We start from the raw sequence: 1,153,433 nt of genomic DNA, 5'->3' as shown, positions 1-1,153,433 counted from the left end.
GCGTCTGGAATGTTGCACCCGAGTACCAGGGGAGGATAACTGAGACATATTTGAACACGTCTCCCGTTCACATGGTTGATCATACTTGGGTTCCACATGCATGTTTTAGCTGAAGGAAGAATACCTTAAACCTGGAGAGTTGAGACCCGTGTAATGGGTACCATGCAATATGACTTCAAAGGGTCTTCATTTGCTCACCGAACCTCTCCAATCCTATCACTGCTGCGTTTATGCCCCTGTACACATGCTTGATTCTCTTTTGGAGACATAGCAATCCATAGGTTTTAGGATACTTACTAGTCAGGTACATCCTTAGGCGTTTAATATGCGGTGTTGAGTCCATTTCGTTGAGCAAGGAGTAGCTCTTGTCTATTCCATATTTGACTTAAGGAACTTTATCTGTGCTCATTTCAATCTCTGGTTTTATGCAGCACCCCAACTCACCTTTACCCTTAAGCAAGCATAAGTTGGTTTTCTAAATTTGAGACCCTGTTCTGTTCTGTAATTCAGTTCCTGTGTAGCCAAGTTTACATTCCGTGTATTACTGATATCTTATGATGTTTCTTTTTCTGTGTGACTTACTACAGTTAGAATCATCATACCTGAATCCACTCATTGTGATGCTAAGGGCCTGATGACATAGATTTCATTGCTGAGTGATATTGCTTTGTAAGTAAATACCACAACTTCTTTATCCATTTTTCACTTTCTGCGATGTTGAACTTGTACTGTAAACGAGGTTCTTGTAAACAGAGGCGTCCCAAACTTTGGGGTGGCTGTGTCTTTTTGATTTTAATTTCCCTAAGCTATAGGACCATAAGTGGCAGTGCCCTAGGCTCTGTTGCTTTGTTTTTTAGATGTTTCAGGAAACACCATACACTTCTCCCGAGTGTCTGTTGGCAATTTACATCCCGCCCATCAGCATAACAAGGCTCCCAGTTCTCCATGGCCTGTCCTGCCTTTCTGGATTTTACACTTTTTTCAGATGGCCCTTTTGACCGGGGGGAACTGAGACTTCATTGTAGTGCAGATTTCCTTTGCAAGCTTGCTTGGTTGGCCAAAAAGGGCGTATGCGTTTTTCCTGAATATATTCAGGAAAAAACGCATACGCCCTTTTTGGCCAAGTGCATCATTGTGGACGTTCTGCCTCTTTTCCTATGCTTTCAATGCAATTCCAGTCTACCTCCTGAAATCGGTTTCCTGCAATTCTGCCCCGCTTTCAAGTCCTCTTGGCAGCCTTACTTCAGTCTATTTTTGGACGATAGCTGTCATTTATAACTCTGCAGGTTTGTGAATTACAGTGCCCCTGAGCTCCTTTCTTCAACTCGCTTTCTTGTGACCTGGCCGCAACACCGCAGGATGGCTTCAGGCCCTAATCTGGTTCCGGCACGGCACGCTGAGCCTTTGGTTATTTCCTCTTCCTGGTGGGAAATGAGAGTTAAATTTGCCCGTCCAGACACCTCCAGCTAGCCTCTCATTGGTTCTTGCTATTCCTGTTCATCTTCCGCAGAAATTGCAAACTGGGCCAAACAGGAGGTTAAAGGGACTGACTCTCCAAGTGAGGAGAGTGTTAGTAAAGCGTCTGGAATGTTGCACCCGAGTACCAGGGGAGGAAAACTGAGACATATTTGAACACGTCTCCCGTTCACATGGTTGATCATACTTGGGTTCCACATGCATGTTTTAGCTGAAGGAAGAATATCTTAAACCTGGAAAGTTAAGACCCGTGTAATGGGTACCATGCAATATGACTTCAAAGGGTCTTCATTTGCTCACCGAACCTCTCCAATCCTATCACTGCTGCGTTTATGCCCCTGTACACATGCTTGATTCTCTTTCGGAGACATAGCAATCCATAGGTTTTCCGATACTTACTAGTCAGGTACATTCTTAGGCGTTTAATATGCGGTGTTGAGTCCATTTCGTTGAGCAAGCAGTAGCTCTTGTCTATTCCATATTTGACTTAAGGAACTTTATCTGTGCTCATTTCAATCTCTGGTTTTATGCAGCACCCCAACTCACCTTTACCCTTAAGGAAGCATAAGTTGGTTTTCTAAATTTGAGACCCTGTTCTGTTCTGTAATTCAGTTCCTGTGTAGCCAAGTTTACATTCCGTGTATTACTGATATCTTATGATGTTTCTTTTTCTGTGTGACTTATTTCAGTTAGAATCATCATACCTGAATCCACTCATTGTGATGCTAAGGGCCTGATGACATAGATTTCATTGCTGAGTGATATTGCTTTGTAAGTAAATACCACAACTTCTTTATCCATTTTTCACTTTCTGCGATGTTGAACTTGTACTGTAAACGAGGTTCTTGTAAACAGAGGCGTCCCAAACTTTGGGGTGGCTGTGTCTTTTTGATTTTAATTTCCCTAAGCTATAGGACCATAAGTGGAAGTGCCCTAGGCTCTGTTGCTTTGTTTTTTAGATGTTTCAGGAAACACCATACACTTCTCCTGAGTGGTTGTTGGCAATTTACATCCCGCCCATCAGCATAACAAGGCTCCCAGTTCTCCATGGCCTGTCCTGCCTTTCTGGATTTTACACTTTTTTCAGACGGCCCTTTTGACCGGGGGGAAGTGAGACTTCATTGTAGTGCAGATTTCCTTTGCAAGCTTGCTTGGTTGGCCAAAAAGGGCGTATGCGTTTTTTCCTGAATATATTCAGGAAAAAACGCATACGCCCTTTTTGGCCAAGTGCATCATTGTGGACGTTCTGCCTCTTTTCCTATGCTTTCAATGCAATTCCAGTCTACCTCCTGAAATCGGTTTCCTGCAATTCTGCCCCGCTTTCAAGTCCTCTTGGCAGCCTTACTTCAGTCTATTTTTGGACGATAGCTGTCATTTATACCTCTGCAGGTTTGTGAATTACAGTGCCCCTGAGCTCCTTTCTTCAACTCGCTTTCTTGTGACCTGGCCGCAACACCGCAGGATGGCTTCAGGCCCTAATCTGGTTCCGGCACGGCACGCTGAGCCTTTGGTTATTTCCTCTTCCTGGTGGGAAATGAGAGTTAAATTTGCCCGTCCAGACACCTCCAGCTAGTCTCTCATTGGTTCTCGCTATTCCTGTTCATCTTCCGCAGAAATTGCAAACTGGGCCAAACAGGAGGTTAAAGGGACTGACTCTCCAAGTGAGGAGAGTGTTAGTAAAGCATCTGGAATGTTGCACCCGAGTACCAGGGGAGGAAAACTGAGACATATTTGAACACGTCTCCCGTTCACATGGTTGATCATACTTGGGTTCCACATGCATGTTTTAGCTGAAGGAAGAATATCTTAAACCTGGAAAGTTAAGACCCGTGTAATGGGAAACATGCAATATGACTTCAAAGGGTCTTCATTTGCTCACCGAACCTCTCCAATCCTATCACTGCTGTGTTTATGCCCCTGTACACATGCTTGATTCTCTTTCGGAGACATAGCAATCCATAGGTTTTAAGATACTTACTAGTCAGGTACATTCTTAGGCGTTTAATATGCGGTGTTGAGTCCATTTCGTTGAGCAAGGAGTAGCTCTTGTCTATTCCATATTTGACTTAAGGAACTTTATCTGTGCTCATTTCAATCTCTGGTTTTATGCAGCACCCCAACTCACCTTTACCCTTAAGCAAGCATAAGTTGGTTTTCTAAATTTGAGACCCTGTTCTGTTCTGTAATTCAGTTCCTGTGTAGCCAAGTTTACATTCCGTGTATTACTGATATCTTATGATGTTTCTTTTTCTGTGTGACTTACTTCAGTTAGAATCATCATACCTGAATCCACTCATTGTGCTGCTAAGGGCCTGATGACACAGATTTCATTGCTGAGTGATATTGCTTTGTAAGTAAATACCACAACTTCTTTATCCATTTTTCACTTTCTGCGATGTTGAACTTGTACTGTAAACGAGGTTCTTGTAAACAGAGGCGTCCCAAACTTTGGGGTGGCTGTGTCTTTTTGATTTTAATTTCCCTAAGCTATAGGACCATAAGTGGCAGTGCCCTAGGCTCTGTTGCTTTGTTTTTTAGATGTTTCAGGAAACACCATACACTTCTCCCCAGTGTCTGTTGGCAATTTACATCCCACCCATCAGCATAACAAGGCTCCCAGTTCTCCATGGCCTGTCCTGCCTTTCTGGATTTTACACTTTTTTCAGATGGCCCTTTTGACCGGGGGGAACTGAGACTTCATTGTAGTGCAGATTTCCTTTGCAAGCTTGCTTGGTTGGCCAAAAAGGGCGTATGCGTTTTTTCCTGAATATATTCAGGAAAAAACGCATACGCCCTTTTTGGCCAAGTGCATCATTGTGGACGTTCTGCCTCTTTTCCTATGCTTTCAATGCAATTCCAGTCTACCTCCTGAAATCGGTTTCCTGCAATTCTGCCCCGCTTTCAAGTCCTCTTGGCAGCCTTACTTCAGTCTATTTTTGGACGATAGCTGTCATTTATACCTCTGCAGGTTTGTGAATTACAGTGCCCCTGAGCTCCTTTCTTCAACTCGCTTTCTTGTGACCTGGCCGCAACACCGCAGGATGGCTTCAGGCCCTAATCTGGTTCCGGCACGGCACGCTGAGCCTTTGGTTATTTCCTCTTCCTGGTGGGAAATGAGAGTTAAATTTGCCCGTCCAGACACCTCCAGCTAGTCTCTCATTGGTTCTCGCTATTCCTGTTCATCTTCCGCAGAAATTGCAAACTGGGCCAAACAGGAGGTTAAAGGGACTGACTCTCCAAGTGAGGAGAGTGTTAGTAAAGCGTCTGGAATGTTGCACCCGAGTACCAGGGGAGGAAAACTGAGACATATTTGAACACGTCTCCCGTTCACATGGTTGATCATACTTGGGTTCCACATGCATGTTTTAGCTGAAGGAAGAATATCTTAAACCTGGAAAGTTAAGACCCGTGTAATGGGAAACATGCAATATGACTTCAAAGGGTCTTCATTTGCTCACCGAACCTCTCCAATCCTATCACTGCTGTGTTTATGCCCCTATACACATGCTTGATTCTCTTTCGGAGACATAGCAATCCATAGGTTTTAAGATACTTACTAGTCAGGTACATTCTTAGGCGTTTAATATGCGGTGTTGAGTCCATTTCGTTGAGCAAGGAGTAGCTCTTGTCTATTCCATATTTGACTTAAGGAACTTTATCTGTGCTCATTTCAATCTCTGGTTTTATGCAGCACCCCAACTCACCTTTACCCTTAAGCAAGCATAAGTTGGTTTTCTAAATTTGAGACCCTGTTCTGTTCTGTAATTCAGTTCCTGTGTAGCCAAGTTTACATTCCGTGTATTACTGATATCTTATGATGTTTCTTTTTCTGTGTGACTTACTTCAGTTAGAATCATCATACCTGAATCCACTCATTGTGCTGCTAAGGGCCTGATGACACAGATTTCATTGCTGAGTGATATTGCTTTGTAAGTAAATACCACAACTTCTTTATCCATTTTTCACTTTCTGCGATGTTGAACTTGTACTGTAAACGAGGTTCTTGTAAACAGAGCCGTTCCAAACTTTGGGGTGGCTGTGTCTTTTTGATTTTAATTTCCCTAAGCTATAGGACCATAAGTGGAAGTGCCCTAGGTTCTGTTGCTTTGTTTTTTAGGTGTTTCAGGAAACACCATACACTTCTCCTGAGTGGTTGTTGGCAATTTACATCCCGCCCATCAGCATAACAAGGCTCCCAGTTCTCCATGGCCTGTCCTGCCTTTCTGGATTTTACACTTTTTTCAGATGGCCCTTTTGACCGGGGGGAAGTGAGACTTCATTGTAGTGCAGATTTCCTTTGCAAGCTTGCTTGGTTGGCCAAAAAGGGCGTATGCGTTTTTTCCTGAATATATTCAGGAAAAAACGCATACGCCCTTTTTGGCCAAGTGCATCATTGTGGACGTTCTGCCTCTTTTCCTATGCTTTCAATGCAATTCCAGTCTACCTCCTGAAATCGGTTTCCTGCAATTCTGCCCCGCTTTCAAGTCCTCTTGGCAGCCTTACTTCAGTCTATTTTTGGACGATAGCTGTCATTTATAACTCTGCAGGTTTGTGAATTACAGTGCCCCTGAGCTCCTTTCTTCAACTCGCTTTCTTGTGACCTGGCCGCAACACCGCAGGATGGCTTCAGGCCCTAATCTGTTTCCGGTACGGCATGCTGAGCCTTTGGTTATTTCCTCTTCCTGGTGGGAAATGAGAGTTAAATTTGCCCGTCCAGACACCTCCAGCTAGCCTCTCATTGGTTCTCGCTATTCCTGTTCATCTTCCGCAGAAATTGCAAACTGGGCCAAACAGGAGGTTAAAGGCGCTGACTCTCCAAGTGGGGAGAGTGTTAGTAAAGCGTCTGGAATGTTGCACCCGAGTACCAGGGGAGGAAAACTGAGACATATTTGAACACGTCTCCCGTTCACATGGTTGATCATACTTGGGTTCCACATGCATGTTTTAGCTGAAGGAAGAATACCTTAAACCTGGGTAGTTGAAACCCGTGGAATGGGTACCATGCAATATGACTTCAAAGGGTCTTCATTTGCTCACCGAACCTCTCCAATCCTATCACTGCTGTGTTTATGCCCCTGTACACATGCTTGATTCTCTTTCGGAGACATAGCAATCCATAGGTTTTAAGATACTTACTAGTCAGGTACATTCTTAGGCGTTTAATATGCGGTGTTGAGTCCATTTCGTTGAGCAAGGAGTAGCTCTTGTCTATTCCATATTTGACTTAAGGAACTTTATCTGTGCTCATTTCAATCTCTGGTTTTATGCAGCACCCCAACTCACCTTTACCCTTAAGCAAGCATAAGTTGGTTTTCTAAATTTGAGACCCTGTTCTGTTCTGTAATTCAGTTCCTGTGTAGCCAAGTTTACATTCCGTGTATTACTGATATCTTATGATGTTTCTTTTTCTGTGTGACTTACTTCAGTTAGAATCATCATACCTGAATCCACTCATTGTGATGCTAAGGGCCTGATGACATAGATTTCATTGCTGAGTGATATTGCTTTGTAAGTAAATACCACAACTTCTTTATCCATTTTTCACTTTCTGCGATGTTGAACTTGTACTGTAAACGAGGTTCTTGTAAACAGAGGCGTCCCAAACTTTGGGGTGGCTGTGTCTTTTTGATTTTAATTTCCCTAAGCTATAGGACCATAAGTGGCAGTGCCCTAGGCTCTGTTGCTTTGTTTTTTAGATGTTTCAGGAAACACCATACACTTCTCCCGAGTGTCTGTTGGCAATTTACATCCCGCCCATCAGCATAACAAGGCTCCCAGTTCTCCATGGCCTGTCCTGCCTTTCTGGATTTTACACTTTTTTCAGATGGCCCTTTTGACCGGGGGGAAGTGAGACTTCATTGTAGTGCAGATTTCCTTTGCAAGCTTGCTTGGTTGGCCAAAAAGGGCGTATGCGTTTTTTCCTGAATATATTCAGGAAAAAACGCATACGCCCTTTTTGGCCAAGTGCATCATTGTGGACGTTCTGCCTCTTTTCCTATGCTTTCAATGCAATTCCAGTCTACCTCCTGAAATCGGTTTCCTGCAATTCTGCCCCGCTTTCAAGTCCTCTTGGCAGCCTTACTTCAGTCTATTTTTGGACGATAGCTGTCATTTATAACTCTGCAGGTTTGTGAATTACAGTGCCCCTGAGCTCCTTTCTTCAACTCGCTTTCTTGTGACCTGGCCGCAACACCGCAGGATGGCTTCAGGCCCTAATCTGGTTCCGGCCCGGCATGCTGAGCTTTTGGTTAATTCCTCTTCCTGGTGGGAAATGAGAGTTAAATTTGCCCGTCCAGACACCTCCAGCTAGCCTCTCATTGGTTCTCGCTATTCCTGTTCATCTTCCGCAGAAATTGCAAACTGGGCCAAACAGGAGGTTAAAGGCGCTGACTCTCCAAGTGGGGAGAGTGTTAGTAAAGCGTCTGGAATGTTGCACCCGAGTACCAGGGGAGGAAAACTGAGACATATTTGAACACGTCTCCCGTTCACATGGTTGATCATACTTGGGTTCCACATGCATGTTTTAGCTGAAGGAAGAATACCTTAAACCTGGAGAGTTGAGACCCGTGTAATGGGTACCATGCAATATGACTTCAAAGGGTCTTCATTTGCTCACCGAACCTCTCCAATCCTATCACTGCTGCGTTTATGCCCCTGTACACATGCTTGATTCTCTTTCGGAGACATAGCAATCCATAGGTTTTACGATACTTACTAGTCAGGTACATTCTTAGGCGTTTAATATGCGGTGTTGAGTCCATTTCGTTGAGCAAGGAGTAGCTCTTGTCTATTCCATATTTGACTTAAGGAACTTTATCTGTGCTCATTTCAATCTCTGGTTTTATGCAGCACCCCAACTCACCTTTACCCTTAAGCAAGCATAAGTTGGTTTTCTAAATTTGAGACCCTGTTCTGTTCTGTAATTCAGTTCCTGTGTAGCCAAGTTTACATTCCGTGTATTACTGATATCTTATGATGTTTCTTTTTCTGTGTGACTTATTTCAGTTAGAATCATCATACCTGAATCCACTCATTGTGATGCTAAGGGCCTGATGACATAGATTTCATTGCTGAGTGATATTGCTTTGTAAGTAAATACCACAACTTCTTTATCCATTTTTCACTTTCTGCGATGTTGAACTTGTACTGTAAACGAGGTTCTTGTAAACAGAGGCGTCCCAAACTTTGGGGTGGCTGTGTCTTTTTGATTTTAATTTCCCTAAGCTATAGGACCATAAGTGGCAGTGCCCTAGGCTCTGTTGCTTTGTTTTTTAGATGTTTCAGGAAACACCATACACTTCTCCCGAGTGTCTGTTGGCAATTTACATCCCGCCCATCAGCATAACAAGGCTCCCAGTTCTCCATGGCCTGTCCTGCCTTTCTGGATTTTACACTTTTTTCAGATGGCCCTTTTGACCGGGGGGAAGTGAGACTTCATTGTAGTGCAGATTTCCTTTGCAAGCTTGCTTGGTTGGCCAAAAAGGGCGTATGCGTTTTTTCCTGAATATATTCAGGAAAAAACGCATACGCCCTTTTTGGCCAAGTGCATCATTGTGGACGTTCTGCCTCTTTTCCTATGCTTTCAATGCAATTCCAGTCTACCTCCTGAAATCGGTTTCCTGCAATTCTGCCCCGCTTTCAAGTCCTCTTGGCAGCCTTACTTCAGTCTATTTTTGGAAGATAGCTGTCATTTATAACTCTGCAGGTTTGTGAATTACAGTGCCCCTGAGCTCCTTTCTTCAACTCGCTTTCTTGTGACCTGGCCGCAACACCGCCGGATGTCTTCAGGCCCTAATCTGGTTCCGGTACGGCACGCTGAGCCTTTGGTTATTTCCTCTTCCTGGTGGGTAATGAGAGTTAAATTTGCCCGTCCAGACACCTCCAGCTAGCCTCTCATTGGTTCTCGCTATTCCTGTTCATCTTCCGCAGAAATTGCAAACTGGGCCAAACAGGAGGTTAAAGGCGCTGACTCTCCAAGTGGGGAGAGTGTTAGTAAAGCGTCTGGAATGTTGCACCCGAGTACCAGGGGAGGAAAACTGAGACATATTTGAACACGTCTCCCGTTCACATGGTTGATCATACTTGGGTTCCACATGCATGTTTTAGCTGAAGGAAGAATACCTTAAACCTGGAGAGTTGAGACCCGTGTAATGGGTACCATGCAATATGATTTCAAAGGGTCTTCATTTGCTCACCGAACCTCTCCAATCCTATCACTGCTGCGTTTATGCCCCTGTACACACGCTTGATCCTCTTTTGGAGACATAGCAATCCATAGGTTTTAAGATACTTACTAGTCAGGTACATTCTTAGGCGTTTAATATGGGGTGTTGAGTCCATTTCGTTGAGCAAGGAGTAGCTCTTGTCTATTCCATATTTGGCTTAAGGAACTTTATCTGTGCTCATTTCAATCTCTGGTTTTATGCAGCACCCCAACGCACCTTTCCCCTTAAGCAAGCATAAGTTGGTTTTCTAAATTTGAGACACTGTTCTGTTTTGGAATTCAGTTCCTGTGTAGCCAAGTTTACATTCCGTGTATTACTGATATCTTATGATGTTTCTTTTTCTGTGTGACTTATTTCAGTTAGAATCATCGTACCTGAATCCACTCATTGTGCTGCTAAGGGCCTGATGACACAGATTTCATTGCTGAGTGATATTGCTTTGTAAGTAAATACCACAACTTCTTTATCCATTTTTCACTTTCTGCGATGTTGAACTTGTACTGTAAACGAGGTTCTTGTAAACAGAGCCGTTCCAAACTTTGGGGTGGCTGTGTCTTTTTGATTTTAATTTCCCTAAGCTATAGGACCATAAGTGGCAGTGCCCTAGGCTCTGTTGCTTTGTTTTGTAGATGTTTCAGGAAACACCATACACTTCTCCCGAGTGGTTGTTGGCAATTTACATCCCGCCCATCAGCATAACAAGGCTCCCAGTTCTCCATGGCCTGTCCTGCCTTTCTGGATTTTACACTTTTTTCAGATGGCCCTTTTGACCGGGGAGAAGTGAGACTTCATTGTAGTGCAGATTTCCTTTGCAAGCTTGCTTGGTTGGCCAAAAAGGGCGTATGCGTTTTTTCCTGAATATATTCAGGAAAAAACGCATACGCCCTTTTTGGCCAAGTGCATCATTGTGGACGTTCTGCCTCTTTTCCTATGCTTTCAATGCAATTCCAGTCTACCTCCTGAAATCGGTTTCCTGCAATTCTGCCCCGCTTTCAAGTCCTCTTGGCAGCCTTACTTCAGTCTATTTTTGGACGATAGCTGTCATTTATAACTCTGCAGGTTTGTGAATTACAGTGCCCCTGAGCTCCTTTCTTCAACTCGCTTTCTTGTGACCTGGCCGCAACACCGCAGGATGGCTTCAGGCCCTAATCTGGTTCCGGCCCGGCACGCTGAGCCTTTGATTAATTCCTCTTCCTGGTGGGAAATGAGAGTTAAATTTGCCCGTCCAGACACCTCCAGCTAGCCTCTCATTGGTTCTCGCTATTCCTGTTCATCTTCCGCAGAAATTGCAAACTGGGCCAAACAGGAGGTTAAAGGCGCTGACTCTCCAAGTGGGGAGAGTGTTAGTAAAGCGTCTGGAATGTTGCACCCGAGTACCAGGGGAGGAAAACTGAGACATATTTGAACACGTCTCCCGTTCACATGGTTGATCATACTTGGGTTCCACATGCATGTTTTAGCTGAAGGAAGAATACCTTAAACCTGGAGAGTTGAGACCCGTGTAATGGGTACCATGCAATATGACTTCAAAGGGTCTTCATTTGCTCACCGAACCTCTCCAATCCTATCACTGCTGCGTTTATGCCCCTGTACACATGCTTGATTCTCTTTCGGAGACATAGCAATCCATAGGTTTTACGATACTTACTAGTCAGGTACATTCTTAGGCGTTTAATATGCGGTGTTGAGTCCATTTCGTTGAGCAAGCAGTAGCTCTTGTCTATTCCATATTTGGCTTAAGGAACTTTATCTGTGCTCATTTCAATCTCTGGTTTTATGCAGCACCCCAACGCACCTTTCCCCTTAAGCAAGCATAAGTTGGTTTTCTAAATTTGAGACACTGTTCTGTTTTGGAATTCAGTTCCTGTGTAGCCAAGTTTACATTCCGTGTATTACTGATATCTTATGATGTTTCTTTTTCTGTGTGACTTATTTCAGTTAGAATCATCGTACCTGAATCCACTCATTGTGCTGCTAAGGGCCTGATGACACAGATTTCATTGCTGAGTGATATTGCTTTGTAAGTAAATACCACAACTTCTTTATCCATTTTTCACTTTCTGCGATGTTGAACTTGTACTGTAAACGAGGTTCTTGTAAACAGAGCCGTTCCAAACTTTGGGGTGGCTGTGTCTTTTTGATTTTAATTTCCCTAAGCTATAGGACCATAAGTGGAAGTGCCCTAGGTTCTGTTGCTTTGTTTTTTACATGTTTCAGGAAACACCATACACTTCTCCCGAGTGGTTGTTGGCAATTTACATCCCGCCCATCAGCATAACAAGGCTCCCAGTTCTCCATGGCCTGTCCTGCCTTTCTGGATTTTACACTTTTTTCAGATGGCCCTTTTGCCCGGGGGGAAGTGAGACTTCATTGTAGTGCAGATTTCCTTTGCAAGCTTGCTTGGTTGGCCAAAAAGGGCGTATGCGTTTTTTCCTGAATATATTCAGGAAAAAACGCATACGCCCTTTTTGGCCAAGTGCATCATTGTGGACGTTCTGCCTCTTTTCCTATGCTTGCAATGCAATTCCAGTCTACCTCCTGAAATCGGTTTCCTGCAATTCTGCCCCGCTTTCAAGTCCTCTTGGCTGCCTTACTTCAGTCTATTTTTGGACGATAGCTGTCATTTATAACTCTGCAGGTTTGTGAATTACAGTGCCCCTGAGCTCCTTTCTTCAACTCGCTTTCTTGTGACCTGGCCGCAACACCGCAGGATGGCTTCAGGCCCTAATCTGGTTCCGGCACGGCACGCTCAGCCTTTGGTTATTTCCTCTTCCTGGTGGGAAATGAGAGTTAAATTTGCCCGTCCAGACACCTCCAGCTAGCCTCTCATTGGTTCTCGCTATTCCTGTTCATCTTCCGCAGAAATTGCAAACTGGGCCAAACAGGAGGTTAAAGGCGCTGACTCTCCAAGTGGGGAGAGTGTTAGTAAAGCGTCTGGAATGTTGCACCCGAGTACCAGGGGAGGAAAACTGAGACATATTTGAACACGTCTCCCGTTCACATGGTTGATCATACTTGGGTTCCACATGCATGTTTTAGCTGAAGGAAGAATACCTTAAACCTGGAAAGTTGAGACCCGTGTAATGGGTACCATGCAATATGACTTCAAAGGGTCTTCATTTGCTCACCGAACCTCTCCAATCCTATCACTGCTGCGTTTATGCCCCTGTACACATGCTTGATTCTCTTTCGGAGACATAGCAATCCATAGGTTTTACGATACTTACTAGTCAGGTACATTCTTAGGCGTTTAATATGCGGTGTTGAGTCCATTTCGTTGAGCAAGGAGTAGCTCTTGTCTATTCCATATTTGACTTAAGGAACTTTATCTGTGCTCATTTCAATCTCTGGTTTTATGCAGCACCCCAACTCACCTTTACCCTTAAGCAAGCATAAGTTGGTTTTCTAAATTTGAGACCCTGTTCTGTTCTGTAATTCAGTTCCTGTGTAGCCAAGTTTACATTCCGTGTATTACTGATATCTTATGATGTTTCTTTTTCTGTGTGACTTATTTCAGTTAGAATCAACATACCTGAATCCACTCATTGTGATGCTAAGGGCCTGATGACATAGATTTCATTGCTGAGTGATATTGCTTTGTAAGTAAATACCACAACTTCTTTATCCATTTTTCACTTTCTGCGATGTTGAACTTGTACTGTAAACGAGGTTCTTGTAAACAGAGGCGTCCCAAACTTTGGGGTGGCTGTGTCTTTTTGATTTTAATTTCCCTAAGCTATAGGACCATAAGTGGCAGTGCCCTAGGCTCTGTTGCTTTGTTTTTTACATGTTTCAGGAAACACCATACACTTCTCCCGAGTGTCTGTTGGCAATTTACATCCCGCCCATCAGCATAACAAGGCTCCCAGTTCTCCATGGCCTGTCCTGCCTTTCTGGATTTTACACTTTTTTCAGATGGCCCTTTTGCCCGGGGGGAAGTGAGACTTCATTGTAGTGCAGATTTCCTTTGCAAGCTTGCTTGGTTGGCCAAAAAGGGCGTATGCGTTTTTTCCTGAATATATTCAGGAAAAAACGCATACGCCCTTTTTGGCCAAGTGCATCATTGTGGACGTTCTGCCTCTTTTCCTATGCTTTCAATGCAATTCCAGTCTACCTCCTGAAATCGGTTTCCTGCAATTCTGCCCCGCTTTCAAGTCCTCTTGGCAGCCTTACTTCAGTCTATTTTTGGACGATAGCTGTCATTTATAACTCTGCAGGTTTGTGAATTACAGTGCCCCTGAGCTCCTTTCTTCAACTCGCTTTCTTTTGAGCTGGCCGCAACACCGCAGGATGGCTTCAGGCCCTAATCTGGTTCCGGTACGGCACGCTGAGCCTTTGGTTATTTCCTCTTCCTGGTGGGAAATGAGAGTTAAATTTGCCCGTCCAGACACCTCCAGCTAGCCTCTCATTGGTTCTCGCTATTCCTGTTCATCTTCCGCAGAAATTGCAAACTGGGCCAAACAGGAGGTTAAAGGGACTGACTCTCCAAGTGGGGAGAGTGTTAGTAAAGCGTCTGGAATGTTGCACCCGAGTACCAGGGGAGGAAAACTGAGACATATTTGAACACGTCTCCCGATCAAATTGTTGATCATACTCTAGGTTCCATATGCATGTTTTAGCTGAAGGAAGAATACCTTAAACCTGGAGAGTTGAGACCCGTGTAATGGGTACCATGCAATATGACTTCAAAGGGTCTTCATTTGCTCACCGAACCTCTCCAATCCTATCACTGCTGCGTTTGTGCCCCTGTACACATGGTTGATTCTCTTTCGGAGACATAGCAATCCATAGGTTTTAAGATACTTACTAGTCAGGTACATTCTTAGGCGTTTAATATGCGGTGTTGAGTCCATTTCGTTGAGCAAGGAGTAGCTCTTGTCTATTCCATATTTGACTTAAGGAACTTTATCTGTGCTCATTTCAATCTCTGGTTTTATGCAGCACCCCAACTCACCTTTACCCTTAAGCAAGCATAAGTTGGTTTTCTAAATTTGAGACCCTGTTCTGTTCTGTAATTCAGTTCCTGTGTAGCCAAGTTTACATTCCGTGTATTACTGATATCTTATGATGTTTCTTTTTCTGTGTGACTTACTTCAGTTAGAATCATCATACCTGAATCCACTCATTGTGCTGCTAAGGGCCTGATGACACAGATTTCATTGCTGAGTGATATTGCTTTGTAAGTAAATACCACAACTTCTTTATCCATTTTTCACTTTCTGCGATGTTGAACTTGTACTGTAAACGAGGTTCTTGTAAACAGAGCCGTTCCAAACTTTGGTGTGGCTGTGTCTTTTTGATTTTAATTTCCCTAAGCTATAGGACCATAAGTGGCAGTGCCCTAGGCTCTGTTGCTTTGTTTTTTAGATGTTTCAGGAAACACCATACACTTCTCCCGAGTGTCTGTTGGCAATTTACATCCCGCCCATCAGCATAACAAGGCTCCCAGTTCTCCATGGCCTGTCCTGCCTTTCTGGATTTTACACTTTTTTCAGATGGCCCTTTTGACCGGGGGGAAGTGAGACTTCATTGTAGTGCAGATTTCCTTTGCAAGCTTGCTTGGTTGGCCAAAAAGGGCGTATGCGTTTTTTCCTGAATATATTCAGGAAAAAACGCATACACCCTTTTTGGCCAAGTGCATCATTGTGGACGTTCTGCCTCTTTTCCTATGCTTTCAATGCAATTCCAGTCTACCTCCTGAAATCGGTTTCCTGCAATTCTGCCCCGCTTTCAAGTCCTCTTGGCAGCCTTACTTCAGTCTATTTTTGGAAGATAGCTGTCATTTATAACTCTGCAGGTTTGTGAATTACAGTGCCCCTGAGCTCCTTTCTTCAACTCGCTTTCTTGTGACCTGGCCGCAACACCGCAGGATGGCTTCAGGCCCTAATCTGGTTCCGGCCCGGCACGCTGAGCCTTTGGTTAATTCCTCTTCCTGGTGGGAAATGAGAGTTAAATTTGCCCGTCCAGACACCTCCAGCTAGCCTCTCATTGGTTCTCGCTATTCCTGTTCATCTTCCGCAGAAATTGCAAACTGGGCCAAACAGGAGGTTAAAGGCGCTGACTCTCCAAGTGGGGAGAGTGTTAGTAAAGCGTCTGGAATGTTGCACCCGAGTACCAGGGGAGGAAAACTGAGACATATTTGAACACGTCTCCCGTTCACATGGTTGATCATACTTGGGTTCCACATGCATGTTTTAGCTGAAGGAAGAATACCTTAAACCTGGAGAGTTGAGACCCGTGTAATGGGTACCATGCAATATGACTTCAAAGGGTCTTCATTTGCTCACCGAACCTCTCCAATCCTATCACTGCTGCGTTTGTGCCCCTGTACACATGCTTGATTCTCTTTCGGAGACATAGCAATCCATAGGTTTTAAGATACTTACTAGTCAGGTACATTCTTAGGCGTTTAATATGCGGTGTTGAGTCCATTTCGTTGAGCAAGGAGTAGCTCTTGTCTATTCCATATTTGACTTAAGGAACTTTATCTGTGCTCATTTCAATCTCTGGTTTTATGCAGCACCCCAACTCACCTTTACCCTTAAGCAAGCATAAGTTGGTTTTCTAAATTTGAGACCCTGTTCTGTTCTGTAATTCAGTTCCTGTGTAGCCAAGTTTACATTCCGTGTATTACTGATATCTTATGATGTTTCTTTTTCTGTGTGACTTACTTCAGTTAGAATCATCATACCTGAATCCACTCATTGTGCTGCTAAGGGCCTGATGACACAGATTTCATTGCTGAGTGATATTGCTTTGTAAGTAAATACCACAACTTCTTTATCCATTTTTCACTTTCTGCGATGTTGAACTTGTACTGTAAACGAGGTTCTTGTAAACAGAGCCGTTCCAAACTTTGGGGTGGCTGTGTCTTTTTGATTTTAATTTCCCTAAGCTATAGGACCATAAGTGGCAGTGCCCTAGGCTCTGTTGCTTTGTTTTTTAGATGTTTCAGGAAACACCATACACTTCTCCCGAGTGTCTGTTGGCAATTTACATCCCGCCCATCAGCATAACAAGGCTCCCAGTTCTCCATGGCCTGTCCTGCCTTTCTGGATTTTACACTTTTTTCAGATGGCCCTTTTGACCGGGGGGAAGTGAGACTTCATTGTAGTGCAGATTTCCTTTGCAAGCTTGCTTGGTTGGCCAAAAAGGGCGTATGCGTTTTTTCCTGAATATATTCAGGAAAAAACGCATACGCCCTTTTTGGCCAAGTGCATCATTGTGGACGTTCTGCCTCTTTTCCTATGCTTTCAATGCAATTCCAGTCTACCTCCTGAAATCGGTTTCCTGCAATTCTGCCCCGCTTTCAAGTCCTCTTGGCAGCCTTACTTCAGTCTATTTTTGGAAGATAGCTGTCATTTATAACTCTGCAGGTTTGTGAATTACAGTGCCCCTGAGCTCCTTTCTTCAACTCGCTTTCTTGTGACCTGGCCGCAACACCGCAGGATGGCTTCAGGCCCTAATCTGGTTCCGGCCCGGCACGCTGAGCCTTTGGTTAATTCCTCTTCCTGGTGGGAAATGAGAGTTAAATTTGCCCGTCCAGACACCTCCAGCTAGCCTCTCATTGGTTCTCGCTATTCCTGTTCATCTTCCGCAGAAATTGCAAACTGGGCCAAACAGGAGGTTAAAGGCGCTGACTCTCCAAGTGGGGAGAGTGTTAGTAAAGCGTCTGGAATGTTGCACCCGAGTACCAGGGGAGGAAAACTGAGACATATTTGAACACGTCTCCCGTTCACATGGTTGATCATACTTGGGTTCCACATGCATGTTTTAGCTGAAGGAAGAATACCTTAAACCTGGAGAGTTGAGACCCGTGTAATGGGTACCATGCAATATGACTTCAAAGGGTCTTCATTTGCTCACCGAACCTCTCCAATCCTATCACTGCTGCGTTTATGCCCCTGTACACATGCTTGATTCTCTTTCGGAGACATAGCAATCCATAGGTTTTACGATACTTACTAGTCAGGTACATTCTTAGGCGTTTAATATGCGGTGTTGAGTCCATTTCGTTGAGCAAGCAGTAGCTCTTGTCTATTCCATATTTGACTTAAGGAACTTTATCTGTGCTCATTTCAATCTCTGGTTTTATGCAGCACCCCAACTCACCTTTACCCTTAAGCAAGCATAAGTTGGTTTTCTAAATTTGAGACCCTGTTCTGTTCTGTAATTCAGTTCCTGTGTAGCCAAGTTTACATTCCGTGTATTACTGATATCTTATGATGTTTCTTTTTCTGTGTGACTTATTTCAGTTAGAATCATCATACCTGAATCCACTCATTGTGATGCTAAGGGCCTGATGACATAGATTTCATTGCTGAGTGATATTGCTTTGTAAGTAAATACCACAACTTCTTTATCCATTTTTCACTTTCTGCGATGTTGAACTTGTACTGTAAACGAGGTTCTTGTAAACAGAGGCGTCCCAAACTTTGGGGTGGCTGTGTCTTTTTGATTTTAATTTCCCTAACCTATAGGACCATATGTGGCAGTGCCCTAGGCTCTGTTGCTTTGTTTTGTAGATGTTTCAGGAAACACCATACACTTCTCCCGAGTGTCTGTTGGCAATTTACATCCCGCCCATCAGCATAACAAGGCTCCCAGTTCTCCATGGCCTGTCCTGCCTTTCTGGATTTTACACTTTTTTCAGATGGCCCTTTTGACCGGGGGGAATTGAGACTTCATTGTAGTGCAGATTTCCTTTGCAAGCTTGCTTGGTTGGCCAAAAAGGGCGTATGCGTTTTTTCCTGAATATATTCAGGAAAAAACGCATACGCCCTTTTTGGCCAAGTGCATCATTGTGGACGTTCTGCCTCTTTTCCTATGCTTTCAATGCAATTCCAGTCTACCTCCTGAAATCGGTTTCCTGCAATTCTGCCCCGATTTCAAGTCCTCTTGGCAGCCTTACTTCAGTCTATTTTTGGAAGATAGCTGTCATTTATAACTCTGCAGGTTTGTGAATTACAGTGCCCCTGAGCTCCTTTCTTCAACTCGCTTTCTTGTGACCTGGCCGCAACACCGCAGGATGGCTTCAGGCCCTAATCTGGTTCCGGCCCGGCACGCTGAGCCTTTGGTTAATTCCTCTTCCTGGTGGGAAATGAGAGTTAAATTTGCCCGTCCAGACACCTCCAGCTAGCCTCTCATTGGTTCTCGCTATTCCTGTTCATCTTCCGCAGAAATTGCAAACTGGGCCAAACAGGAGGTTAAAGGCGCTGACTCTCCAAGTGGGGAGAGTGTTAGTAAAGCGTCTGGAATGTTGCACCCGAGTACCAGGGGAGGAAAACTGAGACATATTTGAACACGTCTCCCGTTCACATGGTTGATCATACTTGGGTTCCACATGCATGTTTTAGCTGAAGGAAGAATACCTTAAACCTGGAGAGTTGAGACCCGTGTAATGGGTACCATGCAATATGACTTCAAAGGGTCTTCATTTGCTCACCGAACCTCTCCAATCCTATCACTGCTGCGTTTATGCCCCTGTACACATGCTTGATTCTCTTTCGGAGACATAGCAATCCATAGGTTTTACGATACTTACTAGTCAGGTACATTCTTAGGCGTTTAATATGCGGTGTTGAGTCCATTTCGTTGAGCAAGCAGTAGCTCTTGTCTATTCCATATTTGACTTAAGGAACTTTATCTGTGCTCATTTCAATCTCTGGTTTTATGCAGCACCCCAACTCACCTTTACCCTTAAGCAAGCATAAGTTGGTTTTCTAAATTTGAGACCCTGTTCTGTTCTGTAATTCAGTTCCTGTGTAGCCAAGTTTACATTCCGTGTATTACTGATATCTTATGATGTTTCTTTTTCTGTGTGACTTATTTCAGTTAGAATCATCATACCTGAATCCACTCATTGTGATGCTAAGGGCCTGATGACATAGATTTCATTGCTGAGTGATATTGCTTTGTAAGTAAATACCACAACTTCTTTATCCATTTTTCACTTTCTGCGATGTTGAACTTGTACTGTAAACGAGGTTCTTGTAAACAGAGGCGTCCCAAACTTTGGGGTGGCTGTGTCTTTTTGATTTTAATTTCCCTAACCTATAGGACCATATGTGGCAGTGCCCTAGGCTCTGTTGCTTTGTTTTGTAGATGTTTCAGGAAACACCATACACTTCTCCCGAGTGTCTGTTGGCAATTTACATCCCGCCCATCAGCATAACAAGGCTCCCAGTTCTCCATGGCCTGTCCTGCCTTTCTGGATTTTACACTTTTTTCAGATGGCCCTTTTGACCGGGGGGAATTGAGACTTCATTGTAGTGCAGATTTCCTTTGCAAGCTTGCTTGGTTGGCCAAAAAGGGCGTATGCGTTTTTTCCTGAATATATTCAGGAAAAAACGCATACGCCCTTTTTGGCCAAGTGCATCATTGTGGACGTTCTGCCTCTTTTCCTATGCTTTCAATGCAATTCCAGTCTACCTCCTGAAATCGGTTTCCTGCAATTCTGCCCCGATTTCAAGTCCTCTTGGCAGCCTTACTTCAGTCTATTTTTGGAAGATAGCTGTCATTTATAACTCTGCAGGTTTGTGAATTACAGTGCCCCTGAGCTCCTTTCTTCAACTCGCTTTCTTGTGACCTGGCCGCAACACCGCAGGATGGCTTCAGGCCCTAATCTGGTTCCGGCCCGGCACGCTGAGCCTTTGGTTAATTCCTCTTCCTGGTGGGAAATGAGAGTTAAATTTGCCCGTCCAGACACCTCCAGCTAGCCTCTCATTGGTTCTCGCTATTCCTGTTCATCTTCCGCAGAAATTGCAAACTGGGCCAAACAGGAGGTTAAAGGCGCTGACTCTCCAAGTGGGGAGAGTGTTAGTAAAGCGTCTGGAATGTTGCACCCGAGTACCAGGGGAGGAAAACTGAGACATATTTGAACACGTCTCCCGTTCACATGGTTGATCATACTTGGGTTCCACATGCATGTTTTAGCTGAAGGAAGAATACCTTAAACCTGGGTAGTTGAAACCCGTGGAATGGGTACCATGCAATATGACTTCAAAGGGTCTTCATTTGCTCACCAAACCTCTCCAATCCTATCACTGCTGCGTTTATGCCCCTGTACACATGCTTGATTCTCTTTCGGAGACATAGCAATCCATAGGTTTTAAGATACTTACAAGTCAGGTACATTCTTAGGCGTTTAATATGCGGTGTTGAGTCCATTTCGTTGAGCAAGGAGTAGCTCTTGTCTATTCCATATTTGGCTTAAGGAACTTTATCTGTGCTCATTTCAATCTCTGGTTTTATGCAGCACCCCAACTCACCTTTACCCTTAAGCAAGCATAAGTTGTTTCTCTAAATTTGAGACCCTGTTCTGTTCTGTAATTCAGTTCCTGTGTAGCCAAGTTTCCATTCCGTGTATTACTGATATCTTATGATGTTTCTTTTTCTGTGTGACTTATTTCAGTTAGAATCATCATACCTGAATCCACTCATTGTGCTGCTAAGGGCCTGATGACATAGATTTCATTGCTGAGTGATATTGCTTTGTAAGTAAATACCACAACTTCTTTATCCATTTTTAACTTTCTGCGATGTTGAACTTGTACTGTAAACGAGGTTCTTGTAAACAGAGCCGTTCCAAACTTTGGGGTGGCTGTGTCTTTTTGATTTTAATTTCCCTAAGCTATAGGACCATAAGTGGAAGTGCCCTAGGCTCTGTTGCTTTGTTTTTTAGATGTTTCAGGAAACACCATACACTTCTCCCAAGTGTCTGTTGGCAATTTACATCCCGCCCATCAGCATAACAAGGCTCCCAGTTCTCAATGGCCTGTCCTGCCTTTCTGGATTTTACACTTTTTTCAGATGGCCCTTTTGACCGGGGGGAAGTGAGACTTCATTGTAGTGCAGATTTCCTTTGCAAGCTTGCTTGGTTGGCCAAAAAGGGCGTATGCGTTTTTTCCTGAATATATTCAGGAAAAAACGCATACGCCCTTCTTGGCCAAGTGCATCATTGTGGACGTTCTGCCTCTTTTCCTATGCTTTCAATGCAATTCCAGTCTACCTCCTGAAATCGGTTTCCTGCAATTCTGCCCCGCTTTCAAGTCCTCTTGGCAGCCTTACTTCAGTCTATTTTTGGACGATAGCTGTCATTTATAACTCTGCAGGTTTGTGAATTACAGTGCCCCTGAGCTCCTTTCTTCAACTCGCTTTCTTGTGACCTGGCTGCAACACCGCAGGATGGCTTCAGGCCCTAATCTGGTTCCGGCACGGCACGCTGAGCCTTTGGTTATTTCCTCTTCCTGGTGGGAAATGAGAGTTAAATTTGCCCGTCCAGACACCTCCAGCTAGTCTCTCACTGGTTCTCGCTATTCCTGTTCATCTTCCGCAGAAATTGCAAACTGGGCCAAACAGGAGGTTAAAGGCGCTGACTCTCCAAGTGGGGAGAGTGTTAGTAAAGCGTCTGGAATGTTGCACCCGAGTACCAGGGGACGAAAACTGAGACATATTTGAACACGTCTCCCGTTCACATGGTTGATCATACTTGGGTTCCACATGCATGTTTTAGCTGAAGGAAGAATACCTTAAACCTGGAGAGTTAAGACCCGTGTAATGGGTACCATGCAATATGACTTCAAAGGGTCTTCATTTGCTCACCGAACCTCTCCAATCCTATCACTGCTGCGTTTATGCCCCTGTACACACGCTTGATCCTCTTTTGGAGACATAGCAATCCATAGGTTTTAAGATACTTACTAGTCAGGTACATTCTTAGGCGTTTAATATGGGGTGTTGAGTCCATTTCGTTGAGCAAGGAGTAGCTCTTGTCTATTCCATATTTGGCTTAAGGAACTTTATCTGTGCTCATTTCAATCTCTGGTTTTATGCAGCACCCCAACGCACCTTTCCCCTTAAGCAAGCATAAGTTGGTTTTCTAAATTTGAGACACTGTTCTGTTTTGGAATTCAGTTCCTGTGTAGCCAAGTTTACATTCCGTGTATTACTGATATCTTATGATGTTTCTTTTTCTGTGTGACTTATTTCAGTTAGAATCATCGTACCTGAATCCACTCATTGTGCTGCTAAGGGCCTGATGACACAGATTTCATTGCTGAGTGATATTGCTTTGTAAGTAAATACCACAACTTCTTTATCCATTTTTCACTTTCTGCGATGTTGAACTTGTACTGTAAACGAGGTTCTTGTAAACAGAGCCGTTCCAAACTTTGGGGTGGCTGTGTCTTTTTGATTTTAATTTCCCTAAGCTATAGGACCATAAGTGGAAGTGCCCTAGGTTCTGTTGCTTTGTTTTTTACATGTTTCAGGAAACACCATACACTTCTCCCGAGTGGTTGTTGGCAATTTACATCCCGCCCATCAGCATAACAAGGCTCCCAGTTCTCCATGGCCTGTCTTGCCTTTCTGGATTTTACACTTTTTTCAGATGGCCCTTTTGACCGGGGGGAAGTGAGACTTCATTGTAGTGCAGATTTCCTTTGCAAGCTTGCTTGGTTGGCCAAAAAGGGCGTATGCGTTTTTTCCTGAATATATTCAGGAAAAAAGGCATACGCCCTTCTTGGCCAAGTGCATCATTGTGGACGTTCTGCCTCTTTTCCTATGCTTGCAATGCAATTCCAGTCTACCTCCTGAAATCGGTTTCCTGCAATTCTGCCCCGCTTTCAAGTCCTCTTGGCAGCCTTACTTCAGTCTATTTTTGGACGATAGCTGTCATTTATAACTCTGCAGGTTTGTGAATTACAGTGCCCCTGAGCTCCTTTCTTCAACTCGCTTTCTTGTGACCTGGCCGCAACACCGCAGGATGGCTTCAGGCCCTAATCTGGTTCCGGCCCGGCACGCTGAGCCTTTGGTTAATTCCTCTTCCTGGTGGGAAATGAGAGTTAAATTTGCCCGTCCAGACACCTCCAGCTAGCCTCTCATTGGTTCTCGCTATTCCTGTTCATCTTCCGCAGAAATTGCAAACTGGGCCAAACAGGAGGTTAAAGGCGCTGACTCTCCAAGTGGGGAGAGTGTTAGTAAAGCGTCTGGAATGTTGCACCCGAGTACCAGGGGAGGAAAACTGAGACATATTTGAACACGTCTCCCGTTCACATGGTTGATCATACTTGGGTTCCACATGCATGTTTTAGCTGAAGGAAGAATACCTTAAACCTGGAGAGTTGAGACCCGTGTAATGGGTACCATGCAATATGACTTCAAAGGGTCTTCATTTGCTCACCGAACCTCTCCAATCCTATCACTGCTGCGTTTATGCCCCTGTACACATGCTTGATTCTCTTTCGGAGACATAGCAATCCATAGGTTTTACGATACTTACTAGTCAGGTACATTCTTAGGCGTTTAATATGCGGTGTTGAGTCCATTTCGTTGAGCAAGCAGTAGCTCTTGTCTATTCCATATTTGACTTAAGGAACTTTATCTGTGCTCATTTCAATCTCTGGTTTTATGCAGCACCCCAACTCACCTTTACCCTTAAGCAAGCATAAGTTGGTTTTCTAAATTTGAGACCCTGTTCTGTTCTGTAATTCAGTTCCTGTGTAGCCAAGTTTACATTCCGTGTATTACTGATATCTTATGATGTTTCTTTTTCTGTGTGACTTATTTCAGTTAGAATCATCATACCTGAATCCACTCATTGTGATGCTAAGGGCCTGATGACATAGATTTCATTGCTGAGTGATATTGCTTTGTAAGTAAATACCACAACTTCTTTATCCATTTTTCACTTTCTGCGATGTTGAACTTGTACTGTAAACGAGGTTCTTGTAAACAGAGGCGTCCCAAACTTTGGGGTGGCTGTGTCTTTTTGATTTTAATTTCCCTAACCTATAGGACCATATGTGGCAGTGCCCTAGGCTCTGTTGCTTTGTTTTTTAGATGTTTCAGGAAACACCATACACTTCTCCCGAGTGTCTGTTGGCAATTTACATCCCGCCCATCAGCATAACAAGGCTCCCAGTTCTCCATGGCCTGTCCTGCCTTTCTGGATTTTACACTTTTTTCAGATGGCCCTTTTGACCGGGGGGAAGTGAGACTTCATTGTAGTGCAGATTTCCTTTGCAAGCTTGCTTGGTTGGCCAAAAAGGGCGTATGCGTTTTTTCCTGAATATATTCAGGAAAAAACGCATACGCCCTTTTTGGCCAAGTGCATCATTGTGGACGTTCTGCCTCTTTTCCTATGCTTTCAATGCAATTCCAGTCTACGTCCTGAAATCGGTTTCCTGCAATTCTGCCCCGCTTTCAAGTCCTCTTGGCAGCCTTACTTCAGTCTATTTTTGGACGATAGCTGTCATTTATAACTCTGCAGGTTTGTGAATTACAGTGCCCCTGAGCTCCTTTCTTCAACTCGCTTTCTTGTGACCTGGCCGCAACACCGCAGGATGGTTTCAGGCCCTAATCTGGTTCCGGCACGGCACGCTGAGCCTTTGGTTATTTCCTCTTCCTGGTGGGAAATGAGAGTTAAATTTGCCCGTCTAGACACCTCCAGCTAGTCTCTCATTGGTTCTCGCTATTCCTGTTCATCTTCCGCAGAAATTGCAAACTGGGCCAAACAGGAGGTTAAAGGTGCTGACTCTCCAAGTGGGGAGAGTGTTAGTAAAGCGTCTGGAATGTTGCACCCGAGTACCAGGGGAGGAAAACTGAGACATATTTGAACACGTCTCCCGTTCACATGGTTGATCATACTTGGGTTCCACATGCATGTTTTAGCTGAAGGAAGAATACCTTAAACCTGGAGAGTTGAGACCCGTGTAATGGGTACCATGCAATATGACTTCAAAGGGTCTTCATTTGCTCACCGAACCTCTCCAATCCTATCACTGCTGCGTTTATGCCCCTGTACACATGCTTGATTCTCTTTCGGAGACATAGCAATCCATAGGTTTTACGATACTTACTAGTCAGGTACATTCTTAGGCATTTAATATGCGGTGTTGAGTCCATTTCGTTGAGCAAGGAGTAGCTCTTGTCTATTCCATATTTGACTTAAGGAACTTTATCTGTGCTCATTTCAATCTCTGGTTTTACGCAGCACCCCACCTCACCTTTACCCTTAAGCAAGCATAAGTTGGTTTTCTAAATTTGAGACCCTGTTCTGTTCTGTAATTCAGTTCCTGTGTAGCCAAGTTTACATTCCGTGTATTACTGATATCTTATGATGTTTCTTATTCTGTGTGACTTAGTTCAGTTAGAATCATCATACCTGAATCCACTCATTGTGATGCTAAGGGCCTGATGACATAGATTTCATTGCTGAGTGATATTTCTTTGTAAGTAAATACCACAACTTTATCCATTTTTCACTTTCTGCGATGTTGAACTTGTACTTTAAACGAGGTTCTTGTAAACAGAGGCGTCCCAAACTTTGGGGTGGCTGTGTCTTTTTTATTTTAATTTCCCTAAGCTATAGGACCATAAGTGGCAGTTCCCTAGGCTCTGTTGCTTTGTTTTTTAGATGTTTCAGGAAACACCATACACTTCTCCCCAGTGTCTGTTGGCAATTTACATCCCGCCCATCAGCATAACAAGGCTCCCAGTTGTCCATGGCCTGTCCTCCCTTTCTGGATTTTACACTTTTTTCAGATGGCCCTTTTGACCGGGGGGAAGTGAGACTTCATTGTAGTGCAGATTTCCTTTGCAAGCTTGCTTGGTTGGCCAAAAACGGCGTATGCGTTTTTTCCTGAATATATTCAGGAAAAAACGCATACGCCCTTTTTGGCCAAGTGCATCATTGTGGACGTTCTGCCTCTTTTCCTATGCTTTCAATGCAATTCCAGTCTACCTCCTGAAATCGGTTTCCTGCAATTCTGCCCCGCTTTCAAGTCCTCTTGGCAGCCTTACTTCAGTCTATTTTTGGACGATAGCTGTCATTTATAACTCTGCAGGTTTGTGAATTACAGTGCCCCTGAGCTCCTTTCTTCAACTCGCTTTCTTGTGACCTGGCCGCAACACCGCAGGATGGCTTCAGGCCCTAATCTGGTTCCGGCCCGGCACGCTGAGCCTTTGGTTAATTCCTCTTCCTGGTGGGAAATGAGAGTTAAATTTGCCCGTCCAGACACCTCCAGCTAGCCGCTCATTGGTTCTCGCTATTCTTGTTCATCTTCCGCAGAAATTGCAAACTGGGCCAAACAGGAGGTTAAAGGGACTGACTCTCCAAGTGGGGAGAGTGTTAGTAAAGCATCTGGAATGTTGCACCCGAGTACCAGGGTACGAAAACTGAGACATATTTGAACACGTCTCCCGATCACATGGTTGATCATACTCTAGGTTCCATATGCATATTTTAGCTGAAGGAAGAATACCTTAAACCTGGGTAGTTGAAACCCGTGGAATGGGTACCATGCAATATGACTTCAAAGGGTCTTCATTTGCTCACTGAACCTCTCCAATCCTATCACTGCTGCGTTTATGCAGCAGTGATACATGCTTGATTCTCTTTCGGAGACATAGCAATCCATAGGTTTTAAGATACTTACAAGTCAGGTACATTCTTAGGCGTTTAATATGCGGTGTTGAGTCCATTTCGTTGAGCAAGGAGTAGCTCTTGTCTATTCCATATTTGGTTTAAGGAACTTTATCTGTGCTCATTTCAATCTCTGGTTTTATGCAGCACCCCAACTCACCTTTACCCTTAAGCAAGCATAAGTTGTTTTTCTAAATTTGAGACCCTGTTCTGTTCTGTAATTCAGTTCCTGTGTAGCCAAGTTTCCATTCCGTGTATTACTGATATCTTATGATGTTTCTTTTTCTGTGTGACTTAGTTCAGTTAGAATCATCATACCTGAATCCACTCATTGTGCTGCTAAGGGCCTGATGACATAGATTTCATTGCTGAGTGATATTGCTTTGTAAGTGAATACCACAACTTCTTTATCCATTTTTCACTTTCTGCGATGTTGAACTTGTACTGTAAACGAGGTTCTTGTAAACAGATCCGTTCCAAACTTTGGGGTGGCTGTGTCTTTTTGATTTTAATTTCCCTAAGCTATAGGACCATAAGTGGAAGTGCCCTAGGCTCTGTTGCTTTGTTTTTTAGATGTTTCAGGAAACACCATACACTTCTCCCAAGTGTCTGTTGGCAATTTACATCCCGCCCATCAGCATAACAAGGCTCCCAGTTCTCAATGGCCTGTTGCCTTTCTGGATTTTACACTTTTTTCAGATGGCCCTTTTGCCCGGGGGGAAGTGAGACTTCATTGTAGTGCAGATTTCCTTTGCAAGCTTGCTTGGTTGGCCAAAAAGGGCGTATGCGTTTTTTCCTGAATATATTCAGGAAAAAACGCATACGCCCTTCTTGGCCAAGTGCATCATTGTGGACGTTCTGCCTCTTTTCCTATGCTTTCAATGCAATTCCAGTCTACCTCCTGAAATCGGTTTCCTGCAATTCTGCCCCGCTTTCAAGTCCTCTTGGCAGCCTTACTTCAGTCTATTTTTGGACGATAGCTGTCATTTATAACTCTGCAGGTTTGTGAATTACAGTGCCCCTGAGCTCCTTTCTTCAACTCGCTTTCTTGTGACCTGGCCGCAACACCGCAGGATGGCTTCAGGCCCTAATCTGGTTCTGGCCCGGCACGCTGAGCCTTTGGTTAATTCCTCTTCCTGGTGGGAAATGAGAGTTAAATTTGCCCGTCCAGACACCTCCAGCTAGCCTCTCATTGGTTCTCGCTATTCCTGTTCATCTTCCGCAGAAATTGCAAACTGGGCCAAACAGGAGGTTAAAGGCGCTGACTCTCCAAGTGGGGAGAGTGTTAGTAAAGCGTCTGGAATGTTGCACCCGAGTACCAGGGGAGGAAAACTGAGACATATTTGAACACGTCTCCCGATCACATGGTTGATCATACTCTAGGTTCCACATGCATGTTTTAGCTGAAGGAAGAATACCTTAAACCTGGGTAGTTGAAACCCGTGGAATGGGTACCATGCAATATGACTTCAAAGGGTCTTCATTTGCTCACCGAACCACTCCAATCCTATCTCTGCTGCCTTTATGCCCCTGTACACATGCTTGATTCTCTTTCGGAGACATAGCAATCCATAGGTTTTAAGATACTTACTAGTCAGGTACATTCTTAGGCGTTTAATATGGGGTGTTGAGTCCATTTCGTTGAGCAAGGAGTAGCTCTTGTCTATTCCATATTTGGCTTAAGGAACTTTATCTGTGCTCATGTCAATCTCTGGTTTTATGCAGCACCCCAACTCACCTTTACCCTTAGGAAAGAATAAGTTGGTTTTCTAAATTTGAGACCCTGTTCTGTTCTGTAATTCAGTTCCTGTGTAGCCAAGTTTCCATTCCGTGTATTACAGATATCTTATGATGTTTCTTTTTCTGTGTGACTTATTTCAGTTAGAATCATCATACCTGAATCCACTCATTGTGCTGCTAAGGGCCTGATGACACAGATTTCATTGCTGAGTGATATTGCTTTGTAAGTAAATACCACAACTTCTTTATCCATTTTTCACTTTCTGCGATGTTGAACTTGTACTGTAAACGAGGTTCTTGTAAACAGAGGCGTCCCAAACTTTGGGGTGGCTGTGTCTTTTAGATTTTAATTTCCCTAAGCTATAGGACCATAAGTGGAAGTGCCCTAGGTTCTGTTGCTTTGTTTTTTAGATGTTTCAGGAAACACCATACACTTCTCCCGAGTGGTTGTTGGCAATTTACATCCCGCCCATCAGCATAACAAGGCTCCCAGTTCTCCATGGCCTGTCCTGCCTTTCTGGATTTTACACTTTTTTCAGATGGCCCTTTTGACCGGGGGGAAGTGAGACTTCATTGTAGTGCAGATTTCCTTTGGAAGCTTGCTTGGTTGGCCAAAAAGGGCGTATGCGTTTTTTCCTGAATATATTCAGGAAAAAACGCATACGCCCTTTTTGGCCAAGTGCATCATTGTGGACGTTCTGCCTCTTTTCCTATGCTTTCAATGCAATTCCAGTCTACCTCCTGAAATCGGTTTCCTGCAATTCTGCCCCGCTTTCAAGTCCTCTTGGCAGCCTTACTTCAGTCTATTTTTGGACGATAGCTGTCATTTATAACTCTGCAGGTTTGTGAATTACAGTGCCCCTGAGCTCCTTTCTTCAACTCGCTTTCTTGTGACCTGGCCGCAACACCGCAGGATGGCTTCAGGCCCTAATCTGGTTCCGGCCCGGCACGCTGAGCCTTTGGTTAATTCCTCTTCCTGGTGGGAAATGAGAGTTAAATTTGCCCGTCCAGACACCTCCAGCTAGCCTCTCATTGGTTCTCGCTATTCCTGTTCATCTTCCGCAGAAATTGCAAACTGGGCCAAACAGGAGGTTAAAGGCGCTGACTCTCCAAGTGGGGAGAGTGTTAGTAAAGCGTCTGGAATGTTGCACCCGAGTACCAGGGGAGGAAAACTGAGACATATTTGAACACGTCTCCCGATCACATGGTTGATCATACTCTAGGTTCCACATGCATGTTTTAGCTGAAGGAAGAATACCTTAAACCTGGGTAGTTGAAACCCGTGGAATGGGTACCATGCAATATGACTTCAAAGGGTCTTCATTTGCTCACCGAACCACTCCAATCCTATCACTGCTGCCTTTATGCCCCTGTACACATGCTTGATTCTCTTTCGGAGACATAGCAATCCATAGGTTTTAAGATACTTACTAGTCAGGTACATTCTTAGGCGTTTAATATGGGGTGTTGAGTCCATTTCGTTGAGCAAGGAGTAGCTCTTGTCTATTCCATATTTGGCTTAAGGAACTTTATCTGTGCTCATGTCAATCTCTGGTTTTATGCAGCACCCCAACTCACCTTTACCCTTAGGAAAGAATAAGTTGGTTTTCTAAATTTGAGACCCTGTTCTGTTCTGTAATTCAGTTCCTGTGTAGCCAAGTTTCCATTCCGTGTATTACAGATATCTTATGATGTTTCTTTTTCTGTGTGACTTATTTCAGTTAGAATCATCATACCTGAATCCACTCATTGTGATGCTAAGGGCCTGATGACACAGATTTCATTGCTGAGTGATATTGCTTTGTAAGTAAATACCACAACTTCTTTATCCATTTTTCACTTTCTGCGATGTTGAACTTGTACTGTAAACGAGGTTCTTGTAAACAGAGGCGTCCCAAACTTTGGGGTGGCTGTGTCTTTTAGATTTTAATTTCCCTAAGCTATAGGACCATAAGTGGAAGTGCCCTAGGTTCTGTTGCTTTGTTTTTTAGATGTTTCAGGAAACACCATACACTTCTCCCGAGTGGTTGTTGGCAATTTACATCCTGCCCATCAGCATAACAAGGCTCCCAGTTCTCCATGGCCTGTCCTGCCTTTCTGGATTTTACACTTTTTTCAGATGGCCCTTTTGACCGGGGAGAAGTGAGACTTCATTGTAGTGCAGATTTCCTTTGCAAGCTTGCTTGGTTGGCCAAAAAGGGCGTATGCGTTTTTTTCCTGAATATATTCAGGAAAAAACGCATACGCCCTTTTTGGCCAAGTGCATCATTGTGGACGTTCTGCCTCTTTTCCTATGCTTTCAATGCAATTCCAGTCTACCTCCTGAAATCGGTTTCCTGCAATTCTGCCTTGCTTTCAAGTCCTCTTGGCAGCCTTACTTCAGTCTATTTTTGGACGATAGCTGTCATTTATAACTCTGCAGGTTTGTGAATTACAGTGCCCCTGAGCTCCTTTCTTCAACTCGCTTTCTTGTGACCTGGCCGCAACACCGCAGGATGGCTTCAGGCCCTAATCTGGTTCCGGCCCGGCACGCTGAGCCTTTGGTTAATTCCTCTTCCTGGTGGGAAATGAGAGTTAAATTTGCCCGTCCAGACACCTCCAGCTAGCCTCTCATTGGTTCTCGCTATTCCTGTTCATCTTCCGCAGAAATTGCAAACTGGGCCAAACAGGAGGTTAAAGGCGCTGACTCTCCAAGTGGGGAGAGTGTTAGTAAAGCGTCTGGAATGTTGCACCCGAGTACCAGGGGAGGAAAACTGAGACATATTTGAACACGTCTCCCGATCACATGGTTGATCATACTCTAGGTTCCACATGCATGTTTTAGCTGAAGGAAGAATACCTTAAACCTGGGTAGTTGAAACCCGTGGAATGGGTACCATGCAATATGACTTCAAAGGGTCTTCATTTGCTCACCGAACCACTCCAATCCTATCACTGCTGCCTTTATGCCCCTGTACACATGCTTGATTCTCTTTCGGAGACATAGCAATCCATAGGTTTTAAGATACTTACTAGTCAGGTACATTCTTAGGCGTTTAATATGGGGTGTTCAGTCCATTTCGTTGAGCAAGGAGTAGCTCTTGTCTATTCCATATTTGGCTTAAGGAACTTTATCTGTGCTCATGTCAATCTCTGGTTTTATGCAGCACCCCAACTCACCTTTACCCTTAGGAAAGAATAAGTTGGTTTTCTAAATTTGAGACCCTGTTCTGTTCTGTAATTCAGTTCCTGTGTAGCCAAGTTTCCATTCCGTGTATTACAGATATCTTATGATGTTTCTTTTTCTGTGTGACTTATTTCAGTTAGAATCATCATACCTGAATCCACTCATTGTGCTGCTAAGGGCCTGATGACACAGATTTCATTGCTGAGTGATATTGCTTTGTAAGTAAATACCACAACTTCTTTATCCATTTTTCACTTTCTGCGATGTTGAACTTGTACTGTAAACGAGGTTCTTGTAAACAGAGGCGTCCCAAACTTTGGGGTGGCTGTGTCTTTTAGATTTTAATTTCCCTAAGCTATAGGACCATAAGTGGAAGTGCCCTAGGTTCTGTTGCTTTGTTTTTTAGATGTTTCAGGAAACACCATACACTTCTCCCGAGTGGTTGTTGGCAATTTACATCCCGCCCATCAGCATAACAAGGCTCCCAGTTCTCCATGGCCTGTCCTGCCTTTCTGGATTTTACACTTTTTTCAGATGGCCCTTTTGACCGGGGAGAAGTGAGACTTCATTGTAGTGCAGATTTCCTTTGCAAGCTTGCTTGGTTGGCCAAAAAGGGCGTATGCGTTTTTTCCTGAATATATTCAGGGAAAAACGCATACGCCCTTTTTGGCCAAGTGCATCATTGTGGACGTTCTGCCTCTTTTCCTATGCTTTCAATGCAATTCCAGTCTACCTCCTGAAATCGGTTTCCTGCAATTCTGCCCCGCTTTCAAGTCCTCTTGGCAGCCTTACTTCAGTCTATTTTTGGAAGATAGCTGTCATTTATAACTCTGCAGGTTTGTGAATTACAGTGCCCCTGAGCTCCTTTCTTCAACTCGCTTTCTTGTGACCTGGCCGCAACACCGCAGGATGGCTTCAGGCCCTAATCTGGTTCCGGCCCGGCACGCTGAGCCTTTGGTTAATTCCTCTTCCTGGTGGGAAATGAGAGTTAAATTTGCCCGTCCAGACACCTCCAGCTAGCCTCTCATTGGTTCTCGCTATTCCTGTTCATCTTCCGCAGAAATTGCAAACTGGGCCAAACAGGAGGTTAAAGGCGCTGACTCTCCAAGTGGGGAGAGTGTTAGTAAAGCGTCTGGAATGTTGCACCCGAGTACCAGGGGAGGAAAACTGAGACATATTTGAACACGTCTCCCGTTCACATGGTTGATCATACTTGGGTTCCACATGCATGTTTTAGCTGAAGGAAGAATACCTTAAACCTGGAGAGTTGAGACCCGTGTAATGGGTACCATGCAATATGACTTCAAAGGGTCTTCATTTGCTCACCGAACCTCTCCAATCCTATCACTGCTGCGTTTATGTCCCTGTACACATGCTTGATTCTCTTTCGGAGACATAGCAATCCATAGGTTTTACGATACTTACTAGTCAGGTACATTCTTAGGCGTTTAATATGCGGTGTTGAGTCCATTTCGTTGAGCAAGGAGTAGCTCTTGTCTATTCCATATTTGGCTTAAGGAACTTTATCTGTGCTCATTTCAATCTCTGGTTTTATTCAGCACCCCAACTCACCTTTACCCTTAAGCAAGCATAAGTTGGTTTTCTAAATTTGAGACCCTGTTCTGTTCTGTAATTCAGTTCCTGTGTAGCCAAGTTTACATTCCGTGTATTACTGATATCTTATGATGTTTCTTTTTCTGTGTGACTTATTTCAGTTAGAATCATCATACCTGAATCCACTCATTGTGATGCTAAGGGCCTGATGACATAGATTTCATTGCTGAGTGATATTGCTTTGTAAGTAAATACCACAACTTCTTTATCCATTTTTCACTTTCTGCGATGTTGAACTTGTACTGTAAACGAGGTTCTTGTAAACAGAGGCGTCCCAAACTTTGGGGTGGCTGTGTCTTTTTGATTTTAATTTCCCTAAGCTATAGGACCATAAGTGGCAGTGCCCTAGGCTCTGTTGCTTTGTTTTGTAGATGTTTCAGGAAACACCATACACTTCTCCCGAGTGTCTGTTGGCAATTTACATCCCGCCCATCAGCATAACAAGGCTCCCAGTTCTCCATGGCCTGTCCTGCCTTTCTGGATTTTACACTTTTTTCAGATGGCCCTTTTGACCGGGGGGAAGTGAGACTTCATTGTAGTGCAGATTTCCTTTGCAAGCTTGCTTGGTTGGCCAAAAAGGGCGTATGCGTTTTTTCCTGAATATATTCAGGAAAAAACGCATACGCCCTTTTTGGCCAAGTGCATCATTGTGGACGTTCTGCCTCTTTTCCTATGCTTTCAATGCAATTCCAGTCTACCTCCTGAAATCGGTTTCCTGCAATTCTGCCCCGCTTTCAAGTCCTCTTGGCAGCCTTACTTCAGTCTATTTTTGGACGATAGCTGTCATTTATAACTCTGCAGGTTTGTGAATTACAGTGCCCCTGAGCTCCTTTCTTCAACTCGCTTTCTTGTGACCTGGCCGCAACACCGCAGGATGGCTTCAGGCCCTAATCTGGTTCCGGCCCGGCACGCTGAGCCTTTGGTTAATTCCTCTTCCTGGTGGGAAATGAGAGTTAAATTTGCCCGTCCAGACACCTCCAGCTAGCCTCTCATTGGTTCTCGCTATTCCTGTTCATCTTCCGCAGAAATTGCAAACTGGGCCAAACAGGAGGTTAAAGGCGCTGACTCTCCAAGTGGGGAGAGTGTTAGTAAAGCGTCTGGAATGTTGCACCCGAGTACCAGGGGAGGAAAACTGAGACATATTTGAACACGTCTCCCGTTCACATGGTTGATCATACTTGGGTTCCACATGCATGTTTTAGCTGAAGGAAGAATACCTTAAACCTGGAGAGTTGAGACCCGTGTAATGGGTACCATGCAATATGACTTCAAAGGGTCTTCATTTGCTCACCGAACCTCTCCAATCCTATCACTGCTGCGTTTATGCCCCTGTACACATGCTTGATTCTCTTTCGGAGACATAGCAATCCATAGGTTTTACGATACTTACTAGTCAGGTACATTCTTAGGCGTTTAATATGCGGTGTTGAGTCCATTTCGTTGAGCAAGGAGTAGCTCTTGTCTATTCCATATTTGACTTAAGGAACTTAATCTGTGCTCATTTCAATCTCTGGTTTTATGCAGCACCCCAACTCACCTTTACCCTTAAGCAAGCATATGTTGGTTTTCTAAATTTGAGACCCTGTTCTGTTCTGTAATTCAGTTCCTGTGTAGCCAAGTTTACATTCCGTGTATTACTGATATCTAATGATGTTTCTTTTTCTGTGTGACTTATTTCAGTTAGAATCATCATACCTGAATCCACTCATTGTGATGCTAAGGGCCTGATGACATAGATTTCATTGCTGAGTGATATTGCTTTGTAAGTAAATACCACAACTTCTTTATCCATTTTTCACTTTCTGCGATGTTGAACTTGTACTGTAAACGAGGTTCTTGTAAACAGAGGCGTCCCAAACTTTGGGGTGGCTGTGTCTTTTTTATTTTAATTTCCCTAAGCTATAGGACCATAAGTGGCAGTGCCCTAGGCTCTGTTGCTTTGTTTTGTAGATGTTTCAGGAAACACCATACACTTCTCCCGAGTGTCTGTTGGCAATTTACATCCCGCCCATCAGCATAACAAGGCTCCCAGTTCTCCATGGCCTGTCCTGCCTTTCTGGATTTTACACTTTTTTCAGATGGCCCTTTTGACCGGGGGGAAGTGAGACTTCATTGTAGTGCAGATTTCCTTTGCAAGCTTGCTTGGTTGGCCAAAAAGGGCGTATGCGTTTTTTCCTGAATATATTCAGGAAAAAACGCATACGCCCTTTTTGGCCAAGTGCATCATTGTGGACGTTCTGCCTCTTTTCCTATGCTTTCAATGCAATTCCAGTCTACCTCCTGAAATCGGTTTCCTGCAATTCTGCCCCGCTTTCAAGTCCTCTTGGCAGCCTTACTTCAGTCTATTTTTGGACGATAGCTGTCATTTATAACTCTGCAGGTTTGTGAATTACAGTGCCCCTGAGCTCCTTTCTTCAACTCGCTTTCTTGTGACCTGGCCGCAACACCGCAGGATGGCTTCAGGCCCTAATCTGGTTCCGGCCCGGCACGCTGAGCCTTTGGTTAATTCCTCTTCCTGGTGGGAAATGAGAGTTAAATTTGCCCGTCCAGACACCTCCAGCTAGCCTCTCATTGGTTCTCGCTATTCCTGTTCATCTTCTGCAGAAATTGCAAACTGGGCCAAACAGGAGGTTAAAGGCGCTGACTCTCCAAGTGGGGAGAGTGTTAGTAAAGCATCTGGAATGTTGCACCCGAGTACCAGGGGAGGAAAACTGAGACATATTTGAACACGTCTCCCGTTCACATGGTTGATCATACTTGGGTTCCACATGCATGTTTTAGCTGAAGGAAGAATACCTTAAACCTGGAGAGTTGAGACCCGTGTAATGGGTACCATGCAATATGACTTCAAAGGGTCTTCATTTGCTCACCGAACCTCTCCAATCCTATCACTGCTGCGTTTATGCCCCTGTACACATGCTTGATTCTCTTTCGGAGACATAGCAATCCATAGGTTTTACGATACTTACTAGTCAGGTACATTCTTAGGCGTTTAATATGCGGTGTTGAGTCCATTTCGTTGAGCAAGGAGTAGCTCTTGTCTATTCCATATTTGACTTAAGGAACTTTATCTGTGCTCATTTCAATCTCTGGTTTTATGCAGCACCCCAACTCACCTTTACCCTTAAGCAAGCATAAGTTGTTTCTCTAAATTTGAGACCCTGTTCTGTTCTGTAATTCAGTTCCTGTGTAGCCAAGTTTCCATTCCGTGTATTACTGATATCTTATGATGTTTCTTTTTCTGTGTGACTTATTTCAGTTAGAATCATCATACCTGAATCCACTCATTGTGCTGCTAAGGGCCTGATGACATAGATTTCATTGCTGAGTGATATTGCTTTGTAAGTGAATACCACAACTTCTTTATCCATTTTTCACTTTCTGCGATGTTGAACTTGTACTGTAAACGAGGTTCTTGTAAACAGAGGCGTCCCAAACTTTGGGGTGGCTGTGTCTTTTTGATTTTAATTTCCCTAAGCTATAGGACCATAAGTGGCAGTGCCCTAGGCTCTGTTGCTTTGTTTTTTAGATGTTTCAGGAAACACCATACACTTCTCCCGAGTGTCTGTTGGCAATTTACATCCCGCCCATCAGCATAACAAGGCTCCCAGTTCTCCATGGCCTGTCCTGCCTTTCTGGATTTTACACTTTTTTCAGATGGCCCTTTTGACCGGGGGGAAGTGAGACTTCATTGTAGTGCAGATTTCCTTTGCAAGCTTGCTTGGTTGGCCAAAAAGGGCGTATGCGTTTTTTCCTGAATATATTCAGGAAAAAACGCATACGCCCTTCTTGGCCAAGTGCATCATTGTGGACGTTCTGCCTCTTTTCCTATGCTTTCAATGCAATTCCAGTCTACCTCCTGAAATCGGTTTCCTGCAATTCTGCCCCGCTTTCAAGTCCTCTTGGCAGCCTTACTTCAGTCTATTTTTGGACGATAGCTGTCATTTATAACTCTGCAGGTTTGTGAATTACAGTGCCCCTGAGCTCCTTTCTTCAACTCGCTTTCTTGTGACCTGGCCGCAACACCGCAGGATGGCTTCAGGCCCTAATCTGGTTCCGGCCCGGCACGCTGAGCCTTTGCTTAATTCCTCTTCCTGGTGGGAAATGAGAGTTAAATTTGCCCGTCCAGACACCTCCAGCTAGCCTCTCATTGGTTCTCGCTATTCCTGTTCATCTTCCGCAGAAATTGCAAACTGGGCCAAACAGGAGGTTAAAGGCGTTGACTCTCCAAGTGGGGAGAGTGTTAGTAAAGCGTCTGGAATGTTGCACCCGAGTACCAGGGGAGGAAAACTGAGACATATTTGAACACGTCTCCCGTTCACATGGTTGATCATACTTGGGTTCCACATGCATGTTTTAGCTGAAGGAAGAATACCTTAAACCTGGAGAGTTGAGACCCGTGTAATGGGTACCATGCAATATGACTTCAAAGGGTCTTCATTTGCTCACCGAACCTCTCCAATCCTATCACTGCTGCGTTTATGCCCCTGTACACATGCTTGATTCTCTTTCGGAGACATAGCAATCCATAGGTTTTACGATACTTACTAGTCAGGTACATTCTTAGGCGTTTAATATGCGGTGTTGAGTCCATTTCGTTGAGCAAGGAGTAGCTCTTGTCTATTCCATATTTGACTTAAGGAACTTTATCTGTGCTCATTTCAATCTCTGGTTTTATGCAGCACCCCAACTCACCTTTACCCTTAAGCAAGCATAAGTTGGTTTTCTAAATTTGAGACCCTGTTCTGTTCTGTAATTCAGTTCCTGTGTAGCCAAGTTTACATTCCGTGTATTACTGATATCTTATGATGTTTCTTTTTCTGTGTGACTTATTTCAGTTAGAATCATCATACCTGAATCCACTCATTGTGATGCTAAGGGCCTGATGACATAGATTTCATTGCTGAGTGATATTGCTTTGTAAGTAAATACCACAACTTCTTTATCCATTTTTCACTTTCTGCGATGTTGAACTTGTACTGTAAACGAGGTTCTTGTAAACAGAGGCGTCCCAAACTTTGGGGTGGCTGTGTCTTTTTGATTTTAATTTCCCTAAGCTATAGGACCATAAGTGGCAGTGCCCTAGGCTCTGTTGCTTTGTTTTGTAGATGTTTCAGGAAACACCATACACTTCTCCCGAGTGTCTGTTGGCAATTTACATCCCGCCCATCAGCATAACAAGGCTCCCAGTTCTCCATGGCCTGTCCTGCCTTTCTGGATTTTACACTTTTTTCAGATGGCCCTTTTGACCGGGGGGAAGTGAGACTTCATTGTAGTGCAGATTTCCTTTGCAAGCTTGCTTGGTTGGCCAAAAAGGGCGTATGCGTTTTTTCCTGAATATATTCAGGAAAAAACGCATACGCCCTTTTTGGCCAAGTGCATCATTGTGGACGTTCTGCCTCTTTTCCTATGCTTTCAATGCAATTCCAGTCTACCTCCTGAAATCGGTTTCCTGCAATTCTGCCCCGCTTTCAAGTCCTCTTGGCAGCCTTACTTCAGTCTATTTTTGGACGATAGCTGTCATTTATAACTCTGCAGGTTTGTGAATTACAGTGCCCCTGAGCTCCTTTCTTCAACTCGCTTTCTTGTGACCTGGCCGCAACACCGCAGGATGGCTTCAGGCCCTAATCTGGTTCCGGCCCGGCACGCTGAGCCTTTGGTTAATTCCTCTTCCTGGTGGGAAATGAGAGTTAAATTTGCCCGTCCAGACACCTCCAGCTAGCCTCTCATTGGTTCTCGCTATTCCTGTTCATCTTCCGCAGAAATTGCAAACTGGGCCAAACAGGAGGTTAAAGGCGCTGACTCTCCAAGTGGGGAGAGTGTTAGTAAAGCGTCTGGAATGTTGCACCCGAGTACCAGGGGAGGAAAACTGAGACATATTTGAACACGTCTCCCGTTCACATGGTTGATCATACTTGGGTTCCACATGCATGTTTTAGCTGAAGGAAGAATACCTTAAACCTGGAGAGTTGAGACCCGTGTAATGGGTACCATGCAATATGACTTCAAAGGGTCTTCATTTGCTCACCGAACCTCTCCAATCCTATCACTGCTGCGTTTATGCCCCTGTACACATGCTTGATTCTCTTTCGGAGACATAGCAATCCATAGGTTTTACGATACTTACTAGTCAGGTACATTCTTAGGCGTTTAATATGCGGTGTTGAGTCCATTTCGTTGAGCAAGGAGTAGCTCTTGTCTATTCCATATTTGACTTAAGGAACTTTATCTGTGCTCATTTCAATCTCTGGTTTTATGCAGCACCCCAACTCACCTTTACCCTTAAGCAAGCATAAGTTGGTTTTCTAAATTTGAGACCCTGTTCTGTTCTGTAATTCAGTTCCTGTGTAGCCAAGTTTACATTCTGTGTATTACTGATATCTTATGATGTTTCTTTTTCTGTGTGACTTATTTCAGTTAGAATCATCATACCTGAATCCACTCATTGTGATGCTAAGGGCCTGATGACATAGATTTCATTGCTGAGTGATATTGCTTTGTAAGTAAATACCACAACTTCTTTATCCATTTTTCACTTTCTGCGATGTTGAACTTGTACTGTAAACGAGGTTCTTGTAAACAGAGGCGTCCCAAACTTTGGGGTGGCTGTGTCTTTTTGATTTTAATTTCCCTAAGCTATAGGACCATAAGTGGCTGTGCCCTAGGCTCTGTTGCTTTGTTTTGTAGATGTTTCAGGAAACACCATACACTTCTCCCGAGTGTCTGTTGGCAATTTACATCCTGCCCATCAGCATAACAAGGCTCCCAGTTCTCCATGGCCTGTCCTGCCTTTCTGGATTTTACACTTTTTTCAGATGGCCCTTTTGACCGGGGGGAAGTGAGACTTCATTGTAGTGCAGATTTCCTTTGCAAGCTTGCTTGGTTGGCCAAAAAGGGCGTATGCGTTTTTTCCTGAATATATTCAGGAAAAAACGCATACGCCCTTTTTGGCCAAGTGCATCATTGTGGACGTTCTGCCTCTTTTCCTATGCTTTCAATGCAATTCCAGTCTACCTCCTGAAATCGGTTTCCTGCAATTCTGCCCCGCTTTCAAGTCCTCTTGGCAGCCTTACTTCAGTCTATTTTTGGACGATAGCTGTCATTTATAACTCTGCAGGTTTGTGAATTACAGTGCCCCTGAGCTCCTTTCTTCAACTCGCTTTCTTGTGACGTGGCCGCAACACCGCAGGATGGCTTCAGGCCCTAATCTGGTTCCGGCCCGGCACGCTGAGCCTTTGGTTAATTCCTCTTCCTGGTGGGAAATGAGAGTTAAATTTGCCCGTCCAGACACCTCCAGCTAGCCTCTCATTGGTTCTCGCTATTCCTGTTCATCTTCCGCAGAAATTGCAAACTGGGCCAAACAGGAGGTTAAAGGCGCTGACTCTCCAAGTGGGGAGAGTGTTAGTAAAGCGTCTGGAATGTTGCACCCGAGTACCAGGGGAGGAAAACTGAGACATATTTGAACACGTCTCCCGTTCACATGGTTGATCATACTTGGGTTCCACATGCATGTTTTAGCTGAAGGAAGAATACCATAAACCTGGAGAGTTGAGACCCGTGTAATGGGTACCATGCAATATGACTTCAAAGGGTCTTCATTTGCTCACCGAACCTCTCCAATCCTATCACTGCTGCGTTTATGCCCCTGTACACATGCTTGATTCTCTTTCAGAGACATAGCAATCCATAGGTTTTACGATACTTACTAGTCAGGTACATTCTTAGGCGTTTAATATGCGGTGTTGAGTCCATTTCGTTGAGCAAGGAGTAGCTCTTGTCTATTCCATATTTGACTTAAGGAACTTTATCTGTGCTCATTTCAATCTCTGGTTTTATGCAGCACCCCAACTCACCTTTACCCTTAAGCAAGCATAAGTTGGTTTTCTAAATTTGAGACCCTGTTCTGTTCTGTAATTCAGTTCCTGTGTAGCCAAGTTTACATTCCGTGTATTACTGATATCTTATGATGTTTCTTTTTCTGTGTGACTTATTTCAGTTAGAATCATCATACCTGAATCCACTCATTGTGCTGCTAAGGGCCTGATGACATAGATTTCATTGCTGAGTGATATTGCTTTGTAAGTAAATACCACAACTTCTTTATCCATTTTTCACTTTCTGCGATGTTGAACTTGTACTGTAAACGAGGTTCTTGTAAACAGAGGCGTCCCAAACTTTGGGGTGGCTGTGTCTTTTTGATTTTAATTTCCCTAAGCTATAGGACCATAAGTGGCAGTGCCCTAGGCTCTGTTGCTTTGTTTTTTAGATGTTTCAGGAAACACCATACACTTCTCCCGAGTGTCTGTTGGCAATTTACATCCCGCCCATCAGCATAACAAGGCTCCCAGTTCTCCATGGCCTGTCCTGCCTTTCTGGATTTTACACTTTTTTCAGATGGCCCTTTTGACCGGGGGGAAGTGAGACTTCATTGTAGTGCAGATTTCCTTTGGAAGCTTGCTTGGTTGGCCAAAAAGGGCGTATGCGTTTTTTCCTGAATATATTCAGGAAAAAACGCATACGCCCTTTTTGGCCAAGTGCATCATTGTGGACGTTCTGCCTCTTTTCCTATGCTTTCAATGCAATTCCAGTCTACCTCCTGAAATCGGTTTCCTGCAATTCTGCCCCGCTTTCAAGTCCTCTTGGCAGCCTTACTTCAGTCTATTTTTGGACGATAGCTGTCATTTATAACTCTGCAGGTTTGTGAATTACAGTGCCCCTGAGCTCCTTTCTTCAACTCGCTTTCTTGTGACCTGGCCGCAACACCGCAGGATGGCTTCAGGCCCTAATCTGGTTCCGGCCCGGCACGCTGAGCCTTTGGTTAATTCCTCTTCCTGGTGGGAAATGAGAGTTAAATTTGCCCGTCCAGACACCTCCAGCTAGCCTCTCATTGGTTCTCGCTATTCCTGTTCATCTTCCGCAGAAATTGCAAACTGGGCCAAACAGGAGGTTAAAGGCGCTGACTCTCCAAGTGGGGAGAGTGTTAGTAAAGCGTCTGGAATGTTGCACCCGAGTACCAGGGGAGGAAAACTGAGACATATTTGAACACGTCTCCCGTTCACATGGTTGAGCATACTTGGGTTCCACATGCATGTTTTAGCTGAAGGAAGAATACCTTAAACCTGGAGAGTTGAGACCCGTGTAATGGGTACCATGCAATATGACTTCAAAGGGTCTTCATTTGCTCACCGAACCTCTCCAATCCTATCACTGCTGCGTTTATGCCCCTGTACACATGCTTGATTCTCTTTCGGAGACATAGCAATCCATAGGTTTTAAGATACTTACTAGTCAGGTACATTCTTAGGCGTTTAATATGGGGTGTTGAGTCCATTTCGTTGAGCAAGGAGTAGCTCTTGTCTATTCCATATTTGGCTTAAGGAACTTTATCTGTGCTCATTTCAATCTCTGGTTTTATGCAGCACCCCTACTCACCTTTACCCTTAAGCAAGAATAAGTTGGTTTTCTAAATTTGAGACCCTGTTCTGTTCTGTAATTCAGTTCCTGTGTAGCCAAGTTTACATTCCATGTATTACTGATATCTTATGATGTTTCTTTTTCTGTGTGACTTATTTCAGTTAGAATCATCATACCTGAATCCACTCATTGTGCTGCTAAGGGCCTGATGACACAGATTTCATTGCTGAGTGATATTGCTTTGTAAGTAAATACCACAACTTCTTTATTCATTTTTCACTTTCTGCGATGTTGAACTTGTACTGTAAACGAGGTTCTTGTAAACAGAGGCGTCCCAAACTTTGGGGTGGCTGTGTCTTTTTGATTTTAATTTCCCTAAGCTATAGGACCATAAGTGGAAGTGCCCTAGGCTCTGTTGCTTTGTTTTTTAGATGTTTCAGGAAACACCATACACTTCTCCGGAGTGGTTGTTGGCAATTTACATCCCGCCCATCAGCATAACAAGGCTCCCAGTTCTCCATGGCCTGTCCTGCCTTTCTGGATTTTACACTTTTTTCAGATGGCCCTTTTGACCGGGGGGAAGTGAGACTTCATTGTAGTGCAGATTTCCTTTGCAAGCTTGCTTGGTTGGCCAAAAAGGGCGTATGCGTTTTTTCCTGAATATATTCAGGAAAAAACGCATACGCCCTTTTTGGCCAAGTGCATCATTGTGGACGTTCTGCCTCTTTTCCTATGCTTTCAATGCAATTCCAGTCTACCTCCTGAAATCGGTTTCCTGCAATTCTGCCCCGCTTTCAAGTCCTCTTGGCAGCCTTACTTCAGTCTATTTTTGGACGATAGCTGTCATTTATAACTCTGCAGGTTTGTGAATTACAGTGCCCCTGAGCTCCTTTCTTCAACTCGCTTTCTTGTGACCTGGCCGCAACACCGCAGGATGGCTTCAGGCCCTAATCTGGTTCCGGCCCGGCATGCTGAGCCTTTGGTTAATTCCTCTTCCTGGTGGGAAATGAGAGTTAAATTTGCCCGTCCAGACACCTCCAGCTAGCCTCTCATTGGTTCTCGCTATTCCTGTTCATCTTCCGCAGAAATTGCAAACTGGGCCAAACAGGAGGTTAAAGGGACTGACTCTCCAAGTGGGGAGAGTGTTAGTAAAGCGTCTGGAATGTTGCACCCGAGTACCAGGGGAGGAAAACTGAGACATATTTGAACACGTCGCCCGATCACATGGTTGATCATACTCTAGGTTCCACATGCATGTTTTAGCTGAAGGAAGAATACCTTAAACCTGGGTAGTTGAAACCCGTGGAATGGGTACCATGCAATATGACTTCAAAGGGTCTTCATTTGCTCACCGAACCTCTCCAATCCTATCACTGCTGCGTTTATGCCCCTGTACACATGCTTGATTCTCTTTCGGAGACATAGCAATCCATAGGTTTTAAGATACTTACTAGTCAGGTACATTCTTAGGCGTTTAATATGGGGTGTTGAGTCCATTTCGTTGAGCAAGGAGTAGCTCTTGTCTATTCCATATTTGGCTTAAGGAACTTTATCTGTGCTCATTTCAATCTCTGGTTTTATGCAGCACCCCTACTCACCTTTACCCTTAAGCAAGAATAAGTTGGTTTTCTAAATTTGAGACCCTGTTCTGTTCTGTAATTCAGTTCCTGTGTAGCCAAGTTTACATTCCGTGTATTACTGATATCTTATGATGTTTCTTTTTCTGTGTGACTTATTTCAGTTAGAATCATCATACCTGAATCCACTCATTGTGCTGCTAAGGGCCTGATGACACAGATTTCATTGCTGAGTGATATTGCTTTGTAAGTAAATACCACAACTTCTTTATTCATTTTTCACTTTCTGCGATGTTGAACTTGTACTGTAAATGAGGTTCTTGTAAACAGAGGCGTCCCAAACTTTGGGGTGGCTGTGTCTTTTTGATTTTAATTTCCCTAAGCTATAGGACCATAAGTGGAAGTGCCCTAGGCTCTGTTGCTTTGTTTTTTAGATGTTTCAGGAAACACCATACACTTCTCCGGAGTGGTTGTTGGCAATTTACATCCCGCCCATCAGCATAACAAGGCTCCCAGTTCTCCATGGCCTGTCCTGCCTTTCTGGATTTTACACTTTTTTCAGATGGCCCTTTTGACCGGGGGGAAGTGAGACTTCATTGTAGTGCAGATTTCCTTTGCAAGCTTGCTTGGTTGGCCAAAAAGGGCGTATGCGTTTTTTCCTGAATATATTCAGGAAAAAACGCATACGCCCTTTTTGGCCAAGTGCATCATTGTGGACGTTCTGCCTCTTTTCCTATGCTTTCAATGCAATTCCAGTCTACCTCCTGAAATCGGTTTCCTGCAATTCTGCCCCGCTTTCAAGTCCTCTTGGCAGCCTTACTTCAGTCTATTTTTGGACGATAGCTGTCATTTATAACTCTGCAGGTTTGTGAATTACAGTGCCCCTGAGCTCCTTTCTTCAACTCGCTTTCTTTTGAGCTGGCCGCAACACCGCAGGATGGCTTCAGGCCCTAATCTGGTTCCGGTACGGCACGCTGAGCCTTTGGTTATTTCCTCTTCCTGGTGGGAAATGAGAGTTAAATTTGCCCGTCCAGACACCTCCAGCTAGCCTCTCATTGGTTCTCGCTATTCCTGTTCATCTTCCGCAGAAATTGCAAACTGGGCCAAACAGGAGGTTAAAGGCGCTGACTCTCCAAGTGGGGAGAGTGTTAGTAAAGCGTCTGGAATGTTGCACCCGAGTACCAGGGGAGGAAAACTGAGACATATTTGAACACGTCTCCCGTTCACATGGTTGATCATACTTGGGTTCCACATGCATGTTTTAGCTGAAGGAAGAATACCTTAAACCTGGAGAGTTGAGACCCGTGTAATGGGTACCATGCAATATGACTTCAAAGGGTCTTCATTTGCTCACCGAACATCTCCAATCCTATCACTGCTGCGTTTATGCCCCTGTACACATGCTTGATTCTCTTTTGGAGACATAGCAATCCATAGGTTTTACGATACTTACTAGTCAGGTACATTCTTAGGCGTTTAATATGCGGTGTTGAGTCCATTTCGTTGAGCAAGGAGTAGCTCTTGTCTATTCCATATTTGACTTAAGGAACTTTATCTGTGCTCATTTCAATCTCTGGTTTTATGCAGCACCCCAACTCACCTTTACCCTTAAGCAAGCATAAGTTGGTTTTCTAAATTTTAGACCCTGTTCTGTTCTGTAATTCAGTTCCTGTGTAGCCAAGTTTCCATTCCGTGTATTACTGATATCTTATGATGTTTCTTTTTCTGTGTGACTTATTTCAGTTAGAATCATCATACCTGAATCCACTCATTGTGCTGCTAAGGGCCTGGTGACATAGATTTCATTGCTAAGTGATATTGCTTTGTAAGTAAATACCACAACTTCTTTATCCATTTTTCACTTTCTGCGATGTTGAACTTGTACTGTAAACGAGGTTCTTGTAAACAGAGGCGTCCCAAACTTTGGGGTGGCTGTGTCTTTTTGATTTTAATTTCCCTAAGCTATAGGACCATAAGTGGCAGTGCCCTAGGCTCTGTTGCTTTGTTTTTTAGATGTTTCAGGAAACACCATACACTTCTCCCGAGTGTCTATTGGCAATTTACATGCCGCCCATCAGCATAACAAGGCTCCCAGTTCTCCATGGCCTGTCCTGCCTTTCTGGATTTTACACTTTTTTCAGATGGCCCTTTTGACCGGGGGGAAGTGAGACTTCATTGTAGTGCAGATTTCCTTTGCAAGCTTGCTTGGTTGGCCAAAAAGGGCGTATGCGTTTTTTCCTGAATATATTCAGGAAAAAACGCATACGCCCTTTTTGGCCAAGTGCATCATTGTGGACGTTCTGCCTCTTTTCCTATGCTTTCAATGCAATTCCAGTCTACCTCCTGAAATCGGTTTCCTGCAATTCTGCCCCGCTTTCAAGTCCTCTTGGCAGCCTTACTTCAGTCTATTTTTGGACGATAGCTGTCATTTATAACTCTGCAGGTTTGTGAATTACAGTGCCCCTGAGCTCCTTTCTTCAACTCGCTTTCTTGTGACCTGGCCGCAACACCGCAGGATGGCTTCAGGCCCTAATCTGGTTCCGGCCCGGCACGCTGAGCCTTTGGTTATTTCCTCTTCCTGGTGGGAAATGAGAGTTAAATTTGCCCGTCCAGACACCTCCAGCTAGTCTCTCATTGGTTCTCGCTATTCCTGTTCATCTTCCGCAGAAATTGCAAACTGGGCCAAACAGGAGGTTAAAGGCGCTGACTCTCCAAGTGGGGAGAGTGTTAGTAAAGCGTCTGGAATGTTGCACCCGAGTACCAGGGGAGGAAAACTGAGACATATTTGAACACGTCTCCCGTTCACATGGTTGATCATACTCTGGGTTCCATATGCATGTTTTAGCTGAAGGAAGAATACCTTAAACCTGGAGAGTTAAGACCCGTGTAATGGGTACCATGCAATATGACTTCAAAGGGTCTTCATTTGCTCACCGAACCTCTCCAATCCTATCACTGCTGCGTTTATGCCCCTGTACACATGCTTGATTCTCTTTCGGAGACATAGCAATCCATAGGTTTTAAGATACTTACTAGTCAGGTACATTCTTAGGCGTTTAATATGCGGTGTTGAGTCCATTTCGTTGAGCAAGGAGTAGCTCTTGTCTATTCCATATTTGACTTAAGGAACTTTATCTGTGCTCATTTCAATCTCTGGTTGTATGCAGCACCCCAACTCACCTTTACCCTTAAGCAAGCATAAGTTGGTTTTCTAAATTTGAGACCCTGTTCTGTTCTGTAATTCAGTTCCTGTGTAGCCAAGTTTACATTCCGTGTATTACTGATATCTTATGATGTTTCTTTTTCTGTGTGACTTACTTCAGTTAGAATCATCATACCTGAATCCACTCATTGTGCTGCTAAGGGCCTGATGACACAGATTTCATTGCTGAGTGATATTGCTTTGTAAGTAAATACCACAACTTCTTTATTCATTTTTCACTTTCTGCGATGTTGAACTTGTACTGTAAACGAGGTTCTTGTAAACAGAGGCGTCCCAAACTTTGGGGTGGCTGTGTCTTTTTTATTTTAATTTCCCTAAGCTATAGGACCATAAGTGGCAGTGCCCTAGGCTCTGTTGCTTTGTTTTTTAGATGTTTCAGGAAACACCATACACTTCTCCCGAGTGTCTGTTGGCAATTTACATCCCGCCCATCAGCATAACAAGGCTCCCAGTTCTCCATGGCCTGTCCTGCCTTTCTGGATTTTACACTTTTTTCAGATGGCCCTTTTGACCGGGGGGAAGTGAGACTTCATTGTAGTGCAGATTTCCTTTGCAAGCTTGCTTGGTTGGCCAAAAAGGGCGTATGCGTTTTTTCCTGAATATATTCAGGAAAAAACGCATACGCCCTTTTTGGCCAAGTGCATCATTGTGGACGTTCTGCCTCTTTTCCTATGCTTTCAATGCAATTCCAGTCTACCTCCTGAGATCGGTTTCCTGCAATTCTGCCCCGCTTTCAAGTCCTCTTGGCAGCCTTACTTCAGTCTATTTTTGGACGATAGCTGTCATTTATAACTCTGCAGGTTTGTGAATTACAGTGCCCCTGAGCTCCTTTCTTCAACTCGCTTTCTTTTGAGCTGGCCGCAACACCGCAGGATGGCTTCAGGCCCTAATCTGGTTCCGGCCCGGCACGCTGAGCCTTTGGTTATTTCCTCTTCCTGGTGGGAAATGAGAGTTAAATTTGCCCGTCCAGACACCTCCAGCTAGCCTCTCATTGGTTCTCGCTATTCCTGTTCATCTTCCGCAGAAATTGCAAACTGGGCCAAACAGGAGGTTAAAGGCGCTGACTCTCCAAGTGGGGAGAGTGTTAGTAAAGCGTCTGGAATGTTGCACCCGAGTACCAGGGTACGAAAATTGAGACATATTTGAACACGTCTCCCGTTCACATGGTTGATCATACTTGGGTTCCACATGCATGTTTTAGCTGAAGGAAGAATACCTTAAACCTGGGTAGTTGAAACCCGTGGAATGGGTACCATGCAATATGACTTCAAAGGGTCTTCATTTGCTCACCGAACCTCTCCAATCCTATCACTGCTGCGTTTATGCCCCTGTACACATGCTTGATTCTCTTTCGGAGACATAGCAATCCATAGGTTTTAAGATACTTACTAGTCAGGTACATTCTTAGGCGTTTAATATGGGGTGTTGAGTCCATTTCGTTGAGCAAGGAGTAGCTCTTGTCTATTCCATATTTGGCTTAAGGAACTTTATCTGTGCTCATTTCAATCTCTGGTTTTATGCAGCACCCCTACTCACCTTTACCCTTAAGCAAGAATAAGTTGGTTTTCTAAATTTGAGACCCTGTTCTGTTCTGTAATTCAGTTCCTGTGTAGCCAAGTTTACATTCCGTGTATTACTGATATCTTATGATGTTTCTTTTTCTGTGTGACTTATTTCAGTTAGAATCATCATACCTGAATCCACTCATTGTGCTGCTAAGGGCCTGATGACACAGATTTCATTGCTGAGTGATATTGCTTTGTAAGTAAATACCACAACTTCTTTATTCATTTTTCACTTTCTGCGATGTTGAACTTGTACTGTAAACGAGGTTCTTGTAAACTGAGGCGTCCCAAACTTTGGGGTGGCTGTGTCTTTTTGATTTTAATTTCCCTAAGCTATAGGACCATAAGTGGAAGTGCCCTAGGTTCTGTTGCTTTGTTTTTTAGATGTTTCAGGAAACACCATACACTTCTCCCGAGTGGTTGTTGGCAATTTACATCCCGCCCATCAGCATAACAAGGCTCCCAGTTCTCCATGGCCTGTCCTGCCTTTCTGGATTTTACACTTTTTTCAGATGGCCCTTTTGACCGGGGGGAAGTGAGACTTCATTGTAGTGCAGATTTCCTTTGCAAGCTTGCTTGGTTGGCCAAAAAGGGCGTATGCGTTTTTGCCTGAATATATTCAGGAAAAAACGCATACACCCTTTTTGGCCAAGTGCATCATTGTGGACGTTCTGCCTCTTTTCCTATGCTTTCAATGCAATTCCAGTCTACCTCCTGAAATCGGTTTCCTGCAATTCTGCCCCGCTTTCAAGTCCTCTTGGCAGCCTTACTTCAGTCTATTTTTGGACGATAGCTGTCATTTATAACTCTGCAGGTTTGTGAATTACAGTGCCCCTGAGCTCCTTTCTTCAACTCGCTTTCTTGTGACCTGGCCGCAACACCGCAGGATGGCTTCAGGCCCTAATCTGGTTCCGGCCCGGCACGCTGAGCCTTTGGTTATTTCCTCTTCCTGGTGGGAAATGAGAGTTCAATTTGCCCGTCCAGACACCTCCAGCTAGCCTCTCATTGGTTCTCGCTATTCCTGTTCATCTTCCGCAGAAATTGCAAACTGGGCCAAACAGGAGGTTAAAGGGACTGACTCTCCAAGTGGGGAGAGTGTTAGTAAAGCATCTGGAATGTTGCACCCGAGTACCAGGGGAGGAAAACTGAGACATATTTGAACACGTCTCCCGATCACATTGTTGATCATACTCTAGGTTCCATATGCATGTTTTAGCTGAAGGAAGAATACCTTAAACCTGGGTAGTTGAAACCCGTGGAATGGGTACCATGCAATATGACTTCAAAGGGTCTTCATTTGCTCACCGAACCTCTCCAATCCTATCACTGCTGCGTTTATGCCCCTGTACACATGCTTGATTCTCTTTCGGAGACATAGCAATCCATAGGTTTTAAGATACTTACAAGTCAGGTACATTCTTAGGCGTTTAATATGCGGTGTTGAGTCCATTTCGTTGAGCAAGGAGTAGCTCTTGTCTATTCCATATTTGGCTTAAGGAACTTTATCTGTGCTCATTTCAATCTCTGGTTTTATGCAGCACCCCAACTCACCTTTACCCTTAAGCAAGCATAAGTTGTTTCTCTAAATTTGAGACCCTGTTCTGTTCTGTAATTCAGTTCCTGTGTAGCCAAGTTTCCATTCCGTGTATTACTGATATCTTATGATGTTTCTTTTTCTGTGTGACTTATTTCAGTTAGAATCATCATACCTGAATCCACTCATTGTGCTGCTAAGGGCCTGATGACATAGATTTCATTGCTGAGTGATATTGCTTTGTAAGTGAATACCACAACTTCTTTATCCATTTTTCACTTTCTGTGATGTTGAACTTGTACTGTAAACGAGGTTCTTGTAAACAGAGCCGTTCCAAACTTTGGGGTGGCTGTGTCTTTTGGATTTTAATTTCCCTAAGCTATAGGACCATAAGTGGAAGTGCCCTAGGCTCTGTTGCTTTGTTTTTTAGATGTTTCAGGAAACACCATACACTTCTCCCAAGTGTCTGTTGGCAATTTACATCCCGCCCATCAGCATAACAAGGCTCCCAGTTCTCAATGGCCTGTTGCCTTTCTGGATTTTACACTTTTTTCAGATGGCCCTTTTGACCGGGGGGAAGTGAGACTTCATTGTAGTGCAGATTTCCTTTGCAAGCTTGCTTGGTTGGCCAAAAAGGGCGTATGCGTTTTTTCCTGAATATATTCAGGAAAAAACGCATACGCCCTTCTTGGCCAAGTGCATCATTGTGGACGTTCTGCCTCTTTTCCTATGCTTTCAATGCAATTCCAGTCTACCTCCTGAAATCGGTTTCCTGCAATTCTGCCCCGCTTTCAAGTCCTCTTGGCAGCCTTACTTCAGTCTATTTTTGGACGATAGCTGTCATTTATAACTCTGCAGGTTTGTGAATTACAGTGCCCCTGAGCTCCTTTCTTCAACTCGCTTTCTTGTGACCTGGCCGCAACACCGCAGGATGGCTTCAGGCCCTAATCTGGTTCCGGCACGGCACGCTGAGCCTTTGGTTATTTCCTCTTCCTGGTGGGAAATGAGAGTTAAATTTGCCCGTCCAGACACCTCCAGCTAGTCTCTCACTGGTTCTCGCTATTCCTGTTCATCTTCCGCAGAAATTGCAAACTGGGCCAAACAGGAGGTTAAAGGCGCTGACTCTCCAAGTGGGGAGAGTGTTAGTAAAGCGTCTGGAATTTTGCACCCGAGTACCAGGGGACGAAAACTGAGACATATTTGAACACGTCTCCCGTTCACATGGTTGATCATACTTGGGTTCCACATGCATGTTTTAGCTGAAGGAAGAATACCTTAAACCTGGAGAGTTAAGACCCGTGTAATGGGTACCATGCAATATGACTTCAAAGGGTCTTCATTTGCTCACCGAACCTCTCCAATCCTATCACTGCTGCGTTTATGCCCCTGTACACATGCTTGATTCTCTTTCGGAGACATAGCAATCCATAGGTTTTAAGATACTTACTAGTCAGGTACATTTTTAGGCATTTAATATGCGGTGTTGTGTCCATTTCATTGAGCAAGGAGTAGCTCTTGTCTATTCCATATTTGACTTAAGGAACTTTATCTGTGCTCATTTCAATCTCTGGTTTTATGCAGCACCCCAACTCACCTTTACCCTTAAGCAAGCATAAGTTGGTTTTCTAAATTTGAGACCCTGTTCTGTTCTGTAATTCAGTTCCTGTGTAGCCAAGTTTACATTCCGTGTATTACTGATATCTTATGATGTTTCTTTTTCTGTGTGACTTACTTCAGTTAGAATCATCATACCTGAATCCACTCATTGTGCTGCTAAGGGCCTGATGACACATATTTCATTGCTGAGTGATATTGCTTTGTAAGTAAATACCACAACATCTTTATCCATTTTTCACTTTCTGCGATGTTGAACTTGTACTGTAAACGAGGTTCTTGTAAACAGAGGCGTCCCAAACTTTGGGGTGGCTGTGTCTTTTTGATTTTAATTTCCCTAAGCTATAGGACCGTAAGTGGCAGTGCCCTAGGCTCTGTTGCTTTGTTTTTTAGATGTTTCAGGAAACACCATACACTTCTCCCGAGTGTCTGTTGGCAATTTACATCCCGCCCATCAGCATAACAAGGCTCCCAGTTCTCCATGGCCTGTCCTGCCTTTCTGGATTTTACACTTTTTTCAGATGGCCCTTTTGACTGGGGGGAAGTGAGACTTCATTGTAGTGCAGATTTCCTTTGCAAGCTTGCTTGGTTGGCCAAAAAGGGCGTATGCGTTTTTTCCTGAATATATTCAGGAAAAAACGCATACGCCCTTTTTGGCCAAGTGCATCATTGTGGACGTTCTGCCTCTTTTCCTATGCTTTCAATGCAATTCCAGTCTACCTCCTGAAGTCGGTTTCCTGCAATTCTGCCCCGCTTTCAAGTCCTCTTGGCAGCCTTACTTCAGTCTATTTTTGGACGATAGCTGTCATTTATAACTCTGCAGGTTTGTGAATTACAGTGCCCCTGAGCTCCTTTCTTCAACTCGCTTTCTTGTGACCTGGCCGCAAAACCGCAGGATGGCTTCAGGCCCTAATCTGGTTCCGGCACGGCACGCTGAGCCTTTGGTTATTTCCTCTTCCTGGTGGGAAATGAGAGTTAAATTTGCCCGTCTAGACACCTCCAGCTAGTCTCTCATTGGTTCTCGCTATTCCTGTTCATCTTCCGCAGAAATTGCAAACTGGGCCAAACAGGAGGTTAAAGGTGCTGACTCTCCAAGTGGGGAGAGTGTTAGTAAAGCGTCTGGAATGTTGCACCCGAGTACCAGGGGAGGAAAACTGAGACATATTTGAACACGTCTCCCGTTCACATGGTTGATCATACTTGGGTTCCACATGCATGTTTTAGCTGAAGGAAGAATACCTTAAACCTGGAGAGTTGAGACCCGTGTAATGGGTACCATGCAATATGACTTCAAAGGGTCTTCATTTGCTCACCGAACCTCTCCAATCCTATCACTGCTGCGTTTATGCCCCTGTACACATGCTTGATTCTCTTTCGGAGACATAGCAATCCATAGGTTTAACGATACTTACTAGTCAGGTACATTCTTAGGCATTTAATATGCGGTGTTGAGTCCATTTCGTTGAGCAAGGAGTAGCTCTTGTCTATTCCATATTTGACTTAAGGAACTTTATCTGTGCTCATTTCAATCTCTGGTTTTACGCAGCACCCCAACTCACCTTTACCCTTAAGCAAGCATAAGTTGGTTTTCTAAATTTGAGACCCTGTTCTGTTCTGTAATTCAGTTCCTGTGTAGCCAAGTTTACATTCCGTGTATTACTGATATCTTATGATGTTTCTTTTTCTGTGTGACTTATTTCAGTTAGAATCATCATACCTGAATCCACTCATTGTGATGCTAAGGGCCTGATGACATAGATTTCATTGCTGAGTGATATTTCTTTGTAAGTAAATACCACAACTTTATCCATTTTTCACTTTCTGCGATGTTGAACTTGTACTTTAAATGACGTTCTTGTAAACAGAGGCGTCCCAAACTTTGGGGTGGCTGTGTCTTTTTGATTTTAATTTCCCTAAGCTATAGGACCATAAGTGGCAGTTCCCTAGGCTCTGTTGCTTTGTTTTTTAGATGTTTCAGGAAACACCATACACTTCTCCCCAGTGTCTGTTGGCAATTTACATCCCGCCCATCAGCATAACAAGGCTCCCAGTTGTCCATGGCCTGTCCTCCCTTTCTGGATTTTACACTTTTTTCAGATGGCCCTTTTGACCGGGGGGAAGTGAGACTTCATTGTAGTGCAGATTTCCTTTGCAAGCTTGCTTGGTTGGCCAAAAAGGGCGTATGCGTTTTTTCCTGAATATATTCAGGAAAAAACGCATACGCCCTTTTTGGCCAAGTGCATCATTGTGGACGTTCTGCCTCTTTTCCTATGCTTTCAATGCAATTCCAGTCTACCTCCTGAAATCGGTTTCCTGCAATTCTGCCCCGCTTTCAAGTCCTCTTGGCAGCCTTACTTCAGTCTATTTTTGGACGATAGCTGTCATTTATAACTCTGCAGGTTTGTGAATTACAGTGCCCCTGAGCTCCTTTCTTCAACTCGCTTTCTTGTGACCTGGCCGCAACACCGCAGGATGGCTTCAGGCCCTAATCTGGTTCCAGCCCGGCACGCTGAGCCTTTGGTTAATTCCTCTTCCTGGTGGGAAATGAGAGTTAAATTTGCCCGTCCAGACACCTCTAGCTAGCCGCTCATTGGTTCTCGCTATTCCTGTTCATCTTCCGCAGAAATTGCAAACTGGGCCAAACAGTAGGTTAAAGGGACTGACTCTCCAAGTGGGGAGAGTGTTAGTAAAGCATCTGGAATGTTGCACCCGAGTACCAGGGGAGGAAAACTGAGACATATTTGAACACGTCTCCCGATCACATGGTTGATCATACTCTAGGTTCCATATGCATATTTTAGCTGAAGGAAGAATACCTTAAACCTGGGTAGTTGAAACCCGTGGAATGGGTACCATGCAATATGACTTCAAAGGGTCTTCATTTGCTCACCGAACCTCTCCAATCCTATCACTGCTGCGTTTATGCAGCAGTGATACATGCTTGATTCTCTTTCGGAGACATAGCAATCCATAGGTTTTAAGATACTTACAATTCAGGTACATTCTTAGGCGTTTAATATGCGGTGTTGAGTCCATTTCGTTGAGCAAGGAGTAGCTCTTGTCTATTCCAGATTTGGTTTAAGGAACTTTATCTGTGCTCATTTCAATCTCTGGTTTTATGCAGCACCCCAACTCACCTTTACCCTTAAGCAAGCATAAGTTGTTTTTCTAAATTTGAGACCCTGTTCTGTTCTGTAATTCAGTTCCTGTGTAGCCAAGTTTCCATTCCGTGTATTACTGATATCTTATGATGTTTCTTTTTCTGTGTGACTTAGTTCAGTTAGAATCATCATACCTGAATCCACTCATTGTGCTGCTAAGGGCCTGATGACATAGATTTCATTGCTGAGTGATATTGCTTTGTAAGTGAATACCACAACTTCTTTATCCATTTTTCACTTTCTGCGATGTTGAACTTGTACTGTAAACGAGGTTCTTGTAAACAGATCCGTTCCAAACTTTGGGGTGGCTGTGTCTTTTTGATTTTAATTTCCCTAAGCTATAGGACCATAAGTGGCAGTGCCCTAGGCTCTGTTGCTTTGTTTTGTAGATGTTTCAGGAAACACCATACACTTCTCCCGAGTGTCTGTTGGCAATTTACATCCCGCCCATCAGCATAACAAGGCTCCCAGTTCTCCATGGCCTGTCCTGCCTTTCTGGATTTTACACTTTTTTCAGATGGCCCTTTTGACCGGGGGGAAGTGAGACTTCATTGTAGTGCAGATTTCCTTTGCAAGCTTGCTTGGTTGGCCAAAAAGGGCGTATGCGTTTTTTCCTGAATATATTCAGGAAAAAACGCATACGCCCTTCTTGGCAAGTGCATCATTGTGGACGTTCTGCCTCTTTTCCTATGCTTTCAATGCAATTCCAGTCTACCTCCTGAAATCGGTTTCCTGCAATTCTGCCCCGCTTTCAAGTCCTCTTGGCAGCCTTACTTCAGTCTATTTTTGGACGATAGCTGTCATTTATAACTCTGCAGGTTTGTGAATTACAGTGCTCCTGAGCTCCTTTCTTCAACTCGCTTTCTTGTGACCTGGCCGCAACACCGCAGGATGGCTTCAGGCCCTAATCTGGTTCCGGCACGGCATGCTGAGCCTTTGGTTAATTCCTCTTCCTGGTGGGAAATGAGAGTTAAATTTGCCCGTCCAGACACCTCCAGCTAGCCTCTCATTGGTTCTCGCTATTCCTGTTCATCTTCCGCAGAAATTGCAAACTGGGCCAAACAGGAGGTTAAAGGCGCTGACTCTCCAAGTGGGGAGAGTGTTAGTAAAGCGTCTGGAATGTTGCACCCGAGTACCAGGGGAGGAAAACTGAGACATATTTGAACACGTCTCCCGATCACATGGTTGATCATACTCTAGGTTCCACATGCATGTTTTAGCTGAAGGAAGAATACCTTAAACCTGGGTAGTTGAAACCCGTGGAATGGGTACCATGCAATATGACTTCAAAGGGTCTTCATTTGCTCACCGAACCACTCCAATCCTATCACTGCTGCATTTATGCCCCTGTACACATGCTTGATTCTCTTTCGGAGACATAGCAATCCATAGGTTTTAAGATACTTACTAGTCAGGTACATTCTTAGGCGTTTAATATGGGGTGTTGAGTCCATTTCGTTGAGCAAGGAGTAGCTCTTGTCTATTCCATATTTGGCTTAAGGAACTTTATCTGTGCTCATGTCAATCTCTGGTTTTATGCAGCACCCCAACTCACCTTTACCCTTAGGAAAGAATAAGTTGGTTTTCTAAATTTGAGACCCTGTTCTGTTCTGTAATTCAGTTCCTGTGTAGCCAAGTTTCCATTCCGTGTATTACAGATATCTTATGATGTTTCTTTTTCTGTGTGACTTATTTCAGTTAGAATCATCATACCTGAATCCACTCATTGTGCTGCTAAGGGCCTGATGACACAGATTTCATTGCTGAGTGATATTGCTTTGTAAGTAAATACCACAACTTCTTTATCCATTTTTCACTTTCTGCGATGTTGAACTTGTACTGTAAACGAGGTTCTTGTAAACAGAGGCGTCCCAAACTTTGGGGTGGCTGTGTCTTTTAGATTTTAATTTCCCTAAGCTATAGGACCATAAGTGGAAGTGCCCTAGGTTCTGTTGCTTTGTTTTTTAGATGTTTCAGGAAACACCATACACTTCTCCCGAGTGGTTGTTGGCAATTTACATCCCGCCCATCAGCATAACAAGGCTCCCAGTTCTCCATGGCCTGTCCTGCCTTTCTGGATTTTACACTTTTTTCAGATGGCCCTTTTGACCGGGGAGAAGTGAGACTTCATTGTAGTGCAGATTTCCTTTGCAAGCTTGCTTGGTTGGCCAAAAAGGGCGTATGCGTTTTTTCCTGAATATATTCAGGAAAAAACGCATACGCCCTTTTTGGCCAAGTGCATCATTGTGGACGTTCTGCCTCTTTTCCTATGCTTTCAATGCAATTCCAGTCTACCTCCTGAAATCGGTTTCCTGCAATTCTGCCCTGCTTTCAAGTCCTCTTGGCAGCCTTACTTCAGTCTATTTTTGGACGATAGCTGTCATTTATAACTCTGCAGGTTTGTGAATTACAGTGCCCCTGAGCTCCTTTCTTCAACTCGCTTTCTTGTGACCTGGCCGCAACACCGCAGGATGGCTTCAGGCCCTAATCTGGTTCCGGCCCGGCACGCTGAGCCTTTGGTTAATTCCTCTTCCTGGTGGGAAATGAGAGTTAAATTTGCCCGTCCAGACACCTCCAGCTAGCCTCTCATTGGTTCTCGCTATTCCTGTTCATCTTCCGCAGAAATTGCAAACTGGGCCAAACAGGAGGTTAAAGGCGCTGACTCTCCAAGTGGGGAGAGTGTTAGTAAAGCGTCTGGAATGTTGCACCCGAGTACCAGGGGAGGAAAACTGAGACATATTTGAACACGTCTCCCGATCACATGGTTGATCATACTCTAGGTTCCACATGCATGTTTTAGCTGAAGGAAGAATACCTTAAACCTGGGTAGTTGAAACCCGTGGAATGGGTACCATGCAATATGACTTCAAAGGGTCTTCATTTGCTCACCGAACCACTCCAATCCTATCACTGCTGCCTTTATGCCCCTGTACACATGCTTGATTCTCTTTCGGAGACATAGCAATCCATAGGTTTTAAGATACTTACTAGTCAGGTACATTCTTAGGCGTTTAATATGGGGTGTTGGGTCCATTTCGTTGAGCAAGGAGTAGCTCTTGTCTATTCCATATTTGGCTTAAGGAACTTTATCTGTGCTCATGTCAATCTCTGGTTTTATGCAGCACCCCAACTCACCTTTACCCTTAGGAAAGAATAAGTTGGTTTTCTAAATTTGAGACCCTGTTCTGTTCTGTAATTCAGTTCCTGTGTAGCCAAGTTTCCATTCCGTGTATTACAGATATCTTATGATGTTTCTTTTTCTGTGTGACTTATTTCAGTTAGAATCATCATACCTGAATCCACTCATTGTGCTGCTAAGGGCCTGATGACACAGATTTCATTGCTGAGTGATATTGCTTTGTAAGTAAATACCACAACTTCTTTATCCATTTTTCACTTTCTGCGATGTTGAACTTGTACTGTAAACGAGGTTCTTGTAAACAGAGGCGTCCCAAACTTTGGGGTGGCTGTGTCTTTTAGATTTTAATTTCCCTAAGCTATAGGACCATAAGTGGAAGTGCCCTAGGTTCTGTTGCTTTGTTTTTTAGATGTTTCAGGAAACACCATACACTTCTCCCGAGTGGTTGTTGGCAATTTACATCCCGCCCATCAGCATAACAAGGCTCCCAGTTCTCCATGGCCTGTCCTGCCTTTCTGGATTTTACACTTTTTTCAGATGGCCCTTTTGACCGGGGAGAAGTGAGACTTCATTGTAGTGCAGATTTCCTTTGCAAGCTTGCTTGGTTGGCCAAAAAGGGCGTATGCGTTTTTTCCTGAATATATTCAGGAAAAAACGCATACGCCCTTTTTGGCCAAGTGCATCATTGTGGACGTTCTGCCTCTTTTCCTATGCTTTCAATGCAATTCCAGTCTACCTCCTGAAATCGGTTTCCTGCAATTCTGCCCCGCTTTCAAGTCCTCTTGGCAGCCTTACTTCAGTCTATTTTTGGACGATAGCTGTCATTTATAACTCTGCAGGTTTGTGAATTACAGTGCCCCTGAGCTCCTTTCTTCAACTCGCTTTCTTGTGACCTGGCCGCAACACCGCAGGATGGCTTCAGGCCCTAATCTGGTTCCGGCCCGGCACGCTGAGCCTTTGGTTAATTCCTCTTCCTGGTGGGAAATGAGAGTTAAATTTGCCCGTCCAGACACCTCCAGCTAGCCTCTCATTGGTTCTCGCTATTCCTGTTCATCTTCCGCAGAAATTGCAAACTGGGCCAAACAGGAGGTTAAAGGCGCTGACTCTCCAAGTGGGGAGAGTGTTAGTAAAGCGTCTGGAATGTTGCACCCGAGTACCAGGGGAGGAAAACTGAGACATATTTGAACACGTCTCCCGTTCACATGGTTGATCATACTTGGGTTCCACATGCATGTTTTAGCTGAAGGAAGAATACCTTAAACCTGGAGAGTTGAGACCCGTGTAATGGGTACCATGCAATATGACTTCAAAGGGTCTTCATTTGCTCACCGAACCTCTCCAATCCTATCACTGCTGCGTTTATGCCCCTGTACACATGCTTGATTCTCTTTCGGAGACATAGCAATCCATAGGTTTTACGATACTTACTAGTCAGGTACATTCTTAGGCGTTTAATATGCGGTGTTGAGTCCATTTCGTTGAGCAAGGAGTAGCTCTTGTTTATTCCATATTTGACTTAAGGAACTTTATCTGTGCTCATTTCAATCTCTGGTTTTATGCAGCACCCCAACTCACCTTTACCCTTAAGCAAGCATAAGTTGGTTTTCTAAATTTGAGACCCTGTTCTGTTCTGTAATTCAGTTCCTGTGTAGCCAAGTTTACATTCCATGTATTACTGATATCTTATGATGTTTCTTTTTCTGTGTGACTTATTTCAGTTAGAATCATCATACCTGAATCCACTCATTGTGATGCTAAGGGCCTGATGACATAGATTTCATTGCTGAGTGATATTGCTTTGTAAGTAAATACCACAACTTCTTTATCCATTTTTCACTTTCTGCGATGTTGAACTTGTACTGTAAACGAGGTTCTTGTAAACAGAGGCGTCCCAAACTTTGGGGTGGCTGTGTCTTTTTGATTTTAATTTCCCTAAGCTATAGGACCATAAGTGGCAGTGCCCTAGGCTCTGTTGCTTTGTTTTTTAGATGTTTGAGGAAACACCATACACTTCTCCCGAGTGTCTGTTGGCAATTTACATCCCGCCCATCAGCATAACAAGGCTCCCAGTTCTCCATGGCCTGTCCTGCCTTTCTGGATTTTACACTTTTTTCAGATGGCCCTTTTGACCGGGGGGAAGTGAGACTTCATTGTAGTGCAGATTTCCTTTGCAAGCTTGCTTGGTTGGCCAAAAAGGGCGTATGCGTTTTTTCCTGAATATATTCAGGAAAAAACGCATACGCCCTTTTTGGCCAAGTGCATCATTGTGGACGTTCTGCCTCTTTTCCTATGCTTTCAATGCAATTCCAGTCTACCTCCTGAAATCGGTTTCCTGCAATTCTGCCCCGCTTTCAAGTCCTCTTGGCAGCCTTACTTCAGTCTATTTTTGGACGATAGCTGTCATTTATAACTCTGCAGGTTTGTGAATTACAGTGCCCCTGAGCTCCTTTCTTCAACTCGCTTTCTTGTGACCTGGCCGCAACACCGCAGGATGGCTTCAGGCCCTAATCTGGTTCCGGCCCGGCACGCTGAGCCTTTGGTTAATTCCTCTTCCTGGTGGGAAATGAGAGTTAAATTTGCCCGTCCAGACACCTCCAGCTAGCCTCTCATTGGTTCTCGCTATTCCTGTTCATCTTCCGCAGAAATTGCAAACTGGGCCAAACAGGAGGTTAAAGGCGCTGACTCTCCAAGTGGGGAGAGTGTTAGTAAAGCGTCTGGAATGTTGCACCCGAGTACCAGGGGAGGAAAACTGAGACATATTTGAACACGTCTCCCGTTCACATGGTTGATCATACTTGGGTTCCACATGCATGTTTTAGCTGAAGGAAGAATACCTTAAACCTGGAGAGTTGAGACCCGTGTAATGGGTACCATGCAATATGACTTCAAAGGGTCTTCATTTGCTCACCGAACCTCTCCAATCCTATCACTGCTGCGTTTATGCCCCTGTACACATGCTTGATTCTCTTTCAGAGACATAGCAATCCATAGGTTTTACGATACTTACTAGTCAGGTACATTCTTAGGCGTTTAATATGGGGTGTTGAGTCCATTTCGTTGAGCAAGGAGTAGCTCTTGTCTATTCCATATTTGACTTAAGGAACTTTATCTGTGCTCATTTCAATCTCTGGTTTTATGCAGCACCCCAACTCACCTTTACCCTTAAGCAAGCATAAGTTGGTTTTCTAAATTTGAGACCCTGTTCTGTTCTGTAATTCAGTTCCTGTGTAGCCAAGTTTACATTCCGTGTATTACTGATATCTTATGATGTTTCTTTTTCTGTGTGACTTATTTCAGTTAGAATCATCATACCTGAATCCACTCATTGTGATGCTAAGGGCCTGATGACATAGATTTCATTGCTGAGTGATATTGCTTTGTAAGTAAATACCACAACTTCTTTATCCATTTTTCACTTTCTGCGATGTTGAACTTGTACTGTAAACGAGGTTCTTGTAAACAGAGCCGTCCCAAACTTTGGGGTGGCTGTGTCTTTTTGATTTTAATTTCCCTAAGCTATAGGACCATAAGTGGCAGTGCCCTAGGCTCTGTTGCTTTGTTTTGTAGATGTTTCAGGAAACACCATACACTTCTCCCGAGTGTCTGTTGGCAATTTACATCCCGCCCATCAGCATAACAAGGCTCCCAGTTCTCCATGGCCTGTCCTGCCTTTCTGGATTTTACACTTTTTTCAGATGGCCCTTTTGACCGGGGGGAAGTGAGACTTCATTGTAGTGCAGATTTCCTTTGCAAGCTTGCTTGGTTGGCCAAAAAGGGCGTATGCGTTTTTTCCTGAATATATTCATGAAAAAACGCATACGCCCTTTTTGGCCAAGTGCATCATTGTGGACGTTCTGCCTCTTTTCCTATGCTTTCAATGCAATTCCAGTCTACCTCCTGAAATCGGTTTCCTGCAATTCTGCCCCGCTTTCAAGTCCTCTTGGCAGCCTTACTTCAGTCTATTTTTGGACGATAGCTGTCATTTATAACTCTGCAGGTTTGTGAATTACAGTGCCCCTGAGCTCCTTTCTTCAACTCGCTTTCTTGTGACCTGGCCGCAACACCGCAGGATGGCTTCAGGCCCTAATCTGGTTCCGGCCCGGCACGCTGAGCCTTTGGTTAATTCCTCTTCCTGGTGGGAAATGAGAGTTAAATTTGCCCGTCCAGACACCTCCAGCTAGCCTCTCATTGGTTCTCGCTATTCCTGTTCACCTTCCGCAGAAATTGCAAACTGGGCCAAACAGGAGGTTAAAGGCGCTGACTCTCCAAGTGGGGAGAGTGTTAGTAAAGCGTCTGGAATGTTGCACCCGAGTACCAGGGGAGGAAAACTGAGACATATTTGAACACGTCTCCCGTTCACATGGTTGATCATACTTGGGTTCCACATGCATGTTTTAGCTGAAGGAAGAATACCTTAAACCTGGAGAGTTGAGACCCGTGTAATGGGTACCATGCAATATGACTTCAAAGGGTCTTCATTTGCTCACCGAACCTCTCCAATCCTATCACTGCTGCGTTTATGCCCCTGTACACATGCTTGATTCTCTTTCGGAGACATAGCAATCCATAGGTTTTAAGATACTTACTAGTCAGGTACATTCTTAGGCGTTTAATATGGGGTGTTGAGTCCATTTCGTTGAGCAAGGAGTAGCTCTTGTCTATTCCATATTTGGCTTAAGGAACTTTATCTGTGCTCATTTCAATCTCTGGTTTTATGCAGCACCCCTACTCACCTTTACCCTTAAGCAAGAATAAGTTGGTTTTCTAAATTTGAGACCCTGTTCTGTTCTGTAATTCAGTTCCTGTGTAGCCAAGTTTACATTCCGTGTATTACTGATATCTTATGATGTTTCTTTTTCTGTGTGACTTATTTCAGTTAGAATCATCATACCTGAATCCACTCATTGTGCTGCTAAGGGCCTGATGACACAGATTTCATTGCTGAGTGATATTGCTTTGTAAGTAAATACCACAACTTCTTTATTCATTTTTCACTTTCTGCGATGTTGAACTTGTACTGTAAACGAGGTTCTTGTAAACAGAGGCGTCCCAAACTTTGGGGTGGCTGTGTCTTTTTGATTTTAATTTCCCTAAGCTATAGGACCATAAGTGGAAGTGCCCTAGGCTCTGTTGCTTTGTTTTTTAGATGTTTCAGGAAACACCATACACTTCTCCGGAGTGGTTGTTGGCAATTTACATCCCGCCCATCAGCATAACAAGGCTCCCAGTTCTCCATGGCCTGTCCTGCCTTTCTGGATTTTACACTTTTTTCAGATGGCCCTTTTGACCGGGGGGAAGTGAGACTTCATTGTAGTGCAGATTTCCTTTGCAAGCTTGCTTGGTTGGCCAAAAAGGGCGTATGCGTTTTTTCCTGAATATATTCAGGAAAAAACGCATACGCCCTTTTTGGCCAAGTGCATCATTGTGGACGTTCTGCCTCTTTTCCTATGCTTTCAATGCAATTCCAGTCTACCTCCTGAAATCGGTTTCCTGCAATTCTGCCCCGCTTTCAAGTCCTCTTGGCAGCCTTACTTCAGTCTATTTTTGGACGATAGCTGTCATTTATAACTCTGCAGGTTTGTGAATTACAGTGCCCCTGAGCTCCTTTCTTCAACTCGCTTTCTTGTGACCTGGCCGCAACACCGCAGGATGGCTTCAGGCCCTAATCTGGTTCCGGCCCGGCATGCTGAGCCTTTGGTTAATTCCTCTTCCTGGTGGGAAATGAGAGTTAAATTTGCCCGTCCAGACACCTCCAGCTAGCCTCTCATTGGTTCTCGCTATTCCTGTTCATCTTCCGCAGAAATTGCAAACTGGGCCAAACAGGAGGTTAAAGGCGCTGACTCTCCAAGTGGGGAGAGTGTTAGTAAAGCGTCTGGAATGTTGCACCCGAGTACCAGGGGAGGAAAACTGAGACATATTTGAACATGTCGCCCGATCACATGGTTGATCATACTCTAGGTTCCACATGCATGTTTTAGCTGAAGGAAGAATACCTTAAACCTGGGTAGTTGAAACCCGTGGAATGGGTACCATGCAATATGACTTCAAAGGGTCTTCATTTGCTCACCGAACCTCTCCAATCCTATCACTGCTGCGTTTATGCCCCTGTACACATGCTTGATTCTCTTTCGGAGACATAGCAATCCATAGGTTTTAAGATACTTACTAGTCAGGTACATTCTTAGGCGTTTAATATGGGGTGTTGAGTCCATTTCGTTGAGCAAGGAGTAGCTCTTGTCTATTCCATATTTGGCTTAAGGAACTTTATCTGTGCTCATTTCAATCTCTGGTTTTATGCAGCACCCCTACTCACCTTTACCCTTAAGCAAGAATAAGTTGGTTTTCTAAATTTGAGACCCTGTTCTGTTCTGTAATTCAGTTCCTGTGTAGCCAAGTTTACATTCCGTGTATTACTGATATCTTATGATGTTTCTTTTTCTGTGTGACTTATTTCAGTTAGAATCATCATACCTGAATCCACTCATTGTGCTGCTAAGGGCCTGATGACACAGATTTCATTGCTGAGTGATATTGCTTTGTAAGTAAATACCACAACTTCTTTATTCATTTTTCACTTTCTGCGATGTTGAACTTGTACTGTAAATGAGGTTCTTGTAAACAGAGGCGTCCCAAACTTTGGGGTGGCTGTGTCTTTTTGATTTTAATTTCCCTAAGCTATAGGACCATAAGTGGAAGTGCCCTAGGCTCTGTTGCTTTGTTTTTTAGATGTTTCAGGAAACACCATACACTTCTCCGGAGTGGTTGTTGGCAATTTACATCCCGCCCATCAGCATAACAAGGCTCCCAGTTCTCCATGGCCTGTCCTGCCTTTCTGGATTTTACACTTTTTTCAGATGGCCCTTTTGACCGGGGGGAAGTGAGACTTCATTGTAGTGCAGATTTCCTTTGCAAGCTTGCTTGGTTGGCCAAAAAGGGCGTATGCGTTTTTTCCTGAATATATTCAGGAAAAAACGCATACGCCCTTTTTGGCCAAGTGCATCATTGTGGACGTTCTGCCTCTTTTCCTATGCTTTCAATGCAATTCCAGTCTACCTCCTGAAATCGGTTTCCTGCAATTCTGCCCCGCTTTCAAGTCCTCTTGGCAGCCTTACTTCAGTCTATTTTTGGACGATAGCTGTCATTTATAACTCTGCAGGTTTGTGAATTACAGTGCCCCTGAGCTCCTTTCTTCAACTCGCTTTCTTTTGAGCTGGCTGCAACACCGCAGGATGGCTTCAGGCCCTAATCTGGTTCCGGTATGGCACGCTGAGCCTTTGGTTATTTCCTCTTCCTGGTGGGAAATGAGAGTTAAATTTGCCCGTCCAGACACCTCCAGCTAGCCTCTCATTGGTTCTCGCTATTCCTGTTCATCTTCCGCAGAAATTGCAAACTGGGCCAAACAGGAGGTTAAAGGCGCTGACTCTCCAAGTGGGGAGAGTGTTAGTAAAGCGTCTGGAATGTTGCACCCGAGTACCAGGGGAGGAAAACTGAGACATATTTGAACACGTCTCCCGTTCACATGGTTGATCATACTTGGGTTCCACATGCATGTTTTAGCTGAAGGAAGAATACCTTAAACCTGGAGAGTTGAGACCCGTGTAATGGGTACCATGCAATATGACTTCAAAGGGTCTTCATTTGCTCACCGAACCTCTCCAATCCTATCACTGCTGCGTTTATGCCCCTGTACACATGCTTGATTCTCTTTTGGAGACATAGCAATCCATAGGTTTTACGATACTTACTAGTCAGGTACATTCTTAGGCGTTTAATATGCGGTGTTGAGTCCATTTCGTTGAGCAAGGAGTAGCTCTTGTCTATTCCATATTTGACTTAAGGAACTTTATCTGTGCTCATTTCAATCTCTGGTTTTATGCAGCACCCCAACTCACCTTTACCCTTAAGCAAGCATAAGTTGGTTTTCTAAATTTTAGACCCTGTTCTGTTCTGTAATTCAGTTCCTGTGTAGCCAAGTTTCCATTCCGTGTATTACTGATATCTTATGATGTTTCTTTTTCTGTGTGACTTATTTCAGTTAGAATCATCATACCTGAATCCACTCATTGTGCTGCTAAGGGCCTGGTGACATAGATTTCATTGCTGAGTGATATTGCTTTGTAAGTAAATACCACAACTTCTTTATCCATTTTTCACTTTCTGCGATGTTGAACTTGTACTGTAAACGAGGTTCTTGTAAACAGAGGCGTCCCAAAGTTTGGGGTGGCTGTGTCTTTTTGATTTTAATTTCCCTAAGCTATAGGACCATAAGTGGCAGTGCCCTAGGCTCTGTTGCTTTGTTTTTTAGATGTTTCAGGAAACACCATACACTTCTCCCGAGTGTCTGTTGGCAATTTACATCCCGCCCATCAGCATAACAAGGCTCCCAGTTCTCCATGGCCTGTCCTGCCTTTCTGGATTTTACACTTTTTTCAGATGGCCCTTTTGACCGGGGGGAAGTGAGACTTCATTGTAGTGCAGATTTCCTTTGCAAGCTTGCTTGGTTGGCCAAAAAGGGCGTATGCGTTTTTTCCTGAATATATTCAGGAAAAAACGCATACGCCCTTTTTGGCCAAGTGCATCATTGTGGACGTTCTGCCTCTTTTCCTATGCTTTCAATGCAATTCCAGTCTACCTCCTGAAATCGGTTTCCTGCAATTCTGCCCCGCTTTCAAGTCCTCTTGGCAGCCTTACTTCAGTCTATTTTTGGACGATAGCTGTCATTTGTAACTCTGCAGGTTTGTGAATTACAGTGCCCCTGAGCTCCTTTCTTCAACTCGCTTTCTTGTGACCTTGCCGCAACACCGCAGGATGGCTTCAGGCCCTAATCTGGTTCCGGCCCGGCACGCTGAGCCTTTGGTTATTTCCTCTTCCTGGTGGGAAATGAGAGTTAAATTTGCCCGTCCAGACACCTCCAGCTAGTCTCTCATTGGTTCTCGCTATTCCTGTTCATCTTCCGCAGAAATTGCAAACTGGGCCAAACAGGAGGTTAAAGGCGCTGACTCTCCAAGTGGGGAGAGTGTTAGTAAAGCGTCTGGAATGTTGCAGCTGAGTACCAGGGGAGGAAAACTGAGACATATTTGAACACGTCTCCCGTTCACATGGTTGATCATACTCTGGGTTCCATATGCATGTTTTAGCTGAAGGAAGAATACTTTAAACCTGGAGAGTTGAGACCCGTGTAATGGGTACCATGCAATATGACTTCAAAGGGTCTTCATTTGCTCACCGAACCTCTCCAATCCTATCACTGCTGCGTTTATGCCCCTGTACACATGCTTGATTCTCTTTCGGAGACATAGCAATCCATAGGTTTTAAGATACTTACTAGTCAGGTACATTCTTAGGCGTTTAATATGCGGTGTTGAGTCCATTTCGTTGAGCAAGGAGTAGCTCTTGTCTATTCCATATTTGACTTAAGGAACTTTATCTGTGCTCATTTCAATCTCTGGTTTTATGCAGCACCCCAACTCACCTTTACCCTTAAGCAAGCATAAGTTGGTTTTCTAAATTTGAGACCCTGTTCTGTTCTGTAATTCAGTTCCTGTGTAGCCAAGTTTACATTCCGTGTATTACTGATATCTTATGATGTTTCTTTTTCTGTGTGACTTACTTCAGTTAGAATCATCATACCTGAATCCACTCATTGTGCTGCTAAGGGCCTGATGACACAGATTTCATTGCTGAGTGATATTGCTTTGTAAGTAAATACCACAACTTCTTTATTCATTTTTCACTTTCTGCGATGTTGAACTTGTACTGTAAACGAGGTTCTTGTAAACAGAGGCGTCCCAAACTTTGGGGTGGCTGTGTCTTTTTGATTTTAATTTCCCTAAGCTATAGGACCATAAGTGGAAGTGCCCTAGGCTCTGTTGCTTTGTTTTTTAGATGTTTCAGGAAACACCATACACTTCTCCGGAGTGGTTGTTGGCAATTTACATCCCGCCCATCAGCATAACAAGGCTCCCAGTTCTCCATGGCCTGTCCTGCCTTTCTGGATTTTACACTTTTTTCAGATGGCCCTTTTGACTGGGGGGAAGTGAGACTTCATTATAGTGCAGATTTCCTTTGCAAGCTTGCTTGGTTGGCCAAAAAGGGCGTATGCGTTTTTTCCTGAATATATTCAGGAAAAAACGCATACGCCCTTTTTGGCCAAGTGCATCATTGTGGACGTTCTGCCTCTTTTCCTATGCTTTCAATGCAATTCCAGTCTACCTCCTGAAATCGGTTTCCTGCAATTCTGCCCCGCTTTCAAGTCCTCTTGGCAGCCTTACTTCAGTCTATTTTTGGACGATAGCTGTCATTTATAACTCTGCAGGTTTGTGAATTACAGTGCCCCTGAGCTCCTTTCTTCAACTCGCTTTCTTTTGAGCTGGCCGCAACACCGCAGGATGGCTTCAGGCCCTAATCTGGTTCCGGTACGGCACGCTGAGCCTTTGGTTATTTCCTCTTCCTGGTGGGAAATGAGAGTTAAATTTGCCCGTCCAGACACCTCCAGCTAGCCTCTCATTGGTTCTCGCTATTCCTGTTCATCTTCCGCAGAAATTGCAAACTGGGCCAAACAGGAGGTTAAAGGCGCTGACTCTCCAAGTGGGGAGAGTGTTAGTAAAGCGTCTGGAATGTTGCACCCGAGTACCAGGGGAGGAAAACTGAGACATATTTGAACACGTCTCCCGTTCACATGGTTGATCATACTTGGGTTCCACATGCATGTTTTAGCTGAAGGAAGAATACCTTAAACCTGGAGAGTTGAGACCCGTGTAATGGGTACCATGCAATATGACTTCAAAGGGTCTTCATTTGCTCACCGAACCTCTCCAATCCTATCACTGCTGCGTTTATGCCCCTGTACACATGCTTGATTCTCTTTTGGAGACATAGCAATCCATAGGTTTTACGATACTTACTAGTCAGGTACATTCTTAGGCGTTTAATATGCGGTGTTGAGTCCATTTCGTTGAGCAAGGAGTAGCTCTTGTCTATTCCATATTTGACTTAAGGAACTTTATCTGTGCTCATTTCAATCTCTGGTTTTATGCAGCACCCCAACTCACCTTTACCCTTAAGCAAGCATAAGTTGGTTTTCTAAATTTTAGACCCTGTTCTGTTCTGTAATTCAGTTCCTGTGTAGCCAAGTTTCCATTCCGTGTATTACTGATATCTTATGATGTTTCTTTTTCTGTGTGACTTATTTCAGTTAGAATCATCATACCTGAATCCACTCATTGTGCTGCTAAGGGCCTGGTGACATAGATTTCATTGCTGAGTGATATTGCTTTGTAAGTAAATACCACAACTTCTTTATCCATTTTTCACTTTCTGCGATGTTGAACTTGTACTGTAAACGAGGTTCTTGTAAACAGAGGCGTCCCAAACTTTGGGGTGGCTGTGTCTTTTTGATTTTAATTTCCCTAAGCTATAGGACCATAAGTGGCAGTGCCCTAGGCTCTGTTGCTTTGTTTTTTAGATGTTTCAGGAAACACCATACACTTCTCCCGAGTGTCTGTTGGCAATTTACATCCCGCCCATCAGCATAACAAGGCTCCCAGTTCTCCATGGCCTGTCCTGCCTTTCTGGATTTTACACTTTTTTCAGATGGCCCTTTTGACCGGGGGGAAGTGAGACTTCATTGTAGTGCAGATTTCCTTTGCAAGCTTGCTTGGTTGGCCAAAAAGGGCGTATGCGTTTTTTCCTGAATATATTCAGGAAAAAACGCATACGCCCTTTTTGGCCAAGTGCATCATTGTGGACGTTCTGCCTTTTTTCCTATGCTTTCAATGCAATTCCAGTCTACCTCCTGAAATCGGTTTCCTGCAATTCTGCCCCGCTTTCAAGTCCTCTTGGCAGCCTTACTTCAGTCTATTTTTGGACGATAGCTGTCATTTATAACTCTGCAGGTTTGTGAATTACAGTGCCCCTGAGCTCCTTTCTTCAACTCGCTTTCTTGTGACCTGGCCGCAACACCGCAGGATGGCTTCAGGCCCTAATCTGGTTCCGGCCCGGCACGCTGAGCCTTTGGTTATTTCCTCTTCCTGGTGGGAAATGAGAGTTAAATTTGCCCGTCCAGACACCTCCAGCTAGTCTCTCATTGGTTCTCGCTATTCCTGTTCATCTTCCGCAGAAATTGCAAACTGGGCCAAACAGGAGGTTAAAGGCGCTGACTCTCCAAGTGGGGAGAGTGTTAGTAAAGCGTCTGGAATGTTGCACCCGAGTACCAGGGGAGGAAAACTGAGACATATTTGAACACGTCTCCCGTTCACATGGTTGATCATACTCTGGGTTCCATATGCATGTTTTAGCTGAAGGAAGAATACCTTAAACCTGGAGAGTTGAGACCCGTGTAATGGGTACCATGCAATATGACTTCATAGGGTCTTCATTTGCTCACCGAACCTCTCCAATCCTATCACTGCTGCGTTTATGCCCCTGTACACATGCTTGATTCTCTTTCGGAGACATAGCAATCCATAGGTTTTAAGATACTTACTAGTCAGGTACATTCTTAGGCGTTTAATATGCGGTGTTGAGTCCATTTCGTTGAGCAAGGAGTAGCTCTTGTCTATTCCATATTTGACTTAAGGAACTTTATCTGTGCTCATTTCAATCTCTGGTTTTATGCAGCACCCCAACTCACCTTTACCCTTAAGCAAGCATAAGTTGGTTTTCTAAATTTGAGACCCTGTTCTGTTCTGTAATTCAGTTCCTGTGTAGCCAAGTTTACATTCCGTGTATTACTGATATCTTATGATGTTTCTTTTTCTGTGTGACTTACTTCAGTTAGAATCATCATACCTGAATCCACTCATTGTGCTGCTAAGGGCCTGATGACACAGATTTCATTGCTGAGTTATATTGCTTTGTAAGTAAATACCACAACTTCTTTATTCATTTTTCACTTTCTGCGATGTTGAACTTGTACTGTAAACGAGGTTCTTGTAAACAGAGGCGTCCCAAACTTTGGGGTGGCTGTGTCTTTTTGATTTTAATTTCCCTAAGCTATAGGACCATAAGTGGAAGTGCCCTAGACTCTGTTGCTTTGTTTTTTAGATGTTTCAGGAAACACCATACACTTCTCCGGAGTGGTTGTTGGCAATTTACATCTCGCCCATCAGCATAACAAGGCTCCCAGTTCTCCATGGCCTGTCCTGCCTTTCTGGATTTTACACTTTTTTCAGATGGCCCTTTTGACTGGGGGGAAGTGAGACTTCATTATAGTGCAGATTTCCTTTGCAAGCTTGCTTGGTTGGCCAAAAAGGGCGTATGCGTTTTTTCCTGAATATATTCAGGAAAAAACGCATACGCCCTTTTTGGCCAAGTGCATCATTGTGGACGTTCTGCCTCTTTTCCTATGCTTTCAATGCAATTCCAGTCTACCTCCTGAAATCGGTTTCCTGCAATTCTGCCCCGCTTTCAAGTCCTCTTGGCAGCCTTACTTCAGTCTATTTTTGGACGATAGCTGTCATTTATAACTCTGCAGGTTTGTGAATTACAGTGCCCCTGAGCTCCTTTCTTCAACTCGCTTTCTTTTGAGCTGGCCGCAACACCGCAGGATGGCTTCAGGCCCTAATCTGGTTCCGGTACGGCACGCTGAGCCTTTGGTTATTTCCTCTTCCTGGTGGGAAATGAGAGTTAAATTTGCCCGTCCAGACACCTCCAGCTAGCCTCTCATTGGTTCTCGCTATTCCTGTTCATCTTCCGCAGAAATTGCAAACTGGGCCAAACAGGAGGTTAAAGGCGCTGACTCTCCAAGTGGGGAGAGTGTTAGTAAAGCGTCTGGAATGTTGCACCCGAGTACCAGGGGAGGAAAACTGAGACATATTTGAACACGTCTCCCGTTCACATGGTTGATCATACTTGGGTTCCACATGCATGTTTTAGCTGAAGGAAGAATACCTTAAACCTGGAGAGTTGAGACCCGTGTAATGGGTACCATGCAATATGACTTCAAAGGGTCTTCATTTGCTCACTGAACCTCTCCAATCCTATCACTGCTGCGTTTATGCCCCTGTACACATGCTTGATTCTCTTTTGGAGACATAGCAATCCATAGGTTTTACGATACTTACTAGTCAGGTACATTCTTAGGCGTTTAATATGCGGTGTTGAGTCCATTTCGTTGAGCAAGGAGTAGCTCTTGTCTATTCCATATTTGACTTAAGGAACTTTATCTGTGCTCATTTCAATCTCTGGTTTTATGCAGCACCCCAACTCACCTTTACCCTTAAGCAAGCATAAGTTGGTTTTCTAAATTTTAGACCCTGTTCTGTTCTGTAATTCAGTTCCTGTGTAGCCAAGTTTCCATTCCGTGTATTACTGATATCTTATGATGTTTCTTTTTCTGTGTGACTTATTTCAGTTAGAATCATCATACCTGAATCCACTCATTGTGCTGCTAAGGGCCTGGTGACATAGATTTCATTGCTGAGTGATATTGCTTTGTAAGTAAATACCACAACTTCTTTATCCATTTTTCACTTTCTGCGATGTTGAACTTGTACTGTAAACGAGGTTCTTGTAAACAGAGGCGTCCCAAACTTTGGGGTGGCTGTGTCTTTTTGATTTTAATTTCCCTAAGCTATAGGACCATAAGTGGCAGTGCCCTAGGCTCTGTTGCTTTGTTTTTTAGATGTTTCAGGAAACACCATACACTTCTCCCGAGTGTCTGTTGGCAATTTACATCCCGCCCATCAGCATAACAAGGCTCCCAGTTCTCCATGGCCTGTCCTGCCTTTCTGGATTTTACACTTTTTTCAGATGGCCCTTTTGACCGGGGGGAAGTGAGACTTCATTGTAGTGCAGATTTCCTTTGCAAGCTTGCTTGGTTGGCCAAAAAGGGCGTATGCGTTTTTTCCTGAATATATTCAGGAAAAAACGCATACGCCCTTTTTGGCCAAGTGCATCATTGTGGACGTTCTGCCTCTTTTCCTATGCTTTCAATGCAATTCCAGTCTACCTCCTGAAATCGGTTTCCTGCAATTCTGCCCCGCTTTCAAGTCCTCTTGGCAGCCTTACTTCAGTCTATTTTTGGACGATAGCTGTCATTTATAACTCTGCAGGTTTGTGAATTACAGTGCCCCTGAGCTCCTTTCTTCAACTCGCTTTCTTGTGAGCTGGCCGCAACACCGCAGGATGGCTTCAGGCCCTAATCTGGTTCCGGCCCGGCACGCTGAGCCTTTGGTTATTTCCTCTTCCTGGTGGGAAATGAGAGTTAAATTTGCCCGTCCAGACACCTCCAGCTAGTCTCTCATTGGTTCTCGCTATTCCTGTTCATCTTCCGCAGAAATTGCAAACTGGGCCAAACAGGAGGTTAAAGGCGCTGACTCTCCAAGTGGGGAGAGTGTTAGTAAAGCGTCTGGAATGTTGCACCCAAGTACCAGGGGAGGAAAACTGAGACATATTTGAACACGTCTCCCGTTCACATGGTTGATCATACTCTGGGTTCCATATGCATGTTTTAGCTGAAGGAAGAATACCTTAAACCTGGAGAGTTGAGACCCGTGTAATGGGTACCATGCAATATGACTTCAAAGGGTCTTCATTTGCTCACCGAACCTCTCCAATCCTATCACTGCTGCGTTTATGCCCCTGTACACATGCTTGATTCTCTTTCGGAGACATAGCAATCCATAGGTTTTAAGATACTTACTAGTCAGGTACATTCTTAGGCGTTTAATATGCGGTGTTGAGTCCATTTCGTTGAGCAAGGAGTAGCTCTTGTCTATTCCATATTTGACTTAAGGAACTTTATCTGTGCTCATTTCAATCTCTGGTTTTATGCAGCACCCCAACTCACCTTTACCCTTAAGCAAGCATAAGTTGGTTTTCTAAATTTGAGACCCTGTTCTGTTCTGTAATTCAGTTCCTGTGTAGCCAAGTTTACATTCCGTGTATTACTGATATCTTATGATGTTTCTTTTTCTGTGTGACTTACTTCAGTTAGAATCATCATACCTGAATCCACTCATTGTGCTGCTAAGGGCCTGATGACACAGATTTCATTGCTGAGTGATATTGCTTTGTAAGTAAATACCACAACTTCTTTATTCATTTTTCACTTTCTGCGATGTTGAACTTGTACTGTAAACGAGGTTCTTGTAAACAGAGGCGTCCCAAAGTTTGGGGTGGCTGTGTCTTTTTGATTTTAATTTCCCTAAGCTATAGGACCATAAGTGGAAGTGCCCTAGGCTCTGTTGCTTTGTTTTTTAGATGTTTCAGGAAACACCATACACTTCTCCGGAGTGGTTGTTGGCAATTTACATCCCGCCCATCAGCATAACAAGGCTCCCAGTTCTCCATGGCCTGTCCTGCCTTTCTGGATTTTACACTTTTTTCAGATGGCCCTTTTGACTGGGGGGAAGTGAGACTTCATTATAGTGCAGATTTCCTTTGCAAGCTTGCTTGGTTGGCCAAAAAGGGCGTATGCGTTTTTTCCTGAATATATTCAGGAAAAAACGCATACGCCCTTTTTGGCCAAGTGCATCATTGTGGACGTTCTGCCTCTTTTCCTATGCTTTCAATGCAATTCCAGTCTACCTCCTGAAATCGGTTTCCTGCAATTCTGCCCCGCTTTCAAGTCCTCTTGGCAGCCTTACTTCAGTCTATTTTTGGACGATAGCTGTCATTTATAACTCTGCAGGTTTGTGAATTACAGTGCCCCTGAGCTCCTTTCTTCAACTCGCTTTCTTTTGAGCTGGCCGCAACACCGCAGGATGGCTTCAGGCCCTAATCTGGTTCCGGTACGGCACGCTGAGCCTTTGGTTATTTCCTCTTCCTGGTGGGAAATGAGAGTTAAATTTGCCCGTCCAGACACCTCCAGCTAGCCTCTCATTGGTTCTCGCTATTCCTGTTCATCTTCCGCAGAAATTGCAAACTGGGCCAAACAGGAGGTTAAAGGCGCTGACTCTCCAAGTGGGGAGAGTGTTAGTAAAGCGTCTGGAATGTTGCACCCGAGTACCAGGGGAGGAAAACTGAGACATATTTGAACACGTCTCCCGTTCACATGGTTGATCATACTTGGGTTCCACATGCATGTTTTAGCTGAAGGAAGAATACCTTAAACCTGGAGAGTTGAGACCCGTGTAATGGGTACCATGCAATATGACTTCAAAGGGTCTTCATTTGCTCACCGAACCTCTCCAATCCTATCACTGCTGCGTTTATGCCCCTGTACACATGCTTGATTCTCTTTCGGAGACATAGCAATCCATAGGTTTTACGATACTTACTAGTCAGGTACATTCTTAGGCGTTTAATATGCGGTGTTGAGTCCATTTCGTTGAGCAAGGAGTAGCTCTTGTCTATTCCATATTTGACTTAAGGAACTTTATCTGTGCTCATTTCAATCTCTGGTTTTATGCAGCACCCCAACTCACCTTTACCCTTAAGCAAGCATAAGTTGGTTTTCTAAATTTTAGACCCTGTTCTGTTCTGTAATTCAGTTCCTGTGTAGCCAAGTTTCCATTCCGTGTATTACTGATATCTTATGATGTTTCTTTTTCTGTGTGACTTATTTCAGTTAGAATCATCATACCTGAATCCACTCATTGTGCTGCTAAGGGCCTGGTGACATAGATTTCATTGCTGAGTGATATTGCTTTGTAAGTAAATACCACAACTTCTTTATCCATTTTTCACTTTCTGCGATGTTGAACTTGTACTGTAAACGAGGTTCTTGTAAACAGAGGCGTCCCAAACTTTGGGGTGGCTGTGTCTTTTTGATTTTAATTTCCCTAAGCTATAGGACCATAAGTGGCAGTGCCCTAGGCTCTGTTGCTTTGTTTTTTAGATGTTTCAGGAAACACCATACACTTCTCCCGAGTGTCTGTTGGCAATTTACATCCCGCCCATCAGCATAACAAGGCTCCCAGTTCTCCATGGCCTGTCCTGCCTTTCTGGATTTTACACTTTTTTCAGATGGCCCTTTTGACCGGGGGGAAGTGAGACTTCATTGTAGTGCAGATTTCCTTTGCAAGCTTGCTTGGTTGGCCAAAAAGGGCGTATGCGTTTTTTCCTGAATATATTCAGGAAAAAACGCATACGCCCTTTTTGGCCAAGTGCATCATTGTGGACGTTCTGCCTCTTTTCCTATGCTTTCAATGCAATTCCAGTCTACCTCCTGAAATCGGTTTCCTGCAATTCTGCCCCGCTTTCAAGTCCTCTTGGCAGCCTTACTTCAGTCTATTTTTGGACGATAGCTGTCATTTATAACTCTGCAGGTTTGTGAATTACAGTGCCCCTGAGCTCCTTTCTTCAACTCGCTTTCTTGTGACCTGGCCGCAACACCGCAGGATGGCTTCAGGCCCTAATCTGGTTCCGGCCCGGCACGCTGAGCCTTTGGTTATTTCCTCTTCCTGGTGGGAAATGAGAGTTAAATTTGCCCGTCCAGACACCTCCAGCTAGTCTCTCATTGGTTCTCGCTATTCCTGTTCATCTTCCGCAGAAATTGCAAACTGGGCCAAACAGGAGGTTAAAGGCGCTGACTCTCCAAGTGGGGAGAGTGTTAGTAAAGCGTCTGGAATGTTGCACCCGAGTACCAGGGGAGGAAAACTGAGACATATTTGAACACGTCTCCCGTTCACATGGTTGATCATACTCTGGGTTCCATATGCATGTTTTAGCTGAAGGAAGAATACCTTAAACCTGGAGAGTTGAGACCCGTGTAATGGGTACCATGCAATATGACTTCAAAGGGTCTTCATTTGCTCACCGAACCTCTCCAATCCTATCACTGCTGCGTTTATGCCCCTGTACACATGCTTGATTCTCTTTCGGAGACATAGCAATCCATAGGTTTTAAGATACTTACTAGTCAGGTACATTCTTAGGCGTTTAATATGCGGTGTTGAGTCCATTTCGTTGAGCAAGGAGTAGCTCTTGTCTATTCCATATTTGACTTAAGGAACTTTATCTGTGCTCATTTCAATCTCTGGTTTTATGCAGCACCCCAACTCACCTTTACCCTTAAGCAAGCATAAGTTGGTTTTCTAAATTTGAGACCCTGTTCTGTTCTGTAATTCAGTTCCTGTGTAGCCAAGTTTACATTCCGTGTATTACTGATATCTTATGATGTTTCTTTTTCTGTGTGACTTACTTCAGTTAGAATCATCATACCTGAATCCACTCATTGTGCTGCTAAGGGCCTGATGACACAGATTTCATTGCTGAGTTATATTGCTTTGTAAGTAAATACCACAACTTCTTTATTCATTTTTCACTTTCTGCGATGTTGAACTTGTACTGTAAACGAGGTTCTTGTAAACAGAGGCGTCCCAAACTTTGGGGTGGCTGTGTCTTTTTGATTTTAATTTCCCTAAGCTATAGGACCATAAGTGGAAGTGCCCTAGACTCTGTTGCTTTGTTTTTTAGATGTTTCAGGAAACACCATACACTTCTCCGGAGTGGTTGTTGGCAATTTACATCCCGCCCATCAGCATAACAAGGCTCCCAGTTCTCCATGGCCTGTCCTGCCTTTCTGGATTTTACACTTTTTTCAGATGGCCCTTTTGACTGGGGGGAAGTGAGACTTCATTATAGTGCAGATTTCCTTTGCAAGCTTGCTTGGTTGGCCAAAAAGGGCGTATGCGTTTTTTCCTGAATATATTCAGGAAAAAACGCATACGCCCTTTTTGGCCAAGTGCATCATTGTGGACGTTCTGCCTCTTTTCCTATGCTTTCAATGCAATTCCAGTCTACCTCCTGAAATCGGTTTCCTGCAATTCTGCCCCGCTTTCAAGTCCTCTTGGCAGCCTTACTTCAGTCTATTTTTGGACGATAGCTGTCATTTATAACTCTGCAGGTTTGTGAATTACAGTGCCCCTGAGCTCCTTTCTTCAACTCGCTTTCTTTTGAGCTGGCCGCAACACCGCAGGATGGCTTCAGGCCCTAATCTGGTTCCGGTACGGCACGCTGAGCCTTTGGTTATTTCCTCTTCCTGGTGGGAAATGAGAGTTAAATTTGCCCGTCCAGACACCTCCAGCTAGCCTCTCATTGGTTCTCGCTATTCCTGTTCATCTTCCGCAGAAATTGCAAACTGGGCCAAACAGGAGGTTAAAGGCGCTGACTCTCCAAGTGGGGAGAGTGTTAGTAAAGCGTCTGGAATGTTGCACCCGAGTACCAGGGGAGGAAAACTGAGACATATTTGAACACGTCTCCCGTTCACATGGTTGATCATACTTGGGTTCCACATGCATGTTTTAGCTGAAGGAAGAATACCTTAAACCTGGAGAGTTGAGACCCGTGTAATGGGTACCATGCAATATGACTTCAAAGGGTCTTCATTTGCTCACCGAACCTCTCCAATCCTATCACTGCTGCGTTTATGCCCCTGTACACATGCTTGATTCTCTTTTGGAGACATAGCAATCCATAGGTTTTACGATACTTACTAGTCAGGTACATTCTTAGGCGTTTAATATGCGGTGTTGAGTCCATTTCGTTGAGCAAGGAGTAGCTCTTGTCTATTCCATATTTGACTTAAGGAACTTTATCTGTGCTCATTTCAATCTCTGGTTTTATGCAGCACCCCAACTCACCTTTACCCTTAAGCAAGCATAAGTTGGTTTTCTAAATTTTAGACCCTGTTCTGTTCTGTAATTCAGTTCCTGTGTAGCCAAGTTTCCATTCCGTGTATTACTGATATCTTATGATGTTTCTTTTTCTGTGTGACTTATTTCAGTTAGAATCATCATACCTGAATCCACTCATTGTGCTGCTAAGGGCCTGGTGACATAGATTTCATTGCTGAGTGATATTGCTTTGTAAGTAAATACCACAACTTCTTTATCCATTTTTCACTTTCTGCGATGTTGAACTTGTACTGTAAACGAGGTTCTTGTAAACAGAGGCGTCCCAAACTTTGGGGTGGCTGTGTCTTTTTGATTTTAATTTCCCTAAGCTATAGGACCATAAGTGGCAGTGCCCTAGGCTCTGTTGCTTTGTTTTTTAGATGTTTCAGGAAACACCATACACTTCTCCCGAGTGTCTGTTGGCAATTTACATCCCGCCCATCAGCATAACAAGGCTCCCAGTTCTCCATGGCCTGTCCTGCCTTTCTGGATTTTACACTTTTTTCAGATGGCCCTTTTGACCGGGGGGAAGTGAGACTTCATTGTAGTGCAGATTTCCTTTGCAAGCTTGCTTGGTTGGCCAAAAAGGGCGTATGCGTTTTTTCCTGAATATATTCAGGAAAAAACGCATACGCCCTTTTTGGCCAAGTGCATCATTGTGGACGTTCTGCCTCTTTTCCTATGCTTTCAATGCAATTCCAGTCTACCTCCTGAAATCGGTTTCCTGCAATTCTGCCCCGCTTTCAAGTCCTCTTGGCAGCCTTACTTCAGTCTATTTTTGGACGATAGCTGTCATTTATAACTCTGCAGGTTTGTGAATTACAGTGCCCCTGAGCTCCTTTCTTCAACTCGCTTTCTTGTGAGCTGGCCGCAACACCGCAGGATGGCTTCAGGCCCTAATCTGGTTCCGGCCCGGCACGCTGAGCCTTTGGTTATTTCCTCTTCCTGGTGGGAAATGAGAGTTAAATTTGCCCGTCCAGACACCTCCAGCTAGTCTCTCATTGGTTCTCGCTATTCCTGTTCATCTTCCGCAGAAATTGCAAACTGGGCCAAACAGGAGGTTAAAGGCGCTGACTCTCCAAGTGGGGAGAGTGTTAGTAAAGCGTCTGGAATGTTGCACCCAAGTACCAGGGGAGGAAAACTGAGACATATTTGAACACGTCTCCCGTTCACATGGTTGATCATACTCTGGGTTCCATATGCATGTTTTAGCTGAAGGAAGAATACCTTAAACCTGGAGAGTTGAGACCCGTGTAATGGGTACCATGCAATATGACTTCAAAGGGTCTTCATTTGCTCACCGAACCTCTCCAATCCTATCACTGCTGCGTTTATGCCCCTGTACACATGCTTGATTCTCTTTCGGAGACATAGCAATCCATAGGTTTTAAGATACTTACTAGTCAGGTACATTCTTAGGCGTTTAATATGCGGTGTTGAGTCCATTTCGTTGAGCAAGGAGTAGCTCTTGTCTATTCCATATTTGACTTAAGGAACTTTATCTGTGCTCATTTCAATCTCTGGTTTTATGCAGCACCCCAACTCACCTTTACCCTTAAGCAAGCATAAGTTGGTTTTCTAAATTTGAGACCCTGTTCTGTTCTGTAATTCAGTTCCTGTGTAGCCAAGTTTACATTCCGTGTATTACTGATATCTTATGATGTTTCTTTTTCTGTGTGACTTACTTCAGTTAGAATCATCATACCTGAATCCACTCATTGTGCTGCTAAGGGCCTGATGACACAGATTTCATTGCTGAGTGATATTGCTTTGTAAGTAAATACCACAACTTCTTTATTCATTTTTCACTTTCTGCGATGTTGAACTTGTACTGTAAACGAGGTTCTTGTAAACAGAGGCGTCCCAAAGTTTGGGGTGGCTGTGTCTTTTTGATTTTAATTTCCCTAAGCTATAGGACCATAAGTGGAAGTGCCCTAGGCTCTGTTGCTTTGTTTTTTAGATGTTTCAGGAAACACCATACACTTCTCCGGAGTGGTTGTTGGCAATTTACATCCCGCCCATCAGCATAACAAGGCTCCCAGTTCTCCATGGCCTGTCCTGCCTTTCTGGATTTTACACTTTTTTCAGATGGCCCTTTTGACTGGGGGGAAGTGAGACTTCATTATAGTGCAGATTTCCTTTGCAAGCTTGCTTGGTTGGCCAAAAAGGGCGTATGCGTTTTTTCCTGAATATATTCAGGAAAAAACGCATACGCCCTTTTTGGCCAAGTGCATCATTGTGGACGTTCTGCCTCTTTTCCTATGCTTTCAATGCAATTCCAGTCTACCTCCTGAAATCGGTTTCCTGCAATTCTGCCCCGCTTTCAAGTCCTCTTGGCAGCCTTACTTCAGTCTATTTTTGGACGATAGCTGTCATTTATAACTCTGCAGGTTTGTGAATTACAGTGCCCCTGAGCTCCTTTCTTCAACTCGCTTTCTTTTGAGCTGGCCGCAACACCGCAGGATGGCTTCAGGCCCTAATCTGGTTCCGGTACGGCACGCTGAGCCTTTGGTTATTTCCTCTTCCTGGTGGGAAATGAGAGTTAAATTTGCCCGTCCAGACACCTCCAGCTAGCCTCTCATTGGTTCTCACTATTCCTGTTCATCTTCCGCAGAAATTGCAAACTGGGCCAAACAGGAGGTTAAAGGCGCTGACTCTCCAAGTGGGGAGAGTGTTAGTAAAGCGTCTGGAATGTTGCACCCGAGTACCAGGGGAGGAAAACTGAGACATATTTGAACACGTCTCCCGTTCACATGGTTGATCATACTTGGGTTCCACATGCATGTTTTAGCTGAAGGAAGAATACCTTAAACCTGGAGAGTTGAGACCCGTGTAATGGGTACCATGCAATATGACTTCAAAGGGTCTTCATTTGCTCACCGAACCTCTCCAATCCTATCACTGCTGCGTTTATGCCCCTGTACACATGCTTCATTCTCTTTCGGAGACATAGCAATCCATAGGTTTTAAGATACTTACTAGTCAGGTACATTCTTAGGCGTTTAATATGGGGTGTTGAGTCCATTTCGTTGAGCAAGGAGTAGCTCTTGTCTATTCCATATTTGGCTTAAGGAACTTTATCTGTGCTCATTTCAATCTCTGGTTTTATGCAGCACCCCTACTCACCTTTACCCTTAAGCAAGAATAAGTTGGTTTTCTAAATTTGAGACCCTGTTCTGTTCTGTAATTCAGTTCCTGTGTAGCCAAGTTTACATTCCGTGTATTACTGATATCTTATGATGTTTCTTTTTCTGTGTGACTTACTTCAGTTAGAATCATCATACCTGAATCCACTCATTGTGCTGCTAAGGGCCTGATGACACAGATTTCATTGCTGAGTGATATTGCTTTGTAAGTAAATACCACAACTTCTTTATCCATTTTTCACTTTCTGCGATGTTGAACTTGTACTGTAAACGAGGTTCTTGTAAACAGAGCCGTTCCAAACTTTGGGGTGGCTGTGTCTTTTTGATTTTAATTTCCCTAAGCTATAGGACCATAAGTGGAAGTGCCCTAGGCTCTGTTGCTTTGTTTTTTAGATGTTTCAGGAAACACCATACACTTCTCCCAAGTGTCTGTTGGCAATTTACATCCCGCCCATCAGCATAACAAGGCTCCCAGTTCTCAATGGCCTGTTGCCTTTCTGGATTTTACACTTTTTTCAGATGGCCCTTTTGGCTGGGGGGAAGTGAGACTTCATTGTAGTGCAGATTTCCTTTGCAAGCTTGCTTGGTTGGCCAAAAAGGGCATATGCGTTTTTTCCTGAATATATTCAGGAAAAAACGCATACGCCCTTTTTGGCCAAGTGCATCATTGTGGACGTTCTGCCTCTTTTCCTATGCTTTCAATGCAATTCCAGTCTACCTCCTGAAATCGGTTTCCTGCAATTCTGCCCCGCTTTCAAGTCCTCTTGGCAGCCTTACTTCAGTCTATTTTTGGACGATAGCTGTCATTTATAACTCTGCAGGTTTGTGAATTACAGTGCCCCTGAGCTCCTTTCTTCAACTCACTTTCTTGTGACCTGGCCGCAACACCGCAGGATGGCTTCAGGCCCTAATCTGGTTCCGGTACGGCACGCTGAGCCTTTGGTTATTTCCTCTTCCTGGTGGGAAATGAGAGTTAAATTTGCCCGTCCAGACACCTCCAGCTAGCCTCTCATTGGTTCTCGCTATTCCTGTTCATCTTCCGCAGAAATTGCAAACTGGGCCAAACAGGAGGTTAAAGGCGCTGACTCTCCAAGTGGGGAGAGTGTTAGTAAAGCGTCTGGAATGTTGCACCCGAGTACCAGGGGAGGAAAACTGAGACATATTTGAACACGTCTCCCGTTCACATGGTTGATCATACTTGGGTTCCACATGCATGTTTTAGCTGAAGGAAGAATACCTTAAACCTGGAGAGTTGAGACCCGTGTAATGGGTACCATGCAATATGACTTCAAAGGGTCTTCATTTGCTCACCGAACCTCTCCAATCCTATCACTGCTGCGTTTATGCCCCTGTACACATGCTTGATTCTCTTTCGGAGACATAGCAATCCATAGGTTTTACGATACTTACTAGTCAGGTACATTCTTAGGCGTTTAATATGGGGTGTTGAGTCCATTTCGTTGAGCAAGGAGTAGCTCTTGTCTATTCCATATTTGGCTTAAGGAACTTTATCTGTGCTCATTTCAATCTCTGGTTTTATGCAGCACCCCTACTCACCTTTATCCTTAAGCAAGAATAAGTTGGTTTTCTAAATTTGAGACCCTGTTCTGTTCTGTAATTCAGTTCCTGTGTAGCCAAGTTTACATTCCGTGTATTACTGATATCTTATGATGTTTCTTTTTCTGTGTGACTTATTTCAGTTAGAACCATCGTACCTGAATCCACTCATTGTGCTGCTAAGGGCCTGATGACACAGATTTCATTGCTGAGTGATATTGCTTTGTAAGTAAATACCACAACTTCTTTATCCATTTTTCACTTTCTGCGATGTTGAACTTGTACGGTAAACGAGGTTCTTGTAAACAGAGGCGTCCCAAACTTTGGGGTGGCTGTGTCTTTTTGATTTTAATTTCCCTAAGCTATAGGACCATAAGTGGAAGTGCCCTAGGTTCTGTTGCTTTGTTTTTTAGATGTTTCAGGAAACACCATACACTTCTCCCGAGTGGTTGTTGGCAATTTACATCCCGCCCATCAGCATAACAAGGCTCCCAGTTCTCCATGGCCTGTCCTGCCTTTCTGGATTTTACACTTTTTTCAGATGGCCCTTTTGACCGGGGGGAAGTGAGACTTCATTGTAGTGCAGATTTCCTTTGCAAGCTTGCTTGGTTGGCCAAAAAGGGCGTATGCGTTTTTTCCTGAATATATTCAGGAAAAAACGCATACGCCCTTTTTGGCCAAGTGCATCATTGTGGACGTTCTGCCTCTTTTCCTATGCTTTCAATGCAATTCCAGTCTACCTCCTGAAATCGGTTTCCTGCAATTCTGCCCCGCTTTCAAGTCCTCTTGGCAGCCTTACTTCAGTGTATTTTTGGACGATAGCTGTCATTTATAACTCTGCAGGTTTGTGAATTACAGTGCCCCTGAGCTCCTTTCTTCAACTCGCTTTCTTGTGACCTGGCCGCAACACCGCAGGATGGCTTCAGGCCCTAATCTGGTTCCGGTACGGCACGCTGAGCCTTTGGTTATTTCCTCTTCCTGGTGGGAAATGAGAGTTAAATTTGCCCGTCCAGACACCTCCAGCTAGCCTCTCATTGGTTCTCGCTATTCCTGTTCATCTTCCGCAGAAATTGCAAACTGGGCCAAACAGGAGGTTAAAGGCGCTGACTCTCCAAGTGGGGAGAGTGTTAGTAAAGCGTCTGGAATGTTGCACCCGAGTACCAGGGGAGGAAAACTGAGACATATTTGAACACGTCTCCCGTTCACATGGTTGATCATACTCTAGGTTCCACATGCATGTTTTAGCTGAAGGAAGAATACCTTAAACCTGGAGAGTTGAGACCCGTGTAATGGGTACCATGCAATATGACTTCAAAGGGTCTTCATTTGCTCACCGAACCTCTCCAATCCTATCACTGCTGCGTTTATGCCCCTGTACACATGCTTGATTCTCTTTCGGAGACATAGCAATCCATAGGTTTTACGATACTTACTAGTCAGGTACATTCTTAGGCGTTTAATATGCGGTGTTGAGTCCATTTCGTTGAGCAAGGAGTAGCTCTTGTCTATTCCATATTTGACTTAAGGAACTTTATCTGTGCTCATTTCAATCTCTGGTTTTATGCAGCACCCCAACTCACCTTTACCCTTAAGCAAGCATAAGTTGGTTTTCTAAATTTGAGACCCTGTTCTGTTCTGTAATTCAGTTCCTGTGTAGCCAAGTTTCCATTCCGTGTATTACTGATATCTTATGATGTTTCTTTTTCTGTGTGACTTATTTCAGTTAGAATCATCATACCTGAATCCACTCATTGTGCTGCTAAGGGCCTGATGACATAGATTTCATTGCTGAGTGATATTGCTTTGTAAGTAAATACCACAACTTCTTTATCCATTTTTCACTTTCTGCGATGTTGAACTTGTACTGTAAACGAGGTTCTTGTAAACAGAGGCGTCCCAAACTTTGGGGTGGCTGTGTCTTTTTGATTTTAATTTCCCTAAGCTATAGGACCATAAGTGGCAGTGCCCTAGGCTCTGTTGCTTTGTTTTTTAGATGTTTCAGGAAACACCATACACTTCTCCCGAGTGTCTGTTGGCAATTTACATCCCGCCCATCAGCATAACAAGGCTCCCAGTTCTCCATGGCCTGTCCTGCCTTTCTGGATTTTACACTTTTTTCAGATGGCCCTTTTGACCGGTGGGAAGTGAGACTTCATTGTAGTGCAGATTTCCTTTGCAAGCTTGCTTGGTTGGCCAAAAAGGGCGTATGCGTTTTTTCCTGAATATATTCAGGAAAAAACGCATACGCCCTTTTTGGCCAAGTGCATCATTGTGGACGTTCTGCCTCTTTTCCTATGCTTTCAATGCAATTCCAGTCTACCTCCTGAGATCGGTTTCCTGCAATTCTGCCCCGCTTTCAAGTCCTCTTGGCAGCCTTACTTCAGTCTATTTTTGGACGATAGCTGTCATTTATAACTCTGCAGGTTTGTGAATTACAGTGCCCCTGAGCTCCTTTCTTCAACTCGCTTTCTTTTGAGCTGGCCGCAACACCGCAGGATGGCTTCAGGCCCTAATCTGGTTCCGGCCCGGCACGCTGAGCCTTTGGTTATTTCCTCTTCCTGGTGGGAAATGAGAGTTAAATTTGCCCGTCCAGACACCTCCAGCTAGCCTCTCATTGGTTCTCGCTATTCCTGTTCATCTTCCGCAGAAATTGCAAACTGGGCCAAACAGGAGGTTAAAGGCGCTGACTCTCCAAGTGGGGAGAGTGTTAGTAAAGCGTCTGGAATGTTGCACCCGAGTACCAGGGGAGGAAAACTGAGACATATTTGAACACGTCTCCCGTTCACATGGTTGATCATACTTGGGTTCCACATGCATGTTTTAGCTGAAGGAAGAATACCTTAAACCTGGGTAGTTGAAACCCGTGGAATGGGTACCATGCAATATGACTTCAAAGGGTCTTCATTTGCTCACCGAACCTCTCCAATCCTATCACTGCTGCGTTTATGCCCCTGTACACATGCTTGATTCTCTTTCGGAGACATAGCAATCCATAGGTTTTAAGATACTTACTAGTCAGGTACATTCTTAGGCGTTTAATATGGGGTGTTGAGTCCATTTCGTTGAGCAAGGAGTAGCTCTTGTCTATTCCATATTTGGCTTAAGGAACTTTATCTGTGCTCATTTCAATCTCTGGTTTTATGCAGCACCCCTACTCACCTTTACCCTTAAGCAAGAATAAGTTGGTTTTCTAAATTTGAGACCCTGTTCTGTTCTGTAATTCAGTTCCTGTGTAGCCAAGTTTACATTCCGTGTATTACTGATATCTTATGATGTTTCTTTTTCTGTGTGACTTATTTCAGTTAGAATCATCATACCTGAATCCACTCATTGTGCTGCTAAGGGCCTGATGACACAGATTTCATTGCTGAGTGATATTGCTTTGTAAGTAAATACCACAACTTCTTTATTCATTTTTCACTTTCTGCGATGTTGAACTTGTACTGTAAACGAGGTTCTTGTAAACAGAGGCGTCCCAAACTTTGGGGTGGCTGTGTCTTTTTGATTTTAATTTCCCTAAGCTATAGGACCATAAGTGGAAGTGCCCTAGGTTCTGTTGCTTTGTTTTTTAGATGTTTCAGGAAACACCATACACTTCTCCCGAGTGGTTGTTGGCAATTTACATCCCGCCCATCAGCATAACAAGGCTCCCAGTTCTCCATGGCCTGTCCTGCCTTTCTGGATTTTACACTTTTTTCAGATGGCCCTTTTGACCGGGGGGAAGTGAGACTTCATTGTAGTGCAGATTTCCTTTGCAAGCTTGCTTGGTTGGCCAAAAAGGGCGTATGCGTTTTTTCCTGAATATATTCAGGAAAAAACGCATACGCCCTTTTTGGCCAAGTGCATCATTGTGGACGTTCTGCCTCTTTTCCTATGCTTTCAATGCAATTCCAGTCTACCTCCTGAAATCGGTTTCCTGCAATTCTGCCCCGCTTTCAAGTCCTCTTGGCAGCCTTACTTCAGTCTATTTTTGGACGATAGCTGTCATTTATAACTCTGCAGGTTTGTGAATTACAGTGCCCCTGAGCTCCTTTCTTCAACTCGCTTTCTTGTGACCTGGCCGCAACACCGCAGGATGGCTTCAGGCCCTAATCTGGTTCCGGCCCGGCATGGTGAGCCTTTGGTTAATTCCTCTTCCTGGTGGGAAATGAGAGTTAAATTTGCCCGTCCAGACACCTCCAGCTAGCCTCTCATTGGTTCTCGCTATTCCTGTTCATCTTCCGCAGAAATTGCAAACTGGGCCAAACAGGAGGTTAAAGGGACTGACTCTCCAAGTGGGGAGAGTGTTAGTAAAGCGTCTGGAATGTTGCACCCGAGTACCAGGGGAGGAAAACTGAGACATATTTGAACACGTCTCCCGATCACATGGTTGATCATACTCTAGGTTCCACATGCATGTTTTAGCTGAAGGAAGAATACCTTAAACCTGGGTAGTTGAAACCCGTGGAATGGGTACCATGCAATATGACTTCAAAGGGTCTTCATTTGCTCACCGAACCTCTCCAATCCTATCACTGCTGCGTTTATGCCCCTGTACACATGCTTGATTCTCTTTCGGAGACATAGCAATCCATAGGTTTTAAGATACTTACTAGTCAGGTACATTCTTAGGCGTTTAATATGGGGTGTTGAGTCCATTTCGTTGAGCAAGGAGTAGCTCTTGTCTATTCCATATTTGGCTTAAGGAACTTTATCTGTGCTCATTTCAATCTCTGGTTTTATGCAGCACCCCTACTCACCTTTACCCTTAAGCAAGAATAAGTTGGTTTTCTAAATTTGAGACCCTGTTCTGTTCTGTAATTCAGTTCCTGTGTAGCCAAGTTTACATTCCGTGTATTACTGATATCTTATGATGTTTCTTTTTCTGTGTGACTTACTTCAGTTAGAATCATCATACCTGAATCCACTCATTGTGCTGCTAAGGGCCTGATGACACAGATTTCATTGCTGAGTGATATTGCTTTGTAAGTAAATACCACAACTTCTTTATCCATTTTTCACTTTCTGCGATGTTGAACTTGTACTGTAAACGAGGTTCTTGTAAACAGAGCCGTTCCAAACTTTGGGGTGGCTGTGTCTTTTTGATTTTAATTTCCCTAAGCTATAGGACCATAAGTGGAAGTGCCCTAGGCTCTGTTGCTTTGTTTTTTAGATGTTTCAGGAAACACCATACACTTCTCCCAAGTGTCTGTTGGCAATTTACATCCCGCCCATCAGCATAACAAGGCTCCCAGTTCTCAATGGCCTGTTGCCTTTCTGGATTTTACACTTTTTTCAGATGGCCCTTTTGGCTGGGGGGAAGTGAGACTTCATTGTAGTGCAGATTTCCTTTGCAAGCTTGCTTGGTTGGCCAAAAAGGGCATATGCGTTTTTTCCTGAATATATTCAGGAAAAAACGCATACGCCCTTTTTGGCCAAGTGCATCATTGTGGACGTTCTGCCTCTTTTCCTATGCTTTCAATGCAATTCCAGTCTACCTCCTGAAATCGGTTTCCTGCAATTCTGCCCCGCTTTCAAGTCCTCTTGGCAGCCTTACTTCAGTCTATTTTTGGACGATAGCTGTCATTTATAACTCTGCAGGTTTGTGAATTACAGTGCCCCTGAGCTCCTTTCTTCAACTCGCTTTCTTGTGACCTGGTCGCAACACCGCAGGATGGCTTCAGGCCCTAATCTGGGTCCGGCCCGGCATGCTGAGCCTTTGGTTAATTCCTCTTCCTGGTGGGAAATGAGAGTTAAATTTGCCCGTACAGACACCTCCAGCTAGCCTCTCATTGGTTCTCGCTATTCCTGTTCATCTTCCGCAGAAATTGCAAACTGGGCCAAACAGGAGGTTAAAGGGACTGACTCTCCAAGTGGGGAGAGTGTTAGTAAAGCGTCTGGAATGTTGCACCCGAGTACCAGGGGAGGAAAACTGAGACATATTTGAACACGTCTCCCGATCACATGGTTGATCATACTCTAGGTTCCACATGCATGTTTTAGCTGAAGGAAGAATACCTTAAACCTGGGTAGTTGAAACCCGTGGAATGGGTACCATGCAATATGACTTCAAAGGGTCTTCATTTGCTCACCGAACCTCTCCAATCCTATCACTGCTGCGTTTATGCCCCTGTACACATGCTTGATTCTCTTTCGGAGACATAGCAATCCATAGGTTTTAAGATACTTACTAGTCAGGTACATTCTTAGGCGTTTAATATGGGGTGTTGAGTCCATTTCGTTGAGCAAGGAGTAGCTCTTGTCTATTCCATATTTGGCTTAAGGAACTTTATCTGTGCTCATTTCAATCTCTGGTTTTACGCAGCACCCCTAATCACCTTTACCCTTAAGCAAGAATAAGTTGGTTTTCTAAATTTGAGACCCTGTTCTGTTCTGTAATTCAGTTCCTGTGTAGCCAAGTTTACATTCCGTGTATTACTGATATCTTATGATGTTTCTTTTTCTGTGTGACTTATTTCAGTTAGAACCATCATACCTGAATCCACTCATTGTGCTGCTAAGGGCCTGATGACACAGATTTCATTGCTGAGTGATATTGCTTTGTAAGTAAATACCACAACTTCTTTATTCATTTTTCACTTTCTGCGATGTTGAACTTGTACTGTAAACGAGGTTCTTGTAAACAGAGGCGTCCCAAACTTTGGGGTGGCTGTGTCTTTTTGATTTTAATTTCCCGAAGCTATAGGACCATAAGTGGAAGTGCCCTAGGTTCTGTTGCTTTGTTTTTTAGATGTTTCAGGAAACACCATACACTTCTCCCGAGTGGTTGTTGGCAATTTACATCCCGCCCATCAGCATAACAAGGCTCCCAGTTCTCCATGGCCTGTCCTGCCTTTCTGGATTTTACACTTTTTTCAGATGGCCCTTTTGACCGGGGGGAAGTGAGACTTCATTGTAGTGCAGATTTCCTTTGCAAGCTTGCTTGGTTGGCCAAAAAGGGCGTATGCGTTTTTTCCTGAATATATTCAGGAAAAAACGCATACGCCCTTTTTGGCCAAGTGCATCATTGTGGACGTTCTGCCTCTTTTCCTATGCTTTCAATGCAATTCCAGTCTACCTCCTGAAATCGGTTTCCTGCAATTCTGCCCCGCTTTCAAGTCCTCTTGGCAGCCTTACTTCAGTCTATTTTTGGACGATAGCTGTCATTTATAACTCTGCAGGTTTGTGAATTACAGTGCCCCTGAGCTCCTTTCTTCAACTCGCTTTCTTGTGACCTGGCCGCAACACCGCAGGATGGCTTCAGGCCCTAATCTGGTTCCGGTACGGCACGCTGAGCCTTTGGTTATTTCCTCTTCCTGGTGGGAAATGAGAGTTAAATTTGCCCGTCCAGACACCTCCAGCTAGCCTCTCATTGGTTCTCGCTATTCCTGTTCATCTTCCGCAGAAATTGCAAACTGGGCCAAACAGGAGGTTAAAGGCGCTGACTCTCCAAGTGGGGAGAGTGTTAGTAAAGCGTCTGGAATGTTGCACCCGAGTACCAGGGGAGGAAAACTGAGACATATTTGAACACGTCTCCCGTTCACATGGTTGATCATACTTGGGTTCCACATGCATGTTTTAGCTGAAGGAAGAATACCTTAAACCTGGAGAGTTAAGACCCGTGTAATGGGTACCATGCAATATGACTTCAAAGGGTCTTCATTTGCTCACCGAACCTCTCCAATCCTATCACTGCTGCGTTTATGCCCCTGTACACATGCTTGATTCTCTTTCGGAGACATAGCAATCCATAGGTTTTACGATACTTACTAGTCAGGTACATTCTTAGGCGTTTAATATGCGGTGTTGAGTCCATTTCGTTGAGCAAGGAGTAGCTCTTGTCTATTCCATATTTGACTTAAGGAACTTTATCTGTGCTCATTTCAATCTCTGGTTTTATGCAGCACCCCAACTCACCTTTACCCTTAAGCAAGCATAAGTTGGTTTTCTAAATTTGAGACCCTGTTCTGTTCTGTAATTCAGTTCCTGTGTAGCCAAGTTTACATTCCGTGTATTACTGATATCTTATGATGTTTCTTTTTCTGTGTGACTTATTTCAGTTAGAATCATCATACCTGAATCCACTCATTGTGCTGCTAAGGGCCTGATGACATAGATTTCATTGCTGAGTGATATTGCTTTGTAAGTAAATACCACAACTTCTTTATCCATTTTTCACTTTCTGCGATGTTGAACTTGTACTGTAAACGAGGTTCTTGTAAACAGAGGCGTCCCAAACTTTGGGGTGGCTGTGTCTTTTTGATTTTAATTTCCCTAAGCTATAGGACCATAAGTGGCAGTGCCCTAGGCTCTGTTGCTTTGTTTTTTAGATGTTTCAGGAAACACCATACACTTCTCCCGAGTGTCTGTTGGCAATTTACATCCCGCCCATCAGCATAACAAGGCTCCCAGTTCTCCATGGCCTGTCCTGCCTTTCTGGATTTTACACTTTTTTCAGATGGCCCTTTTGACCGGGGGGAAGTGAGACTTCATTGTAGTGCAGATTTCCTTTGCAAGCTTGCTTGGTTGGCCAAAAAGGGCGTATGCGTTTTTTCCTGAATATATTCAGGAAAAAACGCATACGCCCTTTTTGGCCAAGTGCATCATTGTGGACGTTCTGCCTCTTTTCCTATGCTTTCAATGCAATTCCAGTCTACCTCCTGAGATCGGTTTCTTGCAATTCTGCCCCGCTTTCAAGTCCTCTTGGCAGCCTTACTTCAGTCTATTTTTGGACGATAGCTGTCATTTATAACTCTGCAGGTTTGTGAATTACAGTGCCCCTGAGCTCCTTTCTTCAACTCGCTTTCTTGTGACCTGGCCGCAACACCGCAGGATGGCTTCAGGCCCTAATCTGGTTCCGGCACGGCACGCTGAGCCTTTGGTTATTTCCTCTTCCTGGTGGGAAATGAGAGTTAAATTTGCCCGTCCAGACACCTCCAGCTAGTCTCTCATTGGTTCTCGCTATTCCTGTTCATCTTCCGCAGAAATTGCAAACTGGGCCAAACAGGAGGTTAAAGACGCTGACTCTCCAAGTGGAGAGAGTGTTAGTAAAGCGTCTGGAATGTTGCACCCGAGTACCAGGGGAGGAAAACTGAGACATATTTGAACACGTCTCCCGTTCACATGGTTGATCATACTTGGGTTCCACATGCATGTTTTAGCTGAAGGAAGAATACCTTAAACCTGGAGAGTTAAGACCCGTGTAATGGGTACCATGCAATATGACTTCAAAGGGTCTTCATTTGCTCACCGAACCTCTCCAATCCTATCACTGCTGCGTTTATGCCCCTGTACACATGCTTGATTCTCTTTCGGAGACATAGCAATCCATAGGTTTTAAGATACTTACTAGTCAGGTACATTCTTAGGCGTTTAATATGCGGTGTTGAGTCCATTTCGTTGAGCAAGGAGTAGCTCTTGTCTATTCCATATTTGACTTAAGGAACTTTATCTGTGCTCATTTCAATCTCTGGTTTTATGCAGCAGCCCAACTCACCTTTACCCTTAAGCAAGCATAAGTTGGTTTTCTTAATTTGAGACCCTGTTCTGTTCTGTAATTCAGTTCCTGTGTAGCCAAGTTTACATTCCGTGTATTACTGATATCTTATGATGTTTCTTTTTCTGTGTGACTTACTTCAGTTAGAATCATCATACCTGAATCCACTCATTGTGCTGCTAAGGGCCTGATGACACAGATTTCATTGCTGAGTGATATTGCTTTGTAAGTAAATACCACAACTTCTTTATCCATTTTTCACTTTCTGCGATGTTGAACTTGTACTGTAAACGAGGTTCTTGTAAACAGAGCCGTTCCAAACTTTGGGGTGGCTGTGTCTTTTTGATTTTAATTTCCCTAAGCTATAGGACCATAAGTGGAAGTGCCCTAGGCTCTGTTGCTTTGTTTTTTAGATGTTTCAGGAAACACCATACACTTCTCCTGAGTGGTTGTTGGCAATTTACATCCCGCCCATCAGCATAACAAGGCTCCCAGTTCTCCATGGCCTGTCCTGCCTTTCTGGATTTTACACTTTTTTCAGATGGCCCTTTTGACCGGGGGGAAGTGAGACTTCATTGTAGTGCAGATTTCCTTTGCAACCTTGCTTGGTTGGCCAAAAAGGGCGTATGCGTTTTTTCCTGAATATATTCAGGAAAAAACGCATACGCCCTTTTTGGCCAAGTGCATCATTGTGGACGTTCTGCCTCTTTTCCTATGCTTTCAATGCAATTCCAGTCTACCTCCTGAAATCGGTTTCCTGCAATTCTGCCCCGCTTTCAAGTCCTCTTGGCAGCCTTACTTCAGTCTATTTTTGGACGATAGCTGTCATTTATAACTCTGCATGTTTGTGAATTACAGTGCCCCTGAGCTCCTTTCTTCAACTCGCTTTCTTTTGAGCTGGCCGCAACACCACAGGATGGCTTCAGGCCCTAATCTGGTTCCGGTACGGCACGCTGAGCCTTTGGTTATTTCCTCTTCCTGGTGGGAAATGAGAGTTAAATTTGCCCGTCCAGACACCTCCAGCTAGCCTCTCATTGGTTCTCGCTATTCCTGTTCATCTTCCGCAGAAATTGCAAACTGGGCCAAACAGGAGGTTAAAGGGACTGACTCTCCAAGTGGGGAGAGTGTTAGTAAAGCGTCTGGAATGTTGCACCCGAGTACCAGGGGAGGATAACTGAGACATATTTGAACACGTCTCCCGTTCACATGGTTGATCATACTTGGGTTCCACATGCATGTTTTAGCTGAAGGAAGAATACCTTAAACCTGGAGAGTTGAGACCCGTGTAATGGGTACCATGCAATATGACTTCAAAGGGTCTTCATTTGCTCACCGAACCTCTCCAATCCTATCACTGCTGCGTTTATGCCCCTGTACACATGCTTGATTCTCTTTTGGAGACATAGCAATCCATAGGTTTTAGGATACTTACTAGTCAGGTACATTCTTAGGCGTTTAATATGCGGTGTTGAGTCCATTTCGTTGAGCAAGGAGTAGCTCTTGTCTATTCCATATTTGACTTAAGGAACTTTATCTGTGCTCATTTCAATCTCTGGTTTTATGCAGCACCCCAACTCACCTTTACCCTTAAGCAAGCATAAGTTGGTTTTCTAAATTTGAGACCCTGTTCTGTTCTGTAATTCAGTTCCTGTGTAGCCAAGTTTACATTCCGTGTATTACTGATATCTTATGATGTTTCTTTTTCTGTGTGACTTACTTCAGTTAGAATCATCATACCTGAATCCACTCATTGTGCTGCTAAGGGCCTGATGACACAGATTTCATTGCTGAGTGATATTGCTTTGTAAGTAAATACCACAACTTCTTTATCCATTTTTCACTTTCTGCGATGTTGAACTTGTACTGTAAACGAGGTTCTTGTAAACAGAGGCGTCCCAAAGTTTGGGGTGGCTGTGTCTTTTTGATTTTAATTTCCCTAAGCTATAGGACCATAAGTGGCAGTGCCCTAGGCTCTGTTGCTTTGTTTTTTAGATGTTTCAGGAAACACCATACACTTCTCCCGAGTGTCTGTTGGCAATTTACATCCAGCCCATCAGCATAACAAGGCTCCCAGTTCTCCATGGCCTGTCCTGCCTTTCTGGATTTTACACTTTTTTCAGATGGCCCTTTTGACCGGGGGGAACTGAGACTTCATTGTAGTGCAGATTTCCTTTGCAAGCTTGCTTGGTTGGCCAAAAAGGGCGTATGCGTTTTTCCTGAATATATTCAGGAAAAAACGCATACGCCCTTTTTGGCCAAGTGCATCATTGTGGACGTTCTGCCTCTTTTCCTATGCTTTCAATGCAATTCCAGTCTACCTCCTGAAATCGGTTTCCTGCAATTCTGCCCCGCTTTCAAGTCCTCTTGGCAGCCTTACTTCAGTCTATTTTTGGACGATAGCTGTCATTTATAACTCTGCAGGTTTGTGAATTACAGTGCCCCTGAGCTCCTTTCTTCAACTCGCTTTCTTGTGACCTGGCCGCAACACCGCAGGATGGCTTCAGGCCCTAATCTGGTTCCGGCACGGCACGCTGAGCCTTTGGTTATTTCCTCTTCCTGGTGGGAAATGAGAGTTAAATTTGCCCGTCCAGACACCTCCAGCTAGCCTCTCATTGGTTCTTGCTATTCCTGTTCATCTTCCGCAGAAATTGCAAACTGGGCCAAACAGGAGGTTAAAGGGACTGACTCTCCAAGTGAGGAGAGTGTTAGTAAAGCGTCTGGAATGTTGCACCCGAGTACCAGGGGAGGAAAACTGAGACATATTTGAACACGTCTCCCGTTCACATGGTTGATCATACTTGGGTTCCACATGCATGTTTTAGCTGAAGGAAGAATATCTTAAACCTGGAAAGTTAAGACCCGTGTAATGGGAAACATGCAATATGACTTCAAAGGGTCTTCATTTGCTCACCGAACCTCTCCAATCCTATCACTGCTGCGTTTATGCCCCTGTACACATGCTTGATTCTCTTTCGGAGACATAGCAATCCATAGGTTTTCCGATACTTACTAGTCAGGTACATTCTTAGGCGTTTAATATGCGGTGTTGAGTCCATTTCGTTGAGCAAGGAGTAGCTCTTGTCTATTCCATATTTGACTTAAGGAACTTTATCTGTGCTCATTTCAATCTCTGGTTTTATGCAGCACCCCAACTCACCTTTACCCTTAAGGAAGCATAAGTTGGTTTTCTAAATTTGAGACCCTGTTCTGTTCTGTAATTCAGTTCCTGTGTAGCCAAGTTTACATTCCGTGTATTACTGATATCTTATGATGTTTCTTTTTCTGTGTGACTTATTTCAGTTAGAATCATCATACCTGAATCCACTCATTGTGATGCTAAGGGCCTGATGACATAGATTTCATTGCTGAGTGATATTGCTTTGTAAGTAAATACCACAACTTCTTTATCCATTTTTCACTTTCTGCGATGTTGAACTTGTACTGTAAACGAGGTTCTTGTAAACAGAGGCGTCCCAAACTTTGGGGTGGCTGTGTCTTTTTGATTTTAATTTCCCTAAGCTATAGGACCATAAGTGGAAGTGCCCTAGGCTCTGTTGCTTTGTTTTTTAGATGTTTCAGGAAACACCATACACTTCTCCTGAGTGGTTGTTGGCAATTTACATCCCGCCCATCAGCATAACAAGGCTCCCAGTTCTCCATGGCCTGTCCTGCCTTTCTGGATTTTACACTTTTTTCAGACGGCCCTTTTGACCGGGGGGAAGTGAGACTTCATTGTAGTGCAGATTTCCTTTGCAAGCTTGCTTGGTTGGCCAAAAAGGGCGTATGCGTTTTTTCCTGAATATATTCAGGAAAAAACGCATACGCCCTTTTTGGCCAAGTGCATCATTGTGGACGTTCTGCCTCTTTTCCTATGCTTTCAATGCAATTCCAGTCTACCTCCTGAAATCGGTTTCCTGCAATTCTGCCCCGCTTTCAAGTCCTCTTGGCAGCCTTACTTCAGTCTATTTTTGGACGATAGCTGTCATTTATAACTCTGCAGGTTTGTGAATTACAGTGCCCCTGAGCTCCTTTCTTCAACTCGCTTTCTTTTGAGCTGGCCGCAACACCGCAGGATGGCTTCAGGCCCTAATCTGGTTCCGGCCCGGCACGCTGAGCCTTTGGTTATTTCCTCTTCCTGGTGGGAAATGAGAGTTAAATTTGCCCGTCCAGACACCTCCAGCTAGCCTCTCATTGGTTCTCGCTATTCCTGTTCATCTTCCGCAGAAATTGCAAACTGGGCCAAACAGGAGGTTAAAGGCGCTGACTCTCCAAGTGGGGAGAGTGTTAGTAAAGCGTCTGGAATGTTGCACCCGAGTACCAGGGGAGGAAAACTGAGACATATTTGAACACGTCTCCCGTTCACATGGTTGATCATACTTGGGTTCCACATGCATGTTTTAGCTGAAGGAAGAATACCTTAAACCTGGAGAGTTGAGACCCGTGTAATAGGTACCATGCAATATGACTTCAAAGGGTCTTCATTTGCTCACCGAACCTCTCCAATCCTATCACTGCTGCGTTTATGCCCCTGTACACATGCTTGATTCTCTTTCGGAGCCATAGCAATCCATAGGTTTTACGATACTTACTAGTCAGGTACATTCTTAGGCATTTAATATGCGGTGTTGAGTCCATTTCGTTGAGCAAGGAGTAGCTCTTGTCTATTCCATATTTGACTTAAGGAACTTTATCTGTGCTCATTTCAATCTCTGGTTTTATGCAGCACCCCAACTCACCTTTACCCTTAAGCAAGCATAAGTTGGTTTTCTAAATTTGAGACCCTGTTCTGTTCTGTAATTCAGTTCCTGTGTAGCCAAGTTTACATTCCGTGTATTACTGATATCTTATGATGTTTCTTTTTCTGTGTGACTTACTTCAGTTAGAATCATCATACCTGAATCCACTCATTGTGCTGCTAAGGGCCTGATGACACAGATTTCATTGCTGAGTGATATTGCTTTGTAAGTAAATACCACAACTTCTTTATCCATTTTTCACTTTCTGCGATGTTGAACTTGTACTGTAAACGAGGTTCTTGTAAACAGAGGCGTCCCAAACTTTGGGGTGGCTGTGTCTTTTTTATTTTAATTTCCCTAAGCTATAGGACCATAAGTGGCAGTGCCCTAGGCTCTGTTGCTTTGTTTTTTAGATGTTTCAGGAAACACCATACACTTCTCCCGAGTGTCTGTTGGCAATTTACATCCCGCCCATCAGCATAACAAGGCTCCCAGTTCTCCATGGCCTGTCCTGCCTTTCTGGATTTTACACTTTTTTCAGATGGCCCTTTTGACCGGGGGGAAGTGAGACTTCATTGTAGTGCAGATTTCCTTTGCAAGCTTGCTTGGTTGGCCAAAAAGGGCGTATGCGTTTTTTCCTGAATATATTCAGGAAAAAACGCATACGCCCTTTTTGGCCAAGTGCATCATTGTGGACGTTCTGCCTCTTTTCCTATGCTTTCAATGCAATTCCAGTCTACCTCCTGAAATCGGTTTCCTGCAATTCTGCCCCGCTTTCAAGTCCTCTTGGCAGCCTTACTTCAGTCTATTTTTGGACGATAGCTGTCATTTATACCTCTGCAGGTTTGTGAATTACAGTGCCCCTGAGCTCCTTTCTTCAACTCGCTTTCTTGTGACCTGGCCGCAACACCGCAGGATGGCTTCAGGCCCTAATCTGGTTCCGGCACGGCACGCTGAGCCTTTGGTTATTTCCTCTTCCTGGTGGGAAATGAGAGTTAAATTTGCCCGTCCAGACACCTCCAGCTAGTCTCTCATTGGTTCTCGCTATTCCTGTTCATCTTCCGCAGAAATTGCAAACTGGGCCAAACAGGAGGTTAAAGGGACTGACTCTCCAAGTGAGGAGAGTGTTAGTAAAGCGTCTGGAATGTTGCACCCGAGTACCAGGGGAGGAAAACTGAGACATATTTGAACACGTCTCCCGTTCACATGGTTGATCATACTTGGGTTCCACATGCATGTTTTAGCTGAAGGAAGAATATCTTAAACCTGGAAAGTTAAGACCCGTGTAATGGGAAACATGCAATATGACTTCAAAGGGTCTTCATTTGCTCACCGAACCTCTCCAATCCTATCACTGCTGTGTTTATGTCCCTGTACACATGCTTGATTCTCTTTCGGAGACATAGCAATCCATAGGTTTTAAGATACTTACTAGTCAGGTACATTCTTAGGCGTTTAATATGCGGTGTTGAGTCCATTTCGTTGAGCAAGGAGTAGCTCTTGTCTATTCCATATTTGGCTTAAGGAACTTTATCTGTGCTCATTTCAATCTCTGGTTTTATGCAGCACCCCTACTCACCTTTACCCTTAAGCAAGAATAAGTTGGTTTTCTAAATTTGAGACCCTGTTCTGTTCTGTAATTCAGTTCCTGTGTAGCCAAGTTTACATTCCGTGTATTACTGATATCTTATGATGTTTCTTTTTCTGTGTGACTTACTTCAGTTAGAATCATCATACCTGAATCCACTCATTGTGCTGCTAAGGGCCTGATGACACAGATTTCATTGCTGAGTGATATTGCTTTGTAAGTAAATACCACAACTTCTTTATCCATTTTTCACTTTCTGCGATGTTGAACTTGTACTGTAAACGAGGTTCTTGTAAACAGAGGCGTCCCAAACTTTGGGGTGGCTGTGTCTTTTTGATTTTAATTTCCCTAAGCTATAGGACCATAAGTGGCAGTGCCCTAGGCTCTGTTGCTTTGTTTTTTAGATGTTTCAGGAAACACCATACACTTCTCCCCAGTGTCTGTTGGCAATTTACATCCCACCCATCAGCATAACAAGGCTCCCAGTTCTCCATGGCCTGTCCTGCCTTTCTGGATTTTACACTTTTTTCAGATGGCCCTTTTGACCGGGGGGAACTGAGACTTCATTGTAGTGCAGATTTCCTTTGCAAGCTTGCTTGGTTGGCCAAAAAGGGCGTATGCGTTTTTTCCTGAATATATTCAGGAAAAAACGCATACGCCCTTTTTGGCCAAGTGCATCATTGTGGACGTTCTGCCTCTTTTCCTATGCTTTCAATGCAATTCCAGTCTACCTCCTGAAATCGGTTTCCTGCAATTCTGCCCCGCTTTCAAGTCCTCTTGGCAGCCTTACTTCAGTCTATTTTTGGACGATAGCTGTCATTTATACCTCTGCAGGTTTGTGAATTACAGTGCCCCTGAGCTCCTTTCTTCAACTCGCTTTCTTGTGACCTGGCCGCAACACCGCAGGATGGCTTCAGGCCCTAATCTGGTTCCGGCACGGCACGCTGAGCCTTTGGTTATTTCCTCTTCCTGGTGGGAAATGAGAGTTAAATTTGCCCGTCCAGACACCTCCAGCTAGTCTCTCATTGGTTCTCGCTATTCCTGTTCATCTTCCGCAGAAATTGCAAACTGGGCCAAACAGGAGGTTAAAGGGACTGACTCTCCAAGTGAGGAGAGTGTTAGTAAAGCGTCTGGAATGTTGCACCCGAGTACCAGGGGAGGAAAACTGAGACATATTTGAACACGTCTCCCGTTCACATGGTTGATCATACTTGGGTTCCACATGCATGTTTTAGCTGAAGGAAGAATATCTTAAACCTGGAAAGTTAAGACCCGTGTAATGGGAAACATGCAATATGACTTCAAAGGGTCTTCATTTGCTCACCGAACCTCTCCAATCCTATCACTGCTGCGTTTATGCCCCTGTACACATGCTTGATTCTCTTTCGGAGACATAGCAATCCATAGGTTTTCCGATACTTACTAGTCAGGTACATTCTTAGGCGTTTAATATGCGGTGTTGAGTCCATTTCGTTGAGCAAGGAGTAGCTCTTGTCTATTCCATATTTGACTTAAGGAACTTTATCTGTGCTCATTTCAATCTCTGGTTTTATGCAGCACCCCAACTCACCTTTACCCTTAAGGAAGCATAAGTTGGTTTTCTAAATTTGAGACCCTGTTCTGTTCTGTAATTCAGTTCCTGTGTAGCCAAGTTTACATTCCGTGTATTACTGATATCTTATGATGTTTCTTTTTCTGTGTGACTTATTTCAGTTAGAATCATCATACCTGAATCCACTCATTGTGATGCTAAGGGCCTGATGACATAGATTTCATTGCTGAGTGATATTGCTTTGTAAGTAAATACCACAACTTCTTTATCCATTTTTCACTTTCTGCGATGTTGAACTTGTACTGTAAACGAGGTTCTTGTAAACAGAGGCGTCCCAAACTTTGGGGTGGCTGTGTCTTTTTGATTTTAATTTCCCTAAGCTATAGGACCATAAGTGGAAGTGCCCTAGGCTCTGTTGCTTTGTTTTTTAGATGTTTCAGGAAACACCATACACTTCTCCTGAGTGGTTGTTGGCAATTTACATCCCGCCCATCAGCATAACAAGGCTCCCAGTTCTCCATGGCCTGTCCTGCCTTTCTGGATTTTACACTTTTTTCAGACGGCCCTTTTGACCGGGGGGAAGTGAGACTTCATTGTAGTGCAGATTTCCTTTGCAAGCTTGCTTGGTTGGCCAAAAAGGGCGTATGCGTTTTTTCCTGAATATATTCAGGAAAAAACGCATACGCCCTTTTTGGCCAAGTGCATCATTGTGGACGTTCTGCCTCTTTTCCTATGCTTTCAATGCAATTCCAGTCTACCTCCTGAAATCGGTTTCCTGCAATTCTGCCCCGCTTTCAAGTCCTCTTGGCAGCCTTACTTCAGTCTATTTTTGGACGATAGCTGTCATTTATAACTCTGCAGGTTTGTGAATTACAGTGCCCCTGAGCTCCTTTCTTCAACTCGCTTTCTTTTGAGCTGGCCGCAACACCGCAGGATGGCTTCAGGCCCTAATCTGGTTCCGGCCCGGTACGCTGAGCCTTTGGTTATTTCCTCTTCCTGGTGGGAAATGAGAGTTAAATTTGCCCGTCCAGACACCTCCAGCTAGCCTCTCATTGGTTCTCGCTATTCCTGTTCATCTTCCGCAGAAATTGCAAACTGGGCCAAACAGGAGGTTAAAGGCGCTGACTCTCCAAGTGGGGAGAGTGTTAGTAAAGCGTCTGGAATGTTGCACCCGAGTACCAGGGGAGGAAAACTGAGACATATTTGAACACGTCTCCCGTTCACATGGTTGATCATACTTGGGTTCCACATGCATGTTTTAGCTGAAGGAAGAATACCTTAAACCTGGAGAGTTGAGACCCGTGTAATAGGTACCATGCAATATGACTTCAAAGGGTCTTCATTTGCTCACCGAACCTCTCCAATCCTATCACTGCTGCGTTTATGCCCCTGTACACATGCTTGATTCTCTTTCGGAGCCATAGCAATCCATAGGTTTTACGATACTTACTAGTCAGGTACATTCTTAGGCATTTAATATGCGGTGTTGAGTCCATTTCGTTGAGCAAGGAGTAGCTCTTGTCTATTCCATATTTGACTTAAGGAACTTTATCTGTGCTCATTTCAATCTCTGGTTTTATGCAGCACCCCAACTCACCTTTACCCTTAAGCAAGCATAAGTTGGTTTTCTAAATTTGAGACCCTGTTCTGTTCTGTAATTCAGTTCCTGTGTAGCCAAGTTTACATTCCGTGTATTACTGATATCTTATGATGTTTCTTTTTCTGTGTGACTTACTTCAGTTAGAATCATCATACCTGAATCCACTCATTGTGCTGCTAAGGGCCTGATGACACAGATTTCATTGCTGAGTGATATTGCTTTGTAAGTAAATACCACAACTTCTTTATCCATTTTTCACTTTCTGCGATGTTGAACTTGTACTGTAAACGAGGTTCTTGTAAACAGAGGCGTCCCAAACTTTGGGGTGGCTGTGTCTTTTTTATTTTAATTTCCCTAAGCTATAGGACCATAAGTGGCAGTGCCCTAGGCTCTGTTGCTTTGTTTTTTAGATGTTTCAGGAAACACCATACACTTCTCCCGAGTGTCTGTTGGCAATTTACATCCCGCCCATCAGCATAACAAGGCTCCCAGTTCTCCATGGCCTGTCCTGCCTTTCTGGATTTTACACTTTTTTCAGATGGCCCTTTTGACCGGGGGGAAGTGAGACTTCATTGTAGTGCAGATTTCCTTTGCAAGCTTGCTTGGTTGGCCAAAAAGGGCGTATGCGTTTTTTCCTGAATATATTCAGGAAAAAACGCATACGCCCTTTTTGGCCAAGTGCATCATTGTGGACGTTCTGCCTCTTTTCCTATGCTTTCAATGCAATTCCAGTCTACCTCCTGAAATCGGTTTCCTGCAATTCTGCCCCGCTTTCAAGTCCTCTTGGCAGCCTTACTTCAGTCTATTTTTGGACGATAGCTGTCATTTATACCTCTGCAGGTTTGTGAATTACAGTGCCCCTGAGCTCCTTTCTTCAACTCGCTTTCTTGTGACCTGGCCGCAACACCGCAGGATGGCTTCAGGCCCTAATCTGGTTCCGGCACGGCACGCTGAGCCTTTGGTTATTTCCTCTTCCTGGTGGGAAATGAGAGTTAAATTTGCCCGTCCAGACACCTCCAGCTAGTCTCTCATTGGTTCTCGCTATTCCTGTTCATCTTCCGCAGAAATTGCAAACTGGGCCAAACAGGAGGTTAAAGGGACTGACTCTCCAAGTGAGGAGAGTGTTAGTAAAGCGTCTGGAATGTTGCACCCGAGTACCAGGGGAGGAAAACTGAGACATATTTGAACACGTCTCCCGTTCACATGGTTGATCATACTTGGGTTCCACATGCATGTTTTAGCTGAAGGAAGAATATCTTAAACCTGGAAAGTTAAGACCCGTGTAATGGGAAACATGCAATATGACTTCAAAGGGTCTTCATTTGCTCACCGAACCTCTCCAATCCTATCACTGCTGTGTTTATGCCCCTGTACACATGCTTGATTCTCTTTCGGAGACATAGCAATCCATAGGTTTTAAGATACTTACTAGTCAGGTACATTCTTAGGCGTTTAATATGCGGTGTTGAGTCCATTTCGTTGAGCAAGGAGTAGCTCTTGTCTATTCCATATTTGGCTTAAGGAACTTTATCTGTGCTCATTTCAATCTCTGGTTTTATGCAGCACCCCAACTCACCTTTACCCTTAAGCAAGAATAAGTTGGTTTTCTAAATTTGAGACCCTGTTCTGTTCTGTAATTCAGTTCCTGTGTAGCCAAGTTTACATTCCGTGTATTACTGATATCTTATGATGTTTCTTTTTCTGTGTGACTTACTTCAGTTAGAATCATCATACCTGAATCCACTCATTGTGATGCTAAGGGCCTGATGACACAGATTTCATTGCTGAGTGATATTGCTTTGTAAGTAAATACCACAACTTCTTTATCCATTTTTCACTTTCTGCGATGTTGAACTTGTACTGTAAACGAGGTTCTTGTAAACAGAGGCGTCCCAAACTTTGGGGTGGCTGTGTCTTTTTGATTTTAATTTCCCTAAGCTATAGGACCATAAGTGGCAGTGCCCTAGGCTCTGTTGCTTTGTTTTTTAGATGTTTCAGGAAACACCATACACTTCTCCCCAGTGTCTGTTGGCAATTTACATCCCACCCATCAGCATAACAAGGCTCCCAGTTCTCCATGGCCTGTCCTGCCTTTCTGGATTTTACACTTTTTTCAGATGGCCCTTTTGACCGGGGGGAACTGAGACTTCATTGTAGTGCAGATTTCCTTTGCAAGCTTGCTTGGTTGGCCAAAAAGGGCGTATGCGTTTTTTCCTGAATATATTCAGGAAAAAACGCATACGCCCTTTTTGGCCAAGTGCATCATTGTGGACGTTCTGCCTCTTTTCCTATGCTTTCAATGCAATTCCAGTCTACCTCCTGAAATCGGTTTCCTGCAATTCTGCCCCGCTTTCAAGTCCTCTTGGCAGCCTTACTTCAGTCTATTTTTGGACGATAGCTGTCATTTATACCTCTGCAGGTTTGTGAATTACAGTGCCCCTGAGCTCCTTTCTTCAACTCGCTTTCTTGTGACCTGGCCGCAACACCGCAGGATGGCTTCAGGCCCTAATCTGGTTCCGGCACGGCACGCTGAGCCTTTGGTTATTTCCTCTTCCTGGTGGGAAATGAGAGTTAAATTTGCCCGTCCAGACACCTCCAGCTAGTCTCTCATTGGTTCTCGCTATTCCTGTTCATCTTCCGCAGAAATTGCAAACTGGGCCAAACAGGAGGTTAAAGGGACTGACTCTCCAAGTGAGGAGAGTGTTAGTAAAGCGTCTGGAATGTTGCACCCGAGTACCAGGGGAGGAAAACTGAGACATATTTGAACACGTCTCCCGTTCACATGGTTGATCATACTTGGGTTCCACATGCATGTTTTAGCTGAAGGAAGAATATCTTAAACCTGGAAAGTTAAGACCCGTGTAATGGGAAACATGCAATATGACTTCAAAGGGTCTTCATTTGCTCACCGAACCTCTCCAATCCTATCACTGCTGTGTTTATGCCCCTATACACATGCTTGATTCTCTTTCGGAGACATAGCAATCCATAGGTTTTAAGATACTTACTAGTCAGGTACATTCTTAGGCGTTTAATATGCGGTGTTGAGTCCATTTCGTTGAGCAAGGAGTAGCTCTTGTCTATTCCATATTTGACTTAAGGAACTTTATCTGTGCTCATTTCAATCTCTGGTTTTATGCAGCACCCCAACTCACCTTTACCCTTAAGCAAGCATAAGTTGGTTTTCTAAATTTGAGACCCTGTTCTGTTCTGTAATTCAGTTCCTGTGTAGCCAAGTTTACATTCCGTGTATTACTGATATCTTATGATGTTTCTTTTTCTGTGTGACTTACTTCAGTTAGAATCATCATACCTGAATCCACTCATTGTGCTGCTAAGGGCCTGATGACACAGATTTCATTGCTGAGTGATATTGCTTTGTAAGTAAATACCACAACTTCTTTATCCATTTTTCACTTTCTGCGATGTTGAACTTGTACTGTAAACGAGGTTCTTGTAAACAGAGCCGTTCCAAACTTTGGGGTGGCTGTGTCTTTTTGATTTTAATTTCCCTAAGCTATAGGACCATAAGTGGAAGTGCCCTAGGTTCTGTTGCTTTGTTTTTTAGGTGTTTCAGGAAACACCATACACTTCTCCTGAGTGGTTGTTGGCAATTTACATCCCGCCCATCAGCATAACAAGGCTCCCAGTTCTCCATGGCCTGTCCTGCCTTTCTGGATTTTACACTTTTTTCAGATGGCCCTTTTGACCGGGGGGAAGTGAGACTTCATTGTAGTGCAGATTTCCTTTGCAAGCTTGCTTGGTTGGCCAAAAAGGGCGTATGCGTTTTTTCCTGAATATATTCAGGAAAAAACGCATACGCCCTTTTTGGCCAAGTGCATCATTGTGGACGTTCTGCCTCTTTTCCTATGCTTTCAATGCAATTCCAGTCTACCTCCTGAAATCGGTTTCCTGCAATTCTGCCCCGCTTTCAAGTCCTCTTGGCAGCCTTACTTCAGTCTATTTTTGGACGATAGCTGTCATTTATAACTCTGCAGGTTTGTGAATTACAGTGCCCCTGAGCTCCTTTCTTCAACTCGCTTTCTTGTGACCTGGCCGCAACACCGCAGGATGGCTTCAGGCCCTAATCTGTTTCCGGTACGGCACGCTGAGCCTTTGGTTATTTCCTCTTCCTGGTGGGAAATGAGAGTTAAATTTGCCCGTCCAGACACCTCCAGCTAGCCTCTCATTGGTTCTCGCTATTCCTGTTCATCTTCCGCAGAAATTGCAAACTGGGCCAAACAGGAGGTTAAAGGCGCTGACTCTCCAAGTGGGGAGAGTGTTAGTAAAGCGTCTGGAATGTTGCACCCGAGTACCAGGGGAGGAAAACTGAGACATATTTGAACACGTCTCCCGTTCACATGGTTGATCATACTTGGGTTCCACATGCATGTTTTAGCTGAAGGAAGAATACCTTAAACCTGGGTAGTTGAAACCCGTGGAATGGGTACCATGCAATATGACTTCAAAGGGTCTTCATTTGCTCACCGAACCTCTCCAATCCTATCACTGCTGTGTTTATGCCCCTGTACACATGCTTGATTCTCTTTCGGAGACATAGCAATCCATAGGTTTTAAGATACTTACTAATCAGGTACATTCTTAGGCGTTTAATATGCGGTGTTGAGTCCATTTCGTTGAGCAAGGAGTAGCTCTTGTCTATTCCATATTTGACTTAAGGAACTTTATCTGTGCTCATTTCAATCTCTGGTTTTATGCAGCACCCCAACTCACCTTTACCCTTAAGCAAGCATAAGTTGGTTTTCTAAATTTGAGACCCTGTTCTGTTCTGTAATTCAGTTCCTGTGTAGCCAAGTTTACATTCCGTGTATTACTGATATCTTATGATGTTTCTTTTTCTGTGTGACTTACTTCAGTTAGAATCATCATACCTGAATCCACTCATTGTGATGCTAAGGGCCTGATGACATAGATTTCATTGCTGAGTGATATTGCTTTGTAAGTAAATACCACAACTTCTTTATCCATTTTTCACTTTCTGCGATGTTGAACTTGTACTGTAAACGAGGTTCTTGTAAACAGAGGCGTCCCAAAGTTTGGGGTGGCTGTGTCTTTTTGATTTTAATTTCCCTAAGCTATAGGACCATAAGTGGCAGTGCCCTAGGCTCTGTTGCTTTGTTTTTTAGATGTTTCAGGAAACACCATACACTTCTCCCGAGTGTCTGTTGGCAATTTACATCCCGCCCATCAGCATAACAAGGCTCCCAGTTCTCCATGGCCTGTCCTGCCTTTCTGGATTTTACACTTTTTTCAGATGGCCCTTTTGACCGGGGGGAAGTGAGACTTCATTGTAGTGCAGATTTCCTTTGCAAGCTTGCTTGGTTGGCCAAAAAGGGCGTATGCGTTTTTTCCTGAATATATTCAGGAAAAAACGCATACGCCCTTTTTGGCCAAGTGCATCATTGTGGACGTTCTGCCTCTTTTCCTATGCTTTCAATGCAATTCCAGTCTACCTCCTGAAATCGGTTTCCTGCAATTCTGCCCCGCTTTCAAGTCCTCTTGGCAGCCTTACTTCAGTCTATTTTTGGACGATAGCTGTCATTTATAACTCTGCAGGTTTGTGAATTACAGTGCCCCTGAGCTCCTTTCTTCAACTCGCTTTCTTGTGACCTGGCCGCAACACCGCAGGATGGCTTCAGGCCCTAATCTGGTTCCGGCCCGGCATGCTGAGCCTTTGGTTAATTCCTCTTCCTGGTGGGAAATGAGAGTTAAATTTGCCCGTCCAGACACCTCCAGCTAGCCTCTCATTGGTTCTCGCTATTCCTGTTCATCTTCCGCAGAAATTGCAAACTGGGCCAAACAGGAGGTTAAAGGCGCTGACTCTCCAAGTGGGGAGAGTGTTAGTAAAGCGTCTGGAATGTTGCACCCGAGTACCAGGGGAGGAAAACTGAGACATATTTGAACACGTCTCCTGTTCACATGGTTGATCATACTTGGGTTCCACATGCATGTTTTAGCTGAAGGAAGAATACCTTAAACCTGGAGAGTTGAGACCCGTGTAATGGGTACCATGCAATATGACTTCAAAGGGTCTTCATTTGCTCACCGAACCTCTCCAATCCTATCACTGCTGCGTTTATGCCCCTGTACACATGCTTGATTCTCTTTCGGAGACATAGCAATCCATAGGTTTTACGATACTTACTAGTCAGGTACATTCTTAGGCGTTTAATATGCGGTGTTGAGTCCATTTCGTTGAGCAAGGAGTAGCTCTTGTCTATTCCATATTTGACTTAAGGAACTTTATCTGTGCTCATTTCAATCTCTGGTTTTATGCAGCACCCCAACTCACCTTTACCCTTAAGCAAGCATAAGTTGGTTTTCTAAATTTGAGACCCTGTTCTGTTCTGTAATTCAGTTCCTGTGTAGCCAAGTTTACATTCCGTGTATTACTGATATCTTATGATGTTTCTTTTTCTGTGTGACTTATTTCAGTTAGAATCATCATACCTGAATCCACTCATTGTGATGCTAAGGGCCTGATGACATAGATTTCATTGCTGAGTGATATTGCTTTGTAAGTAAATACCACAACTTCTTTATCCATTTTTCACTTTCTGCGATGTTGAACTTGTACTGTAAACGAGGTTCTTGTAAACAGAGGCGTCCCAAACTTTGGGGTGGCTGTGTCTTTTTGATTTTAATTTCCCTAAGCTATAGGACCATAAGTGGCAGTGCCCTAGGCTCTGTTGCTTTGTTTTTTAGATGTTTCAGGAAACACCATACACTTCTCCCGAGTGTCTGTTGGCAATTTACATCCCGCCCATCAGCATAACAAGGCTCCCAGTTCTCCATGGCCTGTCCTGCCTTTCTGGATTTTACACTTTTTTCAGATGGCCCTTTTGACCGGGGGGAAGTGAGACTTCATTGTAGTGCAGATTTCCTTTGCAAGCTTGCTTGGTTGGCCAAAAAGGGCGTATGCGTTTTTTCCTGAATATATTCAGGAAAAAACGCATACGCCCTTTTTGGCCAAGTGCATCATTGTGGACGTTCTGCCTCTTTTCCTATGCTTTCAATGCAATTCCAGTCTACCTCCTGAAATCGGTTTCCTGCAATTCTGCCCCGCTTTCAAGTCCTCTTGGCAGCCTTACTTCAGTCTATTTTTGGACGATAGCTGTCATTTATAACTCTGCAGGTTTGTGAATTACAGTGCCCCTGAGCTCCTTTCTTCAACTCGCTTTCTTGTGACCTGGCCGCAACACCGCAGGATGGCTTCAGGCCCTAATCTGGTTCCGGCCCGGCACGCTGAGCCTTTGGTTAATTCCTCTTCCTGGTGGGAAATGAGAGTTAAATTTGCCCGTCCAGACACCTCCAGCTAGCCTCTCATTGGTTCTCGCTATTCCTGTTCATCTTCCGCAGAAATTGCAAACTGGGCCAAACAGGAGGTTAAAGGCGCTGACTCTCCAAGTGGGGAGAGTGTTAGTAAAGCGTCTGGAATGTTGCACCCGAGTACCAGGGTAGGAAAACTGAGACATATTTGAACACGTCTCCCGTTCACATGGTTGATCATACTTGGGTTCCACATGCATGTTTTAGCTGAAGGAAGAATACCTTAAACCTGGAGAGTTGAGACCCGTGTAATGGGTACCATGCAATATGACTTCAAAGGGTCTTCATTTGCTCACCGAACCTCTCCAATCCTATCACTGCTGCGTTTATGCCCCTGTACACATGCTTGATTCTCTTTCGGAGACATAGCAATCCATAGGTTTTACGATACTTACTAGTCAGGTACATTCTTAGGCGTTTAATATGCGGTGTTGAGTCCATTTCGTTGAGCAAGGAGTAGCTCTTGTCTATTCCATATTTGACTTAAGGAACTTTATCTGTGCTCATTTCAATCTCTGGTTTTATGCAGCACCCCAACTCACCTTTACCCTTAAGCAAGCATAAGTTGGTTTTCTAAATTTGAGACCCTGTTCTGTTCTGTAATTCAGTTCCTGTGTAGCCAAGTTTACATTCCGTGTATTACTGATATCTTATGATGTTTCTTTTTCTGTGTGACTTATTTCAGTTAGAATCATCATACCTGAATCCACTCATTGTGATGCTAAGGGCCTGATGACATAGATTTCATTGCTGAGTGATATTGCTTTGTAAGTAAATACCACAACTTCTTTATCCATTTTTCACTTTCTGCGATGTTGAACTTGTACTGTAAACGAGGTTCTTGTAAACAGAGGCGTCCCAAACTTTGGGGTGGCTGTGTCTTTTTGATTTTAATTTCCCTAAGCTATAGGACCATAAGTGGCAGTGCCCTAGGCTCTGTTGCTTTGTTTTGTAGATGTTTCAGGAAACACCATACACTTCTCCCGAGTGTCTGTTGGCAATTTACATCCCGCCCATCAGCATAACAAGGCTCCCAGTTCTCCATGGCCTGTCCTGCCTTTCTGGATTTTACACTTTATTCAGATGGCCCTTTTGACCGGGGGGAAGTGAGACTTCATTGTAGTGCAGATTTCCTTTGCAAGCTTGCTTGGTTGGCCAAAAAGGGCGTATGCGTTTTTTCCTGAATATATTCAGGAAAAAACGCATACGCCCTTTTTGGCCAAGTGCATCATTGTGGACGTTCTGCCTCTTTTCCTATGCTTTCAATGCAATTCCAGTCTACCTCCTGAAATCGGTTTCCTGCAATTCTGCCCCGCTTTCAAGTCCTCTTGGCAGCCTTACTTCAGTCTATTTTTGGACGATAGCTGTCATTTATAACTCTGCAGGTTTGTGAATTACAGTGCCCCTGAGCTCCTTTCTTCAACTCGCTTTCTTGTGACCTGGCCGCAACACCGCAGGATGGCTTCAGGCCCTAATCTGGTTCCGGCCCGGCACGCTGAGCCTTTGGTTAATTCCTCTTCCTGGTGGGAAATGAGAGTTAAATTTGCCCGTCCAGACACCTCCAGCTAGCCTCTCATTGGTTCTCGCTATTCCTGTTCATCTTCCGCAGAAATTGCAAACTGGGCCAAACAGGAGGTTAAAGGCGCTGACTCTCCAAGTGGGGAGAGTGTTAGTAAAGCGTCTGGAATGTTGCACCCGAGTACCAGGGGAGGAAAACTGAGACATATTTGAACACGTCTCCCGTTCACATGGTTGATCATACTTGGGTTCCACATGCATGTTTTAGCTGAAGGAAGAATACCTTAAACCTGGAGAGTTGAGACCCGTGTAATGGGTACCATGCAATATGACTTCAAAGGGTCTTCATTTGCTCACCGAACCTCTCCAATCCTATCACTGCTGCGTTTATGCCCCTGTACACATGCTTGATTCTCTTTCGGAGACATAGCAATCCATAGGTTTTACGATACTTACTAGTCAGGTACATTCTTAGGCGTTTAATATGCGGTGTTGAGTCCATTTCGTTGAGCAAGGAGTAGCTCTTGTCTATTCCATATTTGACTTAAGGAACTTTATCTGTGCTCATTTCAATCTCTGGTTTTATGCAGCACCCCAACTCACCTTTACCCTTAAGCAAGCATAAGTTGGTTTTCTAAATTTGAGACCCTGTTCTGTTCTGTAATTCAGTTCCTGTGTAGCCAAGTTTACATTCCGTGTATTACTGATATCTTATGATGTTTCTTTTTCTGTGTGACTTATTTCAGTTAGAATCATCATACCTGAATCCACTCATTGTGATGCTAAGGGCCTGATGACATAGATTTCATTGCTGAGTGATATTGCTTTGTAAGTAAATACCACAACTTCTTTATCCATTTTTCACTTTCTGCGATGTTGAACTTGTACTGTAAACGAGGTTCTTGTAAACAGAGGCGTCCCAAACTTTGGGGTGGCTGTGTCTTTTTGATTTTAATTTCCCTAAGCTATAGGACCATAAGTGGCAGTGCCCTAGGCTCTGTTGCTTTGTTTTGTAGATGTTTCAGGAAACACCATACACTTCTCCCGAGTGTCTGTTGGCAATTTACATCCCGCCCATCAGCATAACAAGGCTCCCAGTTCTCCATGGCCTGTCCTGCCTTTCTGGATTTTACACTTTTTTCAGATGGCCCTTTTGACCGGGGGGAAGTGAGACTTCATTGTAGTGCAGATTTCCTTTGCAAGCTTGCTTGGTTGGCCAAAAAGGGCGTATGCGTTTTTTCCTGAATATATTCAGGAAAAAACGCATACGCCCTTTTTGGCCAAGTGCATCATTGTGGACGTTCTGCCTCTTTTCCTATGCTTTCAATGCAATTCCAGTCTACCTCCTGAAATCGGTTTCCTGCAATTCTGCCCCGCTTTCAAGTCCTCTTGGCAGCCTTACTTCAGTCTATTTTTGGACGATAGCTGTCATTTATAACTCTGCAGGTTTGTGAATTACAGTGCCCCTGAGCTCCTTTCTTCAACTCGCTTTCTTGTGACCTGGCCGCAACACCGCAGGATGGCTTCAGGCCCTAATCTGGTTCCGGCCCGGCACGCTGAGCCTTTGGTTAATTCCTCTTCCTGGTGGGAAATGAGAGTTAAATTTGCCCGTCCAGACACCTCCAGCTAGCCTCTCATTGGTTCTCGCTATTCCTGTTCATCTTCCGCAGAAATTGCAAACTGGGCCAAACAGGAGGTTAAAGGCGCTGACTCTCCAAGTGGGGAGAGTGTTAGTAAAGCGTCTGGAATGTTGCACCCGAGTACCAGGGGAGGAAAACTGAGACATATTTGAACACGTCTCCCGTTCACATGGTTGATCATACTTGGGTTCCACATGCATGTTTTAGCTGAAGGAAGAATACCTTAAACCTGGAGAGTTGAGACCCGTGTAATGGGTACCATGCAATATGACTTCAAAGGGTCTTCATTTGCTCACCGAACCTCTCCAATCCTATCACTGCTGCGTTTATGCCCCTGTACACATGCTTGATTCTCTTTCGGAGACATAGCAATCCATAGGTTTTACGATACTTACTAGTCAGGTACATTCTTAGGCGTTTAATATGCGGTGTTGAGTCCATTTCGTTGAGCAAGGAGTAGCTCTTGTCTATTCCATATTTGACTTAAGGAACTTTATCTGTGCTCATTTCAATCTCTGGTTTTATGCAGCACCCCAACTCACCTTTACCCTTAAGCAAGCATAAGTTGGTTTTCTAAATTTGAGACCCTGTTCTGTTCTGTAATTCAGTTCCTGTGTAGCCAAGTTTACATTCCGTGTATTACTGATATCTTATGATGTTTCTTTTTCTGTGTGACTTATTTCAGTTAGAATCATCATACCTGAATCCACTCATTGTGATGCTAAGGGCCTGATGACATAGATTTCATTGCTGAGTGATATTGCTTTCTAAGTAAATACCACAACTTCTTTATCCATTTTTCACTTTCTGCGATGTTGAACTTGTACTGTAAACGAGGTTCTTGTAAACAGAGGCGTCCCAAACTTTGGGGTGGCTGTGTCTTTTTGATTTTAATTTCCCTAAGCTATAGGACCATAAGTGGCAGTGCCCTAGGCTCTGTTGCTTTGTTTTGTAGATGTTTCAGGAAACACCATACACTTCTCCCGAGTGTCTGTTGGCAATTTACATCCCGCCCATCAGCATAACAAGGCTCCCAGTTCTCCATGGCCTGTCCTGCCTTTCTGGATTTTACACTTTTTTCAGATGGCCCTTTTGACCGGGGGGAAGTGAGACTTCATTGTAGTGCAGATTTCCTTTGCAAGCTTGCTTGGTTGGCCAAAAAGGGCGTATGCGTTTTTTCCTGAATATATTCAGGAAAAAACGCATACGCCCTTTTTGGCCAAGTGCATCATTGTGGACGTTCTGCCTCTTTTCCTATGCTTTCAATGCAATTCCAGTCTACCTCCTGAAATCGGTTTCCTGCAATTCTGCCCCGCTTTCAAGTCCTCTTGGCAGCCTTACTTCAGTCTATTTTTGGACGATAGCTGTCATTTATAACTCTGCAGGTTTGTGAATTACAGTGCCCCTGAGCTCCTTTTTTCAACTCGCTTTCTTGTGACCTGGCCGCAACACCGCAGGATGGCTTCAGGCCCTAATCTGGTTCCGGCCCGGCACGCTGAGCCTTTGGTTAATTCCTCTTCCTGGTGGGAAATGAGAGTTAAATTTGCCCGTCCAGACACCTCCAGCTAGCCTCTCATTGGTTCTCGCTATTCCTGTTCATCTTCCGCAGAAATTGCAAACTGGGCCAAACAGGAGGTTAAAGGCGCTGACTCTCCAAGTGGGGAGAGTGTTAGTAAAGCGTCTGGAATGTTGCACCCGAGTACCAGGGGAGGAAAACTGAGACATATTTGAACACGTCTCCCGTTCACATGGTTGATCATACTTGGGTTCCACATGCATGTTTTAGCTGAAGGAAGAATACCTTAAACCTGGAGAGTTGAGACCCGTGTAATGGGTACCATGCAATATGACTTCAAAGGGTCTTCATTTGCTCACCGAACCTCTCCAATCCTATCACTGCTGCGTTTATGCCCCTGTACACATGCTTGATTCTCTTTCGGAGACATAGCAATCCATAGGTTTTACGATACTTACTAGTCAGGTACATTCTTAGGCGTTTAATATGCGGTGTTGAGTCCATTTCGTTGAGCAAGGAGTAGCTCTTGTCTATTCCATATTTGACTTAAGGAACTTTATCTGTGCTCATTTCAATCTCTGGTTTTATGCAGCACCCCAACTCACCTTTACCCTTAAGCAAGCATAAGTTGGTTTTCTAAATTTGAGACCCTGTTCTGTTCTGTAATTCAGTTCCTGTGTAGCCAAGTTTACATTCCGTGTATTACTGATATCTTATGATGTTTCTTTTTCTGTGTGACTTATTTCAGTTAGAATCATCATACCTGAATCCACTCATTGTGATGCTAAGGGCCTGATGACATAGATTTCATTGCTGAGTGATATTGCTTTCTAAGTAAATACCACAACTTCTTTATCCATTTTTCACTTTCTGCGATGTTGAACTTGTACTGTAAACGAGGTTCTTGTAAACAGAGGCGTCCCAAACTTTGGGGTGGCTGTGTCTTTTTGATTTTAATTTCCCTAAGCTATAGGACCATAAGTGGCAGTGCCCTAGGCTCTGTTGCTTTGTTTTGTAGATGTTTCAGGAAACACCATACACTTCTCCCGAGTGTCTGTTGGCAATTTACATCCCGCCCATCAGCATAACAAGGCTCCCAGTTCTCCATGGCCTGTCCTGCCTTTCTGGATTTTACACTTTTTTCAGATGGCCCTTTTGACCGGGGGGAAGTGAGACTTCATTGTAGTGCAGATTTCCTTTGCAAGCTTGCTTGGTTGGCCAAAAAGGGCGTATGCGTTTTTTCCTGAATATATTCAGGAAAAAACGCATACGCCCTTTTTGGCCAAGTGCATCATTGTGGACGTTCTGCCTCTTTTCCTATGCTTTCAATGCAATTCCAGTCTACTTCCTGAAATCGGTTTCCTGCAATTCTGCCCCGCTTTCAAGTCCTCTTGGCAGCCTTACTTCAGTCTATTTTTGGACGATAGCTGTCATTTATAACTCTGCAGGTTTGTGAATTACAGTGCCCCTGAGCTCCTTTCTTCAACTCGCTTTCTTGTGACCTGGCCGCAACACCGCAGGATGGCTTCAGGCCCTAATCTGGTTCCGGCCCGGCACGCTGAGCCTTTGGTTAATTCCTCTTCCTGGTGGGAAATGAGAGTTAAATTTGCCCGTCCAGACACCTCCAGCTAGCCTCTCATTGGTTCTCGCTATTCCTGTTCATCTTCCGCAGAAATTGCAAACTGGGCCAAACAGGAGGTTAAAGGCGCCGACTCTCCAAGTGGGGAGAGTGTTAGTAAAGCGTCTGGAATGTTGCACCCGAGTACCAGGGGAGGAAAACTGAGACATATTTGAACACGTCTCCCGTTCACATGGTTGATCATACTTGGGTTCCACATGCATGTTTTCGCTGAAGGAAGAATACCTTAAACCTGGAGAGTTGAGACCCGTGTAATGGGTACCATGCAATATGACTTCAAAGGGTCTTCATTTGCTCACCGAACCTCTCCAATCCTATCACTGCTGCGTTTATGCCCCTGTACACATGCTTGATTCTCTTTCGGAGACATAGCAATCCATAGGTTTTACGATACTTACTAGTCAGGTACATTCTTAGGCGTTTAATATGCGGTGTTGAGTCCATTTCGTTGAGCAAGGAGTAGCTCTTGTCTATTCCATATTTGACTTAAGGAACTTTATCTGTGCTCATTTCAATCTCTGGTTTTATGCAGCACCCCAACTCACCTTTACCCTTAAGCAAGCATAAGTTGGTTTTCTAAATTTGAGACCCTGTTCTGTTCTGTAATTCAGTTCCTGTGTAGCCAAGTTTACATTCCGTGTATTACTGATATCTTATGATGTTTCTTTTTCTGTGTGACTTATTTCAGTTAGAATCATCATACCTGAATCCACTCATTGTGATGCTAAGGGCCTGATGACATAGATTTCATTGCTGAGTGATATTGCTTTGTAAGTAAATACCACAACTTCTTTATCCATTTTTCACTTTCTGCGATGTTGAACTTGTACTGTAAACGAGGTTCTTGTAAACAGAGGCGTCCCAAACTTTGGGGTGGCTGTGTCTTTTTGATTTTAATTTCCCTAAGCTATAGGACCATAAGTGGAAGTGCCCTAGGCTCTGTTGCTTTGTTTTTTAGATGTTTCAGGAAACACCATACACTTCTCCGGAGTGGTTGTTGGCAATTTACATCCCGCCCATCAGCATAACAAGGCTCCCAGTTCTCCATGGCCTGTCCTGCCTTTCTGGATTTTACACTTTTTTCAGACGGCCCTTTTGACCGGGGGGAAGTGAGACTTCATTGTAGTGCAGATTTCCTTTGCAAGCTTGCTTGGTTGGCCAAAAAGGGCGTATGCGTTTTTTCCTGAATATATTCAGGAAAAAACGCATACGCCCTTTTTGGCCAAGTGCATCATTGTGGACGTTCTGCCTCTTTTCCTATGCTTTCAATGCAATTCCAGTCTACCTCCTGAAATCGGTTTCCTGCAATTCTGCCCCGCTTTCAAGTCCTCTTGGCAGCCTTACTTCAGTCTATTTTTGAACGATAGTTGTCATTTATAACTCTGCAGGTTTGTGAATTACAGTGCCCCTGAGCTCCTTTCTTCAACTCGCTTTCTTGTGACCTGGCCGCAACACCGCAGGATGGCTTCAGGCCCTAATCTGGTTCCGGTACGGCACGCTGAGCCTTTGGTTATTTCCTCTTCCTGGTGGGAAATGAGAGTTAAATTTGCCCGTCCAGACACCTCCAGCTAGCCTCTCATTGGTTCTCGCTATTCCTGTTCATCTTCCGCAGAAATTGCAAACTGGGCCAAACAGGAGGTTAAAGGCGCTGACTCTCCAAGTGGGGAGAGTGTTAGTAAAGCGTCTGGAATGTTGCACCCGAGTACCAGGGGAGGAAAACTGAGACATATTTGAACACGTCTCCCGATCACATGGTTGATCATACTCTAGGTTCCACATGCATGTTTTAGCTGAAGGAAGAATACCTTAAACCTGGAGAGTTGAGACCCGTGTAATGGGTACCATGCAATATGACTTCAAAGGGTCTTCATTTGCTCACCGAACCTCTCCAATCCTATCACTGCTGCGTTTATGCCCCTGTACACATGCTTGATTCTCTTTCGGAGACATAGCAATCCATAGGTTTTACGATACTTACTAGTCAGGTACATTCTTAGGCGTTTAATATGCGGTGTTGAGTCCATTTCGTTGAGCAAGGAGTAGCTCTTGTCTATTCCATATTTGAGTTAAGGAACTTTATCTGTGCTCATTTCAATCTCTGGTTTTATGCAGCACCCCAACTCACCTTTACCCTTAAGCAAGCATAAGTTGGTTTTCTAAATTTGAGACCCTGTTCTGTTCTGTAATTCAGTTCCTGTGTAGCCAAGTTTACATTCCGTGTATTACTGATATCTTATGATGTTTCTTTTTCTGTGTGACTTATTTCAGTTAGAATCATCATACCTGAATCCACTCATTGTGATGCTAAGGGCCTGATGACATAGATTTCATTGCTGAGTGATATTGCTTTGTAAGTAAATACCACAACTTCTTTATCCATTTTTCACTTTCTGCGATGTTGAACTTGTACTGTAAACAAGGTTCTTGTAAACAGAGGCGTCCCAAACTTTGGGGTGGCTGTGTCTTTTTGATTTTAATTTCCCTAAGCTATAGGACCATAAGTGGCAGTGCCCTAGGCTCTCTTGCTTTGTTTTTTAGATGTTTCAGGAAACACCATACACTTCTCCCGAGTGTCTGTTGGCAATTTACATCCCGCCCATCAGCATAACAAGGCTCCCAGTTCTCCATGGCCTGTCCTGCCTTTCTGGATTTTACACTTTTTTCAGATGGCCCTTTTGACCGGGGGGAAGTGAGACTTCATTGTAGTGCAGATTTCCTTTGCAAGCTTGCTTGGTTGGCCAAAAAGGGCGTATGCGTTTTTTCCTGAATATATTCAGGAAAAAACGCATACGCCCTTTTTGGCCAAGTGCATCATTGTGGACGTTCTGCCTCTTTTCCTATGCTTTCAATGCAATTCCAGTCTACCTCCTGAAATCGGTTTCCTGCAATTCTGCCCCGCTTTCAAGTCCTCTTGGCAGCCTTACTTCAGTCTATTTTTGGACGATAGCTGTCATTTATAACTCTGCAGGTTTGTGAATTACAGTGCCCCTGAGCTCCTTTCTTCAACTCGCTTTCTTGTGACCTGGCCGCAACACCGCAGGATGGCTTCAGGCCCTAATCTGGTTCCGGCCCGGCACGCTGAGCCTTTGGTTAATTCCTCTTCCTGGTGGGAAATGAGAGTTAAATTTGCCCGTCCAGACACCTCCAGCTAGCCTCTCATTGGTTCTCGCTATTCCTGTTCATCTTCCGCAGAAATTGCAAACTGGGCCAAACAGGAGGTTAAAGGCGCTGACTCTCCAAGTGGGGAGAGTGTTAGTAAAGCGTCTGGAATGTTGCACCCGAGTACCAGGGGAGGAAAACTGAGACATATTTGAACACGTCTCCCGTTCACATGGTTGATCATACTTGGGTTCCACATGCATGTTTTCGCTGAAGGAAGAATACCTTAAACCTGGAGAGTTGAGACCCGTGTAATGGGTACCATGCAATATGACTTCAAAGGGTCTTCATTTGCTCACCGAACCTCTCCAATCCTATCACTGCTGCGTTTATGCCCCTGTACACATGCTTGATTCTCTTTCGGAGACATAGCAATCCATAGGTTTTACGATACTTACTAGTCAGGTACATTCTTAGGCGTTTAATATGCGGTGTTGAGTCCATTTCGTTGAGCAAGGAGTAGCTCTTGTCTATTCCATATTTGACTTAAGGAACTTTATCTGTGCTCATTTCAATCTCTGGTTTTATGCAGCACCCCAACTCACCTTTACCCTTAAGCAAGCATAAGTTGGTTTTCTAAATTTGAGACCCTGTTCTGTTCTGTAATTCAGTTCCTGTGTAGCCAAGTTTACATTCCGTGTATTACTGATATCTTATGATGTTTCTTTTTCTGTGTGACTTATTTCAGTTAGAATCATCATACCTGAATCCACTCATTGTGATGCTAAGGGCCTGATGACATAGATTTCATTGCTGAGTGATATTGCTTTGTAAGTAAATACCACAACTTCTTTATCCATTTTTCACTTTCTGCGATGTTGAACTTGTACTGTAAACGAGGTTCTTGTAAACAGAGGCGTCCCAAACTTTGGGGTGGCTGTGTCTTTTTGATTTTAATTTCCCTAAGCTATAGGACCATAAGTGGCAGTGCCCTAGGCTCTGTTGCTTTGTTTTTTAGATGTTTCAGGAAACACCATACACTTCTCCCGAGTGTCTGTTGGCAATTTACATCCCGCCCATCAGCATAACAAGGCTCCCAGTTCTCCATGGCCTGTCCTGCCTTTCTGGATTTTACACTTTTTTCAGATGGCCCTTTTGACCGGGGGGAAGTGAGACTTCATTGTAGTGCAGATTTCCTTTGCAAGCTTGCTTGGTTGGCCAAAAAGGGCGTATGCGTTTTTTCCTGAATATATTCAGGAAAAAACGCATACGCCCTTTTTGGCCAAGTGCATCATTGTGGACGTTCTGCCTCTTTTCCTATGCTTTCAATGCAATTCCAGTCTACCTCCTGAAATCGGTTTCCTGCAATTCTGCCCCGCTTTCAAGTCCTCTTGGCAGCCTTACTTCAGTCTATTTTTGGACGATAGCTGTCATTTATAACTCTGCAGGTTTGTGAATTACAGTGCCCCTGAGCTCCTTTCTTCAACTCGCTTTCTTGTGACCTGGCCGCAACACCGCAGGATGGCTTCAGGCCCTAATCTGGTTCCGGCCCGGCACGCTGAGCCTTTGGTTAATTCCTCTTCCTGGTGGGAAATGAGAGTTAAATTTGCCCGTCCAGACACCTCCAGCTAGCCTCTCATTGGTTCTCGCTATTCCTGTTCATCTTCCGCAGAAATTGCAAACTGGGCCAAACAGGAGGTTAAAGGCGCCGACTCTCCAAGTGGGGAGAGTGTTAGTAAAGCGTCTGGAATGTTGCACCCGAGTACCAGGGGAGGAAAACTGAGACATATTTGAACACGTCTCCCGTTCACATGGTTGATCATACTTGGGTTCCACATGCATGTTTTAGCTGAAGGAAGAATACCTTAAACCTGGAGAGTTGAGACCCGTGTAATGGGTACCATGCAATATGACTTCAAAGGGTCTTCATTTGCTCACCGAACCTCTCCAATCCTATCACTGCTGCGTTTATGCCCCTGTACACATGCTTGATTCTCTTTCGGAGACATAGCAATCCATAGGTTTTACGATACTTACTAGTCAGGTACATTCTTAGGCGTTTAATATGCGGTGTTGAGTCCATTTCGTTGAGCAAGGAGTAGCTCTTGTCTATTCCATATTTGACTTAAGGAACTTTATCTGTGCTCATTTCAATCTCTGGTTTTATGCAGCACCCCAACTCACCTTTACCCTTAAGCAAGCATAAGTTGGTTTTCTAAATTTGAGACCCTGTTCTGTTCTGTAATTCAGTTCCTGTGTAGCCAAGTTTACATTCCGTGTATTACTGATATCTTATGATGTTTCTTTTTCTGTGTGACTTATTTCAGTTAGAATCATCATACCTGAATCCACTCATTGTGATGCTAAGGGCCTGATGACATAGATTTCATTGCTGAGTGATATTGCTTTGTAAGTAAATACCACAACTTCTTTATCCATTTTTCACTTTCTGCGATGTTGAACTTGTACTGTAAACGAGGTTCTTGTAAACAGAGGCGTCCCAAACTTTGGGGTGGCTGTGTCTTTTTGATTTTAATTTCCCTAAGCTATAGGACCATAAGTGGCAGTGCCCTAGGCTCTGTTGCTTTGTTTTGTAGATGTTTCAGGAAACACCATACACTTCTCCCGAGTGTCTGTTGGCAATTTACATCCCGCCCATCAGCATAACAAGGCTCCCAGTTCTCCATGGCCTGTCCTGCCTTTCTGGATTTTACACTTTTTTCAGATGGCCCTTTTGACCGGGGGGAAGTGAGACTTCATTGTAGTGCAGATTTCCTTTGCAAGCTTGCTTGGTTGGCCAAAAAGGGCGTATGCGTTTTTTCCTGAATATATTCAGGAAAAAACGCATACGCCCTTTTTGGCCAAGTGCATCATTGTGGACGTTCTGCCTCTTTTCCTATGCTTTCAATGCAATTCCAGTCTACCTCCTGAAATCGGTTTCCTGCAATTCTGCCCCGCTTTCAAGTCCTCTTGGCAGCCTTACTTCAGTCTATTTTTGGACGATAGCTGTCATTTATAACTCTGCAGGTTTGTGAATTACAGTGCCCCTGAGCTCCTTTCTTCAACTCGCTTTCTTGTGACCTGGCCGCAACACCGCAGGATGGCTTCAGGCCCTAATCTGGTTCCGGCCCGGCACGCTGAGCCTTTGGTTAATTCCTCTTCCTGGTGGGAAATGAGAGTTAAATTTGCCCGTCCAGACACCTCCAGCTAGCCTCTCATTGGTTCTCGCTATTCCTGTTCATCTTCCGCAGAAATTGCAAACTGGGCCAAACAGGAGGTTAAAGGCGCCGACTCTCCAAGTGGGGAGAGTGTTAGTAAAGCGTCTGGAATGTTGCACCCGAGTACCAGGGGAGGAAAACTGAGACATATTTGAACACGTCTCCCGTTCACATGGTTGATCATACTTGGGTTCCACATGCATGTTTAGCTGAAGGAAGAATACCTTAAACCTGGAGAGTTGAGACCCGTGTAATGGGTACCATGCAATATGACTTCAAAGGGTCTTCATTTGCTCACCGAACCTCTCCAATCCTATCACTGCTGCGTTTATGCCCCTGTACACATGCTTGATTCTCTTTCGGAGACATAGCAATCCATAGGTTTTACGATACTTACTAGTCAGGTACATTCTTAGGCGTTTAATATGCGGTGTTGAGTCCATTTCGTTGAGCAAGGAGTAGCTCTTGTCTATTCCATATTTGACTTAAGGAACTTTATCTGTGCTCATTTCAATCTCTGGTTTTATGCAGCACCCCAACTCACCTTTACCCTTAAGCAAGCATAAGTTGGTTTTCTAAATTTGAGACCCTGTTCTGTTCTGTAATTCAGTTCCTGTGTAGCCAAGTTTACATTCCGTGTATTACTGATATCTTATGATGTTTCTTTTTCTGTGTGACTTATTTCAGTTAGAATCATCATACCTGAATCCACTCATTGTGATGCTAAGGGCCTGATGACATAGATTTCATTGCTGAGTGATATTGCTTTGTAAGTAAATACCACAACTTCTTTATCCATTTTTCACTTTCTGCGATGTTGAACTTGTACTGTAAACGAGGTTCTTGTAAACAGAGGCGTCCCAAACTTTGGGGTGGCTGTGTCTTTTTGATTTTAATTTCCCTAAGCTATAGGACCATAAGTGGCAGTGCCCTAGGCTCTGTTGCTTTGTTTTTTAGATGTTTCAGGAAACACCATACACTTCTCCCGAGTGTCTGTTGGCAATTTACATCCCGCCCATCAGCATAACAAGGCTCCCAGTTCTCCATGGCCTGTCCTGCCTTTCTGGATTTTACACTTTTTTCAGATGGCCCTTTTGACCGGGGGGAAGTGAGACTTCATTGTAGTGCAGATTTCCTTTGCAAGCTTGCTTGGTTGGCCAAAAAGGGCGTATGCGTTTTTTCCTGAATATATTCAGGAAAAAACGCATACGCCCTTTTTGGCCAAGTGCATCATTGTGGACGTTCTGCCTCTTTTCCTATGCTTTCAATGCAATTCCAGTCTACCTCCTGAAATCGGTTTCCTGCAATTCTGCCCCGCTTTCAAGTCCTCTTGGCAGCCTTACTTCAGTCTATTTTTGGACGATAGCTGTCATTTATAACTCTGCAGGTTTGTGAATTACAGTGCCCCTGAGCTCCTTTCTTCAACTCGCTTTCTTGTGACCTGGCCGCAACACCGCAGGATGGCTTCAGACCCTAATCTGGTTCCGGCCCGGCACGCTGAGCCTTTGGTTAATTCCTCTTCCTGGTGGGAAATGAGAGTTAAATTTGCCCGTCCAGACACCTCCAGCTAGCCTCTCATTGGTTCTCGCTATTCCTGTTCATCTTCCGCAGAAATTGCAAACTGGGCCAAACAGGAGGTTAAAGGCGCCGACTCTCCAAGTGGGGAGAGTGTTAGTAAAGCGTCTGGAATGTTGCACCCGAGTACCAGGGGAGGAAAACTGAGACATATTTGAACACGTCTCCCGTTCACATGGTTGATCATACTTGGGTTCCACATGCATGTTTTAGCTGAAGGAAGAATACCTTAAACCTGGAGAGTTGAGACCCGTGTAATGGGTACCATGCAATATGACTTCAAAGGGTCTTCATTTGCTCACCGAACCTCTCCAATCCTATCACTGCTGCGTTTATGCCCCTGTACACATGCTTGATTCTCTTTCGGAGACATAGCAATCCATAGGTTTTACGATACTTACTAGTCAGGTACATTCTTAGGCGTTTAATATGCGGTGTTGAGTCCATTTCGTTGAGCAAGGAGTAGCTCTTGTCTATTCCATATTTGACTTAAGGAACTTTATCTGTGCTCATTTCAATCTCTGGTTTTATGCAGCACCCCAACTCACCTTTACCCTTAAGCAAGCATAAGTTGGTTTTCTAAATTTGAGACCCTGTTCTGTTCTGTAATTCAGTTCCTGTGTAGCCAAGTTTACATTCCGTGTATTACTGATATCTTATGATGTTTCTTTTTCTGTGTGACTTATTTCAGTTAGAATCATCATACCTGAATCCACTCATTGTGATGCTAAGGGCCTGATGACATAGATTTCATTGCTGAGTGATATTGCTTTGTAAGTAAATACCACAACTTCTTTATCCATTTTTCACTTTCTGCGATGTTGAACTTGTACTGTAAACGAGGTTCTTGTAAACAGAGGCATCCCAAACTTTGGGGTGGCTGTGTCTTTTTGATTTTAATTTCCCTAAGCTATAGGACCATAAGTGGCAGTGCCCTAGGCTCTGTTGCTTTGTTTTTTAGATGTTTCAGGAAACACCATACACTTCTCCCGAGTGTCTGTTGGCAATTTACATCCCGCCCATCAGCATAACAAGGCTCCCAGTTCTCCATGGCCTGTCCTGCCTTTCTGGATTTTACACTTTTTTCAGATGGCCCTTTTGACCGGGGGGAAGTGAGACTTCATTGTAGTGCAGGTTTCCTTTGCAAGCTTGCTTGGTTGGCCAAAAAGGGCGTATGCGTTTTTTCCTGAATATATTCAGGAAAAAACGCATACGCCCTTTTTGGCCAAGTGCATCATTGTGGACGTTCTGCCTCTTTTCCTATGCTTTCAATGCAATTCCAGTCTACCTCCTGAAATCGGTTTCCTGCAATTCTGCCCCGCTTTCAAGTCCTCTTGGCAGCCTTACTTCAGTCTATTTTTGGACGATAGCTGTCATTTATAACTCTGCAGGTTTGTGAATTACAGTGCCCCTGAGCTCCTTTCTTCAACTCGCTTTCTTTTCAGCTGGCCGCAACACCGCAGGATGGCTTCAGGCCCTAATCTGGTTCCGGCCCGGCACGCTTAGCCTTTGGTTAATTCCTCTTCCTGGTGGGAAATGAGAGTTAAATTTGCCCGTCCAGACACCTCCAGCTAGCCTCTCATTGGTTCTCGCTATTCCTGTTCATCTTCCGCAGAAATTGCAAACTGGGCCAAACAGGAGGTTAAAGGGACTGACTCTCCAAGTGGGGAGAGTGTTAGTAAAGCATCTGGAATGTTGCACCCGAGTACCAGGGGAGGAAAACTGAGACATATTTGAACATGTCTCCCGATCACATGGTTGATCATACTCTAGGTTCCATATGCATATTTTAGCTGAAGGAAGAATACCTTAAACCTGGGTAGTTGAAACCCGTGGAATGGGTACCATGCAATATGACTTCAAAGGGTCTTCATTTGCTCACCGAACCTCTCCAATCCTATCACTGCTGCGTTTATGCCCCTGTACACATGCTTGATTCTCTTTCGGAGACATAGCAATCCATAGGTTTTAAGATACTTACAAGTCAGGTACATTCTTAGGCGTTTAATATGCGGTGTTGAGTCCATTTCGTTGAGCAAGGAGTAGCTCTTGTCTATTCCATATTTGACTTAAGGAACTTTATCTGTGCTCATTTCAATCTCTGGTTTTATGCAGCACCCCAACTCACCTTTACCCTTAAGCAAGCATAAGTTGTTTTTCTAAATTTGAGACCCTGTTCTGTTCTGTAATTCAGTTCCTGTGTAGCCAAGTTTCCATTCCATGTATTACTGATATCTTATGATGTTTCTTTTTCTGTGTGACTTATTTCAGTTAGAATCATCATACCTGAATCCACTCATTGTGCTGCTAAGGGCCTGATGACATAGATTTCATTGCTGAGTGATATTGCTTTGTAAGTGAATACCACAACTTCTTTATCCATTTTTCACTTTCTGCGATGTTGAACTTGTACTGTAAACGAGGTTCTTGTAAACAGAGCCGTTCCAAACTTTGGGGTGGCTGTGTCTTTTTGATTTTAATTTCCCTAAGCTATAGGACCATAAGTGGAAGTGCCCTAGGCTCTGTTGCTTTGTTTTTTAGATGTTTCAGGAAACACCATACACTTCTCCCAAGTGTCTGTTGGCAATTTACATCCCGCCCATCAGCATAACAAGGCTCCCAGTTCTCTATGGCCTGTTGCCTTTCTGGATTTTACACTTTTTTCAAATGGCCCTTTTGACCGGGGGGAAGTGAGACTTCATTGTAGTGCAGATTTCCTTTGCAAGCTTGCTTGGTTGGCCAAAAAGGGCATATGCGTTTTTTCCTGAATATATTCAGGAAAAAACGCATACGCCCTTCTTGGCCAAGTGCATCATTGTGGACGTTCTGCCTCTTTTCCTATGCTTTCAATGCAATTCCAGTCTACCTCCTGAAATCGGTTTCCTGCAATTCTGCCCCGCTTTCAAGTCCTCTTGGCAGCCTTACTTCAGTCTATTTTTGGACGATAGCTGTCATTTATAACTCTGCAGGTTTGTGAATTACAGTGCTCCTGAGCTCCTTTCTTCAACTCGCTTTCTTGTGACCTGGCCGCAACACCGCAGGATGGCTTCAGGCCCTAATCTGGTTCCGGCCCGGCACGCTGAGCCTTTGGTTAATTCCTCTTCCTGGTGGAAAATGAGAGTTAAATTTGCCCGTCCAGACACCTCCAGCTAGTCTCTCATTGGTTCTCGCTATTCCTGTTCATCTTCCGCAGAAATTGCAAACTGGGCCAAACAGGAGGTTAAAGGGACTGACTCTCCAAGTCGGGAGAGTGTTAGTAAAGCGTCTGGAATGTTGCACCCGAGTACCAGGGGAGGAAAACTGAGACATATTTGAACACGTCTCCCGATCACATGGTTGATCATACTCTCGGTTCCACATGCATGTTTTAGCTGAAGGAAGAATACCTTAAACCTGGAGAGTTGAGACCCGTGTAATGGGTACCATGCAATATGACTTCAAAGGGTCTTCATTTGCTCACCGAACCTCTCCAATCCTATCACTGCTGCGTTTATGCCCCTGTACACACGCTTGATTCTCTTTTGGAGACATAGCAATCCATAGGTTTTAAGATACTTACTAGTCAGGTACATTCTTAGGCGTTTAATATGGGGTTTTGAGTCCATTTCGTTGAGCAAGGAGTAGCTCTTGTCTATTCCATATTTGACTTAAGGAACTTTATCTGTGCTCATTTCAATCTCTGGTTTTATGCAGCACCCCAACTCACCTTTCCCCTTAAGCAAGCATAAGTTGGTTTTCTAAATTTGAGACCCTGTTCTGTTTTGGAATGCAGTTCCTGTGTAGCCAAGTTTACATTCCGTGTATTAGTGATATCTTATGATGTTTCTTTTTCTGTGTGACTTATTTCAGTTAGAATCATCGTACCTGAATCCACTCATTATGCTGCTACGGGCCTGATTACATAGATTTCATTGCTGAGTGATACTGCATTGTACGTAAGTACCATAAGTTCTTTATCCATTTTTCACTTTCTGTGATATTGCACTTGTACGGTAAACGAGGTTCGTGTAAACGGAGGCGTCCCAAACTTTGGGGTGGCTGTGTCTTTTTGATTTTAATTTCCCTAAGCTATAGGACCATAAGTGGAAGTGCCCTAGGCTCTGTTGCTTTGTGTTTTAGATGTTTCAGGAAACACCATACACTTCTCCCGAGTGTCTGTTGGCAATTTACATCCCGCCCATCAGCATAACAAGGCTCCCAGTTCTCCATGGCCTGTCCTGCCTTTCTAGATTTTACACTTTTTTCAGATGGCCCTTTTGACCGGGGGGAAGTGAAACTTCATTGTAGTGCAGATTTCCTTTGCAAGCTTGCTTGGTTGGCCAAAAAGGGCGTATGCGTTTTTTCCTGAATATATTCAGGAAAAAACGCATACGCCCTTTTTGGCCAAGTGCATCATTGTGGACGTTCTGCCTCTTTTCCTATGTTTTCAATGCAATTCCAGTCTACCTCCTGAAATCGGTTTCCTGCAATTCTGCCCCGCTTTCAAGTCCTCTTGGCAGCCTTACTTCAGTCTATTTTTGGACGATAGCTGTCATTTATAACTCTGCAGGTTTGTGAATTACAGTGCCCCTGAGCTCCTTTCTTCAACTCGCTTTCTTGTGAGCTGGCCGCAACACCGCAGGATGGCTTCAGGCCCTAATCTCGTTCCGGCACGGCACGCTGAGCCTTTGGTTAATTCCTCTTCCTGGTGGGAAATGAGAGTTAAATTTGCCCGTCCAGAAACCTCCAGCTAGTCTCTCATTGGTTCTCGCTATTTCTGTTCATCTTCCGCAGAAATTGCAAACTGGGCCAAACAGGAGGTTAAAGGTGCTGACTCTCCAAGTGGGGAGAGTGTCAGTAAAGCGTCTGGAATGTTGCACCCGAGTACCAGGGTACGAAAACTGAGACATATTTGAACACGTCTCCCGATCACATGGTTGATCATACTCTGGGTTCCACATGCATGTTTTAGCTGAAGGAAGAATACCTAAAACCTGGGTAGTTGAAACCCGTGGAATGGGTACCATGCAATATGACTTCAAAGGGTCTTCATTTGCTCACCGAACCTCTCCAATCCTATCACTGCTGCGTTTATGCCCCTGTACACATGCTTGATTCTCTTTCAGAGACATAGCAATCCATAGGTTTTAAGATACTTACTAGTCAGGTACATTCTTAGGCGTTTAATATGCGGTGTTGAGTCCATTTCGTTGAGCAAGGAGTAGCTCTTGTCTATTCCATATTTGGCTTAAGGAACTTTATCTGTGCTCATTTCAATCTCTGGTTTTATGCAGCACCCCAACTCACCTTTCCCCTTAAGCAAGCATAAGTTGGTTTTCTAAATTTGAGACCCTGTTCTGTTCTGTAATTCAGTTCCTGTGTAGCCAAGTTTACATTCCGTGTATTACTGATATCTTATGATGTTTCTTTTTCTGTGTGACTTATTTCAGTTAGAATCATCATACCTGAATCCACTCATTGTGCTGCTAAGGGCCTGATGACACAGATTTCATTGCTGAGTGATATTGCTTTGTAAGTAAATACCACAACTTCTTTCTCCATTTTTCACTTTCTGCGATGTTGAACTTGTACCGTAAACGAGGTTCTTGTAAACAGAGCCGTCCCAAACTTTGGGGTGGCTGTGTCTTTTTGATTTTAAATTCCCTAAGCTATAGGACCATAAGTGGAAGTGCCCTAGGCTCTGTTGCTTTGTTTTTTAGATGTTTCAGGAAACACCATACACTTCTCCGGAGTGGTTGTTGGCAATTTACATCCCGCCCATCAGCATAACAAGGCTCCCAGTTCTCCATGGCCTGTCCTGCCTTTCTGGATTTTACACTTTTTTCAGATGCCCCTTTTGACCGGGGGGAAGTGAGACTTCATTGTAGTGTAGATTTCCTTTGCAAGCTTGCTTGGTTGGCCAAAAAGGGCGTATGCGTTCTTTCCTGAATATATTCAGGAATAAACGCATACGCCCTTTTTGGCCAAGTGCATCATTGTCGAGTTTCTGACTCTCTTCATATGCTTTCAATGCAATTCCAGTCTACCTCCTGAAATCGGTTTCCTGCAATTCTGCCTTGCTTTCAATGCCTCTTCATAGCCTTACCTCAATATATTTTTTAAAAATAGTTGGCCTTTATAACTCTGCAGGTTTTTGAATTGCAGTGGCCCTTAGCTCCATTTTTTAGCTCTTATTTTTGTGGTCTTGCCCCGTAACCACAGGATTCCTTGAAGCCCTATTTTTCTTCTGGGGCACCTTGCTGTGCCTTTGGTTAATTCTTCTTACTGATGTGATATTAGAGTGACATGTGCCCATTGAAACCGCTACAGCTAGTTTCTCACTGGTTCCCCCTATTCCCATTCATCCTCTGCACTAACTGCAGACTGTGCGATACCAGAACTTAAAGGTTTTTACAATTTTTTAGGATGGCCCTTTTGACCGGTGGGAAGTGAGACTTTTTTGTTGTGCACATTTGCATTGCTTGCTTGCTTCGTTGCCCATAAAGTGCGTATGCGTTTTTTCCTGGATATAATCAGGAAAAAACGCATACGCCCTTTTGGGCCAACTGCATCATTGTCGAAATTCTGCCGCTTTTCATGTGCGTTAAAGACGAGTCCAATCTATCTCTTGAAATCTGTTTCTTGCAATTCTGTCTTGCATTCAGATCCTCTTCTTTGCCTTACCTCAACATATTTTTGGACGTTAGTTTTCATTTGTAACTCTGCAGGTTTGTGAATTGCAGTGACCCTGAGCTCCATTTTTTAAGTTGCTCTTTTGTGAGCTGGCCTCAAACCCGCAGGATTGCTTCAGGCCCTATTTTGGCTCCGGCGAGGCAGGCTGAGCCTTTCTTTAATTCTTATTCTTAATGGGAAATTAGAGTGATATGTGCCCGTCCACACCCCTACAACTCTTCTCTCATTGGTTCCCCCTCTTCCCGTTCATCCTCCTCACAATTTGCAAAATGTGTGAAACAGAAGTTTAAATGTGCTGATTCTCCAAGTGGGGAGATTCTAAGTAGCGTGGCTGGAATGGTGAACAGGAGCACCAGGAGAGGATAAATGAGGTGCATTTTAGACACATCTCCCGATCACATGGTGTACAGTCCTCTGGGTTTTCCATGCATGTTTTAGCTGTAGGAAGATCCCTTGAACCTGCAGATTTGGGACCCATTGAATGGGTACCAGGTAGTATTACTTTAAAGGGTGTGCATTTCCTCACCCAACCTCACATTTCTCTTAGCGCAAACAGTTTCCAGCCTTATGTCTCATCCTGCTGTGGGTCTAGATGTGTTCAATCCATGTTGCATCACCGTCCCTGAGGAAAAGTTGTAAGAGGTTTTCTCTGTCTCTCTGTCGTTTATTTTTTTCAATTTATTATTATATTGGTTACAGCTGATTTTCAAAGCTCTGTTTCTTGCTGCTGTACATCCACTTGATTCGCGTACAGAGAGACATCAATAAATTCTTTTTCAGATTCTTACCAGTCGTATATATTCTTTTCCGGTGACTTGAGTGTGCTGAGTGCAGTTCTTTTAGCTACCGTGTAGGCCTTGTTGATTATCAGTTTGGTATTTGGAATGGTGTCTTTGCTAATTTCAACCTCCTGGATGATGCCTCACCCCTCCCCACCTTTCCCGTTTAGCAGCCTTATGCGTGTTTTCTACATATTTGACTATGTTTTTGTTTTGTAATTTATTTCATGTGTAGCCATTTTGGATTCCACCTTTAAGTGATATCTTATGATATGTGTCTTTTTCTTTTTGAATTCTGTCACTTAGAATGATCATACGTAACTCCTCCGGGGTTGTTACAACTGGCCATATTTCATTGATTTCCAGGCTGAATAATATTCCACTCTACCTAAGTACCACATCTCTATCCATTTTTTCCCTCCAGAGACATTTAAGTTATATCCTAGTCGAGGATCTTTTAAACAGAGAGGGGGTAAACATTGGGGTGCCTGTGTCCTCTCGATTTTTGTTTTTCCCAAGATATACGCCCATGAGTGCAAGTGCCCTATGCTCTGTAGCTCATTTTTTAGATGCTTTAGTAAACACAATACACTTCTCCAGAATGGCCGTTGGCAATATACATTTCCACTATAAGTCTCACAGGGCTCCCTCTTCTCGTTGCCCTGTCCTGCATTTCTGTTGTTTACGCTTTATGAGGATGGCTCTTCTGACTGACGCGAAGTGATATCTTTTGTAGTATTGACTTCCAGTGCCCACCTGTTTGGTTGGCTAAAAAAGTGTATGCCCTTTTCTTGAATATATACAGAAAAGAACGCATACACCCTTTTTGGCCAACTGCAATGTTGGCAATGTTCAGCTCCTTTTCTTGTGCTTAATGGTGAGTCCTTTCTACCTCCTCAAATCCCTTTCCTGCCATTCTCCCTTGCTTACAAGTCCTTTTCTCTGACTTTCCTCAAGACATTTTTCAGTGATGGATATTTTCAACTCTGCAGTTTTGTGAATTTTACTGCCCCTGAGTTCCATTGTTCAACTCGTGTTTATGGGAACTGGCCACAAAGCAGCGGGATTTCCTCAAGCCCTATACTGTTTCCATGGGCAACCCTAGCCTTTGGTCAATTCGTCTTCCTGATTGGAAATTAGAGTGACATGTGCCTGTCTGAACACCTAGGACTTGTCTCTCATTGTTCCTCATCCTTCCGCTTCATCCTCTGGACAAATTCCAAACTGTACGCAACAGGATGTTGACAGTGCTGACATCTCCAAGTGGGGAGACTGTTAGTAAAGACGCTGGAGGGGTGAACCCGAGCACCAGGAGATGAGGAGATGAGATGCCTTTTCCAAACTCTTCCCGATCAGACGGTATACCATCCTCTGGGTGTGACAGACATGTTTTAGCAGTAGGAAGAGTCCCATTCATGTAAGGAGAACACCAGGGCTTTTTCAAAATCAGTGTCTCCCCGAAACCCAAACTGGGGAAGTTTTTAAGCTACGGCTACACATATGTTCATTAAGGGCCTTGGGAAGTAGGCAGAGTCCAAACTTTAGATGATTGAAGTCTTCAGGGTCAGAAGCACTCACCACCAGCTTCCCTTAGGCTACACTTTAACTGTCATTGATAGATGATGTCAATAAAAATATCTATTCTTTTTCAGATTATTTCCCCTTATAGGTTATTGCAAAATGTTGAGTGTAGTTCCCTGTGCTATACAGTAGTTCCTTGTTGATGATCTATTTTATACATAGCAGTGTGTATGTGTTCATTCCAAACTGTTAATTTATCCCTCCTCCCACCTTTCCCCTTTGGTAATAATAAATTATAAGATTTTATACTTCTCAGAAATGGGGGAGCTGAAAGAGAGGTATCATTTTCAATGGAAAAGCATTTAAAACAAGATTGAAGGTTTAACCAAGATTATTAGCTGTACATCCTTGGAAAGAAATCACTTCGTTTCTCTAATATTGACCTGACAAATAAGACAAACCTTTTCACTGAACTTGCTTATAAAAAGTGATGGAAATATCAAATGGAAGTGTTAAAAAATCTTATTTTACCCGAGCCTTATACACTGTTCTATGTTAACTACAGTTTGGCTCACACATCTGTTCATTGAGGTTACAATAGTCTCAATTTCTGTTACTGATCCTCCAGAGTGGACCCCAACAAGTGTCCCCCTGCCCAGTGTCATTGGGGCCAACAGATCGAGACTGAGTTTGGTTCACAAGCAAAGGAAACTTTATATTTTGATCAGAGAATGGAGAGGTGAGAGCATGCACTACCCCGTGGGCTGTGGGCTGGGCTGCTGTGTAGAGATCCTGTCAGAGTCAGTGGGAGGGAGGGAGGCGGCGGAGCTCTCGAGGGCCGGGTTGGCTGTAGCTCAGGCTCTATATCGTGGAGTCTGCACTGGGCCCCAGGAGCTGAGGTGTCGACCCAGCCATTCTGCACTAGGAAATCTGGTCTGAAGTGCCGGGTGTGGAACCTCTGCATGCGGGACCCTAGGAGCACGTGAAATTAGACAAAGCACAAAGGATAAAAAAGGTTAGACTTGACTTTATTGCCCAGATTCTATTTTTATCTCCCAGGGATTTTTAATGGGCTTTGCTGGGGACAAACCCCTCCTCTGCCTTTTGTCCCGTTCCTCATTCTTGGAGTGCTGAGGGTGCAGACCCTTCTTCTGTAACTGCTGAGTGCTGAGTTGGGAGCCCTCATACCCTGGGGCGAGGGTCAGAGCTTCTCCCCAGCAGCCTCCCGGTGACGTTGATTGTCCCCAGGACCCCTGCCTCCCTGCTCGTCCACCTGAGCACCAGCATTGGAAGTGTTATAGATTCTAATGACCTTTAAGGGTCCAGGAAAGAGATGTGCAGAGACGCTGTGGGGGCCGGTTTCACCCCGCCCCACATTTGTTCGGCCACCTTAGGCTGACCGTCTCTGCCAGCCTAGATGCTCTGACCAGTAGTCTGCGCTTTCTTCAGTTAGGCCCCTGAATTAACGTACAAACAGCACCAGGTGTCAGAGCCCTGCCCGCTCAACTCCCAGACAGTCCAGGGTCAGTGGTGACCAAGGACCATGATGGCTACTGAGTCAACAGCCTTTTGAAGTAAACAGGAGTCCAGCCGGTCTTATTGGCCACCATCATCACGGTGTCTGTAGGCTTTTCTATGGTGACAGTGTGGTATACTGTTCCCCCGCCAAGATTATTAGCTCCCCTCTGGGTGCAGTAAGTCCTGCAAGCAGTAGTCTACTCTTTTGGGACACACTCTTGTTGTTTTATGAGAGAAACTCCAGGTCAAGTGATGTTCACACGAGTCGTCATGGTGCCCTGTTGCCCCCGGTTATCTCTCTGGATGTTGGAGTTGGAGGGCCTCCTCACTCAAGGTCGGTGTGCCCACGGAGCGAACCCTGCAACTTCAGGGCATGGTTGGTGGTTAGGATCACCACGTGGGGTCCTTTTCCCTTAGGAGGGAGGTGGCCTTTTGGGCTGCTGATTTCCAGGTTTTTAGATACCGCCAGTATCTTGGCCAGATGTGGCAGTGGGCCAAGCCCCTTAGTGACCGTAGTTTATCCTACCTGGATGGCATTCTTGCATTGTTCCATTTCAAGTGGTCCCAGTTTTTGCACTAATTCTCCAATGGCGATTCACCTTTCACCGGGAATGTAAAGGTCAAAGGGTTTAGCTAAATTAGGGAGTTCCAGGGCAAGGGTCTGAATTGACTGCTCTTTCCATTCTTGAAAGGCCACTTCTGGATTCTATTCAAAAGGATCATCATCTTTTCCTTTCAGTGTTTCATATAGAGGCCCAGCTAGTAGACTGTAGTTAGGGATCCAGAAGCAGCAAACCCTGGCCTCCCCAGGAACCCCTAAGCTGTCTTCTAGTTTTAGAAAGGGGTAAGGCTGAAAATGGTTTCTTCCCTTTCCTGGGATGGGCTTCTCTGACCTTCTGTGAGAATGAAGCCCAGGCAGGTCACCGCAGTCTGTGATATTTGAGCTTTTTCTTGGACAACTTCTATCCTTTATTGGCTTGGTAGTTCAGAGGCCTCCTTAGTAGGGCTGGTGATCAGAATGTCGTCTGCATATTGAAGGAGGGTTTCCTTTTCCAGAGGTAGAACTTTTAGGTCTTTAGCTAAGCTTTCCCCAAAGATGGTGTGGGAATTTTTGCACCCTTGGGGCCAGACGGCCCGGAAGTATTGTTTTAGTTGTATGTTGAGTCCTGCCACTCACAAGCCAAAATTTCTTGTGACTCTGGGACTAATGGAATACAAAAGAAGGCATCATTGAAGACTAATACAGAATACCATGTCCTGGTGGTTGGTAGAATGACCAGCAGGGTGTAGGAATTAGGAGCAACTGGAGGTATATCCTCGGTGGCTTCACTGACTGTCCTGACATCCTTTACCAGGTCCCCAGCAGCCCATGGGGCTCTCGTGGTCAGACCAATCCCAGAATATGGAGCTCACCTGGGCAGGTACCCCACCCCCACCCCAGCCCACGGGGCTCTCGTGGTCAGGCCCCTCCCAGGATACAGAGCTACCCTTGCAGGTACCATGGCAGGGCTGGGCACACAGGAACCGTGCACATAGCCCTCATTGCAGAGCACCCCCAGCTCACCTGTCGCTCAGAGCTGACACAGAGCACCTCAGAGCAGGACTTGAACTAACAAACAGCAGCTGCGACAGGTCTGTGACCCTGGGCATCACTCCGTGAGGCCTCCCTCCACCTGGTCTTCCAGAGACTTCCACTGCACCCGGGGCACCAGGCCTCTGTCTCCAACCACCACCCACCCCTCCTCTGCCTGACTCCTGGGTTCCTCTCATTAGGAGAGGGTTTTCTTGAAGTTGTCTCCCACTCATGGGCCAGATAAAATGATTAGAAAACAAGCCAAAGCTGCAGCCCCTTGTCTATCCTGACTCTCAGGAGCCCACACCTGTTCCTTGGACCTGGCCGGTTCAGCAAGTTCCATTTTCTGCAACTGTGAGCCCCTGAGGGGTGATGATTGGCTGACCTGGGCAGCCTTACCGTGCCGGCCAGCCCTCCCCAGGTGTGCCTGGGTTGAGATCAATATAAATACCACTCCAGGCAGCAAGAGCCCCTGCAGCCGTGCCTGACGCCATTTTCTCTGCCCTGTCAGCAGTCTCGGGGCTGGGCTGGTGGGAGGGAGTGAGAGGCCACGGCTTTGTGGGTGGCCCAGTGTGAGTGGGGCTCTGCTGGACTTTTTGCAGCAGTTGCCAGGCTGCCACCTGCTAAAGAAGAGGATGTGTCACCCATACCTGCTGCTGGAATTTCTCCCTGGGCAGAGGTGAGGAAGGAAAAAAGCAGTGGGGGCAGGGACAGGACGGGTATCTCAGGCAGGGAAATGGAAATCTTCCAGAAGAGCACCCAGGGCCAGGACCATCCTGGCTGGCCTGCAGGCACCAAGTCGGCCGGCATGCTGTCACTCGTGTGGCTCTATGGCCCTTCCTCTAGGCTTTCAAGTCCTTGTATATATTCAGGTGTTTTACCTGGGACGGGTGGGAATAGTTCAGCAGCAACTGGCCTGGGGCTCAGCTCACGTTTACTCACAGATGCCTCGGCACGGTGCCCCAGCTTTGCAATGAGGACGCTTGTTGCGTGGGGGCTGCTGGCTGAATGGGAGACGATTCCCCACCACTGACCAACTTCAGAATTGTTTACAACTGGAGCAAGTGCCCTGATACGGTTTTCCTCTGTGTAACTGGTGGGTTCTGTGTTTTTTTTCTCTTTTTCGTTTTTGGTTCAAGGTAGATTTTATTCCTCTTTTTTGTATTTACAGATATAAGCATGGAAATAATTTATTCATATAAATACATGTATGTGCAGGGAATAATTGTTTTTTCTGTTTTATTTTTTAAATTTTACTTCTTTTTAATTTTGAATTTTATTTTATATTTTTATACAGCAGGTTCTTATTGGTTATCTATTTTATACATATAAATGTATACATGCCAATCCCAGTCTCTCAACTCCTCCCACCACCACCCCCCCAACAGCTTTCCCCCCTTGTTGTCCATACGTTTGTTGTCTACATCTGTTGCTCTATTTATGCCTTGCAAAATGGTTAATCTGTACAGTTTTTCTAGGTTCCACATATATGCATGAATATACAAGATTTGTTTTTCTCTTTCTGACTTACTTCACTCTGTATGACAGTCTCTAGATCCATCGACGTCTCTACAAATGACCCAATTTCATTCCTTTTCATGGCTTAGTAATATTCCATTTTATATATGTACCACAGCTTTATGCATTCGTCTGTCTGTGGGCATTTAGGTTGCTTCCATTACCTCGATATTGTAAATAGTGATGCAATGAACATTGCGGTGAATGACTCTTTTTGATTTATGGTTTTGTCTGGGTATATGTCCAGTACTGGGATTGCTGTATCATATGGTAATTCTATTGTTAGTTTCTTAAGAAATTCCATATTGTTCTCCATAATGACTGTATCAATTTATATTCCCAACAATAGTGGAAGAGGGTTCCTTTTCTCCACACCCTTTCCAGCATTTTTTGTTTGTAGATTTTCAATGATGCCTATTCTACCAGGTGTGAGGTGATACCTCATTGTTGAATCCATTTCGTTGAGCAAGGGTTAGCTCTTGTCTATTACATATTTGGCTTATGGAACGGTATCTGTGCTAATTTCAAACTCTGCTTTTATGCAGCACCCCAACTCACCTTCCCCCTTAAGCAGGCATAAGTTGGTTTTCTAAACTTGAGACCCTGTTCTGTTTTGTAATTCAGTTCATGTGTAGCCAAGTTCACATTCCGTGTATTAGTGATACCTTATGATGTTTCTTTTTCTGTGTGACTTATTTCACTTAGAATCATCGTGCCTCAATCCACTCATTATGATGGTACGGGCCTGGTGACATAGATTTCATTGCTGAGTGGTATTCTGTTGTACAGAAGTACCGCAACTTCTTTATCCATTATTTGCTCTCTGGGATATTTAACTTGTGCCGTAGAAGAGATTCCTGTAAAAAGAGCCGTCCCAAATTTTGGGGTTGCTGTGTCTTTCTGATATTAATTTCCCTAAGCTATAGGACCATAAGTGGAAGTGCCTTGGCTCTGTTGTTTTGTTTTTTAGATGTTTCAGGAAACACCATACACTTCTCCCGAGTGTCTGTTGGCAATTTACATCCCGCCCATCAGCATAACAAGGCTCCCAGTTCTCCATGGCCTGTCCTGCCTTTCTGGATTTTACACTTTATTCTGATGGCCCTTTTGACCGGGGGGAAGTGAGACTTCATTGTAGTGCAGATTTCCTTTGCAAGCTTGCTTGGTTGGCCAAAAAGTGCGTATGCGTTTTTTCCTGAATATATTCAGGAAAAAACGCATATGCCCTTTTGGCAAAGTGCATCATTGTGGACGTTCTGCCTCTTTTCCTACGCTTTCAATGCAATTCCAGTCTACCTCCTGAAATCGGTATCCTGCAATTCTGCCCCGCTTTCAAGTCCTCTTGGAAGCCTTACTTCAGTCTATTTTTGGACGATAGCTGTCATTTATAACTCTGCAGGTTTGTGAATTACAGAGACCCTGAGCTCCTTTCTTCAACTTGCTTTCTTTTGAGCTGGCCGCAACACCGCAGGATGGCTTCAGGCCCTAATCTGGTTCCGGCACGGCACGCTGAGCCTTTGGTTATTTCCTCTTCCTGGTGGGAAATGAGAGTTAAATTTGCCCGTCCAGACACCTCCAGCTAGCCTCTCATTGGTTCTCGCTATTCCTGTTCATCTTCCGCAGAAATTGCAAACTGGGCCAAACAGGAGGTTAAAGGCGCTGACTCTCCAAGTTGGGAGAGTGTTAGTAAAGGGTCTGGAATGTTGCACCCGAGTACCAGGGGAGGAAAACTGAGACATATTTGAACACGTCTCCCGTTCACACGGTTGATCATACTCTGGGTTCCACATGCATGTTTTAGCTGAAGGAAGAATACCTTAAACCTGGAGAGTTGAGACCCGTGGAATGGGTACCATGCAATATGACTTCAAAGGGTCTTCATTTGCTCACCGAACCTCTCCAATCCTATCACTGCTGCGTTTATGCCCCTGTACACATGCTTGATTCTCTTTCAGAGACATAGCAATCCATAGGTTTTAAGATACTTACTAGTCAGGTACATTCTTAGGCGTTTAATATGCGGTGTTGAGTCCATTTCGTTGAGCAAGGAGTAGCTCTTGTCTATTCCATATTTGGCTTAAGGAACTTTATCTGTGCTCATTTCAATCTCTGGTTTTATGCAGCACCCCAACTCACCTTCCCCCTTAAGCAAGCGTAAGTTGGTTTTCTAAACTTGAGACACTGTTCTGTTTTGTAATTCAGTTCATGTGTAGCCAAGTTCACATTCTGTGTATTAGTGATACCTTATGATGTTTCTTTTCTGTGTGACTTATTTCAGTTCGAATCATCATACCTGAATCCACTCATTATGCTGCTACTGGCCTGATGACATAGATTTCATTGCTGAGTGATATTGCATTGTACGTAAGTACCACAGGTTCTTTATCCATTTTTCACTTTCTGCGATATTGAACTTGTACCATAAACGAGGTTCTTGTAAACAGAGCCGTCCCAAACTTTGGGGTGGCTGTGTCTTTTTGATTTTAATTTCCCTAAGCTATAGGACCATAAGTGGAAGTGCCCTAGGCTCTGTTGCTTTGTTTTTTCGATGTTTCAGGAAACACCATACACTTCTCCAGAGTGGCTGTTGGCAATTTACATCCCGCCCATCAGCATAAGAAGGCTCCCAGTTCTCCATGGCCTGTCGTGCCTTTATGGATTTTACACTTTTTTCAGATGGCCCTTTTGACCGGGTGGAAGTGAGACTTCATTGTAGTGCAGATTTCCTTTGCAAGCTTGCTTGGTTGGCCAAAAAATGTGTATGCGTTTTTTCCTGAATATATTCAGGAAAAAACGCATACGCCCTTTTTGGCCAAGTGCATCATTGTCGAGTTTCTGACTCTCTTCATATGCTTTCAATGCAATTCCAGTCTACCTCCTGAAATCGGTTTCCTGCAATTCTGCCTTGCTTTCAATGCCTCTTCATAGCCTTACCTCAATATATTTTTTAAAAATAGTTGGACTTTATAACTCTGCAGGTTTTTGAATTGCAGTGGCCCTTAGCTCCATTTTTTAGCTCTTATTTTTGTGGTCTTGCCCCATAACCACAGGATTCCTTGAAGCCCTATTTTTCTTCTGGGGCACCTTGCTGTGCCTTTGGTTAATTCTTCTTACTGATGTGATATTAGAGTGACATGTGCCCATTGAAACCGCTACAGCTAGTTTCTCACTGGTTCCTCCTATTCCCATTCTTCCTCTGCACTAACTGCAGACTGTGCGATACCAGAACTTAAAGGCATTGACTCCATGTGGGGATGTTGTTAGTAAAGCGGCTGGAATGTCGATCCGGAGCCCCAGGAGAGGAAAAATGAGGTGCGTTTTAGAAACCTTTCCCGATCATATGGTATACCAGTCGCTGGGTTTCCCAAGCATGGTTTAGCTGTAGGAAGATTCCCTTCAACCTGGAGTGTTGGGACCCTTGGACTGAGTAGCATGAAGTATTGCATTAAACTTTCGGCAGTTGCTCACCAAAGCTCACCAATCCTGTCAGCCCCAAGTGTCCAGCCTTATGTCTTATCCAGCTGTGGGTTTATATGTGGTCAATCCAGGTTGCATCACAGCCCCTGAGCGAATTTTGTAAGAATTTTTCTCTCTTTCATTGTTTCAGCGTTTTGTTTTTAAAATTTATTTCTATAATGGGGTTTAGCTCATTTTCACTGCTGTGTTTGTGCCGCTCTGCACACACTTGATTCCCTTATGGAGATATATCAATACATGGGTTTTAAGATTCTTATTCCTCAGATATATTTCTCTGCGGTGTATAGGGTGTGTTGAGGCCAGTTCATTGAGCAAGGTGTAGATCTTGTCTAATACTTATTTGGTTTATTGAACGGTATCTGTGCTAATTTCAAACTCTGGTTTTATGCATCACCCCACCTCTCCTTTCCCCTTAAGCTGACATAAGTGTGTTTTCTAAATGTGAGACACTGTTCTGTTCTGTAATTCATTTCTTGTGCAGCCATATTTACCCTCCCTCTATAAGTGATATCTTATGATATGTTTCTTTTTCTGTTTGACTTATTTCAAGTAGTATTATCGGACCTAAATCCACTCTTTATCCTTCTACTAGCCTTATTACATTGATTTCATGGTGAAGAGATATTCCATTGTACATAAGTACCACATCTTCTTTATCCATTGTTCTCTTTCCTGGGATATTTAAGGTGTACTGAAGTTGAGGTTCTTGTAAACAGAGTAGCCCTAAACTGTGGTGTGCTTGTGTCTTGTTGATTTTTAGACTTCCCTAGATATACTCCCATGATTGGAAGTGTCCTATGCTCTGTAGCTCCTTTTTTTAGATGATTTAGGAACCACCATACACTTCTCCAGAGTGGCTCTCGGCAGTTCACACACTGCCCATCAGCGTATAAAGGCTCCCTGTTCTCCATGGCCTGTCCTGCATTTCTGGTTTTTACAATTTTTTAGGATGACCCATTTGACCGGTGGGAAGTGAGACTTCTTTGTTGTGCACATTTGCATTGCTTGCTTGCTTCGTTGCCCATAAAGTGCGTATGCGTTTTTTCCTGGATATAATCAGGAAAAAACGCATACGCCCTTTTGGGCCAACTGCATCATTGTCGAAATTCTGCCGCTTTTCATGTGCGTTAAAGACGAGTCCAATCTATCTCTTGAAATCTGTTTCTTGCAATTCTGTCTTGCATTCAGATCCTCTTCTTTGCCTTACCTCAACATATTTTTGGACGTTAGTTTTCATTTATAACTCTGCAGGTTTGTGAATTGCAGTGACCCTGAGCTCCATTTTTTAAGTTGCTCTTTTGTGAGCTGGCCTCAAACCCGCAGGATTGCTTCAGGCCCTATTTTGGCTCCGGCGAGGCAGGCTGAGCCTTTCTTTAATTCTTACTCTTAATGGGAAATTAGAGTGATATGTGCCCGTCCAAACCCCTACAACTCTTCTCTCATTGGTTCCCCCTCTTCCCGTTCATCCTCCTCACAATTTGCAAAATGTGTGAAACAGAAGTTTAAATGTGCTGATTCTCCAAGTGGGGAGATTCTAAGTAGCGTGGCTGGAATGGTGAACAGGAGCACCAGGAGAGGATAAATGAGGTGCATTTTAGACACATCTCCCGATCACATGGTGTACAGTCCTCTGGGTTTTCCATGCATGTTTTAGCTGTAGGAAGATCCCTTGAACCTGCAGATTTGGGACCCATTGAATGGGTACCAGGTAGTATTACTTTAAAGGGTGTGCATTTCCTCACCCAACCTCACATTTCTCTTAGCGCAAACAGTTTCCAGCCTTATGTCTCATCCTGCTGTGGGTCTAGATGTGTTCAATCCATGTTGCATCACCGTCCCTGAGGAAAAGTTGTAAGAGGTTTTCTCTGTCTCTCTGTCGTTTATTTTTTTCAATTTATTACTATATTGGTTACAGCTGATTTTCAAAGCTCTGTTTCTTGCTGCTGTACATCCACTTGATTCGCGTACAGAGAGACATCAATAAATTCTTTTTCAGATTCTTACCAGTCGTATATATTCTTTTCCGGTGACTTGAGTGTGCTGAGTGCAGTTCTTTTAGCTACCGTGTAGGCCTTGTTGATTATCAGTTTGGTATTTGGAATGGTATCTTTGCTAATTTCAACCTCCTGGATGATGCCTCACCCCTCCCCACCTTTCCCGTTTAGCAGCCTTATGCGTGTTTTCTACATATTTGACTATGTTTTTGTTTTGTAATTTATTTCATGTGTAGCCATTTTGGATTCCACCTTTAAGTGATATCTTATGATATGTGTCTTTTTCTTTTTGAATTCTGTCACTTAGAATGATCATACGTAACTCCTCCGGAGTTGTTACAACTGGCCATATTTCATTGATTTCCAGGCTGAATAATATTCCACTCTACCTAAGTACCACATCTCTATCCATTTTTTCCCTCCAGAGACATTTAAGTTATATCCTAGTCGAGGATCTTTTAAACAGAGAGGGGGTAAACATTGGGGTGCCTGTGTCCTCTCGATTTTTGTTTTTCCCAAGATATACGCCCATGAGTGCAAGTGCCCTATGCTCTGTAGCTCATTGTTTAGATGCTTTAGTAAACACAATACACTTCTCCAGAATGGCCGTTGGCAATATACATTTCCACTATAAGTCTCACAGGGCTCCCTCTTCTCGTTGCCCTGTCCTGCATTTCTGTTGTTTACGCTTTATGAGGATGGCTCTTCTGACTGATGCGAAGTGATATCTTTTGTAGTATTGACTTCCAGTGCCCACCTGTTTGGTTGGCTAAAAAAGTGTATGCCCTTTTCTTGAATATATACAGAAAAGAACGCATACACCCTTTTTGGCCAACTGCAATGTTGGCAATGTTCAGCTCCTTTTCTTGTGCTTAATGGCGAGTCCTTTCTACCTCCTCAAATCCCTTTCCTGCCATTCTCCCTTGCTTACAAGTCCTTTTCTCTGACTTTCCTCAAGACATTTTTCAGTGATGGATATTTTCAACTCTGCAGTTTTGTGAATTTTACTGCCCCTGAGTTCCATTGTTCAACTCGTGTTTATGGGAACTGGCCACAAAGCAGCGGGATTTCCTCAAGCCCTATACTGTTTCCATGGGCAACCCTAGCCTTTGGTCAATTCGTCTTCCTGATTGGAAATTAGAGTGACATGTGCCTGTCTGAACACCTAGGACTTGTCTCTCATTGTTCCTCATCCTTCCGCTTCATCCTCTGGACAAATTCCAAACTGTACGCAACAGGATGTTGACAGTGCTGACATCTCCAAGTGGGGAGACTGTTAGTAAAGACGCTGGAGGGGTGAACCCGAGCACCAGGAGATGAGGAGATGAGATGCCTTTTCCAAACTCTTCCCGATCAGATGGTATACCATCCTCTGGGTGTGACAGACATGTTTTAGCAGTAGGAAGAGTCCCATTCATGTAAGGAGAACACCAGGGCTTTTTCAAAATCAGTGTCTCCCCGAAACCCAAACTGGGGAAGTTTTTAAGCTACGGCTACACATATGTTCATTAAGGGCCTTGGGAAGTAGGCAGAGTCCAAACTTTAGATGATTGAAGTCTTCAGGGTCAGAAGCACTCACCACCAGCTTCCCTTAGGCTACACTTTAACTGTCATTGATAGATGATGTCAATAAAAATATCTATTCTTTTTCAGATTATTTCCCCTTATAGGTTATTGCAAAATGTTGAGTGTAGTTCCCTGTGCTATACAGTAGTTCCTTGTTGATGATCTATTTTATACATAGCAGTGTGTATGTGTTCATTCCAAACTGTTAATTTATCCCTCCTCCCACCTTTCCCCTTTGGTAATAATAAATTATAAGATTTTATACTTCTCAGAAATGGGGGAGATGAAAGAGAGGTATCATTTTCAATGGAAAAGCATTTAAAACAAGATTGAAGGTTTAACCAAGATTATTAGCTGTACATCCTTGGAAAGAAATCACTTCGTTTCTCTAATATTGACCTGACAAATAAGACAAACCTTTTCACTGAACTTGCTTATAAAAAGTGATGGAAATATCAAATGGAAGTGTTAAAAAATCTTATTTTACCCGAGCCTTATACACTGTTCTATGTTAACTACAGTTTGGCTCACACATCTGTTCATTGAGGTTACAATAGTCTCAATTTCTGTTACTGATCCTCCAGAGTGGACCCCAACAAGTGTCCCCCTGCCCAGTGTCATTGGGGCCAACAGATCGAGACTGAGTTTGGTTCACAAGCAAAGGAAACTTTATATTTTGATCAGAGAATGGAGAGGTGAGAGCATGCACTACCCCGTGGGCTGTGGGCTGGGCTGCTGTGTAGAGATCCTGTCAGAGTCAGTGGGAGGGAGGGAGGCGGCGGAGCTCTCGAGGGCCGGGTTGGCTGTAGCTCAGGCTCTATATCGTGGAGTCTGCACTGGGCCCCAGGAGCTGAGGTGTCGACCCAGCCATTCTGCACTAGGAAATCTGGTCTGAAGTGCCGGGTGTGGAACCTCTGCATGCGGGACCCTAGGAGCACGTGAAATTAGACAAAGCACAAAGGATAAAAAAGGTTAGACTTGACTTTATTGCCCAGATTCTATTTTTATCTCCCAGGGATTTTTAATGGGCTTTGCTGGGGACAAACCCCTCCTCTGCCTTTTGTCCCGTTCCTCATTCTTGGAGTGCTGAGGGTGCAGACCCTTCTTCTGTAACTGCTGAGTGCTGAGTTGGGAGCCCTCATACCCTGGGGCGAGGGTCAGAACTTCTCCCCAGCAGCCTCCCGGTGACGTTGATTGTCCCCAGGACCCCTGCCTCCCTGCTCGTCCACCTGAGCACCAGCATTGGAAGTGTTATAGATTCTAATGACCTTTAAGGGTCCAGGAAAGAGATGTGCAGAGACGCTGTGGGGGCCGGTTTCACCCCGCCCCACATTTGTTCGGCCACCTTAGGCTGACCGTCTCTGCCAGCCTAGATGCTCTGACCAGTAGTCTGCGCTTTCTTCAGTTAGGCCCCTGAATTAACGTACAAACAGCACCAGGTGTCAGAGCCCTGCCCGCTCAACTCCCAGACAGTCCAGGGTCAGTGGTGACCAAGGACCATGATGGCTACTGAGTCAACAGCCTTTTGAAGTAAACAGGAGTCCAGCCGGTCTTATTGGCCACCATCATCACGGTGTCTGTAGGCTTTTCTATGGTGACAGTGTGGTATACTGTTCCCCCGCCAAGATTATTAGCTCCCCTCTGGGTGCAGTAAGTCCTGCAAGCAGTAGTCTACTCTTTTGGGACACACTCTTGTTGTTTTATGAGAGAAACTCCAGGTCAAGTGATGTTCACATGAGTCGTCATGGTGCCCTGTTGCCCCCGGTTATCTCTCTGGATGTTGGAGTTGGAGGGTCTCCTCACTCGAGGTCGGTGTGCCCACGGAGCGAACCCTGCAACTTCAGGGCATGGTTGGTGGTTAGGATCACCACGTGGGGTCCTTTTCCCTTAGGAGGGAGGTGGCCTTTTGGGCTGCTGATTTCCAGGTTTTTAGATACCGCCAGTATCTTGGCCAGATGTGGCAGTGGGCCAAGCCCCTTAGTGACCGTAGTTTATCCTACCTGGATGGCATTCTTGCATTGTTCCATTTCAAGTGGTCCCAGTTTTTGCACTAATTCTCCAATGGCGATTCACCTTTCACCGGGAATGTAAAGGTCAAAGGGTTTAGCTAAATTAGGGAGTTCCAGGGCAAGGGTCTGAATTGACTGCTCTTTCCATTCTTGAAAGGCCACTTCTGGATTCTATTCAAAAGGATCATCATCTTTTCCTTTCAGTGTTTCATATAGAGGCCCAGCTAGTAGACTGTAGTTAGGGATCCAGAAGCAGCAAACCCTGGCCTCCCCAGGAACCCCTAAGCTGTCTTCTAGTTTTAGAAAGGGGTAAGGCTGAAAATGGTTTCTTCCCTTTCCTGGGATGGGCTTCTCTGACCTTCTGTGAGAATGAAGCCCAGGCAGGTCACCGCAGTCTGTGATATTTGAGCTTTTTCTTGGACAACTTCTATCCTTTATTGGCTTGGTAGTTCAGAGGCCTCCTTAGTAGGGCTGGTGATCAGAATGTCGTCTGCATATTGAAGGAGGGTTTCCTTTTCCAGAGGTAGAACTTTTAGGTCTTTAGCTAAGCTTTCCCCAAAGATGGTGTGGGAATTTTTGCACCCTTGGGGCCAGACGGCCCGGAAGTATTGTTTTAGTTGTATGTGGAGTCCTGCCACTCACAAGCCAAAATTTCTTGTGACTCTGGGTCTAATGGAATACAAAAGAAGGCATCATTGAAGACTAATACAGAATACCATGTACTGGTGGTTGGTAGAATGACCAGCAGGGTGTAGGAATTAGGAGCAACTGGAGGTATACCCTCGGTGGCTTCACTGACCGTCCTGACATCCTTTACCAGGTCCCCAGCAGCCCATGGGGCTCTCGTGGTCAGACCAATCCCAGAATATGGAGCTCACCTGGGCAGGTACCCCACCCCCACCCCAGCCCACGGGGCTCTCGTGGTCAGGCCCCTCCCAGGATACAGAGCTACCCTTGCAGGTACCGTGGCAGGGCTGGGCACACAGGAACCGTGCACATAGCCCTCATTGCAGAGCACCCCCAGCTCACCTGTCGCTCAGAGCTGACACAGAGCACCTCAGAGCAGGACTTGAACTAACAAACAGCAGCTGCGACAGGTCTGTGACCCTGGGCATCACTCCGTGAGGCCTCCCTCCACCTGGTCTTCCAGAGACTTCCACTGCACCCGGGGCACCAGGCCTCTGTCTCCAACCACCACCCACCCCTCCTCTGCCTGACTCCTGGGTTCCTCTCATTAGGAGAGGGTTTTCTTGAAGTTGTCTCCCACTCATGGGCCAGATAAAATGATTAGAAAACAAGCCAAAGCTGCAGCCCCTTGTCTATCCTGACTCTCAGGAGCCCACACCTGTTCCTTGGACCTGGCCGGTTCAGCAAGTTCCATTTTCTGCAACTGTGAGCCCCTGAGGGGTGATGATTGGCTGACCTGGGCAGCCTTACCGTGCCGGCCAGCCCTCCCCAGGTGTGCCTGGGTTGAGATCAATATAAATACCACTCCAGGCAGCAAGAGCCCCTGCAGCCGTGCCTGACGCCATTTTCTCTGCCCTGTCAGCAGTCTCGGGGCTGGGCTGGTGGGAGGGAGTGAGAGGCCACGGCTTTGTGGGTGGCCCAGTGTGAGTGGGGCTCTGCTGGACTTTCTGCAGCAGTTGCCAGGCTGCCACCTGCTAAAGAAGAGGATGTGTCACCCATACCTGCTGCTGGAATTTCTCCCTGGGCAGAGGTGAGGAAGGAAAAAAGCAGTGGGGGCAGGGACAGGACGGGTATCTCAGGCAGGGAAATGGAAATCTTCCAGAAGAGCACCCAGGGCCAGGACCATCCTGGCTGGCCTGCAGGCACCAAGTCGGCTGGCATGCTGTCACTCGTGTGGCTCTATGGCCCTTCCTCTAGGCTTTCAAGTCCTTGTATATATTCAGGTGTTTTACCTGGGACGGGTGGGAATAGTTCAGCAGCAACTGGCCTGGGGCTCAGCTCACGTTTACTCACAGATGCCTTGGCACGGTGCCCCAGCTTTGCAATGAGGACGCTTGTTGCGTGGGGGCTGCTGGCTGAATGGGAGACGATTCCCCACCACTGACCAACTTCAGAATTGTTTACAACTGGAGCAAGTGCCCTGATACGGTTTTCCTCTGTGTAACTGGTGGGTTCTGTGTTTTTTTTCTCTTTTTCGTTTTTGGTTCAAGGTAGATTTTATTCCTCTTTTTTGTATTTACAGATATAAGCATGGAAATAATTTATTCATATAAATACATGTATGTGCAGGGAATAATTGTTTTTTCTGTTTTATTTTTTAAATTTTACTTCTTTTTAATTTTGAATTTTATTTTATATTTTTATACAGCAGGTTCTTATTGGTTATCTATTTTATACATATAAATGTATACATGCCAATCCCAGTCTCTCAACTCCTCCCACCACCACCCCCCCAACAGCTTTCCCCCCTTGTTGTCCATACGTTTGTTGTCTACATCTGTTGCTCTGTTTATGCCTTGCAAAATGGTTAATCTGTACAGTTTTTCTAGGTTCCACATATATGCATGAATATACAAGATTTGTTTTTCTCTTTCTGACTTACTTCACTCTGTATGACAGTCTCTAGATCCATCGACGTCTCTACAAATGACCCAATTTCATTCCTTTTCATGGCTTAGTAATATTCCATTTTATATATGTACCACAGCTTTATGCATTCGTCTGTCTGTGGGCATTTAGGTTGCTTCCATTACCTCGATATTGTAAATAGTGATGCAATGAACATTGCGGTGAATGACTCTTTTTGATTTATGGTTTTGTCTGGGTATATGTCCAGTACTGGGATTGCTGTATCATATGGTAATTCTATTGTTAGTTTCTTAAGAAATTCCATATTGTTCTCCATAATGACTGTATCAATTTATATTCCCAACAATAGTGGAAGAGGGTTCCTTTTCTCCACACCCTTTCCAGCATTTTTTGTTTGTAGATTTTCAATGATGCCTATTCTACCAGGTGTGAGGTGATACCTCATTGTTGAATCCATTTCGTTGAGCAAGGGTTAGCTCTTGTCTATTACATATTTGGCTTATGGAACGGTATCTGTGCTAATTTCAAACTCTGCTTTTATGCAGCACCCCAACTCACCTTCCCCCTTAAGCAGGCATAAGTTGGTTTTCTAAACTTGAGACCCTGTTCTGTTTTGTAATTCAGTTCATGTGTAGCCAAGTTCACATTCCGTGTATTAGTGATACCTTATGATGTTTCTTTTTCTGTGTGACTTATTTCACTTAGAATCATCGTGCTTCAATCCACTCATTATGCTGGTACGGGCCTGGTGACATAGATTTCATTGCTGAGTGGTATTCTGTTGTACAGAAGTACCGCAACTTCTTTATCCATTATTTGCTCTCTGTGATATTTAACTTGTGCCGTAGAAGAGATTCCTGTAAAAAGAGCCGTCCCAAATTTTGGGGTTGCTGTGTCTTTTTGATATTAATTTCCGTAAGCTATAGGACCATAAGTGGAAGTGCCCTAGGCTCTGTTGCTTTGTTTTTTAGATGTTTCAGGAAACACCATACACTTCTCCCGAGTGTCTGTTGGCAATTTACATCCCGCCCATCAGCATAACAAGGCTCCCAGTTCTCCATGGCCTGTCCTGCCTTTCTGGATTTTACACTTTATTCTGATGGCCCTTTTGACCAGGGGGAAGTGAGACTTCATTGTAGTGCAGATTTCCTTTGCAAGCTTGCTTGGTTGGCCAAAAAGTGCGTATGCGTTTTTTCCTGAATATATTCAGGAAAAAACGCATATGCCCTTTTGGCAAAGTGCATCATTGTGGACGTTCTGCCTCTTTTCCTATGCTTTCAATGCAATTCCAGTCTACCTCCTGAAATCCGTATCCTGCAATTCTGCCCCACTATCAAGTCCTCTTGGCAGCCTTACTTCAGTATATTTTTGGACGATAGCTGTCATTTATAACTCTGCAGGTTTGTGAATTACAGAGCCCCTGAGCTCCTTTCTTCAACTCACTTTCTTGTGAGCTGGCCGCAACACCGCAGGATGGCTTCAGGCCCTAATCTGGTTCCGCCACGGCACGCTGAGCCTTTGGTTAATTCCTCTTCCTAGTGGGAAATGAGAGTTAAATTTGCCCGTCCAGACACCTCCAGCTAGTCTCTCATTGGTTCTCCCTATTCCTGTTCATCTTCCGCAGAAATTGCAAACTGGGCCAAACAGGAGGTTAAAGGCACTGACTGTCCAAGTCGGGAGAGTGTTAGTAAAGCGTCTGGAATGTTGCACCCGAGTACCAGGGTATGAAAACTGAGACATATTTGAACAGGTCTCCCGATCACACGGTTGATCATACTCTGGGTTCCACATGCATGTTTTAGCTGAAGGAAGAATACCTTAAACCTGGAGAGTTGAGACCCGTGTAATGGGTACCATGCAATATGACTTCAAAGGGTCTTCATTTGCTCACCGAACCTCTCCAATCCTATCACTGCTGCATTTATGCCCCAGTACACACGCTTGATTCTCTTTCGGAGACATAGCAATCCCTAGGTTTTAAGATACTTACTAGTCAGGTACATTCTTAGGCGTTTAATATGGGGTGTTGAGTCCATTTCGTTGAGCAAGGAGTAGCTCTTGTCTATTCCATATTTGGCTTAAGGAACTTTATCTGTGCTCATTTCAATCTCTGGTTTTATGCAGCACCCCAACTCACCTTTCCCCTTAAGCAAGAAGAAGTTGGATTTCTAAATTTCAGACCCTGTTCTGTTTTGGAATTCAGTTCCTGTGTAGCCAAGTTTACATTCCGTGTATTAGTGATATCTTTTGATGTTTCTTTTTCTGTGTGACTTATTTCAGTTAGAATCATCGTACCTGAATCCACTCATTATGCTGCTACGGGCCTGATGACATAGATTTCATTGCTGAGTGATATTGCATTGTACGTAAGTACCACAACTTCTTTATCCATTTTTCACTTTCTGTGATATTGAACTTGTACTGTAAACGAGGTTCTTGTAAACAGAGGCGTCCCAAACTTTGGGGTGGCTGTGTCTTTTTGATTTTAATTTCCCTAAGCTATAGGACCATAAGTGGAAGTGCCCTAGGCTCTGTTGCTTTGTTTTTTAGATGTTTCAGGAAACACCATACACTTCTCCCAAGTGTCTGTTGGCAATTTACATCCCGCCCATCAGCATAACAAGGCTCCCAGTTCTCCATGGCCTGTCCTGCCTTTCTGGATTTTACACTTTTTTCAGATGGCCCTTTTGACCGGGGGGAAGTGAGACTTCATTGTAGTGCAGATTTCCTTTGCAAGCTTGCTTGGTTGGCCAAAAAGGGCGTATGCGCTTTTTCCTGAATATATTCAGGAAAAAACGCATATGCCCTTTTTGGCCAAGTGCATCATTGTGGACGTTCTGCCTCTTTTCCTATGCTTTCAATGCAATTCCAGTCTACCTCCTGAAATCGGTTTCCTGCAATTCTGCCCCGCTTTCAAGTCCTCTTGGCAGCCTTACTTCAGTGTATTTTTGGATGATAGCTGTCATTTATAACTCTGCAGGTTTGTGAATTACAGTGTCCCTGAGCTCCTTTCTTCAACTCGCTTTCTTGTGACCTGGCCGCAACACCGCAGGATGGCTTCAGGCCCTAATCTGGTTCCGGCACGGCACGCTGAGCCTTTGGTTAATTCCTCATCCTGGTGGGAAATTAGAGTTAAATTTGTCAATCCAGACACCTCCCGCTTGTCTCGCATTGGTTCTCCCTATTCCTGTACATCTTCTGCAGAAATTGCAAACTGGGCCAAACAGGAGGTTAAAGGCGCTGACTCTCCAAGTGGGGAGAGTGTTAGTAAAGCGTCTGGAATGTTGCACCGAAGTACCAGGGGACGAAAACTGAGACATATTTGAACACGTCTCCCGATCACACTGTTGATCATACTCTGGGTTCCACATGCATGTTTTAGGTGAAGAAAGAATACCTTAAACCTGGAGAGTTGAGACCCGTGGAATGGGTACCATGCAATATGACTTCAAAGGGTCTTCATTTGCTCACCGAATCTCTCCAATCCTATCACTGCTGCGTTTATGACCCTTGTACCCACGCTTGATTCTCTTTTGGAGACATAGCACTCCATAGGTTTTAAGATACTTACTAGTCTGGTATATTCTTAGGCGTTTAATATGGGGTGTGGAGTCCATTTCGTTGAGCAAGGAGTAGCTCTTGTCTATTCCATATTTGGCTTAAGGAACTTTATCTGTGCTCATTTCAATCTCTGGTTTTATGCAGCACCCCAACTCACCTTTCCCCTTAAGCAAGCATAAGTTGGTTTTCTAAATTTGAGACCCTGTTCTGTTCTGTAATTCAGTTCCTGTGTAGCCAAGTTTCCATTCCGTGTATTACTGATATCTTATGATGTTTCTTTTTCTGTGTGACTTATTTCAGTTAGAATCATCGTACCTGAATCCACTCATTATGCTGCTACGGGCCTGATGACATAGATTTCATTGCTGAGTGATACTGCATTGTACGTAAGTACCACAAGTTCTTTATCCATTTTTCAATTTCTGCGATGTTGAACTTGTACTGTAAACGAGGTTCTTGTAAACAGAGGCGTCCCAAACTTTGGGGTGGCTGTGTCTTTTTGATTTTAATTTCCCTAAGCTATAGAACCATAAGTGGAAGTGCACTAGGTTCTGTTGCTTTGTTTTTTAGATGTTTCAGGAAACACCATACACTTCTCCCGAGTGGTTGTTGGCAATTTACATCCCGCCCATCAGCATAACAAGGCTCCCAGTTCTCCATGGCCTGTCCTGCCTTTCTGGATTTTACACTTTTTTCAGATGGCCCTTTTGACCGGGGGGAAGTGAGACTTCATTGTAGTGCAGATTTCCTTTGCAAGCTTGCTTGGTTGGCCAAAAAGGGCGTATGCGTTTTTTCCTGAATATATTCAGGAAAAAACGCATACGCCCTTTTTGGCCAAGTGCATCATTGTGGACGTTCTGCCTCTTTTCCTATGCTTTCAATGCAATTCCAGTCTACCTCCTGAAATCAGTTTCCTGCAATTCTGCCCCGCTTTCAAGTACTCTTGGCAGCCTTACTTCAGTCTATTTTTGGACGATAGCTGTCATTTATAACTCTGCAGGTTTGTGAATTACAGTGCCCCTGAGCTCCTTTCTTCAACTCGCTTTCTTGTGAGCTGGCCGCAACACCGCAGGATGGCTTCAGGCCCTAATCTGGTTCCGGCACGGCACGCTGAGTCTTTGGTTATTTCCTCTTCCTGGTGGGAAATGAGAGTTAAATTTGCCCGTCCAGACACCTCCAGCTAGTCTCTCATTGGTTCTCGCTATTCCTGTTCATCTTCCGCAGAAATTGCAAACTGGGCCAAACAGGAGGTTAAAGGCGCTGACTCTCCAAGTGGGGAGAGTGTTAGTAAAGCGTCTGGAATGTTGCACCCGAGTACCAGGGGAGGAAAACTGAGACATATTTGAACACGTCTCCCGTTCACATAGTTGATCATACTTGGGTTCCACATGCATCTTTTAGCTGAAGGAAGAATACCTTAAACCTGAGTATTTGAAACCCGTGGAATGGGTACCATGCAATATGACTTCAAAGGGTCTTCATTTGCTCACCGAACCTCTCCAATCCTATCACTGCTGCGTTTATGCCCCTGTACACATTCTTCATTCTCTTTCAGAGACATAGCAGTCCATAGGTTTTAAGATAGTTACTAGTCAGGTACATTCTTAGGCGTTTAATATGCGGTGTTGAGTCCATTTCGTTGAGCAAGGAGTAGCTCTTGTCTATTCCATATTTGGCTTAAGGAACTTTATCTGTGCTCATTTCAATCTCTGGTTTTATGCAGCACCCCAACTCACCTTTCCCCTTAAGCAAGCATAAGTTGGTTTTCTAAATTTGAGACCCTGTTCTGTTCTGTAATTCAGTTCCTGTCTAGCCAAGTTTATATTCCGTGTATTACTGATATCTTATGATGTTTCTTTTTCTGTGTGACTTATTTCAGTTAGAATCATCATACCTGAATCCACTCATTGTGCTGCTAAGGGCCTGATGACACAGATTTCATTGCTGAGTGATATTGCTTTGTAAGTAAATACCACAACTTTTTTATCCATTTTTTACTTTATGCGATGTTGAACTTGTACTGTAAACGAGGTTCTTGTAAACAGAGCCGTTCGAAACTTTGGGGTGGCTGTGTCTTTTTGATTTTAAATTCCCTAAGCTATAGGACCATAAGTGGAAGTGCCCTAGGCTCTGTTGCTTTGTTTTTTAGATGTTTCAGGAAACACCATATACTTGTCCCGAGTGTTTGTTGGCAATTTACATCCCGCCTTTCAGCATAACAAGGCTCCAAGTTCTCCATGGCCTGTCCTGCCTTTCTGGATTTTACACTTTTTTCAGATGGCCCTTTTGACCGGGGGGAAGTGAGACTTCATTTTAGTGCAGATTTCCTTTGCAAGCTTGCTTGGTTGGCCAAAAGGGGCGTATGCGTTTTTTCCTGAATATATTCAGGAAAAAACGCATACGCCCTTTTTGGCCAAGTGCATCATTGTGGACGTTCTGCCTCTTTTCCTATGCTTTCAATGCAATTCCCGTCTACCTCCTGAAATCGGTTTCCTGCAATTCTGCCCCGCTTTCAAGTCCTCTTGGCAGCCTTACTTCAGTCTATTTTTGGACGATAGCTGTCATTTATAACTCTGCAGGTTTGTGAATTACAGTGCCCCTGAGCTCCTTTCTTCAACTCGCTTTCTTTTGAGCTGGCCGCAACACTGCAGGATGGCTTCAGGCCCTAATTTGGTCCGGCACAGCACACTGAGCCTTTGGTTATTTCCTCTTCCTGGTGGGAAATGAGAGTTAAATTTGCCCGTCCAGACACCTCCAGCTAGTCTCTCATTGGTTCTCGCTATTCCTGTTCATCTTCCGCAGAAATTGCAAACTGGGCCAAACAGGAGGTTAAAGGCGCTGACTTTCCAAGTGGGGAGAGTGTTAGTAAAGCGTCTGGAATGTTGCACCCGAGTACCAGGGGAGGAAAACTGAGACATATTTGAACACGTCTCCCATTCACATGGTTGATCATACTTGGGTTCCACATGCATGTTTTAGCTGAGGAAGAATACCTAAAACCTGGGTAGTTTAAACCCGTGGAATGGGTACCATGCAATATGACTTCAAAGGGTCTTCATTTGCTCACCGAACCTCTCCAATCCTATCACTGCTGCGTTTATGCCCCTGTACACATGCTTGATTCTCTTTCGGAGACATAGCAATCCATAGGTTTTAAGATACTTACTAGTCAGGTACATTCTTAGGCGTTTAATATGGGGTGTTGAGTCCATTTCGTTGAGCAAGGAGTAGCTCTTGTCTATTCCATATTTGGCTTAAGGAACTTTATCTGTGCTCATTTCAATCTCTGGTTTTATGCAGCACCCCAACTCACCTTTCCCCTTAAGCAAGCATAAGTTGGTTTTCTAAATTTGAGACCCTGTTCTGTTCTGTAATTCAGTTCCTGTGTAGCCAAGTTTCCATTCCGTGTATTACTGATATCTTATGATGTTTCTTTTTCTGTGTGACTTATTTCAGTTAGAATCATCATACCTGAATCCACTCATTGTGCTGCTAAGGGCCTGATGACACAGATTTCATTGCTGAGTGATATTGCTTTGTAAGTAAATACCACAACTTCTTTATCCATTTTTCAATTTCTGCGATGTTGAACTTGTACTGTAAACGAGGTTCTTGTAAACAGAGGCGTCCCAAACTTTGGGGTGGCTGTGTCTTTTTGATTTTAATTTCCCTAAGCTATAGGACCATAAGTGGCAGTGCCCTAGGCTCTGTTGCTTTTTTTTTTAGATGTTTCAGGAAACACCATACACTTCTCCTGAGTGTCTGTTGGTAATTTACATCCCGCCAATCAGCATAAGAAGGCTCCCAGTTCTCCATGGCCTGTCCTGCCTTTCTGGATTTTACACTTTTTTCAGATGGCCCTTTTGACCGGGGGGAAGTGAGACTTCATTGTAGTGCAGAGTTCCTTTGCAAGCTTGCTTGGTTGGCCAAAAAGGGAGTATGCGTTTTTTCCTGAATATATTCAGGAAAAAACGCATACGCCCTTTTTGGCCAAGTGCATCATTGTGGACGTTCTGCCTCTTTTCCTATGCTTTCAATGCAATTCCAGTCTACCTCCTGAAATCGGTTTCCTGCAATTCTGCCCCGCTTTCAAGTCCTCTTGGCAGCCTTACTTCAGTCTATTTTTGGACGATAGCTGTCATTTATAACTCTGCAGGTTTGTGAATTACTGTGCTCCTGAGCTCCTTTCTTTAACTTGCTTTCTTGTGACCTGGCCGCAACACCGCAGGATGTCTTCAGGCCCTAATCTGGTTCTGGCACGGCACGCTGAGCCTTTGGTTAATTCCTCTTCCTGGTGGGAAATGAGAGTTAAATTTGCCCATCCAGACACCTCCAGCTAGTCTCTCATTGGTTCTCGCTATTCCTGTTCATCTTCCACAGAAATTGCAAACTGGGTCAAAAAGGAGGTTAAAGGGACTGACTCTCCAAGTGGGGAGAGTGTTAGTAAAGTGTCTGGAATGTTGCACCCAAGTACCAGGGTACGAAAACTGAGACATATTTGAACACGTCTCCCGATCACATGGTTGATCATACTCTAGGTTCCACATGCATGTTTTAGCTGAAGGAAGAATACCTTAAACCTGGGTAGTTGAAACCCGTGGAATGGGTACCATGCAATATGACTTCAAAGGGTCTTCATTTGCTCACAGAACCTCTCCAATCCTATCACTGCTGCGTTTATGCCCCTGTACACATGCTTGATTCTCTTTCGGAGACATAGCAATCCATAGGTTTTAAGATACTTACTAGTCAGCTACATTCTTAGGCGTTTAATATGCGGTGTTGAGTCCATTTCGTTGAGCAAGGAGTAGCTCTTGTCTATTCCATATTTGGCTTAAGGAACTTTATCTGTGCTCATTTCAATCTCTGGTTTTATGCAGCACCCCAACTCACCTTTCCCCTTAAGCAAGCATAAGTTGGTTTTCTAAATTTGAGACCCTGTTCTGTTCTGTAATTCAGTTCCTGTGTAGCCAAGTTTCCATTCCGTGTATTACTGATATCTTATGATGTTTCTTTTTCTGTGTGACTTATTTCAGTTAGAATCATCATACCTGAATCCACTCATTGTGCTGCTAAGGGCCTGATGACACAGATTTCATTGCTGAGTGATATTGCTTTGTAAGTAAATACCACAACTTCTTTATCCATTTTTCAATTTCTGCGATGTTGAACTTGTATTGTAAACGAGGTTCTTGTAAACAGAGGCGTCCCAAACTTTGGGGTGGCTGTGTCTTTTTGATTTTAATTTCCCTAAGCTATAGGACCATAAGTGGCAGTGCCCTAGGCTCTGTTGCTTTTTTTTTTAGATGTTTCAGGAAACACCATACACTTCTCCTGAGTGTCTGTTGGTAATTTACATCCCGCCCATCAGCATAACAAGGCTCCCAGTTCTCCATGGCCTGTCCTGCCTTTCTGGATTTTACACTTTTTTCAGATGGCCCTTTTGACCGGGGGGAAGTGAGACTTCATTGTAGTGCAGATTTCCTTTGCAAGCTTGCTTGGTTGGCCAAAAAGGGCGTATGCGTTTTTTCCTGAATATATTCAGGAAAAAACGCATACGCCCTTTTTGGCCAAGTGCATCATTGTGGACGTTCTGCCTCTTTTCCTATGCTTTCAATGCAATTCCAGTCTACCTCCTGAAATCGGTTTCCTGCAATTCTGCCCCGCTTTCAAGTCCTCTTGGCAGCCTTACTTCAGTCTATTTTTGGACGATAGCTGTCATTTATAACTCTGCTGGTTTGTCAATTGCAGTGCCCCTGAGCTCCTTTCTTCAACTCGCTTTCTTTTGACCTGGCCGCAACACCGCAGGATGGCTTCAGGCCCTAATCTGGTTCCGGCCCGGCATGCTGAGCCTTTGTTTAATTCCTCTTCCTGGTGGGAAATGAGAGTTAAATTTGCCCGTCCAGACACCTCCAGCTAGCCTCTCATTGGTTCTCGCTATTCCTGTTCATCTTCCGCAGAAATTGCAAACTGGGCCAAACAGGAGGTTAAAGGGACTGACTTTCCAAGTGGGGAGAGTGTTAGTAAAGGGTCTGGAATGTTGCACCCGAGTACCAGGGTACGAAAACTGAGACATATTTGAACACATCTCCCGTTCACATGGTTGATCATACTCTGGGTTCCACATGCATGTTTTAGCTGAAGGAAGAATACCTTAAACCTGGAGAGTTGAGACCCGTGGAATGGGTACCATGCAATATGACTTCAAAGGGTCTTCATTTGCTCACCGAACCTCTCCAATCCTATCACTGCTGCGTTTATGCCCCTGTACACATGCTTTATTCTCTTTTGGAGGCATAGCAATCCATAGGTTTTAAGATACTTACTAGTCAGGTACATTCTTAGGCATTTAATATGGGGTTTTGAGTCCATTTCGTTGAGCAAGGAGTAGCTCTTGTCTATTCCATATTTGGCTTAAGGAACTTTATCTGTGCTCATTTCAATCTCTGGTTTTATGCAGCACCCCAACTCACCTTTCCCCTTAAGCAAGCATAAGTTGGTTTTCTAAATTTGAGACCCTGTTCTGTTCTGTAATTCAGTTCCTGTGTAGCCAAGTTTACATTCCGTGTATTACTGATATCTTATGATGTTTCTTTTTCTGTGTGACTTATTTCAGTTAGAATCATCGTACCTGAATCCACTCATTATGCTGCTACGGGCCTGATGACATAGATTTCATTGCTGAGTGATACTGCATTGTACGTAAGTACCACAAGTTCTTTATCCATTTTTCAATTTCTGCGATGTTGAACTTGTACTGTAAATGAGGTTCTTGTAAACAGAGGCGTCCCAAACTTTGGGGTGGCTGTGTCTTTTTGATTTTAATTTCCCTAAGCTATAGGACCATAAGTGGAAGTGCACTAGGTTCTGTTGCTTTGTTTTTTAGATGTTTCAGGAAACACCATACACTTCTCCCGAGTGGTTGTTGGCAATTTACATCCCGCCCATCAGCATAACAAGGCTCCCAGTTCTCCATGGCCTGTCCTGCCTTTCTGGATTTTACACTTTTTTCAGATGGCCCTTTTGACCGGGGGGAAGTGAGACTTCATTGTAGTGCAGATTTCCTTTGCAAGCTTGCTTGGTTGGCCAAAAAGGGCGTATGCGTTTTTTCCTGAATATATTCAGGAAAAAACGCATACGCCCTTTTTGGCCAAGTGCATCATTGTGGACGTTCTGCCTCTTTTCCTATGCTTTCAATGCAATTCCAGTCTACCTCCTGAAATCGGTTTCCTGCAATTCTGCCCCGCTTTCAAGTCGTCTTGGCAGCCTTACTTCAGTCTATTTTTGGACGATAGCTGTCATTTATAACTCTGCAGGTTTGTGAATTACAGTGCTCCTGAGCTCCTTTCTTCAACTCGCTTTCTTGTGACCTGGCCGCAACACCGCAGGATGTCTTCAGGCCCTAATCTGGTTCTGGCACGGCACGCTGAGCCTTTGGTTAATTCCTCTTCCTGGTGGGAAATGAGAGTTAAATTTGCCCATCCAGACACCTCCAGCTAGTCTCTCATTGGTTCTCGCTATTCCTGTTCATCTTCCACAGAAATTGCAAACTGGGCCAAACAGGAGGTTAAAGGGACTGACTCTCCAAGTGGGGAGAGTGTTAGTAAAGTGTCTGGAATGTTGCACCCGAGTACCAGGGTACGAAAACTGAGACATATTTGAACACATCTCCCGATCACATGGTTGATCATACTCTAGGTTCCACATGCATGTTTTAGCTGAAGGAAGAATACCTTAAACCTGGGTAGTTGAAACCCGTGGAATGGGTACCATGCAATATGACTTCAAAGGGTCTTCATTTGCTCACAGAACCTCTCCAATCCTATCACTGCTGCGTTTATGCCCCTCTACACATGCTTGATTCTCTTTCGGAGACATAGCAATCCATAGGTTTTAAGATACTTACTAGTCAGCTACATTCTTAGGCGTTTAATATGGGGTGTTGAGTCCATTTCGTTGAGCAAGGAGTAGCTCTTGTCTATTCCATATTTGGCTTAAGGAACTTTATCTGTGCTCATTTCAATCTCTGGTTTTATGCAGCACCCCAACTCACCTTTCCCCTTAAGCAAGCATAAGTTGGTTTTCTAAATTTGAGACCCTGTTCTGTTCTGTAATTCAGTTCCTGTGTAGCCAAGTTTCCATTCCGTGTATTACTGATATCTTATGATGTTTCTTTTTCTGTGTGACTTATTTCAGTTAGAATCATCATACCTGAATCCACTCATTGTGCTGCTAAGGGCCTGATGACACAGATTTCATTGCTGAGTGATATTGCTTTGTAAGTAAATACCACAACTTCTTTATCCATTTTTCAATTTCTGCGATGTTGAACTTGTACTGTAAACGAGGTTCTTGTAAACAGAGGCGTCCCAAACTTTGGGGTGGCTGTGTCTTTTTGATTTTAATTTCCCTAAGCTATAGGACCATAAGTGGCAGTGCCCTAGGCTCTGTTGCTTTTTTTTTAGATGTTTCAGGAAACACCATACACTTCTCCTGAGTGTCTGTTTGTAATTTACATCCCGCCAATCAGCATAAGAAGGCTCCCAGTTCTCCATGGCCTGTCCTGCCTTTCTGGATTTTACACTTTTTTCAGATGGCCCTTTTGACCGGGGGGAAGTGAGACTTCATTGTAGTGCAGATTTCCTTTTCAAGCTTGCTTGGTTGGCCAAAAAGGGCGTATGCGTTTTTTCCTGAATATATTCAGGAAAAAACGCATACGCCCTTTTTGGCCAAGTGCATCATTGTGGACGTTCTGCCTCTTTTCCTATGCTTTCAATGCAATTCCAGTCTACCTCCTGAAATCGGTTTCCTGCAATTCTGCTCCTCTTTCAAGTCCTCTTGGCAGCCTTACTTCAGTATATTTTTGGACGATAGCTGTCATTTACAACTCTGCAGGTTTGTGAATTACAGTGCCCCTGAGCTCCTTTCTTCAACTCGCTTTCTTTTGAGCTGGCCGCAACACCGCAGGATGGCTTCAGGCCCTAATCTGGTTCCGGCACGGCACGCTGAGCCTTTGGTTATTTCCTCTTCCTGGTGGGAAATGAGAGTTAAATTTGCCCGTCCAGACACCTCCAGCTAGCCTCTCATTGGTTCTCGCTATTCCTGTTCATCTTCCGCAGAAATTGCAAACTGGGCCAAACAGGAGGTTAAAGGGACTGACTCTCCAAGTGGGGAGAGTGTTAGTAAAGCGTCTGGAATGTTGCACCCGAGTACCAGGGGAGGAAAACTGAGACATATTTGAACACGTCTCCCGATCACATGGTTGATCATACTCTGGGTTCCACATGCATGTTTTAGCTGAAGGAAGAATACCTAAAACCTGGGTAGTTGAAACCCGTGGAATGGGTACCATGCAATATGACTTCAAAGGGTCTTCATTTGCTCACCGAACTTCTCCAATCCTATCACTGCTGCGTTTATGCCCCTGTACACATGCTTGATTCTCTTTCGGAGACATAGCAATCCATAGGTTTTAAGATACTTACTAGTCAGGTACATTCTTAGGCGTTTAATATGCGGTGTTGAGTCCATTTCATTGAGCAAGGAGTAGCTCTTGTCTATTCCATATTTGGCTTAAGGAACTTTATCTGTGCTCATTTCAATCTCTGGTTTTATGCAGCACCCCAACTCACCTTTCCCCTTAAGCAAGCATAAGTTGGTTTTCTAAATTTGAGACCCTGTTCTGTTCTGTAATTCAGTTCCTGTGTAGCCAAGTTTACATTCCGTGTATTACTGATATCTTATGATGTTTCTTTTTCTGTGTGACTTATTTCAGTTAGAATCATCATACCTGAATCCACTCATTGTGCTGCTAAGGGCCTGATGACACAGATTTCATTGCTGAGTGATATTGCTTTGTAAGTAAATACCACAACTTCTTTATCCATTTTTCACTTTCTGCGATGTTGAACTTGTACTGTAAACGAGGTTCTTGTAAACAGAGCCGTTCGAAACTTTGGGGTGGCTGTGTCTTTTTGATTTTAAATTCCCTAAGCTATAGGACCATAAGTGGAAGTGCCCTAGGCTCTGTTGCTTTGTTTTTTAGATGTTTCAGGAAACACCATACACTTCTCCCGAGTGTTTGTTGGCAATTTACATCCCGCCCTTCAGCATAACAAGGTTCCCAGTTCTCCATGGCCTGTCCTGCCTTTCTGGATTTTACACTTTTTTCAGATGGCCCTTTTGACCGGGGGAAGTGAGACTTCATTGTAGTGCATATTTCCTTTGCAAGCTTGCTTGGTTGGCCAAAAAGTGCGTATGCGTTTTTTCCTGAATATATTCAGGAAAAAACACATACGCCCTTTTTGGCCAAGTGCATCATTGTGGACGTTCTGCCTCTTTTCCTATGCTTTCAATGCAATTCCAGTCTACCTCCTGAAATCGGTTTCCTGCAATTCTGCCCCGCTTTCAAGTCCTCTTGGCAGCCTTACTTCAGTCTATTTTTGGACGATAGCTCTCATTTATAACTCTGCAGGTTTGTGAATTACAGTGCCCCTGAGATCCTTTCTTCAACTTGCTTTCTTTTGAGCTGGCCGCAACACCGCAGGATGGCTTCAGACCCTAATCTGGTTCCGGTACGGCACGCTGAGCATTTGGTTATTTCCTATTCCTGGTGGGAAATGAGAGTTAAATTTGCCCGTCCAGACACCTCCAGCTAGCCTCTCATTGGTTCTCGCTATTCCTGTTCATCTTCCGCAGAAATTGCAAACTGGGCCAAACAGGAGGTTAAAGGCGCTGACTCTCCAAGTGGGGAGAGTGTTAGTAAAGCGCCTGGAATGTTGCACCCGAGTACCAGGGGAGGAAAACTGAGACATATTTGAACACGTCTCCCGTTCACATGGTTGAACATACTCTGGGTTCCACATGCATGTTTTAGCTGAAGGAAGAATACCTTAAACCTGGAGAGTTGAGACCCGTGTAATGGGTACCATGCAATATGACTTCAAAGGGTCTTCATTTGCTCACCGAACCTCTCCAATCCTATCACTGCTGGGTTTATGCCCCTGTACACACGCTTGATTCTCTTTTGGAGACATAGCAATCCATAGGTTTTAAGATACTTACTAGTCAGGTACATTCTTAGGCGTTTAATATGGGGTGTTGAGTCCATTTCGTTGAGCAAGGAGTAGCTTTTGTCTATTCCATATTTGGCTTAAGGAACTTTATCTGTACTCATTTTAATCTCTGGTTTTATGCAGCACCGCAACTCACCTTTCCCCTTAAGCAAGCATGAGTTGGTTTTCTAAATTTGAGACCCTGTTCTGTTTTGGAATGCAGTTCCTGTGTAGCCAAGTTTACATTCCGTGTATTAGTGATATCTTATGATGTTTCTTTTTCTGTGTGACTTATTTCAGTTAGAATCATCGTACCTGAATCCACTCATTATGCTGCTACGGGCCTGATGACATAGATTTCATTGCTGAGTGATACTGCATTGTACGTAAGTACCACAAGTTCTTTATCCATTTTTCACTTTCTGTGATATTGAACTTGTACGGTAAACGAGGTTCTTGTAAACGGAGGCGTCCCAAACTTTGGGGTGGCTGTGTCTTTTTGATTTTAATTTCCCTAAGCTATAGGACCATAAGTGGAAGTGCCCTAGGCTCTGTTGCTTTGTTTTTTCGATGTTTCAGGAAACACCATACACTTCTCCCAAGTGTCTGTTGGCAATTTACATCCCGCCCATCAGCATAACAAGGCTCCCAGTTCTCAATGGCCTGTTGCCTTTCTGGATTTTACACTTTTTTCAGATGGCCCTTTTGACCAGTGGGAAGTGAGACTTCATTGTAGTGCAGATTTCCTTTGCAAGCTTGCTTGCTTGGCCAAAAAGAGCGTATGCGTTTTTTCCTGAATATATTCAGGAAAAAACGCATACGCCCTTTTTGGCCAAGTGCATCATTGTGGACGTTCTGCCTCTTTTCCTATGCTTTCAATGCAATTGCAGTCTACCTCCTGAAATCGGTTTCCTGCAATTCTGCCCCGCTTTCAAGTCCTCTTGGCAGCCTTACTTCAGTCTATTTTTGGACGATAGCTGTCATTTATAACTCTGCAGGTTTGTGAATTACAGTGCCCCTGAGCTCCTTTCTTCAACTCGCTTTCTTGTGACCTGGCCGCAACACCGCAGGATGGCTTCAGGCCCTAATGTGGTTCCGGCCCGGCATGCTGAGCCTTTGGTTAATTCCTCTTCCTGGTGGGAAATGAGAGTTAAATTTGCCCGTCCAGACACCTCCAGCTAGCCTCTCATTGGTTCTCGCTATTCCTGTTCATCTTCCACAGAAATTGCAAACTGGGCCAAACAGGAGGTTAAAGGGACTGACTCTCCAAGTCGGTAGAGTGTTAGTAAAGCGTCTGGAATGTTGCACCCGAGTACCAGGGTACGAAAACTGAGACATATTTGAACACGTCTCCCGATCACATGGTTGATCATACTCTAGGTTCCACATGCATGTTTTAGCTGAAGGAAGAATACCTTAAACCTGGGTAGTTGAAACCCGTGGAATGGGTACCATGCAATATGATTTCAAAGGGTCTTCATTTGCTCACCGAACCTCTCCAATCCTATCACTGCTGCGTTTATGCCCCTGTACACATGCTTGATTCTCTTTCGGAGACATAGCAATCCATAGGTTTTAAGATACTTACTAGTCAGGTACATTCTTAGGCGTTGAATATGCGGTGTTGAGTCCATTTCGTTGAGCAAGGAGTAGCTCTTGTCTATTCCATATTTGGCTTAAGGAACTTTATCTGTGCTCATTTCAATCTCTGGTTTTATGCAGCACCCCAACTCACCTTTACCCTTAAGCAAGCATAAGTTGGTTTTCTAAATTTGAGACCCTGTTCTGTTCTGTAATTCAGTTCCTGTGTAGCCAAGTTTACATTCCGTGTATTACTGATATCTTATGATGTTTCTTTTTCTGTGTGACTTATTTCAGTTAGAATCATCATACCTGAATCCACTCATTGTGATGCTAAGGGCCTGATGACATAGATTTCATTGCTGAGTGATATTGCTTTGTAAGTAAATACCACAACTTCTTTATCCATTTTTCACTTTCTGCGATGTTGAACTTGTACTGTAAACGAGGTTCTTGTAAACAGAGCCGTTCCAAACTTTGGGGTGGCTGTGTCTTTTTGATTTTAATTTCCCTAAGCTATAGGACCATAAGTGGAAGTGCCCTAGGTTCTGTTGCTTTGTTTTTTAGATGTTTCAGGAAACACCATACACTTCTCCCGAGTGTCTGTTGGCAATTTACATCCCGCCCATCAGCATAACAAGGCTCCCAGTTCTCCATGGCCTGTCCTGCCTTTCTGGATTTTACACTTTTTTCAGATGGCCCTTTTGACCGGGGGGAAGTGAGACTTCATTGTAGTGCATATTTCCTTTGCAAGCTTGCTTGGTTGGCCAAAAAGGGCGTATGCGTTTTTTCCTGAATATATTCAGGAAAAAACGCATACGCCCTTTTTGGCCAAGTGCATCATTGTGGACGTTCTGCCTCTTTTCCTATGCTTTCAATGCAATTCCAGTCTACCTCCTGAAATCGGTTTCCTGCAATTCTGCCCCGCTTTCAAGTCCTCTTGGCAGCCTTACTTCAGTCTATTTTTGGACGATAGCTGTCATTTATAACTCTGCAGGTTTGTGAATTACAGTGCCCCTGAGCTCCTTTCTTCAACTTGCTTTCTTGTGACCTAGCAGCAACACCGCAGGATGGCTTCAGGCCCTAATCTGGTTCCGGCACGGCACGCTGAGCCTTTGGTTATTTCCTCTTCCTGGTGGGAAATGAGAGTTAAATTTGCCCGTCCAGACACCTCCAGCTAGTCTCTCATTGGTTCTCGCTATTCCTGTTCATCTTCCGCAGAAATTGCAAACTGGGCCAAACAGGAGGTTAAAGGCGCTGACTCTCCAAGTGGGGAGAGTGTTAGTAAAGCGTCTGGAATGTTGCACCCGAGTACCAGGGGAGGAAAACTGAGACATATTTGAACACATCTCCCGTTCACATGGTTGATCATACTCTGGGTTCCACATGCATGTTTTAGCTGAAGGAAGAATACCTTAAACCTGGAGAGTTAAGACCCGTGTAATGGGTACCATGCAATATGACTTCAAAGGGTCTTCATTTGCTCACCGAACCTCTCCTAACTATCACTGCTGCGTTTATGCCCCTGTACACATGCTTGATTCTCTTTCGGAGACATAGCAATCCATAGGTTTTAAGATACTTACTAGTCAGGTACATTCTTAGGCGTTTAATATGCGGTGTTGAGTCCATTTCGTTGAGCAAGGAGTAGCTCTTGTCTATTCCATATTTGACTTAAGGAACTTTATCTGTGCTCATTTCAATCTCTGGTTTTATGCAGCACCCCAACTCACCTTTCCCCTTAAGCAAGCATAAGTTGGTTTTCTAAATTTGAGACCCTGTTCTGTTCTGTAATTCAGTTCCTGTGTAGCCAAGTTTACATTCCGTGTATTACTGATATCTTATGATGTTTCCTTTTCTGTGTGACTTATTTCAGTTAGAATCATCATACCTGAATCCACTCATTGTGCTGCTAAGGGCCTGATGACACAGATTTCATTGCTGAGTGATATTGCTTTGTAAGTAAATACCACAACTTCTTTATCCATTTTTCACTTTCTGCGATGTTGAACTTGTACTGTAAACGAGGTTCTTGTCAACAGAGGCGTTCCAAACTTTGGGGTGGCTGTGTCTTTTTGATTTTAATTTCCCTAAGCTACAGGACCATAAGTGGAAGTGCCCTAGGTTCTGTTGCTTTGTTTTTTAGATGTTTCAGGAAACACCATACACTTCTCCCGAGTGGTTGTTGACAATTTACATCCCGTCCATCAGCATAACAAGGCTCCCAGTTCTCCATGGCCTGTCGTGCCTTTATGGATTTTACACATTTTTCAGATGGCCCTTATGAACCGGGGGGAAGTGAGACTTCATTGTAGTGCAGATTTCCTTTGCAAGCTTGCTTGGTTGGCCAAAAAGGGCGTATGCATTTTTTCCTGAATATATTCAGGAAAAAACGCATACACCCTTTTTGGCCAAGTGCATCACTGTGGACGTTCTGCCTCTTTTCCTATGCTTTCAATGCAATTCCAGTCTACCTCCTGAAATCGGTTTCCTGCAATTCTGCCCCGCTTTCAAGTCCTCTTGGCAGCCTTACTTCAATCTATTTTTGGACAATAGCTGTCATTTATAACTCTGCAGGTTTGTGAATTACAGTGCCCCTGAGCTCCTTTCTTCAACTTGCTTTCTTGTGACCTGGCCGCAACACCGCAGGATGCCTTCAGGCCCTAATCTGGTTCCGGTACGGCACGCTGAGCCTTTGGTTATTTCCTCTTCCTGGTGGGAAATGAGAGTTAAATTTGCCCGTCCAGACACCTCCAGCTAGTCTCTCATTGGTTCTCGCTATTCCTGTTCATCTTCCGCAGAAATTGCAAACTGGGCCAAACAGGAGGTTAAAGGCGCTGACTCTCCAAGTGGGGAGAGTGTTAGTAAAGCGTCTGGAATGTTGCACCCGAGTACCAGGGTAGGAAAACTGAGACATATTTGAACACGTCTCCCGTTCACATGGTTGATCATACTTGGGTTCCACATGCATGTTTTAGCTGAAGGTAGAATACCTTAAACCTGGAGAGTTAAGACCCGTTTAATGGGTACCATGCAATATGACTTCAAAGGGTCTTCATTTGCTCACCGAACCTCTCCAATCCTATCACTGCTGCGTTTATGCCCCTGTACACATGCTTGATTCTCTTTCGGAGACATAGCAATCCATAGGTTTTAAGATACTTACTAGTCAGGTAAATTCTTAGGCGTTTAATATGCGGTGTTGAGTCCATTTCATTGAGCAAGGAGTAGCTCTTGTCTATTCCATATTTGGCTTAAGGAACTTTATCTGTGCTCATTTCAATCTCTGGTTTTATGCAGCACCCCAACTCACCTTTCCCCTTAAGCAAGCATAAGTTGCTTTTCTAAATTTGAGACCCTGTTCTGTTTTGGAATTCAGTTCCTGTGTAGCCAAGTTTACATTCTGTGTATTAGTGATATCTTATGATGTTTCTTTTTCTGTGTGACCTATTTCAGTTAGAATCATCGTACCTGAATCCACTCATTATGCTGCTACGGGCCTGATGACATAGATTTCATTGCTGAGTGATACTGCATTGTACGTAAGTACCACAAGTTCTTTATCCATTTTTCACTTTCTGTGATATTGAACTTGTACGGTAAACGAGGTTCTTGTAAACAGAGCCGTTCCAAACTTTGGGGTGGCTGTGTCTTTTTGATTTTAATTTCCCTAATCTATAGGACCATAAGTGGAAGTGCCCTAGGTTCTGTTGCTTTGTTTTTTAGATGTTTCAGGAAACACCATACACTTCTCCCGAGTGGTTGTTGGCAATTTACATCCCGCCCATCAGCATAACAAGGCTCCCAGTTCTCCATGGCCTGTCCTGCCTTTCTGGATTTTACACTTTTTTCAGATGGCCCTTTTGACCGGGGGGAAGTGAGACTTCATTGTAGTGCAGATTTCCTTTGCAAGCTTGCTTGGTTGGCCAAAAAGGGCGTATGCGTTTTTTCCTGAATATATTCAGGAAAAAACGCATACGCCCTTTTTGGCCAAGTGCATCATTGTGGACGTTCTGCCTCTTTTCCTATGCTTTCAATGCAATTGCAGTCTACCTCCTGAAATCGGTTTCCTGCAATTCTGCCCCGCTTTCAAGTCCTCTTGGCAGCCTTACTTCAGTCTATTTTTGGACGATAGCTGTCATTTATAACTCTGCAGGTTTGTGAATTACAGTGCCCCTGAGCTCCTTTCTTCAACTCGCTTTCTTGTGACCTGGCCGCAACACCGCAGGATGGCTTCAGGCCCTAATCTGGTTCCGGCACGGCACGCTGAGCCTTTGGTTAATTCCTCTTCCTGGTGGGAAATGAGAGTTAAATTTGCCCGTCCAGACACCTCCAGCTAGTCTCTCATTGGTTCTCACTATTCCTGTTCATCTTGCGCAGAAATTGCAAACTGGGCCAAACAGGAGGTTATAGGCACTGACTCTCCAAGTGGGGAGAGTGTTAGTAAAGCGTCTGGAATGTTGCACCCGAGTACCAGGGTACGAAAACTGAGACATATTTGAACACGTCTCCCGATCACATGGTTGAACATACTCTAGGTTCCACATGCATGTTTTAGCTGAAGGAAGAATACCTTAAATCTGGGTAGTTGAAACCCGTGGAATGGGTACCATGCAATATGATTTCAAAGGGTCTTCATTTGCTCACCGAACCTCTCCAATCCTATCACTGCTGCGTTTATGGCCCTGTACACATGCTTGATTCTCTTTCGGAGACATAGCAATCCATAGGTTTTAAGATACTTACTAGTCAGGTACATTCTTAGGCGTTTAATATGCGGTGTTGAGTCCATTTCGTTGAGCAAGGAGTAGCTCTTGTCTATTCCATATTTGGCTTAAGGAAGTTTATCTGTGCTCATTTCAATCTCTGGTTTTATGCAGCACCCCAACTCACCTTTCCCCTTTAGCAAGCATAAGTTGGTTTTCTAAATTTGAGACCCTGTTCTGTTCTGTAATTCAGTTCCTGTGTAGCCAAGTTTCCATTCCGTGTATTACTGATATCTTATGATGTTTCTTTTTCTGTGTGACTTATTTCAGTTAGAATCGTCATACCTGAATCCACTCATTGTGCTGCTAAGGGCCTGAAGACATAGATTTCATTGCTGAGTGATATTGCTTTGTAAGTAAATACCACAACTTCTTTATCCATTTTTCACTTTCTGCAATGTTGAACTTGTACTGTAAACGAGGTTCTTGTAAACAGAGGCGTACCAAACTTTGGGGTGGCTGTGTCTTTTTGATTTTAATTTCCCTAAGCTATAGGACCATAAGTGGAAGTGGCCTAGGCTCTGTTGCTTTGTTTTTTAGATGTTTCAGGAAACACCATACATTTCTCCCGAGTGTCTGTTGGCAATTTACATCCCGCCCATCAGCATAACAAGGCTCCCAGTTCTCCATGGCCTGTCCTGCCTTTCTGGATTTTACACTTTTTTCAGATGGCCCTTTTGACCGGGGGGAAGTGAGACTTCATTGTAGTGCAGATTTCTTTTGCAAGTTTGCTTGGTTGGCCAAAAAGTGCGTATGCGTTTTTTCCTGAATATATTCAGGAAAAAACGCATACGCCCTTTTTGGCCAAGTGCATCATTGTGGACGTTCTGCCTCTTTTCCTATGCTTTCAATGCAATTCCAGTCTACCTCCTGAAATCGGTTTCCTGCAATTCTGCCCCGCTTTCAAGTCCTCTTGGCAGCCTTACTTCAGTCTATTTTTGGACGATAGCTGTCATTTATAACTCTGCAGGTTTGTGAATTACAGTGCCCCTGTTCTCCTTTCTTCAACTCGCTTTCTTTTGAGCTGGCCGCAACACCGCAGGATGGCTTCAGGCCCTAATCTGGTTCTGGCACGGCACGCTGAGCCTTTTGTTATTTCCTCTTCCTGGTGGAAAATGAGAGTTAAATTTGCCCATCCAGACACCTCCAGCTAGTCTCTCATTGGTTCACGCTATTCCTGTTCATCTTCCCCAGAAATTGCAAACTGGGCCAAACAGGAGGTTAAAGGCGCTGACTCTCCAAGTGGGGAGAGTGTTAGTAAAGCGTCTGGAATGTTGCACCCGAGTACCAGTGTACGAAAACTGAGACATATTTGAACACGTCTCCCGTTCACATGGTTGATCATACTCTGGGTTCCACATGCATGTTTTAGCTGAAGGAAGAATACCTTAAACCTGGGTAGTTGAAACCCGTGGAATGGGAACCATGAAATATGACTTCAAAGGGTCTTCATTTGCTCACCGAACCTCTCCAATCCTATCACTGCTGCGTTTATGCCCCTGTACACATGCTTGATTCTCTTTCGGAGACATAGCAATCCATAGGTTTAAAGATACTTACTAGTCAGGTACATTCATAGGCGTTTATTATGCGGTGTTGAGTCCATTTCGTTGAGCAAGGAGCAGCTCTTGTCTATTCCATATTTGGCTTAAGGAACTTTATCTGTGCTCATTTCAATCTCTGGTATTATGCAGCACCCCAACTCACCTTTACCCTTAAGCAAGCATAAGTTGGTTTTCTCAATTTGAGACCCTGTTCTGTTCTGTAATTCAGTTCCTGTGTAGCCAAGTTTACATTCCGAATATTACTGATATCTTATGATGTTTCTTTTTCTGTGTGACTTATTTCAGTTAGAATCATCATACCTGAATCCACTCATTGTGCTGCTAAGGGCCTGATGACATAGATTTCACTGCTGAGTGATATTGCTTTGTAATTAAATACCACAACTTCTTTATCCATTTTTCACTTTCTGCGATGTTGAACGTGTACTGTAAACGAGTTTCCTGTAAACTGAGCTGTTCCAAACTTTGGGGTGGCTGTGTCTTTTTGATTTTAATTTCCCTAAGCTATAGGACCATAAGTGGAAGTGCCCTAGGCTCTGTTGCTTTGTTTTTTAGATATTTCAGGAAACACCATACACTTCTCCAGAGTGGCTGTTGGCAATTTACATCCCGCCCATCAGCATAGGAAGGCTCCCAGTTCTCCATGGCCTGTCGTGCCTTTATGGATTCTACACTTTTTTCAGATGGCCCTTTTGACCAGGTGGAAGTGAGACTTCATTGTAGTGCAGATTTTATTTGCAAGCTTGCTTGGTTGGCCAAAAAGAGCGTATGCGTTTTTTCCTGAATATATTCAGGAAAAAACGCATACGCTCTTTTTGGCCAAGTGCATCATTGTCGAGGTTCTGACTCTCTTCATATGTTTTCAATGCAATTCCAGTCTACATCCTGAAATCGGTTTCCTGCAATTCTGCCTTGCTTTCAATGCCTCTTCATAGCCTTACCTCAATATATTTTTTGAAAATAGTTGGCCTTTATAACTCTGCAGGTTTTTGAATTGCATTGGCCCTTAGCTCCATTTTTTAGCTCTTATTTTTGTGGTCTTGCCCCGTAACCACAGGATTCCTTGAAGCCCTATTTTTCTTCTGGGGCACCTTGCTGTGCCTTTGGTTAATTCTTCTTACTGATGTGATATTAGAGTGACATGTGCCCATTGAAACCGCTACAGCTAGTTTCTCACTGGTTCCTCCTATTCCCATTCTTCCTCTGCACTAACTGCAGACTGTGCGATACCAGAACTTAAAGGCATTGACTCCATGTGGGGATGTTGTTAGTAAAGCGGCTGGAATGTCGATCCGGAGCCCCAGGAGAGGAAAAATGAGGTGCGTTTTAGAAACCTTTCCCGATCATATGGTATACCAGTCGCTGGGTTTCCCAAGCATGGTTTAGCTGTAGGAAGATTCCCTTCAACCTGGAGTGTTGGGACCCTTGGAATGAGTAGCATGAAGTATTGCATTAAACTTTCGGCAGTTGCTCACCAAAGCTCACCAATCCTGTCAGCCCCAAGTGTCCAGCCTTATGTCTTATCCAGCTGTGGGTTTATATGTGGTCAATCCAGGTTGCATCACAGCCCCTGAGCGAATTTTGTAAGAATTTTTCTCTCTTTCATTGTTTCAGCGTTTTGTTTTTAAAATTTATTTCTATAATGGGGTTTAGCTCCTTTTCACTGCTGTGTTTGTGCCGCTCTGCACACACTTGATTCCCTTATGGAGATATATCAATACATGGGTTTTAAGATTCTTATTCCTCAGATATATTTCTCTGCGGTGTATAGGGTGTGTTGAGGCCAGTTCATTGAGCAAGGTGTAGATCTTGTCTAATACCTATTTGGTTTATTGAATGGTATCTGTGCTAATTTCAAACTCTGGTTTTATGCATCACCCCACCTCTCCTTTCCCCTTAAGCTGACATAAGTGTGTTTTCTAAATGTGAGACACTGTTCTGTTCTGTAATTCATTTCTTGTGCAGCCATATTTACCCTCCCTCTATAAGTGATATCTTATGATATGTTTCTTTTTCTGTTTGACTTATTTCAAGTAGTATTATCGGACCTAAATCCACTCTTTATCCTTCTACTAGCCTTATTACATTGATTTCATGGTGAAGAGATATTCCATTGTACATAAGTACCACATCTTCTTTATCCATTGTTCTCTTTCCTGGGATATTTAAGGTGTACTGAAGTTGAGGTTCTTGTAAACAGAGTAGCCCTAAACTGTGGTGTGCTTGTGTCTTGTTGATTTTTAGACTTCCCTAGATATACTCCCATGATTGGAAGTGTCCTATGCTCTGTAGCTCTGTTTTTTAGATGATTTAGGAACCACCATACACTTCTCCAGAGTGGCTCTCGGCAGTTCACACACTGCCCATCAGCGTATAAAGGCTCCCTGTTCTCCATGGCCTGTCCTGCATTTCTGGTTTTCACAATTTTTTAGGATGGCCCTTTTGACCGGTGGGAAGTGAGACTTCTTTGTTGTGCACATTTGCATTGCTTGCTTGCTTCGTTGCCCATAAAGTGCGTATGCGTTTTTTCCTGGATATAATCAGGAAAAAACGCATACGCCCTTTTGGGCCAACTGCATCATTGTCGAAATTCTGCCGCTTTTCATGTGCGTTAAAGACGAGTCCAATCTATCTCTTGAAATCTGTTTCTTGCAATTCTGTCTTGCATTCAGATCCTCTTCTTTGCCTTACCTCAACATATTTTTGGACGTTAGTTTTCATTTATAACTCTGCAGGTTTGTGAATTGCAGTGACCCTGAGCTCCATTTTTTAAGTTGCTCTTTTGTGAGCTGGCCTCAAACCCGCAGGATTGCTTCAGGCCCTATTTTGGCTCCGGCGAGGCAGGCTGAGCCTTTCTTTAATTCTTATTCTTAATGGGAAATTAGAGTGATATGTGCCCGTCCAAACCCCTACAACTCTTCTCTCATTGGTTCCCCCTCTTCCCGTTCATCCTCCTCACAATTTGCAAAATGTGTGAAACAGAAGTTTAAATGTGCTGATTCTCCAAGTGGGGAGATTCTAAGTAGCGTGGCTGGAATGGTGAACAGGAGCACCAGGAGAGGATAAATGAGGTGCATTTTAGACACATCTCCCGATCACATGGTGTACAGTCCTCTGGGTTTTCCATGCATGTTTTAGCTGTAGGAAGATCCCTTGAACCTGCAGATTTGGGACCCATTGAATGGGTACCAGGTAGTATTACTTTAAAGGGTGTGCATTTCCTCACCCAACCTCACATTTCTCTTAGCGCAAACAGTTTCCAGCCTTATGTCTCATCCTGCTGTGGGTCTAGATGTGTTCAATCCATGTTGCATCACCGTCCCTGAGGAAAAGTTGTAAGAGGTTTTCTCTGTCTCTCTGTCGTTTATTTTTTTCAATTTATTACTATATTGGTTACAGCTGATTTTCAAAGCTCTGTTTCTTGCTGCTGTACATCCACTTGATTCACGTACAGAGAGACATCAATAAATTCTTTTTCAGATTCTTACCAGTCGTATATATTCTTTTCCGGTGACTTGAGTGTGCTGAGTGCAGTTCTTTTAGCTACCGTGTAGGCCTTGTTGATTATCAGTTTGGTATTTGGAATGGTATCTTTGCTAATTTCAACCTCCTGGATGATGCCTCACCCCTCCCCACCTTTCCCGTTTAGCAGCCTTATGCGTGTTTTCTACATATTTGACTATGTTTTTGTTTTGTAATTTATTTCATGTGTAGCCATTTTGGATTCCACCTTTAAGTGATATCTTATGATATGTGTCTTTTTCTTTTTGAATTCTGTCACTTAGAATGATCATACGTAACTCCTCCGGAGTTGTTACAACTGGCCATATTTCATTGATTTCCAGACTGAATAATATTCCACTCTACCTAAGTACCACATCTCTATCCATTTTTTCCCTCCAGAGACATTTAAGTTATATCCTAGTCGAGGATCTTTTAAACAGAGAGGGGGTAAACATTGGGGTGCCTGTGTCCTCTCGATTTTTGTTTTTCCCAAGATATACGCCCATGAGTGCAAGTGCCCTATGCTCTGTAGCTCATTGTTTAGATGCTTTAGTAAACACAATACACTTCTCCAGAATGGCCGTTGGCAATATACATTTCCACTATAAGTCTCACAGGGCTCCCTCTTCTCGTTGCCCTGTCCTGCATTTCTGTTGTTTACGCTTTATGAGGATGGCTCTTCTGACTGATGCGAAGTGATATCTTTTGTAGTATTGACTTCCAGTGCCCACCTGTTTGGTTGGCTAAAAAAGTGTATGCCCTTTTCTTGAATATATACAGAAAAGAACGCATACACCCTTTTTGGCCAACTGCAATGTTGGCAATGTTCAGCTCCTTTTCTTGTGCTTAATGGCGAGTCCTTTCTACCTCCTCAAATCCCTTTCCTGCCATTCTCCCTTGCTTACAAGTCCTTTTCTCTGACTTTCCTCAAGACATTTTTCAGTGATGGATATTTTCAACTCTGCAGTTTTGTGAATTTTACTGCCCCTGAGTTCCATTGTTCAACTCGTGTTTATGGGAACTGGCCACAAAGCAGCGGGATTTCCTCAAGCCCTATACTGTTTCCATGGGCAACCCTAGCCTTTGGTCAATTCGTCTTCCTGATTGGAAATTAGAGTGACATGTGCCTGTCTGAACACCTAGGACTTGTCTCTCATTGTTCCTCATCCTTCCGCTTCATCCTCTGGACAAATTCCAAACTGTACGCAACAGGATGTTGACAGTGCTGACATCTCCAAGTGGGGAGACTGTTAGTAAAGACGCTGGAGGGGTGAACCCGAGCACCAGGAGATGAGGAGATGAGATGCCTTTTCCAAACTCTTCCCGATCAGACGGTATACCATCCTCTGGGTGTGACAGACATGTTTTAGCAGTAGGAAGAGTCCCATTCATGTAAGGAGAACACCAGGGCTTTTTCAAAATCAGTGTCTCCCCGAAACCCAAACTGGGGAAGTTTTTAAGCTACGGCTACACATATGTTCATTAAGGGCCTTGGGAAGTAGGCAGAGTCCAAACTTTAGATGATTGAAGTCTTCAGGGTCAGAAGCACTCACCACCAGCTTCCCTTAGGCTACACTTTAACTGTCATTGATAGATGATGTCAATAAAAATATCTATTCTTTTTCAGATTATTTCCCCTTATAGGTTATTGCAAAATGTTGAGTGTAGTTCCCTGTGCTATACAGTAGTTCCTTGTTGATGATCTATTTTATACATAGCAGTGTGTATGTGTTCATTCCAAACTGTTAATTTATCCCTCCTCCCACCTTTCCCCTTTGGTAATAATAAATTATAAGATTTTATACTTCTCAGAAATGGGGGAGCTGAAAGAGAGGTATCATTTTCAATGGAAAAGCATTTAAAACAAGATTGAAGGTTTAACCAAGATTATTAGATGTACATCCTTGGAAAGAAATCACTTCGTTTCTCTAATATTGACCTGACAAATAAGACAAACCTTTTCACTGAACTTGCTTATAAAAAGTGATGGAAATATCAAATGGAAGTGTTAAAAACATCTTATTTTACCCGAGCCTTATACACTGTTCTATGTTAACTACAGTTTGGCTCACACATCTGTTCATTGAGGTTACAATAGTCTCAATTTCTGTTACTGATCCTCCAGAGTGGACCCCAACAAGTGTCCCCCTGCCCAGTGTCATTGGGGCCAACAGATCGAGACTGAGTTTGGTTCACAAGCAAAGGAAACTTTATATTTTGATCAGAGAATGGAGAGGTGAGAGCATGCACTACCCCGTGGGCTGTGGGCTGGGCTGCTGTGTAGAGATCCTGTCAGAGTCAGTGGGAGGGAGGGAGGCGGCGGAGCTCTCGAGGGCCGGGTTGGCTGTAGCTCAGGCTCTATATCGTGGAGTCTGCACTGGGCCCCAGGAGCTGAGGTGTCGACCCAGCCATTCTGCACTAGGAAATCTGGTCTGAAGTGCCAGGTGTGGAACCTCTGCATGCGGGACCCTAGGAGCACGTGAAATTAGACAAAGCACAAAGGATAAAAAAGGTTAGACTTGACTTTATTGCCCAGATTCTATTTTTATCTCCCAGGGATTTTTAATGGGCTTTGCTGGGGACAAACCCCTCCTCTGCCTTTTGTCCCGTTCCTCATTCTTGGAGTGCTGAGGGTGCAGACCCTTCTTCTGTAACTGCTGAGTGCTGAGTTGGGAGCCCTCATACCCTGGGGCGAGGGTCAGAGCTTCTCCCCAGCAGCCTCCCGGTGACGTTGATTGTCCCCAGGACCCCTGCCTCCCTGCTCGTCCACCTGAGCACCAGCATTGGAAGTGTTATAGATTCTAATGACCTTTAAGGGTCCAGGAAAGAGATGTGCAGAGACGCTGTGGGGGCCGGTTTCACCCCGCCCCACATTTGTTCGGCCACCTTAGGCTGACCGTCTCTGCCAGCCTAGATGCTCTGACCAGTAGTCTGCGCTTTCTTCAGTTAGGCCCCTGAATTAACGTACAAACAGCACCAGGTGTCAGAGCCCTGCCCGCTCAACTCCCAGACAGTCCAGGGTCAGTGGTGACCAAGGACCATGATGGCTACTGAGTCAACAGCCTTTTGAAGTAAACAGGAGTCCAGCCGGTCTTATTGGCCACCATCATCACGGTGTCTGTAGGCTTTTCTATGGTGACAGTGTGGTATACTGTTCCCCCGCCAAGATTATTAGCTCCCCTCTGGGTGCAGTAAGTCCTGCAAGCAGTAGTCTACTCTTTTGGGACACACTCTTGTTGTTTTATGAGAGAAACTCCAGGTCAAGTGATGTTCACACGAGTCGTCATGGTGCCCTGTTGCCCCCGGTTATCTCTCTGGATGTTGGAGTTGGAGGGCCTCCTCACTCGAGGTCGGTGTGCCCACGGAGCGAACCCTGCAACTTCAGGGCATGGTTGGTGGTTAGGATCACCACGTGGGGTCCTTTTCCCTTAGGAGGGAGGTGGCCTTTTGGGCTGCTGATTTCCAGGTTTTTAGATACCGCCAGTATCTTGGCCAGATGTGGCAGTGGGCCAAGCCCCTTAGTGACCGTAGTTTATCCTACCTGGATGGCATTCTTGCATTGTTCCATTTCAAGTGGTCCCAGTTTTTGCACTAATTCTCCAATGGCGATTCACCTTTCACCGGGATTGTAAAGATCAAAGGGTTTAGCTAAATTAGGGAGTTCCAGGGCAAGGGTCTGAATTGACTGCTCTTTCCATTCTTGAAAGGCCACTTCTGGATTCTATTCAAAAGGATCATCATCTTTTCCTTTCAGTGTTTCATATAGAGGCCCAGCTAGTAGACTGTAGTTAGGGATCCAGAAGCAGCAAACCCTGGCCTCCCCAGGAACCCCTAAGCTGTCTTCTAGTTTTAGAAAGGGGTAAGGCTGAAAATGGTTTCTTCCCTTTCCTGGGATGGGCTTCTCTGACCTTCTGTGAGAATGAAGCCCAGGCAGGTCACCGCAGTCTGTGATATTTGAGCTTTTTCTTGGACAACTTCTATCCTTTATTGGCTTGGTAGTTCAGAGGCCTCCTTAGTAGGGCTGGTGATCAGAATGTCGTCTGCATATTGAAGGAGGGTTTCCTTTTCCAGAGGTAGAACTTTTAGGTCTTTAGCTAAGCTTTCCCCAAAGATGGTGTGGGAATTTTTGCACCCTTGGGGCCAGACGGCCCGGAAGTATTGTTTTAGTTGTATGTTGAGTCCTGCCACTCACAAGCCAAAATTTCTTGTGACTCTGGGACTAATGGAATACAAAAGAAGGCATCATTGAAGACTAATACAGAATACCATGTCCTGGTGGTTGGTAGAATGACCAGCAGGGTGTAGGAATTAGGAGCAACTGGAGGTATATCCTCGGTGGCTTCACTGACTGTCCTGACATCCTTTACCAGGTCCCCAGCAGCCCATGGGGCTCTCGTGGTCAGACCAATCCCAGAATATGGAGCTCACCTGGGCAGGTACCCCACCCCCACCCCAGCCCACGGGGCTCTCGTGGTCAGGCCCCTCCCAGGATACAGAGCTACCCTTGCAGGTACCGTGGCAGGGCTGGGCACACAGGAACCATGCACATAGCCCTCATTGCAGAGCACCCCCAGCTCACCTGTCGCTCAGAGCTGACACAGAGCACCTCAGAGCAGGACTTGAACTAACAAACAGCAGCTGCGACAGGTCTGTGACCCTGGGCATCACTCCATGAGGCCTCCCTCCACCTGGTCTTCCAGAGACTTCCACTGCACCCGGGGCACCAGGCCTCTGTCTCCAACCACCACCCACCCCTCCTCTCCCTGACTCCTGGGTTCCTCTCATTAGGAGAGGGTTTTCTTGAAGTTGTCTCCCACTCATGGGCCAGATAAAATGATTAGAAAACAAGCCAAAGCTGCAGCCCCTTGTCTATCCTGACTCTCAGGAGCCCACACCTGTTCCTTGGACCTGGCCGGTTCAGCAAGTTCCATTTTCTGCAACTGTGAGCCCCTGAGGGGTGATGATTGGCTGACCTGGGCAGCCTTACCGTGCCGGCCAGCCCTCCCCAGGTGTGCCTGGGTTGAGATCAATATAAATACCACTCCAGGCAGCAAGAGCCCCTGCAGCCGTGCCTGACGCCATTTTCTCTGCCCTGTCAGCAGTCTCGGGGCTGGGCTGGTGGGAGGGAGTGAGAGGCCACGGCTTTGTGGGTGGCCCAGTGTGAGTGGGGCTCTGCTGGACTTTCTGCAGCAGTTGCCAGGCTGCCACCTGCTAAAGAAGAGGATGTGTCACCCATACCTGCTGCTGGAATTTCTCCCTGGGCAGAGATGAGGAAGGAAAAAAGCAGTGGGGGCAGGGACAGGACGGGTATCTCAGGCAGGGAAATGGAAATCTTCCAGAAGAGCACCCAGGGCCAGGACCATCCTGGCTGGCCTGCAGGCACCAAGTCGGCCGGCATGCTGTCACTCGTGTGGCTCTATGGCCCTTCCTCTAGGCTTTCAAGTCCTTGTATATATTCAGGTGTTTTACCTGGGACGGGTGGGAATAGTTCAGCAGCAACTGGCCTGGGGCTCAGCTCACGTTTACTCACAGATGCCTCGGCACGGTGCCCCAGCTTTGCAATGAGGACGCTTGTTGCGTGGGGGCTGCTGGCTGAATGGGAGATGATTCCCCACCACTGACCAATTTCAGAATTGTTTACAACTGGAGCAAGTGCCCTGATACGGTTTTCCTCTGTGTAACTGGTGGGTTCTGTGTTTTTTTTCTCTTTTTCGTTTTTGGTTCAAGGTAGATTTTATTCCTCTTTTTTGTATTTACAGATATAAGCATGGAAATAATTTATTCATATAAATACATGTATGTGCAGGGAATAATTGTTTTTTCTGTTTTATTTTTTAAATTTTATTTCTTTTTAATTTTGAATTTTATTTTATATTTTTATACAGCAGGTTCTTATTGGTTATCTATTTTATACATATAAATGTATACATGCCAATCCCAGTCTCTCAACTCCTCCCACCACCACCCCCCAACAGCTTTCCCCCCCTTGTTGTCCATACGTTTGTTGTCTACATCTGTTGCTCTATTTATGCCTTGCAAAATGGTTAATCTGTACAGTTTTTCTAGGTTCCACATATATGCATGAATATACAAGATTTGTTTTTCTCTTTCTGACTTACTTCACTCTGTATGACAGTCTCTAGATCCATCGACGTCTCTACAAATGACCCAATTTCATTCCTTTTCATGGCTGAGTAATATTCCATTTTATATATGTACCACAGCTTTATGCATTCGTCTGTCTGTGGGCATTTAGGTTGCTTCCATTACCTCGATATTGTAAATAGTGATGCAATGAACATTGCGGTGAATGACTCTTTTTGATTTATGGTTTTGTCTGGGTATATGTCCAGTACTGGGATTGCTGTATCATATGGTAATTCTATTGTTAGTTTCTTAAGAAATTCCATATTGTTCTCCATAATGACTGTATCAATTTATATTCCCAACAATAGTGGAAGAGGGTTCCTTTTCTCCACACCCTTTCCAGCATTTTTTGTTTGTAGATTTTCAATGATGCCTATTCTACCAGGTGTGAGGTGATACCTCATTGTTGAATCCATTTCGTTGAGCAAGGGGTAGCCCTTGTCTATTACATATTTGGCTTATGGAACGGTATCTGTGCTAATTTCAAACTCTGCTTTTATGCAGCACCCCAACTCACCTTCCCCCTTAAGCAGGCATAAGTTGGTTTTCTAAATTTGAGACCCTGTTCTGTTTTGTAATTCAGTTCATGTGTAGCCAAGTTCACATTCCGTGTATTAGTGATACCTTATGATGTTTCTTTTTCTGTGTGACTTATTTCACTTAGAATCATCGTGCCTCAATCCACTCATTATGCTGGTACGGGCCTGGTGACATAGATTTCATTGCTGAGTGGTATTCTGTTGTACATAAGTACCGCAACTTCTTTATCCATTATTTGCTCTCTGGGATATTTAACTTGTGCCGCAGAAGAGATTCCTGTAAAAAGAGCCGTCCTAAACTTTGGGGCGGCTGTGTCTTTTTGATTTTAATTTCCCTAAGCTATAGGACCATAAGTGGAAGTGCACTAGGCTCTGTTGCTTTGTTTTTTAGATGTTTCAGGAAACACCATACACTTCTCCCTAGTCTCTGTTGGCAATTTACATCCCGCCCATCAGCATAACAAGGCTCCCAGTTCTCCATGGCCTGTCCTGCCTTTCTGGATTTTACACTTTTTTCTGATGGCCCTTTTGACCGGGGGGAAGTGAGACTTCATTGTAGTGCAGATTTCCTTTGCAAGGTGCTTGGTTGGCCAAAAAGGGCGTATGCGTTTTTTCCTGAATATATTCAGGAAAAAACGCATACGCCCTTTTTGGCCAAGTGCATCATTGTCGACGTTCTGCCTGTTTTCCTGTGTTTTAAATGCAATCCAATTCCGATTCCTCCTGAAATCGGTTTCCTGCAATTCTGCCCCGCATTCAAGTCCTCTTGGCAGCCCTACTTCAGTATATATTCGGACTATAGCTGTCTTTTATAAATCTGCAGGTTTGTGAATTACAGTGCCCCTGAGCTCCTTTCTTCAACTCGCTTTCTTGTGAGCTGGCCACACACCGCAGGATTGCTTCAGGCCCTAATCTGGTTCCGGCACGGCATGCTGAGCCTTTGGTTTATTCCTCTTCCCTGTGGGAAATGAGAGTTAAATTTGCCCGTCCAGACACCTCCAGCTAGTCTCTCATTGGTTCTCTCTGTTCCTGTTCATCTTCGGCAGAAATTGCAAACTGGGCCAAACAGGAGGTTAAAGGCACTCACTCTCCAAGTGAGGAGAGTGTTAGTAAAGCGTCTGGAATGTTGCACCCGAGTACCAGGGAACGAAAATTGAGACACATTTGAACACATTTCTCGATCATACGGTGGATCATACTCTGGGTTCCACATCCATGTTTTAGCTGAAGGAAGAATCCCTTAAACCTGGAGAGTTGAGACCCATGGAATGGGTACCATGCAATATGACTTCAAAGGGTCTGCATTTGCTCACCGAACCTCACCAATCTTATGAGCCCCAAGTGTCCAGCCTTATGTGTCACCCAGCTCTGGGTGTAGATATGGTAAATGCAGGTTGCATCAGAAGCCTTGAATGAATTACTTAAGTATTGCTCTCTATATCACTGTCATTGTGTTTTGTTTAAGAAATTTATTTATAATATGGGATTTACCTGATTTTCACTGCTTTAATGCCACTGTACACACTCTTGATTCTCTTACAGAGATATATAAATCCATAGCTTTTATGATTCTTACTAGTCAGGTATATTCCTAGGCGTTGAATATGGGGTGTTGAGTCCATTTCGTTGAGCAAGGAGTAGCTCTTGTCTATTCCATATTTGGCTTATAGAACTTTATCTGTGCTCATTTCAATCTCTGGTTTTATGCAGCACCCCAACTCACCTTTCCCCTTAAGCAAGCATAAGTTGGTTTTCTAAATTTGAGACCCTGTTCTGTTCTGTAACTGAGTTCCTGTGTAGCCAAGTTTACATTCCGTGTATTACTGATATCTTATGATGTTTCTTTCTCTGTGTGACTTATTTCAGTTAGAATCGTCATACCTGAATCCACTCATTGTGCTGCTAAGGGCCTGATGACATAGATTTCATTGCTGAGTGATATTGCTTTGTAAGTAAATACCACAACTTCTTTATCCATTTTTCACTTTCTGCGATGTTGAACTTGTACTGTAAACGAGGTTCTTGTAAACAGAGGCGTCCCAAACTTTGGGGTGGCTGTGTCTTTTTGATTTTCATTTCCCTAAGCTATAGGACCATAAGTGGCAGTGCCCTAGGCTCTGTTGCTTTGTTTTTTAGATGTTTCAGGAAACACCATACACTTCCCCCGAGTGGTTGTTGGCAATTTACATCCCGCCCTTCAGCATAACAAGGCTCCCAGTTCTCCATGGCCTGTCCTGCCTTTCTGGATTTTACACTTTTTTCAGATGGCCCTTTTGACCGGGGGGAAGTGAGACTTCATTGTAGTGCACATTTCCTTTGCAAGCTTGCTTGGTTGGCCAAAAAGGGCGTATGCATTTTTTCCTGAATATATTCAGGAAAAAACGCATACGCCCTTTTTGGCCAAGTGCATCATTGTGGACGTTCTGCCTCTTTTCCTATGCTTTCAATGCAATTCCAGTCTACCTCCTGAAATCGGTTTCCTGCAATTCTGCCCCGCTTTCAAGTCCTCTTGGCAGCCTTACTTCAGTCTATTTTTGGACGATAGCTGTCATTTATAACTCTGCAGGTTTGTGAATTACAGTGCCCCTGAGCTCCTTTCTTCAACTCGCTTTCTTTTGAGCTGGCCGCAACACCGCAGGATGGCTTCAGGCCCTAATCCGGTTCCGGCACGACACACTGAGCCTTTGGTTATTTCCTCTTCCTGGTGGGAAATGAGAGTTAAATTTGCCCGTCCAGACACCTCCAGCTAGCCTCTCATTGGTTCTCGCTATTCCTGTTCATCTTCCGCAGAAATTGCAAACTGGGCCAAACAGGAGGTTAAAGGCGCTGACTCTCCAAGTGGGGAGAGTGTTAATAAAGCGTCTGGAATGTTGCAACCGAGTACCAGGGGAGGAAAACTGAGACATATTTGAACACGTCTCCCGATCACATGGTTGATCATACTCTGGGTTCCACATGCATGTTTTAGCTGAAGGAAGAATACCTAAAACCTGGGTAGTTGAAACCCGTGGAATGGGTACCATGCAATATGAATTCAAAGGGTCTTCATTTGCTCACCGAACCTCTCCAATCCTATCACTGCTGCGTTTATGCCCCTGTACACATGCTTGATTCTCTTTCGGAGACATAGCAATCCATAGGTTTTAAGATACTTACTAGTCAGGTACATTCTTAGGCGTTTAATATGCGGTGTTGAGTCCATTTCGTTGAGCAAGGAGTAGCTCTTGTCTATTCCATATTTGGCTTAAGGAACTTTATCTGTGCTCATTTCAATCTCTGGTTTTATGCAGCAACCCAACTCACCTTTACCCTTAAGCAAGAATAAGTTGGTTTTCTAAATTTGAGACCCTGTTCTGTTCTGTAATTCAGTTCCTGTGTAGCCAAGTTTACATTCCGTGTATTACTGATATCTTATGATGTTTCTTTTTCTGTGTGACTTATTTCAGTTAGAATCATCATACCTGAATCCACTCATTGTGCTGCTAAGGGCCTGATGACACAGATTTCATTGCTGAGTGATATTGCTTTGTAAGTAAATACCACAACTTCTTTATCCATTTTTCACTTTCTGCGATGTTGAACTTGTACTGTAAACGAGGTTCTTGTAAACAGAGCCGTTCCAAACTTTGGGGTGGCTGTGTGTTTTTGATTTTAATTTCCCTAAGCTATAGGACCATAAGTGGAAGTGCCCTAGGTTCTGTTGCTTTGTTTTTTAGATGTTTCAGGAAACACCATACACTTCTCCCGAGTGGTTGTTGGCAATTTACATCCCACCCATCAGCATAACAAGGCTCCCAGTTCTCCATGGCCTGTCCTGCCTTTCTGGATTTTACACTTTTTTCAGATGGCCCTTTTGACCGGGGGGAAGTGAGACTTCATTGTAGTGCAGATTTCCTTTGCAAGCTTGCTTGGTTGGCCAAAAAGGGCGTATGCGTTTTTTCCTGAATATATTCAGGAAAAAACGCATACGCCCTTTTTGGCCAAGTGCATCATTGTGGACGTTCTGCCTCTTTTCCTATGCTTTCAATGCAATTCCAGTCTACCTCCTGAAATCGGTTTCCTGCAATTCTGCCCCGCTTTCAAGTCCTCTTGGCAGCCTTACTTCAGTCTATTTTTGGACGATAGCTGTCATTTATAACTCTGCAGGTTTGTGAATTACAGTGCCCCTGAGCTCCTTTCTTCAACTCGCTTTCTTGTGACCTGGCCGCAACACCGCAGGATGGCTTCAGGCCCTAATCTGGTTCCGGTACGGCACGCTGAGCCTTTGGTTATTTCCTCTTCCTGGTGGGAAATGAGAGTTAAATTTGCCCGTCCAGACACCTCCAGCTAGTCTCTCATTGGTTCTCGCTATTCCTGTTCATCTTCCGCAGAAATTGAAAACTGGGCCAAACAGGAGGTTAAAGGCGCTGACTCTCCAAGTGGGGAGAGTGTTAGTAAAGCGTCTGGAATGTTGCACCCGAGTACCAGGGGAGGAAAACTGAGACATATTTGAACACGTCTCCCGTTCACATGGTTGATCATACTTGGGTTCCACATGCATGTTTTAGCTGAAGGAAGAATACCTTAAACCTGGAGAGTTGAGACCCGTGTAATGGGTACCATGCAATATGACTTCAAAGGGTCTTCATTTGCTCACCGAACCTCTCCAATCCTATCACTGCTGCGTTTATGCCCCTGTACACATGCTTGATTCTCTTTCGGAGACATAGCAATCCATAGGTTTTACGATACTTACTAGTCAGGTACATTCTTAGGTGTTTAATATGCGGTGTTGAGTCCATTTCGTTGAGCAAGGAGTAGCTCTTGTCTATTCCATATTTGACTTAAGGAACTTTATCTGTGCTCATTTCAATCTCTCGTTTTATGCAGCACCCCAACTCACCTTTACACTTAAGCAAGCATAAGTTGGTTTTCTAAATTTGAGACCCTGTTCTGTTCTGTAATTCAGTTCCTGTGTAGCCAAGTTTCCATTCCGTGTATTACTGATATCTTATGATGTTTCTTTTTCTGTGTGACTTATTTCAGTTAGAATCATCATACTTGAATCCACTCATTGTGCTGCTAAGGGCCTGATGACACAGATTTCATTGCTGAGTGATATTGCTTTGTAAGTAAATACCACAACTTCTTTATCCATTTTTCACTTTCTGCGATGTTGAACTTGTACTGTAAACGAGGTTCTTGTAAACAGAGCCGTTCCAAACTTTGGGGTGGCTGTGTGTTTTTGATTTTAATTTCCCTAAGCTATAGGACCATAAGTGGAAGTGCCCTAGGTTCTGTTGCTTTGTTTTTTAGATGTTTCAGGAAACACCATACACTTCTCCCCAGTGGTTGTTGGCAATTTACATCCTGCCCATCAGCATAACAAGGCTCCCAGTTCTCCATGGCCTGTCCTGCCTTTCTGGATTTTACACTTTTTTCAGATGGCCCTTTTGACCGGGGGGAAGTGAGACTTCATTGTAGTGCAGATTTCCTTTGCAAGCTTGCTTGGTTGGCCAAAAAGTGCGTATGCGTTTTTTCCTGATATATTCAGGAAAAAACGCATACGCCCTTTTTGGCCAAGTGCATCATTGTGGACGTTCTGCCTCTTTTCCTATGCTTTCAATGCAATTCCAGTCTACCTCCTGAAATCGGTTTCCTGCAATTCTGCCCCGCTTTCAAGTCCTCTTGGCATCCTTACTTCAGTATATTTTTGGACGATAGCTGTCATTTATAACTCTGCAGGTTTGTGAATTACAGTGCCCCTGAGCTCCTTTCTTCAACTCGCTTTCTTGTGACCTGGCCACAACACCGCAGGATGGCTTCAGGCCCTAATCTGGTTCCGGCCCGGCATGCTGAGCCTTTGGTTAATTGCTCTTCCTGGTGGGAAATGAGAGTTAAATTTGCCCGTCCAGACACCTCCAGCTAGCCTCTCATTGGTTCTCGCTATTCCTGTTCATCTTCCGCAGAAATTGCAAACTGTGCCAAACAGGAGGTTAAAGGGACTGACGCTCCAAGTGGGGAGAGTGTTACTAAAGCGTCTGGAATGTTGCACCCGAGTACCAGGGGAGGAAAACTGAGACATATTTGAACACGTCTCCTGATCACATGGTTCATCATACTGTAGGTTCCACATGCATGTTTTAGCTGAAAGAAGAATACCTTAAACCTGGGTAGTTGAAACCCGTGGAATGGGTACCATGCAATATGACTTCAAAGGGTCTTCATTTGCTCACCGAACCTCTCCAATCCTATCACTGCTGCGTTTATGCCCCTGTACACATGCTTGATTCTCTTTCGGAGACATAGCAATCCATAGGTTTTAAGATACTTACTAGTCAGGTACATTCTTAGGCGTTTAATATGGGGTGTTGAGTCCATTTCGTTGAGCAAGGAGTAGCTCTTGTCTATTCCATATTTGGCTTAAGGAACTTTATCTGTGCTCATTTCAATCTCTGGTTTTATGCAGCACCCCAACTCACCTTTCCCCTTAAGCAAGAATAAGTTGGTTTTCTAAATTTGAGACCCTGTTCTGTTCTGTAATTCAGTTCCTGTGTAGCCAAGTTTACATTCCGTGTATTACTGATATCTTATGATGTTTCTTTTTCTGTGTGACTTATTTCAGTTAGAATCATCATACCTGAATCCACTCATTGTGCTGCTAAGGGCCTGATGACACAGATTTCATTGCTGAGTGATATTGCTTTGTAAGTAAATACCACAACTTCTTTATCCATTTTTCACTTTCTGCGATGTTGAACTTGTACTGTAAACGAGGTTCTTGTAAACAGAGCCGTTCCAAACTTTGGGGTGACTGTGTCTTTTTGATTTTAATTTCCCTAAGCTATAGGACCATAAGTGGAAGTGCCCTAGGCTCTGTTGCTTTGTTTTTTAGATGTTTCAGGAAACACCATACACTTCTCCCGAGTGGTTGTTGGCAATTTACATCCCGCCCATCAGCATAACAAGGCTCCCAGTTCTCCATGGCCTGTCCTGCCTTTCTGGATTTTACACTTTTTTCAGATGGCCCTTTTGACCGGGGGGAAGTGAGACTTCATTGTAGTGCAGATTTCCTTTGCAAGCTTGCTTGGTTGGCCAAAAAGGGCGTATGCGTTTTTTCCTGAATATATTCAGGAAAAAACGCATACGCCCTTTTTGGCCAAGTGCATCATTGTGGACGTTCTGCCTCTTTTCCTATGCTTTCAATGCAATTCCAGTCTACCTCCTGAAATCGGTTTCCTGCAATTCTGCCCCGCTTTCAAGTCCTCTTGGCAGCCTTACTTCAGTATATTTTTGGACGATAGCTGTCATTTATAACTGCAGGTTTGTGAATTACAGTGCCTCTGAGCTCCTTTCTTCAACTCGGTTTCTTTTGAGCTGGCCGCAATACCGCAGGATGGCTTCAGGCCCTAATCTGGTTCCGGTACGGAACGCTGAGCCTTTGGTTATTTCCTCTTCCTGTTGCGAAATGAGAGTTAAATTTGCCCGTCCAGACACCTCCAGCTAGCCTCTCATTGGTTCTCGCTATTCCTGTTCATCTTCCGCAGAAATTGCAAACTGGGCCAAACAGGAGGTTAAAGGCGCTGACTCTCCAAGTGGGGAGAGTGTTAGTAAAGTGTCTGGAATGTTGCACCCGAGTACCAGGGGAGGAAAACTGAGACATATTTGAACACGTCTGCCGTTCACATGTTTGATCATACTTGGGTTCCACATGCATGTATTAGCTGAAGGAAGAATACCTTAAACCTGGAGAGTTAAGAGCCGTGTAATGGGTACCATGCAATATGACTTCAAAGGGTCTTCATTTGCTCACCGAACCTCTCCAATCCTATCACTGCTGCGTTTATGCCCCTGTACACATGCTTGATTCTCTTTTGGAGACATAGCAATCCATAGGTTTTAAGATACTTACTAGTCAGGTACATTCTTAGGCGTTTAATATGCGGTGTTGAGTCCATTTCGTTGAGCAAGGAGTAGCTCTTGTCTATTCCATATTTGACTTAAGGAACTTTATCTGTGCTCATTTCAATCTCTGGTTTTATGCAGCACCCCAACTCACCTTTCCCCTTAAGCAAGCATAAGTTGGTTTTCTAAATTTGAGACCCTATTCTGTTCTGTAATTCAGTTCTTGTGTAGCCAAGTTTACATTCCGTGTATTACTGATATCTTATGATGTTTCTTTTTCTTGTGACTTACTTCAGTTAGAATCATCATACCTGAATCCACTCATTGTGCTGCTAAGGGCCTGATGATACAGATTTCATTGCTGAGTGATATTGCTTTGTAAGTACATACCACAACTTCTTTATCCATTTTTCACTTTCTGCGATGTTGAACTTGTACTGTAAACGAGGTTCTTGTAAACAGAGCCGTTCCAAACTTTGGGGTGGCTGTGTCTTTTTGATTTTAATTTCCCTAAGCTATAGGACCATAAGTGGAAGTGCCCTAGGTTCTGTTGCTTTGTTTTTTAGATGTTTCAGGAAACACCATACACTTCTCCCGAGTGGTTGTTGGCAATTTACATCCCGCCCATCAGCATAACAAGGCTCCCAGTTCTCCATGGCCTGTCCTGCCTTTCTGGATTTTACACTTTTTTCAGATGGCCCTTTTGACCGGGGGGAAGTGAGACTTCATTGTAGTGCAGATTTCCTTTGCAAGCTTGCTTGGTTGGCCAAAAAGGGCGTATGCGTTTTTTCCTGAATATATTCAGGAAAAAACGCATACGCCCTTTTTGGCCAAGTGCATCATTGTGGACGTTCTGCCTCTTTTCCTATGCTTTCAATGCAATTCCAGTCTACCTCCTGAAATCGGTTTCCTGCAATTCTGCCCCGCTTTCAAGTCCTCTTGGCAGCCTTACTTCAGTCTATTTTTGGACGATAGCTGTCATTTATAATTCTGAAGGTTTGTGAATTACAGTGCCCCTGAGCTCCTTTCTTCAACTCGCTTTCTTGTGAGCTGGCCGCAACACCGCAGGATGGCTTCAGGCCCTAATCTGGTTCCGGTATGGCACGCTGAGCCTTTGGTTATTTCCTCTTCCTGGTGGGAAATGAGAGTTAAATTTGCCCGTCCAGACACCTCCAGCTAGCCTCTCATTGGTTCTCGCTATTCCTGTTCATCTTCTGCAGAAATTGCAAACTGGGCCAAACAGGAGGTTAAAGGCGCTGACTCTCCAAGTGGGGAGAGTGTTAGTAAAGCGTCTGGAATGTTGCACTCGAGTACCAGGGGAGGAAAACTGAGACATATTTGAACACGTCTCCCGTTCACATGGTTGATCATACTTGGGTTCCACATGCATGTTTTAGCTGAAGGAAGAATACCTTAAACCTGGAGAGTTGAGACCCGTGTAATGGGTACCATGCAATATGACTTCAAAGGGTCTTCATTTGCTCACCGAACCTCTCCAATCCTATCACTGCTGCGTTTATGCCCCTGTACACATGCTTCATTCTCTTTTGGAGACATAGCAATCCATAGGTTTTACGATACTTACTAGTCAGGTACATTCTTAGGCGTTTAATATGCGGTGTTGAGTCCATTTCGTTGAGCAAGGAGTAGCTCTTGTCTATTCCATATTTGACTTAAGGAACTATATCTGTGCTCATTTCAATCTCTGTTTTTATGCAGCACCCCAACTCACCTTTCCCCTTAAGCAAGCATAAGTTGGTTTTCTAAATTTGAGACCCTGTTCTGTTCTGTAATTCAGTTCCTGTGTAGCCAAGTTTACATTCCGTGTATTACTGATATCTTATGATGTTTCTTTTTCTGTGTGACTTATTTCAGTTAGAATCATCATACCTGAACCCACTCATTGTGCTGCTAAGGGCCTGATGACATAGATTTCATTGCTGAGTGATATTGCTTTGTAAGTGAATACCACAACTTCTTTATCCATTTTTCACTTTCAGTGATATTGAACTTGTACTGTAAACGAGGTTCTTGTAAACAGAGCCGTTCCAAACTTTGGGGTGGCTGTGTCTTTTTGATTTTAATTTCCCTAAGCTATAGGACCATAAGTGGAAGTGCCCTAGGCTCTGTTGCTTTGTTTTTTAGATGTTTCAGGAAACACCATACACTTCTCCCGAGTGGTTGTTGTCAATTTACATCCCGCCCATCAGCATAACAAGGCTCCCAGTTCTCCATGGCCTGTCCTGCCTTTCTGGATTTTACACTTTTTTCAGATGGCCCTTTTGACCGGGGGGAAGTGAGACTTCATTGTAGTGCAGATTTCCTTTGCAAGCTTGCTTGGTTGGCCAAAAAGGGCGTATGCGTTTTTTCCTGAATATATTCAGGAAAAAACGCATACGCCCTTTTTGGCCAAGTGCATCATTGTGGACGTTCTGCCTCTTTTCCTATGCTTTCAATGCAATTCCAGTCTACCTCCTGAAATCGGTTTCCTGCAATTCTGCCCCGCTTTCAAGTCCTCTTGGCAGCCTTACTTCAGTATATTTTTGGACGATTGCTGTCATTTATAACTCTGCAGGTTTGTGAATTACAGTGCCCCTGAGCTCCTTTCTTCAACTCGCTTTCTTGTGACCTGGCTGCAACACCGCAGGATGGCTTCAGGCCCTAATCTGGTTCCGGCCCGGCACGCTGAGCCTTTGGTTAATTCCTCTTCCTGGTGGGAAATGAGAGTTAAATTTGCCCGTTCAGACACCTCCAGCTCGTCTCTCATTGGTTCTCGCTATTCCTGTTCATCTTCCGCAGAAATTGCAAACTGGGCCAAACAGGAGGTTAAAGGGACTGACTCTCCAAGTCGGGAGAGTGTTAATAAAGCATCTGGAATGCTGCACCCGAGTACCAGGGGAGGAAAACTGAGACATATTTGAACACGTCTACCGTTCACATGGTTGATCATACTCTGGGTTCCACATGCATGTTTTAGCTGAAGGAAGAATACCTTAAACCTGGAGAGTTGAGACCCGTGGAATGGGTACCATGCAATATGACTTCAAAGGGTCTTCATTTGCTCACCGAACCTCTCCAATCCTATCACTGCTGCGTTTATGCCCCTGTACACACGCTTGATTCTCTTTTGGAGACATAGCAATCCATAGGTTTTAAGATACTTACTAGTCAGGTACATTCTTAGGCGTTTAATATGGGGTGTTGAGTCCATTTCGTTGAGCAAGGAGTAGCTCTTGTCTATTCCATATTTGGCTTAAGGAACTTTATCTGTGCTCATTTCAATCTCTGGTTTTATGCAGCACCCCAACTCACCTTTCCCCTTAAGCAAGCATAAGTTGGTTTTCTAAATTTGAGACCCTGTTCTGTTTTGGAATGCAGTTCCTGTGTAACCAAGTTTACATTCCGTGTATTAGTGATATCTTATGATGTTTCTTTTTCTGTGTGACTTATTTCAGTTAGAATCATCGTACCTGAATCCACTCATTATGCTGCTACGGGCCTGATGACATAGATTTCATTGCTGAGTGATACTGCATTGTACGTAAGTACCACAAGTTCTTTATCCATTTTTCACTTTCTGTGATATTGAACTTGTACGGTAAACGAGGTTCTTGTAAACGGAGGCGTCCCAAACTTTGGGGTGGTTGTGTCTTTTTGATTTTAATTTCCCTAAGCTATAGGACCATAAGTGGAAGTGCCCTAGGCTCTGTTGCTTTGTTTTTTAGATGTTTCAGGAAACACCATACACTTCTCCCGAATGGTTGTTAGCAATTTACATCCCGCCCATCAGCATAACAAGGCTCCCAGTTCTCCATGGCCTGTCCTGCCTTTCTGGATTTTACACTTTTTTCAGATGGCCCTTTTGACCGGGGGGAAGTGAGACTTCATTGTAGTGCAGATTTCCTTTGCAAGCTTGCTTGGTTGGCCAAAAAGGGTGTATGCGTTTTTTCCTGAATATATTCAGGAAAAAACGCATACGCCCTTTTTGGCCAAGTGCATCATTGTGGACGTTCTGCCTCTTTTCCTATGCTTTCAATGCAATTCCAGTCTACCTCCTGAAATCGGTTTCCTGCAATTCTGCCCCGCTTTCAAGTCCTCTTGGCAGCCTTACTTCAGTCTATTTTTGGACGATAGCTGTCATTTATAACTCTGCAGGTTTGTGAATTACAGTGCCCCTGAGCTCCTTTCTTCAACTCGCTTTCTTTTGAGCTGGCCGCAACAGCGCAGGATGGCTTCAGGCCCTAATCTGGTTCCGGCACGGCACGCTGAGCCTTTGGTTATTTCCTCTTCCTGGTGGGAAATGAGAGTTAAATTTGCCCGTCCAGACACCTCCAGCTAGTCTCTCATTGGTTCTCGGTATTCCTGTTCATCTTCCGCAGAAATTGCAAACTGGGCCAAACAGGAGGTTAAAGGCGCTGACTCTCCAAGTTGGGAGAGTGTTAGTAAAGCGTCTGGAATGTTGCACCCGAGTACCAGGGGAGGAAAACTGAGACATATTTGAACACGTCTCCCGTTCACATGGTTGATCATACTTGGGTTCCACATGCATGTTTTAGCTGAAGGAAGAATACCTTAAACCTGGAGAGTTAAGACCCGTGTAATGGGTACCATGCAATATGACTTCAAAGGGTCTTCATTTGCTCACCGAACCTCTCCAATCCTATCACTGCTGCGTTTATGCCCCTGTACACATGCTTGATTCTCTTTTGGAGACATAGCAATCCATAGGTTTTAATTACTTACTAGTCAGGTACATTCTTAGGCGTTTAATATGCGGTGTTGAGTCCATTTCGTTGAGCAAGGAGTAGCTCTTGTCTATTCCATATTTGACTTAAGGAACTTTATCTGTGCTCATTTCAATCTCTGGTTTTATGCAGCACCCCAACTCATCTTTCCCCTTAACCAAGCATAAGTTGGTTTTCTAAATTTGAGACCCTGTTCTGTTCTGTAATTCAGTTCCTGTGTAGCCAAGTTTACATTCCGTGTATTACTGATATCTTATGATGTTTCTTTTTCTGTGTGACTTATTTCAGTTAGAATCATCATACCTGAATCCACTCATTGTGCTGCTAAGGGCCTATGACACAGATTTCATTGCTGAGTGATATTTCTTTGTAAGTAAATACCACAACTTCTTTATCCATTTTTCACTTTCTGCGATGTTGAACTTGTACTGTAAACGAGGTTCTTGTAAACAGAGCCGTTCCAAACTTTGGGGTGGCTGTGTCTTTTTGATTTTAATTTCCCTAAGCTATAGGACCATAAGTGGAAGTGCCCTAGGTTCTGTTGCTTTGTTTTTTAGATGTTTCAGGAAACACCATACACTTTTCCCGAGTGGTTGTTGGCAATTTACATCCCGCCCATCAGCAGAACAAGGCTCCCAGTTCTCCATGGCCTGTCCTGCCTTTCTGGATTTTACACTTTTTTCAGATGGCCCTTTTGACCGGGGGGAAGTGAGACTTCATTGTAGTGCAGATTTCCTTTGCAAGCTTGCTTGGTTGGCCAAAAAGGGCGTATGCGTTTTTTCCTGAATATATTCAGGAAAAAACGCATACGCCCTTTTTGGCCAAGTGCATCATTGTGGACGTTCTGCCTCTTTTCCTATGCTTTCAATGCAATTCCAGTCTACCTCCTGAAATCGGTTTCCTGCAATTCTGCCCCGCTTTCAAGTCCTCTTGGCAGCCTTACTTCAGTCTATTTTTGGACGATAGCTGTCATTTATAACTCTGCAGGTTTGTGAATTACAGTGCCCCTGAGCTCCTTTCTTCAACTCGCTTTCTTGTGACCTGGCCGCAACACCGCAGGATGGCTTCAGGCCCTAATCTGGTTCCGGCCCGGCACGCTGAGCCTTTGGTTAATTCCTCTTCCTGGTGGGAAATGAGAGTTAAATTTGCCCGTTCAGACACCTCCAGCTCGTCTCTCATTGGTTCTCGCTATTCCTGTTCATCTTCTGCAGAAATTGCAAACTGGGCCAAACAGGAGGTTAAAGGGACTGACTCTCCAAGTCGGGAGAGTGTTAATAAAGCATCTGGAATGTTGCACCCGAGTACCAGGGGAGGAAAACTGAGACATATTTGAACACGTCTACCGTTCACATGGTTGATCATACTCTGGGTTCCACATGCATGTTTTAGCTGAAGGAAGAATACCTTAAACCTGGAGAGTTGAGACCCGTGGAATGGGTACCATGCAATATGACTTCAAAGGGTCTTCATTTGCTCACCGAACCTCTCCAATCCTATCACTGCTGCGTTTATGCCCCTGTACACACGCTTGATTCTCTTTTGGAGACATAGCAATCCATAGGTTTTAAGATACTTACTAGTCAGGTACATTCTTAGGCGTTTAATATGGGGTGTTGAGTCCATTTCGTTGAGCAAGGAGTAGCTCTTGTCTATTCCATATTTGGCTTAAGGAACTTTATCTGTGCTCATTTCAATCTCTGGTTTTATGCAGCACCCCAACTCACCTTTCCCCTTAAGCAAGCATAAGTTGGTTTTCTAAATTTGAGACCCTGTTCTGTTTTGGAATGCAGTTCCTGTGTAACCAAGTTTACATTCCGTGTATTAGTGATATCTTATGATGTTTCTTTTTCTGTGTGACTTATTTCAGTTAGAATCATCGTACCTGAATCCACTCATTATGCTGCTACGGGCCTGATGACATAGATTTCATTGCTGAGTGATACTGCATTGTACGTAAGTACCACAAGTTCTTTATCCATTTTTCACTTTCTGTGATATTGAACTTGTACGGTAAACGAGGTTCTTGTAAACGGAGGCGTCCCAAACTTTGGGGTGGTTGTGTCTTTTTGATTTTAATTTCCCTAAGCTATAGGACCATAAGTGGAAGTGCCCTAGGCTCTGTTGCTTTGTTTTTTAGATGTTTCAGGAAACACCATACACTTCTCCCGAATGGTTGTTAGCAATTTACATCCCGCCCATCAGCATAACAAGGCTCCCAGTTCTCCATGGCCTGTCCTGCCTTTCTGGATTTTACACTTTTTTCAGATGGCCCTTTTGACCGGGGGGAAGTGAGACTTCATTGTAGTGCAGATTTCCTTTGCAAGCTTGCTTGGTTGGCCAAAAAGGGTGTATGCGTTTTTTCCTGAATATATTCAGGAAAAAACGCATACGCCCTTTTTGGCCAAGTGCATCATTGTGGACGTTCTGCCTCTTTTCCTATGCTTTCAATGCAATTCCAGTCTACCTCCTGAAATCGGTTTCCTGCAATTCTGCCCCGCTTTCAAGTCCTCTTGGCAGCCTTACTTCAGTCTATTTTTGGACGATAGCTGTCATTTATAACCCTGCAGGTTTGTGAATTACAGTGCCCCTGAGCTCCTTTCTTCAACTCGCTTTCTTTTGAGCTGGCCGCAACAGCGCAGGATGGCTTCAGGCCCTAATCTGGTTCCGGCACGGCACGCTGAGCCTTTGGTTATTTCCTCTTCCTGGTGGGAAATGAGAGTTAAATTTGCCCGTCCAGACACCTCCAGCTAGTCTCTCATTGGTTCTCGCTATTCCTGTTCATCTTCCGCAGAAATTGCAAACTGGGCCAAACAGGAGGTTAAAGGCGCTGACTCTCCAAGTGGGGAGAGTGTTAGTAAAGCGTCTGGAATGTTGCACCCGAGTACCAGGGGAGGAAAACTGAGACATATTTGAACACGTCTCCCGATCACATGGTTGATCATACTCTAGGTTCCACATGCATGTTTTAGCTGAAGGAAGAATACCTTAAACCTGGGTAGTTGAAACCCGTGTAATGGGTACCATGCAATATGACTTCAAAGGGTCTTCATTTGCTCACCGAACCCTCCAATCCTATCACTGCTGCGTTTATGCCCCTGTACACATGCTTGATTCTCTTTCGGAGACATAGCAATCCATAGGTTTTAAGATACTTACTAGTCAGGTACATTCTTAGGCGTTTAATATGGGGTGTTGAGTCCATTTCGTTGAGCAAGGAGTAGCTCTTGTCTATTCCATATTTGGCTTAAGGAACTTTATCTGTGCTCATTTCAATCTCTGGTTTTATGCAGCGCCCCAACTCACCTTTACCCTTAAGCAAGAATAAGTTGTTTTTCTAAATTTGTGACCCTGTTCTGTTCTGTAATTCAGTTCCTGTGTAGCCAAGTTTACATTCCGTGTATTACTGATATCTTATGATGTTTCTTTTTCTGTGTGACTTATTTCAGTTAGAATCATCATAACTGAATCCACTCATTGTGCTGCTAAGGGCCTGATGACACAGATTTCATTGCTGAGTGATATTGCTTTGTAAGTAAATACCACAACTTCTTTATCCATTTTTCACTTTCTGCGATGTTGAACTTGTACTGTAAACGAGGTTCTTGTAAACAGAGCCGTTCCAAACTTTGGGTTGGCTGTGTCTTTTTGATTTTAATTTCCCTAAGCTATAGGACCATAAGTGGAAGTGCCCTAGGTTCTGTTGCTTTGTTTTTTAGATGTTTCAGGAAACACCATACACTTCTCCCGAGTGGTTGTTGGCAATTTACATCCCGCCCATCAGCATAACAAGGCTCCCAGTTCTCCATGGCCTGTCCTGCCTTTCTGGATTTTACACTTTTTTCAGATGGCCCTTTTGACCGGGGGGAAGTGAGACTTCATTGTAGTGCAGATTTCCTTTGCAAGCCTGCTTGGTTGGCCAAAAAGTGCGTATGCGTTTTTTCCTGAATATATTCAGGAAAAAACGCATACGCCCTTTTTGGCCAAGTGCATCATTGTGGACGTTCTGCCTCTTTTCCTATGCTTTCAATGCAATTCCAGTCTACCTCCTGAAATCGGTTTCCTGCAATTCTGCCCCGCTTTCAAGTCCTCTTGGCAGCCTTACTTCAGTCTATTTTTGGACGATACCTGTCATTTATAACTCTGCAGGTTTGTGAATTACAGTGCCCCTGAGCTCCTTTCTTCAACTTGCTTTCTTGTGACCTGGCCGCAACACCGCAGGATGGCTTCAGGCCCTACTCTGTTTCTGGCCCGGCACGCTGAGCCTTTGGTTAATTCCTCTTCCTGGTGGGAAATGAGAGTTAAATTTGCCCGTCCAGACACCTGCAGCTAGCCTCTCATTGGTTCTCGCTATTCCTGTTCATCTTCCGCAGAAATTGCAAACTGGGCCAAACAGGAGGTTAAAGGCGCTGACTCTCCAAGTGAGGAGAGTGTTAGTAAAGCGTCTGGAATGTTGCACCCGAGTACCAGGGGAGGAAAACTGAGACATATTTGAACACGTCTCCCGTTCACATGGTTGATCATACTTGGGTTCCACATGCATGTTTTAGCTGAAGGAAGAATACCTTAAACCTGGAGAGTTGAGACCCGTGTAATGGGTACCATGCAATATGACTTCAAAGGGTCTTCATTTGCTCACCGAACCTCTCCAATTCTATCACTGCTGCGTTTATGCCCCTGTACACATGCTTGATTCTCTTTTGGAGACTTAGCAATCCATAGGTTTTATGATACTTACTAGTCAGGTACATTCTTAGGCGTTTAATATGCGGTGTTGAGTCCATTTCGTTGAGCAAGGAGTAGCTCTTGTCTATTCCATATTTGACTTAAGGAACTTTATCTGTGCTCATTTCAATCTCTGTTTTTATGCAGCACCCCAACTCACCTTTACCCTTAAGCAAGCATAAGTTGGTTTTCTAAATTTGAGACCCTGTTCTGTTCTGTAATTCAGTTCCTGTGTAGCCAAGTTTACATTCCGTGTATTACTGATATCTTATGATGTTTCTTTTTCTGTGTGACTTATTTCAGTTAGAATCATCATACCTGAATCCACTCATTGTGATGCTAAGGGCCTGATGACATAGATTTCATTGCTGAGTGATATTGCTTTGTAAGTAAATACCACAACTTCTTTATCCATTTTTCACTTTCTGCGATGTTGAACTTGTACTGTAAACGAGGTTCTTGTAAACAGAGGCGTCCCAAACTTTGGGGTGGCTGTGTCTTTTTGATTTTAATTTCCCTAAGCTATAGGACCATAAGTGGCAGTGCCCTAGGCTCTTTTGCTTTGTTTTTTAGATGTTTCAGGAAACACCATACACTTCTCCCCAGTGGCTGTTGGCAATTTACATCCCACCCATCAGCATAACAAGGCTCCCAGTTCTCCATGGCCTGTCCTGCCTTTCTGGATTTTACACTTTTTTCAGATGGCCCTTTTGACCGGGGGGAAGTGAGACTTCATTGTAGTGCAGATTTCCTTTGCAAGCTTGCTTGGTTGGCCAAAAAGGGCGTATGCGTTTTTTCCTGAATATATTCAGGAAAAAACGCATACGCCCTTTTTGGCCAAGTGCATCATTGTGGACGTTCTGCCTCTTTTCCTATGCTTTCAATGCAATTCCAGTCTACCTCCTGAAATCGGTTTCCTGCAATTCTGCCCCGCTTTCAAGTCCTCTTGGCAGCCTTACTTCAGTCTATTTTTGGACGATAGCTGTCATTTATAACTCTGCAGGTTTGTGAATTACAGTGCCCCTGAGCTCCTTTCTTCAACTTGCTTTCTTGTGACCTGGCCGCAACACCGCAGGATGGCTTCAGGCCCTAATCTGGTTCCGGCCCGGCATGCTGAGCCTTTGGTTAATTCCTCTTCCTGTTGGGAAATGAGAGTTAAATTTGCCCGTCCAGACACCTGCAGCTAGCCTCTCATTGGTTCTCGCTATTCCTGTTCATCTTCCGCAGAAATTGCAAACTGGGCCAAACAGGAGGTTAAAGGCGCTGACTCTCCAAGTGGGGAGAATGTTAGTAAAGCGTCTGGAATGTTGCACCCGAGTACCAGGGGAGGAAAACTGAGACATATTTGAACACGTCTCCCGATCACATGGTTGATCATACTCTAGGTTCCACATGCATGTTTTAGCTGAAGGAAGAATACCTTAAACCTGGGTAGTTGAAACCCGTGGAATGGGTACCATGCAATATGACTTCAAAGGGTCTTCATTTGCTCACCGAACCTCTCCAATCCTATCACTGCTGCATTTATGCCCCTGTACACATGCTTGATTCTCTTTCAGAGACATAGCAATCCATAGGTTTTAAGATACTTACTAGTCAGGTACATTCTTAGGCGTTTAATATGGGGTGTTGAGTCCATTTCGTTGAGCAAGGAGTAGCTCTTGTCTATTCCATATTTGGCTTAAGGAACTTTATCTGTGCTCATTTCAATCTCTGGTTTTATGCAGCACCCCAACTCACCTTTACCCTTAAGCAAGAATAAGTTGGTTTTCTAAATTTGAGACCCTGTTCTGTTCTGTAATTCAGTTCCTGTGTAGCCAAGTTTCCATTCCGTGTATTACTGATATCTTATGATGTTTCTTTTTCTGTGTGACTTATTTCAGTTAGAATCATCATACCTGAATCCACTCATTGTGCTGCTAAGGGCCTGATGACACAGATTTCATTGCTGAGTGATATTGCTTTGTAAGTAAATACCACAACTTCTTTATCCATTTTTCACTTTCTGCGATGTTGAACTTGTACTGTAAACGAGGTTCTTGTAAACAGAGCCGTTCCAAACTTTGGGGTGGCTGTGTCTTTTTGATTTTAATTTCCCTAAGCTATAGGACCATAAGTGGAAGTGCCCTAGGTTCTGTTGCTTTGTTTTTTAGATGTTTCAGGAAACACCATACACTTCTCCCGAGTGGTTGTTGGCAATTTACATCCCGCCGATCAGCATAACAAGGCTCCCAGTTCTCCATGGCCTGTCCTGCCTTTCTGGATTTTACACTTTTTTCAGATGGCCCTTTTGACCGGGGGGAAGTGAGACTTCATTGTAGTGCAGATTTCCTTTGCAAGCTTGCTTGGTTGGCCAAAAAGGGCGTATGCGTTTTTTCCTGAATATATTCAGGAAAAAACGCATACGCCCTTTTTGGCCAAGTGCATCATTGTGGACGTTCTGCCTCTTTTCCTATGCTTTCAATGCAATTCCAGTCTACCTTCTGAAATCGGTTTCTTGCAATTCTGCCCCGCTTTCAAGTCCTCTTGGCAGCCTTACTTCAGTCTATTTTTGGACGATAGCTGTCATTTATAACTCTGCAGGTTTGTGAATTACAGTGCCCCTGAGCTCCTTTCTTCAACATGCTTTCTTGTGACCTGGCCACAACACCGCAGGATGGCTTCAGGCCCTAATCTGGTTCCGGCACGGCGCGCTGAGCCTTTGGTTATTTCCTCTTCCTGGTGGGAAATGAGAGTTAAATTTGCCCGTCCAGACACCTTCAGCTAGCCTCTCATTGGTTCTCGCTATTCCTGTTCATCTTCCGCAGAAATTGCAAACTGGACCAAACAGGAGGTTAAAGGCGCTGACTCTCCAAGTGGGGAGAGTGTTAGTAAAGCGTCTGGAATGTTGCACCCGAGTACCAGGGGAGGAAAACTGAGACATATTTGAACACGTCTTCCGTTCACATGGTTGATCATACTTGGGTTCCACATGCATGTTTTAGCTGAAGGAAGAATACCTTAAACCTGGAGAGTTGAGACCCGTGTAATGGGTACCATGCAATATGACTTCAAAGGGTCTTCATTTGCTCACCAAACCTCTCCAATCCTATCACTGCTGCGTTTATGCCCCTGTACACATGCTTGATTCTCTTTCGGAGACATAGCAATCCATAGGTTTTAAGATACTTACTAGTCAGGTACATTCTTAGGCGTTTAATATGCGGTGTTGAGTCCATTTCGTTGAGCAAGGAGTAGCTCTTGTCTATTCCATATTTGGCTTAAGGAACTTTATCTGTGCTCATTTCAATCTCTGGTTTTATGCAGCACCCCAACTCACCTTTACCCTAAAGCAAGCATAAGTTGGTTTTCTATATTTGAGACCCTGTTCTGTTCTGTAATTCAGTTCCTGTGTAGCCAAGTTTACATTCCGTGTATTACTGATATCTTATGATGTTTCTTTTTCTGTGTGACTTACTTCAGTTAGAATCATCATACCTGAATCCACTCATTGTGCTGCTAAGGGCCTGATGACACAGATTTCATTGCTGAGTGATATTGCTTTGTAAGTAAATACCACAACTTCTTTATCCATTTTTCACTTTCTGCGATGTTGAACTTGTACTGTAAACGAGGTTCTTGTAAACAGAGCCGTTCCAAACTTTGGGGTGGCTGTGTCTTTTTGATTTTAATTTCCCTAAGCTATAGGACCATAAGTGGAAGTGCCCTAGGTTCTGTTGCTTTGTTTTTTAGATGTTTCAGGAAACACCATACACTTCTCCCCAGTGGTTGTTGGCAATTTACATCCCGCCCATCAGCATAACAAGGCTCCCAGTTCTCCATGGCCTGTCCTGCCTTTCTGGATTTTACACTTTTTTCAGATGGCCCTTTTGACCGGGGGGAAGTGAGACTTCATTGTAGTGCAGATTTCCTTTGCAAGCCTGCTTGGTTGGCCAAAAAGGGCGTATGCGTTTTTTCCTGAATATATTCAGGAAAAAACGCATACGCACTTTTTGGCCAAGTGCATCATTGTGGACGTTCTGCCTCTTTTCCTATGCTTTCAATGCAATTCCAGTCTAACTCCTGAAATCGGTTTCCTGCAATTCTGCCCCGCTTTCATGTCCTCTTGGCAGCCTTACTTCAGTATATTTTTGGACGATAGCTGTCATTTATAACTCTGCAGGTTTGTGAATTACAGTGCCCGTGAGCTCCTTTGTTCAACTCGCTTTCTTTTGAGCTGGCCGCAACACCGCAGGATGGCTTCAGGCCCTAATCTGGTTCCGGGACGGCATGCTGAGCCTTTGGTTATTTCCTCTTCCTGGTGGGAAATGAGAGTTAAATTTGCCCGTCCAGACACCTCCAGCTAGCCTCTCATTGGTTCTCGCTATTCCTGTCCATCTTTCGCAGAAATTGCAAACTGGGCCAAACAGGAGGTTAAAGGCGCTGACTCTCCAAGTGGGGAGAGTGTTAGTAAAGCGTCTGGAATGTTGCACCCGAGTACCAGGGGAAGAAAACTGAGACATATTTGAACACGTCTCCCGTTCACATGGTTGATCATACTTGGGTTCCACATGCATGTTTTAGCTGAAGGAAGAATACCTTAAACCTGGGTAGTTGAAACCCGTGGAATGGGTACCATGCAATATGACTTCAAAGGGTCTTCATTTGCTCACCGAACCTCTCCAATCCTATCACTGCTGCGTTTATGCCCCTGTACACATGCTTGATTCTCTTTCGGAGACATAGCAATCCATAGGTTTTAAGATACTTACTAGTCAGGTACATTCTTAGGCGTTTAATATGGGGTGTTGAGTCCATTTCGTTGAGCAAGGAGTAGCTCTTGTCTATTCCATAGTTGACTTAAGGAACTTTATCTGTGCTCATTTCAATCTCTGGTTTTATGCAGCACCCCAACTCACCTTTACCCTTAAGCAAGCATAAGTTGGTTTTCTAAATTTGAGACCCTGTTCTGTTCTGTAATTCAGTTCCTGTGTAGCCAAGTTTCCATTCCGTGTATTACTGATATCTTATGATGTTTCTTTTTCTGTGTGACTTATTTCAGTTAGAATCATCATACCTGAATCCACTCATTGTGCTGCTAAGGGCCTGATGACACAGATTTCATTGCTGAGTGATATTGCTTTGTAAGTAAATACCACAACTTCTTTATCCATTTTTCACTTTCTGTGATGTTGAACTTGTACTGTAAACGAGGTTCTTGTAAACAGAGCCGTTCCAAACTTTGGGGTGGCTGTGTCTTTTTGATTTTAATTTCCCTAAGCTATAAGACCATAAGTGGAAGTGCCCTAGGTTCTGTTGCTTTGTTTTTTAGATGTTTCAGGAAACACCATACACTTCTCCCGAGTGGTTGTTGGCAATTTACATCCCGCCCATCAGCATAACAAGGCTCCCAGTTCTCCATGGCCTGTCCTGCCTTTCTGGATTTTACACTTTTTTCAGATGGCCCTTTTGACCGGGGGGAAGTGAGACTTCATTGTAGTGCAGATTTCCTTTGCAAGCCTGCTTGGTTGGCCAAAAAGGGCGTATGCGTTTTTTCCTGAATATATTTAGGAAAAAACGCATACGCCCTTTTTGGCCAAGTGCATCACTGTGGACGTTCTGCCTCTTTTCCTATGCTTTCAATGCAATTCCAGTCTACCTCCTGAAATCGGTTTCCTGCAGTTCTGCCCCGCTTTCAAGTCCTCTTGGCAGCCTTACTTCAGTCTATTTTTGGACGATAGCTGTCATTTATAACTCTGCAGGTTTGTGAATTACAGTGCCCCTGAGCTCCTTTCTTCAACATGCTTTCTTGTGACCTGGCCGCAACACCGCAGGATGGCTTCAGGCCCTAATCTGGTTCCGGCATGGCACGCTGAGCCTTTGGTTATTTCCTCTTCCTGGTGGGAAATGAGAGTTAAATTTGCCCATCCAGACACCTTCAGCTAGCCTCTCATTGGTTCTCGCTATTCCTGTTCATCTTCCGCAGAAATTGCAAACTGGGCCAAAGAGGAGGTTAAAGACGCTGACTCTCCAAGTGGGGAGAGTGTTAGTAAAGCATCTGGAATGTTGCACCCGAGTACGAGGGGAGGAAAACTGAGACATATTTGAACACATCTCCCATTCACATGGTTGATCATACTTGGGTTCCACATGCATGTTTTAGCTGAAGGAAGAATACCTTAAACCTGGAGAGTTGAGACCCGTGTAATGGGTACAATGCAATATGACTTCAAAGGGTCTTCATTTGCTCACCGAACCTCTCCAATCCTAACACTGCTGCGTTTATGCCCCTGTACACATGCTTGATTCTCTTTCGGAGACATAGCAATCCATAGGTTTTAAGATACTTACTAGTCAGGTACATTCTTAGGCGTTTAATATGCGGTGTTGAGTCCATTTCGTTGAGCAAGGAGTAGCTCTTGTCTATTCCATATTTGGCTTAAGGAACTTTATCTGTGCTCATTTCAATCTCTGGTTTTATGCAGCACCCCAACTCACCTTTACCCTAAAGCAAGCATAAGTTGGTTTTCTAAATTTGAGACCCTGTTCTGTTCTGTAATTCAGTTCCTGTGTAGCCAAGTTTACATTCCGTGTATTACTGATATCTTATGATGTTTCTTTTTCTGTGTGACTTACTTCAGTTAGAATCATCATACCTGAATCCACTCATTGTGCTGCTAAGGGCCTGATGACACAGATTTCATTGCTGAGTGATATTGCTTTGTAAGTAAATACCACAACTTCTTTATCCATTTTTCACTTTCTGTGATGTTGAACTTGTACTGTAAACGAGGTTCTTGTAAACAGAGCCGTTCCAAACTTTGGGGTGGCTGTGTCTTTTTGATTTTAATTTCCCTAAGCTATAGGACCATAAGTGGAAGTGCCCTAGGTTCTGTTGCTTTGTTTTTTAGATGTTTCAGGAAACACCATACACTTCTCCCCAGTGGTTGTTGGCAATTTACATCCCGCCCATCAGCATAACAAGGCTCCCAGTTCTCCATGGCCTGTCCTGCCTTTCTGGATTTTACACTTTTTTCAGATGGCCCTTTTGACCGGGGGGAAGTGAGACTTCATTGTAGTGCAGATTTCCTTTGCAAGCTTGCTTGGTTGGCCAAAAAGGGCGTATGCGTTTTTTCCTGAATATATTCAGGAAAAAACGCATACGCCCTTTTTGGCCAAGTGCATCATTGTGGACGTTCTGCCTCTTTTCCTATGCTTTCAATGCAATTCCAGTCTACCTCCTGAAATCGGTTTCCTGCAATTCTGCCCCGCTTTCATGTCCTCTTGGCAGCCTTACTTCAGTATATTTTTGGACGATAGCTGTCATTTATAACTCTGCAGGTTTGTGAATTACAGTGCCCCTGAGCTCCTTTGTTCAACTCGCTTTCTTTTGAGCTGGCCGCAACACCGCAGGATGGCTTCAGGCCCTAATCTGGTTCCGGGACGGCACGCTGAGCCTTTGGTTATTTCCTCTTCCTGGTGGGAAATGAGAGTTAAATTTGCCCGTCCAGACACCTCCAGCTAGCCTCTCATTGGTTCTCGCTATTCCTGTTCATCTTTCGCAGAAATTGCAAACTGGGCCAAACAGGAGGTTAAAGGCGCTGACTCTCCAAGTGGGGAGAGTGTTAGTAAAGCGTCTGGAATGTTGCACCCGAGTACCAGGGGAAGAAAACTGAGACATATTTGAACACGTCTCCCGTTCACATGGTTGATCATACTTGGGTTCCACATGCATGTTTTAGCTGAAGGAAGAATACCTTAAACCTGGGTAGTTGAAACCCGTGGAATGGGTACCATGCAATATGACTTCAAAGGGTCTTCATTTGCTCACCGAACCTCTCCAATCCTATCACTGCTGCGTTTATGCCCCTGTACACATGTTTGATTCTCTTTCGGAGACATAGCAATCCATAGGTTTTAAGATACTTACAAGTCAGGTACATTCTTAGGCGTTTAATATGCGGTGTTGAGTCCATTTTGTTGAGCAAGGAGTAGCTCTTGTCTATTCAATATTTGGCTTAAGGAACTTTATCTGTGCTCATTTCAATCTCTGGTTTTATGCAGCAACCCAACTCACCTTTCCCCTTAAGCAAGCATAAGTTGGTTTTCTAAATTTGAGACCCTGTTCTGTTTTGGAATTCAGTTACTGTGTAGCCAAGTTTACATTCCGTGTATTAGTGATATCTTATGATGTTTCTTTTTCTGTGTGACTTATTTCAGTTAGAATCATCATACCTGAATCCACTCATTGTGCTGCTAAGGGCCTGATGACATAGATTTCATTGCTGAGTGATATTGCTTTGTAAGTGAATACCACAACTTCTTTATCCATTTTTCACTTTCTGCGATGTTGAACTTCTACTGTAAACGAGGTTCTTGTAAACAGAGCCGTTCCAAACTTTCGGGTGGCTGTGTCTTTTTGATTTTAATTTCCCTAAGCTATAGGACCATAAGTGGAAGTGCCCTAGGCTCTGTTGCTTTGTTTTTTAGATGTTTCAGGAAACACCATACACTTCTCGCGAGTGGTTGTTGGCAATTTACATCCCGCCCATAAGCATAACAAGGCTCCCAGTTCTCAATGGCCTGTTGCCTTTCTGGATTTTACACTTTTTTCAGATGGCCCTTTTGACCGGGGGGAAGTGAGACTTCATTGTAGTGCAGATTTCCTTTGCAAGCTTGCTTGGTTGGCCAAAAAGGGCGTATGCGTTTTTTCCTGAATATATTCAGGAAAAAACGCATACGCCCTTTTTGGCCAAGTGCATCATTGTGGACGTTCTGCCTCTTTTCCTATGCTTTCAATGCAATTCCAGTCTACCTCCTGAAATCGGTTTCCTGCAATTCTGCCCCGCTTTCAAGTCCTCTTGGCAGCCTTACTTCAGTCTATTTTTGGACGATAGCTGTCATTTATAACTCTGCTGGTTTGTCAATTGCAGTGCCCCTGAGCTCCTTTCTTCAACTCGCTTTCTTGTGACCTGGCGGCAACACCGCAGGATGGCTTCAGGCCCTAATCTGGTTCCGGCCCGGCATGCTGAGCCTTTGGTTAATTCCTCTTCCTGGTGGGAAATGAGAGTTAAATTTGCCCGTCCAGACACCTCCAGCTAGCCTCTCATTGGTTCTCGCTGTTCCTGTTCATCTTTCGCAGAAATTGCAAACTGGGCCAAACAGGAGGTTAAAGGGACTGACTCTCCAAGTCGGGAGAGTGTTAGTAAAGCGTCTGGAATGTTGCACCCGAGTACCAGGGGAGGAAAACTGAGACATACTTGAACACGTCTCCCGTTCACATGGTTGATCATACTCTGGGTTCTACATGCATGTTTTAGCTGAAGGAAGAATACCTTAAAGCTGGAGAGTTGAGACCTGTGTAATGGGTACCATGCAATATGACTTCAAAGGGTCTTCATTTGCTCACCGAACCTCTCCAATCCTATCACTGCTGCGTTTATGCCCCTGTACACATGCTTGATTCTCTTTTGGAGGCATAGCAATCCATAGGTTTTAAGATACTTACTAGTCAGGTACATTCTTAGGCATTTAATATGGGGTTTTGAGTCCATTTCGTTGAGCAAGGAGTAGCTCTTGTCTATTCCATATTTGGCTTAAGGAACTTTATCTGTGCTCATTTCAATCTCTGGTTTTATGCAGCACCCCAACTCACCTTTCCCCTTAAGCAAGCATAAGTTGGTTTTCTAAATTTGAGACCCTGTTCTGTTCTGTAATTCAGATCCTGTGTAGCCAAGTTTACATTCCGTGTATTAGTGATATATTATGATGTTTCTTTTTCTGTGTGACTTATTTCAGTTAGAATCATCGTACCTGAATCCACTCATTATGCTGCTATGGGCCTGATGACATAGATTTCATTGCTGAGTGATACTGCATTGTACATAAGTACCACAAGTTCTTTATCCATTTTTCACTTTCTGCGATGTTGAACTTGTACTGTAAACGAGGTTCTTGTAAACAGAGCCGTTCCAAACTTTGGGGTGGCTGTGTCTTTTTGATTTTAATTTCCCTAAGCTATAGGACCATAAGTGGAAGTGCCCTAGGTTTTGTTGCTTTGTTTTTTAGATGTTTCAGGAAACACCATACACTTCTCCCCAGTGGTTGTTGGCAATTTACATCCCGCCCATCAGCATAACAAGGCTCCCAGTTCTCCATGGCCTGTCCTGCCTTTCTGGATTTTACACTTTTTTCAGATGGCCCTTTTGACCGGGGGGAAGTGAGACTTCATTGTAGTGCAGATTTCCTTTGCAAGCTTGCTTGGTTGGCCAAAAAGGGCGTATGCGTTTTTTCCTTAATATATTCAGGAAAAAACGCATACGCCCTTTTTGGCCAAGTGCATCATTGTGGACGTTCTGCCTCTTTTCCTATGCTTTCAATGCAATTCCAGTCTACCTCCTGAAATCGGTTTCCTGCAATTCTGCCCCGCTTTCAAGTCCTCTTGGCAGCCTTACTTCAGTCTATTTTTGGACGATAGCTGTCATTTATAACTCTGCAGGTTTGTGAATTACAGTGCCCCTGAGCTCCTTTCTTCAACTCGCTTTCTTGTGACCTGGCCGCAACACCGCAGGATGGCTTCAGGCCCTAATCTGGTTCCGGCCCGGCACGCTGAGCCTTTGGTTATTTCCTCTTCCTGGTGGGAAATGAGAGTTAAATTTGCCCGTCCAGACACCTCCAGCTAGTCTCTCATTGGTACTCGCTATTCCTGTTCATCTTCCGCAGAAATTGCAAACTGGGCCAAACAGGAGGTTAAAGGCGCTGACTCTCCAAGTGGGGAGAGTGTTAGTAAAGCGTCTGGAATGTTGCACCCGAGTACCAGGGGAGGAAAACTGAGACATATTTGAACATGTCTCCCGTTCACATAGTTGATCATACTTGGGTTCCACATGCATCTTTTAGCTGAAGGAAGAATACCTTAAACCTGTGTATTTGAAACCCGTGGAATGGGTACCATGCAATATGACTTCAAAGGGTCTTCATTTGCTCACCGAACCTCTCCAATCCTAACACTGCTGCGTTTATGCCCCTGTACACATGCTTGATTCTCTTTCGGAGACATAGCAATCCATAGGTTTTAAGATACTTACTAGTCAGGTACATTCTTAGGCGTTTAATATGCGGTGTTGAGTCCATTTCGTTGAGCAAGGAGTAGCTCTTGTCTATTCCATATTTGGCTTAAGGAACTTTATCTGTGCTCATTTCAATCTCTGGTTTTATGCAGCACCCCAACTCACCTTTACCCTAAAGCAAGCATAAGTTGGTTTTCTAAATTTGAGACCCTGTTCTGTTCTGTAATTCAGTTCCTGTGTAGCCAAGTTTACATTCCGTGTATTACTGATATCTTATGATGTTTCTTTTTCTGTGTGACTTACTTCAGTTAGAATCATCATACCTGAATCCACTCATTGTGCTGCTAACGGCCTGATGACACAGATTTCATTGCTGAGTGATATTGCTTTGTAAGTAAATACCACAACTTCTTTATCCATTTTTCACTTTCTGTGATGTTGAACTTGTACTGTAAACGAGGTTCTTGTAAACAGAGCCGTTCCAAACTTTGGGGTGGCTGTGTCTTTTTGATTTTAATTTCCCTAAGCTATAGGACCATAAGTGGAAGTGCCCTAGGTTCTGTTGCTTTGTTTTTTAGATGTTTCAGGAAACACCATACACTTCTCCCCAGTGGTTGTTGGCAATTTACATCCCGCCCATCAGCATAACAAGGCTCCCAGTTCTCCATGGCCTGTCCTGCCTTTCTGGATTTTACACTTTTTTCAGATGGCCCTTTTGACCGGGGGGAAGTGAGACTTCATTGTAGTGCAGATTTCCTTTGCAAGCTTGCTTGGTTGGCCAAAAAGGGCGTATGCGTTTTTTCCTTAATATATTCAGGAAAAAACGCATACGCCCTTTTTGGCCAAGTGCATCATTGTGGACGTTCTGCCTCTTTTCCTATGCTTTCAATGCAATTCCAGTCTACCTCCTGAAATCGGTTTCCTGCAATTCTGCCCCGCTTTCATGTCCTCTTGGCAGCCTTACTTCAGTATATTTTTGGACGATAGCTGTCATTTATAACTCTGCAGGTTTGTGAATTACAGTGCCCCTGAGCTCCTTTGTTCAACTCGCTTTCTTTTGAGCTGGCCGCAACACCGCAGGATGGCTTCAGGCCCTAATCTGGTTCCGGGACGGCACGCTGAGCCTTTGGTTATTTCCTCTTCCTGGTGGGAAATGAGAGTTAAATTTGCCCGTCCAGACACCTCCAGCTAGCCTCTCATTGGTTCTCGCTATTCCTGTTCATCTTTCGCAGAAATTGCAAACCGGGCCAAACAGGAGGTTAAAGGCGCTGACTCTCCAAGTGGGGAGAGTGTTAGTAAAGCGTCTGGAATGTTGCACCCGAGTACCAGGGGAAGAAAACTGAGACATATTTGAACACGTCTCCCGTTCACATGGTTGATCATACTTGGGTTCCACATGCATGTTTTAGCTGAAGGAAGAATACCTTAAACCTGGGTAGTTGAAACCCGTGGAATGGGTACCATGCAATATGACTTCAAAGGGTCTTCATTTGCTCACCGAACCTCTCCAATCCTATCACTGCTGCGTTTATGCCCCTGTACACATGCTTGATTCTCTTTCGGAGACATAGCAATCCATAGGTTTTAAGATACTTACAAGTCAGGTACATTCTTAGGCGTTTAATATGCGGTGTTGAGTCCATTTCGTTGAGCAAGGAGTAGCTCTTGTCTATTCAATATTTGGCTTAAGGAACTTTATCTGTGCTCATTTCAATCTCTGGTTTTATGCAGCAACCCAACTCACCTTTCCCCTTAAGCAAGCATAAGTTGGTTTTCTAAATTTGAGACCCTGTTCTGTTTTGGAATTCAGTTACTGTGTAGCCAAGTTTACATTCCGTGTATTAGTGATATCTTATGATGTTTCTTTTTCTGTGTGACTTATTTCAGTTAGAATCATCATACCTGAATCCACTCATTGTGCTGCTAAGGGCCTGATGACATAGATTTCATTGCTGAGTGATATTGCTTTGTAAGTGAATACCACAACTTCTTTATCCATTTTTCACTTTCTGCGATGTTGAACTTCTACTGTAAACGAGGTTCTTGTAAACAGAGCCGTTCCAAACTTTCGGGTGGCTGTGTCTTTTTGATTTTAATTTCCCTAAGCTATAGGACCATAAGTGGAAGTGCCCTAGGCTCTGTTGCTTTGTTTTTTAGATGTTTCAGGAAACACCATACACTTCTCCCGAGTGGTTGTTGGCAATTTACATCCCGCCCATCAGCATAACAAGGCTCCCAGTTCTCAATGGCCTGTTGCCTTTCTGGATTTTACACTTTTTTCAGATGGCCCTTTTGACCGGGGGGAAGTGAGACTTCATTGTAGTGCAGATTTCCTTTGCAAGCTTGCTTGGTTGGCCAAAAAGGGCGTATGCGTTTTTTCCTGAATATATTCAGGAAAAAACGCATACGCCCTTTTTGGCCAAGTGCATCATTGTGGACGTTCTGCCTCTTTTCCTATGCTTTCAATGCAATTCCAGTCTACCTCCTGAAATGGGTTTCCTGCAATTCTGCCCCGCTTTCAAGTCCTCTTGGCAGCCTTACTTCAGTCTATGTTTGGACGATAGCTGTCATTTATAACTCTGCTGGTTTGTCAATTGCAGTGCCCCTGAGCTCCTTTCTTCAACTCGTTTTCTTGTGACCTGGCGGCAACACCGCAGGATGGCTTCAGGCCCTAATCTGGTTCCGGCCCGGCATGCTGAGCCTTTGGTTAATTCCTCTTCCTGGTGGGAAATGAGAGTTAAATTTGCCCGTCCAGACACCTCCAGCTAGCCTCTCATTGGTTCTCGCTGTTCCTGTTCATCTTTCGCAGAAATTGCAAACTGGGCCAAACAGGAGGTTAAAGGGACTGACTCTCCAAGTCGGGAGAGTGTTAGTAAAGCGTCTGGAATGTTGCACCCGAGTACCAGGGGAGGAAAACTGAGACATACTTGAACACGTCTCCCGTTCACATGGTTGATCATACTCTGGGTTCTACATGCATGTTTTAGCTGAAGGAAGAATACCTTAAAGCTGGAGAGTTGAGACCTGTGTAATGGGTACCATGCAATATGACTTCAAAGGGTCTTCATTTGCTCACCGAACCTCTCCAATCCTATCACTGCTGCGTTTATGCCCCTGTACACATGCTTGATTCTCTTTTGGAGGCATAGCAATCCATAGGTTTTAAGATACTTACTAGTCAGGTACATTCTTAGGCATTTAATATGGGGTTTTGAGTCCATTTCGTTGAGCAAGGAGTAGCTCTTGTCTATTCCATATTTGGCTTAAGGAACTTTATCTGTGCTCATTTCAATCTCTGGTTTTATGCAGCACCCCAACTCACCTTTCCCCTTAAGCAAGCATAAGTTGGTTTTCTAAATTTGAGACCCTGTTCTGTTCTGTAATTCAGATCCTGTGTAGCCAAGTTTACATTCCGTGTATTAGTGATATATTATGATGTTTCTTTTTCTGTGTGACTTATTTCAGTTAGAATCATCGTACCTGAATCCACTCATTATGCTGCTATGGGCCTGATGACATAGATTTCATTGCTGAGTGATACTGCATTGTACATAAGTACCACAAGTTCTTTATCCATTTTTCACTTTCTGCGATGTTGAACTTGTACTGTAAACGAGGTTCTTGTAAACAGAGCCGTTCCAAACTTTGGGGTGGCTGTGTCTTTTTGATTTTAATTTCCCTAAGCTATAGGACCATAAGTGGAAGTGCCCTAGGTTCTGTTGCTTTGTTTTTTAGATGTTTCAGGAAACACCATACACTTCTCCCCAGTGGTTGTTGGCAATTTACATCCCGCCCATCAGCATAACAAGGCTCCCAGTTCTCCATGGCCTGTCCTGCCTTTCTGGATTTTACACTTTTTTCAGATGGCCCTTTTACCGGGGGGAAGTGAGACTTCATTGTAGTGCAGATTTCCTTTGCAAGCTTGCTTGGTTGGCCAAAAAGGGCGTATGCGTTTTTTCCTGAATATATTCAGGAAAAAACGCATACGCCCTTTTTGGCCAAGTACATCATTGTGGACGTTCTGCCTCTTTTCCTATGCTTTCAATGCAATTCCAGTCTACCTCCTGAAATCGGTTTCCTGCAATTCTGCCCCGCTTTCAAGTCCTCTTGGCAGCCTTACTTCAGTCTATTTTTGGACGATAGCTGTCATTTATAACTCTGCAGGTTTGTGAATTACAGTGCCCCTGAGCTCCTTTCTTCAACTCGCTTTCTTGTGACCTGGCCGCAACACCGCAGGATGGCTTCAGGCCCTAATCTGGTTCCGGCACGGCACGCTGAGCCTTTGGTTATTTCCTCTTCCTGGTGGGAAATGAGAGTTAAATTTGCCCGTCCAGACACCTCCAGCTAGTCTCTCATTGGTACTCGCTATTCCTGTTCATCTTCCGCAGAAATTGCAAACTGGGCCAAACAGGAGGTTAAAGGCGCTGACTCTCCAAGTGGGGAGAGTGTTAGTAAAGCGTCTGGAATGTTGCACCCGAGTACCAGGGAGGAAAACTGAGACATATTTGAACATGTCTCCCGTTCACATAGTTGATCATACTTGGGTTCCACATGCATGTTTTAGCTGAAGGAAGAATACCTTAAACCTGTGTATTTGAAACCCGTGGAATGGGTACCATGCAATATGACTTCAAAGGGTCTTCATTTGCTCACCGAACCTCTCCAATCCTATCACTGCTGCGTTTATGCCCCTGTACACATGCTTGATTCTCTTTCGGAGACATAGCAATCCATAGGTTTTAAGATACTTACTAGTCAGGTACGTTCTTAGGCGTTTAATATGCGGTGTTGAGTCCATTTCGTTGAGCAAGGAGTAGCTCTTGTCTATTCCATATTTGGCTTAAGGAACTTTATCTGTGCTCATTTCAATCTCTGGTTTTATGCAGCACCCCAACTCACCTTTCCCCTTAAGCAAGCATAAGTTGGTTTTCTAAATTTGAGACCCTGTTCTGTTCTGTAATTCAGTTCCTGTGTAGCCAAGTTTCCATTCCGTGTATTACTGATATCTTATGATGTTTCTTTTTCTGTGTGACTTATTTCAGTTAGAATCATCATACCTGAATCCACTCATTGTGCTGGTAAGGGCCTGAAGACACAGATTTCATTGCTGAGTGATATTGCTTTGTAAGTAAATACCACAACTTCTTTATCCATTTTTCACTTTCTGTGATGTTGAACTTGTACTGTAAACGAGGTTCTTGTAAACAGAGCCGTTCCAAACTTTGGGGTGGCTGTGTCTTTTTGATTTTAATTTCCCTAAGCTATAAGACCATAAGTGGAAGTGCCCTAGGTTCTGTTGCTTTGTTTTTTAGATGTTTCAGGAAACACCATACACTTCTCCCGAGTGGTTGTTGGCAATTTACATCCCGCCCATCAGCATAACAAGGCTCCCAGTTCTCCATGGCCTGTCCTGCCTTTCTGGATTTTACACTTTTTTCAGATGGCCCTTTTGACCGGGGGGAAGTGAGACTTCATTGTAGTGCAGATTTCCTTTGCAAGCCTGCTTGGTTGGCCAAAAAGGGCGTATGCGTTTTTTCCTGAATATATTTAGGAAAAAAAGCATACGCCCTTTTTGGCCAAGTGCATCACTGTGGACGTTCTGCCTCTTTTCCTATGCTTTCAATGCAATTCCAGTCTACCTCCTGAAATCGGTTTCCTGCAGTTCTGCCCCGCTTTCAAGTCCTCTTGGCAGCCTTACTTCAGTCTATTTTTGGACGATAGCTGTCATTTATAACTCTGCAGGTTTGTGAATTACAGTGCCCCTGAGCTCCTTTCTTCAACATGCTTTCTTGTGACCTGGCCGCAACACCGCAGGATGGCTTCAGGCCCTAATCTGGTTCCGGCACGGCACGCTGAGCCTTTGGTTATTTCCTCTTCCTGGTGGGAAATGAGAGTTAAATTTGCCCATCCAGACACCTTCAGCTAGCCTCTCATTGGTTCTCGCTATTCCTGTTCATCTTCCGCAGAAATTGCAAACTGGGCCAAAGAGGAGGTTAAAGACGCTGACTCTCCAAGTGGGGAGAGTGTTAGTAAAGCATCTGGAATGTTGCACCCGAGTACGAGGGGAGGAAAACTGAGACATATTTGAACACATCTCCCATTCACATGGTTGATCATACTTGGGTTCCACATGCATGTTTTAGCTGAAGGAAGAATACCTTAAACCTGGAGAGTTGAGACCCGTGTAATGGGTACAATGCAATATGACTTCAAAGGGTCTTCATTTGCTCACCGAACCTCTCCAATCCTATCACTGCTGCGTTTATGCCCCTGTACACATGCTTGATTCTCTTTCGGAGACATAGCAATCCATAGGTTTTAAGATACTTACTAGTCAGGTACATTCTTAGGCGTTTAATATGCGGTGTTGAGTCCATTTCGTTGAGCAAGGAGTAGCTCTTGTCTATTCCATATTTGGCTTAAGGAACTTTATCTGTGCTCATTTCAATCTCTGGTTTTATGCAGCACCCCAACTCACCTTTACCCTAAAGCAAGCATAAGTTGGTTTTCTAAATTTGAGACCCTGTTCTGTTCTGTAATTCAGTTCCTGTGTAGCCAAGTTTACATTCCGTGTATTACTGATATCTTATGATGTTTCTTTTTCTGTGTGACTTATTTCAGTTAGAATCATCATACCTGAATCCACTCATTGTGCTGCTAAGGGCCTGATGACATAGATTTCATTGCTGAGTGATATTGCTTTGTAAGTGAATACCACAACTTCTTTATCCATTTTTCACTTTCTGCGATGTTGAACTTCTACTGTAAACGAGGTTCTTATAAACAGAGCCGTTCCAAACTTTCGGGTGGCTGTGTCTTTTTGATTTTAATTTCCCTAAGCTATAGGACCATAAGTGGAAGTGCCCTAGGCTCTGTTGCTTTGTTTTTTAGATGTTTCAGGAAACACCATACACTTCTCCCGAGTGGTTGTTGGCAATTTACATCCCGCCCATCAGCATAACAAGGCTCCCAGTTCTCAATGGCCTGTTGCCTTTCTGGATTTTACACTTTTTTCAGATGGCCCTTTTGACCGGGGGGAAGTGAGACTTCATTGTAGTGCAGATTTCCTTTGCAAGCTTGCTTGGTTGGCCAAAAAGGGCGTATGCGTTTTTTCCTGAATATATTCAGGAAAAAACGCATACGCCCTTTTTGGCCAAGTGCATCATTGTGGACGTTCTGCCTCTTTTCCTATGCTTTCAATGCAATTCCAGTCTACCTCCTGAAATCGGTTTCCTGCAATTCTGCCCCGCTTTCAAGTCCTCTTGGCAGCCTTACTTCAGTCTATTTTTGGACGATAGCTGTCATTTATAACTCTGCTGGTTTGTCAATTGCAGTGCCCCTGAGCTCCTTTCTTCAACTCGCTTTCTTGTGACCTGGCGGCAACACCGCAGGATGGCTTCAGGCCCTAATCTGGTTCCGGCCCGGCATGCTGAGCCTTTGGTTAATTCCTCTTCCTGGTGGGAAATGAGAGTTAAATTTGCCCGTCCAGACACCTCCAGCTAGCCTCTCATTGGTTCTCGCTGTTCCTGTTCATCTTTCGCAGAAATTGCAAACTGGGCCAAACAGGAGGTTAAAGGGACTGACTCTCCAAGTCGGGAGAGTGTTAGTAAAGCGTCTGGAATGTCGCACCCGAGTACCAGGGGAGGAAAACTGAGACATACTTGAACACGTCTCCCGTTCACATGGTTGATCATACTCTGGGTTCTACATGCATGTTTTAGCTGAAGGAAGAATACCTTAAAGCTGGAGAGTTGAGACCCGTGTAATGGGTACCATGCAATATGACTTCAAAGGGTCTTCATTTGCTCACCGAACCTCTCCAATCCTATCACTGCTGCGTTTATGCCCCTGTACACATGCTTTATTCTCTTTTGGAGGCATAGCAATCCATAGGTTTTAAGATACTTACTAGTCAGGTACATTCTTAGGCATTTAATATGGGGTTTTGAGTCCATTTCGTTGAGCAAGGAGTAGCTCTTGTCTATTCCATATTTGGCTTAAGGAACTTTATCTGTGCTCATTTCAATCTCTGGTTTTATGCAGCACCCCAACTCACCTTTACCCTTAAGCAAGCATAAGTTGGTTTTCTAAATTTGAGACCCTGTTCTGTTCTGTAATTCAGATCCTGTGTAGCCAAGTTTACATTCCGTGTATTAGTGATATATTATGATGTTTCTTTTTCTGTGTGACTTATTTCAGTTAGAATCATCGTACCTGAATCCACTCATTATGCTGCTACGGGCCTGATGACATAGATTTCATTGCTGAGTGATACTGCATTGTACATAAGTACCACAAGTTCTTTATCCATTTTTCACTTTCTGCGATGTTGAACTTGTACTGTAAACGAGGTTCTTGTAAACAGAGCCATTCCAAACTTTGGGGTGGCTGTGTCTTTTTGATTTTAATTTCCCTAAGCTATAGGACCATAAGTGGAAGTGCCCTAGGTTCTGTTGCTTTGTTTTTTAGATGTTTCAGGAAACACCATACACTTCTCCCGAGTGGTTGTTGGCAATTTACATCCCGCCCATCAGCATAACAAGGCTCCCAGTTCTCCATGGCCTGTCCTGCCTTTCTGGATTTTACACTTTTTTCAGATGGCCCTTTTGACCGGGGGGAAGTGAGACTTCATTGTAGTGCAGATTTCCTTTGCAAGCTTGCTTGTTTGGCCAAAAAGGGCGTATGCGTTTTTTCCTTAATATATTCAGGAAAAAATGCATACGCCCTTTTTGGCCAAGTGCATCATTGTGGACGTTCTGCCTCTTTTCCTATGCTTTCAATGCAATTCCAGTCTACCTCCTGAAATCGGTTTCCTGCAATTCTGCCCCGCTTTCATGTCCTCTTGGCAGCCTTACTTCAGTCTATTTTTGGACGATAGCTGTCATTTATAACTCTGCAGGTTTGTGAATTACAGTGCCCCTGAGCTCCTTTCTTCAACTCGCTTTCTTGTGACCTGGCCGCAACACCGCAGGATGGCTTCAGGCCCTAATCTGGTTCCGGCACGGCACGCTGAGCCTTTGGTTATTTCCTCTTCCTGGTGGGAAATGAGAGTTAAATTTGCCCGTCCAGACACCTCCAGCTAGTCTCTCATTGGTACTCGCTATTCCTGTTCATCTTCCGCAGAAATTGCAAACTGGGCCAAACAGGAGGTTAAAGGCGCTGACTCTCCAAGTGGGGAGAGTGTTAGTAAAGCGTCTGGAATGTTGCACCCGAGTACCAGGGGAGGAAAACTGAGACATATTTGAACATGTCTCCCGTTCACATAGTTGATCATACTTGGGTTCCACATGCACCTTTTAGCTGAAGGAAGAATACCTTAAACCTGTGTATTTGAAACCCGTGGAATGGGTACCATGCAATATGACTTCAAAGGGTCTTCATTTGCTCACCGAACCTCTCCAATCCTATCACTGCTGCGTTTATGCCCCTGTACACATGCTTGATTCTCTTTCGGAGACATAGCAATCCATAGGTTTTAAGATACTTACTAGTCAGGTACATTCTTAGGCGTTTAATATGCGGTGTTGAGTCCATTTCGTTGAGCAAGGAGTAGCTCTTGTCTATTCCATATTTGGCTTAAGGAACTTTATCTGTGCTCATTTCAATCTCTGGTTTTATGCAGCACCCCAACTCACCTTTCCCCTTAAGCAAGCATAAGTTGGTTTTCTAAATTTGAGACCCTGTTCTGTTCTGTAATTCAGTTCCTGTGTAGCCAAGTTTCCATTCCGTGTATTACTGATATCTTATGATGTTTCTTTTTCTGTGTGACTTATTTCAGTTAGAATCATCATACCTGAATCCACTCATTGTGCTGCTAAGGGCCTGATGACATAGATTTCATTGCTGAGTGATATTGCTTTGTAAGTGAATACCACAACTTCTTTATCCATTTTTCACTTTCTGCGATGTTGAACTTCTACTGTAAACGAGGTTCTTGTAAACAGAGCCGTTCCAAACTTTCGGGTGGCTGTGTCTTTTTGATTTTAATTTCCCTAAGCTATAGGTCCATAAGTGGAAGTGCCCTAGGCTCTGTTGCTTTGTTTTTTAGATGTTTCAGGAAACACCATACACTTCTCCCAGGTGTCTGTTGGTAATTTACATCCCGCCCATCAGCATAACAAGGCTCCCAGTTACAATGGCCTGTTGCCTTTCTGGATTTTACACTTTTTTCAGATGGCCCTTTTGACCGGGGGGAAGTGAGACTTCATTGTAGTGCAGATTTCCTTTGCAAGCTTGCTTGGTTGGCCAAAAAGGGCGTATGCGTTTTTTCCTGAATATATTCAGGAAAAAACGCATACGCCCTTTTTGGCCAAGTGCATCATTGTGGACGTTCTGCCTCTTTTCCTATGCTTTCAATGCAATTCCAGTCTACCTCCTGAAATCGGTTTCCTGCAATTCTGCCCCGCTTTCAAGTCCTCTTGGCAGCCTTACTTCAGTCTATTTTTGGACGATAGCTGTCATTTATAACTCTGCTGGTTTGTCAATTGCAGTGCCCCTGAGCTCCTTTCTTCAACTCGTTTTCTTGTGACCTGGCGGCAACACCGCAGGATGGCTTCAGGCCCTAATCTGGTTCCGGCCCGGCACGCTGAGCCTTTGGTTAATTCCTCTTCCTGGTGGGAAATGAGAGTTAAATTTGCCCGTCCAGACACCTCCAGCTAGCCTCTCATTGGTTCTCGCTATTCCTGTTCATCTTCCGCAGAAATTGCAAACTGGGCCAAACAGGAGGTTAAAGGGACTGACTCTCCAAGTCGGGAGAGTGTTAGTAAAGCGTCTGGAATGTTGCACCCGAGTACCAGGGGAGGAAAACTGAGACATATTTGAACACGTCTCCCGTTCACATGGTTGATCATACTCTGGGTTCCACATGCATGTTTTAGCTGAAGGAAGAATACCTTAAAGCTGGAGAGTTGAGACCCGTGTAATGGGTACCATGCAATATGACTTCAAAGGGTCTTCATTTGCTCACCGAACCTCTCCAATCCTATCACTGCTGCGTTTATGCCCCTGTACACATGCTTTATTCTCTTTTGGAGGCATAGCAATCCATAGGTTTTAAGATACTTACTAGTCAGGTACATTCTTAGGCATTTAATATGGGGTTTTGAGTCTATTTCGTTGAGCAAGGAGTAGCTCTTGTCTATTCCATATTTGGCTTAAGGAACTTTATCTGTGCTCATTTCAATCTCTGGTTTTATGCAGCACCCCAACTCACCTTTACCCTTAAGCAAGCATAAGTTGGTTTTCTAAATTTGAGACCCTGTTCTGTTCTGTAATTCAGATCCTGTGTAGCCAAGTTTACATTCCGTGTATTAGTGATATATTATGATATTTCTTTTTCTGTGTGACTTATTTCAGTTAGAATCATCGTACCTAAATCCACTCATTATGCTGCTACGGGCCTGATGACATAGATTTCATTGCTGAGTGATACTGCATTGTACGTAAGTACCACAAGTTCTTTATCCATTTTTCACTTTCTGCGATGTTGAACTTGTACTGTAAACGAGGTTCTTGTAAACAGAGCCGTTCCAAACTTTGGGGTGGCTGTGTCTTTTTGATTTTAATTTCCCTAAGCTATAGGACCATAAGTGGAAGTGCCCTAGGTTCTGTTGCTTTGTTTTTTAGATGTTTCAGGAAACACCATACACTTCTCCCGAGTGGTTGTTGGCAATTTACATCCCGCCCATCAGCATAACAAGGCTCCCAGTTCTCCATGGCCTGTCCTGCCTTTCTGGATTTTACACTTTTTTCAGATGGCCCTTTTGACTGGGGGGAAGTGAGACTTCATTGTAGTGGAGATTTCCTTTGCAAGCTTGCTTGGTTGGCCAAAAAGGGCGTATGCGTTTTTTCCTTAATATATTCAGGAAAAAATGCATACGCCCTTTTTGGCCAAGTGCATCATTGTGGACGTTCTGCCTCTTTTCCTATGCTTTCAATGCAATTCCAGTCTACCTCCTGAAATCGGTTTCCTGCAATTCTGCCCCGCTTTCAAGTCCTCTTGGCAGCCTTACTTCAGTCTATTTTTGGACGATAGCTGTCATTTATAACTCTGCAGGTTTGTGAATTACAGTGCCCCTGAGCTCCTTTCTTCAACTCGCTTTCTTGTGACCTGGCCGCAACACCGCAGGATGGCTTCAGGCCCTAATCTGGTTCCGGCACGGCACGCTGAGCCTTTGGTTATTTCCTCTTCCTGGTGGGAAATGAGAGTTAAATTTGCCCGTCCAGACACCTCCAGCTAGTCTCTCATTGGTACTCGCTATTCCTGTTCATCTTCCGCAGAAATTGCAAACTGGGCCAAACAGGAGGTTAAAGGCGCTGACTCTCCAAGTGGGGAGAGTGTTAGTAAAGCGTCTGGAATGTTGCACCCGAGTACCAGGGGAGGAAAACTGAGACATATTTGAACACGTCTCCCGTTCACATGGTTGATCATACTTGGATTCCACATGCATCTTTTAGCTGAAGGAAGAATACCTTAAACCTGTGTATTTGAACCCGTGGAATGGGTACCACGCAATATGACTTCAAAGGGTCTTCATTTGCCCACCGAACCTCTCCAATCCTATCACTGCTGCGTTTATGCCCCTGTACACATGCTTGATTCCCTTTCGGAGACATAGCAATCCATAGGTTTTAAGATACTTACTAGTCAGGTACATTCTTAGGCGTTTAATATGCGGTGTTGAGTCCATTTCGTTGAGCAAGGAGTAGCTCTTGTCTATTCCATATTTGGCTTAAGGAACTTTATCTGTGCTCATTTCAATCTCTGGTTTTATGCAGCACCCCAACTCACCTTTCCCCTTAAGCAAGCATAAGTTGGTTTTCTAAATTTGAGACCCTGTTCTGTTCTGTAATTCAGTTCCTGTGTAGCCAAGTTTCCATTCCGTGTATTACTGATATCTTATGATGTTTCTTTTTCTGTGTGACTTATTTCAGTTAGAATCATCATACCTGAATCCACTCATTGTGCTGGTAAGGGCCTGAAGACACAGATTTCATTGCTGAGTGATATTGCTTTGTAAGTAAATACCACAACTTTTTTATCCATTTTTCACTTTCTGCAATGTTGAACTTGTACTGTAAACGAGGTTCTTGTAAACAGAGCCATTCGAAACTTTGGGGTGGCTGTGTCTTTTTGATTTTAAATTCCCTAAGCTATAGGACCATAAGTGGAAGTGACCTAGGCTCTGTTGCTTTGTTTTTTAGATGTTTCAGGAAACACCATACACTTCTCCCGAGTGGTTGTTGGCAATTTACATCCCGCCCTTCAGCATAACAAGGCTCCCAGTTCTCCATGGCCTGTCCTGCCTTTCTGGATTTTACACTTTATTCAGATGGCCCTTTTGACCCGGGGGAAGTGAGACTTCATTGTAGTGCAGATTTCCTTTGCAAGCTTGCTTGGTTGGCCAAAAAGGGCGTATGCGTTTTTTCCTGAATATATTCAGGAAAAAACGCATACGCCCTTTTTGGCCAAGTGCATCATTGTGGACGTTCTGCCTCTTTTCCTATGCTTTCAATGCAATTCCAGTCTACCTCCTGAAATCGGTTTCCTGCAATTCTGCCCCGCTTTCAAGTCCTCTTGGCAGCCTTACTTCAGTATATTTTTGGACGATAGCTGTCATTTATAACTCTGCAGGTTTGTGAATTACAGTGCCCCTGAGCTCCTTTGTTCAACTCGCTTTCTTTTGAGCTGGCCGCAACACTGCAGGATGGCTTCAGGCCCTAATCTGTTTCCGGCACGGCACACTGAGCCTTTGGTTATTTCCTCTTCCTGGTGGGAAATGAGAGTTAAATTTGCCCGTCCAGACACCTCCAGCTAGCCTCTCATTGGTTCTCGCTATTCCTGTTCATCTTCCGCAGAAATTGCAAACTGTGCCAAACAGGAGGTTAAAGGCGCTGACTCTCCAAGTGGGGAGAGTGTTAGTAAAGCGTCTGGAATGTTGCACCCGAGTACCAGGGGAGGAAAACTGAGACATATTTGAACACGTCTCCCATTCACATGGTTGATCATACTTGGGTTCCACATGCATGTTTTAGCTGAAGGAAGAATACCTAAAACCTGGGTAGTTGAAACCCGTGGAATGGGTACCATGCAATATGACTTCAAAGCGTCTTCATTTGCTCACCAAACCTCTCCAATCCTATCACTGCTGCGTTTATGCCCCTGTACACATGCTTGATTCACTTTCGGAGACATAGCAATCCATAGGTTTTAAGATACTTACTAGTGAGGTACATTCTTAGGCGTTTAATATGGGGTGTTGAGTCCATTTCGTTGAGCAAGGAGTAGCTCTTGTCTATTCCATATTTGGCTTAAGGAACTTTATCTGTGCTCATTTCAATCTCTGGTTTTATGCAGCACCCCAACTCACCTTTACCCTTAAGCAAGCATAAGTTGGTTTTCTAAATTTGAGACCCTGTTCTGTTCTGTAATTCAGTTCCTGTGTAGCCAAGTTTACATTCCGTGTATTACTGATATCTTATGATGTTTCTTTTTCTGTGTGACTTATTTCAGTTAGAATCATCATACCTGAATCCACTCATTGTGCTGCTAAGGGCCTGATGACACAGATTTCATTGCTGCGTGATTTTGCTTTGTAAGTAAATACCACAAATTCTTTATCCATTTTTCACTTTCTGCGATGTTGAACTTGTACTGTAAACGAGGTTCTTGTAAACAGAGCCATTCCAAACTTTGGGGTGGCTGTGTCTTTTTGATTTTAATTTCCCTAAGCTATAGTACCATAAGTGGAAGTGCCCTAGGTTCTGTTGCTTTGTTTTTTAGATGTTTCAGGAAACACCATACACTTCTCCCCAGTGGTTGTTGGCAATTTACATCCCGCCCATCAGCATAACAAGGCTCCCAGTTCTCCATGGCCTGTCCTGCCTTTCTGGATTTTACACTTTTTTCAGATGGCCCTTTTGACCGGGGGGAAGTGAGACTTCATTGTAGTGCAGATTTCCTTTGCAAGCTTGCTTGGTTGGCCAAAAAGGGCGTATGCGTTTTTTCCTGAATATATTCAGGAAAAAACGCATACGCCCTTTTTGGCCAAGTGCATCATTGTGGACGTTCTGCCTCTTTTCCTATGCTTTCAATGCAATTCCAGTCTACCTCCTGAAATCGGTTTCCTACAATTCTGCTCCGCTTTCAAGTCCTCTTGGCAGCCTTACTTCAGTCTATTTTGGGACGATAGCTGTCATTTATAACTCTGCAGTTTTGTGAATTACAGTGCCCCTGAGCTCCTTTCTTCAACTCGCTTTCTTTTGAGCTGGCCGCAACACCGCAGGATGGCTTCAGGCCCTAATCTGGTTCCAGTACGGCACGCTGAGCCTTTGGTTATTTCCTCTTCCTGGTGGGAAATGAGAGTTAAATTTCCCGTCCAGACACCTCCAGCTAGCCTCTCATTGGTTCTCGCTATTCCTGTTCATCTTCCGCAGAAGTTGCAACCTGGGCCAAACAGGAGGTTAAAGGTGCTGACTCTCCAAGTGGGGAGAGTGTTAGTAAAGCGTCTGGAATGTTGCACCCGAGTACCAGGGGAGGAAAACTGAGACATATTTGAACACGTCTCCCGTTCACATGGTTGATCATACTCTGGGTTCCACATGCATGTTTTAGCTGAAGGAAGAATACCTTAAAGCTGGAGAGTTGAGACCCGTGTAATGGGTACCATGCAATATGACTTCAAAGGGTCTTCATTTGCTCACCGAACCTCTCCAATCCTATCACTGCTGCGTTTATGCCCCTGTACACATGCTTTATTCTCTTTTGGAGGCATAGCAATCCATAGGTTTTAAGATACTTACTAGTCAGGTATATTCTTAGGCATTTAATATGGGGTTTTGAGTCCATTACGTTGAGCAAGGAGTAGCTATTGTCTATTCCATATTTGGCTTAAGGAACTTTATCTGTGCTCATTTCAATCTCTGGTTTTATGCAGCACCCCAACTCACCTTTCCCCTTAAGCAAGCATAAGTTGGTTTTCTAAATTTGAGACCCTGTTCTGTTCTGTAATTCAGTTCCTGTGTAGCCAAGTTTCCATTCCGTGTATTACTGATATCTTATGATGTTTCTTTTTCTGTGTGACTTATTTCAGTTAGAATCATCATACCTGAATCCACTCATTGTGCTGCTAAGGGCCTGATGACATAGATTTCATTGCTGAGTGATATTGCTTTGTAAGTGAATACCACAACTTCTTTATCCATTTTTCACTTTCTGCGATGTTGAACTTCTACTGTAAACGAGGTTCTTGTAAACAGAGCCGTTCCAAACTTTCGGGTGGCTGTGTCTTTTTGATTTTAATTTCCCTAAGCTATAGGTCCATAAGTGGAAGTGCCCTAGGCTCTGTTGCTTTGTTTTTTAGATGTTTCAGGAAACACCATACACTTCTCCCAGGTGTCTGTTGGTAATTTACATCCCGCCCATCAGCATAACAAGGCTCCCAGTTACAATGGCCTGTTGCCTTTCTGGATTTTACACTTTTTTCAGATGGCCCTTTTGACCGGGGGGAAGTGAGACTTCATTGTAGTGCAGATTTCCTTTGCAAGCTTGCTTGGTTGGCCAAAAAGGGCGTATGCGTTTTTTCCTGAATATATTCAGGAAAAAACGCATACGCCCTTTTTGGCCAAGTGCATCATTGTGGACGTTCTGCCTCTTTTCCTATGCTTTCAATGCAATTCCAGTCTACCTCCTGAAATCGGTTTCCTGCAATTCTGCCCCGCTTTCAAGTCCTCTTGGCAGCCTTACTTAAGTCTATTTTTGGACGATAGCTGTCATTTATAACTCTGCTGGTTTGTCAATTGCAGTGCCCCTGAGCTCCTTTCTTCAACTCGTTTTCTTGTGACCTGGCGGCAACACCGCAGGATGGCTTCAGGCCCTAATCTGGTTCCGGCCCGGCACGCTGAGCCTTTGGTTAATTCCTCTTCCTGGTGGGAAATGAGAGTTAAATTTGCCCGTCCAGACACCTCCAGCTAGCCTCTCATTGGTTCTCGCTATTCCTGTTCATCTTCCGCAGAAATTGCAAACTGGGCCAAACAGGAGGTTAAAGGGACTGACTCTCCAAGTCGGGAGAGTGTTAGTAAAGCGTCTGGAATGTTGCACCCGAGTACCAGGGGAGGAAAACTGAGACATATTTGAACACGTCTCCCGTTCACATGGTTGATCATACTCTGGGTTCCACATGCATGTTTTAGCTGAAGGAAGAATACCTTAAAGCTGGAGAGTTGAGACCCGTGTAATGGGTACCATGCAATATGACTTCAAAGGGTCTTCATTTGCTCACCGAACCTCTCCAATCCTATCACTGCTGCGTTTATGCCCCTGTACACATGCTTTATTCTCTTTTGGAGGCATAGCAATCCATAGGTTTTAAGATACTTACTAGTCAGGTACATTCTTAGGCATTTAATATGGGGTTTTGAGTCTATTTCGTTGAGCAAGGAGTAGCTCTTGTCTATTCCATATTTGGCTTAAGGAACTTTATCTGTGCTCATTTCAATCTCTGGTTTTATGCAGCACCCCAACTCACCTTTACCCTTAAGCAAGCATAAGTTGGTTTTCTAAATTTGAGACCCTGTTCTGTTCTGTAATTCAGATCCTGTGTAGCCAAGTTTACATTCCGTGTATTAGTGATATATTATGATATTTCTTTTTCTGTGTGACTTATTTCAGTTAGAATCATCGTACCTAAATCCACTCATTATGCTGCTACGGGCCTGATGACATAGATTTCATTGCTGAGTGATACTGCATTGTACGTAAGTACCACAAGTTCTTTATCCATTTTTCACTTTCTGCGATGTTGAACTTGTACTGTAAACGAGGTTCTTGTAAACAGAGCCGTTCCAAACTTTGGGGTGGCTGTGTCTTTTTGATTTTAATTTCCCTAAGCTATAGGACCATAAGTGGAAGTGCCCTAGGTTCTGTTGCTTTGTTTTTTAGATGTTTCAGGAAACACCATACACTTCTCCCGAGTGGTTGTTGGCAATTTACATCCCGCCCATCAGCATAACAAGGCTCCCAGTTCTCCATGGCCTGTCCTGCCTTTCTGGATTTTACACTTTTTTCAGATGGCCCTTTTGACTGGGGGGAAGTGAGACTTCATTGTAGTGGAGATTTCCTTTGCAAGCTTGCTTGGTTGGCCAAAAAGGGCGTATGCGTTTTTTCCTTAATATATTCAGGAAAAAATGCATACGCCCTTTTTGGCCAAGTGCATCATTGTGGACGTTCTGCCTCTTTTCCTATGCTTTCAATGCAATTCCAGTCTACCTCCTGAAATCGGTTTCCTGCAATTCTGCCCCGCTTTCAAGTCCTCTTGGCAGCCTTACTTCAGTCTATTTTTGGACGATAGCTGTCATTTATAACTCTGCAGGTTTGTGAATTACAGTGCCCCTGAGCTCCTTTCTTCAACTCGCTTTCTTGTGACCTGGCCGCAACAGCGCAGGATGGCTTCAGGCCCTAATCTGGTTCCGGCACGGCACGCTGAGCCTTTGGTTATTTCCTCTTCCTGGTGGGAAATGAGAGTTAAATTTGCCCGTCCAGACACCTCCAGCTAGTCTCTCATTGGTACTCGCTATTCCTGTTCATCTTCCGCAGAAATTGCAAACTGGGCCAAACAGGAGGTTAAAGGCGCTGACTCTCCATGTGGGGAGAGTGTTAGTAAAGCGTCTGGAATGTTGCACCCGAGTACCAGGGGAGGAAAACTGAGACATATTTGAACACGTCTCCCGTTCACATGGTTGATCATACTTGGATTCCACATGCATCTTTTAGCTGAAGGAAGAATACCTTAAACCTGGGTATTTGAACCCGTGGAATGGGTACCACGCAATATGACTTCAAAGGGTCTTCATTTGCCCACCGAACCTCTCCAATCCTATCACTGCTGCGTTTATGCCCCTGTACACATGCTTGATTCCCTTTCGGAGACATAGCAATCCATAGGTTTTAAGATACTTACTAGTCAGGTACATTCTTAGGCGTTTAATATGCGGTGTTGAGTCCATTTCGTTGAGCAAGGAGTAGCTCTTGTCTATTCCATATTTGGCTTAAGGAACTTTATCTGTGCTCATTTCAATCTCTGGTTTTATGCAGCACCCCAACTCACCTTTCCCCTTAAGCAAGCATAAGTTGGTTTTCTAAATTTGAGACCCTGTTCTGTTCTGTAATTCAGTTCCTGTGTAGCCAAGTTTCCATTCCGTGTATTACTGATATCTTATGATGTTTCTTTTTCTGTGTGACTTATTTCAGTTAGAATCATCATACCTGAATCCACTCATTGTGCTGGTAAGGGCCTGAAGACACAGATTTCATTGCTGAGTGATATTGCTTTGTAAGTAAATACCACAACTTTTTTATCCATTTTTCACTTTCTGCAATGTTGAACTTGTACTGTAAACGAGGTTCTTGTAAACAGAGCCATTCGAAACTTTGGGGTGGCTGTGTCTTTTTGATTTTAAATTCCCTAAGCTATAGGACCATAAGTGGAAGTGACCTAGGCTCTGTTGCTTTGTTTTTTAGATGTTTCAGGAAACACCATACACTTCTCCCGAGTGGTTGTTGGCAATTTACATCCCGCCCTTCAGCATAACAAGGCTCCCAGTTCTCCATGGCCTGTCCTGCCTTTTTGGATTTTACACTTTATTCAGATGGCCCTTTTGACCCGGGGGAAGTGAGACTTCATTGTAGTGCAGATTTCCTTTGCAAGCTTGCTTGGTTGGCCAAAAAGGGCGTATGCGTTTTTTCCTGAATATATTCAGGAAAAAACGCATACGCCCTTTTTGGCCAAGTGCATCATTGTGGACGTTCTGCCTCTTTTCCTATGCTTTCAATGCAATTCCAGTCTACCTCCTGAAATCGGTTTCCTGCAATTCTGCCCCGCTTTCAAGTCCTCTTGGCAGCCTTACTTCAGTATATTTTTGGACGATAGCTGTCATTTATAACTCTGCAGGTTTGTGAATTACAGTGCCCCTGAGCTCCTTTGTTCAACTCGCTTTCTTTTGAGCTGGCCGCAACACTGCAGGATGGCTTCAGGCCCTAATCTGTTTCCGGCACGGCACACTGAGCCTTTGGTTATTTCCTCTTCCTGGTGGGAAATGAGAGTTAAATTTGCCCGTCCAGACACCTCCAGCTAGCCTCTCATTGGTTCTCGCTATTCCTGTTCATCTTCCGCAGAAATTGCAAACTGTGCCAAACAGGAGGTTAAAGGCGCTGACTCTCCAAGTGGGGAGAGTGTTAGTAAAGCGTCTGGAATGTTGCACCCGAGTACCAGGGGAGGAAAACTGAGACATATTTGAACACGTCTCCCATTCACATGGTTGATCATACTTGGGTTCCACATGCATGTTTTAGCTGAAGGAAGAATACCTAAAACCTGGGTAGTTGAAACCCGTGGAATGGGTACCATGCAATATGACTTCAAAGCGTCTTCATTTGCTCACCAAACCTCTCCAATCCTATCACTGCTGCGTTTATGCCCCTGTACACATGCTTGATTCACTTTCGGAGACATAGCAATCCATAGGTTTTAAGATACTTACTAGTGAGGTACATTCTTAGGCGTTTAATATGGGGTGTTGAGTCCATTTCATTGAGCAAGGAGTAGCTCTTGTCTATTCCATATTTGGCTTAAGGAACTTTATCTGTGCTCATTTCAATCTCTGGTTTTATGCAGCACCCCAACTCACCTTTACCCTTAAGCAAGCATAAGTTGGTTTTCTAAATTTGAGACCCTGTTCTGTTCTGTAATTCAGTTCCTGTGTAGCCAAGTTTCCATTCCGTGTATTACTGATATCTTATGATGTTTCTTTTTCTGTGTGACTTATTTCAGTTAGAATCATCATACCTGAATCCACTCATTGTGCTGCTAAGGGCCTGATGACACAGATTTCATTGCTGCGTGATTTTGCTTTGTAAGTAAATACCACAAATTCTTTATCCATTTTTCACTTTCTGCGATGTTGAACTTGTACTGTAAACGAGGTTCTTGTAAACAGAGCCATTCCAAACTTTGGGGTGGCTGTGTCTTTTTGATTTTAATTTCCCTAAGCTATAGTACCATAAGTGGAAGTGCCCTAGGTTCTGTTGCTTTGTTTTTTAGATGTTTCAGGAAACACCATACACTTCTCCCCAGTGGTTGTTGGCAATTTACATCCCGCCCATCAGCATAACAAGGCTCCCAGTTCTCCATGGCCTGTCCTGCCTTTCTGGATTTTACACTTTTTTCAGATGGCCCTTTTGACCGGGGGGAAGTGAGACTTCATTGTAGTGCAGATTTCCTTTGCAAGCTTGCTTGGTTGGCCAAAAAGGGCGTATGCGTTTTTTCCTGAATATATTCAGGAAAAAACGCATACGCCCTTTTTGGCCAAGTGCATCATTGTGGACGTTCTGCCTCTTTTCCTATGCTTTCAATGCAATTCCAGTCTACCTCCTGAAATCGGTTTCCTACAATTCTGCTCCGCTTTCAAGTCCTCTTGGCAGCCTTACTTCAGTCTATTTTGGGACGATAGCTGTCATTTATAACTCTGCAGTTTTGTGAATTACAGTGCCCCTGAGCTCCTTTCTTCAACTCGCTTTCTTTTGAGCTGGCTGCAACACCGCAGGATGGCTTCAGGCCCTAATCTGGTTCCAGTACGGCACGCTGAGCCTTTGGTTATTTCCTCTTCCTGGTGGGAAATGAGAGTTAAATTTCCCGTCCAGACACCTCCAGCTAGCCTCTCATTGGTTCTCGCTCTTCCTGTTCATCTTCCGCAGAAGTTGCAACCTGGGCCAAACAGGAGGTTAAAGGTGCTGACTCTCCAAGTGGGGAGAGTGTTAGTAAAGCGTCTGGAATGTTGCACCCGAGTACCAGGGGAGGAAAACTGAGACATATTTGAACACGTCTCCCGTTCACATGGTTGATCATACTCTGGGTTCCACATGCATGTTTTAGCTGAAGGAAGAATACCTTAAAGCTGGAGAGTTGAGACCCGTGTAATGGGTACCATGCAATATGACTTCAAAGGGTCTTCATTTGCTCACCGAACCTCTCCAATCCTATCACTGCTGCGTTTATGCCCCTGTACACATGCTTTATTCTCTTTTGGAGGCATAGCAATCCATAGGTTTTAAGATACTTACTAGTCAGGTACATTCTTAGGCATTTAATATGGGGTTTTGAGTCCATTACGTTGAGCAAGGAGTAGCTCTTGTCTATTCCATATTTGGCTTAAGGAACTTTATCTGTGCTCATTTCAATCTCTGGTTTTATGCAGCACCCCAACTCACCTTTCCCCTTAAGCAAGCATAAGTTGGTTTTCTAAATATGAGACCCTGTTCTGTTCTGTAATTCAGTTCCTGTGTAGCCAAGTTTACATTCCGTGTATTAGTGATATCTTATGATGTTTCTTTTTCTGTGTGACTTATTTCAGTTAGAATCATCGTACCTGAATCCACTCATTATGCTGCTACGGGCCTGATGACATAGATTTCATTGCTGAGTGATACTGCATTGTACGTAAGTACCACAAGTTCTTTATCCATTTTTCACTTTCTGCGATGTTGAACTTGTACTGTAAACGAGGTTCTTGTAAACAGAGCCGTTCGAAACTTTGGGGTGGCTGTGTCTTTTTGATTTTAAATTCCCTAAGCTATAGGACCATAAGTGGAAGTGCCCTAGGCTCTGTTGCTTTGTTTTTTAGATGTTTCAGGAAACACCATACACTTCTCCCGAGTGGTTGTTGGCAATTTACATCCCGCCCTTCAGCATAACAAGGCTCCCAGTACTCCATGGCCTGTCCTGCCTTTCTGGATTTTACACTTTTTTCAGATGGCCCTTTTGACCGGGGGGAAGTGAGACTTCATTGTAGTGCAGATTTCCTTTGCAAGCTTGCTTGGTTGGCCAAAAAGGGCGTATGCGTTTTTTCCTGAATATATTCAGGAAAAAACGCATACGCCCTTTTTGGCCAAGTGCATCATTGTGGACGTTCTGCCTCTTTTCCTATGCTTTCAATGCAATTCCAGTCTACCTCCTGAAATCGGTTTCCTGCAATTCTGCCCCGCTTTCAAGTCCTCTTGGCAGCCTTACTTCAGTCTATTTTTGGACGATAGCTGTCATTTATAACTCTGCAGGTTTGTGAATTACAGTGCTCCTGAGCTCCTTTCTTTAACTCGCTTTCTTGTGACCTGGCCGCAACACCGCAGGATGTCTTCAGGCCCTAATCTGGTTCTGGCACGGCACGCTGTGCCTTTGGGTAATTCCTCTTCCTGGTGGGAAATGAGAGTTAAATTTGCCCATCCAGACACCTCCAGCTAGTCTCTCATTGGTTCTCGCTATTCCTGTTCATCTTCCACAGAAATTGCAAACTGGGCCAAACAGGAGGTTAAAGGGACTGACTCTCCAAGTGGGGAGAGTGTTAGTAAAGTGTCTGGAATGTTGCACCCGAGTACCAGGGTACGAAAACTGAGACATATTTGAACACGTCTACCGATCACATGGTTGATCATACTCTAGGTTCCACATGCATGTTTTAGCTGAAGGAAGAATACCTTAAACCTGGGTAGTTGAAACCCGTGGAATGGGTACCATGCAATATGACTTCAAAGGGTCTTCATTTGCTCACCGAACCTCTCCAATCCTATCACTGCTGCGTTTATGCCCCTGTACACATGCTTGATTCTCTTTCGGAGACATAGCAATCCTTAGGTTTTAAGATACTTACTAGTCAGGTACATTCTTAGGCGTTTAATATGCGGTGTTGAGTCCATTTCGTTGAGCAAGGAGTAGCTCCTGTCTATTCCATATTTGGCTTAAGGAACTTTATCTGTGCTCATTTCAATCTCTGGTTTTGTGCAGCACCCCAACTCACCTTTACCCTTAAGCAAGCATAAGTTGGTTTTCTAAATTTGAGACCCTGTTCTGTTCTGTAATTCAGTTCCTGTGTAGCCAAGTTTCCATTCCGTGTATTACTGATATCTTATGATGTTTCTTTTTCTGTGTGACTTATTTCAGTTAGAATCATCATACCTGAATCCACTCATTGTGCTGCTAAGGGCCTGATGACATAGATTTCATTGCTGAGTGATATTGCTTTGTAAGTGAATACCACAATTTCTTTATCCATTTTTCACTTTCTGCGATGTTGAACTTGTACTGTAAACGAGGTTCTTGTAAACAGAGCCGTTCCAAACTTTGGGGTGGCTGTGTCTTTTTGATTTTAATTTCCCTAAGCTATAGGGCCATAAGTGGAAGTGCCCTAGGCTCTGTTGCTTTGTTTTTTAGATGTTTCAGGAAACACCATACACTTCTCCCGAGTGGTTGTTGGCAATTTACATCCATCCATCAGCATAACAAGGCTCCCAGTTCTCCATGGCCTGTCCTGCCTTTCTGGATTTTACACTTTTTTCAGATGGCCCTTTTGACCGGGGGGAAGTGAGACTTCATTGTAGTGCAGATTTCCTTTGCAAGCTTGCTTGGTTGGCCAAAAAGGGCGTATGCGTTTTTTCCTGAATATATTCAGGAAAAAACGCATACGCCCTTTTTGGCCAAGTGCATCATTGTGGACGTTCTGCCTCTTTTCCTATGCTTTCAATGCAATTCCAGTCTACCTCCTGAAATCGGTTTCCTGCAATTCTGCCCCGCTTTCAAGTCCTCTTGGCAGCCTTACTTCAGTCTATTTTTGGACGATAGCTGTCATTTATAACTCTGCAGGTTTGTGAATTACAGTGCCCCTGAGCTCCTTTCTTCAACTCGCTTTCTTGTGACCTGGCCGCAACACCGCAGGATGGCTTCAGGCCCTAATCTGGTTCCGGCCCGGCATGCTGAGCCTTTGGTTAATTCCTCTTCCTGGTGGGAAATGAGAGTTAAATTTGCCCGTCCAGACACCTCCAGCTAGCCTCTCATTGGTTCTCGCTATTCCTGTTCATCTTCCGCAGAAATTGCAAACTGGGCCAAACAGGAGGTTAAAGGGACTGACTCTCCAAGTCGGGAGAGTGTTAGTAAAGCGTCTGGAATGTTGCACCCGAGTACCAGGGTAGGAAAACTGAGACATATTTGAACACGTCTCCCGTTCACATGGTTGATCATACTCTGGGTTCCACATGAATGTTTTAGCTGAAGGAAGAATACCTTAAACCTGCAGAGTTGAGACGCGTGGAATGGGTACCATGCAATATGACTTCAAAGGGTCTTCATTTGCTCACCGAACCTCTCCAATCCTATCACTGCTGCGTTTATGCCCCTGTACACACGCTTGATTCTCTTTTGGAGACATAGCAATCCATAGGTTTTAAGATACTTACTAGTCAGGTACATTCTTAGGCGTTTAATATGCGGTGTTGAGTCCATTTCGTTGAGCAAGGAGTAGCTCTTGTCTATTCCATATTTGGCTTAAGGAACTTTATCTGTGCTCATTTCAATCTCTGGTTTTATGCAGCACCCCAACTCACCTTTCCCCTTAAGCAAGCATAAGTTGGTTTTCTAAATTTGAGACCCTGTTCTGTTCTGTAATTCAGTTCCTGTGTAGCCAAGTTTACATTCCGTGTATTAGTGATATCTTATGATGTTTCTTTTTCTGTGTGACTTATTTCAGTTAGAATCATCGTACCTGAATCCACTCATTATGCTGCCACGGGCCTGATGACATAGATTTCATTGCTGAGTGATACTGCATTGTACGTAAGTACCACAAGTTCTTTATCCATTTTTCACTTTCTGTGATATTGAACTTGTACGGTAAACGAGGTTCTTGTAAACGGAGGCGTCCCAAACTTTGGGGTGGCTGTGTCTTTTTGATTTTAATTTCCCTAAGCTATAGGACCATAAGTGGAAGTGCCCTAGGCTCTGTTGCTTTGTTTTTTAGATGTTTCAGGAAACACCATACACTTCTCCCGAGTGTTTGTTGGCAAATTACATCCCGCCCTTCAGCATAACAAGGCTCCCAGTTCTCCATGGCCTGTCCTGCCTTTCTGGATTTTACACTTTTTTCAGATGGCCCTTTTGACTGGGGGGAAGTGAGACTTCATTGTAGTGCAGATTTCCTTTGCAAGCTTGCTTGGTTGGCCAAAAAGGGCGTATGCGTTTTTTTCCTGAATATATTCAGGAAAAAACGCATACGCCCTTTTTGGCCAAGTGCATCATTGTGGACGTTCTGCCTCTTTTCCTATGCTTTCAATGCAATTCCAGTCTACCTCCTGAAATCGGTTTCCTGCAATTCTGCCCCGCTTTCAAGTCCTCTTGGCAGCCTTACTTCAGTCTATTTTTGGACGATAGCTGTCATTTATAACTCTGCAGGTTTGTGAATTACAGTGCCCCTGAGCTCCTTTCTTCAACTCGCTTTCTTTTGAGCTGGCCGCAACACCGCAGGATGGCTTCAGGCCCTAATCTGGTTCCGGCACGGCACGCTGAGCCTTTGGTTATTTCCTCTTCCTGGTGGGAAATGAGAGTTAAATTTGCCCGTCCAGACACCTCCAGCTAGTCTCTCATTGGTTCTCGCTATTCCTGTTCATCTTCCGCAGAAATTGCAAACTGGGCCAAACAGGAGGTTAAAGGGACTGACTCTCCAAGTCGGGAGAGTGTTAGTAAAGCGTCTGGAATGTTGCACCCGAGTACCAGGTTACGAAAACTGAGACATATTTGAACACGTCTCCCGATCACATGGTTGATCATACTGTAGGTTCCATATGCATGTTTTAGCTGAAGGGAGAATACCTTAAACCTGGGTAGTTGAAACCCGTGGAATGGATACCATGCAATATGACTTCAAAGGGTCTTCATTTGCTCACGAACCTCTCCAATCCTATCACTGCTGCGTTTATGCCCCTGTACACATGCTTGATTCTCTTTCGGAGACATAGCAATCCATAGGTTTTAAGATACTTACTAGTCAGGTACATTCTTAGGCGTTTAATATGCGGTGTTGAGTCCATTTCGTTGAGCAAGGAGTAGCTCTTGTCTATTCCATATTTGGCTTAAGGAACTTTATCTGTGCTCATTTCAATCTCTGGTTTTATGCAGCACCCCAACTCACCTTTCCCCTTAAGCAAGCATAAGTTGGTTTTCTAAATTTGAGACCCTGTTCTGTTCTGTAATTCAGTTCCTGTGTAGCCAAGTTTACATTCCGTGTATTACTGATATCTTATGATGTTTCTTTTTCTGTGTGACTTATTTCAGTTAGAATCATCGTACCTGAATCCACTCATGATGCTGCTACGGGCCTGATGACATAGATTTCATTGCTGAGTGATACTGCATTGTACGTAAGTACCACAAGTTCTTTATCCATTTTTCACTTTCTGTGATATTGAACTTGTACGGTAAACGAGGTTCTTGTAAACAGAGGCGTCCCAAACTTTGGGGTGGCTGTGTCTTTTTGATTTTAATTTCCCTAAGCTATAGGACCATAAGTGGAAGTGCCCTAGGCTCTGTTGCTTTGTTTTTTAGATGTTTCAGGAAACACCATACACTTCTCCCGAGTGTCTGTTGGCAATTTACATCCCGCCCATCAGCATAACAAGGCTCCCAGTTCTCCATGGCCTGTCCTGCCTTTCTGGATTTTACACTTTTTTCAGATGGCCCTTTTGACCGGGGGGAAGTGAGACTTCATTGTAGTGCAGATTTCCTTTGCAAGTTTGCTTGGTTGGCCAAAAAGGGCGTATGCGTTTTTTCCTGAATATATTCAGGAAAAAACGCATACGCCCTTTTTGGCCAAGTGCATCATTGTGGACGTTCTGCCTCTTTTCCTATGCTTTCAATGCAATTCCAGTCTACCTCCTGAAATCGGTTTCCTGCAATTCTGCCCCGCTTTCAAGTCCTCTTGGCAGCCTTACTTCAGTCTATTTTTGGACGATAGCTGTCATTTATAACTCTGCAGGTTTGTGAATTACAGTGCCCCTGAGCTCCTTTCTTCAACTCGCTTTCTTGTGACCTGGCCGCAACACCGCAGGATGGCTTCAGGCCCTAATCTGGTTCCGGCCCGGCATGCTGAGCCTTTGGTTAATTCCTCTTCCTGGTGGGAAATGAGAGTTAAATTTGCCCGTCCAGACACCTGCAGCTAGCCTCTCATTGGTTCTCGCTATTCCTGTTCATCTTCCGCAGAAATTGCAAACTGGGTCAAACAGGAGGTTAAAGGCGCTGACTCTCCAAGTGGGGAGAGTGTTAGTAAAGCGTCTGGAATGTTGCACCCGAGTACCAGGGGAGGAAAACTGAGACATATTTGAACACGTCTCCCGATCACATGGTTGATCATACTCTGGGTTCCACATGCATGTTTTAGCTGAAGGAAGAATACCTAAAACCTGGGTAGTTGAAACCCGTGGAATGGGTACCATGCAATATGACTTCAAAGGTCTTCATTTGCTCACCGAACCTCTCCAATCCTATCACTGCTGCGTTTATGCCCCTGTACACATGCTTGATTCTCTTTCGGAGACATAGCAATCCCTAGGTTTTAAGATACTTACTAGTCTGGTACATTCTTAGGCATTTAATATGCGGTGTTTAGTCCATTTCTTTGAGCAAGGAGTAGCTCTTGTCTATTCCATATTTGGCTTAAGGAACTTTATCTGTGCTCATTTCAATCTCTGGTTTTATGCAGCACCCCAACTCACCTTTCCCCTTAAGCAAGCATAAGTTGGTTTTCTAAATTTGAGACCCTGTTCTGTTCTGTAATTCAGTTCCTGTGTAGCCAAGTTTACATTCCGTGTATTAGTGATATCTTATGATGTTTCTTTTTCTGTGTGACTTATTTCAGTTAGAATCATCGTACCTGAATCCACTCATTATGCTGCCACGGGCCTGATGACATAGATTTCATTGCTGAGTGATACTGCATTGTACGTAAGTACCACAAGTTCTTTATCCATTTTTCACTTTCTGTGATATTGAACTTGTACGGTAAACGAGGTTCTTGTAAACGGAGGCGTCCCAAACTTTGGGGTGGCTGTGTCTTTTTGATTTTAGTTTCCCTAAGCTATAGGACCATAAGTGGAAGTGCCCTAGGCTCTGTTGCTTTGTTTTTTAGATGTTTCAGGAAACACCATACACTTCTCCCGAGTGTCTGTTGGCAATTTACATCCCGCCCATCAGCATAACAAGGCTCCCAGTTCTCCATGGCCTGTCCTGCCTTTCTGGATTTTACACTTTTTTCAGATGGCCCTTTTGACCGGGGGGAAGTGAGACTTCATTGTAGTGCAGATTTCCTTTGCAAGCTTGCTTGGTTGGCCAAAAAGGGCGTATGCGTTTTTTCCTGAATATATTCAGGAAAAAACGCATACGCCCTTTTTGGCCAAGTGCATCATTGTGGACGTTCTGCCTCTTTTCCTATGCTTTCAATGCAATTCCAGTCTACCTCCTGAAATCGGTTTCCTGCAATTCTGCCCCGCTTTCAAGTCCTCTTGGCAGCCTTACTTCAGTCTATTTTTGGACGATAGCTGTCATTTATAACTCTGCAGGTTTGTGAATTACAGTGACCCTGAGCTCCTTTCTTCAACTCGCTTTCTTGTGACCTGGCCACAACACCGCAGGATGGCTTCAGGCCCTAATCTGGTTCCGGCACGACACGCTGAGCCTTTGGTTATTTCCTCTTCCTGGTGGGAAATGAGAGTTAAATTTGCCCGTCCAGACACCTCCAGCTAGTCTCTCATTGGTTCTCGCTATTCCTGTTCATCTTCCGCAGAAATTGCAAACTGGGCCAAACAGGAGGTTAAAGGGACTGACTCTCCAAATCGGGAGAGTGTTAGTAAAGCGTCTGGAATGTTGCACCCGAGTACCAGGGTACGAAAACTGAGACATATTTGAACACGTCTCCCGATCACATGGTTGATCATACTGTAGGTTCCATATGCATGTTTTAGCTGAAGGGAGAATACCTTAAACCTGGGTAGTTGAAACCCGTGGAATGGGTACCATGCAATATGACTTCAAAGGGTCTTCATTTGCTCACGAACCTCTCCAATCCTATCACTGCTGCGTTTATGCCCCTGTACACATGCTTGATTCTCTTTCGGAGACATAGCAATCCATAGGTTTTAAGATACTTACTAGTCAGGTACATTCTTAGGCGTTTAATATGCGGTGTTGAGTCCATTTCGTTGAGCAAGGAGTAGCTCTTGTCTATTCCATATTTGGCTTAAGGAACTTTATCTGTGCTCATTTCAATCTCTGGTTTTATGCAGCACCCCAACTCACCTTTCCCCTTAAGCAAGCATAAGTTGGTTTTCTAAATTTGAGACCCTGTTCTGTTCTGTAATTCAGTTCCTGTGTAGCCAAGTTTACATTCCGTGTATTACTGATATCTTATGATGTTTCTTTTTCTGTGTGACTTATTTCAGTTAGAATCATCATACCTGAATCCACTCATTGTGCTGCTAAGGGCCTGATGACATAGATTTCATTGCTGAGTGATATTGCTTTGTAAGTAAATACCACAACTTCTTTATCCATTTTTCACTTTCTGCGATGTTGAACTTGTACTGTAAATGAGGTTCTTGTAAACAGAGGCGTCCCAAACTTTGGGGTGGCTGTGTCTTTTTTATTTTAATTTCCCTAAGCTATAGGACCATAAGTGGCAGTGCCCTAGGCTCTGTTGCTTTGTTTTTTAGATGTTTCAGGAAACACCATACACTTCTCCTGTGTGTCTGTTGGTAATTTACACCCCCCCCATCAGCATAACAAGGCTCCCAGTTCTCCATGGCCTGTCCTGCCTTTCTGGATTTTACACTTTTTTCAGATGGCCCTTTTGACCGGGGGGAAGTGAGACTTCATTGTAGTGCAGATTTCCTTTGCAAGCTTGCTTGGTTGGCCAAAAAGGGCGTATGCGTTTTTTCCTGAATATATTCAGGAAAAAACGCATACGCCCTTTTTGGCCAAGTGCATCATTGTGGACGTTCTGCCTCTTTTCCTATGCTTTCAATGCAATTCCAGTCTACCTCCTGAAATCGGTTTCCTGCAATTCTGCCCCGCTTTCAAGTCCTCTTGGCAGCCTTACTTCAGTCTATTTTTGGACGATAGCTGTCATTTATAACTCTGCAGGTTTGTGAATTACAGTGCCCCTGACCTCCTTTCTTCAACTCGCTTTCTTGTGACCTGGCCGCAACACCGCAGGATGGCTTCAGGCCCTAATCTGGTTCTGGCACGGCACGTTGAGCCTTTGGTTAATTCCTCTTCCTGGTGGGAAATGAGAGTTAAATTTGCCCATCCAGACACCTCCAGCTAGTCTCTCATTGGTTCTCGCTATTCCTGTTCATCTTCCGCAGAAATTGCAAACTGGGCCAAACAGGAGGTTAAAGGCGCTGACTCTCCAAGTGGGGAGAGTGTTAGTAAAGCGTCTGGAATGTTGCACCCGAGTACCAGGGGAGGAAAACTGAGACATATTTGAACACGTCTCCCGATCACATGGTTGATCATACTCTGGGTTCCACATGCATGTTTTAGCTGAAGGAAGAATACCTAAAACCTGGGTAGTTGAAACCCGTGGAATGGGTACCATGCAATATGACTTCAAAGGTCTTCATTTGCTCACCGAACCTCTCCAATCCTATCACTGCTGCGTTTATGCCCCTGTACACATGCTTGATTCTCTTTCGGAGACATAGCAATCCCTAGGTTTTAAGATACTTACTAGTCTGGTACATTCTTAGGCATTTAATATGCGGTGTTTAGTCCATTTCTTTGAGCAAGGAGTAGCTCTTGTCTATTCCATATTTGGCTTAAGGAACTTTATCTGTGCTCATTTCAATCTCTGGTTTTATGCAGCACCCCAACTCACCTTTACCCTTAAGCAAGCATAAGTTGGTTTTCTAAATTTGAGACCCTGTTCTGTTCTGTAATTCAGTTCCTGTGTAGCCAAGTTTACATTCCGTGTATTACTGATATCTTATGATGTTTCTTTTTCTGTGTGACTTATTTCAGTTAGAATCATCATACCTGAATCCACTCATTGTGCTGCTAAGGGCCTGATGACACAGATTTCATTGCTGAGTGATATTGCTTTGTAAGTAAATACCACAACTTTTTTATCCATTTTTCACTTTCTGCGATGTTGAACTTGTACTGTAAACGAGGTTCTTGTAAACAGAGCCGTTCGAAACTTTGGGGTGGCTGTGTCTTTTTGATTTTAATTTCCCTAAGCTATAGGACCATAAGTGGAAGTGCCCTAGGATCTGTTGCTTTGTTTTTTAGATGTTTCAGGAAATACCATACACTTCTCCCGAGTGTCTGTTGGCAATTTACATCCCGCCCATCAGCATAACAAGGCTCCCAGTTCTCCATGGCCTGTCCTGCCTTTCTGGATTTTACACTTTTTTCAGATGGCCCTTTTGACCGGGGGGAAGTGAGACTTCATTGTAGTGCAGATTTCCTTTGCAAGCTTGCTTGGTTGGCCAAAAAGGGCGTATGCGTTTTTTCCTGAATATATTCAGGAAAAAACGCATACGCCCTTTTTGGCCAAGTGCATCATTGTGGACGTTCTGCCTCTTTTCCTATGCTTTCAAAGCAATTCCAGTTTACCTCCTGAAATGGGTTCCCTGCAATTCTGCCCCGCTTTCATGTCCTCTTGGCAGCCTTACTTCAGTCTATTTTTGGACGATAGCTGTCATTTATAACTCTGCAGGTTTGTGAATTACAGTGCCCCTGAGCTCCTTTCTTCAACTCGCTTTCTTGTGACCTGGCCGCAACACCGCAGGATGGCTTCAGACCCTAATCTGGTTCCGGCCCGGCATGCTGAGCCTTTGGTTAATTCCTCTTCCTGGTGGGAAATGAGAGTTAAATTTGCCCGTCCAGACACCTGCAGGTAGCCTCTCATTGGTTCTCGCTATTCCTGTTCATCTTCCACAGAAATTGCAAACTGGGCCAAAGAGGAGGTTAAAGGGACTGACTCTCCAAGTGGGGAGAGTGTTAGTAAAGCGTCTGGAATGTTGCACCCGAGTACCAGGGTACGAAAACTGAGACATATTTGAACACGTCTCCCGATCACATCGTTGATCATACTCTAGGTTCCACATGCATGTTTTAGCTGAAGGAAGAATACCTTAAACCTGGGTAGTTGAAACCCGTGGAATGGGTACCATGCAATATGACTTCAAAGGGTCTTCATTTGCTCACGAACCTCTCCAATCCTATCACTGCTGCGTTTATGCCCCTGTACACATGCTTGATTCTCTTTCGGAGACATAGCAATCCATAGGTTTTAAGATACTTACTAGTCAGGTACATTCTTAGGCGTTTAATATGCGGTGTTGAGTCCATTTCGTTGAGCAAGGAGTAGCTCTTGTCTATTCCATATTTGGCTTAAGGAACTTTATCTGTGCTCATTTCAATCTCTGGTTTTATGCAGCACCCCAACTCACCTTTACCCTTAAGCAAGCATAAGTTGGTTTTCTAAATTTGAGACCCTGTTCTGTTCTGTAATTCAGTTCCTGTGTAGCCAAGTTTCCATTCCGTGTATTAGTGATATCTTATGATGTTTCTTTTTCTGTGTGACTTATTTCAGTTAGAATCATCATACCTGAATCCACTCATTGTGCTGCTAAGGGCGTGATGACATAGATTTCATTGCTGAGTGTTATTGCTTTGTAAGTAAATACCACAGCTTCTTTATCCATTTTTCATTTTCTGCGATGTTGAACTTGTACTATAAACGAGGTTCTTGTAAACAGAGCCGTCCCAAACATTGGGGTGGCTGTGTCTTTTTGATTTTAATTTCCCTAAGCTATAGGACCATAAGTGGAAGTGCCCTAGGCTCTGTTGCTTTGTTTTTTAGATGTTTCAGGAAACACCATACACTTCTCCCGAGTGTCTGTTGGCAATTTACATCCCGCCCATCAGCATAACAAGGCTCCCAGTTCTCCATGGCCTGTCCTGCCTTTCTGGATTTTACACTTTTTTCAGATGGCCCTTTTGACCGGGGGGAAGTGAGACTTCATTGTAGTGCAGATTTCCTTTGCAAGTTTGCTTGGTTGGCCAAAAAGTGCGTATGCGTTTTTTCCTGAATATATTCAGGAAAAAACGCATACGCCCTTTTTGGCCAAGTGCATCATTGTGGACGTTCTGCCTCTTTTCCTATGCTTTCAATGCAATTCCAGTCTACCTCCTGAAATCGGTTTCCTGCAATTCTGCCCCGCTTTCAAGTCCTCTTGGCAGCCTTACTTCAGTCTATTTTTGGACGATAGCTGTCATTTATAACTCTGCAGGTTTGTGAATTACAGTGACCCTGAGCTCCTTTCTTCAACTCGCTTTCTTGTGACCTGGCCGCAACACCGCAGGATGGCTTCAGGCCCTAATCTGGTTCCGGCCCGGCATGCTGAGCCTTTGGTTAATTCCTCTTCCTGGTGGGAAATGAGAGTTAAATTTGCCCGTCCAGACACCTGCAGCTAGCCTCTCATTGGTTCTCGCTATTCCTGTTCATCTTCCGCAGAAATTGCAAACTGGGCCAAACAGGAGGTTAAAGGCGCTGACTCTCCAAGTGGGGAGAGTGTTAGTAAAGCGTCTGGAATGTTGCACCCGAGTACCAGGGGAGGAAAACTGAGACATATTTGAACACGTCTCCCGATCACATGGTTGATCATACTCTGGGTTCCACATGCATGTTTTAGCTGAAGGAAGAATACCTAAAACCTGGGTAGTTGAAACCCGTGGAATGGGTACCATGCAATATGACTTCAAAGGTCTTCATTTGCTCACCGAACCTCTCCAATCCTATCACTGCTGCGTTTATGCCCCTGTACACATGCTTGATTCTCTTTCGGAGACATAGCAATCCCTAGGTTTTAAGATACTTACTAGTCTGGTACATTCTTAGGCATTTAATATGCGGTGTTTAGTCCATTTCTTTGAGCAAGGAGTAGCTCTTGTCTATTCCATATTTGGCTTAAGGAACTTTATCTGTGCTCATTTCAATCTCTGGTTTTATGCAGCACCCCAACTCACCTTTCCCCTTAAGCAAGCATAAGTTGGTTTTCTAAATTTGAGACCCTGTTCTGTTCTGTAATTCAGTTCCTGTGTAGCCAAGTTTACATTCCGTGTATTAGTGATATCTTATGATGTTTCTTTTTCTGTGTGACTTATTTCAGTTAGAATCATCGTACCTGAATCCACTCATTATGCTGCCACGGGCCTGATGACATAGATTTCATTGCTGAGTGATACTGCATTGTACGTAAGTACCACAAGTTCTTTATCCATTTTTCACTTTCTGTGATATTGAACTTGTACGGTAAATGAGGTTCTTGTAAACGGAGGCGTCCCAAACTTTGGGGTGGCTGTGTCTTTTTGATTTTAATTTCCCTAAGCTATAGGACCATAAGTGGAAGTGCCCTAGGCTCTGTTGCTTTGTTTTTTAGATGTTTCAGGAAACACCATACACTTCTCCCGAGTGTCTGTTGGCAATTTACATCCCGCCCATCAGCATAACAAGGCTCCCAGTTCTCCATGGCCTGTCCTGCCTTTCTGGATTTTACACTTTTTTCAGATGGCCCTTTTGACCGGGGGGAAGTGAGACTTCATTGTAGTGCAGATTTCCTTTGCAAGCTTGCTTGGTTGGCCAAAAAGGGCGTATGCGTTTTTTCCTGAATATATTCAGGAAAAAACGCATACGCCCTTTTTGGCCAAGTGCATCATTGTGGACGTTCTGCCTCTTTTCCTATGCTTTCAATGCAATTCCAGTCTACCTCCTGAAATCGGTTTCCTGCAATTCTGCCCCGCTTTCAAGTCCTCTTGGCAGCCTTACTTCAGTCTATTTTTGGACGATAGCTGTCATTTATAACTCTGCAGGTTTGTGAATTACAGTGACCCTGAGCTCCTTTCTTCAACTCGCTTTCTTGTGACCTGGCCACAACACCGCAGGATGGCTTCAGGCCCTAATCTGGTTCCGGCACGACACGCTGAGCCTTTGGTTATTTCCTCTTCCTGGTGGGAAATGAGAGTTAAATTTGCCCGTCCAGACACCTCCAGCTAGTCTCTCATTGGTTCTCGCTATTCCTGTTCATCTTCCGCAGAAATTGCAAACTGGGCCAAACAGGAGGTTAAAGGGACTGACTCTCCAAATCGGGAGAGTGTTAGTAAAGCGTCTGGAATGTTGCACCCGAGTACCAGGGTACGAAAACTGAGACATATTTGAACACGTCTCCCGATCACATGGTTGATCATACTGTAGGTTCCATATGCATGTTTTAGCTGAAGGGAGAATACCTTAAACCTGGGTAGTTGAAACCCGTGGAATGGGTACCATGCAATATGACTTCAAAGGGTCTTCATTTGCTCACGAACCTCTCCAATCCTATCACTGCTGCATTTATGCCCCTGTACACATGCTTGATTCTCTTTTGGAGACATAGCAATCCATAGGTTTTAAGATACTTACTAGTCAGGTACATTCTTAGGCGTTTAATATGCGGTGTTGAGTCCATTTCGTTGAGCAAGGAGTAGCTCTTGTCTATTCCATATTTGGCTTAAGGAACTTTATCTGTGCTCATTTCAATCTCTGGTTTTATGCAGCACCCCAACTCACCTTTCCCCTTAAGCAAGCATAAGTTGGTTTTCTAAATTTGAGACCCTGTTCTGTTCTGTAATTCAGTTCCTGTGTAGCCAAGTTTACATTCCGTGTATTACTGATATCTTATGATGTTTCTTTTTCTGTGTGACTTATTTCAGTTAGAATCATCATACCTGAATCCACTCATTGTGCTGCTAAGGGCCTGATGACATAGATTTCATTGCTGAGTGATATTGCTTTGTAAGTAAATACCACAACTTCTTTATCCATTTTTCACTTTCTGCGATGTTGAACTTGTACTGTAAATGAGGTTCTTGTAAACAGAGGCGTCCCAAACTTTGGGGTGGCTGTGTCTTTTTTATTTTAATTTCCCTAAGCTATAGGACCATAAGTGGCAGTGCCCTAGGCTCTGTTGCTTTGTTTTTTAGATGTTTCAGGAAACACCATACACTTCTCCTGTGTGTCTGTTGGTAATTTACACCCCCCCCCCATCAGCATAACAAGGCTCCCAGTTCTCCATGGCCTGTCCTGCCTTTCTGGATTTTACACTTTTTTCAGATGGCCCTTTTGACCGGGGGGAAGTGAGACTTCATTGTAGTGCAGATTTCCTTTGCAAGCTTGCTTGGTTGGCCAAAAAGGGCGTATGCGTTTTTTCCTGAATATATTCAGGAAAAAACGCATACGCCCTTTTTGGCCAAGTGCATCATTGTGGACGTTCTGCCTCTTTTCCTATGCTTTCAATGCAATTCCAGTCTACCTCCTGAAATCGGTTTCCTGCAATTCTGCCCCGCTTTCAAGTCCTCTTGGCAGCCTTACTTCAGTCTATTTTTGGACGATAGCTGTCATTTATAACTCTGCAGGTTTGTGAATTACAGTGCCCCTGACCTCCTTTCTTCAACTCGCTTTCTTGTGACCTGGCCGCAACACCGCAGGATGGCTTCAGGCCCTAATCTGGTTCTGGCACGGCACGTTGAGCCTTTGGTTAATTCCTCTTCCTGGTGGGAAATGAGAGTTAAATTTGCCCATCCAGACACCTCCAGCTAGTCTCTCATTGGTTCTCGCTATTCCTGTTCATCTTCCACAGAAATTGCAAACTGGGCCAAACAGGAGGTTAAAGGGAATGACTCTCCAAGTCGGGAGAGTGTTAGTAAAGCGTCTGGAATGTTGCACCCGAGTACCAGGGTACGAAAACTGAGACATATTTGAACACGTCTCCCGATCACATGGTTGATCATACTCTGGGTTCCACATGCATGTTTTAGCTGAAGGAAGAATACCTAAAACCTGGGTAGTTGAAACCCGTGGAATGGGTACCATGCAATATGACTTCAAAGGGTCTTCATTTGCTCTCCGAACATCTCCAATCCTATCACTGCTGCGTTTATGCCCCTGTACACATGCTTGATTCTCTTTTGGAGACATAGCAATCCATAGGTTTTAAGATACTTACTAGTCAGGTACATTCTTAGGCGTTTAATATGCGGTGTTGAGTCCATTTCGTTGAGCAAGGAGTAGCTCTTGTCTATTCCATATTTGGCTTAAGGAACTTTATCTGTGCTCATTTCAATCTCTGGTTTTATGCAGCACCCCAACTCACCTTTCCCCTTAAGCAAGCATAAGTTGGTTTTCTAAATTTGAGAACCTGTTCTGTTCTGTAATTCAGTTCCTGTGTAGCCAAGTTTACATTCCGTGTATTACTGATATCTTATGATGTTTCTTTTTCTGTGTGACTTATTTCAGTTAGAATCATCGTACCTGAATCCACTCATGATGCTGCTACGGGCCTGATGACATAGATTTCATTGCTGAGTGATACTGCATTGTACGTAAGTACCACAAGTTCTTTATCCATTTTTCACTTTCTGTGATATTGAACTTGTACGGTAAACGAGGTTCTTGTAAACAGAGGCGTCCCAAACTTTGGGGTGGCTGTGTCTTTTTGATTTTAATTTCCCTAAGCTATAGGACCATAAGTGGAAGTGCCCTAGGCTCTGTTGTTTTGTTTTTTAGATGTTTCAGGAAACACCATACACTTCTCCCGAGTGTCTGTTGGCAATTTACATCCCGCCCATCAGCATAACAAGGCTCCCAGTTCTCCATGGCCTGTCCTGCCTTTCTGGATTTTACACTTTTTTCAGATGGCCCTTTTGACCGGGGGGAAGTGAGACTTCATTGTAGTGCAGATTTCCTTTGCAAGTTTGCTTGGTTGGCCAAAAAGGGCGTATGCGTTTTTTCCTGAATATATTCAGGAAAAAACGCATACGCCCTTTTTGGCCAAGTGCATCATTGTGGACGTTCTGCCTCTTTTCCTATGCTTTCAATGCAATTCCAGTCTACCTCCTGAAATCGGTTTCCTGCAATTCTGCCCCGCTTTCAAGTCCTCTTGGCAGCCTTACTTCAGTCTATTTTTGGACGATAGCTGTCATTTATAACTCTGCAGGTTTGTGAATTACAGTGACCCTGAGCTCCTTTCTTCAACTCGCTTTCTTGTGACCTGGCCGCAACACCGCAGGATGGCTTCAGGCCCTAATCTGGTTCCGGCCCGGCATGCTGAGCCTTTGGTTAATTCCTCTTCCTGGTGGGAAATGAGAGTTAAATTTGCCCGTCCAGACACCTGCAGCTAGCCTCTCATTGGTTCTCGCTATTCCTGTTCATCTTCCGCAGAAATTGCAAACTGGGCCAAACAGGAGGTTAAAGGCGCTGACTCTCCAAGTGGGGAGAGTGTTAGTAAAGCGTCTGGAATGTTGCACCCGAGTACCAGGGGAGGAAAACTGAGACATATTTGAACACGTCTCCCGATCACATGGTTGATCATACTCTGGGTTCCACATGCATGTTTTAGCTGAAGGAAGAATACCTAAAACCTGGGTAGTTGAAACCCGTGGAATGGGTACCATGCAATATGACTTCAAAGGTCTTCATTTGCTCACCGAACCTCTCCAATCCTATCACTGCTGCGTTTATGCCCCTGTACACATGCTTGATTCTCTTTCGGAGACATAGCAATCCCTAGGTTTTAAGATACTTACTAGTCTGGTACATTCTTAGGCATTTAATATGCGGTGTTTAGTCCATTTCTTTGAGCAAGGAGTAGCTCTTGTCTATTCCATATTTGGCTTAAGGAACTTTATCTGTGCTCATTTCAATCTCTGGTTTTATGCAGCACCCCAACTCACCTTTACCCTTAAGCAAGCATAAGTTGGTTTTCTAAATTTGAGACCCTGTTCTGTTCTGTAATTCAGTTCCTGTGTAGCCAAGTTTACATTCCGTGTATTACTGATATCTTATGATGTTTCTTTTTCTGTGTGACTTATTTCAGTTAGAATCATCATACCTGAATCCACTCATTGTGCTGCTAAGGGCCTGATGACACAGATTTCATTGCTGAGTGATATTGCTTTGTAAGTAAATACCACAACTTTTTTATCCATTTTTCACTTTCTGCGATGTTGAACTTGTACTGTAAACGAGGTTCTTGTAAACAGAGCCGTTCGAAACTTTGGGGTGGCTGTGTCTTTTTGATTTTAATTTCCCTAAGCTATAGGACCATAAGTGGAAGTGCCCTAGGCTCTGTTGCTTTGTTTTTTAGATGTTTCAGGAAATACCATACACTTCTCCCGAGTGTCTGTTGGCAATTTACATCCCGCCCATCAGCATAACAAGGCTCCCAGTTCTCCATGGCCTGTCCTGCCTTTCTGGATTTTACACTTTTTTCAGATGGCCCTTTTGACCGGGGGGAAGTGAGACTTCATTGTAGTGCAGATTTCCTTTGCAAGCTTGCTTGGTTGGCCAAAAAGGGCGTATGCGTTTTTTCCTGAATATATTCAGGAAAAAACGCATACGCCCTTTTTGGCCAAGTGCATCATTGTGGACGTTCTGCCTCTTTTCCTATGCTTTCAAAGCAATTCCAGTTTACCTCCTGAAATGGGTTCCCTGCAATTCTGCCCCGCTTTCATGTCCTCTTGGCAGCCTTACTTCAGTCTATTTTTGGACGATAGCTGTCATTTATAACTCTGCAGGTTTGTGAATTACAGTGCCCCTGAGCTCCTTTCTTCAACTCGCTTTCTTGTGACCTGGCCGCAACACCGCAGGATGGCTTCAGACCCTAATCTGGTTCCGGCCCGGCATGCTGAGCCTTTGGTTAATTCCTCTTCCTGGTGGGAAATGAGAGTTAAATTTGCCCGTCCAGACACCTGCAGCTAGCCTCTCATTGGTTCTCGCTATTCCTGTTCATCTTCCGCAGAAATTGCAAACTGGGCCAAACAGGAGGTTAAAGGCGCTGACTCTCCAAGTGGGGAGAGTGTTAGTAAAGCGTCTGGAATGTTGCACCCGAGTACCAGGGGAGGAAAACTGAGACATATTTGAACACGTCTCCCGATCACATGGTTGATCATACTCTGGGTTCCACATGCATGTTTTAGCTGAAGGAAGAATACCTAAAACCTGGGTAGTTGAAACCCGTGGAATGGGTACCATGCAATATGACTTCAAAGGGTCTTCATTTGCTCACCGAACCTCTCCAATCCTATCACTGCTGCGTTTATGCCCCTGTACACATGCTTGATTCTCTTTCGGAGACATAGCAATCCCTAGGTTTTAAGATACTTACTAGTCAGGTACATTCTTAGGCGTTTAATATGGGGTGTTGAGTCCATTTCTTTGAGCAAGGAGTAGCTCTTGTCTATTCCATATTTTGCTTAAGGAACTTTATCTGTGCTCATTTCAATCTCTGGTTTTATGCAGCACCCCAACTCACCTTTCCCCTTAAGCAAGCATAAGTTGGTTTTCTAAATTTGAGACCCTGTTCTGTTCTGTAATTCAGTTCCTGTGTAGCCAAGTTTACATTCCGTGTATTACTGATATCTTATGATGTTTCTTTTTCTGTGTGACTTATTTCAGTTAGAATCATCGTACCTGAATCCACTCATTATGCTGCTACGGGCCTGATGACATAGATTTCATTGCTGAGTGATACTGCATTGTACGTAAGTACCACAAGTTCTTTATCCATTTTTCACTTTCTGTGATATTGAACTTGTACGGTAAACGAGGTTCTTGTAAACAGAGGCGTCCCAAACTTTGGGGTGGCTGTGTCTTTTTGATTTTAATTTCCCTAAGCTATAGGACCATAAGTGGCAGTGCCCTAGGCTCTGTTGCTTTGTTTTTTAGATGTTTCAGGAAACACCATACACTTCTCCCGAGTGTCTGTTGGCAATTTACATCCCGCCCATCAGCATAACAAGGCTCCCAGTTCTCCATGGCCTGTCCTGCCTTTCTGGATTTTACACTTTTTTCAGATGGCCCTTTTGACCGGGGGGAAGTGAGACTTCATTGTAGTGCAGATTTCCTTTGCAAGCTTGCTTGGTTGGCCAAAAAGGGCGTATGCGTTTTTTCCTGAATATATTCAGGAAAAAACGCATACGCCCTTTTTGGCCAAGTGCATCATTGTGGACGTTCTGCCTCTTTTCCTATGCTTTCAATGCAATTCCAGTCTACCTCATGAAATCGGTTTCCTGCAATTCTGCCCCGCTTTCAAGTCCTCTTGGCAGCCTTACTTCAGTCTATTTTTGGACGATAGCTGTCATTTATAACTCTGCAGGTTTGTGAATTACAGTGCCCCTGAGCTCCTTTCTTCAACTCGCTTTCTTGTGACCTGGCCGCAACACCGCAGGATGTCTTCAGACCCTAATCTGGTTCCGGCACGGCATGCTGAGCCTTTGGTTAATTCCTCTTCCTGGTGGGAAATGAGAGTTAAATTTGCCCGTTCAGACACCTCCAGCTAGTCTCTCATTGGTTCTCGCTATTCCTGTTCATCTTCCGCAGAAATTGCAAACTGGGCCAAACAGGAGGTTAAAGGGACTGGCTCTCCAAGTCGGGAGAGTGTTAGTAAAGCGTCTGGAATGTTGCACCCGAGTAACAGCATACGACAACTGAGACATATTTGAACACGTCTCCCGATCACATGGTTGATCATACTCTAGGTTCCACATGCATGTTTTAGCTGAAGGAAGAATACCTTAAACCTGGGTAGTTGAAACCCGTGGAATGGGTACCATGCAATATGACTTCAAAGGGTCTTCATTTGCTCACCGAACCTCTCCAGTCCTATCACTGCTGCGTTTATGCCCCTGTACACATGCTTGATTCTCTTTCGGAGACATAACAAACCATAGGTTTTAAGATACTTACTAGTCAGGTACATTCTTAGGCGTTTAATATGCGGTGTTGAGTCCATTTCGTTGAGCAAGGAGTAGCTCTTGTCTATCCCATATTTGGCTTAAGGAACTTTATCTGTGCTCATTTCAATCTCTGGTTTTATGCAGCACCCCAACTCACCTTTACCCTTAAGCAAACATAAGTTGGTTTTCTGAATTTGAGACCCTGTTCTGTTCTGTAATTCAGTTCCTGTGTAGCCAAGTTTACATTCCGTGTATTACTGATATCTTATGATGTTTCTTTTTCTGTGTGACTTATTTCAGTTAGAATCATCATACCTGAATCCACTCATTGTGCTGCTAAGGGCCTGATGACATAGATTTCATTGCTGAGTGATATTGCTTTGTAAGTGAATACCACAACTTCTTTATCCATTTTTCACTTTCTGCGATGTTGAACTTGTACTGTAAACGAGGTTCTTGTAAACAGAGCCGTTCCAAACTTTGGGGTGGCTGTGTCTTTTTGATTTTAATTTCCCTAAGCTATAGGACCATAAGTGGAAGTGCCCTAGGTTCTGTTGCTTCGTTTTGTAGATGTTTCAGGAAACACCATACACTTCTCCCGAGTGGTTGTTGGCAATTTACATCCCGCCCATCAGCATAACAAGGCTCCCAGTTCTCCATGGCCTGTCCTGCCTTTCTGGATTTTACACTTTTTTCAGATGGCCCTTTTGACCGGGGGGAAGTGAGACTTCATTGTAGTGCAGATTTCCTTTGCAAGCTTGCTTGGTTGGCCAAAAAGGGCGTATGCGTTTATTCCTGAATATATTCAGGAAAAAACGCATACGCCCTTTTTGGCCAAGTGCATCATTGTGGACGTTCTGCCTCTTTTCCTATGCTTTCAATGCAATTCCAGTCTACCTCCTGAAATGGGTTTCCTGCAATTCTGCCCCGCTTTCAAGTCCTCTTGGCAGCCTTACTTCAGTCTATTTTTGGACGATAGCTGTCATTTATCACTCTGCAGGTTTGTGAATTACAGTGCCCCTGAGCTCCTTTCTTCAACTCGCTTTCTTGTGACCTGGCCGCAACACCGCAGGATGTCTTCAGGCCCTAATCTGGTTCTGGCACGGCACGCTGAGCCTTTGGTTAATTCCTCTTCCTGGTGGGAAATGAGAGTTAAATTTGCCCATCCAGACACCTCCAGCTAGTCTCTCATTGGTTCTCGCTATTCCTGTTCATCTTCCACAGAAATTGCAAACTGGGCCAAAGAGGAGGTTAAAGGGACTGACTCTCCAAGTGGGGAGAGTGTTAGTAAAGCGTCTGGAATGTTGCACCCGAGTACCAGGGTACGAAAACTGAGACATATTTGAACACGTCTCCCGATCACATCGTTGATCATACTCTAGGTTCCACATGCATGTTTTAGCTGAAGGAAGAATACCTTAAACCTGGGTAGTTGAAACCCGTGGAATGGGTACCATGCAATATGACTTCAAAGGGTCTTCATTTGCTCACGAACCTCTCCAATCCTATCACTGCTGCGTTTATGCCCCTGTACACATGCTTGATTCTCTTTCGGAGACATAGCAATCCATAGGTTTTAAGATACTTACTAGTCAGGTACATTCTTAGGCGTTTAATATGCGGTGTTGAGTCCATTTCGTTGAGCAAGGAGTAGCTCTTGTCTATTCCATATTTGGCTTAAGGAACTTTATCTGTGCTCATTTCAATCTCTGGTTTTATGCAGCACCCCAACTCACCTTTACCCTTAAGCAAGCATAAGTTGGTTTTCTAAATTTGAGACCCTGTTCTGTTCTGTAATTCAGTTCCTGTGTAGCCAAGTTTCCATTCCGTGTATTAGTGATATCTTATGATGTTTCTTTTTCTGTGTGACTTATTTCAGTTAGAATCATCATACCTGAATCCACTCATTGTGCTGCTAAGGGCCTGATGACATAGATTTCATTGCTGAGTGTTATTGCTTTGTAAGTAAATACCACAGCTTCTTTATCCATTTTTCATTTTCTGCGATGTTGAACTTGTACTATAAACGAGGTTCTTGTAAACAGAGCCGTCCCAAACATTGGGGTGGCTGTGTCTTTTTGATTTTAATTTCCCTAAGCTATAGGAGCATAAGTGGAAGTGCCCTAGGCTCTGTTGCTTTGTTTTTTAGATGTTTCAGGAAACACCATACACTTCTCCCAAGTGTCTGTTGGCAATTTACATCCCACCCATCAGCATAACAAGGCTCCCAGTTCTCCATGGCCTGTCCTGCCTTTCTGGATTTTACACTTTTTTCAGATGGCCCTTTTGACCGGGGGGAAGTGAGACTTCATTGTAGTGCAGATTTCCTTTGCAAGCTTGCTTGGTTGGCCAAAAAGGGCGTATGCGTTTTTTCCTGAATATATTCAGGAAAAAACGCATACGCCCTTTTTGGCCAAGTGCATCATTGTGGACGTTCTGCCTCTTTTCCTATGCTTTCAATGCAATTCCAGTCTACCTCCTGAAATCGGTTTCCTGCAATTCTGCCCCGCTTTCAAGTCCTCTTGGCAGCCTTACTTCAGTCTATTTTTGGACGATAGCTGTCATTTATAACTCTGCAGGTTTGTGAATTACAGTGTCCCTGAGCTCCTTTCTTCAACTTGCTTTCTTGTGACCTGGCCGCAACACCGCAGGATGGCTTCAGGCCCTAATCTGGTTCCGGCCCGGCATGCTGAGCCTTTGGTTATTTCCTCTTCCTGGTGGGAAATGAGAGTTAAATTTGCCCGTGCAGACACCTCCAGCTAGTCTCTCATTGGTTCTCGCTATTCCTGTTCATCTTCCGCAGAAATTGCAAACTGGGCCAAACAGGAGGTTAAAGGCGCTGACTCTCCAAGTGGGGAGAGTGTTAGTAAAGCGTCTGGAATGTTGCACCCGAGTACCAGGGGAGGAAAACTGAGACATATTTGAACACGTCTCCCGTTCACATGGTTGATCATACTTGGGTTCCACATGCATGTTTTAGCTGAAGGAAGAATACCTTAAACCTGGAGAGTTGAGACCCGTGTAATGGGTACCATGCAATATGACTTCAAAGGGTCTTCATTTGCTCACCGAACCTCTCCAATCCTATCACTGCTGCGGTTATGCCCCTGTACACATGCTTGATTCTCTTTCGGAGACATAGCAATCCATAGGTTTTAAGATACTTACTAGTCAGGTACATTCTTAGGCGTTTAATATGCGGTGTTGAGTCCATTTCGTTGAGCAAGGAGTAGCTCTTGTCTATTCCATATTTGACTTAAGGAACTTTATCTGTGCTCATTTCAATCTCTGGTTTTATGCAGCACCCCAACTCACCTTTACCCTTAAGCAAGCATTAGTTGGTTTTCTAAATTTGAGACCCTGTTCTGTTCTGTAATTCAGTTCCTGTGTAGCCAAGTTTACATTCCGTGTATTACTGATATCTTATGATGTTTCTTTTTCTGTGTGACTTATTTCAGTTAGAATCATCATACCTGAATCCACTCATTGTGCTGCTAAGGGCCTGATGACATAGATTTCATTGCTGAGTGATATTGCTTTGTAAGTAAATACCACAACTTCTTTATCCATTTTTCACTTTCTGCGATGTTGAACTTGTACTGTAAATGAGGTTCTTGTAAACAGAGGCGTCCCAAACTTTGGAGTGGCTGTGTCTTTCTGATTTTAATTTCCCTAAGCTATAGTGCCATAAGTGGCAGTGCCCTAGGCTCTGTTGCTTTGTTTTTTAGATGTTTCAAGAAACATCATACACTTCTCCTGAGTGGTTGTTGACAATTTACATCCCGCCCATCAGCATAACAAGGCTCCCAGTTCTCCATGGCCTGTCCTGCCTTTCTGGATTTTACACTTTTTTCAGATGGCCCTTTTGACCGGGGGGAACTGAGACTTCATTGTAGTGCAGATTTCCTTTGCAAGCTTGGTTGGTTGGCCAAAAAGTGCGTATGCGTTTTTTCCTGAATATATTCAGGAAAAAACGCATACGCCCTTTTTGGCCAAGTGCATCATTGTGGACGTTCTGCCTCTTTTCCTATGCTTTCAATGCAATTTCAGTCTACCTCCTGAAATCGGTTTCCTGCAATTCTGCCCCGCTTTCAAGTCCTCTTGGCAGCCTTACTTCAGTCTATTTTTGGACGATAGCTGTCATTTATAACTCTGCAGGTTTGTGAATTACAGTGCCCCTGAGCTCCTTTCTTCAACTCGCTTTCTTGTGACCTGGCCGCAACACCGCAGGATGGTTTCAGGCCCTAATCTGGTTCTGGCACGGCACGCTGAGCCTTTGGTTATTTCCTCCTCCTGGTGGGAAATGAGAGTTAAATTAGCCCGTCCAGACACCTCCAGCTAGCCTCTCATTGGTTCTCGCTATTCCTGTTCATCTTCCACAGAAATTGCAAACTGTGCCAAACAGGAGGTTAAAGGCGCTGACTCTCCAAGTGGGGAGAGTGTTAGTAAAGCGTCTGGAATGTTGCACCCGAGTACCAGGGGAGGAAAACTGAGACATATTTGAACACGTCTCCCGATCACATCGTTGATCATACTCTGGGTTCCACATGCATGTTTTAGCTGAAGGAAGAATACCTAAAACCTGGGTAGTTGAAACCCGTGGAATGGGTACCATGCAATATGACTTCAAAGGGTCTTCATTTGCTCACCGAACCTCTCCAATCCTATCACTGCTGCGTTTATGCCCCTGTACACATGCTTGATTCTCTTTCGGAGACATAGCAATCCATAGGTTTTAAGATACTTACTAGTCAGGTACATTCTTAGGCGTTTAATATGCAGTGTTGAGTCCATTTCGTTGAGCAAGGAGTAGCTCTTGTCTATTCCATATTTGGCTTAAGGAACTTTATCTGTGCTCATTTCAATCTCTGGTTTTATGCAGCACCCCAACTCACCTTTACCCTTAAGCAAGCATAAGTTGGTTTTCTAAATTTGAGACCCTGTTCTGTTCTGTAATTCAGTTCCTGTGTAGCCAAGTTTCCATTCCGTGTATTAGTGATATCTTATGATGTTTCTTTTTCTGTGTGACTTATTTCAGTTAGAATCATCATACCTGAATCCACTCATTGTGCTGCTAAGGGCCTGATGACATAGATTTCATTGATGAGTGTTATTGCTTTGTAAGTAAATACCACAGCTTCTTTATCCATTTTTCATTTTCTGCGATGTTGAACTTGTACTGTAAACGAGGTTCTTGTAAACAGAGCCGTCCCAAACATTGGGGTGGCTGTGTCTTTTTGATTTTAATTTCCCTAAGCTATAGGACCATAAGTGGAAGTGCCCTAGGCTCTGTTGCTTTGTTTTTTAGATGTTTCAGGAAACACCATACACTTCTCCCAAGTGTCTGTTGGCAATTTACATCCCACCCATCAGCATAACAAGGCTCCCAGTTCTCCATGGCCTGTCCTGCCTTTCTGGATTTTACACTTTTTTCAGATGGCCCTTTTGACCGGGGGGAAGTGAGACTTCATTGTAGTGCAGATTTCCTTTGCAAGCTTGCTTCGTTGGCCAAAAAGGGCGTATGCGTTTTTTCCTGAATATATTCAGGAAAAAACGCATACGCCCTTTTTGGCCAAGTGCATCATTGTGGACGTTCTGCCTCTTTTCCTATGCTTTCAATGCAATTCCAGTCTACCTCCTGAAATCGGTTTCCTGCAATTCTGCCCCGCTTTCAAGTCCTCTTGGCAGCCTTACTTCAGTCTATTTTTGGACGATAGCTGTCATTTATAACTCTGCAGGTTTGTGAATTACAGTGCCCCTGAGCTCCTTTCTTCAAATCGCTTTCTTTTGAGCTGGCCGCAACACCGCAGGATGGCTTCAGGCCCTAATCTGGTTCTGGCACGGCTGCTGAGCCTTTGGTTAATTCCTCTTCCTGGTGGGAAATGAGAGTTAAATTTGCCCATCCAGACACCTCCAGGTAGTCTCTCATTGATTCTCGCTATTCCTGTTCATCTTCCGCAGAAATTGCAAACTGGGCCAAACAGGAGGTTAAAGGGACTGACTCTCCAAGTGGGGAGAGTGTTAGTAAGCGTCTGGAATGTTGCACCCAGTACCAGGGTACGAAAACTGAGACATATTTGAACACGTCTCCCGATCACATGGTTGATCATACTCTAGGTTCCACATGCATGTTTTAGCTGAAGGAAGAATACCTTAAACCTGGGTAGTTGAAACCCGTGGAATGGGTACCATGCAATATGACTTCAAAGGGTCTTCATTTGCTCACCGAACCTCTCCAATCCTATCACTGCTGCGTTTATGCCCCTGTACACATGCTTGATTCTCTTTTGGAGACATAGCAATCCATAGGTTTTAAGATACTTACTAGTCAGGTACATTCTTAGGCATTTAATATGCGATGTTGAGTGCATTTCGTTGAGCAAGGAGTAGCTCTGGTCTATTCCATATTTGACTTAAGGAACTTTATCTGTGCTCATTTCAATCTCTGGTTTTATGCAGCACCCCAACTCACCTTTACCCTTAAGCAAGCATAAGTTGGTTTTCTAAATTTGAGACCCTGTTCTGTTCTGTAATTCAGTTCCTGTGTAGCCAAGTTTACATTCCGTGTATTACTGATATCTTATGATGTTTCTTTTTCTGTGTGACTTACTTCAGTTAGAATCATCATACCTGAATCCACTCATTGTGCTGCTAAGGGCCTGATGACACAGATTTCATTGCTGAGTGATATTGCTTTGTAAGTAAATACCACAACTTCTTTATCCATTTTTCACTTTCTGCGATGTTGAACTTGTACTGTAAACGAGGTTCTTGTAAACACAGCCGTTCCAAACTTCGGGGTGGCTGTGTCTTTTTGATTTTAATTTCCCTAAGCTATAGGACAATAAGTGGAAGTGCCCTAGGTTCTGTTGCTTTGTTTTTTAGATGTTTCAGGAAACACCATACACTTCTCCCGAGTGGTTGCTGGCAATTTACATCCCGCCCATCAGCATAACAAGGCTCCCAGTTCTCCATGGCCTGTCCTGCCTTTCTGGATTTTACACTTTTTTCAGATGGCCCTTTTGACCGGGGGGAAGTGAGACTTCATTGTAGTGCAGATTTCCTTTGCAAGCTTGCTTGGTTGGCCAAAAAGGGCGTATGCGTTTTTTCCTGAATATATTCAGGAAAAAACGCATACGCCCATTTTGGCCAAGTGCATCATTGTGGACGTTCTGCCTCTTTTCCTATGCTTTCAATGCAATTCCAGTCTACCTCCTGAAATCGGTTTCCTGCAATTCTGCCCCGCTTTCAAGTCCTCTTGGCAGCCTTACTTCAGTCTATTTTTGGACGATAGCTGTCATTTATAACTCTGCAGGTTTGTGAATTACAGTGCCCCTGAGCTCCTTTCTTCAACTCGCTTTCTTTTGAGCTGGCCGCAACACCGCAGGATGGCTTCAGGCCCTAATCTGGTTCCGGTACGGCACGCTGAGCCTTTAGTTATTTCCTCTTCCTGGTGGGAAATGAGAGTTAAATTTGCCCGTCCAGACACCTCCAGCTAGCCTCTCATTGGTTCTCGCTATTCCTGTTCATCTTCCGCAGAAATTGCAAACCGGGCCAAACAGGAGGTTAAAGGGACTGACTCTCCAAGTGAGGAGAGTGTTAGTAAAGCGTCTGGAATGTTGCACCCGAGTACCAGGGGAGGAAAACTGAGACATATTTGAACACGTCTCCCGTTCACATGGTTGATCATACTTGGGTTCCACATGCATGTTTTAGCTGAAGGAAGAATACCTTAAACCTGGAGAGTTGAGACCCGTGTAATGGGTACCATGCAATATGACTTCAAAGGGTCTTCATTTGCTCACCGAACCTCTCCAATCCTATCACTGCTGCGTTTATGCCCCTGTACACATGCTTGATTCTCTTTCGGAGACATAGCAATCTATAGGTTTTACGATACTTACTAGTCAGGTACATTCTTAGGCGTTTAATATGCGGTGTTGAGTCCATTTCGTTGAGCAAGGAGTAGCTCTTGTCTATTCCATATTTGACTTAAGGAACTTTATCTGTGCTCATTTCAATCTCTGGTTTTATGCAGCACCCCAACTCACCTTTACCCTTAAGCAAGCATAAGTTGGTTTTCTAAATTTGAGACCCTGTTCTGTTCTGTAATTCAGTTCCTGTGTAGCCAAGTTTACATTCCGTGTATTACTGATATCTTATGATGTTTCTTTTTCTGTGTGACTTACTTCAGTTAGAATCATCATACCTGAATCCACTCATTGTGCTGCTAAGGGCCTGATGACACAGATTTCATTGCTGAGTGATATTGCTTTGTAAGTAAATACCACAACTTCTTTATCCATTTTTCACTTTCTGCGATGTTGAACTTGTACTGTAAACGAGGTTCTTGTAAACAGAGGCGTCCCAAACTTTGGGGTGGCTGTGTCTTTTTGATTTTAAATTCCCTAAGCTATAGGACCATAAGTGGCAGTGCCCTAGGCTCTGTTGCTTTGTTTTTTAGATGTTTCAGGAAACACCATACACTTCTCCCGAGTGTCTGTTGGCAATTTACATCCCGCCCATCAGCATAACAAGGCTCCCAGTTCTCCATGGCCTGTCCTGCCTTTCTGGATTTTACACTTTTTTCAGATGGCCCTTTTGACCGGGGGGAAGTGAGACTTCATTGCAGTGCAGATTTCCTTTGCAAGCTTGCTTGGTTGGCCAAAAAGGGCGTATGCGTTTTTTCCTGAATATATTCAGGAAAAAACGCATACGCCCTTTTTGGCCAAGTGCATCATTGTGGACGTTCTGCCTCTTTTCCTATGCTTTCAATGCAATTTCAGTCTACCTCCTGAAATCGGTTTCCTGCAATTCTGCCCCGCTTTCAAGTCCTCTTGGCAGCCTTACTTCAGTCTATTTTTGACCGATAGCTGTCATTTATAACTCTGCAGGTTTGTGAATTACAGTGCCCCTGAGCTCCTTTCTTCAACTTGCTTTCTTGTGACCTGGCCGCAACACCGCAGGATGGCTTCAGGCCCTAATCTGGTTCTGGCATGGCACGCTGACCTTTGGTTATTTCCTCCTCCTGGTGGGAAATGAGAGTTAAATTTGCCCGTCCAGACACCTCCAGCTAGCCTCTCATTGGTTCTCGCTATTCCTGTTCATCTTCCGCAGAAATTGCAAACTGGGCCAAACAGGAGGTTAAAGGCGCTGACTCTCCAAGTGGGGAGAGTGTTAGTAAAGCGTCTGGAATGTTGCACCCGAGTACCAGGGGAGGAAAACTGAGACATATTTGAACACGTCTCCCGATCACATGGTTGATCATACTCTGGGTTCCACATGCATGTTTTAGCTGAAGGAAGAATACCTAAAACCTGGGTAGTTGAAACCCCTGGAATGGGTACCATGCAATATGACTTTAAAGGGTCTTCATTTGCTCACCGAACCTCTCCAATCCTATCACTGCTGCGTTTATGCCCCTGTACACATGCTTGATTCTCTTTCGGAGATATAGCAATCTATAGGTTTTAAGATACTTACTAGTCGGGTACATTCTTAGGCGTTTAATATGCGGTGTTGAGTCCATTTCGTTGAGCAAGGAGTAGCTCTTGTCTATTCCATATTTGGCATAAGGAACTTTATCTGTGCTCATTTCAATCTCTGGTTTTATGCAGCACCCCAACTCACCTTTCCCCTTAAGCAAGCATAAGTTGGTTTTCTAAATTTGAGACCCTGTTCTGTTCTGTAATTCAGTTCCTGTGTAGCCAAGTTTACATTCCGTGTATTACTGATATCTTATGATGTTTCTTTTTCTGTGTGACTTATTTCAGTTAGAATCATCATACCTGAATCCACTCATTGTGCTGCTAAGGGCCTGATGACACAGATTTCATTGCTGAGTGATATTGCTTTGTAAGTAAATACCACAACTTCTTTATCCATTTTTCACTTTCTGCGATGTTGAACTTGTACTGCAAACGAGGTTCTTGTAAACAGAGCCGTTCCAAACTTTGGGGTGGCTGTGTCTTTTTGATTTTAATTTCCCTAAGCTATAGGAACATAAGTGGAAGTGCCCTAGGTTCTGTTGCTTTGTTTTTTAGATGTTTCAGGAAACACCATACACTTCTCCGGAGTGGTTGTTGGCAATTTACATCCCGCACATCAGCATAACAAGGCTCCCAGTTCTCCATGGCCTGTCCTGCCTTTCTGGATTTTACACTTTTTTCAGATGGCCCTTTTGACCGGGGGGAAGTGAGACTTCATTGCAGTGCAGATTTCCTTTGCAAGCTTGCTTGGTTGGCCAAAAAGGGCGTATGCGTTTTTTCCTGAATATATTCAGGAAAAAACGCATACGCCCTTTTTGGCCAAGTGCATCATTGTGGACGTTCTGCCTCTTTTGTATGCTTTCAATGCAATTCCAGTCTACATCCTGAAATCGGTTTCCTGCAATTCTGCCCCGCTTTCAAGTCCTCTTGGCAGCCTTACTTCAGTCTATTTTTGGACGATAGCTGTCATTTATAACTCTGCAGGTTTGTGAATTACAGTGCCCCTGAGCTCCTTTCTTCAACTCGCTTTCTTGTGACCTGGCCGCAACACCGCAGGATGGCTTCAGGCCCTAATCTGGTTCTGGCACGGCACGCTGAGCCTTTGGTTATTTCCTCCTCCTGGTGGGAAATGAGAGTTAAATTAGCCCGTCCAGACACCTCCAGCTAGCCTCTCATTGGTTCTCGCTATTCCTGTTCATCTTCCACAGAAATTGCAAACTGTGCCAAACAGGAGGTTAAAGGCGCTGACTCTCCAAGTGGGGAGAGTGTTAGTAAAGCGTCTGGAATGTTGCACCCGAGTACCAGGGTACGAAAACTGAGACATATTTGAACACGTCTCCCGATCACATGGTTGATCATACTTGGGTTCCACATGCATGTTTTAGCTGAAGGAACAATACCTAAAACCTGGGTAGTTGAAACCCGTGGAATGGGTACCATGCAATATGACTTCAAAGGGTCTTCATTTGCTCACCGAACCTCTCCAATCCTATCACTGCTGCGTTTATGCCCCTGTACACATGCTTGATTCTCTTTCGGAGACATAGCAATCCATAGGTTTTTAAGATACTTACTAGTCAGGTACATTCTTAGGCGTTTAATATGCGGTGTTGAGTCCATTTCGTTGAGCAAGGAGTAGCTCTTGTCTATTCCATATTTGACTTAAGGAACTTTATCTGTGCTCATTTCAATCTCTGGTTTTATGCAGCACCCCAACTCACCTTTACCCTTAAGCAAGCATAAGTTGGTTTTCTAAATTTGAGACCCTGTTCTGTTCTGTAATTCAGTTCCTGTGTAGCCAAGTTTACATTCCGTGTATTACTGATATCTTATGATGTTTCTTTTTCTGTGTGACTTACTTCAGTTAGAATCATCATACCTGAATCCACTCATTGTGCTGCTAAGGGCCTGATGACACAGATTTCATTGCTGAGTGATATTGCTTTGTAAGTAAATACCACAACTTCTTTATCCATTTTTCACTTTCTGCGATGTTGAACTTGTACTGTAAACGAGGTTCTTGTAAACAGAGGCGTCCCAAACTTTGGGGTGGCTGTGTCTTTTTGATTTTAAATTCCCTAAGCTATAGGACCATAAGTGGCAGTGCCCTAGGCTCTGTTGCTTTGTTTTTTAGATGTTTCAGGAAACACCATACACTTCTCCCGAGTGTCTGTTGGCAATTTACATCCCGCCCATCAGCATAACAAGGCTCCCAGTTCTCCATGGCCTGTCCTGCCTTTCTGGATTTTACACTTTTTTCAGATGGCCCTTTTGACCGGGGGGAAGTGAGACTTCATTGTAGTGCAGATTTCCTTTGCAAGCTTGCTTGGTTGGCCAAAAAGGGCGTATGCGTTTTTTCCTGAATATATTCAGGAAAAAACGCATACGCCCTTTTTGGCCAAGTGCATCATTGTGGACGTTCTGCCTCTTTTCCTATGCTTTCAATGCAATTCCAGTCTACCTCCTGAAATCGGTTTCCTGCAATTCTGCCCCGCTTTCAAGTCCTCTTGGCAGCCTTACTTCAGTCTCTTTTTGGACGATAACTGTCATTTATAACTCTGCAGGTTTGTGAATTACAGTGCCCCTGAGCTCCTTTCTTCAACTCGCTTTCTTATGACCTGGCCGCAACACCGCAGGATGTCTTCAGGCCCTAATCTGGTTCTGGCACGGCACGCTGAGCCTTTGGTTGATTCGTCTTCCTGGTGGGAAATGAGAGTTAAATTTGCCCATCCAGACACCTCCAGCTAGTCTCTCATTGGTTCTCGCTATTCCTGTTCATCTTCCATAGAAATTGCAAACTGGGCCAAAGAGGAGGTTAAAGGGACTGACTCTCCAAGTGGGGAGAGTGTTAGTAAAGCGTCTGGAATGTTGCACCCGAGTACCAGGGTACGAAAACTGAGACATATTTGAACACGTCTCCCGATCACATGGTTGATCATACTTGGGTTCCACATGCATGTTTTAGCTGAAGGACGAATACCTTAAACCTGGAGAGTTGAGACCCTTGTAATGGGAACCATGCAATATGACTTCAAAGGGTCTTCATTTGCTCACCGAACCTCTCCAATCCTATCACTGCTGCGTTTATGACCCTGTACACATGCTTGATTCTCTTTTGGAGACATAGCAATCCATAGGTTTTACGATACTTACTAGTCAGGTACATTCTTAGGCGTTTAATATGCGGTGTTGAGTCCCTTTCGTTGAGCAAGGAGTAGCTCTTGTCTATTCCATATTTGACTTAAGGAACTTTATCTGTGCTCATTTCAATCTCTGGTTTTATGCAGCACCCCAACTCACCTTTACTCTTAAGCAAGCATAAGTTGGTTTTCTAAATTTGAGACCCTGTTCTGTTCTGTAATTCAGTTCCTGTGTAGCCAAGTTTACATTCCGTGTATTACTGATATCTTATGATGTTTCTTTTTCTGTGTGACTTATTTCAGTTAGAATCATCATACCTGAATCCACTCATTGTGATGCTAAGGGCCTGATGACATAGATTTCATTGCTGAGTGATATTGCTTTGTAAGTAAATACCACAACTTCTTTATCCATTTTTCACTTTCTGCGATGTTGAACTTGTACTGTAAACGAGGTTCTTGTAAACAGAGGCGTCCCAAACTTTGGGGTGGCTGTGTCTTTTTGATTTTAATTTCCCTAAGCTATAGGACCATAAGTGGCAGTGCCCTAGGCTCTGTTGCTTTGTTTTTTAGATGTTTCAGGAAACACCATACACTTCTCCCGAGTGTCTGTTGGCAATTTACATCCCGCCCATCAGCATAACAAGGCTCCCAGTTCTCCATGGCCTGTCCTGCCTTTCTGGATTTTACACTTTTTTCAGATGGCCCTTTTGACCGGGGGGAAGTGAGACTTCATTGCAGTGCAGATTTCCTTTGCAAGCTTGCTTGGTTGGCCAAAAAGGGCGTATGCGTTTTTTCCTGAATATATTCAGGAAAAAACGCATACGCCCTTTTTGGCCAAGTGCATCATTGTGGACGTTCTGCCTCTTTTCCTATGCTTTCAATGCAATTTCAGTCTACCTCCTGAAATCGGTTTCCTGCAATTCTGCCCCGCTTTCAAGTCCTCTTGGCAGCCTTACTTCAGTGTCTTTTTGACCGATAGCTGTCATTTATCACTCTGCAGGTTTGTGAATTACAGTGCCCCTGAGCTCCTTTCTTCAACTCGCTTTCTTTTGAGCTGGCCGCAACACCGCAGGATGGCTTCAGGCCCTAATCTGGTTCCGGTACGGCACGCTGAGCCTTTGGTTATTTCCTCTTCCTGGTGGGAAATGAGAGTTAAATTTGCCCGTCCAGACACCTCCAGCTAGCCTCTCATTGGTTCTCGCTATTCCTGTTCATCTTCCGCAGAAATTGTAAACTGGGCCAAACAGGAGGTTAAAGGCGCTGACTCTCCAAGTGGGGAGAGTGTTAGTAAAGCGTCTGGAATGTTGCACCCGAGTACCAGGGTACGAAAACTGAGACATATTTGAACACGTCTCCCGATCACATGGTTCATCATACTCTGGGTTCCACATGCATGTTTTAGCTGAAAGAAGAATACCTAAAACCTGGGTAGTTGAAACCCGTGGAATGGGTACCATGCAATATGACTTCAAAGGGTCTTCATTTGCTCACCGAACCTCTCCAATCCTATCACTGCTGCGTTTATGCCCCTGTACACATGCTTGATTCTCTTTCGGAGACATAGCAATCCATAGGTTTTAAGATACTTACTAGTCAGGTACATTCTTAGGCGTTTAATATGCGGTGTTGAGTCCATTTCGTTGAGCAAGGAGTAGCTCTTGTCTATTCCATATTTGGCTTAAGGAACTTTATCTGTGCTCATTTCAATCTCTGGTTTTATGCAGCAACCCAACTCACCATTCCCCTTAAGCAAGCATAAGTTGGTTTTCTAAATTGGAGACCCTGTTCTGTTTTGGAATGCAGTTCCTGTGTAGCCAAGTTTACATTCCGTGTATTACTGATATCTTATGATATTTCTTTTTCTGTGTGACTTATTTCAGTTAGAATCATCGTACCTGAATCTACTCATTATGCTGCTACGGGCCTGATGACATAGATTTCATTGCTGCGTGATACTGCATTGTACGTAAGTATCTCAAGTTCTTTATCCATTTTTCACTTTTTGCGATGTTGAACTTGTACTGTAAACGAGGTTTTTGTAAACAGAGCCGTTCCAAACTTTGGGGTGGCTGTGTCTTTTTGATTTTAATTTCCCTAAGCTATAGGACCATAAGTGGAAGTGCCCTAGGTTCTGTTGCTTTGTTTTTTAGATGTTTCAGGAAACACCATACACTTCTCCCGAGTGGTTGTTGGCAATTTACATCCCGCACATCAGCATAACAAGGCTCCCAGTTCTCCATGGCCTGTCCTGCCTTTCTGGATTTTACACTTTTTTCAGATGGCCCTTTTGACCGGGGGGAAGTGAGACTTCATTGCAGTGCAGATTTCCTTTGCAAGCTTGCTTGGTTGGCCAAAAAGGGCGTATGCGTTTTTTCCTGAATATATTCAGGAAAAAACGCATACGCCCTTTTTGGCCAAGTGCATCATTGTGGACGTTCTGCCTCTTTTCCTATGCTTTCAATGCAATTCCAGTCTACATCCTGAAATCGGTTTCCTGCAATTCTGCCCCGCTTTCAAGTCCTCTTGGCAGCCTTACTTCAGTCTATTTTTGAACGATAGCTGTCATTTATAACTCTGCAGGTTTGTGAATTTCAGTGCCCCTGAGCTCCTTTCTTCAACTCGCTTTCTTTTGAGCTGGCCGCAACACCGCAGGATGGCTTCAGGCCCTAATCTGGTTCCGGTACGGCACGCTGAGCCTTTGGTTAATTCCTCTTCCTGGTGGGAAATGAGAGTTAAATTTGCCCGTCCAGACACCTCCAGCTAGTCTCTCATTGGTTCTCGCTATTCCTGTTCATCTTCCGCAGAAATTGCAAACTGGGCCAAACAGGAGGTTAAAGGGACTGACTCTCCAAGTGGCGAGAGTGTTAGTAAAGCGTCTGGAATGTTGCACCCGAGTACCAGGGGAGGAAAACTGAGACATATTTGAACACGTCTCCCGATCACATGGTTGATCATACTCTAGGTTCCACATGCATGTTTTAGCTGAAGGAAGAATACCTTAATCCTGGGTAGTTGAAACCCATGGAATGGGTACCATGCAATATGACTTCAAAGGGTCTTCATTTGCTCACCGAACCTCTCCAATCCTATCACTGCTGCGTTTATGCCCCTGTACACATGCTTCATTCTCTTTTGGAGACATAGCAATCCATAGGTTTTAAGATACTTACTAGTCAGGTACATTCTTAGGCGTTTAATATGGGGTGTTGAGTCCATTTCGTTGAGCAAGGAGTAGCTCTTGTCTATTCCATATTTGGCTTAAGGAACTTTATCTGTGCTCATTTCAATCTCTGGTTTTATGCAGCACCCCAACTCACCTTTACCCTTAAGCAAGCATAAGTTGGTTTTCTAAATTTGAGACCCTGTTCTGTTCTGTAATTCAGTTCCTGTGTAGCCAAGTTTACATTCCGTGTATTACTGATATCTTATGATGTTTCTTTTTCTGTGTGACTGATTTCAGTTAGAATCATCATAACTGAATCCACTCATTGTGCTGCTAAGGGCCTGATGACACAGATTTCATTGCTGAGTGATATTGCTTTGTAAGTAAATACCACAACTTCTTTATCCATTTTTCACTTTCTGCGATGTTGAACTTGTACTGTAAACGAGGTTCTTGTAAACAGAGCCGTTCCAAACTTTGGGGTGGCTGTGTCTTTTTGATTTTAATTTCCCTAAGCTATAGGACCATAAGTGGAAGTGCCCTAGGTTCTGTTGCTTTGTTTTTTAGATGTTTCAGGAAACATCATACACTTCTCCCGAGTGGTTGTTGGCAATTTACATCCCGCCCATCAGCATAACAAGGCTCCCAGATCTCCATGGCCTGTCCTGCCTTTCTGGATTTTACACTTTTTTCAGATGGCCCTTTTGACCGGGGGGAAGTGAGACTTCATTGTAGTGCAGATTTCCTTTGCAAGCTTGCTTGGTTGGCCAAAAAGGGCGTATGCGTTTTTTCCTGAATATATTCAGGAAAAAACGCATACGCCCTTTTTGGCCAAGTGCATCATTGTGGACGTTCTGCCTCTTTTCCTATGCTTTCAATGCAATTCCAGTCTACCTCCTGAAATTGGTTTCCTGCAATTCTGCCCCGCTTTCAAGTCCTCTTGGCAGCCTTACTTCAGTCTATTTTTGGACGATAGCTGTCATTTATAACTCTGCAGGTTTGTGCATTACAGTGCCCCTGAGCTCCTTTCTTCAACTTGCTTTCTTGTGACCTGGCCGCAACACCGCAGGATGGCTTCAGGCCCTAATCTGGTTCCGGCTCAGCACGCTGAGCCTTTGGTTATTTCCTTTTCCTGGTGGGAAATGAGAGTTAAGTTTGCCTGTCCTGACACCTCCAGCTAGTCTCTCATTGGTTCTCGCTATTCCTGTTCATCTTCCGCAGAAATTGCAAACTGGGCCAAACAGGAGGTTAAAGACGCTGACTCTCCAAGTGGGGAGAGTGTTAGTAAAGTGTCTGGAATGTTGCACCCGAGTACCAGGGGAGGAAAACTGAGACATATTTGAACATGTCTCCCGTTCACATGGTTGATCATACTTGGGTTCCACATGCATGTTTTAGCTGAAGGAAGAATACCTTAAACCTGGAGAGTTAAGACCCGTGTAATGGGTACCATGGAATATGACTTCAAAGGGTCTTCATTTGCTCACCGAACCTCTCCAATCCTATCACTGCTGCGTTTATGCCCCTGTACACATGCTTGATTCTCTTTCAGAGACATAGCAATCCATAGGTTTTTAAGATACTTACTAGTCAGGTACATTCTTAGGCGCTTAATATGCGGTGTTGAGTCCATTTCGTTGAGCAAGGAGTAGCTATTGTCTATTCCATATTTGACTTAAGGAACTTTATCTGTGCTCATTTCAATCTCTGGTTTTATGCAGCACCCCAACTCACCTTTACCCTTAAGCAAGCATAAGTTGGTTTTCTAAATTTGAGACCCTGTTCTGTTCTGTAATTCAGTTCCTGTGTAGCCAAGTTTCCATTCCGTGTATTACTGATATCTTATGATGTTTCTTTTTCTGTGTGACTTACTTCAGTTAGAATCATCATACCTGAATCCACTCATTGTGCTTCTAAGGGCCTGATGACACAGATTTCATTGCTGAGTGATATTGCTTTGTAAGTAAATACCACAACTTCTTTATCCATTTTTCACTTTCTGCGATGTTGAACTTGTACTGTAAATGAGGTTCTTGTAAACAGAGCCGTTCCAAACTTTGGCGTAGCTGTGTCTTTTTGATTTTAATTTCCCTAAGCTATAGGACCATAAGTGGAAGTGCCCTAGGTTCTGTTGCTTTGTTTTTTAGATGTTTCAGGAAACACCATACACTTCTCCCGAGTGGTTGTTGGCAATTTACATCCCGCCCATCAGCATAACAAGGCTCCCAGTTCTCCATGGCCTGTCCTGCCTTTCTGGATTTTACACTTTTTTCAGATGGCCCTTTTGACCGGGGGGAAGTGAGACTTCATTGTAGTGCAGATTTCCTTTGCAAGCTTGCTTGGTTGGCCAAAAAGGGCGTATGCATTTTTTCCTGAATATATTCAGGAAAAAACGCATACGCCCTTTTTGGCCAAGTGCATCATTGTGGACGTTCTGCCTCTTTTCCTATGCTTTCAATGCAATTCCAGTCTACCTCCTGAAATCGGTTTCCTGCAATTCTGCCCCGCTTTCAAGTCCTCTTGGCAGCCTTACTTCAGTCTATTTTTGGACGATAGCTGTCATTTATAACTCTGCAGGTTTGTGAACTACACTGCCCCTGAGCTCCTTTCTTCAACTCGCTTTCTTTTGAGCTGGCCGCAACACCGCAGGAGGCCTTCAGGCCCTAATCTGGTTCCGGTACGGCACGCTGAGCCTTTGGTTATTTCCTCTTCCTGGTGGGAAATGAGAGTTAAATTTGCCCGTCCAGACACCTCCAGCTAGCCTCTCATTGGTTCTCGCTATTCCTGTTCATCTTCCGCAGAAATTGCAAACTGGGCCAAACAGGAGGTTAAAGGCGCTGACTCTCCAAGTGGGGAGAGTGTTAGTAAAGCGTCTGGAATGTTGCACCCGAGTACCAGGGGAGGAAAACTGAGACATATTTGAACACGTCTCCCGTTCACATGGTTGATCATACTTGGGTTCCACATGCATGTTTTAGCTGAAGGAAGAATACCTAAAACCTGGGTAGTTGAAACCCGTGGAATGGGTACCATGCAATATGACTTCAAAGGGTCTTTATTTGCTCACCGAACCTCTCCAATCCTATCACTGCTGCGTTTATGCCCCTGTACACATGCTTGATTCTCTTTCGGAGACATAGCAATCCATAGGTTTTAAGATACTTACTAGTCAGGTACATTCTTAGGCGTTTAATATGCGGTGTTGAGTCCATTTCGTTGAGCAAGGAGTAGCTCTTGTCTATTCCATATTTGGCTTAAGGAACTTTATCTGTGCTCATTTCAATCTCTGGTTTTATGCAGCACCCCAACTCACCTTTACCCTTAAGCAAGCATAAGTTGGTTTTCTAAATTTGAGACCCTGTTCTGTTTTGGAATTCAGTTCCTGTGTAGCCAAGTTTACATTCCGTGTATTAGGAATATCTTATGATGTTTCTTTTTCTGTGTGACTTATTTCAGTTAGAATCATCATACCTGAATCTACTCATTATGCTGCTACGGGCCTGATGACATAGATTTCATTGCTGAGTGACACTGCATTGTACGTAAGTACCACAAGTTCTTTATCCATTTTTCACTTTCTGCGATGTTGAAATTGTACTGTAAACGAGGTTCTTGTAAACAGAGCCATTCCAAACTTTGGGGTGGCTGTGTCTTTTTGATTTTAATTTCCCTAAGCTATAGGACCATAAGTGGCAGTGCCCTAGGCTCTGTTGCTTTGTTTTTTAGATGTTTCAGGAAACACCATACACTTCTCCAGAGTGGTTGTTGGCAATTTACATCCCACCCATCAGCATAACAAGGCTCCCAGTTCTCCATGACCTGTCCTGCCTTTCTGGATTTTACACTTTTTTCAGATGGCCCTTTTGACCGGGGGGAAGTGAGACTTCATTGTAGTGCAGATTTCCTTTGCAAGCTTGCTTGGTTGGCCAAAAAGGGCGTATGCGTTTTTTCCTGAATATATTCAGGAAAAAACGCATACGCCCTTTTTGGCCAAGTGCATCACTGTGGACGTTCTGCCTCTTTTCCTATGCTTTCAATGCAATTCCAGTCTACCTCCTGAAATCGGTTTCCTGCAATTCTGCCCCGCTTTCAAGTCCTCTTGGCAGCCTTACTCCAGTGTATTTTTGGACGATAGCTGTCATTTATAACTCTACAGGTTTGTGAATTACAGTGCCCCTGAGCTCCTTTCTTCAATTCGCTTTCTTTTGAGCTGGCCGCAACACCGCAGGATGGCTTCAGGCCCTAATCTGGTTCCGGCACGGCACGCTGAGCCTTTGGTTATTTCCTCTTCCTGGTGGGAAATGAGAGTTAAATTTGCCCGTCCAGAAACCTCCAGCTAGTCTCTCATTGGTTCTCCCTATTCCTGTTCATCTTCCGCAGAAATTGCAAACTGGGCCAAACAGGAGGTTAAAGGCACTTACTCTCCAAGTGGGGAGAGTGTTCGTTAAGCGTCTGGAATGTTGCACCCGAGTACCAGGGGACCAAAAGTGGGACACATTTGAACATGTCTCCCGATCACACAGTTGATCATACTCTGGGTTCCACATGCATGTTTTAGCTGAAGGAAGAATACCTTAAACCTGGAGAGTTGAGACCCGTGTAATGGGTACCATGCAATATGACTTCAAAGGGTCTTCATTTGCTCACCGAACCTCTCCAATCCTATCACTGCTGTGTTTATGCCCCGGTACATACGCTTGATTCTCTTTCGGAGACATAGCAATCCATAGGTTTTAAGATACTTACTAGTCAGGTACATTCTTAGTCGTTTAATATGGGGTGTTGGGTCCATTTCGTTGAGCAAGGAGTAGCTCTTGTCTATTCCATATTTGGCTTAAGGAACGTTATCTGTGCTCATTTGAATCTCTGGTTTTATGCAGCACCGCAACTCACCTTTACCCTTAAGCAAGCATAAGTTGGTTTTCTAAATTTGAGACCCTGTTCTGTTTTGGAATTCAGTTCCTGTGTAGCCAAGTTTACATTCCGTGTATTAGTGATATCTTATGATGTTTCTTTTTCTGTGTGACTTATTTCAGTTAGAATCATCGTACCTGAATCCACTCATTATGCTGCTACGGGCCTGATGACATAGATTTCATTGCTGAGTGATACTGCATTGTAAGTAAGTACCACAAGTTCTTTATCCATTTTTCACTTTCTGTGATATTGAACTTGTACGGTAAACGAGGTTCTTGTAAACAGAGGCGTCCCAAACTTTGGGGTGGCTGTGTCTTTTTGATTTTAATTTCCCTAAACTATAGGACCATAAGTGGCAGTGCCCTAGGCTCTGTTGCTTTGTTTTTTAGATGTTTCAGGAAACACCATACACTTCTCCCGAGTGTCTGTTGGCAATTTACATCCCGCCCATCAGCATAACAAGGCTCCCAGTTCTCCATGGCCTGTCCTGCCTTTCTGGATTTTACACCTTTTTCAGATGGCCCTTTTGACCGGGGGGAAGTGAGACTTCTTTGTAGTGCAGATTTCCTTTGCAAGCTTGCTTGGTTGGCCAAAAAGGGCGTATGCGTTTTTTCCTGAATATATTCAGGAAAAAACGCATACGCCCTTTTTGGCCACGTGCATCATTGTGGACGTTCTGCCTCTTTTCCTATGCTTTCAATGTAATTCCAGTCTACCTCCTGAAATCGGTTTCCTGCAATTCTGCCCTGCTTTCAAGTCCTCTTGGCAGCCTTACTTCAGTCTATTTTTGGACGATAGCTGTCATTTATAACTCTGCAGGTTTGTGAATTACACTGCCCCTGAGCTCCTTTCTTCAACTCGCTTTCTTGTGACCTGGCCGCAACACCGTAGGATGGCTTCAGGCCCTAATCTGGTTCCAGCACAGCACGCTGAGCCTTTGGTTAATTCCTCTTCCTGGTGGGAAATAAGAGTTAAATTTGCCCGTCCAGACACCTCCAGCTAGTCCCTCTTTGGTTCTCCCTATTCCTGTTCAACTTCCGCAGTAATTGCAAACTGGGCCAAACAGGAGGTTAAAGGCACTGACTCTCCAAGTCGGGAGAGCGTTAGTAAAGCGTCTGGAATGTTGCACCCGAGTACCAGGGGACAAAAACTGAGACATATTTGAACACGTCTCCCGATCACACGGTTGATCATGCTCTGGGTTCCACATTCATGTTTTAGCTGAAGGAAGATTACCTTAAACCTGGAGAGCTGAGACCCGTGGAATGGGTACCATGCAATATGACTTCAAAGGGTCTTCATTTGCTCACCGAACCTCTCCAATCCTATCACTGCTGCGTTTATGCCCCTGTACACACGCTTGATTCTCTTTTGGAGACATAGCAATCCATAGGTTTTAAGATACTTACTAGTCAGGTACATTCTTAGGCGTTTAATATGCGGTGTTGAGTCCATTTCGTTGAGCAAGGAGTAGCTCTTGTCTATTCCATATTTGGCTTAAGGAACTTTATCTGTGCTCATTTCAATCTCTGGTTTTATGCAGCACTCCTACTCACCTTTACCCTTAAGCAAGCATAAGTTGGTTTTCTAAATTTGAGTCCCTGTTCTGTTCTGTAATTCAGTTCCTGTGTAGCCAAGTTTACATTCCGTGTATTACTGATCTCTTATGATGTTTCTTTTTCTGTGTGACTTACTTCAGTTAGAATCATCATACCTGAATCCACTCATTGTGCTGCTAAGGGCCTGATGACATAGATTTCATTGCTGAGTGATATTGCTTTGTAAGTAAATACCACATCTTCTTTATCCATTTTTCACTTTCTGAGATGTTGAACTTGTACTGAAAACGAGTTTCTTGTAAACAGAGCCGTTCCAAACTTTGGGGTGGCTGTGTCTTTTTGATTTTAATTTCCCTAAGCTATAGGACCATAAGTGGCAGTGCCCTAGGCTCTGTTGCTTTGTTTTTTAGATGTTTCAGGAAACACCATACAGTTCTCCCTAGTGTCTGTTGGCAATTTACATCCCGCCCATCAGCATAACAAGGCTCCCAGTTCTCCATGGCCTGTCCTGCCTTTCTGGATTTTACACTTTTTTCAGATGGCCCTTTTGACCGGGGGGAAGTGAGACTTCATTGTAGTGCAGATTTCCTTTGCAAGCTTGCTTGGTTGGCCAAAAAGGGCGTATGCGTTTTTTCCTGAATATATTCAGGAAAAAACGCATACGCCCTTTTTGGCCAAGTGCGTCATTGTGGACGTTCTGCCTCTTTTCCTATGCTTTCAATGCAATTCCAGTCTACCTCCTGAAATCGGTTTCCTGCAATTCTGCCCCGCTTTCAATTCCTCTTGGCAGCCTTACTTCAGTCTATTTTTGGACGATAGCTGTCATTTATAACTCTACATGTTTGTGAATTACAGTGCCCCTGAGCTCCTTTCTTCAACTCGCTTTCTTTTGAGCTGGCCGCAACACCACAGGATGGCTTCAGGTCCTAATCTGTTCCGGCACGGCACGCTGAGCCTTTGGTTATTTCCTCTTCCTGGTGGGAAATGAGAGTTAAATTTGCCCGTCCAGAAACCTCCAGCTAGTCTCTCATTGGTTCTCCCTATTCCTGTTCATCTTCCGCAGAAATTGCAAACTGGGCCAAACAGGAGGTTAAAGGCACTGACTCTCCAAGTGGGGAGAGTGTTCGTTAAGCGTCGGGAATGTTGCACCCGAGTACCAGGGGACCAAAAGTGAGACATATTTGAACATGTCTCCCGATCACACAGTTGATCATACTCTGGGTTCCACATGCATGTTTTAGCTGAAGGAAGAATACCTTAAACCTGGAGAGTTGAGACCCGTGGAATGGGTACCATGCAATATGACTTCAAAGGGTCTTCATTTGCTCACCAAACCTCTCCAATCCTATCACTGCTGTGTTTATGCCCCGGTACATACGCTTGATTCTCTTTTGGAGACATAGCAATCCATAGGTTTTAAGATACTTACTAGACAGTTACATTCTTAGGCGTTTAATATGGGGTGTTGGGTCCATTTCGTTGAGCAAGGAGTAGCTCTTGTCTATTCCATATTTGGCTTAAGGAACGTTATCTGTGCTCATTTGAATCTCTGGTTTTATGCAGCACCCCAACTCACTTTTACCCTTAAGCAAGCATAAGTTGGTTTTCTAAATTTGAGACCCTGTTCTGTTCTGTAATTCAGTTCCTGTGTAGCCAAGTTTACATTCCGTGTATTACTGACCTCTTATGATGTTTCTTTTTCTGTGTGACTTACTTCAGTTAGAATCATCATACCTGAATCCACTCATTGTGCTGCTAAGGGCCTGATGACATAGATTTCATTGCTGAGTGATATTGCTTTGTAAGTAAATACCACATCTTCTTTATCCATTTTTCACTTTCTGAGATGTTGAACTTGTACTGAAAACGAGTTTCTTGTAAACAGAGCCGTTCCAAACTTTGGGGTGGCTGTGTCTTTTTGATTTTAATTTCCCTAAGCTATAGGACCATAAGTGGCAGTGCCCTAGGCTCTGTTGCTTTGTTTTTTAGATGTTTCAGGAGACACCATACAGTTCTCCCAGGTGTCTGTTGGCAATTTACATCCCGCCCATCAGCATAACAAGGCTCCCAGTTCTCCATGGCCTGTCCTGCCTTTCTGGATTTTACACCTTTTTCAGATGGCCCTTTTGACCGGGGGGAAGTGAGACTTCATTGTAGTGCAGATTTCCTTTGCAAGCTTGCTTGGTTGGCCAAAAAAGGCGTATGCGTTTTTTCCTGAATATATTCAGGAAAAAACGCATACGCCCTTTTTGGCCAAGTGCATCATTGTGGACGTTCTGCCTGTTTTCCTATGCTTTCAATGCAATTCCAGTCTACCTCCTGAAATCGGTTTCTTGCAATTCTGCCCTGCTTTCAAGTCCTCTTGGCAGCCTTACTTCAGTCTATTTTTGGACGATAGCTGTCATTTATAACTCTGCAGGTTTGTGAATTACAGTGCCGCTGAGCTCCTTTCTTCAACTCGCTTTCTTGTGACCTGCCCGCAACACCGTAGGATGGCTTCAGGCCCTAATCTGGTTCCGGCACGGCACGCTGAGCCTTTGGTTAATTCCTCTTCCTGGTGGGAAATAAGATTTAAATTTGCCTGTCCAGACACCTCCAGCTAGTCTCTCATTGGTTCTCCCTATTCCTGTTCAACTTCCGCAGTAATTGCAAACTGGGCCAAACAGGAGGTTAAAGGCACTGACTCTCCAAGTCGGGAGAGCGTTAGTAAAGCGTCTGGAATGTTGCACCCGAGTACCAGGGGATGAAAACTGAGACATATTTGAACACGTCTCCCGATCACACGGTTGATCATACTCTGGGTTCCACATGCATGTTTTAGCTGAAGGAAGAATACCTTAAACCTGGAGAGCTGAGGCCCGTGTAATGGGTACCATGCAATATGACTTCAAAGGGTCTTCATTTGCTCACCGAACCTCTCCAGTCCTATCACTGCTGCGTTTATGCCCCTGTACACATGCTTGATTCTCTTTCGGAGACATAGCAATCCATAGGTTTTAAGATACTTACTAGTCGAGTACATTCTTAGGCGTTTAATATGTGGTGTTGAGTCCATTTCATTGAGCAAGCAGTAGCTCTTGTCTGTTCCATATTTGGCTTAAGGAACTTTGTGCTCATTTCGATCTCTGGTTTTATGCAGCACCCCAACTCACCTTTCCCCTTAAGCAAGCATAAGTTGGTTTTCTAATTTTGAGTCCCTGTTCTGTTCTGTAATTCAGTTCCTGTGTAGCCAAGTTTACATTCCGTGTATTACTGATATCTTATGATGTTTCTTTTTCTGTGTGACTTATTTCAGTTAGAATCATCGTACCTGAATCCACTCATTATGCTGCTACGGGCCTGATGACATAGATTTCATTGCTGAGAGATACTGCATTGTACGTAAATACCACAAGTTCTTTATCCATTTTTCACTTTCTGTGATATTGAACTTGTACGGTAAACGATGTTCTTGTAAACAGAGGCGTCCCAAACTTTGGGGTGGCTGTGTCTTTTTGATTTTAATTTCCCTAAGCTATAGGACCATAAGTGGAAGTGCCCTAGGCTCCGTTGCTTTGTTTTTAGATGTTTCAGGAAACACCATACACTTCTCGCCAGTGTCTTTTGGCAATTTACATCCCGCCCATCAGCATAACAAGGCTCCCAATTCTCCATGGCCTGTCCTGCCTTTCTGGATTTTACACTTTTTTCAGATGGCCCTTTTGACCGGGGGGAAGTGAGACTTCATTTTAGTGCAGATTTCCTTTGCAAGTTTGCTTGGTTGGCCAAAAAGGTCATATGCGTTTTTTCCTGAATATATTCAGGAAAAAACGCATACGCCCTTTTTGGCCAAGTGCATTATTGTGGACGTTCTGCCTCTTTTCCTATGCTTTCAATGCAATTCCAGTCTACCTCCTGAAATCGGTTTCCTGCAATTCTGCCCCGCTTTCAAGTCCTCTTGGCAGCCTTACTTCAGTCTCTTTTTGGACGATAGCTGTCATTTATAACACTGCAGGTTTGTGAATTACAGTGCCCCTGAGCTCCTTTCTTCAACTCGCTTTCTTGTGACCTGGCCGCAACACCACAGGATGGCTTCAGGCCCTAATCTGGTTCCGGCACGGCACGCTGAGCCTTTGGTTAATTCCTCTTCCTGGTGGGAAATGATAGTTAAATTTGCCCTTCCAGACAACTCCAGCTAGTCTCTCATTGGTTCTCGCTATTCCTGTTCATTTTCCGCAGAAATTGCAAACTGGGCCAAACAGGAGGTTAAAGGGACTGACTCTCCAAGTGGGGAGAGTGTTAGTAAAGCATCTGGAATGTTGCACCCGAGTACCAGGGGAGGAAAACTGAGACATATTTGAACATGTCTCATTCACATGGTTGATCATACTCTGTGTTCCACATGCATGTTTTAGCTGAAGGAAGAATACCTTAAACCTGGAGAGTTGAGACCCGTGTAATGGGTACCATGCAATATGACTTCAAAGGGTCTTCATTTGCTCACCGAACCTCTCCAATCCTATCACTGCTGCGATTATGCCCCTGTACACACGCTTGATTCTCTTTTGGAGACATAGCAATCCATAGGTTTTAAGATACTTACTAGTCAGTTACATTCTTAGGCGTTTAATATGGGGTTTTGAGTCCATTTCGTTGAGCAAGGTGTAGCTCTTGTCCATTCCATATTTGGCTTAAGGAACTTTATCTGTGCTCATTTCAATCTCTGGTTTTATGCAGCACCCCAACTCACCTTTCCCCTTAAGCAAGCATAAGTTGGTTTTCTAAATTTGAGACCCTGTTCTGTTTTGGAATGCAGTTCCTGTGTAGCCAAGTTTACATTCCGTGTATTAGTGATATCTTATGATGTTTCTTTTTCTGTGTGACTTATTTCAGTTAGAATCATCGTACCTGAATCCACTCATTATACTGCTACGGGCCTGATGACATAGATTTCATTGCTGAGTGATACTGCATTGTACGTAAGTACCACAAGTTCTTTATCCATTTTTCACTTTCTGTGATATTGAACTTGTACGGTAAACGAGGTTCTTGTAAACGGAGGCGTCTCAAACTTTGGGGTGGCTGTGTCTTTTTTATTTTAATTTCCCTAAGCTATAGGACCATAAGTGGAAGTGCCCTAGGCTCTGTTGCTTTGTTTTTTAGATGTTTCAGGAAACACCATACACTTCTCCTGAGTGTCTGTTGGCAATTTACATCCCGCCCATCAGCATAACAAGGCTCCCAGTTCTCCATGGCCTGTCCTGCCTTTCTGGATTTTACACTTTCTTCAGATGGCCCTTTTGACCGGGGAGAAGTGAGACTTCATTGTAGTGCAGATTTCCTTTGCAAGCTTGCTGGGTTGGCCAAAAAGGGCGTATGCGTTTTTTCCTGAATATATTCAGGAAAAAACGCATACGCCCTTTTTGGCCAAGTGCATCATTGTGGACGTTCTGCCTCTTTTCCTATGCTTTCAATGCAATTCCAGTCTACCTCCTGAAATCGGTTTCCTGCAATTCTGCCCCGCTTTCAAGTCCTCTTGGCAGCCTTACTTCAGTATATTTTTGGACGATAGCTGTCATTTATAACTCTGCAGGCTTGTGAATTACAGTGTCCCTGAGCTCCTTTCTTCAACTCGCTTTCTTTTCAGCTGGCCGCAACACCGCAGGATGGCTTCACGCCCTAATCTGGTTCTGGCAAGGCACGCTGAGCCTTTGGTTAATTCCTCTTCCAGGTGGAAAATGAGAGTTCAATTTGCCCATCGAGACACCTCCAGCTAGTCTCTCATTGGTTCTCCCTATTCCTGTTCATCTTCCACAGAAATTGCAAACTGGGCCACACAGGAGGTTAAAGGGACTGACTCTCCAAGTGGGGAGAGTGTTAGCAAAGCGTCTGGAATGTTGCACCCGAGTACCAGGGTACGAAAACTGAGACATATTTAAACACGTCTCCCGATCACATGGTTGATCATACTCTGGGTTCCACATGCATGTTTTAGCTGAAGGAAGAATACCTTAAACCTGGGTAGTTGAAACCCGTGGAATGGGTACCATGCAATATGACTTCAAAGGGTCTTCATTTGCTCACGAACCTCTCCAATCCTATCACTGCTGCGTTTATGCCCCTGTACACATGCTTGATTCTCTTTCGGAGACATAGCAATCCATAGGTTTTAAGATACTTACTAGTCAGGTACATTCTTAGGCGTTTAATATGCGGTGTTGAGTCCATTTCGTTGAGCAAGGAGTAGCTCTTGTCTATTCCATATTTGGCTTAAGGAACATTATCTGTGCTCATTTCAATCTCTGGTTTTATGCAGCACCCCAACTCACCTTCCCCCTTAAGCAAGCATAAGTTGGTTTTCTAAATTTGAGACCCTGTTCTGTTCTGTAATTCAGTTCCTGTGTAGCCAAGTTTACATTCCGTGTATTACTGATATCTTATGATGTTTCTTTTTCTGTGTGACTTATTTCAGTTAGAATCATCATACCTGAATCCACTCATTGTGCTGCTAAGGGCCTGATGACACAGATTTCATTGCTGAGTGATATTGCTTTGTAAGTAAATACCACAACTTCTTTATCCATTTTTCACTTTCTGCGATGTTGAACTTGTACTGTAAACGAGGTTCTTGTAGACAGAGACGTTCCAAACTTTGGGGTGGCTGTGTCTTTTTGATTTTAATTTCCCTAAGCTATAGGACCATAAGTGGAAGTGCCCTAGGTTCTGTTGCTTTGTTTTTTAGATGTTTCAGGAAACACCATACACTTCTCCCGAGTGGTTGTTGGCAATTTACATCCCGCCCATCAGCATAACAAGGCTCCCAGTTCTCCATGGCCTGTCCTGCCTTTCTGGATTTTACACTTTTTTCAGATGGCCCTTTTGACCGGGGGGAAGTGAGACTTCATTGTAGTGCAGATTTCCTTTGCAAGCTTGCTTGGTTGGCCAAAAAGGGCGTATGCGTTTTTTCCTGAATATATTCAGGAAAAAACGCATACGCCCTTTTTGGCCAAGTGCATCATTGTGGACGTTCTGCCTCTTTTCCTATGCTTTCAATGCAATTCCAGTCTACCTCCTGAAATCGGTTTCCTGCAATTCTGCCCCGCTTTCAAGTCCTCTTGGCAGCCTTACTTCAGTCTATTTTTGGACGATAGCTGTCATTTATAACTCTGCAGGTTTGTGAATTACAGTGCCCCTGAGCTCCTTTCTTCAACTCGCTTTCTTTTGAGCTGGCCGCAACACCGCAGGATGGCTTCAGGACCTAATCTGGTTCCGGCACGGCACGCTGAGCCTTTGGTTAATTCCTCTTCCTGGTGGGAAATGAGAGTTAAATTTGCCCGTCCAGACACCTCCAGCTAGCCTCTCATTGGTTCTCGCTATTCCTGTTCATCTTCCGCAGAAATTGCAAACTGGGCCAAACAGGAGGTTAAAGGGACTGACTCTCCAAGTCGGGAGAGTGTTAGTAAAGCGTCTGGAATGTTGCACCCGAGTACCAGGGGAGGAAAACTGAGACATATTTGAACACGTCTCCCGATCACATGGTTGATCATACTCTAGGTTCCACATGCATGTTTTAGCTGAAGGAAGAATACCTTAAACCTAGGTAGTTGAAACGCGTGGAATGGGTACCATGCAATATGACTTCAAAGGGTCTTCATTTGCTCACCGAACCTCTCCAATCCTATCACTGCTGCGTTTATGCCCCTGTACACATGCTTGATTCTCTTTCGGAGACATAGCAATCCATAGGTTTTAAGATACTTACTAGTCAGGTACATTCTTAGGCGTTTAATATGGGGTGTTGAGTCCATTTCATTGAGCAAGGAGTAGCTCTTGTCTATTCCATATTTGGCTTAAGGAACTTTATCTGTGCTCATTTCAATCTCTGGTTTTATGCAGCACCCCAACTCACCTTTACCCTTAAGCAAGCATAAGTTGGTTTTCTAAATTTGAGACCCTGTTCTGTTCTGTAATTCAGTTCCTGTGTAGCCAAGTTTACATTCCGTGTATTACTGATATCTTATGATGTTTCTTTTTCTGTGTGACTTATTTCAGTTAGAATCATCATACCTGAATCCACTCATTGTGCTGCTAAGGACCTGATGACACAGATTTCATTGCTGAGTGATATTGCTTTGAAAGTAAATACCACAACTTTTTTATCCATTTTTCACTTTCTGCGATGTTGAACTTGTACTGTAAACGAGGTTCTTGTAAACAGAGCCGTTCGAAACGTTGGGGTGGCTGTGTCTTTTTGATTTTAATTTCCCTAAGCTATAGGACCATAAGTGGAAGTGCCCTAGGCTCTGTTGCTTTGTTTTTTAGATGTTTCAGGAAATACCATACACTTCTCCCGAGTGTCTGTTGGCAATTTACATCCCGCCCATCAGCATAACAAGGCTCCCAGTTCTCCATGGCCTGTCCTGCCTTTCTGGATTTTACACTTTTTTCAGATGGCCCTTTTGACCGGGGGGAAGTGAGACTTCATTGTAGTGCAGATTTCCTTTGCAAGCTTGCTTGGTTGGCCAAAAAGGGCGTATGCGTTTTTTCCTGAATATATTCAGGAAAAAACGCATACGCCCTTTTTGGCCAAGTGCATCATTGTGGACGTTCTGCCTCTTTTCCTATGCTTTCAAAGCAATTCCAGTTTACCTCCTGAAATGGGTTCCCTGCAATTCTGCCCCGCTTTCATGTCCTCTTGGCAGCCTTACTTCAGTCTATTTTTGGACGATAGCTGTCATTTATAACTCTGCAGGTTTGTGAATTACAGTGCCCCTGAGCTCCTTTCTTCAACTCGCTTTCTTGTGACCTGGCCGCAACACCGCAGGATGGCTTCAGACCCTAATCTGGTTCCGGCCCGGCATGCTGAGCCTTTGGTTAATTCCTCTTCCTGGTGGGAAATGAGAGTTAAATTTGCCCGTCCAGACACCTGCAGCTAGCCTCTCATTGGTTCTCGCTATTCCTGTTCATCTTCCGCAGAAATTGCAAACTGGGCCAAACAGGAGGTTAAAGGCGCTGACTCTCCAAGTGGGGAGAGTGTTAGTAAAGCGTCTGGAATGTTGCACCCGAGTACCAGGGGAGGAAAACTGAGACATATTTGAACACGTCTCCCGATCACATGGTTGATCATACTCTGGGTTCCACATGCATGTTTTAGCTGAAGGAAGAATACCTAAAACCTGGGTAGTTGAAACCCGTGGAATGGGTACCATGCAATATGACTTCAAAGGGTCTTCATTTGCTCACCGAACCTCTCCAATCCTATCACTGCTGCGTTTATGCCCCTGTACACATGCTTGATTCTCTTTCGGAGACATAGCAATCCCTAGGTTTTAAGATACTTACTAGTCAGGTACATTCTTAGGCGTTTAATATGGGGTGTTGAGTCCATTTCTTTGAGCAAGGAGTAGCTCTTGTCTATTCCATATTTTGCTTAAGGAACTTTACCTGTGCTCATTTCAATCTCTGGTTTTATGCAGCACCCCAACTCACCTTTCCCCTTAAGCAAGCATAAGTTGGTTTTCTAAATTTGAGACCCTGTTCTGTTCTGTAATTCAGTTCCTGTGTAGCCAAGTTTACATTCCGTGTATTACTGATATCTTATGATGTTTCTTTTTCTGTGTGACTTATTTCAGTTAGAATCATCGTACCTGAATCCACTCATTATGCTGCTACGGGCCTGATGACATAGATTTCATTGCTGAGTGATACTGCATTGTACGTAAGTACCACAAGTTCTTTATCCATTTTTCACTTTCTGTGATATTGAACTTGTACGGTAAACGAGGTTCTTGTAAACAGAGGCGTCCCAAACTTTGGGGTGGCTGTGTCTTTTTGATTTTAATTTCCCTAAGCTATAGGACCATAAGTGGCAGTGCCCTAGGCTCTGTTGCTTTGTTTTTTAGATGTTTCAGGAAACACCATACACTTCTCCCGAGTGTCTGTTGGCAATTTACATCCCGCCCATCAGCATAACAAGGCTCCCAGTTCTCCATGGCCTGTCCTGCCTTTCTGGATTTTACACTTTTTTCAGATGGCCCTTTTGACCGGGGGGAAGTGAGACTTCATTGTAGTGCAGATTTCCTTTGCAAGCTTGCTTGGTTGGCCAAAAAGGGCGTATGCGTTTTTTCCTGAATATATTCAGGAAAAAACGCATACGCCCTTTTTGGCCAAGTGCATCATTGTGGACGTTCTGCCTCTTTTCCTATGCTTTCAATGCAATTCCAGTCTACCTCCTGAAATCGGTTTCCTGCAATTCTGCCCCGCTTTCAAGTCCTCTTGGCAGCCTTACTTCAGTCTATTTTTGGACGATAGCTGTCATTTATAACTCTGCAGGTTTGTGAATTACAGTGCCCCTGAGCTCCTTTCTTCAACTCGCTTTCTTTTGAGCTGGCCGCAACACCGCAGGATGGCTTCAGGCCGTAATCTGGTTCCGGCCCGGCACGCTGAGCCTTTGGTTATTTCCTCTTCCTGGTGGGAAATGAGAGTTAAATTTGCCCGTCCAGACACCTCCAGCTAGTCTGTCATTGGTTCTCGCTATTCCTGTTCATCTTCCGCAGAAATTGCAAACTGTGCCAAACAGGAGGTTAAAGGCGCTGACTCTCCAAGTCGGGAGAGTGTTAGTAAAGCATCTGGAATGTTGCACCCGAGTACCAGGGTACGAAAACTGAGACATATTTGAACACGTCTCCCGATCACATGGTTGATCATACTCTAGGTTCCACATGCATGTTTTAGCTGAAGGAAGAATACTTTAAACCTGGAGAGTTAAGAACCGTGGAATGGGTACCATGCAATATGACTTCAAAGGGTCTTCATTTGCTCACCGAACCTCTCCAATCCTATCACTGCTGCGTTTATGCCCCTGTACACATGCTTGATTCTCTTTCGGAGACATAGCAATCCATAGGTTTTAAGATACTTACTAGTCAGGTACATTCTTAGGCGTTTAATATGCGGTGTTGAGTCCATTTCGTTGAGCAAGGAGTAGCTCTTGTCTATTCCATATTTGACTTAAGGAACTTTATCTGTGCTCATTTCAATCTCTGGTTTTATGCAGCACCACAACTCACCTTTCCCCTTAAGCAAGCATAAGTTGGTTTTCTAAATTTGAGACCCTGTTCTGTTCTGTAATTCAGTTCCTGTGTAGCCAAGTTTACATTCCGTGTATTACTGATATCTTATGATGTTTCTTTTTCTGTGTGACTTATTTCAGTTAGAATCATCATACCTGAATCCACTCATTGTGCTGCTAAGGGCCTGATGACACAGATTTCATTGCTGAGTGATATTGCTTTGTAAGTAAATACCACAACTTCTTTATCCATTTTTCACTTTCTGCGATGTTGAACTTGTACTGTAAACGAGGTTCTTGTAAACAGACCCGTTCCAAACTTTGGGGTGGCTGTGTCTTTTTGATTTTAATTTCCAGAAGCTATAGGACCATAAGTGGAAGTGCCCTAGGTTCTGTTGCTTTGTTTTTTAGATGTTTCAGGAAACACCATACACTTCTCCCGAGTGTCTGTTGGCAATTTACATCCCGCCCATCAGCATAACAAGGCTCCCAGTTCTCCATGGCCTGTCCTGCCTTTCTGGATTTTACACTTTTTTCAGATGGCCCTTTTGACCGGGGGGAAGTGAGACTTCATTGTAGTGCAGATTTCCTTTGCAAGCTTGCTTGGTTGGCCAAAAAGGGCGTATGCGTTTTTTCCTGAATATATTCAGGAAAAAACGCATACGCCCTTTTTGGCCAAGTGCATCATTGTGGACGTTCTGCCTCTTTTCCTATGCTTTCAATGCAATTCCAGTCTACCTCCTGAAATCGGTTTCCTGCAATTCTGCCCCGCTTTCAAGTCCTCTTGGCAGCCTTACTTCAGTATATTTTGGACGATAGCTGTCATTTATAACTCTGCAGGTTTGTGAATTACAGTGCCCCTGAGCTCCTTTCTTCAACTCGCTTTCTTTTGAGCTGGCCGCAACACTGCAGGATGGCTTCAGGCCCTTATCTGTTTCCGGCACGGCACACTGAGCCTTTGGTTATTTCCTCTTCCTGGTGGGAAATGAGAGTTAAATTTGCCCGTCCAGACACCTCCAGCTAGCCTCTCATTGGTTCTCACTATTCCTGTTCATCTTCCGCAGAAATTGCAAACTGTGCGAAACAGGAGGTTAAAGGCGATGACTCTCTAAGTGGGGAGAGTGTTAGTAAAGCGTCTGGAATGTTGCACCCGAGTACCAGGGGAGGAAAACTGAGACATATTTGAACACGTCTCCCATTCACATGGTTGATCATACTTGGGTTCCACATGCATGTTTTAGCTGAAGGAAGAATACCTAAAACCTGGGTAGTTGAAACCCGTGGAATGGGTACCATGCAATATGACTTCAAAGCGTCTTCATTTGCTCACCAAACCTCTCCAATCCTATCACTGCTGCGTTTATGCCCCTGTACACATGCTTGATTCTCTTTCGGAGACATAGCAATCCATAGGTTTTAAGATACTTACTAGTGAGGTACATTCTTAGGCGTTTAATATGGGGTGTTGAGTCCATTTCATTGAGCAAGGAGTAGCTCTTGTCTATTCCATATTTGGCTTAAGGAACTTTATCTGTGCTCATTTCAATCTCTGGTTTTATGCAGCACCCCAACTCACCTTTCCCCTTAAGCAAGCATAAGTTGGTTTTCTAAATTTGAGACCCTGTTCTGTTCTGTAATTCAGTTCCTGTGTAGCCAAGTTTCCATTCCGTGTATTACTGATATCTTATGATGTTTCTTTTTCTGTGTGACTTATTTCAGTTAGAATCATCATACCTGAATCCACTCATTGTGCTGCTAAGGGCCTGATGACACAGATTTCATTGCTGCGTGATTTTGCTTTGTAAGTAAATACCACAAATTCTTTATCCATTTTTCACTTTCTGCGATGTTGAACTTGTACTGTAAACGAGGTTCTTGTAAACAGAGCCATTCCAAACTTTGGGGTGGCTGTGTCTTTTTGATTTTAATTTCCCTAAGCTATAGTACCATAAGTGGAAGTGCCCTAGGTTCTGTTGCTTTGTTTTTTAGATGTTTCAGGAAACACCATACACTTCTCCCGAGTGGTTGTTGGCAATTTACATCCCGCCCATCAGCATAACAAGGCTCCCAGTTCTCCATGGACTGTCCTGCCTTTCTGGATTTTACACTTTTTTCAGATGGCCCTTTTGACCGGGGGGAAGTGAGACTTCATTGTAGTGCAGATTTCCTTTGCAAGCTTGCTTGGTTGGCCAAAAAGGGCGTATGCGTTTCTTACTGAATATATTCAGGAAAAAACGCATACGCCCTTTTTGGCCAAGTGCATCATTGTGGACGTTCTGCCTCTTTTCCTATGCTTTCAATGCAATTCCAGTCTACCTCCTGAAATCGGTTTCCTGCAATTCTGCCCCGCTTTCAAGTCCTCTTGGCAGCCTTACTTCAGTATATTTTGGACGATAGCTGTCATTTATAACTCTGCAGGTTTGTGAATTACAGTGCCCCTGAGCTCCTTTCTTCAACTCGCTTTCTTTTGAGCTGGCCGCAACACTGCAGGATGGCTTCAGGCCCTTATCTGTTTCCGGCACGGCACACTGAGCCTTTGGTTATTTCCTCTTCCTGGTGGGAAATGAGAGTTAAATTTGCCCGTCCAGACACCTCCAGCTAGCCTCTCATTGGTTCTCACTATTCCTGTTCATCTTCCGCAGAAATTGCAAACTGTGCCAAACAGGAGGTTAAAGGCGCTGACTCTCTAAGTGGGGAGAGTGTTAGTAAAGCGTCTGGAATGTTGCACCCGAGTACCAGGGGAGGAAAACTGAGACATATTTGAACACGTCTCCCATTCACATGGTTGATCATACTTGGGTTCCACATGCATGTTTTAGCTGAAGGAAGAATACCTAAAACCTGGGTAGTTGAAACCCGTGGAATGGGTACCATGCAATATGACTTCAAAGCGTCTTCATTTGCTCACCAAACCTCTCCAATCCTATCACTGCTGCGTTTATGCCCCTGTACACATGCTTGATTCTCTTTCGGAGACATAGCAATCCATAGGTTTTAAGATACTTACTAGTGAGGTACATTCTTAGGCGTTTAATATGGGGTGTTGAGTCCATTTCATTGAGCAAGGAGTAGCTCTTGTCTATTCCATATTTGGCTTAAGGAACTTTATCTGTGCTCATTTCAATCTCTGGTTTTATGCAGCACCCCAACTCACCTTTACCCTTAAGCAAGCATAAGTTGGTTTTCTAAATTTGAGACCCTGTTCTGTTCTGTAATTCAGTTCCTGTGTAGCCAAGTTTCCATTCCGTGTATTACTGATATCTTATGATGTTTCTTTTTCTGTGTGACTTATTTCAGTTAGAATCATCATACCTGAATCCACTCATTGTGCTGCTAAGGGCCTGATGACACAGATTTCATTGCTGCGTGATTTTGCTTTGTAAGTAAATACCACAAATTCTTTATCCATTTTTCACTTTCTGCGATGTTGAACTTGTACTGTAAACGAGGTTCTTGTAAACAGAGCCATTCCAAACTTTGGGGTGGCTGTGTCTTTTTGATTTTAATTTCCCTAAGCTATAGTACCATAAGTGGAAGTGCCCTAGGTTCTGTTGCTTTGTTTTTTAGATGTTTCAGGAAACACCATACACTTCTCCCGAGTGGTTGTTGGCAATTTACATCCCGCCCATCAGCATAACAAGGCTCCCAGTTCTCCATGGCCTGTCCTGCCTTTCTGGATTTTACACTTTTTTCAGATGGCCCTTTTGACCGGGGGGAAGTGAGACTTCATTGTAGTGCAGATTTCCTTTGCAAGCTTGCTTGGTTGGCCAAAAAGGGCGTATGCGTTTCTTCCTGAATATATTCAGGAAAAAACGCATACGCCCTTTTTGGCCAAGTGCATCATTGTGGACGTTCTGCCTCTTTTCCTATGCTTTCAATGCAATTCCAGTCTACCTCCTGAAATCGGTTTCCTACAATTCTGCTCCGCTTTCAAGTCCTCTTGGCAGCCTTACTTCAGTCTATTTTGGGACGATAGCTGTCATTTATAACTCTGCAGGTTTGTGAATTACAGTGCCCCTGAGCTCCTTTCTTCAACTCGCTTTCTTTTGAGCTGGCCGCAACACCGCAGGATGGCTTCAGGCCCTAATCTGGTTCCAGTACGGCACGCTGAGCCTTTGGTTATTTCCTCTTCCTGGTGGGAAATGAGAGTTAAATTTGCCCGTCCAGACACCTCCAGCTAGCCTCTCATTGGTTCTCGCTATTCCTGTTCATCTTCCGCAGAAGTTGCAAACTGGGCCAAACAGGAGGTTAAAGGTGCTGACTCTCCAAGTGGGGAGAGTGTTAGTAAAGCGTCTGGAATGTTGCACCCGAGTACCAGGGGAGGAAAACTGAGACATATTTGAACACGTCTCCCGTTCACATGGTTGATCATACTCTGGGTTCCACATGCATGTTTTAGCTGAAGGAAGAATACCTTAAAGCTGGAGAGTTGAGACCCGTGTAATGGGTACCATGCAATATGACTTCAAAGGGTCTTCATTTGCTCACCGAACCTCTCCAATCCTATCACTGCTGCGTTTATGCCCCTGTACACATGCTTTATTCTCTTTTGGAGGCATAGCAATCCATAGGTTTTAAGATACTTACTAGTCAGGTACATTCTTAGGCATTTAATATGGGGTTTTGAGTCCATTACGTTGAGCAAGGAGTAGCTCTTGTCTATTCCATATTTGGCTTAAGGAACTTTATCTGTGCTCATTTCAATCTCTGGTTTTATGCAGCACCCCAACTCACCTTTCCCCTTAAGCAAGCATAAGTTGGTTTTCTAAATATGAGACCCTGTTCTGTTCTGTAATTCAGTTCCTGTGTAGCCAAGTTTACATTCCGTGTATTAGTGATATCTTATGATGTTTCTTTTTCTGTGTGACTTATTTCAGTTAGAATCATCGTACCTGAATCCACTCATTATGCTGCTACGGGCCTGATGACATAGATTTCATTGCTGAGTGATACTGCATTGTACGTAAGTACCACAAGTTCTTTATCCATTTTTCACTTTCTGCAATGTTGAACTTGTACTGTAAACGAGGTTCTTGTAAACAGAGCCGTTCGAAACTTTGGGGTGGCTGTGTCTTTTTGATTTTAAATTCCCTAAGCTATAGGACCATAAGTGGAAGTGCCCTAGGCTCTGTTGCTTTGTTTTTTAGATGTTTCAGGAAACACCATACACTTCTCCCGAGTGGTTGTTGGCAATTTACATCCCGCCCTTCAGCATAACAAGGCTCCCAGTACTCCATGGCCTGTCCTGCCTTTCTGGATTTTACACTTTTTTCAGATGGCCCTTTTGACCGGGGGCAAGTGAGACTTCATTGTAGTGCAGATTTCCTTTGCAAGCTTGCTTGGTTGGCCAAAAAGGGCGTATGCGTTTTTTCCTGAATATATTCAGGAAAAAACGCATACGCCCTTTTTGGCCAAGTGCATCATTGTGGACGTTCTGCCTCTTTTCCTATGCTTTCAATGCAATTCCAGTCTACCTCCTGAAATCGGTTTCCTGCAATTCTGCCCCGCTTTCAAGTCCTCTTGGCAGCCTTACTTCAGTCTATTTTTGGACGATAGCTGTCATTTATAACTCTGCAGGTTTGTGAATTACAGTGCTCCTGAGCTCCTTTCTTTAACTCGCTTTCTTGTGACCTGGCCGCAACACCGCAGGATGTCTTCAGGCCCTAATCTGGTTCTGGCACGGCACGCTGTGCCTTTGGGTAATTCCCCTTCCTGGTGGGAAATGAGAGTTAAATTTGCCCATCCAGACACCTCCAGCTAGTCTCTCATTGGTTCTCGCTATTCCTGTTCATCTTCCACAGAAATTGCAAACTGGGCCAAACAGGAGGTTAAAGGGACTGACTCTCCAAGTGGGGAGAGTGTTAGTAAAGTGTCTGGAATGTTGCACCCGAGTACCAGGGTACGAAAACTGAGACATATTTGAACACGTCTCCCGATCACATGGTTGATCATACTCTAGGTTCCACATGCATGTTTTAGCTGAAGGAAGAATACCTTAAACCTGGGTAGTTGAAACCCGTGGAATGGGTACCATGCAATATGACTTCACAGGGTCTTCATTTGCTCACAGAACCTCTCCAATCCTATCACTGCTGCATTTATGCCCCTGTACACATGCTTGATTCTCTTTCGGAGACATAGCAATCCATAGGTTTTAAGATACTTACTAGTCAGGTACATTCTTAGGCGTTTAATATGCGGTGTTGAGTCCATTTCGTTGAGCAAGGAGTAGCTCTTGTCTATTCCATATTTGGCTTAAGGAACTTTATCTGTGCTCATTTCAATCTCTGGTTTTATGCAGCACCGCAACTCACCTTTCCCCTTAAGCAAGCATAAGTTGGTTTTCTAAATTTGAGACCCTGTTCTGTTCTGTAATTCAGATCCTGTGTAGCCAAGTTTACATTCCGTGTATTACTGATATCTTATGATGTTTCTTTTTCTGTGTGACTTATTTCAGTTAGAATCATCATACCTGAATCCACTCATTGTGCTGCTAAGGGCCTGATGACACAGATTTCATTGCTGAGTGATATTGCTTTGTAAGTAAATAGCACAACTTTTTTATCCATTTTTCACTTTCTGCGATGTTGAACTTTTACTGTAAACGAGGTTCTTGTAAACAGAGGCGTCCCAAACTTTGGGGTGGCTGTGTCTTTTTGATTTTAATTTCCCTAAGCTATAGGACCATAAGTGGCAGTGCCCTAGGCTCTGTTGCTTTGTTTTTTAGATGTTTCAGGAAACAGCATACACTTCTCCTGAGTGTCTGTTGGTAATTTACATCCCGCCCATCAGCATAACAAGGCTCCCAGTTCTCCATGGCCTGTCCTGCCTTTCTGGATTTTACACTTTTTTCAGATGGCCCTTTTGACCGGGGGGAAGTGAGACTTCATTGTAGTGCAGATTTCCTTTGCAAGCTTGCTTGGTTGGCCAAAAAGGGCGTATGCGTTTTTTCCTGAATATATTCAGGAAAAAATGCATACGCCCTTTTTGGCCAAGTGCATCATTGTGGACGTTCTGCCTCTTTTCCTATGCTTTCAATGCAATTCCAGTCTACCTCCTGAAATCGGTTTCCTGCAATTCTGCCCCGCTTTCAAGTCCTCTTGGCAGCCTTACTTCAGTCTATTTTTGGACGATAGCTGTCATTTATAACTCTGCAGGTTTGTGAATTACAGTGCCCCTGAGCTCCTTTCTTCAACTCGCTTTCTTGTGACCTGGCCGCAACACCGCAGGATGGCTTCAGGCCCTAATCTGGTTCCGGCACGGCATGCTGAGCCTTTGGTTATTTCCTCTTCCTGGTGGGAAATGAGAGTTAAATTTGCCCGTCCAGACACCTCCAGCTAGTCTCTCATTGGTTCTCACTATTCCTGTTCATCTTCCAAGAAATTGCAAACTGGGCCAAACAGGAGGTTAAAGGCGCTGACTCTCCAAGTGGGGAGAGTGTTAGTAAAGCGTCTGGAATGTTGCACCCGAGTACCAGGGGAGGAAAACTGAGACATATTTGAACACGTCTCCCGTTCACATGGTTGATCATACTCTGGGTTCCACATGAATGTTTTAGCTGAAGGAAGAATACCTAAAACCTGGGTAGTTGAAACCCGTGGAATGGGTACCATGCAATATGACTTCAAAGGGTCTTCATTTGCTCACCGAACCTCTCCAATCCTATCACTGCGGCGTTTATGCCCCTGTACACATGCTTTATTCTCTTTTGGAGGCATAGCAATCCATAGGTTTTAAGATACTTACTAGTCAGGTACATTCTTAGGCATTTAATATGGGGTTTTGAGTCCATTACGTTGAGCAAGGAGTAGCTCTTGTCTATTCCATATTTGGCTTAAGGAACTTTATCTGTGCTCATTTCAATCTCTGGTTTTATGCAGCACCCCAACTCACCTTTCCCCTTAAGCAAGCATAAGTTGGTTTTCTAAATTTGAGACCCTGTTCTGTTCTGTAATTCAGTTCCTGTGTAGCCAAGTTTACATTCCGTGTATTAGTGATATCTTATGATGTTTCTTTTTCTGTGTGACTTATTTCAGTTAGAATCATCGTACCTGAATCCACTCATTATGCTGCTACGGGCCTGATGACATAGATTTCATTGCTGAGTGATACTGCATTGTACGTAAGTACCACAAGTTCTTTATCCATTTTTCACTTTCTGCGATGTTGAACTTGTACTGTAAACGAGGTTCTTGTAAACAGAGCCGTTCGAAACTTTGGGGTGGCTGTGTCTTTTTGATTTTAAATTCCCTAAGCTATAGGACCATAAGTGGAAGTGCCCTAGGCTCTGTTGCTTTGTTTTTTAGATGTTTCAGGAAACACCATACACTTCTCCCGAGTGGTTGTTGGCAATTTACATCCCGCCCTTCAGCATAACAAGGCTCCCAGTTCTCCATGGCCTGTCCTGCCTTTCTGGATTTTACACTTTTTTCAGATGGCCCTTTTGACCGGGGGGAAGTGAGACTTCATTGTAGTGCAGATTTCCTTTGCAAGCTTGCTTGGTTGGCCAAAAAGGGCGTATGCGTTTTTTCCTGAATATATTCAGGAAAAAACGCATACGCCCTTTTTGGCCAAGTGCATCATTGTGGACGTACTGCCTCTTTTCCTATGCTTTCAATGCAATCCCAGTCTACCTCCTGAAATCGGTTTCCTGCAATTCTGCCCCGCTTTCAAGTCCTCTTGGCAGCCTTACTTCAGTCTATTTTTGGACGATAGCTGTCATTTATAACTCTGCAGGTTTGTGAATTACACTGCCCCTGAGCTCCTTTCTTCAACTCGCTTTCTTTTGAGCTGGCCGCCACACCGCAGGATGGCTTCAGGCCCTAATCTGGTTCCGGCACGGCACGCTGAGCCTTTGGTTATTTCCTCTTCCTGGTGGGAAATGAGAGTTAAATTTGCCCGTCCAGACACCTCCAGCTAGCCTCTCATTGGTTCTCGCTATTCCTGTTTATCTTCCGCAGAAATTGCAAACTGGGCCAAACAGGAGGTTAAAGGCGCTGACTTTCCAAGTGGGGAGAGTGTTAGTAAAGCGTCTGGAATGTTGCACCCTAGTACCAGGGGAGGAAAACTGAGACATATTTGAACACGTCTCCCATTCACATGGTTGATCATACTTGGGTTCCACATGCATGTTTTAGCTGAAGGAAGAATACCTAAAACCTGGGTAGTTGAAACCCGTGGAATGGGTACCATGCAATATGACTTCAAAGGGTCTTCATTTGCTCACCGAACCTCTCCAATCCTATCACTGCTGCGTTTATGCCCCTGTACACATGCTTGATTCTCTTTCGGAGACATAGCAATCCATAGGTTTTAAGATACTTACTAGTTAGGTACATTCTTAGGCGTTTAATATGCGGTGTTGAGTCCATTTCGTTGAGCAAAGAGTAGCTCTTGTCTATTCCATATTTGGCTTAAGGAACTTTATCTGTGCTCATTTCAATCTCTGGTTTTATGCAGCACCCCAACTCACCTTTCCCCTTAAGCAAGCATAAGTTGGTTTTCTAAATTTGAGACTCTGTTCTGTTCTGTAATTTAGTTCCTGTGTAGCCAAGTTTACATTCCGTGTATTACTGATATCTTATGATGTTTCTTTTTCTGTGTGACTTATTTCAGTTAGAATCATCATACCTGAATCCACTCATTGTGCTGCTAAGGGCCTGATGACACAGATTTCATTGCTGAGTGATATTGCTTTGTAAGTAAATACCACAACTTCTTTATCCATTTTTCACTTTCTGCGATGTTGAACTTGTACTGTAAACGAGGTTCTTGTAAACAGAGCCGTTCGAAACTTTGGGGTGGCTGTGTCTTTTTGATTTTAATTTCCCTAAGCTATAGGACCATAAGTGGAAGTGCCCTAGGCTCTGTTGCTTTGTTTTTTAGATGTTTCAGGAGACACCATACAGTTCTCCCAGGTGTCTGTTGGCAATTTACATCCCGCCCATCAGCATAACAAGGCTCCCAGTTCTCCATGGCCTGTCCTGCCTTTCTGGATTTTACACCTTTTTCAGATGGCCCTTTTGACCGGGGGGAAGTGAGACTTCATTGTAGTGCAGATTTCCTTTGCAAGCTTGCTTGGTTGGCCAAAAAGGGCGTATGCGTTTTTTCCTGAATATATTCAGGAAAAAACGCATACGCCCTTTTTGGCCAAGTGCATCATTGTGGACGTTCTGCCTCTTTTCCTATGCTTTCAATGCAATTCCAGTCTACCTCCTGAAATCGGTTTCCTGCAATTCTGCCCCGCTTTCAAGTCCTCTTGGCAGCCTTACTTCAGTCTATTTTTGGACGATAGCTGTCATTTATAACTCTGCAGGTTTGTGAATTACAGTGCCCCTGAGCTCCTTTCTTCAACTCGCTTTCTTGTGACCTGGCCGCAACACCGCAGGATGGCTTCAGGCCCTAATCTGGTTCCGGCACGGCATGCTGAGCCTTTGGTTATTTCCTCTTCCTGGTGGGAAATGAGAGTTAAATTTGCCCGTCCAGACACCTCCAGCTAGTCTCTCATTGGTTCTCACTATTCCTGTTCATCTTCCAAGAAATTGCAAACTGGGCCAAACAGGAGGTTAAAGGCGCTGACTCTCCAAGTGGGGAGAGTGTTAGTAAAGCGTCTGGAATGTTGCACCCGAGTACCAGGGGAGGAAAACTGAGACATATTTGAACACGTCTCCCGTTCACATGGTTGATCATACTTGGGTTCCACATGCATCTTTTAGCTGAAGGAAGAATACCTAAAACCTGGGTAGTTGAAACCCGTGGAATGGGTACCATGCAATATGACTTCAAAGGGTCTTCATTTGCTCACCGAACCTCTCCAATCCTATCACTGCTGCGTTTATGGCCCTGTACACATGCTTGATTCTCTTTCGGAGACATAGCAATCCATAGGTTTTAAGATACTTACTAGTCAGGTACATTCTTAGGCGTTTAATATGCGGTGTTGAGTCCATTTCATTGAGCAAGGAGTAGCTCTTGTCTATTCCATATTTGGCTTAAGGAACTTTATCTGTGCTCATTTCAATCTCTGGTTTTATGCAGCACCCCAACTCACCTTTCCCCTTAAGCAAGCATAAGTTGGTTTTCTAAATTTAAGACCCTGTTCTGTTCTGTAATTCAGTTCCTGTGTAGCCAAGTTTACATTCCGTGTATTACAGATATCTTATGATGTTTCTTTTTCTGTGTGACTTATTTCAGTTAGAATCATCATACCTGAATCCACTCATTGTGCTGCTAAGGGCCTGATGACACAGATTTCATTGCTGAGTGATATTGCTTTGTAAGTAAATACCACAACTTCTTTATCCATTTTTCAATTTCTGCGATGTTGAACTTGTACTGTAAACGAGGTTCTTGTAAACAGAGGCGTCCCAAACTTTGGGGTGGCTGTGTCTTTTTGATTTTAATTTCCCTAAGCTATAGGACCATAAGTGGCAGTGCCCTAGGCTCTGTTGCTTTGTTTTTTAGATGTTTCAGGAAACACCATACACTTCTCCCGAGTGGTTGTTGGCAATTTACATCCCGCCCATCAGCATAACAAGGCTCCCAGTTCTCCATGGCCTGTCCTGCCTTTCTGGATTTTACACTTTTTTCAGATGGCCCTTTTGACCGGGGGGAAGTGAGACTTCATTGTAGTGCAGATTTCCTTTGCAAGCTTGCTTGGTTGGCCAAAAAGGGCGTATGCGTTTCTTACTGAATATATTCAGGAAAAAACGCATACGCCCTTTTTGGCCAAGTGCATCATTGTGGACGTTCTGCCTCTTTTCCTATGCTTTCAATGCAATTCCAGTCTACCTCCTGAAATCGGTTTCCTGCAATTCTGCCCCGCTTTCAAGTCCTCTTGGCAGCCTTACTATTGTATATTTTTGGACGAGAGCTCTCATTTATAACTCTGCAGGTTTCTGAATTACAGTGCGCCTGAGCTCCTTTCTTTAACTCGCTTTCTTGTGACCTGGCCGCAACACCGCAGGATGTCTTCAGGCCCTAATCTAGTTCTGGCATGGCACGCTGAGCCTTTGGTTATTTCCTCTTCCTGGTGGGAAATGAGAGTTAAATTTGCCCATCCAGACACCTCCAGCTAGTCTCTCATTGGTTCTCGCTATTCCTGTTCATCTTCCAAAGAAATTGCAAACTGGGCCAAACAGGAGGTTAAAGGGACTGACTCTCCAAGTGGGGAGAATGTTAGTAAAGCATCTGGAATGTTGCACCCGAGTACCAGGGTACGAAAACTGAGACATATTTGAACACGTCTCCCTATCACATGGTTTATCATACTCTGGGTTCCACATGCATGTTTTAGCTGAAGGTAGAATACCTTAAACCTGGATAGTTGAAACCCGTGGAATGGTTACCATGCAATATGACTTCAAAGGGTCTTCATTTGCTCACCGAACCTCTCCAATCCTATCACTGCTGCGTTTATACCCCTGTACACATGCTAGATTCTCTTTCGGAGACATAGCAATCCATAGGTTTTAATATACTTACTAGTTAGGTACATTCTTAGGCGTTTAATATGCGGTGTTGAGTCCATTTCGTTGAGCAAAGAGTAGCTCTTGTCTATTCCATATTTGGCTTAAGGAACTTTATCTGTGCTCATTTCAATCTCTGGTTTTATGCAGCACCCCAACTCACCTTTCCCCTTAAGCAAGCATAAGTTGGTTTTCTAAATTTGAGACCCTGTTCTGTTCTGTAATTTAGTTCCTGTGTAGCCAAGTTTACATTCCGTGTATTACTGATATCTTATGATGTTTCTTTTTCTGTGTGACTTATTTCAGTTAGAATCATCATACCTGAATCCACTCATTATACTGCTACGGGCCTGATGACATAGATTTCATTGCTGAGTGATACTGCATTGTACGTAAGTACCACAAGTTCTTTATCCATTTTTCACTTTCTGTGATATTGAACTTGTACGGTAAACGAGGTTCTTGTAAACGGAGGCGTCCCAAACTTTGGGGTGGCTGTGTCTTTTTGATTTTAATTTCCCTAAGCTATAGGACCATAAGTGGCAGTGCCCTAGGCTCTGTTGCTTTGTTTTTTAGATGTTTCAGGAAACACCATACACTTCTCCTGAGTGTCTGTTGGCAATTTACATCCCGCCCATCAGCATAACAAGGCTCCCAGTTCTCAATGGCCTGATGCCTTTCTGGATTTTACACTTTTTTCAGATGGCCCTTTTGACCGGGGGGAAGTGAGACTTCATTGTAGTGCAGATTTCCTTTGCAAGCCTGCTTGGTTGGCCAAAAAGGGCGTATGCGTTTTTTCCTGAATATATTCAGGAAAAAACGCATACGCCCTTTTTGGCCAAGTGCATCATTGTGGACGTTCTGCCTCTTTTCCTATGCTTTCAATGCAATTCCAGTCTACCTCCTGAAATCGGTTTCTTGCAATTCTGCCCCGCTTTCAAGTCCTCTTGGCAGCCTTACTTCAGTCTATTTTTGGACGATAGCTCTCATTTATAACTCTGCAGGTTTGTGAATTACAGTGCCCCTGAGCTCCTTTCTTCAACTCGCTTTCTTGTGACCTGGCCGCAACACCGCAGGATGGCTTCAGGCCCTAATCTGGTTCCGGCCCGGCATGCTGAGCCTTTGGTTAATTCCTCTTCCTGGTGGGAAATGAGAGTTAAATTTGCCCGTCCAGACACCTCCAGCTAGCCTCTCATTGGTTCTCGCTATTCCTGTTCATCTTCCACAGAAATTGCAAACTGGGCCAAACAGGAGGTTAAAGGGACTGACTCTCCAAGTCGGGAGAGTGTTAGTAAAGCGTCTGGAATGTTGCACCCGAGTACCAGGGGAGGAAAACTGAGACATATTTGAATACGTCTCCCGTTCACATGGTTGATCATACTCTGGGTTCCACATGCATGTTTTAGCTGAAGGAAGAATACCTTAAACTTGGAGAGTTGAGACCCGTGGAATGGGTACCGTGCAATATGACTTCAAAGGGTCTTCATTTGCTCACCGAACCTCTCCAATCCTATCACTGCTGCATTTATGCCCCTGTACACACGCTTGATTCTCTTTTGGAGACATAGCAATCCATAGGTTTTAAGATACTTACTAGTCAGGTACATTCTTATGCGTTTAATATGGGGTGTTGAGTCCATTTCATTGAGCAAGGAGTAGCTCTTGTCTATTCCATATTTGGCTTAAGGAACTTTATCTGTGCTCATTTCAATCTCTGGTTTTATGCAGCACCCCAACTAACCTTTCCCCTTAAGCAAGCATAAGTTGGTTTTCTAAATTTGAGACCCTGTTCTGTTCTGTAATTCAGTTCCTGTGTAGCCAAGTTTACATTCCGTGTATTAGTGATATCTTATGATGTTTCTTTTTCTGTGTGACTTATTTCAGTTAGAATCATCGTACCTGAATCCACTCATTATGCTGCTACGGGCCTGATGACATAGATTTCATTGCTGAGTGATACTGCATTGTACGTAAGTACCACAAGTTCTTTATCCATTTTTCACTTTCTGCGATGTTGAACTTGTACTGTAAACGAGGTTCTTGTAAACAGAGCCGTTCGAAACTTTGGGGTGGCTGTGTCTTTTTGATTTTAAATTCCCTAAGCTATAGGACCATAAGTGGAAGTGCCCTAGGCTCTGTTGCTTTGTTTTTTAGATGTTTCAGGAAACACCATACACTTCTCCCGAGTGGTTGTTGGCAATTTACATCCCGCCCTTCAGCATAACAAGGCTCCCAGTTCTCCATGGCCTGTCCTGCCTTTCTGGATTTTACACTTTTTTCAGATGGCCCTTTTGACCGGGGGGAAGTGAGACTTCATTGTAGTGCAGATTTCCTTTGCAACTTGCTTGGTTGGCCAAAAAGGGCGTATGCGTTTTTTCCTGAATATATTCAGGAAAAAACGCATACGCCCTTTTTGGCCAAGTGCATCATTGTGGACGTTCTGCCTCTTTTCCTATGCTTTCAATGCAATCCCAGTCTACCTCCTGAAATCGGTTTCCTGCAATTCTGCCCCGCTTTCAAGTCCTCTTGGCAGCCTTACTTCAGTCTATTTTTGGACGATAGCTGTCATTTATAACTCTGCAGGTTTGTGAATTACACTGCCCCTGAGCTCCTTTCTTCAACTCGCTTTCTTTTGAGCTGGCCGCCACACCGCAGGATGGCTTCAGGCCCTAATCTGGTTCCGGCACGGCACGCTGAGCCTTTGGTTATTTCCACTTCCTGGTGGGAAATGAGAGTTAAATTTGCCCGTCCAGACACCTCCAGCTAGCCTCTCATTGGTTCTCGCTATTCCTGTTCATCTTCCGCAGAAATTGCAAACTGGGCCAAACAGGAGGTTAAAGGCGCTGACTTTCCAAGTGGGGAGAGTGTTAGTAAAGCGTCTGGAATGTTGCACCCTAGTACCAGGGGAGGAAAACTGAGACATATTTGAACACGTCTCCCATTCACATGGTTGATCATACTTGGGTTCCACATGCATGTTTTAGCTGAAGGAAGAATACCTAAAACCTGGGTAGTTGAAACCCGTGGAATGGGTACCATGCAATATGACTTCAAAGGGTCTTCATTTGCTCACCGAACCTCTCCAATCCTATCACTGCTGCGTTTATGCCCCTGTACACATGCTTGATTCTCTTTCGGAGACATAGCAATCCATAGGTTTTAAGATACTTACTAGTTAGGTACATTCTTAGGCGTTTAATATGCGGTGTTGAGTCCATTTCGTTGAGCAAAGAGTAGCTCTTGTCTATTCCATATTTGGCTTAAGGAACTTTATCTGTGCTCATTTCAATCTCTGGTTTTATGCAGCACCCCAACTCACCTTTCCCCTTAAGCAAGCATAAGTTGGTTTTCTAAATTTGAGACACTGTTCTGTTCTGTAATTTAGTTCCTGTGTAGCCAAGTTTACATTCCGTGTATTACTGATATCTTATGATGTTTCTTTTTCTGTGTGACTTATTTCAGTTAGAATCATCATACCTGAATCCACTCATTGTGCTGCTAAGGGCCTGATGACACAGATTTCATTGCTGAGTGATATTGCTTTGTAAGTAAATACCACAACTTCTTTATCCATTTTTCACTTTCTGCGATGTTGAACTTGTACTGTAAACGAGGTTCTTGTAAACAGAGCCGTTCCAAACTTTGGGGTGGCTGTGTCTTTTTGATTTTAATTTCCCTAAGCTATAGGACCATAAGTGGAAGTGCCCTAGGTTCTGTTGCTTTGTTTTTTAGATGTTTCAGGAAACACCATACACTTCTCCCGAGTGGTTGTTGGCAATTTACATCCCGCCCATCAGCATAACAAGGCTCCCAGTTCTCCATGGCCTGTCCTGCCTTTCTGGATTTTACCCTTTTTTCAGATGGCCCTTTTGACCGGGGGGAAGTGAGACTTCATTGTAGTGCAGATTTCCTTTGCAAGCTTGCTTGGTTGGCCAAAAAGGGCGTATGCGTTTTTTCCTGAATATATTCAGGAAAAAACGCATACGCCCTTTTTGGCCAAGTGCATCATTGTGGACGTTCTGCCTCTTTTCCTATGCTTTCAATGCAATTCCAGTCTACCTCCTGAAATCGGTTTCCTGCAATTCTGCCCCGCTTTCAAGTCCTCTTGGCAGCCTTACTTCAGTCTATTTTTGGACGATAGCTGTCATTTATAACTCTGCAGGTTTGTGAATTACACTGCCCCTGAGCTCCTTTCTTCAACTCGCTTTCTTGTGACCTGGCCGCAACACCGCAGGATGGCTTCAGGCCCTAATCTGGTTCCGGCACGGCATGCTGAGCCTTTGGTTATTTCCTCTTCCTGGTGGGAAATGAGAGTTAAATTTGCCCGTCCAGACACCTCCAGCTAGTCTCTCATTGGTTCTCACTATTCCTGTTCATCTTCCAAGAAATTGCAAACTGGGCCAAACAGGAGGTTAAAGGCGCTGACTCTCCAAGTGGGGAGAGTGTTAGTAAAGCGTCTGGAATGTTGCACCCGAGTACCAGGGGAGGAAAACTGAGACATATTTGAACACGTCTCCCGTTCACATGGTTGATCATACTTGGGTTCCACATGCATCTTTTAGCTGAAGGAAGAATACCTAAAACCTGGCTAGTTGAAACCCGTGGAATGGGTACCATGCAATATGACTTCAAAGGGTCTTCATTTGCTCACCGAACCTCTCCAATCCTATCACTGCTGCGTTTATGCCCCTGTACACATGCTTGATTCTCTTTCGGAGACATAGCAATCCATAGGTTTTAAGATACTTACTAGTCAGGTACATTCTTAGGCGTTTAATATGCGGTGTTGAGTCCATTTCATTGAGCAAGGAGTAGCTCTTGTCTATTCCATATTTGGCTTAAGGAACTTTATCTGTGCTCATTTCAATCTCTGGTTTTATGCAGCACCCCAACTCACCTTTCCCCTTAAGCAAGCATAAGTTGGTTTTCTAAATTTAAGACCCTGTTCTGTTCTGTAATTCAGTTCCTGTGTAGCCAAGTTTACATTCCGTGTATTACAGATATCTTATGATGTTTCTTTTTCTGTGTGACTTATTTCAGTTAGAATCATCATACCTGAATCCACTCATTGTGCTGCTAAGGGCCTGATGACACAGATTTCATTGCTGAGTGATATTGCTTTGTAAGTAAATACCACAACTTCTTTATCCATTTTTCAATTTCTGCGATGTTGAACTTGTACTGTAAACGAGGTTCTTGTAAACAGAGGCGTCCCAAACTTTGGGGTGGCTGTGTCTTTTTGATTTTAATTTCCCTAAGCTATAGGACCATAAGTGGCAGTGCCCTAGGCTCTGTTGCTTTGTTTTTTAGATGTTTCAGGAAACACCATACACTTCTCCTGAGTGTCTGTTGGCAATTTACATCCCGCCCATCAGCATAACAAGGCTCCCAGTTCTCAATGGCCTGATGCCTTTCTGGATTTTACACTTTTTTCAGATGGCCCTTTTGACCGGGGGGAAGTGAGACTTCATTGTAGTGCAGATTTCCTTTGCAAGCCTGCTTGGTTGGCCAAAAAGGGCGTATGCGTTTTTTCCTGAATATATTCAGGAAAAAACACATACGCCCTTTTTGGCCAAGTGCATCATTGTGGACGTTCTGCCTCTTTTCCTATGCTTTCAATGCAATTCCAGTCTACCTCCTGAAATCGGTTTCTTGCAATTCTGCCCCGCTTTCAAGTCCTCTTGGCAGCCTTACTTCAGTCTATTTTTGGACGATAGCTCTCATTTATAACTCTGCAGGTTTGTGAATTACAGTGCCCCTGAGCTCCTTTCTTCAACTCGCTTTCTTGTGACCTGGCCGCAACACCGCAGGATGGCTTCAGGCCCTAATCTGGTTCCGGCCCGGCATGCAGAGCCTTTGGTTAATTCCTCTTCCTGGTGGGAAATGAGAGTTAAATTTGCCCGTCCAGACACCTCCAGCTAGCCTCTCATTGGTTCTCGCTATTCCTGTTCATCTTCCACAGAAATTGCAAACTGGGCCAAACAGGAGGTTAAAGGGACTGACTCTCCAAGTCGGGAGAGTGTTAGTAAAGCGTCTGGAATGTTGCACCCGAGTACCAGGGGAGGAAAACTGAGACATATTTGAATACGTCTCCCGTTCACATGGTTGATCATACTCTGGGTTCCACATGCATGTTTTAGCTGAAGGAAGAATACCTTAAACCTGGAGAGTTGAGACCCGTGGAATGGGTACCGTGCAATATGACTTCAAAGGGTCTTCATTTGCTCACCGAACCTCTCCAATCCTATCACTGCTGCATTTATGCCCCTGTACACACGCTTGATTCTCTTTTGGAGACATAGCAATCCATAGGTTTTAAGATACTTACTAGTCAGGTACATTCTTAGGCGTTTAATATGGGGTGTTGAGTCCATTTCATTGAGCAAGGAGTAGCTCTTGTCTATTCCATATTTGGCTTAAGGAACTTTATCTGTGCTCATTTCAATCTCTGGTTTTATGCAGCACCCCAACTTACCTTTCCCCTTAAGCAAGCATAAGTTGGTTTTCTAAATTTGAGACCCTGTTCTGTTCTGTAATTCAGTTCCTGTGTAGCCAAGTTTACATTCCGTGTATTACTGATATCTTATGATGTTTCTTTTTCTGTGTGACTTATTTCAGTTAGAATCATCATACCTGAATCCACTCATTGTGCTGCTAAGGGCCTGATGACACAGATTTCATTGCTGAGTGATATTGCTTTGTAAGTAAATACCACAACTTCTTTATCCATTTTTCACGTTCTGCGATGTTGAACTTGTACTGTAAACGAGGTTCTTGTAAACAGAGCCGATCCAAACTTTGGGGTGGCTGTGTCTTTTTGATTTTAATTTCCCTAAGCTATAGGACCATAAGTGGAAGTGCCCTAGGTTCTGTTGCTTTGTTTTTTAGATGTTTCAGGAAACACCATACACTTCTCCCGAGTGGTTGTTGGCAATTTACATCCCGCCCATCAGCATAACAAGGCTCCCAGTTCTCCATGGCCTGTCCTGCCTTTCTGGATTTTACCCTTTTTTAAGATGGCCCTTTTGACCGGGGGGAAGTGAGACTTCATTGTAGTGCAGATTTCCTTTGCAAGCTTGCTTGGTTGGCCAAAAAGGGCGTATGCGTTTTTTCCTGAATATATTCAGGAAAAAACGCATACGCCCTTTTTGGCCAAGTGCATCATTGTGGACGTTCTGCCTCTTTTCCTATGCTTTCAGTGCAATTCCAGTCTACCTCCTGAAATCGGTTTTCTGCAATTCTGCCCCGCTTTCAAGTCCTCTTGGCAGCCTTACTTCAGTCTATTTTTGGACGATAGCTGTCATTTATAACTCTGCAGGTTTGTGAATTACAGTGCCCCTGAGCTCCTTTCTTCAACTCGCTTTCTTTTGAGCTGGCCGCAACACCGCAGGATGGCTTCAGGCCCTAATCTGGTTCCGGTACGGCACGCTGAGCCTTTGGTTATTTCCTCTTCCTGGTGGGAAATGAGAGTTAAATTTGCCCGTCCAGACACCTCCAGCTAGTCTCTCATTGGTTCTCGCTATTCCTGTTCATCTTCCGCAGAAATTGCAAACTGGGCCAAACCGGGGATTAAAGGGACTGACTCTCCAAGTGGGGAGAGTGTTAGTAAAGCGTCTGGAATGTTGCACCCGAGTACCAGGGGAGGAAAACTGAGACATATTTGAACACGTCTCCCGTTCACATGGTTGATCATACTTGGGTTCCACATGCATCTTTTAGCTGAAGGAAGAATACCTAAAACCTGGCTAGTTGAAACCCGTGGAATGGGTACCATGCAATATGACTTCAAAGGGTCTTCATTTGCTCACCGAACCTCTCCAATCCTATCACTGCTGCGTTTATGCCCCTGTACACATGCTTGATTCTCTTTCGGAGACATAGCAATCCATAGGTTTTAAGATACTTACTAGTCAGGTACATTCTTAGGCGTTTAATATGCGGTGTTGAGTCCATTTCATTGAGCAAGGAGTAGCTCTTGTCTATTCCATATTTGGCTTAAGGAACTTTATCTGTGCTCATTTCAATCTCTGGTTTTATGCAGCACCCCAACTCACCTTTCCCCTTAAGCAAGCATAAGTTGGTTTTCTAAATTTAAGACCCTGTTCTGTTCTGTAATTCAGTTCCTGTGTAGCCAAGTTTACATTCCGTGTATTACAGATATCTTATGATGTTTCTTTTTCTGTGTGACTTATTTCAGTTAGAATCATCATACCTGAATCCACTCATTGTGCTGCTAAGGGCCTGATGACACAGATTTCATTGCTGAGTGATATTGCTTTGTAAGTAAATACCACAACTTCTTTATCCATTTTTCAATTTCTGCGATGTTGAACTTGTACTGTAAACGAGGTTCTTGTAAACAGAGGCGTCCCAAACTTTGGGGTGGCTGTGTCTTTTTGATTTTAATTTCCCTAAGCTATAGGACCATAAGTGGCAGTGCCCTAGGCTCTGTTGCTTTGTTTTTTAGATGTTTCAGGAAACACCATACACTTCTCCTGAGTGTCTGTTGGCAATTTACATCCCGCCCATCAGCATAACAAGGCTCCCAGTTCTCAATGGCCTGATGCCTTTCTGGATTTTACACTTTTTTCAGATGGCCCTTTTGACCGGGGGGAAGTGAGACTTCATTGTAGTGCAGATTTCCTTTGCAAGCCTGCTTGGTTGGCCAAAAAGGGCGTATGCGTTTTTTCCTGAATATATTCAGGAAAAAACACATACGCCCTTTTTGGCCAAGTGCATCATTGTGGACGTTCTGCCTCTTTTCCTATGCTTTCAATGCAAATCCAGTCTACCTCCTGAAATCGGTTTCTTGCAATTCTGCCCCGCTTTCAAGTCCTCTTGGCAGCCTTACTTCAGTCTATTTTTGGACGATAGCTCTCATTTATAACTCTGCAGGTTTGTGAATTACAGTGCCCCTGAGCTCCTTTCTTCAACTCGCTTTCTTGTGACCTGGCCGCAACACCGCAGGATGGCTTCAGGCCCTAATCTGGTTCCGGCCCGGCATGCAGAGCCTTTGGTTAATTCCTCTTCCTGGTGGGAAATGAGAGTTAAATTTGCCCGTCCAGACACCTCCAGCTAGCCTCTCATTGGTTCTCGCTATTCCTGTTCATCTTCCACAGAAATTGCAAACTGGGCCAAACAGGAGGTTAAAGGGACTGACTCTCCAAGTCGGGAGAGTGTTAGTAAAGCGTCTGGAATGTTGCACCCGAGTACCAGGGGAGGAAAACTGAGACATATTTGAATACGTCTCCCGTTCACATGGTTGATCATACTCTGGGTTCCACATGCATGTTTTAGCTGAAGGAAGAATACCTTAAACCTGGAGAGTTGAGACCCGTGGAATGGGTACCGTGCAATATGACTTCAAAGGGTCTTCATTTGCTCACCGAACCTCTCCAATCCTATCACTGCTGCATTTATGCCCCTGTACACACGCTTGATTCTCTTTTGGAGACATAGCAATCCATAGGTTTTAAGATACTTACTAGTCAGGTACATTCTTAGGCGTTTAATATGGGGTGTTGAGTCCATTTCATTGAGCAAGGAGTAGCTCTTGTCTATTCCATATTTGGCTTAAGGAACTTTATCTGTGCTCATTTCAATCTCTGGTTTTATGCAGCACCCCAACTTACCTTTCCCCTTAAGCAAGCATAAGTTGGTTTTCTAAATTTGAGACCCTGTTCTGTTCTGTAATTCAGTTCCTGTGTAGCCAAGTTTACATTCCGTGTATTACTGATATCTTATGATGTTTCTTTTTCTGTGTGACTTATTTCAGTTAGAATCATCATACCTGAATCCACTCATTGTGCTGCTAAGGGCCTGATGACACAGATTTCATTGCTGAGTGATATTGCTTTGTAAGTAAATACCACAACTTCTTTATCCATTTTTCACGTTCTGCGATGTTGAACTTGTACTGTAAACGAGGTTCTTGTAAACAGAGCCGATCCAAACTTTGGGGTGGCTGTGTCTTTTTGATTTTAATTTCCCTAAGCTATAGGACCATAAGTGGAAGTGCCCTAGGTTCTGTTGCTTTGTTTTTTAGATGTTTCAGGAAACACCATACACTTCTCCCGAGTGGTTGTTGGCAATTTACATCCCGCCCATCAGCATAACAAGGCTCCCAGTTCTCCATGGCCTGTCCTGCCTTTCTGGATTTTACCCTTTTTTAAGATGGCCCTTTTGACCGGGGGGAAGTGAGACTTCATTGTAGTGCAGATTTCCTTTGCAAGCTTGCTTGGTTGGCCAAAAAGGGCGTATGCGTTTTTTCCTGAATATATTCAGGAAAAAACGCATACGCCCTTTTTGGCCAAGTGCATCATTGTGGACGTTCTGCCTCTTTTCCTATGCTTTCAGTGCAATTCCAGTCTACCTCCTGAAATCGGTTTTCTGCAATTCTGCCCCGCTTTCAAGTCCTCTTGGCAGCCTTACTTCAGTCTATTTTTGGACGATAGCTGTCATTTATAACTCTGCAGGTTTGTGAATTACAGTGCCCCTGAGCTCCTTTCTTCAACTCGCTTTCTTTTGAGCTGGCCGCAACACCGCAGGATGGCTTCAGGCCCTAATCTGGTTCCGGTACGGCACGCTGAGCCTTTGGTTATTTCCTCTTCCTGGTGGGAAATGAGAGTTAAATTTGCCCGTCCAGACACCTCCAGCTAGTCTCTCATTGGTTCTCGCTATTCCTGTTCATCTTCCGCAGAAATTGCAAACTGGGCCAAACCGGGGATTAAAGGGACTGACTCTCCAAGTCGGGAGAGTGTTAGTAAAGCGTCTGGAATGTTGCACCCGAGTACCAGGGTACGAAAACTGAGACATATTTGAACACGTCTCCCAATCACATGGTTGATCATACTCTAGGTTCCACATGCATGTTTTAGCTGAAGGAAGAATACCTTAAACCTGGGTATTTGAAACCCGTGTAATGGGTACCATGCAATATGACTTCAAAGGGTCTTCATTTGCTCACCGAACCTCTCCAATTCTATCACTGCTGCGTTTATGCCCCTGTACACATGCTTGATTCTCTTTCGGAGACATAGCAATCTATAGGTTTTATGATACTTACTAGTCAGGTACATTCTTAGGCGTTTAATATGCGGTGTTGAGTCCATTTCGTTGAGCAAGGAGTAGCTCTTGTCTATTCCATATTTGGCTTAAGGAACTTTATCTGTGCTCATTTCAATCTCTGGTTTTATGCAGCACCCCAACTCACCTTTCCCCTTAAGCAAGCATAAGTTGGTTTTCTAAATTTGAGACCCTGTTCTGTTTTGGAATGCAGTTCCTATGTAGCCAAGTTTACATTCCGTGTATTAGTGATAACTTATGATGTTTCTTTTTCTGTGTGACTTATTTCAGTTAGAATCATCGTACCTGAATCCACTCATTATGCTGCTACGGGCCTGATGACATAGATTTCATTGCTGAGTGATACTGCATTGTACGTAAGTACCACAAGTTCTTTATCCATTTTTCACTTTCTGTGATATTGCACTTGTACTGTAAACGAGGTTCTTGTAAACAGAGGCGTCCCAAACTTTGGGGTGGCTGTGTCTTTTTGATTTTAATTTCCCGAAGCTATAGGACCATAAGTGGAAGTGCCCTAGGCTCTGTTGCTTTGTTTTTTAGATGTTTCAGGAAACACCATACACTTCTCCTGAGTGTCTGTTGGCAATTTACATCCCGCCCATCAGCATAACAAGGCTCCCAGTTCTCAATGCCTGTTGCCTTTCTGGATTTTACACTTTTTTCAGATGGCCCTTTTGACCGGGGGGAAGTGAGACTTCATTGTAGTGCAGATTTCCTTTGCAAGCTTGCTTGGTTGGCCAAAAAGGGCGTATGCGTTTTTTCCTGAATATATTCAGGAAAAAACGCATACGCCCTTTTTGGCCAAGTGCATCATTGTGGACGTTCTGCCTCTTTTCCTATGCTTTCAATGCAATTCCAGTCTACCTCCTGAAATGCGTTTCCTGCAATTCTGCCTCGCTTTCAAGTCCTCTTGGCAGCCTTACTTCAGTCTATTTTTGGACGATAGCTGTCATTTATAACTCTGCAGGTTTGTGAATTCCAGTGCCCCTGAGCTCCTTTCTTCAACTCGCTTTCTTGTGACCTGGCCGCAACACGGCAGGATGTCTTCAGGCCCTAATCTGGTTCTGGCACGGCACGCTGAGCCTTTGGTTAATTCCTCTTCCTGGTGGGAAATGAGAGTTAAATTTGCCCATCCACACACCTCCATCTAGTCTTGCATTGGTTCTCGCTATTCCTGTTCATCTTCCACAGAAATTGCAAACTGGGCCAAACAGGAGGTTAAAGGGACTGACTCTCCAAGTCGGGAGAGTGTTAGTAAAGCGTCTGGAATGTTGCACCCGAGTACCAGGGTACGAAAACTGAGACATATTTGAACACGTCTCCCGTTCACATGTTTCATCATACTTGGGTTCCACATGCATGTTTTAGCTGAAGGAAGAATACCTTAAACCTGGAGAGTTAAGACCCGTGTAATGGGTATCATGCAATATGACTTCAAAGGGTCTTCATTTGCTCACCGAACCTCTCCAATCCTATCACTGCTGCGTTTATGCCCCTGTACACATGCTTGATTCTCTTTCGGAGACATAGCAATCCTTAGGTTTTAAGATACTTACTAGTCAGGTACATTCTTAGGCGTTTAATATGCGGTGTTGAGTCCATTTCGTTGAGCAAGGAGTAGCTCCTGTCTATTCCATATTTGGCTTAAGGAACTTTATCTGTGCTCATTTCAATCTCTGGTTTTGTGCAGCACCCCAACTCACCTTTACCCTTAAGCAAGCATAAGTTGGTTTTCTAAATTTGAGACCCTGTTCTGTTCTGTAATTCAGTTCCTGTGTAGCCAAGTTTACATTCCGTGTATTACTGATATCTTATGATGTTTCTTTTTCTGTGTGACTTATTTCAGTTAGAATCATCATACCTGAATCCACTCATTGTGCTGCTAAGGGCCTGATGACACAGATTTCATTGCTGAGTGATATTGCTTTGTAAGTGAATACCACAATTTCTTTATCCATTTTTCACTTTCTGCGATGTTGAACTTGTACTGTAAACGAGGTTCTTGTAAACAGAGCCGTTCCAAACTTTGGGGTGGCTGTGTCTTTTTGATTTTAATTTCCCTAAGCTATAGGGCCATAAGTGGAAGTGCCCTAGGCTCTGTTGCTTTGTTTTTTAGATGTTTCAGGAAACACCATACACTTCTCCCGAGTGGTTGTTGGCAATTTACATCCCGCCCATCAGCATAACAAGGCTCCCAGTTCTCCATGGCCTGTCCTGCCTTTCTGGATTTTACACTTTTTTCAGATGGCCCTTTTGACCGGGGGGAAGTGAGACTTCATTGTAGTGCAGATTTCCTTTGCAAGCTTGCTTGGTTGGCCAAAAAGGGCGTATGCGTTTTTTCCTGAATATATTCAGGAAAAAACGCATACGCCCTTTTTGGCCAAGTGCATCATTGTGGACGTTCTGCCTCTTTTCCTATGCTTTCAATGCAATTCCAGTCTACCTCCTGAAATCGGTTTCCTGCAATTCTGCCCCGCTTTCAAGTCCTCTTGGCAGCCTTACTTCAGTCTATTTTTGGACGATAGCTGTCATTTATAACTCTGCAGGTTTGTGAATTACAGTGCCCCTGAGCTCCTTTCTTCAACTCGCTTTCTTGTGACCTGGCCGCAACACCGCAGGATGGCTTCAGGCCCTAATCTGGTTCCGGCCTGGCATGCTGAGCCTTTGGTTAATTCCTCTTCCTGGTGGGAAATGAGAGTTAAATTTGCCCGTCCAGACACCTCCAGCTAGCCTCTCATTGGTTCTCGCTATTCCTGTTCATCTTCCGCAGAAATTGCAAACTGGGCCAAACAGGAGGTTAAAGGGACTGACTCTCCAAGTCGGGAGAGTGTTAGTAAAGCGTCTGGAATGTTGCACCCGAGTACCAGGGTAGGAAAACTGAGACATATTTAAACACGTCTCCCGTTCACATGGTTGATCATACTCTGGGTTCCACATGAATGTTTTAGCTGAAGGAAGAATACCTTAAACCTGCAGAGTTGAGACGCGTGGAATGGGTACCATGCAATATGACTTCAAAGGGTCTTCATTTGCTCACCGAACCTCTCCAATCCTATCACTGCTGCGTTTATGCCCCTGTACACACGCTTGATTCTCTTTTGGAGACATAGCAATCCATAGGTTTTAAGATACTTACTAGTCAGGTACATTCTTAGGCGTTTAATATGCGGTGTTGAGTCCATTTCGTTGAGCAAGGAGTAGCTCTTGTCTATTCCATATTTGGCTTAAGGAACTTTATCTGTGCTCATTTCAATCTCTGGTTTTATGCAGCACCCCAACTCACCTTTCCCCTTAAGCAAGCATAAGTTGGTTTTCTAAATTTGAGACCCTGTTCTGTTCTGTAATTCAGTTCCTGTGTAGCCAAGTTTACATTCCGTGTATTAGTGATATCTTATGATGTTTCTTTTTCTGTGTGACTTATTTCAGTTAGAATCATCGTACCTGAATCCACTCATTATGCTGCCACGGGCCTGATGACATAGATTTCATTGCTGAGTGATACTGCATTGTACGTAAGTACCACAAGTTCTTTATCCATTTTTCACTTTCTGTGATATTGAACTTGTACGGTAAACGAGGTTCTTGTAAACGGAGGCGTCCCAAACTTTGGGGTGGCTGTGTCTTTTTGATTTTAATTTCCCTAAGCTATAGGACCATAAGTGGAAGTGCCCTAGGCTCTGTTGCTTTGTTTTTTAGATGTTTCAGGAAACACCATACACTTCTCCCGAGTGTCTGTTGGCAATTTACATCCCGCCCATCAGCATAACAAGGCTCCCAGTTCTCCATGGCCTGTCCTGCCTTTCTGGATTTTACACTTTTTTCAGATGGCCCTTTTGACCGGGGGGAAGTGAGACTTCATTGTAGTGCAGATTTCCTTTGCAAGCTTGCTTGGTTGGCCAAAAAGGGCGTATGCGTTTTTTCCTGAATATATTCAGGAAAAAACGCATACGCCCTTTTTGGCCAAGTGCATCATTGTGGACGTTCTGCCTCTTTTCCTATGCTTTCAATGCAATTCCAGTCTACCTCCTGAAATCGGTTTCCTGCAATTCTGCCCCGCTTTCAAGTCCTCTTGGCAGCCTTACTTCAGTCTATTTTTGGACGATAGCTGTCATTTATAGCTCTGCAGGTTTGTGAATTACAGTGACCCTGAGCTCCTTTCTTCAACTCGCTTTCTTGTGACCTGGCCACAACACCGCAGGATGGCTTCAGGCCCTAATCTGGTTCCGGCACGACACGCTGAGCCTTTGGTTATTTCCTCTTCCTGGTGGGAAATGAGAGTTAAATTTGCCCGTCCAGACACCTCCAGCTAGTCTCTCATTGGTTCTCGCTATTCCTGTTCATCTTCCGCAGAAATTGCAAACTGGGCCAAACAGGAGGTTAAAGGGACTGACTCTCCAAATCGGGAGAGTGTTAGTAAAGCGTCTGGAATGTTGCACCCGAGTACCAGGGTACGAAAACTGAGACATATTTGAACACGTCTCCCGATCACATGGTTGATCATACTGTAGGTTCCATATGCATGTTTTAGCTGAAGGGAGAATACCTTAAACCTGGGTAGTTGAAACCCGTGGAATGGGTACCATGCAATATGACTTCAAAGGGTCTTCATTTGCTCACGAACCTCTCCAATCCTATCACTGCTGCGTTTATGCCCCTGTACACATGCTTGATTCTCTTTCGGAGACATAGCAATCCATAGGTTTTAAGATACTTACTAGTCAGGTACATTCTTAGGCGTTTAATATGCGGTGTTGAGTCCATTTCGTTGAGCAAGGAGTAGCTCTTGTCTATTCCATATTTGGCTTAAGGAACTTTATCTGTGCTCATTTCAATCTCTGGTTTTATGCAGCACCCCAACTCACCTTTACCCTTAAGCAAGCATAAGTTGGTTTTCTAAATTTGAGACCCTGTTCTGTTCTGTAATTCAGTTCCTGTGTAGCCAAGTTTACATTCCGTGTATTACTGATATCTTATGATGTTTCTTTTTCTGTGTGACTTATTTCAGTTAGAATCATCATACCTGAATCCACTCATTGTGCTGCTAAGGGCCTGATGACATAGATTTCATTGCTGAGTGATATTGCTTTGTAAGTAAATACCACAACTTCTTTATCCATTTTTCACTTTCTGCGATGTTGAACTTGTACTGTAAATGAGGTTCTTGTAAACAGAGGCGTCCCAAACTTTGGGGTGGCTGTGTCTTTTTTATTTTAATTTCCCTAAGCTATAGGACCATAAGTGGCAGTGCCCTAGGCTCTGTTGCTTTGTTTTTTAGATGTTTCAGGAAACACCATACACTTCTCCTGTGTGTCTGTTGGTAATTTACACCCCCCCCATCAGCATAACAAGGCTCCCAGTTCTCCATGGCCTGTCCTGCCTTTCTGGATTTTACACTTTTTTCAGATGGCCCTTTTGACCGGGGGGAAGTGAGACTTCATTGTAGTGCAGATTTCCTTTGCAAGCTTGCTTGGTTGGCCAAAAAGGGCGTATGCGTTTTTTCCTGAATATATTCAGGAAAAAACGCATACGCCCTTTTTGGCCAAGTGCATCATTGTGGACGTTCTGCCTCTTTTCCTATGCTTTCAATGCAATTCCAGTCTACCTCCTGAAATCGGTTTCCTGCAATTCTGCCCCGCTTTCAAGTCCTCTTGGCAGCCTTACTTCAGTCTATTTTTGGACGATAGCTGTCATTTATAACTCTGCAGGTTTGTGAATTACAGTGCCCCTGACCTCCTTTCTTCAACTCGCTTTCTTGTGACCTGGCCGCAACACCGCAGGATGGCTTCAGGCCCTAATCTGGTTCTGGCACGGCACGTTGAGCCTTTGGTTAATTCCTCTTCCTGGTGGGAAATGAGAGTTAAATTTGCCCATCCAGACACCTCCAGCTAGTCTCTCATTGGTTCTCGCTATTCCTGTTCATCTTCCACAGAAATTGCAAACTGGGCCAAACAGGAGGTTAAAGGGAATGACTCTCCAAGTCGGGAGAGTGTTAGTAAAGCGTCTGGAATGTTGCACCCGAGTACCAGGGTACGAAAACTGAGACATATTTGAACACGTCTCCCGATCACATGGTTGATCATACTCTGGGTTCCACATGCATGTTTTAGCTGAAGGAAGAATACCTAAAACCTGGGTAGTTGAAACCCGTGGAATGGGTACCATGCAATATGACTTCAAAGGGTCTTCATTTGCTCACCGAACATCTCCAATCCTATCACTGCTGCGTTTATGCCCCTGTACACATGCTTGATTCTCTTTCGGAGACATAGCAATCCATAGGTTTTAAGATACTTACTAGTCAGGTACATTCTTAGGCGTTTAATATGCGGTGTTGAGTCCATTTCGTTGAGCAAGGAGTAGCTCTTGTCTATTCCATATTTGGCTTAAGGAAATTTATTTGTGCTCATTTCAATCTCTGGTTTTATGCAGCACCCCAACTCACCTTTCCCCTTAAGCAAGCATAAGTTGGTTTTCTAAATTTGAGAACCTGTTCTGTTCTGTAATTCAGTTCCTGTGTAGCCAAGTTTACATTCCGTGTATTACTGATATCTTATGATGTTTCTTTTTCTGTGTGACTTATTTCAGTTAGAATCATCGTACCTGAATCCACTCATGATGCTGCTACGGGCCTGATGACATAGATTTCATTGCTGAGTGATACTGCATTGTACGTAAGTACCACAAGTTCTTTATCCATTTTTCACTTTCTGTGATATTGAACTTGTACGGTAAACGAGGTTCTTGTAAACAGAGGCGTCCCAAACTTTGGGGTGGCTGTGTCTTTTTGATTTTAATTTCCCTAAGCTATAGGACCATAAGTGGAAGTGCCCTAGGCTCTGTTGCTTTGTTTTTTAGATGTTTCAGGAAACACCATACACTTCTCCCGAGTGTCTGTTGGCAATTTACATCCCGCCCATCAGCATAACAAGGCTCCCAGTTCTCCATGGCCTGTCCTGCCTTTCTGGATTTTACACTTTTTTCAGATGGCCCTTTTGACCTTGGGGAAGTGAGACTTCATTGTAGTGCAGATTTCCTTTGCAAGTTTGCTTGGTTGGCCAAAAAGGGCGTATGCGTTTTTTCCTGAATATATTCAGGAAAAAACGCATACGCCCTTTTTGGCCAAGTGCATCATTGTGGACGTTCTGCCTCTTTTCCTATGCTTTCAATGCAATTCCAGTCTACCTCCTGAAATCGGTTTCCTGCAATTCTGCCCCGCTTTCAAGTCCTCTTGGCAGCCTTACTTCAGTCTATTTTTGGACGATAGCTGTCATTTATAACTCTGCAGGTTTGTGAATTACAGTGACCCTGAGCTCCTTTCTTCAACTCGCTTTCTTGTGACCTGGCCGCAACACCGCAGGATGGCTTCAGGCCCTAATCTGGTTCCGGCCCGGCATGCTGAGCCTTTGGTTAATTCCTCTTCCTGGTGGGAAATGAGAGTTAAATTTGCCCGTCCAGACACCTGCAGCTAGCCTCTCATTGGTTCTCGCTATTCCTGTTCATCTTCCGCAGAAATTGCAAACTGGGCCAAACAGGAGGTTAAAGGCGCTGACTCTCCAAGTGGGGAGAGTGTTAGTAAAGCGTCTGGAATGTTGCACCCGAGTACCAGGGGAGGAAAACTGAGACATATTTGAACACGTCTCCCGATCACATGGTTGATCATACTCTGGGTTCCACATGCATGTTTTAGCTGAGGAAGAATACCTAAAACCTGGGTAGTTGAAACCCGTGGAATGGGTACCATGCAATATGACTTCAAAGGTCTTCATTTGCTCACCGAACCTCTCCAATCCTATCACTGCTGCGTTTATGCCCCTGTACACATGCTTGATTCTCTTTCAGAGACATAGCAATCCCTAGGTTTTAAGATACTTACTAGTCTGGTACATTCTTAGGCATTTAATATGCGGTGTTTAGTCCATTTCTTTGAGCAAGGAGTAGCTCTTGTCTATTCCATATTTGGCTTAAGGAACTTTATCTGTGCTCATTTCAATCTCTGGTTTTATGCAGCACCCCAACTCACCTTTCCCCTTAAGCAAGCATAAGTTGGTTTTCTAAATTTGAGACCCTGTTCTGTTCTGTAATTCAGTTCCTGTGTAGCCAAGTTTACATTCCGTGTATTAGTGATATCTTATGATGTTTCTTTTTCTGTGTGACTTATTTCAGTTAGAATCATCGTACCTGAATCCACTCATTATGCTGCCACGGGCCTGATGACATAGATTTCATTGCTGAGTGATACTGCATTGTACGTAAGTACCACAAGTTCTTTATCCATTTTTCACTTTCTGTGATATTGAACTTGTACGGTAAACGAGGTTCTTGTAAACGGAGGCGTCCCAAACTTTGGGGTGGCTGTGTCTTTTTGATTTTAATTTCCCTAAGCTATAGGACCATAAGTGGAAGTGCCCTAGGCTCTGTTGCTTTGTTTTTTAGATGTTTCAGGAAACACCATACACTTCTCCCGAGTGTCTGTTGGCAATTTACATCCCGCCCATCAGCATAACAAGGCTCCCAGTTCTCCATGGCCTGTCCTGCCTTTCTGGATTTTACACTTTTTTCAGATGGCCCTTTTGACCGGGGGGAAGTGAGACTTCATTGTAGTGCAGATTTCCTTTGCAAGCTTGCTTGGTTGGCCAAAAAGGGCGTATGCGTTTTTTCCTGAATATATTCAGGATAAAACGCATACGCCCTTTTTGGCCAAGTGCATCATTGTGGACGTTCTGCCTCTTTTCCTATGCTTTCAATGCAATTCCAGTCTACCTCCTGAAATCGGTTTCCTGCAATTCTGCCCCGCTTTCAAGTCCTCTTGGCAGCCTTACTTCAGTCTATTTTTGGACGATAGCTGTCATTTATAACTCTGCAGGTTTGTGAATTACAGTGACCCTGAGCTCCTTTCTTCAACTCGCTTTCTTGTGACCTGGCCACAACACCGCAGGATGGCTTCAGGCCCTAATCTGGTTCCGGCACGACACGCTGAGCCTTTGGTTATTTCCTCTTCCTGGTGGGAAATGAGAGTTAAATTTGCCCGTCCAGACACCTCCAGCTAGTCTCTCATTGGTTCTCGCTATTCCTGTTCATCTTCCGCAGAAATTGCAAACTGGGCCAAACAGGAGGTTAAAGGGACTGACTCTCCAAATCGGGAGAGTGTTAGTAAAGCGTCTGGAATGTTGCACCCGAGTACCAGGGTACGAAAACTGAGACATATTTGAACACGTCTCCCGATCACATGGTTGATCATACTGTAGGTTCCATATGCATGTTTTAGCTGAAGGGAGAATACCTTAAACCTGGGTAGTTGAAACCCGTGGAATGGGTACCATGCAATATGACTTCAAAGGGTCTTCATTTGCTCACGAACCTCTCCAATCCTATCACTGCTGCGTTTATGCCCCTGTACACATGCTTGATTCTCTTTCGGAGACATAGCAATCCATAGGTTTTAAGATACTTACTAGTCAGGTACATTCTTAGGCGTTTAATATGCGGTGTTGAGTCCATTTCGTTGAGCAAGGAGTAGCTCTTGTCTATTCCATATTTGGCTTAAGGAACTTTATCTGTGCTCATTTCAATCTCTGGTTTTATGCAGCACCCCAACTCACCTTTCCCCTTAAGCAAGCATAAGTTGGTTTTCTAAATTTGAGAACCTGTTCTGTTCTGTAATTCAGTTCCTGTGTAGCCAAGTTTACATTCCGTGTATTACTGATATCTTATGATGTTTCTTTTTCTGTGTGACTTATTTCAGTTAGAATCATCGTACCTGAATCCACTCATGATGCTGCTACGGGCCTGATGACATAGATTTCATTGCTGAGTGATACTGCATTGTACGTAAGTACCACAAGTTCTTTATCCATTTTTCACTTTCTGTGATATTGAACTTGTACGGTAAACGAGGTTCTTGTAAACAGAGGCGTCCCAAACTTTGGGGTGGCTGTGTCTTTTTGATTTTAATTTCCCTAAGCTATAGGACCATAAGTGGAAGTGCCCTAGGCTCTGTTGTTTTGTTTTTTAGATGTTTCAGGAAACACCATACACTTCTCCCGAGTGTCTGTTGGCAATTTACATCCCGCCCATCAGCATAACAAGGCTCCCAGTTCTCCATGGCCTGTCCTGCCTTTCTGGATTTTACACTTTTTTCAGATGGCCCTTTTGACCGGGGGGAAGTGAGACTTCATTGTAGTGCAGATTTCCTTTGCAAGTTTGCTTGGTTGGCCAAAAAGGGCGTATGCGTTTTTTCCTGAATATATTCAGGAAAAAACGCATACGCCCTTTTTGGCCAAGTGCATCATTGTGGACGTTCTGCCTCTTTTCCTATGCTTTCAATGCAATTCCAGTCTACCTCCTGAAATCGGTTTCCTGCAATTCTGCCCCGCTTTCAAGTCCTCTTGGCAGCCTTACTTCAGTCTATTTTTGGACGATAGCTGTCATTTATAACTCTGCAGGTTTGTGAATTACAGTGACCCTGAGCTCCTTTCTTCAACTCGCTTTCTTGTGACCTGGCCGCAACACCGCAGGATGGCTTCAGGCCCTAATCTGGTTCCGGCCCGGCATGCTGAGCCTTTGGTTAATTCCTCTTCCTGGTGGGAAATGAGAGTTAAATTTGCCCGTCCAGACACCTGCAGCTAGCCTCTCATTGGTTCTCGCTATTCCTGTTCATCTTCCGCAGAAATTGCAAACTGGGCCAAACAGGAGGTTAAAGGCGCTGACTCTCCAAGTGGGGAGAGTGTTAGTAAAGCGTCTGGAATGTTGCACCCGAGTACCAGGGGAGGAAAACTGAGACATATTTGAACACGTCTCCCGATCACATGGTTGATCATACTCTGGGTTCCACATGCATGTTTTAGCTGAAGGAAGAATACCTAAAACCTGGGTAGTTGAAACCCGTGGAATGGGTACCATGCAATATGACTTCAAAGGTCTTCATTTGCTCACCGAACCTCTCCAATCCTATCACTGCTGCGTTTATGCCCCTGTACACATGCTTGATTCTCTTTCGGAGACATAGCAATCCCTAGGTTTTAAGATACTTACTAGTCTGGTACATTCTTAGGCATTTAATATGCGGTGTTTAGTCCATTTCTTTGAGCAAGGAGTAGCTCTTGTCTATTCCATATTTGGCTTAAGGAACTTTATCTGTGCTCATTTCAATCTCTGGTTTTATGCAGCACCCCAACTCACCTTTCCCCTTAAGCAAGCATAAGTTGGTTTTCTAAATTTGAGACCCTGTTCTGTTCTGTAATTCAGTTCCTGTGTAGCCAAGTTTACATTCCGTGTATTAGTGATATCTTATGATGTTTCTTTTTCTGTGTGACTTATTTCAGTTAGAATCATCGTACCTGAATCCACTCATTATGCTGCCACGGGCCTGATGACATAGATTTCATTGCTGAGTGATACTGCATTGTACGTAAGTACCACAAGTTCTTTATCCATTTTTCACTTTCTGTGATATTGAACTTGTACGGTAAACGAGGTTCTTGTAAACGGAGGCGTCCCAAACTTTGGGGTGGCTGTGTCTTTTTGATTTTAATTTCCCTAAGCTATAGGACCATAAGTGGAAGTGCCCTAGGCTCTGTTGCTTTGTTTTTTAGATGTTTCAGGAAACACCATACACTTCTCCCGAGTGTCTGTTGGCAATTTACATCCCGCCCATCAGCATAACAAGGCTCCCAGTTCTCCATGGCCTGTCCTGCCTTTCTGGATTTTACACTTTTTTCAGATGGCCCTTTTGACCGGGGGGAAGTGAGACTTCATTGTAGTGCAGATTTCCTTTGCAAGCTTGCTTGGTTGGCCAAAAAGGGCGTATGCGTTTTTTCCTGAATATATTCAGGAAAAAACGCATACGCCCTTTTTGGCCAAGTGCATCATTGTGGACGTTCTGCCTCTTTTCCTATGCTTTCAATGCAATTCCAGTCTACCTCCTGAAATCGGTTTCCTGCAATTCTGCCCCGCTTTCAAGTCCTCTTGGCAGCCTTACTTCAGTCTATTTTTGGACGATAGCTGTCATTTATAACTCTGCAGGTTTGTGAATTACAGTGACCCTGAGCTCCTTTCTTCAACTCGCTTTCTTGTGACCTGGCCACAACACCGCAGGATGGCTTCAGGCCCTAATCTGGTTCCGGCACGACACGCTGAGCCTTTGGTTATTTCCTCTTCCTGGTGGGAAATGAGAGTTAAATTTGCCCGTCCAGACACCTCCAGCTAGTCTCTCATTGGTTCTCGCTATTCCTGTTCATCTTCCGCAGAAATTGCAAACTGGGCCAAACAGGAGGTTAAAGGGACTGACTCTCCAAATCGGGAGAGTGTTAGTAAAGCGTCTGGAATGTTGCACCCGAGTACCAGGGTACGAAAACTGAGACATATTTGAACACGTCTCCCGATCACATGGTTGATCATACTGTAGGTTCCATATGCATGTTTTAGCTGAAGGGAGAATACCTTAAACCTGGGTAGTTGAAACCCGTGGAATGGGTACCATGCAATATGACTTCAAAGGGTCTTCATTTGCTCACGAACCTCTCCAATCCTATCACTGCTGCGTTTATGCCCCTGTACACATGCTTGATTCTCTTTCGGAGACATAGCAATCCATAGGTTTTAAGATACTTACTAGTCAGGTACATTCTTAGGCGTTTAATATGCGGTGTTGAGTCCATTTCGTTGAGCAAGGAGTAGCTCTTGTCTATTCCATATTTGGCTTAAGGAACTTTATCTGTGCTCATTTCAATCTCTGGTTTTATGCAGCACCCCAACTCACCTTTCCCCTTAAGCAAGCATAAGTTGGTTTTCTAAATTTGAGACCCTGTTCTGTTCTGTAATTCAGTTCCTGTGTAGCCAAGTTTACATTCCGTGTATTACTGATATCTTATGATGTTTCTTTTTCTGTGTGACTTATTTCAGTTAGAATCATCATACCTGAATCCACTCATTGTGCTGCTAAGGGCCTGATGACATAGATTTCATTGCTGAGTGATATTGCTTTGTAAGTAAATACCACAACTTCTTTATCCATTTTTCACTTTCTGCGATGTTGAACTTGTACTGTAAATGAGGTTCTTGTAAACAGAGGCGTCCCAAACTTTGGGGTGGCTGTGTCTTTTTTATTTTAATTTCCCTAAGCTATAGGACCATAAGTGGAAGTGCCCTAGGCTCTGTTGCTTTGTTTTTTAGATGTTTCAGGAAACACCATACACTTCTCCTGTGTGTCTGTTGGTAATTTACACCCCCCCCATCAGCATAACAAGGCTCCCAGTTCTCCATGGCCTGTCCTGCCTTTCTGGATTTTACACTTTTTTCAGATGGCCCTTTTGACCGGGGGGAAGTGAGACTTCATTGTAGTGCAGATTTCCTTTGCAAGCTTGCTTGGTTGGCCAAAAAGGGCGTATGCGTTTTTTCCTGAATATATTCAGGAAAAAACGCATACGCCCTTTTTGGCCAAGTGCATCATTGTGGACGTTCTGCCTCTTTTCCTATGCTTTCAATGCAATTCCAGTCTACCTCCTGAAATCGGTTTCCTGCAATTCTGCCCCGCTTTCAAGTCCTCTTGGCAGCCTTACTTCAGTCTATTTTTGGACGATAGCTGTCATTTATAACTCTGCAGGTTTGTGAATTACAGTGCCCCTGAGCTCCTTTCTTCAACTCGCTTTCTTGTGACCTGGCCGCAACACCGCAGGATGGCTTCAGGCCCTAATCTGGTTCTGGCACGGCACGTTGAGCCTTTGGTTAATTCCTCTTCCTGGTGGGAAATGAGAGTTAAATTTGCCCATCCAGACACCTCCAGCTAGTCTCTCATTGGTTCTCGCTATTCCTGTTCATCTTCCACAGAAATTGCAAACTGGGCCAAACAGGAGGTTAAAGGGAATGACTCTCCAAGTCGGGAGAGTGTTAGTAAAGCGTCTGGAATGTTGCACCCGAGTACCAGGGTACGAAAACTGAGACATATTTGAACACGTCTCCCGATCACATGGTTGATCATACTCTGGGTTCCACATGCATGTTTTAGCTGAAGGAAGAATACCTAAAACCTGGGTAGTTGAAACCCGTGGAATGGGTACCATGCAATATGACTTCAAAGGGTCTTCATTTGCTCACCGAACATCTCCAATCCTATCACTGCTGCGTTTATGCCCCTGTACACATGCTTGATTCTCTTTCGGAGACATAGCAATCCATAGGTTTTAAGATACTTACTAGTCAGGTACATTCTTAGGCGTTTAATATGCGGTGTTGAGTCCATTTCGTTGAGCAAGGAGTAGCTCTTGTCTATTCCATATTTGGCTTAAGGAACTTTATCTGTGCTCATTTCAATCTCTGGTTTTATGCAGCACCCCAACTCACCTTTCCCCTTAAGCAAGCATAAGTTGGTTTTCTAAATTTGAGAACCTGTTCTGTTCTGTAATTCAGTTCCTGTGTAGCCAAGTTTACATTCCGTGTATTACTGATATCTTATGATGTTTCTTTTTCTGTGTGACTTATTTCAGTTAGAATCATCGTACCTGAATCCACTCATGATGCTGCTACGGGCCTGATGACATAGATTTCATTGCTGAGTGATACTGCATTGTACGTAAGTACCACAAGTTCTTTATCCATTTTTCACTTTCTGTGATATTGAACTTGTACGGTAAACGAGGTTCTTGTAAACAGAGGCGTCCCAAACTTTGGGGTGGCTGTGTCTTTTTGATTTTAATTTCCCTAAGCTATAGGACCATAAGTGGAAGTGCCCTAGGCTCTGTTGTTTTGTTTTTTAGATGTTTCAGGAAACACCATACACTTCTCCCGAGTGTCTGTTGGCAATTTACATCCCGCCCATCAGCATAACAAGGCTCCCAGTTCTCCATGGCCTGTCCTGCCTTTCTGGATTTTACACTTTTTTCAGATGGCCCTTTTGACCGGGGGGAAGTGAGACTTCATTGTAGTGCAGATTTCCTTTGCAAGTTTGCTTGGTTGGCCAAAAAGGGCGTATGCGTTTTTTCCTGAATATATTCAGGAAAAAATGCATACGCCCTTTTTGGCCAAGTGCATCATTGTGGACGTTCTGCCTCTTTTCCTATGCTTTCAATACAATTCCAGTCTACCTCCTGAAATCGGTTTCCTGCAATTCTGCCCCGCTTTCAAGTCCTCTTGGCAGCCTTACTTCAGTCTATTTTTGGACGATAGCTGTCATTTATAACTCTGCAGGTTTGTGAATTACAGTGACCCTGAGCTCCTTTCTTCAACTCGCTTTCTTGTGACCTGGCCGCAACACCGCAGGATGGCTTCAGGCCCTAATCTGGTTCCGGCCCGGCATGCTGAGCCTTTGGTTAATTCCTCTTCCTGGTGGGAAATGAGAGTTAAATTTGCCCGTCCAGACACCTGCAGCTAGCCTCTCATTGGTTCTCGCTATTCCTGTTCATCTTCTGCAGAAATTGCAAACTGGGTCAAACAGGAGATTAAAGGCGCTGACTCTCCAAGTGGGGAGAGTGTTAGTAAAGCGTCTGGAATGTTGCACCCGAGTACCAGGGGAGGAAAACTGAGACATATTTGAACACGTCTCCCGATCACATGGTTGATCATACTCTGGGTTCCACATGCATGTTTTAGCTGAAGGAAGAATACCTAAAACCTGGGTAGTTGAAACCCGTGGAATGGGTACCATGCAATATGACTTCAAAGGTCTTCATTTGCTCACCGAACCTCTCCAATCCTATCACTGCTGCGTTTATGCCCCTGTACACATGCTTGATTCTCTTTCGGAGACATAGCAATCCCTAGGTTTTAAGATACTTACTAGTCTGGTACATTCTTAGGCATTTAATATGCGGTGTTTAGTCCATTTCTTTGAGCAAGGAGTAGCTCTTGTCTATTCCATATTTGGCTTAAGGAACTTTATCTGTGCTCATTTCAATCTCTGGTTTTATGCAGCACCCCAACTCACCTTTACCCTTAAGCAAGCATAAGTTGGTTTTCTAAATTTGAGACCCTGTTCTGTTCTGTAATTCAGTTCCTGTGTAGCCAAGTTTACATTCCGTGTATTACTGATATCTTATGATGTTTCTTTTTCTGTGTGACTTATTTCAGTTAGAATCATCATACCTGAATCCACTCATTGTGCTGCTAAGGGCCTGATGACACAGATTTCATTGCTGAGTGATATTGCTTTGAAAGTAAATACCACAACTTTTTTATCCATTTTTCACTTTCTGCGATGTTGAACTTGTACTGTAAACGAGGTTCTTGTAAACAGAGCCGTTCGAAACGTTGGGGTGGCTGTGTCTTTTTGATTTTAATTTCCCTAAGCTATAGGACCATAAGTGGAAGTGCCCTAGGCTCTGTTGCTTTGTTTTTTAGATGTTTCAGGAAATACCATACACTTCTCCCGAGTGTCTGTTGGCAATTTACATCCCGCCCATCAGCATAACAAGGCTCCCAGTTCTCCATGGCCTGTCCTGCCTTTCTGGATTTTACACTTTTTTCAGATGGCCCTTTTGACCGGGGGGAAGTGAGACTTCATTGTAGTGCAGATTTCCTTTGCAAGCTTGCTTGGTTGGCCAAAAAGGGCGTATGCGTTTTTTCCTGAATATATTCAGGAAAAAACGCATACGCCCTTTTTGGCCAAGTGCATCATTGTGGACGTTCTGCCTCTTTTCCTATGCTTTCAAAGCAATTCCAGTTTACCTCCTGAAATGGGTTCCCTGCAATTCTGCCCCGCTTTCATGTCCTCTTGGCAGCCTTACTTCAGTCTATTTTTGGACGATAGCTGTCATTTATAACTCTGCAGGTTTGTGAATTAGAGTGCCCCTGAGCTCCTTTCTTCAACTCGCTTTCTTGTGACCTGGCCGCAACACCGCAGGATGGCTTCAGACCCTAATCTGGTTCCGGCCCGGCATGCTGAGCCTTTGGTTAATTCCTCTTCCTGGTGGGAAATGAGAGTTAAATTTGCCCGTCCAGACACCTGCAGCTAGCCTCTCATTGGTTCTCGCTATTCCTGTTCATCTTCCGCAGAAATTGCAAACTGGGCCAAACAGGAGGTTAAAGGCGCTGACTCTCCAAGTGGGGAGAGTGTTAGTAAAGCGTCTGGAATGTTGCACCCGAGTACCAGGGGAGGAAAACTGAGACATATTTGAACACGTCTCCCGATCACATGGTTGATCATACTCTGGGTTCCACATGCATGTTTTAGCTGAAGGAAGAATACCTAAAACCTGGGTAGTTGAAACCCGTGGAATGGGTACCATGCAATATGACTTCAAAGGGTCTTCATTTGCTCACCGAACCTCTCCAATCCTATCACTGCTGCGTTTATGCCCCTGTACACATGCTTGATTCTCTTTCGGAGACATAGCAATCCCTAGGTTTTAAGATACTTACTAGTCAGGTACATTCTTAGGCGTTTAATATGGGGTGTTGAGTCCATTTCTTTGAGCAAGGAGTAGCTCTTGTCTATTCCATATTTTGCTTAAGGAACTTTACCTGTGCTCATTTCAATCTCTGGTTTTATGCAGCACCCCAACTCACCTTTCCCCTTAAGCAAGCATAAGTTGGTTTTCTAAATTTGAGACCCTGTTCTGTTCTGTAATTCAGTTCCTGTGTAGCCAAGTTTACATTCCGTGTATTACTGATATCTTATGATGTTTCTTTTTCTGTGTGACTTATTTCAGTTAGAATCATCGTACCTGAATCCACTCATTATGCTGCTACGGGCCTGATGACATAGATTTCATTGCTGAGTGATACTGCATTGTACGTAAGTACCACAAGTTCTTTATCCATTTTTCACTTTCTGTGATATTGAACTTGTACGGTAAACGAGGTTCTTGTAAACAGAGGCGTCCCAAACTTTGGGGTGGCTGTGTCTTTTTGATTTTAATTTCCCTAAGCTATAGGACCATAAGTGGCAGTGCCCTAGGCTCTGTTGCTTTGTTTTTTAGATGTTTCAGGAAACACCATACACTTCTCCCGAGTGTCTGTTGGCAATTTACATCCCGCCCATCAGCATAACAAGGCTCCCAGTTCTCCATGGCCTGTCCTGCCTTTCTGGATTTTACACTTTTTTCAGATGGCCCTTTTGACCGGGGGGAAGTGAGACTTCATTGTAGTGCAGATTTCCTTTGCAAGCTTGCTTGGTTGGCCAAAAAGGGCGTATGCGTTTTTTCCTGAATATATTCAGGAAAAAACGCATACGCCCTTTTTGGCCAAGTGCATCATTGTGGACGTTCTGCCTCTTTTCCTATGCTTTCAATGCAATTCCAGTCTACCTCCTGAAATCGGTTTCCTGCAATTCTGCCCCGCTTTCAAGTCCTCTTGGCAGCCTTACTTCAGTCTATTTTTGGACGATAGCTGTCATTTATAACTCTGCAGGTTTGTGAATTACAGTGCCCCTGAGCTCCTTTCTTCAACTCGCTTTCTTGTGACCTGGCCGCAACACCGCAGGATGTCTTCAGACCCTAATCTGGTTCCGGCACGGCATGCTGAGCCTTTGGTTAATTCCTCTTCCTGGTGGGAAATGAGAGTTAAATTTGCCCGTTCAGACACCTCCAGCTAGTCTCTCATTGGTTCTCGCTATTCCTGTTCATCTTCCGCAGAAATTGCAAACTGGGCCAAACAGGAGGTTAAAGGGACTGGCTCTCCAAGTCGGGAGAGTGTTAGTAAAGCGTCTGGAATGTTGCACCCGAGTACCAGCATACGACAACTGAGACATATTTGAACACGTCTCCCGATCACATGGTTGATCATACTCTAGGTTCCACATGCATGTTTTAGCTGAAGGAAGAATACCTTAAACCTGGGTAGTTGAAACCCGTGAAATGGGTACCATGCAATATGACTTCAAAGTGTCTTCATTTGCTCACCGAACCTCTCCAGTCCTATCACTGCTGCGTTTATGCCCCTGTACACATGCTTGATTCTCTTTCGGAGACATAACAATCCATAGGTTTTAAGATACTTACTAGTCAGGTACATTCTTAGGCGTTTAATATGCGGTGTTGAGTCCATTTCGTTGAGCAAGGAGTAGCTCTTGTCTATCCCATATTTGGCTTAAGGAACTTTATCTGTGCTCATTTCAATCTCTGGTTTTATGCAGCACCCCAACTCACCTTTACCCTTAAGCAAGCATAAGTTGGTTTTCTGAATTTGAGACCCTGTTCTGTTCTGTAATTCAGTTCCTGTGTAGCCAAGTTTACATTCCGTGTATTACTGATATCTTATGATGTTTCTTTTTCTGTGTGACTTATTTCAGTTAGAATCATCATACCTGAATCCACTCATTGTGCTGCTAAGGGCCTGATGACATAGATTTCATTGCTGAGTGTTATTGCTTTGTAAGTAAATACCACAGCTTCTTTATCCATTTTTCATTTTCTGCGATGTTGAACTTGTACTATAAACGAGGTTCTTGTAAACAGAGCCGTCCCAAACATTGGGGTGGCTGTGTCTTTTTGATTTTAATTTCCCTAAGCTATAGGAGCATAAGTGGAAGTGCCCTAGGCTCTGTTGCTTTGTTTTTTAGATGTTTCAGGAAACACCATACACTTCTCCCAAGTGTCTGTTGGCAATTTACATCCCACCCATCAGCATAACAAGGCTCCCAGTTCTCCATGGCCTGTCCTGCCTTTCTGGATTTTACACTTTTTTCAGATGGCCCTTTTGACCGGGGGGAAGTGAGACTTCATTGTAGTGCAGATTTCCTTTGCAAGCTTGCTTGGTTGGCCAAAAAGGGCGTATGCGTTTTTTCCTGAATATATTCAGGAAAAAACGCATACGCCCTTTTTGGCCAAGTGCATCATTGTGGACGTTCTGCCTCTTTTCCTATGCTTTCAATGCAATTCCAGTCTACCTCCTGAAATCGGTTTCCTGCAATTCTGCCCCGCTTTCAAGTCCTCTTGGCAGCCTTACTTCAGTCTATTTTTGGACGATAGCTGTCATTTATAACTCTGCAGGTTTGTGAATTACAGTGCCCCTGAGCTCCTTTCTTCAACTTGCTTTCTTGTGACCTGGCCGCAACACCGCAGGATGGCTTCAGGCCCTAATCTGGTTCCGGCCCGGCATGCTGAGCCTTTGGTTATTTCCTCTTCCTGGTGGGAAATGAGAGTTAAATTTGCCCGTGCAGACACCTCCAGCTAGTCTCTCATTGGTTCTCGCTATTCCTGTTCATCTTCCGCAGAAATTGCAAACTGGGCCAAACAGGAAGTTAAAGGCGCTGACTCTCCAAGTGGGGAGAGTGTTAGTAAAGCGTCTGGAATGTTGCACCCGAGTACCAGGGGAGGAAAACTGAGACATATTTGAACACGTCTCCCATTCACATGGTTGATCATACTTGGGTTCCACATGCATGTTTTAGCTGAAGGAAGAATACCTTAAACCTGGAGAGTTGAGACCCGTGTAATGGGTACCATGCAATATGACTTCAAAGGGTCTTCATTTGCTCAGCGAACCTCTCCAATCCTATCACTGCTGCGGTTATGCCCCTGTACACATGCTTGATTCTCTTTCGGAGACATAGCAATCCATAGGTTTTAAGATACTTACTAGTCAGGTACATTCTTAGGCGTTTAATATGCGGTGTTGAGTCCATTTCGTTGAGCAAGGAGTAGCTCTTGTCTATTCCATATTTGACTTAAGGAACTTTATCTGTGCTCATTTCAATCTCTGGTTTTATGCAGCACCCCAACTCACCTTTACCCTTAAGCAAGCATTAGTTGGTTTTCTAAATTTGAGACCCTGTTCTGTTCTGTAATTCAGTTCCTGTGTAGCCAAGTTTACATTCCGTGTATTACTGATATCTTATGATGTTTCTTTTTCTGTGTGACTTATTTCAGTTAGAATCATCATACCTGAATCCACTCATTGTGCTGCTAAGGGCCTGATGACATAGATTTCATTGCTGAGTGATATTGCTTTGTAAGTAAATACCACAACTTCTTTATCCATTTTTCACTTTCTGCGATGTTGAACTTGTACTGTAAACGAGGTTCTTGTAAACAGAGGCGTCCCAAACTTTGGGGTGGCTGTGTCTTTCTGATTTTAATTTCCCTAAGCTATAGGGCCATAAGTGGCAGTGCCCTAGGCTCTGTTGCTTTGTTTTTTAGATGTTTCAGGAAACATCATACACTTCTCCTGAGTGGTTGTTGACAATTTACATCCCGCCCATCAGCATAACAAGGCTCCCAGTTCTCCATGGCCTGTCCTGCCTTTCTGGATTTTACACTTTTTTCAGATGGCCCTTTTGACCGGGGGGAAGTGAGACTTCATTGTAGTGCAGATTTCCTTTGCAAGCTTGGTTGGTTGGCCAAAAAGTGCGTATGCGTTTTTTCCTGAATATATTCAGGAAAAAACGCATACGCCCTTTTTGGCCAAGTGCATCATTGTGGACGTTCTGCCTCTTTTCCTATGCTTTCAATGCAATTTCAGTCTACCTCCTGAAATCGGTTTCCTGCAATTCTGCCCCGCTTTCAAGTCCTCTTGGCAGCCTTACTTCAGTCTATTTTTGGACGATAGCTGTCATTTATAACTCTGCAGGTTTGTGAATTACAGTGCCCCTGAGCTCCTTTCTTCAACTCGCTTTCTTGTGACCTGGCCGCAACACCGCAGGATGGTTTCAGGCCCTAATCTGGTTCTGGCACGGCACGCTGAGCCTTTGGTTATTTCCTCCTCCTGGTGGGAAATGAGAGTTAAATTAGCCCGTCCAGACACCTCCAGCTAGCCTCTCATTGGTTCTCGCTATTCCTGTTCATCTTCCACAGAAATTGCAAACTGTGCCAAACAGGAGGTTAAAGGCGCTGACTCTCCAAGTGGGGAGAGTGTTAGTAAAGCGTCTGGAATGTTGCACCCGAGTACCAGGGGAGGAAAACTGAGACATATTTGAAAACGTCTCCCGATCACATCGTTGATCATACTCTGGGTTCCACATGCATGTTTTAGCTGAAGGAAGAATACCTAAAACCTGGGTAGTTGAAACCCGTGGAATGGGTACCATGCAATATGACTTCAAAGGGTCTTCATTTGCTCACCGAACCTCTCCAATCCTATCACTGCTGCGTTTATGCCCCTGTACACATGCTTGATTCTCTTTCGGAGACATAGCAATCCATAGGTTTTAAGATACTTACTAGTCAGGTACATTCTTAGGCGTTTAATATGCGGTGTTGAGTCCATTTCGTTGAGCAAGGAGTAGCTCTTGTCTATTCCATATTTGGCTTAAGGAACTTTATCTGTGCTCATTTCAATCTCTGGTTTTATGCAGCACCCCAACTCACCTTTACCCTTAAGCAAGCATAAGTTGGTTTTCTAAATTTGAGAACCTGTTCTGTTCTGTAATTCAGTTCCTGTGTAGCCAAGTTTACATTCCGTGTATTACTGATATCTTATGATGTTTCTTTTTCTGTGTGACTTATTTCAGTTAGAATCATCGTACCTGAATCCACTCATGATGCTGCTACGGGCCTGATGACATAGATTTCATTGCTGAGTGATACTGCATTGTACGTAAGTACCACAAGTTCTTTATCCATTTTTCACTTTCTGTGATATTGAACTTGTACGGTAAACGAGGTTCTTGTAAACAGAGGCGTCCCAAACTTTGGGGTGGCTGTGTCTTTTTGATTTTAATTTCCCTAAGCTATAGGACCATAAGTGGAAGTGCCCTAGGCTCTGTTGCTTTGTTTTTTAGATGTTTCAGGAAACACCATACACTTCTCCCGAGTGTCTGTTGGCAATTTACATCCCGCCCATCAGCATAACAAGGCTCCCAGTTCTCCATGGCCTGTCCTGCCTTTCTGGATTTTACACTTTTTTCAGATGGCCCTTTTGACCGGGGGGAAGTGAGACTTCATTGTAGTGCAGATTTCCTTTGCAAGTTTGCTTGGTTGGCCAAAAAGGGCGTATGCGTTTTTTCCTGAATATATTCAGGAAAAAACGCATACGCCCTTTTTGGCCAAGTGCATCATTGTGGACGTTCTGCCTCTTTACCTATGCTTTCAATGCAATTCCAGTCTACCTCCTGAAATCGGTTTCCTGCAATTCTGCCCCGCTTTCAAGTCCTCTTGGCAGCCTTACTTCAGTCTATTTTTGGACGATAGCTGTCATTTATAACTCTGCAGGTTTGTGAATTACAGTGACCCTGAGCTCCTTTCTTCAACTCGCTTTCTTGTGACCTGGCCGCAACACCGCAGGATGGCTTCAGGCCCTAATCTGGTTCCGGCCCGGCATGCTGAGCCTTTGGTTAATTCCTCTTCCTGGTGGGAAATGAGAGTTAAATTTGCCCGTCCAGACACCTGCAGCTAGCCTCTCATTGGTTCTCGCTATTCCTGTTCATCTTCCGCAGAAATTGCAAACTGGGCCAAACAGGAGGTTAAAGGCGCTGACTCTCCAAGTGGGGAGAGTGTTAGTAAAGCGTCTGGAATGTTGCACCCGAGTACCAGGGGAGGAAAACTGAGACATATTTGAACACGTCTCCCGATCACATGGTTGATCATACTCTGGGTTCCACATGCATGTTTTAGCTGAAGGAAGAATACCTAAAACCTGGGTAGTTGAAACCCGTGGAATGGGTACCATGCAATATGACTTCAAAGGTCTTCATTTGCTCACCGAACCTCTCCAATCCTATCACTGCTGCGTTTATGCCCCTGTACACATGCTTGATTCTCTTTCGGAGACATAGCAATCCCTAGGTTTTAAGATACTTACTAGTCTGGTACATTCTTAGGCATTTAATATGCGGTGTTTAGTCCATTTCTTTGAGCAAGGAGTAGCTCTTGTCTATTCCATATTTGGCTTAAGGAACTTTATCTGTGCTCATTTCAATCTCTGGTTTTATGCAGCACCCCAACTCACCTTTCCCCTTAAGCAAGCATAAGTTGGTTTTCTAAATTTGAGACCCTGTTCTGTTCTGTAATTCAGTTCCTGTGTAGCCAAGTTTACATTCCGTGTATTAGTGATATCTTATGATGTTTCTTTTTCTGTGTGACTTATTTCAGTTAGAATCATCGTACCTGAATCCACTCATTATGCTGCCACGGGCCTGATGACATAGATTTCATTGCTGAGTGATACTGCATTGTACGTAAGTACCACAAGTTCTTTATCCATTTTTCACTTTCTGTGATATTGAACTTGTACGGTAAACGAGGTTCTTGTAAACGGAGGCGTCCCAAACTTTGGGGTGGCTGTGTCTTTTTGATTTTAATTTCCCTAAGCTATAGGACCATAAGTGGAAGTGCCCTAGGCTCTGTTGCTTTGTTTTTTAGATGTTTCAGGAAACACCATACACTTCTCCCGAGTGTCTGTTGGCAATTTACATCCCGCCCATCAGCATAACAAGGCTCCCAGTTCTCCATGGCCTGTCCTGCCTTTCTGGATTTTACACTTTTTTCAGATGGCCCTTTTGACCGGGGGGAAGTGAGACTTCATTGTAGTGCAGATTTCCTTTGCAAGCTTGCTTGGTTGGCCAAAAAGGGCGTATGCGTTTTTCCTGAATATATTCAGGAAAAAACGCATACGCCCTTTTTGGCCAAGTGCATCATTGTGGACGTTCTGCCTCTTTTCCTATGCTTTCAATGCAATTCCAGTCTACCTCCTGAAATCGGTTTCCTGCAATTCTGCCCCGCTTTCAAGTCCTCTTGGCAGCCTTACTTCAGTCTATTTTTGGACGATAGCTGTCATTTATAACTCTGCAGGTTTGTGAATTACAGTGACCCTGAGCTCCTTTCTTCAACTCGCTTTCTTGTGACCTGGCCACAACACCGCAGGATGGCTTCAGGCCCTAATCTGGTTCCGGCACGACACGCTGAGCCTTTGGTTATTTCCTCTTCCTGGTGGGAAATGAGAGTTAAATTTGCCCGTCCAGACACCTCCAGCTAGTCTCTCATTGGTTCTCACTATTCCTGTTCATCTTCCGCAGAAATTGCAAACTGGGCCAAACAGGAGGTTAAAGGGACTGACTCTCCAAATCGGGAGAGTGTTAGTAAAGCGTCTGGAATGTTGCACCCGAGTACCAGGGTACGAAAACTGAGACATATTTGAACACGTCTCCCGATCACATGGTTGATCATACTGTAGGTTCCATATGCATGTTTTAGCTGAAGGGAGAATACCTTAAACCTGGGTAGTTGAAACCCGTGGAATGGGTACCATGCAATATGACTTCAAAGGGTCTTCATTTGCTCACGAACCTCTCCAATCCTATCACTGCTGCGTTTATGCCCCTGTACACATGCTTGATTCTCTTTCGGAGACATAGCAATCCATAGGTTTTAAGATACTTACTAGTCAGGTACATTCTTAGGCGTTTAATATGCGGTGTTGAGTCCATATCGTTGAGCAAGGAGTAGCTCTTGTCTATTCCATATTTGGCTTAAGGAACTTTATCTGTGCTCATTTCAATCTCTGGTTTTATGCAGCACCCCAACTCACCTTTCCCCTTAAGCAAGCATAAGTTGGTTTTCTAAATTTGAGACCCTGTTCTGTTCTGTAATTCAGTTCCTGTGTAGCCAAGTTTACATTCCGTGTATTACTGATATCTTATGATGTTTCTTTTTCTGTGTGACTTATTTCAGTTAGAATCATCGTAACTGAATCCACTCATTGTGCTGCTAAGGGCCTGATGACACAGATTTCATTGCTGAGTGATATTGCTTTGTAAGTAAATACCACAACTTTTTTATCCATTTTTCACTTTCTGCGATGTTGAACTTGTACTGTAAACGAGGTTCTTGTAAACAGAGGCTTCCCAAACTTTGGGGTGGCTGTGTCTTTTTGATTTTAATTTCCCTAAGCTATAGGACCATAAGTGGAAGTGCCCTAGGCTCTGTTGCTTTGTTTTTTAGATGTTTCAGGAAATACCATACACTTCTCCCGAGTGTCTGTTGGCAATTTACATCCCGCCCATCAGCATAACAAGGCTCCCAGTTCTCCATGGCCTGTCCTGCCTTTCTGGATTTTACACTTTTTTCAGATGGCCCTTTTGACCGGGGGGAAGTGAGACTTCATTGTAGTGCAGATTTCCTTTGCAAGCTTGCTTGGTTGGCCAAAAAGGGCGTATGCGTTTTTTCCTGAATATATTCAGGAAAAAACGCATACGCCCTTTTTGGCCAAGTGCATCATTGTGGACGTTCTGCCTCTTTTCCTATGCTTTCAAAGCAATTCCAGTTTACCTCCTGAAATGGGTTCCCTGCAATTCTGCCCCGCTTTCATGTCCTCTTGGCAGCCTTACTTCAGTCTATTTTTGGACGATAGCTGTCATTTATAACTCTGCAGGTTTGTGAATTACAGTGCCCCTGAGCTCCTTTCTTCAACTCGCTTTCTTGTGACCTGGCCGCAACACCGCAGGATGGCTTCGGACCCTAATCTGGTTCCGGCCCGGCATGCTGAGCCTTTGGTTAATTCCTCTTCCTGGTGGGAAATGAGAGTTAAATTTGCCCGTCCAGACACCTGCAGCTAGCCTCTCATTGGTTCTCGCTATTCCTGTTCATCTTCCGCAGAAATTGCAAACTGGGCCAAACAGGAGGTTAAAGGCGCTGACTCTCCAAGTGGGGAGAGTGTTAGTAAAGCGTCTGGAATGTTGCACCCGAGTACCAGGGTACGACAACTGAGACATATTTAAACACGTCTCCCGATCACATGGTTGATCATACTCTGGGTTCCACATGCATGTTTTAGCTGAAGGAAGAATACCTTAAACCTAGGTAGTTGAAACCCGTGGAATGGGTACCATGCAATATGACTTCAAAGGGTCTTCATTTGCTCACCGAACCTCTCCAATCCTATCACTGCTGCGTTTATGCCCCTGTACACATGCTTGATTCTCTTTCGGAGACATAGCAATCCCTAGGTTTTAAGATACTTACTAGTCAGGTACATTCTTAGGCGTTTAATATGGGGTGTTGAGTCCATTTCTTTGAGCAAGGAGTAGCTCTTGTCTATTCCATATTTTGCTTAAGGAACTTTATCTGTGCTCATTTCAATCTCTGGTTTTATGCAGCACCCCAACTCACCTTTCCCCTTAAGCAAGCATAAGTTGGTTTTCTAAATTTGAGACCCTGTTCTGTTCTGTCATTCAGTTCCTGTGTAGCCAAGTTTACATTCCGTGTATTACTGATATCTTATGATGTTTCTTTTTCTGTGTGACTTATTTCAGTTAGAATCATCGTACCTGAATCCACTCATTATGCTGCTACGGGCCTGATGACATCGATTTCATTGCTGAGTGATACTGCATTGTACGTAAGTACCACAAGTTCTTTATCCATTTTTCACTTTCTGTGATATTGAACTTGTACGGTAAACGAGGTTCTTGTAAACAGAGGCGTCCCAAACTTTGGGGTGGCTGTGTCTTTTTGATTTTAATTTCCCTAAGCTATAGGACCATAAGTGGCAGTGCCCTAGGCTCTGTTGCTTTGTTTTTTAGATGTTTCAGGAAACACCATACACTTCTCCCGAGTGTCTGTTGACAATTTACATCCCGCCCATCAGCATAACAAGGCTCCCAGTTCTCCATGGCCTGTCCTGCCTTTCTGGATTTTACACTTTTTTCAGATGGCCCTTTTGACCGGGGGGAAGTGAGACTTCATTGTAGTGCAGATTTCCTTTGCAAGCTTGCTTGGTTGGCCAAAAAGGGCGTATGCGTTTTTTCCTGAATATATTCAGGAAAAAACGCATACGCCCTTTTTGGCCAAGTGCATCATTGTGGACGTTCTGCCTCTTTTCCTATGCTTTCAATGCAATTCCAGTCTACCTCCTGAAATCGGTTTCCTGCAATTCTGCCCCGCTTTCAAGTCCTCTTGGCAGCCTTACTTCAGTCTATTTTTGGACGATAGCTGTCATTTATAACTCTGCAGGTTTGTGAATTACAGTGACCCTGAGCTCCTTTCTTCAACTCGCTTTCTTGTGACATGGCCACAACACCGCAGGATGGCTTCAGGCCCTAATCTGGTTCTGGCACGACACGCTGAGCCTTTGGTTATTTCCTCTTCCTGGTGGGAAATGAGAGTTAAATTTGCCCGTCCAGACACCTCCAGCTAGTCTCTCATTGGTTCTCGCTATTCCTGTTCATCTTCCGCAGAAATTGCAAACTGGGCCAAACAGGAGGTTAAAGGGACTGACTCTCCAAATCGGGAGAGTGTTAGTAAAGCGTCTGGAATGTTGCACCCGAGTACCAGGGTACGACAACTGAGACATATTTGAACACGTCTCCCAATCACATGGTTGACATACTCTAGGTTCCACATGCATGTTTTAGCTGAAGGAAGAATACCTTAAACCTGGGTAGTTGAAACCCGTGGAATGGGTACCATGCAATATGACTTCAAAGGGTCTTCATTTGCTCACCGAACCTCTCCAGTCCTATCACTGCTGCGTTTATGCCCCTGTACACATGCTTGATTCTCTTTCGGAGACATAACAATCCATAGGTTTTAAGATACTTACTAGTCAGGTACATTCTTAGGCGTTTAATATGCGGTGTTGAGTCCATTTCGTTGAGCAAGGAGTAGCTCTTGTCTATCCCATATTTGGCTTAAGGAACTTTATCTGTGCTCATTTCAATCTCTGGTTTTATGCAGCACCCCAACTCACCTTTACCCTTAAGCAAGCATAAGTTGGTTTTCTGAATTTGAGACCCTGTTCTGTTCTGTAATTCAGTTCCTGTGTAGCCAAGTTTACATTCCGTGTATTACTGATATCTTATGATGTTTCTTTTTCTGTGTGACTTATTTCAGTTAGAATCATCATACCTGAATCCACTCATTGTGCTGCTAAGGGCCTGATGACATAGATTTCATTGCTGAGTGATATTGCTTTGTAAGTGAATACCACAACTTCTTTATCCATTTTTCACTTTCTGCGATGTTGAACTTGTACTGTAAACGAGGTTCTTGTAAACAGAGCCGTTCCAAACTTTGGGGTGGCTGTGTCTTTTTGATTTTAATTTCCCTAAGCTATAGGACCATAAGTGGAAGTGCCCTAGGTTCTGTTGCTTCGTTTTGTAGATGTTTCAGGAAACACCATACACTTCTCCCGAGTGGTTGTTGGCAATTTACATCCCGCCCATCAGCATAACAAGGCTCCCAGTTCTCCATGGCCTGTCCTGCCTTTCTGGATTTTACACTTTTTTCAGATGGCCCTTTTGACAGGGGGGAAGTGAGACTTCATTGTAGTGCAGATTTCCTTTGCAAGCTTGCTTGGTTGGCCAAAAAGGGCGTATGCGTTTATTCCTGAATATATTCAGGAAAAAACGCATACGCCCTTTTTGGCCAAGTGCATCATTGTGGACGTTCTGCCTCTTTTCCTATGCTTTCAATGCAATTCCAGTCTACCTCCTGAAATGGGTTTCCTGCAATTCTGCCCCGCTTTCAAGTCCTCTTGGCAGCCTTACTTCAGTCTATTTTTGGACGATAGCTGTCATTTATCACTCTGCAGGTTTGTGAATTACAGTGCCCCTGAGCTCCTTTCTTCAACTCGCTTTCTTGTGACCTGGCCGCAACACCGCAGGATGTCTTCAGGCCCTAATCTGGTTCTGGCACGGCACGCTGAGCCTTTGGTTAATTCCTCTTCCTGGTGGGAAATGAGAGTTAAATTTGCCCATCCAGACACCTCCAGCTAGTCTCTCATTGGTTCTCGCTATTCCTGTTCATCTTCCACAGAAATTGCAAACTGGGCCAAAGAGGAGGTTAAAGGGACTGACTCTCCAAGTGGGGAGAGTGTTAGTAAAGCGTCTGGAATGTTGCACCCGAGTACCAGGGTACGAAAACTGAGACATATTTGAACACGTCTCCCGATCACATCGTTGATCATACTCTAGGTTCCACATGCATGTTTTAGCTGAAGGAAGAATACCTTAAACCTGGGTAGTTGAAACCCGTGGAATGGGTACCATGCAATATGACTTCAAAGGGTCTTCATTTGCTCACGAACCTCTCCAATCCTATCACTGCTGCGTTTATGCCCCTGTACACATGCTTGATTCTCTTTCGGAGACATAGCAATCCATAGGTTTTAAGATACTTACTAGTCAGGTACATTCTTAGGCGTTTAATATGCGGTGTTGAGTCCATTTCGTTGAGCAAGGAGTAGCTCTTGTCTATTCCATATTTGGCTTAAGGAACTTTATCTGTGCTCATTTCAATCTCTGGTTTTATGCAGCACCCCAACTCACCTTTACCCTTAAGCAAGCATAAGTTGGTTTTCTAAATTTGAGACCCTGTTCTGTTCTGTAATTCAGTTCCTGTGTAGCCAAGTTTCCATTCCGTGTATTAGTGATATCTTATGATGTTTCTTTTTCTGTGTGACTTATTTCAGTTAGAATCATCATACCTGAATCCACTCATTGTGCTGCTAAGGGCCTGATGACATAGATTTCATTGCTGAGTGTTATTGCTTTGTAAGTAAATACCACAGCTTCTTTATCCATTTTTCATTTTCTGCGATGTTGAACTTGTACTATAAACGAGGTTCTTGTAAACAGAGCCGTCCCAAACATTGGGGTGGCTGTGTCTTTTTGATTTTAATTTCCCTAAGCTATAGGAGCATAAGTGGAAGTGCCCTAGGCTCTGTTGCTTTGTTTTTTAGATGTTTCAGGAAACACCATACACTTCTCCCAAGTGTCTGTTGGCAATTTACATCCCACCCATCAGCATAACAAGGCTCCCAGTTCTCCATGGCCTGTCCTGCCTTTCTGGATTTTACACTTTTTTCAGATGGCCCTTTTGACAGGGGGGAAGTGAGACTTCATTGTAGTGCAGATTTCCTTTGCAAGCTTGCTTGGTTGGCCAAAAAGGGCGTATGCGTTTTTTCCTGAATATATTCAGGAAAAAACGCATACGCCCTTTTTGGCCAAGTGCATCATTGTGGACGTTCTGCCTCTTTTCCTATGCTTTCAATGCAATTCCAGTCTACCTCCTGAAATCGGTTTCCTGCAATTCTGCCCCGCTTTCAAGTCCTCTTGGCAGCCTTACTTCAGTCTATTTTTGGACGATAGCTGTCATTTATAACTCTGCAGGTTTGTGAATTACAGTGCCCCTGACCTCCTTTCTTCAACTTGCTTTCTTGTGACCTGGCCGCAACACCGCAGGATGGCTTCAGGCCCTAATCTGGTTCCGGCCCGGCATGCTGAGCCTTTGGTTATTTCCTCTTCCTGGTGGGAAATGAGAGTTAAATTTGCCCGTGCAGACACCTCCAGCTAGTCTCTCATTGGTTCTCGCTATTCCTGTTCATCTTCCGCAGAAATTGCAAACTGGGCCAAACAGGAGGTTAAAGGCGCTGACTCTCCAAGTGGGGAGAGTGTTAGTAAAGCGTCTGGAATGTTGCACCCGAGTACCAGGGGAGGAAAACTGAGACATATTTGAACACGTCTCCCGATCACATGGTTGATCATACTTGGGTTCCACATGCATGTTTTAGCTGAAGGAATAATACCTTAAACCTGGAGAGTTGAGACCCGTGTAATGGGTACCATGCAATATGACTTCAAAGGGTCTTCATTTGCTCACCGAACCTCTCCAATCCTATCACTGCTGCGTTTATGCCCCTGTACACATGCTTGATTCTCTTTCGGAGACATAGCAATCCATAGGTTTTAAGATACTTACTAGTCAGGTACATTCTTAGGCGTTTAATATGCGGTGTTGAGTCCATTTCGTTGAGCAAGGAGTAGCTCTTGTCTATTCCATATTTGACTTAAGGAACTTTATCTGTGCTCATTTCAATCTCTGGTTTTATGCAGCACCCCAACTCACCTTTACCCTTAAGCAAGCATTAGTTGGTTTTCTAAATTTGAGACCCTGTTCTGTTCTGTAATTCAGTTCCTGTGTAGCCAAGTTTACATTCCGTGTATTACTGATATCTTATGATGTTTCTTTTTCTGTGTGACTTATTTCAGTTAGAATCATCATACCTGAATCCACTCATTGTGCTGCTAAGGGCCTGATGACATAGATTTCATTGCTGAGTGATATTGCTTTGTAAGTAAATACCACAACTTCTTTATCCATTTTTCACTTTCTGCGATGTTGAACTTGTACTGTAAACGAGGTTCTTGTAAACAGAGGCGTCCCAAACTTTGGGGTGGCTGTGTCTTTCTGATTTTAATTTCCCTAAGCTATAGGGCCATAAGTGGCAGTGCCCTAGGCTCTGTTGCTTTGTTTTTTAGATGTTTCAGGAAACATCATACACTTCTCCTGAGTGGTTGTTGACAATTTACATCCCGCCCATCAGCATAACAAGGCTCCCAGTTCTCCATGGCCTGTCCTGCCTTTCTGGATTTTACACTTTTTTCAGATGGCCCTTTTGACCGGGGGGAAGTGAGACTTCATTGTAGTGCAGATTTCCTTTGCAAGCTTGGTTGGTTGGCCAAAAAGTGCGTATGCGTTTTTTCCTGAATATATTCAGGAAAAAACGCATACGCCCTTTTTGGCCAAGTGCATCATTGTGGACGTTCTGCCTCTTTTCCTATGCTTTCAATGCAATTTCAGTCTACCTCCTGAAATCGGTTTCCTGCAATTCTGCCCCGCTTTCAAGTCCTCTTGGCAGCCTTACTTCAGTCTATTTTTGGACGATAGCTGTCATTTATCACTCTGCAGGTTTGTGAATTACAGTGCCCCTGAGCTCCTTTCTTCAACTCGCTTTCTTGTGACCTGGCCGCAACACCGCAGGATGTCTTCAGGCCCTAATCTGGTTCTGGCACGGCACGCTGAGCCTTTGGTTAATTCCTCTTCCTGGTGGGAAATGAGAGTTAAATTTGCCCATCCAGACACCTCCAGCTAGTCTCTCATTGGTTCTCGCTATTCCTGTTCATCTTCCACAGAAATTGCAAACTGGGCCAAAGAGTAGGTTAAAGGCGCTGACTCTCCAAGTGGGGAGAGTGTTAGTAAAGCGTCTGGAATGTTGCACCCGAGTACCAGGGTACGAAAACTGAGACATATTTGAACACGTCTCCCGATCACATCGTTGATCATACTCTAGGTTCCACATGCATGTTTTAGCTGAAGGAAGAATACCTTAAACCTGGGTAGTTGAAACCCGTGGAATGGGTACCATGCAATATGACTTCAAAGGGTCTTCATTTGCTCACGAACCTCTCCAATCCTATCACTGCTGCGTTTATGCCCCTGTACACATGCTTGATTCTCTTTCGGAGACATAGCAATCCATAGGTTTTAAGATACTTACTAGTCAGGTACATTCTTAGGCGTTTAATATGCGGTGTTGAGTCCATTTCGTTGAGCAAGGAGTAGCTCTTGTCTATTCCATATTTGGCTTAAGGAACTTTATCTGTGCTCATTTCAATCTCTGGTTTTATGCAGCACCCCAACTCACCTTTACCCTTAAGCAAGCATAAGTTGGTTTTCTAAATTTGAGACCCTGTTCTGTTCTGTAATTCAGTTCCTGTGTAGCCAAGTTTCCATTCCGTGTATTAGTGATATCTTATGATGTTTCTTTTTCTGTGTGACTTATTTCAGTTAGAATCATCATACCTGAATCCACTCATTGTGCTGCTAAGGGCCTGATGACATAGATTTCATTGCTGAGTGTTATTGCTTTGTAAGTAAATACCACAGCTTCTTTATCCATTTTTCATTTTCTGCGATGTTGAACTTGTACTATAAACGAGGTTCTTGTAAACAGAGCCGTCCCAAACATTGGGGTGGCTGTGTCTTTTTGATTTTAATTTCCCTAAGCTATAGGACCATAAGTGGAAGTGCCCTAGGCTCTGTTGCTTTGTTTTTTAGATGTTTCAGGAAACACCATACACTTCTCCCAAGTGTCTGTTGGCAATTTACATCCCACCCATCAGCATAACAAGGCTCCCAGTTCTCCATGGCCTGTCCTGCCTTTCTGGATTTTACACTTTTTTCAGATGGCCCTTTTGACAGGGGGGAAGTGAGACTTCATTGTAGTGCAGATTTCCTTTGCAAGCTTGCTTGGTTGGCCAAAAAGGGCGTATGCGTTTTTTCCTGAATATATTCAGGAAAAAACGCATACGCCCTTTTTGGCCAAGTGCATCATTGTGGACGTTCTGCCTCTTTTCCTATGCTTTCAATGCAATTCCAGTCTACCTCCTGAAATCGGTTTCCTGCAATTCTGCCCCGCTTTCAAGTCCTCTTGGCAGCCTTACTTCAGTCTATTTTTGGACGATAGCTGTCATTTATAACTCTGCAGGTTTGTGAATTACAGTGCCCCTGAGCTCCTTTCTTCAACTTGCTTTCTTGTGACCTGGCCGCAACACCGCAGGATGGCTTCAGGCCCTAATCTGGTTCCGGCCCGGCATGCTGAGCCTTTGGTTATTTCCTCTTCCTGGTGGGAAATGAGAGTTAAATTTGCCCGTGCAGACACCTCCAGCTAGTCTCTCATTGGTTCTCGCTATTCCTGTTCATCTTCCGCAGAAATTGCAAACTGGGCCAAACAGGAGGTTAAAGGCGCTGACTCTCCAAGTGGGGAGAGTGTTAGTAAAGCGTCTGGAATGTTGCACCCGAGTACCAGGGGAGGAAAACTGAGACATATTTGAACACGTCTCCCGATCACATGGTTGATCATACTTGGGTTCCACATGCATGTTTTAGCTGAAGGAAGAATACCTTAAACCTGGAGAGTTGAGACCCGTGTAATGGGTACCATGCAATATGACTTCAAAGGGTCTTCATTTGCTCACCGAACCTCTCCAATCCTATCACTGCTGCGGTTATGCCCCTGTACACATGCTTGATTCTCTTTCGGAGACATAGCAATCCATAGGTTTTAAGATACTTACTAGTCAGGTACATTCTTAGGCGTTTAATATGCGGTGTTGAGTCCATTTCGTTGAGCAAGGAGTAGCTCTTGTCTATTCCATATTTGACTTAAGGAACTTTATCTGTGCTCATTTCAATCTCTGGTTTTATGCAGCACCCCAACTCACCTTTACCCTTAAGCAAGCATTAGTTGGTTTTCTAAATTTGAGACCCTGTTCTGTTCTGTCATTCAGTTCCTGTGTAGCCAAGTTTACATTCCGTGTATTACTGATATCTTATGATGTTTCTTTTTCTGTGTGACTTATTTCAGTTAGAATCATCGTACCTGAATCCACTCATTATGCTGCTACGGGCCTGATGACATCGATTTCATTGCTGAGTGATACTGCATTGTACGTAAGTACCACAAGTTCTTTATCCATTTTTCACTTTCTGTGATATTGAACTTGTACGGTAAACGAGGTTCTTGTAAACAGAGGCGTCCCAAACTTTGGGGTGGCTGTGTCTTTTTGATTTTAATTTCCCTAAGCTATAGGACCATAAGTGGCAGTGCCCTAGGCTCTGTTGCTTTGTTTTTTAGATGTTTCAGGAAACACCATACACTTCTCCCGAGTGTCTGTTGACAATTTACATCCCGCCCATCAGCATAACAAGGCTCCCAGTTCTCCATGGCCTGTCCTGCCTTTCTGGATTTTACACTTTTTTCAGATGGCCCTTTTGACCGGGGGGAAGTGAGACTTCATTGTAGTGCAGATTTCCTTTGCAAGCTTGCTTGGTTGGCCAAAAAGGGCGTATGCGTTTTTTCCTGAATATATTCAGGAAAAAACGCATACGCCCTTTTTGGCCAAGTGCATCATTGTGGACGTTCTGCCTCTTTTCCTATGCTTTCAATGCAATTCCAGTCTACCTCCTGAAATCGGTTTCCTGCAATTCTGCCCCGCTTTCAAGTCCTCTTGGCAGCCTTACTTCAGTCTATTTTTGGACGATAGCTGTCATTTATAACTCTGCAGGTTTGTGAATTACAGTGACCCTGAGCTCCTTTCTTCAACTCGCTTTCTTGTGACATGGCCACAACACCGCAGGATGGCTTCAGGCCCTAATCTGGTTCCGGCACGACACGCTGAGCCTTTGGTTATTTCCTCTTCCTGGTGGGAAATGAGAGTTAAATTTGCCCGTCCAGACACCTCCAGCTAGTCTCTCATTGGTTCTCGCTATTCCTGTTCATCTTCCGCAGAAATTGCAAACTGGGCCAAACAGGAGGTTAAAGGGACTGACTCTCCAAATCGGGAGAGTGTTAGTAAAGCGTCTGGAATGTTGCACCCGAGTACCAGGGTACGACAACTGAGACATATTTGAACACGTCTCCCAATCACATGGTTGACATACTCTAGGTTCCACATGCATGTTTTAGCTGAAGGAAGAATACCTTAAACCTGGGTAGTTGAAACCCGTGGAATGGGTACCATGCAATATGACTTCAAAGGGTCTTCATTTGCTCACCGAACCTCTCCAGTCCTATCACTGCTGCGTTTATGCCCCTGTACACATGCTTGATTCTCTTTCGGAGACATAACAATCCATAGGTTTTAAGATACTTACTAGTCAGGTACATTCTTAGGCGTTTAATATGCGGTGTTGAGTCCATTTCGTTGAGCAAGGAGTAGCTCTTGTCTATCCCATATTTGGCTTAAGGAACTTTATCTGTGCTCATTTCAATCTCTGGTTTTATGCAGCACCCCAACTCACCTTTACCCTTAAGCAAGCATAAGTTGGTTTTCTGAATTTGAGACCCTGTTCTGTTCTGTAATTCAGTTCCTGTGTAGCCAAGTTTACATTCCGTGTATTACTGATATCTTATGATGTTTCTTTTTCTGTGTGACTTATTTCAGTTAGAATCATCATACCTGAATCCACTCATTGTGCTGCTAAGGGCCTGATGACATAGATTTCATTGCTGAGTGATATTGCTTTGTAAGTGAATACCACAACTTCTTTATCCATTTTTCACTTTCTGCGATGTTGAACTTGTACTGTAAACGAGGTTCTTGTAAACAGAGCCGTTCCAAACTTTGGGGTGGCTGTGTCTTTTTGATTTTAATTTCCCTAAGCTATAGGACCATAAGTGGAAGTGCCCTAGGTTCTGTTGCTTCGTTTTGTAGATGTTTCAGGAAACACCATACACTTCTCCCGAGTGGTTGTTGGCAATTTACATCCCGCCCATCAGCATAACAAGGCTCCCAGTTCTCCATGGCCTGTCCTGCCTTTCTGGATTTTACACTTTTTTCAGATGGCCCTTTTGACAGGGGGGAAGTGAGACTTCATTGTAGTGCAGATTTCCTTTGCAAGCTTGCTTGGTTGGCCAAAAAGGGCGTATGCGTTTATTCCTGAATATATTCAGGAAAAAACGCATACGCCCTTTTTGGCCAAGTGCATCATTGTGGACGTTCTGCCTCTTTTCCTATGCTTTCAATGCAATTCCAGTCTACCTCCTGAAATGGGTTTCCTGCAATTCTGCCCCGCTTTCAAGTCCTCTTGGCAGCCTTACTTCAGTCTATTTTTGGACGATAGCTGTCATTTATCACTCTGCAGGTTTGTGAATTACAGTGCCCCTGAGCTCCTTTCTTCAACTCGCTTTCTTGTGACCTGGCCGCAACACCGCAGGATGTCTTCAGGCCCTAATCTGGTTCTGGCACGGCACGCTGAGCCTTTGGTTAATTCCTCTTCCTGGTGGGAAATGAGAGTTAAATTTGCCCATCCAGACACCTCCAGCTAGTCTCTCATTGGTTCTCGCTATTCCTGTTCATCTTCCACAGAAATTGCAAACTGGGCCAAAGAGGAGGTTAAAGGGACTGACTCTCCAAGTGGGGAGAGTGTTAGTAAAGCGTCTGGAATGTTGCACCCGAGTACCAGGGTACGAAAACTGAGACATATTTGAACACGTCTCCCGATCACATCGTTGATCATACTCTAGGTTCCACATGCATGTTTTAGCTGAAGGAAGAATACCTTAAACCTGGGTAGTTGAAACCCGTGGAATGGGTACCATGCAATATGACTTCAAAGGGTCTTCATTTGCTCACGAACCTCTCCAATCCTATCACTGCTGCGTTTATGCCCCTGTACACATGCTTGATTCTCTTTCGGAGACATAGCAATCCATAGGTTTTAAGATACTTACTAGTCAGGTACATTCTTAGGCGTTTAATATGCGGTGTTGAGTCCATTTCGTTGAGCAAGGAGTAGCTCTTGTCTATTCCATATTTGGCTTAAGGAACTTTATCTGTGCTCATTTCAATCTCTGGTTTTATGCAGCACCCCAACTCACCTTTACCCTTAAGCAAGCATAAGTTGGTTTTCTAAATTTGAGACCCTGTTCTGTTCTGTAATTCAGTTCCTGTGTAGCCAAGTTTCCATTCCGTGTATTAGTGATATCTTATGATGTTTCTTTTTCTGTGTGACTTATTTCAGTTAGAATCATCATACCTGAATCCACTCATTGTGCTGCTAAGGGCCTGATGACATAGATTTCATTGCTGAGTGTTATTGCTTTGTAAGTAAATACCACAGCTTCTTTATCCATTTTTCATTTTCTGCGATGTTGAACTTGTACTATAAACGAGGTTCTTGTAAACAGAGCCGTCCCAAACATTGGGGTGGCTGTGTCTTTTTGATTTTAATTTCCCTAAGCTATAGGAGCATAAGTGGAAGTGCCCTAGGCTCTGTTGCTTTGTTTTTTAGATGTTTCAGGAAACACCATACACTTCTCCCAAGTGTCTGTTGGCAATTTACATCCCACCCATCAGCATAACAAGGCTCCCAGTTCTCCATGGCCTGTCCTGCCTTTCTGGATTTTACACTTTTTTCAGATGGCCCTTTTGACAGGGGGGAAGTGAGACTTCATTGTAGTGCAGATTTCCTTTGCAAGCTTGCTTGGTTGGCCAAAAAGGGCGTATGCGTTTTTTCCTGAATATATTCAGGAAAAAACGCATACGCCCTTTTTGGCCAAGTGCATCATTGTGGACGTTCTGCCTCTTTTCCTATGCTTTCAATGCAATTCCAGTCTACCTCCTGAAATCGGTTTCCTGCAATTCTGCCCCGCTTTCAAGTCCTCTTGGCAGCCTTACTTCAGTCTATTTTTGGACGATAGCTGTCATTTATAACTCTGCAGGTTTGTGAATTACAGTGCCCCTGACCTCCTTTCTTCAACTTGCTTTCTTGTGACCTGGCCGCAACACCGCAGGATGGCTTCAGGCCCTAATCTGGTTCCGGCCCGGCATGCTGAGCCTTTGGTTATTTCCTCTTCCTGGTGGGAAATGAGAGTTAAATTTGCCCGTGCAGACACCTCCAGCTAGTCTCTCATTGGTTCTCGCTATTCCTGTTCATCTTCCGCAGAAATTGCAAACTGGGCCAAACAGGAGGTTAAAGGCGCTGACTCTCCAAGTGGGGAGAGTGTTAGTAAAGCGTCTGGAATGTTGCACCCGAGTACCAGGGGAGGAAAACTGAGACATATTTGAACACGTCTCCCGATCACATGGTTGATCATACTTGGGTTCCACATGCATGTTTTAGCTGAAGGAAGAATACCTTAAACCTGGAGAGTTGAGACCCGTGTAATGGGTACCATGCAATATGACTTCAAAGGGTCTTCATTTGCTCACCGAACCTCTCCAATCCTATCACTGCTGCGTTTATGCCCCTGTACACATGCTTGATTCTCTTTCGGAGACATAGCAATCCATAGGTTTTAAGATACTTACTAGTCAGGTACATTCTTAGGCGTTTAATATGCGGTGTTGAGTCCATTTCGTTGAGCAAGGAGTAGCTCTTGTCTATTCCATATTTGACTTAAGGAACTTTATCTGTGCTCATTTCAATCTCTGGTTTTATGCAGCACCCCAACTCACCTTTACCCTTAAGCAAGCATTAGTTGGTTTTCTAAATTTGAGACCCTGTTCTGTTCTGTAATTCAGTTCCTGTGTAGCCAAGTTTACATTCCGTGTATTACTGATATCTTATGATGTTTCTTTTTCTGTGTGACTTATTTCAGTTAGAATCATCATACCTGAATCCACTCATTGTGCTGCTAAGGGCCTGATGACATAGATTTCATTGCTGAGTGATATTGCTTTGTAAGTAAATACCACAACTTCTTTATCCATTTTTCACTTTCTGCGATGTTGAACTTGTACTGTAAACGAGGTTCTTGTAAACAGAGGCGTCCCAAACTTTGGGGTGGCTGTGTCTTTCTGATTTTAATTTCCCTAAGCTATAGGGCCATAAGTGGCAGTGCCCTAGGCTCTGTTGCTTTGTTTTTTAGATGTTTCAGGAAACATCATACACTTCTCCTGAGTGGTTGTTGACAATTTACATCCCGCCCATCAGCATAACAAGGCTCCCAGTTCTCCATGGCCTGTCCTGCCTTTCTGGATTTTACACTTTTTTCAGATGGCCCTTTTGACCGGGGGGAAGTGAGACTTCATTGTAGTGCAGATTTCCTTTGCAAGCTTGGTTGGTTGGCCAAAAAGTGCGTATGCGTTTTTTCCTGAATATATTCAGGAAAAAACGCATACGCCCTTTTTGGCCAAGTGCATCATTGTGGACGTTCTGCCTCTTTTCCTATGCTTTCAATGCAATTTCAGTCTACCTCCTGAAATCGGTTTCCTGCAATTCTGCCCCGCTTTCAAGTCCTCTTGGCAGCCTTACTTCAGTCTATTTTTGGACGATAGCTGTCATTTATCACTCTGCAGGTTTGTGAATTACAGTGCCCCTGAGCTCCTTTCTTCAACTCGCTTTCTTGTGACCTGGCCGCAACACCGCAGGATGTCTTCAGGCCCTAATCTGGTTCTGGCACGGCACGCTGAGCCTTTGGTTAATTCCTCTTCCTGGTGGGAAATGAGAGTTAAATTTGCCCATCCAGACACCTCCAGCTAGTCTCTCATTGGTTCTCGCTATTCCTGTTCATCTTCCACAGAAATTGCAAACTGGGCCAAAGAGTAGGTTAAAGGCGCTGACTCTCCAAGTGGGGAGAGTGTTAGTAAAGCGTCTGGAATGTTGCACCCGAGTACCAGGGTACGAAAACTGAGACATATTTGAACACGTCTCCCGATCACATCGTTGATCATACTCTAGGTTCCACATGCATGTTTTAGCTGAAGGAAGAATACCTTAAACCTGGGTAGTTGAAACCCGTGGAATGGGTACCATGCAATATGACTTCAAAGGGTCTTCATTTGCTCACGAACCTCTCCAATCCTATCACTGCTGCGTTTATGCCCCTGTACACATGGTTGATTCTCTTTCGGAGACATAGCAATCCATAGGTTTTAAGATACTTACTAGTCAGGTACATTCTTAGGCGTTTAATATGCGGTGTTGAGTCCATTTCGTTGAGCAAGGAGTAGCTCTTGTCTATTCCATATTTGGCTTAAGGAACTTTATCTGTGCTCATTTCAATCTCTGGTTTTATGCAGCACCCCAACTCACCTTTACCCTTAAGCAAGCATAAGTTGGTTTTCTAAATTTGAGACCCTGTTCTGTTCTGTAATTCAGTTCCTGTGTAGCCAAGTTTCCATTCCGTGTATTAGTGATATCTTATGATGTTTGTTTTTCTGTGTGACTTATTTCAGTTAGAATCATCATACCTGAATCCACTCATTGTGCTGCTAAGGGCCTGATGACATAGATTTCATTGCTGAGTGTTATTGCTTTGTAAGTAAATACCACAGCTTCTTTATCCATTTTTCATTTTCTGCGATGTTGAACTTGTACTATAAACGAGGTTCTTGTAAACAGAGCCGTCCCAAACATTGGGGTGGCTGTGTCTTTTTGATTTTAATTTCCCTAAGCTATAGGACCATAAGTGGAAGTGCCCTAGGCTCTGTTGCTTTGTTTTTTAGATGTTTCAGGAAACACCATACACTTCTCCCAAGTGTCTGTTGGCAATTTACATCCCACCCATCAGCATAACAAGGCTCCCAGTTCTCCATGGCCTGTCCTGCCTTTCTGGATTTTACACTTTTTTCAGATGGCCCTTTTGACAGGGGGGAAGTGAGACTTCATTGTAGTGCAGATTTCCTTTGCAAGCTTGCTTGGTTGGCCAAAAAGGGCGTATGCGTTTTTTCCTGAATATATTCAGGAAAAAACGCATACGCCCTTTTTGGCCAAGTGCATCATTGTGGACGTTCTGCCTCTTTTCCTATGCTTTCAATGCAATTCCAGTCTACCTCCTGAAATCGGTTTCCTGCAATTCTGCCCCGCTTTCAAGTCCTCTTGGCAGCCTTACTTCAGTCTATTTTTGGACGATAGCTGTCATTTATAACTCTGCAGGTTTGTGAATTACAGTGCCCCTGAGCTCCTTTCTTCAACTTGCTTTCTTGTGACCTGGCCGCAACACCGCAGGATGGCTTCAGGCCCTAATCTGGTTCCGGCCCGGCATGCTGAGCCTTTGGTTATTTCCTCTTCCTGGTGGGAAATGAGAGTTAAATTTGCCCGTGCAGACACCTCCAGCTAGTCTCTCATTGGTTCTCGCTATTCCTGTTCATCTTCCGCAGAAATTGCAAACTGGGCCAAACAGGAGGTTAAAGGCGCTGACTCTCCAAGTGGGGAGAGTGTTAGTAAAGCGTCTGGAATGTTGCACCCGAGTACCAGGGGAGGAAAACTGAGACATATTTGAACACGTCTCCCGATCACATGGTTGATCATACTTGGGTTCCACATGCATGTTTTAGCTGAAGGAAGAATACCTTAAACCTGGAGAGTTGAGACCCGTGTAATGGGTACCATGCAATATGACTTCAAAGGGTCTTCATTTGCTCACCGAACCTCTCCAATCCTATCACTGCTGCGGTTATGCCCCTGTACACATGCTTGATTCTCTTTCGGAGACATAGCAATCCATAGGTTTTAAGATACTTACTAGTCAGGTACATTCTTAGGCGTTTAATATGCGGTGTTGAGTCCATTTCGTTGAGCAAGGAGTAGCTCTTGTCTATTCCATATTTGACTTAAGGAACTTTATCTGTGCTCATTTCAATCTCTGGTTTTATGCAGCACCCCAACTCACCTTTACCCTTAAGCAAGCATTAGTTGGTTTTCTAAATTTGAGACCCTGTTCTGTTCTGTAATTCAGTTCCTGTGTAGCCAAGTTTACATTCCGTGTATTACTGATATCTTATGATGTTTCTTTTTCTGTGTGACTTATTTCAGTTAGAATCATCATACCTGAATCCACTCATTGTGCTGCTAAGGGCCTGATGACATAGATTTCATTGCTGAGTGATATTGCTTTGTAAGTAAATACCACAACTTCTTTATCCATTTTTCACTTTCTGCGATGTTGAACTTGTACTGTAAACGAGGTTCTTGTAAACAGAGGCGTCCCAAACTTTGGGGTGGCTGTGTCTTTCTGATTTTAATTTCCCTAAGCTATAGGGCCATAAGTGGCAGTGCCCTAGGCTCTGTTGCTTTGTTTTTTAGATGTTTCAGGAAACATCATACACTTCTCCTGAGTGGTTGTTGACAATTTACATCCCGCCCATCAGCATAACAAGGCTCCCAGTTCTCCATGGCCTGTCCTGCCTTTCTGGATTTTACACTTTTTTCAGATGGCCCTTTTGACCGGGGGGAAGTGAGACTTCATTGTAGTGCAGATTTCCTTTGCAAGCTTGGTTGGTTGGCCAAAAAGTGCGTATGCGTTTTTTCCTGAATATATTCAGGAAAAAACGCATACGCCCTTTTTGGCCAAGTGCATCATTGTGGACGTTCTGCCTCTTTTCCTATGCTTTCAATGCAATTTCAGTCTACCTCCTGAAATCGGTTTCCTGCAATTCTGCCCCGCTTTCAAATCCTCTTGGCACCCTTACTTCAGTCTATTTTTGGACGATAGCTGTCATTTATAACTCTGCAGGTTTGTGAATTACAGTGCCCCTGAGCTCCTTTCTTCAACTCGCTTTCTTGTGACCTGGCCGCAACACCGCAGGATGGTTTCAGGCCCTAATCTGGTTCTGGCACGGCACGCTGAGCCTTTGGTTATTTCCTCCTCCTGGTGGGAAATGAGAGTTAAATTAGCCCGTCCAGACACCTCCAGCTAGCCTCTCATTGGTTCTCGCTATTCCTGTTCATCTTCCACAGAAATTGCAAACTGTGCCAAACAGGAGGTTAAAGGCGCTGACTCTCCAAGTGGGGAGAGTGTTAGTAAAGCGTCTGGAATGTTGCACCCGAGTACCAGGGGAGGAAAACTGAGACATATTTGAACACGTCTCCCGATCACATGGTTGATCATACTTGGGTTCCACATGCATGTTTTAGCTGAAGGAAGAATACCTTAAACCTGGAGAGTTGAGACCCGTGTAATGGGTACCATGCAATATGACTTCAAAGGGTCTTCATTTGCTCACCGAACCTCTCCAATCCTATCACTGCTGCGGTTATGCCCCTGTACACATGCTTGATTCTCTTTCGGAGACATAGCAATCCATAGGTTTTAAGATACTTACTAGTCAGGTACATTCTTAGGCGTTTAATATGCGGTGTTGAGTCCATTTCGTTGAGCAAGGAGTAGCTCTTGTCTATTCCATATTTGACTTAAGGAACTTTATCTGTGCTCATTTCAATCTCTGGTTTTATGCAGCACCCCAACTCACCTTTACCCTTAAGCAAGCATTAGTTGGTTTTCTAAATTTGAGACCCTGTTCTGTTCTGTAATTCAGTTCCTGTGTAGCCAAGTTTACATTCCGTGTATTACTGATATCTTATGATGTTTCTTTTTCTGTGTGAATTATTTCAGTTAGAATCATCATACCTGAATCCACTCATTGTGCTGCTAAGGGCCTGATGACATAGATTTCATTGCTGAGTGATATTGCTTTGTAAGTAAATACCACAACTTCTTTATCCATTTTTCACTTTCTGCGATGTTGAACTTGTACTGTAAACGAGGTTCTTGTAAACAGAGGCGTCCCAAACTTTGGGTTGGCTGTGTCTTTCTGATTTTAATTTCCCTAAGCTATAGGGCCATAAGTGGCAGTGCCCTAGGCTCTGTTGCTTTGTTTTTTAGATGTTTCAGGAAACATCATACACTTCTCCTGAGTGGTTGTTGACAATTTACATCCCGCCCATCAGCATAACAAGGCTCCCAGTTCTCCATGGCCTGTCCTGCCTTTCTGGATTTTACACTTTTTTCAGATGGCCCTTTTGACCGGGGGGAAGTGAGACTTCATTGTAGTGCAGATTTCCTTTGCAAGCTTGGTTGGTTGGCCAAAAAGGGCGTATGCGTTTTTTCCTGAATATATTCAGGAAAAAACGCATACGCCCTTTTTGGCCAAGTGCATCCTTGTGGACGTTCTGCCTCTTTTCCTATGCTTTCAATGCAATTTCAGTCTACCTCCTGAAATCGGTTTCCTGCAATTCTGCCCCGCTTTCAAGTCCTCTTGGCAGCCTTACTTCAGTCTATTTTTGGACGATAGCTGTCATTTATAACTCTGCAGGTTTGTGAATTACAGTGCCCCTGAGCTCCTTTCTTCAACTCGCTTTCTTGTGACCTGGCCGCAACACCGCAGGATGGTTTCAGGCCCTAATCTGGTTCTGGCACGGCACGCTGAGCCTTTGGTTATTTCCTCCTCCTGGTGGGAAATGAGAGTTAAATTAGCCCGTCCAGACACCTCCAGCTAGCCTCTCATTGGTTCTCGCTATTCCTGTTCATCTTCCACAGAAATTGCAAACTGTGCCAAACAGGAGGTTAAAGGCGCTGACTCTCCAAGTGGGGAGAGTGTTAGTAAAGCGTCTGGAATGTTGCACCCGAGTACCAGGGGAGGAAAACTGAGACATATTTGAACACGTCTCCCGATCACATCGTTGATCATACTCTGGGTTCCACATGCATGTTTTAGCTGAAGGAAGAATACCTAAAACCTGGGTAGTTGAAACCCGTGGAATGGGTACCATGCAATATGACTTCAAAGGGTCTTCATTTGCTCACGAACCTCTCCAATCCTATCACTGCTGCGTTTATGCCCCTGTACACATGCTTGATTCTCTTTCGGAGACATAGCAATCCATAGGTTTTAAGATACTTACTAGTCAGGTACATTCTTAGGCGTTTAATATGCGGTGTTGAGTCCATTTCGTTGAGCAAGGAGTAGCTCTTGTCTATTCCATATTTGGCTTAAGGAACTTTATCTGTGCTCATTTCAATCTCTGGTTTTATGCAGCACCCCAACTCACCTTTCCCCTTAAGCAAGCATGAGTTGGTTTTCTAAATTTGAGACCCTGTTCTGTTCTGTAATTCAGTTCCTGTGTAGCCAAGTTTCCATTCCGTGTATTAGTGATATCTTATGATGTTTCTTTTTCTGTGTGACTTATTTCAGTTAGAATCATCATACCTGAATCCACTCATTGTGCTGCTAAGGGCCTGATGACATAGATTTCATTGCTGAGTGTTATTGCTTTGTAAGTAAATACCACAGCTTCTTTATCCATTTTTCATTTTCTGCGATGTTGAACTTGTACTGTAAACGAGGTTCTTGTAAACAGAGCCGTCCCAAACATTGGGGTGGCTGTGTCTTTTTGATTTTAATTTCCCTAAGCTATAGGACCATAAGTGGAAGTGCCCTAGGCTCTGTTGCTTTGTTTTTTAGATGTTTCAGGAAACACCATACACTTCTCCCAAGTGTCTGTTGGCAATTTACATCCCACCCATCAGCATAACAAGGCTCCCAGTTCTCCATGGCCTGTCCTGCCTTTCTGGATTTTACACTTTTTTCAGATGGCCCTTTTGACCGGGGGGAAGTGAGACTTCATTGTAGTGCAGATTTCCTTTGCAAGCTTGCTTCGTTGGCCAAAAAGGGCGTATGCGTTTTTTCCTGAGTATATTCAGGAAAAAACGCATACGCCCTTTTTGGCCAAGTGCATCATTGTGGACGTTCTGCCTCTTTTCCTATGCTTTCAATGCAATTCCAGTCTACCTCCTGAAATCGGTTTCCTGCAATTCTGCCCCGCTTTCAAGTCCTCTTGGCAGCCTTACTTCAGTCTATTTTTGGACGATAGCTGTCATTTATAACTCTGCAGGTTTGTGAATTACAGTGCCCCTGAGCTCCTTTCTTCAACTCGCTTTCTTGTGACCTGGCCGCAACACCGCAGGATGGCTTCAGGCCCTAATCTGGTTCTGGCACGGCTGCTGAGCCTTTGGTTAATTCCTCTTCCTGGTGGGAAATGAGAGTTAAATTTGCCCATCCAGACACCTCCAGGTAGTCTCTCATTGATTCTCGCTATTCCTGTTCATCTTCCGCAGAAATTGCAAACTGGGCCAAACAGGAGGTTAAAGGGACTGACTCTCCAAGTGGGGAGAGTGTTAGTAAGCGTCTGGAATGTTGCACCCGAGTACCAGGGTACGAAAACTGAGACATATTTGAACACGTCTCCCGATCACATGGTTGATCATACTCTAGGTTCCACATGCATGTTTTAGCTGAAGGAAGAATACCTTAAACGTGGGTAGTTGAAACCCGTGGAATGGGTACCATGCAATATGACTTCAAAGGGTCTTCATTTGCTCACCGAACCTCTCCAATCCTATCACTGCTGCGTTTATGCCCCTGTACACATGCTTGATTCTCTTTTGGAGACATAGCAATCCATAGGTTTTAAGATACTTACTAGTCAGGTACATTCTTAGGCGTTTAATATGCGATGTTGAGTGCATTTCGTTGAGCAAGGAGTAGCTCTGGTCTATTCCATATTTGACTTAAGGAACTTTATCTGTGCTCATTTCAATCTCTGGTTTTATGCAGCACCCCAACTCACCTTTACCCTTAAGCAAGCATAAGTTGGTTTTCTAAATTTGAGACCCTGTTCTGTTCTGTAATTCAGTTCCTGTGTAGCCAAGTTTACATTCCGTGTATTACTGATATCTTATGATGTTTCTTTTTCTGTGTGACTTACTTCAGTTAGAATCATCATACCTGAATCCACTCATTGTGCTGCTAAGGGCCTGATGACACAGATTTCATTGCTGAGTGATATTGCTTTGTAAGTAAATACCACAACTTCTTTATCCATTTTTCACTTTCTGCGATGTTGAACTTGTACTGTAAACGAGGTTCTTGTAAACACAGCCGTTCCAAACTTCGGGGTGGCTGTGTCTTTTTGATTTTAATTTCCCTAAGCTATAGGACAATAAGTGGAAGTGCCCTAGGTTCTGTTGCTTTGTTTTTTAGATGTTTCAGGAAACACCATACACTTCTCCCGAGTGGTTGTTGGCAATTTACATCCCGCCCATCAGCATAACAAGGCTCCCAGTTCTCCATGGCCTGTCCTGCCTTTCTGGATTTTACACTTTTTTCAGATGGCCCTTTTGACCGGGGGGAAGTGAGACTTCATTGTAGTGCAGATTTCCTTTGCAAGCTTGCTTGGTTGGCCAAAAAGGGCGTATGCGTTTTTTCCTGAATATATTCAGGAAAAAACGCATACGCCCTTTTTGGCCAAGTGCATCATTGTGGACGTTCTGCCTCTTTTCCTATGCTTTCAATGCAATTCCAGTCTACCTCCTGAAATCGGTTTCCTGCAATTCTGCCCCGCTTTCAAGTCCTCTTGGCAGACTTACTTCAGTCTATTTTTGGACGATAGCTGTCATTTATAACTCTGCAGGTTTGTGAATTACAGTGCCCCTGAGCTCCTTTCTTCAACTCGCTTTCCTTTGAGCTGGCCGCAACACCGCAGGATGGCTTCAGGCCCTAATCTGGTTCCGGTACGGCACGCTGAGCCTTTAGTTATTTCCTCTTCCTGGTGGGAAATGAGAGTTAAATTTGCCCGTCCAGACACCTCCAGCTAGCCTCTCATTGGTTCTCGCTATTCCTGTTCATCTTCCGCAGAAATTGCAAACCGGGCCAAACAGGAGGTTAAAGGGACTGACTCTCCAAGTGAGGAGAGTGTTAGTAAAGCGTCTGGAATGTTGCACCCGAGTACCAGGGGAGGAAAACTGAGACATATTTGAACACGTCTCCCGTTCACATGGTTGATCATACTTGGGTTCCACATGCATGTTTTAGATGAAGGAAGAATACCTTAAACCTGGAGAGTTGAGACCCGTGTAATGGGTACCATGCAATATGACTTCAAAGGGTCTTCATTTGCTCACCGAACCTCTCCAATCCTATCACTGCTGCGTTTATGCCCCTGTACACATGCTTGATTCTCTTTCGGAGACATAGCAATCTATAGGTTTTACGATACTTACTAGTCAGGTACATTCTTAGGCGTTTAATATGCGGTGTTGAGTCCATTTCGTTGAGCAAGGAGTAGCTCTTGTCTATTCCATATTTGACTTAAGGAACTTTATCTGTGCTCATTTCAATCTCTGGTTTTATGCAGCACCCCAACTCACCTTTACCCTTAAGCAAGCATAAGTTGGTTTTCTAAATTTGAGACCCTGTTCTGTTCTGTAATTCAGTTCCTGTGTAGCCAAGTTTACATTCCGTGTATTACTGATATCTTATGATGTTTCTTTTTCTGTGTGACTTACTTCAGTTAGAATCATCATACCTGAATCCACTCATTGTGCTGCTAAGGGCCTGATGACACAGATTTCATTGCTGAGTGATATTGCTTTGTAAGTAAATACCACAACTTCTTTATCCATTTTTCACTTTCTGCGATGTTGAACTTGTACTGTAAACGAGGTTCTTGTAAACAGAGGCGTCCCAAACTTTGGGGTGGCTGTGTCTTTTTGATTTTAAATTCCCTAAGCTATAGGACCATAAGTGGCAGTGCCCTAGGCTCTGTTGCTTTGTTTTTTAGATGTTTCAGGAAACACCATACACTTCTCCCGAGTGTCTGTTGGCAATTTACATCCCGCCCATCAGCATAACAAGGCTCCCAGTTCTCCATGGCCTGTCCTGCCTTTCTGGATTTTACACTTTTTTCAGATGGCCCTTTTGACCGGGGGGAAGTGAGACTTCATTGCAGTGCAGATTTCCTTTGCAAGCTTCCTTGGTTGGCCAAAAAGGGCGTATGCGTTTTTTCCTGAATATATTCAGGAAAAAACGCATACGCCCTTTTTGGCCAAGTGCATCATTGTGGACGTTCTGCCTCTTTTCCTATGCTTTCAATGCAATTTCAGTCTACCTCCTGAAATCGGTTTCCTGCAATTCTGCCCCGCTTTCAAGTCCTCTTGGCAGCCTTACTTCAGTCTATTTTTGGACGATAGCTGTCATTTATAACTCTGCAGGTTTGTGAATTACAGTGCCCCTGAGCTCCTTTCTTCAACTTGCTTTCTTGTGACCTGGCCGCAACACCGCAGGATGGCTTCAGGCCCTAATCTGGTTATGGCATGGCACGCTGACCTTTGGTTATTTCCTCCTCCTGGTGGGAAATGAGAGTTAAATTTGCCCGTCCAGACACCTCCAGCTAGCCTCTCATTGGTTCTCGCTATTCCTGTTCATCTTCCGCAGAAATTGCAAACTGGGCCAAACAGGAGGTTAAAGGCGCTGACTCTCCAAGTGGGGAGAGTGTTAGTAAAGCGTCTGGAATGTTGCACCCGAGTACCAGGGGAGGAAAACTGAGACATATTTGAACACGTCTCCCGATCACATGGTTGATCATACTCTGGGTTCCACATGCATGTTTTAGCTGAAGGAAGAATACCTAAAACCTGGGTAGTTGAAACCCCTGGAATGGGTACCATGCAATATGACTTCAAAGGGTCTTCATTTGCTCACCGAACCTCTCCAATCCTATCACTGCTGCGTTTATGCCCCTGTACACATGCTTGATTCTCTTTCGGAGACATAGCAATCTATAGGTTTTAAGATACTTACTAGTCGGGTACATTCTTAGGCGTTTAATATGCGGTGTTGAGTCCATTTCGTTGAGCAAGGAGTAGCTCTTGTCTATTCCATATTTGGCATAAGGAACTTTATCTGTGCTCATTTCAATCTCTGGTTTTATGCAGCACCCCAACTCACCTTTCCCCTTAAGCAAGCATAAGTTGGTTTTCTAAATTTGAGACCCTGTTCTGTTCTGTAATTCAGTTCCTGTGTAGCCAAGTTTACATTCCGTGTATTACTGATATCTTATGATGTTTCATTTTCTGTGTGACTTATTTCAGTTAGAATCATCATACCTGAATCCACTCATTGTGCTGCTAAGGGCCTGATGACACAGATTTCATTGCTGAGTGATATTGCTTTGTAAGTAAATACCACAACTTCTTTATCCATTTTTCACTTTCTGCGATGTTGAACTTGTACTGCAAACGAGGTTCTTGTAAACAGAGCCGTTCCAAACTTTGGGGTGGCTGTGTCTTTTTGATTTTAATTTCCCTAAGCTATAGGGCCATAAGTGGCAGTGCCCTAGGCTCTGTTGCTTTGTTTTTTAGATGTTTCAGGAAACATCATACACTTCTCCTGAGTGGTTGTTGACAATTTACATCCCGCCCATCAGCATAACAAGGCTCCCAGTTCTCCATGGCCTGTCCTGCCTTTCTGGATTTTACACTTTTTTCAGATGGCCCTTTTGACAGGGGGGAAGTGAGACTTCATTGTAGTGCAGATTTCCTTTGCAAGCTTGGTTGGTTGGCCAAAAAGTGCGTATGCGTTTTTTCCTGAATATATTCAGGAAAAAACGCATACACCCTTTTTGGCCAAGTGCATCATTGTGGACGTTCTGCCTCTTTTCCTATGCTTTCAATGCAATTTCAGTCTACCTCCTGAAATCGGTTTCCTGCAATTCTGCCCCGCTTTCAAGTCCTCTTGGCAGCCTTACTTCAGTCTATTTTTGGACGATAGCTGTCATTTATAACTCTGCAGGTTTGTGAATTACAGTGCCCCTGAGCTCCTTTCTTCAACTCGCTTTCTTGTGACCTGGCCGCAACACCGCAGGATGGCTTCAGGCCCTAATCTGGTTCTGGCACGGCACGCTGAGCCTTTGGTTATTTCCTCCTCCTGGTGGGAAATGAGAGTTAAATTAGCCCGTCCAGACACCTCCAGCTAGCCTCTCATTGGTTCTCGCTATTCCTGTTCATCTTCCACAGAAATTGCAAACTGTGCCAAACAGGAGGTTAAAGGCGCTGACTCTCCAAGTGGGGAGAGTGTTAGTAAAGCGTCTGGAATGTTGCACCCGAGTACCAGGGTACGAAAACTGAGACATATTTGAACACGTCTCCCGATCACATGGTTGATCATACTCTGGGTTCCACATGCATGTTTTAGCTGAAGGAAGAATACCTAAAACCTGGGTAGTTGAAACCCGTGGAATGGGTACCATGCAATATGACTTCAAAGGGTCTTCATTTGCTCACCGAACCTCTCCAATCCTATCACTGCTGCGTTTATGCCCCTGTACACATGCTTGATTCTCTTTCGGAGACATAGCAATCCATAGGTTTTAAGATACTTACTAGTCAGGTACATGCTTAGGCGTTTAATATGCGGTGTTGAGTCCATTTCGTTGAGCAAGGAGTAGCTCTTGTCTATTCCATATTTGGCCTAAGGAACTTTATCTGTGCTCATTTCAATCTCTGGTTTTATGCAGCACCCCAACTCACCTTTCCCCTTAAGCAAGCATAAGTTGGTTTTCTAAATTTGAGACCCTGTTCTGTTCTGTAATTCAGTTCCTGTGTAGCCAAGTTTCCATTCCGTGTATTACTGATATCTTATGATGTTTCTTTTTCTGTGTGACTTATTTCAGTTAGAATCATCATACCTGAATCCACTCATTGTGCTGCTACGGGCCTGATGACACAGATTTCATTACCGAGTGATATTGCTTTGTAAGTAAATACCACAACTTCTTTATCCATTTTTCACTTTCTGCGATGTTGAACTTGTACTGTAAATGAGGTTCTTGTAAACAGAGCCGTTCCAAACTTTGGGGTGGCTGTGTCTTTTTGATTTTAATTTCCCTAAGCTATAGGACCATAAGTGGAAGTGCCCTAGGCTCTGTTGCTTTGTTTTTTAGATGTTTCAGGAAACACCATACACTTCTCCCGAGTGGTTGTTGGCAATTTACATCCCGCCCATCAACATAACAAGGCTCCCAGTTCTCCATGGCCTGTCCTGCCTTTCTGGATTTTACACTTTTTTCAGATGGCCCTTTTGCCCGGGGGGAAGTGAGACTTCATTGTAGTGCAGATTTCCTTTGCAAGCTTGCTTGGTTGGCCAAAAAGGGCGTATGCGTTTTTTCCTGAATATATTCAGGAAAAAATGCATACGCCCTTTTTGGCCAAGTGCATCATTGTGGACGTTCTGCCTCTTTTCCTATGCTTTCAATGCAATTCCAGTCTACCTCCTGAAATCGGTTTCCTGCAATTCTGCCCCGCTTTCAAGTCCTCTTGGCAGCCTTACTTCAGTCTCTTTTTGGACGATAGCTGTCATTTATAACTCTGCAGGTTTGTGAATTACAGTGCCCCTGAGCTCCTTTCTTCAACTCGCTTTCTTATGACCTGGCCGCAACACCGCAGGATGTCTTCAGGCCCTAATCTGGTTCTGGCACGGCACGCTGAGCCTTTGGTTGATTCGTCTTCCTGGTGGGAAATGAGAGTTAAATTTGCCCATCCAGACACCTCCAGCTAGTCTCTCATTGGTTCTCGCTATTCCTGTTCATCTTCCACAGAAATTGCAAACTGGGCCAAAGAGGAGGTTAAAGGGACTGACTCTCCAAGTGGTGAGAGTGTTAGTAAAGCGTCTGGAATGTTGCACCCGAGTACCAGGGTACGAAAACTGAGACATATTTGAACACGTCTCCCGATCACATGGTTGATCATACTTGGGTTCCACATGCATGTTTTAGCTGAAGGACGAATACCTTAAACCTGGAGAGTTGAGACCCTTGTAATGGGAACCATGCAATATGACTTCAAAGGGTCTTCATTTGCTCACCGAACCTCTCCAATCCTATCACTGCTGCGTTTATGACCCTGTACACATGCTTGATTCTCTTTTGGAGACATAGCAATCCATAGGTTTTACGATACTTACTAGTCAGGTACATTCTTAGGCGTTTAATATGCGGTGTTGAGTCCCTTTCGTTGAGCAAGGAGTAGCTCTTGTCTATTCCATATTTGACTTAAGGAACTTTATCTGTGCTCATTTCAATCTCTGGTTTTATGCAGCACCCCAACTCACCTTTACTCTTAAGCAAGCATAAGTTGGTTTTCTAAATTTGAGACCCTGTTCTGTTCTGTAATTCAGTTCCTGTGTAGCCAAGTTTACATTCCGTGTATTACTGATATCTTATGATGTTTCTTTTTCTGTGTGACTTATTTCAGTTAGAATCATCATACCTGAATCCACTCATTGTGATGCTAAGGGCCTGATGACATAGATTTCATTGCTGAGTGATATTGCTTTGTAAGTAAATACCACAACTTCTTTATCCATTTTTCACTTTCTGCGATGTTGAACTTGTACTGTAAACGAGGTTCTTGTAAACAGAGGCGTCCCAAACTTTGGGGTGGCTGTGTCTTTTTGATTTTAATTTCCCTAAGCTATAGGACCATAAGTGGCAGTGCCCTAGGCTCTGTTGCTTTGTTTTTTAGATGTTTCAGGAAACACCATACACTTCTCCCGAGTGTCTGTTGGCAATTTACATCCCGCCCATCAGCATAACAAGGCTCCCAGTTCTCCATGGCCTGTCCTGCCTTTCTGGATTTTACACTTTTTTCAGATGGCCCTTTTGACCGGGGGGAAGTGAGACTTCATTGCAGTGCAGATTTCCTTTGCAAGCTTGCTTGGTTGGCCAAAAAGGGCGTATGCGTTTTTTCCTGAATATATTCAGGAAAAAACGCATACGCCCTTTTTGGCCAAGTGCATCATTGTGGACGTTCTGCCTCTTTTCCTATGCTTTCAATGCAATTTCAGTCTACCTCCTGAAATCGGTTTCCTGCAATTCTGCCCCGCTTTCAAGTCCTCTTGGCAGCCTTACTTCAGTCTCTTTTTGACCGATAGCTGTCATTTATCACTCTGCAGGTTTGTGAATTACAGTGCCCCTGAGCTCCTTTCTTCAACTCGCTTTCTTTTGAGCTGGCCGCAACACCGCAGGATGGCTTCAGGCCCTAATCTGGTTCCGGTACGGCACGCTGAGCCTTTGGTTATTTCCTCTTCCTGTTGGGAAATGAGAGTTAAATTTGCCCGTCCAGACACCTCCAGCTAGCCTCTCATTGGTTCTCGCTATTCCTGTTCATCTTCCGCAGAAATTGTAAACTGGGCCAAACAGGAGGTTAAAGGCGCTGACTCTCCAAGTGGGGAGAGTGTTAGTAAAGCGTCTGGAATGTTGCACCCGAGTACCAGGGTACGAAAACTGAGACATATTTGAACATGTCTCCCGATCACATGGTTGATCATACTCTGGGTTCCACATGCATGTTTTAGCTGAAAGAAGAATACCTAAAACCTGGGTAGTTGAAACCCGTGGAATGGGTACCATGCAATATGACTTCAAAGGGTCTTCATTTGCTCACCGAACCTCTCCAATCCTATCACTGCTGCGTTTATGCCCCTGTACACATGCTTGATTCTCTTTCGGAGACATAGCAATCCATAGGTTTTAAGATACTTACTAGTCAGGTACATTCTTAGGCGTTTAATATGCGGTGTTGAGTCCATTTCGTTGAGCAAGGAGTAGCTCTTGTCTATTCCATATTTGGCTTAAGGAACTTTATCTGTGCTCATTTCAATCTCTGGTTTTATGCAGCAACCCAACTCACCATTCCCCTTAAGCAAGCATAAGTTGGTTTTCTAAATTGGAGACCCTGTTCTGTTTTGGAATGCAGTTCCTGTGTAGCCAAGTTTACATTCCGTGTATTACTGATATCTTATGATATTTCTTTTTCTGTGTGACTTATTTCAGTTAGAATCATCGTACCTGAATCTACTCATTATGCTGCTACGGGCCTGATGACATAGATTTCATTGCTGCGTGATACTGCATTGTACGTAAGTATCTCAAGTTCTTTATCCATTTTTCACTTTTTGCGATGTTGAACTTGTACTGTAAACGAGGTTTTTGTAAACAGAGCCGTTCCAAACTTTGTGGTGGCTGTGTCTTTTTGATTTTAATTTCCCTAAGCTATAGGACCATAAGTGGAAGTGCCCTAGGTTCTGTTGCTTTGTTTTTTACATGTTTCAGGAAACACCATACACTTCTCCCGAGTGGTTGTTGGCAATTTACATCCCGCACATCAGCATAACAAGGCTCCCAGTTCTCCATGGCCTGTCCTGCCTTTCTGGATTTTACACTTTTTTCAGATGGCCCTTTTGACCGGGGGGAAGTGAGACTTCATTGCAGTGCAGATTTCCTTTGCAAGCTTGCTTGGTTGGCCAAAAAGGGCGTATGCGTTTTTTCCTGAATATATTCAGGAAAAAACGCATACGCACTTTTTGGCCAAGTGCATCATTGTGGACGTTCTGCCTCTTTTCCTATGCTTTCAATGCAATTCCAGTCTACATCCTGAAATCGGTTTCCTGCAATTCTGCCCCGCTTTCAAGTCCTCTTGGCAGCCTTACTTCCGTCTATTTTTGAACGATAGCTGTCATTTATAACTCTGCAGGTTTGTGAATTTCAGTGCCCCTGAGCTCCTTTCTTCAACTCGCTTTCTTTTGAGCTGGCCGCAACACCGCAGGATGGCTTCAGGCCCTAATCTGGTTCCGGTACGGCACGCTGAGCCTTTGGTTAATTCCTCTTCCTGGTGGGAAATGAGAGTTAAATTTGCCCGTCCAGACACCTCCAGCTAGTCTCTCATTGGTTCTCGCTATTCCTGTTCATCTTCCGCAGAAATTGCAAACTGGGCCAAACAGGAGGTTAAAGGGACTGACTCTCCAAGTGGCGAGAGTGTTAGTAAAGCGTCTGGAATGTTGCACCCGAGTACCAGGGGAGGAAAACTGAGACATATTTGAACACGTCTCCCGATCACATGGTTGATCATACTCTAGGATCCACATGCATGTTTTAGCTGAAGGAAGAATACCTTAAACCTGGGTAGTTGAAACCCATGGAATGGGTACCATGCAATATGACTTCAAAGGGTCTTCATTTGCTCACCGAACCTCTCCAATCCTATCACTGCTGCGTTTATGCCCCTGTACACATGCTTGATTCTCTTTTGGAGACATAGCAATCCATAGGTTTTAAGATACTTACTAGTCAGGTACATTCTTAGGCGTTTAATATGGGGTGTTGAGTCCATTTCGTTGAGCAAGGAGTAGCTCTTGTCTATTCCATATTTGGCTTAAGGAACTTTATCTGTGCTCATTTCAATCTCTGGTTTTATGCAGCACCCCAACTCACCTTTACCCTTAAGCAAGCATAAGTTGGTTTTCTAAATTTGAGACCCTGTTCTGTTCTGTAATTCAGTTCCTGTGTAGCCAAGTTTACATTCCGTGTATTACTGATATCTTATGATGTTTCTTTTTCTGTGTGACTTATTTCAGTTAGAATCATCATACCTGAATCCACTCATTGTGCTGCTAAGGGCCTGATGACACAGATTTCATTGCTGAGTGATATTGCTTTGTAAGTAAATACCACAACTTCTTTATCCATTTTTCACTTTCTGCGATGTTGAACTTGTACTGTAAACGAGGTTCTTGTAAACAGAGCCGTTCCAAACTTTGGGGTGGCTGTGTCTTTTTGATTTTAATTTCCCTAAGCTATAGGACCATAAGTGGAAGTGCCCTAGGTTCTGTTGCTTTGTTTTTTAGATGTTTCAGGAAACATCATACACTTCTCCCGAGTGGTTGTTGGCAATTTACATCCCGCCCATCAGCATAACAAGGCTCCCAGTTCTCCATGGCCTGTCCTGCCTTTCTGGATTTTACACTTTTTTCAGATGGCCCTTTTGACCGGGGGGAAGTTAGACTTCATTGTAGTGCAGATTTCCTTTGCAAGCTTGCTTGGTTGGCCAAAAAGGGCGTACGCGTTTTTTCCTGAATATATTCAGGAAAAAACGCGTACGCCCTTTTTGGCCAAGTGCATCATTGTGGACGTTCTGCCTCTTTTCCTATGCTTTCAATGCAATTCCAGTCTACCTCCTGAAATTGGTTTCCTGCAATTCTACCCCGCTTTCAAGTCCTCTTGGCAGCCTTACTTCAGTCTATTTTTGGACGATAGCTGTCATTTATAACTCTGCAGGTTTGTGCATTACAGTGCCCCTGAGCTCCTTTCTTCAACTTGCTTTCTTGTGACCTGGCCGCAACACCGCAGGATGGCTTCAGGCCCTAATCTGGTTCCGGCACAGCACGCTGAGCCTTTGGTTATTTCCTTTTCCTGGTGGGAAATGAGAGTTAAGTTTGCCTGTCCTGACACCTCCAGCTAGTCTCTCATTGGTTCTCGCTATTCCTGTTCATCTTCCGCAGAAATTGCAAACTTGGCCAAACAGGAGGTTAAAGACGCTGACTCTCCAAGTGGGGAGAGTGTTAGTAAAGTGTCTGGAATGTTGCACCCGAGTACCAGGGGAGGAAAACTGAGACATATTTGAACATGTCTCCCGTTCACATGGTTGATCATACTTGGGTTCCACATGCATGTTTTAGCTGAAGGAAGAATACCTTAAACCTGGAGAGTTAAGACCCGTGTAATGGGTACCATGGAATATGACTTCAAAGGGTCTTCATTTGTTCACCGAACCTCTCCAATCCAATCACTGCTGCGTTTATGCCCCTGTACACATGCTTGATTCTCTTTCAGAGACATAGCAATCCATAGGTTTTTAAGATACTTACTAGTCAGGTACATTCTTAGGCGCTTAATATGCGGTGTTGAGTCCATTTCGTTGAGCAAGGAGTAGCTATTGTCTATTCCATATTTGACTTAAGGAACTTTATCTGTGCTCATTTCAATCTCTGGTTTTATGCAGCACCCCAACTCACCTTTACCCTTAAGCAAGCATAAGTTGGTTTTCTAAATTTGAGACCCTGTTCTGTTCTGTAATTCAGTTCCTGTGTAGCCAAGTTTCCATTCCGTGTATTACTGATATCTTATGATGTTTCTTTTTCTGTGTGACTTACTTCAGTTAGAATCATCATACCTGAATCCACTCATTGTGCTTCTAAGGGCCTGATGACACAGATTTCATTGCTGAGTGATATTGCTTTGTAAGTAAATACCACAACTTCTTTATCCATTTTTCACTTTCTGCGATGTTGAACTTGTACTGTAAATGAGGTTCTTGTAAACAGAGCCATTCCAAACTTTGGCGTAGCTGTGTCTTTTTGATTTTAATTTCCCTAAGCTATAGGACCATAAGTGGAAGTGCCCTAGGTTCTGTTGCTTTGTTTTTTAGATGTTTCAGGAAACACCATACACTTCTCCCGAGTGGTTGTTGGCAATTTACATCCCGCCCATCAGCATAACAAGGCTCCCAGTTCTCCATGGCCTGTCCTGCCTTTCTGGATTTTACACTTTTTTCAGATGGCCCTTTTGACCGGGGGGAAGTGAGACTTCATTGTAGTGCAGATTTCCTTTGCAAGCTTGCTTGGTTGGCCAAAAAGGGCGTATGCGTTTTTTCCTGAATATATTCAGGAAAAAACGCATACGCCCTTTTTGGCCAAGTGCATCATTGTGGACGTTCTGCCTCTTTTCCTATGCTTTCAATGCAATTCCAGTCTACCTCCTGAAATCGGTTTCCTGCAATTCTGCCCCACTTTCAAGTCCTCTTGGCAGCCTTACTTCAGTCTATTTTTGGACGATAGCTGTCATTTATAACTCTGCAGGTTTGTGAATTACACTGCCCCTGAGCTCCTTTCTTCAACTCGCTTTCTTTTGAGCTGGCCGCAACACCGCAGGATGGCTTCAGGCCCTAATCTGGTTCCGGTACGGCACGCTGAGCCTTTGGTTATTTCCTCTTCCTGGTGGGAAATGAGAGTTAAATTTGCCCGTCCAGACACCTCCAGCTAGCCTCTCATTGGTTCTCGCTATTCCTGTTCATCTTCCGCAGAAATTGCAAACTGGGCCAAACAGGAGGTTAAAGGCGCTGACTCTCTAAGTGGGGAGAGTGTTAGTAAAGCGTCTGGAATGTTGCACCCGAGTACCAGGGGAGGAAAACTGAGACATATTTGAACACGTCTCCCGTTCACATGGTTGATCATACTTGGGTTCCACATGCATGTTTTAGCTGAAGGAAGAATACCTAAAACCTGGGTAGTTGAAACCCGTGGAATGGGTACCATGCAATATGACTTCAAAGGGTCTTCATTTGCTCACCGAACCTCTCCAATCCTATCACTGCTGCGTTTATGCCCCTGTACACATGCTTGATTCTCTTTCGGAGACATAGCAATCCATAGGTTTTACGATACTTACTAGTCAGGTACATTCTTAGGCGTTTAATATGCGGTGTTGAGTCCATTTCATTGAGCAAGGAGTAGCTCTTGTCTATTCCATATTTGGCTTAAGGAACTTTATCTGTGCTCATTTCAATCTCTGGTTTTATGCAGCACCCCAACTCACCTTTACCCTTAAGCAAGCATAAGTTGGTTTTCTAAATTTGAGACCCTGTTCTGTTTTGGAATTCAGTTCCTGTGTAGCCAAGTTTACATTCCGTGTATTAGGAATATCTTATGATGTTTCTTTTTCTGTGTGACTTATTTCAGTTAGAATCATCATACCTGAATCTACTCATTATGCTGCTACGGGCCTGATGACATAGATTTCATTGCTGAGTGACACTGCATTGTACGTAAGTACCACAAGTTCTTTATCCATTTTTCACTTTCTGCGATGTTGAACTTGTACTGTAAACCAGGTTCTTGTAAACAGAGCCATTCCAAACTTTGGGGTGGCTGTGTCTTTTTGATTTTAATTTCCCTAAGCTATAGGACCATAAGTGGCAGTGCCCTAGGCTCTGTTGCTTTGTTTTTTAGATGTTTCAGGAAACACCATACACTTCTCCAGAGTGGTTGTTGGCAATTTACATCCCACCCATCAGCATAACAAGGCTCCCAGTTCTCCATGACCTGTCCTGCCTTTCTGGATTTTACACTTTTTTCAGATGGCCCTTTTGACCGGGGGGAAGTGAGACTTCATTGTAGTGCAGATTTCCTTTGCAAGCTTGCTTGGTTGGCCAAAAAGGGCGTATGCGTTTTTTCCTGAATATATTCAGGAAAAAACGCATACGCCCTTTTTGGCCAAGTGCATCACTGTGGACGTTCTGCCTCTTTTCCTATGCTTTCAATGCAATTCCAGTCTACCTCCTGAAATCGGTTTCCTGCAATTCTGCCCCGCTTTCAAGTCCTCTTGGCAGCCTTACTCCAGTGTATTTTTGGACGATAGCTGTCATTTATAACTCTACAGGTTTGTGAATTACAGTGCCCCTGAGCTCCTTTCTTCAACTCGCTTTCTTTTGAGCTGGCCGCAACACCGCAGGATGGCTTCAGGCCCTAATCTGGTTCCGGCACGGCACGCTGAGCCTTTGGTTATTTCCTCTTCCTGGTGGGAAATGAGAGTTAAATTTGCCCGTCCAGAAACCTCCAGCTAGTCTCTCATTGGTTCTCCCTATTCCTGTTCATCTTCCGCAGAAATTGCAAACTGGGCCAAACAGGAGGTTAAAGGCACTTACTCTCCAAGTGGGGAGAGTGTTCGTTAAGCGTCTGGAATGTTGCACCCGAGTACCAGGGGACCAAAAGTGAGACACATTTGAACATGTCTCCCGATCACACAGTTGATCATACTCTGGGTTCCACATGCATGTTTTAGCTGAAGGAAGAATACCTTAAACCTGGAGAGTTGAGACCCGTGTAATGGGTATCATGCAATATGACTTCAAAGGGTCTTCATTTGCTCACCGAACCTCTCCAATCCTATCACTGCTGTGTTTATGCCCCGGTACATACGCTTGATTCTCTTTCGGAGACATAGCAATCCATAGGTTTTAAGATACTTACTAGTCAGGTACATTCTTAGTCGTTTAATATGGGGTGTTGGGTCCATTTCGTTGAGCAAGGAGTAGCTCTTGTCTATTCCATATTTGGCTTAAGGAACGTTATCTGTGCTCATTTGAATCTCTGGTTTTATGCAGCACCCCAACTCACCTTTACCCTTAAGCAAGCATAAGTTGGTTTTCTAAATTTGAGACCCTGTTCTGTTTTGGAATTCAGTTCCTGTGTAGCCAAGTTTACATTCCGTGTATTAGTGATATCTTATGATGTTTCTTTTTCTGTGTGACTTATTTCAGTTAGAATCATCGTACCTGAATCCACTCATTATGCTGCTACGGGCCTGATGACATAGATTTCATTGCTGAGTGATACTGCATTGTAAGTAAGTACCACAAGTTCTTTATCCATTTTTCACTTTCTGTGATATTGAACTTGTACGGTAAACGAGGTTCTTGTAAACAGAGGCGTCCCAAACTTTGGGGTGGCTGTGTCTTTTTGATTTTAATTTCCCTAAGCTATAGGACCATAAGTGGCAGTGCCCTAGGCTCTGTTGCTTTGTTTTTTAGATGTTTCAGGAAACACCATACACTTCTCCCGAGTGTCTGTTGGCAATTTACATCCCGCCCATCAGCATAACAAGGCTCCCAGTTCTCCATGGCCTGTCCTGCCTTTCTGGATTTTACACATTTTTCAGATGGCCCATTTGACCGGGGGGAAGTGAGACTTCTTTGTAGTGCAGATTTCCTTTGCAAGCTTGCTTGGTTGGCCAAAAAGGGCGTATGCGTTTTTTCCTGAATATATTCAGGAAAAAACGCATACGCCCTTTTTGGCCAAGTGCATCATTGTGGACGTTCTGCCTCTTTTCCTATGCTTTCAATGTAATTCCAGTCTACCTCCTGAAATCGGTTTCCTGCAATTCTGCCCTGCTTTCAAGTCCTCTTGGCAGCCTTACTTCAGTCTATTTTTGGACGATAGCTGTCATTTATAACTCTGCAGGTTTGTGAATTACACTGCCCCTGAGCTCCTTTCTTCAACTCGCTTTCTTGTGACCTGGTCGCAACACCGTAGGATGGCTTCAGGCCCTAATCTGGTTCCGGCACAGCACGCTGAGCCTTTGGTTAATTCCTCTTCCTGGTGGGAAATAAGAGTTAAATTTGCCCGTCCAGACACCTCCAGCTAGTCCCTCTTTGGTTCTCCCTAATCCTGTTCAACTTCCGCAGTAATTGCAAACTGGGCCAAACAGGAGGTTAAAGGCACTGACTCTCCAAGTCGGGAGAGCGTTAGTAAAGCGTCTGGAATGTTGCACCCGAGTACCAGGGGACAAAAACTGAGACATATTTGAACACGTCTCCCGATCACACGGTTGATCATGCTCTGGGTTCCACATTCATGTTTTAGCTGAAGGAAGAATACCTTAAACCTGGAGAGCTGAGACCCGTGGAATGGGTACCATGCAATATGACTTCAAAGGGTCTTCATTTGCTCACCGAACCTCTCCAATCCTATCACTGCTGCGTTTATGCCCCTGTACACACGCTTGATTCTCTTTTGGAGACATAGCAATCCATAGGTTTTAAGATACTTACTAGTCAGGTACATTCTTAGGCGTTTAATATGCGGTGTTGAGTCCATTTCGTTGAGCAATGAGTAGCTCTTGTCTATTCCATATTTGGCTTAAGGAACTTTATCTGTGCTCATTTCAATCTCTGGTTTTATGCAGCACTCCTACTCACCTTTACCCTTAAGCAAGCATAAGTTGGTTTTCTAAATTTGAGTCCCTGTTCTGTTCTGTAATTCAGTTCCTGTGTAGCCAAGTTTACATTCCGTGTATTACTGATCTCTTATGATGTTTCTTTTTCAGTGTGACTTACTTCAGTTAGAATCATCATACCTGAATCCACTCATTGTGCTGCTAAGGGCCTGATGACATAGATTTCATTGCTGAGTGATATTGCTTTGTAAGTAAATACCACATCTTCTTTATCCATTTTTCACTTTCTGAGATGTTGAACTTGTACTGTAAACGAGGTTCTTGTAAACAGAGCCGTTCCAAACTTTGGGGTGGCTGTGTCTTTTTGATTTTAATTTCCCTAAGCTATAGGACCATAAGTGGCAGTGCCCTAGGCTCTGTTGCTTTGTTTTTTAGATGTTTCAGGAAACACCATACAGTTCTCCCTAGTGTCTGTTGGCAATTTACATCCCGCCCATCAGCATAACAAGGCTCCCAGTTCTCCATGGCCTGTCCTGCCTTTCTGGATTTTACACTTTTTTCAGATGGCCCTTTTGACCGGGGGGAAGTGAGACTTCATTGTAGTGCAGATTTCCTTTGCAAGCTTGCTTGGTTGGCCAAAAAGGGCGTATGTGTTTTTTCCTGAATATATTCAGGAAAAAACGCATACGCCCTTTTTGGCCAAGTGCATCATTGTGGACGTTCTGCCTGTTTTCCTATGCTTTCAATGCAATTCCAGTCTACCTCCTGAAATCGGTTTCCTGCAATTCTGCCCCGCTTTCAAGTCCTCTTGGCAGCCTTACTTCAGTCTACTTTTGGACGATAGCTGTCATTTATAACTCTACATGTTTGTGAATTACAGTGCCCCTGAGCTCCTTTCTTCAACTCGCTTTCTTTTGAGCTGGCCGCAACACCGCAGGATGGCTTCAGGTCCTAATATGTTCCGGCACAGCACGCTGAGCCTTTGGTTATTTCCTCTTCCTGGTGGGAAATGAGAGTTAAATTTGCCCGTCCAGAAACCTCCAGCTAGTCTCTCATTGGTTCTCCCTATTCCTGTTCATCTTCCGCAGAAATTGCAAACTGGGCCAAACAGGAGGTTAAAGGCACTGACTCTCCAAGTGGGGAGAGTGTTCGTTAAGCGTCTGGAATGTTGCACCCGAGTACCAGGGGACCAAAAGTGAGACATATTTGAACACGTCTCCCGATCACACGGTTGATCATACTCTGGGTTCCACATGCATGTTTTAGCTGAAGGAAGAATACCTTAAACCTGGAGAGCTGAGACCCGTGTAATGGGTACCATGCAATATGACTTCAAAGGGTCTTCATTTGCTCACCGAACCTCTCCAGTCCTATCACTGCTGCGTTTATGCCCCTGTACACATGCTTGATTCTCTTTCGGAGACATAGCAATCCATAGGTTTTAAGATACTTACTAGTCAGGTACATTCTTAGGCGTTTAATATGCGGTGTTGAGTCCATTTCGTTGAGCAAGGAGTAGCTCTTGTCTATTCCATATTTGGCTTAAGGAACTTTATCTGTGCTCATTTCAATCTCTGGTTTTATGCAGCACCCCAACTCACCTTTCCCCTTAAGCAAGCATAAGTTGGTTTTCTAAATTTGAGACCCTGTTCTGTTCTGTAATTCAGTTCCTGTGTAGCCAAGTTTACATTCCGTGTATTACTGATATCTTATGATGTTTCTTTTTCTGTGTGACTTATTTCAGTTAGAATCATCGTACCTGAAACTACTCATTATGCTGCTACGGGCCTGATGACATATATTTCATTGCTGAGTGATACTGCATTGTACGTAAGTACCACAAGTTCTTTATCCATTTTTCACTTTCTGTGATATTGAACTTGTACGGTAAACGAGGTTCTTGTAAACAGAGCCGTTCCAAACTTTGGGGTGGCTGTGTCTTTTTGATTTTAATTTCCCTAAGCTATAGGACCATAAGTGGAAGTGCCCTAGGCTCTGTTGCTTTGTTTTTTAGATGTTTCACGAAACACCATACACTTCTCCCGAGTATCTGTTGGCAATTTACATCCCGCCCATCAGCATAACAAGGCTCCCAGTTCTCCATGGCCTGTCCTGCCTTTCTGGATTTTACACTTTTTTCAGATGGCCCTTTTGACCGGGGGGAAGTGAGACTTCATTGTAGTGCAGATTTCCTTTGCAAGCTTGCTTGGTTGGCCAAAAAGGGCGTATGCGTTTTTTCCTGAATATATTCAGGAAAAAACGCATACGCCCTTTTTGGCCAAGTGCATCATTGTGGACGTTCTGCCTCTTTTCCTATGCTTTCAATGCAATTCCAGTCTACCTCCTGAAATCGGTTTCCTGCAATTCTGCCCCGCTTTCAAGTCCTCTTGGCAGCCTTACTTCAGTCTATTTTTGGACGATAGCTGTCATTTATAACTCTGCAGTTTTGTGAATTACAGTGCCCCTGAGCGCCTTTCTTCAACTCGCTTTCTTGTGACCTGGCCGCAACACCGCAGGATGGCTTCAGGCCCTAATCTGGTTCCGGCCCGGCATGCTGAGCCTTTGGTTAATTCCTCTTCCTGGTGGGAAATGAGAGTTAAATTTGCCCGTCCAGACACCTCCAGCTAGCCTCTCATTGGTTCTCGCTATTCCTGTTCATCTTCCGCAGAAATTGCAAACTGGGCCAAACAGGAGGTTAAAGGGACTGACTCTCCAAGTCGGGAGAGTGTTAGTAAAGCGTCTGGAATGTTGCACCCGAGTACCAGGGGAGGAAAACTGAGACATATTTGAACACGTCTCCCGATCACATGGTTGATCATACTCTAGGTTCCACATGCATGTTTTAGCTGAAGGAAGAATACCTTAAACCTAGGTAGTTGAAACCCGTGGAATGGGTACCATGCAATATGACTTCAAAGGGTCTTCATTTGCTCACCGAACCTCTCCAATCCTATCACTGCTGCGTTTATGCCCCTGTACACATGCTTGATTCTCTTTCGGAGACATAGCAATCCATAGGTTTTAAGATACTTACTAGTCAGGTACATTCTTAGGCGTTTAATATGGGGTGTTGAGTCCATTTCATTGAGCAAGGAGTAGCTCTTGTCTATTCCATATTTGGCTTAAGGAACTTTATCTGTGCTCATTTCAATCTCTGGTTTTATGCAGCACCCCAACTCACTTTTACTCTTAAGCAAGAATAAGTTGGTTTTCTAAATTTGAGACCCTGTTCTGTTCTGTAATTCAGTTCCTGTGTAGCCAAGTTTACATTCCGTGTATTACTGATATCTTATGATGTTTCTTTTTCTGTGTGACTTATTTCAGTTAGAATCATCATACCTGAATCCACTCATTGTGCTGCTAAGGGCCTGATGACACAGATTTCATTGCTGAGTGATATTGCTTTGTAAGTAAATACCACAAGTTCTTTATCCATTTTTCACTTTCTGTGATGTTGAACTTGTACTGTAAACGAGGTTCTTGTAAACAGAGCCGTTCCAAACTTTGGGGTGGCTGTGTCTTTTTGATTTTAATTTCCCTAAGCTATAGGACCATAAGTGGAAGTGCCCTAGGTTCTGTTGCTTTGTTTTTTAGATGTTTCAGGAAACACCATACACTTCTCCCGAGTGGTTGTTGGCAATTTACATCCCGCCCATCAGCATAACAAGGCTCCCAGTTCTCCATGGCCTGTCCTGCCTTTCTGGATTTTACACTTTTTTCAGATGGCCCTTTTGACCGGGGGGAAGTGAGACTTCATTGTAGTGCAGATTTCCTTTGCAAGCTTGCTTGGTTGGCCAAAAAGGGCGTATGCGTTTTTTCCTGAATATATTCAGGAAAAAACGCATACGCCCTTTTTGGCCAAGTGCATCATTGTGGACGTTCTCCCTCTTTTCCTATGCTTTCAATGCAATTCCAGTCTACCTCCTGAAATCGGTTTCCTGCAATTCTGCCCCGCTTTCAAGTCCTCTTGGCAGCCTTACTTCAGTCTATTTTTGGACGATAACTGTCATTTATAACTCTGCAGGTTTGTGAATTACAGTGCCCCTGAGCTCCTTTCTTCAACTCGCTTTCTTTTGAGCTGGCCGCAACACCGCAGGATGGCTTCAGGCCGTAATCTGGTTCCGGCACGGCACGCTGAGCCTTTGGTTATTTCCTCTTCCTGGTGGGAAATGAGAGTTAAATTTGCCCGTCCAGACACCTCCAGCTAGTCTCTCATTGGTTCTCGCTATTCCTGTTCATCTTCCGCAGAAATTGCAAACTGTGCCAAACAGGAGGTTAAAGGCGCTGACTCTCCAAGTCGGGAGAGTGTTAGTAAAGCATCTGGAATGTTGCACCCGAGTACCAGGGTACGAAAACTGAGACATATTTGAACACGTCTCCCGATCACATGGTTGATCATACTCTAGGTTCCACATGCATGTTTTAGCTGAAGGAAGAATACCTTAAACCTGGAGAGTTAAGAACCGTGGAATGGGTACCATGCAATATGACTTCAAAGGGTCTTCATTTGCTCACCGAACCTCTCCAATCCTATCACTGCTGCGTTTATGCCCCTGTACACATGCTTGATTCTCTTTCGGAGACATAGCAATCCATAGGTTTTAAGATACTTACTAGTCAGGTACATTCTTAGGCGTTTAATATGCGGTGTTGAGTCCATTTCGTTGAGCAAGGAGTAGCTCTTGTCTATTCCATATTTGACTTAAGGAACTTTATCTGTGCTCATTTCAATCTCTGGTTTTATGCAGCACCACAACTCACCTTTCCCCTTAAGCAAGCATAAGTTGGTTTTCTAAATTTGAGACCCTGTTCTGTTCTGTAATTCAGTTCCTGTGTAGCCAAGTTTACATTCCGTGTATTACTGATATCTTATGATGTTTCTTTTTCTGTGTGACTTATTTCAGTTAGAATCATCATACCTGAATCCACTCATTGTGCTGCTAAGGGCCTGATGACACAGATTTCATTGCTGAGTGATATTGCTTTGTAAGTAAATACCACAACTTCTTTATCCATTTTTCACTTTCTGCGATGTTGAACTTGTACTGTAAACGAGGTTCTTGTAAACAGAGCCGTTCCAAACTTTGGGGTGGCTGTGTCTTTTTGATTTTAATTTCCCGAAGCTATAGGACCATAAGTGGAAGTGCCCTAGGTTCTGTTGCTTTGTTTTTTAGATGTTTCAGGAAACACCATAAACTTCTCCCGAGTGGTTGTTGGCAATTTACATCCCGCCCATCAGCATAACAAGGCTCCCAGTTCTCAATGGCCTGTTGCCTTTCTGGATTTTACACTTTTTTCAGATGGCCCTTTTGACCGGGGGGAAGTGAGACTTCATTGTAGTGCAGATTTCCTTTGCAAGCTTGCTTGGTTGGCCAAAAAGGGCGTATGCGTTTTTTCCTGAATATATTCAGGAAAAAACGCATACGCCCTTTTTGGCCAAGTGCATCATTGTGGACGTTCTCCCTCTTTTCCTATGCTTTCAATGCAATTCCAGTCTACCTCCTGAAATCGGTTTCCTGCAATTCTGCCCCGCTTTCAAGTCCTCTTGGCAGACTTACTTCAGTCTATTTTTGGACGATAGCTGTCATTTATAACTCTGCAGGTTTGTGAATTACAGTGCCCCTGAGCTCCTTTCTTCAACTCGCTTTCTTTTGAGCTGGACGCAACACCGCAGGATGGCTTCAGGCCCTAATCTGGTTCCGGCACGGCACGCTGAGCCTTTGGTTATTTCCTCTTCCTGGTGGGAAATGAGAGTTAAATTTGCCCGTCCAGACACCTCCAGCTAGTCTCTCATTGGTTCTCGCTATTCCTGTTCATCTTCCGCAGAAATTGCAAACTGGGCCAAACAGGAGGTTAAAGGCGCTGACTCTCCAAGTCGGGAGAGTGTTAGTAAAGCGTCTGGAATGTTGCACCCGAGTACCAGGTACGAAAACTGAGACATATTTGAACACGTCTCCCGATCACATGGTTGATCATACTCTAGGTTCCACATGCATGTTTTAGCTGAAGGAAGAATACCTTAAACCTGGGTAGTTGAAACCTGTGGAATGGGTACCATGCAATATGACTTCAAAGGGTCTTCATTTGCTCACGAACCTCTCCAGTCCTATCACTGCTGCGTTTATGCCCCTGTACACATGCTTGATTCTCTTTCGGAGACATAGCAATCCATAGGTTTTAAGATACTTACTAGTCAGGTACATTCTTAGGCGTTTAATATGGGGTGTTGAGTCCATTTCATTGAGCAAGGAGTAGCTCTTGTCTATTCCATATTTGGCTTAAGGAACTTTATCTGTGCTCATTTCAATCTCTGGTTTTATGCAGCACCCCAACTCACCTTTACCCTTAAGCAGGAATAAGTTGGTTTTCTAAATTTGAGACCCTGTTCTGTTCTGTAATTCAGTTCCTGTGTAGCCAAGTTTACATTCCGTGTATTACTGATATCTTATGATGTTTCTTTTTCTGTGTGACTTATTTCAGTTAGAATCATCATACCTGAATCCACTCATTGTGCTGCTAAGGGCCTGATGACACAGATTTCATTGCTGAGTGATATTGCTTTGTAAGTAAATACCACAAGTTCGTTATCCATTTTTCACTTTCTGCAATGTTGAACTTGTAGTGTAAACGAGGTTCTTGTAAACAGAGCCTTTCCAAACTTTGGGGTGGCTGTGTCTTTTTGATTTAATTTCTCTAAGCTATAGGACCATAAGTGGAAGTGCCCTAGGCTCTGTTGCTTTGTTTTTTAGATGTTTCAGGAAACACCATACACTTCTCCGGAGTGTCTGTTGGCAATTTACATCCCGCCCATCAGCATAACAAGGCTCCCAGTTCTCCATGGCCTGTCCTGTCTTTCTGGATTTTACACTTTTTTCAGATGGCCCTTTTGACCGGGGGGAAGTGAGACTTCATTGTAGTGCAGACTTCCTTTGCAAGCTTGCTTGGTTGGCCAAAAAGGGCGTATGCGTTTTTTCCTGAATATATTCAGGAAAAAACGCATACGCCCTTTTTGGCCAAGTGCATCATTGTGGACGTTCTGCCTCTTTTCCTATGCTTTCAATGCAATTCCTGTCTACCTCCTGAAATCGGTTTCCTGCAATTCTGCCCCGCTTTCAAGTCCTCTTGGCAGCCTTACTTCAGTCTATTTTTGGACGATAGCTGTCATTTATAACTCTGCAGGTTTGTGAATTACAGTGCCCCTGAGCTCCTTTCTTCAACTCGCTTTCTTTTGAGCTGGCCGCAACACCGCAGGATGGCTTCAGGCCCTAATCTGGTTCCGGCACGGCACGCTGAGCCTTTGGTTAATTCCTCTTCCTGGTGGGAAATGAGAGTTAAATTTGCCCGTCCAGACACCTCCAGCTAGCCTCTCATTGGTTCTCGCTATTCCTGTTCATCTTCCGCAGAAATTGCAAACTGGGCCAAACAGGAGGTTAAAGGGACTGACTCTCCAAGTCGGGAGAGTGTTAGTAAAGCGTCTGGAATGTTGCACCCGAGTACCAGGTACGAAAACTGAGACATATTTGAACACGTCTCCCGATCACATTGTTGATCATACTCTAGGTTCCACATGCATGTTTTAGCTGAAGGAAGAATACCTTAAACCTGGGTAGTTGAAACCCGTGGAATGGGTACCATGCAATATGACTTCAAAGGGTCTTCATTTGCTCACGAACCTCTCCAGTCCTATCACTGCTGCGTTTATGCCCCTGTACACACGCTTGATTCTCTTTCGGAGACATAGCAATCCATAGGTTTTAAGATACTTACTAGTCAGGTACATTCTTAGGCGTTTAATATGGGGTGTTGAGTCCATTTCGTTGAGCAAGGAGTAGCTCTTGTCTATTCCATATTTGGCTTAAGGAACTTTATCTGTGCTCATTTCAATCTCTGGTTTTATGCAGCACCCCAACTCACCTTTACCCTTAAGCAGGAATAAGTTGGTTTTCTAAATTTGAGACCCTGTTCTGTTCTGTAATTCAGTTCCTGTGTAGCCAAGTTTACATTCCGTGTATTACTGATATCTTATGATGTTTCTTTTTCTGTGTGACTTATTTCAGTTAGAATCATCATACCTGAATCCACTCATTGTGCTGCTAAGGGCCTGATGACACAGATTTCATTGCTGAGTGATATTGCTTTGTAAGTAAATACCACAAGTTCGTTATCCATTTTTCACTTTCTGCGATGTTGAACTTGTAGTGTAAACGAGGTTCTTGTAAACAGAGCCTTTCCAAACTTTGGGGTGGCTGTGTCTTTTTGATTTAATTTCTCTAAGCTATAGGACCATAAGTGGAAGTGCCCTAGGCTCTGTTGCTTTGTTTTTTAGATGTTTCAGGAAACACCATACACTTCTCCCGAGTGTCTGTTGGCAATTTACATCCCGCCCATCAGCATAACAAGGCTCCCAGTTCTCCATGGCCTGTCCTGTCTTTCTGGATTTTACACTTTTTTCAGATGGCCCTTTTGACCGGGGGGAAGTGAGACTTCATTGTAGTGCAGATTTCCTTTGCAAGCTTGCTTGGTTGGCCAAAAAGGGCGTATGCGTTGTTTCCTGAATATATTCAGGAAAAAAGGCATACGCCCTTTTTGGCCAAGTGCATCATTGTGGACGTTCTGCCTCTTTTCCTATGCTTTCAATGCAATTCCAGTCTACCTCCTGAAATCGGTTTCCTGCAATTCTGCCCCGCTTTCAAGTCCTCTTGGCAGCCTTACTTCAGTCTATTTTTGGACGATAACTGTCATTTATAACTCTGCAGGTTTGTGAATTACAGTGCCCCTGAGCTCCTTTCTTCAACTCGCTTTCTTTTGAGCTGGCCGCAACACCGCAGGATGGCTTCAGGCCCTAATCTGGTTCCGGCATGGCACGCTGAGCCTTTGGTTAATTCCTCTTCCTGGTGGGAAATGAGAGTTAAATTTGCCCGTCCAGACACCTCCAGCTAGCCTCTCATTGGTTCTCGCTATTCCTGTTCATCTTCCGCAGAAATTGCAAACTGGGCCAAACAGGAGGTTAAAGGGACTGACTCTCCAAGTCGGTAGAGTGTTAGTAAAGCGTCTGGAATGTTGCACCCGAATACCAGGGGAGGAAAACTGAGACATATTTGAACACGTCTCCCGATCACATGGTTGATCATACTCTAGGTTCCACATGCATGTTTTAGCTGAAGGAAGAATACCTTAAACCTGGGTAGTTGAAACCCGTGGAATGGGTACCATGCAATATGACTTCAAAGGGTCTTCATTTGCTCACGAAACTCTCCAGTCCTATCACTGCTGCGTTTATGCCCCTGTACACACGCTTGATTCTCTTTCGGAGACATAGCAATCCATAGGTTTTAAGATACTTACTAGTCAGGTACATTCTTAGGCGTTTAATATGGGGTGTTGAGTCCATTTCGTTGAGCAAGGAGTAGCTCTTGTCTATTCCATATTTGGCTTAAGGAACTTTATCTGTGCTCATTTCAATCTCTGGTTTTATGCAGCACCCCAACTCACCTTTACCCTTAAGCAAGAATAAGTTGGTTTTCTAAATTTGAGACCCTGTTCTGTTCTGTAATTCAGTTCCTGTGTAGCCAAGTTTACATTCCGTGTATTACTGATATCTTATGATGTTTCTTTTTCTGTGTGACTTATTTCAGTTAGAATCATCATACCTGAATCCACTCATTGTGCTGCTAAGGGCCTGATGACACAGATTTCATTGCTGAGTGATATTGCTTTGTAAGTAAATACCACAACTTCTTTATCCATTTTTCACTTTCTGCGATGTTGAACTTGTACTGTAAACGAGGTTCTTGTAAAAAGAGCCTTTCCAAACTTTGGGGTGGCTGTGTCTTTTTGATTTTAATTTCCCTAAGCTATAGGACCATAAGTGGAAGTGCCCTAGGCTCTGTTGCTTTGTTTTTTAGATGTTTCAGGAAACACCATACACTTCTCCCGAGTGTCTGTTGGCAATTTACATCCCGCCCATCAGCATAACAAGGCTCCCAGGTCTCCATGGCCTGTCCTGCCTTTCTGGATTTTACACTTTTTTCAGATGGCCCTTTTGACCGGGGGGAAGTGAGACTTCATTGTAGTGCCGATTTCCTTTGCAAGCTTGCTTGGTTGGCCAAAAAGGGCGTATGCGTTTTTTCCTGAATATATTCAGGAAAAAACGCATACGCCCTTTTTGGCCAAGTGCATCATTGTGGACGTTCTGCCTCTTTTCCTATGCTTTCAATGCAATTCCAGTCTAGCTCCTGAAATCGGTTTCCTGCAATTCTGCCCCGCTTTCAAGTCCTCTTGGCAGCCTTACTTCACTCTATTTTTGGACGATAGCTGTCATTTATAACTCTGCAGGTTTGTGAATTACAGTGCCCCTGAACTCCTTTCTTCAACTTGCTTTCTTGTGACCTGGCCGCAACACCACAGGATGGCTTCAGGCCCTAATCTGGTTCTGGCAGGGCACGCTGAGCCTTTGGTTAATTCCTCTTCCTGGTGGAAAATGAGAGTTAAATTTGCCCGTCCAGACACCTCCAGCTAGCCTCTCATTGGTTCTCGTTATTCCTGTTCATCTTCCGCAGAAATTGCAAACTGGGCCAAACAGGAGGTTAAAGGGACTGACTCTCCAAGTCGGGAGAGTGTTAGTAAAGTGTCTGGAATGTTGCACCTGAGTACCAGGGTACGAAAACTGAGACATATTTGAACACGTCTCCCGATCACATGGTTGATCATACTCTAGGTTCCACATGCATGTTTTAGCTGAAGGAAGAATACCTTAAACCTGGGTAGTTGAAACCCGTGGAATGGGTACCATGCAATATGACTTCAAAGGGTCTTCATTTCCTCACCGAACCTCTCCAATCCTATCACTGCTGCGTTTATGCCCCTGTACACATGCTTGATTCTCTTTCGGAGACATAGCAAACCATAGGTTTTAAGATACTTACTAGTCAGGTACATTCTTAGGCGTTTAATATGGGGTGTTGAGTCCATTTCATTGAGCAAGGAGTAGCTCTTGTCTATTCCATATTTGGCTTAAGGAACTTTATCTGTGCTCATTTCAATCTCTGGTTTTATGCAGCACCCCAACTCACCTTTACCCTTAAGCAAGCATAAGTTGGTTTTCTAAATTTGAGACCCTGTTCTGTTCTGTAATTCAGTTCCTGTGTAGCCAAGTTTACATTCCGTGTATTACTGATATCTTATGATGTTTCTTTTTCTGTGTGGCTTATTTCAGTTAGAATCATCATACCTGAATCCACTCATTGTGCTGCTAAGGGCCTGATGACACAGATTTCATTGCTGAGTGATATTTCTTTTTTAGTAAATACCACAAGTTCTTTATCCATTTTTCACTTTCTGCGATGTTGAACTTGTACTGTAAACGAGGTTCTTGTAAACAGAGCCTTTCCAAACTTTGGGGTGGCTGTGTCTTTTTGATTTTAATTTCCCTAAGCTATAGGACCATAAGTGGAAGTGCCCTAGGCTCTGTTGCTTTGTTTTTTAGATGTTTCAGGAAACACCATACACTTCTCCTGAGTGTCTGTTGGCAATTTACATCCCGCCCATCAGCATAACAAGGCTCCCAGTTCTCCATGGCCTGTCCTGTGTTTCTGGATTTTACACTTTTTTCAGATGGCCCTTTTGACCGGGGGGAAGTGAGACTTCATTGTAGTGCAGATTTCCATTGCAAGCTTGCTGGGTTGGCCAAAAAGGGCGTATGCGTTTTTTCCTGAATATATTCAGGAAAAAACGCATACGCCCTTTTTGGCCAAGTGCATCATTGTGGACGTTCTGCCTCTTTTCCTATGCTTTCAATGCAATTCCAGTCTAGCTCCTGAAATCGGTTTCCTGCAATTCTGCCCCGCTTTCAAGTCCTCTTGGCAGCCTTACTTCAGTCTATTTTTGGACGATAGCTGTCATTTATAACTCTGCAGGTTTGTGAATTACAGTGCCCCTGAACTCCTTTCTTCAACTTGCTTTCTTGTGACCTGTCCGCAACACCACAGGATGGCTTCAGGCCCTAATCTGGTTCCGGCACGGCACGCTGAGCCTTTGGTTAATTCCTCTTCATGGTGGAAAATGAGAGTTAAATTTGCCCGTCCAGACACCTCCAGCTAGCCTCTCATTAGTTCTCGTTATTCCTGTTCATCTTCCGCAGAAATTGCAAACTGGGCCAAACAGGAGGTTAAAGGGACTGACTCTCCAAGTCGGGAGAGTGTTAGTAAAGTGTCTGGAATGTTGCACCTGAGTACCAGGGTACGAAAACTGAGACATATTTGAACACGTCTCCCGATCACATGGTTGATCATACGCTAGGTTCCACATGCATGTTTTAGCTGAAGGAAGAATACCTTAAACCTGGGTAGTTGAAACCCGTGGAATGGGTACCATGCAATATGACTTCAAAGGGTCTTCATTTCCTCACCGAACCTCTCCAATCCTATCACTGCTGCGTTTATGCCCCTGTACACATGCTTGATTCTCTTTCGGAGACATAGCAAACCATAGGTTTTAAGATACTTACTAGTCAGGTACATTCTTAGGCGTTTAATATGGGGTGTTGAGTCCATTTCATTGAGCAAGGAGTAGCTCTTGTCTATTCCATATTTGGCTTAAGGAACTTTATCTGTGCTCATTTCAATCTCTGGTTTTATGCAGCACCCCAACTCACCTTTCCCCTTAAGCAAGCATAAGTTGTTTTTCTAAATTTGAGTCCCTGTTCTGTTCTGTAATTCAGTTCCTGTGTAGCCAAGTTTACATTCCGTGTATTACTGATATCTTATGATGTTTCTTTTTCTGTGTGGCTTATTTCAGTTAGAATCATCATACCTGAATCCACTCATTGTGCTGCTAAGGGCCTGATGACACAGATTTCATTGTTGAGTGATATTTCTTTTTTAGTAAATACCACAAGTTCTTTATCCATTTTTCACTTTCTGCGATGTTGAACTTGTACTGTAAACGAGGTTCTTGTAAACAGAGCCTTTCCAAACTTTGGGGTGGCTGTGTCTTTTTGATTTTAATTTCCCTAAGCTATAGGACCATAAGTGGAAGTGCCCTAGGCTCTGTTGCTTTGTTTTTTAGATGTTTCAGGAAACACCATACACTTCTCCTGAGTGTCTGTTGGCAATTTACATCCCGCCCATCAGCATAACAAGGCTCCCAGTTCTCCATGGCCTGTCCTGTGTTTCTGGATTTTACACTTTTTTCAGATGGCCCTTTTGACCGGGGGGAAGTGAGACTTCATTGTAGTGCAGATTTCAATTGCAAGCTTGCTGGGTTGGCCAAAAAGGGCGTATGCGTTTTTTCCTGAATATATTCAGGAAAAAACGCATACGCCCTTTTTGGCCAAGTGCATCATTGTGGACGTTCTGCCTCTTTTCCTATGCTTTCAATGCAATTCCAGTCTACCTCCTGAAATCGGTTTCCTGCAATTCTGCCCCGCTTTCAAGTCCTCTTGGCAGCCTTACTTCAGTCTATTTTTGGACGATAGCTGTCATTTATAACTCTGCAGGTTTGTGAATTACAGTGCCCCTGAGCTCCTTTCTTCAACTCGCTTTCTTTTGAGCTGGCCGCAACACCGCAGGATGGCTTCAGGCCCTAATCTGGTTCCGGCGCGGCACGCTGGGCCTTTGGTTAATTCCTCTTCCTGGTGGGAAATGAGAGTTAAATTTGCCCGTCCAGACACCTCCAGCTAGCCTCTCATTGGTTCTCGCTATTCCTGTTCATCTTCCGCAGAAATTGCAAACTGGGCCAAACAGGAGGTTAAAGGAACTGACTCTCCAAGTCGGGAGAGTGTTAGTAAAGCGTCTGGAATGTTGCACCCGAGTACCAGGGTACGAAAACTGAGACATATTTGAACACGTCTCCCGATCACATGGTTGATCATACTCTACGTTCCACATGCATGTTTTAGCTGAAGGAAGAATACCTAAAACCTGGGTAGTTGAGACCCGTGTAATGGGTACCATGCAATATGACTTCAAAGGGTCTTCATTTGCTCACCGAACCTCTCCAATCCTATCACTGCTGCGTTTATGCCCCTGTACACATGCTTGATTCTCTTTCGGAGACATAGCAATCCATAGGTTTTAAGATACTTACTAGTCAGGTACATTCTTAGGCGTTTAATATGGGGTGTTGAGTCCATTTCATTGAGCAAGGAGTAGCTCTTGTCTATTCCATATTTGGCTTAAGGTACTTTATATGTGCTCATTTCAATCTCTGGTTTTATGCAGCACCCCAACTCACCTTTCCCCTTAAGCAAGCATAAGTTGGTTTTCTAAATTTGAGACCGTGTTCTGTTTTGGAATGCAGTTCCTGTGTAGCCAAGTTTACATTCCGTGTATTAGTGATATCTTATGATGTTTCTTTTTCTGTGTGACTTATTTCAGTTAGAATCATCGTACCTGAATCCACTCATTATGCTGCTACGGGCCTGATGACATAGATTTCATTGCTGAGTGATACTGCATTGTACGTAAGTACCACAAGTTCTTTATCCATTTTTCACTTTCTATGATATAGAACTTGTACGGTAAATGAGGTTCTTGTAAACGGAGGTGTCTCAAACTTTGGGGTGGATGTGTCTTTTTGATTTTATTTTCCCTAAGCTATAGGACCATAAGTGGAAGTGCCCTAGGCTCTGTTGCTTTGTTTTTTAGATGTTTCAGGAAACACCATACACTTCTCCTGAGTGTCTGTTTGAAATTTACATCCCGCCCATCAGCATAACAAGGCTCCCAGTTCTCCATGGCCTGTCCTGCCTTTCTGGATTTTACACTTATTTCAGATGGCCCTTTTGACCGGGGAGAAGTGAGACTTCATTGTAAAGCAGATTTCCTTTGCAAGTTTGCTTGGTTGGCCAAAAAGGGCGTATGCGTTTTTTCCTGAATATATTCAGGAAAAAACGCATACGCCCTTTTTGGCCAAGTGCATCATTGTGGACGTTCTGCCTCTTTTCCTATGCTTTCAATGCAATTCCAGTCTACCTCCTGAAATCGGTTTCCTGCAATGCTGCCCCGCTTTCAAGTCCTCTTGGCAGCCTTACTTCAGTCTATTTTTGGACGATAGCTGTCATTTATAACTCTGCAGGTTTGTGAATTACAGTGCCCCTGAGCTCCTTTCTTCAACTCGCTTTCTTTTGAGCTGGCCGCAACACCGCAGGATGGCTTCAGGCCCTAATCTTGTTCCGGCACGGCACGCTGAGCCTTTGGTTAATTCCTCTTCCTGGTGGGAAATGAGAGTTAAATTTGCCCGTCCAGACACCTCCAGCTAGCCTCTCATTGGTTCTCGCTATTCCTGTTCATCTTCCGCAGAAATTGCAAACTGGGCCAAACAGGAGGTTAAAGGGACTGACTCTCCAAGTCGGGAGAGTGTTAGTAAAGCGTCTGGAATGTTGCACCCGAGTACCAGGGGAGGAAAACTGAGACATATTTGAACACGTCTCCCGATCACATTGTTGATCATACTCTAGGTTCCACATGCATGTTTTAGCTGAAGGAAGAATACCTAAAACCTGGGTAGTTGAAACCCGTGGAATGGGTACCATGCAATATGACTTCAAAGGGTCTTCATTTCCTCACCGAACCTCTCCAATCCTACCACTGCTGCGTTTATGCCCCTGTACACATGCTTGATTCTCTTTCGGAGACATAGCAATCCATAGGTTTTAAGATACTTACTAGTCAGGTACATTCTTAGGCATTTAATATGGGGTGTTGAGTCCATTTCGTTGAGCAAGGAGTAGCTCTTGTCTATTCCATATTTGGCTTAAGGAACTTTATCTGTGCTCATTTCAATCTCTGGTTTTATGCAGCACCCCAACTCACCTTTACCCTTAAGCAAGAATAAGTTGGTTTTCTAAATTTGAGACCCTGTTCTGTTCTGTAATTCAGTTCCTGTGTAGCCAAGTTTACATTCCGTGTATTAGTGATATCTTATGATGTTTCTTTTTCTGTGTGACTTATTTCAGTTAGAATCATCGTACCTGAATCCACTCATTATGCTGCTACGGGCCTGATGATATAGATTTCATTGCTGAGTGATACTGCATTGTACGTAAGTACCACAAGTTCTTTATCCATTTTTCAATTTCTGTGATATTGAACTTGTACGGTAAACGAGGTTCTTCTAAACAGAGGCTTCCCAAACTTTGGGGTGGCTGTGTCTTTTTGATTTTAATTTCCCTAAGCTATAGGACCATAAGTGGAAGTGCCCTAGGTTCTGTTGCTTTGTTTTTTAGATGTTTCAGGAAACACCATACACTTCTCCCAAGTGTCTGTTGGCAATTTACATCCCGCCCATCAGCATAACAAGGCTCCCAGTTCTCCATGGCCTGTCCTGCCTTTCTGGATTTTACACTTTTTTCAGATGGCCCTTTTCACCGGGGGGAAGTGAGACTTCATTGTAGTGCAGATTTCCTTTGCAAGCTTGCTTGGTTGGCCAAAAAGGGCGTATGCGTTTTTTCCTGAATATATTCAGGAAAAAACGCATATGCCCTTTTTGGCCAAGTGCATCATTGTGGACGTTCTGCCTCTTTTCCTATGCTTTCAATGCAATTCCAGTCTACCTCCTGAAATCAGTTTCCTGCAATGCTGCCCCAATTTCAAGTCCTCTTGGCAGCCTTACTTCAGTCTATTTTTGGACGATAGCTGTCATTTATAACTCTGCAGGTTTGTGAATTACAGTGCCCCTGAGCGCCTTTCTTCAACTCGCTTTCTTTTGAGCTGGCCGCAACACCACAGGATGGCTTCAGGCCCTAATCTGGTTCTGGCACGGCACGCTGAGCCTTTGGTTAATTCCTCTTCCTGGTGGGAAATGAGAGTTAAATTTGCCCGTCCAGACACCTCCAGCTAGTCTCTCATTGGTTCTCGCTATTCCTGTTCATCTTCCGCAGAAATTGCAAACTGGGCCAAACAGGAGGTTAAAGGGACTGACTCTCCAAGTCGGGAGAGTGTTAGTAAAGCGTCTGGAATGTTGCACCCGAGTACCAGGGTACGAAAACTGAGACATATTTGAACACGTCTCCCGATCACATGGTTTATCATACTCTGGGTTCCACATGCATGTTTTAGCTGAAGGAAGAATACCTTAAACCTGGGTAGTTGAAACCCGTGGAATGGGTACCATGCAATATGACTTCAATGGGTCTTCATTTGCTCACCGAACCTCTCCAAACCTATCACTGCTGCGTTTATGCCCCTGTACACATGCTTGATTCTCTTTCGGAGACATAGCAATCCATAGGTTTTAAGATACTTACTAGTCAGGTACATTCTTAGGCGATTAATATGCGGTGTTGAGTCCATTTCGTTGAGCAAGGAGTAGCTCTTGTCTATTCCATATTTGGCTTAAGGAACTTTATCTGTGCTCATTTCAATCTCTGGTTTTATGCAGCACCCCAACTCACCTTTACCCTTAAGCAAGCATAAGTTGGTTTTCTAAATTTGAGACCCTGTTCTGTTCTGTAATTCAGTTCCTGTGTAGCCAAGTTTACATTCCGTGTATTACTGATATCTTATGATGTTTCTTTTTCTGTGTGACTTATTTCAGTTAGAATCATCATACCTGAATCCACTCATTGTGCTGCTAAGGGCCTGATGACATAGATTTCATTGCTGAGTGATATTGCTTTGTAAGTGAATACCACAATTTCTTTATCCATTTTTCACTTTCTGCGATGTTGAACTTGTACTGTAAACGAGGTTCTTGTAAACAGAGGCGTCCCAAACTTTGGGGTGGCTGTGTCTTTTTGATTTTAATCTCCCTAAGCTATAGGACCATAAGTGGAAGTGCCCTAGGTTCTGTTGCTTTGTTTTTTAGATGTTTCAGGAAACACCATACACTTCTTCCAAGTGTCTGTTGGCAATTTACATCCCGCCCATCAGCATAACAAGGCTCCCAGTTCTCAATGGCCTGTCCTGCCTTTCTGGATTTTACCCTTTTTTCAGATGGCCCTTTTGACCGGGGGGAAGTGAGACTTCATTGTAGTGCAGATTTCCTTTGCAAGCTTGCTTGGTTGGCCAAAAAGGGCGTATGCGTTTTTTCCTGAATATATTCAGGAAAAAACGCATACGCCCTTTTTGGCCAAGTGCATCATTGTGGACGTTCTGCCTCTTTTCCTATGCTTTCAATGCAATTCCAGTCTACCTCCTGAAATCGGTTTCCTGCAATTCTGCCCCGCTTTCAAGTCCTCTTGGCAGCCTTACTTCAGTCTATTTTTGAACGATAGCTGTCATTTATAACTCTGCAGGTTTGTGAATTACAGTGCCCCTGATCTCCTGTCTTCAACTCGCTTTCTTGTGACCTGGCCGCAACACCGCAGGATGGCTTCAGGCCCTAATCTGGTTCCGGCCCGGCACGCTGAGCCTTTGGTTAATTCCTCTTCCTGGTGGTAAATGAGAGTTAAATTTGCCCGTTCAGACACCTCCAGCTAGCCTCTCATTGGTTCTCGCTATTCCTGTTCATCTTCCGCAGAAATTGCAAACTGGGCCAAACAGGAGGTTAAAGGGACTGACTCTCCAAGTGGGGAGAGTGTTAGTAAAGCGTCTGGAATGTTGCACCCGAGTACCAGGGGAGGAAAACTGAGACATATTTGAACACGTCTCCCGTTCACATGGTTGATCATACTCTGGGTTCCACATGCATGATTTAGCTGAAGGAAGAATACCTAAAACCTGGAGAGTTGAGACCCGTGTAATGGGTACCATGCAATATGACTTCAAAGGGTCTTCATTTGCTCACCAAACCTCTCCAATCCTATCACTGCTGCGTTTATGCCCCTGTACACACGCTTGATTCTCTTTTGGAGACATAGCAATCCATAGGTTTTAAGATACTTACTAGTCAGGTACATTCTTAGGCGTTTAATATGGGGTGTTGAGTCCATTTCGTTGAGCAAGGAGTAGCTCTTGTCTATTCCATATTTGGCTTAAGGAACTTTATCTGTGCTCATTTCAATCTCTGGTTTTATGCAGCACCCCAACTCATCTTTCCCCTTAAGCAAGCATAAGTTGGTTTTCTAAATTTGAGACCCTATTCTGTTTTGGAATGCAGTTCCTGTGTAGCCAAGTTTACATTCCGTATATTAGTGATATCTTATGATGTTTCTTTTTCTGTGTGACTTATTTCAGTTAGAATCATCGTACCTGAATTCACTCATTATGCTGCTAAGGGCCTGATGACATAGATTTCATTGCTGAGTGATACTGCATTGTACGTAAGTACCTCAAGTTCTTTATCCATTTTTCATTTTCTGTGATATTGAACTTGTACGGTAAACGAGGTTCTTGTAAACGGAGGCGTCCCAAACTTTGGGGTGGCTGTGTCTTTTTGATTTTAATTTCCCTAAGCTATAGGACCATAAGTGGAAGTGCCCTAGGCTCTGTTGCTTTGTTTTTTAGATGTTTCAGGAAACACCATACACTTCTCCAGAGTGGCTGTTGGCAACTTACATCCCGCCCATCAGCATAAGAAGGCTCCCAGTTCTCCATGGCCTGTCGTACCTTTATGGATTTTACACTTTTTTCAGATGGCCCTTTTGACCAGGTGGAAGTGAGACTTCATTGTAGTGCAGGTTTCCTTTGCAAGCTTGCTTGGTTGGCCAAAAAGTGCATATGCGTTTTTTCCTGAATATATTCAGGAAAAAACGCATACGCCCTTTTTGGCCAAGCGCATCATTGTGGACGTTCTGCCTCTTTTCCTATGCTTTCAATGCAATTCCAGTCTACCTCCTGAAATCGGTTTCCTGCAATTCTGCCCCGCTTTCAAGTCCTCTTGGCAGCCTTACTTCAGTCTATTATTGGACGATAGCTGTCATTTATAACTCTGCAGGTTTGTGAATTACAGTGCCCCTGAGGTCCTTTCTTCAACTCGCTTTCTTGTGACCTGGCCGCAACACCGCAGGATGGCTTCAGGCCCTAATCTGGTTCCGGCCCGGCACGCTGAGCCTTTGGTTAATTCCTCTTCCTGGTGGGAAATGAGAGTTAAATTTGCCCCTTCAGACACCTCCAGCTAGCCTCTCATTGGTTCTCGCTATTCCTGTTCATCTTCCGCAGAAATTGCAAACTGGGCCAAACAGGAGGTTAAAGGCACTGACTCTCCAAGTCGGGAGAGTGTTAGTAAAGCGTCTGGAATGTTGCACCCGAGTACCAGGGGAGGAAAACTGAGACATATTTGAACACGTCTCCCGTTCACATGGTTGATCATACTCTGGGTTCCACATGCATGTTTTAGCTGAAGGAAGAATACCTAAAACCTGGAGAGTTGAGACCCGTGGAATGGGTACCATGCAATATGACTTCAAAGGGTCTTCATTTGCTCACCGAACCTCTCCAATCCTATCACTGCTGCGTTTATGCCCCTGTACACACGCTTGATTCTCTTTTGGAGACATAGCAATCCATAGGTTTTAAGATACTTACTAGTCAGGTACATTCTTAGGCGTTTAATATGGGGTGTTGAGTCCATTTCGTTGAGCAAGGAGTAGCTCTAGTCTATTCCATATTTGGCTTAAGGAACTTTATCTGTGCTCATTTCAATCTCTGGTTTTATGCAGCACCCCAACTCACCTTTACCCTTAAGCAAGCATAAGTTGGTTTTCTAAATTTGAGACCCTATTCTGTTTTGGAATGCAGTTCCTGTGTAGCCAAGTTTACATTCCGTGTATTAGTGATATCTTATGATGTTTCTTTTTCTGTGTGACTTATTTCAGTTAGAATCATCATACCTGAATCCACTCATTATGCTGCTAAGGGCCTGATGACATAGATTTCATCGCTGAGTGATACTGCATTGTACCTAAGTACCTCAAGTTCTTTATCCATTTTTCACTTTCTGTGATATTGAACTTGTACGGTAAACGAGGTTCTTGTAAACGGAGGCGTCCCAAACTTTGGGGTGGCTGTGTCTTTTTGATTTTAATTTCCCTAAGCTATAGGACCATAAGTGGAAGTGCCCTAGGCTCTGTTGCTTTGTTTTTTAGATGTTTCAGGAAACACCATACACTTCTCCCCAGTGGTTGTTGGCAATTTACATCCCGCCCATCAGCATAACAAGGCTCCCAGTTCTCCATGGCCTGTCCTGCCTTTCTGGATTTTACACTTTTTTCAGATGGCCCTTTTGACCGGGGGGAAGTGAGACTTCATTGTAGTGCAGATTTCCTTTGCAAGCTTGCTTGGTTGGCCAAAAAGGGCGTATGCGTTTTTTCCTGAATATATTCAGGAAAAAACGCATACGCCCTTTTTGGCCAAGTGCATCATTGTGGACGTTCTGCCTCTTTTCCTATGCTTTCAATGCAATTCCAGTCTACCTCCTGAAATCGGTTTCCTGCAATTCTGCCCCGCTTTCAAGTCCTCTTGGCAGCCTTACTTCAGTCTATTTTTGGACGATAGCTGTCATTTATAACTCTGCAGGTTTGTGAATTACAGTGCCCCTGAGCTCCTTTCTTCAACTCGCTTTCTTGTGAGCTGGCCGCAACACCGCAGGATGGCTTCAGGCCCTAATCTGGTTCCGGCACGGCACGCTGAGCCTTTGGTTAATTCCTCTTCCTGGTGGCAAATGAGAGTTAAATTTGCCCGTCCAGACACCTCCAGCTAGCCTCTCATTGGTTCTCGCTATTCCTGTTCATCTTCCGCAGAAATTGCAAACTGGGCCAAACAGGAGGTTAAAGGGACTGACTCTCCAAGTCGGGAGAGTGTTAGTAAAGCGTCTGGAATGTTGCACCCGAGTACCAGGGTACGAAAACTGAGACATATTTGAACACGTCTCCCATTCACATGGTTGATCATACTTGGGTTCCACATGCATGTTTTAGCTGAGGAAGAATACCTAAAACCTGGGTAGTTGAAACCCGTGGAATGGGTACCATGCAATATGACTTCAAAGGGTCTTCATTTGCTCACCGAACCTCTCCAATCCTATCACTGCTGCGTTTATGCCCCTGTACACATGCTTGATTCTCTTTCGGAGACATAGCAATCCATAGGTTTTAAGATACTTACTAGTCAGGTACATTCTTAGGCGTTTAATATGCGGTGTTGAGTCCATTTCGTTGAGCAAGGAGTAGCTCTTGTCTATTCCATATTTGGCTTAAGGAACATTATCTGTGCTCATTTCAATCTCTGGTTTTATGCAGCACCCCAACTCACCTTCCCCCTTAAGCAAGAATAAGTTGGTTTTCTAAATTTGAGACCCTGTTCTGTTCTGTAATTCAGTTCCTGTGTAGCCAAGTTTACATTCCGTGTATTACTGATATCTTATGATGTTTCTTTTTCTGTGTGACTTATTTCAGTTAGAATCATCATACCTGAATCCACTCATTGTGCTGCTAAGGGCCTGATGACACAGATTTCATTGCTGAGTGATATTGCTTTGTAAGTAAATACCACAACTTCTTTATCCATTTTTCACTTTCTGCGATGTTGAACTTGTACTGTAAACGAGGTTCTTGTAAACAGAGCCGTTCCAAACTTTGGGGTGGCTGTGTCTTTTTGATTTTAAATTCCCTAAGCTATAGGACCATAAGTGGAAGTGCCCTAGGCTCTGTTGCTTTGTTTTTTAGATGTTTCAGGAAACACCATACACTTCTCCCAAGTGGTTGTTGGCAATTTAGATCCCGCCCATCAGCATAACAAGGCTCCCAGTTCTCCATGGCCTGTCCTGCCTTTCTGGATTTTACACTTTTTTCAGATGGCCCTTTTGACCGGGGGGAAGTTAGACTTCATTGTAGTGCAGATTTCCTTTGCAAGCTTGCTTGGTTGGCCAAAAACGGCGTATGCGTTTTTTCCTGAATATATTCAGGAAAAAACGCGTACGCCCTTTTTGGCCAAGTGCATCATTGTGGACGTTCTGCCTCTTTTCCTATGCTTTCAATGCAATTCCAGTCTACCTCCTGAAATCGGTTTCCTGCAATGCTGCCCCGCTTTCAAGTCCTCTTGGCAGCCTTACTTCAGTCTATTTTGGACGATAGCTGTCATTTATAACTCTGCAGGTTTGTGAATTACAGTGCCCCTGAGCTCCTTTATTCAACTCGCTTTCTTGTGACCTGGCCGCAACACCGCAGGATGGCTTCAGGCCCTAATCTGGTTCTGGCACGGCACGCTGAGCCTTTGGTTAATTCCTCTTCCTGGTGAGAAATGAGAGTTAAATTTGCCCGTCCAGACACCTCCAGCTAGTCTCTCATTGGTTCTCGCTATTCCTGTTCATCTTCCGCAGAAATTGCAAACTGGGCCAAACAGGAGGTTAAAGGTTCTGACTCTCCAAGTTGGGAGAGTGTTAGTAAAGGGTCTGGAATGTTGCACCCGAGTACCAGGGGAGGAAAACTGAGACATATTTGAACACGTCTCCCGTTCACACGGTTGATCATACTCTGGGTTCCACATGCATGTTTTAGCTGAAGGAAGAATACTTTAAACCTGGAGAGTTGAGACCCGTGGAATGGGTACCATGCAATATGACTTCTAAGGGTCTTCATTTGCTCACCGAACCTCTCCAATCCTATCACTGCTGCGTTTATGCCCCTGTACACACGCTTGATTCTCTTTCGGAGACATAGCAATCCATAGGTTTTAAGATACTTACTAGTCAGGTACATTCTTAGGCGTTTAATATGGGGTGTTGAGTCCATTTCGTTGAGCAAGGAGTAGCTCTTGTCTATTCCATATTTGGCTTAAGGAACTTTATCTGTGCTCATTTCAATCTCTGGTTTTATGCAGCACCCCAACTCACCTTCCCCCTTAAGCAAGCGTAAGTTGGTTTTCTAAACTTGAGACACTGTTCTGTTTTGTAATTCAGTTCATGTGTAGCCAAGTTCACATTCTGTGTATTAGTGATACTTATGATGTTTCTTTTCTGTGTGACTTATTTCAGTTAGAATCATCATACCTGAATCCACTCATTATGCTGCTACGGGCCTGATGACATAGATTTCATTGCTGAGTGATATTGCATTGTACGTAAGTACCACAAGTTCTTTATCCATTTTTCACTTTCTGTGATATTGAACTTGTACCGTAAACGAGGTTCTTGTAAACAGAGCCGTCCCAAACTTTGGGGTGGCTGTGTCTTTTTTATTTTAATTTCCCTAAGCTATAGGACCATAAGTGGAAGTGCCCTAGGCTCTGTTGCTTTGTTTTTTAGATGTTTCAGGAAACACCATACACTTCTCCAGAGTGGCTGTTGGCCATTTACATCCCGCCCATCAGCATAAGAAGGCTCCCAGTTCTCCATGGCCTGTCGTGCCTTTATGGATTTTACACTTTTTTCAGATGGCCCTTTTGACCGGGTGGAAGTGAGACTTCATTGTAGTGCAGATTTCCTTTGCAAGCTTGCTTGGTTGGCCAAAAAGTGCGTATGCGTTTTTTCCTGAATATATTCAGGAAAAAACGCATACGCCCTTTTTGGCCAAGTGCATCATTGTCGAGTTTCTGACTCTCTTCATATGCTTTCAATGCAATTCCAGTCTACCTCCTGAAATCGGTTTCCTGCAATTCTGCCTTGCTTTCAATGCCTCTTCATAGCCTTACCTCAATATATTTTTTAAAAATAGTTGGCCTTTATAACTCTGCAGGTTTTTGAATTGCAGTGGCCCTTAGCTCCATTTTTTAGCTCTTATTTTTGTGGTCTTGCCCCATAACCACAGGATTCCTTGAAGCCCTATTTTTCTTCTGGGGCACCTTGCTGTGCCTTTGGTTAATTCTTCTTACTGATGTGATATTAGAGTGACATGTGCCCATTGAAACCGCTACAGCTAGTTTCTCACTGGTTCCCCCTATTCCCATTCATCCTCTGCACTAACTGCAGACTGTGCGATACCAGAACTTAAAGGCATTGACTCCATGTGGGGATGTTGTTAGTAAAGCGACTGGAATGTCGATCCGGAGCCCCAGGAGGGGAAAAATGAGGTGCGTTTTAGAAACCTTTCCCGATCATATGGTATACCAGTCGCTGGGTTTCCCAAGCATGGTTTAGCTGTAGGAAGATTCCCTTCAACCTGGAGTGTTGGGACCCTTGGACTGAGTAGCATGAAGTATTGCATTAAACTTTCGGCAGTTGCTCACCAAAGCTCACCAATCCTGTCAGCCCCAAGTGTCCAGCCTTATGTCTTATCCAGCTGTGGGTTTATATGTGGTCAATCCAGGTTGCATCACAGCCCCTGAGCGAATTTTGTAAGAATTTTTCTCTCTTTCATTGTTTCAGCGTTTTGTTTTTAAAATTTATTTCTATAATGGGGTTTAGTTCCTTTTCACTGCTGTGTTTGTGCCGCTCTGCACACACTCGATTCCCTTATGGAGATATATCAATACATGGGTTTTAAGATTCTTATTCCTCAGATATATTTCTCTGCGGTGTATAGGGTGTGTTGAGGCCTGTTCATTGAGCAAGGTGTAGATCTTGTCTAATACCTATTTGGTTTATTGAACGGTATCTGTGCTAATTTCAAACTCTGGTTTTATGCATCACCCCACCTCTCCTTTCCCCTTAAGCTGACATAAGTGTGTTTTCTAAATGTGAGACACTGTTCTGTTCTGTAATTCATTTCTTGTGCAGCCATATTTACCCTCCCTCTATAAGTGATATCTTATGATATGTTTCTTTTTCTGTTTGACTTATTTCAAGTAGTATTATCGGACCTAAATCCACTCTTTATCCTTCTACTAGCCTTATTACATTGATTTCATGGTGAAGAGATATTCCATTGTACATAAGTACCACATCTTCTTTATCCATTGTTCTCTTTCCTGGGATATTTAAGGTGTACTGAAGTTGAGGTTCTTGTAAACAGAGTAGCCCTAAACTGTGGTGTGCTTGTGTCTTGTTGATTTTTAGACTTCCCTAGATATACTCCCATGATTGGAAGTGTCCTATGCTCTGTAGCTCTGTTTTTTAGATGATTTAGGAACCACCATACACTTCTCCAGAGTGGCTCTCGGCAGTTCACACACTGCCCATCAGCGTATAAAGGCTCCCTGTTCTCCATGGCCTGTCCTGCATTTCTGGTTTTTACAATTTTTTAGGATGGCCCTTTTGACCGGTGGGAAGTGAGACTTCTTTGTTGTGCACATTTGCATTGCTTGCTTGCTTCGTTGCCCATAAAGTGCGTATGCGTTTTTTCCTGGATATAATCAGGAAAAAACGCATACGCCCTTTTGGGCCAACTGCATCATTGTCGAAATTCTGCCGCTTTTCATGTGCGTTAAAGACGAGTCCAATCTATCTCTTGAAATCTGTTTCTTGTAATTCTGTCTTGCATTCAGATCCTCTTCTTTGCCTTACCTCAACATATTTTTGGACGTTAGTTTTCATTTGTAACTCTGCAGGTTTGTGAATTGCAGTGACCCTGAGCTCCATTTTTTAAGTTGCTCTTTTGTGAGCTGGCCTCAAACCCGCAGGATTGCTTCAGGCCCTATTTTGGCTCCGGCGAGGCAGGCTGAGCCTTTCTTTAATTCTTATTCTTAATGGGAAATTAGAGTGATATGTGCCCGTCCAAACCCCTACAACTCTTCTCTCATTGGTTCCCCCTCTTCCCGTTCATCCTCCTCACAATTTGCAAAATGTGTGAAACAGAAGTTTAAATGTGCTGATTCTCCAAGTGGGGAGATTCTAAGTAGCGTGGCTGGAATGGTGAACAGGAGCACCAGGAGAGGATAAATGAGGTGCATTTTAGACACATCTCCCGATCACATGGTGTACAGTCCTCTGGGTTTTCCATGCATGTTTTAGCTGTAGGAAGATCCCTTGAACCTGCAGATTTGGGACCCATTGAATGGGTACCAGGTAGTATTACTTTAAAGGGTGTGCATTTCCTCACCCAACCTCACATTTCTCTTAGCGCAAACAGTTTCCAGCCTTATGTCTCATCCTGCTGTGGGTCTAGATGTGTTCAATCCATGTTGCATCACCGTCCCTGAGGAAAAGTTGTAAGAGGTTTTCTCTGTCTCTCTGTCGTTTATTTTTTTCAATTTATTACTATATTGGTTACAGCTGATTTTCAAAGCTCTGTTTCTTGCTGCTGTACATCCACTTGATTCGCGTACAGAGAGACATCAATAAATTCTTTTTCAGATTCTTACCAGTCGTATATATTCTTTTCCGGTGACTTGAGTGTGCTGAGTGCAGTTCTTTTAGCTACCGTGTAGGCCTTGTTGATTATCAGTTTGGTATTTGGAATGGTGTCTTTGCTAATTTCAACCTCCTGGATGATGCCTCACCCCTCCCCACCTTTCCCGTTTAGCAGCCTTATGCGTGTTTTCTACATATTTGACTATGTTTTTGTTTTGTAATTTATTTCATGTGTAGCCATTTTGGATTCCACCTTTAAGTGATATCTTATGATATGTGTCTTTTTCTTTTTGAATTCTGTCACTTAGAATGATCATACGTAACTCCTCCGGGGTTGTTACAACTGGCCATATTTCATTGATTTCCAGGCTGAATAATATTCCACTCTACCTAAGTACCACATCTCTATCCATTTTTTCCCTCCAGAGACATTTAAGTTATATCCTAGTCGAGGATCTTTTAAACAGAGAGGGGGTAAACATTGGGGTGCCTGTGTCCTCTCGATTTTTGTTTTTCCCAAGATATACGCCCATGAGTGCAAGTGCCCTATGCTCTGTAGCTCATTTTTTAGATGCTTTAGTAAACACAATACACTTCTCCAGAATGGCCGTTGGCAATATACATTTCCACTATAAGTCTCACAGGGCTCCCTCTTCTCGTTGCCCTGTCCTGCATTTCTGTTGTTTACGCTTTATGAGGATGGCTCTTCTGACTGACGCGAAGTGATATCTTTTGTAGTATTGACTTCCAGTGCCCACCTGTTTGGTTGGCTAAAAAAGTGTATGCCCTTTTCCTGAATATATACAGAAAAGAACGCATACACCCTTTTTGGCCAACTGCAATGTTGGCAATGTTCAGCTCCTTTTCTTGTGCTTAATGGCGAGTCCTTTCTACCTCCTCAAATCCCTTTCCTGCCATTCTCCCTTGCTTACAAGTCCTTTTCTCTGACTTTCCTCAAGACATTTTTCAGTGATGGATATTTTCAACTCTGCAGTTTTGTGAATTTTACTGCCCCTGAGTTCCATTGTTCAACTCGTGTTTATGGGAACTGGCCACAAAGCAGCGGGATTTCCTCAAGCCCTATACTGTTTCCATGGGCAACCCTAGCCTTTGGTCAATTCGTCTTCCTGATTGGAAATTAGAGTGACATGTGCCTGTCTGAACACCTAGGACTTGTCTCTCATTGTTCCTCATCCTTCCGCTTCATCCTCTGGACAAATTCCAAACTGTACGCAACAGGATGTTGACAGTGCTGACATCTCCAAGTGGGGAGACTGTTAGTAAAGACGCTGGAGGGGTGAACCCGAGCACCAGGAGATGAGGAGATGAGATGCCTTTTCCAAACTCTTCCCGATCAGACGGTATACCATCCTCTGGGTGTGACAGACATGTTTTAGCAGTAGGAAGAGTCCCATTCATGTAAGGAGAACACCAGGGCTTTTTCAAAATCAGTGTCTCCCCGAAACCCAAACTGGGGAATTTTTTAAGCTACGGCTACACATATGTTCATTAAGGGCCTTGGGAAGTAGGCAGAGTCCAAACTTTAGATGATTGAAGTCTTCAGGGTCAGAAGCACTCACCACCAGCTTCCCTTAGGCTACACTTTAACTGTCATTGATAGATGATGTCAATAAAAATATCTATTCTTTTTCAGATTATTTCCCCTTATAGGTTATTGCAAAATGTTGAGTGTAGTTCCCTGTGCTATACAGTAGTTCCTTGTTGATGATCTATTTTATACATAGCAGTGTGTATGTGTTCATTCCAAACTGTTAATTTATCCCTCCTCCCACCTTTCCCCTTTGGTAATAATAAATTATAAGATTTTATACTTCTCAGAAATGGGGGAGCTGAAAGAGAGATATCATTTTCAATGGAAAAGCATTTAAAACAAGATTGAAGGTTTAACCAAGATTATTAGCTGTACATCCTTGGAAAGAAATCACTTCGTTTCTCTAATATTGACCTGACAAATAAGACAAACCTTTTCACTGAACTTGCTTATAAAAAGTGATGGAAATATCAAATGGAAGTGTTAAAAACATCTTATTTTACCCGAGCCTTATACACTGTTCTATGTTAACTACAGTTTGGCTCACACATCTGTTCATTGAGGTTACAATAGTCTCAATTTCTGTTACTGATCCTCCAGAGTGGACCCCAACAAGTGTCCCCCTGCCCAGTGTCATTGGGGCCAACAGATCGAGACTGAGTTTGGTTCACAAGCAAAGGAAACTTTATATTTTGATCAGAGAATGGAGAGGTGAGAGCATGCACTACCCCGTGGGCTGTGGGCTGGGCTGCTGTGTAGAGATCCTGTCAGAGTCAGTGGGAGGGAGGGAGGCGGCGGAGCTCTCGAGGGCCGGGTTGGCTGTAGCTCAGGCTCTATATCGTGGAGTCTGCACTGGGCCCCAGGAGCTGAGGTGTCGACCCAGCCATTCTGCACTAGGAAATCTGGTCTGAAGTGCCGGGTGTGGAACCTCTGCATGCGGGACCCTAGGAGCACGTGAAATTAGACAAAGCACAAAGGATAAAAAAGGTTAGACTTGACTTTATTGCCCAGATTCTATTTTTATCTCCCAGGGATTTTTAATGGGCTTTGCTGGGGACAAACCCCTCCTCTGCCTTTTGTCCCGTTCCTCATTCTTGGAGTGCTGAGGGTGCAGACCCTTCTTCTGTAACTGCTGAGTGCTGAGTTGGGAGCCCTCATACCCTGGGGCGAGGGTCAGAGCTTCTCCCCAGCAGCCTCCCGGTGACGTTGATTGTCCCCAGGACCCCTGCCTCCCTGCTCGTCCACCTGAGCACCAGCATTGGAAGTGTTATAGATTCTAATGACCTTTAAGGGTCCAGGAAAGAGATGTGCAGAGACGCTGTGGGGGCCGGTTTCACCCCGCCCCACATTTGTTCGGCCACCTTAGGCTGACCATCTCTGCCAGCCTAGATGCTCTGACCAGTAGTCTGCGCTTTCTTCAGTTAGGCCCCTGAATTAACGTACAAACAGCACCAGGTGTCAGAGCCCTGCCCGCTCAACTCCCAGACAGTCCAGGGTCAGTGGTGACCAAGGACCATGATGGCTACTGAGTCAACAGCCTTTTGAAGTAAACAGGAGTCCAGCCGGTCTTATTGGCCACCATCATCACGGTGTCTGTCGGCTTTTCTATGGTGACAGTGTGGTATACTGTTCCCCCGCCAGGATTATTAGCTCCCCTCTGGGTGCAGTAAGTCCTGCAAGCAGTAGTCTACTCTTTTGGGACACACTCTTGTTGTTTTATGAGAGAAACTCCAGGTCAAGTGATGTTCACACGAGTCGTCATGGTGCCCTGTTGCCCCCGGTTATCTCTCTGGATGTTGGAGTTGGAGGGCCTCCTCACTCGAGGTCGGTGTGCCCACGGAGCGAACCCTGCAACTTCAGGGCATGGTTGGTGGTTAGGATCACCACGTGGGGTCCTTTTCCCTTAGGAGGGAGGTGGCCTTTTGGGCTGCTGATTTCCAGGTTTTTAGATACCGCCAGTATCTTGGCCAGATGTGGCAGTGGGCCAAGCCCCTTAGTGACCGTAGTTTATCCTACCTGGATGGCATTCTTGCATTGTTCCATTTCAAGTGGTCCCAGTTTTTGCACTAATTCTCCAATGGCGATTCACCTTTCACCGGGAATGTAAAGGTCAAAGGGTTTAGCTAAATTAGGGAGTTCCAGGGCAAGGGTCTGAATTGACTGCTCTTTCCATTCTTGAAAGGCCACTTCTGGATTCTATTCAAAAGGATCATCATCTTTTCCTTTCAGTGTTTCATATAGAGGCCCAGCTAGTAGACTGTAGTTAGGGATCCAGAAGCAGCAAACCCTGGCCTCCCCAGGAACCCCTAAGCTGTCTTCTAGTTTTAGAAAGGGGTAAGGCTGAAAATGGTTTCTTCCCTTTCCTGGGATGGGCTTCTCTGACCTTCTGTGAGAATGAAGCCCAGGCAGGTCACCGCAGTCTGTGATATTTGAGCTTTTTCTTGGACAACTTCTATCCTTTATTGGCTTGGTAGTTCAGAGGCCTCCTTAGTAGGGCTGGTGATCAGAATGTCGTCTGCATATTGAAGGAGGGTTTCCTTTTCCAGAGGTAGAACTTTTAGGTCTTTAGCTAAGCTTTCCCCAAAGATGGTGTGGGAATTTTTGCACCCTTGGGGCCAGACGGCCCGGAAGTATTGTTTTAGTTGTATGTGGAGTCCTGCCACTCACAAGCCAAAATTTCTTGTGACTCTGGGACTAATGGAATACAAAAGAAGGCATCATTGAAGACTAATACAGAATACCATGTCCTGGTGGTTGGTAGAATGACCAGCAGGGTGTAGGAATTAGGAGCAACTGGAGGTATATCCTCGGTGGCTTCACTGACTGTCCTGACATCCTTTACCAGGTCCCCAGCAGCCCATGGGGCTCTCGTGGTCAGACCAATCCCAGAATATGGAGCTCACCTGGGCAGGTACCCCACCCCCACCCCAGCCCACGGGGCTCTCGTGGTCAGGCCCCTCTCAGGATACAGAGCTACCCTTGCAGGTACCGTGGCAGGGCTGGGCACACAGGAACCGTGCACATAGCCCTCATTGCAGAGCACCCCCAGCTCACCTGTCGCTCAGAGCTGACACAGAGCACCTCAGAGCAGGACCTGAACTAACAAACAGCAGCTGCGACAGGTCTGTGACCCTGGGCATCACTCCGTGAGGCCTCCCTCCACCTGGTCTTCCAGAGACTTCCACTGCACCCGGGGCACCAGGCCTCTGTCTCCAACCACCACCCACCCCTCCTCTCCCTGACTCCTGGGTTCCTCTCATTAGGAGAGGGTTTTCTTGAAGTTGTCTCCCACTCATGGGCCAGATAAAATGATTAGAAAACAAGCCAAAGCTGCAGCCCCTTGTCTATCCTGACTCTCAGGAGCCCACACCTGTTCCTTGGACCTGGCCGGTTCAGCAAGTTCCATTTTCTGCAACTGTGAGCCCCTGAGGGGTGATGATTGGCTGACCTGGGCAGCCTTACCGTGCCGGCCAGCCCTCCCCAGGTGTGCCTGGGTTGAGATCAATATAAATACCACTCCAGGCAGCAAGAGCCCCTGCAGCCGTGCCTGACGCCATTTTCTCTGCCCTGTCAGCAGTCTCGGGGCTGGGCTGGTGGGAGGGAGTGAGAGGCCACGGCTTTGTGGGTGGCCCAGTGTGAGTGGGGCTCTGCTGGACTTTCTGCAGCAGTTGCCAGGCTGCCACCTGCTAAAGAAGAGGATGTGTCACCCATACCTGCTGCTGGAATTTCTCCCTGGGCAGAGGTGAGGAAGGAAAAAAGCAGTGGGGGCAGGGACAGGACGGGTATCTCAGGCAGGGAAATGGAAATCTTCCAGAAGAGCACCCAGGGCCAGGACCATCCTGGCTGGCCTGCAGGCACCAAGTCGGCCGGCATGCTGTCACTCGTGTGGCTCTATGGCCCTTCCTCTAGGCTTTCAAGTCCTTGTATATATTCAGGTGTTTTACCTGGGACGGGTGGGAATAGTTCAGCAGCAACTGGCCTGGGGCTCAGCTCACGTTTACTCACAGATGCCTCGGCACGGTGCCCCAGCTTTGCAATGAGGACGCTTGTTGCGTGGGGGCTGCTGGCTGAATGGGAGACGATTCCCCACCACTGACCAACTTCAGAATTGTTTACAACTGGAGCAAGTGCCCTGATACGGTTTTCCTCTGTGTAACTGGTGGGTTCTGTGTTTTTTTTCTCTTTTTCGTTTTTGGTTCAAGGTAGATTTTATTCCTCTTTTTTGTATTTACAGATATAAGCATGGAAATAATTTATTCATATAAATACATGTATGTGCAGGGAATAATTGTTTTTTCTGTTTTATTTTTTAAATTTTACTTCTTTTTAATTTTGAATTTTATTTTATATTTTTATACAGCAGGTTCTTATTGGTTATCTATTTTATACATATAAATGTATACATGCCAATCCCAGTCTCTCAACTCCTCCCACCACCACCCCCCCAACAGCTTTCCCCCCTTGTTGTCCATACGTTTGTTGTCTACATCTGTTGCTCTGTTTATGCCTTGCAAAATGGTTAATCTGTACAGTTTTTCTAGGTTCCACATATATGCATGAATATACAAGATTTGTTTTTCTCTTTCTGACTTACTTCACTCTGTATGACAGTCTCTAGATCCATCGACGTCTCTACAAATGACCCAATTTCATTCCTTTTCATGGCTTAGTAATATTCCATTTTATATATGTACCACAGCTTTATGCATTCGTCTGTCTGTGGGCATTTAGGTTGCTTCCATTACCTCGATATTGTAAATAGTGATGCAATGAACATTGCGGTGAATGACTCTTTTTGATTTATGGTTTTGTCTGGGTATATGTCCAGTACTGGGATTGCTGTATCATATGGTAATTCTATTGTTAGTTTCTTAAGAAATTCCATATTGTTCTCCATAATGACTGTATCAATTTATATTCCCAACAATAGTGGAAGAGGGTTCCTTTTCTCCACACCCTTTCCAGCATTTTTTGTTTGTAGATTTTCAATGATGCCTATTCTACCAGGTGTGAGGTGATACCTCATTGTTGAATCCATTTCGTTGAGCAAGGGGTAGCTCTTGTCTATTACATATTTGGCTTATGGAACGGTATCTGTGCTAATTTCAAACTCTGCTTTTATGCAGCACCCCAACTCACCTTCCCCCTTAAGCAGGCATAAGTTGGTTTTCTAAACTTGAGACCCTGTTCTGTTTTGTAATTCAGTTCATGTGTAGCCAAGTTCACATTCCGTGTATTAGTGATACCTTATGATGTTTCTTTTTCTGTGTGACTTATTTCACTTAGAATCATCGTGCCTCAATCCACTCATTATGCTGGTATGGGCCTGGTGACATAGATTTCATTGCTGAGTGGTATTCTGTTGTACAGAAGTACCGCAACTTCTTTATCCATTATTTGCTCTCTGAGATATTTAACTTGTGCCATAGAAGAGATTCCTGTAAAAAGAGCCGTCCCAAATTTTGGGGTTGCTGTGTCTTTTTGATATTAATTTCCCCAAGCTATAGGACCATAAGTGGAAGTGCCCTAGGCTCTGTTGCTTTGTTTTTTAGATGTTTCAGGAAACACCATACACTTCTCCTGAGTGTCTGTTGGCAATTTACATCCGGCCCATCAGCATAACAAGGCTCCCAGTTCTCCATGGCCTGTCCTGCCTTTCTGGATTTTACACTTTATTCTGATGGCCCTTTTGACCGGGGGGAAGTGAGACTTCATTGTAGTGCAGATTTCCTTTGCAAGCTTGCTTGGTTGGCCAAAAAGGGCGTATGCGTTTTTTCCTGAATATATTCAGGAAAAAACGCATATGCCCTTTTGGCAAAGTGCATCATTGTGGACGTTCTGCCTCTTTTCCTACGCTTTCAATGCAATTCCAGTCTACCGCCTGAAATCCGTATCCTGCAATTCTGCCCCGCTATCAAGTCCTCTTGGCAGCCTTACTTCAGTCTATTTTTGGACGATAGCTGTCATTTATAACTCTGCAGGTTTGTGAATTACAGAGCCTCTGAGCTCCTTTCTTCAACTCACTTTCTTGTGAGCTGGCCGCAACACCGCAGGATGGCTTCAGGCCCTAATCTGTTTCCGCCACGGCACGCTGAGCCTGTGGTTAATTCCTCTTCCTGGTGGGAAATGAGAGTTAAATTTGCCCGTCCAGACACCTCCAGCTAGTCTCTCATTGGTTCTCGCTATTCCTGTTCATCTTCCGCAGAAATTGCAAACTGGGCCAAACAGGAGGTTAAAGGCGCTGACTCTCCAAGTGGGGAGAGTGTTAGTAAAGCGTCTGGAATGTTGCACCAAAGTACCAGGGGACGAAAACTGAGACATATTTGAATATGTCTCCCGAACACACGGTTGATCATACTCTGGGTTCCACATGCATGTTTTAGCTGAAGAAAGAATACCTTAAACCTGGAGATTTGAGACCCGTGTAATGGGTACCATGCAATATGACTTCAAAGGGTCTTCATTTGCTCACCGAATCTCTCCAATCCTATCACTGCTGCGTTTATGAAACTTGTACACACGCTTGATTCTCTTTTGGAGACATAGCACTCCATAGGTTTTAAGATACTTACTAGTCTGGTATATTCTTAGGCGTTTTATATGGGGTGTGGAGTCCATTTCGTTGAGCAAGGAGTAGCTCTTGTCTATTCCATATTTGGCTTAAGGAACTTTATCTGTGCTCATTTCAGTCTCTGGTTTTATGCAGCACCCCAACTCACCTTTGCACTTAAGCAAGCATAAGTTGGTTTTCTAAATTTGAGACCCTGTTCTGTTTTGTAATTCAGTTCCTCTGTAGCCAAGTTTAAATTCCATGTATTAGTGATATTTTTTGATGTTTCTTTTTCTGTTAGACTTACTTCAGTTAGAATCACCATACCCGAATCCACTCATTATGCTGCTATGGGCCTGGTGACATAGATTTCATTGCTGAGTGATATTGCTTTGTACATGAGTACCACAACTTCTTTATCCATTTTTCACTTTCTGTGATATTGAACTTGTACGGTAAACGAGGTTCTTGTAAACAGAGGCGTCCCAAACTTTGGGGTGGCTGTGTCTTTTTGATTTTAATTTCCCTAAGCTATAGGACCATAAGTGGAAGTGCACTAGGCTCTGTTGCTTTGTTTTTTAGATGTTTCAGGAAACACCATACACTTCTCCGGAGTGGCTGTTGGCAATTTACATCCCGCCCATCAGCATAACAAGGCTCCCAGTTCTCCATGGCCTGTCCTGCCTTTCTGGATTTTACACTTTTTTCAGATGGCCCTTTTGACTGGGGGGAAGTGAGACTTCATTGTAGTGCAGATTTCCTTTGCAAGCTTGCTTGCTTGGCCAAAAAGGGCGTATGCGTTTTTTCCTGAATATATTCAGGAAAAAACGCATACGCCCTTTTTGACCAAGTGCATCACTGTGGACGTTCTGCCTCTTTTCCTATGCTTGAAATGCAATTCCTGTCTACCTCCTGAAATCGGGTTCCTGCAATTCTGCTCCGCTTTCAAGTCCTCTTGGCACCCTTACTTCAGTATATTTTTGGACGATAGCTGTCATTTATAACTCGGCAGGTTTGTGAATTACAGTGCCCCTGAGCTCCTTTCTTCAACTCGCTTTCTTTTGAGCTGGCTGCAACACCGCAGGATGGCTTCAGGCCCTAATCTGGTTCCGGTACGGCACGCTGAGCCTTTGGTTATTTCCTCTTCCTGGTGGGAAATGAGAGTTAAATTTGCCCGTCCAGACACCTCCAGCTAGCCTCTCATTGGTTCTCGCTATTCCTGTTCATCTTCCGCAGAAATTGCAAACTGTGCCAAACAGGAGGTTAAAGGCGCTGACTCTCCAAGTGGGGAGAGTGTTAGTAAAGCGTCTGGAATGTTGCACCCGAGTACCAGGGGAGGAAAACTGAGACATATTTGAACACGTCTCCCGATCACATGGTTGATCATACTCTAGGTTCCACATGCATGTTTTAGCTGAAGGAAGAATACCTAAAACCTGGGTAGTTGAAACCCGTGGAATGGGTACCATGCAATATGACTTCAAAGGGTCTTCATTTGCTCACCGAACCTCTCCAATCCTATCACTGCTGCGTTTATGCCCCTGTACACATGCTTGATTCTCCTTCGGAGACATAGCAATCCATAGGTTTTAAGATACTTACTAGTCAGGTACATTCTTAGGCGTTTAATATGCGGTGTTGAGTCCATTTCGTTGAGCAAGGAGTAGCTCTTGTCTATTCCATATTTGGCTTAAGGAACTTTATCTGTGCTCATTTCAATCTCTGGTATTATGCAGCACCCCAACTCACATTTACCCTTAAGCAAGCATAAGTTGGTTTTCTAAATTTGAGACCCTGTTCTGTTCTGTAATTCAGTTCCTGTGTAGCCAAGTTTCCATTCCGTGTATTACTGATATCTTATGATGTTTCTTTTTCAGTGTGACTTATTTCAGTTAGAATCATCATACCTGAATCCACTCATCGTGCTGCGAAGGGCCTGATGACATAGATTTCATTGCTGAGTGATATTGCTTTGTAAGTGAATACCACAACTTCTTTATCCATTTTTCACTTTCTGCGATGTTGAACTTGTACTGTAAACGAGGTTCTTGTAAACAGAGGCGTCCCAAACTTTGGGGTGGCTGTGTCTTTTTGATTTTAATTTCCCTAAGCTATAGGTCCATAAGTGGAAGTGCCCTAGGCTCTGTTGCTTTGTTTTTTAGATGTTTCAGGAAACACCATACACTTCTCCCAAGTGTCTGTTGGCAATTTACATCCCGCCCATCAGCATAACAAGGCTCCCAGTTCTCCATGGCCTGTCCTGCCTTTCTGGATTTTACACTTTTTTCAGATGGCCCTTTTGACCGGGGGGAAGTGAGACTTCATTGTAGTGCAGATTTCCTTTGCAAGCTTGCTTGGTTGGCCAAAAAGGGCGTATGTGTTTTTTCCTGAATATATTCAGGAAAAAACGCATACACCCTTTTTGGCCAAGTGCATCATTGTGGACGTTCTGCCTCTTTTCCTATGCTTTCAATGCAATTCCAGTCTACCTCCTGAAATCGGTTTCCTGCAATTCTGCCCCACTTTCAAGTCCTCTTGGCAGCCTTACTTCAGTCTATTTTTGGACGATAGCTGTCATTTATAACTCTGCAGGTTTGTGAATTACTGTGCTCCTGAGCTCCTTTCTTTAACTTGCTTTCTTGTGACCTGGCCGCAACACCGCTGGATGTCTTCAGGCCCTAATCTGGTTCTGGCACGGCACGCTGAGCCTTTGGTTAATTCCTCTTCCTGGTGGGAAATGAGAGTTAAATTTGCCCGTACAGACACCTCCAGCTAGCCTCTCATTGGTTCTCGCTATTCCTGTTCATCTTCCGCAGAAATTGCAAACTGGGCCAAACAGGAGGTTAAAGGCGCTGAATCTCCAAGTGGGGAGAGTGTTAGTAAAGCGTCTGGAATGTTGCACCCGAGTACCAGGGGAGGAAAACTGAGACATATTTGAACACGTCTCCCGATCACATGGTTGATCATACTCTAGGTTCCACATTTATGTTTTAGCTGAAGGAAGAATACCTTAAACCTGTGTATTTTAAACCCGTGGAATGGGTACCATGCAATATGACTTCAAAGGGTCTTCATTTGCTCACCGAACCTCTCCAATCCTATCACTGCTGCGTTTATGCCCCTGTACACATGCTTGATTCTCTTTCGGAGACATAGCAATCCATAGGTTTTAAGATACTTACTAGTCAGGTACATTCTTAGGCGTTTAATACGCGGTGTTGAGTCCATTTCGTTGAGCAAGGAGTAGCTCTTGTCTATTCCATATTTGGCTTAAGGAACTTTATCTGTGCTCATTTTAATCTCTGGTTTTATGCAGCACCCCAACTCACCTTTCCCCTTAAGCAAGCATAAGTTGGTTTTCTAAATTTGAGACCCTGTTCTGTTCTGTAATTCAGTTCCTGTGTAGCCAAGTTTACATTCCGTGTATTACTGATATCTTATGATGTTTCTTTTTCTGTGTGACTTATTTCAGTTAGAATCATCATACCTGAATCCACTCATTGTGCTGCTAAGGGCCTGATGACACAGATTTCATTGCTGAGTGATATTGCTTTGTAAGTAAATACCACAACTTTTTTATCCATTTTTCACTTTCTGCGATGTTGAACTTGTACTGTAAACGAGGTTCTTGTAAACAGAGCCGTTCGAAACTTTGGGGTGGCTGTGTCTTTTTGATTTTAAATTCCCTAAGCTATAGGACCATAAGTGGAAGTGCCCTAGGCTCTGTTGCTTTGTTTTTTAGATGTTTCAGGAAACACCATACACTTCTCCCGAGTGTTTGTTGGCAATTTACATCCCGCCTTTCAGCATAACAAGGTTCCCAGTTCTCCATGGCCTGTCCGCCTTTCTGGATTTTACACTTTTTTCAGATGGCCCTTTTGACCGGGGGAAGTGAGACTTCATTGTAGTGCATATTTCCTTTGCAAGCTTGCTTGGTTGGCCAAAAAGTGCGTATGCGTTTTTTCCTGAATATATTCAGGAAAAAACGCATACGCCCTTTTTGGCCAAGTGCATCATTGTGGACATTCTGCCTCTTTTCCTATGCTTTCAATGCAATTCCAGTCTACCTCCTGAAATCGGTTTCCTGCAATTCTGCCCCGCTTTCAAGTCCTCTTGGCAGCCTTACTTCAGTCTATTTTTGGACGATAGCTCTCATTTATAACTCTGCAGGTTTGTGAATTACAGTGCCCCTGAGCTCCTTTCTTCAACTCGCTTTCTTTTGAGCTGGTCGCAACACCGCAGGATGGCTTCAGACCCTAATCTGGTTCCGGTACGGCACGCTGAGCATTTGGTTATTTCCTCTTCCTGGTGGGAAATGAGAGTTAAATTTGCCCGTCCAGACACCTCCAGCTAGCCTCTCATTGGTTCTCGCTATTCCTGTTCATCTTCCGCAGAAATTGCAAACTGGGCCAAACAGGAGGTTAAAGGCGCTGACTCTCCAAGTGGGGAGAGTGTTAGTAAAGCGTCTGGAATGTTGCACCCGAGTACCAGGGGAGGAAAACTGAGACATATTTGAACACGTCGCCCGTTCACATGGTTGAACATACTCTGGGTTCCACATGCATGTTTTAGCTGAAGGAAGAATACCTTAAACCTGGAGAGTTGAGACCCGTGTAATGGGTACCATGCAATATGACTTCAAAGGGTCTTCATTTGCTCACCGAACCTCTCCAATCCTATCACTGCTGCGTTTATGCCCCTGTACACACGCTTGATTCTCTTTTGGAGACATAGCAATCCATAGGTTTTAAGATACTTACTAGTGAGGTACATTCTTAGGCGTTTAATATGGGGTGTTGAGTCCATTTCGTTGAGCAAGGAGTAGCTTTTGTCTATTCCATATTTGGCTTAAGGAACTTTATCTGTACTCATTTCAATCTCTGGTTTTATGCAGCACCCCAACTCACCTTTCCCCTTAAGCAAGCATGAGTTGGTTTTCTAAATTTGAGACCCTGTTCTGTTTTGGAATGCAGTTCCTGTGTAGCCAAGTTTACATTCCGTGTATTAGTGATATCTTATGATGTTTCTTTTTCTGTGTGACTTATTTCAGTTAGAATCATCGTACCTGAATCCACTCATTATGCTGCTACGGGCCTATTGACATAGATTTCATTGCTGAGTGATACTGCATTGTACGTAAGTACCACAAGTTCTTTATCCATTTTTCACTTTCTGTGATATGGAACTTGTACGGTAAACGAGGTTCTTGTAAACGGAGGCGTCCCAAACTTTGGGGTGGCTGTGTCTTTTTGATTTTAATTTCCCTAAGCTATAGGACCATAAGCGGAAGTGCCCTAGGCTCTGTTGCTTTGTTTTTCGATGTTTCAGGAAACACCATACACTTCTCCTGAGTGTCTGTTGGCAATTTACATCCCGCCCATCAGCATAACAAGGCTCCCAGTTCTCAATGGCCTGTTGCCTTTCTGAATTTTACACTTTTTTCAGATGGCCCTTTTGACCAGGGGGAAGTGAGACTTCAATGTAGTGCAGATTTCCTTTGCAAGCCTGCTTGCTTGGCCAAAAAGGGCGTATGCGTTTTTTCCTGAATATATTCAGGAAAAAACGCATACGCCCTTTTTGGCCAAGTGCATCATTGTGGACGTTCTGCCTCTTTTCCTATGCTTTCAATGCAATTCCAGTCGACCTCCTGAAATCAGTTTCCTGCAATTCTGCCCCGCTTTCAAGTCCTCTTGGCAGCCTTACTTCAGTCTATTTTTGGACGATAGCTGTCATTTATAACTCTGCAGGTTTGTGAATTACAGTGCCCCTGAGGTCCTTTCTTCAACTCGCTTTCTTGTGACCTGGCCGCAACACCGCAGGATGGCTTCAGGCCCTAATGTGGTTCCGGCCCGGCATGCTGAGCCTTTGGTTAATTCCTCTTCCTGGTGGGAAATGAGAGTTAAATTTGCCCATACAGACACCTCCAGCTAGCCTCTCATTGGTTCTCGCTATTCCTGTTCATCTTCCACAGAAATTGCAAACTGGGCCAAACAGGAGGTTAAAGGGACTGACTCTCCAAGTCGGTAGAGTGTTAGTAAAGCGTCTGGAATGTTGCACCCGAGTACCAGGGGACGAAAACTGAGACATATTTGAACACGTCTCCCGATCACATGGTTGATCATACTCTAGGTTCCACATGCATGTTTTAGCTGAAGGAAGAATACCTTAAACCTGGGTAGTTGAAACCCGTGGAATGGGTACCATGCAATATGACTTCAAAGGGTCTTCATTTGCTCACCGAACCTCTCCAATCCTATCACTGCTGCGTTTATGCCCCTGTACACATGCTTGATTCTCTTTCGGAGACATAGCAATCCATAGGTTTTAAGATACTTACTAGTCAGGTACATTCTTAGGCGTTGAATATGCGGTGTTGAGTCCATTTCGTTGAGCAAGGAGTAGCTCTTGTCTATTCCATATTTGGCTTAAGGAACTTTATCTGTGCTCATTTCAATCTCTGGTTTTATGCAGCACCCCAACTCACCTTTACCCTTAAGCAAGCATAAGTTGGTTTTCTAAATTTGAGACCCTGTTCTGTTCTGTAATTCAGTTCCTGTGTAGCCAAGTTTACATTCCGTGTATTACTGATATCTTATGATGTTTCTTTTTCTGTGTGACTTATTTCAGTTAGAATCATCATACCTGAATCCACTCATTGTGATGCTAAGGGCCTGATGACATAGATTTCATTGCTGAGTGATATTGCTTTGTAAGTAAATACCACAACTTCTTTATCCATTTTTCACTTTCTGCGATGTTGAACTTGTACTGTAAACGAGGTTCTTGTAAACAGAGCCGTTCCAAACTTTGGGGTGGCTGTGTCTTTTTGATTTTAATTTCCCTAAGCTATAGGACCATAAGTGGAAGTGCCCTAGGTTCTGTTGCTTTGTTTTTTAGATGTTTCAGGAAACACCATACACTTCTCCCGAGTGTCTGTTGGCAATTTACATCCCGCCCATCAGCATAACAAGGCTCCCAGTTCTCCATGGCCTGTCCTGCCTTTCTGGATTTTACACTTTTTCAGATGGCCCTTTTGACCGGGGGAAGTGAGACTTCATTGTAGTGCAGATTTCCTTTGCAAGCTTGCTTGGTTGGCCAAAAAGGGCGTATGCGTTTTTTCCTGAATATATTCAGGAAAAAACGCATACGCCCTTTTTGGCCAAGTGCATCATTGTGGACGTTCTGCCTCTTTTCCTATGCTTTCAATGCAATTCCAGTCTACCTCCTGAAATCGGTTTCCTGCAATTCTGCCCCGCTTTCAAGTCCTCTTGGCAGCCTTACTTCAGTCTATTTTTGGACAATAGCTGTCATTTATAACTCTGCAGGTTTGTGAATTACAGTGCCCCTGAGCTCCTTTCTTCAACTCGCTTTCTTGTGACCTGGCCGCAAAACCGCAGGATGTCTTCAGGCCCTAATCTGGTTCTGGCACGGCACACTGAGCCTTTGGTTAATTCCTCTTCCTGGTGGGAAATGAGAGTTAAATTTGCCCATCCAGACACCTCCAGCTAGTCTCTCATTGGTTCTCGCTATTCCTGTTCATCTTCCACAGAAATTGCAAACTGGGCCAAACAGGAGGTTAAAGGGACTGACTCTCCAAGTGGGGAGAGTGTTAGTAAAGTGTCTGGAATGTTGCACCCGAGTACCAGGGTACGAAAACTGAGACATATTTGAACACATCTCCCGATCACATGGTTGATCATACTCTAGATCCCACATGCATGTTTTAGCTGAAGGAAGAATACCTTAAACCTGGGTAGTTGAAACCCGTGGAATGGGTACCATGCAATATGACTTCAAAGGGTCTTCATTTGCTCACCGAACCTCTCCAATCCTATCACTGCTGCGTTTATGCCCCTGTACACATGCTTGATTCTCTTTCGGAGACATAGCAATCCATAGGTTTTAAGATACTTACTAGTCAGGTACATTCTTAGGCGTTTAATACGCGGTGTTGAGTCCATTTCGTTGAGCAAGGAGTAGCTCTTGTCTATTCCATATTTGGCTTAAGGAACTTTATCTGTGCTCATTTCAATCTCTGGTTTTATGCAGCACCCCAACTCACCTTTCCCCTTAAGCAAGCATAAGTTGGTTTTCTAAATTTGAGACCCTGTTGTGTTCTGTAATTCAGTTCCTGTGTAGCCAAGTTTACATTCCGTGTATTACTGATATCTTATGATGTTTCTTTTTCTGTGTGACTTATTTCAGTTAGAATCATCATACCTGAATCCACTCATTGTGCTGCTAAGGGCCTGATGACACAGATTTCATTGCTGAGTGATATTGCTTTGTAAGTAAATACCACAACTTTTTTATCCATTTTTCACTTTCTGCGATGTTGAACTTGTACTGTAAACGAGGTTCTTGTAAACAGAGCCGTTCGAAACTTTGGGGTGGCTGTGTCTTTTTTATTTTAAATTCCCTAAGCTATAGGACCATAAGTGGAAGTGCCCTAGGCTCTGTTGCTTTGTTTTTTTGATGTTTCAGGAAACACCATACACTTCTCCCGAGTGTTTGTTGGCAATTTACATCCCGCCCTTCAGCATAACAAGGTTCCCAGTTCTCCATGGCCTGTCCTGCCTTTCTGGATTTTACACTTTTTTCAGATGGCCCTTTTGACCGGGGGAAGTGAGACTTCATTGTAGTGCATATTTCCTTTGCAAGCTTGCTTGGTTGGCCAAAAAGTGCGTATGCGTTTTTTCCTGAATATATTCAGGAAAAAACGCATACGCCCTTTTTGGCCAAGTGCATCATTGTGGACGTTCTGCCTCTTTTCCTATGCTTTCAATGCAATTCCAGTCTACCTCCTGAAATCGGTTTCCTGCAATTCTGCCCCGCTTTCAAGTCCTCTTGGCAGCCTTACTTCAGTCTATTTTTGGACGATAGCTCTCATTTATAACTCTGCAGGTTTGTGAATTACAGTGCCCCTGAGCTCCTTTCTTCAACTTGCTTTCTTTTGAGCTGGCCGCAACACCGCAGGATGGCTTCAGACCCTAATCTGGTTCCGGTACGGCACGCTGAGCATTTGGTTATTTCCTCTTCCTGGTGGGAAATGAGAGTTAAATTTGCCCGTCCAGACACCTCCAGCTAGCCTCTCATTGGTTCTCGCTATTCCTGTTCATCTTCCGCAGAAATTGCAAACTGGGCCAAACAGGAGGTTAAAGGCGCTGACGCTCCAAGTGGGGAGAGTGTTAGTAAAGCGTCTGGAATGTTGCACCCGAGTACCAGGGGAGGAAAACTGAGACATATTTGAACACGTCTCCCGTTCACATGGTTGAACATACTCTGGGTTCCACATGCATGTTTTAGCTGAAGGAAGAATACCTTAAACCTGGAGAGTTGAGACCCGTGTAATGGGTACCATGCAATATGACTTCAAAGGGTCTTCATTTGCTCACCGAACCTCTCCAATCCTATCACTGCTGCGTTTATGCCCCTGTACACACGCTTGATTCTCTTTTGGAGACATAGCAATCCATAGGTTTTAAGATACTTACTAGTCAGGTACATTCTTAGGCGTTTAATATGCGGTGTTGAGTCCATTTCGTTGAGCAAGGAGTAGGTTTTGTCTGTTCCATATTTGGCTTAAGGAACTTTATCTGTACTCATTTCAATCTCTGGTTTTATGCAGCACCCCAACTCACCTTTCCCCTTAAGCAAGCATGAGTTGGTTTTCTAAATTTGAGACCCTGTTCTGTTTTGGAATGCAGTTCCTGTGTAGCCAAGTTTACATTCCGTGTATTAGTGATATCTTATGATGTTTCTTTTTCTGTGTGACTTATTTCAGTTAGAATCATCGTACCTGAATCCACTCATTATGCTGCTACGGGCCTGATGACATAGATTTCATTGCTGAGTGATACTGCATTGTACGTAAGTACCACAAGTTCTTTATCCATTTTTCACTTTCTGTGATATTGAACTTGTACGGTAAATGAGGTTCTTGTAAACGGAGGCGTCCCAAACTTTGGGGTGGCTGTGTCTTTTTGATTTTAATTTCCCTAAGCTATAGGACCATAAGTGGAAGTGCCCTAGGCTCTGTTGCTTTGTTTTTTCGATGTTTCAGGAAACACCATACACTTCTCCTGAGTGTCTGTTGGCAATTTACATCCCGCCCATCAGCATAACAAGGCTCCCAGTTCTCAATGTCCTGTTGCCTTTCTGAATTTTACACTTTTTTCAGATGGCCCTTTTGACCAGGGGGAAGTGAGACTTCATTGTAGTGCAGATTTCCTTTGCAAGCCTGCTTGCTTGGCCAAAAAGGGCGTATGCGTTTTTTCCTGAATATATTCAGGAAAAAACGCATACGCCCTTTTTGGCCAAGTGCATCATTGTGGACGTTCTGCCTCTTTTCCTATGCTTTCAATGCAATTCCAGTCTACCTCCTGAAATCAGTTTCCTGCAATTCTGCCCCGCTTTCAAGTCCTCTTGGCAGCCTTACTTCAGTCTATTTTTGGACGATAGCTGTCATTTATAACTCTGCAGGTTTGTGAATTACAGTGCCCCTGAGCTCCTTTCTTCAACTCGCTTTCTTGTGACCTGGCCGCAACACCGCAGGATGGCTTCAGGCCCTAATGTGGTTCCGGCCCGGCATGCTGAGCCTTTGGTTAATTCCTCTTCCTGGTGGGAAATGAGAGTTAAATTTGCCCGTACAGACACCTCCAGCTAGCCTCTCATTGGTTCTCGCTATTCCTGTTCATCTTCCACAGAAATTGCAAACTGGGCCAAACAGGAGGTTAAAGGGACTGACTCTCCAAGTCGGTAGAGTGTTAGTAAAGCGTCTGGAATGTTGCACCCGAGTACCAGGGGACGAAAACTGAGACATATTTGAACACGTCTCCCGATCACATGGTTGATCATACTCTAGGTTCCACATGCATGTTTTATCTGAAGGAAGAATACCTTAAACATGGGTAGTTGAAACCCGTGGAATGGGTACCATGCAATATGACTTCAAAGGGTCTTCATTTGCTCACCGAACCTCTCCAATCCTATCACTGCTGCGTTTATGCCCCTGTACACATGCTTGATTCTCTTTCGGAGACATAGCAATCCATAGGTTTTAAGATACTTACTAGTCAGGTACATTCTTAGGCGTTGAATATGCGGTGTTGAGTCCATTTCGTTGAGCAAGGAGTAGCTCTTGTCTATTCCATATTTGGCTTAAGGAACTTTATCTGTGCTCATTTCAATCTCTGGTTTTATGCAGCACCCCAACTCACCTTTACCCTTAAGCAAGCATAAGTTGGTTTTCTAAATTTGAGACCCTGTTCTGTTCTGTAATTCAGTTCCTGTGTAGCCAAGTTTACATTCCGTGTATTACTGATATCTTATGATGTTTCTTTTTCTGTGTGACTTATTTCAGTTAGAATCATCATACCTGAATCCACTCATTGTGATGCTAAGCGCCTGATGACATAGATTTCATTGCTGAGTGATATTGCTTTGTAAGTAAATACCACAACTTCTTTATCCATTTTTCACTTTCTGCGATGTTGAACTTGTACTGTAAACGAGGTTCTTGTAAACAGAGCCGTTCCAAACTTTGGGGTGGCTGTGTCTTTTTGATTTTAATTTCCCTAAGCTATAGGACCATAAGTGGAAGTGCCCTAGGTTCTGTTGCTTTGTTTTTTAGATGTTTCAGGAAACACCATACACTTCTCCCGAGTGTCTGTTGGCAATTTACATCCCGCCCATCAGCATAACAAGGCTCCCAGTTCTCCATGGCCTGTCCTGCCTTTCTGGATTTTACACTTTTTTCAGATGGCCCTTTTGACCGGGGGGAAGTGAGACTTCATTGTAGTGCAGATTTCCTTTGCAAGCTTGCTTGGTTGGCCAAAAAGTGCGTATGCGTTTTTTCCTGAATATATTCAGGAAAAAACGCATACGCCCTTTTTGGCCAAGTGCATCATTGTGGACGTTCTGCCTCTTTTCCTATGCTTTCAATGCAATTCCAGTCTACCTCCTGAAATCGGTTTCCTGCAATTCTGCCCCGCTTTCAAGTCCTCTTGGCAGCCTTACTTCAGTCTATTTTTGGACGATAGCTGTCATTTATAACTCTGCAGGTTTGTGAATTACAGTGCCCCTGAGCTCCTTTCTTCAACTTGCTTTCTTGTGACCTGGCAGCAACACCGCAAGATGGCTTCAGGCCCTAATCTGGTTCCGGCACGGCACGCTGAGCCTTTGGTTATTTCCTCTTCCTGGTGGGAAATGAGAGTTAAATTTGCCCGTCCAGACACCTCCAGCTAGTCTCTCATTGGTTCTCGCTATTCCTGTTCATCTTCCGCAGAAATTGCAAACTGGGCCAAACAGGAGGTTAAAGGCGCTGACTCTCCAAGTGGGGAGAGTGTTAGTAAAGCGTCTGGAATGTTGCACCCGAGTACCAGGGGAGGAAAACTGAGACATATTTGAACACATCTCCCGTTCACATGGTTGATCATACTCTGGGTTCCACATGCATGTTTTAGCTGAAGGAAGAATACCTTAAACCTGGAGAGTTAAGACCCGTGTAATGGGTACCATGCAATATGACTTCAAAGGGTCTTCATTTGCTCACCGAACCTCTCCTAACTATCACTGCTGCGTTTATGCCCCTGTACACATGCTTGATTCTCTTTCGGAGACATAGCAATCCATAGGTTTTAAGATACTTACTAGTCAGGTACATTCTTAGGCGTTTAATATGCGGTGTTGAGTCCATTTCGTTGAGCAAGGAGTAGCTCTTGTCTATTCCATATTTGACTTAAGTAACTTTATCTGTGCTCATTTCAATCTCTGGTTTTATGCAGCACCCCAACTCACCTTTCCCCTTAAGCAAGCATAAGTTGGTTTTCCAAATTTGAGACCCTGTTCTGTTCTGTAATTCAGTTCCTGTGTAGCCAAGTTTACATTCCGTGTATTACTGATATCTTATGATGTTTCTTTTTCTGTGTGACTTATTTCAGTTAGAATCATCATACCTGAATCCACTCATTGTGATGCTAAGGGCCTGATGACATAGATTTCATTGCTGAGTGATATTGCTTTGTAAGTGAATACCACAACTTCTTTATCCATTTTTCACTTTCTGCGATGCTGAACTTGTACTGTAAACGAGGTTCTTGTAAACAGAGCCGTTCCAAACTTTGGGGTGGCTGTGTCTTTTTGATTTTAATTTCCCTAAGCTATAGGACCATAAGTGGAAGTGCCCTAGGTTCTGTTGCTTTGTTTTTTAGATGTTTCAGGAAACACCATACACTTCTCCCGAGTGTCTCTTGGCAATTTACATCCCGCCCATCAGCATAACAAGGCTCCCAGTTCTCCATGGCCTGTCCTGCCTTTCTGGATTTTACACTTTTTTCAGATGGCCCTTTTGACCGGGGGGAAGTGAGACTTCATTGTAGTGCAGATTTCCTTTGCAAGCTTGCTTGGTTGGCCAAAAAGGGCGTATGCGTTTTTTCCTGAATATATTCAGGAAAAAACGCATACGCCCTTTTTGGCCAAGTGCATCATTGTGGACGTTCTGCCTCTTTTCCTATGCTTTCAATGCAATTCCAGTCTACCTCCTGAAATCGGTTTCCTGCAATTCTGCCCCGCTTTCAAGTCCTCTTGGCAGCCTTACTTCAGTCTATTTTTGGACGATAGCTGTCATTTATAACTCTGCAGGTTTGTGAATTACAGTGCCCCTGAGCTCCTTTCTTCAACTCGCTTTCTTGTGACCTGGCAGCAACACCGCAGGATGGCTTCAGGCCCTAATCTGGTTCCGGCACGGCACGCTGAGCCTTTGGTTATTTCCTCTTCCTGGTGGGAAATGAGAGTTAAATTTGCCCGTCCAGACACCTCCAGCTAGTCTCTCATTGGTTCTCGCTATTCCTGTTCATCTTCCGCAGAAATTGCAAACTGGGCCAAACAGGAGGTTAAAGGCGCTGACTCTCCAAGTGGGGAGAGTGTTAGTAAAGCGTCTGGAATGTTGCACCCGAGTACCAGGGGAGGAAAACTGAGACATATTTGAACACATCTCCCGTTCACATGGTTGATCATACTCTGGGTTCCACATGCATGTTTTAGCTGAAGGAAGAATACCTTAAACCTGGAGAGTTAAGACCCGTGTAATGGGTACCATGCAATATGACTTCAAAGGGTCTTCATTTGCTCACCGAACCTCTCCTAACTATCACTGCTGCGTTTATGCCCCTGTACACATGCTTGATTCTCTTTCGGAGACATAGCAATCCATAGGTTTTAAGATACTTACTAGTCAGGTACATTCTTAGGCGTTTAATATGCGGTGTTGAGTCCATTTCGTTGAGCAAGGAGTAGCTCTTGTCTATTCCATATTTGACTTAAGTAACTTTATCTGTGCTCATTTCAATCTCTGGTTTTATGCAGCACCCCAACTCACCTTTCCCCTTAAGCAAGCATAAGTTGGTTTTCCAAATTTGAGACCCTGTTCTGTTCTGTAATTCAGTTCCTGTGTAGCCAAGTTTACATTCCGTGTATTACTGATATCTTATGATGTTTCTTTTTCTGTGTGACTTATTTCAGTTAGAATCATCATACCTGAATCCACTCATTGTGCTGCTAATGGCCTGATGACACAGATTTCATTGCTGAGTGATATTGCTTTGTAAGTAAATACCACAACTTCTTTATCCATTTTTCACTTTCTGCGATGTTGAACTTGTACTGTAAACGAGGTTCTTGTCAACAGAGGCGTTCCAAACTTTGGGGTGGCTGTGTCTTTTTGATTTTAATTTCCCTAAGCTACAGGACCATAAGTGGAAGTGCCCTAGGTTCTGTTGCTTTGTTTTTTAGATGTTTCAGGAAACACCATACACTTCTCCCGAGTGGTTGTTGACAATTTACATCCCGCCCATCAGCATAACAAGGCTCCCAGTTCTCCATGGCCTGTCCTGCCTTTCTGGATTTTACACTTTTTTCAGATGGCCCTTTTGACCGGGGGGAAGTGAGACTTCATTGTAGTGCAGATTTCCTTTGCAAGCTTGCTTGGTTGGCCAAAAAGGGCGTATGCGTTTTTTCCTGAATATATTCAGGAAAAAACGCATACGCCCTTTTTGGCCAAGTGCATCATTGTGGACGTTCTGCCTCTTTTCCTATGCTTTCAATGCAATTCCAGTCTACCTCCTGAAATCGGTTTCCTGCAATTCTGCCCCGCTTTCAAGTCCTCTTGGCAGCCTTACTTCAGTCTATTTTTGGACGATAGCTGTCATTTATAACTCTGCAGGTTTGTGAATTACAGTGCCCCTGAGCTCCTTTCTTCAACTTGCTTTCTTGTGACCTGGCAGCAACACCGCAGGATGGCTTCAGGCCCTAATCTGGTTCCGGCACGGCACGCTGAGCCTTTGGTTATTTCCTCTTCCTGGTGGGAAATGAGAGTTAAATTTGCCCGTCCAGACACCTCCAGCTAGTCTCTCATTGGTTCTCGCTATTCCTGTTCATCTTCCGCAGAAATTGCAAACTGGGCCAAACAGGAGGTTAAAGGCGCTGACTCTCCAAGTGGGGAGAGTGTTAGTAAAGCGTCTGGAATGTTGCACCCGAGTACCAGGGGAGGAAAACTGAGACATATTTGAACACATCTCCCGTTCACATGGTTGATCATACTCTGGGTTCCACATGCATGTTTTAGCTGAAGGAAGAATACCTTAAACCTGGAGAGTTAAGACCCGTGTAATGGGTACCATGCAATATGACTTCAAAGGGTCTTCATTTGCTCACCGAACCTCTCCTAACTATCACTGCTGCGTTTATGCCCCTGTACACATGCTTGATTCTCTTTCGGAGACATAGCAATCCATAGGTTTTAAGATACTTACTAGTCAGGTACATTCTTAGGCGTTTAATATGCGGTGTTGAGTCCATTTCGTTGAGCAAGGAGTAGCTCTTGTCTATTCCATATTTGACTTAAGTAACTTTATCTGTGCTCATTTCAATCTCTGGTTTTATGCAGCACCCCAACTCACCTTTCCCCTTAAGCAAGCATAAGTTGGTTTTCCAAATTTGAGACCCTGTTCTGTTCTGTAATTCAGTTCCTGTGTAGCCAAGTTTACATTCCGTGTATTACTGATATCTTATGATGTTTCTTTTTCTGTGTGACTTATTTCAGTTAGAATCATCATACCTGAATCCACTCATTGTGATGCTAAGGGCCTGATGACATAGATTTCATTGCTGAGTGATATTGCTTTGTAAGTGAATACCACAACTTCTTTATCCATTTTTCACTTTCTGCGATGCTGAACTTGTACTGTAAACGAGGTTCTTGTAAACAGAGCCGTTCCAAACTTTGGGGTGGCTGTGTCTTTTTGATTTTAATTTCCCTAAGCTATAGGACCATAAGTGGAAGTGCCCTAGGTTCTGTTGCTTTGTTTTTTAGATGTTTCAGGAAACACCATACACTTCTCCCGAGTGTCTCTTGGCAATTTACATCCCGCCCATCAGCATAACAAGGCTCCCAGTTCTCCATGGCCTGTCCTGCCTTTCTGGATTTTACACTTTTTTCAGATGGCCCTTTTGACCGGGGGGAAGTGAGACTTCATTGTAGTGCAGATTTCCTTTGCAAGCTTGCTTGGTTGGCCAAAAAGGGCGTATGCGTTTTTTCCTGAATATATTCAGGAAAAAACGCATACGCCCTTTTTGGCCAAGTGCATCATTGTGGACGTTCTGCCTCTTTTCCTATGCTTTCAATGCAATTCCAGTCTACCTCCTGAAATCGGTTTCCTGCAATTCTGCCCCGCTTTCAAGTCCTCTTGGCAGCCTTACTTCAGTCTATTTTTGGACGATAGCTGTCATTTATAACTCTGCAGGTTTGTGAATTACAGTGCCCCTGAGCTCCTTTCTTCAACTCGCTTTCTTGTGACCTGGCAGCAACACCGCAGGATGGCTTCAGGCCCTAATCTGGTTCCGGCACGGCACGCTGAGCCTTTGGTTATTTCCTCTTCCTGGTGGGAAATGAGAGTTAAATTTGCCCGTCCAGACACCTCCAGCTAGTCTCTCATTGGTTCTCGCTATTCCTGTTCATCTTCCGCAGAAATTGCAAACTGGGCCAAACAGGAGGTTAAAGGCGCTGACTCTCCAAGTGGGGAGAGTGTTAGTAAAGCGTCTGGAATGTTGCACCCGAGTACCAGGGGAGGAAAACTGAGACATATTTGAACACATCTCCCGTTCACATGGTTGATCATACTCTGGGTTCCACATGCATGTTTTAGCTGAAGGAAGAATACCTTAAACCTGGAGAGTTAAGACCCGTGTAATGGGTACCATGCAATATGACTTCAAAGGGTCTTCATTTGCTCACCGAACCTCTCCTAACTATCACTGCTGCGTTTATGCCCCTGTACACATGCTTGATTCTCTTTCGGAGACATAGCAATCCATAGGTTTTAAGATACTTACTAGTCAGGTACATTCTTAGGCGTTTAATATGCGGTGTTGAGTCCATTTCGTTGAGCAAGGAGTAGCTCTTGTCTATTCCATATTTGACTTAAGTAACTTTATCTGTGCTCATTTCAATCTCTGGTTTTATGCAGCACCCCAACTCACCTTTCCCCTTAAGCAAGCATAAGTTGGTTTTCCAAATTTGAGACCCTGTTCTGTTCTGTAATTCAGTTCCTGTGTAGCCAAGTTTACATTCCGTGTATTACTGATATCTTATGATGTTTCTTTTTCTGTGTGACTTATTTCAGTTAGAATCATCATACCTGAATCCACTCATTGTGCTGCTAATGGCCTGATGACACAGATTTCATTGCTGAGTGATATTGCTTTGTAAGTAAATACCACAACTTCTTTATCCATTTTTCACTTTCTGCGATGTTGAACTTGTACTGTAAACGAGGTTCTTGTCAACAGAGGCGTTCCAAACTTTGGGGTGGCTGTGTCTTTTTGATTTTAATTTCCCTAAGCTACAGGACCATAAGTGGAAGTGCCCTAGGTTCTGTTGCTTTGTTTTTTAGATGTTTCAGGAAACACCATACACTTCTCCCGAGTGGTTGTTGACAATTTACATCCCGCCCATCAGCATAACAAGGCTCCCAGTTCTCCATGGCCTGTCCTGCCTTTCTGGATTTTACACTTTTTTCAGATGGCCCTTTTGACCGGGGGGAAGTGAGACTTCATTGTAGTGCAGATTTCCTTTGCAAGCTTGCTTGGTTGGCCAAAAAGGGCGTATGCGTTTTTTCCTGAATATATTCAGGAAAAAACGCATACGCCCTTTTTGGCCAAGTGCATCATTGTGGACGTTCTGCCTCTTTTCCTATGCTTTCAATGCAATTCCAGTCTACCTCCTGAAATCGGTTTCCTGCAATTCTGCCCCGCTTTCAAGTCCTCTTGGCAGCCTTACTTCAGTCTATTTTTGGACGATAGCTGTCATTTATAACTCTGCAGGTTTGTGAATTACAGTGCCCCTGAGCTCCTTTCTTCAACTTGCTTTCTTGTGACCTGGCAGCAACACCGCAGGATGGCTTCAGGCCCTAATCTGGTTCCGGCACGGCACGCTGAGCCTTTGGTTATTTCCTCTTCCTGGTGGGAAATGAGAGTTAAATTTGCCCGTCCAGACACCTCCAGCTAGTCTCTCATTGGTTCTCGCTATTCCTGTTCATCTTCCGCAGAAATTGCAAACTGGGCCAAACAGGAGGTTAAAGGCGCTGACTCTCCAAGTGGGGAGAGTGTTAGTAAAGCGTCTGGAATGTTGCACCCGAGTACCAGGGGAGGAAAACTGAGACATATTTGAACACATCTCCCGTTCACATGGTTGATCATACTCTGGGTTCCACATGCATGTTTTAGCTGAAGGAAGAATACCTTAAACCTGGAGAGTTAAGACCCGTGTAATGGGTACCATGCAATATGACTTCAAAGGGTCTTCATTTGCTCACCGAACCTCTCCTAACTATCACTGCTGCGTTTATGCCCCTGTACACATGCTTGATTCTCTTTCGGAGACATAGCAATCCATAGGTTTTAAGATACTTACTAGTCAGGTACATTCTTAGGCGTTTAATATGCGGTGTTGAGTCCATTTCGTTGAGCAAGGAGTAGCTCTTGTCTATTCCATATTTGACTTAAGTAACTTTATCTGTGCTCATTTCAATCTCTGGTTTTATGCAGCACCCCAACTCACCTTTCCCCTTAAGCAAGCATAAGTTGGTTTTCCAAATTTGAGACCCTGTTCTGTTCTGTAATTCAGTTCCTGTGTAGCCAAGTTTACATTCCGTGTATTACTGATATCTTATGATGTTTCTTTTTCTGTGTGACTTATTTCAGTTAGAATCATCATACCTGAATCCACTCATTGTGATGCTAAGGGCCTGATGACATAGATTTCATTGCTGAGTGATATTGCTTTGTAAGTGAATACCACAACTTCTTTATCCATTTTTCACTTTCTGCGATGTTGAACTTGTACTGTAAACGAGGTTCTTGTAAACAGAGCCGTTCCAAACTTTGGGGTGGCTGTGTCTTTTTGATTTTAATTTCCCTAAGCTATAGGACCATAAGTGGAAGTGCCCTAGGTTCTGTTGCTTTGTTTTTTAGATGTTTCAGGAAACACCATACACTTCTCCCGAGTGTCTCTTGGCAATTTACATCCCGCCCATCAGCATAACAAGGCTCCCAGTTCTCCATGGCCTGTCCTGCCTTTCTGGATTTTACACTTTTTTCAGATGGCCCTTTTGACCGGGGGGAAGTGAGACTTCATTGTAGTGCAGATTTCCTTTGCAAGCTTGCTTGGTTGGCCAAAAAGGGCGTATGCGTTTTTTCCTGAATATATTCAGGAAAAAACGCATACGCCCTTTTTGGCCAAGTGCATCATTGTGGACGTTCTGCCTCTTTTCCTATGCTTTCAATGCAATTCCAGTCTACCTCCTGAAATCGGTTTCCTGCAATTCTGCCCCGCTTTCAAGTCCTCTTGGCAGCCTTACTTCAGTCTATTTTTGGACGATAGCTGTCATTTATAACTCTGCAGGTTTGTGAATTACAGTGCCCCTGAGCTCCTTTCTTCAACTCGCTTTCTTGTGACCTGGCAGCAACACCGCAGGATGGCTTCAGGCCCTAATCTGGTTCCGGCACGGCACGCTGAGCCTTTGGTTATTTCCTCTTCCTGGTGGGAAATGAGAGTTAAATTTGCCCGTCCAGACACCTCCAGCTAGTCTCTCATTGGTTCTCGCTATTCCTGTTCATCTTCCGCAGAAATTGCAAACTGGGCCAAACAGGAGGTTAAAGGCGCTGACTCTCCAAGTGGGGAGAGTGTTAGTAAAGCGTCTGGAATGTTGCACCCGAGTACCAGGGGAGGAAAACTGAGACATATTTGAACACATCTCCCGTTCACATGGTTGATCATACTCTGGGTTCCACATGCATGTTTTAGCTGAAGGAAGAATACCTTAAACCTGGAGAGTTAAGACCCGTGTAATGGGTACCATGCAATATGACTTCAAAGGGTCTTCATTTGCTCACCGAACCTCTCCTAACTATCACTGCTGCGTTTATGCCCCTGTACACATGCTTGATTCTCTTTCGGAGACATAGCAATCCATAGGTTTTAAGATACTTACTAGTCAGGTACATTCTTAGGCGTTTAATATGCGGTGTTGAGTCCATTTCGTTGAGCAAGGAGTAGCTCTTGTCTATTCCATATTTGACTTAAGTAACTTTATCTGTGCTCATTTCAATCTCTGGTTTTATGCAGCACCCCAACTCACCTTTCCCCTTAAGCAAGCATAAGTTGGTTTTCCAAATTTGAGACCCTGTTCTGTTCTGTAATTCAGTTCCTGTGTAGCCAAGTTTACATTCCGTGTATTACTGATATCTTATGATGTTTCTTTTTCTGTGTGACTTATTTCAGTTAGAATCATCATACCTGAATCCACTCATTGTGCTGCTAATGGCCTGATGACACAGATTTCATTGCTGAGTGATATTGCTTTGTAAGTAAATACCACAACTTCTTTATCCATTTTTCACTTTCTGCGATGTTGAACTTGTACTGTAAACGAGGTTCTTGTCAACAGAGGCGTTCCAAACTTTGGGGTGGCTGTGTCTTTTTGATTTTAATTTCCCTAAGCTACAGGACCATAAGTGGAAGTGCCCTAGGTTCTGTTGCTTTGTTTTTTAGATGTTTCAGGAAACACCATACACTTCTCCCGAGTGGTTGTTGACAATTTACATCCCGCCCATCAGCATAACAAGGCTCCCAGTTCTCCATGGCCTGTCCTGCCTTTCTGGATTTTACACTTTTTTCAGATGGCCCTTTTGACCGGGGGGAAGTGAGACTTCATTGTAGTGCAGATTTCCTTTGCAAGCTTGCTTGGTTGGCCAAAAAGGGCGTATGCGTTTTTTCCTGAATATATTCAGGAAAAAACGCATACGCCCTTTTTGGCCAAGTGCATCATTGTGGACGTTCTGCCTCTTTTCCTATGCTTTCAATGCAATTCCAGTCTACCTCCTGAAATCGGTTTCCTGCAATTCTGCCCCGCTTTCAAGTCCTCTTGGCAGCCTTACTTCAGTCTATTTTTGGACGATAGCTGTCATTTATAACTCTGCAGGTTTGTGAATTACAGTGCCCCTGAGCTCCTTTCTTCAACTTGCTTTCTTGTGACCTGGCAGCAACACCGCAGGATGGCTTCAGGCCCTAATCTGGTTCCGGCACGGCACGCTGAGCCTTTGGTTATTTCCTCTTCCTGGTGGGAAATGAGAGTTAAATTTGCCCGTCCAGACACCTCCAGCTAGTCTCTCATTGGTTCTCGCTATTCCTGTTCATCTTCCGCAGAAATTGCAAACTGGGCCAAACAGGAGGTTAAAGGCGCTGACTCTCCAAGTGGGGAGAGTGTTAGTAAAGCGTCTGGAATGTTGCACCCGAGTACCAGGGGAGGAAAACTGAGACATATTTGAACACATCTCCCGTTCACATGGTTGATCATACTCTGGGTTCCACATGCATGTTTTAGCTGAAGGAAGAATACCTTAAACCTGGAGAGTTAAGACCCGTGTAATGGGTACCATGCAATATGACTTCAAAGGGTCTTCATTTGCTCACCGAACCTCTCCTAACTATCACTGCTGCGTTTATGCCCCTGTACACATGCTTGATTCTCTTTCGGAGACATAGCAATCCATAGGTTTTAAGATACTTACTAGTCAGGTACATTCTTAGGCGTTTAATATGCGGTGTTGAGTCCATTTCGTTGAGCAAGGAGTAGCTCTTGTCTATTCCATATTTGACTTAAGTAACTTTATCTGTGCTCATTTCAATCTCTGGTTTTATGCAGCACCCCAACTCACCTTTCCCCTTAAGCAAGCATAAGTTGGTTTTCCAAATTTGAGACCCTGTTCTGTTCTGTAATTCAGTTCCTGTGTAGCCAAGTTTACATTCCGTGTATTACTGATATCTTATGATGTTTCTTTTTCTGTGTGACTTATTTCAGTTAGAATCATCGTACCTGAATCCACTCATTATGCTGCTACGGGCCTGATGACATAGATTTCATTGCTGAGTGATACTGCATTGTACGTAAGTAACACAAGTTCTTTATCCATTTTTCACTTTCTGTGATATTGAACATGTACGGTAAACGAGGTTCTTGTAAACGGAGGTGTCAAAAACTTTGGGGTGGCTGAGTCTTTTTTATTTTAATTTCCCTAAGCTATAGGACCATAAGTGGAAGTGCCCTAGGCTCTGTTGCTTTGTTTTTTAGATGTTTCAGGAAACACCATACACTTCTCCTGAGTGTCTGTTGGCAATTTACATCCTGCCCATCAGCATAACAAGGCTCCCAGTTCTCCATGGCCTGTCCTGCCTTTCTGGATTTTACACTTTTTTCAGATTGCCCTTTTGACCGGGGGGAAGTGAGACTTCATTGTAGTGCAGATTTCCTTTGCAAGCTTGCTTGGTTGGCCAAAAAGGGCGTATGCGTTTTTTCCTGAATATATTCAGGAAAAAATACATACGCCCTTTTTGGCCAAGTGCATCATTGTGGACGTTCTGCCTCTTTTCCTATGCTTTCAATGCAATTCCAGTCTACCTCCTGAAATCGGTTTCCTGCAATTCTGCCCCGCTTTCAAGTCCTCTTGGCAGCCTTACTTCAGTCTATTTTTGGACGATAGCTGTCATTTATAACTCTGCAGGTTTGTGAATTACAGTGCCCCTGAGCTCCTTTCTTCAACTCGCTTTCTTGTGACCTGGCCGCAACACCGCAGGATGGCTTGAGGCCCTAATCTGGTTCCGGCACGGCACGCTGAGCCTTTGGTTAATTCCTCTTCCTGGTGGGAAATGAGAGTTAAATTTGCCCGTCCAGACACCTCCAGCTAGCCTCTCATTGGTTCTCGCTATTCCTGTTCATCTTCCGCAGAAATTGCAAACTGGGCCAAACAGGAGGTTAAAGGCGCTGACTCTCCAAGTGGGGAGAGTGTTAGTAAAGCGTCTGGAATGTTGCACCCGAGTACCAGGGGAGGAAAACTGAGACATATTTGAACACGTCTCCCGTTCACATGGTTGATCATACTTGGGTTCCACATGCATGTTTTAGCTGAAGGAAGAATACCTTAAACCTGGAGAGTTAAGACGCGTTTAATGGGTACCATGCAATATGACTTCAAAGGGTCTTCATTTGCTCACCGAACCTCTCCAATCCTATCACTGCTGCGTTTATGCCCCTGTACACATGCTTGATTCTCTTTCGGAGACATAGCAATCCATAGGTTTTAAGATACTTACTAGTCAGGTACATTCTTAGGCGTTTAATATGCGGTGTTGAGTCCATTTCATTGAGCAAGGAGTAGCTCTTGTGTATTCCATATTTGGCTTAAGGAACTTTATCTGTGCTCATTTCAATCTCTGGTTTTATGCAGCACCCCAACTCACCTTTCCCCTTAAGCAAGCATAAGTTGCTTTTCTAAATTTGAGACCCTGTTCTGTTTTGGAATTCAGTTCCTGTGTAGCCAAGTTTACATTCTGTGTATTAGTGATATCTTATGATGTTTCTTTTTCTGTGTGACCTATTTCAGTTAGAATCATCGTACCTGAATCCACTCATTATGCTGCTACGGGCCTGATGACATAGATTTCATTGCTGAGTGATACTGCATTGTACGTAAGTACCACAAGTTCTTTATCCATTTTTCACTTTCTGTGATATTGAACTTGTACGGTAAACGAGGTTCTTGTAAACAGAGCCGTTCCAAACTTTGGGGTGGCTGTGTCTTTTTGATTTTAATTTCCCTAAGCTATAGGACCATAAGTGGAAGTGCCCTAGGTTCTGTTGCTTTGTTTTTTAGATGTTTCAGGAAACACCATACACTTCTCCCGAGTGTCTGTTGGCAATTTACATCCCGCCCATCAGCATAACAAGGCTCCCAGTTCTCCATGGCCTGTCCTGCCTTTCTGGATTTTACACTTTTTTCAGATGGCCCTTTTGACAGGGGGGAAGTGAGACTTCATTGTAGTGCAGATTTCCTTTGCAAGCTTGCTTGGTTGGCCAAAAGGGGCGTATGCGTTTTTTCCTGAATATATTCAGGAAAAAACGCATATGCCCTTTTGGCAAAGTGCATCATTGTGGACGTTCTGCCTCTTTTCCTATGCTTTCAATGCAATTCCAGTCTACCTCCTGAAATCGGTTTCCTGCAATTCTGCCCCGCTTTCAAGTCCTCTTGGCAGCCTTACTTCAGTCTATTTTTGGACGATAGCTGTCATTTATAACTCTGCAGGTTTGTGAATTACAGTGCCCCTGAGCTCCTTTCTTCAACTCGCTTTCTTGTGAGCTGGCCGCAACACCGCAGGATGGCTTCAGGCCCTAATCTGGTTCCGGCACGGCACGCTGAGCCTTTGGTTAATTCCTCTTCCTGGTGGAAAATGAGAGTTAAATTTGCCCGTCCAGACAGCTCCAGCTAGTCTCTCATTGGTTCTCACTATTCCTGTTCATCTTCCGCAGAAATTGCAAACTGGGCCAAACAGGAGGTTATAGGCACTGACTCTCCAAGTGGGGAGAGTGTTAGTAAAGCGTCTGGAATGTTGCACCCGAGTACCAGGGTACGAAAACTGAGACATATTTGAACACGTCTCCCGTTCACATGGTTGATCATACTCTGGGTTCCACATGCATGTTTTAGCTGAAGGAAGAATACCTTAAACCTGGGTAGTTGAAACCCGTGGAATGGGTACCATGCAATATGACTTCAAAGGGTCTTCATTTGCTCACCGAACCTCTCCAATCCTATCACTGCTGCGTTTATGCCCCTGTACACATGCTTGATTCTCTTTTGGAGGCATAGCAATCCATAGGTTTAAAGATACTTACTAGTCAGGTACATTCATAGGCGTTTATTATGCGGTGTTGAGTCCATTTCGTTGAGCAAGGAGCAGCTCTTGTCTATTCCATATTTGGCTTAAGGAACTTTATCTGTGCTCATTTCAATCTCTGGTATTATGCAGCACCCCAACTCACCTTTACACTTAAGCAAGCATAAGTTGGTTTTCTAAATTTGAGACCCTGTTCTGTTCTGTAATTCAGTTCCTGTGTAGCCAAGTTTACATTCCGAATATTACTGATATCTTATGATGTTTCTTTTTCTGTGTGACTTATTTCAGTTAGAATCATCATACCTGAATCCACTCATTGTGCTGCTAAGGGCCTGATGACATAGATTTCACTGCTGAGTGATATTGCTTTGTAATTAAACACCACAACTTCTTTATCCATTTTTCACTTTCTGCGATGTTGAACGTGTACTGTAAACGAGTTTCCTGTAAACAGAGCTGTTCCAAACTTTGGGGTGGCCGTGTCTTTTTGATTTTAATTTCCCTAAGCTATAGGACCATAAGTGGAAGTGCCCTAGGCTCTGTTGCTTTGTTTTTTAGATGTTTCAGGAAACACCATACACTTCTCCAGAGTGGCTGTTGGCAATTTACATCCCGCCCATCAGCATAGGAAGGCTCCCAGTTCTCCATGGCCTGTCGTGCCTTTATGGATTCTACACTTTTTTCAGATGGCCCTTTTGACCAGGTGGAAGTGAGACTTCATTGTAGTGCAGATTTTATTTGCAAGCTTGCTTGGTTGGCCAAAAAGTGCGTATGCGTTTTTTCCTGAATATATTCAGGAAAAAACGCATACGCCCTTTTTGGCCAAGTGCATCATTGTCGAGGTTCTGACTCTCTTCATATGTTTTCAATGCAATTCCAGTCTACCTCCTGAAATCGGTTTCCTGCAATTCTGCCTTGCTTTCAATGCCTCTTCATAGCCTTACCTCAATATATTTTTTGAAAATAGTTGGCCTTTATAACTCTGCAGGTTTTTGAATTGCATTGGCCCTTAGCTCCATTTTTTAGCTCTTATTTTTGTGGTCTTGCCCCGTAACCACAGGATTCCTTGAAGCCCTATTTTTCTTCTGGGGCACCTTGCTGTGCCTTTGGTTAATTCTTCTTACTGATGTGATATTAGAGTGACATGTGCCCATTGAAACCGCTACAGCTAGTTTCTCACTGGTTCCTCCTATTCCCATTCTTCCTCTGCACTAACTGCAGACTGTGCGATACCAGAACTTAAAGGCATTGACTCCATGTGGGGATGTTGTTAGTAAAGTGGCTGGAATGTCGATCCGGAGCCCCAGGAGAGGAAAAATGAGGTGCGTTTTAGAAACCTTTCCCGATCATATGGTATACCAGTCGCTGGGTTTCCCAAGCATGGTTTAGCTGTAGGAAGATTCCCTTCAACCTGGAGTGTTGGGACCCTTGGACTGAGTAGCATGAAGTATTGCATTAAACTTTCGGCAGTTGCTCACCAAAGCTCACCAATCCTGTCAGCCCCAAGTGTCCAGCCTTATGTCTTATCCAGCTGTGGGTTTATATGTGGTCAATCCAGGTTGCATCACAGCCCCTGAGCGAATTTTGTAAGAATTTTTCTCTCTTTCATTGTTTCAGCGTTTTGTTTTTAAAATTTATTTCTATAATGGGGTTTAGCTCCTTTTCACTGCTGTGTTTGTGCCGCTCTGCACACACTTGATTCCCTTATGGAGATATATCAATACATGGGTTTTAAGATTCTTATTACTCAGATATATTTCTCTGCGGTGTATAGGGTGTGTTGAGGCCAGTTCATTGAGCAAGGTGTAGATCTTGTCTAATACCTATTTGGTTTATTGAACGGTATCTGTGCTAATTTCAAACTCTGGTTTTATGCATCACCCCACCTCTCCTTTCCCCTTAAGCTGACATAAGTGTGTTTTCTAAATGTGAGACACTGTTCTGTTCTGTAATTCATTTCTTGTGCAGCCATATTTACCCTCCCTCTATAAGTGATATCTTATGATATGTTTCTTTTTCTGTTTGACTTATTTCAAGTAGTATTATCGGACCTAAATCCACTCTTTATCCTTCTACTAGCCTTATTACATTGATTTCATGGTGAAGAGATATTCCATTGTACATAAGTACCACATCTTCTTTATCCATTGTTCTCTTTCCTGGGATATTTAAGGTGTACTGAAGTTGAGGTTCTTGTAAACAGAGTAGCCCTAAACTGTGGTGTGCTTGTGTCTTGTTGATTTTTAGACTTCCCTAGATATACTCCCATGATTGGAAGTGTCCTATGCTCTGTAGCTCTGTTTTTTAGATGATTTAGGAACCACCATACACTTCTCCAGAGTGGCTCTCGGCAGTTCACACACTGCCCATCAGCGTATAAAGGCTCCCTGTTCTCCATGGCCTGTCCTGCATTTCTGGTTTTCACAATTTTTTAGGATGGCCCTTTTGACCGGTGGGAAGTGAGACTTCTTTGTTGTGCACATTTGCATTGCTTGCTTGCTTCGTTGCCCATAAAGTGCGTATGCGTTTTTTCCTGGATATAATCAGGAAAAAACGCATACGCCCTTTTGGGCCAACTGCATCATTGTCGAAATTCTGCCGCTTTTCATGTGCGTTAAAGACGAGTCCAATCTATCTCTTGAAATCTGTTTCTTGCAATTCTGTCTTGCATTCAGATCCTCTTCTTTGCCTTACCTCAACATATTTTTGGACGTTAGTTTTCATTTATAACTCTGCAGGTTTGTGAATTGCAGTGACCCTGAGCTCCATTTTTTAAGTTGCTCTTTTGTGAGCTGGCCTCAAACCCGCAGGATTGCTTCAGGCCCTATTTTGGCTCCGGCGAGGCAGGCTGAGCCTTTCTTTAATTCTTATTCTTAATGGGAAATTAGAGTGATATGTGCCCGTCCAAACCCCTACAACTCTTCTCTCATTGGTTCCCCCTCTTCCCGTTCATCCTCCTCACAATTTGCAAAATGTGTGAAACAGAAGTTTAAATGTGCTGATTCTCCAAGTGGGGAGATTCTAAGTAGCGTGGCTGGAATGGTGAACAGGAGCACCAGGAGAGGATAAATGAGGTGCATTTTAGACACATCTCCCGATCACATGGTGTACAGTCCTCTGGGTTTTCCATGCATGTTTTAGCTGTAGGAAGATCCCTTGAACCTGCAGATTTGGGACCCATTGAATGGGTACCAGGTAGTATTACTTTAAAGGGTGTGCATTTCCTCACCCAACCTCACATTTCTCTTAGCGCAAACAGTTTCCAGCCTTATGTCTCATCCTGCTGTGGGTCTAGATGTGTTCAATCCATGTTGCATCACCGTCCCTGAGGAAAAGTTGTAAGAGGTTTTCTCTGTCTCTCTGTCGTTTATTTTTTTCAATTTATTACTATATTGGTTACAGCTGATTTTCAAAGCTCTGTTTCTTGCTGCTGTACATCCACTTGATTCACGTACAGAGAGACATCAATAAATTCTTTTTCAGATTCTTACCAGTCGTATATATTCTTTTCCGGTGACTTGAGTGTGCTGAGTGCAGTTCTTTTAGCTACCGTGTAGGCCTTGTTGATTATCAGTTTGGTATTTGGAATGGTATCTTTGCTAATTTCAACCTCCTGGATGATGCCTCACCCCTCCCCACCTTTCCCGTTTAGCAGCCTTATGCGTGTTTTCTACATATTTGACTATGTTTTTGTTTTGTAATTTATTTCATGTGTAGCCATTTTGGATTCCACCTTTAAGTGATATCTTATGATATGTGTCTTTTTCTTTTTGAATTCTGTCACTTAGAATGATCATACGTAACTCCTCCGGAGTTGTTACAACTGGCCATATTTCATTGATTTCCAGGCTGAATAATATTCCACTCTACCTAAGTACCACATCTCTATCCATTTTTTCCCTCCAGAGACATTTAAGTTATATCCTAGTCGAGGATCTTTTAAACAGAGAGGGGGTAAACATTGGGGTGCCTGTGTCCTCTCGATTTTTGTTTTTCCCAAGATATACGCCCATGAGTGCAAGTGCCCTATGCTCTGTAGCTCATTGTTTAGATGCTTTAGTAAACACAATACACTTCTCCAGAATGGCCGTTGGCAATATACATTTCCACTATAAGTCTCACAGGGCTCCCTCTTCTCGTTGCCCTGTCCTGCATTTCTGTTGTTTACGCTTTATGAGGATGGCTCTTCTGACTGATGCGAAGTGATATCTTTTGTAGTATTGACTTCCAGTGCCCACCTGTTTGGTTGGCTAAAAAAGTGTATGCCCTTTTCTTGAATATATACAGAAAAGAACGCATACACCCTTTTTGGCCAACTGCAATGTTGGCAATGTTGGCAATGTTCAGCTCCTTTTCTTGTGCTTAATGGCGAGTCCTTTCTACCTCCTCAAATCCCTTTCCTGCCATTCTCCCTTGCTTACAAGTCCTTTTCTCTGACTTTCCTCAAGACATTTTTCAGTGATGGATATTTTCAACTCTGCAGTTTTGTGAATTTTACTGCCCCTGAGTTCCATTGTTCAACTCGTGTTTATGGGAACTGGCCACAAAGCAGCGGGATTTCCTCAAGCCCTATACTGTTTCCATGGGCAACCCTAGCCTTTGGTCAATTCGTCTTCCTGATTGGAAATTAGAGTGACATGTGCCTGTCTGAACACCTAGGACTTGTCTCTCATTGTTCCTCATCCTTCCGCTTCATCCTCTGGACAAATTCCAAACTGTACGCAACAGGATGTTGACAGTGCTGACATCTCCAAGTGGGGAGACTGTTAGTAAAGACGCTGGAGGGGTGAACCCGAGCACCAGGAGATGAGGAGATGAGATGCCTTTTCCAAACTCTTCCCGATCAGACGGTATACCATCCTCTGGGTGTGACAGACATGTTTTAGCAGTAGGAAGAGTCCCATTCATGTAAGGAGAACACCAGGGCTTTTTCAAAATCAGTGTCTCCCCGAAACCCAAACTGGGGAAGTTTTTAAGCTACGGCTACACATATGTTCATTAAGGGCCTTGGGAAGTAGGCAGAGTCCAAACTTTAGATGATTGAAGTCTTCAGGGTCAGAAGCACTCACCACCAGCTTCCCTTAGGCTACACTTTAACTGTCATTGATAGATGATGTCAATAAAAATATCTATTCTTTTTCAGATTATTTCCCCTTATAGGTTATTGCAAAATGTTGAGTGTAGTTCCCTGTGCTATACAGTAGTTCCTTGTTGATGATCTATTTTATACATAGCAGTGTGTATGTGTTCATTCCAAACTGTTAATTTATCCCTCCTCCCACCTTTCCCCTTTGGTAATAATAAATTATAAGATTTTATACTTCTCAGAAATGGGGGAGCTGAAAGAGAGGTATCATTTTCAATGGAAAAGCATTTAAAACAAGATTGAAGGTTTAACCAAGATTATTAGCTGTACATCCTTGGAAAGAAATCACTTCGTTTCTCTAATATTGACCTGACAAATAAGACAAACCTTTTCACTGAACTTGCTTATAAAAAGTGATGGAAATATCAAATGGAAGTGTTAAAAACATCTTATTTTACCCGAGCCTTATACACTGTTCTATGTTAACTACAGTTTGGCTCACACATCTGTTCATTGAGGTTACAATAGTCTCAATTTCTGTTACTGATCCTCCAGAGTGGACCCCAACAAGTGTCCCCCTGCCCAGTGTCATTGGGGCCAACAGATCGAGACTGAGTTTGGTTCACAAGCAAAGGAAACTTTATATTTTGATCAGAGAATGGAGAGGTGAGAGCATGCACTACCCCGTGGGCTGTGGGCTGGGCTGCTGTGTAGAGATCCTGTCAGAGTCAGTGGGAGGGAGGGAGGCGGCGGAGCTCTCGAGGGCCGGGTTGGCTGTAGCTCAGGCTCTATATCGTGGAGTCTGCACTGGGCCCCAGGAGCTGAGGTGTCGACCCAGCCATTCTGCACTAGGAAATCTGGTCTGAAGTGCCGGGTGTGGAACCTCTGCATGCGGGACCCTAGGAGCACGTGAAATTAGACAAAGCACAAAGGATAAAAAAGGTTAGACTTGACTTTATTGCCCAGATTCTATTTTTATCTCCCAGGGATTTTTAATGGGCTTTGCTGGGGACAAACCCCTCCTCTGCCTTTTGTCCCGTTCCTCATTCTTGGAGTGCTGAGGGTGCAGACCCTTCTTCTGTAACTGCTGAGTGCTGAGTTGGGAGCCCTCATACCCTGGGGCGAGGGTCAGAGCTTCTCCCCAGCAGCCTCCCGGTGACGTTGATTGTCCCCAGGACCCCTGCCTCCCTGCTCGTCCACCTGAGCACCAGCATTGGAAGTGTTATAGATTCTAATGACCTTTAAGGGTCCAGGAAAGAGATGTGCAGAGACGCTGTGGGGGCCGGTTTCACCCCGCCCCACATTTGTTCGGCCACCTTAGGCTGACTGTCTCTGCCAGCCTAGATGCTCTGACCAGTAGTCTGCGCTTTCTTCAGTTAGGCCCCTGAATTAACGTACAAACAGCACCAGGTGTCAGAGCCCTGCCCGCTCAACTCCCAGACAGTCCAGGGTCAGTGGTGACCAAGGACCATGATGGCTACTGAGTCAACAGCCTTTTGAAGTAAACAGGAGTCCAGCCGGTCTTATTGGCCACCATCATCACGGTGTCTGTAGGCTTTTCTATGGTGACAGTGTGGTATACTGTTCCCCCGCCAAGATTATTAGCTCCCCTCTGGGTGCAGTAAGTCCTGCAAGCAGTAGTCTACTCTTTTGGGACACACTCTTGTTGTTTTATGAGAGAAACTCCAGGTCAAGTGATGTTCACACGAGTCGTCATGGTGCCCTGTTGCCCCCGGTTATCTCTCTGGATGTTGGAGTTGGAGGGCCTCCTCACTCGAGGTCGGTGTGCCCACGGAGCGAACCCTGCAACTTCAGGGCATGGTTGGTGGTTAGGATCACCACGTGGGGTCCTTTTCCCTTAGGAGGGAGGTGGCCTTTTGGGCTGCTGATTTCCAGGTTTTTAGATACCGCCAGTATCTTGGCCAGATGTGGCAGTGGGCCAAGCCCCTTAGTGACCGTAGTTTATCCTACCTGGATGGCATTCTTGCATTGTTCCATTTCAAGTGGTCCCAGTTTTTGCACTAATTCTCCAATGGCGATTCACCTTTCACCGGGAATGTAAAGGTCAAAGGGTTTAGCTAAATTAGGGAGTTCCAGGGCAAGGGTCTGAATTGACTGCTCTTTCCATTCTTGAAAGGCCACTTCTGGATTCTATTCAAAAGGATCATCATCTTTTCCTTTCAGTGTTTCATATAGAGGCCCAGCTAGTAGACTGTAGTTAGGGATCCAGAAGCAGCAAACCCTGGCCTCCCCAGGAACCCCTAAGCTGTCTTCTAGTTTTAGAAAGGGGTAAGGCTGAAAATGGTTTCTTCCCTTTCCTGGGATGGGCTTCTCTGACCTTCTGTGAGAATGAAGCCCAGGCAGGTCACCGCAGTCTGTGATATTTGAGCTTTTTCTTGGACAACTTCTATCCTTTATTGGCTTGGTAGTTCAGAGGCCTCCTTAGTAGGGCTGGTGATCAGAATGTCGTCTGCATATTGAAGGAGGGTTTCCTTTTCCAGAGGTAGAACTTTTAGGTCTTTAGCTAAGCTTTCCCCAAAGATGGTGTGGGAATTTTTGCACCCTTGGGGCCAGACGGCCCGGAAGTATTGTTTTAGTTGTATGTTGAGTCCTGCCACTCACAAGCCAAAATTTCTTGTGACTCTGGGACTAATGGAATACAAAAGAAGGCATCATTGAAGACTAATACAGAATACCATGTCCTGGTGGTTGGTAGAATGACCAGCAGGGTGTAGGAATTAGGAGCAACTGGAGGTATATCCTCGGTGGCTTCACTGACTGTCCTGACATCCTTTACCAGGTCCCCAGCAGCCCATGGGGCTCTCGTGGTCAGACCAATCCCAGAATATGGAGCTCACCTGGGCAGGTACCCCACCCCCACCCCAGCCCACGGGGCTCTCGTGGTCAGGCCCCTCCCAGGATACAGAGCTACCCTTGCAGGTACCGTGGCAGGGCTGGGCACACAGGAACCGTGCACATAGCCCTCATTGCAGAGCACCCCCAGCTCACCTGTCGCTCAGAGCTGACACAGAGCACCTCAGAGCAGGACTTGAACTAACAAACAGCAGCTGCGACAGGTCTGTGACCCTGGGCATCACTCCGTGAGGCCTCCCTCCACCTGGTCTTCCAGAGACTTCCACTGCACCCGGGGCACCAGGCCTCTGTCTCCAACCACCACCCACCCCTCCTCTCCCTGACTCCTGGGTTCCTCTCATTAGGAGAGGGTTTTCTTGAAGTTGTCTCCCACTCATGGGCCAGATAAAATGATTAGAAAACAAGCCAAAGCTGCAGCCCCTTGTCTATCCTGACTCTCAGGAGCCCACACCTGTTCCTTGGACCTGGCCGGTTCAGCAAGTTCCATTTTCTGCAACTGTGAGCCCCTGAGGGGTGATGATTGGCTGACCTGGGCAGCCTTACCGTGCCGGCCAGCCCTCCCCAGGTGTGCCTGGGTTGAGATCAATATAAATACCACTCCAGGCAGCAAGAGCCCCTGCAGCCGTGCCTGACGCCATTTTCTCTGCCCTGTCAGCAGTCTCGGGGCTGGGCTGGTGGGAGGGAGTGAGAGGCCACGGCTTTGTGGGTGGCCCAGTGTGAGTGGGGCTCTGCTGGACTTTCTGCAGCAGTTGCCAGGCTGCCACCTGCTAAAGAAGAGGATGTGTCACCCATACCTGCTGCTGGAATTTCTCCCTGGGCAGAGGTGAGGAAGGAAAAAAGCAGTGGGGGCAGGGACAGGACGGGTATCTCAGGCAGGGAAATGGAAATCTTCCAGAAGAGCACCCAGGGCCAGGACCATCCTGGCTGGCCTGCAGGCACCAAGTCGGCCGGCATGCTGTCACTCGTGTGGCTCTATGGCCCTTCCTCTAGGCTTTCAAGTCCTTGTATATATTCAGGTGTTTTACCTGGGACGGGTGGGAATAGTTCAGCAGCAACTGGCCTGGGGCTCAGCTCACGTTTACTCACAGATGCCTCGGCACGGTGCCCCAGCTTTGCAATGAGGACGCTTGTTGCGTGGGGGCTGCTGGCTGAATGGGAGACGATTCCCCACCACTGACCAACTTCAGAATTGTTTACAACTGGAGCAAGTGCCCTGATACGGTTTTCCTCTGTGTAACTGGTGGGTTCTGTGTTTTTTTTCTCTTTTTCGTTTTTGGTTCAAGGTAGATTTTATTCCTCTTTTTCGTATTTACAGATATAAGCATGGAAATAATTTATTCATATAAATACATGTATGTGCAGGGAATAATTGTTTTTTCTGTTTTATTTTTTAAATTTTACTTCTTTTTAATTTTGAATTTTATTTTATATTTTTATACAGCAGGTTCTTATTGGTTATCTATTTTATACATATAAATGTATACATGCCAATCCCAGTCTCTCAACTCCTCCCACCACCACCCCCCCAACAGCTTTCCCCCCTTGTTGTCCATACGTTTGTTGTCTACATCTGTTGCTCTATTTATGCCTTGCAAAATGGTTAATCTGTACAGTTTTTCTAGGTTCCACATATATGCATGAATATACAAGATTTGTTTTTCTCTTTCTGACTTACTTCACTCTGTATGACAGTCTCTAGATCCATCGACGTCTCTACAAATGACCCAATTTCATTCCTTTTCATGGCTGAGTAATATTCCATTTTATATATGTACCACAGCTTTATGCATTCGTCTGTCTGTGGGCATTTAGGTTGCTTCCATTACCTCGATATTGTAAATAGTGATGCAATGAACATTGCGGTGAATGACTCTTTTTGATTTATGGTTTTGTCTGGGTATATGTCCAGTACTGGGATTGCTGTATCATATGGTAATTCTATTGTTAGTTTCTTAAGAAATTCCATATTGTTCTCCATAATGACTGTATCAATTTATATTCCCAACAATAGTGGAAGAGGGTTCCTTTTCTCCACACCCTTTCCAGCATTTTTTGTTTGTAGATTTTCAATGATGCCTATTCTACCAGGTGTGAGGTGATACCTCATTGTTGAATCCATTTCGTTGAGCAAGGGGTAGCTCTTGTCTATTACATATTTGGCTTATGGAACGGTATCTGTGCTAATTTCAAACTCTGCTTTTATGCAGCACCCCAACTCACCTTCCCCCTTAAGCAGGCATAAGTTGGTTTTCTAAACTTGAGACCCTGTTCTGTTTTGTAATTCAGTTCATGTGTAGCCAAGTTCACATTCTGTGTATTAGTGATACCTTATGATGTTTCTTTTTCTGTGTGACTTATTTCACTTAGAATCATCGTGCCTCAATCCACTCATTACGCTGGTACGGGCCTGGTGACATAGATTTCATTGCTGAGTGGTATTCTGTTGTACAGAAGTACCGCAACTTCTTTATCCATTATTTGCTCTCTGGGATATTTAACTTGTGCCGTAGAAGAGATTCCTGTAAAAAGAGCCGTCCCAAATTTTGGGGTTGCTGTGTCTTTTTGATATTAATTTCCCTAAGCTATAGGACCATAAGTGGAAGTGCCCTAGGCTCTGTTGCTTTGTTTTTTAGATGTTTCAGGAAACACCATACACTTCTCCTGAGTGGCTGTTGGCAATTTACATCCCGCCCATCAGCATAACAAGGCTCCCAGTTCTCCATGGCCTCTCCTGCCTTTCTGGATTTTACACTTTTTTCAGATGGCCCTTTTGACCGGGGGGAAGTGAGACTTCATTGTAGTGCAGATTTCCTTTGCAAGCTTGCTTGGTTGGCCAAAAAGGGCGTATGCGTTTTTTCCTGAATATATTCAGGAAAAAACGCATACGCCCTTTTTGGCCAAGTGCATCATTGTGGACGTTCTGCCTCTTTTCCTATGCTTTCAATGCAATTCCAGTCTACCTCCTGAAATCGGTTTCCTGCAATTCTGCCCCGCTTTCAAGTCCTCTTGGAAGCCTTACTTCAGTCTATTTTTGGACGATAGCTGTCATTTATACCTCTGCAGGTTTGTGAATTACAGTGCCCCTGAGCTCCTTTCTTCAACTCGCTTTCTTGTGACCTGGCCGCAACACCGCAGGATGGCTTCAGGCCCTAATCTGGTTCCGGCACTGCACGCTGAGCCTTTGGTTAATTCCTCTTCCTGGTGGGAAATGAGAGTTAAATTTGCCCGTCCAGACACCTCCAGCTAGCCTCTCATTGGTTCTCGCTATTCCTGTTCATCTTCCGCAGAAATTGCAAACTGGGCCAAACAGGAGGTTAAAGGCGCTGACTCTCCAAGTGGGGAGAGTGTTAGTAAAGCGTCTGGAATGTTGCACCCGAGTACCAGGGGAGGAAAACTGAGACATATTTGAACACGTCTCCCGTTCACATGGTTGATCATACTTGGGTTCCACATGCATGTTTTAGCTGAAGGAAGAATACCTTAAACCTGGAGAGTTAAGACCCGTGTAAAGGGTACCATGCAATATGACTTCAAAGGGTCTTCATTTGCTCACCGAACATCTCCAATCCTATCACTGCTGCGTTTATGCCCCTGTACACATGCTTGATTCTCTTTCGGAGACATAGCAATCCCTAGGTTTTAAGATACTTACTAGTCAGGTACATTCTCAGGAGTTTAATATGCGGTGTTGAGTCCATTTCGTTGAGCAAGGAGTAGCTCTTGTCTATTCCATATTTGGCTTAAGGAACTTTATCTGTGCTCATTTCAATCTCTGGTTTTATGCAGCACCCCAACTCACCTTTCCCCTTAAGCAAGCATAAGTTGGTTTTCTAAATTTGAGACCCTGTTGTGTTCTGTAATTCAGTTCCTGTGTAGCCAAGTTTACATTCCGTGTATTACTGATATCTTATGATGTTTCTTTTTCTGTGTGACTTATTTCAGTTAGAATCATCATACCTGAATCCACTCATTGTGCTGCTAAGGGCCTGATGACACAGATTTCATTGCTGAGTGATATTGCTTTGTAAGTAAATACCACAACTTCTTTCTCCATTTTTCACTTTCTGCGATGTTGAACTTGTACTGTAAACGAGGTTCTTGTAAACAGAGCCGTTCCAAACTTTGGGGTGGCTGTGTCTTTTTGATTTTAATTTCCCTAAGCTATAGGACCATAAGTGGAAGTGCCCTACGTTCTGTTGCTTTGTTTTTTAGATGTTTCAGTTAACACCATACACTTCTCCTGAGTGGTTGTTGGCAATTTACATCCCGCCCATCAGCATAACAAGGCTCCCAGTTCTCCATGGCCTGTCCTGCCTTTCTGGATTTTACACTTTTTTCAGATGGCCCTTTTGACCAGGGGGAAGTGAGACTTCATTGTAGTGCAGATTTCCTTTGCAAGCTTGCTTGGTTGGCCAAAAAGGGCGTATGCGTTTTTTCCTGAATATATTCAGGAAAAAACGCATACGCCCTTTTTGGCCAAGTGCATCATTGTGGACGTTCTGCCTCTTTTCCTATGCTTTCAATGCAATTCCAGTCTACCTCCTGAAATCGGTTTCCTGCAATTCTGCCCTGCTTTCAAGTCCTCTTGGCAGCCTTACTTCAGTATATTTTTGGACGATAGCTGTCATTTATAACTCTGCAGGTTTGTGAATTACAGTGCCCCTGAGCTCCTTTCTTCAACTCGCTTTCTTGTGAGCTGGCCGAAACACCGCAGGATGGCTTCAGGCCCTAATCTGGTTCCGGCACGGCACGCTGAGCCTTTGGTTAATTCCTCTTCCTGGTGGGAAATGAGAGTTAAATTTGCCCGTCCAGACACCTCCAGCTAGTCTCTCATTGGTTCTCGCTATTCCTGTTCATCTTCCGCAGAAATTGCAAACTGGGACAAACAGGAGGTTAAAGGGACTGACTCTCCAAGTCGGGAGAGTGTTAGTAAAGCGTCTGGAATGTTGCACCCGAGTACCAGGGTACGAAAACTGAGACATATTTGAACACGTCTCCCGATCATATGGTTGATCATACTCTAGGTTCCACATGCATGTTTTAGCTGAAGGAAGAATACCTTAAACCTGGGTAGTTGAAACCCGTGGAATGGGTACCATGCAATATGACTTCAAAGGGTCTTCATTTGCTCACCGAACATCTCCAATCCTATCACTGCTGCGTTTATGCCCCTGTACACATGCTTGATTCTCTTTCGGAGACATAGCAATCCATAGGTTTTAAGATACTTACTAGTCAGGTACATTCTTAGGCGTTTAATATGCGGTGTTGAGTCCATTTCGTTGAGCAAGGAGTAGCTCTTGTCTATTCCATATTTGGCTTAAGGAACTTTATCTGTGCTCATTTCAATCTCTGGTTTTATGCAGCACCCCAACTCACCTTTACCCTTAAGCAAGCATAAGTTGGTTTTCTAAATTTGAGACCCTCTTCTGTTCTGTAATTCAGTTCCTGTGTAGCCAAGTTTACATTCCGTGTATTACTGATATCTTCTGATGTTTCTTTTTCTGTGTAACTTATTTCAGCTAGAATCATCATACCTGAATCCCCTCATTGTGCTGCTAAGGGCCTGATGACACAGATTTCATTGCTGAGTGATATTGCTTTGTAAGTAAATACCACAACTTCTTTCTCCATTTTTCACTTTCTGCGATGTTGAACTTGTACTGTAAACGAGGTTCTTGTAAACAGAGCCGTTCGAAACTTTGGGGTGGCTGTGTCTTTTTGATTTTAATTTCCCTAAGCTATAGGACCATAAGTGGAAGTGCCCTAGGTTCTGTTGCTTTGTTTTTTAGATGTTTCAGGAAACACCATACACTTCTCCCGAGTGGTTGTTGGCAATTTACATCCCACCCATCAGCATAACAAGGCTCCCAGTTCTCCATGGCCTGTCCTGCCTTTCTGGATTTTACACTTTTTTCAGATGGCCCTTTTGACCGGGGGGAAGTGAGACTTCATTGTAGTGCAGATTTCCTTTGCAAGCTTGCTGGGTTGGCCAAAAAGGGCGTATGCGTTTTTTCCTGAATATATTCAGGAAAAAACGCATACGCCCTTTTTGGCCAAGTGCATCATTGTGGACGTTCTGCCTCTTTTCCTATGATTTCAATGCAATTCCAGTCTACCTCCTGAAATCGGTTTCCTGCAATTCTGCCCCGCTTTCAAGTCCTCTTGGCAGCCTTACTTCAGTCTATTTTTGGACGATAGCTGTCATTTATAACTCTGCAGGTTTGTGAATTACAGTGCCCCTGAGCTCCTTTCTTCAACTCGCTTTCTTTTGAGCTGGCCGCAACACCGCAGGATGGCTTCAGGCCCTAATCTGGTTCCGGTATGGCACGCTGAGCCTTTGGTTATTTCCTCTTCCTGTTGGGAAATGAGAGTTAAATTTGCCCGTCCAGACACCTCCAGCTAGCCTCTCATTGGTTCTCGCTATTCTTGTTCATCTTCCGCAGAAATTGCAAACTGTGCCAAACAGGAGGTTAAAGGCGCTGACTCTCCAAGTGGGGAGAGTGTTAGTAAAGCGTCTGGAATGTTGCACCCGAGTACCAGGGGAGGAAAACTGAGACATATTTGAACACGTCTCCCGATCACATGGTTGATCATACTCTGGGTTCCACATGCATGTTTTAGCTGAAGGAAGAATACCTTAAACCTGGGTAGTTGAAACCCGTGGAATGGGTACCATGCAATATGACTTCAAAGGGTCTTCATTTGCTCACCGAACCTCTCCAATCCTTTCACTGCTGCGTTTATGCCCCTGTACACATGCTTGTTTCTCTTTCGGAGACATAGCAATCCATAGGTTTTAAGATACTTACTGGTCAGGTACATTCTTAGGCGTTTAATATGCGGTGTTGAGTCCATTTCGTTGAGCAAGGAGTAGCTCTTGTCTATTCCATATTTGGCTTAAGGAACTTTATCTGTGCTCATTTCAATCTCTGGTTTTATGCAGCAACCCAACTCACCTTTCCCCTTAAGCAAGCATAAGTTGGTTTTCTAAATTTGAGAACCTGTTCTGTTTTGGAATTCAGTTCCTGTGTAGCCAAGTTTACATTCAGTGTATTACTGATATCTTATGATGTTTCTTTTTCTGTGTGACTTATTTCAGTTAGAATCATCATACCTGAATCCACTCATTGTGCTGCTACGGGCCTGATGACATAGATTTCATTGCTGAGTGATATTGCTTTGTAAGTGAATACCACAACTTCTTTATGCATTTTTCACTTTCTGCGATGTTGAACTTGTACTGTAAACGAGGTTCTTGTAAACAGAGCCGTTCCAAACTTTGGGGTGGCTGTGTCTTTTTGATTTTAATTTCCCTAAGCTATAGGACCATAAGTGGAAGTGCCCTAGGCTCTGTTGCTTTGTTTTTTAGATGTTTCAGGAAACACCATACACTTCTCCCGAGTGTCTGTTGGCAATTTACATCCCGCCCATCAGCATAACAAGGCTCCCAGTTCTAAATGGCCTGTTGCCTTTCTGGATTTTACACTTTTTTCAGATGGCCCTTTTGACCGGGGGGAAGTGAGACTTCATTGTAGTGCAGATTTCCTTTGCAAGCTTGCTTGGTTGGCCAAAAAGGGCGTATGCGTTTTTTCCTGAATATATTCAGGAAAAAACGCATACGCCCTTTTTGGCCAAGTGCATCATTGTGGACGTTCTGCCTCTTTTCCTATGCTTTCAATGCAATTCCAGTCTACCTCCTGAAATCGGTTTCCTGTAATTCTGCCCCGCTTTCAAGTCCTCTTGGCAGCCTTACTTCAGTCTATTTTTGGACGATAGCTGTCATTTATAACTCTGCAGGTTTGTGAATTACAGTGCCCCTGAGCTCCTTTCTTCAACTCGCTTTCTTGTGACCTGGCCGCAACACCGCAGGATGGCTTCAGGCCCTAATCTGGTTCCGGCCCGGCATGGTGAGCCTTTGGTTAATTCCTCTTCCTGGTGGGAAATGAGAGTTAAATTTGCCCGTCCAGACACCTCCAGCTAGCCTCTCATTGGTTCTCGCTATTCCTGTTCATCTTCCGCAGAAATTGCAAACTGGGCCAAACAGGAGGTTAAAGGGACTGACTCTCCAAGTCGGGAGAGTGTTAGTAAAGCATCTGGAATGTTGCACCCGAGTACCAGGGGAGGAAAACTGAGACATATTTGAACACGTCTCCCGTTCACATAGTTGATCATACTCTGGGTTCCACATGCATGTTTTAGCTGAAGGAAGAATACCTTAAACCTGGAGAGTTGAGACCCGTGTAATGGGTACCATGCAATATGACTTCAAAGGGTCTTCATTTGCTCACCGAACCTCTCCAATCCTATCACTGCTGCGTTTATGCCCCTGTACACACGCTTGATTCTCTTTCGGAGACATAGCAATCCATAGGTTTTAAGATACTTACTAGTCAGGTACATTCTTAGGCGTTTAATATGGGGTTTTGAGTCCATTTCGTTGAGCAAGGAGTAGCTCTTGTCTATTCCATATTTGGCTTAAGGAACTTTATCTGTGCTCATTTCAATCTCTGGTTTTATGCAGCACCCCAACTCACCTTTCCCCTTAAGCAAGCATAAGTTGGTTTTCTAAATTTGAGACCCTGTTCTGTTTTGGAATGCAGTTCCTGTGTAGCCAAGTTTACATTCAGTGTATTACTGATATCTTATGATGTTTCTTTTTCTGTGTGACTTATTTCAGTTAGAATCATCATACCTGAATCCACTCATTATGCTGCTACGTGCCTGATGACATAGATTTCATTGCTGAGTGATACTGCATTGTACGTAAGTACCACAAGTTCTTTATCCATTTTTCACTTTCTGTGATATTGAACTTGTACGGTAAACGGGGTTCGTGTAAACGGAGGCGTCCCAAACTTTGGGGTGGCTGTGTCTTTTTGATTTTAATTTCCCTAAGCTATAGGACCATAAGTGGAAGTGCCCTAGGCTCTGTTGCTTTGTTTTTTAGATGTTTCAGGAAACACCATACACTTCTCCCGAGTGGTTGTTGGCAATTTACATCCCGCCCATCAGCATAACAAGGCTCCCAGTTCTCCATGGCCTGTCCTGCCTTTCTGGATTTTACACTTTTTTCAGATGGCCCTTTTGACCTGGGGGAAGTGAGACTTCATTGTAGTGCAGATTTCCTTTGCAAGCTTGCTTGGTTGGCCAAAAAGGGCGTATGCGTTTTTTCCTGAATATATTCAGGAAAAAACGCATACGCCCTTTTTGGCCAAGTGCATCATTGTGGACGTTCTGCCTCTTTTCCTATGCTTTCAATGCAATTCCAGTCTACCTCCTGAAATCGGTTTCCTGCAATTCTGCCCCGCTTTCAAGTCCTCTTGGCAGCCTTACTTCAGTCTATTTTTGGACGATAGCTGTCATTTATAACTCTGCAGGTTTGTGAATTACAGTGCCCCTGAGCTCCTTTCTTCAACTCGCTTTCTTGTGAGCTGGCCGCAACACCGCAGGATGGCTTCAGGCCCTTATCTGGTTCCGGCACGGCACGCTGAGCCTTTGGTTATTTCCTCTTCCTGGTGGGAAATGAGAGTTAAATTTGCCCGTCCAGACACCTCCAGCTAGCCTCTCATTGGTTCTCGGTATTCCTGTTCATCTTCCGCAGAAATTGCAAACTGGGCCAAACAGGAGGTTAAAGGCGCTGACTCTCCAAGTCGGGAGAGTGTTAGTAAAGCGTCTGGAATGTTGCGCCCGAGTACCAGGGGAGGAAAACTGAGACATATTTGAACACGTCTCCCGTTCACATGGTTGATCATACTTGGGTTCCACATGCATGTTTTAGCTGAAGGAAGAATACCTTAAACCTGGAGAGTTGAGACCCGTGTAATGGGTACCATGCAATATGACTTCAAAGGGTCTTCATTTGCTCACCGAACCTCTCCAATCCTATCACTGCTGCGTTTATGCCCCTGTACACATGCTTGATTCTCTTTTGGAGACATAGCAATCCATAGGTTTTACAATACTTACTAGTCAGGTACATTCTTAGGCATTTAATATGCGGTGTTGAGTCCATTTCGTTGAGCAAGGAGTAGCTCTTGTCTATTCCATATTTGACTTAAGGAACTTTATCTGTGCTCATTTCAATCTCTGGTCTTATGCAGCACCCCAACTCACCTTTACCCTTAAGCAAGCATAAGTTGGTTTTCTAAATTTGAGACCCTGTTCTGTTCTGTAATTCAGTTCCTGTGTAGCCAAGTTTACATTCCGTGTATTACTGATATCTTATGATGTTTCTTTTTCTGTGTGACTTATTTCAGTTAGAATCATCATACCTGAATCCACTCATTGTGATGCTAAGGGCCTGATGACATAGATTTCATTGCTGAGTGATATTGCTTTGTAAGTAAATACCACAACTTCTTTATCCATTTTTCACTTTCTGCGATGTTGAACTTGTACTGTAAACAAGGTTCTCGTAAACAGAGGCGTCCCAAATTTGGGGTGGCTGTGTCTTTTTGATTTTAATTTCCCTAAGATATAGGACCATAAGCGGCAGTGCCCTAGGCTCTGTTGCTTTGTTTTTTAGATGTTTCAGGAAACACCATACACTTCTCCCGAGTGTCTGTTGGCAATTTACATCCCGCCCATCAGCATAACAAGGCTCCCAGTTCTCCATGGCCTGTCCTGCCTTTCCAGATTTTACACTTTTTTCAGATGGCCCTTTTGACCGGGGGGAAGTGAGACTTCATTGTAGTGCAGATTTCCTTTGCAAGCTTGCTTGGTTGGCCAAAAAGGGCGTACGCGTTTTTTCCTGAATATATTCAGGAATAATTTGCCCGTCCAGACACCTCCAGCTAGCCTCTCATTGGTTCTCGCTATTCCTGTTCATCTTCCGCAGAAATTGCAAACTGGGCCAAACAGGAGGTTAAAGGCGCTGACTCTCCAAGTGGGGAGAGTGTTAGTAAAGCGTCTGGAATGTTGCACCCGAGTACCAGGGGAGGAAAACTGAGACATATTTGAACACGTCTCCCGTTCACATGGTTGATCATACTTGGGTTCCACATGCATGTTTTAGCTGAAGGAAGAATACCTTAAACCTGGAGAGTTGAGACCCGTGGAATGGGTACCATGCAATATGACTTCAAAGGGTCTTCATTTGCTCACCGAACCTCTCCAATCCTATCACTGCTGCGTTTATGCCCCTGTACACATGCTTGATTCTCTTTTGGAGACATAGCAATCCATAGGTTTTAAGATACTTACTAGTCAGGTACATTCTTAGGCGTTTAATATGCGGTGTTGAGTCCATTTCGTTGAGCACGGAGTAGCTCTTGTCTATTCCATATTTGGCTTAAGGAACTTTATCTGTGCTCATTTCAATCTCTGGTTTTATGCAGCACCCCAACTCACCTTTACCCTTAAGCAAGAATAAGTTGGTTTTCTAAATTTGAGACCCTGTTCTGTTCTGTAATTCAGTTCCTGTGTAGCCAAGTTTCCATTCCGTGTATTACTGATATCTTATGATGTTTCTTTTTCTGTGTGACTTATTTCAGTTTGAATCTTCATACCTGAATCCACTCATTGTGCTGCTAAGGGCCTGATGACACAGATTTCATTGCTGAGTGATATTGCTTTATAAGTAAATACCACAACTTCTTTATCCATTTTTCACTTTCTGCGATGTTGAACTTGTACTGTAAACGAGGTTCTTGTAAACAGAGCCGTTCCAAACTTTGGGGTGGCTGTGTCTTTTTGATTTTAATTTCCCTAAGCTATAGGACCATAAGTGGAAGTGCCCTAGGTTCTGTTGCTTTGTTTTTTAGATGTTTCAGGAAACACCATACACTTCTCCCGAGTGGTTGTTGGCAATTTACATCCCGCCCATCAGCATAACAAGGCTCCCAGTTCTCCATGGCCTGTCCTGCCTTTCTGGATTTTACACTTTTTTCAGATGGCCCTTTTGACCGGGGGGAAGTGAGACTTCATTGTAGTGCAGATTTCCTTTGCAAGCTTGCTTGGTTGGCCAAAAAGGGCGTATGCGTTTTTTCCTGAATATATTCAGGAAAAAACGCATACGCCCTTTTTGGCCAAGTGCATCATTGTGGACGTTCTGCCTCTTTTCCTATGCTTTCAATGCAATTCCAGTCTACCTCCTGAAATCGGTTTCCTGCAATTCTGCCCCGCTTTCAAGTCCTCTTGGCAGCCTTACTTCAGTCTATTTTTGGACGATAGCTGTCATTTATAACTCTGCAGGTTTGTGAATTACAGTGCCCCTGAGCTCCTTTCTTCAACTCGGTTTCTTTTGAGCTGGCCGCAACACCGCAGGATGGCTGCAGGCCCTAATCTGGCTCTGGTACGGTACGCTGAGCCTTTGGTTAATTCCTCTTCCTGGTAGGAAATGAGAGTTAAATTTGCCCGTCCAGACACCTCCAGCTAGTCTCCATTGGTTCTCGCTATTCCTGTTCATCTTCCGCAGAAATTGCAAACTGGGCCAAACAGGAGGTTAAAGGGACTGACTCTCCAAGTCGGGAGAGTGTTAGTAAAGCGTCTGGAACGTTGCACCCGAGTACCAGGTTACGAAAACTGAGACATATTTGAACACGTCTCCCGATCACATGGTTGATCATACTCTAGGTTCCACATGCATGTTTTAGCTGAAGGAAGAATACCTTAAACCTGGAGAGTTAAGACCCGTGGAATGGGTACCATGAAATATGACTTCAAAGGGTCTTCATTTGCTCACCGAACCTCTCCAATCCTATCACTGCTGCGTTTATGCCCCTGTACACATGCTTGATTCTCTTTTGGAGACATAGCAATCCATAGGTTTTAAGATACTTACAAGTCAGGTACATTCTTAGGCGTTTAATATGCGGTGTTGAGTCCATTTCGTTGAGCAAGGAGTAGCTCTTGTCTATTCCATATTTGGCTTAAGGAACTTTATCTGTGCTCATTTCAATCTCTGGTTTTATGCAGCACCCCAACTCACCTTTACCCTTAAGCAAGCATAAGTTGGTTTTCTAAATTTGAGACCCTGTTCTGTTCTGTAATTCAGTTCCTGTGTAGCCAAGTTTACATTCCGTGTATTACTGATATCTTATGATGTTTCTTTTTCTGTGTGACTTATTTCAGTTAGAATCATCATACCTGAATCCACTCATTGTGATGCTAAGGGCCTGATGACATAGATTTCATTGCTGAGTGATATTGCTTTGTAAGTAAATACCACAACTTCTTTATCCATTTTTCACTTTCTGCGATGTTGAACTTGTACTGTAAACAAGGTTCTTGTAAACAGAGGCGTCCCAAACTTTGGGGTGGCTGTGTCTTTTTGATTTTAATTTCCCTAAGCTATAGGACCATAAGTGGCAGTGCCCTAGGCTCTGTTGCTTTGTTTTTTAGATGTTTCAGGAAACACCATACACTTCTCCCGAGTGTCTTTTGGCAATTTACATCCCGCCCATCAGCATAACAAGGCTCCCAGTTCTCCATGGCCTGTCCTGCCTTTCTGGATTTTACACTTTTTTCAGATGGCCCTTTTGACTGGGGGGAAGTGAGACTTCATTGTAGTGCAGATTTCCTTTGCAAGCTTGCTTGGTTGGCCAAAAAGGGCGTATGCGTTTTTTCCTGAATATATTCAGGAAAAAACGCATACGCCCTTTTTGGCCAAGTGCATCATTGTGGACGTTCTGCCTCTTTTCCTATGCTTTCAATGCAATTCCAGTCTACCTCCTGAAATCGGTTTCCTGCAATTCTGCCCCGCTTTCAAGTCCTCTTGGCAGCCTTACTTCAGTCTATTTTTGGACGATAGCTGTCATTTATAACTCTGCAGGTTTGTGAATTACAGTGCCTCTGAGCTCCTTTCTTCAACTCGCTTTCTTTTGAGCTGGCCGCAACACCGCAGGATGGCTTCAGGCCCTAATCTGATTCTGGCATGGCACGCTGAGCCTTTGGTTAATTCCTCTTCCTGGTAGGAAATGAGAGTTAAATTTGCCCGTCCAGACACCTCCAGCTAGTCTCCATTGGTTCTCGCTATTCCTGTTCATCTTCCGCAGAAATTGCAAACTGGGCCAAACAGGAGGTTAAAGGGACTGACTCTCCAAGTCGGGAGAGTGTTAGTAAAGCGTCTGGAATGTTGCACGTGAGTACCAGGGTACGAAAACTGAGACATATTTGAACACGTCTCCCGATCACAGGGTTGATCATACTCTAGGTTCCACATGCATGTTTTAGCTGAAGGAAGAATACCTTAAACCTGGGTAGTTGAAACCCGTGGAATGGGTACCATGCAATATGACTTCAAAGGGTCTTCATTTGCTCACTGAACCTCTCCAATCCTATCACTGCTGCGTTTATGCCCCTGTACACATGCTTGATTCTCTTTTGGAGACATAGCAATCCATAGGTTTTAAGATACTTTCACGTCAGGTACATTCTTAGGCGTTTAATATGCAGTGTTGAGTCCATTTCGTTGAGCAAGGAGTAGCTCTTGTCTATTCCATATTTGGCTTAAGGAACTTTATCTGTGCTCATTTCAATCTCTGGTTTTATGCAGCACCCCAACTCACCTTTACCCTTAAGCAAGCATAAGTTGTTTTTCTAAATTTGAGTCCCTGTTCTGTTCTGTAATTCAGTTCCTGTGTAGCCAAGTTTACATTCCGTGTATTACTGATATCTTATGATGTTTCTTTTTCTGTGTGACTTACTTCAGTTAGAATCATCATACCTGAATCCACTCATTGTGCTGCTAAGGGCCTGATGACACAGATTTCATTGCTGAGTGATATTGCTTTGTAAGTAAATACCACAACTTCTTTATCCATTTTTCACTTTCTGTGATGTTGAACTTGTACTGTAAACGAGGTTCTTGTAAACAGAGCCGTTCCAAACTTTGGGGTGGCTGTGTCTTTTTGATTTTAATTTTCCTAAGCTATAGGACCATAAGTGGAAGTGCCCTAGGTTCTGTTGCTTTGTTTTTTAGATGTTTCAGGAAACACCATACACTTCTCCCGAGTGTCTGTTGGCAATTTACATCCCGCCCATCAGCATAACAAGGCTCCCAGTTCTCCATGGCCTGTCCTGCCTTTCTGGATTTTACACTTTTTTCAGATGCCCCTTTTGACCGGGGGGAAGTGAGACTTCATTGTAGTGCAGATTTCCTTTGCAAGCTTGCTTGGTTGGCCAAAAAGGGCGTATGCGTTTTTTCCTGAATATATTCAGGAAAAAACGCATACGCACTTTTTGGCCAAGTGCATCATTGTGGACGTTCTGCCTCTTTTCCTATGCTTTCAATGCAATTCCAGTCTACCTCCTGAAATCGGTTTCCTGCAATTCTGCCCCGCTTTCAAGTCCTCTTGGCAGCCTTACTTCAGTCTATTTTTGGACAATAGCTGTCATTTATAACTCTGCAGGTTTGTGAATTACAGTGCCCCTGAGCTCCTTTCTTCAACTCGCTTTCATTTGAGCTGGCCGCAACACCGCAGGATGGCTTCAGGCCCTAATCTGGTTCCGGTATGGCACGCTGAGCCTTTGGTTATTTCCTCTTCCAGGTGGGAAATGAGAGTTAAATTTGCCCTTCCAGACACCTCCAGCTAGCCTCTCATTGGTTCTCGCTATTCCTGTTCATCTTCCGCAGAAATTGCAAACTGGGCCAAACAGGAGGTTAAAGGCGCTGACTCTCCAAGTGGGGAGAGTGTTAGTAAAGCGTCTGGAATGTTGCACCCGAGTACCAGGGGAGGAAAACTGAGACATATTTGAACACGTCTCCCGTTCACATGGTTGATCATACTTGGGTTCCACATGCATGTTTTAGCTGAAGGAAGAATACCTTAAACCTGGAGAGTTGAGACCCGTGGAATGGGTACCATGCAATATGACTTCAAAGGGTCTTCATTTGCTCACCGAACCTCTCCAATCCTATCACTGCTGCGTTTATGCCCCTGTACACATGCTTGATTCTCTTTTGGAGACATAGCAATCCATAGGTTTTAAGATACTTACTAGTCAGGTACATTCTTAGGCGTTTAATATGCGGTGTTGAGTCCATTTCGTTGAGCAAGGAGTAGCTCTTGTCTATTCCATATTTGGCTTAAGGAACTTTATCTGTGCTCATTTCAATCTCTGGTTTTATGCAGCACCCCAACTCACCTTTACCCTTAAGCAAGCATAAGTTGTTTTTCTAAATTTGAGACCCTGTTCTGTTCTGTAATTCAGTTCCTGTGTAGCCAAGTTTCCATTCCGTGTATTACTGATATCTTATGATGTTTCTTTTTCTGTGTGACTTATTTCAGTTTGAATCTTCATACCTGAATCCACTCATTGTGCTGCTAAGGGCCTGATGACACAGATTTCATTGCTGAGTGATATTGCTTTATAAGTAAATACCACAACTTCTTTATCCATTTTTCACTTTCTGCGATGTTGAACTTGTACTGTAAACGAGGTTCTTGTAAACAGAGCCGTTCCAAACTTTGGGGTGGCTGTGTCTTTTTGATTTTAATTTCCCTAAGCTATAGGACCATAAGTGGAAGTGCCCTAGGTTCTGTTGCTTTGTTTTTTAGATGTTTCAGGAAACACCATACACTTCTCCCGAGTGGTTGTTGGCAATTTACATCCCGCCCATCAGCATAACAAGGCTCCCAGTTCTCCATGGCCTGTCCTGCCTTTCTGGATTTTACACTTTTTTCAGATGGCCCTTTTGACCGGGGGGAAGTGAGACTTCATTGTAGTGCAGATTTCCTTTGCAAGCTTGCTTGGTTGGCCAAAAAGGGCGTATGCGTTTTTTCCTGAATATATTCAGGAAAAAACGCATACGCCCTTTTTGGCCAAGTGCATCATTGTGGACGTTCTGCCTCTTTTCCTATGCTTTCAATGCAATTCCAGTCTACCTCCTGAAATCGGTTTCCTGCAATTCTGCCCCGCTTTCAAGTCCTCTTGGCAGCCTTACTTCAGTCTATTTTTGGACGATAGCTGTCATTTATAACTCTGCAGGTTTGTGAATTACAGTGCCCCTGAGCTCCTTTCTTCAACTCGGTTTCTTTTGAGCTGGCCGCAACACCGCAGGATGGCTGCAGGCCCTAATCTGGCTCCGGTACGGTACGCTGAGCCTTTGGTTAATTCCTCTTCCTGGTAGGAAATGAGAGTTAAATTTGCCCGTCCAGACACCTCCAGCTAGTCTCCATTGGTTCTCGCTATTCCTGTTCATCTTCCGCAGAAATTGCAAACTGGGCCAAACAGGAGGTTAAAGGGACTGACTCTCCAAGTCGGGAGAGTGTTAGTAAAGCATCTGGAACGTTGCACCCGAGTACCAGGTTACGAAAACTGAGACATATTTGAACACGTCTCCCGATCACATGGTTGATCATACTCTAGGTTCCACATGCATGTTTTAGCTGAAGGAAGAATACCTTAAACCTGGAGAGTTAAGACCCGTGGAATGGGTACCATGAAATATGACTTCAAAGGGTCTTCATTTGCTCACCGAACCTCTCCAATCCTATCACTGCTGCGTTTATGCCCCTGTACACATGCTTGATTCTCTTTTGGAGACATAGCAATCCATAGGTTTTAAGATACTTACAAGTCAGGTACATTCTTAGGCGTTTAATATGCGGTGTTGAGTCCATTTCGTTGAGCAAGGAGTAGCTCTTGTCTATTCCATATTTGGCTTAAGGAACTTTATCTGTGCTCATTTCAATCTCTGGTTTTATGCAGCACCCCAACTCACCTTTACCCTTAAGCAAGCATAAGTTGGTTTTCTAAATTTGAGACCCTGTTCTGTTCTGTAATTCAGTTCCTGTGTAGCCAAGTTTCCATTCCGTGTATTACTGATATCTTATGATGTTTCTTTTTCTGTGTGACTTATTTCAGTTAGAATCATCATACCTGAATCCACTCATTGTGATGCTAAGGGCCTGATGACATAGATTTCATTGCTGAGTGATATTGCTTTGTAAGTAAATACCACAACTTCTTTATCCATTTTTCACTTTCTGCGATGTTGAACTTGTACTGTAAACGAGGTTCTTGTAAACAGAGGCGTCCCAAACTTTGGGGTGGCTGTGTCTTTTTGATTTTAATTTCCCTAAGCTATAGGACCATAAGTGGCAGTGCCCTAGGCTCTGTTGCTTTGTTTTTTAGATGTTTCAGGAAACACCATACACTTCTCCCGAGTGTCTTTTTGCAATTTACATCCCGCCCATCAGCATAACAAGGCTCCCAGTTCTCCATGGCCTGTCCTGCCTTTCTGGATTTTACACTTTTTTCAGATGGCCCTTTTGACTGGGGGGAAGTGAGACTTCATTGTAGTGTAGATTTCCTTTGCAAGCTTGCTTGGTTGGCCAAAAAGGGCGTATGCGTTTTTTCCTGAATATATTCAGGAAAAAACGCATACGCCCTTTTTGGCCAAGTGCATCATTGTGGACGTTCTGCCTCTTTTCCTATGCTTTCAATGCAATTCCAGTCTACCTCCTGAAATCGGTTTCCTGCAATTCTGCCCCGCTTTCAAGTCCTCTTGGCAGCCTTACTTCAGTCTATTTTTGGACGATAGCTGTCATTTATAACTCTGCAGGTTTGTGAATTACAGTGCCCCTGAGCTCCTTTCTTCAACTCGCTTTCTTTTGAGCTGGCCGCAACACCGCAGGATGGCTTCAGGCCCTAATCTGATTCTGGCATGGCACGCTGAGCCTTTGGTTAATTCCTCTTCCTGGTAGGAAATGAGAGTTAAATTTGCCCGTCCAGACACCTCCAGCTAGTCTCCATTGGTTCTCGCTATTCCTGTTCATCTTCCGCAGAAATTGCAAACTGGGCCAAACAGGAGGTTAAAGGGACTGACTCTCCAAGTCGGGAGAGTGTTAGTAAAGCGTCTGGAATGTTGCACGTGAGTACCAGGGTACGAAAACTGAGACATATTTGAACACGTCTCCCGATCACAGGGTTGATCATACTCTAGGTTCCACATGCATGTTTTAGCTGAAGGAAGAATACCTTAAACCTGGGTAGTTGAAACCCGTGGAATGGGTACCATGCAATATGACTTCAAAGGGTCTTCATTTGCTCACTGAACCTCTCCAATCCTATCACTGCTGCGTTTATGCCCCTGTACACATGCTTGATTCTCTTTTGGAGACATAGCAATCCATAGGTTTTAAGATACTTTCACGTCAGGTACATTCTTAGGCGTTTAATATGCAGTGTTGAGTCCATTTCGTTGAGCAAGGAGTAGCTCTTGTCTATTCCATATTTGGCTTAAGGAACTTTATCTGTGCTCATTTCAATCTCTGGTTTTATGCAGCACCCCAACTCACCTTTACCCTTAAGCAAGCATAAGTTGTTTTTCTAAATTTGAGTCCCTGTTCTGTTCTGTAATTCAGTTCCTGTGTAGCCAAGTTTACATTCCGTGTATTACTGATATCTTATGATGTTTCTTTTTCTGTGTGACTTACTTCAGTTAGAATCATCATACCTGAATCCACTCATTGTGCTGCTAAGGGCCTGATGACACAGATTTCATTGCTGAGTGATATTGCTTTGTAAGTAAATACCACAACTTCTTTATCCATTTTTCACTTTCTGTGATGTTGAACTTGTACTGTAAACGAGGTTCTTGTAAACAGAGCCGTTCCAAACTTTGGGGTGGCTGTGTCTTTTTGATTTTAATTTTCCTAAGCTATAGGACCATAAGTGGAAGTGCCCTAGGTTCTGTTGCTTTGTTTTTTAGATGTTTCAGGAAACACCATACACTTCTCCCGAGTGTCTGTTGGCAATTTACATCCCGCCCATCAGCATAACAAGGCTCCCAGTTCTCCATGGCCTGTCCTGCCTTTCTGGATTTTACACTTTTTTCAGATGCCCCTTTTGACCGGGGGGAAGTGAGACTTCATTGTAGTGCAGATTTCCTTTGCAAGCTTGCTTGGTTGGCCAAAAAGGGCGTATGCGTTTTTTCCTGAATATATTCAGGAAAAAACGCATACGCCCTTTTTGGCCAAGTGCATCATTGTGGACGTTCTGCCTCTTTTCCTATGCTTTCAATGCAATTCCAGTCTACCTCCTGAAATCGGTTTCCTGCAATTCTGCCCCGCTTTCAAGTCCTCTTGGCAGCCTTACTTCAGTCTATTTTTGGACAATAGCTGTCATTTATAACTCTGCAGGTTTGTGAATTACAGTGCCCCTGAGCTCCTTTCTTCAACTCGCTTTCTTTTGAGCTGGCCGCAACACCGCAGGATGGCTTCAGGCCCTAATCTGGTTCCGGTATGGCACGCTGAGCCTTTGGTTATTTCCTCTTCCAGGTGGGAAATGAGAGTTAAATTTGCCCTTCCAGACACCTCCAGCTAGCCTCTCATTGGTTCTCGCTATTCCTGTTCATCTTCCGCAGAAATTGCAAACTGGGCCAAACAGGAGGTTAAAGGCGCTGACTCTCCAAGTGGGGAGAGTGTTAGTAAAGCGTCTGGAATGTTGCACCCGAGTACCAGGGGAGGAAAACTGAGACATATTTGAACACGTCTCCCGTTCACATGGTTGATCATACACTGGGTTCCACATGCATGTTTTAGCTGAAGGAAGAATACCTTAAACCTGGAGAGTTGAGACCCGTGGAATGGGTACCATGCAATATGACTTCAAAGGGTCTTCATTTGCTCACCGAACCTCTCCAATCCTATCACTGCTGCCTTTATGCCCCTGTACACACGCTTGATTCTCTTTTGGAGACATAGCAATCCATAGGTTTTAAGATATTTACTAGTCAGGTACATTCTTAGGCGTTTAATATGGGGTGTTGAGTCCATTTCGTTGAGCAAGGAGTAGCTCTTGTCTATTCCATATTTGGCTTAAGGAACTTTATCTGTGCTCATTTCAATCTCTGGTTTTATGCAGCAACCCAACTCACCTTTCCCCTGAAGCAAGCATAAGTTGGTTTTCTAAATTTGAGACCCTGTTCTGTTTTGGAATGCAGTTCCTGTGTAGCCAAGTTTACATTCCGTGTATTAGTGATATCTTATGATGTTTCTTTTTCTGTGTGACTTATTTCAGTTAGAATCATCGTACCTGAATCCACTCATTATGCTGCTACGGGGCTGATGACATAGATTTCATTGCTGACTGATACTGCATTGTACGTAAGTACCACAAGTTCTTTATCCATTTTTCACTTTCTGTGATATTGAACTTGTACGGTAAACGAGGTTCTTGTAAACGGAGGCGTCCCAAACTTTGGGGTGGCTGTGTCTTTTTTATTTTAATTTCCCTAAGCTATAGGACCATAAGTGGAAGTGTCCTAGGCTCTGTTGCTTTGTTTTTTAGATGTTTCAGGAAACACCATACACTTCTCCCGAGTGGTTGTTGGCAATTTACATCCCGCCCATCAGCATAACAAGGCTCCCAGTTCTCCATGGCCTGTCCTGCCTTTCTGGATTTTACACTTTTTTCAGATGGCCCTTTTGACCGGGGGGAAGTGAGACTTCATTGTAGTGCAGATTTCCTTTGCAAGCTTGCTTGGTTGGCCAAAAAGGGCGTATGCGTTTTTTCCTGAATATATTCAGGAAAAATATATATTCCTGAATATATTCAGGAAAAAACGCATACGCCCTTTTTGGCCAAGTGCATCATTGTGGACGTTCTGCCTCTTTTCCTATGCTTTCAATGCAATTCCAGTCTACCTCCTGAAATCGGTTTCCTGCAATTCTGCCCCGCTTTCAAGTCCTCTTGGCAGCCTTACTTCAGTCTATTTTTGGACGATAGCTGTCATTTATAACTCTGCAGGTTTGTGAATTACAGTGCCCCTGAGCTCCTTTCTTCAACTCGGTTTCTTTTCAGCTGGCCGCAACACCGCAGGATGGCTTCAGGCCCTAATCTGGCTCCGGTACGGTACGCTGAGCCTTTGGTTAATTCCTCTTCCTGGTAGGAAATGAGAGTTAAATTTGCCCGTCCAGACACCTCCAGCTAGTCTCCATTGGTTCTCGCTATTCCTGTTCATCTTCCGCAGAAATTGCAAACTGGGCCAAACAGGAGGTTAAAGGGACTGACTCTCCAAGTCGGGAGAGTGTTAGTAAAGCGTCTGGAATGTTGCACCCGAGTACCAGGGTACGAAAACTGAGACATATTTGAACACGTCTCCCGATCACATGGTTGATCATACTCTAGGTTCCACATGCATGTTTTAGCTGAAGGAAGAATACCTTAAACCTGGGTAGTTGAAACCCGTGGAATGGGTACCATGAAATATGACTTCAAAGGGTCTTCATTTGCTCACCAAACCTCTCCAATCCTATCACTGCTGCGTTTATGCCCCTGTACACATGCTTGATTCTCTTTTGGAGACATAGCAATCCATAGGTTTTAAGATACTTACAAGTCAGGTACATTCTTAGGCGTTTAATATGCGGTGTTGAGTCCATTTCGTTGAGCAAGGAGTAGCTCTTGTCTATTCCATATTTGGCTTAAGGAACTTTATCTGTGCTCATTTCAATCTCTGGTTTTATGCAGCACCCCAACTCACCTTTACCCTTAAGCAAGCATAAGTTGGTTTTCTAAATTTGAGACCCTGTTCTGTTCTGTAATTCAGTTCCTGTGTAGCCAAGTTTACATTCCATGTATTACTGATATCTTATGATGTTTCTTTTTCTGTGTGACTTATTTCAGTTAGAATCATCATACCTGAATCCACTCATTGTGATGCTAAGGGCCTGATGACATAGATTTCATTGCTGAGTGATATTGCTTTGTAAGTAAATACCACAACTTCTTTATCCATTTTTCACTTTCTGCGATGTTGAACTTGTACTGTAAACGAGGTTCTTGTAAACAGAGGCGTCCCAAACTTTGGGGTGGCTGTGTCTTTTTGATTTTAATTTCCCTAAGCTATAGGACCATAAGTGGCAGTGCCCTAGGCTCTGTTGCTTTGTTTTTTAGATGTTTCAGGAAACACCATACACTTCTCCCGAGTGTCTGTTGGCAATTTACATCCCGCCCATCAGCATAACAAGGCTCCCAGTTCTCCATGGCCTGTCCTGCCTTTCTGGATTTTACACTTTTTTCAGATGGCCCTTTTGACCGGGGGGAAGTGAGACTTCATTGTAGTGCAGATTTCATTTGCAAGCTTGCTTGGTTGGCCAAAAAGGGCGTATGCGTTTTTTCCTGAATATATTCAGGAAAAAACGCATACGCCCTTTTTGGCCAAGTGCATCATTGTGGACGTTCTGCCTCTTTTCCTATGCTTTCAATGCAATTCCAGTCTACCTCCTTAAATCGGTTTCCTGCAATTCTGCCCCGCTTTCAAGTCCTCTTGGCAGCCTTACTTCAGTCTATTTTTGGACGATAGCTGTCATTTATAACTCTGCAGGTTTGTGAATTACAGTGCCCCCGAGCTACTTTCTTCAACTCGCTTTCTTTTGAGCTGGCCGCAACACCGCAGGATGGCTTCAGGCCCTAATCTGGTTCCGGCCCGGCATGCTGAGCCTTTGGTTAATTCCTCTTCCTGGTGGGAAATGAGAGTTAAATTTGCCCGTCCAGACACCTCCAGCTAGTCTCTCATTGGTTCTCGCTATTCCTGTTCATCTTCCGCAGAAATTGCAAACTGGGCCAAACAGGAGGTTAAAGGGACTGACTCTCCAAGTCGGGAGAGTGTTAGTAAAGCGTCTGGAATGTTGCACCCGAGTACCAGGGGAGGAAAACTGAGACATATTTGAACACGTCTCCCGTTCACATGGTTGATCATACTCTGGGTTCCACATGCATGTTTTAGCTGAAGGAAGAATACCTTAAACCTGGAGAGTTGAGACACGTGGAATGCGTACCATGCAATATGACTTCAAAGGGTCTTCATTTGCTCACCGAACCTCTCCAATCCTATCACTGCTGCGTTTATGCCCCTGTACACAGGCTTGATTCTCTTTTGGAGACATAGCAATCCATAGGTTTTAAGATACTTACTAGTCAGGTACATTCTTAGGCGTTTAATATGGGGTGTTGAGTCCATTTCGTTGAGCAAGGAGTAGCTCTTGTCTATTCCATATTTGGCTTAAGGAACTTTATCTGTGCTCATTTCAATCTCTGGTTTTATGCAGCAACCCAACTCACCTTTCCCCTGAAGCAAGCATAAGTTGGTTTTCTAAATTTGAGACCCTGTTCTGTTTTGGAATGCAGTTCCTGTGTAGCCAAGTTTACATTCCGTGTATTAGTGATATCTTATGATGTTTCTTTTTCTGTGTGACTTATTTCAGTTAGAATCATCGTACCTGAATCCACTCATTATGCTGCTATGGGCCTGATGACATAGATTTCATTGCTGACTGATACTGCATTGTACGTAAGTACCACAAGTTCTTTATCCATTTTTCACTTTCTGTGATATTGAACTTGTACGGTAAACGAGGTTCTTGTAAACGGAGGCGTCCCAAACTTTGGGGTGGCTGTGTCTTTTTGATTTTAATTTCCCTAAGCTATAGGACCATAAGTGGAAGTGCCCTAGGCTCTGTTGCTTTGTTTTTTAGATGTTTCAGGAAACACCATACACTTCTCCTGAGTGGTTGTTGGCAATTTACATCCCGCCCATCAGCATAACAAGGCTCCCAGTTCTCCATGGCCTGTCCTGCCTTTCTGGATTTTACACTTTTTTCAGATGGCCCTTTTAACCGGGGGGAAGTGAGACTTCATTGTAGTGCAGATTTCCTTTGCAAGCTTGCTTGGTTGGCCAAAAAGGGCGTATGCGTTTTTTCCTGAATATATTCAGGAAAAAACGCATACGCCCTTTTGGCCAAGTGCATCATTGTGGACGTTCTGCCTCTTTTCCTATGCTTTCAATGCAATTCCAGTCTACCTCCTGAAATCGGTTTCCTGCAATTCTGCCCCGCTTTCAAGTCCTCTTGGCAGCCTTACTTCAGTCTATTTTTGGACAATAGCTGTCATTTATAACTCTGCAGGTTTGTGAATTACAGTGCCCCTGAGCTCCTTTCTTCAACTCGCTTTCTTGTGACCTGGCCGCAACACCGCAGGATGGCTTCAGGCCCTAATCTGGTTCCGGTACGGCACGCTGAGCCTTTGGTTATTTCCTCTTCCTGGTGGGAAATGAGAGTTAAATTTGCCCGTCCAGACACCTCCAGCTAGCCTCTCATTGGTTCTCGCTATTCCTGTTCATCTTCCGCAGAAATTGCAAACTGGGCCAAACAGGAGGTTAAAGGCGCTGACTCTCCAAGTGGGGAGAGTGTTAGTAAAGCGTCTGGAATGTTGCACCCGAGTACCAGGGGAGGAAAACTGAGACATATTTGAACACGTCTCCCGTTCACATGGTTGATCATACTTGGGTTCCACATGCATGTTTTAGCTGAAGGAAGAATACCTTAAACCTGGAGAGTTGAGACCCGTGTAATGGGTACCATGCAATATGACTTCAAAGGGTCTTCATTTGCTCACCGAACCTCTCCCATCCTATCACTGCTGCGTTTATGCCCCTGTACACATGCTTGATTCTCTTTCGGAGACATAGCAATCCATAGGTTTTAAGATACTTACTAGTCAGGTACATTCTTAGGCGTTTAATATGCGGTGTTGAGTCCATTTCGTTGAGCAAGGAGTAGCTCTTGTCTATTCCATATTTGGCTTAAGGAACTTTATCTGTGCTCATTTCAATCTCTGGTTTTATGCAGCAACCCAACTCACCTTTCCCCTTAAGCAAGCATAAGTTGGTTTTCTAAATTTGAGACCCTGTTCTGTTTTGGAATGCAGTTCCTGTGTAGCCAAGTTTACATTCCGTGTATTAGTGATATCTTATGATGTTTCTTTTTCTGTGTGACTTATTTCAGTTAGAATCATCGTACCTGAATCCACTCATTATGCTGCTACGGGCCTGATGACATAGATTTCATTGCTGACTGATACTGCATTGTACGTAAGTACCACAAGTTCTTTATCCATTTTTCACTTTCTGTGATATTGAACTTGTACGGTAAACGAGGTTCTTGTAAACGGAGGCGTCCCAAACTTTGGGGTGGCTGTGTCTTTTTGATTTTAATTTCCCTAAGCTATAGGACCATAAGTGGAAGTGCCCTAGGCTCTGTTGCTTTGTTTTTTAGATGTTTCAGGAAACACCATACACTTCTCCTGAGTGGTTGTTGGCAATTTACATCCCGCCCATCAGCATAACAAGGCTCCCAGTTCTCCATGGCCTGTCCTGCCTTTCTGGATTTTACACTTTTTTCAGATGGCCCTTTTAACCGGGGGGAAGTGAGACTTCATTGTAGTGCAGATTTCCTTTGCAAGCTTGCTTGGTTGGCCAAAAAGGGCGTATGCGTTTTTTCCTGAATATATTCAGGAAAAAACGCATACGCCCTTTTTGGCCAAGTGCATCATTGTGGACGTTCTGCCTCTTTTCCTATGCTTTCAATGCAATTCCAGTCTACCTCCTGAAATCGGTTTCCTGCAATTCTGCCCCGCTTTCAAGTCCTCTTGGCAGCCTTACTTCAGTCAATTTTTGGACGATAGCTGTCATTTATAACTCTGCAGGTTTGTGAATTACAGTGCCCCTGAGCTCCTTTCTTCAACTCGCTTTCTTTTGAGCTGGCCGCAACACCGCAGGATGGCTTCAGGCCCTAATCTGGTTCCGGTACGGCACGCTGAGCCTTTGGTTATTTCCTCTTCCTGGTGGGAAATGAGAGTTAAATTTGCCCGTCCAGACACCTCCAGCTAGCCTCTCATTGGTTCTCGCTATTCCTGTTCATCTTCTGCAGAAATTGCAAACTGGGCCAAACAGGAGGTTAAAGGCACTGACTCTCCAAGTGGGGAGAGTGTTAGTAAAGCGTCTGGAATGTTGCACCCGAGTACCAGGGGAGGAAAACTGAGACATATTTGAACACGTCTCCCGTTCACATGGTTGATCATACTTGGGTTCCACATGCATGTTTTAGCTGAAGGAAGAATACCTTAAACCTGGAGAGTTGAGACCCGTGGAATGGGTACCATGCAATATGACTTCAAAGGGTCTTCATTTGCTCACCGAACCTCTCCAATCCTATCACTGCTGCGTTTATGCCCCTGTACACATGCTTGATTCTCTTTCGGAGACATAGCAATCCATAGGTTTTACGATACTTACTAGTCAGGTACATTCTTAGGCGTTTAATATGCGGTGTTGAGTCCATTTCGTTGAGCAAGGAGTAGCTCTTGTCTATTCCATATTTGGCTTAAGGAACTTTATCTGTGCTCATTTCAATCTCTGGTTTTATGCAGCACCCCAACTCACCTTTACCCTTAAGCAAGCATAAGTTGTTTTTCTAAATTTGAGACCCTGTTCTGTTCTGTAATTCAGTTCCTGTGTAGCCAAGTTTCCATTCCGTGTATTACTGATATCTTATGATGTTTCTTTTTCTGTGTGACTTATTTCAGTTTGAATCTTCATACCTGAATCCACTCATTGTGCTGCTAAGGGCCTGATGACACAGATTTCATTGCTGAGTGATATTGCTTTATAAGTAAATACCACAACTTCTTTATCCATTTTTCACTTTCTGCGATGTTGAACTTGTACTGTAAACGAGGTTCTTGTAAACAGAGCCGTTCCAAACTTTGGGGTGGCTGTGTCTTTTTGATTTTAATTTCCCTAAGCTATAGGACCATAAGTGGAAGTGCCCTAGGTTCTGTTGCTTTGTTTTTTAGATGTTTCAGGAAACACCATACACTTCTCCCGAGTGGTTGTTGGCAATTTACATCCCGCCCATCAGCATAACAAGGCTCCCAGTTCTCCATGGCCTGTCCTGCCTTTCTGGATTTTACACTTTTTTCAGATGGCCCTTTTGACCGGGGGGAAGTGAGACTTCATTGTAGTGCAGATTTCCTTTGCAAGCTTGCTTGGTTGGCCAAAAAGGGCGTATGCGTTTTTTCCTGAATATATTCAGGAAAAAACGCATACGCCCTTTTTGGCCAAGTGCATCATTGTGGACGTTCTGCCTCTTTTCCTATGCTTTCAATGCAATTCCAGTCTACCTCCTGAAATCGGTTTCCTGCAATTCTGCCCCGCTTTCAAGTCCTCTTGGCAGCCTTACTTCAGTCTATTTTTGGACGATAGCTGTCATTTATAACTCTGCAGGTTTGTGAATTACAGTGCCCCTGAGCTCCTTTCTTCAACTCGGTTTCTTTTGAGCTGGCCGCAACACCGCAGGATGGCTGCAGGCCCTAATCTGGCTCCGGTACGGTACGCTGAGCCTTTGGTTAATTCCTCTTCCTGGTAGGAAATGAGAGTTAAATTTGCCCGTCCAGACACCTCCAGCTAGTCTCCATTGGTTCTCGCTATTCCTGTTCATCTTCCGCAGAAATTGCAAACTGGGCCAAACAGGAGGTTAAAGGGACTGACTCTCCAAGTCGGGAGAGTGTTAGTAAAGCGTCTGGAACGTTGCACCCGAGTACCAGGTTACGAAAACTGAGACATATTTGAACACGTCTCCCGATCACATGGTTGATCATACTCTAGGTTCCACATGCATGTTTTAGCTGAAGGAAGAATACCTTAAACCTGGAGAGTTAAGACCCGTGGAATGGGTACCATGAAATATGACTTCAAAGGGTCTTCATTTGCTCACCGAACCTCTCCAATCCTATCACTGCTGCGTTTATGCCCCTGTACACATGCTTGATTCTCTTTTGGAGACATAGCAATCCATAGGTTTTAAGATACTTACAAGTCAGGTACATTCTTAGGCGTTTAATATGCGGTGTTGAGTCCATTTCGTTGAGCAAGGAGTAGCTCTTGTCTATTCCATATTTGGCTTAAGGAACTTTATCTGTGCTCATTTCAATCTCTGGTTTTATGCAGCACCCCAACTCACCTTTACCCTTAAGCAAGCATAAGTTGGTTTTCTAAATTTGAGACCCTGTTCTGTTCTGTAATTCAGTTCCTGTGTAGCCAAGTTTCCATTCCGTGTATTACTGATATCTTATGATGTTTCTTTTTCTGTGTGACTTATTTCAGTTAGAATCATCATACCTGAATCCACTCATTGTGATGCTAAGGGCCTGATGACATAGATTTCATTGCTGAGTGATATTGCTTTGTAAGTAAATACCACAACTTCTTTATCCATTTTTCACTTTCTGCGATGTTGAACTTGTACTGTAAACGAGGTTCTTGTAAACAGAGGCGTCCCAAACTTTGGGGTGGCTGTGTCTTTTTGATTTTAATTTCCCTAAGCTATAGGACCATAAGTGGCAGTGCCCTAGGCTCTGTTGCTTTGTTTTTTAGATGTTTCAGGAAACACCATACACTTCTCCCGAGTGTCTTTTTGCAATTTACATCCCGCCCATCAGCATAACAAGGCTCCCAGTTCTCCATGGCCTGTCCTGCCTTTCTGGATTTTACACTTTTTTCAGATGGCCCTTTTGACTGGGGGGAAGTGAGACTTCATTGTAGTGTAGATTTCCTTTGCAAGCTTGCTTGGTTGGCCAAAAAGGGCGTATGCGTTTTTTCCTGAATATATTCAGGAAAAAACGCATACGCCCTTTTTGGCCAAGTGCATCATTGTGGACGTTCTGCCTCTTTTCCTATGCTTTCAATGCAATTCCAGTCTACCTCCTGAAATCGGTTTCCTGCAATTCTGCCCCGCTTTCAAGTCCTCTTGGCAGCCTTACTTCAGTCTATTTTTGGACGATAGCTGTCATTTATAACTCTGCAGGTTTGTGAATTACAGTGCCCCTGAGCTCCTTTCTTCAACTCGCTTTCTTTTGAGCTGGCCGCAACACCGCAGGATGGCTTCAGGCCCTAATCTGATTCTGGCATGGCACGCTGAGCCTTTGGTTAATTCCTCTTCCTGGTAGGAAATGAGAGTTAAATTTGCCCGTCCAGACACCTCCAGCTAGTCTCCATTGGTTCTCGCTATTCCTGTTCATCTTCCGCAGAAATTGCAAACTGGGCCAAACAGGAGGTTAAAGGGACTGACTCTCCAAGTCGGGAGAGTGTTAGTAAAGCGTCTGGAATGTTGCACGTGAGTACCAGGGTACGAAAACTGAGACATATTTGAACACGTCTCCCGATCACAGGGTTGATCATACTCTAGGTTCCACATGCATGTTTTAGCTGAAGGAAGAATACCTTAAACCTGGGTAGTTGAAACCCGTGGAATGGGTACCATGCAATATGACTTCAAAGGGTCTTCATTTGCTCACTGAACCTCTCCAATCCTATCACTGCTGCGTTTATGCCCCTGTACACATGCTTGATTCTCTTTTGGAGACATAGCAATCCATAGGTTTTAAGATACTTTCACGTCAGGTACATTCTTAGGCGTTTAATATGCAGTGTTGAGTCCATTTCGTTGAGCAAGGAGTAGCTCTTGTCTATTCCATATTTGGCTTAAGGAACTTTATCTGTGCTCATTTCAATCTCTGGTTTTATGCAGCACCCCAACTCACCTTTACCCTTAAGCAAGAATAAGTTGTTTTTCTAAATTTGAGTCCCTGTTCTGTTCTGTAATTCAGTTCCTGTGTAGCCAAGTTTACATTCCGTGTATTACTGATATCTTATGATGTTTCTTTTTCTGTGTGACTTACTTCAGTTAGAATCATCATACCTGAATCCACTCATTGTGCTGCTAAGGGCCTGATGACACAGATTTCATTGCTGAGTGATATTGCTTTGTAAGTAAATACCACAACTTCTTTATCCATTTTTCACTTTCTGTGATGTTGAACTTGTACTGTAAACGAGGTTCTTGTAAACAGAGCCGTTCCAAACTTTGGGGTGGCTGTGTCTTTTTGATTTTAATTTTCCTAAGCTATAGGACCATAAGTGGAAGTGCCCTAGGTTCTGTTGCTTTGTTTTTTAGATGTTTCAGGAAACACCATACACTTCTCCCGAGTGTCTGTTGGCAATTTACATCCCGCCCATCAGCATAACAAGGCTCCCAGTTCTCCATGGCCTGTCCTGCCTTTCTGGATTTTACACTTTTTTCAGATGGCCCTTTTGACCGGGGGGAAGTGAGACTTCATTGTAGTGCAGATTTCCTTTGCAAGCTTGCTTGGTTGGCCAAAAAGGGCGTATGCGTTTTTTCCTGAATATATTCAGGAAAAAACGCATACGCCCTTTTTGGCCAAGTGCATCATTGTGGACGTTCTGCCTCTTTTCCTATGCTTTCAATGCAATTCCAGTCTACCTCCTGAAATCGGTTTCCTGCAATTCTGCCCCGCTTTCAAGTCCTCTTGGCAGCCTTACTTCAGTCTATTTTTGGACAATAGCTGTCATTTATAACTCTGCAGGTTTGTGAATTACAGTGCCCCTGAGCTCCTTTCTTCAACTCGCTTTCTTTTGAGCTGGCCGCAACACCGCAGGATGGCTTCAGGCCCTAATCTGGTTCCGGTATGGCACGCTGAGCCTTTGGTTATTTCCTCTTCCAGGTGGGAAATGAGAGTTAAATTTGCCCTTCCAGACACCTCCAGCTAGCCTCTCATTGGTTCTCGCTATTCCTGTTCATCTTCCGCAGAAATTGCAAACTGGGCCAAACAGGAGGTTAAAGGCGCTGACTCTCCAAGTGGGGAGAGTGTTAGTAAAGCGTCTGGAATGTTGCACCCGAGTACCAGGGGAGGAAAACTGAGACATATTTGAACACGTCTCCCGTTCACATGGTTGATCATACACTGGGTTCCACATGCATGTTTTAGCTGAAGGAAGAATACCTTAAACCTGGAGAGTTGAGACCCGTGGAATGGGTACCATGCAATATGACTTCAAAGGGTCTTCATTTGCTCACCGAACCTCTCCAATCCTATCACTGCTGCCTTTATGCCCCTGTACACACGCTTGATTCTCTTTTGGAGACATAGCAATCCATAGGTTTTAAGATATTTACTAGTCAGGTACATTCTTAGGCGTTTAATATGGGGTGTTGAGTCCATTTCGTTGAGCAAGGAGTAGCTCTTGTCTATTCCATATTTGGCTTAAGGAACTTTATCTGTGCTCATTTCAATCTCTGGTTTTATGCAGCAACCCAACTCACCTTTCCCCTGAAGCAAGCATAAGTTGGTTTTCTAAATTTGAGACCCTGTTCTGTTTTGGAATGCAGTTCCTGTGTAGCCAAGTTTACATTCCGTGTATTAGTGATATCTTATGATGTTTCTTTTTCTGTGTGACTTATTTCAGTTAGAATCATCGTACCTGAATCCACTCATTATGCTGCTACGGGGCTGATGACATAGATTTCATTGCTGACTGATACTGCATTGTACGTAAGTACCACAAGTTCTTTATCCATTTTTCACTTTCTGTGATATTGAACTTGTACGGTAAACGAGGTTCTTGTAAACGGAGGCGTCCCAAACTTTGGGGTGGCTGTGTCTTTTTTATTTTAATTTCCCTAAGCTATAGGACCATAAGTGGAAGTGTCCTAGGCTCTGTTGCTTTGTTTTTTAGATGTTTCAGGAAACACCATACACTTCTCCCGAGTGGTTGTTGGCAATTTACATCCCGCCCATCAGCATAACAAGGCTCCCAGTTCTCCATGGCCTGTCCTGCCTTTCTGGATTTTACACTTTTTTCAGATGGCCCTTTTGACCGGGGGGAAGTGAGACTTCATTGTAGTGCAGATTTCCTTTGCAAGCTTGCTTGGTTGGCCAAAAAGGGCGTATGCGTTTTTTCCTGAATATATTCAGGAAAAATATATATTCCTGAATATATTCAGGAAAAAACGCATACGCCCTTTTTGGCCAAGTGCATCATTGTGGACGTTCTGCCTCTTTTCCTATGCTTTCAATGCAATTCCAGTCTACCTCCTGAAATCGGTTTCCTGCAATTCTGCCCCGCTTTCAAGTCCTCTTGGCAGCCTTACTTCAGTCTATTTTTGGACGATAGCTGTCATTTATAACTCTGCAGGTTTGTGAATTACAGTGCCCCTGAGCTCCTTTCTTCAACTCGGTTTCTTTTCAGCTGGCCGCAACACCGCAGGATGGCTTCAGGCCCTAATCTGGCTCCGGTACGGTACGCTGAGCCTTTGGTTAATTCCTCTTCCTGGTAGGAAATGAGAGTTAAATTTGCCCGTCCAGACACCTCCAGCTAGTCTCCATTGGTTCTCGCTATTCCTGTTCATCTTCCGCAGAAATTGCAAACTGGGCCAAACAGGAGGTTAAAGGGACTGACTCTCCAAGTCGGGAGAGTGTTAGTAAAGCGTCTGGAATGTTGCACCCGAGTACCAGGGTACGAAAACTGAGACATATTTGAACACGTCTCCCGATCACATGGTTGATCATACTCTAGGTTCCACATGCATGTTTTAGCTGAAGGAAGAATACCTTAAACCTGGGTAGTTGAAACCCGTGGAATGGGTACCATGAAATATGACTTCAAAGGGTCTTCATTTGCTCACCAAACCTCTCCAATCCTATCACTGCTGCGTTTATGCCCCTGTACACATGCTTGATTCTCTTTTGGAGACATAGCAATCCATAGGTTTTAAGATACTTACAAGTCAGGTACATTCTTAGGCGTTTAATATGCGGTGTTGAGTCCATTTCGTTGAGCAAGGAGTAGCTCTTGTCTATTCCATATTTGGCTTAAGGAACTTTATCTGTGCTCATTTCAATCTCTGGTTTTATGCAGCACCCCAACTCACCTTTACCCTTAAGCAAGCATAAGTTGGTTTTCTAAATTTGAGACCCTGTTCTGTTCTGTAATTCAGTTCCTGTGTAGCCAAGTTTACATTCCATGTATTACTGATATCTTATGATGTTTCTTTTTCTGTGTGACTTATTTCAGTTAGAATCATCATACCTGAATCCACTCATTGTGATGCTAAGGGCCTGATGACATAGATTTCATTGCTGAGTGATATTGCTTTGTAAGTAAATACCACAACTTCTTTATCCATTTTTCACTTTCTGCGATGTTGAACTTGTACTGTAAACGAGGTTCTTGTAAACAGAGGCGTCCCAAACTTTGGGGTGGCTGTGTCTTTTTGATTTTAATTTCCCTAAGCTATAGGACCATAAGTGGCAGTGCCCTAGGCTCTGTTGCTTTGTTTTTTAGATGTTTCAGGAAACACCATACACTTCTCCCGAGTGTCTGTTGGCAATTTACATCCCGCCCATCAGCATAACAAGGCTCCCAGTTCTCCATGGCCTGTCCTGCCTTTCTGGATTTTACACTTTTTTCAGATGGCCCTTTTGACCGGGGGGAAGTGAGACTTCATTGTAGTGCAGATTTCATTTGCAAGCTTGCTTGGTTGGCCAAAAAGGGCGTATGCGTTTTTTCCTGAATATATTCAGGAAAAAACGCATACGCCCTTTTTGGCCAAGTGCATCATTGTGGACGTTCTGCCTCTTTTCCTATGCTTTCAATGCAATTCCAGTCTACCTCCTTAAATCGGTTTCCTGCAATTCTGCCCCGCTTTCAAGTCCTCTTGGCAGCCTTACTTCAGTCTATTTTTGGACGATAGCTGTCATTTATAACTCTGCAGGTTTGTGAATTACAGTGCCCCCGAGCTACTTTCTTCAACTCGCTTTCTTTTGAGCTGGCCGCAACACCGCAGGATGGCTTCAGGCCCTAATCTGGTTCCGGCCCGGCATGCTGAGCCTTTGGTTAATTCCTCTTCCTGGTGGGAAATGAGAGTTAAATTTGCCCGTCCAGACACCTCCAGCTAGTCTCTCATTGGTTCTCGCTATTCCTGTTCATCTTCCGCAGAAATTGCAAACTGGGCCAAACAGGAGGTTAAAGGGACTGACTCTCCAAGTCGGGAGAGTGTTAGTAAAGCGTCTGGAATGTTGCACCCGAGTACCAGGGGAGGAAAACTGAGACATATTTGAACACGTCTCCCGTTCACATGGTTGATCATACTCTGGGTTCCACATGCATGTTTTAGCTGAAGGAAGAATACCTTAAACCTGGAGAGTTGAGACCCGTGGAATGCGTACCATGCAATATGACTTCAAAGGGTCTTCATTTGCTCACCGAACCTCTCCAATCCTATCACTGCTGCGTTTATGCCCCTGTACACAGGCTTGATTCTCTTTTGGAGACATAGCAATCCATAGGTTTTAAGATACTTACTAGTCAGGTACATTCTTAGGCGTTTAATATGGGGTGTTGAGTCCATTTCGTTGAGCAAGGAGTAGCTCTTGTCTATTCCATATTTGGCTTAAGGAACTTTATCTGTGCTCATTTCAATCTCTGGTTTTATGCAGCAACCCAACTCACCTTTCCCCTGAAGCAAGCATAAGTTGGTTTTCTAAATTTGAGACCCTGTTCTGTTTTGGAATGCAGTTCCTGTGTAGCCAAGTTTACATTCCGTGTATTAGTGATATCTTATGATGTTTCTTTTTCTGTGTGACTTATTTCAGTTAGAATCATCGTACCTGAATCCACTCATTATGCTGCTATGGGCCTGATGACATAGATTTCATTGCTGACTGATACTGCATTGTACGTAAGTACCACAAGTTCTTTATCCATTTTTCACTTTCTGTGATATTGAACTTGTACGGTAAACGAGGTTCTTGTAAACGGAGGCGTCCCAAACTTTGGGGTGGCTGTGTCTTTTTGATTTTAATTTCCCTAAGCTATAGGACCATAAGTGGAAGTGCCCTAGGCTCTGTTGCTTTGTTTTTTAGATGTTTCAGGAAACACCATACACTTCTCCTGAGTGGTTGTTGGCAATTTACATCCCGCCCATCAGCATAACAAGGCTCCCAGTTCTCCATGGCCTGTCCTGCCTTTCTGGATTTTACACTTTTTTCAGATGGCCCTTTTAACCGGGGGGAAGTGAGACTTCATTGTAGTGCAGATTTCCTTTGCAAGCTTGCTTGGTTGGCCAAAAAGGGCGTATGCGTTTTTTCCTGAATATATTCAGGAAAAAACGCATACGCCCTTTTGGCCAAGTGCATCATTGTGGACGTTCTGCCTCTTTTCCTATGCTTTCAATGCAATTCCAGTCTACCTCCTGAAATCGGTTTCCTGCAATTCTGCCCCGCTTTCAAGTCCTCTTGGCAGCCTTACTTCAGTCTATTTTTGGACAATAGCTGTCATTTATAACTCTGCAGGTTTGTGAATTACAGTGCCCCTGAGCTCCTTTCTTCAACTCGCTTTCTTGTGACCTGGCCGCAACACCGCAGGATGGCTTCAGGCCCTAATCTGGTTCCGGTACGGCACGCTGAGCCTTTGGTTATTTCCTCTTCCTGGTGGGAAATGAGAGTTAAATTTGCCCGTCCAGACACCTCCAGCTAGCCTCTCATTGGTTCTCGCTATTCCTGTTCATCTTCCGCAGAAATTGCAAACTGGGCCAAACAGGAGGTTAAAGGCGCTGACTCTCCAAGTGGGGAGAGTGTTAGTAAAGCGTCTGGAATGTTGCACCCGAGTACCAGGGGAGGAAAACTGAGACATATTTGAACACGTCTCCCGTTCACATGGTTGATCATACTTGGGTTCCACATGCATGTTTTAGCTGAAGGAAGAATACCTTAAACCTGGAGAGTTGAGACCCGTGTAATGGGTACCATGCAATATGACTTCAAAGGGTCTTCATTTGCTCACCGAACCTCTCCCATCCTATCACTGCTGCGTTTATGCCCCTGTACACATGCTTGATTCTCTTTCGGAGACATAGCAATCCATAGGTTTTAAGATACTTACTAGTCAGGTACATTCTTAGGCGTTTAATATGCGGTGTTGAGTCCATTTCGTTGAGCAAGGAGTAGCTCTTGTCTATTCCATATTTGGCTTAAGGAACTTTATCTGTGCTCATTTCAATCTCTGGTTTTATGCAGCAACCCAACTCACCTTTCCCCTTAAGCAAGCATAAGTTGGTTTTCTAAATTTGAGACCCTGTTCTGTTTTGGAATGCAGTTCCTGTGTAGCCAAGTTTACATTCCGTGTATTAGTGATATCTTATGATGTTTCTTTTTCTGTGTGACTTATTTCAGTTAGAATCATCGTACCTGAATCCACTCATTATGCTGCTACGGGCCTGATGACATAGATTTCATTGCTGACTGATACTGCATTGTACGTAAGTACCACAAGTTCTTTATCCATTTTTCACTTTCTGTGATATTGAACTTGTACGGTAAACGAGGTTCTTGTAAACGGAGGCGTCCCAAACTTTGGGGTGGCTGTGTCTTTTTGATTTTAATTTCCCTAAGCTATAGGACCATAAGTGGAAGTGCCCTAGGCTCTGTTGCTTTGTTTTTTAGATGTTTCAGGAAACACCATACACTTCTCCTGAGTGGTTGTTGGCAATTTACATCCCGCCCATCAGCATAACAAGGCTCCCAGTTCTCCATGGCCTGTCCTGCCTTTCTGGATTTTACACTTTTTTCAGATGGCCCTTTTAACCGGGGGGAAGTGAGACTTCATTGTAGTGCAGATTTCCTTTGCAAGCTTGCTTGGTTGGCCAAAAAGGGCGTATGCGTTTTTTCCTGAATATATTCAGGAAAAAACGCATACGCCCTTTTTGGCCAAGTGCATCATTGTGGACGTTCTGCCTCTTTTCCTATGCTTTCAATGCAATTCCAGTCTACCTCCTGAAATCGGTTTCCTGCAATTCTGCCCCGCTTTCAAGTCCTCTTGGCAGCCTTACTTCAGTCAATTTTTGGACGATAGCTGTCATTTATAACTCTGCAGGTTTGTGAATTACAGTGCCCCTGAGCTCCTTTCTTCAACTCGCTTTCTTTTGAGCTGGCCGCAACACCGCAGGATGGCTTCAGGCCCTAATCTGGTTCCGGTACGGCACGCTGAGCCTTTGGTTATTTCCTCTTCCTGGTGGGAAATGAGAGTTAAATTTGCCCGTCCAGACACCTCCAGCTAGCCTCTCATTGGTTCTCGCTATTCCTGTTCATCTTCTGCAGAAATTGCAAACTGGGCCAAACAGGAGGTTAAAGGCGCTGACTCTCCAAGTGGGGAGAGTGTTAGTAAAGCGTCTGGAATGTTGCACCCGAGTACCAGGGGAGGAAAACTGAGACATATTTGAACACGTCTCCCGTTCACATGGTTGATCATACTTGGGTTCTACATGCATGTTTTAGCTGAAGGAAGAATACCTTAAACCTGGAGAGTTGAGACCCGTGGAATGGGTACCATGCAATATGACTTCAAAGGGTCTTCATTTGCTCACCGAACCTCTCCAATCCTATCACTGCTGCGTTTATGCCCCTGTACACATGCTTGATTCTCTTTCGGAGACATAGCAATCCATAGGTTTTAAGATACTTACTAGTCAGGTACATTCTTAGGCGTTTAATATGCGGTGTTGAGTCCATTTTGTTGAGCAAGGAGTAGCTCTTGTCTATTCCATATTTGACTTAAGGAACTTTATCTGTGCTCATTTCAATCTCTGGTTTTATGCAGCAACCCAACTCACCTTTCCCCTTAAGCAAGCATAAGTTGGTTTTCTAAATTTGAGACCCTGTTCTGTTCTGTAATTCAGTTCCTGTGTAGCCAAGTTTCCATTCCGTGTATTACTGATATCTTATGATGTTTCATTTTCTGTGTGACTTATTTCAGTTAGAATCATCATACCTGAATCCACTCATTGTGATGCTAAGGGCCTGATGACATAGATTTCATTGCTGAGTGATATTGCTTTGTAAGTAAATACCACAACTTCTTTATCCATTTTTCACTTTCTGCGATGTTGAACTTGTACTGTAAACGAGGTTCTTGTAAACAGAGGCGTCCCAAACTTTGGGGTGGCTGTGTCTTTTTCATTTTAATTTCCCTAAGCTACAGGACCATAAGTGGCAGTGCCCTAGGTTTTGTTGCTTTGTTTTTTAGATGTTTCAGGAAACACCATACCCTTTTCCCGAGTGTCTGTTGGCAATTTACATCCCGCCCATCAGCATAACAAGGCTCCCAGTTCTCCATGGCCTGTCCTGCCTTTCTGGATTTTACACTTTTTTCAGATGGCCCTTTTGACTGGGGGAAGTGAGACTTCATTGTAGTGCAGATTTCCTTTGCAAGCTTGCTTGGTTGGCCATAAAGGGCGTATGCATTTTTTCCTGAATATATTCAGGAAAAAACGCATACGCCCTTTTTGGCCAAGTGCATCATTGTGGACGTTCTGCCTCTTTTCCTATGCTTTCAATGCAATTCCAGTTTACCTCCTGAAATCGGTTTCCTGCAATTCTGCCCCGCTTTCAAGTCCTCTTGGCAGCCTTACTTCAGTCTATTTTTGGACGATAGCTGTCATTTATAACTCTGCAGGTTTGTGAATTACAGTGCCCCTGAGCTCCTTTCTTCAACTCGCTCTCTTGTGACCTGGCCGCAACACTGCAGGATGGCTTCAGGCCCTAATCTGATTCTGGCATGGCACGCTGAGCCTTTGGTTAATTCCTCTTCCTGGTAGGAAATGAGAGTTAAATTTGCCCGTCCAGACACCTCCAGCTAGTCTCCATTGGTTCTCGCTATTCCTGTTCATCTTCCGCAGAAATTGCAAACTGGGCCAAACAGGAGGTTAAAGGCGCTGACTCTCCAAGTGGGGAGAGTGTTAGTAAAGCGTCTGGAATGTTGCACCCGAGTACCAGGGTACGAAAACTGAGACATATTTGAACACGTCTCCCGATCACATGGTTGATCATACTGTAGGTTCCACATGCATGTTTTAGATGAAGGAAGAATACCTTAAACCTAGGTAGTTGAAACACGTGGAATGGGTACCATGCAATATGAGTTCAAAGGGTCTTCATTTGCTCACCCAACCTCTCCAATCCTATCACTGCTGCGTTTATGCCCCTGTACACATGCTTGATTCTCTTTCGGAGACATAGCAATCCATAGGTTTTAAGATACTTACTAGTCAGGTACATTCTTAAGCGTTTAATATGTAGTGTTGAGTCCATTTCGTTGAGCAAGGAGTAGCTCTTGTCTATTCCATATTTGACTTAAGGAACTTTATCTGTGCTCATTTCAATCTCTGGTTTTATGCAGCACCCCAACTCACCTTTACCCTTAAGCAAGAATAAGTTGGTTTTCTAAATTTGAGACCCTGTTCTGTTCTGTAATTCAGTTCCTGTGTAGCCAAGTTTACATTCCGTGTATTACTGATATCTTATGATGTTTCTTTTTCTGTGTGACTTACTTCAGTTAGAATCATCATACCTGAATCCACTCATTGTGCTGCTAAGGGCCTGATGACACAGATTTCATTGCTGAGTGATATTGCTTTGTAAGTAAATACCACAACTTCTTTATCCATTTTTCACTTTCTGCGATGTTGAACTTGTACTGTAAACGAGGTTCTTGTAAACAGAGCCGTTCCAAACTTTGGGGTGGCTGTGTGTTTTTGATTTTAATTTCCCTAAGCTATAGGACCATAAGTGGAAGTGCCCTAGGTTCTGTTGCTTTGTTTTTTAGATGTTTCAGGAAACACCATACACTTCTCCCGAGTGGTTGTTGGCAATTTACATCCCGTCCATCAGCATAACAAGGCTCCCAGTTCTCCATGGCCTGTCCTGCCTTTTTGGATTTTACACTTTTTTCAGATGGCCCTTTTGACCGGGGGGAAGTGAGACTTCATTGTAGTGCAGATTTCCTTTGCAAGCTTGCTTGGTTGCCCAAAAAGGGCGTATGCGTTTTTTCCTGAATATATTCAGGAAAAAACGCATACGCCCTTTTTGGCCAAGTGCATCATTGTGGACGTTCTGCCTCTTTTCCTATGCTTGCAATGCAATTCCAGTCTACCTCCTGAAATCGGTTTCCTGCAATTCTGCCCCGCTTTCAAGTCCTCTTGGCAGCCTTACTTCAGTCTATTTATGGACGATAGCTGTCATTTATAACTCTGCAGGTTTGTGAATTACAGTGCCCCTGAGCTCCTTTCTTCAACTCGCTTTCTTTTGAGCTGGCCGCAACACCGCAGGATGGCTTCAGGCCCTAATCTGGTTCCGACATGGCACGCTGAGCCTTTGGTTATTTCCTCTTCCTGGTGGGAAATGAGAGTTAAATTTGCCCGTCCAGACACCTCCAGCTAGCCTCTCATTGGTTCTCGCTATTTCTGTTCATCTTCCGCAGAAATTGCAAACTGGGCCAAACAGGAGGTTAAAGGGACTGACTCTCCAAGTCGGGAGAGTGTTAGTAAAGCATCTGGAATGTTGCACCCGAGTACCAGGGTACGAAAACTGAGACATATTTGAACACGTCTCCCGATCACATGGTTGATCATACTCTAGGTTCCACATGCATGTTTTAGCTGAAGGAAGAATACCTTAAACATGGAGAGTTAAGACCCGTGTAATGGGTACCATGCAATATGACTTCAACGGGTCTTCATTTGCTCACCGAACCTCTCCAATCCTATCACTGCTGCGTTTATGCCCCTGTACACATGCTTGATTCTCTTTCGGAGACATAGCAATCCATAGGTTTTAAGATACTTACTAGTCAGGTACATTCTTAGGCGTTTAATATGCAGTGTTGAGTCCATTTCGTTGAGCAAGGAGTAGCTCTTGTCTATTCCATATTTGACTTAAGGAACTTTATCTGTGCTCATTTCAATCTCTGGTTTTATGCAGCACCCCAACTCACCTTTACCCTTAAGCAAGCATAAGTTGGTTTTCTAAATTTGAGTCCCTGTTCTGTTCTGTAATTCAATTCCTGTGTAGCCAAGTTTACATTCCGTGTATTACTGATATCTTATGATGTTTCTTTTTCTGTGTGACTTACTTCAGTTAGAATCATCATACCTGAATCCACTCATTGTGCTGCTAAGGGCCTGATGACACAGATTTCATTGCTGAGTGATATTGCTTTGTAAGTAAATACCACAACTTCTTTATCCATTTTTCACTTTCTGCGATGTTGAACTTGTACTGTAAACGAGGTTCTTGTAAACAGAGCCGTTCCAAACTTTGGGGTGGCTGTGTCTTTTTGATTTTAATTTCCCTAAGCTATAGGACCATAAGTGGAAGTGCCCTAGTTTCTGTTGCTTTGTTTTTTAGATGTTTCAGGAAACACCATACACTTCTCCCGAGTGGTTGTTGGCAATTTACATCCCGCCCATCAGCATAACAAGGCTCCCAGTTCTCCATGGCCTGTCCTGCCTTTCTGGATTTTACACTTTTTTCAGATGGCCCTTTTGACCGGGGGGAAGTGAGACTTCATTGTAGTGCAGATTTCCTTTGCAAGCTTGCTTGGTTGGCCAAAAAGGGCGTATGCGTTTTTTCCTGAATATATTCAGGAAAAAACGCATACGCCCTTTTTGGCCAAGTGCATCATTGTGGACGTTCTGCCTCTTTTCCTATGCTTTCAATGCAATTCCAGTCTACCTCCTGAAATCGGTTTCCTGCAATTCTGCCCCGCTTTCAAGTCCTCTTGGCAGCCTTACTTCAGTCTATTTTTGGACGATAGCTGTCATTTATAACTCTGCAGGTTTGTGAATTACAGTGCCCCTGAGCTCCTTTCTTCAACTCGCTTTCTTTTGAGCTGGCCGCAACACCGCAGGATGGCTTCAGGCCCTAATCTGGTTCCGGCACGGCACGCTGAGCCTTTGGTTAATTCCTCTTCCTGGTGGGAAATGAGAGTTAAATTTGCCCGTCCAGACACCTCCAGCTAGCCTCTCATTGGTTCTCGCTATTCCTGTTCATCTTCCGCAGAAATTGCAAACTGGGCCAAACAGGAGGTTAAAGGCGCTGACTCTCCAAGTGTGGAGAGTGTTAGTAAAGCGTCTGGAATGTTGCACCCGAGTACCAGGGGAGGAAAACTGAGACATATTTCAACACGTCTCCCGTTCACATGGTTGATCATACTTGGGTTCCACATGCATGTTTTAGCTGAAGGAAGAATACCTTAAACCTGGAGAGTTGAGACCCGTGGAATGGGTACCATGCAATATGACTTCAAAGGGTCTTCATTTGCTCACCGAACCTCTCCAATCCTATCACTGCTGCGTTTATGCCCCTGTACACATGCTTGATTCTCTTTTGGAGACATAGCAATCCATAGGTTTTACGATACTTACTAGTCAGGTACATTCTTAGGCGTTTAATATGCGGTGTTGAGTCCATTTCGTTGAGCAAGGAGTAGCTCTTGTCTATTCCATATTTGACTTAAGGAACTTTATCTGTGCTCATTTCAATCTCTGGTTTTATGCAGCACCCCAACTCACCTTTACCCTTAAGCAAGCATAAGTTGGTTTTCTAAATTTGAGACCCTGTTCTGTTCTGTAATTCAGTTCCTGTGTAGCCAAGTTTCCATTCCGTGTATTACTGATATCTTATGATGTTTCTTTTTCTGTGTGACTTATTTCAGTTAGAATCATCATACCTGAATCCACTCATTGTGATGCTAAGGGCCTGATGACATAGATTTCATTGCTGAGTGATATTGCTTTGTAAGTAAATACCACAACTTCTTTATCCATTTTTCACTTTCTGCGATGTTGAACTTGTACTGTAAACGAGGTTCTTGTAAACAGAGGCGTCCCAAACTTTGGGGTGGCTGTGTCTTTTTGATTTTAATTTCCCTAAGCTATAGGACCATAAGTGGCAGTGCCCTAGGCTCTGTTGCTTTGTTTTTTAGATGTTTCAGGAAACACCATACACTTCTCCCGAGTGTCTGTTGGCAATTTACATCCCGCCCATCAGCATAACAAGGCTCCCAGTTCTCCATGGCCTGTCCTGCCTTTCTGGATTTTACACTTTTTCAGATGGCCCTTTTGACCGGGGGGAAGTGAGACTTCATTGTAGTGCAGATTTCCTTTGCAAGCTTGCTTGGTTGGCCAAAAAGGGCGTATGCGTTTTTTCCTGAATATATTCAGGAAAAAACGCATACGCCCTTTTTGGCCAAGTGCATCATTGTGGACGTTCTGCCTCTTTTCCTATGCTTTCAATGCAATTCCAGTCTACCTCCTGAAATCGGTTTCCTGCAATTCTGCCCCGCTTTCAAGTCCTCTTGGCAGCCTTACTTCAGTCTATTTTTGGACGATAGCTGTCATTTATAACTCTGCAGGTTTGTGAATTACAGTGCCCCTGAGCTCCTTTCTTCAACTCGCTTTCTTGTGACCTGGCCGCAACACCGCAGGATGGCTTCAGGCCCTAATCTGGTTCCGGCATGGCACGCTGAGCCTTTGGTTATTTCCTCTTCCTTGTGGGAAATGAGAGTTAAATTTGCCCGTCCAGACACCTCCAGCTAGTCTCTCATTGGTTCTCGCTATTCCTGTTCATCTTCCGCAGAAATTGCAAACTGGGCCAAACAGGAGGTTAAAGGCGCTGACTCTCCAAGTGGGGAGAGTGTTAGTAAAGCGTCTGGAATGTTGCACCCGAGTACCAGGGGAGGAAAACTGAGACATATTTGAACACGTCTCCCGTTCACATGGTTGATCATACTTGGGTTCCACATGCATGTTTTAGCTGAAGGAAGAATACCTTAAACCTGGAGAGTTAAGACCCGTGTAATGGGTACCATGCAATATGACTTCAACGGGTCTTCATTTGCTCACCGAACCTCTCCAATCCTATCACTGCTGCGTTTATGCCCCTGTACACATGCTTGATTCTCTTTCGGAGACATAGCAATCCATAGGTTTTAAGATACTTACTAGTCAGGTACATTCTTAGGCGTTTAATATGCAGTGTTGAGTCCATTTCGTTGAGCAAGGAGTAGCTCTTGTCTATTCCATATTTGGCTTAAGGAACTTTATCTGTGCTCATTTCAATCTCTGGTTTTATGCAGCACCCCAACTCTCCTTTACCCTTAAGCAAGAATAAGTTGGTTTTCTAAATTTGAGACCCTGTTCTGTTCTGTAATTCAGTTCCTGTGTAGCCAAGTTTACATTCCGTGTATTATTGATATCTTATGATGTTTCTTTTTCTGTGTGACTTATTTCAGTTAGAATCATCATACCTGAATCCACTCATTGTGCTGCTAAGGGCCTGATGACACAGATTTCATTGCTGAGTGATATTGCTTTGTAAGTAAATACCACAACTTCTTTATCCATTTTTCACTTTCTGCGATGTTGAACTTGTACTGTAAACGAGGTTCTTGTAAACAGAGCCGTTCCAAATTTTGGGGTGGCTGTGTCTTTTTGATTTTAATTTCCCTAAGCTATAGGACCATAAGTGGAAGTGCCCTAGGTTCTGTTGCTTTGTTTTTTAGATGTTTCAGGAAACACCATACACTTCTCCCGAGTGTCTGTTGGCAATTTACATCCCGCCCATCAGCATAACAAGGCTCCCAGTTCTCCATGGCCTCTCCTGCCTTTCTGGATTTTACACTTTTTTCAGATGGCCCTTTTGACCAGAGGGAAGTGAGACTTCATTGTAGTGCAGATTTCCTTTCCAAGTTTGCTTGGTTGGCCAAAAAGGGCGTATGCGTTTTTTCCTGAATATATTAGGAAAAAACGCATACGCCCTTTTTGGCCAAGTGCATCATTGTGGACGTTCTGCCTCTTTTCTTATGCTTTCAATGCAATTCCAGTCTACCTCCTGAAATCGGTTTCCTGCAATTCTGCCCCGCTTTCAAGTCCTCTTGGCAGGCTTACTTCAGTATATTTTTGGACGATAGCTGTCATTTATAACTCTGCAGGTTTGTGAATTACAGTGCCCCTGAGCTCCTTTCTTCAACTCGCTTTCTTGTGAGCTGGCCGAAACACCGCAGGATGGCTTCAGGCCCTTATCTGGTTCCGGCACGGCACGCTGAGCCTTTGGTTATTTCCTCTTCCTGGTGGGAAATGAGAGTTAAATTTGCCCGTCCAGACATCTCCAGCTAGTCTCTCATTGTTTCTCGCTATTCCTGTTCATCTTCCGCAGAAATTGCAAACTGGGCCAAACAGGAGGTTAAAGGCGCTGACTCTCCAAGTCGGGAGAGTGTTAGTAAAGCGTCTGGAATGTTGCACCCGAGTACCAGGGTACGAAAACTGAGACATATTTGAACACGTCTCCCGATCACACGGATGATCATACTCTTGGTTCCACATGCATGTTTTAGCTGAAGGAAGAATACCTTAAACCTGGGTAGTTGAAACCCGTGGAATGGGTACCATGCAATATGACTTCAAAGGGTCTTCATTTGCTCACCGAACCTCTCCAATCCTATCACTGCTGCGTTTATGCCCCTGTACACATGCTTGATTCTCTTTCGGAGACATAGCAATCCATAGGTTTTAAGATACTTACTAGTCAGGTACATTCTTAGGTGTTTAATATGCGGTGTTGAGTCCATTTCGTTGAGCAAGGAGTAGCTCTTGTCTCTTCCATATTTGGCTTAAGGAACTTTATCTGTGCTCATTTCAATCACTGGTTTTATGCACCACCCCAACTCACCTTTCCCCTTAAGCAAGCATAAGTTGGTTTTCTAAATTTGAGACCCTGTTCTGTTCTGTAATTCAGTTCCTGTGTAGCCTAGTTTACATTCCGTGTATTACTGATATCTTATGATGTTTCTTTTTCTGTGTGACTTATATCAGTTAGAATCATCATACCTGAATCCACTCATTGTGCTGCTAAGGGCCTGATGACATAGATTTCATTGCTGAGTGATATTGCTTTGTAAGTAAATACCACAATTTCTTTATCCATTTTTCACTTTCTGCGATGTTGAACTTGTACTGTAAACGAGGTTCTTGTAAACAGAGCCGTCCCAAACTTTGGGGTGGCTGTGTCTTTTTGATTTTAATTTCCCTAAGCTATAGGACCATAAGTGGAAGTGCCCTAGGCTCTGTTGCTTTGTTTTTTCGATGTTTCAGGAAACACCATACACTTCTCCCGAGTGTCTGTTGGCAATTTACATCCCGCCCATCAGCATAACAAGGCTCCCAGTTCTCCATGGCCTGTCCTGCCTTTCTGGATTTTACACTTTTTTCAGATGGCCCTTTTGACCGGGGGGAAGTGAGACTTCATTGTAGTGCAGATTTCCTTTGCAAGCTTGCTTGGTTGGCCAAAAAGGGCGTATGCGTTTTTTCCTGAATATATTCAGGAAAAAACGCATACGCCCTTTTTGGCCAAGTGCATCATTGTGGACGTTCTGCCTCTTTTCCTATGCTTTCAATGCAATTCCAGTCTACCTCCTGAAATCGGTTTCCTGCAATTCTGCCCCGCTTTCAAGTCCTCTTGGCAGCCTTACTTCAGTCTATTTTTGGACGATAGCTGTCATTTATAACTCTGCAGGTTTGTGAGTTACAGTGCCCCTGAGCTCCTTTCTTCAACTCGTTTTCTTGTGAGCTGGCTGCAACACCGCTGGATGGCTTCAGGCCCTAATCTGGTTCCGGCACGGCATGCTGAGCCTTTGGTTATTTCCTCTTTCTGGTGGGAAATGAGAGTTAAATTTGCCCGTCCAGACACCTCCAGCTAGTCTCTCATTGGTTCTCCCTATTCCTGTTCATCTTCCGCAGAAATTGCAAACGGGGCCAAACAGGAGGTTAAAGGTGCTGACTCTCCAAGTGGGGAGAGTGTTAGTAAAGCGTCTGGAATGTTGCACCCGAGTACCAGGGGAGGAAAACTGAGACATATTTGAACACGTCTCCCGTTCACACGGTTGATCATACTCTGGGTTCCACATGCATGTTTTAGCTGAAGGAAGAATACCTTAAACCTGGAGAGTTGAGACCCGTGGAATGGGTACCATGCAATATGACTTCAAAGGGTCTTCATTTGCTCACCGAACCTCTCCAATCCTATCACTGCTGCGTTTATGCCCCTGTACACACGCTTGATTCTCTTTTGGAGACATAGCAATCCATAGGTTTTAAGATACTTACTAGTCAGGTACATTCTTAGGCGTTTAATATGGGGTGTTGAGTCCATTTCGTTGAGCAAGGAGTAGCTCTTGTCTATTCCATATTTGGCTTAAGGAACTTTATCTGTGCTCATTTCAATCTCTGGTTTTATGCAGCACCCCAACTCACCTTCCCCCTTAAGTAAGCATAAGTTGGTTTTCTAAACTTGAGACACTGTTCTGTTTTGTAATTCAGTTCATGTGTAGCCAAGTTCACATTCTGTGTATTAGTGATACCTTATGATGTTTCTTTTCTGTGTGACTTATTTCAGTTCGAATCATCATACCTGAATCCACTCATTATGCTGCTACGGGCCTGATGACATAGATTTCATTGCTGAGTGATATTGCATTGTACATAAGTACCACAAGTTCTTTATCCATTTTTCACTTTCTGCGATATTGAACTTGTACTGTAAACGAGGTTCTTGTAAACAGAGCCGTCCCAAACTTTGGGGTGGCTGTGTCTTTTTGATTTTAATTTCCCTAAGCTATAGGACCATAAGTGGAAGTGCCCTAGGCTCTGTTGCTTTGTTTTTTAGATGTTTCAGGAAACACCATACACTTCTCCAGAGTGGGTGTTGGCAATTTACATCCCGCCCATCAGCATAAGAAGGCTCCCAGTTCTCCATGGCCTGTCGTTCCTTTATGGATTTTACACTTTTTTCAGATGGCCCTTTTGACCAGGTGGAAATGAGACTTCATTGTAGTGCAGATTTCCTTTGCAAGCTTGCTTGGTTGGCCAAAAAGTGCGTATGTGTTTTTTCCTGAATATATTCAGGAAAAAACACATACGCCCTTTTTGGCCAAGTGCATCATTGTCGAGTTTCTGACTCTCTTCATATGCTTTCAATGCAATTCCAGTCTACCTCCTGAAATCGGTTTCCTGCAATTCTGCCTTGCTTTCAATGCCTCTTCATAGCCTTACCTCAATATATTTTTTAAAAATAGTTGGCCTTTATAACTCTGCAGGTTTTTGAATTGCAGTGGCCCTTAGCTCCATTTTTTAGCTCTTATTTTTGTGGTATTGCCCCATAACCACAGGATTCCTTGAAGCCCTATTTTTCTTCTGGGGCACCTGCTGTGCCTTTGGTTAATTCTTCTTACTGATGTGATATTAGAGTGACATGTGCCCATTGAAACCGCTACAGCTAGTTACTCACTGGTTCCCCCTATTCCCATTCATCCTCTGCACTAACTGCAGACTGTGCGATACCAGAACTTAAAGGCATTGACTCCATGTGGGGATGTTGTTAGTAAAGCGGCTGGAATGTCGATCCGGAGACCCAGGAGAGGAAAAATGAGGTGCGTTTTAGAAACCTTTCCCGATCATATGGTATACCAGTCGCTGGGTTTCCCAAGCATGGTTTAGCTGTAGGAAGATTCCCTTCAACCTGGAGTGTTGGGACCCTTGGACTGAGTAGCATGAAGTATTGCATTAAACTTTCGGCAGTTGCTCACCAAAGCTCACCAATCCTGTCAGCCCCAAGTGTCCAGCCTTATGTCTTATCCAGCTGTGGGTTTATATGTGGTCAATCCAGGTTGCATCACAGCCCCTGAGCGAATTTTGTAAGAATTTTTCTCTCTTTCATTGTTTCAGCGTTTTGTTTTTAAAATTTATTTCTATAATGGGGTTTAGCTCCTTTTCACTGCTGTGTTTGTGCCGCTCTGCACACACTTGATTCCCTTATGGAGATATATCAATACATGGGTTTTAAGATTCTTATTCCTCAGATATATTTCTCTGCGGTGTATAGGGTGTGTTGAGGCCTGTTCATTGAGCAAGGTGTAGATCTTGTCTAATACCTATTTGGTTTATTGAACGGTATCTGTGCTAATTTCAAACTCTGGTTTTATGCATCACCCCACCTCTCCTTTCCCCTTAAGCTGACATAAGTGTGTTTTCTAAATGTGAGACACTGTTCTGTTCTGTAATTCATTTCTTGTGCAGCCATATTTACCCTCCCTCTATAAGTGATATCTTATGATATGTTTCTTTTTCTGTTTGACTTATTTCAAGTAGTATTATCGGACCTAAATCCACTCTTTATCCTTCTACTAGCCTTATTACATTGATTTCATGGTGAAGAGATATTCCATTGTACATAAGTACCACATCTTCTTTATCCATTGTTCTCTTTCCTGGGATATTTAAGGTGTACTGAAGTTGAGGTTCTTGTAAACAGAGTAGCCCTAAACTGTGGTGTGCTTGTGTCTTGTTGATTTTTAGACTTCCCTAGATATACTCCCATGATTGGAAGTGTCCTATGCTCTGTAGCTCTGTTTTTTAGATGATTTAGGAACCACCATACACTTCTCCAGAGTGGCTCTCGGCAGTTCACACACTGCCCATCAGCGTATAAAGGCTCCCTGTTCTCCATGGCCTGTCCTGCATTTCTGGTTTTTACAATTTTTTAGGATGGCCCTTTTGACCGGTGGGAAGTGAGACTTCTTTGTTGTGCACATTTGCATTGCTTGCTTGCTTCGTTGCCCATAAAGTGCGTATGCGTTTTTTCCTGGATATAATCAGGAAAACGCTTTTCATGTGCGTTAAAGACGAGTCCAATCTATCTCTTGAAATCTGTTTCTTGCAATTCTGTCTTGCATTCAGATCCTCTTCTTTGCCTTACCTCAACATATTTTTGGACGTTAGTTTTCATTTATAACTCTGCAGGTTTGTGAATTGCAGTGACCCTGAGCTCCATTTTTTAAGTTGCTCTTTTGTGAGCTGGCCTCAAACCCGCAGGATTGCTTCAGGCCCTATTTTGGCTCCGGCGAGGCAGGCTGAGCCTTTCTTTAATTCTTATTCTTAATGGGAAATTAGAGTGATATGTGCCCGTCCAAACCCCTACAACTCTTCTCTCATTGGTTCCCCCTCTTCCCGTTCATCCTCCTCACAATTTGCAAAATGTGTGAAACAGAAGTTTAAATGTGCTGATTCTCCAAGTGGGGAGATTCTAAGTAGCGTGGCTGGAATGGTGAACAGGAGCACCAGGAGAGGATAAATGAGGTGCATTTTAGACACATCTCCCGATCACATGGTGTACAGTCCTCTGGGATTTCCATGCATGTTTTAGCTGTAGGAAGATCCCTTGAACCTGCAGATTTGGGACCCATTGAATGGGTACCAGGTAGTATTACTTTAAAGGGTGTGCATTTCCTCACCCAACCTCACATTTCTCTTAGCGCAAACAGTTTCCAGCCTTATGTCTCATCCTGCTGTGGGTCTAGATGTGTTCAATCCATGTTGCATCACCGTCCCTGAGGAAAAGTTGTAAGAGGTTTTCTCTGTCTCTCTGTCGTTTATTTTTTTCAATTTATTACTATATTGGTTACAGCTGATTTTCAAAGCTCTGTTTCTTGCTGCTGTACATCCACTTGATTCACGTACAGAGAGACATCAATAAATTCTTTTTCAGATTCTTACCAGTCGTATATATTCTTTTCCGGTGACTTGAGTGTGCTGAGTGCAGTTCTTTTAGCTACCGTGTAGGCCTTGTTGATTATCAGTTTGGTATTTGGAATGGTATCTTTGCTAATTTCAACCTCCTGGATGATGCCTCACCCCTCCCCACCTTTCCCGTTTAGCAGCCTTATGCGTGTTTTCTACATATTTGACTATGTTTTTGTTTTGTAATTTATTTCATGTGTAGCCATTTTGGATTCCACCTTTAAGTGATATCTTATGATATGTGTCTTTTTCTTTTTGAATTCTGTCACTTAGAATGATCATACGTAACTCCTCCGGAGTTGTTACAACTGGCCATATTTCATTGATTTCCAGGCTGAATAATATTCCACTCTACCTAAGTACCACATCTCTATCCATTTTTTCCCTCCAGAGACATTTAAGTTATATCCTAGTCGAGGATCTTTTAAACAGAGAGGGGGTAAACATTGGGGTGCCTGTGTCCTCTCGATTTTTGTTTTTCCCAAGATATACGCCCATGAGTGCAAGTGCCCTATGCTCTGTAGCTCATTTTTTAGATGCTTTAGTAAACACAATACACTTCTCCAGAATGGCCGTTGGCAATATACATTTCCACTATAAGTCTCACAGGGCTCCCTCTTCTCGTTGCCCTGTCCTGCATTTCTGTTGTTTACGCTTTATGAGGATGGCTCTTCTGACTGATGCGAAGTGATATCTTTTGTAGTATTGACTTCCAGTGCCCACCTGTTTGGTTGGCTAAAAAAGTGTATGCCCTTTTCTTGAATATATACAGAAAAGAACGCATACACCCTTTTTGGCCAACTGCAATGTTGGCAATGTTCAGCTCCTTTTCTTGTGCTTAATGGCGAGTCCTTTCTACCTCCTCAAATCCCTTTCCTGCCATTCTCCCTTGCTTACAAGTCCTTTTCTCTGACTTTCCTCAAGACATTTTTCAGTGATGGATATTTTCAACTCTGCAGTTTTGTGAATTTTACTGCCCCTGAGTTCCATTGTTCAACTCGTGTTTATGGGAACTGGCCACAAAGCAGCGGGATTTCCTCAAGCCCTATACTGTTTCCATGGGCAACCCTAGCCTTTGGTCAATTCGTCTTCCTGATTGGAAATTAGAGTGACATGTGCCTGTCTGAACACCTAGGACTTGTCTCTCATTGTTCCTCATCCTTCCGCTTCATCCTCTGGACAAATTCCAAACTGTACGCAACAGGATGTTGACAGTGCTGACATCTCCAAGTGGGGAGACTGTTAGTAAAGACGCTGGAGGGGTGAACCCGAGCACCAGGAGATGAGGAGATGAGATGCCTTTTCCAAACTCTTCCCGATCAGACGGTATACCATCCTCTGGGTGTGACAGACATGTTTTAGCAGTAGGAAGAGTCCCATTCATGTAAGGAGAACACCAGGGCTTTTTCAAAATCAGTGTCTCCCCGAAACCCAAACTGGGGAAGTTTTTAAGCTACGGCTACACATATGTTCATTAAGGGCCTTGGGGAGTAGGCAGAGTCCAAACTTTAGATGATTGAAGTCTTCAGGGTCAGAAGCACTCACCACCAGCTTCCCTTAGGCTACACTTTAACTGTCATTGATAGATGATGTCAATAAAAATATCTATTCTTTTTCAGATTATTTCCCCTTATAGGTTATTGCAAAATGTTGAGTGTAGTTCCCTGTGCTATACAGTAGTTCCTTGTTGATGATCTATTTTATACATAGCAGTGTGTATGTGTTCATTCCAAACTGTTAATTTATCCCTCCTCCCACCTTTCCCCTTTGGTAATAATAAATTATAAGATTTTATACTTCTCAGAAATGGGGGAGCTGAAAGAGAGGTATCATTTTCAATGGAAAAGCATTTAAAACAAGATTGAAGGTTTAACCAAGATTATTAGCTGTACATCCTTGGAAAGAAATCACTTCGTTTCTCTAATATTGACCTGACAAATAAGACAAACCTTTTCACTGAACTTGCTTATAAAAAGTGATGGAAATATCAAATGGAAGTGTTAAAAACATCTTATTTTACCCGAGCCTTATACACTGTTCTATGTTAACTACAGTTTGGCTCACACATCTGTTCATTGAGGTTACAATAGTCTCAATTTCTGTTACTGATCCTCCAGAGTGGACCCCAACAAGTGTCCCCCTGCCCAGTGTCATTGGGGCCAACAGATCGAGACTGAGTTTGGTTCACAAGCAAAGGAAACTTTATATTTTGATCAGAGAATGGAGAGGTGAGAGCATGCACTACCCCGTGGGCTGTGGGCTGGGCTGCTGTGTAGAGATCCTGTCAGAGTCAGTGGGAGGGAGGGAGGCGGCGGAGCTCTCGAGGGCCGGGTTGGCTGTAGCTCAGGCTCTATATCGTGGAGTCTGCACTGGGCCCCAGGAGCTGAGGTGTCGACCCAGCCATTCTGCACTAGGAAATCTGGTCTGAAGTGCCGGGTGTGGAACCTCTGCATGCGGGACCCTAGGAGCACGTGAAATTAGACAAAGCACAAAGGATAAAAAAGGTTAGACTTGACTTTATTGCCCAGATTCTATTTTTATCTCCCAGGGATTTTTAATGGGCTTTGCTGGGGACAAACCCCTCCTCTGCCTTTTGTCCCGTTCCTCATTCTTGGAGTGCTGAGGGTGCAGACCCTTCTTCTGTAACTGCTGAGTGCTGAGTTGGGAGCCCTCATACCCTGGGGCGAGGGTCAGAGCTTCTCCCCAGCAGCCTCCCGGTGACGTTGATTGTCCCCAGGACCCCTGCCTCCCTGCTCGTCCACCTGAGCACCAGCATTGGAAGTGTTATAGATTCTAATGACCTTTAAGGGTCCAGGAAAGAGATGTGCAGAGACGCTGTGGGGGCCGGTTTCACCCCGCCCCACATTTGTTCGGCCACCTTAGGCTGACCGTCTCTGCCAGCCTAGATGCTCTGACCAGTAGTCTGCGCTTTCTTCAGTTAGGCCCCTGAATTAACGTACAAACAGCACCAGGTGTCAGAGCCCTGCCCGCTCAACTCCCAGACAGTCCAGGGTCAGTGGTGATCAAGGACCATGATGGCTACTGAGTCAACAGCCTTTTGAAGTAAACAGGAGTCCAGCCGGTCTTATTGGCCACCATCATCACGGTGTCTGTAGGCTTTTCTATGGTGACAGTGTGGTATACTGTTCCCCCGCCAAGATTATTAGCTCCCCTCTGGGTGCAGTAAGTCCTGCAAGCAGTAGTCTACTCTTTTGGGACACACTCTTGTTGTTTTATGAGAGAAACTCCAGGTCAAGTGATGTTCACACGAGTCGTCATGGTGCCCTGTTGCCCCTGGTTATCTCTCTGGATGTTGGAGTTGGAGGGCCTCCTCACTCGAGGTCGGTGTGCCCACGGAGCGAACCCTGCAACTTCAGGGCATGGTTGGTGGTTAGGATCACCACGTGGGGTCCTTTTCCCTTAGGAGGGAGGTGGCCTTTTGGGCTGCTGATTTCCAGGTTTTTAGATACCGCCAGTATCTTGGCCAGATGTGGCAGTGGGCCAAGCCCCTTAGTGACCGTAGTTTATCCTACCTGGATGGCATTCTTGCATTGTTCCATTTCAAGTGGTCCCAGTTTTTGCACTAATTCTCCAATGGCGATTCACCTTTCACCGGGAATGTAAAGGTCAAAGGGTTTAGCTAAATTAGGGAGTTCCAGGGCAAGGGTCTGAATTGACTGCTCTTTCCATTCTTGAAAGGCCACTTCTGGATTCTATTCAAAAGGATCATCATCTTTTCCTTTCAGTGTTTCATATAGAGGCCCAGCTAGTAGACTGTAGCTAGGGATCCAGAAGCAGCAAACCCTGGCCTCCCCAGGAACCCCTAAGCTGTCTTCTAGTTTTAGAAAGGGGTAAGGCTGAAAATGGTTTCTTCCCTTTCCTGGGATGGGCTTCTCTGACCTTCTGTGAGAATGAAGCCCAGGCAGGTCACCGCAGTCTGTGATATTTGAGCTTTTTCTTGGACAACTTCTATCCTTTATTGGCTTGGTAGTTCAGAGGCCTCCTTAGTAGGGCTGGTGATCAGAATGTCGTCTGCATATTGAAGGAGGGTTTCCTTTTCCAGAGGTAGAACTTTTAGGTCTTTAGCTAAGCTTTCCCCAAAGATGGTGTGGGAATTTTTGCACCCTTGGGGCCAGACGGCCCGGAAGTATTGTTTTAGTTGTATGTTGAGTCCTGCCACTCACAAGCCAAAATTTCTTGTGACTCTGGGACTAATGGAATACAAAAGAAGGCATCATTGAAGACTAATACAGAATACCATGTCCTGGTGGTTGGTAGAATGACCAGCAGGGTGTAGGAATTAGGAGCAACTGGAGGTATATCCTCGGTGGCTTCACTGACTGTCCTGACATCCTTTACCAGGTCCCCAGCAGCCCATGGGGCTCTCGTGGTCAGACCAATCCCAGAATATGGAGCTCACCTGGGCAGGTACCCCACCCCCACCCCAGCCCACGGGGCTCTCGTGGTCAGGCCCCTCCCAGGATACAGAGCTACCCTTGCAGGTACCGTGGCAGGGCTGGGCACACAGGAACCGTGCACATAGCCCTCATTGCAGAGCACCCCCAGCTCACCTGTCGCTCAGAGCTGACACAGAGCACCTCAGAGCAGGACTTGAACTAACAAACAGCAGCTGCGACAGGTCTGTGACCCTGGGCATCACTCCGTGAGGCCTCCCTCCACCTGGTCTTCCAGAGACTTCCACTGCACCCGGGGCACCAGGCCTCTGTCTCCAACCACCACCCACCCCTCCTCTCCCTGACTCCTGGGTTCCTCTCATTAGGAGAGGGTTTTCTTGAAGTTGTCTCCCACTCATGGGCCAGATAAAATGATTAGAAAACAAGCCAAAGCTGCAGCCCCTTGTCTATCCTGACTCTCAGGAGCCCACACCTGTTCCTTGGACCTGGCCGGTTCAGCAAGTTCCATTTTCTGCAACTGTGAGCCCCTGAGGGGTGATGATTGGCTGACCTGGGCAGCCTTACCGTGCCGGCCAGCCCTCCCCAGGTGTGCCTGGGTTGAGATCAATATAAATACCACTCCAGGCAGCAAGAGCCCCTGCAGCCGTGCCTGACGCCATTTTCTCTGCCCTGTCAGCAGTCTCGGGGCTGGGCTGGTGGGAGGGAGTGAGAGGCCACGGCTTTGTGGGTGGCCCAGTGTGAGTGGGGCTCTGCTGGACTTTCTGCAGCAGTTGCCAGGCTGCCACCTGCTAAAGAAGAGGATGTGTCACCCATACCTGCTGCTGGAATTTCTCCCTGGGCAGAGGTGAGGAAGGAAAAAAGCAGTGGGGGCAGGGACAGGACGGGTATCTCAGGCAGGGAAATGGAAATCTTCCAGAAGAGCACCCAGGGCCAGGACCATCCTGGCTGGCCTGCAGGCACCAAGTCGGCCGGCATGCTGTCACTCGTGTGGCTCTATGGCCCTTCCTCTAGGCTTTCAAGTCCTTGTATATATTCAGGTGTTTTACCTGGGATGGGTGGGAATAGTTCAGCAGCAACTGGCCTGGGGCTCAGCTCACGTTTACTCACAGATGCCTCGGCACGGTGCCCCAGCTTTGCAATGAGGACGCTTGTTGCGTGGGGGCTGCTGGCTGAATGGGAGACGATTCCCCACCACTGACCAACTTCAGAATTGTTTACAACTGGAGCAAGTGCCCTGATACGGTTTTCCTCTGTGTAACTGGTGGGTTCTGTGTTTTTTTTCTCTTTTTCGTTTTTGGTTCAAGGTAGATTTTATTCCTCTTTTTTGTATTTACAGATATAAGCATGGAAATAATTTATTCATATAAATACATGTATGTGCAGGGAATAATTGTTTTTTCTGTTTTATTTTTTAAATTTTACTTCTTTTTAATTTTGAATTTTATTTTATATTTTTATACAGCAGGTTCTTATTGGTTATCTATTTTATACATATAAATGTATACATGCCAATCCCAGTCTCTCAACTCCTCCCACCACCACCCCCCCAACAGCTTTCCCCCCTTGTTGTCCATACGTTTGTTGTCTACATCTGTTGCTCAATTTATGCCTTGCAAAATGGTTAATCTGTACAGTTTTTCTAGGTTCCACATATATGCATGAATATACAAGATTTGTTTTTCTCTTTCTGACTTACTTCACTCTGTATGACAGTCTCTAGATCCATCGACGTCTCTACAAATGACCCAATTTCATTCCTTTTCATGGCTTAGTAATATTCCATTTTATATATGTACCACAGCTTTATGCATTCGTCTGTCTGTGGGCATTTAGGTTGCTTCCATTACCTCGATATTGTAAATAGTGATGCAATGAACATTGCGGTGAATGACTCTTTTTGATTTATGGTTTTGTCTGGGTATATGTCCAGTACTGGGATTGCTGTATCATATGGTAATTCTATTGTTAGTTTCTTAAGAAATTCCATATTGTTCTCCATAATGACTGTATCAATTTATATTCCCAACAATAGTGGAAGAGGGTTCCTTTTCTCCACACCCTTTCCAGCATTTTTTGTTTGTAGATTTTCAATGATGCCTATTCTACCAGGTGTGAGGTGATACCTCATTGTTGAATCCATTTCGTTGAGCAAGGGGTAGCTCTTGTCTATTACATATTTGGCTTATGGAACGGTATCTGTGCTAATTTCAAACTCTGCTTTTATGCAGCACCCCAACTCACCTTCCCCCTTAAGCAGGCATAAGTTGGTTTTCTAAACTTGAGACCCTGTTCTGTTTTGTAATTCAGTTCATGTGTAGCGAAGTTCACATTCCGTGTATTAGTGATACCTTATGATGTTTCTTTTTCTGTGTGACTTATTTCACTTAGAATCATCGTGCCTCAATGCACTCATTATGCTGGTACGGGCCTGGTGACATAGATTTCATTGCTGAGTGGTATTCTGTTGTACATATCCATTATTTGCTCTCTGGGATATTTAACTTGTGCCGTAGAAGAGATTTCTGTAAAAAGAGCCATCCCAAATTTTGGGGTTGCTGTGTCTTTTTGATATTAATTTCCCTAAGCTATAGGACCATAAGTGGAAGTGCCCTAGGCCCTGTTGCTTTGTTTTTTAGATGTTTCAGGAAACACCATACACATCTCCCGAGTGTCTGTTGGCAATTTACATCCCGCCCATCAGCATAACAAGGCTCCCAGTTCTCCATGGCCTGTCTTGCCTTTCTGGGTTTTACACTTTTTTCAGATGGCCATTTTGACCGGGGGGAAGTGAGACTTCATTGTAGTGCAGATTTCCTTTGCAAGCTTGCTTGGTTGGCCAAAAAGGGCGTATGCGTTTTTTCCTGAATATATTCAGGAAAAAACGCATACGCCCTTTTGGCAAAGTGCATCATTGTGGACGTTCTGCCTCTTTTCCTATGCTTTCAATGCAATTCCAGTCTACCTCCTGAAATCAGTATCCTGCAATTCTGCCCCGCTTTCAAGTCCTCTTGGCAGCCTTACTTCAGTCTATTTTTGGACGATAGCTGTCATTTATAACTCTGCAGATTTGTGAATTACAGAGACCCTGAGCTCCTTTCTTCAACTCGCTTTCTTTTGAGCTGGCCGCAACACCGCAGGATGGCTTCAGGCCCTAATATGGTTCCGGCACGGCACGCTGAGCCTTTGGTTATTTCCTCTTCCTGGTGGGAAATGAGAGTTAAATTTGCCCGTCCAGACACCTCCAGCTAGTCTCTCATTGGTTCTCCCTATTCCTGTTCATCTTCCGCAGAAATTGCAAACTGGGCCAAACAGGAGGTTAAAGGCGCTGACTCTCCAAGTCGGGAGAGTGTTAGTAAAGGGTCTGGAATGTTGCACCCGAGTACCAGGGGAGGAAACCTGAGACATATTTGAACACGTCTCCCGTTCACACGGTTGATCATACGCGGGGTTACACATGCATGTTTCAGCTGAAGGAAGAATACCTTAAACCTGGAGAGTTGAGACCCGTGTAATGGGTACCATGCAATATGACTTCAAAGGGTCTTCATTTGCTCACCGAACCTCTCCAATCCTATCACTGCTGCGTTCATTTCCCTGTACACATGCTTGATTCTCTTTTGGAGACATAGCAATCCATAGGTTTTAAGATACTTACTAGTCAGGTACATTCTTAGGCGTTTAATATGCGGTGTTGAGTCCATTTCGTTGAGCAAGGAGTAGCTCTTGTCTATTCCATATTTGGCTTAAGGAACTTTATCTGTGCTCATTTCAATCTCTGCTTTTATGCAGCACCCCAACTCACCTTTCCCCTTAAGCAAGCATAAGTTGGTTTTCTAAATTTGAGACCCTGTTCTGTTCTATAATTCAGTTCTTGTGTAGCCAAGTTTACATTCCGTGTATTACTGATATCTTATGATGTTTCTTTTTCTGTGTGACTTATTTCAGTTAGAATCATCATACCTGAATCCACTCATTGTGATGCTAAGGGCCTGATGACACAGATTTCATTGGTGAGTGATATTGCTTTGTAAGTAAATACCACAAATTCTTTATCCATTTTTCACTTTCCGCGATGTTGAACTTGTACTGTAAACGAGGTTCTTGTAAACAGAGGTGTCCCAAACTTTGGGGTGGCTGTGTCTTTTTGATTTTAATTTCCCTAAGCTATAGGACCATAAGTGGCAGTGCCCTAGGCTCTGTTGCTTTGTTTTTTAGATGTTTCAGGAAACACCATACACTTTTCCCGAGTGGTTGTTGGCAATTTACATCCCGCCCATCAGCATAACAAGGCTCCCAGTTCTCCATGGCCTGTCCTGCCTTTCTGGATTTTACACTTTTTTCAGATGGCCCTTTTGACCGGGGGGAAGTGAGACTTCATTGTAGTGCAGATTTCCTTTGCAAGCTTGCTTGGTTGGCCAAAAAGGGCGTATGCGTTTTTTCCTGAATATATTCAGGAAAAAACGCATACGCCCTTTTTGGCCAAGTGCATCATTGTGGACGTCCTGCCTCTTTTCCTATGCTTTCAATGCAATTGCAGTCTACCTCCTGAAATCGGTTTCCTGCAATTCTGCCCCGCTTTCAAGTCCTTTTGGCAGGCTTACTTCAGTATATTTTTGGACGATAGCTGTCATTTATAACTCTGCAGGTTTGTGAATTACAGTGCCCCTGAGCTCCTTTCTTCAACTCGCTTTCTTGTGACCTGGCCGCAACACCGCAGGATGGCTTCAGGCCCTAATCTGGTTCCGGCACGGCACGCTGAGCCTTTGGTTATTTCCTCTTCCTGGTGGGAAATGAGAGTTAAATTTGCCCGTCCAGACACCTCCAGCTAGTCTCTCATTGGTTCTCGCTATTCCTGTTCATCTTCCGCAGAAATTGCAAACTGGGCCAAACAGGAGGTTAAAGGCGCTGACTCTCCAAGTGGGGAGAGTGTTAGTAAAGCGTCTGGAATGTTGCACCCGAGTACCAGGGTACGAAAACTGAGACATATTTGAACACGTCTCCCGATCACATGGTTGATCATACTCTGGGTTCCACATGCATGTTTTAGCTGAAGGAAGAATACTTAAAACCTGGGTAGTTGAAACCCGTGTAATGGGTACCATGCAATATGAGTTCAAAGGGTCTTCATTTGCTCACCGAACCTCTCCAATCCTATCACTGCTGCGTTTATGCCCCTGTACACATGCTTGATTCTCTTTCGGAGACATAGCAATCCATAGGTTTTAAGATACTTACTAGTCAGGTACATTCTTAGGCGTTTAATATGCGGTGTTGAGTCCATTTCGTTGAGCAAGGAGTAGCTCTTGTCTATTCCATATTTGGCTTAAGGAACTTTATCTGTGCTCATTTCAATCTCTGGTTTTATGCAGCACCCGAACTCACCTTTACCCTTAAGCAAGCATAAGTTGGTTTTCTAAATTTGAGACCCTGTTCTGTTCTGTAATTCAGTTCCTGTGTAGCCAAGTTTCCATTCCGTGTATTACTGATATCTTATGATGTTTCTTTTTCTGTGTGACTTATTTCAGTTAGAATCATCATACCTGAATCCACTCATTGTGCTGCTACGGGCCTGATGACATAGATTTCATTGCTGAGTGATATTGCTTTGTAAGTGAATACCACAACTTCTTTATGCATTTTTCACTTTCTGCGATGTTGAACTTGTACTGTAAACGAGGTTCTTGTAAACAGAGCCGTTCCAAACTTTGGGGTGGCTGTGTCTTTTTGATTTTAATTTCCCTAAGCTATAGGACCATAAGTGGAAGTGCCCTAGGCTCTGTTGCTTTGTTTTTTAGATGTTTCAGGAAACACCATACACTTCTCCCGAGTGTCTGTTGGCAATTTACATCCCGCCCATCAGCATAACAAGGCTCCCAGTTCTAAATGGCCTGTTGCCTTTCTGGATTTTACACTTTTTTCAGATGGCCCTTTTGACCGGGGGGAAGTGAGACTTCATTGTAGTGCAGATTTCCTTTGCAAGCTTGCTTGTTTGGCCAAAAAGGGCGTATGCGTTTTTTCCTGAATATATTCAGGAAAAAACGCATACGCCCTTTTTGGCCAAGTGCATCATTGTGGACGTTCTGCCTCTTTTCCTATGCTTTCAATGCAATTCCAGTCTACCTCCTGAAATCGGTTTCCTGTAATTCTGCCCCGCTTTCAAGTCCTCTTGGCAGCCTTACTTCAGTCTATTTTTGGACGATAGCTGTCATTTATAACTCTGCAGGTTTGTGAATTACAGTGCCCCTGAGCTCCTTTCTTCAACTCGCTTTCTTGTGACCTGGCCGCAACACCGCAGGATGGCTTCAGGCCCTAATCTGGTTCCGGCCCGGCATGGTGAGCCTTTGGTTAATTCCTCTTCCTGGTGGGAAATGAGAGTTAAATTTGCCCGTCCAGACACCTCCAGCTAGCCTCTCATTGGTTCTCGCTATTCCTGTTCATCTTCCGCAGAAATTGCAAACTGGGCCAAACAGGAGGTTAAAGGGACTGACTCTCCAAGTCGGGAGAGTGTTAGTAAAGCATCTGGAATGTTGCACCCGAGTACCAGGGGAGGAAAACTGAGACATATTTGAACACGTCTCCCGTTCACATGGTTGATCATACTCTGGGTTCCACATGCATGTTTTAGCTGAAGGAAGAATACCTTAAACCTGGAGAGTTGAGATCCGTGTAATGGGTACCATGCAATATGACTTCAAAGGGTCTTCATTTGCTCACCGAACCTCTCCAATCCTATCACTGCTGCGTTTATGCCCCTGTACACACGCTTGATTCTCTTTCGGAGACATAGCAATCCATAGGTTTTAAGATACTTACTAGTCAGGTACATTCTTAGGCGTTTAATATGGGGTTTTGAGTCCATTTCGTTGAGCAAGGAGTAGCTCTTGTCTATTCCATATTTGGCTTAAGGAACTTTATCTGTGCTCATTTCAATCTCTGGTTTTATGCAGCACCCCAACTCACCTTTCCCCTTAAGCAAGCATAAGTTGGTTTTCTAAATTTGAGACCCTGTTCTGTTTTGGAATGCAGTTCCTGTGTAGCCAAGTTTACATTCAGTGTATTACTGATATCTTATGATGTTTCTTTTTCTGTGTGACTTATTTCAGTTAGAATCATCATACCTGAATCCACTCATTATGCTGCTACGGGCCTGATGACATAGATTTCATTGCTGAGTGATACTGCATTGTACGTAAGTACCACAAGTTCTTTATCCATTTTTCACTTTCTGTGATACTGAACTTGTACGGTAAACGGGGTTCGTGTAAACGGAGGCGTCCCAAACTTTGGGGTGGCTGTGTCTTTTTGATTTTAATTTCCCTAAGCTATAGGACCATAAGTGGAAGTGCCCTAGGCTCTGTTGCTTTGTTTTTTAGATGTTTCAGGAAACACCATACACTTCTCCCGAGTGGTTGTTGGCAATTTACATCCCGCCCATCAGCATAACAAGGCTCCCAGTTCTCCATGGCCTGTCCTGCCTTTCTGGATTTTACACTTTTTTCAGATGGCCCTTTTGACCTGGGGGAAGTGAGACTTCATTGTAGTGCAGATTTCCTTTGCAAGCTTGCTTGGTTGGCCAAAAAGGGCGTATGCGTTTTTTCCTGAATATATTCAGGAAAAAACGCATACGCCCTTTTTGGCCAAGTGCATCATTGTGGACGTTCTGCCTCTTTTCCTATGCTTTCAATGCAATTCCAGTCTACCTCCTGAAATCGGTTTCCTGCAATTCTGCCCCGCTTTCAAGTCCTCTTGGCAGCCTTACTTCAGTCTATTTTTGGACGATAGCTGTCATTTATAACTCTGCAGGTTTGTGAATTACAGTGCCCCTGAGCTCCTTTCTTCAACTCGCTTTCTTGTGACCTGGCCGCAACACCGCAGGATGGCTTCAGGCCCTTATCTGGTTCCGGCACGGCACGCTGAGCCTTTGGTTATTTCCTCTTCCTGGTGGGAAATGAGAGTTAAATTTGCCCGTCCAGACACCTCCAGCTAGCCTCTCATTGGTTCTCGGTATTCCTGTTCATCTTCCGCAGAAATTGCAAACTGGGCCAAACAGGAGGTTAAAGGCGCTGACTCTCCAAGTGGGGAGAGTGTTAGTAAAGCGTCTGGAATGTTGCACCCGAGTACCAGGGGAGGAAAACTGAGACATATTTGAACACGTCTCCCGTTCACATGGTTGATCATACTTGGGTTCCACATGCATGTTTTAGCTGAAGGAAGAATACCTTAAACCTGGAGAGTTGAGACCCGTGTAATGGGTACCATGCAATATGACTTCAAAGGGTCTTCATTTGCTCACCGAACCTCTCCAATCCTATCACTGCTGCGTTTATGCCCCTGTACACATGCTTGATTCTCTTTTGGAGACATAGCAATCCATAGGTTTTACAATACTTACTAGTCAGGTACATTCTTAGGCGTTTAATATGCGGTGTTGAGTCCATTTCGTTGAGCAAGGAGTAGCTCTTGTCTATTCCATATTTGACTTAAGGAACTTTATCTGTGCTCATTTCAATCTCTGGTCTTATGCAGCACCCCAACTCACCTTTACCCTTAAGCAAGCATAAGTTGGTTTTCTAAATTTGAGACCCTGTTCTGTTCTGTAATTCAGTTCCTGTGTAGCCAAGTTTCCATTCCGTGTATTACTGATATCTTATGATGTTTCTTTTTCTGTGTGACTTATTTCAGTTAGAATCATCATACCTGAATCCACTCATTGTGATGCTAAGGGCCTGATGACACAGATTTCATTGCTGAGTGATATTGCTTTGTAAGTAAATACCACAACTTCTTTATCCATTTTTCACTTTCTGCGATGTTGAACTTGTACTGTAAACGAGGTTCTCGTAAACAGAGGCGTCCAAAATTTGGGGTGGCTGTGTCTTTTTGATTTTAATTTCCCTAAGATATAGGACCATAAGCGGCAGTGCCCTAGGCTCTGTTGCTTTGTTTTTTAGATGTTTCAGGAAACACCATACACTTCTCCCGAGTGTCTGTTGGCAATTTACATCCCGCCCATCAGCATAACAAGGCTCCCAGTTCTCCATGGCCTGTCCTGCCTTTCCAGATTTTACACTTTTTTCAGATGGCCCTTTTGACCGGGGGGAAGTAAGACTTCATTGTAGTGCAGATTTCCTTTGCAAGCTTGCTTGGTTGGCCAAAAAGGGCGTATGCGTTTTTTCCTGAATATATTCAGGAATAATTTGCCCGTCCAGACACCTCCAGCTAGCCTCTCATTGGTTCTCGCTATTCCTGTTCATCTTCCGCAGAAATTGCAAACTGGGCCAAACAGGAGGTTAAAGGCGCTGACTCTCCAAGTGGGGAGAGTGTTAGTAAAGCGTCTGGAATGTTGCACCCGAGTACCAGGGGAGGAAAACTTAGACATATTTGAACACGTCTCCCGTTCACATGGTTGATCATACTTGGGTTCCACATGCATGTTTTAGCTGAAGGAAGAATACCTTAAACCTGGAGAGTTGAGACCCGTGGAATGGGTACCATGCAATATGACTTCAAAGGGTCTTCATTTGCTCACCGAACCTCTCCAATCCTATCACTGCTGCGTTTATGCCCCTGTACACATGCTTGATTCTCTTTTGGAGACATAGCAATCCATAGGTTTTAAGATACTTACTAGTCAGGTACATTCTTAGGCGTTTAATATGCGGTGTTGAGTCCATTTCGTTGAGCAAGGAGTAGCTCTTGTCTATTCCATATTTGGCTTAAGGAACTTTATCTGTGCTCATTTCAATCTCTGGTTTTATGCAGCACCCCAACTCACCTTTACCCTTAAGCAAGCATAAGTTGTTTTTCTAAATTTGAGACCCTGTTCTGTTCTGTAATTCAGTTCCTGTGTAGCCAAGTTTCCATTCCGTGTATTACTGATATCTTATGATGTTTCTTTTTCTGTGTGACTTATTTCAGTTTGAATCTTCATACCTGAATCCACTCATTGTGCTGCTAAGGGCCTGATGACACAGATTTCATTGCTGAGTGATATTGCTTTATAAGTAAATACCACAACTTCTTTATCCATTTTTCACTTTCTGCGATGTTGAACTTGTACTGTAAACGAGGTTCTTGTAAACAGAGCCGTTCCAAACTTTGGGGTGGCTGTGTCTTTTTGATTTTAATTTCCCTAAGCTATAGGACCATAAGTGGAAGTGCCCTAGGTTCTGTTGCTTTGTTTTTTAGGTGTTTCAGGAAACACCATACACTTCTCCCGAGTGGTTGTTGGCAATTTACATCCCGCCCATCAGCATAACAAGGCTCCCAGTTCTCCATGACCTGTCCTGCCTTTCTGGATTTTACACTTTTTTCAGATGGCCCTTTTGACCGGGGGGAAGTGAGACTTCATTGTAGTGCAGATTTCCTTTGCAAGCTTGCTTGGTTGGCCAAAAAGCGCGTATGCGTTTTTTCCTGAATATATTCAGGAAAAAACGCATACGCCCTTTTTGGCCAAGTGCATCATTGTGGACGTTCTGCCTCTTTTCCTATGCTTTCAATGCAATTCCAGTCTACCTCCTGAAATCGGTTTCCTGCAATTCTGCCCCGCTTTCAAGTCCTCTTGGCAGCCTTACTTCAGTCTATTTTTGGACGATAGCTGTCATTTATAACTCTGCAGGTTTGTGAATTACAGTGCCCCTGAGCTCCTTTCTTCAACTCGCTTTCTTGTGACCTGGCCGTAACACCGCAGGATGTCTTCAGGCCCTAATCTGGTTCTGCCCCGGCACGCTGAGCCTTTGGTTAATTCCTCTTCCTGGTGGGAAATGAGAGTTAAATTTGCCCGTCCAGACACCTCCAGCTAGCCTCTCATTGCTTCTCGCTATTCCTGTTCATCTTCCGCAGAAATTGCAAACTGGGCCAAACAGGAGGTTAAAGGGACTGACTCTCCAAGTGGGGAGAGTGTTAGTAAAGCGTCTGGAATGTTGCACCCGAGTACCAGGGGAGGAAAACTGAGACATATTTGAACACGTCTCCCGTTCACATGGTTGATCATACTTGGGTTCCACATGCATGTTTTAGCTGAAGGAAGAATACCTTAAACCTGGAGAGTTGAGACCCGTGTAATGGGTACCATGCAATATGACTTCAAAGGGTCTTCATTTGCTCACCGAACCTCGCCAATCCTATCACTGCTGCGTTTATGCCCCTGTACACATGCTTGATTCTCTTTCGGAGACATAGCAATCCATAGGTTTTACGATACTTACTAGTCAGGTACATTCTTAGGCGTTTAATATGCGGTTTTGAGTCCATTTCGTTGAGCAAGGAGTAGCTCTTGTCTATTCCATATTTGACTTAAGGAACTTTATCTGTGCTCATTTCAATCTCTGGTTTTATGCAGCACCCCAACTCACCTTTAACCTTAAGCAAGCATAAGTTGGTTTTCTAAATTTGAGACCCTGTTCTGTTCTGTAATTCAGTTCATGTGTAGCCAAGTTCACATTCTGTGTATTAGTGATACCTTATGATGTTTCTTTTCTGTGTGACTTATTTCAGTTCGAATCATCATACCTGAATCCACTCATTATGCTGCTACGGGCCTGATGACATAGATTTCATTGCTGAGTGATATTGCATTGTACATAAGTACCACAAGTTCTTTATCCATTTTTCACTTTCTGCGATATTGAACTTGTACTGTAAACGAGGTTCTTGTAAACAGAGCCGTCCCAAACTTTGGGGTGGCTGTGTCTTTTTGATTTTAATTTCCCTAAGCTATAGGACCATAAGTGGAAGTGCCCTAGGCTCTGTTGCTTTGTTTTTTAGATGTTTCAGGAAACACCATACACTTCTCCAGAGTGGGTGTTGGCAATTTACATCCCGCCCATCAGCATAAGAAGGCTCCCAGTTCTCCATGGCCTGTCGTTCCTTTATGGATTTTACACTTTTTTCAGATGGCCCTTTTGACCAGGTGGAAATGAGACTTCATTGTAGTGCAGATTTCCTTTGCAAGCTTGCTTGGTTGGCCAAAAAGTGCGTATGTGTTTTTTCCTGAATATATTCAGGAAAAAACACATACGCCCTTTTTGGCCAAGTGCATCATTGTCGAGTTTCTGACTCTCTTCATATGCTTTCAATGCAATTCCAGTCTACCTCCTGAAATCGGTTTCCTGCAATTCTGCCTTGCTTTCAATGCCTCTTCATAGCCTTACCTCAATATATTTTTTAAAAATAGTTGGCCTTTATAACTCTGCAGGTTTTTGAATTGCAGTGGCCCTTAGCTCCATTTTTTAGCTCTTATTTTTGTGGTATTGCCCCATAACCACAGGATTCCTTGAAGCCCTATTTTTCTTCTGGGACACCTGCTGTGCCTTTGGTTAATTCTTCTTACTGATGTGATATTAGAGTGACATGTGCCCATTGAAACCGCTACAGCTAGTTTCTCACTGGTTCCCCCTATTCCCATTCATCCTCTGCACTAACTGCAGACTGTGCGATACCAGAACTTAAAGGCATTGACTCCATGTGGGGATGTTGTTAGTAAAGCGGCTGGAATGTCGATCCGGAGCCCCAGGAGAGGAAAAATGAGGTGCGTTTTAGAAACCTTTCCCGATCATATGGTATACCAGTCGCTGGGTTTCCCAAGCATGGTTTAGCTGTAGGAAGATTCCCTTCAACCTGGAGTGTTGGGACCCTTGGACTGAGTAGCATGAAGTATTGCATTAAACTTTCGGCAGTTGCTCACCAAAGCTCACCAATCCTGTCAGCCCCAAGTGTCCAGCCTTATGTCTTATCCAGCTGTGGGTTTATATGTGGTCAATCCAGGTTGCATCACAGCCCCTGAGCGAATTTTGTAAGAATTTTTCTCTCTTTCATTGTTTCAGCGTTTTGTTTTTAAAATTTATTTCTATAATGGGGTTTAGCTCCTTTTCACTGCTGTGTTTGTGCCGCTCTGCACACACTTGATTCCCTTATGGAGATATATCAATACATGGGTTTTAAGATTCTTATTCCTCAGATATATTTCTCTGCGGTGTATAGGGTGTGTTGAGGCCTGTTCATTGAGCAAGGTGTAGATCTTGTCTAATACCTATTTGGTTTATTGAACGGTATCTGTGCTAATTTCAAACTCTGGTTTTATGCATCACCCCACCTCTCCTTTCCCCTTAAGCTGACATAAGTGTGTTTTCTAAATGTGAGACACTGTTCTGTTCTGTAATTCATTTCTTGTGCAGCCATATTTACCCTCCCTCTATAAGTGATATCTTATGATATGTTTCTTTTTCTGTTTGACTTATTTCAAGTAGTATTATCGGACCTAAATCCACTCTTTATCCTTCTACTAGCCTTATTACATTGATTTCATGGTGAAGAGATATTCCATTGTACATAAGTACCACATCTTCTTTATCCATTGTTCTCTTTCCTGGGATATTTAAGGTGTACTGAAGTTGAGGTTCTTGTAAACAGAGTAGCCCTAAACTGTGGTGTGCTTGTGTCTTGTTGATTTTTAGACTTCCCTAGATATACTCCCATGATTGGAAGTGTCCTATGCTCTGTAGCTCTGTTTTTTAGATGATTTAGGAACCACCATACACTTCTCCAGAGTGGCTCTCGGCAGTTCACACACTGCCCATCAGCGTATAAAGGCTCCCTGTTCTCCATGGCCTGTCCTGCATTTCTGGTTTTTACAATTTTTTAGGATGGCCCTTTTGACCGGTGGGAAGTGAGACTTCTTTGTTGTGCACATTTGCATTGCTTGCTTGCTTCGTTGCCCATAAAGTGCGTATGCGTTTTTTCCTGGATATAATCAGGAAAACGCTTTTCATGTGCGTTAAAGACGAGTCCAATCTATCTCTTGAAATCTGTTTCTTGCAATTCTGTCTTGCATTCAGATCCTCTTCTTTGCCTTACCTCAACATATTTTTGGACGTTAGTTTTCATTTATAACTCTGCAGGTTTGTGAATTGCAGTGACCCTGAGCTCCATTTTTTAAGTTGCTCTTTTGTGAGCTGGCCTCAAACCCGCAGGATTGCTTCAGGCCCTATTTTGGCTCCGGCGAGGCAGGCTGAGCCTTTCTTTAATTCTTATTCTTAATGGGAAATTAGAGTGATATGTGCCCGTCCAAACCCCTACAACTCTTCTCTCATTGGTTCCCCCTCTTCCCGTTCATCCTCCTCACAATTTGCAAAATGTGTGAAACAGAAGTTTAAATGTGCTGATTCTCCAAGTGGGGAGATTCTAAGTAGCGTGGCTGGAATGGTGAACAGGAGCACCAGGAGAGGATAAATGAGGTGCATTTTAGACACATCTCCCGATCACATGGTGTACAGTCCTCTGGGATTTCCATGCATGTTTTAGCTGTAGGAAGATCCCTTGAACCTGCAGATTTGGGACCCATTGAATGGGTACCAGGTAGTATTACTTTAAAGGGTGTGCATTTCCTCACCCAACCTCACATTTCTCTTAGCGCAAACAGTTTCCAGCCTTATGTCTCATCCTGCTGTGGGTCTAGATGTGTTCAATCCATGTTGCATCACCGTCCCTGAGGAAAAGTTGTAAGAGGTTTTCTCTGTCTCTCTGTCGTTTATTTTTTTCAATTTATTACTATATTGGTTACAGCTGATTTTCAAAGCTCTGTTTCTTGCTGCTGTACATCCACTTGATTCACGTACAGAGAGACATCAATAAATTCTTTTTCAGATTCTTACCAGTCGTATATATTCTTTTCCGGTGACTTGAGTGTGCTGAGTGCAGTTCTTTTAGCTACCGTGTAGGCCTTGTTGATTATCAGTTTGGTATTTGGAATGGTATCTTTGCTAATTTCAACCTCCTGGATGATGCCTCACCCCTCCCCACCTTTCCCGTTTAGCAGCCTTATGCGTGTTTTCTACATATTTGACTATGTTTTTGTTTTGTAATTTATTTCATGTGTAGCCATTTTGGATTCCACCTTTAAGTGATATCTTATGATATGTGTCTTTTTCTTTTTGAATTCTGTCACTTAGAATGATCATACGTAACTCCTCCGGAGTCGTTACAACTGGCCATATTTCATTGATTTCCAGGCTGAATAATATTCCACTCTACCTAAGTACCACATCTCTATCCATTTTTTCCCTCCAGAGACATTTAAGTTATATCCTAGTCGAGGATCTTTTAAACAGAGAGGGGGTAAACATTGGGGTGCCTGTGTCCTCTCGATTTTTGTTTTTCCCAAGATATACGCCCATGAGTGCAAGTGCCCTATGCTCTGTAGCTCATTTTTTAGATGCTTTAGTAAACACAATACACTTCTCCAGAATGGCCGTTGGCAATATACATTTCCACTATAAGTCTCACAGGGCTCCCTCTTCTCGTTGCCCTGTCCTGCATTTCTGTTGTTTACGCTTTATGAGGATGGCTCTTCTGACTGACGCGAAGTGATATCTTTTGTAGTATTGACTTCCAGTGCCCACCTGTTTGGTTGGCTAAAAAAGTGTATGCCCTTTTCTTGAATATATACAGAAAAGAACGCATACACCCTTTTTGGCCAACTGCAATGTTGGCAATGTTCAGCTCCTTTTCTTGTGCTTAATGGCGAGTCCTTTCTACCTCCTCAAATCCCTTTCCTGCCATTCTCCCTTGCTTACAAGTCCTTTTCTCTGACTTTCCTCAAGACATTTTTCAGTGATGGATATTTTCAACTCTGCAGTTTTGTGAATTTTACTGCCCCTGAGTTCCATTGTTCAACTCGTGTTTATGGGAACTGGCCACAAAGCAGCGGGATTTCCTCAAGCCCTATACTGTTTCCATGGGCAACCCTAGCCTTTGGTCAATTCGTCTTCCTGATTGGAAATTAGAGTGACATGTGCCTGTCTGAACACCTAGGACTTGTCTCTCATTGTTCCTCATCCTTCCGCTTCATCCTCTGGACAAATTCCAAACTGTACGCAACAGGATGTTGACAGTGCTGACATCTCCAAGTGGGGAGACTGTTAGTAAAGACGCTGGAGGGGTGAACCCGAGCACCAGGAGATGAGGAGATGAGATGCCTTTTCCAAACTCTTCCCGATCAGACGGTATACCATCCTCTGGGTGTGACAGACATGTTTTAGCAGTAGGAAGAGTCCCATTCATGTAAGGAGAACACCAGGGCTTTTTCAAAATCAGTGTCTCCCCGAAACCCAAACTGGGGAAGTTTTTAAGCTACGGCTACACATATGTTCATTAAGGGCCTTGGGGAGTAGGCAGAGTCCAAACTTTAGATGATTGAAGTCTTCAGGGTCAGAAGCACTCACCACCAGCTTCCCTTAGGCTACACTTTAACTGTCATTGATAGATGATGTCAATAAAAATATCTATTCTTTTTCAGATTATTTCCCCTTATAGGTTATTGCAAAATGTTGAGTGTAGTTCCCTGTGCTATACAGTAGTTCCTTGTTGATGATCTATTTTATACATAGCAGTGTGTATGTGTTCATTCCAAACTGTTAATTTATCCCTCCTCCCACCTTTCCCCTTTGGTAATAATAAATTATAAGATTTTATACTTCTCAGAAATGGGGGAGCTGAAAGAGAGGTATCATTTTCAATGGAAAAGCATTTAAAACAAGATTGAAGGTTTAACCAAGATTATTAGCTGTACATCCTTGGAAAGAAATCACTTCGTTTCTCTAATATTGACCTGACAAATAAGACAAACCTTTTCACTGAACTTGCTTATAAAAAGTGATGGAAATATCAAATGGAAGTGTTAAAAACATCTTATTTTACCCGAGCCTTATACACTGTTCTATGTTAACTACAGTTTGGTTCACACATCTGTTCATTGAGGTTACAATAGTCTCAATTTCTGTTACTGATCCTCCAGAGTGGACCCCAACAAGTGTCCCCCTGCCCAGTGTCATTGGGGCCAACAGATCGAGACTGAGTTTGGTTCACAAGCAAAGGAAACTTTATATTTTGATCAGAGAATGGAGAGGTGAGAGCATGCACTACCCCGTGGGCTGTGGGCTGGGCTGCTGTGTAGAGATCCTGTCAGAGTCAGTGGGAGGGAGGGAGGCGGCGGAGCTCTCGAGGGCCGGGTTGGCTGTAGCTCAGGCTCTATATCGTGGAGTCTGCACTGGGCCCCAGGAGCTGAGGTGTCGACCCAGCCATTCTGCACTAGGAAATCTGGTCTGAAGTGCCGGGTGTGGAACCTCTGCATGCGGGACCCTAGGAGCACGTGAAATTAGACAAAGCACAAAGGATAAAAAAGGTTAGACTTGACTTTATTGCCCAGATTCTATTTTTATCTCCCAGGGATTTTTAATGGGCTTTGCTGGGGACAAACCCCTCCTCTGCCTTTTGTCCCGTTCCTCATTCTTGGAGTGCTGAGGGTGCAGACCCTTCTTCTGTAACTGCTGAGTGCTGAGTTGGGAGCCCTCATACCCTGGGGCGAGGGTCAGAGCTTCTCCCCAGCAGCCTCCCGGTGACGTTGATTGTCCCCAGGACCCCTGCCTCCCTGCTCGTCCACCTGAGCACCAGCATTGGAAGTGTTATAGATTCTAATGACCTTTAAGGGTCCAGGAAAGAGATGTGCAGAGACGCTGTGGGGGCCGGTTTCACCCCGCCCCACATTTGTTCGGCCACCTTAGGCTGACCGTCTCTGCCAGCCTAGATGCTCTGACCAGTAGTCTGCGCTTTCTTCAGTTAGGCCCCTGAATTAACGTACAAACAGCACCAGGTGTCAGAGCCCTGCCCGCTCAACTCCCAGACAGTCCAGGGTCAGTGGTGACCAAGGACCATGATGGCTACTGAGTCAACAGCCTTTTGAAGTAAACAGGAGTCCAGCCGGTCTTATTGGCCACCATCATCACGGTGTCTGTAGGCTTTTCTATGGTGACAGTGTGGTATACTGTTCCCCCGCCAAGATTATTAGCTCCCCTCTGGGTGCAGTAAGTCCTGCAAGCAGTAGTCTACTCTTTTGGGACACACTCTTGTTGTTTTATGAGAGAAACTCCAGGTCAAGTGATGTTCACACGAGTCGTCATGGTGCCCTGTTGCCCCTGGTTATCTCTCTGGATGTTGGAGTTGGAGGGCCTCCTCACTCGAGGTCGGTGTGCCCACGGAGCGAACCCTGCAACTTCAGGGCATGGTTGGTGGTTAGGATCACCACGTGGGGTCCTTTTCCCTTAGGAGGGAGGTGGCCTTTTGGGCTGCTGATTTCCAGGTTTTTAGATACCGCCAGTATCTTGGCCAGATGTGGCAGTGGGCCAAGCCCCTTAGTGACCGTAGTTTATCCTACCTGGATGGCATTCTTGCATTGTTCCATTTCAAGTGGTCCCAGTTTTTGCACTAATTCTCCAATGGCGATTCACCTTTCACCGGGAATGTAAAGGTCAAAGGGTTTAGCTAAATTAGGGAGTTCCAGGGCAAGGGTCTGAATTGACTGCTCTTTCCATTCTTGAAAGGCCACTTCTGGATTCTATTCAAAAGGATCATCATCTTTTCCTTTCAGTGTTTCATATAGAGGCCCAGCTAGTAGACTGTAGCTAGGGATCCAGAAGCAGCAAACCCTGGCCTCCCCAGGAACCCCTAAGCTGTCTTCTAGTTTTAGAAAGGGGTAAGGCTGAAAATGGTTTCTTCCCTTTCCTGGGATGGGCTTCTCTGACCTTCTGTGAGAATGAAGCCCAGGCAGGTCACCGCAGTCTGTGATATTTGAGCTTTTTCTTGGACAACTTCTATCCTTTATTGGCTTGGTAGTTCAGAGGCCTCCTTAGTAGGGCTGGTGATCAGAATGTCGTCTGCATATTGAAGGAGGGTTTCCTTTTCCAGAGGTAGAACTTTTAGGTCTTTAGCTAAGCTTTCCCCAAAGATGGTGTGGGAATTTTTGCACCCTTGGGGCCAGACGGCCCGGAAGTATTGTTTTAGTTGTATGTTGAGTCCTGCCACTCACAAGCCAAAATTTCTTGTGACTCTGGGACTAATGGAATACAAAAGAAGGCATCATTGAAGACTAATACAGAATACCATGTCCTGGTGGTTGGTAGAATGACCAGCAGGGTGTAGGAATTAGGAGCAACTGGAGGTATATCCTCGGTGGCTTCACTGACTGTCCTGACATCCTTTACCAGGTCCCCAGCAGCCCATGGGGCTCTCGTGGTCAGACCAATCCCAGAATATGGAGCTCACCTGGGCAGGTACCCCACCCCCACCCCAGCCCACGGGGCTCTCGTGGTCAGGCCCCTCCCAGGATACAGAGCTACCCTTGCAGGTACCGTGGCAGGGCTGGGCACACAGGAACCGTGCACATAGCCCTCATTGCAGAGCACCCCCAGCTCACCTGTCGCTCAGAGCTGACACAGAGCACCTCAGAGCAGGACTTGAACTAACAAACAGCAGCTGCGACAGGTCTGTGACCCTGGGCATCACTCCGTGAGGCCTCCCTCCACCTGGTCTTCCAGAGACTTCCACTGCACCCGGGGCACCAGGCCTCTGTCTCCAACCACCACCCACCCCTCCTCTCCCTGACTCCTGGGTTCCTCTCATTAGGAGAGGGTTTTCTTGAAGTTGTCTCCCACTCATGGGCCAGATAAAATGATTAGAAAACAAGCCAAAGCTGCAGCCCCTTGTCTATCCTGACTCTCAGGAGCCCACACCTGTTCCTTGGACCTGGCCGGTTCAGCAAGTTCCATTTTCTGCAACTGTGAGCCCCTGAGGGGTGATGATTGGCTGACCTGGGCAGCCTTACCGTGCCGGCCAGCCCTCCCCAGGTGTGCCTGGGTTGAGATCAATATAAATACCACTCCAGGCAGCAAGAGCCCCTGCAGCCGTGCCTGACGCCATTTTCTCTGCCCTGTCAGCAGTCTCGGGGCTGGGCTGGTGGGAGGGAGTGAGAGGCCACGGCTTTGTGGGTGGCCCAGTGTGAGTGGGGCTCTGCTGGACTTTCTGCAGCAGTTGCCAGGCTGCCACCTGCTAAAGAAGAGGATGTGTCACCCATACCTGCTGCTGGAATTTCTCCCTGGGCAGAGGTGAGGAAGGAAAAAAGCAGTGGGGGCAGGGACAGGACGGGTATCTCAGGCAGGGAAATGGAAATCTTCCAGAAGAGCACCCAGGGCCAGGACCATCCTGGCTGGCCTGCAGGCACCAAGTCGGCCGGCATGCTGTCACTCGTGTGGCTCTATGGCCCTTCCTCTAGGCTTTCAAGTCCTTGTATATATTCAGGTGTTTTACCTGGGATGGGTGGGAATAGTTCAGCAGCAACTGGCCTGGGGCTCAGCTCACGTTTACTCACAGATGCCTCGGCACGGTGCCCCAGCTTTGCAATGAGGACGCTTGTTGCGTGGGGGCTGCTGGCTGAATGGGAGACGATTCCCCACCACTGACCAACTTCAGAATTGTTTACAACTGGAGCAAGTGCCCTGATACGGTTTTCCTCTGTGTAACTGGTGGGTTCTGTGTTTTTTTTCTCTTTTTCGTTTTTGGTTCAAGGTAGATTTTATTCCTCTTTTTTGTATTTACAGATATAAGCATGGAAATAATTTATTCATATAAATACATGTATGTGCAGGGAATAATTGTTTTTTCTGTTTTATTTTTTAAATTTTACTTCTTTTTAATTTTGAATTTTATTTTATATTTTTATACAGCAGGTTCTTATTGGTTATCTATTTTATACATATAAATGTATACATGCCAATCCCAGTCTCTCAACTCCTCCCACCACCACCCCCCCAACAGCTTTCCCCCCTTGTTGTCCATACGTTTGTTGTCTACATCTGTTGCTCAATTTATGCCTTGCAAAATGGTTAATCTGTACAGTTTTTCTAGGTTCCACATATATGCATGAATATACAAGATTTGTTTTTCTCTTTCTGACTTACTTCACTCTGTATGACAGTCTCTAGATCCATCGACGTCTCTACAAATGACCCAATTTCATTCCTTTTCATGGCTTAGTAATATTCCATTTTATATATGTACCACAGCTTTATGCATTCGTCTGTCTGTGGGCATTTAGGTTGCTTCCATTACCTCGATATTGTAAATAGTGATGCAATGAACATTGCGGTGAATGACTCTTTTTGATTTATGGTTTTGTCTGGGTATATGTCCAGTACTGGGATTGCTGTATCATATGGTAATTCTATTGTTAGTTTCTTAAGAAATTCCATATTGTTCTCCATAATGACTGTATCAATTTATATTCCCAACAATAGTGGAAGAGGGTTCCTTTTCTCCACACCCTTTCCAGCATTTTTTGTTTGTAGATTTTCAATGATGCCTATTCTACCAGGTGTGAGGTGATACCTCATTGTTGAATCCATTTCGTTGAGCAAGGGGTAGCTCTTGTCTATTACATATTTGGCTTATGGAACGGTATCTGTGCTAATTTCAAACTCTGCTTTTATGCAGCACCCCAACTCACCTTCCCCCTTAAGCAGGCATAAGTTGGTTTTCTAAACTTGAGACCCTGTTCTGTTTTGTAATTCAGTTCATGTGTAGCGAAGTTCACATTCCGTGTATTAGTGATACCTTATGATGTTTCTTTTTCTGTGTGACTTATTTCACTTAGAATCATCGTGCCTCAATGCACTCATTATGCTGGTACGGGCCTGGTGACATAGATTTCATTGCTGAGTGGTATTCTGTTGTACATAAGTACCGCAATATCTTTATCCATTATTTGCTCTCTGGGATATTTAACTTGTGCCGTAGAAGAGATTTCTGTAAAAAGAGCCATCCCAAATTTTGGGGTTGCTGTGTCTTTTTGATATTAATTTCCCTAAGCTATAGGACCATAAGTGGAAGTGCCCTAGGCCCTGTTGCTTTGTTTTCTAGATGTTTCAGGAAACACCATACACATCTCCCGAGTGTCTGTTGGCAATTTACATCCCGCCCATCAGCATAACAAGGCTCCCAGTTCTCCATGGCCTGTCTTGCCTTTCTGGGTTTTACACTTTTTTCAGATGGCCATTTTGACCGGGGGGAAGTGAGACTTCATTGTAGTGCAGATTTCCTTTGCAAGCTTGCTTGGTTGGCCAAAAAGGGCGTATGCGTTTTTTCCTGAATATATTCAGGAAAAAACGCATACGCCCTTTTGGCAAAGTGCATCATTGTGGACGTTCTGCCTCTTTTCCTATGCTTTCAATGCAATTCCAGTCTACCTCCTGAAATCAGTATCCTGCAATTCTGCCCCGCTTTCAAGTCCTCTTGGCAGCCTTACTTCAGTCTATTTTTGGACGATAGCTGTCATTTATAACTCTGCAGATTTGTGAATTACAGAGACCCTGAGCTCCTTTCTTCAACTCGCTTTCTTTTGAGCTGGCCGCAACACCGCAGGATGGCTTCAGGCCCTAATATGGTTCCGGCACGGCACGCTGAGCCTTTGGTTATTTCCTCTTCCTGGTGGGAAATGAGAGTTAAATTTGCCCGTCCAGACACCTCCAGCTAGTCTCTCATTGGTTCTCCCTATTCCTGTTCATCTTCCGCAGAAATTGCAAACTGGGCCAAACAGGAGGTTAAAGGCGCTGACTCTCCAAGTCGGGAGAGTGTTAGTAAAGGGTCTGGAATGTTGCACCCGAGTACCAGGGGAGGAAACCTGAGACATATTTGAACACGTCTCCCGTTCACACGGTTGATCATACGCGGGGTTACACATGCATGTTTCAGCTGAAGGAAGAATACCTTAAACCTGGAGAGTTGAGACCCGTGTAATGGGTACCATGCAATATGACTTCAAAGGGTCTTCATTTGCTCACCGAACCTCTCCAATCCTATCACTGCTGCGTTCATTTCCCTGTACACATGCTTGATTCTCTTTCGGAGACATAGCAATCCATAGGTTTTAAGATACTTACTAGTCAGGTACATTCTTAGGCGTTTAATATGCGGTGTTGAGTCCATTTCGTTGAGCAAGGAGTAGCTCTTGTCTATTCCATATTTGGCTTAAGGAACTTTATCTGTGCTCATTTCAATCTCTGCTTTTATGCAGCACCCCAACTCACCTTTCCCCTTAAGCAAGCATAAGTTGGTTTTCTAAATTTGAGACCCTGTTCTGTTCTGTAATTCAGTTCTTGTGTAGCCAAGTTTACATTCCGTGTATTACTGATATCTTATGATGTTTCTTTTTCTGTGTGACTTATTTCAGTTAGAATCATCATACCTGAATCCACTCATTGTGATGCTAAGGGCCTGATGACACAGATTTCATTGGTGAGTGATATTGCTTTGTAAGTAAATACCACAAATTCTTTATCCATTTTTCACTTTCTGCGATGTTGAACTTGTACTGTAAACGAGGTTCTTGTAAACAGAGGTGTCCCAAACTTTGGGGTGGCTGTGTCTTTTTGATTTTAATTTCCCTAAGCTATAGGACCATAAGTGGAAGTGCCCTAGGCTCTGTTGCTTTGTTTTTTAGATGTTTCAGGAAACACCATACACTTCTCCCAAGTGTCTGTTGGCAATTTACATCCCGCCCATCAGCATAACAAGGCTCCCAGTTCTCAATGGCCTGTTGCCTTTCTGTATTTTACACTTTTTTCAGATGGCCCTTTTGACCGGGGGGAAGTGAGACTTCATTGTAGTGCAGATTTCCTTTGCAAGCTTGCTTGGTTGGCCAAAAAGGGCGTATGCGTTTTTTCCTGAATATATTCAGGAAAAAACGCATACGCCCTTTTTGGCCAAGTGCATCATTGTGGACGTTCTGCCTCTTTTCCTATGCTTTCAATGCAATTCCAGTCTACCTCCTGAAATCGGTTTCCTGCAATTCTGCCCCGCATTCAAGTCCTCTTGGCAGCCTTACTTCAGTCTATTTTTGGACGATAGCTGTCATTTATAACTCTGCAGGTTTGTGAATTACAGTGCCCCTGAGCTCCTTTCTTCAACTCGCTTTCTTGTGACCTGGCCGCAACACCGCAGGATGGCTTCAGGCCCTAATCTGGTTCCGGCCCGGCATGCTGAGCCTTTGGTTAATTCCTCTTCCTGGTGGGAAATTAGAGTTAAATTTGCACGTCCAGACACCTCCACCTAGCCTCTCATTGGTTCTCGCTATTCCTGTTCATCTTCCGCAGAAATTGCAAACTGGGCCAAACAGGAGGTTAAAGGGACTGACTCTCCAAGTGGGGAGAGTGTTAGTAAAGCGTCTGGAATGTTGCACCCGAGTACCAGGGGAGGAAAACTGAGACATATTTGAACACGTCTCCCGATCACATGGTTGATCATACTCTAGGTTCCACATGCATGTTTTAGCTGAAGGAAGAATACCTTAAACCTGGGTAGTTGAAACCCGTGGAATGGGTACCATGCAATATGACTTCAAAGGGTCTTCATTTGCTCACCGAACCTCTCCAATCCTATCACTGCTGCGTTTATGCCCCTGTACACATGCTTGATTCTCTTTCGGAGACATAGCAATCCATAGGTTTTACGATACTTACTAGTCAGGTACATTCTTAGGCGTTTAATATGCGGTGTTGAGTCCATTTCGTTGAGCAAGGAGTAGCTCTTGTCTATTCCATATTAGACTTAAGGAACTTTATCTGTGCTCATTTCAATCTCTGGTTTTATGCAGCACCCCAACTCACCTTTACCCTTAAGCAAGCATAAGTTGGTTTTCTAAATTTGAGACCCTGTTCTGTTCTGTAATTCAGTTCCTGTGTAGCCAAGTTTACATTCCGTGTATTACTGATATCTTATGATGTTTCTTTTTCTGTGTGACTTATTTCAGTTAGAATCATCATACCTGAATCCACTCATTGTGATGCTAAGGGCCTGATGACATAGATTTCATTGCTGAGTGATATTGCTTTGTAAGTAAATACCACAACTTCTTTATCCATTTTTCACTTTCTGCGATATTGAACTTGTACTGTAAACGAGGTTCTTGTAAACAGAGGCGTCCCAAACTTTGGGGTGGCTGTGTCTTTTTGATTTTAATTTCCCTAAGCTATAGGACCATAAGTGGCAGTGCCCTAGGCTCTGTTGCTTTGTTTTTTAGATGTTTCAGGAAACACCATACACTTCTCCCGAGTGGTTGTTGGCAATTTACATCCCGCCCATCAGCATAACAAGGCTCCCAGTTCTCCATGGCCTGTCCTGCCTTTCTGGATTTTACACTTTTTTCAGATGGCCCTTTTGACCGGGGGGAAGTGAGACTTCATTGTAGTGCAGATTTCCTTTGCAAGCTTGCTTGGTTGGCCAAAAAGGGCGTATGCGTTTTTTCCTGAATATATTCAGGAAAAAACGCATACGCCCTTTTTGGCCAAGTGCATCATTGTGGACGTTCTGCCTCTTTTCCTATGCTTTCAATGCAATTCCAGTCTACCTCCTGAAATCGGTTTCCTGCAATTCTGCCCCGCTTTCAAGTCCTCTTGGCAGCCTTACTTCAGTCTATTTTTGTACGATAGCTGTCATTTATAACTCTGCAGGTTTGTGAATTACAGTGCCCCTGAGCTCCTTTCTTCAACTCGCTTTCTTTTGAGCTGGCCGCAATACCGCAGGATGGCTTCAGGCCCTAATCTGGTTCCGGTACGGCACGCTGAGCCTTTGGTTATTTCCTCTTCCTGGTGGGAAATGAGAGTTAAATTTGCCCGTCCAGACACCTCCAGCTAGCCTCTCATTGGTTCTCGCTATTCCTGTTCATCTTCCGCAGAAATTGCAAACTGTGCCAAACAGGAGGTTAAAGGCGCTGACTCTCCAAGTGGGGAGAGTGTTAGTAAAGCATCTGGAATGTTGCACCCGAGAACCAGGGGAGGAAAACTGAGACATATTTGAACACGTCTCCCGATCACATTGTTGATCATACTCTGGGTTCCACATGCATGTTTTACCTGAAGGAAGAATACCTAAAACCTGGGTAGTTGAAACCCGTGGAATGGGAACCATGCAATATGACTTCAAAGGGTCTTCATTTGCACACCGAACCTCTCCAATCCTATCACGGCTGCGTTTATGCCCCTGTACACACGCTTGATTCTCTTTTGGAGACATAGCAATCCATAGGTTTTAAGATACTTACTAGTCAGGTACATTCTTAGGGGTTTAATATGGAGTTTTGAGTCCATTTCGTTGAGCAAGGAGTAGCTCTTGTCTATTCCATATTTGGCTTAAAGAACTTTATCTGTGCTCATTTCAATCTCTGGTTTTATACAGCACCCCAACTCACCTTTACCCTTAAGCAAGCATAAGTTGGTTTTCTCAATTTGAGACCCTGTTCTGTTCTGTAATTCAGTTCCTGTGTAGCCAAGTTTACATTCTGTGTATTACTGATATCTTATGATGTTGCTTTTTCTGTGTGACTTATTTCAGTTAGAATCGTCATACCTGAATCCACTCATTGTGCTGCTAAGGGCCTGATGACACAGATTTCATTGCTGAGTGATATTGCTTTGTAAGTAAATACCACAACTTCTTTATCCATTTTTCACTTTCTGCGATGTTGAACTTGTACTGTAAACGAGGTTCTTGTAAACAGAGGCGTCCCAAACTTTGGGGTGGCTGTGTCTTTTTGATTTTAATTTCCCTAAGCTATAGGACCATAAGTGGAAGTGCCCTAGGCTCTGTTGCTTTGTTTTTTAGATGTTTCAGGAAACACCATACACTTCTCCCTAGTGTCTGTTGGCAATTTACATCCCGCCCATCAGCATAACAAGGCTCCCAGTTCTCCATGGCCTATCCTGCCTTTCTGGATTTTACACTTTTTTCAGATGGCCCTTTTGACCGGGGGGAAGTGAGACTTCATTGTAGTGCAGATTTCCTTTGCAAGCTTGCTTGGTTGGCCAAAAAGGGCGTATGCGTTTTTTCCTGAATATATTCAGGAAATATATATATCCTGAATATATTCAGGAAAAAACGCATACGCCCTTTTTGGCCAAGTGCATCATTGTGGACGTTCTGCCTCTTTTCCTATGCTTTCAATGCAATTCCAGTCTACCTCCTGAAATCGGTTTCCTGCAATTCTGCCCCGCTTTCAAGTCCTCTTGGCAGCCTTACTTCAGTATATTTTTGGACGATAGCTGTCATTTATAACTCTGCAGGTTTGTGAATTACAGTGCCCCTGAGCTCCTTTCTTCAACTCGCTTTCTTTTGAGCTGGCCGCAACACCGCAGGATGGCTTCAGGCCCTAATCTAGTTCCGGTACAGCACGCTGAGCCTTTGGTTATTTCCTCTTCCTGGTGGGAAATGAGAGTTAAATTTGCCCGTCCAGACACCTCCAGCTAGCCTCTCATTGGTTCTCGCTATTCCTGTTCATCTTCCGCAGAAATTGCAAACTGGGCCAAACAGGAGGTTAAAGGCGCTGACTCTCCAAGTGGGGAGAATGTTAGTAAAGCGTCTGGAATGTTCCACCCGAGTACCAGGGGAGGAAAACTGAGACATATTTGAACACGTCTCCCGATCACATGGTTGATCATACTCTAGGTTCCACATGCATGTTTTAGCTGAAGGAAGAATACCTTAAACCTGGGTAGTTGAAACCCGTGGAATGGGTACCATGCAATATGACTTCAAAGGGTCTTCATTTGCTCACCGAACCTCTCCAATCCTATCACTGCTGCGTTTATGCCCCTGTACACATGCTTGATTCTCTTTCAGAGACATAGCAATCCATAGGTTTTAAGATACTTACTAGTCAGGTACATTCTTAGGCGTTTAATATGCGGTGTTGAGTCCATTTCGTTGAGCAAGGAGTAGCTCTTGTCTATTCCATATTTGACTTAAGGAACTTTATCTGTGCTCATTTCAATCTCTGGTTTTATGCAGCACCCCAACTCACCTTTACCCTTAAGCAAGCATAAGTTGGTTTTCTAAATTTGAGACCCTGTTCTGTTCTGTAATTCAGTTCCTGTGTAGCCAAGTTTACATTCCGTGTATTACTGATATCTTATGATGTTTCTTTTTCTGTGTGACTTATTTCAGTTAGAATCATCATACCTGAATCCACTCATTGTGCTGCTAAGGGCCTGATGACACAGATTTCATTGCTGAGTGATATTGCTTTGTAAGTAAATACCACAACTTCTTTATCCATTTTTCACTTTCTGCGATGTTGAACTTGTACTGTAAACGAGGTTCTTGTAAACAGAGCCGTTCCAAACTTTGGGGTGGCTGTGTCTTTTTGATTTTAATTTCCCTAAGCTATAAGACCATAAGTGGAAGTGCCCTAGGTTCTGTTGCTTTGTTTTTTAGATGTTTCAGGAAACACCATACACTTCTCCCGAGTGGTTGTTGGCAATTTACATCCCGCCCATCAGCATAACAAGGCTCCCAGTTCTCCATGGCCTGTCCTGCCTTTCTGGATTTTACACTTTTTTCAGATGGCCCTTTTGACCGGGGGGAAGTGAGACTTCATTGTAGTGCAGATTTCCTTTGCAAGCCTGCTTGGTTGGCCAAAAAGGGCGTATGCGTTTTTTCCTGAATATATTCAGGAAAAAACGCATACGCCCTTTTTGGCCAAGTGCATCATTGTGGACGTTCTGCCTCTTTTCCTATGCTTTCAATGCAATTCCAGTCTACCTCCTGAAATCGGTTTCCTGCAGTTCTGCCCTGCTTTCAAGTCCTCTTGGCAGCCTTACTTCAGTCTATTTTTGGACGATAGCTGTCATTTATAACTCTGCAGGTTTGTGAATTACAGTGCCCCTGAGCTCCTTTCTTCAACATGCTTTCTTATGACCTGGCCGCAACACCGCAGGATGGCTTCAGGCCCTAATCTGGTTCCGGCACGGCACGCTGAGCCTTTGGTTATTTCCTCTTCCTGGTGGGAAATGAGAGTTAAATTTGCCCGTCCAGACACCTTCAGCTAGCCTCTCATTGGTTCTCGCTATTCCTGTTCATCTTCCGCAGAAATTGCAAACTGGGCCAAACAGGAGGTTAAAGGCGCTGACTCTCCAAGTGGGGAGAGTGTTAGTAAAGCGTCTGGAATGTTGCACCCGAGTACCAGGGGAGGAAAACTGAGACATATTTGAACACGTCTCCCGTTCACATGGTTGATCATACTTGGGTTCCACATGCATGTTTTAGCTGAAGGAAGAATACCTTAAACCTGGAGAGTTGAGACCCGTGTAATGGGTACCATGCAATATGACTTCAAAGGGTCTTCATTTGCTCACCGAACCTCTCCAATCCTATCACTGCTGCGTTTATGCCCCTGTACACATGCTTGATTCTCTTTTGGAGACATAGCAATCCATAGGTTTTAAGATACTTACTAGTCAGGTACATTCTTAGGCGTTTAATATGCGGTGTTGAGTCCATTTCGTTGAGCAAGGAGTAGCTCTTGTCTATTCCATATTTGGCTTAAGGAACTTTATCTGTGCTCATTTCAATCTCTGGTTTTATGCAGCACCCCAACTCACCTTTACCCTTAAGCAAGCATAAGTTGGTTTTCTAAATTTGAGACCCTGTTCTGTTCTGTAATTCAGTTCCTGTGTAGCCAAGTTTACATTCCGTGTATTACTGATATCTTATGATGTTTCTTTTTCTGTGTGACTTACTTCAGTTAGAATCATCATACCTGAATCCACTCATTGTGCTGCTAAGCGCCTGATGACACAGATTTCATTGCTGAGTGATATGGCTTTGTAAGTAAATACCACAACTTCTTTATCCATTTTTCACTTTCTGCGATGTTGAACTTGTACTGTAAACGAGGTTCTTGTAAACAGTGACGTCCCAAACTTTGGGGTGGCTGTGTCTTTTTGATTTTAATTTCCCTAAGCTATAGGACCATAAGTGGAAGTGCCCTAGGTTCTGTTGCTTTGTTTTTTAGATGTTTCAGGAAACACCATACACTTCTCCCCAGTGGTTGTTGGCAATTTACATCCCGCCCATCAGCATAACAAGGCTCCCAGTTCTCCATGGCCTGTCCTGCCTTTCTGGATTTTACACTTTTTTCAGATGGCCCTTTTGACCGGGGGGAAGTGAGACTTCATTGTAGTGCAGATTTCCTTTGCAAGCTTGCTTGGTTGGCCAAAAAGGGCGTATGCGTTTTTTCCTGAATATATTCAGGAAAAAACGCATACGCCCTTTTTGGCCAAGTGCATCATTGTGGACGTTCTGCCTCTTTTCCTATGCTTTCAATGCAATTCCAGTCTACCTCCTGAAATCGGTTTCCTGCAATTCTGCCCCGCTTTCATGTCCTCTTGGCAGCCTTACTTCAGTCTATTTTTGGACGATAGCTCTCATTTATAACTCTGCAGGTTTGTGAATTACAGTGCCCCTGAGCTCCTTTCTTCAACTCGCTTTCTTGTGACCTGGCCGCAACACCGCAGGATGGCTTCAGGCCCTAATCTGGTTCTGGCACGGCATGCTGAGCCTTTGGTTAATTCCTCTTCCTGGTGGGAAATGAGAGTTAAATTTGCCCGTCCAGACACCTCCAGCTAGCCTCTCATTGGTTCTCGCTATTCCTGTTCATCTTTCGCAGAAATTGCAAACTGGGCCAAACAGGAGGTTAAAGGCGCTGACTCTCCAAGTGGGGAGAGTGTTAGTAAAGCGTCTGGAATGTTGCACCCGAGTACCAGGGGAAGAAAACTGAGACATATTTGAACACGTCTCCCGTTCACATGGTTGATCATACTTGGGTTCCACATGCATGTTTTAGCTGAAGGAAGAATACCTTAAACCTGGGTAGTTGAAACCCGTGGAATGGGTACCATGCAATATGACTTCAAAGGGTCTTCATTTGCTCACCGAACCTCTCCAATCCTATCACTGCTGCGTTTATGCCCCTGTACACATGCTTGATTCTCTTTCGGAGACATAGCAATCCATAGGTTTTAAGATACTTACAAGTCAGGTACATTCTTAGGCGTTTAATATGCGGTGTTGAGTCCATTTCGTTGAGCAAGGAGTAGCTCTTGTCTATTCCATATTTGGCTTAAGGAACTTTATCTGTGCTCATTTCAATCTCTGGTTTTATGCAGCAACCCAACTCACCTTTCCCCTTAAGCAAGCATAAGTTGGTTTTCTAAATTTGAGACCCTGTTCTGTTTTGGAATTCAGTTCCTGTGTAGCCAAGTTTACATTCCGTGTATTAGTGATATCTTATGATGTTTCTTTTTCTGTGTGACTTATTTCAGTTAGAATCATCGTACCTGAATCTACTCATTATGCTGCTACGGGCCTGATGACATAGATTTCATTGCTGAGTGATACTGCATTGTACGTAAGTACCACAAGTTCTTTATCCATTTTTCACTTTCTGCGATGTTGAACTTGTACTGTAAACGAGGTTCTTGTAAACAGAGCCGTTGCAAACTTTGGGGTGGCTGTGTCTTTTTGATTTTAATTTCCCTAAGCTATAGGACCATAAGTGGAAGTGCCCTAGGCTCTGTTGCTTTGTTTTTTAGATGTTTCAGGAAACACCATACACTTCTCCCGAGTGGTTGTTGGCAATTTACATCCCGCCCATCAGCATAACAAGGCTCCCAGTTCTCCATGGCCTGTCCTGCCTTTCTGGATTTTACACTTTTTTCAGATGGCCCTTTTGACCGGGGGGAAGTGAGACTTCATTGTAGTGCAGATTTCCTTTGCAAGCTTGCTTGGTTGGCCAAAAAGGGCGTATGCGTTTTTTCCTGAATATATTCAGGAAAAAACGCATACGCCCTTTTTGGCCAAGTGCATCATTGTGGACGTTCTGCCTCTTTTCCTATGCTTTCAATGCAATTCCAGTCTACCTCCTGAAATCGGTTTCCTGCAATTCTGCCCCGCTTTCAAGTCCTCTTGGCAGCCTTACTTCAGTCTATTTTTGGACGATAGCTGTCATTTATAACTCTGCAGGTTTGTGAATTACAGTGCCCCTGAGCTCCTTTCTTCAACTCACTTTCTTGTGAGCTGGCCGCAACACCGCAGGATGGCTTCAGGCCCTAATCTGCTTCCGGTACGGCACGCTGAGCCTTTGGTTATTTCCTCTTCCTGGTGGGAAATGAGAGTTAAATTTGCCCGTCCAGACACCTCCAGCTAGCCTCTCATTGGTTCTCGCTATTCCTGTTCATCTTCCGCAGAAATTGCAAACTGGGCCAAACAGGAGGTTAAAGGCGCTGACTCTCCAAGTGGGGAGAGTGTTAGTAAAGCGTCTGGAATGTTGCACCCGAGTACCAGGGGAGGAAAACTGAGACATATTTGAACACGTCTCCCATTCACATGGTTGATCATACTTGGGTTCCACATGCATGTTTTAGCTGAAGGAAGAATACCTAAAACCTGGGTAGTTGAAACCCGTAGAATGGGTACCATGCAATATGACTTCAAAGGGTCTTCATTTGCTCACCGAACCTCTCCAATCCTATCACTGCTGCGTTTATGCCCCTGTACACATGCTTGATTCTCTTTCGAAGACATAGCAATCCATAGGTTTTAAGATACTTACTAGTCAGGTACATTCTTAGGCGTTTAATATGCGGTGTTGAGTCCATTTCGTTGAGCAAGGAGTAGCTCTTGTCTATTCCATATTTGGCTTAAGGAACTTTATCTGTGCTCATTTCAATCTCTGGTTTTATGCAGCAACCCAACTCACCTTTACCCTTAAGCAAGCATAAGTTGGTTTTCTAAATTTGAGACCCTGTTCTGTTTTGGAATTCAGTTCCTGTTTAGCCAAGTTTACATTCCGTGTATTAGTGATATCTTATGATGTTTCTTTTTCTGTGTGACTTATTTCAGTTAGAATCATCATAACTGAATCCACTCATTGTGATGCTAAGGGCCTGATGACACAGATTTCATTGCTGAGTGATATTGCTTTGTAAGTGAATACCACAACTTCTTTATCCATTTTTCACTTTCTGCGATGCTGAACTTGTACTGTAAACGAGGTTCTTGTAAACAGAGCCGTTCCAAACTTTGGGGTGGCTGTGTCTTTTTGATTTTAATTTCCCTAAGCTATAGGACCATAAGTGGAAGTGCCCTAGGCTCTGTTGCTTTGTTTTTTAGATGTTTCAGGAAACACCATACACTTCTCCCGAGTGTCTGTTGGCAATTTACATCCCGCCCATCAGCATAACAAGGCTCCCAGTTCTCAATGGCCTGTTGCCTTTCTGGATTTTACACTTTTATCAGATGGCCCTTTTGACCGGGGGGAAGTGAGACTTCATTGTAGTGCAGATTTCCTTTGCAAGCTTGCTTGGTTGGCCAAAAAGGGCGTATGCGTTTTTTCCTGAATATATTCAGGAAAAAACGCATACGCCCTTTTTGGCCAAGTGCATCATTGTGGACGTTCTGCCTCTTTTCCTATGCTTTCAATGCAATTCCAGTCTACCTCCTGAAATCGGTTTCCTGCAATTCTGCCCCGCTTTCAAGTCCTCTTGGCAGCCTTACTTCAGTCTATTTTTGGACGATAGCTGTCATTTATAACTCTGCAGGTTTGTGAATTACAGTGCCCCTGAGCTCCTTTCTTCAACTCGCTTTCTTGTGACCTGGCCGCAACACCGCAGGATGGCTTCAGGCCCTAATCTGGTTCCGGCCCGGCATGCTGAGCCTTTGGTTAATTCCTCTTCCTGGTGGGAAATGAGAGTTAAATTTGCCCGTCCAGACACCTCCAGCTAGCCTCTCATTGTTTCTCGCTATTCCTGTTCATCTTCCGCAGAAATTGCAAACTGGGCCAAACAGGAGGTTAAAGGGACTGACTCTCCAAGTGGGGAGAGTGTTAGTAAAGCGTCTGGAATGTTGCACCCGAGTACCAGGGGAGGAAAACTGAGACATATTTGAACACGTCTCCCGATCACATGGTTGATCATACTCTAGGTTCCACATGCATGTTTTAGCTGAAGGAAGAATACCTTAAACCTGGGTAGTTGAAACCCGTGGAATGGGTACCATGCAATATGACTTCAAAGGGTCTTCATTTGCTCACCGAACCTCTCCAATCCTATCACTGCTGCGTTTATGCCCCTGTACACATGCTTGATTCTCTTTCGGAGACATAGCAATCCATAGGTTTTACGATACTTACTAGTCAGGTACATTCTTAGGCGTTTAATATGCGGTGTTGAGTCCATTTCGTTGAGCAAGGAGTAGCTCTTGTCTATTCCATATTAGACTTAAGGAACTTTATCTGTGCTCATTTCAATCTCTGGTTTTATGCAGCACCCCACCTCACCTTTACCCTTAAGCAAGCATAAGTTGGTTTTCTAAATTTGAGACCCTGTTCTGTTCTGTAATTCAGTTCCTGTGTAGCCAAGTTTTCATTCCGTGTATTACTGATATCTTATGATGTTTCTTTTTCTGTGTGACTTATTTCAGTTAGAATCATCATACCTGAATCCACTCATTGTGATGCTAAGGGCCTGATGACATAGATTTCATTGCTGAGTGATATTGCTTTGTAAGTAAATACCACAACTTCTTTATCCATTTTTCACTTTCTGCGATATTGAACTTGTACTGTAAACGAGGTTCTTGTAAACAGAGGCGTCCCAAACTTTGGGGTGGCTGTGTCTTTTTGATTTTAATTTCCCTAAGCTATAGGACCATAAGTGGCAGTGCCCTAGGCTCTGTTGCTTTGTTTTTTAGATGTTTCAGGAAACACCATACACTTCTCCCGAGTGTCTGTTGGCAATTTACATCCCGCCCATCAGCATAACAAGGCTCCCAGTTCTCCATGGCCTGTCCTGCCTTTCTGGATTTTACACTTTTTTCAGATGGCCCTTTTGACCGGGGGGAAGTGAGACTTCATTGTAGTGCAGATTTCCTTTGCAAGCTTGCTTGGTTGGCCAAAAAGGGCGTATGCGTTTTTTCCTGAATATATTCAGGAAAAAACGCATACGCCCTTTTTGGCCAAGTGCATCATTGTGGACGTTCTGCCTCTTTTCCTATGCTTTCAATGCAATTCCAGTCTACCTCCTGAAATCGGTTTCCTGCAATTCTGCCCCGCTTTCAAGTCCTCTTGGCAGCCTTACTTCAGTATATTTTTGGACGATAGCTGTCATTTATAACTCTGCAGGTTTGTGAATTACAGTGCCCCTGAGCTCCTTTCTTCAACTCGCTTTCTTTTGAGCTGGCCGCAACACCGCAGGATGGCTTCAGGCTCTAATCTAGTTCCGGTACAGCACGCTGAGCCTTTGGTTATTTCCTCTTCCTGGTGGGAAATGAGAGTTAAATTTGCCCGTCCAGACACCTCCAGCTAGCCTCTCATTGGTTCTCGCTATTCCTGTTCATCTTCCGCAGAAATTGCAAACTGGGCCAAACAGGAGGTTAAAGGCGCTGACTCTCCAAGTGGGGAGAGTGTTAGTAAAGCGTCTGGAATGTTGCACCCGAGTATCAGGGGAGGAAAACTGAGACATATTTGAACACGTCTCCCGTTCACATGGTTGATCATACTTGGGTTCCACATGCATGTTTTAGCTGAAGGAAGAATACCTTAAACCTGGGTAGTTGAAACCCGTGGAATGGGTACCATGCAATATGACTTCAAAGGGTCTTCATTTGCTCACCGAACCTCTCCAATCCTATCACTGCTGCGTTTATGCCCCTGTACACATGCTTGATTCTCTTTCGGAGACATAGCAATCCATAGGTTTTAAGATACTTACAAGTCAGGTACATTCTTAGGCGTTTAATATGCGGTGTTGAGTCCATTTCGTTGAGCAAGGAGTAGCTCTTGTCTATTCCATATTTGGCTTAAGGAACTTTATCTGTGCTCATTTCAATCTCTGGTTTTATGCAGCACCCCAACTCACCTTTACCCTTAAGCAAGCATAAGTTGGTTTTCTAAATTTGAGACCCTGTTCTGTTCTGTAATTCAGTTCCTGTGTAGCCAAGTTTACATTCCGTGTATTACTGATATCTTATGATGTTTCTTTTTCTGTGTCACTTATTTCAGTTAGAATCATCATACCTGAATCCACTCATTGTGCTGCTAAGGGCCTGATGACACAGATTTCATTGCTGAGTGATATTGCTTTGTAAGTAAATACCACAACTTTTTTATCCATTTTTCACTTTCTGCGATGTTGAACTTGTACTGTAAACGAGGTTCTTGTAAACAGAGCCGTTCGAAACTTTGGGGTGGCTGTGTCTTTTTGATTTTAATTTCCCTAAGCTATAGGACCATAAGTGGCAGTGCCCTAGGCTCTGTTGCTTTGTTTTTTAGATGTTTCAGGAAACACCATACACTTCTCCCGAGTGTTTGTTGGCAATTTACATCCCGCCCTTCAGCATAACAAGGCTCCCTGTTCTCCATGGCCTGTCCTGCCTTTCTGGATTTTACACTTTTTTCAGATGGCCCTTTTGACCGGGGGGAAGTGAGACTTCATTGTAGTGCAGATTTCCTTTGCAAGCTTGCTTGGTTGGCCAAAAAGGGCGTATGCGTTTTTTCCTGAATATATTCAGGAAAAAACGCATACGCCCTTCTTGGCCAAGTGCATCATTGTGGACGTTCTGCCTCTTTTCCTATGCTTTCAATGCAATTCCAGTCTACCTCCTGAAATGGGTTCCCTGCAATTCTGCCCCGCTTTCAAGTCCTCTTGGCAGCCTTACTTCAGTCTATTTTTGGACGATAGCTGTCATTTATAACTCTGCAGGTTTGTGAATTACAGTGCCCCTGAGCTCCTTTCTTCAACTCGCTTTCTTGTGACCTGGCCGCAACACCGCAGGATGGCTTCAGGCCCTAATCTGGTTCCGGCCCGGCATGCTGAGCCTTTGGTTAATTCCTCTTCCTGGTGGGAAATGAGAGTTAAATTTGCCCGTCCAGACACCTGCAGCTAGCCTCTCATTGGTTCTCGCTATTCCTGTTCATCTTCCGCAGAAATTGCAAACTGGGCCAAACAGGAGGTTAAAGGCGCTGACTCTCCAAGTGGGGAGAGTGTTAGTAAAGCGTCTGGAATGTTGCACCCGAGTACCAGGGGAGGAAAACTGAGACATATTTGAACACGTGTCCCGATCACATGGTTGATCATACTCTTGGTTCCACATGCATGTTTTAGCTGAAGGAAGAATACCTAAAACCTGGGTAGTTGAAACCCGTGGAATGGGTACCATGCAATATGACTTCAAAGGGTCTTCATTTGCTCACCGAACCTCTCCAATCCTATCACTGCTGCGTTTATGCCCCTGTACACATGCTTGATTCTCTTTCGGAGACATAGCAATCCATAGGTTTTAAGATACTTACTAGTCAGGTACATTCTTAGGCGTTTAATATGCGGTGTTGAGTCCATTTCGTTGAGCAAGGAGTAGCTCTTGTCTATTCCATATTTGGCTTAAGGAACTTTATCTGTGCTCATTTCAATCTCTGGTTTTATGCAGCACCCCAACTCACCTTTCCCCTTAAGCAAGCATAAGTTGGTTTTCTAAATTTGAGACCCTGTTCTGTTCTGTAATTCAGTTCCTGTGTAGCCAAGTTTACATTCCGTGTATTACTGATATCTTATGATGTTTCTTTTTCTGTGTGACTTATTTCAGTTAGAATCATCGTACCTGAATCCACTCATTATGCTGCTACGGGCCTGATGACATAGATTTCATTGCTGAGTGATACTGCATTGTACGTAAGTACCACAAGTTCTTTATCCATTTTTCACTTTCTGTGATATTGAACTTGTACGGTAAACGAGGTTCTTGTAAACAGAGGCGTCCCAAACTTTGGGGTGGCTGTGTCTTTTTGATTTTAATTTCCCTAAGCTATAGGACCATAAGTGGCAGTGCCCTAGGCTCTGTTGCTTTGTTTTTTAGATGTTTCAGGAAACACCATACACTTCTCCCGAGTGTCTGTTGGCAATTTACATCCCGCCCATCAGCATAACAAGGCTCCCAGTTCTCCATGGCCTGTCCTGCCTTTCTGGATTTTACACTTTTTTCAGATGTCCATTTTGACCGGGGGGAAGTGAGACTTCTTTGTAGTGCAGATTTCCTTTGCAAGTTTGCTTGGTTGGCCAAAAAGGGCGTATGCGTTTTTTCCTGAATATATTCAGGAAAAAACGCATACGCCCTTTTTGGCCAAGTGCATCATTGTGGACGTTCTGCCTCTTTTCCTATGCTTTCAATGCAATTCCAGTCTACCTCCTGAAATCGGTTTCCTGCAATTCTGCCCCGCTTTCAAGTCCTCTTGGCAGCCTTACTTCAGTCTATTTTTGGACGATAGCTGTCATTTATAACTCTGCAGGTTTGTGAATTACAGTGCCCCTGAGCTCCTTTCTTCAACTCGCTTTCTTTTGAGCTGGCCGCAACACCGCAGGATGGCTTCAGGCCCTAATTTGGTTCTGGCACGGCACGCTGAGCCTTTGGTTATTTCCTCTTCCTGGTGGGAAATGAGAGTTAAATTTGCCCGTTCAGACACCTCCAGCTAGTCTCTCATTGGTTCTCGCTATTCCTGTTCATCTTCCGCAGAAATTGCAAACTGGGCCAAACAGGAGGTTAAAGGGACTGGCTCTCCAAGTCAGGAGAGTGTTAGTAAAGCGTCTGGAATATTGCACCCGAGTACCAGGGTACGAAAACTGAGACATATTTGAACACGTCTCCCGATCACATGGTTGATCATACTCTAGGTTCCACATGCATGTTTTAGCTGAAGGAAGAATACCTTAAACCTGGGTAGGTGAAACCCGTTGAATGGGTACCATGCAATATGACTTCAAAGGGTCTTCATTTGCTCACCGAACCTCTCCAGTCCTATCACTGCTGCGTTTATGCCCCTGTACACATGCTTGATTCTCTTTCGGAGACATAACAATCCATAGGTTTTAAGATACTTACAAGTCAGGTACATTCTTAGGCGTTTAATATGCGGTGTTGAGTCCATTTCGTTGAGCAAGGCGTAGCTGTTGTCTATTCCATATTTGGCTTAAGGAACTTTATCTGTGCTCATTTCAATCTCTGGTTTTATGCAGCACCCCAACTCACCTTTCCCCTTAAGCAAGCATAAGTTGGTTTTCTAAATTTGAGACCCTGTTCTGTTCTGTAATTCAGTTCCTGTGTAGCCAAGTTTACATACCGTGTATTACTGATATCTTATGATGTTTCTTTTTCTGTGTGACTTATTTCAGTTAGAATCATCATACCTGAATCCACTCATTGTGCTGCTAAGGGCCTGATGACATAGCTTTCATTGCTGAGTGATATTGCTTTGTAAGTAAATACCACAACTTCTTTATCCATTTTTCAATTTCTGCGATGTTGAACTTGTACTGTAAACGAGGTTCTTGTAAACAGAGGCGTCCGAAACTTTGGGGTGGCTGTGTCTTTTTGATTTTAATTTCCCTAAGCTATAGGACCATAAGTGGCAGTGCCCTAGGCTCTGTTGCTTTGTTTTTTAGATGTTTCAGGAAACACCATACACTTCTCCTGAGTGTCTGTTGGTAATTTACATCCCCCCCATCAGCATAACAAGGCTCCCAGTTCTCCATGGCCTGTCCTGCCTTTCTGGATTTTACACTTTTTTCAGATGGCCCTTTTGACCGGGGGGAAGTGAGACTTCATTGTAGTGCAGATTTCCTTTGCAAGCTTGCTTGGTCGGCAAAAAAGGGCGTATGCGTTTTTTCCTGAATATATTCAGGAAAAAACGCATACGCCCTTTTTGGCCAAGTGCATCATTGTGGACGTTCTGCCTCTTTTCCTATGCTTTCAATGCAATTCCAGTCTACCTCCTGAAATCGGTTTCCTGCAATTCTGCCCCGCTTTCAAGTCCTCTTGGCAGCCTTACTTCAGTCTATTTTTGGACGATAGCTGTCATTTATAACTCTGCAGGTTTGTGAATTACAGTGCCCCTGAGCTCCTTTCTTCAACTTGCTTTCTTGTGACCTGGCCGCAACACCGCAGGATGGCTTCAGGCCCTAATCTGGTTCCGGCCCGGCATGCTGAGCCTTTGGTTAATTCCTCTTCCTGTTGGGAAATGAGAGTTAAATTTGCCCGTCCAGACACCTCCAGCTAGTCTCTCATTGGTTCTCGCTATTCCTGTTCATCTTCCACAGAAATTGCAAACTGGGCCAAACAGGAGGTTAAAGGCGCTGACTCTCCAAGTGGGGAGAGTGTTAGTAAAGCGTCTGGAATGTTGCACCCGAGTACCAGGGGAGGAAAACTGAGACATATTTGAACACGTCTCCCGATCACATGGTTGATCATACTCTGGGTTCCACATGCATGTTTTAGCTGAAGGAAGAATACCTAAACCCTGGGTAGTTGAAACCCGTGGAATGGGTACCATGCAATATGACTTCAAAGGGTCTTCATTTGCTCACCGAACCTCTCCAATCCTATCACTGCTGCGTTTATGCCCCTGTACACATGCTTGATTCTCTTTCAGAGACATAGCAATCCCTAGGTTTTAAGATACTTACTAGTCAGGTACATTCTTAGGCGTTTAATATGCGGTGTTGAGTCCATTTCTTTGAGCAAGGAGTAGCTCTTGTCTATTCCATATTTGGCTTAAGGAACTTTATCTGTGCTCATTTCAATCTCTGGTTTTATGCAGCACCCCAACTCACCTTTACCCTTAAGCAAGCATAAGTTGGTTTTCTAAATTTGAGACCCTGTTCTGTTCTGTAATTCAGTTCCTGTGTAGCCAAGTTTACATTCCGTGTATTACTGATATCTTATGATGTTTCTTTTTCTGTGTCACTTATTTCAGTTAGAATCATCATACCTGAATCCACTCATTGTGCTGCTAAGGGCCTGATGACACAGATTTCATTGCTGAGTGATATTGCTTTGTAAGTAAATACCACAACTTTTTTATCCATTTTTCACTTTCTGCGATGTTGAACTTGTACTGTAAACGAGGTTCTTGTAAACAGAGCCGTTCGAAACTTTGGGGTGGCTGTGTCTTTTTGATTTTAATTTCCCTAAGCTATAGGACCATAAGTGGAAGTGCCCTAGGCTCTGTTGCTTTGTTTTTTAGATGTTTCAGGAAACACCATACACTTCTCCCGAGTGTTTGTTGGCAATTTACATCCCGCCCTTCAGCATAACAAGGCTCCCTGTTCTCCATGGCCTGTCCTGCCTTTCTGGATTTTACACTTTTTTCAGATGGCCCTTTTGACCGGGGGGAAGTGAGACTTCATTGTAGTGCAGATTTCCTTTGCAAGCTTGCTTGGTTGGCCAAAAAGGGCGTATGCGTTTTTTCCTGAATATATTCAGGAAAAAACGCATACGCCCTTTTTGGCCAAGTGCATCATTGTGGACGTTCTGCCTCTTTTCCTATGCTTTCAATGCAATTCCAGTCTACCTCCTGAAATGGGTTCCCTGCAATTCTGCCCCGCTTTCAAGTCCTCTTGGCAGCCTTACTTCAGTCTATTTTTGGACGATAGCTGTCATTTATAACTCTGCAGGTTTGTGAATTACAGTGCCCCTGAGCTCCTTTCTTCAACTCGCTTTCTTGTGACCTGGCCGCAACACCGCAGGATGGCTTCAGGCCCTAATCTTGTTCCGGCCCGGCATGCTGAGCCTTTGGTTAATTCCTCTTCCTGGTGGGAAATGAGAGTTAAATTTGCCCTTCCAGACACCTGCAGCTAGCCTCTCATTGGTTCTCGCTATTCCTGTTCATCTTCCGCAGAAATTGCAAACTGGGCCAAACAGGAGGTTAAAGGCGCTGACTCTCCAAGTGGGGAGAGTGTTAGTAAAGCGTCTGGAATGTTGCACCCGAGTACCAGGGGAGGAAAACTGAGACATATTTGAACACGTGTCCCGATCACATGGTTGATCATACTCTTGGTTCCACATGCATGTTTTAGCTGAAGGTAGAATACCTAAAACCTGGGTAGTTGAAACCCGTGGAATGGGTACCATGCAATATGACTTCAAAGGGTCTTCATTTGCTCACCGAACCTCTCCAATCCTATCACTGCTGCGTTTATGCCCCTGTACACATGCTTGATTCTCTTTCGGAGACATAGCAATCCATAGGTTTTAAGATACTTACTAGTCAGGTACATTCTTAGGCGTTTAATATGCGGTGTTGAGTCCATTTCGTTGAGCAAGGAGTAGCTCTTGTCTATTCCATATTTGGCTTAAGGAACTTTATCTGTGCTCATTTCAATCTCTGGTTTTATGCAGCACCCCAACTCACCTTTCCCCTTAAGCAAGCATAAGTTGGTTTTCTAAATTTGAGACCCTGTTCTGTTCTGTAATTCAGTTCCTGTGTAGCCAAGTTTACATTCCGTGTATTACTGATATCTTATGATGTTTCTTTTTCTGTGTGACTTATTTCAGTTAGAATCATCGTAGCTGAATCCACTCATTATGCTGCTACGGGCCTGATGACATAGATTTCATTGCTGAGTGATACTGCATTGTACGTAAGTACCACAAGTTCTTTATCCATTTTTCACTTTCTGTGATATTGAACTTGTACGGTAAACGAGGTTCTTGTAAACAGAGGCGTCCCAAACTTTGGGGTGGCTGTGTCTTTTTGATTTTAATTTCCCTAAGCTATAGGACCATAAGTGGCAGTGCCCTAGGCTCTGTTGCTTTGTTTTTTAGATGTTTCAGGAAACACCATACACTTCTCCCGAGTGTCTGTTGGCAATTTACATCCCGCCCATCAGCATAACAAGGCTCCCAGTTCTCCATGGCCTGTCCTGCCTTTCTGGATTTTACACTTTTTTCAGATGTCCCTTTTGACCGGGGGGAAGTGAGACTTCTTTGTAGTGCAGATTTCCTTTGCAAGTTTGCTTGGTTGGCCAAAAAGGGCGTATGCGTTTTTTCCTGAATATATTCAGGAAAAAACGCATACGCCCTTTTTGGCCAAGTGCATCATTGTGGACGTTCTGCCTCTTTTCCTATGCTTTCAATGCAATTCCAGTCTACCTCCTGAAATCGGTTTCCTGCAATTCTGCCCCGCTTTCAAGTCCTCTTGGCAGCCTTACTTCAGTCTATTTTTGGACGATAGCTGTCATTTATAACTCTGCAGGTTTGTGAATTACAGTGCCCCTGAGCTCCTTTCTTCAACTCGCTTTCTTGTGACCTGGCCGCAACACCGCAGGATGGCTTCAGGCCCTAATCTGGTTCCGGTACGGCACGCTGAGCCTTTGGTTATTTCCTCTTCCTGGTGGGAAATGAGAGTTAAATTTGCCCGTCCAGACACCTCCAGCTAGCCTCTCATTGGTTCTCGCTATTCCTGTTCATCTTCCACAGAAATGCAAACTGGGCCAAACAGGAGGTTAAAGGCGCTGACTCTCCAAGTGGGGAGAGTGTTAGTAAAGCGTCTGGAATGTTGCACCCGAGTACCAGGGGAGGAAAACTGAGACATATTTGAACACGTCTCCCGTTCACATGGTTGATCATACTTGGGTTCCATATGCATGTTTTAGCTGAAGGAAGAATACCTTAAACCTGGAGAGTTGAGACCCTTGTAATGGGTACCATGCAATATGACTTCAAAGGGTCTTCATTTGCTCACGAACATCTCCAATCCTATCACTGCTGCGTTTATGCCCCTGTACACATGCTTGATTCTCTTTCGGAGACATAGCAATCCATAGGTTTTAAGATACTTACTAGTCAGGTGCATTCTTAGGCGTTTAATATGGGGTTTTGTGTCCATTTCGTTGAGCACGGAGTAGCGCTTGTCTATTCCATATTTGGCTTAAGGAACTTTATCTGTGCTCATTTCAATCTCTGGTTTTATGCAGCACCCCAACTCACCTTTCCCCTTAAGCAAGCATAAGTTGGTTTTCTAATTTTGAGACCCTGTTCTGTTTTGGAATGCAGTTCCTGTGTAGCCAAGTTTACATTCCGTGTATTAGTGATATCTTATGATGTTTCTTTTTCTGTGTGAGTTATTTCAGTTAGAATCATCGTACCTGAATCCACTCATTATGCTGCTACGGGCCTGATGACATAGATTTCATTGCTGAGTGATACTGCATTGTACGTAAGTACCACAAGTTCTTTATCCATTTTTCACTTTCTGTGATATTGAACTTGTACGGTAAATGAGGTTCTTGTAAACGGAGGCGTCCCAAACTTTGGGGTGGCTGTGTCTTTTTGATTTTAATTTCCCTAAGCTATAGGACCATAAGCGGAAGTGCCCTAGGTTCTGTTGCTTTGTTTTTAGATGTTTCAGGAAACACCATACACTTCTCCCAAGTGGTTGTTGGCAATTTACATCCCGCCCATCAGCATAACAAGGCTCCCAGTTCTCCATGGCCTGTCCTGCCTTTCTGGATTTTACACTTTTTTCAGATGGCCCTTTTGACCGGGGGGAAGTGAGACTTCATTGTAGTGCAGATTTCCTTTGCAAGCTTGCTTGGTTGGCCAAAAAGGGCGTATGCGTTTTTTCCTGAATATATTCAGGAAAAAACGCATACGCCCTTTTTGGCCAAGTGCATCATTGTGGACGTTCTGCCTCTTTTCCTATGCTTTCAATGCAATTCCAGTCTACCTCCTGAAATCGGTTTCCTGCAATTCTGCCCCGCTTTCAAGTCCTCTTGGCAGCCTTACTTCAGTCTATTTTTGGACGATAGCTGTCATTTATAACTCTGCAGGTTTGTGAATTACAGTGCCCCTGAGCTCCTTTCTTCAACTCGCTTTCTTGTGACCTGGACGCAACACCGCAGGATGGCTTAAGGCACTAATCTGGTTCCGGCACGGCACGCTGAGCCTTTGGTTAATTCCTCTTCCTGGTGGGAAATGAGAGTTAAATTTGCCCGTCCAGACACCTCCAGCTAGCCTCTCATTGGTTCTCGCTATTCCTGTTCATCTTCCGCAGAAATTGCAAACTGGGCCAAACAGGAGGTTAAAGGGACTGACTCTCCAAGTGGGGAGAGTGTTAGTAAAGCGTCTGGAATGTTGCACCCGAGTACCAGGGTACGAAAACTGAGACATATTTGAACACGTCTCCCGATCACATGGTTGATCATACTCTAGGTTCCACATGCATGTTTTAGCTGAAGGAACAATACCTTACACCTGGGTAGTTGAAACCCGTGGAATGGGTACCATGCAATATGACTTCAAAGGGTCTTCATTTGCTCACCAAACATCTCCAATCCTATCACTGCTGCGTTTATGCCCGTGTACACATGCTTGATTCTCTTTCGGAGACATAGCAATCCATAGGTTTTAAGATACTTACTAGTCAGGTACATTCTTAGGCGTTTAATATGCGGTGTTGAGTCCATTTCGTTGAGCAAGGAGTAGCTCTTGTCTATTCCATATTTGGCTTAAGGAACTTTATCTGTGCTCATTTCAATCTCTGGTTTTATGCAGCACCCCAACTCACCTTTACCCTTAAGCAAGCATAAGTTGGTTTTCTAAATTTGAGAACCTGTTCTGTTCTGTCATTCAGTTCCTGTGTAGCCAAGTTTACAATCCGTGTATTAGTGATATCTTATGAAGTTTCTTTTTCTGTGTGACTTATTTCAGTTAGAATCATCATACCTGAATCCACTCATTGTGCTGCTAAGGGCCTGATGACACAGATTTCATTGCTGAGTGATATTGCTTTGTAAGTAAATACCACAACTTCTTTATCCATTTTTCACTTTCTGCGATGTTGAACTTGTACTGTAAACGAGGTTCTTGTAAACAGAGCCGTTCCAAACTTTGGGGTGGCTGTGTCTTTTTGATTTTAATTTCCCTAAGCTATAGGACCATAAGTGGCAGTGCCCTAGGCTCTGTTGCTTTGTTTTTTAGATGTTTAAGGAAACACCATACACTTCTCCCGAGTGTCTGTTGGCAATTTACATCCCGCCCATCAGCATAACAAGGCTCCCAGTTCTCCATGGCCTGTCCTGCCTTTCTGGATTTTACACTTTTTTCAGATGGCCCTTTTGACCGGGGGGAAGTGAGACTTCATTGTAGTGCAGATTTCCTTTGCAAGTTTGCTTGGTTGGCCAAAAAGGGCGTATGCGTTTTTTCCTGAATATATTCAGGAAAAAACGCATACGCCCTTTTTGGCCAAGTGCATCATTGTGGACGTTCTGCCACTTTTCCTATGCTTTCAATGCAATTCCAGTCTACCTCCTGAAATCGGTTTCCTGCAATTCTGCCCCGCTTTCAAGTCCTCTTGGCAGCCTTACTTCAGTCTATTTTTGTACGATAGCTGTCATTTATAACTCTGCAGGTTTGTGAATTACAGTGCCCCTGAGCTCCTTTCTTCAACTCGCTTTCTTTTGAGCTGGCCGCAACACCGCAGGATGGCTTCAGGCCCTAATCTGGTTCCGGCACGGCACGCTGAGCCTTTGGTTAATTCCTCTTCCTGGTGGGAAATGAGAGTTAAATTTGCCCGTCCAGACACCTCCAGCTAGTCTCTCATTGGTTCTCGCTATTCCTGTTCATCTTCCACAGAAATTGCAAACTGGGCCAAACAGGAAGTTGAAGGGACTGACTCTCCAAGTGGGGAGAGTGTTAGTAAAGCGTCTGGAATGTTGCACCCGAGTACCAGGGGAGGAAAACTGAGACATATTTGAACACGTCTCCCGTTCACATGGTTGATCATACTTGGGTTCCACATGCATGTTTTAGCTGAAGGAAGAATACCTTAAACCTGTGTATTTGAAACCCGTGGAATGGGTACCATGCAATATGACTTCAAAGGGTCTTCATTTGCTCACCGAACCTCTCCAATCCTATCACTGCTGCGTTTATGCCCCTGTACACATGCTTGATTCTCTTTCAGAGACATAGCAATCCATAGGTTTTAAGATACTTACTAGTCAGGTACATTCTTAGGCGTTTAATATGCGGTGTTGAGTCCATTTCGTTGAGCAAGGAGTAGCTCTTGTCTATTCCATATTTGGCTTAAGGAACTTTATCTGTGCTCATTTCAATCTCTGGTTTCATGCAGCACCCCAACTCACCTTTCCCCTTAAGCAAGCATAAGTTTGTTTTCTAAATTTGAGACCCTGTTCTGTTCTGTAATTCAGTTCCTGTGTAGCCAAGTTTACATTCCGTGTATTACTGATATCTTATGATGTTTCTTTTTCTGTGTGACTTATTTCAGTTAGAATCATCATACCTGAATCCACTCATTGTGCTCCTAAGGGCCTGATGACATAGATTTCATTGCTGAGTGATATTGCTTTGTAAGTAAATACCACAAGTTCTTTATCCATTTTTCACTTTCTGCAATGTTGAACTTGTACTGTAAACGAGGTTCTTGTAAACAGAGTCGTCCCAAACTTTGGGGTGGCTGTGTCTTTTTGATTTTAATTTCCCTAAGCTATAGGACCATAAGTGGCAGTGCCCTAGGCTCTGTTGCTTTGTTTTTTAGATGTTTCAGGAAACACCATACACTTCTCCTGAGTGTCTGTTGGTAATTTACATCCCGCCCATTAGCATAACAAGGCTCCCACTTCTCCATGGCCTGTCCTGCCTTTCTGGATTTTACACTTTTTTCAGATGGCCCTTTTGACCGGGGGGAAGTGAGACTTCATTGTAGTGCAGATTTCCTTTGCAAGCTTGCTTGGTTGGCCAAAAAGGGCGTATGCGTTTTTTCCTGAATATATTCAGGAAAAAACGCATACGCCCTTTTTGGCCAAGTGCATCATTGTGGACGTTCTGCCTCTTTTCCTATGCTTTCAATGCAATTCCAGTCTACCTCCTGAAATCGGTTTCCTGCAATTCTGCCCCGCTTTCAAGTCCTCTTGGCAGCCTTACTTCAGTCTATTTTTGGACGATAGCTGTCATTTGTAACTCTGCAGGTTTGTGAATTATAGTGCCCCTGAGCTCCTTTCTTCAACTCGCTTTCTTTTGAGCTGGCCGCAACACCGCAGGATGGCTTCAGGCCCTAATCTGGTTCCGGCACGGCACGCTGAGCCTTTGGTTAATTCCTCTTCCTGGTGGGAAATGAGAGTTAAATTTGCCCGTTCAGACACCTCCAGGTAGTCTCTCATTGGTTCTCGCTATTCCTGTTCATCTTCCGCAGAAATTGCAAACTGGGCCAAACAGGAGGTTAAAGGGACTGACTCTCCAAGTCGGGAGTGTGTTAGTAAAGTGTCTGGAATGTTGCACACGAGTACCAGGGTACGAAAACTGAGACATATTTGAACACGTCTCCCGATCACATGGTTGATCATACTCTGGGTTCCACATGCATGTTTTGGCTGAAGGAAGAATACCTTAAACCTGGGTAGTTGAAACCCGTGGAATGGGTACCATGCAATATGACTTCAAAGGGTCTTCATTTGCTCACCGAACCTCTCCAATCCTATCACTGCTGCGTTTATGCCCCTGTACACATGCTTGATTCTCTTTCGGAGACATAGCAATCCATAGGTTTTAAGATACTTACTAGTCAGGTACATTCTTAGGCGTTTAATATGCGGTGTTGAGTCCATTTCGTTGAGCAAGGAGTAGCTCTTGTCTATTCCATATTTGACTTAAGGAACTTTATCTGTGCTCATTTCAATCTCTGGTTTTATGCAGCACCCCAACTCACCTTTACCCTTAAGCAAGCATAAGTTGGTTTTCTAAATTTGAGACCCTGTTCTGTTCTGTAATTCAGTTCCTGTGTAGCCAAGATTACATTCCATGTATTACTGATATCTTATGATGTTTCTTTTTCTGTGTGACTTATTTCAGTTAGAATCATCATACCTGAATCCACTCATTGTGCTGCTAAGGGCCTGATGACACAGATTTCATTGCTGAGTGATATTGCTTTTTAAGTAAATACCACAACTTTTTTATCCATTTTTCACTTTCTGCGATGTTGAACTTGTACTGTAAACGAGGTTCTTGTAAACAGAGCCGTTCCAAACTTTGGGGTGGCTGTGTCTTTTTGATTTTAAATTCCCTAAGCTATAGGACCATAAGTGGAAGTGCCCTAGGCTCTGTTGCTTTGTCTTTTAGATGTTTCAGGAAACACCATACACTTCTCCCGAGTGGTTGTTGGCAATTTACATCCCGCCCTTCAGCATAACAAGGCTCCCAGTTCTCCATGGCCTGTCCTGCCTTTCTGGATTTTACACTTTTTTCAGATGGCCCTTTTGCCCGGGGGGAAGTGAGACTTCATTGTAGTGCAGATTTCCTTTGCAAGCTTGCTTGGTTGGCCAAAAAGGGCGTATGCGTTTTTTCCTGAATATATTCAGGAAAAAACGCATACGCCCTTTTTGGCCAAGTGCATCATTGTGGACGTTCTGCCTCTTTTCCTATGCTTTCAATGCAATTCCAGTCTACCTCCTGAAATCGGTTTCCTGCAATTCTGCCCCGCTTTCAAGTCCTCTTGGCAGCCTTACTTCAGTCTATTTTTGGACGATAGCTGTCATTTATAACTCTGCAGGTTTGTGAATTACAGTGCCCCTGAGCTCCTTTCTTCAACTCGCTTTCTTTTGAGCTGGCCGCAACACCGCAGGATGGCTTCAGGCCCTAATCTGGTTCCGGCACGGCACGCTGAGGCTTTGGTTATTTCCTTTTCCTGGTGGGAAATGAGAGTTAAATTTGCCTGTCCAGACACCTCCAGCTAGCCTCTCATTGGTTCTCGCTATTCCTGTTCATCTTCCGCAGAAATTGCAAACTGGGCCAAACAGGAGGTTAAAGGCGCTGACTCTCCAAGTGGGGAGAGTGTTAGTAAAGCATCTGGAATGTTGCACCCGAGTACCAGGGGAGGAAAACTGAGACATATTTGAACACGTCTCTCGTTCACATGGTTGATCATACTCTGGGTTCCACATGCATGTTTTAGCTGAAGGAAGAATACCTTAAACCTGGAGAGTTGAGACCCGTGTAATGGGTACCATGCAATATGACTTCAAAGGGTCTTCATTTGCTCACCGAACCTCTCCAATCCTATCACTGCTGCGTTTATGCCCCTGTACACACGCTTGATTCTCTTTCGGAGACATAGCAATCCATAGGTTTTAAGATACTTACTAGTCAGGTACATTCTTAGGCGTTTAATATGCGGTGTTGAGTCCATTTCGTTGAGCAAGGAGTAGCTCTTGTCTATTCCATATTTGGCTTAAGGAACTTTATCTGTGCTCATTTCAATCTCTGGTTTTATGCAGCACCCCAACTCACCTTTCCCCTTAAGCAAGCATAAGTTGGTTTTCTAAATTTGAGGACCTGTTCTGTTTTGGAATTCAGTTCCTGTGTAGCCAAGTTTACATTCCGTGTATTACTGATATCTTATGATGTTTCTTTTTCTGTGTGACTTATTTCAGTTAGAATCATCATAACTGAATCCACTCATTGTGCTGCTAAGGGCCTGATGACACAGATTTCATTGCTGAGTGATATTGCTTTGTAAGTAAATACCACAACTTCTTTATCCATTTTTCACTTTCTGCGATGTTGAACTTGTACTGTAAACGAGGTTCTTGTAAACAGAGCCGTTCCAAACTTTGGGGTGGCTGTGTCTTTTTGATTTTAATTTCCCTAAGCTATAGGACCATAAGTGGAAGTGCCCTAGGTTCTGTTGCTTTGTTTTTTAGATGTTTCAGGAAACACCATACACTTCTCCCGAGTGGTTGTTGGCAATTTACATCCCGCCCATCAGCATAACAAGGCTCCCAGTTCTCCATGGCCTGTCCTGCCTTTCTGGATTTTACACTTTTTTCAGATGGCCCTTTTGACCGGGGGGAAGTGAGACTTCATTGTAGTGCAGATTTCCTTTGCAAGCTTGCTTGGTTGGCCAAAAAGGGCGTATGCGTTTTTTCCTGAATATATTCAGGAAAAAACGCATACGCCCTTTTTGGCCAAGTGCATCATTGTGGACGTTCTGCCTCTTTGCCTATGCTTTCAATGCAATTCCAGTCTACCTCCTGAAATCGGTTTCCTGCAATTCTGCCCCGCTTTCAAGTCCTCTTGGCAGCCTTACTTCAGTCTATTTTTGGACGATAGCTGTCATTTGTAACTCTGCAGGTTTGTGAATTACAGTGCCCCTGAGCTCCTTTCTTCAACTCGCTTTCTTTTGAGCTGGCCGCAACACCGCAGGATGGCTTCAGGCCCTAATCTGGTTCCGGCACGGCACGCTGAGCCTTTGGTTATTTCCTCTTCCTGGTGGGAAATGAGAGTTAAATTTGCCCGTCCAGACACCTCCAGCTAGCCTCTCATTGGTTCTCGCTATTCCTGTTCATCTTCCGCAGAAATTGCAAACTGGGCCAAACAGGAGGTTAAAGGCGCTGACTCTCCAAGTGGGCAGAGTGTTAGTAAAGCATCTGGAATGTTACACCCGAGTACCAGGGGAGGAAAACTGAGACATATTTGAACACGTCTCTCGTTCACATGGTTGATCATACTTGGGTTCCACATGCATGTTTTAGCTGAAGGAAGAATACCTTAAACCTGGAGAGTTGAGACCCTTGTAATGGGTACCATGCAATATGACTTCAAAGGGTCTTCATTTGCTCACCGAACCTCTCCAATCCTATCACTGCTGCGTTTATGCCCCTGTACACATGCTTGATTCTCTTTCGGAGACATAGCAATCCATAGGTTTTAAGATACTTACTAGTCAGGTGCATTCTTAGGCGTTTAATATGGGGTTTTGTGTCCATTTCGTTGAGCAAGGAGTAGCTCTTGTCTATTCCATATTTGGCTTAAGGAACTTTATCTGTGCTCATTTCAATCTCTGGTTTTATGCAGCACCCCAACTCACCTTTCCCCTTAAGCAAGCATAAGTTGGTTTTCTAATTTTGAGACCCTGTTCTGTTTTGGAATGCAGTTCCTGTGTAGCCAAGTTTACATTCCGTGTATTAGTGATATCTTATGATGTTTCTTTTTCTGTGTGAGTTATTTCAGTTAGAATCATCGTACCTGAATCCACTCATTATGCTGCTACGGGCCTGATGACATAGATTTCATTGCTGAGTGATAGTGCATTGTACGTAAGTACCACAAGTTCTTTATCCATTTTTCACTTTCTGTGATATTGAACTTGTACGGTAAACGAGGTTCTTGTAAACGGAGGCGTCCCAAACTTTCGGGTGGCTGTGTCTTTTTGATTTTAATTTCCCTAAGCTATAGGACCATAAGCGGAAGTGCCCTAGGTTCTGTTGCTTTGTTTTTAGATGTTTCAGGAAACACCATACACTTCTCCCAAGTGGTTGTTGGCAATTTACATCCCGCCCATCAGCATAACAAGGCTCCCAGTTCTCCATGGCCTGTCCTGCCTTTCTGGATTTTACACTTTTTTCAGATGGCCCTTTTGACCGGGGGGAAGTGAGACTTCATTGTAGTGCAGATTTCCTTTGCAAGCTTGCTTGGTTGGCCAAAAAGGGCGTATGCGTTTTTTCCTGAATATATTCAGGAAAAAACGCATACGCCCTTTTTGGCCAAGTGCATCATTGTGGACATTCTGCCTCTTTTCCTATGCTTTCAATGCAATTCCAGTCTACCTCCTGAAATCGGTTTCCTGCAATTCTGCCCCGCTTTCAAGTCCTCTTGGCAGCCTTACTTCAGTCTATTTTTGGACGATAGCTGTCATTTATAACTCTGCAGGTTTGTGAATTACAGTGCCCCTGAGCTCCTTTCTTCAACTCGCTTTCTTGTGACCTGGCCGCAACACCGCAGGATGGCTTCAGGCCCTAATCTGGTTCCGGCACGGCATGCTGAGCCTTTGGTTAATTCCGCTTCCTCGTGGGAAATGAGAGTTAAATTTGCCCGTCCAGACACCTCCAGCTAGCCTCTCATTGGTTCTCGCTATTCCTGTTCATCTTCCGCAGAAATTGCAAACTGGGCCAAACAGGAGGTTAAAGGGACTGACTCTCCAAGTGGGGAGAGTGTTAGTAAAGCGTCTGGAATGTTGCACCCGAGTACCAGGGGAGGAAAACTGAGACATATTTGAACACGTCTCCCAATCACATGGTTGATCATACTTGGGTTCCACATGCATGTTTTAGCTGAAGGAAGAATACCTTAAACCTGGAGAGTTAAGACCCGTGGAATGGGTACCATGCAATATGACTTCAAAGGGTCTTCATTTGCTCACCGAACCTCTCCAATCCTATCACTGCTACGTTTATGCCCCTGTACACATGCTTGATTCTCTTTCGGAGACATAGCAATCCCTAGATTTTAAGATACTTACTAGTCAGGTACATTCTTAGGCGTTTAATATGCGGTGTTGAGTCCATTTCTTTGAGCAAAGAGTAGCTCTTTTCTATTCCATATTTGACTTAAGGAACTTTATCTGTGCTCATTTCAATCTCTGGTTTTATGCAGCACCCCAACTCACCTTTACCCTTAAGCAAGCATAAGTTGGTTTTCTAAATTTGAGACCCTGTTCTGTTCTGTAATTCAGTTCCTGTGTAGCCAAGTTTCCATTCCGTGTATTACTGATATCTTATGATGTTTCTTTTTCTGTGTGACTTATTTCAGTTAGAATCATCATACCTGAATCCACTCATTGTGCTGCTAAGGGCCTGATGACATAGATTTCATTGCTGAGTGATATTGCTTTGTAAGTGAATACCACAACTTCTTTATCCATTTTTCACTTTCTGCGATGTTGAACTTGTACTGTAAACAAGGTTCTTGTAAACAGAGCCGTTCCATAATTTGGGGTGGCTGTGTCTTTTTGATTTTAATTTCCCTAAGCTATAGGACCATAAGTGGAATTGCCCTAGCCTCTGTTGCTTTGTTTTTTACATGTTTCAGGAAACACCATACACTTCTCCCGAGTGGTTGTTGGCAATTTACATCCCGCCCTTCAGCATAACAAGGCTCCCAGTTCTCCATGGCCTGTCCTGCCTTTCTGGATTTTACACTTTTTTCAGATGGCCCTTTTGACAGGGGGGAAGTGAGACTTCATTGTAGTGCAGATTTCCTTTGCAAGCTTGCTTGGTTGGCCAAAAAGGGCGTATGCGTTTTTTCCTGAATATATTCAGGAAAAAACGCATACGCCCTTTTTGGCCAAGTGCATCATTGTGGACGTTCTGCCTCTTTTCCTATGCTTTCAATGCAATTCCAGTCTACCTCCTGAAATCGGTTTCCTGCAATTCTGCCCCGCTTTCAAGTCCTCTTGGCAGCCTTACTTCAGTCTATTTTTGGACGATAGCTGTCATTTATAACTCTGCACGTTTGTGAATTACAGTGCCCCTGAGCTCCTTTCTTCAACTCGCTTTCTTGTGACCTGGCCGCAACACCGCAGGATGGCTTCAGGCCCTAATCTGGTTCCGGCCCGGCATGCTGAGCCTTTGGTTAATTCCTCTTCCTGGTGGGAAATGAGAGTTAAATTTGCCCGTCCAGACACCTGCAGCTAGCCTCTCATTGGTTCTCGCTATTCCTGTTCATCTTCCGCAGAAATTGCAAACTGGGCCAAACAGGAGGTTAAAGGGACTGACTCTCCAAGTCGGGAGAGTGTTAGTAAAGCGTCTGGAGTGTTGCACCCGAGTACCAGGGTAGGAAAACTGAGACATATTTGAACACGACTCCCATTCACATGGTTGATCATACTCTGGGTTCCACATGCATGTTTTAGCTGAAGGAAGAATACCTAAAACCTGGGTAGTTGAAACCCGTGGAATGGGTACCATGCAATATGACTTCAAAGGGTCTTCATTTGCTCACCGAACCTCTCCAATCCTATCACTGCTGCGTTTATGCCCCTGTACACATGCTTGATTCTCTTTCGGAGACATAGCAATCCATAGGTTTTAAGATACTTACTAGTCAGGTACATTCTTAGGCGTTTAATATGGGGTTTTGAGTCCATTTCGTTGAGCAAGGAGTAGCTCTTGTCTATTCCATATTTGGCTTAAGGAACTTTATCTGTGCTCATTTCAATCTCTGGTTTTATGCAGCACCCCAACTCACCTTTCCCCTTAAGCAAGCATAAGTTGGTTTTCTAAATTTGAGACCCTGTTCTGTTTTGGAATGCAGTTCCTGTGTAGCCAAGTTTACATTCCGTGTATTAGTGATATCTTATGATGTTTCTTTTTCTGTGTGACTTATTTCAGTTAGAATCATCGTACCTGAATCCACTCATTATGCCGCTACGGGCCTGATGACATAGATTTCATTGCTGGGTGATACTGCATTGTACGTAAGTACCACAAGTTCTTTATCCATTTTTCACTTTCTGTGATATTGAACTTGTACGGTAAACGAGGTTCTTGTAAACAGAGGCGTCCCAAACTTTGGGGTGGCTGTGTCTTTTTGATTTTAATTTCCCTAAGCTATAGGACCATAAGTGGAAGTGCCCTAGGCTCTGTTGCTTTGTTTTTTAGATGTTTCAGGAAACACCATACACTTCTCCTGAGTGTCTGTTGGCAATTTACATCCCGCCCATCAGCATAACAAGGCTCCCAGTTCTCCATGGCCTGTCCTGCCTTTCTGGATTTTACACTTTTTTCAGATGGCCCTTTTGACCGGGGGGAAGTGAGACTTCATTGTAGTGCACATTTCCTTTGCAAGTTTGCTTGGTTGGCCAAAAAGGGCGTATGCGATTTTTCTTGAATATATTCAGGAAAAAACGCATACGCCCTTTTTGGCCAAGTGCATCATTGTGGACGTTCTGCCTCTTTTCCTATGCTTTCAATGCAATTCCAGTCTACCTCCTGAAATCGGTTTCCTGTAATTCTGCCCCGCTTTCAAGTCCTCTTGGCAGCCTTACTTCAATATATTTTTGGACGATAGCTGTCATTTATAACTCTGCAGGTTTGTGAATTACAGTGCCCCTGAGCTCCTTTCTTCAACTCGCTTTCTTGTGACCTGGCCGCAACACCGCAGGATGTCTTCAGGCCCTAATCTGGTTCTGGCACGGCACGCTGAGCCTTTGGTTAATTCCTCTTCCTGGTGGGAAATGAGAGTTAAATTTGCCCATCCAGACACCTCCAGCTAGTCTCTCATTGGTTCTCGCTAATCCTGTTCATCTTCCACAGAAATTGCAAACAGGGCCAAACAGGAGGTTAAAGGGACTGACTCTCCAAGTCGGGAGAGTGTTAGTAAAGCATCTGTAATGTTGCACCAGAGTACCAGGGTACGAAAACTGAGACATATTTGAACACGTCTCCCGATCACATGGTTGATCATACTTGGGTTCCACATGCATGTTTTAGCTGAAGGTAGAATACCTAAAACCTGGGTAGTTGAAAACCGTGGAATGGGTACCATGCAATATGACTTCAAAGGGTCTTCATTTGCTCACCGAACATCTCCAATCCTATCACTGCTGCGTTTATGCCCCTGTACACATGCTTGATTCTCTTTCGGAGACATAGCAATCCATAGGTTTTAAGATACTTACTAGTCAGGTACATTCTTAGGCGTTTAATATGCGGTGTTGAGTCCATTTCTTTGAGCAAGGAGTAGCTCTTGTCTATTCCATATTTGGCTTAAGGAACTTTATCTGTGCTCATTTCAATCTCTGGTTTTATGCAGCACCCCAACTCACCTTTACCCTTAAGCAAGCATAAGTTGGTTTTCTAAATTTGAGACCCTGTTCTGTTCTGTAATTCAGTTCCTGTGTAGCCAAGTTTCCATTCCGTGTATTACTGATATCTTATGATGTTTCTTTTTCTGTGTGACTTATTTCAGTTAGAATCATCGTACCTGAATCCACTCATTGTGCTGCTAAGGGCCTGATGACACAGATTTCATTGCTGAGTGATATTGCTTTGTAAGTAAATACCACAACTTCTTTATCCATTTTTCACTTTCCGCGATGTTGAACTTGTACTGTAAACGAGGTTCTTGTAAACAGAGCCGTTCCAAACTTTGGGGTGGCTGTGTCTTTTTGATTTTAATTTCCCTAAGCTATAGGACCATAAGTGGAAGTGCCCTAGGTTCTGTTACTTTGTTTTTTAGATGTTTCAGGAAACACCATACACTTCTCCCGAGTGGTTGTTGGCAATTTACATCCCGCCCATCAGCATAACAAGGCTCCCAGTTCTCCATGGCCTGTCCTGCCTTTCTGGATTTTACACTTTCTTCAGATGGCCCTTTTGACCGGGGGGAAGTGAGACTTCATTGTAGTGCAGATTTCGTTTGCAAGCTTGCTTGGTTGGCCAAAAAGGGCGTATGCGTTTTTTCCTGAATATATTCAGGAAAAAACGCATACGCCCTTTTTGGCCAAGTGCATCATTGTGGACGTTCTGCCTCTTTTCCTATGCTTTCAATGCAATTCCAGTCTACCTCCTGAAATTGGTTTCCTGCAATTCTGCCCCGCTTTCAAGTCCTCTTGGCAGCCTTACTTCAGTCTATTTTTGGACGATAGCTGTCATTTATAACTCTGCAGGTTTGTGAATTACAGTGCTCCTGAGCTCCTTTCTTTAACTCGCTTTCTTGTGACCTGGCCGCAACACCGCAGGATGTCTTCAGGCCCTAATCTGGTTCTGGCACGGCACGCTGAGCCTTTGGGTAATTCCTCTTCCTGGTGGGAAATGAGAGTTAAATTTGCCCGTCCAGACACCTCCAGCTAGTCTCTCATTGGTTCTCGCTATTCCTGTTCATCTTCCACAGAAATTGCAAACTGGGCCAAACAGGAGGTTAAAGGGACTGACTCTCCAAGTGGGGAGAGTGTTAGTAATGTGTCTGGAATGTTGCACCCGAGTACCAGGGTATGAAAACTGAGACATATTTGAACACCTCTCCCGATCACATGGTTGATCATACTCTAGGTTCCACATGCATGTTTTAGCTGAAGGAAGAACACATTAAACCTGGGTAGTTGAAACCCGTGGAATGGGTACCATGCAATATGACTTCAAAGGGTCTTCATTTGCTCACAGAACCTCTCCAATCCTATCACTGCTGCGTTTATGCCCCTGTACACATGCTTGATTCTCTTTCGGAGACATAGCAATCCATAGGTTTTAAGATACTTATTAGTCAGGTACATTCTTAGGCGTTTAATATGCGGTGTTGAGTCCATTTCGTTGAGCAAGGAGTAGCTCTTGTCTATTCCATATTTGGCTTAAGGAACTTTATCTGTGCTCATTTCAATCTCTGGTTTTATGCAGCACCCCAACTCACCTTTCCCCTTAAGCAAGCATAAGTTGGTTTTCTAAATTTGAGACCCTGTTCTGTTCTGTAATTCAGTTCCTGTGTAGCCAAGTTTACATTCCGTGTATTACTGATATCTTATGATGTTTCTTTTTCTGTGTGACTTATTTCAGTTAGAATCATCATACCTGAATCCACTCATTGTGCTGCTAAGTGCCTGATGACACAGATTTCATTGCTGAGTGATATTGCTTTGTAAGTAAATACCACAACTTTTTTATCCATTTTTCACTTTCTGCGATGTTGAACTTGTACTGTAAACGAGGTTCTTGTAAACAGAGCCGTTCCAAACTTTGGGGTGGCTGTGTCTTTTTGATTTTAATTTCCCTAAGCTATAGGACCATAAGTGGAAGTGCCCTAGGCTCTGTTGCTTGGTTTTTAGATGTTTCAGGAAACACCATACACTTCTCCCGAGTGGTTGTTGGCAATTTACATCCCGCCCATCAGCATAACAAGGCTCCCAGTTCTCCATGGCCTGTCCTGCCTTTCTGGATTTTACACTTTTTTCAGATGGCCCTTTTGACCGGGGGGAAGTGAGACTTCATTGTAGTGCAGATTTCCTTTGCAAGCTTGCTTGGTTGGCCAAAAAGGGCGTATGCGTTTTTTCCTGAATATATTCAGGAAAAAACGCATACGCCCTTTTTGGCCAAGTGCATCATTGTGGACGTTCTGCCTCTTTTCCTATGCTTTTAATGCAATTCCAGTCTACCTCCTGAAATCGGTTTCCTGCAATTCTGCCCCGCTTTCAAGTCCTCTTGGCAGCCTTACTTCAGTCTATTTTTGGACGATAGCTGTCATTTATAACTCTGCAGGTTTGTGAATTACAGTGCCCCTGAGCTCCTTTCTTCAACTCGCTTTCTTGTGACCTGGCCGCAACACTGCAGGATGGCTTCAGGCCCTAATCTGGTTCCGGCACGGCACGCTGAGCTTTTGGTTATTTCCTCTTCCTGGAGGGAAATGAGAGTTAAATTTGCCCGTCCAGACACCTCCAGCTAGTCTCTCATTGGTTTTCGCTATTCCTGTTCATCTTCCGCAGAAATTGCAAACTGGGCCAAACAGGAGGTTAAAGGCGCTGACTCTCCAAGTGCGGAGAGTGTTAGTAAAGCGTCTGGAATGTTGCACCCGAGTACCAGGGGAGGAAAACTGAGACATATTTGAACACGTCTCCCGTTCACATGGTTGATCATACTTGGGTTCCACATGCATGTTTTAGCTGAAGGAAGAATACCTTAAACCTGGGTATTTGAACCCGTGGAATGGGTACCATGCAATATGACTTCAAAGGGTCTTCATTTGCTCACCGAACCTCTCCAATCCTATCACTGCTGCGTTTATGCCCCTGTACACATGCTTGATTCTCTTTCGGAGACATAGCAATCCATAGGTTTTAAGATACTTACTAGTCAGGTACATTCTTAGGCGTTTAATATGCGGTGTTGAGTCCATTTCGTTGAGCAAGGAGTAGCTCTTGTCTATTCCATATTTGGCTTAAGGAACTTTATCTGTGCTCATTTCAATCTCTGGTTTTATGCAGCACCCCAACTCACCTTAACCGTTAAGCAAGCATAAGTTGGTTTTCTAAATTTGAGACCCTGTTCTGTTCTGTAATTCAGTTCCTGTGTAGCCAAGTTTACATTCCGTGTATTACTGATATCTTATGATGTTTCTTTTTCTGTGTGACTTATTTCAGTTAGAATCATCATACCTGAATCCACTCATTGTGCTTGTAAGGGCCTGAAGACACAGATTTCATTGCTGAGTGATATTGCTTTGTAAGTAAATACCACAACTTTTTTATCCATTTTTCACTTTCTGCAATGTTGAACTTGTACTGTAAACGAGGTTCTTGTAAACAGAGCCATTCGAAACTTTGGGGTGGCTGTGCCTTTTTGATTTTAAATTCCCTAATCTATAGGACCATAAGTGGAAGTGACCTAGGCTCTGTTGCTTTGTTTTTTAGATGTTTCAGGAAACACCATACACTTCTCCCGAGTGGTTGTTGGCAATTTACATCCCGCCCTTCAGCATAACAAGGCTCCCAGTTTTCCATGGCCTGTCCTGCCTTTTTGGATTTTACACTTTTTTCAGATGGCCCTTTTGACCCGGGGGAAGTGAGACTTCATTGTAGTGCAGATTTCCTTTACAAGCTTGCTTGGTTGGCCAAAAAGGGCGTATGCATTTTTTCCTGAATATATTCAGGAAAAAACGCATACGCCCTTTTTGGCCAAGTGCATCATTGTGGACGTTCTGCCTCTTTTCCTATGCTTTCAATGCAATTCCAGTCGACCTCCTGAAATCGGTTTCCTGCAATTCTGCCCCGCTTTCAAGTCCTCTTGGCAGCCTTACTTCAGTATATTTTGGACGATAGCTGTCATTTATAACTCTGCAGGTTTGTGAATTACAGTGACCCTGAGCTCCTTTCTTCAACTCGCTTTCTTTTGAGCTGGCCGCAACACTGCAGGATGGCTTCAGGCCCTAATCTGGTCCGGAACGGCACACTGAGCCTTTGGTTATTTCCTCTTCCTGGTGGGAAATGAGAGTTAAATTTGCCCGTCCAGACACCTCCAGCTAGCCTCTCATTTGTTCTCGCTATTCCTGTTCATCTTCCGCAGAAATTGCAAACTGGGCCAAACAGGAGGTTAAAGGCGCTGACTCTCCAAGTGGGGAGAGTGTTAGTAAAGCGTCTGGAATGTTGCACCCGAGTACCAGGGGAGGAAAACTGAGACATATTTGAACACGTCTCCCATTCACATGGTTGATCATACTTGGGTTCCACATGCATGTTTTAGCTGAAGGAAGAATACCTAAAACCTGGGTAGTTGAAACCCGTGGAATGGGTACCATGCAATATGACTTCAAAGCATCTTCATTTGCTCACCGAACCTCTCCAATCCTATCACTGGTGCGTTTATGCCCCTGTACACATGCTTGATTCTCTTTCGGAGACATAGCAATCCATAGGTTTTAAGATACTTACAAGTCAGGTACATTCTTAGGCGTTTAATATGGGGTGTTGAGTCTATTTCGTTGAGCAAGGAGTAGCTCTTGTCTATTCCATATTTGGCTTAAGGAACTTTATCTGTGCTCATTTCAATCTCTGGTTTTATGCAGCACCCCAACTCACCTTTCCCCTTAAGCAAGCATAAGTTGGTTTTCTAAATTTGAGACCCTGTTCTATTCTGTAATTCAGTTCCTGTGTAGCCAAGTTTCCATTCCGTGTATTACTGATATCTTATGATGTTTCTTTTTCTGTGTGACTTATTTCAGTTAGAATCATCATACCTGAATCCACTCATTGTGCTGCTAAGGGCCTGATGACACAGATTTCATTGCTGAGTGATATTGCTTTGTAAGTAAATACCACAACTTCTTTATCCATTTTTCAATTTCTGCGATGTTGAACTTGTACTGTAAACGAGGTTCTTGTAAACAGAGGCGTCCCAAACTTTGGGGTGGCTGTGTCTTTTTGATTTTAATTTCCCTAAGCTATAGGAGCATAAGTGGCAGTGCCCTAGGCTCTGTTGCTTTGTTTTTTAGATGTTTCAGGAAACACCATACACTTCTCCTGAGTGTCTGTTGGTAATTTACATCCCGCCCATCAGCATAACAAGGCTCCCAGTTCTCCATGGCCTGTCCTGCCTTTCTGGATTTTACACTTTTTTCAGATGGCCCTTTTGACCGGGGGGAAGTGAGACTTCATTGTAGTGCAGATTTCCTTTGCAAGCTTGCTTGGTTGGCCAAAAAGGGCGTATGCGTTTTTTCCTGAATATATTCAGGAAAAAACGCATACGCCCTTTTTGGCCAAGTGCATCATTGTGGACGTTCTGCCTCTTTTCCTATGCTTTCAATGCAATTCCAGTCTACCTCCTGAAATCGGTTTCCTACAATTCTGCTCCGCTTTCAAGTCCTCTTGGCAGCCTTACTTCAGTCTATTTTGGGACGATAGCTGTCATTTATAACTCTGCAGGTTTGTGAATTACAGTGCCCCTGAGCTCCTTTCTTCAACTCGCTTTCTTTTGAGCTGGCCGCAACACCGCAGGATGGCTTCAGGCCCTAATCTGGTTCCGGTACGGCACGCTGAGCCTTTGGTTAATTCCTCTTCCTGGTGGGAAATGAGAGTTAAATTTGCCCGTCCAGACACCTCCAGCTAGCCTCTCATTGGTTCTCGCTATTCCTGTTCATCTTCTGCAGAAATTGCAAACTGTGCCAAACAGGAGGTTAAAGGCGCTGACTCTCCAAGTGGGGAGAGTGTTAGTAAAGCGTCTGGAATGTTGCACCCGAGTACCAGGGGAGGAAAACTGAGACATATTTGAACACGTCTCAAGTTCACATGATTGATCATACTCTGGGTTCCACATGCATGTTTTAGCTGAAGGAAGAATACCTTAAACCTGGAGAGTTGAGACCCGTGTAATGGGTACCATGCAATATGACTTCAAAGGGTCTTCATTTGCTCACCGAACCTCTCCAATCCTATCACTGCTGCGTTTATGCCCCTGTACACATGCTTGATTCTCTTTTGGAGGCATAGCAATCCATAGGTATTAAGATACTTACTAGTCAGGTACATTCTTAGGCATTTAATATGGGGTTTTGAGTCCATTACGTTGAGCAAGGAGTAGCTCTTGTCTATTCCATATTTGGCTTAAGGAACTTTATCTGTGCTCATTTCAGTCTCTGGTTTTATGCAGCACCCCAACTCACCTTTCCCCTTAAGCAAGCATAAGTTGGTTTTCTAAATTTGAGACCCTGTTCTGTTCTGCAATTCAGTTCCTGTGTAGCCAAGTTTACATTCCGTGTATTAGTGATATCTTATGATGTTTCTTTTTCTGTGTGACTTATTTCAGTTAGAATCATCGTACCTGAATCCACTCATTATGCTGCTACGGGCCTGATGACATAGATTTCATTGCTGAGTGATACTGCATTGTACGTAAGTACCACAAGTTCTTTATCCATTTTTCACTTTCTGCGATGTTGAACTTGTACTGTAAACGAGGTTCTTGTAAACAGAGCCTTTCGAAACTTTGGGGTGGCTGTGTCTTTTTGATTTTAAATTCCCTAAGCTATAGGACCATAAGTGGAAGTGCCCTAGGCTCTGTTGCTTTGTTTTTTAGATGTTTCAGGAAACACCATACACTTCTCCCGAGTGTTTGTTGGCAATTTACATCCCGCCCTTCAGCATAACAAGGCTCCCAGTTCTCCATGGCCTGTCCTGCCTTTCTGGATTTTACACTTTTTTCAGATGGCCCTTTTGACCGGGGGGAAGTGCGACTTCATTGTAGTGCAGATTTCCTTTACAAGCTTGCTTGGTTGGCCAAAAAGGGCGTATGCGTTTTTTCCTGAATATATTCAGGAAAAAACGCATACGCCCTTTTTGGCCAAGTGCATCATTGTGGACGTTCTGCCTCTTTTCCTATGCTTTCAATGCAATTCCAGTCTACCTCCTGAAATCGGTTTCCTGCAATTCTGCCCCGCTTTCAAGTCCTCTTGGCAGCCTTACTTCAGTCTATTTTTGGACGATAGCTGTCATTTATAACTCTGCAGGTTTGTGAATTACAGTGCCCCTGAGCTCCTTTCTTCAACTCGCTTTCTTGTGACCTGGCCGCAACACCGCAGGATGGCTTCAGGCCCTAATCTGGTTCCAGTACGGCACGCTGAGCCTTTGGTTATTTCCTCTTCCTGGTGGGTAATGAGAGTTAAATTTGCCGTCCAGACACCTCCAGCTAGCCTCTCATTGGTTCTCGCTATTCCTGTTCATCTTCCGCAGAAATTGCAAACTGTGCCAAACAGGAGGTTAAAGGTGCTGACTCTCCAAGTGGGGAGAGTGTTAGTAAAGCGTCTGGAATGTTGCACCCGAGTACCAGGGGAGGAAAACTGAGACATATTTGAACACGTCTCACGTTCACATGATTGATCATACTCTGGGTTCCACATGCATGTTTTAGCTGAAGGAAGAATACCTTAAACCTGGAGAGTTGAGACCCGTGTAATGGGTACCATGCAATATGACTCCAAAGGGTCTTCATTTGCTCACCGAACCTCTCCAATCCTATCACTGCTGCGTTTATGCCCCTGTACACATGCTTTATTCTCTTTTGGAGGCATAGCAATCCATAGGTTTTAAGATACTTACTAGTAAGGTACATTCTTAGGCATTTAATATGGGGTTTTGAGTCCATTACGTTGAGCAAGGAGTAGCTCTTGTCTATTCCATATTTGGCTTAAGGAACTTTATCTGTGCTCTTTTCAATCTCTGGTTTTATGCAGCACCCCAACTCACCTTTCCCCTTAAGCAAGCATAAGTTGGTTTTCTAAATTTGAGACCCTGTTCTGTTCTGTAATTCAGTTCCTTTGTAGCCAAGTTTACATTCCGTGTATTAGTGATATCTTATGATGTTTCTTTTTCTGTGTGACTTATTTCAGTTAGAATCATCGTACCTGAATCCACTCATTATGCTGCTACGGGCCTGATGACATAGATTTCATTGCTGAGTGATACTGCATTGTACGTAAGTACCACAAGCTCTTTATCCATTTTTCACTTTCTGCGATGTTGAACTTGTACTGTAAACGAGGTTCTTGTAAACAGAGTCGTTCGAAACTTTGGGGTGGCTGTGTCTTTTTGATTTTAAATTCCCTAAGCTATAGGACCATAAGTGGAAGTGCCCTAGGCTCTGTTGCTTTGTTTTTTAGATGTTTCAGGAAACACCATACACTTCTCCCGAGTGGTTGTTGGCAATTTACATCCCACCCTTCAGCATGACAAGGCTCCCAATTCTCCATGGCCTGTCCTGCCTTTCTGGATTTTACACTTTTTTCAGATGGCCCTTTTGACCGGGGGGAAGTGAGACTTCATTGTAGTGCAGATTTCCTTTACAAGCCTGCTTGGTTGGCCAAAAAGGGCGTATGCGTTTTTTCCTGAATATATTCAGGAAAAAACGCATACGCCCTTTTTGGCCAAGTGCATCATTGTGGACGTTCTGCCTCTTTTCCTATGCTTTCAATGCAATTCCAGTCTACCTCCTGAAATCGGTTTCCTGCAATTCTGCCCCGCTTTCAAGTCCTCTTGGCAGCCTTACTTCAGTCTATTTTTGGACGATAGCTGTCATTTATAACTCTGCAGGTTTGTGAATTACAGTGCCCCTGAGCTCCTTTCTTCAACTCGCTTTCTTTTGAGCTGGCCGCAACACCACAGGATGGCTTCAGGCCCTAATCTGGTTCCGGCACGGCACGCTGAGCCTTTGGTTATTTCCTCTTCCTGGTGGGAAATGAGAGTTAAATTTGCCCGTCCAGACACCTCCAGCTAGTCTCTCATTGGTTCTCGCTATTCCTGTTCATCTTCCACAGAAATTGCAAACTGGGCCAAACAGGAGGTTAAAGGCACTGACTCTCCAAGTGGGGAGAGTGTTAGTAAAGCGTCTGGAATGTTGCACCCGAGTACCAGGGGAGGAAAACTGAGAAATATTTGAACACGTCTGCCGTTCACATGGTTGATCATACTTGGTTTCCACATGCATCTTTTAGCTGAAGGAAGAATACCTTAAACCTGGGTATTTGAAACCCGTGGAATGGGTACCATGCAATATGACTTCAAAGGGTCTTCATTTGCTCACCTAACCTCTCCAATCCTATCACTGCTGCGTTTATGCCCCTGTACACATGCTTGATTCTCTTTCGGAGACATAGCAATCCATAGGTTTTAAGATACTTACTAGTCAGGTACATTCTTAGGCGTTTAATATGGGGTGTTGAGTCCATTTCGTTGAGCAAGGAGTAGCTCTTGTCTATTCCATATTTGGCTTAAGGAACTTTATCTGTGCTCATTTCAATCTCTGGTTTTATGCAGCACCCCAACTCACCTTTCCCCTTAAGCAAGCATAAGTTGGTTTTCTAAATTTGAGACCCTGTTCTGTTCTGTAATTCAGTTCCTGTGTAGCCAAGTTTCCATTCCGTGTATTACTGATATCTTATGATGTTTCTTTTTCTGTGTGACTTATTTCAGTTAGAATCATCATACCTGAATCCACTCATTGTGCTGCTAAGGGCCTGATGACACAGATTTCATTGCTGAGTGATATTGCTTTGTAAGTAAATACCACAACTTTTTTATCCATTTTTCACTTTCTGCGATGTTGAACTTGTACTGTAAACGAGGTTCTTGTAAACAGAGCCGTTCGAAACTTTGGGGTGGCTGTGTCTTTTTGATTTTAAATTCCCTATGCTATAGGACCATAAGTGGAAGTGCCCTAGGCTCTGTTGCTTTGTTTTTTAGATGTTTCAGGAAACACCATACACTTCTCCCGAGTGTTTGTTGGCAATTTACATCCCGCCCTTCAGCATAACAAGGCTCCCAGTTCTCAATGGCCTGTCCTGCCTTTCTGGATTTTACACTTTTTTCAGATGGCCCTTTTGACCGGGGGGAAGTGAGACTTCATTGTAGTGCAGATTTCCTTTGCAAGCTTGCTTGGTTGGCCAAAAAGGGCGTATGCGTTTTTTCCTGAATATATTCAGGAAAAAACGTATACGCCCTTTTAGGCCAAGTGCATCATTGTGGACGTTCTGCCTCTTTTCCTATGGTTTCAATGCAATTCCAGTCTACCTCCTGAAATCGGTTTCCTGCAATTCTGCCCCACTTTCAAGTCCTCTTGGCAACCTTACTTCAGTCTATTTTTGGACGATAGCTGTCATTTATAACTCTGCAGGTTTGTGAATTACAGTGCCCCTGAGCTCCTTTCTTCAACTCGCTTTCTTTTGAGCTGGCCGCAACACTGCAGGATGGCTTCAGGCCCTAATCTGGTTCCGGCACGGCACACTGAGCCTTTGGTTATTTCCTCTTCCTGGTGGGAAATGAGAGTTAAATTTGCCCGTCCAGACACCTCCAGCTAGCCTCTCATTGGTTCTCGCTATTCCTGTTCATCTTCCGCAGAAATTGCAAACTGGGCCAAACAGGAGGTTAAAGGCGCTGACTTTCCAAGTGGGGAAAGTGTTAGTAAAGCGTCTGGAATGTTGCACCCGAGTACCAGGGGAGGAAAACTGAGACATATTTGAACACGTCTCCCATTCACATGGTTGATCATACTCTGGGTTGCACATGCATGTTTTAGCTGAAGGAAGAATACCTAAAACCTGGGTAGTTGAAACCCGTGGAATGGGTACCATGCAATATGACTTCAAAGGGTCTTGATTTGCTCACTGAACCTCTCCAATCCTATCACTGCTGCGTTTATGCCCCTGTACACATGCTTGATTGTCTTTCGGAGACATAGCAATCCATAGGTTTTAAGATACTTACTAGTCAGGTACATTCTTAGGCGTTTAATATGGGGTGTTGAGTCCATTTCATTGAGCAAGGAGTAGCTCTTGTCTATTCCATATTTGGCTTAAGGAACTTTATCTGTGCTCATTTCAATCTCTGGTTTTATGCAGCACCCCAACTCATCTTTCCCCTTAAGCAAGCATAAGTTGGTTTTCTAAATTTGAGACCCTGTTCTGTTCTGTAATTCAGTTCCTGTGTAGCCAAGTTTACATTCCGTGTATTACAGATATCTTATGATGTTTCTTTTTCTGTGTGACTTATTTCAGTTAGAATCATCATACCTGAATCCACTCATTGTGCTGCTAAGGGCCTGATGACACAGATTTCATTGCTGAGTGATATTGCTTTGTAAATAAATACCACAACTTCTTTATCCATTTTTCAATTTCTGCGATGTTGAACTTGTACTGTAAACGAGGTTCTTGTAAACAGAGGCGTCCCAAACTTTGGGGTAGCTGTGTCTTTTTGATTTTAATTTCCCTAAGCTATAGGACCATAAGTGGCAGTGCCCTAGGCTCTGTTGCTTTGTTTTTTAGATGTTTCAGGAAACACCATACACTTCTCCTGAGTGTCTGTTGGTAATTTACATCCCGCCCATCAGCATAACAAGGCTCCCAGTTCTCCATGGCCTGTCCTGCCTTTCTGGATTTTACACTTTTTTCAGATGGCCCTTTTGACCGGGGGGAAGTGAGAGTTCATTGTAGTGCAGATTTCCTTTGCAAGCTTGCTTGGTTGGCCAAAAAGGGCGTATGCGTTTTTTCCTGAATATATTCAGGAAAAAACGCATACGCCCTTTTTGGCCAAGTGCATCATTGTGGACGTTCTGCCTCTTTTCCTATGCTTTCAATGCAATTCCAGTCTACCTCCTGAAATCGGTTTCCTGCAATTCTGCCCCGCTTTCAAGTCCTCTTGGCAGCCTTACTTCAGTGTATTTTTGGACGATAGCTGTGATTTATAACTCTGCAGATTTGTGAATTACAGTGCTCCTGAGCTCCTTTCTTTAACTCGCTTTCTTGTGACCTGGCCGCAACACCGCATGATGTCTTCAGGCCCTAATCTGGTTCTGGCACGGCACGCTGAGCCTTTGGTTATTTCCTCTTCCTGGTGGGAAATGAGAGTTAAATTTCCCCATCCAGACACCTCCAGCTAGTCTCTCATTGGTTCTCGCTATTCCTGTTCATCTTCCACAGAAATTGCAAACTGGGCCAATCAGGAGGTTAAAGGGACTGACTCTACAAGTGGGGAGAATGTTAGTAAAGCGTCTGGAATGTTGCACCCGAGTACCAGGGTACGAAAACTGAGACATATTTGAACACGTCTCCCAATCACATGGTTGATCATACTCTATGTTCCACATGCATGTTTTAGCTGAAGGAAGAATACCTTAAACCTGGGTAGTTGAAACCCGTGTAATGGGTACCATGCAATATGACTTCAAAGGGTCTTCATTTGCTCACCGAACCTCTCCAATCCTATCACTGCTGCGTTTATGCCCCTGTACACATGCTTGATTCTCTTTCGGAGACATAGCAATCCATAGGTTTTAAGATACTTACTAGTTAGGTACATTCTTAGGCGTTTAATATGCGGTGTTGTGTCCATTTCGTTGAGCAAGGAGTAGCTCTTGTCTATTCCATATTTGGCTTAAGGAACTTTATCTGTGCTCATTTCAATCTCTGGTTTTATGCAGCACCCCAACTCACCTTTCCCCTTAAGCAAGCATAAGTTGGTTTTCTAAATTTGAGACCCTGTTCTGTTCTGTAATTCAGTTCCTGTGTAGCCAAGTTTACATTCCGTGTATTACTGATATCTTATGATGTTTCTTTTTCTGTATGACTTATTTCAGTTAGAATCATCATACCTGAATCCACTCATTGTGCTGCTAAGGGCCTGATGACACAGATTTCATTGCTGAGTGATATTGCTTTGTAAGTAAATACCACAACTTCTTTATCCATTTTTCACTTTCTGCGATGTTGAACTTGTACTGTAAACGAGGTTCTTGTAAACAGAGCCGTTCCAAACTTTGGGGTGGCTGTGTCTTTTTGATTTTAATTTCCCTAAGCTATAGGACCATAAGTGGAAGTGCCCTAGGTTCTGTTGCTTTGTTTTTTAGATGTTTCAGGAAACACCATACACTTCTCCCGAGTGGTTGTTGGCAATTTACATCCCGCCCATCAGCATAACAAGGCTCCCAGTTCTCCATGGCCTGTCCTGCCTTTCTGGATTTTACACTTTTTTCAGATGGCCCTTTTGACCGGGGGGAATGAAACTTCATTGTAGTGCAGATTTCCTTTGCAAGCTTGCTTGGTTGGCCAAAAAGGGCGTATGCGTTTTTTCCTGAATATATTCAGGAAAAAACGCATACGCCCTTTTTGGCCAAGTGCATCATTGTGGACGTTCTGCCTCTTTTCCTATGCTTTCAATGCAATTCCAGTCTACCTCCTGAAATCGGTTTCCTGCAATTCTGCCCCGCTTTCAAGTCCTCTTGGCAGCCTTACTTCAGTCTATTTTTGGACGATAGCTGTCATTTATAACTCTGCAGGTTTGTGAATTACAGTGCCCCTGAGCTCCTTTCTTCAACTCGCTTTCTTGTGAGCTGGCCGCAACACCGCAGTATGTCTTCAGGCCCTAATCTTGTTCTGGCACGGCACGCTGAGCCTTTGGTTAATTCCTCTTCCTGGTGGGAAATGAGAGTTAAATTTGCCCATCCAGACACCTCCAGCTAGTCTCTCATTGGTTCTCGCTATTCCTGTTCATCTTCCGCAGAAATTGCAAACTGGGCCAAACAGGAGTTTAAAGGGACTGACTCTCCAAGTGGGGAGAGTGTTACTAAAGCGTCTGGAATGTTGCACCCGAGTACCAGGGGAGGAAAACTGATACATATTTGAACACGTCTCCCGTTCACATGGTTGATCATACTCTAGGTTCCACATGCATGTTTTAGCTGAAGGAAGAATACCTTAAACCTGGGTAGTTGAAACCCGTGGAATGGGTACCATGCAATATGACTTCAAAGGGTCTTCATTTGCTCACCGAACCTCTCCAATCCTATCACTGCTGCGTTTATGCCCCTGTACACACGCTTGATTCTCTTTTGGAGACATAGCAATCCATAGGTTTTAAGATACTTACTAGTCAGGTACATTCTTAGGCGTTTAATATGCGGTGTTGAGTCCATTTTGTTGAGCAAGGAGTAGCTCTTGTCTATTCCATATTTGGCTTAAGGAACTTTATCTGTGCTCATTTCAATCTCTGGTTTTATGCAGCACCCCAACTCACCTTTCCCCTTAAGCAAGCATAAGTTGGTTTTCTAAATTTGAGACCCTGTTCTGTTTTGGAATGCAGTTCCTGTGTAGCCAAGTTTACAATCCATGTATTAGTGATATCTTATGATGTTTCTTTTTCTGTGTGACTTATTTCAGTTAGAATCATCGTACCTGAATCCACTCATTATGCTGCTACGGGCCTGATGACATAGATTTCATTGCTGAGTGATACTGCATTGTACGTAAGTACCACAAGTTCTTTATCCATTTTTCACTTTCTGTGATATTGAACTTGTACGGTAAACGAGGTTCTTGTAAACGGAGCCGATCCAAACTTTGGGGTGGCTGTGTCTTTTTGATTTTAAATTCCCTAAGCTATAGGACCATAAGTGGAAGTGCCCTAGGTTCTGTTGCTTTGTTTTTTAGATGTTTCAGGAAACACCATACACTTCTCCTGAGTGTCTGTTGGCAATTTACATCCCGCCCATCAGCATAACAAGGCTCCCAGTTCTCAATGGCCTGTTGCCTTTCTGGATTTTACACTTTTTTCAGATGGCCCTTTTGACCGGGGGGAAGTGAGACTTCATTGTAGTGCAGATTTCCTTTGCAAGCTTGCTTGGTTGGCCAAAAAGGGCGTATGCGTTTTTTCCTGAATATATTCAGGAAAAAACGCATACGCCCTTTTTGGCCAAGTGCATCATTGTGGACGTTCTGCCTCTTTTCCTATGCTTTCAAATGCAATTCCAGTCTACCTCCTGAAATCGGTTTCCTGCAATTCTGCCCCGCTTTCAAGTCCTCTTGGCAGCCTTACTTCAGTCTATTTTTGGACGATAGCTGTCATTTATAACTCTGCAGGTTTGTGAATTGCAGTGCCCCTGAGCTCCTTTCTTCAACTCGCTTTCTTGTGACCTGGCCGCAACACCGCAGGATGGCTTCAGGCCCTAATCTGGTTCCGGCCCGGCATGCTGAGCCTTTGGTTAATTCCTCTTCCTGGTGGGAAATGAGAGTTAAATTTGCCCGTCCAGACACCTCCAGCTAGCCTCTCATTGGTTCTCGCTATTCCTGTTCATCTTCCGCAGAAATTGCAAACTGGGCCAAACAGGAGGTTAAAGGGACTGACTCTTCAAGTCGGGAGAGTGTTAGTAAAGCGTCTGGAATGTTGCACCCGAGTACCAGGGGAGGAAAACTGAGACATATTTGAATACGTCTCCCGTTCACATGGTTGATCATACTCTGGGTTCCACATGCATGTTTTAGCTGAAGGAAGAATACCTCAAAGCTGGAGAGTTGAGACCCGTGTAATGGGTACCATGCAATATGACTTCAAAGGGTCTTCATATGCTCACCGAACCTCTCCAATCCTATCACTGCTGCGTTTATGCCCCTGTACACATGCTTGATTCTCTTTCGGAGACATAGCAATCCATAGGTTTTAAGATACTTACTAGTCAGGTACATTCTTAGGCGTTTAATATGCGGTGTTGTGTCCATTTCGTTGAGAAAGGAGTAGCTCTTGTCTATTCCATATTTGGCTTAAGGAACTTTATCTGTGCTCATTTCAATCTCTGGTTTTATGCAGCACCCCAACTCACCTTTCCCCTTAAGCAAGCATAAGTTGGTTTTCTAAATTTGAGACCCTGTTCTGTTCTGTAATTCAGTTCCTGTGTAGCCAAGTTTACATTCCGTGTATTACTGATATCTTATGATGTTTCTTTTTCTGTGTGACTTATTTCAGTTAGAATCATCATACCTGAATCCACTCATTGTGCTGCTAAGGGCCTGATGACACAGATTTCATTGCTGAGTGATATGGCTTTGTAAGTAAATACCACAACTTCTTTATCCATTTTTCACTTTCTGCGATGTTGAACTTGTACTGTAAACGAGGTTCTTGTAAACAGAGCCGATCCAAACTCTGGGGTGGCTGTGTCTTTTTGATTTTAATTTCCCTAAGCTATAGGACCATAAGTGGAAGTGCCCTAGGTTCTGTTGCTTTGTTTTTTAGATGTTTCAGGAAACACCATACACTTCTCCCGAGTGGTTGTTGGCAATTTACATCCCACCCATCAGCATAACAAGGCTCCCAGTTCTCCATGGCCTGTCCTGCCTTTCTGGATTTTACCCTTTTTTCAGATGGCCCTTTTGACCGGGGGGAAGTGAGACTTCATTGTAGTGCAGATTTCCTTTGCAAGCTTGCTTGGTTGGCCAAAAAGGGCGTATGCGTTTTTTCCTGAATATATTCAGGAAAAAACGCATACGCTCTTTTTGGCCAAGTGCATCATTGTGGACGTTCTGCCTCTTTTCCTATGCTTTCAATGCAATTCCAGTCTACCTCCTGAAATCGGTTTCCTGCAATTCTGCCCCGCTTTCAAGTCCTCTTGGCAGCCTTACTTCAGTCTATTTTTGGACGATAGCTGTCATTTATAACTCTGCAGGTTTGTGAATTACAGTGCCCCTGAGCTCCTTTCTTCAACTCGCTTTCTTGTGAGCTGGCCGCAACACCGCAGGATGGCTTCAGGCCGTAATCTGGTTCCGGCACGGCATGCTGAGCCTTTGGTTATTTCCTCTTCCTGGTGGGAAATGAGAGTTAAATTTGCCCGTCCAGACACCTCCAGCTAGTCTCTCATTGGTTGTCGCTATTCCTGTTCATCTTCCACAGAAATTGCAAACTGGGCCAAACAGGAGGTTAAAGGGACTGACTCTCCAAGTGGGGAGAGTGTTAGTAAAGCGTCTGGAATGTTGCACCCGAGTACCAGGGGAGGAAAACTGAGACATATTTGAACACGTCTCCCGTTCACATGGTTGATCATACTCTAGGTTCCACATGCATGTTTTAGCTGAAGGAAGAATACCTTAAACCTGGGTAGTTGAAACCCGTGGAATGGGTACCATGCAATATGACTTCAAAGGGTCTTCATTTGCTCACCGAACCTCTCCAATCCTATCACTGCTGTGTTTATGCCCCTGTACACACGCTTGATTCTCTTTTGGAGACATAGCAATCCATAGGTTTTAAGATACTTACTAGTCAGGTACATTCTTAGGCGTTTAATATGCGGTGTTGAGTCCATTTTGTTGAGCAAGGAGTAGCTCTTGTCTATTCCATATTTGGCTTAAGGAACTTTATCTGTGCTCATTTCAATCTCTGGTTTTATGCAGCACCCCAACTCACCTTTCCCCTTAAGCAAGCATAAGTTGGTTTTCTAAATTTGAGACCCTGTTCTGTTTTGGAATGCAGTTCCTGTGTAGCCAAGTTTACATTCCATGTATTAGTGATATCTTATGATGTTTCTTTTTCTGTGTGACTTATTTCAGTTAGAATCATCGTACCTGAATCCACTCATTATGCTGCTACGGGCCTGATGACATAGATTTCATTGCTGAGTGATACTGCATTGTACGTAAGTACCACAAGTTCTTTATCCATTTTTCACTTTCTGTGATATTGAACTTGTACGGTAAACGAGGTTCTTGTAAACGGAGGCGTCCCAAACTTTGGGGTGGCTGTGTCTTTTTGATTTTAAATTCCCTAAGCTATAGGACCATAAGTGGAAGTGCCCTAGGTTCTGTTGCTTTGTTTTTTAGATGTTTCAGGAAACACCATACACTTCTCCTGAGTGTCTGTTGGCAATTTACATCCCGCCCATCAGCATAACAAGGCTCCCAGTTCTCAATGGCCTGTTGCCTTTCTGGATTTTACACTTTTTTCAGATGGCCCTTTTGACCGGGGGGAAGTGAGACTTCATTGTAGTGCAGATTTCCTTTGCAAGCTTGCTTGGTTGGCCAAAAAGGGCGTATGCGTTTTTTCCTGAATATATTCAGGAAAAAACGCATACGCCCTTTTTGGCCAAGTGCATCATTGTGGACGTTCTGCCTCTTTTCCTATGCTTTCAATGCAATTCCAGTCTACCTCCTGAAATCGGTTTCCTGCAATTCTGCCCCGCTTTCAAGTCCTCTTGGCAGCCTTACTTCAGTCTATTTTTGGACGATAGCTGTCATTTATAACTCTGCAGGTTTGTGAATTGCAGTGCCCCTGAGCTCCTTTCTTCAACTCGCTTTCTTTTGAGCTGGCCACAACACCGCAGGATGGCTTCAGGCCCTAATCTGGTTCCGGCCCGGCATGCTGAGCCTTTGGTTAATTCCTCTTCCTGGTGGGAAATGAGAGTTAAATTTGCCCGTCCAGACACCTCCAGCTAGCCTCTCATTGGTTCTCGCTATTCCTGTTCATCTTCCGCAGAAATTGCAAACTGGGCCAAACAGGAGGTTAAAGGGACTGACTCTTCAAGTCGGGAGAGTGTTAGTAAAGCGTCTGGAATGTTGCACCCGAGTACCAGGGGAGGAAAACTGAGACATATTTGAATACGTCTCCCGTTCACATGGTTGATCATACTCTGGGTTCCACATGCATGGTTTAGCTGAAGGAAGAATACCTTAAAGCTGGAGATTTGAGACCCGTGTAATGGGTACCATGCAATATGACTTCAAAGGGTCTTCATATGCTCACCGAACCTCTCCAATCCTATCACTGCTGCGTTTATGCCCCTGTACACATGCTTGATTCTCTTTCGGAGACATAGCAATCCATAGGTTTTAAGATACTTACTAGTCAGGTACATTCTTAGGCGTTTAATATGCGGTGTTGAGTCCATTTCGTTGAGCAAGGAGTAGCTCTTGTCTATTCCATATTTGGCTTAAGGAACTTTATCTGTGCTCATTTCAATCTCTGGTTTTATGCAGCACCCCAACTCACCTTTCCCCTTAAGCAAGCATAAGTTGGTTTTCTAAATTTGAGACCCTGTTCTGTTCTGTAATTCAGTTCCTGTGTAGCCAAGTTTACATTCCGTGTATTACTGATATCTTATGATGTTTCTTTTTCTGTGTGACTTATTTCAGTTAGAATCATCATACCTGAATCCACTCATTGTGCTGCTAAGGGCCTGATGACACAGATTTCATTGCTGAGTGATATGGCTTTGTAAGTAAATACCACAACTTCTTTATCCATTTTTCACTTTCTGCGATGTTGAACTTGTACTGTAAACGAGGTTCTTGTAAACAGAGCCGATCCAAACTCTGGGGTGGCTGTGTCTTTTTGATTTTAATTTCCCTAAGCTATAGGACCATAAGTGGAAGTGCCCTAGGTTCTGTTGCTTTGTTTTTTAGATGTTTCAGGAAACACCATACACTTCTCCCGAGTGGTTGTTGGCAATTTACATCCCACCCATCAGCATAACAAGGCTCCCAGTTCTCCATGGCCTGTCCTGCCTTTCTGGATTTTACCCTTTTTTCAGATGGCCCTTTTGACCGGGGGGAAGTGAGACTTCATTGTAGTGCAGATTTCCTTTGCAAGCTTGCTTGGTTGGCCAAAAAGGGCGTATGCGTTTTTTCCTGAATATATTCAGGAAAAAACGCATACGCTCTTTTTGGCCAAGTGCATCATTGTGGACGTTCTGCCTCTTTTCCTATGCTTTCAATGCAATTCCAGTCTACCTCCTGAAATCGGTTTCCTGCAATTCTGCCCCGCTTTCAAGTCCTCTTGGCAGCCTTACTTCAGTATATTTTTGGACGATAGCTGTCATTTATAACTCTGCAGGTTTGTGAATTACAGTGCCCCTGAGCTCCTTTCTTCAACTCGCTTTCTTTTGAGCTGGCCGCAACACCGCATGATGGCTTCAGGCCCTAATCTGGTTCCGGTACGGCACGCTGAGCCTTTGGTTATTTCCTCTTCCTGGTGGGAAATGAGAGTTAAATTTGCCCGTCCAGACACCTCCAGCTAGCCTCTCATTGGTTCTCTCTATTCCTGTTCATCTTTCGCAGAAATTGCAAACTGGGCCAAACAGGAGGTTAAAGGCGCTGACTCTCCAAGTGGGGAGAGTGTTAGTAAAGCGTCTGGAATGTTGCACCCGAGTACCAGGGGAGGAAAACTGAGACATATTTGAACACGTCTCCCGTTCACATGGTTGATCATACTCTGGGTTCCACATGCATGTTTTAGCTGAAGGAAGAATACCTTAAACCTGGGTATTTGAAACCCGTGTAATGGGTACCATGCAATATGACTTCAAAGGATCTTCATTTGCTCACCGAACCTCTCCAATCCTATCACTGCTGCGTTTATACCCCTGTACACACGCTTGATTCTCTTTTGGAGACATAGCAATCCATAGGTTTTAAGATACTTACTAGTCAGGTACATTCTTAGGCGTTTAATATGGGGTGTTGAGTCCATTTCGTTGAGCAAGGAGTAGCTCTTGTCTATTCCATATTTGGCATAAGGAACTTTATCTGTACTCATTTCAATCTCTGGTTTTATGCAGCACCCCAACTCACCTTTCCCCTTAAGCAAGCATAAGTTGGTTTTCTAAATTTGAGACCCTGTTCTGTTTTGGAATGCAGTTCCTGTGTAGCCAAGTTTACATTCCGTGTATTAGTGATATCTTATGATGTTTCTTTTTCTGTGTGACTTATTTCAGTTAGAATCATCGTACCTGAATCCACTCATTATGCTGCTACGGGCCTGATGACATAGATTTCATTGCTGAGTGATACTGCATTGTACGTAAGTACCACAAGTTCTTTATCCATTTTTCACTTTCTGTGATATTGAACTTGTACGGTAAACGAGGTTCTTGTAAACGGAGGCGTCCCAAATTTTGGGGTGGCTGTGTCTTTTTGATTTTAATTTCCCTAAGCTATAGGACCATAAGTGGAAGTGCCCTAGGCTCTGTTGCTTTGTTTTTTAGATGTTTCAGGAAACACCATACACTTCTCCTGAGTGTCTGTTGGCAATTTACATCCCGCCCATCAGCATAACAAGGCTCCCAGTTCTCAATGGCCTGTTGCCTTTCTGGATTTTACACTTCTTTCAGATGGCCCTTTACCGGGGGGAACTGAGACTTCATTGTAGTGCAGATTTCCTTTGCAAGCCTGCTTGGTTGGCCAAAAAGGGCGTATGCGTTTTTTCCTGAATATATTCAGGAAAAAACGCATACGCCCTTTTTGGCCAAGTGCATCATTGTGGACGTTCTGCCTCTTTTCCTATGCTTTCAATGCAATTCCTGTCTACCTCCTGAAATCGGTTTCCTGCAATTCTGCCCCGCTTTCAAGTCCTCTTGGCAGCCTTACTTCAGTCTATTTTTGGACGATAGCTCTCATTTATAACTCTGCAGGTTTGTGAATTACAGTGCCCCTGAGCTCCTTTCTTCAACTCGCTTTCTTGTGACCTGGCCGCAACACCGCAGGATGGCTTCAGGCCCTAATCTGGTTCCGGCCCGGCATGCTGAGCCTTTGGTTAATTCCTCTTCCTGGTGGGAAATGAGAGTTAAATTTGCCCGTCCAGACACCTCCAGCTAGCCTCTCATTGGTTCTCGCTATTCCTGTTCATCTTCCACAGAAATTGCAAACTGGGCCAAACAGGAGGTTAAAGGGACTGACTCTTCAAGTCGGGAGAGTGTTAGTAAAGCGTCTGGAATGTTGCACCCGACTACCAGGGGAGGAAAACTGAGACATATTTGAATACGTCTCCCGTTCACATGGTTGATCATACTCTGGGTTCCACATGCATGTTTTAGCTGAAGGAAGAATACCTTAAAGCTGGAGAGTTGAGACCCGTGTAATGGGTACCATGCAATATGACTTCAAAGGGTCTTCATATGCTCACCGAACCTCTCCAATCCTATCACTGCTGCGTTTATGCCCCTGTACACATGCTTGATTCTCTTTCGGAGACATAGCAATCCATAGGTTTTAAGATACTTACTAGTCAGGTACATTCTTAGGCGTTTAATATGGGGTGTTGAGTCCATTTCATTGAGCAAGGAGTAGCTCTTGTCTATTCCATATTTGGCTTAAGGAACTTTATCTGTGCTCATTTCAATCTCTGGTTTTATGCAGCACCCCAACTCACCTTTCCCCTTAAGCAAGCATAAGTTGGTTTTCTAAATTTGAGACCCTGTTCTGTTCTGTAATTCAGTTCCTGTGTAGCCAAGTTTCCATTCCGTGTATTACTGATATCTTATGATGTTTCTTTTTCTGTGTGACTTATTTCAGTTAGAATCATCATACCTGAATCCACTCATTGTGCTGCTAAGGGCCTGATGACACAGATTTCATTGCTGAGTGATATTGCTTTGTAAGTAAATACCACAACTTCTTTATCCATTTTTCACTTTCTGTGATGTTGAACTTGTACTGTAAACGAGGTTCTTGTAAACAGAGCCGATCCAAACTCTGGGGTGGCTGTGTCTTTTTGATTTTAATTTCCCTAAGCTATAGGACCATAAGTGGAAGTGCCCTAGGTTCTGTTGCTTTGTTTTTTAGATGTTTCAGGAAACCCCATACACTTCTCCCGAGTGGTTGTTGGCAATTTACATCCCACCCATCAGCATAACAAGGCTCCCAGTTCTCCATGGCCTGTCCTGCCTTTCTGGATTTTACCCTTTTTTCAGATGGCCCTTTTGACCGGGGGGAAGTGAGACTTCATTGTAGTGCAGATTTCCTTTGCAAGCTTGCTTGGTTGGCCAAAAAGGGCGTATGCGTTTTTTCCTGAATATATTCAGGAAAAAACGCATACGCCCTTTTTGGCCAAGTGCATCATTGTGGACGTTCTGCCTCTTTTCCTATGCTTTCAATGCAATTCCAGTCTACCTCCTGAAATCGGTTTCCTGCAATTCTGCCCCGCTTTCAAGTCCTCTTGGCAGCCTTACTTCAGTCTATTTTTGGACGATAGCTGTCATTTATAACTCTGCAGGTTTGTGAATTACAGTGCTCCTGAGCTCCTTTCTTCAACTCGCTTCCTTGTGAGCTGGCCGCAACACCGCAGGATGGCTTCAGGCCCTAATCTGGTTCCGGCACGGCATGCTGAGCCTTTGGTTATTTCCTCTTCCTGGTGGGAAATGAGAGTTAAATTTGCCCGTCCAGACACCTCCAGCTAGTCTCTCATTGGTTGTCGCTATTCCTGTTCATCTTCCACAGAAATTGCAAACTGGGCCAAACAGGAGGTTAAAGGGACTGACTCTCCAAGTCGGGAGAGTTGAGTAAAGCGTCTGGAATGTTGCACCTGAGTACCAGGGGAGGAAAACTGAGACATATTTGAACACGTCTCCCGTTCACATGGTTGATCATACTTGGGTTCCACATGCATGTTTTAGCTGAAGGAAGAATACCTTAAACCTGTGTATTTGAAACCCGTGGAATGGGTACCATGCAATATGACTTCAAAGGGTCTTCATTTGCTCACCGAACCTCTCCAATCCTATCACTGCTGCGTTTATGCCCCTGTACACATGCTTGATTCTCTTTCGGAGACATAGCAATCCATAGGTTTTAAGATACTTACTAGTCAGGTACATTCTTAGGCATTTAATATGCGGTGTTGAGTCCATTTCGTTGAGCAAGGAGTAGCTCTTGTCTATTCCATATTTGGCTTAAGGAACTTTATCTGTGCTCATTTCAATCTCTGGTTTTATGCAGCACCCGAACTCACCTTTCCCCTTAAGCAAGCATAAGTTGGTTTTCTAAATTTGAGACCCTGTTCTGTTCTGTAATTCAGTTCCTGTGTAGACAAGTTTTCATTCCGTGTATTACTGATATCTTATGATGTTTCTTTTTCTGTGTGACTTATTTCAGTTAGAATCATCATACCTGAATCCACTCATTGTGCTGCTAAAGGCCTGATGACACAGATTTCATTGCTGAGTGATATTGCTTTGTAAGTAAATACCACAACTTCTTTATCCATTTTTCACTTTCTGCGATGTTGAACTTGTACTGTAAACGAGGTTCTTGTAAACAGAGCCAATCCAAACTCTGGGGTGGCTGTGTCTTTTTGATTTTAAATTCCCTAAGCTATAGGACCATAAGTGGAAGTGCCCTACGTTCTGTTGCTTTGTTTTTTAGATGTTTCAGGAAACACCATACACTTCTCCCGAGTGGTTGTTGGCAATTTACATCCCGCCCATCAGCATAACAAGGCTCCCAGTTCTCCATGGCCTGTCCTGCCTTTCTGGATTTTACCCTTTTTTCAGATGGCCCTTTTGACCGGGGGGAATGAAACTTCATTGTAGTGCAGATTTCCTTTGCAAGCTTGCTTGGTTGGCCAAAAAGGGCGTATGCGTTTTTTCCTGAATATATTCAGGAAAAAACGCATACGCCCTTTTTGGCCAAGTGCATCATTGTGGACGTTCTGCCTCTTTTCCTATGCTTTCAATGCAATTCCAGTCTACCTCCTGAAATCGGTTTCCTGCAATTCTGCCCCGCTTTCAAGTCCTCTTGGCAGCCTTACTTCAGTCTATTTTTGGACGATAGCTGTCATTTATAACTCTGCAGGTTTGTGAATTACAGTGCCCCTGAGCTCCTTTCTTCAACTCGCTTTCTTGTGAGCTGGCCGCAACACCGCAGGATGGCTTCAGGCCCTAATCTGGTTCCGGCACGGCATGCTGAGCCTTTGGTTATTTCCTCTTCCTGGTGGGAAATGAGAGTTAAATTTGCCCGTCCAGACACCTCCAGCTAGTCTCTCATTGGTTGTCGCTATTCCTGTTCATCTTCCACAGAAATTGCAAACTGGGCCAAACAGGAGGTTAAAGGGACTGACTCTCCAAGTCGGGAGAGTTGAGTAAAGCGTCTGGAATGTTGCACCTGAGTACCAGGGGAGGAAAACTGAGACATATTTGAACACGTCTCCCGTTCACATGGTTGATCATACTCTGGGTTCCACATGCATGTTTTAGCTGAAGGAAGAATACCTTAAACCTGGAGAGTTGAGACCCGTGGAATGGGTACCATGCAATATGACTTCAAAGGGTCTTCATTTGCTCACCGAACCTCTCCAATCCTATCACTGCTGCGTTTATGCCCCTGTACACACACTTGATTGTCTTTTGAAGACATAGCAATCCATAGGTTTTAAGATACTTACTAGTCAGGTACATTCTTAGGCGTTTTAATATGCGGTGTTGAGTCCATTTCGTTGAGCAAGGAGTAGCTCTTGTCTATTCCATATTTGGCTTAAGGAACTTTATCTGTGCTCATTTCAATCTCTGGTTTTATGCAGCACCCCAACTCACCTTTCCCCTTAAGCAAGCATAAGTTGGTTTTCTAAATTTGAGACCCTGTTCTGTTTTGGAATGCAGTTCCTGTGTAGCCAAGTTTACATTCCGTGTATTAGTAATATCTTATGATGTTTCTTTTTCTGTGTGACTTATTTCAGTTAGAATCATCGTACCTTAATCCACTCATTATGCTGCTACGGGCCTGATGACATAGATTTCATTGCTGAGTGATACTGCATTGTACGTAAGTACCACAAGTTCTTTATCCATTTTTCACTTTCTGCGATATTGAACTTGTACTGTAAACGAGGTTCTTGTAAACGGAGGCGTCCCAAACTTTGGGGTGGCTGTGTCTTTTTTATTTTAATTTCCCTAAGCTATAGGCCCATAAGTGGAAGTGCCCTAGGCTCTGTTGCTTTGTTTTTTAGATGTTTCAGGAAACACCATACACTTCTCCCGAGTGGTTGTTGGCAATTTACATCCCGCCCATCAGCATAACAAGGCTCCCAGTTCTCCATGGCCTGTCCTGCCTTTCTGGATTTTACACTTTATTCTGATGGCCCTTTTGACCGGGGGGAATTGAGACTTCATTGTAGTGCAGATTTCCTTTGCAAGCTTGCTTGGTTGGCCAAAAAGGGCGTATGTGTTTTTTCCTGAATATATTCAGGAAAAAACGCATACGCCCTTTTTGGCCAAGTGCATCATTGTGGACGTTCTGCCTCTTTTCCTATGCTTTCAATGCAATTCCAGTCTACCTCCTGAAATGGGTTTCCTGCAATTCTGCCCCGCTTTCAAGTCCTCTTGGCAGCCTTACTTCAGTCTATTTTTGGACGATAGCTGTCATTTATAACTCTGCAGGTTTGTGAATTACAGTGCCCCTGAGCTCGTTTCTTCAACTCGCTTTCTTGTGACCTGGCCGCAACACCGCAGGATGGCTTCAGGCCCTAATCAGGTTCCGGCACGGCACGCTGAGCCTTTGGTTATTTCCTCTTCCTGGTGGGAAATGAGAGTTAAATTTGCCCGTCCAGACACCTCCAGCTAGCCTCTCATTGGTTCTCGCTATTCCTGTTCATCTTCCTCAGAAATTGCAAACTGTGCCAAACAGGAGGTTAAAAGGACTGACTCTCCAAGTCGGGAGAGTGTTAGTAAAGCGTCTGGAATGTGGCCCCCGAGTACCAGGGGAGGAAAACTGAGACATATTTGAACACGTCTCCCGTTCACATGGTTGATCATACTCTAGGTTCCACATGCATGTTTTAGCTGAAGGAAGAATACCTAAAACCTGGGTAGTTGAAACCCGTGTAATGGGTACCATGCAATATGATTTCAAAGGGTCTTCATTTGCTCACTGAACCTCTCCAATCCTATCACTGCTGCGTTTATGCACCTGTACACATGCTTGATTCTCTTTCGGAGACATAGCAATCCATAGGTTTTAAGATACTTACTAGTCAGGTACATTCTTAGGCATTTAATATGCGGTGTTGAGTCCATTTCGTTGAGCAAGGAGTAGCTCTTCTCTATTCCATATTTGGCTTAAGGAACTTTATCTGTGCTCATTTCAATCTCTGGTTTTATGCAGCACCCCAACTCACCTTTACCCTTAAGCAAGCATAAGTTGGTTTTCTAAATTTGAGACCCTGTTCTGTTCTGTAATTCAGTTCCTGTGTAGCCAAGTTTCCATTCCGTGTATTACTGATATCTTATGATGTTTCTTTTTCTGTGTGACTTATTTCAGTTGGAATCATCATACCTGAATCCACTCATTGTGCTGCTAAGGGCCTGATGACATAGATTTCACTGCTGAGTGATATTGCTTTGTAAGTGAATACCACAACTTCTTTATCCATTTTTCACTTTCTGCGATGTTGAACTTGTACTGTAAACGAGGTTCTTGTAAACAGAGCCGTTCCAAACATTGGGGTGGCTGTGTCTTTTTGATTTTAATTTCCCTAAGCTATAGGACCATAAGTGGAAGTGCCCTAGGCTCTGTTGCTTTGTTTTTTAGATGTTTCAGGAAACACCATACACTTCTCCCAAGTGTCTGTTGGCAATTTACATCCCGCCCATCAGCATAACAAGGCTCCCAGTTCTCAAAGGCATGTTGCCTCTCTGGATTTTACACTTTTTTCAGATGGCCCTTTTGACCGGGGGGAAGTGAGACTTCATTGTAGTGCAGATTTCCTTTGCAAGCTTGCTCGGTTGGCCAAAAAGGGCGTATGCGTTTTTTCCTGAATATATTCAGGAAAAAACGCATACGTCCTTTTTGGCCAAGTGCATCATTGTGGACGTTCTGCCTCTTTTCCTATGCTTTCAATGCAATTCCAGTCTACCTCCTGAAATCGGTTTCCTGCAATTCTGCCCCGCTTTCAAGTCCTCTTGGCAGCCTTACTTCAGTCTATTTTTGGACGATAGCTGTCATTTATAACTCTGCAGGTTTGTGAATTGCAGTGCCCCTGAGCTCCTTTCTTCAACTCGCTTTCTTGTGACCTGGCCACAACACCGCAGGATGGCTTCAGGCCCTAATCTGGTTCCGGCCTGGCATGCTGAGCCTTTGGTTAATTCCTCTTCCTGGTGGGAAATGAGAGTTAAATTTGCCCGTCCAGACACCTCCAGCTAGCCTCTCATTGGTTCTCGCTATTCCTGTTCATCTTCCGCAGAAATTGCAAACTGGGCCAAACAGGAGGTTAAAGGGACTGACTCTCCAAGTCGGGAGAGTGTTAGTAAAGCGTCTGGAATGTTGCACCCGAGTACCAGGGTACAAAAACTGAGACATATTTGAACACGTCTCCCGATCACATGGTTGATCAAACTCTAGGTTCCACATGCATGTTTTAGCTGAAGGAAGAATACCTTAAACCTGGGTAGTTGAAACCCGTGGAATGGGTACCATGCAATATGACTTCAAAGGGTCTTCATTTGCTCACCGAACCTCTCCAATCCTATCACTGCTGCGTTTACGCCCCTGTACAAACGCTTGCTTCTCTTTTGGAGACATAGCAATCCATAGTGTTAAGATACTTACTAGTCAGGTACATTCTTAGGCATTTAATATGGGGTTTTGAGTCCATTTCGTTGAGCAAGGAGTAGCTCTTGTCTATTCCATATTTGGCTTAAGGAACTTTATCTGTGCTCATTTCAATCTCTGGTTTTATGCAGCACGCCAACTCACCTTTCCCCTTAAGCAAGCATAAGTTGGTTTTCTAAATTTGAGACCCTGTTCTGTTTTGGAATGCAGTTCCTGTGTAGCCAAGTTTACATTCCGTGTATTAGTGATATCTTATGATGTTTCTTTTTCTGTGTGACTTATTTCAGTTAGAATCATCGTACCTTAATCCACTCATTATGCTGCTACGGGCCTGATGACATAGATTTCATTGCTGAGTGATACTGCATTGTATGTAAGTACCAAAAGTTCTTTATCCATTTTTCACTTTCTGCGATGTTGAACTTGTACTGTAAACGGGGTTCTTGTAAACAGAGCCGTTCCAAACTTTGGGGTGGCTGTGTCTTTTTGATTTTAATTTCCCTAAGCTATAGGGCCATAAGTGGAAGTGCCCTAGGTTCTGTTGCTTTGTTTTTTAGATGTTTCAGGAAACACCATACACTTCTCCCGAGTGGTTGTTGGCAATTTACATCCCGCCCATCAGCATAACAAGGCTCCCAGTTCTCCATGGCCTGTCCTGCCTTTCTGGATTTTACACTTTTTTCAGATGGCCCTTTTGACCGGGGGGAAGTGAGACTTCATTGTAGTGCAGATTTCCTTTGCAAGCTTGCTTGGTTGGCCAAAAAGGGCGTATGCGTTTTTTCCTGAATATATTCTGGAAAAAACGCATACGCCCTTTTTGGCCAAGTGCATCATTGTGGACGTTCTGCCTCTTTTCCTATGCTTTCAATGCAATTCCAGTCTACCTCCTGAAATCGGTTTCCTGCAATTCTGCCCCGCTTTCAAGTCCTCTTGGCAGCCTTACTTCAGTCTATTTTTGGACGATAGCTGTCATTTATAACTCTGCAGGTTTGTGAATTACAGTGCCCCTGAGCTCGTTTCTTCAACTCGCTTTCTTGTGACCTGGCCGCAACACCGCAGGATGGCTTCAGGCCCTAATCTGGTTCCGGCACGGCATGCTTAGCCTTTGGTTATTTCCTCTTCCTGGTGTGAAATGAGAGTTAAATTTGCCCGTCCAGACACCTCCAGCTAGTCTCTCATTGGTTTTCGCTATTCCTGTTCATCTTCCACAGAAATTGCAAACTGGGCCAAACAGGAGGTTAAAGGCGCTGACTCTCCAAGTGCGGAGAGTGTTAGTAAAGCGCCTGGAATGTTGCACCCGAGTACCAGGGGAGGAAAACTGAGACATATTTGAACACGTCTCCCGTTCACATGGTTGATCATACTTGGGTTCCACATGCATGTTTTAGCTGAAGGAAGAATACCTAAAATCTGGGTAGTTGAAACCCGTGGAATGGGTACCATGCAATATGACTTAAAAGGGTCTTCATTTGCTCACCGAACCTCTCCAATCCTATCACTGCTGCGTTTATGCCCCTGTACACATGCTTGATTCTCTTTTGGAGACATAGCAATCCATAGGTTTTAAGATACTTACTAGTCAGGTACATTCTTAGGCGTTTAATATGCGGTGTTGAGTCCATTTCGTTGAGCAAGGAGTAGCTCTTGTCTATTCCATATTTGGCTTAAGGAACTTTATCTGTGCTCATTTCAATCTCTGGTTTTATGCAGCACCCCAACTCACCTTTACCCTTAAGCAAGCATAAGTTGGTTTTCTAAATTTGAGACCCTGTTCTGTTCTGTAATTCAGTTCCTGTGTAGCCAAGTTTACATTCCGTGTATTACTGATATCTTATGATGTTTCTTTTTCTGTGTGACTTACTTCAGTTAGAATCATCATACCTGAATCCACTCATTGTGCTGCTAAGGGCCTGATGACACAGATTTCATTGCTGAGTGATATGGCTTTGTAAGTAAATACCACAACTTCTTTATCCATTTTTCACTTTCTGCGATGTTGAACTTGTACTGTAAACGAGGTTCTTGTAAACAGTGGCGTCCCAAACTTTGGGGTGGCTGTGTCTTTTTGATTTTAATTTCCCTAAGCTATAGGACCATAAGTGGAAGTGCCCTAGGTTCTGTTGCTTTGTTTTTTAGATGTTTCAGGAAACACCATACACTTCTCCCCAGTGGTTGTTGGCAATTTACATCCCGCCCATCAGCATAACAAGGCTCCCAGTTCTCCATGGCCTGTCCTGCCTTTCTGGATTTTACACTTTTTTCAGATGGCCCTTTTGACCGGGGGGAAGTGAGACTTCATTGTAGTGCAGATTTCCTTTGCAAGCTTGCTTGGTTGGCCAAAAAGGGCGTATGCGTTTTTTCCTGAATATATTCAGGAAAAAACGCATACGCCCTTTTTGGCCAAGTGCATCATTGTGGACGTTCTGCCTCTTTTCCTATGCTTTCAATGCAATTCCAGTCTACCTCCTGAAATCGGTTTCCTGCAATTCTGCCCCGCTTTCAAGTCCTCTTGGCAGCCTTACTTCAGTCTATTTTTGGAAGATAGCTGTCATTTATAACTCTGCAGGTTTGTGAATTACAGTGCCCCTGAGCTCCTTTCTTCAACTCGCTTTCTTTTGAGCTGGCCGCAACACCGCAGGATGGCTTCAGGCCCTAATCTGGTTCCGGGACGGCACGCTGAGCCTTTGGTTATTTCCTCTTCCTGCTGGGAAATGAGAGTTAAATTTGCCCGTCCAGACACCTCCAGCTAGCCTCTCATTGGTTCTCGCTATTCCTGTTCATCTTCCGCAGAAATTGCAAACTGGGCCAAACAGGAGGTTAAAGGCGCTGACTCTCCAAGTGGGGAGAGTGTTAGTAAAGCGTCTGGAATGTTGCACCCGAGTACCAGGGGAGGAAAACTGAGACATATTTGAACATGTCTCCCGATCACATGGTTGATCATACTTGGGTTCCACATGCATGTTTTAGCTGAAGGAAGAATACCTAAAACCTGGGTAGTTGAAACCCGTGGAATGGGTACCATGCAATATGACTTCAAAGGGTCTTCATTTGCTCACCGAACCTCTCCAATCCTATCACTGCTGCGTTTATGCCCCTGTACACATGCTTGATTCTCTTTCAGAGACCTAGCAATCTATAGGTTTTAAGATACTTACTAGTCAGGTACATTCTTAGGCGTTTAATATGCGGTGTTGAGTCCATTTCGTTGAGCAAGGAGTAGCTCTTGTCTATTCCATATTTGGCTTAAGGAACTTTATCTGTGCTCATTTCAATCTCTGGTTTTATGCAGCACCCCAACTCACCTTTCCCCTTAAGCAAGCATAAGTTGGTTTTCTAAATTTGAGACCCTGTTCTGTTCTGTAATTCAGTTCCTGTGTAGCCAAGTTTCCATTCCGTGTATTACTGATATCTTATGATGTTTCTTTTTCTGTGTGACTTATTTCAGTTAGAATCATCATACCTGAATCCACTCATTGTGCTGCTAAGGGCCTGATGACACAGATTTCATTGTTGAGTGATATTGCTTTGTAAGTAAATACCACAACTTCTTTATCCATTTTTCACTTTCTGCGATGTTGAACTTGTACTGTAAACGAGGTTCTTGTAAACAGAGCCGTTCCAAACTTTGGGGTGGCTGTGTCTTTTTGATTTTAATTTCCCTAAGCTATAGGACTATAAGTGGCAGTGCCCTAGGCTCTGTTGCTTTGTTTTTTAGATGTTTCAGGAAACACCATACACTTCTCCCGAGTGTCTGTTGGCAATTTACATCCCGCCCATCAGCATAACAAGGCTCCCAGTTCTCCATGGCCTGTCCTGCCTTTCTGGATTTTACACTTTTTTCAGATGGCCCTTTTGACCGGGGGGAAGTGAGACTTCATTGTAGTGCAGATTTCCTTTGCAAGCTTGCTTGGTTGGCCAAAAAGGGCGTATGCGTTTTTTCCTGAATATATTCAGGAAAAAACGCATACGCCCTTTTTGGCCAAGTGCATCATTGTGGACGTTCTGCCTCTTTTCCTATGCTTTCAATGCAATTCCAGTCTACCTCCTGAAATCGGTTTCCTGCAATTCTGCCGCGCTTTCAAGTCCTCTTGGCAGCCTTACTTCAGTCTATTTTTGGACGATAGCTGTCATTTATAACTCTGCAGGTTTGTGAATTACAGTGCCCCTGAGCTCCTTTCTTCAACTCGCTTTCTTTTGAGCTGGCCGCAAAACCGCAGGATGGCTTCAGGCCCTAATCTGGTTCCAGTACGGCACGCTGAGCTTTTGGTTAATTCCTCTTCCTGGTGGGAAATGAGAGTTAAATTTGCCCGTCCAGACACCTCCAGCTAGTCTCTCATTGGTTCTCGCTATTCCTGTTCATCTTCCACAGAAATTGCAAACTGGGCCAAACAGGAAGTTGAAGGGACTGACTCTCCAAGTGGGGAGAGTGTTAGTAAAGCGTCTGGAATGTTGCACCCGAGTACCAGGGGAGGAAAACTGAGACATATTTGAACACGTCTCCCGTTCACATGGTTGATCATACTTGGGTTCCACATGCATGTTTTAGCTGAAGGAAGAATACCTTAAACCTGTGTATTTGAAACCCGTGGAATGGGTACCATGCAATATGACTTCAAAGGGTCTTCATTTGCTCACCGAACCTCTCCAATCCTATCACTGCTGCGTTTATGCCCCTGTACACATGCTTGATTCTCTTTCAGAGACATAGCAATCCATAGGTTTTAAGATACTTACTAGTCAGGTACATTCTTAGGCGTTTAATATGCGGTGTTGAGTCCATTTCGTTGAGCAAGGAGTAGCTCTTGTCTATTCCATATTTGGCTTAAGGAAATTTATCTGTGCTCATTTCAATCTCTGGTTTCATGCAGCACCCCAACTCACCTTTCCCCTTAAGCAAGCATAAGTTTGTTTTCTAAATTTGAGACCCTGTTCTGTTCTGTAATTCAGTTCCTGTGTAGCCAAGTTTCCATTCCGTGTATTACTGATATCTTATGATGTTTCATTTTCTGTGTGACTTATTTCAGTTAGAATCATCATACCTGAATCCACTCATTGTGCTCCTAAGGGCCTGATGACATAGATTTCATTGCTGAGTGATATTGCTTTGTAAGTAAATACCACAAGTTCTTTATCCATTTTTCACTTTCTGCAATGTTGAACTTGTACTGTAAACGAGGTTCTTGTAAACAGAGGCGTCCCAAACTTTGGGGTGGCTGTGTCTTTTTGATATTAATTTCCCTAAGCTATAGGACCATAAGTGGCAGTGCCCTAGGCTCTGTTGCTTTGTTTTTTAGATGTTTAAGGAAACACCATACACTTCTCCCGAGTGTCTGTTGGCAATTTACATCCCGCCCATCAGCATAACAAGGCTCCCAGTTCTCCATGGCCTGTCCTGCCTTTCTGGATTTTACACTTTTTTCAGATGGCCCTTTTGACCGGGGGGAAGTGAGACTTCATTGTAGTGCAGATTTCCTTTGCAAGCTTGCTTGGTTGGCCAAAAAGGGCGTATGCGTTTTTTCCTGAATATATTCAGGAAAAAACGCATACGCCCTTTTTGGCCAAGTGCATCATTGTGGACGTTCTGCCTCTTTTCCTATGCTTTCAATGCAATTCCAGTCTACCTCCTGAAATCGGTTTCCTGCAATTCTGCCCCGCTTTCAAGTCCTCTTGGCAGCCTTACTTCAGTCTATTTTTGGAAGATAGCTGTCATTTATAACTCTGCAGGTTTGTGAATTACAGTGCCCCTGAGCTCCTTTCTTCAACTCGCTTTCTTTTGAGCTGGCCGCAACACCGCAGGATGGCTTCAGGCCCTAATCTGGTTCCGGGACGGCACGCTGAGCCTTTGGTTATTTCCTCTTCCTGCTGGGAAATGAGAGTTAAATTTGCCCGTCCAGACACCTCCAGCTAGCCTCTCATTGGTTCTCGCTATTCCTGTTCATCTTCCGCAGAAATTGCAAACTGGGCCAAACAGGAGGTTAAAGGCGCTGACTCTCCAAGTGGGGAGAGTGTTAGTAAAGCGTCTGGAATGTTGCACCCGAGTACCAGGGGAGGAAAACTGAGACATATTTGAACATGTCTCCCGATCACATGGTTGATCATACTTGGGTTCCACATGCATGTTTTAGCTGAAGGAAGAATACCTAAAACCTGGGTAGTTGAAACCCGTGGAATGGGTACCATGCAATATGACTTCAAAGGGTCTTCATTTGCTCACCGAACCTCTCCAATCCTATCACTGCTGCGTTTATGCCCCTGTACACATGCTTGATTCTCTTTCAGAGACCTAGCAATCTATAGGTTTTAAGATACTTACTAGTCAGGTACATTCTTAGGCGTTTAATATGCGGTGTTGAGTCCATTTCGTTGAGCAAGGAGTAGCTCTTGTCTATTCCATATTTGGCTTAAGGAACTTTATCTGTGCTCATTTCAATCTCTGGTTTTATGCAGCACCCCAACTCACCTTTCCCCTTAAGCAAGCATAAGTTGGTTTTCTAAATTTGAGACCCTGTTCTGTTCTGTAATTCAGTTCCTGTGTAGCCAAGTTTCCATTCCGTGTATTACTGATATCTTATGATGTTTCTTTTTCTGTGTGACTTATTTCAGTTAGAATCATCATACCTGAATCCACTCATTGTGCTGCTAAGGGCCTGATGACACAGATTTCATTGTTGAGTGATATTGCTTTGTAAGTAAATACCACAACTTCTTTATCCATTTTTCACTTTCTGCGATGTTGAACTTGTACTGTAAACGAGGTTCTTGTAAACAGAGCCGTTCCAAACTTTGGGGTGGCTGTGTCTTTTTGATTTTAATTTCCCTAAGCTATAGGACTATAAGTGGCAGTGCCCTAGGCTCTGTTGCTTTGTTTTTTAGATGTTTCAGGAAACACCATACACTTCTCCCGAGTGTCTGTTGGCAATTTACATCCCGCCCATCAGCATAACAAGGCTCCCAGTTCTCCATGGCCTGTCCTGCCTTTCTGGATTTTACACTTTTTTCAGATGGCCCTTTTGACCGGGGGGAAGTGAGACTTCATTGTAGTGCAGATTTCCTTTGCAAGCTTGCTTGGTTGGCCAAAAAGGGCGTATGCGTTTTTTCCTGAATATATTCAGGAAAAAACGCATACGCCCTTTTTGGCCAAGTGCATCATTGTGGACGTTCTGCCTCTTTTCCTATGCTTTCAATGCAATTCCAGTCTACCTCCTGAAATCGGTTTCCTGCAATTCTGCCGCGCTTTCATGTCCTCTTGGCAGCCTTACTTCAGTCTATTTTTGGACGATAGCTGTCATTTATAACTCTGCAGGTTTGTGAATTACAGTGCCCCTGAGCTCCTTTCTTCAACTCGCTTTCTTTTGAGCTGGCCGCAACACCGCAGGATGGCTTCAGGCCCTAATCTGGTTCCGGCACGGCACGCTGAGCCTTTGGTTAATTCCTCTTCCTGGTGGGAAATGAGAGTTAAATTTGCCCGTCCAGACACCTCCAGCTAGCCTCTCATTGGTTCTCGCTATTCCTGTTCATCTTCCGCAGAAATTGCAAACTGGGCCAAACAGGAGGTTAAAGGGACTGACTCTCCAAGTCGGGAGAGTGTTAGTAAAGCGTCTGGAATGTTGCACCCGAGTACCAGGGTACGAAAACTGGGACATATTTGAACACGTCTCCCGATCACATGGTTGATCATACTCTAGGTTCCACATGCATGTTTTAGCTGAAGGAAGAATACCTTAAACCTGGGTAGTTGAAACCCGTGGAATGGGTACCATGCAATATGACTTCAAAGGGTCTTCATTTGCTCACCGAACCTCTCCAATCCTATCACTGCTGCGTTTATGCCCCTGTACACATGCTTGATTCTCTTTCGGAGACATAGCAATCCATAGGTTTTAAGATACTTACTAGTCAGGTACATTCTTAGGCGTTTAATATGGGGTATCGAGTCCATTTCGTTGAGCAAGGAGTAGCTCTTGTCTATTCCATATTTGGCTTAAGGAACTTTATCTGTGCTCATTTCAATCTCTGGTTTTATGCAGCACCCCAACTCACCTTTACCCTTAAGCAAGCATAAGTTGGTTTTCTAAATTTGAGACCCTGTTCTGTTCTGTAATTCAGTTCCTGTGTAGCCAACTTTACATTCCGTGTATTACTGATATCTTATGATGTTTCTTTTTCTGTGTGACTTATTTCAGTTAGAATCATCATACCTGAATCCACTCATTGTGCTGCTAAGGGCCTGATGACACAGATTTCATTGCTGAGTGATATTGCTTTGTAAGTAAATACCACAAGTTCTTTATCCATTTTTCACTTTTTGCGATGTTGAACTTGTACTGGAAACGAGGTTCTTGTAAACAGAGCCGATGCAAACTTTGGGGTGGCTGTGTCTTTTTGATTTTAATTTCCCTAAGCTATAGGACCATAAGTGGAAGTGCCCTAGGTTCTGTTGCTTTGTTTTTTAGATGTTTCAGGAAACACCATACACTTCTCCCGAGTGGTTGTTGGCAATTTACATCCCGCCCATCAGCATAACAAGGCTCCCAGTTCTCCATGGCCAGTCCTGCCTTTCTGGATTTTACACTTTTTTCAGATGGCCCTTTTGACCGGGGGGAAGTGAGACTTCATTGTAGTGCAGATTTCCTTTGCAAGCTTCCTTGGTTGGCCAAAAACGGCGTATGCGTTTTTTCCTGAATATATTCAGGAAAAAACGCATACGCCCTTTTTGGCCAAGTGCATCATTGTGGACGTTCTGCCTCTTTTCCTATGCTTTCAATGCAATTCCAGTCTACCTCCTGAAATCGGTTTCCTGCAATTCTGCCCTGCTTTCAAGTCCTCTTGGCAGCCTTACTTCAGTCTATTTTTGGACGATAGCTGTCATTTATAACTCTGCAGGTTTGTGAATTACAGTGCCCCTGAGCTCCTTTGTTCAACTCGCTTTCTTTTGAGCTGGCCGCAACACCGCAGGATGGCTTCAGGCCCTAATCTGATTCTGGTACGGCACGCTGAGCCTTTGGTTATTTCCTCTTCCTGGTGGGAAATGAGAGTTAAATTTGCCCGTCCAGACACCTCCAGCTAGTCTCTCATTGGTTCTCGCTATTCCTGTTCATCTTCCACAGAAATTGCAAACTGGGCCAAACAGGAGGTTAAAGGGACTGACTCTCCAAGTCGGGAGAGTGTTAGTAAAGCGTCTGGAATGTTGCACCCAAGTACCAGGGTACGAAAACTGAGACATATTTGAACACGTCTCCCGATCACATGGTTGATCATACTCTAGGTTCCACATGCATGTTTTACCTGCAGGAAGAATACCTTAAACCTGGGTATTTGAAACCCGTGGAATGGGTACCATGCAATATGACTTCAAAGGGTCTTCATTTGCTCACCGAACCTCTCCAATCCTATCACTGCTGCGTTTATGCCCCTGTACACATGCTTGATTCTCTTTTGGAGACATAGCAATCCATAGGTTTTAAGATACTTACTAGTCAGGTACATTCTTAGGCGTTTAATATGCGGTGTTGAGTCCATTTCGTTGAGCAAGGAGTAGCTCTTGTCTATTCCATATTTGGCTTAAGGAACTTTATCTGTGCTCATTTCAATCTCTGGTTTTATGCAGCACCCCAACTCACCTTTACCCTTAAGCAAGCATAAGTTGGTTTTCTAAATTTGAGACCCTGTTCTGTTTTGGAATTCAGTTCCTGTGTAGCCAAGTTTACATTCCGTGTATTAGTGATATCTTATGATGTTTCTTTTTCTGTGTGACTTATTTCAGTTAGAATCATCGTACCTGAATCCACTCATGATGCTGCTACGGGCCTGATGACATAGATTTCATTGCTGAGTGATACTGCATTGTACGTAAGTACCACAAGTTCTTTATCCATTTTTCACTTTCTGTGATATTGAACTTGTACGGTAAACGAGGTTCTTGTAAACAGAGGCGTCCCAAACTTTGGGGTGGCTGTGTCTTTTTGATTTTAATTTCCCTAAGCTATAGGACCATAAGTGGAAGTGCCCTAGGCTCTGTTGCTTTGTTTTTTAGATGTTTCAGGAAACACCATACACTTCTCCCGAGTGTCTGTTGGCAATTTACATCCCGCCCATCAGCATAACAAGGCTCCCAGTTCTCCATGGCCTGTCCTGCCTTTCTGGATTTTACACTTTTTTCAGATGGCCCTTTTGACCGGGGGGAAGTGAGACTTCATTGTAGTGCAGATTTCCTTTGCAAGCTTGCTTGGTTGGCCAAAAAGGGCGTATGCGTTTTTTCCTGAATATATTCAGGAAAAAACGCATACGCCCTATTTGGCCAAGTGCATCATTGTGGACGTTCTGCCTCTTTTCCTATGCTTTCAATGCAATTCCAGTCTACCTCCTGAAATCGGTTTCCTGCAATTCTGCCCCGCTTTCAAGTCCTCTTGGCAGCCTTACTTCAGTCTATTTTTGGACGATAGCTGTCATTTATAACCCTGCAGGTTTGTGAATTACAGTGCCCCTGAGCTCCTTTCTTCAACTCACTTTCTTGTGACCTGGCAGCAACACCGCAGGATGGCTTCAGGCCCTAATCTGGTTCCGGCACGGCACGCTGAGCCTTTGGTTAATTCCTCTTCCTGGTGGGAAATGAGAGTTAAATTTGCCCGTTCAGACACCTCCAGGTAGTCTCTCATTGGTTCTCGCTATTCCTGTTCATCTTCCGCAGAAATTGCAAACTGCGCCAAACAGGAGGTTAAAGGGACTGACTCTCCAAGTCGGGAGTGTGTTAGTAAAGTGTCTGGAATGTTGCACCCGAGTACCAGGGTACGAAAACTGAGACATATTTGAACACGTCTCCCGATCACATGGTTGATCATACTCTGGGTTCCACATGCATGTTTTAGCTGAAGGAAGAATACCTTAAACCTGGGTAGTTGAAACCCGTGGAATGGGTACCATGCAATATGACTTCAAAGGGTCTTCATTTGCTCACCGAACCTCTCCAATCCTATCACTGCTGCGTTTATGCCCCTGTACACATGCTTGATTCTCTTTCGGAGACATAGCAATCCATAGGTTTTAAGATACTTACTAGTCAGGTACATTCTTAGGCGTTTAATATGCGGTGTTGAGTCCATTTCGTTGAGCAAGGAGTAGCTCTTGTCTATTCCATATTTGACTTAAGGAACTTTATCTGTGCTCATTTCAATCTCTGGTTTTATGCAGCACCCCAACTCACCTTTACCCTTAAGCAAGCATAAGTTGGTTTTCTAAATTTGAGACCCTGTTCTGTTCTGTAATTCAGTTCCTGTGTAGCCAAGATTACATTCCATGTATTACTGATATCTTATGATGTTTCTTTTTCTGTGTGACTTATTTCAGTTAGAATCATCATACCTGAATCCACTCATTGTGCTGCTAAGGGCCTGATGACACAGATTTCATTGCTGAGTGATATTGCTTTTTAAGTAAATACCACAACTTTTTTATCCATTTTTCACTTTCTGCGATGTTGAACTTGTACTGTAAACGAGGTTCTTGTAAACAGAGCCGTTCCAAACTTTGGGGTGGCTGTGTCTTTTTGATTTTAAATTCCCTAAGCTATAGGACCATAAGTGGAAGTGCCCTAGGCTCTGTTGCTTTGTTTTTTAGATGTTTCAGGAAACACCATACACTTCTCCCGAGTGGTTGTTGGCAATTTACATCCCGCCCTTCAGCATAACAAGGCTCCCAGTTCTCCATGGCCTGTCCTGCCTTTCTGGATTTTACACTTTTTTCAGATGGCCCTTTTGCCCGGGGGGAAGTGAGACTTCATTGTAGTGCAGATTTCCTTTGCAAGCTTGCTTGGTTGGCCAAAAAGGGCGTATGCGTTTTTTCCTGAATATATTCAGGAAAAAACGCATACGCCCTTTTTGGCCAAGTGCATCATTGTGGACGTTCTGCCTCTTTTCCTATGCTTTCAATGCAATTCCAGTCTACCTCCTGAAATCGGTTTCCTGCAATTCTGCCCCGCTTTCAAGTCCTCTTGGCAGCCTTACTTCAGTCTATTTTTGGACGATAGCTGTCATTTATAACTCTGCAGGTTTGTGAATTACAGTGCCCCTGAGCTCCTTTCTTCAACTCGCTTTCTTTTGAGCTGGCCGCAACACCGCAGGATGGTTTCAGGCCCTAATCTGGTTCCGGCACGGCACGCTGAGGCTTTGGTTATTTCCTTTTCCTGGTGGGAAATGAGAGTTAAATTTGCCTGTCCAGACACCTCCAGCTAGCCTCTCATTGGTTCTCGCTATTCCTGTTCATCTTCCGCAGAAATTGCAAACTGGGCCAAACAGGAGGTTAAAGGCGCTGACTCTCCAAGTAGGGAGAGTGTTAGTAAAGCATCTGGAATGTTGCACCCGAGTACCAGGGGAGGAAAACTGAGACATATTTGAACACGTCTCTCGTTCACATGGTTGATCATACTCTGGGTTCCACATGCATGTTTTAGCTGAAGGAAGAATACCTTAAACCTGGAGAGTTGAGACCCGTGTAATGGGTACCATGCAATATGACTTCAAAGGGTCTTCATTTGCTCACCGAACCTCTCCAATCCTATCACTGCTGCGTTTATGCCCCTGTACACACGCTTGATTCTCTTTCGGAGACATAGCAATCCATAGGTTTTAAGATACTTACTAGTCAGGTACATTCTTAGGCGTTTAATATGCGGTGTTGAGTCCATTTCGTTGAGCAAGGAGTAGCTCTTGTCTATTCCATATTTGGCTTAAGGAACTTTATCTGTGCTCATTTCAATCTCTGGTTTTATGCAGCACCCCAACTCACCTTTACCCTTAAGCAAGCATAAGTTGGTTTTCTAAATTTGAGACCCTGTTCTGTTCTGTAATTCAGTTCCTGTGTAGCCAAGTTTACATTCCGTGTATTACTGATATCTTATGATGTTTCTTTTTCTGTGTGACTTATTTCAGTTAGAATCATCATACCTGAATCCACTCATTGTGCTGCTAAGGGCCTGATGACATATATTTCATTGCTGAGTGATATTGCTTTGTAAGTAAATACCACAAGTTCTTTATCCATTTTTCACTTTCTGCGATGTTGAACTTGTACTGTAAACGAGGTTCTTGTAAACAGAGGCGTCCCAAACTTTGGGGTGGCTGTGTCTTTTTGATTTTAATTTCCCTAAGCTATAGGACCATAAGTGGAACTGCCCTAGGCTCTGTTTCTTTGTTTTTTAGATGTTTCAGGAAACACCATACACTTCTCCCGAGTGGTTGTTGGCAATTTACATCCCGCCCTTCAGCATAACAAGGCTCCCAGTTCTCCATGGCCTGTCCTGCCTTTCTGGATTTTACACTTTTTTCAGATGGCCCTTTTGACCGGGGGGAAGTGAGACTTCATTGTAGTGCAGATTTCCTTTGCAAGCTTGCTTGGTTGGCCAAAAAGGGCGTATGCGTTTTTTCCTGAATATATTCAGGAAAAAACGCATACGCCCTTTTTGGCCAAGTGCATCATTGTGGACGTTCTGCCTCTTTTCCTATGCTTTCAATGCAATTCCAGTCTACCTCCTGAAATCGGTTTCCTGCAATTCTGCCCCGCTTTCAAGTCCTCTTGGCAGCCTTACTTCAGTCTATTTTTGGACGATAGCTGTCATTTATAACTCTGCAGGTTTGTGAATTACAGTGCCCCTGAGCTCGTTTCTTCAACTCGCTTTCTTGTGACCTGGCCGCAACACCGCAGGATGGCTTCAGGCCCTAATCTGGTTCCGGCCCGGCACGCTGAGCCTTTGGTTATTTCCTCTTCCTGGTGGGAAATGAGAGTTAAATTTGCCCGTCCAGACACCTCCAGCTAGCCTCTCATTGGTTCTCGCTATTCCTGTTCATCTTCCGCAGAAATTGCAAACTGGGCCAAACAGGAGGTTAAAGGTGCTCACTCTCCAAGTGGGGAGAGTGTTAGTAAAGCATCTGGAATGTTGCACCCGAGTACCAGGGGAGGAAAACTGAGACATATTTGAACACGTCTCTCGTTCACATGGTTGATCATACTTGGGTTCCACATGCATGTTTTAGCTGAAGGAAGAATACCTTAAACCTGGAGAGTTGAGACCCGTGTAATGGGTACCATGCAATATGACTTCAAAGGGTCTTCATTTGCTCACCGAACCTCTCCAATCCTATCACTGCTGCGTTTATGCCCCTGTACACACGCTTGATTCTCTTGCGGAGACATAGCAATCCATAGGTTTTAAGATACTTACTAGTCAGGTACATTCTTAGGCGTTTAATATGCGGTGTTGAGTCCATTTCGTTGAGCAAGGAGTAGCTCTTGTCTATTCCATATTTGGCTTAAGGAACTTTATCTGTGCTCATTTCAATCTCTGGTTTTATGCAGCACCCCAACTCACCTTTCCCCTTAAGCAAGCATAAGTTGGTTTTCTAAATTTGAGGACCTGTTCTGTTTTGGAATTCAGTTCCTGTGTAGCCAAGTTTACATTCCGTGTATTACTGATATCTTATGATGTTTCTTTTTCTGTGTGACTTATTTCAGTTAGAATCATCGTACCTGAATACTCATTATGCTGCTACGGGCCTGATGACATAGATTTCATTGCTGAGTGATACTGCATTGTACGTAAGTACCACAAGTTCTTTATCCATTTTTCACTTTCTGTGATATTGAACTTGTACGGTAAACGAGGTTATTGTAAACAGAGGCGTCCCAAACTTTGGGGTGGCTGTGTCTTTTTGATTTTAATTTCCCTAAGCTATAGGACCATAAGTGGAAGTGCCCTAGGCTCTGTTGCTTTGTTTTTTAGATGTTTCAGGAAACACCATACACTTCTCCCGAGTGTCTGTTGGCAATTTATATCCCGCCCATCAGCATAACAAGGCTCCCAGTTCTCCATGGCCTGTCCTGCCTTTCTGGATTTTACACTTTTTTCAGATGGCCCTTTTGACCGGGAGGAAGTGAGACTTCATTGTAGTGCAGATTTCCTTTGCAAGCTTGCTTGGTTGGCCAAAAAGGGCGTATGCGTTTTTTCCTGAATATATTCAGGAAAAAACGCATACGCCCTTTTTGGCCAAGTGCATCATTGTGGACGTTCTGCCTCTTTTCCTATGCTTTCAATGCAATTCCAGTCTACCTCCTGAAATCGGTTTCCTGCAATTCTGCCCCGCTTTCAAGTCCTCTTGGCAGCCTTATTTCAGTCTATTATTGGACGATAGCTGTCATTTATAACTCTGCAGGTTTGTGAATTACAGTGCCCCTGAGCTCCTTTCTTCAACTCGCTTTCTTGTGACCTGGCCGCAACACCGCAGGATGGCTTCAGGCCCTAATCTGGTTCCGGCACGGCACGCTGAGCCTTTGGTTATTTCCTCTTCCTGGTGGGAAATGAGAGTTAAATTTGCCCGTCCAGACACCTCCAGCTAGCCTCTCATTGGTTCTCGCTATTCCTGTTCATCTTCCGCAGAAATTGCAAACTGGGCCAAACAGGAGGTTAAAGGGACTGACTCTCCAAGTGGGGAGAGTGTTAGTAAAGCGTCTGGAATGTTGCACCCGAGTACCAGGGTATGAAAACTGAGACATATTTGAACACGTCTCCCAATCACATGGTTGATCATACTCTAGGTTCCACATGCATGTTTTAGCTGAAGGAACAATAACTTACACCTGGGTAGTTGAAACCCGTGGAATGGGTACCATGCAATATGACCTCAAAGGGTCTTCATTTGCTCACCGAACATCTCCAATCCTATCACTGCTGCGTTTTTGCCCGTGTACACATGTTTGATTCTCTTTCGGAGACATAGCAATCCATAGCTTTTAAGATACTTACTAGTCAGGTACATTCTTAGGCGTTTAATATGCGGTGTTGAGTCCATTTCGTTGAGCAAGGAGTAGCTCTTGTCTATTCCATATTTGGCTTAAGGAACTTTATCTGTGCTCATTTCAATCTCTGGTTTTATGCAGCACCCCAACTCACCTTTACCCTTAAGCAAGCATAAGTTGGTTTTCTAAATTTGAGAACCTGTTCTGTTCTGTCATTCAGTTCCTGTGTAGCCAAGTTTACAATCCGTGTATTAGGGATATCTTATGATGTTTCTTTTTCTGTGTGACTTATTTCAGTTGGAATCATCATACCTGAATCCACTCATTGTGCTACTAAGGGCCTGATGACACAGATTTCATTGCTGAGTGATATTGCTTTGTAAGTAAATACCACAACTTCTTTATCCATTTTTCACTTTCTGCGATGTTGAACTTGTACTGTAAACGAGGTTCTTGTAAACAGAGCCGTTCCAAACTTTGGGGTGGCTGTGTCTTTTTGATTTTAAATTCCCTAAGCTATAGGACCATAAGTGGAAGTGCCCTAGGCTCTGTTGCTTTGTTTTTTAGATGTTTCAGGAAACACCATACACTTCTCCCGAGTGGTTGTTGGCAATTTACATCCCGCCCTTCAGCATAACAAGGCTCCCAGTTCTCCATGGCCTGTCCTGCCTTTCTGGATTTTACACTTTTTTCAGATGGCCCTTTTGACCAGGGGGAAGTGAGACTTCATTGTAGTGCAGATTTCCTTTGCAAGCTTGCTTGGTTGGCCAAAAAGGGCGTATGCGTTTTTTCCTGAATATATTCAGGAAAAAACGCATACGCCCTTTTTGGCCAAGTGCATCATTGTGGACGTTCTGCCTCTTTTCCTATGCTTTCAATGCAATTCCAGTCTACCTCCTGAAATCGGTTTCCTGCAATTCTGCCCCGCTTTCAAGTCCTCTTGGCAGCCTTACTTCAGTCTATTTTTGGACGATAGCTGTCATTTGTAACTCTGCAGGTTTGTGAATTACAGTGCCCCTGAGCTCCTTTCTTCAACTCGCTTTCTTGTGACCTGGCCGCAACACCGCAGGATGGCTTCAGGCCCTAATCTGGTTCCGGCCCGGCACGCTGAGCCTTTGGTTATTTCCTCTTCCTGGTGGGAAATGAGAGTTAAATTTGCCCGTCCAGACACCTCCAGCTAACCTCTCATTGGTTCTCGCTATTCCTGTTCATCTTCCGCAGAAATTGCAAACTGGGCCAAACAGGAGGTTAAAGGGACTGACTCTCCAAGTGGGGAGAGTGTTAGTAAAGCGTCTGGAATGTTGCACCCGAGTACCAGGGTATGAAAACTGAGACATATTTGAACACGTCTCCCAATCACATGGTTGATCATACTCTAGGTTCCACATGCATGTTTTAGCTGAAGGAAAAATACCTTACACCTGGGTAGTTGAAACCCGTGGAATGGGTACCATGCAATATGACCTCAAAGGGTCTTCATTTGCTCACCGAACATCTCCAATCCTATCACTGCTGCGTTTTTGCCCGTGTACACATGCTTGATTCTCTTTCGGAGACATAGCAATCCATAGCTTTTAAGATACTTACTAGTCAGGTACATTCTTAGGCGTTTAATATGCGGTGTTGAGTCCATTTCGTTGAGCAAGGAGTAGCTCTTGTCTATTCCATATTTGGCTTAAGGAACTTTATCTGTGCTCATTTCAATCTCTGGTTTTATGCAGCACCCCAACTCACCTTTACCCTTAAGCAAGCATAAGTTGGTTTTCTAAATTTGAGAACCTGTTCTGTTCTGTCATTCAGTTCCTGTGTAGCCAAGTTTACAATCCGTGTATTAGGGATATCTTATGATGTTTCTTTTTCTGTGTGACTTATTTCAGTTGGAATCATCATACCTGAATCCACTCATTGTGCTACTAAGGGCCTGATGACACAGATTTCATTGCTGAGTGATATTGCTTTGTAAGTAAATACCACAACTTCTTTATCCATTTTTCACTTTCTGCGATGTTGAACTTGTACTGTAAACGAGGTTCTTGTAAACAGAGCCGTTCCAAACTTTGGGGTGGCTGTGTCTTTTTGATTTTAAATTCCCTAAGCTATAGGACCATAAGTGGAAGTGCCCTAGGCTCTGTTGCTTTGTTTTTTAGATGTTTCAGGAAACACCATACACTTCTCCCGAGTGGTTGTTGGCAATTTACATCCCGCCCTTCAGCATAACAAGGCTCCCAGTTCTCCATGGCCTGTCCTGCCTTTCTGGATTTTACACTTTTTTCAGATGGCCCTTTTGACCAGGGGGAAGTGAGACTTCATTGTAGTGCAGATTTCCTTTGCAAGCTTGCTTGGTTGGCCAAAAAGGGCCTATGCGTTTTTTCCTGAATATATTCAGGAAAAAACGCATACGCCCTTTTTGGCCAAGTGCATCATTGTGGACGTTCTGCCTCTTTTCCTATGCTTTCAATGCAATTCCAGTCTACCTCCTGAAATCGGTTTCCTGCAATTCTGCCCCGCTTTCAAGTCCTCTTGGCAGCCTTACTTCAGTCTATTTTTGGACGATAGCTGTCATTTGTAACTCTGCAGGTTTGTGAATTACAGTGCCCCTGAGCTCCTTTCTTCAACTCGCTTTCTTTTGAGCTGGCCGCAACACCGCAGGATGGCTTCAGGCCCTAATCTGGTTCCGGCCCGGCACGCTGAGCCTTTGGTTATTTCCTCTTCCTGGTGGGAAATGAGAGTTAAATTTGCCCGTCCAGACACCTCCAGCTAGCCTCTCATTGGTTCTCGCTATTCCTGTTCATCTTCCGCAGAAATTGCAAACTGGGCCAAACAGGAGGTTAAAGGCGCTGACTCTCCAAGTGGGGAGAGTGTTAGTAAAGCATCTGGAATGTTACACCCGAGTACCAGGGGAGGAAAACTGAGACATATTTGAACACGTCTCTCGTTCACATGGTTGATCATACTTGGGTTCCACATGCATGTTTTAGCTGAAGGAAGAATACCTTAAACCTGGAGAGTTGAGACCCTTGTAATGGGTACCATGCAATATGACTTCAAAGGGTCTTCATTTGCTCACGAACATCTCCAATCCTATCACTGCTGCGTTTATGCCCCTGTACACATGCTTGATTCTCTTTCGGAGACATAGCAATCCATAGGTTTTAAGATACTTACTAGTCAGGTGCATTCTTAGGCGTTTAATATGGGGTTTTGTGTCCATTTCGTTGAGCAAGGAGTAGCTCTTGTCTATTCCATATTTGGCTTAAGGAACTTTATCTGTGCTCATTTCAATCTCTGGTTTTATGCAGCACCCCAACTCACCTTTCCCCTTAAGCAAGCATAAGTTGGTTTTCTAATTTTGAGACCCTGTTCTGTTTTGGAATGCAGTTCCTGTGTAGCCAAGTTTACATTCCGTGTATTAGTGATATCTTATGATGTTTCTTTTTCTGTGTGAGTTATTTCAGTTAGAATCATCGTACCTGAATCCACTCATTATGCTGCTACGGGCCTGATGACATAGATTTCATTGCTGAGTGATAGTGCATTGTACGTAAGTACCACAAGTTCTTTATCCATTTTTCACTTTCTGTGATATTGAACTTGTACGGTAAACGAGGTTCTTGTAAACGGAGGCGTCCCAAACTTTCGGGTGGCTGTGTCTTTTTGATTTTAATTTCCCTAAGCTATAGGACCATAAGCGGAAGTGCCCTAGGTTCTGTTGCTTTGTTTTTAGATGTTTCAGGAAACACCATACACTTCTCCCAAGTGGTTGTTGGCAATTTACATCCCGCCCATCAGCATAACAAGGCTCCCAGTTCTCCATGGCCTGTCCTGCCTTTCTGGATTTTACACTTTTTTCAGATGGCCCTTTTGACCGGGGGGAAGTGAGACTTCATTGTAGTGCAGATTTCCTTTGCAAGCTTGCTTGGTTGGCCAAAAAGGGCGTATGCGTTTTTTCCTGAATATATTCAGGAAAAAACGCATACGCCCTTTTTGGCCAAGCGCATCATTGTGGACGTTCTGCCTCTTTTCCTATGCTTTCAATGCAATTCCAGTCTACCTCCTGAAATCGGTTTCCTGCAATTCTGCCCCACTTTCAAGTCCTCTTGGCAGCCTTACTTCAGTCTATTTTTGGACGATAGCTGTCATTTATAACTCTGCAGGTTTGTGAATTACAGTGCCCCTGAGCTCCTTTCTTCAACTCGCTTTCTTGTGACCTGGCCGCAACACCGCAGGATGGCTTCAGGCCCTAATCTAGTTCCGGCACGGCATGCTGAGCCTTTGGTTAATTCTGCTTCCTCGTGGGAAATGAGAGTTAAATTTGCCCGTCCAGACACCTCCAGCTAGCCTCTCATTGGTTCTCGCTATTCCTGTTCATCTTCCGCAGAAATTGCAAACTGGGCCAAACAGGAGGTTAAAGGGACTGACTCTCCAAGTGGGGAGAGTGTTAGTAAAGCGTCTGGAATGTTGCACCCGAGTACCAGGGTACGAAAACTGAGACATATTTGAACACGTCTCCCAATCACATGGTTGATCATACTCTAGGTTCCACATGCATGTTTTAGCTGAAGGAACAATACCTTACACCTGGGTAGTTGAAACCCGTGGAATGGGTACCATGCAATATGACTTCAAAGGGTCTTCATTTGCTCACGAAACTCTGCAATCCTATCACTGCTGCATTTATGCCCCTGTACACATGCTTGATTCTCTTTCGGAGACATAGCAATCCATAGGTTTTAAGATACTTACTAGTCAGGTACATTCTTAGGCGTTTAATATGCGGTGTTGAGTCCATTTCGTTGAGCAAGGAGTAGCTCTTGTCTATTCCATATTTGGGTTAAGGAACTTTATCTGTGCTCATTTCAATCTCTGGTTTTATGCAGCACCCCAACTCACCTTTCCCCTTAAGCAAGCATAAGTTGGTTTTCTAAATTTGAGACCCTGTTCTGTTCTGTAATGCAGTTCCTGTGTAGCCAAGTTTACATTCCATGTATTACTGATATCTTATGATGTTTCTTTTTCTGTGTGACTTATTTCAGTTAGAATCATCATACCTGAATCCACTCATTGTGATGCTAAGGGCCTGATGACACAGATTTCATTGCTGAGTGATATTGCTTTGTAAGTAAATACCACAACTTCTTTATCCATTTTTCACTTTCTGCGATGTTGAACTTGTACTGTAAACGAGTTTCTTGTAAACAGAGCCGTTCCAAACTTTGGGGTGGCTGTGTCTTTTTGATTTTAATTTCCCTAAGCTATAGGACCATAAGTGGAAGTGCCCTAGGTTCTGTTGCTTTGTTTTTTAGATGTTTCAGGAAACACCATACACTTCTCCCGAGTGTCTGTTGGCAATTTACATCCCGCCCATCAGCATAACAAGGCTCCCAGTTCTCCATGGCCTGTCCTGCCTTTCTGGATTTTACACTTTTTTCAGATGGCCCTTTTGACCGGGGGAAAGTGAGACTTCATTGTAGTGCAGATTTCCTTTGCAAGCTTGCTTGGTTGGCCAAAAAGGGCGTATGCGTTTTTTCCTGAATATATTCAGGAAAAAACGCATACGCCCTTTTTGGCCAAGTGCATCATTGTGGACGTTCTGCCTCTTTTCCTATGCTTTCAATGCAATTCCAGTCTACCTCCTGAAATCGGTTTCCTGCAATTCTGCCCCGCTTTCAAGTCCTCTTGGCAGCCTTACTTCAGTCTATTTTTGGACGATAGCTTTAATTTATAACTCTGCAGGTTTGTGAATTACAGTGCCCCTGAGCTCCTTTCTTCAACTCGCTTTCTTGTGACCTGGCCGCAACACCGCAGGATGGCTTCAGGCCCTAATCTGGTTCCGGTACGGCACGCTGAGCCTTTGGTTATTTCCTCTTCCTGGTGGGAAATGAGAGTTAAATTTGCCCGTCCAGACACCTCCAGCTAGCCTCTCATTGGTTCTCGCTATTCCTGTTCATCTTCCGCAGAAATCGCAAACTGTGCCAAACAGGAGGTTAAAGGCGCTGACTCCCCAAGTGGGGAGAGTGTTAGTAAAGCATCTGGAATGTTGCACCCGAGTACCAGGGTATGAAAACTGGGACATATTTGAACACGTCTCCCGTTCACATGGTTGATCATACTTGGGTTCCACATGCATGTTTTAGCTGAAGGAACAATACCTTACACCTGGGTAGTTGAAACCCGTGGAATGGGTACCATGCAATATGACTTCAAAGGGTCTTCATTTGCTCACCGAACCTCTCCAATCCTATCACTGCTACGTTTATGCCCCTGTACACATGCTTGATTCTCTTTCGGAGACATAGCAATCCCTAGATTTTAAGATACTTACTAGTCAGGTACATTCTTAGGCGTTTAATATGCGGTGTTGAGTCCATTTCTTTGAGCAAGGAGTAGCTCTTTTCTATTCCATATTTGACTTAAGGAACTTTATCTGTGCTCATTTCAATCTCTGGTTTTATGCAGCACCCCAACTCACCTTTCCCCTTAAGCAAGCATAAGTTGGTTTTCTAATTTTGAGACCCTGTTCTGTTTTGGAATGCAGTTCCTGTGTAGCCAAGTTTACATTCCGTGTATTAGTGATATCTTATGATGTTTCTTTTTCTGTGTGAGTTATTTCAGTTAGAATCATCGTACCTGAATCCACTCATTATGCTGCTACGGGCCTGATGACATAGATTTCATTGCTGAGTGATAGTGCATTGTACGTAAGTACCAAAAGTTCTTTATCCATTTTTCACTTTCTGTGATATTGAACTTGTACGGTAAACGAGGTTCTTGTAAACGGAGGCGTCCCAAACTTTCGGGTGGCTGTGTCTTTTTGATTTTAATTTCCCTAAGCTATAGGACCATAAGCGGAAGTGCCCTAGGTTCTGTTGCTTTGTTTTTAGATGTTTCAGGAAACACCATACACTTCTCCCAAGTGGTTGTTGGCAATTTACATCCCGCCCATCAGCATAACAAGGCTCCCAGTTCTCCATGGCCTGTCCTGCCTTTCTGGATTTTACACTTTTTTCAGATGGCCCTTTTGACCGGGGGGAAGTGAGACTTCATTGTAGTGCAGATTTCCTTTGCAAGCTTGCTTGGTTGGCCAAAAAGGGCGTATGCGTTTTTTCCTGAATATATTCAGGAAAAAACGCATATGCCCTTTTTGGCCAAGCGCATCATTGTGGACGTTCTGCCTCTTTTCCTATGCTTTCAATGCAATTCCAGTCTACCTCCTGAAATCGGTTTCCTGCAATTCTGCCCCACTTTCAAGTCCTCTTGGCAGCCTTACTTCAGTCTATTTTTGGACGATAGCTGTCATTTATAACTCTGCAGGTTTGTGAATTACAGTGCCCCTGAGCTCCTTTCTTCAACTCGCTTTCTTGTGACCTGGCCGCAACACCGCAGGATGGCTTCAGGCCCTAATCTAGTTCCGGCACGGCATGCTGAGCCTTTGGTTAATTCCGCTTCCTCGTGGGAAATGAGAGTTAAATTTGCCCGTCCAGACACCTCCAGCTAGCCTCTCATTGGTTCTCGCTATTCCTGTTCATCTTCCGCAGAAATTGCAAACTGGGCCAAACAGGAGGTTAAAGGGACTGACTCTCCAAGTGGGGAGAGTGTTAGTAAAGCGTCTGGAATGTTGCACCCGAGTACCAGGGTACGAAAACTGAGACATATTTGAACACGTCTCCCAATCACATGGTTGATCATACTCTAGGTTCCACATGCATGTTTTAGCTGAAGGAACAATACCTTACACCTGGGTAGTTGAAACCCGTGGAATGGGTACCATGCAATATGACTTCAAAGGGTCTTCATTTGCTCACGAAACTCTGCAATCCTATCACTGCTGCATTTATGCCCCTGTACACATGCTTGATTCTCTTTCGGAGACATAGCAATCCATAGGTTTTAAGATACTTACTAGTCAGGTACATTCTTAGGCGTTTAATATGCGGTGTTGAGTCCATTTCGTTGAGCAAGGAGTAGCTCTTGTCTATTCCATATTTGGGTTAAGGAACTTTATCTGTGCTCATTTCAATCTCTGGTTTTATGCAGCACCCCAACTCACCTTTCCCCTTAAGCAAGCATAAGTTGGTTTTCTAAATTTGAGACCCTGTTCTGTTCTGTAATGCAGTTCCTGTGTAGCCAAGTTTACATTCCATGTATTACTGATATCTTATGATGTTTCTTTTTCTGTGTGACTTATTTCAGTTAGAATCATCATACCTGAATCCACTCATTGTGATGCTAAGGGCCTGATGACACAGATTTCATTGCTGAGTGATATTGCTTTGTAAGTAAATACCACAACTTCTTTATCCATTTTTCACTTTCTGCGATGTTGAACTTGTACTGTAAACGAGTTTCTTGTAAACAGAGCCGTTCCAAACTTTGGGGTGGCTGTGTCTTTTTGATTTTAATTTCCCTAAGCTATAGGACCATAAGTGGAAGTGCCCTAGGTTCTGTTGCTTTGTTTTTTAGATGTTTCAGGAAACACCATACACTTCTCCCGAGTGTCTGTTGGCAATTTACATCCCGCCCATCAGCATAACAAGGCTCCCAGTTCTCCATGGCCTGTCCTGCCTTTCTGGATTTTACACTTTTTTCAGATGGCCCTTTTGACCGGGGGAAAGTGAGACTTCATTGTAGTGCAGATTTCCTTTGCAAGCTTGCTTGGTTGGCCAAAAAGGGCGTATGCGTTTTTTCCTGAATATATTCAGGAAAAAACGCATACGCCCTTTTTGGCCAAGTGCATCATTGTGGACGTTCTGCCTCTTTTCCTATGCTTTCAATGCAATTCCAGTCTACCTCCTGAAATCGGTTTCCTGCAATTCTGCCCCGCTTTCAAGTCCTCTTGGCAGCCTTACTTCAGTCTATTTTTGGACGATAGCTTTAATTTATAACTCTGCAGGTTTGTGAATTACAGTGCCCCTGAGCTCCTTTCTTCAACTCGCTTTCTTGTGACCTGGCCGCAACACCGCAGGATGGCTTCAGGCCCTAATCTGGTTCCGGTACGGCACGCTGAGCCTTTGGTTATTTCCTCTTCCTGGTGGGAAATGAGAGTTAAATTTGCCCGTCCAGACACCTCCAGCTAGCCTCTCATTGGTTCTCGCTATTCCTGTTCATCTTCCGCAGAAATCGCAAACTGTGCCAAACAGGAGGTTAAAGGCGCTGACTCCCCAAGTGGGGAGAGTGTTAGTAAAGCATCTGGAATGTTGCACCCGAGTACCAGGGTATGAAAACTGGGACATATTTGAACACGTCTCCCGTTCACATGGTTGATCATACTTGGGTTCCACATGCATGTTTTAGCTGAAGGAACAATACCTTACACCTGGGTAGTTGAAACCCGTGGAATGGGTACCATGCAATATGACTTCAAAGGGTCTTCATTTGCTCACCGAACCTCTCCAATCCTATCACTGCTACGTTTATGCCCCTGTACACATGCTTGATTCTCTTTCGGAGACATAGCAATCCCTAGATTTTAAGATACTTACTAGTCAGGTACATTCTTAGGCGTTTAATATGCGGTGTTGAGTCCATTTCTTTGAGCAAGGAGTAGCTCTTTTCTATTCCATATTTGACTTAAGGAACTTTATCTGTGCTCATTTCAATCTCTGGTTTTATGCAGCACCCCAACTCACCTTTACCCTTAAGCAAGCATAAGTTGGTTTTCTAAATTTGAGACCCTGTTCTGTTCTGTAATTCAGTTCCTGTGTAGCCAAGTTTCCATTCCGTGTATTACTGATATCTTATGATGTTTCTTTTTCTGTGTGACTTATTTCAGTTAGAATCATCATACCTGAATCCACTCATTGTGCTGCTAAGGGCCTGATGACATAGATTTCATTGCTGAGTGATATTGCTTTGTAAGTGAATACCACAACTTCTTTATCCATTTTTCACTTTCTGCGATGTTGAACTTGTACTGTAAACAAGGTTCTTGTAAACAGAGCCGTTCCATACTTTGGGGTGGCTGTGTCTTTTTGATTTTAATTTCCCTAAGCTATAGGACCATAAGTGGAATTGCCCTAGCCTCTGTTGCTTTGTTTTTTAGATGTTTCAGGAAACACCATACACTTCTCCCGAGTGGTTGTTGGCAATTTACATCCCGCCCTTCAGCATAACAAGGCTCCCAGTTCTCCATGGCCTGTCCTGCCTTTCTGGATTTTACACTTTTTTCAGATGGCCCTTTTGACAGGGGGGAAGTGAGACTTCATTGTAGTGCAGATTTCCTTTGCAAGCTTGCTTGGTTGGCCAAAAAGGGCGTATGCGTTTTTTCCTGAATATATTCAGGAAAAAACGCATACGCCCTTTTTGGCCAAGTGCATCATTGTGGACGTTCTGCCTCTTTTCCTATGCTTTCAATGCAATTCCAGTCTACCTCCTGAAATCGGTTTCCTGCAATTCTGCCCCGCTTTCAAGTCCTCTTGGCAGCCTTACTTCAGTCTATTTTTGGACGATAGCTGTCATTTATAACTCTGCAGGTTTGTGAATTACAGTGCCCCTGAGCTCCTTTCTTCAACTCGCTTTCTTGTGACCTGGCCGCAACACCGCAGGATGGCTTCAGGCCCTAATCTGGTTCCGGCCCTGCATGCTGAGCCTTTGGTTAATTCCTCTTCCTGGTGGGAAATGAGAGTTAAATTTGCCCGTCCAGACACCTGCAGCTAGCCTCTCATTGGTTCTCGCTATTCCTGTTCATCTTCCGCAGAAATTGCAAACTGGGCCAAACAGGAGGTTAAAGGGACTGACTCTCCAAGTCGGGAGAGTGTTAGTAAAGCGTCTGGAGTGTTGCACCCGAGTACCAGGGTAGGAAAACTGAGACATATTTGAACACGACTCCCATTCACATGTTTGATCATACTCTGGGTTCCACATGCATGTTTTAGCTGAAGGAAGAATACCTAAAACCTGGGTAGTTGAAACCCGTGGAATGGGTACCATGCAATATGACTTCAAAGGGTCTTCATTTGCTCACCGAACCTCTCCAATCCTATCACTGCTGCGTTTATGCCCCTGTACACATGCTTGATTCTCTTTCGGAGACATAGCAATCCATAGGTTTTAAGATACTTACTAGTCAGGTACATTCTTAGGCGTTTAATATGGGGTTTTGAGTCCATTTCGTTGAGCAAGGAGTAGCTCTTGTCTATTCCATATTTGGCTTAAGGAACTTTATCTGTGCTCATTTCAATCTCTGGTTTTATGCAGCACCCCAACTCACCTTTCCCCTTAAGCAAGCATAAGTTGGTTTTCTAAATTTGAGACCCTGTTCTGTTTTGGAATGCAGTTCCTGTGTAGCCAAGTTTACATTCCGTGTATTAGTGATATCTTATGATGTTTCTTTTTCTGTGTGACTTATTTCAGTTAGAATCATCGTACCTGAATCCACTCATTATGCCGCTACGGGCCTGATGACATAGATTTCATTGCTGGGTGATACTGCATTGTACGTAAGTACCACAAGTTCTTTATCCATTTTTCACTTTCTGTGATATTGAACTTGTACGGTAAACGAGGTTCTTGTAAACAGAGGCGTCCCAAACTTTGGGGTGGCTGTGTCTTTTTGATTTTAATTTCCCTAAGCTATAGGACCATAAGTGGAAGTGCCCTAGGCTCTGTTGCTTTGTTTTTTAGATGTTTCAGGAAACACCATACACTTCTCCTGAATGTCTGTTGGCAATTTACATCCCGCCCATCAGCATAACAAGGCTCCCAGTTCTCCATGGCCTGTCCTGCCTTTCTGGATTTTACACTTTTTTCAGATGGCCCTTTTGACCGGGGGGAAGTGAGACTTCATTGTAGTGCAGATTTCCTTTGCAAGTTTGCTTGGTTGGCCAAAAAGGGCGTATGCGATTTTTCTTGAATATATTCAGGAAAAAACGCATATGCCCTTTTTGGCCAAGTGCATCATTGTGGACGTTCTGCCTCTTTTCCTATGCTTTCAATGCAATTCCAGTCTACCTCCTGAAATCGGTTTCCTGTAATTCTGCCCCGCTTTCAAGTCCTCTTGGCAGCCTTACTTCAATATATTTTTGGACGATAGCTGTCATTTATAACTCTGCAGGTTTGTGAATTACAGTGCCCCTGAGCTCCTTTCTTCAACTCGCTTTCTTGTGACCTGGCCGCAACACCGCAGGATGTCTTCAGGCCCTAATCTGGTTCTGGCACGGCACGCTGAGCCTTTGGTTAATTCCTCTTCCTGGTGGGAAATGAGAGTTAAATTTGCCCATCCAGACACCTCCAGCTAGTCTCTCATTGGTTCTCGCTAATCCTGTTCATCTTCCACAGAAATTGCAAACAGGGCCAAACAGGAGGTTAAAGGGACTGACTCTCCAAGTCGGGAGAGTGTTAGTAAAGCATCTGTAATGTTGCACCAGAGTACCAGGGTACGAAAACTGAGACATATTTGAACACGTCTCCCGATTACATGGTTGATCATACTTGGGTTCCACATGCATGTTTTAGCTGAAGGAAGAATACCTAAAACCTGGGTAGTTGAAAACCGTGGAATGGGTACCATGCAATATGACTTCAAAGGGTCTTCATTTGCTCACCGAACATCTCCAATCCTATCACTGCTGCGTTTATGCCCCTGTACACATGCTTGATTCTCTTTCGGAGACATAGCAATCCATAGGTTTTAAGATACTTACTAGTCAGGTACATTCTTAGGCGTTTAATATGCGGTGTTGAGTCCATTTCTTTGAGCAAGGAGTAGCTCTTGTCTATTCCATATTTGGCTTAAGGAACTTTATCTGTGCTCATTTCAATCTCTGGTTTTATGCAGCACCCCAACTCACCTTTACCCTTAAGCAAGCATAAGTTGGTTTTCTAAATTTGAGACCCTGTTCTGTTCTGTAATTCAGTTCCTGTGTAGCCAAGTTTCCATTCCGTGTATTACTGATATCTTATGATGTTTCTCTTTCTGTGTGACTTATTTCAGTTAGAATCATCGTACCTGAATCAACTCATTGTGCTGCTAAGGGCCTGATGACACAGATTTCATTGCTGAGTGATATTGCTTTGTAAGTAAATACCACAACTTCTTTATCCATTTTTCACTTTCCGCGATGTTGAACTTGTACTGTAAACGAGGTTCTTGTAAACAGAGCCGTTCCAAACTTTGGGGTGGCTGTGTCTTTTTGATTTTAATTTCCCTAAGCTATAAGACCATAAGTGGAAGTGCCCTAGGTTCTGTTGCTTTGTTTTTTAGATGTTTCAGGAAACACCATACACTTCTCCCGAGTGGTTGTTGGCAATTTACATCCCGCCCATCAGCATAACAAGGCTCCCAGTTCTCCATGGCCTGTCCTGCCTTTCTGGATTTTACACTTTCTTCAGATGGCCCTTTTGACCGGGGGGAAGTGAGACTTCATTGTAGTGCAGATTTCCTTTGCAAGCTTGCTTGGTTGGCCAAAAAGGGCGTATGCGTTTTTTCCTGAATATATTCAGGAAAAAACGCATACGCCCTTTTTGGCCAAGTGCATCATTGTGGACGTTCTGCCTCTTTTCCTATGCTTTCAATGCAATTCCAGTCTACCTCCTGAAATCGGTTTCCTGCAATTCTGCCCCGCTTTCAAGTCCTCTTGGCAGCCTTACTTCAGTCTATTTTTGGACGATAGCTGTCATTTGTAACTCTGCAGGTTTGTGAATTACAGTGCCCCTGAGCTCCTTTCTTCAACTCGCTTTCTTTTGAGCTGGCCGCAACACCGCAGGATGGCTTCAGGCCCTAATCTGGTTCCGGCCCGGCACGCTGAGCCTTTGGTTATTTCCTCTTCCTGGTGGGAAATGAGAGTTAAATTTGCCCGTCCAGACACCTCCAGCTAGCCTCTCATTGGTTCTCGCTATTCCTGTTCATCTTCCGCAGAAATTGCAAACTGGGCCAAACAGGAGGTTAAAGGCGCTGACTCTCCAAGTGGGGAGAGTGTTAGTAAAGCATCTGGAATGTTACACCCGAGTACCAGGGGAGGAAAACTGAGACATATTTGAACACGTCTCTCGTTCACATGGTTGATCATACTTGGGTTCCACATGCATGTTTTAGCTGAAGGAAGAATACCTTAAACCTGGAGAGTTGAGACCCTTGTAATGGGTACCATGCAATATGACTTCAAAGGGTCTTCATTTGCTCACGAACATCTCCAATCCTATCACTGCTGCGTTTATGCCCCTGTACACATGCTTGATTCTCTTTCGGAGACATAGCAATCCATAGGTTTTAAGATACTTACTAGTCAGGTGCATTCTTAGGCGTTTAATATGGGGTTTTGTGTCCATTTCGTTGAGCAAGGAGTAGCTCTTGTCTATTCCATATTTGGCTTAAGGAACTTTATCTGTGCTCATTTCAATCTCTGGTTTTATGCAGCACCCCAACTCACCTTTCCCCTTAAGCAAGCATAAGTTGGTTTTCTAATTTTGAGACCCTGTTCTGTTTTGGAATGCAGTTCCTGTGTAGCCAAGTTTACATTCCGTGTATTAGTGATATCTTATGATGTTTCTTTTTCTGTGTGAGTTATTTCAGTTAGAATCATCGTACCTGAATCCACTCATTATGCTGCTACGGGCCTGATGACATAGATTTCATTGCTGAGTGATAGTGCATTGTACGTAAGTACCACAAGTTCTTTATCCATTTTTCACTTTCTGTGATATTGAACTTGTACGGTAAACAAGGTTCTTGTAAACGGAGGCGTCCCAAACTTTCGGGTGGCTGTGTCTTTTTGATTTTAATTTCCCTAAGCTATAGGACCATAAGTGGAAGTGCCCTAGGTTCTGTTGCTTTGTTTTTAGATGTTTCAGGAAACACCATACACTTCTCCCAAGTGGTTGTTGGCAATTTACATCCCGCCCATCAGCATAACAAGGCTCCCAGTTCTCCATGGCCTGTCCTGCCTTTCTGGATTTTACACTTTTTTCAGATGGCCCTTTTGACCGGGGGGAAGTGAGACTTCATTGTAGTGCAGATTTCCTTTGCAAGCTTGCTTGGTTGGCCAAAAAGGGCGTATGCGTTTTTTCCTGAATATATTCAGGAAAAAACGCATACGCCCTTTTTGGCCAAGCGCATCATTGTGGACGTTCTGCCTCTTTTCCTATGCTTTCAATGCAATTCCAGTCTACCTCCTGAAATCGGTTTCCTGCAATTCTGCCCCGCTTTCAAGTCCTCTTGGCAGCCTTACTTCAGTCTATTTTTGGACGATAGCTGTCATTTATAACTCTGCAGGTTTGTGAATTACAGTGCCCCTGAGCTCCTTTCTTCAACTCGCTTTCTTGTGACCTGGCCGCAACACCGCAGGATGGCTTCAGGCCCTAATCTAGTTCCGGCACGGCATGCTGAGCCTTTGGTTAATTCCGCTTCCTCGTGGGAAATGAGAGTTAAATTTGCCCGTCCAGACACCTCCAGCTAGCCTCTCATTGGTTCTCGCTATTCCTGTTCATCTTCCGCAGAAATTGCAAACTGGGCCAAACAGGAGGTTAAAGGGACTGACTCTCCAAGTGGGGAGAGTGTTAGTAAAGCGTCTGGAATGTTGCACCCGAGTACCAGGGTACGAAAACTGAGACATATTTGAACACGTCTCCCAATCACATGGTTGATCATACTCTAGGTTCCACATGCATGTTTTAGCTGAAGGAACAATACCTTACACCTGGGTAGTTGAAACCCGTGGAATGGGTACCATGCAATATGACTTCAAAGGGTCTTCATTTGCTCACGAAACTCTGCAATCCTATCACTGCTGCATTTATGCCCCTGTACACATGCTTGATTCTCTTTCGGAGACATAGCAATCCATAGGTTTTAAGATACTTACTAGTCAGGTACATTCTTAGGCGTTTAATATGCGGTGTTGAGTCCATTTCGTTGAGCAAGGAGTAGCTCTTGTCTATTCCATATTTGGGTTAAGGAACTTTATCTGTGCTCATTTCAATCTCTGGTTTTATGCAGCACCCCAACTCACCTTTCCCCTTAAGCAAGCATAAGTTGGTTTTCTAAATTTGAGACCCTGTTCTGTTCTGTAATGCAGTTCCTGTGTAGCCAAGTTTACATTCCATGTATTACTGATATCTTATGATGTTTCTTTTTCTGTGTGACTTATTTCAGTTAGAATCATCATACCTGAATCCACTCATTGTGATGCTAAGGGCCTGATGACACAGATTTCATTGCTGAGTGATATTGCTTTGTAAGTAAATACCACAACTTCTTTATCCATTTTTCACTTTCTGCGATGTTGAACTTGTACTGTAAACGAGGTTCTTGTAAACAGAGCCGTTCCAAACTTTGGGGTGGCTGTGTCTTTTTGATTTTAATTTCCCTAAGCTATAGGACCATAAGTGGAAGTGCCCTAGGTTCTGTTGCTTTGTTTTTTAGATGTTTCAGGAAACACCATACACTTCTCCCGAGTGTCTGTTGGCAATTTACATCCCGCCCATCAGCATAACAAGGCTCCCAGTTCTCCATGGCCTGTCCTGCCTTTCTGGATTTTACACTTTTTTCAGATGGCCCTTTTGACCGGGGGAAAGTGAGACTTCATTGTAGTGCAGATTTCCTTTGCAAGCTTGCTTGGTTGGCCAAAAAGGGCGTATGCGTTTTTTCCTGAATATATTCAGGAAAAAACGCATACGCCCTTTTTGGCCAAGTGCATCATTGTGGACGTTCTGCCTCTTTTCCTATGCTTTCAATGCAATTCCAGTCTACCTCCTGAAATCGGTTTCCTGCAATTCTGCCCCGCTTTCAAGTCCTCTTGGCAGCCTTACTTCAGTCTATTTTTGGACGATAGCTTTAATTTATAACTCTGCAGGTTTGTGAATTACAGTGCCCCTGAGCTCCTTTCTTCAACTCGCTTTCTTGTGACCTGGCCGCAACACCGCAGGATGGCTTCAGGCCCTAATCTGGTTCCGGTACGGCACGCTGAGCCTTTGGTTATTTCCTCTTCCTGGTGGGAAATGAGAGTTAAATTTGCCCGTCCAGACACCTCCAGCTAGCCTCTCATTGGTTCTCGCTATTCCTGTTCATCTTCCGCAGAAATCGCAAACTGTGCCAAACAGGAGGTTATAGGCGCTGACTCCCCAAGTGGGGAGAGTGTTAGTAAAGCATCTGGAATGTTGCACCCGAGTACCAGGGTATGAAAACTGGGACATATTTGAACACGTCTCCCGTTCACATGGTTGATCATACTTGGGTTCCACATGCATGTTTTAGCTGAAGGAACAATACCTTACACCTGGGTAGTTGAAACCCGTGGAATGGGTACCATGCAATATGACTTCAAAGGGTCTTCATTTGCTCACCGAACCTCTCCAATCCTATCACTGCTACGTTTATGCCCCTGTACACATGCTTGATTCTCTTTCGGAGACATAGCAATCCCTAGATTTTAAGATACTTACTAGTCAGGTACATTCTTAGGCGTTTAATATGCGGTGTTGAGTCCATTTCTTTGAGCAAGGAGTAGCTCTTTTCTATTCCATATTTGACTTAAGGAACTTTATCTGTGCTCATTTCAATCTCTGGTTTTATGCAGCACCCCAACTCACCTTTACCCTTAAGCAAGCATAAGTTGGTTTTCTAAATTTGAGACCCTGTTCTGTTCTGTAATTCAGTTCCTGTGTAGCCAAGTTTCCATTCCGTGTATTACTGATATCTTATGATGTTTCTTTTTCTGTGTGACTTATTTCAGTTAGAATCATCATACCTGAATCCACTCATTGTGCTGCTAAGGGCCTGATGACATAGATTTCATTGCTGAGTGATATTGCTTTGTAAGTGAATACCACAACTTCTTTATCCATTTTTCACTTTCTGCGATGTTGAACTTGTACTGTAAACAAGGTTCTTGTAAACAGAGCCGTTCCATACTTTGGGGTGGCTGTGTCTTTTTGATTTTAATTTCCCTAAGCTATAGGACCATAAGTGGAATTGCCCTAGCCTCTGTTGCTTTGTTTTTTAGATGTTTCAGGAAACACCATACACTTCTCCCGAGTGGTTGTTGGCAATTTACATCCCGCCCTTCAGCATAACAAGGCTCCCAGTTCTCCATGGCCTGTCCTGCCTTTCTGGATTTTACACTTTTTTCAGATGGCCCTTTTGACAGGGGGGAAGTGAGACTTCATTGTAGTGCAGATTTCCTTTGCAAGCTTGCTTGGTTGGCCAAAAAGGGCGTATGCGTTTTTTCCTGAATATATTCAGGAAAAAACGCATACGCCCTTTTTGGCCAAGTGCATCATTGTGGACGTTCTGCCTCTTTTCCTATGCTTTCAATGCAATTCCAGTCTACCTCCTGAAATCGGTTTCCTGCAATTCTGCCCCGCTTTCAAGTCCTCTTGGCAGCCTTACTTCAGTCTATTTTTGGACGATAGCTGTCATTTATAACTCTGCAGGTTTGTGAATTACAGTGCCCCTGAGCTCCTTTCTTCAACTCGCTTTCTTGTGACCTGGCCGCAACACCGCAGGATGGCTTCAGGCCCTAATCTGGTTCCGGCCCTGCATGCTGAGCCTTTGGTTAATTCCTCTTCCTGGTGGGAAATGAGAGTTAAATTTGCCCGTCCAGACACCTGCAGCTAGCCTCTCATTGGTTCTCGCTATTCCTGTTCATCTTCCGCAGAAATTGCAAACTGGGCCAAACAGGAGGTTAAAGGGACTGACTCTCCAAGTCGGGAGAGTGTTAGTAAAGCGTCTGGAGTGTTGCACCCGAGTACCAGGGTAGGAAAACTGAGACATATTTGAACACGACTCCCATTCACATGGTTGATCATACTCTGGGTTCCACATGCATGTTTTAGCTGAAGGAAGAATACCTAAAACCTGGGTAGTTGAAACCCGTGGAATGGGTACCATGCAATATGACTTCAAAGGGTCTTCATTTGCTCACCGAACCTCTCCAATCCTATCACTGCTGCGTTTATGCCCCTGTACACATGCTTGATTCTCTTTCGGAGACATAGCAATCCATAGGTTTTAAGATACTTACTAGTCAGGTACATTCTTAGGCGTTTAATATGGGGTTTTGAGTCCATTTCGTTGAGCAAGGAGTAGCTCTTGTCTATTCCATATTTGGCTTAAGGAACTTTATCTGTGCTCATTTCAATCTCTGGTTTTATGCAGCACCCCAACTCACCTTTCCCCTTAAGCAAGCATAAGTTGGTTTTCTAAATTTGAGACCCTGTTCTGTTTTGGAATGCAGTTCCTGTGTAGCCAAGTTTACATTCCGTGTATTAGTGATATCTTATGATGTTTCTTTTTCTGTGTGACTTATTTCAGTTAGAATCATCGTACCTGAATCCACTCATTATGCCGCTACGGGCCTGATGACATAGATTTCATTGCTGGGTGATACTGCATTGTACGTAAGTACCACAAGTTCTTTATCCATTTTTCACTTTCTGTGATATTGAACTTGTACGGTAAACGAGGTTCTTGTAAACAGAGGCGTCCCAAACTTTGGGGTGGCTGTGTCTTTTTGATTTTAATTTCCCTAAGCTATAGGACCATAAGTGGAAGTGCCCTACGTTCTGTTGCTTTGTTTTTTAGATGTTTCAGGAAACACCATACACTTCTCCCGAGTGGTTGTTGGCAATTTACATCCCGCCCATCAGCATAACAAGGCTCCCAGTTCTCCATGGCCTGTCCTGCCTTTCTGGATTTTACACTTTCTTCAGATGGCCCTTTTGACCGGGGGGAAGTGAGACTTCATTGTAGTGCAGATTTCCTTTGCAAGCTTGCTTGGTTGGCCAAAAAGGGCGTATGCGTTTTTTCCTGAATATATTCAGGAAAAAACGCATACGCCCTTTTTGGCCAAGTGCATCATTGTGGACGTTCTGCCTCTTTTCCTATGCTTTCAATGCAATTCCAGTCTACCTCCTGAAATCGGTTTCCTGCAATTCTGCCCCGCTTTCAAGTCCTCTTGGCAGCCTTACTTCAGTCTATTTTTGGATGATAGCTCTCATTTATAACTTTGCAGGTTTGTGAATTACAGTGCCCCTGAGCTCCTTTCTTCAACTCGCTTTCTTGTGACCTGGCCGCAACACCGCAGGATGGCTTCAGGCCCTAATCTTGTTCCGGCCCGGCACGCTGAGCCTTTGGTTATTTCCTCTTCCTGGAGGGAAATGAGAGTTAAATTTGCCCGTCCAGACACCTCCAGCTAGCCTCTCATTGGTTCTCGCTATTCCTGTTCATCTTCCGCAGAAATTGCAAACTGTGCCAAACAGGAGGTTAAAGGCGCTGACTCTCCAAGTGGGGAGAGTGTTAGTAAAGCGTCTGGAATGTTGCACCCGAGTACCAGGGGAGGAAAACTGAGACATATTTGAACACGTCTCCCGATCACATGGTTGATCATACTCTAGGTTCCACATGCATGTTTTAGCTGAAGGAAGAATACCTAAAACCTGGGTAGTTGAAACCCGTGTAATGGGTACCATGCAATATGATTTCAAAGGGTCTTCATTTGCTCACCGAACCTCTCCAATCCTATCACTGCTGCGTTTATGCCCCTGTACACATGCTTGATTCTCCTTCGGAGACATAGCAATCCATAGGTTTTAAGATACTTACTAGTCAGGTACATTCTTAGGCGTTTAATATGCGGTGTTGAGTCCATTTCGTTGAGCAAGGAGTAGCTCTTGTCTATTCCATATTTGGCTTAAGGAACTTTATGTGTGCTCATTTCAATCTCTGGTTTTATGCAGCACCCCAACTCACCTTTACCCTTAAGCAAGCATAAGTTGGTTTTCTAAATTTGAGACCCTGTTCTGTTCTGTAATTCAGTTCCTGTGTAGCCAAGTTTACATTCCGTGTATTACTGATATCTTATGATGTTTCTTTTTCTGTGTGACTTATTTCAGTTAGAATCATCATACCTGAATCCACTCATTGTGCTGCTAAGGGCCTGATGACACAGATTTCATTGCTGAGTGATATTGCTTTGTAAGTAAATACCACAACTTTTTTATCCATTTTTCACTTTCTGCGATGTTGAACTTGTACTGTAAACGAGGTTCTTGTAAACAGAGCCATTCGAAACTTTGGGGTGGCTGTGTCTTTTTGATTTTAAATTCCCTAAGCTATAGGACCATAAGTGGAAGTTCCCTAGGCTCTGTTGCTTTGTTTTTTAGATGTTTCAGGAAACACCATACACTTCTCCCGAGTGTTTGTTGGCAATTTACATCCCGCCCATCAGCATAACAAGGCTCCCAGTTCTCCATGGACTGTCCTGCCTTTTTGGATTTTACACTTTTTTCAGATGGCCCTTTTGACCGGGGGGAAGTGAGACTTCATTGTAGTGCAGATTTCCTTTGCAAGCTTGCTTGGTTGGCCAAAAAGGGCGTATGCGTTTTTTCCTGAATATATTCAGGAAAAAACGCATACGCCCTTTTTGGCCAAGTGCATCATTGTGGACGTTCTGCCTCTTTTCCTATGCTTTTAATGCAATTCCAGTCTACCTCGTAAAATCGGTTTCCTGCAATTCTGCCCTGCTTTCAAGTCCTCTTGGCAGCCTTACTTCAGTCTATTTTTGGACGATAGCTGTCATTTATAACTCTGCAGGTTTGTGAATTACAGTGCCCCTGAGCTCCTTTCTTCAACTCGCTTTCTTGTGACCTGGCCGCAACACCGCAGGATGGCTTCAGGCCCTAATCTGGTTCTGGCATGGCACGCTGAGCCTTTGGTTATTTCCTCTTCCTGGAGGGAAATGAGAGTTAAATTTGCCCGTCCAGACACCTCCAGCTAGTCTCTCATTGGTTTTCGCTATTCCTGTACATCTTCCGCAGAAATTGCAAACTGGGCCAAACAGGAGGTTAAAGGCGCTGACTCTCCAAGTGCGGAGAGTGTTAGTAAAGCGTCTGGAATGTTGCACCCGAGTACCAGGGGAGGAAAACTGAGACATATTTGAACACGTCTCCCGTTCACATGGTTGATCATACTCTGGGTTCCACATGCATGGTTTAGCTGAAGGAAGAATACCTTAAAGCTGGAGATTTGAGACCCGTGTAATGGGTACCATGCAATATGACTTCAAAGGGTCTTCATATGCTCACCGAACCTCTCCAATCCTATCACTGCTGCGTTTATGCCCCTGTACACATGCTTGATTCTCTTTCGGAGACATAGCAATCCATAGGTTTTAAGATACTTACTAGTCAGGTACATTCTTAGGCGTTTAATATGCGGTGTTGAGTCCATTTCGTTGAGCAAGGAGTAGCTCTTGTCTATTCCATATTTGGCTTAAGGAACTTTATCTGTGCTCATTTCAATCTCTGGTTTTATGCAGCACCCCAACTCACCTTTCCCCTTAAGCAAGCATAAGTTGGTTTTCTAAATTTGAGACCCTGTTCTGTTCTGTAATTCAGTTCCTGTGTAGCCAAGTTTACATTCCGTGTATTACTGATATCTTATGATGTTTCTTTTTCTGTGTGACTTATTTCAGTTAGAATCATCATACCTGAATCCACTCATTGTGCTGCTAAGGGCCTGATGACACAGATTTCATTGCTGAGTGATATGGCTTTGTAAGTAAATACCACAACTTCTTTATCCATTTTTCACTTTCTGCGATGTTGAACTTGTACTGTAAACGAGGTTCTTGTAAACAGAGCCGATCCAAACTCTGGGGTGGCTGTGTCTTTTTGATTTTAATTTCCCTAAGCTATAGGACCATAAGTGGAAGTGCCCTAGGTTCTGTTGCTTTGTTTTTTAGATGTTTCAGGAAACACCATACACTTCTCCCGAGTGGTTGTTGGCAATTTACATCCCACCCATCAGCATAACAAGGCTCCCAGTTCTCCATGGCCTGTCCTGCCTTTCTGGATTTTACCCTTTTTTCAGATGGCCCTTTTGACCGGGGGGAAGTGAGACTTCATTGTAGTGCAGATTTCCTTTGCAAGCTTGCTTGGTTGGCCAAAAAGGGCGTATGCGTTTTTTCCTGAATATATTCAGGAAAAAACGCATACGCTCTTTTTGGCCAAGTGCATCATTGTGGACGTTCTGCCTCTTTTCCTATGCTTTCAATGCAATTCCAGTCTACCTCCTGAAATGGGTTTCCTGCAATTCTGCCCCGCTTTCAAGTCCTCTTGGCAGCCTTACTTCAGTCTATTTTTGGACGATAGCTGTCATTTATAACTCTGCAGGTTTGTGAATTACAGTGCCCCTGAGCTCCTTTCTTCAACTCGCTTTCTTGTGAGCTGGCCGCAACACCGCAGGATGGCTTCAGGCCGTAATCTGGTTCCGGCACGGCATGCTGAGCCTTTGGTTATTTCCTCTTCCTGGTGGGAAATGAGAGTTAAATTTGCCCGTCCAGACACCTCCAGCTAGTCTCTCATTGGTTGTCGCTATTCCTGTTCATCTTCCACAGAAATTGCAAACTGGGCCAAACAGGAGGTTAAAGGGACTGACTCTCCAAGTGGGGAGAGTGTTAGTAAAGCGTCTGGAATGTTGCACCCGAGTACCATGGGAGGAAAACTGAGACATATTTGAACACGTCTCCCGATCACATGGTTGATCATACTCTAGGTTCCACATGCATGTTTTAGCTGAAGGAAGAATACCTTAAACCTGGGTAGTTGAAACCCGTGGAATGGGTACCATGCAATATGACTTCAAAGGGTCTTCATTTGCTCACCGAACCTCTCCAATCCTATCACTGCTGCGTTTATGCCCCTGTACACACGCTTGATTCTCTTTTGGAGACATAGCAATCCATAGGTTTTAAGATACTTACTAGTCAGGTACATTCTTAGGCGTTTAATATGCGGTGTTGAGTCCATTTTGTTGAGCAAGGAGTAGCTCTTGTCTATTCCATATTTGGCTTAAGGAACTTTATCTGTGCTCATTTCAATCTCTGGTTTTATGCAGCACCCCAACTCACCTTTCCCCTTAAGCAAGCATAAGTTGGTTTTCTAAATTTGAGACCCTGTTCTGTTTTGGAATGCAGTTCCTGTGTAGCCAAGTTTACATTCCATGTATTAGTGATATCTTATGATGTTTCTTTTTCTGTGTGACTTATTTCAGTTAGAATCATCGTACCTGAATCCACTCATTATGCTGCTACGGGCCTGATGACATAGATTTCATTGCTGAGTGATACTGCATTGTACGTAAGTACCACAAGTTCTTTATCCATTTTTCACTTTCTGTGATATTGAACTTGTACGGTAAACGAGGTTCTTGTAAACGGAGGCGTCCTAAACTTTGGGGTGGCTGTGTCTTTTTGATTTTAAATTCCCTAAGCTATAGGACCATAAGTGGAAGTGCCCTAGGTTCTGTTGCTTTGTTTTTTAGATGTTTCAGGAAACACCATACACTTCTCCTGAGTGTCTGTTGGCAATTTACATCCCGCCCATCAGCATAACAAGGCTCCCAGTTCTCAATGGCCTGTTGCCTTTCTGGATTTTACACTTTTTTCAGATGGCCCTTTTGACCGGGGGGAAGTGAGACTTCATTGTAGTGCAGATTTCCTTTGCAAGCTTGCTTGGTTGGCCAAAAAGGGCGTATGCGTTTTTTCCTGAATATATTCAGGAAAAAACGCATACGCCCTTTTTGGCCAAGTGCATCATTGTGGACGTTCTGCCTCTTTTCCTATGCTTTCAATGCAATTCCAGTCTACCTCCTGAAATCGGTTTCCTGCAATTCTGCCCCGCTTTCAAGTCCTCTTGGCAGCCTTACTTCAGTCTATTTTTGGACGATAGCTGTCATTTATAACTCTGCAGGTTTGTGAATTGCAGTGCCCCTGAGCTCCTTTCTTCAACTCGCTTTCTTGTGACCTGGCCGCAACACCGCAGGATGGCTTCAGGCCCTAATCTGGTTCCGGCCCGGCATGCTGAGCCTTTGGTTAATTCCTCTTCCTGGTGGGAAATGAGAGTTAAATTTGCCCGTCCAGACACCTCCAGCTAGCCTCTCATTGGTTCTCGCTATTCCTGTTCATCTTCCGCAGAAATTGCAAACTGGGCCAAACAGGAGGTTAAAGGGACTGACTCTTCAAGTCGGGAGAGTGTTAGTAAAGCGTCTGGAATGTTGCACCCGAGTACCAGGGGAGGAAAACTGAGACATATTTGAACACGTCTCCCGTTCACATGGTTGATCATACTCTGGGTTCCACATGCATGTTTTAGCTGAAGGAAGAATACCTTAAACCTGGAGAGTTGAGACCCGTGTAATGGGTACCATGCAATATGACTTCAAAGGGTCTTCATTTGCTCACCGAACCTCTCCAATCCTATCACTGCTGCGTTTATGCCCCTGTACACATGCTTGATTCTCTTTCGGAGACATAGCAATCCATAGGTTTTAAGATACTTACTAGTCAGGTACATTCTTAGGCGTTTAATATGCGGTGTTGAGTCCATTTCGTTGAGCAAGGAGTAGCTCTTGTCTATTCCATATTTGGCTTAAGGAACTTTATCTGTGCTCATTTCAATCTCTGGTTTTATGCAGCACCCCAACTCACCTTTACCCTTAAGCAAGCATAAGTTGGTTTTCTAAATTTGAGACCCTGTTCTGTTCTGTAACTGAGTTCCTGTGTAGCCAAGTTTACATTCCGTGTATTACTGATATCTTATGATGTTTCTTTTTCTGTGTGACTTATTTCAGTTAGAATCATCATACCTGAATCCACTCATTGTGCTGCTAAGGGCCTGATGACACAGATTTCATTGCTGAGTGATATTGCTTTGTAAGTAAATACCACAACTTTTTTATCCATTTTTCACTTTCTGCGATGTTGAACTTGTACTGTAAACGAGGTTCTTGTAAACAGAGCCGTTCGAAACTTTGGCATGGCTGTTTCTTTTTGATTTTAAATTCCCTAAGCTATAGGACCATAAGTGGAAGTGCCCTAGGCTTTGTTGCTTTGTTTTTTAGATGTTTCAGGAAACACCATACACTTCTCCCGAGTGTTTGTTGGCAATTTACATCCCGCCCTTCAGCATAACAAGGCTCCCAGTTCTCCATGGCCTGTCCTGCCTTTCTGGATTTTACACTTTTTTCAGATGGCCCTTTTGACCGGGGGAAGTGAGACTTCATTGTAGTGCAGATTTCCTTTGCAAGCTTGCTTGGTTGGCCAAAAAGGGCGTATGCGTTTTTTCCTGAATATATTCAGGAAAAAACGCATACGCCCTTTTTGGCCAAGTGCATCATTGTGGACGTTCTGCCTCTTTTCCTATGCTTTCAATGCAATTCCAGTCTACCTCCTGAAATCGGTTTCCTGCAATTCTGCCCCGCTTTCAAGTCCTCTTGGCAGCCTTACTTCAGTATATTTTTGGACGATAGCTGTCATTTATAACTCTGCAGGTTTGTGAATTACAGTGCCCCTGAGCTCCTTTCTTCAACTCGCTTTCTTTTGAGCTGGCCGCAACACCGCATGATGGCTTCAGGCCCTAATCTGGTTCCGGTACGGCACGCTGAGCCTTTGGTTATTTCCTCTTCCTGGTGGGAAATGAGAGTTAAATTTGCCCGTCCAGACACCTCCAGCTAGCCTCTCATTGGTTCTCTCTATTCCTGTTCATCTTTCGCAGAAATTGCAAACTGGGCCAAACAGGAGGTTAAAGGCGCTGACTCTCCAAGTGGGGAGAGTGTTAGTAAAGCGTCTGGAATGTTGCACCCGAGTACCAGGGGAGGAAAACTGAGACATATTTGAACACGTCTCCCGTTCACATGGTTGATCATACTCTGGGTTCCACATGCATGTTTTAGCTGAAGGAAGAATACCTTAAACCTGGGTATTTGAAACCCGTGTAATGGGTACCATGCAATATGACTTCAAAGGATCTTCATTTGCTCACCGAACCTCTCCAATCCTATCACTGCTGCGTTTATACCCCTGTACACACGCTTGATTCTCTTTTGGAGACATAGCAATCCATAGGTTTTAAGATACTTACTAGTCAGGTACATTCTTAGGCGTTTAATATGGGGTGTTGAGTCCATTTCGTTGAGCAAGGAGTAGCTCTTGTCTATTCCATATTTGGCATAAGGAACTTTATCTGTACTCATTTCAATCTCTGGTTTTATGCAGCACCCCAACTCACCTTTCCCCTTAAGCAAGCATAAGTTGGTTTTCTAAATTTGAGACCCTGTTCTGTTTTGGAATGCAGTTCCTGTGTAGCCAAGTTTACATTCCGTGTATTAGTGATATCTTATGATGTTTCTTTTTCTGTGTGACTTATTTCAGTTAGAATCATCGTACCTGAATCCACTCATTATGCTGCTACGGGCCTGATGACATAGATTTCATTGCTGAGTGATACTGCATTGTACGTAAGTACCACAAGTTCTTTATCCATTTTTCACTTTCTGTGATATTGAACTTGTACGGTAAACGAGGTTCTTGTAAACGGAGGCGTCCCAAATTTTGGGGTGGCTGTGTCTTTTTGATTTTAATTTCCCTAAGCTATAGGACCATAAGTGGAAGTGCCCTAGGCTCTGTTGCTTTGTTTTTTAGATGTTTCAGGAAACACCATACACTTCTCCTGAGTGTCTGTTGGCAATTTACATCCCGCCCATCAGCATAACAAGGCTCCCAGTTCTCAATGGCCTGTTGCCTTTCTGGATTTTACACTTCTTTCAGATGGCCCTTTACCGGGGGGAACTGAGACTTCATTGTAGTGCAGATTTCCTTTGCAAGCCTGCTTGGTTGGCCAAAAAGGGCGTATGCGTTTTTTCCTGAATATATTCAGGAAAAAACGCATACGCCCTTTTTGGCCAAGTGCATCATTGTGGACGTTCTGCCTCTTTTCCTATGCTTTCAATGCAATTCCTGTCTACCTCCTGAAATCGGTTTCCTGCAATTCTGCCCCGCTTTCAAGTCCTCTTGGCAGCCTTACTTCAGTCTATTTTTGGACGATAGCTCTCATTTATAACTCTGCAGGTTTGTGAATTACAGTGCCCCTGAGCTCCTTTCTTCAACTCGCTTTCTTGTGACCTGGCCGCAACACCGCAGGATGGCTTCAGGCCCTAATCTGGTTCCGGCCCGGCATGCTGAGCCTTTGGTTAATTCCTCTTCCTGGTGGGAAATGAGAGTTAAATTTGCCCGTCCAGACACCTCCAGCTAGCCTCTCATTGGTTCTCGCTATTCCTGTTCATCTTCCACAGAAATTGCAAACTGGGCCAAACAGGAGGTTAAAGGGACTGACTCTTCAAGTCGGGAGAGTGTTAGTAAAGCGTCTGGAATGTTGCACCCGAGTACCAGGGGAGGAAAACTGAGACATATTTGAATACGTCTCCCGTTCACATGGTTGATCATACTCTGGGTTCCACATGCATGTTTTAGCTGAAGGAAGAATACCTTAAAGCTGGAGAGTTGAGACCCGTGTAATGGGTACCATGCAATATGACTTCAAAGGGTCTTCATATGCTCACCGAACCTCTCCAATCCTATCACTGCTGCGTTTATGCCCCTGTACACATGCTTGATTCTCTTTCGGAGACATAGCAATCCATAGGTTTTAAGATACTTACTAGTCAGGTACATTCTTAGGCGTTTAATATGGGGTGTTGAGTCCATTTCATTGAGCAAGGAGTAGCTCTTGTCTATTCCATATTTGGCTTAAGGAACTTTATCTGTGCTCATTTCAATCTCTGGTTTTATGCAGCACCCCAACTCACCTTTCCCCTTAAGCAAGCATAAGTTGGTTTTCTAAATTTGAGACCCTGTTCTGTTCTGTAATTCAGTTCCTGTGTAGCCAAGTTTCCATTCCGTGTATTACTGATATCTTATGATGTTTCTTTTTCTGTGTGACTTATTTCAGTTAGAATCATCATACCTGAATCCACTCATTGTGCTGCTAAGGGCCTGATGACACAGATTTCATTGCTGAGTGATATTGCTTTGTAAGTAAATACCACAACTTCTTTATCCATTTTTCACTTTCTGTGATGTTGAACTTGTACTGTAAACGAGGTTCTTGTAAACAGAGCCGATCCAAACTCTGGGGTGGCTGTGTCTTTTTGATTTTAATTTCCCTAAGCTATAGGACCATAAGTGGAAGTGCCCTAGGTTCTGTTGCTTTGTTTTTTAGATGTTTCAGGAAACCCCATACACTTCTCCCGAGTGGTTGTTGGCAATTTACATCCCACCCATCAGCATAACAAGGCTCCCAGTTCTCCATGGCCTGTCCTGCCTTTCTGGATTTTACCCTTTTTTCAGATGGCCCTTTTGACCGGGGGGAAGTGAGACTTCATTGTAGTGCAGATTTCCTTTGCAAGCTTGCTTGGTTGGCCAAAAAGGGCGTATGCGTTTTTTCCTGAATATATTCAGGAAAAAACGCATACGCCCTTTTTGGCCAAGTGCATCATTGTGGACGTTCTGCCTCTTTTCCTATGCTTTCAATGCAATTCCAGTCTACCTCCTGAAATCGGTTTCCTGCAATTCTGCCCCGCTTTCAAGTCCTCTTGGCAGCCTTACTTCAGTCTATTTTTGGACGATAGCTGTCATTTATAACTCTGCAGGTTTGTGAATTACAGTGCTCCTGAGCTCCTTTCTTCAACTCGCTTTCTTGTGAGCTGGCCGCAACACCGCAGGATGGCTTCAGGCCCTAATCTGGTTCCGGCACGGCATGCTGAGCCTTTGGTTATTTCCTCTTCCTGGTGGGAAATGAGAGTTAAATTTGCCCGTCCAGACACCTCCAGCTAGTCTCTCATTGGTTGTCGCTATTCCTGTTCATCTTCCACAGAAATTGCAAACTGGGCCAAACAGGAGGTTAAAGGGACTGACTCTCCAAGTCGGGAGAGTTGAGTAAAGCGTCTGGAATGTTGCACCTGAGTACCAGGGGAGGAAAACTGAGACATATTTGAACACGTCTCCCGTTCACATGGTTGATCATACTTGGGTTCCACATGCATGTTTTAGCTGAAGGAAGAATACCTTAAACCTGTGTATTTGAAACCCGTGGAATGGGTACCATGCAATATGACTTCAAAGGGTCTTCATTTGCTCACCGAACCTCTCCAATCCTATCACTGCTGCGTTTATGCCCCTGTACACATGCTTGATTCTCTTTCGGAGACATAGCAATCCATAGGTTTTAAGATACTTACTAGTCAGGTACATTCTTAGGCATTTAATATGCGGTGTTGAGTCCATTTCGTTGAGCAAGGAGTAGCTCTTGTCTATTCCATATTTGGCTTAAGGAACTTTATCTGTGCTCATTTCAATCTCTGGTTTTATGCAGCACCCGAACTCACCTTTCCCCTTAAGCAAGCATAAGTTGGTTTTCTAAATTTGAGACCCTGTTCTGTTCTGTAATTCAGTTCCTGTGTAGACAAGTTTTCATTCCGTGTATTACTGATATCTTATGATGTTTCTTTTTCTGTGTGACTTATTTCAGTTAGAATCATCATACCTGAATCCACTCATTGTGCTGCTAAAGGCCTGATGACACAGATTTCATTGCTGAGTGATATTGCTTTGTAAGTAAATACCACAACTTCTTTATCCATTTTTCACTTTCTGCGATGTTGAACTTGTACTGTAAACGAGGTTCTTGTAAACAGAGCCAATCCAAACTCTGGGGTGGCTGTGTCTTTTTGATTTTAAATTCCCTAAGCTATAGGACCATAAGTGGAAGTGCCCTACGTTCTGTTGCTTTGTTTTTTAGATGTTTCAGGAAACACCATACACTTCTCCCGAGTGGTTGTTGGCAATTTACATCCCGCCCATCAGCATAACAAGGCTCCCAGTTCTCCATGGCCTGTCCTGCCTTTCTGGATTTTACCCTTTTTTCAGATGGCCCTTTTGACCGGGGGGAATGAAACTTCATTGTAGTGCAGATTTCCTTTGCAAGCTTGCTTGGTTGGCCAAAAAGGGCGTATGCGTTTTTTCCTGAATATATTCAGGAAAAAACGCATACGCCCTTTTTGGCCAAGTGCATCATTGTGGACGTTCTGCCTCTTTTCCTATGCTTTCAATGCAATTCCAGTCTACCTCCTGAAATCGGTTTCCTGCAATTCTGCCCCGCTTTCAAGTCCTCTTGGCAGCCTTACTTCAGTCTATTTTTGGACGATAGCTGTCATTTATAACTCTGCAGGTTTGTGAATTACAGTGCCCCTGAGCTCCTTTCTTCAACTCGCTTTCTTGTGAGCTGGCCGCAACACCGCAGGATGGCTTCAGGCCCTAATCTGGTTCCGGCACGGCATGCTGAGCCTTTGGTTATTTCCTCTTCCTGGTGGGAAATGAGAGTTAAATTTGCCCGTCCAGACACCTCCAGCTAGTCTCTCATTGGTTGTCGCTATTCCTGTTCATCTTCCACAGAAATTGCAAACTGGGCCAAACAGGAGGTTAAAGGGACTGACTCTCCAAGTCGGGAGAGTTGAGTAAAGCGTCTGGAATGTTGCACCTGAGTACCAGGGGAGGAAAACTGAGACATATTTGAACACGTCTCCCGTTCACATGGTTGATCATACTCTGGGTTCCACATGCATGTTTTAGCTGAAGGAAGAATACCTTAAACCTGGAGAGTTGAGACCCGTGGAATGGGTACCATGCAATATGACTTCAAAGGGTCTTCATTTGCTCACCGAACCTCTCCAATCCTATCACTGCTGCGTTTATGCCCCTGTACACACACTTGATTGTCTTTTGAAGACATAGCAATCCATAGGTTTTAAGATACTTACTAGTCAGGTACATTCTTAGGCGTTTTAATATGCGGTGTTGAGTCCATTTCGTTGAGCAAGGAGTAGCTCTTGTCTATTCCATATTTGGCTTAAGGAACTTTATCTGTGCTCATTTCAATCTCTGGTTTTATGCAGCACCCCAACTCACCTTTCCCCTTAAGCAAGCATAAGTTGGTTTTCTAAATTTGAGACCCTGTTCTGTTTTGGAATGCAGTTCCTGTGTAGCCAAGTTTACATTCCGTGTATTAGTAATATCTTATGATGTTTCTTTTTCTGTGTGACTTATTTCAGTTAGAATCATCGTACCTTAATCCACTCATTATGCTGCTACGGGCCTGATGACATAGATTTCATTGCTGAGTGATACTGCATTGTACGTAAGTACCACAAGTTCTTTATCCATTTTTCACTTTCTGCGATATTGAACTTGTACTGTAAACGAGGTTCTTGTAAACGGAGGCGTCCCAAACTTTGGGGTGGCTGTGTCTTTTTTATTTTAATTTCCCTAAGCTATAGGCCCATAAGTGGAAGTGCCCTAGGCTCTGTTGCTTTGTTTTTTAGATGTTTCAGGAAACACCATACACTTCTCCCGAGTGGTTGTTGGCAATTTACATCCCGCCCATCAGCATAACAAGGCTCCCAGTTCTCCATGGCCTGTCCTGCCTTTCTGGATTTTACACTTTTTTCAGAGGGCCCTTTTGACCGGGGGGAATTGAGACTTCATTGTAGTGCAGATTTCCTTTGCAAGCTTGCTTGGTTGGCCAAAAAGGGCGTATGTGTTTTTTCCTGAATATATTCAGGAAAAAACGCATACGCCCTTTTTGGCCAAGTGCATCATTGTGGACGTTCTGCCTCTTTTCCTATGCTTTCAATGCAATTCCAGTCTACCTCCTGAAATGGGTTTCCTGCAATTCTGCCCCGCTTTCAAGTCCTCTTGGCAGCCTTACTTCAGTCTATTTTTGGACGATAGCTGTCATTTATAACTCTGCAGGTTTGTGAATTACAGTGCCCCTGAGCTCGTTTCTTCAACTCGCTTTCTTGTGACCTGGCCGCAACACCGCAGGATGGCTTCAGGCCCTAATCAGGTTCCGGCACGGCACGCTGAGCCTTTGGTTATTTCCTCTTCCTGGTGGGAAATGAGAGTTAAATTTGCCCGTCCAGACACCTCCAGCTAGCCTCTCATTGGTTCTCGCTATTCCTGTTCATCTTCCTCAGAAATTGCAAACTGTGCCAAACAGGAGGTTAAAAGGACTGACTCTCCAAGTCGGGAGAGTGTTAGTAAAGCGTCTGGAATGTGGCCCCCGAGTACCAGGGGAGGAAAACTGAGACATATTTGAACACGTCTCCCGTTCACATGGTTGATCATACTCTAGGTTCCACATGCATGTTTTAGCTGAAGGAAGAATACCTAAAACCTGGGTAGTTGAAACCCGTGTAATGGGTACCATGCAATATGATTTCAAAGGGTCTTCATTTGCTCACTGAACCTCTCCAATCCTATCACTGCTGCGTTTATGCACCTGTACACATGCTTGATTCTCTTTCGGAGACATAGCAATCCATAGGTTTTAAGATACTTACTAGTCAGGTACATTCTTAGGCATTTAATATGCGGTGTTGAGTCCATTTCGTTGAGCAAGGAGTAGCTCTTCTCTATTCCATATTTGGCTTAAGGAACTTTATCTGTGCTCATTTCAATCTCTGGTTTTATGCAGCACCCCAACTCACCTTTACCCTTAAGCAAGCATAAGTTGGTTTTCTAAATTTGAGACCCTGTTCTGTTCTGTAATTCAGTTCCTGTGTAGCCAAGTTTCCATTCCGTGTATTACTGATATCTTATGATGTTTCTTTTTCTGTGTGACTTATTTCAGTTGGAATCATCATACCTGAATCCACTCATTGTGCTGCTAAGGGCCTGATGACATAGATTTCACTGCTGAGTGATATTGCTTTGTAAGTGAATACCACAACTTCTTTATCCATTTTTCACTTTCTGCGATGTTGAACTTGTACTGTAAACGAGGTTCTTGTAAACAGAGCCGTTCCAAACATTGGGGTGGCTGTGTCTTTTTGATTTTAATTTCCCTAAGCTATAGGACCATAAGTGGAAGTGCCCTAGGCTCTGTTGCTTTGTTTTTTAGATGTTTCAGGAAACACCATACACTTCTCCCAAGTGTCTGTTGGCAATTTACATCCCGCCCATCAGCATAACAAGGCTCCCAGTTCTCAAAGGCATGTTGCCTCTCTGGATTTTACACTTTTTTCAGATGGCCCTTTTGACCGGGGGGAAGTGAGACTTCATTGTAGTGCAGATTTCCTTTGCAAGCTTGCTCGGTTGGCCAAAAAGGGCGTATGCGTTTTTTCCTGAATATATTCAGGAAAAAACGCATACGTCCTTTTTGGCCAAGTGCATCATTGTGGACGTTCTGCCTCTTTTCCTATGCTTTCAATGCAATTCCAGTCTACCTCCTGAAATCGGTTTCCTGCAATTCTGCCCCGCTTTCAAGTCCTCTTGGCAGCCTTACTTCAGTCTATTTTTGGACGATAGCTGTCATTTATAACTCTGCAGGTTTGTGAATTGCAGTGCCCCTGAGCTCCTTTCTTCAACTCGCTTTCTTGTGACCTGGCCACAACACCGCAGGATGGCTTCAGGCCCTAATCTGGTTCCGGCCTGGCATGCTGAGCCTTTGGTTAATTCCTCTTCCTGGTGGGAAATGAGAGTTAAATTTGCCCGTCCAGACACCTCCAGCTAGCCTCTCATTGGTTCTCGCTATTCCTGTTCATCTTCCGCAGAAATTGCAAACTGGGCCAAACAGGAGGTTAAAGGGACTGACTCTCCAAGTCGGGAGAGTGTTAGTAAAGCGTCTGGAATGTTGCACCCGAGTACCAGGGTACAAAAACTGAGACATATTTGAACACGTCTCCCGATCACATGGTTGATCAAACTCTAGGTTCCACATGCATGTTTTAGCTGAAGGAAGAATACCTTAAACCTGGGTAGTTGAAACCCGTGGAATGGGTACCATGCAATATGACTTCAAAGGGTCTTCATTTGCTCACCGAACCTCTCCAATCCTATCACTGCTGCGTTTACGCCCCTGTACAAACGCTTGCTTCTCTTTTGGAGACATAGCAATCCATAGTGTTAAGATACTTACTAGTCAGGTACATTCTTAGGCATTTAATATGGGGTTTTGAGTCCATTTCGTTGAGCAAGGAGTAGCTCTTGTCTATTCCATATTTGGCTTAAGGAACTTTATCTGTGCTCATTTCAATCTCTGGTTTTATGCAGCACGCCAACTCACCTTTCCCCTTAAGCAAGCATAAGTTGGTTTTCTAAATTTGAGACCCTGTTCTGTTTTGGAATGCAGTTCCTGTGTAGCCAAGTTTACATTCCGTGTATTAGTGATATCTTATGATGTTTCTTTTTCTGTGTGACTTATTTCAGTTAGAATCATCGTACCTTAATCCACTCATTATGCTGCTACGGGCCTGATGACATAGATTTCATTGCTGAGTGATACTGCATTGTATGTAAGTACCAAAAGTTCTTTATCCATTTTTCACTTTCTGCGATGTTGAACTTGTACTGTAAACGGGGTTCTTGTAAACAGAGCCGTTCCAAACTTTGGGGTGGCTGTGTCTTTTTGATTTTAATTTCCCTAAGCTATAGGGCCATAAGTGGAAGTGCCCTAGGTTCTGTTGCTTTGTTTTTTAGATGTTTCAGGAAACACCATACACTTCTCCCGAGTGGTTGTTGGCAATTTACATCCCGCCCATCAGCATAACAAGGCTCCCAGTTCTCCATGGCCTGTCCTGCCTTTCTGGATTTTACACTTTTTTCAGATGGCCCTTTTGACCGGGGGGAAGTGAGACTTCATTGTAGTGCAGATTTCCTTTGCAAGCTTGCTTGGTTGGCCAAAAAGGGCGTATGCGTTTTTTCCTGAATATATTCTGGAAAAAACGCATACGCCCTTTTTGGCCAAGTGCATTCTGCCTCTTTTCCTATGCTTTCAATGCAATTCCAGTCTACCTCCTGAAATCGGTTTCCTGCAATTCTGCCCCGCTTTCAAGTCCTCTTGGCAGCCTTACTTCAGTCTATTTTTGGACGATAGCTGTCATTTATAACTCTGCAGGTTTGTGAATTACAGTGCCCCTGAGCTCGTTTCTTCAACTCGCTTTCTTGTGACCTGGCCGCAACACCGCAGGATGGCTTCAGGCCCTAATCTGGTTCCGGCACGGCATGCTTAGCCTTTGGTTATTTCCTCTTCCTGGTGGGAAATGAGAGTTAAATTTGCCCGTCCAGACACCTCCAGCTAGTCTCTCATTGGTTTTCGCTATTCCTGTTCATCTTCCACAGAAATTGCAAACTGGGCCAAACAGGAGGTTAAAGGCGCTGACTCTCCAAGTGCGGAGAGTGTTAGTAAAGCGCCTGGAATGTTGCACCCGAGTACCAGGGGAGGAAAACTGAGACATATTTGAACACGTCTCCCGTTCACATGGTTGATCATACTTGGGTTCCACATGCATGTTTTAGCTGAAGGAAGAATACCTAAAATCTGGGTAGTTGAAACCCGTGGAATGGGTACCATGCAATATGACTTAAAAGAGTCTTCATTTGCTCACCGAACCTCTCCAATCCTATCACTGCTGCGTTTATGCCCCTGTACACATGCTTGATTCTCTTTTGGAGACATAGCAATCCATAGGTTTTAAGATACTTACTAGTCAGGTACATTCTTAGGCGTTTAATATGCGGTGTTGAGTCCATTTCGTTGAGCAAGGAGTAGCTCTTGTCTATTCCATATTTGGCTTAAGGAACTTTATCTGTGCTCATTTCAATCTCTGGTTTTATGCAGCACCCCAACTCACCTTTACCCTTAAGCAAGCATAAGTTGGTTTTCTAAATTTGAGACCCTGTTCTGTTCTGTAATTCAGTTCCTGTGTAGCCAAGTTTACATTCCGTGTATTACTGATATCTTATGATGTTTCTTTTTCTGTGTGACTTACTTCAGTTAGAATCATCATACCTGAATCCACTCATTGTGCTGCTAAGGGCCTGATGACACAGATTTCATTGCTGAGTGATATGGCTTTGTAAGTAAATACCACAACTTCTTTATCCATTTTTCACTTTCTGCGATGTTGAACTTGTACTGTAAACGAGGTTCTTGTAAACAGTGGCGTCCCAAACTTTGGGGTGGCTGTGTCTTTTTGATTTTAATTTCCCTAAGCTATAGGACCATAAGTGGAAGTGCCCTAGGTTCTGTTGCTTTGTTTTTTAGATGTTTCAGGAAACACCATACACTTCTCCCCAGTGGTTGTTGGCAATTTACATCCCGCCCATCAGCATAACAAGGCTCCCAGTTCTCCATGGCCTGTCCTGCCTTTCTGGATTTTACACTTTTTTCAGATGGCCCTTTTGACCGGGGGGAAGTGAGACTTCATTGTAGTGCAGATTTCCTTTGCAAGCTTGCTTGGTTGGCCAAAAAGGGCGTATGCGTTTTTTCCTGAATATATTCAGGAAAAAACGCATACGCCCTTTTTGGCCAAGTGCATCATTGTGGACGTTCTGCCTCTTTTCCTATGCTTTCAATGCAATTCCAGTCTACCTCCTGAAATCGGTTTCCTGCAATTCTGCCCCGCTTTCAAGTCCTCTTGGCAGCCTTACTTCAGTCTATTTTTGGAAGATAGCTGTCATTTATAACTCTGCAGGTTTGTGAATTACAGTGCCCCTGAGCTCCTTTCTTCAACTCGCTTTCTTTTGAGCTGGCCGCAACACCGCAGGATGGCTTCAGGCCCTAATCTGGTTCCGGGACGGCACGCTGAGCCTTTGGTTATTTCCTCTTCCTGCTGGGAAATGAGAGTTAAATTTGCCCGTCCAGACACCTCCAGCTAGCCTCTCATTGGTTCTCGCTATTCCTGTTCATCTTCCGCAGAAATTGCAAACTGGGCCAAACAGGAGGTTAAAGGCGCTGACTCTCCAAGTGGGGAGAGTGTTAGTAAAGCGTCTGGAATGTTGCACCCGAGTACCAGGGGAGGAAAACTGAGACATATTTGAACATGTCTCCCGATCACATGGTTGATCATACTTGGGTTCCACATGCATGTTTTAGCTGAAGGAAGAATACCTAAAACCTGGGTAGTTGAAACCCGTGGAATGGGTACCATGCAATATGACTTCAAAGGGTCTTCATTTGCTCACCGAACCTCTCCAATCCTATCACTGCTGCGTTTATGCCCCTGTACACATGCTTGATTCTCTTTCAGAGACATAGCAATCCATAGGTTTTAAGATACTTACTAGTCAGGTACATTCTTAGGCGTTTAATATGCGGTGTTGAGTCCATTTCGTTGAGCAAGGAGTAGCTCTTGTCTATTCCATATTTGGCTTAAGGAACTTTATCTGTGCTCATTTCAATCTCTGGTTTTATGCAGCACCCCAACTCACCTTTCCCCTTAAGCAAGCATAAGTTGGTTTTCTAAATTTGAGACCCTGTTCTGTTCTGTAATTCAGTTCCTGTGTAGCCAAGTTTCCATTCCGTGTATTACTGATATCTTATGATGTTTCTTTTTCTGTGTGACTTATTTCAGTTAGAATCATCATACCTGAATCCACTCATTGTGCTGCTAAGGGCCTGATGACACAGATTTCATTGCTGAGTGATATTGCTTTGTAAGTAAATACCACAACTTCTTTATCCATTTTTCACTTTCTGCGATGTTGAACTTGTACTGTAAACGAGGTTCTTGTAAACAGAGCCGTTCCAAACTTTGGGGTGGCTGTGTCTTTTTGATTTTAATTTCCCTAAGCTATAGGACTATAAGTGGCAGTGCCCTAGGCTCTGTTGCTTTGTTTTTTAGATGTTTCAGGAAACACCATACACTTCTCCCGAGTGTCTGTTGGCAATTTACATCCCGCCCATCAGCATAACAAGGCTCCCAGTTCTCCATGGCCTGTCCTGCCTTTCTGGATTTTACACTTTTTTCAGATGGCCCTTTTGACCGGGGGGAAGTGAGACTTCATTGTAGTGCAGATTTCCTTTGCAAGCTTGCTTGGTTGGCCAAAAAGGGCGTATGCGTTTTTTCCTGAATATATTCAGGAAAAAACGCATACGCCCTTTTTGGCCAAGTGCATCATTGTGGACGTTCTGCCTCTTTTCCTATGCTTTCAATGCAATTCCAGTCTACCTCCTGAAATCGGTTTCCTGCAATTCTGCCGCGCTTTCAAGTCCTCTTGGCAGCCTTACTTCAGTCTATTTTTGGACGATAGCTGTCATTTATAACTCTGCAGGTTTGTGAATTACAGTGCCCCTGAGCTCCTTTCTTCAACTCGCTTTCTTTTGAGCTGGCCGCAAAACCGCAGGATGGCTTCAGGCCCTAATCTGGTTCCAGTACGGCACGCTGAGCTTTTGGTTAATTCCTCTTCCTGGTGGGAAATGAGAGTTAAATTTGCCCGTCCAGACACCTCCAGCTAGTCTCTCATTGGTTCTCGCTATTCCTGTTCATCTTCCACAGAAATTGCAAACTGGGCCAAACAGGAAGTTGAAGGGACTGACTCTCCAAGTGGGGAGAGTGTTAGTAAAGCGTCTGGAATGTTGCACCCGAGTACCAGGGGAGGAAAACTGAGACATATTTGAACACGTCTCCCGTTCACATGGTTGATCATACTTGGGTTCCACATGCATGTTTTAGCTGAAGGAAGAATACCTTAAACCTGTGTATTTGAAACCCGTGGAATGGGTACCATGCAATATGACTTCAAAGGGTCTTCATTTGCTCACCGAACCTCTCCAATCCTATCACTGCTGCGTTTATGCCCCTGTACACATGCTTGATTCTCTTTCAGAGACATAGCAATCCATAGGTTTTAAGATACTTACTAGTCAGGTACATTCTTAGGCGTTTAATATGCGGTGTTGAGTCCATTTCGTTGAGCAAGGAGTAGCTCTTGTCTATTCCATATTTGGCTTAAGGAAATTTATCTGTGCTCATTTCAATCTCTGGTTTCATGCAGCACCCCAACTCACCTTTCCCCTTAAGCAAGCATAAGTTTGTTTTCTAAATTTGAGACCCTGTTCTGTTCTGTAATTCAGTTCCTGTGTAGCCAAGTTTACATTCCGTGTATTACTGATATCTTATGATGTTTCTTTTTCTGTGTGACTTATTTCAGTTAGAATCATCATACCTGAATCCACTCATTGTGCTCCTAAGGGCCTGATGACATAGATTTCATTGCTGAGTGATATTGCTTTGTAAGTAAATACCACAAGTTCTTTATCCATTTTTCACTTTCTGCAATGTTGAACTTGTACTGTAAACGAGGTTCTTGTAAACAGAGGCGTCCCAAACTTTGGGGTGGCTGTGTCTTTTTGATATTAATTTCCCTAAGCTATAGGACCATAAGTGGCAGTGCCCTAGGCTCTGTTGCTTTGTTTTTTAGATGTTTAAGGAAACACCATACACTTCTCCCGAGTGTCTGTTGGCAATTTACATCCCGCCCATCAGCATAACAAGGCTCCCAGTTCTCCATGGCCTGTCCTGCCTTTCTGGATTTTACACTTTTTTCAGATGGCCCTTTTGACCGGGGGGAAGTGAGACTTCATTGTAGTGCAGATTTCCTTTGCAAGCTTGCTTGGTTGGCCAAAAAGGGCGTATGCGTTTTTTCCTGAATATATTCAGGAAAAAACGCATACGCCCTTTTTGGCCAAGTGCATCATTGTGGACGTTCTGCCTCTTTTCCTATGCTTTCAATGCAATTCCAGTCTACCTCCTGAAATCGGTTTCCTGCAATTCTGCCCCGCTTTCAAGTCCTCTTGGCAGCCTTACTTCAGTCTATTTTTGGACGATAGCTGTCATTTATAACTCTGCAGGTTTGTGAATTACAGTGCCCCTGATCTCCTTTCTTCAACTCGCTTTCTTTTGAGCTGGCCGCAACACCGCAGGATGGATTCAGGCCCTAATCTGGTTCCGGTACGGCACGCTGAGCCTTTGGTTAATTCCTCTTCCTGGTGGGAAATGAGAGTTAAATTTGCCCGTCCAGACACCTCCAGCTAGTCTCTCATTGGTTCTCGCTATTCCTGTTCATCTTCCACAGAAATTGCAAACTGGGCCAAACAGGAAGTTAAAGGGACTGACTCTCCAAGTGGGGATAGTGTTAGTAAAGCGTCTGGAATGTTGCACCCGAGTGCCAGGGGAGGAAAACTGAGACATATTTGAACACGTCTCCCGTTCACATGGTTGATCATACTTGGGTTCCACATGCATGTTTTAGCTGAAGGAAGAATACCTTAAACCTGTGTATTTGAAACCCGTGGAATGGGTACCATGCAATATGACTTCAAAGGGTCTTCATTTGCTCACTGAACCTCTCCAATCCTATCACTGCTGCGTTTATGCCCCTGTACACATGCTTGATTCTCTTTCGGAGACATAGCAATCCATAGGTTTTAAGATACTTACTAGTCAGGTACATTCTTAGGCGTTTAATATGCGGTGTTGAGTCCATTTCGTTGAGCAAGGAGTAGCTCTTGTCTATTCCATATTTGGCTTAAGGAACTTTATCTGTGCTCATTTCAATCTCTGGTTTTATGCAGCACCCCAACTCACCTTTCCCCTTAAGCAAGCATAAGTTGGTTTTCTGAATATGAGACCCTGTTCTGTTCTGTAATTCAGTTCCTGTGTAGCCAAGTTTACATTCCGTGTATTACTGATATCTTATGATGTTTCTTTTTCTGTGTGACTTATTTCAGTTAGAATCATCATACCTGAATCCACTCATTGTGCTCCTAAGGGCCTGATGACATAGATTTCATTGCTGAGTGATATTGCTTTGTAAGTAAATACCACAAGTTCTTTATCCATTTTTCACTTTCTGCGATGTTGAACTTGTACTGTAAACGAGGTTCTTGTAAACAGAGGCGTCCCAAACTTTGGGGTGGCTGTGTCTTTTTGATTTTAATTTCCCTAAGCTATAGGACCATAAGTGGCAGTGCCCTAGGCTCTGTTGCTTTGTTTTTTAGATGTTTCAGGAAACACCATACACTTCTCCTGAGTGTCTGTTGGTAATTTACATCCCGCCCATCAGCATAACAAGGCTCCCAGTTCTCCATGGCCTGTCCTGCCTTTCTGGATTTTACACTTTTTTCAGATGGCCCTTTTGACCGGGGGGAAGTGAGACTTCATTGTAGTGCAGATTTCCTTTGCAAGCTTCCTTGGTTGGCCAAAAACGGCGTATGCGTTTTTTCCTGAATATATTCAGGAAAAAACGCATACGCCCTTTTTGGCCAAGTGCATCATTGTGGACGTTCTGCCTCTTTTCCTATGCTTTCAATGCAATTCCAGTCTACCTTCTGAAATCGGTTTCCTGCAATTCTGCCCCGCTTTCAAGTCCTCTTGGCAGCCTTACTTCAGTCTATTTTTGGACGATAGCTGTCATTTGTAACTCTGCAGGTTTGTGAATTACAGTGCCCCTGAGCTCCTTTCTTCAACTCGCTTTCTTTTGAGCTGGCCGCAACACCGCAGGATGGCTTCAGGCCCTAATCTGGTTCCGGCACGGCACGCTGAGCCTTTGGTTATTTCCTCTTCCTGGTGGGAAATGAGAGTTAAATTTGCCCGTCCAGACACCTCCAGCTAGCCTCTCATTGGTTCTCGCTATTCCTGTTCATCTTCCGCAGAAATTGCAAACTGGGCCAAACAGGAGGTTAAAGGGACTGACTCTCCAAGTCGGGAGAGGGTTAGTAAAGCGTCTGGAATGTTGCACCCGAGTACCAGGGTACGAAAACTGGGACATATTTGAACACGTCTCCCGATCACATGGTTGATCATACTCTAGGTTCCACATGCATGTTTTAGCTGAAGGAAGAATACCTTAAACCTGGGTAGTTGAAACCCGTGGAATGGGTACCATGCAATATGACTTCAAAGGGTCTTCATTTGCTCACCGAACCTCTCCAATCCTATCACTGCTGCGTTTATGCCCCTGTACACATGCTTGATTCTCTTTCGGAGACATAGCAATCCATAGGTTTTAAGATACTTACTAGTCAGGTACATTCTTAGGCGTTTAATATGCGGTGTTGAGTCCATTTCGTTGAGCAAGGAGTAGCTCTTGTCTATTCCATATTTGGCTTAAGGAACTTTATCTGTGCTCATTTCAATCTCTGGTTTTATGCAGCACCCCAACTCACCTTTCCCCTTAAGCAAGCATAAGTTGGTTTTCTAAATTTGAGACCCTGTTCTGTTCTGTAATTCAGTTCCTGTGTAGCCAAGTTTACATTCCGTGTATTACTGATATCTTATGATGTTTCTTTTTCTGTGTGACTTATTTCAGTTAGAATCATCATACCTGAATCCACTCATTGTGCTCCTAAGGGCCTGATGACATAGATTTCATTGCTGAGTGATATTGCTTTGTAAGTAAATACCACATGTTCTTTATCCATTTTTCACTTTCTGCGATGTTGAACTTGTACTGTAAACGAGGTTCTTGTAAACAGAGGCGTCCCAAACTTTGGGGTGGCTGTGTCTTTTTGATTTTAATTTCCCTAAGCTATAGGACCATAAGTGGCAGTGCCCTAGGCTCTGTTGCTTTGTTTTTTAGATGTTTCAGGAAACACCATACACTTCTCCTGAGTGTCTGTTGGTAATTTACATCCCGCCCATCAGCATAACAAGGCTCCCAGTTCTCCATGGCCTGTCCTGCCTTTCTGGATTTTACACTTTTTTCAGATGGCCCTTTTGACCGGGGGGAAGTGAGACTTCATTGTAGTGCAGATTTCCTTTGCAAGCTTCCTTGGTTGGCCAAAAAGGGCGTATGCGTTTTTTCCTGAATATATTCAGGAAAAAACGCATACGCCCTTTTTGGCCAAGTGCATCATTGTGGACGTTCTGCCTCTTTTCCTATGCTTTCAATGCAATTCCAGTCTACCTTCTGAAATCGGTTTCCTGCAATTCTGCCCCGCTTTCAAGTCCTCTTGGCAGCCTTACTTCAGTCTATTTTTGGACGATAGCTGTCATTTATAACTCTGCAGGTTTGTGAATTACAGTGCCCCTGAGCTCCTTTCTTCAACTCGCTTTCTTTTGAGCTGGCCGCAACACCGCAGGATGGCTTCAGGCCCTAATCTGGTTCCGGCACGGCACGCTGAGCCTTTGGTTAATTCCTCTTCCTGGTGGGAAATGAGAGTTAAATTTGCCCGTCCAGACACCTCCAGCTAGCCTCTCATTGGTTCTCGCTATTCCTGTTCATCTTCCGCAGAAATTGCAAACTGGGCCAAACAGGAGGTTAAAGGGACTGACTCTCCAAGTCGGGAGAGTGTTAGTAAAGCGTCTGGAATGTTGCACCCGAGTACCAGGGTACGAAAACTGGGACATATTTGAACACGTCTCCCGATCACATGGTTGATCATACTCTAGGTTCCACATGCATGTTTTAGCTGAAGGAAGAATACCTTAAACCTGGGTAGTTGAAACCCGTGGAATGGGTACCATGCAATATGACTTCAAAGGGTCTTCATTTGCTCACCGAACCTCTCCAATCCTATCACTGCTGCGTTTATGCCCCTGTACACATGCTTGATTCTCTTTCGGAGACATAGCAATCCATAGGTTTTAAGATACTTACTAGTCAGGTACATTCTTAGGCGTTTAATATGGGGTATCGAGTCCATTTCGTTGAGCAAGGAGTAGCTCTTGTCTATTCCATATTTGGCTTAAGGAACTTTATCTGTGCTCATTTCAATCTCTGGTTTTATGCAGCACCCCAACTCACCTTTACCCTTAAGCAAGCATAAGTTGGTTTTCTAAATTTGAGACCCTGTTCTGTTCTGTAATTCAGTTCCTGTGTAGCCAACTTTACATTCCGTGTATTACTGATATCTTATGATGTTTCTTTTTCTGTGTGACTTATTTCAGTTAGAATCATCATACCTGAATCCACTCATTGTGCTGCTAAGGGCCTGATGACACAGATTTCATTGCTGAGTGATATTGCTTTGTAAGTAAATACCACAAGTTCTTTATCCATTTTTCACTTTTTGCGATGTTGAACTTGTACTGGAAACGAGGTTCTTGTAAACAGAGCCGATGCAAACTTTGGGGTGGCTGTGTCTTTTTGATTTTAATTTCCCTAAGCTATAGGACCATAAGTGGAAGTGCCCTAGGTTCTGTTGCTTTGTTTTTTAGATGTTTCAGGAAACACCATACACTTCTCCCGAGTGGTTGTTGGCAATTTACATCCCGCCCATCAGCATAACAAGGCTCCCAGTTCTCCATGGCCAGTCCTGCCTTTCTGGATTTTACACTTTTTTCAGATGGCCCTTTTGACCGGGGGGAAGTGAGACTTCATTGTAGTGCAGATTTCCTTTGCAAGCTTCCTTGGTTGGCCAAAAACGGCGTATGCGTTTTTTCCTGAATATATTCAGGAAAAAACGCATACGCCCTTTTTGGCCAAGTGCATCATTGTGGACGTTCTGCCTCTTTTCCTATGCTTTCAATGCAATTCCAGTCTACCTCCTGAAATCGGTTTCCTGCAATTCTGCCCTGCTTTCAAGTCCTCTTGGCAGCCTTACTTCAGTCTATTTTTGGACGATAGCTGTCATTTATAACTCTGCAGGTTTGTGAATTACAGTGCCCCTGAGCTCCTTTGTTCAACTCGCTTTCTTTTGAGCTGGCCGCAACACCGCAGGATGGCTTCAGGCCCTAATCTGATTCTGGTACGGCACGCTGAGCCTTTGGTTATTTCCTCTTCCTGGTGGGAAATGAGAGTTAAATTTGCCCGTCCAGACACCTCCAGCTAGTCTCTCATTGGTTCTCGCTATTCCTGTTCATCTTCCACAGAAATTGCAAACTGGGCCAAACAGGAGGTTAAAGGGACTGACTCTCCAAGTCGGGAGAGTGTTAGTAAAGCGTCTGGAATGTTGCACCCAAGTACCAGGGTACGAAAACTGAGACATATTTGAACACGTCTCCCGATCACATGGTTGATCATACTCTAGGTTCCACATGCATGTTTTACCTGCAGGAAGAATACCTTAAACCTGGGTATTTGAAACCCGTGGAATGGGTACCATGCAATATGACTTCAAAGGGTCTTCATTTGCTCACCGAACCTCTCCAATCCTATCACTGCTGCGTTTATGCCCCTGTACACATGCTTGATTCTCTTTTGGAGACATAGCAATCCATAGGTTTTAAGATACTTACTAGTCAGGTACATTCTTAGGCGTTTAATATGCGGTGTTGAGTCCATTTCGTTGAGCAAGGAGTAGCTCTTGTCTATTCCATATTTGGCTTAAGGAACTTTATCTGTGCTCATTTCAATCTCTGGTTTTATGCAGCACCCCAACTCACCTTTACCCTTAAGCAAGCATAAGTTGGTTTTCTAAATTTGAGACCCTGTTCTGTTTTGGAATTCAGTTCCTGTGTAGCCAAGTTTACATTCCGTGTATTAGTGATATCTTATGATGTTTCTTTTTCTGTGTGACTTATTTCAGTTAGAATCATCGTACCTGAATCCACTCATGATGCTGCTACGGGCCTGATGACATAGATTTCATTGCTGAGTGATACTGCATTGTACGTAAGTACCACAAGTTCTTTATCCATTTTTCACTTTCTGTGATATTGAACTTGTACGGTAAACGAGGTTCTTGTAAACAGAGGCGTCCCAAACTTTGGGGTGGCTGTGTCTTTTTGATTTTAATTTCCCTAAGCTATAGGACCATAAGTGGAAGTGCCCTAGGCTCTGTTGCTTTGTTTTTTAGATGTTTCAGGAAACACCATACACTTCTCCCGAGTGTCTGTTGGCAATTTACATCCCGCCCATCAGCATAACAAGGCTCCCAGTTCTCCATGGCCTGTCCTGCCTTTCTGGATTTTACACTTTTTTCAGATGGCCCTTTTGACCGGGGGGAAGTGAGACTTCATTGTAGTGCAGATTTCCTTTGCAAGCTTGCTTGGTTGGCCAAAAAGGGCGTATGCGTTTTTTCCTGAATATATTCAGGAAAAAACGCATACGCCCTATTTGGCCAAGTGCATCATTGTGGACGTTCTGCCTCTTTTCCTATGCTTTCAATGCAATTCCAGTCTACCTCCTGAAATCGGTTTCCTGCAATTCTGCCCCGCTTTCAAGTCCTCTTGGCAGCCTTACTTCAGTCTATTTTTGGACGATAGCTGTCATTTATAACCCTGCAGGTTTGTGAATTACAGTGCCCCTGAGCTCCTTTCTTCAACTCGCTTTCTTGTGACCTGGCAGCAACACCGCAGGATGGCTTCAGGCCCTAATCTGGTTCCGGCACGGCACGCTGAGCCTTTGGTTAATTCCTCTTCCTGGTGGGAAATGAGAGTTAAATTTGCCCGTCCAGACACCTCCAGCTAGCCTCTCATTGGTTCTCGCTATTCCTGTTCATCTTCCGCAGAAATTGCAAACTGCGCCAAACAGGAGGTTAAAGGGACTGACTCTCCAAGTCGGGAGTGTGTTAGTAAAGTGTCTGGAATGTTGCACCCGAGTACCAGGGTACGAAAACTGAGACATATTTGAACACGTCTCCCGATCACATGGTTGATCATACTCTGGGTTCCACATGCATGTTTTAGCTGAAGGAAGAATACCTTAAACCTGGGTAGTTGAAACCCGTGGAATGGGTACCATGCAATATGACTTCAAAGGGTCTTCATTTGCTCACCGAACCTCTCCAATCCTATCACTGCTGCGTTTATGCCCCTGTACACATGCTTGATTCTCTTTCGGAGACATAGCAATCCATAGGTTTTAAGATACTTACTAGTCAGGTACATTCTTAGGCGTTTAATATGCGGTGTTGAGTCCATTTCGTTGAGCAAGGAGTAGCTCTTGTCTATTCCATATTTGACTTAAGGAACTTTATCTGTGCTCATTTCAATCTCTGGTTTTATGCAGCACCCCAACTCACCTTTACCCTTAAGCAAGCATAAGTTGGTTTTCTAAATTTGAGACCCTGTTCTGTTCTGTAATTCAGTTCCTGTGTAGCCAAGATTACATTCCATGTATTACTGATATCTTATGATGTTTCTTTTTCTGTGTGACTTATTTCAGTTAGAATCATCATACCTGAATCCACTCATTGTGCTGCTAAGGGCCTGATGACACAGATTTCATTGCTGAGTGATATTGCTTTTTAAGTAAATACCACAACTTTTTTATCCATTTTTCACTTTCTGCGATGTTGAACTTGTACTGTAAACGAGGTTCTTGTAAACAGAGCCGTTCCAAACTTTGGGGTGGCTGTGTCTTTTTGATTTTAAATTCCCTAAGCTATAGGACCATAAGTGGAAGTGCCCTAGGCTCTGTTGCTTTGTTTTTTAGATGTTTCAGGAAACACCATACACTTCTCCCGAGTGGTTGTTGGCAATTTACATCCCGCCCTTCAGCATAACAAGGCTCCCAGTTCTCCATGGCCTGTCCTGCCTTTCTGGATTTTACACTTTTTTCAGATGGCCCTTTTGCCCGGGGGGAAGTGAGACTTCATTGTAGTGCAGATTTCCTTTGCAAGCTTGCTTGGTTGGCCAAAAAGGGCGTATGCGTTTTTTCCTGAATATATTCAGGAAAAAACGCATACGCCCTTTTTGGCCAAGTGCATCATTGTGGACGTTCTGCCTCTTTTCCTATGCTTTCAATGCAATTCCAGTCTACCTCCTGAAATCGGTTTCCTGCAATTCTGCCCCGCTTTCAAGTCCTCTTGGCAGCCTTACTTCAGTCTATTTTTGGACGATAGCTGTCATTTATAACTCTGCAGGTTTGTGAATTACAGTGCCCCTGAGCTCCTTTCTTCAATTCGCTTTCTTTTGAGCTGGCCGCAACACCGCAGGATGGTTTCAGGCCCTAATCTGGTTCCGGCACGGCACGCTGAGGCTTTGGTTATTTCCTTTTCCTGGTGGGAAATGAGAGTTAAATTTGCCTGTCCAGACACCTCCAGCTAGCCTCTCATTGGTTCTCGCTATTCCTGTTCATCTTCCGCAGAAATTGCAAACTGGGCCAAACAGGAGGTTAAAGGCGCTGACTCTCCAAGTGGGGAGAGTGTTAGTAAAGCATCTGGAATGTTGCACCCGAGTACCAGGGGAGGAAAACTGAGACATATTTGAACACGTCTCTCGTTCACATGGTTGATCATACTCTGGGTTCCACATGCATGTTTTAGCTGAAGGAAGAATACCTTAAACCTGGAGAGTTGAGACCCGTGTAATGGGTACCATGCAATATGACTTCAAAGGGTCTTCATTTGCTCACCGAACCTCTCCAATCCTATCACTGCTGCGTTTATGCCCCTGTACACACGCTTGATTCTCTTTCGGAGACATAGCAATCCATAGGTTTTAAGATACTTACTAGTCAGGTACATTCTTAGGCGTTTAATATGCGGTGTTGAGTCCATTTCGTTGAGCAAGGAGTAGCTCTTGTCTATTCCATATTTGGCTTAAGGAACTTTATCTGTGCTCATTTCAATCTCTGGTTTTATGCAGCACCCCAACTCACCTTTACCCTTAAGCAAGCATAAGTTGGTTTTCTAAATTTGAGACCCTGTTCTGTTCTGTAATTCAGTTCCTGTGTAGCCAAGTTTACATTCCGTGTATTACTGATATCTTATGATGTTTCTTTTTCTGTGTGACTTATTTCAGTTAGAATCATCATACCTGAATCCACTCATTGTGCTGCTAAGGGCCTGATGACATATATTTCATTGCTGAGTGATATTGCTTTGTAAGTAAATACCACAAGTTCTTTATCCATTTTTCACTTTCTGCGATGTTGAACTTGTACTGTAAACGAGGTTCTTGTAAACAGAGGCGTCCCAAACTTTGGGGTGGCTGTGTCTTTTTGATTTTAATTTCCCTAAGCTATAGGACCATAAGTGGAACTGCCCTAGGCTCTGTTTCTTTGTTTTTTAGATGTTTCAGGAAACACCATACACTTCTCCCGAGTGGTTGTTGGCAATTTACATCCCGCCCTTCAGCATAACAAGGCTCCCAGTTCTCCATGGCCTGTCCTGCCTTTCTGGATTTTACACTTTTTTCAGATGGCCCTTTTGACCGGGGGGAAGTGAGACTTCATTGTAGTGCAGATTTCCTTTGCAAGCTTGCTTGGTTGGCCAAAAAGGGCGTATGCGTTTTTTCCTGAATATATTCAGGAAAAAACGCATACGCCCTTTTTGGCCAAGTGCATCATTGTGGACGTTCTGCCTCTTTTCCTATGCTTTCAATGCAATTCCAGTCTACCTCCTGAAATCGGTTTCCTGCAATTCTGCCCCGCTTTCAAGTCCTCTTGGCAGCCTTACTTCAGTCTATTTTTGGACGATAGCTGTCATTTATAACTCTGCAGGTTTGTGAATTACAGTGCCCCTGAGCTCGTTTCTTCAACTCGCTTTCTTGTGACCTGGCCGCAACACCGCAGGATGGCTTCAGGCCCTAATCTGATTCCGGCCCGGCACGCTGAGCCTTTGGTTATTTCCTCTTCCTGGTGGGAAATGAGAGTTAAATTTGCCCGTCCAGACACCTCCAGCTAGCCTCTCATTGGTTCTCGCTATTCCTGTTCATCTTCCGCAGAAATTGCAAACTGGGCCAAACAGGAGGTTAAAGGTGCTCACTCTCCAAGTGGGGAGAGTGTTAGTAAAGCATCTGGAATGTTGCACCCGAGTACCAGGGGAGGAAAACTGAGACATATTTGAACACGTCTCTCGTTCACATGGTTGATCATACTTGGGTTCCACATGCATGTTTTAGCTGAAGGAAGAATACCTTAAACCTGGAGAGTTGAGACCCGTGTAATGGGTACCATGCAATATGACTTCAAAGGGTCTTCATTTGCTCACCGAACCTCTCCAATCCTATCACTGCTGCGTTTATGCCCCTGTACACACGCTTGATTCTCTTGCGGAGACATAGCAATCCATAGGTTTTAAGATACTTACTAGTCAGGTACATTCTTAGGCGTTTAATATGCGGTGTTGAGTCCATTTCGTTGAGCAAGGAGTAGCTCTTGTCTATTCCATATTTGGCTTAAGGAACTTTATCTGTGCTCATTTCAATCTCTGGTTTTATGCAGCACCCCAACTCACCTTTCCCCTTAAGCAAGCATAAGTTGGTTTTCTAAATTTGAGGACCTGTTCTGTTTTGGAATTCAGTTCCTGTGTAGCCAAGTTTACATTCCGTGTATTACTGATATCTTATGATGTTTCTTTTTCTGTGTGACTTATTTCAGTTAGAATCATCGTACCTGAATACTCATTATGCTGCTACGGGCCTGATGACATAGATTTCATTGCTGAGTGATACTGCATTGTACGTAAGTACCACAAGTTCTTTATCCATTTTTCACTTTCTGTGATATTGAACTTGTACGGTAAACGAGGTTATTGTAAACAGAGGCGTCCCAAACTTTGGGGTGGCTGTGTCTTTTTGATTTTAATTTCCCTAAGCTATAGGACCATAAGTGGAAGTGCCCTAGGCTCTGTTGCTTTGTTTTTTAGATGTTTCAGGAAACACCATACACTTCTCCCGAGTGTCTGTTGGCAATTTATATCCCGCCCATCAGCATAACAAGGCTCCCAGTTCTCCATGGCCTGTCCTGCCTTTCTGGATTTTACACTTTTTTCAGATGGCCCTTTTGACCGGGAGGAAGTGAGACTTCATTGTAGTGCAGATTTCCTTTGCAAGCTTGCTTGGTTGGCCAAAAAGGGCGTATGCGTTTTTTCCTGAATATATTCAGGAAAAAACGCATACGCCCTTTTTGGCCAAGTGCATCATTGTGGACGTTCTGCCTCTTTTCCTATGCTTTCAATGCAATTCCAGTCTACCTCCTGAAATCGGTTTCCTGCAATTCTGCCCCGCTTTCAAGTCCTCTTGGCAGCCTTATTTCAGTCTATTATTGGACGATAGCTGTCATTTATAACTCTGCAGGTTTGTGAATTACAGTGCCCCTGAGCTCCTTTCTTCAACTCGCTTTCTTGTGACCTGGCCGCAACACCGCAGGATGGCTTCAGGCCCTAATCTGGTTCCGGCACGGCACGCTGAGCCTTTGGTTATTTCCTCTTCCTGGTGGGAAATGAGAGTTAAATTTGCCCGTCCAGACACCTCCAGCTAGCCTCTCATTGGTTCTCGCTATTCCTGTTCATCTTCCGCAGAAATTGCAAACTGGGCCAAACAGGAGGTTAAAGGGACTGACTCTCCAAGTGGGGAGAGTGTTAGTAAAGCGTCTGGAATGTTGCACCCGAGTACCAGGGTATGAAAACTGAGACATATTTGAACACGTCTCCCAATCACATGGTTGATCATACTCTAGGTTCCACATGCATGTTTTAGCTGAAGGAACAATAACTTACACCTGGGTAGTTGAAACCCGTGGAATGGGTACCATGCAATATGACCTCAAAGGGTCTTCATTTGCTCACCGAACATCTCCAATCCTATCACTGCTGCGTTTTTGCCCGTGTACACATGTTTGATTCTCTTTCGGAGACATAGCAATCCATAGCTTTTAAGATACTTACTAGTCAGGTACATTCTTAGGCGTTTAATATGCGGTGTTGAGTCCATTTCGTTGAGCAAGGAGTAGCTCTTGTCTATTCCATATTTGGCTTAAGGAACTTTATCTGTGCTCATTTCAATCTCTGGTTTTATGCAGTACCCCAACTCACCTTTACCCTTAAGCAAGCATAAGTTGGTTTTCTAAATTTGAGAACCTGTTCTGTTCTGTCATTCAGTTCCTGTGTAGCCAAGTTTACAATCCGTGTATTAGGGATATCTTATGATGTTTCTTTTTCTGTGTGACTTATTTCAGTTGGAATCATCATACCTGAATCCACTCATTGTGCTACTAAGGGCCTGATGACACAGATTTCATTGCTGAGTGATATTGCTTTGTAAGTAAATACCACAACTTCTTTATCCATTTTTCACTTTCTGCGATGTTGAACTTGTACTGTAAACGAGGTTCTTGTAAACAGAGCCGTTCCAAACTTTGGGGTGGCTGTGTCTTTTTGATTTTAAATTCCCTAAGCTATAGGACCATAAGTGGAAGTGCCCTAGGCTCTGTTGCTTTGTTTTTTAGATGTTTCAGGAAACACCATACACTTCTCCCGAGTGGTTGTTGGCAATTTACATCCCGCCCTTCAGCATAACAAGGCTCCCAGTTCTCCATGGCCTGTCCTGCCTTTCTGGATTTTACACTTTTTTCAGATGGCCCTTTTGACCAGGGGGAAGTGAGACTTCATTGTAGTGCAGATTTCCTTTGCAAGCTTGCTTGGTTGGCCAAAAAGGGCGTATGCGTTTTTTCCTGAATATATTCAGGAAAAAACGCATACGCCCTTTTTGGCCAAGTGCATCATTGTGGACGTTCTGCCTCTTTTCCTATGCTTTCAATGCAATTCCAGTCTACCTCCTGAAATCGGTTTCCTGCAATTCTGCCCCGCTTTCAAGTCCTCTTGGCAGCCTTACTTCAGTCTATTTTTGGACGATAGCTGTCATTTGTAACTCTGCAGGTTTGTGAATTACAGTGCCCCTGAGCTCCTTTCTTCAACTCGCTTTCTTGTGACCTGGCCGCAACACCGCAGGATGGCTTCAGGCCCTAATCTGGTTCCGGCCCGGCACGCTGAGCCTTTGGTTATTTCCTCTTCCTGGTGGGAAATGAGAGTTAAATTTGCCCGTCCAGACACCTCCAGCTAACCTCTCATTGGTTCTCGCTATTCCTGTTCATCTTCCGCAGAAATTGCAAACTGGGCCAAACAGGAGGTTAAAGGGACTGACTCTCCAAGTGGGGAGAGTGTTAGTAAAGCGTCTGGAATGTTGCACCCGAGTACCAGGGTATGAAAACTGAGACATATTTGAACACGTCTCCCAATCACATGGTTGATCATACTCTAGGTTCCACATGCATGTTTTAGCTGAAGGAAAAATACCTTACACCTGGGTAGTTGAAACCCGTGGAATGGGTACCATGCAATATGACCTCAAAGGGTCTTCATTTGCTCACCGAACATCTCCAATCCTATCACTGCTGCGTTTTTGCCCGTGTACACATGCTTGATTCTCTTTCGGAGACATAGCAATCCATAGCTTTTAAGATACTTACTAGTCAGGTACATTCTTAGGCGTTTAATATGCGGTGTTGAGTCCATTTCGTTGAGCAAGGAGTAGCTCTTGTCTATTCCATATTTGGCTTAAGGAACTTTATCTGTGCTCATTTCAATCTCTGGTTTTATGCAGCACCCCAACTCACCTTTACCCTTAAGCAAGCATAAGTTGGTTTTCTAAATTTGAGAACCTGTTCTGTTCTGTCATTCAGTTCCTGTGTAGCCAAGTTTACAATCCGTGTATTAGGGATATCTTATGATGTTTCTTTTTCTGTGTGACTTATTTCAGTTGGAATCATCATACCTGAATCCACTCATTGTGCTACTAAGGGCCTGATGACACAGATTTCATTGCTGAGTGATATTGCTTTGTAAGTAAATACCACAACTTCTTTATCCATTTTTCACTTTCTGCGATGTTGAACTTGTACTGTAAACGAGGTTCTTGTAAACAGAGCCGTTCCAAACTTTGGGGTGGCTGTGTCTTTTTGATTTTAAATTCCCTAAGCTATAGGACCATAAGTGGAAGTGCCCTAGGCTCTGTTGCTTTGTTTTTTAGATGTTTCAGGAAACACCATACACTTCTCCCGAGTGGTTGTTGGCAATTTACATCCCGCCCTTCAGCATAACAAGGCTCCCAGTTCTCCATGGCCTGTCCTGCCTTTCTGGATTTTACACTTTTTTCAGATGGCCCTTTTGACCAGGGGGAAGTGAGACTTCATTGTAGTGCAGATTTCCTTTGCAAGCTTGCTTGGTTGGCCAAAAAGGGCCTATGCGTTTTTTCCTGAATATATTCAGGAAAAAACGCATACGCCCTTTTTGGCCAAGTGCATCATTGTGGACGTTCTGCCTCTTTTCCTATGCTTTCAATGCAATTCCAGTCTACCTCCTGAAATCGGTTTCCTGCAATTCTGCCCCGCTTTCAAGTCCTCTTGGCAGCCTTACTTCAGTCTATTTTTGGACGATAGCTGTCATTTGTAACTCTGCAGGTTTGTGAATTACAGTGCCCCTGAGCTCCTTTCTTCAACTCGCTTTCTTTTGAGCTGGCCGCAACACCGCAGGATGGCTTCAGGCCCTAATCTGGTTCCGGCCCGGCACGCTGAGCCTTTGGTTATTTCCTCTTCCTGGTGGGAAATGAGAGTTAAATTTGCCCGTCCAGACACCTCCAGCTAGCCTCTCATTGGTTCTCGCTATTCCTGTTCATCTTCCGCAGAAATTGCAAACTGGGCCAAACAGGAGGTTAAAGGCGCTGACTCTCCAAGTGGGGAGAGTGTTAGTAAAGCATCTGGAATGTTACACCCGAGTACCAGGGGAGGAAAACTGAGACATATTTGAACACGTCTCTCGTTCACATGGTTGATCATACTTGGGTTCCACATGCATGTTTTAGCTGAAGGAAGAATACCTTAAACCTGGAGAGTTGAGACCCTTGTAATGGGTACCATGCAATATGACTTCAAAGGGTCTTCATTTGCTCACGAACATCTCCAATCCTATCACTGCTGCGTTTATGCCCCTGTACACATGCTTGATTCTCTTTCGGAGACATAGCAATCCATAGGTTTTAAGATACTTACTAGTCAGGTGCATTCTTAGGCGTTTAATATGGGGTTTTGTGTCCATTTCGTTGAGCAAGGAGTAGCTCTTGTCTATTCCATATTTGGCTTAAGGAACTTTATCTGTGCTCATTTCAATCTCTGGTTTTATGCAGCACCCCAACTCACCTTTCCCCTTAAGCAAGCATAAGTTGGTTTTCTAATTTTGAGACCCTGTTCTGTTTTGGAATGCAGTTCCTGTGTAGCCAAGTTTACATTCCGTGTATTAGTGATATCTTATGATGTTTCTTTTTCTGTGTGAGTTATTTCAGTTAGAATCATCGTACCTGAATCCACTCATTATGCTGCTACGGGCCTGATGACATAGATTTCATTGCTGAGTGATAGTGCATTGTACGTAAGTACCACAAGTTCTTTATCCATTTTTCACTTTCTGTGATATTGAACTTGTACGGTAAACGAGGTTCTTGTAAACGGAGGCGTCCCAAACTTTCGGGTGGCTGTGTCTTTTTGATTTTAATTTCCCTAAGCTATAGGACCATAAGCGGAAGTGCCCTAGGTTCTGTTGCTTTGTTTTTAGATGTTTCAGGAAACACCATACACTTCTCCCAAGTGGTTGTTGGCAATTTACATCCCGCCCATCAGCATAACAAGGCTCCCAGTTCTCCATGGCCTGTCCTGCCTTTCTGGATTTTACACTTTTTTCAGATGGCCCTTTTGACCGGGGGGAAGTGAGACTTCATTGTAGTGCAGATTTCCTTTGCAAGCTTGCTTGGTTGGCCAAAAAGGGCGTATGCGTTTTTTCCTGAATATATTCAGGAAAAAACGCATACGCCCTTTTTGGCCAAGCGCATCATTGTGGACGTTCTGCCTCTTTTCCTATGCTTTCAATGCAATTCCAGTCTACCTCCTGAAATCGGTTTCCTGCAATTCTGCCCCACTTTCAAGTCCTCTTGGCAGCCTTACTTCAGTCTATTTTTGGACGATAGCTGTCATTTATAACTCTGCAGGTTTGTGAATTACAGTGCCCCTGAGCTCCTTTCTTCAACTCGCTTTCTTGTGACCTGGCCGCAACACCGCAGGATGGCTTCAGGCCCTAATCTAGTTCCGGCACGGCATGCTGAGCCTTTGGTTAATTCCGCTTCCTCGTGGGAAATGAGAGTTAAATTTGCCCGTCCAGACACCTCCAGCTAGCCTCTCATTGGTTCTCGCTATTCCTGTTCATCTTCCGCAGAAATTGCAAACTGGGCCAAACAGGAGGTTAAAGGGACTGACTCTCCAAGTGGGGAGAGTGTTAGTAAAGCGTCTGGAATGTTGCACCCGAGTACCAGGGTACGAAAACTGAGACATATTTGAACACGTCTCCCAATCACATGGTTGATCATACTCTAGGTTCCACATGCATGTTTTAGCTGAAGGAACAATACCTTACACCTGGGTAGTTGAAACCCGTGGAATGGGTACCATGCAATATGACTTCAAAGGGTCTTCATTTGCTCACGAAACTCTGCAATCCTATCACTGCTGCATTTATGCCCCTGTACACATGCTTGATTCTCTTTCGGAGACATAGCAATCCATAGGTTTTAAGATACTTACTAGTCAGGTACATTCTTAGGCGTTTAATATGCGGTGTTGAGTCCATTTCGTTGAGCAAGGAGTAGCTCTTGTCTATTCCATATTTGGGTTAAGGAACTTTATCTGTGCTCATTTCAATCTCTGGTTTTATGCAGCACCCCAACTCACCTTTCCCCTTAAGCAAGCATAAGTTGGTTTTCTAAATTTGAGACCCTGTTCTGTTCTGTAATGCAGTTCCTGTGTAGCCAAGTTTACATTCCATGTATTACTGATATCTTATGATGTTTCTTTTTCTGTGTGACTTATTTCAGTTAGAATCATCATACCTGAATCCACTCATTGTGATGCTAAGGGCCTGATGACACAGATTTCATTGCTGAGTGATATTGCTTTGTAAGTAAATACCACAACTTCTTTATCCATTTTTCACTTTCTGCGATGTTGAACTTGTACTGTAAACGAGTTTCTTGTAAACAGAGCCGTTCCAAACTTTGGGGTGGCTGTGTCTTTTTGATTTTAATTTCCCTAAGCTATAGGACCATAAGTGGAAGTGCCCTAGGTTCTGTTGCTTTGTTTTTTAGATGTTTCAGGAAACACCATACACTTCTCCCGAGTGTCTGTTGGCAATTTACATCCCGCCCATCAGCATAACAAGGCTCCCAGTTCTCCATGGCCTGTCCTGCCTTTCTGGATTTTACACTTTTTTCAGATGGCCCTTTTGACCGGGGGAAAGTGAGACTTCATTGTAGTGCAGATTTCCTTTGCAAGCTTGCTTGGTTGGCCAAAAAGGGCGTATGCGTTTTTTCCTGAATATATTCAGGAAAAAACGCATACGCCCTTTTTGGCCAAGTGCATCATTGTGGACGTTCTGCCTCTTTTCCTATGCTTTCAATGCAATTCCAGTCTACCTCCTGAAATCGGTTTCCTGCAATTCTGCCCCGCTTTCAAGTCCTCTTGGCAGCCTTACTTCAGTCTATTTTTGGACGATAGCTTTAATTTATAACTCTGCAGGTTTGTGAATTACAGTGCCCCTGAGCTCCTTTCTTCAACTCGCTTTCTTGTGACCTGGCCGCAACACCGCAGGATGGCTTCAGGCCCTAATCTGGTTCCGGTACGGCACGCTGAGCCTTTGGTTATTTCCTCTTCCTGGTGGGAAATGAGAGTTAAATTTGCCCGTCCAGACACCTCCAGCTAGCCTCTCATTGGTTCTCGCTATTCCTGTTCATCTTCCGCAGAAATCGCAAACTGTGCCAAACAGGAGGTTAAAGGCGCTGACTCCCCAAGTGGGGAGAGTGTTAGTAAAGCATCTGGAATGTTGCACCCGAGTACCAGGGTATGAAAACTGGGACATATTTGAACACGTCTCCCGTTCACATGGTTGATCATACTTGGGTTCCACATGCATGTTTTAGCTGAAGGAACAATACCTTACACCTGGGTAGTTGAAACCCGTGGAATGGGTACCATGCAATATGACTTCAAAGGGTCTTCATTTGCTCACCGAACCTCTCCAATCCTATCACTGCTACGTTTATGCCCCTGTACACATGCTTGATTCTCTTTCGGAGACATAGCAATCCCTAGATTTTAAGATACTTACTAGTCAGGTACATTCTTAGGCGTTTAATATGCGGTGTTGAGTCCATTTCTTTGAGCAAGGAGTAGCTCTTTTCTATTCCATATTTGACTTAAGGAACTTTATCTGTGCTCATTTCAATCTCTGGTTTTATGCAGCACCCCAACTCACCTTTCCCCTTAAGCAAGCATAAGTTGGTTTTCTAATTTTGAGACCCTGTTCTGTTTTGGAATGCAGTTCCTGTGTAGCCAAGTTTACATTCCGTGTATTAGTGATATCTTATGATGTTTCTTTTTCTGTGTGAGTTATTTCAGTTAGAATCATCGTACCTGAATCCACTCATTATGCTGCTACGGGCCTGATGACATAGATTTCATTGCTGAGTGATAGTGCATTGTACGTAAGTACCAAAAGTTCTTTATCCATTTTTCACTTTCTGTGATATTGAACTTGTACGGTAAACGAGGTTCTTGTAAACGGAGGCGTCCCAAACTTTCGGGTGGCTGTGTCTTTTTGATTTTAATTTCCCTAAGCTATAGGACCATAAGCGGAAGTGCCCTAGGTTCTGTTGCTTTGTTTTTAGATGTTTCAGGAAACACCATACACTTCTCCCAAGTGGTTGTTGGCAATTTACATCCCGCCCATCAGCATAACAAGGCTCCCAGTTCTCCATGGCCTGTCCTGCCTTTCTGGATTTTACACTTTTTTCAGATGGCCCTTTTGACCGGGGGGAAGTGAGACTTCATTGTAGTGCAGATTTCCTTTGCAAGCTTGCTTGGTTGGCCAAAAAGGGCGTATGCGTTTTTTCCTGAATATATTCAGGAAAAAACGCATACGCCCTTTTTGGCCAAGCGCATCATTGTGGACGTTCTGCCTCTTTTCCTATGCTTTCAATGCAATTCCAGTCTACCTCCTGAAATCGGTTTCCTGCAATTCTGCCCCACTTTCAAGTCCTCTTGGCAGCCTTACTTCAGTCTATTTTTGGACGATAGCTGTCATTTATAACTCTGCAGGTTTGTGAATTACAGTGCCCCTGAGCTCCTTTCTTCAACTCGCTTTCTTGTGACCTGGCCGCAACACCGCAGGATGGCTTCAGGCCCTAATCTAGTTCCGGCACGGCATGCTGAGCCTTTGGTTAATTCCGCTTCCTCGTGGGAAATGAGAGTTAAATTTGCCCGTCCAGACACCTCCAGCTAGCCTCTCATTGGTTCTCGCTATTCCTGTTCATCTTCCGCAGAAATTGCAAACTGGGCCAAACAGGAGGTTAAAGGGACTGACTCTCCAAGTGGGGAGAGTGTTAGTAAAGCGTCTGGAATGTTGCACCCGAGTACCAGGGTACGAAAACTGAGACATATTTGAACACGTCTCCCAATCACATGGTTGATCATACTCTAGGTTCCACATGCATGTTTTAGCTGAAGGAACAATACCTTACACCTGGGTAGTTGAAACCCGTGGAATGGGTACCATGCAATATGACTTCAAAGGGTCTTCATTTGCTCACGAAACTCTGCAATCCTATCACTGCTGCATTTATGCCCCTGTACACATGCTTGATTCTCTTTCGGAGACATAGCAATCCATAGGTTTTAAGATACTTACTAGTCAGGTACATTCTTAGGCGTTTAATATGCGGTGTTGAGTCCATTTCGTTGAGCAAGGAGTAGCTCTTGTCTATTCCATATTTGGGTTAAGGAACTTTATCTGTGCTCATTTCAATCTCTGGTTTTATGCAGCACCCCAACTCACCTTTCCCCTTAAGCAAGCATAAGTTGGTTTTCTAAATTTGAGACCCTGTTCTGTTCTGTAATGCAGTTCCTGTGTAGCCAAGTTTACATTCCATGTATTACTGATATCTTATGATGTTTCTTTTTCTGTGTGACTTATTTCAGTTAGAATCATCATACCTGAATCCACTCATTGTGATGCTAAGGGCCTGATGACACAGATTTCATTGCTGAGTGATATTGCTTTGTAAGTAAATACCACAACTTCTTTATCCATTTTTCACTTTCTGCGATGTTGAACTTGTACTGTAAACGAGTTTCTTGTAAACAGAGCCGTTCCAAACTTTGGGGTGGCTGTGTCTTTTTGATTTTAATTTCCCTAAGCTATAGGACCATAAGTGGAAGTGCCCTAGGTTCTGTTGCTTTGTTTTTTAGATGTTTCAGGAAACACCATACACTTCTCCCGAGTGTCTGTTGGCAATTTACATCCCGCCCATCAGCATAACAAGGCTCCCAGTTCTCCATGGCCTGTCCTGCCTTTCTGGATTTTACACTTTTTTCAGATGGCCCTTTTGACCGGGGGAAAGTGAGACTTCATTGTAGTGCAGATTTCCTTTGCAAGCTTGCTTGGTTGGCCAAAAAGGGCGTATGCGTTTTTTCCTGAATATATTCAGGAAAAAACGCATACGCCCTTTTTGGCCAAGTGCATCATTGTGGACGTTCTGCCTCTTTTCCTATGCTTTCAATGCAATTCCAGTCTACCTCCTGAAATCGGTTTCCTGCAATTCTGCCCCGCTTTCAAGTCCTCTTGGCAGCCTTACTTCAGTCTATTTTTGGACGATAGCTTTAATTTATAACTCTGCAGGTTTGTGAATTACAGTGCCCCTGAGCTCCTTTCTTCAACTCGCTTTCTTGTGACCTGGCCGCAACACCGCAGGATGGCTTCAGGCCCTAATCTGGTTCCGGTACGGCACGCTGAGCCTTTGGTTATTTCCTCTTCCTGGTGGGAAATGAGAGTTAAATTTGCCCGTCCAGACACCTCCAGCTAGCCTCTCATTGGTTCTCGCTATTCCTGTTCATCTTCCGCAGAAATCGCAAACTGTGCCAAACAGGAGGTTAAAGGCGCTGACTCCCCAAGTGGGGAGAGTGTTAGTAAAGCATCTGGAATGTTGCACCCGAGTACCAGGGTATGAAAACTGGGACATATTTGAACACGTCTCCCGATCACATGGTTGATCATACTTGGGTTCCACATGCATGTTTTAGCTGAAGGAACAATACCTTACACCTGGGTAGTTGAAACCCGTGGAATGGGTACCATGCAATATGACTTCAAAGGGTCTTCATTTGCTCACCGAACCTCTCCAATCCTATCACTGCTACGTTTATGCCCCTGTACACATGCTTGATTCTCTTTCGGAGACATAGCAATCCCTAGATTTTAAGATACTTACTAGTCAGGTACATTCTTAGACGTTTAATATGCGGTGTTGAGTCCATTTCTTTGAGCAAGGAGTAGCTCTTTTCTATTCCATATTTGACTTAAGGAACTTTATCTGTGCTCATTTCAATCTCTGGTTTTATGCAGCACCCCAACTCACCTTTACCCTTAAGCAAGCATAAGTTGGTTTTCTAAATTTGAGACCCTGTTCTGTTCTGTAATTCAGTTCCTGTGTAGCCAAGTTTCCATTCCGTGTATTACTGATATCTTATGATGTTTCTTTTTCTGTGTGACTTATTTCAGTTAGAATCATCATACCTGAATCCACTCATTGTGCTGCTAAGGGCCTGATGACATAGATTTCATTGCTGAGTGATATTGCTTTGTAAGTGAATACCACAACTTCTTTATCCATTTTTCACTTTCTGCGATGTTGAACTTGTACTGTAAACAAGGTTCTTGTAAACAGAGCCGTTCCATACTTTGGGGTGGCTGTGTCTTTTTGATTTTAATTTCCCTAAGCTATAGGACCATAAGTGGAATTGCCCTAGCCTCTGTTGCTTTGTTTTTTAGATGTTTCAGGAAACACCATACACTTCTCCCGAGTGGTTGTTGGCAATTTACATCCCGCCCTTCAGCATAACAAGGCTCCCAGTTCTCCATGGCCTGTCCTGCCTTTCTGGATTTTACACTTTTTTCAGATGGCCCTTTTGACAGGGGGGAAGTGAGACTTCATTGTAGTGCAGATTTCCTTTGCAAGCTTGCTTGGTTGGCCAAAAAGGGCGTATGCGTTTTTTCCTGAATATATTCAGGAAAAAACGCATACGCCCTTTTTGGCCAAGTGCATCATTGTGGACGTTCTGCCTCTTTTCCTATGCTTTCAATGCAATTCCAGTCTACCTCCTGAAATCGGTTTCCTGCAATTCTGCCCCGCTTTCAAGTCCTCTTGGCAGCCTTACTTCAGTCTATTTTTGGACGATAGCTGTCATTTATAACTCTGCAGGTTTGTGAATTACAGTGCCCCTGAGCTCCTTTCTTCAACTCGCTTTCTTGTGACCTGGCCGCAACACCGCAGGATGGCTTCAGGCCCTAATCTGGTTCCGGCCCTGCATGCTGAGCCTTTGGTTAATTCCTCTTCCTGGTGGGAAATGAGAGTTAAATTTGCCCGTCCAGACACCTGCAGCTAGCCTCTCATTGGTTCTCGCTATTCCTGTTCATCTTCCGCAGAAATTGCAAACTGGGCCAAACAGGAGGTTAAAGGGACTGACTCTCCAAGTCGGGAGAGTGTTAGTAAAGCGTCTGGAGTGTTGCACCCGAGTACCAGGGTAGGAAAACTGAGACATCTTTGAACACGACTCCCATTCACATGGTTGATCATACTCTGGGTTCCACATGCATGTTTTAGCTGAAGGAAGAATACCTAAAACCTGGGTAGTTGAAACCCGTGGAATGGGTACCATGCAATATGACTTCAAAGGGTCTTCATTTGCTCACCGAACCTCTCCAATCCTATCACTGCTGCGTTTATGCCCCTGTACACATGCTTGATTCTCTTTCGGAGACATAGCAATCCATAGGTTTTAAGATACTTACTAGTCAGGTACATTCTTAGGCGTTTAATATGGGGTTTTGAGTCCATTTCGTTGAGCAAGGAGTAGCTCTTGTCTATTCCATATTTGGCTTAAGGAACTTTATCTGTGCTCATTTCAATCTCTGGTTTTATGCAGCACCCCAACTCACCTTTCCCCTTAAGCAAGCATAAGTTGGTTTTCTAAATTTGAGACCCTGTTCTGTTTTGGAATGCAGTTCCTGTGTAGCCAAGTTTACATTCCGTGTATTAGTGATATCTTATGATGTTTCTTTTTCTGTGTGACTTATTTCAGTTAGAATCATCGTACCTGAATCCACTCATTATGCCGCTACGGGCCTGATGACATAGATTTCATTGCTGGGTGATACTGCATTGTACGTAAGTACCACAAGTTCTTTATCCATTTTTCACTTTCTGTGATATTGAACTTGTACGGTAAACGAGGTTCTTGTAAACAGAGGCGTCCCAAACTTTGGGGTGGCTGTGTCTTTTTGATTTTAATTTCCCTAAGCTATAGGACCATAAGTGGAAGTGCCCTAGGCTCTGTTGCTTTGTTTTTTAGATGTTTCAGGAAACACCATACACTTCTCCTGAATGTCTGTTGGCAATTTACATCCCGCCCATCAGCATAACAAGGCTCCCAGTTCTCCATGGCCTGTCCTGCCTTTCTGGATTTTACACTTTTTTCAGATGGCCCTTTTGACCGGGGGGAAGTGAGACTTCATTGTAGTGCAGATTTCCTTTGCAAGTTTGCTTGGTTGGCCAAAAAGGGCGTATGCGATTTTTCTTGAATATATTCAGGAAAAAACGCATACGCCCTTTTTGGCCAAGTGCATCATTGTGGACGTTCTGCCTCTTTTCCTATGCTTTCAATGCAATTCCAGTCTACCTCCTGAAATCGGTTTCCTGTAATTCTGCCCCGCTTTCAAGTCCTCTTGGCAGCCTTACTTCAATATATTTTTGGACGATAGCTGTCATTTATAACTCTGCAGGTTTGTGAATTACAGTGCCCCTGAGCTCCTTTCTTCAACTCGCTTTCTTGTGACCTGGCCGCAACACCGCAGGATGTCTTCAGGCCCTAATCTGGTTCTGGCACGGCACGCTGAGCCTTTGGTTAATTCCTCTTCCTGGTGGGAAATGAGAGTTAAATTTGCCCATCCAGACACCTCCAGCTAGTCTCTCATTGGTTCTCGCTAATCCTGTTCATCTTCCACAGAAATTGCAAACAGGGCCAAACAGGAGGTTAAAGGGACTGACTCTCCAAGTCGGGAGAGTGTTAGTAAAGCATCTGTAATGTTGCACCAGAGTACCAGGGTACGAAAACTGAGACATATTTGAACACGTCTCCCGATTACATGGTTGATCATACTTGGGTTCCACATGCATGTTTTAGCTGAAGGAAGAATACCTAAAACCTGGGTAGTTGAAAACCGTGGAATGGGTACCATGCAATATGACTTCAAAGGGTCTTCATTTGCTCACCGAACATCTCCAATCCTATCACTGCTGCGTTTATGCCCCTGTACACATGCTTGATTCTCTTTCGGAGACATAGCAATCCATAGGTTTTAAGATACTTACTAGTCAGGTACATTCTTAGGCGTTTAATATGCGGTGTTGAGTCCATTTCTTTGAGCAAGGAGTAGCTCTTGTCTATTCCATATTTGGCTTAAGGAACTTTATCTGTGCTCATTTCAATCTCTGGTTTTATGCAGCACCCCAACTCACCTTTACCCTTAAGCAAGCATAAGTTGGTTTTCTAAATTTGAGACCCTGTTCTGTTCTGTAATTCAGTTCCTGTGTAGCCAAGTTTCCATTCCGTGTATTACTGATATCTTATGATGTTTCTTTTTCTGTGTGACTTATTTCAGTTAGAATCATCGTACCTGAATCAACTCATTGTGCTGCTAAGGGCCTGATGACACAGATTTCATTGCTGAGTGATATTGCTTTGTAAGTAAATACCACAACTTCTTTATCCATTTTTCACTTTCCGCGATGTTGAACTTGTACTGTAAACGAGGTTCTTGTAAACAGAGCCGTTCCAAACTTTGGGGTGGCTGTGTCTTTTTGATTTTAATTTCCCTAAGCTATAAGACCATAAGTGGAAGTGCCCTAGGTTCTGTTGCTTTGTTTTTTAGATGTTTCAGGAAACACCATACACTTCTCCCGAGTGGTTGTTGGCAATTTACATCCCGCCCATCAGCATAACAAGGCTCCCAGTTCTCCATGGCCTGTCCTGCCTTTCTGGATTTTACACTTTCTTCAGATGGCCCTTTTGACCGGGGGGAAGTGAGACTTCATTGTAGTGCAGATTTCCTTTGCAAGCTTGCTTGGTTGGCCAAAAAGGGCGTATGCGTTTTTTCCTGAATATATTCAGGAAAAAACGCATACGCCCTTTTTGGCCAAGTGCATCATTGTGGACGTTCTGCCTCTTTTCCTATGCTTTCAATGCAATTCCAGTCTACCTCCTGAAATCGGTTTCCTGCAATTCTGCCCCGCTTTCAAGTCCTCTTGGCAGCCTTACTTCAGTCTATTTTTGGACGATAGCTGTCATTTGTAACTCTGCAGGTTTGTGAATTACAGTGCCCCTGAGCTCCTTTCTTCAACTCGCTTTCTTTTGAGCTGGCCGCAACACCGCAGGATGGCTTCAGGCCCTAATCTGGTTCCGGCCCGGCACGCTGAGCCTTTGGTTATTTCCTCTTCCTGGTGGGAAATGAGAGTTAAATTTGCCCGTCCAGACACCTCCAGCTAGCCTCTCATTGGTTCTCGCTATTCCTGTTCATCTTCCGCAGAAATTGCAAACTGGGCCAAACAGGAGGTTAAAGGCGCTGACTCTCCAAGTGGGGAGAGTGTTAGTAAAGCATCTGGAATGTTACACCCGAGTACCAGGGGAGGAAAACTGAGACATATTTGAACACGTCTCTCGTTCACATGGTTGATCATACTTGGGTTCCACATGCATGTTTTAGCTGAAGGAAGAATACCTTAAACCTGGAGAGTTGAGACCCTTGTAATGGGTACCATGCAATATGACTTCAAAGGGTCTTCATTTGCTCACGAACATCTCCAATCCTATCACTGCTGCGTTTATGCCCCTGTACACATGCTTGATTCTCTTTCGGAGACATAGCAATCCATAGGTTTTAAGATACTTACTAGTCAGGTGCATTCTTAGGCGTTTAATATGGGGTTTTGTGTCCATTTCGTTGAGCAAGGAGTAGCTCTTGTCTATTCCATATTTGGCTTAAGGAACTTTATCTGTGCTCATTTCAATCTCTGGTTTTATGCAGCACCCCAACTCACCTTTCCCCTTAAGCAAGCATAAGTTGGTTTTCTAATTTTGAGACCCTGTTCTGTTTTGGAATGCAGTTCCTGTGTAGCCAAGTTTACATTCCGTGTATTAGTGATATCTTATGATGTTTCTTTTTCTGTGTGAGTTATTTCAGTTAGAATCATCGTACCTGAATCCACTCATTATGCTGCTACGGGCCTGATGACATAGATTTCATTGCTGAGTGATAGTGCATTGTACGTAAGTACCACAAGTTCTTTATCCATTTTTCACTTTCTGTGATATTGAACTTGTACGGTAAACGAGGTTCTTGTAAACGGAGGCGTCCCAAACTTTCGGGTGGCTGTGTCTTTTTGATTTTAATTTCCCTAAGCTATAGGACCATAAGTGGAAGTGCCCTAGGTTCTGTTGCTTTGTTTTTAGATGTTTCAGGAAACACCATACACTTCTCCCAAGTGGTTGTTGGCAATTTACATCCCGCCCATCAGCATAACAAGGCTCCCAGTTCTCCATGGCCTGTCCTGCCTTTCTGGATTTTACACTTTTTTCAGATGGCCCTTTTGACCGGGGGGAAGTGAGACTTCATTGTAGTGCAGATTTCCTTTGCAAGCTTGCTTGGTTGGCCAAAAAGGGCGTATGCGTTTTTTCCTGAATATATTCAGGAAAAAACGCATACGCCCTTTTTGGCCAAGCGCATCATTGTGGACGTTCTGCCTCTTTTCCTATGCTTTCAATGCAATTCCAGTCTACCTCCTGAAATCGGTTTCCTGCAATTCTGCCCCGCTTTCAAGTCCTCTTGGCAGCCTTACTTCAGTCTATTTTTGGACGATAGCTGTCATTTATAACTCTGCAGGTTTGTGAATTACAGTGCCCCTGAGCTCCTTTCTTCAACTCGCTTTCTTGTGACCTGGCCGCAACACCGCAGGATGGCTTCAGGCCCTAATCTAGTTCCGGCACGGCATGCTGAGCCTTTGGTTAATTCCGCTTCCTCGTGGGAAATGAGAGTTAAATTTGCCCGTCCAGACACCTCCAGCTAGCCTCTCATTGGTTCTCGCTATTCCTGTTCATCTTCCGCAGAAATTGCAAACTGGGCCAAACAGGAGGTTAAAGGGACTGACTCTCCAAGTGGGGAGAGTGTTAGTAAAGCGTCTGGAATGTTGCACCCGAGTACCAGGGTACGAAAACTGAGACATATTTGAACACGTCTCCCAATCACATGGTTGATCATACTCTAGGTTCCACATGCATGTTTTAGCTGAAGGAACAATACCTTACACCTGGGTAGTTGAAACCCGTGGAATGGGTACCATGCAATATGACTTCAAAGGGTCTTCATTTGCTCACGAAACTCTGCAATCCTATCACTGCTGCATTTATGCCCCTGTACACATGCTTGATTCTCTTTCGGAGACATAGCAATCCATAGGTTTTAAGATACTTACTAGTCAGGTACATTCTTAGGCGTTTAATATGCGGTGTTGAGTCCATTTCGTTGAGCAAGGAGTAGCTCTTGTCTATTCCATATTTGGGTTAAGGAACTTTATCTGTGCTCATTTCAATCTCTGGTTTTATGCAGCACCCCAACTCACCTTTCCCCTTAAGCAAGCATAAGTTGGTTTTCTAAATTTGAGACCCTGTTCTGTTCTGTAATGCAGTTCCTGTGTAGCCAAGTTTACATTCCATGTATTACTGATATCTTATGATGTTTCTTTTTCTGTGTGACTTATTTCAGTTAGAATCATCATACCTGAATCCACTCATTGTGATGCTAAGGGCCTGATGACACAGATTTCATTGCTGAGTGATATTGCTTTGTAAGTAAATACCACAACTTCTTTATCCATTTTTCACTTTCTGCGATGTTGAACTTGTACTGTAAACGAGTTTCTTGTAAACAGAGCCGTTCCAAACTTTGGGGTGGCTGTGTCTTTTTGATTTTAATTTCCCTAAGCTATAGGACCATAAGTGGAAGTGCCCTAGGTTCTGTTGCTTTGTTTTTTAGATGTTTCAGGAAACACCATACACTTCTCCCGAGTGTCTGTTGGCAATTTACATCCCGCCCATCAGCATAACAAGGCTCCCAGTTCTCCATGGCCTGTCCTGCCTTTCTGGATTTTACACTTTTTTCAGATGGCCCTTTTGACCGGGGGAAAGTGAGACTTCATTGTAGTGCAGATTTCCTTTGCAAGCTTGCTTGGTTGGCCAAAAAGGGCGTATGCGTTTTTTCCTGAATATATTCAGGAAAAAACGCATACGCCCTTTTTGGCCAAGTGCATCATTGTGGACGTTCTGCCTCTTTTCCTATGCTTTCAATGCAATTCCAGTCTACCTCCTGAAATCGGTTTCCTGCAATTCTGCCCCGCTTTCAAGTCCTCTTGGCAGCCTTACTTCAGTCTATTTTTGGACGATAGCTTTAATTTATAACTCTGCAGGTTTGTGAATTACAGTGCCCCTGAGCTCCTTTCTTCAACTCGCTTTCTTGTGACCTGGCCGCAACACCGCAGGATGGCTTCAGGCCCTAATCTGGTTCCGGTACGGCACGCTGAGCCTTTGGTTATTTCCTCTTCCTGGTGGGAAATGAGAGTTAAATTTGCCCGTCCAGACACCTCCAGCTAGCCTCTCATTGGTTCTCGCTATTCCTGTTCATCTTCCGCAGAAATCGCAAACTGTGCCAAACAGGAGGTTAAAGGCGCTGACTCCCCAAGTGGGGAGAGTGTTAGTAAAGCATCTGGAATGTTGCACCCGAGTACCAGGGTATGAAAACTGGGACATATTTGAACACGTCTCCCGTTCACATGGTTGATCATACTTGGGTTCCACATGCATGTTTTAGCTGAAGGAACAATACCTTACACCTGGGTAGTTGAAACCCGTGGAATGGGTACCATGCAATATGACTTCAAAGGGTCTTCATTTGCTCACCGAACCTCTCCAATCCTATCACTGCTACGTTTATGCCCCTGTACACATGCTTGATTCTCTTTCGGAGACATAGCAATCCCTAGATTTTAAGATACTTACTAGTCAGGTACATTCTTAGGCGTTTAATATGCGGTGTTGAGTCCATTTCTTTGAGCAAGGAGTAGCTCTTTTCTATTCCATATTTGACTTAAGGAACTTTATCTGTGCTCATTTCAATCTCTGGTTTTATGCAGCACCCCAACTCACCTTTACCCTTAAGCAAGCATAAGTTGGTTTTCTAAATTTGAGACCCTGTTCTGTTCTGTAATTCAGTTCCTGTGTAGCCAAGTTTCCATTCCGTGTATTACTGATATCTTATGATGTTTCTTTTTCTGTGTGACTTATTTCAGTTAGAATCATCATACCTGAATCCACTCATTGTGCTGCTAAGGGCCTGATGACATAGATTTCATTGCTGAGTGATATTGCTTTGTAAGTGAATACCACAACTTCTTTATCCATTTTTCACTTTCTGCGATGTTGAACTTGTACTGTAAACAAGGTTCTTGTAAACAGAGCCGTTCCATACTTTGGGGTGGCTGTGTCTTTTTGATTTTAATTTCCCTAAGCTATAGGACCATAAGTGGAATTGCCCTAGCCTCTGTTGCTTTGTTTTTTAGATGTTTCAGGAAACACCATACACTTCTCCCGAGTGGTTGTTGGCAATTTACATCCCGCCCTTCAGCATAACAAGGCTCCCAGTTCTCCATGGCCTGTCCTGCCTTTCTGGATTTTACACTTTTTTCAGATGGCCCTTTTGACAGGGGGGAAGTGAGACTTCATTGTAGTGCAGATTTCCTTTGCAAGCTTGCTTGGTTGGCCAAAAAGGGCGTATGCGTTTTTTCCTGAATATATTCAGGAAAAAACGCATACGCCCTTTTTGGCCAAGTGCATCATTGTGGACGTTCTGCCTCTTTTCCTATGCTTTCAATGCAATTCCAGTCTACCTCCTGAAATCGGTTTCCTGCAATTCTGCCCCGCTTTCAAGTCCTCTTGGCAGCCTTACTTCAGTCTATTTTTGGACGATAGCTGTCATTTATAACTCTGCAGGTTTGTGAATTACAGTGCCCCTGAGCTCCTTTCTTCAACTCGCTTTCTTGTGACCTGGCCGCAACACCGCAGGATGGCTTCAGGCCCTAATCTGGTTCCGGCCCTGCATGCTGAGCCTTTGGTTAATTCCTCTTCCTGGTGGGAAATGAGAGTTAAATTTGCCCGTCCAGACACCTGCAGCTAGCCTCTCATTGGTTCTCGCTATTCCTGTTCATCTTCCGCAGAAATTGCAAACTGGGCCAAACAGGAGGTTAAAGGGACTGACTCTCCAAGTCGGGAGAGTGTTAGTAAAGCGTCTGGAGTGTTGCACCCGAGTACCAGGGTAGGAAAACTGAGACATATTTGAACACGACTCCCATTCACATGGTTGATCATACTCTGGGTTCCACATGCATGTTTTAGCTGAAGGAAGAATACCTAAAACCTGGGTAGTTGAAACCCGTGGAATGGGTACCATGCAATATGACTTCAAAGGGTCTTCATTTGCTCACCGAACCTCTCCAATCCTATCACTGCTGCGTTTATGCCCCTGTACACATGCTTGATTTTCTTTTGGAGACATAGCAATCCATAGGTTTTAAGATACTTACTAGTCAGGTACATTCTTAGGCGTTTAATATGGGGTTTTGAGTCCATTTCGTTGAGCAAGGAGTAGCTCTTGTCTATTCCATATTTGGCTTAAGGAACTTTATCTGTGCTCATTTCAATCTCTGGTTTTATGCAGCACCCCAACTCACCTTTCCCCTTAAGCAAGCATAAGTTGGTTTTCTAAATTTGAGACCCTGTTCTGTTTTGGAATGCAGTTCCTGTGTAGCCAAGTTTACATTCCGTGTATTAGTGATATCTTATGATGTTTCTTTTTCTGTGTGACTTATTTCAGTTAGAATCATCGTACCTGAATCCACTCATTATGCCGCTACGGGCCTGATGACATAGATTTCATTGCTGGGTGATACTGCATTGTACGTAAGTACCACAAGTTCTTTATCCATTTTTCACTTTCTGTGATATTGAACTTGTACGGTAAACGAGGTTCTTGTAAACAGAGGCGTCCCAAACTTTGGGGTGGCTGTGTCTTTTTGATTTTAATTTCCCTAAGCTATAGGACCATAAGTGGAAGTGCCCTACGTTCTGTTGCTTTGTTTTTTAGATGTTTCAGGAAACACCATACACTTCTCCCGAGTGGTTGTTGGCAATTTACATCCCGCCCATCAGCATAACAAGGCTCCCAGTTCTCCATGGCCTGTCCTGCCTTTCTGGATTTTACACTTTCTTCAGATGGCCCTTTTGACCGGGGGGAAGTGAGACTTCATTGTAGTGCAGATTTCCTTTGCAAGCTTGCTTGGTTGGCCAAAAAGGGCGTATGCGTTTTTTCCTGAATATATTCAGGAAAAAACGCATATGCCCTTTTTGGCCAAGTGCATCATTGTGGACGTTCTGCCTCTTTTCCTATGCTTTCAATGCAATTCCAGTCTACCTCCTGAAATCGGTTTCCTGCAATTCTGCCCCGCTTTCAAGTCCTCTTGGCAGCCTTACTTCAGTCTATTTTTGGATGATAGCTCTCATTTATAACTTTGCAGGTTTGTGAATTACAGTGCCCCTGAGCTCCTTTCTTCAACTCGCTTTCTTGTGACCTGGCCGCAACACCGCAGGATGGCTTCAGGCCCTAATCTTGTTCCGGCCCGGCACGCTGAGCCTTTGGTTATTTCCTCTTCCTGGAGGGAAATGAGAGTTAAATTTGCCCGTCCAGACACCTCCAGCTAGCCTCTCATTGGTTCTCGCTATTCCTGTTCATCTTCCGCAGAAATTGCAAACTGTGCCAAACAGGAGGTTAAAGGCGCTGACTCTCCAAGTGGGGAGAGTGTTAGTAAAGCGTCTGGAATGTTGCACCCGAGTACCAGGGGAGGAAAACTGAGACATATTTGAACACGTCTCCCGATCACATGGTTGATCATACTCTAGGTTCCACATGCATGTTTTAGCTGAAGGAAGAATACCTAAAACCTGGGTAGTTGAAACCCGTGTAATGGGTACCATGCAATATGATTTCAAAGGGTCTTCATTTGCTCACCGAACCTCTCCAATCCTATCACTGCTGCGTTTATGCCCCTGTACACATGCTTGATTCTCCTTCGGAGACATAGCAATCCATAGGTTTTAAGATACTTACTAGTCAGGTACATTCTTAGGCGTTTAATATGCGGTGTTGAGTCCATTTCGTTGAGCTAGGAGTAGCTCTTGTCTATTCCATATTTGGCTTAAGGAACTTTATGTGTGCTCATTTCAATCTCTGGTTTTATGCAGCACCCCAACTCACCTTTACCCTTAAGCAAGCATAAGTTGGTTTTCTAAATTTGAGACCCTGTTCTGTTCTGTAATTCAGTTCCTGTGTAGCCAAGTTTACATTCCGTGTATTACTGATATCTTATGATGTTTCTTTTTCTGTGTGACTTATTTCAGTTAGAATCATCATACCTGAATCCACTCATTGTGCTGCTAAGGGCCTGATGACACAGATTTCATTGCTGAGTGATATTGCTTTGTAAGTAAATACCACAACTTTTTTATCCATTTTTCACTTTCTGCGATGTTGAACTTGTACTGTAAACGAGGTTCTTGTAAACAGAGCCATTCGAAACTTTGGGGTGGCTGTGTCTTTTTGATTTTAAATTCCCTAAGCTATAGGACCATAAGTGGAAGTTCCCTAGGCTCTGTTGCTTTGTTTTTTAGATGTTTCAGGAAACACCATACACTTCTCCCGAGTGTTTGTTGGCAATTTACATCCCGCCCATCAGCATAACAAGGCTCCCAGTTCTCCATGGACTGTCCTGCCTTTTTGGATTTTACACTTTTTTCAGATGGCCCTTTTGACCGGGGGGAAGTGAGACTTCATTGTAGTGCAGATTTCCTTTGCAAGCTTGCTTGGTTGGCCAAAAAGGGCGTATGCGTTTTTTCCTGAATATATTCAGGAAAAAACGCATACGCCCTTTTTGGCCAAGTGCATCATTGTGGACGTTCTGCCTCTTTTCCTATGCTTTTAATGCAATTCCAGTCTACCTCGTAAAATCGGTTTCCTGCAATTCTGCCCTGCTTTCAAGTCCTCTTGGCAGCCTTACTTCAGTCTATTTTTGGACGATAGCTGTCATTTATAACTCTGCAGGTTTGTGAATTACAGTGCCCCTGAGCTCCTTTCTTCAACTCGCTTTCTTGTGACCTGGCCGCAACACCGCAGGATGGCTTCAGGCCCTAATCTGGTTCTGGCATGGCACGCTGAGCCTTTGGTTATTTCCTCTTCCTGGAGGGAAATGAGAGTTAAATTTGCCCGTCCAGACACCTCCAGCTAGTCTCTCATTGGTTTTCGCTATTCCTGTACATCTTCCGCAGAAATTGCAAACTGGGCCAAACAGGAGGTTAAAGGCGCTGACTCTCCAAGTGCGGAGAGTGTTAGTAAAGCGTCTGGAATGTTGCACCCGAGTACCAGGGGAGGAAAACTGAGACATATTTGAACACGTCTCCCGTTCACATGGTTGATCATACTTGGGTTCCACATGCATGTTTTAGCTGAAGGAAGAATACCTTAAACCTGGGTATTTGAACCCCTGGAATGGGTACCATGCAATATGACTTCAAAGGGTCTTCATTTGCTCACCGAACCTCTCCAATCCTATCACTGCTGCGTTTATGCCCCTGTACACATGCTTGATTCTCTTTCGGAGACATAGCAATCCATAGGTTTTAAGATACTTACTAGTCAGGTACATTCTTAGGCGTTTAATATGCGGTGTTGAGTCCATTTCGTTGAGCAAGGAGTAGCTCTTGTCTATTCCATATTTGGCTTAAGGAACTTTATCTGTGCTCATTTCAATCTCTGGTTTTATGCAGCAACCCAGCTCACCTTTCCCCTTAAGCAAGCATAAGTTGGTTTTCTAAATTTGAGACCCTGTTCTGTTCTGTAATTCAGTTCCTGTGTAGCCAAGTTTACATTCCGTGTATTACTGATATCTTATGATGTTTCTTTTTCTGTGTGACTTATTTCAGTTAGAATCATCATACCTGAATCCACTCATTGTGTTGGTAAGGGCCTGAAGACACAGATTTCATTGCTGAGTGATATTGCTTTGTAAGTAAATACCACAACTTTTTTATCCATTTTTCACTTTCTGCAATGTTGAACTTGTACTGTAAACGAGGTTCTTGTAAACAGAGCCATTCGAAACTTTGGGGTGGCTGTGTCTTTTTGATTTTAAATTCCCTAAGCTATAGGACCATAAGTGGAAGTGACCTAGGCTCTGTTGCTTTGTTTTTTAGATGTTTCAGGAAACACCATACACTTCTCCCGAGTGGTTGTTGGCAATTTACATCCCGCCCTTCAGCATAACAAGGCTCCCAGTTCTCCATGGCCTGTCCTGCCTTTTTGGATTTTACAGTTTTTTCAGATGGCCCTTTTGACCCGGGGGTAGTGAGACTTCATTGTAGTGCAGATTTCCTTTGCAAGCTTGCTTGGTTGGCCAAAAAGGGCGTATGCATTTTTTCCTGAATATATTCAGGAAAAAACGCATACGCCCTTTTTGGCCAAGTGCATCATTGTGGACGTTCTGCCTCTTTTCCTCTTCTTTCAATGCAATTCTAGTCTACCTCCTGAAATCGGTTTCCTGCAATTCTGCCCCGCTTTCAAGTCCTCTTGGCAGCCTTACTTCAGTATATTTTGGACGATAGCTGTCATTTATAACTCTGCAGGTTTGTGAATTACAGTGCCCCTGAGCTCCTTTCTTCAACTCGCTTTCTTTTGAGCTGGCCGCAACACTGCAGGATGGCTTCAGGCCCTAATCTGGTCCGGAACGGCACACTGAGCCTTTGGTTATTTCCTCTTCCTGGTGGGAAATGAGAGTTAAATTTGCCCGTCCAGACACCTCCAGCTAGCCTCTCATTTGTTCTCGCTATTCCTGTTCATCTTCCGCAGAAATTGCAAACTGTGCCAAACAGGAGGTTAAAGGCGCTGACTCTCCAAGTGGGGATAGTGTTAGTAAAGCGTCTGGAATGTTGCACCCGAGTACCAGGGGAGGAAAACTGAGACATATTTGAACACGTCTCCCATTCACATGGTTGATCATACTTGGGTTCCACATGCATGTTTTAGCTGAAGGAAGAATACCTAAAACCTGGGTAGTTGAAACCCATGGAATGGGTACCATGCAATATGACTTCAAAGCGTCTTCATTTGCTCACCGAACCTCTCCAATCCTATCACTGCTGTGTTTATGCCCCTGTACACATGCTTGATTCTCTTTCGGAGACATAGCAATCCATAGGTTTTAAGATACTTACTAGTCAGGTACATTCTTAGGCGTTTAATATGGGGTGTTGAGTCCATTTCGTTGAGCAAGGAGTAGCTCTTGTCTATTCCATATTTGGCTTAAGGAACTTTATCTGTGCTCATTTCAATCTCTGGTTTTATGCAGCACCCCAACTCACCTTTACCCTTAAGCAAGCATAAGTTGGTTTTCTAAATTTGAGAACCTGTTCTGTTCTGTCATTCAGTTCCTGTGTAGCCAAGATTCCATTCCGTGTATTACTGATATCTTATGATGTTTCTTTTTCTGTGTGACTTATTTCAGTTAGAATCATCATACCTGAATCCACTCATTGTGCTGCTAAGGGCCTGATGACACAGATTTCATTGCTGCATGATATTGCTTTGTAAGTAAATACCACAAATTCTTTATCCATTTTTCACTTTCTGCGATGTTGAACTTGTACTGTAAACGAGGTTCTTGTAAACAGAGCCGTTCCAAACTTTGGGGTGGCTGTGTCTTTTTGATTTTAAATTCCCTAAGCTATAGGACCATAAGTGGAAGTGCCCTAGGCTCTGTTGCTTTGTTTTTTAGATGTTTCAGGAAACACCATACACTTCTCCCGAGTGGTTGTTGGCAATTTACATCCCGCCCTTCAGCATAACAAGGCTCCCAGTTCTCCATGGCCTGTCCTGCCTTTCTGGATTTTACACTTTTTTCAGATGGCCCTTTTGACCGGGGGGAAGTGAGACTTCATTGTAGTGCAGATTTCCTTTGCAAGCTTGCTTGGTTGGCCAAAAAGGGCGTATGCGTTTTTTCCTGAATATATTCAGGAAAAAACGCATACGCCCTTTTTGGCCAAGTGCATCATTGTGGACGTTCTGCCTCTTTTCCTATGCTTTCAATGCAATTCCAGTCTACCTCCTGAAATCGGTTTCCTGCAATTCTGCCCCGCTTTCAAGTCCTCTTGGCAGCCTTACTTCAGTCTATTTTTGGACGATAGCTGTCATTTGTAACTCTGCAGGTTTGTGAATTACTAAGCCCCTGAGCTCCTTTCTTCAACTCGCTTTCTTTTGAGCTGGCCGCAACACCGCAGGATGGCTTCAGGCCCTAATCTGGTTCCGGCACGGCACGCTGAGCCTTTGGTTATTTCCTCTTCCTGGTGGGAAATGAGAGTTAAATTTGCCCGTCCAGACACCTCCAGCTAGCCTCTCATTGGTTCTCGCTATTCCTGTTCATCTTCCGCAGAAATTGCAAACTGGGCCAAACAGGAGGTTAAAGGCGCTGACTCTCCAAGTGGGGAGAGTGTTAGTAAAGCATCTGGAATGTTGCACCCGAGTACCAGGGGAGGAAAACTGAGACATATTTGAACACGTCTCTCGTTCACATGGTTGATCATACTTGGGTTCCACATGCTTGTTTTAGCTGAAGGAAGAATACCTTAAACCTGGAGAGTTGAGACCCGTGTAATGGGTACCATGCAATATGACTTCAAAGGGTCTTCATTTGCTCACCGAACCTCTCCAATCCTATCACTGCTGCGTTTATGCCCCTGTACACACGCTTGATTCTCTTTCAGAGACATAGCAATCCATAGGTTTTAAGATACTTACTAGTCAGGTACATTCTTAGGCGTTTAATATGCGGTGTTGAGTCCATTTCGTTGAGCAAGGAGTAACTCTTGTCTATTCCATATTTGGCTTAAGGAACTTTATCTGTGCTCATTTCAATCTCTGGTTTTATGCAGCACCCCAACTCACCTTTACCCTTAAGCAAGCATAAGTTGGTTTTCTAAATTTGAGAACCTGTTCTGTTCTGTAATTCAGTTCCTGTGTAGCCAAGTTTACATTCCGTGTATTACTGATATCTTATGATGTTTCTTTTTCTGTGTGACTTATTTCAGTTAGAATCATCATACCTGAATCCACTCATTGTGCTGCTAAGGGCCTGATGACATAGATTTCATTGCTGAGTGATATTGCTTTGTAAGTAAATACCACAACTTCTTTATCCATTTTTCACTTTCTACGATGTTGAACTTGTACTGTAAACGAGGTTCTTCTAAACAGAGCCGTTCCAAACTTTGGGGTGGCTGTGTCTTTTTGATTTTAATTTCCCTAAGCTATAGGACCATAAGTGGCAGTGCCCTAGGCTCTGTTGCTTTGTTTTTTAGATGTTTCAGGAAACACCATACACTTCTCCCGAGTGTCTGTTGGCAATTTACATCTCGCCCATCAGCATAACAAAGCTCCCAGTTCTCCATGGCCTGTCCTGCCTTTCTGGATTTTACACATTTTTCAGATGGCCCTTTTGACCAGGGGGAAGTGAGACTTCATTGTAGTGCAGATTTCCTTTGCAAGCTTGCTTGGTTGGCCAAAAAGGGCGTATGCGTTTTTTCCTGAATATATTCAGGAAAAAACGCATACGCCCTTTTTGGCCAAGTGCATCATTGTGGACGTTCTGCCTTTCTTCCTATGCTTTCAATGCAATTCCAGTCTACCTCCTGAAATCGGTTTCCTGCAATGCTGCCCCACTTTCAAGTCCTCTTGGCAGCCTTACTTCAGTCTATTTTTGGACGATAGCTGTCATTTATAACTCTGCAGGTTTGTGAATTACAGTGCCCCTGAGCTCCTTTCTTCAACTCGCTTTCTTTTGAGCTGGCTGCAACACCGCAGGATGGCTTCAGGCCCTAATCTGGTTCCGGCACGGCACGCTGAGCCTTTGGTTATTTCCTCTTCCTGGTGGGAAATGAGAGTTAAATTTGCCCGTCCAGACACCTCCAGCTAGTCTCTCATTGGTTCTCGCTATTCCTGTTCATCTTCCGCAGAAATTGCAAACTGGGCCAAACAGGAGGTTAAAGGCGCTGACTCTCCAAGTGGGCAGAGTGTTAGTAAAGCGTCTGGAATGTTGCACCCGAGTACCAGGGGAGGAAAACTGAGACATATTTGAACACGTCTCCCGTTCACATGGTTGATCATACTTGGGTTCCACATGCATGTTTTAGCTGAAGGAAGAATACCTTAAACCTGGAGAGTTAAGACCCGTGTAATGGGTACCATGCAATATGACTTCAAAGGGTCTTCATTTGCTCACCGAACCTCTCCAATCCTATCACTGCTGCGTTTATGCCCCTGTACACATGCTTGATTCTCTTTCGGAGACATAGCAATCCCTAGATTTTAAGATACTTACTAGTCAGGTACATTCTTAGGCGTTTAATATGCGGTGTTGAGTCCATTTCTTTGAGCAAGGAGTAGCTCTTGTCTATTCCATATTTGACTTAAGGAACTTTATCTGTGCTCATTTCAATCTCTGGTTTTATGCAGCACCCCAACTCACCTTTCCCCTTAAGCAAGAATAAGTTGGTTTTCTAAATTTGAGACCCTGTTCTGTTCTGTAATTCAGTTCCTGTGTAGCCAAGTTTCCATTCCGTGTATTACTGATATCTTATGATGTTTCTTTTTCTGTGTGACTTATTTCAGTTAGAATCATCATACCTGAATCCACTCATTGTGTTGCTAAGGGCCTGATGACATAGATTTCATTGATGAGTGATATTGCTTTGTAAGTGAATACCACAACTTCTTTATCCATTTTTCACTTTCTGCGATGTTGAACTTGTACTGTAAACGAGGTTCTTGTAAACAGAGCCGTTCCAAACTTTGGGGTGGCTGTGTCTTTTTGATTTTAATTTCCCTAAGCTATAGGACCATAAGTGGAATTGCCCTAGGCTCTGTTGCTTTGTTTTTTAGATGTTTCAGGAAACACCATACACTTCTCCCAAGTGTCTGTTGGCAATTTACATCCCGCCCATCAGCATAACAAGGCTCCCAGTTCTCAATGGCATGTTGCCTTTCTGGATTTTCCACTTTATTCAGATGGCCCTTTTGACCGGGGGGGGGGGGGAAGTGAGACTTCATTGTAGTGCAGATTTCCTTTGCAAGCTTGCTTGTTTGGCCAAAAAGGGCATATGCGTTTTTTCCTGAATATATTCAGGAAAAAACGCATACGCCCTTTTTGGCCAAGTGCATCATTGTGGACGTTCTGCCTCTTTTCCTATGCTTTCAATGCAATTCCAGTCTACCTCCTGAAATCGGTTTCCTGTAATTCTGCCCCGCTTTCAAGTCCTCTTGGCAGCCTTACTTCAGTATATTTTTGGACGATAGCTGTCATTTATAACTCTGCAGGTTTGTGAATTACAGTGCCCCTGAGCTCCTTTCTTCAACTCGCTTTCTTGTGACCTGGCCGCAACACCGCAGGATGTCTTCAGGCCCTAATCTGGTTCTGGCACGGCACGCTGAGCCTTTGGTTAATTCCTCTTCCTGGTGGGAAATGAGAGTTAAATTTGCCCATCCAGACACCTCCAGCTAGTCTCTCATTGGTTCTCGCTATTCCTGTTCATCTTCCACAGAAATTGCAAACTGGGCCAAACAGGAGGTTAAAGGGACTGACTCTCCAAGTCGGGAGAGTGTTAGTAAAGCATCTGGAATGTTGCAATCGAGTACCAGGGTACGAAAACTGAGACATATTTGAACACGTCTCCCGATCACATGGTTGATCATACTCTGGGTTCCACATGAATGTTTTAGCTGAAGGAAGAATACCTAAAACGTGGAATGGGTAAGATGCAATATGACTTCAAAGGGTCTTCATTTGCTCACCGAACATCTCCAATCCTATCACTGCTGCGTTTATGCCCCTGTACACATGCTTGATTCTCTTTCGGAGACATAGCAATCCATAGGTTTTAAGATACTTACTAGTCAGGTACATTCTTAGGCGTTTAATATGGGGTATTGAGTCCATTTCGTTGAGCAAGGAGTAGCTCTTGTCTATTCCATATTTGGCTTAAGGAACTTTATCTGTGCTCATTTCAATCTCTGGTTTTATGCAGCACCCCAACTCACCTTTACCCTTAAGCAAGAATAAGTTGGTTTTCTAAATTTGAGACCCTGTTCTGTTCTGTAATTCAGTTCCTGTGTAGCCAAGTTTACATTCCGTGTATTACTGATATCTTATGATGTTTCTTTTTCTGTGTGACTTATTTCAGTTAGAATCATCATACCTGAATCCACTCATTGTGCTGCTAAGGGCCTGATGACACAGATTTCATTGCTGAGTGATATTGCTTTGTAAGTAAATACCACAACTTTTTTATCCATTTTTCACTTTCTGCGATGTTGAACTTGTACTGTAAACGAGGTTCTTGTAAACAGAGCCATTCGAAACTTTGGGGTGGCTGTGTCTTTTTGATTTTAAATTCCCTAAGCTATAGGACCATAAGTGGCAGTGCCCTAGGCTCTGTTGCTTTGTTTTTTAATGTTTCAGGAAACACCATACACTTCTCCCGAGTGTTTGTTGGCAATTTACATCCCGCGCTTCAGCATAACAAGGCTCCCAGTTCTCCATGGCCTGTCCTGCCTTTCTGGATTTTACACTTTTTTCAGATGGCCCTTTTGACCGGGGGGAAGTGAGACTTCACTGTAGTGCAGATTTCCTTTGCAAGCTTGCTTGGTTGGCCAAAAAGGGCGTATGCGTTTTTTCCTGAATATATTCAGGAAAAAACGCATACGCCCTTTTTGGCCAAGTGCATCATTGTGGACGTTCTGCCTCTTTTCCTATGCTTTCAATGCAATTCCAGTCTACCTCCTGAAATCGGTTTCCTGCAATTCTGCCCCGCTTTCAAGTCCTCTTGGCAGCCTTACTTCAGTCTATTTTTGGACGATAGCTGTCATTTATAACTCTGCAGGTTTGTGAATTACAGTGCTCCTGAGCTCCTTTCTTTAACTCGCTTTCTTGTGACCTGGCCGCAACACCGCAGGATGTCTTCAGGCCCTAATCTGGTTCTGGCACGGCACGCTGAGCCTTTGGGTAATTCCTCTTCCTGGTGGGAAATGAGAGTTAAATTTGCCCGTCCAGACACCTCCAGCTAGTCTCTCATTGGTTCTCGCTATTCCTGTTCATCTTCCACAGAAATTGCAAACTGGGCCAAACAGGAGGTTAAAGGGACTGACTCTCCAAGTGGGGAGAGTGTTAGTAAAGTGTCTGGAATGTTGCACCCGAGTACCAGGGTACGAAAACTGAGACATATTTGAACACCTCTCCCGATCACATGGTTGATCATACTCTAGGTTCCACATGCATGTTTTAGCTGAAGGAAGAACACCTTAAACCTGGGTAGTTGAAACCCGTGGAATGGGTACCATGCAATATGACTTCAAAGGGTCTTCATTTGCTCACAGAACCTCTCCAATCCTATCACTGCTGCGTTTATGCCCCTGTACACATGCTTGATTCTCTTTCGGAGACATAGCAATCCATAGGTTTTAAGATACTTATTAGTCAGGTACATTCTTAGGCGTTTAATATGCGGTGTTGAGTCCATTTCGTTGAGCAAGGAGTAGCTCTTGTCTATTCCATATTTGGCTTAAGGAACTTTATCTGTGCTCACTTCAATCTCTGGTTTTATGTAGCACCCCAACTCACCTTTCCCCTTAAGCAAGCATAAGTTGGTTTTCTAAATTTGAGACCCTGTTCTGTTTTGGAATGCAGTTCCTGTGTAGCCAAGTTTACATTCCGTGTATTACTGATATCTTATGATGTTTCTTTTTCTGTGTGACTTATTTCAGTTAGAATCATCATACCTGAATCCACTCATTGTGCTGCTAAGGGCCTGATGACACAGATTTCATTGCTGAGTGATATTGCTTTGTAAGTAAATACCACAACTTTTTTATCCATTTTTCACTTTCTGCGATGTTGAACTTGTACTGTAAACGAGGTTCTTGTAAACAGAGCCGTTCCAAACTTTGGGGTGGCTGTGTCTTTTTGATTTTAATTTCCCTAAGCTATAGGACCATAAGTGGAAGTGCCCTAGGCTCTGTTGCTTGGTTTTTAGATGTTTCAGGAAACACCATACACTTCTCCCGAGTGTTTGTTGGCAATTTACATCCCGCCCATCAGCATAACAAGGCTCCCAGTTCTCCATGGCCTGTCCTGCCTTTCTGGATTTTACACTTTTTTCAGATGGCCCTTTTGACCGGGGGGAAGTGAGACTTCATTGTAGTGCAGATTTCCTTTGCAAGCTTGCTTGGTTGGCCAAAAAGGGCGTATGCGTTTTTTCCTGAATATATTCAGGAAAAAACGCATACGCCCTTTTTGGCCAAGTGCATCATTGTGGACGTTCTGCCTCTTTTCCTATGCTTTTAATGCAATTCCAGTCTACCTCCTGAAATCGGTTTCCTGCAATTCTGCCCCGCTTTCAAGTCCTCTTGGCAGCCTTACTTCAGTCTATTTTTGGACGATAGCTGTCATTTATAACTCTGAAGGTTTGTGAATTACAGTGCCCCTGAGCTCCTTTCTTCAACTCGCTTTCTTGTGACCTGGCCGCAACACCGCAGGATGGCTTCAGGCCCTAATCTGGTTCCGGCACGGCACGCTGAGCCTTTGGTTATTTCCTCTTCCTTGTGGGAAATGAGAGTTAAATTTGCCCGTCCAGACACCTCCAGCTAGTCTCTCATTGGTTTTCGCTATTCCTGTTCATCTTCCGCAGAAATTGCAAACTGGGCCAAACAGGAGGTTAAAGGCGCTGACTCTCCAAGTGCGGAGAGTGTTAGTAAAGCGTCTGGAATGTTGCACCCGAGTACCAGGGGAGGAAAACTGAGACATATTTGAACACGTCTCCCGTTCACATGGTTGATCATACTTGGGTTCCACATGCATGTTTTAGCTGAAGGAAGAATACCTTAAACCTGGGTATTTGAACCCGTGGAATGGGTACCATGCAATATGACTTCAAAGGGTCTTCATTTGCTCACCGAACCTCTCCAATCCTATCACTGCTGCGTTTATGCCCCTGTACACATGCTTGATTCTCTTTCGGAGACATAGCAATCCATAGGTTTTAAGATACTTACTAGTCAGGTACATTCTTAGGCGTTTAATATGCGGTGTTGAGTCCATTTCGTTGAGCAAGGAGTAGCTCTTGTCTATTCCATATTTGGCTTAAGGAACTTTATCTGTGCTCATTTCAATCTCTGGTTTTATGCAGCACCCCAACTCACCTTAACCGTTAAGCAAGCATAAGTTGGTTTTCTAAATTTGAGACCCTGTTCTGTTCTGTAATTCAGTTCCTGTGTAGCCAAGTTTACATTCCGTGTATTACTGATATCTTATGATGTTTCTTTTTCTGTGTGACTTATTTCAGTTAGAATCATCATACCTGAATCCACTCATTGTGCTTGTAAGGGCCTGAAGACACAGATTTCATTGCTGAGTGATATTGCTTTGTAAGTAAATACCACAACTTTTTTATCCATTTTTCACTTTCTGCAATGTTGAACTTGTACTGTAAACGAGGTTCTTGTAAACAGAGCCATTCGAAACTTTGGGGTGGCTGTGTCTTTTTGATTTTAAATTCCCTAATCTATAGGACCATAAGTGGAAGTGACCTAGGCTCTGTTGCTTTGTTTTTTAGATGTTTCAGGAAACACCATACACTTCTCCCGAGTGGTTGTTGGCAATTTACATCCCGCCCTTCAGCATAACAAGGCTCCCAGTTTTCCATGGCCTGTCCTGCCTTTTTGGATTTTACACTTTTTTCAGATGGCCCTTTTGACCCGGGGGAAGTGAGACTTCATTGTAGTGCAGATTTCCTTTGCAAGCTTGCTTGGTTGGCCAAAAAGGGCGTATGCATTTTTTCCTGAATATATTCAGGAAAAAACGCATACGCCCTTTTTGGCCAAGTGCATCATTGTGGACGTTCTGCCTCTTTTCCTATGCTTTCAATGCAATTCCAGTCGACTTCCTGAAATCGGTTTCCTGCAATTCTGCCCCGCTTTCAAGTCCTCTTGGCAGCCTTACTTCAGTATATTTTGGACGATAGCTGTCATTTATAACTCTGCAGGTTTGTGAATTACAGTGCCCCTGAGCTCCTTTCTTCAACTCGCTTTCTTTTGAGCTGGCCGCAACACTGCAGGATGGCTTCAGGCCCTAATCTGGTCCGGAACGGCACACTGAGCCTTTGGTTATTTCCTCTTCCTGGTGGGAAATGAGAGTTAAATTTGCCCGTCCAGACACCTCCAGCTAGCCTCTCATTTGTTCTCGCTATTCCTGTTCATCTTCCGCAGAAATTGCAAACTGGGCCAAACAGGAGGTTAAAGGCGCTGACTCTCCAAGTGGGGAGAGTGTTAGTAAAGCGTCTGGAATGTTGCACCCGAGTACCAGGGGAGGAAAACTGAGACATATTTGAACACGTCTCCCATTCACATGGTTGATCATTATTGGGTTCCACATGCATGTTTTAGCTGAAGGAAGAATACCTAAAACCTGGGTAGTTGAAACCCGTGGAATGGGTACCATGCAATATGACTTCAAAGCATCTTCATTTGCTCACCGAACCTCTCCAATCCTATCACTGCTGCGTTTATGCCCCTGTACACATGCTTGATTCTCTTTCGGAGACATAGCAATCCATAGGTTTTAAGATACTTACAAGTCAGGTACATTCTTAGGCGTTTAATGTGGGGTGTTGAGTCCATTTCGTTGAGCAAGGAGTAGCTCTTGTCTATTCCATATTTGGCTTAAGGAACTTTATCTGTGCTCATTTCAATCTCTGGTTTTATGCAGCACCCCAACTCACCTTTCCCCTTAAGCAAGCATAAGTTGGTTTTCTAAATTTGAGACCCTGTTCTATTCTGTAATTCAGTTCCTGTGTAGCCAAGTTTCCATTCCGTGTATTACTGATATCTTATGATGTTTCTTTTTCTGTGTGACTTATTTCAGTTAGAATCATCATACCTGAATCCACTCATTGTGCTGCTAAGGGCCTGATGACACAGATTTCATTGCTGAGTGATATTGCTTTGTAAGTAAATACCACAACTTCTTTATCCATTTTTCACTTTCTGCGATGTTGAACTTGTACTGTAAACGAGGTTCTTGTAAACAGAGGCGTCCCAAACTTTGGGGTGGCTGTGTCTTTTTGATTTTAATTTCCCTAAGCTATAGGATCATAAGTGGCAGTGCCCTAGGCTCTGTTGCTTTGTTTTTTAGATGTTTCAGGAAACACCATACACTTCTCCTGAGTGTCTGTTGGTAATTTACATCCCGCCCATCAGCATAACAAGGTTCCCAGTTCTCCATGGCCTGTCCTGCCTTTCTGGATTTTACACTTTTTTCAGATGGCCCTTTTGACCGGGGGGAAGTGAGACTTCATTGTAGTGCAGATTTCCTTTGCAAGCTTGCTTGGTTGGCCAAAAAGGGCGTATGCGTTTTTTCCTGAATATATTCAGGAAAAAACGCATACGCCCTTTTTGGCCAAGTGCATCATTGTGGACGTTCTGCCTCTTTTCCTATGCTTTCAATGCAATTCCAGTCTACCTCCTGAAATCGGTTTCCTGCAATTCTGCCCCGCTTTCAAGTCCTCTTGGCAGCCTTACTTCAGTCTATTTTTGGACGATAGCTGTCATTTATAACTCTGCAGGTTTCTGAATTACAGTGCCCCTGAGCTCCTTTCTTCAACTTGCTTTCTTGTGACCTGGCTGCAACACCGCAGGATGGCTTCAGGCCCTAATCTGGTTCCGGCACGGCACGCTGAGCCTTTGGATATTTCCTCTTCCTGGTGGGAAATGAGAGTTAAATTTGCCCGTCCAGACACCTCCAGCTAGTCTCTCATTGGTTCTCGCTATTCCTGTTTATCTTCCGCAGAAATTGCAAACTGGGCCAAACAGGAGGTTAAAGGCGCTGACTCTCCAAGTCGGGAGAGTGTTAGTAAAGCGTCTGGAATGTTGCACCCGAGTACCAGGGGAGGAAAACTGAGACATATTTGAACACGTCTCCCGTTCACATGGTTGATCATACTTGGGTTCCACATGCATGTTTTAGCTGAAGGAAGAATACCTTAAACCTGGAGAGTTAAGACCCGTGTAATGTGTACCATGCAATATGACTTCAAAGGGTCTTCATTTGCTCACCGAACCTCTCCAATCCTATCACTGCTGCGTTTATGCCCCTGTACACATGCTTGATTCTCTTTCGGAGACATAGCAATCCATAGGTTTTAAGATACTTACAAGTCAGGTACATTCTTAGGCGTTTAATATGGGGTGTTGAGTCCATTTCGTTGAGCAAGGAGTAGCTCTTGTCTATTCCATATTTGGCTTAAGGAACTTTATCTGTGCTCATTTCAATCTCTGGTTTTATGCAGCACCCCAACTCACCTTTCCCCTTAAGCAAGCATAAGTTGGTTTTCTAAATTTGAGACCCTGTTCTATTCTGTAATTCAGTTCCTGTGTAGCCAAGTTTCCATTCCGTGTATTACTGATATCTTATGATGTTTCTTTTTCTGTGTGACTTATTTCAGTTAGAATCATCATACCTGAATCCACTCATTGTGCTGCTAAGGGCCTGATGACACAGATTTCATTGCTGAGTGATATTGCTTTGTAAGTAAATACCACAACTTCTTTATCCATTTTTCAATTTCTGCGATGTTGAACTTGTACTGTAAACGAGGTTCTTGTAAACAGAGGCGTCCCAAACATTGGGGTGGCTGTGTCTTTTTGATTTTAATTTCCCTAAGCTATAGGATCATAAGTGGCAGTGCCCTAGGCTCTGTTGCTTTGTTTTTTAGATGTTTCAGGAAACACCATACACTTCTCCTGAGTGTCTGTTGGTAATTTACATCCCGCCCATCAGCATAACAAGGTTCCCAGTTCTCCATGGCCTGTCCTGCCTTTCTGGATTTTACACTTTTTTCAGATGGCCCTTTTGACCGGGGGGAAGTGAGACTTCATCGTAGTGCAGATTTCCTTTGCAAGCTTGCTTGGTTGGCCAAACAGGGCGTATGCGTTTTTTCCTGAATATATTCAGGAAAAAACGCATACGCCCTGTTTGGCCAAGTGCATCATTGTGGACGTTCTGCCTCTTTTCCTATGCTTTCAATGCAATTCCAGTCTACCTCCTGAAATCGGTTTCCTGCAATTCTGCCCCGCTTTCAAGTCCTCTTGGCAGCCTTACTTCAGTCTATTTTTGGACGATAGCTGTCATTTATAACTCTGCAGGTTTGTGAATTACAGTGCTCCTGAGCTCCTTTCTTTAACTCGCTTTCTTGTGACCTGGCCGCAACACCGCAGGATGTCTTCAGGCCCTAATCTGGTTCTGGCACGGCACGCTGAGCCTTTGGGTAATTCCTCTTCCTGGTGGGAAATGAGAGTTAAATTTGCCCGTCCAGACACCTCCAGCTAGTCTCTCATTGGTTCTCGCTATTCCTGTTCATCTTCCACAGAAATTGCAAACTGGGCCAAACAGGAGGTTAAAGGGACTGACTCTCCAAGTGGGGAGAGTGTTAGTAAAGTGTCTGGAATGTTGCACCCGAGTACCAGGGGAGGAAAACTGAGACATATTTGAACACGTCTCCCGTTCACATGGTTGATCATACTTGGGTTCCACATGCATGTTTTAGCTGAAGGAAGAATACCTTAAACCTGGGTATTTGAACCCGTGGAATGGGTACCATGCAATATGACTTCAAAGGGTCTTCATTTGCTCACCGAACCTCTCCAATCCTATCACTGCTGCGTTTATGCCCCTGTACACATGCTTGATTCTCTTTCGGAGACATAGCAATCCATAGGTTTTAAGATACTTACTAGTCAGGTACATTCTTAGGCGTTTAATATGCGGTGTTGAGTCCATTTCGTTGAGCAAGGAGTAGCTCTTGTCTATTCCATATTTGGCTTAAGGTACTTTATCTGTGCTCATTTCAATCTCTGGTTTTATGCAGCACCCCAACTCACCTTAACCGTTAAGCAAGCATAAGTTGGTTTTCTAAATTTGAGACCCTGTTCTGTTCTGTAATTCAGTTCCTGTGTAGCCAAGTTTATATTCCGTGTATTACTGATATCTTATGATGTTTCTTTTTCTGTGTGACTGATTTCAGTTAGAATCATCATACCTGAATCCACTTATTGTGCTTGTAAGGGCCTGAAGACACAGATTTCATTGCTGAGTGATATTGCTTTGTAAGTAAATACCACAACTTTTTTATCCATTTTTCACTTTCTGCAATGTTGAACTTGTACTGTAAACGAGGTTCTTGTAAACAGAGCCATTCGAAACTTTGGGGTGGCTGTGTCTTTTTGATTTTAAATTCCCTAAGCTATAGGACCATAAGTGGAAGTGACCTAGGCTCTGTTGCTTTGTTTTTTAGATGTTTCAGGAAACACCATACACTTCTCCCGAGTGGTTGTTGGCAATTTACATCCCGCCCATCAGCATAACAAGGCTCCCAGTTTTCCATGGCCTGTCCTGCCTTTCTGGAGTTTACACTTTTTTCAGATGGCCCTTTTGACCGGGGGGAAGTGAGACTTCATTGTAGTGCAGATTTCCTTTACAAGCCTGCTTGGTTGGCCAAAAAGGGCGTATGCGTTTTTTCCTGAATATATTCAGGAAAAAACGCATACGCCCTTTTTGGCCAAGTGCATCATTGTGGACGTTCTGCCTCTTTTCCTATGCTTTCAATGCAATTCCAGTCTACCTCCTGAAATCGGTTTCCTGCAATTCTGCCCCGCTTTCAAGTCCTCTTGGCAGCCTTACTTCAGTATATTTTGGACGATAGCTGTCATTTATAACTCTGCAGGTTTGTGAATTACAGTGCCCCTGAGCTCCTTTCTTCAACTCGCTTTCTTTTGAGCTGGCCGCAACACTGCATGATGGCTTCAGGCCCTAATCTGGTCCGGAACGGCACACTGAGCCTTTGGTTATTTCCTCTTCCTGGTGGGAAATGAGAGTTAAATTTGCCCGTCCAGACACCTCCAGCTAGCCTCTCATTGGTTCTCGCTATTCCTGTTCATCTTCCGCAGAAATTGCAAACTGGGCCAAACAGGAGGTTAAAGGCACTGACTCTCCAAGTGGGGAGAGTGTTAGTAAAGCGTCTGGAATGTTGCACCCGAGTACCAGGGGAGGAAAACTGAGAAATATTTGAACACGTCTCCCGTTCACATGGTTGATCATACTTGGTTTCCACATGCATCTTTTAGCTGAAGGAAGAATACCTTAAACCTGGGTATTTGAAACCCGTGGAATGGGTACAATGCAATATGACTTCAAAGGGTCTTCATTTGCTCACCTAACCTCTCCAATCCTATCACTGCTGCGTTTATGCCCCTGTACACATGCTTGATTCTCTTTCGGAGACATAGCAATCCATAGGTTTTAAGATACTTACTAGTCAGGTACATTCTTAGGCGTTTAATATGCGGTGTTGAGTCCATTTCGTTGAGCAAGGAGTAGCTCTTGTCTATTCCATATTTGGCTTAAGGAACTTTATCTGTGCTCATTTCAATCTCTGGTTTTATGCAGCACCCCAACTCACCTTTCCCCTTAAGCAAGCATAAGTTGGTTTTCTAAATTTGAGACCCTGTTCTGTTCTGTAATTCAGTTCCTGTGTAGCCAAGTTTCCATTCCGTGTATTACTGATATCTTATGATGTTTCTTTTTCTGTGTGACTTATTTCAGTTAGAATCATCATACCTGAATCCACTCATTGTGCTGCTAAGGGCCTGATGACACAGATTTCATTGCTGAGTGATATTGCTTTGTAAGTAAATACCACAACTTTTTTATCCATTTTTCACTTTCTGCGATGTTGAACTTGTACTGTAAACGAGGTTCTTGTAAACAGAGCCGTTCGAAACTTTGGGGTGGCTGTGTCTTTTTGATTTTAAATTCCCTAAGCTATAGGACCATAAGTGGCAGTGCCCTAGGCTCTGTTGCTTTGTTTTTTAATGTTTCAGGAAACACCATACACTTCTCCCGAGTGTTTGTTGGCAATTTACATCCCGCCCTTCAGCATAACAAGGCTCCCAGTTCTCAATGGCCTGTCCTGCCTTTCTGGATTTTACACTTTTTTCAGATGGCCCTTTTGACCGGGGGGAAGTGAGACTTCATTGTAGTGCAGATTTCCTTTGCAAGCTTGCTTGGTTGGCCAAAAAGGGCATATGCGTTTTTTCCTGAATATATTCAGGAAAAAACGCATACGCCCTTTTAGGCCAAGTGCATCATTGTGGACGTTCTGCCTCTTTTCCTATGGTTTCAATGCAATTCCAGTCTACCTCCTGAAATCGGTTTCCTGCAATTCTGCCCCACTTTCAAGTCCTCTTGGCAACCTTACTTCAGTCTATTTTTGGACGATAGCTGTCATTTATAACTCTGCAGGTTTGTGAATTACAGTGCCCCTGAGCTCCTTTCTTCAACTCGCTTTCTTTTGAGCTGGCCGCAACACTGCAGGATGGCTTCAGGCCCTAATCTGGTTCCGGCACGGCACACTGAGCCTTTGGTTATTTCCTCTTCCTGGTGGGAAATGAGAGTTAAATTTGACCGTCCAGACACCTCCAGCTAGCCTCTCATTGGTTCTCGCTATTCCTGTTCATCTTCCGCAGAAATTGCAAACTGGGCCAAACAGGAGGTTAAAGGCGCTGACTTTCCAAGTGGGGAAAGTGTTAGTAAAGCGTCTGGAATGTTGCACCCGAGTACCAGGGGAGGAAAACTGAGACATATTTGAACACGTCTCCCATTCACATGGTTGATCATACTCTGGGTTGCACATGCATGTTTTAGCTGAAGGAAGAATACCTAAAACCTGGGTAGTTGAAACCCGTGGAATGGGTACCATGCAATATGACTTCAAAGGGTCTTGATTTGCTCACTGAACCTCTCCAATCCTATCACTGCTGCGTTTATGCCCCTGTACACATGCTTGATTGTCTTTCGGAGACATAGCAATCCATAGGTTTTAAGATACTTACTAGTCAGGTACATTCTTAGGCGTTTAATATGGGGTGTTGAGTCCATTTCATTGAGCAAGGAGTAGCTCTTGTCTATTCCATATTTGGCTTAAGGAACTTTATCTGTGCTCATTTCAATCTCTGGTTTTATGCAGCACCCCAACTCATCTTTCCCCTTAAGCAAGCATAAGTTGGTTTTCTAAATTTGAGACCCTGTTCTGTTCTGTAATTCAGTTCCTGTGTAGCCAAGTTTACATTCCGTGTATTACAGATATCTTATGATGTTTCTTTTTCTGTGTGACTTATTTCAGTTAGAATCATCATACCTGAATCCACTCATTGTGCTGCTAAGGGCCTGATGACACAGATTTCATTGCTGAGTGATATTGCTTTGTAAGTAAATACCACAACTTCTTTATCTATTTTTCAATTTCTGCGATGTTGAACTTGTACTGTAAACGAGGTTCTTGTAAACAGAGGCGTCCCAAACTTTGGGGTGGCTGTGTCTTTTTGATTTTAATTTCCCTAAGCTATAGGACCATAAGTGGCAGTGCCCTAGGCTCTGTTGCTTTGTTTTTTAGATGTTTCAGGAAACACCATACACTTCTCCTGAGTGTCTGTTGGTAATTTACATCCCGCCCATCAGCATAACAAGGCTCCCAGTTCTCCATGGCCTGTCCTGCCTTTCTGGATTTTACACTTTTTTCAGAAGGCCCTTTTGACCGGGGGGAAGTGAGACTTCATTGTAGTGCAGATTTCCTTTGCAAGCTTGCTTGGTTGGCCAAAAAGGGCGTATGCGTTTTTTCCTGAATATATTCAGGAAAAAACGCATACGCCCTTTTTGGCCAAGTGCATCATTGTGGACGTTCTGCCTCTTTTCCTATGCTTTCAATGCAATTCCAGTCTACCTCCTGAAATCGGTTTCCTGCAATTCTGCCCCGCTTTCAAGTCCTCTTGGCAGCCTTACTTCAGTGTATTTTTGGACGATAGCTGTCATTTATAACTCTGCAGGTTTGTGAATTACAGTGCTCCTGAGCTCCTTTCTTTAACTCGCTTTCTTGTGACCTGGCCGCAACACCGCATGATGTCTTCAGGCCCTAATCTGGTTCTGGCACGGCACGCTGAGCCTTTGGTTATTTCCTCTTCCTGGTGGGAAATGAGAGTTAAATTTCCCCATCCAGACACCTCCAGCTAGTCTCTCATTGGTTCTCGCTATTCCTGTTCATCTTCCACAGAAATTGCAAACTGGGCCAAACAGGAGGTTAAAGGGACTGACTCTACAAGTGGGGAGAATGTTAGTAAAGCGTCTGGAATGTTGCACCCGAGTACCAGGGTACGAAAACTGAGACATATTTGAACACGTCTCCCAATCACATGGTTGATCATACTCTATGTTCCACATGCATGTTTTAGCTGAAGGAAGAATACCTTAAACCTGGGTAGTTGAAACCCGTGTAATGGGTACCATGCAATATGACTTCAAAGGGTCTTCATTTGCTCACCGAACCTCTCCAATCCTATCACTGCTGCGTTTATGCCCCTGTACACATGCTTGATTCTCTTTCGGAGACATAGCAATCCATAGGTTTTAAGATACTTACTAGTTAGGTACATTCTTAGGCGTTTAATATGCGGTGTTGTGTCCATTTCGTTGAGCAAGGAGTAGCTCTTGTCTATTCCATATTTGGCTTAAGGAACTTTATCTGTGCTCATTTCAATCTCTGGTTTTATGCAGCACCCCAACTCACCTTTCCCCTTAAGCAAGCATAAGTTGGTTTTCTAAATTTGAGACCCTGTTCTGTTCTGTAATTCAGTTCCTGTGTAGCCAAGTTTACATTCCGTGTATTACTGATATCTTATGATGTTTCTTTTTCTGTATGACTTATTTCAGTTAGAATCATCATACCTGAATCCACTCATTGTGCTGCTAAGGGCCTGATGACACAGATTTCATTGCTGAGTGATATTGCTTTGTAAGTAAATACCACAACTTCTTTATCCATTTTTCACTTTCTGCGATGTTGAACTTGTACTGTAAACGAGGTTCTTGTAAACAGAGCCGTTCCAAACTTTGGGGTGGCTCTGTCTTTTTGATTTTAATTTCCCTAAGCTATAGGACCATAAGTGGAAGTGCCCTAGGTTCTGTTGCTTTGTTTTTTAGATGTTTCAGGAAACACCATACACTTCTCCCGAGTGGTTGTTGGCAATTTACATCCCGCCCATCAGCATAACAAGGCTCCCAGTTCTCCATGGCCTGTCCTGCCTTTCTGGATTTTACACTTTTTTCAGATGGCCCTTTTGACCGGGGGGAATGAAACTTCATTGTAGTGCAGATTTCCTTTGCAAGCTTGCTTGGTTGGCCAAAAAGGGCGTATGCGTTTTTTCCTGAATATATTCAGGAAAAAACGCATACGCCCTTTTTGGCCAAGTGCATCATTGTGGACGTTCTGCCTCTTTTCCTATGCTTTCAATGCAATTCCAGTCTACCTCCTGAAATCGGTTTCCTGCAATTCTGCCCCGCTTTCAAGTCCTCTTGGCAGCCTTACTTCAGTCTATTTTTGGACGATAGCTGTCATTTATAACTCTGCAGGTTTGTGAATTACAGTGCCCCTGAGCTCCTTTCTTCAACTCGCTTTCTTGTGAGCTGGCCGCAACACCGCAATATGTCTTCAGGCCCTAATCTTGTTCTGGCACGGCACGCTGAGCCTTTGGTTAATTCCTCTTCCTGGTGGGAAATGAGAGTTAAATTTGCCCATCCAGACACCTCCAGCTAGTCTCTCATTGGTTCTCGCTATTCCTGTTCATCTTCCACAGAAATTGCAAACTGGGCCAAACAGGAGGTTAAAGGGACTGACTCTCCAAGTGGGGAGAGTGTTACTAAAGCGTCTGGAATGTTGCACCCGAGTACCAGGGGAGGAAAACTGAGACATATTTGAACACGTCTCCCGTTCACATGGTTGATCATACTCTAGGTTCCACATGCATGTTTTAGCTGAAGGAAGAATACCTTAAACCTGGGTAGTTGAAACCCGTGGAATGGGTACCATGCAATATGACTTCAAAGGGTCTTCATTTGCTCACCGAACCTCTCCAATCCTATCACTGCTGCGTTTATGCCCCTGTACACACGCTTGATTCTCTTTTGGAGACATAGCAATCCATAGGTTTTAAGATACTTACTAGTCAGGTACATTCTTAGGCGTTTAATATGCGGTGTTGAGTCCATTTTGTTGAGCAAGGAGTAGCTCTTGTCTATTCCATATTTGGCTTAAGGAACTTTATCTGTGCTCATTTCAATCTCTGGTTTTATGCAGCACCCCAACTCACCTTTCCCCTTAAGCAAGCATAAGTTGGTTTTCTAAATTTGAGACCCTGTTCTGTTTTGGAATGCAGTTCCTGTGTAGCCAAGTTTACAATCCATGTATTAGTGATATCTTATGATGTTTCTTTTTCTGTGTGACTTATTTCAGTTAGAATCATCGTACCTGAATCCACTCATTATGCTGCTACGGGCCTGATGACATAGATTTCATTGCTGAGTGATACTGCATTGTACGTAAGTACCACAAGTTCTTTATCCATTTTTCACTTTCTGTGATATTGAACTTGTACGGTAAACGAGGTTCTTGTAAACGGAGCCGATCCAAACTTTGGGGTGGCTGTGTCTTTTTGATTTTAAATTCCCTAAGCTATAGGACCATAAGTGGAAGTGCCCTAGGTTCTGTTGCTTTGTTTTTTAGATGTTTCAGGAAACACCATACACTTCTCCTGAGTGTCTGTTGGCAATTTACATCCCGCCCATCAGCATAACAAGGCTCCCAGTTCTCAATGGCCTGTTGCCTTTCTGGATTTTACACTTTTTTCAGATGGCCCTTTTGACCGGGGGGAAGTGAGACTTCATTGTAGTGCAGATTTCCTTTGCAAGCTTGCTTGGTTGGCCAAAAAGGGCGTATGCGTTTTTTCCTGAATATATTCAGGAAAAAACGCATACGCCCTTTTTGGCCAAGTGCATCATTGTGGACGTTCTGCCTCTTTTCCTATGCTTTCAATGCAATTCCAGTCTACCTCCTGAAATCGGTTTCCTGCAATTCTGCCCCGCTTTCAAGTCCTCTTGGCAGCCTTACTTCAGTCTATTTTTGGACGATAGCTGTCATTTATAACTCTGCAGGTTTGTGAATTGCAGTGCCCCTGAGCTCCTTTCTTCAACTCGCTTTCTTGTGACCTGGCCGCAACACCGCAGGATGGCTTCAGGCCCTAATCTGGTTCCGGCCCGGCATGCTGAGCCTTTGGTTAATTCCTCTTCCTGGTGGGAAATGAGAGTTAAATTTGCCCGTCCAGACACCTCCAGCTAGTCTCTCATTGGTTCTCGCTATTCCTGTTCATCTTCCGCAGAAATTGCAAACTGGGCCAAACAGGAGGTTAAAGGGACTGACTCTCCAAGTCGGGATAGTGTTAGTAAAGCGTCTGGAATGTTGCACCCGAGTACCAGGGTACGAAAACTGAGACATATATGAACACATCTCCCGATCACATGGTTGATCATACTCTAGGTTCCACATGCATGTTTTAGCTGAAGGAAGAATACCTTAAACCTTGGTAGTTGAAACCCGTGGAATGGGTACCATGCAATATGACTTCAAAGGGTCTTCATTTGCTCACCGAACCTCTCCAATCCTATCACTGCTGCGTTTATGCCCCTGTACACACGCTTGATTCTCTTTTGGAGACATAGCAATCCATAGGTTTTAAGATACTTACTAGTCAGGTACATTCTTACGCGTTTAATATGCGGTGTTGAGTCCATTTTGTTGAGCATGGAGTAGCTCTTGTCTATTCCATATTTGGCTTAAGGAACTTTATCTGTGCTCATTTCAATCTCTGGTTTTATGCAGCACCCCAACTCACCTTTCCCCTTAAGCAAGCATAAGTTGGTTTTCTAAATTTGAGACCCTGTTCTGTTTTGGAATGCAGTTCCTGTGTAGCCAAGTTTACATTCCGTGTATTAGTGATATCTTATGATGTTTCTTTTTCTGTGTGACTTATTTCAGTTAGAATCATCGTACCTGAATCCACTCATTATGCATCTACGGGCCTGATGACATAGATTTCATTGCTGAGTGATACTGCATTGTACGTAAGTACCACAAGTTCTTTATCCATTTTTCACTTTCTGTGATATTGAACTTGTACGGTAAACGAGCTTCTTGTAAACGGAGGCGTCCCAAACTTTGGGGTGGCTGTGTCTTTTTGATTTTAAATTCCCTAAGCTATAGGACCATAAGTTGAAGTGCCCTAGGTTCTGTTGCTTTGTTTTTTAGATGTTTCAGGAAACACCATAGACTTCTCCTGAGTGTCTGTTGGCAATTTACATCCCGCCCATCAGCATAACAAGGCTCCCAGTTCTCAATGGCCTGTTGCCTTTCTGGATTTACACTTTTTTCAGATGGCCCTTTTGACCGGGGGGAAGTGAGACTTCATTGTAGTGCAGATTTCCTTTGCAAGCCTGCTTGGTTGGCCAAAAAGGGCGTATGCGTTTTTTCCTGAATATATTCAGGAAAAAACGCATACGCCCTTTTTGGCCAAGTGCATCATTGTGGACGTTCTGCCTCTTTTCCTATGCTTTCAATGCAATTCCAGTCTACCTCCTGAAATCGGTTTCCTGCAATTCTGCCCCGCTTTCAAGTCCTCTTGGCAGCCTTACTTCAGTCTATTTTTGGACGATAGCTGTCATTTATAACTCTGCAGGTTTGTGAATTGCAGTGCCCCTGAGCTCCTTTCTTCAACTCGCTTTCTTGTGACCTGTCCGCAAAACCGCAGGATGGCTTCAGGCCCTAATCTGGTTCCGGCCCGGCATGCTGAGCCTTTGGTTAATTCCTCTTCCTGGTGGGAAATGAGAGTTAAATTTGCCCGTCCAGACACCTCCAGCTAGCCTCTCATTGGTTCTCGCTATTCCTGTTCATCTTCCGCAGAAATTGCAAACTGGGCCAAACAGGAGGTTAAAGGGACTGACTCTTCAAGTCGGGAGAGTGTTAGTAAAGCGTCTGGAATGTTGCACCCGAGTACCAGGGGAGGAAAACTGAGACATATTTGAATACGTCTCCCGTTCACATGGTTGATCATACTCTGGGTTCCACATGCATGTTTTAGCTGAAGGAAGAATACCTTAAAGCTGGAGAGTTGAGACCCGTGAAATGGGTACCATGCAATATGACTTCAAAGGGTCTTCATATGCTCACCGAACCTCTCCAATCCTATCACTGCTGCGTTTATGCCCCTGTACACATGCTTGATTCTCTTTCGGAGACATAGCAATCCATAGGTTTTAAGATACTTACTAGTCAGGTACATTCTTAGGCGTTTAATATGCGGTGTTGAGTCCATTTCGTTGAGCAAGGAGTAGCTCTTGTCTATTCCATATTTGGCTTAAGGAACTTTATCTGTGCTCATTTCAATCTCTGGTTTTATGCAGCACCCCAACTCACCTTTCCCCTTAAGCAAGCATAAGTTGGTTTTCTAAATTTGAGACCCTGTTCTGTTCTGTAATTCAGTTCCTGTGTAGCCAAGTTTACATTCCGTGTATTACTGATATCTTATGATGTTTCTTTTTCTGTGTGACTTATTTCAGTTAGAATCATCATACCTGAATCCACTCATTGTGCTGCTAAGGGCCTGATGACACAGATTTCATTGCTGAGTGATATGGCTTTGTAAGTAAATACCACAACTTCTTTATCCATTTTTCACTTTCTGCGATGTTGAACTTGTACTGTAAACGAGGTTCTTGTAAACAGAGCCGATCCAAACTCTGGGGTGGCTGTGTCTTTTTGATTTTAATTTCCCTAAGCTATAGGACCATAAGTGGAAGTGCCCTAGGTTCTGTTGCTTTGTTTTTTAGATGTTTCAGGAAACACCATACACTTCTCCCGAGTGGTTGTTGGCAATTTACATCCCACCCATCAGCATAACAAGGCTCCCAGTTCTCCATGGCCTGTCCTGCCTTTCTGGATTTTACCCTTTTTTCAGATGGCCCTTTTGACCGGGGGGAAGTGAGACTTCATTGTAGTGCAGATTTCCTTTGCAAGCTTGCTTGGTTGGCCAAAAAGGGCGTATGCGTTTTTTCCTGAATATATTCAGGAAAAAACGCATACGCCCTTTTTGGCCAAGTGCATCATTGTGGACGTTCTGCCTCTTTTCCTATGCTTTCAATGCAATTCCAGTCTACCTCCTGAAATCGGTTTCCTGCAATTCTGCCCCGCTTAAAAGTCCTCTTGGCAGCCTTACTTCAGTCTATTTTTGGACGATAGCTGTCATTTATAACTCTGCAGGTTTGTGAATTACAGTGCCCCTGAGCTCCTTTCTTCAACTCGCTTTCTTGTGAGCTGGCCGGAACACCGCAGGATGGCTTCAGGCCCTAATCTGGTTCCGGCACGGCATGCTGAGCCTTTGGTTATTTCCTCTTCCTGGTGGGAAATGAGAGTTAAATTTGCCCGTCCAGACACCTCCAGCTAGTCTCTCATTGGTTGTCGCTATTCCTGTTCATCTTCCACAGAAATTGCAAACTGGGCCAAACAGGAGGTTAAAGGGACTGACTCTCCAAGTGGGGAGAATGTTAGTAAAGCGTCTGGAATGTTGCACCCGAGTACCAGGGGAGGAAAACTGAGACATATTTGAACACGTCTCCCGTTCACATGGTTGATCATACTCTAGGTTCCACATGCATGTTTTAGCTGAAGGAAGAATACCTTAAACCTGGGTAGTTGAAACCCGTGGAATGGGTACCATGCAATATGACTTCAAAGGGTCTTCATTTGCTCACCGAACCTCTCCAATCCTATCACTGCTGCGTTTATGCCCCTGTACACACGCTTGATTCTCTTTTGGAGACATAGCAATCCATAGGTTTTAAGATACTTACTAGTCAGGTACATTCTTAGGCGTTTAATATGCGGTGTTGAGTCCATTTTGTTGAGCAAGGAGTAGCTCTTGTCTATTCCATATTTGGCTTAAGGAACTTTATCTGTGCTCATTTCAATCTCTGGTTTTATGCAGCACCCCAACTCACCTTTCCCCTTAAGCAAGCATAAGTTGGTTTTCTAAATTTGAGACCCTGTTCTGTTTTGGAATGCAGTTCCTGTGTAGCCAAGTTTACATTCCATGTATTAGTGATATCTTATGATGTTTCTTTTTCTGTGTGACTTATTTCAGTTAGAATCATCGTACCTGAATCCACTCATTATGCTGCTACGGGCCTGATGACATAGATTTCATTGCTGAGTGATACTGCATTGTACGTAAGTACCACAAGTTCTTTATCCATTTTTCACTTTCTGTGATATTGAACTTGTACGGTAAACGAGGTTCTTGTAAACGGAGGCGTCCCAAACTTTGGGGTGGCTGTGTCTTTTTGATTTTAAATTCCCTAAGCTATAGGACCATAAGTGGAAGTGCCCTAGGTTCTGTTGCTTTGTTTTTTAGATGTTTCAGGAAACACCATACACTTCTCCTGAGTGTCTGTTGGCAATTTACATCCCGCCCATCAGCATAACAAGGCTCCCAGTTCTCAATGGCCTGTTGCCTTTCTGGATTTTACACTTTTTTCAGATGGCCCTTTTGACCGGGGGGAAGTGAGACTTCATTGTAGTGCAGATTTCCTTTGCAAGCTTGCTTGGTTGGCCAAAAAGGGCATATGCGTTTTTTCCTGAATATATTCAGGAAAAAACGCATACGCCCTTCTTGGCCAAGTGCATCATTGTGGACGTTCTGCCTCTTTTCCTATGCTTTCAATGCAATTCCAGTCTACCTCCTGAAATCGGTTTCCTGCAATTCTGCCCCGCTTTCAAGTCCTCTTGGCAGCCTTACTTCAGTCTATTTTTGGACGATAGCTGTCATTTATAACTCTGCAGGTTTGTGAATTGCAGTGCCCCTGAGCTCCTTTCTTCAACTCGCTTTCTTGTGAGCTGGCCGCAACACCGCAGGATGGCTTCAGGCCCTAATCTGGTTCCGGCACGGCATGCTGAGCCTTTGGTTAATTCCTCTTCCTGGTGGGAAATGAGAGTTAAATTTGCCCGTCCAGACACCTCCAGCTAGCCTCTCATTGGTTCTCGCTATTCCTGTTCATCTTCCGCAGAAATTGCAAACTGGGCCAAACAGGAGGTTAAAGGCGCTGACTCTCCAAGTGGGGAGAGTGTTAGTAAAGCGTCTGGAATGTTGCACCCGAGTACCAGGGGAGGAAAACTGAGACATATTTGAACACGTCTCCCGTTCACATGGTTGATCATACTTGGGTTCCACATGCATGTTTTAGCTGACGGAAGAATACCTAAAACCTGGGTAGTTGAAACCCATGGAATGGGTACCATGAAATATGACTTCAAAGGGTCTTCATTTGCTCACTGAACATCTCCAATCCTATCACTGCTGCGTTTATGCCCCTGTACACATGCTTGATTCTCTTTCGGAGACATAGCAATCCATAGGTTTTAAGATACTTACTAGTCAGGTACATTCTTAGGTGTTTAATATGCGGTGTTGAGTCCATTTCGTTGAGCAAGGAGTAGCTCTTGTCTATTCCATATTTGGCTTAAGGAACTTTATCTGTGCTCATTTCAATCTCTGGTTTTATGCAGCACCCCAACTCACCTTTCCCCTTAAGCAAGCATAAGTTGGTTTTCTAAATTTGAGACCCTGTTCTGTTCTGTAATTCAGTTCCTGTGTAGCCAAGTTTCCATTCCGTGTATTACTGATATCTTATGATGTTTCTTTTTCTGTGTGACTTATTTCAGTTAGAATCATCATACCTGAATCCACTCATTGTGCTGCTACGGGCCTGATGACATAGATTTCATTGCTGAGTGATATTGCTTTGTAAGTGAATACCACAACTTCTTTATCCATTTTTCACTTTCTGCGATGTTGAACTTGTACTTTAAACGAGGTTCTTGTAAACAGAGCCATTCCAAACTTTGGGGTGGCTGTGTCTTTTTGATTTTAATTTCCCTAAGCTATAGGACCATAAGTGGAAGTGCCCTAGGCTCTGTTGCTTTGTTTTTTAGATGTTTCAGGAAACACCATACAGTTCTCCCGAGTGGTTGTTGGCAATTTACATCCCGCCCATCAGCATAACAAGGCTCCCAGTTCTCCATGGCCTGTCCTGCCTTTCTGGATTTTACACTTTTTTCAGATGGCCCTTTTGACCGGGGGGAAGTGAGACTTCATTGTAGTGCAGATTTCCTTTGCAAGCTTGCTTGGTTGGCCAAAAAGGGCGTATGCGTTTTTTCCTGAATATATTCAGGAAAAAACGCATACGCCCTTTTTGGCCAAGTGCATCATTGTGGACGTTCTGCCTCTTTTCCTATGCTTTCAATGCAATTCCAGTCTACCTCCTGAAATCGGTTTCCTGCAATGCTGCCCCGCTTTCAAGTCCTCTTGGCAGCCTTACTTCAGTCTATTTTTGGACGATAGCTGTCATTTATAACTCTGCAGGTTTGTGAATTACAGTGCCCCTGAGCTCCTTTCTTCAACTTGCTTTCTTGTGACCTGGCCGCAACACCGCAGGATGGCTTCAGGCCCTAATCTGGTTCCGGCCTGGCATGCTGAGCCTTTGGTTAATTCCTCTTCCTGGTGGGAAATGAGAGTTAAATTTGCCCGTCCAGACACCTCCAGCTAGCCTCTCATTGGTTCTCGCTATTCCTGTTCATCTTCCGCAGAAATTGCAAACTGGGCCAAACAGGAGGTTAAAGGCGCTGACTCTCCAAGTGCGGAGAGTGTTAGTAAAGCGTCTGGAATGTTGCACCCGAGTACCAGGGGAGGAAAACTGAGACATATTTGAACACGTCTCCCGTTCACATGGTTGATCATACTTGGGTTCCACATGCATGTTTTAGCTGAAGGAAGAATACCTTAAACCTGGGTATTTGAAACCCGTGGAAAGGGTACCATGCAATATGACTTCAAAGGGTCTTCATTTGCTCACTGAACCTCTCCAATCCTATCACTGCTGCGTTTATGCCCCTGTACACATGCTTGATTCTCTTTCGGAGACATAGCAATCCATAGGTTTTAAGATACTTACTAGTCAGGTACATTCTTAGGCGTTTAATATGCGGTGTTGAGTCCATTTCGTTGAGCAAGGAGTAGCTCTTGTCTATTCCATATTTGGCTTAAGGAACTTTATCTGTGCTCATTTCAATCTCTGGTTTTATGCAGCACCCCAACTCACCTTTACCCTTAAGCAAGCATAAGTTGGTTTTCTAAATTTGAGACCCTGTTCTGTTCTGTAATTCAGTTCTTGTGTAGCCAACTTTACATTCCGTGTATTACTGATATCTTATGATGTTTCTTTTTCTGTGTGACTTATTTCAGTTAGAATCATCATACCTGAATCCACTCATTGTGCTGCTAAGGGCCTGATGACACAGATTTCATTGCTGAGTGATATTGCTTTGTAAGTAAATACCACAACTTTTTAATCCATTTTTCACTTTCTGCGATGTTGAACTTGTACTGTAAACGAGGTTCTTGTAAACAGAGCCGTTCGAAACTTTGGGGTGGCTGTGTCTTTTTGATTTTAAATTCCCTAAGCTATAGGACCATAAGTGGAAGTGACCTAGGCTCTGTTGCTTTGTTTTTTAGATGTTTCAAGAAACACCATACACTTCTCCCGAGTGTTTGTTGGCAATTTACATCCCGCCCTTCAGCATAACAAGGCTCCCAGTTCTCCATGGCCTGTCCTGCCTTTTTGGATTTTACACTTTTTTCAGATGGCCCTTTTGACCGGGGGGAAGTGAGACTTCATTGTAGAGCAGATTTCTTTTGCAAGCTTGCTTGGTTGGCCAAAAAGGGCGTATGCGTTTTTTCCTGAATATATTCAGGAAAAAACGCATACGCCCTTTTTGGCCAAGTGCATCATTGTGGACGTTCTGCCTCTTTTCCTATGCTTTCAATGCAATTCCAGTCTACCTCCTGAAATCGGTTTCCTGCAATTCTGCCCCGCTTTCAAGTCCTCTTGGCAGCCTTACTTCAGTCTATTTTTGGACGATAGCTGTCATTTATAACTCTGCAGGTTTGTGAATTACAGTGCCCCTGAGCTCCTTTCTTCAACTCGCTTTCTTTTGAGCTGGCCGCAACACCGCAGGATGGCTTCAGGCCCTAATCTGGTTCCGGCACGGCACACTGAGCCTTTGGTTAATTCCTCTTCCTGGTGGGAAATGAGAGTTAAATTTGCCCGTCCAGACACCTGCAGCTAGCCTCTCATTGGTTCTCGCTATTCCTGTTCATCTTCCGCAGAAATTGCAAACTGGGCCAAACAGGAGGTTAAAGGCGCTGACTCTCCAAGTGGGGAGAGTGTTAGTAAAGCGTCTGGAATGTTGCACCCGAGTACCAGGGGAAGAAAACTGAGACATATTTGAACACGTCTCCCGTTCACATGGTTGATCATACTTGGGTTCCACATGCATGTTTTAGCTGAAGGAAGAATACCTAAAATCTGGGTAGTTGAAACCCGTGGAATGGGTACCATGCAATATGACTTCAAAGGGTCTTCATTTGCTCACCGAACCTCTCCAATCCTATCACTGCTGCGTTTATGCCCCTGTACACATGCTTGATTCTCTTTTGGAGACATAGCAATCCATAGGTTTTAAGATACTTACTAGTCAGGTACATTCTTAGGCGTTTAATATGCGGTGTTGAGTCCATTTCGTTGAGCAAGGAGTAGCTCTTGTCTATTCCATATTTGGCTTAAGGAACTTTATCTGTGCTCATTTCAATCTCTGGTTTTATGCAGCACCCCAACTCACCTTTACCCTTAAGCAAGCATAAGTTGGTTTTCTAAATTTGAGACCCTGTTCTGTTCTGTAATTTAGTTCCTGTGTAGCCAAGTTTACATTCCGTGTATTACTGATATCTTATGATGTTTCTTTTTCTGTGTCACTTATTTCAGTTAGAATCATCATACCTGAATCCACTCATTGTGCTGCTAAGGGCCTGATTACACAGATTTCATTGCTGAGTGATATTGCTTTGTAAGTAAATACCACAACTTTTTAATCCATTTTTCACTTTCTGCGATGTTGAACTTGTACTGTAAATGAGGTTCTTGTAAACAGAGCCGTTCGAAACTTTGGGGTGGCTGTGTCTTTTTGATTTTAAATTCCCTGAGCTATAGGACCATAAGTGGAAGTGACCTAGGCTCTGTTGCTTTGTTTTTTAGATGTTTCAGGAAACACCATACACTTCTCCCGAGTGTTTGTTGGCAATTTACATCCCGCCCTTCAGCATAACAAGGCTCCCAGTTCTCCATGGCCTGTCCTGCCTTTTTGGATTTTACACTTTTTTCAGATGGCCCTTTTGACCGGGGGGAAGTGAGACTTCATTGTAGAGCAGATTTCCTTTGCAAGCTTGCTTGGTTGGCCAAAAAGGGCGTATGCGTTTTTTCCTGAATATATTCAGGAAAAAACGCATACGCCCTTTTTGGCCAAGTGCATCATTGTGGACGTTCTGCCTCTTTTCCTATGCTTTCAATGCAATTCCAGTCTACCTCCTGAAATCGGTTTCCTGCAATTCTGCCCCGCTTTCAAGTCCTCTTGGCAGCCTTACTTCAGTCTATTTTTGGACGATAGCTGTCATTTATAACTCTGCAGGTTTGTGAATTACAGTGCCCCTGAGCTCCTTTCTTCAACTCGCTTTCTTTTGAGCTGGCCGCAACACCGCAGGATGGCTTCAGGCCCTAATCTGGTTCCGGCACGGCACACTGAGCCTTTGGTTATTTCCTCTTCCTGGTGGGAAATGAGAGTTAAATTTGCCCGTCCAGACACCTCCAGCTAGCCTCTCATTGGTTCTCGCTATTCCTGTTCATCTTCCGCAGAAATTGCAAACTGGGCCAAACAGGAGGTTAAAGGCGCTGACTCTCCAAGTGGGGAGAGTGTTAGTAAAGCGTCTGGAATGTTGCACCCGAGTACCAGGGGAAGAAAACTGAGACATATTTGAACACGTCTCCCGTTCACATGGTTGATCATACTTGGGTTCCACATGCATGTTTTAGCTGAAGGAAGAATACCTAAAATCTGGGTAGTTGAACCCGTGGAATGGGTACCATGCAATATGACTTCAAAGGGTCTTCATTTGCTCACCGAACCTCTCCAATCCTATCACTGCTGCGTTTATGCCCCTGTACACATGCTTGATTCTCTTTTGGAGACATAGCAATCCATAGGTTTTAAGATACTTACTAGTCAGGTACATTCTTAGGCGTTTAATATGCGGTGTTGAGTCCATTTCGTTGAGCAAGGAGTAGCTCTTGTCTATTCCATATTTGGCTTAAGGAACTTTATCTGTGCTCATTTCAATCTCTGGTTTTATGCAGCACCCCAACTCACCTTTACCCTTAAGCAAGAATAAGTTGGTTTTCTAAATTTGAGACCCTGTTCTGTTCTGTAATTCAGTTCCTGTGTAGCCAAGTTTACATTCCGTGTATTACTGATATCTTATGATGTTTCTTTTTCTGTGTGACTTATTTCAGTTAGAATCATCATACCTGAATCCACTCATTGTGCTGCTAAGGGCCTGATTACACAGATTTCATTGCTGAGTGATATTGCTTTGTAAGTAAATACCACAACTTTTTAATCCATTTTTCACTTTCTGCGATGTTGAACTTGTACTGTAAACGAGGTTCTTGTAAACAGAGCCGTTCGAAACTTTGGGGTGGCTGTGTCTTTTTGATTTTAAATTCCCTGAGCTATAGGACCATAAGTGGAAGTGACCTAGGCTCTGTTGCTTTGTTTTTTAGATGTTTCAGGAAACACCATACACTTCTCCCGAGTGTTTGTTGGCAATTTACATCCCGCCCTTCAGCATAACAAGGCTCCCAGTTCTCCATGGCCTGTCCTGCCTTTCTGGATTTTACACTTTTTTCAGATGGCCCTTTTGACCAGGGGGAAGTGAGACTTCATTGTAGTGCAGATTTCCTTTGCAAGCTTGCTTGGTTGGCCAAAAAGGGCGTATGCGTTTTTTCCTGAATATATTCAGGAAAAAACGCATACGCCCTTTTTGGCCAAGTGCATCATTGTGGACGTTCTGCCTCTTTTCCTATGCTTTCAATGCAATTCCAGTCTACCTCCTGAAATCGGTTTCCTGCAATTCTGCCCCGCTTTCAAGTCCTCTTGGCAGCCTTACTTCAGTCTATTTTTGGACGATAGCTGTCATTTATAACTCTGCAGGTTTGTGATTTACAGTGCCCCTGAGCTCCTTTCTTCAACTCGCTTTCTTTTGAGCGGGCCGCAACACCGCAGGATGGCTTCAGGCCCTAATCTGGTTCCGACACGGCACACTGAGCCTTTGGTTATTTCCTCTTCCTGGTGGGAAATGAGAGTTAAATTTGCCCGTCCAGACACCTCCAGCTAGCCTCTCATTGGTTCTCGCTATTCCTGTTCATCTTCCGCAGAAATTGCAAACTGGGCCAAACAGGAGGTTAAAGGCGCTGACTCTCCAAGTGGGGAGAGTGTTAGTAAAGCGTCTGGAATGTTGCACCCGAGTACCAGGGGAGGAAAACTGAGACATATTTGAACACGTCTCCCGATCACATGGTTGATCATACTTGGGTTCCACATGCATGTTTTAGCTGAAGGAAGAATACCTAAAACCTGGGTAGTTGAAACCCGTGGAATGGGTACCATGCAATATGACTTCAAAGGGTCTTCATTTGCTCACCGAACCTCTCCAATCCTATCACTGCTGCGTTTATGCCCCTGTACACATGCTTGATTCTCTTTCAGAGACATAGCAATCTATAGGTTTTAAGATACTTACTAGTCAGGTACATTCTTAGGCGTTTAATATGCGGTGTTGAGTCCATTTCGTTGAGCAAGGAGTAGCTCTTGTCTATTCCATATTTGGCTTAAGGAACTTTATCTGTGCTCATTTCAATCTCTGGTTTTATGCAGCACCCCAACTCACCTTTCCCCTTAAGCAAGCATAAGTTGGTTTTCTAAATTTGAGACCCTGTTCTGTTCTGTAATTCAGTTCCTGTGTAGCCAAGTTTCCATTCCGTGTATTACTGATATCTTATGATGTTTCTTTTTCTGTGTCACTTATTTCAGTTAGAATCATCATACCTGAATCCACTCATTGTGCTGCTAAGGGCCTGATGACATAGATTTCATTGCTGAGTGATATTGCTTTGTAAGTGAATACAACAACTTCTTTATCCATTTTTCACTTTCTGCGATGTTGAACTTGTACTGTAAACGAGGTTCTTGTAAACAGAGCCGTTCCAAACTTTGGGGTGGCTGTGTCTTTTTGATTTTAATTTCCCTAAGCTATAGGACCATAAGTGGAAGTGTCCTAGGCTCTGTTGCTTTGTTTTTTAGATGTTTCAGGAAACACCATACACTTCTCCTGAGTGTCTGTTGGCAATTTACATCCCGCCCATCAGCATAACAAGGCTCCCAGTTCTCAATGGCCTGTTGCCTTTCTGGATTTTACACTTTTTTCAGATGGCCCTTTTGACCGGGGGCAAGTGAGACTTCATTGTAGTGCAGATTTCCTTTGCAAGCTTGCTTGGTTGGCCAAAAAGGGCGTATGCGTTTTTTCCTGAATATATTCAGGAAAAAACGCATACGCCCTTTATGGCCAAGTGCATCATTGTGGACGTTCTGCCTCTTTTCCTATGCTTTCAATGCAATTCCAGTCTACCTCCTGAAATCGGTTTCCTGCAATTCTGCCCCGCTTTCAAGTCCTCTTGGCAGCCTTACTTCAGTCTATTTTTGGACGATAGCTGTCATTTATAACTCTGCAGGTTTGTGAATTACAGTGCCCCTGAGCTCCTTTCTTCAACTTGCTTTCTTGTGAGCTGGCCGCAACACCGCAGGATGGCTTCAGGCCCTAATCTGGTTCCGGCCCGGCATGCTGAGCCTTTGGTTAATTCCTCTTCCTGGTGGGAAATGAGAGTTAAATTTGCCCGTCCAGACACCTCCAGCTAGCCTCTCATTGGTTCTCGCTATTCCTGTTCATCTTCCGCAGAAATTGCAAACTGGGCCAAACAGGAGGTTAAAGGGACTGACTCTCCAAGTCGGGAGAGTGTTAGTAAAGCGTCTGGAATGTTGCACCCGAGTACCAGGGGAGGAAAACTGAGACATATTTGAACACGTCTCCCGTTCACATGGTTGATCATACTCTGGGTTCCACATGCATGTTTTAGCTGAAGGAAGAATACCTTAAACCTGGAGAGTTGAGACCCGTGGAATGGGTACCATGCAATATGACTTCAAAGGGTCTTCATATGCTCACCGAACCTCTCCAATCCTATCACTGCTGCGTTTATGCCCCTGTACACATGCTTGATTCTCTTTCGGAGACATAGCAATCCATAGGTTTTAAGATACTTACTAGTCAGGTACATTCTTAGGCGTTTAATATGCGGTGTTGAGTCCATTTCGTTGAGCAAGGAGTAGCTCTTGTCTATTCCATATTTGGCTTAAGGAACTTTATCTGTGCTCATTTCAATCTCTGGTTTTATGCAGCACCCCAACTCACCTTTCCCCTTAAGCAAGCATAAGTTGGTTTTCTAAATTTGAGACCCTGTTCTGTTCTGTAATTCAGTTCCTGTGTAGCCAAGTTTCCATTCCGTGTATTACTGATATCTTATGATGTTTCTTTTTCTGTGTGACTTATTTCAGTTAGAATCATCATACCTGAATCCACTCATTGTGCTGCTACGGGCCTGATGACATAGATTTCATTGCTGAGTGATATTGCTTTGTAAGTGAATACCACAACTTTTTTATCCATTTTTCACTTTCTGCGATGTTGAACTTGTACTTTAAACGAGGTTCTTGTAAACAGAGCCATTCCAAACTTTGGGGTGGCTGTGTCTTTTTGATTTTAATTTCCCTAAGCTATAGGACCATAAGTGGCAGTGCCCTAGGCTCTGTTGCTTTGTTTTTTAGATGTTTCAGGAAACACCATACACTTCTCCCGAGTGTCTGTTGGCAATTTACATCCCGCCCATCAGCATAACAAGGCTCCCAGTTCTCCATGGCCTGTCCTGCCTTTCTGGATTTTACACTTTTTTCAGATGGCCCTTTTGACCGGGGGGAAGTGAGACTTCATTGTAGTGCAGATTTCCTTTGCAAGCTTGCTTGGTTGGCCAAAAAGGGCGTATGCGTTTTTTCCTGAATATATTCAGGAAAAAACGCATACGCCCTTTTTGGCCAAGTGCATCATTGTGGACGTTCTGCCTCTTTTCCTATGCTTTCAATGCAATTCCAGTCTACCTCCTGAAATCGGTTTCCTGCAATTCTGCCCCGCTTTCAAGTCCTCTTGGCAGCCTTACTTCAGTCTATTTTTGGACGATAGCTGTCATTTATAACTCTGCAGGTTTGTGAATTACAGTGTCCCTGAGCTCCTTTCTTCAACTTGCTTTCTTGTGACCTGGCCGCAACACCGCAGGATGGCTTCAGGCCCTAATCTGGTTCCGGCCTGGCATGCTGAGCCTTTGGTGAATTCCTCTTCCTGGTGGGAAATGAGAGTTAAATTTGCCCGTCCAGACACCTCCAGCTAGCCTCTCATTGGTTCTCGCTATTCCTGTTCATCTTCCGCAGAAATTGCAAACTGGGCCAAACAGGAGGTTAAAGGGACTGACTCTCCAAGTCGGGAGAGTGTTAGTAAAGCGTCTGGAATGTTGCACCCGAGTACCAGGGTAGGAAAACTGAGACATATTTGAACACGTCTCCCGTTAACATGGTTGATCATACTCTGGGTTCCGCATGCATGTTTTAGCTGAAGGAAGAATACCTTAAACCTGGAGAGTTGAGACCCGTGGAATGGGTACCATGCAATATGACTTCAAAGGGTCTTCATTTGCTCACCGAACCTCTCCAATCCTATCACTGCTGCGTTTATGCCCCTGTACACACGCTTGATTCTCTTTTGGAGACATAGCAATCCATAGGTTTTAAGATACTTACTAGTCAGGTACATTCTTAGGCGTTTAATATGCGGTGTTGAGTCCATTTCGTTGAGCAAGGAGTAGCTCTTGTCTATTCCATATTTGGCTTAAGGAACTTTATCTGTGCTCATTTCAATCTCTGGTTTTATGCAGCACCCCAACTCACCTTTCCCCTTAAGCAAGCATAAGTTCGTTTTCTAAATTTGAGACCCTGTTCTGTTCTGTAATTCAGTTCCTGTGTAGCCAAGTTTACATTCCGTGTATTACTGATATCTTATTATGTTTCTTTTTCTGTGTGACTTATTTCAGTTAGAATCATCATACCTGAATCCACTCATTGTGCTGCTAAGGGCCTGATGACATAGATTTCATTGCTGAGTGATATTGCTTTGTAAGTAAATACCACAACTTCTTTATCCATTTTTCACTTTCTGCGATGTTGAACTTGTACTGTAAACGAGGTTCTTGTAAACAGAGGCATCCCAAACTTTGGGGTGGCTGTGTCTTTTTGATTTTAATTTCCCTAAGCTATAGGACCATAAGTGGCAGTGCCCTAGGCTCTGTTGCTTTGTTTTTTAGATGTTTCAGGAAACACCATACACTTCTCACGAGTGTCTGTTGGCAATTTACATCCCGCCCATCAGCATAACTAGGCTCCCAGTTCTCCATGGCCTGTCCTGCCTTTCTGGATTTCACACTTTTTTCAGATGGCCCTTTTGACCGGGGGGAAGTGAGACTTCATTGTAGTGCAGATTTCCTTTGCAAGCTTGCTTGGTTGGCCAAAAAGGGCGTATGCGTTTTTTCCTGAATATATTCAGGAAAAAACGCATACGCCCTTTTTGGCCAAGTGCATCATTGTGGACGTTCTGCCTCTTTTCCTATGCTTTCAATGCAATTCCAGTCTACCTCCTGAAATCGGTTTCCTGCAATTCTGCCCCGCTTTCAAGTCCTCTTGGCAGCCTTACTTCAGTCTATTTTTGGACGATAGCTGTCATTTATAACTCTGCAGGTTTGTGAATTACAGTGTCCCTGAGCTCCTTTCTTCAACTCGCTTTCTTTTGAGCTGGCCGCAACACCGCAGGATGGCTTCAGGCCCTAATCTGGTTCCGGTACGGCACGCTGAGCCTTTGGTTAATTCCTCTTCCTGGTGGGAAATGAGAGTTAAATTTGCCCGTCCAGACACCTCCAGCTAGCCTCTCATTGGTTCTCGCTATTCCTGTTCATCTTCCACAGAAATTGCAAACTGGGCCAAACAGGAGGTTAAAGGCGCTGACTCTCCAAGTGGGGAGAGTGTTAGTAAAGCGTCTGGAATGTTGCACGCGAGAACCAGGGTACGAAAACTGAGACATATTTGAACACGTCTCCCGATCACATGGTTGATCATACTCTGGGTTCCACATGCATGTTTTAGCTGACGGAAGAATACCTAAAATCTGGGTAGTTGAAACCCATGGAATGGGTACCATGCAATATGACTTCAAAGGGTCTTCATTTGCTCACTGAACATCTCCAATCCTATCACTGCTGCGTTTATGCCCCTGTACACATGCTTGATTCTCTTTCGGAGACATAGCAATCCATAGGTTTTAAGATACTTACTAGTCAGGTACATTCTTAGGCGTTTAATATGCGGTGTTGAGTCCATTTCGTTGAGCAAGGAGTAGCTCTAGTCTATTCCATATTTGGCTTAAGGAACTTTATCTGTGCTCATTTCAATCTCTGGTTTTTGCAGCACCCCAACTCATCTTTACCCTTAAGCAAGCATAAGTTGGTTTTCTAAATTTGAGACCCTGTTCTGTTCTGTAATTCAGTTCCTGTGTAGCCAAGTTTACATTCCGTGTATTAGTGATATCTTATGATGTTTCTTTTTCTGTGTGACTTATTTCAGTTAGAATCATCGTACCTGAATCCACTCATTATGCTGCTACGGGCCTGATGACATAGATTTCATTGCTGAGTGATACTGCATTGTACGTAAGTACCACAATTTCTTTATCCATTTTTCACTTTCTGTGATATTGAACTTGTACAGTAAACGAGGTTCTTGTAAACGGAGGCGTCCCAAACTTTGGGGTGGCTGTGTCTTTTTGATTTTAATTTCCCTAAGCTATAGGACCATAAGTGGAAGTGCACTAGGCTCTGTTGCTTTGTTTTTTAGATGTTTCAGGAAACACCATACACTTCTCCCCAGTGGTTGTTGGCAATTTACATCCCGCCCATCAGCGTAACAAGGCTCCCAGTTCTCCATGGCCTGTCCTGCCATTCTGGATTTTACACTTTTTTCAGATGGCCCTTTTGACCGGGGGGAAGTGAGACTTCATTGTAGTGCAGATTTCCTTTGCAAGCTTGCTTGGTTGGCCAAAAAGGGCGTATGCGTTTTTTCCTGAATATATTCAGGAAAAAACGCATACGCCCTTTTTGGCCAAGTGCATCATTGTGGACGCTCTGCCTCTTTTCCTATGTTTTCAATGCAATTCCAGTCTACCTCCTGAAATAGGTTTCCTGCAATTCTGCCCCGCTTTCAAGTCCTCTTGGCAGCCTAACTTCAGTCTATTTTTGGACGATAGCTGTCATTTATAACTCTGCAGGTTTGTGAATTACAGTGTCCCTGAGCTCCTTTCTTCAACTCGCTTTCTTGTGACCTGCCTGCAACACCGCAGGATGGCTTCAGGCCCTAATCTGGTTCCGGCGCGGCACGCTGAGCCTTTGGTTATTTCCTCTTCCTGGTGGGAAATGAGAGTTAAATTTGCCCGTCCAGACACCTCCAGCTAGTCTCTCATTGGTTCTCGCTATTCCTGTTCATCTTCCGCAGAAATTGCAAACTGGGCCAAACAGGAGGTTAAAGGCGCTGACTCTCCAAGTGGGGAGAGTGTTAGTAAAGCGTCTGGAATGTTGCACCCGAGTACCAGGGGAGGAAAACTGAGACATATTTGAACACGTCTCCCGTTCACATGGTTGATCATACTTGGGTTCCACATGCATGTTTTAGCTGAAGGAAGAATACCTTAAACCTGGAGAGTTAAGACCCGTGTAATGGGTAACATGCAATATGAATTCAAAGGGTCTTCATTTGCTCACCGAACCTCTCCAATCCTATCACTGCTGCGTTTATGCCCCTGTACACATGCTTGATTCTCTTTCGGAGACATAGCAATCCATAGGTTTTAAGATACTTACTAGTCAGGTACATTCTTAGGCGTTTAATATGCGGTGTTGAGTCCATTTCGTTGAGCAAGGAGTAGCTCTTGTCTATTCCATATTTGGCTTAAGGAACTTTATCTGTGCTCATTTCAATCTCTGGTTTTATGCAGCACCCCAACTCACCTTTCCCCTTAAGCAAGCATAAGTTGGTTTTCTAAATTTGAGACCCTGTTCTGTTCTGTAATTCAGTTCCTGTGTAGCCAAGTTTCCATTCCGTGTATTACTGATATCTTATGATGTTTCTTTTTCTGTGTGACTTATTTCAGTTAGAATCATCATACCTGAATCCACTCATTGTGCTGCTACGGGCCTGATGACATAGATTTCATTGCTGAGTGATATTGCTTTGTAAGTGAATACCACAACTTCTTTATCCATTTTTCACTTTCTGCGATGTTGAACTTGTACTTTAAACGAGGTTCTTGTAAACAGAGCCATTCCAAACTTTGGGGTGGCTGTGTCTTTTTGATTTTAATTTCCCTAAGCTATAGGACCATAAGTGGCAGTGCCCTAGGCTCTGTTGCTTTGTTTTTTAGATGTTTCAGGAAACACCATACACTTCTCCCCAGTGGTTGTTGGCAATTTACATCCCGCCCATCAGCATAACAAGGCTCCCAGTTCTCCATGGCCTGTCCTGCCTTTCTGGATTTTACACTTTTTTCAGATGGCCCTTTTGACCGGGGGGAAGTGAGACTTCATTGTAGTGCAGATTTCCTTTGCAAGCTTGCTTGGTTGGCCAAAAAGGGCGTATGCGTTTTTTCCTGAATATATTCAGGAAAAAACGCATACGCCCTTTTTGGCCAAGTGCATCATTGTGGACGTTCTGCCTCTTTTCCTATGCTTTCAATGCAATTCCAGTCTACCTCCTGAAATCGGTTTCCTGCAATTCTGCCCCGCTTTCAAGTCCTCTTGGCAGCCTTACTTCAGTCTATTTTTGGACGATAGCTGTCATTTATAACTCTGCAGGTTTGTGAATTACAGTGTCCCTGAGCTCCTTTCTTCAACTTGCTTTCTTGTGACCTGGCCGCAACACCGCAGGATGGCTTCAGGCCCTAATCTGGTTCCGGCCTGGCATGCTGAGCCTTTGGTTAATTCCTCTTCCTGGTGGGAAATGAGAGTTAAATTTGCCCGTCCAGACACCTCCAGCTAGCCTCTCATTGGTTCTCGCTATTCCTGTTCATCTTCCGCAGAAATTGCAAACTGGGCCAAACAGGAGGTTAAAGGGACTGACTCTCCAAGTCGGGAGAGTGTTAGTAAAGCGTCTGGAATGTTGCACCCGAGTACCAGGGTAGGAAAACTGAGACATATTTGAACACGTCTCCCGTTAACATGGTTGATCATACTCTGGGTTCCACATGCATGTTTTAGCTGAAGGAAGAATACCTTAAACCTGGAGAGTTGAGACCCGTGGAATGGGTACCATGCAATATGACTTCAAAGGGTCTTCATTTGCTCACCGAACCTCTCCAATCCTATCACTGCTGCGTTTATGCCCCTGTACACACGCTAGATTCTCTTTTGGAGACATAGCAATCCATAGGTTTTAAGATACTTACTAGTCAGGTACATTCTTAGGCGTTTAATATGCGGTGTTGAGTCCATTTCGTTGAGCAAGGAGTAGCTCTTGTCTATTCCATATTTGGCTTAAGGAACTTTATCTGTGCTCATTTCAATCTCTGGTTTTATGCAGCACCCCAACTCACCTTTCCCCTTAAGCAAGCATAAGTTGGTTTTCTAAATTTGAGACCCTGTTCTGTTCTGTAATTCAGTTCCTGTGTAGCCAAGTTTACATTCCGTGTATTAGTGATATCTTATGATGTTTCTTTTTCTGTGTGACTTATTTCAGTTAGAATCATCGTACCTGAATCCACTCATTATGCTGCTAAGGGCCTGATGACATAGATTTCATTGCTGAGTGATACTGCATTGTACGTAAGTACCACAATTTCTTTATCCATTTTTCACTTTCTGTGATATTGAACTTGTACGGTAAACGAGGTTCTTGTAAACGGAGGCATCCCAAACTTTGGGGTGGCTGTGTCTTTTTGATTTTAATTTCCCTAAGCTATAGGACCATAAGTGGAAGTGCCCTAGGCTCTGTTGCTTTGTTTTTTAGATGTTTCAGGAAACACCATACACTTCTCCCGAGTGTCTGTTGGCAATTTACATCCCGCCCATCAGCATAACAAGGCTCCCAGTTCTCCATGGCCTGTCCTGCCTTTCTGGATTTTACACTTTTTTCAGATGGCCCTTTTGACCGGGGGGAAGTGAGACTTCATTGTAGTGCAGATTTCCTTTGCAAGCTTGCTTGGTTGGCCAAAAAGGGCGTATGCGTTTTTTCCTGAATATATTCAGGAAAAAACGCATACGCCCTTTTTGGCCAAGTGCATCATTGTGGACGTTCTGCCTCTTTTCCTATGTTTTCAGAGCAATTCCAGTCTACCTCCTGAAATAGGTTTCCTGCAATTCTGCCCCGCTTTCAAGTCCTCTTGGCAGCCTTACTTCAGTCTATTTTTGGACGATAGCTGTCATTTATAACTCTGCAGGTTTGTGAATTACAGTGCCCCTGAGCTCCTTTCTTCAACTCGCTTTCTTGTGACCTGGACGCAACACCGCAGGATTTCTTCAGGCCCTAATCTGGTTCTGGCACGGCACGCTGAGCCTTTGGTTAATTCCTCTTCCTGGTGGGAAATGAGAGTTAAATTTGCCCATCCAGACACCTCCAGCTAGTCTCTCATTGGTTCTCGCTATTCCTGTTCATCTTCCACAGAAATTGCAAACTGGGCCAAACAGGAGGTTAAAGGCGCTGACTCTCCAAGTCGGGAGAGTGTTAGTAAAGCGTCTGGAATGTTGCACCCAAGTACCAGGGTACGAAAACTGAGACATATTTGAACACGTCTCCCGATCACATGGTTGATCATACTCTAGGTTCCACATGCATGTTTTAGCTGAAGGAAGAATACCTTAAACCTGGGTAGGTGAAACCCGTGGAATGGGTACCGTACAATATGACTTCAAAGGGTCTTCATTTGCTCACCGAACCTCTCCAATCCTATCACTGCTGCATATATGCCCCTGTACACATGCTTGATTCTCTTTCGGAGACATAGCAATCCATAGGTTTTAAGATACTTACTAGTCAGGTACATTCTTAGGCGTTTAATATGCGGTGTTGAGTCCATTTCGTTGAGCAAGGAGTAACTCTTGTCTATTCCATATTTGGCTTAAGGAACTTTATCTGTGCTCATTTCAATCTCTGGTTTTATGCAGCACCCCAACTCACCTTTCCCCTTAAGCAAGCATAAGTTTGTTTTCTAAATTTGAGACCCTGTTCTGTTCTGTAATTCAGTTCCTGTGTAGCCAAGTTTCCATTCCGTGTATTACTGATATCTTATGATGTTTCTTTTTCTGTGTGACTTATTTCAGTTAGAATCATCATACCTGAATCCACTCATTGTGCTGCTAAGGGCATGATGACATAGATTTCATTGCTGAGTGATATTGCTTTGTAAGTGAATATCACAACTTCTTTATCCATTTTTCACTTTCTACGATGTTGAACTTGTACTTTAAACGAGGTTCTTGTAAACAGAGCCATTCCAAACTTTGGGGTGGCTGTGTCTTTTTGATTTTAATTTCCCTAAGCTATAGGACCATAAGTGGAAGTGCCCTAGGCTCTGTTGCTTTGTTTTTTAGATGTTTCAGGAAACACCATACACTTCTCCCGAGTGGTTGTTGGCAATTTACATCCCGCCCATCAGCATAACAAGGCTCCCAGTTCTCCATGGCCTGTCCTGCCTTTCTGGATTTTACACTTTTTTCAGATGGCCCTTTTGACCGGGGGGAAGTGAGACTTCATTGTAGTGCAGATTTCCTTTGCAAGCTTGCTTGGTTGGCCAAAAAGGGCGTATGCGTTTTTTCCTGAATATATTCAGGAAAAAACGCATACGCCCTTTTTGGCCAACTGCATCATTGTGGACGTTCTGCCTCTTTTCCTATGCTTTCAATGCAATTCCAGTCTACCTCCTGAAATCGGTTTCCTGCAATTCTGCCCCGCTTTCAAGTCCTCTTGGCAGCCTTACTTCAGTCTATTTTTGGACGATAGCTGTCATTTATAACTCTGCAGGTTTGTGAATTACAGTGCCCCTGAGCTCCTTTCTTCAACTCGCTTTCTTGTGACCTGGACGCAACACCGCAGGATGTCTTCAGGCCCTAATCTGGTTCTGGCACGGCACGCTGAGCCTTTGGTTAATTCCTCTTCCTGGTGGGAAATGAGAGTTAAATTTGCCCATCCAGACACCTCCAGCTAGTCTCTCATTGGTTCTCGCTATTCCTGTTCATCTTCCACAGAAATTGCAAACTGGGCCAAACAGGAGGTTAAAGGGACTGACTCTCCAAGTCGGGAGAGTGTTAGTAAAGCGTCTGGAATGTTGCACCCGAGTACCAGGGTATGAAAACTGAGACATATTTGAACACGTCTCCCGATCACATGGTTGATCATACTCTAGGTTCCACATGCATGTTTTAGCTGAAGGAAGAATACCTTAAACCTGGGTAGGTGAAACCCGTGGAATGGGTACCATACAATATGACTTCAAAGGGTCTTCATTTGCTCACCGAACCTCTCCAATCCTATCACTGCTGCGTTTATGCCCCTGTACACACGCTTGATTCTCTTTTGGAGACATAGCAATCCATAGGTTTTAAGATACTTACTAGTCAGGTACATTCTTAGGCGTTTAATATGCGGTGTTGAGTCCATTTCGTTGAGCAAGGAGTAGCTCTTGTCTATTCCATATTTGGCTTAAGGAACTTTATCTGTGCTCATTTCAATCTCTGGTTTTATGCAGCACCCCAACTCACCTTTACCCTTAAGCAAGCATAAGTTGGTTTTCTAAATTTGAGACCCTGTTCTGTTCTGTAATTCAGTTCCTGTGTAGCCAAGTTTACATTCCGTGTATTACTGATATCTTATGATGTTTCTTTTTCTGTGTGACTTATTTCAGTTAGAATCATCGTACCTGAATCCACTCATTATGCTGCTACGGGCCTGATGACATAGATTTCATTGCTGAGTGATACTGCATTGTACGTAAGTACCACAAGTTCTTTATCCATTTTTCACTTTCTGTGATATTGAACTTGTACGGTAAACGAGGTTCTTGTAAACGGAGGCGTCCCAAACTTTGGGGTGGCTGTGTCTTTTTGATTTTAATTTCCCTAAGCTATAGGACCATAAGTGGAAGTGCCCTAGGCTCTGTTGTTTTGTTTTTTAGATGTTTCAGGAAACACCATACACTTCTCCCGAGTGTCTGTTGGCAATTTACATCCCGCCCATCAGCATAACAAGGCTCCCAGTTCTCCATGGCCTGTCCTGCCTTTCTGGATTTTACACTTTTTTCAGATGGCCCTTTTGACCGGGGGGAAGTGAGACTTCATTGTAGTGCAGATTTCCTTTGCAAGTTGCTTGGTTGGCCAAAAAGGGCGTATGCGTTTTTTCCTGAATATATTCAGGAAAAAACGCATACGCCCTTTTTGGCCAAGTGCATCATTGTGGACGTTCTGCCTCTTTTCCTATGCTTTCAATGCAATTCCAGTCTACCTCCTGAAATCGGTTTCCTGCAATTCTGCCCCGCTTTCAAGTCCTCTTGGCAGCCTTACTTCAGTCTATTTTTGGACGATAGCTGTCATTTATAACTCTGCATGTTTGTGAATTACAGTGCCCCTGAGCTCCTTTCTTCAACTCGCTTTCTTGTGACCTGGCCGCAACACCGCAGGATGACTTCAGGCCCTAATCTGGTTCCGGCACGGCATGCTGAGCCTTTGGTTAATTCCTCTTCCTGTTGGGAAATGAGAGTTAAATTTGCCCGTCCAGACACCTCCAGCTAGCCTCTCATTGGTTCTCGCTATTCCTGTTCATCTTCCGCAGAAATTGCAAACTGGGCCAAACAGGAGGTTAAAGGCGCTGACTCTCCAAGTGGGGAGAGTGTTAGTAAAGCGTCTGGAATGTTGCACCCGAGTACCAGGGGAGGAAAACTGAGACATATTTGAACACGTCTCCCGATCACATGGTTGATCATACTCTGGGTTCCACATGCATGTTTTAGCTGAAGGAAGAATACCTAAAACCTGGGTAGTTGAAACCCGTGGAATGGGTACCATGCAATAGGACTTCAAAGGGTCTTCATTTGCTCACCGAACCTCTCCAATCCTATCACTGCTGCGTTTATGCCCCTGTACACATGCTTGATTCTCTTTCAGAGACATAGCAATCCCTAGGTTTTAAGATACTTACTAGTCAGGTACATTCTTAGGCGTTTAATATGCGGTGTTGAGTCCATTTCTTTGAGCAAGGAGTAGCTCTTGTCTATTCCATATTTGGCTTAAGGAACTTTATCTGTGCTCATTTCAATCTCTGGTTTTATGCAGCACCCCAACTCACCTTTCCCCTTAAGCAAGCATAAGTTGGTTTTCTAAATTTGAGACCCTGTTCTGTTCTGTAATTCAGTTCCTGTGTAGCCAAGTTTACATTCCGTGTATTACTGATATCTTATGATGTTTCTTTTTCTGTGTCACTTATTTCAGTTAGAATCATCATACCTGAATCCACTCATTGTGCTGCTAAGGGCCTGATGACACAGATTTCATTGCTGAGTGATATTGCTTTGTAAGTAAATACCACAACTTTTTTATCCATTTTTCACTTTCTGCGATGTTGAACTTGTACTGTAAACGAGGTTCTTGTAAACAGAGCCGTTCGAAACTTTGGGGTGGCTGTGTCTTTTTGATTTTAATTTCCCTAAGCTATAGGACCATAAGTGGCAGTGCCCTAGGCTCTGTTGCTTTGTTTTTTAGATGTTTCAGGAAACACCATACACTTCTCCCGAGTGTTTGTTGGCAATTTACATCCCGCCCTTCAGCATAACAAGGCTCCCTGTTCTCCATGGCCTGTCCTGCCTTTCTGGATTTTACACTTTTTTCAGATGGCCCTTTTGACCGGGGGGAAGTGAGACTTCATTGTAGTGCAGATTTCCTTTGCAAGCTTGCTTGGTTGGCCAAAAAGGGCGTATGCGTTTTTTCCTGAATATATTCAGGAAAAAACGCATACGCCCTTTTTGGCCAAGTGCATCATTGTGGACGTTCTGCCTCTTTTCCTATGCTTTCAATGCAATTCCAGTCTACCTCCTGAAATGGGTTCCCTGCAATTCTGCCCCGCTTTCAAGTCCTCTTGGCAGCCTTACTTCAGTCTATTTTTGGACGATAGCTGTCATTTATAACTCTGCATGTTTGTGAATTACAGTGCCCCTGAGCTCCTTTCTTCAACTCGCTTTCTTGTGACCTGGCCGCAACACCGCAGGATGGCTTCAGGCCCTAATCTGGTTCCGGCCCGGCATGCTGAGCCTTTGGTTAATTCCTCTTCCTGGTGGGAAATGAGAGTTAAATTTGCCCGTCCAGACACCTGCAGCTAGCCTCTCATTGGTTCTCGCTATTCCTGTTCATCTTCCGCAGAAATTGCAAACTGGGCCAAACAGGACGTTAAAGGCGCTGACTCTCCAAGTGGGGAGAGTGTTAGTAAAGCGTCTGGAATGTTGCACCCGAGTACCAGGGGAGGAAAACTGAGACATATTTGAACACGTGTCCCGATCACATGGTTGATCATACTCTGGGTTCCACATGCATGTTTTAGCTGAAGGAAGAATACCTAAAACCTGGGTAGTTGAAACCCGTGGAATGGGTACCATGCAATATGACTTCAAAGGGTCTTCATTTGCTCACTGAACCTCTCCAGTCCTATCACTGCTGCGTTTATGCCCCTGTACACATGCTTGATTCTCTTTCGGAGACATAGCAATCTGTAGGTTTTACGATACTTACTAGTCAGTTACATTCTTAGGCGTTTAATATGCGGTGTTGAGTCCATTACGTTGAGCAAGGAGTAGCTCTTGTCTATTCCATATTTGGCTTAAGGAACTTTATCTGTGCTCATTTCAATCTCTGGTTTTCTGCAGCACCCCAACTCACCTTTCCCCTTAAGCAAGCATAAGTTGGTTTTCTAAATTTGAGACCCTGTTCTGTTCTGTAATTCAGTTCCTGTGTAGCCAAGTTTCCATTCCGTGTATTACTGATATCTTATGATGTTTCTTTTTCTGTGTGACTTATTTCAGTTAGAATCATCGTACCTGAATCCACTCATTATGCTGCTACGGGCCTGATGACATAGATTTCATTGCTGAGTGATACTGCATTGTACGTAAGTACCACAAGTTCTTTATCCATTTTTCACTTTCTGTGATATTGAACTTGTACGGTAAACGAGGTTCTTGTAAACAGAGGCGTCCCAAACTTTGGGGTGGCTGTGTCTTTTTGATTTTAATTTCCCTAAGCTATAGGACCATAAGTGGCAGTGCCCTAGGCTCTGTTGCTTTGTTTTTTAGATGTTTCAGGAAACACCATACACTTCTCCCGAGTGTCTGTTGGCAATTTACATCCCGCCCATCAGCATAACAAGGCTCCCAGTTCTCCATGGCCTGTCCTGCCTTTCTGGATTTTACACTTTTTTCAGATGTCCCTTTTGACCGGGGGGAAGTGAGACTTCTTTGTAGTGCAGATTTCGTTTGCAAGTTTGCTTGGTTGGCCAAAAAGGGCGTATGCGTTTTTTCCTGAATATATTCAGGAAAAAACGCATACGCCCTTTTTGGCCAAGTGCATCATTGTGGACGTTCTGCCTCTTTTCCTATGCTTTCAATGCAATTCCAGTCTACCTCCTGAAATCGGTTTCCTGCAATTCTGCCCCGCTTTCAAGTCCTCTTGGCAGCCTACTTCAGTCTATTTTTGGACGATAGCTGTCATTTATAACTCTGCAGGTTTGTGAATTACAGTGCCCCTGAGCTCCTTTCTTCAACTCGCTTTCTTTTGAGCTGGCCGCAACACCGCAGGATGGCTTCAGGCCCTAATCTGGTTCCGGCACGGCACGCTGAGCCTTTGGTTATTTCCTGTTCCTGGTGGGAAATGAGAGTTAAATTTGCCCGTTCAGACACCTCCAGCTAGTCTCTCATTGGTTCTCGCTATTCCTGTTCATCTTCCGCAGAAATTGCAAACTGGGCCAAACAGGAGGTTAAAGGGACTGGCTCTCCAAGTCGGGAGAGTGTTAGTAAAGCGTCTGGAATGTTGCACCCGAGTACCAGGGTACGAAAACTGAGACATATTTGAACACGTCTCCCGATCACATGGTTGATCATACTCTAGGTTACACATGCATGTTTTAGCTGAAGGAAGAATACCTTAAACCTGGGTAGGTGAAACCCGTTGAATGGGTACCATGCAATATGACTTCAAAGGGTCTTCATTTGCTCACCGAACTTCTCCAGTCCTATCACTGCTGCGTTTATGCCCCTGTACACATGCTTGATTCTCTTTCGGAGACATAACAATCCATAGGTTTTAAGATACTTACTAGTCAGGTACATTCTTAGGCGTTTAATATGCGGTGTTGAGTCCATTTCGTTGAGCAAGGCGTAGCTGTTGTCTATTCCATATTTGGCTTAAGGAACTTTATCTGTGCTCACTTCAATCTCTGGTTTTATGCAGCACCCCAACTCACCTTTCCCCTTAAGCAAGCATAAGTTGGTTTTCTAAATTTGAGACCCTGTTCTGTTCTGTAATTCAGTTCCTGTGTAGCCAAGTTTACATACCGTGTATTACTGATATCTTATGATGTTTCTTTTTCTGTGTGACTTATTTCAGTTAGAATCATCATACCTGAATCCACTCATTGTGCTGCTAAGGGCCTGATGACATAGCTTTCATTGCTGAGTGATATTGCTTTGTAAGTAAATACCACAACTTCTTTATCCATTTTTCACTTTCTGCGATGTTGAACTTGTACTGTAAACGAGGTTCTTGTAAACAGAGGCGTCCCAAACTTTGGGGTGGCTGTGTCTTTTTGATTTTAATTTCCCTAAACTATAGGACCTTAAGTGGCAGTGCCCTAGGCTCTGTTGCGTTGTTTTTTAGATGTTTCAGGAAACACCATACACTTCTCACGAGTGTCTGTTGGCAATTTACATCCCGCCCATCAGCATAACAAGGCTCCCAGTTCTCCATGGCCTGTCCTGCCTTTCTGGATTTTACACTTTTTTCAGATGGCCCTTTTGACCGGGGGGAAGTGAGACTTCATTGTAGTGCAGATTTCCTTTGCAAGCTTGCTTGGTTGGCCAAAAAGGGCGTATGCGTTTTTTCCTGAATATATTCAGGAAAAAACGCATACGCCCTTTTTGGCCAAGTGCATCATTGTGGACGTTCTGCCTCTTTTCCTATGCTTGCAATGCAGTTCCAGTCTACCTCCTGAAATCAGTTTCCTGCAATTCTGCCCCGCTTTCAAGTCCTCTTGGCAGCCTTACTTCAGTCTATTTTTGGACGATAGCTGTCATTTATAACTCTGCAGGTTTGTGAATTACAGTGCCCCTGAGCTCCTTTCTTCAACTTGCTTTCTTGTGACCTGGCCGCAACACCGCAGGATGGCTTCAGGCCCTAATCTGGTTCCGGCCCGGCATGCTGAGCGTTTGGTTAATTCTTCTTCCTGTTGGGAAATGAGAGTTAAATTTGCCCGTCCAGACACCTCCAGCTAGTCTCTCATTGGTTCTCGCTATTCCTGTTCATCTTCCACAGAAATTGCAAACTGGGCCAAACAGGAGGTTAAAGGCGCTGACTCTCCAAGTGGGGAGAGTCTTAGTAAAGCGTCTGGAATGTTGCACCCTAGTACCAGGGGAGGAAAACTGAGACATATTTGAACACGTCTCCCGATCACATGGTTGATCATACTCTGGGTTCCACATGCATGTTTTAGCTGAAGGAAGAATACCTAAAACCTGGGTAGTTGAAACCCGTGGAATGGGTACCATGCAATATGACTTCAAAGGGTCTTCATTTGCTCACCGAACCTCTCCAATCCTATCACTGCTGCGTTTATGCCCCTGTACACATGCTTGATTCTCTTTCAGAGACATAGCAATCCCTAGGTTTTAAGATACTTACTAGTCAGGTACATTCTTAGGCGTTTAATATGCGGTGTTGAGTCCATTTCTTTGAGCAAGGAGTAGCTCTTGTCTATTCCATATTTGGCTTAAGGAACTTTATCTGTGCTCATTTCAATCTCTGGTTTTATGCAGCACCCCAACTCACCTTTACCCTTAAGCAAGCATAAGTTGGTTTTCTAAATTTGAGAACCTGTTCTGTTCTGTAATTCAGTTCCTGTGTAGCCAAGTTTACATTCCGTGTATTACTGATATCTTATGATGTTTCTTTTTCTGTGTGACTTATTTCAGTTAGAATCATCATACCTGAATCCACTCATTGTGCTACTAAAGGCCTGATGACACAGATTTCATTGCTGAGTAATATTGCTTTGTAAGTAAATACCACAACTTTTTTATCCATTTTTCACTTTCTGCGATGTTGAACTTGTACTGTAAACGAGGTTCTAGTAAACAGAGCCATTCGAAACTTTGGGGTGGCTGTGTCTTCTTGATTTTAATTTCCCTAAGCTATAGGACCATAAGTGGAAGTGCCCTAGGCTCTGTTGCTTTGTTTTTTAGATGTTTCAGGAAACACCATACACTTCTCCCGAGTGTTTGTTGGCAATTTACATCCCGCCCTTCAGCATAACAAGGCTCCCTGTTCTCCATGGCCTGTCCTGCCTTTCTGGATTTTACACTTTTTTCAGATGGCCCTTTTGACCGGGGGGAATTGAGACTTCATTGTAGTGCAGATTTCCTTTGCAAGCTTGCTTGGTTGGCCAAAAAGGGCGTATGCGTTTTTTCCTGAATATATTCAGGAAAAAACGCATACGCCCTTTTTGGCCAAGTGCATCATTGTGGACGTTCTGCCTCTTTTCCTATGCTTGCAATGCAGTTCCAGTCTACCTCCTGAAATCAGTTTCCTGCAATTCTGCCCCGCTTTCAAGTCCTCTTGGCAGCCTTACTTCAGTCTATTTTTGGACGATAGCTGTCATTTATAACTCTGCAGGTTTGTGAATTACAGTGCCCCTGAGCTCCTTTCTTCAACTTGCTTTCTTGTGACCTGGCCGCAACACCGCAGGATGGCTTCAGGCCCTAATCTGGTTCCGGCCCGGCATGCTGAGCGTTTGGTTAATTCTTCTTCCTGTTGGGAAATGAGAGTTAAATTTGCCCGTCCAGACACCTCCAGCTAGTCTCTCATTGGTTCTCGCTATTCCTGTTCATCTTCCACAGAAATTGCAAACTGGGCCAAACAGGAGGTTAAAGGCGCTGACTCTCCAAGTGGGGAGAGTCTTAGTAAAGCGTCTGGAATGTTGCACCCTAGTACCAGGGGAGGAAAACTGAGACATATTTGAACACGTCTCCCGATCACATGGTTGATCATACTCTGGGTTCCACATGCATGTTTTAGCTGAAGGAAGAATACCTAAAACCTGGGTAGTTGAAACCCGTGGAATGGGTACCATGCAATATGACTTCAAAGGGTCTTCATTTGCTCACCGAACCTCTCCAATCCTATCACTGCTGCGTTTATGCCCCTGTACACATGCTTGATTCTCTTTCAGAGACATAGCAATCTATAGGTTTTAAGATACTTACTAGTCAGGTACATTCTTAGGCGTTTAATATGCGGTGTTGAGTCCATTTCGTTGAGCAAGGAGTAGCTCTTGTCTATTCCATATTTGGCTTAAGGAACTTTATCTGTGCTCATTTCAATCTCTGGTTTTATGCAGCACCCCAACTCACCTTTACCCTTAAGCAAGCATAAGTTGGTTTTCTAAATTTGAGAACCTGTTCTGTTCTGTAATTCAGTTCCTGTGTAGCCAAGTTTACATTCCGTGTATTACTGATATCTTATGATGTTTCTTTTTCTGTGTGACTTATTTCAGTTAGAATCATCATACCTGAATCCACTCATTGTGCTACTAAAGGCCTGATGACACAGATTTCATTGCTGAGTAATATTGCTTTGTAAGTAAATACCACAACTTTTTTATCCATTTTTCACTTTCTGCGATGTTGAACTTGTACTGTAAACGAGGTTCTAGTAAACAGAGCCATTCGAAACTTTGGGGTGGCTGTGTCTTCTTGATTTTAATTTCCCTAAGCTATAGGACCATAAGTGGAAGTGCCCTAGGCTCTGTTGCTTTGTTTTTTAGATGTTTCAGGAAACACCATACACTTCTCCCGAGTGTTTGTTGGCAATTTACATCCCGCCCTTCAGCATAACAAGGCTCCCTGTTCTCCATGGCCTGTCCTGCCTTTCTGGATTTTACACTTTTTTCAGATGGCCCTTTTGACCGGGGGGAAGTGAGACTTCATTGTAGTGCAGATTTCCTTTGCAAGCTTGCTTGGTTGGCCAAAAAGGGCGTATGCGTTTTTTCCTGAATATATTCAGGAAAAAACGCATACGCCCTTTTTGGCCAAGTGCATCATTGTGGACGTTCTGCCTCTTTTCCTATGCTTTCAATGCAATTCCAGTCTACCTCCTGAAATGGGTTCCCTGCAATTCTGCCCCGCTTTCAAGTCCTCTTGGCAGCCTTACTTCAGTCTATTTTTGGACGATAGCTGTCATTTATAACTCTGCAGGTTTGTGAATTACAGTGCCCCTGAGCTCCTTTTTTCAACTCGCTTTCTTGTGACCTGGCCGCAACACCGCAGGATGGCTTCAGGCCCTAATCTGGTTCCGGCCCGGCATGCTGAGCCTTTGGTTAATTCCTCTTCCTGGTGGGAAATGAGAGTTAAATTTGCCCGTCCAGACACCTGCAGCTAGCCTCTCATTGGTTCTCGCTATTCCTGTTCATCTTCCGCAGAAATTGCAAACTGGGCCAAACAGGACGTTAAAGGCGCTGACTCTCCAAGTGGGGAGAGTTTTAGTAAAGCGTCTGGAATGTTGCACCCGAGTACCAGGGGCGGAAAACTGAGACATATTTGAACACGTCTCCCGATCACATGGTTGATCATACTCTGGGTTCCACATGCATGTTTTAGCTGAAGGAAGAATACCTAAAACCTGGGTAGTTGAAACCCGTGGAATGGGTACCATGCAATATGACTTCAAAGGGTCTTCATTTGCTCACCGAACCTCTCCAATCCTATCACTGCTGCGTTTATGCCCCTGTACACATGCTTGATTCTCTTTCGGAGACATAGCAATCTATAGGTTTTAAGATACTTACTAGTCAGGTACATTCTTAGGCGTTTAATATGCGGTGTTGGGTCCATTTCGTTGAGCAAGGAGTAGCTCTTGTCTATTCCATATTTGGCTTAAGGAACTTTATCTGTGCTCATTTCAATCTCTGGTTTTATGCAGCACCCCAACTCACCTTTCCCCTTAAGCAAGCATAAGTTGGTTTTCTAAATTTGAGACCCTGTTCTGTTCTGTAATTCAGTTCCTGTGTAGCCAAGTTTACATTCCGTGTATTACTGATATCTTATGATGTTTCTTTTTCTGTTTGACTTATTTCAGTTAGCATCATCGTACCTGAATCCACTCATTATGCTGCTACGGGCCTGATTACATAGATTTCATTGCTGAGTGATACTGCATTGTACGTAAGTACCACAAGTTCTTTATCCATTTTTCACTTTCTGTGATATTGAACTTGTACGGTAAACGAGGTTCTTGTAAACAGAGGCGTCCCAAACTTTGGGGTGGCTGTGTCTTTTTGATTTTAATTTCCCTAAGCTATAGGACCATAAGTGGCAGTGCCCTAGGCTCTGTTGCTTTGTTTTTTAGATGTTTCAGGAAACACCATACACTTCTCCCGAGTGGTTGTTGGCAATTTACATCCCGCCCATCAGCATAACAAGGCTCCCAGTTCTCCATGGCCTGTCCTGCCTTTCTGGATTTTACACTTTTTTCAGATGGCCCTTTTGACCAGGGGGAAGTGAGACTTCATTGTAGTGCAGATTTCCTTTGCAAGTTTGCTTGGTTGGCCAAAAAGGGCGTATGCGTTTTTTCCTGAATATATTCAGGAAAAAACGCATACGCCCTTTTTGGCCAAGTGCATCATTGTGGACGTTCTGCCTCTTTTCCTATGCTTTCAATGCAATTCCAGTCTACCTCCTGAAATGGGTTTCCTGCAATTCTGCCCCGCTTTCAAGTCCTCTTGGCAGACTTACTTCAGTCTATTTTTGGACGATAGCTGTCATTTATAACTCTGCAGGTTTGTGAATTACAGTGCCCCTGAGCTCCTTTCTTCAACTCGCTTTCTTGTGACCTGGCCGCAACACCGCAGGATGTCTTCAGACCCTAATCTTGTTCCGGCACGGCATTCTGAGCCTTTGGTTAATTCCTCTTCCTGGTGGGAAATGAGAGTTAAATTTGCCCGTTCAGACACCTCCAGCTAGTCTCTCATTGGTTCTCGCTATTCCTGTTCATCTTCCGCAGAAATTGCAAACTGGGCCAAACAGGAGGTTAAAGGGACTGGCTCTCCAAGTCGGGAGAGTGTTAGTAAAGCGTCTGGAATGTTGCACCCGAGTACCAGGGTACGAAAACTGAGACATATTTGAACACGTGTCCCGATCACATGGTTGATCATACTCTAGGTTCCACATGCATGTTTTAGCTGAAGGAAGAATACCTTAAACCTGGGTAGGTGAAACCCGGGGAATGGGTACCATGCAATATGACTTCAAAGGGTCTTCATTTGCTCACCGAACCTCTCCAGTCCTATCACTGCTGCGTTTATGCCCCTGAACACATGCTTGATTCTCTTTCAGAGACATAACAATCCATAGGTTTTAAGATACTTACTAGTCAGGTACATTCTTAGGCGTTTAATATGCGGTGTTGAGTCCATTTCGTTGAGCAAGGAGTAGCTCTTGTCTATTCCACATTTGGCTTAAGGAACTTTATCTGTGCTCATTTCAATCTCTGGTTTTATACAGCACCCAAACGCACCTTTACCCTTAAGCAAGCATAAGTTGGTTTTCTAAATTTGAGACCCTGTTCTGTTCTGTAATTCAGTTCCTGTGTAGCCAAGTTTCCATTCCGTGTATTACTGATATCTTATGATGTTTCTTTTTCTGTGTGACTTATTTCAGTTAGGATCATCATACCTGAATCCACTCATTGTGCTGCTAAGGGCCTGATGACACAGATTTCATTGCTGAGTGATATTGCTTTGTAAGTGAATACCACAACTTCTTTATCCATTTTTCATATCTGCAATGTTGAACTTGTACTGTAAACGAGGTTCTTGTAAACAGAGCCGTTCCAAACTTTGGGGTGGCTGTGTCTTTTTTATTTTAATTTCCCTAAGCTATAGGACCATAAGTGGAAGTGCCCTAGGCTCTGTTGCTTTGTTTTTTAGATGTTTCAGGAAACACCATACACTTCTCCCAAGTGTCTGTTGGCAATTTACATCCCGCCCATCAGCATAACAAGGCTCCCAGTTCTCCATGGCCTGTCCTGCCTTTCTGGACTTTACACTTTTTTCAGATGGCCCTTTTGACCGGGGGGAAGTGAGACTTCATTGTAGTGCAGATTTCCTTTGCAAGCTTGCTTGGTTGGCCAAAAAGGGCGTATGCGTTTTTTCCTGAATATATTCAGGAAAAAACGCATACGCCCTTTTTGGCCAAGTGCATCATTGTGGACGTTCTGCCTCTTTTCCTATGCTTTCAATGCAATTCCAGTCTACCTCCTGAAATTGGTTTCCTGCAATTCTGCCCCGCTTTCAAGTCCTCTTGGCAGCCTTACTTCAGTCTATTTTTGGACGATAGCTGTCATTTATAACTCTGCAGGTTTGTGAATTACAGTGCCCCTGAGCTCCTTTCTTCAACTCGCTTTCTTGTGACCTGGCCGCAACACCGCAGGATGTCTTCAGACCCTAATCTGGTTCCGGCACGGCATGCTGAGCCTTTGGTTAATTCCTCTTCCTGGTGGGAAATGAGAGTTAAATTTGCCCGTTCAGACACCTCCAGCTAGTCTCTCATTGGTTCTCGCTATTCCTGTTCATCTTCCGCAGAAATTGCAAACTGGGCCAAACAGGAGGTTAAAGGGACTGGCTCTCCAAGTCGGGAGAGTGTTAGTAAAGCGTCTGGAATTTTGCACCCGAGTACCAGGGTACGAAAAATGAGACATATTTGAACACGTCTCCCGATCACATGGTTGATCATACTCTAGGTTCCACATGCATGTTTTAGCTGAAGGAAGAATACCTTAAACCTGGGTAGGTGAAACCCGTGGAATGGGTACCATGCAATATGACTTCAAAGGGTCTTCATTTGCTCACCGAACCTCTCCAGTCCTATCACTGCTGCGTTTATGCCCCTGTACACATGCTTGATTCTCTTTCGGAGACATAACAATCCATAGGTTTTAAGATACTTACTAGTCAGGTACATTCTTAGGCGTTTAATATGCGGTGTTGAGTCCATTTCGTTGAGCAAGGAGTAGCTCTTGTCTATTCCATATTTGGCTTAAAGAACTTTATCTGTGCTCATTTCAATCTCTGGTTTTATGCAGCACCCCAACTCACCTTTACCCTTAAGCAAGCATAAGTTGGTTTTCTGAATTTGAGACCCTGTTCTGTTCTGTAATTCAGTTCCTGTGTAGCCAAGTTTCCATTCCGTGTATTACTGATATCTTATGATGTTTCTTTTTCTGTGTGACTTATTTCAGTTAGAATCATCATACCTGAATCCACTCATTGTGCTGCTAAGGGCCTGATTACATAGATTTCATTGCTGAGTGATATTGCTTTGTAAGTGAATACCACAACTTCTTTATCCATTTTTCACTTTCTGCGATGTTGAACTTGTACTGTAAACGAGGTTCTTGTAAACAGAGCCGTTCCAAACTTTGGGGTGGCTGTGTCTTTTTGATTTTAATTTCCCTAAGATATAGGACCATAAGTGGAAGTGCCCTAGGCTCTGTTGCTTTGTTTTTTAGATGTTTCAGGAAACACCATACACTTCTCCCAAGTGTCTGTTGGCAATTTACATCCCGCCCATCAGCATAACAAGGCTCCCAGTTCTCCATGGCCTGTCCTGCCTTTCTGGACTTTACACTTTTTTCAGATGGCCCTTTTGACCGGGGGGAAGTGAGACTTCATTGTAGTGCAGATTTCCTTTGCAAGCTTGCTTGGTTGGCCAAAAAGGGCGTATGCGTTTTTTCCTGAATATATTCAGGAAAAAACGCATACGCCCTTTTTGGCCAAGTGCATCATTGTGGACGTTCTGCCTCTTTTCCTATGCTTTCAATGCAATTCCAGTCTACCTCCTGAAATCGGTTTCCTGCAATTCTGCCCCGCTTTCAAGTCCTCTTGGCAGCCTTACTTCAGTCTATTTTTGGACGATAGCTGTCATTTATAACTCTGCAGGTTTGTGAATTACAGTGCCCCTGAGCTCCTTTCTTCAACTCGCTTTCTTGTGACCTGGCCGCAACACCGCAGAATGTCTTCAGGCCCTAATCTGGTTCTGGCACGGCACGCTGAACCTTTGGTTAATTCCTCTTCCTGGTGGGAAATGAGAGTTAAATTTGCCCATCCAGACACCTCCAGCTAGTCTCTCATTGGTTCTCGCTATTCCTGTTCATCTTCCACAGAAATTGCAAACTGGGCCAAAGAGGATGTTAAAGGGACTGACTCTCCAAGTGGGGAGAGTGTTAGTAAAGCGTCTGGAATGTTGCACCCGAGTACCAGGGGAGGAAAACTGAGACATATTTGAACACGTCTCCCGTTCACATGGTTGATCATACTTGGGTTCCACATGCATGTTTTAGCTGAAGGAAGAATACCTTAAACCTGGAGAGTTAAGACCCGTGTAATGGGTACCATGCAATATGACTTCAAAGGGTCTTCATTTGCTCACCGAACCTCTCCAATCCTATCACTGCTGCGTTTATGCCCCTGTACACATGCTTGATTCTCTTTCAGAGACATAGCAATCCATAGGTTTTAAGATACTTACTAGTCAGGTACATTCTTAGGCGTTTAATATGCGGTGTTGAGTCCATTTCGTTGAGCAAGGAGTAGCTCTTGTCTATTCCATATTTGGCTTAAGGAACTTTATCTGTGCTCATTTCAATCTCTGGTTTTATGCAGCAACCCAGCTCACCTTTCCCCTTAAGCAAGCATAAGTTGGTTTTCTAAATTTGAGAACCTGTTCTGTTTTGGAATTCAGTTCCTGTGTAGCCAAGTTTACATTCCGTGTATTACTGATATCTTATGATGTTTCTTTTTCTGTGTGACTTATTTCAGTTAGAATCATCGTACCTGAATCTACTCATTATGCTGCTACGGGCCTGATGACATAGATTTCATTGCTGAGTGATACTGCATTGTACGTAAGTACCACAAGTTCTTTATCCATTTTTCACATTCTGTGATATTGAACTTGTATGGTAAACGAGGTTCTTGTAAACAGAGGCGTCCCAAACTTTGGGGTGGCTGTGTCTTTTTGATTTTAATTTCCCTAAGCTATAGGACCATAAGTGGCAGTGCCCTAGGCTCTGTTGCTTTGTTTTTTAGATGTTTCAGGAAACACCATACACTTCTCCTGAGTGTCTGTTGGTAATTTACATCCCGCCCATCAGCATAACAAGGCTCCCAGTTCTCCATGGCCTGTCCTGCCTTTCTGGATTTTACACTTTTTTCAGATGGCCCTTTTGACCAGGGGGAAGTGAGACTTCATTGTAGTGCAGATTTCCTTTGCAAGCTTGCTTGGTTGGCCAAAAAGGGCGTATGCGTTTTTTCCTGAATATATTCAGGAAAAAACGCATACGCCCTTTACGGCCAAGTGCATCATTGTGGACGTTCTGCCTCTTTTCCTATGCTTTCAATGCAATTCCAGTCTACCTCCTGAAATCGGTTTCCTGCAATTCTGCCCCGCTTTCAAGTCCTCTTGGCAGCCTTACTTCAGTCTATTTTTGGACGATAGCTGTCATTTATAACTCTGCAGGTTTGTGAATTACAGTGCCCCTGAGCTCCTTTCTTCAACTCGCTTTCTTTTGAGCTGGCCGCAACACCGCAGGATGTCTTCCGGCCCTAATCTGGTTCCGGCATGGCACGCTGAGCCTTTGGTTAATTCCTCTTCCTGGTGGGAAATGAGAGTTAAATTTGCCCGTCCAGACACCTCCAGCTAGCCTCTCATTGGTTCTCGCTATTCCTGTTCATCTTCCGCAGAAATTGCAAACTGGGCCAAAGAGGAGGTTAAAGGGACTGACTCTCCAAGTCGGGAGAGTGTTAGTAAAGCATCTGGAATGTTGCACCCGAGTACCAGGGGAGGATAACTGAGACATATTTGAACACGTCTCCCGATCACGTGGTTGATCATACTCTAGGTTCCACATGCATGTTTTAGCTGAAGGAAGAATACCTTAAACCTGGGTAGTTGAAACCCGTGGAATGGGTACCATGCAATATGACTTCAAAGGGTCTTCATTTGCTCACCGAACCTCTCCAATCCTATCACTGCTGCGTTTATGACCCTGTACACATGCTTGATTCTCTTTCGGAGACATAGCAATCCATAGGTTTTAAGATACTTACTAGTCAGGTACATTCTTAGGCATTTAATATGCGGTGTTGAGTCCATTTCTTTGAGCAAGGAGTAGCTCTTGTCTATTCCATATTTGGCTTAAGGAACTTTATCTGTGCTCATTTCAATCTCTGGTTTTATGCAGCACCCCAACTCACCTTTACCCTTAAGCAAGCATAAGTTGGTTTTCTAAATTTGAGACCCTGTTCTGTTCTGTAATTCAGTTCCTGTGTAGCCAAGTTTACATTCCGTGTATTACTGATATCTTATGATGTTTCTTTTTCTGTGTGACTTATTTCAGTTAGAATCATCATACCTGAATCCACTCATTGTGCTACTAAGGGCCTGATGACACAGATTTCATTGCTGAGTGATATTGCTTTGTAAGTAAATACCACAACTTTTTTATCCATTTTTCACTTTCTGCAATGTTGCACTTGTACTGTAAACGAGGTTCTTGTAAACAGAGCCATTCCAAACTTTGGGGTGGCTGTGTCTTTTTGATTTTAAATTCCCTAAGCTATAGGACCATAAGTGGAACTGCCCTAGGCTCTGTTGCTTTGTTTTTTAGATGTTTCAGGAAACACCATACACTTCTCCCGAGTGGTTTTTGGCAATTTACATCCCGCCCTTCAGCATAACAAGGCTCCCAGTTCTCCATGGCCTGTCCTGCCTTTCTGGATTTTACACTTTTTTCAGATGGCCCTTTTGACCGGGGGGAAGTGAGACTTCATTGTAGTGCAGATTTCCTTTGCAAGCTTGCTTGGTTGGCCAAAAAGGGCGTATGCGTTTTTTCCTGAATATATTCAGGAAAAAACGCATACGCCCTTTTTGGCCAAGTGCATCATTGTGGACGTTCTGCCTCTTTTCCTATGCTTTCAATGCAATTCCAGTCTACCTCCTGAAATCGGTTTCCTGCAATTCTGCCCCGCTTTCAAGTCCTCTTGGCAGCCTTACTTAGTCTATTTTTGGACGATAGCTGTCATTTATAACTCTGCAGGTTTGTGAATTACAGTGCCCCTGAGCTCCTTTCTTCAACTCGCTTTCTTGTGACCTGGCCGCAACACCGCAGGATGGCTTCAGGCCCTAATCTGGTTCCGGCACGGCATGCTGAGCCTTTGGTTATTTCCTCTTCCTGGTGGGAAATGAGAGTTAAATTTGCCCGTCCAGACACCTCCAGCTAGCCTCTCATTGGTTCTCGCTATGCCTGTTCATCTTCTGCAGAAATTGCAAACTGGGCCAAACAGGAGGTTAAAGGCGCTGACTCTCCAAGTGGGGAGAGTGTTAGTAAAGCGTCTGGAATGTTGCACCCGAGTACCAGCGTACGAAAACTGAGACATATTTGAACACGTCTCCCGTTCACATGGTTGATCATACTCTGGGTTCCACATGCATGTTTTAGCTGAAGGAAGAATACCTTAAACCTGGGTAGTTGAAACCCGTGGAATGGGTACCATGCAATATGACTTCAAAGGGTCTTCATTTGCTCACCGAACCTCTCCAGTCCTATCACTGCTGCGTTTATGCCCCTGTACACATGCTTGATTCTCTTTCGGAGACATAACAATCCATAGGTTTTAAGATACTTACTAGTCAGGTACATTCTTAGGCGTTTAATATGCGGTGTTGAGTCCATTTCGTTGAGCAAGGAGTAGCTCTTGTCTATTCCATATTTGGCTTAAAGAACTTTATCTGTGCTCATTTCAATCTCTGGTTTTATGCAGCACCCCAACTCACCTTTACCCTTAAGCAAGCATAAGTTGGTTTTCTGAATTTGAGACCCTGTTCTGTTCTGTAATTCAGTTCCTGTGTAGCCAAGTTTCCATTCCGTGTATTACTGATATCTTATGATGTTTCTTTTTCTGTGTGACTTATTTCAGTTAGAATCATCATACCTGAATCCACTCATTGTGCTGCTAAGGGCCTGATGACATAGATTTCATTGCTGAGTGATATTGCTTTGTAAGTGAATACCACAATTTCTTTATCCATTTTTCACTTTCTGCGATGTTGAACTTGTACTGTAAACGAGGTTCTTGTAAACAGAGCCGTTCCAAACTTTGGGGTGGCTGTGTCTTTTTGATTTTAATTTCCCTAAGCTATAGGACCATAAGTGGAAGTGCCCTAGGCTCTGTTGCTTTGTTTTTTAGATGTTTCAGGAAACACCATACACTTCTCCCAAGTGTCTGTTGGCAATTTACATCCCGCCCATCAGCATAACAAGGCTCCCAGTTCTCCATGGCCTGTCCTGCCTTTCTGGACTTTACACTTTTTTCAGATGCCCCTTTTGACCGGGGGGAAGTGAGACTTCATTGTAGTGCAGATTTCCTTTGCAAGCTTGCTTGGTTGGCCAAAAAGGGCGTATGCGTTTTTTCCTGAATATATTCAGGAAAAAACGCATACGCCCTTTTTGGCCAAGTGCATCATTGTGGACGTTCTGCCTCTTTTCCTATGCTTTCAATGCAATTCCAGTCTACCTCCTGAAATCGGTTTCCTGCAATTCTGCCCCGCTTTCAAGTCCTCTTGGCAGCCTTACTTCAGTCTATTTTTGGACGATAGCTGTCATTTATAACTCTGCAGGTTTGTGAATTACAGTGCCCCTGAGCTCCTTTCTTCAACTCGCTTTCTTGTGACCTGGCCGCAACACCGCAGAATGTCTTCAGGCCCTAATCTGGTTCTGGCACGGCACGCTGAACCTTTGGTTAATTCCTCTTCCTGGTGGGAAATGAGAGTTAAATTTGCCCATCCAGACACCTCCAGCTAGTCTCTCATTGGTTCTCGCTATTCCTGTTCATCTTCCACAGAAATTGCAAACTGGGCCAAAGAGGATGTTAAAGGGACTGACTCTCCAAGTGGGGAGAGTGTTAGTAAAGCGTCTGGAATGTTGCACCCGAGTACCAGGGGAGGAAAACTGAGACATATTTGAACACGTCTCCCGTTCACATGGTTGATCATACTTGGGTTCCACATGCATGTTTTAGCTGAAGGAAGAATACCTTAAACCTGGAGAGTTAAGACCCGTGTAATGGGTACCATGCAATATGACTTCAAAGGGTCTTCATTTGCTCACCGAACCTCTCCAATCCTATCACTGCTGCGTTTATGCCCCTGTACACATGCTTGATTCTCTTTCAGAGACATAGCAATCCATAGGTTTTAAGATACTTACTAGTCAGGTACATTCTTAGGCGTTTAATATGCGGTGTTGAGTCCATTTCGTTGAGCAAGGAGTAGCTCTTGTCTATTCCATATTTGGCTTAAGGAACTTTATCTGTGCTCATTTCAATCTCTGGTTTTATGCAGCAACCCAGCTCACCTTTCCCCTTAAGCAAGCATAAGTTGGTTTTCTAAATTTGAGAACCTGTTCTGTTTTGGAATTCAGTTCCTGTGTAGCCAAGTTTACATTCCGTGTATTACTGATATCTTATGATGTTTCTTTTTCTGTGTGACTTATTTCAGTTAGAATCATCGTACCTGAATCTACTCATTATGCTGCTACGGGCCTGATGACATAGATTTCATTGCTGAGTGATACTGCATTGTACGTAAGTACCACAAGTTCTTTATCCATTTTTCACATTCTGTGATATTGAACTTGTACGGTAAACGAGGTTCTTGTAAACAGAGGCGTCCCAAACTTTGGGGTGGCTGTGTCTTTTTGATTTTAATTTCCCTAAGCTATAGGACCATAAGTGGCAGTGCCCTAGGCTCTGTTGCTTTGTTTTTTAGATGTTTCAGGAAACACCATACACTTCTCCTGAGTGTCTGTTGGTAATTTACATCCCGCCCATCAGCATAACAAGGCTCCCAGTTCTCCATGGCCTGTCCTGCCTTTCTGGATTTTACACTTTTTTCAGATGGCCCTTTTGACCAGGGGGAAGTGAGACTTCATTGTAGTGCAGATTTCCTTTGCAAGCTTGCTTGGTTGGCCAAAAAGGGCGTATGCGTTTTTTCCTGAATATATTCAGGAAAAAACGCATACGCCCTTTTTGGCCAAGTGCATCATTGTGGACGTTCTGCCTCTTTTCCTATGCTTTCAATGCAATTCCAGTCTACCTCCTGAAATCGGTTTCCTGCAATTCTGTCCCGCTTTCAAGTCCTCTTGGCAGCCTTACTTCAGTCTATTTTTGGACGATAGCTGTCATTTATAACTCTGCAGGTTTGTGAATTACAGTGCCCCTGAGCTCCTTTCTTCAACTCGCTTTCTTTTGAGCTGGCCGCAACACCGCAGAATGTCTTCAGGCCCTAATCTGGTTCCGGCACGGCACGCTGAGCCTTTGGTTAATTCCTCTTCCTGGTGGGAAATGAGAGTTAAATTTGCCCGTCCAGACACCTCCAGCTAGCCTCTCATTGGTTCTCGCTATTCCTGTTCATCTTCCGCAGAAATTGCAAACTGGGCCAAAGAGGAGGTTAAAGGGACTGACTCTCCAAGTCGGGAGAGTGTTAGTAAAGCGTCTGGAATGTTGCACCCGAGTACCAGGGTACGAAAACTGGGACATATTTGAACACGTCTCCCGATCACATGGTAGATCATACCCTAGGTTCCACATGCATGTTTTAGCTGAAGGAAGAATACCTAAAACCTGGGTAGTTGAAACCCGTGGAATGGGTACCATGCAATATGACTTCAAAGGGTCTTCATTTGCTCAGAACCTCTCCAATCCTATCACTGCTGCGTTTATGTCCCTGTACACATGCTTGATTCTCTTTCGGAGACATAGCAATCCATAGGTTTTAAGATACTTACTAGTCAGGTACATTCTTAGCCGTTTAATATGGGGTGTTGAGTTCATTTCGTTGAGCAAGGAGTAGCTCTTGTCTATTTCATATTTGGCTTAAGGAACTTTATCTGTGCTCATTTCAATCTCTGGTTTTATGCAGCACCCCAACTCACCTTTACCCTTAAGCAAGCATAAGTTGGTTTTCTAAATTTGAGACCCTGTTCTATTCTGTAATTCAGTTCCTGTGTAGCCAAGTTTACATTCCGTGTATTACTGATATCTTATGATGTTTCTTTTTCTGTGTGACTTATTTCAGTTAGAATCATCATACCTGAATCCACTCATTGTGCTGTTAAGGGCCTGATGACACAGATTTCATTGCTGAGTGATATTGCTTTGTAAGTAAATACCACAACCTCTTTACCCATTTTTCACTTTCTGCGATGTTGAACTTGTACTGTAAACGAGGTTCTTGTAAACAGAGCCGTTCCAAACTTTGGGGTGGCTGTGTCTTTTTGATTTTAATTTCCCTAAGCTATAGGACCATAAGTGGAAGTGCCCTAGGTTCTGTTGCTTTGTTTTTTAGATGTTTCAGGAAACACCATACACTTCTCCCGAGTGGTTGTTGGCAATTTACATCCCGCCCATCAGCATAACAAGGCTCCCAGTTCTCCATGGCCTGTCCTGCCTTTCTGGATTTTACACTTTTTTCAGATGGCCCTTTTGACCGGGGGCAAGTGAGACTTCATTGTAGTGCAGATTTCCTTTGCAAGCTTGCTTGGTTGGCCAAAAAGGGCGTATGCGTTTTTTCCTGAATATATTCAGGAAAAAACGCATACGCCCTTTTTGGCCAAGTGCATCATTGTGGACGTTCTGCCTCTTTTCCTATGCTTTCAATGCAATTCCAGTCTACCTCCTGAAATCGGTTTCCTGCAATTCTGCCCCGCTTTCAAGTCCTCTTGGCAGCCTTACTTCAGTCTATTTTTGGACGATAGCTGTCATTTATAACTCTGCAGGTTTGTGAATTACAGTGCCCCTGAGCTCCTTTCTTCAACTCGCTTTCTTGTGACCTGGCCGCAACACCGCAGGATGGCTTCAGGCCCTAATCTGGTTCCAGCACGGCACGCTGAGCCTTTGGTTATTTCCTCTTCCTGGTGGGAAATGAGAGTTAAATTTGCCCATCCAGACACCTCCAGCTAGTCTCTCAATGGTTCTCGCTATTCCTGTTCATCTTCCGCAGAAATTGCAAACTGGGCCAAACAGGAGGTTAAAGGGACTGACTCTCCAAGTCGGGAGAGTGTTAGTAAAGCATCTGGAATGTTGCACCCGAGTACCAGGGGAGGATAACTGAGACATATTTGAACTCGTCTCCCGATCACGTGGTTGATCATACTCTAGGTTCCACATGCATGTTTTAGCTGAAGGAAGAATACCTTAAACCTGGGTAGTTGAAACCCGTGGAATGGGTACCATGCAATATGACTTCAAAGGGTCTTCATTTGCTCACCGAACCTCTCCAATCCTATCACTGCTGCGTTTATGACCCTGTACACATGCTTGATTCTCTTTCGGAGACATAGCAATCCCTAGGTTTTAAGATACTTACTAGTCAGGTACATTCTTAGGCATTTAATATGCGGTGTTGAGTCCATTTCTTTGAGCAAGGAGTAGCTCTTGTCTATTCCATATTTGGCTTAAGGAACTTTATCTGTGCTCATTTCAATCTCTGGTTTTATGCAGCACCCCAACTCACCTTTACCCTTAAGCAAGCATAAGTTGGTTTTCTAAATTTGAGACCCTGTTCTGTTCTGTAATTCAGTTCCTGTGTAGCCAAGTTTACATTCCGTGTATTACTGATATCTTATGATGTTTCTTTTTCTGTGTGACTTATTTCAGTTAGAATCATCATACCTGAATCCACTCATTGTGCTACTAAGGGCCTGATGACACAGATTTCATTGCTGAGTGATATTGCTTTGTAAGTAAATACCACAACTTTTTTATCCATTTTTCACTTTCTGCGATGTTGAACTTGTACTGTAAACGAGGTTCTTGTAAACAGAGCCATTCCAAACTTTGGGGTGGCTGTGTCTTTTTGATTTTAAATTCCCTAAGCTATAGGACCATAAGTGGAACTGCCCTAGGCTCTGTTGCTTTGTTTTTTAGATGTTTCAGGAAACACCATACACTTCTCCCGAGTGGTTGTTGGCAATTTACATCCCGCCCTTCAGCATAACAAGGCTCCTAGTTCTCCATGGCCTGTCCTGCCTTTCTGGATTTTACACTTTTTTCAGATGGCCCTTTTGACCGGGGGGAAGTGAGACTTCATTGTAGTGCAGATTTCCTTTGCAAGCTTGCTTGGTTGGCCAAAAAGGGCGTATGCGTTTTTTCCTGAATATATTCAGGAAAAAACGCATATGCCCTTTTTGGCCAAGTGCATCATTGTTGACGTTCTGCCTCTTTTCCTATGCTTTCAATGCAATTCCAGTCTACCTCCTGAAATCGGTTTCCTGCAATTCTGCCCCGCTTTCAAGTCCTCTTGGCAGCCTTCCTTAGTCTATTTTTGGACGATAGCTGTCATTTATAACTCTGCAGGTTTGTGAATTACAGTGCCCCTGAGCTCCTTTCTTCAACTCGCTTTCTTGTGACCTGGCCGCAACACCGCAGGATGGCTTCAGGCCCTAATCTGGTTCCGGCACGGCACGCTGAGCCTTTGGTTATTTCCTCTTCCTGGTGGGAAATGAGAGTTAAATTTGCCCGTCCAGACACCTCCAGCTAGCCTCTCATTGGTTCTCGCTATGCCTGTTCATCTTCTGCAGAAATTGCAAACTGGGCCAAACAGGAGGTTAAAGGCGCTGACTCTCCAAGTGTGGAGAGTGTTAGTAAAGCGTCTGGAATGTTGCACCCGAGTACCAGCGTACGAAAACTGAGACATATTTGAACACGTCTCCCGTTCACATGGTTGATCATACTCTGGGTTCCACATGCATGTTTTAGCTGAAGGAAGAATACCTTAAACCTGGGTAGTTGAAACCCGTGGAATGGGTACCATGCAATATGACTTCAAAGGGTCTTCATTTGCTCACCGAACCTCTCCAATCCTATCACTGCTGCGTTTATGCCCCTGTACACATGCTTGATTCTCTTTCGGAGACATAGCAATCCATAGGTTTTAAGATACTTACTAGTCAGGAACATTCTTAGGCGTTTAATATGGTGTGTTGAGTCCATTTCGTTGAGCAAGGAGTAGCTCTTGTCTATTCCATATTTGGCTTAAGGAACTTTATCTGTGCTCATTTCAATCTCTGGTTTTATGCAGCACCCCAACTCACCTTTCCCCTTAAGCAAGCATAAGTTGGTTTTCTAAATTTGAGACCCTGTTCTGTTCTGTAATTCAGTTCCTGTGTAGCCAAGTTTACATTCCGTGTATTACTGATATCTTATGATGTTTCTTTTTCTGTGTGACTTATTTCAGTTAGAATCATCATACCTGAATCCACTCATTGTGATGCTAAGGGCCTGATGACACAGATTTCATTGCTGAGTGATATTGCTTTGTAAGTAAATACCACAACTTTTTTATCCATTTTTCACTTTCTGCGATGTTGAACTTGTACTGTAAACGAGGTTCTTGTAAACAGAGCCGTTCCAAACTTTGGGGTGGCTGTGTCTTTTTGATTTTAATTTCCCTAAGCTATAGGACCATAAGTGGAAGTGCCCTAGGTTCTGTTGCTTTGTTTTTTAGATGTTTCAGGAAACACCATACACTTCTCCCGAGTGGTTGTTGGCAATTTACATCCCGCCCATCAGCATAACAAGGCTCCCAGTTCTCCATGGCCTGTCCTGCCTTTCTGGATTTTACACTTTTTTCAGATGGCCCTTTTGACCGGGGGGAAGTGAGACTTCATTGTAGTGCAGATTTCCTTTGCAAGCTTGCTTGGTTGGCCAAAAAGGGCGTATGCGTTTTTTCCTGAATATATTCAGGAAAAAACGCATACGCCCTTTTTGGCCAAGTGCATCATTGTGGACGTTCTGCCTCTTTTCCTATGCTTTCAATGCAATTCCAGTCTACCTCCTGAAATCGGTTTCCTGCAATTCTGCCCCGCTTTCAAGTCCTCTTGGCAGCCTTACTTCAGTCTATTTTTGGACGATAGCTGTCATTTATAACTCTGCAGGTTTGTGAATTACAGTGCCCCTGAGCTCCTTTCTTCAACTCGCTTTCTTGTGAGCTGTCCGAAACACCGCAGGATGGCTTCAGGCCCTAATCTGGTTCCGGCACGGCACGCTGAGCCTTTGGTTAATTCCTCTTCCTGGTGGGAAATGAGAGTTAAATTTGCCCGTCCAGACACCTCCAGCTAGTCTCTCATTGGTTCTCGCTATTCCTGTTCATCTTCCGCAGAAATTGCAAACTGCGCCAAACAGGAGGTTAAAGGGACTGGCTCTCCAAGTCGGGAGAGTGTTAGTAAAGCGTCTGGAATGTTGCACCCGAGTACCAGGGTACGAAAACTGAGACATATTTGAACACGTGTCCCGATCACATGGTTGATCATACTCTAGGTTCCACATGCATGTTTTAGCTGAAGGAAGAATACCTTAAACCTGGGTAGGTGAAACCCGTGGAATGGGTACCATGCAATATGACTTCAAAGGGTCTTCATTTGCTCACCGAACCTCTCCAGTCCTATCACTGCTGCGTTTATGCCCCTGTACACATGCTTGATTCTCTTTCGGAGACATAGCAATCCATAGGTTTTAAGATACTTACTAGTCAGGTACATTCTTAGGCGTTTAATATGCGGTGTTGAGTCCATTTCGTTGAGCAAGGAGTAGCTCTTGTCTATTCCATATTTGGCTTAAAGAACTTTATCTGTGCTCATTTCAATCTCTGGTTTTATGCAGCACCCCAACTCACCTTTACCCTTAAGCAAGCATAAGTTGGTTTTCTGAATTTGAGACCCTGTTCTGTTCTGTAATTCAGTTCCTGTGTAGCCAAGTTTCCATTCCGTGTATTACTGATATCTTATGATGTTTCCTTTTCTGTGTGACTTATTTCAGTTAGAATCATCATACCTGAATCCACTCATTGTGCTGCTAAGGGCCTGATGACACAGATTTCATTGCTGAGTGATACTGCATTGTACGTAAGTACCACAAGTTCTTTATCCATTTTTCACTTTCTGTGATATTGAACTTGTACGGTAAACGAGGTTATTGTAAACAGAGGCGTCCCAAACTTTGGGGTGGCTGTGTCTTTTTGATTTTAATTTCCCTAAGCTATAGGACCATAAGTGGAAGTGCCCTAGGCTCTGTTGCTTTGTTTTTTAGATGTTTCAGGAAACACCATACACTTCTCCCAAGTGTCTGTTGGCAATTTACATCCCGCCCATCAGCATAACAAGGCTCCCAGTTCTCCATGGCCTGTCCTGCCTTTCTGGACTTTACACTTTTTTCAGATGGCCCTTTTGACCGGGGGGAAGTGAGACTTCATTGTAGTGCAGATTTCCTTTGCAAGCTTGCTTGGTTGGCCAAAAAGGGCGTATGCGTTTTTTCCTGAATATATTCAGGAAAAAACGCATACGCCCTTTTTGGCCAAGTGCATCATTGTGGACGTTTTGCCTCTTTTCCTATGCTTTCAATGCAATTCCAATCTACCTCCTGAAATCGGTTTCCTGCAATTCTGCCCCGCTTTCAAGTCCTCTTGGCAGCCTTACTTCAGTCTATTTTTGGACGATAGCTGTCATTTATAACTCTGCAGGTTTGTGAATTACAGTGCCCCTGAGCTCCTTTCTTCAACTCGCTTTCTTGTGACCTGGCCGCAACACCGCAGAATGTCTTCAGGCCCTAATCTGGTTCTGGCAAGGCACGCTGAGCCTTTGGTGAATTCCTCTTCCTGGTGGGAAATGAGAGTTAAATTTGCCCATCCAGACACCTCCAGCTAGTCTCTCATTGGTTCTCGCTATTCCTGTTCATCTTCCACAGAAATTGCAAACTGGGCCAAAGAGCATGTTAAAGGGACTGACTCTCCAAGTGGGGAGAGTGTTAGTAAAGCGTCTGGAATGTTGCACCCGAGTACCAGGGGAGGAAAACTGAGACATATTTGAACACGTCTCCCGTTCACATGGTTGATCATACTTGGGTTCCACATGCATGTTTTAGCTGAAGGAAGAATACCTTAAACCTGGAGAGTTAAGACCCGTGTAATGGGTACCATGCAATATGACTTCAAAGGGTCTTCATTTGCTCACCGAACCTCTCCAATCCTATCACTGCTGCGTTTATGCCCCTGTACACATGCTTGATTCTCTTTCAGAGACATAGCAATCCATAGGTTTTAAGATACTTACTAGTCAGGTACATTCTTAGGCGTTTAATATGCGGTGTTGAGTCCATTTCGTTGAGCAAGGAGTAGCTCTTGTCTATTCCATATTTGGCTTAAGGAACTTTATCTGTGCTCATTTCAATCTCTGGTTTTATGCAGCAACCCAGCTCACCTTTCCCCTTAAGCAAGCATAAGTTGGTTTTCTAAATTTGAGAACCTGTTCTGTTTTGGAATTCAGTTCCTGTGTAGCCAAGTTTACATTCCGTGTATTACTGATATCTTATGATGTTTCTTTTTCTGTGTGACTTATTTCAGTTAGAATCATCGTACCTGAATCTACTCATTATGCTGCTACGGGCCTGATGACATAGATTTCATTGCTGAGTGATACTGCATTGTACGTAAGTACCACAAGTTCTTTATCCATTTTTCACATTCTGTGATATTGAACTTGTACGGTAAACGAGGTTCTTGTAAACAGAGGCGTCCCAAACTTTGGGGTGGCTGTGTCTTTTTGATTTTAATTTCCCTAAGCTATAGGACCATAAGTGGCAGTGCCCTAGGCTCTGTTGCTTTGTTTTTTAGATGTTTCAGGAAACACCATACACTTCTCCTGAGTGTCTGTTGGTAATTTACATCCCACCCATCAGCATAACAAGGCTCCCAGTTCTCCATGGCCTGTCCTGCCTTTCTGGATTTTACACTTTTTTCAGATGGCCCTTTTGACCGGGGGGAAGTGAGACTTCATTGTAGTGCAGATTTCCTTTGCAAGCTTGCTTGGTTGGCCAAAAAGGGCGTATGCGTTTTTTCCTGAATATATTCAGGAAAAAACGCATACGCCCTTTTTGGCCAAGTGCATCATTGTGGACGTTCTGCCTCTTTTCCTATGCTTTCAATGCAATTCCAGTCTACCTCCTGAAATCGGTTTCCTGCAATTCTGCCCCGCTTTCAAGTCCTCTTGGCAGCCTTACTTCAGTCTATTTTTGGACGATAACTGTCATTTATAACTCTGCAGGTTTGTGAATTACAGTGCCCCTGAGCTCCTTTCTTCAACTCGCTTTCTTGTGACCTGGCCGCAACACCGCAGAATGTCTTCAGGCCCTAATCTGGTTCTGGCAAGGCACGCTGAGCCTTTGGTGAATTCCTCTTCCTGGTGGGAAATGAGAGTTAAATTTGCCCATCCAGACACCTCCAGCTAGTCTCTCATTGGTTCTCGCTATTCCTGTTCATCTTCCACAGAAATTGCAAACTGGGCCAAAGAGGAGGTTAAAGGGACTGACTCTCCAAGTGGGGAGAGTGTTAGTAAAGCGTCTGGAATGTTGCACCCGAGTACCAGGGGAGGAAAACTGAGACATATTTGAACACGTCTCCCGTTCACATGGTTGATCATACTTGGGTTCCACATGCATGTTTTAGCTGAAGGAAGAATACCTTAAACCTGGAGAGTTAAGACCCGTGTAATGGGTACCATGCAATATGACTTCAAAGGGTCTTCATTTGCTCACCGAACCTCTCCAATCCTATCACTGCTGCGTTTATGCCCCTGTACACATGCTTGATTCTCTTTCAGAGACATAGCAATCCATAGGTTTTAAGATACTTACTAGTCAGGTACATTCTTAGGCGTTTAATATGCGGTGTTGAGTCCATTTCGTTGAGCAAGGAGTAGCTCTTGTCTATTCCATATTTGGCTTAAGGAACTTTATCTGTGCTCATTTCAATCTCTGGTTTTATGCAGCAACCCAGCTCACCTTTCCCCTTAAGCAAGCATAAGTTGGTTTTCTAAATTTGAGAACCTGTTCTGTTTTGGAATTCAGTTCCTGTGTAGCCAAGTTTACATTCCGTGTATTACTGATATCTTATGATGTTTCTTTTTCTGTGTGACTTATTTCAGTTAGAATCATCGTACCTGAATCTACTCATTATGCTGCTACGGGCCTGATGACATAGATTTCATTGCTGAGTGATACTGCATTGTACGTAAGTACCACAAGTTCTTTATCCATTTTTCACATTCTGTGATATTGAACTTGTACGGTAAACGAGGTTCTTGTAAACAGAGGCGTCCCAAACTTTGGGGTGGCTGTGTCTTTTTGATTTTAATTTCCCTAAGCTATAGGACCATAAGTGGCAGTGCCCTAGGCTCTGTTGCTTTGTTTTTTAGATGTTTCAGGAAACACCATACACTTCTCCTGAGTGTCTGTTGGTAATTTACATCCCGCCCATCAGCATAACAAGGCTCCCAGTTCTCCATGGCCTGTCCTGCCTTTCTGGATTTTACACTTTTTTCAGATGGCCCTTTTGACCGGGGGGAAGTGAGACTTCATTGTAGTGCAGATTTCCTTTGCAAGCTTGCTTGGTTGGCCAAAAAGGGCGTATGCGTTTTTTCCTGAATATATTCAGGAAAAAACGCATACGCCCTTTTTGGCCAAGTGCATCATTGTGGACGTTCTGCCTCTTTTCCTATGCTTTCAATGCAATTCCAGTCTACCTCCTGAAATCGGTTTCCTGCAATTCTGCCCCGCTTTCAAGTCCTCTTGGCAGCCTTACTTCAGTCTATTTTTGGACGATAACTGTCATTTATAACTCTGCAGGTTTGTGAATTACAGTGCCCCTGAGCTCCTTTCTTCAACTCGCTTTCTTTTGAGCTGGCCGCAACACCGCAGGATGTCTTCAGGCCCTAATCTGGTTCCGGCACGGCACGCTGAGCCTTTGGTTAATTCCTCTTCCTGGTGGGAAATGAGAGTTAAATTTGCCCGTCCAGACACCTCCAGCTAGCCTCTCATTGGTTCTCGCTATTCCTGTTCATCTTCCGCAGAAATTGCAAACTGGGCCAAAGAGGAGGTTAAAGGGACTGACTCTCCAAGTCGGGAGAGTGTTAGTAAAGCGTCTGGAATGTTGCACCCGAGTACCAGGGTACGAAAACTGGGACATATTTGAACACGTCTCCCGATCACATGGTAGATCATACCCTAGGTTCCACATGCATGTTTTAGCTGAAGGAAGAATACCTAAAACCTGGGTAGTTGAAACCCGTGGAATGGGTACCATGCAATATGACTTCAAAGGGTCTTCATTTGCTCAGAACCTCTCCAATCCTATCACTGCTGCGTTTATGTCCCTGTACACATGCTTGATTCTCTTTCGGAGACATAGCAATCCATAGGTTTTAAGATACTTACTATTCAGGTACATTCTTAGGCGTTTAATATGGGGTGTTGAGTTCATTTCGTTGAGCAAGGAGTAGCTCTTGTCTATTTCATATTTGGCTTAAGGAACTTTATCTGTGCTCATTTCAATCTCTGGTTTTATGCAGCACCCCAACTCACCTTTACCCTTAAGCAAGCATAAGTTGGTTTTCTAAATTTGAGACCCTGTTCTATTCTGTAATTCAGTTCCTGTGTAGCCAAGTTTACATTCCGTGTATTACTGATATCTTATGATGTTTCTTTTTCTGTGTGACTTATTTCAGTTAGAATCATCATACCTGAATCCACTCATTGTGCTGTTAAGGGCCTGATGACACAGATTTCATTGCTGAGTGATATTGCTTTGTAAGTAAATACCACAACCTCTTTACCCATTTTTCACTTTCTGCGATGTTGAACTTGTACTGTAAACGAGGTTCTTGTAAACAGAGCCGTTCCAAACTTTGGGGTGGCTGTGTCTTTTTGATTTTAATTTCCCTAAGCTATAGGACCATAAGTGGAAGTGCCCTAGGTTCTGTTGCTTTGTTTTTTAGATGTTTCAGGAAACACCATACACTTCTCCCGAGTGGTTGTTGGCAATTTACATCCCGCCCATCAGCATAACAAGGCTCCCAGTTCTCCATGGCCTGTCCTGCCTTTCTGGATTTTACACTTTTTTCAGATGGCCCTTTTGACCGGGGGGAAGTGAGACTTCATTGTAGTGCAGATTTCCTTTGCAAGCTTGCTTGGTTGGCCAAAAAGGGCGTATGCGTTTTTTCCTGAATATATTCAGGAAAAAACGCATACGCCCTTTTTGGCCAAGTGCATCATTGTGGACGTTCTGCCTCTTTTCCTATGCTTTCAATGCAATTCCAGTCTACCTCCTGAAATCGGTTTCCTGCAATTCTGCCCCGCTTTCAAGTCCTCTTGGCAGCCTTACTTCAGTCTATTTTTGGACGATAGCTGTCATTTATAACTCTGCAGGTTTGTGAATTACAGTGCCCCTGAGCTCCTTTCTTCAACTCGCTTTCTTGTGAGCTGTCCGAAACACCGCAGGATGGCTTCAGACCCTAATCTGGTTCCGGCACGGCAAGCTGAGCCTTTGGTTAATTCCTCTTCCTGGTGGGAAATGAGAGTTAAATTTGCCCGTCCAGACACCTCCAGCTAGTCTCTCATTGGTTCTCGCTATTCCTGTTCATCTTCCGCAGAAATTGCAAACTGCGCCAAACAGGAGGTTAAAGGGACTGGCTCTCCAAGTCGGGAGAGTGTTAGTAAAGCGTCTGGAATGTTGCACCCGAGTACCAGGGTACGAAAACTGAGACATATTTGAACACGTGTCCCGATCACATGGTTGATCATACTCTAGGTTCCACATGCATGTTTTAGCTGAAGGAAGAATACCTTAAACCTGGGTAGGTGAAACCCGTGGAATGGGTACCATGCAATATGACTTCAAAGGGTCTTCATTTGCTCACCGAACCTCTCCAGTCCTATCACTGCTGCGTTTATGCCCCTGTACACATGCTTGATTCTCTTTCGGAGACATAACAATCCATAGGTTTTAAGATACTTACTAGTCAGGTACATTCTTAGGCGTTTAATATGCGGTGTTGAGTCCATTTCGTTGAGCAAGGAGTAGCTCTTGTCTATTCCATATTTGGCTTAAAGAACTTTATCTGTGCTCATTTCAATCTCTGGTTTTATGCAGCACCCCAACTCACCTTTACCCTTAAGCAAGCATAAGTTGGTTTTCTGAATTTGAGACCCTGTTCTGTTCTGTAATTCAGTTCCTGTGTAGCCAAGTTTCCATTCCGTGTATTACTGATATCTTATGATGTTTCCTTTTCTGTGTGACTTATTTCAGTTAGAATCATCATACCTGAATCCACTCATTGTGCTGCTAAGGGCCTGATGACACAGATTTCATTGCTGAGTGATACTGCATTGTACGTAAGTACCACAAGTTCTTTATCCATTTTTCACTTTCTGTGATATTGAACTTGTACGGTAAACGAGGTTATTGTAAACAGAGGCGTCCCAAACTTTGGGGTGGCTGTGTCTTTTTGATTTTAATTTCCCTAAGCTATAGGACCATAAGTGGAAGTGCCCTAGGCTCTGTTGCTTTGTTTTTTAGATGTTTCAGGAAACACCATACACTTCTCCCAAGTGTCTGTTGGCAATTTACATCCCGCCCATCAGCATAACAAGGCTCCCAGTTCTCCATGGCCTGTCCTGCCTTTCTGGACTTTACACTTTTTTCAGATGGCCCTTTTGACCGGGGGGAAGTGAGACTTCATTGTAGTGCAGATTTCCTTTGCAAGCTTGCTTGGTTGGCCAAAAAGGGCGTATGCGTTTTTTCCTGAATATATTCAGGAAAAAACGCATACGCCCTTTTTGGCCAAGTGCATCATTGTGGACGTTTTGCCTCTTTTCCTATGCTTTCAATGCAATTCCAATCTACCTCCTGAAATCGGTTTCCTGCAATTCTGCCCCGCTTTCAAGTCCTCTTGGCAGCCTTACTTCAGTCTATTTTTGGACGATAGCTGTCATTTATAACTCTGCAGGTTTGTGAATTACAGTGCCCCTGAGCTCCTTTCTTCAACTCGCTTTCTTGTGACCTGGCCGCAACACCGCAGAATGTCTTCAGGCCCTAATCTGGTTCTGGCAAGGCACGCTGAGCCTTTGGTGAATTCCTCTTCCTGGTGGGAAATGAGAGTTAAATTTGCCCATCCAGACACCTCCAGCTAGTCTCTCATTGGTTCTCGCTATTCCTGTTCATCTTCCACAGAAATTGCAAACTGGGCCAAAGAGCATGTTAAAGGGACTGACTCTCCAAGTGGGGAGAGTGTTAGTAAAGCGTCTGGAATGTTGCACCCGAGTACCAGGGGAGGAAAACTGAGACATATTTGAACACGTCTCCCGTTCACATGGTTGATCATACTTGGGTTCCACATGCATGTTTTAGCTGAAGGAAGAATACCTTAAACCTGGAGAGTTAAGACCCGTGTAATGGGTACCATGCAATATGACTTCAAAGGGTCTTCATTTGCTCACCGAACCTCTCCAATCCTATCACTGCTGCGTTTATGCCCCTGTACACATGCTTGATTCTCTTTCAGAGACATAGCAATCCATAGGTTTTAAGATACTTACTAGTCAGGTACATTCTTAGGCGTTTAATATGCGGTGTTGAGTCCATTTCGTTGAGCAAGGAGTAGCTCTTGTCTATTCCATATTTGGCTTAAGGAACTTTATCTGTGCTCATTTCAATCTCTGGTTTTATGCAGCAACCCAGCTCACCTTTCCCCTTAAGCAAGCATAAGTTGGTTTTCTAAATTTGAGAACCTGTTCTGTTTTGGAATTCAGTTCCTGTGTAGCCAAGTTTACATTCCGTGTATTACTGATATCTTATGATGTTTCTTTTTCTGTGTGACTTATTTCAGTTAGAATCATCGTACCTGAATCTACTCATTATGCTGCTACGGGCCTGATGACATAGATTTCATTGCTGAGTGATACTGCATTGTACGTAAGTACCACAAGTTCTTTATCCATTTTTCACATTCTGTGATATTGAACTTGTACGGTAAACGAGGTTCTTGTAAACAGAGGCGTCCCAAACTTTGGGGTGGCTGTGTCTTTTTGATTTTAATTTCCCTAAGCTATAGGACCATAAGTGGCAGTGCCCTAGGCTCTGTTGCTTTGTTTTTTAGATGTTTCAGGAAACACCATACACTTCTCCTGAGTGTCTGTTGGTAATTTACATCCCACCCATCAGCATAACAAGGCTCCCAGTTCTCCATGGCCTGTCCTGCCTTTCTGGATTTTACACTTTTTTCAGATGGCCCTTTTGACCGGGGGGAAGTGAGACTTCATTGTAGTGCAGATTTCCTTTGCAAGCTTGCTTGGTTGGCCAAAAAGGGCGTATGCGTTTTTTCCTGAATATATTCAGGAAAAAACGCATACGCCCTTTTTGGCCAAGTGCATCATTGTGGACGTTCTGCCTCTTTTCCTATGCTTTCAATGCAATTCCAGTCTACCTCCTGAAATCGGTTTCCTGCAATTCTGCCCCGCTTTCAAGTCCTCTTGGCAGCCTTACTTCAGTCTATTTTTGGACGATAACTGTCATTTATAACTCTGCAGGTTTGTGAATTACAGTGCCCCTGAGCTCCTTTCTTCAACTCGCTTTCTTGTGACCTGGCCGCAACACCGCAGAATGTCTTCAGGCCCTAATCTGGTTCTGGCAAGGCACGCTGAGCCTTTGGTGAATTCCTCTTCCTGGTGGGAAATGAGAGTTAAATTTGCCCATCCAGACACCTCCAGCTAGTCTCTCATTGGTTCTCGCTATTCCTGTTCATCTTCCACAGAAATTGCAAACTGGGCCAAAGAGGAGGTTAAAGGGACTGACTCTCCAAGTGGGGAGAGTGTTAGTAAAGCGTCTGGAATGTTGCACCCGAGTACCAGGGGAGGAAAACTGAGACATATTTGAACACGTCTCCCGTTCACATGGTTGATCATACTTGGGTTCCACATGCATGTTTTAGCTGAAGGAAGAATACCTTAAACCTGGAGAGTTAAGACCCGTGTAATGGGTACCATGCAATATGACTTCAAAGGGTCTTCATTTGCTCACCGAACCTCTCCAATCCTATCACTGCTGCGTTTATGCCCCTGTACACATGCTTGATTCTCTTTCAGAGACATAGCAATCCATAGGTTTTAAGATACTTACTAGTCAGGTACATTCTTAGGCGTTTAATATGCGGTGTTGAGTCCATTTCGTTGAGCAAGGAGTAGCTCTTGTCTATTCCATATTTGGCTTAAGGAACTTTATCTGTGCTCATTTCAATCTCTGGTTTTATGCAGCAACCCAGCTCACCTTTCCCCTTAAGCAAGCATAAGTTGGTTTTCTAAATTTGAGAACCTGTTCTGTTTTGGAATTCAGTTCCTGTGTAGCCAAGTTTACATTCCGTGTATTACTGATATCTTATGATGTTTCTTTTTCTGTGTGACTTATTTCAGTTAGAATCATCGTACCTGAATCTACTCATTATGCTGCTACGGGCCTGATGACATAGATTTCATTGCTGAGTGATACTGCATTGTACGTAAGTACCACAAGTTCTTTATCCATTTTTCACATTCTGTGATATTGAACTTGTACGGTAAACGAGGTTCTTGTAAACAGAGGCGTCCCAAACTTTGGGGTGGCTGTGTCTTTTTGATTTTAATTTCCCTAAGCTATAGGACCATAAGTGGCAGTGCCCTAGGCTCTGTTGCTTTGTTTTTTAGATGTTTCAGGAAACACCATACACTTCTCCTGAGTGTCTGTTGGTAATTTACATCCCGCCCATCAGCATAACAAGGCTCCCAGTTCTCCATGGCCTGTCCTGCCTTTCTGGATTTTACACTTTTTTCAGATGGCCCTTTTGACCGGGGGGAAGTGAGACTTCATTGTAGTGCAGATTTCCTTTGCAAGCTTGCTTGGTTGGCCAAAAAGGGCGTATGCGTTTTTTCCTGAATATATTCAGGAAAAAACGCATACGCCCTTTTTGGCCAAGTGCATCATTGTGGACGTTCTGCCTCTTTTCCTATGCTTTCAATGCAATTCCAGTCTACCTCCTGAAATCGGTTTCCTGCAATTCTGCCCCGCTTTCAAGTCCTCTTGGCAGCCTTACTTCAGTCTATTTTTGGACGATAACTGTCATTTATAACTCTGCAGGTTTGTGAATTACAGTGCCCCTGAGCTCCTTTCTTCAACTCGCTTTCTTTTGAGCTGGCCGCAACACCGCAGAATGTCTTCAGGCCCTAATCTGGTTCCGGCACGGCACGCTGAGCCTTTGGTTAATTCCTCTTCCTGGTGGGAAATGAGAGTTAAATTTGCCCGTCCAGACACCTCCAGCTAGCCTCTCATTGGTTCTCGCTATTCCTGTTCATCTTCCGCAGAAATTGCAAACTGGGCCAAAGAGGAGGTTAAAGGGACTGACTCTCCAAGTCGGGAGAGTGTTAGTAAAGCGTCTGGAATGTTGCACCCGAGTACCAGGGTACGAAAACTGGGACATATTTGAACACGTCTCCCGATCACATGGTAGATCATACCCTAGGTTCCACATGCATGTTTTAGCTGAAGGAAGAATACCTAAAACCTGGGTAGTTGAAACCCGTGGAATGGGTACCATGCAATATGACTTCAAAGGGTCTTCATTTGCTCAGAACCTCTCCAATCCTATCACTGCTGCGTTTATGTCCCTGTACACATGCTTGATTCTCTTTCGGAGACATAGCAATCCATAGGTTTTAAGATACTTACTATTCAGGTACATTCTTAGGCGTTTAATATGGGGTGTTGAGTTCATTTCGTTGAGCAAGGAGTAGCTCTTGTCTATTTCATATTTGGCTTAAGGAACTTTATCTGTGCTCATTTCAATCTCTGGTTTTATGCAGCACCCCAACTCACCTTTACCCTTAAGCAAGCATAAGTTGGTTTTCTAAATTTGAGACCCTGTTCTATTCTGTAATTCAGTTCCTGTGTAGCCAAGTTTACATTCCGTGTATTACTGATATCTTATGATGTTTCTTTTTCTGTGTGACTTATTTCAGTTAGAATCATCATACCTGAATCCACTCATTGTGCTGTTAAGGGCCTGATGACACAGATTTCATTGCTGAGTGATATTGCTTTGTAAGTAAATACCACAACCTCTTTACCCATTTTTCACTTTCTGCGATGTTGAACTTGTACTGTAAACGAGGTTCTTGTAAACAGAGCCGTTCCAAACTTTGGGGTGGCTGTGTCTTTTTGATTTTAATTTCCCTAAGCTATAGGACCATAAGTGGAAGTGCCCTAGGTTCTGTTGCTTTGTTTTTTAGATGTTTCAGGAAACACCATACACTTCTCCCGAGTGGTTGTTGGCAATTTACATCCCGCCCATCAGCATAACAAGGCTCCCAGTTCTCCATGGCCTGTCCTGCCTTTCTGGATTTTACACTTTTTTCAGATGGCCCTTTTGACCGGGGGCAAGTGAGACTTCATTGTAGTGCAGATTTCCTTTGCAAGCTTGCTTGGTTGGCCAAAAAGGGCGTATGCGTTTTTTCCTGAATATATTCAGGAAAAAACGCATACGCCCTTTTTGGCCAAGTGCATCATTGTGGACGTTCTGCCTCTTTTCCTATGCTTTCAATGCAATTCCAGTCTACCTCCTGAAATCGGTTTCCTGCAATTCTGCCCCGCTTTCAAGTCCTCTTGGCAGCCTTACTTCAGTCTATTTTTGGACGATAGCTGTCATTTATAACTCTGCAGGTTTGTGAATTACAGTGCCCCTGAGCTCCTTTCTTCAACTCGCTTTCTTGTGACCTGGCCGCAACACCGCAGGATGGCTTCAGGCCCTAATCTGGGTCCGGCACGGCACGCTGAGCCTTTGGATATTTCCTCTTCCTGGTGGGAAATGAGAGTTAAATTTGCCCATCCAGACACCTCCAGCTAGTCTCTCAATGGTTCTCGCTATTCCTGTTCATCTTCCGCAGAAATTGCAAACTGGGCCAAACAGGAGGTTAAAGGGACTGACTCTCCAAGTCGGGAGAGTGTTAGTAAAGCATCTGGAATATTGCACCCGAGTACCAGGGGAGGATAACTGAGACATATTTGAACACGTCTCCCGATCACGTGGTTGATCATACTCTAGGTTCCACATGCATGTTTTAGCTGAAGGAAGAATACCTTAAACCTGGGTAGTTGAAACCCGTGGAATGGGTACCATGCAATATGACTTCAAAGGGTCTTCATTTGCTCACCGAACCTCTCCAATCCTATCACTGCTGCGTTTATGACCCTGTACACATGCTTGATTCTCTTTCGGAGACATAGCAATCCCTAGGTTTTAAGATACTTACTAGTCAGGTACATTCTTAGGCATTTAATATGCGGTGTTGAGTCCATTTCTTTGAGCAAGGAGTAGCTCTTGTCTATTCCATATTTGGCTTAAGGAACTTTATCTGTGCTCATTTCAATCTCTGGTTTTATGCAGCACCCCAACTCACCTTTACCCTTAAGCAAGCATAAGTTGGTTTTCTAAATTTGAGACCCTGTTCTGTTCTGTAATTCAGTTCCTGTGTAGCCAAGTTTACATTCCGTGTATTACTGATATCTTATGATGTTTCTTTTTCTGTGTGACTTATTTCAGTTAGAATCATCATACCTGAATCCACTCATTGTGCTACTAAGGGCCTGATGACACAGATTTCATTGCTGAGTGATATTGCTTTGTAAGTAAATACCACAACTTTTTTTATCCATTTTTCACTTTCTGCGATGTTGAACTTGTACTGTAAACGAGGTTCTTGTAAACAGAGCCATTCCAAACTTTGGGGTGGCTGTGTCTTTTTGATTTTAAATTCCCTAAGCTATAGGACCATAAGTGGAACTGCCCTAGGCTCTGTTGCTTTGTTTTTTAGATGTTTCAGGAAACACCATACACTTATCCCGAGTGGTTGTTGGCAATTTACATCCCGCCCTTCTGCATAACAAGGCTCCCAGTTCTCCATGGCCTGTCCTGCCTTTCTGGATTTTACACTTTTTTCAGATGGCCCTTTTGACCGGGGGGAAGTGAGACTTCATTGTAGTGCAGATTTCCTTTGCAAGCTTGCTTGGTTGGCCAAAAAGGGCGTATGCGTTTTTTCCTGAATATATTCAGGAAAAAACGCATACGCCCTTTTTGGCCAAGTGCATCATTGTGGACGTTCTGCCTCTTTTCCTATGCTTTCAATGCAATTCCAGTCTACCTCCTGAAATCGGTTTCCTGCAATTCTGCCCCGCTTTCAAATCCTCTTGGCAGCCTTACTTAGTCTATTTTTGGACGATAGCTGTCATTTATAACTCTGCAGGTTTGTGAATTACAGTGCCCCTGAGCTCCTTTCTTCACCTCGCTTTCTTTTGAGCTGGCCGCAACACCGCAGGATGGCTTCAGGCCCTAATCTGGTTCCAGCACGGCACGCTGAGCCTTTGGTTATTTCCTCTTCCTGGTGGGAAATGAGAGTTAAATTTGCCCGTCCAGACACCTCCAGCTAGCCTCTCATTGGTTCTCGCTATGCCTGTTCATCTTCTGCAGAAATTGCAAACTGGGCCAAACAGGAGGTTAAAGGCGCTGACTCTCCAAGTGGGGAGAGTGTTAGTAAAGCGTCTGGAATGTTGCACCCGAGTACCAGCGTACGAAAACTGAGACATATTTGAACACGTCTCCCGATCACATGGTTGATCATACTCTAGGTTCCACATGCATGTTTTAGCTGAAGGAAGAATACCTTAAACCTGGGTAGTTGAAACCCGTGGAATGGGTACCATGCAATATGACTTCAAAGGGTCTTCATTTGCTCACGAACCTCTCCAATCCTATCACTGCTGCGTTTATGCCCCTGTACACATGCTTGATTCTCTTTCAGAGACATAGCAATCCATAGGTTTTAAGATACTTACTAGTCAGGAACATTCTTAGGCGTTTAATATGGTGTGTTGAGTCCATTTCGTTGAGCAAGGAGTAGCTCTTGTCTATTCCATATTTGGCTTAAGGAACTTTATCTGTGCTCATTTCAATCTCTGGTTTTATGCAGCACCCCAACTCACCTTTACCCTTAAGCAAGCATAAATTGGTTTTCTAAATTTGAGACCCTCTTCTGTTCTGTAATTCAGTTCCTGTGTAGCCAAGTTTACATTCCGTGTATTACTGATATCTTATGATGTTTCTTTTTCTGTGTGACTTATTTCAGTTAGAATCATCATACCTGAATCCACTCATTGTGCTGCTAAGGGCCTGATGACACAGATTTCATTGCTGAGTGATATTGCTTTGTAAGTAAATACCACAACTTTTTTATCCATTTTTCACTTTCTGCGATGTTGAACTTGTACTGTAAACAAGGTTCTTGTAAACAGAGCCGTTCCAAACTTTGGGGTGGCTGTGTCTTTTTGATTTTAATTTCCCTAAGCTATAGGACCATAAGTGGAAGTGCCCTAGGTTCTGTTGCTTTGTTTTTTAGATGTTTCAGGAAACACCATACACTTCTCCCGAGTGGTTGTTGGCAATTTACATCCCGCCCATCAGCATAACAAGGCTCCCAGTTCTCCATGGCCTGTCCTGCCTTTCTGGATTTTACACTTTTTTCAGATGGCCCTTTTGACCGGGGGGAAGTGAGACTTCATTGTAGTGCAGATTTCCTTTGCAAGCTTGCTTGGTTGGCCAAAAAGGGCGTATGCGTTTTTTCCTGAATATATTCAGGAAAAAACGCATACGCCCTTTTTGGCCAAGTGCATCATTGTGGACGTTCTGCCTCTTTTCCTATGCTTTCAATGCAATTCCAGTCTACCTCCTGAAATCGGTTTCCTGCAATTCTGCCCCACTTTCAAGTCCTCTTGGCAGCCTTACTTCAGTCTATTTTTGGACGATAGCTGTCATTTATAACTCTGCAGGTTTGTGAATTACAGTGCCCCTGAGCTCCTTTCTTCAACTCGCTTTCTTGTGAGCTGTCCAAAACACCGCAGGATGTCTTCAGGCCCTAATCTGGTTCCGGCACGGCACGCTGAGCCTTTGGTTAATTCCTCTTCCTGGTGGGAAATGAGAGTTAAATTTGCCCGTCCAGACACCTCCAGCTAGTCTCTCATTGGTTCTCGCTATTCCTGTTCATCTTCCGCACAAATTGCAAACTGGGCCAAACAGGAGGTTAAAGGGACTGACTCTCCAAGTCGGGAGAGTGTTAGTAAAGCGTCTGGAATGTTGCACCCGAGTACCAGGGTACGAAAACTGAGACATATTTGAACACGTCTCCCGATCACATGGTTGATCATACTCTAGGTTCCACATGCATGTTTTAGCTGAAGGAAGAATACCTTAAACCTGTGTAGTTGAAACCCGTGGAATGGGTACCATGCAATATGACTTCAAAGGGTCTTCATTTGCTCACCGAACCTCTCCAATCCTATCACTGCTGCGTTTATGCCCCTGTACACATGCTTGATTCTCTTTCGGAGACATAGCAATCCATAGGTTTTAAGATACTTACTAGTCAGGTACATTCTTAGGCGTTTAATATGCGGTGTTGAGTCCATTTCGTTGAGCAAGGAGTAGCTCTTGTCTATTCCATATTTGGCTTAAGGAACTTTATCTGTGCTCATTTCAATCTGGTTTTATGCAGCACCCCAACTCACCTTTACCCTTAAGCAAGCATAAGTTGGTTTTCTAAATTTGAGACCCTGTTCTGTTCTGTAATTCAGTTCCTGTGTAGCCAAGTTTACATTCCGTGTATTACTGATATCTTTTTTTTGTTTTTTTTTGCCGTAACTACCTTTATTGGTATCGCTTGTGTATCAGTTCATCAAAACCTTTGTTTCATATTTCTCGCCTTAATCCCCTGAAAGTTCCAGATGGGCAAAAATACTTTTAAATACGCAGGTGGCTTCTGTCTTATGTGCTTAATATTATACATTTGTTGCTTGTTTTGCACATGTCTATGGCTGCACTACTTGCAAGACAAAAGTCACATATAAAAATACAGACTAATCGAAACACAAAAGTCAGCTATTGTCTAGAATGTGGTTTACAATACAGAGCTTGCAGACAACACAGACTATATATATAAGTCATCTGTCTGAAAACAGAAAGTAGTGTCTCAGACTGACTCCAGAGAAAGGTGCTGACACACAGGGAAACTCACTGATGATTCTCCTTTATGTTTATTAGATAGATCAATACCAAATTATTTCACATATATTATATTCAATATCTATATATATATATCTTGTAACCAAATTCTGGTTTAAAAGTCACAAACCAACATGTAAATACAAAATGTTAGGAAAGTTTTAACATACATAGGGGAAAACATGTCTTATGCCTCGCAAAGACTTTCTACAATCTAGCATAAAGGCAAATGTGGTTGAAAAAAAAGGAAATCCATATACAATTACAGAAAAACATTTAGTCAAGCCACCTAATATAAAATATTTCAGATATCATGTCCAAAAACGTCCACGTGTTGCAGAGGTCTCTACAAATCAATTAGAATGACGTCAACAAGATCTGCAAACCGAAGTCTTAGCAAGTAAACGTGACTCATGCTTTTCTCTCTGAGACAATGAGGCTTGACGTTCAGTTAAAGGCAGGTAAACACGACTATGAAGAAACCCTTCTTTACAACAGCTTAACGGTACCCATTTAGGGCAATATACCCGCTTTCCCAGCTATGTGTGCACGCAGTGTTCTGTGATAAAATGACTCAGTTACTTTAAAAAAGCATAAATGGCAAAACAAAATAACCAGAACTCCGCGAAGCTGGTAAAACCACAAAGACACTGAAATCCAGCAACTCCTGAGAGGCTGAGAGATCAAATGAATCATAAAATCTGGATGACTCTGATTTGGGGTTTAACTTTGGTTAAAACTGAAAAGTCTGAAAAGAACCAATGTTTTGGAAGAAGCAGTGTCACTTGTAAACATTCTGCCACCTAACTAAAAGGACGGCCTCTTCTTCTAGACCCACGACTTAATAAGACAGGAAGCTCTCAACACACAGCGCTGGAGAAGATGGATTCCACAAGTCAAACTTGAGTGAAACTGTTCTAATGCAATGTACCAAACACGCGTTTGTTCTTAGGAAAAATTACAAAACTAACAAATATTTTTCTCCAGAATTATAAAAGATAAAATCTATGAATCAGTACTGTTATGTGATTACAGAACAATAGCCAACTGAAAAAAAAAACAAAACACCAACCCACAGGCCGTCTACACCGTCCCCAATCCATTTCCTGCAGCCAGTACTTCCCACCTGCTCTGAGGACTGAGCCTTAGACACCGTTGACTGTATTTAAAGTTGAGTCAACAGTACTCTCTGTCTCTGGGGCAAAAGTAATGCAGCTCATTACTTACACACAACACTTGTTTCATTCTTCAGGACTTTCTTTGACGGGATTACTCAATGTTGGTTACTTTAAAGGTAACAAAAGGTGTCAGAAAAAAATGCCTTGGAATTCTTTTGCAATTCCACAAAGACACCTGGCAATCTGATACGTTCATTCCTCTCCCCATCACAATTTTTGTTTTTTAAAATTACAATTGACAACTCACGTAAGATGTAATTAATTTACTTAAAATAAGAGAGGGCTTTTCAATCAAGTATCCACGTTCCAAATAACTAAAACATTTAGTTAAATCTTTTAAATTAATCTTTTAATAAATCTTTAATTACTCGGTGCCAGTAATTAAGAGGTTGATTCCGTAAAATTCAAACTTGCACATAGGCGTGTCCCACTCAGAAAAGATTTCATACACTTAGCAACTTGTGCTTTTTGTCTCACCTTTTATAAGAAACACAGATTAATTTCAACTTCAGTTTTCCTTTCTGATGCAGACACGTGTACCTTGTGTAAGAAACGGTCTCCAGGCCACCTCCACGTGTAGACCTCAGCATTTCCTGAGAGTGTGAAGTCAACCCCTCCTCCAGGAGACTCTCGCCCTTTTGAGACATTCCCCCTTGCACCTTATGTTTGTCAGACTATGTTTACAGAAATCAGATGACTGGATGAAAACTCTACAGGACAGTCAAGGACAGACGAGAAGACGAGATGCAGAGCGGGAGCCCCTTCCTCCTCCAGTGCACCTGCTGCGGGCAGCCCTCCAGGAAGGCTTGGCCTCCTCCCCTGGACCACAGACTTACTTTTCTCTGTAATAAAGCAGGTAGTACTTCAGGGGATCTGGCAGAGGGAGGCTCAGGACCTTCTCACGCAGGAAGTTCACCGGGGGCTCGGGCTTGGTGTCCGGCGGGGTTGTCACCTCTTCTTCTTGCCGCTCGTCTTCCAGGTCTCCGCAGCTGGTGTCATCAGAGGGGTTGGAGAGCCGACTGGCAAACACCTCTTTGTCCAAAAAGACAATCGTTTCCATTCGGCGGCGGCGAACTCTCCTCCGTTTAAACCTGGGAGTGTTCTTCAGTCCGTTCCCGTTTTTGTTCACAGCTTCCTGGTGGATGACCTTCTTAATGGTGCCCCGGATGGCAATGCGCGCCAGGTCCTGGAGGCTGCGAACCGCCAGGGGTGTGGACAAGTCGTGATTCTCCTGACTCCAACTGGCAGGGCTGGACGAGTGGAGCAAAAGACACAGCCAGAATCTTTTTGGTTTCCCAGGCGGAAGGACCCGTCCGAGTTATCTTAGTCAACTTCTCTTCCAGCGGCATGACCAGGACGCCCCCGACTTTGAGGAGGCTCTTCATGTACCCCTCGTGCTGCTTCTGCACGCCTGCCCCGCAGTACACCCGGTCATACTGAGAGCAGCCTGGAGAGATCTCCAGGCAATTGCTGGTGACGAAGGAGGGCTCGCAGAAGTCAAACTTGTCGAAGCTGTCACTCGTCCTGATGAAAAAGTCCAGCTTCTGCTTCGCATACTCTGTCACATCTGAATGGAGTTCCACCCCGTGGTTCACACCAAAAGGACCGAGGATGAGCCCCACCATGGAGCTGAGGTAGCCGGTGCCGCTGCCCAGGTTCAGGAAGGAAAGGCCAGGCTGCAGGTCCAGGGCCTCCATCACCTCCGAATAGATGCACGGAGCAGAGAGGTGGATGTTCCCGTGCTTCCACACCAGGTCCTTGTACGCGTTCTCCTTAAACTCCTCGAGGTAATAGTCGGCACGGTCAACAGCTCGGAAGGCCTGCTCCACCAGCTCGGAGCGGATGTACTGCGCCGCCTTCAGATGGTCTGTCAGCTCGTCGTTGTCTTCATCAGCACTCACCGCGCCTCCCATCTTCGGGACCGCGCTTACAGAAAGCTGCCGCTGGAGAGACCTCGGGAACCCCCGGAACGCTGGAGGGCGGACCCCCGGGGAGGGGGGAGGGGCGACGGGAGACGCCTGGGACGCGGAGGGGTGTTTATGCTTGGGGGTGGGGAACGAGAGGACAGCGGAAGAGGACAGGAAGACGGGGAGAGGAGAATGCGGCCCTGGGGGAGGGTCCGGGAGCCCAGGACCACGGGAAGGGGAGGGGTGGAGAGGAGGGAGAAAGGGGGAGGGGGCCGAGGGGCCGCACCGCCCCCATACCCCGCTGCAGGCCGGGCCGAGGGCGGCGGCGGCGGCGGCGGCGGCTCAGTACCTCCTGGCTTGGCGGGCCCGCGGAATCGGCCGCTGGGCCGCACCTGCAGCTCTTCCGGCGCCCCTCGCCAGTCCGCCTCCCACTACGCAGCCCCGAACTCCACCCTACTGATATTTTATGATGTTTCTTTTTCTGTGTGACTTATTTCAGTTAGAATCATCATACCTGAATCCACTCATTGTGCTGCTAAGGGCCTGATGACACAGATTTCATTGCTGAGTGATATTGCTTTGTAAGTAAATACCACAACTTCTTTATCCATTTTTCACTTTCTGCGATGTTGAACTTGTACTGTAAACGAGGTTCTTGTAAACAGAGCCGTTCCAAACTTTGGGGTGGCTGTGTCTTTTTGATTTTAAATTCCCTAAGCTATAGGACCATAAGTGGAAGTGCCCTAGGCTCTGTTGCTTTGTTTTTTAGATGTTTCAGGAAACACCATACACTTCTCCTGAGTGTCTGTTGGTAATTTACATCCCGCCCTTCAGCATAACAAGGCTCCCAGTTCTCCATGGCCTGTCCTGCCTTTCTGGATTTTACACTTTTTTCAGATGGCCCTTTTGACCGGGGGGAAGTGAGACTTCATTGTAGTGCAGATTTCCTTTGCAAGCTTGCTTGGTTGGCCAAAAAGGGCGTATGCGTTTTTTCCTGAATATATTCAGGAAAAAACGCATACGCCCTTTTTGGCCAAGTGCATCATTGTGGACGTTCTGCCTCTTTTCCTATGCTTTCAATGCAATTCCAGTCTACCTCCTGAAATCGGTTTCCTGCAATTCTGCCCCGCTTTCAAGTCCTCTTGGCAGCCTTACTTCAGTCTATTTTTGGACGATTGCTGTCATTTATAACTCTGCAGGTTTGTGAATTACAGTGCCCCTGAGCTCCTTTCTTCAACTCGCTTTCTTGTGACCTGGCCGCAACACCGCAGGATGGCTTCAGGCCCTAATCTGGTTTCGGCACGGCACACTGAGCCTTTGGTTAATTCCTCTTCCTGGTGGGAAATGAGAGTTCAATTGGCCCGTCCAGACACCTCCAGCTAGCCTCTCATTGGTTCTCGCTATTCCTGTTCATCTTCCGCAGAAATTGCAAACTGGGCCAAACAGGAGGTTAAAGGTGCTGACTCTCCAAGTGGGGAGAGTGTTAGTAAAGCATCTGGAATGTTGCACCCGAGTACCAGGGGAGGAAAACTGAGACATATTTGAACACGTCTCCCGTTCACATGGTTGATCATACTTGGGTTCCACATGCATGTTTTAGCTGAAGGAAGAATACCTTAAACCTGGAGAGTTGAGACCCGTGTAATGGGTACCATGCAATATGACTTCAAAGGGTCTTCATTTCCTCACCGAACCTCTCCAATCCTAACACTGCTGCGTTTATGCCCCTGTACACATGCTTGATTCTCTTTTGGAGACATAGCAATCCATAGGTTTTACGATACTTACTAGTCAGGTACATTCTTAGGCGTTTAATATGCGGTGTTGAGTCCATTTCGTTGAGCAAGGAGTAGCTCTTGTCTATTCCATATTTGACTTAAGGAACTTTATCTGTGCTCATTTCAATCACTGGTTTTATGCAGCACCCCAACTCACCTTTACCCTTAAGCAAGAATAAGTTGGTTTTCTAAATTTGAGACCCTGTTCTGTTCTGTAATTCAGTTCCTGTGTAGCCAAGTTAACATTCCGTGTATTACTGATATCTTATGATGTTTCTTTTTCTGTGTGACTTATTTCAGTTAGAATCATCATACCTGAATCCACTCATTGTGCTGCTAAGGGCCTGATGACATAGATTTCATTGCTGAGTGATATTGCTTTGTAAGTAAATACCACAACTTCTTTATCCATTTTTCACTTTCTGCGATGTTCAACTTGTACTGTAAACGAGGTTCTTGTAAACAGAGGCGTCCCAAACTTTGGGGTGGCTGTGTCTTTTTGATTTTGAATTCCCTAAGCTATAGGACCATAAGTGGAAGTGCCCTAGGCTCTGTTGCTTTGTTTTTTAGATGTTTCAGGAAACACCATACACTTCTCCCGAGTGGTTGTTGGCAATTTACATCCCGCCCATCAGCATAACAAGGCTCCCAGTTCTCCATGGCCTGTCCTGCCTTTCTGGATTTTACACTTTTTTCAGATGGCCCTTTTGACCGGGGGGAAGTGAGACTTCATTGTAGTGCAGATTTCCTTTGCAAGCTTGCTTGGTTGGCCAAAAAGGGCGTATGCGTTTTTTCCTGAATATATTCAGGAAAAAACGCATACGCCCTTTACGGCCAAGTGCATCATTGTGGACGTTCTGCCTCTTTTCCTATGCTTTCAATGCAATTCCAGTCTACCTCCTGAAATGGGTTTCCTGCAATTCTGCCCCGCTTTCAAGTCCTCTTGGCAGCCTTACTTCAGTCTATTTTTGGACGATAGCTGTCATTTATAACTCTGCAGGTTTGTGAATTACAGTGCCCCAGAGCTCCTTTCTTCAACTCGCTTTCTTTTGAGCTGGCCGCAACACCGCAGGATGGCTTCAGGCCCTAATCTGGTTCCGGTACGGCACGCTGAGCCTTTGGTTATTTCCTCTTCCTGGTGGGAAATGAAGGTTAAATTTGCCCGTCCAGACACCTCCAGCTAGCCTCTCATTGGTTCTCGCTATTCCTGTTCATCTTCCGCAGAAATTGCAAACTGGGCCAAACAGGAGGTTAAAGGCGCTGACTCTCCAAGTGGGGAGAGTGTTAGTAAAGCGTCTGGAATGTTGCACCCGAGTACCAGGGGAGGAAAACTGAGACATATTTGAACACGTCTCCCGATCACATGGTTGATCATACTCTGGGTTCCACATGCATGTTTTAGCTGAAGGAAGAATACCTAAAACCTGGGTAGTTGAAACCCGTGGAATGGGTACCATGCAATATGACTTCAAAGGGTCTTCATTTGCTCACCGAACTTCTCCAATCCTATCACTGCTGCGTTTATGACCCTGTACACATGCTTGATTCTCCTTTGGAGACATAGCAATCTATAGGTTTTAAGATACTTACTAGTCAGGTACATTCTTAGGCGTTTAATATGCGGTGTTGAGTCCATTTCGTTGAGCAAGGAGTAGCTCTTGTCTATTCCATATTTGACTTAAGGAACTTTATCTGTGCTCATTTCAATCTCTGGTTTTATGCAGCACCCCAACTCACCTTTACACTTAAGCAAGCATAAGTTGGTTTTCTAAATTTGAGACCCTGTTCTGTTCTGTAATTCAGTTCCTGTGTAGCCAAGTTTACATTCCGTGTATTACTGATATCTTATGATGTTTCTTTTTCTGTGTGACTTATTTCAGTTAGAATCATCATACCTGAATCCACTCATTGTGATGCTAAGGGCCTGATGACATAGATTTCATTGCTGAGTGATATTGCTTTGTAAGTAAATACCACAACTTCTTTATCCATTTTTCACTTTCTGCGATGTTGAACTTGTACTGTAAACGAGGTTCTTGTAAACAGAGGCGTCCCAAACTTTGGGGTGGCTGTGTCTTTTTGATTTTAATTTCCCTAAGCTATAGGACCATAAGTGGCAGTGCCCTAGGCTCTGTTGCTTTGTTTTTTAGATGTTTCAGGAAACACCATACACTTCTCCCGAGTGTCTGTTGGCAATTTACATCCCGCCCATCAGCATAACAAGGCTCCCAGTTCTCCATGGCCTGTCCTGCCTTTCTGGATTTTACACTTTTTTCAGATGGCCCTTTTGACCAGGAGGAAGTGAGACTTCATTGTAGTGCAGATTTCCTTTGCAAGCTTGCTTGGTTGGCCAAAAAGGGCGTATGCGTTTTTTCCTGAATATATTCAGGAAAAAACGCATACGCCCTTTTTGGCCAAGTGCATCATTGTGGACGTTCTGCCTCTTTTCCTATGCTTTCAATGCAATTCCAGTCAACCTCCTGAAATCGGTTTCCTGCAATTCTGCCCCGCTTTCAAGTCCTCTTGGCAGCCTTACTTCAGTCTATTTTTGGACGATAGCTGTCATTTATAACTCTGCAGGTTTGTGAATTACAGTGCCCCTGAGCTCCTTTCTTCAACTCGCTTTCTTTTGAGCTGGCCGCAACACCGCAGGATGGCTTCAGGCCCTAATCTGGCTCCGGTACGGCACGCTGAGCCTTTGGTTATTTCCTCTTCCTGGTGGGAAATGAGAGTTAAATTTGCCCGTTCAGACACCTCCAGCTAGCCTCTCATTGGTTCTCACTATTCCTGTTCATCTTCCGCAGAAATTGCAAACTGGGCCAAACAGGAGGTTAAAGGCGCTGACTCTCCAAGTGGGGAGAGTGTTAGTAAAGCGTCTGGAATGTTGCACCCGAGTACCAGGGGAGGAAAACTGAGACATATTTGAACACGTCTCCCGTTCACATGGTTGATCATACTTGGGTTCCACATGCATGTTTTAGCTGAAGGAAGAATACCTTAAACCTGGAGAGTTGAGACCAGTGTAATGGGTACCATGCAATATGACTTCAAAGGGTCTTCATTTGCTCACCGAACCTCTCCAATCCTATCACTGCTGCCTTTATGCCCCTGTACACATGCTTGATTCTCTTTTGGAGACATAGCAATCCATAGGTTTTACGATACTTACTAGTCAGGTACATTCTTAGGCGTTTAATATGCGGTGTTGAGTCCATTTCGTTGAGCAAGGAGTATCTCTTGTCTATTCCATATTTGACTTAAGGAACTTTATCTGTGCTCATTTCAATCTCTGGTTTTATGCAGCACCCCAACTCACCTTTACCCTTAAACAAGCATAAGTTGGTTTTCTAAATTTGAGACCCTGTTCTGTTCTGTAATTCAGTTCCTGTGTAGCCAAGTTTACATTCCGTGTATTACTGATATCTTATGATGTTTCTTTTTCTGTGTGACTTATTTCAGTTAGAATCATCATACCTGAATCCACTCATTGTTCTGCCAAGGGCCTGATGACATAGATTTCATTGCTGAGTGATATTGCTTTGTAAGTAAATACCACAACTTCTTTATCTATTTTTCACTTTCTGCGATGTTGAACTTGTACTGTAAACGAGGTTCTTGTAAACAGAGCGATTCCAAACTTTGGGGTGGCTGTGTCTTTTTGATTTTAATTTCCCTAAGCTATAGGACCATAAGTGGAAGTGCCCTAGGCTCTGTTGCTTTGTTTTTTAGATGTTTCAGGAAACACCATACACTTCTCCCGAGTGTCTGTTGGCAATTTACATCCCGCCCATCAGCATAACAAGGCTCCCAGTTCTCCATGGCCTGTCCTGCCTTTCTGGATTTTACACTTTTTTCAGATGGCCCTTTTGACCGGGGGGAAGTGAGACTTCATTGTAGTGCAGATTTCCTTTGCAAGCTTGCTTGGTTGGCCAAAAAGGGCGTATGCGTTTTTTCCTGAATATATTCAGGAAAAAACGTATACGCCCTTTTTGGCCAAGTGCATCATTGTGGACGTTCTGCCTCTTTTCCTATGCTTTCAATGCAATTGCAGTCTACCTCCTGAAATCCGTTTCCTGCAATTCTGCCCCGCTTTCAAGTCCTCTTGGCAGCCTTACTTCAGTCTATTTTTGGACGATAGCTGTCATTTATAACTCTGCAGGTTTGTGAATTACAGTGCCCCTGAGCTCCTTTCTTCAACTCGCTTTCTTGTGACCTGGCCGCAACACCGCAGGATGGCTTCAGGCCCTAATCTGGTTCCGGCCCGGCATGCTGAGCCTTTGGTTAATTCCTCTTCCTGGTGGGAAATGAGAGTTAAATTTCCCGTCCAGACACCTCCAGCTAGCCTCTCATTGGTTCTCGCTATTCCTGTTCATCTTCCGCAGAAATTGCAAACTGGGCCAAACAGGAGGTTAAAGGGACTGACTCTCCAAGTGGGGAGAGTGTTAGTAAAGCGTCTGGAATGTTGCACCCGAGTACCAGGGGAGGAAAACTGAGACATATTTGAACACGTCTCCCGATCACATGGTTGATCATACTCTAGGTTCCACATGCATGTTTTAGCTGAAGGCAGAATACCTTAAACCTGGGTAGTTGAAACCCGTGGAATGGGTACCATGCAATATGACTTCAAAGGGTCTTCATTTGCTCACCAAACCTCTCCAATCCTATCACTGCTGCGTTTATGCCCCTGTACACATGCTTGATTCTCTTTCGGAGACATAGCAATCCATAGGTTTTAAGATACTTACTAGTCATGTACATTCTTAGGCGTTTAATATGGGGTGTTGAGTCCATTTCGTTGAGCAAGGAGTAGCTCTTGTCTATTCCATATTTGGCTTAAGGAAGTTTATCTGTGCTCATTTCAATCTCTGGTTTTATGCAGCACCCCAACTCACCTTTACCCTTAAGCAAGCATAAGTTGGTTTTCTAAATTTGAGACCCTGTTCTGTTCTGTAATTCAGTTCCTGTGTAGCCAAGTTTACATTCCGTGTATTACTGATATCTTATGATGTTTCTTTTTCTGTGTGACTTATTTCAGTTAGAATCATCATACCTGAATCCACTCATTGTGCTGCTAAGGGCCTGATGACACAGATTTCATTGCTGAGTGATATTGCTTTGTAAGTAAATACCACAACTTCTTTATCCATTTTTCACTTTCTGCGATGTTGAACTTGTACTGTAAACGAGGTTCTTGTAAACAGAGCCGTTCCAAACTTTGGGGTGGCTGTGTCTTTTTGATTTTAATTTCCCTAAGCTATAGGACCATAAGTGGAAGTGCCCTAGGTTCTGTTGCTTTGTTTTTTAGATGTTTCAGGAAACACCATACACTTCTCCCGAGTGGTTGTTGGCAATTTACATCCCGCCCATCAGCATAACAAGGCTCCCAGTTCTCCATGGCCTGTCCTGCCTTTCTGGATTTTACACTTTTTTCAGATGGCCCTTTTGACCAGGGGGAAGTGAGACTTCATTGTAGTGCAGATTTCCTTTGCAAGCTTGCTTGGTTGGCCAAAAAGGGCGTATGCGTTTTTTCCTGAATATATTCAGGAAAAAACGCATACGCCCTTTTTGGCCAAGTGCATCATTGTGGACGTTCTGCCTCTTTTCCTATGCTTTCAATGAAATTCCAGTCTACCTCCTGAAATCGGTTTCCTGCAATTCTGCCCCGCTTTCAAGTCCTCTTGGCAGCTTTACTTCAGTATATTTTTGGACGATAGCTGTCATTTATAACTCTGCAGGTTTGTGAATTCCAGTGCCCCTGAGCTCCTTTCTTCAACTCGCTTTCTTTTGAGCTGGCCGCAACACCGCAGGATGGCTTCAGGCCCTAATCTGGTTCCGGTACGGCACGCTGAGGCTTTGGTTATTTCCTCTTCCTGTTGGGAAATGAGAGTTAAATTTGCCCGTCCAGACACCTCCAGCTAGCCTCTCATTGGTTCTCGCTATTCCTGTTCATCTTCCGCAGAAATTGCAAACTGGGCCAAACAGGAGGTTAAAGGCGCTGACTCTCCAAGTGCGGAGAGTGTTAGTAAAGCGTCTGGAATGTTGCACCCGAGTACCAGGGTACGAAAACTGAGACATATTTGAACACGTCTCCTGATCACATGGTTGATCATACTCTGGGTTCCACATGCATGTTTTAGCTGAAGGAAGAATACCTAAAACCTGGGTAGTTGAAACCCGTGGAATGGGTACCATGCAATATGACTTCAAAGGGTCTTCATTTGCTCACCGAACCTCTCCAATCCTATCACTGCTGCGTTTATGCCCCTGTACACATGCTTGATTCTCTTTCGGAGAGATAGCAATCCATAGGTTTTAAGATATTTACTAGTCAGGTACATTCTTAGGCGTTTAATATGCGGTGTTGAGTCCATTTCGTTGAGCAAGGAGTAGCTCTTGTCTATTCCATATTTGGCTTAAGGAACTTTATCTGTGCTCATTTGAATCTCTGGTTTTATGCAGCAACCCAACTCACCTTTCCCCTTAAGCAAGCATAAGTTGGTTTTCTAAATTTGAGAACCTGTTCTGTTTTGGAATTCAGTTCCTGTGTAGCCAAGTTTACATTCCGTGTATTAGTGATATCTTATGATGTTTCTTTTTCTGTGTGACTTATTTCAGTTAGAATCATCGTACCTGAATCTACTCATTATGCTGCTACGGGCCTGATGACATAGATTTCATTGCTGAGTGATACTGCATTGTACGTAAGTACCACAAGTTCTTTATCCATTTTTCACTTTCTGCGATGTTGAACTTGTACTGTAAATGAGGTTCTTGTAAACAGAGGCGTCCCAAACTTTGGGGTGGCTGTGTCTTTTTGATTTTAATTTCCCTAAGCTATAGGACCATAAGTGGAAGTGCCCTAGGCTCTGTTGCTTTGTGTTTTAGATGTTTCAGGAAACACCATACACTTCTCCGGAGTGTCTGTTGGCAATTTACATCCCGCCCATCAGCATAACAAGGCTCCCAGTTCTCCATGGCCTGTCCTGCCTTTCTGGATTTTACACTTTTTTCAGATGGCCCTTTTGACCGGGGGGAAGTGAGACTTCATTGTAGTGCAGATTTCCTTTGCAAGCTTGCTTGGTTGGCCAAAAAGTGCGTATGCGTTTTTTCCTGAATATATTCAGGAAAAAACGCATACGCCCTTTTTGGCCAAGTGCATCACTGTGGACGTTCTGCCTCTTTTCCTATGCTTTCAATGCAATTCCAGTCTACCTCCTGAAATCGGTTTCCTGCAATTCTGCCCCGCTTTCAAGTCCTCTTGGCAGCCTTACTTCAGTCTATTTTTGGACGATAGCTGTCATTTATAACTCTGCAGGTTTGTGAATTACAGTGCCCCTGAGCTCCTTTCTTCAACTCGCTTTCTTGTGACCTGGCCGCAACACCGCAGGATGGCTTCAGGCCCTAATCTGGTTCTGGCACGGCACGCTGATCCTTTGTTTATTTCCTCCTCCTGGTGGGAAATGAGAGTTAAATTTGCCCGTCCAGACACCTCCAGCTAGCCTCTCATTGGTTCTCGCTATTCCTGTTCATCTTCCACAGAAATTGCAAACTGTGCCAAACAGGAGGTTAAAGGCGCTGACTCTCCAAGTGGGGAGAGTGTTAGTAAAGCGTCTGGAATGTTGCACCCGAGTACCAGGGGAGGAAAACTGAGACATATTTGAACACGTCTCCCGATCACATGGTTGATCATACTCTGGGTTCCACATGCATGTTTTAGCTGAAGGAAGAATACCTAAAACCTGAGTAGTTGAAACCCGTGGAATGGGTACCATGCAATATGACTTCAAAGGGTCTTCATTTGCTCACCGAACCTCTCCAATCCTATCACTGCTGCGTTTATGCCCCTGTACACATGCTTGATTCTCTTTCGGAGACATAGCAATCCATAGGTTTTAAGATACTTACTAGTCAGGTACATTCTTAGGCGTTTAATATGCGGTGTTGAGTCCATTTCGTTGAGCAAGGAGTAGCTCTTGTCTATTCCATATTTGGCTTAAGGAACTTTATCTGTGCTCATTTCAATCTCTGGTTTTATGCAGCACCCCAACTCACCTTTCCCCTTAAGCAAGCATAAGTTGGTTTTCTAAATTTGAGACACTGTTCTGTTCTGTAATTCAGTTCCTGTGTAGCCAAGTTTACATTCCGTGTATTACTGATATCTTATGATGTTTCTTTTTCTGTGTGACTTATTTCAGTTAGAATCATCATACCTGAATCCACTCATTGTGCTGCTAAGGGCCTGATGACACAGATTTCATTGCTGAGTGATATTGCTTTGTAAGTAAATACCACAACTTCTTTATCCATTTTTCACTTTCTGCGATGTTGAACTTGTACTGTAAACGAGGTTCTTGTAAACAGAGCCGTTCCAAACTTTGGGGTGGCTGTGTCTTTTTGATTTTAATTTCCCTAAGCTATAGGACCATAAGTGGAAGTGCCCTAGGTTCTGTTGCTTTGTTTTTTAGATGTTTCAGGAAACACCATACACTTCTCCCGAGTGGTTGTTGGCAATTTACATCCCGCCCATCAGCATAACAAGGCTCCCAGTTCTCCATGGCCTGTCCTGCCTTTCTGGATTTTACACTTTTTTCAGATGGCCCTTTTGACCGGGGGGAAGTGAGACTTCATTGTAGTGCAGATTTCCTTTGCAAGCTTGCTTGGTTGGCCAAAAAGGGCGTATGTGTTTTTTCCTGAATATATTCAGGAAAAAACGCATACGCCCTTTTTGGCCAAGTGCATCATTGTGGACGTTCTGCCTCTTTTCCTATGCTTTCAATGCAATTCCAGTCTACCTCCTGAAATCGGTTTCCTGCAATTCTGCCCCGCTTTCAAGTCCTCTTGGCAGCCTTACTTCAGTCTATTTTTGGACGATAGCTGTCATTTATAACTCTGCAGGTTTGTGAATTACAGTGCCCCTGAGCTCCTTTCTTCAACTCGCTTTCTTGTGACCTGGCCGCAACACCGCAGGATGGCTTCAGGCCCTAATCTGGCTCCGGTATGGCATGCTGAGCCTTTGGTTATTTCCTCTTCCTGGTGGGAAATGAGAGTTAAATTTGCCCGTCCAGACACCTCCAGCTAGCCTCTCATTGGTTCTCGCTATTCCTGTTCATCTTCCGCAGAAATTGCAAACTGGGCCAAACAGGAGGTTAAAGGCGCTGACTCTCCAAGTGGGGAGAGTGTTAGTAAAGCGTCTGGAATGTTGCACCCGAGTACCAGGGGAGGAAAACTGAGACATATTTGAACACGTCTCCCGATCACATGGTTGATCATACTCTGGGTTCCACATGCATGTTTTAGCTGAAGGAAGAATACCTAAAACCTGGGTAGTTGAAACCCGTGGAATGGGTACCATGCAATATGACTTCAAAGGGTCTTCATTTGCTCACTGAACCTCTCCAATCCTATCACTGCTGCGTTTATGCCGCTGTACACATGCTTGATTCTCTTTCGGAGACATAGCAATCCATAGGTTTTAAGATACTTACTAGTCAGGTACATTCTTAGGCGTTTAATATGGGCTGTTGAGTCCATTTCGTTGAGCAAGGAGTAGCTCTTGTCTATTCCATATTTGGCTTAAGGAACTTTATCTGTGCTCATTTCAATCTCTGGTTTTATGCAGCATCCCAACTCACCTTTACCCTTAAGCAAGAATAACTTGGTTTTCTAAATTTGAGACCCTGTTCTGTTCTGTAATTCAGTTCCTGTGTAGCCAAGTTTACATTCCGTGTATTACTGATATCTTATGATGTTTCTTTTTCTGTGTGACTTATTTCAGTTAGAATCATCATACCTGAATCCACTCACTGTGCTGCTAAGGCCCTGATGACACAGATTTCATTGCTGAGTGATATTGCTTTGTAAGTAAATACCACAACTTCTTTATCCATTTTTCACTTTCTGCGATGTTGAACTTGTACTGTAAACGAGGTTCTTGTAAACAGAGCCGTTCCAAACTTTGGGGTGGCTGTGTCTTTTTGATTTTAATTTCCCTAAGCTATAGGACCATAAGTGGAAGTGCCCTAGGCTCTGTTGCTTTGTTTTTTAGATGTTTCAGGAAACACCATACACTTCTCCCGAGTGTCTGTTGGCAATTTACATCCCGCCCATCAGCATAACAAGGCTCCCAGTTCTCAATGGCCTGTTGCCTTTCTGGATTTTACACTTTTTTCAGATGGCCCTTTTGACCGGGGTGAAGTGAGACTTCATTGTAGTGCAGATTTCCTTTGCAAGCTTGCTTGGTTGGCCAAAAAGTGCGTACGCGTTTTTTCCTGATTATATTCAGGAAAAAACGCATACGCCCTTTTTGGCCAAGTGCATCATTGTGGACGTTCTGCCTCTTTTCCTATGCTTTCAATGCAATTCCAGTCTACCTCCTGAAATCGGTTTCCTGCAATTCTGCCCCGCTTTCAAGTCCTCTTGGCAGCCTTACTTCAGTCTATTTTTGGACGATAGCTGTCATTTATAACTCTGCAGGTTTGTGAATTACAGTGCCCCTGAGCTCCTTTCTTCAACTCGCTTTCTTGTGACCTGGCCGCAACACCGCAGGATGGCTTCAGGCCCTAATCTGGTTCCGGTCCGGCATGCTGATCCTTTGGTTAATTCCTCTTCCTGGTGGGAAATGAGAGTTAAATTTGCCCGTCCAGACACCTCCAGCTAGCCTCTCATTGGTTCTCGCTATTCCTGTTCATCTTCCGCAGAAATTGCAAACTGGGCCAAACAGGAGGTTAAAGGCGCTGACTCTCCAAGTGGGGAGAGTGTTAGTAAAGCGTCTGGAATGTTGCACCCGAGTACCAGGGGAGGAAAACTGCGACATATTTGAACACGTCTCCTGATCACATGGTTGATCATACTCTGGGTTCCACATGCATGGTTTAGCTGAAGGAAGAATACCTAAAACCTGGGTAGTTGAAACCCGTGGAATGGGTACCATGCAATATGAATTCAAAGGGTCTTCATTTGCTCACCGAACCTCTCCAATCCTATCACTGCTGCGTTTATGCCCCTGTACACATCGTTGATTCTCTTTCGGAGAGATAGCAATCCATAGGTTTTAAGATACTTACTAGTCAGGTACATTCTTAGGCGTTTACTATGTGGTGTTGAGTCCATTTCGTTGAGCAAGGAGTAGCTCTTGTCTATTCCATATTTGGCTTAAGGAACTTTATCTGTGCTCATTTCAATCTCTGGTTTTATGCAGCAACCCAACTCACCTTTCCCCTTAAGCAAGCATAAGTTGGTTTTCTAAATTTGAGAACCTGTTCTGTTTTGGAATTCAGTTCCTGTGTAGCCAAGTTTACATTCCGTGTATTAGTGATATCTTATGATGTTTCTTTTTCTGTGTGACTTATTTCAGTTAGCATCATCGTACCTGAATCTACTCATTATGCTGCTATGGGCCTGATGACATAGATTTCATTGCTGAGTGATACTGCATTGTACGTAAGTACCACAAGTTCTTTATCCATTTTTCACTTTCTGCGATGTTGAACTTGTACTGTAAACGAGGTTCTTGTAAACAGAGCCGTTCCAAACATTGGGGTGGCTGTGTCTTTTTGATTTTGAATTCCCTAAGCTATAGGACCATAAGTGGAAGTGCCCTAGGCTCTGTTGCTTTGTTTTTTAGATGTTTCAGGAAACACCATACACTTCTCCCGAGTGTCTGTTGGCAATTTACATCCTGCCCATCAGCATAACAAGGCTCCCAGTTCTCAATGGCCTGTTGCCTTTCTGGATTTTACACTTTTTTCAGATGGCCCTTTTGACCAGGGGGAAGTGAGACTTCATTGTAGTGCAGATTTCCTTTGCAAGCTTGCTTGGTTGGCCAAAAAGGGCGTATGCGTTTTTTCCTGAATATATTCAGGAAAAAACGCATACGCCCTTTTTGGCCAAGTGCATCATTGTGGACGTTCTGCCTCTTTTCCTATGCTTTCCATACAATTCCAGTCTACCTCCTGAAATCGGTTTCCTGCAATTCTGCCCCGCTTTCAAGTCCTCTTGGCAGCCTTACTTCAGTCTATTTTTGGACGATAGCTGTCATTTATAACTCTGCAGGTTTGTGAATTACAGTGCCCCTGAGCTCCTTTCTTCAACTCGCTTTCTTGTGACCTGGCCGCAACACCGCAGGATGGCTTCAGGCCCTAATCTGGTTCCGGTCCGGCATGCTGATCCTTTGGTTAATTCCTCTTCCTGGTGGGAAATGAGAGTTAAATTTGCCCGTCCAGACACCTCCAGCTAGCCTCTCATTGGTTCTCGCTATTCCTGTTCATCTTCCGCAGAAATTGCAAACTGGGCCAAACAGGAGGTTAAAGGCGCTGACTCTCCAAGTGGGGAGAGTGTTAGTAAAGCGTCTGGAATGTTGCACCTGAGTACCAGGGGAGGAAAACTGAGACATATTTGAACACGTCTCCCGTTCACATGTTTGATCATACTTGGGTTCCACATGCATGTTTTAGCTGAAGGAAGAATACCTTAAACCTGGAGAGTTAAGACCCGTGTAATGGGTACCATGCAATATGACTTCAAAGGGTCTTCATTTGCTCACCGAACCTCTCCAATCCTATCACTGCTGCGTTTATGCCCCTGTACACATGCTTGATTCTCTTTCGGAGACATAGCAATCCATAGGTTTTAAGATACTTACTAGTCAGGTACATTCTTGGGCGTTTAATATGCGGTGTTGAGTCCATTTCGTTGAGCAAGGAGTAGCTCTTGTCTATTCCATATTTGGCTTAAGGAACTTTATCTGTGCTCATTTCAATCTCTGGTTTTATGCAGCACACCAACTCACCTTTACCCTTAAGCAAGCATAAGTTGGTTTTCTAAATTTGAGACCCTGTTCTGTTCTGTAATTCAGTTCCTGTGTAGCCAAGTTTACATTCCGTGTATTACTGATATCTTATGATGTTTCTTTTTCTGTGTGACTTACTTCAGTTAGAATCATCATACCTGAATCCACTCATTGTGCTGCTAAGGGCCTGATGACACAGATTTCATTGCTGAGTGATATTGCTTTGTAAGTAAATACCACAACTTCTTTATCCATTTTTCACTTTCTGCGATGTTGAACTTGTACTGTAAACGAGGTTCTTGTAAACAGAGCCGTTCCAAACTTTGGGGTGGCTGTGTCTTTTTGATTTTAATTTTCCTAAGCTATAGGACCATAAGTGGAAGTGCCCTAGGTTCTGTTGCTCTGTTTTTTAGATGTTTCAGGAAACACCATACACTTCTCCCTAGTGGTTGTTGGCAATTTACATCCCGCCCATCAGCATAACAAGGCTCCCAGTTCTCCATGGCCTGTCCTGCCTTTCTGGATTTTACACATTTTTCAGATGGCCCTTTTGACCGGGGGGAAGTGAGACTTCATTGTAGTGCAGATTTCCTTTGCAAGCTTGCTTGGTTGGCCAAAAAGGGCGTATGCGTTTTTTCCTGAATATATTCAGGAAAAAACGCATACGCCCTTTTTGGCCAAGTGCATCATTGTGGACGTTCTGCCTCTTTTCCTATGCTTTCAATGCAATTCCAGTCTACCTCCTGAAATCGGTTTCCTGCAATTCTGCCCCGCTTTCAAGTCCTCTTGGCAGCCTTACTTCAGTCTATTTTTGGACGATAGCTGTCATTTATAACTCTGCAGGTTTGTGAATTACAGTGCCCCTGAGCTCCTTTCTTCAACTCGCTTTCTTGTGACCTGGCCGCAACACCGCAGGATGGCTTCAGGCCCTAATCTGGTTCCGGCACGGCACGCTGAGCCTTTGGTTAATTCCTCTTCCTGGTGGGAAATGAGAGTTAAATTTGCCCGTTCAGACACCTCCAGCTAGTCTCTCATTGGTTCTCGCTATTCCTGTTCATCTTCCGCAGAAATTGCAACCTGGGCCAAACAGGAGGTTTAAGGGACTGACTCACCAGGTCGGGAGAGTGTTAGTAAAGCGTCTGGAATGTTGCACCCGAGTACCAGGGTACGAAAACTGAGACATATTTGAACACGTCTCCCGATCACATGGTTGATCATACTCTAGGTTCCACATGCAAGTTTTAGCTGAAGGAAGAATACCTTAAACCTGGGTAGTTGAAACCCGTGGAATGGGTACCATGCAATAGGACTTCAAAGGGTCTTCATTTGCTCACCGAACCTCTCCAATCCTATCACTGCTGCGTTTATGCCCCTGTACACATGCTTGATTCTCTTTCGGAGACATAGCAATCCATAGGTTTTAAGATACTTACTAGTCAGGTACATTCTTAGGCGTTTAATATGCGGTGTTGAGTCCATTTCATTGAGCAAGGAGTAGCTCTTGTCTATTCCATATTTGGCTTAAGGAACTTTATCTGTGCTCATTTCAATCTCTGGTTTTATGCAGCACCCCAACTCACCTTTACCCTTAAGCAAGAATAAGTTGGTTTTCTAAATTTGAGACCCTGTTCTGTTCTGTAATTCAGTTCCTGTGTAGCCAAGTTTACATTCCGTGTATTACTGATATCTTATGATGTTTCTTTTTCTGTGTGACTTATTTCAGTTAGAATCATCATACCTGAATCCACTCATTGTGCTGCTAAGGGCCTGATGACACAGATTTCATTGCTGAGTGATATTGCTTTGTAAGTAAATACCACAACTTCTTTATCCATTTTTCACTTTCTGCGATGTTGAACTTGTATTGTAAACGAGGTTCTTGTAAACAGAGTCGTCCCAAACTTTGGGGTGGCTGTGTCTTTTTGATTTTAATTTCCCTAAGCTATAGGACCATAAGTGGAAGTGCCCTAGGCTCTGTTGCTTTGTTTTTTAGATGTTTCAGGAAACACCATACACTTCTCCCGAGTGGCTGTTGGCAATTTACATCCCGCCCATCAGCATAACAAGGCTCCCAGTTCTCTATGGCCTGTCGTGCCTTTATGGATTTTACACTTTTTTAAGATGGCCCTTTTGACCGGGGGGAAGTGAGACTTCATTGTAGTGCAGATTTCCTTTGCAAGCTTGCTTGGTTGGCCAAAAAGGGCGTATGCGTTTTTTCCTGAATATATTCAGGAAAAAACGCATACGCCCTTTTTGGCCAAGTGCATCATTGTGGACGTTCTGCCTCTTTTCCTATGCTTTCAATGCAATTCCAGTCTACCTCCTGAAATCGGTTTCCTGCAATTCTGCCCCGCTTTCAAGTCCTCTTGGCAGCCTTACTTCAGTCTATTTTTGGACGATAGCTGTCATTTATAACTCTGCAGGTTTGTGAATTCCAGTGCCCCTGAGCTCCTTTCTACAACTCGCTTTCTTGTGAGCTGGCCGCAACAACGCAGGATGGCTTCAGGCCCTAATCTGGTTCCGGCACGGCACGCTGAGCCTTTGGTTAATTCCTCTTCCTGGTGGGAAATGAGAGTTAAATTTGCCCGTCCAGACACCTCCAGCTAGCCTCTCATTGGTTCTCGCTATTCCTGTTCATCTTCCGCAGAAATTGCAAACTGGGTCAAACAGGAGCTTAAAGGGACTGACTCTCCAAGTCGGGAGAGTGTTAGTAAAGCGTCTGGAATGTTGCACCCGAGTACCAGGGTACGAAAACTGAGACATATTTGAACACGTCTCCCGATCACATGGTTGATCATACTCTAGGTTCCACATGCATGTTTTAGCTGAAGGAAGAATACCTTAAACCTGGAGAGTTGAGACCCGTGGAATGGGTACCATGCAATATGACTTCAAAGGGTCTTCATTTGCTCACCGAACCTCTCCAATCCTATCACTGCTGCGTTTATGCCCCTGTACACATGCTTGATTCTCTTTCGGAGACATAGCAATCCATAGGTTTTAAGATACTTACTAGTCAGGTACATTCTTAGGCGTTTAATATGCGGTGTTGAGTCCATTTCATTGAGCAAGTAGTAGCTCTTGTCTATTCCATATTTGGCTTAAGGAACTTTATCTGTGCTCATTTCAATCTCTGGTTTTATGCAGCACCCCTACTCACCTTTACCCTTAAGCAAGCATAAGTTGGTTTTCTAAATTTGAGACCCTGTTGTGTTCTGTAATTCAGTTCCTGTGTAGCCAAGTTTACATTCCGTGTATTACTGATATCTTATGATGTTTCTTTTTCTGTGTGACTTATTTCAGTTAGAATCATCATACCTGAATCCACTCATTGTGCTGCTAAGGGCCTGATGACACAGATTTCATTGCTGAGTGATATTGCTTTGTAAGTAAATACCACAACTTCTTTATCCATTTTTCACTTTCTGCGATGTTGAACTTGTACTGTAAACGAGGTTCTTGTAAACAGAGCCGTTCCAAACTTTGGGGTGGCTGTGTCTTTTTGATTTTAATTTCCCTAAGCCTAGGACCATAAGTAGAAGTGCCCTAGGTTCTGTTGCTTTGTTTTTTAGATGTTTCAGGAAACACCATACACTTCTCCCGAGTGGTTGTTGGCAATTTACATCCCGACCATCAGCATAACAAGGCTCCCAGTTCTCCATGGCCTGTCCTGCCTTTCTGGATTTTACACTTTATTCAGATGGCCCTTTTGACCGGGGGGAAGTGAGACTTCATTGTAGTGCAGATTTCCTTTGCAAGCTTGCTTGGTTGGCCAAAAAGGGCGTATGCGTTTTTTCCTGAATATATTCAGGAAAAAACGCATACGCCCTTTTTGGCCAAGTGCATCATTGTGGACGTTCTGCCTCTTTTCCTATGCTTTCAATGCAATTCCAGTCTACCTCCTGAAATCGGTTTCCTGCAATTCTGCCCCGCTTTCAAGTCCTCTTGGCAGCCTTACTTCAGTCTATTTTTGGACGATAGCTGTCATTTATAACTCTGCAGGTTTGTGAATTCCAGTGCCCCTGAGCTCCTTTCTTCAACTCGCTTTCTTTTGAGCTGGCCGCAACACCGCAGGATGGCTTCAGGCCCTAATCTGGTTCCGGCACGGCACGCTGAGCCTTTGGTTAATTCCTCTTCCTGGTGGGAAATGAGAGTTAAATTTGCCCGTCCAGACACCTCCAACTAGCCTCATTGGTTCTCGCTATTCCTGTTCATCTTCCGCAGAAATTGCAAACTGGGCCAAACAGGAGGTTAAAGGGACTGACTCTCCAAGTCGGGAGAGTGTTAGTAAAGCGTCTGGAATGTTGCACCCGAGTACCAGGGTATGAAAACTGAGACATATTTGAACACGTCTCCCGATCACATGGTTGATCATACTCTAGGTTCCACATGCATGTTTTAGCTGAAGGAAGAATACCTTAAACCTGGAGAGTTAAGACCCGTGGAATGGGTACCATGCAATATGACTTCAAAGGGTCTTCATTTGCTCACCGAACCTCTCCAATCCTATCACTGCTGCGTTTATGCCCCTGTACACATGCTTGATTCTCTTTCAGAGACATAGCGATCCATAGGTTTTAAGATACTTACTAGTCAGGTACATTCTTAGGCGTTTAATATGCGTTGTTGAGTCCATTTCGTTGAGCAAGGAGTAGATGTTGTCTATTCCATATTTGACTTAAGGAACTTTATCTGTGCTCATTTCAATCTCTGGTTTTATGCAGCACCCCAACTCACCTTTCCCCTTAAGCAAGCATAAGTTGGTTTTCTAAATTTGAGACCATGTTCTGTTCTGTAATTCAGTTCCTGTGTAGCCAAGTTTACATTCCGTGTATTACTGATATCTTATGATGTTTCTTTTTCTGTGTGACTTATTTCAGTTAGAATCATCATACCTGAATCCACTCATTGTGCTGCTAAGGGCCTGATGACACAGATTTCATTGCTGAGTGATATTTATTTGTAAGTAAATACCACAACTTCTTTATCCATTTTTCACTTTCTGCGATGTTGAACTTGTACTGTAAACGAGGTTCTTGTAAACAGAGCCGTTCCAAACTTTGGGGTGGCTGTGTCTTTTTGATTTTAATTTCCCTAAGCTATAGGACCATAAGTGGAAGTGCCCTAGGTTCTGTTGCTTTGTTTCTTAGATGTTTCAGGAAACACCATACACTTCTCCCGAGTGGTTGTTGGCAATTTACATCCCGCCCATCAGCATAACAAGGCTCCCAGTTCTCCATGGCCTGTCCTGCCTTTCTGGATTTTACACTTTTTTCAGATGGCCCTTTTGACCAGGGGGAAGTGAGACTTCATTGTAGTGCAGATTTCCTTTGCAAGCTTGCTTGGTTGGCCAAAAAGGGCGTATGCGTTTTTTCCTGAATATATTCAGGAAAAAACGCATACGCCCTTTTTGGCCAAGTGCATCATTGTGGACGTTCTGCCTCTTTTCCTATGCTTTCAATGCAATTCCAGTCTACCTCCTGAAATCGGTTTCCTGCAATTCTGCCCCGCTTTCAAGTCTTCTTGGCAGCCTTACTTCAGTCTATTTTTGGACGATAGCTGTCATTTATAACTCTGCAGGTTTGTGAATTACAGTGCCCCTGAGCTCCTTTCTTCAACTCGCTTTCTTGTGAGCTGGCCGCAACACCGCAGGATGGCTTCAGGCCCTAATCTGGTTCCGGTATGGCACACTGAGCCTTTGGTTATTTCCTCTTCCTGGTGGGAAATGAGAGTTAAATTTGCCCGTCCAGACACCTCCAGCTAGCCTCTCATTGGTTCTCGCTATTCCTGTTAATCTTCCGCAGAAATTGCAAACTGGGCCAAACAGGAGGTTAAAGGCGCTGACTCTCCAAGTGAGGAGAGTGTTAGTAAAGCGTCTGGAATGTTGCACCCGAGTACCAGGGGAGGAAAACTGAGACATACTTGAACACGTCTCCCGATCTCATGGTTGATCATACTCTGGGTTCCACATGCATGTTTTAGCTGAAGGAAGAATACCTTAAACCTGGAGAGTTCAGACCCGTGTAATGGGTACCATGCAATATGACTTCAAAGGGTCTTCATTTGCTCACCGAACCTCTCCAATCCTATCACTGCTGCGTTTATGCCCCTGTACACATGCTTGATTCTCTTTCAGAGACATAGCAATCCATAGGTTTTAAGATACTTACTAGTCAGGTACATTCTTAGGCGTTTAATATGGGGTGTTGAGTCCATTTCATTGAGCAAGGAGTAGCTCTTGTCTATTCCATATTTGGCTTAAGGAACTTTATCTGTGCTCATTTCAATCTCTGGTTTTATGCAGCACCCCAACTCACCTTTACCCTTAAGCAAGAATAAGTTGGTTTTCTAAATTTGAGACCTTGTTGTGTTCTGTAATTCAGTTCCTGTGTAGCCAAGTTTACATTCCGTGTATTACTGATATCTTATGATGTTTCTTTTTCTGTGTGACTTATTTCAGTTAGAATCATCATACCTGAATCCACTCATTGTGCTGCTAAGGGCCTGATGACACAGATTTCATTGCTGAGTGATATTGCTTTGTAAGTAAATACCACAACTTCTTTATCCATTTTTCACTTTCTGCGATGTTGAACTTGTATTGTAAACGAGGTTCTTGTAAACAGAGTCGTCCCAAACTTTGGGGTGGCTGTGTCTTTTTGATTTTAATTTCCCTAAGCTATAGGACCATAAGTGGAAGTGCCCTAGGCTCTATTGCTTTGTTTTTTAGATGTTTCAGGAAACACCATACACTTCTCCAGAGTGGCTGTTGGCAATTTACATCCCGCCCATCAGCATAAGAAGTCTCCCAGTTCTCCATGGCCTGTCGTGCCTTTCTGGATTTTATACTTTTTTCAGATGGCCCTTTTGACCAGGGGGAAGTGAGACTTCATTGTAGTGCAGATTTCCTTTGCAAGCTTGCTTGGTTGGCCAAAAAGGGCGTATGCGTTTTTTCCTGAATATATTCAGGAAAAAACGCATACGCCCTTTTTGGCCAAGTGCATCATTGTGGACGTTCTGCCTCTTTTCCTATGCTTTCAATGCAATTTCAGTCTACCTCCTGAAATCGGTTTCTTGCAATTCTGCCCCGCTTTCAAGTCCTCTTGGCAGCCTTACTTCAGTCTATTTTTGGACGATAGCTGTCATTTATAACTCTGCAGGTTTGTGAATTACAGTGCCCCTGAGCTCCTTTCTACAACTCGCTTTCTTGTGAGCTTGCCGCAACACCGCAGGATGGCTTCAGGCCCTAATCTGGTTCCGGCACGGCACGCTGAGCCTTTGGTTAATTCCTCTTCCTGGTGGGAAATGAGAGTTAAATTTGCCCGTCCAGACACCTCCAGCTAGTCTCTCATTGGTTCTCGCTATTCCTGTTCATCTTCCGCAGAAATTGCAAACTGGGCCAAACAGGAGGTTAAAGGGACTGACTCTCTAAGTCGGGAGAGTGTTAGTAAAGCGTCTGGAATGTTGCACCCGAGTACCAGGGTACGAAAACTGAGACATATTTGAACACATCTCCCGATCACATGGTTGATCATACTCTGGGTTCCACATGCATGTTTTAGCTGAAGGAAGAATACCTAAAACCTGTGTAGTTGAAACCCGTGGAATGGGTACCATGCAATATGACTTCAAAGGGTCTTCATTTGCTCACGAACCTCTCCAATCCTATCACTGCTGCGTTTCTGCCCCTGTACACATGCTTGATTCTCTTTCGGAGACATAGCAATCCATAGGTTTTAAGATACTTACTAGACAGGTACATTCTTAGGCGTTTAATATGCGGTGTTGAGTCCATTTCGTTGAGCAAGGAGTAGCTCTTGTCTATTCCATATTTGGCTTAAGGAACTTTATCTGTGCTCATTTCAATCTCTGGTTTTATGCAGCACCCCAACTCACCTTTACCCTTAAGCAAGAATAAGTTGGTTTTCTAAATTTGAGACCCTCTTCTGTTCTGTAATTCAGTTCCTGTGTAGCCAAGTTTACATTCCGTGTATTACTGATATCTTATGATGTTTCTTTTTCTGTGTGACTTATTTCAGTTAGAATCATCATACCTGAATCCACTCATTGTGCTGCTAAGGGCCTGATGACACAGATTTCATTGCTGAGTGATATTGCTTTGTAAGTAAATACCACAAGTTCTTTATCCATTTTTCACTTTCTGCGATGTTGAACTTGTACTGTAAACGAGGTTCCTGTAAACAGAGCTGTTCCAAACTTTGGGGTGGCTGTGTCTTTTTGATTTTAATTTCCCTAAGCTATAGAACCATAAGTGGAAGTGCCCTAGGTTCTGTTGCTTTGTTTTTTAGATGTTTCAGGAAACACCATACACTTCTCCGGAGTGGTGGTTGGCAATTTACATCCCGCCCATCAGCATAACAAGGCTCCCAGTTCTCCATGGCCTGTCCTGCCTTTCTGGATTTTACACTTTTTTCAGATGGCCCTTTTGACCGGGGGGAATTGAGACTTCATTGTAGTGCAGATTTCCTTTGCAAGCTTGCTTGGTTGGCCAAAAAGGGCGTATGCGTTTTTTCCTGAATATATTCAGGAAAAAACGGATACGCCCTTTTTGGCCAAGTGCATCATTGTGGACGTTCTGCCTCTTTTCCTATGCTTTCAATGCAATTCCAGTCTACCTTCTGAAATCGGTTTCCTGCAATTCTGCCCCGCTTTCAAGTCCTCTTGGCAGCCTTACTTCAGTCTATTTTTGGACGATAGCTGTCATTTATAACTCTGCAGGTTTGTGAATTACAGTGCCCCTGAGCTCCTTTCTTCAACTCGCTTTCTTGTGAGCTGGCCGCAACACCGCAGGATGGCTTCAGGCCCTAATCTGGTTCCGGCACGGCACGCTGAGCCTTTGGTTAATTCCTCTTCCTGGTGGGAAATGAGAGTTAAATTTGCCCGTCCAGAAACCTCCAGCTAGTCTCTCATTGGTTCTCGCTATTCCTGTTCATCTTCCGCAGAAATTGCAAACTGGGCCAAACAGGAGGTTAAAGGGACTGACTCTCCAAGTCGGGAGAGTGTTAGTAAAGCGTCTGGAATGTTGCACCCGAGTACCAGGGTACAAAAACTGAGACATATTTGAACACGTCTCCCGATCACATGGTTGATCATACTCTGGGTTCCACATGCATGTTTTAGCTGAAGGAAGAATACCTAAAACCTGGGTAGTTGAAACCCGTGGAATGGGTACCATGCAATATGACTTCAAAGGGTCTTCATTTGCTCACCGAACCTCTCCAATCCTATCACTGCTGCGTTTATGCCCCTGTACACATGCTTGATTTTCTTTTGGAGACATAGCAATCCATAGGTTTTAAGATACTTACTAGTCAGGTACATTCTTAGGCGTTTAATATGCGGTGTTGAGTCCATTTCGTTGAGCAAGGAGTAGCTCTTGTCTATTCCATATTTGGCTTAAGGAACTTTATCTGTGCTCATTTCAATCTCTGGTTTTATGCAGCACCCCAACTCACCTTTACCCTTAAGCAAGCATAAGTTGGTTTTCTAAATTTGAGACCCTGTTCTGTTTTGGAATGCAGTTTCTGTGTAGCCAAGTTTACATTCCGTGTATTACTGATATCTTATGATGTTTCTTTTTCTGTGTGACTTATTTCAGTTAGAATCATCGTACCTGAATCCACTCATTATGCTGCTACGGGCCTGATGACATAGATTTCATTGCTGAGTGATACTGGATTGTACGTAAATACCACAACTTCTTTATCCATTTTTCACTTTCTGCGATGTTGAACTTGTACTGTAAACGAGGTTCTTGTAAACAGAGCCGTCCCAAACTTTGGGGTGGCTGTGTCTTTTTGATTTTAATTTCCCTAAGCTATAGGACCATAAGTTGCAGTGCCCTAGGCTCTGTTGCTTTGTTTTTTAGATGTTTCAGGAAACACCATACACTTCTCCCGAGTGTCTGTTGGCAATTTACATCCCGCCCATCAGCATAACAAGGCTCCCAGTTCTCCATGGCCTGTCCTGCCTTTCTGGATTTTACACTTTTTTCAGATGGCCCTTTTGACCAGAGGGAAGTGAGACTTCATTGTAGTGCAGATTTCCTTTGCAAGCTTGCTTGGTTGGCCAAAATGGGCGTATGCGTTTTTTTCTGAATATATTCAGGAAAAAATGCATACGCCCTTTTTGGCCAAGTGCATCATTGTGGACGTTCTGCCTCTTTTCCTATGCTTTCAATGCAATTCCAGTCTACCTCCTGAAATCGGTTTCCTGCAATTCTGCCCCGCTTTCAAGTCCTCTTGGCAGGCTTACTTCAGTATATTTTAGGACGATAGCTGTCATTTATAACTCTGCAGGTTTGTGAATTACAGTGCCCCTGAGCTCCTTTCTTCAACTCGCTTTCTTGTGAGCTGGCCGCAGCACCGCAGGATGGCTTCAGGCCCTAATCTGGTTCCGGCACGGCACGCTGAGCCTTTGGTTAATTCCTCTTCCTGGTGGGAAATGAGAGTTAAATTTGCCCGTCCAGAAACCTCCAGCTAGTCTCTCATTGGTTCTCGCTATTCCTGTTCATCTTCCGCAGAAATTGCAAACTGGGCCAAACAGGAGGTTAAAGGGACTGACTCTCCAAGTCGGGAGAGTGTTAGTAAAGCGTCTGGAATGTTGCACCCGAGTACCAGGGTACAAAAACTGAGACATATTTGAACACGTCTCCCGATCACATGGTTGATCATACTCTGGGTTCCACATGCATGTTTTAGCTGAAGGAAGAATACCTAAAACCTGGGTAGTTGAAACCCGTGGAATGGGTACCATGCAATATGACTACAAAGGGTCTTCATTTGCTCACCGAACCTCTCCAATCCTATCACTGCTGCGTTTATGCCCCTGTACACATGCTTGATTTTCTTTTGGAGACATAGCAATCCATAGGTTTTAAGATACTTACTAGTCAGGTACATTCTTAGGCGTTTAATATGCGGTGTTGAGTCCATTTCGTTGAGCAAGGAGTAGCTCTTGTCTATTCCATATTTGGCTTAAGGAACTTTATCTGTGCTCATTTCAATCTCTGGTTTTATGCAGCACCCCAACTCACCTTTACCCTTAAGCAAGCATAAGTTGGTTTTCTAAATTTGAGACCCTGTTCTGTTCTGTAATTCAGTTCCTGTGTAGCCAAGTTTACATTCCGTGTATTACTGATATCTTATGATGTTTCTTTTTCTGTGTGACTTACTTCAGTTAGAATCATCATACCTGAATCCACTCATTGTGCTGCTAAGGGCCTGATGACACAGATTTCATTGCTGAGTGATATTGCTTTGTAAGTAAATACCACAACTTCTTTATCCATTTTTCACTTTCTGCGATGTTGAACTTGTACTGTAAACGAGGTTCTTGTAAACAGAGCCGTCCCAAACTTTGGGGTGGCTGTGTCTTTTTGATTTTAATTTCCCTAAGCTATAGGACCATAAGTTGCAGTGCCCTAGGCTCTGTTGCTTTGCTTTTTAGATGTTTCAGGAAACACCATACACTTCTCCCGAGTGTCTGTTGGCAATTTACATCCCGCCCATCAGCATAACAAGGCTCCCAGTTCTCCATGGCCTGTCCTGCCTTTCTGGATTTTACACTTTTTTCAGATGGCCCTTTTGACCAGAGGGAAGTGAGACTTCATTGTAGTGCAGATTTCCTTTGCAAGTTTGCTTGGTTGGCCAAAATGGGCGTATGCGTTTTTTTCTGAATATATTCAGGAAAAAATGCATACGCCCTTTTTGGCCAAGTGCATCATTGTGGACGTTCTGCCTCTTTTCCTATGCTTTCAATGCAATTCCAGTCTACCTCCTGAAATCGGTTTCCTGCAATTCTGCCCCGCTTTCAAGTCCTCTTGGCAGGCTTACTTCAGTATATTTTAGGACGATAGCTGTCATTTATAACTCTGCAGGTTTGTGAATTACAGTGCCCCTGAGCTCCTTTATTCAACTCGCTTTCTTGTGACCTGGCCGCAACACCGCAGGATGGCTTCAGGCCCTAATCTGGTTCCGGCACGGCACGCTGAGCCTTTGGTTATTTCCTCTTCCTGGTGGGAAATGAGAGTTAAATTTGCCCGTCCAGACACCTCCAGCTAGTCTCTCATTGGTTCTCGCTATTCCTGTTCATCTTCCGCAGAAATTGCAAACTGGGCCAAACAGGAGGTTAAAGGCGCTGACTCTCCAAGTCGGGAGAGTGTTAGTAAAGCGTCTGGAATGTTGCACCCGAGTACCAGGGTACGAAAACTGAGACATATTTGAACACGTCTCCCGTTCACACGGATGATCATACTCTTGGTTCCACATGCATGTTTTAGCTGAAGGAAGAATACCTTAAACCTGGGTAGTTGAAACCCGTGGAATGGGTACCATGCAATATGACTTCAAAGGGTCTTCATTTGCTCACCGAACCTCTCCAATCCTATCACTGCTGCGTTTATGCCCCTGTACACATGCTTGATTCTCTTTTGGAGACATAGCAATCTATAGGTTTTAAGATACTTACAAGTCAGGTACATTCTTAGGCGTTTAATATGCGGTGTTGAGTCCATTTCGTTGAGCAAGGAGTAGCTCTTGTCTATTCCATATTTGGCTTAAGGAACTTTATCTGTGCTCATTTCAATCTCTGGTTTTATGCAGCACCCCAACTCACCTTTACCCTTAAGCAAGAATAAGTTGGTTTTCTAAATTTGAGACCCTGTTCTGTTCTGTAATTCAGTTCCTGTGTAGCCAAGTTTCCATTCCGTGTATTACTGATATCTTATGATGTTTCTTTTTCTGTGTGACTTATTTCAGTTAGAATCATCATACCTGAATCCACTCATTGTGCTGCTAAGGGCCTGATGACACAGATTTCATTGCTGAGTGATATTGCTTTGTAAGTAAATACCACAACTTCTTTATCCATTTTTCACTTTCTGCGATGTTGAACTTGTACTGTAAACGAGGTTCTTGTAAACAGAGCCGTTCCAAACTTTGGGGTGGCTGTGTCTTTTTGATTTTAATTTCCCTAAGCTATAGGACCATAAGTGGAAGTGCCCTAGGTTCTGTTGCTTTGTTTTTTAGATGTTTCAGGAAACACCATACACTTCTCCCGAGTGGTTGTTGGCAATTTACATCCCGCCCATCAGCATAACAAGGCTCCCAGTTCTCCATGGCCTGTCCTGCCTTTCTGGATTTTACACTTTTTTCAGATGGCCCTGTTGACCGGGGGGAAGTGAGACTTCATTGCAGTGCAGATTTCCTTTGCAAGCTTGCTTGGTTGGCCAAAAAGGACGTATGCGTTTTTTCCTGAATATATTCAGGAAAAAACGCATACGCCCTTTTTGGCCAAGTGCATCATTGTGGACGTTCTGCCTCTTTTCCTATGCTTTCAATGCAATTCCAGTCTACATCCTGAAATCGGTTTCCTGCAATTCTGCCCCGCTTTCAAGTCCTCTTGGCAGCCTTACTTCCGTCTATTTTTGGACGATAGCTGTCATTTATAACTCTGCAGGTTTGTGAATTTCAGTGCCCCTGAGCTCCTTTCTTCAACTCGCTTTCTTTTGAGCTGGCCGCAACACCGCAGGATGGCTTCAGGCCCTAATCTGGTTCTGGTACGGCACGCTGAGCCTTTGGTTAATTCCTCTTCCTGGTGGGAAATGAGAGTTAAATTTGCCCGTCCAGACACCTCCAGCTAGTCTCTCATTGGTTCTCGCTATTCCTGTTCATCTTCCGCAGAAATTGCAAACTGGGCCAAACAGGAGGTTAAAGGGACTGACTCTCCAAGTGGCGAGAGTGTTAGTAAAGTGTCTGGAATGTTGCACGTGAGTACCAGGGTACGAAAACTGAGACATATTTGAACACGTCTCCCGTTCACATGGTTGATCATACTTGGGTTCCACATGCATGTTTTAGCTGAAGGAAGAATACCTTAAACCTGGAGAGTTAAGACCCGTGTAATGGGTACCATGCAATATGACTTCAAAGGGTCTTCATTTGCTCACCGAACCTCTCCAATCCTATCACTGCTGCGTTTATGCCCCTGTACACATGCTTGATTCACTTTTGGAGACATAGCAATCCATAGGTTTTAAGATACTTACTAGTCAGGTACATTCTTAGGCGTTTAATATGCGGTGTTGTGTCCATTTCGATGAGCAAGGAGTAGCTCTTGTCTATTCCATATTTGACTTAAGGAACTTTATCTGTGCTCATTTCAATCTCTGGTTTTATGCAGCACCCCAACTCACCTTTACCCTTAAGCAAGCATAAGTTGGTTTTCTAAATTTGAGACCCTGTTCTGTTCTGTAATTCAGTTCCTGTGTAGCCAAGTTTACATTCCGTGTATTACTGATATCTTATGATGTTTCTTTTTCTGTGTGACTTACTTCAGTTAGAATCATCATACCTGAATCCACTCATTGTGCTGCTAAGGGCCTGATGACACAGATTTCATTGCTGAGTGATATTGCTTTGTAAGTAAATACCACAACTTCTTTATCCATTTTTCACTTTCTGCGATGTTGAACTTGTACTGTAAACGAGGTTCTTGTAAACAGAGGCGTCCCAAACTTTGGGGTGGCTGTGTCTTTTTGGTTTTAAATTCCCTAAGCTATAGGACCATAAGTGGAAGTGCCCTAGGCTCTGTTGCTTTGTTTTTTAGATGTTTCAGGAAACACCATACACTTCTCCCAAGTGGTTGTTGGCAATTTACATCCCGCCCATCAGCATAACAAGGCTCCCAGTTCTCCATGGCCTGTCCTGTCTTTCTGGATTTTACACTTTTTTCAGATGGCCCTTTTGACCGGGGGGTAGTGAGACTTCATTGTAGTGCAGATTTCCTTTGCAAGCTTGCTTGGTTGGCCAAAAAGGGCGTATGCGTTTTTTCCTGAATATATTCAGGAAAAAACGCATACGCCCTTTTTGGCCAAGTGCATCATTGTGGACGTTCTGCCTCTTTTCCTATGCTTTCAATGCAATTCCAGTCTACCTCCTGAAATCGGTTTCCTGCAATGCTGCCCCGCTTTCAAGTCCTCTTGGCAGCCTTACTTCAGTCTATTTTTGGACGATAGCTGTCATTTATAACTCTGCAGGTTTTTGAAATACAGTGCCCCTGAGCTCCTTTCTTCAACTCGCTTTCTTGTGACCTGGCCGCAACACCGCAGGATGGCTTCAGGCCCTAATATGGTTCTGGCACGGCACACTGAGCCTTTGGTTATTTCCTCCTCCTGGTGGGAAATGAGAGTTAAATTTGCCCGTCCAGACACCTCCAGCTAGTCTCTCATTGGTTCTCGCTATTCCTGTTCATCTTCCGCAGAAATTGCAAACTGGGCCAAACAGGAGGTTAAAGGCGCTGACTCTCCAAGTGGGGAGAGTGTTAGTAAAGCGTCTGGAATGTTGCACCCGAGTACCAGGGGAGGAAAACTGAGACATATTTGAACACGTCTCCCGATCACATGGTTGATCATACTCTGGGTTCCACATGCATGTTTTAGCTGAAGGAAGAATACCTAAAACCTGGGTAGTTGAAACCCGTGGAATGGGTACCATGCAATATGACTTCAAAGGGTCTTCATTTGCTCACCGAACCTCTCCAATCCTATCACTGCTGCGTTTATGCCCCTGTACACATGCTTGATTCTCTTTCGGAGACATAGCAATCTATAGGTTTTAAGATACTTACTAGTCGGGTACATACTTAGGCGTTTAATATGCGGTGTTGAGTCCATTTCGTTGAGCAAGGAGTAGCTCTTGTCTATTCCATATTTGGCATAAGGAACTTTATCTGTGCTCATTTCAATCTCTGGTTTTATGCATCACCCCAACTCACCTTTCCCCTTAAGCAAGCATAAGTTGTTTTTCTAAATTTGAGACCCTGTTCTGTTCTGTAATTCAGTTCCTGTGTAGCCAAGTTTACATTCCGTGTATTACTAATATCTTATGATGTTTCTTTTTCTGTGTGACTTATTTCAGTTAGAATCATCATACCTGAATCCACTCATTGTGCTGCTAAGGGCCTGATGACACAGATTTCATTGCTGAGTGATATTGCTTTGTAAGTAAATACCACAACTTCTTTATCCATTTTTCACTTTCTGCGATGTTGAACTTGTACTGTAAACGAGGTTCTTGTAAACAGAGCCGTTCCAAACTTTGGGGTGGCTGTGTCTTTTTGATTTTAATTTCCCTAAGCTATAGGACCATAAGTGGAAGTGCCCTAGGTTCTGTTGCTTTGTTTTTTAGATGTTTCAGGAAACACCATACACTTCTCCGGAGTGGTTGTTGGCAATTTGCATCCCGCCCATCAGCATAACAAGGCTCCCAGTTCTCCATGGCCTGTCCTGCCTTTCTGGATTTTACACTTTTTTCAGATGGCCCTTTTGACCGGGGGGAAGTGAGACTTCATTGCAGTGCAGATTTCCTTTGCAAGCTTGCTTGGTTGGCCAAAAAGGGCGTATGCGTTTTTTCCTGAATATATTCAGGAAAAAATGCATACGCCCTTTTTGGCCAAGTGCATCATTGTGGACGTTCTGCCTCTTTTCCTATGCTTTCAATGCAATTCCAGTCTACCTCCTGAAATCGGTTTCCTGCAATTCTGCCCCACTTTCAAGTCCTCTTGGCAGCCTTACTTCAGTCTATTTTTGGACGATAGCTGTCATTTATAACTCTGCAGGTTTGTGAATTACAGTGTCCCTGAGCTCCTTTCTTCAACTTGCTTTCTTGTGACCTGGCCGCAACACCGCAGGATGGCTTCAGGCCCTAATCTGGTTCCGGCCCGGCATGCTGAGCCTTTGGTTAATTCCTCTTCCTGTTGGGAAATGAGAGTTAAATTTGCCCGTCCAGACACCTCCAGCTAGCCTCTCATTTGTTCTCGCTATTCCTGTTCATCTTCCGCAGAAATTGCAAACTGGGCCAAACAGGAGGTTAAAGGCGCTGACTCTCCAAGTGGGGAGAGTGTTAGTAAAGCGTCTGGAATGTTACACCCGAGTACCAGGGGAGGAAAACTGAGACATATTTGAACACGTCTCCCGATCACATGGTTGATCATACTTGGGTTCCACATGCATGTTTTAGCTGAAGGAAGAATACCTAAAACCTGGGTAGTTGAAACCCGTGGAATGGGTACCATGCAATATGACTTCAAAGGGTCTTCATTTGCTCACCGAACCTCTCCAATCCTATCACTGCTGCGTTTATGCCCCTGTACACATGCTTGATTCTCTTTCGGAGACATAGCAATCCATAGGTTTTAAGATACTTGCTAGTCAGGTACATTCTTAGGCGTTTAATATGCGGTGTTGAGTCCATTTCGTTGAGCAAGGAGTAGCTCTTGTCTATTCCATATTTGGCTTAAGGAACTTTATCTGTGCTCATTTCAATCTCTGGTTTTATGCAGCACCCCAACTCACCTTTACCCTTAAGCAAGCATAAGTTGGTTTTCTAAATTTGAGACCCTGTTCTGTTTTGGAATGCAGTTCCTGTGTAGCCAAGTTTACATTCCGTGTATTACTGATATCTTATGATGTTTCTTTTTCTGTGTGACTTATTTCAGTTAGAATCATCGTACCTGAATCTACTCATTATGCTGCTACGGGCCTGATGACATAGATTTCATTGCTGCGTGATACTGCATTGTACGTAAGTATCTCAAGTTCTTTATCCATTTTTCACTTTCTGCGATGTTGAACTTGTACTGTAAACGAGGTTCTTGTAAACAGAGCCGTTCCAAACTTTGGGTTGGCTGTGTCTTTTTGATTTTAATTTCCCTAAGCTATAGGACCATAAGTGGAAGTGCCCTAGGTTCTGTTGCTTTGTTTTTTAGATGTTTCAGGAAACACCATACACTTCTCCCGAGTGGTTGTTGGCAATTTACATCCCGCCCATCAGCATAACAAGGCTCCCAGTTCTCCATGGCCTGTCCTGCCTTTCTGGATTTTACACTTTTTTCAGATGGCCCTTTTGACCGGGGGGAAGTGAGACTTCATTGCAGTGCAGATTTCCTTTGCAAGCTTGCTTGGTTGGCCAAAAAGGGCGTATGCGTTTTTTCCTGAATATATTCAGGAAAAAACGCATACGCCCTTTTTGGCCAAGTGCATCATTGTGGACGTTCTGCCTCTTTTCCTATGCTTTCAATGCAATTCCAGTCTACATCCTGAAATTGGTTTCCTGCAATTCTGCCCCGCTTTCAAGTCCTCTTGGCAGCCTTACTTCCGTCTATTTTTGGACGATAGCTGTCATTTATAACTCTGCAGGTTTGTGAATTTCAGTGCCCCTGAGCTCCTTTCTTCAACTTGCTTTCTTCTGAGCTGGCCGCAACACCGCAGGATGGCTTCAGGCCCTAATCTGGTTCCGGCACGGCATGCTGAGCCTTTGGTTAATTCCTCTTCCTGGTGGGAAATGAGAGTTAAATTTGCCCGTCCAGACACCTCCAGCTAGTCTCTCATTGGTTCTCGCTATTCCTGTTCATCTTCCGCAGAAATTGCAAACTGGGCCAAACAGGAGGTTAAAGGGACTGACTCTCCAAGTCGGGAGAGTGTTAGTAAAGCGTCTGGAATGTTGCACCCGAGTACCAGGGTACGAAAACTGAGACATATTTGAACACGTCTCCCGTTCACATGGTTGATCATACTTGGGTTCCACATGCATGTTTTAGCTGAAGGAAGAATACCTTAAACCTGGAGAGTTAAGACCCGTGTAATGGGTACCATGCAATATGACTTCAAAGGGTCTTCATTTGCTCACCAAACCTCTCCAATCCTATCACTGCTGCGTTTATGCCCCTGTACACATGCTTGATTCTCTTTTGGAGACATAGCAATCCATAGGTTTTAAGATACTTACTAGTCAGGTACATTCTTAGGCGTTTAATATGCGGTGTTGTGTCCATTTCGTTGAGCAAGGAGTAGCTCTTGTCTATTCCATATTTGACTTAAGGAACTTTATCTGTGCTCATTTCAATCTCTGGTTTTATGCAGCACCCCAACTCACCTTTACCCTTAAGCAAGCATAAGTTGGTTTTCTAAATTTGAGACCCTGTTCTGTTCTGTAATTCAGTTCCTGTGTAGCCAAGTTTACATTCCGTGTATTACTGATATCTTATGATGTTTCTTTTTCTGTGTGACTTACTTCAGTTAGAATCATCATACCTGAATCCACTCATTGTGCTGCTAAGGGCCTGATGACACAGATTTCATTGCTGAGTGATATTGCTTTGTAAGTAAATACCACAACTTCTTTATCCATTTTTCACTTTCTACGATGTTGAACTTGTACTGTAAACGAGGTTCTTGTAAACAGAGCCGTTCCAAACTTTGGGGTGGCTGTGTCTTTTTGATTTTAATTTCCCTAAGCTATAGGACCATAAGTGGAAGTGCCCTAGGTTCTGTTGCTTTGTTTTTTAGATGTTTCAGGAAACACCATACACTTCTCCCGAGTGGTTGTTGGCAATTTACATCCCGCCCATCAGCATAACAAGGCTCCCAGTTCTCCATGGCCTGTCCTGCCTTTCTGGTTTTTACACTTTTTTCAGATGGCCCTTTTGACCGGGGGAAAGTGAGACTTCATTGTAGTGCAGATTTCCTTTGCAAGCTTGCTTGGTTGGCCAAATAGGGCGTATGCGTTTTTTCCTGAATATATTCAGGAAAAAACGCATACGCCCTTTTTGGCCAAGTGCATCATTGTGGACGTTCTGCCTCTTTTCCTATGCTTTCAATGCAATTCCAGTCTACCTCCTGAAATCGGTTTCCTGCAATTCTGCCCCGCTTTCAAGTACTCTTGGCAGCCTTACTTCAGTCTATTTTTGGACGATAGCTGTCATTTATAACTCTGCAGGTTTGTGAATTACAGTGCCCCTGAGCTCCATTCTTCAACTCGCTTTCTTTTGAGCTGGCCGCAACACTGCAGAATGGCTTCAGGCCCTAATCTGGTTCCGGTACGGCACGCTGAGCCTTTGGTTATTTCCTCTTCCTGGTAGGAAATGAGAGTTAAATTTGCCCGTCCAGACACCTCCAGCTAGCCTTTCATTGGTTCTCGCTATTCCTGTTCATCTTCCGCAGAAATTGCAAACTGGGCCAAACAGGAGGTTAAAGGCGCTGACTCTCCAAGTGGGGAGAGTGTTAGTAAAGCGTCTGGAATGTTGCACCCGAGTACCAGGGGAGGAAAACTGAGACATATTTGAACACGTCTCCCGATCACATGGTTGATCATACTCTAGGTTCCACATGCATGTTTTAGCTGAAGGAAGAATACCTTAAACCTGGGTAGTTGAAACCCGTGGAATGGGTTCCATGCAATATGACTTCAAAGGGTCTTCATTTGCTCACCGAACCTCTCCAATCCTATCACTGCTGCGTTTATGCCCCTGTACACATGCTTGATTCTCTTTCGGAGACATAGCAATCCATAGGTTTTAAGATACTTACTAGTCAGGTACATTCTTAGGCGTTTAATATGGGGTGTTGAGTCCATTTCATTGAGCAAGGAGTAGCTCTTGTCTATTCCATATTTGGCTTAAGGAACTTTATCTGTGCTCATTTCAATCTCTGGTTTTATGCAGCACCCCAACTCACCTTTATCCTTAAGCAAGAATAAGTTGGTTTTCTAAATTTGAGACCTTGTTCTGTTCTGTAATTCAGTTCCTGTGTAGCCAAGTTTACATTCCGTGTATTACTGATATCTTATGATGTTTCTTTTTCTGTGTGACTTATTTCAGTTAGAATCATCATACCTGAATCCACTCATTGTGCTGCTAAGGGCCTGATGACACAGATTTCATTGCTGAGTGATATTGCTTTGTAAGTAAATACCACAACTTCTTTATCCATTTTTCACTTTCTGCGATGTTGAACTTGTATTGTAAACGAGGTTCTTGTAAACAGAGTCGTCCCAAACTTTGGGGTGGCTGTGTCTTTTGATTTTAATTTCCCTAAGCTATAGGACCATAAGTGGAAGTGCACTAGGCTCTGTTGCTTTGTTTTTTAGATGTTTCAGGAAACACCATACACTTCTCCAGAGTGGCTGTTGGCAATTTACATCCCGCCCATCAGCATAAGAAGGCTCCCAGTTCTCCATGGCCTGTCCTGCCTTTCTGGATTTTACACTTTTTTCAGATGGCCCTTTGACCAGGGGGAAGTGAGACTTCATTGTAGTGCAGATATCCTTTGCAAGCTTGCTTGGTTGGCCAAAAAGGGTGTATGCGTTTTTTCCTGAATATATTCAGGAAAAAACGCATACGCCCTTTTTGGCCAAGTGCATCATTGTGGACGTTCTGCCTCTTTTCCTATGCTTTCAATGCAATTCCAGTCTACCTCCTGAAATCGGTTTCCTGCAATTCTGCCCCGCTTTCATGTCCTCTTGGCAGCCTTACTTCAGTCTATTTTTGGACGATAGCTGTCATTTATAACTCTGCAGGTTTGTGAATTACAGTGCCCCTGAGCTCCTTTCTACAACTCGCTTTCTTGTGAGCTGGCCGCAACACCGCAGGATGGCTTCAGGCCCTAATCTGGTTCCGGCACGGCACGCTGAGCCTTTGGTTAATTCCTCTTCCTGGTGGGAAATGAGAGTTAAATTTGCCCGTCCAGACACCTCCAGCTAGTCTCTCATTGGTTCTCGCTATTCCTGTTCATCTTCCGCAGAAATTGCAAACTGGGCCAAACAGGAGGTTAAAGGGACTGACTCTCTAAGTCGGGAGAGTGTTAGTAAAGCGTCTGGAATGTTGCACCCGAGTACCAGGGTACGAAAACTGAGACATATTTGAACACATCTCCCGATCACATGGTTGATCATACTCTGGGTTCCACATGCATGTTTTAGCTGAAGGAAGAATACCTAAAACCTGGGTAGTTGAAACCCGTGGAATGGGTACCATGCAATATGACTTCAAAGGGTCTTCATTTGCTCACGAACCTCTCCAATCCTATCACTGCTGCGTTTCTGCCCCTGTACACATGCTTGATTCTCTTTCGGAGAAATAGCAATCCATAGGTTTTAAGATACTTACTAGACAGGTACATTCTTAGGCGTTTAATATGCGGTGTTGAGTGCATTTCGTTGAGCAAGGAGTAGCTCTTGTCTATTCCATATTTGGCTTAAGGAACTTTATCTGTGCTCATTTCAATCTCTGGTTTTATGCAGCACCCCAACTCACCTTTACCCTTAAGCAAGAATAAGTTGGTTTTCTAAATTTGAGACCCTCTTCTGTTCTGTAATTCAGTTCCTGTGTAGCCAAGTTTACATTCCGTGTATTACTGATATCTTATGATGTTTCTTTTTCTGTGTGACTTATTTCAGTTAGAATCATCATACCTGAATCCACTCATTGTGCTGCTAATGGCCTGATGACACAGATTTCATTGCTGAGTGATATTGCTTTGTAAGTAAATACCACAAGTTCTTTATCCATTTTTCACTTTCTGCGATGTTGAACTTGTACTGTAAACGAGGTTCCTGTAAACAGAGCTGTTCCAAACTTTGGGGTGGCTGTGTCTTTTTGATTTTAAATTCCCTAAGCTATAGAACCATAAGTGGAAGTGCCCTAGGTTCTGTTGCTTTGTTTTTTAGATGTTTCAGGAAACACCATACACTTCTCCCGAGTGGTTGTTGGCAATTTACATCCCGCCCATCAGCATAACAAGGCTCCCAGTTCTCCATGGCCTGTCCTGCCTTTCTGGATTTTACACTTTTTTCACATGGCCCTTTTGACCAGGGGGAATTGAGACTTCATTGTAATGCAGATTTCCTTTGCAAGCTTGCTTGGTTGGCCAAAAAGGGCGTATGCGTTTTTTCCTGAATATATTCAGGAAAAAACGCATACGCCCTTTTTGGCCAAGTGCATCATTGTGGACGTTCTGCCTCTTTTCCTATGCTTTCAATGCAATTCCAGTCTACCTCCTGAAATCGGTTTCCTGCAATTCTGCCCCGCTTTCAAGTCCTCTTGGCAGCCTTACTTCAGTCTATTTTTGGACGATAGCTGTCATTTATAACTCTGCAGGTTTGTGAATTACAGTGCCCCTGAGCTCCTTTCTTCAACTCGCTTTCTTGTGAGCTGGCCGCAACACCGCAGGATGGCTTCAGGCCCTAATCTGGTTCCGGCACGGCACGCTGAGCCTTTGGTTAATTCCTCTTCCTGGTGGGAAATGAGAGTTAAATTTGCCCGTCCAGACACCTCCAGCTAGCCTCTCATTGGTTCTCGCTATTCCTGTTCATCTTCCGCAGAAATTGCAAACTGGGCCAAACAGGAGGTTAAAGGGACTTACTCTCTAAGTCGGGAGAGTGTTAGTAAAGCGTCTGGAATGTTGCACCCGAGTACCAGGGTACGAAAACTGAGACATATTTGAACACATCTCCCAATCACATGGTTGATCATACTCTGGGTTCCACATTCATGTTTTAGCTGAAGGAAGAATACCTAAAACCTGGGTAGTTGAAACCCGTGGAATGGGTACCATGCAATATGACTTCAAAGGGTCTTCATTTGCTCACGAACCTCTCCAATCCTATCACTGCTGCGTTTCTGCCCCTGTACACATGCTTGATTCTCTTTCGGAGAAATAGCAATCCATAGGTTTTAAGATACTTACTAGACAGGTACATTCTTAGGCGTTTAATATGCGGTGTTGAGTCCATTTCGTTGAGCAAGGAGTAGCTCTTGTCTATTCCATATTTGGCTTAAGGAACATTATCTGTGCTCATTTCAATCTCTGGTTTTATGCAGCACCCCAACTCACCTTTACCCTTAAGCAAGAATAAGTTGGTTTTCTAAATTTGAGACCCTCTTCTGTTCTGTAATTCAGTTCCTGTGTAGCCAAGTTTACATTCCGTGTATTACTGATATCTTATGATGTTTCTTTTTCTGTGTGACTTATTTCAGTTAGAATCATCATACCTGAATCCACTCATTGTGCTGCTAAGGGCCTGATGACACAGATTTCATTGCTGAGTGATATTGCTTTGTAAGTAAATACCACAAGTTCTTTATCCATTTTTCACTTTCTGCGATGTTGAACTTGTACTGTAAACGAGGTTCCTGTAAACAGAGCTGTTCCAAACTTTGGGGTGGCTGTGTCTTTTTGATTTTAAATTCCCTAAGCTATAGAACCGTAAGTGGAAGTGCCCTAGGTTCTGTTGCTTTGTTTTTTAGATGTTTCAGGAAACACCATACACTTCTCCCGAGTGTCTGTTGGCAATTTACATCCCGCCCATCAGCATAACAAGGCTCCCAGTTCTCCATGGCCTGTCCTGCCTTTCTGGATTTTACACTTTTTTCAGATGGCCCTTTTGACCAGAGGGAAGTGAGACTTCATTTTAGTGCAGATTTCCTTTGCAAGTTTGCTTGGTTGGCCAAAATGGGCGTATGCGTTTTTTTCTGAATATATTCAGGAAAAAATGCATACGCCCTTTTTGGCCAAGTGCATCATTGTGGACGTTCTGCCTCTTTTCCTATGCTTTCAATGCAATTCCAGTCTACCTCCTGAAATCGGTTTCCTGCAATTCTGCCCCGCTTTCAAGTCCTCTTGGCAGGCTAACTTCAGTATATTTTAGGACGATAGCTGTCATTTATAACTCTGCAGGTTTGTGAATTACAGTGCCCCTGAGCTCCTTTCTTCAACTCGCTTTCTTGTGAGCTGGCCGCAACACCGCAGGATGGCTTCAGGCCCTAATCTGGTTCCGGTACGGCATGCTGAGCCTTTGGTTATTTCCTCTTCCTGGTGGGAAATGAGAGTTAAATTTACCCGTCCAGACACCTCCAGCTAGTCTCTCATTGGTTCTCGCTATTCCTGTTCATCTTCCGCAGAAATTGCAAACTGGGCCAAACAGGAGGTTAAAGGCGCTGACTCTCCAAGTCGGGAGAGTGTTAGTAAAGCGTCTGGAATGTTGCACCCGAGTACCAGGGTACGAAAACTGAGACATATTTGAACACGTCTCCCGTTCACACGGATGATCATACTCTTGGTTCCACATGCATGTTTTAGCTGAAGGAAGAATACCTTAAACCTGGGTAGTTGAAACCCGTGGAATGGGTACCATGCAATATGACTTCAAAGGGTCTTCATTTGCTCACCGAACCTCTCCAATCCTATCACTGCTGCGTTTATGCCCCTGTACACATGCTTGATTCTCTTTTGGAGACATAGCAATCCATAGGTTTTAAGATACTTACAAGTCAGGTACATTCTTAGGCGTTTAATATGCGGTGTTGAGTCCATTTCGTTGAGCAAGGAGTAGCTCTTGTCTATTCCATATTTGGCTTAAGGAACTTTATCTGTGCTCATTTCAATCTCTGGTTTTATGCAGCACCCCAACTCACCTTTCCCCTTAAGCAAGAATAAGTTGGTTTTCTAAATTTGAGACCCTGTTCTGTTCTGTAATTCAGTTCCTGTGTAGCCAAGTTTACATTCCGTGTATTACTGATATCTTATGATGTTTCTTTTTCTGTGTGACTTATTTCAGTTAGAATCATCATACCTGAATCCACTCATTGTGCTGCTAAGGGCCTGATGACACAGATTTCATTGCTGAGTGATATTGCTTTGTAAGTAAATACCACAACTTCTTTATCCATTTTTCACTTTCTGCGATGTTGAACTTGTACTGTAAACGAGGTTCTTGTAAACAGAGCCGTTCCAAACTTTGGGGTGGCTGTGTCTTTTTGATTTTAAATTCCCTAAGCTATAGGACCATAAGTGGAAGTGCCCTAGGCTCTGTTGCTTTGTTTTTTAGATGTTTCAGGAAACACCATACACTTCTCCCAAGTGGTTGTTGGCAATTTACATCCCGCCCATCAGCATAACAAGGCTCCCAGTTCTCCATGGCCTGTCCTGTCTTTCTGGATTTTACACTTTTTTCAGATGGCCCTTTTGACCAGGGGGTAGTGAGACTTCATTGTAGTGCAGATTTCCTTTGCAAGCTTGCTTGGTTGGCCAAAAAGGGCGTATGCGTTTTTTCCTGAATATATTCAGGAAAAAACGCATACGCCCTTTTTGGCCAAGTGCATCATTGTGGACGTTCTGCCTCTTTTCCTATGCTTTCAATGCAATTCCAGTCTACCTCCTGAAATCGGTTTCCTGCAATGCTGCCCCGCTTTCAAGTCCTCTTGGCAGCCTTACTTCAGTCGATTTTTGGACGATAGCTGTCATTTATAACTCTGCAGGTTTTTGAAATACAGTGCCCCTGAGCTCCTTTCTTCAACTCGCTTTCTTGTGACCTGGCCGCAACACCGCAGGATGGCTTCAGGCCCTAATCTGGTTCTGGCACGGCACACTGAGCCTTTGGTTATTTCCTCCTCCTGGTGGGAAATGAGAGTTAAATTTGCCCGTCCAGACACCTCCAGCTAGCCTCTCATTGGTTCTCGCTATTCCTGTTCATCTTCCGCAGAAATTGCAAACTGGGCCAAACAGGAGGTTAAAGGCGCTGACTCTCCAAGTGGGGAGAGTGTTAGTAAAGCGTCTGGAATGTTGCACCCGAGTACCAGGGGAGGAAAACTGAGACATATTTGAACACGTCTCCCGATCACATGGTTGATCATACTCTGGGTTCCACATGCATGTTTTAGCTGAAGGAAGAATACCTAAAACCTGGGTAGTTGAAACCCGTGGAATGGGTACCATGCAATATGACTTCAAAGGGTCTTCATTTGCTCACCGAACCTCTCCAATCCTATCACTGCTGCGTTTATGCCCCTGTACACATGCTTGATTCTCTTTCGGAGACATAGCAATCTATAGGTTTTAAGATACTTACTAGTCGGGTACATTCTTAGGCGTTTAATATGCGGTGTTGAGTCCATTTCGTTGAGCAAGGAGTAGCTCTTGTCTATTCCATATTTGGCATAAGGAACTTTATCTGTGCTCATTTCAATCTCTGGTTTTATGCATCACCCCAACTCACCTTTCCCCTTAAGCAAGCATAAGTTGTTTTTCTAAATTTGAGACCCTGTTCTGTTCTGTAATTCAGTTCCTGTGTAGCCAAGTTTACATTCTGTGTATTACTAATATCTTATGATGTTTCTTTTTCTGTGTGACTTATTTCAGTTAGAATCATCATACCTGAATCCACTCATTGTGCTGCTAAGGGCCTGATAACACAGATTTCATTGCTGAGTGATATTGCTTTGTAAGTAAATACCACAACTTCTTTATCCATTTTTCACTTTCTGCGATGTTGAACTTGTACTGTAAACGAGGTTCTTGTAAACAGAGCCGTTCCAAACTTTGGGGTGGCTGTGTCTTTTTGATTTTAATTTCCCTAAGCTATAGGACCATAAGTGGAAGTGCCCTAGGTTCTGTTGCTTTGTTTTTTAGATGTTTCAGGAAACACCATACACTTCTCCGGATTGGTTGTTGGCAATTTGCATCCCGCCCATCAGCATAACAAGGCTCCCAGTTCTCCATGGCCTGTCCTGCCTTTCTGGATTTTACACTTTTTTCAGATGGCCCTTTTGACCGGGGGGAAGTGAGACTTCATTGCAGTGCAGATTTCCTTTGCAAGCTTGCTTGGTTGGCCAAAAAGGGCGTATGCGTTTTTTCCTGATTATATTCAGGAAAAAACGCATACGCCCTTTTTGGCCAAGTGCATCATTGTGGACGTTCTGCCTCTTTTCCTATGCTTTCAATGCAATTCCAGTTTACATCCTGAAATCGGTTTCCTGCAATTCTGCCCCGCTTTCAAGTCCTCTTGGCAGCCTTACTTCAGTCTATTTTTGGACGATAGCTGTCATTTATAACTCTGCAGGTTTGTGAATTTCAGTGCCCCTGAGCTCCTTTCTTCAACTCGCTTTCTTTTGAGCTGGCCGCAACACCGCAGGATGGCTTCAGGCCCTAATCTGGTTCCGGTACGGCACGCTGAGCCTTTGGTTAATTCCTCTTCCTGTTGGGAAATGAGAGTTAAATTTGCCCGTCCAGAAAACCTCCAGCTAGCCTCTCATTGGTTCTCGCTATTCCTGTTCATCTTCCGCAGAAATTGTAAACTGGGCCAAACAGGAGGTTAAAGGCGCTGACTCTCCAAGAGGGGAGAGTGTTAGTAAAGCGTCTGGAATGTTGCACCCGAGTACCAGGGGAGGAAAACTGAGACATATTTGAACACGTCTCCCGATCACATGGTTGATCATACTTGGGTTCCACATGCATGTTTTAGCTGAAGGAAGAATACCTAAAACCTGGGTAGTTGAAACCCGTGGAATGGGTACCATGCAATATGACTTCAAAGGGTCTTCATTTGCTCACCGAACCTCTCCAATCCTATCACTGCTGCGTTTATGCCCCTGTACACATGCTTGATTCTCTTTCGGAGACATAGCAATCCATAGGTTTTAAGATACTTGCTAGTCAGGTACATTCTTAGGCGTTTAATATGCGGTGTTGAGTCCATTTCGTTGAGCAAGGAGTAGCTCTTGTCTATTCCATATTTGGCTTAAGGAACTTTATCTGTGCTCATTTCAATCTCTGGTTTTATGCAGCACCCCAACTCACCTTTCCCCTTAAGCAAGCATAAGTTGGTTTTCTAAATTTGAGACCCTGTTCTGTTTTGGAATGCAGTTCCTGTGTAGCCAAGTTTACATTCCGTGTATTACTGATATCTTATGATGTTTCTTTTTCTGTGTGACTTATTTCAGTTAGAATCATCGTACCTGAATCTACTCATTATGCTGCTACGGGCCTGATGACATAGATTTCATTGCTGCGTGATACTGCATTGTACGTAAGTATCTCAAGTTCTTTATCCATTCTTCACTTTCTGCGATGTTGAACTTGTACTGTAAACGAGGTTCTTGTAAACAGAGCCGTTCCAAACTTTTGGGTGGCTGTGTCTTTTTGATTTTAATTTCCCTAAGCTATAGGACCATAAGTGGAAGTGCCCTAGGTTCTGTTGCTTTGTTTTTTAGATGTTTCAGGAAACACCATACACTTCTCCTTAGTGGTTGTTGGCAATTTACATCCCGCCCATCAGCATAACAAGGCTCCCAGTTCTCCATGGCCTGTCCTGCCTTTCTGGATTTTACACTTTTTTCAGATGGCCCTTTTGACCGGGGGGAAGTGAGACTTCATTGCAGTGCAGATTTCCTTTGCAAGCTTGCTTGGTTGGCCAAAAAGGGCGTATGCGTTTTTTCCTGAATATATTCAGGAAAAAACGCATACGCCCTTTTTGGCCAAGTGCATCATTGTGGACGTTCTGCCTCTTTTCCTATGCTTTCAATGCAATTCCAGTCTACATCCTGAAATCGGTTTCCTGCAATTCTGCCCCGCTTTCAAGTCCTCTTGGCAGCCTTACTTCCGTCTATTTTTGGACGATAGCTGTCATTTATAACTCTGCAGGTTTGTGAATTTCAGTGCCCCTGAGCTCCTTTCTTCAACTTGCTTTCTTCTGAGCTGGCCGCAACACCGCAGGATGGCTTCAGGCCCTAATCTGGTTCCGGCATGGCACACTGAGCCTTTGGTTAATTCCTCTTCCTGGTGGGAAATGAGAGTTAAATTTGCCCGTCCAGACACCTCCAGCTAGTCTCTCATTGGTTCTCGCTATTCCTGTTCATCTTCCGCAGAAATTGCAAACTGGGCCAAACAGGAGGTTAAAGGCGCTGACTCTCCAAGTGGGGAGAGTGTTAGTAAAGCGTCTGGAATGCTGCACCCGAGTACCAGGGGAGGAAAACTGAGACATATTTGAACACGTCTCCCGTTCACATGGTTGATCATACTTGGGTTCCACATGCATGTTTTAGCTGAAGGAAGAATACCTTAAACCTGGATAGTTGAGACCCGTGAAATGGGTACCATGCAATATGACTTCAAAGGGTCTTCATTTGCTCACCGAACCTCTCCAATCTTATCACTGCTGCGTTTATGCCCCTGTACACATGCTTGATTCTCTTTTGGAGACATAGCAATCCATAGGTTTTACGACACTTACTAGTCAGGTGCATTCTTAGGCGTTTAATATGCGGTGTTGAGTCCATTTCTTTGAGCAAGGAGTAGCTCTTGTCTATTCCATATTTGACTTAAGGAACTTTATCTGTGCTCATTTCAATCTCTGGTTTTATGCAGCACCCCAACTCACCTTTACCCTTAAGCAAGCATAAGTTGGTTTTCTAAATTTGAGACCCTGTTCTGTTCTGTAATTCAGTTCCTGTGTAGCCAAGTTTACATTCCGTGTATTACTGATATCTTATGATGTTTCTTTTTCTGTGTGACTTATTTCAGTTAGAATCATCATACCTGAATCCACTCATTGTGATGCTAAGGGCCTGATGACATAGATTTCATTGCTGAGTGATATTGCTTTGTAAGTAAATACCACAACTTCTTTATCCATTTTTCACTTTCTGCGATGTTCAACTTGTACTGTAAACGAGGTTCTTGTAAACAGAGGCGTCCCAAACTTTGGGGTGGCCGTGTCTTTTTGATTTTAATTTCCCTAAGCTATAGGACCATAAGTGGCAGTGCCCTAGGCTCTGTTGCTTTGTTTTTTAGATGTTTCAGGAAACACCATACACTTCTCCCGAGTGTCTGTTGGCAATTTACATCCCGCCCATCAGCATAACAAGGCTCCCAGTTCTCCATGGCCTGTCCTGCCTTTCTGGATTTTACACTTTTTTCAGATGGCCCTTTTGACAGGGGGGAAGTGAGACTTCATTGTAGTGCAGATTTCCTTTGCAAGCTTGCTTGGTTGGCCAAAAAGGGCGTATGCGTTTTTTCCTGAATATATTCAGGAAAAAACGCATACGCCCTATTTGGCCTAGTGCATCATTGTGGACGTTCTGCCTCTTTTCCTATGCTTTCAATGCAATTCCAGTCTACCTCCTGAAATCGGTTTCCTGCAATTCTGCCCCGCTTTCAAGTCCTCTTGGCAGCCTTACTTCAGTCTATTTTTGGACGATACCTGTCATTTATAACTCTGCAGGTTTGTGAATTACAGTGCCCCTGAGCTCCTTTCTTCAACTCGGTTTCTTGTGAGCTGGCCGCAACACCGCAGGATGGCTTCAGGCCCTAATCTGGTTCCGGTATGGCACGCTGAGCCTTTGGTTATTTCCTCTTCCTGTTGGGAAATGAGAGTTAAATTTGCCCGTCCAGACACCTCCAGCTAGCCTCTCATTGGTTCTCGCTATTCCTGTTCATCTTCCGCAGAAATTGCAAACTGTGCCAAACAGGAGGTTAAAAGCGCTGACTCTCCAAGTGGGGAGAGTGTTAGTAAAGCGTCTGGAATGTTGCACCCGAGTACCAGGGGAGGAAAACTGAGACATATTTGAACACGTCTCCCGATCACATGGTTGATCATACTCTGGGTTCCACATGCATGTTTTAGCTGAAGGAAGAATACCTAAAACCTGGGTAGTTGAAACCCGTGGAATGGGTACCATGCAATATGACTTCAAAGGGTCTTCATTTGCTCACCGAACCTCTCCAATCCTATCACTGCTGCGTTTATGCCCCTGTACACATGCTTGTTTCTCTTTCGTAGACATAGCAATCCATAGGTTTTAAGATACTTACTAGTCAGGTACATTCTTAGGGGTTTAATATGGGGTTTTGAGTCCATTTCGTTGAGCAAGGAGTAGCCCTTGTCTATTCCATATTTGGCTTAAGGAACTTTATCTGTGCTCATTTCAATCTCTGGTTTTAGGCAGCACCCCAACTCACCTTTACCCTTAAGCAAGCATAAGTTGGTTTTCTAAATTTGAGACCGTGTTCTGTTTTGGAATGCAGTTCCTGTGTAGCCAAGTTTACATTCCGTGTATTAGTGATATCTTATGATGTTTCTTTTTCTGTGTGACTTATTTCAGTTAGAATCATCATACCTGAATCCACTCATTATGCTGCTACGGGCCTGATGACATAGATTTCATTGCTGAGTGATACTGCATTGTACGTAAGTACCACAAGTTCTTTATCCATTTTTCACTTTCTGCGATGTTGAACTTGTACTGTAAACGAGGTTCTTGTAAACAGAGGCGTCCCAAACTTTGGGGTGGCTGTGTCTTTTTGATTTTAATTTCCCTAAGCTATAGGACCATAAGTGGAAGTGCCCTAGGTTCTGTTGCTTTGTTTTTTAGATGTTTCAGGAAACACCATACACTTCTCCTGAGTGGTTGTTGGCAATTTACATCCCGCCCATCAGCATAACAAGGCTCCCAGTTCTCCATGGCCTGTCCTGCCTTTCTGGATTTTACACTTTTTTCAGATGGCCCTTTTGACCAGGGGGAAGTGAGACTTCATTGTAGTGCAGATTTCCTTTGCAAGCTTGCTTGGTTGGCCAAAAAGGGCGTATGCGTTTTTTCCTGAATATATTCAGGAAAAAACGCATACGCCGTTTTTGGCCAAGTGCATCATTGTGGACGTTCTGCCTCTTTTCCTATGCTTTCAATGCAATTCCAGTCTACCTCCTGAAATCGGTTTCCTGCAATTCTGCCCACCTTTCAAGTCCTCTTGGCAGCCTTACTTCAGTATATTTTTGGACGATAGCTGTCATTTATAACTCTGCAGGTTTGTGAATTACAGTGTCCCTGAGCTCCTTTCTTCAACTCGCTTTCTTGTGACCTGGCCGCAACACCGCAGGATGGCTTCAGGCCCTAATCTGGTTCCGGTACGGCATGCTGAGCCTTTGGTTATTTCCTCTTCCTGTTGGGAAATGAGAGTTAAATTTGCCCGTCCAGACACCTCCAGCTAGCCTCTCATTGGTTCTCACTATTCCTGTTCATCTTCCGCAGAAATTGCAAACTGGGCCAAACAGGAGGTTAAAGGGACTGACTCTCCAAGTGGGGAGAGTGTTAGTAAAGCGTCTGGAATGTTGCACCCGAGTACCAGGGGAGGAAAACTGAGATATATTTGAACACGTCTCCCGATCACATGGTTGATCATACTCTGGGTTCCACATGCATGTTTTAGCTGAAGGAAGAATACCTAAAACCTGGGTAGTTGAAACCCGTGGAATGGGTACCATGCAATATGACTTCAAAGGGTCTTCATTTGCTCACCAAACCTCTCCAATCCTATCACTGCTGCGTTTATGCCCCTGTACACATGCTTGATTCTCTTTCGGAGACATAGCAATCCATAGGTTTTAAGATACTTACTAGTCAGGTACATTCTTAGGCGTTTAATATGCGGTGTTGAGTCCATTTCGTTGAGCAAGGAGTAGCTCTTGTCTATTCCATATTTGGCTTAAGGAACTTTATCTGTGCTCATTTCAATCTCTGGTTTTATGCAGCAACCCAACTCACCTTTCCCCTTAAGCAAGCATAAGTTGGTTTTCTAAATTTGAGAACCTGTTCTGTTTTGGAATTCAGTTCCTGTGTAGCCAAGTTTACATTCCGTGTATTACTGATATCTTATGATGTTTCTTTTTCTGTGTGACTTATTTCAGTTAGAATCATCGTACCTTAATCTACTCATTATGCTGCTACGGGCCTGATGACATAGATTTCATTGCTGAGTGATACTGCATTGTACGTAAGTACCACAAGTTCTTTATCCATTTTTCACTTTCTGCGATGTTGAACTTGTACTGTAAACGGGGTTCTTGTAAACAGAGCCGTTCCAAACTTTGGGGTGGCTGTGTCTTTTTGATTTTAATTTCCCTAAGCTATAGGACCATAAGTGGAAGTGCCCTAGGCTCTGTTGCTTTGTTTTTTAGATGTTTCAGGAAACACCATACACTTCTCCCGAGTGTCTGTTGGCAATTTACATCCCGCCCATCAGCATAAGAAGGCTCCCAGTTCTCAATGGCCTGTTGCCTTTCTGGATTTTACACTTTTTTCAGATGGCCCTTTTGACCGGGGGGAAGTGAGACTTCATTGTAGTGCAGATTTCCTTTGCAAGCTTGCTTGGTTGGCCAAAAAGGGCGTATGCGTTTTTTCCTGAATATATTCAGGAAAAAACGCATACGCACTTTTTGGCCAAGTGCATCATTGTGGACGTTCTGCCTCTTTTCCTATGCTTTCAATGCAATTCCAGTCTACCTCCTGAAATCGGTTTCCTGCAATTCTGCCCCGCTTTCAACTCCTCTTGGCAGCCTTACTTCAGTCTATTTTTGGACGATAGCTGTCATTTATAACTCTGCAGGTTTGTGAATTACAGTGCCCCTGAGCTCCTTTCTTCAACTAGCTTTCTTGTGACCTGGCCGCAACACCGCAGGATGGCTTCAGGCCCTAATCTGGTTCCGGCCCGGCATGCTGAGCCTTTGGTTATTTCCTCTTCCTGGTGGGAAATGAGAGTTAAATTTGCCCGTCCAGACACCTCCAGCTAGTCTCCATTGGTTCTCGCTATTCCTGTTCATCTTCCGCAGAAATTGCAAACTGGGCCAAACAGGAGGTTAAAGGGACTGACTCTCCAAGTCGGGAGAGTGTTAGTAAAGCGTCTGGAATGTTGCACCCGAGGACCAGGGTACGAAAACTGAGACATATTTGAACACGTCTCCCGTTCACATGGTTGATCATACTCTAGGTTCCACATGCATGTTTTAGCTGAAGGAAGAATACCTTAAATCTGGGTAGTTGAAACCCGTGGAATGGGTACCATGCAATATGACTTCAAAGGGTCTTCATTTGCTCACCGAACCTCTCCAATCCTATCACTGCTGCGTTTATGCCCCTGTACACATGCTTGATTCTCTTTTGGAGACATTGCAATCCATAGGTTTTAAGATACTTACAAGTCAGGTACATTCTTAGGCGTTTAATATGCGGTGTTGAGTCCATTTCGTTGAGCAAGGAGTAGCTCTTGTCTATTCCATATTTGGCTTAAGGAACTTTATCTGTGCTCATTTCAATCTCTGGTTTTATGCAGCACCCCAACTCACCTTTACCCTTAAGCAAGCATAAGTTGGTTTTCTAAATTTGAGACCCTGTTCTGTTCTGTAATTCAGTTCCTGTGTAGCCAAGTTTACATTCCGTGTATTACTGATATCTTATGATGTTTCTTTTTCTGTGTGACTTATTTCAGTTAGAATCATCATACCTGAATCCACTCATTGTGCTGCTAAGGGCCTGATGACACAGATTTCATTGCTGAGTGATATTGCTTTGTAAGTAAATACCACAACTTCTTCCTCCATTTTTCACTTTCTGCGATGTTGAACTTGTACTGTAAACGAGGTTCTTGTAAACAGAGCCGTTCCAAACTTTGGGGTGGCTGTGTCTTTTTGATTTTAATTTCCCTAAGCTATAGGACCATAAGTGGAAGTGCCCTAGGTTCTGTTGCTTTGTTTTTTAGATGTTTCAGGAAACACCATACACTTCTCCCGAGTGGTTGTTGGCAATTTACATCCCGCCCATCAGCATAACAAGGCTCCCAGTTCTCCATGGCCTGTCCTGCCTTTCTGGATTTTACACTTTTTTCAGATGGCCCTTTTGACCGGGGGGAAGTGAGACTTCATTGTAGGGCAGATTTCCTTTGCAAGCTTGCTTGGTTGGCCAAAAAGGGCGTATGCGTTTTTTCCTGAATATATTCAGGAAAAACGCATACGCCCTTTTTGGCCAAGTGCATCATTGTGGACGTTCTGCCTCTTTTCCTATGCTTTCAATGCAATTCCAGTCTACCTCCTGAAATCGGTTTCCTGCAATTCTGCCCCGCTTTCAAGTCCTCTTGGCAGCCTTACTTCAGTCTATTTTTGGACAATAGCTGTCATTTATAACTCTGCAGGTTTGTGAATTACAGTGCCCCTGAGCTCCTTTCTTCAACTCGCTTTCTTTTGAGCTGGCCACAACACCGCAGGATGGCTTCAGGCCCTAATCTGGTTCCGGTACGGCACGCTGAGCCTTTGGTTATTTCCTCTTCCTGGTGGGAAATGAGAGTTAAATTTGCCCGTCCAGACACCTCCAGCTAGCCTCTCATTGGTTCTCGCTATTCCTGTTCATCTTCCGCAGAAATTGCAAACTGGGCCAAACAGGAGGTTAAAGGCGCTGACTCTCCAAGTGGGGAGAGTGTTAGTAAAGCGTCTGGAATGTTGCACCCGAGTACCAGGGGAGGAAAACTGAGACATATTTGAACACGTCTCCCGTTCACATGGTTAATCATACTTGGGTTCCACATGCATGTTTTAGCTGAAGGAAGAATACCTTAAACCTGGAGAGTTGAGACCCGTGTAATGGGTACCATGCAATATGACTTCAAAGGGTCTTCATTTGCTCACCGAACCTCTCCAATCCTATCACTGCTGCGTTTATGCCCCTGTACACATGCTTGATTCTCTTTCGGAGACATAGCAATCCATAGGTTTTAAGATACTTACTAGTCAGGTACATTCTTAGGCGTTTAATATGCGGTGTTCAGTCCATTTCGTTGAGCAAGGAGTAGCTCTTGTTTATTCCACATTTGACTTAAGGAACTTTATCTGTGCTCATTTCAATCTCTGGTTTTATGCAGCACCCCAACTCACCTTTACCCTTAAGCAAGCATAAGTTGGTTTTCTAAATTTGAGACCCTGTTCTGTTCTGTAATTCAGTTCCTGTGTAGCCAAGTTTACATTCCGTGTATTAATGATATCTTATGATGTTTCTTTTTCTGTGTGACTTATTTCAGTTAGAATCATCATACCTGAATCCACTCATTGTGATGCTAAGGGCCTGATGACATAGATTTCATTGCTGAGTGATACTGCATTGTACGTAAGTACCACAAGTTCTTTATCCATTTTTCACTTTCTGCGATGTTGAACTTGTACTGTAAACGAGGTTCTTGTAAACAGAGCCGTTCCAAACTTTGGGGTGGCTGTGTCTTTTTGATTTTAATTTCCCTAAGCTATAGGACCATAAGTGGAAGTGCCCTAGGTTCTGTTGCTTTGTTTTTTAGATGTTTCAGGAAACACCATACACTTCTCCCGAGTGGTTGTTGGCAATTTACATCCCGCCCATCAGCATAACAAGGCTCCCAGTTCTCCATGGCCTGTCCTGTCTTTCTGGATTTTACACTTTTTTCAGATGGCCCTTTTGACCGGGGGGAAGTGAGACTTCATTGTAGTGCAGATTACCTTTGCAAGCTTGCTGGGTTGGCCAAAAAGGGCGTATGCGTTTTTTCCTGAATATATTCAGGAAAAAACGCATACGCCCTTTTTGGCCAAGTGCATCATTGTGGACGTTCTGCCTCTTTTCCTATGCTTTCAATGCAATTCCAGTCTACCTCCTGAAATCGGTTTCCTGCAATTCTGCCCCGCTTTCAAGTCCTCTTGGCAGCCTTACTTCAGTCTATTTTTGGACGATAGCTGTCATTTATAACTCTGCAGGTTTGTGAATTACAGTGCCCCTGAGCTCCTTTCTTCAACTCGCTTTCTTGTGAGCTGGCCGGAACACCGCAGGATGGCTTCAGGCCCTAATCTGGTTCCGGCACGGCACGCTGAGCCTTTGGTTAATTCCTCTTCCTTGTGGGAAATGAGAGTTAAATTTGCCCGTCCAGACACCTCCAGCTAGTCTCTCATTGGTTCTCGCTATTCTTGTTCATCTTCCGCAGAAATTGCAAACTGGGCCAAACAGGAGGTTAAAGGGATTGACTCTCAAAGTCGGGAGAGTGTTAGTAAAGCGTCTGGAATGTTGCACCCGAGTACCAGGGTACGAAAACTGAGACATATTTGAACACGTCTCCCGATCACATGGTTGATCATACTCTGGGTTCCACATGCATGTTTTAGCTGAAGGAAGAATACCTAAAACCTGGGTAGTTGAAACCCGTGGAATGGGTACCATGCAATATGACTTCAAAGGGTCTTCATTTGCTCACCGAACCTCTCCAATCCTATCACTGCTGCGTTTATGCCCCTGTACACATGCTTGATTCTCTTTCGGAGACATAGCAATCCATAGGTTTTAAGATACTTACTAGTCAGGTACATTCTTAGGCGTTTAATATGGGGTGTTGAGTCCATTTCGTTGAGCAAGGAGTAGCTCTTGTCTATTCCATATTTGACTTAAGGAACTTTATCTGTCCTCATTTCAATCTCTGGTTTCATGCAGCACCCCAACTCACCTTTACCCTTAAGCAAGCATAAGTTGGTTTTCTAAATTTGAGTCCCTGTTCTGTTCTGTAATTCAGTTCCTGTGTAGCCAAGTTTACATTCCGTGTATTACAGATATCTTATGATGTTTCTTTTTCTGTGTGACTTACTTCAGTTAGAATCATCATACCTGAATCCACTCATTGTGCTGCTAAGGGCCTGATGACACAGATTTCATTGCTGAGTGATATTGCTTTGTAAGTAAATACCACAACTTCTTTATCCATTTTTCACTTTCTGCGATGTTGAACTTGTACTGTAAACGAGGTTCTTGTAAACAGAGCCGTTCCAAACTTTGGGGTGGCTGTGTCTTTTTGATTTTAATTTCCCTAAGCTATAGGACCATAAGTGGAAGTGCCCTAGGTTCTGTTGCTTTGTTTTTTAGATGTTTCAGGAAACACCATACACTTCTCCCGAGTGGTTGTTGGCAATTTACATCCCGCCCATCAGCATAACAAGGCTCCCAGTTCTCCAAGGCCTGTCCTGCCTTTCTGGATTTTACACTTTTTTCAGATGGCCCTTTTGACCGGGGGGAAGTGAGACTTCATTGTAGTGCAGATTTCCTTTGCAAGCTTGCTTGGTTGGCCAAAAAGGGCGTATGCGTTTTTTCCTGAATATATTCAGGAAAAAACGCATACGCCCTTTTTGGCCAAGTGCATCATTGTGGACGTTCTGCCTCTTTTCCTATGCTTTCAATGCAATTCCAGTCTACCTCCTGAAATCGGTTTCCTGCAATTCTGCCCCGCTTTCAAGTCCTCTTGGCAGCCTTACTTCAGTCTATTTTTGGACGATAGCTGTCATTTATAACTCTGCAGGTTTGTGAATTATAGTGCCCCTGAGCTCCTTTCTTCAACTCGCTTTCTTGTGACCTGGCCGCAACACCGCAGGATGGCTTCAGGCCCTAATCTGGTTCCGGTACGGCACGCTGAGCCTTTGGTTATTTCCTCTTCCTGTTGGGAAATGAGAGTTAAATTTGCCCGTCCAGACACCTCCAGCTAGCCTCTCATTGGTTCTCGCTATTCCTGTTCATCTTCCGCAGAAATTGCAAACTGGGCCAAACAGGAGGTTAAAGGCGCTGACTCTCCAAGTGGGGAGAGTGTTAGTAAAGCGTCTGGAATGTTGCATCCGAGTACCAGGGGAGGAAAACTGAGACATATTTGAACACGTCTCCCGTTCACATGGTTGATCATACTCTGGGTTCCACATGCATATTTTAGCTGAAGAAAGAATACCTAAAACCTGGGTAGTTGAAACCCGTGGAATGGGTACCATGCAATATGACTTCAAAGGGTCTTCATTTGCTCACCGAACCTCTCCAATCCTATCACTGCTGCGTTTATGCCCCTGTACACATGCTTGATTCTCTTTCGGAGACATAGCAATCCATAGGTTTTAAGATACTTACTAGACAGGTACATTCTTAGGCGTTTAATATGCGGTGTTGAGTCCATTTCGTTGAGCAAGGAGTAGCTCTTGTCTATTCCATATTTGGCTTAAGGATCTTTATCTGTGCTCATTTCAATCTCTGGTTTTATGCAGCACCCCAACTCACCTTTACCCTTAAGCAAGCATAAGTTGGTTTTCTAAATTTGAGACCCTGTTCTGTTCTGTAATTCAGTTCCTGTGTAGCCAAGTTTACATTCCGTGTATTACTGATATCTTATGATGTTTCTTTTTCTGTGTGACTTACTTCAGTTAGAATCATCATACCTGAATCCACTCATTGTGCTGCTAAGGGCCTGATGACACAGATTTCATTGTTGAGTGATATTGCTTTGTAAGTAAATACCACAACTTCTTTATCCATTTTTCACTTTCTGCGATGTTGAACTTGTACTGTAAACGAGGTTCTTGTAAACAGAGTCGTTCCAAATTTTGGGGTGGCTGTGTCTTTTTGATTTTAATTTCCCTAAGCTATAGTACCATAAGTGGAAGTGCCCTAGGCTCTGTTGCTTTGTTTTTTAGATGTTTCAGGAAACACCATACACTTCTCCCGAGTGGTTGTTGGCAATTTACATCCCGCCCATCAGCATAACAAGGCTCCCAGTTCTCCATGGCCTGTCCTGTCTTTCTGGATTTTACACTTTTTTCAGATGGCCCTTTTGACCGGGGGGAAGTGAGACTTCATTGTAGTGCAGATTACCTTTGCAAGCTTGCTGGGTTGGCCAAAAAGTGCGTATGCGTTTTTTCCTGAATATATTCAGGAAAAAACGGATATGCCCTTTTTGGCCAAGTGCATCATTGTGGACGTTCTGCCTCTTTTCCTATGCTTTCAATGCAATTCCAGTCTACCTCCTGAAATCGGTTTCCTGCAATTCTGCCCCGCTTTCAAGTCCTCTTGGCAGCCTTACTTCAGTCTATTTTTGGACGATAGCTGTCATTTATAACTCTGCAGGTTTGTGAATTACAGTGCCCCTGAGCTCCTTTCTTCAACTCGCTTTCTTGTGAGCTGGCCGGAACACCGCAGGATGGCTTCAGGCCCTAATCTGGTTCCGGCACGGCACGCTGAGCCTTTGGTTAATTCCTCTTCCTTGTGGGAAATGAGAGTTAAATTTGCCCGTCCAGACACCTCCAGCTAGTCTCTCATTGGTTCTCGCTATTCTTGTTCATCTTCCGCAGAAATTGCAAACTGGGCCAAACAGGAGGTTAAAGGGATTGACTCTCCAAGTCGGGAGAGTGTTAGTAAAGCGTCTGGAATGTTGCACCCGAGTACCAGGGTACGAAAACTGAGACATATTTGAACACGTCTCCCGATCACATGGTTGATCATACTCTGGGTTCCACATGCATGTTTTAGCTGAAGGAAGAATACCTAAAACCTGGGTAGTTGAAACCCGTGGAATGGGTACCATGCAATATGACTTCAAAGGGTCTTCATTTGCTCACCGAACCTCTCCAATCCTATCACTGCTGCGTTTATGCCCCTGTACACATGCTTGATTCTCTTTCGGAGACATAGCAATCCATAGGTTTTAAGATACTTACTAGTCAGGTACATTCTTAGGCGTTTAATATGCGGTGTTGAGTCCATTTCGTTGAGCAAGGAGTAGCTCTTGTCTATTCCATATTTGGCTTATGGAACTTTATCTGTGCTCATTTCAATCTCTGGTTTTATGCAGCACCCCAACTCACCTTTCCCCTTAAGCAAGCATAAGTTGGTTTTCTAAATTTGAGACACTGTTCTGTTCTGTAATTCAGTTCCTGTGTAGCCAAGTTTACATTCCGTGTATTACTGATATCTTATGATGTTTCTTTTTCTGTGTGACTTATTTCAGTTAGAATCATCATACCTGAATCCACTCATTGTGCTGCTAAGGGCCTGATGACACAGATTTCATTGCTGAGTGATATTGCTTTGTAAGTAAATACCACAACTTCTTTATCCATTTTTCACTTTCTGCGATGTTGAACTTGTACTGTAAACGAGGTTCTTGTAAACAGAGCCGTTCCAAACTTTGGGGTGGCTGTGTCTTTTTGATTTTAAATTCCCTAAGCTATAGGACCATAAGTGGAAGTGCCCTAGGCTCTGTTGCTTTGTTTTTTAGATGTTTCAGGAAACACCATACACTTCTCCCGAGTGGTTGTTCACAATTTACATCCCGCCCATCAGCATAACAAGGCTCCCAGTTCTCCATGGCCTGTCCTGTCTTTCTGGATTTTACACTTTTATCAGATGGCCCTTTTGACCGGGGGGAAGTGAGACTTCATTGTAGTGCAGATTTCCTTTGCAAGCTTGCTTGGTTGGCCAAAAAGGGCGTATGCGTTTTTTCCTGAATATATTCAGGAAAAAACGCATACGCCCTTTTTGGCCAAGTGCATCATTGTGGACGTTCTGCCTCTTTTCCTATGCTTTCAATGCAATTCCAGTCTACCTCCTGAAATCGGTTTCCTGCAATTCTGCCCCGCTTTCAAGTCCTCTTGGCAGCCTTACTTCAGTCTATTTTTGGACGATAGCTGTCATTTATAACTCTGCAGGTTTGTGAAATACAGTGCCCCTGAGCTCCTTTCTTCAACTCGCTTTCTTGTGACCTGGCCGCAACACCGCAGGATGGCTTCAGGCCCTAATCTGGTTCTGGCACGGCATGCTGAGCCTTTGGTTAATTCCTCTTCCTGGTGTGAAATGAGAGTTAAATTTGCCCGTCCAGACACCTCCAGCTAGTCTCTCATTGGTTCTCGCTATTCCTGTTCATCTTCCGCAGAAATTGCAAACTGGGCCAAACAGGAGGTTAAAGGGACTGACTCTCCAAGTCGGGAGAGTGTTAGTAAAGCGTCTGGAATGTTGCACCCGAGTACCAGTGTACGAAAACTGAGACATATTTGAACACGTCTCCCGATCACATGGTTGATCATACTCTAGGTTCCACATGCATGTTTTAGCTGAAGGAAGAATACCTTAAACCTGGGTAGTTGAAACCCGTGGAATGGGTACCATGCAATATGACTTCAAAGGGTCTTCATTTGCTCACCGAACCTCTCCAATCCTATCACTGCTGCGTTTATGCCCCTGTACACATGCTTGATTCTCTTTTGGAGACATAGCAATCCATAGGTTTTAAGATACTTACAAGTCAGGTACATTCTTAGGCGTTTAATATGCAGTGTTGAGTCCATTTCGTTGAGCAAGGAGTAGCTCTTGTCTATTCCATATTTGGCTTAAGGAACTTTATCTGTGCTCATTTCAATCTCTGGTTTTATGCAGCACCCCAACTCACCTTTACCCTTAAGCAAGCATAAGTTGGTTTTCTAAATTTGAGTCCCTGTTCTGTTCTGTAATTCAGTTCCTGTGTAGCCAAGTTTACATTCCGTGTATTACTGATATCTTATGATGTTTCTTTTTCTGTGTGACTTACTTCAGTTAGAATCATCATACCTGAATCCACTCATTGTGCTGCTAAGGGCCTGATGACACAGATTTCATTGCTGAGTGATATTGCTTTGTAAGTAAATACCACAACTTCTTTATCCATTTTTCACTTTCTGCGATGTTGAACTTGTACTGTAAACGAGGTTCTTGTAAACAGAGCCGTTCCAAACTTTGGGGTGGCTGTATCTTTTTGATTTTAATTTCCCTAAGCTATAGTACCATAAGTGGAAGTGCCCTAGGCTCTGTTGCTTTGTTTTTTAGATGTTTCAGGAAACACCATACACTTCTCCCGAGTGGTTGTTGGCAATTTACATCCCGCCCATCAGCATAACAAGGCTCCCAGTTCTCCATGGCCTGTCCTGTCTTTCTGGATTTTACACTTTTTTCAGATGGCCCTTTTGACCGGGGGGAAGTGAGACTTCATTGTAGTGCAGATTACCTTTGCAAGCTTGCTGGGTTGGCCAAAAAGGGCGTATGCGTTTTTTCCTGAATATATTCAGGAAAAAACGCATATGCCCTTTTTGGCCAAGTGCATCATTGTGGACGTTCTGCCTCTTTTCCTATGCTTTCAATGCAATTCCAGTCTACCTCCTGAAATCGGTTTCCTGCAATTCTGCCCCGCTTTCAAGTCCTCTTGGCAGCCTTACTTCAGTCTATTTTTGGACGATAGCTGTCATTTATAACTCTGCAGGTTTGTGAATTACAGTGCCCCTGAGCTCCTTTCTTCAACTCGCTTTCTTGTGAGCTGGCCGGAACACCGCAGGATGGCTTCAGACCCTAATCTGGTTCCGGCACGGCACGCTGAGCCTTTGGTTAATTCCTCTTCCTTGTGGGAAATGAGAGTTAAATTTGCCCGTCCAGACACCTCCAGCTAGTCTCTCATTGGTTCTCGCTATTCTTGTTCATCTTCCGCAGAAATTGCAAACTGGGCCAAACAGGAGGTTAAAGGGATTGACTCTCCAAGTCGAGAGAGTGTTAGTAAAGCGTCTGGAATGTTGCACCCGAGTACCAGGGTACGAAAACTGAGACATATTTGAACACGTCTCCCGATCACATGGTTGATCATACTCTGGGTTCCACATGCATGTTTTAGCTGAAGGAAGAATACCTAAAACCTGGGTAGTTGAAACCCGTGGAATGGGTACCATGCAATATGACTTCAAAGGGTCTTCATTTGCTCACCGAACCTCTCCAATCCTATCACTGCTGCGTTTATGACCCTGTACACATGCTTGATTCTCTTTCGGAGACATAGCAATCCATAGGTTTTAAGATACTTACTAGTCAGGTACATTCTTAGGCGTTTAATATGCGGTGTTGAGTCCATTTCGTTGAGCAAGGAGTAGCTCTTGTCTATTCCATATTTGGCTTAAGGAACTTTATCTGTGCTCATTTCAATCTCTGGTTTTATGCAGCACCCCAACTCACCTTTCCCCTTAAGCAAGCATAAGTTGGTTTTCTAAATTTGAGACCCTGTTCTGTTCTGTAATTCAGTTCCTGTGTAGCCAAGTTTACATTCCGTGTATTACTGATATCTTATGATGTTTCTTTTTCTGTGTGACTTATTTCAGTTAGAATCATCATACCTGAATCCACTCATTGTGCTGCTAAGGGCCTGATGACACAGATTTCATTGCTGAGTGATATTGCTTTGTAAGTAAATACCACAACTTCTTTATCCATTTTTCACTTTCTGCGATGTTGAACTTGTACTGTAAACGAGGTTCTTGTAAACAGAGGCGTCCCAAACTTTGGGGTGGCTGTGTCTTTTTGATTTTAATTTCCCTAAGCTATAGGACCATAAGTGGAAGTGCCCTAGGCTCTGTTGCTTTGTTTTTTAGATGTTTCAGGAAACACCATACACTTCTCCCGAGTGGTTGTTCACAATTTACATCCCGCCCATCAGCATAACAAGGCTCCCAGTTCTCCATGGCCTGTCCTGCCTTTCTGGATTTTACACTTTTTTCAGATGGTCCTTTTGACCTGGGGGAAGTGAGACTTCATTGTAGTGCAGATTTCCTTTGCAAGCTTGCTTGGTTGGCCAAAAAGGGCGTATGCGTTTTTTCCTGAATATATTCAGGAAAAAACGCATACGCCCTTTTTGGCCAAGTGCATCATTGTGGACGTTCTGCCTCTTTTCCTATGCTTTCAATGCAATTCCAGTCTACCTCCTGAAATCGGTTTCCTGCAATTCTGCCCCGCTTTCAAGTCCTCTTGGCAGCCTTACTTCAGTCTATTTTTGGACGATAGCTGTCATTTATAACTCTGCAGGTTTGTGAATTACAGTGCCCCTGAGCTCCTTTCTTCAACTCGCTTTCTTGTGACCTGGCCGCAACACCGCAGGATGGCTTCAGGCCCTAATCTGGTTCCGGCACGGCACGCTGAGCCTTTCGTTATTTCCTCTTCCTGGTGGGAAATGAGAGTTAAATTTGCCCGTCCAGACACCTCCAGCTAGTCTCTCATTGGTTCTCGCTATTCCTGTTCATCTTCCGCAGAAATTGCAAACTGGGCCAAACAGGAGGTTAAAGGCGCTGACTCTCCAAGTGGGGAGAGTGTTAGTAAAGCGTCTGGAATGTTGCACCCGAGTACCAGGGTACGAAAACTGAGACATATTTGAACACGTCTCCCGTTCACATGGTTGATCATACTTGGGTTCCACATGCATGTTTTAGCTGAAGGAAGAATACCTTAAACCTGGAGAGTTAAGACCCGTGTAATGGGTACCATGCAATATGACTTCAAAGGGTCTTCATTTACTCACCGAACCTCTCCAATCCTATCACTGCTGCGTTTATGCCCCTGTACACATGCTTGATTCTCTTTCGGAGATATAGCAATCCATAGGTTTTAAGATACTTACTAGTCAGGTACATTCTTAGGCGTTTAATATGGGGTTTTGAGTCCATTTCGTTGAGCAAGGAGTAGCTCTTGTCTATTCCATATTTGACTTAAGGAACTTTATCTGTGCTCATTTCAATCTCTGGTTTCATGCAGCACCCCAACTCACCTTTACCCTTAAGCAAGCATAAGTTGGTTTTCTAAATTTGAGTCCCTGTTCTGTTCTGTAATTCATTTCCTGTGTAGCCAAGTTTACATTCCGTGTATTACTGATATCTTATGATGTTTCTTTTTCTGTGTGACTTACTTCAGTTAGAATCATCATACCTGAATCCACTAATTGTGCTGCTAAGGGCCTGATGACACAGATTTCATTGCTGAGTGATATTGCTTTGTAAGTAAATACCACAACTTCTTTATCCATTTTTCACTTTCTGCGATGTTGAACTTGTACTGTAAACGAGGTTTTTGTAAATAGAGCCGTTCCAAACTTTGGGGTGGCTGTGTCTTTTTGATTTTAATTTCCCTAAGCTATAGGACCATAAGTGGAAGTGCCCTAGGTTCTGTTGCTTTGTTTTTTAGATGTTTCAGGAAACACCATACACTTCTCCCGAGTGGTTGTTGGCAATTTACATCCCACCCATCAGCATAACAAGGCTCCCAGTTCTCCATGGCCTGTCCTGCCTTTCTGGATTTTACACATTTTTCAGATGGCCCTTTTGACCGGGGGGAAGTGAGACTTCATTGTAGTGCAGATTTCCTTTGCAAGCTTGCTTGGTTGGCCAAAAAGGGCGTATGCGTTTTTTCCTGAATATATTCAGGAAAAAACGCATACGCCCTTTTTGGCCAAGTGCATCATTGTGGACGTTCTGCCTCTTTTCCTATGCTTTCAATGCAATTCCAGTCTACCTCCTGAAATCGGTTTCCTGCAATTCTGCCCCGCTTTCAAGTCCTCTTGGCAGCCTTACTTCAGTCTATTTTTGGACGATAGCTGTCATTTATAACTCTGCAGGTTTGTGAATTATAGTGCCCCTGAGCTCCTTTCTTTAACTCGGTTTCTTTTGAGGTGGCCGCAACACCGCAGGACGGCTTCAGGCCCTAATCTGGTTCCGGTACGGCACGCTGAGCCTTTGGTTATTTCCTCTTCCTGTTGGGAAATGAGAGTTAAATTTGCCCGTCCAGACACCTCCAGCTAGCCTCTCATTGGTTCTCGCTATTCCTGTTCATCTTCCGCAGAAATTGCAAACTGGGCCAAACAGGAGGTTAAAGGCGCTGACTCTCCAAGTGGGGAGAGTGTTAGTAAAGCGTCTGGAATGTTGCACCCGAGTACCAGGGGAGGAAAACTGAGACATATTTGAACACGTCTCCTGTTCACATGGTTGATCATACTGTGGGTTACACATGCATATTTTAGCTGAAGGAAGAATACCTAAAACCTGGGTAGTTGAAACCCGTGGAATGGGTACCATGCAATATGACTTCAAAGGGTCTTCATTTGCTCACCGAACCTCTCCAATCCTATCACTGCTGCGTTTATGCCCCTGTACACATGCTTGATTCTCTTTCGGAGACATAGCAATCCATAGGTTTTAAGATACTTACTAGACAGGTACATTCTTAGGCGTTTAATATGGGGTGTTGAGTCCATTTCGTTGAGCAAGGAGTAGCTCTTGTCTATTCCATATTTGGCTTAAGGAACTTTATCTGTGCTCATTTCAATCTCTGGTTTTATGCAGCACCCCAACTCACCTTTACCCTTAAGCAAGCATAAGTTGGTTTTCTAAATTTCAGACCCTGTTCTGTTCTGTAATTCAGTTCCTGTGTAGCCAAGTTTACATTCCATGTATTACTGATATCTTATGATGTTTCTTTTTCTGTGTGACTTACTTCAGTTAGAATCATCATACCTGAATCCACTCATTGTGCTGCTAAGGGCCTGATGACACAGATTTCATTGCTGAGTGATATTGCTTTGTAAGTAAATACCACAACTTCTTTATCCATTTTTCACTTTCTGCGATGTTGAACTTGTACTGTAAACGAGGTTCTTGTAAACAGAGCCGTTCCAAATTTTGGGGTGGCTGTGTCTTTTGGATTTTAATTTCCCTAAGCTATAGTACCATAAGTGGAAGTGCCCTAGGCTCTGTTGCTTTGTTTTTTAGATGTTTCAGGAAACACCATACACTTCTCCCGAGTGGTTGTTGGCAATTTACATCCCGCCCATCAGCATAACAAGGCTCCCAGTTCTCCATGGCCTGTCCTGTCTTTCTGGATTTTACACTTTTTTCAGATGGCCCTTTTGACCGGGGGGAAGTGAGACTTCATTGTAGTGCAGATTTCCTTTGCAAGCTTGCTGGGTTGGCCAAAAAGGGCGTATGCGTTTTTTCCTGAATATATTCAGGAAAAAACGCATACGCCCTTTTTGGCCAAGTGCATCATTGTGGACGTTCTGCCTCTTTTCCTATGCTTTCAATGCAATTCCAGTCTACCTCCTGAAATCGGTTTCCTGCAATTCTGCCCCGCTTTCAAGTCCTCTTGGCAGCCTTACTTCAGTCTATTTTTGGACGATAGCTGTCATTTATAACTCTGCAGGTTTGTGAATTACAGTGCCCCTGAGCTCCTTTCTTCAACTCGCTTTCTTGTGAGCTGGCCGGAACACCGCAGGATGGCTTCAGGCCCTAATCTGGTTCCGGCACGGCACGCTGAGCCTTTGGTTAATTCCTCTTCCTGGTGGGAAATGAGAGTTAAATTTGCCCGTCCAGACACCTCCAGCTAGTCTCTCATTGGTTCTCGCTATTCTTGTTTATCTTCCGCAGAAATTGCAAACTGGGCCAAACAGGAGGTTAAAGGGATTGACTCTCCAAGTCGGGAGAGTGTTAGTAAAGCGTCTGGAATGTTGCACCCGAGTACCAGGGTACGAAAACTGAGACATATTTGAACACGTCTCCCGATCACATGGTTGATCATACTCTGGGTTCCACATGCATGTTTTAGCTGAAGGAAGAATACCTAAAACCTGGGTAGTTGAAACCCGTGGAATGGGTACCATGCAATATGACTTCAAAGGGTCTTCATTTGCTCACCGAACCTCTCCAATCCTATCACTGCTGTGTTTATGCCCCTGTACACATGCTTGATTCTCTTTCGGAGACATAGCAATCCATAGGTTTTAAGATACTTACTAGTCAGGTACATTCTTAGGCGTTTAATATGCGGTGTTGAGTCCATTTCGTTGAGCAAGGAGTAGCTCTTGTCTATTCCATATTTGGCTTAAGGAACTTTAACTGTGCTCATTTCAATCTCTGGTTTTATGCAGCACCCCAACTCACCTTTCCCCTTAAGCAAGCATAAGTTGGTTTTCTAAATTTGAGACCCTGTTCTGTTCTGTAATTCAGTTCCTGTGTAGCCAAGTTTACATTCCATGTATTACTGATATCTTATGATGTTTCTTTTTCTGTGTGACTTACTTCAGTTAGAATCATCATACCTGAATCCACTCATTGTGCTGCTAAGGGCCTGATGACACAGATTTCATTGCTGAGTGATATTGCTTTGTAAGTAAATACCACAACTTCTTTATCCATTTTTCACTTTCTGCGATGTTGAACTTGTACTGTAAACGAGGTTCTTGTAAACAGAGCCGTTCCAAATTTTGCGGTGGCTGTGTCTTTTGGATTTTAATTTCCCTAAGCTATAGTACCATAAGTGGAAGTGCCCTAGGCTCTGTTGCTTTGTTTTTTAGATGTTTCAGGAAACACCATACACTTCTCCCGAGTGGTTGTTGGCAATTTACATCCCGCCCATCAGCATAACAAGGCTCCCAGTTCTCCATGGCCTGTCCTGTCTTTCTGGATTTTACACTTTTTTCAGATGGCCCTTTTGACCGGGGGGAAGTGAGACTTCATTGTAGTGCAGATTTCCTTTGCAAGCTTGCTGGGTTGGCCAAAAAGGGCGTATGCGTTTTTTCCTGAATATATTCAGGAAAAAACGCATACGCCCTTTTTGGCCAAGTGCATCATTGTGGACGTTCTGCCTCTTTTCCTATGCTTTCAATGCAATTCCAGTCTACCTCCTGAAATCGGTTTCCTGCAATTCTGCCCCGCTTTCAAGTCCTCTTGGCAGCCTTACTTCAGTCTATTTTTGGACGATAGCTGTCATTTATAACTCTGCAGGTTTGTGAATTACAGTGCCCCTGAGCTCCTTTCTTCAACTCGCTTTCTTGTGAGCTGGCCGGAACACCGCAGGATGGCTTCAGGCCCTAATCTTTTTCCGGCACGGCACGCTGAGCCTTTGGTTAATTCCTCTTCCTGGTGGGAAATGAGAGTTAAATTTGCCCGTCCAGACACCTCCAGCTAGTCTCTCATTGGTTCTCGCTATTCTTGTTTATCTTCCGCAGAAATTGCAAACTGGGCCAAACAGGAGGTTAAAGGGATTGACTCTCCAAGTCGGGAGAGTGTTAGTAAAGCGTCTGGAATGTTGCACCCGAGTACCAGGGTACGAAAACTGAGACATATTTGAACACGTCTCCCGATCACATGGTTGATCATACTCTGGGTTCCACATGCATGTTTTAGCTGAAGGAAGAATACCTAAAACCTGGGTAGTTGAAACCCGTGGAATGGGTACCATGCAATATGACTTCAAAGGGTCTTCATTTGCTCACCGAACCTCTCCAATCCTATCACTGCTGCGTTTATGCCCCTGTACACATGCTTGATTCTCTTTCGGAGACATAGCAATCCATAGGTTTTAAGATACTTACTAGTCAGGTACATTCTTAGGCGTTTAATATGCGGTGTTGAGTCCATTTCGTTGAGCAAGGAGTAGCTCTTGTCTATTCCATATTTGGCTTAAGGAACTTTAACTGTGCTCATTTCAATCTCTGGTTTTATGCAGCACCCCAACTCACCTTTCCCCTTAAGCAAGCATAAGTTGGTTTTCTAAATTTGAGACCCTGTTCTGTTCTGTAATTCAGTTCCTGTGTAGCCAAGTTTACATTCCGTGTATTACTGATATCTTATGATGTTTCTTTTTCTGTGTGACTTACTTCAGTTAGAATCATCATACCTGAATCCACTCATTGTGCTGCTAAGGGCCTGATGACACAGATTTCATTGCTGAGTGATATTGTTTTGTAAGTAAATACCACAACTTCTTTATCCATTTTTCACTTTCTGCGATGTTGAACTTGTACTGTAAACGAGGTTCTTGTAAACAGAGCCGTTCCAAACTTTGGGGTGGCTGTGTCTTTTTGATTTTAAATTCCCTAAGCTATAGGACCATAAGTGGAAGTGCCCTAGGCTCTGTTGCTTTGTTTTTTAGATGTTTCAGGAAACACCATACACTTCTCCCGAGTGGTTGTTCACAATTTACATCCCGTCCATCAGCATAACAAGGCTCCCAGTTCTCCATGGCCTGTCCTGCCTTTCTGGATTTTACACTTTTTTCAGATGGCCCTTTTGACCGGGGGGAAGTGAGACTTCATTGTAGTGCAGATTTCCTTTGCAAGCTTGCTTGGTTGGCCAAAAAGGGCGTATGCGTTTTTTCCTGAATATATTCAGGAAAAAACGCATACGCCCTTTTTGGCCAAGTGCATCATTGTGGACGTTCTGCCTCTTTTCCTATGCTTTCAATGCAATTCCAGTCTACCTCCTGAAATCGGTTTCCTGCAATGCTGCCCCGCTTTCAAGTCCTCTTGGCAGCCTTACTTCAGTCTATTTTTGGACGGTAGCTGTCATTTATAACTCTGCAGGTTTGTGAAATACAGTGCCCCTGAGCTCCTTTCTTCAACTCGCTTTCTTGTGACCTGGCCGCAACACCGCAGGATGGCTTCAGGCCCTAATCTGGTTCTGCAATGGCACGCTGAGCCTTTGGTTAATTCCTCTTCCTGGTGGGAAATGAGAGTTAAATTTGCCCGTCCAGACACCTCCAGCTAGTCTCTCATTGGTTCTCGCTATTCCTGTTCATCTTCCGCAGAAATTGCAAACTGGGCCAAACAGGAGGTTAAAGGGACTGACTCTCCAAGTCAGGAGAGTGTTAGTAAAGCGTCTGGAATGTTGCACCCGAGTACCAGGGGAGGAAAACTGAGACATATTTGAACACGTCTCCCGATCACATGGTTGATCATACTCTGGTTTCCACATGCATGTTTTAGCTGAAGGAAGAATACCTTAAACCTGGGTAGTTGAAACCCGTGGAATGGGTACCATGCAATATGACTTCAAAGGGTCTTCATTTGCTCACCGAACCTCTCGAATCCTATCACTGCTGCGTTTATGCCCCTGTACATATGCTTGATTCTCTTTCAGAGACATAGCAATCCATAGGTTTTAAGATACTTACTAGTCAGGTACATTCTTTGGCGTTTAATATGGGGTGTTGAGTCCATTTCGTTGAGCAAGGAGTAGCTCTTGTCTATTCCATATTTGGCTTAAGGAACTTTATCTGTGCTCATTTCAATCTCTGGTTTTATGCAGCACCCCAACTCACCTTTCCCCTTAAGCAAGCATAAGTTGGTTTTCTAAATTTGAGACACTGTTCTGTTTTGGAATGCAGTTCCTGTGTAGCCAAGTTTACATTCCGTGTATTACTGATATCTTATGATGTTTCTTTTTCTGTGTGACTTATTTCAGTTAGAATCATCATACCTGAATCCACTCATTATGCTGCTACGGGCCTGATGACAAAGATTTCATTGCTGAGTGATACTGGATTGTACGTAAGTACCACAAGTTCTTTATCCATTTTTCACTTTCTGTGATATTGAACTTGTACGGTAAACGAGGTTCTTGTAAACGGAGGCGTCCCAAACTTTGGGGTGGCTGTGTCTTTTTGATTTTAATTTCCCTAAGCTATAGGACCATAAGTGGAAGTGCCCTAGGTTTTGTTGCTTTGTTTTTTAGATGTTTCAGGAAACACCATACACTTCTCCCGAGTGGTTGTTGGCAATTTACATCCCGCCCATCAGCATAACAAGGCTCCCAGTTCTCCATGGCCTGTCCTGCCTTTCTGGATTTTACACTTTTTTCAGATGGCCCTTTTGACCGGGGGGAAGTGAGACTTCATTGTAGTGCAGATTTCCTTTGCAAGCTTGCTTGGTTGGCCAAAAAGGGCGTATGTGTTTTTTCCTGAATATATTCAGGAAAAAACGCATACGCCCTTTTTGGCCAAGTGCATCATTGTGGACGTTCTGCCTCTTTTCCTATGCTTTCAATGCAATTCCAGTTTACCTCCTGAAATCGGTTTCCTGCAATTCTGCCCCGCTTTCAAGTCCTCTTGGCAGCCTTACTTCAGTCTATTTTTGGACGATAGCTGTCATTTATAACTCTGCAGGTTTGTGAATTACAGTGCCCCTGAGCTCCTTTCTTCAACTCGCTTTCTTTTGAGCTGGCCGCAACACCGCAGGATGGCTTCAGGCCTTAATCTGGTTCCGGTATGGCACGCTGAGCCTTTGGTTATTTCCTCTTCCTGTTGGGAAATGAGAGTTAAATTTGCCCGTCCAGACACCTCCAGCTAGCCTCTCATTGGTTCTCGCTATTCTTGTTCATCTTCCGCAGAAATTGCAAACTGTGCCAAACAGGAGGTTAAAGGCGCTGACTCTCCAAGTGGGGAGAGTGTTAGTAAAGCGTCTGGAATGTTGCACCCGAGTACCAGGGGAGGAAAACTGAGACATATTTGAACACGTCTCCCGATCACATGGTTGATCATACTCTGGGATCCACATGCATGTTTTAGCTGAAGGAAGAATACCTAAAACCTGGGTAGTTGAAACCCGTGGAATGGGTACCATGCAATATGACTTCAAAGGGTCTTCATTTGCTCACCGAACCTCTCCAATCCTTTCACTGCTGCGTTTATGCCCCTGTACACATGCTTGTTTCTCTTTCGGAGACATAGCAATCCATAGGTTTTAAGATACTTACTAGTCAGGTACATTCTTAGGCGTTTAATATGCGGTGTTGAGTCCATTTCGTTGAGCAAGGAGTAGTTCTTGTCTATTCCATATTTGGCTTAAGGAACTTTATCTGTGCTCATTTCAATCTCTGGTTTTATGCAGCAACCCAACTCACCTTTCCCCTTAAGCAAGCATAAGTTGGTTTTCTAAATTTGAGAACCTGTTCTGTTTTGGAATTCAGTTCCTGTGTAGCCAAGTTTACATTCCATGTATTAGTGATATCTTATGATGTTTCTTTTTCTGTGTGACTTATTTCAGTTAGAATCATCATACCTGAATCCACTCATTGTGCTGCTAAGGGCCTGATGACACAGATTTCATTGCTGAGTGATATTGCTTTGTAAGTAAATACCACAACTTCTTTCTCCATTTTTCACTTTCTGCGATGTTGAACTTGTACTGTAAACGAGGTTCTTGTAAACAGAGCCGTTCCAAACTTTGGGGTGGCTGTGTCTTTTTGATTTTAATTTCCCTAAGCTATAGGACCATAAGTGGAAGTGCCCTAGGCTCTGTTGCTTTGTTTTTTAGATGTTTCAGGAAACACCATACACTTCTCCCGAGTGTCTGTTGGCAATTTACATCCCGCCCATCAGCATAACAAGGCTCCCAGTTCTCCATGGCCTGTCCTGCCTTTCTGGATTTTACACTTTTTTCAGATGGCCCTTTTGACCGGGGGGAAGTGAGACTTCATTGTAGTGCAGATTTCCTTTGCAAGCTTGCTTGGTTGGCCAAAAGGGGCGTATGCGTTTTTTCCTGAATATATTCAGGAAAAAACGCATACGCCCTTTTTGGCCAAGTGCATCATTGTGGACGTTCTGCCTCTTTTCCTATGCTTTCAATGCAATTCCAGTCTACCTCCTGAAATCGGTTTCCTGCAATTCTGCCCCGCTTTCAAGTCCTCTTGGCAGCCTTACTTCAGTCTATTTTTGGACGATAGCTGTCATTTATAACTCTGCAGGTTTGTGAATTACAGTGCCCCTGAGCTCCTTTCTTCAACTCGGTTTCTTTTGAGCTGGCCGCAACACCGCAGGATGGCTTCAGGCCCTAATCTGGCTCCGGTACGGCACGCTGAGCCTTTGGTTAATTCCTCTTCCTGGTAGGAAATGAGAGTTAAATTTGCCCGTCCAGACACCTCCAGCTAGTCTCCATTGGTTCTCGCTATTCCTGTTCATCTTCCGCAGAAATTGCAAACTGGGCCAAACAGGAGGTTAAAGGGACTGACTCTCCAAGTCGGGAGAGTGTTACTAAAGCGTCTGGAATGTTGCACCCGAGTACCAGGGTACGAAAACTGAGACATATTTGAACACGTCTCCCGATCACATGGTTGATCATACTCTAGGTTCCACATGCATGTTTTAGCTGAAGGAAGAATACCTTAAACCTGGGTAGTTGAAACCCGTGGAATGGGTACCATGCAATATGACTTCAAAGGGTCTTCATTTGCTCACCGAACCTCTCCAATCCTATCACTGCTGCGTTTATGCCCCTGTACACATGCTTGATTCTCTTTTGGAGACATAGCAATCCATAGGTTTTAAGATACTTACAAGTCAGGTACATTCTTAGGCGTTGAATATGCGGTGTTGAGTCCATTTCGTTGAGCAAGGAGTAGCTCTTGTCTATTCCATATTTGGCTTAAGGAACTTTATCTGTGTTCATTTCAATCTCTGGTTTTATGCAGCACCCCAACTCACCTTTACCCTTAAGCAAGCATAAGTTGGTTTTCTAAATTTGAGACCCTGTTCTGTTCTGTAATTCAGTTCCTGTGTAGCCAAGTTTACATTCCGTGTATTACTGATATCTTATGATGTTTCTTTTTCTGTGTGACTTATTTCAGTTAGAATCATCATACCTGAATCCACTCATTGTGATGCTAAGGGCCTGATGACATAGATTTCATTGCTGAGTGATATTGCTTTGTAAGTAAATACCACAACTTCTTTATCCATTTTTCACTTTCTGCGATGTTGAACTTGTACTGTAAACGAGGTTCTTGTAAACAGAGGCGTCCCAAACTTTGGGGTGGCTGTGTCTTTTTGATTTTAATTTCCCTAAGCTATAGGACCATAAGTGGCAGTGCCCTAGGCTCTGTTGCTTTGTTTTTTAGATGTTTCAGGAAACACCATACACTTCTCCTGAGTGTCTGTTGGCAATTTACATCCCGCCCATCAGCATAACAAGGCTCCCAGTTCTCCATGGCCTGTCCTGCCTTTCTGGATTTTACACTTTTTTCAGATGGCCCTTTTGACTGGGGGGAAGTGAGACTTCATTGTAGTGCAGATTTCCTTTGCAAGCTTGCTTGGTTGGCCAAAAAGGGCGTATGCGTTTTTTCCTGAATATATTCAGGAAAAAACGCATACGCCCTTTTTGGCCAAGTGCATCATTGTGGACGTTCTGCCTCTTTTCCTATGCTTTCAATGCAATTCCAGTCTACCTCCTGAAATCGGTTTCCTGCAATTCTGCCCCGCTTTCAAGTCCTCTTGGCAGCCTTACTTCAGTCTATTTTTGGACGATAGCTGTCATTTATAACTCTGCAGGTTTGTGAATTACAGTGCCCCTGAGCTCCTTTCTTCAACTCGCTTTCTTTTGAGCTGGCCGCAACACCGCAGGATGGCTTCAGGCCCTAATCTGATTCTGGCATGGCACGCTGAGCCTTTGGTTAATTCCTCTTCCTGGTAGGAAATGAGAGTTAAATTTGCCCGTCCAGACACCTCCAGCTAGTCTCCATTGGTTCTCGCTATTCCTGTTCATCTTCCGCAGAAATTGCAAACTGGGCCAAACAGGAGGTTAAAGGGACTGACTCTCTAAGTCGGGAGAGTGTTAGTAAAGCGTCTGGAATGTTGCACGCGAGTACCAGGGTACGAAAACTGAGACATATTTGAACACGTCTCCCGATCACAGGGTTGATCATACTCTAGGTTCCACATGCATGTTTTAGCTGAAGGAAGAATACCTTAAACCTGGGTAGTTGAAACCCGTGGAATGGGTACCATGCAATATGACTTCAAAGGGTCTTCATTTGCTCACCGAACCTCTCCAATCCTATCACTGCTGCGTTTATGCCCCTGTACACATGCTTGATTCTCTTTTGGAGACATAGCAATCCATAGGTTTTAAGATACTTACAAGTCAGGTACATTCTTAGGCGTTTATTATGCAGTGTTGAGTCCATTTCGTTGAGCAAGGAGTAGCTCTTGTCTATTCCATATTTGGCTTAAGGAACTTTATCTGTGCTCATTTCAATCTCTGGTTTTATGCAGCACCCCAACTCACCTTTACCCTTAAGCAAGCATAAGTTGTTTTTCTAAATTTGAGTCCCTGTTCTGTTCTGTAATTCAGTTCCTGTGTAGCCAAGTTTACATTCCGTGTATTACTGATATCTTATGATGTTTCTTTTTCTGTGTGACTTACTTCAGTTAGAATCATCATACCTGAATCCACTCATTGTGCTGCTAAGGGCCTGATGACAAAGATTTCATTGCTGAGTGATATTGCTTTGTAAGTAAATACCACAACTTCTTTCTCCATTTTTCACTTTCTGCGATGTTGAACTTGTACTGTAAACGAGGTTCTTGTAAACAGAGCCGTTCCAAACTTTGGGGTGGCTGTGTCTTTTTGATTTTAATTTCCCTAAGCTATAGGACCATAAGTGGCAGTGCCCTAGGTTCTGTTGCTTTGTTTTTTAGATGTTTCAGGAAACACCATACACTTCTCCCGAGTGTCTGTTGGCAATTTACATCCCGCCCATCAGCATAACAAGGCTCCCAGTTCTCCATGGCCTGTCCTGCCTTTCTGGATTTTACACTTTTTTCAGATGGCCCTTTTGACCGGGGGGAAGTGAGACTTCATTGTAGTGCAGATTTCCTTTGCAAGCTTGCTTGGTTGGCCAAAAAGGGCGTATGCGTTTTTTCCTGAATATATTCAGGAAAAAACGCATACGCCCTTTTTGGCCAAGTGCATCATTGTGGACTTTCTGCCTCTTTTCCTATGCTTTCAATGCAATTCCAGTCTACCTCCTGAAATTGGTTTCCTGCAATTCTGCCCCGCTTTCAAGTCCTCTTGGCAGCCTTACTTCAGTCTATTTTTGGACAATAGCTGTCATTTATAACTCTGCAGGTTTGTGAATTACAGTGCCCCTGAGCTCCTTTCTTCAACTCGGTTTCTTTTGAGCTGGCCGCAACACCGCAGGATGGCTTCAGGCCCTAATCTGGTTCCGGTACTGCACGCTGAGCCTTTGGTTATTTCCTCTTCCTGGTGGGAAATGAGAGTTAAATTTGCCCGTCCAGACACCTCCAGCTAGCCTCTCATTGGTTCTCGCTATTCCTGTTCATCTTCCGCAGAAATTGCAAACTGGGCCAAACAGGAGGTTAAAGGGGCTGACTCTCCAAGTGGGGAGAGTGTTAGTAAAGCGTCTGGAATGTTGCACCCGAGTACCAGGGGAGGAAAACTGAGACATATTTGAACACGTCTCCCGTTCACATGGTTGATCATACACTGGGTTCCACATGCATGTTTTAGCTGAAGGAAGAATACCTTAAACCTGGAGAGTTGAGACCCGTGGAATGGGTACCATGCAATATGACTTCAAAGGGTCTTCATTTGCTCACCGAACCTCTCCAATCCTATCACTGCTGCGTTTATGCCCCTGTACACACGCTTGATTCTCTTTTGGAGACATAGCAATCCATAGGTTTTAAGATATTTACTAGTCAGGTACATTCTTAGGCGTTTAATATGGGGTGTTGAGTCCATTTCGTTGAGCAAGGAGTATCTCTTGTCTATTCCATATTTGGCTTAAGGAACTTTATCTGTGCTCATTTCAATCTCTGGTTTTATGCAGCAACCCAACTCACCTTTCCCCTGAAGCAAGCATAAGTTGGTTTTCTAAATTTGAGACCCTGTTCTGTTTTGGAATGCAATTCCTGTGTAGCCAAGCTTACATTCCGTGTATTAGTGATATCTTATGATGTTTCTTTTTCTGTGTGACTTATTTCAGTTAGAATCATCACACCTGAATCCACTCATTATGCTGCTACGAGCCTGATGACATAGATTTCATTGCTGACTGATACTGCATTGTACGTAAGTACCACAAGTTCTTTATTCATTTTTCACTTTCTGTGATATTGAACTTGTACGGTAAACGAGGTTCTTGTAAACGGAGGCGTTCCAAACTTTGGGGTGGCTGTGTCTTTTTGATTTTAATTTCCGTAAGCTATAGGACCATAAGTGGAAGTGCCCTAGGCTCTGTTGCTTTGTTTTTTAGATGTTTCAGGAAACACCATACACTTCTCCCCAGTGGTTGCTGGCAATTTACATCCCGCCCATCAGCATAACAAGGCTCCCAGTTCTCCATGGCCTGTCCTGCCTTTCTGGATTTTACACTTTTTTCAGATGGCCCTTTTGACCGGGGGGAAGTGAGACTTCATTGTAGTGAAGATTTCCTTTGCAAGCTTGCTTGGTTGGCCAAAAAGGGCGTATGCGTTTTTTCCTGAATATATTCAGGAAAAATATATATTCATGAATATATTCAGGAAAAAACGCATACGCCCTTTTTGGCCAAGTGCATCATTGTGGACGTTCTGCCTCTTTTCCTATGCTTTCAATGCCATTCCAGTTTACCTCCTGAAATCGGTTTCCTGCAATTCTGCCCCGCTTTCAAGTCCTCTTGGCAGCCTTACTTCAGTCTATTTTTGGACGATAGCTGTCATTTATAACTCTGCAGGTTTGTGAATTACAGTGCCCCTGAGCTCCTTTCTTCAACTCGCTTTCTTGTGACCTGGCCGCAACACCGCAGGATGGCTTCAGGCCCTAATCTGATTCTGGCATGGCACGCTGAGCCTTTGGTTAATTCCTCTTCCTGGTAGGAAATGAGAGTTAAATTTGCCCGTCCAGACACCTCCAGCTAGTCTCCATTGGTTCTCGCTATTCCTGTTCATCTTCCGCAGAAATTGCAAACTGGGCCAAACAGGAGGTTAAAGGGACTGACTCTCCAAGTCGGGAGAGTGTTAGTAAATCGTCTGGAATGTTGCACCCGAGTACCAGGGTACGAAAACTGAGACATATTTGAACACGTCTCCCGAACACATGGTTGATCATACTGTAGGTTCCACATGCATGTTTTAGATGAAGGAAGAATACCTTAAACCTAGGTGGTTGAAACACTTGGAATGGGTACCATGCAATATGAGTTCAAAGGGTCTTCATTTGCTCACCCAACCTCTCCAATCCTATCACTGCTGCGTTTATGCCCCTGTACACATGCTTGATTCTCTTTTGGAGACATAGCAATCCATAGGTTTTAAGATACTTACAAGTCAGGTACATTCTTAGGCGTTTAATATGCGTTGTTGAGTCCATTTCGTTGAGCAAGGAGTAGCTCTTGTCTATTCCATATTTGGCTTAAGGAACTTTATCTGTGCTCATTTCAATCTCTGGTTTTATGCAGCACCCCAACTCACCTTTACCCTTAAGCAAGCATAAGTTGGTTTTCTAAATTTGAGTCCCTGTTCTGTTCTGTAATTCAGTTCCTGTGTAGCCAAGTTTACATTCCGTGTATTACTGATATCTTATGATGTTTCTTTTTCTGTGTGACTTACTTCAGTTAGAATCATCATACCTGAATCCACTCATTGTGCTACTAAGGGCCTGATGACACAGATTTCATTGCTGAGTGATATTCCTTTGTAAGTAAATACCACAACTTCTTTATCCATTTTTCACTTTCTGCGATGTTGAACTTGTACTGTAAACGAGGTTCTTGTAAACAGAGCCGTTCCAAACTTTGGGGTGGCTGTGTCTTTTTGATTTTAATTTCCCTAAGCTATAGGACCATAAGTGGAAGTTCCCTAGGTTCTGTTGCTTTGTTTTTTAGATGTTTCAGGAAACACCATACACTTCTCCCGAGTGGTTGTTGGCAATTTACATCCCACCCATCAGCATAACAAGGCTCCCAGTTCTCCATGGCCTGTCCTGCCTTTCTGGATTTTACACTTTTTTCAGATGGCCCTTTTGACCGGGGGGAAGTGAGACTTCATTGTAGTGCAGATTTCCTTTGCAAGCTTGCTTGGTTGGCCAAAAAGGGCGTATGCGTTTTTTCCTGAATATATTCAGGAAAAAACGCATACGCCCTTTTTGGCCAAGTGCATCATTGTGGACGTTCTGCCTCTTTTCCTATGCTTTCAATGCAATTCCAGTCTACCTCCTGAAATCGGTTTCCTGCAATTCTGCCCCGCTTTCAAGTCCTCTTGGCAGCCTTACTTCAGTCTATTTTTGGACGATAGCTGTCATTTATAACTCTGCAGGTTTGTGAATTACAGTGCCCCTGAGCTCCTTTCTTCAACTCGCTTTCTTGTGACCTGGCCGCAACACCGCAGGATGGCTTCAGGCCCTAATCTGGTTCCGGCACGTCACGCTGAGGCTTTCGTTATTTCCTCTTCCTGGTGGGAAATGAGAGTTAAATTTGCCCGTCCAGACACCTCCAGCTAGTCTCTCATTGGTTCTCGCTATTCCTGTTCATCTTCCGCAGAAATTGCAAACTGGGCCAAACAGGAGGTTAAAGGCGCTGACTCTCCAAGTGGGGAGAGTGTTAGTAAAGCGTCTGGAATGTTGCACCCGAGTACCAGGGGAGGAAAACTGAGACATATTTGAACACGTCTCCCGTTCACATGGTTGATCATACTTGGGTTCCACATGCATGTTTTAGCTGAAGGAAGAATACCTTAAACCTGGAGAGTTAAGACCCGTGTAATGGGTACCATGCAATATGACTTCAAAGGGTCTTCATTTGCTCACCGTACCTCTCCAATCCTATCACTGCTGCGTTTATGCCCCTGTACACACGCTTGATTCTCTTTCGGAGACATAGCAATCCATAGGTTTTAAGATACTTACTAGTCAGGTACATTCTTAGGCGTTTAATATGGGGTGTTGAGTCCATTTCGTTGAGCAAGGAGTAGCTCTTGTCTATTCCATATTTGGCTTAAGGAACTTTATCTGTGCTCATTTCAATCTCTGGTTTTATGCAGCACCCCAACTCACCTTCCCCCTTAAGTAAGCATAAGTTGGTTTTCTAAACTTGAGACACTGTTCTGTTTTGTAATTCAGTTCATGTGTAGCCAAGTTCACATTCTGTGTATTAGTGATACCTTATGATGTTTCTTTTCTGTGTGACTTATTTCAGTTCGAATCATCATACCTGAATCCACTCATTATGCTGCTACGGGCCTGATGACATAGATTTCATTGCTGAGTGATATTGCATTGTACATAAGTACCACAAGTTCTTTATCCATTTTTCACTTTCTGCGATATTGAACTTGTACTGTAAACGAGGTTCTTGTAAACAGAGCCGTCCCAAACTTTGGGGTGGCTGTGTCTTTTTGATTTTAATTTCCCTAAGCTATAGGACCATAAGTGGAAGTGCCCTAGGCTCTGTTGCTTTGTTTTTTAGATGTTTCAGGAAACACCATACACTTCTCCAGAGTGGGTGTTGGCAATTTACATCCCGCCCATCAGCATAAGAAGGCTCCCAGTTCTCCATGGCCTGTCGTTCCTTTATGGATTTTACACTTTTTTCAGATGGCCCTTTTGACCAGGTGGAAATGAGACTTCATTGTAGTGCAGATTTCCTTTGCAAGCTTGCTTGGTTGGCCAAAAAGTGCGTATGCGTTTTTTCCTGAATATATTCAGGAAAAAACACATACGCCCTTTTTGGCCAAGTGCATCATTGTCGAGTTTCTGACTCTCTTCATATGCTTTCAATGCAATTCCAGTCTACCTCCTGAAATCGGTTTCCTGCAATTCTGCCTTGCTTTCAATGCCTCTTCATAGCCTTACCTCAATATATTTTTTAAAAATAGTTGGCCTTTATAACTCTGCAGGTTTTTGAATTGCAGTGGCCCTTAGCTCCATTTTTTAGCTCTTATTTTTGTGGTATTGCCCCATAACCACAGGATTCCTTGAAGCCCTATTTTTCTTCTGGGGCACCTGCTGTGCCTTTGGTTAATTCTTCTTACTGATGTGGTATTAGAGTGACATGTGCCCATTGAAACCGCTACAGCTAGTTTCTCACTGGTTCCCCCTATTCCCATTCATCCTCTGCACTAACTGCAGACTGTGCGATACCAGAACTTAAAGGCATTGACTCCATGTGGGGATGTTGTTAGTAAAGCGGCTGGAATGTCGATCCGGAGCCCCAGGAGAGGAAAAATGAGGTGCGTTTTAGAAACCTTTCCCGATCATATGGTATACCAGTCGCTGGGTTTCCCAAGCATGGTTTAGCTGTAGGAAGATTCCCTTCAACCTGGAGTGTTGGGACCCTTGGACTGAGTAGCATGAAGTATTGCATTAAACTTTCGGCAGTTGCTCACCAAAGCTCACCAATCCTGTCAGCCCCAAGTGTCCAGCCTTATGTCTTATCCAGCTGTGGGTTTATATGTGGTCAATCCAGGTTGCATCACAGCCCCTGAGCGAATTTTGTAAGAATTTTTCTCTCTTTCATTGTTTCAGCGTTTTGTTTTTAAAATTTATTTCTATAATGGGGTTTAGCTCCTTTTCACTGCTGTGTTTGTGCCGCTCTGCACACACTTGATTCCCTTATGGAGATATATCAATACATGGGTTTTAAGATTCTTATTCCTCAGATATATTTCTCTGCGGTGTATAGGGTGTGTTGAGGCCTGTTCATTGAGCAAGGTGTAGATCTTGTCTAATACCTATTTGGTTTATTGAACGGTATCTGTGCTAATTTCAAACTCTGGTTTTATGCATCACCCCACCTCTCCTTTCCCCTTAAGCTGACATAAGTGTGTTTTCTAAATGTGAGACACTGTTCTGTTCTGTAATTCATTTCTTGTGCAGCCATATTTACCCTCCCTCTATAAGTGATATCTTATGATATGTTTCTTTTTCTGTTTGACTTATTTCAAGTAGTATTATCGGACCTAAATCCACTCTTTATCCTTCTACTAGCCTTATTACATTGATTTCATGGTGAAGAGATATTCCATTGTACATAAGTACCACATCTTCTTTATCCATTGTTCTCTTTCCTGGGATATTTAAGGTGTACTGAAGTTGAGGTTCTTGTAAACAGAGTAGCCCTAAACTGTGGTGTGCTTGTGTCTTGTTGATTTTTAGACTTCCCTAGATATACTCCCATGATTGGAAGTGTCCTATGCTCTGTAGCTCTGTTTTTTAGATGATTTAGGAACCACCATACACTTCTCCAGAGTGGCTCTCGGCAGTTCACACACTGCCCATCAGCGTATAAAGGCTCCCTGTTCTCCATGGCCTGTCCTGCATTTCTGGTTTTTACAATTTTTTAGGATGGCCCTTTTGACCGGTGGGAAGTGAGACTTCTTTGTTGTGCACATTTGCATTGCTTGCTTGCTTCGTTGCCCATAAAGTGCGTATGCGTTTTTTCCTGGATATAATCAGGAAAAAACGCATACGCCCTTTTGGGCCAACTGCATCATTGTCGAAATTCTGCCGCTTTTCATGTGCGTTAAAGACGAGTCCAATCTATCTCTTGAAATCTGTTTCTTGCAATTCTGTCTTGCATTCAGATCCTCTTCTTTGCCTTACCTCAACATATTTTTGGACGTTAGTTTTCATTTATAACTCTGCAGGTTTGTGAATTGCAGTGACCCTGAGCTCCATTTTTTAAGTTGCTCTTTTGTGAGCTGGCCTCAAACCCGCAGGATTGCTTCAGGCCCTATTTTGGCTCCGGCGAGGCAGGCTGAGCCTTTCTTTAATTCTTATTCTTAATGGGAAATTAGAGTGATATGTGCCCGTCCAAACCCCTACAACTCTTCTCTCATTGGTTCCCCCTCTTCCCGTTCATCCTCCTCACAATTTGCAAAATGTGTGAAACAGAAGTTTAAATGTGCTGATTCTCCAAGTGGGGAGATTCTAAGTAGCGTGGCTGGAATGGTGAACAGGAGCACCAGGAGAGGATAAATGAGGTGCATTTTAGACACATCTCCCGATCACATGGTGTACAGTCCTCTGGGATTTCCATGCATGTTTTAGCTGTAGGAAGATCCCTTGAACCTGCAGATTTGGGACCCATTGAATGGGTACCAGGTAGTATTACTTTAAAGGGTGTGCATTTCCTCACCCAACCTCACATTTCTCTTAGCGCAAACAGTTTCCAGCCTTATGTCTCATCCTGCTGTGGGTCTAGATGTGTTCAATCCATGTTGCATCACCGTCCCTGAGGAAAAGTTGTAAGAGGTTTTCTCTGTCTCTCTGTCGTTTATTTTTTTCAATTTATTACTATATTGGTTACAGCTGATTTTCAAAGCTCTGTTTCTTGCTGCTGTACATCCACTTGATTCACGTACAGAGAGACATCAATAAATTCTTTTTCAGATTCTTACCAGTCGTATATATTCTTTTCCGGTGACTTGAGTGTGCTGAGTGCAGTTCTTTTAGCTACCGTGTAGGCCTTGTTGATTATCAGTTTGGTATTTGGAATGGTATCTTTGCTAATTTCAACCTCCTGGATGATGCCTCACCCCTCCCCACCTTTCCCGTTTAGCAGCCTTATGCGTGTTTTCTACATATTTGACTATGTTTTTGTTTTGTAATTTATTTCATGTGTAGCCATTTTGGATTCCACCTTTAAGTGATATCTTATGATATGTGTCTTTTTCTTTTTGAATTCTGTCACTTAGAATGATCATACGTAACTCCTCCGGAGTCGTTACAACTGGCCATATTTCATTGATTTCCAGGCTGAATAATATTCCACTCTACCTAAGTACCACATCTCTATCCATTTTTTCCCTCCAGAGACATTTAAGTTATATCCTAGTCGAGGATCTTTTAAACAGAGAGGGGGTAAACATTGGGGTGCCTGTGTCCTCTCGATTTTTGTTTTTCCCAAGATATACGCCCATGAGTGCAAGTGCCCTATGCTCTGTAGCTCATTTTTTAGATGCTTTAGTAAACACAATACACTTCTCCAGAATGGCCGTTGGCAATATACATTTCCACTATAAGTCTCACAGGGCTCCCTCTTCTCGTTGCCCTGTCCTGCATTTCTGTTGTTTACGCTTTATGAGGATGGCTCTTCTGACTGATGCGAAGTGATATCTTTTGTAGTATTGACTTCCAGTGCCCACCTGTTTGGTTGGCTAAAAAAGTGTATGCCCTTTTCTTGAATATATACAGAAAAGAACGCATACACCCTTTTTGGCCAACTGCAATGTTGGCAATGTTCAGCTCCTTTTCTTGTGCTTAATGGCGAGTCCTTTCTACCTCCTCAAATCCCTTTCCTGCCATTCTCCCTTGCTTACAAGTCCTTTTCTCTGACTTTCCTCAAGACATTTTTCAGTGATGGATATTTTCAACTCTGCAGTTTTGTGAATTTTACTGCCCCTGAGTTCCATTGTTCAACTCGTGTTTATGGGAACTGGCCACAAAGCAGCGGGATTTCCTCAAGCCCTATACTGTTTCCATGGGCAACCCTAGCCTTTGGTCAATTCGTCTTCCTGATTGGAAATTAGAGTGACATGTGCCTGTCTGAACACCTAGGACTTGTCTCTCATTGTTCCTCATCCTTCCGCTTCATCCTCTGGACAAATTCCAAACTGTACGCAACAGGATGTTGACAGTGCTGACATCTCCAAGTGGGGAGACTGTTAGTAAAGACGCTGGAGGGGTGAACCCGAGCACCAGGAGATGAGGAGATGAGATGCCTTTTCCAAACTCTTCCCGATCAGACGGTATACCATCCTCTGGGTGTGACAGACATGTTTTAGCAGTAGGAAGAGTCCCATTCATGTAAGGAGAACACCAGGGCTTTTTCAAAATCAGTGTCTCCCCGAAACCCAAACTGGGGAAGTTTTTAAGCTACGGCTACACATATGTTCATTAAGGGCCTTGGGGAGTAGGCAGAGTCCAAACTTTAGATGATTGAAGTCTTCAGGGTCAGAAGCACTCACCACCAGCTTCCCTTAGGCTACACTTTAACTGTCATTGATAGATGATGTCAATAAAAATATCTATTCTTTTTCAGATTATTTCCCCTTATAGGTTATTGCAAAATGTTGAGTGTAGTTCCCTGTGCTATACAGTAGTTCCTTGTTGATGATCTATTTTATACATAGCAGTGTGTATGTGTTCATTCCAAACTGTTAATTTATCCCTCCTCCCACCTTTCCCCTTTGGTAATAATAAATTATAAGATTTTATACTTCTCAGAAATGGGGGAGCTGAAAGAGAGGTATCATTTTCAATGGAAAAGCATTTAAAACAAGATTGAAGGTTTAACCAAGATTATTAGCTGTACATCCTTGGAAAGAAATCACTTCGTTTCTCTAATATTGACCTGACAAATAAGACAAACCTTTTCACTGAACTTGCTTATAAAAAGTGATGGAAATATCAAATGGAAGTGTTAAAAACATCTTATTTTACCCGAGCCTTATACACTGTTCTATGTTAACTACAGTTTGGCTCACACATCTGTTCATTGAGGTTACAATAGTCTCAATTTCTGTTACTGATCCTCCAGAGTGGACCCCAACAAGTGTCCCCCTGCCCAGTGTCATTGGGGCCAACAGATCGAGACTGAGTTTGGTTCACAAGCAAAGGAAACTTTATATTTTGATCAGAGAATGGAGAGGTGAGAGCATGCACTACCCCGTGGGCTGTGGGCTGGGCTGCTGTGTAGAGATCCTGTCAGAGTCAGTGGGAGGGAGGGAGGCGGCGGAGCTCTCGAGGGCCGGGTTGGCTGTAGCTCAGGCTCTATATCGTGGAGTCTGCACTGGGCCCCAGGAGCTGAGGTGTCGACCCAGCCATTCTGCACTAGGAAATCTGGTCTGAAGTGCCGGGTGTGGAACCTCTGCATGCGGGACCCTAGGAGCACGTGAAATTAGACAAAGCACAAAGGATAAAAAAGGTTAGACTTGACTTTATTGCCCAGATTCTATTTTTATCTCCCAGGGATTTTTAATGGGCTTTGCTGGGGACAAACCCCTCCTCTGCCTTTTGTCCCGTTCCTCATTCTTGGAGTGCTGAGGGTGCAGACCCTTCTTCTGTAACTGCTGAGTGCTGAGTTGGGAGCCCTCATACCCTGGGGCGAGGGTCAGAGCTTCTCCCCAGCAGCCTCCCGGTGACGTTGATTGTCCCCAGGACCCCTGCCTCCCTGCTCGTCCACCTGAGCACCAGCATTGGAAGTGTTATAGATTCTAATGACCTTTAAGGGTCCAGGAAAGAGATGTGCAGAGACGCTGTGGGGGCCGGTTTCACCCCGCCCCACATTTGTTCGGCCACCTTAGGCTGACCGTCTCTGCCAGCCTAGATGCTCTGACCAGTAGTCTGCGCTTTCTTCAGTTAGGCCCCTGAATTAACGTACAAACAGCACCAGGTGTCAGAGCCCTGCCCGCTCAACTCCCAGACAGTCCAGGGTCAGTGGTGATCAAGGACCATGATGGCTACTGAGTCAACAGCCTTTTGAAGTAAACAGGAGTCCAGCCGGTCTTATTGGCCACCATCATCACGGTGTCTGTAGGCTTTTCTATGGTGACAGTGTGGTATACTGTTCCCCCGCCAAGATTATTAGCTCCCCTCTGGGTGCAGTAAGTCCTGCAAGCAGTAGTCTACTCTTTTGGGACACACTCTTGTTGTTTTATGAGAGAAACTCCAGGTCAAGTGATGTTCACACGAGTCGTCATGGTGCCCTGTTGCCCCTGGTTATCTCTCTGGATGTTGGAGTTGGAGGGCCTCCTCACTCGAGGTCGGTGTGCCCACGGAGCGAACCCTGCAACTTCAGGGCATGGTTGGTGGTTAGGATCACCACGTGGGGTCCTTTTCCCTTAGGAGGGAGGTGGCCTTTTGGGCTGCTGATTTCCAGGTTTTTAGATACCGCCAGTATCTTGGCCAGATGTGGCAGTGGGCCAAGCCCCTTAGTGACCGTAGTTTATCCTACCTGGATGGCATTCTTGCATTGTTCCATTTCAAGTGGTCCCAGTTTTTGCACTAATTCTCCAATGGCGATTCACCTTTCACCGGGAATGTAAAGGTCAAAGGGTTTAGCTAAATTAGGGAGTTCCAGGGCAAGGGTCTGAATTGACTGCTCTTTCCATTCTTGAAAGGCCACTTCTGGATTCTATTCAAAAGGATCATCATCTTTTCCTTTCAGTGTTTCATATAGAGGCCCAGCTAGTAGACTGTAGCTAGGGATCCAGAAGCAGCAAACCCTGGCCTCCCCAGGAACCCCTAAGCTGTCTTCTAGTTTTAGAAAGGGGTAAGGCTGAAAATGGTTTCTTCCCTTTCCTGGGATGGGCTTCTCTGACCTTCTGTGAGAATGAAGCCCAGGCAGGTCACCGCAGTCTGTGATATTTGAGCTTTTTCTTGGACAACTTCTATCCTTTATTGGCTTGGTAGTTCAGAGGCCTCCTTAGTAGGGCTGGTGATCAGAATGTCGTCTGCATATTGAAGGAGGGTTTCCTTTTCCAGAGGTAGAACTTTTAGGTCTTTAGCTAAGCTTTCCCCAAAGATGGTGTGGGAATTTTTGCACCCTTGGGGCCAGACGGCCCGGAAGTATTGTTTTAGTTGTATGTTGAGTCCTGCCACTCACAAGCCAAAATTTCTTGTGACTCTGGGACTAATGGAATACAAAAGAAGGCATCATTGAAGACTAATACAGAATACCATGTCCTGGTGGTTGGTAGAATGACCAGCAGGGTGTAGGAATTAGGAGCAACTGGAGGTATATCCTCGGTGGCTTCACTGACTGTCCTGACATCCTTTACCAGGTCCCCAGCAGCCCATGGGGCTCTCGTGGTCAGACCAATCCCAGAATATGGAGCTCACCTGGGCAGGTACCCCACCCCCACCCCAGCCCACGGGGCTCTCGTGGTCAGGCCCCTCCCAGGATACAGAGCTACCCTTGCAGGTACCGTGGCAGGGCTGGGCACACAGGAACCGTGCACATAGCCCTCATTGCAGAGCACCCCCAGCTCACCTGTCGCTCAGAGCTGACACAGAGCACCTCAGAGCAGGACTTGAACTAACAAACAGCAGCTGCGACAGGTCTGTGACCCTGGGCATCACTCCGTGAGGCCTCCCTCCACCTGGTCTTCCAGAGACTTCCACTGCACCCGGGGCACCAGGCCTCTGTCTCCAACCACCACCCACCCCTCCTCTCCCTGACTCCTGGGTTCCTCTCATTAGGAGAGGGTTTTCTTGAAGTTGTCTCCCACTCATGGGCCAGATAAAATGATTAGAAAACAAGCCAAAGCTGCAGCCCCTTGTCTATCCTGACTCTCAGGAGCCCACACCTGTTCCTTGGACCTGGCCGGTTCAGCAAGTTCCATTTTCTGCAACTGTGAGCCCCTGAGGGGTGATGATTGGCTGACCTGGGCAGCCTTACCGTGCCGGCCAGCCCTCCCCAGGTGTGCCTGGGTTGAGATCAATATAAATACCACTCCAGGCAGCAAGAGCCCCTGCAGCCGTGCCTGACGCCATTTTCTCTGCCCTGTCAGCAGTCTCGGGGCTGGGCTGGTGGGAGGGAGTGAGAGGCCACGGCTTTGTGGGTGGCCCAGTGTGAGTGGGGCTCTGCTGGACTTTCTGCAGCAGTTGCCAGGCTGCCACCTGCTAAAGAAGAGGATGTGTCACCCATACCTGCTGCTGGAATTTCTCCCTGGGCAGAGGTGAGGAAGGAAAAAAGCAGTGGGGGCAGGGACAGGACGGGTATCTCAGGCAGGGAAATGGAAATCTTCCAGAAGAGCACCCAGGGCCAGGACCATCCTGGCTGGCCTGCAGGCACCAAGTCGGCCGGCATGCTGTCACTCGTGTGGCTCTATGGCCCTTCCTCTAGGCTTTCAAGTCCTTGTATATATTCAGGTGTTTTACCTGGGATGGGTGGGAATAGTTCAGCAGCAACTGGCCTGGGGCTCAGCTCACGTTTACTCACAGATGCCTCGGCACGGTGCCCCAGCTTTGCAATGAGGACGCTTGTTGCGTGGGGGCTGCTGGCTGAATGGGAGACGATTCCCCACCACTGACCAACTTCAGAATTGTTTACAACTGGAGCAAGTGCCCTGATACGGTTTTCCTCTGTGTAACTGGTGGGTTCTGTGTTTTTTTTCTCTTTTTCGTTTTTGGTTCAAGGTAGATTTTATTCCTCTTTTTTGTATTTACAGATATAAGCATGGAAATAATTTATTCATATAAATACATGTATGTGCAGGGAATAATTGTTTTTTCTGTTTTATTTTTTAAATTTTACTTCTTTTTAATTTTGAATTTTATTTTATATTTTTATACAGCAGGTTCTTATTGGTTATCTATTTTATACATATAAATGTATACATGCCAATCCCAGTCTCTCAACTCCTCCCACCACCACCCCCCCAACAGCTTTCCCCCCTTGTTGTCCATACGTTTGTTGTCTACATCTGTTGCTCTATTTATGCCTTGCAAAATGGTTAATCTGTACAGTTTTTCTAGGTTCCACATATATGCATGAATATACAAGATTTGTTTTTCTCTTTCTGACTTACTTCACTCTGTATGACAGTCTCTAGATCCATCGACGTCTCTACAAATGACCCAATTTCATTCCTTTTCATGGCTTAGTAATATTCCATTTTATATATGTACCACAGCTTTATGCATTCGTCTGTCTGTGGGCATTTAGGTTGCTTCCATTACCTCGATATTGTAAATAGTGATGCAATGAACATTGCGGTGAATGACTCTTTTTGATTTATGGTTTTGTCTGGGTATATGTCCAGTACTGGGATTGCTGTATCATATGGTAATTCTATTGTTAGTTTCTTAAGAAATTCCATATTGTTCTCCATAATGACTGTATCAATTTATATTCCCAACAATAGTGGAAGAGGGTTCCTTTTCTCCACACCCTTTCCAGCATTTTTTGTTTGTAGATTTTCAATGATGCCTATTCTACCAGGTGTGAGGTGATACCTCATTGTTGAATCCATTTCGTTGAGCAAGGGGTAGCTCTTGTCTATTACATATTTGGCTTATGGAACGGTATCTGTGCTAATTTCAAACTCTGCTTTTATGTAGCACCCCAACTGACCTTCCCCCTTAAGCAGGCATAAGTTGGTTTTCTAAACTTGAGACCCTGTTCTGTTTTGTAATTCAGTTCATGTGTAGCGAAGTTCACATTCCGTGTATTAGTGATACCTTATGATGTTTCTTTTTCTGTGTGACTTATTTCAGTTAGAATCATCATACCTGAATCCACTCATTATGCTGGTACGGGCCTGATGACACAGATTTCATTGGTGAGTGATATTGCTTTGTAAGTAAATACCACAAATTCTTTATCCATTTTTCACTTTCTGCGATGTTGAACTTGTACTGTAAACGAGGTTCTTGTAAACAGAGGTGTCCCAAACTTTGGGGTGGCTGTGTCTTTTTGATTTTAATTTCCCTAAGCTATAGGACCATAAGTGGCAGTGCCCTAGGCTCTGTTGCTTTGTTTTTTAGATGTTTCAGGAAACACCATACACTTCTCCGGAGTGTCTGTTGGCAATTTACATCCCGCCCATCAGCATAACAAGGCTCCCAGTTCTCCATGGCCTGTCCTGCCTTTCTGGATTTTACACTTTTTTCAGATGGCCCTTTTGACCGGGGGGAAGTGAGACTTCATTGTAGTGCAGATTTCCTTTGCAAGCTTGCTTGGTTGGCCAAAAAGGGCGTATGCGTTTTTTCCTGAATATATTCAGGAAAAAACGCATACGCCCTTTTTGGCCAAGTGCATCATTGTGGACGTTCTGCCTCTTTTCCTATGCTTTCAATGCAATTCCAGTCTACCTCCTGAAATCGGTTTCCTGCAATTCTGCCCCGCTTTCAAGTCCTCTTGGCAGCCTTACTTCAGTCTATTTTTGGACGATAGCTGTCATTTATAACTCTGCAGGTTTGTGAATTTCAGTGCCCCTGAGCTCCTTTCTTCAACTCGCTTTCTTGTGAGCTGGCCGCAACACCGCAGGATGGCTTCAGGCCCTAATCTGGTTCCGGCACGGCACACTGAGCCTTTGGTTATTTCCTCCTCCTGGTGGGAAATGAGAGTTAAATTTGCCCGTCCAGACACCTCCAGCTAGTCTCTCATTGGTTCTCGCTATTCCTGTTCATCTTCCGCAGAAATTGCAAACTGGGCCAAACAGGAGGTTAAAGGCGCTGACTCTCCAAGTCGGGAGAGTGTTAGTAAAGCGTCTGGAATGTTGCACCCGAGTACCAGGGGAGGAAAACTGAGACATATTTGAACACGTCTCCCGTTCACATGGTTGATCATACTCTGGGTTCCACATGCAGGTTTTAGCTGAAGGAAGAATACCTTAAACCTGGAGAGTTAAGACCCGTGTAATGGGTACCATGCAATATGACTTCAAAGGGTCTTCATTTGCTCACCGAACCTCTCCAATCCTATCACTGCTGCGTTTATGCCCCTGTACACATGCTTGATTCTCTTTCGGAGACATAGCAATCCATAGGTTTTACGATACTTACTAGTCAGGTACATTCTTAGGCGTTTAATATGCGGTGTTGAGTCCATTTCGTTGAGCAAGGAGTAGCTCTTGTCTATTCCATATTTGGCTTAAGGAACTTTATCTGTGCTCATTTCAATCTCTGCTTTTATGCAGCACCCCAACTCACCTTTCCCCTTAAGCAAGCATAAGTTGGTTTTCTAAATTTGAGACCCTGTTCTGTTCTGTAATTCAGTTCCTGTGTAGCCAAGTTTACATTCCGTGTATTACTGATATCTTATGATGTTTCTTTTTCTGTGTGACTTATTTCAGTTAGAATCATCATACCTGAATCCACTCATTGTGCTGCTAAGGGCCTGATGACACAGATTTCATTGCTGAGTGATATTGCTTTGTAAGTAAATACCACAACTTCTTTATCCATTTTTCACTTTCTGCGATGTTGAACTTGTACTGTAAACGAGGTTCTTGTAAACAGAGCCGTTCCAAACTTTGGGGTGGCTGTGTCTTTTTGATTTTAATTTCCCTAAGCTATAGGACCATAAGTGGAAGTGCCCTAGGTTCTGTTGCTTTGTTTTTTAGATGTTTCAGGAAACACCATACACTTCTTCCGAGTGGTTGTTGGCAATTTACATCCTGCCCATCAGCATAACAAGGCTCCCAGTTCTCCATGGCCTGTCCTGCCTTTCTGGATTTTACACTTTTTTCAGATGACCCTTTTGACCGGGGGGAAGTGAGACTTCATTGTAGTGCAGATTTCCTTTGCAAGCTTGCTTGGTTGGCCAAAAAGGGCGTATGCGTTTTTTCCTGAATATATTCAGGAAAAAATGCATACGCCCTTTTTGGCCAAGTGCATCATTGTGGACGTTCTGCCTCTTTTCCTATGCTTTCAATGCAATTCCAGTCTACCTCCTGAAATCGGTTTCCTGCAATTCTGCCCCGCTTTCAAGTCCTTTTGGCAGCCTTATTTCAGTATATTTTTGGACGATAGCTGTCATTTATAACTCTGCAGGTTTGTGAATTACAGTGCCCCTGAGCTCCTTTCTTCAACTCGCTTTCTTGTGACCTGGCCGCAACACCGCAGGATGGCTTCAGGCCCTAATCTGGTTCCGGCATGGCACGCTGAGCCTTTGGTTATTTCCTCTTCCTGGTGGGAAATGAGAGTTAAATTTGCCCGTCCAGACCCCTCCAGCTAGTCTCTCATTGGTTCTCGCTATTCCTGTTCATCTTCCGCAGAAATTGCAAACTGGGCCAAACAGGAGGTTAAAGGCGCTGACTCTCCAAGTGAGGAGAGTGTTAGTAAAGCGTCTGGAATGTTGCACCCGAGTACCAGGGTACGAAAACTGAGACATATTTGAACACGTCTCCTGATCACATGGTTGATCATACTCTGGGTTCCACATGCATGTTTTAGCTGAAGGAAGAATACCTAAAACCTGGGTAGTTGAAACCCGTGTAATGGGTACCATGCAATATGAGTTCAAAGGGTCTTCATTTGCTCACCGAACCTCTCCAATCCTATCACTGCTGCGTTTATGCCCCTGTACACATGCTTGATTCTCTTTCGGAGACATAGCAATCCATAGGTTTTAAGAAACTTACTAGTCACGTACATTCTTAGGCGTTTAATATGCGGTGTTGAGTCCATTTCGTTGAGCAAGGAGTAGCTCTTGTCTATTCCATATTTGGCTTAAGGAACTTTATCTGTGCTCATTTCAGTCTCTGGTTTTATGCAGCACCCGAACTCACCTTTCCCCTTAAGCAAGCATAAGTTGGTTTTCTAAATTTGAGACCCTGTTCTGTTCTGTAATTCAGTTCCTGTGTAGCCAAGTTTACATTCCGTGTATTACTGATATCTTATGATGTTTCTTTTTCTGTGTGACTTACTTCAGTTAGAATCATCATACCTGAATCCACTCATTGTGCTGCTAAGGGCCTGATGACACAGATTTCATTGCTGAGTGATATTGCTTTGTAAGTAAATACCACAACTTCTTTATCCATTTTTCACTTTCTGCGATGTTGAACTTGTACTGTAAACGAGGTTCTTGTAAACAGAGCCGTTCCAAACTTTGGGGTGGCTGTGTCTTTTTGATTTTAATTTCCCTAAGCTATAGGACCATAAGTGGAAGTGCCCTAGGTTCTGTTGCTTTGTTTTTTAGATGTTTCAGGAAACACCATACACTTCTCCCGAGTGGTTGTTGGCAATTTACATCCCGCCCATCAGCATAACAAGGCTCCCAGTTCTCCATGGCCTGTCCTGCCTTTCTGGATTTTACACTTTTTTCAGATGGCCCTTTTGACCGGGGGGAAGTGAGACTTCATTGTAGTGCAGATTTCCTTTGCAAACTTGCTTGGTTGGCCAAAAAGGGCATATGCGTTTTTTCCTGAAAATATTCAGGAAAAAACGCATACGCCCTTTTTGGCCAAGTGCATCATTGTGGACGTTCTGCCTCTTTTCCTATGCTTTCAATGCAATTCCAGTCTACCTTCTGAAATTGGTTTCCTGCAATTCTGCCCCGCTTTCAAGTCCTCTTGGCAGCCTTACTTCAGTCTATTTTTGGACGATAGCTGTCATTTATAACTCTGCAGGTTTGTGAATTACAGTGCCCCTGAGCTCCTTTCTTCAACTCGATTTCTTGTGACCTGGCCGCAACACCGCAGGATGGCTTCAGGCCCTAATCTGGTTCCGGCCCGGCACGCTGAGCCTTTGGTTAATTCCTCTTCCTGGTGGGAAATGAGAGTTAAATTTGCTTGTCCAGACACCTCCAGCTAGTCTCTCATTGGTTCTCGCTATTCCTGTTCATCTTCCGCAGAAATTGCAAACTGGGCCAAACAGGAGGTTAAAGGGACTGACTCTCCAAGTGGGGAGAGTGTTAGTAAAGCGTCTGGAATGTTGCACCCGAGTACCAGGGGAGGAAAACTGAGACATATTTGAACACGTCTCCCGATCACATGGTTGATCATACTCTAGGTTCCACATGCATGTTTTAGCTGAAGGAAGAATACCTTAAACCTGGGTAGTTGAAACCCGTGGAATGGGTACCATGCAATATGACTTCAAAGGGTCTTCATTTGCTCACCGAACCTCTCCAATCCTATCACTGCTGCGTTTATGCCCCTGTACACATGCTTGATTCTCTTTCAGAGACATAGCAATCCATAGGTTTTACGATACTTACTAGTCAGGTACATTCTTAGGCGTTTAATATGCGGTGTTGAGTCCATTTCGTTGAGCAAGGAGTAGCTCTTGTCTATTCCATATTTGACTTAAGGAACTTTATCTGTGCTCATTTCAATCTCTGGTTTTATGCAGCACCCCAACTCACCTTTCCCCTTAAGCAAGCATAAGTTGGTTTTCTAAATTTGAGACCCTGTTCTGTTCTGTAATTCAGTTCCTGTGTAGCCAAGTTTCCATTCTGTGTATTACTGATATCTTATGATGTTTCTATTTCTGTGTGACTTATTTCAGTTAGAATCATCATACCTGAATCCACTCATTGTGATGTTAAGGGCCTGATGACATAGATTTCATTGCTGAGTGATATTGCTTTGTAAGTAAATACCACAACTTCTTTATCCATTTTTCACTTTCTGCGATGTTGAACTTGTACTGTAAACGAGGTTCTTGTAAACAGAGGCGTCCCAAACTTTGGGGTGGCTGTGTCTTTTTGGTTTTAATTTCCCTAAGCTATAGGACCATAAGTGGCAGTGCCCTAGGCTCTGTTGCTTTGTTTTTTAGATGTTTCAGGAAACACCATACACTTCTCCCGAGTGTCTGTTGGCAATTTACATCCCGCCCATCAGCATAACAAGGCTCCCAGTTCTCCATGGCCTGTCCTGCCTTTCTGGATTTTACACTTTTTTCAGATGGCCCTTTTGACCAGGGGGAAGTGAGACTTCATTGTAGTGCAGATTTCCTTTGCAAGCTTGCTTGGTTGGCCAAAAAGGGCGTATGCGTTTTTTCCTGAATATATTCAGGAAAAAACGCATACGCCCTTTTTGGCCAAGTGCATCATTGTGGACGTTCTGCCTCTTTTCCTATGCTTTCAATGCAATTCCAGTCTACCTCCTGAAATCGGTTTCCTGCAATTCTGCCCCGCTTTCAAGTCCTCTTGGCAGCCTTACTTCAGTCTATTTTTGGACGATAGCTGTCATTTATAACTCTGCAGGTTTGTGAATTACAGTGCCCCTGAGCTCCTTTCTTCAACTCGCTTTCTTGTGACCTGGCCGCAACACCGCAGGATGGCTTCAGGCCCTAATCTGGTTCCGGCCCGGCACGCTGAGCCTTTGGTTAATTCCTCTTCCTGGTGGGAAATGAGAGTTAAATTTGCCCGTCCAGACACCTCCAGCTAGCCTCTCATTGGTTCTCGCTATTCCTGTTCATCTTCCGCAGAAATTGCAAACTGGGCCAAACAGGAGGTTAAAGGGACTGACTCTCCAAGTGGGGAGAGTGTTAGTAAAGCGTCTGGAATGTTGCACCCGAGTACCAGGGTACGAAAACTGAGACATATTTGAACATGTCTCCCGATCACATGGTTGATCATACTCTAGGTTCCACATGCATGTTTTAGCTGAAGGAAGAATACCTTAAACCTGGGTAGTTGAAACCCGTGGAATGGGTACCATGCAATATGACTTCAAAGGGTCTTCATTTGCTCACCGAACCTCTCCAATCCTATCACTGCTGCGTTTATGCCCCTGTACACATGCTTGATTCTCTTTCGGAGACATAGCAATCCATAGGTTTTAAGATACTTACTAGTCAGGTACATTCTTAGGCGTTTAATATGGGGTGTTGAGTCCATTTCGTTGAGCAAGGAGTAGCTCTTGTCTATTCCATATTTGGCTTAAGGAACTTTATCTGTGCTCATTTCAATCTCTGGTTTTATGCAGCACCCCAACTCACCTTTACCCTTAAGCAAGAATAAGTTGGTTTTCTAAATTTGAGACCCTGTTCTGTTCTGTAATTCAGTTCCTGTGTAGCCAAGTTTCCATTCCGTGTATTACTGATATCTTATGATGTTTCTTTTTCTGTGTGACTTATTTCAGTTAGAATCATCATACCTGAATCCACTCATTGTGCTGCTAAGGGCCTGATGACACAGATTTCATTGCTGAGTGATATTGCTTTGTAAGTAAATACCACAACTTCTTTATCCATTTTTCACTTTCTGCGATGTTGAACTTGTACTGTAAACGAGGTTCTTGTAAACAGAGCCGTTCCAAACTTTGGGGTGGCTGTGTCTTTTTGATTTTAATTTCCCTAAGCTATAGGACCATAAGTGGCAGTGCCCTAGGCTCTGTTGCTTTGTTTTTTAGATGTTTCAGGAAACACCATACACTTCTCCCAAGCGTCTGTTGGCAATTTACATCCCGCCCATCAGCATAACAAGGCTACCAGTTCTCCATGGCCTGTCCTGCCTTTCTGGATTTTACACTTTTTTCAGATGGCCCTTTTGACCGGGGGGAAGTGAGACTTCATTGTAGTGCAGATTTCCTTTGCAAGCTTGCTTGGTTGGCCAAAAAGTGCGTATGCGTTTTTTCCTGAATATATTCAGGAAAAAACGCATACGCCCTTTTTGGCCAAGTGCATCATTGTGGACGTTCTGCCTCTTTTCCTATGCTTTCAATGCAATTCCAGTCTACCTCCTGAAATCGGTTTCCTGCAATTCTGCCCCGCTTTCAAGTCCTCTTGGCAGCCTTACTTCAGTCTATTTTTGGACGATAGCTGCCATTTATAACTCTGCAGGTTTGTGAATTACAGTGCCCCTGAGCTCCTTTCTTCAACTTGCTTTCTTGTGACCTGGCCGCAACACCGCAGGATGGCTTCAGGCCCTAATCTGGTTCCGGCACGGCACACTGAGCCTTTGGTTATTTCCTCTTCCTGGTGGGAAATGAGAGTTAAATTTGCCCGTCCAGACACCTTCAGCTAGTCTCTCATTGGTTCTCGCTATTCCTGTTCATCTTCCGCAGAAATTGCAAACTGGGCCAAACAGGAGGTTAAAGGCGCTGACTCTCCAAGTGGGGAGAGTGTTAGTAAAGCGTCTGGAATGTTGCACCCGAGTACCAGGGGAGGAAAACTGAGACATATTTGAACACGTCTCCCGTTCACATGGTTGATCATACTTGGGTTCCACATGCATGTTTTAGCTGAAGGAAGAATACCTTAAACCTGGAGAGTTGAGACCCGTGTAATGGGTACCATGCAATATGACTTCAAAGGGTCTTCATTTGCTCACCGAACCTCTCCAATCCTATCACTGCTGCGTTTATGCCCCTGTACACATGCTTGATTCTCTTTCGGAGACATAGCAATCCGTAGGTTTTACGATACTTACTAGTCAGGTACATTCTTAGGCGTTTAATATGCGGTGTTGAGTCCATTTCGTTGAGCAAGGAGTAGCTCTTGTCTATTCCATATTTGACTTAAGGAACTTTATCTGTGCTCATTTCAATCTCTGGTTTTATGCAGCACCCCAACTCACCTTTACCCTTAAGCAAGCATAAGTTGGTTTTCTAAATTTGAGACCCTGTTCTGTTCTGTAATTCAGTTCCTGTGTAGCCAAGTTTACATTCCGTGTATTACTGATATCTTATGATGTTTCTTTTTCTGTGTGACTTATTTCAGTTAGAATCATCATACCTGAATCCACTCATTGTGATGTTAAGGGCCTGATGACATAGATTTCATTGCTGAGTGATATTGCTTTGTAAGTAAATACCACAACTTCTTTATCCATTTTTCACTTTCTGCGATGTTGAACTTGTACTGTAAACGAGGTTCTTGTAAACAGAGGCGTCCCTAACTTTGGGGTGGCTGTGTCTTTTTGATTTTAATTTCCCTAAGCTATAGGACCATAAGTGGCAGTGCCCTAGGCTCTGTTGCTTTGTTTTTTAGATGTTTCAGGAAACACCATACACTTCTCCCAAGTGTCTGTTGGCAATTTACATCCCGCCCATCAGCATAACAAGGCTCCCAGTTCTCCATGGCCTGTCCTGCCTTTCTGGATTTTACACTTTTTTCAGATGGCCCTTTTGACCGGGGGGAAGTGAGACTTCATTGTAGTGCAGATTTCCTTTGCAAGCTTGCTTGGTTGGCCAAAAAGGGCGTATGCGTTTTTTCCTGAATATATTCAGGAAAAAACGCATACGCCCTTTTTGGCCAAGTGCATCATTGTGGACGTTCTGCCTCTTTTCCTATGCTTTCAATGCAATTCCAGTCTACCTCCTGAAATCGGTTTCCTGCAATTCTGCCCCGCTTTCAAGTCCTCTTGGCAGCCTTCCTTCAGTCTATTTTTGGACGATAGCTGTCATTTATAACTCTGCAGGTTTGTGAATTACAGTGCCCCTGAGCTCCTTTCTTCAACTTGCTTTCTTGTGACCTGGCCGCAACACCGCAGGATGGCTTCAGGCCCTAATCTGGTTCCGGCACGGCACGCTGAGCCTTTGGTTATTTCCTCTTCCTTGTGGGAAATGAGAGTTAAATTTGCCCGTCCAGACACCTCCAGCTAGTCTCTCATTGGTTCTCGCTATTCCTGTTCATCTTCCGCAGAAATTGCAAACTGGGCCAAACAGGAGGTTAAAGGCGCTGACTCTCCAAGTGGGGAGAGTGTTAGTAAAGCGTCTGGAATGTTGCACCCGAGTACCAGGGGAGGAAAACTGAGACATATTTGAACACGTCTCCCGTTCACATGGTTGATCATACTTGGGTTCCACATGCATGTTTTAGCTGAAGGAAGAATACCTTAAACCTGGAGAGTTCAGACCCGTGTAATGGGTACCATGCAATATGACTTCAAAGGGTCTTCATTTGCTCACCGAACCTCTCCAATCCTATCACTGCTGCGTTTATGCCCCTGTACACATGCTTGATTCTCTTTGAGAGACATAGCAATCCATAGGTTTTAAGATACTTACTAGTCAGGTACATTCTTAGGCGTTTAATATGCGGTGTTGAGTCCATTTCGTTGAGCAAGGAGTAGCTCTTGTCTATTCCATATTTGGCTAGGAACTTTATCTGTGCTCATTTCAATCTCTGGTTTTATGCAGCACCCCAACTCACCTTTACCCTTAAGCAAGCATAAGTTGTTTTTCTAAATTTGAGACCCTGTTCTGTTCTGTGATTCAGTTCCTGTGTAGCCAAGTTTACATTCCGTTTATTACTGATATCATATGATGTTTCTTTTCTGTGTGACTTATTTCAGTTAGAATCATCATACCTGAATCCACTCATTGTGCTGCTATGGGCCTCATGACACAGATTTCATTGCTGAGTGATATTGCTTTGTAAGTAAATACCACAACTTCTTTATCCATTTTTCACTTTCTGCGATGTTGAACTTGTACTGTAAACGAGGTTCTTGTAAACAGAGCCGTTCGAAAGTTTGGGGTGGCTGTGTCTTTTTGATTTTAATTTCCCTAAGCTATAGGACCATAAGTGGCAGTGCCCTAGGCTCTGTTGCTTTGTTTTTTAGATGTTTCAGGAAACACCATACACTTCTCCCGAGTGTCTGTTGGCAATTTTCATCCCACCCATCAGCATAACAAGGCTCCCAGTTCTCCATGGCCTGTCCTGCCTTTCTGGATTTTACACTTTTTTCAGATGGCCCTTTTGACCGGGGGGAAGTGAGACTTCATTGTAGTGCAGATTTCCTTTGCAAGCTTGCTTGGTTGGCCAAAAAGGGCGTATGCGTTTTTTCCTGAATATATTCAGGAAAAAATGCATACGCCCTTTTTGGCCAAGTGCATCATTGTGGACGTTCTGCCTCTTTTCCTATGCTTTCAATGCAATTCCAGTCTACCTCCTGAAATCGGTTTCCTGCAATTCTGCCCCGCTTTCAAGTCCTCTTGGCAGCCTTACTTCAGTCTATTTTTGGACGATAGCTGTCATTTATAAGTCTGCAGGTTTGTGAATTACAGTGCCCCTGAGCTCCTTTCTTCAACTCGCTTTCTTGTGACCTGGCCGCAACACCGCAGGATGGCTTCAGGCCCTAATCTGGTTCTGGCACGGCATGCTGAGCCTTTGGTTAATTCCTCTTCCTGGTGGGAAATGAGAGTTAAATTTGCCCGTCCAGACACCTCCAGCTAGTCTCTCATTGGTTCTCGCTATTCCTGTTCATCTTCCTCAGAAATTGCAAACTGGGCCAAACAGGAGGTTAAAGGGACTGACTCTCCAAGTCGGGAGAGTGTTAGTAAAGCGTCTGGAATGTTGCACCCGAGTACCAGGGGAGGAAAACTGAGACATATTTGAACACGTCTCCCGATCACATGGTTGATCATACTCTAGGTTCCACATGCATGTTTTAGCTGAAGGAAGAATACCTTAAACCTGGAGAGTTGAGACCCGTGTAATGCGTACCATGCAATATGACTTCAAAGGGTCTTCATTTGCTCACCGAACCTCTCCAATCCTATCACTGCTGCGTTTATGCCCCTGTACACATGCTTGATTCTCTTTTGGAGACATAGCAATCCATAGGTTTTACGATACTTACTAGTCAGGTACATTCTTAGGCGTTTAATATGCGGTGTTGAGTCCATTTCGTTGAGCAAGGAGTAGCTCTTGTCTATTCCATATTTGACTTAAGGAACTTTATCTGTGCTCATTTCAATCTCTGGTTTTATGCAGCACCCCAACTCACCTTTCCCCTTAAGCAAGCATAAGTTGTTTTTCTAAATTTGAGACCCTGTTCTGTTTTGGAATGTAGTTCCTGTGTAGCCAAGTTTCCATTCCGTGTATTACTGATATCTTATGATGTTTCTTTTTCTGTGTGACTTATTTCAGTTAGAATCATCATACCTGAATCCACTCATTGTGCTGCTAAGGGCCTGATGACACAGATTTCATTGCTGAGTGATATTGTTTTGTAAGTAAATACCACAACTTCTTTATCCATTTTTCACTTTCTGCGATGTTGAACTTGTACTGTAAACGAGGTTCTTGTAAACAGAGCCGTTCCAAACTTTGGGGTGGCTGTGTCTTTTTGATTTTAATTTCCCTAAGCTATAGGACCATAAGTGGAAGTGCCCTAGGTTCTGTTGCTTTGTTTTTTAGATGTTTCAGGAAACACCATACACTTCTCCCGAGTGGTTGTTGGCAATTTACATCCCGCCCATCAGCATAACAAGGCTCCCAGTTCTCGATGGCCTGTCCTGCCTTTCTGGATTTTACACTTTTTTCAGATGGCCCTTTTGACCGGGGGGAAGTGAGACTTCATTGCAGTGCAGATTTCCTTTGCAAGCTTGCTTGGTTGGCCAAAAAGTGCGTATGTGTTTTTTCCTGAATATATTCAGGAAAAAACGCATACGCCCTTTATGGCCAAGTGCATCATTGTGGACGTTCTGCCTCTTTTCCTATGCTTTCAATGCAATTCCAGTCTACCTCCTGAAATCGGTTTCCTGCAATTCTGCCCCGCTTTCAAGTCCTCTTGGCAGCCTTACTTCAGTCTATTTTTGGACGATAGCTGTCATTTATAACTCTGCAGGTTTGTGAATTACATTGCCCCTGAGCTCCTTTCTTCAACTCGCTTTCTTGTGACCTGGCCGCAACACCACAGGATGGCTTCAGGCCCTAATCTGGTTCTGGCACGGCACGCTGAGCCTTTGGTTAATTCCTCTTCCTGGTGGGAAATGAGAGTTAAATTTGCCCGTCCAGACACCTCCAGCTAGTCTCTTATTGGTTCTCGCTATTCCTGTTTATCTTCCGCAGAAATTGCAAACTGGGCCAAACAGGAGGTTAAAGGGACTGACTCTCCAAGTGGGGAGAGTGTTAGTAAAGCGTCTGGAATGTTGCACCCGAGTACCAGGGGAGGAAAACTGAGACATATATAAACACGTCTCCCGATCACATGGTTGATCATACTCTAGGTTCCACATGCATGTTTTAGCTGAAGGAAGAATACCTTAAACCTGGAGAGTTGAGACCCGTGTAATACGTACCATGCAATATGACTTCAAAGGGTCTTCATTTGCTCACCGAACCTCTCCAATCCTATCACTGCTGCGTTTATGCCCCTGTACACATGCTTGATTCTCTTTTGGAGACATAGCAATCCATAGGTTTTAAGATACTTACTAGTCAGGTACATTCTTAGGCGTTTAATATGTGGTGTTGAGTCCATTTCGTTGAGCAAGGAGTAGCTCTTGTCTATTCCATATTTGACTTAAGGAACTTTATCTGTGCTCATTTCAATCTCTGGTTTTATGCAGCACCCCAACTCACCTTTACCCTTAAGCAAGCATAAGTTGGTTTTCTAAATTTGAGACCCTGTTCTGTTCTGTAATTCAGTTCCTGTGTAGCCAAGTTTACATTCCGTGTATTACTGATATCTTATGATGTTTCTTTTCTGTGTGACTTATTTCAGTTAGAATCATCATACCTGAATCCACTCATTGTGCTGCTACGGGCCTGATGACACAGATTTTATTGCTGAGTGATATTGCTTTTTAAGTAAATACCACAACTTCTTTATCCATTTTTCACTTTCTGCGATGTTGAACTTGTACTGTAAACGAGGTTCTTGTAAACAGAGCCGTTCGAAAGTTTGGGGTGGCTGTGTCTTTTTTATTTTAATTTCCCTAAGCTATAGGACCATAAGTGGAAGTGCCCTAGGTTCAGTTGCTTTGCTTTTTCGATGTTTCAGGAAACACCATACACTTCTCCCGAGTGTCTGTTGGCAATTTACATCCCGCCCATCAGCATAACAAGGCTCCCAGTTCTCCATGGCCTGTCCTGCCTTTCTGGATTTTACACTTTTTTCAGATGGCCCTTTTGACCGGGGGGAAGTGAGACTTCATTGTAGTGCAGATTTCCTTTGCAAGCTTGCTTGGTTGGCCAAAAAGGGCGTATGCGTTTTTTCCTGAATATATTCAGGAAAAAACGCATACGCCCTTTTTGGCCAAGTGCATCATTGTGGACGTTCTGCCTCTTTTCCTATGCTTTCAATGCAATTCCAGTCTACCTCCTGAAATCGGTTTCCTGCAATTCTGCCCCGCTTTCAAGTCCTCTTGGCAGCCTTACTTCAGTCTATTTTTGGACGATAGCTGTCATTTATAACTCTGCAGGTTTGTGAATTACAGTGCCCCTGAGCTCCTTTCTTCAACTCGCTTTCTTGTGACCTGGCCGCAACACCGCAGGATGGCTTCAGGCCCTAATCTGGTTCCGGCCCGGCATGCTGAGCCTTTGGTTAATTCCTCTTCCTGGTGGGAAATGAGAGTTAAATTTGCCCGTCCAGACACCTCCAGCTAGTCTCTCATTGGTTCTCGCTATTCCTGTTCATCTTCCGCAGAAATTGCAAACTGGGCCAAACAGGAGGTTAAAGGGACTGACTCTCCAAGTCGGGAGAGTGTTAGTAAAGCGTCTGGAATGTTGCACCCGAGTACCAGGGGAGGAAAACTGAGACATATTTGAACACGTCTCACGATCACATGGTTGATCATACTCTAGGTTCCACATGCATGTTTTAGCTGAAGGAAGAATACCTTAAACCTGGAGAGTTGAGACCCGTGTAATGCGTACCATGCAATATGACTTCAAAGGGTCTTCATTTGTTCACCGAACCTCTCCAATCTTATCACTGCTGCGTTTATGCCCCTGTACACACGCTTGATTCTCTTTCGGAGACATAGCAATCCATAGGTTTTAAGATACTTACTAGTCAGGTACATTCTTAGGCGTTTAATATGCGGTGTTGAGTCCATTTCGTTGAGCAAGGAGTAGCTCTTGTCTATTCCATATTTGGCTTAAGGAACTTTATCTGTGCTCATTTCAATCTCTGGTTTTATGCAGCACCCCAACTCACCTTTCCCCTTAAGCAAGCATAAGTTGGTTTTCTAAATTTGAGACCCTGTTCTGTTCTGTAATTCAGTTCCTGTGTAGCCAAGTTTACATTCCGTGTATTACTGATATCTTATGATGTTTCTTTTTCTGTGTGACTTATTACATTTAGAATCATCATACCTGAATCCACTCATTGTGCTGCTACGGGCCTGATGACACAGATTTCATTGCTGAGTGATATTGCTTTGTAAGTAAATACCACAACTTCTTTATCCATTTTTCACTTTCTGCGATGTTGAACTTGTACTGTAAACGAGGTTCTTGTAAACAGAGGCGTCCCAAACTTTGGGGTGGCTGTGTCTTTTTGATTTTAATTTCCCTAAGCTATAGGACCATAAGTGGAAGTGCCCTAGGTTCTGTTGCTTTGTTTTTTAGATGTTTCAGGAAACACCATATACTTCTCCCGAGTGGTTGTTGGCAATTTACATCCCGCCCATCAGCATAACAAGGCTCCCAGTTCTCCATGGCCTGTCCTGCCTTTCTGGATTTTACACTTTTTTCAGATGGCCCTTTTGACCGGGGGGAAGTGAGACTTCATTGTAGTGCAGATTTCCTTTGCAAGCTTGCTTGGTTGGCCAAAAAGGGCGTATGCGTTTTTTCCTGAATATATTCAGGAAAAAACGCATACGCCCTTTTTGGCCAAGTGCATCATTGTGGACGTTCTGCCTCTTTTCCTATGCTTTCAATGCAATTCCAGTCTACCTCCTGAAATCGGTTTCCTGCAATTCTGCCCCGCTTTCAAGTCCTCTTGGCAGCCTTACTTCAGTCTATTTTTGGACGATAGCTGTCATTTATAACTCTGCAGGTTTGTGAATTACAGTGCCCCTGGGCTCCTTTCTTCAACTCGCTTTCTTTTGAGCTGGCCGCAACACCGCAGGATGGCTTCAGGCCCTAATCTGGTTCCGGTACGGCACGCTGAGCCTTTGGTTATTTCCTCTTCCTGGTGGGAAATGAGAGTTAAATTTGCCCGTCCAGACACCTCCAGCTAGCCTCTCATTGGTTCTCGCTATTCCTGTTCATCTTCCGCAGAAATTGCAAACTGGGCCAAACAGGAGGTTAAAGGGACTGACTCTCCACGTCGGGAGAGTGTTATAAAGCATCTGGAATGTTGCACCCGAGTACCAGGGGAGGAAAACTGAGACATATTTGAACACGTCTCCCGTTCACATGGTTGATCATACTCTGGGTTCCACATGCATGTTTTAGCTGAAGGAAGAATACCTTAAACCTGGAGAGTTGAGACCCGTGGAATGGGTACCATGCAATATGACTTCAAAGGGTCTTCATTTGCTCACCGAACCTCTCCAATCCTATCACTGCTGCGTTTATGCCCCTGTACACACGCTTGATTCTCTTTTGGAGACATAGCAATCCATAGGTTTTAAGATACTTACTAGTCAGGTACATTCTTAGGCGTTTAATATGCGGTGTTGAGTCCATTTCGTTGAGCAAGGAGTAGGTCTTGTCTATTCCATATTTGACTTAAGGAACTTTATCTGTGCTCATTTCAATCTCTGGTTTTATGCAGCACCCCAACTCACCTTTCCCCTTAAGCAAGCATAAGTTGTTTTTCTAAATTTGAGACCCTGTTCTGTTCTGTGATTCAGTTCCTGTGTAGCCAAGTTTACATTCCGTTTATTACAGATATCTTATGATGTTTCTTTTCTGTGTGAATTATTTCAGTTAGAATCATCATACCTGAATCCACTCATTGTGCTGCTATGGGCCTGATGACACAGATTTCATTGCTGAGTGATATTGCTTTGTAAGTAAATACCACAACTTCTTTATCCATTTTTCACTTTCTGCGATGTTGAACTTGTACTGTAAACGAGGTTCTTGTAAACAGAGCCGTTCGAAAGTTTGGGGTGGCTGTGTCTTTTTGATTTTAATTTCCCTAAGCTATAGGACCATAAATGGCAGTGCCCTAGGCTCTGTTGCTTTGTTTTTTAGATGTTTCAGGAAACACCATACACTTCTCCCGAGTGTCTGTTGGCAATTTACATCCCGCCCATCAGCATAACAAGGCTCCCAGTTCTCCATGGCCTGTCCTGCCTTTCTGGATTTTACACTTTTTTCAGATGGCCCTTTTGACCGGGGGGAAGTGAGACTTCATTGTAGTGCAGATTTCCTTTGCAAGCTTGCTTGGTTGGCCAAAAAGGGCGTATGCGTTTTTTCCTGAATATATTCAGGAAAAAACGCATACGCCCTTTTTGGCCAAGTGCATCATTGTGGACGTTCTGCCTCTTTTCCTATGCTTTCAATGCAATTCCAGTCTACCTCCTGAAATCGGTTTCCTGCAATTCTGCCCCGCTTTCAAGTCCTCTTGGCAGCCTTACTTCAGTCTATTTTTGGACGATAGCTGTCATTTATAAGTCTGCAAGTTTGTGAATTACAGTGCCCCTGAGCTCCTTTCTTCAACTCGCTTTCTTGTGACCTGGCCGCAACACCGCAGGATGGCTTCAGGCCCTAATCTGGTTCCGGCCCGGCATGCTGAGCCTTTGGTTAATTCCTCTTCCTGGTGGGAAATGAGAGTTAAATTTACCCGTCCAGACACCTCCAGCTAGTCTCTCATTGGTTCTCGCTATTCCTGTTCATCTTCCGCAGAAATTGCAAACTGGGCCAAACAGGAGGTTAAAGGGACTGACTCTCCAAGTCGGGAGAGTGTTAGTAAAGCGTCTGGAATGTTGCACCCGAGTACCAGGGGAGGAAAACTGAGACATATTTGAACACGTCTCCCGATCACATGGTTGATCATACTCTAGGTTCCACATGCATGTTTTAGCTGAAGGAAGAATACCTTAAACCTGGAGAGTTGAGACCCGTGTAATGCGTACCATGCAATATGACTTCAAAGGGTCTTCATTTGCTCACCGAACCTCTCCAATCCTATCACTGCTGCGTTTATGCCCCTGTACACATGCTTGATTCTCTTTTGGAGACATAGCAATCCATAGGTTTTCCGATACTTACTAGTCAGGTACATTCTTAGGCGTTTAATATGCGGTGTTGAGTCCATTTCGTTGAGCAAGGAGTAGCTCTTGTCTATTCCATATTTGACTTAAGGAACTTTATCTGTGCTCATTTCAATCTCTGGTTTTATGCAGCACCCCAACTCACCTTTCCCCTTAAGCAAGCATAAGTTGGTTTTCTAAATTTGAGACCCTGTTCTGTTTTGGAATGTAGTTCCTGTGTAGCCAAGTTTCCATTCCGTGTATTACTGATATCTTATGATGTTTCTTTTTCTGTGTGACTTACTTCAGTTAGAATCATCATACCTGAATCCACTCATTGTGCTGCTAAGGGCCTGATGACACAGATTTCATTGCTGAGTGATATTGCTTTGTAAGTAAATACCACAACTTCTTTATCCATTTTTCACTTTCTGCGATGTTGAACTTGTACTGTAAACGAGGTTCTTGTAAACAGATCCGTTCCAAACTTTGGGGTGGCTGTGTCTTTTTGATTTTAATTTCCCTAAGCTATAGGACCATAAGTGGAAGTGCCGTAGGTTCTGTTGCTTTGTTTTTTACATGTTTCAGGAAACACCATACACTTCTCCGGAGTGGTTGTTGGCAATTTACATCCCGCCCTTCAGCATAACAAGGCTCCCAGTTCTCCATGGCCTGTCTTGTCTTTCTGGATTTTACACTTTTTTCAGATGGCCCTTTTGACCGGGGGGAAGTGAGACTTCATTGTAGTGCAGATTTCCTTTGCAAGCTTGCTTGGTTGGCCAAAAAGGGCGTATGCGTTTTTTCCTGAATATATTCAGGAAAAAACGCATATGCCCTTTTTGGCCAAGTGCATCATTGTGGACGTTCTGCCTCTTTTCCTACGCTTTCAATGCAATTCCAGTCTACCTCCTGAAATCGGTTTCCTGCAATTCTGCCCCGCTTTCAAGTCCTCTTGGCAGCCTTACTTCAGTCTATTTTTGGACGATAGCTGTCATTTATAACTCTGCAGGTTTGTGAATTACAGTACCCCTGAGCTCCTTTCCTCAACTCGCTTTCTTGTGACCTGGCCGCAACACCGCAGGATGGCTTCAGGCCCTAATGAGGTTCCGGCACGGCACGCTGAGCCTTTGGTTAATTCCTCTTCCTGGTGGGAAATGAGAGTTAAATTTGCCCGTCCAGACACCTCCAGCTAGTCTCTCATTGGTTCTCGCTATTCCTGTTCATCTTCCGCAGAAATTGCAAACTGGGCCAAACAGGAGGTTAAAGGCGCTGACTCTCCAAGTGGGGAGAGTGTTAGTAAAGCGTCTGGAATGTTGCACCCGAGTACCAGGGGAGGAAAACTGAGACATATTTGAACACGTCTCCCGTTCACATGGTTGATCATACTTGGGTTCCACATGCATGTTTTAGCTGAAGGAAGAATACCTTAAACCTGGAGAGTTGAGACCCGTGGAATGGGTACCATGCAATATGACTTCAAAGGGTCTTCATTTGCTCACCGAACCGCTCCAATCCTATCACTGCTGCGTTTATGCCCCTGTACACACGCTTGATTCTCTTTTGGAGACATAGCAATCCATAGGTTTTAAGATACTTACTAGTCAGGTACATTCTTAGGCGTTTAATATGGGGTGTTGAGTCCATTTCGTTGAGCAAGGAGTAGCTCTTGTCTATTCCATATTTGGCTTAAGGAACTTTATCTGTGCTCATTTCAATCTCTGGTTTTATGCAGCACCCCAACTCACCTTTCCCCTTAAGCAAGCATAAGTTGGTTTTCTAAATTTGAGACCCTGTTCTGTTTTGGAATTCAGTTCCTGTGTAGCCAAGTTTACATTCCGTGTATTAGTGATATCTTATGATGTTTCTTTTTCTGTGTGACTTATTTCAGTTAGAATCATCGTACTTGAATCCACTCATTGTGCTGCTAAGGGCCTGATGACACAGATTTCATTGCTGAGTGATATTGCTTTGTAAGTAAATACCACAACTTCTTTATCCATTTTTCACTTTCTGCGATGTTGAACTTGTACTGTAAACGAGGTTCTTGTAAACAGATCCGTTCCAAACTTTGGGGTGGCTGTGTCTTTTTGATTTTAATTTCCCTAAGCTATAGGACCATAAGTGGAAGTGCCCTAGGTTCTGTTGCTTTGTTTTTTACATGTTTCAGGAAACACCATACACTTCTCCCGAGTGGTTGTTGGCAATTTACATCCCGCCCATCAGCATAACAAGGCTCCCAGTTCTCCATGGCCTGTCTTGTCTTTCTGGATTTTACACTTTTTTCAGATGGCCCTTTTGACCAGGGGGAAGTGAGACTTCATTGTAGTGCAGATTTCCTTTGCAAGCTTGCTTGGTTGGCCAAAAAGGGCGTATGCGTTTTTTCCTGAATATATTCAGGAAAAAACGCATACGCCCTTTTTGGCCAAGTGCATCATTGTGGACGTTCTGCCTCTTTTCCTATGCTTTCAATGCAATTCCAGTCTACCTCCTGAAATCGGTTTCCTGCAATTCTGCCCCGCTTTCAAGTCCTCTTGGCAGCCTTACTTCAGTCTATTTTTGGACGATAGCTGTCATTTATAACTCTGCAGGTTTGTGAATTACAGTGCCCCTGGGCTCCTTTCTTCAACTCGCTTTCTTTTGAGCTGGCCGCAACACCGCAGGATGGCTTCAGGCCCTAATCTGGTTCCGGTACGGCACGCTGAGCCTTTGGTTATTTCCTCTTCCTGGTGGGAAATGAGAGTTAAATTTGCCCGTCCAGACACCTCCAGCTAGCCTCTCATTGGTTCTCGCTATTCCTGTTCATCTTCCGCAGAAATTGCAAACTGGGCCAAACAGGAGGTTAAAGGGACTGACTCTCCACGTCGGGAGAGTGTTATAAAGCATCTGGAATGTTGCACCCGAGTACCAGGGGAGGAAAACTGAGACATATTTGAACACGTCTCCCGTTCACATGGTTGATCATACTCTGGGTTCCACATGCATGTTTTAGCTGAAGGAAGAATACCTTAAACCTGGAGAGTTGAGACCCGTGGAATGGGTACCATGCAATATGACTTCAAAGGGTCTTCATTTGCTCACCGAACCTCTCCAATCCTATCACTGCTGCGTTTATGCCCCTGTACACACGCTTGATTCTCTTTTGGAGACATAGCAATCCATAGGTTTTAAGATACTTACTAGTCAGGTACATTCTTAGGCGTTTAATATGCGGTGTTGAGTCCATTTCGTTGAGCAAGGAGTAGGTCTTGTCTATTCCATATTTGACTTAAGGAACTTTATCTGTGCTCATTTCAATCTCTGGTTTTATGCAGCACCCCAACTCACCTTTCCCCTTAAGCAAGCATAAGTTGTTTTTCTAAATTTGAGACCCTGTTCTGTTCTGTGATTCAGTTCCTGTGTAACCAAGTTTACATTCCGTTTATTACAGATATCTTATGATGTTTCTTTTCTGTGTGAATTATTTCAGTTAGAATCATCATACCTGAATCCACTCATTGTGCTGCTATGGGCCTGATGACACAGATTTCATTGCTGAGTGATATTGCTTTGTAAGTAAATACCACAACTTCTTTATCCATTTTTCACTTTCTGCGATGTTGAACTTGTACTGTAAACGAGGTTCTTGTAAACAGAGCCGTTCGAAAGTTTGGGGTGGCTGTGTCTTTTTGATTTTAATTTCCCTAAGCTATAGGACCATAAATGGCAGTGCCCTAGGCTCTGTTGCTTTGTTTTTTAGATGTTTCAGGAAACACCATACACTTCTCCCGAGTGTCTGTTGGCAATTTACATCCCGCCCATCAGCATAACAAGGCTCCCAGTTCTCCATGGCCTGTCCTGCCTTTCTGGATTTTACACTTTTTTCAGATGGCCCTTTTGACCGGGGGGAAGTGAGACTTCATTGTAGTGCAGATTTCCTTTGCAAGCTTGCTTGGTTGGCCAAAAAGGGCGTATGCGTTTTTTCCTGAATATATTCAGGAAAAAACGCATACGCCCTTTTTGGCCAAGTGCATCATTGTGGACGTTCTGCCTCTTTTCCTATGCTTTCAATGCAATTCCAGTCTACCTCCTGAAATCGGTTTCCTGCAATTCTGCCCCGCTTTCAAGTCCTCTTGGCAGCCTTACTTCAGTCTATTTTTGGACGATAGCTGTCATTTATAAGTCTGCAAGTTTGTGAATTACAGTGCCCCTGAGCTCCTTTCTTCAACTCGCTTTCTTGTGACCTGGCCGCAACACCGCAGGATGGCTTCAGGCCCTAATCTGGTTCCGGCCCGGCATGCTGAGCCTTTGGTTAATTCCTCTTCCTGGTGGGAAATGAGAGTTAAATTTACCCGTCCAGACACCTCCAGCTAGTCTCTCATTGGTTCTCGCTATTCCTGTTCATCTTCCGCAGAAATTGCAAACTGGGCCAAACAGGAGGTTAAAGGGACTGACTCTCCAAGTCGGGAGAGTGTTAGTAAAGCGTCTGGAATGTTGCACCCGAGTACCAGGGGAGGAAAACTGAGACATATTTGAACACGTCTCCCGATCACATGGTTGATCATACTCTAGGTTCCACATGCATGTTTTAGCTGAAGGAAGAATACCTTAAACCTGGAGAGTTGAGACCCGTGTAATGCGTACCATGCAATATGACTTCAAAGGGTCTTCATTTGCTCACCGAACCTCTCCAATCCTATCACTGCTGCGTTTATGCCCCTGTACACATGCTTGATTCTCTTTTGGAGACATAGCAATCCATAGGTTTTCCGATACTTACTAGTCAGGTACATTCTTAGGCGTTTAATATGCGGTGTTGAGTCCATTTCGTTGAGCAAGGAGTAGCTCTTGTCTATTCCATATTTGACTTAAGGAACTTTATCTGTGCTCATTTCAATCTCTGGTTTTATGCAGCACCCCAACTCACCTTTCCCCTTAAGCAAGCATAAGTTGGTTTTCTAAATTTGAGACCCTGTTCTGTTTTGGAATGTAGTTCCTGTGTAGCCAAGTTTCCATTCCGTGTATTACTGATATCTTATGATGTTTCTTTTTCTGTGTGACTTACTTCAGTTAGAATCATCATACCTGAATCCACTCATTGTGCTGCTAAGGGCCTGATGACACAGATTTCATTGCTGAGTGATATTGCTTTGTAAGTAAATACCACAACTTCTTTATCCATTTTTCACTTTCTGCGATGTTGAACTTGTACTGTAAACGAGGTTCTTGTAAACAGATCCGTTCCAAACTTTGGGGTGGCTGTGTCTTTTTGATTTTAATTTCCCTAAGCTATAGGACCATAAGTGGAAGTGCCGTAGGTTCTGTTGCTTTGTTTTTTACATGTTTCAGGAAACACCATACACTTCTCCGGAGTGGTTGTTGGCAATTTACATCCCGCCCTTCAGCATAACAAGGCTCCCAGTTCTCCATGGCCTGTCTTGTCTTTCTGGATTTTACACTTTTTTCAGATGGCCCTTTTGACCGGGGGGAAGTGAGACTTCATTGTAGTGCAGATTTCCTTTGCAAGCTTGCTTGGTTGGCCAAAAAGGGCGTATGCGTTTTTTCCTGAATATATTCAGGAAAAAACGCATATGCCCTTTTTGGCCAAGTGCATCATTGTGGACGTTCTGCCTCTTTTCCTACGCTTTCAATGCAATTCCAGTCTACCTCCTGAAATCGGTTTCCTGCAATTCTGCCCCGCTTTCAAGTCCTCTTGGCAGCCTTACTTCAGTCTATTTTTGGACGATAGCTGTCATTTATAACTCTGCAGGTTTGTGAATTACAGTACCCCTGAGCTCCTTTCCTCAACTCGCTTTCTTGTGACCTGGCCGCAACACCGCAGGATGGCTTCAGGCCCTAATGAGGTTCCGGCACGGCACGCTGAGCCTTTGGTTAATTCCTCTTCCTGGTGGGAAATGAGAGTTAAATTTGCCCGTCCAGACACCTCCAGCTAGTCTCTCATTGGTTCTCGCTATTCCTGTTCATCTTCCGCAGAAATTGCAAACTGGGCCAAACAGGAGGTTAAAGGCGCTGACTCTCCAAGTGGGGAGAGTGTTAGTAAAGCGTCTGGAATGTTGCACCCGAGTACCAGGGGAGGAAAACTGAGACATATTTGAACACGTCTCCCGTTCACATGGTTGATCATACTTGGGTTCCACATGCATGTTTTAGCTGAAGGAAGAATACCTTAAACCTGGAGAGTTGAGACCCGTGTAATGGGTACCATGCAATATGACTTCAAAGGGTCTTCATTTGCTCACCGAACCGCTCCAATCCTATCACTGCTGCGTTTATGCCCCTGTACACACGCTTGATTCTCTTTTGGAGACATAGCAATCCATAGGTTTTAAGATACTTACTAGTCAGGTACATTCTTAGGCGTTTAATATGGGGTGTTGAGTCCATTTCGTTGAGCAAGGAGTAGCTCTTGTCTATTCCATATTTGGCTTAAGGAACTTTATCTGTGCTCATTTCAATCTCTGGTTTTATGCAGCACCCCAACTCACCTTTCCCCTTAAGCAAGCATAAGTTGGTTTTCTAAATTTGAGACCCTGTTCTGTTTTGGAATTCAGTTCCTGTGTAGCCAAGTTTACATTCCGTGTATTAGTGATATCTTATGATGTTTCTTTTTCTGTGTGACTTATTTCAGTTAGAATCATCGTACTTGAATCCACTCATTGTGCTGCTAAGGGCCTGATGACACAGATTTCATTGCTGAGTGATATTGCTTTGTAAGTAAATACCACAACTTCTTTATCCATTTTTCACTTTCTGCGATGTTGAACTTGTACTGTAAACGAGGTTCTTGTAAACAGATCCGTTCCAAACTTTGGGGTGGCTGTGTCTTTTTGATTTTAATTTCCCTAAGCTATAGGACCATAAGTGGAAGTGCCCTAGGTTCTGTTGCTTTGTTTTTTACATGTTTCAGGAAACACCATACACTTCTCCCGAGTGGTTGTTGGCAATTTACATCCCGCCCATCAGCATAACAAGGCTCCCAGTTCTCCATGGCCTGTCTTGTCTTTCTGGATTTTACACTTTTTTCAGATGGCCCTTTTGACCAGGGGGAAGTGAGACTTCATTGTAGTGCAGATTTCCTTTGCAAGCTTGCTTGGTTGGCCAAAAAGGGCGTATGCGTTTTTTCCTGAATATATTCAGGAAAAAACGCATACGCCCTTTTTGGCCAAGTGCATCATTGTGGACGTTCTGCCTCTTTTCCTATGCTTTCAATGCAATTCCAGTCTACCTCCTGAAATCGGTTTCCTGCAATTCTGCCCCGCTTTCAAGTCCTCTTGGCAGCCTTACTTCAGTCTATTTTTGGACGATAGCTGTCATTTATAACTCTGCAGGTTTGTGAATTACAGTGCCCCTGAGCTCCTTTCTTCAACTCGCTTTCTTGTGACCTGGCCGCAACACCGCAGGATGGCTTCAGGCCCTAATCTGGTTCCGGCCCGGCATGCTGAGCCTTTGGTTAATTCCTCTTCCTGGTGGGAAATGAGAGTTAAATTTGCCCGTCCAGACACCTCCAGCTAGTCTCTCATTGGTTCTCGCTATTCCTGTTCATCTTCCGCAGAAATTGCAAACTGGGCCAAACAGGAGGTTAAAGGGACTGACTCTCCAAGTCGGGAGAGTGTTAGTAAAGCGTCTGGAATGTTGCACCCGAGTACCAGGGGAGGAAAACTGAGACATATTTGAACACGTCTCCCGATCACATGGTTGATCATACTCTAGGTTCCACATGCATGTTTTAGCTGAAGGAAGAATACCTTAAACCTGGAGAGTTGAGACCCGTGTAATGCGTACCATGCAATATGACTTCAAAGGGTCTTCATTTGCTCACCGAACCTCTCCAATCCTATCACTGCTGCGTTTATGCCCCTGTACACACGCTTGATTCTCTTTCGGAGACATAGCAATCCATAGGTTTTAAGATACTTACTAGTCAGGTACATTCTTAGGCGTTTAATATGCGGTGTTGAGTCCATTTCGTTGAGCAAGGAGTAGCTCTTGTCTATTCCATATTTGGCTTAAGGAACTTTATCTGTGCTCATTTCAATCTCTGGTTTTATGCAGCACCCCAACTCACCTTTCCCCTTAAGCAAGCATAAGTTGGTTTTCTAAATTTGAGACCCTGTTCTGTTCTGTAATTCAGTTCCTGTGTAGCCAAGTTTACATTCCGTGTATTACTGATATCTTATGATGTTTCTTTTTCTGTGACTTACTTCAGTTAGAATCATCATACCTGAATCCACTCATTGTGCTGCTAAGGGCCTGATGACACAGATTTCATTGCTGAGTGATATTGCTTTGTAAGTAAATACCACAACTTCTTTATCCATTTTTCACTTTCTGCGATGTTGAACTTGTACTGTAAATGAGGTTCTTGTAAACAGAGCCGTTCCAAACTTTGGGGTGGCTGTGTCTTTTTGATTTTAATTTCCCTAAGCTATAGGACCATAAGTGGAAGTGCCCTAGGTTCTGTTGCTTTGTTTTTTACATGTTTCAGGAAACACCATACACTTCTCCCGAGTGGTTGTTGGCAATTTACATCCCGCCCATCAGCATAACAAGGCTCCCAGTTCTCCATGGCTTGTCCTGCCTTTCTGGATTTTACACTTTTTTCAGATGGCCCTTTTGACCGGGGGGTAGTGAGACTTCATTGTAGTGCAGATTTCCTTTGCAAGCTTGCTTGGTTGGCCAAAAAGGGCGTATGCGTTTTTTCCTGAATATATTCAGGAAAAAACGCATACGCCCTTTTTGGCCAAGTGCATCATTGTGGACGTTCTGCCTCTTTTCCTATGCTTTCAATGCAATTCCAGTCTACCTCCTGAAATCGGTTTCCTGCAATTCTGCCCCGCTTTCAAGTCCTCTTGGCAGCCTTACTTCAGTCTATTTTTGGACGATAGCTGTCATTTATAACTCTGCAGGTTTGTGAATTACAGTGCCCCTGAGCTCCTTTCTTCAACTCGCTTTCTTTTGAGCTGGCCGCAACACCGCAGGATGGCTTCAGGCCCTAATCTGGTTCCGGGACGGCACGCTGAGCCTTTGGTTATTTCCTCTTCCTGGTGGGAAATGAGAGTTAAATTTGCCCGTCCAGACACCTCCAGCTAGCCTCTCATTGGTTCTCGCTATTCCTGTTCATCTTCCGCAGAAATTGCAAACTGGGCCAAACAGGAGGTTAAAGGCGCTGACTCTCCAAGTGGGGAGAGTGTTAGTAAAGCGTCTGGAATGTTGCACCCGAGTACCAGGGGAGGAAAACTGAGACATATTTGAACACGTCTCCCGTTCACATGGTTGATCATACTTGGGTTCCACATGCATGTTTTAGCTGAAGGAAGAATACCTTAAACCTGGAGAGTTGAGACCCGTGTAATGGGTACCATGCAATATGACTTCAAAGGGTCTTCATTTGCTCACCGAACCTCTCCAATCCTATCACTGCTGCGTTTATGCCCCTGTACACATGCTTGATTCTCTTTCGGAGACATAGCAATCCATAGGTTTTACGATAATTACTAGTCAGGTACATTCTTAGGCGTTTAATATGCGGTGTTGAGTCCATTTTGTTGAGCAAGGAGTAGCTCTTGTCTATTCCATATTTGGCTTAAGGAACTTTATCTGTGCTCATTTCAATCTCTGGTTTTATGCAGCACCCCAACTCACCTTTCCCCTTAAGCAAGCATAAGTTGGTTTTCTAAATTTGAGACCCTGTTCTGTTCTGTAATTCAGTTCCTGTGTAGCCAAGTTTACATTCCGTGTATTACTGATATCTTATGATGTTTCTTTTTCTGTGTGACTTACTTCAGTTAGAATCATCATACCTGAATCCACTCATTGTGCTGCTAAGGGCCTGATGACACAGATTTCATTGCTGAGTGATATTGCTTTGTAAGTAAATACCACAACTTCTTTATCCAGTTTTCACTTTCTGCGATGTTGAACTTGTACTGTAAACGAGGTTCTTGTAAACAGAGCCGTTCCAAACTTTGGGGTGGCTGTGTCTTTTTGATTTTAATTTCCCTAAGCTATAGGACCATAAGTGGAAGTGCCCTAGGTTCTGTTGCTTTGTTTTTTAGATGTTTCAGGAAACACCATACACTTCTCCCGAGTGTCTGTTGGCAATTTACATCCCACCCATCAGCATAACAAGGCTCCCAGTTCTCCATGGCCTGTCCTGCCTTTCTGGATTTTACACTTTTTTCAGATGGCCCTTTTGACCGGGGGGAAGTGAGACATCATTGTAGTGCAGATTTCCTTTGCAAGCTTGCTTGGTTGGCCAAAAAGGGCGTATGCGTTTTTTCCTGAATATATTCAGGAAAAAACGCATACGCCCTTTTTGGCCAAGTGCATCATTGTGGACGTTCTGCCTCTTTTCCTATGCTTTCAATGCAATTCCAATCTACCTCCTGAAATCGGTTTCCTGCAATTCTGCCCCGCTTTCAAGTCCTCTTGGCAGCCTTACTTCAGTCTATTTTTGGACGATAGCTGTCATTTATAACTCTGCAGGTTTGTGAATTACAGTGCCCCTGAGCTCCTTTCTTCAACTCGCTTTCTTGTGACCTGGCCGCAACACCGCAGGATGGCTTCAGGCCCTAATCTGGTTCCGGTACGGCACGCTGAGCCTTTGGTTATTTCCTCTTCCTGGTGGGAAATGAGAGTTAAATTTGCCCGTCCAGACACCTCCAGCTAGTCTCTCATTGGTTCTCGCTATTCCTGTTCATCTTCCGCAGAAATTGCAAACTGGGCCAAACAGGAGGTTAAAGGCGCTGACTCTCCAAGTCGGGAGAGTGTTAGTAAAGCGTCTGGAATGTTGCACCCGAGTACCAGGGGAGGAAAACTGAGACATATTTGAACACGTCTCCCGATCACATGGTTGATCATACTCTGGGTTCCACATGCATGTTTTAGCTGAAGGAAGAATACCTTAAACCTGGAGAGTTGAGACCCGTGTAATGCGTACCATGCAATATGACTTCAAAGGGTCTTCATTTGCTCACCGAACCTCTCCAATCCTATCACTGCTGCGTTTATGCCCCTGTACACATGCTTGATTCTCTTTTGGAGACATAGCAATCCATAGGTTTTCCGATACTTACTAGTCAGGTACATTCTTAGGCGTTTAATATGCGGTGTTGAGTCCATTTCGTTGAGCAAGGAGTAGCTCTTGTCTATTCCATATTTGACTTAAGGAACTTTATCTGTGCTCATTTCAATCTCTGGTTTTATGCAGCACCCCAACTCACCTTTACCCTTAAGCAAGCATAAGTTGGTTTTCTAAATTTGAGACCCTGTTCTGTTCTGTAATTCAGTTCCTGTGTAGCCAAGTTTACATTCCGTGTATTACTGATATCTTATGATGTTTCTTTTCTGTGTGACTTATTTCAGTTAGAATCATCATACCTGAATCCACTCATTGTGCTGCTACGGGCCTGATGACACAGATTTCATTGCTGAGTGATATTGCTTTGTAAGTAAATACCACAACTTCTTTATCCATTTTTCACTTTCTGCGATGTTGAACTTGTATGGTAAACGAGGTTCTTGTAAACGGAGGCGTCCCAAACTTTGGGGTGGCTGTGTCTTTTAGATTTTAATTTCCCTAAGCTATAGGACCATAAGTGGAAGTGCCCTAGGCTCTGTTGCTTTGTTTTTTAGATGTTTCAGGAAACACCATACACTTCTCCCAAGTGTCTGTTGGCAATTTACATCCCGCCCATCAGCATAACAAGGCTCCCAGTTCTCAATGGCCTGTTGCCTTTCTGGATTTTACACTTTTTTCAGATGGCCCTTTTGACCGGGGGGAAGTGAGACTTCATTGTAGTGCAGATTTCCTTTGCAAGCTTGCTTGGTTGGCCAAAAAGGGCATATGCGTTTTTTCCTGAATATATTCAGGAAAAAACGCATACGCCCTTCTTGGCCAAGTGCATCATTGTGGACGTTCTGCCTCTTTTCCTATGCTTTCAATGCAATTCCAGTCTACCTCCTGAAATCGGTTTCCTGCAATTCTGCCCCGCTTTCAAGTCCTCTTGGCAGCCTTACTTCAGTCTATTTTTGGACGATAGCTGTCATTTATAACTCTGCAGGTTTGTGAATTACAGTGCCCCTGAGCTCCTTTCTTCAACTCGCTTTCTTTTGACCTGGCCGCAACACCGCAGGATGGCTTCAGGCCCTAATCTGGTTCCGGCACGGCACGCTGAGCCTTTGGTTAATTCCTCTTCCTGGTGGGAAATGAGAGTTAAATTTGCCCGTCCAGACACCTCCAGCTAGCCTCTCATTGGTTCTCGCTATTCCTGTTCATCTTCCGCAGAAATTGCAAACTGGGCCAAACAGGAGGTTAAAGGGACTGACTCTCCAAGTGGGGAGAGTGTTAGTAAAGCGTCTGGAATGTTGCACCCGAGTACCAGGGGAGGAAAACTGAGACATATTTGAACACGTCTCCCGATCACATGGTTGATCATACTCTAGGTTCCACATGCATGTTTTAGCTGAAGGAAGAATACCTTAAACCTGGAGAGTTGAGACCCGTGTAATGCGTATCATGCAATATGACTTCAAAGGGTCTTCATTTGCTCACCGAACATCTCCAATCCTATCACTGCTGCGTTTATGCCCCTGTACACACGCTTGATTCTCTTTCGGAGACATAGCAATCCATAGGTTTTAAGATACTTACTAGTCAGGTACATTCTTAGGCGTTTAATATGGGGTGTTGAGTCCATTTCGTTGAGCAAGGAGTAGCTCTTGTCTATTCCATATTTGGCTTAAGGAACTTTATCTGTGCTCATTTCAATCTCTGGTTTTATGCAGCACCCCAACTCACCTTTCCCCTTAAGCAAGCATAAGTTGGTTTTCTAAATTTGAGACCCTGTTCTGTTCTGTAATTCAGTTCCTGTGTAGCCAAGTTTACATTCCGTGTATTACTGATATCTTATGATGTTTCTTTTTCTGTGTGACTTACTTCAGTTAGAATCATCATACCTGAATCCACTCATTGTGCTGCTAAGGGCCTGATTACACAGATTTCATTGCTGAGTGATATTGCTTTGTAAGTAAATACCACAACTTCTTTATCCAGTTTTCACTTTCTGCGATGTTGAACTTGTACTGTAAACGAGGTTCTTGTAAACAGAGCCGTTCCAAACTTTGGGGTGGCTGTGTCTTTTTGATTTTAATTTCCCTAAGCTATAGGACCATAAGTGGAAGTGCCCTAGGTTCTGTTGCTTTGTTTTTTAGATGTTTCAGGAAACACCATACACTTCTCCCGAGTGTCTGTTGGCAATTTACATCCCACCCATCAGCATAACAAGGCTCCCAGTTCTCCATGGCCTGTCCTGCCTTTCTGGATTTTACACTTTTTTCAGATGGCCCTTTTGACCGGGGGGAAGTGAGACATCATTGTAGTGCAGATTTCCTTTGCAAGCTTGCTTGGTTGGCCAAAAAGGGCGTATGCGTTTTTTCCTGAATATATTCAGGAAAAAACGCATACGCCCTTTTTGGCCAAGTGCATCATTGTGGACGTTCTGCCTCTTTTCCTATGCTTTCAATGCAATTCCAATCTACCTCCTGAAATCGGTTTCCTGCAATTCTGCCCCGCTTTCAAGTCCTCTTGGCAGCCTTACTTCAGTCTATTTTTGGACGATAGCTGTCATTTATAACTCTGCAGGTTTGTGAATTACAGTGCCCCTGAGCTCCTTTCTTCAACTCGCTTTCTTGTGACCTGGCCGCAACACCGCAGGATGGCTTCAGGCCCTAATCTGGTTCCGGTACGGCACGCTGAGCCTTTGGTTATTTCCTCTTCCTGGTGGGAAATGAGAGTTAAATTTGCCCGTCCAGACACCTCCAGCTAGTCTCTCATTGGTTCTCGCTATTCCTGTTCATCTTCCGCAGAAATTGCAAACTGGGCCAAACAGGAGGTTAAAGGCGCTGACTCTCCAAGTCGGGAGAGTGTTAGTAAAGCGTCTGGAATGTTGCACCCGAGTACCAGGGGAGGAAAACTGAGACATATTTGAACACGTCTCCCGATCACATGGTTGATCATACTCTGGGTTCCACATGCATGTTTTAGCTGAAGGAAGAATACCTTAAACCTGGAGAGTTGAGACCCGTGTAATGCGTACCATGCAATATGACTTCAAAGGGTCTTCATTTGCTCACCGAACCTCTCCAATCCTATCACTGCTGCGTTTATGCCCCTGTACACATGCTTGATTCTCTTTTGGAGACATAGCAATCCATAGGTTTTCCGATACTTACTAGTCAGGTACATTCTTAGGCGTTTAATATGCGGTGTTGAGTCCATTTCGTTGAGCAAGGAGTAGCTCTTGTCTATTCCATATTTGACTTAAGGAACTTTATCTGTGCTCATTTCAATCTCTGGTTTTATGCAGCACCCCAACTCACCTTTACCCTTAAGCAAGCATAAGTTGGTTTTCTAAATTTGAGACCCTGTTCTGTTCTGTAATTCAGTTCCTGTGTAGCCAAGTTTACATTCCGTGTATTACTGATATCTTATGATGTTTCTTTTCTGTGTGACTTATTTCAGTTAGAATCATCATACCTGAATCCACTCATTGTGCTGCTACGGGCCTGATGACACAGATTTCATTGCTGAGTGATATTGCTTTGTAAGTAAATACCACAACTTCTTTATCCATTTTTCACTTTCTGCGATGTTGAACTTGTATGGTAAACGAGGTTCTTGTAAACGGAGGCGTCCCAAACTTTGGGGTGGCTGTGTCTTTTAGATTTTAATTTCCCTAAGCTATAGGACCATAAGTGGAAGTGCCCTAGGCTCTGTTGCTTTGTTTTTTAGATGTTTCAGGAAACACCATACACTTCTCCCAAGTGTCTGTTGGCAATTTACATCCCGCCCATCAGCATAACAAGGCTCCCAGTTCTCAATGGCCTGTTGCCTTTCTGGATTTTACACTTTTTTCAGATGGCCCTTTTGACCGGGGGGAAGTGAGACTTCATTGTAGTGCAGATTTCCTTTGCAAGCTTGCTTGGTTGGCCAAAAAGGGCATATGCGTTTTTTCCTGAATATATTCAGGAAAAAACGCATACGCCCTTCTTGGCCAAGTGCATCATTGTGGACGTTCTGCCTCTTTTCCTATGCTTTCAATGCAATTCCAGTCTACCTCCTGAAATCGGTTTCCTGCAATTCTGCCCCGCTTTCAAGTCCTCTTGGCAGCCTTACTTCAGTCTATTTTTGGACGATAGCTGTCATTTATAACTCTGCAGGTTTGTGAATTACAGTGCCCCTGAGCTCCTTTCTTCAACTCGCTTTCTTTTGACCTGGCCGCAACACCGCAGGATGGCTTCAGGCCCTAATCTGGTTCCGGCACGGCACGCTGAGCCTTTGGTTAATTCCTCTTCCTGGTGGGAAATGAGAGTTAAATTTGCCCGTCCAGACACCTCCAGCTAGCCTCTCATTGGTTCTCGCTATTCCTGTTCATCTTCCGCAGAAATTGCAAACTGGGCCAAACAGGAGGTTAAAGGGACTGACTCTCCAAGTGGGGAGAGTGTTAGTAAAGCGTCTGGAATGTTGCACCCGAGTACCAGGGGAGGAAAACTGAGACATATTTGAACACGTCTCCCGTTCACATGGTTGATCATACTTGGGTTCCACATGCATGTTTTAGCTGAAGGAAGAATACCTTAAACCTGGAGAGTTGAGACCCGTGTAATGGGTACCATGCAATATGACTTCAAAGGGTCTTCATTTGCTCACCGAACCTCTCCAATCCTATCACTGCTGCGTTTATGCCCCTGTACACATGCTTGATTCTCTTTTGGAGACATAGCAATCCATAGGTTTTACGATACTTACTAGTCAGGTACATTCTTAGGCGTTTAATATGCGGTGTTGAGTCCATTTCGTTGAGCAAGGAGTAGCTCTTGTCTATTCCATATTTGACTTAAGGAACTTTATCTGTGCTCATTTCAATCTCTGGTTTTATGCAGCACCCCAACTCACCTTTCCCCTTAAGCAAGCATAAGTTGGTTTTCTAAATTTGAGACCCTGTTCTGTTCTGTAATTCAGTTCCTGTGTAGCCAAGTTTACATTCCGTGTATTACTGATATCTTATGATGTTTCTTTTTCTGTGTGACTTATTACAGTTAGAATCATCATACCTGAATCCACTCATTGTGCTGCTAAGGGCCTGATGACACAGATTTCATTGCTGAGTGATATTGCTTTGTAAGTAAATACCACAACTTCTTTATCCATTTTTCACTTTCTGCGATGTTGAACTTGTACTGTAAACGAGGTTCTTGTAAACAGAGCCGTTCCAAACTTTGGGGTGGCTGTGTCTTTTTGATTTTAATTTCCCTAAGCTATAGGACCATAAGTGGAAGTGCCCTAGGTTCTGTTGCTTTCTTTTTTAGATGTTTCAGGAAACACCATACACTTCTCCCCAGTGGTTGTTGGCAATTTACATCCCGCCCATCAGCATAACAAGGCTCCCAGTTCTCCATGGCCTGTCCTGCCTTTCTGGATTTTACACTTTTTTCAGATGGCCCTTTTGACCGGGGGGAAGTGAGACTTCATTGTAGTGCAGATTTCCTTTGCAAGCTTGCTTGGTTGGCCAAAAAGGGCGTATGCGTTTTTTCCTGAATATATTCAGGAAAAAACGCATACGCCCTTTTTGGCCAAGTGCATCATTGTGGACGTTCTGCCTCTTTTCCTATGCTTTCAATGCAATTCCAGTCTACCTCCTGAAATCGGTTTCCTGCAATTCTGCCCCGCTTTCAAGTCCTCTTGGCAGCCTTACTTCAGTCTATTTTTGGAGGATAGCTGTCATTTATAACTCTGCAGGTTTGTGAATTACAGTGCCCCTGAGCTCCTTTCTTCAACTCGCTTTCTTTTGAGCTGGCCGCAACACCGCCGGATGGCTTCAGGCCCTAATCTGGTTCCGGCCCGGCATGCTGAGCCTTTGGTTAATTCCTCTTCCTGGTGGGAAATGAGAGTTAAATTTGCCCGTCCAGACACCTCCAGCTAGTCTCTCATTGGTTCTCGCTATTCCTGTTCATCTTCCGCAGAAATTGCAAACTGGGCCAAACAGGAGGTTAAAGGCGCTGACTCTCCAAGTGGGGAGAGTGTTAGTAAAGCGTCTGGAATGTTGCACCCGAGTACCAGGGGAGGAAAACTGAGACATATTTGAACACGTCTCCCGTTCACATGGTTGATCATACTTGGGTTCCACATGCATGTTTTAGCTGAAGGAAGAATACCTTAAACCTGGAGAGTTCAGACCCGTGTAATGGGTACCATGCAATATGACTTCAAAGGGTCTTCATTTGCTCACCGAACCTCTCCAATCCTATCACTGCTGCGTTTATGCCCCTGTACACATGCTTGATTCTCTTTCGGAGACATAGCAATCCATAGGTTTTTAAGATACTTACTAGTCAGGTACATTCTTAGGCGTTTAATATGCGGTGTTGAGTCCATTTCGTTGAGCAAGGAGTAGCTCTTGTCTATTCCATATTTGACTTAAGGAACTTTATCTGTGCTCATTTCAATCTCTGGTTTTATGCAGCACCCCAACTCACCTTTCCCCTTAAGCAAGCATAAGTTGGTTTTCTAAATTTGAGACCCTGTTCTGTTCTGTAATTCAGTTCCTGTGTAGCCAAGTTTACATTCCGTGTATTACTGATATCTTATGATGTTTCTTTTTCTGTGTGACTTACTTCAGTTAGAATCATCATACCTGAATCCACTCATTGTGCTGCTAAGGGCCTGATGACACAGATTTCATTGCTGAGTGATATTGCTTTGTAAGTAAATACCACAACTTCTTTATCCATTTTTCACTTTCTGCGATGTTGAACTTGTACTGTAAACGTGGTTCTTGTAAACAGAGCCGTTCCAAACTTTGGGGTGGCTGTGTCTTTTTGATTTTAATTTCCCTAAGCTATAGGACCATAAGTGGAAGTGCCCTAGGTTCTGTTGCTTTGTTTTTTAGATGTTTCAGGAAACACCATACACTTCTCCCGAGTGGTTGTTGGCAATTTACATCCCGCCCATCAGCATAACAAGGCTCCCAGTTCTCCATGGCCTGTCCTGCCTTTCTGGATTTTACACTTTTTTCAGATGGCCCTTTTGACCGGGGGGAAGTGAGACTTCATTGTAGTGCAGATTTCCTTTGCAAGCTTGCTTGGTTGGCCAAAAAGGGCGTATGCGTTTTTTCCTGAATATATTCAGGAAAAAACGCATACGCCCTTTTTGGCCAAGTGCATCATTGTGGACGTTCTGCCTCTTTTCCTATGCTTTCAATGCAATTCCAGTCTACCTCCTGAAATCGGTTTCCTGCAATTCTGCCCCGCTTTCAAGTCCTCTTGGCAGCCTTACTTCAGTCTATTTTTGGACGATAGCTGTCATTTATAACTCTGCAGGTTTGTGAATTACAGTGCCCCTGAGCTGCTTTGTTCAACTCGCTTTCTTTTGAACTGGCCGCAACACCGCCGGATGGCTTCAGGCCCTAATCTGGTTCCGGTACGGCACGCTGAGCCTTTGGTTATTTCCTCTTCCTGGTGGGAAATGAGAGTTAAATTTGCCCGTCCAGACACCTCCAGCTAGTCTCTCATTGGTTCTCGCTATTCCTGTTCATCTTCCGCAGAAATTGCAAACTGGGCCAAACAGGAGGTTAAAGGCGCTGACTCTCCAAGTGGGGAGAGTGTTAGTAAAGCGTCTGGAATGTTGCACCCGAGTACCAGGGGAGGAAAACTGAGACATATTTGAACACGTCTCCCGTTCACATGGTTGATCATACTTGGGTTCCACATGCATGTTTTAGCTGAAGGAAGAATACCTAAAACCTGGGTAGTTGAAACCCGTGGAATGGGTACCATGCAATATGACTTCAAAGGGTCTTCATTTGCTCACCGAACCTCTCCAATCCTATCACTGCTGCGTTTATGCCCCTGTACACATGCTTGATTCTCTTTCGGAGACATAGCAATCCATAGGTTTTAAGATACTTACTAGTCAGGTACATTCTTAGGCGTTTAATATGCGGTGTTGAGTCCATTTCGTTGAGCAAGGAGTAGCTCTTGTCTATTCCATATTTGGCTTAAGGAACTTTATCTGTGCTCATTTCAATCTCTGGTTTTATGCAGCACCCCAACTCACCTTTACCCTTAAGCAAGCATAAGTTGGTTTTCTAAATTTGAGACCCTGTTCTGTTCTGTAATTCAGTTCCTGTGTAGCCAAGTTTACATTCCGTGTATTAGTGATATCTTATGATGTTTCTTTTTCTGTGTGACTTATTTCAGTTAGAATCATCATACCTGAATCCACTCATTGTGATGCTAAGGGCCTGATGACATAGATTTCATTGCTGAGTGATATTGCTTTGTAAGTGAATACCACAACTTCTTTATCCATTTTTCACTTTCTGCGATGTTGAACTTGTACTGTAAACGAGGTTCTTGTAAACAGAGCCGTTCCAAACTTTGGGGTGGCTGTGTCTTTTTGATTTTAATTTCCCTAAGCTATAGGACCATAAGTGGAAGTGCCCTAGGCTCTGTTGCTTTGTTTTTTAGATGTTTCAGGAAACACCATACACTTCTCCCGAGTGTCTGTTGGCAATTTACATCCCGCCCATCAGCATAACAAGGCTCCCAGTTCTCAATGGCCTGTTGCCTTTCTGGATTTTACACTTTTTTCAGATGGCCCTTTTGACCGGGGGGAAGTGAGACTTCATTGTAGTGCAGATTTCCTTTGCAAGCTTGCTTGGTTGGCCAAAAAGGGCGTATGCGTTTTTTCCTGAATATATTCAGGAAAAAACGCATACGCCCTTTTTGGCCAAGTGCATCATTGTGGACGTTCTGCCTCTTTTCCTATGCTTTCAATGCAATTCCAGTCTACCTCCTGAAATCGGTTTCCTGCAATTCTGCCCCGCTTTCAAGTCCTCTTGGCAGCCTTACTTCAGTCTATTTTTGGACGATAGCTGTCATTTATAACTCTGCAGGTTTGTGAATTACAGTGCCCCTGAGCTCCTTTCTTCAACTCGCTTTCTTTTGAGCTGGCCGCAACACCGCAGGATGGCTTCAGGCCCTAATCTGGTTCCGGCCCGGCATGCTGAGCCTTTGGTTAATTCCTCTTCCTGGTGGGAAATGAGAGTTAAATTTGCCCGTCCAGACACCTCCAGCTAGCCTCTCATTTGTTCTCGCTATTCCTGTTCATCTTCCGCAGAAATTGCAAACTGGGCCAAACAGGAGGTTAAAGGGACTGACTCTCCAAGTCGGGAGAGTGTTAGTAAAGCGTCTGGAATGTTGCACCCGAGTACCAGGGGAGGAAAACTGAGATATATTTGAACACGTCTCCCGTTCACATGGTTGATCATACTCTGGGTTCCACATGCATGTTTTAGCTGAAGGAAGAATACCTTAAACCTGGAGAGTTGAGACCCGTGTAATGGGTACCATGCAATATGACTTCAAAGGGTCTTCATTTGCTCAACGAACCTCTCCAATCCTATCACTGCTGCGTTTATTCCCCTGTACACACGCTTGATTCTCTTTTGGAGACATAGCAATCCATAGGTTTTAAGATACTTACTAGTCAGGTACATTCTTAGGCGTTTAATATGCGGTGTTGAGTCCATTTCGTTGAGCAAGGAGTAGCTCTTGTCTATTCCATATTTGACTTAAGGAACTTTATCTGTGCTCATTTCAATCTCTGGTTTTATGCAGCACCCCAACTCACCTTTCCCCTTAAGCAAGCATAAGTTGGTTTTCTAAATTTGAGACCCTGTTCTGTTCTGTAATTCAGTTCCTGTGTAGCCAAGTTTACATTCCGTGTATTAGTGATATCTTATGATGTTTCTTTTTCTGTGTGACTTATTTCAGTTAGAATCATCGTACCTGAATCCACTCATTATGCTGCTACGGGCCTGATGACATAGATTTCATTGCTGAGTGAACTGCATTGTACGAAAGTACCACAAGTTCTTTATCCATTTTTCACTTTCTGTGATATTGAACTTGTATGGTAAACGAGGTTCTTGTAAATGGAGGCGTCCCAAACTTTGGGGTGGCTGTGTCTTTTTGATTTTAATTTCCCTAAGCTATAGGACCATAAGTGGAAGTGCCCTAGGCTCTGTTGCTTTGTTTTTTAGATGTTTCAGGAAACACCATACACTTCTCCCGAGTGGTTGTTGGCAATTTACATCCCGCCCATCAGCATAACAAGGCTCCCAGTTCTCCATGGCCTGTCCTGCCTTTCTGGATTTTACACTTTTTTCAGATGGCCCTTTTGACCGGGGGGAATTGAGACTTCATTGTAGTGCAGATTTCCTTTGCAAGCTTGCTTGGTTGGCCAAAAAGTGCGTATGCGTTTTTTCCTGAATATATTCAGGAAAAAACGCATACGCCCTTTTTGGCCAAGTGCATCATTGTGGACGTTCTGCCTCTTTTCCTATGCTTTCAATGCAATTCCAGTCTACCTCCTGAAATCGGTTTCCTGCAATTCTGCCCTGCTTTCAAGTCCTCTTGGCAGCCTTACTTTAGTCTATTTTTGGACGATAGCTGTCATTTATAACTCTGCAGGTTTGTGAATTACAGTGCCCCTGAGCTCCTTTCTTCAACTCGCTTTCTTTTGAGCTGGCCGCAACACCGCAGGATGGCTTCAGGCCCTAATCTGGTTTCGGCACGGCACGCTGAGCCTTTGGTTATTTCCTCTTCCTGGTGGGTAATGAGAGTTAAATTTGCCCGTCCAGACACCTCCAGCTAGCCTCTCATTGGTTCTCGCTATTCCTGTTCATCTTCCGCAGAAATTGCAAACTGGGCCAAACAGGAGGTTAAAGGGACTGACTCTCCAAGTCGGGAGAGTGTTAGTAAAGCGTCTGGAATGTTGCACCCGAGTACCAGGGTACGAAAACTGAGATATATTTGAACACGTCTCCCGTTCACATGGTTGATCATACTCTGGGTTCCACATGCATGTTTTAGCTGAAGGAAGAATACCTTAAACCTGGAGAGTTGAGACCCGTGTAATGGGTACCATGCAATATGACTTCAAAGGGTCTTCATTTGCTCACCGAACCTCTCCAATCCTATCACTGCTGCGTTTATGCCCCTGTACACACGCTTGATTCTCTTTTGGAGACATAGCAATCCATAGGTTTTAAGATACTTACTAGTCAGGTACATTCTTAGGCGTTTAATATGGGGTGTTGAGTCCATTTCTTTGAGCAAGGAGTAGCTCTTGTCTATTCCATATTTGGCTTAAGAAACTTTATCTGTGCTCATTTCAATCTCTGGTTTTATGCAGCACCCCAACTCACCTTTCCCCTTAAGCAAGCATAAGTTGGTTTTCTAAATTTGAGACACTGTTCTGTTTTGGAATGCAGTTCCTGTGTAGCCAAGTTTACATTCCGTGTATTAGTGATATCTTATGATGTTTCTTTTTCTGTGTGACTTATTTCAGTTAGAATCATCGTACCTGAATCCACTCATTATGCTGCTACGGGCCTGATGACATAGATTTCATTGCTGAGTGATACTGCATTGTACGTAAGTACCACAAGTTCTTTATCCATTTTTCACTTTCTGTGATATTGAACTTGTATGGTAAACGAGGTTCTTGTAAATGGAGGTGTCCCAAGCTTTGGGGTGGCTGTGTCTTTTTGATTTTAATTTCCCTAAGCTATAGGACCATAAGTGGAAGTGCCCTAGGCTCTGTTGCTTTGTTTTTTAGATGTTTCAGGAAACACCATACACTTCTCCCTAGTGGTTGTTAGCAATTTACATCCCGCCCATCAGCATAACAAGGCTCCCAGTTCTCCATGACCTGTCCTGCCTTTCTGGATTTTACACTTTTTTCAGATGGCCCTTTTGACCGGGGGGAATTGAGACTTCATTGTAGTGCAGATTTCCTTTGCAAGCTTGCTTGGTTGGCCAAAAAGGGCGTATGCGTTTTTTCCTGAATATATTCAGGAAAAAACGCATACGCCCTTTTTGGCCAAGTGCATCATTGTGGACGTTCTGCCTCTTTTCCTATGCTTTCAATGCAATTCCAGTCTACCTCCTGAAATCGGTTTCCTGCAATTCTGCCCCGCTTTCAAGTCCTCTTGGCAGCCTTACTTCAGTCTATTTTTGGACGATAGCTGTCATTTATAACTCTGCAGGTTTGTGAATTACAGTGCCCCTGAGCTCCTTTCTTCAACTCGCTTTCTTGTGACCTGGCCGCAACACCGCAGGATGGCTTCAGGCCCTAATCTGGTTCCGGCATGGCACGCTGAGCCTTTGGTTATTTCCTCTTCCTGGTGGGAAATGAGAGTTAAATTTGCCCGTCCAGACACCTCCAGCTAGCCTCTCATTGGTTCTCGCTATTCCTGTTCATCTTCCGCAGAAATTGCAAACTGGGCCAAACAGGAGGTTAAAGGGACTGACTCTCCAAGTGGGGAGAGTGTTAGTAAAGCGTCTGGAATGTTGCACCCGAGTACCAGGGGAGGAAAACTGAGACATATTTGAACACGTCTCCCGTTCACATGGTTGATCATACTTGGGTTCCACATGCATGTTTTAGCTGAAGGAAGAATACCTTAAACCTGGAGAGTTAAGACCCGTGTAATGGGTACCATGCAATATGACTTCAACGGGTCTTCATTTGCTCACCGAACCTCTCCAATCCTATCACTGCTGCGTTTATGCCCCTGTACACATGCTTGATTCTCTTTCGGAGACATAGCAATCCATAGGTTTTAAGATACTTACTAGTCAGGTACATTCTTAGGCGTTTAATATGCAGTGTTGAGTCCATTTCGTTGAGCAAGGAGTAGCTCTTGTCTATTCCATATTTGGCTTAAGGAACTTTATCTGTGCTCATTTCAATCTCTGGATTTATGCAGCACCCCAACTCACCTTTACCCTTAAGCAAGCATAAGTTGGTTTTCTAAATTTGAGTCCCTGTTCTGTTCTGTAATTCAGTTCCTGTGTAGCCAAGTTTACATTCCGTGTATTACTGATATCTTATGATGTTTCTTTTTCTGTGTGACTTACTTCAGTTAGAATCATCATACCTGAATCCACTCATTGTGCTGCTAAGGGCCTGATGACACAGATTTCATTGCTGAGTGATATTGCTTTGTAAGTAAATACCACAACTTCTTTATCCATTTTTCACTTTCTGCGATGTTGAACTTGTACTGTAAACGAGGTTCTTGTAAACAGAGCCGTTCCAAACTTTGGGGTGGCTGTGTCTTTTTGATTTTAATTTCCCTAAGCTATAGGACCATAAGTGGAAGTGCCCTAGGTTCTGTTGCTTTGTTTTTTAGATGTTTCAGGAAACACCATACACTTCTCCCGAGTGGTTGTTGGCAATTTACATCCCGCCCATCAGCATAACAAGGCTCCCAGTTCTCCATGGCCTGTCCTGCCTTTCTGGATTTTACACTTTTTTCAGATGGCCCTTTTGACCGGGGGGAAGTGAGACTTCATTGTAGTGCAGATTTCCTTTGCAAGCTTGCTTGGTTGGCCAAAAAGGGCGTATGCGTTTTTTCCTGAATATATTCAGGAAAAAACGCATACGCCCTTTTTGGACAAGTGCATCATTGTGGACGTTCTGCCTCTTTTCCTATGCTTTCAATGCAATTCCAGTCTACCTCCTGAAATCGGTTTCCTGCAATTCTGCCCCGCTTTCAAGTCCTCTTGGCAGCCTTACTTCAGTCTATTTTTGGACGATAGCTGTCATTTATAACTCTGCAGGTTTGTGAATTACAGTGCCCCTGAGTTCCTTTCTTCAACTCGCTTTCTTTTGAGCTGGCCGCAACACCGCAGGATGGCTTCAGGCCCTAATCTGGTTCCGGCACGGCACGCTGAGCCTTTGGTTAATTCCTCTTCCTGGTGGGAAATGAGAGTTAAATTTGCCCGTCCAGACACCTCCAGCTAGCCTCTCATTGGTTCTCACTATTCCTGTTCATCTTCCGCAGAAATTGCAAACTGGGCCAAACAGGAGGTTAAAGGCGCTGACTCTCCAAGTGGGGAGAGAGTTAGTAAAGCGTCTGGAATGTTGCACCCGAGTACCAGGGGAGGAAAACTGAGACATATTTGAACACGTCTCCCGTTCACATGGTTGATCATACTTGGGTTCCACATGCATGTTTTAGCTGAAGGAAGAATACCTTAAACCTGGAGAGTTAAGACCCGTGTAATGGGTACCATGCAATATGACTTCAACGGGTCTTCATTTGCTCACCGAACCTCTCCAATCCTATCACTGCTGCGTTTATGCCCCTGTACACATGCTTGATTCTCTTTCGGAGACATAGCAATCCATAGGTTTTAAGATACTTACTAGTCAGGTACATTCTTATGCGTTTAATATGCAGTGTTGTGTCCATTTCGTTGAGCAAGGAGTAGCTCTTGTCTATTCCATATTTGACTTAAGGAACTTTATCTGTGCTCATTTCAATCTCTGGTTTTATGCAGCACCCCAACTCACCTTTACCCTTAAGCAAGCATAAGTTGGTTTTCTAAATTTGAGTCCCTGTTCTGTTCTGTAATTCAGTTCCTGTGTAGCCAAGTTTACATTCCGTGTATTACTGATATCTTATGATGTTTCTTTTCTGTGTGACTTATTTCAGTTAGAATCATCATACCTGAATCCACTCATTGTGCTGCTAAGTGCCTGATGACACAGATTTCATTGCTGAGTGATATTGCTTTGTAAGTAAATACCACAACTTCTTTATCCATTTTTCACTTTCTGCGATGTTGAACTTGTACTGTAAACGAGGTTCTTGTAAACAGAGCCGTTCCAAACTTTGGGGTGGCTGTGTCTTTTTGATTTTAATTTCCCTAAGCTATAGGACCATAAGTGGAAGTGCCCTAGGTTCTGTTGCTTTGTTTTTTAGATGTTTCAGGAAACACCATACACTTCTCCCGAGTGGTTGTTGGCAATTTACATCCCGCCCATCAGCATAACAAGGCTCCCAGTTCTCCATGGCCTGTCCTGCCTTTCTGGATTTTACACTTTTTTCAGATGGCCCTTTTGACCGGGGGGAAGTGAGACTTCATTGTAGTGCAGATTTCCTTTGCAAGCTTGCTTGGTTGGCCAAAAAGGGCGTATGCGTTTTTTCCTGAATATATTCAGGAAAAAACGCATACGCCCTTTTTGGCCAAGTGCATCATTGTGGACGTTCTGCCTCTTTTCCTATGCTTTCAATGCAATTCCAGTCTACCTCCTGAAATCGGTTTCCTGCAATTCTGCCCCGCTTTCAAGTCCTCTTGGCAGCCTTACTTCAGTCTATTTTTGGACGATAGCTGTCATTTATAACTCTGCAGGTTTGTGAATTACAGTGCCCCTGAGCTCCTTTCTTCAACTCGCTTTCTTTTGAGCTGGCCGCAACACCGCAGGATGGCTTCAGGCCCTAATCTGGTTCCGGCACGGCACGCTGAGCCTTTGGTTAATTCCTCTTCCTGGTGGGAAATGAGAGTTAAATTTGCCCGTCCAGACACCTCCAGCTAGCCTCTCATTGGTTCTCGCTATTCCTGTTCATCTTCCGCAGAAATTGCAAACTGGGCCAAACAGGAGGTTAAGGCGCTGACTCTCCAAGTGGGGAGAGTGTTAGTAAAGCGTCTGGAATGTTGCACCCGAGTACCAGGGGAGGAAAACTGAGACATATTTGAACACGTCTCCCGTTCACATGGTTGATCATACTTGGGTTCCACATGCATGTTTTAGCTGAAGGAAGAATAACTTAAACCTGGGTAGTTGAAACCCGTGGAATGGGTACCATGCAATATGACTTCAAAGGGTCTTCATTTGCTCACCGAACCTCTCCAATCCTATCACTGCTGCGTTTATGCCCCTGTACACATGCTTGATTCTCTTTCGGAGACATAGCAATCCGTAGGTTTTAAGATACTTACAAGTCAGGTACATTCTTAGGCGTTTAATATGCGGTGTTGAGTCCATTTCATTGAGCAAGGAGTAGCTCTTGTCTATTCCATATTTGGCTTAAGGAACTTTATCTGTGCTCATTTCAATCTCTGGTTTTATGCAGCACCCCAACTCACCTTTACCCTTAAGCAAGCATAAGTTGTTTTTCTAAATTTGAGACCCTGTTCTGTTCTGTAATTCAGTTCCTGTGTAGCCAAGTTTCCATTCCGTGTATTACTGATATCTTATGATGTTTCTTTTTCTGTGTGACTTATTTCAGTTAGAATCATCATACCTGAATCCACTCATTGTGCTGCTAAGGGCCTGATGACATAGATTTCATTGCTGAGTGATATTGCTTTGTAAGTGAATACCACAACTTCTTTATCCATTTTTCACTTTCTGCGATGTTGAACTTGTACTGTAAACGAGGTTCTTGTAAACAGAGCCGTTCCAAACTTTGGGGTGGCTGTGTCTTTTTGATTTTAATTTCCCTAAGCTATAGGACCATAAGTGGAAGTGCCCTAGGTTCTGTTGCTTTGTTTTTTAGATGTTTCAGGAAACACCATACACTTCTCCCAAGTGTCTGTTGGCAATTTACATACCGCCCATCAGCATAACAAGGCTCCCAGTTCTCAATGGCCTGTTGCCTTTCTGGATTTTACACTTTTTTCAGATGGCCCTTTTGACCGGGGGGAAGTGAGACTTCATTGTAGTGCAGATTTCCTTTGCAAGCTTGCTTGGTTGGCCAAAAAGGGCGTATGCGTTTTTTCCTGAATATATTCAGGAAAAAACGCATACGCCCTTTTTGGCCAAGTGCATCATTGTGGACGTTCTGCCTCTTTTCCTATGCTTTCAATGCAATTCCAGTCTACCTCCTGAAATCGGTTTCCTGCAATTCTGCCCCGCTTTCAAGTCCTCTTGGCAGCCTTACTTCAGTCTATTTTTGGACGATAGCTGTCATTTATAACTCTGCAGGTTTGTGAATTACAGTGCTCCTGAGCTCCTTTCTTCAACTCGCTTTCTTGTGACCTGGCCGCAACACCGCAGGATGGCTTCAGGCCCTAATCTGGTTCCGGCCCGGCCTGCTGAGTCTTTGGTTAATTCCTCTTCCTGGTGGGAAATGAGAGTTAAATTTGCCCGTCCAGACACCTCCAGCTAGCCTCTCATTGGTTCTCGCTATTCCTGTTCATCTTCCGCAGAAATTGCAAACTGGGCCAAACAGGATGTTAAAGGGACTGACTCTCCAAGTGGGGAGAGTGTTAGTAAAGCATCTGGAATGTTGCACCCGAGTACCAGGGGAGGAAAACTGAGACATATTTGAACACGTCTCCCGATCACATGGTTGATCATACTCTAGGTTCCACATGCATGTTTTAGCTGAAGGAAGAATACCTTAAACCTGTGTAGTTGAAACCCGTGGAATGGGTACGATGCAATATGACTTCAAAGGGTCTTCATTTGCTCACCGAACCTCTCCAATCCTATCACTGCTGCGTTTATGCCCCTGTACACATGCTTGATTCTCTTTCGGAGACATAGCAATCCATAGGTTTTAAGATACTTACTAGTCAGGTACATTCTTAGGCGTTTAATATGGGGTGTTGAGTCCATTTCGTTGAGCAAGGAGTAGCTCTTGTCTATTCCATATTTGGCTTAAGGAACTTTATCTGTGCTCATTTCAATCTCTGGTTTTATGCAGCACCCCAACTCACCTTTACCCTTAAGCAAGAATAAGTTGGTTTTCTAAATTTGAGACCCTGTTCTGTTCTGTAATTCAGTTCCTGTGTAGCCAAGTTTACATTCCGTGTATTACTGATATCTTATGATGTTTCTTTTTCTGTGTGACTTATTTCAGTTAGAATCATCATACCTGAATCCACTCATTGTGCTGCTAAGGGCCTGATGACACAGATTTCATTGCTGAGTGATATTGCTTTGTAAGTAAATACCACAACTTCTTTATCCATTTTTCACTTTCTGCGATGTTGAACTTGTACTGTAAATGAGGTTCTTGTAAACAGAGCCGTTCCAAACTTTGGGGTGGCTGTGTCTTTTTGATTTTAATTTCCCTAAGCTATAGGACCATAAGTGGCAGTGCCCTAGGCTCTGTTGCTTTGTTTTTTAGATGTTTCAGGAAACACCATACACTTCTCCCGAGTGTCTGTTGGCAATTTACATCCCGCCCATCAGCATAACAAGGCTCCCAGTTCTCCATGGCCTGTCCTGCCTTTCTGGATTTTACACTTTTTTCAGATGGCCCTTTTGACCGGGGGGAAGTGAGACTTCATTGTAGTGCAGATTTCCTTTGCAAGCTTGCTTGGTTGGCCAAAAAGGGCGTATGCGTTTTTTCCTGAATATATTCAGGAAAAAACGCATACGCCCTTTTTGGACAAGTGCATCATTGTGGACGTTCTGCCTCTTTTCCTATGCTTTCAATGCAATTCCAGTCTACCTCCTGAAATCGGTTTCCTGCAATTCTGCCCCGCTTTCAAGTCCTCTTGGCAGCCTTACTTCAGTCTATTTTTGGACGATAGCTGTCATTTATAACTCTGCAGGTTTGTGAATTACAGTGCCCCTGAGCTCCTTTCTTCAACTCGCTTTCTTTTGAGCTGGCCGCAACACCGCAGGATGGCTTCAGGCCCTAATCTGGTTCCGGTACGGCACGCTGAGCCTTTGGTTATTTCCTCTTCCTGGTGGGAAATGAGAGTTAAATTTGCCCGTCCAGACACCTCCAGCTAGCCTCTCATTGGTTCTCGCTATTCCTGTTCATCTTCCGCAGAAATTGCAAACTGGGCCAAACAGGAGGTTAAAGGCGCTGACTCTCCAAGTGGGGAGAGTGTTAGTAAAGCGTCTGGAATGTTGCACCCGAGTACCAGGGGAGGATAACTGAGACATATTTGAACACGTCTCCCGTTCACATGGTTGATCATACTTGGGTTCCACATGCATGTTTTAGCTGAAGGAAGAATACCTTAAACCTGGAGAGTTGAGACCCGTGTAATGGGTACCATGCAATATGACTTCAAAGGGTCTTCATTTGCTCACCGAACCTCTCCAATCCTATCACTGCTGCGTTTATGCCCCTGTACACATGCTTGATTCTCTTTTGGAGACAGCAATCCATAGGTTTTATGATACTTACTAGTCAGGTACATTCTTAGGCGTTTAATATGCGGTGTTGAGTCCATTTCGTTGAGCAAGGAGTAGCTCTTGTCTATTCCATATTTGACTTAAGGAACTTTATCTGTGCTCATTTCAATCTCTGGTTTTATGCAGCACCCCAACTCACCTTTACCCTTAAGCAAGCATAAGTTGGTTTTCTAAATTTGAGACCCTGTTCTGTTCTGTAATTCAGTTCCTGTGTAGCCAAGTTTACATTCCGTGTATTACTGATATCTTATGATGTTTCTTTTTCTGTGTGACTTATTTCAGTTAGAATCATCATACCTGAATCCACTCATTGTGCTGCTAAGGGCCTGATGACATAGATTTCATTGCTGAGTGATATTGCTTTGTAAGTAAATACCACAACTTCTTTATCCATTTTTCACTTTCTGCGATGTTGAACTTGTACTGTAAACGAGGTTCTTGTAAACAGAGGCGTCCCAAACTTTGGGGTGGCTGTGTCTTTTTGATTTTAATTTCCCTAAGCTATAGGACCATAAGTGGCAGTGCCCTAGGCTCTGTTGCTTTGTTTTTTAGATGTTTCAGGAAACACCATACACTTCTCCCGAGTGGTTGTTGGCAATTTACATCCCGCCCATCAGCATAACAAGGCTCCCAGTTCTCCATGGCCTGTCGTGCCTTTCTGGATTTTACACTTTTTTCAGATGGCCCTTTTGACCGGGGGGAAGTGAGACTTCATTGTAGTGCAGATTTCCTTTGCAAGCTTGCTTGGTTGGCCAAAAAGGGCGTATGCGTTTTTTCCTGAATATATTCAGGAAAAAACGCATACGCACTTTTTGGCCAAGTGCATCATTGTGGACGTTCTGCCTCTTTTCCTATGCTTTCAATGCAATTCCAGTCTACCTCCTGAAATCGGTTTCCTGCAATTCTGCCCCGCTTTCAAGTCCTCTTGGCAGCCTTACTTCAGTCTATTTTTGGACGATAGCTGTCATTTATAACTCTGCAGGTTTGTGAATTACAGTGCCCCTGAGCTCCTTTCTTCAACTCGCTTTCTTGTGACTGGCCGCAACACCGCAGGATGGCTTCAGGCCCTAATCTGGTTCCGGTACGGCATGCTGAGCCTTTGGTTAATTCCTCTTCCTGGTGGGAAATGAGAGTTAAATTTGCCCGTCCAGACACCTCCAGCTAGCCTCTCATTGGTTCTCGCTATTCCTGTTCATCTTCCGCAGAAATTGCAAACTGGGCCAAACAGGAGGTTAAAGGGACTTACACTCCAAGTGGGGAGAGTGTTAGTAAAGCGTCTGGAATGTTGCACCCGAGTGCCAGGGGAGGAAAACTGAGACATATTTGAACACGTCTCCCGTTCACATGGTTGATCATACTTGGGTTCCACATGCATGTTTTAGCTGAAGGAAGAATACCTTAAACCTGGAGAGTTAAGACCCGTGTAATGGGTACCATGCAATATGACTTCAAAGGGTCTTCATTTGCTCACCGAACCTCTCCAATCCTATCACTGCTGCGTTTATGCCCCTGTACACATGCTTGATTCTCTTTCGGAGACATAGCAATCCATAGGTTTTAAGATACTTACTAGTCAGGTACATTCTTAGGCGTTTAATATGCGGTGTTGAGTCCATTTTGTTGAGCAAGGAGTAGCTCTTGTCTATTCCATATTTGACTTAAGGAACTTTATCTGTGCTCATTTCAATCTCTGGTTTTATGCAGCACCCCAACTCACCTTTACCCTTAAGCAAGCATAAGTTGGTTTTCTAAATTTGAGACCCTGTTCTGTTCTGTAATTCAGTTCCTGTGTAGCCAAGTTTACATTCCGTGTATTACTGATATCTTATGATGTTTCTTTTTCTGTGTGACTTACTTCAGTTAGAATCATCATACCTGAATCCACTCATTGTGCTGCTAAGGGCCTGATGACACAGATTTCATTGCTGAGTGATATTGCTTTGTAAGTAAATACCACAACTTCTTTATCCATTTTTCAATTTCTGCGATGTTGAACTTGTACTGTAAATGAGGTTCTTGTAAACAGAGCCGTTCCAAACTTTGGGGTGGCTGTGTCTTTTTGATTTTAATTTCCCTAAGCTATAGGACCATAAGTGGAAGTTCCCTAGGTTCTGTTGCTTTGTTTTTTAGATGTTTCAGGAAACACCATACACTTCTCCCGAGTGGTTGTTGGCAATTTACATCCCGCCCATCAGCATAACAAGGCTCCCAGTTCTCCATGGCCTGTCCTGCCTTTCTGGATTTTACACTTTTTTCAGATGGCCCTTTTGACCGGGGGGAAGTGAGACTTCATTGTAGTGCAGATTTCCTTTGCAAGCTTGCTTGGTTGGCCAAAAAGGGCGTATGCGTTTTTTCCTGAATATATTCAGGAAAAAACGCATACGCCCTTTTTGGCCAAGTGCATCATTGTGGACGTTCTGCCTCTTTTCCTATGCTTTCAATGCAATTCCAGTCTACCTCCTGAAATCGGTTTCCTGCAATTCTGCCCCGCTTTCAAGTCCTCTTGGCAGCCTTACTTCAGTCTATTTTTGGACGATAGCTGTCATTTATAACTCTGCAGGTTTGTGAATTACAGTGCCCCTGAGCTCCTTTCTTCAACTCGCTTTCTTGTGACCTGGCCGCAACACCGCAGGATGGCTTCAGGCCCTAATCTGGTTCCGGCACGGCACGCTGAGCCTTTGGTTATTTCCTCTTCCTGGTGGGAAATGAGAGTTAAATTTGCCCGTCCAGACACCTCCAGCTAGCCTCTCATTGGTTCTCGCTATTCCTGTTCATCTTCCGCAGAAATTGCAAACTGGGCCAAACAGGAGGTTAAAGGCGCTGACTCTCCAAGTGGGGAGAGTGTTAGTAAAGCGTCTGGAATGTTGCACCCGAGTACCAGGGGAGGAAAACTGAGACATATTTGAACACGTCTCCCGTTCACATGGTTGATCATACTTGGGTTCCACATGCATGTTTTAGCTGAAGGAAGAATACCTTAAACCTGGAGAGTTGAGACCCGTGTAATGGGTACCATGCAATATGACTTCAAAGGGTCTTCATTTGCTCACCGAACCTCTCCAATCCTATCACTGCTGCGTTTATGCCCCTGTACACATGCTTGATTCTCTTTCGGAGACATAGCAATCCATAGGTTTTACGATACTTACTAGTCAGGTACATTCTTAGGCGTTTAATATGCGGTGTTGAGTCCATTTCGTTGAGCAAGGAGTAGCTCTTGTCTATTCCATATTTGACTTAAGGAACTTTATCTGTGCTCATTTCAATCTCTGGTTTTATGCAGCACCCCAACTCACCTTTACCCTTAAGCAAGCATAAGTTGGTTTTCTAAATTTGAGACCCTGTTCTGTTCTGTAATTCAGTTCCTGTGTAGCCAAGTTTACATTCCGTGTATTACTGATATCTTATGATGTTTCTTTTTCTGTGTGACTTACTTCAGTTAGAATCATCATACCTGAATCCACTCATTGTGCTGCTAAGGGCCTGATGACACAGATTTCATTGCTGAGTGATATTGCTTTGTAAGTAAATACCACAACTTCTTTATCCATTTTTCACTTTCTGCGATGTTGAACTTGTACTGTAAACGAGGTTCTTGTAAACAAAGCCGTTCCAAACTTTGGGGTGGCTGTGTCTTTTTGATTTTAATTTCCCTAAGCTATAGGACCATAAGTGGAAGTGCCCTAGGCTCTGTTGCTTTGTTTTTTAGATGTTTCAGGAAACACCATACACTTCTCCCGAGTGTCTGTTGGCAATTTATATCCCGCCCATCAGCATAACAAGGCTCCCAGTTCTCCATGGCCTGTCCTGCCTTTCTGGATTTTACACTTTTTTCAGATGGCCCTTTTGACCGGGGGGAAGTGAGACTTCATTGTAGTGCAGATTTGCTTTGCAAGCTTGCTTGGTTGGCCAAAAAGGGCGTATGCGTTTTTTCCTGAATATATTCAGGAAAAAACGCATACGCCCTTTTTGGCCAAGTGCATCATTGTGGACGTTCTGCCTCTTTTCCTATGCTTTCAATGCAATTCCAGTCTACCTCCTGAAATCGGTTTCCTGCAATTCTGCCCCGCTTTCAAGTCCTCTTGGCAGCCTTACTTCAGTCTATTTTTGGACGATAGCTGTCATTTATAACTCTGCAGGTTTGTGAATTACAGTGCCCCTGAGCTCCTTTCTTCAACTCGCTTTCTTGTGACCTGGCCGCAACACCGCAGGATGGCTTCAGGCCCTAATCTGGTTCCGGCACGGCACGCTGCGCCTTTGGTTATTTCCTCTTCCTGGTGGGAAATGAGAGTTAAATTTGCCCGTCCAGACACCTCCAGCTAGTCTCTCATTGGTTCTCGCTATTCCTGTTCATCTTCCGCAGAAATTGCAAACTGGGCCAAACAGGAGGTTAAAGTCGCTGACTCTCCAAGTGGGGAGAGTGTTAGTAAAGCTTCTGGAATGTTGCACCTGAGTACCAGGGGAGGAAAACTGAGACATATTTGAACACGTCTCCCGTTCACATGATTGATCATACTTGGGTTCCACATGCATGTTTTAGCTGAAGGAAGAATACCTTAAACCTGGAGAGTTGAGACCCGTGTAATGGGTACCATGCAATATGACTTCAAAGAGTCTTCATTTGCTCACCGAACCTCTCCAATCCTATCACTGCTGTGTTTATGCCCCTGTACACATGCTTGATTCTCTTTCGGAGACATAGCAATCCATAGGTTTTAAGATACTTACTAGTCAGGTACATTCTTAGGCGTTTAATATGCGGTGTTGAGTCCATTTCGTTGAGCAAGGAGTAGCTCTTGTCTATTCCATATTTGACTTAAGGAACTTTATCTGTGCTCATTTCAATCTCTGGTTTTATGCAGCACCCCAACTCACCTTTACCCTTAAGCAAGCATAAGTTGGTTTTCTAAATTTGAGACCCTGTTCTGTTCTGTAATTCAGTTCCTGTGTAGCCAAGTTTACATTCCGTGTATTACTGATATCTTATGATGTTTCTTTTTCTGTGTGACTTACTTCAGTTAGAATCATCATACCTGAATCCACTCATTGTGCTGCTAAGGGCCTGATGACACAGATTTCATTGCTGAGTGATATTGCTTTGTAAGTAAATACCACAACTTCTTTATTCATTTTTCACTTTCTGCGATGTTGAACTTGTACTGTAAACGAGGTTCTTGTAAACAGAGGCGTCCCAAACTTTGGGTTGGCTGTGTCTTTTTGATTTTAATTTCCCTAAGCTATAGGACCATAAGTGGAAGTGCCCTAGGTTCTGTTGCTTTGTTTTTTAGATGTTTCAGGAAACACCATACACTTCTCCCGAGTGGTTGTTGGCAATTTACATCCCGCCCATCAGCATAACAAGGCTCCCAGTTCTCCATGGCCTGTCCTGCCTTTCTGGATTTTACACTTTTTTCAGATGGCCCTTTTGACCGGGGGCAAGTGAGACTTCATTGTAGTGCAGATTTCCTTTGCAAGCTTGCTTGGTTGGCCAAAAAGGGCGTATGCGTTTTTTCCTGAATATATTCAGGAAAACACGCATACGCCCTTTTTGGCCAAGTGCATCATTGTGGACGTTCTGCCTCTTTTCCTATGCTTTCAATGCAATTCCAGTCTACCTCCTGAAATCGGTTTCCTGCAATTCTGCCCCGCTTTCAAGTCCTCTTGGCAGCCTTACTTCAGTCTATTTTTGGACGATAGCTGTCATTTATAACTCTGCAGGTTTGTGAATTACAGTGCCCCTGAGCTCCTTTCTTCAACTCGCTTTCTTGTGACCTGGCCGCAACACCGCAGGATGGCTTCAGGCCCTAATCTGGTTCCGGCACGGCACGCTGCGCCTTTGGTTATTTCCTCTTCCTGGTGGGAAATGAGAGTTAAATTTGCCCGTCCAGACACCTCCAGCTAGTCTCTCATTGGTTCTCGCTATTCCTGTTCATCTTCCGCAGAAATTGCAAACTGGGCCAAACAGGAGGTTAAAGTCGCTGACTCTCCAAGTGGGGAGAGTGTTAGTAAAGCGTCTGGAATGTTGCACCCGAGTACCAGGGGAGGAAAACTGAGACATATTTGAACACGTCTCCCGTTCACATGATTGATCATACTTGGGTTCCACATGCATGTTTTAGCTGAAGGAAGAATACCTTAAACCTGGAGAGTTGAGACCCGTGTAATGGGTACCATGCAATATGACTTCAAAGAGTCTTCATTTGCTCACCGAACCTCTCCAATCCTATCACTGCTGTGTTTATGCCCCTGTACACATGCTTGATTCTCTTTCGGAGACATAGCAATCCATAGGTTTTAAGATACTTACTAGTCAGGTACATTCTTAGGCGTTTAATATGCGGTGTTGAGTCCATTTCGTTGAGCAAGGAGTAGCTCTTGTCTATTCCATATTTGACTTAAGGAACTTTATCTGTGCTCATTTCAATCTCTGGTTTTATGCAGCACCCCAACTCACCTTTACCCTTAAGCAAGCATAAGTTGGTTTTCTAAATTTGAGACCCTGTTCTGTTCTGTAATTCAGTTCCTGTGTAGCCAAGTTTACATTCCGTGTATTACTGATATCTTATGATGTTTCTTTTTCTGTGTGACTTACTTCAGTTAGAATCATCATACCTGAATCCACTCATTGTGCTGCTAAGGGCCTGATGACACAGATTTCATTGCTGAGTGATATTGCTTTGTAAGTAAATACCACAACTTCTTTATCCATTTTTCACTTTCTGCGATGTTGAACTTGTACTGTAAACGAGGTTCTTGTAAACAGAGGCGTCCCAAACTTTGGGGTGGCTGTGTCTTTTTGATTTTAATTTCCCTAAGCTATAGGACCATAAGTGGAAGTGCCCTAGGTTCTGTTGCTTTGTTTTTTAGATGTTTCAGGAAACACCATACACTTCTCCCGAGTGGTTGTTGGCAATTTACATCCCGCCCATCAGCATAACAAGGCTCCCAGTTCTCCATGGCCTGTCCTGCCTTTCTGGATTTTACACTTTTTTCAGATGGCCCTTTTGACCGGGGGGAAGTGAGACTTCATTGTAGTGCAGATTTCCTTTGCAAGCTTGCTTGGTTGGCCAAAAAGGGCGTATGCGTTTTTTCCTGAATATATTCAGGAAAAAACGCATACGCCCTTTTTGGCCAAGTGCATCATTGTGGACGTTCTGCCTCTTTTCCTATGCTTTCAATGCAATTCCAGTCTACCTCCTGAAATCGGTTTCCTGCAATTCTGCCCCGCTTTCAAGTCCTCTTGGCAGCCTTACTTCAGTCTATTTTTGGACGATAGCTGTCATTTATAACTCTGCAGGTTTGTGAATTACAGTGCCCCTGAGCTCCTTTCTTCAACTCGCTTTCTTGTGACCTGGCCGCAACACCGCAGGATGGCTTCAGGCCCTAATCTGGTTCCGGCACGGCACGCTGAGCCTTTGGTTATTTCCTCTTCCTGGTGGGAAATGAGAGTTAAATTTGCCCGTCCAGACACCTCCAGCTAGCCTCTCATTGGTTCTCGCTATTCCTGTTCATCTTCCGCAGAAATTGCAAACTGGGCCAAACAGGAGGTTAAAGGCGCTGACTCTCCAAGTGGGGAGAGTGTTAGTAAAGCGTCTGGAATGTTGCACCCGAGTACCAGGGGAGGAAAACTGAGACATATTTGAACACGTCTCCCGTTCACATGGTTGATCATACTTGGGTTCCACATGCATGTTTTAGCTGAAGGAAGAATACCTTAAACCTGGAGAGTTGAGACCCGTGTAATGGGTACCATGCAATATGACTTCAAAGGGTCTTCATTTGCTCACCGAACCTCTCCAATCCTATCACTGCTGCGTTTATGCCCCTGTACACATGCTTGATTCTCTTTCGGAGACATAGCAATCCATAGGTTTTACGATACTTACTAGTCAGGTACATTCTTAGGCGTTTAATATGCGGTGTTGAGTCCATTTCGTTGAGCAAGGAGTAGCTCTTGTCTATTCCATATTTGACTTAAGGAACTTTATCTGTGCTCATTTCAATCTCTGGTTTTATGCAGCACCCCAACTCACCTTTACCCTTAAGCAAGCATAAGTTGGTTTTCTAAATTTGAGACCCTGTTCTGTTCTGTAATTCAGTTCCTGTGTAGCCAAGTTTACATTCCGTGTATTACTGATATCTTATGATGTTTCTTTTTCTGTGTGACTTACTTCAGTTAGAATCATCATACCTGAATCCACTCATTGTGCTGCTAAGGGCCTGATGACACAGATTTCATTGCTGAGTGATATTGCTTTGTAAGTAAATACCACAACTTCTTTATCCATTTTTCACTTTCTGCGATGTTGAACTTGTACTGTAAACGAGGTTCTTGTAAACAGAGCCGTTCCAAACTTTGGGGTGGCTGTGTCTTTTTGATTTTAATTTCCCTAAGCTATAGGACCATAAGTGGAAGTGCCCTAGGCTCTGTTGCTTTGTTTTTTAGATGTTTCAGGAAACACCATACACTTCTCCCGAGTGTCTGTTGGCAATTTACATCCCGCCCATCAGCATAACAAGGCTCCCAGTTCTCCATGGCCTGTCCTGCCTTTCTGGATTTTACACTTTTTTCAGATGGCCCTTTTGACCGGGGGGAAGTGAGACTTCATTGTAGTGCAGATTTCCTTTGCAAGCTTGCTTGGTTGGCCAAAAAGGGCGTATGCGTTTTTTCCTGAATATATTCAGGAAAACACGCATACGCCCTTTTTGGCCAAGTGCATCATTGTGGACGTTCTGCCTCTTTTCCTATGCTTTCAATGCAATTCCAGTCTACCTCCTGAAATCGGTTTCCTGCAATTCTGCCCCGCTTTCAAGTCCTCTTGGCAGCCTTACTTCAGTCTATTTTTGGAAGATAGCTGTCATTTATAACTCTGCAGGTTTGTGAATTACAGTGCCCCTGAGCTCCTTTCTTCAACTCGCTTTCTTGTGACCTGGCCGCAACACCGCAGGATGGCTTCAGGCCCTAATCTGGTTCCGGCACGGCACGCTGCGCCTTTGGTTATTTCCTCTTCCTGATGGGAAATGAGAGTTAAATTTGCCCGTCCAGACACCTCCAGCTAGTCTCTCATTGGTTCTCGCTATTCCTGTTCATCTTCCGCAGAAATTGCAAACTGGGCCAAACAGGAGGTTAAAGTCGCTGACTCTCCAAGTGGGGAGAGTGTTAGTAAAGCGTCTGGAATGTTGCACCCGAGTACCAGGGGAGGAAAACTGAGACATATTTGAACACGTCTCCCGTTCACATGATTGATCATACTTGGGTTCCACATGCATGTTTTAGCTGAAGGAAGAATACCTTAAACCTGGAGAGTTAAGACCCGTGTAATGGGTACCATGCAATATGACTTCAAAGAGTCTTCATTTGCTCACCGAACCTCTCCAAACCTATCACTGCTGTGTTTATGCCCCTGTACACATGCTTGATTCTCTTTCGGAGACATAGCAATCCATAGGTTTTAAGATACTTACTAGTCAGGTACATTCTTAGGCGTTTAATATGGGGTGTTGAGTCCATTTCGTTGAGCAAGGAGTAGCTCTTGTCTATTCCATATTTGACTTAAGGAACTTTATCTGTGCTCATTTCAATCTCTGGTTTTATGCAGCACCCCAACTCACCTTTACCCTTAAGCAAGCATAAGTTGGTTTTCTAAATTTGAGACCCTGTTCTGTTCTGTAATTCAGTTCCTGTGTAGCCAAGTTTACATTCCGTGTATTACTGATATCTTATGATGTTTCTTTTTCTGTGTGACTTACTTCAGTTAGAATCATCATACCTGAATCCACTCATTGTGCTGCTAAGGGCCTGATTACACAGATTTCATTGCTGAGTGATATTGCTTTGTAAGTAAATACCACAAATTCTTTATCCATTTTTCACTTTCTGCAATGTTGAACTTGTACTGTAAACGAGGTTCTTGTAAACAGAGCCGTTCCAAACTTTGGGGTGGCTGTGTCTTTTTGATTTTAATTTCCCTAAGCTATAGGACCATAAGTGGAAGTGCCGTAGGTTCTGTTGCTTTGATTTTTAGATGTTTCAGGAAACACCATACACTTCTCCCGAGTGGTTGTTGGCAATTTACATCCCGCCCATCAGCATAACAAGGCTCCCAGTTCTCCATGGCCTCTCCTGCCTTTCTGGATTTTACACTTTTTTCAGATGGCCCTTTTGACCGGGGAGAAGTGAGACTTCATTGTAGTGCAGATTTCCTTTGCAAGCTTGCTTGGTTGGCCAAAAAGGGCGTATGCGTTTTTTCCTGAATATATTCAGGAAAAAACGCATACGCCCTTTTTGGCCAAGTGCATCATTGTGGACGTTCTGCCTCTTTTCCTATGCTTTCAATGCAATTCCAGTCTACCTCCTGAAATTGGTTTCCTGCAATTCTGCCCCGCTTTCAAGTACTCTTGGCAGCCTTACTTCAGTCTATTTTTGGACGATAGCTGTCATTTATAACTCTGCAGTTTTGTGAATTACAGTGCCCCTGAGCTCCTTTCTTCAACTCGCTTTCTTGTGACCTGGCCGCAACACCGCAGGATGGCTTCAGGCCCTAATCTGGTTCCGGCACGGCACGCTGAGCCTTTGGTTATTTCCTCTTCCTGGTGGGAAATGAGAGTTAAATTTGCCCGTCCAGACACCTCCAGCTAGTCTCTCATTGGTTCTCGCTATTCCTGTTCATCTTCCGCAGAAATTGCAAACTGGGCCAAACAGGAGGTTAAAGGCGCTGACTCTCCAAGTGGGGAGAGTGTTAGTAAAGCGTCTGGAATGTTGCACCCGAGTACCAGGGGAGGAAAACTGAGACATATTTGAACACGTCTCCCGTTCACATGGTTGATCATACTTGGGTTCCACATGCATGTTTTAGCTGAAGGAAGAATACCTTAAACCTGGAGAGTTAAGACCCGTGTAATGGGTACCATGCAATATGACTTCAAAGGGTCTTCATTTGCTCACCGAACCTCTCCAATCCTATCACTGCTGCGTTTATGCGCCTGTACACATGCTTGATTCTCTTTCGGAGACATAGCAATCCATAGGTTTTAAGATACTTACTAGTCAGGTACATTCTTAGGCGTTTAATATGCGGTGTTGAGTCCATTTCGTTGAGCAAGGAGTAGCTCTTGTCTATTCCATATTTGACTTAAGGAACTTTATCTGTGCTCATTTCAATCTCTGGTTTTATGCAGCACCCCAACTCACCTTTACCCTTAAGCAAGCATAAGTTGGTTTTCTAAATTTGAGACCCTGTTCTGTTCTGTAATTCAGTTCCTGTGTAGCCAAGTTTACATTCTGTGTATTACTTATATATTATGATGTTTCTTTTTCTGTGTGACTTATTTCAGTTAGAATCATCATACCTGAATCCACTCATTGTGCTGCTAAGGGCCTGATTACACAGATTTCATTGCTGAGTGATATTGCTTTGTAAGTAAATACCACAAATTCTTTATCCATTTTTCACTTTCTGCAATGTTGAACTTGTACTGTAAACGAGGTTCTTGTAAACAGAGCCGTTCCAAACTTTGGGGTGGCTGTGTCTTTTTGATTTTAATTTCCCTAAGCTATAGGACCATAAGTGGCAGTGCCCTAGGCTCTGTTGCTTTGTTTTTTAGATGTTTCAGGAAACACCATACACTTCTCCCGAGTGTCTGTTGGCAATTTACATCCCGCCCATCAGCATAACAAGGCTCCCAGTTCTCCATGGCCTGTCCTGCCTTTCTGGATTTTACACTTTTTTCAGATGGCCCTTTTGACCGGGGGGAAGTGAGACTTCATTGTAGTGCAGATTTCCTTTGCAAGCTTGCTTGGTTGGCCAAAAAGGGCGTATGCGTTTTTTCCTGAATATATTCAGGAAAAAACGCATACGCCCTTCTTGGCCAAGTGCATCATTGTGGACGTTCTGCCTCTTTTCCTATGCTTTCAATGCAATTCCAGTCTACCTCCTGAAATCGGTTTCCTGCAATTCTGCCCCGCTTTCAAGTCCTCTTGGCAGCCTTACTTCAGTCTATTTTTGGACGATAGCTGTCATTTATAACTCTGCAGGTTTGTGAATTACAGTGCCCCTGAGCTCCTTTCTTCAACTCGCTTTCTTGTGACCTGGCCGCAACACCGCAGGATGGCTTCAGGCCCTAATCTGGTTCCGGCACGGCACGCTGAGCCTTTGGTTATTTCCTCTTCCTGGTGGGAAATGAGAGTTAAATTTGCCCGTCCAGACACCTCCAGCTAGTCTCTCATTGGTTCTCGCTATTCCTGTTCATCTTCCGCAGAAATTGCAAACTGGGCCAAACAGGAGGTTAAAGGCGCTGACTCTCCAAGTGGGGAGAGTGTTAGTAAAGCGTCTGGAATGTTGCACCCGAGTACCAGGGGAGGAAAACTGAGACATATTTGAACACGTCTCCCGATCACATGGTTGATCATACTCTAGGTTCCACATGCATGTTTTAGCTGAAGGAAGAATACCTTAAACCTGGGTAGTTGAAACCCGTGGAATGGGTACCATGCAATATGACTTCAAAGGGTCTTCATTTGCTCACCGAACCTCTCCAATCCTATCACTAATGCGTTTATGCCCCTGTACACATGCTTGATTCTCTTTCGGAGACATAGCAATCCATAGGTTTTAAGATACTTACAAGTCAGGTACATTCTTAGGCGTTTAATATGCGGTGTTGAGTCCATTTCGTTGAGCAAGGAGTAGCTCTTGTCTATTCCATATTTGGCTTAAGGAACTTTATCTGTGCTCATTTCAATCTCTGGTTTTATGCAGCACCCCAACTCACCTTTACCCTTAAGCAAGCATAAGTTGGTTTTCTAAATTTGAGACCCTGTTCTGTTCTGTAATTCAGTTCCTGTGTAGCCAAGTTTACATTCCGTGTATTACTGATATCTTATGATGTTTCTTTTTCTGTGTGACTTACTTCAGTTAGAATCATCATACCTGAATCCACTCATTGTGCTGCTAAGGGCCTGATGACACAGATTTCATTGCTGAGTGATATTGCTTTGTAAGTAAATACCACAACTTCTTTATCCATTTTTCACTTTCTGCGATGTTGAACTTGTACTGTAAACGAGGTTCTTGTAAACAGAGCCGTTCCAAACTTTGGGGTGGCTGTGTCTTTTTGATTTTAATTTCCCTAAGCTATAGGACCATAAGTGGAAGTGCCCTAGGTTCTGTTGCTTTGTTTTTTAGATGTTTCAGGAAACACCATACACTTCTCCCGAGTGTCTGTTGGCAATTTACATCCCGCCCATCAGCATCACAAGGCTCCCAGTTCTCCATGGCCTGTCCTGCCTTTCTGGATTTTACACTTTTTTCAGATGGCCCTTTTGACCGGGGGGAAGTGAGACTTCATTGTAGTGCAGATTTCCTTTGCAAGCTTGCTTGGTTGGCCAAAAAGGGCGTATGCGTTTTTTCCTGAATATATTCAGGAAAAAACGCATACGCCCTTTTTGGCCAAGTGCATCATTGTGGACGTTCTGCCTCTTTTCCTATGCTTTCAATGCAATTCCAGTCTACCTCCTGAAATCGGTTTCCTGCAATTCTGCCCCGCTTTCAAGTCCTCTTGGCAGCCTTACTTCAGTCTATTTTTGGACGATAGCTGTCATTTATAACTCTGCAGGTTTGTGAATTACAGTGCCCCTGAGCTCCTTTCTTCAACTCGCTTTCTTTTGAGCTGGCCGCAACACCGCAGGATGGCTTCAGGCCCTAATCTGGTTCCGGTACGGCACGCTGAGCCTTTGGTTATTTCCTCTTCCTGGTGGGAAATGAGAGTTAAATTTGCCCGTCCAGACACCTCCAGCTAGCCTCTCATTGGTTCTCGCTATTCCTGTTCATCTTCCGCAGAAATTGCAAACTGGGCCAAACAGGAGGTTAAAGGCGCTGACTCTCCAAGTGGGGAGAGTGTTAGTAAAGCGTCTGGAATGTTGCACCCGAGTACCAGGGGAGGAAAACTGAGACATATTTGAACACATCTCCCGATCACATGGTTGATCATACTCTAGGTTCCACATGCATGTTTTAGCTGAAGGAAGAATACCTTAAACCTGGGTAGTTGAAACCCGTGGAATGGGTACCATGCAATATGACTTCAAAGGGTCTTCATTTGCTCACCGAACCTCTCCAATCCTATCACTGCTGCGTTTATGCCCCTGTACACATGCTTGATTCTCTTTCGGAGACATAGCAATCCATAGGTTTTAAGATACTTACAAGTCAGGTACATTCTTAGGCGTTTAATATGCGGTGTTGAGTCCATTTCGTTGAGCAAGGAGTAGCTCTTGTCTATTCCATATTTGGCTTAAGGAACTTTATCTGTGCTCATTTCAATCTCTGGTTTTATGCAGCACCCCAACTCACCTTTACCCTTAAGCAAGCATAAGTTGGTTTTCTAAATTTGAGACCCTGTTCTGTTCTGTAATTCAGTTCCTGTGTAGCCAAGTTTACATTCCGTGTATTACTGATATCTTATGATGTTTCTTTTTCTGTGTGACTTACTTCAGTTAGAATCATCATACCTGAATCCACTCATTGTGCTTCTAAGTGCCTGATGACACAGATTTCATTGCTGAGTGATATTGCTTTGTAAGTAAATACCACAACTTCTTTATCCATTTTTCACTTTCTGCGATGTTGAACTTGTACTGTAAACGAGGTTCTTGTAAACAGAGCCGTTCCAAACTTTGGGGTGGCTGTGTCTTTTTGATTTTAATTTCCCTAAGCTATAGGACCATAAGTGGAAGTGCCCTAGGTTCTGTTGCTTTGTTTTTTAGATGTTTCAGGAAACACCATACACTTCTCCCGAGTGTCTGTTGGCAATTTACATCCCGCCCATCAGCATCACAAGGCTCCCAGTTCTCCATGGCCTGTCCTGCCTTTCTGGATTTTACACTTTTTTCAGATGCCCTTTTGACCGGGGGGGAAGTGAGACTTCATTGTAGTGCAGATTTCCTTTGCAAGCTTGCTTGGTTGGCCAAAAAGGGCGTATGCGTTTTTTCCTGAATATATTCAGGAAAAAACGCATACGCCCTTTTTGGCCAAGTGCATCATTGTGGACGTTCTGCCTCTTTTCCTATGCTTTCAATGCAATTCCAGTCTACCTCCTGAAATCGGTTTCCTGCAATTCTGCCCCGCTTTCAAGTCCTCTTGGCAGCCTTACTTCAGTCTATTTTTGGACGATAGCTGTCATTTATAACTCTGCAGGTTTGTGAATTACAGTGCCCCTGAGCTCCTTTCTTCAACTCGCTTTCTTGTGACCTGGCCGCAACACCGCAGGATGGCTTCAGGCCCTAATCTGGTTCCGGTACGGCACGCTGAGCCTTTGGTTATTTCCTCTTCCTGGTGGGAAATGAGAGTTAAATTTGCCCGTCCAGACACCTCCAGCTAGCCTCTCATTGGTTCTCGCTATTCCTGTTCATCTTCCGCAGAAATTGCAAACTGGGCCAAACAGGAGGTTAAAGGCGCTGACTCTCCAAGTGGGGAGAGTGTTAGTAAAGCGTCTGGAATGTTGCACCCGAGTACCAGGGGAGGAAAACTGAGACATATTTGAACACGTCTCCCGTTCACATGGTTGATCATACTTGGGTTCCACATGCATGTTTTAGCTGAAGGAAGAATACCTTAAACCTGGAGAGTTGAGACCCGTGTAATGGGTACCATGCAATATGACTTCAAAGGGTCTTCATTTGCTCACCGAACCTCTCCAATCCTATCACTGCTGCGTTTATGCCCCTGTACACATGCTTGATTCTCTTTCGGAGACATAGCAATCCATAGGTTTTACGATAATTACTAGTCAGGTACATTCTTAGGCGTTTAATATGCGGTGTTGAGTCCATTTCGTTGAGCAAGGAGTAGCTCTTGTCTATTCCATATTTGGCTTAAGGAACTTTATCTGTGCTCATTTCAATCTCTGGTTTTATGCAGCACCCCAACTCACCTTTACCCTTAAGCAAGCATAAGTTGGTTTTCTAAATTTGAGACCCTGTTCTGTTCTGTAATTCAGTTCCTGTGTAGCCAAGTTTACATTCCGTGTATTACTGATATCTTATGATGTTTCTTTTTCTGTGTGACTTACTTCAGTTAGAATCATCATACCTGAATCCACTCATTGTGCTGCTAAGGGCCTGATGACACAGATTTCATTGCTGAGTGATATTGCTTTGTAAGTAAATACCACAACTTCTTTATCCATTTTTCACTTTCTGCGATGTTGAACTTGTACTGTAAACGAGGTTCTTGTAAACAGAGCCGTTCCAAACTTTGGGGTGGCTGTGTCTTTTTGATTTTAATTTCCCTAAGCTATAGGACCATAAGTGGAAGTGCCCTAGGTTCTGTTGCTTTGTTTTTTAGATGTTTCAGGAAACACCATACACTTCTCCCGAGTGTCTGTTGGCAATTTACATCCCGCCCATCAGCATAACAAGGCTCCCAGTTCTCCATGGCCTGTCCTGCCTTTCTGGATTTTACACTTTTTTCAGATGGCCCTTTTGACCGGGGGGAAGTGAGACTTCATTGTAGTGCAGATTTCCTTTGCAAGCTTGCTTGGTTGGCCAAAAAGGGCGTATGCGTTTTTTCCTGAATATATTCAGGAAAAAACGCATACGCCCTTTTTGGCCAAGTGCATCATTGTGGACGTTCTGCCTCTTTTCCTATGCTTTCAATGCAATTCCAGTCTACCTCCTGAAATCGGTTTCCTGCAATTCTGCCCCGCTTTCAAGTCCTCTTGGCAGCCTTCCTTCAGTCTATTTTTGGACGATAGCTGTCATTTATAACTCTGCAGGTTTGTGAATTACAGTGCCCCTGAGCTCCTTTCTTCAACTCGCTTTCTTGTGACCTGGTCGCAACACCGCAGGATGGCTTCAGGCCCTAATCTGGTTCCGGCCCGGCATGCTGAGCCTTTGGTTAATTCCTCTTCCTGGTGGGAAATGAGAGTTAAATTTGCCCGTCCAGACACCTCCAGCTAGCCTCTCATTGGTTCTCGCTATTCCTGTTCATCTTCCGCAGAAATTGCAAACTGGGCCAAACAGGAGGTTAAAGGCGCTGACTCTCCAAGTGGGGAGAGTGTTAGTAAAGCGTCTGGAATGTTGCACCCGAGTACCAGGGGAGGAAAACTGAGACATATTTGAACACGTCTCCCGTTCACATGGTTGATCATACTTGGGTTCCACATGCATGTTTTAGCTGAAGGAAGAATACCTTAAACCTGGAGAGTTGAGACCCGTGTAATGGGTACCATGCAATATGACTTCAAAGGGTCTTCATTTGCTCACCGAACCTCTCCAATCCTATCACTGCTGCGTTTATGCCCCTGTACACATGCTTGATTCTCTTTCGGAGACATAGCAATCCATAGGTTTTACGATAATTACTAGTCAGGTACATTCTTAGGCGTTTAATATGCGGTGTTGAGTCCATTTCGTTGAGCAAGGAGTAGCTCTTGTCTATTCCATATTTGACTTAAGGAACTTTATCTGTGCTCATTTCAATCTCTGGTTTTATGCAGCACCCCAACTCACCTTTACCCTTAAGCAAGCATAAGTTGGTTTTCTAAATTTGAGACCCTGTTCTGTTCTGTAATTCAGTTCCTGTGTAGCCAAGTTTACATTCCGTGTATTACTGATATCTTATGATGTTTCTTTTTCTGTGTGACTTACTTCAGTTAGAATCAACATACCTGAATCCACTCATTGGGATGCTAAGGGCCTGATGACATAGATTTCATTGCTGAGTGATATTGCTTTGTAAGTAAATACCACAACTTCTTTATCCATTTTTCACTTTCTGCGATGTTGAACTTGTACTGTAAACGAGGTTCTTGTAAACAGAGGCGTCCCAAACTTTGGGGTGGCTGTGTCTTTTTGATTTTAATTTCCCTAAGCTATAGGACCATAAGTGGAAGTGCCCTAGGCTCTGTTGCTTTGTTTTTTACATGTTTCAGGAAACACCATACACTTCTCCCGAGTGGTTGTTGGCAATTTACATCCCGCCCATCAGCATAACAAGGCTCCCAGTTCTCCATGGCCTGTCCTGCCTTTCTGGATTTTACACTTTTTTCAGATGGCCCTTTTGACCGGGGGGAAGTGAGACTTCATTGTAGTGCAGATTTCCTTTGCAAGCTTGCTTGGTTGGCCAAAAAGGGCGTATGCGTTTTTTCCTGAATATATTCAGGAAAAAACGCATACGCCCTTTTTGGCCAAGTGCATCATTGTGGACGTTCTGCCTCTTTTCCTATGCTTTCAATGCAATTCCAGTCTACCTCCTGAAATCGGTTTCCTGCAATTCTGCCCCGCTTTCAAGTCCTCTTGGCAGCCTTACTTCAGTCTATTTTTGGACGATAGCTGTCATTTATAACTCTGCAGGTTTGTGAATTACAGTGCCCCTGAGCTCCTTTCTTCAACTCGCTTTCTTGTGACCTGGCCGCAACACCGCAGGATGGCTTCAGGCCCTAATCTGGTTCCGGCACGGCACGCTGAGCCTTTGGTTATTTCCTCTTCCTGGTGGGAAATGAGAGTTAAATTTGCCCGTCCAGACACCTCCAGCTAGCCTCCCATTGGTTCTCGCTATTCCTGTTCATCTTCCGCAGAAATTGCAAACTGGGCCAAACAGGAGGTTGAAGGCACTGACTCTCCAAGTGGGGAGAGTGTTAGTAAAGCGTCTGGAATGTTGCACCCGAGTACCAGGGGAGGAAAACTGAGACATATTTGAACACGTCTCCCGATCACATGGTTGATCATACTCTAGGTTCCACATGCATGTTTTAGCTGAAGGAAGAATAACTTAAACCTGGGTAGTTGAAACCCGTGGAATGGGTACCATGCAATATGACTTCAAAGGGTCTTCATTTGCTCACCGAACCTCTCCAATCCTATCACTGCTGCGTTTATGCCCCTGTACACATGCTTGATTCTCTTTCGGAGACATAGCAATCCATAGGTTTTAAGATACTTACAAGTTAGGTACATTCTTAGGCGTTTAATATGCGGTGTTGAGTCCATTTCGTTGAGCAAGGAGTAGCTCTTGTCTATTCCATATTTGGCTTAAGGAACTTTATCTGTGCTCATTTCAATCTCTGGTTTTATGCAGCACCCCAACTCACCTTTACCCTTAAGCAAGCATAAGTTGTTTTTCTAAATTTGAGACCCTGTTCTGTTCTGTAATTCAGTTCCTGTGTAGCCAAGTTTCCATTCCGTGTATTACTGATATCTTATGATGTTTCTTTTTCTGTGTGACTTATTTCAGTTAGAATCATCATACCTGAATCCACTCATTGTGCTGCTAAGGGCCTGATGACATAGATTTCATTGCTGAGTGATATTGCTTTGTAAGTGAATACCACAACTTCTTTATCCATTTTTCACTTTCTGCGATGTTGAACTTGTACTGTAAACGAGGTTCTTGTAAACAGAGCCGTTCCAAACTTTGGGGTGGCTGTGTCTTTTTGATTTTAATTTCCCTAAGCTATAGGACCATAAGAGGAAGTGCCCTAGGCTCTGTTGCTTTGTTTTTTAGATGTTTCAGGAAACACCATACACTTCTCCCTAGTGGTTGTTAGCAATTTACATCCCGCCCATCAGCATAACAAGGCTCCCAGTTCTCCATGACCTGTCCTGCCTTTCTGGATTTTACACTTTTTTCAGATGGCCCTTTTGACCGGGGGGAATTGAGACTTCATTGTAGTGCAGATTTCCTTTGCAAGCTTGCTTGGTTGGCCAAAAAGGGCGTATGCGTTTTTTCCTGAATATATTCAGGAAAAAACGCATACGCCCTTTTTGGCCAAGTGCATCATTGTGGACGTTCTGCCTCTTTTCCTATGCTTTCAATGCAATTCCAGTCTACCTCCTGAAATCGGTTTCCTGCAATTCTGCCCCGCTTTCAAGTCCTCTTGGCAGCCTTACTTCAGTCTATTTTTGGAGGATAGCTGTCATTTATAACTCTGCAGGTTTGTGAATTACAGTGCCCCTGAGCTCCTTTCTTCAACTCGCTTTCTTGTGACCTGGCCGCAACACCGCAGGATGGCTTCAGGCCCTAATCTGGTTCCGGCATGGCACGCTGAGCCTTTGGTTATTTCCTCTTCCTGGTGGGAAATGAGAGTTAAATTTGCCCGTCCAGACACCTCCAGCTAGTCTCTCATTGGTTCTCGCTATTCCTGTTCATCTTCCGCAGAAATTGCAAACTGGGCCAAACAGGAGGTTAAAGGGACTGACTCTCCAAGTGGGGAGAGTGTTAGTAAAGCGTCTGGAATGTTGCACCCGAGTACCAGGGGAGGAAAACTGAGACATATTTGAACACGTCTCCCGTTCACATGGTTGATCATACTTGGGTTCCACATGCATGTTTTAGCTGAAGGAAGAATACCTTAAACCTGGAGAGTTAAGACCCGTGTAATGGGTACCATGCAATATGACTTCAACGGGTCTTCATTTGCTCACCGAACCTCTCCAATCCTATCACTGCTGCGTTTATGCCCCTGTACACATGCTTGATTCTCTTTCGGAGACATAGCAATCCATAGGTTTTAAGATACTTACTAGTCAGGTACATTCTTAGGCGTTTAATATGCAGTGTTGAGTCCATTTCGTTGAGCAAGGAGTAGCTCTTGTCTATTCCATATTTGACTTAAGGAACTTTATCTGTGCTCATTTCAATCTCTGGTTTTATGCAGCACCCCAACTCACCTTTACCCTTAAGCAAGCATAAGTTGGTTTTCTAAATTTGAGTCCCTGTTCTGTTCTGTAATTCAGTTCCTGTGTAGCCAAGTTTACATTCCGTGTATTACTGATATCTTATGATGTTTCTTTTTCTGTGTGACTTACTTCAGTTAGAATCATCATACCTGAATCCACTCATTGTGCTGCTAAGGGCCTGATGACACAGATTTCATTGCTGAGTGATATTGCTTTGTAAGTAAATACCACAACTTCTTTATCCATTTTTCACTTTCTGCGATGTTGAACTTGTACTGTAAACGAGGTTCTTGTAAACAGAGCCGTTCCAAACTTTGGGGTGGCTGTGTCTTTTTGATTTTAATTTCCCTAAGCTATAGGACCATAAGTGGAAGTGCCCTAGGTTCTGTTGCTTTGTTTTTTAGATGTTTCAGGAAACACCATACACTTCTCCCGAGTGGTTGTTGGCAATTTACATCCCGCCCATCAGCATAACAAGGCTCCCAGTTCTCCATGGCCTGTCCTGCCTTTCTGGATTTTACACTTTTTTCAGATGGCCCTTTTGACCGGGGGGAAGTGAGACTTCATTGTAGTGCAGATTTCCTTTGCAAGCTTGCTTGGTTGGCCAAAAAGGGCGTATGCGTTTTTTCCTGAATATATTCAGGAAAAAACGCATACGCCCTTTTTGGCCAAGTGCATCATTGTGGACGTTCTGCCTCTTTTCCTATGCTTTCAATGCAATTCCAGTCTACCTCCTGAAATCGGTTTCCTGCAATTCTGCCCCGCTTTCAAGTCCTCTTGGCAGCCTTACTTCAGTCTATTTTTGGACGATAGCTTTCATTTATAACTCTGCAGGTTTGTGAATTACAGTGCCCCTGAGTTCCTTTCTTCAACTCGCTTTCTTTTGAGCTGGCCGCAACACCGCAGGATGGCTTCAGGCCCTAATCTGGTTCCGGCACGGCACGCTGAGCCTTTGGTTAATTCCTCTTCCTGGTGGGAAATGAGAGTTAAATTTGCCCGTCCAGACACCTCCAGCTAGCCTCTCATTGGTTCTCGCTATTCCTGTTCATCTTCCGCAGAAATTGCAAACTGGGCCAAACAGGAGGTTAAAGGCGCTGACTCTCCAAGTGGGGAGAGTGTTAGTAAAGCGTCTGGAATGTTGCACCCGAGTACCAGGGGAGGAAAACTGAGACATATTTGAACACGTCTCCCGTTCACATGGTTGATCATGCTTGGGTTCCACATGCATGTTTTAGCTGAAGGAAGAATACCTTAAACCTGGAGAGTTGAGACCCGTGTAATGGGTACCATGCAATATGACTTCAAAGGGTCTTCATTTGCTCACCGAACCTCTCCAATCCTATCACTGCTGCGTTTATGCCCCTGTACACATGCTTGATTCTCTTTTGGAGACATAGCAATCCATAGGTTTTACGATACTTACTAGTCAGGTACATTCTTAGGCGTTTAATATGCGGTGTTGAGTCCATTTCGTTGAGCAAGGAGTAGCTCTTGTCTATTCCATATTTGACTTAAGGAACTTTATCTGTGCTCATTTCAATCTCTGGTTTTATGCAGCACCCCAACTCACCTTTCCCCTTAAGCAAGCATAAGTTGGTTTTCTAAATTTGAGACCCTGTTCTGTTCTGTAATTCAGTTCCTGTGTAGCCAAGTTTACATTCCGTGTATTACTGATATCTTATGATGTTTCTTTTTCTGTGTGACTTATTTCAGTTAGAATCATCATACCTGAATCCACTCATTGTGATGCTAAGGGCCTGATGACATAGATTTCATTGCTGAGTGATATTGCTTTGTAAGTAAATACCACTTCTTTATCCATTTTTCACTTTCTGCGATGTTGAACTTGTACTGTAAACGAGGTTCTTGTAAACAGAGGCGTCCCAAACTTTGGGGTGGCTGTGTCTTTTTGATTTTAATTTCCCTAAGCTATAGGACCATAAGTGGCAGTGCCCTAGGCTCTGTTGCTTTGTTTTTTAGATGTTTCAGGAAACACCATACACTTCTCCCGAGTGTCTGTTGGCAATTTACATCCCGCCCATCAGCATAACAAGGCTCCCAGTTCTCCATGGCCTGTCCTGCCTTTCTGGATTTTACACTTTTTTCAGATGGCCCTTTTGACCGGGGGGAAGTGAGACTTCATTGTAGTGCAGATTTCCTTTGCAAGCTTGCTTGGTTGGCCAAAAAGGGCGTATGCGTTTTTTCCTGAATATATTCAGGAAAAAACGCATACGCCCTTTTTGGCCAAGTGCATCATTGTGGACGTTCTGCCTCTTTTCCTATGCTTTCAATGCAATTCCAGTCTACCTCCTGAAATCGGTTTCCTGCAATTCTGCCCGCTTTCAAGTCCTCTTGGCAGCCTTACTTCAGTCTATTTTTGGACGATAGCTGTCATTTATAACTCTGCAGGTTTGTGAATTACAGTGCCCCTGAGCTCCTTTCTTCAACTCGCTTTCTTGTGACCTGGCCGCAACACCGCAGGATGGCTTCAGGCCCTAATCTGGTTCCGGCATGGCACGCTGAGCCTTTGGTTATTTCCTCTTCCTGGTGGGAAATGAGAGTTAAATTTGCCCGTCCAGACACCTCCAGCTAGTCTCTCATTGGTTCTCGCTATTCCTGTTCATCTTCCGCAGAAATTGCAAACTGGGCCAAACAGGAGGTTAAAGGCGCTGACTCTCCAAGTGGGGAGAGTGTTAGTAAAGCGTCTGGAATGTTGCACCCGAGTACCAGGGGAGGAAAACTGAGACATATTTGAACACGTCTCCCGTTCACATGGTTGATCATACCTGGGTTCCACATGCATGTTTTAGCTGAAGGAAGAATACCTTAAACCTGGAGAGTTAAGACCCGTGGAATGGGTACCATGCAATATGACTTCAACGGGTCTTCATTTGCTCACCGAACCTCTCCAATCCTATCACTGCTGCGTTTATGCCCCTGTACACACGCTTGATTCTCTTTTGGAGACATAGCAATCCATAGGTTTTAAGATACTTACTAGTCAGGTACATTCTTAGGCGTTTAATATGGGGTGTTGAGTCCATTTCGTTGAGCAAGGAGTAGCTCTTGTCTATTCCATATTTGGCTTAAGGAACTTTATCTGTGCTCATTTCAATCTCTGGTTTTATGCAGCACCCCAACTCACCTTTCCCCTTAAGCAAGCATAAGTTGGTTTTCTAAATTTGAGACCCTGTTCTGTTCTGTAATTCAGTTCCTGTGTAGCCAAGTTTACATTCCGTGTATTACTGATATCTTATGATGTTTCTTTTTCTGTGTGACTTACTTCAGTTAGAATCATCATACCTGAATCCACTCATTGTGCTGCTAAGGGCCTGATGAGACAGATTTCATTGCTGAGTGATATTGCTTTGTAAGTAAATACCACAACTTCTTTATCCATTTTTCACTTTCTGCGATGTTGAACTTGTACTGTAAACGAGGTTCTTGTAAACAGAGCCGTTCCAAACTTTGGGGTGGCTGTGTCTTTTTGATTTTAATTTCCCTAAGCTATAGGACCATAAGTGGAAGTGCCCTAGGTTCTGTTGCTTTGTTTTTTAGATGTTTCAGGAAACACCATACACTTCTCCCGAGTGGTTGTTGGCAATTTACATCCCGCCCATCAGCATAACAAGGCTCCCAGTTCTCCATGGCCTGTCCTGCCTTTCTGGATTTTACACTTTTTTCAGATGGCCCTTTTGACCGGGGGGAAGTGAGACTTCATTGTAGTGCAGATTTCCTTTGCAAGCTTGCTTGGTTGGCCAAAAAGGGCGTATGCGTTTTTTCCTGAATATATTCAGGAAAAAACGCATACGCCCTTTTTGGCCAAGTGCATCATTGTGGACGTTCTGCCTCTTTTCCTATGCTTTCAATGCAATTCCAGTCTACCTCCTGAAATCGGTTTCCTGCAATTCTGCCCCGCTTTCAAGTCCTCTTGGCAGCCTTACTTCAGTCTATTTTTGGACGATAGCTGTCATTTATAACTCTGCAGGTTTGTGAATTACAGTGCCCCTGAGCTCCTTTCTTCAACTCGCTTTCATGTGACCTGGCCGCAACACCGCAGGATGGCTTCAGGCCCTAATCTGGTTCCGGTACGGCACGCTGAGCCTTTGGTTATTTCCTCTTCCTGGTGGGAAATGAGAGTTAAATTTGCCCGTCCAGACACCTCCAGCTAGCCTCTCATTGGTTCTCGCTATTCCTGTTCATCTTCCGCAGAAATTGCAAACTGGACCAAACAGGAGGTTAAAGGCGCTGACTCTCCAAGTGGGGAGAGTGTTAGTAAAGCGTCTGGAATGTTGCACCCGAGTACCAGGGGAGGAAAACTGAGACATATTTGAACACGTCTCCCGTTCACATGGTTGATCATACTTGGGTTCCACATGCATGTTTTAGCTGAAGGAAGAATACCTTAAACCTGGAGAGTTAAGACCCGTGTAATGGGTACCATGCAATATGACTTCAACGGGTCTTCATTTGCTCACCGAACCTCTCCAATCCTATCACTGCTGCATTTATGCCCCTGTACACATGCTTGATTCTCTTTCGGAGACATAGCAATCCATAGGTTTTAAGATACTTACTAGTCAGGTACATTCTTAGGCGTTTAATATGCGGTGTTGAGTCCATTTCGTTGAGCAAGGAGTAGCTCTTGTCTATTCCATATTTGGCTTAAGGAACTTTATCTGTGCTCATTTCAATCTCTGGATTTATGCAGCACCCCTACTCACCTTTACCCTTAAGCAAGCATAAGTTGGTTTTCTAAATTTGAGTCCCTGTTTTGTTCTGTAATTCAGTTCCTGTGTAGCCAAGTTTACATTCCGTGTATTACTGATATCTTATGATGTTTCTTTTTCTGTGTGACTTACTTCAGTTAGAATCATCATACCTGAATCCACTCATTGTGCTCCTAAGGGCCTGATGACACAGATTTCATTGCTGAGTGATATTGCTTTGTAAGTAAATACCACAACTTGTTTATCCATTTTTCACTTTCTGCGATATTGAACTTGTACTGTAAACGAGGTTCTTGTAAACAGAGCCGTTCCAAACTTTGGGGTGGCTGTGTCTTTTTGATTTTAATTTCCCTAAGCTATAGGACCATAAGTGGAAGTGCCCTAGGTTCTGTTGCTTTGTTTTTTAGATGTTTCAGGAAACACCATACACTTCTCCCGAGTGGTTGTTGGCAATTTACATCCCGCCCATCAGCATAACAAGGCTCCCAGTTCTCCATGGCCTGTCCTGCCTTTCTGGATTTTACACTTTTTTCAGATGGCCCTTTTGACCGGGGGGAAGTGAGACTTCATTGTAGTGCAGATTTCCTTTGCAAGCTTGCTTGGTTGGCCAAAAAGGGCGTATGCGTTTTTTCCTGAATATATTCAGGAAAAAACGCATACGCCCTTTTTGGCCAAGTGCATCATTGTGGACGTTCTGCCTCTTTTCCTATGCTTTCAATGCAATTCCAGTCTACCTCCTGAAATCGGTTTCCTGCAATACTGCCCCGCTTTCAAGTCCTCTTGGCAGCCTTACTTCAGTCTATTTTTGGACGATAGCTGTCATTTATAACTCTGCAGGTTTGTGAATTACAGTGCCCCTGAGCTCCTTTCTTCAACTCGCTTTCTTGTGACCTGGCCGCAACACCGCAGGATGGCTTCAGGCCCTAATCTGGTTCCGGTACGGCACGCTGAGCCTTTGGTTATTTCCTCTTCCTGGTGGGAAATGAGAGTTAAATTTGCCCGTCCAGACACCTCCAGCTAGCCTCTCATTGGTTCTCACTATTCCTGTTCATCTTCCGCAGAAATTGCAAACTGGGCCAAACAGGAGGTTAAAGGCGCTGACTCTCCAAGTGGGGAGAGAGTTAGTAAAGCGTCTGGAATGTTGCACCCGAGTACCAGGGGAGGAAAACTGAGACATATTTGAACACGTCTCCCGTTCACATGGTTGATCATACTTGGGTTCCACATGCATGTTTTAGCTGAAGGAAGAATACCTTAAACCTGGAGAGTTAAGACCCGTGTAATGGGTACCATGCAATATGACTTCAACGGGTCTTCATTTGCTCACCGAACCTCTCCAATCCTATCACTGCTGCGTTTATGCCCCTGTACACATGCTTGATTCTCTTTCGGAGACATAGCAATCCATAGGTTTTAAGATACTTACTAGTCAGGTACATTCTTATGCGTTTAATATGCAGTGTTGTGTCCATTTCGTTGAGCAAGGAGTAGCTCTTGTCTATTCCATATTTGACTTAAGGAACTTTATCTGTGCTCATTTCAATCTCTGGTTTTATGCAGCACCCCAACTCACCTTTACCCTTAAGCAAGCATAAGTTGGTTTTCTAAATTTGAGTCCCTGTTCTGTTCTGTAATTCAGTTCCTGTGTAGCCAAGTTTACATTCCGTGTATTACTGATATCTTATGATGTTTCTTTTTCTATGTGACTTATTTCAGTTAGAATCATCATACCTGAATCCACTCATTGTGATGCTAAGGGCCTGATGACATAGATTTCATTGCTGAGTGATATTGCTTTGTAAGTAAATACCACAACTTCTTTATCCATTTTTCACTTTCTGCGATGTTGAACTTGTACTGTAAACGAGGTTCTTGTAAACAGAGGCGTCCCAAACTTTGGGGTGGCTGTGTCTTTTTGATTTTAATTTCCCTAAGCTATAGGACCATAAGTGGCAGTGCCCTAGGCTCTGTTGCTTTGTTTTTTAGATGTTTCAGGAAACACCATACACTTCTCCCGAGTGTCTGTTGGCAATTTACATCCCGCCCATCAGCATAACAAGGCTCCCAGTTCTCCATGGCCTGTCCTGCCTTTCTGGATTTTACACTTTTATCAGATGGCCCTTTTGACCGGGGGGAAGTGAGACTTCATTGTAGTGCAGATTTCCTTTGCAAGCTTGCTTGGTTGGCCAAAAAGGGCGTATGCGTTTTTTCCTGAATATATTCAGGAAAAAACGCATACGCCCTTTTTGGCCAAGTGCATCATTGTGGACGTTCTGCCCCTTTTCCTATGCTTTCAATGCAATTCCAGTCTACCTCCTGAAATCGGTTTCCTGCAATTCTGCCCCGCTTTCAAGTCCTCTTGGCAGCCTTACTTCAGTCTATTTTTGGACGATAGCTGTCATTTATAACTCTGCAGGTTTGTGAATTACAGTGCCCCTGAGCTCCTTTCTTCAACTCGCTTTCTTGTGACCTGGCCGCAACTCCGCAGGATGGCTTCAGGCCCTAATCTGGTTCCGGTACGGCACGCTGAGCCTTTGGTTATTTCCTCTTCCTGGTGGGAAATGAGAGTTAAATTTGCCCGTCCAGACACCTCCAGCTAGCCTCTCATTGGTTCTCGCTATTCCTGTTCATCTTCCGCAGAAATTGCAAACTGGACCAAACAGGAGGTTAAAGGCGCTGACTCTCCAAGTGGGGAGAGTGTTAGTAAAGCGTCTGGAATGTTGCACCCGAGTACCAGGGGAGGAAAACTGAGACATATTTGAACACGTCTCCCGTTCACATGGTTGATCATACTTGGGTTCCACATGCATGTTTTAGCTGAAGGAAGAATACCTTAAACCTGGAGAGTTGAGACCCGTGTAATGGGTACCATGCAATATGACTTCAAAGGGTCTTCATTTGCTCACCGAACCTCTCCAATCCTATCACTGCTGCGTTTATGCCCCTGTACACATGCTTGATTCTCTTTTGTAGACATAGCAATCCATAGGTTTTACGATACTTACTAGTCAGGTACATTCTTAGGCGTTTAATATGCAGTGTTGAGTCCATTTCGTTGAGCAAGGAGTAGCTCTTGTCTATTCCATATTTGACTTAAGGAACTTTATCTGTGCTCATTTCAATCTCTGGTTTTATGCAGCACCCCAACTCACCTTTACCCTTAAGCAAGCATAAGTTGGTTTTCTAAATTTGAGACCCTGTTCTGTTCTGTAATTCAGTTCCTGTGTAGCCAAGTTTACATTCCGTGTATTACTGATATCTTATGATGTTTCTTTTTCTGTGTGACTTATTTCAGTTAGAATCATCATACCTGAATCCACTCATTGTGCTGCTAAGGGCCTGATGACATAGATTTCATTGCTGAGTGATATTGCTTTGTAAGTAAATACCACAACTTCTTTATCCATTTTTCACTTTCTGCGATGTTGAACTTGTACTGTAAACGAGGTTTTTGTAAACAGAGCCGTCCCAAACTTTGGGGTGGCTGTGTCTTTTTGATTTTAATTTCCCTAAGCTATAGGACCATAAGTGGAAGTGCCCTAGGCTCTGTTGCTTTGTTTTTTAGATGTTTCAGGAAACACCATACACTTCTCCCGAGTGTCTGTTGGCAATTTACATCCCGCCCATCAGCATAACAAGGCTCCCAGTTCTCCATGGCCTGTCCTGCCTTTCTGGATTTTACACTTTTTTCAGATGGCCCTTTTGACCGGGGGGAAGTGAGACTTCATTGTAGTGCAGATTTCCTTTGCAAGCTTGCTTGGTTGGCCAAAAAGGGCGTATGCGTTTTTTCCTGAATATATTCAGGAAAAAACGCATACGCCCTTTTTGGCCAAGTGCATCATTGTGGACGTTCTGCCTCTTTTCCTATGCTTTCAATGCAATTCCAGTCTACCTCCTGAAATCGGTTTCCTGCAATTCTGCCCCGCTTTCAAGTCCTCTTGGCAGCCTTACTTCAGTCTATTTTTGGACGATAGCTGTCATTTATAACTCTGCAGGTTTGTGAATTACAGTGCCCCTGAGCTCCTTTCTTCAACTCGCTTTCTTGTGACCTGGCCGCAACACCGCAGGATGGCTTCAGGCCCTAATCTGGTTCCGGCACGGCACGCTCAGCCTTTGGTTATTTCCTCTTCCTGGTGGGAAATGAGAGTTAAATTTGCCCGTCCAGACACCTCCAGCTAGCCTCTCATTGGTTCTCGCTATTCCTGTTCATCTTCCGCAGAAATTGCAAACTGGGCCAAACAGGAGGTTGAAGGCACTGACTCTCCAAGTGGGGAGAGTGTTAGTAAAGCGTCTGGAATGTTGCACCCGAGTACCAGGGGAGGAAAACTGAGACATATTTGAACACGTCTCCCGATCACATGGTTGATCATACTCTAGGTTCCACATGCATGTTTTAGCTGAAGGAAGAATAACTTAAACCTGGGTAGTTGAAACCCGTGGAATGGGTACCATGCAATATGACTTCAAAGGGTCTTCATTTGCTCACCGAACCTCTCCAATCCTATCACTGCTGCGTTTATGCCCCTGTACACATGCTTGATTCTCTTTCGGAGACATAGCAATCCATAGGTTTTAAGATACTTACAAGTCAGGTACATTCTTAGGCGTTTAATATGCGGTGTTGAGTCCATTTCATTGAGCAAGGAGTAGCTCTTGTCTATTCCATATTTGGCTTAAGGAACTTTATCTGTGCTCATTTCAATCTCTGGTTTTATGCAGCACCCCAACTCACCTTTACCCTTAAGCAAGCATAAGTTGTTTTTCTAAATTTGAGACCCTGTTCTGTTCTGTAATTCAGTTCCTGTGTAGCCAAGTTTCCATTCCGTGTATTACTGATATCTTATGATGTTTCTTTTTCTGTGTGACTTATTTCAGTTAGAATCATCATACCTGAATCCACTCATTGTGCTGCTAAGGGCCTGATGACATAGATTTCATTGCTGAGTGATATTGCTTTGTAAGTGAATACCACAACTTCTTTATCCATTTTTCACTTTCTGCGATGTTGAACTTGTACTGTAAACGAGGTTCTTGTAAACAGAGCCGTTCCAAACTTTGGGGTGGCTGTGTCTTTTTGATTTTAATTTCCCTAAGCTATAGGACCATAAGTGGAAGTGCCCTAGGCTCTGTTGCTTTGTTTATTAGATGTTTCAGGAAACACCATACACTTCTCCCAAGTGTCTGTTGGCAATTTACATACCGCCCATCAGCATAACAAGGCTCCCAGTTCTCAATGGCCTGTTGCCTTTCTGGATTTTACACTTTTTTCAGATGGCCCTTTTGACCGGGGGGAAGTGAGACTTCATTGTAGTGCAGATTTCCTTTGCAAGCTTGCTTGGTTGGCCAAAAAGGGCGTATGCGTTTTTTCCTGAATATATTCAGGAAAAAACGCATACGCCCTTTTTGGCCAAGTGCATCATTGTGGACGTTCTGCCTCTTTTCCTATGCTTTCAATGCAATTCCAGTCTACCTCCTGAAATCGGTTTCCTGCAATTCTGCCCCGCTTTCAAGTCCTCTTGGCAGCCTTACTTCAGTCTATTTTTGGACGATAGCTGTCATTTATAACTCTGCAGGTTTGTGAATTACAGTGCTCCTGAGCTCCTTTCTTCAACTCGCTTTCTTGTGACCTGGCCGCAACACCGCAGGATGGCTTCAGGCCCTAATCTGGTTCCGGCCCGGCCTGCTGAGCCTTTGGTTAATTCCTCTTCCTGGTGGGAAATGAGAGTTAAATTTGCCCGTCCAGACACCTCCAGCTAGCCTCTCATTGGTTCTCGCTATTCCTGTTCATCTTCCGCAGAAATTGCAAACTGGGCCAAACAGGATGTTAAAGGGACTGACTCTCCAAGTGGGGAGAGTGTTAGTAAAGCATCTGGAATGTTGCACCCGAGTACCAGGGGAGGAAAACTGAGACATATTTGAACACGTCTCCCGATCACATGGTTGATCATACTCTAGGTTCCACATGCATGTTTTAGCTGAAGGAAGAATACCTTAAACCTGTGTAGTTGAATCCCGTGGAATGGGTACCATGCAATATGACTTCAAAGGGTCTTCATTTGCTCACCGAACCTCTCCAATCCTATCACTGCTGCGTTTATGCCCCTGTACACATGCTTGATTCTCTTTCGGAGACATAGCAATCCATAGGTTTTAAGATACTTACTAGTCAGGTACATTCTTAGGCGTTTAATATGCGGTGTTGAGTCCATTTTGTTGAGCAAGGAGTAGCTCTTGTCTATTCCATATTTGACTTAAGGAACTTTATCTGTGCTCATTTCAATCTCTGGTTTTATGCAGCACCCCAACTCACCTTTACCCTTAAGCAAGCATAAGTTGGTTTTCTAAATTTGAGACCCTGTTCTGTTCTGTAATTCAGTTCCTGTGTAGCCAAGTTTACATTCCGTGTATTACTGATATCTTATGATGTTTCTTTTTCTGTGTGACTTACTTCAGTTAGAATCATCATACCTGAATCCACTCATTGTGCTGCTAAGGGCCTGATGACACAGATTTCATTGCTGAGTGATATTGCTTTGTAAGTAAATACCACAACTTCTTTATCCATTTTTCACTTTCTGCGATGTTGAACTTGTACTGTAAATGAGGTTCTTGTAAACAGAGCCGTTCCAAACTTTGGGGTGGCTGTGTCTTTTTGATTTTAATTTCCCTAAGCTATAGGACCATAAGTGGAAGTGCCCTAGGTTCTGTTGCTTTGTTTTTTAGATGTTTCAGGAAACACCATACACTTCTCCCGAGTGGTTGTTGGCAATTTACATCCCGCCCATCAGCATAACAAGGCTCCCAGTTCTCCATGGCCTGTCCTGCCTTTCTGGATTTTACACTTTTTTCAGATGGCCCTTTTGACCGGGGGGAAGTGAGACTTCATTGTAGTGCAGATTTCCTTTGCAAGCTTGCTTGGTTGGCCAAAAAGGGCGTATGCGTTTTTTCCTGAATATATTCAGGAAAAAACGCATACGCCCTTTTTGGCCAAGTGCATCATTGTGGACGTTCTGCCTCTTTTCCTATGCTTTCAATGCAATTCCAGTCTACCTCCTGAAATCGGTTTCCTGCAATTCTGCCCCGCTTTCAAGTCCTCTTGGCAGCCTTACTTCAGTCTATTTTTGGACGATAGCTGTCATTTATAACTCTGCAGGTTTGTGAATTACAGTGCCCCTGAGCTCCTTTCTTCAACTCGCTTTCTTGTGACCTGGCCGCAACACCGCAGGATGGCTTCAGGCCCTAATCTGGTTCCGGCACGGCACGCTGAGCCTTTGGTTATTTCCTCTTCCTGGTGGGAAATGAGAGTTAAATTTGCCCGTCCAGACACCTCCAGCTAGCCTCTCATTGGTTCTCGCTATTCCTGTTCATCTTCCGCAGAAATTGCAAACTGGGCCAAACAGGAGGTTAAAGGCGCTGACTCTCCAAGTGGGGAGAGTGTTAGTAAAGCGTCTGGAATGTTGCACCCGAGTACCAGGGGAGGAAAACTGAGACATATTTGAACACGTCTCCCGTTCACATGGTTGATCATACTTGGGTTCCACATGCATGTTTTAGCTGAAGGAAGAATACCTTAAACCTGGAGAGTTGAGACCCGTGTAATGGGTACCATGCAATATGACTTCAAAGGGTCTTCATTTGCTCACCGAACCTCTCCAATCCTATCACTGCTGCCTTTATGCCCCTGTACACATGCTTGATTCTCTTTCGGAGACATAGCAATCCATAGGTTTTACGATACTTACTAGTCAGGTACATTCTTAGGCGTTTAATATGCGGTGTTGAGTCCATTTCGTTGAGCAAGGAGTAGCTCTTGTCTATTCCATATTTGACTTAAGGAACTTTATCTGTGCTCATTTCAATCTCTGGTTTTATGCAGCACCCCAACTCACCTTTACCCTTAAGCAAGCATAAGTTGGTTTTCTAAATTTGAGACCCTGTTCTGTTCTGTAATTCAGTTCCTGTGTAGCCAAGTTTACATTCCGTGTATTACTGATATCTTATGATGTTTCTTTTTCTGTGTGACTTATTTCAGTTAGAATCATCATACCTGAATCCACTCATTGTGCTGCTAAGGGCCTGATGACATAGATTTCATTGCTGAGTGATATTGCTTTGTAAGTAAATACCACAACTTCTTTATCCATTTTTCACTTTCTGCGATGTTGAACTTGTACTGTAAACGAGGTTCTTGTAAACAGAGGCGTCCCAAACTTTGGGGTGGCTGTGTCTTTTTGATTTTAATTTCCCTAAGCTATAGGACCATAAGTGGCAGTGCCCTAGGCTCTGTTGCTTTGTTTTTTAGATGTTTCAGGAAACACCATACACTTCTCCCGAGTGGTTGTTGGCAATTTACATCCCGCCCATCAGCATAACAAGGCTCCCAGTTCTCCATGGCCTGTCGTGCCTTTCTGGATTTTACACTTTTTTCAGATGGCCCTTTTGACCGGGGGGAAGTGAGACTTCATTGTAGTGCAGATTTCCTTTGCAAGCTTGCTTGGTTGGCCAAAAAGGGCGTATGCGTTTTTTCCTGAATATATTCAGGAAAAAACGCATACGCACTTTTTGGCCAAGTGCATCATTGTGGACGTTCTGCCTCTTTTCCTATGCTTTCAATGCAATTCCAGTCTACCTCCTGAAATCGGTTTCCTGCAATTCTGCCCCGCTTTCAAGTCCTCTTGGCAGCCTTACTTCAGTCTATTTTTGGACGATAGCTGTCATTTATAACTCTGCAGGTTTGTGAATTACAGTGCCCCTGAGCTCCTTTCTTCAACTCGCTTTCTTGTGACTGGCCGCAACACCGCAGGATGGCTTCAGGCCCTAATCTGGTTCCGGTACGGCATGCTGAGCCTTTGGTTAATTCCTCTTCCTGGTGGGAAATGAGAGTTAAATTTGCCCGTCCAGACACCTCCAGCTAGCCTCTCATTGGTTCTCGCTATTCCTGTTCATCTTCCGCAGAAATTGCAAACTGGGCCAAACAGGAGGTTAAAGGGACTGACACTCCAAGTGGGGAGAGTGTTAGTAAAGCGTCTGGAATGTTGCACCCGAGTGCCAGGGGAGGAAAACTGAGACATATTTGAACACGTCTCCCGTTCACATGGTTGATCATACTTGGGTTCCACATGCATGTTTTAGCTGAAGGAAGAATACCTTAAACCTGGAGAGTTAAGACCCGTGTAATGGGTACCATGCAATATGACTTCAAAGGGTCTTCATTTGCTCACCGAACCTCTCCAATCCTATCACTGCTGCGTTTATGCCCCTGTACACATGCTTGATTCTCTTTCGGAGACATAGCAATCCATAGGTTTTAAGATACTTACTAGTCAGGTACATTCTTAGGCGTTTAATATGCGGTGTTGAGTCCATTTTGTTGAGCAAGGAGTAGCTCTTGTCTATTCCATATTTGACTTAAGGAACTTTATCTGTGCTCATTTCAATCTCTGGTTTTATGCAGCACCCCAACTCACCTTTACCCTTAAGCAAGCATAAGTTGGTTTTCTAAATTTGAGACCCTGTTCTGTTCTGTAATTCAGTTCCTGTGTAGCCAAGTTTACATTCCGTGTATTACTGATATCTTATGATGTTTCTTTTTCTGTGTGACTTACTTCAGTTAGAATCATCATACCTGAATCCACTCATTGTGCTGCTAAGGGCCTGATGACACAGATTTCATTGCTGAGTGATATTGCTTTGTAAGTAAATACCACAACTTCTTTATCCATTTTTCACTTTCTGCGATGTTGAACTTGTACTGTAAATGAGGTTCTTGTAAACAGAGCCGTTCCAAACTTTGGGGTGGCTGTGTCTTTTTGATTTTAATTTCCCTAAGCTATAGGACCATAAGTGGAAGTGCCCTAGGTTCTGTTGCTTTGTTTTTTAGATGTTTCAGGAAACACCATACACTTCTCCCGAGTGGTTGTTGGCAATTTACATCCCGCCCATCAGCATAACAAGGCTCCCAGTTCTCCATGGCCTGTCCTGCCTTTCTGGATTTTACACTTTTTTCAGATGGCCCTTTTGACCGGGGGGAAGTGAGACTTCATTGTAGTGCAGATTTCCTTTGCAAGCTTGCTTGGTTGGCCAAAAAGGGCGTATGCGTTTTTTCCTGAATATATTCAGGAAAAAACGCATACGCCCTTTTTGGCCAAGTGCATCATTGTGGACGTTCTGCCTCTTTTCCTATGCTTTCAATGCAATTCCAGTCTACCTCCTGAAATCGGTTTCCTGCAATTCTGCCCCGCTTTCAAGTCCTCTTGGCAGCCTTACTTCAGTCTATTTTTGGACGATAGCTGTCATTTATAACTCTGCAGGTTTGTGAATTACAGTGCCCCTGAGCTCCTTTCTTCAACTCGCTTTCTTGTGACCTGGCCGCAACACCGCAGGATGGCTTCAGGCCCTAATCTGGTTCCGGCACGGCACGCTGAGCCTTTGGTTATTTCCTCTTCCTGGTGGGAAATGAGAGTTAAATTTGCCCGTCCAGACACCTCCAGCTAGCCTCTCATTGGTTCTCGCTATTCCTGTTCATCTTCCGCAGAAATTGCAAACTGGGCCAAACAGGAGGTTAAAGGCGCTGACTCTCCAAGTGGGGAGAGTGTTAGTAAAGCGTCTGGAATGTTGCACCCGAGTACCAGGGGAGGAAAACTGAGACATATTTGAACACGTCTCCCGTTCACATGGTTGATCATACTTGGGTTCCACATGCATGTTTTAGCTGAAGGAAGAATACCTTAAACCTGGAGAGTTGAGACCCGTGTAATGGGTACCATGCAATATGACTTCAAAGGGTCTTCATTTGCTCACCGAACCTCTCCAATCCTATCACTGCTGCGTTTATGCCCCTGTACACATGCTTGATTCTCTTTCGGAGACATAGCAATCCATAGGTTTTACGATACTTACTAGTCAGGTACATTCTTAGGCGTTTAATATGCGGTGTTGAGTCCATTTCGTTGAGCAAGGAGTAGCTCTTGTCTATTCCATATTTGACTTAAGGAACTTTATCTGTGCTCATTTCAATCTCTGGTTTTATGCAGCACCCCAACTCACCTTTACCCTTAAGCAAGCATAAGTTGGTTTTCTAAATTTGAGACCCTGTTCTGTTCTGTAATTCAGTTCCTGTGTAGCCAAGTTTACATTCCGTGTATTACTGATATCTTATGATGTTTCTTTTTCTGTGTGACTTACTTCAGTTAGAATCATCATACCTGAATCCACTCATTGTGCTGCTAAGGGCCTGATGACACAGATTTCATTGCTGAGTGATATTGCTTTGTAAGTAAATACCACAACTTCTTTATCCATTTTTCACTTTCTGCGATGTTGAACTTGTACTGTAAACGAGGTTCTTGTAAACAGAGCCGTTCCAAACTTTGGGGTGGCTGTGTCTTTTTGATTTTAATTTCCCTAAGCTATAGGACCATAAGTGGAAGTGCCCTAGGCTCTGTTGCTTTGTTTTTTAGATGTTTCAGGAAACACCATACACTTCTCCCGAGTGTCTGTTGGCAATTTACATCCCGCCCATCAGCATAACAAGGCTCCCAGTTCTCCATGGCCTGTCCTGCCTTTCTGGATTTTACACTTTTTTCAGATGGCCCTTTTGACCGGGGGGAAGTGAGACTTCATTGTAGTGCAGATTTCCTTTGCAAGCTTGCTTGGTTGGCCAAAAAGGGCGTATGCGTTTTTTCCTGAATATATTCAGGAAAAAACGCATACGCCCTTTTTGGCCAAGTGCATCATTGTGGACGTTCTGCCTCTTTTCCTATGCTTTCAATGCAATTCCAGTCTACCTCCTGAAATCGGTTTCCTGCAATTCTGCCCCGCTTTCAAGTCCTCTTGGCAGCCTTACTTCAGTCTATTTTTGGACGATAGCTGTCATTTGTAACTCTGCAGGTTTGTGAATTACAGTGCCCCTGAGCTCCTTTCTTCAACTCGCTTTCTTGTGACCTGGCCGCAACACCGCAGGATGGCTTCAGGCCCTAATCTGGTTCCGGTACGGCACGCTGAGCCTTTGGTTATTTCCTCTTCCTGGTGGGAAATGAGAGTTAAATTTGCCCGTCCAGACACCTCCAGCTGGCCTCTCATTGGTTCTCGCTATTCCTGTTCATCTTCCGCAGAAATTGCAAACTGGGCCAAACAGGAGGTTAAAGGCACTGACTCTCCAAGTGGGGAGAGTGTTAGTAAAGCGTCTGGAATGTTGCACCCGAGTACCAGGGGAGGAAAACTGAGACATATTTGAACACGTCTCCCGTTCACATGGTTGATCATACTTGGGTTCCACATGCATGTTTTAGCTGAAGGAAGAATACCTTAAACCTGGAGAGTTGAGACCCGTGTAATGGGTACCATGCAATATGACTTCAAAGGGTCTTCATTTGCTCACCGAACCTCTCCAATCCTATCACTGCTGCGTTTATGCCCCTGTACACATGCTTGATTCTCTTTTGGAGACATAGCGATCCATAGGTTTTATGATACTTACTAGTCAGGTACATTCTTAGGCGTTTAATATGGGGTGTTGAGTCCATTTCGTTGAGCAAGGAGTAGCTCTTGTCTATTTCATATTTGACTTAAGGAACTTTATCTGTGCTCATTTCAATCTCTGGGTTTATGCAGCACCCCAACTCACCTTTACCCTTAAGCAAGCATAAGTTGGTTTTCTAAATTTGAGACCCTGTTCTGTTCTGTAATTCAGTTCCTGTGTAGCCAAGTTTACATTCCATGTATTACTGATATCTTATGATGTTTCTTTTTCTGTGTGACTTATTTCAGTTAGAATCATCATACCTGAATCCACTCATTGTGATGCTAAGGGCCTGATGACATAGATTTCATTGCTGAGTGATATTGCTTTGTAAGTAAATACCACAACTTCTTTATCCATTTTTCACTTTCTGCGATGTTGAACTTGTACTGTAAACGAGGTTCTTGTAAACAGAGGCGTCCCAAACTTTGGGGTGGCTGTGTCTTTTTGATTTTAATTTCCCTAAGCTATAGGACCATAAGTGGCAGTGCCCTAGGCTCTGTTGCTTTGTTTTTTAGATGTTTCAGGAAACACCATACACTTCTCCCGAGTGTCTGTTGGCAATTTACATCCCGCCCATCAGCATAACAAGGCTCCCAGTTCTCCATGGCCTGTCCTGCCTTTCTGGATTTTACACTTTTTTCAGATGGCCCTTTTGACCGGGGGGAAGTGAGACTTCATTGTAGTGCAGATTTCCTTTGCAAGCTTGCTTGGTTGGCCAAAAAGGGCGTATGCGTTTTTTCCTGAATATATTCAGGAAAAAACGCATACGCCCTTTTTGGCCAAGTGCATCATTGTGGACGTTCTGCCTCTTTTCCTATGCTTTCAATGCAATTCCAGTCTACCTCCTGAAATCGGTTTCCTGCAATTCTGCCCCGCTTTCAAGTCCTCTTGGCAGCCTTACTTCAGTCTATTTTTGGAAGATAGCTGTCATTTATAACTCTGCAGGTTTGTGAATTACAGTGCCCCTGAGCTCCTTTCTTCAACTCGCTTTCTTGTGACCTGGCCGCAACACCGCAGGATGGCTTCAGGCCCTAATCTGGTTCCGGCACGGCACGCTGCGCCTTTGGTTATTTCCTCTTCCTGATGGGAAATGAGAGTTAAATTTGCCCGTCCAGACACCTCCAGCTAGTCTCTCATTGGTTCTCGCTATTCCTGTTCATCTTCCGCAGAAATTGCAAACTGGGCCAAACAGGAGGTTAAAGTCGCTGACTCTCCAAGTGGGGAGAGTGTTAGTAAAGCGTCTGGAATGTTGCACCCGAGTACCAGGGGAGGAAAACTGAGACATATTTGAACACGTCTCCCGTTCACATGATTGATCATACTTGGGTTCCACATGCATGTTTTAGCTGAAGGAAGAATACCTTAAACCTGGAGAGTTAAGACCCGTGTAATGGGTACCATGCAATATGACTTCAAAGAGTCTTCATTTGCTCACCGAACCTCTCCAAACCTATCACTGCTGTGTTTATGCCCCTGTACACATGCTTGATTCTCTTTCGGAGACATAGCAATCCATAGGTTTTAAGATACTTACTAGTCAGGTACATTCTTAGGCGTTTAATATGGGGTGTTGAGTCCATTTCGTTGAGCAAGGAGTAGCTCTTGTCTATTCCATATTTGACTTAAGGAACTTTATCTGTGCTCATTTCAATCTCTGGTTTTATGCAGCACCCCAACTCACCTTTACCCTTAAGCAAGCATAAGTTGGTTTTCTAAATTTGAGACCCTGTTCTGTTCTGTAATTCAGTTCCTGTGTAGCCAAGTTTACATTCCGTGTATTACTGATATCTTATGATGTTTCTTTTTCTGTGTGACTTACTTCAGTTAGAATCATCATACCTGAATCCACTCATTGTGCTGCTAAGGGCCTGATTACACAGATTTCATTGCTGAGTGATATTGCTTTGTAAGTAAATACCACAAATTCTTTATCCATTTTTCACTTTCTGCAATGTTGAACTTGTACTGTAAACGAGGTTCTTGTAAACAGAGCCGTTCCAAACTTTGGGGTGGCTGTGTCTTTTTGATTTTAATTTCCCTAAGCTATAGGACCATAAGTGGAAGTGCCGTAGGTTCTGTTGCTTTGATTTTTAGATGTTTCAGGAAACACCATACACTTCTCCCGAGTGGTTGTTGGCAATTTACATCCCGCCCATCAGCATAACAAGGCTCCCAGTTCTCCATGGCCTCTCCTGCCTTTCTGGATTTTACACTTTTTTCAGATGGCCCTTTTGACCGGGGAGAAGTGAGACTTCATTGTAGTGCAGATTTCCTTTGCAAGCTTGCTTGGTTGGCCAAAAAGGGCGTATGCGTTTTTTCCTGAATATATTCAGGAAAAAACGCATACGCCCTTTTTGGCCAAGTGCATCATTGTGGACGTTCTGCCTCTTTTCCTATGCTTTCAATGCAATTCCAGTCTACCTCCTGAAATTGGTTTCCTGCAATTCTGCCCCGCTTTCAAGTCCTCTTGGCAGCCTTACTTCAGTCTATTTTTGGACGATAGCTGTCATTTATAACTCTGCAGTTTTGTGAATTACAGTGCCCCTGAGCTCCTTTCTTCAACTCGCTTTCTTGTGACCTGGCCGCAACACCGCAGGATGGCTTCAGGCCCTAATCTGGTTCCGGCACGGCACGCTGAGCCTTTGGTTATTTCCTCTTCCTGGTGGGAAATGAGAGTTAAATTTGCCCGTCCAGACACCTCCAGCTAGTCTCTCATTGGTTCTCGCTATTCCTGTTCATCTTCCGCAGAAATTGCAAACTGGGCCAAACAGGAGGTTAAAGGCGCTGACTCTCCAAGTGGGGAGAGTGTTAGTAAAGCGTCTGGAATGTTGCACCCGAGTACCAGGGGAGGAAAACTGAGACATATTTGAACACGTCTCCCGTTCACATGGTTGATCATACTTGGGTTCCACATGCATGTTTTAGCTGAAGGAAGAATACCTTAAACCTGGAGAGTTAAGACCCGTGTAATGGGTACCATGCAATATGACTTCAAAGGGTCTTCATTTGCTCACCGAACCTCTCCAATCCTATCACTGCTGCGTTTATGCCCCTGTACACATGCTTGATTCTCTTTCGGAGACATAGCAATCCATAGGTTTTAAGATACTTACTAGTCAGGTACATTCTTAGGCGTTTAATATGCGGTGTTGAGTCCATTTCGTTGAGCAAGGAGTAGCTCTTGTCTATTCCATATTTGACTTAAGGAACTTTATCTGTGCTCATTTCAATCTCTGGTTTTATGCAGCACCCCAACTCACCTTTACCCTTAAGCAAGCATAAGTTGGTTTTCTAAATTTGAGACCCTGTTCTGTTCTGTAATTCAGTTCCTGTGTAGCCAAGTTTACATTCTGTGTATTACTGATATCTTATGATGTTTCTTTTTCTGTGTGACTTATTTCAGTTAGAATCATCATACCTGAATCCACTCATTGTGATGCTAAGGGCCTGATGACATAGATTTCATTGCTGAGTGATATTGCTTTGTAAGTAAATACCACAACTTCTTTATCCATTTTTCACTTTCTGCGATGTTGAACTTGTACTGTAAACGAGGTTCTTGTAAACAGAGCCGTTCCAAACTTTGGGATGGCTGTGTCTTTTTGATTTTAATTTCCCTAAGCTATAGGACCATAAGTGGCAGTGCCCTAGGCTCTGTTGCTTTGTTTTTTAGATGTTTCAGGAAACACCATACACTTCTCCCGAGTGTCTGTTGGCAATTTACATCCCGCCCATCAGCATAACAAGGCTCCCAGTTCTCCATGGCCTGTCCTGCCTTTCTGGATTTTACACTTTTTCCAGATGGCCCTTTTGACCGGGGGGAAGTGAGACTTCATTGTAGTGCAGATTTCCTTTGCAAGCTTGCTTGGTTGGCCAAAAAGGGCGTATGCGTTTTTTCCTGAATATATTCAGGAAAAAACGCATACGCCCTTCTTGGCCAAGTGCATCATTGTGGACGTTCTGCCTCTTTTCCTATGCTTTCAATGCAATTCCAGTCTACCTCCTGAAATCGGTTTCCTGCAATTCTGCCCCGCTTTCAAGTCCTCTTGGCAGCCTTACTTCAGTCTATTTTTGGACGATAGCTGTCATTTATAACTCTGCAGGTTTGTGAATTACAGTGCCCCTGAGCTCCTTTCTTCAACTCGCTTTCTTGTGACCTGGCCGCAACACCGCAGGATGGCTTCAGGCCCTAATCTGGTTCCGGCACGGCACGCTGAGCCTTTGGTTATTTCCTCTTCCTGGTGGGAAATGAGAGTTAAATTTGCCCGTCCAGACACCTCCAGCTAGTCTCTCATTGGTTCTCGCTATTCCTGTTCATCTTCCGCAGAAATTGCAAACTGGGCCAAACAGGAGGTTAAAGGCGCTGACTCTCCAAGTGGGGAGAGTGTTAGTAAAGCGTCTGGAATGTTGCACCCGAGTACCAGGGGAGGAAAACTGAGACATATTTGAACACGTCTCCCGTTCACATGGTTGATCATACTTGGGTTCCACATGCATGTTTTAGCTGAAGGAAGAATACCTTAAACCTGGAGAGTTAAGACCCGTGTAATGGGTACCATGCAATATGACTTCAAAGGGTCTTCATTTGCTCACCGAACCTCTCCAATCCTATCACTGCTGCGTTTATGCCCCTGTACACATGCTTGATTCTCTTTCGGAGACATAGCAATCCATAGGTTTTAAGATACTTACTAGTCAGGTACATTCTTAGGCGTTTAATATGCGGTGTTGAGTCCATTTCGTTGAGCAAGGAGTAGCTCTTGTCTATTCCATATTTGACTTAAGGAACTTTATCTGTGCTCATTTCAATCTCTGGTTTTATACAGCACCCCAACTCACCTTTACCCTTAAGCAAGCATAAGTTGGTTTTCTGAATTTGAGACCCTGTTCTGTTCTGTAATTCAGTTCCTGTGTAGCCAAGTTTACATTCTGTGTATTACTAATATCTTATGATGTTTCTTTTTCTGTGTGACTTATTTCAGTTAGAATCATCATACCTGAATCCACTCATTGTGATGCTAAGGGCCTGATGACATAGATTTCATTGCTGAGTGATATTGCTTTGTAAGTAAATACCACAACTTCTTTATCCATTTTTCACTTTCTGCGATGTTGAACTTGTACTGTAAACGAGGTTCTTGTAAACAGAGCCGTTCCAAACTTTGGGGTGGCTGTGTCTTTTTGATTTTAATTTCCCTAAGCTATAGGACCATAAGTGGCAGTGCCCTAGGCTCTGTTGCTTTGTTTTTTAGATGTTTCAGGAAACACCATACACTTCTCCCGAGTGTCTGTTGGCAATTTACATCCCGCCCATCAGCATAACAAGGCTCCCAGTTCTCAATGGCCTGTTGCCTTTCTGGATTTTACACTTTTTTCAGATGGCCCTTTTGGCTGGGGGGAAGTGAGACTTCATTGTAGTGCAGATTTCCTTTGCAAGCTTGCTTGGTTGGCCAAAAAGGGCGTATGCGTTTTTTCCTGAATATATTCAGGAAAAAACGCATACGCCCTTCTTGGCCAAGTGCATCATTGTGGACGTTCTGCCTCTTTTCCTATGCTTTCAATGCAATTCCAGTCTACCTCCTGAAATCGGTTTCCTGCAATTCTGCCCCGCTTTCAAGTCCTCTTGGCAGCCTTACTTCAGTCTATTTTTGGACGATAGCTGTCATTTATAACTCTGCAGGTTTGTGAATTACAGTGCCCCTGAGCTCCTTTCTTCAACTCGCTTTCTTTTGAGCTGGCCGCAACACCGCAGGATGGCTTCAGGCCCTAATCTGGTTCCGGTACGGCACGCTGAGCCTTTGGTTATTTCCTCTTCCTGGTGGGAAATGAGAGTTAAATTTGCCCGTCCAGACACCTCCAGCTAGCCTCTCATTGGTTCTCGCTATTCCTGTTCATCTTCCGCAGAAATTGCAAACTGGGCCAAACAGGAGGTTAAAGGCGCTGACTCTCCAAGTGGGGAGAGTGTTAGTAAAGCGTCTGGAATGTTGCACCCGAGTACCAGGGGAGGAAAACTGAGACATATTTGAACACGTCTCCCGATCACATGGTTGATCATACTCTAGGTTCCACATGCATGTTTTAGCTGAAGGAAGAATACCTTAAACCTGGGTAGTTGAAACCCGTGGAATGGGTACCATGCAATATGACTTCAAAGGGTCTTCATTTGCTCACCGAACCTCTCCAATCCTATCACTAATGCGTTTATGCCCCTGTACACATGCTTGATTCTCTTTCGGAGACATAGCAATCCATAGGTTTTAAGATACTTACAAGTCAGGTACATTCTTAGGCGTTTAATATGCGGTGTTGAGTCCATTTCGTTGAGCAAGGAGTAGCTCTTGTCTATTCCATATTTGGCTTAAGGAACTTTATCTGTGCTCATTTCAATCTCTGGTTTTATGCAGCACCCCAACTCACCTTTACCCTTAAGCAAGCATAAGTTGGTTTTCTAAATTTGAGACCCTGTTCTGTTCTGTAATTCAGTTCCTGTGTAGCCAAGTTTAAATTCCGTGTATTACTGATATCTTATGATGTTTCTTTTTCTGTGTGACTTACTTCAGTTAGAATCATCATACCTGAATCCACTCATTGTGCTTCTAAGTGCCTGATGACACAGATTTCATTGCTGAGTGATATTGCTTTGTAAGTAAATACCACAACTTCTTTATCCATTTTTCACTTTCTGCGATGTTGAACTTGTACTGTAAACGAGGTTCTTGTAAACAGAGCCGTTCCAAACTTTGGGGTGGCTGTGTCTTTTTGATTTTAATTTCCCTAAGCTATAGGACCATAAGTGGAAGTGCCCTAGGTTCTGTTGCTTTGTTTTTTAGATGTTTCAGGAAACACCATACACTTCTCCCGAGTGTCTGTTGGCAATTTACATCCCGCCCATCAGCATCACAAGGCTCCCAGTTCTCCATGGCCTGTCCTGCCTTTCTGGATTTTACACTTTTTTCAGATGGCCCTTTTGACCGGGGGGAAGTGAGACTTCATTGTAGTGCAGATTTCTTTTGCAAGCTTGCTTGGTTGGCCAAAAAGGGCGTATGCGTTTTTTCCTGAATATATTCAGGAAAAAACGCATACGCCCTTTTTGGCCAAGTGCATCATTGTGGACGTTCTGCCTCTTTTCCTATGCTTTCAATGCAATTCCAGTCTACCTCCTGAAATCGGTTTCCTGCAATTCTGCCCCGCTTTCAAGTCCTCTTGGCAGCCTTACTTCAGTCTATTTTTGGACGATAGCTGTCATTTATAACTCTGCAGGTTTGTGAATTACAGTGCCCCTGAGCTCCTTTCTTCAACTCGCTTTCTTTTGAGCTGGCCGCAACACCGCAGGATGGCTTCAGGCCCTAATCTGGTTCCGGTACGGCACGCTGAGCCTTTGGTTATTTCCTCTTCCTGGTGGGAAATGAGAGTTAAATTTGCCCGTCCAGACACCTCCAGCTAGCCTCTCATTGGTTCTCGCTATTCCTGTTCATCTTCCGCAGAAATTGCAAACTGGGCCAAACAGGAGGTTAAAGGCGCTGACTCTCCAAGTGGGGAGAGTGTTAGTAAAGCGTCTGGAATGTTGCACCCGAGTACCAGGGGAGGAAAACTGAGACATATTTGAACACATCTCCCGATCACATGGTTGATCATACTCTAGGTTCCACATGCATGTTTTAGCTGAAGGAAGAATACCTTAAACCTGGGTAGTTGAAACCCGTGGAATGGGTACCATGCAATATGACTTCAAAGGGTCTTCATTTGCTCACCGAACCACTCCAATCCTATCACTGCTGCGTTTATGCCCCTGTACACATGCTTGATTCTCTTTCGGAGACATAGCAATCCATAGGTTTTAAGATACTTACAAGTCAGGTACATTCTTAGGCGTTTAATATGCGGTGTTGAGTCCATTTCGTTGAGCAAGGAGTAGCTCTTGTCTATTCCATATTTGGCTTAAGGAACTTTATCTGTGCTCATTTCAATCTCTGGTTTTATGCAGCACCCCAACTCACCTTTACCCTTAAGCAAGCATAAGTTGGTTTTCTAAATTTGAGACCCTGTTCTGTTCTGTAATTCAGTTCCTGTGTAGCCAAGTTTACATTCCGTGTATTACTGATATCTTATGATGTTTCTTTTTCTGTGTGACTTACTTCAGTTAGAATCATCATACCTGAATCCACTCATTGTGCTTCTAAGTGCCTGATGACACAGATTTCATTGCTGAGTGATATTGCTTTGTAAGTAAATACCACAACTTCTTTATCCATTTTTCACTTTCTGCGATGTTGAACTTGTACTGTAAACGAGGTTCTTGTAAACAGAGCCGTTCCAAACTTTGGGGTGGCTGTGTCTTTTTGATTTTAATTTCCCTAAGCTATAGGACCATAAGTGGAAGTGCCCTAGGTTCTGTTGCTTTGTTTTTTAGATGTTTCAGGAAACACCATACACTTCTCCCGAGTGTCTGTTGGCAATTTACATCCCGCCCATCAGCATCACAAGGCTCCCAGTTCTCCATGGCCTGTCCTGCCTTTCTGGATTTTACACTTTTTTCAGATGCCCTTTTGACCGGGGGGGAAGTGAGACTTCATTGTAGTGCAGATTTCCTTTGCAAGCTTGCTTGGTTGGCCAAAAAGGGCGTATGCGTTTTTTCCTGAATATATTCAGGAAAAAACGCATACGCCCTTTTTGGCCAAGTGCATCATTGTGGACGTTCTGCCTCTTTTCCTATGCTTTCAATGCAATTCCAGTCTACCTCCTGAAATCGGTTTCCTGCAATTCTGCCCCGCTTTCAAGTCCTCTTGGCAGCCTTACTTCAGTCTATTTTTGGACGATAGCTGTCATTTATAACTCTGCAGGTTTGTGAATTACAGTGCCCCTGAGCTCCTTTCTTCAACTCGCTTTCTTGTGACCTGGCCGCAACACCGCAGGATGGCTTCAGGCCCTAATCTGGTTCCGGTACGGCACGCTGAGCCTTTGGTTATTTCCTCTTCCTGGTGGGAAATGAGAGTTAAATTTGCCCGTCCAGACACCTCCAGCTAGCCTCTCATTGGTTCTCGCTATTCCTGTTCATCTTCCGCAGAAATTGCAAACTGGGCCAAACAGGAGGTTAAAGGCGCTGACTCTCCAAGTGGGGAGAGTGTTAGTAAAGCGTCTGGAATGTTGCACCCGAGTACCAGGGGAGGAAAACTGAGACATATTTGAACACGTCTCCCGTTCACATGGTTGATCATACTTGGGTTCCACATGCATGTTTTAGCTGAAGGAAGAATACCTTAAACCTGGAGAGTTGAGACCCGTGTAATGGGTACCATGCAATATGACTTCAAAGGGTCTTCATTTGCTCACCGAACCTCTCCAATCCTATCACTGCTGCGTTTATGCCCCTGTACACATGCTTGATTCTCTTTCGGAGACATAGCAATCCATAGGTTTTACGATAATTACTAGTCAGGTACATTCTTAGGCGTTTAATATGCGGTGTTGAGTCCATTTCGTTGAGCAAGGAGTAGCTCTTGTCTATTCCATATTTGGCTTAAGGAACTTTATCTGTGCTCATTTCAATCTCTGGTTTTATGCAGCACCCCAACTCACCTTTACCCTTAAGCAAGCATAAGTTGGTTTTCTAAATTTGAGACCCTGTTCTGTTCTGTAATTCAGTTCCTGTGTAGCCAAGTTTACATTCCGTGTATTACTGATATCTTATGATGTTTCTTTTTCTGTGTGACTTACTTCAGTTAGAATCATCATACCTGAATCCACTCATTGTGCTGCTAAGGGCCTGATGACACAGATTTCATTGCTGAGTGATATTGCTTTGTAAGTAAATACCACAACTTCTTTATCCATTTTTCACTTTCTGCGATGTTGAACTTGTACTGTAAACGAGGTTCTTGTAAACAGAGCCGTTCCAAACTTTGGGGTGGCTGTGTCTTTTTGATTTTAATTTCCCTAAGCTATAGGACCATAAGTGGAAGTGCCCTAGGTTCTGTTGCTTTGTTTTTTAGATGTTTCAGGAAACACCATACACTTCTCCCGAGTGTCTGTTGGCAATTTACATCCCGCCCATCAGCATAACAAGGCTCCCAGTTCTCCATGGCCTGTCCTGCCTTTCTGGATTTTACACTTTTTTCAGATGGCCCTTTTGACCGGGGGGAAGTGAGACTTCATTGTAGTGCAGATTTCCTTTGCAAGCTTGCTTGGTTGGCCAAAAAGGGCGTATGCGTTTTTTCCTGAATATATTCAGGAAAAAACGCATACGCCCTTTTTGGCCAAGTGCATCATTGTGGACGTTCTGCCTCTTTTCCTATGCTTTCAATGCAATTCCAGTCTACCTCCTGAAATCGGTTTCCTGCAATTCTGCCCCGCTTTCAAGTCCTCTTGGCAGCCTTCCTTTAGTCTATTTTTGGACGATAGCTGTCATTTATAACTCTGCAGGTTTGTGAATTACAGTGCCCCTGAGCTCCTTTCTTCAACTCGCTTTCTTGTGACCTGGTCGCAACACCGCAGGATGGCTTCAGGCCCTAATCTGGTTCCGGCCCGGCATGCTGAGCCTTTGGTTAATTCCTCTTCCTGGTGGGAAATGAGAGTTAAATTTGCCCGTCCAGACACCTCCAGCTAGCCTCTCATTGGTTCTCGCTATTCCTGTTCATCTTCCGCAGAAATTGCAAACTGGGCCAAACAGGAGGTTAAAGGCGCTGACTCTCCAAGTGGGGAGAGTGTTAGTAAAGCGTCTGGAATGTTGCACCCGAGTACCAGGGGAGGAAAACTGAGACATATTTGAACACGTCTCCCGTTCACATGGTTGATCATACTTGGGTTCCACATGCATGTTTTAGCTGAAGGAAGAATACCTTAAACCTGGAGAGTTGAGACCCGTGTAATGGGTACCATGCAATATGACTTCAAAGGGTCTTCATTTGCTCACCGAACCTCTCCAATCCTATCACTGCTGCGTTTATGCCCCTGTACACATGCTTGATTCTCTTTCGGAGACATAGCAATCCATAGGTTTTACGATAATTACTAGTCAGGTACATTCTTAGGCGTTTAATATGCGGTGTTGAGTCCATTTCGTTGAGCAAGGAGTAGCTCTTGTCTATTCCATATTTGACTTAAGGAACTTTATCTGTGCTCATTTCAATCTCTGGTTTTATGCAGCACCCCAACTCACCTTTACCCTTAAGCAAGCATAAGTTGGTTTTCTAAATTTGAGACCCTGTTCTGTTCTGTAATTCAGTTCCTGTGTAGCCAAGTTTACATTCCGTGTATTACTGATATCTTATGATGTTTCTTTTTCTGTGTGACTTACTTCAGTTAGAATCATCATACCTGAATCCACTCATTGGGATGCTAAGGGCCTGATGACATAGATTTCATTGCTGAGTGATATTGCTTTGTAAGTAAATACCACAACTTCTTTATCCATTTTTCACTTTCTGCGATGTTGAACTTGTACTGTAAACGAGGTTCTTGTAAACAGAGGCGTCCCAAACTTTGGGGTGGCTGTGTCTTTTTGATTTTAATTTCCCTAAGCTATAGGACCATAAGTGGAAGTGCCCTTGGCTCTGTTGCTTTGTTTTTTAGATGTTTCAGGAAACAACATACACTTCTCCCGAGTGTCTGTTGGCAATTTACATCCTGCCCATCAGCATAACAAGGCTCCGAGTTCTCCATGGCCTGCCCTGCCTTTCTGGATTTTACACTTTTTTCAGATGGCCCTTTTGACCGGGGGGAAGTGAGACTTCATTGTAGTGCAGATTTCCTTTGCAAGCTTGCTTGGTTGGCCAAAAAGGGCGTATGCGTTTTTTCCTGAATATATTCAGGAAAAAACGCATACGCCCTTTTTGGCCAAGTGCATCATTGTGGACGTTCTGCCTCTTTTCCTATGCTTTCAATGCAATTCCAGTCTACCTCCTGAAATCGGTTTCCTGCAATTCTGCCCCGCTTTCAAGTCCTCTTGGCAGCCTTACTTCAGTCTATTTTTGGACGATAGCTGTCATTTATAACTCTGCAGGTTTGTGAATTACAGTGCCCCTGAGCTCCTTTCTTCAACTCGCTTTCTTGTGACCTGGCCGCAACACCGCAGGATGGCTTCAGGCCCTAATCTGGTTCCGGCACGGCACGCTGAGCCTTTGGTTATTTCCTCTTCCTGGTGGGAAATGAGAGTTAAATTTGCCCGTCCAGACACCTCCAGCTAGCCTCTCATTGGTTCTCGCTATTCCTGTTCATCTTCCGCAGAAATTGCAAACTGGGCCAAACAGGAGGTTGAAGGCACTGACTCTCCAAGTGGGGAGAGTGTTAGTAAAGCGTCTGGAATGTTGCACCCGAGTACCAGGGGAGGAAAACTGAGACATATTTGAACACGTCTCCCGATCACATGGTTGATCATACTCTAGGTTCCACATGCATGTTTTAGCTGAAGGAAGAATAACTTAAACCTGGGTAGTTGAAACCCGTGGAATGGGTACCATGCAATATGACTTCAAAGGGTCTTCATTTGCTCACCGAACCTCTCCAATCCTATCACTGCTGCGTTTATGCCCCTGTACACATGCTTGATTCTCTTTCGGAGACATAGCAATCCATAGGTTTTAAGATACTTACAAGTCAGGTACATTCTTAGGCGTTTAATATGCGGTGTTGAGTCCATTTCGTTGAGCAAGGAGTAGCTCTTGTCTATTCCATATTTGGCTTAAGGAACTTTATCTGTGCTCATTTCAATCTCTGGTTTTATGCAGCACCCCAACTCACCTTTACCCTTAAGCAAGCATAAGTTGTTTTTCTAAATTTGAGACCCTGTTCTGTTCTGTAATTCAGTTCCTGTGTAGCCAAGTTTACATTCCGTGTATTACTGATATCTTATGATGTTTCTTTTTCTGTGTGACTTATTTCAGTTAGAATCATCATACCTGAATCCACTCATTGTGCTGCTAAGGGCCTGATGACATAGATTTCATTGCTGAGTGATATTGCTTTGTAAGTGAATACCACAACTTCTTTATCCATTTTTCACTTTCTGCGATGTTGAACTTGTACTGTAAACGAGGTTCTTGTAAACAGAGCCGTTCCAAACTTTGGGGTGGCTGTGTCTTTTTGATTTTAATTTCCCTAAGCTATAGGACCATAAGTGGAAGTGCCCTAGGCTCTGTTGCTTTGTTTTTTAGATGTTTCAGGAAACACCATACACTTCTCCCAAGTGTCTGTTGGCAATTTACATACCGCCTATCAGCATAACAAGGCTCCCAGTTCTCAATGGCCTGTTGCCTTTCTGGATTTTACACTTTTTTCAGATGGCCCTTTTGACCGGGGGGAAGTGAGACTTCATTGTAGTGCAGATTTCCTTTGCAAGCTTGCTTGGTTGGCCAAAAAGGGCGTATGCGTTTTTTCCTGAATATATTCAGGAAAAAACGCATACGCCCTTTTTGGCCAAGTGCATCATTGTGGACGTTCTGCCTCTTTTCCTATGCTTTCAATGCAATTCCAGTCTACCTCCTGAAATCGGTTTCCTGCAATTCTGCCCCGCTTTCAAGTCCTCTTGGCAGCCTTACTTCAGTCTATTTTTGGACGATAGCTGTCATTTATAACTCTGCAGGTTTGTGAATTACAGTGCTCCTGAGCTCCTTTCTTCAACTCGCTTTCTTGTGACCTGGCCGCAACACCGCAGGATGGCTTCAGGCCCTAATCTGGTTCCTGCCCGGCCTGCTGAGCCTTTGGTTAATTCCTCTTCCTGGTGGGAAATGAGAGTTAAATTTGCCCGTCCAGACACCTCCAGCTAGCCTCTCATTGGTTCTCGCTATTCCTGTTCATCTTCCGCAGAAATTGCAAACTGGGCCAAACAGGATGTTAAAGGGACTGACTCTCCAAGTGGGGAGAGTGTTAGTAAAGCATCTGGAATGTTGCACCCGAGTACCAGGGGAGGAAAACTGAGACATATTTGAACACGTCTCCCGTTCACATGGTTGATCATACTTGGGTTCCACATGCATGTTTTAGCTGAAGGAAGAATACCTTAAACCTGGAGAGTTGAGACCCGTGTAATGGGTACCATGCAATATGACTTCAAAGGGTCTTCATTTGCTCACCGAACCTCTCCAATCCTATCACTGCTGCGTTTATGCCCCTGTACACATGCTTGATTCTCTTTTGGAGACAGCAATCCATAGGTTTTATGATACTTACTAGTCAGGTACATTCTTAGGCGTTTAATATGCGGTGTTGAGTCCATTTCGTTGAGCAAGGAGTAGCTCTTGTCTATTCCATATTTGACTTAAGGAACTTTATCTGTGCTCATTTCAATCTCTGGTTTTATGCAGCACCCCAACTCACCTTTACCCTTAAGCAAGCATAAGTTGGTTTTCTAAATTTGAGACCCTGTTCTGTTCTGTAATTCAGTTCCTGTGTAGCCAAGTTTACATTCCGTGTATTACTGATATCTTATGATGTTTCTTTTTCTGTGTGACTTATTTCAGTTAGAATCATCATACCTGAATCCACTCATTGTGCTGCTAAGGGCCTGATGACATAGATTTCATTGCTGAGTGATATTGCTTTGTAAGTAAATACCACAACTTCTTTATCCATTTTTCACTTTCTGCGATGTTGAACTTGTACTGTAAACGAGGTTCTTGTAAACAGAGGCGTCCCAAACTTTGGGGTGGCTGTGTCTTTTTGATTTTAATTTCCCTAAGCTATAGGACCATAAGTGGCAGTGCCCTAGGCTCTGTTGCTTTGTTTTTTAGATGTTTCAGGAAACACCATACACTTCTCCCGAGTGGTTGTTGGCAATTTACATCCCGCCCATCAGCATAACAAGGCTCCCAGTTCTCCATGGCCTGTCGTGCCTTTCTGGATTTTACACTTTTTTCAGATGGCCCTTTTGACCGGGGGGAAGTGAGACTTCATTGTAGTGCAGATTTCCTTTGCAAGCTTGCTTGGTTGGCCAAAAAGGGCGTATGCGTTTTTTCCTGAATATATTCAGGAAAAAACGCATACGCACTTTTTGGCCAAGTGCATCATTGTGGACGTTCTGCCTCTTTTCCTATGCTTTCAATGCAATTCCAGTCTACCTCCTGAAATCGGTTTCCTGCAATTCTGCCCCGCTTTCAAGTCCTCTTGGCAGCCTTACTTCAGTCTATTTTTGGACGATAGCTGTCATTTATAACTCTGCAGGTTTGTGAATTACAGTGCCCCTGAGCTCCTTTCTTCAACTCGCTTTCTTGTGACTGGCCGCAACACCGCAGGATGGCTTCAGGCCCTAATCTGGTTCCGGTACGGCATGCTGAGCCTTTGGTTAATTCCTCTTCCTGGTGGGAAATGAGAGTTAAATTTGCCCGTCCAGACACCTCCAGCTAGCCTCTCATTGGTTCTCGCTATTCCTGTTCATCTTCCGCAGAAATTGCAAACTGGGCCAAACAGGAGGTTAAAGGGACTGACACTCCAAGTGGGGAGAGTGTTAGTAAAGCGTCTGGAATGTTGCACCCGAGTGCCAGGGGAGGAAAACTGAGACATATTTGAACACGTCTCCCGTTCACATGGTTGATCATACTTGGGTTCCACATGCATGTTTTAGCTGAAGGAAGAATACCTTAAACCTGGAGAGTTAAGACCCGTGTAATGGGTACCATGCAATATGACTTCAAAGGGTCTTCATTTGCTCACCGAACCTCTCCAATCCTATCACTGCTGCGTTTATGCCCCTGTACACATGCTTGATTCTCTTTCGGAGACATAGCAATCCATAGGTTTTAAGATACTTACTAGTCAGGTACATTCTTAGGCGTTTAATATGCGGTGTTGAGTCCATTTTGTTGAGCAAGGAGTAGCTCTTGTCTATTCCATATTTGACTTAAGGAACTTTATCTGTGCTCATTTCAATCTCTGGTTTTATGCAGCACCCCAACTCACCTTTACCCTTAAGCAAGCATAAGTTGGTTTTCTAAATTTGAGACCCTGTTCTGTTCTGTAATTCAGTTCCTGTGTAGCCAAGTTTACATTCCGTGTATTACTGATATCTTATGATGTTTCTTTTTCTGTGTGACTTACTTCAGTTAGAATCATCATACCTGAATCCACTCATTGTGCTGCTAAGGGCCTGATGACACAGATTTCATTGCTGAGTGATATTGCTTTGTAAGTAAATACCACAACTTCTTTATCCATTTTTCACTTTCTGCGATGTTGAACTTGTACTGTAAATGAGGTTCTTGTAAACAGAGCCGTTCCAAACTTTGGGGTGGCTGTGTCTTTTTGATTTTAATTTCCCTAAGCTATAGGACCATAAGTGGAAGTGCCCTAGGTTCTGTTGCTTTGTTTTTTAGATGTTTCAGGAAACACCATACACTTCTCCCGAGTGGTTGTTGGCAATTTACATCCCGCCCATCAGCATAACAAGGCTCCCAGTTCTCCATGGCCTGTCCTGCCTTTCTGGATTTTACACTTTTTTCAGATGGCCCTTTTGACCGGGGGGAAGTGAGACTTCATTGTAGTGCAGATTTCCTTTGCAAGCTTGCTTGGTTGGCCAAAAAGGGCGTATGCGTTTTTTCCTGAATATATTCAGGAAAAAACGCATACGCCCTTTTTGGCCAAGTGCATCATTGTGGACGTTCTGCCTCTTTTCCTATGCTTTCAATGCAATTCCAGTCTACCTCCTGAAATCGGTTTCCTGCAATTCTGCCCCGCTTTCAAGTCCTCTTGGCAGCCTTACTTCAGTCTATTTTTGGACGATAGCTGTCATTTATAACTCTGCAGGTTTGTGAATTACAGTGCCCCTGAGCTCCTTTCTTCAACTCGCTTTCTTGTGACCTGGCCGCAACACCGCAGGATGGCTTCAGGCCCTAATCTGGTTCCGGCACGGCACGCTGAGCCTTTGGTTATTTCCTCTTCCTGGTGGGAAATGAGAGTTAAATTTGCCCGTCCAGACACCTCCAGCTAGCCTCTCATTGGTTCTCGCTATTCCTGTTCATCTTCCGCAGAAATTGCAAACTGGGCCAAACAGGAGGTTAAAGGCGCTGACTCTCCAAGTGGGGAGAGTGTTAGTAAAGCGTCTGGAATGTTGCACCCGAGTACCAGGGGAGGAAAACTGAGACATATTTGAACACGTCTCCCGTTCACATGGTTGATCATACTTGGGTTCCACATGCATGTTTTAGCTGAAGGAAGAATACCTTAAACCTGGAGAGTTGAGACCCGTGTAATGGGTACCATGCAATATGACTTCAAAGGGTCTTCATTTGCTCACCGAACCTCTCCAATCCTATCACTGCTGCCTTTATGCCCCTGTACACATGCTTGATTCTCTTTCGGAGACATAGCAATCCATAGGTTTTACGATACTTACTAGTCAGGTACATTCTTAGGCGTTTAATATGCGGTGTTGAGTCCATTTCGTTGAGCAAGGAGTAGCTCTTGTCTATTCCATATTTGACTTAAGGAACTTTATCTGTGCTCATTTCAATCTCTGGTTTTATGCAGCACCCCAACTCACCTTTACCCTTAAGCAAGCATAAGTTGGTTTTCTAAATTTGAGACCCTGTTCTGTTCTGTAATTCAGTTCCTGTGTAGCCAAGTTTACATTCCGTGTATTACTGATATCTTATGATGTTTCTTTTTCTGTGTGACTTATTTCAGTTAGAATCATCATACCTGAATCCACTCATTGTGCTGCTAAGGGCCTGATGACATAGATTTCATTGCTGAGTGATATTGCTTTGTAAGTAAATACCACAACTTCTTTATCCATTTTTCACTTTCTGCGATGTTGAACTTGTACTGTAAACGAGGTTCTTGTAAACAGAGGCGTCCCAAACTTTGGGGTGGCTGTGTCTTTTTGATTTTAATTTCCCTAAGCTATAGGACCATAAGTGGCAGTGCCCTAGGCTCTGTTGCTTTGTTTTTTAGATGTTTCAGGAAACACCATACACTTCTCCCGAGTGGTTGTTGGCAATTTACATCCCGCCCATCAGCATAACAAGGCTCCCAGTTCTCCATGGCCTGTCGTGCCTTTCTGGATTTTACACTTTTTTCAGATGGCCCTTTTGACCGGGGGGAAGTGAGACTTCATTGTAGTGCAGATTTCCTTTGCAAGCTTGCTTGGTTGGCCAAAAAGGGCGTATGCGTTTTTTCCTGAATATATTCAGGAAAAAACGCATACGCACTTTTTGGCCAAGTGCATCATTGTGGACGTTCTGCCTCTTTTCCTATGCTTTCAATGCAATTCCAGTCTACCTCCTGAAATCGGTTTCCTGCAATTCTGCCCCGCTTTCAAGTCCTCTTGGCAGCCTTACTTCAGTCTATTTTTGGACGATAGCTGTCATTTATAACTCTGCAGGTTTGTGAATTACAGTGCCCCTGAGCTCCTTTCTTCAACTCGCTTTCTTGTGACTGGCCGCAACACCGCAGGATGGCTTCAGGCCCTAATCTGGTTCCGGTACGGCATGCTGAGCCTTTGGTTAATTCCTCTTCCTGGTGGGAAATTAGAGTTAAATTTGCCCGTCCAGACACCTCCAGCTAGCCTCTCATTGGTTCTCGCTATTCCTGTTCATCTTCCGCAGAAATTGCAAACTGGGCCAAACAGGAGGTTAAAGGGACTGACACTCCAAGTGGGGAGAGTGTTAGTAAAGCGTCTGGAATGTTGCACCCGAGTGCCAGGGGAGGAAAACTGAGACATATTTGAACACGTCTCCCGTTCACATGGTTGATCATACTTGGGTTCCACATGCATGTTTTAGCTGAAGGAAGAATACCTTAAACCTGGAGAGTTAAGACCCGTGTAATGGGTACCATGCAATATGACTTCAAAGGGTCTTCATTTGCTCACCGAACCTCTCCAATCCTATCACTGCTGCGTTTATGCCCCTGTACACATGCTTGATTCTCTTTCGGAGACATAGCAATCCATAGGTTTTAAGATACTTACTAGTCAGGTACATTCTTAGGCGTTTAATATGCGGTGTTGAGTCCATTTTGTTGAGCAAGGAGTAGCTCTTGTCTATTCCATATTTGACTTAAGGAACTTTATCTGTGCTCATTTCAATCTCTGGTTTTATGCAGCACCCCAACTCACCTTTACCCTTAAGCAAGCATAAGTTGGTTTTCTAAATTTGAGACCCTGTTCTGTTCTGTAATTCAGTTCCTGTGTAGCCAAGTTTACATTCCGTGTATTACTGATATCTTATGATGTTTCTTTTTCTGTGTGACTTACTTCAGTTAGAATCATCATACCTGAATCCACTCATTGTGCTGCTAAGGGCCTGATGACATAGATTTCATTGCTGAGTGATATTGCTTTGTAAGTAAATACCACAACTTCTTTATCCATTTTTCACTTTCTGCGATGTTGAACTTGTACTGTAAATGAGGTTCTTGTAAACAGAGCCGTTCCAAACTTTGGGGTGGCTGTGTCTTTTTGATTTTAATTTCCCTAAGCTATAGGACCATAAGTGGAAGTGCCCTAGGTTCTGTTGCTTTGTTTTTTAGATGTTTCAGGAAACACCATACACTTCTCCCGAGTGGTTGTTGGCAATTTACATCCCGCCCATCAGCATAACAAGGCTCCCAGTTCTCCATGGCCTGTCCTGCCTTTCTGGATTTTACACTTTTTTCAGATGGCCCTTTTGACCGGGGGGAAGTGAGACTTCATTGTAGTGCAGATTTCCTTTGCAAGCTTGCTTGGTTGGCCAAAAAGGGCGTATGCGTTTTTTCCTGAATATATTCAGGAAAAAACGCATACGCCCTTTTTGGCCAAGTGCATCATTGTGGACGTTCTGCCTCTTTTCCTATGCTTTCAATGCAATTCCAGTCTACCTCCTGAAATCGGTTTCCTGCAATTCTGCCCCGCTTTCAAGTCCTCTTGGCAGCCTTACTTCAGTCTATTTTTGGACGATAGCTGTCATTTATAACTCTGCAGGTTTGTGAATTACAGTGCCCCTGAGCTCCTTTCTTCAACTCGCTTTCTTGTGACCTGGCCGCAACACCGCAGGATGGCTTCAGGCCCTAATCTGGTTCCGGCACGGCACGCTGAGCCTTTGGTTATTTCCTCTTCCTGGTGGGAAATGAGAGTTAAATTTGCCCGTCCAGACACCTCCAGCTAGCCTCTCATTGGTTCTCGCTATTCCTGTTCATCTTCCGCAGAAATTGCAAACTGGGCCAAACAGGAGGTTAAAGGCGCTGACTCTCCAAGTGGGGAGAGTGTTAGTAAAGCGTCTGGAATGTTGCACCCGAGTACCAGGGGAGGAAAACTGAGACATATTTGAACACGTCTCCCGTTCACATGGTTGATCATACTTGGGTTCCACATGCATGTTTTAGCTGAAGGAAGAATACCTTAAACCTGGAGAGTTGAGACCCGTGTAATGGGTACCATGCAATATGACTTCAAAGGGTCTTCATTTGCTCACCGAACCTCTCCAATCCTATCACTGCTGCCTTTATGCCCCTGTACACATGCTTGATTCTCTTTCGGAGACATAGCAATCCATAGGTTTTACGATACTTACTAGTCAGGTACATTCTTAGGCGTTTAATATGCGGTGTTGAGTCCATTTCGTTGAGCAAGGAGTAGCTCTTGTCTATTCCATATTTGACTTAAGGAACTTTATCTGTGCTCATTTCAATCTCTGGTTTTATGCAGCACCCCAACTCACCTTTACCCTTAAGCAAGCATAAGTTGGTTTTCTAAATTTGAGACCCTGTTCTGTTCTGTAATTCAGTTCCTGTGTAGCCAAGTTTACATTCCGTGTATTACTGATATCTTATGATGTTTCTTTTTCTGTGTGACTTATTTCAGTTAGAATCATCATACCTGAATCCACTCATTGTGCTGCTAAGGGCCTGATGACATAGATTTCATTGCTGAGTGATATTGCTTTGTAAGTAAATACCACAACTTCTTTATCCATTTTTCACTTTCTGCGATGTTGAACTTGTACTGTAAACGAGGTTCTTGTAAACAGAGGCGTCCCAAACTTTGGGGTGGCTGTGTCTTTTTGATTTTAATTTCCCTAAGCTATAGGACCATAAGTGGCAGTGCCCTAGGCTCTGTTGCTTTGTTTTTTAGATGTTTCAGGAAACACCATACACTTCTCCCGAGTGGTTGTTGGCAATTTACATCCCGCCCATCAGCATAACAAGGCTCCCAGTTCTCCATGGCCTGTCGTGCCTTTCTGGATTTTACACTTTTTTCAGATGGCCCTTTTGACCGGGGGGAAGTGAGACTTCATTGTAGTGCAGATTTCCTTTGCAAGCTTGCTTGGTTGGCCAAAAAGGGCGTATGCGTTTTTTCCTGAATATATTCAGGAAAAAACGCATACGCACTTTTTGGCCAAGTGCATCATTGTGGACGTTCTGCCTCTTTTCCTATGCTTTCAATGCAATTCCAGTCTACCTCCTGAAATCGGTTTCCTGCAATTCTGCCCCGCTTTCAAGTCCTCTTGGCAGCCTTACTTCAGTCTATTTTTGGACGATAGCTGTCATTTATAACTCTGCAGGTTTGTGAATTACAGTGCCCCTGAGCTCCTTTCTTCAACTCGCTTTCTTGTGACTGGCCGCAACACCGCAGGATGGCTTCAGGCCCTAATCTGGTTCCGGTACGGCATGCTGAGCCTTTGGTTAATTCCTCTTCCTGGTGGGAAATTAGAGTTAAATTTGCCCGTCCAGACACCTCCAGCTAGCCTCTCATTGGTTCTCGCTATTCCTGTTCATCTTCCGCAGAAATTGCAAACTGGGCCAAACAGGAGGTTAAAGGGACTGACACTCCAAGTGGGGAGAGTGTTAGTAAAGCGTCTGGAATGTTGCACCCGAGTGCCAGGGGAGGAAAACTGAGACATATTTGAACACGTCTCCCGTTCACATGGTTGATCATACTTGGGTTCCACATGCATGTTTTAGCTGAAGGAAGAATACCTTAAACCTGGAGAGTTAAGACCCGTGTAATGGGTACCATGCAATATGACTTCAAAGGGTCTTCATTTGCTCACCGAACCTCTCCAATCCTATCACTGCTGCGTTTATGCCCCTGTACACATGCTTGATTCTCTTTCGGAGACATAGCAATCCATAGGTTTTAAGATACTTACTAGTCAGGTACATTCTTAGGCGTTTAATATGCGGTGTTGAGTCCATTTTGTTGAGCAAGGAGTAGCTCTTGTCTATTCCATATTTGACTTAAGGAACTTTATCTGTGCTCATTTCAATCTCTGGTTTTATGCAGCACCCCAACTCACCTTTACCCTTAAGCAAGCATAAGTTGGTTTTCTAAATTTGAGACCCTGTTCTGTTCTGTAATTCAGTTCCTGTGTAGCCAAGTTTACATTCCGTGTATTACTGATATCTTATGATGTTTCTTTTTCTGTGTGACTTACTTCAGTTAGAATCATCATACCTGAATCCACTCATTGTGCTGCTAAGGGCCTGATGACACAGATTTCATTGCTGAGTGATATTGCTTTGTAAGTAAATACCACAACTTCTTTATCCATTTTTCACTTTCTGCGATGTTGAACTTGTACTGTAAATGAGGTTCTTGTAAACAGAGCCGTTCCAAACTTTGGGGTGGCTGTGTCTTTTTGATTTTAATTTCCCTAAGCTATAGGACCATAAGTGGAAGTGCCCTAGGTTCTGTTGCTTTGTTTTTTAGATGTTTCAGGAAACACCATACACTTCTCCCGAGTGGTTGTTGGCAATTTACATCCCGCCCATCAGCATAACAAGGCTCCCAGTTCTCCATGGCCTGTCCTGCCTTTCTGGATTTTACACTTTTTTCAGATGGCCCTTTTGACCGGGGGGAAGTGAGACTTCATTGTAGTGCAGATTTCCTTTGCAAGCTTGCTTGGTTGGCCAAAAAGGGCGTATGCGTTTTTTCCTGAATATATTCAGGAAAAAACGCATACGCCCTTTTTGGCCAAGTGCATCATTGTGGACGTTCTGCCTCTTTTCCTATGCTTTCAATGCAATTCCAGTCTACCTCCTGAAATCGGTTTCCTGCAATTCTGCCCCGCTTTCAAGTCCTCTTGGCAGCCTTACTTCAGTCTATTTTTGGACGATAGCTGTCATTTATAACTCTGCAGGTTTGTGAATTACAGTGCCCCTGAGCTCCTTTCTTCAACTCGCTTTCTTGTGACCTGGCCGCAACACCGCAGGATGGCTTCAGGCCCTAATCTGGTTCCGGCACGGCACGCTGAGCCTTTGGTTATTTCCTCTTCCTGGTGGGAAATGAGAGTTAAATTTGCCCGTCCAGACACCTCCAGCTAGCCTCTCATTGGTTCTCGCTATTCCTGTTCATCTTCCGCAGAAATTGCAAACTGGGCCAAACAGGAGGTTAAAGGCGCTGACTCTCCAAGTGGGGAGAGTGTTAGTAAAGCGTCTGGAATGTTGCACCCGAGTACCAGGGGAGGAAAACTGAGACATATTTGAACACGTCTCCCGTTCACATGGTTGATCATACTTGGGTTCCACATGCATGTTTTAGCTGAAGGAAGAATACCTTAAACCTGGAGAGTTGAGACCCGTGTAATGGGTACCATGCAATATGACTTCAAAGGGTCTTCATTTGCTCACCGAACCTCTCCAATCCTATCACTGCTGCGTTTATGCCCCTGTACACATGCTTGATTCTCTTTCGGAGACATAGCAATCCATAGGTTTTACGATACTTACTAGTCAGGTACATTCTTAGGCGTTTAATATGCGGTGTTGAGTCCATTTCGTTGAGCAAGGAGTAGCTCTTGTCTATTCCATATTTGACTTAAGGAACTTTATCTGTGCTCATTTCAATCTCTGGTTTTATGCAGCACCCCAACTCACCTTTACCCTTAAGCAAGCATAAGTTGGTTTTCTAAATTTGAGACCCTGTTCTGTTCTGTAATTCAGTTCCTGTGTAGCCAAGTTTACATTCCGTGTATTACTGATATCTTATGATGTTTCTTTTTCTGTGTGACTTACTTCAGTTAGAATCATCATACCTGAATCCACTCATTGTGCTGCTAAGGGCCTGATGACACAGATTTCATTGCTGAGTGATATTGCTTTGTAAGTAAATACCACAACTTCTTTATCCATTTTTCACTTTCTGCGATGTTGAACTTGTACTGTAAACGAGGTTCTTGTAAACAGAGCCGTTCCAAACTTTGGGGTGGCTGTGTCTTTTTGATTTTAATTTCCCTAAGCTATAGGACCATAAGTGGAAGTGCCCTAGGCTCTGTTGCTTTGTTTTTTAGATGTTTCAGGAAACACCATACACTTCTCCCGAGTGTCTGTTGGCAATTTACATCCCGCCCATCAGCATAACAAGGCTACCAGTTCTCCATGGCCTGTCCTGCCTTTCTGGATTTTACACTTTTTTCAGATGGCCCTTTTGACCGGGGGGAAGTGAGACTTCATTGTAGTGCAGATTTCCTTTGCAAGCTTGCTTGGTTGGCCAAAAAGGGCGTATGCGTTTTTTCCTGAATATATTCAGGAAAAAACGCATACGCCCTTTTTGGCCAAGTGCATCATTGTGGACGTTCTGCCTCTTTTCCTATGCTTTCAATGCAATTCCAGTCTACCTCCTGAAATCGGTTTCCTGCAATTCTGCCCCGCTTTCAAGTCCTATTGGCAGCCTTACTTCAGTCTATTTTTGGACGATAGCTGTCATTTATAACTCTGCAGGTTTGTGAATTACAGTGCCCCTGAGCTCCTTTCTTCAACTCGCTTTCTTGTGACCTGGCCGCAACACCGCAGGATGGCTTCAGGCCCTAATCTGGTTCCGGCACGGCACGCTGCGCCTTTGGTTATTTCCTCTTCCTGGTGGGAAATGAGAGTTAAATTTGCCCGTCCAGACACCTGCAGCTAGTCTCTCATTGGTTCTCGCTATTCCTGTTCATCTTCCGCAGAAATTGCAAACTGGGCCAAACAGGAGGTTAAAGTCGCTGACTCTCCAAGTGGGGAGAGTGTTAGTAAAGCGTCTGGAATGTTGCACCCGAGTACCAGGGGAGGAAAACTGAGACATATTTGAACACGTCTCCCGTTCACATGATTGATCATACTTGGGTTCCACATGCATGTTTTAGCTGAAGGAAGAATACCTTAAACCTGGAGAGTTGAGACCCGTGTAATGGGTACCATGCAATATGACTTCAAAGAGTCTTCATTTGCTCACCGAACCTCTCCAATCCTATCACTGCTGTGTTTATGCCCCTGTACACATGCTTGATTCTCTTTCGGAGACATAGCAATCCTTAGGTTTTAAGATACTTACTAGTCAGGTACATTCTTAGGCGTTTAATATGCGGTGTTGAGTCCATTTCGTTGAGCAAGGAGTAGCTCTTGTCTATTCCATATTTGACTTAAGGAACTTTATCTGTGCTCATTTCAATCTCTGGTTTTATGCAGCACCCCAACTCACCTTTACCCTTAAGCAAGCATAAGTTGGTTTTCTAAATTTGAGACCCTGTTCTGTTCTGTAATTCAGTTCCTGTGTAGCCAAGTTTACATTCCGTGTATTACTGATATCTTATGATGTTTCTTTTTCTGTGTGACTTACTTCAGTTAGAATCATCATACCTGAATCCACTCATTGTGCTGCTAAGGGCCTGATGACACAGATTTCATTGCTGAGTGATATTGCTTTGTAAGTAAATACCACAACTTCTTTATTCATTTTTCACTTTCTGCGATGTTGAACTTGTACTGTAAACGAGGTTCTTGTAAACAGAGCCGTTCCAAACTTTGGGGTGGCTGTGTCTTTTTGATTTTAATTTCCCTAAGCTATAGGACCATAAGTGGCAGTGCCCTAGGCTCTGTTGCTTTGTTTTTTAGATGTTTCAGGAAACACCATACACTTCTCCCGAGTGTCTGTTGGCAATTTACATCCCGCCCATCAGCATAACAAGGCTCCCAGTTCTCCATGGCCTGTCCTGCCTTTCTGGATTTTACACTTTTTCCAGATGGCCCTTTTGACCGGGGGGAAGTGAGACTTCATTGTAGTGCAGATTTCCTTTGCAAGCTTGCTTGGTTGGCCAAAAAGGGCGTATGCGTGTTTTCGTGAATATATTCAGGAAAAAACGCATACGCCCTTTTTGGCCAAGTGCATCATTGTGGACGTTCTGCCTCTTTTCCTATGCTTTCAATGCAATTCCAGTCTACCTCCTGAAATTGGTTTCCTGCAATTCTGCCCCGCTTTCAAGTCCTCTTGGCAGCCTTACTTCAGTCTATTTTTGGACGATAGCTGTCATTTATAACTCTGCAGGTTTGTGAATTACAGTGCCCCTGAGCTCCTTTCTTCAACTCACTTTCTTTTGAGCTGGCCGCACCACCGCAGGGTGGCTTCAGGCCCTAATCTGGTTCCGGTACGGCACGCTGAGCCTTTGGTTATTTCCTCTTCCTGGTGGGAAATGAGAGTTAAATTTGCCCGTCCAGACACCTCCAGCTAGCCTCTCATTGGTTCTCGCTATTCCTGTTCATCTTCCGCAGAAATTGCAAACTGGGCCAAACAGGAGGTTAAAGGCGCTGACTCTCCAAGTGGGGAGAGTGTTAGTAAAGCGTCTGGAATGTTGCACCCGAGTACCAGGGGAGGAAAACTGAGACATATTTGAACACGTCTCCCGTTCACATGGTTGATCATACTTGGGTTCCACATGCATGTTTTAGCTGAAGGAAGAATACCTTAAACCTGGAGAGTTAAGACCCGTGTAATGGGTACCATGCAATATGACTTCAAAGGGTCTTCATTTGCTCACCGAACCTCTCCAATCCTATCACTGCTGCGTTTATGCCCCTGTACACATGCTTGATTCTCTTTTGGAGACATAGCAATCCATAGGTTTTACGATACTTACTAGTCAGGTACATTCTTAGGCGTTTAATATGCGGTGTTGAGTCCATTTCGTTGAGCAAGGAGTAGCTCTTGTCTATTCCATATTTGACTTAAGGAACTTTATCTGTGCTCATTTCAATCTCTAGTTTTATGCAGCACCCCAACTCACCTTTACCCTTAAGCAAGCATAAGTTGGTTTTCTAAATTTGAGACACTGTTCTGTTCTGTAATTCAGTTCCTGTGTAGCCAAGTTTACTTTCCGTGTATTACTGATATCTTATGATGTTTCTTTTTCTGTGTGACTTATTTCAGTTAGAATCATCATACCTGAATCCACTCATTGTGATGCTAAGGGCCTGATGACATAGATTTCATTGCTGAGTGATATTGCTTTGTAAGTAAATACCACAACTTCTTTATCCATTTTTCACTTTCTGCGATGTTGAACTTGTACTGTGAACGAGGTTCTTGTAAACAGAGGCGTCCCAAACTTTGGGGTGGCTGTGTCTTTTTGATTTTAATTTCCCTAAGCTATAGGACCATAAGTGGCAGTGCCCTAGGCTCTGTTGCTTTGTTTTTTAGATGTTTCAGGAAACACCATACACTTCTCCCGAGTGTCTGTTGGCAATTACATCCCGCCCATCAGCATAACAAGGCTCCCAGTTCTCCATGGCCTGTCCTGCCTTTCTGGATTTTACACTTTTTTCAGATGGCCCTTTTGACAGGGGGGAAGTGAGACTTCATTGTAGTGCAGATTTCCTTTGCAAGCTTGCTTGTTGGCCAAAAAGGGCGTATGCGTTTTTTCCTGAATATATTCAGGAAAAAATGCATACGCCCTTTTTGGCCAAGTGCATCATTGTGGACGTTCTGCCTCTTTTCCTATGCTTTCAATGCAATTCCAGTCTACCTCCTGAAATCGGTTTCCTGCAATTCTGCCCCGCTTTCAAGTCCTCTTGGCAGCCTTACTTCAGTCTATTTTTGGACGATAGCTGTCATTTATAACTCTGCAGGTTTGTGAATTACAGTGTCCCTGAGCTCCTTTCTTCAACTCGCTTTCTTGTGACCTGGCTGCAACACCGCAGGATGGCTTCAGGCCCTAATCTGGTTCCGGCACGGCACGCTGAGCCTTTGGTTATTTCCTCTTCCTGGTGGGAAATGAGAGTTAAATTTGCCCGTCCAGACACCTCCAGCTAGTCTCTCATTGGTTCTCGCTATTCCTGTTCATCTTCCGCAGAAATTGCAAACTGGGCCAAACAGGAGGTTAAAGGCGCTGACTCTCCAAGTGGGGAGAGTGTTAGTAAAGCGTCTGGAATGTTGCACCCGAGTACCAGGGGAGGAAAACTGAGACATATTTGAACACGTCTCCCGTTCACATGGTTGATCATACTTGGGTTCCACATGCATGTTTTAGCTGAAGGAAGAATACCTTAAACCTGGAGAGTTAAGACCCCTGTAATGGGTACCATGCAATATGACTTCAAAGGGTCTTCATTTGCTCACCGAACCTCTCCAATCCTATCACTGTTGCGTTTATGCCCCTGTACACATGCTTGATTCTCTTTCGGAGACATAGCAATCCATAGGTTTTAAGATACTTACTAGTCAGGTACATTCTTAGGCGTTTAATATGCGGTGTTGAGTCCATTTCGTTGAGCAAGGAGTAGCTCTTGTCTATTCCATATTTGACTTAAGGAACTTTATCTGTGCTCATTTCAATCTCTGGTTTTATGCAGCACCCCAACTCACCTTTACCCTTAAGCAAGCATAAGTTGGTTTTCTGAATTTGAGACCCTGTTCTGTTCTGTAATTCAGTTCCTGTGTAGCCAAGTTTACATTCTGTGTATTACTAATATCTTATGATGTTTCTTTTTCTGTGTGACTTATTTCAGTTAGAATCATCATACCTGAATCCACTCATTGTGATGCTAAGGGCCTGATGACATAGATTTCATTGCTGAGTGATATTGCTTTGTAAGTAAATACCACAACTTCTTTATCCATTTTTCACTTTCTGCGATGTTGAACTTGTACTGTAAACGAGGTTCTTGTAAACAGAGCCGTTCCAAACTTTGGGGTGGCTGTGTCTTTTTGATTTTAATTTCCCTAAGCTATAGGACCATAAGTGGCAGTGCCCTAGGCTCTGTTGCTTTGTTTTTTAGATGTTTCAGGAAACACCATACACTTCTCCCGAGTGTCTGTTGGCAATTTACATCCCGCCCATCAGCATAACAAGGCTCCCAGTTCTCCATGGCCTGTCCTGCCTTTCTGGATTTTACACTTTTTTCAGATGGCCCTTTTGACCGGGGGGAAGTGAGACTTCATTGTAGTGCAGATTTCCTTTGCAAGCTTGCTTGGTTGGCCAAAAAGGGCGTATGCGTTTTTTCCTGAATATATTCAGGAAAAAACGCATACGCCCTTCTTGGCCAAGTGCATCATTGTGGACGTTCTGCCTCTTTTCCTATGCTTTCAATGCAATTCCAGTCTACCTCCTGAAATCGGTTTCCTGCAATTCTGCCCCGCTTTCAAGTCCTCTTGGCAGCCTTACTTCAGTCTATTTTTGGACGATAGCTGTCATTTATAACTCTGCAGGTTTGTGAATTACAGTGCCCCTGAGCTCCTTTCTTCAACTCGCTTTCTTGTGACCTGGCCGCAACACCGCAGGATGGCTTCAGGCCCTAATCTGGTTCCGGCACGGCACGCTGAGCCTTTGGTTATTTCCTCTACCTGGTGGGAAATGAGAGTTAAATTTGCCCGTCCAGACACCTCCAGCTAGTCTCTCATTGGTTCTCGCTATTCCTGTTCATCTTCCGCAGAAATTGCAAACTGGGCCAAACAGGAGGTTAAAGGCGCTGACTCTCCAAGTGGGGAGAGTGTTAGTAAAGCGTCTGGAATGTTGCACCCGAGTACCAGGGGAGGAAAACTGAGACATATTTGAACACGTCTCCCGTTCACATGGTTGATCATACTTGGGTTCCACATGCATGTTTTAGCTGAAGGAAGAATACCTTAAACCTGGAGAGTTAAGACCCGTGTAATGGGTACCATGCAATATGACTTCAAAGGGTCTTCATTTGCTCACCGAACCTCTCCAATCCTATCACTGCTGCGTTTATGCCCCTGTACACATGCTTGATTCTCTTTCGGAGACATAGCAATCCATAGGTTTTAAGATACTTACTAGTCAGGTACATTCTTAGGCGTTTAATATGCGGTGTTGAGTCCATTTTGTTGAGCAAGGAGTAGCTCTTGTCTATTCCATATTTGACTTAAGGAACTTTATCTGTGCTGATTTCAATCTCTGGTTTTATGCAGCACCCCAACTCACCTTTACCCTTAAGCAAGCATAAGTTGGTTTTCTAAATTTGAGACCCTGTTCTGTTCTGTAATTCAGTTCCTGTGTAGCCAAGTTTACATTCCGTGTATTAGTGATATCTTATGATGTTTCTTTTTCTGTGTGACTTACTTCAGTTAGAATCATCATACCTGAATCCACTCATTGTGCTGCTAAGGGCCTGATGACACAGATTTCATTGCTGAGTGATATTGCTTTGTAAGTAAATACCACAACTTCTTTATCCATTTTTCACTTTCTGCGATGTTGAACTTGTACTGTAAACGAGGTTCTTGTAAACAGAGCCGTTCCAAACTTTGGGGTGGCTGTGTCTTTTTGATTTTAATTTCCCTAAGCTATAGGACCATAAGTGGAAGTGCCCTAGGCTCTGTTGCTTTGTTTTTTAGATGTTTCAGGAAACACCATACACTTCTCCCAAGTGTCTGTTGGCAATTTACATCCCGCCCATCAGCATAACAAGGCTCCCAGTTCTCAATGGCCTGTTGCCTTTATGGATTTTACACTTTTTTCAGATGGCCCTTTTGGCTGGGGGGAAGTGAGACTTCATTGTAGTGCAGATTTCCTTTGCAAGCTTGCTTGGTTGGCCAAAAAGGGCGTATGCGTGTTTTCCTGAATATATTCAGGAAAAAACGCATACGCCCTTTTTGGCCAAGTGCATCATTGTGGACGTTCTGCCTCTTTTCCTATGCTTTCAATGCAATTCCAGTCTACCTCCTGAAATCGGTTTCCTGCAATTCTGCCCCGCTTTCAAGTCCTCTTGGCAGCCTTACTTCAGTCTATTTTTGGACGATAGCTGTCATTTAAAACTCTGCAGGTTTGTGAATTACAGTGCCCCTGAGCTCCTTTCTTCAACTCGCTTTCTTTTGAGCTGGCCGCAACACCGCAGGATGGCTTCAGGCCCTAATCTGGTTCCGGTACGGCACGCTGAGCCTTTGGTTATTTCCTCTTCCTGGTGGGAAATGAGAGTTAAATTTGCCCGTCCAGACACCTCCAGCTAGCCTCTCATTGGTTCTCGCTATTCCTGTTCATCTTCCGCAGAAATTGCAAACTGGGCCAAACAGGAGGTTAAAGGCGCTGACTCTCCAAGTGGGGAGAGTGTTAGTAAAGCGTCTGGAATGTTGCACCCGAGTACCAGGGGAGGAAAACTGAGACATATTTGAACACGTCTCCCGATCACATGGTTGATCATACTCTAGGTTCCACATGCATGTTTTAGCTGAAGGAAGAATACCTTAAACCTGGGTAGTTGAAACCCGTGGAATGGGTACCATGCAATATGACTTCAAAGGGTCTTCATTTGCTCACCGAACCTCTCCAATCCTATCACTAATGCGTTTATGCCCCTGTACACATGCTTGATTCTCTTTCGGAGACATAGCAATCCATAGGTTTTAAGATACTTACAAGTCAGGTACATTCTTAGGCGTTTAATATGCGGTGTTGAGTCCATTTCGTTGAGCAAGGAGTAGCTCTTGTCTATTCCATATTTGGCTTAAGGAACTTTATCTGTGCTCATTTCAATCTCTGGTTTTATGCAGCACCCCAACTCACCTTTACCCTTAAGCAAGCATAAGTTGGTTTTCTAAATTTGAGACCCTGTTCTGTTCTGTAATTCAGTTCCTGTGTAGCCAAGTTTACATTCCATGTATTACTGATATCTTATGATGTTTCTTTTTCTGTGTGACTTACTTCAGTTAGAATCATCATACCTAAATCCACTCATTGTGCTTCTAAGTGCCTGATGACACAGATTTCATTCCTGAGTGATATTGCTTTGTAAGTAAATACCACAACTTCTTTATCCATTTTTCACTTTCTGTGATGTTGAACTTGTACTGTAAACGAGGTTCTTGTAAACAGAGCCGTTCCAAACTTTGGGGTGGCTGTGTCTTTTTGATTTTAATTTCCCTAAGCTATAGGACCATAAGTGGAAGTGCCCTAGGTTCTGTTGCTTTGTTTTTTAGATGTTTCAGGAAACACCATACACTTCTCCCGAGTGGTTGTTGGCAATTTACATCCCGCCCATCAGCATAACAAGGCTCCCAGTTCTCCATGGCCTGTCCTGCCTTTCTGGATTTTACACTTTTTTCAGATGGCCCTTTTGACCGGGGGGAAGTGAGACTTCATTGTAGTGCAGATTTCCTTTGCAAGCTTGCTTGGTTGGCCAAAAAGGGCGTATGCGTTTTTTCCTGAATATATTCAGGAAAAAACGCATACGCCCTTTTTGGCCAAGTGCATCATTGTGGACGTTCTGCCTCTTTTCCTATGCTTTCAATGCAATTCCAGTCTACCTCCTGAAATCGGTTTCCTGCAATTCTGCCCCGCTTTCAAGTCCTCTTGGCAGCCTTCCTTCAGTCTATTTTTGGACGATAGCTGTCATTTATAACTCTGCAGGTTTGTGAATTACAGTGCCCCTGAGCTCCTTTCTTCAACTCGCTTTCTTGTGACCTGGTCGCAACACCGCAGGATGGCTTCAGGCCCTAATCTGGTTCCGGTACGGCACGCTGAGCCTTTGGTTATTTCCTCTTCCTGGTGGGAAATGAGAGTTAAATTTGCCCGTCCAGACACCTCCAGCTAGCTTCTCATTGGTTCTCGCTATTCCTGTTCATCTTCCGCAGAAATTGCAAACTGGGCCAAACAGGAGGTTAAAGGCGCTGACTCTCCAAGTGGGGAGAGTGTTAGTAAAGCGTCTGGAATGTTGCACCCGAGTACCAGGGGAGGAAAACTGAGACATATTTGAACACATCTCCCGATCACATGGTTGATCATACTCTAGGTTCCACATGCATGTTTTAGCTGAAGGAAGAATACCTTAAACCTGGGTAGTTGAAACCCGTGGAATGGGTACCATGCAATATGACTTCAAAGGGTCTTCATTTGCTCACCGAACCTCTCCAATCCTATCACTGCTGCGTTTATGCCCCTGTACACATGCTTGATTCTCTTTCGGAGACATAGCAATCCATAGGTTTTAAGATACTTACAAGTCAGGTACATTCTTAGGCGTTTAATATGCGGTGTTGAGTCCATTTCGTTGAGCAAGGAGTAGCTCTTGTCTATTCCATATTTGGCTTAAGGAACTTTATCTGTGCTCATTTCAATCTCTGGTTTTATGCAGCACCCCAACTCACCTTTACCCTTAAGCAAGCATAAGTTGGTTTTCTAAATTTGAGACCCTGTTCTGTTCTGTAATTCAGTTCCTGTGTAGCCAAGTTTACATTCCGTGTATTACTGATATCTTATGATGTTTCTTTTTCTGTGTGACTTACTTCAGTTAGAATCATCATACCTGAATCCACTCATTGTGCTTCTAAGTGCCTGATGACACAGATTTCATTGCTGAGTGATATTGCTTTGTAAGTAAATACCACAACTTCTTTATCCATTTTTCACTTTCTGCGATGTTGAACTTGTACTGTAAACGAGGTTCTTGTAAACAGAGCCGTTCCAAACTTTGGGGTGGCTGTGTCTTTTTGATTTTAATTTCCCTAAGCTATAGGACCATAAGTGGAAGTGCCCTAGGTTCTGTTGCTTTGTTTTTTAGATGTTTCAGGAAACACCATACACTTCTCCCGAGTGTCTGTTGGCAATTTACATCCCGCCCATCAGCATCACAAGGCTCCCAGTTCTCCATGGCCTGTCCTGCCTTTCTGGATTTTACACTTTTTTCAGATGCCCTTTTGACCGGGGGGGAAGTGAGACTTCATTGTAGTGCAGATTTCCTTTGCAAGCTTGCTTGGTTGGCCAAAAAGGGCGTATGCGTTTTTTCCTGAATATATTCAGGAAAAAACGCATACGCCCTTCTTGGCCAAGTGCATCATTGTGGACGTTCTGCCTCTTTTCCTATGCTTTCAATGCAATTCCAGTCTACCTCCTGAAATCGGTTTCCTGCAATTCTGCCCCGCTTTCAAGTCCTCTTGGCAGCCTTACTTCAGTCTATTTTTGGACGATAGCTGTCATTTATAACTCTGCAGGTTTGTGAATTACAGTGCCCCTGAGCTCCTTTCTTCAACTCGCTTTCTTGTGACCTGGCCGCAACACCGCAGGATGGCTTCAGGCCCTAATCTGGTTCCGGTACGGCACGCTGAGCCTTTGGTTATTTCCTCTTCCTGGTGGGAAATGAGAGTTAAATTTGCCCGTCCAGACACCTCCAGCTAGCCTCTCATTGGTTCTCGCTATTCCTGTTCATCTTCCGCAGAAATTGCAAACTGGGCCAAACAGGAGGTTAAAGGCGCTGACTCTCCAAGTGGGGAGAGTGTTAGTAAAGCGTCTGGAATGTTGCACCCGAGTACCAGGGGAGGAAAACTGAGACATATTTGAACACGTCTCCCGTTCACATGGTTGATCATACTTGGGTTCCACATGCATGTTTTAGCTGAAGGAAGAATACCTTAAACCTGGAGAGTTGAGACCCGTGTAATGGGTACCATGCAATATGACTTCAAAGGGTCTTCATTTGCTCACCGAACCTCTCCAATCCTATCACTGCTGCGTTTATGCCCCTGTACACATGCTTGATTCTCTTTCGGAGACATAGCAATCCATAGGTTTTACGATAATTACTAGTCAGGTACATTCTTAGGCGTTTAATATGCGGTGTTGAGTCCATTTTGTTGAGCAAGGAGTAGCTCTTGTCTATTCCATATTTGGCTTAAGGAACTTTATCTGTGCTCATTTCAATCTCTGGTTTTATGCAGCACCCCAACTCACCTTTACCCTTAAGCAAGCATAAGTTGGTTTTCTAAATTTGAGACCCTGTTCTGTTCTGTAATTCAGTTCCTGTGTAGCCAAGTTTACATTCCGTGTATTACTGATATCTTATGATGTTTCTTTTTCTGTGTGACTTACTTCAGTTAGAATCATCATACCTGAATCCACTCATTGTGCTGCTAAGGGCCTGATGACACAGATTTCATTGCTGAGTGATATTGCTTTGTAAGTAAATACCACAACTTCTTTATCCATTTTTCACTTTCTGCGATGTTGAACTTGTACTGTAAATGAGGTTCTTGTAAACAGAGCCGTTCCAAACTTTGGGGTGGCTGTGTCTTTTTGATTTTAATTTCCCTAAGCTGTAGGACCATAAGTGGAAGTGCCCTTGGCTCTGTTGCTTTGTTTTTTAGATGTTTCAGGAAACACCATACACTTCTCCCGAGTGTCTGTTGGCAATTTACATCCTGCCCATCAGCATAACAAGGCTCCGAGTTCTCCATGGCCTGCCCTGCCTTTCTGGATTTTACACTTTTTTCAGATGGCCCTTTTGACCGGGGGGAAGTGAGACTTCATTGTAGTGCAGATTTCCTTTGCAAGCTTGCTTGGTTGGCCAAAAAGGGCGTATGCGTTTTTTCCTGAATATATTCAGGAAAAAACGCATACGCCCTTTTTGGCCAAGTGCATCATTGTGGACGTTCTGCCTCTTTTCCTATGCTTTCAATGCAATTCCAGTCTACCTCCTGAAATCGGTTTCCTGCAATTCTGCCCCGCTTTCAAGTCCTCTTGGCAGCCTTACTTCAGTCTATTTTTGGACGATAGCTGTCATTTATAACTCTGCAGGTTTGTGAATTACAGTGCCCCTGAGCTCCTTTCTTCAACTCGCTTTCTTGTGACCTGGCCGCAACACCGCAGGATGGCTTCAGGCCCTAATCTGGTTCCGGCACGGCACACTGAGCCTTTGGTTATTTCCTCTTCCTGGTGGGAAATGAGAGTTAAATTTGCCCGTCCAGACACCTCCAGCTAGCCTCTCATTGGTTCTCGCTATTCCTGTTCATCTTCCGCAGAAATTGCAAACTGGGCCAAACAGGAGGTTGAAGGCACTGACTCTCCAAGTGGGGAGAGTGTTAGTAAAGCGTCTGGAATGTTGCACCCGAGTACCAGGGGAGGAAAACTGAGACATATTTGAACACGTCTCCCGATCACATGGTTGATCATACTCTAGGTTCCACATGCATGTTTTAGCTGAAGGAAGAATAACTTAAACCTGGGTAGTTGAAACCCGTGGAATGGGTACCATGCAATATGACTTCAAAGGGTCTTCATTTGCTCACCGAACCTCTCCAATCCTATCACTGCTGCGTTTATGCCCCTGTACACATGCTTGATTCTCTTTCGGAGACATAGCAATCCATAGGTTTTAAGATACTTACAAGTCAGGTACATTCTTAGGCGTTTAATATGCGGTGTTGAGTCCATTTCGTTGAGCAAGGAGTAGCTCTTGTCTATTCCATATTTGGCTTAAGGAACTTTATCTGTGCTCATTTCAATCTCTGGTTTTATGCAGCACCCCAACTCACCTTTACCCTTAAGCAAGAATAAGTTGGTTTTCTAAATTTGAGACCCTGTTCTGTTCTGTAATTCAGTTCCTGTGTAGCCAAGTTTCCATTCCGTGTATTATTGATATCTTATGATGTTTCTTTTTCTGTGTGACTTATTTCAGTTAGAATCATCATACCTGAATCCACTCATTGTGCTGCTAAGGGCCTGATGACATAGATTTCATTGCTGAGTGATATTGCTTTGTAAGTGAATACCACAACTTCTTTATCCATTTTTCACTTTCTGCGATGTTGAACTTGTACTGTAAACGAGGTTCTTGTAAACAGAGCCGTTCCAAACTTTGGGGTGGCTGTGTCTTTTTGATTTTAATTTCCCTAAGCTATAGGACCATAAGTGGAAGTGCCCTAGGCTCTGTTGCTTTGTTTTTTAGATGTTTCAGGAAACACCATACACTTCTCCCAAGTGTCTGTTGGCAATTTACATACCGCCTATCAGCATAACAAGGCTCCCAGTTCTCAATGGCCTGTTGCCTTTCTGGATTTTACACTTTTTTCAGATGGCCCTTTTGACCGGGGGGAAGTGAGACTTCATTGTAGTGCAGATTTCCTTTGCAAGCTTGCTTGGTTGGCCAAAAAGGGCGTATGCGTTTTTTCCTGAATATATTCAGGAAAAAACGCATACGCCCTTTTTGGCCAAGTGCATCATTGTGGACGTTCTGCCTCTTTTCCTATGCTTTCAATGCAATTCCAGTCTACCTCCTGAAATCGGTTTCCTGCAATTCTGCCCCGCTTTCAAGTCCTCTTGGCAGCCTTACTTCAGTCTATTTTTGGACGATAGCTGTCATTTATAACTCTGCAGGTTTGTGAATTACAGTGCTCCTGAGCTCCTTTCTTCAACTCGCTTTCTTGTGACCTGGCCGCAACACCGCAGGATGGCTTCAGGCCCTAATCTGGTTCCTGCCCGGCCTGCTGAGCCTTTGGTTAATTCCTCTTCCTGGTGGGAAATGAGAGTTAAATTTGCCCGTCCAGACACCTCCAGCTAGCCTCTCATTGGTTCTCGCTATTCCTGTTCATCTTCCGCAGAAATTGCAAACTGGGCCAAACAGGATGTTAAAGGGACTGACTCTCCAAGTGGGGAGAGTGTTAGTAAAGCATCTGGAATGTTGCACCCGAGTACCAGGGGAGGAAAACTGAGACATATTTGAACACGTCTCCCGTTCACATGGTTGATCATACTTGGGTTCCACATGCATGTTTTAGCTGAAGGAAGAATACCTTAAACCTGGAGAGTTGAGACCCGTGTAATGGGTACCATGCAATATGACTTCAAAGGGTCTTCATTTGCTCACCGAACCTCTCCAATCCTATCACTGCTGCGTTTATGCCCCTGTACACATGCTTGATTCTCTTTTGGAGACAGCAATCCATAGGTTTTATGATACTTACTAGTCAGGTACATTCTTAGGCGTTTAATATGCGGTGTTGAGTCCATTTCGTTGAGCAAGGAGTAGCTCTTGTCTATTCCATATTTGACTTAAGGAACTTTATCTGTGCTCATTTCAATCTCTGGTTTTATGCAGCACCCCAACTCACCTTTACCCTTAAGCAAGCATAAGTTGGTTTTCTAAATTTGAGACCCTGTTCTGTTCTGTAATTCAGTTCCTGTGTAGCCAAGTTTACATTCCGTGTATTACTGATATCTTATGATGTTTCTTTTTCTGTGTGACTTATTTCAGTTAGAATCATCATACCTGAATCCACTCATTGTGCTGCTAAGGGCCTGATGACATAGATTTCATTGCTGAGTGATATTGCTTTGTAAGTAAATACCACAACTTCTTTATCCATTTTTCACTTTCTGCGATGTTGAACTTGTACTGTAAACGAGGTTCTTGTAAACAGAGGCGTCCCAAACTTTGGGGTGGCTGTGTCTTTTTGATTTTAATTTCCCTAAGCTATAGGACCATAAGTGGCAGTGCCCTAGGCTCTGTTGCTTTGTTTTTTAGATGTTTCAGGAAACACCATACACTTCTCCCGAGTGGTTGTTGGCAATTTACATCCCGCCCATCAGCATAACAAGGCTCCCAGTTCTCCATGGCCTGTCGTGCCTTTCTGGATTTTACACTTTTTTCAGATGGCCCTTTTGACCGGGGGGAAGTGAGACTTCATTGTAGTGCAGATTTCCTTTGCAAGCTTGCTTGGTTGGCCAAAAAGGGCGTATGCGTTTTTTCCTGAATATATTCAGGAAAAAACGCATACGCACTTTTTGGCCAAGTGCATCATTGTGGACGTTCTGCCTCTTTTCCTATGCTTTCAATGCAATTCCAGTCTACCTCCTGAAATCGGTTTCCTGCAATTCTGCCCCGCTTTCAAGTCCTCTTGGCAGCCTTACTTCAGTCTATTTTTGGACGATAGCTGTCATTTATAACTCTGCAGGTTTGTGAATTACAGTGCCCCTGAGCTCCTTTCTTCAACTCGCTTTCTTGTGACTGGCCGCAACACCGCAGGATGGCTTCAGGCCCTAATCTGGTTCCGGTACGGCATGCTGAGCCTTTGGTTAATTCCTCTTCCTGGTGGGAAATGAGAGTTAAATTTGCCCGTCCAGACACCTCCAGCTAGCCTCTCATTGGTTCTCGCTATTCCTGTTCATCTTCCGCAGAAATTGCAAACTGGGCCAAACAGGAGGTTAAAGGGACTGACACTCCAAGTGGGGAGAGTGTTAGTAAAGCGTCTGGAATGTTGCACCCGAGTGCCAGGGGAGGAAAACTGAGACATATTTGAACACGTCTCCCGTTCACATGGTTGATCATACTTGGGTTCCACATGCATGTTTTAGCTGAAGGAAGAATACCTTAAACCTGGAGAGTTAAGACCCGTGTAATGGGTACCATGCAATATGACTTCAAAGGGTCTTCATTTGCTCACCGAACCTCTCCAATCCTATCACTGCTGCGTTTATGCCCCTGTACACATGCTTGATTCTCTTTCGGAGACATAGCAATCCATAGGTTTTAAGATACTTACTAGTCAGGTACATTCTTAGGCGTTTAATATGCGGTGTTGAGTCCATTTTGTTGAGCAAGGAGTAGCTCTTGTCTATTCCATATTTGACTTAAGGAACTTTATCTGTGCTCATTTCAATCTCTGGTTTTATGCAGCACCCCAACTCACCTTTACCCTTAAGCAAGCATAAGTTGGTTTTCTAAATTTGAGACCCTGTTCTGTTCTGTAATTCAGTTCCTGTGTAGCCAAGTTTACATTCCGTGTATTACTGATATCTTATGATGTTTCTTTTTCTGTGTGACTTACTTCAGTTAGAATCATCATACCTGAATCCACTCTTTGTGCTGCTAAGGGCCTGATGACACAGATTTCATTGCTGAGTGATATTGCTTTGTAAGTAAATACCACAACTTCTTTATCCATTTTTCACTTTCTGCGATGTTGAACTTGTACTGTAAATGAGGTTCTTGTAAACAGAGCCGTTCCAAACTTTGGGGTGGCTGTGTCTTTTTGATTTTAATTTCCCTAAGCTATAGGACCATAAGTGGAAGTGCCCTAGGTTCTGTTGCTTTGTTTTTTAGATGTTTCAGGAAACACCATACACTTCTCCCGAGTGGTTGTTGGCAATTTACATCCCGCCCATCAGCATAACAAGGCTCCCAGTTCTCCATGGCCTGTCCTGCCTTTCTGGATTTTACACTTTTTTCAGATGGCCCTTTTGACCGGGGGGAAGTGAGACTTCATTGTAGTGCAGATTTCCTTTGCAAGCTTGCTTGGTTGGCCAAAAAGGGCGTATGCGTGTTTTCCTGAATATATTCAGGAAAAAACGCATACGCCCTTTTTGGCCAAGTGCATCATTGTGGACGTTCTGCCTCTTTTCCTATGCTTTCAATGCAATTCCAGTCTACCTCCTGAAATCGGTTTCCTGCAATTCTGCCCCGCTTTCAAGTCCTCTTGGCAGCCTTACTTCAGTCTATTTTTGGACGATAGCTGTCATTTATAACTCTGCAGGTTTGTGAATTACAGTGCCCCTGAGCTCCTTTCTTCAACTCGCTTTCTTGTGACCTGGCCGCAACACCGCAGGATGGCTTCAGGCCCTAATCTGGTTCCGGCACGGCACGCTGAGCCTTTGGTTATTTCCTCTTCCTGGTGGGAAATGAGAGTTAAATTTGCCCGTCCAGACACCTCCAGCTAGCCTCTCATTGGTTCTCGCTATTCCTGTTCATCTTCCACAGAAATTGCAAACTGGGCCAAACAGGAGGTTAAAGGCGCTGACTCTCCAAGTGGGGAGAGTGTTAGTAAAGCGTCTGGAATGTTGCACCCGAGTACCAGGGGAGGAAAACTGAGACATATTTGAACACGTCTCCCGTTCACATGGTTGATCATACTTGGGTTCCACATGCATGTTTTAGCTGAAGGAAGAATACCTTAAACCTGGAGAGTTGAGACCCGTGTAATGGGTACCATGCAATATGACTTCAAAGGGTCTTCATTTGCTCACCGAACCTCTCCAATCCTATCACTGCTGCGTTTATGCCCCTGTACACATGCTTGATTCTCTTTCGGAGACATAGCAATCCATAGGTTTTACGATACTTACTAGTCAGGTACATTCTTAGGCGTTTAATATGCGGTGTTGAGTCCATTTCGTTGAGCAAGGAGTAGCTCTTGTCTATTCCATATTTGACTTAAGGAACTTTATCTGTGCTCATTTCAATCTCTGGTTTTATGCAGCACCCCAACTCACCTTTACCCTTAAGCAAGCATAAGTTGGTTTTCTAAATTTGAGACCCTGTTCTGTTCTGTAATTCAGTTCCTGTGTAGCCAAGTTTACATTCCATGTATTACTGATATCTTATGATGTTTCTTTTTCTGTGTGACTTACTTCAGTTAGAATCATCATACCTGAATCCACTCATTGTGCTGCTAAGGGCCTGATGACACAGATTTCATTGCTGAGTGATATTGCTTTGTAAGTAAATACCACAACTTCTTTATCCATTTTTCACTTTCTGCGATGTTGAACTTGTACTGTAAACGAGGTTCTTGTAAACAGAGCCGTTCCAAACTTTGGGGTGGCTGTGTCTTTTTGATTTTAATTTCCCTAAGCTCTAGGACCATAAGTGGAAGTGCCCTAGGCTCTGTTGCTTTGTTTTTTAGATGTTTCAGGAAACACCATACACTTCTCCCGAGTGTCTGTTGGCAATTTACATCCCGCCCATCAGCATAACAAGGCTCCCAGTTCTCCATGGCCTGTCCTGCCTTTCTGGATTTTACACTTTTTTCAGATGGCCCTTTTGACCGGGGGGAAGTGAGACTTCATTGTAGTGCAGATTTCCTTTGCAAGCTTGCTTGGTTGGCCAAAAAGGGCGTATGCGTTTTTTCCTGAATATATTCAGGAAAAAACGCATACGCCCTTTTTGGCCAAGTGCATCATTGTGGACGTTCTGCCTCTTTTCCTATGCTTTCAATGCAATTCCAGTCTACCTCCTGAAATCGGTTTCCTGCAATTCTGCCCCGCTTTCAAGTCCTATTGGCAGCCTTACTTCAGTCTATTTTTGGACGATAGCTGTCATTTATAACTCTGCAGGTTTGTGAATTACAGTGCCCCTGAGCTCCTTTCTTCAACTCGCTTTCTTGTGACCTGGCCGCAACACCGCAGGATGGCTTCAGGCCCTAATCTGGTTCCGGCACGGCACGCTGCGCCTTTGGTTATTTCCTCTTCCTGGTGGGAAATGAGAGTTAAATTTGCCCGTCCAGACACCTGCAGCTAGTCTCTCATTGGTTCTCGCTATTCCTGTTCATCTTCCGCAGAAATTGCAAACTGGGCCAAACAGGAGGTTAAAGGGACTGACTCTCCAAGTGGGGAGAGTGTTAGTAAAGCGTCTGGAATGTTGCACCCGAGTGCCAGGGGAGGAAAACTGAGACATATTTGAACACGTCTCCCGTTCACATGGTTGATCATACTTGGGTTCCACATGCATGTTTTAGCTGAAGGAAGAATACCTTAAACCTGGAGAGTTAAGACCCGTGTAATGGGTACCATGCAATATGACTTCAAAGGGTCTTCATTTGCTCACCGAACCTCTCCAATCCTATCACTGCTGTGTTTATGCCCCTGTACACATGCTTGATTCTCTTTCGGAGACATAGCAATCCATAGGTTTTAAGATACTTACTAGTCAGGTACATTCTTAGGCGTTTAATATGCGGTGTTGAGTCCATTTTGTTGAGCAAGGAGTAGCTCTTGTCTATTCCATATTTGACTTAAGGAACTTTATCTGTGCTCATTTCAATCTCTGGTTTTATGCAGCACCCCAACTCACCTTTACCCTTAAGCAAGCATAAGTTGGTTTTCTAAATTTGAGACCCTGTTCTGTTCTGTAATTCAGTTCCTGTGTAGCCAAGTTTACATTCCGTGTATTACTGATATCTTATGATGTTTCTTTTTCTGTGTGACTTACTTCAGTTAGAATCATCATACCTGAATCCACTCATTGTGCTGCTAAGGGCCTGATGACACAGATTTCATTGCTGAGTGATATTGCTTTGTAAGTAAATACCACAACTTCTTTATCCATTTTTCACTTTCTGCGATGTTGAACTTGTACTGTAAATGAGGTTCTTGTAAACAGAGCCGTTCCAAACTTTGGGGTGGCTGTGTCTTTTTGATTTTAATTTCCCTAAGCTATAGGACCATAAGTGGAAGTGCCCTAGGTTCTGTTGCTTTGTTTTTTAGATGTTTCAGGAAACACCATACACTTCTCCCGAGTGGTTGTTGGCAATTTACATCCCGCCCATCAGCATAACAAGGCTCCCAGTTCTCCATGGCCTGTCCTGCCTTTCTGGATTTTACACTTTTTTCAGATGGCCCTTTTGACCGGGGGGAAGTGAGACTTCATTGTAGTGCAGATTTCCTTTGCAAGCTTGCTTGGTTGGCCAAAAAGGGCGTATGCGTTTTTTCCTGAATATATTCAGGAAAAAACGCATACGCCCTTTTTGGCCAAGTGCATCATTGTGGACGTTCTGCCTCTTTTCCTATGCTTTCAATGCAATTCCAGTCTACCTCCTGAAATCGGTTTCCTGCAATTCTGCCCCGCTTTCAAGTCCTCTTGGCAGCCTTACTTCAGTCTATTTTTGGACGATAGCTGTCATTTATAACTCTGCAGGTTTGTGAATTACAGTGCCCCTGAGCTCCTTTCTTCAACTCGCTTTCTTGTGACCTGGCCGCAACACCGCAGGATGGCTTCAGGCCCTAATCTGGTTCCGGCACGGCACGCTGAGCCTTTGGTTATTTCCTCTTCCTGGTGGGAAATGAGAGTTAAATTTGCCCGTCCAGACACCTCCAGCTAGCCTCTCATTGGTTCTCGCTATTCCTGTTCATCTTCCGCAGAAATTGCAAACTGGGCCAAACAGGAGGTTAAAGGCGCTGACTCTCCAAGTGGGGAGAGTGTTAGTAAAGCGTCTGGAATGTTGCACCCGAGTACCAGGGGAGGAAAACTGAGACATATTTGAACACGTCTCCCGTTCACATGGTTGATCATACTTGGGTTCCACATGCATGTTTTAGCTGAAGGAAGAATACCTTAAACCTGGAGAGTTGAGACCCGTGTAATGGGTACCATGCAATATGACTTCAAAGGGTCTTCATTTGCTCACCGAACCTCTCCAATCCTATCACTGCTGCGTTTATGCCCCTGTACACATGCTTGATTCTCTTTCGGAGACATAGCAATCCATAGGTTTTACGATACTTACTAGTCAGGTACATTCTTAGGCGTTTAATATGCGGTGTTGAGTCCATTTCGTTGAGCAAGGAGTAGCTCTTGTCTATTCCATATTTGACTTAAGGAACTTTATCTGTGCTCATTTCAATCTCTGGTTTTATGCAGCACCCCAACTCACCTTTACCCTTAAGCAAGCATAAGTTGGTTTTCTAAATTTGAGACCCTGTTCTGTTCTGTAATTCAGTTCCTGTGTAGCCAAGTTTACATTCCATGTATTACTGATATCTTATGATGTTTCTTTTTCTGTGTGACTTACTTCAGTTAGAATCATCATACCTGAATCCACTCATTGTGCTGCTAAGGGCCTGATGACACAGATTTCATTGCTGAGTGATATTGCTTTGTAAGTAAATACCACAACTTCTTTATCCATTTTTCACTTTCTGCGATGTTGAACTTGTACTGTAAACGAGGTTCTTGTAAACAGAGCCGTTCCAAACTTTGGGGTGGCTGTGTCTTTTTGATTTTAATTTCCCTAAGCTCTAGGACCATAAGTGGAAGTGCCCTAGGCTCTGTTGCTTTGTTTTTTAGATGTTTCAGGAAACACCATACACTTCTCCCGAGTGTCTGTTGGCAATTTACATCCCGCCCATCAGCATAACAAGGCTCCCAGTTCTCCATGGCCTGTCCTGCCTTTCTGGATTTTACACTTTTTTCAGATGGCCCTTTTGACCGGGGGGAAGTGAGACTTCATTGTAGTGCAGATTTCCTTTGCAAGCTTGCTTGGTTGGCCAAAAAGGGCGTATGCGTTTTTTCCTGAATATATTCAGGAAAAAACGCATACGCCCTTTTTGGCCAAGTGCATCATTGTGGACGTTCTGCCTCTTTTCCTATGCTTTCAATGCAATTCCAGTCTACCTCCTGAAATCGGTTTCCTGCAATTCTGCCCCGCTTTCAAGTCCTATTGGCAGCCTTACTTCAGTCTATTTTTGGACGATAGCTGTCATTTATAACTCTGCAGGTTTGTGAATTACAGTGCCCCTGAGCTCCTTTCTTCAACTCGCTTTCTTGTGACCTGGCCGCAACACCGCAGGATGGCTTCAGGCCCTAATCTGGTTCCGGCACGGCACGCTGCGCCTTTGGTTATTTCCTCTTCCTGGTGGGAAATGAGAGTTAAATTTGCCCGTCCAGACACCTGCAGCTAGTCTCTCATTGGTTCTCGCTATTCCTGTTCATCTTCCGCAGAAATTGCAAACTGGGCCAAACAGGAGGTTAAAGGGACTGACACTCCAAGTGGGGAGAGTGTTAGTAAAGCGTCTGGAATGTTGCACCCGAGTGCCAGGGGAGGAAAACTGAGACATATTTGAACACGTCTCCCGTTCACATGGTTGATCATACTTGGGTTCCACATGCATGTTTTAGCTGAAGGAAGAATACCTTAAACCTGGAGAGTTAAGACCCGTGTAATGGGTACCATGCAATATGACTTCAAAGGGTCTTCATTTGCTCACCGAACCTCTCCAATCCTATCACTGCTGTGTTTATGCCCCTGTACACATGCTTGATTCTCTTTCGGAGACATAGCAATCCATAGGTTTTAAGATACTTACTAGTCAGGTACATTCTTAGGCGTTTAATATGCGGTGTTGAGTCCATTTTGTTGAGCAAGGAGTAGCTCTTGTCTATTCCATATTTGACTTAAGGAACTTTATCTGTGCTCATTTCAATCTCTGGTTTTATGCAGCACCCCAACTCACCTTTACCCTTAAGCAAGCATAAGTTGGTTTTCTAAATTTGAGACCCTGTTCTGTTCTGTAATTCAGTTCCTGTGTAGCCAAGTTTACATTCCGTGTATTACTGATATCTTATGATGTTTCTTTTTCTGTGTGACTTACTTCAGTTAGAATCATCATACCTGAATCCACTCATTGTGCTGCTAAGGGCCTGATGACACAGATTTCATTGCTGAGTGATATTGCTTTGTAAGTAAATACCACAACTTCTTTATCCATTTTTCACTTTCTGCGATGTTGAACTTGTACTGTAAATGAGGTTCTTGTAAACAGAGCCGTTCCAAACTTTGGGGTGGCTGTGTCTTTTTGATTTTAATTTCCCTAAGCTATAGGACCATAAGTGGAAGTGCCCTAGGTTCTGTTGCTTTGTTTTTTAGATGTTTCAGGAAACACCATACACTTCTCCCGAGTGGTTGTTGGCAATTTACATCCCGCCCATCAGCATAACAAGGCTCCCAGTTCTCCATGGCCTGTCCTGCCTTTCTGGATTTTACACTTTTTTCAGATGGCCCTTTTGACCGGGGGGAAGTGAGACTTCATTGTAGTGCAGATTTCCTTTGCAAGCTTGCTTGGTTGGCCAAAAAGGGCGTATGCGTTTTTTCCTGAATATATTCAGGAAAAAACGCATACGCCCTTTTTGGCCAAGTGCATCATTGTGGACGTTCTGCCTCTTTTCCTATGCTTTCAATGCAATTCCAGTCTACCTCCTGAAATCGGTTTCCTGCAATTCTGCCCCGCTTTCAAGTCCTCTTGGCAGCCTTACTTCAGTCTATTTTTGGACGATAGCTGTCATTTATAACTCTGCAGGTTTGTGAATTACAGTGCCCCTGAGCTCCTTTCTTCAACTCGCTTTCTTGTGACCTGGCCGCAACACCGCAGGATGGCTTCAGGCCCTAATCTGGTTCCGGCACGGCACGCTGAGCCTTTGGTTATTTCCTCTTCCTGGTGGGAAATGAGAGTTAAATTTGCCCGTCCAGACACCTCCAGCTAGCCTCTCATTGGTTCTCGCTATTCCTGTTCATCTTCCGCAGAAATTGCAAACTGGGCCAAACAGGAGGTTAAAGGCGCTGACTCTCCAAGTGGGGAGAGTGTTAGTAAAGCGTCTGGAATGTTGCACCCGAGTACCAGGGGAGGAAAACTGAGACATATTTGAACACGTCTCCCGTTCACATGGTTGATCATACTTGGGTTCCACATGCATGTTTTAGCTGAAGGAAGAATACCTTAAACCTGGAGAGTTGAGACCCGTGTAATGGGTACCATGCAATATGACTTCAAAGGGTCTTCATTTGCTCACCGAACCTCTCCAATCCTATCACTGCTGCGTTTATGCCCCTGTACACATGCTTGATTCTCTTTCGGAGACATAGCAATCCATAGGTTTTACGATACTTACTAGTCAGGTACATTCTTAGGCGTTTAATATGCGGTGTTGAGTCCATTTCGTTGAGCAAGGAGTAGCTCTTGTCTATTCCATATTTGACTTAAGGAACTTTATCTGTGCTCATTTCAATCTCTGGTTTTATGCAGCACCCCAACTCACCTTTACCCTTAAGCAAGCATAAGTTGGTTTTCTAAATTTGAGACCCTGTTCTGTTCTGTAATTCAGTTCCTGTGTAGCCAAGTTTACATTCCGTGTATTACTGATATCTTATGATGTTTCTTTTTCTGTGTGACTTATTTCAGTTAGAATCATCATACCTGAATCCACTCATTGTGCTGCTAAGGGCCTGATGACATAGATTTCATTGCTGAGTGATATTGCTTTGTAAGTAAATACCACAACTTCTTTATCCATTTTTCACTTTCTGCGATGTTGAACTTGTACTGTAAACGAGGTTCTTGTAAACAGAGGCGTCCCAAACTTTGGGGTGGCTGTGTCTTTTTGATTTTAATTTCCCTAAGCTATAGGACCATAAGTGGCAGTGCCCTAGGCTCTGTTGCTTTGTTTTTTAGATGTTTCAGGAAACACCATACACTTCTCCCGAGTGGTTGTTGGCAATTTACATCCCGCCCATCAGCATAACAAGGCTCCCAGTTCTCCATGGCCTGTCGTGCCTTTCTGGATTTTACACTTTTTTCAGATGGCCCTTTTGACCGGGGGGAAGTGAGACTTCATTGTAGTGCAGATTTCCTTTGCAAGCTTGCTTGGTTGGCCAAAAAGGGCGTATGCGTTTTTTCCTGAATATATTCAGGAAAAAACGCATACGCACTTTTTGGCCAAGTGCATCATTGTGGACGTTCTGCCTCTTTTCCTATGCTTTCAATGCAATTCCAGTCTACCTCCTGAAATCGGTTTCCTGCAATTCTGCCCCGCTTTCAAGTCCTCTTGGCAGCCTTACTTCAGTCTATTTTTGGACGATAGCTGTCATTTATAACTCTGCAGGTTTGTGAATTACAGTGCCCCTGAGCTCCTTTCTTCAACTCGCTTTCTTGTGACTGGCCGCAACACCGCAGGATGGCTTCAGGCCCTAATCTGGTTCCGGTACGGCATGCTGAGCCTTTGGTTAATTCCTCTTCCTGGTGGGAAATGAGAGTTAAATTTGTCCGTCCAGACACCTCCAGCTAGCCTCTCATTGGTTCTCGCTATTCCTGTTCATCTTCCGCAGAAATTGCAAACTGGGCCAAACAGGAGGTTAAAGGGACTGACACTCCAAGTGGGGAGAGTGTTAGTAAAGCGTCTGGAATGTTGCACCCGAGTGCCAGGGGAGGAAAACTGAGACATATTTGAACACGTCTCCCGTTCACATGGTTGATCATACTTGGGTTCCACATGCATATTTTAGCTGAAGGAAGAATACCTTAAACCTGGAGAGTTAAGACCCGTGTAATGGGTACCATGCAATATGACTTCAAAGGGTCTTCATTTGCTCACCGAACCTCTCCAATCCTATCACTGCTGCGTTTATGCCCCTGTACACATGCTTGATTCTCTTTCGGAGACATAGCAATCCATAGGTTTTAAGATACTTACTAGTCAGGTACATTCTTAGGCGTTTAATATGCGGTGTTGAGTCCATTTTGTTGAGCAAGGAGTAGCTCTTGTCTATTCCATATTTGACTTAAGGAACTTTATCTGTGCTCATTTCAATCTCTGGTTTTATGCAGCACCCCAACTCACCTTTACCCTTAAGCAAGCATAAGTTGGTTTTCTAAATTTGAGACCCTGTTCTGTTCTGTAATTCAGTTCCTGTGTAGCCAAGTTTACATTCCGTGTATTACTGATATCTTATGATGTTTCTTTTTCTGTGTGACTTACTTCAGTTAGAATCATCATACCTGAATCCACTCTTTGTGCTGCTAAGGGCCTGATGACACAGATTTCATTGCTGAGTGATATTGCTTTGTAAGTAAATACCACAACTTCTTTATCCATTTTTCACTTTCTGCGATGTTGAACTTGTACTGTAAATGAGGTTCTTGTAAACAGAGCCGTTCCAAACTTTGGGGTGGCTGTGTCTTTTTGATTTTAATTTCCCTAAGCTATAGGACCATAAGTGGAAGTGCCCTAGGTTCTGTTGCTTTGTTTTTTAGATGTTTCAGGAAACACCATACACTTCTCCCGAGTGGTTGTTGGCAATTTACATCCCGCCCATCAGCATAACAAGGCTCCCAGTTCTCCATGGCCTGTCCTGCCTTTCTGGATTTTACACTTTTTTCAGATGGCCCTTTTGACCGGGGGGAAGTGAGACTTCATTGTAGTGCAGATTTCCTTTGCAAGCTTGCTTGGTTGGCCAAAAAGGGCGTATGCGTTTTTTCCTGAATATATTCAGGAAAAAACGCATACGCCCTTTTTGGCCAAGTGCATCATTGTGGACGTTCTGCCTCTTTTCCTATGCTTTCAATGCAATTCCAGTCTACCTCCTGAAATCGGTTTCCTGCAATTCTGCCCCGCTTTCAAGTCCTCTTGGCAGCCTTACTTCAGTCTATTTTTGGACGATAGCTGTCATTTATAACTCTGCAGGTTTGTGAATTACAGTGCCCCTGAGCTCCTTTCTTCAACTCGCTTTCTTGTGACCTGGCCGCAACACCGCAGGATGGCTTCAGGCCCTAATCTGGTTCCGGCACGGCACGCTGAGCCTTTGGTTATTTCCTCTTCCTGGTGGGAAATGAGAGTTAAATTTGCCCGTCCAGACACCTCCAGCTAGCCTCTCATTGGTTCTCGCTATTCCTGTTCATCTTCCGCAGAAATTGCAAACTGGGCCAAACAGGAGGTTAAAGGCGCTGACTCTCCAAGTGGGGAGAGTGTTAGTAAAGCGTCTGGAATGTTGCACCCGAGTACCAGGGGAGGAAAACTGAGACATATTTGAACACGTCTCCCGTTCACATGGTTGATCATACTTGGGTTCCACATGCATGTTTTAGCTGAAGGAAGAATACCTTAAACCTGGAGAGTTGAGACCCGTGTAATGGGTACCATGCAATATGACTTCAAAGGGTCTTCATTTGCTCACCGAACCTCTCCAATCCTATCACTGCTGCGTTTATGCCCCTGTACACATGCTTGATTCTCTTTCGGAGACATAGCAATCCATAGGTTTTACGATACTTACTAGTCAGGTACATTCTTAGGCGTTTAATATGCGGTGTTGAGTCCATTTCGTTGAGCAAGGAGTAGCTCTTGTCTATTCCATATTTGACTTAAGGAACTTTATCTGTGCTCATTTCAATCTCTGGTTTTATGCAGCACCCCAACTCACCTTTACCCTTAAGCAAGCATAAGTTGGTTTTCTAAATTTGAGACCCTGTTCTGTTCTGTAATTCAGTTCCTGTGTAGCCAAGTTTACATTCCATGTATTACTGATATCTTATGATGTTTCTTTTTCTGTGTGACTTACTTCAGTTAGAATCATCATACCTGAATCCACTCATTGTGCTGCTAAGGGCCTGATGACACAGATTTCATTGCTGAGTGATATTGCTTTGTAAGTAAATACCACAACTTCTTTATCCATTTTTCACTTTCTGCGATGTTGAACTTGTACTGTAAACGAGGTTCTTGTAAACAGAGCCGTTCCAAACTTTGGGGTGGCTGTGTCTTTTTGATTTTAATTTCCCTAAGCTCTAGGACCATAAGTGGAAGTGCCCTAGGCTCTGTTGCTTTGTTTTTTAGATGTTTCAGGAAACACCATACACTTCTCCCGAGTGTCTGTTGGCAATTTACATCCCGCCCATCAGCATAACAAGGCTCCCAGTTCTCCATGGCCTGTCCTGCCTTTCTGGATTTTACACTTTTTTCAGATGGCCCTTTTGACCGGGGGGAAGTGAGACTTCATTGTAGTGCAGATTTCCTTTGCAAGCTTGCTTGGTTGGCCAAAAAGGGCGTATGCGTTTTTTCCTGAATATATTCAGGAAAAAACGCATACGCCCTTTTTGGCCAAGTGCATCATTGTGGACGTTCTGCCTCTTTTCCTATGCTTTCAATGCAATTCCAGTCTACCTCCTGAAATCGGTTTCCTGCAATTCTGCCCCGCTTTCAAGTCCTATTGGCAGCCTTACTTCAGTCTATTTTTGGACGATAGCTGTCATTTATAACTCTGCAGGTTTGTGAATTACAGTGCCCCTGAGCTCCTTTCTTCAACTCGCTTTCTTGTGACCTGGCCGCAACACCGCAGGATGGCTTCAGGCCCTAATCTGGTTCCGGCACGGCACGCTGCGCCTTTGGTTATTTCCTCTTCCTGGTGGGAAATGAGAGTTAAATTTGCCCGTCCAGACACCTGCAGCTAGTCTCTCATTGGTTCTCGCTATTCCTGTTCATCTTCCGCAGAAATTGCAAACTGGGCCAAACAGGAGGTTAAAGGGACTGACACTCCAAGTGGGGAGAGTGTTAGTAAAGCGTCTGGAATGTTGCACCCGAGTGCCAGGGGAGGAAAACTGAGACATATTTGAACACGTCTCCCGTTCACATGGTTGATCATACTTGGGTTCCACATGCATGTTTTAGCTGAAGGAAGAATACCTTAAACCTGGAGAGTTAAGACCCGTGTAATGGGTACCATGCAATATGACTTCAAAGGGTCTTCATTTGCTCACCGAACCTCTCCAATCCTATCACTGCTGTGTTTATGCCCCTGTACACATGCTTGATTCTCTTTCGGAGACATAGCAATCCATAGGTTTTAAGATACTTACTAGTCAGGTACATTCTTAGGCGTTTAATATGCGGTGTTGAGTCCATTTTGTTGAGCAAGGAGTAGCTCTTGTCTATTCCATATTTGACTTAAGGAACTTTATCTGTGCTCATTTCAATCTCTGGTTTTATGCAGCACCCCAACTCACCTTTACCCTTAAGCAAGCATAAGTTGGTTTTCTAAATTTGAGACCCTGTTCTGTTCTGTAATTCAGTTCCTGTGTAGCCAAGTTTACATTCCGTGTATTACTGATATCTTATGATGTTTCTTTTTCTGTGTGACTTACTTCAGTTAGAATCATCATACCTGAATCCACTCATTGTGCTGCTAAGGGCCTGATGACACAGATTTCATTGCTGAGTGATATTGCTTTGTAAGTAAATACCACAACTTCTTTATCCATTTTTCACTTTCTGCGATGTTGAACTTGTACTGTAAATGAGGTTCTTGTAAACAGAGCCGTTCCAAACTTTGGGGTGGCTGTGTCTTTTTGATTTTAATTTCCCTAAGCTATAGGACCATAAGTGGAAGTGCCCTAGGTTCTGTTGCTTTGTTTTTTAGATGTTTCAGGAAACACCATACACTTCTCCCGAGTGGTTGTTGGCAATTTACATCCCGCCCATCAGCATAACAAGGCTCCCAGTTCTCCATGGCCTGTCCTGCCTTTCTGGATTTTACACTTTTTTCAGATGGCCCTTTTGACCGGGGGGAAGTGAGACTTCATTGTAGTGCAGATTTCCTTTGCAAGCTTGCTTGGTTGGCCAAAAAGGGCGTATGCGTTTTTTCCTGAATATATTCAGGAAAAAACGCATACGCCCTTTTTGGCCAAGTGCATCATTGTGGACGTTCTGCCTCTTTTCCTATGCTTTCAATGCAATTCCAGTCTACCTCCTGAAATCGGTTTCCTGCAATTCTGCCCCGCTTTCAAGTCCTCTTGGCAGCCTTACTTCAGTCTATTTTTGGACGATAGCTGTCATTTATAACTCTGCAGGTTTGTGAATTACAGTGCCCCTGAGCTCCTTTCTTCAACTCGCTTTCTTGTGACCTGGCCGCAACACCGCAGGATGGCTTCAGGCCCTAATCTGGTTCCGGCACGGCACGCTGAGCCTTTGGTTATTTCCTCTTCCTGGTGGGAAATGAGAGTTAAATTTGCCCGTCCAGACACCTCCAGCTAGCCTCTCATTGGTTCTCGCTATTCCTGTTCATCTTCCGCAGAAATTGCAAACTGGGCCAAACAGGAGGTTAAAGGCGCTGACTCTCCAAGTGGGGAGAGTGTTAGTAAAGCGTCTGGAATGTTGCACCCGAGTACCAGGGGAGGAAAACTGAGACATATTTGAACACGTCTCCCGTTCACATGGTTGATCATACTTGGGTTCCACATGCATGTTTTAGCTGAAGGAAGAATACCTTAAACCTGGAGAGTTGAGACCCGTGTAATGGGTACCATGCAATATGACTTCAAAGGGTCTTCATTTGCTCACCGAACCTCTCCAATCCTATCACTGCTGCGTTTATGCCCCTGTACACATGCTTGATTCTCTTTCGGAGACATAGCAATCCATAGGTTTTACGATACTTACTAGTCAGGTACATTCTTAGGCGTTTAATATGCGGTGTTGAGTCCATTTCGTTGAGCAAGGAGTAGCTCTTGTCTATTCCATATTTGACTTAAGGAACTTTATCTGTGCTCATTTCAATCTCTGGTTTTATGCAGCACCCCAACTCACCTTTACCCTTAAGCAAGCATAAGTTGGTTTTCTAAATTTGAGACCCTGTTCTGTTCTGTAATTCAGTTCCTGTGTAGCCAAGTTTACATTCCGTGTATTACTGATATCTTATGATGTTTCTTTTTCTGTGTGACTTATTTCAGTTAGAATCAGCATACCTGAATCCACTCATTGTGCTGCTAAGGGCCTGATGACATAGATTTCATTGCTGAGTGATATTGCTTTGTAAGTAAATACCACAACTTCTTTATCCATTTTTCACTTTCTGCGATGTTGAACTTGTACTGTAAACGAGGTTCTTGTAAACAGAGGCGTCCCAAACTTTGGGGTGGCTGTGTCTTTTTGATTTTAATTTCCCTAAGCTATAGGACCATAAGTGGCAGTGCCCTAGGCTCTGTTGCTTTGTTTTTTAGATGTTTCAGGAAACACCATACACTTCTCCCGAGTGGTTGTTGGCAATTTACATCCCGCCCATCAGCATAACAAGGCTCCCAGTTCTCCATGGCCTGTCGTGCCTTTCTGGATTTTACACTTTCTTCAGATGGCCCTTTTGACCGGGGGGAAGTGAGACTTCATTGTAGTGCAGATTTCCTTTGCAAGCTTGCTTGGTTGGCCAAAAAGGGCGTATGCGTTTTTTCCTGAATATATTCAGGAAAAAACGCATACGCACTTTTTGGCCAAGTGCATCATTGTGGACGTTCTGCCTCTTTTCCTATGCTTTCAATGCAATTCCAGTCTACCTCCTGAAATCGGTTTCCTGCAATTCTGCCCCGCTTTCAAGTCCTCTTGGCAGCCTTACTTCAGTCTATTTTTGGACGATAGCTGTCATTTATAACTCTGCAGGTTTGTGAATTACAGTGCCCCTGAGCTCCTTTCTTCAACTCGCTTTCTTGTGACTGGCCGCAACACCGCAGGATGGCTTCAGGCCCTAATCTGGTTCCGGTACGGCATGCTGAGCCTTTGGTTAATTCCTCTTCCTGGTGGGAAATGAGAGTTAAATTTGCCCGTCCAGACACCTCCAGCTAGCCTCTCATTGGTTCTCGCTATTCCTGTTCATCTTCCGCAGAAATTGCAAACTGGGCCAAACAGGAGGTTAAAGGGACTGACACTCCAAGTGGGGAGAGTGTTAGTAAAGCGTCTGGAATGTTGCACCCGAGTGCCAGGGGAGGAAAACTGAGACATATTTGAACACGTCTCCCGTTCACATGGTTGATCATACTTGGGTTCCACATGCATGTTTTAGCTGAAGGAAGAATACCTTAAACCTGGAGAGTTGAGACCCGTGTAATGGGTACCATGCAATATGACTTCAAAGGGTCTTCATTTGCTCACCGAACCTCTCCAATCCTATCACTGCTGCGTTTATGCCCCTGTACACATGCTTGATTCTCTTTCGGAGACATAGCAATCCATAGGTTTTACGATACTTACTAGTCAGGTACATTCTTAGGCGTTTAATATGCGGTGTTGAGTCCATTTCGTTGAGCAAGGAGTAGCTCTTGTCTATTCCATATTTGACTTAAGGAACTTTATCTGTGCTCATTTCAATCTCTGGTTTTATGCAGCACCCCAACTCACCTTTACCCTTAAGCAAGCATAAGTTGGTTTTCTAAATTTGAGACCCTGTTCTGTTCTGTAATTCAGTTCCTGTGTAGCCAAGTTTACATTCCGTGTATTACTGATATCTTATGATGTTTCTTTTTCTGTGTGACTTACTTCAGTTAGAATCATCATACCTGAATCCACTCATTGTGCTGCTAAGGGCCTGATGACACAGATTTCATTGCTGAGTGATATTGCTTTGTAAGTAAATACCACAACTTCTTTATCCATTTTTCACTTTCTGCGATGTTGAACTTGTACTGTAAACGAGGTTCTTGTAAACAGAGCCGTTCCAAACTTTGGGGTGGCTGTGTCTTTTTGATTTTAATTTCCCTAAGCTATAGGACCATAAGTGGCAGTGCCCTAGGCTCTGTTGCTTTGTTTTTTAGATGTTTCAGGAAACACCATACACTTCTCCCGAGTGTCTGTTGGCAATTTACATCCCGCCCATCAGCATAACAAGGCTCCCAGTTCTCCATGGCCTGTCCTGCCTTTCTGGATTTTACACTTTTTTCAGATGGCCCTTTTGACCGGGGGGAAGTGAGACTTCATTGTAGTGCAGATTTCCTTTGCAAGCTTGCTTGGTTGGCCAAAAAGGGCGTATGCGTTTTTTCCTGAATATATTCAGGAAAAAACGCATACGCCCTTCTTGGCCAAGTGCATCATTGTGGACGTTCTGCCTCTTTTCCTATGCTTTCAATGCAATTCCAGTCTACCTCCTGAAATCGGTTTCCTGCAATTCTGCCCCGCTTTCAAGTCCTCTTGGCAGCCTTACTTCAGTCTATTTTTGGACGATAGCTGTCATTTATAACTCTGCAGGTTTGTGAATTACAGTGCCCCTGAGCTCCTTTCTTCAACTCGCTTTCTTGTGACCTGGCCGCAACACCGCAGGATGGCTTCAGGCCCTAATCTGGTTCCGGCACGGCACGCTGAGCCTTTGGTTATTTCCTCTTCCTGGTGGGAAATGAGAGTTAAATTTGCCCGTCCAGACACCTCCAGCTAGTCTCTCATTGGTTCTCGCTATTCCTGTTCATCTTCCGCAGAAATTGCAAACTGGGCCAAACAGGAGGTTAAAGGCGCTGACTCTCCAAGTGGGGAGAGTGTTAGTAAAGCGTCTGGAATGTTGCACCCGAGTACCAGGGGAGGAAAACTGAGACATATTTGAACACGTCTCCCGTTCACATGGTTGATCATACTTGGGTTCCACATGCATGTTTTAGCTGAAGGAAGAATACCTTAAACCTGGAGAGTTAAGACCCGTGTAATGGGTACCATGCAATATGACTTCAAAGGGTCTTCATTTGCTCACCGAACCTCTCCAATCCTATCACTGCTGCGTTTATGCCCCTGTACACATGCTTGATTCTCTTTCGGAGACATAGCAATCCATAGGTTTTAAGATACTTACTAGTCAGGTACATTCTTAGGCGTTTAATATGCGGTGTTGAGTCCATTTTGTTGAGCAAGGAGTAGCTCTTGTCTATTCCATATTTGACTTAAGGAACTTTATCTGTGCTGATTTCAATCTCTGGTTTTATGCAGCACCCCAACTCACCTTTACCCTTAAGCAAGCATAAGTTGGTTTTCTAAATTTGAGACCCTGTTCTGTTCTGTAATTCAGTTCCTGTGTAGCCAAGTTTACATTCCGTGTATTAGTGATATCTTATGATGTTTCTTTTTCTGTGTGACTTACTTCAGTTAGAATCATCATACCTGAATCCACTCATTGTGCTGCTAAGGGCCTGATGACACAGATTTCATTGCTGAGTGATATTGCTTTGTAAGTAAATACCACAACTTCTTTATCCATTTTTCACTTTCTGCGATGTTGAACTTGTACTGTAAACGAGGTTCTTGTAAACAGAGCCGTTCCAAACTTTGGGGTGGCTGTGTCTTTTTGATTTTAATTTCCCTAAGCTATAGGACCATAAGTGGAAGTGCCCTAGGCTCTGTTGCTTTGTTTTTTAGATGTTTCAGGAAACACCATACACTTCTCCCAAGTGTCTGTTGGCAATTTACATCCCGCCCATCAGCATAACAAGGCTCCCAGTTCTCAATGGCCTGTTGCCTTTCTGGATTTTACACTTTTTTCAGATGGCCCTTTTGGCTGGGGGGAAGTGAGACTTCATTGTAGTGCAGATTTCCTTTGCAAGCTTGCTTGGTTGGCCAAAAAGGGCGTATGCGTTTTTTCCTGAATATATTCAGGAAAAAACGCATACGCCCTTTTTGGCCAAGTGCATCATTGTGGACGTTCTGCCTCTTTTCCTATGCTTTCAATGCAATTCCAGTCTACCTCCTGAAATCGGTTTCCTGCAATTCTGCCCCGCTTTCAAGTCCTCTTGGCAGCCTTACTTCAGTCTATTTTTGGACGATAGCTGTCATTTATAACTCTGCAGGTTTGTGAATTACAGTGCCCCTGAGCTCCTTTCTTCAACTCGCTTTCTTTTGAGCTGGCCGCAACACCGCAGGATGGCTTCAGGCCCTAATCTGGTTCCGGTACGGTACGCTGAGCCTTTGGTTATTTCCTCTTCCTGGTGGGAAATGAGAGTTAAATTTGCCCGTCCAGACACCTCCAGCTAGCCTCTCATTGGTTCTCGCTATTCCTGTTCATCTTCCGCAGAAATTGCAAACTGGGCCAAACAGGAGGTTAAAGGCGCTGACTCTCCAAGTGGGGAGAGTGTTAGTAAAGCGTCTGGAATGTTGCACCCGAGTACCAGGGGAGGAAAACTGAGACATATTTGAACACGTCTCCCGATCACATGGTTGATCATACTCTAGGTTCCACATGCATGTTTTAGCTGAAGGAAGAATACCTTAAACCTGGGTAGTTGAAACCCGTGGAATGGGTACCATGCAATATGACTTCAAAGGGTCTTCATTTGCTCACCGAACCTCTCCAATCCTATCACTAATGCGTTTATGCCCCTGTACACATGCTTGATTCTCTTTCGGAGACATAGCAATCCATAGGTTTTAAGATACTTACAAGTCAGGTACATTCTTAGGCGTTTAATATGCGGTGTTGAGTCCATTTCGTTGAGCAAGGAGTAGCTCTTGTCTATTCCATATTTGGCTTAAGGAACTTTATCTGTGCTCATTTCAATCTCTGGTTTTATGCAGCACCCCAACTCACCTTTACCCTTAAGCAAGCATAAGTTGGTTTTCTAAATTTGAGACCCTGTTCTGTTCTGTAATTCAGTTCCTGTGTAGCCAAGTTTACATTCCGTGTATTACTGATATCTTATGATGTTTCTTTTTCTGTGTGACTTACTTCAGTTAGAATCATCATACCTAAATCCACTCATTGTGCTTCTAAGTGCCTGATGACACAGATTTCATTGCTGAGTGATATTGCTTTGTAAGTAAATACCACAACTTCTTTATCCATTTTTCACTTTCTGCGATGTTGAACTTGTACTGTAAACGAGGTTCTTGTAAACAGAGCCGTTCCAAACTTTGGGGTGGCTGTGTCTTTTTGATTTTAATTTCCCTAAGCTATAGGACCATAAGTGGAAGTGCCCTAGGTTCTGTTGCTTTGTTTTTTAGATGTTTCAGGAAACACCATACACTTCTCCCGAGTGTCTGTTGGCAATTTACATCCCGCCCATCAGCATCACAAGGCTCCCAGTTCTCCATGGCCTGTCCTGCCTTTCTGGATTTTACACTTTTTTCAGATGGCCCTTTTGACCGGGGGGAAGTGAGACTTCATTGTAGTGCAGATTTCCTTTGCAAGCTTGCTTGGTTGGCCAAAAAGGGCGTATGCGTTTTTTCCTGAATATATTCAGGAAAAAACGCATACGCCCTTTTTGGCCAAGTGCATCATTGTGGACGTTCTGCCTCTTTTCCTATGCTTTCAATGCAATTCCAGTCTACCTCCTGAAATCGGTTTCCTGCAATTCTGCCCCGCTTTCAAGTCCTCTTGGCAGCCTTCCTTCAGTCTATTTTTGGACGATAGCTGTCATTTATAACTCTGCAGGTTTGTGAATTACAGTGCCCCTGAGCTCCTTTCTTCAACTCGCTTTCTTGTGACCTGGTCGCAACACCGCAGGATGGCTTCAGGCCCTAATCTGGTTCCGGTACGGCACGCTGAGCCTTTGGTTATTTCCTCTTCCTGGTGGGAAATGAGAGTTAAATTTGCCCGTCCAGACACCTCCAGCTAGCTTCTCATTGGTTCTCGCTATTCCTGTTCATCTTCCGCAGAAATTGCAAACTGGGCCAAACAGGAGGTTAAAGGCGCTGACTCTCCAAGTGGGGAGAGTGTTAGTAAAGCGTCTGGAATGTTGCACCCGAGTACCAGGGGAGGAAAACTGAGACATATTTGAACACATCTCCCGATCACATGGTTGATCATACTCTAGGTTCCACATGCATGTTTTAGCTGAAGGAAGAATACCTTAAACCTGGGTAGTTGAAACCCGTGGAATGGGTACCATGCAATATGACTTCAAAGGGTCTTCATTTGCTCACCGAACCTCTCCAATCCTATCACTGCTGCGTTTATGCCCCTGTACACATGCTTGATTCTCTTTCGGAGACATAGCAATCCATAGGTTTTAAGATACTTACAAGTCAGGTACATTCTTAGGCGTTTAATATGCGGTGTTGAGTCCATTTCGTTGAGCAAGGAGTAGCTCTTGTCTATTCCATATTTGGCTTAAGGAACTTTATCTGTGCTCATTTCAATCTCTGGTTTTATGCAGCACCCCAACTCACCTTTACCCTTAAGCAAGCATAAGTTGGTTTTCTAAATTTGAGACCCTGTTCTGTTCTGTAATTCAGTTCCTGTGTAGCCAAGTTTACATTCCGTGTATTACTGATATCTTATGATGTTTCTTTTTCTGTGTGACTTACTTCAGTTAGAATCATCATACCTGAATCCACTCATTGTGCTTCTAAGTGCCTGATGACACAGATTTCATTGCTGAGTGATATTGCTTTGTAAGTAAATACCACAACTTCTTTATCCATTTTTCACTTTCTGCGATGTTGAACTTGTACTGTAAACGAGGTTCTTGTAAACAGAGCCGTTCCAAACTTTGGGGTGGCTGTGTCTTTTTGATTTTAATTTCCCTAAGCTATAGGACCATAAGTGGAAGTGCCCTAGGTTCTGTTGCTTTGTTTTTTAGATGTTTCAGGAAACACCATACACTTCTCCCGAGTGTCTGTTGGCAATTTACATCCCGCCCATCAGCATCACAAGGCTCCCAGTTCTCCATGGCCTGTCCTGCCTTTCTGGATTTTACACTTTTTTCAGATGCCCTTTTGACCGGGGGGGAAGTGAGACTTCATTGTAGTGCAGATTTCCTTTGCAAGCTTGCTTGGTTGGCCAAAAAGGGCGTATGCGTTTTTTCCTGAATATATTCAGGAAAAAACGCATACGCCCTTTTTGGCCAAGTGCATCATTGTGGACGTTCTGCCTCTTTTCCTATGCTTTCAATGCAATTCCAGTCTACCTCCTGAAATCGGTTTCCTGCAATTCTGCCCCGCTTTCAAGTCCTCTTGGCAGCCTTACTTCAGTCTATTTTTGGACGATAGCTGTCATTTATAACTCTGCAGGTTTGTGAATTACAGTGCCCCTGAGCTCCTTTCTTCAACTCGCTTTCTTGTGACCTGGCCGCAACACCGCAGGATGGCTTCAGGCCCTAATCTGGTTCCGGTACGGCACGCTGAGCCTTTGGTTATTTCCTCTTCCTGGTGGGAAATGAGAGTTAAATTTGCCCGTCCAGACACCTCCAGCTAGCCTCTCATTGGTTCTCGCTATTCCTGTTCATCTTCCGCAGAAATTGCAAACTGGGCCAAACAGGAGGTTAAAGGCGCTGACTCTCCAAGTGGGGAGAGTGTTAGTAAAGCGTCTGGAATGTTGCACCCGAGTACCAGGGGAGGAAAACTGAGACATATTTGAACACGTCTCCCGTTCACATGGTTGATCATACTTGGGTTCCACATGCATGTTTTAGCTGAAGGAAGAATACCTTAAACCTGGAGAGTTGAGACCCGTGTAATGGGTACCATGCAATATGACTTCAAAGGGTCTTCATTTGCTCACCGAACCTCTCCAATCCTATCACTGCTGCGTTTATGCCCCTGTACACATGCTTGATTCTCTTTCGGAGACATAGCAATCCATAGGTTTTACGATAATTACTAGTCAGGTACATTCTTAGGCGTTTAATATGCGGTGTTGAGTCCATTTCGTTGAGCAAGGAGTAGCTCTTGTCTATTCCATATTTGACTTAAGGAACTTTATCTGTGCTCATTTCAATCTCTGGTTTTATGCAGCACCCCAACTCACCTTTACCCTTAAGCAAGCACAAGTTGGTTTTCTAAATTTGAGACCCTGTTCTGTTCTGTAATTCAGTTCCTGTGTAGCCAAGTTTACATTCCGTGTATTACTGATATCTTATGATGTTTCTTTTTCTGTGTGACTTACTTCAGTTAGAATCATCATACCTGAATCCACTCATTGGGATGCTAAGGGCCTGATGACATAGATTTCATTGCTGAGTGATATTGCTTTGTAAGTAAATACCACAACTTCTTTATCCATTTTTCACTTTCTGTGATGTTGAACTTGTACTGTAAATGAGGTTCTTGTAAACAGAGCCGTTCCAAACTTTGGGGTGGCTGTGTCTTTTTGATTTTAATTTCCCTAAGCTATAGGACCATAAGTGGAAGTGCCCTTGGCTCTGTTGCTTTGTTTTTTAGATGTTTCAGGAAACACCATACACTTCTCCCGAGTGTCTGTTGGCAATTTACATCCTGCCCATCAGCATAACAAGGCTCCGAGTTCTCCATGGCCTGCCCTGCCTTTCTGGATTTTACACTTTTTTCAGATGGCCCTTTTGACCGGGGGGAAGTGAGACTTCATTGTAGTGCAGATTTCCTTTGCAAGCTTGCTTGGTTGGCCAAAAAGGGCGTATGCGTTTTTTCCTGAATATATTCAGGAAAAAACGCATACGCCCTTTTTGGCCAAGTGCATCATTGTGGACGTTCTGCCTCTTTTCCTATGCTTTCAATGCAATTCCAGTCTACCTCCTGAAATCGGTTTCCTGCAATTCTGCCCCGCTTTCAAGTCCTCTTGGCAGCCTTACTTCAGTCTATTTTTGGACGATAGCTGTCATTTATAACTCTGCAGGTTTGTGAATTACAGTGCCCCTGAGCTCCTTTCTTCAACTCGCTTTCTTGTGACCTGGCCGCAACACCGCAGGATGGCTTCAGGCCCTAATCTGGTTCCGGCACGGCACACTGAGCCTTTGGTTATTTCCTCTTCCTGGTGGGAAATGAGAGTTAAATTTGCCCGTCCAGACACCTCCAGCTAGCCTCTCATTGGTTCTCGCTATTCCTGTTCATCTTCCGCAGAAATTGCAAACTGGGCCAAACAGGAGGTTGAAGGCACTGACTCTCCAAGTGGGGAGAGTGTTAGTAAAGCGTCTGGAATGTTGCACCCGAGTACCAGGGGAGGAAAACTGAGACATATTTGAACACGTCTCCCGATCACATGGTTGATCATACTCTAGGTTCCACATGCATGTTTTAGCTGAAGGAAGAATAACTTAAACCTGGGTAGTTGAAACCCGTGGAATGGGTACCATGCAATATGACTTCAAAGGGTCTTCATTTGCTCACCGAACCTCTCCAATCCTATCACTGCTGCGTTTATGCCCCTGTACACATGCTTGATTCTCTTTCGGAGACATAGCAATCCATAGGTTTTAAGATACTTACAAGTCAGGTACATTCTTAGGCGTTTAATATGCGGTGTTGAGTCCATTTCGTTGAGCAAGGAGTAGCTCTTGTCTATTCCATATTTGGCTTAAGGAACTTTATCTGTGCTCATTTCAATCTCTGGTTTTATGCAGCACCCCAACTCACCTTTACCCTTAAGCAAGCATAAGTTGTTTTTCTAAATTTGAGACCCTGTTCTGTTCTGTAATTCAGTTCCTGTGTAGCCAAGTTTCCATTCCGTGTATTACTGATATCTTATGATGTTTCTTTTTCTGTGTGACTTATTTCAGTTAGAATCATCATACCTGAATCCACTCATTGTGCTGCTAAGGGCCTGATGACATAGATTTCATTGCTGAGTGATATTGCTTTGTAAGTGAATACCACAACTTCTTTATCCATTTTTCACTTTCTGCGATGTTGAACTTGTACTGTAAACGAGGTTCTTGTAAACAGAGCCGTTCCAAACTTTGGGGTGGCTGTGTCTTTTTGATTTTAATTTCCCTAAGCTATAGGACCATAAGTGGAAGTGCCCTAGGCTCTGTTGCTTTGTTTTTTAGATGTTTCAGGAAACACCATACACTTCTCCCAAGTGTCTGTTGGCAATTTACATACCGCCTATCAGCATAACAAGGCTCCCAGTTCTCAATGGCCTGTTGCCTTTCTGGATTTTACACTTTTTTCAGATGGCCCTTTTGACCGGGGGGAAGTGAGACTTCATTGTAGTGCAGATTTCCTTTGCAAGCTTGCTTGGTTGGCCAAAAAGGGCGTATGCGTTTTTTCCTGAATATATTCAGGAAAAAACGCATACGCCCTTTTTGGCCAAGTGCATCATTGTGGACGTTCTGCCTCTTTTCCTATGCTTTCAATGCAATTCCAGTCTACCTCCTGAAATCGGTTTCCTGCAATTCTGCCCCGCTTTCAAGTCCTCTTGGCAGCCTTACTTCAGTCTATTTTTGGACGATAGCTGTCATTTATAACTCTGCAGGTTTGTGAATTACAGTGCTCCTGAGCTCCTTTCTTCAACTCGCTTTCTTGTGACCTGGCCGCAACACCGCAGGATGGCTTCAGGCCCTAATCTGGTTCCTGCCCGGCCTGCTGAGCCTTTGGTTAATTCCTCTTCCTGGTGGGAAATGAGAGTTAAATTTGCCCGTCCAGACACCTCCAGCTAGCCTCTCATTGGTTCTCGCTATTCCTGTTCATCTTCCGCAGAAATTGCAAACTGGGCCAAACAGGATGTTAAAGGGACTGACTCTCCAAGTGGGGAGAGTGTTAGTAAAGCATCTGGAATGTTGCACCCGAGTACCAGGGGAGGAAAACTGAGACATATTTGAACACGTCTCCCGTTCACATGGTTGATCATACTTGGGTTCCACATGCATGTTTTAGCTGAAGGAAGAATACCTTAAACCTGGAGAGTTGAGACCCGTGTAATGGGTACCATGCAATATGACTTCAAAGGGTCTTCATTTGCTCACCGAACCTCTCCAATCCTATCACTGCTGCGTTTATGCCCCTGTACACATGCTTGATTCTCTTTTGGAGACAGCAATCCATAGGTTTTATGATACTTACTAGTCAGGTACATTCTTAGGCGTTTAATATGCGGTGTTGAGTCCATTTCGTTGAGCAAGGAGTAGCTCTTGTCTATTCCATATTTGACTTAAGGAACTTTATCTGTGCTCATTTCAATCTCTGGTTTTATGCAGCACCCCAACTCACCTTTACCCTTAAGCAAGCATAAGTTGGTTTTCTAAATTTGAGACCCTGTTCTGTTCTGTAATTCAGTTCCTGTGTAGCCAAGTTTACATTCCGTGTATTACTGATATCTTATGATGTTTCTTTTTCTGTGTGACTTATTTCAGTTAGAATCATCATACCTGAATCCACTCATTGTGCTGCTAAGGGCCTGATGACATAGATTTCATTGCTGAGTGATATTGCTTTGTAAGTAAATACCACAACTTCTTTATCCATTTTTCACTTTCTGCGATGTTGAACTTGTACTGTAAACGAGGTTCTTGTAAACAGAGGCGTCCCAAACTTTGGGGTGGCTGTGTCTTTTTGATTTTAATTTCCCTAAGCTATAGGACCATAAGTGGCAGTGCCCTAGGCTCTGTTGCTTTGTTTTTTAGATGTTTCAGGAAACACCATACACTTCTCCCGAGTGGTTGTTGGCAATTTACATCCCGCCCATCAGCATAACAAGGCTCCCAGTTCTCCATGGCCTGTCGTGCCTTTCTGGATTTTACACTTTTTTCAGATGGCCCTTTTGACCGGGGGGAAGTGAGACTTCATTGTAGTGCAGATTTCCTTTGCAAGCTTGCTTGGTTGGCCAAAAAGGGCGTATGCGTTTTTTCCTGAATATATTCAGGAAAAAACGCATACGCACTTTTTGGCCAAGTGCATCATTGTGGACGTTCTGCCTCTTTTCCTATGCTTTCAATGCAATTCCAGTCTACCTCCTGAAATCGGTTTCCTGCAATTCTGCCCCGCTTTCAAGTCCTCTTGGCAGCCTTACTTCAGTCTATTTTTGGACGATAGCTGTCATTTATAACTCTGCAGGTTTGTGAATTACAGTGCCCCTGAGCTCCTTTCTTCAACTCGCTTTCTTGTGACTGGCCGCAACACCGCAGGATGGCTTCAGGCCCTAATCTGGTTCCGGTACGGCATGCTGAGCCTTTGGTTAATTCCTCTTCCTGGTGGGAAATGAGAGTTAAATTTGCCCGTCCAGACACCTCCAGCTAGCCTCTCATTGGTTCTCGCTATTCCTGTTCATCTTCCGCAGAAATTGCAAACTGGGCCAAACAGGAGGTTAAAGGGACTGACACTCCAAGTGGGGAGAGTGTTAGTAAAGCGTCTGGAATGTTGCACCCGAGTGCCAGGGGAGGAAAACTGAGACATATTTGAACACGTCTCCCGTTCACATGGTTGATCATACTTGGGTTCCACATGCATGTTTTAGCTGAAGGAAGAATACCTTAAACCTGGAGAGTTAAGACCCGTGTAATGGGTACCATGCAATATGACTTCAAAGGGTCTTCATTTGCTCACCGAACCTCTCCAATCCTATCACTGCTGCGTTTATGCCCCTGTACACATGCTTGATTCTCTTTTGGAGACATAGCAATCCATAGGTTTTAAGATACTTACTAGTCAGGTACATTCTTAGGCGTTTAATATGCGGTGTTGAGTCCATTTTGTTGAGCAAGGAGTAGCTCTTGTCTATTCCATATTTGACTTAAGGAACTTTATCTGTGCTCATTTCAATCTCTGGTTTTATGCAGCACCCCAACTCACCTTTACCCTTAAGCAAGCATAAGTTGGTTTTCTAAATTTGAGACCCTGTTCTGTTCTGTAATTCAGTTCCTGTGTAGCCAAGTTTACATTCCGTGTATTACTGATATCTTATGATGTTTCTTTTTCTGTGTGACTTACTTCAGTTAGAATCATCATACCTGAATCCACTCATTGTGCTGCTAAGGGCCTGATGACACAGATTTCATTGCTGAGTGATATTGCTTTGTAAGTAAATACCACAACTTCTTTATCCATTTTTCACTTTCTGCGATGTTGAACTTGTACTGTAAATGAGGTTCTTGTAAACAGAGCCGTTCCAAACTTTGGGGTGGCTGTGTCTTTTTGATTTTAATTTCCCTAAGCTATAGGACCATAAGTGGAAGTGCCCTAGGTTCTGTTGCTTTGTTTTTTAGATGTTTCAGGAAACACCATACACTTCTCCCGAGTGGTTGTTGGCAATTTACATCCCGCCCATCAGCATAACAAGGCTCCCAGTTCTCCATGGCCTGTCCTGCCTTTCTGGATTTTACACTTTTTTCAGATGGCCCTTTTGACCGGGGGGAAGTGAGACTTCATTGTAGTGCAGATTTCCTTTGCAAGCTTGCTTGGTTGGCCAAAAAGGGCGTATGCGTTTTTTCCTGAATATATTCAGGAAAAAACGCATACGCCCTTTTTGGCCAAGTGCATCATTGTGGACGTTCTGCCTCTTTTCCTATGCTTTCAATGCAATTCCAGTCTACCTCCTGAAATCGGTTTCCTGCAATTCTGCCCCGCTTTCAAGTCCTCTTGGCAGCCTTACTTCAGTCTATTTTTGGACGATAGCTGTCATTTATAACTCTGCAGGTTTGTGAATTACAGTGCCCCTGAGCTCCTTTCTTCAACTCGCTTTCTTCTGACCTGGCCGCAACACCGCAGGATGGCTTCAGGCCCTAATCTGGTTCCGGCACGGCACGCTGAGCCTTTGGTTATTTCCTCTTCCTGGTGGGAAATGAGAGTTAAATTTGCCCGTCCAGACACCTCCAGCTAGCCTCTCATTGGTTCTCGCTATTCCTGTTCATCTTCCGCAGAAATTGCAAACTGGGCCAAACAGGAGGTTAAAGGCGCTGACTCTCCAAGTGGGGAGAGTGTTAGTAAAGCGTCTGGAATGTTGCACCCGAGTACCAGGGGAGGAAAACTGAGACATATTTGAACACGTCTCCCGTTCACATGGTTGATCATACTTGGGTTCCACATGCATGTTTTAGCTGAAGGAAGAATACCTTAAACCTGGAGAGTTGAGACCCGTGTAATGCGTACCATGCAATATGACTTCAAAGGGTCTTCATTTGCTCACCGAACCTCTCCAATCCTATCACTGCTGCGTTTATGCCCCTGTACACATGCTTGATTCTCTTTCGGAGACATAGCAATCCATAGGTTTTACGATACTTACTAGTCAGGTACATTCTTAGGCGTTTAATATGCGGTGTTGAGTCCATTTCGTTGAGCAAGGAGTAGCTCTTGTCTATTCCATATTTGACTTAAGGAACTTTATCTGTGCTCATTTCAATCTCTGGTTTTATGCAGCACCCCAACTCACCTTTACCCTTAAGCAAGCATAAGTTGGTTTTCTAAATTTGAGACCCTGTTCTGTTCTGTAATTCAGTTCCTGTGTAGCCAAGTTTACATTCCATGTATTACTGATATCTTATGATGTTTCTTTTTCTGTGTGACTTACTTCAGTTAGAATCATCATACCTGAATCCACTCATTGTGCTGCTAAGGGCCTGATGACACAGATTTCATTGCTGAGTGATATTGCTTTGTAAGTAAATACCACAACTTCTTTATCCATTTTTCACTTTCTGCGATGTTGAACTTGTACTGTAAACGAGGTTCTTGTAAACAGAGCCGTTCCAAACTTTGGGGTGGCTGTGTCTTTTTGATTTTAATTTCCCTAAGCTCTAGGACCATAAGTGGAAGTGCCCTAGGCTCTGTTGCTTTGTTTTTTAGATGTTTCAGGAAACACCATACACTTCTCCCGAGTGTCTGTTGGCAATTTACATCCCGCCCATCAGCATAACAAGGCTCCCAGTTCTCCATGGCCTGTCCTGCCTTTCTGGATTTTACACTTTTTTCAGATGGCCCTTTTGACCGGGGGGAAGTGAGACTTCATTGTAGTGCAGATTTCCTTTGCAAGCTTGCTTGGTTGGCCAAAAAGGGCGTATGCGTTTTTTCCTGAATATATTCAGGAAAAAACGCATACGCCCTTTTTGGCCAAGTGCATCATTGTGGACGTTCTGCCTCTTTTCCTATGCTTTCAATGCAATTCCAGTCTACCTCCTGAAATCGGTTTCCTGCAATTCTGCCCCGCTTTCAAGTCCTCTTGGCAGCCTTACTTCAGTCTATTTTTGGACGATAGCTGTCATTTATAACTCTGCAGGTTTGTGAATTACAGTGCCCCTGAGCTCCTTTCTTCAACTCGCTTTCTTGTGACCTGGCCGCAACACCGCCGGATGGCTTCAGGCCCTAATCTGGTTCCGGTACGGCACGCTGAGCCTTTGGTTATTTCCTCTTCCTGGTGGGAAATGAGAGTTAAATTTGCCCGTCCAGACACCTCCAGCTAGCCTCTCATTGGTTCTCGCTATTCCTGTTCATCTTCCGCAGAAATTGCAAACTGGGCCAAACAGGAGGTTAAAGTCGCTGACTCTCCAAGTGGGGAGAGTGTTAGTAAAGCGTCTGGAATGTTGCAACCGAGTACCAGGGGAGGAAAACTGAGACATATTTGAACACGTCTCCCGTTCACATGATTGATCATACTTGGGTTCCACATGCATGTTTTAGCTGAAGGAAGAATACCTTAAACCTGGAGAGTTGAGACCCGTGTAATGGGTACCATGCAATATGACTTCAAAGAGTCTTCATTTGCTCACCGAACCTCTCCAATCCTATCACTGCTGTGTTTATGCCCCTGTACACATGCTTGATTCTCTTTCGGAGACATAGCAATCCATAGGTTTTAAGATACTTACTAGTCAGGTACATTCTTAGGCGTTTAATATGCGGTGTTGAGTCCATTTCGTTGAGCAAGGAGTAGCTCTTGTCTATTCCATATTTGACTTAAGGAACTTTATCTGTGCTCATTTCAATCTCTGGTTTTATGCAGCACCCCAACTCACCTTTACCCTTAAGCAAGCATAAGTTGGTTTTCTAAATTTGAGACCCTGTTCTGTTCTGTAATTCAGTTCCTGTGTAGCCAAGTTTACATTCCGTGTATTACTGATATCTTATGATGTTTCTTTTTCTGTGTGACTTACTTCAGTTAGAATCATCATACCTGAATCCACTCATTGTGCTGCTAAGGGCCTGATGACACAGATTTCATTGCTGAGTGATATTGCTTTGTAAGTAAATACCACAACTTCTTTATTCATTTTTCACTTTCTGCGATGTTGAACTTGTACTGTAAACGAGGTTCTTGTAAACAGAGGCGTCCCAAACTTTGGGGTGGCTGTGTCTTTTTGATTTTAATTTCCCTAAGCTATAGGACCATAAGTGGAAGTGCCCTAGGTTCTGTTGCTTTGTTTTTTAGATGTTTCAGGAAACACCATACACTTCTCCCGAGTGGTTGTTGGCAATTTACATCCCGCCCATCAGCATAACAAGGCTCCCAGTTCTCCATGGCCTCTCCTGCCTTTCTGGATTTTACACTTTTTTCAGATGGCCCTTTTGACCGGGGAGAAGTGAGACTTCATTGTAGTGCAGATTTCCTTTGCAAGCTTGCTTGGTTGGCCAAAAAGGGCGTATGCGTTTTTTCCTGAATATATTCAGGAAAAAACGCATACGCCCTTTTTGGCCAAGTGCATCATTGTGGACGTTCTGCCTCTTTTCCTATGCTTTCAATGCAATTCCAGTCTACCTCCTGAAATTGGTTTCCTGCAATTCTGCCCCGCTTTCAAGTCCTCTTGGCAGCCTTACTTCAGTCTATTTTTGGACGATAGCTGTCATTTATAACTCTGCAGTTTTGTGAATTACAGTGCCCCTGAGCTCCTTTCTTCAACTCGCTTTCTTGTGACCTGGCCGCAACACCGCAGGATGGCTTCAGGCCCTAATCTGGTTCCGGCACGGCACGCTGAGCCTTTGGTTATTTCCTCTTCCTGGTGGGAAATGAGAGTTAAATTTGCCCGTCCAGACACCTCCAGCTAGTCTCTCATTGGTTCTCGCTATTCCTGTTCATCTTCCGCAGAAATTGCAAACTGGGCCAAACAGGAGGTTAAAGGCGCTGACTCTCCAAGAGGGGAGAGTGTTAGTAAAGCGTCTGGAATGTTGCACCCGAGTACCAGGGGAGGAAAACTGAGACATATTTGAACACGTCTCCCGTTCACATGGTTGATCATACTTGGGTTCCACATGCATGTTTTAGCTGAAGGAAGAATACCTTAAACCTGGAGAGTTAAGACCCGTGTAATGGGTACCATGCAATATGACTTCAAAGGGTCTTCATTTGCTCACCGAACCTCTCCAATCCTATCACTGCTGCGTTTATGCCCCTGTACACATGCTTGATTCTCTTTCGGAGACATAGCAATCCATAGGTTTTAAGATACTTACTAGTCAGGTACATTCTTAGGCGTTTAATATGCGGTGTTGAGTCCATTTCGTTGAGCAAGGAGTAGCTCTTGTCTATTCCATATTTGACTTAAGGAACTTTATCTGTGCTCATTTCAATCTCTGGTTTTATGCAGCACCCCAACTCACCTTTACCCTTAAGCAAGCATAAGTTGGTTTTCTAAATTTGAGACCCTGTTCTGTTCTGTAATTCAGTTCCTGTGTAGCCAAGTTTACATTCTGTGTATTACTGATATCTTATGATGTTTCTTTTTCTGTGTGACTTATTTCAGTTAGAATCATCATACCTGAATCCACTCATTGTGATGCTAAGGGCCTGATGACATAGATTTCATTGCTGAGTGATATTGCTTTGTAAGTAAATACCACAACTTCTTTATCCATTTTTCACTTTCTGCGATGTTGAACTTGTACTGTAAACGAGGTTCTTGTAAACAGAGCCGTTCCAAACTTTGGGGTGGCTGTGTCTTTTTGATTTTAATTTCCCTAAGCTATAGGACCACAAGTGGCAGTGCCCTAGGCTCTGTTGCTTTGTTTTTTAGATGTTTCAGGAAACACCATACACTGCTCCCGAGTGTCTGTTGGCAATTTACATCCCGCCCATCAGCATAACAAGGCTCCCAGTTCTCCATGGCCTGTCCTGCCTTTCTGGATTTTACACTTTTTCCAGATGGCCCTTTTGACCGGGGGGAAGTGAGACTTCATTGTAGTGCAGATTTCCTTTGCAAGCTTGCTTGGTTGGCCAAAAAGGGCGTATGCGTGTTTTCCTGAATATATTCAGGAAAAAACGCATACGCCCTTTTTGGCCAAGTGCATCATTGTGGACGTTCTGCCTCTTTTCCTATGCTTTCAATGCAATTCCAGTCTACCTCCTGAAATTGGTTTCCTGCAATTCTGCCCCGCTTTCAAGTCCTCTTGGCAGCCTTACTTCAGTCTATTTTTGGACGATAGCTGTCATTTATAACTCTGCAGGTTTGTGAATTACAGTGCCCCTGAGCTCCTTTCTTCAACTCACTTTCTTTTGAGCTGGCCGCACCACCGCAGGGTGGCTTCAGGCCCTAATCTGGTTCCGGTACGGCACGCTGAGCCTTTGGTTATTTCCTCTTCCTGGTGGGAAATGAGAGTTAAATTTGCCCGTCCAGACACCTCCAGCTAGCCTCTCATTGGTTCTCGCTATTCCTGTTCATCTTCCGCAGAAATTGCAAACTGGGCCAAACAGGAGGTTAAAGGCGCTGACTCTCCAAGTGGGGAGAGTGTTAGTAAAGCGTCTGGAATGTTGCACCCGAGTACCAGGGGAGGAAAACTGAGACATATTTGAACACGTCTCCCGTTCACATGGTTGATCATACTTGGGTTCCACATGCATGTTTTAGCTGAAGGAAGAATACCTTAAACCTGGAGAGTTAAGACCCTTGTAATGGGTACCATGCAATATGACTTCAAAGGGTCTTCATTTGCTCACCGAACCTCTCCAATCCTATCACTGCTGCGTTTATGCCCCTGTACACATGCTTGATTCTCTTTTGGAGACATAGCAATCCATAGGTTTTACGATACTTACTAGTCAGGTACATTCTTAGGCGTTTAATATGCGGTGTTGAGTCCATTTCGTTGAGCAAGGAGTAGCTCTTGTCTATTCCATATTTGACTTAAGGAACTTTATCTGTGCTCATTTCAATCTCTAGTTTTATGCAGCACCCCAACTCACCTTTACCCTTAAGCAAGCATAAGTTGGTTTTCTAAATTTGAGACCCTGTTCTGTTCTGTAATTCAGTTCCTGTGTAGCCAAGTTTACATTCCGTGTATTACTGATATCTTATGATGTTTCTTTTTCTGTGTGACTTATTTCAGTTAGAATCATCATACCTGAATCCACTCATTGTGATGCTAAGGGCCTGATGACATAGATTTCATTGCTGAGTGATATTGCTTTGTAAGTAAATACCACAACTTCTTTATCCATTTTTCACTTTCTGCGATGTTGAACTTGTACTGTAAACGAGGTTCTTGTAAACAGAGCCGTTCCAAACTTTGGGGTGGCTGTGTCTTTTTGATTTTAATTTCCCTAAGCTATAGGACCACAAGTGGCAGTGCCCTAGGCTCTGTTGCTTTGTTTTTTAGATGTTTCAGGAAACACCATACACTTCTCCCGAGTGTCTGTTGGCAATTTACATCCCGCCCATCAGCATAACAAGGCTCCCAGTTCTCCATGGCCTGTCCTGCCTTTCTGGATTTTACACTTTTTCCAGATGGCCCTTTTGACCGGGGGGAAGTGAGACTTCATTGTAGTGCAGATTTCCTTTGCAAGCTTGCTTGGTTGGCCAAAAAGGGCGTATGCGTGTTTTCCTGAATATATTCAGGAAAAAACGCATACGCCCTTTTTGGCCAAGTGCATCATTGTGGACGTTCTGCCTCTTTTCCTATGCTTTCAATGCAATTCCAGTCTACCTCCTGAAATTGGTTTCCTGCAATTCTGCCCCGCTTTCAAGTCCTCTTGGCAGCCTTACTTCAGTCTATTTTTGGACGATAGCTGTCATTTATAACTCTGCAGGTTTGTGAATTACAGTGCCCCTGAGCTCCTTTCTTCAACTCACTTTCTTTTGAGCTGGCCGCACCACCGCAGGGTGGCTTCAGGCCCTAATCTGGTTCCGGTACGGCACGCTGAGCCTTTGGTTATTTCCTCTTCCTGGTGGGAAATGAGAGTTAAATTTGCCCGTCCAGACACCTCCAGCTAGCCTCTCATTGGTTCTCGCTATTCCTGTTCATCTTCCGCAGAAATTGCAAACTGGGCCAAACAGGAGGTTAAAGGCGCTGACTCTCCAAGTGGGGAGAGTGTTAGTAAAGCGTCTGGAATGTTGCACCCGAGTACCAGGGGAGGAAAACTGAGACATATTTGAACACGTCTCCCGTTCACATGGTTGATCATACTTGGGTTCCACATGCATGTTTTAGCTGAAGGAAGAATACCTTAAACCTGGAGAGTTAAGACCCTTGTAATGGGTACCATGCAATATGACTTCAAAGGGTCTTCATTTGCTCACCGAACCTCTCCAATCCTATCACTGCTGCGTTTATGCCCCTGTACACATGCTTGATTCTCTTTTGGAGACATAGCAATCCATAGGTTTTACGATACTTACTAGTCAGGTACATTCTTAGGCGTTTAATATGCGGTGTTGAGTCCATTTCGTTGAGCAAGGAGTAGCTCTTGTCTATTCCATATTTGACTTAAGGAACTTTATCTGTGCTCATTTCAATCTCTAGTTTTATGCAGCACCCCAACTCACCTTTACCCTTAAGCAAGCATAAGTTGGTTTTCTAAATTTGAGACCCTTTTCTGTTCTGTAATTCAGTTCCTGTGTAGCCAAGTTTACATTCCGTGTATTACTGATATCTTATGATGTTTCTTTTTCTGTGTGACTTATTTCAGTTAGAATCATCATACCTGAATCCACTCATTGTGATGCTAAGGGCCTGATGACATAGATTTCATTGCTGAGTGATATTGCTTTGTAAGTAAATACCACAACTTCTTTATCCATTTTTCACTTTCTGCGATGTTGAACTTGTACTGTGAACGAGGTTCTTGTAAACAGAGGCGTCCCAAACTTTGGGGTGGCTGTGTCTTTTTGATTTTAATTTCCCTAAGCTATAGGACCATAAGTGGCAGTGCCCTAGGCTCTGTTGCTTTGTTTTTTAGATGTTTCAGGAAACACCATACACTTCTCCCGAGTGTCTGTTGGCAATTTACATCCCGCCCATCAGCATAACAAGGCTCCCAGTTCTCCATGGCCTGTCCTGCCTTTCTGGATTTTACACTTTTTTCAGATGGCCCTTTTGACAGGGGGGAAGTGAGACTTCATTGTAGTGCAGATTTCCTTTGCAAGCTTGCTTGTTGGCCAAAAAGGGCGTATGCGTTTTTTCCTGAATATATTCAGGAAAAAACGCATACGCCCTTTTTGGCCAAGTGCATCATTGTGGACGTTCTGCCTCTTTTCCTATGCTTTCAATGCAATTCCAGTCTACCTCCTGAAATCGGTTTCCTGCAATTCTGCCCCGCTTTCAAGTCCTCTTGGCAGCCTTACTTCAGTCTATTTTTGGACGATAGCTGTCATTTATAACTCTGCAGGTTTGTGAATTACAGTGCCCCTGAGCTCCTTTCTTCAACTCGCTTTCTTGTGACCTGGCCGCAACACCGCAGGATGGCTTCAGGCCCTAATCTGGTTCCGGCACGGCACGCTGAGCCTTTGGTTATTTCCTCTTCCTGGTGGGAAATGAGAGTTAAATTTGCCCGTCCAGACACCTCCAGCTAGTCTCTCATTGGTTCTCGCTATTCCTGTTCATCTTCCGCAGAAATTGCAAACTGGGCCAAACAGGAGGTTAAAGGCGCTGACTCTCCAAGTGGGGAGAGTGTTAGTAAAGCGTCTGGAATGTTGCACCCGAGTACCAGGGGAGGAAAACTGAGACATATTTGAACACGTCTCCCGTTCACATGGTTGATCATACTTGGGTTCCACATGCATGTTTTAGCTGAAGGAAGAATACCTTAAACCTGGAGAGTTAAGACCCGTGTAATGGGTACCATGCAATATGACTTCAAAGGGTCTTCATTTGCTCACCGAACCTCTCCAATCCTATCACTGTTGCGTTTATGCCCCTGTACACATGCTTGATTCTCTTTCGGAGACATAGCAATACATAGGTTTTAAGATACTTACTAGTCAGGTACATTCTTAGGCGTTTAATATGCGGTGTTGAGTCCATTTCGTTGAGCAAGGAGTAGCTCTTGTCTATTCCATATTTGACTTAAGGAACTTTATCTGTGCTCATTTCAATCTCTGGTTTTATGCAGCACCCCAACTCACCTTTACCCTTAAGCAAGCATAAGTTGGTTTTCTGAATTTGAGACCCTGTTCTGTTCTGTAATTCAGTTCCTGTGTAGCCAAGTTTACATTCTGTGTATTACTAATATATTATGATGTTTCTTTTTCTGTGTGACTTATTTCAGTTAGAATCATCATACCTGAATCCACTCACTGTGATGCTAAGGGCCTGATGACATAGATTTCATTGCTGAGTGATATTGCTTTGTAAGTAAATACCACAACTTCTTTATCCATTTTTCACTTTCTGCGATGTTGAACTTGTACTGTAAACGAGGTTCTTGTAAACAGAGCCGTTCCAAACTTTGGGGTGGCTGTGTCTTTTTGATTTTAATTTCCCTAAGCTATAGGACCATAAGTGGCAGTGCCCTAGGCTCTGTTGCTTTGTTTTTTAGATGTTTCAGGAAACACCATACACTTCTCCCGAGTGTCTGTTGGCAATTTACATCCCGCCCATCAGCATAACAAGGCTCCCAGTTCTCCATGGCCTGTCCTGCCTTTCTGGATTTTACACTTTTTTCAGATGGCCCTTTTGACCGGGGGGAAGTGAGACTTCATTGTAGTGCAGATTTCCTTTGCAAGCTTGCTTGGTTGGCCAAAAAGGGCGTATGCGTTTTTTCCTGAATATATTCAGGAAAAAACGCATACGCCCTTCTTGGCCAAGTGCATCATTGTGGACGTTCTGCCTCTTTTCCTATGCTTTCAATGCAATTCCAGTCTACCTCCTGAAATCGGTCTCCTGCAATTCTGCCCCGCTTTCAAGTCCTCTTGGCAGCCTTACTTCAGTCTATTTTTGGACGATAGCTGTCATTTATAACTCTGCAGGTTTGTGAATTACAGTGCCCCTGAGCTCCTTTCTTCAACTCGCTTTCTTGTGACCTGGCCGCAACACCGCAGGATGGCTTCAGGCCCTAATCTGGTTCCGGCACGGCACGCTGAGCCTTTGGTTATTTCCTCTTCCTGGTGGGAAATGAGAGTTAAATTTGCCCGTCCAGACACCTCCAGCTAGTCTCTCATTGGTTCTCGCTATTCCTGTTCATCTTCCGCAGAAATTGCAAACTGGGCCAAACAGGAGGTTAAAGGCGCTGACTCTCCAAGTGGGGAGAGTGTTAGTAAAGCGTCTGGAATGTTGCACCCGAGTACCAGGGGAGGAAAACTGAGACATATTTGAACACGTCTCCCGTTCACATGGTTGATCATACTTGGGTTCCACATGCATGTTTTAGCTGAAGGAAGAATACCTTAAACCTGGAGAGTTAAGACCCGTGTAATGGGTACCATGCAATATGACTTCAAAGGGTCTTCATTTGCTCACCGAACCTCTCCAATCCTATCACTGCTGCGTTTATGCCCCTGTACACATGCTTGATTCTCTTTCGGAGACATAGCAATCCATAGGTTTTAAGATACTTACTAGTCAGGTACATTCTTAGGCGTTTAATATGCGGTGTTGAGTCCATTTCGTTGAGCAAGGAGTAGCTCTTGTCTATTCCATATTTGACTTAAGGAACTTTATCTGTGCTCATTTCAATCTCTGGTTTTATGCAGCACCCCAACTCACCTTTACCCTTAAGCAAGCATAAGTTGGTTTTCTAAATTTGAGACCCTGTTCTGTTCTGTAATTCAGTTCCTGTGTAGCCAAGTTTACATTCCGTGTATTACTGATATCTTATGATGTTTCTTTTTCTGTGTGACTTACTTCAGTTAGAATCATCATACCTGAATCCACTCATTGTGCTGCTAAGGGCCTGATGACACAGATTTCATTGCTGAGTGATATTGCTTTGTAAGTAAATACCACAACTTCTTTATCCATTTTTCACTTTCTGCGATGTTGAACTTGTACTGTAAACGAGGTTCTTGTAAACAGAGCCGTTCCAAACTTTGGGGTGGCTGTGTCTTTTTGATTTTAATTTCCCTAAGCTATAGGACCATAAGTGGAAGTGCCCTAGGCTCTGTTGCTTTGTTTTTTAGATGTTTCAGGAAACACCATACACTTCTCCCAAGTGTCTGTTGGCAATTTACATCCCGCCCATCAGCATAACAAGGCTCCCAGTTCTCAATGACCTGTTGCCTTTCTGGATTTTACACTTTTTTCAGGTGGCCCTTTTGGCTGGGGGGAAGTGAGACTTCATTGTAGTGCAGATTTCCTTTGCAAGCTTGCTTGGTTGGCCAAAAAGGGCGTATGCGTTTTTTCCTGAATATATTCAGGAAAAAACGCATACGCCCTTTTTGGCCAAGTGCATCATTGTGGACGTTCTGCCTCTTTTCCTATGCTTTCAATGCAATTCCAGTCTACCTCCTGAAATCGGTTTCCTGCAATTCTGCCCCGCTTTCAAGTCCTCTTGGCAGCCTTACTTCAGTCTATTTTTAGACGATAGCTGTCATTTATAACTCTGCAGGTTTGTGAATTACAGTGCCCCTGAGCTCCTTTCTTCAACTCGCTTTCTTTTGAGCTGGCCGCAACACCGCAGGATGGCTTCAGGCCCTAATCTGGTTCCGGTACGGCACGCTGAGCCTTTGGTTATTTCCTCTTCCTGGTGGGAAATGAGAGTTAAATTTGCCCGTCCAGACACCTCCAGCTAGCCTCTCATTGGTTCTCGCTATTCCTGTTCATCTTCCGCAGAAATTGCAAACTGGGCCAAACAGGAGGTTAAAGGCGCTGACTCTCCAAGTGGGGAGAGTGTTAGTAAAGCGTCTGGAATGTTGCACCCGAGTACCAGGGGAGGAAAACTGAGACATATTTGAACACGTCTCCCGATCACATGGTTGATCATACTCCAGGTTCCACATGCATGTTTTAGCTGAAGGAAGAATACCTTAAACCTGGGTAGTTGAAACCCGTGGAATGGGTACCATGCAATATGACTTCAAAGGGTCTTCATTTGCTCACCGAACCTCTCCAATCCTATCACTAATGCGTTTATGCCCCTGTACACATGCTTGATTCTCTTTCGGAGACATAGCAATCCATAGGTTTTAAGATACTTACAAGTCAGGTACATTCTTAGGCGTTTAATATGCGGTGTTGAGTCCATTTCGTTGAGCAAGGAGTAGCTCTTGTCTATTCCATATTTGGCTTAAGGAACTTTATCTGTGCTCATTTCAATCTCTGGTTTTATGCAGCACCCCAACTCACCTTTACCCTTAAGCAAGCATAAGTTGGTTTTCTAAATTTGAGACCCTGTTCTGTTCTGTAATTCAGTTCCTGTGTAGCCAAGTTTACATTCCGTGTATTACTGATATCTTATGATGTTTCTTTTTCTGTGTGACTTACTTCAGTTAGAATCATCATACCTGAATCCACTCATTGTGCTTCTAAGTGCCTGATGAGACAGATTTCATTGCTGAGTGATATTGCTTTGTAAGTAAATACCACAACTTCTTTATCCATTTTTCACTTTCTGCGATGTTGAACTTGTACTGTAAACGAGGTTCTTGTAAACAGAGCTGTTCCAAACTTTGGGGTGGCTGTGTCTTTTTGATTTTAATTTCCCTAAGGTATAGGACCATAAGTGGAAGTGCCCTAGGTTCTGTTGCTTTGTTTTTTAGATGTTTCAGGAAACACCATACACTTCTCCCGAGTGTCTGTTGGCAATTTACATCCCGCCCATCAGCATCACAAGGCTCCCAGTTCTCCATGGCCTGTCCTGCCTTTCTGGATTTTACACTTTTTTCAGATGGCCCTTTTGACCGGGGGGGAAGTGAGACTTCATTGTAGTGCAGATTTCCTTTGCAAGCTTGCTTGGTTGGCCAAAAAGGGCGTATGCGTTTTTTCCTGAATATATTCAGGAAAAAACGCATACGCCCTTTTTGGCCAAGTGCATCATTGTGGACGTTCTGCCTCTTTTCCTATGCTTTCAATGCAATTCCAGTCTACCTCCTGAAATCGGTTTCCTGCAATTCTGCCCCGCTTTCAAGTCCTCTTGGCAGCCTTACTTCAGTCTATTTTTGGACGATAGCTGTCATTTATAACTCTGCAGGTTTGTGAATTACAGTGCCCCTGAGCTCCTTTCTTCAACTCGCTTTCTTTTGAGCTGGCCGCAACACCGCAGGATGGCTTCAGGCCCTAATCTGGTTCCGGTACGGCACGCTGAGCCTTTGGTTATTTCCTCTTCCTGGTGGGAAATGAGAGTTAAATTTGCCCGTCCAGACACCTCCAGCTAGCCTCTCATTGGTTCTCGCTATTCCTGTTCATCTTCCGCAGAAATTGCAAACTGGGCCAAACAGGAGGTTAAAGGCGCTGACTCTCCAAGTGGGGAGAGTGTTAGTAAAGCGTCTGGAATGTTGCACCCGAGTACCAGGGGAGGAAAACTGAGACATATTTGAACACATCTCCCGATCACATGGTTGATCATACTCTAGGTTCCACATGCATGTTTTAGCTGAAGGAAGAATACCTTAAACCTGGGTAGTTGAAACCCGTGGAATGGGTACCATGCAATATGACTTCAAAGGGTCTTCATTTGCTCACCGAACCTCTCCAATCCTATCACTGCTGCGTTTATGCCCCTGTACACATGCTTGATTCTCTTTCGGAGACATAGCAATCCATAGGTTTTAAGATACTTACAAGTCAGGTACATTCTTAGGCGTTTAATATGCGGTGTTGAGTCCATTTCGTTGAGCAAGGAGTAGCTCTTGTCTATTCCATATTTGGCTTAAGGAACTTTATCTGTGCTCATTTCAATCTCTGGTTTTATGCAGCACCCCAACTCACCTTTACCCTTAAGCAAGCATAAGTTGGTTTTCTAAATTTGAGACCCTGTTCTGTTCTGTAATTCAGTTCCTGTGTAGCCAAGTTTACATTCCGTGTATTACTGATATCTTATGATGTTTCTTTTTCTGTGTGACTTACTTCAGTTAGAATCATCATACCTGAATCCACTCATTGTGCTGCTAAGGGCCTGATGACACAGATTTCATTGCTGAGTGATATTGCTTTGTAAGTAAATACCACAACTTCTTTATCCATTTTTCACTTTCTGCGATGTTGAACTTGTACTGTAAACGAGGTTCTTGTAAACAGAGCCGTTCCAAACTTTGGGGTGGCTGTGTCTTTTTGATTTTAATTTCCCTAAGCTATAGGACCATAAGTGGAAGTGCCCTAGGTTCTGTTGCTTTCTTTTTTAGATGTTTCAGGAAACACCATACACTTCTCCCGAGTGTCTGTTGGCAATTTACATCCCGCCCATCAGCATAACAAGGCTCCCAGTTCTCCATGGCCTGTCCTGCCTTTCTGGATTTTACACTTTTTTCAGATGGCCCTTTTGACCGGGGGGGAAGTGAGACTTCATTGTAGTGCAGATTTCCTTTTCAAGCTTGCTTGGTTGGCCAAAAAGGGCGTATGCGTTTTTTCCTGAATATATTCAGGAAAAAACGCATACGCCCTTTTTGGCCAAGTGCATCATTGTGGACGTTCTGCCTCTTTTCCTATGCTTTCAATGCAATTCCAGTCTACCTCCTGAAATCGGTTTCCTGCAATTCTGCCCCGCTTTCAAGTCCTCTTGGCAGCCTTACTTCAGTCTATTTTTGGACGATAGCTGTCATTTATAACTCTGCAGGTTTGTGAATTACAGTGCCCCTGAGCTCCTTTCTTCAACTCGCTTTCTTTTGAGCTGGCCGCAACACCGCAGGATGGCTTCAGGCCCTAATCTGGTTCCGGTACGGCACGCTGAGCCTTTGGTTATTTCCTCTTCCTGGTGGGAAATGAGAGTTAAATTTGCCCGTCCAGACACCTCCAGCTAGCCTCTCATTGGTTCTCGCTATTCCTGTTCATCTTCCGCAGAAATTGCAAACTGGGCCAAACAGGAGGTTAAAGGCGCTGACTCTCCAAGTGGGGAGAGTGTTAGTAAAGCGTCTGGAATGTTGCACCCGAGTACCAGGGGAGGAAAACTGAGACATATTTGAACACGTCTCCCGATCACATGGTTGATCATACTCTAGGTTCCACATGCATGTTTTAGCTGAAGGAAGAATACCTTAAACCTGGAGAGTTAAGACCCGTGTAATGGGTACCATGCAATATGACTTCAAAGGGTCTTCATTTGCTCACCGAACCTCTCCAATCCTATCACTAATGCGTTTATGCCCCTGTACACATGCTTGATTCTCTTTCGGAGACATAGCAATCCATAGGTTTTAAGATACTTACAAGTCAGGTACATTCTTAGGCGTTTAATATGCGGTGTTGAGTCCATTTCGTTGAGCAAGGAGTAGCTCTTGTCTATTCCATATTTGGCTTAAGGAACTTTATCTGTGCTCATTTCAATCTCTGGTTTTATGCAGCACCCCAACTCACCTTTACCCTTAAGCAAGCATAAGTTGGTTTTCTAAATTTGAGACCCTGTTCTGTTCTGTAATTCAGTTCCTGTGTAGCCAAGTTTACATTCCGTGTATTACTGATATCTTATGATGTTTCTTTTTCTGTGTGACTTACTTCAGTTAGAATCATCATACCTGAATCCACTCATTGTGCTTCTAAGTGCCTGATGACACAGATTTCATTGCTGAGTGATATTGCTTTGTAAGTAAATACCACAACTTCTTTATCCATTTTTCACTTTCTGCTATGTTGAACTTGTACTGTAAACGAGGTTCTTGTAAACAGAGCCGTTCCAAACTTTGGGGTGGCTGTGTCTTTTTGATTTTAATTTCCCTAAGCTATAGGACCATAAGTGGAAGTGCCCTAGGTTCTGTTGCTTTGTTTTTTAGATGTTTCAGGAAACACCATACACTTCTCCCGAGTGTCTGTTGGCAATTTACATCCCGCCCATCAGCATCACAAGGCTCCCAGTTCTCCATGGCCTGTCCTGCCTTTCTGGATTTTACACTTTTTTCAGATGCCCTTTTGACCGGGGGGGAAGTGAGACTTCATTGTAGTGCAGATTTCCTTTGCAAGCTTGCTTGGTTGGCCAAAAAGGGCGTATGCGTTTTTTCCTGAATATATTCAGGAAAAAACGCATACGCCCTTTTTGGCCAAGTGCATCATTGTGGACGTTCTGCCTCTTTTCCTATGCTTTCAATGCAATTCCAGTCTACCTCCTGAAATCGGTTTCCTGCAATTCTGCCCCGCTTTCAAGTCCTCTTGGCAGCCTTACTTCAGTCTATTTTTGGACGATAGCTGTCATTTATAACTCTGCAGGTTTGTGAATTACAGTGCCCCTGAGCTCCTTTCTTCAACTCGCTTTCTTGTGACCTGGCCGCAACACCGCAGGATGGCTTCAGGCCCTAATCTGGTTCCGGTACGGCACGCTGAGCCTTTGGTTATTTCCTCTTCCTGGTGGGAAATGAGAGTTAAATTTGCCCGTCCAGACACCTCCAGCTAGCCTCTCATTGGTTCTCGCTATTCCTGTTCATCTTCCGCAGAAATTGCAAACTGGGCCAAACAGGAGGTTAAAGGCGCTGACTCTCCAAGTGGGGAGAGTGTTAGTAAAGCGTCTGGAATGTTGCACCCGAGTACCAGGGGAGGAAAACTGAGACATATTTGAACACGTCTCCCGTTCACATGGTTGATCATACTTGGGTTCCACATGCATGTTTTAGCTGAAGGAAGAATACCTTAAACCTGGAGAGTTGAGACCCGTGTAATGGGTACCATGCAATATGACTTCAAAGGGTCTTCATTTGCTCACCGAACCTCTCCAATCCTATCACTGCTGCGTTTATGCCCCTGTACACATGCTTGATTCTCTTTCGGAGACATAGCAATCCATAGGTTTTAAGATACTTACAAGTCAGGTACATTCTTAGGCGTTTAATATGCGGTGTTGAGTCCATTTCGTTGAGCAAGGAGTAGCTCTTGTCTATTCCATATTTGGCTTAAGGAACTTTATCTGTGCTCATTTCAATCTCTGGTTTTATGCAGCACCCCAACTCACCTTTACCCTTAAGCAAGCATAAGTTGGTTTTCTAAATTTGAGACCCTGTTCTGTTCTGTAATTCAGTTCCTGTGTAGCCAAGTTTACATTCCGTGTATTACTGATATCTTATGATGTTTCTTTTTCTGTGTGACTTACTTCAGTTAGAATCATCATACCTGAATCCACTCATTGTGCTGCTAAGGGCCTGATGACACAGATTTCATTGCTGAGTGATATTGCTTTGTAAGTAAATACCACAACTTCTTTATCCATTTTTCACTTTCTGCGATGTTGAACTTGTACTGTAAACGAGGTTCTTGTAAACAGAGCCGTTCCAAACTTTGGGGTGGCTGTGTCTTTTTGATTTTAATTTCCCTAAGCTATAGGACCATAAGTGGAAGTGCCCTAGGTTCTGTTGCTTTCTTTTTTAGATGTTTCAGGAAACACCATACACTTCTCCCGAGTGTCTGTTGGCAATTTACATCCCGCCCATCAGCATCACAAGGCTCCCAGTTCTCCATGGCCTGTCCTGCCTTTCTGGATTTTACACTTTTTTCAGATGGCCCTTTTGACCGGGGGGGAAGTGAGACTTCATTGTAGTGCAGATTTCCTTTTCAAGCTTGCTTGGTTGGCCAAAAAGGGCGTATGCGTTTTTTCCTGAATATATTCAGGAAAAAACGCATACGCCCTTTTTGGCCAAGTGCATCATTGTGGACGTTCTGCCTCTTTTCCTATGCTTTCAATGCAATTCCAGTCTACCTCCTGAAATCGGTTTCCTGCAATTCTGCCCCGCTTTCAAGTCCTCTTGGCAGCCTTACTTCAGTCTATTTTTGGACGATAGCTGTCATTTATAACTCTGCAGGTTTGTGAATTACAGTGCCCCTGAGCTCCTTTCTTCAACTCGCTTTCTTTTGAGCTGGCCGCAACACCGCAGGATGGCTTCAGGCCCTAATCTGGTTCCGGTACGGCACGCTGAGCCTTTGGTTATTTCCTCTTCCTGGTGGGAAATGAGAGTTAAATTTGCCCGTCCAGACACCTCCAGCTAGCCTCTCATTGGTTCTCGCTATTCCTGTTCATCTTCCGCAGAAATTGCAAACTGGGCCAAACAGGAGGTTAAAGGCGCTGACTCTCCAAGTGGGGAGAGTGTTAGTAAAGCGTCTGGAATGTTGCACCCGAGTACCAGGGGAGGAAAACTGAGACATATTTGAACACGTCTCCCGATCACATGGTTGATCATACTCTAGGTTCCACATGCATGTTTTAGCTGAAGGAAGAATACCTTAAACCTGGGTAGTTGAAACCCGTGGAATGGGTACCATGCAATATGACTTCAACGGGTCTTCATTTGCTCACCGAACCTCTCCAATCCTATCACTAATGCGTTTATGCCCCTGTACACATGCTTGATTCTCTTTCGGAGACATAGCAATCCATAGGTTTTAAGATACTTACAAGTCAGGTACATTCTTAGGCGTTTAATATGCGGTGTTGAGTCCATTTCGTTGAGCAAGGAGTAGCTCTTGTCTATTCCATATTTGGCTTAAGGAACTTTATCTGTGCTCATTTCAATCTCTGGTTTTATGCAGCACCCCAACTCACCTTTACCCTTAAGCAAGCATAAGTTGGTTTTCTAAATTTGAGACCCTGTTCTGTTCTGTAATTCAGTTCCTGTGTAGCCAAGTTTACATTCCGTGTATTACTGATATCTTATGATGTTTCTTTTTCTGTGTGACTTACTTCAGTTAGAATCATCATACCTGAATCCACTCATTGTGCTTCTAAGTGCCTGATGACACAGATTTCATTGCTGAGTGATATTGCTTTGTAAGTAAATACCACAACTTCTTTATCCATTTTTCACTTTCTGCGATGTTGAACTTGTACTGTAAACGAGGTTCTTGTAAACAGAGCCGTTCCAAACTTTGGGGTGGCTGTGTCTTTTTGATTTTAATTTCCCTAAGCTATAGGACCATAAGTGGAAGTGCCCTAGGTTCTGTTGCTTTGTTTTTTAGATGTTTCAGGAAACACCATACACTTCTCCCGAGTGTCTGTTGGCAATTTACATCCCGCCCATCAGCATCACAAGGCTCCCAGTTCTCCATGGCCTGTCCTGCCTTTCTGGATTTTACACTTTTTTCAGATGCCCTTTTGACCGGGGGGGAAGTGAGACTTCATTGTAGTGCAGATTTCCTTTGCAAGCTTGCTTGGTTGGCCAAAAAGGGCGTATGCGTTTTTTCCTGAATATATTCAGGAAAAAACGCATACGCCCTTTTTGGCCAAGTGCATCATTGTGGACGTTCTGCCTCTTTTCCTATGCTTTCAATGCAATTCCAGTCTACCTCCTGAAATCGGTTTCCTGCAATTCTGCCCCGCTTTCAAGTCCTCTTGGCAGCCTTCCTTCAGTCTATTTTTGGACGATAGCTGTCATTTATAACTCTGCAGGTTTGTGAATTACAGTGCCCCTGAGCTCCTTTCTTCAACTCGCTTTCTTGTGACCTGGCCGCAACACCGCAGGATGGCTTCAGGCCCTAATCTGGTTCCGGTACGGCACGCTGAGCCTTTGGTTATTTCCTCTTCCTGGTGGGAAATGAGAGTTAAATTTGCCCGTCCAGACACCTCCAGCTAGCCTCTCATTGGTTCTCGCTATTCCTGTTCATCTTCCGCAGAAATTGCAAACTGGGCCAAACAGGAGGTTAAAGGCGCTGACTCTCCAAGTGGGGAGAGTGTTAGTAAAGCGTCTGGAATGTTGCACCCGAGTACCAGGGGAGGAAAACTGAGACATATTTGAACACGTCTCCCGTTCACATGGTTGATCATACTTGGGTTCCACATGCATGTTTTAGCTGAAGGAAGAATACCTTAAACCTGGAGAGTTGAGACCCGTGTAATGGGTACCATGCAATATGACTTCAAAGGGTCTTCATTTGCTCACCGAACCTCTCCAATCCTATCACTGCTGCGTTTATGCCCCTGTACACATGCTTGATTCTCTTTCGGAGACATAGCAATCCATAGGTTTTACGATAATTACTAGTCAGGTACATTCTTAGGCGTTTAATATGCGGTGTTGAGTCCATTTCGTTGAGCAAGGAGTAGCTCTTGTCTATTCCATATTTGACTTAAGGAACTTTATCTGTGCTCATTTCAATCTCTGGTTTTATGCAGCACCCCAACTCACCTTTACCCTTAAGCAAGCATAAGTTGGTTTTCTAAATTTGAGACCCTGTTCTGTTCTGTAATTCAGTTCCTGTGTAGCCAAGTTTACATTCCGTGTATTACTGATATCTTATGATGTTTCTTTTTCTGTGTGACTTACTTCAGTTAGAATCATCATACCTGAATCCACTCATTGTGCTGCTAAGGGCCTGATGACACAGATTTCATTGCTGAGTGATATTGCTTTGTAAGTAAATACCACAACTTCTTTATCCATTTTTCACTTTCTGCGATGTTGAACTTGTACTGTAAACGAGGTTCTTGTAAACAGAGCCGTTCCAAACTTTGGGGTGGCTGTGTCTTTTTGATTTTAATTTCCCTAAGCTATAGGACCATAAGTGGAAGTGCCCTAGGTTCTGTTGCTTTGTTTTTTAGATGTTTCAGGAAACACCATACACTTCTCCCGAGTGTCTGTTGGCAATTTACATCCCGCCCATCAGCATAACAAGGCTCCCAGTTCTCCATGGCCTGTCCTGCCTTTCTGGATTTTACACTTTTTTCAGATGGCCCTTTTGACCGGGGGGAAGTGAGACTTCATTGTAGTGCAGATTTCCTTTGCAAGCTTGCTTGGTTGGCCAAAAAGGGCGTATGCGTTTTTTCCTGAATATATTCAGGAAAAAACGCATACGCCCTTTTTGGCCAAGTGCATCATTGTGGACGTTCTGCCTCTTTTCCTATGCTTTCAATGCAATTCCAGTCTACCTCCTGAAATCGGTTTCCTGCAATTCTGCCCCGCTTTCAAGTCCTCTTGGCAGCCTTCCTTCAGTCTATTTTTGGACGATAGCTGTCATTTATAACTCTGCAGGTTTGTGAATTACAGTGCCCCTGAGCTCCTTTCTTCAACTCGCTTTCTTGTGACCTGGTCGCAACACCGCAGGATGGCTTCAGGCCCTAATCTGGTTCCGGCCCGGCATGCTGAGCCTTTGGTTAATTCCTCTTCCTGGTGGGAAATGAGAGTTAAATTTGCCCGTCCAGACACCTCCAGCTAGCCTCTCATTGGTTCTCGCTATTCCTGTTCATCTTCCGCAGAAATTGCAAACTGGGCCAAACAGGAGGTTAAAGGCGCTGACTCTCCAAGTGGGGAGAGTGTTAGTAAAGCGTCTGGAATGTTGCACCCGAGTACCAGGGGAGGAAAACTGAGACATATTTGAACACGTCTCCCGTTCACATGGTTGATCATACTTGGGTTCCACATGCATGTTTTAGCTGAAGGAAGAATACCTTAAACCTGGAGAGTTGAGACCCGTGTAATGGGTACCATGCAATATGACTTCAAAGGGTCTTCATTTGCTCACCGAACCTCTCCAATCCTATCACTGCTGCGTTTATGCCCCTGTACACATGCTTGATTCTCTTTCGGAGACATAGCAATCCATAGGTTTTACGATAATTACTAGTCAGGTACATTCTTAGGCGTTTAATATGCGGTGTTGAGTCCATTTCGTTGAGCAAGGAGTAGCTCTTGTCTATTCCATATTTGACTTAAGGAACTTTATCTGTGCTCATTTCAATCTCTGGTTTTATGCAGCACCCCAACTCACCTTTACCCTTAAGCAAGCATAAGTTGGTTTTCTAAATTTGAGACCCTGTTCTGTTCTGTAATTCAGTTCCTGTGTAGCCAAGTTTACATTCCGTGTATTACTGATATCTTATGATGTTTCTTTTTCTGTGTGACTTACTTCAGTTAGAATCATCATACCTGAATCCACTCATTGGGATGCTAAGGGCCTGATGACATAGATTTCATTGCTGAGTGATATTGCTTTGTAAGTAAATACCACAACTTCTTTATCCATTTTTCACTTTCTGCGATGTTGAACTTGTACTGTAAACGAGGTTCTTGTAAACAGAGGCGTCCCAAACTTTGGGGTGGCTGTGTCTTTTTGATTTTAATTTCCCTAAGCTATAGGACCATAAGTGGAAGTGCCCTTGGCTCTGTTGCTTTGTTTTTTAGATGTTTCAGGAAACACCATACACTTCTCCCGAGTGTCTGTTGGCAATTTACATCCTGCCCATCAGCATAACAAGGCTCCGAGTTCTCCATGGCCTGCCCTGCCTTTCTGGATTTTACACTTTTTTCAGATGGCCCTTTTGACCGGGGGGAAGTGAGACTTCATTGTAGTGCAGATTTCCTTTGCAAGCTTGCTTGGTTGGCCAAAAAGGGCGTATGCGTTTTTTCCTGAATATATTCAGGAAAAAACGCATACGCCCTTTTTGGCCAAGTGCATCATTGTGGACGTTCTGCCTCTTTTCCTATGCTTTCAATGCAATTCCAGTCTACCTCCTGAAATCGGTTTCCTGCAATTCTGCCCCGCTTTCAAGTCCTCTTGGCAGCCTTACTTCAGTCTATTTTTGGAAGATAGCTGTCATTTATAACTCTGCAGGTTTGTGAATTACAGTGCCCCTGAGCTCCTTTCTTCAACTCGCTTTCTTTTGAGCTGGCCGCAACACCGCAGGATGGCTTCAGGCCCTAATCTGGTTCCGGCACGGCACGCTGCGCCTTTGGTTATTTCCTCTTCCTGGTGGGAAATGAGAGTTAAATTTGCCCGTCCAGACACCTCCAGCTAGCCTCTCATTGGTTCTCGCTATTCCTGTTCATCTTCCGCAGAAATTGCAAACTGGGCCAAACAGGAGGTTAAAGTCGCTGACTCTCCAAGTGGGGAGAGTGTTAGTAAAGCGTCTGGAATGTTGCACCCGAGTACCAGGGGAGGAAAACTGAGACATATTTGAACACGTCTCCCGTTCACATGGTTGATCATACTTGGGTTCCACATGCATGTTTTAGCTGAAGGAAGAATACCTTAAACCTGGAGAGTTGAGACCCGTGTAATGGGTACCATGCAATATGACTTCAAAGGGTCTTCATTTGCTCACTGAACCTCTCCAATCCTATCACTGCTGCGTTTATGCCCCTGTACACATGCTTGATTCTCTTTCGGAGACATAGCAATCCATAGGTTTTAAGATACTTACTAGTCAGGTACATTCTTAGGCGTTTAATATGGGGTGTTGAGTCCATTTCGTTGAGCAAGGAGTAGCTCTTGTCTATTCCATATTTGGCTTAAGGAACTTTATCTGTGCTCATTTCAATCTCTGGTTTTATGCAGCACCCCAACTCACCTTTACCCTTAAGTAAGCATAAGTTGGTTTTCTAAATTTGAGACCCTGTTCTGTTCTGTAATTCAGTTCCTGTGTAGCCAAGTTTACATTCCGTGTATTACTGATATCTTATGATGTTTCTTTTTCTGTGTGACTTATTTCAGTTAGAATCATCATACCTGAATCCACTCATTGTGCTGCTAAGGGCCTGATGACACAGATTTCATTGCTGAGTGATATTGCTTTGTAAGTAAATACCACAACTTCTTTATCCATTTTTCACTTTCTGCGATGTTGAACTTGTACTGTAAACGAGGTTCTTGTAAACAGAGCCGTTCCAAACTTTGGGGTGGCTGTGTCTTTTTGATTTTAATTTCCCTAAGCTATAGGACCATAAGTGGAAGTGCCCTAGGTTCTGTTGCTTTGTTTTTTAGATGTTTCAGGAAACACCATACACTTCTCCCGAGTGGTTGTTGGCAATTTACATCCCGCCCATCAGCATAACAAGGCTCCCAGTTCTCCATGGCCTGTCCTGCCTTTCTGGATTTTACACTTTTTTCAGATGGCCCTTTTGACCGGGGGGAAGTGAGACTTCATTGTAGTGCAGATTTCCTTTGCAAGCTTGCTTGGTTGGCCAAAAAGGGCGTATGCGTTTTTTCCTGAATATATTCAGGAAAAAACGCATACGCCCTTTTTGGCCAAGTGCATCATTGTGGACGTTCTGCCTCTTTTCCTATGCTTTCAATGCAATTCCAGTCTACCTCCTGAAATCGGTTTCCTGCAATTCTGCCCCGCTTTCAAGTCCTCTTGGCAGCCTTCCTTCAGTCTATTTTTGGACGATAGCTGTCATTTATAACTCTGCAGGTTTGTGAATTACAGTGCCCCTGAGCTCCTTTCTTCAACTCGCTTTCTTGTGACCTGGTCGCAACACCGCAGGATGGCTTCAGGCCCTAATCTGGTTCCGGCCCGGCATGCTGAGCCTTTGGTTAATTCCTCTTCCTGGTGGGAAATGAGAGTTAAATTTGCCCGTCCAGACACCTCCAGCTAGCCTCTCATTGGTTCTCGCTATTCCTGTTCATCTTCCGCAGAAATTGCAAACTGGGCCAAACAGGAGGTTAAAGGCGCTGACTCTCCAAGTGAGGAGAGTGTTAGTAAAGCGTCTGGAATGTTGCACCCGAGTACCAGGGGAGGAAAACTGAGACATATTTGAACACGTCTCCCGTTCACATGGTTGATCATACTTGGGTTCCACATGCATGTTTTAGCTGAAGGAAGAATACCTTAAACCTGGAGAGTTGAGACCCGTGTAATGGGTACCATGCAATATGACTTCAAAGGGTCTTCATTTGCTCACCGAACCTCTCCAATCCTATCACTGCTGCGTTTATGCCCCTGTACACATGCTTGATTCTCTTTCGGAGACATAGCAATCCATAGGTTTTACGATAATTACTAGTCAGGTACATTCTTAGGCGTTTAATATGCGGTGTTGAGTCCATTTCGTTGAGCAAGGAGTAGCTCTTGTCTATTCCATATTTGACTTAAGGAACTTTATCTGTGCTCATTTCAATCTCTGGTTTTATGCAGCACCCCAACTCACCTTTACCGTTAAGCAAGCATAAGTTGGTTTTCTAAATTTGAGACCCTGTTCTGTTCTGTAATTCAGTTCCTGTGTAGCCAAGTTTACATTCCGTGTATTACTGATATCTTATGATGTTTCTTTTTCTGTGTGACTTACTTCAGTTAGAATCATCATACCTGAATCCACTCATTGGGATGCTAAGGGCCTGATGACATAGATTTCATTGCTGAGTGATATTGCTTTGTAAGTAAATACCACAACTTCTTTATCCATTTTTCACTTTCTGCGATGTTGAACTTGTACTGTAAACGAGGTTGTTGTAAACAGAGGCGTCTCAAACTTTGGGGTGGCTGTGTCTTTTTGATTTTAATTTCCCTAAGCTATAGGACCATAAGTGGAAGTGCCCTTGGCTCTGTTGCTTTGTTTTTTAGATGTTTCAGGAAACACCATACACTTCTCCCGAGTGTCTGTTGGCAATTTACATCCTGCCCATCAGCATAACAAGGCTCCGAGTTCTCCATGGCCTGCCCTGCCTTTCTGGATTTTACACTTTTTTCAGATGGCCCTTTTGACCGGGGGGAAGTGAGACTTCATTGTAGTGCAGATTTCCTTTGCAAGCTTGCTTGGTTGGCCAAAAAGGGCGTATGCGTTTTTTCCTGAATATATTCAGGAAAAAACGCATACGCCCTTTTTGGCCAAGTGCATCATTGTGGACGTTCTGCCTCTTTTCCTATGCTTTCAATGCAATTCCAGTCTACCTCCTGAAATCGGTTTCCTGCAATTCTGCCCCGCTTTCAAGTCCTCTTGGCAGCCTTACTTCAGTCTATTTTTGGAAGATAGCTGTCATTTATAACTCTGCAGGTTTGTGAATTACAGTGCCCCTGAGCTCCTTTCTTCAACGCGCTTTCTTTTGAGCTGGCCGCAACACCGCAGGATGGCTTCAGGCCCTAATCTGGTTCCGGCACGGCACGCTGCGCCTTTGGTTATTTCCTCTTCCTGGTGGGAAATGAGAGTTAAATTTGCCCGTCCAGACACCTCCAGCTAGTCTCTCATTGGTTCTCGCTATTCCTGTTCATCTTCCGCAGAAATTGCAAACTGCGCCAAACAGGAGGTTAAAATCGCTAACTCTCCAAGTGGGGAGAGTGTTAGTAAAGCGTCTGGAATGTTGCACCCGAGTACCAGGGGAGGAAAACTGAGACATATTTGAACACGTCTCCCGTTCACATGGTTGATCATACTCTGGGTTCCACATGCATGTTTTAGCTGAAGGAAGAATACCTTAAACCTGGAGAGTTGAGACCCGTGTAATGGGTACCATGCAATATGACTTCAAAGGGTCTTCATTTGCTCACCGAACCTCTCCAATCCTATCACTGCTGCGTTTATGCCCCTGTACACATGCTTGATTCTCTTTCGGAGACATAGCAATCCATAGGTTTTAAGATACTTACTAGTCAGGTACATTCTTAGGCGTTTAATATGGGGTGTTGAGTCCATTTCGTTGAGCAAGGAGTAGCTCTTGTCTATTCCATATTTGGCTTAAGGAACTTTATCTGTGCTCATTTCAATCTCTGGTTTTATGCAGCACCCCAACTCACCTTTACCCTTAAGTAAGCATAAGTTGGTTTTCTAAATTTGAGACCCTGTTCTGTTCTGTAATTCAGTTCCTGTGTAGCCAAGTTTACATTCCGTGTATTACTGATATCTTATGATGTTTCTTTTTCTGTGTGACTTATTTCAGTTAGAATCATCATACCTGAATCCACTCATTGTGCTGCTAAGGGCCTGATGACACAGATTTCATTGCTGAGTGATATTGCTTTGTAAGTAAATACCACAACTTCTTTATCCATTTTTCACTTTCTGCGATGTTGAACTTGTACTGTAAACGAGGTTCTTGTAAACAGAGCCGTTCCAAACTTTGGGGTGGCTGTGTCTTTTTGATTTTAATTTCCCTAAGCTATAGGACCATAAGTGGAAGTGCCCTAGGTTCTGTTGCTTTGTTTTTTAGATGTTTCAGGAAACACCATACACTTCTCCCGAGTGGTTGTTGGCAATTTACATCCCGCCCATCAGCATAACAAGGCTCCCAGTTCTCCATGGCCTGTCCTGCCTTTCTGGATTTTACACTTTTTTCAGATGGCCCTTTTGACCGGGGGATAGTGAGACTTCATTGTAGTTCAGATTTCCTTTGCAAGCTTGCTTGGTTGGCCAAAAAGGGCGTATGCGTTTTTTCCTGAATATATTCAGGAAAAAACGCATACGCCCTTTTTGGCCAAGTGCATCATTGTGTACGTTCTGCCTCTTTTCCTATGCTTTCAATGCAATTCCAGTCTACCTCCTGAAATCAGTTTCCTGCAATTCTGCCTCGCTTCCAAGTCCTCTTGGCAGCCTTACTTCAGTATATTTTTGGACGATAGCTGTCATTTATAACTCTGCAGGTTTGTGCATTACAGTGCCCCTGAGCTCCTTTCTTCAACTCGCTTTCTTTTGAGCTGGCCGCAACACCGCAGGATGGCTTCAGGCCCTAATCTGGTTCCGGTACGGCACGCTGAGCCTTTGGTTAATTCCTCTTCCTGGTGGGAAATGAGAGTTAAATTTGCCCGTCCAGACACCTCCAGCTAGTCTCTCATTGGTTCTCGCTATTCCTGTTCATCTTCCGCAGAAATTGCAAACTGGGCCAAACAGGAGGTTAAAGGCGCTGACTCTCCAAGTGGGGAGAGTGTTAGTAAAGCGTCTGGAATGTTGCACCCGAGTACCAGGGGAGGAAAACTGAGACATATTTGAACACGTCTCCCGATCACATGGTTGATCATACTCTAGGTTCCATATGCATGTTTTAGCTGAAGGAAGAATACCTTAAACCTGGGTAGTTGAAACCCGTGGAATGGGTACCATGCAATATGACTTCAAAGGGTCTTCATTTGCTCACCGAACCTCTCCAATCCTATCACTGCTGCGTTTATGCCCCTGTACACATGCTTGATTCCCTTTCGGAGACATAGCAATCCATAGGTTTTAAGATACTTACAAGTCAGGTACATTCTTAGGCGTTTAATATGTGGTGTTGAGTCCATTTCGTTGAGCAAGGAGTAGCTCTTGTCTATTCCATATTTGGCTTAAGGAACTTTATCTGTGCTCATTTCAATCTCTGGTTTTATGCAGCACCCCAACTCACCTTTACCCTTAAGCAAGCATAAGTTGTTTTTCTAAATTTGAGACACTGTTCTGTTCTGTAATTCAGTTCCTGAGTAGCCAAGTTTCCATTCCGTGTATTACTGATATCTTATGATGTTTCTTTTTCTGTGTGACTTATTTCAGTTAGAATCATCATACCTGAATCCACTCATTGTGCTGCTAAGGGCCTGATGACATAGATTTCATTGCTGAGTGATATTGCTTTGTAAGTGAATACCACAACTTCTTTATCCATTTTTCACTTTCTGCGATGTTGAACTTGTACTGTAAACGAGGTTCTTGTAAACAGAGCCGTTCCAAACTTTGGGGTGGCTGTGTCTTTTTCATTTTAATTTCCCTAAGCTATAGGACCATAAGTGGAAGTGCCCTAGGCTCTGTTGCTTTGTTTTTTAGATGTTTCAGGAAACACCATACACTTCTCCCAAGTGTCTGTTGGCAATTTACATCCCGCCCATCAGCATAACAAGGCTCCCAGTTCTCAATGGCCTGTTGCCTTTCTGGATTTTACACTTTTTTCAGATGGCCCTTTTGACCGGGGGGAAGTGAGACTTCATTGTAGTGCAGATTTCCTTTTCAAGCTTGCTTGGTTGGCCAAAAAGGGCGTATGCGTTTTTTCCTGAATATATTCAGGAAAAAACGCATACGCCCTTTTTGGCCAAGTGCATCATTGTGGACATTCTGCCTCTTTTCCTATGCTTTCAATGCAATTCCAGTCTACCTCCTGAAATCGGTTTCCTGCAATTCTGCCCCACTTTCAAGTCCTCTTGGCAGCCTTACTTCAGTCTATTTTTGGACGATAGCTGTCATTTATAACTCTGCAGGTTTGTGAATTACAGTGCTCCTGAGCTCCTTTCTTCAACTCGCTTTCTTGTGACCTGGCCGCAACACCGCAGGATGGCTTCAGGCCCTAATCTGGTTCCGGTACGGCACGCTGAGCCTTTGGTTATTTCCTCTTCCTGGTGGGAAATGAGAGTTAAATTTGCCCGTCCAGACACCTCCAGCTAGCCTCTCATTGGTTCTCGCTATTCCTGTTCATCTTCCGCAGAAATTGCAAACTGGACCAAACAGGAGGTTAAAGGCGCTGACTCTCCAAGTGGGGAGAGTGTTAGTAAAGCATCTGGAATGTTGCACCCGAGTACCAGGGGAGGAAAACTGAGACATATTTGAACACGTCTCCCGTTTACATGGTTGATCATACTTGGGTTCCACATGCATGTTTTAGCTGAAGGAAGAATACCTTAAACCTGGAGAGTTGAGACCCGTGTAATGGGTACCATGCAATATGACTTCAAAGGGTCTTCATTTGCTCACCGAACCTCTCCAATCCTATCACTGCTGCGTTTATGCCCCTGTACACATGCTTGATTCTCTTTTGGAGACATAGCAATCCATAGGTTTTACGATACTTACTAGTCAGGTACATTCTTAGGCGTTTAATATGGGGTGTTGAGTCCATTTCGTTGAGCAAGGAGTAGCTCTTGTCTATTCCATATTTGGCTTAAGGAACTTTATCTGTGCTCATTTCAATCTCTGGTTTTATGCAGCACTCCAACTCACCTTTACCCTTAAGCAAGAATAAGTTGGTTTTCTAAATTTGAGACCCTGTTCTGTTCTGTAATTCAGTTCCTGTGTAGCCAAGTTTCCATTCCGTGTATTACTGATATCTTATGATGTTTCTTTTTCTGTGTGACTTATTTCAGTTAGAATCATCATACCTGAATCCACTCATTGTGCTGCTAAGGGCCTGATGACACAGATTTCATTGCTGAGTGATATTGCTTTGTAAGTAAATACCACAACTTCTTTATCCATTTTTCACTTACTGCGATGTTGAACTTGTACTGTAAACGAGGTTCTTGTAAACAGAGGCGTCCCAAACTTTGGGGTGGCTGTGTCTTTTTGATTTTAATTTCCCTAAGCTATAGGACCATAAGTGGAAGTGCCCTAGGCTCTGTTGCTTTGTTTTTTAGATGTTTCAGGAAACACCATACACTTCTCCCGAGTGGTTGTTGGCAATTTACATCCCGCCCATCAGCATAACAAGGCTCCCAGTTCTCCATGGCCTGTCCTGCCTTTCTGGATTTTACACTTTGTTCAGATGGCCCTTTTGACCGGGGGGAAGTGAGACTTCATTGTAGTGCAGATTTCATTGCAAGCTTGCTTGGTTGGCCAAAAAGGGCGTATGCGTTTTTTCCTGAATATATTCAGGAAAAAACGCATACGCCCTTTTTGGCCAAGTGCATCATTGTGGACGTTCTGCCTCTTTTCCTATGCTTTCAATGCAATTCCAGTCTATCTTCTGAAATTGGTTTCCTGCAATTCTGCCCCGCTTTCAAGTCCTCTTGGCAGCCTTCCTTCAGTCTATTTTTGGATGATAGCTGTCATTTATAACTCTGCAGGTTTGTGAATTACAGTGCCCCTGAGCTCCTTTCTTCAACTCGATTTCTTGTGACCTGGCCGCAACACCGCAGGATGGCTTCAGGCCCTAATCTGGTTCCGGCCCGGCACGCTGAGCCTTTGGTTAATTCCTCTTCCTGGTGGGAAATGAGAGTTAAATTTGCCCGTCCAGACACCTCCAGCTAGCCTCTCATTGGTTCTCGCTATTCCTGTTCATCTTCCGCAGAAATTGCAAACTGGGCCAAACAGGAGGTTAAAGGGACTGACTCTCCAAGTGCGGAGAGTGTTAGTAAAGCGTCTGGAATGTTGCACCCGAGTACCAGGGGAGGAAAACTGAGACATATTTGAACACGTCTCCCGATCACATGGTTGATCATACTCTAGGTTCCACATGCATGTTTTAGCTGAAGGAAGAATACCTTAAACCTGGGTAGTTGAAACCCATGGAATGGGTACCATGCAATATGACTTCAACGGGTCTTCATTTGCTCACCGAACCTCTCCAATCCTATCACTGCTGCGTTTATGCCCCTGTACACATGCTTGATTCTCTTTCGGAGACATAGCAATCCATAGGTTTTAAGATACTTACTAGTCAGGTACATTCTTAGGCGTTTAATATGGGGTGTTGAGTCCATTTCGTTGAGCAAGGAGTAGCTCTTGTCTATTCCATATTTGGCTTAAGGAACTTTATCTGTGCTCATTTCAATCTCTGGTTTTATGCAGCACCCCAACTCACCTTTACCCTTAAGCAAGAATAAGTTGGTTTTCTAAATTTGAGACCCTGTTCTGTTCTGTAATTCAGTTCCTGTGTAGCCAAGTTTACATTCCGTGTATTACTGATATCTTATGATGTTTCTTTTTCTGTGTGACTTATTACAGTTAGAATCATCATACCTGAATCCACTCATTGTGCTGCTAAGGGCCTGATGACACAGATTTCATTGCTGAGTGATATTGCTTTGTAAGTAAATACCACAACTTCTTTATCCATTTTTCACTTTCTGCGATGTTGAACTTGTACTGTAAACGAGGTTCTTGTAAACAGAGCCGTTCCAAACTTTGGGGTGGCTGTGTCTTTTTGATTTTAATTTCCCTAAGCTATAGGACCATAAGTGGAAGTGCCCTAGGTTCTGTTGCTTTGTTTTTTAGATGTTTCAGGAAACACCATACACTTCTCCCGAGGGGTTGTTGGCAATTTACATCCCGCCCATCAGCATAACAAGGCTCCCAGTTCTCCATGGCCTGTCCTGCCTTTCTGGATTTTACACTTTTTTCAGATGGCCCTTTTGACCGGGGGGAAGTGAGACTTCATTGTAGTGCAGATTTCCTTTGCAAGCTTGCTTGGTTGGCCAAAAAGGGCGTATGCGTTTTTTCCTGAATATATTCAGGAAAAAACGCATACGCCCTTTTTGGCCAAGTGCATCATTGTGGACGTTCTGCCTCTTTTCCTATGCTTTCAATGCAATTCCAGTCTACCTCCTGAAATCGGTTTCCTGCAATTCTGCCCCGCTTTCAAGTCCTCTTGGCAGCCTTACTTCAGTCTATTTTTGGACGATAGCTGTCATTTATAACTCTGCAGGTTTGTGAATTACAGTGCCCCTGAGCTCCTTTCTTCAACTCGCTTTCTTGTGACCTGGCCGCAACACCGCAGGATGGCTTCAGGCCCTAATCTGGTTCCGGCACGGCATGCTGAGCCTTTGGTTATTTCCTCTTCCTGGTGGGAAATGAGAGTTAAATTTGCCCGTCCAGACACCTTCAGCTAGCCTCTCATTGGTTCTCGCTATTCCTGTTCATCTTCCGCAGAAATTGCAAACTGGGCCAAACAGGAGGTTAAAGGCGCTGACTCTCCAAGTGGGGAGAGTGTTAGTAAAGCGTCTGGAATGTTGCACCCGAGTACCAGGGGAGGAAAACTGAGACATATTTGAACACATCTCCCGTTCACATGGTTGATCATACTTGGGTTCCACATGCATGTTTTAGCTGAAGGAAGAATACCTTAAACCTGGAGAGTTGAGACCCGTGTAATGGGTACCATGCAATATGACTTCAAAGGGTCTTCATTTGCTCACCGAACCTCTCCAATCCTATCACTGCTGCGTTTATGCCCCTGTACACATGCTTGATTCTCTTTCGGAGACATAGCAATCCATAGGTTTTACGATACTTACTAGTCAGGTACATTCTTAGGCGTTTAATATGCGGTGTTGAGTCCATTTCGTTGAGCAAGGAGTAGCTCTTGTCTATTCCATATTTGACTTAAGGAACTTTATCTGTGCTCATTTCAATCTCTGGTTTTATGCAGCACCCCAACTCACCTTTACCCTTAAGCAAGCATAAGTTGGTTTTCTAAATTTGAGACCCTGTTCTGTTCTGTAATTCAGTTCCTGTGTAGCTAAGTTTACATTCCGTGTATTACTGATATCTTATGATGTTTCTTTTTCTGTGTGACTTATTTCAGTTAGAATCATCATACCTGAATCCACTCATTGTGATGTTAAGGGCCTGATGACATAGATTTCATTGCTGAGTGATATTGCTTTGTAAGTAAATACCACAACTTCTTTATCCATTTTTCACTTTCTGCGATGTTGAACTTGTACTGTAAACGAGGTTCTTGTAAACAGAGGCGTCCCAAACTTTGGGGTGGCTGTGTCTTTTTGATTTTAATTTCCCTAAGCTATAGGACCATAAGTGGCAGTGCCCTAGGCTCTGTTGCTTTGTTTTTTAGATGTTTCAGGAAACACCATACACTTCTCCCAAGTGTCTGTTGGCAATTTACATCCCGCCCATCAGCATAACAAGGCTCCGAGTTCTCCATGGCCTGTCCTGCCTTTCTGGATTTTACACTTTTTTCAGATGGCCCTTTTGACCGGGGGGAAGTGAGACTTCATTGTAGTGCAGATTTCCTTTGCAAGCTTGCTTGGTTGGCCAAAAAGGGCGTATGCGTTTTTTCCTGAATATATTCAGGAAAAAACGCATACGCCCTTTTTGGCCAAGTGCATCATTGTGGACGTTCTGCCTCTTTTCCTATGCTTTCAATGCAATTCCAGTCTACCTCCTGAAATCGGTTTCCTGCAATTCTGCCCCGCTTTCAAGTCCTCTTGGCAGCCTTACTTCAGTCTATTTTTGGACGATAGCTGTCATTTATAACTCTGCAGGTTTGTGAATTACAGTGCCCCTGAGCTCCTTTCTTCAACTCGATTTCTTGTGACCTGGCCGCAACACCGCAGGATGGCTTCAGGCCCTAATCTGGTTCCGGTACGGCACGCTGAGCCTTTGGTTATTTCCTCTTCCTGGTGGGAAATGAGAGTTAAATTTGCCCGTCCAGACACCTCCAGCTAGTCTCTCATTGGTTCTCGCTATTCCTGTTCATCTTCCGCAGAAATTGCAAACTGGGCCAAACAGGAGGTTAAAGGCGCTGACTCTCCAAGTGGGGAGAGTGTTAGTAAAGCGTCTGGAATGTTGCACCCGAGTACCAGGGGAGGAAAACTGAGACATATTTGAACACGTCTCCCGATCACATGGTTGATCATACTTGGGTTCCACATGCATGTTTTAGCTGAAGGAAGAATACCTTAAACCTGGAGAGTTAAGACCCGTGTAATGGATACCATGCAATATGACTTCAAAGGGTCTTCATTTGCTCACCGAACCTCTCCAATCCTATCACTGCTGCGTTTATGCCCCTGTACACATGCTTGATTCTCTTTCGGAGACATAGCAATCCATAGGTTTTACGATACTTACTAGTCAGGTTAATTCTTAGGCTTTTAATATGCGGTGTTGAGTCCATTTCGTTGAGCAAGGAGTAGCTCTTGTCTATTCCATATTTGACTTAAGGAACTTTATCTGTGCTCATTTCAATCTCTGTTTTTATGCAGCACCCCAACTCACCTTTACCCTTAAGCAAGCATAAGTTGGTTTTCTAAATTTGAGACCCTGTTCTGTTCTGTAATTCAGTTCCTGTGTAGCCAAGTTTACATTCCGTGTATTACTGATATCTTATGATGTTTCTTTTTCTGTGTGACTTATTTCAGTTACAATCATCATACCTGAATCCACTCATTGTGATGCTAAGGGCCTGATGACATAGATTTCATTGCTGAGTGATATTGCTTTGTAAGTAAATACCACAACTTCTTTATCCATTTTTCACTTTCTGCGATGTTGAACTTGTACTGTAAACGAGGTTCTTGTAAACAGAGGCGTCCCAAACTTTGGGGTGGCTGTGTCTTTTTGATTTTAATTTCCCTAAGCTATAGGACCATAAGTGGCAGTGCCCTAGGCTCTGTTGCTTTGTTTTTTAGATGTTTCAGGAAACACCATACACTTCTCCCGAGTGTCTGTTGGCAATTTACATCCCGCCCATCAGCATAACAAGGCTCCCAGTTCTCCATGGCCTGTCCTGCCTTTCTGGATTTTACACTTTTTTCAGATGGCCCTTTTGACTGGGGGGAAGTGAGACTTCATTGTAGTGCAGATTTCCTTTGCAAGCTTGCTTGGTTGGCCAAAAAGGGCGTATGCGTTTTTTCCTGAATATATTCAGGAAAAAACGCATACGCCCTTTTTGGCCAAGTGCATCATTGTGGACGTTCTGCCTCTTTTCCTATGCTTTCAATGCAATTCCAGTCTACCTCCTGAAATCGGTTTCCTGCAATTCTGCCCCGCTTTCAAGTCCTCTTGGCAGCCTTACTTCAGTCTATTTTTGGACGATAGCTGTCATTTATAACTCTGCAGGTTTGTGAATTACAGTGCCCCTGAGCTCCTTTCTTCAACTCGCTTTCTTTTGAGCTGGCCGCAACACCGCAGGATGGCTTCAGGCCCTAATCTGGTTCCGGTACGGCACGCTGAGCCTTTGGTTATTTCCTCTTCCTGGTGGGAAATGAGAGTTAAATTTGCCCGTCCAGACACCTCCAGCTAGCCTCTCATTGGTTCTTGCTATTCCTGTTCATCTTCCGCAGAAATTGCAAACTGGGCCAAACAGGAGGTTAAAGGGACTGACTCTCCAAGTCGGGAGAGTGTTAGTAAAGCGTCTGGAATGTTGCACCCGAGTACCAGGGTACGAAAACTGACATATTTGAACACGTCTCCCGATCACATGGTTGATCATACTCTAGGTTCCACATGCATGTTTTAGCTGAAGGAAGAATACCTTAAACCTGGGTAGTTGAAACCCGTGGAATGGGTACCATGCAATATGACTTCAAAGGGTCTTCATTTGCTCACCGAACCTCTCCAATCCTATCACTGCTGCGTTTATGCCCCTGTACACATGCTTGATTCTCTTTCGGAGACATAGCAATCCATAGGTTTTAAGATACTTACTAGTCAGGTACATTCTTAGGCGTTTAATATGCGGTGTTGAGTCCATTTCGTTGAGCAAGGAGTAGCTCTTGTCTATTCCATATTTGACTTAAGGAACTTTATCTGTGCTCATTTCAATCTCTGGTTTTATGCAGCACCCAAACTCACCTTTCCCCTTAAGCAAGCATAAGTTGGTTTTCTAAATTTGAGACCCTGTTCTGTTCTGTAATTCAGTTCCTGTGTAGCCAAGTTTACATTCCGTGTATTACTGATATCTTATGATGTTTCTTTTTCTGTGTGACTTACTTCAGTTAGAATCATCATACCTGAATCCACTCATTGTGCTGCTAAGGGCCTGATGACACAGATTTCATTGCTGAGTGATATTGCTTTGTAAGTAAATACCACAACTTCTTTATCCATTTTTCACTTTCTGCGATGTTGAACTTGTACTGTAAACGAGGTTCTTGTAAACAGAGCCGTTCCAAACTTTGGGGTGGCTGTGTCTTTTTGATTTTAATTTCCCTAAGCTATAGGACCATAAGTGGAAGTGCCCTAGGTTCTGTTGCTTTGTTTTTTAGATGTTTCAGGAAACACCATACACTTCTCCCGAGTGGTTGTTGGCAATTTACATCCCGCCCATCAGCATAACAAGGCTCCCAGTTCTCCATGGCCTGTCCTGCCTTTCTGGATTTTACACTTTTTTCAGATGGCCCTTTTGACCGGGGGGAAGTGAGACTTCATTGTAGTGCAGATTTCCTTTGCAAGCTTGCTTGGTTGGCCAAAAAGGGCGTATGCGTTTTTTCCTGAATATATTCAGGAAAAAACGCATACGCCCTTTTTGGTCAAGTGCATCATTGTGGACGTTCTGCCTCTTTTCCTATGCTTTCAATGCAATTCCAGTCTACTCCTGGAATCGGTTTCCTGCAATTCTGCCCCGCTTTCAAGTCCTCTTGGCAGCCTTACTTCAGTCTATTTTTGGACGATAGCTGTCATTTATAAGTCTACAGGTTTGTGAATTACAGTGCCCCTGAGCTCCTTTCTTCAACTCGCTTTCTTGTGACCTGGCCGCAACACCGCAGGGTGGCTTCAGGCCCTAATCTGGTTCTGGCACGACACGCTGAGCCTTTGGTTAATTCCTCTTCCTGGTGGGAAATGAGAGTTAAATTTGCCCGTCCAGACACCTACAGCTAGTCTCTCATTGGTTCTCGCTATTCCTGTTCATCTTCCGCAGAAATTGCAAACTGGGCCAAACAGGAGGTTAAAGGGACTGACTCTCCAAGTCGGGAGAGTGTTAGTAAAGCGTCTGGAATGTTGCACCCGAGTACCAGGGGAGGAAAACTGAGACATATTTGAACACGTCTCCCGATCACATGGTTGATCATACTCTAGGTTCCACATGCATGTTTTAGCTGAAGGAAGAATACCTTAAACCTGGAGAGTTGAGACCCGTGGAATGGGTACCATGCAATATGACTTCAAAGGGTCTTCATTTGCTCACCGAACCTCTCCAATCCTATCACTGCTGCGTTTATGCCCCTGTACACACGCTTGATTCTCTTTTGGAGACATAGCAATCCATAGGTTTTAAGATACTTACTAGTCAGGTACATTCTTAGGCGTTTAATATGGGGTGTTGAGTCCATTTCGTTGAGCAAGGAGTAGCTCTTGTCTATTCCATATTTGACTTAAGGAACTTTATCTGTGCTCATTTCAATCTCTGGTTTTATGCAGCACCCCAACTCACCTTTCCCCTTAAGCAAGCATAAGTTGTTTTTCTAAATTTGAGACCCTGTTCTGTTTTGGAATGTAGTTCCTGTGTAGCCAAGTTTCCATTCCGTGTATTACTGATATCTTATGATGTTTCTTTTTCTGTGTGACTTACTTCAGTTAGAATCATCATACCTGAATCCACTCATTGTGCTGCTAAGGGCCTGATGACACAGATTTCATTGCTGAGTGATATTGCTTTGTAAGTAAATACCACAACTTCTTTATCCATTTTTCACTTTCTGCGATGTTGAACTTGTACTGTAAACGAGGTTCTTGTAAACAGAGCCATTCCAAACTTTGGGGTGGCTGTGTCTTTTTGATTTTAATTTCCCTAAGCTATAGGACCATAAGTGGAAGTGCCCTAGGTTCTGTTGCTTTGTTTTTTAGATGTTTCAGGAAACACCATACACTTCTCCCGAGTGGTTGTTGGCAATTTACATCCCGCCCATCAGCATAACAAGGCTCCCAGTTCTCCATGGCCTGTCCTGCCTTTCTGGATTTTACACTTTTTTCAGATGGCCCTTTTGACCGGGGGGAAGTGAGACTTCATTGCAGTGCAGATTTCCTTTGCAAGCTTGCTTGGTTGGCCAAAAAGTGCGTATGCGTTTTTTCCTGAATATATTCAGGAAAAAACGCATACGCCCTTTTTGGCCAAGTGCATCATTGTGGACGTTCTGCCTCTTTTCCTATGCTTTCAATGCAATTCCAGTCTACCTCCTGAAATCGGTTTCCTGCAATTCTGCCCCGCTTTCAAGTCCTCTTGGCAGCCTTACTTCAGTCTATTTTTGGACGATAGCTGTCATTTATAACTCTGCAGGTTTGTGAATTACAGTGCCCCTGAGCTCCTTTCTTCAACTCGCTTTCTTGTGACCTGGCCGAAACACCACAGGATGGCTTCAGGCCCTAATCTGGTTCTGGCACGGCACGCTGAGCCTTTGGTTAATTCCTCTTCCTGGTGGGAAATGAGAGTTAAATTTGCCCGTCCAGACACCTCCAGCTAGTCTCTTATTGGTTCTCGCTATTCCTGTTCATCTTCCGCAGAAATTGCAAACTGGGCCAAACAGGAGGTTAAAGGGACTGACTCTCCAAGTGGGGAGAGTGTTAGTAAAGCGTCTGGAATGTTGCACCCGAGTACCAGGGGAGGAAAACTGAGACATATTTGAACACGTCTCCCGATCACATGGTTGATCATACTCTAGGTTCCACATGCATGTTTTAGCTGAAGGAAGAATACCTTAAACCTGGAGAGTTGAGACCCGTGTAATACGTACCATGCAATATGACTTCAAAGGGTCTTCATTTGCTCACCGAACCTCTCCAATCCTATCACTGCTGCGTTTATGCCCCTGTACACATGCTTGATTCTCTTTTGGAGACATAGCAATCCATAGGTTTTCCGATACTTACTAGTCAGGTACATTCTTAGGCGTTTAATATGTGGTGTTGAGTCCATTTCGTTGAGCAAGGAGTAGCTCTTGTCTATTCCATATTTGACTTAAGGAACTTTATCTGTGCTCATTTCAATCTCTGGTTTTATGCAGCACCCCAACTCACCTTTACCCTTAAGCAAGCATAAGTTGGTTTTCTAAATTTGAGACCCTGTTCTGTTCTGTAATTCAGTTCCTGTGTAGCCAAGTTTACATTCCGTGTATTACTGATATCTTATGATGTTTCTTTTTCTGTGTGACTTATTTCAGTTAGAATCATCATACCTGAATCCACTCATTGTGCTGCTAAGGGCCTGATGACACAGATTTCATTGCTGAGTGATATTGCTTTGTAAGTAAATACCACAACTTCTTTATCCATTTTTCACTTTCTGCGATGTTGAACTTGTACTGTAAACGAGGTTCTTGTAAACAGATCCGTTCGAAAGTTTGGGGTGGCTGTGTCTTTTTGATTTTAATTTCCCTAAGCTATAGGACCATAAGTGGAAGTGCCCTAGGTTCTGTTGCTTTGCTTTTTCGATGTTTCAGGAAACACCATACACTTCTCCCGAGTGTCTGTTGGCAATTTACATCCCGCCCATCAGCATCACAAGGCTCCCAGTTCTCCATGGCCTGTCCTGCCTTTCTGGATTTTACACTTTTTTCAGATGGCCCTTTTGACCGGGGGGAAGTGAGACTTCATTGTAGTGCAGATTTCCTTTGCAAGCTTGCTTGGTTGGCCAAAAAGGGCGTATGCGTTTTTTCCTGAATATATTCAGGAAAAAACGCATACGCCCTTTTTGGCCAAGTGCATCATTGTGGACGTTCTGCCTCTTTTCCTATGCTTTCAATGCAATTCCAGTCTACCTCCTGAAATCGGTTTCCTGCAATTCTGCCCCGCTTTCAAGTCCTCTTGGCAGCCTTACTTCAGTCTATTTTTGGACGATAGCTGTCATTTATAACTCTGCAGGTTTGTGAATTACAGTGCCCCTGAGCTCCTTTCTTCAACTCGCTTTCTTGTGACCGGGCTGCAACACCGCAGGATGGCTTCAGGCCCTAATCTGGTTCCGGCACGGCACGCTGAGCCTTTGGTTAATTCCTCTTCCTGGTGGGAAATGAGAGTTAAATTTGCCCGTCCAGACACCTCCAGCTAGCCTCTCATTGGTTCGCACTATTCCTGTTCATCTTCTGCAGAAATTGCAAACTGGGCCAAACAGGAGGTTAAAGGCGCTGACTCTCCAAGTGGGGAGAGAGTTAGTAAAGCGTCTGGAATGTTGCACCCGAGTACCAGGGGAGGAAAACTGAGACATATTTGAACACGTCTCCCGTTCACATGGTTGATCATACTCTGGGTTCCACATGCATGTTTTAGCTGAAGGAAGAATACCTTAAACCTGGAGAGTTGAGACCCGTGGAATGGGTACCATGCAATATGACTTCAAAGGGTCTTCATTTGCTCACCGAACCTCTCCAATCCTATCACTGCTGCGTTTATGCCCCTGTACACACGCTTGATTCTCTTTTGGAGACATAGCAATCCATAGGTTTTAAGATACTTACTAGTCAGGTACATTCTTAGGCGTTTAATATGCGGTGTTGAGTCCATTTCGTTGAGCAAGGAGTAGCTCTTGTCTATTCCATATTTGACTTAAGGAACTTTATCTGTGCTCATTTCAATCTCTGGTTTTATGCAGCACCCCAACTCACCTTTCCCCTTAAGCAAGCATAAGTTGGTTTTCTAAATTTGAGACCCTGTTCTGTTCTGTGATTCAGTTCCTGTGTAGCCAAGTTTACATTCCGTTTATTACTGATATCATATGATGTTTCTTTTCTGTGTGACTTATTTCAGTTAGAATCATCATACCTGAATCCACTCATTGTGCTGCTATGGGCCTGATGACACAGATTTCATTGCTGAGTGATATTGCTTTGTAAGTAAATACCACAACTTCTTTATCCATTTTTCACTTTCTGCGATGTTGAACTTGTACTGTAAACGAGGTTCTTGTAAACAGAGCCGTTCGAAAGTTTGGGGTGGCTGTGTCTTTTTGATTTTAATTTCCCTAAGCTATAGGACCATAAGTGGCAGTGCCCTAGGCTCTGTTGCTTTGTTTTTTAGATGTTTCAGGAAACACCATACACTTCTCCCGAGTGTCTGTTGGCAATTTACATCCCGCCCATCAGCATAACAAGGCTCCCAGTTCTCCATGGCCTGTCCTGCCTTTCTGGATTTTACACTTTTTTCAGATGGCCCTTTTGACCGTGGGGAAGTGAGACTTCATTGTAGTGCAGATTTCCTTTGCAAGCTTGCTTGGTTGGCCAAAAAGGGCGTATGCGTTTTTTCCTGAATATATTCAGGAAAAAATGCATACGCCCTTTTTGGCCAAGTGCATCATTGTGGACGTTCTGCCTCTTTTCCTATGCTTTCAATGCAATTCCAGTCTACCTCCTGAAATCGGTTTCCTGCAATTCTGCCCCGCTTTCAAGTCCTCTTGGCAGCCTTACTTCAGTCTATTTTTGGACGATAGCTGTCATTTATAACTCTGCAGGTTTGTGAATTACAGTGCCCCTGAGCTCCTTTCTTCAACTCGCTTTCTTGTGACCTGGCCGCAACACCGCAGGATGGCTTCAGGCCCTAATCTGGTTCTGGCACGGCATGCTGAGCCTTTGGTTAATTCCTCTTCCTGGTGGGAAATGAGAGTTAAATTTGCCCGTCCAGACACCTCCAGCTAGTCTCTCATTGGTTCTCGCTATTCCTGTTCATCTTCCGCAGAAATTGCAAACTGGGCCAAACAGGAGGTTAAAGGGACTGACTCTCCAAGTCGGGAGAGTGTTAGTAAAGCGTCTGGAATGTTGCACCCGAGTACCAGGGGAGGAAAACTGAGACATATTTGAACACGTCTCCCGATCACATGGTTGATCATACTCTAGGTTCCACATGCATGTTTTAGCTGAAGGAAGAATACCTTAAACCTGGAGAGTTGAGACCCGTGTAATGCGTACCATGCAATATGACTTCAAAGGGTCTTCATTTGCTCACCGAACCTCTCCAATCCTATCACTGCTGCGTTTATGCCCCTGTACACATGCTTGATTCTCTTTTGGAGACATAGCAATCCATAGGTTTTACGATACTTACTAGTCAGGTACATTCTTAGGCGTTTAATATGCGGTGTTGAGTCCATTTCGTTGAGCAAGGAGTAGCTCTTGTCTATTCCATATTTGACTTAAGGAACTTTATCTGTGCTCATTTCAATCTCTGGTTTTATGCAGCACCCCAACTCACCTTTCCCCTTAAGCAAGCATAAGTTGTTTTTCTAAATTTGAGACCCTGTTCTGTTTTGGAATGTAGTTCCTGTGTAGCCAAGTTTCCATTCCGTGTATTACTGATATCTTATGATGTTTCTTTTTCTGTGTGACTTACTTCAGTTAGAATCATCATACCTGAATCCACTCATTGTGCTGCTAAGGGCCTGATGACACAGATTTCATTGCTGAGTGATATTGCTTTGTAAGTAAATACCACAACTTCTTTATCCATTTTTCACTTTCTGCGATGTTGAACTTGTACTGTAAACGAGGTTCTTGTAAACAGAGCCGTTCCAAACTTTGGGGTGGCTGTGTCTTTTTGATTTTAATTTCCCTAAGCTATAGGACCATAAGTGGAAGTGCCCTAGGTTCTGTTGCTTTGTTTTTTAGATGTTTCAGGAAACACCATACACTTCTCCCGAGTGGTTGTTGGCAATTTACATCCCGCCCATCAGCATAACAAGGCTCCCAGTTCTCCATGGCCTGTCCTGCCTTTCTGGATTTTACACTTTTTTCAGATGGCCCTTTTGACCGGGGGGAAGTGAGACTTCATTGCAGTGCAGATTTCCTTTGCAAGCTTGCTTGGTTGGCCAAAAAGTGCGTATGCGTTTTTTCCTGAATATATTCAGGAAAAAACGCATACGCCCTTTTTGGCCAAGTGCATCATTGTGGACGTTCTGCCTCTTTTCCTATGCTTTCAATGCAATTCCAGTCTACCTCCTGAAATCGGTTTCCTGCAATTCTGCCCCGCTTTCAAGTCCTCTTGGCAGCCTTACTTCAGTCTATTTTTGGACGATAGCTGTCATTTATAACTCTGCAGGTTTGTGAATTACAGTGCCCCTGAGCTCCTTTCTTCAACTCGCTTTCTTGTGACCTGGCCGCAACACCACAGGATGGCTTCAGGCCCTAATCTGGTTCTGGCACGGCACGCTGAGCCTTTGGTTAATTCCTCTTCCTGGTGGGAAATGAGAGTTAAATTTGCCCGTCCAGACACCTCCAGCTAGTCTCTCATTGGTTCTCGCTATTCCTGTTCATCTTCCGCAGAAATTGCAAACTGGGCCAAACAGGAGGTTAAAGGGACTGACTCTCCAAGTGGGGAGAGTGTTAGTAAAGCGTCTGGAATGTTGCACCCGAGTACCAGGGGAGGAAAACTGAGACATATTTGAACACGTCTCCCGATCACATGGTTGATCATACTCTAGGTTCCACATGCATGTTTTAGCTGAAGGAAGAATACCTTAAACCTGGAGAGTTGAGACCCGTGTAATACGTACCATGCAATATGACTTCAAAGGGTCTTCATTTGCTCACCGAACCTCTCCAATCCTATCACTGCTGCGTTTATGCCCCTGTACACATGCTTGATTCTCTTTTGGAGACATAGCAATCCATAGGTTTTCCGATACTTACTAGTCAGGTACATTCTTAGGCGTTTAATATGTGGTGTTGAGTCCATTTCGTTGAGCAAGGAGTAGCTCTTGTCTATTCCATATTTGACTTAAGGAACTTTATCTGTGCTCATTTCAATCTCTGGTTTTATGCAGCACCCCAACTCACCTTTACCCTTAAGCAAGCATAAGTTGGTTTTCTAAATTTGAGACCCTGTTCTGTTCTGTAATTCAGTTCCTGTGTAGCCAAGTTTACATTCCGTGTATTACTGATATCTTATGATGTTTCTTTTCTGTGTGACTTATTTCAGTTAGAATCATCATACCTGAATCCACTCATTGTGCTGCTACGGGCCTGATGACACAGATTTTATTGCTGAGTGATATTGCTTTTTAAGTAAATACCACAACTTCTTTATCCATTTTTCACTTTCTGCCATGTTGAACTTGTACTGTAAACGAGGTTCTTGTAAACAGAGCCGTTTGAAAGTTTGGGGTGGCTGTGTCTTTTTGATTTTAATTTCCCTAAGCTATAGGACCATAAGTGGAAGTGCCCTAGGTTCTGTTGCTTTGCTTTTTCGATGTTTCAGGAAACACCATACACTTCTCCCGAGTGTCTGTTGGCAATTTACATCCCGCCCATCAGCATAACAAGGCTCCCAGTTCTCCATGGCCTGTCCTGCCTTTCTGGATTTTACACTTTTTTCAGATGGCCCTTTTGACCGGGGGGAAGTGAGACTTCATTGTAGTGCAGATTTCCTTTGCAAGCTTGCTTGGTTGGCCAAAAAGGGCGTATGCGTTTTTTCCTGAATATATTCAGGAAAAAACGCATACGCCCTTTTTGGCCAAGTGCATCATTGTGGACGTTCTGCCTCTTTTCCTATGCTTTCAATGCAATTCCAGTCTACCTCCTGAAATCGGTTTCCTGCAATTCTGCCCCGCTTTCAAGTCCTCTTGGCAGCCTTACTTCAGTCTATTTTTGGACGATAGCTGTCATTTATAACTCTGCAGGTTTGTGAATTACAGTGCCCCTGAGCTCCTTTCTTCAACTCGCTTTCTTGTGACCTGGCTGCAACACCGCAGGATGGTTTCAGGCCCTAATCTGGTTCCGGCACGGCACGCTGAGCCTTTGGTTAATTCCTCTTCCTGGTGGGAAATGAGAGTTAAATTTGCCCGTCCAGACACCTCCAGCTAACCTCTCATTGGTTCTCGCTATTCCTGTTCATCTTCTGCAGAAATTGCAAACTGGGCCAAACAGGAGGTTAAAGGCGCTGACTCTCCAAGTGGGGAGAGAGTTAGTAAAGCGTCTGGAAAGTTGCACCCGAGTACCAGGGGAGGAAAACTGAGACATATTTGAACACGTCTCCCGTTCACATGGTTGATCATACTTGGGTTCCACATGCATGTTTTAGCTGAAGGAAGAATACCTTAAACCTGGAGAGTTCAGACCCGTGTAATGGGTACCATGCAATATGACTTCAAAGGGTCTTCATTTGCTCACCGAACCTCTCCAATCCTATCACTGCTGCGTTTATGCCCCTGTACACACGCTTGATTCTCTTTTGGAGACATAGCAATCCATAGGTTTTAAGATACTTACTAGTCAAGTACATTCTTAGGCGTTTAATATGGGGTGTTGAGTCCATTTCGTTGAGCAAGGAGTAGCTCTTTTCTATTCCATATTTGGCTTAAGGAACTTTATCTGTGCTCATTTCAATCTCTGGTTTTATGCAGCACCCCAACTCACCTTTACCCTTAAGCAAGCATAAGTTGGTTTTCTAAATTTGAGACACTGTTCTGTTTTGGAATTCAGTTCCTGTGTAGCCAAGTTTACATTCCGTGTATTAGTGATATCTTATGATGTTTCTTTTTCTGTGTGACTTATTTCAGTTAGAATCATCATACCTGAATCCACTCATTGTGCTGCTAAGGGCCTGATGACACAGATTTCATTGCTGAGTGATATGCTTTGTAAGTAAATACCACAACTTCTTTATCCATTTTTCACTTTCTGCGATGTTGAACTTGTACTGTAAACGAGGTTCTTGTATACAGATCCGTTCCAAACTTTGGGGTGGCTGTGTCTTTTTGATTTTAATTTCCCTAAGCTATAGGACCATAAGTGGAAGTGCCGTAGGTTCTGTTGCTTTGTTTTTTACATGTTTCAGGAAACACCATACACTTCTCCCGAGTGGTTGTTGGCAATTTACATCCCGCCCATCAGCATAACAAGGCTCCCAGTTCTCCATGGCCTGTCTTGTCTTTCTGGATTTTACACTTTTTTCAGATGGTCCTTTTGACCGGGGGGAAGTGAGACTTCATTGTAGTGCAGATTTCCTTTGCAAGCTTGCTTGGTTGGCCAAAAAGTGCGTATGCGTTTTTTCCTGAATATATTCAGGAAAAAACGCATACGCCCTTTTTGGCCAAGTGCATCATTGTGGACGTTCTGCCTCTTTTCCTACGCTTTCAATGCAATTCCAGTCTAACTCCTGAAATCGGTTTCCTGCAATTCTGCCCCGCTTTCAAGTCCTCTTGGCAGCCTTACTTCAGTCTATTTTTGGACGATAGCTGTCATTTATAACTCTGCAGGTTTGTGAATTACAGTACCCCTGAGCTCCTTTCCTCAACTCGCTTTCTTGTGACCTGGCCGCAACACCGCAGGATGGCTTCAGGCCCTAATGAGGTTCCGGCACGGCACGCTGAGCCTTTGGTTAATTCCTCTTCCTGGTGGGAAATGAGAGTTAAATTTGCCCGTCCAGACACCTCCAGCTAGTCTCTCATTGGTTCTCGCTATTCCTGTTCATCTTCCGCAGAAATTGCAAACTGGGCGAAACAGGAGGTTAAAGGGACTGACTCTCCAAGTCGGGAGAGTGTTAGTAAAGCGTGTGGAATGTTGCACCCGAGTACCAGGGGAAGAAAACTGAGACATATTTGAACACGTCTCCCGATCACATGGTTGATCATACTCTAGGTTCCACATGCATGTTTTAGCTGAAGGAAGAATACCTTAAACCTGGAGAGTTGAGACCCGTGTAATGCGTACCATGCAATATGACTTCAAAGGGTCTTCATTTGCTCACCGAACCTCTCCAATCCTATCACTGCTGCGTTTATGCCCCTGTACACATGCTTGATTCTCTTTCAGAGACATAGCAATCCATAGGTTTTAAGATACTTACTAGTCAGGTACATTCTTAGGCGTTTAATATGCGGTGTTGAGTCCATTTCGTTGAGCAAGGAGTAGCTCTTGTCTATTCCATATTTGGCTTAAGGAACTTTATCTGTGCTCATTTCAATCTCTGGTTTTATGCAGCACCCCAACTCACCTTTACCCTTAAGCAAGCATAAGTTGGTTTTCTAAATTTGAGACCCTGTTCTGTTCTGTAATTCAGTTCCTGTGTAGCCAAGTTTACATTCCGTGTATTACTGATATCTTATGATGTTTCTTTTTCTGTGTGACTTATTTCAGTTAGAATCATCATACCTGAATCCACTCATTGTGATGCTAAGGGCCTGATGACATAGATTTCATTGCTGAGTGATATTGCTTTGTAAGTAAATACCACAACTTCTTTATCCATTTTTCACTTTCTGCGATGTTGAACTTGTACTGTAAACGAGGTTCTTGTAAACAGAGGCGTCCCAAACTTTGGGGTGGCTGTGTCTTTTTGATTTTAATTTCCCTAAGCTATAGGACCATAAGTGGAAGTGCCCTAGGTTCTGTTGCTTTGTTGTTTAGATGTTTCAGGAAACACCATATACTTCTCCCGAGTGGTTGTTGGCAATTTACATCCCGCCCATCAGCATAACAAGGCTCCCAGTTCTCCATGGCCTGTCCTGCCTTTCTGGATTTTACACTTTTTTCAGATGGCCCTTTTGACCGGGGGGAAGTGAGACTTCATTGTAGTGCAGATTTCCTTTGCAAGCTTGCTTGGTTGGCCAAAAAGGGCGTATGCGTTTTTTCCTGAATATATTCAGGAAAAAACGCATACGCCCTTTTTGGCCAAGTGCATCATTGTGGACGTTCTGCCTCTTTTCCTATGCTTTCAATGCAATTCCAGTCTACCTCCTGAAATCGGTTTCCTGCAATTCTGCCCCGCTTTCAAGTCCTCTTGGCAGCCTAACTTCAGTCTATTTTTGGACGATAGCTGTCATTTATAACTCTGCAGGTTTGTGAATTACAGTGCCCCTGGGCTCCTTTCTTCAACTCGCTTTCTTTTGAGCTGGCCGCAACACCGCAGGATGGCTTCAGGCCCTAATCTGGTTCCGGTACGGCACGCTGAGCCTTTGGTTATTTCCTCTTCCTGGTGGGAAATGAGAGTTAAATTTGCCCGTCCAGACACCTCCAGCTAGCCTCTCATTGGTTCTCGCTATTCCTGTTCATCTTCCGCAGAAATTGCAAACTGGGCCAAACAGGAGGTTAAAGGGACTGACTCTCCAAGTCAGGAGAGTGTTATAAAGCATCTGGAATGTTGCACCCGAGTACCAGGGGAGGAAAACTGAGACATATTTGAACACGTCTCCCGTTCACATGGTTGATCATACTCTGGGTTCCACATGCATGTTTTAGCTGAAGGAAGAATACCTTAAACCTGGAGAGTTGAGACCCGTGGAATGGGTACCATGCAATATGACTTCAAAGGGTCTTCATTTGCTCACCGAACCTCTCCAATCCTATCACTGCTGCGTTTATGCCCCTGTACACACGCTTGATTCTCTTTCGGAGACATAGCAATCCATAGGTTTTAAGATACTTACTAGTCAGGTACATTCTTAGGCGTTTAATATGCGGTGTTGAGTCCATTTCGTTGAGCAAGGAGTAGCTCTTGTCTATTCCATATTTGACTTAAGGAACTTTATCTGTGCTCATTTCAATCTCTGGTTTTATGCAGCACCCCAACTCACCTTTCCCCTTAAGCAAGCGTAAGTTGTTTTTCTAAATTTGAGACCCTGTTCTGTTCTGTGATTCAGTTCCTGTGTAGCCAAGTTTACATTCCGTTTATTACTGATATCATATGATGTTTCTTTTCTGTGTGACTTATTTCAGTTAGAATCATCATACCTGAATCCACTCATTGTGCTGCTATGGGCCTGATGACACAGATTTCATTGCTGAGTGATATTGCTTTGTAAGTAAATACCACAACTTCTTTATCCATTTTTCACTTTCTGCGATGTTGAACTTGTACTGTAAACGAGGTTCTTGTAAACAGAGCCGTTCGAAAGTTTGGGGTGGCTGTGTCTTTTTGATTTTAATTTCCCTAAGCTATAGGACCATAAGTGGAAGTGCCCTAGGCTCTGTTGCTTTGTTTTTTAGATGTTTCAGGAAACACCATACACTTCTCCCGAGTGTCTGTTGGCAATTTACATCCCGCCCATCAGCATAACAAGGCTCCCAGTTCTCCATGGCCTGTCCTGCCTTTCTGGATTTTACACTTTTTTCAGATGGCCCTTTTGACCGGGGGGAAGTGAGACTTCATTGTAGTGCAGATTTCCTTTGCAAGCTTGCTTGGTTGGCCAAAAAGGGCGTATGCGTTTTTTCCTGAATATATTCAGGAAAAAACGCATACGCCCTTTTTGGCCAAGTGCATCATTGTGGACGTTCTGCCTCTTTTCCTATGCTTTCAATGCAATTCCAGTCTACCTCCTGAAATCGGTTTCCTGCAATTCTGCCCCGCTTTCAAGTCCTCTTGGCAGCCTTACTTCAGTCTATTTTTGGACGATAGCTGTCATTTATAACTCTGCAGGTTTGTGAATTACAGTGCCCCTGAGCTCCTTTCTTCAACTCGCTTTCTTGTGACCTGGCCGCAACACCGCAGGATGGCTTCAGGCCCTAATCTGGTTCTGGCACGGCATGCTGAGCCTTTGGTTAATTCCTCTTCCTGGTGGGAAATGAGAGTTAAATTTGCCCGTCCAGACACCTCCAGCTAGTCTCTCATTGGTTCTCGCTATTCCTGTTCATCTTCCGCAGAAATTGCAAACTGGGCCAAACAGGAGGTTAAAGGGACTGACTCTCCAAGTCGGGAGAGTGTTAGTAAAGCGTCTGGAATGTTGCACCCGAGTACCAGGGGAGGAAAACTGAGACATATTTGAACACGTCTCCCGATCACATGGTTGATCATACTCTAGGTTCCACATGCATGTTTTAGCTGAAGGAAGAATACCTTAAACCTGGAGAGTTGAGACCCGTGTAATGCGTACCATGCAATATGACTTCAAAGGGTCTTCATTTGCTCACCGAACCTCTCCAATCCTATCACTGCTGCGTTTATGCCCCTGTACACATGCTTGATTCTCTTTTGGAGACATAGCAATCCATAGGTTTTACGATACTTACTAGTCAGGTACATTCTTAGGCGTTTAATATGCGGTGTTGAGTCCATTTCGTTGAGCAAGGAGTAGCTCTTGTCTATTCCATATTTGACTTAAGGAACTTTATCTGTGCTCATTTCAATCTCTGGTTTTATGCAGCACCCCAACTCACCTTTCCCCTTAAGCAAGCATAAGTTGTTTTTCTAAATTTGAGACCCTGTTCTGTTTTGGAATGTAGTTCCTGTGTAGCCAAGTTTCCATTCGGTGTATTACTGATATCTTATGATGTTTCTTTTTCTGTGTGACTTACTGCAGTTAGAATCATCATACCTGAATCCACTCATTGTGCTGCTAAGGGCCTGATGACACAGATTTCATTGCTGAGTGATATTGCTTTGTAAGTAAATACCACAACTTCTTTATCCATTTTTCACTTTCTGCGATGTTGAACTTGTACTGTAAACGAGGTTCTTGTAAACAGAGCCGTTCCAAACTTTGGGGTGGCTGTGTCTTTTTGATTTTAATTTCCCTAAGCTATAGGACCATAAGTGGAAGTGCCCTAGGTTCTGTTGCTTTGTTTTTTAGATGTTTCAGGAAACACCATACACTTCTCCCGAGTGGTTGTTGGCAATTTACATCCCGCCCATCAGCATAACAAGGCTCCCAGTTCTCCATGGCCTGTCCTGCCTTTCTGGATTTTACACTTTTTTCAGATGGCCCTTTTGACCGGGGGGAAGTGAGACTTCATTGCAGTGCAGATTTCCTTTGCAAGCTTGCTTGGTTGGCCAAAAAGTGCGTATGCGTTTTTTCCTGAATATATTCAGGAAAAAACGCATACGCCCTTTTTGGCCAAGTGCATCATTGTGGACGTTCTGCCTCTTTTCCTATGCTTTCAATGCAATTCCAGTCTACCTCCTGAAATCGGTTTCCTGCAATTCTGCCCCGCTTTCAAGTCCTCTTGGCAGCCTTACTTCAGTCTATTTTTGGACGATAGCTGTCATTTATAACTCTGCAGGTTTGTGAATTACAGTGCCCCTGAGCTCCTTTCTTCAACTCGCTTTCTTGTGACCTGGCCGCAACACCACAGGATGGCTTCAGGCCCTAATCTGGTTCTGGCACGGCACGCTGAGCCTTTGGTTAATTCCTCTTCCTGGTGGGAAATGAGAGTTAAATTTGCCCGTCCAGACACCTCCAGCTAGTCTCTTATTGGTTCTCGCTATTCCTGTTCATCTTCCGCAGAAATTGCAAACTGGGCCAAACAGGAGGTTAAAGGCGCTGACTCTCCAAGTGGGGAGAGTGTTAGTAAAGCGTCTGGAATGTTGCACCCGAGTACCAGGGGAGGAAAACTGAGACATATTTGAACACGTCTCCCGATCACATGGTTGATCATACTCTAGGTTCCACATGCATGTTTTACCTGAAGGAAGAATACCTTAAACCTGGAGAGTTGAGACCCGTGTAATGGGTACCATGCAATATGACTTCAAAGGGTCTTCATTTGCTCACCGAACCGCTCCAATCCTATCACTGCTGCGTTTATGCCCCTGTACACACGCTTGATTCTCTTTTGGAGACATAGCAATCCATAGGTTTTAAGATACTTACTAGTCAGGTACATTCTTAGGCGTTTAATATGGGGTGTTGAGTCCATTTCGTTGAGCAAGGAGTAGCTCTTGTCTATTCCATATTTGGCTTAAGGAACTTTATCTGTGCTCATTTCAATCTCTGGTTTTATGCAGCACCCCAACTCACCTTTCCCCTTAAGCAAGCATAAGTTGGTTTTCTAAATTTGAGACCCTGTTCTGTTTTGGAATTCAGTTCCTGTGTAGCCAAGTTTACATTCCGTGTATTAGTGATATCTTATGATGTTTCTTTTTCTGTGTGACTTATTTCAGTTAGAATCATCGTACTTGAATCCACTCATTGTGCTGCTAAGGGCCTGATGACACAGATTTCATTGCTGAGTGATATTGCTTTGTAAGTAAATACCACAACTTCTTTATCCATTTTTCACTTTCTGCGATGTTGAACTTGTACTGTAAACGAGGTTATTGTAAACAGATCCGTTCCAAACTTTGGGGTGGCTGTGTCTTTTTGATTTTAATTTCTCTAAGTTATAGGACCATAAGTGGAAGTGCCCTAGGTTCTGTTGCTTTGTTTTTTACATGTTTCAGGAAACACCATACACTTCTCCCGAGTGGTTGTTGGCAATTTACATCCCGCCCATCAGCATAACAAGGCTCCCAGTTCTCCATGGCCTGTCTTGTCTTTCTGGATTTTACACTTTTTTCAGATGGCCCTTTTGACCGGGGGGAAGTGAGACTTCATTGTAGTGCAGATTTCCTTTGCAAGCTTGCTTGGTTGGCCAAAAAGGGCGTATGCGTTTTTTCCTGAATATATTCAGGAAAAAACGCATACGCCCTTTTTGGCCAAGTGCATCATTGTGGACTTTCTGCCTCTTTTCCTATGCTTTCAATGCAATTCCAGTCTACCTCCTGAAATCGGTTTCCTGCAATTCTGCCCCGCTTTCAAGTCCTCTTGGCAGCCTTACTTCAGTCTATTTTTGGACGATAGCTGTCATTTATAACTCTGCAGGTTTGTGAATTACAGTGCCCCTGAGCTCCTTTCTTCAACTCGCTTTCTTGTGACCTGGCCGCAACACCGCAGGATGGCTTCAGGCCCTAATCTGGTTCCGGCCCGGCATGCTGAGCCTTTGGTTAATTCCTCTTCCTGGTGGGAAATGAGAGTTAAATTTGCCCGTCCAGACACCTCCAGCTAGTCTCTCATTGGTTCTCGCTATTCCTGTTCATCTTCCGCAGAAATTGCAAACTGGGCCAAACAGGAGGTTAAAGGGACTGACTCTCCAAGTGGGGAGAGTGTTAGTAAAGCGTCTGGAATGTTGCACCCGAGTACCAGGGGAGGAAAACTGAGACATATTTGAACACGTCTCCCGATCACATGGTTGATCATACTCTAGGTTCCACATGCATGTTTTAGCTGAAGGAAGAATACCTTAAACCTGGAGAGTTGAGACCCGTGTAATGCGTACCATGCAATATGACTTCAAAGGGTCTTCATTTGCTCACCGAACCTCTCCAATCCTATCACTGCTGCGTTTATGCCCCTGTACACACGCTTGATTCTCTTTCGGAGACATAGCAATCCATAGGTTTTAAGATACTTACTAGTCAGGTACATTCTTAGGCGTTTAATATGCGGTGTTGAGTCCATTTCGTTGAGCAAGGAGTAGCTCTTGTCTATTCCATATTTGGCTTAAGGAACTTTATCTGTGCTCATTTCAATCTCTGGTTTTATGCAGCACCCCAACTCACCTTTCCCCTTAAGCAAGCATAAGTTGGTTTTCTAAATTTGAGACCCTGTTCTGTTCTGTAATTCAGTTCCTGTGTAGCCAAGATTACATTCCGTGTATTACTGATATCTTATGATGTTTCTTTTTCTGTGTGACTTATTACAGTTAGAATCATCATACCTGAATCCACTCATTGTGCTGCTACGGGCCTGATGACACAGATTTCATTGCTGAGTGATATTGCTTTGTAAGTAAATACCACAACTTCTTTATCCATTTTTCACTTTCTGCGATGTTGAACTTGTACTGTAAACGAGGTTCTTGTAAACAGAGCCGTTCCAAACTTTGGGGTGGCTGTGTCTTTTTGATTTTAATTTCCCTAAGCTATAGGACCATAAGTGGCAGTGCCCTAGGCTCTGTTGCTTTGTTTTTTAGATGTTTCAGGAAACACCATACACTTCTCCCGAGTGTCTGTTGGCAATTTACATCCCGCCCATCAGCATAACAAGGCTCCCAGTTCTCCATGGCCTGTCCTGCCTTTCTGGATTTTACACTTTTTTAAGATGGCCCTTTTGACCGGGGGGAAGTGAGACTTCATTGTAGTGCAGATTTCCTTTGCAAGCTTGCTTGGTTGGCCAAAAAGGGCGTATGCGTTTTTTCCTGAATATATTCAGGAAAAAACGCATACGCCCTTTTTGGCCAAGTGCATCATTGTGGACGTTCTGCCTCTTTTCCTATGCTTTCAATGCAATTCCAGTCTACCTCCTGAAATCGGTTTCCTGCAATTCTGCCCCGCTTTCAAGTCCTCTTGGCAGCCTTACTTCAGTCTATTTTTGGACGATAGCTGTCATTTATAACTCTGCAGGTTTGTGAATTACAGTGCCCCTGAGCTCCTTTCTTCAACTCGCTTTCTTTTGAGCTGGCCGCAACACCGCAGGATGGCTTCAGGCCCTAATTTTGTTCCGGCACGGCACGCTGAGCCTTTGGTTAATTCCTCTTCCTGGTGGGAAATGAGAGTTAAATTTGCCCGTCCAGACACCTCCAGCTAGCCTCTCATTGGTTCTCGCTATTCCTGTTCATCTTCCGCAGAAATTGCAAACTGGGCCAAACAGGAGGTTAAAGGGACTGACTCTCCAAGTGGGGAGAGTGTTAGTAAAGCGTCTGGAATGTTGCACCCGAGTACCAGGGGAGGAAAACTGGGACATATTTGAACACGTCTCCCGATCACATGGTTGATCATACTCTAGGTTCCACATGCATGTTTTAGCTGAAGGAAGAATACCTTAAACCTGGGTAGTTGAAACCCGTGGAATGGGTACCATGCAATATGACTTCAAAGGGTCTTCATTTGCTCACCGAACCTCTCCAATCCTATCACTGCTGCGTTTATGCCCCTGTACACATGCTTGATTCTCTTTCAGAGACATAGCAATCCATAGGTTTTAAGATACTTACTAGTCAGGTACATTCTTAGGCGTTTAATATGCGGTGTTGAGTCCATTTCGTTGAGCAAGGAGTAGCTCTTGTCTATTCCATATTTGGCTTAAGGAACTTTATCTGTGCTCATTTCAATCTCTGGTTTTATGCAGCACCCCAACTCACCTTTACCCTTAAGCAAGCATAAGTTGGTTTTCTAAATTTGAGACCCTGTTCTGTTCTGTAATTCAGTTCCTGTGTAGCCAAGTTTACATTCCGTGTATTACTGATATCTTATGATGTTTCTTTTTCTGTGTGACTTATTTCAGTTAGAATCATCATACCTGAATCCACTCATTGTGATGCTAAGGGCCTGATGACATAGATTTCATTGCTGAGTGATATTGCTTTGTAAGTAAATACCACAACTTCTTTATCCATTTTTCACTTTCTGCGATGTTGAACTTGTACTGTAAACGAGGTTCTTGTAATCAGAGGCGTCCCAAACTTTGGGGTGGCTGTGTCTTTTTGATTTTAATTTCCCTAAGCTATAGGACCATAAGTGGAAGTGCCCTAGGTTCTGTTGCTTTGTTTTTTAGATGTTTCAGGAAACACCAAATACTTCTCCCGAGTGGTTGTTGGCAATTTACATCCCGCCCATCAGCATAACAAGGCTCCCAGTTCTCCATGGCCTGTCCTGCCTTTCTGGATTTTACACTTTTTTCAGATGGCCCTTTTGACCGGGGGGAAGTGAGACTTCATTGTAGTGCAGATTTCCTTTGCAAGCTTGCTTGGTTGGCCAAAAAGGGCGTATGCGTTTTTTCCTGAATATATTCAGGAAAAAACGCATACGCCCTTTTTGGCCAAGTGCATCATTGTGGACGTTCTGCCTCTTTTCCTATGCTTTCAATGCAATTCCAGTCTACCTCCTGAAATCGGTTTCCTGCAATTCTGCCCCGCTTTCAAGTCCTCTTGGCAGCCTTACTTCAGTCTATTTTTGGACGATAGCTGTCATTTATAACTCTGCAGGTTTGTGAATTACAGTGCCCCTGGGCTCCTTTCTTCAACTCGCTTTCTTTTGAGCTGGCCGCAACACCGCAGGATGGCTTCAGGCCCTAATCTGGTTCCGGCACGGCACGCTGAGCCTTTGGTTATTTCCTCTTCCTGGTGGGAAATGAGAGTTAAATTTGCCCGTCCAGACACCTCCAGCTAGCCTCTCATTGGTTCTCGCTATTCCTGTTCATCTTCCGCAGAAATTGCAAACTGGGCCAAACAGGAGGTTAAAGGGACTGACTCTCCAAGTCGGGAGAGTGTTATAAAGCATCTGGAATGTTGCACCCGAGTAACAGGGGAGGAAAACTGAGACATATTTGAACACGTCTCCCGTTCACATGGTTGATCATACTCTGGGTTCCACATGCATGTTTTAGCTGAAGGAAGAATACCTTAAACCTGGAGAGTTGAGACCCGTGGAATGGGTACCATGCAATATGACTTCAAAGGGTCTTCATTTGCTCACCGAACCTCTCCAATCCTATCACTGCTGCGTTTATGCCCCTGTACACACGCTTGATTCTCTTTTGGAGACATAGCAATCCATAGGTTTTAAGATACTTACTAGTCAGGTACATTCTTAGGCGTTTAATATGCGGTGTTGAGTCCATTTCGTTGAGCAAGGAGTAGCTCTTGTCTATTCCATATTTGACTTAAGGAACTTTATCTGTGCTCATTTCAATCTCTGGTTTTATGCAGCACCCCAACTCACCTTTCCCCTTAAGCAAGCATAAGTTGTTTTTCTAAATTTGAGACCCTGTTCTGTTCTGTGATTCAGTTCCTGTGTAGCCAAGTTTACATTCCGTTTATTACTGATATCTTATGATGTTTCTTTTCTGTGTGACTTATTTCAGTTAGAATCATCATACCTGAATCCACTCATTGTGCTGCTATGGGCCTGATGACACAGATTTCATTGCTGAGTGATATTGCTTTGTAAGTAAATACCACAACTTCTTTATCCATTTTTCACTTTCTGCGATGTTGAACTTGTACTGTAAACGAGGTTCTTGTAAACAGAGCCGTTCGAAAGTTTGGGGTGGCTGTGTCTTTTTGATTTTAATTTCCCTAAGCTATAGGACCATAAGTGGCAGGGCCCTAGGCTCTGTTGCTTTGTTTTTTAGATGTTTCAGGAAACACCATACACTTCTCCCGAGTGTCTGTTGGCAATTTACATCCCGCCCATCAGCATAACAAGGCTCCCAGTTCTCCATGGCCTGTCCTGCCTTTCTGGATTTTACACTTTTTTCAGATGGCCCTTTTGACCAGGGGGAAGTGAGACTTCATTGTAGTGCAGATTTCCTTTGCAAGCTTGCTTGGTTGGCCAAAAAGGGCGTATGCGTTTTTTCCTGAATATATTCAGGAAAAAACGCATACGCCCTTTTTGGCCAAGTGCATCATTGTGGACGTTCTGCCTCTTTTCCTATGCTTTCAATGCAATTCCAGTCTACCTCCTGAAATCGGTTTCCTGCAATTCTGCCCCGCTTTCAAGTCCTCTTGGCAGCCTTACTTCAGTCTATTTTTGGACGATAGCTGTCATTTATAACTCTGCAGGTTTGTGAATTACAGTGCCCCTGAGCTCCTTTCTTCAACTCGCTTTCTTGTGACCTGGCCGCAACACCGCAGGATGGCTTCAGGCCCTAATCTGGTTCCGGCACGGCACGCTGCGCCTTTGGTTATTTCCTCTTCCTGGTGGGAAATGAGAGTTAAATTTGCCCGTCCAGACACCTCCAGCTAGTCTCTCATTGGTTCTCGCTATTCCTGTTCATCTTCCGCAGAAATTGCAAACTGGGCCAAACAGGAGGTTAAAGGGACTGACTCTCCAAGTCGGGAGAGTGTTAGTAAAGCGTCTGGAATGTTGCACCCGAGTACCAGGGGAGGAAAACTGAGACATATTTGAACACGTCTCCCGATCACATGGTTGATCATACTCTAGGTTCCACATGCATGTTTTAGCTGAAGGAAGAATACCTTAAACCTGGAGAGTTGAGACCCGTGTAATGCGTACCATGCAATATGACTTCAAAGGGTCTTCATTTGCTCACCGAACCTCTCCAATCCTATCACTGCTGCGTTTATGCCCCTGTACACATGCTTGATTCTCTTTTGGAGACATAGCAATCCATAGGTTTTCCGATACTTACTAGTCAGGTACATTCTTAGGCGTTTAATATGCGGTGTTGAGTCCATTTCGTTGAGCAAGGAGTAGCTCTTGTCTATTCCATATTTGACTTAAGGAACTTTATCTGTGCTCATTTCAATCTCTGGTTTTATGCAGCACACCAACTCACCTTTCCCCTTAAGCAAGCATAAGTTGGTTTTCTAAATTTGAGACCCTGTTCTGTTTTGGAATGTAGTTCCTGTGTAGCCAAGTTTCCATTCCGTGTATTACTGATATCTTATGATGTTTCTTTTTCTGTGTGACTTACTTCAGTTAGAATCATCATACCTGAATCCACTCATTGTGCTGCTAAGGGCCTGATGACACAGATTTCATTGCTGAGTGATATTGCTTTGTAAGTAAATACCACAACTTCTTTATCCATTTTTCACTTTCTGCGATGTTGAACTTGTACTGTAAACGAGGTTCTTGTAAACAGAGCCGTTCCAAACTTTGGGGTGGCTGTGTCTTTTTGATTTTAATTTCCCTAAGCTATAGGACCATAAGTGGAAGTGCCCTAGGTTCTGTTGCTTTGTTTTTTAGATGTTTCAGGAAACACCATACACTTCTCCCGAGTGTCTGTTGGCAATTTACATCCCGCCCATCAGCATAACAAGGCTCCCAGTTCTCCATGGCCTGTCCTGCCTTTCTGGATTTTACACTTTTTTCAGATGGCCCTTTTGACCGGGGGGAAGTGAGACTTCATTGCAGTGCAGATTTCCTTTGCAAGCTTGCTTGGTTGGCCAAAAAGTGCGTATGCGTTTTTTCCTGAATATATTCAGGAAAAAACGCATACGCCCTTTTTGGCCAAGTGCATCATTGTGGACGTTCTGCCTCTTTTCCTATGTTTTCAATGCAATTCCAGTCTACCTCCTGAAATCGGTTTCCTGCAATTCTGCCCCGCTTTCAAGTCCTCTTGGCAGCCTTACTTCAGTCTATTTTTGGACGATAGCTGTCATTTATAACTCTGCAGGTTTGTGAATTACAGTGCCCCTGAGCTCCTTTCTTCAACTCGCTTTCTTGTGACCTGGCCGCAACACCACAGGATGGCTTCAGGCCCTAATCTGGTTCTGGCACGGCACGCTGAGCCTTTGGTTAATTCCTCTTCCTGGTGGGAAATGAGAGTTAAATTTGCCCGTCCAGACACCTCCAGCTAGTCTCTTATTGGTTCTCGCTATTCCTGTTCATCTTCCGCAGAAATTGCAAACTGGGCCAAACAGGAGGTTAAAGGGACTGACTCTCCAAGTGGGGAGAGTGTTAGTAAAGCGCCTGGAATGTTGCACCCGAGTACCAGGGGAGGAAAACTGAGACATATTTGAACACGTCTCCCGATCACATGGTTGATCATACTCTAGGTTCCACATGCATGTTTTAGCTGAAGGAAGAATACCTTAAACCTGGAGAGTTGAGACCCGTGTAATACGTACCATGCAATATGACTTCAAAGGGTCTTCATTTGCTCACCGAACCTCTCCAATCCTATCACTGCTGCGTTTATGCCCCTGTACACATGCTTGATTCTCTTTTGGAGACATAGCAATCCATAGGTTTTAAGATACTTACTAGTCAGGTACATTCTTAGGCGTTTAATATGGGGTGTTGAGTCCATTTCGTTGAGCAAGGAGTAGCTCTTGTCTATTCCATATTTGACTTAAGGAACTTTATCTGTGCTCATTTCAATCTCTGGTTTTATGCAGCACCCCAACTCACCTTTACCCTTAAGCAAGCATAAGTTGGTTTTCTAAATTTGAGACCCTGTTCTGTTCTGTAATTCAGTTCCTGTGTAGCCAAGTTTACATTCCGTGTATTACTGATATCTTATGATGTTTCTTTTCTGTGTGACTTATTTCAGTTAGAATCATCATACCTGAATCCACTCATTGTGCTGCTACGGGCCTGATGACACAGATTTTATTGCTGAGTGATATTGCTTTTTAAGTAAATACCACAACTTCTTTATCCATTTTTCACTTTCTGCGATGTTGAACTTGTACTGTAAACGAGGTTCTTGTAAACAGAGCCGTTCGAAAGTTTGGGGTGGCTGTGTCTTTTTGATTTTAATTTCCCTAAGCTATAGGACCATAAGTGGAAGTGCCCTAGGTTCTGTTGCTTTGCTTTTTCGATGTTTCAGGAAACACCATACACTTCTCCCGAGTGTCTGTTGGCAATTTACATCCCGCCCATCAGCATAACAAGGCTCCCAGTTCTCCATGGCCTGTCCTGCCTTTCTGGATTTTACACTTTTTTCAGATGGCCCTTTTGACCGGGGGGAAGTGAGACATCATTGTAGTGCAGATTTCCTTTGCAAGCTTGCTTGGTTGGCCAAAAAGGGCGTATGCGTTTTTTCCTGAATATATTCAGGAAAAAACGCATACGCCCTTTTTGGCCAAGTGCATCATTGTGGACGTTCTGCCTCTTTTCCTATGCTTTCAATGCAATTCCAGTCTACCTCCTGAAATCGGTTTCCTGCAATTCTGCCCCGCTTTCAAGTCCTCTTGGCAGCCTTACTTCAGTCTATTTTTGGACGATAGCTGTCATTTATAACTCTGCAGGTTTGTGAATTACAGTGCCCCTGAGCTCCTTTCTTCAACTCGCTTTCTTGTGACCTGGCTGCAACACCGCAGGATGGCTTCAGGCCCTAATATGGTTCCGGCACGGCACGCTGAGCCTTTGGTTAATTCCTCTTCCTGGTGGGAAATGAGAGTTAAATTTGCCCGTCCAGACACCTCCAGCTAGTCTCTCATTGGTTCTCGCTATTCCTGTTCATCTTCCGCAGAAATTGCAAACTGGGCCAAACAGGAGGTTAAAGGCGCTGACTCTCCAAGTGGGGAGAGTGTTAGTAAAGCGTCTGGAATGTTGCACCCGAGTACCAGGGGAGGAAAACTGAGACATATTTGAACACGTCTCCCGATCACATGGTTGATCATACTCTAGGTTCCACATGCATGTTTTAGCTGAAGGAAGAATACCTTAAACCTGGGTATTTGAAACCCGTGGAATGGGTACCATGCAATATGACTTCAAAGGGTCTTCATTTGCTCACCGAACCTCTCCAATCCTATCACTGCTGCGTTTATGCCCCTGTACACATGCTTGATTCTCTTTCAGAGACATAGCAATCCATAGGTTTTAAGATACTTACTAGTCAGGTACATTCTTAGGCGTTTAATATGCGGTGTTGAGTCCATTTCGTTGAGCAAGGAGTAGCTCTTGTCTATTCCATATTTGGCTTAAGGAACTTTATCTGTGCTCATTTCAATCTCTGGTTTTATGCAGCACCCCAACTCACCTTTACCCTTAAGCAAGCATAAGTTGGTTTTCTAAATTTGAGACCCTGTTCTGTTCTGTAATTCAGTTCCTGTGTAGCCAAGTTTACATTCCGTGTATTACTGATATCTTATGATGTTTCTTTTTCTGTGTGACTTATTACAGTTAGAATCATCATACCTGAATCCACTCATTGTGCTGCTAAGGGCCTGATGACACAGATTTCATTGCTGAGTGATATTGCTTTGTAAGTAAATACCACAACTTCTTTATCCATTTTTCACTTTCTGCGATGTTGAACTTGTACTGTAAACGAGGTTCTTGTAAACAGAGCCGTTCCAAACTTTGGGGTGGCTGTGTCTTTTTGATTTTAATTTCCCTAAGCTATAGGACCATAAGTGGAAGTGCCCTAGGTTCTGTTGCTTTCTTTTTTAGATGTTTCAGGAAACATCATACACTTCTCCCCAGTGGTTGTTGGCAATTTACATCCCGCCCATCAGCATAACAAGGCTCCCAGTTCTCCATGGCCTGTCCTGCCTTTCTGGATTTTACACTTTTTTCAGATGGCCCTTTTGACCGGGGAGAAGTGAGACTTCATTGTAGTGCAGATTTCCTTTGCAAGCTTGCTTGGTTGGCCAAAAAGGGCGTATGCGTTTTTTCCTGAATATATTCAGGAAAAAACGCATACGCCCTTTTTGGCCAAGTGCATCATTGTGGACGTTCTGCCTCTTTTCCTATGCTTTCAATGCAATTCCAGTCTACCTCCTGAAATCGGTTTCCTGCAATTCTGCCCCGCTTTCAAGTCGTCTTGGCAGCCTTACTTCAGTCTATTTTTGGACGATAGCTGTCATTTATAACTCTGCAGGTTTGTGAATTACAGTGCCCCTGAGCTCCTTTCTTCAACTCGCTTTCTTGTGACCTGGCCGCAACACCGCAGGATGGCTTCAGGCCCTAATCTGGTTCCGGCACGGCACGCTGAGCCTTTGGTTATTTCCTCTTCCTGGTGGGAAATGAGAGTTAAATTTGCCCGTCCAGACACCTCCAGCTAGTCTCTCATTGGTTCTCGCTATTCCTGTTCATCTTCCGCAGAAATTGCAAACCGGGCCAAACAGGAGGTTAAAGGCGCTGACTCTCCAAGTGGGGAGAGTGTTAGTAAAGCGTCTGGAATGTTGCACCCGAGTACCAGGGGAGGAAAACTGAGACATATTTGAACACGTCTCCCGTTCACATGGTTGATCATACTTGGGTTCCACATGCATGTTTTAGCTGAAGGAAGAATACCTTAAACCTGGAGAGTTCAGACCCGTGTAATGGGTACCATGCAATATGACTTCAAAGGGTCTTCATTTGCTCACCGAACCTCTCCAATCCTATCACTGCTGCGTTTATGCCCCTGTACACATGCTTGATTCTCTTTCGGAGACATAGCAATCCATAGGTTTTTAAGATACTTACTAGTCAGGTACATTCTTAGGCGTTTAATATGCGGTGTTGAGTCCATTTCGTTGAGCAAGGAGTAGCTCTTGTCTATTCCATATTTGACTTAAGGAACTTTATCTGTGCTCATTTCAATCTCTGGTTTTATGCAGCACCCCAACTCACCTTTCCCCTTAAGCAAGCATAAGTTGGTTTTCTAAATTTGAGACCCTGTTCTGTTCTGTAATTCAGTTCCTGTGTAGCCAAGTTTACATTCCGTGTATTACTGATATCTTATGATGTTTCTTTTTCTGTGTGACTTACTTCAGTTAGAATCATCATACCTGAATCCACTCATTGTGCTGCTAAGGGCCTGATGACACAGATTTCATTGCTGAGTGATATTGCTTTGTAAGTAAATACCACAACTTCTTTATCCATTTTTCACTTTCTGCGATGTTGAACTTGTACTGTAAACGTGGTTCTTGTAAACAGAGCCGTTCCAAACTTTGGGGTGGCTGTGTCTTTTTGATTTTAATTTCCCTAAGCTATAGGACCATAAGTGGAAGTGCCCTAGGTTCTGTTGCTTTGTTTTTTAGATGTTTCAGGAAACACCATACACTTCTCCCGAGTGGTTGTTGGCAATTTACATCCCGCCCATCAGCATAACAAGGCTCCCAGTTCTCCATGGCCTGTCCTGCCTTTCTGGATTTTACACTTTTTTCAGATGGCCCTTTTGACCGGGGGGAAGTGAGACTTCATTGTAGTGCAGATTTCCTTTGCAAGCTTGCTTGGTTGGCCAAAAAGGGCGTATGCGTTTTTTCCTGAATATATTCAGGAAAAAACGCATACGCCCTTTTTGGCCAAGTGCATCATTGTGGACGTTCTGCCTCTTTTCCTATGCTTTCAATGCAATTCCAGTCTACCTCCTGAAATCGGTTTCCTGCAATTCTGCCCCGCTTTCAAGTCCTCTTGGCAGCCTTACTTCAGTCTATTTTTGGACGATAGCTGTCATTTATAACTCTGCAGGTTTGTGAATTACAGTGCCCCTGAGCTCCTTTCTTCAACTCGCTTTCTTGTGACCTGGCCGCAACACCGCCGGATGGCTTCAGGCCCTAATCTGGTTCCGGTACGGCACGCTGAGCCTTTGGTTATTTCCTCTTCCTGGTGGGAAATGAGAGTTAAATTTGCCCGTCCAGACACCTCCAGCTAGTCTCTCATTGGTTCTCGCTATTCCTGTTCATCTTCCGCAGAAATTGCAAACTGGGCCAAACAGGAGGTTAAAGGCGCTGACTCTCCAAGTGGGGAGAGTGTTAGTAAAGCGTGTGGAATGTTGCACCCGAGTACCAGGGGAGGAAAACTGAGACATATTTGAACACGTCTCCCGTTCACATGGTTGATCATACTTGTGTTCCACATGCATGTTTTAGCTGAAGGAAGAATACCTTAAACCTGGAGAGTTAAGACCCGTGTAATGGGTACCATGCAATATGACTTCAACGGGTCTTCATTTGCTCACCGAACCTCTCCAATCCTATCACTGCTGCGTTTATGCCCCTGTACACATGCTTGATTCTCTTTCGGAGACATAGCAATCCATAGGTTTTACGATACTTACTAGTCAGGTACATTCTTAGGCGTTTAATATGCAGTGTTGAGTCCATTTCGTTGAGCAAGGAGTAGCTCTTGTCTATTCCATATTTGACTTAAGGAACTTTATCTGTGCTCATTTCAATCTCTGGTTTTATTCAGCACCCCAACTCACCTTTACCCTTAAGCAAGCATAAGTTGGTTTTCTAAATTTGAGTCCCTGTTCTGTTCTGTAATTCAGTTCCTGTGTAGCCAAGTTTACATTCCGTGTATTACTGATATCTTATGATGTTTCTTTTTCTGTGTGACTTACTTCAGTTAGAATCATCATACCTGAATCCACTCATTGTGCTGCTAAGGGCCTGATGACACAGATTTCATTGCTGAGTGATATTGCTTTGTAAGTAAATACCACAACTTCTTTATCCATTTTTCACTTTCTGCGATGTTGAACTTGTACTGTAAACGAGGTTCTTGTAAACAGAGCCGTTCCAAACTTTGGGGTGGCTGTGTCTTTTTGATTTTAATTTCCCTAAGCTATAGGACCATAAGTGGAAGTGCCCTAGGTTCTGTTGCTTTGTTTTTTAGATGTTTCAGGAAACACCATACACTTCTCCCGAGTGGTTGTTGGCAATTTACATCCCGCCCATCAGCATAACAAGGCTCCCAGTTCTCCATGGCCTGTCCTGCCTTTCTGGATTTTACACTTTTTTCAGATGGCCCTTTTGACCGGGGGGAAGTGAGACTTCATTGTAGTGCAGATTTCCTTTGCAAGCTTGCTTGGTTGGCCAAAAAGGGCGTATGCGTTTTTTCCTGAATATATTCAGGAAAAAACGCATACGCCCTTTTTGGCCAAGTGCATCATTGTGGACGTTCTGCCTCTTTTCCTATGCTTTCAATGCAATTCCAGTCTACCTCCTGAAATCGGTTTCCTGCAATTCTGCCCCGCTTTCAAGTCCTCTTGGCAGCCTTACTTCAGTCTATTTTTGGACGATAGCTGTCATTTATAACTCTGCAGGTTTGTGAATTACAGTGCCCCTGAGTTCCTTTCTTCAACTCGCTTTCTTTTGAGCTGGCCGCAACACCGCAGGATGGCTTCAGGCCCTAATCTGGTTCCGGCCCGGCACGCTGAGCCTTTGGTTAATTCCTCTTCCTGGTGGGAAATGAGAGTTAAATTTGCCCGTCCAGACACCTCCAGCTAGCCTCTCATTGGTTCTCGCTATTCCTGTTCATCTTCCGCAGAAATTGCAAACTGGGCCAAACAGGAGGTTAAAGGCGCTGACTCTCCAAGTGGGGAGAGTGTTAGTAAAGCGTCTGGAATGTTGCACCCGAGTACCAGGGGAGGAAAACTGAGACATATTTGAACACGTCTCCCGTTCACATGGTTGATCATACTTGGGTTCCACATGCATGTTTTAGCTGAAGGAAGAATACCTTAAACCTGGAGAGTTGAGACCCGTGGAATGGGTACCATGCAATATGACTTCAAAGGGTCTTCATTTGCTCACCTAACCTCTCCAATCCTATCACTGCTGCGTTTATGCCCCTGTACACATGCTTGATTCTCTTTTGGAGACATAGCAATCCATAGGTTTTACGATACTTACTAGTCAGGTACATTCTTAGGCGTTTAATATGCGGTGTTGAGTCCATTTCGTTGAGCAAGGAGTAGCTCTTGTCTATTCCATATTTGACTTAAGGAACTTTATCTGTGCTCATTTCAATCTCTGGTTTTATGCAGCACCCCAACTCACCTTTCCCCTTAAGCAAGCATAAGTTGGTTTTCTAAATTTGAGACCCTGTTCTGTTCTGTAATTCAGTTCCTGTGTAGCCAAGTTTACATTCCGTGTATTACTGATAACTTATGATGTTTCTTTTTCTGTGTGACTTATTTCAGTTAGAATCATCATACCTGAATCCACTCATTGTGCTGCTAAGGGCCTGATGACATAGATTTCATTGCTGAGTGATATTGCTTTGTAAGTAAATACCACAACTTCTTTATCCATTTTTCACTTTCTGCGATGTTGAACTTGTACTGTAAACGAGGTTCTTGTAAACAGAGGCATCCCAAACTTTGGGGTGGCTGTGTCTTTTTGATTTTAATTTCCCTAAGCTATAGGACCATAAGTGGCAGTGCCCTAGGCTCTGTTGCTTTGTTTTTTAGATGTTTCAGGAAACACCATACACTTCTCCCGAGTGTCTGTTGGCAATTTACATCCCGCCCATCAGCATAACAAGGCTCCCAGTTCTCCATGGCCTGTCCTGCCTTTCTGGATTTTACACTTTTTTCAGATGGCCCTTTTGACCGGGGGGAAGTGAGACTTCATTGTAGTGCAGATTTCCTTTGCAAGCTTGCTTGGTTGGCCAAAAAGGGCGTATGCGTTTTTTCCTGAATATATTCAGGAAAAAACGCATACGCCCTTTTTGGCCAAGTGCATCATTGTGGACGTTCTGCCTCTTTTCCTATGCTTTCAATGCAATTCCAGTCTACCTCCTGAAATCGGTTTCCTGCAATTCTGCCCCGCTTTCAAGTCCTCTTGGCAGCCTTACTTCAGTCTATTTTTGGACGATAGCTGTCATTTATAACTCTGCAGGTTTGTGAATTACAGTGCCCCTGAGCTCCTTTCTTCAACTCGCTTTCTTGTGACCTGGCCGCAACACCGCAGGATGGCTTCAGGCCCTAATCTGGTTCCGGCACGGCACGCTGAGCCTTTGGTTATTTCCTCTTCCTGGTGGGAAATGAGAGTTAAATTTGCCCGTCCAGACACCTCCAGCTAGTCTCTCATTGGTTCTCGCTATTCCTGTTCATCTTCCGCAGAAATTGCAAACTGGGCCAAACAGGAGGTTAAAGGCGCTGACTCTCCAAGTGGGGAGAGTGTTAGTAAAGCGTCTGGAATGTTGCACCCGAGTACCAGGGGAGGAAAACTGAGACTTATTTGAACACGTCTCCCGTTCACATGGTTGATCATACTTGGGTTCCACATGCATGTTTTAGCTGAAGGAAGAATACCTTAAACCTGGAGAGTTAAGACCCGTGTAATGGGTACCATGCAATATGACTTCAACGGGTCTTCATTTGCTCACCGAACCTCTCCAATCCTATCACTGCTGCGTTTATGCCCCTGTACACATGCTTGATTCTCTTTCGGAGACATAGCAATCCATAGGTTTTAAGATACTTACTAGTCAGGTACATTCTTAGGCGTTTAATATGCAGTGTTCAGTCCATTTCGTTGAGCAAGGAGTAGCTCTTGTCTATTCCATATTTGACTTAAGGAACTTTATCTGTGCTCATTTCAATCTCTGGTTTTATGCAGCACCCCAACTCACCTTTACCCTTAAGCAAGCATAAGTTGGTTTTCTAAATTTGAGTCCCTGTTCTGTTCTGTAATTCAGTTCCTGTGTAGCCAAGTTTACATTCCGTGTATTACTGATATCTTATGATGTTTCTTTTTCTGTGTGACTTACTTCAGTTAGAATCATCATACCTGAATCCACTCATTGTGCTGCTAAGGGCCTGATGACACAGATTTCATTGCTGAGTGATATTGCTTTGTAAGTAAATACCACAACTTCTTTATCCATTTTTCACTTTCTGCGATGTTGAACTTGTACTGTAAACGAGGTTCTTGTAAACAGAGCCGTTCCAAACTTTGGGGTGGCTGTGTCTTTTTGATTTTAATTTCCCTAAGCTATAGGACCATAAGTGGAAGTGCCCTAGGTTCTGTTGCTTTGTTTTTTAGATGTTTCAGGAAACACCATACACTTCTCCCGAGTGGTTGTTGGCAATTTACATCCCGCCCATCAGCATAACAAGGCTCCCAGTTCTCCATGGCCTGTCCTGCCTTTCTGGATTTTACACTTTTTTCAGATGGCCCTTTTGACCGGGGGGAAGTGAGACTTCATTGTAGTGCAGATTTCCTTTGCAAGCTTGCTTGGTTGGCCAAAAAGGGCGTATGCGTTTTTTCCTGAATATATTCAGGAAAAAACGCATACGCCCTTTTTGGCCAAGTGCATCATTGTGGACGTTCTGCCTCTTTTCCTATGCTTTCAATGCAATTCCAGTCTACCTCCTGAAATCGGTTTCCTGCAATTCTGCCCCACTTTCAAGTCCTCTTGGCAGCCTTACTTCAGTCTATTTTTGGACGATAGCTGTCATTTATAACTCTGCAGGTTTGTGAATTACAGTGCCCCTGAGTTCCTTTCTTCAACTCGCTTTCTTTTGAGCTGGCCGCAACACCGCAGGATGGCTTCAGGCCCTAATCTGGTTCCGGCCCGGCACGCTGAGCCTTTGGTTAATTCCTCTTCCTGGTGGGAAATGAGAGTTAAATTTGCCCGTCCAGACACCTCCAGCTAGCCTCTCATTGGTTCTCGCTATTCCTGTTCATCTTCCGCAGAAATTGCAAACTGGGCCAAACAGGAGGTTAAAGGCGCTGACTCTCCAAGTGGGGAGAGTGTTAGTAAAGCGTCTGGAATGTTGCACCCGAGTACCAGGGGAGGAAAACTGAGACATATTTGAACACGTCTCCCATTCACATGGTTGATCATACTTGGGTTCCACATGCATGTTTTAGCTGAAGGAAGAATACCTTAAACCTGGAGAGTTGAGACCCGTGTAATGGGTACCATGCAATATGACTTCAAAGGGTCTTCATTTGCTCACCGAACCTCTCCAATCCTATCACTGCTGTGTTTATGCCCCTGTACACATGCTTGATTCTCTTTTGGAGACATAGCAATCCATAGGTTTTACGATACTTACTAGTCAGGTACATTCTTAGGCGTTTAATATGCGGTGTTGAGTCCATTTCGTTGAGCAAGGAGTAGCTCTTGTCTATTCCATATTTGACTTAAGGAACTTTATCTGTGCTCATTTCAATCTCTGGTTTTATGCAGCACCCCAACTCACCATTCCCCTTAAGCAAACATAAGTTGGTTTTCTAAATTTGAGACCATGTTCTGTTCTGTAATTCAGTTCCTGTGTAGCCAAGTTTACATTCCGTGTATTAGTGATATCTTATGATGTTTATTTTTCTGTGTGACTTATTTCAGTTAGAATCATCATACCTGAATCCACTCATTGTGATGCTAAGGGCCTGATGACATAGATTTCATTGCTGAGTGATATTGCTTTGTAAGTAAATACCACAACTTCTTTATCCATTTTTCACTTTCTGCGATGTTGAACTTGTACTGTAAACGAGGTTCTTGTAAACAGAGGCGTCCCAAACTTTGGGGTGGCTGTGTCTTTTTGATTTTAATTTCCCTAAGCTATAGGACCATAAGTGGCAGTGCTCTAGGCTCTGTTGCTTTGTTTTTTAGATGTTTCAGGAAACACCATACACTTCTCCCGAGTGTCTGTTGGCAATTTACATCCCGCCCATCAGCATAACAAGGCTCCCAGTTCTCCATGGCCTGTCCTGCCTTTCTGGATTTTACACTTTTTTCAGATGGCCCTTTTGACCGGGGGGAAGTGAGACTTCATTGTAGTGCAGATTTCCTTTGCAAGCTTGCTTGGTTGGCCAAAAAGGGCGTATGCGTTTTTTCCTGAATATATTCAGGAAAAAACGCATACGCCCTTTTTGGCCAAGTGCATCATTGTGGACGTTCTGCCTCTTTTCCTATGCTTTCAATGCAATTCCAGTCTACCTCCTGAAATCGGTTTCCTGCAATTCTGCCCCGCTTTCAAGTCCTCTTGGCAGCCTTACTTCAGTCTATTTTTGGACGATAGCTGTCATTTATAACTCTGCAGGTTTGTGAATTACAGTGCCCCTGAGCTCCTTTCTTCAACTCGCTTTCTTGTGACCTGGCCGCAACACCGCAGGATGGCTTCAGGCCCTAATCTGGTTCCGGCATGGCACGCTGAGCCTTTGGTTATTTCCTCTTCCTGGTGGGAAATGAGAGTTAAATTTGCCCGTCCAGACACCTCCAGCTAGTCTCTCATTGGTTCTCGCTATTCCTGTTCATCTTCCGCAGAAATTGCAAACTGGGCCAAACAGGAGGTTAAAGGCGCTGACTCTCCAAGTGGGGAGAGTGTTAGTAAAGCGTCTGGAATGTTGCACCCGAGTACCAGGGGAGGAAAACTGAGACATATTTGAACACGTCTCCCGTTCACATGGTTGATCATACTTGGGTTCCACATGCATGTTTTAGCTGAAGGAAGAATACCTTAAAACTGGAGAGTTGAGACCCGTGTAATGGGTACCATGCAATATGACTTCAAAGGGTCTTCATTTGCTCACCGAACCTCTCCAATCCTATCACTGCTGTGTTTATGCCCCTGTACACATGCTTGATTCTCTTTTGGAGACATAGCAATCCATAGGTTTTACGATACTTACTAGTCAGGTACATTCTTAGGCGTTTAATATGCGGTGTTGAGTCCATTTCGTTGAGCAAGGAGTAGCTCTTGTCTATTCCATATTTGACTTAAGGAACTTTATCTGTGCTCATTTCAATCTCTGGTTTTATGCAGCACCCCAACTCACCATTCCCCTTAAGCAAACATAAGTTGGTTTTCTAAATTTGAGACCATGTTCTGTTCTGTAATTCAGTTCCTGTGTAGCCAAGTTTACATTCCGTGTATTACTGATATCTTATGATGTTTCTTTTTCTGTGTGACTTATTTCAGTTAGAATCATCATACCTGAATCCACTCATTGTGATGCTAAGGGCCTGATGACATAGATTTCATTGCTGAGTGATATTGCTTTGTAAGTAAATACCACAACTTCTTTATCCATTTTTCACTTTCTGCGATGTTGAACTTGTACTGTAAACGAGGTTCTTGTAAACAGAGGCGTCCCAAACTTTGGGGTGGCTGTGTCTTTTTGATTTTAATTTCCCTAAGCTATAGGACCATAAGTGGCAGTGCTCTAGGCTCTGTTGCTTTGTTTTTTAGATGTTTCAGGAAACACCATACACTTCTCCCGAGTGTCTGTTGGCAATTTACATCCCGCCCATCAGCATAACAAGGCTCCCAGTTCTCCATGGCCTGTCCTGCCTTTCTGGATTTTACACTTTTTTCAGATGGCCCTTTTGACCGGGGGGAAGTGAGACTTCATTGTAGTGCAGATTTCCTTTGCAAGCTTGCTTGGTTGGCCAAAAAGGGCGTATGCGTTTTTTCCTGAATATATTCAGGAAAAAACGCATACGCCCTTTTTGGCCAAGTGCATCATTGTGGACGTTCTGCCTCTTTTCCTATGCTTTCAATGCAATTCCAGTCTACCTCCTGAAATCGGTTTCCTGCAATTCTGCCCCGCTTTCAAGTCCTCTTGGCAGCCTTACTTCAGTCTATTTTTGGACGATAGCTGTCATTTATAACTCTGCAGGTTTGTGAATTACAGTGCCCCTGAGCTCCTTTCTTCAACTCGCTTTCTTGTGACCTGGCCGCAACACCGCAGGATGGCTTCAGGCCCTAATCTGGTTCCGGCATGGCACGCTGAGCCTTTGGTTATTTCCTCTTCCTGGTGGGAAATGAGAGTTAAATTTGCCCGTCCAGACACCTCCAGCTAGTCTCTCATTGGTTCTCGCTATTCCTGTTCATCTTCCGCAGAAATTGCAAACTGGGCCAAACAGGAGGTTAAAGGCGCTGACTCTCCAAGTGGGGAGAGTGTTAGTAAAGCGTCTGGAATGTTGCACCCGAGTACCAGGGGAGGAAAACTGAGACATATTTGAACACGTCTCCCGTTCACATGGTTGATCATACTTGGGTTCCACATGCATGTTTTAGCTGAAGGAAGAATACCTTAAACCTGGAGAGTTAAGACCCGTGTAATGGGTACCATGCAATATGACTTCAACGGGTCTTCATTTGCTCACCGAACCTCTCCAATCCTATCACTGCTGCGTTTATGCCCCTGTACACATGCTTGATTCTCTTTTGGAGACATAGCAATCCATAGGTTTTAAGATACTTACTAGTCAGGTACATTCTTAGGCGTTTAATATGGGGTGTTGAGTCCATTTCGTTGAGCAAGGAGTAGCTCTTGTCTATTCCATATTTGGCTTAAGGAACTTTATCTGTGCTCATTTCAATCTCTGGTTTTATGCAGCACCCCAACTCACCTTTCCCCTTAAGCAAGCATAAGTTGTTTTTCTAAATTTGAGACCCTGTTCTGTTCTGTAATTCAGTTCCTGTGTAGCCAAGTTTACATTCCGTGTATTACTGATATCTTATGATGTTTCTTTTTCTGTGTGACTTACTTCAGTTAGAATCATCATACCTGAATCCACTCATTGTGCTGCTAAGGGCCTGATGACACAGATTTCATTGCTGAGTGATATTGCTTTGTAAGTAAATACCACAACTTCTTTATCCATTTTTCACTTTCTGCGATGTTGAACTTGTACTGTAAACGAGGTTCTTGTAAACAGAGCCGTTCGAAAGTTTGGGGTGGCTGTGTCTTTTTGATTTTAATTTCCCTAAGCTATAGGACCATAAGTGGAAGTGCCCTAGGTTCTGTTGCTTTGTTTTTTAGATGTTTCAGGAAACACCATACACTTCTCCCAAGTGGTTGTTGGCAATTTACATCCCGCCCATCAGCATAACAAGGCTCCCAGTTCTCCATGGCCTGTCCTGCCTTTCTGGATTTTACACTTTTTTCAGATGGCCCTTTTGACCGGGGGGAAGTGAGACTTCATTGTAGTGCAGATTTCCTTTGCAAGCTTGCTTGGTTGGCCAAAAAGGGCGTATGCGTTTTTTCCTGAATATATTCAGGAAAAAACGCATACGCCCTTTTTGGCCAAGTGCATCATTGTGGACGTTCTGCCTCTTTTCCTATGCTTTCAATGCAATTCCAGTCTACCTCCTGAAATCGGTTTCCTGCAATTCTGCCCCGCTTTCAAGTCCTCTTGGCAGCCTTACTTCAGTCTATTTTTGGACGATAGCTGTCATTTATAACTCTGCAGGTTTGTGAATTACAGTGCCCCTGAGCTCCTTTCTTCAACTCGCTTTCTTGTGACCTGGCCGCAACACCGCAGGATGGCTTCAGGCCCTAATCTGGTTCCGGTACGGCACGCTGAGCCTTTGGTTATTTCCTCTTCCTGGTGGGAAATGAGAGTTAAATTTGCCCGTCCAGACACCTCCAGCTAGCCTCTCATTGGTTCTCGCTATTCCTGTTCATCTTCCGCAGAAATTGCAAACTGGACCAAACAGGAGGTTAAAGGCGCTGACTCTCCAAGTGGGGAGAGTGTTAGTAAAGCGTCTGGAATGTTGCACCCGAGTACCAGGGGAGGAAAACTGAGACATATTTGAACACGTCTCCCGTTCACATGGTTGATCATACTTGGGTTCCACATGCATGTTTTAGCTGAAGGAAGAATACCTTAAACCTGGAGAGTTAAGACCCGTGTAATGGGTACCATGCAATATGACTTCAACGGGTCTTCATTTGCTCACCGAACCTCTCCAATCCTATCACTGCTGCGTTTATGCCCCTGTACACATGCTTGATTGTCTTTCGGAGACATAGCAATCCATAGGTTTTAAGATACTTACTAGTCAGGTACATTCTTAGGCGTTTAATATGCGGTGTTGAGTCCATTTCGTTGAGCAAGGAGTAGCTCTTGTCTATTCCATATTTGGCTTAAGGAACTTTATCTGTGCTCATTTCAATCTCTGGTTTTATGCAGCACCCCTACTCACCTTTACCCTTAAGCAAGCATAAGTTGGTTTTCTAAATTTGAGTCCCTGTTCTGTTCTGTAATTCAGTTCCTGTGTAGCCAAGTTTACATTCCGTGTATTACTGATATCTTATGATGTTTCTTTTTCTGTGTGACTTACTTCAGTTAGAATCATCATACCTGAATCCACTCATTGTGCTCCTAAGGGCCTGATGACACAGATTTCATTGCTGAGTGATATTGCTTTGTAAGTAAATACCACAACTTCTTTATCCATTTTTCACTTTCTGCGGTGTTGAACTTTTACTGTAAACGAGGTTCTTGTAAACAGAGCCGTTCCAAACTTTGGGGTGGCTGTGTCTTTTTGATTTTAATTTCCCTAAGCTATAGGACCATAAGTGGAAGTGCCCTAGGTTCTGTTGCTTTGTTTTTTAGATGTTTCAGGAAACACCATACACTTCTCCCGAGTGGTTGTTGGCAATTTACATCCCGCCCATCAGCATAACAAGGCTCCCAGTTCTCCATGGCCTGTCCTGCCTTTCTGGATTTTACACTTTTTTCAGATGGCCCTTTTGACCGGGGGGAAGTGAGACTTCATTGTAGTGCAGATTTCCTTTGCAAGCTTGCTTGGTTGGCCAAAAAGGGCGTATGCGTTTTTTCCTGAATATATTCAGGAAAAAACGCATACGCCCTTTTTGGCCAAGTGCATCATTGTGGACGTTCTGCCTCTTTTCCTATGCTTTCAATGCAATTCCAGTCTACCTCCTGAAATCGGTTTCCTGCAATTCTGCCCCGCTTTCAAGTCCTCTTGGCAGCCTTACTTCAGTCTATTTTTGGACGATAGCTGTCATTTATAACTCTGCAGGTTTGTGAATTACAGTGCCCCTGAGCTCCTTTCTTCAACTCGCTTTCTTGTGACCTGGCCGCAACACCGCAGGATGGCTTCAGGCCCTAATCTGGTTCCGGTACGGCACGCTGAGCCTTTGGTTATTTCCTCTTCCTGGTGGGAAATGAGAGTTAAATTTGCCCGTCCAGACACCTCCAGCTAGCCTCTCATTGGTTCTCACTATTCCTGTTCATCTTCCGCAGAAATTGCAAACTGGGCCAAACAGGAGGTTAAAGGCGCTGATTCTCCAAGTGGGGAGAGTGTTAGTAAAGCGTCTGGAATGTTGCACCCGAGTACCAGGGGAGGAAAACTGAGACATATTTGAACACGTCTCCCGTTCACATGGTTGATCATACTTGGGTTCCACATGCATGTTTTAGCTGAAGGAAGAATACCTTAAACCTGGAGAGTTAAGACCCGTGTAATGGGTACCATGCAATATGACTTCAACGGGTCTTCATTTGCTCACCGAACCTCTCCAATCCTATCACTGCTGCATTTATGCCCCTGTACACATGCTTGATTCTCTTTTGGAGACATAGCAATCCATAGGTTTTAAGATACTTACTAGTCAGGTACATTCTTATGCGTTTAATATGCAGTGTTGAGTCCATTTCGTTGAGCAAGGAGTAGCTCTTGTCTATTCCATATTTGACTTAAGGAACTTTATCTGTGCTCATTTCAATCTCTGGTTTTATGCAGCACCCCAACTCACCTTTACCCTTAAGCAAGCATAAGTTGGTTTTCTAAATTTGAGTCCCTGTTCTGTTCTGTAATTCAGTTCCTGTGTAGCCAAGTTTACATTCCGTGTATTACTGATATCTTATGATGTTTCTTTTTCTGTGTGACTTACTTCAGTTAGAATCATCATACCTGAATCCACTCATTGTGCTGCTAAGGGCCTGATGACACAGATTTCATTGCTGAGTGATATTGCTTTGTAAGTAAATACCACAACTTCTTTATCCATTTTTCACTTTCTGCGATGTTGAACTTGTACTGTAAACGAGGTTCTTGTAAACAGAGCCGTTCCAAATTTTGGGGTGGCTGTGTCTTTTTGATTTTAATTTCCCTAAGCTATAGGACCATAAGTGGCAGTGCCCTAGGCTCTGTTGCTTTGTTTTTTAGATGTTTCAGGAAACACAATACACTTCTCCCGAGTGTCTGTTGGCAATTTACATCCCGCCCATCAGCATAACAAGGCTCCCAGTTCTCCATGGCCTGTCCTGCCTTTCTGGATTTTACACTTTTTTCAGATGGCCCTTTTGACCGGGGGGAAGTGAGACTTCATTGTAGTGCAGATTTCCTTTGCAAGCTTGCTTGGTTGGCCAAAAAGGGCGTATGCGTTTTTTCCTGAATATATTCAGGAAAAAACGCATACGCCCTTTTTGGCCAAGTGCATCATTGTGGACGTTCTGCCTCTTTTCCCATGCTTTCAATGCAATTCCAGTCTACCTCCTGAAATCGGTTTCCTGCAATTCTGCCCCGCTTTCAAGTCCTCTTGGCAGCCTTACTTCAGTCTATTTTTGGACGATAGCTGTCATTTATAACTCTGCAGGTTTGTGAATTACAGTGACCCTGAGCTCCTTTCTTCAACTCGCTTTCTTTTGAGCTGGCCGCAACACCGCAGGATGGCTTCAGGCCCTAATCTGGTTCCGGCATGGCACGCTGAGCCTTTGGTTATTTCCTCTTCCTGGTGGGAAATGAGAGTTAAATTTGCCCGTCCAGACACCTCCAGCTAGTCTCTCATTGGTTCTCGCTATTCCTGTTCATCTTCCGCAGAAATTGCAAACTGGGCCAAACAGGAGGTTAAAGGCGCTGACTCTCCAAGTGGGGAGAGTGTTAGTAAAGCGTCTGGAATGTTGCACCCGAGTACCAGGGGAGGAAAACTGAGACATATTTGAACACGTCTCCCGTTCACATGGTTGATCATACTTGGGTTCCACATGCATGTTTTAGCTGAAGGAAGAATACCTTAAACCTGGAGAGTTAAGACCCGTGTAATGGGTACCATGCAATATGACTTCAACGGGTTTTCAGTTGCTCACCGAACCTCTCCAATCCTATCACTGCTGCGTTTATGCCCCTGTACACATGCTTGATTCTCTTTCGGAGACATAGCAATCCATAGGTTTTAAGATACTTACTAGTCAGGTACATTCTTAGGCGTTTAATATGGGGTGTTGAGTCCATTTCGTTGAGCAAGGAGTAGCTCTTGTCTATTCCATATTTGGCTTAAGGAACTTTATCTGTGCTCATTTCAATCTCTGGTTTTATGCAGCACCCCAACTCACCTTTACCCTTAAGCAAGAATAAGTTGGTTTTCTAAATTTGAGACCCTGTTCTGTTCTGTAATTCAGTTCCTGTGTAGCCAAGTTTACATTCCGTGTATTACTGATATCTTATGATGTTTCTTTTTCTGTGTGACTTATTTCAGTTAGAATCATCATACCTGAATCCACTCATTGTGCTGCTAAGGGCCTGATGACACAGATTTCATTGCTGAGTGATATTGCTTTGTAAGTAAATACCACAACTTCTTTATCCATTTTTCATTTTCTGCGATGTTGAACTTGTACTGTAAACGAGGTTCTTGTAAACAGAGGCGTCCCAAACTTTGGGGTGGCTGTGTCTTTTTGATTTTAATTTCCCTAAGCTATAGGACCATAAGTGGAAGTGCCCTAGGTTCTGTTGCTTTGTTTTTTAGATGTTTCAGGAAACACCATACACTTCTCCCGAGTGTCTGTTGGCAATTTACATCCCGCCCATCAGCATAACAAGGCTCCCAGTTCTCCATGGCCTGTCCTGCCTTTCTGGACTTTACACTTTTTTCAGATGGCCCTTTTGACCGGGGGGAAGTGAGACTTCATTGTAGTGCAGATTTCCTTTGCAAGCTTGCTTGGTTGGCCAAAAAGGGCGTATGCGTTTTTTCCTGAATATATTCAGGAAAAAACGCATACGCCCTTCTTGGCCAAGTGCATCATTGTGGACGTTCTGCCTCTTTTCCTATGCTTTCAATGCAATTCCAGTCTACCTCCTGAAATCGGTTTCCTGCAATTCTGCCCCGCTTTCAAGTCCTCTTGGCAGCCTTACTTCAGTCTATTTTTGGACGATAGCTGTTATTTATAACTCTGCAGGTTTGTGAATTACAGTGCTGCTGAGCTCCTTTCTTCAACTCGCTTTCTTGTGACCTGGCCGCAACACCGCAGGATGGCTTCAGGCCCTAATCTGGTTCCGGCCCGGCCTGCTGAGCCTTTGGTTAATTCCTCTTCCTGGTGGGAAATGAGAGTTAAATTTGCCCGTCCAGACACCTCCAGCTAGCCTCTCATTGGTTCTCGCTATTCCTGTTCATCTTCCGCAGAAATTGCAAACTGGGCCAAACAGGATGTTAAAGGGACTCACCCTCCAAGTGGGGAGAGTGTTAGTAAAGCGTCTGGAATGTTGCACCCGAGTACCAGGGGAGGAAAACTGAGACATATTTGAACACGTCTCCCGATCACATGGTTGATCATACTCTAGGTTCCACATGCATGTTTTAGCTGAAGGAAGAATACCTTAAACCTGGGTAGTTGAAACCCGTGGAATGGGTACCATGCAATATGACTTCAACGGGTCTTCATTTGCTCACCGAACCTCTCCAATCCTATCACTGCTGCGTTTATGCCCCTGTACACATGCTTGATTCTCTTTCGGAGACATAGCAATCCATAGGTTTTAAGATACTTACTAGTCAGGTACATTCTTAGGCGTTTAATATGCGGTGTTGAGTCCATTTCGTTGAGCAAGGAGTAGCTCTTGTCTATTCCATATTTGACTTAAGGAACTTTATCTGTGCTCATTTCAATCTCTGGTTTTATGCAGCACCCCAACTCACCTTTACCCTTAAGCAAGCATAAGTTGGTTTTCTAAATTTGAGACCCTGTTCTGTTCTGTAATTCAGTTCCTGTGTAGCCAAGTTTACATTCCGTGTATTACTGATATCTTATGATGTTTCTTTTTCTGTGTGACTTACTTCAGTTAGAATCATCATACCTGAATCCACTCATTGTGCTGCTAAGGGCCTGATGACACAGATTTCATTGCTGAGTGATATTGCTTTGTAAGTAAATACCACAACTTCTTTATCCATTTTTCACTTTCTGCGATGTTGAACTTGTACTGTAAACGAGGTTCTTGTAAACAGAGCCGTTCCAAACTTTGGGGTGGCTGTGTCTTTTTGATTTTAATTTCCCTAAGCTATAGGACCATAAGTGGAAGTGTCCTAGGTTCTGTTGCTTTGTTTTTTAGATGTTTCAGGAAACACCATACACTTCTCCCGAGTGGTTGTTGGCAATTTACATCCCGCCCATCAGCATAACAAGGCTCCCAGTTCTCCATGGCCTGTCCTGCCTTTCTGGATTTTACACTTTTTTCAGATGGCCCTTTTGACCGGGGGGAAGTGAGACTTCATTGTAGTGCAGATTTCCTTTGCAAGCTTGCTTGGTTGGCCAAAAAGGGCGTATGCGTTTTTTCCTGAATATATTCAGGAAAAAACGCATACGCCCTTTTTGGCCAAGTGCATCATTGTGGACGTTCTGCCTCTTTTCCTATGCTTTCAATGCAATTCCAGTCTACCTCCTGAAATCGGTTTCCTGCAATTCTGCCCCGCTTTCAAGTCCTCTTGGCAGCCTTACTTCAGTCTATTTTTGGACGATAGCTGTCATTTATAACTCTGCAGGTTTGTGAATTACAGTGCCCCTGAGCTCCTTTCTTCAACTCGCTTTCTTTTGAGCTGGCCGCAACACCGCAGGATGGCTTCAGGCCCTAATCTGGTTCCGGTACGGCACGCTGAGCCTTTGGTTATTTCCTCTTCCTGGTGGGAAATGAGAGTTAAATTTGCCCGTCCAGACACCTCCAGCTAGCCTCTCATTGGTTCTCGCTATTCCTGTTCATCTTCCGCAGAAATTGCAAACTGGGCCAAACAGGAGGTTAAAGGCGCTGACTCTCCAAGTGGGGAGAGTGTTAGTAAAGCGTCTGGAATGTTGCACCCGAGTACCAGGGGAGGATAACTGAGACATATTTGAACACGTCTCCCGTTCACATGGTTGATCATACTTGGGTTCCACATGCATGTTTTAGCTGAAGGAAGAATACCTTAAACCTGGAGAGTTGAGACCCGTGTAATGGGTACCATGCAATATGACTTCAAAGGGTCTTCATTTGCTCACCGAACCTCTCCAATCCTATCACTGCTGCGTTTATGCCCCTGTACACATGCTTGATTCTCTTTTGGAGACATAGCAATCCATAGGTTTTACGATACTTACTAGTCAGGTACATTCTTAGGCGTTTAATATGCGGTGTTGAGTCCATTTCGTTGAGCAAGGAGTAGCTCTTGTCTATTCCATATTTGACTTAAGGAACTTTATCTGTGCTCATTTCAATCTCTGGTTTTATGCAGCACCCCAACTCACCTTTCCCCTTAAGCAAGCATAAGTTGGTTTTCTAAATTTGAGACCCTGTTCTGTTCTGTAATTCAGTTCCTGTGTAGCCAAGTTTACATTCCGTGTATTACTGATATCTTATGATGTTTCTTTTTCTGTGTGACTTATTTCAGTTAGAATCATCATACCTGAATCCACTCATTGTGCTGCTAAGGGCCTGATGACATAGATTTCATTGCTGAGTGATATTGCTTTGTAAGTAAATACCACAACTTCTTTATCCATTTTTCACTTTCTGCGATGTTGAACGTGTACTGTAAACGAGGTTCTTGTAAACAGAGGCGTCCCAAACTTTGGGGTGGCTGTGTCTTTTTGATTTTAATTTCCCTAAGCTATAGGACCATAAGTGGCAGTACCCTAGGCTCTGTTGCTTTGTTTTTTAGATGTTTCAGGAAACACCATACGCTTCTCCCGAGTGTCTGTTGGCAATTTACATCCCGCCCATCAGCATAACAAGGCTCCCAGTTCTCCATGGCCTGTCCTGCCTTTCTGGATTTTACACTTTTTTCAGATGGCCCTTTTGACCGGGGGGAAGTGAGACTTCATTGTAGTGCAGATTTCCTTTGCAAGCTTGCTTGGTTGGCCAAAAAGGGCGTATGCGTTTTTTCCTGAATATATTCAGGAAAAAACGCATACGCCCTTTTTGGCCAAGTGCATCATTGTGGACGTTCTGCCTCTTTTCCTATGCTTTCAATGCAATTCCAGTCTACCTCCTGAAATCGGTTTCCTGCAATTCTGCCCCGCTTTCAAGTCCTCTTGGCAGCCTTACTTCAGTCTATTTTTGGACGATAGCTGTCATTTATAACTCTGCAGGTTTGTGAATTACAGTGCCCCTGAGCTCCTTTCTTCAACTCGCTTTCTTGTGACCTGGCCGCAAGACCGCAGGATGGCTTCAGGCCCTAATCTGGTTCCGGTACGGCATGCTGAGCCTTTGGTTAATTACTCTTCCTGGTGGGAAATGAGAGTTAAATTTGCCCGTCCAGACACCTCCAGTTAGCCTCTCATTGGTTCTCGCTATTCCTGTTCACCTTCCGCAGAAATTGCAAACTGGGCCAAACAGGAGGTTAAAGGGACTGACACTCCAAGTGGGGAGAGTGTTAGTAAAGCGTCTGGAATGTTGCACCCGAGTGCCAGGGGAGGAAAACTGAGACATATTTGAACACGTCTCCCGTTCACATGGTTGATCATACTTGGTTTCCACATGCATGTTTTAGCTGAAGGAAGAATACCTTAAACCTGGAGAGTTAAGACCCGTGTAATGGTTACCATGCAATATGACTTCAACGGGTTTTCATTTGCTCACCGAACCTCTCCAATCCTATCACTGCTGCGTTTATGCCCCTGTACACATGCTTGATTCTCTTTCGGAGACATAGCAATCCATAGGTTTTAAGATACTTACTAGTCAGGTACATTCTTAGGCGTTTAATATGGGGTGTTGAGTCCATTTCGTTGAGCAAGGAGTAGCTCTTGTCTATTCCATATTTGGCTTAAGGAAATTTATCTGTGCTCATTTCAATCTCTGGTTTTATGCAGCACCCCAACTCACCTTTACCCTTAAGCAAGAATAAGTTGGTTTTCTAAATTTGAGACCCTGTTCTGTTCTGTAATTCAGTTCCTGTGTAGTCAAGTTTACATTCCGTGTATTACTGATATCTTATGATGTTTCTTTTTCTGTGTGACTTATTTCAGTTAGAATCATCATACCTGAATCCACTCATTGTGCTGCTAAGGGCCTGATGACACAGATTTCATTGCTGAGTGATATTGCTTTGTAAGTAAATACCACAACTTCTTTATCCATTTTTCATTTTCTGCGATGTTGAACTTGTACTGTAAACGAGGTTCTTGTAAACAGAGGCGTCCCAAACTTTGGGGTGGCTGTGTCTTTTTGATTTTAATTTCCCTAAGCTATAGGACCATAAGTGGAAGTGCCCTAGGTTCTGTTGCTTTGTTTTTTAGATGTTTCAGGAAACACCATACACTTCTCCCGAGTGTCTGTTGGCAATTTACATCCCGCCCATCAGCATAACAAGGCTCCCAGTTCTCCATGGCCTGTCCTGCCTTTCTGGACTTTACACTTTTTTCAGATGGCCCTTTTGACTGGGGGGAAGTGAGACTTCATTGTAGTGCAGATTTCCTTTGCAAGCTTGCTTGGTTGGCCAAAAAGGGCGTATGCGTTTTTTCCTGAATATATTCAGGAAAAAACGCATACGCCCTTCTTGGCCAAGTGCATCATTGTGGACGTTCTGCCTCTTTTCCTATGCTTTCAATGCAATTCCAGTCTACCTCCTGAAATCGGTTTCCTGCAATTCTGCCCCGCTTTCAAGTCCTCTTGGCAGCCTTACTTCAGTCTATTTTTGGACGATAGCTGTTATTTATAACTCTGCAGGTTTGTGAATTACAGTGCTCCTGAGCTCCTTTCTTCAACTCGCTTTCTTGTGACCTGGCCGCAACACCGCAGGATGGCTTCAGGCCCTAATCTGGTTCCGGCCCGGCCTGCTGAGCCTTTGGTTAATTCCTCTTCCTGGTGGGAAATGAGAGTTAAATTTGCCCGTCCAGACACCTCCAGCTAGCCTCTCATTGGTTCTCGCTATTCCTGTTCATCTTCCGCAGAAATTGCAAACTGGGCCAAACAGGATGTTAAAGGGACTCACCCTCCAAGTGGGGAGAGTGTTAGTAAAGCGTCTGGAATGTTGCACCCGAGTACCAGGGGAGGAAAACTGAGACATATTTGAACACGTCTCCCGATCACATGGTTGATCATACTCTAGGTTCCACATGCATGTTTTAGCTGAAGGAAGAATACCTTAAACCTGGGTAGTTGAAACCCGTGGAATGGGTACCATGCAATATGACTTCAAAGGGTCTTCATTTGCTCACCGAACCTCTCCAATCCTATCACTGCTGCGTTTATGCCCCTGTACACATGCTTGATTCTCTTTCGGAGACATAGCAATCCATAGGTTTTAAGATACTTACTAGTCAGGTACATTCTTAGGCGTTTAATATGCGGTGTTGAGTCCATTTCGTTGAGCAAGGAGTAGCTCTTGTCTATTCCATATTTGACTTAAGGAACTTTATCTGTGCTCATTTCAATCTCTGGTTTTATGCAGCACCCCAACTCACCTTTCCCCTTAAGCAAGCATAAGTTGGTTTTCTAAATTTGAGACCCTGTTCTGTTCTGTAATTCAGTTCCTGTGTAGCCAAGTTTACATTCCGTGTATTACTGATATCTTATGATGTTTCTTTTTCTGTGTGACTTACTTCAGTTAGAATCATCATACCTGAATCCACTCATTGTGCTGCTAAGGGCCTGATGACACAGATTTCATTGCTGAGTGATATTGCTTTGTAAGTAAATACCACAACTTCTTTATCCATTTTTCACTTTCTGCGATGTTGAACTTGTACTGTAAACGAGGTTCTTGTAAACAGAGCCGTTCCAAACTTTGGGGTGGCTGTGTCTTTTTGATTTTAATTTCCCTAAGCTATAGGACCATAAGTGGAAGTGTCCTAGGTTCTGTTGCTTTGTTTTTTAGATGTTTCAGGAAACACCATACACTTCTCCCGAGTGGTTGTTGGCAATTTACATCCCGCCCATCAGCATAACAAGGCTCCCAGTTCTCCATGGCCTGTCCTGCCTTTCTGGATTTTACACTTTTTTCAGATGGCCCTTTTGACCGGGGGGAAGTGAGACTTCATTGTAGTGCAGATTTCCTTTGCAAGCTTGCTTGGTTGGCCAAAAAGGGCGTATGCGTTTTTTCCTGAATATATTCAGGAAAAAACGCATACGCCCTTTTTGGCCAAGTGCATCATTGTGGACGTTCTGCCTCTTTTCCTATGCTTTCAATGCAATTCCAGTCTACCTCCTGAAATCGGTTTCCTGCAATTCTGCCCCGCTTTCAAGTCCTCTTGGCAGCCTTACTTCAGTCTATTTTTGGACGATAGCTGTCATTTATAACTCTGCAGGTTTGTGAATTACAGTGCCCCTGAGCTCCTTTCTTCAACTCGCTTTCTTTTGAGCTGGCCGCAACACCGCAGGATGGCTTCAGGCCCTAATCTGGTACCGGTACGGCACGCTGAGCCTTTGGTTATTTCCTCTTCCTGGTGGGAAATGAGAGTTAAATTTGCCCGTCCAGACACCTCCAGCTAGCCTCTCATTGGTTCTCGCTATTCCTGTTCATCTTCCGCAGAAATTGCAAACTGGGCCAAACAGGAGGTTAAAGGCGCTGACTCTCCAAGTGGGGAGAGTGTTAGTAAAGCGTCTGGAATGTTGCACCCGAGTACCAGGGGAGGATAACTGAGACATATTTGAACACGTCTCCCGTTCACATGGTTGATCATACTTGGGTTCCACATGCATGTTTTAGCTGAAGGAAGAATACCTTAAACCTGGAGAGTTGAGACCCGTGTAATGGGTACCATGCAATATGACTTCAAAGGGTCTTCATTTGCTCACCGAACCTCTCCAATCCTATCACTGCTGCGTTTATGCCCCTGTACACATGCTTGATTCTCTTTTGGAGACATAGCAATCCATAGGTTTTACGATACTTACTAGTCAGGTACATTCTTAGGCGTTTAATATGCGGTGTTGAGTCCATTTCGTTGAGCAAGGAGTAGCTCTTGTCTATTCCATATTTGACTTAAGGAACTTTATCTGTGCTCATTTCAATCTCTGGTTTTATGCAGCACCCCAACTCACCTTTCCCCTTAAGCAAGCATAAGTTGGTTTTCTAAATTTGAGACCCTGTTCTGTTCTGTAATTCAGTTCCTGTGTAGCCAAGTTTACATTCCGTGTATTACTGATATCTTATGATGTTTCTTTTTCTGTGTGACTTATTTCAGTTAGAATCATCATACCTGAATCCACTCATTGTGCTGCTAAGGGCCTGATGACATAGATTTCATTGCTGAGTGATATTGCTTTGTAAGTAAATACCACAACTTCTTTATCCATTTTTCACTTTCTGCGATGTTGAACGTGTACTGTAAACGAGGTTCTTGTAAACAGAGGCGTCCCAAACTTTGGGGTGGCTGTGTCTTTTTGATTTTAATTTCCCTAAGCTATAGGACCATAAGTGGCAGTGCCCTAGGCTCTGTTGCTTTGTTTTTTAGATGTTTCAGGAAACACCATACGCTTCTCCCGAGTGTCTGTTGGCAATTTACATCCCGCCCATCAGCATAACAAGGCTCCCAGTTCTCCATGGCCTGTCCTGCCTTTCTGGATTTTACACTTTTTTCAGATGGCCCTTTTGACCGGGGGGAAGTGAGACTTCATTGTAGTGCAGATTTCCTTTGCAAGCTTGCTTGGTTGGCCAAAAAGGGCGTATGCGTTTTTTCCTGAATATATTCAGGAAAAAACGCATACGCCCTTTTTGGCCAAGTGCATCATTGTGGACGTTCTGCCTCTTTTCCTATGCTTTCAATGCAATTCCAGTCTACCTCCTGAAATCGGTTTCCTGCAATTCTGCCCCGCTTTCAAGTCCTCTTGGCAGCCTTACTTCAGTCTATTTTTGGACGATAGCTGTCATTTATAACTCTGCAGGTTTGTGAATTACAGTGCCCCTGAGCTCCTTTCTTCAACTCGCTTTCTTTTGAGCTGGCCGCAACACCGCAGGATGGCTTCAGGACCTAATCTGGTTCCGGTACGGCATGCTGAGCCTTTGGTTAATTCCTCTTCCTGGTGGGAAATGAGAGTTAAATTTGCCCGTCCAGACACCTCCAGTTAGCCTCTCATTGGTTCTCGCTATTCCTGTTCACCTTCCGCAGAAATTGCAAACTGGGCCAAACAGGAGGTTAAAGGGACTGACACTCCAAGTGGGGAGAGTGTTAGTAAAGCGTCTGGAATGTTGCACCCGAGTGCCAGGGGAGGAAAACTGAGACATATTTGAACACGTCTCCCTTTCACATGGTTGATCATACTTGGGTTCCACATGCATGTTTTAGCTGAAGGAAGAATACCTTAAACCTGGAGAGTTAAGACCCGTGTAATGGGTAGCATGCAATATGACTTCAAAGGGTCTTCATTTGCTCACCGAACCTCTCCAATCCTATCACTGCTGCGGTTATGCCCCTGTACACATGCTTGATTCTCTTTCGGAGACATAGCAATCCATAGGTTTTAAGATACTTACTAGTCAGGTACATTCTTAGGCGTTTAATATGCGGTGTTGAGTCCATTTTGTTGAGCAAGGAGTAGCTCTTGTCTATTCCATATTTGACTTAAGGAACTTTATCTGTGCTCATTTCAATCTCTGGTTTTATGCAGCACCCCAACTCACCTTTACCCTTAAGCAAGCATAAGTTGGTTTTCTAAATTTGAGACCCTGTTCTGTTCTGTAATTCAGTTCCTGTGTAGCCAAGTTTACATTCCGTGTATTAGTGATATCTTATGATGTTTCTTTTTCTGTGTGACTTATTTCAGTTAGAATCATCGTACCTGAATCTACTCATTATGCTGCTACGGGCCTGATGACATAGATTTCATTGCTGAGTGATACTGCATTGTACGTAAGTACCACAAGTTCTTTATCCATTTTTCACTTTCTGCGATGTTGAACTTGTACTGTAAACGAGGTTCTTGTAAACAGAGCCGTTCCAAACTTTGGGGTGGCTGTGTCTTTTTGATTTTAATTTCCCTAAGCTATAGGACCATAAGTGGCAGTGCCCTAGGCTCTGTTGCTTTGTTTTTTAGATGTTTCAGGAAACACCATACACTTCTCCCGAGTGGTTGTTGGCAATTTACATCCCGCCCATCAGCATAACAAGGCTCCCAGTTCTCCATGGCCTGTCCTGCCTTTCTGGATTTTACACTTTTTTCAGATGGCCCTTTTGACCGGGGGGAAGTGAGACTTCATTGTAGTGCAGATTTCCTTTGCAAGCTTGCTTGGTTGACCAAAAAGGGCGTATGCGTTTTTTCCTGAATATATTCAGGAAAAAACGCATACGCCCTTTTTGGCCAAGTGCATCATTGTGGACGTTCTGCCTCTTTTCCTATGCTTTCAATGCAATTCCAGTCTACCTCCTGAAATCGGTTTCCTGCAATTCTGCCCCGCTTTCAAGTCCTCTTGGCAGCCTTACTTCAGTCTATTTTTGGAAGATAGCTGTCATTTATAACTCTGCAGGTTTGTGAATTACAGTGCCCCTGAGCTCCTTTCTTCAACTCGCTTTCTTTTGACCTGGCCGCAACACCGCAGGATGGCTTCAGGCCCTAATCTGGTTCCGGCACGGCACGCTGCGCCTTTGGTTATTTCCTCTTCCTGGTGGGAAATGAGAGTTAAATTTGCCCGTCCAGACACCTCCAGCTAGTCTCTCATTGGTTCTCGCTATTCCTGTTCATCTTCCGCAGAAATTGCAAACTGGGCCAAAGAGGAGGTTAAAGTCGCTGACTCTCCAAGTGGGGAGAGTGTTAGTAAAGCGTCTGGAATGTTGCACTCGAGTACCAGGGGAGGAAAACTGAGACATATTTGAACACGTCTCCCGTTCACATGATTGATCATACTTGGGTTCCACATGCATGTTTTAGCTGAAGGAAGAATACCTTAAACCTGGAGAGTTAAGACCCGTGAAATGGGTACCATGCAATATGACTTCAAAGAGTCTTCATTTGCTCACCGAACCTCTCCAATCCTATCACTGCTGTGTTTATGCCCCTGTACACATGCTTGATTCTCTTTCGGAGACATAGCAATCCATAGGTTTTAAGATACCTACTAGTCAGGTACATTCTTAGGCGTTTAATATGCGGTGTTGAGTCCATTTCGTTGAGCAAGGAGTAGCTCTTGTCTATTCCATATTTGACTTAAGGAACTTTATCTGTGCTCATTTCAATCTCTGGTTTTATGCAGCACCCCAACTCACCTTTACCCTTAAGCAAGCATAAGTTGGTTTTCTAAATTTGAGACCCTGTTCTGTTCTGTAATTCAGTTCCTGTGTAGCCAAGTTTACATTCCGTGTATTACTGATATCTTATGATGTTTCTTTTTCTGTGTGACTTACTTCAGTTAGAATCATCATACCTGAATCCACTCATTGTGCTGCTAAGGGCCTGATGACACAGATTTCATTGCTGAGTGATATTGCTTTGTAAGTAAATACCACAACTTCTTTATCCATTTTTCACTTTCTGCGATGTTGAACTTGTACTGTAAACGAGGTTCTTGTAAACAGAGCCGTTCCAAACTTTGGGGTGGCTGTGTCTTTTTGATTTTAATTTCCCTAAGCTATAGGACCATAAGTGGAAGTGCCCTAGGTTCTGTTGCTTTGATTTTTAGATGTTTCAGGAAACACCATACACTTCTCCCGAGTGGTTGTTGGCAATTTACATCCCGCCCATCAGCATAACAAGGCTCCCAGTTCTCCATGGCCTCTCCTGCCTTTCTGGATTTTACACTTTTTTCAGATGGCCCTTTTGACCGGGGAGAAGTGAGACTTCATTGTAGTGCAGATTTCCTTTGCAAGCTTGCTTGTTGGCCAAAAAGGGCGTATGCGTTTTTTCCTGAATATATTCAGGAAAAAATGCATACGCCCTTTTTGGCCAAGTGCATCATTGTGGACGTTCTGCCTCTTTTCCTATGCTTTCAATGCAATTCCAGTCTACCTCCTGAAATCGGTTTCCTGCAATTCTGCCCCGCTTTCAAGTCCTCTTGTCAGCCTTACTTCAGTCTATTTTTGGACGATAGCTGTCATTTATAACTCTGCAGGTTTGTGAATTACAGTGCCCCTGAGCTCCTTTCTTCAACTCGCTTTCTTGTGACCTGGCCGCAACACCGCAGGATGGCTTCAGGCCCTAATCTGGTTCCGGCACGGCACGCTGAGCCTTTGGTTATTTCCTCTTCCTGGTGGGAAATGAGAGTTAAATTTGCCCGTCCAGACACCTCCAGCTAGTCTCTCATTGGTTCTCGCTATTCCTGTTCATCTTCCGCAGAAATTGCAAACTGGGCAAAACAGGAGGTTAAAGGCGCTGACTCTCCAAGTGGGGAGAGTGTTAGTAAAGCGTCTGGAATGTTGCACCCGAGTACCAGGGGAGGAAAACTGAGACATATTTGAACACGTCTCCCATTCACATGGTTGATCATACTTGGGTTCCACATGCATGTTTTAGCTGAAGGAAGAATACCTTAAACCTGGAGAGTTAAGACCCGTGTAATGGGTACCATGCAATATGACTTCAAAGGGTTTTCATTTGCTCACCGAACCTCTCCAATCCTATCACTGCTGCGTTTATGCCCCTGTACACATGCTTGATTCTCTTTCGGAGACATAGCAATCCATAGGTTTTAAGATACTTACTAGTCAGGTACATTCTTAGGCGTTTAATATGCGGTGTTGAGTCCATTTCGTTGAGCAAGGAGTAGCTCTTGTCTATTCCATATTTGACTTAAGGAACTTTATCTGTGCTCATTTCAATCTCTGGTTTTATGCAGCACCCCAACTCACCTTTACCCTTAAGCAAGCATAAGTTGGTTTTCTAAATTTGAGACCCTGTTCTGTTCTGTAATTCAGTTCCTGTGTAGCCAAGTTTACATTCTGTGTATTACTGATATCTCATGATGTTTCTTTTTCTGTGTGACTTATTTCAGTTAGAATCATCATACCTGAATCCACTCATTGTGATGCTAAGGGCCTGATGACATAGATTTCATTGCTGAGTGATATTGCTTTGTAAGTAAATACCACAACTTCTTTATCCATTTTTCACTTTCTGCGATGTTGAACTTGTACTGTAAACGAGGTTCTTGTAAACAGAGCCGTTCCAAACTTTGGGGTGGCTGTGTCTTTTTGATTTTAATTTCCCTAAGCTATAGGACCATAAGTGGCAGTGCCCTAGGCTCTGTTGCTTTGTTTTTTAGATGTTTCAGGAAACACCATACACTTCTCCCGAGTGTCTGTTGGCAATTTACATCCCGCCCATCAGCATAACAAGGCTCCCAGTTCTCCATGGCCTGTCCTGCCTTTCTGGATTTTACACTTTTTTCAGATGGCCCTTTTGACCGGGGGGAAGTGAGACTTCATTGTAGTGCAGATTTCCTTTGCAAGCTTGCTTGGTTGGCCAAAAAGGGCGTATGCGTTTTTTCCTGAATATATTCAGGAAAAAACGCATACGCCCTTCTTGGCCAAGTGCATCATTGTGGACGTTCTGCCTCTTTTCCTATGCTTTCAATGCAATTCCAGTCTACCTCCTGAAATCGGTTTCCTGCAATTCTGCCCCGCTTTCAAGTCCTCTTGGCAGCCTTACTTCAGTCTATTTTTGGACGATAGCTGTCATTTATAACTCTGCAGGTTTGTGAATTACAGTGCCCCTGAGCTCCTTTCTTCAACTCGCTTTCTTGTGACCTGGCCGCAACACCGCAGGATGGCTTCAGGCCCTAATCTGGTTCCGGCACGGCACGCTGAGCCTTTGGTTATTTCCTCTTCCTGGTGGGAAATGAGAGTTAAATTTGCCCGTCCAGACACCTCCAGCTAGTCTCTCATTGGTTCTCGCTATTCCTGTTCATCTTCCGCAGAAATTGCAAACTGGGCCAAACAGGAGGTTAAAGGCGCTGACTCTCCAAGTGGGGAGAGTGTTAGTAAAGCGTCTGGAATGTTGCACCCGAGTACCAGGGGAGGAAAACTGAGACATATATGAACACGTCTCCCGTTCACATGGTTGATCATACTTGGGTTCCACATGCATGTTTTAGCTGAAGGAAGAATACCTTAAACCTGGAGAGTTAAGACCCGTGTAATGGGTACCATGCAATATGACTTCAAAGGGTCTTCATTTGCTCACCGAACCTCTCCAATCCTATCACTGCTGCGTTTATGCCCCTGTACACATGCTTGATTCTCTTTCGGAGACATAGCAATCCATAGGTTTTAAGATACTTACTAGTCAGGTACATTCTTAGGTGTTTAATATGCGGTGTTGAGTCCATTTCGTTGAGCAAGGAGTAGCTCTTGTCTATTCCATATTTGACTTAAGGAACTTTATCTGTGCTCATTTCAATCTCTGGTTTTATGCAGCACCCCAACTCACCTTTACCCTTAAGCAAGCATAAGTTGGTTTTCTAAATTTGAGACCCTGTTCTGTTCTGTAATTCAGTTCCTGTGTAGTCAAGTTTACATTCCGTGTATTACTGATATCTTATGATGTTTCTTTTTCTGTGTGACTTACTTCAGTTAGAATCATCATACCTGAATCCACTCATTGTGCTGCTAAGGGCCTGATGACACAGATTTCATTGCTGAGTGATATTGCTTTGTAAGTAAATACCACAACTTCTTTATCCATTTTTCACTTTCTGCGATGTTGAACTTGTACTGTAAACGAGGTTCTTGTAAACAGAGCCGTTCCAAACTTTGGGGTGGCTGTGTCTTTTTGATTTTAATTTCCCTAAGCTATAGGACCATAAGTGGAAGTGCCCTAGGCTCTGTTGCTTTGTTTTTTAGATGTTTCAGGAAACACCATACACTTCTCCCAAGTGTCTGTTGGCAATTTACATCCCGCCCATCAGCATAACAAGGCTCCCAGTTCTCAATGGCCTGTTGCCTTTCTGGATTTTACACTTTTTTCAGATGGCCCTTTTGGCTGGGGGGAAGTGAGACTTCATTGTAGTGCAGATTTCCTTTGCAAGCTTGCTTGTTGGCCAAAAAGGGCGTATGCGTTTTTTCCTGAATATATTCAGGAAAAAACGCATACGCCCTTTTTGGCCAAGTGCATCATTGTGGACGTTCTGCCTCTTTTCCTATGCTTTCAATGCAATTCCAGTCTACCTCCTGAAATCGGTTTCCTGCAATTCTGCCCCGCTTTCAAGTCCTCTTGGCAGCCTTACTTCAGTCTATTTTTGGACGATAGCTGTCATTTATAACTCTGCAGGTTTGTGAATTACAGTGTCCCTGAGCTCCTTTCTTCAACTCGCTTTCTTGTGACCTGGCCGCAACACCGCAGGATGGCTTCAGGCCCTAATCTGGTTCCGGCACGGCACGCTGAGCCTTTGGTTATTTCCTCTTCCTGGTGGGAAATGAGAGTTAAATTTGCCCGTCCAGACACCTCCAGCTAGTCTCTCATTGGTTCTCGCTATTCCTGTTCATCTTCCGCAGAAATTGCAAACTGGGCAAAACAGGAGGTTAAAGGCGCTGACTCTCCAAGTGGGGAGAGTGTTAGTAAAGCGTCTGGAATGTTGCACCCGAGTACCAGGGGAGGAAAACTGAGACATATTTGAACACGTCTCCCATTCACATGGTTGATCATACTTGGGTTCCACATGCATGTTTTAGCTGAAGGAAGAATACCTTAAACCTGGAGAGTTAAGACCCGTGTAATGGGTACCATGCAATATGACTTCAAAGGGTTTTCATTTGCTCACCGAACCTCTCCAATCCTATCACTGCTGCGTTTATGCCCCTGTACACATGCTTGATTCTCTTTCGGAGACATAGCAATCCATAGGTTTTAAGATACTTACTAGTCAGGTACATTCTTAGGCGTTTAATATGCGGTGTTGAGTCCATTTCGTTGAGCAAGGAGTAGCTCTTGTCTATTCCATATTTGACTTAAGGAACTTTATCTGTGCTCATTTCAATCTCTGGTTTTATGCAGCACCCCAACTCACCTTTACCCTTAAGCAAGCATAAGTTGGTTTTCTAAATTTGAGACCCTGTTCTGTTCTGTAATTCAGTTCCTGTGTAGCCAAGTTTACATTCTGTGTATTACTGATATCTCATGATGTTTCTTTTTCTGTGTGACTTATTTCAGTTAGAATCATCATACCTGAATCCACTCATTGTGATGCTAAGGGCCTGATGACATAGATTTCATTGCTGAGTGATATTGCTTTGTAAGTAAATACCACAACTTCTTTATCCATTTTTCACTTTCTGCGATGTTGAACTTGTACTGTAAACGAGGTTCTTGTAAACAGAGCCGTTCCAAACTTTGGGGTGGCTGTGTCTTTTTGATTTTAATTTCCCTAAGCTATAGGACCATAAGTGGCAGTGCCCTAGGCTCTGTTGCTTTGTTTTTTAGATGTTTCAGGAAACACCATACACTTCTCCCGAGTGTCTGTTGGCAATTTACATCCCGCCCATCAGCATAACAAGGCTCCCAGTTCTCCATGGCCTGTCCTGCCTTTCTGGATTTTACACTTTTTTCAGATGGCCCTTTTGACCGGGGGGAAGTGAGACTTCATTGTAGTGCAGATTTCCTTTGCAAGCTTGCTTGGTTGGCCAAAAAGGGCGTATGCGTTTTTTCCTGAATATATTCAGGAAAAAACGCATACGCCCTTCTTGGCCAAGTGCATCATTGTGGACGTTCTGCCTCTTTTCCTATGCTTTCAATGCAATTCCAGTCTACCTCCTGAAATCGGTTTCCTGCAATTCTGCCCCGCTTTCAAGTCCTCTTGGCAGCCTTACTTCAGTCTATTTTTGGACGATAGCTGTCATTTATAACTCTGCAGGTTTGTGAATTACAGTGCCCCTGAGCTCCTTTCTTCAACTCGCTTTCTTGTGACCTGGCCGCAACACCGCAGGATGGCTTCAGGCCCTAATCTGGTTCCGGCACGGCACGCTGAGCCTTTGGTTATTTCCTCTTCCTGGTGGGAAATGAGAGTTAAATTTGCCCGTCCAGACACCTCCAGCTAGTCTCTCATTGGTTCTCGCTATTCCTGTTCATCTTCCGCAGAAATTGCAAACTGGGCCAAACAGGAGGTTAAAGGCGCTGACTCTCCAAGTGGGGAGAGTGTTAGTAAAGCGTCTGGAATGTTGCACCCGAGTACCAGGGGAGGAAAACTGAGACATATATGAACACGTCTCCCGTTCACATGGTTGATCATACTTGGGTTCCACATGCATGTTTTAGCTGAAGGAAGAATACCTTAAACCTGGAGAGTTAAGACCCGTGTAATGGGTACCATGCAATATGACTTCAAAGGGTCTTCATTTGCTCACCGAACCTCTCCAATCCTATCACTGCTGCGTTTATGCCCCTGTACACATGCTTGATTCTCTTTCGGAGACATAGCAATCCATAGGTTTTAAGATACTTACTAGTCAGGTACATTCTTAGGCGTTTAATATGCGGTGTTGAGTCCATTTCGTTGAGCAAGGAGTAGCTCTTGTCTATTCCATATTTGACTTAAGGAACTTTATCTGTGCTCATTTCAATCTCTGGTTTTATGCAGCACCCCAACTCACCTTTACCCTTAAGCAAGCATAAGTTGGTTTTCTAAATTTGAGACCCTGTTCTGTTCTGTAATTCAGTTCCTGTGTAGTCAAGTTTACATTCCGTGTATTACTGATATCTTATGATGTTTCTTTTTCTGTGTGACTTACTTCAGTTAGAATCATCATACCTGAATCCACTCATTGTGCTGCTAAGGGCCTGATGACACAGATTTCATTGCTGAGTGATATTGCTTTGTAAGTAAATACCACAACTTCTTTATCCATTTTTCACTTTCTGCGATGTTGAACTTGTACTGTAAACGAGGTTCTTGTAAACAGAGCCGTTCCAAACTTTGGGGTGGCTGTGTCTTTTTGATTTTAATTTCCCTAAGCTATAGGACCATAAGTGGAAGTGCCCTAGGCTCTGTTGCTTTGTTTTTTAGATGTTTCAGGAAACACCATACACTTCTCCCAAGTGTCTGTTGGCAATTTACATCCCGCCCATCAGCATAACAAGGCTCCCAGTTCTCAATGGCCTGTTGCCTTTCTGGATTTTACACTTTTTTCAGATGGCCCTTTTGGCTGGGGGGAAGTGAGACTTCATTGTAGTGCAGATTTCCTTTGCAAGCTTGCTTGTTGGCCAAAAAGGGCGTATGCGTTTTTTCCTGAATATATTCAGGAAAAAATGCATACGCCCTTTTTGGCCAAGTGCATCATTGTGGACGTTCTGCCTCTTTTCCTATGCTTTCAATGCAATTCCAGTCTACCTCCTGAAATCGGTTTCCTGCAATTCTGCCCCGCTTTCAAGTCCTCTTGGCAGCCTTACTTCAGTCTATTTTTGGACGATAGCTGTCATTTATAACTCTGCAGGTTTGTGAATTACAGTGCCCCTGAGCTCCTTTCTTCAACTCGCTTTCTTGTGACCTGGCCGCAACACCGCAGGATGGCTTCAGGCCCTAATCTGGTTCCGGCACGGCACGCTGAGCCTTTGGTTATTTCCTCTTCCTGGTGGGAAATGAGAGTTAAATTTGCCCGTCCAGACACCTCCAGCTAGTCTCTCATTGGTTCTCGCTATTCCTGTTCATCTTCCGCAGAAATTGCAAACTGGGCCAAACAGGAGGTTAAAGGCGCTGACTCTCCAAGTGGGGAGAGTGTTAGTAAAGCGTCTGGAATGTTGCACCCGAGTACCAGGGGAGGAAAACTGAGACATATTTGAACACGTCTCCCGTTCACATGGTTGATCATACTTGGGTTCCACATGCATGTTTTAGCTGAAGGAAGAATACCTTAAACCTGGAGAGTTAAGACCCGTGTAATGGGTACCATGCAATATGACTTCAAAGGGTCTTCATTTGCTCACCGAACCTCTCCAATCCTATCACTGCTGCGTTTATGCCCCTGTACACATGCTTGATTCTCTTTCGGAGACATAGCAATCCATAGGTTTTAAGATACTTACTAGTCAGGTACATTCTTAGGCGTTTAATATGCGGTGTTGAGTCCATTTCGTTGAGCAAGGAGTAGCTCTTGTCTATTCCATATTTGACTTAAGGAACTTTATCTGTGCTCATTTCAATCTCTGGTTTTATGCAGCACCCCAACTCACCTTTACCCTTAAGCAAGCATAAGTTGGTTTTCTAAATTTGAGACCCTGTTCTGTTCTGTAATTCAGTTCCTGTGTAGCCAAGTTTACATTCTGTGTATTACTGATATCTCATGATGTTTCTTTTTCTGTGTGACTTATTTCAGTTAGAATCATCATACCTGAATCCACTCATTGTGATGCTAAGGGCCTGATGACATAGATTTCATTGCTGAGTGATATTGCTTTGTAAGTAAATACCACAACTTCTTTATCCATTTTTCACTTTCTGCGATGTTGAACTTGTACTGTAAACGAGGTTCTTGTAAACAGAGCCGTTCCAAACTTTGGGGTGGCTGTGTCTTTTTGATTTTAATTTCCCTAAGCTATAGGACCATAAGTGGCAGTGCCCTAGGCTCTGTTGCTTTGTTTTTTAGATGTTTCAGGAAACACCATACACTTCTCCAGAGTGTCTGTTGGCAATTTACATCCCGCCCATCAGCATAACAAGGCTCCCAGTTCTCCATGGCCTGTCCTGCCTTTCTGGATTTTACACTTTTTTCAGATGGCCCTTTTGACCGGGGGGAAGTGAGACTTCATTGTAGTGCAGATTTCCTTTGCAAGCTTGCTTGGTTGGCCAAAAAGGGCGTATGCGTTTTTTCCTGAATATATTCAGGAAAAAACGCATACGCCCTTCTTGGCCAAGTGCATCATTGTGGACGTTCTGCCTCTTTTCCTATGCTTTCAATGCAATTCCAGTCTACCTCCTGAAATCGGTTTCCTGCAATTCTGCCCCGCTTTCAAGTCCTCTTGGCAGCCTTACTTCAGTCTATTTTTGGACGATAGCTGTCATTTATAACTCTGCAGGTTTGTGAATTACAGTGCCCCTGAGCTCCTTTCTTCAACTCGCTTTCTTGTGACCTGGCCGCAACACCGCAGGATGGCTTCAGGCCCTAATCTGGTTCCGGCACGGCACGCTGAGCCTTTGGTTATTTCCTCTTCCTGGTGGGAAATGAGAGTTAAATTTGCCCGTCCAGACACCTCCAGCTAGTCTCTCATTGGTTCTCGCTATTCCTGTTCATCTTCCGCAGAAATTGCAAACTGGGCCAAACAGGAGGTTAAAGGCGCTGACTCTCCAAGTGGGGAGAGTGTTAGTAAAGCGTCTGGAATGTTGCACCCGAGTACCAGGGGAGGAAAACTGAGACATATATGAACACGTCTCCCGTTCACATGGTTGATCATACTTGGGTTCCACATGCATGTTTTAGCTGAAGGAAGAATACCTTAAACCTGGAGAGTTAAGACCCGTGTAATGGGTACCATGCAATATGACTTCAAAGGGTCTTCATTTGCTCACCGAACCTCTCCAATCCTATCACTGCTGCGTTTATGCCCCTGTACACATGCTTGATTCTCTTTCGGAGACATAGCAATCCATAGGTTTTAAGATACTTACTAGTCAGGTACATTCTTAGGCGTTTAATATGCGGTGTTGAGTCCATTTCGTTGAGCAAGGAGTAGCTCTTGTCTATTCCATATTTGACTTAAGGAACTTTATCTGTGCTCATTTCAATCTCTGGTTTTATGCAGCACCCCAACTCACCTTTACCCTTAAGCAAGCATAAGTTGGTTTTCTAAATTTGAGACCCTGTTCTGTTCTGTAATTCAGTTCCTGTGTAGTCAAGTTTACATTCCGTGTATTACTGATATCTTATGATGTTTCTTTTTCTGTGTGACTTACTTCAGTTAGAATCATCATACCTGAATCCACTCATTGTGCTGCTAAGGGCCTGATGACACAGATTTCATTGCTGAGTGATATTGCTTTGTAAGTAAATACCACAACTTCTTTATCCATTTTTCACTTTCTGCGATGTTGAACTTGTACTGTAAACGAGGTTCTTGTAAACAGAGCCGTTCCAAACTTTGGGGTGGCTGTGTCTTTTTGATTTTAATTTCCCTAAGCTATAGGACCATAAGTGGAAGTGCCCTAGGCTCTGTTGCTTTGTTTTTTAGATGTTTCAGGAAACACCATACACTTCTCCCAAGTGTCTGTTGGCAATTTACATCCCGCCCATCAGCATAACAAGGCTCCCAGTTCTCAATGGCCTGTTGCCTTTCTGGATTTTACACTTTTTTCAGATGGCCCTTTTGGCTGGGGGGAAGTGAGACTTCATTGTAGTGCAGATTTCCTTTGCAAGCTTGCTTGGTTGGCCAAAAAGGGCGTATGCGTTTTTTCCTGAATATATTCAGGAAAAAACGCATACGCCCTTTTTGGCCAAGTGCATCATTGTGGACGTTCTGCCTCTTTTCCTATGCTTTCAATGCAATTCCAGTCTACCTCCTGAAATCGGTTTCCTGCAATTCTGCCCCGCTTTCAAGTCCTCTTGGCAGCCTTACTTCAGTCTATTTTTGGACGATAGCTGTCATTTATAACTCTGCAGGTTTGTGAATTACAGTGCCCCTGAGCTCCTTTCTTCAACTCGCTTTCTTTTGAGCTGGCCGCAACACCGCAGGATGGCTTCAGGCCCTAATCTGGTTCCGGGACGGCACGCTGAGCCTTTGGTTATTTCCTCTTCCTGGTGGGAAATGAGAGTTAAATTTGCCCGTCCAGACACCTCCAGCTAGCCTCTCATTGGTTCTCGCTATTCCTGTTCATCTTCCGCAGAAATTGCAAACTGGGCCAAACAGGAGGTTAAAGGCGCTGACTCTCCAAGTGGGGAGAGTGTTAGTAAAGCGTCTGGAATGTTGCACCCGAGTACCAGGGGAGGAAAACTGAGACATATTTGAACACGTCTCCCGATCACATGGTTGATCATACTCTAGGTTCCACATGCATGTTTTAGCTGAAGGAAGAATACCTTAAAACTGGGTAGTTGAAACCCGTGGAATGGGTACCATGCAATATGACTTCAAAGGGTCTTCATTTGCTCACCGAACCTCTCCAGTCCTATCACTAATGCGTTTATGCCCCTGTACACATGCTTGATTCTCTTTCGGAGACATAGCAATCCATAGGTTTTAAGATACTTACAAGTCAGGTACATTCTTAGGCGTTTAATATGCGGTGTTGAGTCCATTTCGTTGAGCAAGGAGTAGCTCTTGTCTATTCCATATTTGGCTTAAGGAACTTTATCTGTGCTCATTTCAATCTCTGGTTTTATGCAGCACCCCAACTCACCTTTACCCTTAAGCAAGCATAAGTTGGTTTTCTAAATTTGAGACCCTGTTCTGTTCTGTAATTCAGTTCCTGTGTAGCCAAGTTTACATTCCGTGTATTACTGATATCTTATGATGTTTCTTTTTCTGTGTGACTTACTTCAGTTAGAATCATCATACCTGAATCCACTCATTGTGCTTCTAAGTGCCTGATGACACAGATTTCATTGCTGAGTGATATTGCTTTGTAAGTAAATACCACAACTTCTTTATCCATTTTTCACTTTCTGCGATGTTGAACTTGTACTGTAAACGAGGTTCTTGTAAACAGAGCCGTTCCAAACTTTGGGGTGGCTGTGTCTTTTTGATTTTAATTTCCCTAAGCTATAGGACCATAAGTGGAAGTGCCCTAGGTTCTGTTGCTTTGTTTTTTAGATGTTTCAGGAAACACCATACACTTCTCCCGAGTGTCTGTTCTCAATTTACATCCCGCCCATCAGCATCACAAGGCTCCCAGTTCTCCATGGCCTGTCCTGCCTTTCTGGATTTTACACTTTTTTCAGATGGCCCTTTTGACCGGGGGGGAAGTGAGACTTCATTGTAGTGCAGATTTCCTTTGCAAGCTTGCTTGGTTGGCCAAAAAGGGCGTATGCGTTTTTTCCTGAATATATTCAGGAAAAAACGCATACGCCCTTTTTGGCCAAGTGCATCATTGTGGACGTTCTGCCTCTTTTCCTATGCTTTCAATGCAATTCCAGTCTACCTCCTGAAATCGGTTTCCTGCAATTCTGCCCCGCTTTCAAGTCCTCTTGGCAGCCTTACTTCAGTCTATTTTTGGACGATAGCTGTCATTTATAACTCTGCAGGTTTGTGAATTACAGTGCCCCTGAGCTCCTTTCTTCAACTCGCTTTCTTGTGACCTGGTCGCAACACCGCAGGATGGCTTCAGGCCCTAATCTGGTTCCGGCCCGGCATGCTGAGCCTTTGGTTAATTCCTCTTCCTGGTGGGAAATGAGAGTTAAATTTGCCCGTCCAGACACCTCCAGCTAGCCTCTCATTGGTTCTCGCTATTCCTGTTCATCTTCCGCAGAAATTGCAAACTGGGCCAAACAGGAGGTTAAAGGGACTGACTCTCCAAGTGGAGAGAGTGTTAGTAAAGCGTCTGGAATGTTGCACCCGAGTACCAGGGGAGGAAAACTGAGACATATTTGAACACGTCTCCCGTTCACATGGTTGATTATACTTGGGTTCCACATGCATGTTTTAGCTGAAGGAAGAATACCTTAAACCTGGAGAGTTAAGACCCGTGTAATGGGAACCATGCAATATGACTTCAAAGGGTCTTCATTTGCTCACCGAACCTCTCCAATCCTATCACTGCTGCGTTTATGCCCCTGTACACATGCTTGATTCTCTTTCGGAGACATAGCAATCCATAGGTTTTAAGATAATTACTAGTCAGGTACATTCTTAGGCGTTTAATATGCGGTGTTGAGTCCATTTCGTTGAGCAAGGAGTAGCTCTTGTCTATTCCATATTTGACTTAAGGAACTTTATCTGTGCTCATTTCAATCTCTGGTTTTATGCAGCACCCAAACTCACCTTTCCCCTTAAGCAAGCATAAGTTGGTTTTCTAAATTTGAGACCCTGTTCTGTTCTGTAATTCAGTTCCTGTGTAGCCAAGTTTACATTCCGTGTATTACTGATATCTTATGATGTTTCTTTTTCTGTGTGACTTACTTCAGTTAGAATCATCATACCTGAATCCACTCATTGTGCTGCTAAGGGCCTGATGACACAGATTTCATTGCTGAGTGATATTGCTTTGTAAGTAAATACCACAACTTCTTTATCCATTTTTCACTTTCTGCGATGTTGAACTTGTACTGTAAACGAGGTTCTTGTAAACAGAGCCGTTCCAAACTTTGGGGTGGCTGTGTCTTTTTGATTTTAATTTCCCTAAGCTATAGGACCATAAGTGGAAGTGCCCTAGGTTCTGTTGCTTTGTTTTTTAGATGTTTCAGGAAACACCATACACTTCTCCCGAGTGGTTGTTGGCAATTTACATCCCGCCCATCAGCATAACAAGGCTCCCAGTTCTCCATGGCCTGTCCTGCCTTTCTGGATTTTACACTTTTTTCAGATGGCCCTTTTGACCGGGGGGAAGTGAGACTTCATTGTAGTGCAGATTTCCTTTGCAAGCTTGCTTGGTTGGCCAAAAAGGGCGTATGCGTTTTTTCCTGAATATATTCAGGAAAAAACGCATACGCCCTTTTTGGCCAAGTGCATCATTGTGGACGTTCTGCCTCTTTTCCCATGCTTTCAATGCAATTCCAGTCTACCTCCTGAAATCGGATTCCTGCAATTCTGCCCCGCTTTCAAGTCCTCTTGGCAGCCTTACTTCAGTCTATTTTTGGACGATAGCTGTCATTTATAACTCTGCAGGTTTGTGAATTACAGTGCCCCTGAGCTCCTTTCTTCAACTCGCTTTCTTTTGAGCTGGCCGCAACACCGCAGGATGGCTTCAGGTCCTAATCTGGTTCCGGTACGGCACGCTGAGCCTTTGGTTATTTCCTCTTCCTGGTGGGAAATGAGAGTTAAATTTGCCCGTCCAGACACCTCCAGCTAGCCTCTCATTGGTTCTCGCTATTCCTGTTCATCTTCCGCAGAAATTGCAAACTGGGCCAAACAGGAGGTTAAAGGCGCTGACTCTCCAAGTGGGGAGAGTGTTAGTAAAGCGTCTGGAATGTTGCACCCGAGTACCAGGGGAGGAAAACTGAGACATATTTGAACACGTCTCCCGTTCACATGGTTGATCATACTTGGGTTCCACATGCATGTTTTAGCTGAAGGAAGAATACCTTAAACCTGGAGAGTTGAGACCCGTGTAATGGGTACCATGCAATATGACTTCAAAGGGTCTTCATTTGCTCACCGAACCTCTCCAATCCTATCACTGCTGCGTTTATGCCCCTGTACACATGCTTGATTCTCTTTCGGAGACATAGCAATCCATAGGTTTTACGATACTTACTAGTCAGGTACATTCTTAGGCGTTTAATATGCGGTGTTGAGTCCATTTTGTTGAGCAAGGAGTAGCTCTTGTCTATTCCATATTTGACTTAAGGAACTTTATCTGTGCTCATTTCAATCTCTGGTTTTATGCAGCACCCCAACTCACCTTTACCCTTAAGCAAGCATAAGTTGGTTTTCTAAATTTGAGACCCTGTTCTGTTCTGTAATTCAGTTCCTGTGTAGCCAAGTTTACATTCCGTGTATTACTGATATCTTATGATGTTTCTTTTTCTGTGTGACTTATTTCAGTTAGAATCGTCATACCTGAATCCACTCATTGTGATGCTAAGGGCCTGATGATATAGATTTCATTGCTGAGTGATATAGCTTTGTAAGTAAATACCACAACTTCTTTATCCATTTTTCACTTTCTGCGATGTTGAACTTGTACTGTAAACGAGGTTCTTGTAAACAGAGGCGTCCCAAACTTTGGGGTGGCTGTGTCTTTTTGATTTTAATTTCCCTAAGCTATAGGACCATAAGTGGCAGTGCCCTAGGCTCTGTTGCTTTGTTTTTTAGATGTTTCAGGAAACACCATACACTTCTCCCGAGTGTCTGTTGGCAATTTACATCCCGCCCATCAGCATAACAAGGCTCCCAGTTCTCCATGGCCTGTCCTGCCTTTCTGGATTTTACACTTTTTTCAGATGGCCCTTTTCACCGGGGGGAAGTGAGACTTCATTGTAGTGCAGATTTCCTTTGCAAGCTTGCTTGGTTGGCCAAAAAGGGCGTATGCGTTTTTTCCTGAATATATTCAGGAAAAAACACATACGCCCTTTTTGGCCAAGTGCATCATTGTGGACGTTCTGCCTCTTTTCCTATGCTTTCAATGCAATTCCAGTCTACCTCCTGAAATCGGTTTCCTGCAATTCTGCCCCGCTTTCAAGTCCTCTTGGCAGCCTTACTTCAGTCTATTTTTGGACGATAGCTGTCATTTATAACTCTGCAGGTTTGTGAATTACAGTGCCCCTGAGCTCCTTTCTTCAACTCGCTTTCTTGTGACCTGGCCGCAACACCGCAGGATGGCTTCAGGCCCTAATCTGGTTCCGGCCCGGCATGCTGAGCCTTTGGTTAATTCCTCTTCCTGGTGGGAAATGAGAGTTAAATTTGCCCGTCCAGACACCTCCAGCTAGCCTCTCATTGGTTCTCGCTATTCCTGTTCATCTTCCGCAGAAATTGCAAACTGGGCCAAACAGGAGGTTAAAGGGACTGACTCTCCAAGTGGGGAGAGTGTAAGTAAAGCGTCTGGAATGTTGCACCCGAGTACCAGGGGAGGAAAACTGAGACATATTTGAACACTTCTCCCGATCACATGGTTGATCATACTCTAGGTTCCACATGCATGTTTTAGCTGAAGGAAGAATACCTTAAACCTGGGTAGTTGAAACCCGTGTAATGGGTACCATGCAATATGACTTCAAAGGGTCTTCATTTGCTCTCCGAACCTCTCCAATCCTATCACTGCTGCGTTTATGCCCCTGTACACATGCTTGATTCTCTTTCGGAGACATAGCAATCCATAGGTTTTAAGATACTTACTAGTCAGGTACATTCTTAGGCGTTTAATATGGGGTGTTGAGTCCATTTCGTTGAGCAAGGAGTAGCTCTTGTCTATTCCATATTTGGCTTAAGGAACTTTATCTGTGCTCATTTCAATCTCTGGTTTTATGCAGCACCCCAACTCACCTTTACCCTTAAGCAAGCATAAGTTGGTTTTCTAAATTTGAGACCCTGTTCTGTTCTGTAATTCAGTTCCTGTGTAGCCAAGTTTCCATTCCGTGTATTACTGATATCTTATGATGTTTCTTTTTCTGTGTGACTTATTTCAGTTAGAATCATCATACCTGAATCCACTCATTGTGCTGCTAAGGGCCTGATGACACAGATTTCATTGCTGAGTGATATTGCTTTGTAAGTAAATACCACAACTTCTTTATCCATTTTTCCCTTTCTGCGATGTTGAACTTGTACTGTAAACGAGGTTCTTGTAAACAGAGCCGTTCCAAATTTTGGGGTGGCTGTGTCTTTTTGATTTTAATTTCCCTAAGCTATAGGACCATAAGTGGAAGTGCCCTAGGTTCTGTTGCTTTGTTTTTTAGATGTTTCAGGAAACACCATACACTTCTCCCGAGTGGTTGTTGGCAATTTACATCCCGCCCATCAGCATAACAAGGCTCCCAGTTCTCCATGGCCTGTCCTGCCTTTCTGGATTTTACACTTTTTTCAGATGGCCCTTTTGACCGGGGGATAGTGAGACTTCATTGTAGTTCAGATTTCCTTTGCAAGCTTGCTTGGTTGGCCAAAAAGGGCGTATGCGTTTTTTCCTGAATATATTCAGGAAAAAACGCATACGCCCTTTTTGGCCAAGTGCATCATTGTGGACGTTCTGCCTCTTTTCCTATGCTTTCAATGCAATTCCAGTCTACCTCCTGAAATCGGTTTCCTGCAATTCTGCCCCGCTTTCAAGTCCTCTTGGCAGCCTTACTTCAGTATATTTTTGGACGATAGCTGTCATTTATAACTCTGCAGGTTTGTGCATTACAGTGCCCCTGAGCTCCTTTCTTCAACTCGCTTTCTTTTGAGCTGGCCGCAACACCGCAGGATGGCTTCAGGCCCTAATCTGGTTCCGGTACGGCACGCTGAGCCTTTGGTTAATTCCTCTTCCTGGTGGGAAATGAGAGTTAAATTTGCCCGTCCAGACACCTCCAGCTAGTCTCTCATTGGTTCTCGCAATTCCTGTTCATCTTCCGCAGAAATTGCAAACTGGGCCAAACAGGAGGTTAAAGGCGCTGACTCTCCAAGTGGGGAGAGTGTTAGTAAAGCGTCTGGAATGTTGCACCCGAGTACCAGGGGAGGAAAACTGAGACATATTTGAACACGTCTCCCGATCACATGGTTGATCATACTGTAGGTTCCATATGCATGTTTTAGCTGAAGAAAGAATACCTTAAACCTGGGTAGTTGAAACCCGTGGAATGGGTACCATGCAATATGACTTCAAAGGGTCTTCATTTGCTCACCGAACCTCTCCAATCCTATCACTGCTGCGTTTATGCCCCTGTACACATGCTTGATTCTCTTTCGGAGACATAGCAATCCATAGGTGTTAAGATACTTACTAGTCAGGTACATTCTTAGGCGTTTAATATGGGGTGTTGAGTCCATTTCGTTGAGCAAGGAGTAGCTCTTGTCTATTCCATATTTGGCTTAAGGAACTTTATCTGTGCTCATTTCAATCTCTGGTTTTATGCAGCACCCCAACTCACCTTTACCCTTAAGCAAGCATAAGTTGGTTTTCTAAATTTGAGACCCTGTTCTGTTCTGTAATTCAGTTCCTGTGTAGCCAAGTTTACATTCCGTGTATTACTGATATCTTATGATGTTTCTTTTTCTGTGTGACTTACTTCAGTTAGAATCATCATACCTGAATCCACTCATTGTGCTGCTAAGGGCCTGATGACACAGATTTCATTGCTGAGTGATATTGCTTTGTAAGTAAATACCACAACTTCTTTATCCATTTTTCACTTTCTGCGATGTTGAACTTGTACTGTAAACGAGGTTCTTGTAAACAGAGCCGTTCCAAACTTTGGGGTGGCTGTGTCTTTTTGATTTTAATTTCCCTAAGCTATAGGACCATAAGTGGAAGTGCCCTAGGTTCTGTTGCTTTGTTTTTTAGATGTTTCAGGAAACACCATACACTTCTCCCGAGTGGTTGTTGGCAATTTACATCCCGCCCATCAGCATAACAAGGCTCCCAGTTCTCCATGACCTGTCCTGCCTTTCTGGATTTTACACTTTTTTCAGATGGCCCTTTTGACCGGGGGGAAGTGAGACTTCATTGTAGTGCAGATTTCCTTTGCAAGCTTGCTTGGTTGGCCAAAAAGGGCGTATGCGTTTTTTCCTGAATATATTCAGGAAAAAACGCATACGCCCTTTTTGGCCAAGTGCATCATTGTGGACGTTCTGCCTCTTTTCCTATGCTTTCAATGCAATTCCAGTCTACCTCCTGAAATCGGTTTCCTGCAATTCTGCCCCGCTTTCAAGTCCTCTTGGCAGCCTTACTTCAGTCTATTTTTGGACGATAGCTGTCATTTATAACTCTGCAGGTTTGTGAATTACAGTGCCCCTGAGCTCCTTTCTTCAACTCGCTTTCTTGTGACCTGGCCGCAACACCGCAGGATGGCTTCAGGCCCTAATCTGGTTCCGGCACGGCACGCTGAGCCTTTGGTTAATTCCTCTTCCTGGTGGGAAATGAGAGTTAAATTTGCCCGTCCAGACACCTCCAGCTAGCCTCTCATTGGTTTTCGCTATTCCTGTTCATCTTCCGCAGAAATTGCAAACTGGGCCAAACAGAAGGTTAAAGGCGCTGACTCTCCAAGTGGGGAGAGTGTTAGTAAAGCGTCTGGAATGTTGCACCCGAGTACCAGGGGAGGAAAACTGAGACATATTTGAACACGTCTCCCGTTCACATGGTTGATCATACTTGGGTTCCACATGCATGTTTTAGCTGAAGGAAGAATACCTTAAACCTGGAGAGTTAAGACCCGTGTAATGGGTACCATGCAATATGACTTCAAAGGGTCTTCATTTGCTCACCGCACCTCTCCAATCCTATCACTGCTGCGTTTATGCCCCTGTACACATGCTTGATTCTCTTTCGGAGACATAGCAATCCATAGCTTTTAAGATACTTACAAGTCAGGTACATTCTTAGGCGTTTAATATGCGGTGTTGAGTCCATTTCGTTGAGCAAGGAGTAGCTCTTGTCTATTCCATATTTGGCTTAAGGAACTTTATCTGTGCTCATTTCAATCTCTGGTTTTATGCAGCACCCCAACTCACCTTTACCCTTAAGCAAGCATAAGTTGGTTTTCTAAATTTGAGACCCTGTTCTGTTCTGTAATTCAGTTCCTGTGTAGCCAAGTTTCCATTCCGTGTATTACTGATATCTTATGATGTTTCTTTTTCTGTGTGACTTATTTCAGTTAGAATCATCATACCTGAATCCACTCATTGTGCTACTAAGAGCCTGATGACATAGATTTCATTGCTAAGTGATATTGCTTTGTAAGTGAATACCACAACTTCTTTATCCATTTTTCACTTTCTGCGATGTTGAACTTGTACTGGAAACGAGGTTCTTGTAAACAGAGCTGTTCCAAACTTTGGGGTGGCTGTGTCTTTTTGATTTTAATTTCCCTAAGCTATAGGACCATAAGTGGAAGTGCCCTAGGCTCTGTTGCTTTGTTTTTTAGATGTTTCAGGAAACACCATACACTTCTCCCAAGTGTCTGTTGGCAATTTACATCCCGCCCATCAGCATAACAAGGCTCCCAGTTCTTAATGGCCTGTTGCCTTTCTGGATTTTACACTTTTTTCAGATGGCCCTTTTGACTCGGGGGAAGTGAGACTTCATTGTAGTGCAGATTTCCTTTGCAAGCTTGCTTGGTTGGCCAAAAAGGGCGTATGCGTTTTTTCCTGAATATATTCAGGAAAAAACGCATATGCCGTTTTTGGCCAAGTGCATCATTGTGGACGTTCTGCCTCTTTTCCTATGCTTTCAATGCAATTGCAGTCTACCTCCTGAAATCGGTTTCCTGCAATTCTGCCCCGCTTTCAACTCCTCTTGGCAGCCTTACTTCAGTCTATTTTTGGACGATAGCTGTCATTTATAACTCTGCAGGTTTGTGAATTACAGTGCCCCTGAGCTCCCTTCTTCAACTCGCTTTCTTGTGACCTGGCCGCAACAGCACAGGATGGCTTCAGGCCCTAATCTGGTTCCGGCACGGCATGCTGAGCCTTTGGTTAATTCCTCTTCCTGGTGGGAAATGAGAGTTAAATTTGCCCGTCCAGACACCTCCAGCTAGCCTCTCATTGGTTCTCGCTATTCCTGTTCATCTTCCGCAGAAATTGCAAACTGGGCCAAACAGGAGGTTAAAGGGACTGACTCTCCAAGTGGGGAGAGTGTTAGTAAAGCGTCTGGAATGTTGCACCCGAGTACCAGGGGAGGAAAACTGAGACATATTTGAACACGTCTCCTGATCACATTGTTGATCATACTTGGGTTCCACATGCATGTTTTAGCTGAAGGAAGAATACCTTAAACCTGGAGAGTTAAGACCCGTGTAATGGGTACCATGCAATATGACTTCAAAGGGTCTTCATTTGCTCACCGAACCTCTCCAATCCTATCACTGCTGCGTTTATGCCCCTGTATACATGCTTGATTCTCTTTCGGAGACATAGCAATCCATAGGTTTTAAGATACTTACTAGTCAGGTACATTCTTAGGCGTTTAATATGCGGTGTTGAGTCCATTTCGTTGAGCAAGGAGTAGCTCTTGTCTATTCCATATTTGACTTAAGGAACTTTATCTGTGCTCATTTCAATCTCTGGTTTTATGCAGCACCCCAACTCACCTTTACCCTTAAGCAAGCATAAGTTGGTTTTCTAAATTTGAGACCCTGTTCTGTTCTGTAATTCAGTTCCTGTGTAGCCAAGTTTACATTCCGTGTATTACTGATATCTTATGATGTTTCTTTTTCTGTGTGACTTATTTCAGTTAGAATCATCATACCTGAATCCACTCATTGTGCTGCTAAGGGCGTGATGACACAGATTTCATTGCTGAGTGATATTGCTTTGTAAGTAAATACCACAACTTCTTTATCCATTTTTCACTTTCTGCGATGTTGAACTTGTACTGTAAACGAGGTTCTTGTAAACAGAGCCATTCCAAACTTTGGGGTGGCTGTGTCTTTTTGATTTTAATTTTCCTAAGCTACAGGACCATAAGTGGAAGTGCCCTAGGTTCTGTTGCTTTGTTTTTTAGATGTTTCAGGAAACACCATACACTTCTCCCGAGTGGTTGTTGGCAATTACATCCCGCCCATCAGCATAACAAGGCTCCCAGTTCTCCATGGCCTGTCCTGCCTTTCTGGATTTTACACTTTTTTCAGATGGCCCTTTTGACCGGGGGGAAGTGAGACTTCATTGTAGTGCAGATTTCCTTTGCAAGCTTGCTTGGTTGGCCAAAAAGGGCGTATGCGTTTTTTCCTGAATATATTCAGGAAAAAACGCATACGCCCTTTTTGGCCAAGTGCATCATTGTGGACGTTCTGCCTCTTTTCCTATGCTTTCAATGCAATTCCAGTCTACCTCCTGAAATCGGTTTCCTGCAATTCTGCCCCGCTTTCAAGTCCTCTTGGCAGCCTTACTTCAGTCTATTTTTGGACGATAGCTGTCATTTATAACTCTGCAGGTTTGTGAATTACAGTGCCCCTGAGCTCCTTTCTTCAACTCGCTTTCTTGTGACCTGGCCGCAACACCGCAGGATGGCTTCAGGCCCTAATCTGGTTCCGGTACGGCACGCTGAGCCTTTGGTTATTTCCTCTTCCTGGTGGGAAATGAGAGTTAAATTTGCCCGTCCAGACACCTCCAGCTAGCCTCTCATTGGTTCTCGCTATTCCTGTTCATCTTCCGCAGAAATTGCAAACTGGGCCAAACAGGAGGTTAAAGGCGCTGACTCTCCAAGTGGGGAGAGTGTTAGTAAAGCGTCTGGAATGTTGCACCCGAGTACCAGGGGAGGAAAACTGAGACATATTTGAACACGTCTCCCGTTCACATGGTTGATCATACTTGTGTTCCACATGCATGTTTTAGCTGAAGGAAGAATACCTTAAACCTGGAGAGTTGAGACCCGTGTAATGGGTACCATGCAATATGACTTCAAAGGGTCTTCATTTGCTCACCGAACCTCTCCAATCCTATCACTGCTGCGTTTATGCCCCTGTACACATGCTTGATTCTCTTTTGGAGACATAGCAATCCATAGGTTTTACGATACTTACTAGTCAGGTACATTCTTAGGCGTTTAATATGGGGTGTTGAGTCCATTTCGTTGAGCAAGGAGTAGCTCTTGTCTATTCCATATTTGGCTTAAGGAACTTTATCTGTGCTCATTTCAATCTCTGGTTTTATGCAGCACCCCAACTCACCTTTACCCTTAAGCAAGCATAAGTTGGTTTTCTAAATTTGAGACCCTGTTCTGTTCTGTAATTCAGTTCCTGTGTAGCCAAGTTTACATTCCGTGTATTACTGATATCTTATGATGTTTCTTTTTCTGTGTGACTTATTTCAGTTAGAATCATCATACCTGAATCCACTCATTGTGCTGCTAAGGGCCTGATGACACAGATTTCATTGCTGAGTGATATTGCTTTGTAAGTAAATACCACAACTTCTTTATCCATTTTTCACTTTCTGCGATGTTGAACTTGTACTGTAAACGAGGTTCTTGTAAACAGAGCCGTTCCAAACTTTGGGGTGGCTGTGTCTTTTTGATTTTAATTTCCCTAAGCTATAGGACCATAAGTGGAAGTGCCCTAGGCTCCGTTGCTTTGTTTTTTAGATGTTTCAGGAAACACCATACACTTCTCCCGAGTGTCTGTTGGCAATTTACATCCCGCCCATCAGCATAACAAGGCTCCCAGTTCTCAATGGCCTGTTGCCTTTCTGGATTTTACACTTTTTTCAGATGGCCCTTTTGGCCGGGGGGGAGTGAGACTTCATTGTAGTGCAGATTTCCTTTGCAAGCTTGCTTGGTTGGCCAAAAAGGGCGTATGCGTTTTTTCCTGAATATATTCAGGAAAAAACGCATACGCCCTTTTTGGCCAAGGGCATCATTGTGGACATTCTGCCTCTTTTCCTATGCTTTCAATGCAATTCCAGTCTACCTCCTGAAATCGGTTTCCTGCAATTCTGCCCCGCTTTCAAGTCCTCTTGGCAGCCTTACTTCAGTCTATTTTTGGACGATAACTGTCATTTATAACTCTGCAGGTTTGTGAATTACAGTGCCCCTGAGCTCCTTTCTTCAACTCGCTTTCTTGTGACCTGGCCGCAACACCGCAGGATGGCTTCAGGCCCTAATCTGGTTCCGGCCCGGCATGCTGAGCCTTTGGTTAATTCCTCTTCCTGGTGGGAAATGAGAGTTAAATTTGCCCGTCCAGACACATCCAGCTAGCCTCTCATTGGTTCTCGCTATTCCTGTTCATCTTCCGCAGAAATTGCAAACTGGGCCAAACAGGAGGTTAAAGGCACTGACTCTCCAAGTGGGGAGAGTGTTAGTAAAGCGTCTGGAATGTTGCACCCGAGTACCAGGGGAGGAAAACTGAGACATATTTGAACACGTATCCCGTTCACATGGTTGATCATACTTGTGTTCCACATGCATGTTTTAGCTGAAGGAAGAATACCTTAAACCTGGAGAGTTGAGACCCGTGTAATGGGTACCATGCAATATGACTTCAAAGGGTCTTCATTTGCTCACCGAACCTCTCCAATCCTATCACTGCTGCGTTTATGCCCCTGTACACATGCTTGATTCTCTTTTGGAGACATAGCAATCCATAGGTTTTACGATACTTACTAGTCAGGTACATTCTTAGGCGTTTAATATGGGGTGTTGAGTCCATTTCGTTGAGCAAGGAGTAGCTCTTGTCTATTCCATATTTGGCTTAAGGAACTTTATCTGTGCTCATTTCAATCTCTGGTTTTATGCAGCACCCCAACTCACCTTTACCCTTAAGCAAGAATAAGTTGGTTTTCTAAATTTGAGACCCTGTTCTGTTCTGTAATTCAGTTCCTGTGTAGCCAAGTTTCCATTCCGTGTATTACTGATATCTTATGATGTTTCTTTTTCTGTGTGACTTATTTCAGTTAGAATCATCATACCTGAATCCACTCATTGTGCTGCTAAGGGCCTGATGACACAGATTTCATTGCTGAGTGATATTGCTTTGTAAGTAAATACCACAACTTCTTTATCCATTTTTCACTTTCTGCGATGTTGAACTTGTACTGTAAACGAGGTTCTTGTAAACAGAGCCGTTCCAAACTTTGGGGTGGCTGTGTCTTTTTGATTTTAATTTCCCTAAGCTATAGGACCATAAGTGGAAGTGCCCTAGGTTCTGTTGCTTTGTTTTTTAGATGTTTCAGTAAACACCATACACTTCTCCCGAGTGGTTGTTGGCAATTTACATCCCGCCCATCAGCATAACAAGGCTCCCAGTTCTCCATGGCCTGTCTTGTCTTTCTGGATTTTACACTTTTTTCAGATGGCCCTTTTGACCGGGGGGAAGTGAGACTTCATTGTAGTGCAGATTTCCTTTGCAAGCTTGCTTGGTTGGCCAAAAAGGGCGTATGCGTTTTTTCCTGAATATATTCAGGAAAAAACGCATACGCCCTTTTTGGCCAAGTGCATCATTGTGGACGTTCTGCCTCTTTTCCTATGCTTTCAATGCAATTCCAGTCTACCTCCTGAAATCGGTTTCCTGCAATTCTGCCCCGCTTTCAAGTCCTCTTGGCAGCCTTACTTCAGTGTATTTTTGGACGATAGCTGTCATTTATAACTCTGCAGGTTTGTGAATTACAGTGCCCCTGAGCTCCTTTCTTCAACTCGCTTTCTTGTGACCTGGCCGCAACACTGCAGGATGGCTTCAGGCCCTAATCTGGTTCCGGCCCGGCATGCTGAGCCTTTGGTTAATTCCTCTTCCTGGTGGGAAATGAGAGTTAAATTTGCCCGTCCAGACACCTCCAGCTAGCCTCTCATTGGTTCTCGCTATTCCTGTTCATCTTCCGCAGAAATTGCAAACTGGGCCAAAGAGGAGGTTAAAGGCGCTGACTCTCCAAGTGGGGAGAGTGTTAGTAAGGCGTCTGGAATGTTGCACCCGAGTACCAGGGGAGGAAAACTGAGACATATTTGAACACGTCTCCCGATCACATGGTTGATCATACTCTAGGTTCCACATGCATGTTATAGCTGAAGGAAGAATACCTTAAACCTCTGTAGTTGAAACCCGTGGAATGGGTACCATGCAATATGACTTCAAAGGGTCTTCATTTGCTCACCGAACCTCTCCAATCCTATCACTGCTGCGTTTATGCCCCTGTACACATGCTTGATTCTCTTTCGGAGACATAGCAATCCATAGGTTTTAAGATACTTACAAGTCAGGTACATTCTTAGGCGTTTAATATGCGGTGTTGAGTCCATTTCGTTGAGCAAGGAGTAGCTCTTGTCTATTCCATATTTGGCTTAAGGAACTTTATCTGTGCTCATTTCAATCTCTGGTTTTATGCAGCACCCCAACTCACCGTTACTCTTAAGCAAGCATAAGTTGTTTTTCTAAATTTGAGACCCTGTTCTGTTCTGTAATTCAGTTCCTGTGTAGCCAAGTTTCCATTCCGTGTATTACTGATATCTTATGATGTTTCTTTTTCTGTGTGACTTATTTCAGTTAGAATCATCATACCTGAATCCACTCATTGTGATGCTAAGGGCCTGATGACACAGATTTCATTGCTGAGTGATATTGCTTTGTAAGTGAATACCACAACTTCTTTATCCATTTTTCACTTTCTGCGATGTTGAACTTGTACTGTAAACGAGGTTCTTGTAAACAGAGCCGTTCCAAACTTTGGGGTGGCTGTGTCTTTTTGATTTTAATTTCCCTAAGCTATAGGACCATAAGTGGAAGTGCCCTAGGCTCTGTTGCTTTGTTTTTTAGATGTTTCAGGAAACACCATACACTTCTCCCAAGTGTCTGTTGGCAATTTACATCCCGCCCATCAGCATAACAAGGCTCCCAGTTCTCAATGGCCTGTTGTCTTTCTGGATTTTACACTTTTTTCAGATGGCCCTTTTGGCCGGGGGGAAGTGAGACTTCATTGTAGTGCAGATTTCCTTTGCAAGCTTGCTTGGTTGGCCAAAAAGGGCGTATGCGTTTTTTCCTGAATATATTCAGGAAAAAACGCATACGCCCTTTTTAGCCAAGTGCATCATTGTGGACGTTCTGCCTCTTTTCCTATGCTTTCAATGCAATTCCAGTCTACCTCCTGAAATCGGTTTCCTGCAATTCTGCCCCGCTTTCAAGTCCTCTTGGCAGCCTTACTTCAGTCTATTTTTGGACGATAGCTGTCATTTATAACTCTGCAGGTTTGTGAATTACAGTGCCCCTGAGCTCCTTTCTTCAACTCGCTTTCTTGTGACCTGGCCGCAACACCGCAGGATGGCTTCAGGCCCTAATCTGGTTCCGGCCCGGCATGCTGAGCCTTTGGTTAATTCCTCTTCCTGGTGGGAAATGAGAGTTAAATTTGCCCGTCCAGACACCTCCAGCTAGCCTCTCATTGGTTCTCGCTATTCCTGTTCATCTTCCGCAGAAATTGCAAACTGGGCCAAACAGGAGGTTAAAGGGACTGACTCTCCAAGTGGGGAGAGTGTTAGTAAAGCGTCTGGAATGTTGCACCCGAAAACCAGGGAAGGAAAACTGAGACATATTTGAACACGTCTCCCGATCACATGGTTGATCATACTCTAGGTTCCACATGCATGTTTTAGCTGAAGGAAGAATACCTTAAACCTCTGTAGTTGAAACCCGTGGAATGGGTACCATGCAATATGACTTCAAAGGGTCTTCATTTGCTCACCGCACCTCTCCAATCCTATCACTGCTGTGTTTATGCCCCTGTACACATGCTTGATTCTCTTTCGGAGACATAGCAATCCATAGGTTTTAAGATACTTACAAGTCAGGTACATTCTTAGGCGTTTAATATGCGGTGTTGAGTCCATTTCGTTGAGCAAGGAGTAGCTCTTGTCTATTCCATATTTGACTTAAGGAACTTTATCTGTGCTCATTTCAATCTCTGGTTTTATGCAGCACCCCAACTCACCGTTACTCTTAAGCAAGCATAAGTTGTTTTTCTAAATTTGAGACCGTGTTCTGTTCTGTAATTCAGTTCCTGTGTAGCCAAGTTTCCATTCCGTGTATTACTGATATCTTATGATGTTTCTTTTTCTGTGTGACTTATTTCAGTTAGAATCATCATACCTGAATCCACTCATTGTGCTGCTAAGGGCCTGATGACACAGATTTCATTGCTGAGTGATATTGCTTTGTAAGTGAATACCACAACTTCTTTATCCATTTTTCACTTTCTGCGATGTTGAACTTGTACTGTAAACGAGGTTCTTGTAAACAGAGCCGTTCCAAACTTTGGGGTGGCTGTGTCTTTTTGATTTTAATTTCCCTAAGCTATAGGACCATAAGTGGAAGTGCCCTAGGCTCTGTTGCTTTGTTTTTTAGATGTTTCAGGAAACACCATACACTTCTCCCAAGTGTCTGTTGGCAATTTACATCCCGCCCATCAGCATAACAAGGCTCCCAGTTCTCAATGGCCTGTTGCATTTGTGGATTTTACACGTTTTTCAGATGGCCCTTTTGGCCGGGGGGAAGTGAGACTTCATTGTAGTGCAGATTTCCTTTGCAAGCTTGCTTGGTTGGCCAAAAAGGGCGTATGCGTTTTTTCCTGAATATATTCAGGAAAAAACGCATACGCCCTTTTTGGCCAAGTGCATCATTGTGGACGTTCTGCCTCTTTTCCTATGCTTTCAATGCAATTCCAGTCTACCTCCTGAAATCGGTTTCCTGCAATTCTGCCCCGCTTTCAAGTCCTCTTGGCAGCCTTACTTCAGTCTATTTTTGGACGATAGCTGTCATTTATAACTCTGCAGGTTTGTGAATTACAGTGCCCCTGAGCTCCTTTCTTCAACTCGCTTTCTTGTGACCTGGCCGCAACACTGCAGGATGGCTTCAGGCCCTAATCTGGTTCCGGCCCGGCATGCTGAGCCTTTGGTTAATTCCTCTTCCTGGTGGGAAATGAGAGTTAAATTTGCCCGTCCAGACACCTCCGGCTAGCCTCTCATTGGTTCTCGCTATTCCTGTTCATCTTCCGCAGAAATTGCAAACTGGGCCAAACAGGAGGTTAAAGGGACTGACTCTCCAAGTGGGGAGAGTGTTAGTAAAGCGTCTGGAATGTTGCACCCGAGTACCAGGGGAGGAAAACTGAGACATATTTGAACACGTCTCCCGATCACATGGTTGATCATACTCTAGGTTCCACATGCATGTTTTAGCTGAAGGAAGAATACCTTAAACCTGGGTAGTTGAAACCCGTGGAATGGGTACCATGCAATATGACTTCAAAGGGTCTTCATTTGCTCACCGAACCTCTCCAATCCTATCACTGCTGCGTTTATGCCCCTGTACACATGCTTGATTCTCTTTCGGAGACATAGCAATCCATAGGTTTTAAGATACTTATTAGTCAGGTACATTCTTAGGCGTTTAATATGCGGTGTTGAGTCCATTTCGTTGAGCAAGGAGTAGCTCTTGTCTATTCCATATTTGGCTTAAGGAACTTTATCTGTGCTCATTTCAATCTCTGGTTTTATGCAGCACCCCAACTCACCTTTCCCCTTAAGCAAGAATAATTTGGTTTTCTAAATTTGAGACCCTGTTCTGTTCTGTAATTCAGTTCCTGTGTAGCCAAGTTTCCATTCCGTGTATTACTGATATCTTATGATGTTTCTTTTTCTGTGTGACTTATTTCAGTTAGAATCATCATACCTGAATCCACTCATTGTGCTGCTAAGGGCCTGATGACACAGATTTCATTGCTGAGTGATATTGCTTTGTAAGTAAATACCACAACTTCTTTATCCATTTTTCACTTTCTGTGATGTTGAACTTGTACTGTAAACGAGGTTCTTGTAAACAGAGCCGTTCCAAACTTTGGGGTGGCTGTGTCTTTTTGATTTTAATTTCCCTAAGCTATAGGACCATAAGTGGAAGTGCCCTAGGCTCTGTTGCTTTGTTTTTTAGATGTTTCAGGAAACACCATACACTTCTCCCAAGTGTCTGTTGGCAATTTACATCCCGCCCATCAGCATAACAAGGCTCCCAGTTCTCAATGGCCTGTTGTCTTTCTGGATTTTACACTTTTTTCAGATGGCCCTTTTGGCCGGGGGGAAGTGAGACTTCATTGTAGTGCAGATTTCCTTTGCAAGCTTGCTTGGTTGGCCAAAAAGGGCGTATGCGTTTTTTCCTGAATATATTCAGGAGAAAACGCATACGCCCTTTTTGGCCAAGTGCATCATTGTGGACGTTCTGCCTCTTTTCCTATGCTTTCAATGCAATTCCAGTATACCTCCTGAAATCGGTTTCCTGCAATTCTGCCCCGCTTTCAAGTCCTCTTGGCAGCCTTACTTCAGTCTATTTTTGGACGATAGCTGTCATTTATAACTCTGCAGGTTTGTGAATTACAGTGCCCCTGAGCTCCTTTCTTCAACTCGCTTTCTTGTGACCTGGCCGCAACACCGCAGGATGGCTTCAGGCCCTAATCTGGTTCTGGCCCGGCATGCTGAGCCTTTGGTTAATTCCTCTTCCTGGTGGAAAATGAGAGTTAAATTTGCCCGTCCAGACACCTCCAGCTAGCCTCTCATTGGTTCTCGCTATTCCTGTTCATCTTCCGCAGAAATTGCAAACTGGGCCAAACAGGAGGTTAAAGGCGCTGACTCTCCAAGTGGGGAGAGTGTTAGTAAAGCGTCTGGAATGTTGCACCCGAGTACCAGGGGAGGAAAACTGAGACATATTTGAACACGTCTCCCGTTCACATGGTTGATCATACTTGGGTTCCACATGCATGTTTTAGCTGAAGGAAGAATACCTTAAACCTGGAGAGTTGAGACCCGTGTAATGGGTACCATGCAATATGACTTCAAAGGGTCTTCATTTGCTCACCGAACCTCTCCAATCCTATCACTGCTGCGTTTATGCCCCTGTACACATGCTTGATTCTCTTTTGGAGACATAGCAATCCATAGGTTTTACGATACTTACTAGTCAGGTACATTCTTAGGCGTTTAATATGGGGTGTTGAGTCCATTTCGTTGAGCAAGGAGTAGCTCTTGTCTATTCCATATTTGGCTTAAGGAACTTTATCTGTGCTCATGTCAATCTCTGGTTTTATGCAGCACCCCAACTCACTGTTACTCTTAAGCAAGCATAAGTTGTTTTTCTAAATTTGAGACCCTGTTCTGTTCTGTAATTCAGTTCCTGTGTAGCCAAGTTTCCATTCCGTGTATTACTGATATCTTATGATGTTTTTTTTCTGTGTGACTTATTTCAGTTAGAATCATCATACCTGAATCCACTCATTGTGCTGCTAAGGGCCTGATGACACAGATTTCATTGCTGAGTGATATTGCTTTGTAAGTGAATACCACAACTTCTTTATCCATTTTTCACTTTCTACGATGTTGAACTTGTACTGTAAACGAGGTTCTTGTAAACAGAGCCGTTCTAAACTTTGGGGTGGCTGTGTCTTTTTGATTTTAATTTCCCTAAGCTATAGGACCATAAGTGGAAGTGCCCTAGGCTCTGTTGCTTTGTTTTTTAGATGTTTCAGGAAACACCATACACTTCTCCCAAGTGTCTGTTGGCAATTTACATCCCGCCCATCAGCATAACAAGGCTCCCAGTTCTCAATGGCCTGTTGCCTTTCTGGATTTTACACTTTTTTCAGATGGCCCTTTTGGCCGGGGGGAAGTGAGACTTCATTGTAGTGCAGATTTCCTTTGCAAGCTTGCTTGGTTGGCCAAAAAGTGCGTATGCGTTTTTTCCTGAATATATTCAGGAAAAAACACATACACCCTTTTTGGCCAAGTGCATCATTGTGGACGTTCTGCCTCTTTTCCTATGCTTTCAATGCAATTCCAGTCTACCTCCTGAAATCAGTTTCCTGCAATTCTGCCCCGCTTTCAAGTCCTCTTGGCAGCCTTACTTCAGTCTATTTTTGGACGATAGCTGTCATTTATAACTCTGCAGGTTTGTGAATTACAGTGCCCCTGAGCTCCTTTCTTCAACTCGCTTTCTTGTGACCTGGCCGCAACACCGCAGCATGGCTTCAGGCCCTAATCTGGTTCCGGCACGGCACGCTGAGCCTTTGGTTAATTCCTCTTCCTGGTGGGAAATGAGAGTTAAATTTGCCCGTCCAGACACCTCCAGCTAGTCTCTCATTGGTTCTCGCTATTCCTGTTCATCTTCCGCAGAAATTGCAAACTGGGCCAAACAGGAGGTTAAAGGGACTGACTCTCCAAGTGGGGAGAGTGTTAGTAAAGCGTCTGGAATGTTGCACCCGAGTACCAGGGGAGGAAAACTGAGACATATTTGAACACGTCTCCCGATCACATGGTTGATCATACTCTAGGTTCCACATGCATGTTTTAGCTGAAGGAAGAATACCTTAAACCTGGGTAGTTGAAACCCGTGGAATGGGTACCATGCAATATGACTTCAAAGGGTCTTCATTTGCTCACCGAACCTCTCCAATCCTATCACTGCTGCGTTTATGCCCCTGTACACATGCTTGATTCTCTTTCGGAGACATAGCAATCCATAGGTTTTAAGATACTTACTAGTCAGGAACATTCTTAGGCGTTTAATATGGGGTGTTGAGTCCATTTCGTTGAGCAAGGAGTAGCTCTTGTCTATTCCATATTTGGCTTAAGGAACTTTATCTGTGCTCATTTCAATCTCTGGTTTTATGCAGCACCCCAACTCACCTTTACCCTTAAGCAAGAATAAGTTGGTTTTCTAAATTTGAGACACTGTTCTGTTCTGTAATTCAGTTCCTGTGTAGCCAAGTTTACATTCCGTGTATTACTGATATCTTATGATGTTTCTTTTTCTGTGTGACTTATTTCAGTTAGAATCATCATACCTGAATCCACTCATTGTGCTGCTAAGGGCCTGATGACACAGATTTCATTGCTGAGTGATATTGCTTTGTAAGTAAATACCACAACTTCTTTATCCATTTTTCACTTTCTGCGATGTTGAACTTGTACTGTAAACGTGGTTCTTGTAAACAGAGCCGTTCCAAACTTTGGGGTGGCTGTGTCTTTTTGATTTTAATTTCCCTAAGCTATAGGACCATAAGTGGCAGTGCCCTAGGCTCTGTTGCTTTGTTTTTTAGATGTTTCAGGAAACACCGTACACTTCTCCCGAGTGGTTGTTGGCAATTTACATCCCGCCCATCAGCATAACAAGGCTCCCAGTTCTCCATGGCCTGTCCTGCCTTTCTGGATTTTACACTTTTTTCAGATGGCCCTTTTGACCGGGGGGAAGTGAGACTTCATTGTAGTGCAGATTTCCTTTGCAAGCTTGCTTGGTTGGCCAAAAAGGGCGTATGCGTTTTTTCCTGAATATATTCAGGAAAAAACGCATACGCCCTTTTTGGCCAAGTGCATCATTGTGGACGTTCTGCCTCTTTTCCTATGCTTTCAATGCAATTCCAGTCTACCTCCTGAAATCGGTTTCCTGCAATTCTGCCCCGCTTTCAAGTCCTCTTGGCAGCCTTACTTCAGTCTATTTTTGGACGATAGCTGTCATTTATAACTCTGCAGGTTTGTGAATTACAGTGCCCCTGAGCTCCTTTCTTCAACTCGCTTTCTTGTGACCTGGCCGCAACACCGCAGGATGGCTTCAGGCCCTAATCTGGTTCCGGTACGGCACGCTGAGCCTTTGGTTATTTCCTCTTCCTGGTGGGAAATGAGAGTTAAATTTGCCCGTCCAGACACCTCCAGCTAGCCTCTCATTGGTTCTCGCTATTCCTGTTCATCTTCCGCAGAAATTGCAAACTGGGCCAAACAGGAGGTTAAAGGCGCTGACTCTCCAAGTGGGGAGAGAGTTAGTAAAGCGTCTGGAATGTTGCACCCGAGTACCAGGGGAGGAAAACTGAGACATATTTGAACACGTCTCCCGATCACATGGTTGATCATACTCTGGGTTCCACATGCATGTTTTAGCTGAAGGAAGAATACCTAAAACCTGGAGAGTTGAGACCCGTGGAATGGGTACCATGCAATATGACTTCAAAGGGTCTTCATTTGCTCACCGAACCTCTCCAATCCTATCACTGCTGCGTTTATGCCCCTGTACACATGCTTGATTCTCTTTCGGAGACATAGCAATCCATAGGTTTTAAGATACTTACTAGTCAGGTACATTCTTAGGCGTTTAATATGCGGTGTTGAGTCCATTTCGTTGAGCAAGGAGTAGCTCTTGTCTATTCCATATTTGGCTTAAGGAACTTTATCTGTGCTCATTTCAATCTCTGGTTTTATGCAGCAACCCAACTCACCTTTCCCCTTAAGCAAGCATAAGTTGGTTTTCTAAATTTGAGAACCTGTTCTGTTTTGGAATTCAGTTCCTGTGTAGCCAAGTTTACATTCCGTGTATTAGTGATATCTTATGATGTTTCTTTTTCTGTGTGACTTATTTCAGTTAGAATCATCGTACCTGAATCTACTCATTATGCTGCTACGGGCCTGATGACATAGATTTCATTGCTGAGTTATACTGCATTGTACGTAAGTACCACAAGTTCTTTATCCATTTTTCACTTTCTGCGATGTTGAACTTGTACTGTAAACGAGGTTCTTGTAAACAGAGCCGTTCCAAACTTTGGGGTGGCTGTGTCTTTTTGATTTTAATTTCCCTAAGCTATAGGACCATAAGTGGAAGTGCCCTAGGCTCTGTTGCTTTGTTTTTTAGATGTTTCAGGAAACACCATACACTTCTCCCGAGTGTCTGTTGGCAATTTACATCCCGCCCATCAGCATAACAAGGCTCCCAGTTCTCCATGGCCTGTTGCCTTTCTGGATTTTACACTTTTTTCAGATGGCCCTTTTGACCGGGGGGAAGTGAGACTTCATTGTAGTGCAGATTTCCTTTGCAAGCTTGCTTGGTTGGCCAAAAAGGGCGTATGCGTGTTTTCCTGAATATATTCAGGAAAAAACGCATACGCCCTTTTTGGCCAAGTGCATCATTGTGGACGTTCTGCCTCTTTTCCTTTGCTTTCAATGCAATTCCAGTCTACCTCCTGAAATCGGTTTCCTGCAATTCTGCCCCGCTTTCAAGTCCTCTTGGCAGCCTTACTTCAGTCTATTTTTGGACGATAGCTGTCATTTATAACTCTGCAGGTTTGTGAATTACAGTGCCCCTGAGCTCCTTTCTTCAACTCGCTTTCTTTTGAGCTGGCCGCAACACCGCAGGATGGCTTCAGGCCCTAATCTGGTTCCGGCACGGCACGCTGAGCCTTTGGTTAATTCCTCTTCCTGGTGGGAAATGAGAGTTAAATTTGCCCGTCCAGACACCTCCAGCTAGCCTCTCATTGGTTCTCGCTATTCCTGTTCATCTTCCGCAGAAATTGCAAACTGGGCCAAACAGGAGGTTAAAGGGACTGACTCTCCAAGTCGGGATAGTGTTAGTAAAGCGTCTGGAATGTTGCACCCGAGTACCAGGGTACGAAAACTGAGACATATTTGAACACGTCTCCCGATAACATGGTTGATCGTACTCTAGGTTCCACATGCATGTTTTAGCTGAAGGAAGAATACCTTAAACCTGGGTAGTTGAAAGCCGTGGAATGGGTACCATTCAATATGACTTCAAAGGGTCTTCATTTGCTCACCGAACCTCTCCAATCCTATCACTGCTGCGTTTATGCCCCTGTACACATGCTTGATTCTCTTTCGGAGACATAGCAATCCATAGGTTTTAAGATCCTTACTAGTCAGGTACATTCTTAGGCGTTTAATATGCGGTGTTGAGTCCATTTCGTTGAGCAAGGAGTAGCTCTTGTCTATTCCATATTTGACTTAAGGAACTTTATCTGTGCTCATTTCAATCTTTGGTTTTATGCAGCACCCCAACTCACCTTTCCCCTTAAGCAAGCATAAGTTGGTTTTCTAAATTTGAGACCCTGTTCTGTTCTGTAATTCAGTTCCTGTGTAGCCAAGTTTACATTCCGTGTATTACTGATATCTTATGATGTTTCTTTTTCTGTGTGACTTACTTCAGTTAGAATCATCGTACCTTAATCCACTCATTGTGCTGCTAAGGGCCTGATGACATAGATTTCATTGCTGAGTGATATTGCTTTGTAAGTAAATACCACAACTTCTTTATCCATTTTTCACTTTCTGCGATGTTGAACTTGTACTGTAAACGAGGTTCTTGTAAACAGAGGCGTCCCAAACTTTGGGGTGGCTGTGTCTTTTTGATTTTAATTTCCCTAAGCTATAGGACCATAAGTGGAAGTGCCCTAGGTTCTGTTGCTTTGTTTTTTAGATGTTTCAGGAAACACCATACACTTCTCCCGAGTGTCTGTTGGCAATTTACATCCCGCCCATCAGCATAACAAGGCTCCCAGTTCTCCATGGCCTGTCCTTCCTTTCTGGATTTTACACTTTTTTCAGATGGCCCTTTTGACCGGGGGGAAGTGAGACTTCATTGTAGTGCAGATTTCCTTTGCAAGCTTGCTTGGTTGGCCAAAAAGGGCGTATGCGTTTTTTCCTGAATATATTCAGGAAAAAACTCATACGCCCTTTTTGGCCAAGTGCATCATTGTGGACGTTCTGCCTCTTTTCCTATGCTTTCAATGCAATTCCAGTCTACCTCCTGAAATCGGTTTCCTGCAATTCTGCCCCGCTTTCAAGTCCTCTTGGCAGCCTTACTTCAGTCTATTTTTGGACGATAGCTGTCATTTATAACTCTGCAGGTTTGTGAATTACAGTGCCCCTGAGCTCCTTTCTTCAACTCGCTTTCTTGTGACCTGGCCGCAACACCGCAGGATGGCTTCAGGCCCTAATCTGGTTCCGGTACGGCACGCTGAGCCTTTGGTTATTTCCTCTTCCTGGTGGGAAATGAGAGTTAAATTTGCCCGTCCAGACACCTCCAGCTAGCCTCTCATTGGTTCTCGCTATTCCTGTTCATCTTCCGCAGAAATTGCAAACTGGGCCAAACAGGAGGTTAAAGGCGCTGACTCTCCAAGTGGGGAGAGAGTTAGTAAAGCGTCTGGAATGTTGCACCCGAGTACCAGGGGAGGAAAACTGAGACATATTTGAACACGTCTCCCGATCACACGGTTGATCATACTCTGGGTTCCACATGCATGTTTTAGCTGAAGGAAGAATACCTAAAACCTGGGTAGTTGAAACCCGTGGAATGGGTACCATGCAATATGACTTCAAAGGGTCTTCATTTGCTCACCGAACCTCTCCAATCCTATCACTGCTGCGTTTACGCCCCTGTACACATGCTTGATTCTCTTTCGGAGACATAGCAATCCATAGGTTTTAAGATACTTACTAGTCAGGTACATTCTTAGGCGTTTAATATGCGGTGTTGAGTCCATTTCGTTGAGCAAGGAGTAGCTCTTGTCTATTCCATATTTGGCTTAAGGAACTTTATCTGTGCTCATTTCAATCTCTGGTTTTATGCAGCAACCCAACTCACCTTTCCCCTTAAGCAAGCATAAGTTGGTTTTCTAAATTTGAGAACCTGTTCTGTTTTGGAATTCAGTTCCTGTGTAGCCAAGTTTACATTCCGTGTATTAGTGATATCTTATGATGTTTCTTTTTCTGTGTGACTTATTTCAGTTAGAATCATTGTACCTGAATCTACTCATTATGCTGCTACGGGCCTGATGACATAGATTTCATTGCTGAGTGATACTGCATTGTACGTAAGTACCACAAGTTCTTTATCCATTTTTCACTTTCTGCGATGTTGAACTTGTACTGTAAACGAGGTTCTTGTAAACAGAGCCGTCCAAAACTTTGGGGTGGCTGTGTCTTTTTGATTTTAATTTCCCTAAGCTATAGGACCATAAGTGGCAGTGCCCTAGGCTCTGTTGCTTTGTTTTTTAGATGTTTCAGGAAACACCATACACTTCTCCCAAGTGTCTGTTGGCAATTTACATCCCGCCCATCAGCATAACAAGGCTCCCAGTTCTCAATGGCCTGTTGCCTTTCTGGATTTTACACTTTTTTCAGATGGCCCTTTTGACCGGGGAGAAGTGAGACTTCATTGTAGTGCAGATTTCCTTTGCAAGCTTGCTTGGTTGGCCAAAAAGGGCGTATGCGTTTTTTCCTGAATATATTCAGGAAAAAACGCATACGCCCTTTTTGGCCAAGTGCATCATTGTGGACGTTCTGCCTCTTTTCCTATGCTTTCAATGCAATTCCAGTCTACCTCCTGAAATCGGTTTCCTGCAATTCTGCCCCGCTTTCAAGTCCTCTTGGCAGCCTTACTTCAGTCTATTTTTGGACGATAGCTGTCATTTATAACTCTGCAGGTTTGTGAATTACAGTGCCCCTGAGCTCCTTTCTTCAACTCGCTTTCTTGTGACCTGGCCGCAACACCGCAGCATGGCTTCAGGCCCTAATCTGGTTCCGGCACGGCACGCTGAGCCTTTGGTTAATTCCTCTTCCTGGTGGGAAATGAGAGTTAAATTTGCCCGTCCAGACACCTCCAGCTAGTCTCTCATTGGTTCTCGCTATTCCTGTTCATCTTCCGCAGAAATTGCAAACTGGGCCAAACAGGAGGTTAAAGGGACTGACTCTCCAAGTCGGGAGAGTGTTAGTAAAGCGTCTGGAATGTTGCACCCGAGTACCAGGGTACGAAAACTGAGACATATTTGAACACGTCTCCCGATCACATGGTTGATCATAGTCTAGGTTCCACATGCATGTTTTAGCTGAAGGAAGAATACCTTAAACCTGGGTAGTTGAAACCCGTGGAATGGGTACCATGCAATATGACTTCAAAGGGTCTTCATTTGCTCACCGAACCTCTCCTATCCTATCACTGCTGCGTTTATGCCCCTGTACACATGCTTGATTCTCTTTCGGAGACATAGCAATCCATAGGTTTTAAGATACTTACTAGTCAGGTACATTCTTAGGCGTTTAATATGCGGTGTTGAGTCCATTTCATTGAGCAAGGAGTAGCTCTTGTCTATTCCATATTTGGCTTAAGGAACTTTATCTGTGCTCATTTCAATCTCTGGTTTTATGCAGCACCCCAACTCACCTTTCCCCTTAAGCAAGCATAAGTTGGTTTTCTAAATTTGAGACCCTGTTCTGTTTTGGAATGCAGTTCCTGTGTAGCCAAGTTTACATTCCGTGTATTAGTGATATCTTATGATGTTTCTTTTTCTGTGTGACTTATTTCAGTTAGAATCATCGTACCTGAATCCACTCATTATGCTGCTACGGGCCTGATGACATAGATTTCATTGCTGAGTGATACTGCATTGTACGTAAGTACCACAAGTTCTTTATCCATTTTTCACTTTCTGTGATATTGAACTTGTATGGTAAACGAGGTTCTTGTAAATGGAGGCGTCCCAAACTTTGGGGTGGCTGTGTCTTTTTGATTTTAATTTCCCTAAGCTATAGGACCATAAGTGGCAGTGCCCTAGGCTCTGTTGCTTTGTTTTTTAGATGTTTCAGGAAACACCATACACTTCTCCCGAGTGTCTGTTGGCAATTTACATCCCGCCCATCAGCATAACAAGGCTCCCAGTTCTCCATGGCCTGTCCTGCCTTTCTGGATTTTACACTTTTTTCAGATGGCCCTTTTGACCGGGGGGAAGTGAGACTTCATTGTAGTGCAGATTTCCTTTGCAAGCTTGCTTGGTTGGCCAAAAAGGGCGTATGCGTTTTTTCCTGAATATATTCAGAATAAAATGCATACGCCCTTTTTGGCCAAGTGCATCATTGTAGACGTTCTGCCTCTTTTCCTATGCTTTCAATGCAATTCCAGTCTACCTCCTGAAATCGGTTTCCTGCAATTCTGCCCCGCTTTCAAGTCCTCTTGGCAGCCTTACTTCAGTCTATTTTTGGACGATAGCTGTCATTTATAACTCTGCAGGTTTGTGAATTACAGTGCCCCTGAGCTCCTTTCTTCAACTCGCTTTCTTGTGACCTGGCCGCAACACCGCAGGATGGCTTCAGGCCCTAATCTGGTTCCGGCCCGGCACGCTGAGCCTTTGGTTAATTCCTCTTCCTGGTGGGAAATGAGAGTTAAATTTGCCCGTCCAGACACCTCCAGCTAGCCTCTCATTGGTTCTCGCTATTCCTGTTCATCTTCCGCAGAAATTGCAAACTGGGCCAAACAGGAGGTTAAAGGCGCTGACTCTCCAAGTGGGGAGAGTGTTAGTAAAGCGTCTGGAATGTTGCACCCGAGTACCAGGGGAGGATAACTGAGACATATTTGAACACGTCTCCCGTTCACATGGTTGATCATACTTGGGTTCCACATGCATGTTTTAGCTGAAGGAAGAATACCTTAAACCTGGAGAGTTGAGACCCGTGTAATGGGTACCATGCAATATGACTTCAAAGGGTCTTCATTTGCTCACTGAACCTCTCCAATCCTATCACTGCTGCGTTTATGCCCCTGTACACATGCTTGATTCTCTTTCGGAGACATAGCAATCCATAGGTTTTACGATACTTACTAGTCAGGTACATTCTTAGGCGTTTAATATGCGGTGTTGAGTCCATTTCGTTGAGCAAGGAGTAGCTCTTGTCTATTCCATATTTGACTTAAGGAACTTTATCTGTGCTCATTTCAATCTCTGGTTTTATGCAGCACCCCAACTCACCTTTACCCTTAAGCAAGCATAAGTTGGTTTTCTAAATTTGAGACCCTGTTCTGTTCTGTAATTCAGTTCCTGTGTAGCCAAGTTTCCATTCCGTGTATTACTGATATCTTATGATGTTTCTTTTTCTGTGTGACTTATTTCAGTTAGAATCATCATACCTGAATCCACTCATTGTGCAGCTAAGGGCCTGATGACATAGATTTCATTGCTGAGTGATATTGCTTTGTAAGTGAATACCACAACTTCTTTATCCATTTTTCACTTTCTGCGATGTTGAACTTGTACTGTAAACGAGGTTCTTGTAAACAGAGCCGTTCCAAACTTTGGGGTGGCTGTGTCTTTTTGATTTTAATTTCCCTAAGCTATAGGACCATAAGTGGAAGTGCCCTAGGCTCTGTTGCTTTGTTTTTTAGATGTTTCAGGAAACACCATACACTTCTCCCGAGTGTCTGTTGGCAATTTACATCCCGCCCATCAGCATAACAAGGCTCCCAGTTCTCCATGGCCTGTCCTGCCTTTCTGGATTTTACACTTTTTTCAGATGGCCCTTTTGACCGGGGGGAAGTGAGACTTCATTGTAGTGCAGATTTCCTTTGCAAGCTTGCTTGGTTGGCCAAAAAGGGCGTATGCGTTTTTTCCTGAATATATTCAGGAAAAAACGCATACGCCCTTTTTGGCCAAGTGCATCATTGTGGACGTTCTGCCTCTTTTCCTATGCTTTCAATGCAATTCCAGTCTACCTCCTGAAATCGGTTTCCTGCAATTCTGCCCCGCTTTCAAGTCCTCTTGGCAGCCTTACTTCAGTCTATTTTTGGACGATAGCTGTCGTTTATAACTCTGCAGGTTTGTGAATTACAGTGCCCCTGAGCTCCTTTCTTCAACTCGCTTTCTTGTGACCTGGCCGCAACACCGCAGGATGGCTTCAGGCCCTAATCTGGTTCCGGCCCGGCACGCTGAGCCTTTGGTTAATTCCTCTTCCTGGTGGGAAATGAGAGTTAAATTTGCCCGTCCAGACACCTCCAGCTAGCCTCTCGTTGGTTCTCGCTATTCCTGTTCATCTTCCGCAGAAATTGCAAACTGGGCCAAACAGGAGGTTAAAGGCGCTGACTCTCCAAGTGGGGAGAGTGTTAGTAAAGCGTCTGGAATGTTGCACCCGAGTACCAGGGGAGGAAAACTGAGACATATTTGAACACGTCTCCCGTTCACATGGTTGATCATACTTGGGTTCCACATGCATGTTTTAGCTGAAGGAAGAATACCTTAAACCTGGAGAGTTGAGACCCGTGTAATGGGTACCATGCAATATGACTTCAAAGGGTCTTCATTTGCTCACCGAACCTCTCCAATCCTATCAGTGCTGCGTTTATGCCCCTGTACACATGCTTGATTCTCTTTCGGAGACATAGCAATCCATAGGTTTTACGATACTTACTAGTCAGGTACATTCTTAGGCGTTTAATATGCGGTGTTGAGTCCATTTCGTTGAGCAAGGAGTAGCTCTTGTCTATTCCATATTTGACTTAAGGAACTTTATCTGTGCTCATTTCAGTCTCTGGTTTTATGCAGCACCCCAACTCACCTTTACCCTTAAGCAAGCATAAGTTGGTTTTCTAAATTTGAGACCCTGTTCTGTTCTGTAATTCAGTTCCTGTGTAGCCAAGTTTACATTCCGTGTATTACTGATATCTTATGATGTTTCTTTTTCTGTGTGACTTATTTCAGTTAGAATCATCATACCTGAATCCACTCATTGTGATGCTAAGGGCCTGATGACATAGATTTCATTGCTGAGTGATATTGCTTTGTAAGTAAATACCACAACTTCTTTATCCATTTTTCACTTTCTGCGATGTTGAACTTGTACTGTAAACGAGGTTCTTGTAAACAGAGGCGTCCCAAACTTTGGGGTGGCTGTGTCTTTTTGATTTTAATTTCCCTAAGCTATAGGACCATAAGTGGCAGTGCCCTAGGCTCTGTTGCTTTGTTTTTTAGATGTTTCAGGAAACACCATACACTTCTCCCGAGTGTCTGTTGGCAATTTACATCCCGCCCATCAGCATAACAAGGCTCCCAGTTCTCCATGGCCTGTCCTGCCTTTCTGGATTTTACACTTTTTTCAGATGGCCCTTTTGACCGGGGGGAAGTGAGACTTCATTGTAGTGCAGATTTCCTTTGCAAGCTTGCTTGGTTGGCCAAAAAGGGCGTATACGTTTTTTCCTGAATATATTCAGGAAAAAACGCATACGCCCTTTTTGGCCAAGTGCATCATTGTGGACGTTCTGCCTCTTTTCCTATGCTTTCAATGCAATTCCAGTCTACCTCCTGAAATCGGTATCCTGCAATTCTGCCCCGCTTTCAAGTCCTCTTGGCAGCCTTACTTCAGTCTATTTTTGGACGATAGCTGTCATTTATAACTCTGCAGGTTTGTGAATTACAGTGCCCCTGAGCTCCTTTCTTCAACTCGCTTTCTTGTGACCTGGCCGCAACACCGCAGGATGGCTTCAGGCCCTAATCTGGTACCGGCCCGGCACGCTGAGCCTTTGGTTAATTCCTCTTCCTGGTGGGAAATGAGAGTTAAATTTGCCCGTCCAGACACCTCCAGCTAGCCTCTCATTGGTTCTCGCTATTCCTGTTCATCTTCCGCAGAAATTGCAAACTGGGCCAAACAGGAGGTTAAAGGCGCTGACTCTCCAAGTGGGGAGAGTGTTAGTAAAGCGTCTGGAATGTTGCACCCGAGTACCAGGGGAGGAAAACTGAGACATATTTGAACACGTCTCCCGTTCACATGGTTGATCATACTTGGGTTCCACATGCATGTTTTAGCTGAAGGAAGAATACCTTAAACCTGGAGAGTTGAGACCCGTGTAATGGGTACCATGCAATATGACTTCAAAGGGTCTTCATTTGCTCACCGAACCTCTCCAATCCTATCACTGCTGCGTTTATGCCCCTGTACACATGCTTGATTCTCTTTCGGAGACATAGCAATCCATAGGTTTTACGATACTTACTAGTCAGGTACATTCTTAGGCGTTTAATATGCGGTGTTGAGTCCATTTCGTTGAGCAAGGAGTAGCTCTTGTCTATTCCATATTTGACTTAAGGAACTTTATCTGTGCTCATTTCAATCTCTGGTTTTATGCAGCACCCCAACTCACCTTTACCCTTAAGCAAGCATAAGTTGGTTTTCTAAATTTGAGACCCTGTTCTGTTCTGTAATTCAGTTCCTGTGTAGCCAAGTTTCCATTCCGTGCATTACTGATATCTTATGATGTTTCTTTTTCTGTGTGACTTATTTCAGTTAGAATCATCATACCTGAATCCACTCATTGTGATGCTAAGGGCCTGATGACATAGATTTCATTGCTGAGTGATATTGCTTTGTAAGTAAATACCACAACTTCTTTATCCATTTTTCACTTTCTGCGATGTTGAACTTGTACTGTAAACGAGGTTCTTGTAAACAGAGGCGTCCCAAACTTTGGGGTGGCTGTGTCTTTTTGATTTTAATTTCCCTAAGCTATAGGACCATAAGTGGCAGTGCCCTAGGCTCTGTTGCTTTGTTTTTTAGATGTTTCAGGAAACACCATACACTTCTCCCGAGTGGTTGGTGGCAATTTACATCCCGCCCATCAGCATAACAAGGCTCCCAGTTCTCCATGGCCTGTCCTGCCTTTCTGGATTTTACACTTTTTTCAGATGGCCCTTTTGACCGGGGGGAAGTGAGACTTCATTGTAGTGCAGATTTCCTTTGCAAGCTTGCTTGGTTGGCCAAAAAGGGCGTATGCGTTTTTTCCTGAATATATTCAGGAAAAAACGCATACGCCCTTTTTGGCCAAGTGCATCATTGTGGACGTTCTGCCTCTTTTCCTATGCTTTCAATGCAATTCCAGTCTTCCTTCTGAAATCGGTTTCCTGCAATTCTGCCCCGCTTTCAAGTCCTCTTGGCAGCCTTACTTCAGTCTATTTTTGGACGATAGCTGTCATTTATAACTCTGCAGGTTTGTGAATTACAGTGCCCCTGAGCTCCTTTCTTCAACTCGCTTTCTTTTCAGCTGGCCGCAACACCGCAGGATGGCTTCAGGCCCTAATCTGGTTCCGGCCCGGCACGCTGAGCCTTTGGTTAATTCCTCTTCCTGGTGGGAAATGAGAGTTAAATTTGCCCGTCCAGACACCTCCAGCTAGCCTCTCATTGGTTCTCGCTATTCCTGTTCATCTTCCGCAGAAATTGCAAACTGGGCCAAACAGGAGGTTAAAGGGACTGACTCTCCAAGTGGGGAGAGTGTTAGTAAAGCATCTGGAATGTTGCACCCGAGTACCAGGGGAGTAAAACTGAGACATATTTGAACACGTCTCCCGATCACATGGTTGATCATACTCTAGGTTCCATATGCATATTTTAGCTGAAGGAAGAATACCTTAAACCTGGGTAGTTGAAACCCGTGGAATGGGTACCATGCAATATGACTTCAAAGGGTCTTCATTTGCTCACCGAACCTCTCCAATCCTATCACTGCTGCGTTTATGCCCCTGTACACATGCTTGATTCTCTTTCGGAGACATAGCAATCCATAGGTTTTAAGATACTTACAAGTCAGGTACATTCTTAGGCGTTTAATATGCGGTGTTGAGTCCATTTCGTTGAGCAAGGAGTAGCTCTTGTCTATTCCATATTTGGTTTAAGGAACTTTATCTGTGCTCATTTCAATGTCTGGTTGAATGCAGCACCCCAACTCACCTTTACCCTTAAGCAAGCATAAGTTGTTTTTCTAAATTTGAGACCCTGTTCTGTTCTGTAATTCAGTTCCTGTGTAGCCAAGTTTCCATTCCGTGTATTACTGATATCTTATGATGTTTCTTTTTCTGTGTGACTTATTTCAGTTAGAATCATCATACCTGAATCCACTCATTGTGCTGCTAAGGGCCTGATGACATAGATTTCATTGCTGAGTGATATTGCTTTGTAAGTGAATACCACAACTTCTTTATCCATTTTTCACTTTCTGCGATGTTGAACTTGTACTGTAAACGAGGTTCTTGTAAACAGAGCCGTTCCAAAATTTGGGGTGGCTGTGTCTTTTTGATTTTAATTTCCCTAAGCTATAGGACCATAAGTGGAAGTGCCCTAGGCTCTGTTGCTTTGTTTTTTAGATGTTTCAGGAAACACCATACACTTCTCCCAAGTGTCTGTTGGCAATTTACATCCCGCCCATCAGCATAACAAGGCTCCCAGTTCTCAATGGCCTGTTGCCTTTCTGGATTTTACACTTTTTTCAGATGGCCCTTTTGACCGGTGGGAAGTGAGACTTCATTGTAGTGCAGATTTCCTTTGCAAGCTTGCTTGGTTGGCCAAAAAGGGCGTATGCGTTTTTTCCTGAATATATTCAGGAAAAAACGCATACGCCCTTTTTGGCCAAGTGCATCATTGTGGACGTTCTGCCTCTTTTCCTATGCTTTCAATGCAATTCCAGTCTTCCTCCTGAAATCGGTTTCCTGCAATTCTGCCCCGCTTTCAAGTCCTCTTGGCAGCCTTACTTCAGTCTATTTTTGGACGATAGCTGTCATTTATAACTCTGCAGGTTTGTGAATTACAGTGCCCCTGAGCTCCTTTCTTCAACTCGCTTTCTTTTGAGCTGCCCGCAACACCGCAGGATGGCTTCAGGCCCTAATCTGGTTCCGGCCCGGCACGCTGAGCCTTTGGTTAATTCCTCTTCCTGGTGGGAAATGAGAGTTAAATTTGCCCGTCCAGACACCTCCAGCTAGCCTCTCATTGGTTCTCGCTATTCCTGTTCATCTTCCGCAGAAATTGCAAACTGGGCCAAACAGGAGGTTAAAGGGACTGACTCTCCAAGTGGGGAGAGTGTTAGTAAAGCATCTGGAATGTTGCACCCGAGTACCAGGGGAGTAAAACTGAGACATATTTGAACACGTCTCCCGATCACATGGTTGATCATACTCTAGGTTCCATATGCATATTTTAGCTGAAGGAAGAATACCTTAAACCTGGGTAGTTGAAACCCGTGGAATGGGTACCATGCAATATGACTTCAAAGGGTCTTCATTTGCTCACCGAACCTCTCCAATCCTATCACTGCTGCGTTTATGCCCCTGTACACATGCTTGATTCTCTTTCGGAGACATAGCAATCCATAGGTTTTAAGATACTTACAAGTCAGGTACATTCTTAGGCGTTTAATATGCGGTGTTGAGTCCATTTCGTTGAGCAAGGAGTAGCTCTTGTCTATTCCATATTTGGTTTAAGGAACTTTATCTGTGCTCATTTCAATGTCTGGTTGAATGCAGCACCCCAACTCACCTTTACCCTTAAGCAAGCATAAGTTGTTTTTCTCAATTTGAGACCCTGTTCTGTTCTGTAATTCAGTTCCTGTGTAGCCAAGTTTCCATTCCGTGTATTACTGATATCTTATGATGTTTCTTTTTCTGTGTGACTTATTTCAGTTAGAATCATCATACCTGAATCCACTCATTGTGCTGCTAAGGGCCTGATGACATAGATTTCATTGCTGAGTGATATTGCTTTGTAAGTGAATACCACAACTTCTTTATCCATTTTTCACTTTCTGCGATGTTGAACTTGTACTGTAAACGAGGTTCTTGTAAACAGAGCCGTTCCAAAATTTGGGGTGGCTGTGTCTTTTTGATTTTAATTTCCCTAAGCTATAGGACCATAAGTGGAAGTGCCCTAGGCTCTGTTGCTTTGTTTTTTAGATGTTTCAGGAAACACCATACACTTCTCCCAAGTGTCTGTTGGCAATTTACATCCCGCCCATCAGCATAACAAGGCTCCCAGTTCTCAATGGCCTGTTGCCTTTCTGGATTTTACACTTTTTTCAGATGGCCCTTTTGACCGGTGGGAAGTGAGACTTCATTGTAGTGCAGATTTCCTTTGCAAGCTTGCTTGGTTGGCCAAAAAGGGCGTATGCGTTTTTTCCTGAATATATTCAGGAAAAAACGCATACGCCCTTCTTGGCCAAGTGCATCATTGTGGACGTTCTGCCTCTTTTCCTATGCTTTCAATGCAATTCCAGTCTACCTCCTGAAATCGGTTTCCTGCAATTCTGCCCCGCTTTCAAGTCCTCTTGGCAGCCTTACTTCAGTCTATTTTTGGACGATAGCTGTCATTTATAACTCTGCAGGTTTGTGAATTACAGTGCCCCTGAGCTCCTTTCTTCAACTCGCTTTCTTTTGAGCTGGCCGCAACACCACATGATGGCTTCAGGCCCTAATCTGGTTCCGGCCCGGCATGCTGAGCCTTTGGTTAATTCCTCTTCCTGGTGGGAAATGAGAGTTAAATTTGCCCGTCCAGACACCTCCAGCTAGCCTCTCATTGGTTCTCGCTATTCCTGTTCATCTTCCGCAGAAATTGCAAACTGGGCCAAACAGGAGGTTAAAGGCACTGACTCTCCAAGTGGGGAGAGTGTTAGTAAAGCGTCTGGAATGTTGCACCCGAGTACCAGGGGAGGAAAACTGAGACATATTTGAACACGTCTCCCGATCACATGGTTGATCATACTCTAGGTTCCACATGCATGTTTTAGCTGAAGGAAGAATACCTTAAACCTGGGTAGTTGAAACCCGTGTAATGGGTACCATGCAATATGACTTCAAAGGGTCTTCATTTGCTCACCGAACCACTCCAATCTTATCACTGCTGCCTTTATGCCCCTGTACACATGCTTGATTCTCTTTCGGAGACATAGCAATCCATAGGTTTTAAGATACTTACTAGTCAGGTACATTCTTAGGCGTTTAATATGGGGTGTTGAGTCCATTTCGTTGAGCAAGGAGTAGCTCTTGTCTATTCCATATTTGGCTTAAGGAACTTTATCTGTGCTCATTTCAATCTCTGGTTTTATGCAGCACCCCAACTCACCTTTACCCTTAAGCAAGAATAAGTTGGTTTTCTAAATTTGAGACCCTGTTCTGTTCTGTAATTCAGTTCCTGTGTAGCCAAGTTTACATTCCGTGTATTACTGATATCTTATGATGTTTCTTTTTCTGTGTGACTTATTTCAGTTAGAATCATCATACCTGAATCCACTCATTGTGCTGCTAAGGGCCTGATGACACAGATTTCATTGCTGAGTGATATTGCTTTGTAAGTAAATACCACAACTTCTTTATCCATTTTTCACTTTCTGCGATGTTGAACTTCTACTGTAAACGAGGTTCTTGTAAACAGAGGCGTCCCAAACTTTGGGGTGGCTGTGTCTTTTAGATTTTAATTTCCCTAAGCTATAGGACCATAAGTGGAAGTGCCCTAGGTTCTGTTGCTTTGTTTTTTAGATGTTTCAGGAAACACCATACACTTCTCCCGAGTGGTTGTTGGCAATTTACATCCCGCCCATCAGCATAACAAGGCTCCCAGTTCTCCATGGCCTGTCCTGCCTTTCTGGATTTTACACTTTTTTCAGATGGCCCTTTTGACCGGGGAGAAGTGAGACTTCATTGTAGTGCAGATTTCCTTTGCAAGCTTGCTTGGTTGGCCAAAAAGGGCGTATGCGTTTTTTCCTGAATATATTCAGGAAAAAACGCATACGCCCTTTTTGGCCAAGTGCATCATTGTGGACGTTCTGCCTCTTTTCCTATGCTTTCAATGCAATTCCAGTCTACCTCCTGAAATCGGTTTCCTGCAATTCTGCCCCGCTTTCAAGTCCTCTTGGCAGCCTTACTTCAGTCTATTTTTGGACGATAGCTGTCATTTATAACTCTGCAGGTTTGTGAATTACAGTGCCCCTGAGCTCCTTTCTTCAACTCGCTTTCTTGTGACCTGGCCGCAACACCGCAGGATGGCTTCAGGCCCTAATCTGGTTCCGGCCCGGCACGCTGAGCCTTTGGTTAATTCCTCTTCCTGGTGGGAAATGAGAGTTAAATTTGCCCGTCCAGACACCTCCAGCTAGCCTCTCATTGGTTCTCGCTATTCCTGTTCATCTTCCGCAGAAATTGCAAACTGGGCCAAACAGGAGGTTAAAGGCGCTGACTCTCCAAGTGGGGAGAGTGTTAGTAAAGCGTCTGGAATGTTGCACCCGAGTACCAGGGGAGGAAAACTGAGACATATTTGAACACGTCTCCCGTTCACATGGTTGATCATACTTGGGTTCCACATGCATGTTTTAGCTGAAGGAAGAATACCTTAAACCTGGAGAGTTGAGACCCGTGTAATGGGTACCATGCAATATGACTTCAAAGGGTTTTCATTTGCTCACCGAACCTCTCCAATCCTATCACTGCTGCGTTTATGCCCCTGTACACATGCTTGATTCTCTTTCGGAGACATAGCAATCCATAGGTTTTACGATACTTACTAGTCAGGTACATTCTTAGGCGTTTAATATGCGGTGTTGAGTCCATTTCGTTGAGCAAGGAGTAGCTCTTGTTTATTCCATATTTGACTTAAGGAACTTTATCTGTGCTCATTTCAATCTCTGGTTTTATGCAGCACCCCAACTCACCTTTACCCTTAAGCAAGCATAAGTTGGTTTTCTAAATTTGAGACCCTGTTCTGTTCTGTAATTCAGTTCCTGTGTAGCCAAGTTTACATTCCGTGTATTACTGATATCTTATGATGTTTCTTTTTCTGTGTGACTTATTTCAGTTAGAATCATCATACCTGAATCCACTCATTGTGATGCTAAGGGCCTGATGACATAGATTTCATTGCTGAGTGATATTGCTTTGTAAGTAAATACCACAACTTCTTTATCCATTTTTCACTTTCTGCGATGTTGAACTTGTACTGTAAACGAGGTTCTTGTAAACAGAGGCGTCCCAAATTTTGGGGTGGCTGTGTCTTTTTTATTTTAATTTCCCTAAGCTATAGGACCATAAGTGGCAGTGCCCTAGGCTCTGTTGCTTTGTTTTTTAGATGTTTCAGGAAACACCATACACTTCTCCCGAGTGTCTGTTGGCAATTTACATCCCGCCCATCAGCATAACAAGGCTCCCAGTTCTCCATGGCCTGTCCTGCCTTTCTGGATTTTACACTTTTTTCAGATGGCCCTTTTGACCGGGGGGAAGTGAGACTTCATTGTAGTGCAGATTTCCTTTGCAAGCTTGCTTGGTTGGCCAAAAAGGGCGTATGCGTTTTTTCCTGAATATATTCAGGAAAAAACGCATACGCCCTTTTTGGCCAAGTGCATCATTGTGGACGTTCTGCCTCTTTTCCTATGCTTTCAATGCAATTCCAGTCTACCTCCTGAAATCGGTTTCCTGCAATTCTGCCCCGCTTTCAAGTCCTCTTGGCAGCCTTACTTCAGTCTATTTTTGGACGATAGCTGTCATTTATAACTCTGCAGGTTTGTGAATTACAGTGCCCCTGAGCTCCTTTCTTCAACTCGCTTTCTTGTGACCTGGCCGCAACACCGCAGGATGGCTTCAGGCCCTAATCTGGTTCCGGCCCGGCACGCTGAGCCTTTGGTTAATTCCTCTTCCTGGTGGGAAATGAGAGTTAAATTTGCCCGTCCAGACACCTCCAGCTAGCCTCTCGTTGGTTCTCGCTATTCCTGTTCATCTTCCGCAGAAATTGCAAACTGGGCCAAACAGGAGGTTAAAGGCGCTGACTCTCCAAGTGGGGAGAGTGTTAGTAAAGCGTCTGGAATGTTGCACCCGAGTACCAGGGGAGGAAAACTGAGACATATTTGAACACGTCTCCCGTTCACATGGTTGATCATACTTGGGTTCCACATGCATGTTTTAGCTGAAGGAAGAATACCTTAAACCTGGAGAGTTGAGACCCGTGTAATGGGTACCATGCAATATGACTTCAAAGGGTCTTCATTTGCTCACCGAACCTCTCCAATCCTATCACTGCTGCGTTTATGCCCCTGTACACATGCTTGATTCTCTTTCGGAGACATAGCAATCCATAGGTTTTACGATACTTACTAGTCAGGTACATTCTTAGGCGTTTAATATGCGGTGTTGAGTCCATTTCGTTGAGCAAGGAGTAGCTCTTGTCTATTCCATATTTGACTTAAGGAACTTTATCTGTGCTCATTTCAATCTCTGGTTTTATGCAGCACCCCAACTCACCTTTACCCTTAAGCAAGCATAAGTTGGTTTTCTAAATTTGAGACCCTGTTCTGTTCTGTAATTCAGTTCCTGTGTAGCCAAGTTTCCATTCCGTGTATTACTGATATCTTATGATGTTTCTTTTTCTGTGTGACTTATTTCAGTTAGAATCATCATACCTGAATCCACTCATTGTGCTGCTAAGGGCCTGATGACATAGATTTCATTGCTGAGTGATATTGCTTTGTAAGTGAATACCACAACTTCTTTATCCATTTTTCACTTTCTGCGATGTTGAACTTGTACTGTAAACGAGGTTCTTGTAAACAGAGCCGTTCCAAACTTTGGGGTGGCTGTGTCTTTTTGATTTTAATTTCCCTAAACTATAGGACCATAAGTGGAAGTGCCCTAGGCTCTGTTGCTTTGTTTTTTAGATGTTTCAGGAAACACCATACACTTCTCCCAAGTGTCTGTTGGCAATTTACATCCCGCCCATCAGCATAACAAGGCTCCCAGTTCTCAATGGCCTGTTGTCTTTCTGGATTTTACACTTTTTTCAGATGGCCCTTTTGTCCGGTGGGAAGTGAGACTTCATTTTAGTGCAGATTTCCTTTGCAAGCTTGCTTGGTTGGCCAAAAAGGGCGTATGCGTTTTTTCCTGAATATATTCAGGAAAAAACGCATACGCCCTTCTTGGCCAAGTGCATCATTGTGGACGTTCTGCCTCTTTTCCTATGCTTTCAATGCAATTCCAGTCTACCTCCTGAAATCGGTTTCCTGCAATTCTGCCCCGCTTTCAAGTCCTCTTGGCAGCCTTACTTCAGTCTATTTTTGGACGATAGCTGTCATTTATAACTCTGCAGGTTTGTGAATTACAGTGCCCCTGAGCTCCTTTCTTCAACTCGCTTTCTTGTGACCTGGCCGCAACACCGCAGGATGGCTTCAGGCCCTAATCTGGTTCCGGCCCGGCACGCTGAGCCTTTGGTTAATTCCTCTTCCTGGTGGGAAATGAGAGTTAAATTTGCCCGTCCAGACACCTCCAGCTAGCCTCTCATTGGTTCTCGCTATTCCTGTTCATCTTCCGCAGAAATTGCAAACTGGGCCAAACAGGAGGTTAAAGGCGCTGACTCTCCAAGTGGGGAGAGTGTTAGTAAAGCGTCTGGAATGTTGCACCCGAGTACCAGGGGAGGAAAACTGAGACATATTTGAACACGTTTCCCGTTCACATGGTTGATCATACTTGGGTTCCACATGCATGTTTTAGCTGAAGGAAGAATACCTTAAACCTGTAGAGTTGAGACCCGTGTAATGGGTACCATGCAATATGACTTCAAAGGGTCTTCATTTGCTCACCGAACCTCTCCAATCCTATCACTGCTGCATTTATGCCCCTGTACACATGCTTGATTCTCTTTCAGAGACATAGCAATCCATAGGTTTTACGATACTTACTAGTCAGGTACATTCTTAGGCGTTTAATATGCGGTGTTGAGTCCATTTCGTTGAGCAAGGAGTAGCTCTTGTCTATTCCATATTTGACTTAAGGAACTTTATCTGTGCTCATTTCAATCTCTGGTTTTATGCAGCACCCCAACTCACCTTTACCCTTAAGCAAGCATAAGTTGGTTTTCTAAATTTGAGACCCTGTTCTGTTCTGTAATTCAGTTCCTGTGTAGCCAAGTTTCCATTCCGTGTATTACTGATATCTTATGATGTTTCTTTTTCTGTGTGACTTATTTCAGTTAGAATCATCATACCTGAATCCACTCATTGTGATGCTAAGGGCCTGATGACATAGATTTCATTGCTGAGTGATATTGCTTTGTAAGTAAATACCACAACTTCTTTATCCATTTTTCACTTTCTGCGATGTTGAACTTGTACTGTAAACGAGGTTCTTGTAAACAGAGGCGTCCCAAACTTTGGGGTGGCTGTGTCTTTTTGATTTTAATTTCCCTAAGCTATAGGACCATAAGTGGCAGTGCCCTAGGCTCTGTTGCTTTGTTTTTTAGATGTTTCAGGAAACACCATACACTTCTCCCGAGTGTCTGTTGGCAATTTACATCCCGCCCATCAGCATAACAAGGCTCCCAGTTCTCCATGGCCTGTCCTGCCTTTCTGGATTTTACACTTTTTTCAGATGGCCCTTTTGACCGGGGGGAAGTGAGACTTCATTGTAGTGCAGATTTCCTTTGCAAGCTTGCTTGGTTGGCCAAAAAGGGCGTATGCGTTTTTTCCTGAATATATTCAGGAAAAAACGCATACGCCCTTTTTGGCCAAGTGCATCATTGTGGACGTTCTGCCTCTTTTCCTATGCTTTCAATGCAATTCCAGTCTACCTCCTGAAATCGGTTTCCTGCAATTCTGCCCCGCTTTCAAGTCCTCTTGGCAGCCTTACTTCAGTCTATTTTTGGACGATAGCTGTCATTTATAACTCTGCAGGTTTGTGAATTACAGTGCCCCTGAGCTCCTTTCTTCAACTCGCTTTCTTGTGACCTGGCCGCAACACCGCAGGATGGCTTCAGGCCCTAATCTGGTTCCGGCCCGGCACGCTGAGCCTTTGGTTAATTCCTCTTCCTGGTGGGAAATGAGAGTTAAATTTGCCCGTCCAGACACCTCCAGCTAGCCTCTCATTGGTTCTCGCTATTCCTGTTCATCTTCCGCAGCAATTGCAAACTGGGCCAAACAGGAGGTTAAAGGCGCTGACTCTCCAAGTGGGGAGAGTGTTAGTAAAGCGTCTGGAATGTTGCACCCGAGTACCAGGGGAGGAAAACTGAGACATATTTGAACACATCTCCCGTTCACATGGTTGATCATACTTGGGTTCCACATGCATGTTTTAGCTGAAGGAAGAATACCTTAAACCTGGAGAGTTGAGACCCGTGTAATGGGTACCATGCAATATGACTTCAAAGGGTCTTCATTTGCTCACCGAACCTCTCCAATCCTATCACTGCTGCGTTTATGCCCCTGTACACATGCTTGATTCTCTTTCGGAGACATAGCAATCCATAGGTTTTACGATACTTACTAGTCAGGTACATTCTTAGGCGTTTAATATGCGGTGTTGAGTCCATTTCGTTGAGCAAGGAGTAGCTCTTGTCTATTCCATATTTGACTTAAGGAACTTTATCTGTGCTCATTTCAATCTCTGGTTTTATGCAGCACCCCAACTCACCTTTACCCTTAAGCAAGCATAAGTTGGTTTTCTAAATTTGAGACCCTGTTCTGTTCTGTAATTCAGTTCCTGTGTAGCCAAGTTTCCATTCCGTGTATTACTGATATCTTATGATGTTTCTTTTTCTGTGTGACTTATTTCAGTTAGAATCATCATACCTGAATCCACTCATTGTGATGCTAAGGGCCTGATGACATAGATTTCATTGCTGAGTGATATTGCTTTGTAAGTAAATACCACAACTTCTTTATCCATTTTTCACTTTCTGCGATGTTGAACTTGTACTGTAAACGAGGTTCTTGTAAACAGAGGCGTCCCAAACTTTGGGGTGGCTGTGTCTTTTTGATTTTAATTTCCCTAAGCTATAGGACCATAAGTGGCAGTGCCCTAGGCTCTGTTGCTTTGTTTTTTAGATGTTTCAGGAAACACCATACACTTCTCCCGAGTGTCTGTTGGCAATTTACATCCCGCCCATCAGCATAACAAGGCTCCCAGTTCTCCATGGCCTGTCCTGCCTTTCTGGATTTTACACTTTTTTCAGATGGCCCTTTTGACCGGGGGGAAGTGAGACTTCATTGTAGTGCAGATTTCCTTTGCAAGCTTGCTTGGTTGGCCAAAAAGGGCGTATGCGTTTTTTCCTGAATATATTCAGGAAAAAACGCATACGCCCTTTTTGGCCAAGTGCATCATTGTGGACGTTCTGCCTCTTTTCCTATGCTTTCAATGCAATTCCAGTCTACCTCCTGAAATCGGTTTCCTGCAATTCTGCCCCGCTTTCAAGTCCTCTTGGCAGCCTTACTTCAGTCTATTTTTGGACGATAGCTGTCATTTATAACTCTGCAGGTTTGTGAATTACAGTGCCCCTGAGCTCCTTTCTTCAACTCGCTTTCTTGTGACCTGGCTGCAACACCGCAGGATGGCTTCAGGCCCTAATCTGGTTCCGGCCCGGCACGCTGAGCCTTTGGTTAATTCCTCTTCCTGGTGGGAAATGAGAGTTAAATTTGCCCGTCCAGACACCTCCAGCTAGCCTCTCATTGGTTCTCGCTATTCCTGTTCATCTTCCGCAGAAATTGCAAACTGGGCCAAACAGGAGGTTAAAGGCGCTGACTCTCCAAGTGGGGAGAGTGTTAGTAAAGCGTCTGGAATGTTGCACCCGAGTACCAGGGGAGAAAAACTGAGACATATTTGAACACGTTTCCCGTTCACATGGTTGATCATACTTGGGTCCCACATGCATGTTTTAGCTGAAGGAAGAATACCTTAAACCTGGAGAGTTGAGACCCGTGTAATGGGTACCATGCAATATGACTTCAAAGGGTCTTCATTTGCTCACCGAACCTCTCCAATCCTATCACTGCTGCGTTTATGCCCCTGTACACATGCTTGATTCTCTTTCAGAGACATAGCAATCCATAGGTTTTACGATACTTACTAGTCAGGTACATTCTTAGGCGTTTAATATGCGGTGTTGAGTCCATTTCGTTGAGCAAGGAGTAGCTCTTGTCTATTCCATATTTGACTTAAGGAACTTTATCTGTGCTCATTTCAATCTCTGGTTTTATGCAGCACCCCAACTCACCTTTACCCTTAAGCAAGCATAAGTTGGTTTTCTAAATTTGAGACCCTGTTCTGTTCTGTAATTCAGTTCCTGTGTAGCCAAGTTTACATTCCGTGTATTACTGATATCTTATGATGTTTCTTTTTCTGTGTGACTTATTTCAGTTAGAATCATCATACCTGAATCCACTCATTGTGATGCTAAGGGCCTGATGACATAGATTTCATTGCTGAGTGATATTGCTTTGTAAGTAAATACCACAACTTCTTTATCCATTTTTCACTTTCTGCGATGTTGAACTTGTACTGTAAACGAGGTTCTTGTAAACAGAGGCGTCCCAAATTTTGGGGTGGATGTGTCTTTTTGATTTTAATTTCCCTAAGCTATAGGACCATAAGTGGCAGTGCCCTAGGCTCTGTTGCTTTGTTTTTTAGATGTTTCAGGAAACACCATACACTTCTCCCGAGTGTCTGTTGGCAATTTACATCCCGCCCATCAGCATAACAAGGCTCCCAGTTCTCCATGGCCTGTCCTGCCTTTCTGGATTTTACACTTTTTTCAGATGGCCCTTTTGACCGGGGGGAAGTGAGACTTCATTGTAGTGCAGATTTCCTTTGCAAGCTTGCTTGGTTGGCCAAAAAGGACGTATGCGTTTTTTCCTGAATATATTCAGGAAAAAACGCATACGCCCTTCTTGGCCAAGTGCATCATTGTGGACGTTCTGCCTCTTTTCCTATGCTTTCAATGCAATTCCAGTCTACCTCCTGAAATCGGTTTCCTGCAATTCTGCCCCGCTTTCAAGTCCTCTTGGCAGCCTTACTTCAGTCTATTTTTGGACGATAGCTGTCATTTATAACTCTGCAGGTTTGTGAATTACAGTGCCCCTGAGCTCCTTTCTTCAACTCGCTTTCTTGTGACCTGGCCGCAACACCACAGGATGGCTTCAGGCCCTAATCTGGTTCCGGCCCGGCACGCTGAGCCTTTGGTTAATTCCTCTTCCTGGTGGGAAATGAGAGTTAAATTTGCCCGTCCAGACACCTCCAGCTAGCCTCTCATTGGTTCTCGCTATTCCTGTTCATCTTCCGCAGAAATTGCAAACTGGGCCAAACAGGAGGTTAACGGCGCTGACTCTCCAAGTGGTGAGAGTGTTAGTAAAGCGTCTGGAATGTTGCACCCGAGTACCAGGGGAGGAAAACTGAGACATATTTGAACACGTCTCCCGTTCACATGGTTGATCATACTTGGGTTCCACATGCATGTTTTAGCTGAAGGAAGAATACCTTAAACCTGGAGAGTTGAGACCCGTGTAATGGGTACCATGCAATATGACTTCAAAGGGTCTTCATTTGCTCACCGAACCTCTCCAATCCTATCACTGCTGCGTTTATGCCCCTGTACACATGCTTGATTCTCTTTCAGAGACATAGCAATCCATAGGTTTTACGATACTTACTAGTCAGGTACATTCTTAGGCGTTTAATATGCGGTGTTGAGTCCATTTCGTTGAGCAAGGAGTAGCTCTTGTCTATTCCATATTTGACTTAAGGAACTTTATCTGTGCTCATTTCAATCTCTGGTTTTATGCAGCACCCCAACTCACCTTTACCCTTAAGCAAGCATAAGTTGGTTTTCTAAATTTGAGACCCTGTTCTGTTCTGTAATTCAGTTCCTGTGTAGCCAAGTTTCCATTCCGTGTATTACTGATATCTTATGATGTTTCTTTTTCTGTGTGACTTATTTCAGTTAGAATCATCATACCTGAATCCACTCATTGTGCTGCTAAGGGCCTGATGACATAGATTTCATTGCTGAGTGATATTGCTTTGTAAGTGAATACCACAACTTCTTTATCCATTTTTCACTTTCTGCGATGTTGAACTTGTACTGTAAACGAGGTTCTTGTAAACAGAGCCGTCCCAAACTTTGGGGTGGCTGTGTCTTTTTGATTTTAATTTCCCTAAGCTATAGGACCATAAGTGGCAGTGCCCTAGGCTCTGTTGCTTTGTTTTTTAGATGTTTCAGGAAACACCATACACTTCTCCCGAGTGTCTGTTGGCAATTTACATCCCGCCCATCAGCATAACAAGGCTCCCAGTTCTCAATGGCCTGTTGCCTTTCTGGATTTTACACTTTTTTCAGATGGCCCTTTTGACCGGGGGGAAGTGAGACTTCATTGTAGTGCAGATTTCCTTTGCAAGCTTGCTTGCTTGGCCAAAAAGGGCGTATGCGTTTTTTCCTGAATATATTCAGGAAAAAACGCATACGCCCTTCTTGGCCAAGTGCATCATTGTGGACGTTCTGCCTCTTTTCCTATGCTTTCAATGCAATTCCAGTCTACCTCCTGAAATCGGTTTCCTGCAATTCTGCCCCGCTTTCAAGTCCTCTTGGCAGCCTTACTTCAGTCTATTTTTGGACGATAGCTGTCATTTATAACACTGCAGGTTTGTGAATTACAGTGCTCCTGAGCTCCTTTCTTCAACTAGCTTTCTTGTGACCTGGCCGCAACACCGCAGGATGGCTTCAGGCCCTAATCTGGTTCCGGCACGGCATGCTGAGCCTTTGGTTAATTCCTCTTCCTGGTGGGAAATGAGAGTTAAATTTGCCCGTCCAGACACCGCCAGCTAGCCTCTCATTGGTTCTCGCTATTCCTGTTCATCTTCCGCAGAAATTGCAAACTGGGCCAAACAGGAGGTTAAAGGCGCTGACTCTCCAAGTGGGGAGAGTGTTAGTAAAGCGTCTGGAATGTTGCACCCGAGTACCAGGGGAGGAAAACTGAGACATATTTGAACACGTCTCCTGATCACATGGTTGATCATACTCTAGGTTCCACATGCATGTTTTAGCTGAAGGAAGAATACCTTAAACCTGGGTAGTTGAAACCCGTGGAATGGGTACCATGCAATATGACTTCAAAGGGTCTTCATTTGCTCACCGAACCACTCCAATCCTATCACTGCTGCCTTTATGCCCCTGTACACATGCTTGATTCTCTTTCGGAGACATAGGAATCCATAGGTTTTAAGATACTTACTAGTCAGGTACATTCTTAGGCGTTTAATATGGGGTGTTGAGTCCATTTCGTTGAGCAAGGAGTAGCTCTTGTCTATTCCATATTTGGCTTAAGGAACTTTATCTGTGCTCATTTCAATCTCTGGTTTTATGCAGCACCCCAACTCACCTTTACCCTTAAGCAAGAATAAGTTGGTTTTCTAAATTTGAGACCCTGTTCTGTTCTGTAATTCAGTTCCTGTGTAGCCAAGTTTCCATTCCGTGTATTACTGATATCTTATGATGTTTCTTTTTCTGTGTGACTTATTTCAGTTAGAATCATCATACCTGAATCCACTCATTGTGCTGCTAAGGGCCTGATGACACAGATTTCATTGCTGAGTGATATTGCTTTGTAAGTAAATACCACAACTTCTTTATCCATTTTTCACTTTCTGCGATGTTGAACTTGTACTGTAAACGAGGTTCTTGTAAACAGAGGCGTCCCAAACTTTGGGGTGGCTGTGTCTTTTAGATTTTAATTTCCCTAAGCTATAGGACCATAAGTGGAAGTGCCCTAGGTTCTGTTGCTTTGTTTTTTAGATGTTTCAGGAAACACCATACACTTCTCCCGAGTGGTTGTTGGCAATTTACATCCCGCCCATCAGCATAACAAGGCTCCCAGTTCTCCATGGCCTGTCCTGCCTTTCTGGATTTTACACTTTTTTCAGATGGCCCTTTTGACCGGGGAGAAGTGAGACTTCATTGTAGTGCAGATTTCCTTTGCAAGCTTGCTTGGTTGGCCAAAAAGGGCGTATGCGTTTTTTCCTGAATATATTCAGGAAAAAACGCATACGCCCTTTTTGGCCAAGTGCATCATTGTGGACGTTCTGCCTCTTTTCCTATGCTTTCAATGCAATTCCAGTCTACCTCCTGAAATCGGTTTCCTGCAATTCTGCCCCGCTTTCAAGTCCTCTTGGCAGCCTTACTTCAGTCTATTTTTGGACGATAGCTGTCATTTATAACTCTGCAGGTTTGTGAATTACAGTGCCCCTGAGCTCCTTTCTTCAACTCGCTTTCTTGTGACCTGGCCGCAACACCGCAGGATGGCTTCAGGCCCTAATCTGGTTCCGGCACGGCACGCTGAGCCTTTGGTTATTTCCTCTTCCTGGTGGGAAATGAGAGTTAAATTTGCCCGTCCAGACACCTCCAGCTAGTCTCTCATTGGTTCTCGCTATTCCTGTTCATCTTCCGCAGAAATTGCAAACTGGGCCAAACAGGAGGTTAAAGGCGCTGACTCTCCAAGTGGGGAGAGTGTTAGTAAAGCGTCTGGAATGTTGCACCCGAGTACCAGGGGAGGAAAACTGAGACATATTTGAACACGTCTCCCGTTCACATGGTTGATCATACTTGGGTTCCACATGCATGTTTTAGCTGAAGGAAGAATACCTTAAACCTGGAGAGTTAAGACCCGTGTAATGGGTACCATGCAATATGACTTCAAAGGGTCTTCATTTGCTCACCGAACCTCTCCAATCCTATCACTGCTGCGTTTATGCCCCTGTACACATGCTTGATTCTCTTTCGGAGACATAGCAATCCATAGGTTTTAAGATACTTACTAGTCAGGTACATTCTTAGGCGTTTAATATGCGGTGTTGAGTCCATTTCGTTGAGCAAGGAGTAGCTCTTGTCTATTCCATATTTGACTTAAGGAACTTTATCTGTGCTCATTTCAATCTCTGGTTTTATGCAGCACCCCAACTCACCTTTACCCTTAAGCAAGCATAAGTTGGTTTTCTAAATTTGAGACCCTGTTCTGTTCTGTAATTCAGTTCCTATGTAGCCAAGTTTACATTCCGTGTATTACTGATATCTTATGATGTTTCTTTTTCTGTGTGACTTACTTCAGTTAGAATCATCATACCTGAATCCACTCATTGTGCTGCTAAGGGCCTGATGACACATATTTCATTGCTGAGTGATATTGCTTTGTAAGTAAATACCACAACTTCTTTATCCATTTTTCACTTTCTGCGATGTTGAACTTCTACTGTAAACGAGGTTCTTGTAAACAGAGCCGTTCCAAACTTTGGGGTGGCTGTGTCTTTTAGATTTTAATTTCCCTAAGCTATAGGACCATAAGTGGAAGTGCCCTAGGTTCTGTTGCTTTGTTTTTTAGATGTTTCAGGAAACACCATACACTTCTCCCGAGTGGTTGTTGGCAATTTACATCCCGCCCATCAGCATAACAAGGCTCCCAGTTCTCCATGGCCTCTCCTGCCTTTCTGGATTTTACACTTTTTTCAGATGGCCCTTTTGACCGGGGAGAAGTGAGACTTCATTGTAGTGCAGATTTCCTTTGCAAGCTTGCTTGGTTGGCCAAAAAGGGCGTATGCGTTTTTTCCTGAATATATTCAGGAAAAAACGCATACGCCCTTTTTGGCCAAGTGCATCATTGTGGACGTTCTGCCTCTTTTCCTATGCTTTCAATGCAATTCCAGTCTACCTCCTGAAATTGGTTTCCTGCAATTCTGCCCCGCTTTCAAGTCCTCTTGGCAGCCTTACTTCAGTCTATTTTTGGACGATAGCTGTCATTTATAACTCTGCAGGTTTGTGAATTACAGTGCCCCTGAGCTCGTTTCTTCAACTCGCTTTCTTTTGAGCTGGCCGCAACACCGCAGGGTGGCTTCAGGCCCTAATCTGGTTCCAGTACGGCACGCTGAGCCTTTGGTTATTTCCTCTTCCTGGTGGGAAATGAGAGTTAAATTTGCCCGTCCAGACACCTCCAGCTAGCCTCTCATTGGTTCTCGCTATTCCTGTTCATCTTCCGCAGAAATTGCAAACTGGGCCAAACAGGAGGTTAAAGGCGCTGACTCTCCAAGTGGGGAGAGTGTTAGTAAAGCGTCTGGAATGTTGCACCCGAGTACCAGGGGAGGAAAACTGAGACATATTTGAACACGTCTCCCGTTCACATGGTTGATCATACTTGGGTTCCACATGCATGTTTTAGCTGAAGGAAGAATACCTTAAACCTGGAGAGTTAAGACCCGTGTAATGGGTACCATGCAATATGACTTCAAAGGGTCTTCATTTGCTCACCGAACCTCTCCAATCCTATCACTGCTGCGTTTATGCCCCTGTACACATGCTTGATTCTCTTTTGGAGACATAACAATCCATAGGTTTTACGATACTTACTAGTCAGGTACATTCTTAGGCGTTTAATATGCGGTGTTGAGTCCATTTCGTTGAGCAAGGAGTAGCTCTTGTCTATTCCATATTTGACTTAAGGAACTTTATCTGTGCTCATTTCAATCTCTGGTTTTATGCAGCACCCCAACTCACCTTTCCCCTTAAGCAAGCATAAGTTGGTTTTCTAAATTTGAGACCCTGTTCTGTTTTGGAATGCAGTTCCTGTGTAGCCAAGTTTACATTCCGTGTATTACTGATATCTTATGATGTTTCTTTTTCTGTGTGACTTATTTCAGTTAGAATCATCATACCTGAATCCACTCATTGTGATGCTAAGGGCCTGATGACATAGATTTCATTGCTGAGTGATATTGCTTTGTAAGTAAATACCACAACTTCTTTATCCATTTTTCACTTTCTGCGATGTTGAACTTGTACTGTAAACGAGGTTCTTGTAAACAGAGGCGTCCCAAACTTTGGGGTGGCTGTGTCTTTTTGATTTTAATTTCCCTAAGCTATAGGACCATAAGTGGCAGTGCCCTAGGCTCTGTTGCTTTGTTTTTTAGATGTTTCAGGAAACACCATACACTTCTCCCGAGTGTCTGTTGGCAATTTACATCCCGCCCATCAGCATAACAAGGCTCCCAGTTCTCCATGGCCTGTCCTGCCTTTCTGGATTTTACACTTTTTTCAGATGGCCCTTTTGACCGGGGGGAAGTGAGACATCATTGTAGTGCAGATTTCCTTTGCAAGCTTGCTTGGTTGGCCAAAAAGGGCGTATGCGTTTTTTCCTGAATATATTCAGGAAAAAACGCATACGCCCTTCTTGGCCAAGTGCATCATTGTGGACGTTCTGCCTCTTTTCCTATGCTTTCAATGCAATTCCAGTCTACCTCCTGAAATCGGTTTCCTGCAATTCTGCCCCGCTTTCAAGTCCTCTTGGCAGCCTTACTTCAGTCTATTTTTGGACGATAGCTGTCATTTATAACTCTGCAGGTTTGTGAATTACAGTGCCCCTGAGCTCCTTTCTTCAACTCGCTTTCTTGTGACCTGGCCGCAACACCGCAGGATGGCTTCAGGCCCTAATCTGGTTCCGGCACGGCACGCTGAGCCTTTGGTTATTTCCTCTTCCTGGTGGGAAATGAGAGTTAAATTTGCCCGTCCAGACACCTCCAGCTAGTCTCTCATTGGTTCTCGCTATTCCTGTTCATCTTCCGCAGAAATTGCAAACTGGGCCAAACAGCAGGTTAAAGGCGCTGACTCTCCAAGTGGGGAGAGTGTTAGTAAAGCGTCTGGAATGTTGCACCCGAGTACCAGGGGAGGAAAACTGAGACATATTTGAACACGTCTCCCGTTCACATGGTTGATCATACTTGGGTTCCACATGCATGTTTTAGCTGAAGGAAGAATACCTTAAACCTGGAGAGTTAAGACCCGTGTAATGGGTACCATGCAATATGACTTCAAAGGGTCTTCATTTGCTCACCGAACCTCTCCAATCCTATCACTGCTGCGTTTGTGCCCCTGTACACATGCTTGATTCTCTTTCGGAGACATAGCAATCCATAGGTTTTAAGATACTTACTAGTCAGGTACATTCTTAGGCGTTTAATATGCGGTGTTGAGTCCATTTCGTTGAGCAAGGAGTAGCTCTTGTCTATTCCATATTTGACTTAAGGAACTTTATCTGTGCTCATTTCAATCTCTGGTTTTATGCAGCACCCCAACTCACCTTTACCCTTAAGCAAGCATAAGTTGGTTTTCTAAATTTGAGACCCTGTTCTGTTCTGTAATTCAGTTCCTGTGTAGCCAAGTTTCCATTCCGTGTATTACTGATATCTTATGATGTTTCTTTTTCTGTGTGACTTACTTCAGTTAGAATCATCATACCTGAATCCACTCATTGTGCTGCTAAGGGCCTGATGACACAGATTTCATTGCTGAGTGATATTGCTTTGTAAGTAAATACCACAACTTCTTTCTCCATTTTTCACTTTCTGCGATGTTGAACTTGTACTGTAAACGAGGTTCTTGTAAACAGAGGCGTCCCAAACTTTGGGGTGGCTGTGTCTTTTTGATTTTAATTTCCCTAAGCTATAGGACCATAAGTGGCAGTGCCCTAGGCTCTGTTGCTTTGTTTTTTAGATGTTTCAGGAAACACCATACACTTCTCCCGAGTGTCTGTTGGCAATTTACATCCCGCCCATCAGCATAACAAGGCTCCCAGTTCTCCATGGCCTGTCCTGCCTTTCTGGATTTTACACTTTTTTCAGATGGCCCTTTTGACCGGGGGGAAGTGAGACTTCATTGTAGTGCAGATTTCCTTTGCAAGCTTGCTTGGTTGGCCAAAAAGGGCGTATGCGTTTTTTCCTGAATATATTCAGGAAAAAACGCATACGCCCTTTTTGGCCAAGTGCATCATTGTGGACGTTCTGCCTCTTTTCCTATGCTTTCAATGCAATTCCAGTCTACCTCCTGAAATCGGTTTCCTGCAATTCTGCCCCGCTTTCAAGTCCTCTTGGCAGCCTTACTTCAGTCTATTTTTGGACGATAGCTGTCATTTATAACTCTGCAGGTTTGTGAATTACAGTGCCCCTGAGCTCCTTTCTTCAACTCGCTTTCTTGTGACCTGGCCGCAACACCGCAGGATGGCTTCAGGCCCTAATCTGGTTCCGGTACGGCACGCTGAGCCTTTGGTTATTTCCTCTTCCTGGTGGGAAATGAGAGTTAAATTTGCCCGTCCAGACACCTCCAGCTAGCCTCTCATTGGTTCTCGCTATTCCTGTTCATCTTCCGCAGAAATTGCAAACTGGGCCAAACAGGAGGTTAAAGGCGCTGACTCTCCAAGTGGGGAGAGAGTTAGTAAAGCGTCTGGAATGTTGCACCCGAGTACCAGGGGAGGAAAACTGAGACATATTTGAACACGTCTCCCGTTCACATGGTTGATCATACTTGGGTTCCACATGCATGTTTTAGCTGAAGGAAGAATACCTTAAACCTGGAGAGTTGAGACCCGTGTAATGGGTACCATGCAATATGACTTCAAAGGGTCTTCATTTGCTCACCGAACCTCTCCAATCCTATCACTGCTGCGTTTATGCCCCTGTACACATGCTTGATTCTCTTTTGGAGACATAGCAATCCATAGGTTTTACGATACGTACTAGTCAGGTACATTCTTAGGCGTTTAATATGCGGTGTTGAGTCCATTCCGTTGAGCAAGGAGTAGCTCTTGTCTATTCCATATTTGACTTAAGGAACTTTATCTCTGCTCATTTCAATCTCTGGTTTTATGCAGCACCCCAACTCACCTTTACCCTTAAGCAAGCATAAGTTGGTTTTCTAAATTTGAGACCCTGTTCTGTTCTGTAATTCAGTTCCTGTGTAGCCAAGTTTACATTCCGTGTATTACTGATATCTTATGATGTTTCTTTTTCTGTGTGACTTAGTTCAGTTAGAATCATCATACATGAATCCACTCATTGTGCTGCTAAGGGCCTGATGACACAGATTTCATTGCTGAGTGATATTGCTTTGTAAGTAAATACCACAACTTCTTTATCCATTTTTCACTTTCTGCGATGTTGAACTTGTACTGTAAACGAGGTTCTTGTAAACAGAGCCGTTCCAAACTTTGGGGTGGCTGTGTCTTTTAGATTTTAATTTCCCTAAGCTATAGGACCATAAGTGGAAGTGCCCTAGGTTCTGTTGCTTTGTTTTTTAGATGTTTCAGGAAACACCATACACTTCTCCCGAGTGGTTGTTGGCAATTTACATCCCGCCCATCAGCATAACAAGGCTCCCAGTTCTCCATGGCCTCTCCTGCCTTTCTGGATTTTACACTTTTTTCAGATGGCCCTTTTGACCGGGGAGAAGTGAGACTTCATTGTAGTGCAGATTTCCTTTGCAAGCTTGCTTGGTTGGCCAAAAAGGGCGTATGCGTTTTTTCCTGAATATATTCAGGAAAAAACGCATACGCCCTTTTTGGCCAAGTGCATCATTGTGGACGTTCTGCCTCTTTTCCTATGCTTTCAATGCAATTCCAGTCTACCTCCTGAAATTGGTTTCCTGCAATTCTGCCCCGCTTTCAAGTCCTCTTGGCAGCCTTACTTCAGTCTATTTTTGGACGATAGCTGTCATTTATAACTCTGCAGGTTTGTGAATTACAGTGCCCCTGAGCTCCTTTCTTCAACTCGCTTTCTTTTGAGCTGGCCGCAACACCGCAGGGTGGCTTCAGGCCCTAATCTGGTTCCGGTACGGCACGCTGAGCCTTTGGTTATTTCCTCTTCCTGGTGGGAAATGAGAGTTAAATTTGCCCGTCCAGACACCTCCAGCTAGCCTCTCATTGGTTCTCGCTATTCCTGTTCATCTTCCGCAGAAATTGCAAACTGGGCCAAACAGGAGGTTAAAGGCGCTGACTCTCCAAGTGGGGAGAGTGTTAGTAAAGCGTCTGGAATGTTGCACCCGAGTACCAGGGGAGGAAAACTGAGACATATTTGAACACGTCTCCCGTTCACATGGTTGATCATACTTGGGTTCCACATGCATGTTTTAGCTGAAGGAAGAATACCTTAAACCTGGAGAGTTAAGACCCGTGTAATGGGTACCATGCAATATGACTTCAAAGGGTCTTCATTTGCTCACCGAACCTCTCCAATCCTATCACTGCTGCGTTTATGCCCCTGTACACATGCTTGATTCTCTTTTGGAGACATAACAATCCATAGGTTTTACGATACTTACTAGTCAGGTACATTCTTAGGCGTTTAATATGCGGTGTTGAGTCCATTTCGTTGAGCAAGGAGTAGCTCTTGTCTATTCCATATTTGACTTAAGGAACTTTATCTGTGCTCATTTCAATCTCTGGTTTTATGCAGCACCCCAACTCACCTTTC

The 1,153,433-nt window shown here is 44.0% G+C and overlaps 3 long non-coding RNA genes across 17 annotated transcripts; all 3 read left to right on the top strand.

Moving 5' to 3' along the window:
- Positions 1–376,055: 376,055 nt before the first annotated feature.
- LOC307181489 lies at positions 376,056–637,576 on the top strand. Of its 8 annotated transcripts, none has more exons than XR_013826890.1 (4): positions 376,056–376,172; positions 545,931–546,012; positions 593,301–593,382; positions 637,496–637,576. It is a non-coding gene; the product is annotated as an uncharacterized lncRNA (long non-coding RNA). The 8 variants fall into 8 exon arrangements; XR_013826891.1 differs by lacking the exon at positions 637,496–637,576 and adding an exon at positions 629,614–629,698; XR_013826892.1 differs by lacking the exon at positions 637,496–637,576 and adding an exon at positions 620,144–620,231.
- Positions 637,577–645,344: 7,768 nt separating this feature from the next.
- Positions 645,345–1,147,279, top strand: LOC307181487. 8 transcript variants are annotated; one of them, XR_013826888.1, is made up of 4 exons: positions 645,345–645,476; positions 861,498–861,575; positions 875,704–875,785; positions 878,861–878,875. It is a non-coding gene; the product is annotated as an uncharacterized lncRNA (long non-coding RNA). The 8 variants fall into 8 exon arrangements; XR_013826881.1 differs by lacking the exons at positions 875,704–875,785; positions 878,861–878,875 and adding an exon at positions 1,147,256–1,147,279; XR_013826882.1 differs by lacking the exons at positions 875,704–875,785; positions 878,861–878,875 and adding an exon at positions 1,123,576–1,123,595.
- Positions 1,039,895–1,058,931, top strand: LOC307181490. The gene is made up of 3 exons (XR_013826898.1): positions 1,039,895–1,039,976; positions 1,043,054–1,043,139; positions 1,058,851–1,058,931. It is a non-coding gene; the product is annotated as an uncharacterized lncRNA (long non-coding RNA).
- Positions 1,147,280–1,153,433: the final 6,154 nt, after the last annotated feature.

The sequence above is a fragment of the Stenella coeruleoalba genome, assembly GCF_951394435.1.
Source record: "Stenella coeruleoalba genome assembly, contig: scaffold_88, whole genome shotgun sequence".
In the NCBI taxonomy this organism is placed as follows: Eukaryota; Metazoa; Chordata; class Mammalia; order Artiodactyla; family Delphinidae; genus Stenella; species Stenella coeruleoalba.
Note: the sequence above shows the minus strand (reverse complement) of the source record. Positions and strands in the feature narration are given on the sequence as shown.